General features: G+C 48.2%; 14 protein-coding genes, 3 non-coding genes and 2 pseudogenes across 40 annotated transcripts; 10 read left to right on the plus strand and 9 right to left on the minus strand.

The window, feature by feature from the left end:
• Window positions 1-4042: 4042 nt before the first annotated feature.
• On the minus strand, window positions 4043-32440 carry TMPRSS4 (transmembrane serine protease 4). The gene is made up of 12 exons (XM_065946134.1): window positions 32393-32440; window positions 24657-24690; window positions 22019-22132; window positions 19187-19339; window positions 17542-17671; window positions 14386-14487; window positions 13053-13093; window positions 8761-8920; window positions 7329-7495; window positions 6101-6199; window positions 5782-5924; window positions 4043-4267 (listed from the first exon to the last, which is right to left on the minus strand). The coding sequence occupies exons 1-12, from the start codon at window positions 32438-32440 to the stop codon at window positions 4043-4045; spliced, it is 1416 nt and encodes a 471-aa protein (XP_065802206.1).
• Window positions 32439-106569, plus strand: SMIM35 (small integral membrane protein 35). The gene is made up of 4 exons (XM_065946135.1): window positions 32439-32445; window positions 104357-104473; window positions 105746-105779; window positions 106470-106569. Exons 1-4 carry the CDS (start codon window positions 32439-32441, stop codon window positions 106567-106569), a joined length of 258 nt encoding a protein of 85 aa, XP_065802207.1.
• On the minus strand, window positions 88970-89095 carry LOC136176142 (small nucleolar RNA SNORA40). The gene has a single exon (XR_010664518.1). It is a non-coding gene; the product is annotated as a small nucleolar RNA SNORA40 (small nucleolar RNA).
• Window positions 106570-121750: 15181 nt separating the features above from the next.
• On the minus strand, window positions 121751-135116 carry IL10RA (interleukin 10 receptor subunit alpha). The gene is made up of 7 exons (XM_065945296.1): window positions 134966-135116; window positions 132392-132506; window positions 131613-131803; window positions 130550-130719; window positions 129536-129683; window positions 127316-127437; window positions 121751-124507 (listed from the first exon to the last, which is right to left on the minus strand). Exons 1-7 carry the CDS (start codon window positions 135030-135032, stop codon window positions 123578-123580), a joined length of 1743 nt encoding a protein of 580 aa, XP_065801368.1. The 5' UTR covers window positions 135033-135116; the 3' UTR covers window positions 121751-123577.
• Window positions 135117-188518: 53402 nt separating this feature from the next.
• Window positions 188519-220144, plus strand: TMPRSS13 (transmembrane serine protease 13). The gene is made up of 13 exons (XM_065946137.1): window positions 188519-188659; window positions 200148-200382; window positions 201463-201567; window positions 204345-204467; window positions 205393-205522; window positions 207308-207400; window positions 208354-208397; window positions 209626-209788; window positions 211012-211184; window positions 216601-216699; window positions 218982-219124; window positions 219277-219429; window positions 220028-220144. The coding sequence occupies exons 1-13, from the start codon at window positions 188519-188521 to the stop codon at window positions 220052-220054; spliced, it is 1629 nt and encodes a 542-aa protein (XP_065802209.1). The 3' UTR covers window positions 220055-220144.
• A 16612-nt stretch (window positions 220145-236756) lies between these two features.
• Window positions 236757-237277, plus strand: LOC136176012 (mitotic-spindle organizing protein 1 pseudogene; annotated as a pseudogene).
• Window positions 237278-251006: 13729 nt separating this feature from the next.
• Window positions 251007-286488, plus strand: FXYD6 (FXYD domain containing ion transport regulator 6). 2 transcript variants are annotated; one of them, XM_065943832.1, is made up of 8 exons: window positions 251007-251445; window positions 280698-280760; window positions 281388-281423; window positions 281546-281620; window positions 282185-282221; window positions 282935-282984; window positions 283528-283578; window positions 285458-286488. In XM_065943832.1, exons 2-7 carry the CDS (start codon window positions 280703-280705, stop codon window positions 283554-283556), a joined length of 285 nt encoding a protein of 94 aa, XP_065799904.1. In that variant the 5' UTR covers window positions 251007-251445; window positions 280698-280702; the 3' UTR covers window positions 283557-283578; window positions 285458-286488. The 2 variants fall into 2 exon arrangements, with proteins under 2 accessions (XP_065799904.1, XP_065799903.1); XM_065943831.1 differs by having other exon boundaries at window positions 251011-251445; window positions 281385-281423.
• Window positions 286489-296216: 9728 nt separating this feature from the next.
• FXYD2 (FXYD domain containing ion transport regulator 2) lies at window positions 296217-305611 on the plus strand. Of its 3 annotated transcripts, none has more exons than XM_065943830.1 (6): window positions 296217-296755; window positions 301190-301228; window positions 301414-301488; window positions 303065-303101; window positions 303270-303300; window positions 303913-304158. In XM_065943830.1, exons 1-5 carry the CDS (start codon window positions 296737-296739, stop codon window positions 303292-303294), a joined length of 195 nt encoding a protein of 64 aa, XP_065799902.1. In that variant the 5' UTR covers window positions 296217-296736; the 3' UTR covers window positions 303295-303300; window positions 303913-304158. The 3 variants fall into 3 exon arrangements, with proteins under 3 accessions (XP_065799902.1, XP_065799901.1, XP_065799900.1); XM_065943828.1 differs by lacking the exon at window positions 296217-296755 and adding an exon at window positions 299192-299327 and having other exon boundaries at window positions 303913-304152; XM_065943829.1 differs by lacking the exons at window positions 296217-296755; window positions 301414-301488 and adding an exon at window positions 297135-299327 and having other exon boundaries at window positions 303913-305611.
• Window positions 305612-343715: 38104 nt separating this feature from the next.
• Window positions 343716-678714, plus strand: DSCAML1 (DS cell adhesion molecule like 1). The gene is made up of 31 exons (XM_065944285.1): window positions 343716-343833; window positions 582113-582259; window positions 588611-588889; window positions 592413-592688; window positions 593868-594164; window positions 595818-596090; window positions 605096-605374; window positions 605783-605902; window positions 606816-606992; window positions 627797-627996; window positions 628628-628724; window positions 629337-629465; window positions 636524-636691; window positions 637909-637979; window positions 642175-642415; window positions 645696-645842; window positions 648551-648706; window positions 656333-656472; window positions 663585-663738; window positions 665910-666027; window positions 666405-666568; window positions 667266-667364; window positions 668062-668250; window positions 668629-668916; window positions 670560-670715; window positions 672748-672778; window positions 672927-673045; window positions 673345-673497; window positions 674112-674306; window positions 676116-676427; window positions 678239-678714. Exons 1-31 carry the CDS (start codon window positions 343731-343733, stop codon window positions 678712-678714), a joined length of 5754 nt encoding a protein of 1917 aa, XP_065800357.1. The 5' UTR covers window positions 343716-343730.
• A 17601-nt stretch (window positions 678715-696315) lies between these two features.
• LOC136175954 (large ribosomal subunit protein bL9m pseudogene) lies at window positions 696316-697574 on the minus strand (annotated as a pseudogene).
• A 6144-nt stretch (window positions 697575-703718) lies between these two features.
• CEP164 (centrosomal protein 164) lies at window positions 703719-774778 on the minus strand. Of its 12 annotated transcripts, none has more exons than XM_065944940.1 (33): window positions 774666-774778; window positions 766350-766452; window positions 762504-762615; window positions 753294-753498; window positions 745478-745633; window positions 744957-745091; window positions 744248-744325; window positions 734882-735250; window positions 733890-733970; window positions 731778-731861; window positions 727205-727290; window positions 726063-726230; window positions 725234-725371; window positions 723286-723423; window positions 719704-719919; window positions 715966-716097; window positions 715639-715855; window positions 714606-714683; window positions 714249-714380; window positions 713790-713912; window positions 712293-712436; window positions 711786-711869; window positions 711606-711674; window positions 711131-711306; window positions 710638-710764; window positions 710188-710216; window positions 709527-709716; window positions 708432-708536; window positions 707760-707874; window positions 706983-707327; window positions 706162-706228; window positions 705359-705478; window positions 703719-705171 (listed from the first exon to the last, which is right to left on the minus strand). In XM_065944940.1, the coding sequence occupies exons 2-33, from the start codon at window positions 766429-766431 to the stop codon at window positions 705099-705101; spliced, it is 4374 nt and encodes a 1457-aa protein (XP_065801012.1). In that variant the 5' UTR covers window positions 766432-766452; window positions 774666-774778; the 3' UTR covers window positions 703719-705098. The 12 variants fall into 12 exon arrangements, with proteins under 12 accessions (XP_065801012.1, XP_065801017.1, XP_065801011.1 ...); XM_065944939.1 differs by having other exon boundaries at window positions 703720-705164; window positions 705356-705478; window positions 744957-745082; XM_065944941.1 differs by having other exon boundaries at window positions 703720-705164; window positions 705356-705478; window positions 734882-735169.
• Window positions 774779-781478: 6700 nt separating this feature from the next.
• On the plus strand, window positions 781479-803811 carry BACE1 (beta-secretase 1). 2 transcript variants are annotated; one of them, XM_065946222.1, is made up of 9 exons: window positions 781479-782223; window positions 795831-795919; window positions 797274-797511; window positions 797972-798109; window positions 798806-798940; window positions 799891-799992; window positions 800329-800478; window positions 800740-800911; window positions 801548-803811. In XM_065946222.1, the coding sequence occupies exons 1-9, from the start codon at window positions 781963-781965 to the stop codon at window positions 801787-801789; spliced, it is 1527 nt and encodes a 508-aa protein (XP_065802294.1). In that variant the 5' UTR covers window positions 781479-781962; the 3' UTR covers window positions 801790-803811. The 2 variants fall into 2 exon arrangements, with proteins under 2 accessions (XP_065802294.1, XP_065802295.1); XM_065946223.1 differs by having other exon boundaries at window positions 781480-782223; window positions 797295-797511.
• A 2367-nt stretch (window positions 803812-806178) lies between these two features.
• On the minus strand, window positions 806179-851104 carry RNF214 (ring finger protein 214). Of its 6 annotated transcripts, XM_065946220.1 has the most exons (16): window positions 850959-851104; window positions 848845-848960; window positions 846382-846509; window positions 845999-846204; window positions 845235-845294; window positions 842025-842165; window positions 838833-838972; window positions 810146-810242; window positions 809806-809894; window positions 809159-809249; window positions 808858-808956; window positions 808294-808670; window positions 808027-808159; window positions 807710-807814; window positions 807338-807433; window positions 806179-806435 (listed from the first exon to the last, which is right to left on the minus strand). In XM_065946220.1, exons 1-16 carry the CDS (start codon window positions 850983-850985, stop codon window positions 806370-806372), a joined length of 1971 nt encoding a protein of 656 aa, XP_065802292.1. In that variant the 5' UTR covers window positions 850986-851104; the 3' UTR covers window positions 806179-806369. The 6 variants fall into 6 exon arrangements, with proteins under 6 accessions (XP_065802292.1, XP_065802293.1, XP_065802287.1 ...); XM_065946221.1 differs by lacking the exon at window positions 845999-846204 and having other exon boundaries at window positions 846464-846509; XM_065946215.1 differs by having other exon boundaries at window positions 845999-846509.
• On the plus strand, window positions 819072-819143 carry TRNAC-GCA (transfer RNA cysteine (anticodon GCA)). Its single transcript has one exon. It is a non-coding gene; the product is annotated as a tRNA-Cys (tRNA).
• LOC136176138 (small nucleolar RNA SNORA8) lies at window positions 822297-822434 on the plus strand. The gene has a single exon (XR_010664514.1). It is a non-coding gene; the product is annotated as a small nucleolar RNA SNORA8 (small nucleolar RNA).
• An 87-nt stretch (window positions 851105-851191) lies between the features above and the next one.
• Window positions 851192-878117, plus strand: PCSK7 (proprotein convertase subtilisin/kexin type 7). Of its 2 annotated transcripts, none has more exons than XM_065946213.1 (17): window positions 851192-851283; window positions 853018-853139; window positions 853608-854087; window positions 855544-855678; window positions 856514-856679; window positions 858039-858129; window positions 859014-859068; window positions 859496-859634; window positions 862871-862971; window positions 865714-865881; window positions 866309-866416; window positions 866830-866932; window positions 874195-874351; window positions 875004-875098; window positions 876085-876178; window positions 876378-876495; window positions 876761-878117. In XM_065946213.1, the coding sequence occupies exons 3-17, from the start codon at window positions 853620-853622 to the stop codon at window positions 877121-877123; spliced, it is 2361 nt and encodes a 786-aa protein (XP_065802285.1). In that variant the 5' UTR covers window positions 851192-851283; window positions 853018-853139; window positions 853608-853619; the 3' UTR covers window positions 877124-878117. The 2 variants fall into 2 exon arrangements, with proteins under 2 accessions (XP_065802285.1, XP_065802286.1); XM_065946214.1 differs by lacking the exon at window positions 851192-851283 and adding an exon at window positions 852004-852023.
• Window positions 878118-878336: 219 nt separating this feature from the next.
• TAGLN (transgelin) lies at window positions 878337-884864 on the minus strand. Of its 2 annotated transcripts, none has more exons than XM_065946225.1 (5): window positions 884718-884864; window positions 879936-880127; window positions 879644-879821; window positions 879269-879371; window positions 878337-878925 (listed from the first exon to the last, which is right to left on the minus strand). In XM_065946225.1, the coding sequence occupies exons 2-5, from the start codon at window positions 880113-880115 to the stop codon at window positions 878781-878783; spliced, it is 606 nt and encodes a 201-aa protein (XP_065802297.1). In that variant the 5' UTR covers window positions 880116-880127; window positions 884718-884864; the 3' UTR covers window positions 878337-878780. The 2 variants fall into 2 exon arrangements, with proteins under 2 accessions (XP_065802297.1, XP_065802296.1); XM_065946224.1 differs by lacking the exon at window positions 884718-884864 and adding an exon at window positions 883536-883690.
• An 804-nt stretch (window positions 884865-885668) lies between these two features.
• Window positions 885669-902204, minus strand: SIDT2 (SID1 transmembrane family member 2). Its single transcript, XM_065944517.1, has 26 exons — window positions 901477-902204; window positions 899531-899652; window positions 899073-899237; window positions 898935-898980; window positions 898416-898517; window positions 898228-898311; window positions 897395-897494; window positions 897144-897209; window positions 896141-896234; window positions 895733-895785; window positions 894943-895014; window positions 894756-894836; window positions 893615-893721; window positions 893234-893307; window positions 893080-893146; window positions 892465-892538; window positions 892194-892317; window positions 891864-891981; window positions 890940-891076; window positions 890609-890717; window positions 890303-890379; window positions 890071-890117; window positions 889688-889793; window positions 888547-888657; window positions 887196-887309; window positions 885669-887122 (listed from the first exon to the last, which is right to left on the minus strand). Exons 1-26 carry the CDS (start codon window positions 901657-901659, stop codon window positions 887060-887062), a joined length of 2496 nt encoding a protein of 831 aa, XP_065800589.1. The 5' UTR covers window positions 901660-902204; the 3' UTR covers window positions 885669-887059.
• A 10919-nt stretch (window positions 902205-913123) lies between these two features.
• PAFAH1B2 (platelet activating factor acetylhydrolase 1b catalytic subunit 2) lies at window positions 913124-941760 on the minus strand. Of its 2 annotated transcripts, none has more exons than XM_065944150.1 (6): window positions 941606-941760; window positions 930866-930953; window positions 923092-923181; window positions 922197-922313; window positions 920656-920778; window positions 913124-916777 (listed from the first exon to the last, which is right to left on the minus strand). In XM_065944150.1, exons 2-6 carry the CDS (start codon window positions 930944-930946, stop codon window positions 916499-916501), a joined length of 690 nt encoding a protein of 229 aa, XP_065800222.1. In that variant the 5' UTR covers window positions 930947-930953; window positions 941606-941760; the 3' UTR covers window positions 913124-916498. The 2 variants fall into 2 exon arrangements, with proteins under 2 accessions (XP_065800222.1, XP_065800221.1); XM_065944149.1 differs by lacking the exon at window positions 941606-941760 and adding an exon at window positions 941401-941555.
• Window positions 941761-976068: the final 34308 nt, after the last annotated feature.

A 976068-nucleotide genomic window follows, 5' to 3' on the forward strand; every position in this document is an offset into this window, starting at 1 on the left:
AGGGTCTTGGAGTCAGTGCTCCCACTCCAAAGGCTCAGGGCTTGATCTCTCTGCATCTAAGAGAAGATGAGGGAAGGCTGAAGTGAGTTAGAAGCTGTTTTCTGATGGAAGATGAGGAAAACCTACAGTGACTTAGACGCACCTGGAAGCCCTCTGTGGGGCCATTTGGTTCCGGGACTGGAAGGAAAACAGCAGCACCTGCTTTTACAAGTTTTAACTTACTGTGTCTTCCTGGTGAATTGAAGCTTTTATGATTGTGTAGTGACTCTCTTTATCCTTAAGTATTTTTTTCTTTTTTGCCCTAAATCCCTATTTAAAAAAAATATTTAGCTTCTCCAGTTTAAAGTTTGTTATGTGCTTGCTTTCTGTACTTTGTTTCACCTTCTTGTTTTAACAGTCTATAACCTAACATTCGGAGAAGGCAATGGCACCCCACTCCAGTACTTTTGCCTGGAAAATTCCATGGATGGAGGAGCCTGGTAGGCTGCAGTCCATGGGGTCGCTAAGAGTCGGACACGACTGAAGTGACTTAGCAGCAGCAGCAGCAACCTAACATTCTGGTGTGTCTCTTATAAATAATACGTAGCTTAAGTTTACATTTTTATCCATTTTGCCTATCTCTATGTATTCGTTGATGAGTTTAACATTTATTGTAATTATTGATATTTTATCCTATCTTTGTATATTTTATTTACTCCATTTTCTATACTTTTCTTACTTTTAGCTCTCAGCCTTCTTTTGAGATTGCTTGATATTTAGTTTGTTTTTCCTTAATCTATTTCTTGTTTTTATTATTGTTTTGAAGCTAAAAACTGTATTTCCATTCTTTTGGTGGTTACTCTTTTGAGCACTTAGAGTATGTATGGCCCTATATTGCGGTAGCTTGTAGCATGAACTCTGGAGTGAGCATGCTTATGTTCAACTTGACAGTATGCAAACTCGGCAAGGTACTTACTCTCATTATGCTTAGTTTTCTTATCTGTAAAATGGAGATAAGAATAGTACCAATTTCATAGGTTTGTGTGAGTATTAAGTGACTCCCTACATGATGAAGTCATTGGAGAGTAGTGTCCATCACACAGACATACTCTATCATATGTATATATGATTTTATATATTATATATTTATACACACTCTATGTCTATATATATAATAAAATATAATAATTATTGTAATTATCTATAATTCTAACATCTAAAGTTCTTGAGGTTCTATTTTCTATTTTTGATGATTCCCCCAATTGTGGTTTTTATTTTTTAAACTCTTGGACAATCTTTGATTGTGAGCTCATATTTGGAGGATCTCTCTCTGGAAATCCTGAGGCTCTAAATCTAATGGAGTCTTTCCTCCTCCATTAGATCTGCCACATGGGATCTACCCCATTCACTTGTCTCTGTTTTATGTGGGAATCCCAGTTTCAGCTTCCCTGCCTGCAGTCGGTCTGGGGTTAGTTCTGATCTCAGGTTTAATGTGAATCTTTGTCCAAGGGCAGCCCAAGACTTTAGTAAGCTATTGCTCCCAGATCTCCCCCGTAGTTTCAGTTCATGATACTGACGGTTTTGCTTTATTTTGATTTTTTTTGCCTTTGAGGATTTCTGTTATTTACTAAGACCCTAGGAAGACATTAACAAGTATATTTTATCAAGGATTTGACACAACTACAGCAAGAGGGTCCTCAAAACACCTGGGACTCCCTACAGCTGCCAGAAAAGTTCATGGGGCTTACTTCTCTGACCATTTTGACTGCAGGAACTTATTCATGTTAATATCCTCAGATCCCAGCTTGGAGACCATCTCATTCCTGTGCAGGATTTTGCTCAATTGTTCAGTCATGTCCGACTCTTTGTGGCCCCATGAACTGTAGCCCACCAGGCTCCTCTGCCCATGGGATTTTCCAGGCAAGAATACTGGAGTGGGGTGCCATTTCCTACTCCAGGGGATCTTCCAGACCCAGGGATTGAACCTGCATTTCCTGCATTGGCAGGAGGTTTCTTTACCACTAGTGCCACCAGGTAAGCGGGTGATAAATGACTGTTTAAAACTGAATGATAGGGACTTCCCTGGTGGTCCAGTGGTTAAGACTCTGCACTTCTGTGCAGGGGTGTGGGTTTGATCCTGGTGGGGAACTAAGATCCCACATGCCACGTGGCTAAAAAAAAAAAAAAAAAGAATGGTTAAAAATCACACCTAGAGTTCTTCAGGTAGATGTTAGGACCTAGAGTTGCAATACCTTTTCCCAGCCTCTTGGGGAGCCGTGATTCAAAGTCAGCCTTGAAAGCCCAAATCCTCTCTGCTTGTGGCTGATATCAGGGCAGAGAGGAAAGGCAAGAAGGCAGCGGGACAAGTCCCCTGTGTAGAAAGTACACTTAATGACCCCTGGCTTCCCTGGTCGGCTGTTCACTGTTGCCCCCTGGGTGGGGTGCCCCCATCCATCAGCTCTGGTACCCGTGTCTCCTTTTCTTCTACTTCGAGAATCAATCATTTCCCATAGATCTTTTCCTACCCAGGCCAAGGAACAAAGATCATAGTTTGGTAGTCTTTAGCTCAACCCTTTTCAAGCAGCCCCGTCAGCCTATGTCAAAGACTTCACGCACCAGTTTAATAAACAGTGGCCACAATAAAAACAACAGTAAGAAATGGTACTTGAGCCAAGAGCTGGACAGCACATTTTCCATTATAAATGGTTTTTTGTTCAGGTGGGCTTGGGGATGGGTGGGGAGGCAGAGGGCTGACTCAGCCCCTTTCCTCCCTCCACTCCAGCCCTTGGTGATCTGGGCTCTTAGAAGAGCATTTGTTTCCATTCAATAGAGTAGAAAGTTCTTGGCTTAGCAATGCCTTCTGAGACCTCAGCCTTGGAGGCTGGCTTGTATCTCTCCCTCCCTGGGATGCTGAGAGCATCATGGGCAGCTGAACTGGAGCTGATGACTTCCTGGGTGCCTGTGAGCTGCAGGATGACTTACAGGATTGCAGGTCCTTTGCTGCACCTAGAAATGCTGAGAGTGTGGGCAGAGAGGTGTGCCCAAGGTGGGCTCTTGGTCTGTGTCTGACTTCTGGGGGATTCCCATGCGGGCAGGGCAGGGGGAAACAGTTTCCAGCACTGTAGGGGGCAGGAGCATCATGGATCAGACTAGAATAAAAGAGACCAACAAATAAACTGGTAATTTGAAATTCGACAAAATGATGGCATGCAAAATTAATCTTCCTTTTCTGAAGCTCTTTGCTCCTCTCTCTACTCTCTAGAGGTCAGGAAGTCTCATAAGCCTTTCCAGCCTCCTTTTTTTTTTTTTTTTAAAATTGGAGGATAATTGCTTTATAGCATCGTGGTGGTCTCTTCTGTACATTAATGCCAATCAGTCATAATTATATATATCCCCTCCCTCTAAAGCCTCCCTCTCCCAACACTTTCCATCCCCTAGGTCATCACACAGCACCAGACTGAGCTCCCTGTGTTATATAGCATCTTCCTGCCAGTTATCTATTTTACACATGATAGTATATATATATGTCAATGCTACTTTCTCAATTTGTCCTACCCTCTCCTTCTCCAAATGTGTCCACAATGCATTGGTGGTATAGTGGTGAGCATAGCTGCCTTCCAAATGTGTCTACAAGTCTCTTCTCTATGTCTACGTCTCCATTTCTTCTCTGTAAATAGGTTCATCAGTACTATTTTTTTCTAGATTCCATATATATGCATTAATATCTGATATTTGTTTTTCTCTTTCTGATTGACTTCATTCTGTATAAAAGGCTCTAGGTTCATCCACCTCACTACAACTGACTCAAATTCATTCCTTTTTATGACTGAGTAATATTTCCATCCCCCTCCTTATCAGAGTCTGGTCTCTGGAAAGTGTCTGATAGCTGCATTTGATCAGAAAACGAGAGAATGGTAAAGCTGGGTGTGTTCCATACTGTAGGGTATTTGCATTTAATGGGAGTCTCTGATCTAAGGAATTGCAGCCCTTAATGGTGGAATTCCAGGTTGTCACTTGCTGGGAATGAAGACTATTGGGGACTTAAAGAGGTATCTCAGAGCCGTCAAGTCACTAAGGGTGGTTTGGAACCCACAGAGGAGAGGGAGGGAGGGTTCAATAGGGAGGACAACACGCTTACCTTCCGGACATTGTAGATCCAGTTGAGATAGGCTGTGACCTTGGTATATACTCCTGGGGTAGTAGGCCCCCCACAGCCATGGCCCCAGCTCACGATGCCCACCACTTGCCACCGGTCAGAGTGATACATCAGAGGGCCCCCACTGTCACCCTGTGAGAGAGGCCAGAGCAGAGGCTGCTGGGGAGGGCAGGCAGGGCTGGGGTGGAGAGGTGGGCTTTCCCATCCTCCCCTCGCTGCTTTGGCCCATCTGGTCCCTGCTCTCCAGCGCCCTCTGCTGTTCCACCTTCACTGCCCCTGCTCATGCTGTTCCTGCAGCCTGGAATGCCCTTCCCTTTGGGGGCGAAAGGGTTCTGTCTGGGATCGAGCAAGTTGTGGGTGTGCTGTCAGCCCTTTCTTGGAGATCTACAACTCACACTAGAACAGTGAGGGCTCTAAGGGGTCCTGCAGTAAGGAAGCCTGGTTATCTTTGCCTAACCTAGTGCGTGCTAAGTCACTTCAGTCATGTCCGGATCTATGTCACCGTATGGACTGCAGCCCGCCAGGCTTCTCTGTCCGTGGGATTCTCCAAGCAAGAATACTGGAGTCGGTGGCCATTTCCTTCTCCAGAGGATCTTCCCGATCCAGGGATAGAACCCGTACTTCCTGCATTTCAGGCGGATTCTTTACCAACTGAGCCACCCGGGAAGCCCATCTAACCTAGTAGCTCCCAGATTTATTGAACCATTACAGGAGGGCTTATTTCATGCCAGTCACTGTTCTAGACAACTGGGATCAATTAATGAAAAGAGAAAAGATCCTTGCCCTAAGGGAGCTTGGAATCAGATGGAGAGAGAGAGAGAGAGAACAAGCAAAGTACAAAATGACATTTTCTTGTATAAAAATTGTCAGATAGTGAAAAGTACACTTATTTGGGTGTCCTTCTTACCAGCTCTTGTAGCCTCTGGGGCTTCATCCCTCAGAACCCAGTAACTCTATAGCTGAACTGCCTGTGGTGTTATTCACCCCCACCCCCATTACTGTGAACTTCTGAGGGAAGACACTGTCCTCAAAGTTCAGCATCTATCTGACATCAAGTCATCAAGAGATGACTAAGAGTGCCTCTAGAGTGAAGGAATTTAATGACTGAGAATGGGGGTGGGACAAGGGTTTGGGGTTTTAACGAAAATAGTTCAGAAGATCCTCTGGGAGGGGATGTGAGAATATATTCACGGACTGGCCAGTCGGATGGGGAGAGGGGACAGTGCACTGGGGCTCATCCAGCATGAGATGGGTTTTCTCTAGTGTAGTCCAGCAGCTTGAGGACAGTTGTAGAGAAAACAGACCTGGGGTTCCTGCCTGCTAGGGGCTCATACTCTTTTAAATGAGTAAACTTTTAAAGTCTCTGGGTTTCTGGGAAGTAAGAGCAGGTGGGGAGGGAAACATCATCTTTGTATGTAAAATATACATTTGAAATCTCTCTGCTTCTATGTATCTGTCTATCCATGCATCCATGCATCCATGCATCCTCATATCTTTCTCTCTCTCTCCCTTCCTCCCTTCATCACACACTGAGTGCCCACAATATGCAAGGCTTCATGTGGGGCATTCATCCTCTGAACTTTTTCATCTCTTCAGAGCAGACTTCCTCATCTCTGTAATTCCCTCATGATCCTTGGAGGCCGCACCTGGCAGGTGTCCACGCCACCCTCTGGGAGGCCTGCACACATCATCGTCTCGGTGACCTCCCCCTGGTAGGCATCCTCTGCATTGCACCGCGTGCTGTTGATGACCTGGACGGAGCCCTGCTGCAGTACGTCAGACATCTTCCCTGGGGGTTGAAAACACACTCGCATTCCCATTCTTGCCTTCAAACCCCAGCCCAGGACAGTTCCTGGTACCTTGGTGCTTGGACCTCCAGGATGGGTTTCTCTAAAGGATGGTCCTCCTTCCCATCACTTTTGGGAGCTGCTCACTTAGTCCCGTGATCTTGAGCCTGGCACTTACCTCCGTTCTCTTCTGTAAAGCCCCATCCGATGACCCAGAGTGGGGTGCCTGGAGTGAGCTCCTCGTCAAAGAAGGGCAGGCAGATGGGCCTGATCGTGCCTGCCAGGAGCAGAGAGGAAGAGGGGACCCAAAGTTCAGGAGAGCCTGGCGGCTAAACCCTCTGTAAGGGTTAACACCAGGGTTTCCAAAGCACATGTTCCATGGGATGTTAATAGAAGTGGCATGGAAAGAAAAAAAATTCTGTGGTCAAGTAAGTTTAGAAAATGTGTTGGATTTCCCTGGTGGTGTAGTGAATGAGAGTCCACCTGCCAATGCAGGAGACATGAGTTTGGTCCCTGGTCCGGGAAGATTCCACATGCCACAGAGCAACTAAGTCCATGAGACACAACTACCGAGCCCATGTGCTGCAACTACTGAAGCCCGTGTGCCTAGAGCCCTTGCTCTGCGACAGGAGAAGCCACAGTAGTGAGAAGCCTGACTGCCGCAAGGAAGAAGAGCCCCTGCTCGCCTCAACTGGAGAAAAGCCTATGCAACAATGAAGACCCAGCACAGCCAAAAATAAATAAATAGTTTTAAATGGAGAAAATGTGAGCTAAACACAACAAAACAAATTGTTAAAAAAAAAAAACAAACACCTCTCATGTCATTAATACACTAATGTGTTCCAGGAAGAGAGCTATGGTATAAAAATGTTTTCCAAACTTATTTGAGAAAGGAACCCTCTTGTACCCAAGGGACCCGTGTTCTATGGAATCAAGCATTGGAGATGCTGATCTAAATACTACCCAGTGTAAGCTTGAGTCATCAAACAGAGCTGGTCAAAGATGCTACGGGCTGCTTTAACAGTAATGAGTCGCTGTCCCTGGAGGGGAGCAAATGTGCCCCATGACCCTTTGGCAGGGAGATTGTTACAGGCTTCTGCATTGGTTGGGGTGGAGGATGGGCCAGGAGATCTTTTAGGTCCCTTGCAACTGCAAGATTGGAAGAATCTGTGACTCTCACTGGGGGTGCTCTATGTAGAGAAGACAGACCTCAGAAGAATCTGGCAGGGGTAGGGTGTCAGCTGAGAGCTCAAGGGGCCTCATGGCTTTCGTGACAATAGGCTGATATACTTGCCGGAAACAATGGGCCAACTGAGGTCTTGAGAGGAGTAGTGATGTGCCCAAGGCCACTTAGGGAAAGAGCTAGTGGCAGAATGGGAGTTCTGTCCCCAGGCGCCGGCTCTCACCAGAGTATGTGAGCGGGAGCTGCAGCTTCACGAGGGCAATGTCGTGCTCTCTGGGGTGCGTGGCATTAGGCTCAAGGATGAAGATCTTGGCCACAGGCAGGGATGGGAAGCTGCCCAGTCTGTCTGAGCCAGCCCTCACCTTCCAGTTGGGCACATCGAGATGCTTCCTGGGGGCAGAGACAGTGCAGTTCAGGTCCAAGCCAAGCATGAAGAGGCTTTGCCAAAGGCTGGGTCTCCAGGGCCCTGGGGAGTGGGGTGCTGCATGTCCCTGCCTTGGAGGGTAATGATGGTGAGGGCAGGGGTGCTGCAGAAGGGACCATCTGAGGAATCACCTACTGCAGGTCAGATTCTAAAGGGGGATTTGATTCTTTTCCCTGGTGAAACCTGCCGGAAGAAACTTCTAACTGGAGGGCTGGGGAATGGGCTATGCCCAGTGCTTGAGCTCTGGGTCCTGATACTCTGTCCTCTAGTGCATTTTACTGGCCGTGTTGCTCATGTGGTACTTGCATTGTGGTCAGTTCCACTGTATACAGTAAGTCTCCTACACATGAACTTTCAAGTTGCAGACTTTCAAAGATGTGAATGTGTGTTTGCATGTCCAATCACGTAAGTTAGTCAATGTGTCTGGCATTATTTGTAAAAGTTGGGTACCTCAGGCTAACTTTGTTGAAGTTAATGAACAAACTGGACTTACAAGTGTATTCTTGGAATGGAACACATTCCTATGTAGGGGACTTACTGTATTTGTCTTCTTCTTGATCCCAGACACAGCTGAGTGTGCAGGGGAAAGGTTTATAGCTTTTATCAGATTCTCCAAAAAGGTTAAAAATCACTGGCTTACATTGTGTGCTCCTCTGAGGCAGTGATGGCATCTACAGCATGAAGGCACCTAGTAGGTACTCATAGATGCTGAATAAATGAACAGATGAATGAATGAAGGTGAAGAGGCCCTGGAATGGTCCTTCTCCAGACACATGGCAGGCCTCTCTCTGCTGGCTGGTAACAGAAAACTTTTTTTCTTAACTTCTGGATATAGTGAAAGAGTGGCATGGACCCGGGATTTGGAACCACTTCTTGAAAGACTGGCAGAAAGGGAGAGAGTTCTCAAGACTCCCTTGGAGTCCTCAGAGGCAGATGGGAAGGGCTTTTGTGCAGTGAGTGATGTAGGGGAGAGTGAGGATGCTGGGTATTTGATGGCTTCCCCCCAAAAGGGAAGAAGTCAGGCCTGGTGACCGGCACCCTCCACTAAGACCCCCAAAGCCTAACAAAGGATGTCACGGCCAGTGTCTCACTGGGTAGCCACATCCTGGTACATGGTCTTTAGGGCGAATGGAGGGAGTGGAGGGCATCACACAGACAATTGAAGACAGGGGACCCAGGCACTCAAGGTCCCTCCGCGTCTCTGACTCCAGGCTCCCCACACGTGCCTTACCAGAAGCAGTGGGCAGCGGTGAGGATCCAGTGTGGGTCCAGGATGCTCCCTCCACAGATGTGTTGCTTGTTGTACTGGATGCTGACCTGCCAAGGCCAAGAATCCACAGAGGCCTCCTGCCCACCCACCACCCGAGGGGCCTTCACGCTCTGTCCACAGGCTGGACTCAGAGGGAAGGAGGAAGAAAGAAAGAGTCAGGCTCTTGGGGACTGGGGTTGTCCCCCTTAGAGCCCCCAGCCTATCCTGAGCAGGGTCCTTGGACTAGGAACAGGGGTGACGGGTAGAGGACCAGGCCAATTTTGAATTAGTCACCAGGAGACGCTGAGTGTCCCAGACTTTCCCCCAATCTCCATCTCTTTTTATAAGCTTCAGATGGAGTTTATACAGTGAATATAGGTGTGTCCATTCTGCTGGAATTCATGACCTTGAAACTAAACATGGACGCAGAATTATGAAAGTCCTGCCCCGGGGAGTGTCCCCAGCTGCTCCCACTGAGTAACAGTGAACAGACGCCCACAGGCTGCTTTGGGATTGGAGAGTGGGAAGAAAGTTCCACAAATGGATCTTCCCATCCTGAACTCACCTTTCTCCAAGTCCCTTCCCCCTGCTCAGAGAGTCTCCCGATTTGACATCCTGTTCCCTCTTTCACATCCCACTCTCCTGGCTTTCACGTCTGACTTGCAAACTCTTGTAAAAACTCTCGGGTTCCACCTCTCTGCCCTGTTCCCAGCCTCTCCAATCCTTCTGGCAGTCACTGCCACAGTGACGGTTCTAAGGGGGAAAGGCCACCACCCTCTCTGGGTTTGTGCCTGGAAGGGGCTTGTGAAACACTTTCTAATTCCAAACACTGCTTTCTACACATCCCTCACTCCCCCACTCAAAGCTCCTTAGCATCCCTCTCTGTCTGTAGGGGAAGAGTTTAAACTCCCGCTCCTGGCAGCCTCCTGATATAAAATCGCTGTCTAGCCAAATCGATCTGCTGGTAGCTCCCTGAAAAGTCTTTCTGTTTTTGCTCCAGGAAGTCCCTGTCCCTGAGATGCTGTCTCCTCTCATGTTTATCTAAATCACTGTTCATTCCTCTGGGAAGAGAGCACTGGCCAAGACAGAGAGACAGACCTGGTCCCTGCCCTCCTAGAGCCTACAGTTCATTCTGAGATGTTTAGCCTGAGCATTTTCTCCAGGTTGCCTGATCCCTGGGGATTTTCCTCTCCTGGCATTTTCACAGCCTGCCTGGATGTTGGCCAGCTTTTCTTGTTGTCGTAGTTCAGTCTTCTCTTCTCAACGAGACTGAAGCCTCCTCTAGGGAGAATCTGTGGCTTAAGCCTCTTTCTGACTCCAGGGCTGCTTAGCTCACCACATCAGGTGCTCAGACCCCATCGGCATCTTGGGATCACATGATAATGGGTAAAAGTCTTAACATCCAACAGGGATACATCAGTCAGTTCAGTTGCTCAGTCATGTCCAACTCTCCATGACCCTGTGGACTGCAGCATGCCAGGCTTCCCTGTCCATCACCAACTCCTGGAGCTTACTCAGACTCATGTCCATTGAGTCGGTGATGCCATCCCACCATCTCATCCTCTGTCGTCCCCTTCTCCTCCTGTCTTTAGTCTTTCCCAGCATCAGGGTCTTTTCCAATGAGTCAGTTCTTTGCATCAGGTGGCCAGAGTATTGGTGTTCCAACTTCAGCATCAGTCCTTCCAACGAATATTCAGGACTGATTTCCTTTAGGATAGACTTCTTGGATCTCCTTGCAGCCCTCAAGACTCTCAAGAGTCTTCTCCAATACCACAGTTCAAAAACATCAATTCTTTGGCACTCAGCTTTCTTTATAGTCCAACTCTCACATCCATACATGACTACTGGAAAAACCATAGCTTTGACTAAATGGACCTTTGTTGGCAAAGTAATGTCTCTGCTTTTATGGACAAAGAATTAATCTCAAAAATATACAAGCAACTCCTGCAGCTCAATTCCAGAAAAATAAAAGACCCAATCAAAAAGTGGGCCAAAGAACTAAACAGACATTTCTCCAAAGAAGACCTACAGATGGCTAACAAACACATTAAGAGATGCTCAACATCACTCATTATCAGAGAAATGCAAATCAAAACCACAATGAGGTACCATTACATGCCAGTCAGAATGGCTGTTATCCAAAAGTCTACAAGCAATAAATGCTGGAGAGGGTGTGGAGAAAAGGGAACCCTCTTAGACTGTTGGTGGGAATGCAGACTAGTACAACCACTATGGAGAACAGTGTGGAGATTCCTTGAAAAACTGGAAATAGAAATGCCACATGACCCAGCAATCCCACTGCTGGGTATACACACCGAGGAAACCAGAACTGAAAAAGACACGTGTACCCCAATGTTCATCTCAGCACTGTTTATAATAGCCAGGACATGGAAGCAACCTAGATGTCCATCAGCAGACGAATGGGTGAGAAAACTGTGGTACATATACACCATGGAATATTACTTGGCCATTTAAAAGAATACATTTGAATCAGTTCTAATGAGGTGGATGAAACTGGAGCCTATTATACAGAGTGAAGTAAGTCAGAAAGAAAAACACCAATACAGTATACTAATGCGTATATATGGAATTTAGAAAGACAGTAATGATAATCCTATATGCAAGACAGAAAAAGAGACACAGATGTATAGAACAGTCTTTTGGACTCTGTGGGAGAAGGTGAGGGCGGGATGATATGGGAGAATGGCATTGAAACATGTAAATTATCACATGTGAAACGAATCACCAGTCCAGGTTCGATGCTTGAGACAGGATGCTTGGGGCTGGTGCACTGGGATGACCCAGAGGGATGGGATGGGCAGGGAGGTGGGAGGTGGGTTCAGGATGGGGAACACATGTACACCCATGGAGGATTCAAGTCAATGTATGGCAAAACCAATACAATGTTGTAAAGTAAAATTAATTAATTATTTATAAAAAAGAAAAATAATCAGATTGAAGAGCCCCCCCCCCCCCCAAAATGTAATGTCTCTGCTTTTTAATATGCTGTCTAGGTTTGTCATAGCTTTTCTTCTAAGGAGCAAGCGTCTTCCAATTGCATGGCTGCAGTCACCATCTGCAGTGATTTTGGAACCCAAGAAAATAAAGTCTGTCATAGTTTCCATTGTTTCTCCATCTATTTGCCATGAAGTGATAGGACCAAATGCCATGATTTTGGTTTTTTGAAGGTTGAGTTTTAAGTCAGCTTTTTCACTCTCCTCTTTCACTTTCATCAAGAGACTCTTCAGTTCCTCTTTGCTTTCTGCCATAAGGGTAGTGTCATTTGCATGTCTGCGGTTATTGATATTTCTCCTGGCAATCCTGATTCCAGCTTGTGCTTCATCCAGACCAGCGTTTCTCATGATGTACTCTGCATGTAAGTTAAATAAGCAGAGTGACAATATACAGCCTTGACTTCCTCCTTTCCCAACTTGGAACCAGTCCACTGTTCCATGCATACACACTGCTAAACTGCAAAGGCAGCGAGGATGACCTTCCTCCTCTCAGGTGATCCAGTTTCTGGCCATCCTCCAGGCTCAACTTGGTTCTCCCATGAGGCTGGTGGGATGAGTGGGACCTCAGCACTTGTTTTTCCTTCTGATCTCCTCTCAGAACTAGGTAGTCTCCCAGGATCCTGTTGGGCAATTGGACTAAAGATGAACTTCAGAGAGATCAAGTGAATTACCCAAGGTCACATTGGAAGCCAGTGGGACGGGTGCCGCCTAGGTCTCCTGACGACCTCCCCCCCACCCCGCTTACTCCCCCAGCCCCATGCAGCTCTCTTTGGAGCATGTTAATCGGGACTCCTGCATGTGGCCTTACACCTCTTTCTTTGCTCAGTCATTAGCTCCTAAGGACAGAGGCCAATTTTCTTGCTTGTCTGGTATCTTCTACTTCCAGCTAGCATCCGACAGTGATGACGCATCTTAACTGTTTCATGACTCTTTGCTAAATGAATGAGCAGATGAGATTACATGGGCCCTGGCCAGGGGTGGGAGCAGGTAGAGGCTCAGTCCTGCCCTTTCTGGTTTTCCTACTCTCTCTTGGATCTCTGCCCACAACAATTGTGGAGATATGGGTGGATAGTGGGAGGGAGTTCTTAACATCAACTACTTGAAGGAGTGTTCACCTATAAGCCCAAGGTCCAAGTAGCAATGTCTGGACAGAATAGAGTGACACTTGGAGTCTGAGTGATTTAAGAATGAGGATGAAGGTCTTCTTTCCTGCTTATTGCTGGCCCAGGACCCAAACCCTCAGAGATGGAGTATACTCACCAAGGCACTGCAGGGAAACCAGGGAGCCTGAGAGACAGGGGCTGGAAAGGAGACATAGGCATCCTGTGGTTTTTGTTTATCTCTCGGCTGGGAGGCAGGGACTCGGGTCTCCTGGCACTGTTGATTCCAGTCCCCTCCCAGCATCCGGGAAATATGAAGCCTTGCCTGGTGGGGGCTGTATAGACACTGTGCTGTGCTGCCCTTGGTTATTCAATCATGTCTGACTCTTTGTGACCCCATGGTCTATAGCCCTCCAGTCTCCTCTGTCCATGGGATTCTCCAGGCAAGAACACTGGGGTGCGTTGCTTGCCCTCCTCCAGGGGATCTTCCCAACCCAGGGATTGAACACAAGTCTCCTGCATTGCAGGTGGATTCTTTACTGTCTGGGCCACCAGAGAAGCCAAAGGATACTGGAGTGGGTAGCCTATCCCTTCTCCAGGGGGTTTTCCCGACCCAGGAATCTAACCAGGGTCTCCTGCATTGCAGGTGGATTCTTTACCAGCTGAGCCACCAGGGAAGCCCCATATAGACACCATACTTCTATCCAACTCAGTGCAATTGGATGCAATTGGATTTCACACCCCTACTGATAAGCATCTGCTATATGCTGGGCTCTGCCTGAGTCACAGCCCACCCTGGGGCTCTTGGCAGCCTGAGATGGAAGAGAGCAGAACTTGGACCAGCATCTGTGGCACTGCGGGCTCAAATAGAAGAGGAATGGGATTTTAGTGAAACTCCAGGCAAACAATCATTCTGCTCCTAGTCCTCTCCTTTTCAAGATTTACTCTTTGATGAAAAAGCGGCTCTCAGCAACCTCCCTGCATGCTAAGGAGACATCATTCTCTCCGTGGGGTGACAGTGTTCCTGTAGATGCTGGGCTCTGGCACGGTGGTGGGCATGAGAATAGGACGTTGACAGTGGCCATACAGCTGCTCCTCTGGAGGGTTAGAAATGCAGGGGAGGGCCTACTCTGGCCTGGGTGAGTGGCAGGAAGGACAAAGTGGCCTTTGGAATCTTGCCTCTGGGGCTTAAAGTGGCATAAGGCCATAGGAAACCAATTTGGTTTTCTTATTTGACTGATGAAAGGCCGCCAGTGTGTGGACAGCACACTTTGTCCAGCTGCCCCTTGTATTAAGCCAAAGAATCAACACAGAAAACCGCTCAGAAATGTGATGCTCTAGCTTTTGATATTGGACAGTCTGCCTGGCCAGGAGTTCTTCTTGTTGTCTGGCTTATGTTCCCCTTGCTGCATCCATTCAGGGCGGGCTGGCTGCAGCCCTGACGGCAGCGGGCATGGGTGAGCTTTGTGGGCCAGAGGTGTCCTCTCACTTACCCGCTTGAGTGTTGCACCTGAAGCTCCTGCAGATTCTCTGTGATTTTGACAATGTCCAGATCTTGGGCTGGGCCAACGTTCACAGCTTTGAAGGTGGGTTTGCTGCTCGTGTTGGGAGGGAAAGGGAGAGAGTGAGAGACGTGAACTGGAGCAGGAGCTCAGAACAAGATGGTGGGAGCAGCCCCCACTCTCAGGAGAGGGGTCAGCAGAGGATGCTGGGTGGGTGTGGCAGGGGAGTGGAGGTTGCCTTGGTCAGGGAGGGTAGTGCCTGCTTTGCTAGATGACAAGGGATGTTTCTTGACATCCAGGATTTAGCTCTGAGCACAGTGCTGATGTGGACTTGCTTTCTTGGGCAGGGAAGACTGGTTCTGAGCCCAGAGCTCTGAAGAAATGTTATGGATGCCCCTTTGTAACTCCCAGCTCTGTCCTGATTCCAAATGTCCCAGCTGCTTCTCTTGGTTCAAAGTGAGGGGAATAGGGAGGCAAAGGAAACAAGTTAGCACCCATCCCTACTTTAGAAGGAACTAGATGTGGACATTTTGGTTTTCTAAACAAGGCTTCTGGTCTGAACTTGGTAGTGGGGTACACTTATGGTCCCTTTGGAGGTAGGACAGGCCAAGGTCAGGCTTCACATGCACTCAGACAAACATCTCTCTCATTTGGACTGCTATCCCTCTTTCTCTCCACAAATCCATGTTTGTCTTCTTTCAGACTTTGAGTGTAAGTCTTCCCTCCTCCAGGAAGTCTTCCCTGATTAATCTCATCTTTTTGATTGTTGCTGTACTGAATGTACCTCTTTTCCATCTCTCCTATTCTTCCCCATCCTTTATACCAGTCATACTAGCATCAGCTCTGTATGCAGGTTTGGGTCAACCTAAAACACTGGCTGACTGGCACATTCTCACATGCCTACCTAGGAATCTGGCACTGCCTGGATGACCCAGCCATGGCACCTGAAAGGCTGGAGTCTAGCAGTGCTGGGTTTTGTGCTGAGAGCCCTCAAGCCTGAGGTTCTTGTTCTGGCTCTGACGCTAGCTTGATGTGTGACCCTTGGCAGGTCACATTTTCCCTCTGGGTCTCTCTAAGCCTCTGTTTTCCCCTCTATAAATGATGGGTGGACCAGATGATCTCCAGAGTCCTTCCCGTCTTGAGCCATCTAGAGTTTTGTGGGAAAGAAGGCCCTCCTAGCCAGGGAAATCTGAGATACAGAAAGAGGGATCATGGTGGAAGTGGACATTTCCAGGAGAACTAGCCTCTGTTCACCAGTACATCATGATGAATAATTCTGATCAGCTTTGATCTTGCAGAGCCCAAGAGCGAGATGGCTTGTTGCCTTAAAGAGCTTAGAAGAACAGAGAATCTAGGAGCCTTTTACCTTAAGAACCCCTGGAGACACCCTGGTTTCATAATCAAGCTGCAGCCTGCTATGCTAGTACTGCTGACACTGCAGTTGGTGGACTGCGGTCGGAAGGGGGAGGGGCTGCAGCCAGGAGGCCAGGCTGGGGTTGCTGCTGGGGGAGGGGTGAGCAGGGGCAGGGCTTGCCTTCCTAGCCCTCCTTGGAAGTGAAGGGTGCAGGGCGTCCTCTCCGGAGGGTACTGGAAGCTGCACATCGTGGAGGGCAGAGAGCAGGAGTAACCTGACAACCAGAGAGCAGAAGGCGCAAATAGTTCTGATGGATCGGTGATGGCTGTCTAGAGTACTTATTGAAAAATGAGCTTGAGACTGCTCTAGGGTTTGATGGAAGAGGGTTCTGTGATTGACTGATGGACGATGCCTGCCTAGGATGTGTCGTTTCCACCTAGTCTCTGGGTCCAGTTTCTTAGAATCCTAAAATTTGGGGCCTGCCAGGAAGAGATTATTCCCTGTGCAGCTGAATGCATGGGTCCTTTTTTATCTCTCCAGTTAGGCTCTGAGTGATCAACTGTCTCCCCTCCCCTCCCTTTATAGATGAAACCTACACGGAACAGAGAATTACCCAACCTAGAAACAGATATGCTTCAGATACCCAGGAATTAGGGGGTCTTGGGCACACCTTCCAGCCCTCTTGCTCCCAGCTACTATCTGATCAACTTATTCACCTTCTTTGAACCTATCATAGAACAGATAGAATAATAACTACCTTTGTGGTTTTTGCCAAGATCAAATGAATATAAATATGCAGTGTTAATTACCCTTCTTATAACTGTATGCTTTTTCACCCACTGAAGATTTAAAACTGCTTTTGAAATTTGCTGAGAGAGCTGAGATTGCTGATGAAAACCCAGTGAAATCAGGTTCATTTAAACTAAATTTTAACTAATAGGACTTTGAATAAATAAATAGGATTTTTTGTATTCTGGGGCAGGGACGGCATCTTGCCAAATCAAGAAGTGAGGGTTGAGAAGTAAAGGAAAGGAGGGGATTATAAAGGAGCCTGAACTGTGTGGGGGGGTGGGGATGCAGGTGAGGGTGGGGGAGGAGTGGGGCAGATATTCTCTCTCTGGCACCTCATAACCATCCTATGAGGTTGGCATTACTTCTCCCATTAATTCTTTTTTAAAATTAATTAATTAATTTGACTGTAGGCTTCCCAGGTGGCTCAGTGGTAAAAGAATCTGCCTGCCAATGCAGGAGACATGGGTTCGATCTTTGAGTTGGGAATATTCCCTGGAGGAGGAAATGGCAACCCACTCCAGTATTCTTGCCTAGGAAATCCCATGGACAAAGGAGCCTGGTGGGCTATCCATGGGGGTCACAAAAGGGTCGGACATGACTGAGCGACTAAACAACAACAACAGCCAGGTCTTAGCTGTGGCACGCAGGACCTTCAGTCTTCATTATGGCATGCAGGACCTAGTTCATCCACCAGAGATCAAACCTGGATCTCTGCATTGGGAGCACAGAGTCTTAGCCACTGGACCACCAGGGAAGACCCCCCCCCCCCGACACACACACCTCTCCACTGACTCTTGGACAAACTGAAGCTTACAAGATTTAGCTTCATGCTGCTTGTAAGGGAGTGTTTCAAAAGCAGTTGTCTGACTCTAATACCTATAATTTTTAGGAAAGAGAGAGGAAGGAGGAAGGAAAGAGGGAAAGGGGAAAAGAGGAAGGAGGAAAGAGAGGGAGAGAGGTCATGGGGTGAGGTGACAGCTACTGGACCTTGGGCTGGGTACCTGTTATAGCCCATCTGCCGACAGGCGGTCTTGGCCAGAGCTTCTGTGAAGTCATCAAAACAAGCGGAGGCCCAGTTCTTCGTGGCGGGGTCCAGCACCTGCAGGGTGGATCGGTCCCTGGAGAGGCGGACTGGGAGGGAAGGAACCTGGGTCAGCTCAGGGCAGGGGCTCATCTGGCTCATCTCCCACAGAATGCATCCTGTGACCAGCCCAAACCGGTGGTCCAAACCCTACCGGGAACTGGGGAGCCTCACAGAACACCAACCCTTTCCACCTCAAGGGGAGTTCTTCCTTTTGACTTGGCCTGATTGAGCCTTGCTCTGATTGAGCCTTGCTCTGACAGGAGCTAGGGTGGGGCAGATGTCCTGGGAATAATCTCCCATTTTGATTTTTGCCCTGGCATAATTATTAACAGCTCCCCTTTCACTTTTGGGCTTCCCCTGTGGCTCAGCTGGTAAAGAATCTGCCTGCAATGTGGGAGACCTGGGTTCAGTCCCTGGATTGAGAAGATTCCCTGGAGAAGGGAAAGGCTATCCACTCCAGTATTCTGGCCTGGAGAATTTCCTGAACTGTATAGTCCATGGGGTTCCAAAGAGTAGAACACAACTGAGTGACTTTCACTTTTTAGATGTATTTGCATATATGTATTTGATGGTTGTATTACAAGGCCTTCCTACCCGTGGTTCACACAAGTTCTCTAGTCTGGGAAAATTTCTCAAAGAGGAACCTTGCTGTTTTTTCCATGTAAGGTCAGAGATGGGTAGGCGAGTGAGGATTGCTATTGGCAGTAGGGTGACAAGGCTCACAGGCATTTGATTTCTGATTTTAAAAAAAAGGAGCAAATACACAGGATGTCACTCAGCCTTGCCCTATAAAAGCCCCCATCACCCATGTCCTGGGCTGTCTTTTCTTTGCAGAGCCCAAGTACAAAGTGGATCAAGCTGGATTAACCCAATCCAAGGAAGAACATGGGTTTTTATGTTCAAACCATCCTTTGAAGGACCTAGCTCAGTCTTGTTCCATAACATGTTACAATAAACATGTCTATAATGAATAGCCAACCCTGGTGGCTCAGACGGTAAATAAACTGTCTGTAATTCAAGAGACCTAGGTTCAATCCCTGGGTCGGGAAGATCCCCTGGAGAAGGAAATGGCAACACACTCCAGTATTCTTGCCTGGAGAATCCCATGGACAGAGGAGTCTGGCGAACCACAGTCCACAGGGTTGCAAAGAGTCAGACATGATTGAGCAACTAAGCACATACGCAAAATAAATAGAAGAATCAATAGCTGGCTAGTGGCTGTATGATCTCTTTGTAGTCCCCTTGAAATAATAGGTGTCAGAGAAAAGAGGGAACTCCCCAAGGTCATTCAATTCAGCATCCAGGTGCAGCAGGAATGGGGCAGGCTCAGTTACACCTTCCTGTCCCCTCTGGTCCACATTTGTTCATCAAAATGTACTGAGTGTTTGCTACATGTTGAGTATCGGGGATCCAGTAGATAAGACACGATCCTGTTTTTAAGACTCTTACAATAGGGAAGGAAGCTGACTAGTCAGGTGGCAGGTGCTACTCAGTGGACCAAGAGGACCTGAGCTGACTTCCTGCTCTGCCCACTCCCCTGGCCCCTTGGCCCCTGGGCTCACCTGCCACTGGAGGTCCGTTGGGGAGTTTCTTGACGCAGTACTGCTCATCCTCCCCCGAGGCACAGTCCCGGTGGCTGTCACACACCTGCTCCCTCTGGATGAAGAGGAGGGGCTGCCCACAGAGGAAGAAGTAATTGTCCAGAATCACCTTGACTGGAAGGCAAGGGCAGGGAAGGGCAGAGAGGGCTGATGGTCAGGCAGGCAGCCCAGGGGCAGGAGAGGCTGTGTTTCCCTGAAAACCTGCTGGGCCTGGAGACAGGCAGATGTGGGTTCCAGGCCCACTTCTGCCACCTAATTGCTGGTGTCCTCAGTCTTCTCATCAGTAAAATGGAGAGAATAACACCTGTCCCATCCCTAAAGAGGGCTGAGGAGTCTATCAGATCACGTGTGAGGAGCAACTCAGAAATAGCCCCCACTCGCTTCTCAACCCCAAGTGCTGGCACAGGGCCTCTGGGGAAGGAGGAGACAGCACTGGGCCTGGAGTCTCAGACATGAGCCCTGGCTCTGCCATCTCCTGGGTGACTTTAGACCAATCCCTTGCCCTTTCTGGGCTTCACAGGGTTGTGGAGAATGAACACTTGGTGGGCTGGTGGTTGTGAAAGTGTCTCATCGCTATCAAGCGCAGTTCTAGGACAAGGTGTTTTTACCTGGGGTTGAAAGACCATTACGAGGTTGACATTTTGCTTGTTCCTGCCTTCAGAGTCCATTGTTTCTTCTTTGTCTTGGATGATGGGAAGGAGTCTAGTGTTTTTAAGTCCTCAAGACACAGATATTTCCATACTTTTCCAAACTCTCCCAGCTCCTCCTGTCTAACTGAACTCTCCTTTGGCCTGAAGCTCCCCTGGAGAGCCTAGCATTACCCTTGAGTGGCCCGCAGAGTGATGGAAACAAGTGTCATGATGGGCCTGCTTATTGCTGCTAACAGCTTTCCAGGCATTGTTACCCGTAGTCCTGACAATAACTTTAGGAGGTAGGTGCTATCGTTAACTCATGTTACAAACAGTGAGATGGAAGTTTAGAGAGTTAGGGTTTATTTCCCAAGCCATATGCACTTAGGTGGTGGGGCCAGCATTTCAATTAGTCTGTCCAGCTCCAAAGCTCTTTGCTACTTCTCCTAACCTTCCCTACAGGAGCTTAAAATGTGACTTCTTGGTCCTGATGCTCCTGCTTTGAGAATAAGGGAGAAGGAGCAGGTCAGATATTTCCTCGACTTTCAGGGTTTGGTTCATGGTCAGGAGCCAGGGTGAGAAAGGGTCAGTCCCACCTCCTGGGGGAAGCCAGGATACAGTGTCACAAATTGAGCCCCCAGAAACCAAATGTTGATGGAGCCCAGCCCAGGAGAGAAGTTCAGGTTACTGCTTCTGGTTGCAGACCCTGGGGGCCCTGGGCTGGAAGTCACTCAGGACCTTCTGGGACAAGCAAAGCCCGACTCTAAATCATGTATTAGTACCTGCCCTGGCTCACCCTGAACCTGGCCCTGTCTGCTCTCTCCACTATGTCAGGGCACCTGGTCAGAGAAGGTAAGCTCATCTTACTGTTAGTTTGAGCCAAATAGACTTAGGACAACAAATCTGCTGATACCCACCACCACTCTTGGGCCAGCCAAGGTCAAAAGGGTTTAGGTTTATCTGCATCTCATGTCCCAGTGGGGCACTCAGGATGGGTGATGTTTATGTTTTGGATCTGCATTTCCACTGCCACGAGGTGGAAAATGGACCTACTCAGTTGGGGGGCCTGATTGTCTGTCCCGGCCCTTCAACTGCCACATCCCTCTTCTCTCTCAGTGCCCAAGTGGAGACTGAAGGGTTGGACCAGATGAGCTCTGAGTGTCCTCCGATGAGTCGGAGGCTGCTCTAGGCTCCTGGAAAGCCCTCCTGGCCTGGTGAGCAAACACATGGCCTTGGCCTCAGCCCTACACACTGCGTGATGACCTCGACTTTTGCACAGTCTAGTTTTTAATGCAAGTACTTTACACACATTACCTCATTGGTTCTTTGATATTGCTATGATGAAGACAGGATATTTTACAGGCGAGGCAACTGAGGTTAAGAGAGGTTGGGAGACTTCCTCAAGGTCATACAGCACCAAGAAGGAGCAGCACCGGGATCCCCATCCCAGGTGTCTTGAGTCCTAGTCAGGTCCTCTTGGCCCTACTTCCTGGGTGAAATCTGTGGTCAGTAGCCTGCTTGGCTATGGTGGGGGGTGGAGGTGAGGGCTCAGTCATAGGATGGGGTGTCGGGGAGGCTGAGAGGGACAGACTCTGGGAATCAGGGCTTGCTTGATTCACTCATCTTTTGCCCCGGAGTGGTCTGCCTGGATCACACTGGGTCTTAGGCTCCAGCCATGGTGAAGCCAGAGCTCAAGGCGGGGCAAGGCGCTGCCCTCCTGGGCATCTTCCCTAATGCCCCTTCCTTCTCCCCCTCCTCACAAGCAGACGTGCTCCGCTCCTCCAGCCCCAGAGCTGCCAGAATTCACTCAGCTCTCAGTCGGCAGACCCGGGAAGGAGGAGGCTGGGGGCACGGCTGCTGCACAAATTGCCTGAGTGGGTTTGTAACTGGTGCAAAGTGTGCTTTCCCGGCAGAAGGAATCATCTGGGACAGAATCCATCTGGGATAGGTGGGGGCGGAGTTCATCTCCCTCCACTCAGAGAGGAAGGCTTCTTTCAAAGCAGGGGTGGATTCCAACCTATATGCACATCACCTCCCCTTGACTCTGCTGGGGTGGGGTGGGGGGAAGGGCAGGCAGCGCTGGGAGGTGAGGGCAGGGGAGGGGTGGGTGGGAGCTACCCCTTGCTGGGGTGAGGTTGGAGGCCGGGTGGGGGCTGGGACTTACTGAGGATGGCCACCACGACGATGGTTGCCAGGCTCAGCACTGCTGCGATGATCGGGATCCTCACTTTTTTGAAGGTCTCCAGCGGGGTGCGGGATTTGCGCAGGGGGGTGACATCTGTAGAGGGAGGGAAAGAGCAGTCAACCTTCGGAGGCTGCCCCTGTCAAGGCCTACAGCCTCCCCACCCTCTGGCCCCTGGAAAACTTTGGGGACAGTTTTGTTTGGTGCTGGGGTTATTCTCGCAGACTAGGCTCAGCTTCCTCACTGCGTGGACCCCCACCTCCTTTCACTGACCTGGGCTTGTCCATCTTTTCCAGAGCTCCTCCCACCTGGCGCCTTCCCTTTGTCATGACAGCCTGTCCTAGGATGTTTTACCCTGTCCAGTCTGACCTGCGTCTGCCCCAGGAGAGGCCCATCCCCTTTCCCTTTCCTGGGCTTCCCAAGCGGTTCAAGTGGTAAATAACCTGCCTGTCAATGCAGGAGACGTTAAGAGACGGGGTTCCATCCCTGAGTTGGGAAGATTCCCTGGAGAAGGGCATGGCAACCCACTCCAGTATTCTTGCAAATCCCATGGACAGAGGAACCTGGCGGGCTACAGTCCACGGGGTTGTCAAGAGTCGGACGTGACTGAGCACGTGTGCACGCATCCTCTTTCCTGAGACTCTAAGCCCCAGGTGTGCAGGGGCTGCCAGCACAGCACATGCTTGTCCAGTCCAGTGTGCTTACTGGCTCAGTCGTGTCCAAGTCTTTGTGACCCCATGGACTGTAGCCCGCCAGGCTCCTCTGTCCATGGGATTGCTCAGGCAAGAATAGTGGAGTAGGTTGCCAAGCCGTCCTCCAGGGGATCTTCTTGACCCAGGGATTGAACCCGCGTCTCTTAATGTCTCCTGCATTGGCAGGCGGATTCTTTACCACTAATGCCACCTGGCAACAGAGTAGGTTATTAATAATGTTAGTGGGGGGTGTTTATCAAGTTCCAGCAGTGAGTGTTCAAAACTGTCCTCCTTCCTGTGGCCGTGGACATGGAGACATTTTGTTTCTTCATTCATGTGCAATTTCTTCATTGAGCACTTACCTCTGGGGATACAACGTTGGCTGGTTTTCCCAGAAGTGAATGACTTATTGGGAATTCTTTGATGAGTTCCCTTGTCCAGGGCCCAGTGTCTCTGCCTTGCTGATGTTCTCATGGAGAACATCATCATGAAGGGAAGGGTTTTCCTGGTTTATTGTCTATAAAGTTTACTGTTTATAAAGTTAGCCAACCCACTGACCTATGAACAGCCTCCCTGCCTGCCTGAGTTCCTTCCTTCAGCCTGTCCGGCCATCTGCTGCTAGGCAGAGCTTCCCAATACTTTGCTTTCATCCTATCATGTCCCTCTCCAGAACTCACAAAGCCTCCCCACAACTTCCATAACTGGACTACACTCTTCTCTGGGCTTTCAAATCCAGTGTAATTTGGCCTCCCTCTCCCAGTCATTCAGATGAATTCCCATTGCTAGTCCTCGCCAGACCCCATTCCACATGAGCAGGTTCACTCCCTGGTCCTTGCACAACCTGTTATCATTCTTAACCTCAGAATCTTCACTTGGCACTGATTTCTCCCTCCCGGGCTCCCTTAATTGTTTCCTGGTTTGGCAGTTTCCAGGCTTACTCAGGTGATGGAGCACTTGTATGTCTGGTGTTCTTTGGGGATACCATGGAATATTGATATGTTAAATTGCAAAGTAGAAATTAGGCATCATTTTACCTGCTGAAGATTGTATTGTTTGTGATCTTTATTAACCCATGACCCTGAAATAATAAGCTGTCAAAGTGAGTGGGTTTGGTCATTTCCTTATGAACCTGTCATATTAATATTTGTTCTCTGCTCACTTTTTTTGCTGATCCAGGCTATCAGGCATAGGTATCAATACTTTAAGGAAATGGAACAAGAGGAAAAAAAAATCCCTCCATGTTTGGGAAGACTTTATCTATTAACTCCTTTTTTCTGCTGTAAGTCAGGCAAATACTGCTATTTTCATTTTATATACTATTTTTTGCTTTTATTTTACTTTTTACAATTTAATTAAAATTTTTTTTGGCTGCACTGCATGGCATGTGGGATCTTAGTTCCCAGACCAGGGATCAAACCAGCATCCCCTGCAGTGGAAGTGTGGAGATTTAACCACTGGACCGCCAGGGAAGTCCCTCTCATTTTCTATTTTACTAGTGAAAACACTTTTGTTCAGGTTGTTCCTTGGCAGCATGGTCAGACTGTAAGCTTCATGAGGACAGGGGCATTAGCTGTTGTATTTACACTGTAGCTCAGTGTCCAGTCCAGGCCTGGCCCATGCAGGCTCTCACAGTATTGTTGAAGGGATGAGAGAATGAGGAACTGAATGAGTGAATTAGAGAATCAGTACCATGGGGTTTTAGGTTTGTTGGTCCTATTTCCCCAGAGACTGTGCCTCCTACTTATATTAATAGAATGAATCCTGGAGATGGCACTTGCTCAATAAATGTTTGTTGAATGATGGATGGGTGTCTCCCGTAGCATATAGCACTTGGAGGTGGTGGTGAGGGTCCTGCAAGAGGGGTTTTGTATCTACTTGGCAACTGACTGAGGCTGAGGTAGACAAAGGAAGGCCAATCCTGAGCTTACCGAGGCTGTTCAGGGGTTGATTGATCTCAGGGTCCTGTAATTGAAGGAAAAACAGTCAGTGAGTTAAGCGAGGGAACCTTCTAGTCTGGGGTATGAGCTGAGGGAAGGGCTTTTACCTACATTCTCTTTTCCCAGTTAAGTCTAAGTTGGAGTGCTCCATGATATCTGAATAATTGGTTCAAAATATGAAAATCAGTTATGTATTCAAATGACCTGGTACAGCAGGTTTGCTATTTGTAGCAACTAGTTATCAGTTATAGAAGCAACTGGCTGCTGGGCTATTGTGTGTTTTACTGAGTTTCTGAGATGATTTTGCTTTCTTCTATGTTTTTGTCAATCATTTGTCTACTTTTATGGATGATATGATTCTATAGAAACTTGAACAAACACTTCACAAAAGGAGATATTTCTGTGGCCAGTTAAGTGCCAAAAGATGCTTGATATCATCACTCATCAGCCTAATGTAAATTATTATTATTATTTTTACCATGCCACACGGCTTGTGGGATCTTAGTTCTCTGACCGGGAGTTGAACCTAGGCCCTTAGCACTGAAAGTGCAGAGTCCTAACCACTGGACCACTGGGGAATTCCAGGCCAATGTAAACTCAAACCATAATGATCCATGTCTACACAGACACCAGAGTGGCTAAAATTAAAAAGCCTGACAATAACAAGTGTTGATGAGAATGTGGAGCAGTTGGAAATCTCACACACTGCTGCCATGAGTGCAAGTTGGTACAAATATCTTGGGAAAAGGTTTAGTTGACTTTACTAAAGCTAAACAAATGACTCTTCTATGATTCTATGACCAAGAATTAGGGTCAAGAGAAATGAGTACATCTGTTCAGCAAAACACCTGTATATGTCTTTATACTACACCCCAAAATCAATCTCTGGTGGAATAGATATGTAAATTGTGGTATATTCATATAATGGAATATAATTCAGCAATAGTCAAGAATAAACTAGTGTAAAATGCAATGGCACATGGAGTAACCTCAAAGACATAGTAATAATAAAAAAAAGAAACTATAGACACAAAAGAGTATTATTTCATATATATGATTATAAGGTAAAGGTAATCCATGGTGATGGAAATCATAATAGTGATTATAATGAGGGTTATTGGAAGGAGCACCATGGAGCCTTTTGGAACGTTGGAAAACTGGATCTTGATCTAAGCTTTTGTTACATGGGGGTATATTGTTGTTCAGCCACTAATTTGTGTCCAACTCTTTTGCAACCCCATGGACTGTAGACTGCCAGGCTCTCTGTCCATGGGATTTCACAGGCAAGCATACTGGAGTGGGTTGCCAGTTTCTTTTCCAAGGCATCTTTCTGACCCAGAGACTGAACCTGAGTCTCTTGCACAGCAGGCGAATTCTTTACCACTGAGCCCCCATGGGTCAAAATTAATTGAGTTGTACATTTTAGATTTGAGTAGTTTACTGAACATATATTATACTCAATAGAATAAACAAACAAAAATAAAAAGCAACCAGGACACTATTTTTTCGAGTGTAGTCTTGTCAACACACATATAAAAATACATACACAAAGACTCTCATGCAAAGTACTTGCACCTTTTCCTGTAAGGCAGAGGCTAGGGGAGGGTGCTGCCTAAGTTCATGCTTTCCTGCGTCCTGTGAACTCTCTTTTCTTTCTTCCTTTTCCTTGTCCAGCACATGACCTGGAGTCCCTGGGCAGGGAGAGATCTAGGTCTCCACCCTCGGGCTCACCTGCCCACTGGCTGAGGTCACAGCCATTCCAGAGCAGGTGGGAAAGCTGCAGGTCCCTGGACATTTCCAGCTGGAATTTCCCGAGTCCCACTGGGGATTGAGAGGGACTCTTCTAATGCCTGGGTGGGTGATCTAGATTAGAAATTGTGGGGTCCCTGGGAGCTGCCTGCTCCCATGGCAGACACAGTCATTGGGAGAAGGAGCTTATTCCTTTCTTCCTCAACTCTGTGGTCTGCTGTGGGGACTGTGCCTGACTTTGCCCTATGGGGGCACTAGGCCATGGGCAGCTGAGGGATGCAGCAGAGATGGTCAAGGCTCTGCAGGGACCGAGTTGGAACAGGGACTCTGCCTCCTATTAACTGTGAGCCTTTGGGCAGGATACTTAACCTCTCTGAGCTTCAGGCGTCCCCTCGGAAGAGTGGGGAAAATGATACTTGCATCAAAGTGCTGCTGTGAGATATCCAGTGGGAAGTGCCTGGTTCACAGAGCGGCTTCCTTCCCGGCCCTTCCACCCTGTGCCTCCGGACGCTTGGCTCAGGACTCTACCCTGGGAACTCTCCAATCGGGTGGTCTCTATTTTTTATTGCCTTTGTGCCCTCTGTGCTTTGCATCTGGCTTGTACCTAGTAGAGGCCCAGTAAATGACTGCTAAATTTCTGGGCTCTGTACTGTAGTTCCTTCTGGGCCATCTCTCCTCCACCATCACCAGGGCCTGCATCAGTAACTACATTCCAGGATGAAGATGAGAACAAATCTGGTGACTCCCTCAGTTTTGGTAGCTACAGAGTCAGGTGATGTTATCAACAGTAATCCACACACAATCAGCAAGTAATGGTCTACAAAATTCCTTTGTCTAATTCAGTCAAATACAAAGGTGAAAAGAAATAACACTTGTCTGATAACCAGAGTGGTTCAATAGCTAAGTATTAAACAAATATTTGTTGAGGGCCTGTGCACTGCTCTGGGAGCTGCGGATTTAAAGACAAATGAGAAATCATTACAGCAAGGATGGGAGAAGTACCAAACAAGATATGTGGGGCCCTACTCTTGAGAAGCTTGTATCCTGGGGTGAGGAGGGGGTGGGGGAGTGGGGGGAGAGTAGGGGAGGGTAGGGGAGAGCCGACCATCAACAGATAAACCCAGAGAGAGTCGGGTGCTATGTGGAGAGTAACGTGGGTGATGGGAGACAGTGCCCAGCTGTGTGCTGAGAATGGGAGATCTAGGGAAGGGATCAGCTTAGGGAGGCCTCTGGTCTCAGGCTTGAATGACTGGAAGTTGCCAGGCAGGCAGGAATAAGCTTGGTGCTGGAGGAAGAGAATGGAGATCGGTGTGGCTACATCAAGGAGGGATAAATAGACAGTTGGTGAGAGATTCAACTGTGCTTCAAAGATAAAGGCAATGTGTGTGTGTGTTCAGTCGCTCCGTCAAGTCTGACTTTTTGCAACCCCCTGGACTGTAGCCCCGTCAGGCTCCACTGTATTCCAGTGGAAGTATTCAGTATTCAGTATTCCAGGCAAGAATACTGGAGTGGGTTGCAATTTCCTCCTCCAGGGGCTCTTTCTGACCCAGGGATTGAACCCGAGTTGACCTGAGTTTCTTGTGTCTACTGTGTTGGCAGGCAGATTCTTTACCACTGCGCCACCTGGGAGGCCCCTGAAGGTGATGTGTTCTTGGTCGCTCACTCATGTCTGACTCTTTGAGACCTCATGGCCTGTATCCCACCAGGCTCCTCTGTCCATGGGGATTCTCCAGGCAAGAATATGGAGTGGATTGCCATGCCCTCCTCCAGGGCCTAAAGGCAATAGGCCTTACTAATAGATTGAATGCTTTTGGGTTTTTAGTGAACAGGCAAGAGGATATATGCTGAGATGTGGAAGGCTATGGGAGGGGGAGTTTGGAGGAGTATCAAGAACATCCAGTTAGTGGCCAGTCCCCTGTCAATTCCTTCTTTTTCACGGAGTCTGCCTGCGCATAGATGTCTGCATTGGTTGAAGTAGGTAGGTTGAGTCTCTTTTGTTTATTATTTCAACAAATATTGACTGTTTGCCTTTGGTGGGTCCAAATTGTGCTAGAAGCTGAGAGAGAGAAGGAACAAAAGAGGCTTTCAGTCTGTACTTGCTGGGACCTTGAATTCCTCATCTCTGAACTGAAGTGACCTCAGTACCCTTGGCTAATACGCTTTCTGTCGCTGTCAACTAAATATTGGTCATTATACAAAAAAAGCCATACCTTTTAGAAAACAAGAGAAAAATAGGGAGAAAAGTCTGCAAACTAGAATGATAGAGGCTGCGGTTGTTTTGGTCATGACTGCACCCCTGGTGTCTCCTACAATGCCTGACACATTGTGGGTATTTAATAAACCTTTGCTGAATGAAAAAATTAAGGAAAAGATTGCAGTTCACGGCTCAGTTCCAAGCTAGCCTTGAAGAAGCTGGCTGTTAATTCACACAATAGAATATTATGCTGCCGTCAAAACACATAAATTATACTGCCACAAAGTAATACGAATGGCTTGAGCAATTTCATATTAAAGGAAAAATTAACTCCCAGAAGATTTCATGGAACACAGAAACTTTTCCAAAAAAAGCAAGGAAATTATGAACATGAGATTCAGGTTGATCTAGCACCCTTTCTGGCCTATCAAAGATGTACAACTAAGATTTATTGAATTAATAAATAAAAGAGACTTGCCCACCTACCTCAGCAAGGAGATCTCCTGGTTAGATGAGGGTTATTGCTAAATCCTAGCTTTTGTTTTGAGTGGTAAGTTTATGGAGACTTATTATGTTATTGAAACTAGGCTGTGAGCTGTGCAGAGTGAGCCCTGCATGGGCCAACAGTGAAAAATACCCTAAATCAAGGATTATGATTTATCCAGGGCCGAGTACCCAAGGGTCAAAGAGAAAAGGAAAATGCAGCCACCTGGCTCTGCTGCGGGGTTCAAGGTGTTAAACTCCCATCCTCCTGATGTTCTGCTCTGATTCCCTTTTTTTTTAAGAAAGATTTTTTTTTTTTTGATGGGGATCATTTTTAAAGTCTTTATTGAATTTGTTACAATATTGCATCTGTTTTATGTTTTGTTTTTTTGGCCCCAAGGCATGTGGGATCTTAACTCCCTGACTAGGGATCGAACCTGCACCCTCTGCATTGGAAGGTGAACCGCCTGGGAAGTCCCTGCTACTCTTATGCTGCCAGAGTTCTTCAGTTAGTGGCCCAGTCTCTGGTTTTACTTGAAGCCTCTCTGGCAAACATCTCCAGCACAGAGATCAGAGATGGTGGATTACTAAACTTCTGGCAAGGGCAGCTGCTGACGGTCAAGGGCATGGGGGAGAGTGGGTAGGAAGGTAGGTGCATTTTAGGCCTATGAATGGCAGCTGAGGAAAATCAATGCCAACGACTTTCCCGAGCAGGATAATGATGGGGACTCAGCAGCTGCATTGCCTTTTCGTCCAAAATCAATCCTGAGCGGTTGGAAGCGGGGAGGGGGAAGCTGAGAGATGTGGGGACTAGATTAGATCCTGGGATCTGGCCTGCCCCCAACATTGTGGTGGATCCCCGCATGATCACAGTGCACACGGCTGAAAGGGTCTCTGGACACCATCTCAGGTGACTCCCTTGTTTTCCAAGGAGAAAACCCTCCAGGCAGGGGGAGTGTTTTGCCTTGGAGTTGATAGAGGGAAGGGGGCTGGGAGGCCACCAAAGCCCAGCTGTGCCTACTTCCGCTTTGCTGGAGGTGTCTCTGTTTATCCTCAGCTTGAACTCAGCCTCTGGCCACAACTGCCACAGCCCAGGCCCAGCCCTGCCCATGCAAAGGCATTGGCCTTCCTCTTTTGGTTGCGGCTGCTGGGGGGGTCACCCGCCTTATTGACTTAGTCTGCCAGTAGAGCCCTGACTCACGGGGCCAGCTCAACCGGTGTCTGACCCAGGGCTCATCCTGGAATAAGGCTCCTGCCGTCTGGAGTAAAACAAAAGGGCAAGAATCCCTAGGGCCCCAGAGACAGGAGGGCATGAGCTGGAGGGAGGTGGGGGTGGGTGGAAGTTATTTGACTGGAAAACATTACATTACTGCCTACTGCCTGATTCTCTCAGAGAATCTTCTTACCTTGTTCTTCAACTGGTGTCAGAAAGACATTAACCCAAGACCAGAATATGGAGGCAGAACAACTTATTCTGCAGTTGGGTATTGTTACTTGTTTTTCATAAATGCCACGAGGATTAAATACTCTCACAACAACCCTGAGAAGTTATCCCCACTTTATACAAGAGAAAACCTAGACTCCTGTAGATTGAGTGGTCACTATGGCCCCAGAGCAAGTAACAGATCCAGCCCTTGAGGCCAGGCTCTTGGACTTGGTGGACTGTTGTTTTCATTTCCCCACTGTTTCAGGAACCTGTTTGGTTGTTGTCAACCGGTACTGGATCCTTCTGATTCTCTACTCCCCTGCAATGAGGTCTAGTTGCGTATAATTAGCATGTAATCAACATGTAGAACTTACTTCCAGCATCTCCTCAGCCCTTCCTCAGTCTGGAGGCAAACCCACCTCTGCATGGTTCTTGACTCTGCTCAATTATCCATGAACAGGGGTGAGAAAACCTTCCTCCCAGACTGAGTTAAGGAAAGGGCCTACTGCAGTGCTTGGCACCTGGCAGGAGCTTTATTGATTTACTACCCCTTCTTCCCTCTGTTCTTTTAGCTTTGCACCTTTATCACCTGCTCTCCTTCCTTTATTTACCTTTATTTTATTTACTTTCTTTCCTTTATTCATCTCAGTCACTGCTGCTTTATTATTTTTTTAACTTTTAGTTTTCCACTGGGGTACAGCCGGTAAACAATGTGATAGTTTCAGGCGGACAGCAAAGGGACTCAGCCATTCATATACGTGTATCCATCCTCTCCCATCCAGGCTGCCACATAACATAGAGCAGAGTTTCCTGTGCTAGACTGTAGGTCCTTACTGGTTATCTGTTTTAAATATAGCAGTGTGTGCATGTCCATCCCAAACTCCCTAACTATCCCTTCCCCTCAAGTCCCTGTTGTTTTAGACCCCAAGAAACTCCTGGTTGTATTTAGCTCAACTCCAAATCACAGATAACTATCTCAGCTGTTTCCCCTTCAGCACAGACATGATGAATCAAACATAAGGCAGCTCTTGTTTTTAAATGGGGGCGAGGATTAAGTGTACTGTAGGAAAGACAAAGACCCAGTTGGGGGAGTATGAGTTCTCATCTTGCCCTGACTTGCTGGGTGAGCTTGGGCATTCTCCTCAAACTTTCTGAACCTCAAGATCCCTTCAGTAATTGGGAGCTCTCTTTCAGAGATGATGAAGCAGAGAAGAGGGTACCTAATCGCAAAATGAAATGGGCACCACCAGGCTAATAATGAGGCAAAGAGGAAGCAACTGCTCACAGAGGCCAGAAAGCCTGGTCAGCTCCTAGGTGTGCTTTCTTTGCCAAGCAGCCTGCCCTTGGACCTCATTCCTCTCTTCTTTTCTGTAATGCTATCTCTTCATTCCTTATTCCAGAAAGAAGTTGGTAGGGGCAGAGTTGGCTGACTGGGGTGTAGAAGAAGGGAGAAAAGCAGAGGTCTACAGAAAGGAGCTGTCTGGCCTTGATCTGGTCTGTGGCAGCTTCAGGCTCCCACGGGGTCTGAAGCCCTGGCTTCCCATGGTCTCCCTGGGAAAACCGAGAGCAGGGATGCTGCTGTTGCTAGGTGATGGGATATACAGGTCCTCTGGGACTCTGGCAGGTGGCAGCTAGGTTGCTAAGGCTGGTGATACAGTAGGGAGGGGGGACCCCCAGGGGAGTGGCGGGGGGTAGTTCTCTGGGTGAGCCAGGGGACCCAGAGGCTGCTCCCAGTCAGCCTGCAGAGTGGGGCTCAGCCATCGGCTGGCTCAGGGGCTGCTCTGAGGGGCCTCACACAGTTCTGACCCATGAACCTGCATCTCACTTCCAACCTGACGGCAAGCAGTTACATGCTGTCCATCTGCGGTCTGATGCCTTTGGCAGGCTGAAGCGAGTACCCTCTCTCTTGGGTGCCTCCGCCATGACGGGTAAGGTAAGGAGGGTGGCTGTGAGTGGGGCTGAGGGATCACGAGTCAAGAGAGGAGGGTGTGAGTGTCCTAAGACAAGCCTGGCTGGGAAGCAGCAACCCTGAGTACATGGAAGGTTCTCAGAGATGACAGATCATGCTGGCTTTCAAGTATCTTCTGAACTGTTAGAGCCCGTGTCCAGGCAGAGCCCCCCAGCCCTGGCCACGCAAGGTGGGTATCCCCTGGCAAGGAGGGGTCTCTGGATATACTCTTGCTCGCTCTGCCTTGGGCAGAGACGTGCTTATGGCGGCATGCTTTCCTTTGGACCAACCTCAGTCTCAGTTGCTACATTCAAAACCATTTCGTCTTGTTCTAAGCCACATAGATGCTAACCTGTTGGCTACTTGAGCTGAGCACCTTGGCCCCATCCCAGCATATAATGGCTCAAGGGTAGGGCCTGGGGTGGAAGGGAGCTGTCGGGTGACCTGCCATTATCCTGTGACCAGCCTGCTGCTCACTGCCATCAATTAAGAATCAGCCTTTGTGTTCAGGTACAGCTCTCAACTCCAGGTAGGGCCAGGGGAGAGGGCAAAGGTGTGACAATTCCTGGCTTACAAGTGAGGAAACTGAGGTACAGAGGCACTGTGCTGCTCAGCCTAGGTCACACGGCTGGACATTGTAAAGGGCTGGCGTGAGGTATTAGTACATGCCTGTTGAGTTGAGTCAAACTGAAGGAAGCTGGGGTTCCCCAATGCAGAGCCCTTGCCTCCAGCTGATGTTGCTGTTACCTGTCGCTCCTACAAATCCCACCCTAGGGCCATCCTCCGGCCTCAGGAGAAGCAGCCCCTTCTCAGCAGCCTCTCTGAGTTCTCTTAGCAATTCTACTTTATTCAGTTTGCTTTCTGATAGTGGCTCCATCCAGCCCCCTTTCCCTTCCCTTCAGGGTGTGATGGGAAGGAAGGTGTCCCCACCTTTGCACCCCTGAGCCAATGCCCACGCAGAGGCTGAAGGGGACAGGAGAGCTGTCAGGAGGCAGGCCACCCAGACTGAAAGGGACACTTAGGGGTTTGCCTTTGGGAAGAGCTGATGGATCTCAAAGCTTGGCAGAGTTCTGTAAACCTTGTAATTTATCTGAACTAAGGAACGGCCATCCGTGATGCAGGCTGAGGTTGATAAAAGAACCCCACAAAGTTTATATGGCCTTTGAAAAATCATACTCCCTTTGCTTGTCCTGAATTGTCCTTTAAACTTTAACAGGGAGAGAAATGGTAGGGAGGGACGAGGGACTTTGGTGTTATAAAATCTGACTCTTCTATTTACCTGCGGAGCTCTTTTTTTAGCTACTGCTTACCTTAGGTAAATCATTTAACATCTTCTGGACCGAGTTTCTTACTTTGGAACTCAGGTGTGATACAACTTACTCTGATAAAACCTGACAGTGAGGAAGTTTCCATCAGGTGCTTTACCTGCCAGTTTCGATGCACCATTTCAAGCTCACAGGAACCCCCATCTGGTCTTCTCACGGTCATACAGACTTGCTCCTGGTCCCCCTCACTTGGTGTTTGTGGGTGTTTGTGGTGAGGAGGGGTGTCTCTGCTCTCGTACCCTCTGAACTCTGAGTCAGGAGCACTGACCTGAATCTAGTTCCGCCCCTTACCAACCATGTGATCCTGAGCAAGTTACTTAGTCTTTGTTTCCTCACCTGTAAAATGGGGAGAATACGATCTATTTCACAGGGTTGTTGGTGAGGATGAACTGAGATGATGCGCACGGTGCTTTGATGTGCAGAGAAATTGTTGTTGTTCAGGCCCTCATTCATGTGTGACTCTTTGCGACGCCATGGACTGTAGCCTACCAGGCTTCTCTGTCCATGGGATTCTCCAGGCAGGAATACTGGGGATCTTCCTGGCGTGAAAATTCACCCCTCCAACATACCCCGGAGGCTTGGGGAGCAGGACTCCCCACAGCATTGGAGGAGGGTCTGGAGGTGGCTCTGCACGGGGAACACCAGCTTCTAGTGGGCCGGTTTGGCTGCTGCAGCAAAGAGCTGCCATCTCCTGGCTGAAGTCTGTAGTGATTCCGGGATCTCTACCCGTGAACCCTGAGCTCGCGATCCTGTAAACGGCGCTTCAGCGCTGCTTCCGTGGCTGCTCCGCATCTATTACTTTGCAGTTGTGCAACGTGAAGCTCCTTTCCTGCGTTCCCATTGTTATTGTTCAGTCACTCAGTGGTGTCTGACTTTCTTGTGGCCCCATGGACTGCAGCCCGCCAGGCTCCTCTGTCCGTGAGATTCCCCAGGCAAGAACACTGGAGTGGGTTACCATTTCCTTCTCCAGGGGATCTTCCTGACTCAGAGATTGAATCCAAGTCTCCTCCATTAGCAGGCGGATTCTTTACCACTGAACCACCAAGGAAGCCCCCTTCTTTCCTGCCGACTCAGATGACACTGGGAGCGCTTGGTGAAGTTTCTCCTTTCTGGGCTGCCATTTTCTAGGGGAGACTGTTTCATCCTGGATGGATGGAGCACGTGCCTCAATCAAGTTATTTAACCCCTCGGGGCCTCAAGGATGTGTGTGTATGTGTGTGTGTGCATGTGTGAGAGAGAGAGTGAGAGACAGAGACATAGATAGAGGTAGAGATTCAGTGTCTTCCTCTTAATGAGACCAAAATATGCATAGCATATAGCACATTGTCTGTTACACAGTAGGAATGCAATAAATATTAATAATAACAATAACAACAACAATAATACTTTGTCCATTCAGTAAGACATTGTTCTGGGACTGGAGATATAGCAATGAACAAGTAGGCAAAATCCTTGTGCCCACCGAGTATATATTGTATTACTTAAATTAATAATTCACAATATTAATATAGAACCTAGGAAGGGCTTGACATAACAGATACTAAAATATCATTAATTAATAATGAGAAAGTCTAGTAGAGGGTCTAGCATGTGTTTAATAGGAGAGGAGCAAATGGTAGCTATTTTATGGTTTCATCAGGTCAACGGTTCTGACTTCAGGAAAAGAATTGAAGGATGAGGGTGCCCTGGGGGTAGAATGACCAGGGCAGTTAGAGGACCTGAAGTGATGTCATGGGACGTATGTGATCTTTCCATGAACAAAGATTGGAGGATGCAGGAGCCAGAGAGTGAAGATTTTGGGTAGCACAGATGTGGTCCTTTAAAATATGTAGGGCTGGACTTCCCCAGTGGCTAAGAATCGTCCTGCCAATGCAGGGGACACTAATTTGATCCTTGGTCGGGGAAGATTCCACATGCCATAGGGAAACTAAGCCTGTGTTTCTCTATTGAACCTGTGCTCTAGAGCCCAAGAGCTGCAACTATTGAAGCCCGTGCACCCTGAGCCCATGCTCTGCAACAAGAGAAGCCACCGCAATGAGAAGCTCATCTACCACAACTAGAGAGTAGCCCCTGCTCACCACAACTAGAAAAAGCCTACACAATCAAGACCCAGTGCAGCCAAAAATAAAAAATAAATAAAAGTTTAAAAAATGTGTAGGACCATCTCAAAGTAGAGGCAATAAGGATGCTGAGGACAAATGGGGAGAGTTACGTAAAGATGGCTTTCTCTTGGCAAAGGAAGATTGTTATGAACCACAGAAGGACTATGACTAGAAGCTGAATCATGAAGGAAATTTCCGTTCTAGACTAAGGCAAGGCCAGTGAAGTGCTCTGGGGAATCCTGGGGGGATTTGGTGGAGCCCCCAGAGGTTGCTGCAGCAGGAGAGAGGCAGGGGAGGAGTGGATGGGGGTCACAGTTCTTTCAAATACTGCAGCTCTGTTTTTTTCTGTTTTCCACATGGGGTTCTATATTAGATTTCAGAGGGGCCAAGGGCTCTGAGGCTGAACCAAATTTGGAGAAAACACTTATATGGAAGACCTCTAAAGTCCTTTCCTTAGGGCCTGTGATTCTGAAGAGTTTGCTGTTAATAAGGAACTTCCGTTACCTCCTTGCCAGATAAGACTAGTCCTAGTGCTGATTTATTCATAACATTCTCTCTTTAAATCAATTTTCTGTCCTTAGTGATCTCATAGTAACTTGATTTTCTCCTAGGTAGCATCAGGCATGAAACCTGTCCTAGGCCTTCTTGAACGTTTGAGTTAATTATGCCCACTGGTTTCTTGTGTCCATGTGTTTTCTTTCTTCCTTAGTGACCTTTAGTAGCTTAGCAAGGAATGCAGTCTCCTTGCAGAAATGACATTGTCTTTATTCCATTTGATGATACCAGCTGATGCAGTCTTCCCTAAATGCATACTTTATTACAAAATTTATCAGCTTCTAGATAGGAAACTGGGGCCCTCTGGTCTTACAGTTTCTAGTTTAAGTTCAGGTCTTATGGGTCTACATCTTCGAGGAGATGAGACAGCAGGAAGGAAAAGCAAGTCACTGGATCCCAAACTCCCAGAGCTTAGTGTCCCAGCCCTGACTCCTCTTGGCTAAGTGATCCTGCTCAAGTCACTTGAGCTCTTTGAGTCTCGGTCTCCTCATCTGTACAAGGAGGATCACTACATCTCAGAGAGCCGGGGTAAGAGGCAGAGAGATTCTTGGGACTTTCTGGTGATCCAGTGGCTAAGACTCCATTTTGATTCCTGGTCAGGGAACCAGAGCCCACATGCTGCAACTGAGAACTCACAGGTTGCAACTAAGCCCCAGTGCAGCCAAATAAATACATATTAAAAAAAGGATTCAGGGAGATTCTGGATATGAATGTGCTTCTCAAGCCACAAAATGCTGCCCTTGCTGTGTTCAGGTGGAGAGGAGACACAGCTGCTATTGTTACTATTCTCTTTAGAGCATCAGGGATTCTTGCTCACCAGGGTAGGTCCTCCAGCACCCTGGCAGGACTCTCTTCTCTGGGGATCCGAGGCATGATCATCCATGTAGTCCCCGGTGTCAGGGTGGGAATGGAATGAAGGTAAGGTGGGGTGACCTCAGGTATGCTGTTCCCTTTCTGTTTCACGTCCGTGGGTGAACAGATGCCCTGCTCTGCCTGAGATGGGGGGAAGTAGTTTTCCCTGCCTCTAGGAGAAGGAGATGGCAACCCACTCCAGTATTCTTGCCTGGAGAATCCCAGGGACAGAGGAGCCTGGTGGGCTGCCATCTATGGGGTCTCACAGAATCGGACATGACTGAATTGACTTAGCAGCAGCAACATTCCATCCATAGAGAGCATATGGAGCATATGAGCTTAGATTTTGGATATTCTTCTCTGAATCTACCACTGTGTCCTGCCCTTGCATGGTACATACTGTATACTCAAGGAAGCACATGCTGAATGCATGCATGCATGCATGTTAAACACGGAGAAATTGACTTCAGGAAATGCCTAAAGCATCAGCCACACCAGCAGGCAGAGCACCTGCCAGACCGGTGTGCTGCACGTTTTGTGACGGAAGACGCTGCTGACACCCCTGGACATGTGGCCACCCCTGAACGGGTGCCATCGCAGCCTCTTGCCCTCTTCCTCAAGTGTTTCTTTCTCCTGCTACCCTGTGAGAGTTTCCAGTTGCATGTGGATTATGCCAGGAAACTGGAAGCTGCTCTGGGAGGGAGAAGTGGAGAGAGGTGTTGCGGTTTTGACTCTTAAATCTTATTTATGAATTTCTCTGCTGTGATTGTGACAGAGCTGCAGGCTGTGAGGTGGAGTTAATCACGTCGCAGGGGGATTGCCACATTGGCTCTGCTCAAACTCTCTCTTTCTTATCACTGGGATTTCCAGGTGGGCTCAGGCCTCGCCCCAGCCCCATCTGGGATGAAAACAGCTGGGGAACACCTCTGGTGGCATCTGGGATCTTTTCCACTCAGACTTGGCTAATCTTGTTTTCAGTGTCAGATAAATCAAACTGCTAGTTACAGGGGTTCCAGTTTTTGGTCATTTATTTGTCCTTCATTAGTAAACATATATCAGGTGCCTAGTCTATGCTAGGTCCTGTGCTAGATTTGGGGCTAAAAAGATGGAAAAGACACAGGCTTCTTTACACTGATAAAGAATCCAAGGCAGGTTTGATCCCTGGCCCAGGAAGACTCCACATGCTGTGGAGCAACTAATCCCATGCACCACAACTATGGAGCCTGTGCTCTGGAGCCTGGGAGTCGCAACTACTGAGCCCACGGGCCGCAGTTACTGAAGACTGTGAGCCCTAGAGCCTGTGCTCCGCAGTAAGAAAAGCAACGAGAAGCCTGCGCACCACAACTAGAGAGTAGCCCCTGCTCGCTACAACTAGAGAAAAGCCCGTGCAGCAGTGAAGACCCAGCACAGCCAAAAATAAATAAAAATAATAATAGAGAGACCCTCCTCTCAAAGCTCACAGTCTAGTAGTAACTCTGATGTTTGTAAAATAATGTGGCAGATGAATGTATTTCAGGTTTTGGGGAATCACTGTTGGGGTGGATCATTGCTCGGGCATTTGAGGTGCTTTATAGAGGCAGATGTTTTTATCTGAGCAAGAAGGAAGAGTGAGGGGAGGTAAGCTGAGGAATTCTGAGAGGCCTGCCAATTTTCAGGCCTGAGAACATCTGTCTCCGGCTATTCTGGGTTAGTTCTGGGCTTCAGAAAAGTTTGTCCGGAATTCTTGAGCCCTGTTTTTGGTTTCTTCCATGTTCCCCCTCTGTCCTAAACTAGTCTCTCCTCACTTCCCACGTTTACCTTCTCAAGAGTTTCTCAGTCTTTGTCAAGGGCACAGACTGGAAGTGAAGGGTGTTTGCTGCAGATGACCGCTGGGGTCTCAGTGGCACAGAGCGGGGGCAGAGAGGGTGAGGGAGAGGCCGGGGGTACGAACCAGGCCTGGCTTCTAAACCACTTCTTCACATCCTGGTACCCAGGCACAGAGCTCTACCCCCAGGGCTGGAGACAGAAGAGGGCCTGGGGCTATACTTCCACGTTCGAGCCCACTGTTCCCTCCACCTGGCATGGCCCATCTCCCCACATCCCAGCTCCTATGCAGCCCTTGGCCTCCGCTGACCTCTTGCCAGGCCCACGCCCTGGTCTGGCTCTGACAGCTCCTGTGTGTCTCATCACATCCTGTGATACTCAGTTGTTAGTGAAACAGGAGTTGGTGAGATTGTTGATAACCATCACCCCCTTCCTGCCCTGCACGTGCTCTAGATGCTGAGCTCCGTGAGCGCTGGGCCCACGTCTTCTCTGTCACCGATGAGTCTAGTGTGGGCACAGAGACGGCACGCACCCATTTCTTGGAACGAGGCAGGGCTGTTCCAGGTTCTGGGGGTGGCTCAACCTGAAGCATGAGCCCCCAGCCGTTGCTGGGACTTCACCCTGGCCCAGCCCCCCCCTGAGCTCCAGGGCAGGGTGGGGACCCTGAACCTGATCTCCATGGAGAGCCTGCAGGACACCCCGAGGGACCCAGACCCCAGTTTCGTCCTCTGTGCTCACTGCGCCTGCGCCCTTTGCTCCAGCTACCGCCCCGCCCCCTTGCCTCCACACTGCCATGCTTTCTGCTACTCACATGCACTTCCTCCTGCCTGGAGAAAGCCTGCTTCAGGGTCAAGTGCAAGTACTGTCTATTCTGGGACGACTCCCCGGCCACTCCTAGAGAGAATCTGCTGCCTTCTCTGCTCCACCAGTACCTCGCACCTCCTCTGATTCTTGGATTGCTCACACTGCCTTAGGATCCTTTGCTTAAGGAGCCACCCTTCCTCTGGATTCGAGCACCTCCAGGCCAGAACCCAGGCGTTGTACCCTCTTGCCCCACTTCCAGCCATCTGGAGGTTGGTTGGTAGGAGGGGCTGATTAAATGGCAGTTGAAAGGGTGCAGCTACTTTAGGGATCATAGCAGGTGGGGGGCCTGGAGAATAGGAGGGCACCTGGCCCTTCTTTTCCTGTCTTGCTCTCTTGGGTCTTTGCATGGCCCACCTCTTCTGTCTACCAGCCAGGAAGGCGCCATGAGGACTGAGTGGGCTCCTGGACTCAGCCTCTCTTTGAAGTGGACCCCACCCATGCTCCCTGACCCCTGCTGCCAGCAGGCTGTCCACTGACTGGCCACTTTCCTGAGTCCCACCAAGCCCAGCAACCTCTGGGCCTGTACCAGTGGCAAGTCAAGGAGGAGAGGCAAGGAGGACCTGCTTTCTCCAGGGTAGCCCGAGGGTTGAACTGACCTCAAGTGTTGCGCCCTCTACTCCTGTGACTCATAGTGTACTGGGGCCTCGTGGGCAGTAACCAGTTAAGACCAGGTCGGCTAGTTCCCCCATCCCAGGCTTCCCTCCAGCGCTCAGCTGTAGGTATCAGATACCAAGGGATATGCTCCCCTTGAGGGCCGAGGCTCAGATCTCTGCCCAGGGCCCTGTCCCTCCCTAGCTCCTGTCTCGCTGGCACACGCACACCTGGTTGAATAGGTTTGAGGGAGCACCATTATGAAGACAAAGCCACAGTGTAGCACCTGGCCCAGGGAGTGGTCCTGGGGTGTGGGAGGAGGAGGGAAGGCTGTCTCATCTCTCCCAGGGCTGGGAGCTATAGCTGTCTGGGCCTCATTAGAGGAAATAACAGGTTATGAGGCACAGTGGTTTAATGGTTAGCTCAGGGACTGGAAGCTCTCTGGGTGCCATCCTGGACTATGGCCTCACTGTTGCCTGGCCTTTGGGGCCCCAGGCTTGGCCCCTCCTCCCCAGTGTGTTCAGCTGCCCCAGCTTGTTCACACAGCAGTGGGCACCCAGCTCCTGCCCAGGGCAGCAGAGGGCCAGTGTTGGCCATGCCCCCTAATCTGCCATTCCCTGGAGCGAGTTCTATTTAGTCATAAAGTCCTGACTTCTGCACAGGGGTCCCTGGTTTACAGAGGCTATTCTCATATATCCCTAGGCTAACCCTGTGTGTATACCTAGGGGGTGGTGTGGATAATATTTCTGTTTTATAGAAGGAGACAGTGAGTCTCAAAGTCTCAAGACTGATAAGCTCACAAAGGAGCTGGCCATGTGACCTTTGACTCTACAGGTAGTGCCCCAGCAATCTGCATCAAAACTGCCTCCTGGGACTTTCCTGGTGGCTCAGTGGTAAACAATCCACCTGCCAGTGCATGTTTGATCCCTGGTCTGGGACGATCCCACATGCCGTGGAGCAACTAAGCCTGTGTGCCACAACTGTTGAACTTGTGCTCTAGAGCCTGGGAACCGCAACTTCTGAGCCCATGTGCCCACATTCCACAAGAGAAGCCAATGCATTGAGAAACCTGTGCACGGCAATGAAGAGTAGATCCCGCTCACCATAAGTAGAAAAAAGCCCAAGCATCAGTGAAGACCTGGCGCAGCCAAAGTAAATAAATAAAACTATAAAACAAAAAACTGCTTCCTTCTATGTAGCTCCAAGTGACACCAAGAAGCTGCTGACAGGTAGGTTGGTACCGCTCCCTCCTCCATTCTTAGAGCCCCGGCAGGATGGAGCTTCTCTGCACGCAGGCTGGGCATCTAGGGATGGGACACAGGACAGTGTGCTTCGATCCTGGCTAAATTACAGAGTAAAGTGGCGAGCCGCTTCAAGCCCTTCCTGGCCCTGGCTACCCCAGCCCTGGGGCCAGAGTGTTGCCAGACAGTCCAGAGGAGTGTCATGGGAAGTGCTCGAGAGTCAGGAGACCAGCACCTGAGGGGCCCCAGCAGGTCACCCCTTTCTCCCCAGACACAGTGCTCCCCCTTCCCCTCCCCTTTGTTTTCATGCTGGTTGTTGGCAACTGCGGCATCTTCTCCAACAATCGGAGAAGGAAGATTCCCTGGGTTCCACCTCCTCCCCTCTCAGTCCTCAGTTATCCTCTCTGAAAAACAGGATTGATACTCTTCACCCCAAGACCATGGAGAAGCTCTCAGTGTTCAGAGGAGGAGGAGAGCAGGCAGAGTCAAAAAAAGAGACAAGTAGATCTCCACACCACCCTAGATTGTTCTAAGGCAGCACCCTACTGTTTTCTTTAACAAGAAATGAGTCAGTTTCCCCAGAGAGGAGGCAGAGGGCCACCATTGTGTCAAAGCAGCCCCTTGCCATTGGAAAGGTGGTGCCAGTCTCCAGCCAACAAGTCAGGAGAGCTTGGGTGGGGGGGAGGCAGGATTTAGGAGCTCAGAGCTGAAAGGATAGCCCTGGCTTGGCTGTTGGAGGGAGGGGAGGGCAGGTGGGGACCGGGATGACTTAGTTGGGACCTCTTTTTTCACCTGGAAGGTGTTGCAAAATTGTGAGCTGATGACCTCTTAGGTTGCCTGAAGAGGGGAGACCCTCCCTCCCCCAGTCCTTGGAGCCCCCACACTTACCACCCTGGCTCTTCGATCTTCTGAATTCTCCATGGCTTGGAGCTGAGGTCGCCAGCCCAAGTCAGGATGAGGGTCTCCCAGGACCGGGCCCTGGCTGGCCAGCAGGTCAGTGATCCCCAGACAACATTGGCTGGAGGAGCCCTAAGTGCAGGGCAGGGCTCGGTGGTTCCCGGCATCCAGCATCTCTATGCCCTGGAGTAGCTGGCGCGAGCCTCCCACTGCCGTCTTCCAGGAGTGATTTGGGGAGTGTGGGGCAGGTCGATTAAAGCAGTCCTACAGGTGAAGTTGCCAAACTGGAATGATTATGTTTTGTAACCCGACAGCCGTCTTAGGGGCTGGAACAACACCTGGAGTCATTCCTGGGCCCTTCAGCCTCAGAACAGGTGACACACCTAGATGTCGTAAAGGCTTTCCCGCCTGAATGGCTTCCACCCAACTGGGTGTTGGCTGTCGGTGATGTTAGAAGACCCTCTCTCTCTCTCTCTCTCTCTTCTAGATGACTGACTTCTCCCTGTGTGGGTGCTGTGTTTGCGATTGTGGGGAGTGGGATGACAGAGCTTACTGCTCAGTGGAACCAGATTGTTGCCATGAGTGGAGCGACAGGATTGGAAAGTCCATGGAGAAGAGGTTCCCTCCTCTTTCCCTGGACTGTGGGGTGAAGCTGTGCTGGGCAGGCTTATATGTGGGGTTCCAGTCAGCAGCCCTTCTAAGCATTTCTTAGCCCCACCAAACCAGTTACTACTTTTGGGTTGGCCAAAAAGGGTTTTTGTTGTTGTTGTTTGTTTGTTTGTTTTTTCTGTAAAATCCTGTGGAAAAACCCAAAGGAACATTTCAGCCAACTCAATATCTTGGCTGTCACTCTTGGTGCTCTGCCTTCAACGCGGGTCCCCTCCTCACAGGGTCCCTGTTGATTCACACCTTGCCGTATTCTCAGGGATGGAGCCACCCCTTGGGCAGCGGGGTATGCAAAGAGAGACCTTGGGGCCACAGAACCACACAGCTGAAAGGGATTTGGGCAACTGTCATCTCCCATCGCTTTTATGGGTCAGGAAACTAAGTTCCAAGTACCCAAGGTCACGCAGTAAATTAGTGTCGATTTCTGAACAAATATAGATCTTCGTCCATTTCTCAGCCTTGACCCTTCCCAGAGACCAGCCCAGGTTAGATATGTGTATTGGCCCATCCACTGATAATGTACATTTATGTATCATCTCTTTAGTTCTCATCACAACCCTGTCAAAACTCCCACTTGACGTTAAGGAAATAGTAGCTCATGGAGACAAGGGACTGGCCCCCAAATCATACAGAGCTCTTGGCAGTTTTGAGTCTGGCTCAGGATTGAATGTAGCACAGGTGTCTGCAAGCCCTGGGTAATGGCCTGGGGAGATATGGCCCATGGAAGACCCTGGTGAGCTCTGAGCAGGAGGAGGAGTATCGGCTAGATTGAATTATTTATTGGCCTAATTTTGGCTGCTCCATGAGGTATGGCCTTGGACTTGTCTCTGAGCAGCAGAGATCTGAGCTGGTCTGAAGTGTCTCTTGAGTCAACCACCTTCTCCCAGTCGAGGGTGGTGCCTTTAGAATCAGAAGTTTTGGGCAATGTGACAGCCCGTGATCTCAGAACAGGTGACATCAAGGGACAGGCTGTGAAGACACAGGCAGGCCTGCCCCTTTCAAGGAGGACCCAGCAGTCAGACAGTGGGAGGCCAGTGGGTTACCCTGAACCAAGCTTTTCATGGCCTTGCTTCTTCTATGTATCGAGCTAAACATTGGGCCCCAGGCTTGCCTCTCCTTGCCGGGTTCTCAGGTGATGAACCAGGAAAGAGGTAGCTGCCTGGACAAGAATGCTGCTGGGCGAGACTGGCTGGAGGGCTGATTACTCAGGCCTCCTGGCTCCAGCTCTGGGGTCAGCTCGCAGGTGGGTCTGAGAGCCCGAGGAGAGGTCAGGGAAGGAGATATGTGGGCAGGAGGAGGTAGGGTCCTTGTAGGGAGGAGGCTGCACAGTGTGCAGGCAGAGGTGTAATGGCCTGGAGAGAGCAGAGGGCCCATCCTTTCAGGTGCCTGGGGCGGGGGTGGGGGACCAGCTGGCTGGATGTTCCCCACTCCCCCACCTCCATTCATCCAGAGGCAGCTTCATCTCCTCCTCAATCCCTTCCTGTCCTGCTCTTTCTGTTTTCCAACCATCCCTTTATGTGTGTGTGTGTGTGTATGCGCGTGCTCAGTCATGTGCGACTCTGCGACCCCATGGACTGCAGCCCTCCAGGCTCCCTAGTCTATGGGATTTTCCAGGCAAGAATACTGGAGTGGGTTGCCGTTTCCTTTTCCAGGGGATCTACCCAACCCAGGGATCGAACTTGCATCTCTTATGTCTCCTGCATTGGCAGGTAGTTTCTTTATCGCTGTGCCACTTGGGAAAAGATGTACATATGCATATATATCAGTTCAGTTCAGTTGCTCAGTTGTGTCCAGTGACCCCATGGACTGCAGCACACCAGGCTTCCCTGTCCATCACCAACTCCCGGAGCTCACTCAAACTCATGTCCATCGAGCTGGTGATGCCATCCAACCATCTCTTCCCCTGTTGTCCCCTTCTCCTCCTGCTTTCAGTCTTTCCTAGCATCAGGGTCTTTTCCAATGAATCAGTTCTTCGAATCATTTGGCCAAAGTATTGGAGTTTCAGCTTCAGCATCAGTCCTTCCAATGAATATTCAGGACTGATTTCCTTTAGGATGGACTGGTTGGATCTCCTTGCTGTCCAAGGGGCTCTCAAGAGTCTTCTCCAACACCACAGTTCAAAAGCATCAATTCTTCAGCACTTAGCTTTCTTTATAGTCCAACTCTCACATCTGTACATGACTACTGGAAAAACCATAGCTTTGACTAGACGGACCTTTGTTGGCAAAGTAGCGTCTGCTTTTTTAATAGGCTGTCTAGGTTTGCCAAAGTTTTTCTTCCAAGGAGCAAGTGTCTTTTAATTTCATGGCTGCAATCACCATCTGCAGTGATTTTGGAGCCTTCACTGTTTCCAGTCTTCTCACTGTTTCCATTGTTTCCCCATCTATTTGCCATGAAGTGATGGGACCAGATATATATAGTGTTTATTTATTTTTGACTGTGCTCTTTGTTGCTGTGCAAGGACTTCTCATTGCAGTGGCTTCTCTTGTGCGGCTCTAGAGCACGGGCTCTGTAGTTGTGACACTGGCTTAGTTGCTCCACAGCATGCGGGATCTTCCTAGACCAGGGATCGAACCAGTGTCTCCTGCACTGGCATGTGGATTCTTCACCACTGAGCCACCAGGGAAGTCCTTCAATCATCTATTTATTGTCCTCTCCTTTTTCCTTCTTCCTCCCTTTCCTTTCGTTCTTCTTTTATCACTTCATCTCTTTTTCTGACATTTTCCTCTCTTGCTTCTTCCTGTTGCTTTTGATTCCAGTCCGTGAGTCAAGATCAGAGGACGTTTTGCCATGGCACTAGTGTGGTCCAAGCTGCAGAATCCCTCCCGCATGGCCCCTGTAAGGAGCCCTGTCTCGGTTCTGTGTTCACATGGTCATACTATTCTGTAAATTTTGCAGCAGATTTTTGGGGGTATTCTTTTCCTTAAAGTGAGTCCTTCAAAATATATCAGCTTCAGGCCTTACAAAACCTGGCTATGGGCTCTGGTCCAACTGCTGATTGTGTAGACTATGGGCATTTTATTTAATCCTGCTACGTTTCACCTTCCTCATCTGTAAAGTGTGGATAATCAGACTGGCCTCATAAGACTGTTACAGGATTAAATGAGATATCCATGTCTGGTACCTAAAAAGGATTTTGTGAATGGAGCTATTATTACTACTCACTTCACAAAATGTATATTTACAGAGTTCCTGCTAGAGCCAGGCACTGGGGATTAGGAGATAAAAGTTGCAGCCTTGCATGCACACACCTCATAGTTTACGGGAGGGGATGTGACACATCCATAAATCATTCTAAGTTAGTAAGATGTTCCAGTAGAGGCATAAAAAAAACTCTTTGGGGGTTTAGAGAGTTTTTCCTGTTTCATTGCCTTCTTCCCTCTCCCCCCTCCCTCCTTCTCTCTGCCCCTCCCTTCCTTCCTCCCACCTTTCTTTCTTCCTTCTCCCTTCCCCCATTTTCCCCCAGGACTATTTTGCCTAGATATATAATAGGTAAATACATATGTAAATATGTAATAGTATAGTCTATCACTTTGTTTCTTTCTATAGTTCCTTTTGGAGAAGGAAATAGCAACCCACTCCAGTGTTCTTGCCTGGAGGGTCCCATGGACAGAGGGGCCTGGTGGGCAACAGTCTACGGGGTTGCAAGGAGTCAGACATGACTGAGTGACTAACACACACACACATAGTCTATCAATTGCTGGTTGATTCTGATTGATTTGATTTTCACATCAGCATCCATCCACCCATCCATTCACATGTGCCCACCCAATCATACAACCATCCAACAAATATTGTCTATGGTAACAGGTTATGATATTAGAGGTACTGTGATGTTAGACCATGTGACTGGAGAAAATAAAAAGCTCTTGCCCTGGAGGGCTCAGCCTGACCACAGACTGCACTTCCCCCACTAAAACAGGAGCTTTTGAGGGCACCAAGGTGTCTTGATTGATCTACTGAGTCAAAATCTGCATTGCAAGAATCCTGGGTGATTTGAATGTTCCCTTAAGTTTGAGAAATGCTGGGCTAGATCTCTTTTCACACTGGAGAGTGGGTTCTTGTGTTGTTGTTTAGTTGCTAAGTCAGGTCTGACTCTTTTGTGACCCTATGGACTGTCGGTCACCAGGCTCCTCTGTCTATGAAATTTCCCAGGCAAGAATATACTGGAGTGGGTTGCCATTTCCTTCTCCAGAGGATCTTCCTGACTCAGGGATTAAACCTACATCTTTGCATCTCCTGTATTGGCAGGTGGATTCTTTACCACTAGTGGCACCAAGGAAGCCCTGGGGAGTGGGTAGAGGCTGTTATTTCTGGAGCAAGCTGAATTCAGAGACTGAGGTTGACATCCATGAGTCCTTGGGGTTTCTTCCAAGCAGCAGTCTATGATTCCCTCCTCTCAGCCCAAGTAATCTGAGATCAGTGTCAGCAGCAGACCCTTTTGTTTGAGCCTTTCCTAGGAAGTTAAGTGAGGAAGGGTGCAGCCTGTGGGCACTTGCTGGCAGCGACTCCTGTCACCGGAACCTGGTGACTCTGAAATACAGCAAGCGGGGAATACAGTGTCTGTACCCTGGGGACAGCAAGGTAACAGCAAGGGGCATCCCGGCTCGCTGTGAGGGATGCTTCAAGTGTGGCTCTCTGTTGAGTCTCTTTGCAGAGAGGAAATGTCTCTTTTCACTGCTTGCCAACCCTTCTTTCAAGACCTGGGTTAGGCCCCAAGGCTGTAGAATTGAGTCTTAAATATCTGCACCAAAGAAGCACTGGGGAAACCCTGGCTGATCTCTGATGGGTGGGAGCTGACCTTTCTCTTGCTGGGATGAACTTCCCTGGGTGGGGGGACTAAGGTTGGGGGCAGGGGTGGGGAAATGACAGGACACATTTGCTCCACAAAAGGAAAAAAAAGCCAGCACATAAATTGTGCTCCCGTGTGCCAGGCTTTTACACCTGTGCAAAGAAAGGACATCATCTTATTTAGTCCCTGTGGCCACCATGAGACGTGGATGCTATTCTTCCTCTATATTACAAAGAAGGAGATGCAGGCTCAGATCGGGTTGGGATCCAGGTCTGTGTAACCTGGGACACCCAGGTCTTTTCCACTGCATTGTGCATGGGTAGGCCTTCCATGGGTCAGGGAGAGGATCTGCAATGGTCTCTGCTGTCCTCCAGGGACCTCTGGAAAGCCACTTGGGCCCCCAAAGCAAGCTACCAGGTGAGCCTGCCTGGGTCCCAGGAGGCAGTTTCTACATTGCCAGTGTAATTTGAAATCAGTTTCAGAAAAAACATTTTCATTCAGCCCTCTCCCCCCCACAGTAGGCAAAGAATGAGTTTCAGATCATTTCAGAGGCAGCCTCTTTCTTTTCATCTGTCTCTAGAGGCTGCTCATAGCTTCACCCTGGAGGAGCCGAGTGGTATAAAAGACGGGGGAGCAGTAGGGCTGGGAGATGCTGCTTTTCCTCTGAACTGCGTTGTAGATTTGAGACTCTGAACATACAGTGCTTTGATAACTTTTTTAAAAAAGGAATCTGGTTAGAAATTAAATAGTATAGATGGAAACTTCATTACAGTTATTTTCTCAGGGTCAAATAATGAACAGCTTCTACATGGGATTAACTCCATGCACACTTTTACTCTCTGTGCCTCACTTTCCTCGTCTGTAAAATGGATTGTTACAGAGTCCAAGCTTCCTCTGCTCACAGCATGACAAGCCAATGAATCAGAGACAAGGCGTTGAGACAAGGAATATGACTTTATTTGGAGAGCCAGCTGACTGAGAAGATGGCAGACTAACGTCTTGAAATAACCATCTTATCAGAGTCTGGGTCTTTCATAGAGCAGAGATGGGGGGAGGTGATGCATGTGCATGTGCGTGCTCAGTTGTGTCTGACTCTTTGTGACCCGGTGGACTGTAGCTCACCAGGTTCCTCTGTACATGGGATTCTCCAGGCAAGAATACTGGAGTGGTTTGCCATTTCCTACTCCAGGGGATCTTACCAAGCCAGGGATCAAACCCACATCTCTTGTGTATCCTGCATTGGCAGGTGGATTCTTTACCACTGCACCAGCTGGGAAGCCAGGAAACAAAAAGGCCATTAATCTTCCAAATATCTCTTAGAATGGCAAGTCTCAAGCAGGGGATGTGTTAATTCCTTCCTTGTCATGTGGACCAAGTTCTGAACAAACACACTTTAACATTCAGGCAAAGGTGCATCGTCTCAGAGGCAGGCCGTTATGTATGATTATAATAACAAAAGCAATGAAAAGCAAGTCAAATAAACTGTTCCAACATAGAGTCAGAATTGGCTTTTCCCTGTAACAGGATGACAATAATATCTACCATCTACAGTTGTTGTGGGGATTAGGTGACTTAATATTTGTAAAGTGCTTGCAAAGTTGCCATAAAAATATTGTCAGTGATTATTGTTTTAGCCACAGGCTAAATAAATCATCACCTTTGGAATGTGTGTGTGTGTGTGTGTGTGTGTGTGTTTTGACTCCCCCATGGAGTACATGGCATGTTGGATCCTAGTTCTTGAACTCAGGCAGGAGATAGGTGAGACCCAGGCAAGGCATTTACAACTGGCATCCGTTTATGTTTCTTGGGGCAAGAAAAAGATGGGCTTCATGTCAGAACTAGCCTGTTTGCATTTCCTGACACCGGGACTAGGTGGGTTCCAGGTTAGATGTTTACAACCAGCCTCCTTGTGTTTGCTCTCCAAAATGGCAGGGACAACTGAAACAGGGTAAATAGCCGGGATTTGTTTCCCGTGGACACCACAAGATGACAGTCACAGCAGGAACAGAGAGAGGCTAAACCTTGTTTGAGCAAAGGATCAGGAAGTCATGTATTTCCCATCCTTGGGGCAAGGGAGACATTTCACGTGTGCAGAAACGTTCCTCTGGGGTCATAAAAGGGGAGACACCACCCCGTAATATATGATGCTAATATGTGATCCCATAGGTCTCTGGGTTGGAATCCATCTTGGAAAAAGTTGTGCACACATGTTGGGGAGGGTCCCAGGGTAGGTCAGGTGAGGAAAAAACTAGATAATTAGCCAAAGGTAAATAAAGACCTGAACAAACTGTCCTATATAAACGATTTAACTGCTTCTTTGCTGCTCCCTTCCTCACAAGGGGAGATGCTCCCACCCTTTCTTTCTGGGTGTGCGTCTCTGCCTTGCTTTCCCACTTATTGCTGTGCTGTGTCTCTGATAATAACCTCATATGTGTTTTTACAGTTTTTACCACCTTGAGGAACGCATTTTTCAGTGGGGACAAGATCCAGGGGAAATTTGCTTCTAGCCTCTAGCCCTTGCTGGTCTGGTAGTTAGGATTCCTGGTTTTCATCCAGGCTATCCAAGTTCAATTCCTGGGCAGGGAATTAAGATCTTGCTTTGTGCTCATGGTTGCCTCTTCGAGACCACAACCAGGGATCAAACCCGTGTCCCCTGTAGGGAAAGTACACGGAGTCTTAACCACTGGACCACTGGGAAAGTCCCAGAATGTGTGTTTTGATTACAGTATGTTGAGTAGTCTACACCCCATTAGTTTTTTTTTTACTGCTTCATCAACAATGCATGTTTTTTATTCAGATTCCAGCCCCATCTTTTGCCAGTTGTGGGGGTGAGGGCAGGACACTTACTTCTCGGCCTCAGTTACCTGTGGGGTTAAAATAGCTGCACAGTCTGGTACTTGATGTGGTTGTGACAGTGGGAGGGTGACATTGGTGTAAGGTCTTCACCCACTGTGCAGGACCTGTCAGTGTGAGGGACCCATTTACTACAGATGTGGGACTTGCGAGAACTCTGAAGGACCCGGTGAGGTCCATGTACCTGCTCCAGGAAGGGCTGGACCGTTCCGCAGATTGCCGTGTGCTTGGCTCATCCTGCATCTTCTTGCCTTGTCTCCTTTCCCAGCTCTGAGTTTCACACCCCTACAGGGATGGAATTGTAAACAGATTGCTGAAGAGTTAGGAAAGCCCAGTGCTGGGTGCAATGAAGAGCCTGGACCAGAGAAGGCAGCTAGTTGGTTAAGGGCTTAATAGGACAATACTGTTTCTTTTACTTTAACCCCTTGCTTCCTGTTGCTTTTGTTCACTAAAAGGATATTGTCTAGACATAATTGCCTGCCTGGGGGAACCCTTCACCTCTGCTAGAATGTCAATACATCCCTCCCTCGAGGCTGACCAGTCTAGGAAATACTTGCAAGATTAATCAGTTCAGTTCAGTTTGTGACCTCATGGACTGCGGCACGCCAGGCTTCCCTGTCCATCACCAACTCCTGAAATTTACTCAAACTCATGTCCATCGAGTCGGTGATACCATCCAACCACCTCATCCTCTGTCGTCCCCTTCTCCTCCCACCTTCAATCTTTCCCAGCATCATGGTTTTTTTCCAATGAGTCAGTTCTTCACATCAGGTGGCCAAAGTATTGGAGTTTCAGCTTCAGCATCAGTCCTAATGAATATTCAGGACTGATTTCCTTTAGGATGGACTGGTTGGATCTCCTTGTAGCCCTCAAGACTCTCAAGAGTTTTCTCCAACACCACAGTTCAAAAGCATCAATTCTTGGTGCTCAGCTTTCTTTATGATCCAACTCTCACATCCGTACATGACTACTGGAAAAACCATAGCTTTGACTAGATGGACCTTTGTTGGCAAAGTAATGTCTCTGCTTTTTAATATGCTCTCTAGGTTTGTCATAACTTTTCTTCCAAGGAGCAAGCGTCTTTTAATTTCATGGCTGCAGTCACCATCTGCAGTGATTTTGGAGCCCCCAAAAATAAAGTCTCTCACTGTTTCCCCATCTATTTGCCATGAAGTTATGGGTCTAGATGCCATGATCTTAGTTTTCTGAATGTTGAGTTTTGAGCCAACTTCTTCACTCTCCTCTTTCACTTTCATCAAGAGGCTCTTTAGTTCTTTGCTTTCTGCCATGAGGGTGGTGTCATCTGCATATCTGAGGTTATTGATATTTCTCCCAGCAATCTTGATTCCAGCTTGTGCTTCATCCAGCCCAGTGTTTCTCATGATATATTCAGCATAGAACTTAAATAAGCAGGGTGACAATATACAGCCTTGACATACTCCTTTTCCTATTTGGAAACAGTCTTGTTGTTCCATATTCAGTTCTAACCCTTACCTCCTAACCTGCATACATATCTCTCAAGAGGTAGGTCAGGTGGTCTGGTATTCCTGTCTCTTTAAGAATTTTCCACAGTTTGTTGTGATCCACACAGTCAAAGACTTTGGTGTAGTCAATAAAGCAGAAATAGATGTTTTCTGGAATTCTTTTGCTTTTTTGATGATCAAATAGATGTTGGCAATTTGATCTCTGGTTCCTCTGCCTTTTCTAAATACAGCTTGAACATCTGGAAATTCACGGTTCACATACTGTTGAAGCCTGGTTTGGAGAATTTTGAGCATTACTTTACTAGCGTGTGAGATGAGTGCAGTTGTGCGGTAGATTGAGCATTCTTTGGCATTGCCTTTCTTTGGGACTGGAATGAAAACTGACCTTTTCCAGTCCTGTGGCCACTGCTGAGTTTTCCAAATCTGCTGGCATATTGAGTGCAGCACTTTCACAGCATCATCTTTTAGGATTTGAAATAGCTCAACTGGAATTCCATCACCTCCACTAGCTTTGTTCGTAGTGATGCTTCCTAAGGCCCACTTGACTTCATATTCCAGGATGTCTGGCTCTTGGTGGTGATCATGCTATCGTGATTATCTGGGTTGTGAAGATCTTTTTTTGTATAGTTCTTCTGTGTATTCTTGCCACCTCTTCTTAATATCTTCTGCTTCTGTTAGGTCCATAGCATTTCTGTCCTTTATTGAGCCAATCTTTGCAGGAAATGTTCCCTTGGTATCTCTAATTTTCTTGATGAGATCTCTAGTCTTTCCCATTCTATTGTTTTCTTCTATTTCTTTGCATTGATCACTGAGGAAGGCTTTCTTATCTCTCTTTGCTGTTCTTTGGAACTCTGCATTCAGATGGGTATATCTTTCCTTTTCTCCTTTGCCTTTCACTTCCTTTCTTTTCACAGCTGCTTGTAAGACCTCTTCAGACAACCATTTTGACCTTTTGGCATTTCTTTTTCTTGCAGATAGTCTTGATCCCTGCCTCCTGTACAGTGCCATGAACCTCAGTCCATAGTTCTTCAGGCACTCTGTCTGTCCGCTCTAATCTCTTGAATCTATTTGTCACCTCCATTGTATAATCATAAGGGATTTGATTTAGGTCATATCTGAATGCTCTAGTGGTTTCCCCTACTTTCTTCAATTTAAGTCTGAATTTAGCAATAAGGAGTTCATGATCTGAGCCATAGTCAGCTCTCAGTCTTGTTTTTGCTGACTGTATAGAGCTTCTCCATCTTTGACTGTGAAGAATATAATCAATTTGATTTCAGTATTGTCCATCTGGTGATGTCCATGTGTAGAATCTTCTCTTGTGTTGTTGGAAGAGGGTGTCTACATTCTCTTGGCAAAACTCTATTAGCCTTTGCCCTGCTTCTTTCTGTACTCCAAGGCCAAATTTGCCTGTTATTCCAGGTATCTCTTGACTTCCTACTTTTGTATTCCAGTCTCCTATAATGAAAAGGAAATCTTTTTTGGGTGTTAATTCTAGAAGGTCTTGTAGATCTTCATAGAACTGTTCAACTTCAGCTTCTTCAGCATTATTGGTCAGGGCATAGACTTGGATTACTTTAATATTGAATGGTTTGCCTTGGAAAAGAACAGAGATCATTCTCTCATTTTTGAGATTGCATCCAATCCAATCCAATGAGATTGCATTTTGGAGTCTTTTGTTGACTATGATGGCTTCTCCATTTCTTCTAAGGGATTCTTGCCCACAGTAGTAGATATAATGGTCATCTGAGTTAAATTCACCCATTCCAATCCATTTTAGTTCGCTGATTCCTAAAAATGTCGATGATCACTCTTGCCATCTCTTGTTTGACCACTTTGAATTTGCCCTGATTCATGGACCTAACATTCCAGGTTCCTATGCAATATTGCTCTTTTCAGCATTGGACTTTACTTCCATTACCAGTCACATCCACTGCTGGGTGTTGTTTTTGCTTTAGCTCCATCTCTTCATTCTTTCTGGAGTTATTTCTACAGTGATCTCCAGTAGCATATTGGGCATCTACCGACCTGGGGAGTTCATCTTTCAGTGTCCTATCTTTTCACCTTTTCATACTGTTCATGGGGTTCTCAAGGCAAGAATACTGAAGTGATTTGCCATTCCCTTCTCCAGTGGACCACGTTTTATCAGAACTCTCCACCATGACCCATCTGTCTTGGGTGGCCCTACAAAGCATGGCTCATAGTTTCATTGAGTTAGACAAGGCTGTGGTCCATGGGATCAGAATGGTTAGTTTTATGTGATTGTGGTTTTCATTCTGTCTGCCCTCTGATGGAGAAGGATAAGAGGCTTATGGAAGCTTCCTGATGGGAGAGACTGAGGGGGAAACTGGGTCTTGTTTTGATGGGCAGGGTCATGCTCAGTAAATCTTTAGTCCAATTTTCTGTTGATGGGTGGGGCTGTGTTCCCTCTCTGTTATTTACCTGGGGCCAAACTATGGTGGAGGTAATGAAGACAATGGTGACCTCCTTCAAAAGGTCCCATGCACCTACTGGTACACTCAGTACCACTAACCCTGCAGCAGGCCATCGCCAACCCATGCCTCTGCTGGAGTCTCCTGGACACTCATGGGCAAGTCTGAGTGTCACTGCTGCTCTCTTCTGGGTCCTGGTGCACACAGGGCTCTAGGGTTCTGTTTGTGCCCTCCCAGAGTCTGTTTCCCAGTCCTGTGTAAGTTCTGGTGGCTCTATGGTGGGGTTAATGACAACCTCCTCCAAGAGAGCTTTTGCCATACCCAAGTCTGCTGCCCCTGTGGCAGTCCACTGCTGACCTGTACCACCACAAGAGACACTCAAACACAGCTTTGTCTCAGTCTCTGTGGGGTCCCCAGGTCCTGGTGCATACAAGGTTTGTTCGAGCCCTCTGAGCATCTCTGGCAGCTATGGGGCTTGATTCTAAATGTGAATTCACCCCTCCTATCATCTTTCTGGGGCTTCTCCTTTGCCCTTGGATGTGGGGTATCTCCTCACAGTCGCTCGAGCAAGTGACAAGATTAATGGCCTTTTGCTTTACTTCCTCATCTCCTCCCCCTCTGTGTTCTATAAAAGAAACTGACATCCAGGCCCTGATAAGATGGTTGTTTTGAGACATTAGTCTGCTATGTGCAGAAAAGTCTGCAGGATTTTCAAATAAAGTCATGATTCCTTGCCTCTACACTTGACTAATTCGCCTGGCATAGTGAGCTTGGACTCACTAACACAGTTACTAAAGGATGCCCTCCAGAAGTCCCAAATCATAAAATGATCTAGCTTTGACTTTTTTCAGAGACACCTTAGCAAATACTTGCTGATGAGATCAGGGTAGCTTGCTGTTCATTCAAGAAACCAACTTGTGCTCACAGGCACAGTGGAGTATTCTGGCAGAAGCACTGAATCCAGAAAAGAGGGAGTGAGAATGTCAATGTCTTCTCAGGCATTGTTGAGAGAAAAGGTGCATGAATTGGTGAATAAATGTCACATGTGTCTGTGTGGGCTTTACAGAGCAACAAAGCATCTTTTCTTATTTGACCTTCAAAACAATCCTGTGCTGTCAACCAGAGAACTGAGGCTCAGAGAATTTGAGCAGCTTTTCCAGGACTACACCTGCTAAGATGTCCACCCGGAACAGACCTGTCCCAAATCCTTTAACGTGGTCCTTTCTTCTAGCTTTTATTGGCAACGTGGCAGTATATCCTCCTGCTGGACTGTAGATGCTGTACTGGGTTGAATAGTATCTCCCTGAGACAGACTGGGGCCTGGGACCCTTCCTGCAGTGCTTGCATCTGGACGAACATCTATCTGCTAGTGCAAAAGAATACAAAGAAACTATAAGGGACTAAAAATAACTGCACAGATGTGCAGCTGAGACAAAGCAGAAACAATAAGATACAAAAAGGCCACAAACCAAAAGCCATTTCTAAGTTACCAGGAGTAAAAGCAAGGTACTATGAATCATCCCTGCACACAGCACCACAAAGGGGGTGGGCAGACCAGCTAAGCCACCCCTCTAGCCTAACTCAGTGGGCTGATCTGCCCCACCCTCCTCATTTAAGAAACCACCTTGTTTTGGCTCCCTTGAGGTGCAGCAGAAATACCAATAATGTCTTCTGGAATTCCTTGTCTGGCCTCTTGTCAATTTAAACTGCTTAAAGAATTTGAGGACCTGAGTTGGTAACACCCCAAGACTTCATGTTCACCCAGATCCTCAGCATGTGACCTTATTTGGAAAGAGGGTCATATTAGATGTAATCGGTTAAGACTGGGTGGTGCTTGAGAAGGGATGATGGCTAATTGAAGATGGAGGCAGAGATTAGAGTGATGCTGCTATAGGCCAAGGGTCACTTGGGGCCACCAGAAGCCAGAAGAGGCCATGCGTAATCCTCCCGTAGAGGTTTCAGAGGGAGCATGGCCCTGCCAACACCCTGATTTCAGACTTCTGGTTGAATGGTGAGACAGTAGTTTCTTGTTTTTGCTGCCTAGTTTATGGTATGTTACTGTTCAGTGATAAGGGCAGGGATTGTGTCCTGTTCTTCCTTGTGCTTCTGTTTCCTCTAGTCTTGCTGTGTCCTTTTCCCTACTGGAAGGTTATACACAAACAGCAGTTAAGTCCTGGCAACTCATGCCCTCCATAGACATAGAGTTTAGATTCCTTGACCTGGATTATATTTAGTACAGCAAATTCACCTGTCTAATCCTATTTGGTTCTGGCTTTTATTCAGCATAACTTCTACTGTCTCAGATACTCTGAGAGTGTGCCTGTCTATGTTTGTAGGCGTGATGGTGTCTGGGAGGGGAGGTAGGAGGCGATGTGGCCATCACGCCCTGGGGAACAGGCTTTTGTCTGGCAGACCCTGAGAGTCCATCCGTCTGGGGCTGGAGGTCTCAGGCTGGGGCTGAGGGCTCATGCTGGATCTTGTTCTTGGCCTTCGACTGAGGGCTGGACCAGTGCTGCCCGAGGATCTTATCTTGTTTAGGCTGCCACGTAAAGGAAAATATCGAGAAAGGAGTTGACCACCCAACCCCCACCAAGAGAGGTATTTCCCCCACTAGAGCTACTGAGCCAGGTTCTTGCAGATATTTGAGTCATAATCTTTGCCTGTTTACTATTTCTGTTACCATGACTAGACAGTATCTTTATGCTGGGACTTTCTGCTACTTGTCTTTGTGATGAGTGCTTTCCCGATGGCTCAGTGGCTCCTGTCTGCAGTGCAGGAAATACAGGAGATGCAGGTTTGATCCCTGCATTGGGAAGATCCCCTGAAGAAGGGCATGGCAACACAGTCCAGTATTCTTGCCTGAAGAATCCCATGGACAGAGGAGCCTGGTAGGCTATGGCGTATAGGGTCTCAAAGAGTCAGACGTGACTGAAACGACTGGGCCCACGTGCATGCACATATACACATCTTTGTGATGAAAGTGGGGGAAAGGGAGGAAGGAAGGCAGGTGAGGGTGATGGAGATCAGGGGTAAATCAGAAAGAACATGGGTTCAGTGTCCATGGGTTCGAGTCCCTGCTTAATGACCTCCTACCTGAAAAAGTCATAAGTATTTATGGAACCCTGTGCTGGGCTCCCTGTGAGAGAGCTCATTTATTTTTATATCTGCAGCACCAGTGCAATGCCTGGCACACAACCTGCTTAAGTGTTGCTTGAGTAAATTTAGTTTAAAATGTAACTCTTGCCAGAGAGGAAGGTACTTCAGACAGCCCTGTAGGACAGCAGTGGGGAGACCAGTTGAGAGGCAGTTGCAATATTTCAGGCAAAAATGGAGAAGGTCTAGAGATGATGAAGAAAAGGAAAGGCTCTCTTTATTAATTTTCTACTCTGTCTTGTGCCCTATCCTATGTGCTATATCTAAGTTATTTTGTCCTAATAGCCTTGCAGACTCACCCTCATAAAATGTTCCCATTTTCTGGCTGAGGGGACTGAAGTCACTGACCCAGCACACTCAGCTCATACTTGGCAGGGGAACGCAGAGCACAAGATCGGCACAGATGCTGGGTTGCCAGGATTTAGAAACATTGCTGACGCAGACTAAAGGGCTGGCTGTGGGAGGAATTGGGGATGACTCTGAGGTTTCTCTGTGGGTGATGGAGTTATGGTGGGCCATTAACAATTGGGTTCAATGGGTTGACCCTGTTGGAAGAGGAAATGCTTTTAGATGGTCTATGTCCAGGCCTTCCCAAATCCCGCAGATGAGCACTTATTGACAATGCTGGTGCCTTTGGCTTGACTGAGTGCTTCTGGCCTCAGAGTGGTGCTTGGGGAGAGGCTGCCTGACTCCTGGAAGCCGCTCTGCCTCCCTAGGATTGCCCGATGCTGACAGCGCTGCCAGGTGGTGGAAGCTTGCTCCCTCACCCCAGGGTCCCTCTTTCATTTTTAAGTAGATTCATCTCCCACCTGAAAGGACATCAGTGAGGGGTCCTCCTGAGGTTCAACGTGCAGACACGGTCCTGGACACCCCTCACACAATCTCCCTTGGCCCTCATCCTCTCCCTGTCCGTTACCCAGAGAACCTGAAAGTCTCTGGCCCAGACTATCCCTTGACCTCACCCCAGGCTCTGTGGGATTCTCTCACTCATCAGCCATTTACTGAGCAACTGCAGTCTGGGGACATGGTGAATCAGGCAACTTCCCAGTCTCCCTAGAAGAGGTAAGAATTGTGCTGAGCTTATGAGGATGAGCAGGATGCGGTCAGATAGAAGAGTGGGAGCCAGAGGGGAGGAGAGCATTCACAGCACAGAGGGGAGGCTGTGTGTCTGGGGAAGGAGCTCTTAATTCCACAGATATTTACCGAGCACCTTGTCCACGCCAGCCTTCAACTGGGGCTGGCAAGCTGCATAATATATGGCCCCAGTGAAACTCACAAGATATCTTCTTTTACAGAACCTGTGCACGAAATGAGGAATTTGGACACAGACCCATGTACTAGTCTTAGAAGTTCCCAAACAAGGGTTCTTAAACCTGGGGATTATGCAAGAGGATCCACTGGAATAGGAGAAAAAAAATATCGAAACTTTAATATTGAAAAATAATGAAATTGTTATGTGTGTTTTAAAATGAAAATCAAAGAAAGAATTTGAGTTTTTGTAATATTTTCTGTGTGAGTTGAACCTGGTGCCTGCACTTAGCCCCTGTGTCATGAATGTTGTGTGTGTCTGAGGGGGTCTGAGGGAAACAGGGGATGGGGAGTAACATGACAACGGGCAGAAGGGCCCTCCCACCTTCATTCCCTTTTAGCATCTTGCAACACACTTACACATGCTCACAAAGTAGATTTATGGGTGAGTTGACTTCTCTAGTGGCTCAGATGGTAAGGCGTCTGCCTGCAATGCAGGAGACCCAGGTTCAATCCCTGGGTCAGGAAGATCCCCTGGAGAAGGAAATGGCAACCCACTCCAGTATTCTTGCCTAGAAAATCCCTTGGACGGAGGAACCCAGTAGGCTACAGTCCATGGGGTTGCAAAGAGTCGGACACGACTTCACTTTCACTTTCATTTAGTTAAAAAAAAAAAGTTTCCCTGATGGTTCAGATATTAAAGAATCTGCCTGCAATGTAGGAGACTCAGGTTCGATCCCTGGGTCAGGAAGTTCCCCTGAAGAAGGAAATGGCAACCCACTCCAGTATTCTTGCCTGGGGTATCCCATGGACAGAGGAGTCCTGTGGGCTACAGTTCATGGGGTCGCAAAGAGTCAGACATGACTGAGTGACTAACAATTTCGTCTAGTTTTAATGAAATTGACCCACATGCAATGGACAATAACAAATTTCCTGAAAAGACGGTGGGGGTTGAAGGGAAAGCCAGTGGTCCAAACAGATGGCAACCCACTCTTCAAATAGGCTCCTTGTTACTTTTTTGTCTTGAGTTAAAAACTGTAACAATCTAATCATTATTAATGGAAGCTGATTAGAACTGTTAAAAATTATCAGGATTATTTGAAATATAGACTTAAATCTCTTGGTGTTGGTAATACTCTTTTTCTAAAGGTTGGTTGTCCTTTAGATATTGGCTAATGATGGTAGAACATGGAAATAGAATTTTTATGTAAAGAAATATACCTATGTTAGAGGTGGGTGCCAAAATTATTTTGGTATTAACAAGCATCAAAGAGGCTTGGAGACCAGCTCTAGGCAGTAAGCAGCCAGTAGAAGTTATTCAATTAGGGATAAATTTTTCCCTTTGTTTTATTAATTTTGGAAGACTCCCCACCCAGCAGCAGCATGGAGTGACACATAAGGGTAGAGACACTTGTAGGGAACTGTTGGCAGAAGCCCAAGTGGGAGGATGGAACCAGAAGAGCAGAGAGAAATTTTACATGTGATCGGAGTTGATGACTAATTAGATTTGGAAAACAAGGCAGGTGGAGGGTGTAAGGAGAGTCTAAATTCTCCTAGCGTTTGGGCAAATGGAGGTACCATATACCAAGGGGGCAAACACAAGGGAGGAGTGAATTTAGGGAGGAAGATAAAGAATCTGAACAGGTTAAGTCATACCTGCCAGAGAGAAGTCTGGCTGGAGCTGTCCTACTTGGTCAGGCTTCTGGAGGTCTCGGGGCCACAGACACCCCTTCCCTAGGCACGGTCCAAGTGAGTGATGATGATGATAGCGCTCGAAGGACACGAAAAGGGTCAGTCAGGCAGTAATGGTGACTGCTGTCCACTCTCCTGGATTTTAGTCTGGCCACTGGGCTCCATGTCCCAGGGATCATACCTAGACCACTCCTCATATTTCACTTCTGGGAACCACCCAAATTGTAGATACCCTGGTTTCCCTTCTCCTTTGACTCATCTTAGATAGTGACCATGGCTACTACCCATCGAACTTCAGGCCAATTATTGAGAAAGGCTGATTAGGTTGGGTGTGTCCTTGCTATCGTTTTCAGGTGCTAAGATAAGCAAAATAGAGGGCAGGGATGGAGTTGGGTAAGGCAGGGTAGGGTGTGGATGTCCTGCGGTTGCCCAGGCAGGACTGGTGTGGGACCACTGAGAAGGGACCCACGGGGTTGGCGGGGAGGGGGGGGGGCGGTCACATTTTAGAATAGATGCATTTCATTCTGTCGTGGTCTGACCATTTCTGAATTGGTATATCAGGGCTGCCCCAGTTTAATGGGCTTGCTTAACTCCTCCTGGGGCTCAATGTGGAGGTTAGCAGTTTTATCAGTGATGACTCTGATGGGGCCCGGAACTACCAGCCTAAACCGCTGGCAGAATCTTGGGGTCTGGATGTGTGGGGGTGGGGTGAGTGGTGGGTGTGTCATCAATGGAAGGTAGGTGAGTATCTCCCACATCAGTAATTTTCTTTGGAAGGGAAAAGTAGGGAGATGTAGATAACAAAAAGACTGAGTAATTAACAGTGAAGATGAGAGATGAGAGAGACAGGAGAGACAAAACAGGAAGGAGAGCAGAAAGGTATGTAGAAGATTACCAACTAGAAGAAGAGAAAGAAGGGTAGGATTAAGATGGAGGGAACGTCCCTGATGATCCATAAGCTAAGACTGTGCGTCCAGTGCTCAGAAGGCACCTATGCTTCCAGTGCTCCCAGTGCTCTCAGGGTGCCAGGGTTCAATCTAGCTCAGGGAGCTAGATCTCACATGCTGCAACTAAGGCTCTGCATGCTGCAACTAAAGATCCCACATGCCACAAGTAAAGATCTCACATGCCACAACAAAGATCAAAGATCCTGAATGCCACAACTAAGACCCAATGCAGCTAAATAAATAAATATAAATAAAAAAAGAAAAAAAGAGGGAAGACAAGAAAGTGAAGGAGACAAACAAGGACACAAATGGAGGTTGATGTGGCAGAAAACTCAAAGACATGGAGGAGACAGGGGTCAAGAGACATGGAAGGCAGGGGTCAGGCAAGTGGAAGGAGGGATGGAGAGAGAGAGAGAGAGTCCTGCTTGGATGAAGCCCTTGACCTCCACCTTCCTTTCTTCCCTACCCATCTGTCTGCTTCTCAATCACAAAGTCAAAAGAGCCAGAGCGCCTGTGAATGGCTGTTTCTACTCCTGACACCCAGCTGCGCTGCAGGGAGAGGTGAGAGGCAGCCTTCACCTTTGCTTCTGCTGGGCTGGGGCCCTCCAGCAGGGTCTGACCCGGGGCTGACCTGGGGAAGGAGATGTCCGATTTGACGTTTCAGCTCTGGGTGCTTCCCCAGACTTGCTTTTTCTTTGTGATGGAACAGATTTGTACATCCATGTGATGAAACTGTTCAGAGCAGAGACTGAATTGCAGGAAGCTTGGCTCAGATAGTGTGTAGGGCAGAAGCACTTGGTGACAGTCATGCCCTATGCGTGGGGACTGGCATCGCTACTTGCGTGCCATCAGCCAGGCTGTGGGCTGTGAAGGAGGGAAGTCTCTGAGCGGTGGGGGCCACTTTTGTGAAGTCAACTCATAAGGAGAAGAGAAACACCATCTTGGTGACCCAGGGTACAGAGGTGACTCCTGGGGTATGGAGGGTCCCAGGCAGCCCAGGTCGGGGGACGGGGCCTGGGAGTGAGCGGGCACTAGCAGGTTCTACTTACAGAGGGGAATCCTCTGTGGAGGCTACTGGTGCTTGTGGGGCCTTCCCAGGGCACAGGTGAAAGCCCCCCCCCCCTCCCCCAGTCTTCCACTTCCTTTGATTTGATTGTGTTTATCTGATAGTTACTGTTTCTGCTTCCCTGGGAGGTTGATGCCAGGAAGAAGATAACCTGAGGGGTGGGGTCTCACCACACAAGTCCCTGAAATCATTTGCTAATTGAAAAAAATATATCATTCATTGGCATCATAGTAGCAAGAAATGCCTCTTATTAAGCAAGCACTTACCAGGCCCTGCTGAATGCTTTACGTGACTCTTTCACCCTACGCTGCCATTAATGGTGAGAAGTGGGCATCATTGCTTCCATCATATAGATGGGAAAATGGGTCTAGATCTGAGGTTTGCAGCCGCCTCCCAGCGACCAAAGTCTAGTCTCTTGACTTCTCCGTCCTTGGAGGAGCTGGGGATGCGGGTGATGCTGGCTCAGAGCCCTGGCCCTCTCCAGCCCCGTTGTCATCTGCACTGAGCTAGTGGCGGGGTGCGGTGGGCAGGCGAGTCTGTCATTGAGCTGGTGATGCAGGCAGTCCCATTTCTGGACAAGTGAGTATGAGAACGAGTGTTTCAGCAGAAGTGGTGGCTCTGGGAGGCTCTGTTGGCCCTGGGGTCTCTGCATTGGAGCCCCCCAAACCTGTAACCAGGACTACTTTGATGGGTGGTCACAGAGCTGGAAGAGCAGCATGGAGGCACTTTCTCTGTTGCTCCCTCCTGGATCAATAAAGGGAAAATAAATGTAGGCCAGTGTGGATTCTGCCTGGGAGGCTATGTGTCTGTCCTCAGGGCCAAAAAGAGATTTGCGAGCCAGAATGGAGTCACATTCCAGCCCACTTGGAGCTGGTAGGGAACTAGAGGAAGAGAAGGGAGAAGGCGATCACTGGGGGCAAAGAAAAGAGGAACCCCTCTAAGTTCCAGCTCTGTACAGCGGACTCAAGCCAACCAATGGCAGCTGTTTTCTCCCCACCTGCGACCCAAAGGCTCACAGGATCTGATGCTTGGAAGGAAAAGGAGGTCAAGGATAATCCCCTAGGGAAGCAGGTCAGCCACCTCTGGCTTTCCACCACGAAAGCTTCCCAGGGCTGCCTGCGCCCCCGTCCACCCTCCTCTGCCAGCTGGGGACAGCAGATTGGTTATAACATTTGCCGCAGCAAAACAGAGCTGTAACAAAAGTCTGACTCATGTTTTCCAAAGCCAGAAGATCTTATTTTAGGATCTCCCAGCTCTTTCATCAGCACTGAGTTCATCGCAAGAGGGCCGCTAGGGGTGGAGGGTGGTGAGAGGATGTTAACACTCAGAGATGGAGAAGCCTGGAACTCCCGTTGGTGGAGGAAGCCCTCAGCCTTTCTCCACATCCCTGATGTCCAGGGAGGGTGTGAGATGGGTTGGCTGGGCTCTGGGTGGAGGCTCCAGGCAGGCTTCCCGGGGGCGAGGCGTGAGAGGGAAGGTAAATTGGGAGAGCCCTGGAGCGTGGGAATTGGGTCGGTGGCTCCGGGCCCTGGCTGCCTCCCAATCAAGGTGGGTCTGCAGGTTTGTCTGCCAGGGCAGGGCCGCCTCCACCTCTCCTGACAGGCTCCCACAGGGTGAAGAGATAAAATGTTAATGGAACTCTTCTCGACCCTCAAGTTTGCTTTGGCTATCATACTCCAGTAACTTTGCCCGGAATAATCCCATGGACAGAAGAGCCCGGCCGGCTACAGTCCATGGGGTCGTAAAGAGTCGGACATGACTGAGCGACTAAACAGTAATAACAACAAATTGTAAAGCGACTCTGTGCCCGCAGGTTCTTAGCTTGTCTTGGTTCAGTGAGAATTCTCCTTCCATTGTCCCTGTCACAGAAGGAGTAGGGGGCTGCAAACCCCAGCAGGGCCTCGCTGCTCTGGGTGGAACCACAGTTCTATTCCAGCTTACCCAGCAGAAGCTGAGACCTGTACCCCGGATCTGGGCACTCCTAATGATCCTCCAAGGCTTCTTCTGGGCCCAGAGTGAGCCTGAGTTGGGGGGAGCCCTGAATGCTGTCCCTGGGGGAGCAGGAAAGAAATGGAGATGCATCCAGAGGGCCAGGGGGGCCAGAGGGCCCCGGTGCACCCCAAAACTTGGCGTCAGTTTGCTCTTCTTGGTAATGGAGCTCGCATGATGTATTTTTGTATTTTCAACAAAGGTGGCAAACATTCTTTCACACATTTTTTCATTTACATCTTAAGGCAATCCAGGAGATAGGTCCTACAAGGCTGCTCATTGTTTCAAAACAGGGAGGTGACCCCTTAGTAAGTGGCTGAGCCGGGACCCGAATGGGTCTGAGGGTACCACTCTGGGAATGTTTCCCTTCCTCCAACACATTTATTTATTTATTTATTTTTTTACACATTTTTTTTAAGAAGGCTTAAAAATTAAAAAAAAAAAAAAATTATTTATTTTGGGCTGCACTGGGCCTTCATTGCTGCCTGTGGGCTTTCTCTAGTTGTGTCAAGCAGAAGCTGCTCTCTAGTTGCGGTATATGGGCTTCTCATTGGGGTGGCTTCTCATGTTGAGGGATGCAGGCTCTAGAGGATGAAGCCTCAGTAGTTATGGCGTACAGGCTTGGTTGCCCTGTGGTATGTGGGATCTTCCCTGACCAGGAATTGAACATGTGTCCCCTGCATAGGCAGGTGAATTTTTAACCACTGGACCCCCAGGGAAGCCCCCTGCAGCACATTTGATAGAAAACATCCCTCCCCTCCCCAGACCGAGGCCCACCGTGCTCCTGTCCTGGGCTTCACAGGTGACAGGGCTTCACGTTCATGTCCTCCTCACTCCTCACATGGTCTCCGTGTGATGGGAGACTGACATTGAAAGAGTCCCGGGGCCCTTTTGGTTTCTCACAACTTTACCGGATGGCCAGGATCTCCCAGAGGTTTCAGAGACCCAGCCGGTGCCCAGAAACACCGGCTCGGGATGGACACCAGTGTGGTGGGGCCCCAAGGACCCCGCCTCTCCAGATAAGAACCCCACCCCATGAGAGAAGTGGGTAGAGGCCCCGGGCCAGGAGTGAGGCCTCACCCCAGCTATGCTGGGGCTCTGGTGACATTTCTGCTCACCTTGTGACTTGCCCTAACTTGTGATTTGTCCTAACTTGACCTCTCTCCTGGTTCCCTTTAGTTTCCAGCAAGACCTCAGAAGCACAGTGCTCTATTTTAGAACCAGGAAAAGTGTGTGTGTGGGGGTGCTCAGAACCTGCTGCTGCCTCTTCTGCTTTCCCCCATTTCTTCCCCAGGTCCCTGAAGTTGAGGTCATGGTCAAATTCTGGAGAATCTGGAGGCAGGACACATTCAGTACTCCAGGCTTCGAGTGATGGGTAGCCCCAGTCAAGGGCTCCACTGACTCTTGGCTCCCCAACTTGTTTTAATGCAGAGGTACCCACCCCAGAGTTTCCTCATGTTCTGAATTTTCTTGTGTTTTTACAAGTGGGTTTCTGGTTTGGTCCCTAACTAAGCTCTTGTTCCAGAATTCTGCACTCAGGCTGCCCTGACCCCTGGCACTTGCTTCTCACCTACTTGTTGGGCCTCCATCCCGATGTCCATCATTTCTCTTGGTACCCAGGCCATGGCTGCCTGTCGGACCCCTGCCCACAGCTGTCCTAGCAGCCCAGGCCTGCTCCCTACCTCTCCTTGGGTCCATTTCCAGCTCCAGTCCCTCCTCCGCTAGCCTGGCCCTGGCATGAATCCTTAACCTGAGACTGGGCTTGGAGGAGAGAAAACTCAAAGGAAGGAGGGGTGGACCGAGGAATCAGGGACAGTGGATCACCTGGGGGCTGCAGGAAAGTCCTGAGGGGGACTTAGCCGCCAAAGCGAGTAAGCCCAGGAGAGGTACCCCTCTGCTTCAGAGACACTGCTCTTCTGGCCTCTAGCATAACAGCCCCCTGTAATGGGGTGGCCTGTCAATGGTGTGGGTGCCTGAGATATTTTTGTAAAGCAATTACAAAATTATTCTAATTAGGGAGGATCAACTCCCAGCTAGGTCACAAGGTCAATAGAGTTTAATCCCCTGCCTGTTGTTACTCTGCTCTTGTGGCTAAGTGTCAAATGATAGGCTTAGATCAATTGAAGATGGAAATGTAATGATTTATTTTTAAGCTGTTCATGTTTAATCCCACAAAAATCGCACCATGCAGCAGACATTATGGGGAACTACTTGGGAAAAGGAAAAGAGGCATGATGTTGGGTCTGCTTTTATTTGACTCATGTTCCACAGGTGGACCCGTCCAATGGGTCACTGGTTACCATGCTTATGGTTTCCACACTGACATTTTCCTGCTCTCGTAGGCCTTGCCTTTAGGATGTGGATACCGCAGGTCTCTGTGCTCGGGGGCAAGTACAAGTCAGGTGTGAGCCTTTGTCCTGTGCTTGGCTACAGTGAATGCTCATTACCTTTTCCTATTATTATTAATCGTCTTAATGATAGAACCTCCTCAGACTGCTAGGAGGGAAGGAGGTGGGGAGAAGTTGGTGTCAAGCAGATTTAGTATCATGTGTGTGTGTTTGTGCATGTGCAATTACATGTGGCATATCCTCCCAAAGCACTTCCTAGTAATACTACTCCTCTACCCTCCTGGTCTTGGGCTATAAATCTTATTTCCATATGCTTGGACTGTTTGTCAAAACTATGGTACATGATTATTGAACAGATAAGTCAAAGAGGACTTCCTAGAAGAGGCAATTTTTAAGTACATTTTGTAGGTAGACAGGAAATGGTGTGAAAAGGAGGCTGTGAATGAACTGTATAGAGCGGGAGTCTCTAACTTAGATCCTTCAGGATCTAAGAGAAACTGGGAGGAATGATGGCAGATGGTCCCTAACTTACAATGGTTCAACTTAAGATGTTTCAACTTTATGATGGTGCAGAAACAATGCTTATTCAGTAGATGCTTTGAATTTTGACCTTTCCCTGGCGAGTGATGAGTTGTACTACAATACTCTCTTATGATTTGGACAACGGTGGCAATCACAGCTCCCAGTCAGCCATGTGATCTGGAAGTAAACAACTAGTACACTTACAACCACTCTGTACCCAGGTAACCAGTGTATTTTTCCCTTTCAGTATAGTATTCAGTAGGTTACATGATATAGTCAACATTTCATCATATGCTAAGCTTTGCGTTAGATGATTCTGCCTGGCTATAGGCTAATTTAAGCATTGTGAGCATGTTTTAGATAGGTTAGGCTAAGTTGTGACATTTGGTAGTGAGAAATGGAATATTTCCTGCCATACCAGTAAATAAGGATGCTATAGTCACCAACAATTGCAGCCACCGTGGATGGTGAGCTGGCGAGCCCTGAGGGAACTCAGGAAGAAAAGAATACCTGCCATTTAGCAGCCATCAGACTGCAGCCACTCCCTATAGTGAGCCCTGAGGAACTTAGGATGTGAAAACACAGGATATTGGCCCCACACAGCTGAGATACGTATCAAAGGAATGATTTTAGTAAGCACAGACTCTTGCATCTTTCTATGCATAGAAAAGCACTAAAGTCCTCAACGGGAGATATCTGATTTCTTTAATTAACAAAAATCTTTTGATGTTCCCAACTACCTGCCCTTTGTTGCAAAACAAATGTTCTAGCTCCTCCCCTTACCTCCTCAGAGCAGTTTCTCAGAACTATCTGAAATGCTGTCTCCTGGGCTGCACTCCTTGTTGGCCCCAAATAAAACTTAACTTGCATCTCTCATGTTGTCCAAAGAAATGTTTAACAGTAGGCTAGGTGTATTAAAGGCAGTTTTAAGTAAATGCACTTTTGACTTATGATATTTTCAACTTAAGATGGGCTTATCAGGACATAAGCTCACTGTTGAGGAAGATCTGTACATGTATTTAACAGAGGGCAGGAGACACCAGCAGAAGGTGTCCATTGAAAGGCATCACATTCCAATATGAATACACCAATGCACAGGATGCGCGAGGCACAGTGGTCCACTGTCCCCGATTCCAGGTGGCAGCACTGCAGTGGTGGCAAGACTGTGTGGTCCAGAGTGAAGAAGCCTGTTGGAATAAAGTAGCTGGCGAGTTTCTTTGGAAGCCAGGAAGTAGAGCATGACTTTGCTATGCTGACTCTGTGGGATGGGGTCCCACAGCTCAGCCTGGCTCTAGCACACATTCCAGGTATCTTGGTGGGCCTTGGAAGGGACAGGCAAGAATGTAAGACCAGATACACAAGAAGCAGGATGGCCTTCCTTTCTCTGAGATCTCCTGGACAGGTATGGAGGCCACCATGACTCAAGGGAACTGGGTCCAGGGTGGGGCTTGGGGGACTGCAGGTGAGAGGAGTCCTTACAGCCCCTTATAGACCAAGCAATTACAGAAATTGTAGGACGTGAGCCTCCACGTGAGTAAGGCTGTGGTGAACGTATTGCTCTTGAGGGTGGAGGTGGGGTGTGTAAAGCATCTGTGCAGGTCGTCTAAGGATTGGGCTCCACCCAGGCTTCCCGGTGGCTCAGATGTCTCAGATGGAAAAGAATCCGCCAGCAATGCGGGAGACCTGGCTTCAATCCCTGGGCTGGGAAGATCCCCTGGAGAAGGGATGGCTAGCCAATCCAGTATTCTGGCCTGGAGAATTCCTTGGACTGCACAGTCCCTGGGTTTGCAAAGAGTCATGGCTGAGCAACTTTTAACTTTCACTACTTTCACTTGCTGCCTCTATTCAGCCACCAGGGGGCAAACAGGTTCCAGGAATGATTTTTTTCCTGGTTCAGCTTGCCTGGAGGAGAGATAAGGTATCATCAGGAGGGGGTGGACAGAGCATGAGAGCAAAGACTGCAGCTGGGTCCCAGCACTGAACTTGACCTTTTAAAATCACTCTGTTATTGTCCCCGGCACTAGCGTTACTCATCGATTCATTTATTCAAGAAACATTTGCCCAGCCCTTGGGAGGGGCCATTTCTGAGCTGGTGGGCTCTGGAGACCCAAATCAGATAGACTTGCTTGGACCCTGGCAGAGAGGTGGACCCTCAAAACTGAAGTCTCCCTGGGATGGATTTGTGCTGTGACAGAGGGACCCGCTGAGGACAGTGGGGACACCTAGGAGGGCGGGGTGAATTTGCCTGAGACTTGGGAGAAAGCTTCCTACTGTTGGTAGTGTTTGCTGTGGGACTAAGCAACAGTCCAACAGGCTGAAATGTTAGGGAAAATGTAGTCCTGGCTGGAGAATGCCAAATCGTGGAGGCCTGTTGGAGTTGGCTAGACAGGTGGACATCCAGGGGAGGAGGCCGGCTGGTGGAGGCTACCAGGCTGGGGAATGATGGATACTTGTCTCTGAGGAGAGAAGAGTCTTATTTGGGAGCCAAAGCAGACCCACGTTTTCTGGGGGCCTTAAGTTTCAATGGTTTTGCAGCCTTTCTTAAAGCAAGAATACAGAAATAAATCCAAAATTAGATAGAGTGGCTTGGAGAGGTCCTTGCAGGTGAGGGACCTGACATTTAAGCTTATTAGCTTTGTGTAAAAACCTGCCAGTAAATTGCTTTTGCTCTCTTTCCTTTATCTCTTCCTCTGGGGAGCCCTGGACCCCTGAGCAGCTAGTCAAGACTGGATTCAGGAAACCCGAGTCTTTGGTCTCCTCTGGAGACCAAGCTGCTCTGTCAGGGTAAGAGGAGGTCAGTGGGGGTGACTTTTCATACTGAGTCTATGCAAGTAGTGCCCTGAAATTGTTCCAAGGGGTGGCCTTGAATCTGACCACGATGCCTGTTAATGCTTTAAGTAATGCACAGGTGGGGCTTCCTTGGTGGCTCAGTGGTAAAGAATCTGCCTGGCAATGCAGGAGACTCGGGTTTGAGCCCTGGGTTGGGAAGATCCCTTGGGGAAGGAAATGGCAACCTGCTTCAGTATTCTTGCCTGGAGAATCCCATGGACAGAAGAGCCTGGTGGGCTACAGTCCCTGGGGTCACAAAAGAGTCGGACACGACTGAGCGACTAAACAATAACAACAACACTGCACAGGTATGGAGGCTTTTCACACTGGCCAAACGCTTTCATCTTTGTGTTGTTCTCACCCCATCCTGGTGAGGCAGGTAAACGGTTCCCTCCACCAAGGCTCACGATTGGGCCTGAGGACAACTGGCTGAACCCCCGGCAAGTTGGGACCTCACACCCTACTTGCCCTCGGTGCTTCTCATTCACTACTGGTTCAATGATATTTAAACCCAAGCTTGCCCTCTTGGCCCCGTGTACAGAGAACAGATTCACCATCGTAGTGAAACCACAGATGACTCGGCTGGCTTTGGTAGTCCCCCGCCCCTTCCTGCATGGGTTTGGGTGGTAAGGGCAGGCACAGGTGGGGTGGAGCTGACAGCTTTTTTCCTTCACCCTGTCTCTCTGTACTGTGGTGAGAGAGGGTTCTCACTTCACCCCCTTCCTGGGCTGGTGGGAGAGCTCACACCTGGGTAAAACCTCTATCTCAAGGCTCCACCAAGGCCGTGGATCCCTGAGACTGAACACTGATTTGCCGAGGGGTCCAAAGCCCGTGTTTAAGTCCCAGCCGGGGCAGGTAGGGGAGAGAGATGCCTGGTAATTCCAGTAGCTTTAATCAAGCTGCACTGAGCATCCGCTGTGTTAGATACAGTGCTAGCCCCAGCAGGATAGAGCCAAATCAGCCATGCCCTTATCCCCATGGCTCCTTCAGCATCTACCTGTGCCAGGTACTGAGCTGGGCGGGGAGACAAGGAGATGGATGAGCAGCTGTGAACCTGGCCATGGGAAGCTCACAGTCCAATTCAGGGTCTCAGCAGAGAACGGTAAAAGGCAGAACATAATCTGTTCAAAACTGGGAAGGATACTTTCTCTGCTTTTGTACCCCAAGCTGGAGTGGGAGGCAGTACCTTGACCTCAACTGGTTTTTTCCCTTGGCCCTGGATGTGGCATCGATAAGCCAACTTCCACCTTCTTCAAACATCTCCTTCAAAGTGCGTAGCAGAACCCAAGCTTCTGCTTTCCAAAATGGCAAGAGTCAGAAATGGGAGAATGGAATGAGTCAAAGTCATGTTCCTGCTCCCAGGAAAGTGCTTTTGCAGGAATTTAGAGGAAATGGGAATGAACTGGATGAGTCAGTGAAACAATTTCCTCCGAATGGTGCAGGAAGGATTGGGAGGCTCTTGTCTGGGGTTCAGTTCCGTACCCATCAGGGTGACAAGAGGAAAAGAGAGGTGGGAGTCATCCAAGTATTCAGATGTTTCTAGATGCTTCCAGGCCAGATCCAGAGAACTCCCAAAGCCTCTGTACTTGTAACCACACACAGCAGCTCTGGTTTATCCTATTTTCTGCAACCTGCATGAATCCGCTTGTAGTTGTGACCAGGAAGCAGAGGGGGAGAGGGCTTGAGGGGGCTCTGAGGCAGAAGGACACCTGGGTGCTCAGAACGAGTTCCTGCCACTGTGCACGTTAGCTGTCTCCTCTCCTCCCTGCAGAGCTCTGGCAGAGATCAACACGAAGACTCAAAATGTAACAGCCAACCTGACCTTGAAATTTCCCAGCAGCTGCAGGAGCCCTGCGACAACAGGGGTGGCTGATGGTTGGTGTGGGCGGCTGGGTGCTGGGTCACCTGGGCTGTGTGTGACTTCTGGCTCATCTGCAGAGACCTGGTTTTGTTTGGGCAGGGGCCTTGGCACAAGTTCCCCTGGCTGACCTGGTAGCACCCCTTCCTGACAGGCTTTGGAGCTTGGGAACCTCTGGGATACTCCTCGGGAGAAGGAATATGCTCTGTGATTCCCCAAAGCCTCATGTGAGCCTTGCGTAGATGGTATGAGGTGCATACCACTCATGAGTTCTTCATTTCATAGAAGACAAGCTTAAAGTTGAGAGTGGTCACCCAAGATGGCACAGCTGATGTGTACTAGGGTTTGGGGCTGCTCCCTGGAGGGTCTCTCTAAAGGCAAACCCTGCGGTCTTTCCAGGACTCTCAGTTTTACAAAGCCTTTTCCATTCCTGCTCCTCCCAAGGAGCCTGGGCCCCTGGGAACCCTCCAGGCCCTAGAGATGCCTCTACAGCATAAACTGGTTTGAACTCAGTGGTACCGGTTCCCACACCCAAAACTCCCCAAACCTCCTCCCTCAGCACCTAGTGGAGGAGGTACAGTTTACATAGAGGAAGTGTTGACAGCAATTAACACTTAGTGAGTAAAGTAGGAGTATAAAGTAGCCAAACTTTTGGATCCTGCCTCCTCAGTTCATTTCAGTTCAGTCACTCAGTTGTGTCTGACTCTTTGTGACCCCATAGACTGCAGCAGGCCAAGCCTCCCTGTCTATCACCAACTCCCAGAGTTTACTCAAATTCATGTTCATTGAGTCAGTAATGCCATCCAACCATCTCATCCGCTGTCGTCCCCTTCTCCTCCCACCTTCAATCTTTCCCAGCATCAGGGTCTTTTCCAATGAGTCAGTTCTTCGCATCAGGTGGCCAAAGTATTGGAGTTTCAGCTTCATCATCAGTCCTTCCAATGAACACCCAGGACTGATCTCCTTTAGGATGGACTGGTTGGATCTCCTTGCAGTCCAAGGGACTCTCAAGGGTCTTCTCTGACACCACAGTTCAAAAGCATCAGTTCTTCGGCGCTCAGCTTTCTTTATAATCCAACTCTCACATCCAAACATGACTACTGGAAAAACCATAACCTTGACTAGACAGACCTTTGTTGGCAAAGTAATGTCTCTGCTTTTTAATATGCTGTCTAGGTTGGTCATAACTCCTGCCTCCTAGCCATAAACAATTGTCAGTGTTTACAAGGGTATTTATGTCTTTACAAATTGTATTTGTACTCATACTCTGGTATGTGGTGGTGGTTTAGTCACTAAGTTGTGTCTTGTGTCCCCATGAACTGCAGCCTGCCAGGCTCCTCTGCCCAAGGGATTTCCCAGGGAAAAATACTGGAGTGGGCTGCAGTTTTCTTCTCTAGGGGATATTCTGGACCCAGGGATCGAAACCGGGTCTCCTGTATTGCAGGTAGATTGCTTACCAACTGAGCCACCAGGGAAGCCCACTCTAGTATATATGAATGTTATAAAATATAAATTAAAAATAAGAGAAAAGGAAAACACATGCAAGAATTACAGCTTCCAGATGTAGAGAATGGATTTGTAGACGTGAAGTTGGGGGAAAGGGAGGGTGAGACAGATTGGGGGAGTTGCACTGACATATATACACACCCCTGTGCGAAATAGACAGCTTGTGGGAAGCTGCTGCAGAGCCCAGAGGGCTCAGCTTGGCGTTCTGTGATGACCCAGAGGGGTGGGATGGGGGTGGTGGGAGGGAGGTTGGCGGGAGGGTGGTTCAAGAGGGAGGGGATATATGTATACTTAGAGCTTGCTCATTTTGTTGCACAGCAGAAACTAACTCAACATTATAAAGCAATTATACTCTAATGAAAAATAAATACAAGATTGACGGCATTGCAGATTCACTGTTTGGACCCCGGCACCCTTGGCCACCTCTTGGCAGAGCTGTTCCCTTCCGCTGGCTCATCATGCCATTGCCCCCTGTTGCTGCTAGAGTCATGGCCGCGGCTGCTCTGCTGAGACTGGTGAAGGGCCCTCCTGCCTGCAGCTGTCTCATGCCCAGGGCCTGTGCTCGGCATGGAAGGGCCATTTCCTGTTGCTGCTACAGCTCATGCTTGCAATGTCACATGGGAAGTTTAGTGAAATAACACTTTTTGGAGTTAATAGATGTATTGTTGGTTACCAAAGTGATGCATTATGTCTTTTTCTCTCTGTTGTCAGACACCTGTTGGATCATTTTTCTCTGATCACCATGTTAAGAGTGGGGGCTGAACCTCAGCAGTCCATTTACTCCCAAGGCTCAGTTGTTAGAAACGAGGCTGACTTCTACTTTTCTTATTGACTGTATTTTTGAAAAAATTATTAATTAGTTAAGCTGTGGCCTGGTCTTATTGAGGCAGGCAGGATCTTTGGTTGTGGTGTGGGACCTCTTAGTTATGGTATGTGGGATCTAGTTCAATAAGCAGGGTCGAACCTGGACCTTCTGCATTAGGAGCATGGACTCTTTGCCACGGGACCACCAGGGAAGTCCCTCATTGACTTTATCTTGCTCAGGAAGTACTAAAACTAAGTGTTCTTGGGACTGGCATCTACCAAGAAATCTGAAGTGTTTATTTATCTTAAACTCTTACTCAAAACAATACATTTCCAAACCCAAATATCTTTGTGTTTAACCTTAAGTATATTCAATATGACTCTCACCTTCTTCCTCTTCAATGTGAGATAACCAGAACGATTTTCTTTGGGAAACTCCCTATACTGACTCTCCTATGATAGACATTGACAGATTCAGTCCCCTGATCTTCAGACCCAAATGGTGGCAGCCTGGCTTCAAGAGAATCCCCTGGGGAAACTTACTGTAAATGACAGATTCCTAGGCTTTGTCTCTGCAGAGGTGGACTGGACAGATCTGGAGTAGTTCCACTCTTTGAAAGATCCTTGGTGGATCCTTAAGCATTTGGGAACACCTGCTCTGCACCTGCCTCGACTTGTGTAAATCATGGGGGAAGCTTGGCTCCATCTCCAGCTGAGGTCCAAGATACACAGGGGCATGTTGAGGCTCAGGGCTGCGTAGGCAGAGAACCACCTGACTTTAGACTGCTCTTCTGCATGGGCGGGAACCAGCACTTAGAATTTCTCGAGGTCACCTCCTGGTTCTTCATACGCTCTACCATCGGTACAGAAGGTGATGCTTATCTTCCTGTGTGCCTCAACAGATACCACACAGCCATCTAATCTAAAAGTAATATCTGGTTATGTCACATCACTTAAAGAGAAAGGGACCCAGCACTCAGCTCCATTTGGTATTGACGGAGATGGTGATCTCTCAGGAGACTGTTTCTGCCCACCTTCATTCTTGTGTTAGAGTTCAAAAGTAGACTTTTGAGCAACTTCAGTCGGTGGCGATCTGTGTGGATCATGTGGCTTGGTGTCAGCTGATTTCTGTCCTGGGGGTCAGAGGCAGTTGTTAAACAGATGCAAAGCTGCCAACACTCTAATGCTGTCCTAGAAATATCCATCTTCAGAGAATGAAAGTAACATTGAGTGTATACTGTGTCAGAAACTGTACTATTCCCCTTTTGCACACACATCTCACTTTTTCTTCACAGTAACCATGCAAAGGTAAAATTTTTGTCTCCATGTTGACAAAGATGAGGACTGAAACTTGATCTTGTCCAAAGTAAAAAAATTTCACCCTCTAGATGGCTCAACTCCAAGTCTCATTCCATGAGCTCATACCACTAAAGCCAGCAGTCTTGTGGCCAAGAAGAGTTAGGAAGATCTACCTGAAATTCTCTATCTGGTCATTCATGAAATTGGATTGAAAGACAGGGGGAAATGAGGTTAAAATTTGTGAGGGGAGGGCAGTAAGCAAACCAGTCTAGTTTATTTTTAATTGAGATTTTACTTTTAGAGAAGTTTAGATTTACAGCAAAATTGAAGGGAAGGTACAGAAATTTCCTATATTCCCCCTGACTCCATAATGCATAACCTCCCTCACTGTCAACATCACCCACCAGAAGGGGACACTTCCTGTAACTGATGAACTTATGTCCACACATCAGCATCATCCAAGGTCTGCAGTCTACATTAGGGCTCACTTTGGGTGTTGTACATTTTGTGGGTTTGATAGATATATCAATGGCATGGGTTCAATATTATAGGGTCACACAGCATATTTTCACTGCCCCCAAAATGCTCTGGTTTTCCCAGTAATCATGTATGGATGTGAGAGTTGGACTATAAAGAAAGCTGAGCACTGAAGAATTGATGCTTTTAAACTGTGGTGTTGGAGAAGACCCTTGAGAGTCCCTTGGACTGCAAGGAGATCCAATCAGTCTATCCTAAAGGAAATTAGTCCTGAATATTCATCAGAAGGACTGATGCTGAAGCTGAAACTCCAATACTTTGGCCAACTGTTGTGAAGAACTGACTCATTGGAAAAGACCCTGTTGCTGAGAAACATTGAAGGCGGGAGAAGGGGATGACAGAGAATGAGATGGTTGGATGGCATCACTGACTCAATGGACATGAGTTTGAGTAATCTCCAGGAGGTGGTGATGGACAGGGAGGCCTGGTGTGCTGTAGTCCATGGGGTCGCAAAGAGTCAGACATGACTGAGCGACTGAACTGAACTGAACTGCCTCACTCTCATACAATTTGGAACATAAAGTTGATTTTAGAACCCCTCCCCCCCAAAATGCTTTAGCTATAAACCCCCTTCCCTTCCACCTCCCACCCTAAAGCAGGCAACAATCTACTTTCTGTTTCTATAGATTTTCCTACTTAAGACTTTCAAATGAATGGAATCATATAATATGTGACTGGCTTCTTTCACTTAGCATAAGGTTTTCAAGGTTCATCCAAGCTGTAGCATGTATTAGTACTTCATTCTTTTTTTTGACCAAATAACATTTTCTTGTATGGACATACCACATTTCATTTATCCATTTGTCTGTTGACTGATATTGGGGTTTTCCTACTTTTCAGTTAGGATGAATGATGCTCCTAAAAACATTCATATCTGAGTTTTTGTGTGGGTGCAGTTTTCATTTCTTTGTGGTATATATCCAGGAGTGGGATTGCTGGAACATGTGATGACACAATGCTTGAGAAATGGCCAGATATTTTTCAAATCGGCTGCACCGTCTTACATTCCCAGCAGCTCTCTATGAGGGTTCTGATTTCTCTACATTCTCATCAACACTTACTATCTGACTTTTGGAATCTAGCCATCCTAGTGGATGTGACATGGTATCTCATTGTGGTTTTTGTTTGTATTTCCCTAATGACTAATAATGTTGAGAGTGTCTTTTCGTGTGCTCATTGGCCATGACTATATCTTCCTTATGCATGTACACATGGTCATTCGCTCAGTTGTGTCCGACTATTTATGACCCCATGGACAGTAGCCTGCAAGGCTCCTCTGTCCATGGAATTTTTCAGGCAAGAATACTGGAGTGGGTTGCCATTTTCCTCCTCTAGGGAATCTTCCTGACCTAGGGATCGAAACTGTGTCTTGTGCATCTCTTGCATTGGCAGGCAGATTCTTTACCACTAATACCATCTGGTAAACTCATAGAAACATCTATTCAGATCCTTTGCTCCTTTTAAAGTTGTTTTTTTTAAATTATGAAGTCATAAGAGTTATTATCAGATACATAATTTGCAAATATTTTTTCCCATTCTATGTGGGGCATTTTTCACTTTATTCATGCTGTCTTTTGAAGCACCAAAGTTTTGAATTTTAATGAAGTTCAATTTATCTACTTTTCTTTCACTCCTTATGCTTTGGGTGTCTTATCTAAGAATTATTTGCCAAATTCAAGGTAATAAAAGTTTTCCTCCATATTTTGTTCTAAGAGTTTTATAGTTTTAGCTGTTACATTTAGATCTTTGACCCATTTGAGTTAATTTTGGTATATGGTGTGAGTTAAGCTCCATTCTTTCTCATGTGGTCATCCAGTTGTCTCAGAATCATTGTTGAAAAGACCATTCCTTCTCCATTGAATAGCTTTGGCATTTTTGTAAAAAAAAAAAAAAAAAAGAATCAATTGATTATATACACATGAGTTTATTTCTGGATTCTCAATTCTATTCCACAGATCTATGTGTTTATCCCTGTGTAGGACCACACTGTCTTGATTACCATTGGTTTGTAGTAAGTTTTGAAACTGGGAGGTTTGAGTCCCTCTACTTTTCTCTTATTTTTCAGGTCTGCTTCAACCATTCCAAGTCCCTTGCAATTCTGTGTAAATTTTAGAGTCAGCTTGTGGATTTCTTTAAGGAGGTCTTTGGGATTCTGTTTGGATGCACTGAATCTGTAGGTCACTTTGAGGGATACTGCCAACTTAATGTTAAGTGTTCTGATTCATGAATAAGGGATGGTTTCCCTTTTATTTAGATCTTTATCTTTTCCCCAACAATGACTTGTAATATTCAGAGTATAAGTTTTGCACTTATTTCATTAAATTTATTTCTAAGCATTTTATTTTTTGATGTTATTGTGAATTAGTATTTTCTTAATTTCATTTTTGAATTTTTCGTTGCAAGTGTATGAGATGACAGCAGTCTTGTATATTGATCTTCTATCCTGCAATCTTGTTGAACTTGCTTATTAGTTCTAGTGGGCTTTTTAGTGGATTTCTTAGTCTTTTTATGTATAAGATATAATCTGTGGCTAGAAACAGCTTCATTTCTTCCCTTCCAATGTGAATGCCACTAATTTCTTTTTACTACCTTAATTGCACTGGCTAGAACCTCCAGTACAATGCTGAATAGAAGTGGCAAGAATGGGTATCTTTGTTTTATTCTTAATCTCAGGAGGAAATCATCCAGTGTTTTTACCATTATATCTAGTATTAGCTGTGGGTTTCTCATAAAGGCCTTTTATCAAATTTGGGGAAGTTTCTTCCTAGTTTTTTGAGTGTTTTTACCATGAAAGGGTGTTAGATTTTGTCAGATGCTTTTTCTGCATCTATTGAGACGTATATTGTCACTTTGATCATTTAACTTAAATGCAGAGTACAGGGTACCAAATGCCGGCTGGATGAAGTGCAAGCTGGAATCAAGATTGCCAGGAGAAATATTAACAACCTCAGCTATTCAGGTTACACCACTCTAATGGCAGAAAATAAAGAGGAACTAAAGAGTTTCTTGATGAAGGTGAAAGAGGAGAGTGAAAAAGCTTTCTTAAAACTCAACATTCAAAAAACTAAGATCATGGTATCCAGTCCCATCACTTCATGGCAAACAGATGGGGAAAAATGGAAACAGTGAGAGACTATTTTCTTGGTCTCCAAAATCACTGCAGATGGTGATTGCAGCCATGAAATTAAAGGACAGTTGCTCCTTGGAAGAAAAGCTATGACCAACCTAGACAACATATTGAAAAGCAGAGATATCACATTGCCTACAAAGGTTCGTCTAGTCAAAGTTTTGGTTTTTCCAGTAGTCATGTGCAGAAGTGAGAGTTGGACCATAAAGAAGGCTGAGCGTGGAAGAATTGATGCTCTCAAACTGTGGTGCTGGAGAAGACTCTTGAAAGTCCCTTGGACAGCAAGGAGATCAAAGCAGTCAATCCTAAAGGAAATCAATCCTGAATATTCACTGGAAGGACTGATGCTCAAGTTGAAGTTCCAATACTTTGGGCACCCGATGTGAAGAGCCTACTCACTGGGAAAGACCCTGACGCTGGGAAAGGTTGAGGACAGGAGGAAAAGGGGATGACAGAGGATGAACTGGTTGGATGGCATCACTGACTCAATGGACATGAATTTGAGCAAACTCCAGGAAATAGTGAAGGACAGGGAAGCCTGTCATGCTGCAGTCCATGGGGTTGGCAACTGAACAATAACAATCTCTATTGCTCTAGTGATTTAAGTCCTTTAATTTTTTTACCAGTTAAAATATGTTGAACCCTTCTAAAGAATTTTTTATTTCACTTACTGTATTTTTCAACTCCAGAATTTCAATTTGTTTTTTTTTCTAAAAACAATTTTCATTGGTTTATTGATATCCTTCATTTGCTGAAACATTGTTATTGTATCTTTCTTTACTTCTTTAACATGCTTTTCTTTAGTTATCTGAACATTCTTTCTTTTAAAAAATTTATTTATTTATTTATTTTTGGCTGCATCAGGTCTTAGTTTTGGCACAAGCAGGATCACTTATTGTGGTACCTGGGCCTTTCTTGTTGCGGAGCATGGACTCCAGAGCAAGTGGGCTCTGTAGTTGTGGCATGTGGGCTTAGTTGCCCTACAGCATGTGGGATCTCAGTTCCCTGACCAGGGATTGAACCCATATCCCCTGCATTGGAAAGTGGATTTTTAATTACCTGGTTTTAGCGAAGTGACGATTTTAGTGAAGTCTACTTTTCTGTATCAGTATTCGGCCTTTGATGTTGTTCCTTGGGGAGATGTAGCTTTGAGTGTGCCCACAATTCCTTGGCTGATGGTATTTGTAGAACTTTCTTGCTTATCTTGACTATACCCAGCTGTTAAATTCCACAAACTGCTGGTTAATAGCTCTAATGTTTTCAATAGTACTCTGCAGCACAAACTGCTATATAAATGAATCCGATCAAACTGTGACTCTTTTGAAGGAATAGTTTTTGGAGTATTTGTTTGAGATTTGTTCTGATCTCAGTGGGTTTCTCTTAGCTGTTTTATTTCCTGATTCTCTCCTACAAACTATCCAGCCTGTATTCTGGGTTACATCCTCATTAAATCCATTAAATCTCTCTATTTTCTTTCCTCTATAACCTCCACTGTCTTGAGAGCAAACATTAGGTTGAACTTTTCCATGTTCTTTTGCAAAGAGAATCAGTTCTTTTGGGAAGACCTGATGAGCTATTCGTTTTATGATCTGCTTTCCCCTCAGAAAAATCTTTGGAGCTGTGCAGCTGGGGATGGGAACAATAGCAAATCTCTCTCTGAGTGATAATACTCTAGGAACTGAATAATCAGTAGATGGGGGCAAGCAGTCTGAGATCCTCTTGACTTGCCTCTCCTCATGCGAAGCCACTATTTCATGAATTAAATCAAGGGCAGTCAAGGTTCCAATTGTCTCAGCATGCCATACCCAAGTTAGAGCCTCCATTTCATGAGATGGGAGTCAGTGGAAGAGGGAGACCCACCTCTTCTCAACTGGACTTGCCTGCAACTTAGCCTTAGCAATAGTAGCTGGGGAAGAGATGAGAAATGCCAAAGTCCTGTTCCTCCTAGGAAGAAAGTCCTCTAATTGGTTATCATGGGGAGAGGAAGTCCTGTGTTCATGAAAGCAGCAGCCTGGAGTGGAGTTTCTGTCTTGCTTAGCTGAATGAAAGGAGGGAAGCTTTCACATGCTAAACAGTAATTGAAGCCTTAGAACTGCTTACAGAGTTCTTTTTAAAAATAATTATTCTTTTTATTTTTGGCTGCAATGGGTCTTCGTTGCTGTGCATGGGCTTTCTCTGCAAGAAGTGCACACACTTCTCATTGTGGTGGGTTTCCTTTTTGCAGATCACAGGCTTTAGAGCTTGGGCTTCAGTAGCTGTGGTCACGGGCTTAGTTGTCCCTCGGGATGTGGGATCTTCCTGGACCAGGGATCAAACCTGTGTCCCCTACATTGGCAGGTGGATTCTTAACCACTGGACAACCAGGGAAGACCTTAGAGAGTTTTAAATGATTGTTTATTCAAGATATTTTTCACTAGTTTCAATGGGTGTGGGTCAGTAGATCTTGTGCTAGAATTTTACCTCTCTGGCTCCGTTATTCTTGAGCAAACCTAAGAGGTTGCCCTGTAGCTCCTGGACTAAGACAATAAAATCATGCTTTGATCCAACCTAGTTTCTTAACTAACTGATTGTGAGCCTGATACTATTTCCACCAAAGCTACCTGTTCAGATGTCTGGATGTTTAGATTACTTATTCTATGTGTTGCTAGGCTGAGATAATAATTACCTAAGTTCTCTTGCCACCCAACCGGTCAACCTGGCGTCTGTTTTTGCTCTCCTCTAATTTATTCTGCACATGGCAGTCAGGGCGAGTGGTTTTTAGCAAGAGCTCATTTTGTCATAATATAATACCACTTAACTGCTTGAGTGATTTTCCATTGTTCTTACCATAAAGTACAAAAGTCCTTAACATGGTCTCCAAGACCCCATTTTTCTCTTTCACTTCTTCTCATGTCTCATTCAATCTGAGCCCCACTTCCTGTTCCACCTCACCCCTCTGCCTTTCACCAGCATATTCTCTAGTCTCACACTAGTCTTGTGAATTTTTATTGTGCATTTAACATACTCTCTCCTGTTTCAGGCCCATTGCACATGTTCTCTGCCTTACGTGCTGTTCTTCTTTCCTGGTTCAGATCTTACCTAAATGTCACCTCCTCTAGGAAACTTCCTAACCTCCCAGAATAGTTCAGATATTCCTGTTCTAATGACACCCCAACACCTTCTACTTCTTCACAGAATGTTTTTTTTTAATGTTTATTTATTTATTTGACTGCAATGGATCTTACTTGTGGCATGTGAGATCTAGTTCCTAGACCCCCTGCAGTGAAAGTGTGGGCTCTTAATCACTGGACTGCCAGGGAAGTCCCCAGAATGTGTGTTTTTGATCAACTGATTAATAGGATGATTATCTGTTTAGAAAACCCCTAGGGATTCCTTGGTGGCTTAGATGGTAAAGAATCTGTCTGCAATGCAGAAGAACTGGTTCAAACCCTGGGTTGGGACGATCCCCTGGAGAAGGGAATGGCTACCCACTCCAGTATTCTTGCCTGGAGAATTCCATGGACAGAGGAGCCTGGTGGCTACAGTCCATGGGGTTGCAAAGAGTCAGACCTTCAATTTCCCCATAGCATATTAGCTTATGAAGGCAGGGTTTCTATCTGCCTGGACCCAGTGTTTAGCATAGGACCTGAAACAGAGTAGGGACTCCACAAACACTTGTTGAGTGTGGGAACAATGTTCTTTAGAGCATTGAATGCCAGAGTTGTGAGGGTGGTCCCTGGGGGGGGTCTACATAGAGCTGATATGGAAACAGATGAAAAGTTGTAAATTTAAAAAGAAAACTCACCACTTATATTTGTATTTATAAAACCTGATCTTAGTAATGAGCAGACTGGTGGACACTTATTCCAAAGGAAGTTTCACTAACATCTCTATCCTTGGGCTAGTGTTGTGATAATGTGGCTGGCCCCTCTTTCTTCTTAAGATTTTTGTGATGAGTCTCATGGCACATATGAAAAATGGCCTTTTACTCTTGACACTGTGGTCAGAGTCTGTTTTAACCATATACGAGCTCATGATATTGAGAATATAGACTGAGAAAGCAGTTATTTTTAAAAAGTAATCGACAGCAACAACAATACTTACTACTGTTAGTACTGATTAAGTGTTTTCTTTGTGGTAGATTATATTATTTCCAAAAAATTCTATAATAATTTGATAGAGCAGATAATTTTATTTCCATTTTCTAGATAAATAAACTGAGTTTTGGAAAGATAAAGTTCCTTGCTCAAGGACACATTGTAAGTAAATGTTAAGCTGAGACTCAAACTCATGTGTTTTTGGCACCAGCGCCCAAACTCTTGATCTCTGTTTTTTAAATTGAAGTACAGACTCACAGGTGTAGAGAACAGACCTTGTGGTTGCCAAGGTCGGGCGGGGGAGGGACGGCCTGGGAGTTTGGTGTTAACAGATGTTAACTATTACACTTAGAACAGATTAAACAACAAGTTTCTACCGTATAGCACACAGAACTATATTCAATATTCTCTGATAAACAATAAGGGAAAAGAGTATGAAAAAGAACGGATATATATATTTATATATACTGAAAAAAGTAGTGAAAGTGTTAGTTGCTCAGTTGTATCTGACTCTCTCTGACCCCATGGACAGTATCCTGCCAGGTTTCTCTCTTCATGGAATTCTCCAAGCAAGAATACTGGAATGGGTAGTCATTCTCTTCTCCAGGGGATCTCCCCAACCCAGGGAAGGTGCTACTTGCTCAGTTGTGTCTGACTCTTTGCAACCCCATGGACGGTATGTAGCCTGCCAGGCTTCTCTGTCCATAGGATTCTCTAAGTAAGACTAGTGGAGTGGGCTACCCCATTCCAGTATATATATATAGATATACTGGTGGTTCAGATGGTAAAGCATCTGTCTGCAATAGAGGAGACCCGGATTTGATTCCTGGGTTGGGGAGATCCCCTGGAGAAGGGAATGGCTATATATATATATATATATATATGTTCTTTTTCATATTCTTTTCCCTTATGGTTTATTGCAGGATATTGAATATAACTCCCTGTTATGCAGTAGGATCTTGTTGTCTATCCATCCTAAATGTATAGTTTGCATCTGTTAACCCCAAACTCCCAGGCCGTCCCTCCCCCGACCCCCTTGTCAACCACAAGTGTGTTCTCTACATCTGTGAGTCTGGTTCTGTTTTGTAGATAGGTTCATTTGTACATGTTTTAGTCTACATATAAGTGATTTCATATGGCATTTGTCTTTCTCTTCTTAATCTCTGCTCGATATTACAAAGTGATTCTAGAATTCTGCAAGTGATTTCTAGCTGACAGTCTTCTGAAACTTCATGTAAACTTTCCTCTGAGGTGCCTTTTGAAAACTTTCATCTTTAAGTGCCTTGAGAGAGGCAGGTTTCTCATTTCATCCCTTATCAAGAGATCACCAAAAACTAAAGTCTGTTTTAACCATTCCATGTTTGAGTAAATGTGAGTCTTGCTCCAGAGTTTCTTGATTTTACATGGACGTTATCAGGAAATCAAAACAGCAGTGACAATAACAATAATGGGAAAAGCCCCTTGACTGTGTTAACAAGGCAGCACATGGAGGGATATGGATGAAAACACACAGGAGTTTATCAAATCTAAATCCTATTTAAACTTATTACCTCCCAAATCACTGGAGTATGCTTGTCAAGCAAGAGAGTAGATTTTAAAACATATCCCATAGAGTGAGGTTTTGGTGAGTGAAGTAATTGGAGGTATGAATCTAAATTAATGAATGAGAAAATGCTTTTCTTATAGTTCTGAGATAGCTGCCTTGAAGTCTATGTGTTTTAGAATCCTTGCTAACTGGACAGCTAAGATATGGAAGTAACCTAAATGTCCATTGACAGGTGAGCAGATAAAGAAGATATGGTGGGATATACACAAGGGAATACCATTCAGTCACAAAAAGGAATGAAATAGTGCCATTTGTAGCAACATGGATGGACTTAGCAATCATCAGACTGATTGAAGTAAGTCAGAACTAGAAAGACAAATACTGTATGACATTACATGCATGAAATCTAAAATAAAACAAAAATGAACTTATTTGTGAAACAGAGATACACTCGCAGATATAGAAAACAAACTCATGTTTACCAGAGGAGAAAGAGGTTGGTGGAGAGACAAATTAGGAGTTTGGGGTTAGCAGGTAGGAACTACTATATATAAAATAGTTAAAGCAAGGTCCTACTTATAGCACAGAAAACTATATTCAATATCCTATAATAAACCACAATGGAAAAAATATAAAAGAATATGTATATTTGTATAACCGAATCATTTTACTATACACCAAAAACTAACACAACATTGTAAATCAACTATACTTCAATAAAAAATAGATACAATCCTTGCTATTCAGTAGCCAAGGACAGTTCTTCATACAGATCTTTAAGTTAAAAAGCTTAATTAAATAAAACTCCAGATAAAGACTTTTCTTCCACCAAAATTATTCAAAATGGCTTAATTGATGATGCTATCCAATCCTTGTTAACCTATTACCCTAATTATAAACAGAAAAGAATTTATAATGTGTGTATATCCAAATGTTTATATAATATTTATTAAGTTTTGATTTTGTAAGAATATAAAGAAAAACAAAAATGGAATATAATCTCACCTTCCAGCAAACTCCTGTTGTTGTTGTTGTTGTTTTTAAAGTAGACTAATACATGTACCTGGTTGTTGTTGTTCAGTTGCTTAGCTGTGTCTGACTCTTTGTGACCCCATGGGCTGCAGCATATCAGGCTTCCCTGTCCTTCACTATCTCCTGGAGTTTGCTCAAACTCATGTCCATTGAGCTGGTGATGGCATCCAACCATCTCATGCTCTGTCTCCCCTTTCTCCTCATGCTTTCAATCTTTCCTAGCATCAGGGACTTTTTCAATGAGTCAGTTCTGGTATCTGGTAATGTACCTTGTACCTGTAGTAAAAATCTAAATCATGCAGGAAGATATAAAATGAAAAATAAAAGCTCCTTCCCACTACCACCCCCTCCCAGATCATCACAAAATCTTTCCTCTGCATTTTTCAAAAAAATTATATATATACATATAATGAAATACAAATATATATATTTGAAAAGTATACCAAAAGACATTATACTATATCCACTTAAACTTTGCTTTTTCATTTATAAAATGTCTTAGAGATTTGTAAATCAGTAAATAGAGACCAATTACATATAAAAATTATCAAATTTTATTTTGAAATGATTAAAAATTTGCAGAAAAGTTGGAACTATATTTTTAAAAAGTAAACCAAAACTTTTTCTCCCTGAATGATTAGGTAAGTTTTTTACCTAATACCCCATTACACCTGAATACTCTAGAGTCTTTTCCCTACAAAGACATTCCCTTCATAGCCACGATGTGATGATCAAAATCAGAAAATTAAATCAAATATATTACTTCTATCTAATCATTTTATTATTCAAGTTTTGTTAATTGCCCCAATAATGGCTTTTATAGCAAAAGAATCCAGTTCAGAATCACAGGTTGGATTTATTTCTCTGGTCTTTCTATTCTGCTTCCGTATAGAACATTTCCTCAATCTTCTTTTGATTTTTTTTTTTTTTTTTTGACCTTTACACTGGAAGACTGCAGGTCAGCTCTTTCCTAAGATGGACTCAGTTTGGGTTTGTATAATGTCTCTTCATGCTTGGACTCGAGTCTTGTATCTTTGGCAATCTCGTCATGAAAAGTGACACTGTGTTCTTCATATGGCATCCTGGCAAGAGACACACCATTCGTGTTTGTCTTGATGCTAAAGACTTTAACTGTGTGGATCACACAAACTGTGGAAAATTCTTAAAGAAATGAATACAAGACCACCTTACCTGTCTCCTGAGAAACCTGTATGCAGGTCAAGAAGCAACAGTTAGAACCAGACATGGAACAATGGACTGGTTCAAAATTGGGAAAGGAGTACGTCAAGGCTATATATTGTCACCCTGCTTACTTATACGCAGAGTACATCATACAAAATGCTGGGCTGGTTGAATCACAAGCTGGAATCAAGATTGCTGGGAGAATTATCAATAACCTCAGATATGCAGATGATACCACTCTAATGGCCGAGAGTGAAGAGAAACTAAAGAGCGTCATGTTGAGGATAAAAGAAGAGAGTGAAAAAGCTGTCTTAAAACTCAACAAACTTTCAAAAAATGAAGATCATGGCATCTGGTCCCATCGTTTCACAGCAAATAGATGGGGAAAGAGTGGAAACAGTGGGAAATTTTACTGTCTTCAGCTCCAAAATCACTGCAGTTGATGATTGCAGCCCCCAAATTAAAAGATGCTAGCTTTTGGAAGAAAAGCTATGACAAATCTAGAGAGCGTATTAAAAAGCAGAGACATCACTTTGCCAACAAAGGTCCATATAGTCAAAGCTATGGTTTTTCATAGTGCTTCCTATGGCTTCCCTATTAGTGTAGATGGTAAAGAATCTGCCTGCAATGCAGGAGACTGGGATTTGAACCCTAGGTTGGGAAGATACCCTGGAGAAGGGAATGGCAACCCACTCCAGGATTCTTGCCTAGAGAATTCCATGGACAGATCATGGGGTCACAAAGAGTCAGACACAACTGAGCACTAAACTGCATGGTTTTTCCAGTAGTCATGTATGGATGTGAGAATTGGGCCATAAAGAAGGCTGAGTGCTGCAACCTTCTCCTCCTAGTGATGCTTTCAAACTGGGGTGCTGGAGAAGACTCTTGAGAGTCCCTTGGACTGCAAGATCAAACCAGTCAATCCTAAAGGAAATCAGTACTGAATATTCATTGGAAGGACTGATGCTGAAGCTGAAGCTCTGATACTTTGGCCACATAATGCAAAGAGCTGATTCACTGGAAAAGAGCTCGATGCTGGGAAATAATGAAGGCAGGAAGAGAAGGGGATGACAGAGGACAAAATGGTTGGATGGCATCACTGACTCAATGGACATGAGTTTGAGCAAACTCTGGGAGATGGTGAAGGACAGGGAAGCCTGGCGTGCTGCAGTCCATGGGGTCAAAAAGAGACACACACCACTTAGCGACTGAATAACAACAACTATAGTCCTGGAAGCAATCTTTAGGTTCATCAATACACCCCTATCATTTGAATCTGTTTTAACTATCATGTTCCTTCTTACCTGTATCAAAACTCATACTAAACAATGAGTTCTGGGTTGCAAAAGAGGGTTTATTTTTGTACCTGTCTATAAGTCTTTGCTCAAAGCTTAACAAAAACAAACACAAGTGCTATTACTAGATATTTTAACAGAGACAATTTATTATAGAGAATTACTAACTAGATAACTGAAAAGGCAGATGGGTATCATGGAAGTAGCAATTGCAAGAAGAGCTACTACCGCTAGGACTGGGAAAGCAAAAGAAAGAATCTGGAAGTATTAAGATATGGAGCTTGGAGGAGAACCTCAGACCTCTGGGGAAGGGGACTTTGGCCATCTGGTGCTCATATTTCTTCCCAGGTGGTACAGTGGTGAAGAATCCACCTGCCAATGAAGGAGACACAAGAGATGTGGGTTTGATCCCTGGGTTGGGAAGATCCCTTTGAGGAGGAAATGGCAACCTGCTTCAGTATTCTTGCTTGGAAAATTCCAAGGACAGAGGAATCTGGCAGGCTATAATCCATGGGGTCACAAAGAGTTGGACATGACTGAGCAATTGAGCACTCATACTTCTGCAGTGGAGAGTAGGAAATAATGAGACTGGTTTTATGAACTTGGAAAAACTGAAAACTGTACCCAGCTACTTGTAGAAAAAACTTCTGGGGTGAAAAAGAAGCAAAAGGTGTTACTGACAGGACTAGGACACCTGTAGGAAGACAATGGGAAGCAGACAGAACAGAGCAAGTCCCTTCTTATCCTTGAGTCTTTCGGTCTCCTGCTACCATCTGCTATTGGCAGAACCTCCCCCAGCTGGCAAAGGGGAAATATGGTTTACAGAGTCTTAGCTGCAGCTTCAGAAACCTGGATATAGAGGGTGGGCTTGAAGTTCAGAAACAATAATAACTGGAGCAAAACTTTAATTCTAATGTGCAGTGGTCTTGAGTATTCTGAATGAATTTTTCCTATTAATAGAACCCAGTGTGTATCATACTTAAACTGCAGATACCATTCTCTCTCCCACCCTGCCCTATTCAGGGAAATTCTCTTGCATTATATCTTTGAAAATATTTTCTGTTTAATTTGTTGGGTTTTCTACCTCAGGATTATCAACATTTTTTTACTTGAATTAGCTTTGTCTTCCATAGGTATTAGCTTTTCCTCTAATTTCTTTAATATTTTGTATTTTCCTTCCCATTCTCTGTGCTTTTCTCAAGCTTTTCCTCTGTTACTAATTTAGTTTTTAATGCTCTCTATTCTATTACTTTCTATTTCTATTGAATCTATTATCTCCATAATGGTATTATGTGCTCTTCAATTTGTTTCCTTAATCTTTCTCTTCCTGTAAACTTCCTTTATTTTAATGCATGTTTTAAGCAAGTGGTTCTAGGGAGTGAAGTGAATTTGAAGAATTTTCTTGTATTCTCTGAGTAATACTTAGTTCTAGGCAGAGATCTTTGCCTCTCTTTTGCATATGGTTTTATTTATATACTCATGCTGCACTTTGGTTGCTATGCCATTTAGTTATGTGGTTGCTATGCCATTTATATTCTATTTGACATATTGATTGGCTATATTCTTCTGCATTTTGATTCTATTTTCAAAAAGGGAAATTACTATTTTCACCCCAAACTACATGTTCACTAATTAGTTTTTCTTCTCAATTCCCTCCTCTTCCTTCTCTTTCCCCACCGCCTAGTTTTACCTTTTTGCCCTACTTTGTTCCCAGTCTTTTTTTCCTTTTTCACCATATCCTCTTTTCTTCTTCATTATACTAAGTAAACTTTATGCCAATTTCTCCTTTACAAACTACAAACCTAAGTTTCCTCAGTTAGTATTTTATATAAGGACAAGCTAAGTGTTCTTTGTAAAATCAGTATGTACAGGTTTTTTTTTTAAAAGGAAGTACTGATGGAATTAAGATGATATTTTGGTTGTCTCCAGGAATGCTGAAATCCTACAGAAAATCTCTGGGGGAGATTATCTATCTATCCATCCATCTAGATACAGACATACAGAAACAAGAGAAAATCCAATGTTAAAAATGAAGTAACATTATAACAGAGATCTTGTGCCTCAAATTCACACAGACATGTCTTGCAAACTTGACTGAAGCAAAGACCAAGGTTGAAGACCCTTGGGGCATTTTTTTCTTCTTCTTAGTCCCAATCCAAATGCTGAAACTTACCAGCTCTGGCATGAAAGGGCTGGAAACTGTCATAATGAGAGTACCTGGGCATGAATGAGAAAAGCATGATGGCTAGACTGGATGCCCACCCCTCCAAATGTCTAGAGGGAGGAAGCGGAATAGAAAGTGTCACAACTTTGACTCACCAGTGGTCTATCGAGCTTGGGCCAATCAGCGTGGCTCAGGGATGCTGGTAAAGCAGGAAGGGAAAGGGGACGGAAGGGTTGTCTTGAATGCATCTCTTCTCCTAGAGCCTGGTGGTCCTTTGTGGGACCAGAACTCATAAAGGATCACAATTGTACTGACTCCTATTTTAGCCTTTGACTACATGGCTACTGACTTCTAATTAGATTTACATCTCAACAGTGACAGTGGAGGTTAAGAGATATGCCCCAGTTCAGTTCAGTTCAGTCGCACAGTCATGTATGACTCTTTGCGACCCCATGAATTGCAGCACACCAGGCCTCCCTGTCCATCACCAACTCCCGGAGTTTATCCAAACTCATGTCCATTGAGTCGGTGAAGCCATTCAGCCACCTCATCCTCTGTTGTCCCCTTCTCCTCCTGCCCCCAATCCCTTCCAGCATCAGGCTCTTTTCCAATGAGTCAACTCTTCGCATGAGGTGGTCAAAGTATTGGAGTTTCAGCTTCAGCATCAGTCCTAATGTACACCCAGGACTGATCTCCTTTAGGATGGACTGGTTGGATCTCCTTGCAGTCCAAGGGACTCTCAAGAGTCTTCTCCAACACCACAGTTCAAAAGCATCAATTCTTCGGCACTCAGCTTTCTTCACAGTCCAACTCTCACATCCAAACATGACCACTGGAAAAACCATAGCCTTGACTCGATGGACGTTTGCTGGCAAAGTAATGTCTCTGCTTTTTAATATGCTATCTAGGTTGGTCATAACTTTCCTTCCAAGGAGTAAGCGTCTCCACCCCTGAACAAATAACGACTATGAGGAGTACAAACCAGGACTCCCATTTTGAATAATCTCATTTTAAACAAACATCCTCGTGATCTGAAACTGCTTTTGGATATGGATGCATACCTCCCTGCTGTAGATAATGGAGGTATAAGTCCTCTTGCAAGCTGATGCAAATGGGTGTTTTGAGTTAGGATTAGTTTAAATGATCAGTTAATTCTGTTTAACTACTGACATAAAGAAACTTAATATAAACTATTTCAAAGATGATATAGTTTTGGAGATGTCATCTACATTTATTCAGTTTCAAACTAATAACTTAAACTTAGAAGCAGATCTTTTTTGTATAGTTCTTCTGTGTATTCTTGCCACCTCTTCTTAATATCTTCTGCTTCTGTTAGGTCCATACTGTTTCTGTCCTTTATTGTGCCCATCTTTGCATGAAATGTTCCCGTGGTGTCTCTAATTTTCTGGAAGAGATCTCTAATCTTTCCCATTCTATTGTTCTCCTCTATTTCTTTGCATGGATCCCTAAAGGAGGCTTTCTTATATCTTCTTGCTATTCTTTGGAACTCTGCATTCAAATGGGTATATCTTTCCTTTTCTCCTTTGCCTTTAGCTTCTCTTATTTTCTCAGCTATTTGTAAGGCCTCCGTAGACAATAATTTTGCCTTTCTGCATTTCTTTTTCTTGAGAATGGTCTTCATCACTGCCTCCTGTACAATGTCACAAACCTCTGTTCATGGTTCTTCAGGCACTCTGTCTATCAGATCTAATCCCTTGAATCTATTTGTAACTTCCACTGTATAATCATCTAGAAAAACATCTATTTCTGCTTTATTGGCTATGCCAAAGCCCTTGACTGTGTGGATCACCGCAAACTGTGGAAAATTCTTAAAAGGATGGGAATACCAGACCACCTGACCTGCCTCTTGAGAAATCTGTATGCAGGTCAGGAAGCAACAGTTAGAACTGGATATGGAACAACAGACTGGTTCCAAATAGGGCAAGGAGTACATCAAGGCTGTATATTGTCACCCTGCTTATTTAAATTCTATGCAGAGTAAATCATGAGAAATGCTGGGCTGGATGAAGCAGAAGCTGGAATCAATATCAATTGAGAGAAATATCAATAACCTCAGATATACAGATGACACCATCCTTATGGCAGAAAGTGAAGAAGAACTAAAGAGCCTCTTGATGAAAGTGAAAGAGGAGAGTGAAGAAGTTGGCTTAAAACTCAACATTCAGAAAACTAAGATCATGGCATCCAGTCCCATTACTTCATGGCAAATAGATGGGGAAACAGTGAAAACAGTGACAGACTTTATTTTTTGGGGCTCCAAAATCACTGCAGATGGTGACTGCAGCCTTGAAATTAAAAGATGCTTACTCCTTGGAAGAAGAATTATGACCAAACTAGACAGCATATTAAAAAGCAGAGATATTAGTTTGCCAACAAAGGTCTGTCTAGTCAAAGCTATGGTTTTTCCAGGAGTATGTATGGATGTGAGAGTTGGACTATAAAGAAAGCTGAGCGCCAAAGAATTGATGCTTTTGAACTGTGGTGTTGGAGAAGACTCTTGAGAGCCCCTTGGACAGCAAGGAGATCCAGCCAGTCCATCCTAAAAGAAATCAGTCCTGAATATTCATTGGAAGGACTGATGCTGAAGCTGAAATTCCAATACTTTGGCTACCTGAGGCGAAGAACTGACTCAGTTGAAAAGACCCTGATTCTGGGAAAGATTGAAGGCAGGAAGAGAAGGGGATGGTAGGGGATGAGATGGTAGGATGGCAGCACCAACTCAATGGACATGAGTTTGAGTAAACTCTGGGAGATGGTGATGGACAGGGAGGCCTGGCATGCTGCCATCCATGGGGTTGAAAAGAGTCGGACATGACTGAGTGACTGAACTGAAGTGAACTGTGTAATCATAAGGGATTTGATTTAGGTCATACCTGAATGGTCTAGTGGTTTTCCCTGTTTCCTCCAATTTAAGCCTGAGTTTGGCAATAAGGAGCTCACAATCTGAGCCACAGCCAGTTCCCAGTCTTGTTTTTGCTGACTGTATAGAGCTTCTCCATCTTTGGCTGCAAACAATATAATCAATGTGATTTCGGTATTGACCATCTGGTGGTGTCCGTGTGTAGAGTCATCTCTTGTGTTGGAAGAGGGTGTTTGCTATGACCAGTGCCTTCTCTTGGCAAAACTTGTTAGCCTTTGTCCTGCTTCATTTTGTACTCCAAGGCCAAATTTGCCTATTACTCCAGGTATCTCTTCCGTTCCTACTTTTGCATTCCAGTCCCCTATAACAAAAAGGACATCTTTTGGGGGTGTTAGTTCTAGAAGGTCTTGTAGGTCTTCATAGAACCATTCAACTTCAGCTTCTTCAGCATTACTACTCAGGGCATAGACTTGGATTACTGTGATATTGAATAGTTCCACCTTGGAAATGAACAGAGATCATTCTGTCATTTTTGAGATTGCATCTGCGTACTGCATTTTGGACTCTTTTGTTGACTATGATGGCTACTCCATTTCTTCTAAGGGATTTTTGCCCACAATAGTAGATATTATGGTCATTGAATTAAATTCACCCATTCCAGTCCATTTTAGTTCGCTGATTCCTAAAATGTCGATGTTCACCCTTGCCATCTCCGGTTTGACAACTTTGAATTTGCCCTGATTCATGGACCTAACATTCCAGGTTCCTATGCAATATTGCTCTTTACAGCATTGGGCTTTATTTCCATCACCAGTCACATACACAACTGGGTGTTGTTTTTGCTTTAGCTCTGTCTCTTCATTCTTTCTGAAGTTATTTCTCCAGTGATCTCTAGTAGCATATTGGGCATCTACCGACCTGGGGAGTTCATCTTTCAGTGTCCTATCTTTTCACCTTTTCATACTGTTCATGGGGTTCTCAAGGCAAGAATACTGAAGTGGTGTGCCATTCCCTTCTCCAGTGGACCATGTTTTGTCAGAACTCTCCACCATGACCCGTCTGTCTTGAGTGGCCCTACACGACATGGCTCATAGTTTCATTGAGTTAGACAAGGCTGTGGTCTATGTAATCAGATTGGTTAGTTTTCTGTGATTGTGGTTTTCATTCTGTCTGCTCTCTGATGGAGAAGGATAAGAGGTTTATGGAAGCTTCCTGATGGGAGAGACTGAGGGGGAAACTGGGTCTTGTTTTGATGGGCAGGGCCATGCTCAGTAAATCTTTAATCCAATTTTCTGTTGCTGGACTGTGTTCCCTCCATGTTGTTTGACCTGAGGCCACATGGCGGAGGTAATGAAGACAATGGTGACCTCCTTCAAAAGGTCCCATGCATGTATTGCACTCAGTGCCCCCAACCCTGCACCAGGCCACCACTGACCCATGCCTCCGCCAGAGACTCCTGGACACTCATGGGCAAGTCTGGGTCATTCTCTTGTGGGGTCACCGCTCCTCTCTCTTGGGTCCTGGTGTGTATAAGCTTTTGTTTGTGCCTTCCAAGAGTCTGTTTCCTCAGTCCTGTGTGAGTTCTGGTGTCTCTATGGTGGGGTTAAGGGTGACTCCTCCAGGAGGTCTTACGCCATACCCAGGTCTACTGCACCCAGAGCCCCTTCACCTGCAGCAGTCCACTGCTGACCTGTACCTCTGCAGAAGACCCTTAGACACAGCATAGTTTAGGCTTTAGCATAGTTTAGGCTTTCCTTAATATAATGAAAAAGAAAATTGATTATGATATCAACCATGGGCACTATAACTCCTTTTAGGGAAGAAAGTGTATCATTTGAATAAATAATTTGAAGGGCTTTTCAAGCTTGGAAAATTTTTGGTCATATCTCTTCAAATATTTTTTCAGTTCTCCTTTTTGCCTTTGAGGACTCTAGTTACACATGCATGAGGTTGCTCAAAGTTGTCCTACATCTCACTGGTGCTGTTTTCATTTTTTAAATTCTTTTTATCCCCTTCATTTTGCATAGTTTCTGTTAATATGTCTTCAAGAGCATTATTTTTTCCTTTCTAATAACTGATCTGCTGTTAATCAGATTTCATATTTACATACCAAATATCTTTGGTATTTTTATATCTTGAATGACTCTGCCTATATTTTGAACAAGTGAAATATAATTGTAATGTCTCTGTTTGCCAATTCTAACATCCTTGTCAGTTCTGGGTGGGTTTCAATTGATTACTTACCTTCTTCATTATGAGTCAGGTTTCTCTGCTCCTCTGTAAGTCTGGTAATCCTTGATTGGGTTCCAGACATTTTAAATTTTACCCTGCTGAGTGCAGATAGTTTTGTTTTTCTGTAAATATTCTGGGAAGTGGTTAAGTTTCTTGGAAAAAGTTTGGTCCCTTCTGGTCTTGCTGTGATGATGTGTTAGGTGAGTCCAGAACAGTGCTCTGTATGAGGCTAATTATTTCCCATTACTGAGGTAAGACCTTCCTGGGTTCTCTAGCCAATGCCCTGTGAATTATGAGTTCTGCCAGTCTAGGTTATGGGAACAGACACAGCTGTTAATATCAGCCCCATCTGAATGCTGAATACTGTTCCTGCTATTCTTTTTAGATGACTGTCTCTCCAGCTTCAGATAGTTTGTTCACACACATGATTGATCCATGCCTTAGTGAATACTTTAGGGGGATTCTCTGCACATCCCTGGGGTCCTCTTTGTATAGCGCTTACCTTCATCCTGTGAACTCCACTGTCTTGATCTTTCTAGACTGTCTCCTCAATCCACAATTTTTGATACGTTGTGTTTTCACTCCTATTTAGTTCTAAGTATTTTCGGTTTTCTATTGTGATATCTTCTTTTACCCATGAGATATGTAGATGTGTGTTATTTAATTTCCAAATATTGAGGAACTTTCCAGGGTTTTTTTAGACTTTCATTTCCACACAATTCTATGGTCAGTGAATATACTCCATATGATTTTAATCTTTTAGAGTTTATTAAAATTGTTTATAGTTTAGTACATGATCTATTTTGATGAATGTTTCATGTATACTTGAAAAAAATATATTCTAACAGATTTTGGATGTGTGTTCTATAAATGTCTACTGGATCAAGTTGGTTGATAGTGTTGTTTGTGTCTTCAATATGCTTGCTGATTTCATGTTCCATTAATTACTGAGAGAGGAGAGTTGGATTCTTTAATGACAATTAAGAATATAGTTTTTCTTTTAGTTATCCATTTTTTTTCTCTTGTTTTAAAGCTGTATAATAAAGATGCATGCACATTTGGGATTCCATTTTGATTAGTCAGTCTTTGTATTATTATGAAATGTCTTCTTTTATCCTTATTCAGCTTTCTTTTGATTATTTTTTGCATGATATATCTTTATCATTTACTTTTACCTTATATGTGACTGTGATCAGTTATAAGCCTTAGGACAACCAATATAAAATAAATGAAAGTGGTATAGCAAATAAATGACTTGATGAAAAAATTGACAAATAATTAAAAATTATAAAAATAAGTCAAAATTTTGGAGATGAAAAGTAAAATAACTGAAATTAGGAACACAAAGGATGGTTTAAGAGCCAGTTAGACACAGCTTAAGAGAGAATTAGTCAAATATGAAATAGGTGAGAAAAAATATCCAAGACTGAAGCACAGAATGAAAAAAATATGAAAAATGCAAAAACAACTTTATCATTAACATTAAACTCTTAAACCAAATTTTCAATAACATTCACAATATTCTCAGGCGTTTTACCTTATACAAAATGAACTTCTAAAAGCTTTACTTTGACTTCATGAATTAGATGGAAATATTGAGCCATTATTGAAATTAATTTAATTTTAATTAACTTAAATTAATTTCTTACAGAATATCAGCCATAATGCTATAACCAACATCTATCAAAATAAACAGTGAAAAGACAAAGACCTCATTCCATATATTTAGAAACTAAAAAGGCACTGCCAAAGAATTCATGGGTTAAAGAGAAAAATTCCAGTTGAAATGACAGAATATCTGAATTAGACACAGGTAAAAATGTTACATATCAAATCTGACAGAATGAAGCTAACGTGGTACTTAGAAATAAATTAGAGCATTAAATGTTGCTGTTGTTCAGTCGCTCAGTCGTGTCCAGCTCTTTGTGACCCCATGGACAGTAGCATGCCAAGTTTCCCTGTCTTTCACAATCTCCCAGAGTTCCCTCAAACTCATGTCCATTGAATTAGTAATACCATCCAACCAGCTCATCCTCTGTCATCTCCTTCTTCTGCCTTCAGTCTTTCTGAGCATCAGATGGCCAAAGTTGGAGCTTCAGCTTCAGCATCAGTCTTTCCAGTGAATATTCAGGGTTTGATCTCCTTGCAGTCCAAGGGACTATCAAGAGTCTTCTCCAGCAGCACAGTCCGAAAGCATCAATTCTTGGTGCTCTGTCTTCTTTATGGTCTTTATTATCTCCCTTGGCAGGACCCAAGACTCTCTTTGGGTCACAACCCTCTGTACTGTGTTGGAAACCCACCACATGCAATAAGCTCAACAATCATGGGTCACACCTCATTTCATTTCCTTCTTTCAGACATCACTATCTTGTACTACACTACCTTTCTCTGCTATTTTACATATTTGTTTGGGTTTCTAGTTATTTAAGATCAGAGAGCAAATCTGGCCTCCTTTATTCCATGGCAGCTGAAAGTAGAAGTAATCTGTCATTTTTATAAAGTTTGAAAACATGCAAAACAATGCCACATATATATCCCCCCTTTCTTTATATAAATAAATATGTATCGATATAGACATAGCTTGGGGAAAATGAACTAAGAGTATAAAAACCATGCATAGGGAAGCTGAACACCAAATTTGGGAGAAAAGTTACTTAGAGGGAGACGTAGGGGAAAACTACCCTGAAATTGAGATAATGAGCAAGAATGGCAAATTTTTAGAATTCTTTGAAGATTAGTAGTAGGCACAGGAATATTCACCATGTTTTTCTATATACTTCTTGGGTGCATGAAATATTTTATAATAAAAATTTAAAGGTATGCAAAAGGGAGAATAAGTAAAGAGTATTAGTTAAAGGGGTATTCTAGAAAGATAACGAGGTAAAATAGGATAGTAATTAAATGTGTCTGTAAGCCACTTCTAAGCCAGATGGCACTGCTGGGGGTGGGGACCAAATGGTAGCAAGCAGAAATAATACATATTCTCTCACCAGCCAGGTCTCGGCAGGCTGTGATTTACCTACTGGTGGTTTCCTATGGGTACTTTCTACTCCTGCAGAATTCTTTGATCAGTTCAGTTCAGTTGCTCAGTCGTGTCCAACTCTTTGCGACCCCATGGACTGCAGCACGCCAGGCTTCTCTGTCCATCACCAACTCCCAGAGACTACTCAAACTCACATTCATCGTGTTGGTGATACCATCCAACCATCTTATCCTCTGTTGTCTCCTTCTCCTCCTGCCTTCAATCTTTCCCAGCATCAGGGTCTTTTCCAATGAATCAGTTCTTCGCATCAGGTGGCCAAAATATTGGAGTTTCAGTTACAGCATCAGTCCTTCCAATGGTTATTCAGGACTGATTTTCTTTAGGATAGACTGGTTGGATCTCCTTGCAGTCCTAGAGACTCTCAAGAGTCTTCTCCAACACTACAGTTCGAAAGCATCAATTCTTCAGCACTCAGCTTTTTTCATAGTCCAACTCTCACATCCATGTATGACTACTGGAAAAACCATAGCTTTGACTTTGTTGGCAAAGTAATGTCTCTGCTTTTCAATATGCTGTCTAGGTTGCTCATAACTTTTCTTCCAAGGAGCAAGTGTCTTTTGATTTCATGGCTGCAGTCACCATCTGCAGTGATTTTGGAGACCAAGAAAATAAAGTCTCTCACTGTTTCCATTTTTTCCCATCTATTTGCCATGAAGTGATGGGACCGGATGCCATGATCTTAGTTTTCTGAATGTTGAGTTTTAAGCCAACTTTTTTACTCTCCTCTTTCACTTTCATCAAGAGGCTCTTTAGTTTTTCTTCACTTTCAGCCATAAGGGTGTCATCTGCATATCTGAGGTTATTGATATTTCTCTTTGATGGAACCCTTCAAAACCCCAGCTTCCATAAACACCACAATGTTACCACCATGCCTTGTTGAGTTATCTGTCCACCTGCCTCTGGACTTGAGTTCTTGGGTCACTGTCATGCTCTCTCTTATCCACATAGATGATCTCTCTCTGATTTTGGCCTCTCAGTATCTTGGTGGTGGTGGTGCTGCTGCTAAGTCGCTTCAGTCGTATCCGACTCTGTGTGACCCCATAGACGGCAGCCCACCAGGCTCCCCCGTCCCTGGGATTCTCCAGGCAAGAACACTGGAGTGGGTTGCCATTTCCTTCTCCAATGCATGAAAGTGAAAACTGAAAGTGAAGTCGCTCAGTCTTGGTGCTACTTCTCTTCAGTGGTCATCTCTTGCTTGGATCTTTCCAATAGCCTCCTGACTTGTCTCTCTTAATCATTGTCCCCTGCTGCATCTACCCTTAACATGGTAGCTGATGGAGTGGTCCTCTGAAAACCTCGTATCATGTCACTTCTCTGCTCAAAATACTCTGTCTTGCTCAAAGGAAAAACCAAAGTCCCCTATTGCCTTCACAGCACTGCAGTAATCTGGCTCCTTCCACCCCATCTCTTGCTGCTCTCCCCCATCCCTGTCCCTACGCATCATCTAGGACTCCCCGATGTGTCTAGCACCTGCTTGTTGTGCTCCTGCCTCAATTCATCCTGCTGCTCCCTCTTAGAAAGTTTTTACCTGATTGTCTACCTGGCTTGCTCTTTCTCTCACCAAAGTGTGGTTTTTCTCAATTGTCACATTTTATAGGTCTTTCCGATCCCTTTATTTAAAGCTACTCTCATTTTCATGAGGCATTCCATTTCTTCCTCTGCTTATCTCTTTCTCCCTAGTATATGTGGTCTTCCAATATAGTATAAAATTTATTTCTTAATTTTTTTTACTGACTGTCTCCCTCCACTGGAATATAATCTTCATGAAGACAGGGATTTTTTTGTTTTATTTATTGCTGTAATACAAACACCTGGAACAAGTGCCTGGCACAGAGAACATGCCATCAGTAGTTTTGAGGATCTCCGTTTCCTCCTTTACTCAGAGACTTAAGGGGTGAGGGAGAGGTGTATAGCCTGTTGTACCGGCCGTTCACCTGACACCCATGTGATGGCACTGGGCTTTGAGCGTCAGCTAGGCAGGGTGCCACAGAGGTGTCCCTAGGTCCCAGATGCTTAACTCCTTCAGGTCTGGAGAGCCCCTCTGTGACTTTCCCGCCTCTTGTCGCTCAGTCACGTCTGACTCTGCGACCCCATGGACTGTAGCCTACCAGTCTCCTCTGTCCATGGGGATTTCCAGGCAAGGGTACTGGCGTGGGTTGCCATTTCCTTCTCCAGAGGATCTTCCAAACCCAGGGATCGAACCCGGATCTCCCATATTGCAGGCATACACTTTACCGTCTGAGTCACCAGGGAAAAAATCATTTGATTGCTTCCATGCATAAAGGCAAAAGAAGGAGGTGGCAGAGGATGAGATGGTTAGATAGCATCACTGACTCAGTGGACATGAATTTGAGAAAACTCTGAGAGATAACGGAGGACAGAGAAGCCTGGTTGCTGTGGTCCACGGGGTTGCAGAGTTGGAAACGATCGAGTGAATGAACAACAGTAACAAAAGCATAAGAGGGCACAGCAACCCTTCAAGGCTGTCCAAGGCTCCGTCTGCCCAGGAGCTTGCTGGCACTCTCCTTACTGGGCTCTTGCTGTCTTTCTGGGACCCGGCCCAGCTCTCAGATACCACAACTGTTAAGAATTCTGTTGCCTCCCTGGGGATCCACTTCAGATCAGGGAATAAGGACTTTCTCTGTGGAGTCCGCTGACATCTTTTCAATTCTCCACCCCCACCCCTCCGCCCCATCTCTCACCTTACTTCACTTTCTCTCTTCCCCTCCCCCAGGCTGGAAATTTTTCCTTAGTATAACAAGAATGCTAATCTTGCTTCTGTTCATCTCTCATCTGTGTGGTGAATCCTTCCCATTTTTCTAAGGGCCTGGACTTTTGGAATCTAAAAATAGGAGGAGAGACACTATCTATCTGCATTTGGCTGCCAAACTCTCTCAGAGGATAACTTGAATGCTGTAATGGAAGAAGGGTCAGGGGCATGGGAGAGGGGAAGAGAGAGGGAAAGGCTTGGGTGGGGGAAATTGTGAAATACTTACTGAAGATGTGGTATATATACACAGTGGAATATTACTCAGCCATTAAAAGAATGAAATAAGGCTATTTGCAGCCACATGGATGGACCTGGAGAATGTCATACTGAGTGAAGTAAGTCAGAGAAGGAGAAATATTATATGACATCCCTTATATGTGGAATCTAAAAAGAAATAAACTTACTTACAAAACAGAAGGAGACTCACAGACTTAGAAAATGAATTCATGGTTGCCGGGCGAGGGGGAAGGGATGTAGTTAAGGACTTTGGGAAGATCATGTACACACTGCTGTATTTAAAATGGATAACCAACAGACACCTATTGTATATCACTCTGCTCAATGTTGTGTGCCAGCCTTGATGGGAAGGGTGTTTGGGGGAGAACGAATACATTGTATGCACGACTGAGTCCCTTCACTCTTCACCTGAAACTATCACGACATTGTTAATCGGCTGTACCCCAATACAAAATGTTTTGGCGTTAAAAATAAATAAATAAATAAAATTTTAAAAAAGAAGAAAAAACAAAAACAGCCTCATCACTTGATAGTAATGACAACAACAATAATGATGGTGGCGCTAGTGGTAAGGAATCCACCTGTCAATGCAGAAGACATAAGAGACACGAGTTCGATCCCTGGGTTGGGAAGATCCCCTGGAGAAGGATTTGGCAACCCACTCCAGTATTCTTGCCTGGAGAATTCCTTGGACAGAGGAGTCTGGCGGGCTACAGTGCAGGGGGTCACAAGGAGTCAGACATGACTGAGCACACAGGCAACATTCACTGAGCACTTCCTGCATGTCAGGGCCTCTCCCAAGTGCTCTGCGTGCAGCGTCTCCATTAATCACCACCGCAACTCCATGTGGACTTATGATTATGGTAGTTTTTCACCAGAGCAAATTGCAGTCTAGTGAGGGAGAGGGATTGACTCAGGTCCCACATTTTACAAATGACGGGTGTGGGCTTCGGACACAAGCCTGGTGTACACCAAAGGCTGTACCTCCTGGCTTCATAGAGCCTGAGGACACCAGGCCCTGTAGATGGGGAATTCATCCATTTTTCCACACTCCTGGCCCCTGCTCAGCAAGAGTGGGCTGTCCTTCCTCTTCCTGCCGTGCCCTGGGAAGGGCTGAATCATCCCCGTTTGCCCCCATGGTCAGCTTCTCCCTGCAAATCTGGCTTCCTACTCTGCTTCTGCTTCAGTAGGTTTCCAATCTCTCTCTCTTCTTCCTTCTCTTTGTCTCTTTTTCTCTGTGTGGCTTTACAAATAAAATATAAATTTAGCTGAGAGCTCATACCACAAAAAGGGAAGAAGTGATAAGTATAAGCAGCAAACAGAACCCAGGGGGTTAACACCCTGCTACCACACATGAAGGTTTTGTGGGGAGAGGACCGAGGATCTGTGTCTCTGCTCTCAGGGGCGTTCAGGCTGCCTTTCCTGCTTCCTGCAGAGATGTCCTGGGCTCCTCCCCAAAGAGCAGTGTCTTTATCAACAGGTAGAAAGCTGCAACTTCGGGAAGGTGTCCCAGCTCCAAAATATCTCTACTGTCAGAGGACTGCTACTTTGGAACAACAAGCTAAGCTAACTCTAAAAAAAAACAAAAACAAAAAACAGATATCAGCCATTGACATCTTGGTATAGCTGAGCTGAACCAGCTAGCCCAGATCCAGTCTTTTTTTTTTTTTTTTTAAAGATACAAGCACCTCAATGTGCAAAGCAGTGCTGTTTTTCCCCCTTTTTTGAAGATTTTTTTTGATGTAGACCATTTTTACCGTCTTTATTGAAATTGTTAGAGTATTACTTCATTTGCTTATGTTCTTGTTTTCTGGCCATGAGGCAAGTGGGAATCTTAGCTCCCTGACCAGGAATCGAACCCACACCCCTGAATTCGAAGGCAATGTTCTAGCCACTGGACTGCCAGGGAAGTCCCCAAGATCCAGATTCTTAGGGGACAGTCATTTTGATGGCAGTGAGGTGGGAGAAGAGGAAACTTGTAACAGGTGCAATCAGTTGAGTCCAGGGCTGCGGGAGGGCTCTGGGCAGCTGGGTGAGGCTGTGTGTCTCTGCAGGTGACGACTCCGTCAGCACCTTGGGCCTGATCCTCTGCGTGGGGCTGTCGCTGCTGCTCGTGTCCATCCTGGGCTACAGCCTGGCCAAGTGGTACCAGCGCGGGTACTGCTGGGAGGGTGAGTGAGCGCCGGACCGTGTTGCCCCAGCTCAGCCCAGCCCCTCCTCTTCTGTGGCATTTGGCCAGGCCAGATGGGGCAGCAAACTCTTTAGAATGGTGTCATGCAAAAATATTTCCTGTGGCGGTGGTGGTTGAAGACTTGGGTGGGGTGGCTAAGCCCTTGAGACGGCGGGGGTAGGGTACTGGGGCCTTTATTGAATGGGGGGCTCTTCCCACACCCAGCAAGCAGTCAGCTTCCTCCTCCCTCAGAACTCACAGGAGTCTATCTCCCAGGCCTGTGTGGGCCCCAAGGCCAAGGGCGATGGGCTAGACCAGCCAAGTTCCAGGTGTCTTTTCTACCCCTGGCTCCTTGTCCTCTCTTTCCCTGCCTGTGTGTCTCGGGGCCTTCTCCTAAGCTTGCAGATGCTTCAGCCCACTGGACATCTCCTGGAATTTGCTGGGGGTGCCCCCAACTCTGATTCACATCTGCACTTCCCATAGGACCCAGGAGAGCTGGGAGGGCATACTAGAGTCCTGGGGGCTTACCAGATGGTGCTGGTGATAAAGAACCTGCCTGCCAATGCAGGAGACATAAGAAACATGGGTTCCATCCCTGGGTCAGGAAGATCCCTGGAGGACGGCACAGTGACCATTTCCAGTATTCTTGCCTGGAGAATCCTGTGGACAGAAGAGCCTGGTGGGCTACAGTCCATAGGGTTGCAGAGAGTCGGACATGGTTGAAGTGACTTACCACGCACTAGAGTCCCAGCGAGCAGAGAACATTTCCTGGATCTGCAATTAAATTCAACAGCTTCCACGGATGTTTGTTGAGCACTTACTATGTGCCAATGTACTTGTGCCTAATATGATTTTTAAAAAAAATTCTATGTGAAGATGAAATTCTTAGTCTCTGTGTTTTTTTTTTGTTGTTGTTGTTTGTTTGTTTTTAACAGAAGATATGAGGTTAGAGCCACAGAGTTGGGAAGTGGTGGAGTCTGGATTCCAGCCTCCTTCCCAGAGTCATTAGCGCCCTTGATGGAGAGATCCCCAGTGGCAGGATCTATGCTCAAAGAGCTGGTGTTTCTGTCTAGAAATAAGAGAATGTATCCATGAGTTTGGAGCAGGAAGAAGACACTGAAGGAGCCTGGGAAACTTCCATGACATCCTGAGGCCCAGCCTAGCCACCCCACACCTCCCAGACAGGTGTGAGGGAGGAACACATGCTCCCAGGAGAGTGGTGGGTCACTCTCCCTGGAGGTACCAACCCTTTCTTTTCTGATTGTCTTTCTAGGGCCTAATTTTGTCTTCAACTTGTACCAAATCCGGTGAGTAGATTCAGGACAGATCGGGGGTGGGATGGGGGTTGGGGGCTATGTATGCTTGAGAAAGAATCAAAGATGGAGCTCAAACTTATTACTTCCCTTCCCTGTCTCCTCTCCATGTCTCTGAGCAAGCAAGAGAAAATGATGGAGCAGGGTCAGTGTAGAAATTTCCATGACGGAAAACTTGAACACAGACAGGACATGGAAGATACTAATGACAGTGATCTACTTAGCATTCACCCCTGGGCGGGCATCATCCATTCATTTGTTCACTCACCCACCCTTTATTCAGTAAAGATTCTATTGCAGTAGGTATTGTGGCATTAGTTTCTAAGGGTACAAAGATAACTGTGTCTTTAAGCTGCCCATGGTGGACACCTGCCTGGTTACAGATATAATCTCAGACATAACATGCTGTCCAAAGAGAGGGGCAAATGAAGACAATCGGGGATTAAGGGAGTGTCCTGAGTTATTGCAAGAAGTTTCAGAAAGTCTTCCTGTGATAAGTCATCTCATCTGGTCTCTGCCACAAACCAGGCCCGCTTCTCATCTGGCCCGGGGATTGGGTAACTCTCATTCTGGAAAATAAGTCAGCGAGTCAGTGAGTCACTGCCAGAAGTTCTTCCCATGCTCTGGTCCCAGAGAGAGATCAGGTTCTCAGCCCCAGTAACTTGATTGGATGGTCTTTCTTAGGAACCTGAAGGATCTGGAGATGGGTCCTCCCTTCACCATCAGTGGCCACATTAGCAGTTCAGATGGAGGCTACATGAAGTTCTCAGACAGGCTGGTCTGATGAGGGGAGTGTCAACTTTCTGGAGCCCCCAGAGAGGTGAGTAGAACATTGGTGAACTCCTGATGTCCCAGCGAGTCTGATGTCCCAGTGTGTTCCTCCGGTGGTCCAGGCACCCAAGCCTAGCACCAAAGATGGCTTGGAACCCACAGATGATTTGGTTCATCCTCTGGGGAGTGAGTGCTGTAGGAGATGATCTTGGGAGCAAAGACACAGGATCATGCTGTCCCTGCCTCTTGATCCTTTTACTCGTGTCCGCCTGATCCATGCCTTTCTTTCCATTTTAATCAGATGGAAGTTTTTAGAATGGAGCTTTCAATCTCAACCCTTTGCTCTGAGATGAAGGCTTCAGATGGCCACCCTCTCCAAGAAGCGTCACTGTAGAACTTCTGAATTTGCTGAACTTTCTAAGCCCAGGAGCTGTCCCGGCTTCCTGGCTAGTGAACCCCATGATCACACCTTTCCTCGCCTGCCTTCAAGCCCATCCCTCTTTGTATCACAGTTGCTTTCTCCCGTCTAAACACTTTCTCCTTCCAGCAGTCCCTCATGGACCCTCAGTTTGGTTTCCTCTCTCATCTCCACATAGGACCCCACACTCAGCTTCTCTATATGTTTTTCTCTCTACCCAGATATGATGGTTCAGAGCAGCAGTCCCCAATCTATTTGACATCAGGGACCAGTTTAGTGGAAGATGATTTTTCCACAGATGGGCATGGGGGATGGTTTCGAGATGATTCAAGCATATTACATTTATTGTGCAATTTATCTCTATTATTAGTACATCAGTTCCACCTCAGATCATCAGGCTTTAGACCCCGGAAGCTAGGGAGCCCTGCTTTAGAGGAATCCTTTCCAAAACTCATTTCTTTGTCATGTTCCCTTATCTTTTTCGGCAGGAGGAGGTTCCTGGCTCAAAATTCGCCCCTCTTGGGCTCCCCTGCCTTCAACCCCTGGATCTTCAAGGCCTGGCCTGGCCCCTCTTGTGAACACTGAGGAGTCTTCTCTTGGGACACCCCAGCCTGCAGCATGAGAGTCCCCGGGAGAGTCAGACCTCTGGGAACAGAGTCTGTGAAGTCACAGCGGCTTTCTCACAGAAACCAAGAGATGGCCATTTCCTGAGGAGGAGGGGCTGGTTCCTGGGGTCCCCCTGAGTCTGTGCCCACAGGTTCCAGGTGCCCTGGAGAGCAGAGCCCTCCCAGCTGGGCGGCGTGGGTGGGGCTTGGAGATTCCAGAGGGGAGCTCTCCATTGGGCATCCCCGGTCACTTCCCCTGGGGGACTGACACCAGGGTCAGAAAGCCTGTCATATCCTCCATGGAAGTCATGTGGGAGGAAGGGTCATTCCAGAAGCTTTTAAACCTTCCTACCAGAAGCCAACTTCCCCTCAGAGCTGTCTACTGAGCTTAGGCCTTGACTCTGCCCTGCCCCCCTCTGCCCTTTGTTCTGGCACTTTCCACAAGTCCCCCCACCTCACTCCACAACCCCTCATGCCCTCCCACTCATCTGTCCACCACCTGTGTCTGTTTCGCTTGCTACTGACCAGCCTCTGTGCCTCCCAGACAATTTTGAGGGCAGTGCTGAGAATAGTCTAGAAACATGTTCTTATTTTTAGGTTCCTGTGATGGGGAGGGCCTGGTGTAGATAGCTGTCTCTCCCATGTTCTCCATTTCCTGTGCAAGGCCTGCCTGGTAATGTGGAAAATGGACTAGAAATGGTGAGAATGGGGGAAGAGGAACATAGATTAGCCTGAAATAAACCAGATAATGCACATGGGAAATCAACAATCAAGTATAGCTTAGTGGACAGGAGAACAGTTTGTTCATGAATCATTACTCCTTCCTCCCATCTATACCCTACTGGACCTGAGGTGGGACCCAAACTAGGATGTCAGCTTGCATGCTAAGCTGCTTCAGTTGTGTCTGACTCTGTGCGATCCATGGACTGTAGCCTGCCAGGCTCCTGTCCTTGGGATTTTCCAGGCAAGAATACTGGAAGGGGTTGCTGTTTCCTTCTCCAGGGGATCTTCCCAACCCAGGAATCGAACCTGCGTCTTCTGCATTGGCAGATGGGTTCTTTACCACTAGCGCCACCTGGGAAGCCCCGGGATGTCAATTTAGTAGGTACTTTATGCAGCGTTGTTCAGTCCAGAGGGACTGAATTCCTGGGGCAACTGTGGATGGAGCAGGGTCTAATGGGGGCCCTGCCACTGCTGAAAACAGCAGTTAGAGCTACCAGCCACTGGTCTCCCTGACGATGTCCCAGAACAAGGCTAAAAATATACAGAGGCCCAGGACCGTAATAGGTGAGGAGAAAAGTCACATTTGTCCTCCTGTCTTCTCTTTTCTGAAGCCTGGTTTCTTTCTTGCTTTGGATTCTAACAGATTGACTTGCCAGGGCCTGGGGGCCATTCTCCCGACAGAGCCAGACTGTGACTTAATAAGCCAAGTCTCTGCCTTTGGAGGTCTTCAGCTGGGCCCCAACTCCTCTATTCCTGGGTAGGTGGAGGTGGGGAGGGGCTCCCTAGACTCTGGATCCCTCCCTTCCTTGAAGGCCCATTGGGAGAGATGGGGGAGGGGCTATAGGCTAACATGGTGTCCTTCCTCCTTGCATTTCAGTTCTGAGGGCTGAGCCGCATTGCTTAACCCAAGGGGGTGTCCAGTCTCAACAAGCGTTCAGCTGTGCCCTGCTCAGTGTGGATCCTGGGTCTGCAGCCCCGGCAGGGCCTCCCTAACCCCTGAAAGTGCCCAGAACTCAGCAACCTGGGGAAACCTCACAGGCTAGGGTCCAGAGCCTAGGTGGTCTTGGTCCCAGGTTTGATGGCTTCAGGTAGGGAGACAGCGACAGCTACCAAAGGCTGGGAGAATGGAGGGTATTTCCTATCCTGGGGAGCGGAACTGAGATTGGGCCACTTCCTCTTTTTGGGCCCTCTGACGTGTTCCTTGTCCTCTCTGCCTCCCCCTCGTTTTCCTGACTTCCGTTGTCTGACTGGCTAGTGCAGCTTTCTTTACCCTGGACTCTACATGTTTCTATTGGGGGCAGATTCTGGCCCATTCAGAAATGGCTGATGTCTAGAAATCTGGCTCCAAGTCTGGTTATTTACTGGACACCTGACCCACGGCGATGCCAGCACCACCCCCGCCACCCAGGCCCTCCCCTTCCTCGTAACTATTCTTCACCTCCCTGGCCCCAGGAGCCAGGAGGCAGTCATGGAGAGCCTGCAGTTCCGTGGACTGGCCGTTCCCAGGCCACTGACTGCCACCCTGTTCCTCTTTGGAGTCTTTCCAAGGCTGTTCTCCTACCTACAATGCCTTCTCCCCCAGACCCCCACCCCCGGCCACATCCAGTCTCCATGGTTGGCTCAAGTCTCATCTTTCCTATAACTTCCCTTGGACTCTAGACTTGATGCCACCCAAGCAGGCGAGGTTATGTCCCACAGGTTTTTAGTAACCGTTAAAAGTAGAGTCAATAGGAGGTGCTTATAAATGCCAGCTGAGTGGAAGGAAACACCCACTGTGGCCACAGAAGCCTGTCTGGTGCTTATAGATAAAGATGCCCAGGAGACATGAGGAAGAGAAGAAACTGCTCATACAGTGCAGAGTCTGCAGAGTCCAGTGCACTTCCACATACGCTGTGTCTTGAGCCTGGCGGCAATCTTGTGACATGGAGATGATTATTGGTCCCATTTTACAAACAGAGAGATTGATGCTCAGAGAGTTGGTATTCTTTGCCTAAGGCTGCACAGCCAGCAACTGACAGAGTCAAGGCATCACGGATAAAGCCCGACCTCAGGGCTTGGGGGGAGGAACGCTGTAGAACAGGGTCTGGTGTAGAACCTGTCCTGCCACGCTATGTGGTCATGGGCTGTCACTTCACCATCCTGGGATTAAATTTCAGCATCTGGCATTTGAGGGACTACTTCAAGACTCCTCTCTTTTACTTGAAGCAGAAAAAGAGTCTTTTCTTTTTTTTTCAAATCTCTGGGCTCTCTGAGAACTGGGCCGTAAAGAAAGCAGAATGCTGAAGAATTGATGCCTTTAAACTGTGGTGCTGAAGAAGACTCTTGAGAGTTCCTTGGACACCAAGGAGATCATACCAGTCAATCTTTAAAGGAAACCCTGAATATTCATTGGAAGGACTGATGCTGAAGGTGAAGCTCCAATACTCTGGCCACCTGATGCGAAGAGCGACTCATTGGAAAAGACCCTGAGGCTTGGAAAGACTGAGGGCAGGAGGAGAAGAGGGCAACAGAGGATGAGAGGGCTGGATGGCATCACTGATGCAATGGACATGAACTTGGGCAAGCTCTGGGAGATGGCGAGGGACAGGAAAGCCTGGCATGCTGCGGTCCATGGAGTCATAAAGAGTCAGACGTGACTGGGCGACTGAATGACGACTCTGTGTTTAGTGCCACAGGAGCTGGTACTTAGTGGGCACACCATGATCTGAGCAGCTGCCTGTAGCAGAAAAGAGAAGAGAAAACTCCCTGGGGCTCTCCATTGTCTTCTCTGGGAGTGACAGCACTGCTTTCCCAGTTTAATCCCAGCTCCTCTGTGGTTGGCTGAGGGCTGCAGTGAGCGTTGCTTATCTTTTGGAGTCTTCTGCCAGGAAGAGCCAGTTGCGTGTGGCCCTGGTGGCTGGCCACTCCCATCCAGGCTGGATTCTCCAGAGGTGAGCTTTTGCACTCTCCTTAGTGGGTTCTGACTTCCTGTATCTGAAGAGCCTGGGCAGTACTATATCTCATGACCACTGACCGAAAATGCCCTGCAGGCTCATTTCACACACAACTTCTTGCCAACAAGAGCTTACTCAGGTGTTCAGGCATCCGGATCCATTGTGGACTTTGAAAAAGGAAAAAGATGGAAAATCATCAGCATTATCATAAACTGTGCTTCCAACTAAATGAATGTGTCCTGTTATAGCACGTGCAGAGTCAAGGAAAATTATGTTCCTTCTTTTCTGGTGGCTCAATGGTAGAAGAACCCACCTGCAATGCAGGAGATGTGAGTCATGAAGATTCCCTGGAGTAGGAAATGGCCACACATTCCAGTATTCTTGCCTGGAGAATCCCAAGGACAGAGGAGCCTGGCGAGCTACAGTCCATGGGGTCATAAAGAGTTGAATACGACCTAACAACTAAACCATCACAGTTTAGTGCGTTTCATACACAAAGAGGCACGTACAAAGTGTAGTGATGACTCTCTAACTCAGGAGGTGGCAGCTGAAAGGTGATGGCTGCAGTTCCCTTAGACCCTGGTAGTTTAGGATCCTAAATATTACTCCGTCTTTCCTTTGACCCTGGCTAAGACCGGAGAGCGCTGAAGACTGGACCATTTCCAACATGTCCCTTCTTGAGCAGGAAGGTCAAACACTAACATGTGCCTCGAATCAGGGCAAGACAGGGACTTCAATGCACTGTCTCATTTCATCCGCCCCGTCTCTCAGGTGAGGGAACAGAGGCTCAGGGTCTGGTGCAATGATTTGCTTCAGACCAGGCAAGACTGTATTTTCTCTGTAACTCTTCCTCACTTTTAGCCTCTGCCCAAGCTAGCAGCTCTCTGAGATCCCTGACCCCCAAGGAAGCAGGCCCCTCCTTCTGGTCTCTCATCTCTTTTCCAGCCCCCTGGTGTGCTGAGAAGGGCTTCTCAGAACCCGGGGCTCTCCAGACCCTGCCCTCAGCTCTGAGCTTCTAATCATCAGCCCATTCCTCAATCTTTCTTTCATTTTTTATACCCCCTGTCACCTCCAAATCATCAAATTCTGCTCACTTTTTTTTTTAACTTAAAGCAAGATTTTTTAAAAATATAATTTTATTTTATTTATTTATTCTTCGCTGTTTGTTGCTGTGTGGGCTTCTCTCTAGTTTCAGGGAGAGGAGGCTACTCCGTAGTTGTGGTGTGCGGGCTTCTCAATGGTGGCTGCTCTTTTTGTGGAGCACAAGCTCTGGGGCGTGCGGGCTACAGTAACCGCAGCTCATGAATTCTAGAGCACAGGCTTAATAGTTGTGGCTCATGGGCTTAGCTGCTCCATGCCATGTGGGATCTTCCTGGACCAGGAGTGGAACCCATGTCTCCTGCATTGGCAGGCGGAATCTTTACCACTGAGTCACCAGCGAAGCCCAATTCTGCCCATTCTTTATGTCAGCTCAATTTTCACTTCTCCAGAGAAACTCCTTCAAGACCTATAGATCTCCTTGTCTTTTAGTTCTTAATTCCAGATACTCTCCTGTAACCTAATTATTGATCATTCCTTTGTATTCATTTATTCTTGCAACTTCTATAACAGGTCAAGAACTGTGCTAGGCACCATGAGGGAATACATTCCCTCTTAAGATTAACCTCACTCTCCCCTATTTGATGGGTATTTCTTGCCAGCAAAATTCAGATCTTATACCTTTTCTGAGTTCTTTATGGTGTCTTATACAGCTCTGGCCATAGCCAGTGAATTCTCAGGAAATTATGTTAAGGACTCTTAGCCTCCTCAGGGAATCTTGGTTGTTGCTTCATCCCTGGTTCAATCCTGGGTGCTCTGAAAAACCAGAACTTTTGCTTTTGTCTTCCCAACCTCAACCCTTTGATCATCTACCGACACAGATCTGGAGAAAGTGTAGATCTTCTATTTAAGTTTTTCTATTTGAGGATTAAACTAAGGGATGGCCAAACCCATGAAGAAGCTGGGCAGGTGAGGAGGGGGCTGTGAACTCCTATAGCTTCCTTTTCAGTTATAAAGACTAGCTCCATGCCAGTGTCTCTGGTGCTCCTTTCTCTGGCCCAGGGTTCTGAGAACCTCGAAGTAGGAGCAGATGGGTCTCTCAATACTGTATTTTTAAAAGTGCTTAGTGATCAAAAAACCATCTAGAAGCAGTGATATTTAAGCAGTTCTAGTACAAAACAGGAAGCCAGTGGCCTGGTGAATTCTCACACTTAGGGACCAGAAGTGAAAATATTCTGCCTGCCCAGAGCAACAGCAGGTCAACAAAACAACAGGTGTGGTGGCGCTGGAGGCCCCGCCAGACTCCCTGTCTCCTGGGTTGTCCCTGCAGAGCCTTGGGGGCTGCCTCCCCTTCTCCAAAGCTTAGGAGGAGGTTTCTCATACACAGGCAGAGGGCCATGGGGAGGGAGAGGAGTGGAAAATGTAAGAAGCCTCACCTTCGGGTCTGGCCCCAGTAGCTGGTAGGCCCCAGGTGCCTTGTTTGTAATAAGGTTGCCGCTGGACTTGAGGATTCTGAGGTCCCCTCCAGCTGCAAGGCTGTTTCAGAGTGTGGGTGACTTTAGTTCCACGGGGCTGGGGGAGGGGGGCAGGGGAGGAGGTAGGCAGAGACACCTGAATGTGTTATATATGTGTGCTTGCGTGTGTGTGCTGCAGACGTGAGCCAAGGAAGAGAGGGATCATGTCTTGTTGCCTGCTGTATTCCCAGAAAGCCTGCCCATGACTAGTGCTCAATGAATGTTTGCTGAAGGGGTGAATGGCTGCCTGCTCAATGTTTTCACAGTCCCCTACCTTGCTTCCTGACCACATCCCCTTGCTCTAGGCTTCCTGTTTAGTCTGTAGACCTGAGTACCTTCAATACCTAAAAGCTATAGGGTGAAAATAGCAGGGAAGGGAGTAATCATGGTATAATGTGACTAAAACAAGAAGATGATAAGCCTGAAAATAAAATCAAATTTATGTACAGCCTGCTTTCTTTTTGGTGCTGTCTAATGTCTGCCAAGTATCCATTCAGCCCCAGGCTACTGTTACCACCATTACTATCTCATGTTTGGATATAATATTTTTTGACATCTTTCACATGCATTTCTCTGTGAAGAAATCATTTGTTCAGGTGTTCAGTTATTCATCAAAAATGTGTTGAACACCTAGGCTATATATTAGCTACTGGTTTAGCATGAAGGATACAGAGATAAACCAAGAGGAGTCTCTGTCTCCAAGAGCTCATGCTGAAATGAGTACTGAATGTTGTATGCACAATGAGAGCAGTGTGCCCAGTGCATACATGAGAGGAGTCAGATTGAAGAATATTCTCTCCATTTGGCAGATGAGAAGACTGGGGCCCAGAGGTAACAAAATACTATTAAGCTAGGGCTTCCCTGGTGGCTCAGACGGTAAAGAGTCTGCCTGCAGTGCGGGAGACCCAGCTTCGATTCCTGGGTCAGGAAGATCCCCTGGAGAAGGAAACCCACTCCAGTATTCTTGCCTGGAAAATCCCATGGAAGGAGAAGCCTGGAAGGCTGCAGTCCTTGGGGTCGCAAAGAGTCGAATGTGACTGAATGACTTCACTTTCAGGTTCAGGTGAGGGTAGAACCCAGGTCTCCTGAATCCGTTCCATTCCTAAGCACTCTTTATACTCCCTGGGTTATTGCCTCTTTCCTTTTACCCTTGGGGCATCTCTAGACCAACCACCTTGCCTTGGAAGCCTGTCCATGCAGCCTGAGGGGACAGATGGACACTTCTGCCATATGAGTGTCTTGCTTTCTTCACTCTGTTACATCATGCTGCAGCACTTGTTCTGCTACATGTGTGGTCTCTTTGTCCCCCGTTTGAATTGTGGGCTCAGATCTTACAATATTTCAAGTTTTGGGAGAGTCTCCCAACCTCACTTAGCATCATCTAATAAACTGTGTATTTTACTCCTTTCAATTCAGTCCAACAAATGTGCATTGAACACTCTAGCTGGACCAAATGCCCCTGCCATGACCCCCATGCATATCTCCATCACAGCAGGTTCAGCTGATGCCTCTTATGACCCCGTACATCTTCCTGGCTCCACCCCTAATTCTGGCCAGTTCTGAATGGGCTCCAGCTGACTTTGTGCTGATAAGTCTCTTCTCCAGTGCCCACTGCACATCACTTGCTTCCTGCACTGGCTCCTTCTGTTCCAGCGAAGCCCACACAGCACCTTGCACAGGAGCCTGAGAATGCAGAGGAGTCAACATCTCTGTGGGAACCTCAAGCAGGGGAATTCAGGAGCTGATGGATCAGGACTTCTGTCAGTTCTCAGGGGATGGTTGGAAGAGGACTCTCTATATGCTCCAATTAACATTCCGGTGGGATCAAGGTCCAATTGCTCCCAGCATGACCAGCTTGATAAAATATTCTTGTTTTGGCTTTTTCTTCTCCTGGTCCCTTGCTCTTGTTCCCTGCGCTCAACTTCTAAATAAACTACCTGCCCACAAGTCCTTGAATCAGGCTCTACTTTTGAATGGAGAAGTCTAGGCTGCCAGCAATGACCTCCTTATATTGTAAACCTGTCTGTATTCATTTATGTACTTGCTCGCTCATTCATTCCATCCCCAAATACAAACTGAGTGTCTACATTCTAGGTTTGGGCATGTAGGAGTAAATGAAAGAGATAAAGTCACTGCTTTCACATATCTTATATATTCTTGGGAGTGACAGGCTATGAGCAAATAAACATATAAATAGATCATATCATTTTAGATAATGATAAGTGCTCTGAAGGCAAAAAGCTGGAGATGGAGGGATAGAACAGAGTTGGGGAGGATACTTGGATAGGATGGTCAGTGAAGACTTCTCCAAGGAGGTTCCACTTGAGGAGACACTTGAATAAAATGAGGAGGGCATTCAGAAGAAGACCTGGGAGGAACAAAGGCAAATGACCTGAGACAGACATTAGATTGAAGCAGAGTGGGCAGGGGGAGATTGCAGGAGGTATGTCGGGAGAGTGGGCAGAAACCAGCTCATCTGGACTTTACCTCTCATTTGGGGCAAGATCAGAGGAGAGGGCTTCCAGCAGAGGAATAACATGACCTGAGTCATATGTTATGAAGATCATGTAGGTTACTGTACTAGATTAAGTATACTGTACAAATTACACTGGATTAGACTAAGGGAGCAGGAGTGGAAACAGAGGGGCAGGAAGGGGATGAACAGTGGTCCAGGTGAGACAAGACAATGGATTTGACCAGGATAATCCTGTGGGGTGGTGATAAGCGGTTGGATTCACCTATTTGGAAGGTAAAACTGATTAGGACCTACCTGGTGGATCAGATGAAGGTTGTGAAGGAATGACCCTTGATTTTTTGTTATGAACAACTAGGTAAATTATGGTGCCATTTGGAGGGGAAGACTTGGGGAGGAATGAGTGTGTGAATCCTGTTTTAGGCATAGTTTTGAGATGTGTGCTAGATATCTAAATGGAGCTGCTCAGGGGGCAGTAGAATTAAGAAGTCCTGCTCAGACATTTGGAAGTCATCAGCATCCAGATAGCATTTAAATTTATGGACTGGGAGATATCCTCTAGGAGTAGTGAGGAGAGAATGGTTGAGTTTAATAGAACAAGCATCAAGTCATCAAGCTGTTCTCCAAAGGAGTGACTCTCAGACTTTGGTGTGTATGTGAATCACCTGAAACTTGATTATTGTAACTTACTGACTAAGCAGGTCCCTGGGAACTAGCCTTAGAAAATTGGAGCTTTGGAGAGAAGCTTAGGAAGACAAGTAGCCCCAGGTGGTTCAAATGTAGGTTATACTTTGAGAAACTGTTCTGAGGGATAGGTAGAGGATGGGAAGGGGAGGACAAAGAATAGTGCTAGCATTGGGGTGTGGAGAAGGCAATGGCACCCCACTCCAGTACTCTTGCCTGGAAAATCCCATGGATGGAGGAGCCTGGTAGGCTGCAGTCCATGGGGTCGCTAAGGGTCGGACACAACTGAGTGACTCTACTTTCACTTTTCACTTTCATGCATTGGAGAAGGAAACGGCAACCCACTCCAGTGTTCTTGCCTGGAGAATGATGGGGGAGCCTGGTGGGCTGCCATCTATGGAGTCGCACAGAGTCAGACACAATTGAAGCGACTTAGCAGCAGCAGCACCAGCACTGGGGTAACTAGGTAGCAGGATTCTAAAGAACGTTTCTGTTCTCTCCAGGGCCATCATGAAGCCTTACCCTCCACCAGCCCCTCCTTCTTTGTACAGGTAGAGGTGTAAAGTGTGGCACTCACACCCGGACCTCTGGCAGTCACGTGCCAGTCTTTACGAGGCCCCTCCTCCTGTCTACCCCAGAACTAACCAGCCCTACAGAGCAGCTGACTTACTAAAAGCCCTTGACTTCACACTTGTGATGGGCTGTCATGGTCCAAGGAACAAAATGGCACCACTGACACTGGGATCTGCAAGTCAGGTGCCCAGCGCAGGTGTCACTAAGAGTGGAGGGATGGCAGCCCAGTTTTCTCAAGGTGAGTGATCATCAGATGAGTATTCTAACTGCAGGGGGGCTTGATGGGCTTCTCCACACCTTTGGATGTGGACGCAAGCGAAGCGTATCATAGCACTAAAGTTTTCACATCCGAATCCTCAGCTCCGAGCCCTCATCCAGTGTCAGGTCTGCTTTGCCAACGGCTGGAGGAACTTTCCCTTGGCTGACTTGTCATATCGACTCCAGAACTCACCATCTCCCCTCTATTGCCTGCCCACATATCTCCCTTGCATGGCCACATTTCACTTTTCTTACCATCCACATTGAAGTACGTGTGCTTAGTCACTCAGTTGTGTCTGACTCTTTGCGACCTCAAGGACTGTAGCCCTCCAGGCTCCTCTGTCCATGGGGAGCCTCCAGGCAAGAACACTGGAGTGGGTTGCCATGCCCTCCTCCAGGGGATCTTCCCAACCCAGGGATCAAACCCAGGTCTCCGGCATTGCAGGCGGATTCTTTACCGTCTGAGCCACCAGGGAAGCCCATGCTGAAGTATGATTAGTATCAATACCTCTGGTTCCTGTTTCTCTCACTCCAGCCAAACATCAAGTCTTGCCAATTCTCCCTTCAAAAATATCTTTAAAATCTGTCACTTCCTTTCCATTCCTACGGTCCCTGCTCATTCGACTGGATTATCATTTAAACCTCTGGTGTGGAATGAATGCTTGTGGTCCTGCCATTCATCTGTTGATGCCCTAAGCCCTGAAGTGCTGGTATTAGGAGGCAGAACCTTTGGGATGTGCTTAGGGTTAGATGAGGTTGTGAGAATGGAGCCCTCACAATGGAAAGAAGGGTCCTTGTAAGAAGAGGAAGAGAAACCAGAGCTCTCTGCCACCCCTCCTCCATCCCATCCCACTCAGAAAGGAGAAGGAGAAGCACCCATCATGAATCTTTAGCCTCATCTGCAAGTCAGGAAGAGAGCCTTCACCAAGAACTGAATCTGCCAACAGCTTGGTCTTGGATATCCCAGCCTCCAGCACAATGGAAAATAATTTTGTGTTGTTGAAGCCACCCAGCCTACAGTATTTTGTTGTAGCAGCTTGAGCCAATACGTCTCCCGTTCCGTTTCTCTGCCTCTTGCCTTCATCTGCTGTGTGGATAGTAGTGTTTTTCAAGACGCTTCTCAGTGATTATAGTAATATATACTTGTTGTTGAGTAGCTTGGTGATTACCTTCATAACCAGAAGGTGCCCTCCATGGAGCTGTGCATCTTTTGTTCACCACTCTTGACCCAGGGCTGAGTACCACGTTGGGCACATAGTAAGAGGTTACTAATATACTTCTTGAAGAAATGAAATGCTGGTAAAGAATGCCTCCAACCAGTTCTCTCAGCTTTCTTCTTCTTCCCTTCTGACTCAGGCCTTGGGGGCTGACCAGGGTTATCTTTCTGAAACACAAATTTCACTGCACCCAACCCTTCTTTTGTCAGTGTTTACTGGACCCTGTCAGTGTTTACCAGCAACCTTTCTGAATGTTTATGGGAGTAATAACAAAGTTAAGATCAAGCTGATAGTGAGGAAAGGTGTGGTGGATCAGTAATAAAAATGATCATACGTGATTAATACAAATGTTTAAATTGTGGATTAGCTTTAAAAGAAACCCCAAGCCCATAAGCACCACAGGAAATGATGAGTCATGTGTTCCAAGTATCTAGTGTCCTCTAGATTGGGGCTTGATAAAATCAGCCCTAACTGCTAGAGCTACCTCGCTTGGTTACCAGCGTACTGTCCCAGGTGGGCACCATGTTAGCGCCCCCTTCTCTGCTGTTCGCAGGTGGGGCTCAGAGACACACCCCCCACCCCCGCAACCCTCGCTGCCCTGGGGGCTCCATTCAGTGAAATGGGTGGGACTATCTCAGGAGTCGTGTGTGTTCTGTGACCCTGTGTGCATTGGGAGTGGGGTGGAGAGAAATGGAAATCTTTGGGGAAGACAAGGGAGACCCTTTGACCATAGCTATTTACAAACTCAGGAAAGCACAGTTCAATAGAATTTCCTCTTCAGTAGAGTTGACCCATTTCCCCTCTCCTTACTAAGAGGAAGTTCCATTAGCTCATAGACACGCAGAATCTCCCATTCCTCAGCTTGGAAAAGCCCTCACAGGAGGTTTCTCAGTGTCAGAACAGACCAGGCTGTCTCTTGGGGACTTTATTCCAAATTCCTGAGAAGTCTGGCAGCATCTCACCACTGTTTGGAGGAACTCTCTCAGATTCTCCCATGGCCCTGGCTGTGCTGGGTGGTCTGAGCTGAAAAGGGGAGGAGATCCAGCCCAAATTCCCACTCATTCCACATCCTCGGACCCCCTCTCTCCTGAATCTTCATATTCAATGTCTCGGCCAGCCCTCATCCAACCTGCCCCAGGGGCCTTTCCATTTCCAACACTCAGTTCCAGGAGAAAGTGACCAATCTCACACTTCTTACCAATCTGACAAGAAGACCTTTGAGGCAAAAGTCTGAGCAGGTCCCAAACAGTGTGAGATAAGTCAAGTTCTGTGAAGGCGATAGGATCAGTGCTTCCCCAGAACTGGTTAGTTTCTCAGATTAAAGGGGGAAGAGGTGTGGTTGGAGACGACACAGTGGAGCAGAGACGTGGTATCCCTGGCCACCTCCTGGAGGATCCAGGATGTGACAAAGGGCAAAGCATACCCAGACTCAGGCCTCGAGCCCTGGGTCTGCTCCACCCGCTGGGCTGAGCTTGGGGAGAGCCTCAAACCCACATGTGGCTTTTCGGGGAAGGAGGAGGCTGCTTTTAGAATTGAATGCAGATGGCTTCCGCACTTATGAGAAGTACCTCTGGGACACACTTCCAGGTTGGGGGGAGCACTTGGAGGGTTCCAGGGACACCGGGTTTGCTCTCTTCTTGGAAGGGAGGGGGCCATCGGGATCTCCTTTCAAGTTGTCAGAATTCACATCCAAAACACAGTGTTCTCTGTCCCCACGGTTTCCTTTTCAGTCTTCCTAAAGAACTGACTCACTGGAAAAGACCCTGATGCTGGGAAAGATTGAGGGTAGGAGAAGGGGGTGACAGAGTATGAGATGGTTGGATGGCATCACCAACTCAATGGACTTGAGTTTGAGCAAACTCTGGGAGAGAGTGAAGGATAGGGAAGCCTGGTGTGCTGCAGTTCATCGGGTCACAAAGAGTTGGATATGACTTAGTGACTGGACAATTACAACAACAAAGAACCTCTGCATACTCTTTCATTTACATCCATTTTCATTATCTCTCATTATATTACCTAATCTTTACATTATACTATATTATCATTCTTTTTTCTTTTTTTTGGTGGCACCCTGTGACTTATGGGATCTTGGTTCCCTGACCAGGGATCAAACTCGGATCCTTGTCGCTGAAAGCTCAGGGTCCTAACCACTGGACTGCCAGGGAATTCCTTCATTATCTTTGCTTACATTCTCTTTCAACAAATTTGTCATATATTTAATATACATTTTTAAAGATCTCTTTCATTTTCACCAGTTTCCAAGAAAAACTGTTCATTTCCCTTTACAGTTTTTAAAGTCAATAACATACAGTGGAAACCAACACATCATCATAAAGCAATTATCCTCCAATTAAAAATTTAAAAAAAGAAAAACAAAGTCAATGACAGCTACCTTTGCCTGGAATACCACACACCTGGTGGGTGTTAAACTCTTTAAGTATGATCTCATTTAAACCTCCCAACATCCTCATGAGAAATTATTATTCCCATTTTATAGATGAGGAAACAGGGACTTAGTAAGGAATTTGCCCAAGGTCATAGGCAATAAATGGTAACATGAGGAATTAGACCTGATTTGAGTGTGAATCCTCAGTCTTGCTGCCTTAAAGGAACATCACACATCTTATTCATTTTCATCCTTGATCATCAATAACTTGACACTTCTACCAGCCACTGTATCACCGAAATCTGACTGACGTCACACATCCTATTCATTATCATCCTTGATCATCAATAACTTCACACCTCTACCAGCCACTGTGTCATCAGAAATCTGACTTGTTTCCCGAGATTCCTGTGATCCCAACAATTTATTGGAAGAAAAAACATACATCAACTCATTAACAGGGCCTTGTGTTTCAAGCCACATTCGCACTCATGTTCTCAGTGGAACCTTATAAACAAAACAAGTCAGGCAACATTTCCTGGTTTCATAGATGAGGAAAGGTGACTTTCCAAGGTCACAAGGCTAGGAACAGTGAAGTCAGAATGAGAACTCCGAGGCTCTCGAAATGCCCAGAACTCTTTCCCTGTACCACACTGCCTTTTCAATAAATAAACTAAATAAATAAACCTTCCAAGGAAATGCTGAGAAACCCTCCCTCAGACCTATTTCTAGAGGGAGTTATTATTGGACTGGCATCTATGAGCTTCCTGGCAGAGTGGAGGAGCTCTGGCTGGATTCATTGGGCCTGATGTTTATTCCAAGAGTGCCACGTAGAAGGCAGGGCCAAGGATGACCTGGGGGGCATACAGCTTCCCTCCTCACAGGTGCAGACAGATCCCAAACTGACTGTGGGGAAGCAGGGCCCACACCTGCCCCTTCCCTAGGCCCAGGGTCTGGTCATTGTCTCAGCACAATGCCATCTACTCCTGCTACACGGATGAGCCCTCAGCATGGGGGTGTCCCTCGGCCCTCAGCTCTGTGTGGACACGGCTTCCTCCCAGTCCAGCATCATGTGGGGTTGGAGGTGTCACCCCAGAAGCCAGGTTGGCCAACATCCCAGCATGAGACTGAGTCTTTATTTCACAAATGGAATAACCATGGCCCTTTGATAAGTGGCTCAGATGGTAAAGAATCTGCCTGTCATGCAGGAGACAGATTCGATCCCTGGGTCGGGAAGATCCCCTGGAGAAGGGAATGACTACTCTGTCTAATATTCTTGCTTGGAGAATCCCATGGACAGAGGAGCCTGGCAGTTTATAGTCTCCATGGGGTTGCACAGAGTCGGATACGACTGAGCGATGTCCAATTCTGAGAAGTGACTGGTTCAGGCTCACCACATCTGATCACTGGGAGGACAGAGGTCCCAGCCCAGTGCCCTGTCCTGTAGCTGGACATCAGCAGCACCACAAGAGCAGGTCCTAACTCTGACCCTCCTGGGCAGATAAGGTGGTGTTCAAGCCGAGAGAGCCACTGAAGGGCTGTGTTTGGACCAGGACAAACACCCATGGTTTCTCTGGTTCTGTCAGCAAGGTGGTGGGAGCAGCAGGATGAGGGCACTGTGTGACCTGGCCACTCCAAGTGCCCCAGGGGGCTGCTACTCTATTTGCTCGAAAGAGGGTACTGTCTGCAGATGGAATCAAGACATCCCCAGGGTTCTGAGTCAGAAGCCCCCTTTTGGATCTCAGCTCCCTTTGGCTCCTGTTTCCTCCCTCCTCCCCTGCATTGGCGGCCCTGATGCCTCCATCCTCCCAGCCCTCCATCCTGCTGGAGGCTCTCCTGACACATGGACGGCCTAAGCGGGGAGGCCTGGCTCCCTGAGCTGACTTCAGCCTGGTGGCCTCATGATCCCCCTGAGCAAAGAGTCCTTTAAAGCACAGGATGTGTTCCAAGGAGAGGGGAGGTCTCTGCCCTGCTCTTCTCAGCTCTGCCAGAGTCTGCAGGGCCCTGTCTGCAGAGCAGGCCAATGCCACCTATGTATCCTGTGTTAGTCTAGCTTCCTCCTGCCCTGGACACCTACTGGACCTGCTGGGCTTGCAGCAAAGTGCTGGGCTTGCAGCAATTGTGCTTCACTTCTGGCCCCTGGATCCTCTGGGTCCAGGCAGCATGCAGCTGAAATCAAAAGCAAACCCTTAGCCTGCCTCACTCATTTGATTGCAGGCTGGTGATCAGTGGCAGGGTGACCAGGTCTGAGTCAAAACTGCCCAGGAGACCGCCTGGGGCCGGCACACAATCCAGAGGTGCAAGATCATGGGCAAAGCTCCAGTCAGATGTGCCGAGGTTGCCACAGCTGGTCAAGCCCAGGAGTGACCAGTCCTCAGCTGGTTGGTCCCATTGTCCTGCAGGGGTCTGCGAAGGAGCGAGAGTCATTTCAGGGGGGTCCTGTTGCACATAGCCCTTGGCCAGGGCTGGTAGAGGCCAGCCCGCCTCAGTATCCAGGCACGTCCTGAACTGGGGGTCAAGGCACTCTGTTGAGGAAGACTCTTCTTCCAGGCCGCCTGCCTGGGCTGCCTTCTCCTCTGGACACTGCGTCTGTTTCAGGTAGCCTTGGAAGGCCCCTGCCCCTGGGTCTTCTTCCGCAGGCTCCTCAGGTCCTAGGGGACTCACATGGCCCGAAGCTGAGTTACCCTGAGCATGCTCAGGCTGTCCCCTAGAGTTCTGCACCAGGCCAATGCCACTGTCCTCCCGGTCCCGGCTGTCACTCCCCACCTGCAGCTCCCAGCTGGGCTCCACGCCAGGACATAGGCGGGGATCTGGCAAGCAGATCCCACTGTCTGCACTGTTGCTGCTGCCTCCACTACTGCAGCTGTTCTCCAACTCCTGGGGCATCCCCTTTTCCAGAGTCCCCCTGGCCTGGGGGTCGGAGGCAGGGAGGAGGAACTGGGGCTCATCAGTCTGCAGTGATGGCTTGGCACTGTCGAAGCCACTGTCAGTGCTGCCGTGCACATCTGAATTCCTCAGCTCCGGAGTCACCTTGGGGAAGGCCTCCTCGTCCAGGGTGTGGATGGTATCTTGGGTCTCTGGGTGGGAAAACTGGCTGATGAGGCTGAAGGGGCTGGGCTTCTTGAAGACCTGGAGAGGAGAGCGCAGAGTGAGAGGGGCGGGAGGGTCAACGGCAGGAACCCACCCCAGTGCAGCCAGGAGAGGCGAGGGGTTCAGGAGACACTGCTCCAACAGACGGGGCACGGCAGAGCCTGCAGGACAGGTTGCTTGTCCTTTTGGCTTTGTTTCAGAATCGAGTTTTCCTCCTCGTGCAATTCTCTGTTTGACCTAGGCCAGCTACCTAAGAAGCCTGTGTTCTCAGAGCTCAGACAGAATGACAGACAGAATGGGAGGCTGCAAGGAAGGTGAACATTCTCAGGCAGCTCCATCAGCAGTGCTTTTCAAACCCAAGAGCTGGCTGGACCCACTGAGATCTAGAAATGTGTTTCAGACCTTTTTTCCGCCCAGTAGGACCTTGAGTAAGAAACATGTTACATAATAATGTTACATAAGATATAAATAGTGCACAAATATATTACTCATATACTGAAATCAATTTCACAAAATAATACTTATTGTTACTGCCTGTGCATCGTGATCTACTGTATTCTGTCCCATCCTATTCCACGCTATTTATTTCATCTTTTAAAATGCTGGAGGTGAGATACCAAGATCATTTCTCCACTCCCTGAGTGTGACTCTCATAAACACAGCCTGGCTTCAGTGTGGGTCAGTGAACAAGCACAGAACTAGCAGTTGAGGAGGCCCTGCTGCTGCTGCTAAGTCGCTTCAGTCGTGTCCGACTCTGTGCGACCCCATAGACAGCAGCCCACCAGGCTCCCCCGTCCCCGGGATTCTCCCGGCAGAAACACCGGAGTGGGTTGCCATTTCCCTATCCAATGCATGAAAGTGAAAAGTGAAAGTGAAGTCGCTTAGTCCCCATTAATTGCTAATAGTCCCAGGAAGTCACTTAACCCTTCTCCCCCTAGCTCTTCTGCCCCAGTTGCACTGGAGTTCCTTCTGCTCTAGACAGTGCTGCCTCAGGGCCTTTGGACAGGGTACTCCTGCTTGGAATACTCTTCCCCAAACATTTTGTATGACTGTATCCTTCTTATCATTCAGGTCTTGGCTCAGATGTCATCTCCTCAGAGAGGCTTTCCCGATTTCCCCTCTTCCTATCAACCTTGTTTATTTATTCCTAGCACTTAGTTTCTGGAGTTATTTTTTGTTTTCTGTGCTCCCACATGTATATACACAGATATGCTCAATCCCTACACCCAACAAAATATTCACAAGCTCCTGAGGGTGGGAGTTGTCTGTTCTCATTGGCCACTCTATTCCCAGAGCTGCTTAAACTGAGCTGGCACACAGCAGGCACTCCTAAGGTTTACAGACTGACTTATTGACTCACTGATGCACATCTAGACCCCTTTGTACGTGATGACTCTAATGCAACTCTTACTGGTTGGATCCCTATTAATATCACATAGCTTGGTGACTAGGATGTACATTCTGAGCCAGACTTTCCGGGTTCAAATTCCAGCTTTGCCTCTTATCAGCTGTGTTATCTAGGCCAAGGTTTGTACTAAAGTTAATAGTTGATTTAATTCTCTGATCCAAATGTTCAGAAGGAACAAAAAAACTATAGATTGCTTGTCACCTCCTTTGGCATTTTTGCATCTATGTCTATGTCTATTTCACTGTTTCCATTAAAGTTAATAGTTGATTCATTGGCTGTCCATCCAGACCTAATCAAGCCTCTTGGGCCCACCTACTCAACTGCTTTCCATACAACACTTTGCGTGTTGTAGATGCTTGGTAACTGTAGTTCCGTTGCCCACTCTCTTACTAGATGTCTTTCCTCAAACTCAACTAAGACACTTCTATCTAGTGGTCCTCTCCCACTGCTCTGCTTTCCAGTCACCCATCCCTGAGGGCAGGCCCCACGGTGCGCTCACCAGGTAGCTTCACCCCGCTTCTCCCCGCTCTATGCCCATCCCGGAATTCTTACTCAAGATCATTTCAGAGGGCCTTTGCCACTTGCCTTATTTTCCCTAGAGATCCTGGGAACCCTGCAGAAGGTTACCTTCCATCTGTGAGCTTCCCTGGGCTCCTGTCTCCCTGACAGAGCCCACCCTTCTAGCTGAGTCGTTGACCATCCCAATAATGTCAGTTGTGGGGACCACCTTTGGTCCACTCTGAATCCCAGGCCAGAGATGGACTGAGGTCTGGAGACGCTGCTCAATGGGACAAGTTGAATTTCAGAGGCTGACTGACTACAAGTCAGCATCTGTCAGCACTGTGCAGTCAGAGGAGACCCACCCCCGCCCCTCCCAGGAAGGGCTGGAGATGCTGCTTCCTCCAGGAAGCCCTCCTCTCAGCATCCTCTCCACGCTGCTCTCTCTACCCTGACCACAGCCCCTTGTCTTCCTCTTCCAGAGCACTCAGCACAGCCTCTAGGGATGGGCAAGGCTGGGCTCTGGCCTTGACTCTTGCTGGCTGTGGGGCTCTTTGCATGTAATGATCTCTTTCTGCCTCAGGTCCCTCTGTTGTAAAGTGAGTCTTGTAACTGCCTGTCCCCGAGGTACTAATGCCCAGGGGCTGGTCTGCGGCCAGTTATCAGCAAATAGTAACAAAATGGCGTGAGGCGGGTTGGAATTACTGTGTTTTTTCTGGGTCACTACAAGGCAACATTCTCTGTACTGGGCTTGGCATTCAAGTTCTCCCTCCGACCCCATGGTGCTTGATGAAGGTGCCTCTGATAACATCAGGGCTGAGGGTATGGACTGCCTGGGAGGGTGTGCCCTGCCTCTAGGAGTCCTGGGAGGACTCCTAGGGAAGCTGGGAAGGTGGGGCTGGGAAGGAAGGATGGGGCAGTGGCCTCTGTGCAAGACTCACCAAGACAGCAGGCAGCTTCCCCCGGCGCCGCAGATATAGCTGGAAGGTCAGACAGAAGGCCAAGGCTCCATAGAGTAGCAGGACGAACGTGAAAAAGATGCTGAGGTTGGTCACTGTGAAATCTACAGGGTCCAGAGAGATGCGTTTGTAGGCCATGGGATGTGGAGGGGCGGTCCCCACGGCCCCTCTCAGGAGCCTCTCAGTGAGTGGCCAAGTAACCACCTCTCAACCCCTTAGGCTACCTCAAGGCCACAACTCTGGAGGCCACCACTACATTCTTATTTTTGTTTTCAACTGTGGCATGCAGAGCCTAGTTTCCTGACCAGGGATTGAACCTAGGCCCCCTGCACTGGGAGTGAGGAGTCTAAACCACTGTACCACCAGGGAAGTCCCTGGATTCTTGGGAATCCCTGCCTGACTTTCCAACCTCCACCCTGAAGGATCTCTCACTAGATACATGGGCTCTGCTGCCAGTCTTTGCACAGAACTCACATGATGGCAGACACAGCTCTGGCAGGCTGGCACAGCAGGTAAGAAGGGCGGCTTTGGGAGCAGTCAGACCTGGGTTCTAATCCCAGGTCTACCACTTACTAGCTGTGAGGCTGTGGACAAATTACTCAGTATTTCTGAGCCTTAGTTTTACCATCTACAAAATGGGCACAATAATAGTGCCGACCTCACATGTGGCTGTGAAGTACACAGCATTTATCATCTACCAAGCCCTTTAAAACAGCCCCCGCCCCAATCTGCAGTTTCAGTTACCTGTGGTCCAAAAACATTACATGGGTGATTTCCAGAAATCAATAATTGATAAGTTAAATCATGCGCCATTCTGAGTAACCTGAAATCTCATGATGTCCCACTCTCTATCACTCTGTCCCACCTGGGACACAAATCCTCCCTTTGTCCAGAAGATCCTGCCTGTAAGTTACTTAGGGGCTGCCTCAGATGGGTGGTTGTGGTATTCAGTGTTTTGGTCCAAGTAACCCTTATTTTACTCAATCATGGCCCCAAAGTGCAAGGGTAATGATGCTGGCAATTTGGACATTCTCTTAACTTAAAATTATCTTTAATTTAATTGATAAACTAAACTCTGTCATATGTATGTATGTACAAGAAAAAACAGTATATATCCATGATTGCAGGGCCGCCACTGGGGGTCTTGGAACGTATGCCCTGGAAATAAGGGGGGACTACAATACTTATGTGATCTGATTCCTAGTCTTACCTTAAGAGGTAAATACTATTACTGTCCTTATTTTTATAGACTAGCACCCTGAGGCCCAGAGAGGTTAAGTAAGTTGCCCAAGGTGATATATTGCATAAGTGGTGAGGCTGAGATTTGAACCCAGACCTGTACACAAAACTATTTCTGTATTAGTGAGCAGATGCTGAAAAAGTCTGTAAGGCCACCTGGCACAGAGATGGTGCCTTGCTCTGCTTCAGTGACAGTGCGGCTTAAATAACAACCAGCTTGTAAGTGTCTGCCACAAATTGAAATGTGCTGTAGTAAAGCAAGGAGTCCCTCTGGTCATTGCTGGACGCTGCCCCCACTGGACCAGGCACTCTCCCAGCCCACTGACTGTGACATTACCCGCCAGGCACTCGACATACACTGTCCTAAGTAGCTAGGTGCAGCCTCCTCTTGCCAGGCCCTGTCTTCCTAGGCAGACTGTAAGATCGTTGCGGGCAAAACCATGACCTTCACACCCCATACTCCCATGCCCGCCACCCCCGCCCCCACCCCACCCAGCACTTGGTTGGGAGCCTGGAACAGTGTCTGCTGACTTTTGTAACTGCAGAGAAGAGCCAGCTCAGTTCTGCTTCCTCTGGGTGGGGGTGGGGTGGGTGGGGGAGGGCAGGGAAAGTTCTGAGAAGCCCTTGGGGTCCCCGGCTCCATTCAGCTGAGGACTGTGACAAACAGGAACCATCAGAGCTGACTGAGCGGGGCTGGGAAGGGCTCCTGGGAGCTTAGCTGGGCTCCGGTGGAAGCAGCCGGGAGACCTGGCGCTGTGACCACAGCCTGGAAGTCGATTACAGGTACTGAGCCTCAGTTCCCGTATCTCTAAAATCGGGACAACAGGAGCTCTTTCACCGGGGCTGGGTGAGGATGGAGGGCTGTGCTGGCGGGTGGGGGCCAGCACAGTACCCCTCGGCGGCAGCCTTGCCTCCTTCCCTCCTGCCTCCCTCCTCCCAGGACAGCAGCCCCAGCCAACTCACACTGCGAGGTGAGCAAGATGCACTCTTCCTTGGACCAGACCTCCTTGTTCACTCGGGAGCCGACAGACGGTTTCACCCTGACACAGAACTCTCCCACCCCTCTCGGCACTGGGAGTTTGAAGCTTTCATTTTTGACCTTGCCATGGGACTGAAATGAAAACAACCAGAGCAATAAACATGATATCCTTGTTCCACGGCACATGAGAGCCAGAGGGGCCTTTAGAGATACTCTAAAGCACTGGAAGTCTACCTCCTTCAGTGTTCTTTTTCTAAGCTGACAAACCCTGCTTTATCAATGCAGTCCAAGATCTCTGTGATTACCATGATTTATTTTGTACTAAAAGAGAAAAGGAAGTGTTTTATAGATACTGAGGACTTTCCCAGAACGGGCTGGAGTCAACTGTGGTGGAAACGGATGCATGCATGCATGCATGCTAAGTTGATTTAGTCATGTCTGACTCTTTGTGACCCCATGGACTATAGGCCACCAGGCTTCTCTATCCATGAGATTCTCCAGGCAAGAATACTGGAGTGGTTTGCGGTGCCCTCCTCCAGGGGATCTTCCCGAACCAGGGATCGAACACACCTCTCCTACATCTCCTGCAGGAGGGTTATTTATGACTGGGCACCACCTGGGAAGCCCGTGGTGGATAGGTAAGAAGATGGATTTTGTGGTTCCAGGTCTCTCCCTTATGGGAGTGTGCTTAGAGGGCCTCCTGGAGACTCATTTCCCCAGCTATAAAAGAAAATAAAGTCTCCACCTACAAGAGGTTTGGAAACCATAGCTATACAATGCCCCCACTGTAGTCATACAATGTCCCACAGACACCTCGCAGGCACTGTCTTCCCTGCGACCTGGCAGAAGCACATACTTGAGGACTGAGGCCATCTCAACCCTCCCTCCCCATCCACCTCCGCCATGCAACCTCCCTCGACCCTGCAGGTAAAGTTCCCAAGGGGAGGACAAAAGGCACTTCCGGTGACAGGGGAGACTGAGCATAGAGAATCTCATACCTCATAGTGTCCTGGTACCTTGCGAACCTCAATCTGGTACTCCCGGAAGTTGTGGAAGATGTTTTCATACGTGTCACCTTCAGGGGCCACCTCGGGCCTGGGGAGCTGGATGGCCCCAACGATGTTACCGTTGTGCATCTCCAGCTTCACGCTGGCAACCGTCAGAGTCACTGGGTGGGGAGACAGAACCATGAGGCCGCTGGGCCGGGCAGGGCCTGGGCACGCCATCCATCCCTGGCCTCCAAGGTCAAACTCTTCCCACTCTAAAACCTGTATTACAGGTCTCCCAACCTGGCAGCACATAAGGAATTTCTGGGGTAGAGTGCAAAAAACAGATGCCTGGACCCACTCAAGACACAGTGCATCTGAATTTTGGAAGCGGGGCCCTGGCAACATCTATTTTAAACACACTCCTTAGTCATGTTTCTGCAGCTAGTGAAGTACCGCCCTGTGAACAGGCATTTGGGAGACAGTGACCTCCTAGAGCATCATTCTGACTTCTGCAGAGTAGGCTTGCCATACACAAGAGTACAGTCAGCCCCAATCTGCAGAATGAACGAATCCTATCACATTTGGGGCTTATTATCCTTTTTGGTACTCTCTGCAGAGAGAAACTCCCAACTTGGTTTCAGTAGCACTTCACTGCTTCAAAGCCCCACACCCTGATCTCAGGGAGTTCTTCCCTAAAGGCAGCAGGACCAGATTAAAATTCTGCCTATTGTTTGTGGCCCAATGCTGAGTGCTTACGGATTCACTTCCTCTCCCAGAACCCTACAAGTATACCAATCTGGCCCTCATGATTCAGCTGTTCCAACTAACCCCAAGACTTCTCTTCTGTAGGATAAACAACTTCAGTTCCCTTTTAAATCTTGAACAACTTGGCTATTTTCATCTAAACTTTCTCCAAAGTCCTGACTCAGATTTCTTTGAGCAACTAAATCCCTCACTAGAAAGCCAGGTGGATGTGGCAGGCTACGGGAACAGACAGCAAAGGTCTAGACTAGAGTTTCTGGCTGGTAAGGAGCCTGAAAGCCATGCTCCAGGCCCAGGGGAGGAGAAGCACCTTCATCCATGGAGAAGCGGGTTTCAGGAAAGGTCCAGTTGGAATGCTGGCTTCCGTCCACTGCCCGGACTCTGGCTCGGTAACCGTTGCTGCGGTACAGGTCCAGGGTCTCCATGGTGACATCACAGGACATCACCAGCATCTGGCTACAGCTCAGGATGCGCTTCCAGTAGGTGGGCTCTACTCCATACCTGCGAGAGAGCAGGGTAGGCATGGGGAGAGGAACTTGTGCTTCAACCTACCTCCTTTAGGAGGGAAGCAAGGGGCCAGGGGAGAGCTCAAATGACAATACAGCCCTCAGGGTATTCCCTCTAGTATGGGGTATCCAGTTGCAAGGGGATCTCCCTTGGTTCTGGGGCTCTGAGTCAGTTTCTCTGTGGTCCAGAAAACTCTCAGATTGGAATATGAGTAGCTCAAATGCCAACTCCTTCAGGAAGACTTGCTACTACTCTCTGCAACACAGCCCACTTCCTTCCTTCTCCCAATTTCATCTGCAGTCCTTGGGGCTTCCTTGTTCTCCAATTGTCTTATGGACGCTTTTCCTGTTTTTCCAACAAGAGGGTAAAGGCTTGGCTTTCTCATCCCAAGCTCCCAGTATACTGCTCGGCACACATGAGACTTGATCAGTACTTGTCAACTGATGGATATGTGCCAGGGTCCCTCCTGGTGTCATTTCAGTAACAAGGCAGGTATCTTCCCACGATAGGGGGGTGGAAGGGGATGCAGTCTTCCACTTCCTCACTCATCTAACTCCTTTCTCCACACTCCTTTTTGCTTACCTCAGGAGCTCCACTTCATAATAGGTACTTTCAGACGGATTTGGGATGGGTGTCCAGTAGAGGACATGGTGGAAAAACTCTGCTTCAAACCACACAGAAGGAGGTCTGGGCAGTTCTGTCCAAAGAGAGGAGAGTGTCAGTACTAGATGTAGCAGAGCCTCCCCTGACCCACCCCGGGGAAGAGATGCTGCTACAGATGGCTGCAAGCATTCTGCCTGCCTGCGAAGTTGCTTCAGTTGTGTTCCACTCTTTGGGACTCTATGGGCTGTATCCTGCCAGGCTCCTTTGTCCATGGGATTCTCTAGGCAAGAATACTGGAGTGGGTTGCTATGCCCTCCTCCAGGGGATCTTCCCAACCCAGGGATTGAACCCATGTCTCTTAAGTCTCCTGCATTGCAGGCGGATTCTTTACCACTGAGTCCCCAGGGAAGCCCAAGCATTCTAACACCTCCCATTTATTGAGCACTCAGCTAAGTACTTTACATATACTGTGTCTCATTTAATAACCACAGTAGTCATACAAGGTAAGCATCTATTACCCCAAGTTTACTAGAGAAACAATGAAGGTTCAGAGATTTTAAGTGACTTGCCCAAGGTCAGTGGGGATATTAAGGGGTAGAATGGGCCCTTGAATCCAGATGGATCTTATCCCAGAGCTAATGTGTCCTTAAATCACCATGCTGAGCTATCTGGGATCAAAAGCAGAAGTGAGAAGAGACAAGCTGAGTGTGATGCATTCCAGGCAAGAAGGTAGGGGCAGAGGGTTAATCTCTGCCCACCATGAGCTCTCAGATGAGCTGGTCCCTGGCTGTGCCCAATCCCTGCGTCTGCTTCAGCCCCATCCCAAGGTCTGCTTCCCATCCCCACATCAGGTTCCCACTCTGGCCCCAGTTCTGGCCTTAACCCAAGGCCCCCCTCTCTGGAGTTCTTTGGTACACAGATATCCTCCTCATTGGCATCAATCTGTTTCTCTTCACAGAAGCCCAAGTTGAGTAGCTGCCCCATCCCCAGCTTCCAGGAGAGCTTTACTGCAGCCAGATATCCAGGCTCAGCCTGAGTACAACAAATAGTCCTGATCCTAGACTGGGCTGAGGACGTTTCCAAAAAGAACTGGCACCCTTGGCTCCAACGTGAGATGTGTGTGTGTGAGTCGCTCAGCTGTGTCAGACTCTTTGAGACCCCATGGACTGTAGCTTGCCAGGTTCCTCTGTCCATGGAATTCTCCAGGCAAGAATACTGGAGTGGGTTGCCATTTCCTCCTCCAAGGGATCTTCCTGAACCACGGATTGAACCCTCATCTCCTGCATTGCAGGCAGATTCTTTACCACCTGAGCCACCAGGGAAGATACTAAATACCAAAGCCTCTCTCCACCTCCTGTCTTCCCCTCCCTCCTCCACACACCATTCATCAAGGAAAATTAACTTCAAGAGCTGCAAACTAGCACTTGCTAGTGTGACTTGGGCAAATCATTTAACCTAGCAGAAATCTTCTCATTTGTAAGAATGCGATAAATACAACTACTTTAAGAGTCGTGCAATAAAGATTTGCCCTTTAAGTGCAATGAAGCATGTCAAGGCCAATGCCAACACCCAGTTCCTCTTCTCTCCCCAATCCCTTAATGTCTCTGCATCTGACAGCGACTCCCAGGCTGCCCTGGTTCTCCAACTTCTCATCATCTCTCTAATAATGCTTCTTTTTTTTTTCTGACTGTCGTTCTCACTTAGAAAGCACATCTTGCTTTCTTTCTTATACTGTCTTCGATCCTCAAGTCTGTTTCTCAATTTCAGAACAATATATGGAAAGTGAAAAGTACAGTGGGTCTCTGTGGTGTTTGGGCTGCACATCCCCAGCTCAGCTCTCGATCACGTGACCGGTGACCTCATGCTTTACTTCATATTCTGGCTGTCTCCCTGCTCTCTCTGCCTCTGTTCCTGGGACTCCCCGCCCTTTCATTCTCTCCCTTAAATGCAGAAACTTTCCAGGACATCTGGCTGTGTTAGAACTAAAGGGTAACAGTAGGGAGGAAGAGGCAGGTGGCAGTGGGAATGCTTTGGGGGCTAAAGGAGGAGAACGGATGATACGATGGGGGTGACAGGTGATGGTGGAGGAAAAGAGTTGAGGGGTGACATGGCCCGGGGGAAGAAACAGGTTAATCGGAGAACTAAGGGAAAGTAGTTAGACTGAGATCAAAGTAATTTCCCAGAGGGACCACCAGTCCCATAATCTGAACCAGAACAACAAAAGAGTCAGGGCTAAATTTATGACTCACCGGGACGTGGGTGGGCAGTGAGTTGAGGGCGGGGGGTGGTCATTCAACTTCTCTACCCACACTTCCCCACTACCCCACTCAATCTCAGCCTGTTAGACGTCTACAACGTGTGAGCCCGAGACTCAGGCTTGCCAGAACGCAGGAGATTCGGGGAGAGGGGAGATTAATGGGCGGCTCTCTCCACAGAAGGCCGGTCAGTCAGACGGGGTTCTCCGTGGGAGGCAGAACTTTAATGCACAGTTGACAACCAGTGGAAGAGGGAGCGGGATGGGCGCGGAGGGCGAGGCTAGACCCAGATCCTTACCGTGCGCGCGGGAGCCGAGGAGCAGGCTGAGGAGCGCCGCCAGCTTCACTATCTGGCGCGGCAGCATCCTGGGCGCACCGCATTCTCCCGTGTCGGGGCCAAAGCCGGAGCCGAGAAGCTCGCCTCCGGCAGCGACTCTACTCGGCTGCGACTGAAACCTCAGCCTGGCGAGTCCGCTCACGCCCCGAGAGGCTGACGTTAGAAGGGCGGGGCCTCGAGACGCCCCGCCCACACGCCGCTGCGTCAAGGAGTCGAGCCTGTCGCCCAGTGCGCCGACGGCCCGAGCTGGTGGAGAGGAAGCTGGGGAGCGCCAGGGAGGGGTCTTGCTTTCCCCGGCCGGGACCGGCTTTGGTCAACTCTCACCTTCCTCACCTTCCGGGGCCTCTAGTGCAATCGAGTGAAAGCAATCTGGGTAGCCTGGAGGGGTGTGTGTGTTTGTGTGTGTTTTGGGGCACAGCTTCGGGCAAGGGGGTAGGTTGCCACAGGAGCAAGGCGAGGGACAGCCCCGTGGGCGCGGAAGGTGGGGTGAGGGTGTCAGAGCAAATTGTACGGAGGAGTTGGGGAAGGAGATTGTGCTCAGGGAATGTGTGAGAGGACAGGTGTGTGTGAGCCTTGGCATTGCCAAATACCTTGGTGTAGGGCTCTGAGCTAAACCTACGGTAACATAGGCAGCCTCCTACCTGCGTAGTGTTTTCGAAGGGGTGCTCATGACGTCTTCCAGACTTTTTTGGTTCCCCTCACCTGCCTGAAATCTCATGTTACCACCCCCACACCCACTCCAAATCACTGCAGATGGTGACTGCAGCCATGAAGTTAAAAGATGCTTGCTCCTTGGAAGGAAAGCTATGACACACCTAGATTGTATTAAAAAGCAGAGACATCATTTTGCTAACAAAGGTCTGTATACTCAAAGCTATGGTTTTTCCAGTAGTCATGTGCAGATGTGAGAGTTGGATCATAAAGAAGGCCAAGCGTGGAAGAATTGATGCTTTCAAACTTTGGTGCTGAAGAAGACTCTTGAGAGTCCCTTGGACAGCAAGGAGATCAAACCTCAATCCTAAAGGAAATCAACCCTGAATATGCTGAAGCTGAAGCTCCGATCCTTTGGCCACCTGATATGAAGAGCTGATTCACTGGAAAAGACCCTGATGCTGGGAAAGATCGAAGGCCAAAGGAGAAGGGGGCAGCAGAGGATGAGAACCTGGCTTGATAGCATAACTGACTTAATGGGCATGAATTTGAGCAAACTCCGGGAGATATAGACAGGGAAGCCTAGCATGCTGCAGTCCATGGGGTCACAAAGAGTCGGACACGACTTGGTGACTGAACAGCAGTGCTCTGGGAGAACTGGGTAAACATCGTCAGTCACTCATATCTCTGTCAATTGGCTCATCTGAGACTTTGCTCCAGGTGCATAGAAGATAATCAGAGTATGGGGGACAAATTGTCCACTTCACCTCTGTGGTTCAGACTGTGTGTGTGCGGAGGGGGGGCATGGAAGTACAGTCCTGCCTCTAAGAGTCTACCTTGGGACTAGAAAGACATCATTTTCTGATAGTGGTCATTGAAGGTCAGGGATGCACCAGCCACATAGATAGTGGAGAGTGATATATGCAAGCCCAGTAGGACATATGGTCAGTCAAGGTCACCTTAAGTGGCCAGCTCTTGTTTTCACACTTTCACATCAGCACAGAGGATAAGAGTCCCAGAGTTTTTAATGCATGAGGATATTTTTTGCATCCTCTGCTGCTCAACTGAGATATTGAAAGATGGCCAGTTGCTCACAAGTACCAAGGCATGACCCAAGGGTGTGGCTACTGTCTGAAATGACGTATTAGTTCCCGTTGACCTTTATAAGGAGGCATATTCTATACAGTGTCTTTCTAAACTTTTCTTTACTTTTAGTTTTGTGTTGAGTTGTAAGAGTTTCCAAGTCTATACTCCCCTCACCAGTTTAAGAAGGATCAGGATTGTTAATTCATTATTTTTTTCTTAATGCATTCTTATGACATACATTTACTGCAGATCATTATGTGCCTGGGGATATTATGTGCCTGCACATTGTTGAGGCTGAGGATAAAATGGTGATGAAAACAAGGTCCCTTCCCCCAAAAAATGAACACTCAGCTAGAGACAGAAAGTAAACAGAGATTTTTAACATGCTGTGGTAAGTGTTCTGGGAAGGGAAGTACAGCTCACATGGGGACACAGGAAACAGACACTCTACCACGACTGTGGTTGAGGATAAGGAAGGCTTCCTGGAGGAGGTGACATCTACACTGAGACCTGAGGAATCAGTAGGAGGTGGCTGGGTGAAGAAGAGACAGAGTTTTCAGACAGAGGGAAGTATTTGCTTAGGTAAGAGGGAATGTGGCATTTTTAAAAAGCATCCTGTAAAGTGGGTAAATTAACATCCCTAATTTAAAAAAAGGAAACCACCATAACTGACATAATTTAATGTTTTGCTTGGGGCAGAGTCAGCAGTTGAATGTAGACTATTCCAGTGTATCCTGGTGCCTCAAAGAAAGCACCTAGAACAGGAATTGTATCAGATGTATGATTGCCATATCGTTTTCTTTTAAGAAATTCAGTGTTTATTCTGGTTTGTATTCAGTTTTCAATCTCAGTGTTGTGAAAAGTCCAGCTGAGGTTCAGTGATTTCTGGTATTCATATCAGTACCAATAGAAAGTAATTATATCTTTTATGTACTGAGGTCTTACTGTGTATCAGTCCTTCTGCTAAATACTTAATATATCCGAGACTGGCTAGATGGTTAGCAATCCCATTTCCTCTTTCTGGATACACATGACAGCTAAATCTCCTAGTTTGCCTTGCAATTAGGTGGAACATGTGACTGGGGTTTAACCAATGTAGAGTTGAATTGATGGGAGCTATTTCCTGGCCTGGCCTCTTCACTCTGTCTTTGCTATTCTGTCAGCCAGTGGAGAGGGCTGATTGGAGGACTTCAAGGGAATGGAAGGAACTTGGGTCCTTGAACTTGGGTTCAACTTGAGAACTTGGGTCCTCTCACCTCTTGGGGGAGAGCTATACAGGAAAGACACCCAATGTACATTAGCCCTTGACTTGAGTGAGTAATGACCTCTTACTGTATCTAGTCACAAGATTTTGGAATTTTTGTTATAGCAGCTAATGTTAACTACTCTGATTGAGGCTCAAATATTGTCTCATTTGATCCTTATTACTACCCTGCCAGGTTGACATAATTACTAATGTTTCACAGGTGGGGAAGGATGCATCCCTTGTCTGCATCACTAAGCCAGCGAGTGGCAGAGCTAAGATTACAGCCCAGGTCTGTTTGACTCCAGTGGTTATGCTTTTAACACTATATAAACAATGTCCTTCCCAACTTTGGAAGAGTTCTTGGAAAAGATAAGTGTCTAGTGAGTTGAGAGAGAGAGAGAGAAAAGAGGGTGAGTGTGGGGAAGAAGAGCTCAGCGCTGAGTGTGGTGGGAAGAGGGAATGTGAGGAGCCCCAGAGAACGTGTGGGCGAAGCTGGGTAGAGCCTTGCCCCCATGGTCACACAGGGAAAATCTTAGGACAAGTGTTGATCTCTGGGTGGTTCTGACGTCTCATTTTTACTCTGCTTCATCTTGGTCTTCCAGCTGGTGCTTCTTCATGGGCACCACTGCAGGGTAGTGAAACAGGAGGGAAGGGGATAGCGCACAACCTTTGAAAGAATGACATAGCCCAAGGGCACGGCATAAACAGACTAGAGCCGAAAGAGGACAAGATGGCGGACAAGCCGGCTCCCACTAGACCTTGTGCTTCATGACGCGCTCATTGTAACACGTCAGCATAACTTTCGTGGGGCTCTCCAGGCAAGAATACTGAAGGGGTGTGCCATTCCCCTCTCTGGTGGGCCACGTGTTGTCAGAACTCTCCATCATGACCCATCCGTCTTGGGTGGCCCTGCACGGCATGGCTCATAGTTTCCTCAAGTTAGACAAGACTGCGGTCCCTGTGATCAGTCTAGTTAGTTTTCTGTGACTGTGGTTTTCATTCTGTCTGCCCTCTGATGGGTGAGGATAAGAGGCTTGTGGAAGCTTCCTGATGGGAGGGACTGGCTGTGGGGAAAACTGGGTCTTGCTCTGGCAAGGAAGGCCATGCTCAGTGACTCTTTAATCCAATTTTCTGCTGATGGGTGGGGCTATGTTCCCTCCCTGTAGATTGGCCTGAGGTCAAACTATGGTAGGGGTAATGGCAATAATGGTGACCTCCTTTGAAAGGACTTATGCCAGCACACTGTGGGTCCCAGGTCTGTTGTAGTCAGTGCCCCTGATCCTGCAGCAGGCCAATGTCAACTCATGCCTCTGCTGGAGACTCAAGGACACTCACAGGCAAGTCTGGCTCAGGCTTTTGTGGGGTCACTTCTCCTTTCTCCTGGGTCCTGTGTGCACAAGGTTTTGTTGTGCCCTCTAAGAGTCACTATTGCATAGGAACCTGGAATGTTAGGTCCATAAATCAAGGTAAATTGTAAGTGGTCAAACTGGAGATGGCAAGAATGACCATCAGCATTTTAGGAATCAGTGAACTAAAATGGACTGGAATGGGTGAATTTAACTCAGATGACCATTATATCTACTACTGTGGGAAAGAATCCCTTAGAAGAAATCGAGTAGCCCTCGTAGTCAACAAAAGAGTCCAAAATGCAGTACATGGGTGCAATCTTGAAAACAACAGAATGATCTCTGCTCTTTTCCAAGGCAGACTATTCAATATCACAGTAATCCAAGTCTATGCCCCGAGCAGTAATGCTGAAAAAGCTGAAGTTGAACGGTTCTATGAAGACCTACAAGACCTTCTAGAACTAACACCCAAAAAAGATGTCCTTTTCATTATAGGGGACTGGATACAAAAGTAGGAAGTCAAGAGATTCCTGGAGTAACAGGCAAATTTGGCCTTGGAGTACAAAATGAAGCAGGGCAAAGGCTAACAGAGTTTTGCCAAAAGAAGGCACTGGTCATAGCAAACACAACAAAAAGACTCTATAAATGGATATCACCAGATGGTCAATATGGAAATCACATTGATCATATTCTTTGGAGTCAAAGATGGAGAAACTCTATACAGTCAGCAAAAACAAGACTGGGAGCTGACTGTGGCTCAGATCATGAACTCCTTATTGCCAAGTTCAGACTGAAATTGAAGAAAGTAGGGAAAACCACTAGACCATTCAGGTACGACCTAAATCAGATCCCTTATGATTATACAGTGGAAGTGACAAATATATTCAAGGGATTAGATCTGACAGAGTGCCTGAAGAACTATGGACAGAGGTTCGTAACACTGTACAGGAAGCAGTGATCAAAACCATCTCTAAGAAAAACAAATGCAAAAGGCAAAATGGTTGTCTGAGGAGGCCTTACAAGTTTCTGTGGAAAGAAGAGAAGCAAAAGTCAAAGGAGGAAAGGAAAGATATACCCGTCTGAATGCAGAGTTCCAAAGAATAGCAAGGAGAGATAAGAAAGCCTTCCTCAATGATCAATGCAAAGAAATAGAGGAAAACAATGGAATGGGAAAGACTAGAGATCTCATCAAGAAAATTAGAGATACCAAGGGAACTTTTCATGCAAAGATGGGCACAATAAAGGACAGAATGGTATGGACCTAACAGAAGCAGAAGATATTAAGAAGAGGTGGCAAGAATACACAGAAGAACTATACAAAAAAGATCTTCATGACCCAGATAACCACGATGGTGTGATCACTCACCTCGAGCCAGACATCTTGGAGTGTGAAGTAAAGTGGGCCTTAGGAAGCATGACTATGAACAAAGCTAGTGGAGGTGATGGAATTCCAGTTGAGCTATTTCAAATCCTAAAAGATGATGCTGTGAATGTACTGCATTCAATACGCCAGCAAATTTGGAAAACTCAATAGTGGCCACAAGACTAGAAAAGGTCAATTTTCATTTCAATCCCAAAGAAAGGCAATGCCAAAGAATGCTCAAACTGCTGTACAATTGTACTTGTTTCACATGCTAGCAAAGTAATGTTCAAAATTCCCCAAGCAAGGCTTCAACAGTATGTGAACTGAGAACTTCAGATGTTCAAGCTGGATTTAGAAAAGGCAGAGGAACCAGAGATCAAATTGCCAACATCTGTTGGACAATAGAAAAAACATGAGAATTCCAGAAAAACATCTACTTCTGCTTCGTTGACTATGCTAAAGGCTTTGACTGTGTGGATCACAACAAACTGTGGAAAATTCTTAAAGAGATAGGAATACCAGACCACCTGACCTGACTCCTGAGAAATCTGTATGCAGGTCAAGAAGCTACGTTAGAACCTGAAATGGAGCAACAGATTGGTTCCAAATTGGGAAAGGAGTATGTCAAGGCCATATATTGTCACCCTGCTTATTTAGCTTATATGCAGAGTATATCATGCAAAATGCCAGCCTGGATGAAACACAAGCTGAAATCAAGATTGCTGGGAGAAATATCAGTAACCTCAGATATGCAGGTGACACCACCCTTATGGCAGAAAGCAAAGGGGAACTAAAGAGTCTTTTGATGAAAGTGAAAGAGGAGAGTGAAAAAGCTGGCTTAAAACTCAACATTCAGAAAACTAAGATCATGGTATCGGATCCCATCACTTCATGGTAAATAGATGGGAAACACTGGAAACAGTGAGAGACTTTATTTTCTTGGGCTCCAAAATCACTGCAGATGGTGACTGCAGTCATGAAATTTAAAAATGCTTACTCCTTGTTAGAAAAACTATGACCAACCTAGACAGCATATTAAAAAGCAGAGACATTACTTTGCCAACAAAGGTTCATCTAGTCAAAGCTATGGTTTTTCCAGTAGTCATGTATAGATGTGAAAGTTGGACCATAAAGAAGGCTGACCATCAAAGAATTGATGCTTTTGGAGTGTGGTGTTGAAGAAGATTCTTGAGAGTCTCTTGGACTTCAAGGTTGTCTACCAGTTCATCCTAAAGGAAATCAGTCCTGAATATTCATTGGAAGGACTGATGCTGAAGCTGAAGCTCTAATACTTTGGCTCCCTAATGCAAAGAGCTGACTCATTAGAAAAGACCCTCATGCTGGGAAAGATCGAGGGCAGGAGGAGAAGGGGATGACAGAGGATGAGATGGTTGGATGGTATCACTGACTCAATGGAAATAACTTTGAGCAAGCTCTGGGAGATGGTGAAGGATAGTGAGGCCTGGCGTGCTTCCTGGGGTCTCAAAGAGTTGGACACGACTGAGCGATTGCATAACAACACATCAGCAAGCAAAATGACATACCCACAGGCACCAGAACAGTTCCAAGGCTGACCACCAATGACCAAAAAGTAGGCGGTGGCCCAGTTCCTGGAAATCTCCGCCCCTTCCCCAAAATAGTTGGAATAATCTTCCCATTCATTAGCCTATGAAATTACCCAGCCTATAAAAGCTAACTGTACCATTATTTGAGGCCACTCTCACCTTCTGAGATGGCCCACAGTCTGTGTGTGGAGTGTGTTTCTCTCTAAATCCTGTCACTTTGTCTCTCAATGAATTCCTTCTGAGACTAGACATAAAGAACCTGAGCTTCATTAAGTCCTGAAACCAGATGTGTGACCTCGGTTGGAAGACCATGGGGTTTTGGCCAGGGTTGTATCCTGGCCATGTGGGTTTGAGTCCCAAAACAAGGGTTCAAGCCCCAATCTGAGGTGAACTGTTTCAGCAGGGTGGGCATCTGAGCAGTAGTAAGTCCAGCCTGAGTGTGGTAGCAGACACAGCTCCCACTTTCTGTCCCTGGGCTGGTGATTAGGGAAGATCCAGGCCTGTGATCACTGTGTCAGAGCTACACCTAACAGGGAGAGAGATCTCAAAAGAACCAACCCTGAGAATAAATCAAAGAAAAGGAAGCTGCCTGGGGATACTTGGTAGTCATTGTGTCAAGTAGAATGATAGATGTGAGGGGGAAGGGGCCACCAAAGGCCAGCCCAGCCCCAGGAGAAACCTTCTTGCTGTTGGTTACAAAACATAATTAACAGGTATATTCCTTCATGGTCTGCCCAACTCTTCTGGCTGAGAATAGAACAGATAAGAAGGGACAGAACCCCCTTTTGATTGTCCCTTATTCTTCTGTTCAGATGGTGGCTCAGACCTGAATGGGGAGTTGCTTGAATTTTAGTTGGATGGGTGATAGTCCTCCCTAAAGGGTTTTGGGCAGGAGAGAGACATGCCAGATTTGCATTTTAATTAGAAGAGGAAACCCAGAGCCCAGAGATAACGAACTAAGGTGACTCAGCTAGTTAGTGGCAGAGTCTAAACCCTGGTCTCTTTGCCTGACATGCCCCAGCAACTAAGCTTGTGGAACTATAAAGACCATGTGAGTGTCATGTCCTGAGCCTATTAACAAAGAGAAAAGAGGAAGAAATACTGGTCTCCCAGGTAAGGGACCTCCCCTGCTAATTCCCTTGAATCAGCAGAGCTAGGGCCAAGAGCTGTGTCAATTCTGTAGTCTACCCCAGGGATATCATTCTAGATCAGTGGTCAAGACTCACAGGGCTGCTGGGAGGAGCCTGTGGGCCTCAGAAACAGAGACCTCGTTCTCACTTCAGCTTGGACACTGCCAGGTATGTGCCCTTGGGCCAGTCTCTTTACCTCTATTAGCTGATGACAAGATTGGAAGAACTGTAACCTGTCTGGGCTCTTGTAAAGCCAGATGCAGAAGTGTTCTGATAAGTAAGAAAGGCTTCCCAAATAAATGGCTAGTAGAAATGTTCAGCAGAAAGGCCTCATATAGGCTAGAGGGAGCCAGTGCCCTTTCTCATTGTCCTCATTCACTTGTCCTTTCTCCTGACTGTATTCATGCTGAGCCCCGCCCACCCCAGTATGAGTGGGGCCTTTGGCCATACTTGGACTCCTTCCCACTTCCAACCATCTTATCAGGAAGGGTGAGGACCTTGTCCATTGGCATTGCTCTCAGGAACCTGGATTTGAGAGCTTAAGAACATTGACCAAAAAAAAAAAAAAAAATATCGCCTTCACTTCAAGAAACCGATGTGTTCTTCTGGAGTCTTGATGACTTTGACTTCTCCAGTTTTTAGGGGTTTTATTTCCCTTTAATTCTAAACTTAGCAGCAGTCTGAGCTTCCATCCCATACATGGGGGAAATTCATCTGCTCTTGGGTTTCCATTCCCAGAGGACTTGTGGGGTGCTCCTGAGAAGCTCCCCATGCCCAGGGCTGTCCTGACAGCCTCACGTCTCACCTCCTAGGGTCTCTGGGCTGCAGCTGCTCACTTCAAGGGTGGACACAGGGCCTATCACATTTTGACTTTCTGTTGGAGGCTTGCAAATAGCAGAAGTACCAAAGAGATAATTTTCAACTAATTCAAGAATTAGCCACTCAGAGCTCCCACCAACTTTCCTTTGGCTTCTGGCAGTCATTGTGGCAGAAGAAATCAGCTAGCTTCCCATGTGTGGAAATTTCCAGGCCTTTCTGAACAACTTTCTTGCCCCCAGAGAGAGGAGAGGACTCCTTTCTGCTGCTCAAAGCCCAGTTCTTCTTTTTTGCTTTAAGATGATTCACAGGAAGAACCTCAGTATCCTTCAAGGGAAATTCCTAGCCCTGCCTCCAAGGTATAGCCCACAAAATGGCTAGTTGCTGGCAAGTTTCCTTAAGTCTGCCTTGGCCTTAGATAACAGGGCAGGTGGCACAGCAGCTGGGAGGCCCAGACATTGACACATCAAGCCCCATCCAGGGCTTGCACAGCTGTTCCTCCATGGAGGGGAAGAGACCAGATCTGCCTGCTCCTCCTGCATGTATCTGGGTTCCTGGCCTATGAGAAAGACCAGGACAAAGAACAGTGATTTTCCGGTGTGGGATGTGACAGCCTGAATTCAGACTGGGGGAAACATTTCTCTAACTTCTCCAGGAGATCTGCTAAGGAGATGTTCAGTTGACACTGCAGAATAAAACCTCTAGACCTCGGTCTGAGGCACCTGCCTGGGATCCACCACTGATGTCCAGGGCCTTGCCCAAAATAATGGCTAGTGCTTACTTTCTATTGGCATGAGTAAGAAGGCTCGCCCATGACAGAGGGAGGTTTCCACCTAAAGACAAATCCTAAGTGCTACTCTCTGATGTAGAAATTGCTCATAACCCTTTGAATTATGGTTTTTCAGTTTCAAGTATTTAAAGGTTTCCATTCTGCTGTACCTCCAGTGGCAGCTGGAGTGCTGGGTGGGAAGACCTGAGACTGGGCTTCCAGTCCCAGATTGTCAGTTGCCATCTGTGACTTTGGACAGGTCACAAATTCCCCAGGTCTCAGGTTTCTTAGCTATCAAATAAAGACGATACCTCTTCTTGCAGCCTATTAGAGTTGTCAAGAGGTTTATTGCAAGCAAACATTTGTTAAGTACCCTTAACTAGATAATGTGGGATACAAAAATTAGTCAGACACTGGCCTGATCAGGAACATGTACTTTCAGTACATGCTTGCTTTAATAAACCACTTATCAGAAGGACCAACTTAGGTGTAAAGTGTTTTGTAAACCCTAAGATATAATATATATGCAGGGCTTCCCTGGTGGCTCAATGGTACAGAATCTGCCTGTTAGGAAGGAGACGTGGGTTTGATCCCTGGGTTGGGAAGATCTGCTGGAGAAGGAAATGGTAACCCACTGTAATATTCTTGCCTGGAGAATCCCATGGACAGAGAAGCCTGGCAGGCTACAATCCATGGAGTCACACGATATGACTGAGTGACTGAACAACAAGGGTATTAGTACTGCTGGTAATTTTCCTATGGATTGGGTCTCCTTTCTGGTCAATGCCAGGCCAAGCATATCTTGCCCAGGTCACAGCCCCAACCTGTACGCCCCATCACTTATGGCTCCAGAAGATCTTGCCATCTCGTGGAATCCTGGAGTCCTTATATGAAGGTCAAATCATCTGTGCCCCTGATTCTCTTCTAGCACTTTCCCCAGGACATATTGGAAATAAGGCCTTTCCTCTTTCACAGAATTAATGACAAGTACAGGAAATGATAACTGGATGCCAGCTGGGCATGGTGTGTAGCAAGCACGCACGTGTGCCCAGCGGATGGGTACGTGGGAGGGGGCCACGGAAGAGGGAAGCTCTACGGTGCGAGGGTGCAGTTGAATATAATTTATAGGAAAATGAAAGTCAGAAAAGAGGAGCTCAGTTAGATAAAGGCAAGTTCACACCTCACCCCCAGATTCATTCTGCGGCCATCTGACCTTTGGGGACAAAAGAACGAATAAGTTGTTGCCCTTCTCACCTTCTTCCAAACTCTTTTTCACAAGCCAGTAGCTGGGTAACTCATACTGGGAAGTCCTGCTGGTTTCTCTGGTGGCCAGTAGCCCCTCCTTTCTGCCTGCACTAACTTACCCTTTTTTCTTCCCCCAGCACCTCTTCCCAGGACACCAAAATAACCCAAGTGTAAAATTCTCAGGCCACGTGAGAGAAAAATGAGCATTTTTTCCTGAAGATTTTTAGAGTTATTGCATATGGTGAGTTTTTTTTTTTTTTTTTACACTTCTTAAAACTTTGGTTAGGGACTTCCCTGGTGGTCCAGTGGTTAAGGCTCTGTGTTTCCACTGCAGGGGGTGCAGGTTTGCAGCCTGGTGAGGGAAGTGGGATCCTGAATGCCACACAAGACCACCAAAAACAAAACAGAACAAAAACCCCACAAAACTTTGGTAAATACATTTTTTAACGCATAAAAATTCTTTGATTAAGTAACAAGTGTTCAGAAATATATACCATTTATCAACTCTTTGGGCTTCCCTGGTGGCTCAGCTGGTAAAGAATCTGCCTGCCATGTGGGAGACCTGGGTTCGATCCCTGGGTTGGAAAGATCCCCTGGAGAAGGGGACGGCTACCCACTCCAGTATTCTGGCCTGGTGAATTCCATGGACTGTGTAGTCCATGGAGTCACAAAGAGTCAGACACAACTGAGCAACTTTCACTTCACCTTGTGTCAACACTTTGATGCATGGTTGCTATTGTTTAGTCGCTCAGTTGTGTCTGACTCTCTTGAGACCCCATGGACTATAGCCCGCCAGGCTCCTCTCTCCATGGGCTTCTCTAGGCAAGAATACTGGAGTGGGTTGCCATGTCCTCCTCCAGGGGATCTTCCCAGTCCAGGGATCATCCAACCCTAGTCTCCTGAATTGCAGGTGAATTCTTTACCACTGAGCCCCCACGACCAGTTGTAGAAATTCTAAGCCTAATTTCAGAAAGCTGAAGTAAATAGTAATAGATACTCTGAGATTCAAGATATTTTTGTAAGTGGTCATGACTTGCGTCCGCAGTTATAAATTAACAAGAGAGTTTCCATGAGATGCTTGCCCATCCATTGCTCCCAGGAGATGCTCCTTGTACAGCCACATATGAAATATTTTTTCTGTCTCCTCTGTTTATTACACATATTTTCTTGAGAATATATTTATTACACATATATTCTTGAGCTCAGAATTCAATTCTTTCCCCTTCTCCATTTAATTTTCCTCCCTACGCCAACTCTGGTCATCACATACTAAAGCATAAGTCAGTAACTCAGCTCCTCTGAGGATTCGCTTTGATGACAAAGTCCATATTGCCACATCTTCCTCATGACCCTTCTCCCTCTTAGGTCAACAACCCAAAACTGCTAATATTCATTGAGCAATTGCATTCATCTCACACGCTAGCAAAGTAATGCTCAAAATTCTCCAAGCCAGGCTTCAACAGTATGTGAACCATGAACTTCCAGATGTTCAAGCTGGATTTAGAAAAGGAAGAGAAACCAGAGATCAAATTGCCAACATCTGTTGGGCCATAGAAAAAGCAAGAGAGTTCCAGAAAAACATCTACTTCTGCTTTATTGACAATGCCAAAGCCTTTGACTGTGTGGATCACAACAAACTGTGGAAAATTCTTCAAGAGATGGAAATACCAGACCACTTGACCTGCCTCCTGAAAATTCTATATGCAGGTCAAGAAGCAACAGTTAGAACTGGACATGGAACAACAGATTGGTTCCAAATCAGGAAAGGAGTATGTCAAGGCTGTATATTGTCACCCTGCTTATTTAACTTATATGCAGGGTGCTACTAAGTAGCTTCAGTCATGTCCGACTCTGTGCGACCCCACAGATGGCAGCCCACCAGGCTCCCCCATCCCTGGGATTCTCCAGGCAAGAATACTGGAGTGGGTTGCCATTTCCTTCTCCAATGCATGAAAGTGAAAAGTGAAAGTGAAGTTGCTCAGTCGTGTCCGACTCTTCGTGACCCCATGGACTACAGCCTACCAGACTCCTCCGTCCATGGGATTTTCCAGGCAAGAGTACTGGAGTGGGGTGCCATTGCCTTCTCTGATATGCAGAGTACATCATGAGAAATGCTGGACTGGACGAGTACAAGCTGGAATCAAGATTGCTGGGAGAAATATCAAGAACCTCAGATATGCAGATGACACCATCCTTGTGGCAGAAAGTGAAGAAGGACTAAAGAGCCTCTTGATGAAAGTGAAACAGGAGAGTGAAAAAGTTGGCTTAAAAAACAACATTCAGAAAACTAAGATCATGGCATCTGGTCCCATCACTTCATGGCAAATAGATGGGGAAGCAGTAGAAACAGTGACAAACTTTAAATTTTGGGGCTCCAAAATCACTGCAGATGATGACTGCAGCCTTGAAATTAAAAGAAACTTGCTCCTTGGAAGAAAAGTTATGACCAATCTAGAGAGCATATTGAAAAGCAGAGATATTACTTTGCCAACAAAGGTCCGTCTAGTCAAAGCTATGGTTTTTCCAGTGGTCATGTATGGATGTAAGAGTTGGACTATAAAGAAAGCTGAGCATCAAAGAATTGATGCTTTTGAGCTGTGGTGTTGGAGAAGACTCTTGAGAGTCCCTTGGACTGCAAGGAAATCCAACCAGTCCATCCTAAAGGAAATCAGTCCTGAATATTCAATGGAAGGACTGATGCTGAAGCTAAAACTCTAATACTTTGGCCACATGATGCGAAGAGCTGACTCATTTGAAAAGACCCTGATGCTGGGAAAGATTGAAGGTGGGAGGACAGAGGATGAGATGGTTGGATGGCTTCACTTACTCAATAGACATGAGTTTGAGTAAACTTTGGGAGTTGGTGATGGACAGAGAGGCCTGGCGTGCTGCAGTTCATGGGGTCGCAAAAAGTCGGACATGACTGAGCTACTGAACTGAACTGAATTGCCCTGTATCGGCCACTGTGATTAGTACCAGGGGACAAAAATGAAAAGGAGACTGTGTTTGCCTTGGAGGATGTTTAGTTTAAAAGTAAGGGGAAATTTTTGGAAACCTATCATTCATTACTGTGCTGGGTAATGTGCTATCATTGGGTTTCCCTGGTGGCTCAGTGGTAAAAAATCTGCCTACCAATTCAGGAGACCTGGGTTTGATCCCTGGGTTGGGAAGAATGTGTGGAGAAGGAAATGGCAACCCATTGCAATAGTCTTGCCTGGGAAATTCCATGAGCAGAGGAGCCTGGCTTGCTTCATGCAGTTCATGGGGTCTCAAGGAGTCAGACATGACTTAGCAACTAAACAACAACAACAACAACAAAATGTGCTGTTATTACTTCAACTGATCCCTATTTGAGATATTCTTTCCTTGTCAGACAAGGAAGCTGAGAGGTTATATGACTTTCCCAGGGTTGCTCAGAAAATGGTTCAGTCCTGGTCTGTCTGACCACACCCACACCCCCATGTTCCTCTTCTTCATGCCTATTCCCACCAGCCACACACAAAAGGAAGCAGATGGGACATTCCAGCTGTAGGCCAGTTGGAGGCTGCCAGACAAATAACTAGGTTGAGCTCTGTTGTAGGCATTTGGGTACAACTGGGAGAGATCCAGAACTCAAGGCAGTCAGGGTGAAGTGTGTGGGTCAAAGCTCCCTATCTCTTTATTTACAAAAATTTCTCAGGAACCTAAATATGAATGCATGTAGGACTCATTCTGATGACCCTTAATTTAATTACATCTGCAAAGATTCTGTTTCCATACAAGGGACCATTCATAGGTTCCAGGGATCAGGACATGAATAGCTTCTGGGGAGCCATTTTCATCATACCAGAGTGATCAGTTTCAACATTAGTTTCCATATTCATTCAGTCATACCTGGACTATATATAAATATATATATTGTTGTTTTTCAGTAGCTCAGTCATGTCCAACTCTGTGACCTCATAGACTGCAGCATGCCAGGCTTCCATGTCCTTCACCATCCTTCACTATATATATATGGTGTCCTTCGTATATATGGGGCTTCCCTTGTGGTTCAGCTGGTAAAGAATCTGCCTGCAATGAGGGAGACCTGAGTTCGACCCCTGGGTTGGGAAGATCCCCTGGAGAAGGGAAAGGCTACCCACTCCAGTATTCTGGCCTGGAGAATTCCATGGACTGTATAGTCCATGGGGTCACAAATAGCCGGACATGACTGAGCGATTTTCACTTTCACCGTATATATAGGCCTTCCCAGGTTGTGCTATTGGAAAGAAACTGCCAGCCAATGGAGGAGACATAAGAGACATGGGTTTGATCCCTGGTTCAGGAAGATCCATGGAGGAGGGCACAGCAATCCATGCCAGCATTCTTGCCTGGAGAATCCTATAGACAGAGGAGCCTGGTACAGTCCATAGGTCACAGAGTCAGACGCGACTGAAGCAACTTAGTATATATATATAATATTGAGCATTTACTCAGTACTGGACCCTGCAGGACACTGGAAGACATGGTAAGAAAATCAGAACTCTATCAGAGTTTAGAGTTTATTTATTCATTTATTAATGTATGAACACATTTTTAAAAAGTCTTTATTGAATTTGTTACAGGATTGTTATATTCTGGTTTTTGGCAGATAGGCATGTGGGATCTTGGGATCGATCCTACTCCCCCTGTATTGGAAGGCAAAGCCTTCACCAGACCACCAGGGAAGTCCCAAGCTTATTGTTTAGAAGGAGAGATGGGCTTTAATCAAATAATCACCCAAATAATATGCAAAATTGCAACCATGATAAGAGCTAGGAGAGTTTGTAATTGAGACTTGACTTGGTGAGAAAGCCCCAAAAGAGCTTCCATGAGGAGGTGCAGCTTTGGTAATCTGAGGGGCAAGTTGGGGTCACCAGGTTAAGAGGGGAGGGAAGAGTGTTGCAGGAACAGGGACCAGAGGGCAGAACCAGGCCATGACCAGCACCAGCAGGATATGCAGGGCCTGGTGTGGGCCCCTAGGGAGAGCGGTGTGGGCTTCAGGGACTCTGTGGGGGTCAGTCTGTTGCGCCTCCTCCCCGGCCTTTACCCCTAATCCTAACTAGTGGCTGCTGCCTTGTATCCTGGGACCTTTCCTCTCTGTTCCTCCTTTAGGCCTCATCCTTTCACTTCCTGCCCAGTGTGTTATGTGGTTTAGCAAGGAAACCCCCATGGGCAGTGTTAAGGGCAGACCTCTAAGCTTTGATCAACAAAAATTTCAAGTGCCTTCTGTGGGGCAGACACTGTGTTGGGAGTTACAGAGATTAAGACAAGAAAGTGACCTTTTTCTGGCCCTTGAGGAGAGAGACTGAAGTGGGGGAAAGCAAGAGCACTGAGTGCTGAACAGGCTGTTGTCCTGCATTGAATCTCATTCCTGCTACTTACTGCTGTGTGATCTTAGGAGACTGACTTCACCTCTCTGTGCTTCAGTCCCTTTAAGGAGCACTTAAGCCAACCAGCTATTACTGTGGCCCCACTCTGCTCTAGGCAGTAGGCCAAGTGCTGACAACCCTCAGAGACCTGTCTGACTGGGAGCAGAACACTGGGGCTGATTGCTTCCTTTTCTGGGACTTCAGCTCTGGTTCTGCTGCCTGCAGCACTTGAACCAAATGGGTTTCCAGGGCAGATCTCACCAACTGGCATAGTGGCCACTTTGCCCACACCAGGCATAGTGCTCCAGGAGATGTGACCCACGATGACCAGGCCGAGGGGGGTGAGTGTTCTAGGAGTGTGGACCCACCTTTCTGCCTCCCCTCCCCTCCTTCTGCAGAATATTGGATACTGTCTACAGAGAACCCTCCTTGAAGAACACTAGCCTTTCTAATGACCCCCAACTTTGCAGAGTACTCTTCTGGCCAACAATTTCCATCTACATCTTTGTTTATTGGCCACGATGACCAGGTGCCTCTGCTTGAATTTTTGGTAATGACACTGGCCCTAGTCCTTTCCATCAAACCATCTGTGTGGAAAGGCCGAGATGGGGTCAGACAACCTGCCAACTCTACTGAGTTTGGCTTCTCTGATGGCTCAGTGGTAAAGCCAATGTTTCAGACACAGGTTCGATCCCTGATCTGGGAAGACCCCTGGAGAGAAAAATAGCAACCCACTCCAATATTCTTGCCTGGAGAACCCCATGAACAGAGGAGCCTGGCAGGCTACAGTCCATGGGGTTGCAAAAGAGTCAGACATGGCTTAGCAACCGAATAACAACAACAACTGAGTCTGGCAAATGGCTTTACGTCTCTAAGCCTCCAGTACTGTGAATATCAGATGATATCCTGCCCCTGCATCCTGTTTTCACTCCATGTGGTCCCCAAGATAAGATTTAGGGTGGAGTGAAGAAGAGCAAACCCTTGAGCATCAAGTGGTTGACTCTCTAAACCTGACTGAGCCTTTTTGTTTACTGATACTCACGATTGCTCCTCCAAGGACTGTTGTGGGGGCAGGTGGCTTAACCGCCTAGAAATTTTCTCATTGGGTTTCTTTTCCAACCATAGTGGCTTTTGCATCTTCCTCTCCCTCCCTGCTCTCTCACCTTTTAACATCTAAGTGGGGGATTTTGTTCAGAGTGTGAAACAGTCTTCCAGATCGTTCAGGTCTTCAGAGGTGTGAGGAGTTGTTTTTGTCCTTTGGCGGGGAGGGCATTTTCCGTGTAAGCAGAGGCGTGGGGCTGTGACCCCTCATACCCTGGGGCTGCTGTGGTAGCCAGGGTCTGGCCTGAGAGTCCAGGGAAGCTTGGAACTGGATTCTAGGGTGGGTTCTGGGGCAAGCTGCAGACCCAGCCTAATTGCTACATAGCCAGGCCCAGCAAGGAAGGGAGGATAGGCAGTCTCAGAGATAGGCTGAGAGATGTGTGAAGGAGAGGGCTCAGAGCAGGGTCTACCCAGCAGCACAAAATCTGGGTGGACAAAGAATCTATGGAAATTCACTCCAAGTTTTAGGGTGTGGTGTGCAAGGCATAGCCAAGAATATCATGGAGTTCGCAAATAGAGTAACTCTGAGTCTCAGTTTCTTTCTCAATGAAATGGGGATAATAGCAGTTATTGCAAAAGGCTTTTGCAAGGATTAGATTAATTAGATACATAAAAAATCTTTAGTGCAGTGCCTGGTGCATTGTTGACAGTATACATATATTATGTGTATATATATATACACACACTATATATATGTATATATATACCACAATTTCTTTATTCATTTTTGTTGGACATTTAGGTTATTATTTTCATTTTTGAATATTGTAAATAATTGTGCAGTGAATATGGGGGGTGCAGATATCTCTTCAACATAGTGATTTTGTTTTCTTTGGATGTATGCCTGAAGTGGAATTGCTAGATTAGATGGTAGTTCTGTTTTTAATTTTTTGAGAGATCACCAAACTGCTTTCCACAGTGACTATACCAATTTACAATCTCACCAACAATGCACAAGGAAGGGTCCCTTTCTTCCACATCCTTGCCAGTATTTGTCTCTTACTTTTTTTAAGTAATAGCCATTCTGATAGGTACGAGGTGATATCTCACTGTGGTTTTGATTTGCATTTCTTTAGTGGTTAGTGATGTTGAGCACCTTTTCAGGTACCTGTTGGCCATTTGAATATCTTCTTTGGGAAAATGTCTATTCAGGCCCTTTGCCCATTTTTAAATTGGATTATTTGTTTTCCTGCTAATGAGTATGTTATTTATATACTTTGGATTTTAATCTCTTATCAGATGTGTGATTTAAAAATATTTTCTCCCATTCTGTAGGTTGCCTTTTCATTTTGTTGATTGCTTCTTTGGCTGTGTAGAAGCCTTTTAGTTGGATATGGCCGTATTTATTTATAGGGCCAAATATATATAGCCCTATATATTTAATTTGTTGCCTTTGCTTTTGGTGTCATATCAAAAAATTATGGTCAAGGCCCATTTCAAATAATTTTTTCCCTCTGGTTTCTTTTAGGAATTTTATGATTTCAGATCTTAAGTCTGCAATACAGTTTTAGTCAATTTTTGTGAATAGCATAAGATAGAGATCTAGTTTTATTTTTCTACATGTGAACATCCAATTTTCCCAGCATCATTTATTGAAGAGACTGTCTTTTCTTCATTGAGTATTCTTGGCTTTCTTGTCAAATATTAGTTGACCCGTATACACATGGCTTTATTTTTGGGCTCTTGAATTTGCTCTGTTGGTCGATGTGTCTGTTTTTATGACACAACCATACTGTTTTGATTATTAAAGCTTTATATTATAGCTTGATATCAGGAACTGTCTCCTCTTTCATTAACAATTTAGTTGATTTGAGTCTTCCCTCTTTTTTTCCTTGGTTAGTCAAGCTAAAGCTTTGTCAATTTTGTTTGTATTTTCAAAGAACCAACTCTCAACATTGTTCATCTTTTCTACTGTTTTCCTATTCTCTATTTCATTTATTTCTGCTCTAATCTCTAATCTTTACTATTTCCTTCTTTCTGCCAATTGTGGGATTAGTTTGTTCTTTTTTAGTTTCCTAAGGTGTAAAATGATTGGGTTGTTTATTTGAGATCTTTCCATTTTCTTAATGTATGCATTTATAACTATAAACTTCCTTCATAGAATTGTTTTTGTTGTATCACATAAGTTTTAGCATGTTGTGTTTCTGTTTTCATTTGTCCTAAGATATTTTTCTATTTTCACCTTAGTTTCTTCTTTCATCCATTGGTTGTTCAGGAGAGTGTTGTTTAATTTCCATATATTTTTTATTTTTCCAGTTTTTCTCCTGTTATTGATTCCTAGTTTCATACCACTGTAGTCAGAGAAAATATTTGGCATGATTTCAATCTTGAGTTAGCTAAGACTTGTTTTGTGATCATACATGTGGTATATCCTAGAAAATGTTTCGTCTGCACTTAAGAAGAATATATATTCTGCTATTGTTAGATAGAATGCGCTGTATGAGACTATCAGGTACATTAGGTCTAGTCAGTCAGTCAGTCAGTTCAGTCGCTCAGTCGTGTCCGACTCTTTGCAACCCCATGAACCGCAGCACACCAGGCCTCCCTGTCCATCACCAACTCCCGGAGTTTACTCAAACTCATGCCCATCGAGTCGGTGATGCTATCCAGCCATCTCATCCTCTGTCATCCCCTCCTCCTCCTGCCCCCAATCCCTCCCAGCATCAGGGTCTTTTCCAATGAGTCAGCTCTTCGCATGAGGTGGCCAAAGTATTGGAGTTTCAGCTTCAGCATCAGTCCTTCCAATGAACACCCAGGACTGATCTCCTTTAGGATGGACTGGTTGGATCTCCTTGCAGTCCAAGGGACTCTCAAGAGTCTTCTCCAACACCACAGTTCAAAAGCATCAATTTTTCGGCGCTTAGCTTTCTTCACAGTCCAACTCTAACATCCATACATGACCACAGAGCATTTTTCAAATCTGCTGTTTCATTATTGATTCTTTGGATAATCTATCTATTTGTTGAGAGTGGAATATTAAAGTCTGCAACTATTATTGTATTGCTGTTTATTTCTCCTTTTAGTTCTGTTAGTATTTGCTTTGTATATTTAGGTGCATAAATGTTTGGTGCGTAAATATTTATTATCATTGTATCTTCTTGATAAATTGACCCCTTTATCATTATATAATGACTTTTTTTGTCTCCTTTTACCATTTTTAATTTAAAATCTATTTTTTATGATATAAGTATAGCTACCTTCTACTGGTTTTTTTTTTTTTTGGTTTTGTTTTGTTACCATTTGCTTATAATATCTTTTTCCATCACTTCATTTTCAGTCTACATGTGTCTTTATTAAAGCTAGTCTTTTGTAGACAGCATATTGTTGGATCTTGTTTTCTCTCTCTTTTTTTAAACTATTCAGCCATTCTATGTCTTTTGATTGGAGAATTTATTTACATTTAAAGTAATTATTGATAGGTTAACTACCTATGCCATTTTGTTAATTGTTTTCTGACTGTTTTATAGATCCACAGTTCCTTGTTTTTTATCCTACTACCTTCTTTTGTGATTTGATACCTTGTGGTATTAGAATGCTTTGACTTCTTTATTAAGTTCTTTTGTGTAACGAGTACGTTTTCCCTGTGGTTACTCTGTGCATTCATCCTTAGTTGCTCACTTGTGTCCGACTCTGAGACCTCATGGACTATGTAGCTTGCCAGGCACCTCTGTCTGTGAAGTTTTCCAGGCAAGAGTACTGGAGTGGGTTGCCATTTCCTACTCTGCTTTGGGAATCTTCCCAACCCAGAGATCAAACCCATGTTTCTTGCAACTTCTGCATTGGCAGGCAGATTCTTTACCACTGTTCCACCTGGGAAACCTGTGGTTGCCATGAGGCTTACATGCGTGTGTACATGATCAGTTGCTCAGTCATGTCCAACTCTTTGGGACGCCATGGACTGTAGCCCACCAGGCTCCTCTGTCCATGGAATTCTATAGGCAAAACTACTGGAGTGGAGCCATTTCCTTCTTCAGGGGATCTTCCTGACCCAGGGATTGAACCCAGGTACCCTGCGTTGCAGGCAGATTCTTTACTCTCTGAGCCACTAGGGAAGGCCAAGGCTTACATAAAATTTCTTAAAATTTTAACATCCTGCTTTAAACTGATATCTTAGCTTCAATAGCATTCCTAAACTTTGCATTTTTATTTCTCTTCCCTGTCGCATTTCATGTTATTGATGTTACAGTTTACAAAATTTTTAAATTTATTTTCTAATTGGAGGAAAATTGCTTTACAATGTTACATTGGTTTCTGCCATACAACAATGCAAATCAGCCATAATGATGCATATATCCTTCCCCTCTTGAGTCTCCCTCCCCCCACTCCCCCATTCCACTCCTCTAGGTCATCACAGAGCACCAGGCTTGGTCCCTGTGTTAACAAATTTTTAATATTGTATATCCAGTAACAGATTATTGTAGCTACAGTTATTTTTCAATACATTTACTTTTAAACTCTAAAACTAGAGTTATATTAATAAGTGAATTACAGACCACCATTACCACAATAGAAAACTGACTTTGACTATGTATTTACCATTACCAGTGATTTTTACACTAGTTTCATATGTTTTTATGATGTTAATTAGCGTCCTTTTACTTCCATTCAAAGAACTTCCTTTACCATTTCTTGTAAAGCAGGTTTAGTGGTGATGACACCCTCAGCTTTTATTTATTTGGGAACTTCTTTTTCTTGCCTTTATTTCTGAAGGACAGCTTTGCCAGGTATAGTATTTGTGGCTGACAGTTCTTTTCTTTCAATATTTTGAATATATCATCCCAGCTCTCCTGGCCTAAAAAGTTTCTGTTGAGAAATCTGCCAATTATCCTGTGGGGGATCCTTTGTATGTGACTTGCTATCTTTTTTCCTAGCTAGCTTCAAAATTCTTTCTTTGTCTTTGACTTATGACAATTTAATTATAATGTGTCTTGGTGTCGCCCTACTTGGGTTCAGCTTATTGGGAGTTCTTTAGGCCTCATGGATCTGATATTCATTTCTCCCAGTTTTGGGAAGTTTTCTGCCATTATTGCTTTAAATATATTTCGTGACTTTTTTCTTTCTCTTCTACTGGGATTCCCATAATGCAGATATTGTTTCAATAGTGTCCCATAAGTCCTATAGGTTTTATTAATTCTTTTTCATTTTTTTCTCTTTTTGCTCCTCTGATTGGATAATTTCAACTGTCCTGCCTTCCAGGTCACTGATTCTTTTTTCCACGTGATTAAATCTCCTGTTGGGGTTCTCTATTGAATCATTCAGTTCAGTCAGTTTAGTCACTTTGCTTGTCAACGCTAGGATTTCTGTTTTTTTCTTTTTGTGTGTGATGTATTCTTTGTGGAACTTTTCATTCTGTTCATATATTGTTTAGCTAATTTATTTAGTTGTCTATTTGTGTGTTCTTATAGCTTTTGAACTTCTTTAAGAGGACTGTTCTGATTTCTTTGTCTGACGGTTCATGGATCTCCATTTCCCCAGGGTTGGTTATTGGATCTTTATTAGTTCCTTTGGTAGTGTCATGCGTACTTGATTTTCATGATCTTTGCTTCCTTACATTGGTATTCACACATTTCAGTAAGCAGTCTTCTTTTCCACGCTTTATAGTTTCACTTTGGCAAAAACAGTGGTTCACTAGACCTCTCAGGTAGGAGATCTAGATGTGTCAGCTGGTAACATCCTTGTACAGGTGAAACTTACTATCTGGATCTATTTTTGGATGAGGCCACTGCCCAAGCTCTGACATTGGGGAACTCCATTGTCTGAGGACAAAATTAGATAGGACTGCTGGCTTGGTTCCCTGCACATGCAAGGCTATAAGATGGGTTCTGTGGTTGTCTGGGTTCTCTGATCAGGCTTCCTAGATTGTTGGTACTGGGTACCATACTCAGCAGTAGATGGGGATATGAATTAGCTTCCTTGCACTGGCAGAGCCTGCATGACTTGTTATTTGGGGACCCAAATCAGACAAGAAAGTGCACTGGCTTTCCTGGCAGATGGGTGAACTGGTTTTGCCCTGCAAATTGAATGCCACTGGAAGGAGGGTTATAGGATGGACTACATGGCTTCCTATTTGCTCTGGTTAGGTTCCCTGACTGGACAGGCTGAAGGCTGTATTCAGCAGTGAGTGGGGCTCTGAGTTAGGTTCCCTGTTGGGGTAGGTTGTGCAAAGCTATTATTTAGGGATCAAACTTCCCTAGCCTGATGAGCCACCCTCATAGTTCTGCAGACGGGTAGGGCCACTGGCCAGGTTCTTCACTCAAATGGTGCCCTAACCAGAGTTGCAAGATAGCTCTGTTTAGGTTTCTTGTTCAGGTCAGCCCAGGGTCTGTGCCAAGCTTTGGGGAGGGGTGTAAATTAGTTTCCCTGCCAGTCAGGGCTGCAGAACAGGCCTCAGGGCTGGCAAGGTTCTTTGTTGGGTGATCAAATCAGACAGATCTGCATGCTAAACTCCCTGGACAGACATGGTCACTGAGTGGGCTCTTCAGATTCAGAGTCACTGGCTGGATTCTCCAGTCAAGCGTCACTGTAACCAGGGCTGTGGGGTGGGCTCCTGAGATTCCCAGGAGTTCCATTTAGGTTTGCTGGCTAGCAGTAGTTAGGGCTGTGAGTTGGCTTTCCTGTCTGGGTGGAGGGCCAGACCAGGCTCTAGGATTGACAAAGCCTTTTGTTTGAGATTCCAAATTGGGCAGGCTTGTACCCTGCCTTGTTCCCTGATCAGACTGCACCAACATCTTTGCTCTATAGATGAGTAAAGTTCCTGATTGAGGCTACCACTTAGGTGCAGCTAGTAGGAACTTGGCCTGCCAAAATCCAAGCTCTGGTTTCTATGAGCCCTCCTCTCTTCTCCATCCAATCTGATTCCCAGTGGTCGAGCTCCACAGATTCCCCTGTGATCCTCCTGTGGCAAAACCAGAGTAGGACTCCCAAGACATTGGGGAAGCTGGATGTTCACACTTGCTCCCTTTTCCCTCTGGAGGTACCATTGGCTCAGGGACAACCTCTCGGTGTGGGGCTGTGCCAACCTAGGGGAAGGGCAATGTGGTCAGCGTGTAGCTGTTCTTCATAACCGTCTAATATGGTCGGCTGGGTCTCTGTGGTACAGGAGGTGTTTCATCCTCACCTCCATGTTCTTGGATTTTTACAATGAAAGTCTTGTTAGTTGTTCATTGCTCTTGTGAAGTGGAGTGAAGTCAATGACCTATGTCATCATTTTGGTGACATCACTCCATCCTTTTCTCTGTATAATGCAAAGGTTAAACATTAAAATATATATATGGTTTTAATCATATTGCAGATACAATTTTCTATTTGGCTTTTATATTTCTTATTGTATCATGTGTATATATGATATATGTATGATATGTATATATATGATTACATCTATATATATGATGCATATGTATATCATATGTGTTATGATATATATCATACATATTTTTCATATTATTAAGTTATTGCTAACATTTACTAAGCAGTTACAAAGTGTTGAGCATTGTGTTGATTTTTTTTCATTAATCATCTTGCTTAATCTCACAACAATACTATGATGTAAAAACTATCAGTATCCTCACTTTACGGACAGGTAGTTGAGACTTAGAAAAGGAATTGGTGAAACTGGTATTTCCAACCCAGATCCATTTGAGGCCAGAATACAGGCTTTTAACCACTACCCTATCCCACAATACTTTAAAAAAGTGTGATATAATTACATACAGTAAAATCCACAGATCTTAAGTGTATAAACTGGTGAGTCTTGACAAATGTATATAGATATAATTGCAATCCTTTAAAAAATTATATTTATTTATTTGGCTGCGCCAGGTCTTAGTTGCAGGACGCAGGATCTTAGGTCTTCGTTGCTGCATGTAGGATCTTTTAGCATGAGAATGCTTAGTTGTGGCATGTGGGATCTAGTTCCCCAACCAGGGATCGAACCTGGGACCCCTGCATTGGGAACTTGGAGTCTCAGCTGCTGGACCACCAGGGAAGTTCCCACAATCATTTTAATGACTTCATAACTCTCCTGAATCTAATCTGAATGTTTAGCTTGGTAAGTAAGGGGATAGCCAGTGGTACCCTGCCCTGGCTTCCCTTCCAGGCTGCCCTGGATACCCCTCCCCAGTCTTTTCACAGTCTGGCAACTAGGAGCCTGGCATACTAGCAGCCTTCAGAACCCTTATTTGTACTGGTTGTTTAAGGTTTTGGCTGTTATTTCCTACCTAGTCAATTCCTCTCTTGTGTAACATTAGACTAAAAAATTTCACTTAACACACTGCAGTGAACAAACTGTACACCTCAAACTCAAGCCAAATAGAAAATTGTATCTGCAATTTTGTATCTGCAATGTGACCCCATTATTATTTCCTTAGAATAGATTTCTGGAAGTGAAATTACTAGATTAAAGGGCATGGACTTTTTTTTAAAACATCTTTTGACCTATCAGTTTTGCGTGTAAAGGTTTTCTCTTTTTAAAATCATTTCCTTAGAAGAAATGTCAAGAACTCGGATTATTAGGGCATAAATATACCAAAGGTCTTTGATGTGCATTCAGGCAAGAGTTTTGCACCCTGATCAGGCTTCACTCCCTAGCTCACCTAGTGAATTTGAGTTTTGCTGAAGGTTAACTTCCCTTGGGCCATGTCTTTTCCATGGCCAACCCTGTGTGGAGATGAATGGGTCTCAGTGGGCCACTCCCCAACCTCTGAATGTGTAGGAAAAGATTATGTGGGGAAGGGAAGGTACGCCTATTTCTGGGAAGCCACCTTGTCTCTCTGGTTTTTCTTCTGTCTCGTAGTGAGTTGTGACCTGCCTCCTCCAGCAACTGGAGGGCATCTTGTAGAAAGGCAGCTCCCTGAATTCATCTTCATGCCTCCAAAGCCAGCACAGAGCCTTGTTCACACTGAAAACGAAAGTTGCTCAGTTGTGTCTGACTCTTTGTGATCCCATGGGCTGTACAGTCCAAGGAATTCTCCAGGCCAGAATACTGGAGTATTTCCCTGGAGAAGGTAGCCGTTCCCTTCTCCAGGGCATCTTTCCAACCCAGTGATCAAACCCAGGTCTACCTTCTTCAGGAGATCTTTCCAACCCAGGGGTCAAACCCAGGTCTCCCACATTGCAGGCAGATTCTTTACCAGCTGAACCACTAGGGAAGCCCACCTGGTTCAATCTGGTTTCTGATAAATAGTGGTTAAATATAGTTAGTCACTATGAAGGAGGTTCTGCTCTGTTTGGTTCATTTACAGTATCAAAATTTGCTTTATTTTTATTTATTTAAAAATTTTTTATTTTATTTATGTTCTTTTCTCTAAAAGCTTATTTTTAGTTGGAGAATGATTTCTTTCCAATGTTGTATTGGTTTCTGCCATAGAACAATGTGAATCAACCATAAGTATGCATACGTCCCCTCCCTCCGGAACCTCCCTCCCACCTCCCACCCCATCCCACCCTCTAGGTTGTCACAGGACACCAGACTGAACTCCCTTGTTATATAGCAACTTCCCACTAGCTAGCTATTTTACATATGGTAATATATATGTTTCTAATAAAGTAGCATTGTAGCAGCATCCAATTTAATGGATCCCAACACATTGGCTTCTTTGTCTCTATTTATAGATGAGTAAATTGCTCAAAGAGGAAAAAAACGTGCCTGAAATCACACAGCTAATAAGTCTCAAAGTTAACAGATTTGACTCCAGACATGGTATTTCTTTCCACTGTCTTTGGAATGTAATATGTGAGTCACACTGTTTTTATTTTTATTTTTTAAAAGATATTTTTGACGTGGACCATTTTTATTTTGCTTGTTTATTTTTACCCTGGCTATGCTGGGCCTTCGTTGTGGTACATGAGGGCTTCTCTAACTGTCACGCAGGCTTCTCTAGTTGCAGCGCGTGGGCTTGGTTACCCTGCGGCATGTGGGATCTTGCCCCATGGTATGTGAGATTTTGGTTCCCCGACCAGGGATCAAACCCATGTCTCCTGCATTGGAAGGAGGATTCTTGACCACTGGACCACCAGGGAAGTCTCACACCATTTAAAAATAACTGTGAAGGGCGCTGGCTGTGCTCAGGTGGAAGGTTGGCACTGAGTTTTCAAGGAGAGGACTGTGGGTCAGAGACTCAGGGAGCAGAAAGGCTCTCTCCCCTCTGCTCCCTCACTTTCACCATCGCTGTCTCTAGCTTTGCGTCTGTAGATATCAGTGAACTGCAAAGACGATTGCCACCCTCACATTAATAGGATTTCTCAGAGTGGGCTGCAGACCACAGGGCATCAGAATCTCCTGTGGCATGCAGATTCCTGGGTATCCTCACAGCTATTCAATCAGATGTGCAGAGTCAAACCCAGTCAAATCTGCAGTGTAACCATTTCAGCAGGTGAATCTCATAAGCACACCCTCAAGTTTGAGAACCACTGCCTTAGAAAGAAGTGTCCAGAGTTGGAGCTGCAAATCTGGCAGGAGGGTTCACTGTCAGGGACAGCATTCTCTGCTCAAACTTGAGTGGCCGAGGAGCCCTGCGGCCATCCTGCGTGCCCGAGGGAAGGCCCTGGGCTGGTCCCGTGTGGGCGTGTCATGCCTCTGACACTCGAAGCTGTGATGTGACCAAATCAGCGGTCCCATCTCAACTGACATTTGATGCAAGTAAGATGTCATGTCGATCACTGACCAGACTGTCCCTGGACAGTGGAACAAAGCACTGTTGCCTTGAATCATAAGTCTGTTTTTTTTTGCCTTTTCTTCGCTTTCTTAGGAATGTTCTTTGACCTTCACTTTGCTTCTCTTCAGCGGCCAGAGACTTCAAAGGTTGACAGGGGTGTGGAGCGGGGAGAGGCATTTTAGAACATAAAGAGAGGAACTAGGTGGGGCCTCAAGTTTTATTGAGAAACCACCGCAGAAAAATATCATCTGTGGTTGTTCTGGGTAGAAAAGACTCTGGGGTTAATTGATTACTTTCTTCTAACCTTTCTGTATTTTTAGATTTTCTTTAACAAACATGGAACAATAATACCTACTATTATGATACCAAGTGCTAGACACTGTTCTAAGCACTTACGTGAGTTACCTCATTTCATCCTCACAACTAGCCCATGGTGGAGGGCCTATTTTTACCCCCCTTCTACAGATGAGTAAATTGAGGCCCAAAGATGTTAAGTAACTTTCCCAAAGCTTCACAGCTGGTAAGTGGCAGAGGGAGGATCTAACCTGGGCAATTTGACTTCAGACACTATGGGTTTAGCTGCTATCCTCTACTGTATGTTGTGTTTATAACATAAGAAGATGGGAATCAGAAAAAGATCTTGACACAAGATTACTCAGAGGCTGCTTGTGTGCTGTCTATTTCAAGTGGTAAAGTAACAACACCAACATTTACCCGGCACTTACTTGGGACTGACTAATTTATTTCCATCAACTCATTTAATTTTTTATAACTTCCTAGAACTGCATTGCCCAGTGTGGCAGTTACCCCTTTATGTGAGGCCACTGGGTACCTGAAACCTGTTTAGTCTTAATTGAGATGTGCTGTGGATATAAAAATACATGTTAGATTTCAAAGACTTAACATTAAAAAAAATTAATTGGGTTAAATAAAATATGTGAAGATCAATTTTGTCTGTTTCTTTTTACTCTATATCGTGTAGGTTGTTGTTGTTGAGTTGCTAAGTCATGTCCGACTCTTGGCGACCACATGGACTGCAGCACACCAGGTTTCCCTGTCCTTCGCCATCTCCCAGAGTTTGCTCAAATTCATGTCCATTGAGTCGGTGATGCCCTCCAACCATCTCGTCCTCTGTCGCCCCCTTCTCCTCCTGCCCCCAATCTCGTCACAGAATCAGACACGACTGAAGTGACTTCGCAGCAGCAGCAACTCTTCACATCAGGTTGTCAAAGTATTAGGGATTCTCTTTATCATATAGGTATTAACTTTTTAAAAACTGCATCTGAGTGGTTGCATGTTTGGCTCACCTTTTCTCTTGGCTAGTGCTGGCCTGAAGGGAGGTGTGTGTTGCCACTGCCTCATTGTCCAGACAAAGAAACTGACGTGTTAAGGAGCCACCGGGATGATCCCGGAGGAGGCAGGATTGACATCCAGGCCTGGAGCTCTACCTTGCCTGTTGCATGGCACTGCTTTCCTCTCTGTCTTCCCAGAGTCTGTAATCCACACTGATCAGACAATCACGTGTGCCTGAAATCAGTAGTGAACAAGGAGTTCCACCAGATTCCCCGAGTCACAAACACGTGCCTGGCACAGGTCACGTGAGAAGCATGGTGCCACCGCCCTCGCTGGACCCTGTACAATGTGGCAGCTACGATCACTGCTGGTGCTCCTTGAGTGGTCCTCTGCCAGGCACCGTGCCAGGCACTTCATCCCTATCCCCTCATTTCGTCCTCACACCTCCCCATGAGATGGCCCTTTGTAACCCTGACTTTACAGATGAGAGGACTGAGGTTTGGCAAAGTTAAAACCATCGTCCAGGGTCACACAGTCAGGGTGGGCGGCATCTGGGACTCAGTCTCAGCTTTGCCCACATTGAGAGTTTGCACCGTTGAACTTGCCAACCGCAGACTAGGGGTCGGGAGGTAACACACATACCCAGGGGGCTGTTACAGTGCGGGAAGTAACAGGGCAGCCAGCAGAGAGCGGCAGCGCAGGGCCCAGGGGCCCCTGTGAACTGGCACTGGTGAACGAGGGACACGAGAGAGCCTTCTGAGGGCTGAGCTGGAAAATCAACACATCCCACATCAAATCAAGGGACCTGTTTGCTACTGGCTAAGAAAGACTCACTATAACCTAGACAGCATGTCTGCAGGAGAAGGATGTGTGGGTGAGAAGGGAGGTTGGCAGAGGAATCCAGGCCTCCCTAGGACTCAGAAGCTTGAAGGTCGTCTGTACTCAGGACTAGAATCTTTCTGGAAGGGTCTGGCTTGATCAGTCCTGGAGTGAGGAAGACACTTTCAAAGGAGACCATCAAGTTCATTCCTCTGGGAATTGTCTCCAAATTGAATGAGCAGTTGGTTTTCTGAGGGTTTGCTTTTGGGGAGAATTTATTTCTGGGTCGGTGAGAAAATACTGGACTGTGCTTAAACCCTTTAATTTCTCTGTGGTCAATTAATGAGCACAGCTTTGGAGAATGCACTGGTCTTATTGGGGTGGTGTTTGTCCTCATTCTTGGGCACTTTCCCTTTGGCTTTCTGCTTGTGGATCTCAGACTGTCTCCAAGTCTGGATCTTTCTAGAAGGGCTGCCTCTGGCACCTGTTCCCGGGTACCAGTGGAGCAGCCCTGGACGAGTGGTGCCCAGCTGTGGGTAAGTGCCCAGGGCTCTTCCTGCCCTGCCTGCTGGGGAAGAAGTTCTGATACCCCAGGACTTTAATGAACTTGAGGCTTTCTTTCACTTTCCTCCTTTGGTTTTTCTAGGGTTTAGTGCAATAGCATCTATGAATAGGGGGGAGAGTTCTTGTTTTAGTTTGGTTTAGGGGGTCCACCTTCAAAATTTTATTTTTTTTAATTTATTTTTTAACTGGAGGAAAATTGCTTTACAATGTTATGTTGCTTTCTGCTGAACAACGAAAATCAGCCATAATTGTACATATAGCACCTCCCTCTTGAGTCTTCTTCCCCTTCCCCCAACTCTACCCCTCTAGGTCATCACAGAGCACCAGGCTGGGCTCCCTGTGTTATATAGCAACTTCTCACCAGCTGTCTATTTTACGCATGGTCGTGTATATACTGGAGAAGGAAATGGCAATCCACTCCAGTATATGCCTGGGAAATCCCATGGACAGAGGAGACTGGCAGACTACCATCCATGGGTAATAGAATCAGACATGACGAGTGACTGAACCACCGAACCACCACCACCATCACCAGCAGTGTCTAGATGTCGATGCTACTTTCTCTGCTCATCCCACCCTTTCCTTCCCCCTCTGTGTCCACAAGTCCGTTTGGCTTGAGATGCGTCATTTCTTTAGGACCTTAGCATCTCAGAGAATTCATAACACCTAGGTTCTGGGTTTTGTTAGCTGAGAAACAGCCCCCGACTGAGGTTAAGTCATCAAGATAATGTCAAGTTGACCGGTTAGTGGCTTTCTTTGATGACATTTTCCACATCAGAGTCTCTCAACCTCAGTATGAGTGACATTTTGGTCTGAATAATGCTTTGTTGTGGGTCCATGCATTGCAGGGTGTTTAGCAGCATCATGGCCTCTACCCACGAGGTGCACGCCAGCACCAAAAATGTCTCCAGACAATGCCAGGCATCCCTGGGTGAGAACCACCATTCTGTACAGTCGAGGTCTCTTTCACATTTCAGCAGACCAGTTACTGTGGGGGAGCCAAAGGAATGAGGAATTGATTGTGTGTGTGTGTGTTTGAGTGTTGGGGTGAGATGGAAGGAGAAATACTCATTAAAAAATTCATCTGTGTATGACATCTGTGGGCTTCCCTGGTGGTAAAGAATCTGCCTGCCAAAGCAAGAGACTTGGGTTTGATCCCTGGGTCAGGCAGATACCCTGGAGAAGGGAATGGCAACCTACTCTAGTATCCTTGCCTGGAGAATTCCATGGACAGAGGAGTCTGGTGGGCTATGTCCATGGGGTTGTGAAGAGTGGGACATGACTTACTGACTAAACAGCAATGATGATGCCATCTGTAGAGCCTGACTCAGGGCACAAGATTAGATTCAGACTTGAATTCTAATCTTCCACTTATGAGTTATGTCATCTTCAGCAAGTTACTTAACCTCTCTTACCTTAAAGTCCACACCTATCATGTGGAAATAACAGTGGTACCTAGGAGCAAGGCTAAAATGAGATACTGGGAAAAGTACAACTATGCAATAGGCATTGCAGATTCTTTCCCTATTCCTTGGGATCTAAGATGGGTTTGAGCTCCAAGTCCCAGTCTGGCTGTGCTCTGAAGCCTGCTCAAGAGGAATTCCCAGGGTGACCTGTGAGCTCACGCTTGTCTTTTCTGTGTGTTTCTGTTTCCACATCATGTTTTCTCTTCTGTTTCATGGTGATGATCGCACTTCTTCCCTTGATTTCCATCAAAACCAAAACAGAAACAAAAGTAAAAACTCCCTTGTTAAAAAAAAAAAAATCCATGAGTGTGATCAATTTACTGAAAATGGGTGACCACTTTCAGTGAATGCAGAATTTTGAATTTGTGTGTTGAAATTCCTGTCCTTTAAATGCACATTGGTTACCTAGCTTTGGGGGGCCCTCTCTGACCCTTCAGCTCAAAGCTGAAAGGCTATTACTCTGACTCCTTTCTCCCTCTCTTCCTCACAGTTTGCTCTTTCCCTCCCCCTTGTTCTGTCTCCTCACCATTCAGATCCTAGCTCGCCTCTCACCTTCTTGGAGAAGTCATCCCTGACATCATTTTTATGCAGCTCCCTCCCTTCTCTCCCACCAATCACTCCTTATCACCTTGTTTTCTTTGTAACACTTACTACTATGGAAGTCATCTAGTCATTTACTAGTCCAGCTGCTTTTTGCCCATCTCTCTCCACTAGGATGTGAGCTTCATGAAGGCAAGACCATCATCTGTGCACGCAGAACTCCGGTCCAGACTGACCTGAGCTGTCTTGGAGACTCTCTTCCCCAATGAGGTTAGGTCTGTAAGTGGCATCATTTGACCTTAGCCTCCCTCCCCGTCTCTCACCCAGTGTTGAGTTATTTGACAATGCAGCTCACGCTTGAACACGCCCTTTGGACTCTATACCTTCTAGAAAATGTGCTGCATCCACAGCCTTTGATTGGTGGCACTATGGGGAGCAAAGCAACTTGGGTGTTTTCTGGTAGGGTATTTGGTGCAGAAAAAGAGGAGCGTGTGAATAGGATATAAAACCCAGAGCAGTGAGCAAAAGTTCCAGCACCAGCAGAAGAAGGAATGTGGATCTAAAGGAAACTCTGGGAAACAGGAGTCCCACTCCATCATCCTTGGAGGTGTGGGGAGTGACCCTGGCTCCCCACGTGTGTGGGCTGGGGAGCAGAGGGTAAAATCTTCAGATGACTGGAATGTGTTCAGTTCAGTTCAGTTCAGTCGCTTAGTCGTGTCTGACTCTTTGCAACCCCATGAGTCATAGCACGTCAGGTGTCCCTGTCCATCACCAACTCCCGGAGTTTACTCAAACTCATGCCCATCGAGTCAGTGATGCCATCCAGCCATCTCATCCTCTGTCGTCCCCTTCTCCTACTGCCCCCAATTCCTCCCAGCATCAGGGTCTTTTCCAGTGAGTCAACTCTCATATGAGGTGGCCAAAGTATTGGAGTTTCAACTTCAGCATCAGTCCTTCCAATGAACACTCAGGACTGGTCTCCTTTAGGATGGACTGGTTGGATCTCCTTGCAGTCCAAGGGACTCTCAAGAGTCTTCTCCAACACCACATTTCAAAGGCATTAATTCTTTGGCGCTCAGTTTTCTTCACAGTCCCACACTCACATCTACACATGACCACTGGAAAAACCATAGCCTTGACTAGACAGACCTTTGTTGGCAATGTAATGTCTCTGCTTTTTAATATGCTATCTAGGTTGGTCATAACTTTCCTTCCAAGGAGTAAGTGTCTTTTAATTTCATGGCTGCAATCACCATCTGCAGTGATTTTGGAGCCCCCCAAAATAAAAACTGATACTGTTTCCACTGTTTCCCCATCTATTTGCCATGAAGTGATGGGACCAGATGCCATGATCTTAGTTTTCTGAATGTGGAGCTTTAAGCCAACTTTTTCACTCTCCTCTTTCACTTTCATCAAGAGGCTTTTTAGTTCCTCTTCACTTTCTGCCATAAGGGTGGTGTCATCTGTATATCTGAGGTAATTGATATTTCTCCTGACAATCTTGATTCCAGCTTGTGCATCTTCCAACCCAGTGTTTCTCATGATGTACTCTGCATAGAACTTAAATAAGCAGGGTGACAATATACAGCCTTGACGTATTCCTTTTCCTATTTGGAACCAGTCTGTTGTTCCATGTTCAGTTCTAACTGTTGCTTCCTGACCTGCATATAGGTTTCTCAAGAGACAGGTCAAGTGGTCTGGTATGCCCATCTCTTTCAGAATTTTCCAGTTTGTTGTGATCCACACAGTTGAAGGCTTTGGCATAGTCAATAAAGCAGAAATAGATGTTTTTCTGGAATTCTCTTGCTTTTTCGATGATCCAGCGGATGTTGGCAATTTGATCTCTGGTTCCTCTGCCTTTTCTAAAACCAGCTTGAACATCTGGAAGTTCATGGTTCACGTATTGCTGAAGCCTGGCTTGGAGAGTTTTGAGCATTACTTTACTAGCGTGTGAGATGAGTGCAATTGCGTGGTAGTTTGAGCATTCTTTGGCATTGCCTTTCTTTGGGTTGGAATGAAAACTGACCTTTTCCAGTCCTGTGGCCACTGCTGAGTTTTCCAAATTTGTTGGCATATTGAGTGCAGCACTTTCACAGCATCATCTTTCAGGATTTGAAATAGCTCAACTGGAATTCCATCACCTCCACTAGCTTTGTTCATAGTGATGCTTTCTAAGGTCCACTTGACTTCACATTCCAGGATGTCTGGTTCTAGGTGAGTGATCACACCATCGTGATTATCTGGGTCGTGAAGATATTTTTTGTACAGTTCTTCTGTGTTAGGAATGTGTTAGGGACATTTAAAAAACTGATATACTGGGGACATTTTCCCTTAAGAGGATGATCAAGACCAAGGCCACACAAGAGGATTATAGGAAAAGTCTTGGAAGAGTTGATTCTGTTCTTCTGGTGTCCTGCAGTTCCTAGCCTGGAGGACTCTGAGGCTGGCCCAGGTGGGTAAGGAGGTGGTGAACTGGAGAGCCTTTCCTAGAAGTGTCAGCAGGTGGCGCCCTAAGCCAAGCATGTCCGGTAAGGCTCAGCGAGCAAAGTTCTCCAGGCCCCTTGCCAGGAAATGACTCACCAGGATGACTTCATCAGTGGGCTTTTCATCACTAGGTTCAGTGGGGTGAAAGCAGGAGGACTGCATCATCTTCTTATATCTGAGGTGAGGGTGCAGCTGGGGGTTCCCTCCTTGACTTACTCATTCATTCGACATTCATCAACATTCTAATGAGTGCTGGGTCTAGAGGGACACAGCAACCATTTCCACAAAGATAGCTCTGTCCTGCTTCCTTTTGAGTTTGGGAAGTGGAGTGGAGGATGGGGGAGTGAAAGCCGAAGACTGGTGTCTGAACATGGAAAATGAGGGGTGTGAATGACAAAAGCCCAACCCATGGTTCTTTCTTGCACCCTCCCTCCTTTGAAACTGTGCGCGACTTCTTGACTGTACTACGTCTCCGGCACTTATTGCAAACTGCCCTAGAGTCTGATAAGCTTTTTCTAAGTACATATCTTATCTCTCCAACCAGCTGAATGGTAAAAGATGCTAGATCAGGAATTACGTCTCATGCGTTAATATTATCTTACCAACTCCCACTCCAGCTACCTCTTTGCCAGAATTCAGTACAGTGACTAGAACATAGGGATGGATGTTCAATAAAGATATGGTAATAATGATAATGGTGATGATGTTGATGATAAATCCATGGGCCATCTGTATTAACGTACTAGGAATGCTACAGAGGCCCTGCTGAAGTAAGCCCTGAATGTCACAGATACTAATAAAGATGTCAAAGGTTACTGAGGCAGGGTGGTGCATGGTTTGGACTTGAGGCTAACCAGCAACTCTGCTTTTGGAAGCAGTCATGTCTCAGGAAGCAGATAGCAAAGATAGCACACCCTTCATTATCATCCTGAATATTTCAGCTGATGATGAATTACATTTATCATAACAGTGTAGGACCCACTAGGCAAGCACTTAACCCTTAGCTCCTACTGGTTTGAAACCTCCCAGTGATAGAAGGATGTGGGGCAGTGTTACTCCCTGGGCACAATTATAGGTAGTGATATTCATGATTCATTCATTCATCTGTGCCTGCATTTACTCATTTCTTGAGCACCCACTATGTGCCAGATACTGTGCTAGATGCTGAGATGCAATAATGAGCTGAAACAGACATGGCCCCTGTCCTCAATGAATTTAAAATCTTGACAGAGGTCCATCCAGTTATCACACAAATACAGAATGACGACTGTGATAAGCACACGTGCACACAGTGTGATACAGAGGAGAGGTGCATGGCGAAATGAAAGCTTGTTTTAGGAGAATTTAGCCAGGAAAGGAGCCCCTCTGTCACCCCCAGGCAGGAAACCAGCATGGTAACACTTCTGAGCAAAGCTAGATGTGGCTTCTACTGAGATCACCTGACTTCCGTCCTCTCAGAGGCTAATTGACTGCTTTGCATTTGATTTTCAGGAATGTCATGTCCTGAGGGGCAGCTAGAAACTAAAACTGCCACATTAGGGGTTTGATCAAACAGCAAGACACCCAGTTGGTTGTCAGGATTCCCTGATCATCTAATCTATCGTTTTAAGTGGAAAGAGCTACTGAAAATAGGGAGGTACACATTCTAGTTCAGATGATCAACTCCTCCCGGTTAACTGGGGGCTTACCCGCTTTGGGCGTTGCCCATTCTGGGATTGCCCTGGTTTCAGAGCTGAAAGCACCACGTCCTGGGAACCCCCAGGGTCCTGGGCAAACCAAGATGGTCAGCTACTCTAGTTCAAGCCTTCACTCAACTCTGCCTCTTGGTTTCCTCTTCTGTAAGATAAACCATCTGGATGAGAACAGGGGTTCTCAGCCCTGGCTGCTCATTAGAATTACTAGGGAAGCGTCTCAAAAATACAAGTGACCAGCTTCTCTTCCACAGCTTTGACTGGGGTGAGACCCACGCGTCAGTGATGCAGTAATTCATCCCCAGGCTCAAGTGCTGGCCCATGTGGCGACTGTCGTTCGTTCCCCCCTCCCCGACTTCTTCATCTCCCTTTGCAGCTCTCATGGTCTTTCTACCTTGAATGCCTAGGTTCCTAATGCTAATTCTACCCAGCTATGCCTACTAGGCCTAGACCAGTCAACAACATCCCTTCTACTGTCCCTCCTCTGTCTTGGCCTTCCCCTTCTCTAGCCTCTCTCACTTCTCACTGGAGAAGCTGAAAGAGATCTCTAAATTCAGATGTCCCCTCTGCTGGGATCAGAGCCAGGCACTGTGCCCTGGGAGTCTTTCCCTTTTCCTCTTCACAGTGGAGAACAATCCCTGTGTGTGCCTCCTCCCAGGTGGGTCCTGGGCACCCCTCAGCCCATGGGTCATGTGGCTGCCCTAATTTCATCCCTACTCTGGGGTCAGAGACTGGTATCTAGCTCCCTGCTTCAGATGCTAACGTGCTCTGTGGATACAGAAATAGACCAACATATATATGGTCAGTTGAATTTTTGGCAAAGATACCAAGATAACTCAATAGGGGAAAGATAGTTTTGTCAATAAAGGGTACTGGAATAACTGGATGTTCAAAATGAAAAAAAAAAAAAAAGATGGATCTTGACCTTTACCTCGTACCACACAAAAATTTTAACTTGAAAAGGATTATAGATCTAAATGTAAATGCTGAAACCTTAAAACTTCTAGAGAAAAATAGGAGAAAAATCCCTTGGGTTAAGAAATAATTTTTATTTACTTTTTTATTAAAAAAAATTTTTTTTTGGCCACATCGTGGCTTGTGGGATCTTGGTTCACAATAAGGAATTGAATCAGGGCCTGGTCATGAAAGTGCTGAGTTCTAACCACTTGATTGCCAGGGAATTCCCCAAGAAATGACTTTTAGATAAGTCATGAGAAACACAAACTATGAAGGAAAAATTGGTATGTTGAATTCCATCAAATATAAAAACTTCTCTTTAAAAGACACTGTTAAGAAAATAAAAAGATAAACTGCAGAATGGAGAAAATATATGAAAACATATATACAGAGAGTGCAAAACATCTTTAGAATATAAGGAGAACTCTTATAGCTCAATAATAAAGAGAGAAACAATTAGATAAAAAGGGGACTCATGTCCCTCGAGTTGGTAATGCCATCCAACCATCTCATCCTCCGTCGTCCCCTTCTCCTCCTGCCTTCAATCTTGCCCAGCATCAGGGCCTTTTCCAATGGGTCAGTTGTTCACATCAGGTGGCCAAAGTATTGGAGCTTCAGCTTCAGCCCAAGAATACTGGAGTGGGTAGCCTATCCCTTCTCCAGCAGATCTTCGCGACCCAGGAATCTAACCGGGGTCTCCTGCATTGCAGGCAGATTCTTTACCAGCTGAGCTACCAGACAAGCCCAAAGAAGATTATGGAGATGACCAATAAGCCACCCGGGCTTCCCTGATGGCTCAGATGGTAAAGAGTCTGCCTGCAAAGTGGGAGACGCAGGTTCAATCCGTGGTTGGAAAGTTCCCCTGGAGAAGGAAATGGCAACCCACTCCAGTATTCTTCCCTGGAGAATCCCATGGACAGAAGAGCCTGGCAGACTACAGTCCATGGGGTCGCAAAGAGTTGGACATGACTGAGCAACTTCACTTACTTACCTTATCTTAATAAGCACAAGAAAGAATGCTCAATGTCATTAGATATCAGAGAAACGCACACTGAAACCACGTTGAAATACTATTATATACTCATTAGAATAGCTGAAATTTAAAAGACCGACAATAGCAAGCATGAGTGAGGACGCAGAGCAGCCAGAACTCTCATATGCTGCTAGTGGGGGTGCAAAAATGGTACAACCACTTTGGAAAGCAATTTAGTTTTTCTTACAAAGCTAAGCATAAACTTACCATATGACCCAGAAATTCCACTCCTAGATATTTTATACTAAATAGAAATGAAAACATGTCCATACAAAGATGTACATGAATATTCATAGAAACTTTATTTATAATTTCCAAATTGGAAGCAATCCAAATGTCAACTAACTCGTAAAGGGCCAAATTGCAGCATATCCGTATAATGGAATAGCACTAGCAGTAAAAAAAAAAAACAGAACAGACTGCTGCTATATGCCAAAACATTATGCTGACTGAAAGAAGTCACACATTTAAAGAGTGCATACTTATGATTACAATTTATATGACATTCTAAAAAGGCACAAAAAGTGAATCCATGGTTTTCAGGGCCTGGGAGTGTAGACAGAAGATTGATTGAGAAAAGGCACAATAGAAACTTTTGGGAAGATGGAAATAATTGTTTATTTTGAATGCAGTAGCTGCTATGCAACTGTAATATTTTTCAAACTCATCAAATTTCATACTTGAGAAAGTTGAAGTTTATGGTACATAAATTACACTTCACGACATTTGATTTTTAAAAAAATGAATCAGGTCATGCCACTACACTCTCCCTACCCACTCCACATACTTAAAAGAACATGATGGCTTTTCATTGTTCTTGGAATAAAATTTAGACCCCTGTCTGTGGCCTATGGGACTCTAGGACCACTCTTTTCCTTGTTCTTTCTGCTTCCATGATGCTGCTCTCTTTTCCATGAAGCTTTCCCATCTACCTAGAGCACTGCCTCTGATTTGTTCTCATTATCCAGGGCCTTCTCTGACTCCATCACCCAAAGCAACCCCTTCATTTTGCTCCATTTCATCAATTTTCTTTCCATTGCTACGTGAAATGATTGTACTTGTTTACTTTTTCTTGCTTACTGTTTGTCTTCCTTTTTAGAACTTGAGCTCTATAAGGACAAGAACCTCATTTGTCTTCTTCACTAGAATTTGTTCAGATTTTTTCACCAGACTTGTTCAGAATCCTCAGCACCCAGCCCAGGCCTAACACACAGGAAGCTCTCAAAATTATTTGTGAAAAAGAGTTATCATATGACTCACCAATTCCAATCTTGGGTATATACCTGAGAGAATTGTAAACATGGGTGTCTGCACAAAAACTTGTATATAAATGTTTGTAGTAGCATTATTCATAATAGCCACAAAGTAGAAATAACCCAAAAGCCCATCAACTGATGAATGGATCATTTAAAGGTGAAATAAACTTGCAACAGAATATTGCATGTGTGCGTGCCAAGTCACTTCAGTCATGTCCAATCCTTTGCAACACTATGGACTGTAGCCCACTGGGCTCCTCTGTCCATGGGATTCTCCAGATAAGAATACTGGAGTGGGTTGCCATGCCCTCCTCCAGGGCATCTTCCCCACCCAGGGATTGAACCTACATCTCCTGTGGTCCTGTATTGCAGGTGAATTCTTAACCTCTGAGCAACTGAGGAAGCCCTGCAACTGAATATCATTTCACAATAAAAAGGAATAAAGTATTGATACAAGCTACAGCATGAATGAACCTTGAAAATATTATGATGAATGAAAGAAGCCAGTCACAGAAGATCACATGCTGTGTGATTCCATTTACATGAAAAGTCCAGAACAGACAAATCTGTTGAGACAGAAAGGAGATTAGTGGTCGCCTATGGGGTAGGTAAGCTGAGGAGAAATAGAGTGACTGCTAATCGCCTTCTTTTCAGAGGCGATGAGTGTTCTAGAATTCATTGTGGTGATAGTTGCATAACTCTATACACTGTAAGCAGGCAAATTATAAGGGATATGAATTCTATCTCAAAGCTGCAATTTTGTGTGTGTGGTGGGGCAGGGGGATGAATTCATGAATCTGCTTCTTCTGATCACTTCCTGGCTCTTAGGGGAGACAGATCAATTAAGACATGCCCCCATGAGCTGGTCTATGTGCGTGTGTGTGCTGAGTCGCTTCAGTCATGTCTGACTTTTTGTGATACTATTGACTGTAGCCCACTAGGCTCCTCTGTCCATGGGATTCTCCAGGCAAGAATACTGGAGTGGGTTGCTGTGCCCTCCTCCAGAGGAACTTCCTGACCAAGGAGTCAAACCTGTGTCTCTTATATCTCCTGCATTGGCAGGCAGATTCTTTACCCGCACTACCTGGGAAGCCCATAGAGCTGGTCTACTCTGCTCTATCCTGGAAATGCATAGTGATGCAAGAAACGTCCACACACATGTCCCGTCCCCCTCTGGGATTCCATCCGCATGGAGCATCCCTGGATGCTACGGGAGACCTCCTGGAAAGGGTGTCCTGGAGGGCCGCACAGGATCCAGGCCCAGGTGAGACTGCTGGAGTTTTCTCTCCAGCTCTCCAGCTACAGCAAAGCCTGCTCTTAGTCACTGGGCTCTGTCACCCCGCCCGGGGTTAATTGCCGCTCAGCCTCTGTGTGTGTGTCATCCACACACGTGGATGATTATACTAAACCTGGGCTGATGACTGGGGCCACGTTGCATCACACCAGTCTTGGCCCAGTGAAGACTGGGAGAACTGGCTCTCCCAGGGGCTCAGGGTGAGTGGAAAGCCAGGGCACTCAGCACTAAGAGGAGAGAGGACAGTGGTGACACAAGAGGGCTCTCTGGTCTTCCTCACTCCTCACCCCAAAACTGGAACCCAGAGTGGCTGGAGCCATGGAGGTTCAGGCTAGAGCTGAGGACGGCTGGCTGGTTGGCCTTGTATTTAGCCTTGAAGTATTGAACTTCGTATAGGAGCATCTATGGTTTGGTGTTGAACCAAAGAAGCCTTGGGCAGCCTTCAGACTCCAAGATGTGGGCAGAGGCCTGGGAAAAAAGGTCAGAGATAGGAAGTAGGTCTTTAGAATCCGAGCCTCTCAAAGCTCTGCCATAAGATGTCAGAGAGTTACCCTGCAGTCAGTAATTTAAGAGATGATTCAGAAAAGAGGATCTCTGAGGTTCTTTCAGTTCGGACATTCTGAAAGCCTGGTTGTGAACGTTCACTGGGCACTTAGTCTGTGCCATGGCTGTATAATGCCCTGTCTTCATTCATCTTCACATAACCCCATGAGGTGTAGCCTGTTCACAGTAATTTTTCTTTGTGATGGGGAGATCAGTGGAGGAAATTTAGTTATTAAGCAACTCCTGATAGACACACAGTAGAGAGTCAATAAGGACTTGTTGAGACTTACAGAACAAACTTATGGTTGCTGGGGGAAAGGACAGGGGGAATGGAGTTAGGGAGGATGGACGTGTACACATTGCTGTATTTAAAATGCGTAACCATCAAGGATCTACTGTTTAGCACAGGGAATTCTGCTCAGTGATGTATGTCAGTCTGGATGGGAAGGGAGTTTGGGAGAGAATGGATACAAGTATATGGGTGGCTGAGTCCCTTCTCTGTCCACCTGAAACTATCACCACATTGCTGTTAATTAGCTATACCCCCATACACAATCTGGAGAAGGAAACGGCAACCCACTCCAGTATTCTTGCCTGAAGAATTCCATGGACAGAGGAGCCAGGCAGGCTCCAGTCCATGGGGTCACAAAGAGTCGGACACGACTGAGTGACTCTCACTCAATAATATCACTCAATAAAAAGTTTTCTTTAAAAAATTAAGACTTGTTGACTGACTGACTGGTTGCTTAGATTTGTGCAAGACATTGTGAGGGGATGCAAAATAATTACATGTCAATTAGTGAGTACTTATTGTGTGTATTCTTCTGGGAAGTATTGTCCAGTCTTGGAAGAGAGACCAAACTTCTACGGGTTTTTTCATGTTGGCAATTAATTCAGGTAAAAGTAATACTGTCCAAATTCAAGAAAATATACTGTGAAATGAGAAGAAATATTTGTATTGGTCTCTGCTCCCTCCAATTCTTATCATAGGGCTTCTGCATCCCTTGTAAATAGAATGCTAGGAGAATCTTTTGTTTTAGTATTTTAGTCTGACCCTGGTTCTTGACTCAGGGTTCCTAAAGTTCTTTTAATCTCCTGGGTGATACGAGTGTCTTTTGTTCTAATGAGGCAACTCTGCGTGGGCCCTTGAGCCTTCCTGGGTGGGGGCTGGCCACCAGAAAGATCGAGTCATGATAAGAAACTTGGACATTTCAGCCCCACCCCCTCATTCCCTAGAAAGGGCAGAGGGGCTGGAAACGGGGTTGACAATTGATCATGCCTACCTGAGGCAGCCACCATAAAATCCCAATAGTATGGGGCATGGGGAGCTTCCAGGTTGGTGAACACTGGGAGGGTGAACGTGGAGACAGAAACTCCTACCCTTCCAGACCTCACTTGTGTACCTCTTCATCTGGCTGCTCATCTGTGTCCTTTATCATATCCTTTAAAAAGGTAAGTGTAAGGAAATGTTGCCCTGAGTGTGGTGACTTGTTTTAGTCAGTAGTTGAATCCAAGGGGGAGGAGGTCATGAGATCCTCCAGTTTGCAGTTTAAGTTGAACGAAAGTTGTAGGTAAGCGGAGACCTTATTACTTGCAATGGTATCTGGAGTTGGGAGCAGTCTCATGGGACTGAGCCCTTAACCTGTGGGATGTGTCAGAAACTGAGCTAAATCACAGCACATTCATCTCGTGTCACAAAATGGCTTGGTGTGGGGAAAAAAAACCTACCTTCTAGTGTCAGTGTTGTGGGTAAGGTAGGAATGGGGAAACACGAGAGGAACACCGAGCTTTTCCATCACAAACATCTCAATCCAACTAGAGAGGAGCTAGTTTTCCATATTTGTTTTAGATTTTCTAAATATGGTGAAAAGTTCCGATATTAAAGGTTTTTGAAAAAGTTGTGCTTAAGAGGAAAGTTGAATGATAACATATACTACCATTGTATTGAGTGTTGTCTCATTTAATCTTTGAAACTCCATGGGATAGTAATGGGGTATTACTATTCTCTTTTGCAGATAGAGAAACTGAGATCCAGATAGTAAACTTGTAAGTAATATAACCAGAATTTCACTTTAGGGTATGTATTTTTTAAACCATAGTCTAGTTTACATCCTTAACCATTATAGATAAAATAGTAGCCTCACTCAGAAAACCAACCATAGAGAAAATTAGAAACTTCTCTGTACAAAGAATTTTCAAGTCACAGTTGTTTTCAAACACATTTCCAGCACTTACTAGCTATGTGTTCTTGGGCAAATTACTTATCCTTTTTGAGCCTTGATTGTATCTTCATCTGTAAAATGGGGATAAAAGTATCCATTCATAAGTTTGATGTGGCAATTGACTGAGACACTGCCTATAAAGAGGATTCAATACGCATTAGCTACTCTTCTGGTAGCAAAGTCCTGAGATGAGGAGTGTGAGGATGCAGGAGAATGAGGCGTCCATGGAAGGGTAAGTGTCATGAGGACAGACACCATGCTGGGCTGCTCCTACATTTTTAGTGGCCAGAGCAGTATTTGGTACATGATAGGTGACAGCAAATTATTGTTTACAGGTGTATAATAGTTAAGCAAGATTTCAGGGGCTGAGTGGTAAATGGAAGGGAACATATTTCAGCAAAATGATCCAGGCACTGGGATCAAACCAGTCAATCCTAAAGGAAATCAACCCTGAATATTCATAGGAAGGACTGATGCTGAAGCTGAAGTTCCAATACTTTGGCCACCTGATGTGAAGAGCCAACTCATTGAAAAAGACCCTGATGCTGGGAAAGACTGACGTCAGGAGGAGAAGGGGGCGACAGAGGATGAGATGGTTGGATGGCATCACTTATTCAACGAACAGGGGTTTGAGCACACTCCGGGAGATTGTGAAGGACAGGGAAGCCTGGTGTGCTGTAGTCCATGGGGTCCCCAGGAATAGCACACAACTTAGCGACTGAGCAGCAACCACAGGGACAATTACCTCAAGGTCGTGGGTCCTGAGCCTTCAGTTCTGGCTCAAGAAAGGGAACCTAAATGTTCTACAAATAGTTTGGATACTGGCTGCTAGTGGGTGGTTCAAAGGGCAGGCACAGCACATAAGGTCCATGGGATCTGGCTGTTTTGGGGGAGAATTTTGGAAACTAGCTGGAAATGTGGTCTTGCTCTGTGTAATGCCCACCATTCAGCGCTTCAAGGGTCTCCATCAGGAACCCCTAAACCCCTTTAGTTTTCCCTCAGTGTGGGAAAATTAAAGCTAAAAAGAAAACTCCAATATGAATTTATAGAACTTGGAAGGCTGAACTGAATTCTGGGCACATTTTAGCAGTCAAAAGCACTGGGTGAAGACAAATTGTAGGCAGATGTGTTTACACATAGTTTCAAGCTGATGGTAATAATATCTTATGTCCTAAAAGTTTACTTCAGTGTTTCCCATGGGCTATCTCACACTATCACTTGATCTCAAAGGGGCAGGCAGAGAAGACCTTATCTTTGCTAGGTGACAGCTGAGAGAACTAAAGTGGAGTGATTTGGCCAACCTTCCACTTCTGGGGAAGGAACCAAGCCGGGGCTGGATCTGGGTCAAGGTGCATTGTCCCTAAGCAGTGTTCTAGGTTGGATATAAAGATACTTTCAAGGGAAGTTTTGCCTTCAGGAACTTTGATGTTGATCATAGCTACTAGGGGCCCCGGTTTGGGGTGTCCCATGAATATGAAGTGCACAGCCTTGCAGGCGCTTTGGCTGCAGCTGGGCCCAGCCAAGACACCAGCCTGCGGACCTAAAGACTCTCTGGGCTTCCTGAGGTTGTCACCTGTCCCGTCCACGTAGGAGTGCTGTCCTAAGGGCTAGAGGAGAAGAGAAGAAAGTGCTTTGCAAATGTGGTTTTTAATGTCTTAATATTCATGAGGAATAATATCCATAATAATATCCATAGAGGAAAAAACTCATATTCCTATAGATTAATTTGATCTAAACTGAGAAATCTTTTGAAAGCCAAGAAAGCAGAAAGGCTCATGCTGTCTTTCCAAACTCTGAATAACCGATTGGAGAAAAGGAATAACATACTTGCCTGCTCGAATATCTAAAGTTTCTCAAAGACATAGATAACAAATTTATGTTTACAAAACGGGAAGGGAAGGGAGGGGATAGTTAAATTGGGAGTTTGGGATTAGCAGATACTAACTACTGTGTATAATAGATAAACAATGAAGATTTACTGTGTAGCACAGAGAACTGTTTTTAATATCTTGTAATAAACTATAATGGAAAAAAATCTGAAAATTATATATATACACATATATATAAAACTCCGTCACTTTCTATACACCAGAAACTAACACAACATTGTAAATTAACCATACCCCACCCCCACCCCCACCCCAAAATATCTAAAGTTTCTCATGTTATCTAGACTTAAAGTCTGGATAGCTTTGTATCTTTTTTAAAATAGTCAAAAAGCCAAAAGTTCAAAATGCACAATGTTTCCCTGTCATTGGGGAAACAATATAAATACCTATCTTTTGGTGACAGTTGGCAAAACACAGCGTGATTAATCTGGGGACCTGCAGGGCTTCACCTTCAATGACTTCACACTTCTCATCTGCTCTGATAAAAACACGTCTGAAGCAGCTGGAAAAATGAAGCTAGAAAAAGAGTTATTTACAACCAAATGAAGTTGTCCTTTTAAAATACTGAGTTGTAAAGAGTAAAGGTTCTAACAAGAATGTACATATTTAATACTTTAAACTTCATTATCCAAACAGCATATTGATACTTAAAAAAATTTAAAAATATTATGACCCATTACACCAGTCTGTTGCAACTGACACTATCATGGCAAGAACATAGATGTGAGGCAGAAAATCTGGATTTGAGCATTAGCTCCATCCTGCATAGACTATTGACAGTGGCAAGGTTATTTCCCTGACTCTTTGCTTCCTTGTTGCAAAATGAAATTGTATTCTGAGGACAGAATGAAATAATATTCATGCAAGTGCTTTGCAAATGTGAGTTATTATTTTTTGGTGCTCCTTTTATATTTAACCATGAAATATATAATATATATATATATATAAAATTTTCCCTTCAAATTCTTATTTACTGCACATTGAACCTGTTTTTCTTTCTGTCTGGGTTCTGATCACCCTTCTGTTCTTGTCTTTCTGGGCAAACTTTAGTGGCATTTTCTTCTTTCTTGGGCTATGATTCTACTTCTCTCTGTCAGATTTTCTGTTCTTCAGCTCTTCTGCAACAATCTCCACACTGCCTGTTCCCCTTTACTGACTCTCTTCTCTTGTGCCCAATCTCTCTGCTTAGAGATTAGGTTCTCCAGAGTTGAAAAGGACCTCACTTTTTAGAGGTAAGGAAGCCAAGACTGGGGGTGCCTGGGAAGAAGTTGCTTAAGAGTAACAGAGCAGCAACAAAAGCCCAGTCCTGAGTCTTAGCCCAGGGCTTCCCTCCACCACCCTTCCAGCAAGGGATCCTTCTCTCGGGCTTCGGATTCAAAGCATGGACCTTAACCCTCTCTACACCTGCTCAAAGCAGTATTTGCTGTTCAACCAAATTTAGAAATTATATTATATCACAATGGCTACTATTTATTGGTGGGTACTACCTACCAAGCCCTGTGTCAAGTGTTTTATAACAAATGATTTCAGTGAGTGGACATAAATACTTATTTGGGAGGAACCATTATCCCCATCTGAGGAAACAGAGGCTCTGAGATGAAGAGTAACTTGCCCAAGGACACAGAGGTGGTACCCGAAGAGCTGAGATTCTATTTGTTGTTGTTCAGTCTCTAAGTTGTGTCAGACTCTTTGCAGCCCCATGGACTGCAGCACACTGGGCTTCCCCGTCCTTCACTATCTCCTGGAGTTTGCTTAAATTCAAGTCCATTGAGTTGGTGATGCCATCCAACCATGTCAACCTCTGTCATTCCCTTCTTCTGCTTTCAATAGTTCCCAGCATCAGGGTCTTTTCCAGTGAGTCGCCTCTTCACATCAAGTGGCCAAAGTATTGGAGCATCAGTTTCAGCATCAGTCCCTCCAATGAATGTTCAGGTTGATTTCTTTTAGGATTGACTGCTTTGATCTCTTTGTAGTCCAAGGGACTCTCAAGAGTCTTCTCCAGCACCGCGGTTTGAAAGCATCAATTCTTTGCTTCTATGCCAGATCTCAAAGTCTGTTGTACAAACCACTCAACACTCCCTGCTCTGAATGTTCCTTTAAGGCCTCTCACATCCCCCCTGGCAGCCCCAGAGTGCCAGCATGTCTTACTGCCTGTCTCACACCTCCTGGAATCTCACCTCCACCTCCAGAAAGCCTTCTCAGATGGATCAGAGGAGTAGAGACGTTGCTGTCTGAACGTGGGAGTCTCGTGGTCACAGCAGTGTCTCATTTGCCCTCACACTCTGCAAGTATTTGACTGGCTGTGCCCAGGTGAACCCAGCGTGCCTCTGCAGGGAATAACCTCCACCTGTCAGCACCACCGGTCTGTTGCAGGAGCTTCCGTCCTGTGGAAAAATTAGCAGCGTCGGTTGGGTGGTCCTGGTGAACCACTGTGTGTTCTGCCGCCCAGTCATGTCCCACTCTTTCTGACCCCATGGACTGTAGCCCACCAGGCTCCTCTGTCCATGGGATGCTCCAGGCAAGAATACTGGAGCGGGTAGCCATTCCCTACCCCAGGGTATCTTCCTGACCCAGGCATCGAACCCGGGTCTCCTGCTTTGCTGGCAGATTCTTTCCCACCTGTGCCACCTGATTTTATCTCAAGGAGGAGCCCATGTATATATGACTGTGGGGGCCCTGATTCTGGGCCCACATTTCAGGGGGGCCATAGCAGCCATGGGCCCGACTTTGGAGAAATTTGTGGAGGGAAGAAGACCTTGACATCCCCTCATACCAGGAGCAAGCGAAGGAACTGGGTGTGTTCAGGTGGGCAGAGTGCCAACTCAGAGGGTCACCAAACCATTCTCTCGAGTGTGAGATCTGTCGTGCTGAAGCGGGACTTGACTTCTGCAGGGAAGGGGACTGGGAATTTGGAAAGATGGGTGTGGGCAAATCACGAGGAAGAGCAACTGTGCCAAATCCTTCTTTGGAAACAGGTGGCACTTAGGACTGTCTCCAGATGGTGCATCTTCCTCTCCCATCTGGGCACAGCTGGGTGGCTTCCAGGGAGGGGCATCACAGAGGGTCCATCTGAGAAGGCTTGGCTGCTGTGGCCTGGGACATCCTGGAGGACAGACCCAGCCTTCCTCACTGCCCACTGTTAGAGGGGGCGGGGGCCAGAATGTGCCAAGGTAGCCCAGGGTTCTGCCAGAGGCTTCTTACCTAGTTTATCCCATCTAATGGTGGGTTTGGGGTGATGCTAAGCACTCCAGTGATGGGAACTGTGATGGTCACGGGGAGAAGACCCATGGGACCTCTCTGCCTCCTGATGATCCTGTACCAGACACAAGGGTTAGCAAACTCCATGACTAAGGGGAACGCTGGCTCCTGGGTTGAGGGTTCTGGACCCTCTGAGGCACTCAGCTGCGGGGTCACCAGGTGGTCCTTTGGCCACGCTCAGGCTTCCTGCCCACCTTTCTTTTCTAGGTATGCCTGACCTCGTCCCTCTGCTCTCCCCATTACTCAAGACAAGAGGCCCCTTATCTGCTGGACGTGGCAAGCCTCAGCCATGCCCAACAAGCCAAGCCCCCTCCAGTGTTCCTCAGGCTGCCTGAAGGGCCAGCAGGGACCAGGGACATCGTTTAGACACATGGGTTTTTTCTTCTTGGTTTGAAAAAAACAAAAACAAAAACCACCACTCTACCCAGTCTCCCCTTATACTATCTGGGAGCATTCTTAGCCAAGTTCCTGGTGTGGACCCGGGCCAGTGGCCCTGCTGGTCTGGACTCAGGGAGAGTGCTGGACTGGGGGCTGGGGGTGGGGAGCAGGGATTGGGGGGGAAGTACAGAGGGGTGGGGCAGGTGTCTTGGCCCAAGGGGTCTCTCCTGGGGACTTACTCCCTTGAGGGTCGGCTTGATGTGTCCTCTCTGCCTGGCCTCTAAGTATGTGGTCTGTGTGTCCTGGCTTCCCTTAGACTTGAAGGGAAACCCCTCAGTGGAGCTCTGAGTGGTGGAAAAGCTCAGAAGTGGGGTGCCTAGGAGGCAGGGCACTCAGAGTTTCCACGGAGGAAGCGAGGAAGAAATTCGGGAGTGAGGCTGATGAAGGATTCAGGAGCCAGGACCATTGGCAACCAGGTGCAAATAGAATGGCTAAGAGCCTCAATTCCCAGTCTGTAGCCCCAGGAAGGAGCTCGCAAGGACCTGGGTAGTGGCAGCTGGAGCAGCCGTGAAAGCGGAGCACTGAGTTTAGTCTCAAAATAGTAGTGAGATTTCTGTCACTCTTCACCCTCTTGCGGTTGCCTTGAGGCACTTGCTTGTTTGCATGGATGATATATTTTATGTGAAACTCCCTCCACCCTGAAGGAAAATGACCCAGAGGCAGGAAAGGACGAGGCTACGGATGGCCTGGGGCCCCACTGCAGAGGAGATGAAATGCAGAGCAAATGAACACCTGGGTCCAGGGTGCTGCTTGCCTCTGGGTGGGAAGTTGTCAAGGTCAGGTCCCTGGGCAGAGGGAACTGAGGATGGTGTGACCAGGTGTCTTCCTTCTATGGAGACAAGAAAGTGCAGAAGCCGAGGGCAGAGATAGGTCTTCCCAAGGCCAGTTCTGTTGGAGGAGAGTCCAGACCTTAGGCCAGCCCAGCACCTACCCCTCTGGAAAGAGGAAAACTACCAGCAAAGAATTTCAAGCCTCAGTGTCCCTCAGCCCCACCTCACAGCCCCAACACATATACTGCGTGTTCCCCTCGACTCCGGGCAGGGTCCCCGCCCTTCTGTTCTTTGCCACCCTCACCCCAGCAGCTACTGCAGGGCCTGATGCTGAGCCGTCAGCACTGATTGACCTGAACCAATGACTGGTGGCGATTTCCACGTGGGTGAGAAGGCTTGGTCAGCAAGGACGCTGAGACAACCTGTGTCTCTGATGGATCCAAAGAACAGAGCAAGAAATACAACCGACATCTCTTCAGAGCCTCACAGTGCCGGACATGTTATCTGGGGGTGGACGTGTCACCACCATCTTCCAGAGAGTGAGTCTGAAGACCTCCAAGTTCACATAGCTGGCCTTTATCTCCGAGGTGGGGTTCCCATCCCCCTAGGCTGGCCCAGAACCCCAATCCTGAGCTCTTATCAGAGGCCGGTGGGACCTTCAGGGAATGACGTGAAGTTAAGGGTGACCCTGGGAGGCCAGTGGTCTGCCTGGGGGACAGGGTGGGGGGTCCTCAAGTCTGGTGCATGGAAGGAAAGGCCCAGTGCCGGTCTCCAGCCTTAGTCCCTGGCGGCCTGAGTGGGGGTGGGTGCCTCCCTAGGAAAGAGGGAAGACAAGGCACAATTTGGCATCTCCTTGGGACTGGACAACCACATGGGAGGAGTCCCTCTGCCATGGCAGGCTGGTGGAGGGAGGAAGAAGGGGATGGGGCTAAAGCTGAGCTCTTCTGGAAAGTCAGGGCAGTGACACGCCAAATCACCCAAATCGGAGATCCCTGGGGTCTCTGCCTGGGCCCTCCAGGATGCCCCTCCTCCATCCTTCTGCCTTGGGATTCAATTTTCCTCAAAGCAGCTTTGGAGCCAATGGTTTCCGATCTGATCTAGAACTTTCCATTTTCCTGTCTGTAAATGGAGAGAATAGTAGTCACATCCCTTGTTGTTGCTTGAGTGTCCCCTCAGTGAGGCCCTCCTGACCTTCCTGTTTCGAATTGTAATTCTGCCTCTCCAGCCCTCCCAATCTCCTTCCCTGCCTTGTTTTGCTCTATGACCCTCTCCCCTTTCTAACACACTGTATCTTCTGTCTATCACCATCATTGTTTTCTATCTGTTTATTTTTTAAATTATTTTTGTCTGCCCCACCCCCCAAATGCTAGTGCCATAGGGCAGGGGTCTTCGCTTATTTTGTTTACTGGGTCCCCAGCACTTAAAATGGTGCCAGGAACATAAGAAGCCCTTAACACATACTTGTTCAATGAATGAGTGAAGAATGGGTGAATAGGATTGTTGTAGGGATTAAATGCATCGCTGTATGTGAAGCATTTGGTAGGATACCCGGCACCTTATTATTATTTCTGCTGTTGCTATTGTTTGTTAGATGTGACTTGTACAGATTCCTCAGGCTCTTGGCTCTCCGGCTGTCCATCTATAACATGAGGAGATTGATTCACTAGATGAGCTCTCAGCTTCCTTCAGGCTCTAAAAGATCTGCAGTTCTATGATCTGTGTGCTCCAAATACTCAGAGTCTGGAAGGTTCTTCCTAAAGTTCACCTTCTGCTGTTCTCAGCAGCTCAGCTGGGTGTGGAGGTGCTAGGTAACCCTTCACGGCTCCTCTTGCTCTGTCTCTTTAGACACTATTTCTTTTGACCATATAGGGCAGAGATATGGAACCATGATTCAGCCTGGTATTTCTTGGAACCTTTTCCCTTCAAAACATTTGTATGTTTTATTTGCACTGGTTTTGATGCCTTGTTTCATAACATTTTATCACTTTCAATAGAGGCAATTCATTATGTGCATGATCAGAAGTCATTTGATTTTAATTTCCTTAAGAAATTTTTATAGAAATAAGCAAAAAAAAAAAAATTCTTTTTGCCAGACCACATGTCCTGACTTGAGGTGTGGACTTGCGGTCCTTGGAGACGAAGGTTCACACTGTCCTGCCGTGGGTGGGCCTCTGAGCTTGACCGATCCCCGTGGGGACAGGATCATACCTCAGAGGGCTCAGAAGCACCTGCTTTAGGAGCCCCCGTTGGCAGGGCTAAGATCATCCTCACAGGCGCTGTGAGGACATTTTGGGCCATTATGTCTCCCCAGAATCCCCTTCTGAAAGAGGCAATCTGGAACCCCTGTTCTCCCCCACAGCTGACTTTGTGGGGGCAGCTTTAGGAATACAGGTAGCTTCATCCTCCGGGTATCTGGCATTTGCTGACTAACTGGGGAGGCCTCGGGGGAGGGGCAGGGGACAGGTCTGGCTAGTTCTGCGCTGTTGTTCATACATGGGATTACTTCACATGTCCCAACCAGCTTCCCCGCCCAGCTGCGGGGGGGTGGCCCTCAATTCCAGCCCCCTTTTCCCTACATGCCTGGGACGCCAGAGGCCAACATGGAGCTTCCCTTCGACACCAGCTGAGTCCGGAGGCTTCAGCCCTTCGGAGACCATGGAAAGGGACAGTCGCCGGGTGAGTGCGTCTGGGGACCTCGGGCCAGAACCTCGTAGCACCGGGAAAGCAGGGACGGGTCTGGCAGCCAGGTGTGGCACGGGCACCCGCGTGCGCCCTGGGTTCCAGAGGAAGCTGAAGGTGCCTTTTCTAGGAGCTACTTGCCAGCTACTCGGGCAACCTGCTTTATCACAATTCCTAGAAGGGGCCGCATGGGAGGGGAAGCTGATGGGATCTGGAGACTGGTCAGGAAGCACCTCTGGGCTCTGTGGCTGGATTCCGGGTTCCCATTCTGTGGTCCCTGAGAATCCCAGCCAGTGTGTGTGCTCTTGGGAAGTCTTTGCTGGTTTGAGAATCACAAAAAATTATTAATAACATTCTAACCAAGCTTCAAGGTTATCTTGGGTAACTCCCTCACTAAACCATCCTGGAAAAGGTGACTTTCTATGTGTATTTAAGATCTTCAATGGGCTTTTTCAGCTTTCCTTGGTCATTATTTTGAGCCTCAATAATAGTCACACTTGGAAAGTGCTTCCTTATGTCTAACCATGATTCCTTCTGCTACAACCAAGGTGACTTTCCTCTTCTGCTTTTGGTGGTAGAGAGCAGCCAACTGTCCTCTATGGAAAAGCCAGCCGTGTACATCTGAAGGCTTCCAGAGACTTTGTTCAACAATTCCTCAGCTTTCTTTCCTTGAGGGAAATGCCTCTTGTGCTCTAACTTCTCCTCGGGTCTTATTTTCTGCTCGTCTCCACCTTCTTCAGTTCTCTGCTGATGTGGTAGAATCTAGGACTTGGGGAAGGATGGGCCACCTCGGGAACTGAAGCCTATGTTCTGGTTGATAGTGGGTTTGTGGTCCATTTTGAACCCCAGAAGTGTTTCTGCAAGCTTTACCATCATCTCTCTTGCCATTTTTTTCTAGCTCCTTCTTAACTTTTCTGTCCCAGGTTTTCTCTCCTGCCTCCTGCTCTGGACTCCTTGGCTCATGTCTCTGCCTCACCAAGGTCATTTGACCCCAGGCTTCTGGGGGTCACTGGAGCCTCTGGTGAACAGTAAGGGTAAAACAGAGGGAGTTTCGTCTGAGGTATGGGGAAAGTGAATGCATGGTCTCAGCCACGGGTCATGTTCCTCGGTAACTTGCTGGGAACCTAAACTTCATGGTTCCTAGACATGAGGGTGAGAACAGAAGCTATCTGAAGGGTCAGTCCCTGGGGCAGAGTGATGGGAGGTGATACCTGCTAGGACGCTCACCTCTCCAGAGCTAGGGACCAACATGGAAGGTCACTGGAGGGGCATAGGATGGAGTGCAGGCTTTTCATTATTGATGGAATAAATGACACGTGTATGGCAGGTGCCATGTTCACTCTGGGAGGCCATCCTAACTTACCCTGGAATGAAAGAACTGAATAATTGCTTCCTTAGTTAGGGTTCTTAGATTTGTCCCCTTATTTAAAGTGGAACCTCCAAGATTGTGAGCCTGAGGTGGGAACAGAGAGAGCTTCCTGAGGATTTTAATCTTATCTGCAGTGGGTTTCTTAATATAAATGAAATTGAATAAGAGCAAAGTGGGAGTAATTGATCATCCAAGGCTGTGTCTTCTGCCTGAGGACTCCGTTGTAGAAGGATACGTTGTACTTTTTGACCTTCAGCTCCATAGAGTAGTTAGAAAGATGGGGGCAAGTGCTCGGGGCTGGTGCACTGGGAAGACCCAGAGGGATGGGATGGGGAGGGAGGTGGAAGCAGGGATCAGGATGGGGAACACATGTAAATCCAAGGCTGATTCATGTCGATGTATGGCAAAAACCACTACAATATTGTAAAGTAATTAGCCTCCAACTAATAAACATAAACGAAAAAAAAAAAGAAATGGTGGCCAATGGACTTAAGCCTGATGAAGCTTCTCTGTGAGCTGGTTGGGGCTCCAGGGGAATCTTGGAAAGAAGGTGGAGAAGGATCAGAGCTTCTTTGTATTCAAAAGAGAAGCTGTAGGGTGTGGTGGACAGAACACTGACCAAGTTCCAGGTCAGCTGTGACTTTGAACCAATTCTTAACCTTTCTGCACCTTAGTTTCTTCATTTGTGAAATGGAACAAATGTAGTATCTATTTCAAGGAGTCTTAGTATCTTTCACATAAGAAGGCTCTTTGAGGAGAATATCTAGCATAGTTAGATAGGTATAGAGGTAGACATATATTCATAGCTAAGATTTATTGTCATCATCATCATTATCTAGGGTCTAGTCCTAGTTCCTCTAAATTTGGACAAATATCTTCTGTTCTCTGGTCCTCAGTTTCCCTACTTACAAAGCGAGAGGGTTGGACAAATTGCTCCGAGGCCCCTTCCTGGTTCCATGGCAGTTTCTGGAATCACATAGAGTGGAACTACAGATGTGCCACAGTGGAGATGCACATTTATTCTTAAAAAATAGTGTGTATTTTGTGTTTTTTCATAAGGCGTCACATTCTTAATCCTTAAAGAAGTATCACATTTATTAAAGAAAGACAGAAATAGACCCACTGATAAAGCAACAATTCTCTGTAGAGTGGATTTTCCCCTCCTGGGTCTACTTGAAGTGGAGAAGGTTTTCCAAGACCACAGATGCAGTGGACTTGAGAATGGCTGGAGATCCCAAGTCTGGTCCAGGATGAGGCAGCCTCTCTACAGGGGGTTTGTCAGGTTCCCACGATGGCAGACAGCAGGCTCAGGTGACTCTGCTGTTCCCTAGACCCTGAAGTGTAGGCACCCCCTAGGACCTCCGGCACCTGCCCTTCATCCCTGCAGGTATGCAAGTTGGTCTCATGTGGGTCCCATGTTGGCACTGGTGCTGAGCGGCCTTCCACCAAGCCCATCCTGCCTTGCCTCCCCCTGTGTGGTCACTGTGATCTAGCAAATGTGAGCGTGAATGTGGGGGTGTGTATGTACGGGGCTCCAGGCTGGGTGCTGGGCAGGAAGACCGACTGATGTAACAATAGCCACTTAGCTTAGTGTCTTAGGTAAGTGTTTTGGCAAAACAGCTTCCTCTTGGTACGGCAACAAGGGGGTGGATGGTGCCCAGCCAGGCAGGGAGGGTGCTGGGTTGGGGCATGAGGGAAGCTGGCACAGGGAACCCTGGGCTTTGTCAGCCAAGAGGAGGCCTTAGTAATGCCAGGTGGAGTCTGTGATAGGGTAGCAATACCCAGGACTGCCCACGGGGCTCCCATTCATACCAACCTTGAACTGTGTCAACACCCCAGCATTGGCAGAGAGGGGACGTAAGGAGAAACTGAGGACCAAGTTCCTGGGAAACCAAACATTGTTTGCTTGGCAATAGGGGGTACTCAGTACTCTTTGAACTATTTGATTAATGATTTAATGAATAGGAAGGTGTTTTCATTCTGGTCTAATAGGGATCCCCAGCTTTTTCACATGTATAAGAGGCCTCATAAACTAGAAGGAACTTTAGCTCCCAATCAGGCTGGCAATTTTCAAGTTCTTTGTAGCAGCAGCCTCTTTCATTCAGATGAAATCTTATCTGGAACCCATTGTATCAAACTGAAAAGTTAATCTGCTCTGTTTGAAGTGGGATAAATTTAGGACTTGAAGACTTTTACTTAGTAAGCTGGATTCCAAGGCATCTCCACGGAACTTCGAATGCTCTGGAGAAACATGTCTGAAAATGGCTGTTTTTTTTTTTAATTTATTTTTACATTTTTTATTTTGTATTGGGGCATACCAGCCCAGTAACAAACAGCACTGTGAAAGTCTCAGGCGAACAGGGAAGGGCCTCAGCCATACACATACATGTATCCATTCGCCCTCGAACTGCCATCCCATCCAGGCTGCCACGTAACACTGAGTAGAGTTCCCTGCACTAGACAGTAGGTCCTTATTGGTTATCCATTTAAAATATGGCAGTGTGTACATGTCCATCCCAAGCTCCCTGACTATCCCTTCCTGCCCTCCCCCCACCCCACACGCCCCAGCAGCCATAAGCTCGGTCTCAGTCTGTGAGTCTGTCTCTGGAAAACAGCTGATTGTTCAATCCCTTCATTGTGTAAAGTTGCCAGCTCCAGAAAGGAATGCCGTTATCCCTCAGGTCACAGAGCTGGTTCAGAGCAGAAGCAAGATTCCCTGGTGCCTTCGGTGGTGGGGCGAGGGGCACCTCACAGCTCCGGCTCCTTGTTCTGGAGCCCAGTTTAATTCCAGGCTGCCTCGGGCCCCTGAGGCTAACATTGCTCGTATGTGTGTGTGGGGGGGGGGGGGGGGGGAGGGTGTGATGGGGCTGGGTGGGAGGAGATGCTGGGGAATCTGCCTGTGTTCTGAGAGCCCTGAATCTGTGGGGTTTCTCCGGGTCCAGGGAAGGGAGGGGAGGAGTCAGCCCTGTGTACTGGGCATGCGACGAAGCCTGGCTTGGGCAGTGGGGATGGAAAGAAGCTTGAACCTTTCTGATCCAGTCCAGTTCACGCTGGAGGGTGTTCAGGATTCCCTGCGTGGCCCAGGGGCTCCCCAGGCTCCCAATAAGCCAGGGTGCTTTTCGGGTGCTGTTAAAGGGGCTCCTGATCTTTCTTAGAACCCCGGCTTCCGCAGGGGTTGGGGATCACCTCTTCCTGCCTAGCCTGGAGTGCTGGGGTGCCCACCCCTCGAACCTCCTTGATGCTCAGGATCCCTGGAAAAGAGACATTGTCACAGGGGCTGCAAGCTAGTGAAGAGTCGGTCTTTCCTGAGCTTGTTAAGGGGCGGGCAGTGGGGGGAGCCTGGAGGTGGGCAGCAACTGAGGACAGGAGTCAGAAGGTCCGGATTCTGGTCCTAGCGCTGCCCCCACTGGCTGTGTGACCTTCGGCAAGTCACACTGCCTTTCTGGGCCTTAATGACCTCAGCAGTAGGAAAATGGGTTGGACTAGTGGGTTTTCAAGATGCTTCTAGTCTATAGACAACCTTGAGCACAGCCCAGGGCTGAGGAGGGAGGCCCAGTCAGTCCAGGCTGGACTTGAAGGGCCCTGATGGACCTGCCCTTGGCCATGAAGACATGTTCAAGTTGCTGTAGGTGGACCTTCTTTTATTTTTTTAATTAAAAAAAATTAAATTTAGTTTTAAAAATTGGAGTAAAATTGCTTTACAACATTGCATTAATTTCTGCTGTAAAACCATGTGAATCAGCTCTTTGTGAGCATATATCCCCCCTCCATCTGCCCCCGGCGTGCTGCAGTCCACGGGGTCGCAAAGAGTCAGACACGACTGGGCAACTGAACAGCAACAACAAATCCCCTCCCTCTCAAGCCTCTCTGCCAGCCCCACTCCCATCCCACCCCTCTAGGTCATCGCAGACCACCAGGCTGAGCTCCCTGTGTTATGCACACGGTTGTGTATATATGTCGGGGCTGCCCTCTCGGGGCTTCTCAGGGGGAACTAGTGGTAAAGAACCCACCTGCCAACCCAGGAGACGTGAGAGATGCAGGTCAGGAGGGTCCTCTGGAGGAGGGCATGGCAACCCACTCCAGTATCCCTGCCTGAAGGATCCTATGGCCAGAGGGGCCCGTGGGCTACAGTCCATGCGGTTGCAAAGAGTCGGATATGACCGAAGTGCCTTAGCACCGACAACGCAACTCTCTCAGCTCGTCCCACCCTCTTCTTCCCCACCTGTGTCCACAAGTCTGTTCTCTACGTCGGCATCTCTATTGCAGGTGGACGTTCTTAAGTCTAGCGTGAGACATTATTAAAGGGTACTTTTCCCTGTGCTGCCTGGGGCTCTGAGTGACGCACAGACTGCAGGCTGCAGTCTGTGGGTAAATAACTGTCTCTGCGGAAAGCCCAGGGCACAGTCCATGGCGGCAGCCACATAACTGCTGAGATGAAGCAATCTGAGAGTGCCTGTTACACCACTCAGCACAGCCGGAGGCCCCCTCCTCCCCGGCACCTCTGGCTCGGCCTGCAGGAGATGCAGAGAGGCCAAGGGTAGGACACACCCGGGGCTTGTTAGCTCACTCCCATCCCCCACCAGGTAAGGGGCCAGGGCAGAGTCACAGCAGGAAACCACAACTCTGACCCAGGAGCCATGGTGACTCTACCCCTGACGCTTTTGGTGCAGAGGGCAGGTCTCTGGTTTTAGTCCCTGTTCTGCGATTAGACGAGACGTACCTGAGTGACTTTGAGCAAAGCACACAAGTAATTAGGGCCTCTACTTTCTCATCTGTAAAATGGACATAATAATCCTCAGCAACTCCTGGCCAGGAAAGAGCTTGGAAAGAGCCCCAGGGCCCAGGGCCAGGCCTGCTCTTGTCAGCCCTCTCCCTGGCCCATCCCCCGCTGCCTTCCTGTGGACCCCAGCCCCACCTCCCTCCTCCTGCCCCAGAACATCTCGAGGGGACTGGATGAGTTTTGAGTAGGGGTCCCTGGGAGCTGCAGAGACACAGGCAGGTGGTAGTAGTGGCCACCTGGGGTGTAGGGCTGGTTCATAAGAGGGTGAGGGTTCACAGTTCTATTTGTCAAGGGGGTAAACCCAGAGACCATGCCAGGGGTGGATGGATTAGATAGGAAGAAATGGACCAGCTATGCTAAGCCAGGGAAATGGCCCTGAGTCACTCAGGCTTTGGCTCTGCCCTGTCCCCTGCCTCCCAGGGAAGGCCGAGGAGCCTCTGGTCTGTGGGCAGGTTGTGGAGAGCCTGGGCCTTGGTCCTCTGAGTTCCATTCCTGGGTCTGCTGCTCACAGGCCAAGGCCAGGGGTCAGGCTGGTTCTGGCCTGGGCTCTGCCCCTTGTTCTGGGACCTGGGGCAGGAAGTCTCCTCCCCGCCCTGTTCCCCACCTGCTCAAGGCATCTGCTCTGAGGGTGAGGTCAGGCCTCCAGGAGGGATGCTGGAATCTCAGCAACTGCTCTCCAAGAATGGAGGAAAGGAAATGAGTTACTGCTCTAGTAGGCAAGACATCAGGAAGGACTTCTTGGAAGTTGGGGTGGCAGGCCATGAACGGCCATGGAACCTCCTATTCTGGGGGTCCTGGAAAATGAGAACACCTAGCATGTCCTGTGATGGTTTGGAGTCAGGAAGATGGAGTCAATGGCCTCATTCTGACGCTGTGTTCCTCTGGTCTTGGGGCCGCCCTTCCATCCTGCTGTCCCCGCTAGGGGGACACACTTGGGTGGCTTCCCACATGGGCCGCTCTGTCTGGCATCTGGAGGTCCAGGACTATTCTCTTGCCCTGGTCCACGGGCTCAGAAACTCTCCACCCTCCCCCACCCTGTCTGACACTAGAGGGCTTGCTCTCCTGAGGCCGGGGCCTCTGGGGCCCCCAGCCCCTTCTGGGGTATCACTCTTTCTCCCCTCCCCAAAGCTTCTTCTCCACCCCCCACTTCCCAACCCTGGGAAGATTTTGTGACTGGAGATGACTCACCCTTCCACCTGGCTCCTTGGGCACTGAGCCCCCGGGTTGGTTCCATCTTACAGTTTCCACCTCCCTCTAGACTCAGAGAAGAGGGACCCAGGTGGGTCTCTTGCTAGGATCCCAGAGCTCAGCTCATCTCTGCTTCCTGCTGGTCAAGGCCTAGGGTGGGCAGGTTTGGACCTACCTGTGAGTGAAGCCAGCATCAGGGACAGGGACCCTGCCTCCTTGGCTGCTCTTGGCCTCCTGCTCTGCCTGCCCGCCCCCTGTTCCCTCCAACCTCCCCGAGGTACACTCACCCCCATCTTCCTCTGGGCCTTTGCCACTGCAGGCCTCTCAGCCCTTTCTCTCTTACGTGGCCCCTGCCCGTCATGATGGGGTAACAGGATCAGAAGCTTTGATCAAGTCCCAAGACCACTAATCCTTTTCGAGGTTTTAGGCATGCTCTTGAGTGCCTCTGAACCTCAGTTTCCTCATGTATAAACTGGAGATAAAAATTTCTGTCCAGCTTGTTAACTAAGAGCCTTGTGAAAAATGGAATAAAGGGTATAAAAGCTCTTTGCAAATTGTAAATCCTGAAGAAATGCAGGAAGTTACTCTGGGCCTTCTTGATACTCTGGGGCCAGATTCTACTTGCTCTGAGGGGGCCTAGTGAAAATCCAAGCCCATCAATGAACTGAGATGTGAATTTGGGCATATTCTCAACCACTTTGGAGCTCACTTCAAAATCTATAAAATGGAGTTAATAATACCAATCATGAAAAGCTATTATGAGGTTGAATGAAATGGGATCAAGTAAGACGTCTGGTGGGCTGTTACATTTGTTATAGCGATGAGCATTTATAAACTGGGCTCTGTCATATTGATTCCTTGCTTATCTGGGGGAAGGAGACAAGATCAATCCCATTTCACACGTGGGGAGACAGATTCTGAAGGGTTAACTCACCTGCCTGAGCCAGTTAGGCATGGTTGTCATCATATCTGAACACCGATTTTTCCATTTGAAGCCCAATGTCTCTAACAAACACGCAAATAGACACCTACCCACCCGCCATCACCAAGTGTGATGGTCACCGAGCGCTTACTCTACAGAATCACCCATCACTGCAATGCTGCGAGGCAGGGTGACCAGCTCACTGTACAGATGAGGAAACCAAGATGCACAGAGGTTAAGTCACTTTCCCAGAATTACCACCTGGTTTCGAGAGTACTGAAGGGCTCCTGACCACCAGGTTCCACCCGATCCTGACAGGCCACTGGGACCAACCCTGCTTCCCACCAGAAAGTTCCACAAGGTCGAGATCCCTGTAGGAACCCCCGGCCCCACTCCCAGATCCTCTCTGATGCAAGGTCCCAGGCCTGATTCTCAGGCCACATCACAGATGCAGAACAAGCAGCCCATGCACAGAGAAAAGATGTGCCAGGAGCCTCTGACTGTTGACTCAAGGAGGCAGGGGACTCAGATGCACACAGGTTTGTGGCAGTTCCAGACTATGGGGTTCTGGGCAATCTGTGCTCTGAGCCTTGGAGTCCTCATCTACAAAATGAGCTTCTAGATGTGTCAACCTCCCAGGGATGGAGCGAGGACACCAGGAGGCCACAGATATGCAGGTTTATTGTAAACTCTAAAGTACCACACACTGGGAGCTATTATCAGATTATTGTCTTGAGTTATGGGAATTTCCCCTGAGGTGGGGATAAACTTATACTATGAGCATCACAGAAGTAGGCCTGGTAGGTCAGTGGGGATGCCACCATGCCAAGGTCCCCAGGCAGGCGCTGAGGCTTGGGTGACTGGTGGGAAGGAAGGACAGGACTCTACCTAGTCTGAGCTTGTCCCTCTCATGGCAGGACCTTGGTCTGGCCTTTGTCCAGCTCCCTCTTTCTCTAAAGATGAGCTCACACCACCTTATAGCCCTCTGGTCATGCCCCAGGGCTGTTAAATCTCAGCATGGTGGGTGCTGGGTGCGCCAGTGCAAAGAGGGAGAGGAGTGACGGTTTCCTGCTGGACACAGGGCAGAGAGGTCCTATTTTATCTCACTGAATCCTCAGGACGATTAGTCCTCTTCTACAGATTAAGCAAAAGGAAAGCTGAGGGGCTTGTCCAAAGTCACACTTCGGGTGAGACCTAGGATTGGGACCCAGGTTTGCCTGACACCAAAGCCAGTGCTGTGAACAGAGGCATTGCACATTTCCACATATTCTCACCTCCTCTCCCTGCTCCAACTCCTATCCTGTTGCCCTTGAGGCTTCCGGGGGCATAACCTGTCTTTGTTCTGTGGAGCTCTAGCCTCTAGGCAGCGGGGGTAGGAGGGAAATTTGAGCTCTGGTTCACCTGGGTCAGCAGCTGCTGCAGGTGCTCTTCACGCCCCTAAATACACACGCGTGTGTCCCCATTCTGCTGGCCGGGGCCTCTGGACCATGTGTATTTACCCACATCTGTCAGTGAACCCCAGTGACTAGTGACTCCTGGGATAGTCACTCCTGGTCCCTGGCCCTGGCAAGCTGAGAGTGGTCAGGGATGTGACATTCATTCTTGGATTCATCTCACAGCCTCCAGAAAAACAAAGAAGTAACTAAATCCATTACCTCTGACTCTTAGAAGATGGAATTAAAAAAAAAGCCAACCCTGTCTGGTAGGCTTGATAGTGTTGACTTGAGTCTGATGTTCTAATAAGCAGGACTTTTTAGTAACTGGGCTGCTTACTAATAATGTCAAATGCATTTAAGTACAGTGGTAGGTGACAGATGAAAAGGAGGTGCCTGAGGTCCAGAGCCCACCCCCTCCTCACAGCCCTGCTGACTGTACCCCCAGCGCAGGGACCCTGAGCACAGGTCCCGGCTCCCCCCCTTCCTGCTGCTCCCCCATTGCCCTCCTTGGTGTTCAGTCAACCTTTAGCAAAAATGAGAATGAGGGGCAGATGTGACCCCCTTGGCCAGGCTAGTCCCCAGCTCCCCTTGCTGTGCTGGGGGCTCCTACAGGGGCTTAGAAGGCAGAGGTGGTGCGAGGGAGGGCAGAGAGCTCTGTAAGGCGCCAGGGAGAGGAGAGAGGAGGCCTAATCTGGTGACAGGGACTGGGGGTCCTACAGACCAGGGCATGGCTGCCACCAGAGGCTGCTCGAAGACTTTCCATCAGCCCTGGCTGCTCACCAGTTCCCAGTCCCAGAATGCGTGCACCCAAAGTCTTAGGCTTTTCACGGAGGAACAGCTCTGGTGTTCGTGGATCACCCACTCTGGCCACAGCTGTTTTAATTTTCACCTCCCTCCTCAGAGAGGCTGCAAAGCCTTCTGGTTGAACATGACCTTCAGAGCCCAACTTTCTGGGCTCACATCCTGGGTCTGCCACTCTCACATGAGAGTTTGATCAAGTTTGATCAATCTCTCTGCCTCTGTTTCCCTGGCTGTACAATAGGGATAATCAGAGTTCCTCTTCATAGGGTTGTTTCTCAAGATCAAGTGAGTAAATACATATAAAGCATGTTAAGTCCTCTGAAACTACAGATTAAAGTGCTAAATCTGAGTGAATGAATCACTTCTCCTATAGCTGAATAAGGTTAAGGACCTTGGTCACCTTCTTCCCCTGCATTCTACCTTCTCCTGTTGTATTGTTGTGTGTGTGTATGTGTGTTTGTGTCTGTGAATGTGCATGAGTTCCCTTGTTACTGAGAAGAGGGGAGAACAAGGCAGGCCAGGGCTTTTCTTAAGCAGTGCTTCTCACACTTTTTGATGACAGCTCAAAGTAAGAATGATGTTTTATAATCTAACACACATACACAGAAGGATGGGGTGCCGGGGAGTGAAGAGGGAAGAAAGGGTGGTAACTCCCAGCTCAGAGTGAGGTCTGGTCCAGCAGCCTCTTTTTTGAGGGTCCCTAGACACATGTAGCCCCTGGAGGAGGGCATGGCAACTCAGTCCAGTATTGTCTGGAGAATCCCATGGACAGAGGAGCCTGGCGGGCTACAGTCCATGGGTCACACAGAGTTGGACTGAAGTGACTAAGCACAGCACAGAGACATACAGCCAAAGCAGATGCCTCATGTTCTAGGCAGATGGCCCAGTGCCCTCTGCCCACCTCTCTGTGTGGGGAGAGACCACAGGGAGCTGGGGACAGCAGGCTGTGAGCTTTCATTCCATCCTCAGACACTCTCTTCCCTGTTTGGGGGCTCTGCTCAGCCCTCAGCCACCTGCCCCAGGACCTCTGTCTCCTGGGTCAGCAGGGCTGACCTCTGGGTGAGTTAATAGAGGAGGAGCCTGAGGGACAGACTTCCATCTGCTTTCAGAATGCCTCCCCGGCAAGGACGCCTCCAGTCCGGGCATCCCCGGGCCGAGCACCCCCAGCCCGAGCATCACCTTCCAGGTCATCGTCTGGCAGGTCCTCGTCTGCCATGTCAGCCTTCACGACATCATCTCCAACTCGAGTGTACCTTGTCAGAGCCACGCCAGTGGGGACTGTCCCTGTCCATGCATCTCCTGCCAGGGCCACACCAGCTGCCAGGGCCGCCGGGGAGAGCCCAGGTAAGGGGACTCCTGCAGGGAAGGCAAGAGGAACAGGGAAGCTGTCCGAAGGCGGAGGGGGTGTGGTGGGGGTGAATCTCCAAGTTGGACACTCACTGCTTCTCCTCTAGTTCTTGGATGACAATGTCTGGGAAGGAGAGGGGATGGTCTGGATGGGCAGTGGGGGACCTGGGGAGGTGGGGGCAGAAAGAAACCATGACACACAAACCCAAGACCATGGGAAACTGGGGCAAATGCAGTAAAGCATAAGAAATCAGGACCAACAAAGCAGGTATGACTTTGGAGGCTGCACAGTCTGGGTCAAGGTGCAAATTTTGAGAGCCAGAGCTCCTGGTTAGAAACCAGGCCTCTTTCCTAGGGCTGCCCTGGAGGGTCTGCCGGGGAGGCTGGGGTCTACATGGGAGTACAGTGATGATCAGGGGCCTATCTGTGGGTGAGGGAGCAAAGGGAGAGATCCTAATCAGACAGGCACTCCCCACCCCCAACTTCCCAAGCTGGCCATTATGATTCAGCTCATGCGGAGAGATGCCAAGTGGGCCTCAGGGACTGGCTCTGCCCTTAAAGAAGCAGCCCTTTTTCCCATCCCAACTTTGCCCTCCTCTTGCTCGCGACTTCAGTCTGCCCCAGCACTGCAATACAAACAGTCCTGGAGAAGTATCTCAGATTTGGGGCTTGTCTTGCCCTCCGAAGAGTCAATGAGGCACTTTGGTGTAGAGACCCTTGGAATTAAATACATTTCATTTGAATCCCTGTTCTGCCAACTCACTAGCCAAGTAACCCTGAGCAAGTAATTTAACCTCCATGAACCTCAGCTTCCCCATCTATAAAATGGGTATAATAATGTCCAGTTCACACAGTTGCTGTCAGAATTAAATAAGATACCACACGCAAATGCCTAACTGGCCCATAATAGATGCTAAGTAAAAGGAAGCTTGGTATCAGGCAGGGATGGTACCATATTCTGGGTGGAGAGGGCCTAACTGGGTCCTCCTGGACCAGCCTTCTTTCCCTACCCCTTCTCCTCTGTGCCGGACTCCCCTCTCACAGTCTCACCCTCCCCTGCTGCTGGCCTGCTCCTAGGTATCACCTTGCCCAAGTTCACCTGGCGGGAGAGCCAGAAGCGGCTGCCGCTCATCGGATGTGTCCTCCTTCTCATCGCCCTCGTGGTGTCGCTCATCATCCTATGTGAGTTTAACAGAGGGAGCAAGGCTGGCCCCTGGTCATTGCGGGGTGGAGTCGGGTTGGGGGATGGGGGCACTCAGCAGGGAGACAAGAGTGGGGAACACACACCAGCTGCTGTGTCCTCAGAGGGCCGCTCCTACAAGCGGCCTTGAACCCTGGCACCTCCAGGCCCCTTGGAGGTGGGTGGTCTGAGAGGGTGGGAAGTCAGAGGAAACAGGAGTGGGTCCCTTCTGTAGAAGTTCACCAGTCTGAACTCAGTTTCTGTGTCTTCAAATGGGATTAAATCCATTCATTCATTCAAGTTAACATGTGCTTAGTAAAATATCCTGAAGATTTCACTGGGTTATGAGAAATAAAGGAGCTAATGGCACAGTGCCCGACACAAAATGCCACTCTAAAAATCTGAATTATTTAAAAAACAAGCATTAAAGACATTGATGAGATAAAGGCCCCTTGGGCATTTTTGGTCAATGGGATTAAGTGTTCAGGGGTCCAATCTCCCTGAAATCCGCACCCTCTTCCGGAAAAGACACTTAGGACCTATCCCAGGGCTCCCTGAGGGGGTGTCTGCTCTGACCCCAGCACAGTGGGATACCTTAGCGGGAAGCAAAGGGGAGTACCCACTGTACCCCTCAGTCCTTGGGGCGAGTACAGTCCCCTGGGGGACAGAGATGGAAATGATTAAGGCCAAGTGGATTTGGGTATTACCATCAGGAAGAGAGGACCGCTGTGTAGGTACGGAGGCAGGGGACAGCTCCTGAAGGCTGGGGGGCCAGATGAGGACCTAGAAGATGGCAGGGAGGGGAGGATCGCCTGGGCAGGGCATCTAAGCGGGGCGAGCAGCTGCAGGAAGTGTGGGGGGGCAAATGGGCAAGTTGGCATGGGGAGGGACCCGATTCAGCAGGGTGAATAGTCATGCAGGGACCTGCAGGCTGTCCTTCGGTTGGGCACGGCTGGGCCACGCTGTAGAGAGCTTGAAGTGCCAGGCCGAGGGGTGAGGATTCTGTTACAGAGGCCGCACGGGGCGGTGACGGGCGGGCTGGGTGCCCATAGGGAAATCCCCGGCAGGCAGGGCTGTTTGAGGAAGAGAATCACGGGGAAAGAAGTAGCTGGTTACAACAGCAGCTTTAGGACCAGACAGACCTGCTGAGGCATCTCGGCTCAGCCACTTAAGTTAATGAACTTCCTGAGCCTCAGTTTCCCCGCCTGCCTGACAATGCCCATGAAGGTGTCAGCACAGAGCCTGCCTCGTGGCCCCCACGTGAAGCTCCCACCGGGATGCTCGACCCTGTTCCCTCCCTTCCCCGCACAGGGCACACGCTCCAGGGGAGGCCCCTGGCAGTGCACAGAGAGCAGCAGGAAATAAGCCAGGGGGGAGGTGAAAGGGCAGCCTGGGCAGGGGGCTCTCAACATGATTTCACAGCACTTCCTGAAGTCCCCTGGCCTCCGGACTTCCCGGGGAGGTGGTCACTGTGCAGCTGGGCAATGTGGTCAGGACTAGAGCACCCGCCTCCTGAGAGCTCTCTGCTACACACCAAGGTGATCCCAGGAGCCTCGGTGCCTGGGGTGGGGGGTGGGGGTAGAAAGACCAGGGCCCAGGAGGAGGGGAAGTACAACAGGTAAGGGGGACTGATGTCTGGACCAGGGAGGAGCAGTCACACAGGGGGACCTCCAGCTAGGGTGACAGCATAGTGGGACCAGCAACAGAGGCGGGGTGAGAAACAGGTTGCAGACAAGAGGCAGGGTGAGGGGTCAGACCCCGGGCTTCCTCAGGCATCCAAGGTGAGGAGTTTCCAGGCAGGAGGCATGACAACTCCCAGTATGGAAAGAGCTCTTAGGAGAAGTTGTGGAGCTGATGCTCACATATGGTTTGTAAAGCTGTTGGCTTTTCAACCCAACTTGTGCATTCGGGAATCAGCTACCTAGAGTTGCTCGCTGAGTGGGAAGACACTTATTTATTTACTTTTGGCTGTGCTGGATCTTCATTTCTGTGTGCAGGCATTCTTTAGTTGCGACAAGTGGCGGGCTACTCTCTGGCTGTGGTGCAGAGGCATCTCATTGTCATGGCTTCTCTTGTTTTGGAGCCCGGGCTCTAGGGTGTGCAGGCTCAGTAGTTGTGGCTCGCAGGCTTAGTTACCCTGAGGCATGTGGGATCTTCCTGGACCAGGGATCAAACCTGCGTCCCTGCATTGGCAGGTGGATTCCAACCATGGGACCACCAGGGAAGTCCCTGGGAAGACAGTTAAAGGCCTTGAGACAAGCCACGGGGCAAGAACTGAGCCTAGGGAATAGCTCTTGTTTAGAGAAGAGGGAGGTGGAAGAAAATCTAGGAGTTTTCAAGGCTGGAAGGACAACCTCTGAGAAGACGGGACAGGCAGAGATGGCGAGGATGCTGGACTGGGTCTGAGAAGGGGCCTCTGGGATACTGAAAATGAGGATTTCTCTGAACAACATTCTGGCCAGCATGTAGGGCAGGAAAGCTTCTGAAGAATTACTCATCTCCATACCTCCCTCCCTTACTCTCTCTCTCTCTGAGTGGCTACTTTTGAGTTTGCCTGGTGCTGTCCTGCTTGAAAGAGCTTTCTCGAACATTCCAGAGCATTCCTGAGCAGCCTTTCTCTCCATACAGATGGGGGACGAGAACCCCAGAGCCCAAGAGGCATTGCAGGTCGGTGTCTCAGAACCCCCAGGGCCTTGGGTTGCATCATCTCATGTCTCTCTGGGGCTGGCAATGACCCAGCTTCTGCTTCATGGTTTTTTTGTTTGTTTGTTTTTTTCAGTTTACTTCTGGCGGAGCCACACAGGGGTCAATTACAAGGAGCCGAGAGAGAGCTGCCCTAGTCACGCTGTGCGCTGTGATGGGGTCGAGGACTGTAAGCTGAAGAGTGATGAGCTGGGCTGTGGTAAGGAGGTTGGATGTGTGCGTGTGTTCATGCGTGTACTCTGGGGGCTGTAAACTGGGTATCAGCTCAAACGGGATGTGATGGACAGAGACCTGGAGGATCTGGGTTCCAGTCATAATAGACTGGGGTCTGGAACCTGGCTTTGAGTGTGACTTGGGCGAATCACTTACCTTCTCTGGGCTTCAGTTTCTTAATTTGCAAAATGTGTGGATTGGACAAGATAAGTGCTTCTCAAATAAAATCTGGCAGCTCCCAGCAAAGCAGGGCTGCCCTGCGGCTGGAGACAAGTGTGGGGTCCGAAGCCCTGTCCTTGTACCCCTTCTCTTTGCTCAACAGGTAACCTCTGACCTGCCACCTCTGTGGTTTCATGAAGGTCAGTTTGTAAATGAAGCCGCGGATGAGACAAAGACCTCTTTAAGTGCTGTCCTTAGTGGTTTTTACAGGCATTGTCTATGCACAGCCCTGATGTGGGTGTCTGTGGGTACATCACCTGCCTCTTCCACCTGTGTGCATATGTGTGTCCTGCCATGACCACATCCATCTGTGACTGCGCAGGTCGAGTGAGCACTCAGTTGGATCAAGGTTCCCCTTGTCACTCTCTTATTTGGGCATGTCACTGCCCTCTTGGGGTGATGCCTCCTGGCAGTGTTCACCCCTTCTCCCAGCAAAGGCTCCTGGGTCCTGTTGGACAGAGCGCTCTCTGCTCTGCTCCAGCCCCTTGCCTTGGCTCTGCCCTCACCGAGCATCTTGAACTCTGAGCACTGGCTGATGGCCATCCTGTCCCCGGTCAAGCTCCCAGATGTTTGCAAGGCCTCAGCGAGAAGCCTGGGCACAGGAGCATCTCAGAGCCTCACTCGGTTCATTGCTCAAGAGCTTGGAGCCTCCTGGTGTTGAGGACCTGCCTTGCCCTTTTCTTGACCGGCAGTGAGGTTTGACTGGGACAAGTCTCTGCTTAAAGTCTACTCTGGATCCTCCCATCAGTGGCTTCCCATCTGCAGTGACAGCTGGAATGACTCCTACTCGAAGAAGACCTGCCAGCAGCTGGGTTTCGAAAGGTAAATCTTCCCATCCAGTCCCCGCTTCAGGGACGTCTCAGACTCTTCACAAGGGCATCTCAGACTCATTGAGGGTCACTCATACCAAGAAGACTCTTGGGGACCAGGGCTGAGGTCACAAGCTCATAGTGCCTTCGACTTATTCAAAGGAACAGTAGCCTGGGGAGCCCAGGTCTGGGGGCAAGCTGTTTCCAGGAGGCCAAAGTACTTATTTGCAGATTTGCAGCAGGATGGCACTCCTATACAGTTCTTTGCATCAAGCACCCTCATGCCCACGTTCACATTCAATGGTCGCGGTGGCCCTGTGAGGTGGGTGTGCCTTTGGGCAGGTCTTGTCTTCTCTTCACATCTGATAACTAGCAGCTCAGGCTGGGCAAACCCTTCAGTGAACTCTGAGCAGCTGCAGCTCGAGCTAGGACTCATCAAATGAAGAGTGAGATGGGCAGATGTGCCCAGGTAAAGTCCTTAGCATCTTTGGCTCTAAAGATCTGAAACAGGAAGCTGGTACCAGTGGGTGGAGTAGGGAATGGGGTTTACCATGACCTTCCAGCTTGAAGAAACCCTCCATTTCTGGCCACATAGTCACCTCCATACTCCCTCTTGGTCTGGGTTTCAAACCAAGTAGTTTGGGGGGTTCACTAATGTGTGTGAAGTTCTGGGGAGAGGGTTTATTAAGGTTCTCACTGTGGGTTCTCTGTAGAAGAAGCACTCGGAAAACTGGGCTTGGGTGCTAGGACTGAGAACCAGTTCTCTGACCTGGGTGATCTAGTTAGAAGACAAACACGGTTTATCATTGAGTTGTGTGACCTTATGCAAATGTGAACTTCCATTGGACTTCAATAGATAGCATCATTTATTCAAAGAATATTCATCGAGTTTTTATTATGTGCCAGACACCCAGACAAGATCCCTGTCGTTGGACAATCTCTGGTATGGTGTGGGCGAGAGAGGCTTTAACCAATAATCACAGCGCTGTGTGATGTGTAATGGAAAGAATACGTGGGAAGCATTATGTACACACAACAGAGAGGGTGCCTGACTGCACTTGGAGGTCAGCACAGCAATGGAGGAAGAGCGCCCACAAAGGCAAGCTTGCATGTAAGGGCGTCCCACATCCTAGAAACACACCAAAGTGCCACACAGATAGTAGTCCATGGATCACCCACAGCAGAATCACCTGGGGTGCTTGTTGAAATGCACCCTGAAATCAGAATCTCTGGGATTAGGTTTCAAACTCTTAGCAACATCCCAGGGTGGTTCTTAGGTACACTCTGGTCTAAGCAGCCAAAAGGTTCTCAGGCTTTAATGTGCAAACCCATAACATGGAGATCATTAAAATGCAGAGCATGGCTCAGCAGGTCTGGGGAGGGGGGGGATGCTGCTGCTGTGGGTCCATGGATCACAGTTTGGATAGGAAAGGGCTCAGTCGGTGTTTCTCAAACTCCAGAGTGCAGCAGGATCACCTGGAGAGCCTGTTAAAACGCAGAACCAGAACTGTTGATTCAACAGGTCTGAAATAGGGCCCCCATATTTGCATTTGTAACAAATTCCCAGGCAGTGCTAATATTGTCCCCTGAGATGGGACCATATTTTCAAAACTACTGGGCTAGTGTGTAAGGCTAGTCGGGGGAGTGGTGGAATATGTGGGTGGGGTCTGAGATCATTGGATTTTAACTGCCTCTGGCCTCTGGAGCAGGGCTGGCCGGGATTCTCATGTGGGTCTGGGGACCAGGGGTGGGTGCTGTCTCAAGGTGGTTCATTCCTCTCCCCTCTCCTCCCTTGCAGTGCTTACTGGACAACCAAGGTGGCTGACAGGAAAGTTGACAGCAGTTTCTCAGTCTCCGAATTTAATTCCACCATCCAGGAGAGCACCTACACGTACGTGGGGTGGGCCCGGCTGTCTGCTGCCAGCAGAGGTGTAAAGGACTGCTTTGAGTCGCTTGGCCTTTCTGGGACCCCCTCCTCCAGGAGTCCTTCGTGAATGTCCAGAGCATCTCAGAAACAGCTCTCATTCACTACCTGCCTCCTGACTTGGAAGTTATCAAAACTTGGTGCAGAGTACCTCGAAGTCATGGGGACCCAAGAATTTACCTGGTTGCCAAAGACAATGAATAAACCTTGGGGCCACTGATCAGCCTGATGTTAGGACTGAAAGCCGCTGCAGGGAGGGCGCTTGGGGCAGAGAGGGAGAAACATCCCTGAGGTGGCAGCGGGGAGGGGGAGTGCCAGGTGCAGGCAGTCAGGGGCAGGGAGGCCCATCTGGGGAGCATTGCCATCTGTCACTCTGCACTGCAGCTGCTCTTGTCCCAACGCCACTGGGTGGAGGGGGATGGGGGGTGCCCTACCAGCTAGCAGTGTTTACCCTGGTGACAGCAGAGAAGAAGCCAGGCTGTGAGAGGAACAGGCGTGGGGAGGGCAGGAAGGCAAATGAGCTGGTTCCTGGATTCCTGCTTTGTTCTGGGTGGTTCACATGCTGCACTGCTGGTAGAGTGTTGAGCAAGTGTCAGAGGAGCATTGGGCCACCTGTTTAGCTGCGGAAAGATGCTGGGACAGTGAAGTCGTGAGTTCAGAAGACATGATCTAGCCAGTATGTGCAACCTGCCACAGAAAAACTGGGAGATGGGGAAGGTGGGGCTGGTTTGCACTAAGCCACCCCTGTTTCTAGAGAAAGAACGGGAAGGGTCTGTCGCACTGGGAGGGAGAAAGGTCAGAATCTCCATCTTCTTGTGTGAAGGGGACAGGATAGAATTTAGCAGGAGCCAATCATGGAAGGCTTCCAGGAGGCAGTGGCTGAATTGCCCTTTTCTCAACTTTTGTATCTCCTCCTGCAGGTCTGATTGCCCTTCCCAGCAGTATGTTTCTCTACAGTGTTCCCGTAAGAAGACACTCTTCCTCATGGATTGTGGCCGGTGTGGGGTGGGAGTCCTTGTGAGGAAGAGGGCCAACCCTGGGGGTCGGAGCCAGGAAGAGGGGCTTGAGCAGCAGGCCTGTTTCAGGGCCAGGGTGCCTGTCAGTCACCTGGATAGACACTCTCAGGGCAGCATTTCCCCTTCTCCTGACTCTGCTCAGCCCAGCAACCTCACCATTCAAGTGTCTCGGATTCTGGGCAGGGGACAGAGGATTGGGAGAGCATGTCAGAGCCACCTTAAAGCTCCAGCTTAAATCTCCATATCAGTAGACATGGAGCTAGATCCAGAGCCCAGATCTGTGGACAGCATTGGTTGCTGAGGCACTATGGCTTTATAAATATGATTGCATTGAATTCTCATGAGGAAGGTGCCATTATTGTCCACTTACTGAAAAGAGACTGAAATGCTTGCCTTACTTAAGGTAAGATCGCTGGTAGGTGAAGAGCTGGTTTTGAATCATGGGTCTAACCACAGGGCCGAAACCGTTAACCAGTCCATGAGTGCTGTGTTCTCATGATGACCAGGCGGGGTGCCCCCCTGAGCAAGTGGGCACAGTGCTATGGACAGAGCCCCCTCAGACCACCACTGGGTCTTCACTCGCTCCTCCTTCAAAGGAAAAAGGAAACTCTGTGCATGATTACAGGGGATGACTCACTCTAGGACGTGTTTGGAAATGTTCCCTTGGGGCACAGGGTCCCCAACAGCACTAAATGACTCCCTGAGAAACCATGTGAGCACCGACTACTTGTGCATCATGGGAAGAACTTTACTCCTTCATTTTGAAACAATCCAAATCACATTGCTCATCAATTCAGAGTCGTGTTAGACTTGGTCTGCTTTCCAAAGCTCCTGACAGCAGCCCTGGGGTTCACCATTGTGACCCTAACACCTGGCACATCACCCAAAGCAGGGGGTACTTAGGATGCATTTGTTGAATTACTGGAACAATACATGAGTGGGAGGAAAGAGGATATTTCCTAGGATCAGACTTCCACTGGATGATCCCAGAAAGCTAACCCACCATGTGGGAGCTCTGTATTGGCAGGAAATAGCTGTGCCAAATCAGATTAAGTTGGCAAAGTGGCCTCTGTGGGTGGGCGGTGCCCTCATGCCTGAGCCTCCCCTGGCCTGGGAGCATGGTCGCAGCTCTAAGAAAAGCAGACTTCATAGTCCATCTCTTCTGCTTCTCCCCAGACTGTGGACTGAGGGCCATGACCGGGCGGATCGTGGGAGGGGCGCTGGCCCCAGAAAGCAAGTGGCCATGGCAAGTTAGCCTGCAGTTTTCCCGCACCCACATTTGTGGGGGCACGCTGATCGACGCCCAGTGGATTCTCACCGCCGCCCACTGCTTCTTTATGTAAGTGCCCGAGGGAGCCGTGATGCGACGAGGCTGAGGGTCGGGGCCGCCAGGAAGGGCTGAGGGCAGGCTGACTTCTCTCTGTGGAGGAGGACTTTGGTTGGAAGCCTGACCCCGAGGACTGGGCAGCACATGTGTGGTGAGGACCATGATTTGGTCCTGGGAGTGTGAGTTGGGGTTACTTATCCTGAGCCAGTGCAGAGTGAGAAAATACCATTGGTGACTTCAAGGGAGAGAGAGGGGAAGGTAGACAGGAGGAATTGGAAGCCTGCTTTAAACAACAGAGTGAAATAAAGAGGTTTGGGGCTTGGAGCTGCTTTCAAAACCTGGAAGTTACAGGAGAGGAGCTGGAGACATCGGGAATGCTGTCCCAGGAACTGAGGGATTGGGGCTGCGGGCAGGGCAGTGTAGTCGGTTTTTGACAGCCACCAGCCAGGCTGGTCCTTCGAGTTGGTGACAGGAAAGGGCTGGGAGATAAGGCCTCAAGGGCACTGGCCTCCCCAGCAGTGAGTCTTCAGTGGGCCACTTTGTCCTATCGAAAGCCCCGTTTCTGCTGAGAATACTACCACTGAAATGTGTTCCACCCACCTCAGTGGATCCTTGGTGGCATCCAGAGGAGACAGTGGGGCCAGTGTCCCAGAAGTCTTACTCATCTCCTCCCACTTTCTATTTTTAAAATTGTATTTATTTATTCATTTATGGCTCCGCTGGGTCTTCATTGCTGCATGGGGGCTTTCTCTAGTTTCAGCAAGCCAGGGCTACTCTCTAGTTGCGATGCATGGGCTTCTCGTTGAGGCGGCTTCTCTTGTTGCAGAGCAGTGTTGGGGCTTCAATAGTTGGGGTGCGTGGAGTTGTGGTTCCCAGGCTCTAAAGCATAGGCTCAACAGATACGGCACATGGGCTTAGTTGCTCCTCGGCATGTGGGATCTTCCCAGACCAGGGATCGAAACTGTGTCTCCTGCATTGGTGGCTTTACCACTGAGCCACCAAGGAAGCCCCCATTTTCTATTGTAGGGTACAGAACCACCAGTTCAGAGCAGATTTTTGAAAGTAGAGGGTTGTTCTAGACCCCTGGGCTAACATAGAGTGCCCCTTCCAGAGGTCATTTCATCCATCCTCCTGCCTCCAAGCTGGTGCTCTGACTGAAGCTCCTGGTGTGCAGCAGATGTTGCCAGGACCTCTGCCAGGTGGTAACTGGCCCGTGCTCTCTGTGGCTTTGGCAGTACCCGGGAGAAGATCCTGGAGGGCTGGAAGGTGTACGTGGGCACCAACGACCTGCACCACCTGCCCGAGTCAGCCTCTGTCGCCCAGATCATCATCAACAGCAACTACTCGGATGACCAGGATGACTATGACATCGCCCTCATGCGGCTCTCCAAGCCCCTGACCCTTTCCGGTGAGTGAGACGCCCTGCTCAGCCAGAACCCCTCGGTGCTGAACCTTTGCTGCTAAGAGCAGCATCCACAAACCCATCCCAGGGTCCAGAGCTTCAGCATGGCAGATGTCAGTCTTTGAGATCATTTGGTGGAACTCTATCTTACAATTGGGAGAACTGAGACCCGGAGGTTGGAAATAAACTTGCCCCAGTGACCCCTCTTCTATTGCAAATTGGTGACAGAGCCAGGGTTTAGGTTCTGGGCTTCATTAAGATAAACAGATCGAGTTGTTTCACTGGTATATCCAGCACTTAACAGGCCAGACACCATGGTAAGTGTTTTACACTTACAAATTCATATACTCTTCAGGACCGGATCCTGTGAAGCAGGTACTATTATTAGCTTCAGTTTCCCTTTAAGGAGAAGACCTTTAGTGAGAGAGAATTCCCTGAGGCCATGAAGTAATAAGAAGCAGCTTCAGGACAGGGTCCAGGTGGGTCTGCCTCACAGGCAACGTTCTTTCCCACGCTGCTCTGTGCTGGCAAGTTGCCAACACCGAAGCTGCGAACACAAGCAAAATACCTATGCAACCAAACAGCCAACTGCTGCAAGGTAGGAGCTGAGACCTCGAGAACGAAATGGGGCTACAGAAAGGAAATGCTACCGAAATTCTCAGGTGATCAGTTTTCGTTCATTACTTCATCCTCCCATTTGTTCACGTATCAAATACAGTGTATCTACTACCTAGCGGCTCTGCAGCTCCCCAGCAAAGAGAACAAGGCTGATGGCACGCACAAACAGCCGCTTAGAAGCTAGTGATGTGACGTCAGGGGGCCCTGGGGGAGGAGGGCACGGTGGCACAGATGTGGGCACCTAATCAGTCTTGGCAGGCTACAGAATCTTTTGGAAGCCTTGGAGGGCTTTCTGGTTAGTCTAGCCTTTCTGGCGCTCTGGGCCTGTGAGCTGGCCTTTCCTGGCACATTCGCTGCGGAGGTGGGGTTGGTCCTGAGTCAGAGCAGTTAGCGCATCAGAGTGGTGTCGGGAGGAGGAGTCCAATTCCCAGCACAAGATCCGATTGGGTGGGGCCAACGCAGAGCCACGCCCACCTCCGGCCACGCCCACGCTGCGAGCCCTCTCTGCCCTCCGCCTGCCCCTCCCCGGCATTCTTGTCTGTGGAGCCTGGGACTGTGAGCGGAGGGGTGTCCTACTGCCCCTGCCTTGCCCCTTATGCACACGTAAAAGGGGGCAGGCAACCTTCCCGACCTTGTCAAACAGACTCCATTTGGCTAACCATCCGGACCTCACTTGCCATCAACCCAAACCCCCATTAATATTATCTGAAATTCCAAATCTAATTAAATAATTTGTAGAATGAAATTTAAGTTATTATAGCATTACATGTGCTTTTCAGACTACAGCAGTCCCTCCCTAGATTCTGATAACCACCCCTCCCCGGCCCCCACTTCTGCTCAAGCAGCATCTTTGTAGCATCATAAATCACAGCTAGGATTTATGTAGTCCTGTGGTCAGACCATGGGCCCTGATTTTTGGTTTAGAAATCAGAGCAGATTTTCTTAAACTGCCTGATAGACTGAGCACTTTGAAGTCACTGTATTAGCTGAGAAAGCTTGTGAAAATTCTGATAAATTTAACTAGCTCCTAAAAAACGCAAGTAGATATATACTAGTGTTACATGTTTTTAAGACTGTATGTCTCAAAAATAGGTACAGACTAATTATTTTTTTGCTATACAGTAGGTTCTTGTTTATTTTTTAAATTTATTTATCTTTTAATTGAAGGATAATTGCTTTACAGAATTTTGTTGTTTTCTGTCAAACCTCAACATGAATCAGCTATAAGTATACATATATCCCCTCCCTTTTGAACCTCCCTCCCATCTCCCTCCGCATCTCACTCCTCTAGGTTGATACAGAGCCCCTGTTTGAGTTTCCTTAGCCATACAGCAAATTCCCATTGGCTATCTATTTTACATATGGTAATATAAGTTTACATGTTACTCTTTCCACACATCTCACTCTCTCCTCTCCTCTCCCCATGTCCATAAGTCTATTCTCTATGTCTGTTTCTCCATTGCTGCCCTGTTAGTAAATTCTTCAGTACCGTTTTTCTAGATTCCGTATATATACGTTAGAATACGACATTTATCTTTCTCTTTCTGACTCACTTCACTCTGTATAGTAGATTCTAAGTTCATCCATCTCATTAGAACTGACTCAAAGTCATTCCTTTTTATGGCTGAGTAATATTCCATTGTGTATATGTACCACAACTTCTTTATCCATTCATCTGTTGATGGACATCTAGGTTACTTCCATGTTCTAGCTATTGTAAATAGTGCTGCAATGAACAATGGGACACATGTCTTTTTCAATTTTGGTTTCCTCAGGGTGTATGCCTAGGAGTGGGATTGTTGGATCATATGGTGGTTTTATTCCCAGTTTTTTAAGGAACCTCCATACTGTCTTCCATAGTGGCTATATCAATTTACATTACCATCAACAGTGCAAGAGCATTCCCTTTTCTCCACACCCTCTCCAGCATTTATTGTTTGTAGACTTTTTGATGATGGCCATTGTGACCAGTGTGAGGAGATATCTCATTGTAGTTTTGATTTGCATTCATTGGAAGGACTGATGCTGAAGCTGAAACTCCAATACTTTGGCCACCTCATGCCAAGAGTTGACTCATTGGAAAAGACCCTGATGCTGGGAGGGATTGGGGGCAGGAGGAGAAGGGGACGACAGAGGATGAGATGGCTGGATGGCATCACCGACTAGATGGGCACGAGTCTGAGTAAACTCCGGTAGTTTGTGATGGACAGGGAGGCCTGGTGTGCTGCGATTCATGGGGTCGCAAAGAGTCGGACACGACTAAACTGAACTGAATAATGAGTGATGTTGAGCATCTTTTCATGTGTTTGTTAGCCATCTGTATGTTTTCTTTGGAGAAATGTCTGTTTAGGTCTTTTCCCCACTTTTTGATTCGGTTGTTTGTTTTTCTGGTATTGAGTTGTATGAGCTGCTTGTATATTTTGGAAATTAACCCTTTGTCAGTTGTTTCATTTGCTATTATTTTCTCCCATTCTGAGGGTTGTCTTTCACCTTGCTTATAGTTTCCTTTGCTGTGCAAAAGCTTTTAAGTTAATCATGTCTCACTTGTTTACTTTTATTTTTATTTCCATTACTCTAGGAGGTGAGTCATAGATGATCTTGCTTTGATTTATGTCATCGAGTGTTTTGCCTATGTTTTCCTTTAGAGTTTTATATTTTCTGGTCTTACATTTAGGTATTTAATAAATTTTGAGTTTATCTTTGTGTATAGTGTTAGGAAGTGTTCTAATTTCATTCTTTTACATGTAGCTGTCCAGTTTCCCCAGCACCATTTGTTGAAGAGGCTGTCTTCACCCCATGGTATATTCTTGCCTCCTTGGTCAAAAATAAGGTACCCATAGGTGCATGGGTTTATTTCTGGGCTTTCTATCTTGTTCCATTGGTCTATAATTCTTTTTTTGTGCCAGTACCATACTGTCTTGATGACTGTAGCTTTGTAGTGTAATCTGAAGTCAGGAAGCTTGATTCCTCCTGCTCCATTCTTCTTTATTTCTCTTTCTTCTTTCCCAAGACTGCTTTGGAAATTCAGGGTCTTTTGTGTTTCCATATGAATTGTGAAATTTTTTATTCTAGTTCTGTGAAAAATGCCATTGATAATTTGATAGGGATTGCATTGAATCTGTAGATTGCATTTGGTAGCATAGTCATTTTCACAATATTGATTCTTCCTACCCAAGAACACGGAATATCTCTCCATCTGTTTATGTCATCTTTGATTTCTTTCATTAGTGTCTTATAATTTTCTCTGTACAGTTTTTTCATCTCCTTAGGTAAGTTTATTCCTAGATATTTAATTCTCTTTGTTGCAATGGTGAATGGGATTGACTCCTTAATTTCTCTTTCTGATTTTTCATTGTTAGTATATAGAAATACAAGTGATTTCTGTGTATTGATTTTGTATCCTGCAACTTTGCTAATTTCACTGATTAGCTCTAGTAATTTTCTGATACTATCTTTAGGGTTTTCTATGTACAGAATCATGTCATCTGCAAACAGTGAGAGATTTACTTTTTCTTTTCTGATCTGGGTTCACTTTATTTCTTTTCCTTCTCTGATTGTTGTAGCTAGGGCTTCCAGAACTATGTTGAATAATAGTGGGGAAGTAGACACCCTTGTCTTGTTCCTGATATTAGGTGGAATGCTTTCAGAGGTATAGACTATTTTAAGTCATATTTTGTGGTTTTGGTTAGTAATTGGTGCTATGCCCTCATTTACACTCTAGCAGATAAATGTGTTAGACTCCCAATTTTTTTTTTTAGACTCCCAATTTATAGGAAAAAAATTTTACATTTATCCTCCCTCCCTCCCTCTCTGCCCCCCTCCCTCCCTTCCTCATTCCCTCCTTCCCTTCCTTTCTTCCTAGGAGCACAATTCTAGGTACAAGAAGGTGCAGCATGCATAACACTGTGAATATCCTCTCTAGGGCTTCCCCAGTGGCTCAGGGGTAAAGAATCTGCCTGTAATGCAGGAGACAGGTTTGATTCCTGGGTTGGGAAAATCCCCTGGAGGAGGAAATGGCAACCCACTCCAGTATTCTTGTTTGGGAAATTGCTTGGACAAAGGAGCCTGGCTGGCTACAGTCCATATGGTCACAAAAGAGTCAGACTAAGCAAACTAAACAACAACAGCAAATATCCTTCCTATCAACTCTTTTCCTCTTGCAAACTGGTCAGTGCTCTAGTCCACAGGGGAGCATTAGTCCTCACAGGGAACTTATGAACTGACGCACAATAGCACCTTCTATACGATTCTGAGTGTGGTAGTGAGTGAGCAGCAGTTTAGTGGGCTGTGCCTCTAGGGATGCACTCTTCCCACTTGGAGAGGTTGTCTCACCCTGGAGGGAGAGTTTCAGGCCCTGGCTAGCCAGGGGTGACCTCTCCAGACCAAGCAGGACCCACCACTGACACGTCATGGCAACAATACGTGGCATTCAGCCGGTGCTGCATCTTGCTCTGGGGGACAGGTGTGGAAAAGACTCAGCGAGGACAGCTGCTCTTGGAGTGGAGACACCCTCAGTCACCCAGTATCAGGTTGGCATAGGGGAGCTCCAAGACACATGCATATGCCCACATGGCACCCACTGAAAAATCAGAATGTCTGGGGGACTCTGAGAGTACCCTGAAGACTGTAGGGTCAAGATTAAGTGATTGAATTTCTTGCCTGGTCAATTGAAAGCCTTGAAAGATTCAGGAGCACTCTAGGGGGAAGGAGGATGTCCTAGGATGTTGGTACTCCTGTTCCTCCACGCACCCCTCCAAAACCTCCAGCCTCTTCCCTTCACTGATGTCTTGAGGTCTTGTCACAGCTCATGTCCACCCTGCCTGCCTCCCCATGCATGGACAGACCTTCGGTCTCAATGAGATCTGCTGGATCACAGGCTTTGGCAAGACCAAGGAGACAGATGGTGAGAGGCAGATGCTAGACTGTGTGTGTGTGTATGTTTGACTGTATGCATGTGTTTCTTTTCTTTCTTCTTTTATTTGTATTTTTTTGTGGCATTTATTCTCAGGCCATAAGTTTTGTTTCTTCAGTATCTTCTGGGGGTATCTTTTTCTTCTGTGCAACCTCCTCTTCTGGTTTAGGAAAATCTGCCCTTTTTTAGTAAGGATCATCTCCATGTGGCAGGGAGAGCTCATATATGGGTTGATTTGACCATGAGCTCTGTAAGTCCAATGCTCCATCTTGGGGCTTTGCTCATTTGGGTGTGCTCAATGACCAGAGAATCTGTATCTAAGCCCTTAAGTTCAGCCTTACTCTCTGTATTTTTGAGCACGTGCCATAAAAACTCAGCACTCTTCTTGGGCCACCGATCCTTTCCAGCCCCACTGTTTGACCTGAGCACACATATCAGCTCCATTATTGTGACGACGGAATGGAACACACTGCTTCTTCAAAGTGACACCCTTCAGATGCTTGGTGGCTTTTCAGATATGCATACCCTTAATGGCCTGGGCAGTTTCACAAATGTTCGTATAATGAACATGAAGATTTTAACCTCTTGATTTGCACAATTTTGTGGCATTTTCTGGATCAAGTGAATAGTGAACCATTTTTAGAGGTCACCTCAGGTTGCTTATCAGAAAAACTATACATGTGTTTCTGTGTATGGGATGATATGTAGGGATATAGAAATGAGGGTCTACCTAGATGAGGGTTTGGGTATATAGATTCATGGGCCTGAATGTGAATGTGTGTATATATACACCTGCACATACATCAAAGCCGGGCTTCCCTGGTGGTTCAGTGGTAAAGAGCCTGCTGGCAATGCAGCACACATAGGTTCAATCCCTGGGTTGGGAACATCCCCTGGAGGAGGGCCTGGCAACCCACTCCAGTATTCTTGCTGGGAATTCTTGCATGGACAGAGGAGCCTGGCAGGCTACAGTCCACAGGGTTGTAAAGAGTTGGACATGACTGAAGTGATAGCACGCATGCAAGTGTGTTATAGGGTGAACACTGGGTTGGGCATTTTGGCCTAATTTGGGGTCCATGTGCCTGCTGGTGATGATCAGGGGGGCTTTTGGCAGTGGTTACAATGGGACTTAATCAGTTTTGGTGGTGGCCTTGGTTCTGGGCTCCTTGTCTGTGGCCTTGGTGCAAAGCCTCGCACCTGTGATCTTGGAATAGGACTCCACAGATATCTTAATAACCTCATCTAGAAAGAGTCAATAGGCTGAGCCTAAACCTATAGATGATGAAGAAATGAAAAAGCAGCAACCACTCATTCTGGCTGGAAGAGGGAGCCCTTTGGTCCTTTTGTGATGTGACCTACTTTGTTTGTGGCTGGGCTGAAACAAGGTTAGAAAGTGGTTTGGTCTTCCCTCACTTCATCATGATTACCGGGCAGCCTTGTCTGGTGTCAGTTCTGTTGGATTGTTGATACTGGGCAGGAAAGCACAGCAGCCAGCTGGCCTTGCCATCAGGCTCGTGAGACTGGCCACTGCAGGTGTCAAGACCTTGCTCGTGGGATGGAGAAGTGACTGGCTGGGGGCAGTCTTGTTCTGATCTTAGCTCTCTAACTGACTAGCTGGGTGACTGTACATGCCTGCTCAGTCACTTCTGTTGTGTCTGACTCTCTGCAACCCTATGGACTGTAGCCCACCAGGTTCCTCTGTCCATGGGATTCTCCAGGCAAGAATACTGGAGTGGGTTGCCATGCCCTCCTCCAGGGGATCTTCCCAACCCAGGGATCAAACCTGCATCTCTTAGGCCTCCTGCATTGGCAGGTGGGTTCTTTATCACTAGGGCCACCTGTGACTGTGGGCAAGTCCTTCTTCAGCCCTAAATTTCTTCTTCTGTAAGTGGATTCATCACACCTGTTCTCCTTAAAGCACATCATTACCAAAAGCAATGAAGTGATCTATTGGGTTGACTGAAAAGTTCTTTTGGGTTTTCCATTCTATCTTTTCTGCTTTGAATACAGAAAAGCCTTGTGTGTGTGTCAGGCAGCCTGATAGGCTTGTGGGTTTGTCTCTGCATGTGTGTCTCTGTTATGTGTAGTGATTTGTGTCTGGTGTGAGGCTGTATGTGCCCCTGCGTCCTGGGTGGCCCACCATGGGAATGGTACCCTCCACGCCTGGGAGGTTGCCAGTCTGGGACCTGGTGTGGGCAGCTGGAAGGCCTCCAAGATGCCCGGAGTCTCACTCCCTTCCCACCCTTTCTCTTCTCCACCCCACCACACTGAAGAGAGGACTTCCCCCTTTCTCCGGGAGGTGCAGGTCAACCTCATTGACTTTAAGAAGTGCAACGACTACTTAGTCTACGACAGCTACCTTACCCCGAGGATGATGTGTGCGGGGGACCTGCGAGGAGGCAGAGACTCGTGCCAGGTGGGCTCGCTTCTGCGTGGGGCTCAGGTCCTGGGGCCCAGAGGGAAGGGAGGAAGGTTGGGGTGCTGTGGTCGGAGGGAGAGTCGGGGGCCCACCGTTTCCTGCTCAAGGACCACCTTTCCCACCCTGCTGACGTGCACGCTCCCTCGCAGGGAGACAGCGGGGGGCCTCTGGTCTGCGAGCAGAACGGCCGTTGGTACCTGGCAGGAGTGACCAGCTGGGGCACGGGCTGCGGCCAGAGGAACAAACCCGGCGTGTACACCAAGGTGACCGAAGTGCTCCCCTGGATATACAGCAAGATGGAGGTAAGGGCCCTGCCGGAGGCGTGGGACCCCCAAGGCAGGGTGCCTGGAAGTGGGCCTGGCCTTTCCCCAGGGTCTCAGCTGGATCTCTGCACCCCCTGCCTTTGGGGGGGTGGACTTCTTCCCCTCCTTTTCCTCCCGCAAAACACAGCCTAGAGGGCTGGAAAGGGGTGGGGGCTAGGCTGGGGACCGGCCCCCAGTACCCCTCTCCTCTCCCCCGCGATGATGGAGTTGGGGAGGCCTTCCCTCCTTGGCAGGAGGCTTGTCTCCCAGGAAACTGGGCATCGGGAAGGGGAGGTCTGCCCCACCTCTGCTGACCCAGCCCAGCCCCTGCCTCCCCTCGACCCCCATCCTTCCTGTAGCTGTGCCGGCCCTTCCCTTCTCCACCCAGGCAGTGAGAGCTCGGGTAAGGGTGGGGAAGGCCGCTCTGCAAATCCAGGGTGGCGGGTCTCTCAGAAACTGCTTCCATCTTGTCCCCTTGGCCGCCCCACTTTCCTGAGGGGCAGTGCCCGGTGACGGTTGGGCTGATTTTAGGCTCTGAGCCCGCACCGCCTCTGTACCCAGCCCAGCTTCACCCTGTTTTCTCTCCTCTCTTCCTCAGAGGGAGGTGCGCTTCCGGAAAAAGTAAACAGCTGTCCTGCGCCATCTCAGAGTCCACCGTGAAGACTCTGGCCAAAGGGATTGAGCCATTTGCAACCTCCTCCGGGCTAAAGGCCACCATCATTACTGCCACCTCCACTGTCTGCTGCCTCTGTGAATGCACACGTGTGTGTGCATGTGTGTATGTTTACGTGTGTGTGTCGCTGCTCTCCCAAGGTCCTCAGAAATCAGGAGAGCTGTCAGCTCTTCCCAAACCCTTGGCTGGAAATCACCTGAAGACAACTGTTTGGGCCCCATGAGGGGTTCCCCAACATGGAAGTGTCCATCACGGATGGAGGAGGCGGAGCCCCGGGATGGTCTGGAAGGCCACGTCAGGAATTCTTGTTTCCCTGACCCTCACTGGAGACTAGTCCAGAACAGGCAGCCCCCTGTGGTCCAACCATCACCGCCAGCAAGGGACAGTATCAGATTTCACGGAGTGCCTGGACAGCCTCTAGTGGGAAGACATTCCCATTGACCTTCAGCCCATCCCGCCCCCTCTCAGCCCTCTTGCTGGAATTGGAGAGGGGCTGCCCCTGGCTGTGCATGCTGACCACTCAGCACAGGGCTTATTGCTTCGTTCCGTCACAGGCTGTTGGAGGCAAACTTCATTTCATTTTTATATTCAAGTAACGGAAGTAAATGTATTATTTAAAGATTCTCCCAAAATTCCAGGAGCCAAGAGAGCTAGCCACTCAATCGCCCCAAGAACTCTGAGGGACTCCTGGCAGCTGTATCCCCTTGGCATCCCGTGTAATGCTCTCGGCCTCAAGGGGCCAGATGAAGGGGCCCTTTGAGATACTCAGGGAAGCAGATCCATCACCAAGACTGCCACACTGCTGCTGCACCCGGGGGCTACAGGAGCACGAGGGAACCGAGGCTGCCTCTCTGTTGGGCCCAGAGCCTGGGACAATCCAGGCGGACGGGCATCTCTGGCACACAGGGATGTCCTGGGACTTTGGAATTTCTTCTCAGCTTTCCCCATCTTTCACCTTTCCAGGGACACAGTGTTGCCGTGAAAACTGCCTCAGAGAGAAAGCTGACTCTGTCCCCAGGCTGCCTCCAAACTGCCTTTCTGAAGGATCCGAGTTGCCCCTCCTGCGGGGCATCAGTGAGTCTGGCCTCTGAGTCAGCTGAAGTCCCGGATCTTCTGCATCCTTTTCTCTGGGGCACTTGGTTCTCCCACTGTCTCCTACCTTCCTTGGGTCTATCTGGTGTTGCTATGACTCCCAGAAGCGGGGTCCAAGCAGATCAGCCCAGCCCAGCTAAGGCAGGTGGCTGCTTGGGGGATAGACTGTTCTGGAAGAGCAGCTGGGATTGGCTAGCATGGCTCAGAAGGTTCTGAGGGGGCTGGTGATGTGTTATCAAGGCTGAGGTTGGGAACAGCAGTGTTCATGTCCACAGCACCCCAGCAGTGATCTTCAACAATAAAAACTATGTGACCTGAAAGATTTGTTATTGGAGGTTTCAGTGGTACCCTGGGTAGAAAACTGAGGCTGTCTACCCAGATGCTCAGGCATCCTCAGTTTGGTTCTTAGTTTTGGTTCCTCAGCTTTGGGTTCTGCTCATTTAATCATATGATTCATTTATTTATTCATTTACCAACCATACTGGTGCCTGCCCTGTACCAGGAACTTGTAGCAGGCCCAGGAGGTACAAAAACAACAGTGGTCCTCAGGAACTCAAGGTCATGACCCAGTGTGATGGAAGCTGTGATTCAGTGTGGATACTGTGCTTGGAACACAGCCAGCAGCCTCACCTGGAGAGGTCAGGGAAGGCTTCCCAGAGGAGGTGAGGTTTGAAATAAGTCTTAAAGAGTATGTGAGTCTCCACCAAGCAGATGGGTGGGGGAAGAGCAGTCCAGCAGTCCTTTTTGCCTCCTTTCTCTTTCTCTACCTCTGACTTTGCCAGCTCAGCAAAAGGCATGTTTACGAAGAAGCCCCAGTGCTTACTCAACTGTTTCCAAGAGAATTGGATGGGTGGTTCCATTGGCCTCTTCTGAAAGATCTAGTCCTTCTTGCTCCATACTTACTTTTCCTGCATTTAATATATTGATCTCTTTCATATTGTTGACCTCATTTAATATTATGTTCCCACAATGAATGCCCAGCACCCACACCACCCCCACTACACCCAGTCGTGCCCCTAGCCGTGAGCACAGAATTCTCCAAGCCTGCCCCCATGGGCCTGGCCTTTGGACACCTCCAGAGTGTCTAATTCCCTCCCCCCCTACCCCCATCAATGCCAGGGCAAATCCTTCCTCCAATTATTTTCTCGCTCCATCTGCACGACAAAGCACGAGGAGGGGGCATGTGCCAGGCTCACTGGATGAGCAGTGGGGGTAACACAACTGCTGTCACAGAGCCCACAATCTCCCATGGTCTCAGCGACTTGACCCAATCAGTTTATGTCTCATCTTTCAAAGGGTCCAATGAGGATGTCTAGCCAACAGGAGACTTGCTTCCACGTGATTTTTCAGGGACTCAGACTTTTTTCAGCCTAGTGACTTTGTCATCTGCTTCCAGTGAGAGGACAGAGGAAAGAAAACATGAATGCAGATCCATTTTTTAAATGCTCTTACTCAGAAGTGATCCATAGCACTTCACTCTACCTCTGACAACATATTTTACGGTTGTCCATATGTCATGTGGCACCAACTAGATCAACTGGGGAAGGCCCTAAGAAAAGCAGTCCTGGGCAGTTCCCAGGCAGGAGCGAACATTTATTTTGGAGGAAAACCAGCCATCTTTGTCTCCCAGAGGAAGCTGGTCAGATCCCAAAAGCCAGGCCTTGGGGCAGAGAGTTAGGGCTTAGGCCATTTCTGAGCAACTGAACAACAAGGCGTGTGCATGTTTGGGGGAGGTAGGAGAAAAAGCAATCTCTAGATGGGAAAAATAAAAGTATTCCTTAGGCCCAGGACATCTATAAAGGCTATAAAAATCATAAGGACTTCCCTTGTGGTGGAGTGGATAGGAATCTGCCTGCCAATGCAGGGGACACAGGTTTGATCCCTGGTCCAGGAAGATTCCACATGCTGCAGAGCAACCAAGCCCAAGCACCATAACTGCTGAGCCCAAATGCTAAAACTGCTGAAGCTCTCTAACCTAGAGCCTGTGCTCCGCAACAAGGGAAGCCACCGCACCGCGACAAAGAGGAGCCCCCGCTGAATGCGACTAGAGAAAACCTGTGTGCCGCAACGGAGTCCCAGTGCAACAAAAAATAAAAATAAAGAATTAAGGAAGAGACTGGGAGAGCCTCAGAATTTCCCAGCTAGACTAAGATACCTTAGCCATGTCGTGCTGTGTGCTAAATCGCTTCAGTTGTGTCCGACCCTTTGCGACCCCGTGGACTGGAGCCCTCCAGACTCCTCTGTTGATGGAATTTTCCAGGCAAGAACACTGGAGTGGGTTGCCAAGCCCTCCTCCAAGGGATCTTCCCAACCCAAGGACTGAACCCATGTCTCTTAAGTCTCCTGCATTGGCAGGTGGGTTCTTTACCACTGGTGCCACCGGGGAAGCCAAAGTACCTTAGAGATATATATAAAAAAGAAAAGAAAAAACTCATGGAGGGTGGGTGATGGGACTTCCCAAATTGATCCAGAATTTCCAAGGAGATGGGTGTGTGTACTGAGGGGAGGGTTTGCTGGCAACACTGTCCTGTGTTCACTGGGTCCCAGGCATTCTCCAGGCACCAGTAAAACTCTCTGGCTTTGTCAGCTCTGTTGACGGCTGAATTTCCCTGGAATTTCCCTGCGGAGAGGGGCAGGGTCAAGTGAATGTGTTGGGAATGGGGCAGATGAAGATGACACTTTGGAGGAGGAGCCAGTTACAGCCTCGCTGCCCATCCAGCTGCCTCTGGGGTTTGGTTAGGTTCCCAAGAGCTATTGTTGCCCATAATTGCTCAGCCAATGTTCTGATGAAATTGGAAGGAGGTTGGGAGATGCACATGGAGAGCTCCTCGTAATGACAATGAGGAGGATAATGACAAGAATAGCTAGCCTTTGCTGAATGTCTGCTGTGTACCAGAGGCTGTGCAACACTTGGTGTGTATTATCTCCTGTGAGCTTGGAGCAGGCATTTTATGGCCTGTTTTACGGATGAGGAAACGCGGCCAAGAGAAGTGAAATAAGCTTCCCCCAGACTAACAGCTGCTAAGTGGCAGAGCTGGACTTTGAATCCAGGCTGTATGATGTTAAAAGCTGTTTTAAAAAACAGGTGGAGTCTTCCTAGCTGCCCCCTCCTGGGGTCTGCCATCTGGCTCTGTGGATCTTTCTGTTCTCCACCAGGCTTCCGCAGTCCGAGGGGCAGGGTGGGCAATACCCCGGGAGGATGGGCACATCCCTCAGAGCGCCACATGACCAGAACTTAGAGCAGGCAGTTTCTAGAACCCAGGACAAAAGATTCATGGATGGGCGGAGGCCCCCTGGCACCTCCCGCACCCCCAGTCCCCAAGGGGATGGTTTCCCTCTGATTCCATGACACGCCACGGCTCCAGGATGCCTCCACGTCTCCTCGATGTGTGTGGGTGACTCCAGGAAGCACGTGCCACTCATTCCCTACCTCCTCTGCTCTGGCTCAGGCTTCCTGTTCCCTGACACTGCCACCCATCCAGGGAGCAAGCTCCATACTGGTCCTACAGCGAACCCAGCCAGGGAACACGGAGGGCCACGCTCTGGAGATAAGCAGCTGGGATGGCCCAGGCAGGAGGTGTTATTAGATGAGTCCTTTGAGAAAGGAGGAGCACGGCTTGGCCTTTGGTCCTCCACACTCAGTTCCTGCCAGGGAAATCTATTGATATGACAAATCGTCTCCTCTGTCTAAGCCCCAAGTCCCAGAAGTTCTTCACTTTTCAAATGAGGAAGGAGCCGGAAATCCTCTTTGAATGTTGTTGCTGTTGTTGCTTAGTCGCTAAGTCATGTCTGACTCTTTTGCCACCCCACGGAGTGTAGCCCGCCAGGCTCCTCTGTCCATGGGATTTCTCAGGCAAGAACACTGGAGTGGGTTGCCATTTCCTCCTACAGCGGATCTTCCCAACTCAGAGATTGAACCCACATCTCCTATATTGGCAGGAGGATTCTTTACCACTGAGCCACCAGGAAAGCCCCTTATTGGAATAATTTCTCCTAATTATGCTATGTTGCAGTGGAGAGAACCTTGGAGCTGGAAACCAACCACCTGGAGGTACAAATCTCTCCAGGTACCTCCAGGCTTGGCCACTTGTTTGGCTCTGCTCTTGAGCAAGCCGATTTCTCTTTCCTCATATGTGACATGGGTGTATCCAGCCCACACATTGGTGCAGGATGAAGTGGGAGGATGCATGTAAACACACAGGGCAAAGTGACTGGCATATTATGATCTCTCAACAAATGTCAAATTTGAAACAAAAAGGACAGATCTTTCACCTCATATCCCTCCACCCAACAAGTGTCATGCTGCTGCTGCTGCTGCTGCTAAGTCACTTCAGTCATGTCTGACTCTGTGCGACCCCATAGACGGTAGCCCACCAGGCTCCCCTGTCCCTGGGACTCTCCAGGCAAGAACACTGGAGTGGGTTGCCATTTCCTTCTCCAGTGCATGAAAGTGAAGAGTGAAAGTGAAGTCACTCAGTCGTGTCTGACTCTTAGCAACCCCATGGACTGCAGCCTACCAGGCTCCTCCATCCATGGGATTTTCCAGGCAAGGGTACTGGAGTCATAGGAGAGGGAAATTTGACTCTATCTTCAGGGTTTAGGAACTTTTCTCTTAGTCTCCTAACAATGGCCTGATCTTCCAAGCAGATGAGACTACCACCTGGGGTAGATGCCCTCCCCTACTGGTGGCTTCTCTGAGCCATGGCAACTCACTGAATTGGGTTCACCCAGCTCTCTCATTCACTGATAGAACCAGGATGGCTTCCTGTCCCTGGCCCTGCCCTGGTGTCATCTGACTACCCAGCCAAAGAAACTGACAATTCAGGGCCGTGAGGGGACACACATTTTTGTTCCTGGTGGACTGATCCATCCACGGCCATCTGGCTCCTACCCCGTCACGTCTGTGAATCGCCACGTTGCCAGATCCGATGGAAACGTTTTCAGTCCTCATCTTACCAGAGCTCTGAAGCTGCAGCATTTCCCTCTCGAGTACTTTCTACTTTGTGAAACTGCTTCAGCTTCTGCAGAATCAAGCTCTCCCAGTTCCCCTCCTGACCCTCTGGCTGCCCCTTCTGTCTTCCATACACTGTATTATTGGTGTTCCTGGGACACCAGCTCTCTTCTCGGGGTATATACTCACCCTGGATTTTCTAACCAGTATCAGTGGAGCCAGTAGGAATTTGCTCCATATCATTAAAGTACAAGAAATGTCATCTTTCTTTTTAAAACCAGATTAAAGTTTGACTTTGAACCGCCTCATCCTGGCTGGAAAACATCTCTCACCATGTTCTTCCCCCAGAAGCTCAGCCACAGGAGAGCCTGTCCACCGTGCTCGTGGTGGAGTTCCCAGTCTGCAGCCATCACAGGTCCCTTTAGGGGATTACAGGTAAAAGGTAGCTCACACACCTGCTGCCCTCTGTACCCCTAGGCTCAGGAGCCCCACTCTCCCTGGGTCAATCTCAGGCTGCTCTCCACTCTTCAATCCCCAAAGACCTTCTCTCCTTGCAGACAGCTCAGACCTGTCTCTGTCACTTAAAAAAAAGAAAAGAAAAAAATGTATGTGTTTGTTTTTGGCTGTGCTGGATGGGCTTTATCTAGTTATGATGAGTGGACTACCCTCCAGTTGTGGTGGGCTTCTCATCGCTGTGGCTTCTCTTTGCAGAGCACAGGCTCTAGGCACAGGCATCAGAATTTGCGGCACACAGACTCCAGAGCGCAGTCTCAGTAGTTGTGGTTGCCCCAACGTAGTTAGTTGCCCCAAGGCATGTGGGATCTTCCTGGACCAGGAATCAAGCTCCTGTTCCCTGCATTGGTAGGCAGATTCTTAACCACTTGACCACAAGGGAAGTCCAGGCCTGTCTCTTTTATGTACACCACCAGTGTGTCGGAATTTTTTGACCTATGACAAAGGTAAATAATTTCTCTCTAGGGGAAAAGCCATTCTTTCTTGATGAGATCATGGCAGAAATCAAGATTACCACAGATCTCAATGGTGGTATACAGATTATCATGTGAACCTAAGTTTCATTCTTTAGGATAAATTACCCTAGGTGACATCATGGTTGCACGCATGCATGCATGCCAAGTCTCTTCAGTCTTGTCTGACTCTTTTCAACCTTACAGACTGTAGCCTGCCAGGCTCCTCTGTCCATGGGATTCTCCAGGCAAGAATACTGGAGTAGGTTGCCTTGCCTTCCTCCAGGAGATCTTCCTGAACTAGGGATCGAACTTGCATCTCTTATGTCTTCTGCATTGGCAGCTGGGTTCTTTACCACGAGTGCCACCTGGGAAGCCTGACATTATGGTTATCTTTTATCTGTAGTTGTTGTTGCCTTTAATTTAATATCTAAATAGATACCATATTCTTCTATAATTACAATATAAAAGTGTCTATGAACATAATAGATAAACTTTTTGTCATATGCTGAGGAAAGAATGGTGGTAGTAAAATTCATCCAAAGTTTTAGCAGCATCAATGCAGCCAGAGTATGGTCAGTATTTGGGGACAGAGGTAAATATCCGCAATCTGTGCATACCTTTGATTTTTTCTTTTAGAACCTGATTAACCATCTGGTGCTGCTGAACAATTCTCTTCTCTTTAAATTCTTCTGATTGAATTTTAATTTCATACATTGCCCCACAGCCTCCTGAGATGTCAGTGACTTTGATAGCTGTAGCTCAAGGACATTTTTCTTTGTGAATTTGGGTCACTGTGAGCTCCCCCTCAGTCTGTGAGGCAAATATGCGCTGGGCCCAGTGGCGGGTTCCGTGAAGCAGCGGCACTGCCGCGGCCGGGTCCACGCCGCCACGCCCGGCCGATGCGGTCCGCTGTCCAAGGTCGCCGCCCATTATGGTTATCGTATGTTTAACTCTGTAAGAAACTACCAGGCTGTTTTCAGGGGGCTGTACCTTTTTACATTCCCACCTGCTGCGTAAGAGTTCTAGTTGCTCCATGTATAAAATAGGTAACTAACGAGAATCTACAGCATAACACGGGGAACCCTACCCAGTGCTCTGTGGTGAGCTAAAAGGGGGGAAATCCAAGGAAGAAGGGAAGTATGCATAAATGTGGTTCATTCACTTCATTGTACAGCCGAAACTAAACCAACACTATAAAGCAATTATACTCCAATAAAAAAGAGAGAGTTCTAGTTTCTCTGTATCCTCTCCAGTTCTTGTTGTCAGTATTTTTTGTTGCAGCTCTTCTAATAGGTGTGCAATGACATCTCATTGTGGTTTTAACATGCATTTCTCTGATGACTAATGATATTGAGCATGTTTTTATGTGTTATTTGTCATCTACCTATCATCTTCAGTGAAATTCCTGTTCAGATCCTTTGCCTGTTTGTTGGTTTGTTTCTTATTGTTGAGTTTTGAGAGTTCTTTTCTTTTTAAAGATTTATGTATTTATCTTTATTTTTTGGCCATGCCAGGCAGCATGTGGGATCTTAGTTCCCTGACCAAGGATCCGACCCACATCCCCTGGACAGGCAGCTCAGAGTCTTAAGCACTGGACTACTATGGAAGTCCTGGGCGTTCTTTACATAGTTCAAATACTAGTCTTTGCTGAATATATGATCTGTAAATATTTTCTCCGCATATGACCAGCCTTTTTGTTCTCTTAATTGTGTCATTACAAAACAAGTTTTTAATTTGGTAAATTCCAATTTATCAGTTTTTTAAAAATAGGACTGTGCTACAAACTCTGCCAAATCCAAGTGCAAGAAGATCTTTTTCTGATATTTCTCTTAAGAATTTTGTTTGAAATTTTACACTTGAACCCGAGAAGCATTTGGAGTTACTTTTTGGATACCATTGAGTTATAGATTGAGGTCTACTTTTTTGTTTGTTTCTTTGTTTGCAAATGAATGCCAGGTTGTTCTAGCATCTTTTGTTGAAAAGACTGTACTTTTCCTATCCAATTGTCTTTGCATTTTGTAAAAAATCAATGGAGCATGTTTGTGCAGGTATATTTCTAGACTTTATTCTGTTCTATTGATCTATATGTCTGAAAGTGAAAGTGAAAGTCACTCAGTTGTGTCTGACTCTTTGTGACCCCATGGACAATACCATCCATGGAATTCTCCAGGCTAGAATACTGGAGTGGGTAGCCTTTCCTTTCTCCAGGGGATCTTCCCAACCCAGGGATCGAACCCAGGTCTCCCACATTACAGGCAGATTCTTTACCAACTGAGCCACAAGGGAAGCCCAAGAATACTAGAGTGGGTAGCCTATCCCTTCTCCAGCATATCTTCCTGACCCAGGAATCGAACCAGGGTCTCCTGCATTGCAGGTGGATTCTTTACCAACTGAGCCATCAGGGAAACCCCGATCTATGTGTCTATCCTTGACCAGTGCCACCCTGTCTTATAGTATGTCTTGGGCTTCCCAGGTGACTCAGTGGTAAGGAATCTGCCTGCTAATGAAGGATACTTGGGTTCGATCCCTGGGTCAGGAAGACCCCCTGGAGAAGGAAATGGCAATCCACTCCAGTATTCTTACCTGGAAAATCCCATGGACTGGCCAGCTACAGTCCATGGGATCTTGAAAGAGTCACACAACTGAGTGACTCAACAGCAGGAACATAGTATGTCTTAAAGCTGGCAGGATGAGTCTTCCAAGTCTATTCTTTTTCAACATCATTTTGGTTATTCTAGCTCTTTACATTTCCATAGAAGTTTTAGAACCAGTTTGCTTAGATCTATAAAGAAGCCTGTTGGAATTTCGATTGTGATTGTGTAAATCTACAATCAACTGGGAGAGAATTAACATGTTAACCACTGAGTCTTCCAAACCATGAACATGACGTGTCTATCCATTTATTTAGATTTTCCTTCATCTAGATTTTTTTAGTTTTTAGTATACAGATCCTGTTCCCATTCCATTATATTTATAACTAAGTAATTAAATATTAACGAAAACAATGTTTTCACTGAAATAATATTTTTAAACAAAAGAGAGGGAGATGAGTGACATTATTTTACATTTTTGCAACTGTTTTTACATTTTTGCAACTGTTTTTAATGTCTGGCTTAATGAAAGAGCTGGGTTCTCATTCTTTCTTCAGTGTTCAGTCTGTTGTGATATGCTGTTTTGGTTGAAATACACAAAGAAAATTCAATATTATACAAATACAGGGTTGGAAAATGGAAATATATTGTATTAGCCTTTCGGATAATTATGAATACTTTTTTTAATACTTAGTATACTCAGACTTGACAAGTGGCAGTTTCTTAAAGGTCAACTGCAATGTGGAATCGAAAACCTGTCAATGAACTTTTTTACACAGTTACTTTAAAATCTCTGGTCTATGTTGCACTCTGAATGGGTCTTTTGTTGTTGTTTAGTCCAACTCTTTGTGACCCCATGGACTGTAGCCCACCAGCCTCTTCTCTTCATGTAGTTCTCCAGGCAAGAATATTGGAGTGGATTGCCATTTCCTTCCCCAGGGGATCTTCCTGACCCAGGGATCGAACCCGCGTTTCCTGCTTGGCAGGTGCACTCTTTAACACTGAGCCACCTGGGAAGCCCTGAATGGGTCTTTGACCCATGTCTAATTTTGTAATATAATGAATTTGTCATTTGGAAAATATTGATTCTGAGTTATGAACATCTTCCAAGTGCTGACATATTTCATTATACAATACCAAAAATAATTTGTGTCAATATCACTACTGCTCTCATTAGAAGAGTATTTAAGGGTTGGAAATCAGTCAAGCCCATGGGGAAGGATGCACATTTTCCAAAATTCTAATTTTCAATTGAGAGTTTAAGTTCTGTCCCTAGCAACAAATATTGTCTGTATTGTCTGCTCTTTTCCTTGCTGTGACAAGCTCATTGTGTTCATTTTTGAGAAAGTGATTGCCAACTATCAAGTCTAAATAGCCATTTGTCTGTTAGTTTTCATTCAAGGAAAAATGATATTTCATGAAAAATGTGGCTAGTTCAGCTTGCAGCTCAAAAATGCAAGTGTTTTTCCTCAGGACAAGTTAGCACTTTGGGATGCACCTAAAGTGCCTTGTTCACACTTACCATTTTTCACACTGAGTACTAAAAAGACATGTATTCAGGATTGAGACTAAATAATGAATACTTTTAAATAATTAATAATTTCTACCACTTCGTTGAAGGGCTTCCCTGGTGGCTCAGCAGTAAGGAATCTGCCTGCCAATGCAGAAGATAGAAGAGACACTGGTTCAGTTCCTGGGTTGGGAAGATCCGCTGGAGAAGGAAATGCAACCCACAACCCATTCTTGTCTGGAGCTGGAGAATCCCATGGACAGAGGAACTTGGTGGGCTCCAGTCCATGGGGTCGTAAAGAGTCGGACATGACTCAGCAGGCACATTACTACTACCACTTCATCAAAGATGCGCTTAAAATCTGGCAAGTGTGAGCTGGTGAAGGACACAGTGACTAGGCACACAGTTTGGTATACGCAGTTTGGTACTGTGGCCTCAATTAGTGGTAAGCAGCCTTAATTCGTGATAGTTTTGCTTACCATTAGTTTCTTATCATTGGTGCCAAGTCAACACAGTGAAAAAGGCAAATGGCATCACAGCATTATTATGAAAATAGTTTTGACACTGCTGACCCCCTGAAAAGTCTCAGGACACCTTCTGGGGTCCTCAGCAGCCAGACTTTGAGGACAGCTGCATTAGACCATGGGAGTTCCTAGGTGGCGCTAGTGGTAAAGAACCTGCCTAGGAATGCAGGACACCTAAGAGACGGGGGTTTGATCCCAGGTTCAGGTAGGTCTCCTGGAGGAGGGCATGACACATCTTCCCCAAGGGGGTGGATATTATCATCTTTAATAATTGTAGAATACTCCATAGTATGTGTGTATGTGTGTGTGCTTAGTCATGTGTGACTGTTTGCATCCTCATGGATTGTAGCCCTCCAGATCCCTTTGCCAGTGGAATCATCCAGGCAAGAATACTGGAGTGGAGTTGCCAGGCCCTCCTCCAGGGGGTCTTCCCAACCCAGGGATTGAATCCGAGTCTCTTATGTTATCTGCTTGGCAGGTGGGTTCTTTACCACTAGTGCCGCCTGGGAGGCCCCCATAGTATCCATGTACCAGTTTAATTAGGCAATATTCAAATAGGATAGTTAGTTAGTTTTCAGATTTTGATATTACAAACACTAACGTCATAAATTTCTTTGTGCATGCTTCATTCTGAAGCAATGATCTCCTAAAGGTACATTCCTGTAAGTAGGGCTGTCTATATATTTATTGAAAATGCTATGCTGTTTTTCAGAAGAGTTTGTTTAACTTCTACACCTCCATAGCGTCTAAGTCTGTTATCCCAGAACTTTAGCAATTTTCTCTGTATGGAAAGATGCAAGAGTTTAGCTTAATGAAATCATTCCTTTGGGAACATACCCGGTGGTCCAGTGGTTAAGACTCTGTGCTTCCACTACAGGGGGGATGGGTTCCATTCCTGATCAGGGAACTAATATCTCACATGATGAAGATCCTGCATGCCAAGTAGCAAAAAGGAAAAAAAATCATTCCTTTGATATGTACCTTATATATATTATATAGGGTCAGTATCCTGTTCTTTTCCACCCTGAATCCCCTCAGAGTCAGCTGGGGGCAGCCACAGAGGCTGATGGCTTGATGGCCAGCAGCCAGTCTGTCTCCATCCTGAGTTCCCTCAGGGCACACCGGCAGGGTGGCTGCAGTGGCTTCCTGGCCATAACATCCTCTGTTTGCTGATAGGCAGGAAGCATCTTTTTTCTACACTTGCCCACACCACACAGGAGCATTTCTGCCTCGATTGGTTGCTCTCCTATCTTTTTCCTCCTGAGGCAGGAGGAGCAGGACTTGAAGAATGCAGAGAAGGCTGGAGAAGCTGAAGCCCAAAGACTGAAGGGGAGAGTGGGGCCAGAGGACGCTGAAGAGGTAGCAAGTTATGAGCAAGTTATGTCTGTGCATGCACATGCATTGGAACACATGTGTGGGTACCTCAGTGCTATTGGTACATGCATTGTTAGTGCGCTGGTTCTCAGAGTGCGGTCCCCTGGGGGTGGAGTGCAGTGCTCTGTTTTAGCAAAGCTGGTTAAAAGCTTGCTTACACTCTTGAACTCCTACAGGATGAGTTTATCTGAACACATCTGTGGTGCACCAGGCTTTGGGATATTTGACTTGCAGGTGGAGATTTGCATGTAGGCATCCTGGCAGCAGGAAGCTCACTCCATCTCTCTTGACTTTGTCCTCTCTGAGCACTCCCAAGTCTAGGGCAGGCACTCTGGGGCACTCAGCAGATCTCAAATGATGACAATAATGACAGCAGCCAAATGCATCGCCAGCCAAGTGCCTATTTCTTACCAGTCTCTGGATAGAACAACCACAAGCCACTCTTCTTTGATCACAGACAGAAATCTAATCTCAACAGTGCAGGAAGCAGGAAGTTCTCAATGGGAGAGCCAGAGAGATGGCCTGTTTGGAGTGGAAAAAAGCCTCTCAGTACTTCCCTTAAACAGGTTGCTGGGACAAAGAAAGCAATTTCCTGCCTATCCCTGGCTAATTACTCTGTGTGCAGAGAGTGACAGAAAGGGCTGGGGGTGGGGGTAGGGGTGGGGGTCGTGGGGGGCAGGGCCTCAGTCCAATACAGGGCAGGGGTCGGGGTGGGGGGGTGGCTGGTGGTTGTGAGAAGGTGTCCTTTTGTCATGGATAAAGCATTGTGGGAGACCTGGGGAGCCGGGTCTCCTCATGGGGAGAAGCAGCCAGGAGTGTAGAACCCCTGAAGGCTATGAGCTAAGGTTGCATCTTCACCAAACAAACCCCAAACAAATATCTGCTTTGCACCTGGATTTGGGTCCTGGCTCTGCGACTGATCAACGGAGCAACTTTGGGAAGGTTGCTTCATTCTTTAGGTTCAGTTTCCTTGTTTGAGAAACGGTGACAGAAAAAGGATCTGTATTGCAAGGCTGTTGTGCTGATTAAATGAGGGTGAGAGAGGAGAGAGAGATGGGCTCCAGGCTGGACATTTCCAAATGCCCCCTGTTCACACTTCTTGAGGAAGAAAGGGATAGGCTCCAGATTGAACACTTACTACCAGCCTCCTGTTTACCTTTCCTGAGGCAAGAGACAAGTGGGCTCCATGCTCCATATTTATGACCAGTCTCCTAACTGCACTCTGCTGCAAAAACAACTGGAATAGGCTAAATAGCCTGACCCTGGACACTTTCTGGCAGGAACAGAGAGGTTAAAACATGTAGAGGTCACATATTTCCCATCCTTGGGGCAAGAGACACTACACATGTGCAGAAAAACTCCATGGGATCAAAAAGGCCGGGGGTGCCAGACCATAGTGAAGGAGGAAACAGACAGAGCTGGACTCCATCTAAGGCCAGGCTGTGGACATTAAGTACAGGCATGGTCACCCTCCCAATGGACTCTGAACTTTGTGCCCAGTGTCTATAGAAATGGCATACCAATGGAAAACGAGACCCCCTGGATAAAAGAGCCTCAGGACTTGTACTTGGACTCTCCGTTGCCTAAAAGAATATGCTAATTATCTCTGTAACAGAACAAAGTCGTAAATTCCATCATGTTTATCGGGATATGACCACAGGCCTATTGATAAACCTCCACTGTTTTAACTATCTAGGCTTATGACACATGAATCATGGGTTAACTTTGACCGTATCTCTCTTTTACCTTGTCCAGACTAGTTTCAAGGAGTTTGGGAAGGTGGGTTTGAGCAAGTACACTTAGGGTATATAAGGTTTTCACTAAAACTGGTCAGGGTCCTTGGCTAAGAGGAGACTCTGCCTTGGGCCCGCCGGTGTAATAAACTGCACTCCACTATCTTCATTGTCCTTCTGAGTGAGTTTGTTTCCCGTAATGCATGGTTACAACAATAGTAAGTCTCGCCATCCCCCTCCACACACCCAGACGCCCTTGCATTGAAATTCATCTTGGCTGAGGATATGGGCACACCCAGGAGAGGGTCCTGAGACAAATTAGCTATGGGGCAAAGAAAGACAGTTGGCCAAGAGGAAAACAAAGACCTGGAAGACTGCCCTCTAATAAAGGATTTAAACATCCCAAAGGTGTGACTCTGTACTCTCTTGCTGAGTTTGCTCATGTGCCTTTCTGTATGTACTGTGCTTTTCTAATAAATACTTTCCTTTCCTTTATACTGTCTATATCCTTGTTAGATTTTTCCTCTCAAGGCAGATGAGGACTGGGGATGTAGACTCTAACCGTTGGCCCCTAGTGTAGTGGTTAGGATTCCAGGTTTCCACCCAAGTGACCAGAGTTCAATTCCTGGTCAGGGAACTAAGTTCTCACTTTCAGCTGCCGCTCACCCCTGCGTGTGTCAGAAATGAACAGCATGTATGCGGGCTCATCAGTGCTATGCTAGGCCTGTGGTACAGGCTCAGTTAACATTGGCTGTTGGTATTTGTATTGCCTCCCGAAGGCTCTCCAGAGACCAGAAAAAGGCATTCAGTCCTCTTGGTCACTCCCCAAACCATCTTGAGGAGTTACATTGGATGGATCAGTGGTCCTCCAGATAGGGGTGGGGTCATTCCTCCTGGAACAGCCAGTTTCCTGGCGATCTGCAGAGGCACACGGGTCAGAGCAGTGCACGTCCCTCCGACCCTGCAGTCACTGCTGTCTTGCCTCTTTGCATCTGCTAGGACTGTTATAGCCACGCTTTCCGGGAAACAGACTCACTCAGAAGGACAATGCAGATAGTGGAGTGCAGTTTATTACACCGGCGGGCCCAAGGCAGAGTCACCTCTTAGCCAAGGACCCCGTCCAGCATTTGTGAAAATCTTTTATACCCCATGTGTACGTGTCCAAACCCACCACCTCAATTCCCTTGAGACTTACATAAACAAAGGCAGGGTAAATACAACTACAATAACCCCATCATTCCCGTGTTATGTGTTCAAACAGTCAATAATCAATCAGCCCGCAGTTACATTCCAAACAGTTAATAACCGATAAGCCTGTGCTTACATTCTGATAGATAGTGTCCGGAGGCAGGGGTGATTAGTGTCTGTTTTCTCTTAGGCGATGAGTAACCTGGATATGATCTTCAAGGTTCCCCTGTCCGGAGGGGGTCTTATCCTTCCTTTGTCGTTCCCACAGGCACTAAGCAGAGAGTTCAGAGTCCACTGGAGAGGCAGCCGAGCACGATCAGCACGGACAGGCCTGAGATGGAGTCCAGGCCCTATGAATTCCTTCTTCAGGACTTTTTGGCTCAGTGATCTGCTACAGGTAGAGTTCACTGCAAAGAGGATCAGGGGAAAATGGGGATCAGTGACCCCTGGCACTCGAGGCTGTTGTGTGGGAAGGAGTGGGACGTGCCTAGTTACCTGCCTGGTATACCCCAGGTCCAAGAGAGGTGTCAGTTAAGGTTGTCTGTTACAGCTGGTCGAAGTGTGTGTGGTCAGTACAGGAAAGTCAAGAGACAAATGTTTATTGAGCAGTTGTCATCACCAGGCACTGCTAGGTATTTTATACATATTTTCCCTACCAATCTTCATAATAACCCCATAGGATAGAGACCATCAATAATACATCTTCAGACTTCGGCCTCCGCCATGGCTAGCAGCAGTGGCGCCGGGTCGGCGGCAGCGGCAGCAAATCTGAATGCGTCCTACTTGAGATTTCAAGAATTTTGAATACTGGATTAGATATGGAAACTCTGTCTATCTGTGTGCGGCTTTGTGAACAAGGAATTAACCCAGAAGCTTTATCATCAGTTATTAAGGAACTTCGCAAGGTCACAGAAGCCTTAAAGGCTGCTGAAAAATATGACAAGCTGACTTTCTGAAGAAATCCTGATGGACTATGTCAAGCTGTGTAAGAAGATTGAAGGTTGCATTGTAGTCAAGAACATATGATGAAATCACTGCATGTAGCAATGTGGAAACATTGTCCTTTTTAAAAGAATTATAAATCCATAGCTTTATAAATCAGTGGAAAGTAGTTTACAGAGAAAACTATCAGTTGTGTTTATGTCACATCTTTTTTTTTTTTCTTTAACTGCTGTAATACTTTGGCATTGCTGTGTTCATATTTATGTATTCCTAATTTATAGCTCTGATAGCTTTAATTTTCTAAGCAGTCTGTCTATCAGATGTGCACATCTGCTGTGTCTGGGTGAACTATAGTGGAACCCATCAGCAGTAATGTTGTAGTTAAGACTTGTTGACATTTCCATTATAAACTTAAGTTTTGAATTGTTTATGCAAAATAACTGTGGATTTATGTTGTATTAAGCTGAAAGTTGACAGAATTTCCGCTACCATGTGTGGACTTTTGATTTAGATTCATTATGCATATCAGAATCTTGCTTTTTATAAGAACATGGAAAACGTGTTGTTAATCTGCTCTTTAACAAAGAATATTTCTTTTTTTAGACATCAAGTTTGAGTGGCAGTTAATAGTGTTACCCAGATCATATCAATATTGACTGAAAAGTAAAACTTTTAGAAAACTTAAATTTTAAAGGTAATGACAGTGCTTAGCTTAGTATTGTCATTTGATTCATTTAAATTTAGGGAAGATATTAATTGAGAATGTTTTTCTAAGTTTTTAATTCATAATGAAACAATTCCAACATGAAAAGTCTTTTTACTTTTGTTAAATAAAAATAATTTGAGTGCTTACTTAATAAAATACCTAGTGGTTATCTAGTAAATCACCAAACAGGTGGTAACAGTCAATAAATAATGTTACTATTTTCTGAAGGAATAAAGATTTCCAGTCATTAAACAAAAACTAAATAATCACGTTTACTGCATCAGGAATTCTGAATATGCCTTTCTAAGGTCATTTTTGTGTGTCATTATTTTTACCCTGTAAGTTTTAACTAATTGAAGTAATGGTTGAAAATAAAGTTTAGAAAACTTAGGATAATATGGTTTCTGTTCCTCTAACAGAATTTCCATGAACTACTTTTTCCTAAGACTACTACAAATTTAACCTGATTTTTTAAGATTGTGTTAGCTTTCCAGTTAAATGATAGTACAAGCATATACTCTTTGGTAGTATATTTTGTTCTTCAAACAAACTAAAGTGATTTTATAAGGCTTAATAATATTTAATGGCAACCTTCTGTTCTATTTTTAAAATCTAGTCTTTTGACTATGTTGGCTTTTGAATGGTGGCATCTTTACCAAGTACACTGAACGTCTGTTATAGGGAGAACAGGTTGGGAGACAAAGGTTTTGATTATAAGTCATCTATATGATTAAAAAACATTGCAGACACTGCATGTTGTTACTTATATAAAATCAGAAAGAAAACACTCTTGTCAGGCTCCAAAATTTGTATATACTTTTAGGTCATAAGAGTTAATAGTTTTATTTATAACTTAGAGATTATGTTATTTATGTATGAAACAAGGCAGGAAAATATATTGAGAAGGAATTCTGTTTACAGAGGACTTTAATGTGTTTCATTTCTTAAATGTAAACGTATTTTTAAAGCATACTTAAGTAATACTTAAGGAAACCAAAGTAATGATACAGTTGCATTGTTGCGCACGTTGTCAGTGTCCGAAATAAAATCATTTTGGTGATATCAGCCTGTAAAAAAAAATAATAATACATCTTCAGGAACTTCTCTGGTGGTCCAACGGTTAAGACTTCGCCTTCCAGTGCAGGGGATGTGGGTCTGATCCCTGGTTAGGAAGCTATGATCCCACATACCTTCGTGGCCAAAAAGCATAACAAAAAACAAAGTGATATGGTAACCAATTCAATAAATATTTTTTAAATGATCCACATAAAAAAAAAAAATCTTAAAAAAAAAAATACCCTCACAAGTAAGGAAACTGGTGCTCGGAGAAGTTAACAAGCTTGCTTAAGACCGATAACAGCACTCAATTCTAATTAGTGATTATCCATGCTTATTCTGCAACCAGTTCATGGTCTTCCAGAAGAAGCTGTTCTTTGGCATGAAAACTGCAGACAGCATTATGGATCTCCCTGCTGAGCAGGAATTATTTGCCAAGGAAGTAAATTTACCAGTCTCGCTCTTTTGCTCACTCTGATCCCAGGGGAGTTCATCCCTCTACCTGGCACTGGCCTCCTCTGCATGCATGTGTGTGCTGTTACTTCAGTTGTGTCCAACTCTTCTTGACCCCTATGGACCATAGCCTGCCAGGCTTCTCTGTCCATGGGATTCTCCAGGCAAGAATACTGGAGTGGGTTGCCCTGCCCTCCTCCAGGGGAATCTTCCTGGCCCAGGGATCACACTCAAGTCTCCTGCATTGCAGGGGGATTCTTTACCACTAGCTTCACCTGGAAAGCCCTGACCTGTCCTACTACAGGTAAAATCCCTTCTCTCATTAAATCCTGGCCAAGGGCAGTGGGGAACATTTAAATTGTGTGCTCCATGCCCAGCAGTTCTTAGGAAAGAATGGGGAACTGAAAAGAAACATCAGTTGGGTGATGTCTCTGAGCCTCCCCTAATGATGAATGGGGGGGTGCTGGATGTTCAGTGGAGAAAGGGGCTGAAAACGGACGCCTGACACCAAATTCAGAAGCCCTCAGTCTCACTGATTCAGCTCCTGGAGCTGGTCCTCTCCCAGGCCCTGCTCAATTTTCTTATCAGCACAGCGGGGCCAGACTGGGGGCTCAGGAAGTCTGTGTCCAGTCCTCCAGCTTGGGCACCAGCCAGTCACTCCTCTCTCTCCTCTGCTGATAAGAAAAACAGGCTCCACATGGAAACTTACAAACCCCTGCGCCTTCCTGGCAGGACTCCTGCATCTGCCAAGTGCATCCGTCTGCACCTCCCTCACATCTCTTTTTTAACCTCTGAGCCTCAGCCTCCTCTTTTCCCACCCCAGCTCCACACCAGTTCTTCCAGCAAGACATCCTTGATTAGTTCCGCTTCTTACTCTGATCCTTCTCTTGGAGGATTTTGGTATTTCCACTTTAACTGGGATGTTAATAATTGGCACTTGTAAATACACAACTTAGTTAATATTTTTAAATAGTTTCCTTGTCTTTAGGAAAGTGTGAGTTTTCTCATCTCCTCAGGACCCTGGAACCCCTAGAGATGGGTTGGGTAAGGGAAGAAGGATATGCCGGTACTCAGGAGACATCACTCTGGTCCCCACTAGACCACTAACAAGCTCTGTGACTTTGAGTCAGTCAGTTCTCCTCTCTGGGCCTTTGGGTCCCAATTTACAAAATGTTCTCTGAGGTCTCATCCTACTCAAATATTCCATGACCTTGTTTCCTTTGACTCCTCCTGTGTCAAGTTCAGGGCTGTCCATGGGGAAATCCCTTATGCCCTGTTTCTTCAAGACTCTGCCTTTCTAAGGCTGTCTGATCTCTCTCACCCTGTGTCTCTGGCCTGGCTTCCTGAAGCTTCGACCCACTGAGTCCGTGAGCCATGAATGAAGTGCCACGGGAGGAGTTAGGGGGAGATCCAGCTCTCTTTCTCAGCGCCAGGGAGGGCCTGTAAAGATGCTGATGTCCAGGTTGCAGCCCTGGAGAATCTGATCCGTGGGTTTGAGGTCAGGCCCAGTCATCTTGTTTTAGTCATCTATGGCTGCAAAACAAAATGCTCCCAAATTTTCTGTTCGCTTGCTTATTTATTATTATTTTAATACCTGGAAGATCCACATTTCCTGGACCGAGAACCAGCATGTTGGGCATCAGTGTTTTCTGCAATGGTTATGACCTGAAACTTTTTAAAGAACCATCCACCTTTCGGGGATGCATTTCTGAATTGTCCATCACCAGCCACTTCTCCTTGAATACCATCATGAAACACCTGTTTTCCAATTGGAGCTGTCTTTTAATTTGATGCACCTTTGGATCCGGGTGAAATATTAAATTGCCTTCCTTCTCCATCAAGGTTATGGTTTTTACACTATCATCAGGATTGCAAATCTTCTGAAAACAATACGGCAGTATGCGCACCAAATTTTCTGTTTCAGACAATAACGATTTCACTTACTCATCTGAGGAGCAGGAATTCTGGCAGGGCCCCCACTCAGAGGTCTGTGGTCAAGTGTCACTCAAGGGGCTGCTTTCAGCTGGGAGCTCAGCTAGGCTAGGCATGTCCACGTGGCATCTCTCTCTCCCTCCTGAGTAGTCTGACTTCTTCCAAGACAGTAGGCTTCTAAGAGGTGGCATTCTAAATATTTAAGGTGGAAGTTGCAGGTCTCTTAAGGCCCAGTCTAGAAAGTTACACGATGTAGTTCTGCCTCTTCCTATTGCTCACACCAAACCACAGAGCCAGCCCAGATTGAAAGGGGGGGGGGGAAAGAGACCCCACTTCTCAGTGGGAGGAGTAACGGAAGTTTACTGCAGATGAGCCTGTGGGAAGGGAGAGGCCATCTTTGGAAACACAATTTACCATAATTTAAAAAATAGTCTCCAGATGAATTTGCTGGGCCAAACATCTGTGAACCGTGTCTCAGGGAACCTGCTTTTGTCTCTCCTTTTCTCCTTGCTGTCAGACAAGAAACAACTTCAGACTGCCTCACAGCGCCTACATGGGGACTAATTATTGCTGTGTAGTGGTTTTCTCTGTCAATTTCATTCCCATCTTTTGCATTCAACAAATACCTATTATACAGCAATTATAGGGGTTCTCAGGTGGCATGCTGGTAAAGAATCCACCTGCCAATGCAAGAGATGCAAGAGATATGAGTTCAATCCCTGGGTCAGGAAGATCCCCTGGAGAAGGAAATGGCAACAGACTCCAGTATTCTTGCCTGGGAAATCATATGGACAGAGAAGCCGGGTGGGCTACAGTCCAAGCGGCTGCAAAGAGTCAGACACGATTGAGCATACACATGCACACACACACACACCCCAATTATATTGGCTAGTTGGGGGAGAGGGCTAAAAATGTAGGCACCACGTAAGGGTAAACAACTTAGATTATTCCCTGGGCAAAATCATTGCAACCCTTCTTCTGATTCTGAAAGAAAGTTCTGAGTTAAACTTAGGAAGACAGTTGTGGATTCTCTTTTTAACAAGGTGCCGGGAAGGAGTTGTGTGTCAAGGGCTATATAAATGTTTACTGTTAGAATAAACGGTCAGAATGGAGAACACTTTATACCCATCACCTCCCACTAACTACATCTAAGCTTCCATACCAGGCCTGACAAATGAAAATCAATAGAGATAATGCTTTAAAAGGTAGACATTAAACACGCTTCTGGTCTGAGAGGCAATTACACGAACAGCATCATCAAAGAGACAAGTGAATTATAGGAGGGTTGACAGGGAAGCTTTCAATGGACACAGAGTCCATCATAAACAGACCGAGAGGCAGCGGCTCCATGACCACAAGTGGCCAGGATGCCAGGCCTCTGGCTACTGCTGGGTCCTCCTTGGGAGACTGTAGGTTGCTGATCGGCGCCCGAGTTTGCCCTGTATGGAAGCTCCTCTGCCCTCGTGGCAGTCAATCTACAGGCTTCATGTGAAACTTCCTTGCACAGAAGTTCAACAATCTGCCAGCCCTAAATCACTTTTATTTTTTCCCCCTAAACTCCAGCTCAGGCTTTGGGGTGGAGGTGACGTTGGGGCTGCACACAATAATAAGTGGATTCAGAACAGTCTTACTGGCCTGGCAAACGTGTCTGGGTTAGTGGGTTATTGCCCATTTGCAAAGTTGGTTTATAGACTGAATGGAGATGCCTGCTGGGTCCTTAGGGTCCTTCCTGGCCCCCAAACTCAGCTGCAGCCTCTATTCCAAGCCCGGATCCAGTGGGTTGGAAGAAAGTGTATGATGATAAACAAGTGTCTCTCGCCTGAAAGCTGGCTTCAGGAACTCAGGGAGGGGCAGGGAGTTCAGATGCCTGCTTACGCTAACAGGCTGTCAGTTCCTCTGTGCATGGGGAAAACAGAAACACGAAGCTATTCTGGTCTTGTCTAGGGAGCCATTATGTACTGAATTTCCGACATCATTATATCCAAAGGGCAACATCACTCAGTTTTCTCCCATTTGCATTCACTGGGAAAGGACAAATGGGTGCATATTTGCAGAGTGGAAAGGCTGGGGGGGTGGTGGTGGGAAGGAGTGATCATGTGCTCCAATTTGAATAACCAGCAGCTCTGGAAGAAGCGTGCTCATAATTAGAAATCGGCACCTTACGGTGACGTTACATGATTACAAGACAAGTTTAAGTTAATCAGGCAGCAGTTTAAGTTTTCCAGACTAATGGGACTGGGATGAATTTTTCACTTAGAAACAAATCTCATCCATGCTTTGGCATGCCTCGTTTCCTGACATATGTCATCGTTTCCCTGTGGGAAGATAGGGAGAGATTTTATTTCAGACTTCCCCCGCCCTGACTGCCTTTGCTTTCTTCCCTCTCCAAAAATCAAGATCTGGATAAAGATAGCGAAGGAAAGGGACCATGCAGGATCCACTCCAAGAAGAGAAATGCAGAGATTTGTGTTTCTGATGTGCTGGCACGTGTCAGGTACATGCCTGTGGGGTTGTGAGTGGCAGGCAGAGGTCTTCTAGGGCAGGAAGGCTTGTGCTGAATTTCTCCTCTCTCGTGATTAAAGGCTGTTCTCCCCACTTGTATCCCTTAGGATTGTGTTGGCTGCATGGAACAGAAAACCAGTAAGAGTCAATGTATGTACTTGGGGCAGGGCGGGGGTGTCAGCCGGTGTCACCTCTAATAGACGTGAGGAGAGCTGCTGACAGCCTCTAGCAGTCCCTCCCTTTAAAGGCTCCAGCCTGGGGCCAGGGAGGGCCAGAGCTTACAGACAGAGGGGAGGCCTGGCCTGTACAAACTTCCCCCACCCCCATCCTCCTGTCCTCATCTTTTAAAAAAAGTCAGTGTAAGGTACAGTTCCGGTGAGGCAGAAAAGGAAAGACGACCTCAACGGAAGTAGGTTACCTTTATTCAGGCAAGGAGGGGCGACAGTCGGCCTAACGACCAGGCTGAGCGCCGAAAGGGATCAGGGAGGCTTCATACTTATAGGGAGGTTTGTGGAAGCGATAAGGGAAACGTCAATCAGGTGGGATATTTTGAGTATTCTTTTGTTGAGATGACACTTATAGTTGGGCAGGGGGTGATAAGTCTTCTGGGCGGGTGTAGGGGGTGGTAGGTTTCCAGATAGGGGGTGATAAGTCCCAGATAGATGCAACTGGCCTGGAGCATCAGGATGGTACTAAAGTTATGCTTTGTTTTCTCCGAAGTTAGATGATTCAGCAAGGGGCCTTTGAGACTGTTGTTGTCTTTTCTAGGCCCAAGAGACTCCTTCAGTCAGTCTGGAAAAAAAAAAAATTTATGTACTAGAAGCTGGTTTTCTCATATAACAGGAACTTTGGAATTAGATTATTCAGATGTTGCTGATGGCTCCTTCTAGCTTGCTTTCTTTCTAGTCTGCTATCCTGAGTTGGAGACTTTTTTCTTCATGGCTGCAAGATGGCTGCTTCACCTCCAGGCATCACACTCGTGTTTCTGACCAAAAAAGGACGAGATATAGAAAACAAACTTATGGTTACCAAAGGTAAAAGCAGGAGAGGGATAAATTAGGAGTCTGAGATTAACAGATACACATTTTGTTGTTCAGTCGCTCACTCGTGTCTGACTCTTTGTGACTCCATGGACTGCAGCACGCCAGACTTCCCTGTTCTTCACCATCTCCTGGAGCTTGCTCAAACTCATGTCCATTGAGTCGGTGATACCATCCAACCAGCTCGTCCTCTGTTTATCCCCTTCTACTCCTGCCTTCAATCTTTCCCAGCATCAGGGTCTTTTCTAATGAGTTGGGTCTCCCCATCAGGTGGTCAAAGCATTGGAGCATCAATCCTCTACTATATATAAAACAGATAAACCACAAAGTGCTACTGATAGCACAGAGAACTAGATTCAATATCTTGTAATAAATTATAATGGACAAGAATCTGAAAAAGAATATATATGTATATATATGCACGTGTATATATGTGTGTATATACACACACACACACACACGTATGCTCAATTGCTTCAGTCATGTCTGACTCTTTTTGACCTATGGACTATAGCTCACCAGGCTCCTCTGTTCATGGGTTTCTCCAGGCAAGAATACTGGAGTGGGTTCCTGTGCCCTCCTCCAGGGGATCTTCCTGACCCACAAATTGAACCCATATCTTCTGCGGTTCCTGCATTGCAGGCCAGGTTCTTTACCCACTGAGCCACCTGGGAAGCCATATATATAATATACATATATGTATATGTACATATATATGTATAACTGAATCACTTTGCTGTATGCCAGAAATTAACACAATATTATAAATGAACTATAGTCTAATTTAGAAAAAAGAAAGAGGAGGGGAAGAAGGAGCAGGAAGATGAGGAAGAAGAAAGGGAACAGAAGACGGAACAAACAGAAAAGAGCAAAGGGCAAAAGGGACATATTACTGTGTCTTTCTTAGAATTCTCCCTCAGTATAATTCTGTTCCCATCTCCTTGGCCAAAACTGGATCATGTGAATGCCCCTAGTTATTGAAAAATCAGCAGTTTAAACTGAACAAGGACTTTCCTGGTGGTGCAGCAGATTAACAGTCTGCCTGCCAACGCAGGGGACATGGGTTTGATCCCTGGTCCAGGAGGAGTCCATATGCTGTGGAGCAACTAGAGCCTTGTACCACAACCCTACTGAGCCCATGCTCCAGGGCCTGTGAGCCCCAATTATTGAGCCTGCATGCTGCAACTACTGAGCCCCACCCACCCAGAGCCTGTGCTCTGAAGCAAGAGAAGCCACCACAATAGGCCTGAACACCACAACAGAGTGGCCCCCACTCGCTACAACTAAAGAAAGCCTGTGTAAAGCAGCAAAGATCCAATACAGCCAAAAATAATAAATAAAAAATAAACCAAACCTCTTGGACCTGATTTAGAAAAAAGTTCTGATAGAAGGGGAAAAGAAGACACGGACAGAGGAGCCTTGCAGGCTATAGTCCATAGGGTCACAAGGAGTCAGACACGACTGAAGTGACTTAGCAGCAGCAGCAGACCTGGTCTGGAACACCAGTGGTGTCTGCCATCCTCTGCAGTATCTACTGCTCCATCCACAGTCAGTGAAGTCCTGCTTTTCAATCCCAATGCCATGTCAGGGTTACCTGTTCCTCCTCTCCCGGCAGTCTGGCCTCCTTTCCTCTGCCTGGGGCCTCACCAGCACTGGCTTCCTTACCCCCTTCATCTTGGGACGAGAGAACAAAGCAAATGCATCTCACAGGTGTGGTCTGGGCCCAGGGTACCAGTGCTCAGGGAACCAGTTCTGAGGACCCTTTGGTTAAGCTGAAAGGTTGCTGCCTGGAGAGAGATCACAGAAAAAAGTGTTCAAAATGCATCTGGAGAGGGGGGCTAGGGTAGGATCATGTAGGATCTTGTGAGCTGTAATTCACTTAAATTTATTATAAGTGGGTCACCATGCAATACAGTGGGGTGTATAAATGGAGTAACATGGCTGGCTGATCTCAAGGAGTTCCCATTCTACTAGGGTCTCATGCATGTGTGTTCAGTCATGTCTGACTCTTTGCGGCCCCATGGACTGTAGCCCTCCAGGCTCCTCTGTCCGTGAGATTTTCCGGCAAGAATACTGGAGTAGGTTGCCACATCCTCCTCCAGGGGATCTTCCTGACCCAGGGATCAAACTGCTGTCTCCTTATTGGTAGGTGGCACACATGAAATTAAACACAGAAAAATTCAGACTATGGTATGTACATGAATAGATGCAGAGAAAATGCAGTCCATGACCTCATGGACAAGACAGCTTTAATTTCAGTAAGGTGATATTTGAATTTCACTTTGCATGGTAGATGCAATTCATTTAAGTAGAGAAGGGAGGGACAGGATGTCTTAAGCAGAGACGATTATATGAATAAAAACTTAGGGGCAGGCAAGCAGGCAGGGTATTTGAATAATTGTGAGTGGCCGTGTTGGTCTGGGGAACAGCATTTGCCAGGACTGAGGTGACCAGAGTGATAAGATGGGGAAGGCAGGGCAGAGAATTGGTCAGGAGATGAAGCAGAAAAGGTAGGTGGGTGTCGGGTGGTAAAGACTGAATGCTGGATTTTAAGCAGCTGGATTTTAACTCGTAGAGAATCAGAGCCTAGGAAGGTTTGAATCACATCAGTGTTGTAGAAACTAATTTCCAAACAAGAGTTGGCATAAGGGTGGGGAGACTGAGTCAGAGGCACCAATGGGAGGCTGGCACCATGGAGCCTGACCTAGAAGAGAAGCAGTGGGGGAGAGGCATAAGGATGGCGCACACTTTTCCAGATGATAACAGTGTTGGAGCAGTACCATTTCCAAAGTCAAGGAAAAGCAGGGAAGGAGAGTCAGCTCTGGGGTGGGGGGGGGAGGCTGGGGGGCAGCGGGGGCAGGGGGGAAGCAGGGTCAGATGATGGATCCAGTGTGAGTACCACTGAGCCCCTGGAGATAACTCCTCTGCGTTTCTGGGGTAAGGACCAGGCTGAGAGAGTGGGTCATTAGCCCCAAGTGCGTGGCAAAATCATGATCGTGGATTGGACTGTCCAGAAACAATGCAGAGCAGAGGACAGAGAGCCCAACGCAGCTGCTTGTGGGAGAAGCTGAAGAGTTGGGGAAAGATCAGGAAAGGAGGAAGGGAGCATGACCAAGGAGTGCTTTTGAAGTGAGCAGAACTCTTTCAGCAAGGAGTTAGGAAATAGTTCTGTCTTAGGATCTGGGGGCTTAGCATTTGGCTGAGGTCTGGGATAGCATGTCTCCGAATTCCTACAAAGCAGAATGAGTACAAATGGATCCAGAGTAAACAACTGGTGGGCAGGGTCTGTTTGGGTCCTGTAGTCTGCACCCCAGGATGAAACAGCACCCAAAGGGACCTGCTAGACCTAAAGGACAGGGGTCTCCTCGGATGGCTTCTGGTCTTGCTCTTTTAATTTTCCCTGCAGGCCCTCTGCTTCCTGTCCATGGCCGTGTGACCAGGGTTGCTGACATGCTGAAGGTCTGTGTCTGCCACAGGACAAGGCAACTGGGGGCAAGTGCTATCCACATGGGGTCTTAGCGGCACTATTGCAAAGTACTTCGCTCAGCTTTAAAGCATAGGTGAGTCTGTAAGCTCGAAACGGTTATACTGCCCTTCCAAAGCTTAAGTCTCGGCACAGCTTTTATTCTGGAGGGGAAGGGGTGGGGAGGGTTTTAGAGACGGTTTCTGTTCTTTCTCGTCCTCCTGTCACTGTGGCCGGGCACCCCTGCCCAGCTCTTTCCTTGTTCCCTGGCCTCTGGAGATGCAGGGCTCCCTTCATTGGGGTGCAGGCCCATTTCCCAGCTCCACAAGAACCCTGCTCTCCTGACAGTTCCTCACCTTTGACTGTGGGATCCCCCACACTGCAGAGTCTGCCACTCTCCGATTCTTGCTTGCAACAGCTCTCTTAAGGCCCTTCAGAGGTTTCCCACTGTCCTAAGAATAAGAGTTGGATTCACCCAGGAACCACCAGGCCTGCCTGGACTGGCGTCTGCATCCTTCTCCTGTCTCTTCTGTTGCAGAGCCACAGCGACTCCTTTCACGCATGTGCCTTCTGCCTCAGGGCCTTTGCACATGTGGCTTCTGTTCCCCTGTCAGAATCACCGTTTCCCAACCCCACCTGTCACTCCAACTCTTGGCTCCTTCACTTCATCTCCATAACACCTCCTGACCCTTCAGCTTGCTTCTCAAATGCTACCTCTTCAGGGCTCAAAGCCATTTTAATGACACATTTATCCATGGGATTATTTGATAAATCTCTGCCTCATCCATTGGTTCTAGTGTGTATTAGTCTCTCAGTTGTGTCCGACTTTTTGTGACCCCATGGATTATAGCTCACCAGGCTCTTCTGTCCATGGAATTCTCCAGGCGAGAAGACTGGAGTGGGTAGCCATTGCCTTCTCCAGGGGATCTCCCTGACCCAGGAATCGAACCCAGGGCTCCTACATTGCAGGCAGATTCTTTACCGGCTGAGCCACCAGGGAAGTCCCATTGGCTCTAAGGGATCATGACTTTTCTTTCACTGTGCAGCCTGGAGCTTGGCCCGGGGCTCAGTGCCCACTAGCTCCTCATACCATAAATGTGTGGAAAGAATGAGGCAGTTGGTGACCTTTTTCACTGACATCCGCATGTGTCATAGGGGCTAGATGCGTTTCTTCCTCTCCTAGAAGGGAGCCAGGACTCCTACCAGAACAAGCTTGTGTGTGACTCCATAGCTGTGTCACCCCAAACTCTCTCACTGTGGCCCTGGATGGACAGGGAGAAGCACATTTTCAGCCCTTCCAAACATGATGCAGCTCCTACTGTTCCTCTGTGGCTCTTCGCTGCCCTGAGGCACCTGAGTAATTTGGCCAAACACCATGGCATTCTCTGGTAAGAAAAGGGCTGGTATTAACAGGTGGCATGGCTTTGGAGTTCTGCTCCCCTGGCCTGTCCTTTCCCAAATAGACTTGCAGAGCCGGGGTCTGAAGTGTTCTCACCAGGAGAAACTCTGAAAAACAACACAGCGAGGTGGCAGCTGGTAGCACTCAAGCGCGTCTGCGAAGGACACGGGCCTCGTGAGTGAGTGGCTTCATCTCTCAGAGCAGAGCAAAAAGAAGAGGGAGAAGGGCAGTTGGACCCAAGTGCTCATGCGTAGAGCAACAGACAGGGGCAAATCCGTGTAAAGTCACACGGATCTGAGAGATCTGAGCCAGGTTTTGATGAAAGAGCTTTGATTTTCACGGGCACCCAAGGAACTTTGGGGACTGGGCCAGAGTGAGGCGTCCACTCTGTCCAAGGTCCGGTGCTCATGGAGGCGTCTTGTCCTCTCGAGCATCCCCTACTCTTTCTCAGTAGCCACTCATGGCTTCCAAATCTGGGCAAAGCCTTCTGGAACCCATGTTTATTTCATGCCTTGGGGTTTTGAGACTGGACCATTTCTCAAGATAATTCAGTCACAGAGGGTCCAACTGGAATGTGGTTCTGGATTATCGAGTCCCTCTCCTTCATGTCACAAATGAGAAAACTGAGGGCCAGGGCTGGGAGTGTTGAGGTAAGGCTGGCAGTATCCGTGGTTCTAGGGCACAGGGTCTGTGAGGAAGCCCCTGTGGCCCCTCTACGGCTTGGACAGCTTCTCCCAGGAATTCCCGGCTCCATCCTGCCCAGTCCCCCTCCAGGCTCGTCTGGGCAGCTTCATGGCCGGCAGTGTGGCTTCCTGGCTACTACCCGAATGACCAGCCCTTGCGGTATCCGTGGTTTCTGCCAGCGCCTGGCCTGGAGCCCTTCCTACAGGCCCTGCTCCTCGGAGCAGCTGCCTGCTCGCTGGGCGCCCACTCTGCGCCCGGGCTCAGCCCCGGGGGTCAGTGTTCTCACCGCCATTTCACGAGGAAGGAAACTGAGGCTCCAGAGCGCCCTTCAGCGCTGTGCTCAAGGTCGCATCACGGGCGGGATGGCCGAGCTAGGAGTTAAATCTCATTAAGGTTTGTGGTTCTCGAATTTGGACCTGAGAAGTGGGCTGGGGACGGGGGCAGTACTGTGAGCCTGCAGGGGCAGGACGAGGGGCCCCGATGAGGAGGATCTGGGCTGCAAATCTGTGGTTCCGGCGACCCCCGCCTCCAGCAGCCCACCGGGCTCTCGCTGAAAATGACAACTCCAGCCAGAGCCGGCGCGCGCGCCTACGACTCAGCCATTCATGCTTTAGGTGCGCCTTCCCCTTAACTGCCAAGCCTCCCAGTGAACGTGGGTTGTAGTGTCTGGTGCTGGGTTATTTTCTCGTATTTTTCCGTCCCCCTCCCCGCCCTCCTCCCCCCACCAACCCCGCCCGAGTTTACTATTTCGGAGAGAGACTAGCTCTGTCATCGTGTTTGTCTTGCTCCCTGCCCACCCTCAGCCGAGGAAAACCAAAAAGCAACAGCTGGCGGCGGATGCGCGCGCGCTGGCCCGTCCCCGCGGCGGCGGTCTCCTGTTGCTTCTCCAAGCGGCCTGCCCTTTGAATCCCGCCCGCACCCAGGAGCCGCGGCGGCGCGCTCGAGGGGCGGGCAGCGCCGGGCGAGGAGAAGGGGGTCCGCGCGCCGACGCTGCCCGGAGGCCGGCGGATGGTGACACCGCGGTCCCCGGAGCCCAGCCCCGGCCGAGCCCCCGCCCACCACTCCCCACCCCTGCCGGACCCGCCGCTCCAGCCCGCCCCTACCCTTCCCAGCAGGGGAGGCGGGAAAAACAGCGAAAGCCTCGCCCACCGCCCTCCCCCAGCCTCGCCACTCCCAGGCTCCTCCGGACTCGCCTCATCCTCCTGGGATTGTCTCGGAGGGGACACGCCGCGCAGGTAAGCGGCTGCAGAGGTGGTGAAGTTGGGTTCCTCCAACCGGGAGGGAGAGGGGCTGGGGTGGGGACCGATCTCGCGGCGCCAGGATGCTGCCAGGGCAGGTTTGTTTCGGTGGGTGTGAGCGGTTCTCGCCAGGCACACCGCTAGGGCAGCGGAGACCCGGTAGAAGATGGAAACCCAAAGGGGAGGTGGGTGTCGGAAGGGAAGAGGGGCCGTCGAGCGGGGGAGACAGGACGTGGCGGTGGGGGTGAAGCTCTTCCGACAAGGCGTTTGCTGCTGCCCGGAGGTTGGGGCTGTGGTTTAGGGAGAGGGGGAAAGGGCTGCTCTCCTCGTACCAGGGCGGGTGGGGGATAGTTTTCCCTTTGTTACTTGGGATCTGTGGACACTTAAGTGTGCGGTTGTGAAGACGGAGGGAGGTGGCTGGCTGTGAGTGTGCACACACGAGCCATGCAAAATGGGACTTGCTGATTTGGCGCTTGGGGGACAGGGAGCTGGGGCTGGGCATTGGGCACCGGGAGGAGGGGCAGGTAAAAAAAGGATCGCCGTTCCAGGGCATGGGTTCATGAGAGTGTCTGCATCAGTGTTCCTCTCCTCTTGTCTAACCCGTCCTGGCTTCTTCCAGGGGGGCCCTGGTCCCCCCGCCCCATCCCCTCATTTCCCGGTACCCTGCCCTCTTTCCCCAGCAGGGCTGGCCCTGGCACAGACTTCCCCATTGTGTCTCTTGGGCTTCCTTGCCGAGTTGGAAGGGGCTCCTGGCACTTGCTTCTGGGCACTTACAAGTGGTGGCTGGTGGAAGAAGCACCCGAGGGTGGGAGCAGGGAGCAGGCATGCTTGGAGAATGGGCCTGGTCAGGCCCCCCGCTGCCCACATCCAACCCTCAGGGGTTGTGGCTTCCAGGGCTTCTCCCCGCCAGTGTGGCCTCTGTCTCCACTTCCTTTGTCTTCTTGGCATCATGTGCTCTGCCTAGGCCCAGATTTCCAGGTTTGGAGATGGATCAGTGGGCAGCCATGTCTTCCGTGGAAGGGCCCCCACTCTGGGGTCCCAGGGCCTTCATCGTGTGTGTGTGCTGATGTCTGTATCTCTTTCTGCCTTGGCCTTTTTCACGTGACCTGCCCAGTAGTTGCCATGGAAACCCCTTTTCAATTCTCAGCCTCCCTCCTTTTCTGCCCATTCCTCACCTCCATATCTCCTCCCCTCCCCCCAACATGGTTGCCTAGATACTGATTATCCCTGACTTCTCTGGGTGGGAGACCCTGAAATGCTAGCTCCCACCTCACACTGATGTTGCCCCTCGCCACTTCAGCTCCCCCAACACACAGTACACATCACAAACACACCCCAAACATGCATGCTCACCACACCACCCACACACTCAGACACACACCTACTTGCCATACACACTGCATAAACGCACAGCACACACATATATCATATCACATGTACACCATGTACACACCAAATACACCGTGCATATATCAAACCACAGCACACAACCCACAAGTCTACACATACACCTGTCATTGAACTGTGTGTGTTTTCACACAGACCAGCAATAACATATACCATTGCTTCCCTACACACACACACACACACACACACACACACACACACACACACTACTTCTTCTGAACAGGTCTCCAGCTTCCCTACACACACACACACACACACACACACACACACACACACACACACACACACACACACACACACACACACACACACACTACTTCTTCTGAACAGGTCTCCAGCTGGAGGAGAGCGTGCAGTTTCCTGCCTCATCCAGCTCCATGGAGGAGCGTGTAAGGGAAGGCTCAGAAAGGCTAGGAGGAAACATTGCCCTGAGAACTCTGCAGAAGATAGGGGGAGATGCACTTCCAGACTCCCTCAAAGGGGAGCCCCTCTCCTTCGTGCTAGGTGCAAGAGGCTGGGCATGGACCAGAATTTAAATCTCTCCACACTGCTTCCTACCTTGCCTGAACCCTAAGAAAGCCTGAGGCTCCTGGCCCCTCCTAGGAATCTCAGTTCTGCCCCTGAGCCTTCCTGCCTAACATGGGATCAGGCAGCTCCAAGACAAGCTGAGGCTCTGAGCCTCCTCCAAGGAAGGAGGAAAGGTGTGAGTGTGTTAGGAGAGCAGGGAGGGCAGGGAGAGGAGACAGAGCCTGGAGGAGGGTGGGGAGGAGGCGGAGCAGCAAGAGAGGAGCCAGGTGTATTTAGAAAGTATGGTAGGGTGATGGTGGGCAGGGAAGGCGTGTCCAGGCTGCCCTCTATCCCCCAGGGACACTTTCCTGCTTTCTCCTTGGCTCCTCCAAGCACATCTGTGTGTCTTGGTCAGGAAGCCAGTTTGCCAAGGGCTCCCGGATTGCTAGAGCTTTCCCAAGACATGTAGCTTCTCTCTGGGTCTGGTGGTAGACTCTGGAGGCCAGGGTCTCCTTTCTGGCCACCTTGTGATCTTTGGACTGACTTGGGCCCCCCTTCATTCAATTATTCAGTGAATTGCTTTAAGTACCTACTATGTGTTCATTGCCAGGTTCATGAGGAAGACACAGTCCCTGACCTCAGAATCCTAGATTTCTCAGAGCCGGAAGGGGGACATCCAGTTGGGACATTATGCAAATGGGAAAACTGAGGCTCGGAGGTCACACACTCCACTGTGGCTGAGGCCTCTGACTCTTCGGCCAGGATTTGTGACCCCCCCACACTTCCTGTCACACATCACTTGCCTTTTTTCCTTTGTTGCCAGCAATCATCTGGGGACTCCCATGTCCCTTTCAAAGTGTGGGTGCCCTAGTGGATGGGGAGCCTGCTTCATTCTGTTTTCTTGAAGAATGTAGCCAGGAGAGGAGGGAGCAGAAGCAGTTCTCTAGACCCTGGAAACTCCCCGCAGTCATAGGGAAGCCAGAGCATCAGATCCCCGTAAGTCAGAGCCTGGCCCCGTCGGACCTCGCTGGCAGCCATCTGGATGGCAGACTGTGCCAGGCAGCCCCCAGGACTCACTGTCTAACAAATCACTCACCAGCTTCTGCCTGAACACCTGAGGATGCAGACCAGTTATGAGAGGCTCCGCCCCTGCCTGCCGCATAAAGGAGGAGAGCCTGGGAGTGCAGACCCAGGTGTAGTCCTGGCTGTGCTCCAAGGGAAAGTGCGTTCATATCACAGATATCCCTTTTAGATGCAAACTGGGTTTCTGGTGATAGTCAGGAATGGCTTAGACTGATCTCCAGCAACTGAAAGCCTCCACAATTTTATTATTTTTTTAGTTTTTGGCCACACCACGCAGCATTCTGGATCTTAGTTCCCCGGCCACAGATAGAACCTGAAAGCCTCCACGATTTTATTTTATTTTTTTAGTTTTGGCCACACCACGCAGCATGCTAGATCTCAGTTCCCTGACCACAGATCGAACCCAGAAGCCTCCAAGATTTTAGACCTCTGTTTTCTCATCTGCCAGTAGAGGGGTCAGATTTCATGATTTCTAAGGCATTTGTTTTCCTCCCAGTTTTTATAGATTATACAGTCTTGAAAAAGATCCATTTTCTCTCCAGGTGCCAAACTGTGCTTATAATTTTATAACACGGGGTTGTAGCTGAGCAGAGCAGGAAAGGGGCTGGTCTCTGGTCACCCCTGAGAAGGCTCCCCTCTCACCCTGTGAGACAGGAAATGTTCAAGAATCCGAGACCGAGTTCTTTTCTCCCAGGCTGCAGCCCCTGGCCCCTCCTGGACACCACGTCCACTTGGTCTGTTTTGTCAGGATGACAGCCGGGGCCTGGTGGAGCCTTGGGAGATGTGGTCTCTGGAGGGACGAGGCCAGATTCACTTGGGTCTATGAATCCTCTGGACAGACAGCCTTGGGGCAGCTGGAGAGCGTGACAGGAGGCGCTGGTCAGGGCTGTCTGTCTCTGATGAGAAGCAGAATATCTCTGGCCGAGACAAAACCTTGGATCCCATGTGGCGGCATCTTCTCCGCCCTGGAATGGGAAAGGGGAGGGGAGACTCTGACCTGGGAAAGTATGAAGTCAGCCTGGAGCCCACACAGGAACACACTTGTTACAAAGACGCGCAGGGGAGCGGGAGGCTCAGGAGGGGCGCTGGGGCCCAGGGGACCAGGCTGCGGCCGTGGGAATGTGGCTGCTGTAGCTCAGAAGCTCTGGTTTGGGGCCAGGGATGAGGGAGGAGCTAGTTAGAATGACAGTGACCCTCATGTGGCTGGAGGGCAAAGCCAGTCCTCCGGAGGGGACCAGAAGCAAGGTCTTAACGTCACACGTACATCCCTTTAACAGTTGTTAACTGAGTCCCTCTCCTACGCCAGGCCCTGCGGGCTTTCCAGGACCCAGAGCCCTCTGAGATGATGGTTTCATTGCTCTGAGCGCTTCTGCCCGGTCCCTCCCTTTCTCCCCGGCTGACCTCACCCCACCTCCCACCCAGAAGGACCCCCCAGCTTCTTTCATCAATAAGCAGGGCCCCGCACTCGCTCATGTGTGGCTCACACTTGCAGTCTCTCTCCCCTTCTCACTCATACATAGTACCCGTACCTGACACTCAGGCGTGAGCTCACGGGTTCCCTGCACCCTCTCACCTCGCCCAGCTGCAGTCTCTCACCCAGACCATGGTGATGGGCTCTCTCTCCTTCCACTTTCTCAGCCCTCATGCTTTTAATTACCACTGATCCTGTGGGCCGGTATTCCAACCTCTCCATGCCTGTTGGTGAGGACAGGTGCCTGGCACTGGCCCTCGAAGCGCTCTGGATCCCGGCCGCAGCTTCTCCATGCGATCATCCAGGCACCTTCTCCATGTGATCATCCCGAGCCTTGGACTTCCTACCCTCTGCCTCTGCTCAGGCCCTAGCAGGAATGAACCCTTACTTCGGCCTACAGAGCAGGGGATGGTCGCCTTTGGAGACGCACAGACTTGGGGTCTAATCTGGCTGCTGACACTTCCTAGCTTGCTTAACTCTTCTAAGCCTCAGTTTCCTTATCTGTCAAATGGGCATGAGGATTGAGCAGGGCTAAGTTATGTCAAGTGCTTCTTTGTGCCTAGCATACAGAACACACTTGCTAGATATTAACTGCTATAATGATAATAATAATGACATTGTTACTATTATTAGAATTTCTTTCAATTTTTTAGGACTTCTCAGGTGGTGGTAGTGGTTAAGAACCCATCTGCCAGTGTAGGAGATGTAAGAGATGAGGGTTCGATGCCTGGGTCAGGAAGATCCCCTGGAGAAGGGAATGGCTACCCACTCCAGTATTCTTGCCGGGAGAACCCAATGGACAGAGGAGCCTGGTTGGGGCTGCAGTAGTCCATAGGATCTCAGAGGGTTGGACACAACTGAAGAGACTTAGCACTCATTATTGTTACACTGTCCTTTGAGGCCCCTCTCCAGTGCTCATTCTTTAAGATAACTTTTCCTATTTCTTAGTAAGGGCTTCCCTGGTAGCTCAGAGGGTAAAGCGCCTGCCTGCAATATGGGAGACCTGGGTTCGATCCACCAGTCGGGAAGACCCCCTGGAGAAGGAAATGGCAACCCTCTCCAGTACTCTTGCCTAGAAAATTCCATGGACAGAGGAGCCTGGTAAGCTACAGTCCATGCGATTGCAAAGAGTCTGCACATTTCCTAGTAAACAGACAAACTTTCCTCTTCCTGGTACTCCTGAAATACTCTGTTGCTTTTTCCCTTAGAGGACAGTCCCACTGGGCCTGTACTTAGCTACTTATGTCCATGCCTACTCCCCACACCCCTTCCTGCTTCTTCAAAGGCAAGGTCCATTTTTTCCCCAGACAGGGTGGGGCATGGTGTCAGACATGAAGCCCAGTGAGCATCTGTGAATTGAACATATGTGGGAGAAAGTCCTCACCCACCAGGACATGTTGAAAGCCCACTTGCCCCTCCAAGCTGTCTCCCGCCCATCACTCATCCCCAGGTGCACACCACACACACCTAAAGTGGACATGCCTTTTTGCCTATGTGTCATCTTAGTCCGTCTGTTCCTTTGGTAGAGTTTGAAAACTAGGAATTGGACCTCATTGGAGGTCTGGGGGAGCTTCCCAGGTGGCACTAGTGGTGAAGAATCCTCTTAGTAATTCAGGAGATGTGAGAGATGCAGATTCAATCCCTGTGTTGGGAAGACCTCCTGGAGGAGGCCATGGCAACCCATTCCAGTATTCTTGCCTGGAAAATTCCGTGGGCAGAAGAGCCTGGCGGGCTACAGTCCATGCGCCCGCAGAGTCGGACACGGCTGAGGGACTACGCACAGCTCAGGAGGTCTGGGAAGTGCTTAAGGATCGAAGGCAATGCAGGGAAGCTGATTCATCCGTAGTATTTTGGTGACTGGGATTTGATGGAGACCTGGAGAGTGGGCAGCAGGAAATGGGGGGAAGGGAGCACTGAGAAAGTTTAAAAACTCCTCTAAAATTCCACACAGATCCTCGAGTTGTTTTGAGCTTAGGTTGGATTTGACTTAAAAGGATAATGGTGCTGAGCGTCTGATCCTTCAGTCATCGGCATTAACTGAGCAGCCACTCTGCAAAGTGTTGGAGATTCAGAGATTGCCTAGAAGGTGCCTCCCTTCTACGCAGCTCATAGTCTAATGGGGGAACCTGGAGAGAGGCGTGGGCCTTGGCTCTCTGGGGACTGGGGCAATGAGGCATGTAACAGGAAGGAGGAGACAGTACGTTTCTTGAAGCTGAGACAAACAAGTCAGGTAAACCTCCCCGCAGGCAAGTGACCAGGTTCAGTGTGTTTCCGAGTATACGGGCCCGTAGGTCAGGGATCACCCCATGTCATTTCCACCACCAGGCAAGTCAGTGTGAGCACAGACAGAGTGCCCTGTGGGCTCAGCTGCTTTCAAGCAGTGGGCTGTTGGGCAGAGAGAGCGGAAGGGGCCAGTCAAGCTGCCCCGTACTGCGGTCTGCCTGTGGGCAGGGTCTCATGGGCCTGGCCCCTGGGCCTCTGGTCCTGGCAGCTGCTCTGAGTTTCTGTTTCTGCTGCTGGGACTGTTTGTCTGGCCTCTCTTGAATGGTCCTTTGTCAGCAGGCGTGGGGAGGGGATCCCGTGGCTGGCCTGAGTCACTCACTCGCTCATACCCGCCCAAGCCTGCCCAGGGCCCCGGCCTGGGGCTTCTGTGCACCACGGCCCACCATCCTGACTCCCTGTAACTGGACTGAGGTCCCCCCAGGGGCAGGGGCGTGGGCCCCGGGCTGGCAGGCGGCAGGCCTGGTCCCGCTCCCTGGCTCCAGACAGCTCGTGTCCTGGGCCTGTGGCGGGGTCAGCCGCACAATGCTGCTCTGTGTCCCCGCCTCTGGGGGCTGTCAGGGGAAGCCACGGGTGACGGCTGGCCTGGCACTGCCAAGGCTGTCATATTCGGCGGTGATGGGGGGCTGGGGGTAGCAGCAAGACCCCGCAACCCTGCTGGTGGGCCAGCTTGGGATCTTTCCAAGGGAGTCTTTTTAGAAACCAGGCCTGTGTTTGTGATTTGGTTTGTGAGCCTGGTGTGTTGCTTCTAAGAGAGGGCTTTATTTCTTTTTGTGGTCAGTTCTTTTCCTTTTCCTCAGAAGTAATTCCACATTAAAGATAAAGGTGCCTCCTTGTTCAAACAGTAAGTTCTCTGTGCTTGATGAAGGGGTTCTGTCCCTCCCACTCCCCCTGCGCAGCTGGGCTGGATTGGGCCTGGGCTTGAGGACTGGGAAGAACTCTGCGTCATAGGGACCAGTAGGCCCACCCCGCAGCCTCCCAGCTGTTGGGGGGGTGCTCTCCTCCATGAAGGAAGGATGGTGGGGCAGACCCAGAGGTGGGGGTTCTCAAGGAGACCCTGTCAGGCCTGATGGAAGGAAGGGGCCACCCTGGTGGGTGTCAGCTGCAGCGATCTGGGCCAGAGACCCCTGGCCTGCTTGTCAGCAGTCCAGCCGCCTCAGGGCGGTGCAGGAATTCAGTGAAGTGACTACAGCCACCGGGAGCCCCTCAGCCTGTTAGAATGTCACCACCCTCTGCTGTCTCCTCAGTCCCAGGCTTTGACTTCTCTATGCTCTTCAGCCCTTCTCTGGAATTTTGTAGTTAGGCTATTAAACAGAATACTTGATGTTTAATGCTTATTTGATGAGCATTTAACATGCAAATCAAGGGAAGACGTTGCAGTTTCCTCTGAAGCCCACAGATTCATCCAGGACCTGTAGTTGGACCCAAAGCACTTATTTTATTTTTCTTTTCTTTTCTTTCTTTCTTTCTTTATTTTAGTTGGAAGCTAATTACTTCACAACATTTCAGTGGGTTTTGTCATACATTGATATGAATCAGCCATAGAGTTACAAATGTATTCCCCATCCTGATCCCCCCTCCCACCTCCCTCTCCACCCGATTCCTCTGGGTCTTCCCAGTGCACCAGGCCCGAGCACTTGTCTCATGCATCCCACCTGGGCTGGTGATCTGTTTCACCATAGATAATATACATGCTGTTCTTTCGAAACATCCCACCCTCACCTTCTCCCACAGAGTTCAAAAGTCTGTTCTGTACTTCTGTGTCTCTTTTTCTGTTTTGCATATAGGGTTATCGTTACCATCTTTCTAAATTCCATATATATGTGTTAGTATGCTGTAATGTTCTCTATCTTTCTGGCTTACTTCACTCTGTATAATGGGCTCCAGTTTCATCCATCTCATTAGAACTGATTCAAATGAATTCTTTTTAACGGCTGAGTAATATTCCATGGTATATATATACCACAGCTTCCTTATCCATTCATCTGCTGATGGGCATCTAGGTTGCTTCCATGTCCTGGCTATTATAAACAGTCCAAAGCACTTATTTTAAAAGGCAGCTTTAAAAGCTGTTGCTGGGTTTTTGGCTCTGGTTCTGAACCATAGAAGCCCAGCCCCTGTTACAGAAGCATCGGACATCACCAGCAGGGCATAGGGCTCCAAGCTGCTTGCCAGGAATGTGACCAGACATGGGCTTGATGGGGTTGAGGAGCTGTTCTGTTTCTTTAATGGAACTAAAAATTTATTAAATTGTTTTTAATAGACTTTTTAAAGAAAAAGATTTATAGAAAAACTGAACAGCTAGTACAGAGAATTCCAATACAACCCTCCCGCACAGTTTTCCTGATTACTGTCTTAGTGTGGTATATTTGTTACAATTGGTGAAATAATGTTGATATATTATTATTAAGTAAAGACCGTCTTTATTCAGATTGCTTTAGTTTTCCCCTAATGTCCTTTTTCTATTCCTGAATCCCATTCAGATAACCACATTCCATTTAGTTATGTCTGCTCAGGCTCTGCTTGGCTGTGACCCTTTCTTAGACTTGCCTGGTTTTTGATGACCTTAAGAGTTCTGAGGAGGACTCGTCAGATATATTGTAGATATACCCTTCAATGGGGACTTTGATGTTTTTCTTGGCTTATGGGTTTGGCGGAGGAAGATCACAGAGGTAACGTGTGATTTTCACCACACCAAATCAAGGGTGTGTTGTACCATCAGCATGATTTATCCCTGATGATACTGACAGGGAGGGCTAGGCTTCCAGTTCCTTTCTGCACCCCCACTTCTGCACAGTTCCAAAGCCTGGTGATGGGAACTGTGCTCTTTCCCCTCCTCAAGACAAACATCAGTCTGTCAGCCAGCTCTCAGCGGCTGTCTGCACCACCTCAGCTCTTACAAGTCATGGGGTAACAGAGACCTTCCAGCCAGGAGAACCTTGTTAAAAAGAGAGGGTAAACCAGAATGTGTTGTGTGGCAAGTCAGTGCTAATGACACATCACAGGTGCTCTTTGAGTCTAGAGAAAGAAGCCTGCAGTTCAGTCCATGGGCTGGAGCGACAGTTGGACAAGGACAGCGTTTCTCAGCCTCGGCTGCACACTGGAACGAGTGCGTGCGTTGCATGCTCAGCCACTTCAGTCGTGTCTGACTTCTTGTGACCCTGTGGACTGTTGCCTGCCAGGCTCCTCAGTCCATGGGATCCTCCAGGCACGAATACTGGAATGGGGAGACATGCCCTCCTAGGGGGGATCTTCCCAATGCAGGGACCAAACCCAAGTCTCCTGCATTGCAGGTGGATTCTTTACCGCTGAGCCACTGGGGAAGCCCTAGAATGAGTGAGGGATTCTAAAAATGACTGATGCCTTGGTCACACCCCCAGAGTTTACAATTTGGTGGGACTTAGTTGATCCCCATTATTATTATTATACAAAAGCTCTCCATGTGATCCTAGGATGCAGGATTGAGAACTGGACTGCACAGGGAAGGGAAGGCCGTGCTCAGTGGAGGGAAGAGAATACTCAGTGGCTTGGAGCTCGATACACCTGTGGTGGGGGATGGGAGTAGATCATCTTAGCTGAAAGTACTGGGAGGAAACACTAGAAGGGTAGGAAAGATATAGAGGTATATATGCCAGGCTTAAAAGTTTTGATTTTTTAAAAAGTAATTAGGGTATGGAAACACCATGGATACACTTGAGTTTGATAGAGAAGTGATCAGCATACACGTTAGGTGTATTAAATCAGTCAGTCCAATTAATGTTTAAGACAGATGATAGGGAGAGAGTGAAAGATAGGTGCAGCTACTACAGTGTTCGGCTTCCCAGATGGCGCTAGTGGTAAAGAATCCTCCTGCCAATGGAGGAGACCTAAGAGACGTGTGTTCGAAACTTGGGTCAGGAAGATCCCTTGGAGGAGGGCATGGCAACCCACTCCAGTATTCTTGCCTGGAGAATCCCATGGACAGAGGAGCCTGGCGGGCTACAGTCCACGGGGTCACAAAGAGTCAGACACAACTGAGCAACTGAGAAAGCAGGCACTACCGTATTATGCAAGGTACCACAGCAGCCCAGGGGAGCAGGGATGAGGGTCTGAACTACAGCGAGCAGTGGAAGAGAACTTACAGAGATCCTGCAGGAGAAGGCACGGCTAGGACTTTGCCACAGATAGGACGTGGTGTTCTGGAGGCGGGGAGCAAACCCTGGGAGCTCAGTGAGACTATAAGCTCCATGAGGCAGGGACTCTGTTGCTGCAGCTCCCCCAGTGATGACTGAGGTCCTGGGCAACAGGAGGCCATCAGTACGTGTTGTTAATTTGGTTCCTGGAAGAATAATGATACCATTCTTTCCAAAATTATTCCTCGTTCCAAAATTATCCTCCTTTTCTCTACCAATTTCTCCACCTAAATGCAGGCAGATCTTAGATGTTTGGAAATCAATCTAATTCAATAACTTGGGCCAAGATGTAAATAACTGTTAGGATTGGAAGTATTTACCTTTCAAACAAAACGTTTGGTGGAATTAAGAACTCTCTCCTTTGGAGAATGTTGTGGGTATGGATATATTTTTGAGTAGGGATCGTCTTTATTTCAATTCCACACCTCAATCTAATTTTGAGCCAGACCAGAAGAAAAACGGGAGTGGGGTCTGCAGCTTGGCAACCTGCTCTGAAAGGCTGTCAGTTGCTGGGCTGGTAGTCTGTTGGCATGCCCTGTGAGCCTGGTTCCAGTGGCCAGGACCTCCTACAACCCGTCTGGGATACTGTCTTGCTTCCCGCATAGATGCAGATGTTCTGCTGGGCAGAGAGCAGCAGGGTGCCCAGTAGGTACTGGGGGGAGGCTTGGGAGGGAGAGAAGACAGCCCGTGCTGGTGTGAAGCTCAGCTGAGAGCGAGTGACAGGAAGACATGTGAACAGCTGGGGTCCAGTGATGGCTGACGGATGAGCCAGCCCTCCCGCCTCCTAAGGAGCTCTGGGGTCCCAGCCTTCACGTCAGTCATAGTGGACAGAACAGAGCTGGGCAGGAAACCGTGAAAGGGGAAGAAAATGACATCATTGGTGTCAACGTTAAAGCTGTTGAATTTTATCTGGGTTATTCTCTCGTCCTGTTTTTTCTCCCCTGGACTGGGTCCGACCACTTCCATCCAATGAGCCCTGCTTGGTCTCAAGTCAGGGTCAGCATTTTGATTTCCCTTAGCGCCCATGCATTGCTGCATTTGCCAGGGAGGCAGCAAGTAAGACTGGAAAAAGCCTAGCATGCGGCATCCACAGAATTAGGGGCCAATGCCAGCTGTGCCATTGTTAGCTGCGGGGCCTTGGACAAGTGATGTAACTCTGAGCCTCACCTTCTCAAATCTGTAAAATGGCCCTGATATCCAACATCTCCTGCAGCTGTGATGTTCCTTTGAGCTGATGCTTGTGAAGTTGTCTGGTAAGTCAGACGTCTTACAGATGTTTGATGTTAGGGGCATCACCACCATCACTGATCATCCCCTTCAGCCATCATGGGCAGGGAGCAGGGTGGGTGGATCATACACAACATGGTTGGTCCCCCTTTGTCTTACGACAGCCACAGGTACACTTGAGGGTCTGAGGCTGAAGGACAGGAGTCTCTGGTCTGATAGACCTTACTCCAGTCTCCCTTAAACCCAGGAGGCAGGAGGACCAGGGTGTCCTGGATATAGCATCCCAATCTTGCAGAAGTCCGCTTGCCCCCCACCCCACCCCGCAACCCTGGGAGTCTCAGAGCCCAGGCCTCCTAGGGAGACACCCTGAAGGGGCCCCTTGCGGGAGCCAGTGGCTTCTTCTGGGAGGCCTCTGGGTTAGGAAGAAGACTAGGCGTTGTGACCGTGGGGTGGGGCACCTGAGCTCCACCAGGGCTAAGCCTCAGGCCCCTGGCCGCTGCCCAGCAGGCTGCTGGGACAGCAGAGACCCTGTGTCTCCTGTGGGGCAGCCACCCTGCAGCCAGAGCGGGATGTGAACTGGCTTCTCCCAGGAGTTGCAGCTGTCTGTTGACCCTTCTCTCCACACCCAACCCGGGCACATTTTCCTTTCACTACTCTTTGGAGCACTGGTGTGACTGGGGCAGGCAGAGCCTGGTGAAGGCTCCGGGGGAGCCAAGGATGGAGGCCCAGCTGGGGGCTCATGGGGAGGAAGACAGCGTGGAGCCTTGCTTGATGTTTCTCCAAAGTAGATTTCTTTTCTCAGCAGTCTCCAGCCTCTTCTTGCTTTGCCACCTTGTCCATCCCTTGTTCAGTTTCCATCAGGAGCGCCTTTTCTTTGTTGTTCAGTCGCTAAGTCGTGTCTGACTCTTTGACCCCATGGACTGCAGCACGCCAGGCTTCCCTGTCCTTCACTATCTCCTGGAGTTTGCTCAAGTTCGTGTCCACTGAGTCCGGGATACCATCCTACCGTCTTATCTTCTGTGGCTCCTCTTATTGGCCAGCCTCCATTCTATACCGGAGCCTCTTCCTTTTCACTTTGCCTGCCCCTCTTGCACTTCTCTTTGGGCCCCCTCCCCTGGTCAGCTTCTCTTCTCTGGGATTTCTTTCCTTTTCTGTCTCATGTCCTCTTTCTTGCTTCTGGGTCTCTGGGTGGGGGCTCCCGCGCTTGGGGCTGGGAGGCTACGTCACCCGCCTCAGCCGCGCCAGGCAGATCTGCGCGCCTCACGCCTCCTGTCGGCGGCCCTGGGTAATGCAGCCTGTTTTTCTGGAGGAAGAAGAGGGCAGTGGCCCCCGGAGGCCCTTTGATTCTGTTGAGCCGGGGTCTGCCTGCTTCTGCTGTGGACCGGGCCTGTCCCCGCTCCTGTTGTGGGGACGCTGGAGCCTTCCAGGGGTGGAGGGAAGTGAAAGGAGGCCACTGGGGCCTTTCCCCAGCTCTGTTCTCTGTTTCTCTTCCCCATTTCCCAAGAGAAGCTAGAAAATCAAGGCGGAAGCTGAGGAAGGAGGGGGGGAATAATGATATTAATAGTATCAGCAGTTGATACTTTAAAAGCACTTGCTATTTACCAGGCAGAGACTTCCTGCTGTGACATGACACCCCTTCCTTGCAAATGATCCAAATTGCATCTGGTTGAGGCAAGACAGGGAGCCTGTGGGGCCGCCCCCAGCACACCTGGCCGGGACCCTCTCCCCATCTCTTCTCCCTGCTTCTCTCTCGTGCCAGCTCTTCCCTGGTGAGCTGCTGCCTGACTTCTCTGCACCAGATTCCCCCACCCCCACAGCTCACACCTTGGCTGCTGTGAACCCTCTTCTATTGCTTCAGACTGTGTGACAACCCCTGAGGGACACTGAAGTTTCAAACCCAGTCCTTTCAGCCCCAAGGGAGGGGCTGTGATTGGCAGCCTCCAGTAGACCTTCAAGGTTGGAGCTGGGGAGGAGCTGTCTGCTCTCCAAAAGGAGATACCAAAGGGATGGATGTGGGTGAATGATAACTGCTTATGCACAGAGGCTAGTTCACCTGATCCTCACAGCTCCTGAGATTCCTGTTTTAACAGTTTCATAAGCAAAGACTCCAGGAGGTAGAGTGACTAGTTTAAGACCCCAAAGCCACTGAGTAGCAGAGAGGCAGGATGGTGGAGAGATTCAGAGCAAGTACTTGGGAGCCAGATTGATTGGGTCTAAATCCAGGCTCTGCTACCTTCTGGCTCTAGTACTTTAGACAAGTTGCTTATCCTTTCTGGTTTCAGTTTCTCCATCTGTATACTGAGGATAATCATAAATGGAGCCATTTCCTAGAACTACCGTAAGGATTGAATGAATTAGTACATATAAACCACTTAGAACAGTACTTGGCATGCCATGAATGCCTAATAGCTGTTAGGTATTGTTATCACAGAGCTTTACAGTTTACAAAGGACCTTCACATATATTACCTCACTTGACTTTTATAATAGCCTTGGAAAGTGGGCAGCGGGGTTGGCTGAACTTCCAGATCCCTCCATGCTATGCTGTCAACTCTGACCTAAGCAGCTGCACAAATTCCATACTCTCTTACCAAAAAAAACACCCACTCCAGTGAACAACTCTATCCACAAGGGGATAGAAATTCTCTCTTGGGGGTGAGCTGGCAGACACTTTGAATCCCACTGTCTTTCTCTCAGGGGGTTGTATGAGGCCAGCGACGCTAGGACTTGGTTGGTAAATGTTTACCCAGAGGCAGGAATCCCCTCTTTACAGAGTTCATCTGACTCTCTCCGGGCCCGAGCCTTGCAGCCTAAGCCCCCCGGACTGGGACAGCAGCAAGGACTGGAGTGGCAGCTGCCAGGGACGTGAGCCCTCTGCGAGCAGCAGTGCAGGTGGCCTGGTGTGGCCTTTGCCCCTGAGTGGGTGTGAACCCTCCCCTGGGGTGTGGGGCTGGGGGCGCTGGAGTCCTGGGCTCACAGCAGGAAGATTGCCCTTCCTCCCTCAGCAGGGAGGCAGGCTGAGCTGGGTGCAAGTATGGAATCCAGCTCTCATCCACCAAGGGACTATTCTTTCTCTGCTTCAGTTTGTTTCCCTTTAAAATAGGTTTGATGGTAACATATATTTTCCAGGCTATTTTTAAGAGTCAATGAGAATGAATATTTAAAGTAGTAAGAATAGTACCTGACCAATATTCTGTTTATCATGATTATTATTATCATTTCTTATATCCAGTCCTGGCCCCAGACTGGGCTGTAACTATGGGCTTCCCATCCCAGCATTCTCCTTTCCTTCTATAGAGTCCATAGAACGATTCCAATGCTCCCAGTAGGGCTCGGTCCCATTGACTCCCAAACTGCCAGTCGCCAGCACCTTGCTTATTCCTACAGCCAAGCTCACAGCTGGACGACTCACCTAGAAGACTCACCTGTCTTGGTCCCACATCTGCTTTCACACTGTGGCCCAGGCTTCTGCTCCCAGAAGTGTGCAGTGTGAGTGGGGCAGGGCTTGTGTTCCTGCATGAGCTCCAGCCATCAGTGTCCCTGAGGTTTATGCCGTTGGCTCCGAGTTCTGCCGCATGTGGGTGGGCCTGCGGGAAGCATTGTATGGAGGCTTCTACAGTCAAGAAAGCTGCAGCTGTACCTTGCAGCTATATGAGGAAAGGGGGTTTCGAGCCTTCTGTTGTTTGGTTGCTAAGTCACGTCCGACTCTTTTGTGACCCCGTGGAGGTCCTCTGTCTATGGGATTTCCCAGGCAAGAATACTGGAGTAGGTTGCCCCTTCCTCATCTAGGGGATCTTCTTTTACCACTGAGCCACTAGAGAAGCCCCCTTGAACCTTCCCAAAGGGGCCAAAGATAGAGAAGAATCACCTTGCATTTTACAAAAACTGATGATGAAACTTGGTGATAGCTGATCTCTGGGAGCTTCAAGGTCCGAGAGTGTAGGGCACACTGTGGGGGTTTGAGGCCACGGTGTGGTCCCTAACTCCGTTCCAGGCCACTTGTTACCTGGGACATGAGGCGAGGGACAGACACTCCCCATCCTGAAAGCAGCTTGGTATAGAGAAGGTGGAGAGGAGTGCTGAGCTCAGTCAGGAAGGACCCCCGAGGAACCCTCGGGAGCGCTTCCAGACAACAGTCATGTAGGTGATGACTGTCCTTTCATTTGCTTCCTTTTTCTCCTCTACATAAAATCCTAAGAGAGCTTTGAATCAAAGCATCTAAGTTGGGAAGCAAAAGGTGATGAGCACTTTAGAGAGAAGGGCAGCTGCATGTGAGTGGAGGTGATGGTTTGCTTGAGTGTAGAGGACGCCTGGCTGCCCTAGCGGGGATGGGGAGTGGGGAGACCAGGGAGGCGGAAGGGGTGCCCGAGAAGATCAAAGACAACATTCCAGCCTGTGTGGCCTGGAGGCATTATGTCACCCACGTTCTCATAAAAGCACAGTGCACATCAAAGCCAGGCCGGGAGTTGGGCCTCATCCACCAGATTATACTGACCATACACCCAAGCCTCATTTGTGAGCACTTATGATTGAGGACCAAAGGTACCATTCATGGAGGGCGTGCATAACCCTTTCATAGTAACAGATGCTAAGGAGGCTTGAAATGGCTGCTGGAGCCAGGCCCCTGACTCCAAAGAGATCAGACTTCTTGCCTTCTATATTTTCCTCCCAAACAGTAAGACTTACTAATGTCTTAGGAATGTAAAGCATCCACCTTTTCCCCCATAAATCAGACCAGTTTGTCTGTGATAATTTTTAGTCTCTGCTTTCAGCCGTTAGCCCGGCCTTAGACCATTCATATCTATGCTACAGTGATAAGTGTGTGTGTGTTGCTCAGTCACGTCCAACTCTTTGTGTCCCCATCTACTGTAACCCACCAGGCTCCTCTGTCCGTGGGATTTTCCCAGGCAAGAATACTGGAGTGGGTTCATCAGGGGATCTTCCTGACTCAGGGATTGAACCTCGGTCTCCTGCATTGCAAGCAGATTCTTTACTGACTCACTCACACAGCCCAGCCAGAATAATCAGAAAGGACTGTTCTGATCATCTCTTTGTCTCCTGTTGAGAGAGTGAGGCATTGGCCTCCAAGCCTTCTGAAGACCCTTTGTGGACGTGGTTCCAACGGGCGCCTTCCCAGGAGCCAGCACGGCCCCCTTGACATCTGACCAACCAAAGGCGGTCTTTATCTTTTTGGACAAGCCACACAGCATGTGGGATCATAGTTCCCCAACCAGAAATCGAACCCGTGCCCCCTGCATTGGAAGTGCAGAGTCCTAACCATTGGACCGCCAAAGAATTCCCTAAAGATAATCTTCTAATGCAGAGCCAGGAGCCTGTCAGTGCTTCTCCTCCCTCCTCACTGCCTCGGTCACCGCATTCCTGTAGGTGCCTTGTCTTCTTTCCTGGCTCCAGCCAGGCTGCTGGAGCGCTCTCAGGCATTGCCCAGCCTGCTTGTTTTGCTCATGGTACTCCTCTCCTCCAGTCCTGGCCTGCCCGGCGCCCAGTGCCAGCATAACAGAGCCGCAGGCAGGAGCTGGGGGTGTGAGTTCTGGGTAGATGCATTGGCTACATCACTTCTCTGTTGGCACTTCAGACTCCTCAAATAAAGAGCTTTCATCTCAATCATTCTAACTCACTGGCATTCAGTGCTTCTAAGTCCATCTGGTATACCTCACATCATGCTTATATCCTATTTATACACAGCAAAATCTTCTTTTTACAGGCTTCTTTGTTCCAAAGATTTGGATACATCATAGGCTAAATCTTGTCCCCTGGCATGCAATAACAGTCCAGGGTAACCAGTTAGCCTAAACAGTGAGCCCAGGTATTCTTAGGGCTTCCTTGGTGGCTCAGATGGTTAAGAATCTGCCTGCAATGCAGGAGACCCAGGTTCGATCCCTGGGTCAGGAAGCTTCCCTGGAGAAGAGAATGGCAACCCACTCCAGTATTCTTACCTGGAAAATCCCATGGACAGAGGAGCCTGGTGGGCTACAGTCCATAGGGTCACAAAGAGTCAGACACGACTGAACGACTAACACTTTCACTTTTCCAGATATTCTGTGACCCCATAAAGGTCCCCTTCCAGCATGTCCTTTCTAGGGAGGGGGCCTTATCTTTCTTTGGGGATCCTGCCAGGACCCAGGCCTTGGTGTTCCCTCTGGGCACATTTTTGATGAGCTGAACCCTAGGGAAGGCAAGCAGGTGGGATGCCAGGGAAGGGGAGCGAGGCCTTGGGGGCTGAGTGAGACAGAGATGAGGATGAGATGAGAATGTTTCCCTGTAATTTGGAGCTTGTGCATTTTAAAGGGAGGTTGTTTCTGAGTTATTTTCACAATAGAACTGTGTATTCTGATCTACCTCACTGCTTCGTGGAATCAAAAATAATATAGCGTGATGCTATATCATCAGCTCGTGGCTTCTCTTTCTGAGCAGCTTTTACCCGGCAATTATGTGAAATTATGTGACTCAGTATGGAAAGATAATCACCAGAGAAACTCTTCTGATTGCTCTCTCCTGCACATGCAGAAAAGCAACTGTGCAGACAGCAGAGAGATCAGGGAGGGAAATTAACATGGACAGGCTGTTGCCACCGGAAGTGTCAGCTGTTCACCAGTGTCGAGATAAATGAGAGCGTGGAACGGAGCAGGAAAATGAGTGAAAACTGAATCTTTCTCTGAAGATGCTTCAGAGGAAGCACAAGGTGGCTGGTTCCGTTTTCCAGATGGGGAGGATGGTCTGAAAGATGTAGAGTTCCAGAGATACCCCACCCCCATCTAAAAGTGAGGACTTCACCAGATCTCCATTCCAGGGGACCAAGTTCGTAGGCTTTCCCAGGTAGGGGGTCCATGATCTCACACGTGCAGGTGACTAATGTGATGTTCCTGAACCCTCTCTCCTAGCTCCATCCAACTCTGCCTTGCTTTTTCATCTTCCGAAGATCCACCCCCCCTACCCTTTCATCTACTGCTTAGACTCTGTGGCCTGGAAATGAGGTTTACCACTCCTACCACCTCTTAACCTCCCCCTCCCCTCGGCCAGCCCTGGGCAGCCTAGCCTCCTTTCTGGGAGAAAGGAATGTGTGATGTAGGACACAGAGGGGGCAGTTGTGTGGGAGGGAGAGGAGAAAGAGATAGAGTTCCTCGGTGAAGCCACAAGAGAAAGACATTCTGTGTCCCTTCAGAGGCTCTGTCTGCGTCCTTGGCCACTCGACTCAGGGGCAGTGCCAGAGGGACCAGTGAAATTTTTAAAAATGGGTGTGGGGGCCAAGAGGTCCCCCGAGGAGGCTTATGCTGAGGTGTGGCTGGTGTAGTCCTGGCCTGGGCAGCAGCTTGAAGGAGGAGAGTTGGTCTCTTTCCAAATCTGTAACAGTATTTCTTTCAGCTCACTGTAACTTGATCAGAAGTGTTTTCTTTAGAATACAAAGACAGGTCTTTACTCTTTAGCCTGGCATGCAAGATCCTCTAGAGGCTGACTCCAGCTCTCTTATCAGAATTCTCACCACCCACTCTCATGCTTTACACAACTCGATTATTCACTGTTTTGGAAGGTATCTTGCTCTCAAAATGGCAAATACTTGGCAGATGGCTGTCACGGCCCCTCCTGCGCTGTGCAGACATCACAGATGGATGAAGGCCCTCACATCTACCTGCCCTCATTCAGAATCCTTCTGAGGAAGCCACTTCAGGTGGCCACTCCTGAATGAAGTACCTTGAGGTGCAACTTGAACTGAACTTGAAACTGAATACTGTTTGTGATCCCTGTTTTCCCATCTCACTGCCTTTGCTCATGCTGTTTCCTCTACTGGAATGCCTCTCCTTTTCTCTTTTCTTACCCCGGTCCCTCAGAATCCCATCCTGCTTTCAAGGTTCAGCTGGAATGTCAGCTCCTCCATGGAAACCTCCCAGGTGCCCTGTTGTATTCCCTGCTCCCTTTTCTGTGCCTGCCATGCTGGCTACTCCTCAAGTGTAGTCTCCGCCTCTTGTGAAGCTCTCTTCACATTTGCCGAAATATCTTGAGTCCTCTGCTTTCACACACTGCCCCCCTGTCTTGTTCGCCTGTTTATCCCTTGCAGAACCCAGAATTGTATAACTCCGTTTAGGAATTCAGTGTGTATGTGTGTTTGTTGGGGTGGGGGGATTTCCTTGAATCTCAGCATCTATGGAGGTAATTGGGTGGAGCTATGGAGAGGTGTAGCAGTGACTAGTGGCCTGGGACCCTTGACCTCTGTCCTTCCTCTTCCCTGGAGGGGCCTTGCTTGCCTCATGACCCCTCTGCTGGCTAGAAGCAGTCCCAGCTGCTGCCCCTGTTCAGGGGAGGGAATTAGACAAAGGCTTGAATACTAGAAGGTTGGAATTACTGGGGAATGTTAGATCTGCCCCCCAGAAGGGTAAGATGATAAAGAAAAATGTGAGTTTACAGCTAGTAGGTCTTCATTAAAGAAATTTATAAGATGTTCTCCGGGAATAAAGAAAATGGCTTGATGGATGCCTGAGATTCAAGAGGAGTCATAAACAAGTGGGTTAGTAAATACATGCCATGAGTTATCTGTTGCAACATAACAGTAGCTTAAAACAACAGATATTTATTGTCTCGCACAGTTTCTGAGGGTCAGCAGTCAGGAGGAGTGGAGCTGAGTGGTTGTGCTCTGAGCCTTTGATGAGCTTGCGGTCAAACTGGCAGCCAGGGTTTTGGTAGGTGAAGGCTGGATGATCAAGCTCGGTTAGTGGTTCATGGGAGCCTTACTTCCTCATGGGCTTTTGAACCGAGCTCCTCGGTTCTTGCCATGTGGGCCTCTCCACAAGGATGCCTGAGCGTGCTTAAAACATGGCAGGTAACTTTCCCTAGAGCAAGCAATCCTTGAGAGAGAAAGCAAGAAAAGAAACCTGTGGTGCCTTTTATAATCTGATACTGGAAGTAGCATGTCAATTCTGCCCTGTTTTTACTGGTCACCCAGACTAGCCCTGGTGCACTGTGAAAGGAGAATGTACAGAGGTGTGGATGCCAGGAGGTATTGGGGGCTCTCTTGAAGGCTGGCCACTGTACACACAGGTGAATCTATAGACAAGTATTTCTTTCCAAGAAATACAAACACTAATACCTATTTCATAGAATTAAGAACAGAACTGAAATTTTGTACAATAATAGCATATGTGTCAAGAACGGAGTGTATTTTTCGAGAAGAATATTTTATCTTTTAACTATTATACATTTTGGCTTCCCTGATAGCTCAATTGGTAAAGAATCTGCCTGCAATACAGGAGTCCCTGGTTCGATTCCTGGATAGGGAAGATCCGCTGGAGAAGGGATAAGCTATCTACTCCAGTATTCTTGGGCTTCCCTGTGGCTCAGCTGGTAAAGAATCCGCCTGCAATGTGGGAGACCTGAGTTGGATTCCTGAGTTGGGAAGATCCCCTGGAGGAGGGTTTGACAACCCACTCTAGTCTTCTTGTCTGGAGAATCCCATGGACAGAGGAGCCTGGCGGGCTACATACAGTCCACAGAGCCACAAGGAGTCGGACACGACTGGAGCAGCTGAGCACGCATGCACTCTAGTGGTTAATACTCAGTGCTTTCACTGCCATGGGCCTACATTCGATCCCTGGTTGGGGAACTAAGATCCCACAAGCCATGTGGCACAACCAAAAAAATAAATTAAATCTTTGTGAAATTGAATACTGTTTTGGTCTGTTCAGAGGCTAGGTGGCTTATAAACAATAGATGTTTATTTCTCATAGGTCTGGAGGCTGGGAAGTCCAAGATCCAGGTACCAGCAGATTCAGTGTCTGATGATAGACAGACACTTGCTTCCTGGCTGATAGACAGCCATCTCCTCACTGACCCCTCACATGGCAGAGGGGCAAGAGGGTTCTGTGGGGTCTCTTTTATAAAAGAGCACTAATCCCATCATAAGGGCTCCCCCACCTCATGATCTAATTACCTCCCAAAGGCCTACCTCGAAATACCATCTCATTGAGAGTTAGGTTTCAACACATGAATTTTGGGAACACAAACATTCAGTCTATAGAAAATACAAATTGTCAAATTCCAAAGGTAACTACTAAAAGACTAGAAATAACTTGGATAATTTCTTAAGCAGTAGAGGGAGAAAATAAATTAGAAAAAAAATCAAAAGAGAAATACACATAAGAAAAGCGAGGGAAAAACAGGTGGTAGAAATCAGACCAAATATGTCAGTCAGTAATCACAATAAAGTTAAATGGAGCAAACTTGACAGTTAATAATCAGGTTGAATTTTTTTTATCTAGCTGTTTACTGTAAGATGATAAGATACACACAATGCATAAAGAAAAGTAGAAAGTAAAGTTGAATTTAGGAAGGGATTCATTTGTAATCCTAAAAGAGCCAACTCACAGGACAATGTAACAATTTTAAACTTACTATTATAATATTGTAAGAAATTTGGGGATAAATTTATAAATCCTTCCTCACAGTGGTAGATTTTAAGGCAACTTTCTCAAATTGGTCACACAGTCAAAATATGAGAAAACATACAGAAATTTCAACAATATGGTTAATTATCTTAGTCTAATGGCATACAGGGGCTTTCCTGGGAGCTCAGACAGTAAAGAATCTGCCTACAATACAGACCTGGGTTCAGCTCCTGGGTTGGGAAGATCCCCTGGAGAAGGGAATGGCAACACACTCGAGTATTCTTGTCTGGATAATCTCACAAACAGTGGAGCCTGGTGGGCTACAGTCCATGGGGTCACAAAGAGTCAGACACGACTGAATCAACTCAGCATGCACACACGCAATGGCATATAGAACTTTTTTCCCAACAATAAAAGAATTTGTAATTTAATACATGGAATATAGTTTTTGAAGTGAATAACCATATACTAGATCATAAAGCAAGTCTCAATAAATTTCAGATGTCTGAATCCTACAGAGCACATTCTCTGACCACAGTGCACTTAAGCTAGAAGTTAGTAACAAAAGTAAATTTAAAATCACTATACATTTGAGCATTGAAAAACCATGCTTCTTAATGCACAGGTCAGATAAATTATAGCACAAGTCTAAAATACTAAAGTCACATTTCAAAGCTTATATTTGGAACAAAAGTGGCACTTAGAAGGTAGAAGGTTATAGTCTTAAATGCTAATATTAGAAAACAAGAAAGGCTAAATATTAATGAACTAAACATACAATAAAAGAAGACAAATCTAAAGAGAAAACAGTGGAATAAACCCAAAGAATGTATAAGGGTAGAATTAAGAATAATTTAAAACACCATAAAGAGGATCAACAAAATTAAGTGTTGGTTCTTTGAGAAGACTAATAAGGCAGTTAAATCTCTAGTGAGTCAAATCAAGACAGAAGGGAGTCGTCACAACTAAACAAAATTAACAATGTTAAAAAACATAATTCAGATCCAACAAATTAATGATTTCTAATGATAGCTAGAAAATACTACAAACAACATTATGGCAATAAATTTGAATAGAAAAGGGAACATTTCTATAAAAATTATAACTCACTAACTATATTCAGATAAGATCCCCTGAAGGAGGAAATGGCAACCCACTCCGGTATTCTTGCCTGGGAAATCCCACGGACAGAGGAGCCTGGTGGCCTACAGTCCACCAAGAAAAAGGTAGAAATCTTGAGTGTTGCGTGTCTGTGTGTGTGTCTGTGTGTGTGTCTGTGTGTGTGTGTGTCTGTGTGTCTGTGTGTCTGTGTCTGTGTGTGTGTCTGTGTGTGTGTCTGTGTGTTTGTGTCTGTGTGTGGGGGTGTCTGTGTGTGTGTGTCTGTGTCTGTGTGTGTGTGTGTGTGTGTCTGTGTGTGTGTCTGTGTGTGGGGGTGTGTGTCTGTGTGTCTGTGTATGTGTCTGTGTGTGTGTCTGTGTGTGTGTGTCTGTGTGTCTGTGTGTGTGTGTGTCTGTGTGTGTCTCTCTGTGTGTGTGTGTGTGTCTCTGTGTCTCTGTGTGTGTCTATGTGTGTCTGTGTCTGTGTCTGTGTGTCTGTCTGTGTGGGGCTGTGTGTGGGTGTGTGTGTGTGTCTGTGTGTGTGGGTGTGTGTGTGTCTATGTGTGTCTGTGTGTGTGTGTGTCTGTCTGTATGTGTGTGTGGGTGTGTGTGTGTCTGTGTGTGTGTCTGTGTCTGTGTGGGGATGTGTGGGGGTGTGTCTGTGTGTGTGTGTGGGTGTGTGTGTCTGTGTGTGTGTGTGTATGTGTGTGTGTGTGTGTCTGTGTCTGTGTGGGGGTGTGTGGGTGTGTGTGTCTGTGTGGGGGTGTGTGTGGGTGTGTGTGGGTGTGTGGGTGTGTGTGTGTGTCTGTGTGGGTGTGTGTGCGCGCTCAGTCCCTTCGGTTGTGTCTGATTCTTTTGCAAACCCCCTGGACTGTAGCCCACCATCCTCTTCTGGCCGTGGAATTCTCCAGGCAAGAGCACTGGAGTGGGTTGCCATTTCCTTCTCCAGGGTGTCTTCCCGACCCAGGGACTGAACCTGCGTCTTCTGTGTCCCCTGCATTGGTAGGTAGATCCTTTTACCAGTGCACCATCTGGGAAGCCTAAGAGTGTTGTAACCATTAACTCATTGAATAGACAAAGAAAATACTAAGTCAGGTGATTTGATAGTTTAGTTTTATCAAACATTCAAAGAACATACTATTTATTTATACCATATTTATTCCAATCTTCTGCAGTCTCTTCCAGGGAATAGCAAGAGAGGAAATACTTGTTCTGTTAGGCCAGTACTGCCATGATACCAAAACCAGGCAAGGTCAATACAATAAAATAAAAATTGCAGCCCAGTCTCACTCATGCACATAAATGCATTTAAAATACATTGGTTTCATCCCACAAATACAAGGATGATGTACTGTTAGATAATTTTGCATTCACTTTACTTAACTGATAGATTAAAGGTTAAAAAACACAGATGTAGAGTGCTCATTCATAGTTAATATAAAACAGAAACATGTTGGAAAACCAGGATTAGAGGGGAGCTTCTAAAATGTTAGAAGAAATCTACTTAAAATCAGTAATGTCCTTTTTTGTAACTACATAATATCCCAATGCAGGAGATGCCAGCCGTGCAGGAAGTGCAGGTGCAGTCTCTGGGTCAGGGAAGATGTCCTGGAGAAGGAAATGGCAATCCATTCCAGTATTTGTGCCTGGGAAATCCCATGGACAGAGGAGCCTCGTGGGCCACAGTCCATGGGGTCGCAAAGAGTGGGACACAACTAAGAGTGTAAGCACGCACACACACACACATATAAATACATTTACCACATTTTCATTATCCAGTCTCAACACACACAGACAAACGGTAGTCATGTGAGGTGATGGAAGTATTAACAAACCTTATGGTGTAATTGTACACCTTAAACTTATACAATGTTATAATGTCATGTCACAGTGAAGCTGGGGGAAAATTAAAAATAAACATACAAATTAAAAAATTAGTAGTAAGACTGTATGTGTGTATGCCTTTTATCACTGATTCTATTCTACATTTTCCTATAAGTCCTAGCAGTACAGTATGACAGGAAATATAAATAAACAGTATATTCTTCTATTAGAATAAAAGAAGCAGTCTTGTATCACTTATAGATATGTCCACAAAGAACCCAAAAGAATCTATAGGTAAATTATTAGAATTAGTAAGAGAGTTTAGTAAGATTATTGGATTTAAGATTAATGTATACAAATCAATGATCTTTCTCCATATCAGCAAAAATTAGAAAACACAAGAGATAGTATTTTAAATAACAACAAAATAATAAGGTACCTAGCAATATACCTAAGATAAGATGTGCAAGACCTATATGAAATCCTTTATAAAACTTTATTAAAATACATTGAAGGACTTGCCTGCCAGTCCAGTGCTTAAGGCTCTGCACTTCCACTGGGGACATGGGTTCAATCCCTGTTCAGGGAATTAAAATTCCAATGCCCTTTGGCAGAGCCAAAAAACAAAATCATTGAAAAGGATCTAAAGAAATGAAAAGACTTATTTATAGATAGGGGACTCAATATCACAAAAATGTTAATTGTCCCCACGTTCTATGAAGTGAAGTGAAAGTTGGTCAGTCTTGTCTGACTCTTTTCAACTCCATGGACTTCTCTAGGAGAAGAATTCTAGAAGAATTCTCTAGGCCAGAATACTGGAGTGGGTAGCCTTTCCCTTCTCCAGGGGATCTTCCCAACCCAGGGACTGAACCCAGGTCTCCCACATTGCAGGCTGATTCTTTACCAGCTGAGCCACAAGGGAATAGATGAATTGTGATTCCAATGAAAATCCCAATCGTTCTGAATGAATTTGACAGACTGATTCTAAAATTTATATATAAGAGCAGAAGACCAAGAATAGCAGAGACATTCCTGAAGGAAGAGGCAAGAGAGGCAGAGAAGAGAGGAGAAAAAGAAGAGAAGGCTTCTCCCACCTCTTGGAAAGATTACCATAAAGTTATAGTAACTGAAACAGTGATCTTGATGCAGGAACAGACAAACTGACCAGTAGATCCAAACAGAAAGGCCAGAAACAGACCCACACCCGAACAGAAACCAGATACATGACACGAGTGGCCATGCGCATCGTGAGGGAAGATACTGACAGATGGTGCTATCCAGGACATCTGATTGTCAGGTGGAAAAAGCAAGAATTGGATCCCAACCTCATGCCTTCCATAGACATGCATTCTGGATGGAATACAGACTTAAATGTAAAAGACAAAACTTTAAGATATTTAGAAGAAAACAATTTTTTTTTTAGGATTTATTTATTTGGCTGCACTGAGGCTTAGTTACAGCATGAAGGATCTTCGGTTTCAGCATGTGGGACCTTTTAGTTGCCATGTGTGAAATCTTTAGTTTCGGCCTGCAGGATCTAGTTCCTTGACCAGGATGGAACCTGACCTCCTGCATAGAGAGTGCAGAGTCTTAACTGCTGGACCACCAGGGAAGTCCTGCAAATTCTTTCTGACTCAGGGTGACAAGGAATATCTTTAAACAAGACAGAAAGATCATTGCATTCAGTCACATTGGAATTAAGAAATTGTATGCATTGAGAGACAATAAAAATGTAAAAAGGCAAGTATACTTAATGACAAAACTTTAGTATCCAGAATAACAAGTGAATAATAGTGATGTCAACCCACTGGAAAACTGAGCCGAAAACATGAAAGCCCATCACTGATGAAGAAACAGGCATGGCAAATCAACAATCAGAAGCTAGACTCCATTTCTAAGGAATCCAGTTGAGACCATAGTTTATACCTCTAGATTGGCAGAAATTAAGCAGTCTAGTAATAGCAAGTATTGATAAGGATGTGGAGTAATAGGGACAGTCATATGCAGTGGTGGGACTTTAAAGTGGGGATGGTCACTTGGAAAATAGTTTGAAAATTTTCTATAAAGTTGATCACTTGTACAACCCAATGACTTAACTCCTAAACTTATCTCTCAAATATAATTTTTCAAACTGAGGAGTGACCCACTAATTTATGGGTCTAGCCATTAATTGGCTTAGCCATTTTTTCTTTTAGAGAAACAGAATAGAAAATATCAGAGGGCATCATCCTTTTTAAGCCTAAGTATTATTTAGCAATATTGTTATTTCTGGTTTACATGTATGTATATTTGTACTGGGTTCCAATGTGAAAAATATTTCCTGTGGAAGTGGTAGTCAAAAGATTTGAAAAACAGTACTGTTTACCTCTGGGAGTAAGGCAAGGGGGATGGATGGGTTGGAGGAAATAGAGACAAATGTAGCAGCGTGTACAAAGTGCCGGTTCTTAAGCTACTTTATGGGTGTTTCCTTTTACTGTTTCATTATGTGTATTACATGTGTTTTTATACATGTGAAATAGAGTGTGAAATTTTAAAGAAATACAAATATTAAATGAAGTAACATTAAAAGCAAATGACTGCCTTATGAGAAATGCTTCTTGAACTCCAAGTCCAGGGTCACTGCCTTGGTTTGATTGCGGATGGAGCTATTCTGACCTCTGCTGGCCCGGAGGTGAAGGGCCGCTGGGGGCTGCGGGCTGCTGGGCCAGGAGAGGAATGAACCCTCCCAGCACGTGTGGTCCTGGCTGCTAGAGAGCGTGCAGGGGGTCAGACCGCGGCCAGCCTCACCCCACTAAGAAAGAGCAAGCAGCTTTGGTCTTTTTTGGCCTGGGTTTCTTTCCAGTTACCTTTCTGGCTCTCTAGTGCCCTCCTTTAAGCCCAGGAGTGAGGCATGTGTAACTGCACCGAAATCCATCCTGAAGGGACCAGCTGCCCTGCCCTCGGCCTCCATGCAGATGGCCCATCCAGGGACCACTGACCCCAGAGACCAGGGGCTCGAGCACACGTCTCAGGCACCTGCTGGGGAAGGGGAGGCCGGACACTGATGCTCCGAGAACCTGTCTCCAGGCTCCCTTTGTTTAATCAAACCAGCTTTCAGAGGTTTATGAACTAGAGTCTATGAGAGGAGCTGACTTGGGCACTTTGGAGGTGAGAGGGTGCGGGGGAGCCTTGAGGGAGAGCTGCCAGCCTTTCAGAGTTTACTATACAGAGTCCAGGAAACAGCAGGCCTCCCACCCTCACCTCTAGCTAGACACGAGGGGCATTGTTTTTCCTGCCCCCATTAAACTGATAGAAAGAACTTCCACCAGTGGGTCTCACTTGTAGAGGACGAGGGCAAAAGTCCCAGGCATCTCAGTGAGCTAGAGATGGCCACGTCTCTGGGTGGTCTGGGGAGGAGGACTCAGGTGAGATGATCTCCCCAAACCCCTGGGGGTTTGTGACTTTGGCACTGGAGAGGCGGCCTAGTAGAGGCATTCCTGAGCTGGGTTAGGATCCAGGCTCTGCTGCTTGCTACCATGAGCGTTATTCACCTCCTTTAAGCTCAGGCTCTTCACCTGCAAAACGGGTTATTAGTCACAGCGCCTGCTGGTTGAACTGATTCCATTGTAATTGAATTCATGCTTGCAGAGCCCTCTGTAAGGAGTCTGTCAATGGCAGCTGCTTCGGCTTTCAAACCTTCTGAGGGGAGAGCTTGGAGTCAGGGTGGGAGTCCAACTGGGGCCCTGGCCGGGCTGAGGGTGAGAGTGGGGAGTCTCCTACCCAGAGAATCCGTTCCCTCCCTCTGTCCCCAGACGCCATGGAAGTGGTGCTGCTCCTTCTGTGCGGCCTCCTGGCCCCAGCAGTCCTGGCCAGCGGTAAGTACCCCTCAGGACCTGGTTCGACAGGGTGGCAGCCACAGCCCTTTCTCATGGAAGGTCCTGGCCCTCTGAGACACTCAGGGTGGGGGGCTCTGAGAGTCTACATGTCTGATCAGCTTCCCCGCCTTTAGTCTGCAGAGAAAGTCCTGGAAGGCAGCAGCTAACTCAGCCCCCAATCCAGCCTGCCCACCTCTCCCCACTGGTTCCTGCCCTCAAGCCCAGCAGGTCCCTGTAGACTCAGCCTGAGTCCTGGGAGCCAGACTTGCACATCAGTCTAGATCGTGTGAGTCATGTGTCCTCCCTTGGTTTCAGCCTCCCCACCTGTAACAAGAAGAAAATCCCCCAGCCTTTTGGGGATGATGTAAGATTCAGAAGGGGCAGTACGTGCAACTCCTGTGAACACAGACTCTGATCGGGCTCTGAGCTGCACCTGCCTTTGGCCCCCTCAGTGACCCTGGCAGGCCGGCCCACCCTTCCTTGCTTCTCTGAGCATCTCTGCTTCCTGGGCCCTGCTTTCCAGGGATCCCTTTGTGGGGAGTGAGGCCCGTGAGACAAGGTGGGAGACTTGGGAATCAGGATGTGAGCTGTCTTCCTCTTGACCACACCTGCTTGTTTTTCCAGCAGCTGAGCAGGAGAAAGAAAAGGACCCTTTTCATTATGGTAAGTGGTGGTGGTAACCCTGGGTGATGGTGAGGGGAGGTACAGCCCCATCCAGGGGAGGGACCGACATGCTCTCCCTGGCCCTTCCCCGCTTCTGCCTCTCACTCTTGTTCCTTTTGCAGACTACCAGACCCTGAGAATCGGGGGGTTGGTGTTTGCCGTGGTCCTCTTCTCGGTGGGGATCCTGCTTATCCTCAGTAAGTATGTTTGTTCCTCTGTTCACTCGCTAAGGGCAATGTCTGTGGCTGTGAAGCAGGTGGCATACGGTATAAAAGGCTGGCAGTTCTCTTTCCTAGAGAGGGAAGGAGCCCATCTGTCTTCCTAGTTATCCCCAGGACCTAATATACTGCTGGGCACATAATAGGTGCTCAGTGAAACAGTGTAGCGTGAACAAAATAAGTACTTGATGAAAACAGATACAAAGGGGCGGGGGGCTGGATCCATCAGGGCATGAGTGGGGATGCCACAGGGGAGGGGAGACAGGGGCCGTCCTTAGAGGGCTCCGAGGCGTGTCCCCCTGCATTTGTTTCCCCTCATGAGCCTGGGCTGCTTGCAGCTGTCAGCACTTATGTGGTCAAGCAGATAGACGCGTTGAACCGTGACATCAGAAGAGCCCTCCTCCAACCAAGGATCGCCACGTACAGCTGCGCAAGGCGTGCACTGCGAAGGATCCCAGGCTCCTAGTCACAGTCCCACAGCCTCAGTGCAGCCCTGCTCTGGCCAAGCCAGACGCTGACCTGGATGGTTTCCTTGCCTTTCAGGTCGCCGATGCAAGTGCAGTTTCAATCAGAAGCCGCGGTAAGGATACCATTGCTGTTGGCACCCGGGGTGACGCTGGGAGGGGACAGGGAGGGGCCCATGGTGTGTGGCCCCAAATGAATGTATTTCTGGATTCTTGTCTCAGAGACAGGCCATGTGCGTTGGGGTAGGGATAGAAGTTTTGAGGGTTGCCAGGCAGCCTTGGGGGCAAAGGAGAGGTCAAAACGTCAAGGGTCAGCCTGCCCTTCGTTTTCTGATGTATGTGTGGGGTGGGGGAGGGGGAGGAAGGAGATGCTGGATCCTTGTCTGGAGGCCCTTGAGACAGTTGGGCTTGGCCTCGGTCTCTCTTGAGGTCTGTCTCCTCTCTCCAGGACCTGTGATGCTGCTCTGCGGGTCACTTGTTCTTGAAGCTCTTTGATTTTTGTGGAAATTTGGGCTTCCTCTCGCTCACCCTTTTGCCCCTACATGAGGGCACACTCATTAGTCCCCATGGTAACCCTGGACCTCAGAAGTCCCAAGTCAGTGGCAGGACACGCCCCTTACCAGCACTTACCCCCCATCGGGTGCCAACATCGAAGGGTGCCCGTAAATTCCTCTGACCTCCCCCAATCCCATGAGCCCCATAATGAAGAATGATCCACCGTGACCTGGAGGAGATGAATCCCTGGGCCCTGCCCCAGCAAGGAGAGTGGCGATGCTCTCTGGGTTTGCCCTGGAGACCTCTGACGGGCTTGCATCTCATCCACCTTCAGGGCTCCTGGGGATGAGGAGGCTCAGGTGGAGAACCTTGTCACTGCAAATGGTAAGTGTCAAGACCACCTGCCCAGATGGGACAGGAAACCGACAAGGGTCCTTGTACAGCTTGGGGTGAAGGATGGTTGCCAGGTGCTGTGCTGTGGCTACTTGAGAGCTGGCTGGCCAGGCATGTTTCCAGGTGCCAGAGGGGGGTCCCCAGGTCCTCTGCCCCGTGTCACCCCTCACCTCCACTAGACAGGCTGCTGCTCCTGACGACCGCTGTTTACAGGGGCTCTGCCTAGTGCTGGGCATGGCGCAGAGTGCTTCACTTCTCAGTAGTGGGCACACCGCCCCAGGAGGTAGGCATCACTCTCCACATTTTACAACAGAGGGACTCAAAAAGTTCAGGAACATGCCACGTCCTCTAACAGGTGAACAGAACTGTCTGACTCGCAGTCTGGATGAATCTGCATGAATCTGCTCTGCGGGTCAGGCTCCCCCCAACGCCCGAGACAAGCATAGCTGCTGCAGGAGGATGGCCCACTGGGATGAGGAGTTCATTCACCGCCCTCCATACATTCACTGTGCTTGATCCTGGTTCTTTTTCCAGCCACGGAGCCCCAGAAAGCAGAGAACTGAAGTGCAGCCCCCAGGCGCAAAGGTAAGATGCTGTCTGCCTGTATCCTCCTGTCACCATCACTGTTCTGACCGGAGTCTGGCCGAGGTGTCATCAGGGAAGAATTGGGCTAGCTTTTGCAATGTGCACGGCTACAGAAACTCACGTCTGAAGGGTGACGAGACAGATGGACTAAAACCTCCCAGTACCACACACACACACACACACAGAATATGCAGGTGGGAAACAGAGCTTCCTTACAACCCAGCAGTCAAGTTGCTCGGGCGTCATCCTAGCTGCCACGTGGGCATGACTTGGGAGGGAATTAACATTCGTGAAATGCTCCTGATATCAAAGTAGCATAAAGACAATGGCTTCCGGTGATGATTCAGAAAGTTCCTCAGGCCATCCTTTGAAGTTAACATTTTATTTTGAAACTTTCCAACCTACCCAAAAATAGGAAGAATAGTATAAGGCTCCGAATCCCCACCCCCAATGCCATACCAGCATGATCAGTTCTTGACGTTTAGGGGCATTAAGTTACTGTTTAGTATCCATTTCCATTGTTCGTTATATGCAGGAAAGCAATAATCTAAAAGCTTTACGGTTTTCAAATTGCTGCCACATACACAAACTCACTCAAGCCTGCCAGAAAAAGTAAGTAGGACAGGTGGGGTTTAGCCCCATTTTATGGATGGATAAATTGAGGTCAGAGAGAAGAGCCATCCAGATAGAGTAAGTAGCAGACTGGCACCTGGGCTCAAGGGCTTTGTATTGATAGTTGAGGGCTGGATTTCACCACGCCCCTCTGTGCCTGCCTGTCTCCCTTTATGGCATGCCCTGCAATATACTGGGATGTAGCAGGGGTCAGTCTTCTATTAGCTCACGCTGCCTGTTTTTTCATACAAATAAGGGATGTGTTGTGGTTTAGTTGCTAAGTAGTGTCAACTCTTTGCAACCCTGTGGACTGTAGCCCACCAGGCTCCTTCTGTCCATGGGACTTCTTATCCATGGGATACTAGAATTCTTCCTGGTATTCCCAGGCAAGAATACTGGAGTGGGTTGCCATTTCCTTCTTCAGGAGATTTTCCCAACCCTGGGATCAAACCTGTGTCTCCTCCTGCACTGAGCCAGCAGGGAAGCCCCAAATAAAGGGTATACTTTATCCTAAATTGTGAGTTGAAAGAAATTCCTGGATGTAGAATGCCGGTACACCGGCTCTTACCGTGATGGTAATAACATGGGGAACCTGTGGAGCATTTGAATTCACTCCTAAGTGCTTTTCTATCCTCATGACAGCCCCGTGGGTGGGCAGAGTGAGGCTCATTACCTCCGTTTTCTAGCTGGGCCCTGGGGAGGTCAAGGATGCCTCAGCTTGACGTGGCTATAGATCGAGTCCAGGTGGCAGGTGTCCCAACTGTGGCTCAGCGTTCTGTCCACGTCACTGCAGCTGGTGGTTCTGAATCTGGGGAGCCGTGTGGGGAGGCGCCAGGGAGGGAACCTTGAGCCAACAATTGTCTTTTTAAAAAAAAAAACAAAAACTAGAACTTCCTCGGAAACCCTGTTCTCCTGAGTCTTAGGACTGTGAGCAGTTCTTTAGGCTGTCCTGATAAAGAAACTCGGGTTTAACTTCCATGTGTTCATCTGCCAGCTCCATCCCCCTGAGAGACCCCCTCCTCTGAGCTCCATGCCCTCCTCCACCTTCTTCTCCTGGTCCTGCTTCTCAGACTCATCCTCCTTGGTTTGCTGGGAACAAGGCACTTGGAGTGGGTCTCATCTTAGGAGTTTCCATGGGCAAAGGGGCTGCCCTAAGGAATGGCTGGGAGACGCGTGGATGAGAGGTTTGAAAGGAAGCCAGGGGTTTGTTTTAATTTAATTCTTTTCTGTTTCAATTAATTTAATTCTTTTCTGTTTCAACCTCCAGAACCTGAAGGCAGCTGCTTGAACCTTTAGATGCAAATACTGATGCTTAAGAAAACCGGCCACTTCAGCAACAGGTCTTTCCCCAGGAGAAGCCAAGAACTTATGTGTCCCCAGCCCCTCGACACCTGTCCTCAATAATGCAACCCTGCCTCCCCCACTTGGAGCCTGTGGTCTCATCCACCTCCTGTGACGTGTGTGTCTGTGTGTGTGTGTCTGATGACTGTGGTCTTTGTGGTTGCTTGTTCGTGGATGATGTTGTGTTTTAGTGAACCCGAACCCACTTTCCTGGGCCAGAGCTGAGCCATGTGGCCTCAGCTCCTCTCTCTCTCTGTGGCCCCATCACCTCCCACTTTTGGGAGGCTGCTTTTTCTCTGACAGACCAGTCCCTTCTCTTGATTTCAGGGTAGATATGGGGGTCTGGTGGGAATCTCCAGTTGGCTTGGGACTTGGGAAGGTTTACATCACCTTCATGATCCTTCTGCATGGCCACTTTTCACTTTTTTTGTAAGAACCTTGCTTCCATCCTTGTCCCTGGACCAAATCTGTGCTGAGGTCTCTTGGCAGCGGGAGGTTCCAGCAAGGAGCTGATGAGCCCACCTTGCCCTCAGGTGGCTGAACCCCGTCCCTGGTGCCCATATGCCCTGCCTTACCCTGCCCCCGGGGAAATGTGCCCCTTGCATATCTTCTCAGCAATAACCCCCTGGGCTCTGGAACCATATGCCCTTCTCCAGCCTTCCCTGCTCCAGAGACTCCCATCTATAGCCAGCTCGCCTGGACCCAGACTCTCATCCCTGAACTGGGGCTCTGGCAGGTTATGGCTGAATGGATGCATTTGGCTGGGGCCTGTGCTCTGGGGAGGGGCAGCATGGAGAAAGAGTAGAGGTCCTCTGCTTCGCTGTCTGCGCCCTGCTGGCCAGGCAGCAGCACCAGCTCCCGCCCCCTCTGCTAGCCTGGCACCAAGTTAGGGAGCGGGCAGGGTTCCGGGCAGCCCCGCTGCAGGGGAGCAGCAGGAGGTCCCAGGTGGTGAAGAGAGTGGAAAGGCAGACCCCGCCCCTCCCGCCCCTTGTGTTCTCGTGGAAACTGACCAAACCATGCCGCTGTGAGCAGGACTGCCGTTCTCTGTGTCGTGATCTCTCCTCAACAAGGACAAAAAGGAATAAAATACCACTTGTTTCCTAGTGGCTCTGCGGTGCTTTCCTTTTTGTGCTGGAATCTGCATGTCTGTAGGACCTGTGGTGCTCGAAGGGCTAAAGGGAGGGTGTCCTTGGTCAGAGGGAGGAAGTGACGCCACAGGGCAGCCAGGTGCTCTTTATTTCAGCTTCCTGACCCCTTAGCTCCTCCCCACTTCTTCTCCAGCCACCCTTCCTCTCCCCTCCTTTGCCCGCACCCCCTCCTCCTCCTGCTTCCACCCCAGGTCACGGGGTTCAGGCTCCTACATGTCCTGGAGAGAGGAGAGTCCTGAGGGCTTGCTGGCCTGGAATAAGAGGTTCTAACCTGTCCCTCTGGTCAGTTCTGGAGCCAATACCTAAGAACTTGACAAAGAGGGGTGTGGGTGAGTTACTTGGGTTATGATCAAAGCCCTTACCCTTTCATCTCTCTCTAAACCCTAATACCCCCTCCTCTGGGAAGCCTTCTCGGACTTAATGTAGGTAAGTCCCTTCTTCTCTGTGCATGTTGTCACACTGACTCCTGCCTTTGTATCTTTGTGTTTAACACTCTATGCCTTGGATCCGTACTGTAGAGACCAGGTGGATAATGTCCATTTTGGCAGTGACACAAGAGATGGGGCATAGGGCCGTGGGGTCACCTAGAGTGTCCTCCCAAAGACATTCCAATTCAGTCTTTAAAAAAGGACTGTTGGCCAAACAAACACAGCTGTTGGGCTGTTTTCTTTGGAGGTCATCCATGTGTGGCCCCCACCACCAAGTGTTTTGTGTGTCTTTATTGTGAGACCCAGTTCCTAGGGGTCAAGGACTATGTCTCCTTCAGACATTAAGAATGCCTGGAACGCTTTACAGTCTCCGAAGATCTTCATAGAGTCTGTCTAGATTCTATGAGTTGTTTGGAACTGCAGAATCACAAGGCACGGGGCCCTGAGACACTGCAGGGTTCAGCCACGCCCTGGTCACCCCTGGGACATGTATGATGCCTGTGCTTCTGCTCTGCTTGTACCCTCAGTCCCCCAGGCCCTTGAAAAGACTGAGGCTTATAGTTGAGATCGCACTCAACACTGTCAACCCAGAGATGGTGGTGGTTGAAACAGCTTTGGTCACACTTTGTATACATAAGCTCACGACCACCAATCGTGGAACTCTGATTGTGGGTCACGGAGTTTGTAGGCTTTGCGGTGGTTGCAGAGAAAGGCCGAGTGAAGATCCTTAGAGGCCCCAGATGCACAAAAGTTGGTGAGGGACTTCCCGGCTGGTCCAGTGGTTAAGAAGCCACCTGTCAATGTAGGAGACATGGGTTTGATCCCTAGCCCAGGAAGATTCCACATGCTGTGGGGGACCTAAGTCTGTGCCAGAACTACTGAAGCCTGCACACTCTAGATCCCGAGTCTGCAACAAGAGAAGCCACCACCACGAGAAGCCTGCGCATCGCCGCTGGAGAGGAGCCCCCGCTCACCGCCACTCGAGAAAGCCTTTGTTTGCAGCAACAAAGACCCAGCGCCTCCATAAAAAAACAAATAAGATTAATTTTTTTATAAGTTGGCGATTTTCTCCACACATTCATTATTGAAAAGAAAACATGAAACAATAAAAACCAGTGTAAGAAAGTCCAATGGGGAGGTTCTGATTTTTCTCATAATAATTATGTTAACAATAGAAAATAGTAGTTCTCATCTCTAGCATAAACCATAAGATGGTTCTCTCTACTCTGCCAGACTCTTGGGCACCTGCCTATTTTTCCTCCTGGTGATCTGGCATGATTTCTGAGCTAGATAGTCATATTCTATGGCCTCTCTGATAAATCTGTGACAGGTCTAGGGCCACATGACTGGCAGATGGAGGAGCTAGGCATTGGGTGCAGGCTGGCTGTCTCCAAAGTTCTTCACAGCACACACATGGCCTGGCTTCCTTCTTCAGGAGGCTGGCATCCAGATGGAGGAAGAGGATCGTCTGGGCTGGTGAGAATGCAGCTGGAGCCTGGCGATCCCTTCGGGGCATCAACTAGCTGAACCCTCTGAGGAGGGTCTTGTGGGAAGTGAGTGGTCTGGAAGCAAGACACATAAAGAACAAAGAAACTGATGATCAAAATAGTACTAATGGGTGATTGAATGAAGGCAGCTAACATTTACCATGCACTTATGTGCCAATCCCTGGGCTGAGGGCTTCATGGGTTCCAGCTGGTTTAGAACTCGCAGCTGTATATGATGGCATCCCTATTTTACAGATGAGGAAACTGAGGCTCAGTGGGACCTACCTGAGTTTGCACCGCTGCTGGTAAAGCCAAGGTCTAGGCCAGGCCCATGCAGCTCTAAGGCAGTGTGACCCTGTGCTTCAGGGAACGGACCCAGGGCCATCAGCTGGACGTGAGCAGGAGGCAAAACTTGGCCTCATGTGAGCGAGTCCTTAGTTCCCAGGCTATGATGACCCAAGATTGGAGTAAGCTCCCTGTCCCTGGAAGTGTTCAAGGTGAGGGAAAAGGACCAACAGGTAGAATCCTCTGGGCAATACGGGCTCTGAGAACCTACCCAGAATGACCTAAGTGTCTAGGCCTGAACTGAGGACCCCTCATGCCCCAACCAATGGATGGATGAGCCAGTCTAGCTGGAGAGCGTGGGCCAGGGGAGAGGAGTTCAGAGTCCAGGCGTGTCTTCCTTCTGGACCCATACTACATGCAGGCAGGACCTCGTCCGTCCACTCAGCCTCTAGGGCACATGGCTTATATTTGTGACTTGGTTGAATATAACAAGGAATGAACGGGAAAGCTGGACTGAACAGGAAAGCTGCCGTGATGTGCCATTTCCCAGAAGGGTCTCGGGCAGAAATCTTAGTTGTCCTACACCTTCCACCTCCCAGCTGCTCCCCCTGCTCCCCACCTCCTGCTGAATTCCACTCCAACAATTTTCAAGTCTATTTGCATGAGCTGTTTATGCTACTTAGCACCATATAAAAATAGGTCAACCTGCTCCCAACCCCCACCCCGGGCTGTGGCCCTCCCCTTTCACTTTTTTTTTTTTTTCAGGTTGTGGATTGGAAGTTGCCAAGTTGTTCTTGGAAGAGAGTCAGAGGCAGAGTGCAAGCAGCAGGGAGAGAGGGGTGGGTGAGGGGGTCTCCAGGCTGAAGCACAGCCCAAGGTCACCGGGCACCTTCTCTTCCTGTGGGGAGGAGAGTTCTGCCCTCCCCGGGATCCGAGGTTGGCAGGGGTGGCTGGCAGAACTGAGGGGTAAGAGAGCTGTCCAGCTCCGTCTGGTTCACCCCACCTTGTCCCTGGCTATTCTGCCTCACCCTGGGCCTGGAGAGAGCGTGAGAGAGACTGGGGGTGAGGGGGCGGGGGGGTGCAGGGAGGTCAGGTGTGTTTGCCCGAGCCAGGGGAGGAGCCTTGGAAATACCTGTCTCCAGGCCACGGAGAGAAAGAACAGCTACCTCTCACCATTAGCCTGATTCATTGCTGTCACAGTTGAACTCCAGGGGGGCAGAATCAGCCAGATCAAGCCAACCGGCTGTTGATTTTATGGAGCCAGCCCCAGCCCCGTGCCTGGTTGCACAATAGCAGGGCACCGGCCAAGGCAGCGATGGCAGAGCAGGTGATGCTGCGATCGGGTGTCCTCAAGGACTCACGGTGGTAGGGCTGCCGGGCGGTGGGCCCCCTGCTCCATCCAGAAGAGTGGGTTCCTGCCTCCCAGCCAGTGCCTGCTGGAACTGAAAAAGGCTCAGGACACTCCTTGTGTTCCCTCCAGCTGTGTGACCTGGGCCAGAGCCCAGCATCTTTGTCAGTTTCTGTCTCTGCAAAATGAAGTCCTTCCTAGTCATGGGCTCCTGTGTAGTCTCGGGAGTCTTGGTTTCCTCAACTGCACAATGGGTCCATCAGTATCTTTCCTGTTACCTCACAGGGTCAAAGTGAGACAATGGACATAAAGATACTGAAAATTTTACATGTAGATATTATGTTATTGTCAACTGAAAAAAAGCATACAACCTAAAAGCTGAGGATTATGTTTTATTTGGGGATATTATTGAGGACTATTAAAAAGCCATCATTTTGCCAACAAAGGTCCATATAGTCAAAGCTATGGTTCTTCTAGTAATGTACAGATGTGAGAGTTGGACCATAAAGTAGGCTGAGCCCCAGAGAATTGATGTTTTTGAACTGCGGTGCTGGAGAAGACTCTTGAGAGTCCTTTGGACAGCAAGATCAAACCAGTCAATCCTAAAGGAAATCAACCGTGAATATTCATTGGGAGGACTGATGCTGAAGCTGAAGCTCCAATCCTGGGCCACCTGATGCGAAGAGCCGACTCATTGGAAAAGACCCTGATGACGGGAAAGATTGAGGGCAGGAGGAGAAGGGGGAGACAGAGGATGAGATGGTTGGATGGCATCTCTGACTCAATGGACATGAATTTGAGCAAACTCCAGGAGATAGGGAAGGACAGGGAAGCCTGATGTGCTGTAGTCCATGGGGTCACATTCAGACACAACTTAGCAACTGAACAATGAAAAATTACTGAGGACTGTAGCCTGGGAGGGAGAAGGCAACGGCACCCCACTCCGGTTCTCTTGCCTGGAAAATCCTATGGACGGAGGAGCCTTGTAGACTGCAGTCCATGGGGTCGCTAAGAGTCAGACATGACTGAGCGACTTCACTTTCACTTTTCACTTTCATGCATTGGAGAAGGAAATGGCAACCCACTACAGTACTCTTGCCTGGAGAATCTCAGGGATGGTGGAGCCTAGTGGGCTGCCGTCTATGGGGTCGCACAGAGTTGGACACGACTGAAGCGACTTAGCAGCAGCAGCAGTAGTCTGGGAGATGGCCTCTCAGTTAGCTCTGAGGAAATGTTCCCAACAGGTAAGGGAGAAACCAGGATATATAGGAGTTTCTACTGAAAAAAAAAAAAAAAGTAGCTAAGCATGAAAAGATTACTGCTAATCATAAAAGCCAGGCACCCCAAGTTAAGGATCTTAGTGCCTTGCTATATATGAGAAGATGCAAGATTCTGGGCTTATTGAAATTATTCCTTTGATGTGCATTTTAGCTATCTAGGGCCAATGCCCTGTTTTTCTCCGCCCTGAATTCCCCCAGGGTGCACTCTCATCAACAGTGGCTGCTGGTTTGAAGGAGGGCAACATTCTTTACTGAAATGGCAGGCAATGTTTCTTTTGGCCCACATTATTAATATTTGTATTACCATTCAGATCCTTTGTGCTCTTTTTGTGATAGCAGGGTTCCTTTTCTGTCCTGTAGACTGGGGTTCAGGTTCTAACTTACCTACATACCGTGAGAGTCTCCTTCTCCAGGAGTATCACAAAACCTGCTTGGATGAGTGGGATGAATGAGGCAAAGAGTCATTAGAACTGTTGAGAAGGATAAAATGGATGGAATCGCTACCAAGTGAGCAGAGATGGGGCCAGATTCCAGACCTTGTAATCTGTGTGCGCGAAGAAGCCAGGACAGACTTGGTAGGCTCTGAAGTCAAAGACAAAGATGATTACAAAGCCAGATGTGAGCTATTTGGGCCATGGCAGTGGAATCCAGAAGGTCATGGAGGAAGGGTAGGAACAGCAGGGGGTGGGTCTGCTCCTGGTGGTCTTCCTGGAGGTGGTGAGCTTGGAGCTACTTTTCAGAGATAAGGAGGAATGTGGTTACTGGAAGGAGAATGTCTGCTACTGGAGAGAAAAAGCCTCTGTTCTAGTTCAAGCCCAGATGCGAGTTCTTAGAAAAGTCAAGAATGTATTTCTCTCCAGGGTATTCACGGCGGGAGAGGTGGGTCAAACGGGTTTGCCCTTGTCACCAGCTGTGGAAACCGAAAAGGACGTCCCCAGCTCCTGCCTGCTCAGGGAGCAGAAAGGCCTGGGTGACCTTGACTCTGAGTACATTGCCCCTTGGCAGCTCCCAGGACCTGTGTGCCCCACAGCTCAGGCCATCTTGATGCCAACTGTTAAGGAATGGACCCTCCAGGGCCCACCTCCTCCCAGCCCTGCCTTATAAGACCCCAGTCACCCTGGCATCCACAGCCACAGCAGGAGACAGCGTTCCCTGGGGTTTGGGACCTCTGGGCAGCACAGTTGTGGCCCGAGAGCCACCACATTCCTTGCCAGGTGACCACGCATGCCACGCAGCTGAGGATGGACCTGAGCCAGGAATCGGACTTTCTAGGGACTCCTGGCTTCTCTCCAACTGTGAGCCACCACCAGGAGGACTGGTGGGTTTGGAGTCCAAGGCTGTGCCCACTGCCACGCAGCCTGCATGTCCAGGCCAGGTGGATCTGGAGGAGCCCACCTCAGGCAGGCTGGCATTGAGGGCCTTTGCCTCAATGCTGGAGACAAGGCTCAGGCGATGTCCCAGCCTCTCAACTCTTCACCCACCAGCCCAACCCTGACCACCCCAGACGGCTGCCCGAGGCTGAGGAGTTGGGGGACGAAGGAGGCCTTCCAGGGAGGCCAGGGCAGGCTGAGGCACACCAGCTGATGACACTGTCCCTTTGGACGGGCTAGTGCTGAAGGCGGGCTCTGGGAGTTGGGACCACCTCTCAACATCTCCTTGATTTCTGGGTCGTGGGGAAAAGAGCAGAGCGTGCCCCTCTTTGGCTCCAGCCTGGAACAACAGACAAGAGAAGAGGAGTTGGGGGGACGTCTTTGCACTATAGTCTTTGGATGAAAGAATTGTGTTCCCATCTCAGTTGCCCCCATATCCCAGAAGAGACTGGAAGAACAAGAAAAGGGGCCAGACGCCAGCAGGGAACAGCCATGTTGTGCGGGGTGTCGGGGGAGGAAGTGAAGTTTCGGGGTGCCGGATGGGTGGTCGGCTGGCAGAGATCATGCTGAGGGTCACGGGCAGAAATGTGCCCCAAGAGCCCACTTTAAAGATCACCCTGCTGGGGACAGTCTGGGGAAGAGATTAACTTTGAGTGTCCTTGTCTCCTGGAGGCCCGGTTAGGGTGAAGGTAGTGAAGGTGGCACTTATTAGGAACCTCTTGGCCAGGCCTCCCACCTACATCACCTCTATTCCTGCGACAGCCCTGCAAGGTAGGTGCTATCATCCCATTTTTACAGATGGGAGAAGGATACACAGGATTTAAGTGTGGGTGCAAGTGCCTGCAGGGACCCCTGACCTTCCTGAAGAGACAAATATGGGGAGAGGCTCCCTTGGGCTTCTCTCTGGGGGCGTGGTGGGCCATGGTCCAGGTTGAAGGAGCCAACACCTCCCTGGAAGAATGTAGGGTGTCTCAGTGTCAGCTAGGTTGATGAGCTCAGTTAGGACAAGGAAGGGCTGGGTGTGAGTGAGGGGAGAGGGGCAGAACCCCCTTAACTTATAACATCTGGCTTCCCCTGAATGCACAAGGCAAATGCTTTTATGAAAATTTCTGCAGGGCTCCAAGTGAAGCGCAGGAGGGGAGTTGAGGGGCAGGGGTGGGGCACTCCCCAGGAAGGACTCTAGGGGAGCTATTGACAGGGGATGGGGGTGCTGCCACCCACTGTCTCTCTGTGGGGACAAACTAGTTCTTGCTACTTATCAGAGAGCAGGTAAGTCATGAGAAGAGGTTGCATTAGGCACACTGTGAGTCTGCCTGTGTCACTGGCAAAATTATTTCACTTCTGGAACCAATTCATTCATTTAACAAAACTGGGGGTACACCCAGAGCCAGGCCCTGTTCTGGCACTGGAGATCTAGGAATGAGCACAGCAAACAAAAATCCCTGCTCTCCTGGAATTTAGTTTTAGTTGAGAGAGAAGTGAGAAGCAACTTAAGGAAAATAAAGAATTTATCTGCTATCATAAGTGCTATAAAAATAAAATAAGGCTAAGAAGCGATTTGAAATATTACGGAGTAGGTGTGTAAATTATAGGCTAGGATGCAAGGAAGGGACATTGCCTGAGCAAGTTCAGCCAAGGAGTTTTCTGGAAGAAGTGTCTTCAGGAAGAGAGAATAGCAGGTGCAAAGGTCCTGAGGCAGGAGTGTGTCTGGAGGGTCAGAGGACCATCAAGGAGACCAGTATGGCTGGAACAGAGAGAGGGGGCAGGGAAGTCATTAGAGACAAGTTTGGAGGGGTCACCAGGGTCAGATGCAGAAGGGCTTCTATAATACAAGTAGGGTTTTGGCTTTTACTTAAGGGTCCCCTGATGGTTCAGTGGTAAAGAATCACCTGCAATGCAGGAGACACAGAATACATGGGTTCGGCCTCTGGGTTGGGAAGATCCCCTGGAGGAGGAAATGGCAACCCACTCCAGTATTCTTGCCTGGAAAATTCCATGGACAGAGGAGCCTGGCAGGCTACAGTCCAGGGGGTCGCAACGAGTTGGACATGACTGGGTAACTGAGCATGCACAGTCCTCAGAGGGTGTGAGCAGGAGAGTGAGCCCTTGGTAAAGTGAGGGAGTTGGGTGGGATGACCTTGGAAGCTCCTTCTGGTTAATCAGTGACACGGGGCCCAGGGTCTCCATGTGGGATGGAGATGCCTTTCTCCAGTGTTAATGTCTGGGAGTGTGTGCGTGAGACAGAGAGTGTGTGTGAGACAGAGTGTGTGGAGGGGTGGTGGGAGTGGTTCTGGCTGACATCTCTCCTTTCTTTCAGGGCCACTGATAAATCTGCACCAGGCAACCTCTAAAGGCCTATCTGGTCCTGAGATTCAGGAGTTTCTCCAAGTTCCCAGCCCGGGGGATGTCTGCTCTGTGGCTCTGGGCTGTGAGCACGCAGGTTTCCACTGGCAGCATGTGACCGGGGTGGGCTGGTGGCGGGGGGGTTGGGGGGGACATCTGGTGAGCAGCTGGGCCCCTGGGCAGCCTTCTGGGTGGTGGGGAAAAGGGGAAGGAGCCCAGAGGCAGGGCTGCCTGCTGGGGCGGGTGTGGCTCTCCAGGACAGATCTCATACCAGCCAGACAACTCCCCCCAGGTTCCAGCCTGGGTGGCTCTCTGGGGGTACATCAGATATCCCCTCGGGGCAGGAAGTGTCGCTAAGGAGGGACAGAGCGGTGGGTGTCATCTGACCAGAGCCCAGGCCAGACCCACACCTCTCTGACCCTGCTGTTCAGAGGAGCCCGTAGGAGCCCTGGTCCCCAGTGAGCCTCACAGACTGCTTGCTGCAGCCTCCCTCCAGGCCCGAACAGGGGCCCCAGTGGCCAGAGAACAGGCCTCGCTGAGCCGGGGCAGGGGGGACATGGCTTGCCCTCCGGTTCCTCAGGGTGGCTCCTGGCTCCAGCTGAGAAACGGGCCCTCCCACTAGAAGTGCTGTCTTCCGGCCACCCTCACCCTGCGGCACCAACCAGCATCCCTCCGGGGCCTCCTTAAGCTGCTGGTGTCTCCAGACAGACAGGTGGGTCTGACCTCACAGCCTGAGCTCAGACCCTGGGGGCCAAGTGAGGGGCCCCAGCCGAGGAAGCCTAGGTTCCACACCCAGCTCCTCCTTGCAGCCCCAGCTGCTCCCCACCTCCGCCCGGCTCCCAGGGAGACACAGGAGGCTGCAGACGGTGCCCTGGGCCCAGCGCCAAGGCCGGAAAGCACTCCCTCCCACCCGGGGCAGCTTCCAAGGGGCTGCCCCCCATCCTGTCCAGTCTCAGGGGACTCCGGGCTCCAGAACAGGTCCTTGAGGCCGCATACATCAGGGCCAAGGCCACCTGAGTTGGAGGAAGAAGGTGTCACTGGGGAAAGGTTTGGGGGGACCCCCGCGTGGCCCTGAGTGTCTCTCTCAGATGCCCCCAGCCCAGGGACAGGGGAAGATCAGGGCCTCTGATTCCACAGGCTGTGGCCCCGGTCAGTGACTTCCTGGCTCCTGGTGACCTTTGCAGGCGCCCCGGGCTACACCGAGGCATCTCACCCCAGTGTGGGGGCTGCGGTTTGTTTGTGGACACTCACAGCTCCCCCCCTTCCTCAGGTGCTCTTGGAGGTCAGAGAATCTGCCCCCCTCTCACGTGGAGCCCAGCCCAGTCCGCCCCGGCGGGCCGGCAGGCAGGCACGAGGTGAGGGCTGCGTTGCCAACCCCTCCTCCCTGCCTTTGTCTCTGCCTGCCCGTGGGCTCGGCTGGGCTGTGGAGAGAGGGAGGGCGGCTCTTCGCATTCAGGCCCTGGGTCACTAGCACCTCACGACTCTTCCTCTGAAGACACAGCCAGCAGCTCCTGCTATGGACAGGTGGTACCTGGGTGAGTGCCCTGAACCCCGCCTGCCCCCACCATCCTGGACTCAAGTGTCCACCCCATCAGTTTCAAGAGCACGCCCAGCTCCCCAGGAGGACAGGGAAAGCAGCAATGGGGAGAGGCAGGATTTCTAGATGAGCGCATCTCCTTCTGGGGTCCTGGACGTGCTGTCTTCTCTGCTCCCAGAATCTCTGAGCCGTCAAGAGCTGGGAAGGCAACTTGTCCCATAGCCCTCATTCTGAGTCGGTCATCCGTCTGTCCAGCTGTAGGAACTCTGAAGCTGGACTGCTGGCTTCAGAGCTGGGTTCTCCCACTTCCTAGCTGCCTGATCTCTGGGAAGTTATTTGACTTCTCTGTGCCTTCCTTCATCTACAAAATGGGGGTGATAATAATGCCTCCTTTGCCTCATCAAGTTGTCGTGATGATTAAATGGGTTGATTTTTGTAAAGTCTTTAGGAGGGTGTCATGCACACATAGTTAAAAATGTAACTATTGTAGATGTAGCTATTGATTTGCTGTGGTAGCTGTTGATGTGCTCCCTATTTCTCTTTTATCTCCTGCCTATCTATCTACCTATCATCTGTCATAACCATTTATTTATTTTTCTATCTATGAACTTTCCACCTAGTTTTATACTCCAGAAAGAATCCACGGTAGCTTACAAAGATAGACAAAATGTACTAAGGGAGCAAGATAATGTGTAATAATGGGGCATCAGTGTCTGTGTGGAGAGCCCCGGGAGATTGGGGAGCACAGTCATGGGGGTCTGGCTTTCTAGCCCTGGATTTGTCCCTGACTGGGTGTTTCAGGCAAGTCGCCCAATCTCCCTGCTCAATCTTCCTGGGCTGTCCAGTGGGGATCAAGGCACTGTCTGGGAGACCTCCGGGGTCCTTGTGGGGGGCAATGACCAGATCAGTTTCTTTACCCATGGATTGGAGCAAACCTGGAATTAACAGGATAGTGTGTGCAAGAGCCTGACACGTGCTCAGCGCCTACCAAATGTGAGCTCTGTTGTGCTTTCATGAATTTCCATCACTTGACCTTGGAAGCCAAAGAGATGAATGGGTGTCTCAGCTTCTGGTCTGCAGGCCATGACAGTCCATCTTTCCATCTCACTCCCATGTTCATTTTGCTGGAAAGTGGGTGGCTTTCTTGGTGTGACAGTGTATAACAGTAACAATAATGACACTTACTGTGTACCAGGCCCCTCACCATGCCCTTCACTGCATTATCTCACTTTCTCCTTACAACCACCCATTTTACAGACAAGGAAACTGAGGCACACAGAGATTAAATAACTTGGCAGGGGCCATATACTTAGCAAGTGGAGGAGCCAGGAAGTGAACTCAAACCTTGATCCCCTGTCACTGCTCCAAGTCCAAGAGGATTAATAGATGGAGTCCTTTTGAAGGACTAACCTGCCCTTGGTGGACAATGACCTCTGACCTTGGCCTTTTGGCTATAATTGAGCATCAGCCTCTTCTGGAAGCCAATCTGATTGATTAGAAATCAGCCAGGAATATGAGCATCCGTGGAGGACCTAGCACCGGGGTCCCCAGCGTGAACGGGGCCACAGTAGAGGGAGGAGTCCCTGCCCCCCAAAGCGAGGGCCTGGCTGTGGGTCTTCACCTTGCCTCTCACCAGCTGTGTGCCCTTGAACCAGGGCCCTACCCTCTCTGTGCCTCAGGTGCCTTGTGTATAAAATGGGGAAATAACACAAAGTACCAGGAAATAACAGTTAGAAACATGCTTTTCAAATCATAAAAGCAAGGTGCTCTCTCCGTGGTCTGGCTTGGCCCCTTCCCAAAGGAGCCTGTGGTGTAACGTGGGGACTGGCATGGAAGCTGGGCTTCATGGTTGGAGAAGGACGTGCCAGAGGCTGCAGGGACAGAGGGATTAGTGAGGGATGACTGGAGCCCTTCTGACCGAGGTGTGAGCTGTTAGATGTGGCCTGGATGGAGGAAAAATGTACCAAGGAAAGGGCGTTCCCGGGCATGAAGGCCTGGAAGCATGCACAGTGCAGTGGCTGGCGGGGTGGGGGCTCAGGTGGGCTCTGAGGGGCCAGGCACCCTGGGATCACCTCAAGAAAGCCCAAATGCCAGGCACCAGCTGCACCAGCAGCCTGCACAGTGGTGGGAGACGTGGACAGCTGCTAGGGTCGAGGGCCTCCGTGGGACCCCCAACCTTGCACCCCGCAAGCCGTAGTACACTCTGAATCCATTTCAAAACCCCTGCTTCCCCACTGTCACAGCCCCAGCTGTGGCTCCTCCACCTGAGGGGTGGACCCCATGGCCCTTTTCTCTGGAAATTTCCTTTGGGAGGGTTTGGAAAGACGGCCAGCTCCTCCCTGCCCCCACTGCCCCCGCACCTCCTCACGCTCAGCGGGAGCCCCACTCTCCACACCCGGGCTTTTCTTGTGACCAGGGTAAATATTACCTGGCACTGTTAATGTTTAATGCCCCCACCCCATCTCTGGCCACCCCACAGCCGGGCAGTCTCCCCGAAGCAGAGGCAGCGGAAAGAGGGCAGCGGGGACGGGCCTGGTCTGTGGGGGAAATGGCAGAGTTGACAGATGACGGTGAGTGTGTGTGCATGTGTGTGCATGTGTGTGCGTGCGTGGGTGTGCATGCGTGTATGTGAAGCAGGAGGTGCTTGGACTATCTTTGGATGGTGAGCAGGACCCCCTCTTTCATCTCCTGGCACCCCTGCCTTCCAGAGCACACAGCACCCCTCTCTTGTACCGTGCCAGCCTCCTATTTAAGAAAATTTGCTTTTAAAAGAGGACCTCACCTTAACGCCAAAACAATCTAGCTTGAATGGTGGAAGCTTGGATGTCAAGTAGGAGGTGCTGGGGCATTGTGGGGTGATGAGCATGCATCTTCTGGACTAAACCGAGAGCAGGAGGCAGATGGAGGTGAGGCAGGGCAGCAGTGGGCCCTCCGGTCAGCCTTCTCAGGCTGGCTTTGGGGCGAGAGCCCCCACGTTCAGGACACAATGCCTAGAAGGAATCCTGCGAATGAGGGTGATTGGGTCTGGAATCTAGTGAGCCCGCTGTGGACTGCAGTGGTCTCTGAGCCAGATTTAGAAACGATGCGGTCTTTGAGTGGGGTGGGCTCTCCCAATGTCTCAAGATGAGGTGGTCAGGGAGGAGACAGTTTCCTGAAGTGGCAAGGGGAGTGGTGAGTCCCGTCATGGCTCTGACACTGCGCCTGTGTGACCTTGAGCAAGACTTGAACTGAAACTGGGGAGACAACCTCAGAGGCCTTCCGCGTGGGGACAGGTGCCCGGGGCCCCCTCCGACCCTTCAGTGGACCCCTCCTCGCCCAAACTCCCCTGGCCACCCACCCAGGCTGGACCCCACCGCCCAGGGCCCAGTCCAGCACAGCCTGGGAGGTGAGAACTGGCGCGTTCCTTTGACCTTGGGCACCGCTTCCCTAGCACCAAGAAGGGGCTCAGAGGGCAGAGAAGAGGGGCCGCCACGAGACATGACAGAAGAGCTCTGGCCGGGCGCCCTCCGGCTGCCCGACGGCAAGTGCGCTCAGGTTATAGGGTGGAAGGGCAGAGCCATGACCTCTGCTGGGGCTGGAGCCTGGATGGGACCTCCTGGTCTTGAAATGTCTCCTTCCTCCTGACCATGTGAGAGGCAGCACAGCAAAGGGGTGAAGCACCTCGATTTTTAACCACCAATGGCCTGGGTTCATTCCCAACTCTGCCCTTTTCTAGCTGCGTGACTGAGTGAGTTGCTTAGCCCCGCTGTGCCTCCATCGTCTCATGGATGATATTGGAATAATATTAATGCCTCACAGGATTGTTACGATGGCTAAATGAGCTACTGCTTTGTTAGCCTCGGTCTGCCACATGCCAATACACTGTTTCTGAAATAAATTTGCATTCCCCTAAGGATAGCAATGTAGGAGAGAAGGATCTAGAAACAGGGGTCCAAGACTCATTTCTGCCTCCAACTTTTACCAGAACTTTAGAGAAGTCTTCAGACTGGGCCTTGGTTGACTCCTGTTTGGTGAATATTAAGCTTCTATTTATTTATTCATTGGTTCACTTCACAAATATTCACTAAGTATTGGTTGCCCAAGAAGTTCGTTTGGCTTTTTCTGTAAGAGGTTATGGAAAAACCCAATACCTTGTGCCTGATTACTCAAATGGAGGGAGGTTGCTGCTGAGGCTTTTGGAAGATGCTTCTGTGGCCTCCCAGAAGTGCCAGCCCCACCCCACCGCCAGGCACCAGGTCTCTGCTGACCGAGGGGAGCCACCGAGGGCAGATACTGTCACCACCGGCAGTGGCGTGGTCAGGCCCTGCTCCTGGAATGTCCCTCCATCAGCTTCCCCTGGCCCCCCTGGACCTCTGGGGGTGCTGGGACTGGAAGTGCGGGAGTCCCCCTGTTTCTGCGGCTCATTCCCACCCCCCTCTGGCTCTCTCCTCAGGTGGCAGCCCCAAGGAGAACGTGGACCCATTCTACTACGGTGAGTCTGGGGGGCCCCTCCTCCCACCCTTCCTGAGTGACCACCCCCCACCCCACCAGGCATCCACAGTTCCTGGCCTCTCCCAGCCCGGGGTCATGTGCCCCCATCTTCCCGAGTTATTACGGTGGGGCTGGGGGGAGGGTCTGGGGTCACCCATCCCACCTCCCCGTCCTCTCCTTCGCCAGACTACGAGACCGTCCGCAATGGGGGCCTGATCTTCGCCGCCCTGGCCTTCATCGTGGGGCTCGTCATCATCCTCAGTAAGTGGGGACTTCCTGTAGAAGGGGGTGCTGAGCGGGGCCCAGCTTCTCAAAGCCGCTGAGCACACTGGCTTCCCTGGTGGGGAGGGGAGAGCCCTCTCACCCGGCTCCCGGGCGCCCTCGCCTCTCCCACGGAGGCTGTGAGAACGGACGGACACCCTGATGCAGACCGGCTCGTGGTCCGCAGACCCCCGGGAGGTGCCCTTTTCCTCGAGTGCGCCCTCTAGTGGACCCGCGGGGCGCCGCCGAGATGGCGAACCGGCTCCTCCTGGCCCGGGGAGGCTCCAGTGCCCTCAGGGCAGGGGAAGGGAGGGAGCCAGCCTCCAGTGGACACTCCCTCCCCCCACACTGAGCGCTTTCTTGGCCCATTTAATCCTCTGAACAAACTGAGGGATGGCCGCCACTGTCGCCGCTTTCCAAATGAAAAACCAGACCCGCAGTGGTAGGTGCAGCAACCTGCCCGAGGTTCCGCAGTCAGAGCGGAAGCAGAGTGGGTTCCATAGCACCTCACCCCAACCCCGGCGTGCTGCGGGGAGGCAAGCACCCTGGCAGCCCAAGGCCTCAGGCTCCCTGCTAGTTTACCGTGGATTCCTTACTCCCTGGGCCTTCGTTTGCTCATCTGTTAAATGCAGATGATCCCACTTGTCTCACAAGCTTAGGGCTGGCAGTCAAAGACGCGGCAGCCAAGGGAGCACTTAGAAGGAATCAGTGCAGGTGTGGGGTGTTCTAGGGGAGAGAAAGCTCCTTGCCTTACCCCGGCCCCAAAAGGCACACAGCAGGGGCTTAATAAATGCTTGCGGACTGGTGCAACCGGGAGAAAAATACTCAGAAACACGCCGGTGAGAAGAAGATGGAGAACGTAGCACTGCCACTTCCAAGTCCTAGGATTCTAATGGGCGTGTTAGATGGTCCCCCCTCACCCCGCCCCGATGGCTCCAGTCTGCAGACAGGGCCAGCCTCCCCATTCCCCTGGAGGTTCCCTGAGGGCCCCGCTGTATTGTGGCTGAGCTCGCAGTGGCGGAGGTGGATGGGCGCGAGCAAGACTCTTGGCCCTGGACTTCCTGCCGTTCTTCTCGAGCAGCTTCTGCACGCCCACGACCTTTCCTCCTGTGCTCACCACCCACCACGGACTTTCCTGTAGCTCAAACGGCAAAGAGTCTGCCCGCAATGCAGGAGACCAGGGTTCGATCCCTGGGTTGGGAAGCTCCTCTGGAGAAGGAAATGGCAACCCACTCCAGTATTCTTGCCTGGAGAATTCCATGGACAGAGGAGCCTGTGGGGTCGCAGGAGGCCTGTGGGGTGGCAAAGAGTCAGACACGCCTGAGCGACCAACACAGACACACACACAGTCCACCACGGAGCCGCCGCCACAATAATGTTTGCTGACTGCCCAGCTGACTGACTTGGACTTCTGGACGCTTATGGTCCAGCCATATATAAAAAGAGACAGACAGTTGTGGCCTCCGAGGCGGACACGGGGCAGCGCTGGCAGGATGGAGGGAGGAGGGGCTACGGAGCTGAGGCCTCCAGGGTAGAGAGGGTCTCCTTGGCAAACTCACCTGTTTTTCTCTTTAAGGCAAAAGATTCCGCTGTGGGGCCAAGAAGAAGCACCGGTGAGTGCCGGCCTGGGTGACTGATGGAGGCAGGCAGGGAGGGGCGGGAGGGGCCGGCGGAGGGTTGGGTCTCTCAGGCTTGTGAGGAGGGTCCCCCATCAGGACCCTGAATCCCTGCCCCCTCCACCCCACTACCTTTTCTTACCTGTCTGCTTTCCTCCATCCCAGGCAAATTCCTGAAGATGGACTCTAAGGAGAGGTAGGTTTGCGAGGAGCGGGCAATGGCTCTGGATAATAAGGAAAAGCTAAGGACTTGGCCGGGAAAAATGTCAAGATCTTTCATCCATCAGTCAAGTGTCTGTCGCACTCATGTGGTTCTTTTCCTTGTTGGTTAAAAAAATTTTTTTATTAGAGTATAATTGCTTTACAATATGTTAGTTTCTGTACACCAGCATGAATCAGCCATAAGTATACATATATCCCCCCCACCTCTTGAGACTCCCTCCCACCCCCACCCCACCCCTCTAGGTGATCACGGAGCCCCTAATGAGCTCCTGGTGCTCTGCGGCAGCTTCCTGCTATCTTCCTACTTTGCACATGGTACTGTGTATATGTCAACCCTACTCTCTCCGCTTGTCCTGCCCCCTCCGTCCCACTTGTGTCCCCATATCTGTTCTCTATGTCTGGGTCTCTATTCCCACCTTTTTAAAGTGATGGCCAAAAAAACCCAGAAAAAAATATGCCGTAGTATGTGTGACCAAGGGAGGCTGCCGAGATGCGCCAGAGGAAGATAAGGTGAAAAGGGGATGAAACCAAAGTCCTAGTCTCTGCAGCCCTGTTCACAGCCCCCATCCTGCCTTTCTGTTTGCAGAGCCAGCCATGCCCACCCTTGCACTGGGGCTGCTTGGAAGTCTTTCCTGAGCTGTAGACCTCTGTCCCAGCACTGCCAAGCCCTGGGGCTGAAGGACGCTTCGGGCTCCACGTGACCCCTGGGTGGGCATCACCTCCTTCTGCCCCGTGTTAATAATAAAGCTGGCCTTGAAGACGGCTCCTTCCCTGGCCTCCTCCCTCGCTCCTTCTCTCCTGTAATGGCCACAACCCGCTCCTCCAAACTGGAGTCAATACAGCCTGGTATCTGGTTTTTCCATTATTCGCTCACATGCCCACGCCTGTGAAAATAAGAAGTTCAGAATAAGAGGTTCAGTATCATCATTTCCAGGCCCCTCCTCACCCCCGGAATTGCCAAGAGCCCCTGGGACAGAGGTCTCAGCCTGCCTTCCCAAGGTCAGGCAAGGAGCAAGCCGGTAAGGCCAAAGGTCACGGGTTCAAAGCCCTTGGGTCGCCCGGGGGCCCTGAGTGTGGCTGTTGGAGCTCTCCAGTGGGAGTCGCTGAAGCCCTGCCCTGAGCCGCCCATGTTTTAGTTGTTTGTGGGTGCATTATGTGCTCTGCCCATATTTCCCCACGTGCATCAGTGTGCCAGGATGGGTGGGTCTAGGGGTCTTGGTGGGGTGGAGGGCGGTGAGTCTTAGCACATGCTCTCTCCCCATCCCCCACCCCCAACTGTGGTGCCAAGCTCCAGCCATGCCCTTTTCACTCTAGGGACCAGGGGGCCTCAGTTAGACCTAATCTCATCCACCTCTTTCCTTCCTGGCTTGGTTAATTTCAGGGCCAGAGGCCAGAGAATGGACAGTGAGGGTGGGGCCTCTGTTAACTGTTTCTCCCAGCCCCCTGTCCATTCCGGTAGGCCTCCACTCTACCAGAATGGACAGGGGGACAACTTCAACCCGAGATGGGGTCAGACTGGCCCCTCCCACCAGTCCCTGACTTCCTGATGCCCCTGGCCCCCAGACAGCACTGCATGCTGCCGCCTCGGGCAGTTTCTGTCCTCTGGAAGGAGCCCGCCTTCCCTCTCCCTCCCCTCCCTCTGTGAGAAGCGGAGAGGCGGCTCTGAGGCTGGATGGGATGGTGGGATCATGGCACCACCTACTGTCCATTTCCTCATCTGAGTTTTTGAGCGTCCAAGGGAAGGGGGGGAGATTGGCCCGGGAGACCAAGACAACAGCAAGTCCGCAGAGTTTGAAATGAACGAGGAGGGCACCGGAGGCCGTGTGGGCCGCACTCGGCTTGAGAATTGAGCTCTTTGTCTTAATCCACTGTCCCCAGGACCACCACCCCTCACAGACTCACAGAAGGCTTGAGCACTGAAGGTCAAAATAGGGAGAAAAATAGACAATCCTTAATTTTCAGAAAGAGAGACTGAGGTCCTGAGAAAGGCAGCGACGTGTCCAGGTGGCAGAGCCAGCCGGTGTCGGAGCCAGGTGTCTGGCTCCATTTCAGAGTCCTTCTCACTGACCCAGTGGGTTGGGAGGAGACACTCCGGGGAGACACAGAGTGGAAAACTTGGCTCTTGTAACTCAGGACCAAGGTCTTTGTGACACCCTGCTCTGAATTTGGGCTCACGGATGACAAATAAAACCCGACAGGCCAAACCCCTAAATAGAATTCAGGATTTCCAAGACACTGGAGCTGTCCACGACAGTGGGAGAAATGAATGGAATGGGGCAGGTCCAGCCATGGGGGATTTCAGGAGAGGGGGGGAGAAAAGGGAGGGGGGAGCTCCTGAAACTTCTGGGATGTAGCAGCAAGGCAAACAGGAAGAAGGGTATTCCAGGCCTGCAGCTCGCCTGAGAAGAGCCGTGGAGAGGCATCGTGTTTCTAGAAGGTTCCATACACAGGCCCTGAACCTGCCAACCCAGCTGCCTTGGAGGGGGCTGGTCCTGGGTGAGTCTGTTCGGTCTCTGCCCCTGCTGTAAGCCCTCCGTCCCCGTGAACCGTGAGGCTTCTCTGAATCCCAGGCTGTCACCCCGGAGCACCTGGGGTGCTGTGCAGACTACCCAGTGTCCCCTCCAGAACTGTCAAATATTAACCTTGGGGCGGGCCCTTGCCAGCTGTTACTTAACCAGCTCCCAGGAGAGCAGCTGCTGCTGAAAACCACAGATCCGGGTAACATTCAGTGCCCTCATGAACACTCTCCCCCTCCCTCTCCATGAAGGTCACGAGGGCTGGGAGCTACTGAACGTTCACTTCACTTTGGGATTTTCCACAATTCATACACAAATTAAGTCACAAATAAACACCAAGACTGGGAAGTGATTGAATGAATTACTTTTAATCCCACAACAGTGACAATGACCGCCTTAGTCTGAGGGAATGCAATTCCGTTTGTCACCACCAGAGGGAGGATGTGTCTTACTCCAAATCCTTTTCAAACAGCGTTTTCAACTCAGTCTAAGGGCTGGGAGAAGAGGGAGATAGAGAACCAGGTGGTTGGATGGCATCACCAACTTAATGGTTGTGAGTATGAGCAAACTCTGGGAGATGGTGAAGGACAGGGAAGCCTGGCATGCTGCAGTCCATGGGGTCGCAAAGAATCAAACATGACGGAGTGACTGTACTGGGAGTCCTTTGCTGGAAGAAGAGGCCTCCGGGTCTACCAGATGCCCCGATTTCCCAGGCCCACCCTGAGCTCTTTCCATTCTGTCTGTGCAGCCCTCTCTGCTCTGGGGTCTTGAGCCCTCACTCCTCCTGGAAGGGAGAAACCCTCTGTGATCTAAACGTATTCCTCAGCTTGGGGTAATTATGTAGCCTCCAACCACATAGTCTGAGTTAATCAGCGTATGAGCAGGACCTGGAGAGAGGCAGGCAAGAAAGGGGAGTCCCCAGGAGCCCACCCTGAGCATCCCCACTGGTCCTAACCTGTCCTAGGGAGTGGGTTCCCTGGCCTGATGGGGATGGGGTGGGGTTGGGGTGCTGAGCTGTAGAGGGGTCCAGGGCAGAGGGGACTGTCGAGGCCCCCGCCCCGGGCCCTCCTCCCACTCACCCCTGCTGGAGAGATTAATGGCCTCCCTGTTGATCCTTGGCTCCAGGCTGCTGAGGTCTGAACTGCAATTCTACAGGGCTCTGCGCGGTGGTGACCTGCTCCTTGCCAGGCGCTCATTCTTCATCGTCCGCCTGACAAACACACGGGGTGGGGGTGGGTGGTGGAGATCAGAGGCCGGTGCCACAGCCGCCTGGCCTTGTCCTGTCATCACAGTGAGCCTCTGGCTGGGAAGATGGATCAGGCCTGGGCCTTGGAGCCAGGGCCACAGCAGCCTCAGCCCAGGGCCTTGGGAGGGGAATCACAGAGCCGGGGACTGGGCTGAGACAGCCAGGGAGGTGGCCGAGTGACCCAGCCTTAGGAGAAACCCTCAACTTGGCCTTGGTGTTCCCCGCCCCCACTGGGGACACTCAATGTCCTCTGCAGTTGAGGGGCTGAGGGCCTGGGAAGAAAACCTATTTAGAACTTGGGACCTTGGGGTCCATGACCTCAGCTTGACACTGGGGGGCCCGGGGGTGGGGGGCGCCTAGGGAGGTCACCACAGGAAGCCAGATGGGGGCTTTTCCCCAGGGATGGACGGGCCTCGTGCCGGGACAGCACTGGAACCAGCTGCACCCGCGGTGGTGGCCCCCAGGCTCTCATTCGGTAACTTATTTAGGCGGGAATTTCAGGCTGCCTGCTCTGACTCCTCATGACCTCCCCACTCCCCCGGAGGCCCCGGGGCACTCCTGGCTGCTCTTGGCCTCTGGAGTTCTTAAACTTGGTTCCCTTTTCAAGAAATTCGTGCTGTTGCTTCCCCAAAGGGCTTCCTTGGTATCACCAGGAGGAATTCCCCAGGTGAGGTGGCCAAGGAGAGGTTAGGCGAGGGGAAGTTTCAGGCTGGGCCAGCAGTTTCAGGCCCCAGAACCTCATTGGCAGCCCAGCGCCGTCCATGCTGGGGACGGTGGTCTCACTGCCAGCTCCGGCCTCCGCCTGCTGTGTGACCCTGAAGCGCCCTCGTCTGTCTCTGGACTTGGCTTTGGAAAAAGCAAACACAAGACCAAAGTTGCAGGTGTTGGCTTCAGAGTCAAGGGGCTCTAGGAAGGGGTAAGTGGGACCTGTAGCTGGTCCCCTTGTTACCCCCAGCCCCTAGATGAATAGTGCCCAGGGAAGCTGGGAGTGCGCACTCATGCACCCACAGACACAAATACACGCTCACTCCCTCCTAGCAGTTAAAACAGAGGTACCAGCAAGTGATGAAGGCAGACAAAAAAGACACACTTGACAAAGCAAGGAGATGAGGCTGGCTTGGCCCAGAGCCAGGAGCCTGTTGTATTCTCTCGTGGTCTTTGTTTCCTGAAAGGCCTATCAATCAGTAACAGAGTCGTGCCAAACCCAGCTGCCTGGAGCCGAGTGGCCCCCGCCCTGAAGCAAATAATATTTCAGGTCTCCTGTCCATGGACCATCTGCTCCTGAAGCAGTGAGTCATGTCACTGAGGAGTGGCCTCAGCCCTCAGTCGCCCGCCCTGAGCAGGAGGCGATGGGCCCTGTGGGGTATCAGCGACTCCCAGACCCTTCCTGGGGACCTGTTGGAGATGCTGCGTCTCTTGAGACTGACCATTCCTGCATGTCTGTCTGCCTCACGGTCTGCAAACCGTATGAGGGCGGGGGCGGCAACTAATGGTTTACCCACCAATCCCCAGTGCTGCGCCCATCAGAGGGTATGTGCTCAGTAAATGTTTGTTGACTGAGCTCGTAACTGGCTGACCAGAGGAATGAATGAGTGATCACCCGCAGCTGCACCTGCTGCTTCCCAGCTTCTCAGGGGGCAGGGAGAGCTGCTGGGCATTGCGGTCTGGTCAGCTGGCTGGTGGTGTGTCTGTCTGCACCCCTGGAGCCTGAACCGGGAAAGGGCTACTAGGGGCCTGTCCTAGTGACAGCCAGCATTTTGTCCCTAGTGAGACAGTTAAGGTCACAGGCTCTGGAATCAACCCACCTGGATTTGAGCCCTGGCCTGACCAATTGTGAACTGTGGGATGGTGGCTATGTCCCCGCCCACCCCCAATATCAGTTTCCCCCGGATGGAGAAAGGACGTCTGACTCGAGGAGTTCAGGCTCCAGACTGGTCCTCACCGACCAGCGGCTGCTTTGTTTACACTCTCGAAGATTCTCCCAGTGTGGACACCTGGTGCTCCTGCACCCTGGGCACCCCAGCCCTTGTCCTTAATGCCTGACGGGCCAGTGCATTCTTCTAGGACACTATTCAGGGCCAGGAGGCAGAGGCCCTGAGTCCGTGCTCAGCCCGACACCCGTGAGCACGATTTGGGCCACAGCGTGGACGTGGCCTGACCCGTCCTGGGAGGCCCCACCACCTGGACCCTCTGCCAGCTTGGCTGGGCTCACCAGCTCCCCTGAGACCAGTGGAAGGTGGTCTCTGGCTGCTGCATGGGGACCAGGGAGGGTTTGTGGAAAAACTCTGTGTGTGTGTGTGTTGGGGGTGTGAGTATGTGTGAGTATATGTGTACATGCCTGTGTGCCTGTATGTTAGAACTGGGGAGAAGCCAGACAGGCCAGGCGGTGGGGAGCCTGCGTGGACACAAGAGGCTGCGCCCAGCATCTGGGGCCTGGGGGACAGGCGGCTCCGCCTTGCCGGCCACGCTCTGGACCACGACCCCTCAGCTGAGCATGAGGGCTGGGTCGGAGGTCATGATCTTCACTCCCAGTAGTTCTCCGAGTAGTCCCAGTAGAGGACACGCACACAGCTAGGCAGGGGGGTGAGCGTGGATCCCAGCTTCACTGTGAGGCAGGGCTTGGGTTGAGGGGTGGCCTGTGTGGTGGAGAACCTGAGCCTGCCCCGTCCCCTCCTGTGGCGCTAGGGGGAGGCAGATAACCAGATTCCCTATGCAGTGGCTGGGAATGGAGGTGTCCATGGGGAACTGGAGAATGACTGCAGTGCCAAGACAGTGGGATATCCCCTCCAGAGCCACACAACTGCCAGGGCCCAGGCAAAGGGAGGGGGAGGCGGGCTCCTGCGCTTCAAACTGCCCTGTACTCCTCTAGATCTGGTGTTTTTCCTCCTCTCAAACCAAGCAGTGAAAACAATCAGAACAGGGATACTGCAGTGGAAGAGGTGTGGGCGGGGGGTGGGCGTGATGGAGCACAGACTTGGATCTGGATACTAGCTCTGCCATTGACTAGCTGGCCAGCATGGGGCCCACCCACCCCTTAGTGTCTCTGAACCTCAGTTTTCTCATCTGCAAAATGGGTATCACAATGCCCAACTCATTAAAGAGATTGAGCGAGATCTTGTGTGTAAACAAGATCGGGGACTTCACTGGTGGCTCAGTGGTAAAGAATCCATCCGTTGATGCAGGAAACATGGATTCGATCCCTGATCTGGGAAGATCCCACGTGCCACAGAGCAACTGAACCCCTGTACCACAACTCTTAAGCCGGGGAGGCACAGCTACTGAAGCCCGTGTACCCCAGAGCCTGTGCTCTGCGACAGGAGAAGCCACAGCAGTGAGAAGCCCAGGGCACCACAACTAGAGAAAGCCTATCTGCAGCAACAAAGTCCCAGGGCAGCCAAAAATTAAATAAATAGATAAAAGTTATATTTAAAAAACCAAGATTGGTAAGCCATAGAGCACTACCGAAGTGCAATGTGGGTTTTAATTGCAGTGTGAAGCAATATCAATCAAGGTTTTCACTGGGTTGGGTGATTACATGCATTTCAATATAATTCAGCAAAATATGTATTGGATATTTGAATATCAAGTATGTGCCAGGCACCATGTTAGGTATTTTAATAAGCTTAAGTGGAAGTTGTTTATGAAACTGCAGAACACAAACCCATAGATCTGCCTGTCTGGTGTTTCCTAAATGCCAGTCCTAATACCTATGCTGAGCAGCTGGGGTTCAAACCCCTGGGAAAGGTAGACTACAGCTCCCTGCTTATGTAGTCTTGGATCTCTCTTTCTCTCTGTCTCCATGGTCGTGTGTGTATGTGTGTGTGTGTGTGTGTGTGTGGTTGATTAGCTGAATTTAGGAACCACTGATCTAGTTCAGTCTTTGCTGAGCAGTGAAATCTGAGCCTCAAAGAGGGAGACACTCTCAGGGGACAGCAGTCACAGGCCAGGGATCCGGGAGTATCTGTACCTTGTACACTTTTCTAGCCAGTCCCGGGTCCCCGCAAAGGCTTGGCCTCTGAGGAGGTGTCTCAGCAGAGAGCCTAGCATAGGGAAGCAGAAGACCTGAACTGGAGTCTGAGCTCTGTGTTAGGTGCTGCTTAACCTTTAGCAGTTCACTTGCTTCTTGCAGCCTCAATTTCCTCATCTGTAAAATGGGAGTATTGATCCCTGCCTCACTGGAGTCTTCCCATGAGCATGCTTTGAGGGCTGCCCAGCTCCACTTTTTAACTCTAGATAGAGTCAGACCTGACTTTTCCAAGGAGGAATCCCACAGACCAAACTGTCATCCACTTCCTGGAAGTTCAACCAGATCTAATATGGAAAGACAATCTGCTCAATGGAGCAGCAGCCATCCCACATCACCCTGCCCCAGTCCAAGGCTTTGGGTACTAGTGTTTGGGTGACACCTGCTGGCCATGTCAGGTACTGCACCATCCTGCCACCAAACAACCGTGGGGAAAGACTGTCACGGCCACCCCACGGGATAGGTGTTATGCTCCCATTTTACAGGTGAGGAAAGTGAGTTCATACTAGGCACACTGAATCTCTGATTGCAGGTGCTTTCTTCAACTCCATCTCCTCCTTACCTCTTGCTCTTAGACTGAGCAAGGTGGGCAGGAGAGCACCCTAAATCACCTCGAATAGGACCTGGGATTAGGGGCATGGCCTGAGTTGGGGGGCCAGGTCCAGGCTGGTCTAGACTGTTGACCTTGTGGCAACAACTCTGCCAGGCAGAAGACCTGGTCTCCAGAGAAGCTAGACCGATGGCAGGGGCTACAGTTGCAGTGAGACCCTCTGAGGAGGCTCAGGGAGGCTGTTTGGCCGGCTGTGAGCTGAGGGCTTTGGAACAGACAGCTGTGAGCTCAGTTGTTCTGGGCAGCGGCTGACCTGAAGTCCAGTGCATGTGTGTGTGTGTGTGCGTGGTCTAAGCTACTACTCAGTCAGGACCGCATCAAGTGTAGTGATTGAGAATGAGGATTCAGCCTTATCTCTTAGAGATGCACACTGAAGGATCTGCAGATGAACTTATATAATGCATGAGATTTGCTTAAAAATATCCTTGGTGATGGGAAGTGAGGGTGGAGGGGGAATACAGATAAGACAAGATTGGCCACGAGTCAACAACTGTTGGCCCTAGAGGATGGGCGCATGGCAATTCATTATACTCTTCTCTCTACTTGTGATACGTTTGAAAATTTCCATATTAAAATCTTTCTAAAACCTGACAGCAGAGATACTACCAACCACCACAAATGGCAATAAAGAGAGAGAAGACTCTGTGGCCAGTCCTGCTCAAGGCTTGGGCCTCTGACACTTACTAGCTGTGTGAATTTCCCTATATCTCAGTTTTGCTGTCTGTAAAATGGGGATGATCATAATTATATCAGCCTTATAGGTTGTTTAGAGGGTTAACTGAGCTTATGCATCTAAAGTACTTAGCATAATGTTGGTCCATAATAGGGTTTAATGATAATAATCATTATTAGGTCTGGTTACAATTTGCCAAAAGAAAAAGCTACTTTGGCTGATTCAGACAGACTGGCCAGTTCAGTTCAGGTCCTGACCAATGAGTCATGGAAGGCTCAGCCTTAAACCACCTCGTGCCAGGTGTGTGGGTATTTCACGCACCCATATCTTAGACGGGCAAACACATACCACAGAGCCAGGTTCATGAAACCCCCACAGGGAGTTTGAGATGTCCCAACTCCTGGTACATCTATTTCTATCCAGCTTTTACTCTCCAGGCTCTTCCCATCACAAAGCCCACTCACATCCTGCCTTGATTTTTCCTAACCACTCCTTTCTCCGAGCTGAAGCATCTGTCTTCACAGTCTCATTGAATCTCAGCCCTAGGTAGAATCTTAAATGTCTTCTAACTGAACACTATGGCTGCGGAGGATACAGTGGCAGGCAGGGCTACCCAGCTGATGGGCGGGAGACAGAGGACAATACAACCTGGGTCATGAATGCCTGGGAGAGGGAGAGCAGGCCCGAGGTCAGGAGTCCGGCCTCCAAGCACTGCCACTGACCCTCAGGCCACGTGGCCTGGATGTTCTTCACCTGCACGGCCACAGTTTCCTCCTCTGTGACACAGAGGTGTCATCTAAGGTGCTCCCAATAGATGGCCTCCGGACTCCTTCCCGCCCTGACCTTTAGGGTCAGCGTGCAGACCTCCGCATGCTGACCTCTCTGTCTCCTTCCCCGCTGGGTAGGGACCCACCTTGGGGTTTTCAGGGACACTGGGAGCTCCTTGCACAGGGCCAGGCAAAAACTTGCTGAAAGTGCAAATAAACTGACAACACGTGCTTCCTCTGAGTTGAAGTTGAGCAGTGGCCAGTGAAAGGACAGAGATTTCAGACTAGGAGAAATGGGAAACCTCCCCAAATACTTCACACTGTATCCACAACTTGGAGGCTCCCAATACCTCCTACAGTGTTCTAATGGTTCTGGGAAGTCCTTGCAGTAAAAAAAAACCTATTTGCCTTGGCTGTGCCAGTGTTTTCCAAACCTATTTGACCAGAACTCAGTTTTTGCATATCACCTATTTCCTGTTCATGAAACTCTTGGGAGATGCGGTATAAGATCATTCTGCCTTGTCATCTGGTCTGTTTAAGTACGATCACTTGTGGTAGAGATGCTACACTTTCAGAGCCACGTGGTCTGAGACTGGGCCTCCCGCTCCTCACGCCTACATTCTCAGCTGAGCCTGCGACCCACACTGGACTGGGCTGGGCCTTCAGTGGTTGTTCAGGGTCTTATTGGGGCTTCCCAGGTGGTGCTACTGGTAAAGAACCTGCCTACCAACGCAGGAGACTTAAGAGATACTGGTTCGATCCCTGCATCGGGAAGATCCCCTGGAGGAAGGTATAGCAACCCACTCCAGTATTCTTGCCTGGAACATCCCATGGACAGAGGAGCCTGGAGGGCTCCAGTCCACAGGGTCACACAGAGTCAGACACGACTGAAGCGGCTTAGCACACACACACTCAGACTCTTACCTGGTGTGTGTAAATGATGCCATTTGACCTAGGCAGTATTTCCTCTCCCAACATTCTGCAAGAGATGTGTCTAGTCATGCCCCCCAACCCCCGATAATCCACAGCAGCAGTTCTGGGGAAAGAGGCCCAGCATCATTGGTGTGTCAGCCCCAAAGAGCCAGTCAAACCTGGGGCAACAGAGAAGGTCCAGTACCTATCTAGGGAGTGTCAATTCCTGTCCTCAGAACTGCTCAGACCTCATCCGGAGTATTGGGGCCATTCTGTTCTTAAGGGAGATGCAGGGATAGTTAGGGGCTTTCCAGGTGGTGCTAGTGGTAAAGAATCTGCCTACAGTGCAGGAGGCCCAGGAACTGTGGGTTCCATCCCTGGGTCAGAAAGATCCCCTGGAGGAGGGCATGGCAACCCACTCCAGTATCCTTGCCTGGAGAATCCCATGGACACAGGAGCCTGGCAGGCTACAGTCCATAGGGTCACAAAGAGTCGGACATGACTGAAATGACTTAGCTCGCATGCAGGGATAGTTAGGGAGTTTGGGATGGACATGCACACACCGCTATATTTAAAGTAGATAACCAATAAGGACCTACTATATAGCACAGGGAACTCTGCTAAATGTTATATGGCAGCCTGGAGGGGAGGGGAGCTTGGGGAGAATGGATACATGTATGTGTATGGTGGAGTCTCTTTGCTGCCTGCCTGAAGCTATCACAACACAGTTTGTTAATCAGCTATACCCCAATACAAAATAAAAAGTTTTTTTAAAAAGGGAGATGTTTTGAAAGTTGAATATGTGCAAAGGGGAAGACCAGGAGAGGGAAAGTTCTGGAAATTATGCTGGAACAGGAGAGGTGGACAGAACTGTGATATTTAGCCTGGCAAAAGGCAGGCTTGGGGTGAGGAGAGCGCTGTGGAGGCTCTTCTCAAATATTTGCAAAACTGTCATCTGGCCGATCCTTTGAACTCCAGAGGGCTAAGGCAGAGTGGGCCCCATAAAGAAAAGAGTGAGTGTGTGATCACAGAGGGTAAGGTTAGGATGAACTTCTTTGTGGGTAGGGAGCCCCTCGTCCTGGAAGAATTCAACCAGACTGTCAGCACCTGTCTAGTGGTGTAGAGAGAGCACATGGGTGTGAAGTGGGGTTGCTCAGGGGGGTTCTCAGGTTCTCGCCGAGTCTATGGCTGCTGGGCTGGTACCCTCCACCCTCCTCACCGCTCCCACAATGCTGCCGTTTCCCCTGGCAAACCCCAAACAGCATTTACCCACTGCTACAGCACTCCAGTTCTGTGACTTCGTCCGCCAGCACGTGGACTTTCTGTGCTCAGCAAGGCTGGAGGGGCTTCCTGGTGTCTTCCATGACCCTTGGGCTTTGAGGAACACTTCAGTTTTCCATGCTGGTGGCCCTACCCCAGGGGTGGGAGGGGTGTTGTCACCTAGAGAGGGTGCAGAGGGGACTCTAAACTGCCTTCTACCCCTGAGATCCTTAGGTCTGAGACCGAAATGGCCAGATTTCCTAGGAAGAGGGCTTAGAGCATCTAAGTCAAGGCCAGTTCCACGGCTGGGACCTTGACCTCCCCTGCAGAGTGGAGGACAATCTCTTCAGGGGTTGTGGCCTTTTAAGGTATCCTCTGTGTGTGTAGCACTGGACAAACACATATATTACATGGTTTGTGACATCTCTGAGGCAAGGGACTGTGATGGGAATCTAGCCCTGGATTCTGGCACCAGAATCCAGAAAACCTGATTCTTGGCTCATCTCAGACTCCATGGTGTGACCCATCCCCTAAGATGGACTCAGGCTCTATAGGACCTGAACCTTAGACCATTTGGAGGGCCCTCCTTTGGGAAAACAATACACAGCTCTGAATACAAAATGAGGGACAAACACGATTATTTAGGATGCTAAAAAGAAATTGCTGAAAATTACAAATTCTGAAACAACTGACAAATACCACAGACATCACACAATCTGGGCAAATAACAATATTTGTGTGAACTCACTACCTGACACACCTCTATAATGCCTTAAAAACATTTTTCTTAAACATTTCTTCTGCTCACAATTTTACCAACCAGCTCCTGGCTCCATACATTTCTGACCTGGCTTCTCTTCCATGACACACATCTCTAGTACAGACATCTTAGGCCATATCATGCTGTGATTCGATTCCGGCCCTGCAACTTTGTATCACAAAGCCAAGTAAGTTGGTGCAATGAGTGGTCGTATTCCTATAGCCATTCCTTATGCTGGGATGGCTGCAAAAAAACATACCTCACCAATCCCAAATCTAATGAGTGAGCTATAGATTCATCTCTCACTTGCTTTGGAGGATCCTGAGTCAGATCTCCAAATGCACACCAGAACCCCAAATGCACACCAGAGTGGAAAAGAGCAGAAGCCATAACTGATTGCAGATCAACTGTAGTATTCTACCAAATTACCAATACCATCTAACTATGTGAACTCATTGCTGAGACCCTATGGAACTCTGGGACATCAGTTGTATTAGATTCATGGTAGTTCTGCCTCTGGGCACATCACAAACCTCTCGGAGTTTCCGTTTCTTCATCTGTAAAGTGAACAAGACCCTTCTGGCCTCACCTGGTCTGCTTTGGACAAGGATCTGAAATGAAAGAAAATGTGAAGCCTTTGTGATCCCCCAAAGTCCTGCGTGATGATGAACATGAGAAAGACCACGGTGAGGCTGGATGCATGGGAATCTGCTGAGACCTGGCTTTAGGGTCAGAGTTCCTGAATCTCTGGTGCTCACTTGTCCAGGTAAGAAACTCTCATCTGATAAGGGGAAAGCTTAAGCCTTTGATTCCAGTTAAAGGACACACTGCTGGAAGGCATGACCCGTGAAGTTGTAATTGGGTATTTGCAGCCCTGTAAGAATGAGCTTGTCTGGTCATGAAATCAGCAAGTGCCTCCTAGTGCAAGGAAGCATCAGGCTCTGCAGGTACAAACCAAACAGGTTCAGAGCCTAGTATTTGGAAGAGGAGACAAGCCAGATGTGTACATAAGTAGTAGCCACTATGCGGGAGGAAGGGGTAAGAGCCACAGGCCAAGGAGATGTCTGGGGCAAGCAGAGTCCAGAGAAAGGCTGGTCTGTGCTGGTTGGGGAAAGCTGGGGGTGCCTGACCAGGCCTTGCTGCTAAGGGAGGCTCACACAGGTGGAGAATGGGCACCGGGTACTTGAGGAAGAAGGAGTAAATAACATCGCACTCAGGCTTTCCAGGAGAGAAGATGTTCACTTACAGTTTGATGAACACATTTGTGAGTGCCTGGTGGGTCAGGAGAACTGCAGAATAACCTGGGAAGTTAGCAAAGTGAGCTCCCACTCGTGGAATTTTCCTGTTTTTCTTTCTCACTTCGTTTGGATTCCTCCCACCTTCCCCCGCCCCCACCCCTCAAGAGAGAGCTGGCAACGAGCTTCTGCTGCACAGAATTTGGGCTTCATAATACCTCTTTGGGTTCACTTCTCAGCCAGTTTCAGTGTGGGGAGCAGAGAGTGGACTATGGTGAAGAGGCTGAAGTTATTGAGGGGGTTTCTACACCCCCTGACCAACCCTCCTGAGACAGTGACCTGTACGAGGTCTGTGGACCCCCAGAGATGCCTTCTGTGGGGGAGGAGCCTCAAAGATTGGGGCCCTTTGTTCAGAGAGCTTAGGATCATGATACTAGAATCCAAGATGTGAAGAGGGTAAGTGGCAAAATGTACCTAGACATCCTCAGAGTTAAGCATACAGAACTTTGGTTTAAGAAATGCCCAGGTAATTTAATGACAGTACTGCCTTTTTATACAGGCATCATAGTCTATGAATTGCAATGATTCACCTTGTCTCAAGACCCTGATGCTGGGAAAGATTGAGGGCAAAAGGAGAAGGGGGAGACAGAGGATGAGATGGTTGGATGGGCATCATCGAGTCAATGACATGAGTTTGGGCGAACTCTGGGAGATGGTGAAGGACAGGGAAGCCTGGCATGCTGCAGCTCATGGGGTTGCAAGGAGTCGGACAGACTGAGCAACTGCACAATAACAACAAGCTTGTCTCAAGAAGATAGAAGTATTTTAGATACGCATGCATGCATTTGAAGCAAAAATGGTTTACTTTGTGTGGTTTGCTTCTGCGTATCTGTGTGTGAAAATACATATTTCTGCCTCTGCCTACGTTGGAGAATGTGCAGAGGTGAAGAACCTGAGGCCCATAAAGACAGTGACTTGTCCAAGATCACAGCTGACTACAGCGGCAAAAATAAGACTAGAACCCAGAACTCCTCATATAACATTAAAATCAATTACACATTGGAGAGAAGAAAAAAAAAGGCAAGGAAATCCTTATTTGTATTTTTCTCCTCCAACCAATGAATAAGGTCTAAGAAGTCAATCCTGAATTAGCTATATAACCCCAAATGTCAAGTTTGTACCACTGACCTGGGTCAGTATTGATTCCTTGTATGAAAACCATGATCATACTGAGTTGTTAAAGAATTTCCGAGCACATAGGAAGGCTCTACTAAAATAATTATATGCCTTTGTTTTCGAAGAAAAGTATCCAAAATATATAAGCTGTTGTTTGAGTTAAACAATAAAAACATCTGTGGTTTCTCATGATGGCTCCAGTCCTAATATAACATGGCAAAATAATACCCCCCAAAATATCCATGATTAACCTGAATTGGACAGGGTTCACCTCCCAGTGTCTTCATATAGCTGCTTCAACTGGCATTGGTAAAACACACACACAGACACACACACCAGCTACTTCATCACCCACCATTCTAATGCAATAAAATATTGAAATTAATCACTGGTTTTAAATGAACGGTGTGTCTCTACTGGCAATGAATCCCACAAATTAGGGCATATGCATAGGTGTCAATGCAGGAGTTTTGGATTGTGTTCAAACTGCCTCCGAGCACAGGTGTGCCTGTCATTAAGTGTTTATGTTTACCTGTACTCATGGACGTTTGCCTGGGCAACTGTGTTTGTTCTCACGTCGGTGAGCATATATTTCTGTGGGGGTGTGAGGGCTCCTTTCCAAGTCGGGACTCTAAAGGAATTGTCCCTCCTATCAAAATTAAGAAAGAGTCCCTCCAAAGTGTCAGCTGTGGGAGGAAAGCATCAGGGTTTGGCGTGGGCAGAGGTGAAGCACGCATCCCACTCTCTTTTCTGGAGACTCGCTTTTCCCTGGGGGTTCCCTTGCTGGGATTCTTGCTGACTCTGCCAGGCTGCTCCCCACCTCCATCTCCTGTTAAGGGGGGAACTTCGGAACATCGCAGAGCCAGACTGTCACTTTCAAGGATGTTTTCCTAAATAGTAAGGAGGGGCAAAACCTAGGAAATGGAAAATACAAAAAGCAGAAGACTGTCTGCTTTCAGGTCCCTTCCTTGAGGATGATCACACCATGCTTTTCCAGCCTCAAGTGCACCGTCCTTCCGTGTTTCTGTGGCTGCTTCCTGGATTCCCAATGCCTGAACTCTGGCCTCGCTGCCATATGGACCGCAGAATGTCATCCCAATATCCTCTCCCATCCAGCTCTTCCCTCCCCTCCCCCGCACAGGTCAAGGTCCTCTGAGCAAAGCCAATAACATTAGCAATAGACGTATTTACTGAGCTTGCTACACGCCAGCCACCGGGCTTGTCTTATTTAATCCTCACAATAGCTCTCTAAGGCGGATGCTGCGGCTGTCCCCACGTTACAGGTGAGGGAACAGGGGCTTAGTGCCCATGAATTCCCCAAAGGTGTACAGCTTGTGAAGGGCAGAGTTGGGCTGAGATTTTGCTCTGGCTTCAAAACCACTCTCTTAACCATCACATTATATATAGAGAGAGCTTCCTTGTGCTAGAGGGAGTCTGCCCTCCTCACCTGCCCACCCCCACTCCCCATGTCCACGCAGCCTCTTCAGGAGACAGTCAGCAAACGACCTCACCCTTCAGGTCACATCTGACTCTCTCCACACGGTGCTGTGGTCCCTGAAAGGCCCTCAGGTGTAACCAGCATAAAAGGGGACACTCAGGTTAGAGGAGGTACTTCAGGTAAATGGAGAGAAGGGGGTCCCCCTCTCTCTTTCCAGCATGTGGGGCCCGAGCAGCTGGGCTGACCCCAGGCCCCACTCAGAGTCCGCCCCTCCCAACAGACAGCAGCCCCTTTCATCCTGTCTGACTTAGCAGTTTATTTTAGGCACAGCCTGACCAGGTGCTCTGGGTCAATAGGCTTAGTTTTAAATAACTGGATTCCTGCCGGCAATGGTCTCCTTCAGAAGGGGAGGACCAGGGCGGACGAACGAGCCCAGCAGGCTGGCAGCGCCGAGGGAAGCTCTCTGCCAGCAGACTGGAGGTTGCTGGGCGCTGTGGCTGCCTGCCTGACCCCCGGCAGGCCCCCTGCTGCCTTGCTCCGGGTCTCAGCTTCCTCACCTGTAACGCAGAGGGCGGGCTGTGTCATCCCACCTGTTGCAGCCTGCCCCTCATCTCTGATCTATATCTGTGCGCATGTTCAGTCACTCAGTCTTGTCTGACTCTTTGTGACCTCATGGACTGTGGCCTGCCATCCGCCTCCGTCCACGGGATTCTCCAGGCAAGAATACTGGAGTGGGTTGCCATTTCCTCCTCCAGGGGATCTTCCCGACCCAGGAATGGAACCTGTGTCTCTTGGGTCTCCTGCATTGACAGGCAGATTCTTTACCATTAGCACCACCTGGGAAGCCCATACTTGTGTTTCCAGAGGGCAAAACACCTAGTGAAAAAAGCATCTTCTGTGGAGTGGTGACTTGGTGTCACGGAGTTGGGCCACCAGGGGAGGCAGCCCCGTGCAGCGCAAACACTTCTGCCCCAGAGTCAGGAGACCTGGGTTCCAGTCTTGCTTGCGATACAAACTGGGTGACCTTGAACAAGCCAAGCCTCATTTTTCTCATCTGTTTTAAAAGGCAGCGATAGAGCTTCAAAGAATATTGTGAGGACGGCAGGGAGCAATCGCAGGTAAGAGCCCTTTAAACTCTGAAAGCACTATAAGGAGAAAAGTAAATGCACCTGTCAGTTCCTCAAAAAGTTAAAGATGGAATTACCATAGGATCCAGCAATTACCACTCCCCAAAGAGTTGAAAGCAGAGTCTCAAAGAGATACTTGTACACCTATGTTCAAGGCAGCATTGTTCATAGTCGCCAAAGGGTGGGAGCAACACGAGTGTCCACTGACAAATGAATAAACAAAATGCGGTCTATATATACTATGGAATATTATTCAGCTATGAAAAGGAATACAATTCTGACATGTTACAACATGGATGAAACTTAAAGACATTATGCTAAGTGAAAGAAGATACAAAGTTGTACGATTCCACCTATGCAAATTCATAGAGATGGAAAAGTAGATCAGTGCTTACCAGGAGCTGGGGAATACAGAGTTATCATTTAAAGAGTACCTTTCTGTTTGGATGGTGAAAAGTTCTGGAAATGAGTAGTGGTGATGGTATTACAACACTGCAAATGTACTGAATGCCACATAGAAACAAAATGGTAACTTTTATATCATGTAAATGTTAATGTATTTTAAAAAGTAAATGCCTTGGGTCCCAGTGCCTAACCCACTGCCTGGCACACAGCAGGTACTCAACATTCATTTTGTAACTGAGAGGATACCCTCACTCAAGCCCTAGTCAATTCCATGCCAACTTTCAGCAGATTGCTCTAAGGAATAAACCAGTTTCTGCTTAAGGACAAAGCTGTGGGTTAGCGGAGATAGAGGAAGATAAAGGAGGAAGATACAGGAGATACAGCTGTCATGAAAACTATTCATTGCAAATAATGTCTGAGTAATCACAATGTGCGTGGTTGGAGGAATATTCCCAGAGTGCTGGGGTGTCTGGTCTCACCTGGGGCTTCCCACGAGGCAGGCTTGCAGAGGGAACTAGGGGTTGGAAGGGCATGCAGTTTTCAGCTCTGAGATGGGCAGTCACCCGGGGCGGCACCAAAGGGTCTGGCTTTTACTCCCAGGCTCCCCTACCCAGGCGGTAAACTGAGTCGGAAGGAAGCACGAAGCCTTGGCCCCAGGTGACCGGGCCGGGGAGACCCGGGGCGCCCTTGGCCCGAGCAGGGCGGGCTCGCTCTTAGCACACGTATGGCACACGCCTGTGCGCGACCGCAGGCTGGGAGCCGGTGGGTGGCAGGGACCCCTCGCCTCTCAGACGGCGAACCCTGGTCCGGGTCGTGGGGTCCGGGCCCTCGCCCCTGTGCCTGGGCTTGTGGGACTGGGTGGGGGGCGTCTGGGCTCGGGGCTCGCGCGGCGCTCCCCAGCGGGGTGCCGCGGGGGGGCGGGGAGAGCGGCCGCCTAGCCCAGCCCCGCGGATGACAGGAGCGAGGGAGCCGAGGAGGGAGGAGCCGCCGCCGCCGAGCGCTGGGCTGAGGAGCGGAGAGAGCGGGGCGCGGAGTGCGGGCGGCTGGGAGCGCGCTGAGCGGGGGAGAGGCGCTGCCGCACGGCCGGCCACAGGACCACCTCCCCGGAGAATAGGGCCTCTTTATGGCATGTGGCTGGTAACTTTCCTCCTGCTCCTGGACTCTTTACACAAAGGTGAGACCCGCGCGGGCTGCAGGGCGGCGGAGGCGGCGGGGCTGGGGTGCGCGAGGCTGGCGGCGAGGCGGGGTGTCCGGGGGTGGGTGGGAGGCCTCCAGGTACTCGGGGCTGGGGGACGCACCGCGGCGACCGGCCCCGGGTGGGTTGCACCCGGGGCGGGGCAGGCACCCGGAGAGCGGCCAGGTGAGAGTCCGCCCTGGACCGCTTGGCCAGCCACCCGCGTCTGCCGTTTTGGGGGCGCGCCCGGCGGGGTGATGGTGAGAGAGCCCCTCATCTCCCCGCTCCTTGCTGGGCCGCTGTTCTGCCCGGACCCCTCCCCCAGCCCCTTGCCCGCCGCCTGCGGCTGGGTGGCACTGGGACCCCGGGGTGCCCTCCGAGTCGAGGGGTCCTCCGGCCGTTACGGTTCACCTGGAAGTCCTGGTGGAACCGGGCCGCGGCTTACTTCCCCTCTACCGCCGCGCGCCCCTCCGCCGCCCCAGACCCCCTGCACCGCACCGCATGGCGCTTATCCTTGCCCTGGCTGGATGCAGAGCGAGAAGAGCAAGGGGTCCCGAGACGGGGTCCCTCGGATACCAAGTTTCTTCTCCAAATCTAGAGGTCGCCTTCTCCCAGCCCCATCTCACCCCCCACCCCTGCCCCAGGGCACTAGCCTCGGCTTCTTCGTTAAGCCACCTGGCCACCTCGGGCAGCGCGCCCCAAGGTGCGAGATTCTACGCTTCGGCGCCTGGTCAGCCGACCTGGGACAAATCTTGGGGGGGGGGGGGGGCGTGTCGCTTTCCCCGGAGAGAAGGCGTTGCTAGGGGTGGGTCCAGGTGTCCGGCGTGTCCAGACCTGCTGCTGGGGCGCTGCGCACCTGATCCTCGAGGCGGCCGGGCTTGGGGGTTGGAAGTGGCCACACATCTTCGACCAGAGCCACCTGGGCATCAAGTCGGCATCAGGCAGTCCCCGGCACTCGGACTTCCAGGCGTTCGCAGAGGACGTGCCCCCAGGCGCGCGGGTGGCGGGAGAGGAGGCGGCCGAACTCCGCGCCCTTGCGCGGTGGAGCACGCACGCTCGCTCTCCCGAGCTCAGCTTTACCTGTTCAGCCCTCCAACTTTTCTCCTCCGCGCCCTGGGGGACGGCCTCTCCCCCACTTTGCCCAGGCGGCTGCCCTGGCCCCCCTGCAACTCTTGACCCCTAGGCGATGGGGGAAGGGCAATCCAGCCCAGGGTTGGCGCTCCCCGAGGGGTCTCTAGTCCTTCGTTGCCCGCTCTCCAGGGGTCTGGAGTCTGCAACCTGCGGGAACTGACTGCAATATCTTGTGGCTTTGGGGGAGAAAGGTGACCCTTATCTTATTTGTAAACACCGCCGGATCAAAGCCAGATTGAAGGCCGAGATGCTGCTGAGGTTTGCCTGGAGACCGGGTTGCGGGGCGAGGGGCAGCCTCTGAACCGTGGACAAAGTAGTTGAGTTTCTCTGACCCAGTGGGGTCCACGGGGTGACACACCAAGGCTGGTCTAGACTGATTAACCCCTTGCCCCCTGCACAGCACCCTCTCACATCACCCCAATGGAGTCAGAAGCCCGCCTCTGGTTCAACCGCGCCCCCCACCCCCCAGCCTCCCTCTCCCCAGGCTCTTCCTGCCTCCCTCCGCCCCCGCAGGCTGGCTCGGCTCGCAGCTTTAATTACATTAATATTAAAAATACATAAGGTGAGGAGCAGCAGCTTTCTCTGTCTCACGGTCTCTCTCCATCCGCCACCCCTTTCCATTTTGTCAGACGAGAAAGCACGGGCCGGAGCCGCTACCACACTCTTGGCCAGCGGTCCACACACGGCCCCGGGCCCCTGCCCCTTCTCGAGACCTCTTCCCGCATAGCCCATCCGCGGGAGGCGAGGCCCTTAGCGAATACCTGATGGCCTCTCCCCTCCCCCCTTCAGAAGGCGGGCATTAATAAATGAAGCCCAAGCTATTTGATAGGGAAGGGGCAGATGGGGGTGGGGGTGGAGAAAGGCCCAGGAGGCGGCAGGACAGCCCGAGGGGCAAAATCTTTTCCCAGCGGAGAAGCAAGTCGCTCTGGCCTTGGGCCTGTGGGAGGCTGGAGGTGCCAGGTGAGGCGACACCTAAGTGGCCTTTGGGTCTGCACAACCCCGGGTGCCCCTGTCATTCAGAGGCTCCAGCGTCTGTATTGGGCGCCAGGGCGACTTGCCAGACAGGCCTTTCTTTTCCTTCGTGCCTTAATTGGATCTTGGGTGCCAGGCTGGTCCCGGGGGCCTGTTCTGCTTGGGGTGGCATGGTGGTGGGGGTGGCGGAGGCGGCTGGGGGAGATGTTGACGTGGCGAGAGCAGCGAAGATGGGGTTTGGTGTATTTTTCTCTCCCGTTGCCAGTCACCCCCGCGGCACCAAGGAAAATGTAAATGTGAATGTTCGAGCCTGTTACAGAAAACAATATCCTCTTGCAATAATTTGTACGTCCATCTGTGAGGAGCGGGAGGAGGCAGAGAGAGAGAGAGAAGAAAACAAGATGAGATGAAGCGTCCTCTGGATGGAATTAAGCAGTTACTGAATGTGTTTTAAGCTTCTGTTATTTCCATTCCTCTCGAAATACCTTTTTTTTTTTGATGAAGCCTGAGCTTCAGACTGATTCCTCAGAACTAAAGTGGGAAGGTGTTTTAATAATCGGTTATCAAGTCTCCAATAACTACCTTATTATTGCCAAACGCATCCAGGTTTGGGCAGCCAGATGAACCCCAGTGAGGCTCTCTCTGTTGTTCCATCCAGCGTGCCAGCATCTGTGTTGCCTGCATTTGCATTTTTACTGTGCAAAAGAACAAGCTTCCCCGGCACTAAAATTCCTGTTTTCTAAAAGCCAAAATAATGGGTTGCATTGATTTTTTCATTTCCCACCCCAACCTCTTGGATGGGGACTCATGGTTCCTCTCTCTTGAGAAGACCAAATTAAACGGCTTCGTCAAACCATTAAGAAAAATCTCTAACACTCTGTTCAGAGTCTAATTAAAGGTGGGGGGGGGGGGCGGCGGGCGCTTAGCGAGTGTGCTTTTAAATTCTCAACCTGGCAAACACAACTTCGGGGAAGCAGGTGAAGGACCCGTGAGCACTGGGGAGAGGGTAGGTAGGCAGAGAAGCCCTGGGTGCCTGGATAACATGGGAGAATGGGGTTGTCATGATGCCTGACAAACCTTTCAGATGTTTCGTATTTCTGGGCATCAAAGTCAGCTGCCTTGAATGTATTTCTGCAGCAGACTGGGGAGCTCAATTAGAAACAAAAAGCAAGTAAGCAGTTGACCCAAAGGCAGCGCTTAAGTTGAGCAGATCCCAGGAGACTGGCTGAAGAGGCTTATTTTTCTCAGATTGAGGAATGAAGAGGAGGTGGGCAAGCAAATGGCGGCAGGGGTGGGGGTTGGCCCGGTGATGCTTTGCTAAAGAAGCAAATCCATCCCCACCAACAGGCTGGCTAGGAGTGTCCAGACACAGGGTAACTCTGTTGGCTTTTAACAGAGGGGTGCAGACCTCGTGGCCCCCTTACCTTCTCCTGGTCTTCGGAGATTCCATCCTTGTGACTTGCTTGGTCCCCTGCTCAGCCTGATGAAGGATGATTTTATTTATGGATGAGTTGAAGGGAGGGTGGATGTTCAGAGAGCTTTCTATTTTTTTTTTTTTCCAGGGGAATGGGTACCAGGCTAGGAGAGATTCTCCCCTCCCACGTGATCCTGGAGGAGGTGTTTCTTGGGGGTACTGGAAGCAGACAAGAAGAAAAGCCCCCCACTTCCCAAATGCTTTCTCAGGCCCTAGCTCAGTAGATTCTAGCCAGCACCCAGGTGCCTGAATGGGGTGAGCCACAGGCAGCAGACGTGGCAGGGTGCCAGGGACCCAAGGGCAGGCCCTGGATTTGCATGTAATTTGCATACAGATTTGCATGCTCACCTAGCCAGGCCAGGAGCCTCGGGTAGCATTTTGATAGCGTCTTGATCTCGGCCTCAGTAGCAGCCAGGCAATGACTTTTTTCCTTGGGTGGAGTGGGAGTGGGGCAAGGGTGTGGAGAAGGAGGGTGTTTTCAGGGGTGCTTCTTTCTTCTGAGTTTTAGCGCCCCAGGGGTTTAGCACTGAGTCCCCCTCCTGGCAAGGCAGACCCTCGAGTTTGCAACAGGGATGGAATGTGTGATAGTGGCAGAGATGCCTGAAGGCAGACCAGACTTGGGGTGTGGGTTGTCCCACCTGTGCTGCAGAAAGGAGAGAGGGGCACACCAGCCATGGGGATCCGGGGCCAACATTTACCTTCTGGTGTGTGCACCCTCAGGTTGGAGGCGGCTTAGGGCTGTGGTCAGTGGGTGGAGAAGCTGCAGCTGATGGGAAGGGGATGTCAAGGGAGACAAAATGCCCTTTTCACCCTCTTGGTTTGTCAGTGTCCAGTCTGGGAGGGGGTTGTGGCCTCTGAGAGGAAGAGGCCTCAGCTGCTGCTTCTCCCATCGTTAAGGTGCCTTCTATCACATGCAGTGGTTGGAGCAGGGGGCAGTAGGAAGACAGGTGCTGTGGTCAGAGAACTGATGGGTAAAGAGCTGGGAGTAATGCTTAAAGAGCCAACAGTTTGGGGCAACTGCTGTGCTCCTTCCCAGAGAGCCAGCTGGGATGTCCGTGGTGGGAAAGCCACCTCGAGAATGATTTTGTCTGCACTTTCAGGGCCCTGGGCAAATCTCACCCTGGCAGGTGCAGCTCCAAGGGCTCCCAGAGTGCTTTTCTGCACATCTAATGATCTGGGAGGGGCTTCCCAGGTGGTTCAATGGTAAAGAATGCGCCTGCCAATGCAGGAGATGTGGGTTCTATTCCTGGGTCGGGAAGATCCCCTGGAGGAGGAGATGGCAACCCACTCCAGTATTCTTGCCTGGAGAATCCCATGAACAGAGGGGCCTGGCAAGCTGCGGTCGTGGGGTTGCAAATAGTCAGACGCTGGCAGTGATCTGGGAGGGCTCTGGTCCCGCAGACATTTCTGAAGAAGGTGGGGGTGGAGCCCTAAGATGTGGGGTGCAACCCTAAGTTGTTGGGTGGAGCCTAAGGGTATGGCTGGAGGGAGAGAAGGCCAGTGGACAGAGCTTCAAGCTCCCCTCCCTTAATTCTTCCAACCAGAGCATTTTGTATACTAGAATTGTAAAGACAAATGAGATTGCAGCTTAATGGTGCAGTGGATATTCTGAATCAAGGCAAACTCTTCATTCACGTCCTGGTTCTGCCCTCAATAGGGGACATTAGGTCTCTCTGAGCCTCACTTTCTCCAGCTCTGAAATGGGGTTAAAGGAGATGATGTATACAGCATACCTAGAATATAACTGGTTTTCAATAAACCTTAGACCTCTTCTTTTTTCCTGCACTAACTCTCACCCCCACCCCACCACTGCCACTCTTTAGTCACTAAGTCGAGTTTGACTCTTTTGGAGCCCGCCAGGCTCCTCTGTCCATGAGATTTCCCAGGTAAGAATACTGGAGTGGGTTGCCATTTCCTTCTCCAGGGGATCTGGGGATCTTCCCTACCCAGGGATCAAACCCACATCTCCTGCTTGATTATGGGGTTCTGTCAGTTGTACGAATGAGCCACAGTTTTGGCCAAGCCAGCTGACTGAGACTTTTTAGCAGTAAGAAGACTGAACGGTGGCCCCAGCAGGGAACATCACAGCTTCCTTCTGTCATCTGTCAGTTGGGTAGCCGGCAGGATCCGTCCTCAGCCAGGTAGCTGGAAACCTGGGTTTCCCTGGGAGAGGGGTGTCCAGCACACCCCCATTCCACAGCCAGTTGCTGGTGGCAGCTGTGGCAAAGGTGAGGGCAGAGGTGGGCTCCAGATTTGGATTTGAGGGTGAGGCAAAGGCCAGTCTCATACTTGCCTGAGGAAGGCTGGGGTTGACTGGTAAATCTCGACTGCGATTGGAGTGAGAACTAGCCTGGATTTAATGCCGTAAGCCTGTGTGAATGTGCTGCTCAGGGTGAGCCCCCCACACACCTGGATGAATTGCTGTGTCTTTCCCTGCCAGGCTGCATTTCACTGTTTTCCAGGTAGTTTCATGTAGAGAGAACACTCCTGACAGCCCTAGACCTTGGGGATCCCCAGACCACTTCTCTCTCCATAACCCAGCCAGTCACAGGGAAGCGGCCAATGTCCCAGAGGTCAAGTGCTGCTCGTGGCAGGTTGTGGCCCGTGGGTTCTGTGAGTGGGGGTGGTGCCGTGGCACAGCCGGCGTGCCCTGTTTAACAGATGTCGGTCCCGCGCTACTTTACCGTGAATAGCACTAGCCTTGGGCACCACCCCTGCCATTCAGCTGCTCTCCCCGCATCCGTTCAGCCACCTCCTGCCCCACTTCCCCATGCCCTTGCTCTCTTTGATGCTTGTGTTGACGGTCTCCAAGGTCACCATCTTCATTAAGAACAGTTATTCAAAGTCTAGTTGCATCTCTGTTAAACTCTGTGTGTATCCATGAAGAAGCATTATTCATAGACCAAGGAAATTAAGCTCAGCTTGATTTAGGCATGTTGCCTAATAGTTCATGTGCCTCTACTTCCTAATCTGTAAAATGGGTAAAATAATCCCAGTCCTGATCATCCCCCGGGGTTAGTTGTTATTGCCTGGTCACAAGAAGGATGAAAGCCGTACAATTATAGAGTGTGTGACAATGCCCTGTAAGCTGAAGAGGGCCACATATAAACACACACGTGTGAAAAACCCACAGCAGACCAGTTTTAGCCTTATAAATGCTCTGCTGAAACGTGAGGTATAATTACTGTCATCTCATCATACAGGAACAGTGAAGGTCTCACAGCTGTGTGTGGCTGTCTCCCCCTTCCTGGGTCCCCCATATACGGAGAATTTTCTACCCTTTTCATCAGTAAGGGGAACAGCCAATGAGACCCAGCAGGGCTGGCAACTATCTTCATGGAGCAGACTTGGCAGATTCCCTGTGGCCCCCGTGCCCAGGGGATGTGGAAGGAGCTTACCTCTGCTCCATCCCTGGGCGCTTAGATGTCTGTTTACTCCATAGTCCTCTGGACGTTCCCTTGAGGGTATTTTCCCTGCTGGGAATTCACACTTTGTGTGTGTGGTAAGGGCAGTAGGCACAGGGTCCCATCTTGTGTGACCTTGTTTGAGGTCATGGCAATTCCTGGAATCCAGGCCCTGAGCTGACTCATTGGAAAAAACTGATGCTGGGAAAGATTGAGGGCAGGAGGAGAAAGGGGTGACAGAGGATGAGATGGTTGGATGGCATCACTGACTCAATGGACATGAGTTTGAGCAAACTCTGGGAGATGGTGGACTGGGCCTGGTATGCTGCTGTCCACGGGGATGCAAAGCAATACGACTGAGCGACTGAACAGCATCAGGCCCTGAGAACGCAGCTGAGTTAGGGTCATGATCACCTTGTATCTGGTATCTGGAGTGGCCTCCCAGAGCCATGGGTGAGGAGAAGGACGGGGGACCTGCTTTGAAGGTGTGACTGCCATGGGTCCAAGTCTTCCAGGTTGGAAGTCACATTCAGGGACACTGAATTCATGCCCTCATCAGCTGCCTAATCCCCTCTGCACTTTCCTCCCAGCGGTGTTCTTCCTCTGCTCCAGCACGTCCAGTCACAGGAAACTGCTTCCTTTCAAGGCACCCCATTCCCCGTCAGACACCTCTGACCATCCAGAGCTCACCCTTGTGATCATCCAGTTCTGTCTTGGTCCTGACCTCCTACTTGACCCCTGCTCCTACCTTTTAGGCCACATGGAGGCAGGACCCATGGACCCTCTTCTGCTTGGTGACACTGACCATTGGTACACAGATATCCCGCCCACCTGAGCCCTCTCCTCTAGGCAGCCGAGCAGCGACCCTGACCCCTCTAATGCTCACTCCTGTGCTGTGGCTTCCTTTCTCCATGATACCCTCCATGCCTGGGTTGCTGGAGCAGCCAGAACTGCATGATCGGTGGAGACAGGGCTTGGGTCCCAGCCAGGACGCTGGCCAGCTGTGTACCTGGGAGTGTATGACTCTCTAGGCCTCACTCTCCCCATCTGTAAATGGAGGAGATTGGACAAAATAATCTCTTAAGTCCCTCCAGCGTGAACAATCTAAATCTAGGAATCTCTGGGGACAACTGTGCTGTCTGAGCTGACTCCCAGGAAAGACCTTTCTGGCCATAAGGGGCCTTCTTTTGACAGGCCCTGTCTGGGAGGGGCTGGAAGATTAGAGTCTGTTTGACTGTCAGCTGTTGCTCATAACTCCTCCTGGAGCTGATGGTGAAGGGCCTTATAGGTTGAAGGATCTTTACTGGATCTCAGAGGTTTCTGATTGCTGGTTATAGGACCTATGTTTGTGCTAAGAATCCTAAGGGAGAAAGAAAAAACCCCATATTTCTGATGGACAGAGGTGGCCACTTAGGCCCTGGGGCATTGCTTCTCATTGGGGTGGTACTGCTTTCTTAGGACTGTTTGGAAGTTGGGGGAGATACTTTGGGGTTGTTATAGTGACGAGGATAGGGAATATATAGTGGGGGGTAGGGAGGGATGATTAGGGATGAAATGTCTGATGCCTGGGGCAGTCCCAAATAATTCAGAATTGTCATCCCCCAGATGGCTGTCTTTCATCAGAAAACCCCCATGTAAGGATGGTCACATCTTGGAGACGTTCTGAGAGTAGAATGCAGTGCGCCCGTTGAGAAATGCAGCCAGTATAAGGTAGTTCGAAATGCCGCTCTGCCAGCCCTGGCTGTGCTACTGAGGAAATTACTTGATCTCTCAATGATCCTGTTGTCTCAGCTGTAAAATGGGGTCTTGGGCAATAGCTCCATTAGAGGTTGCTTGTAGCAATTAAATGCGCCATAATGCAAGGAAGGGGCTTCTGACAGTGCCTGGCACACAATAAATGCTAAAAAAAAAAAAAAGAAAAAGCAATGGTGACCATGATGATGGTGAGGATAGAGATGAAGCAGGTATGCCAAGTTTGGGGACAGAAGGTATAGGACTTGGTCCCAGCTGCACCATCCTGTCCCAGAAAAGTATCAATGCTCGGATGCTGTCTGGGGAGACTGGCCCTTCTCTGCCTCAGGGTCTAGGCTCGGGTTGTCTCCAAGGTGTGAATACAGCATGGGGGTTTTTCTGATGGCAGGCCAGACCTCGTCTCCCTGGTCCTTACCTGAGGTTTGGATAGACGTGATGGTTGAGCTGAGGCCCTGCTGGTTGGTCCTCTCTGAGATCTGTTTTTTCCAACTATGGAACAAGAACAGAATGAAGACAAATGATATATCTCTTTTATGAAAACCTTTGTGTGGAGATGTAGCGGAGTAATCAACCTTGCAAATTAATCCAAGAAACCTCACGGGGCCACGTCTGCATTAAAACAACAGCTCTGTGTGAGGTGGGGGGAGTTGTGGTTGATGTGGGTGTGACAATGGTCTGTCTGTTGATCACACCATTGTTATTTTATTAACTTGATTGCCAAATTGAAGAAATTAATGCAGTGCTAAGGTCCTGTCAACCAAGCCCAGGAGAACAGTCTGTTGTTGGGAGAGTGGGTTGAAATCCAGTATGGCAGATCTATTCTTCTCTATGGAACATCATTGTGAGTGTAGACAGAGGACCACTTGCCTCAGAAATGGAGTTCCCTGGCCCTTTAACAGATGTGGTGGATCTGTTGTGCATGTATCTAAGGATGTGGATGTGTAACAAGCTCTCCAGGTGGTTCTGACGCATAATAATGTTGGAGATAACTGTCTGAAGTTGTCATCGTCATCATCATTGTTGGTGAGAGGTAAGTATTTGCTGAGGGATATCCATTCCTTAAGTACTTCCTGTCTGCTCACTCTCATGATAATACTTACAACAGCAATGAACACTTAAGTGGTTACCTGTACCACTTACATATACCGGAAGGTGCTCTATATATTAACTCGTCTAATTCTAGCAACCCCTGAAGTAGATATGGTCACCCCCATTTTATAGATGAGAAAACCAAGGTGCAGAGAGAGGTGAGGGCATCTTGCTTGAGGTTACATTGCTTGTAAGGGGGAAGAGCAAAGGGCATCAGAGTCTGGGCGTTTAACGTCCGTGCTACGTGCCTGGTGCTATGCTCGGCCCAGGGGACAGTGGTGTCCAAGACAGCTCACAGTCCTGCAGGGAAGCCCTGCCCACTCCTCCTCCCCCTGCTTCTGTCCAGCCCCACTGCCTGTGCCCAGGTCTGGATACCCCTTGGGGGTGCTTGTCCGTCTTTGGGGGTGGGTGGTGGCAGGTGGCAGGGGCCCCAGCATTGGCAGATGCTCCTGGATGAAATATGCAGTGAAAGAGATGGGTAAATATTGTAAAGGAAGAGAAAAAAAAAAATGACTCACTTCTCCCGGTGGAGGTGGTGAGGCGTTAATATGTCAGTCTCCTCGGGTTGTCATTTACGATGACATGGGGACCGTTCGGTGTGCAGGAGGAAGCCTCAGTTGGCCAGACACCTCCATCCCAAGTCAGGCAGGTGGGGCGGGGGCCCCTGGGTGTCGACAGCGTGGGTGTCGAGTTTCCTTCGCCAAACTAATCCCAATGGCCAGACAGCACAGGGTGGGCGGACAAGTTGATACAATGGATATTTAGGTTTCAGGGGTGACCCTGGGGCATCCCAAATGCCTGGGGGCGATTTCTGGTTTAAAAATATTGCTGTGCTATTTCTACACTTCTAATCTCCCAGCCATTTGGAGCCTGTTTTATGAAACGCGGCATCGGGGTGGTGCTCAATGTTAACCGGCGGAGAAGATTAAATGGGTTTAAGTCTGGGCGTCTGTCACATCACAACCAAGCCCATAACTTCCATTTTCTATTAAAAATCCATTTCCCCCTTTGACCAGAAGAAGCTTTGCTGTTGATCTGATCTCTCTCTCTTTATTTATGAAGTGTTTCCCCCTCCTCTCGTTCTCTCTGTAAATCTGCCTGGTTCTGTCTGCAGAGGAAAGAAAGAGCTGGGGGAGATGGCTGAGATTTAAGGGGAAAGTCGGAGTTTCCTGTCCAAGGATTTGCTTTCCAAATTAGGACCGGCTTGCAGAGGAGAAATGAAAGAGAGAATTCTCATAAGGCCTCAAACTTTGAACTCTTCAGCATCATGTTGGAAAAAGTCTCAGGCTTGGGAGCCGGGCAGACCTTGACTGAGGGTTGGCTTGGTGGCCACCTGGCTCTACCATCTTTTTCCTCACTTGTAGGATGAGACCTGGGTTTTCCAGCTGGCTCAGTGGTAAAGAACCCACCTGCCAGTGCATGAGATGGGGATTTGCTTCCTGGGTCAGGAAGAGCCCCTGGAGGAGGAAATGGCAACCTGCTCCAGGATTCTTGCCTGGGAAATCCCATGGACAGAGGAACCTGGCGGGCTCCAGTCTTGGGCTTGCAAAGAGTTGGACATGATTGAGTGACAGTGAACACAGGAGATGAGACCCACAGGGCCCACCCTGCACCTCTGCAAGGGGATCCCGTGAGAAAGTGCCCCTGAAGCACACAGGAGGCACTCGGTCAGTGTTAGTCTCCTTTAGAGAACTCTGTACCATCAGCCGGAGGGAGCCTTCAGGGGAGTAGGTGTACAGCCAAAATGAAATTAGACAGAGGGCTGTGAGCCCTTCTGCAGACTCTGCCCTGGGTAGTGGGTTAACCCTTTCCTGCTCCTGTCTCCTCTGGATGCTCCTGAATGGTGTGGGGAGGGGGCGGGAATGTTCTCTGGAGTTTGATGCTTTTCACCACACTTAGGGTCCTGTTGAGCACTTGGCTGGTGCTGGGTAAAGACCTCCTGAAGGAGTAAGTGTTTCCTGGCCCCGAGTCAGGAAAGATCTGGGAGAGGAGAGTGTTGAAGGGCGCAGGAGTCACCCGCAAATGCAGAGCTGCAGGGGGGAGCTGGGCCCTGGCCACCCTTTGCTGTATTTTTCATCTCCATGGTCTTCTCGGAGAATCTCTGGGACTCGAAGCTAGTAACAATCCCATCCCTCCTAGTCCTGCATCCTCATTATGCGGAACCATTACTTTCACATTCTGTCTTACCTGGAGGACAGGTAAGATGGTACAGTCCTCCCCCTTTTGTGAATGAGGACATGGAGGCTCAGAAAGGCTAAGTGGTTTACCTGAGGTCACACAGCACTTCAGGAATGAGCCCCAGGAGTGAAGACTTGTCCCAGGTCTCCAACTATTGTCCCATACTTCTGTGCTCCCCAGAGCTGGCTGGGGCTCCGTCACTGCTCTGAAGATTCAAACAGGAGCCTCAGAAGGAGGGAAGCCCACCACCAGACTCTGTGAGGTGGGGTCAAGGCCCCTGGGCCCTCGCTCCTCCCCTTCCCATGGCTGGTGACTGAGTGTGCTCATTGCTGCCATAGCCGCTCACCATCTGGGCACGTGGTGGAGACTTGAGGGAGTTCGTGCCTCAGTTTCCCCGCTACAGATTTGCTTACTCCTTTCTCTTGGCAGATGGGGTGAGGCTGAATTAATGATTATTTAAGGGCTTCTGCATTCCGGGCTGACAGGTGCCTTGTGATGGTAAAATATGAACCCGACGTAAGTGCAAAATGCTATTGTTTTACACCTGAGGGTGATGCTTCATAATGGCAATGCACTGTCAGAGCCGTAAGCAGAAATGAATGGTTTGTCTAATCCTCCCCAGCTCCCCTAGACTCGGAAGACAGCGGCTCACATCCCAGGGTGGGAGAAATATGAAGCTACTCACCTTTTGCTATCAATCTGCTGTTTCTTCAGCCCTGACAGGTGGCTGGACAATCCCAGTCCATTCATCAATTACATCTACCCATTTGTAGTTCCTGAGAACCCCCACGTCCTTGGCTCTGGCAGGATCCAAGGCCCAGAGGGCAGGAAGGCTGTTGCTATTGTGGCTGATGGTCCTTCCAGAAGCCTGGAGCCAAGGGAAGCCTGGGCCAAGGGCTGTCTCTGCAGGCAGGGATTGGGGGGTTGGGGGGGGGGGGTGGATTTCCAGTCAGGAGAGGAGAAGACTAGGAATGTGTATTTAGGGTAGGTTTGGGAAGGAAGAAAGGATGGGGAGGGATACCCAACCTGGAAAACCAGATTCTGTGGCTTGATTCCTCTTATCTTCAGCATGTTTCATACAATAGAGCAGTTTCATTCCCGGACTCTGAAGTCAGGCAAAGTTGGGTCCCAGCCCACCTCCAACACTTACACTCTGGGTTACACTGGGTGAGTTAGTTAACTTCTCAGAGTCTTAATTTCCTTATCTGTGCAATGGGAATGCTTCCCAGGTGGCACAGTGGTAAAGAATCCACCTGCCAATGCAGGAGATGCAGGTTTGACCCCTGGGTGGGGAGGATCCCCTGGAGAAGGGAATGGCAACTCCCTCCAGTATTCTTGCCTGGGAAATCCCATGGACAGAGGAGACTGGCGGGCTACAGTCCATGTGGTCACAAAGAGTCGGACACAACTCAGCAACTAAACAATATCGGTGGGAATTATAACATCACCTAGAGAGTTGTGAGGTTAAGTGAGAGAACACCTATAACAGATCTAGCACCCAGCCTGCCCTACAGCTAGTGAAATCCCTGGTTGCTAGTATTATTGCAGTTGGTCTTATTGCTGAGGGCTGCATCATACAGCTCCTTAAATATTTTCTTACCTGGCCCCTTGAATCAGACAGTTCCCGAGTTCCTCTCTGTCAGAGATCTTTCTCAACTTCCTAAGTCCATTTGTCAGGCATAATGTAGAGTCTTTCTGTTTCTTGATGGATTTTGGCGTCCAAAATCCATAAAGCTGCCATGGTGAGTGTGTCTGATTAACTAGGTTGTCTCAGGAAGTACCCAGAACCCCAGAGTAATGTTCCTGCTCCCACAGGCTGAGCATTGTCTGAAGTGTTGAGTCTGACAGGGGCCCCGCTCCCAGGGTGCGTGTGCAAAGGTATAAATCTTGTTTGTGGTCAGCTGAATAGGGAAGTTGGTGGCCAGGTGGTGGTATTTTTTTCAGGATGGTATAAGCCCCCTCTTTACTGTTGCGCTGGTTACCATCATCTGAGGGTTAAGAAATCAGACTCTGGACTCACTCAGATTGCCTGCATCTGGAGCCCTTGGTTACCAGTCGTGTGGTCTTGGGAAAGTCGCTTTGATCTCTCAGTGCCTTAGTTTCTTCATCTGTGAACTGGAATAATGATAGTATCTCCCTCATAGGGTTGTTGGGAGGATGAAAAGAGGTCATACAAGTAAAGGGCTTACAACAGGGCCTGGCAGAAAGAAGATGCTTAATGAATAATTGTTGATTGAATGTCAGTAAAGAAACCTTTGGAAGGTGAGCAGGCTCCTGGGAATCTGGGGAGAGTGGATCGGAGAAGAAACTTCCTAAGCCCTAGCCCGCTTATTTGTGAATGGTATGGTTTCATGGCCTTGGAGAACACCCAGGCCCCTGTGAACTGGACAGGCTTCTGAGGGTCCGTTTCCTCTTCCACAGAGCAGCCTTGCTCAGCCACCACCCCCAGGACTGTTACAATGGAGGCAGTGTAAGGATGTGGGTAGGAAAGCTGTGCTTCCCAATTCCCCCCTCATCCCTTTGCTCCCCTGTAGCCAATAAGGGTGCAGTGCTGGGTGGGGACAGCAAATGCATTTGCTGCTAAGAGGATGCCCCTAACACCGCAGCAAGGAGCCCAGGGATGTGTTTTCCAGCTCTGCTGCTAATGGCTTCATCACGGCTTTTTATGAGCTGATGTGAATTGCTCTGACCAATGAGCCTTAATGGCCTTCCTCAACGAGCTGCCCGGTATATTCTCCCTGGAGGCTCAGCTCAGAGTTAAGCTGAGAATATTAATATGGTCTGGATGCAGGCCCTCCCCCTCCTGATAAAGTTGTGGAAATTGAGGTCAAGTTGGGTCCCCCGCAACGTTCTTTAAACAAGCAGCAGAATCGTTTGTTTGCTCCTTGATCTTCCTGGTAGAGAGGGAGTGGCTTCCAGCTGGAGACCTGGGACCAGGCCCCTCTTCCTCTGGGTTTGCCTCCACCTGCTGAGAGGTGACTCTTCCTAAGGAGGCAGGCTCCTTGGTAGGGAGGGAAGGTCCTGATTCCATTTTGTGGGGCTGTTTTCATAAGGGCAGGCAAGACCGAGGTCCCGTGCTGGGTTGAGAGTTGCAGAGAGCTGTCCTCCTTGTCGGGAGGCCTTGACGTTGTCAGGTAGCTGCTGTCGTGAGCATGTTCACCTGTGTGATCGAGTGTTACAATGGCGATATGTCAGGGACTCATGGGGTCTTTGCAGTCTCATGGATCCTCCCTCCATTTTATGGGTGAAGGAATGGATGGTCAGAGAGGGGAAGGGAATTCCATAGTCGGTCAGTGTCAGGGATGGTTTTAGAACCTGAGGAGGGCAGTGATGTCTCTTGTTCCTGAGTTTGGATGGATCTACTCATGGTGCCACCAGTCCTCATCCCATCCCTTGGGACAAAACATTTTCCAAATTGATCTCTCGAGGGGAAAGACGGCTCCCAGGGTCTTCTGCAGCCTTCTCTCGTCTGGGGCAGCATCCCACTTTGTGAGTCCTTCCTCTTAGAGCATGGTCTCAGACCTTTTACCTTTTGGCTCTGGTGTGTTAGAAAGTGTGCTAAGATCCTATTTAGAGCACTGGGTTCAGATTCCGATCCTGTAGCTTATTAGCTGTGTCATCTCAGGCACATCATGTAACTGTGCTTAACCTCCAAAAGGGAAGGATAAAAAAGAGGCCATATGTTTTACCAAAAGTTTTACTTTATTTTAGGTTTGAAGGATTTGTTAACAAAAGAAACCACTCATTACATACAAATACTCAATTTCAATATTTAATAGAGAATTATTTAACTTAATTTCAATATACAATCATTAAAAGAAAAGAGAAAGAGAAACAATAGAGAAGAGGAGCAGCGCATACAGGCTTCCCTGGTGGCTCAGTGTTAAAGAACCCACCTGCAACGCAGGAGACACAGGTTCCATCTCTGGGTCAGGAAAATTCCCCTGGAGAAGGAAACGGCCACACACTCTAGTATTCTTGCCTGGGAAATCCCATAGACGGAGGAGCCTGGTGGGCTGTAGTCCATGAGGTCGCAGAGAGTCAACACGATTTAGCAGCTAAGCAGCAATGACAGCAGCATACACCACCCATCGGGCCGACCGACATTCAGACTTAAACGGCATGCTGGGAAGTCCCAAGTGACAGCAATCTGGAGTCCCAGTTAGGAAAAGGTCCTGGGAAATGCGTCCACTGCACAGATGAGACTGCAAATTGCCATTTTGGGGAGTTCCTGCTTATAATCCTGGGCCACAAACTGATATCATCAGTTTGCACAAAGAGTCATAAGATTTTGTGAGACCCCAAGGGGTTGGCCTGCCTTCCAAGTGCTCAAGATTTCCAAGACCCACACCATTTCTTATTTAAAATGTTGCCTGACTAGTCATGTTTCCAGGCAGGTCAGAGGCCTGCTCTCCTCCTTCTGAAGCCTGAACAAGACTTCCTCCATTTTAATTTCTCTAACACCATGCCATCCCCTCTCAGGATTATAGAGATGGACTGGGGGGCCGGGTGTGAACATCTTTGCGTCTAATAGGTGCTCAGTAAACATCCCTTATCTAAGCAGTGCCAGTGTGTCTCTTATACTGTGGATGCCTAGGAGTGGACTACGGCTTTGGACTTGGCTTGGTGTGGAGAAGGAGCCGTTTCAACATTCTGCCATTTCTGTGCTAGGCTGGAAGCATCTGCAGGGTGGGAACTCTTTCACTCATCCTTGCCAATGCCTGGTGTAGAGTCAGTGCTCAACAGTACTTATTGAATGGCCGGTGCTCCAACGTCCTATGAATGAGTGCGGGAGTTGGGGGTTGTGGACCCTGAGGGTATCCTTAGCTTCACTAACCACCCTCTCTGCTCGCCTCCCCTCTCCCCTCCCCTGCAGCCCGCCCTGAAGATGTTGGCACCAGCCTCTACTTTGTGAATGACTCCTTGCAGCAGGTGACCTTCTCCAGCTCCGTGGGGGTGGTGGTGCCCTGCCCGGCCGCGGGCTCCCCCAGCGCGGCCCTTCGATGGTACCTGGCCACGGGGGACGACATCTACGACGTGCCGCACATCCGGCACGTCCACGCCAACGGGACGCTGCAGCTCTACCCCTTCTCCCCCTCCGCCTTCAATAGCTTTATCCACGACAATGACTACTTCTGCACCGCGGAGAACGCTGCCGGCAAGATCCGGAGCCCCAACATCCGCGTCAAAGCAGGTAAACGACCAGACACGGGCTCCCCTACAGGGCAGGAATGGGGAGCAGGCAGCGCCCATTCTGAGGACGAGTGCAACAAGGAAGAAGGCAGCCCTTCAAGGAGGGTTGTGTTGTTTAGCTCTGCCACTTCTTGTGTGTTCTTAAGGCTTCCTACGTGGCTCAGTGATAAAGAATCCGCTTGCAGTGCGGGAGCCACAGGAGCCACGGGTTTGATCCCTGGGTCTGGAAGATCCCCTGGAGGAGGAAATGACTCCAGTTATTCTTGCCTGGAGAATCCCATGGACACAGGAGTCTGGCGGGCTACAGACCATGGTATTGCAAAGAGTCAGAAGTGACTGAGCAACTGAGTACTATGTGTCCTTAGGCAGAGAACACACCTTTCTGAGCCTCAGCGTCCTCATCTGCAAAGCTGATACAAGCACCTACCCATTCATCACTATGCGTGATGGTTCAATGTGATAACAGCTGTTTAAATTAAGTCATGTGTTCATTTTAGTGCTTGATTCATGAAAAACATTCAGTGACTTTCTGGTTTTTAAAAAACCCCATTAATTAAAAAAAACCCATTATTGAAATAGAATATATATAAAGAAATGTGCATAAGTATATAGATTGATGAATTTTCACAAAGTTTAATATCCAGATGAAGGTATCAGCATTTCAGAGACCTGTTCATGCTTTTTTTCAGTCACTCCACCCTTTGGGGAAACCACTGTCCTGACTTCTAACAAAATAGATGTTTGCTATTGCTGTGCTTTATCTAAATGGAGTCCTATAGTACACATTCTCCTGAGTCTTTTGCCCACTGTTGTTTGTAGGGTTTAGCCCTACTGCTGTGCAAAGTTACTGGCTCATTTTCATTGCCATGGCGTCTCGTCTGACCATCCTGCACTTTATTTATCCATCCCACTGTTGGACATCTGGGTATAAGGCATCTCGTAAGGACATACATTTAGGTAAAATCCATGATGGAAAACTCTTAGCAGTGAAGGATTTTTGTCTTGGGAAGAGTTGATGGAGGCAGGGAAGTGAGGGCTTTTCAACTGGTCTCTTTACAGAAACTACAAAGTCTCATTTCTCTTTGTTAGGTCTGGAGGCAAGACAGTGGCTTAGATCAGCCAGTCTTTACCAGGATGTCATGATATGCTGCTGTGTTCTAGTCCATTGTGCAGTGTGCCTGAAATATTAATAAAACACTGAGGTTTGGGGAATGATTTTCTTAAGCATTTTGGGTGGAAGAAGACAGGTAGTGTTCTAGCTAGCCCACTGTGATGACACCCAGCCTTGGGTGCACCATCTTTCCTGGTGATTGTTTTGGGCAGAGGAGAGTGGTTTCCAGGGAAGCCTCCCGGACCTGCCTGCCTATGATGGATCCTGCTCTGACTTCCTGGCCTAGCAAAGAGTCAGCCCCTCAAGGAAAGTTGTTTTGTTCTTGGGAATCTTAGCAACTTACCTTAGGTGCAGAACACAGCTTTCTGAGCCTCAGTTGCCTCATCTGCAAAGCTGATTGCCAGTACCTACCCCATTCATCACTGTGTGATGGTCCAGTGAGATAATGCTCAGTTGCATTTAGGTCCTTCTGCCTTATGGCTGCCTTTCACATGTACAAGGTTCCAAGTAGTAGGGAATGGGTGTATATAGGGGGTGAGCTGGGTTGACAGTTTTTAATTAAAAAGCTGGTCTTTAGCCCATTGGTCTTCCCAAGTGGCTGAGTGGTAAAGAATTCACCTGCCAATGCAGGAGATGTAAAAGATGCAGGTTCGATCCCTGGATTAGGAAGATGATCCCCTGGAGGAGGAAATGGCAGCCCACACCGGTATTCTTGCCTGGAAAATTCTATGGACAGAGGAGCCTGGCGGGCTACAGTCCATGAGGCCATAAAGAGTCAGATACGACTAAGCAACTGAGCATGGACTTCATCCTGCTGGTTTGCTTAGAGGGAGAGTCTGAGCTCTCAGCACCCCAGGGCAATGCTTAGCTCTCTCCTCTGGGGATCCACGTGGACCCTCTCTTTGGGAGCAGCACTCTTCCCCTGAAAGGACCCAGGTGCTGGACTGGGAGCCCTGAGGCCATGGTTTGGAGGCCACTTCTGGCCTCCACAGCCTGGAGGATTGAGCTAAGGGCAAGCGATGCCGTATTCCTGTTACCTGCATGTTACTGGGTTAGGTGTCAGTTTTCACAATAACCCTGTCTGGTGTTTCTTACAGTGAGGTGACTAAGACAAAGGTTAAGCCCAAGGTCACCTCGCCAGTTGCCCCCAGAGGTGTAGCTGTAATGACAAGAAGCACTGCTTTAGTATTTTCCATGTGCCAGGCCTGCTCCATGCTGCTGCTATTGTTTCCTCTTATGAACGAGGAAACTGAGGCTTCAGAATGTTCATTAGCTCTTGTCCAGGGTTACGGCGCTGCTCAGAGGAGGAGGCAGGGGCGGCTCGTTTGATGCTGCTAGCCAAGGGCCTCTGCTGGCCCTGAGGGACTGTCCCAGCCCTTTCCCCTCTCCTCCCTCTCTTTAGTCTCCTCTGTGCTCTCCTCGCATCTGCAGACAGTGCCATGTCCAGCCCACAGAAGGGTGGGGAGGCCACAGCCCCACAGAGCTGGGGGTGCCTCCCTCCATGCCTCTCTCCTTCATCTCAACTCTGCATCTTCCCGTCACAGCCACGACACCGGGAGGGAAAGAATAAAGGCCAGGAGAGGACTGGACGGGGCTGGTCTGATGGGAAGTGCAGCCAATTAAGAAGCTCTTGATGAAGCCAGAGGGGCTGCAGATGCACAGCCAGAGGGGTTGCCGGGCCCTGAGCATCACCCTGGCAACCGTGGCAGGGAGAGCAGGAGGGCACGCTGCCCAGGTGCCTGCTGAGGGACAAGGTCGGGAGGCAGTGGGGCTCTTGCTGCACCAGCTCTGGTTGGCAGAGAAGAGATGGAAGGATGGAGAAGGGCCCTGGGGAGAGGCCAAGCAGGGGAGGATCAGAGAGAGACAGAGGCGGGCCCCTCAGCTCTACCCCAAGGCTGGTCCAGTCTACCCAGGGGCCTGGACAGACAGAGCATCTGCAGGTGACAGTGCTCCAGAAACCAGCCCTGGGGCCGAGGCAGGAGGCCCCCACTTTGAAGCAGGGGTCGTCTGGAGGCAGGACCAGGATTGGAGGTCAGGCTGTAGATGGTGTCAGGTCAGGAGAGAGAGCAGCAAGAGTGCTTCGTTTGGGAGAATCTTGGAGATTGCCCTTGTTGCTGGCGTTCCGCATTTTCAGAGATCTTCACTGTTTCAAATATTCTCTCATTGTTCTTGTAAACCCCTGAGCCCTGCAGAAAGTTCTGTATGTCAACTACATTTTCCCAGGCTGCCTTTCACTTTGAAGTGGCATACAAAAATATCTATTGTTAGATCTTGTCTCATGGTTTTTGTTTTGGCAAGTGATGGTCACCATGCCCCAAACCGTTACCACCCTGGGTCCAGGAATAATGTAGGAAATTGAGTGTGGTTTCCTTAGAGGCATTCTGGTACTTTTGCTTATAAAGCACACATCCCCTTATTGAAATGATCTCATTGCAGGGTGGAGGTGCTGCCCTCCAGGCCTGTACAACTAATCCACTTTGTTAAAACTCACCAAAACTGGAAGGGCTAGAAGTTGGACTGGGTGTTTCTGAGGAAGAGTAGGGAGTGGAGGAGGTTGCTGGACAAGGCTGGAATGAGTTCCCTGGCAGGAACTTTTGGGTGGGCCAGGTGGGATGTGGGAGAAGTGATGGTGGGTGAGGCCGGGGGTGCTGAGAAGTGGCTTCTCGGGCTCCCCACCATGTCCCAGCCCAGCCTGTGACACCCTCTTCTTTCTGCCCTGCAATCTGTCTGCAGTTTTCAGGGAACCCTACACCGTCCGGGTGGAGGATCAAAGGTCGATGCGTGGTAGCGTGGCCGTCTTCAAGTGCCTCATCCCCTCTTCAGTACAGGAATATGTTAGCGTTGTGTCCTGGGAGAAAGACACAGTCGCCATCATCCCAGGTAAGAAAGGACCGTGGCACTGCACAGGCGGGGGCATGGGGGTGGGGCGCAAAATCAGAGGGGCCCAGCTGGTGGCTGAGCTCACCCAGCTCTTGAGGTTGGTTCTGGTGAGCAGTTTTTATTGTTCTGGTGATGCTTCGGCAAAAAAGTGTCTTCAGTCTTGGCTTGATGCGTCTCCGTGTGAGGTACTGAAAACCCATGTGCCAGCGGCCTGCATGCGCGAAGGTCCCATCAGACACAGGCTGGTCCTGCTCCCCCGAACGAGTGGGCTCACCTTCTTTCCTGACCACTTTGATGGGTCTATGATGGCCCATGGCCTTAGTGATTGGAGGCAAGGCTGAAAGACCTTACCTATGAAAGACTGTGGGGAGAGGAGGGATGAGAGGCTGGTACATGGTCCATGTTCCCGGGATTCTCGGGGGACCAGACTTGAGTGAGCATGTGTGTGGCACTCCTATTTAACAAGCTGCCTAGACATCCCTTCAGAATTCTAGCTGGCCTCACGCTGTGCCAGGAGTTGGAAAAAGAGCTTAATACCATGTTGTAGGGTCTCTTTATTAGAGGCACTGTGATCGTAGTCTTTTCGTTGCTGGTTCCTTTTCCCTCTGCAGAGTTGTCCCTTCCATAGGAAAACAGGTCTGGAAACCCGAAGAGAGGACCTCAGATCCTCAGAATATCTCCAGACCTCCAGTTATGAAACCATGGGGTTTTTCCATCGCTCCAGCATTTCTCCCTGCATTGCTGTACATTGCAGAGGCCCTGCCACTTTTTTCTTCCTTTCTGCATCAAAGGCCTTGGTTTTCCTTTCTGTAAAATGGAGGCACTTGGCCAGTTTGCTCACTGAGCGCCCTTCCAGCACTGATGGCCTGTTGCTGGGGTATAGGAAATAGTTCTAGTTGCTTGAGTTCTGCAGGTTAGTTGGAGAAGACAGACTTCTGTTCATGACACCTGTAAAGCGGGGATTCCTAATCTTACTACACAGCTGAAGTCCAGGGGAGCTCTTTGAAAAAACACCAGTGCCTGGGCCCCATCCCAAATCAGAATCTCTAGGGGTAAAACCTGGACATGAGCAGTTTTAAACCTTCTTCTCCTAGTATGGCTCCAAGGTGGAGCTGGGAGACCAGTGCTTCAGCATCTTGACAGCCAAGGTGGTGTGATACCTTTTAGAGACATTAATTTTTATTTTGCTTTTGGAACTTTTTCCTGCTCTCAGTCCCAAGCCGATGGCCAGGCCATTGTATCTCCTGGTCTCAGAGCTTGTACAGGAATCAGAAACTACTTGATGATACCCACTCTTCCTGCCTTTTGTAAAACCATAAGTGAACAGCAAAGATTAGGATGGGTGTTCTGGCTGGGGAGGAGAGCCTCTTAGGGCAGTGAACAAGCAGGAGACAAACGGCTGCCAGAGGCAGGGTGATGCTGTGGGCTGCTCAGTGGGTATGGCTGGAGGAGGTCATCAGACTTCATAGGGTCTGCTGAGGGTGGCTCCATGGGGTCTGGGACTGAGGACAGGGCTCTTATATTCAAATGAGGCATAAAGTACACAGTCTGTGACCCAGAATGATCATGCAGGCAGGAACAATAGGCTGGGGAGGACCAGAAAGACTCTGGACCTTGGTGCCTCCAGGGGGGAAGCCCCAGTAAGGATGGAGATTGAATGTCCTGTCTCTCCAGCAGAGTCACATGGAAAGATGATTTAAAGAATGTAAAGAAATGTGGTATTTTCTTATAGAACTTATAAGAATTTAATTTATAGACCAAGAATTTATAGACCAAGAATTAAATTCATTAAAATAATAATGATAATTTTTGAGTGTTTACTATATGCCCAGCACTGGGCTAAGAAACTTTTATATCTGACCTCATTTTATCCACAAAAGGTCTGTAAGTGTATCTTTTTTTTCCCTTCACTTTTCTGAAGAGGGAACTGAGGCTCCAAGAAGTAAAGAAACTTTGGGTCACATATCTTATCATGCAGAGGGCAGGACTGAACCCAGGGCTGCTTTTTTTAGCCTGTGCCCTGAACCCCCACATGGACATGGCACCCATACAAATGTATCCAAGAAGAGTTACTCTGAGTACAACAGAGGTTTGTATGCTGTAGACAAGGGGAACCCTGGCCTCAAGAAGGTGAAAAAGTCAGTGCTGGTATTTGGGAAAGGTTCATAGAACTGAGTCAAGTGTAATGACTAAGAGCCCAGAATCTAGGATCAGACTGCCAGGGCTTGAAACTCAACCCTCTGGGTAACTTTTACCTCCATGGCGACTCATTTTCCCCAATGATATAGAATGGGGGTGGTGATTGACCTACTTCACAGGGATCAAGTAAGAATGAAACTAGTTCATGTGTCAGATGTTTCAAACCCTGCCTGTCACACTCTGAGGAAGGGCTGGGACTGTGATGATAATGATAAGGGGACAAGAGCGTTCTCCTCTTTGTCCTGCTGTTTGCTGTTGTGGCGCATGTATTTCTGTGCATCAGGGTCTGTGTACCCTCCCAGACTGTTTCCCAAGGGTGGAACCTGGGTTGTTTTCGTGCACACACCCCTCTGGCTCCTAACACACCACCTTGCACCATAGGACAAATGCTCACCAAATGTCCCGTGGATATGTGAATGGGTGATTGGAAGAGTTCTGAAAGAATGTGGGAACTGCGTGCACAGAGGCATTGCGGTAGGCTGAGCGTGGTGGGCATGAGGTAGTTAGAAGCTCATCTCAGACAAGAGAGACGAAGGTTAACCTGGGTCCTGTGTGGGAGCTGGAGGCAGTGAGCTTCCCCCAGGCTCACTGTTGCTGGTGCTTCAGGGCTGTCTTTGATGTCAAGTCCGGGCTGGTGGCCCCAATGGGCATAATTATCAGGGAAGTGGGCTAGACGCTAATCTGCTGGGCTCTGGTACACATCGGTTCTATAGACCTCTTCCTTGCCTTGAGCCTCAGAGAATTTTCCTCCCCTGCCTGTTCTTCAACTCCATCCAGCATCATTCTAGATCCTCTGTAGCTACATATTAGATCCAGGGATGGACTTCCCAAAACACATGAAGCCAATTATAACAGCCTCACAGAGGAATTCATGAGAACCAGAAGGAGTAGAGTTTTGCATCCTCCAGGCTCTGTAGATGAAGGGCCAGAGCTTGGGTATACCTGCCCCAGGCTTTAATTTTGGAAAATGCAAATTGCTTATTGATTTTTTCATAAAAACAGGATACTTTGTTATCCATATCACACTGGCGTTTGTATGTGTGTGTGTATGTGTATGCTTCAGCTGTGATGTTGGACAGTGGCTTTTCATGGTGGTTGGGGGAGATATAATGATGGGGTTGCCTTGAGGTTAAGGAAGCACGTCTTAGGAACTCGAGTGACTTTCCTCTGACACTTTGGGGCTGCTTATGGATCAGGGAGAATGGTGTTGACTTTGATCTCTGGGTCTGCAGGGCTGGGCTCAGATCCTTCACCAGCCACAGGGCAGCCAGCAGGTACAGGTGTTGGAGCAGGAGGAGGAACAAGAGGCTCGTGTGGGCCATTCAGGGCCCAGGAGACATCTCCCTGAGGAGGATGGGTGCTCCAGGAGGAAGGAGAGGTTGCAGGCTCCTATAAATGAGGAGTGGGCCCTCCAATGCCTCTCTGAGGGTGGTTGAAGGAATCAGAGGCTGGGGGCCTAAGCAAGCCCTATGGGTTGGGTATTGGCTCACGGGTTAGCCTTTCTAGTTGTACCCATTGGGAGGGGCAGGTAACCTTCCTGGAGCCGCAGCTGAAACTCTGAGCTGCTTCAGGGCTGTGTTTTGCACAGGGTAGCTAGAGGCTTGAGAGACAGCCCAAAGTGCTACCTTCCCCAGAGCGACCTACCACCCCTGCCCCTCTCTTCCTCCTCCTTCCTGACCCCTGAGCTGGTCAACTTCCTCCCATCGGGCTCTTCAGTGATGTATGTATAATACCACAGAGCCTCTCAGCTAGGAGCTGGCAGAGTGCTACCTCTTACTTCTCTCCCCGGAGACTTGGCCTGGAGTAAACTGGCTCTACAGAGTGTGTGGGGGTGGGGGGTAATAGGGCAAAAGGCTGTGTGTAAACGTAAATTAAAATTAAGACCTCCAGTGAAGCCGAGATGTGGTTTAATTTCCCATCTGCATGATTACCATTACAATGCATGTTATTGGATATAAAGATAAATCCAGCCCTGTTCCTAATAGCTTTTAATTTCCACCAGACCTGATTATATTGATGCGGGCTCCTTGTGGGAGTTTCCCAGCATCCTCTTCCCCAGCATCCTGACTGGTTGTCTGGGCCCCAGTGGGGAGCTTTGGCCACTGCTCAGATGTGGACCAGATGTATCTGCCTGGGTGTGGAAGACAAGCCTGGAGCAAGCTCCCTGGTCCAAGTGGGCGGGGGTCTCGGCTGCTGGGTCATCATCAGGGCTTGACTGAGGCAGGAGTGCACAATGGACCCTGTATGTTGGGGGAAGGGAGAAGCAGGAGCAAGCCGAAATAGCTAGAGGGTTCTTTTGGAGAATGGGCAGTATTCCCAGATCACAGGTGGGAGTCAGTGAGCCCAGCACCACCCATTGCCACCTTCCTAATTGTCCCATGTTGCAAGCTGCTCATCGGTTTTCATACCTATTTGTATTTGGTACTTTACCTTCTCTGCTTGTCTGCACTGATCCCCTCTTCTTTATTATTGACACTGCACTCTTCTTGTGTCCTTTAAACTCGTTCACATGTGTAACCTTCCACGAAACTTAACATCAGCCTGTAGCAGACCTATGGCTCCTCTGGTTCCATTCCTGGAACACTTAACTCACTGTGTCTCACAGGAGAGGAGATTGTTTCTGTCTGCTGCAGGAGAGTGGACAACTCCATCTTTCCCATCTCTTTATCTCCTGGGCCCTCACAGCATCTGTTACAATGTAGTAGTAATAAGATTAATGATAATATTCGTTATATATTGAGACTTCCTTTGTGTTAGGCATTCTACGTATATTATCTCTAATCCACACAATAACCCTTTAGGAAAGATAGTTTTTTGTTTTTCTATTCCGCCCCCCCCCCCCCAATTTTGTATAAATGAGGACAGTGGAGGCCCAGGGAAGTTAAGCAACTTCCCCAAGACCACACAGCTAATAAGTGGCCTGGGTCTGAGCTGGGCTTCTCCAGTTGCTCTATTTCCTGCTGCCTCTCCGAAGCAGGCTCCTCTTTAGGAATGGCCTGTCCTCAGATTCCAGCATAGGAGGAGGGCTCATCCCTGTTTCCTGCACTTGCTTGGGGGCCAAAACACGTCCCCAGCACTTGCTCTGGCTTCTGGCTCTGTGCACAGTGACCAGAGGCTTTGGTTTTTCTCAACGGCAACAGCTCTCCAGCTGCAAGATCAGTGAACAACCATTCTAACAAGGAGGCTTTATCAGGCCCTGGCTCTGTTTGGGGCCCAGTGGGAGACACAAAGTTGGTCCTGATCCGGGAAGTTAGGATTCTGTTCGTGTCATCAGCTCTGATGGACAAGGATGGATAATCCCAGCACAATAAACAATCAGATATGATCTTGCTTGGCTTTGGAATGCAGGGTTAGCATATTAATTGCATTTTGCTCCAGCTGATGCTAAAGCTACTTGGATCCCATGAATCTCCACCAACTTGGACAGGGGATGGCACAGATGAGAGCGCCCAGGTGGTGCTTGGAAAGCTGTTGGGCACATGTAGGCGACAAATGGACAGAGTCACTTACTGTAGGGCCTGTAAGGTCGTATGGTCCAGCCTCTTCATTTACTGATAAAGAAATGGAGGCCCAGACCAATGCCCTCTTCTGTCTCTTCCCTCTTGCTCATTCTCAGAGCATAACATCTTAACTACTCATGGGATGCTTTTCTTTTACTATCAGACTTCTTTCCTTCTTTGTCTGTCTAACCTACCCATCTTTCAAAGTCTGGTTCAAATACCCCTTTTCCCCCCCATGATGTCTTTCCCGATTTCTGCTAAGAATGGATTTCTTTAATCATCCAGATTAACCTCCTTCCAGGGGATCCTTTTCTGAACTCCATCCGAAATTTATCAGTTCCTTGCTCAAGACGCTAATCGTATTTTGTCCTATAATATTTTAAAATCTGTGTTATCCTCACTATGAGACTGTCTAATCAGCAAAAGTGGGAACTGTGTTTCATCGAGACCCATATCTCCTCCAGTATTCAGAGAAGATGATTAATGATGGTGATGAAATGACAGATTCTGTCTCTCCCCTGCTGGACCACCCTGTGGCAGGCAGGAAGAAAGGAGACCTGTCTAAGGTCACATGGAAAGATGATATTTTACAAAATCTAGGCTTGACGGCATTTGATCTCTATTACACTGAGCTGTTTCAGAGCTACATTGAGAGAGACCACTTCTGTGGATTCCTTCTGTGACACTCTGTTGCTTAGGTGCAAAATTGGGGATCTCAGCTCTTGACTACTTAAGGGCTTGGAGGAAATGGGCTGGGATTGTCAGCCTGTACTAATATGAAATAGATGGTGTGCTCAAGGTAATTTAACAAATGGGTGCTAGGCAGAGTCTCATGCCTTACGGAGGAATTAAGCTTGACCATGACCTGTTTCTTGCCTTCAGCAGCTCCTATCTAGGGGTTTTAGTATCTTTCCAAGAAGAGATGATGGATGTATCAGAGACTGGGATTCTTTCTGATGATGTCTGCTCAGAAAGGCTCTTGAAGGAGAGGGAGGCCTTGGAGCAGAAATAGCACATTGGGTGAGATCACAGTGTGGGGAAAGAGAAGGAGAGGATGGGGTGACCTGGGGATGTGGCTGGAGGGAGAGAGAAGTCTGGAAAGGATGCCGGAAGCCTGGAAAAGACATCTAACTCATAAAGGTTCTATCTAGTTCTAGAAAAAAATGACAACCTGATAATAATGACTAATGTTTATGGAGCACTTACTAAGTTTCCAGGCTCTATTCTAAACATTTTATATGCTTAGCTCATTTAACCCTCACAGAAATCTGAAGCTGAGTAGATGAGCAGTCTCCATTTTATAGATGAACAAACTAAGGTACAAGGAAGCTAATTAAATTGCCAAGTTAGTCAGCAATAGAGCTGCAATTTAAACTTTTGCATCCAGACTCCATTATTTGTGCTTCTTTACTGTGTTGTCTCATAAAAAATTAATATACAGAATATATATATTTTTTAAAAACTGCTGCAAATCAACAAGAAAAAGGCAACACAATAAAAAATAGGGTGACAGATACGAGCAGACAATTCACCGAAGTGGGAGAGGTAAGGGAATGTGGCAGAAAGAAATCAGGCTGTGGAGTCTGCTAGTTCTAATCCGTGACCTGGAGCAACTTACTTACAAAGCTTCAGTTATTTCACCTATGAAATGGGGATCATGAAACCTACTGTATATGGAATCCTTTAGATGAACATTAGGCCTCTGACAAGACTTGGATTCTCAGATGGCAAAAGAGTGGACTAAGCTCAGAAGGGAAATTGCCTTCCCAGCTTCATGATGTGGTCCGACCATGGGCCATGCTACCTTCTCTGGGTACCGGGCTGCAGACAGGACACGGGGCAGCCAGGGATGCAGCCTCCCAGAGGATCTGTGATGCCGGGATCACTGGAGAAGGGTTTCCCCTAAATAAGATCTTGAGAAAGCTGTAAATAGCTGGGGCCAGGTGGATGACCACTGCAGTGCTTTTAACTCAAATAGGCCATCATGATATCTGGGCAGAATGAGAGAAACAAAACGGCTGTTTTATTAATCTCGGTATTTGCTTATGCCTTGCATGGTGCCGGATCCAAATGATGTTGAGGAAAGAAGGAAGGTGTGTGGTTTGGTATCAGCACAGCAAAGATCAGCTCCACAAACTACATGGGTCTCATCCACTCAGTCTCAAACCCTGGCTCAATAATAATGCTAAGCAGTTTGTAAGGTGCTTTTACATGATCTCATTGACTCTTCAAAGGAACCCCCATTCCTTTCTCCCTTTTACAGATGAGGAAAGAGATGCAGTGAAGTTCTGGGACTTGTGTAATTAGAAGAAAAGTCAGGAGGGGGAGATAAACATGTATTAAGATGTACTTTTATGCAGGGCCCTGTGGCATGTACCTGGATGTCAGTCACCTCATTTAATTCTCCTCTTAACCCTGAGAGGGAGGCGTGCTACCCCCATTCTTAAGGACAAAGAAATGAGATTCAGAGAGGCCAAGCAGTTTGCTCCAGGACACACAGCCTCTCAGTGGCAGAGCCTATGCTTGAACCCAGAGCGTTTGTCCCCAAAGCCCAAGCTCCATGTTGGTAACATACTTTAATGACTTCACCCTGAAGGCTGACCCAGGGACTCATGACAATTACTCTTTCTCTCATCAAAGCAGTTGTAGAAAGAAAAAGGCAACTGATCCTTAATTTTGCTGTTGTTGCTTATTGTTTGCTTTTATGGGGAAGGGAACACCCGATTCAGACTCCCTCATCTTCCTCTTCTGAGGGCAGAGAGAAAAATCCACCTTCAATGCCTACTGCAGTCCCCAACCTTTTTGGCAACAGGGACTGTTTTTATGGAAGACAGTTTTTCCACAGGCTGGCAGTGTAGGGGGCATGGTTTTGGGATAATTCAAGTGTACTACATTTATCGTGCACTTTATTCCTATTATTATTATGTCAGCTCCACCTCAGATCATCAGGCATTAGATCTCAGAGGTTGGGGGACCCTGCCTCAACAGACCCTTTGAAGGTTAGAGATTATAGGGAACCATTTTGAAGCAGCCAAGGAATTCTCTCCTAAGTCAGATGGCCTAAGGTGAAATGATAATCATAGTGATAGTAATAGTAAGAAAATGAGTGATCAGTGATTGAGATCTTGTGTGATAAGTGCTTTTCATGAGTCATTCATTTCATCTTCATAAGTCATTCATTTCATCTTCATACGTGTCCTATGTAGGAGGTGGCATGATTAGCTCCATTTTACAGATGAGCAGTCTGAGGCAGAGAAGCCAGTCCCCTGCCCAAGGGCATAGTAGGGCAGGATCTGGGCCCAGATGGTTTGATTTCAGCTCTTGGAGGTGACCTGGGTCACCTTGCACTGGGCCCTGACGTCTGTGTCATCTTTCACTTATATAGTGCTCTCAGGTTTATAAAGCCGGTTCACAGGCAGCATCTTCCTGAATCCTTCCAACCCATCTGTGGGAGACATGTTCTTAACCTCACTTAAGAAACCGCGCTTGGGGAGAGCGGAGGGGCCCCTCCCAAGGTTACACAGCCAGGGATGGGTGTACCAGATCTCTGGCTTGATGCTCGCATCCCAGGAGCTCTTGAGGCCCCCACCTGGAGCACATGCCCGCAGCTCCCCAGCACCCCTTCCTGTCTCCTGGCAGGCGGGCTGCTCTGCGTTTGCATGCCAGTTGGTTGGTTCCAGAACCATCAGCCGCAGCTCCTCAGTCAAGCAGAAATGTCTGTGTTCACAGGTGCCTCTGGCGGCGTGTGCATGTGTCGTGTTTTGCTTTTCCATTTAGTTCATGGCAGGTGCTGCATTTCCCAAGCACCCACTGGGTGAATTTCAGGAGATTTAAGACAATTGCAGATGAACGCTCTGCCCTGGGATCACGCCGTGGCAGTGGACACAGAACAAGCAGCATTGTTTGCTTAAGTTGGCACCTCTGTAAGTTACCCTGAAATCAGAGCAGAATTCTTTATAGAAGGTTATCCTACACATAAATCATCATTAGACTACCTCATTTTTGTTTAATGCCTACCTAACTGTGCTGGAGTCTAAAAATGTGTGTTTAGTGAAGTCAAGGGTTGCAGGGAAATTATAGGGTTTTCAAAAACCCATTTGCTTTGCTGGTGCTCACATCAGAATCAATCTTGCCTTTAGTTCTCAATCTCATTGCAAACATGCAGTATGGCTCGCCGAATTCTGGCATTTAATGTAGGGTAGCATTTATACAGAAGAAGCCAACGGTGCTTACAGAATGGTAGAGCTATGTATAGATGGCACTTCCTGCCAAGCCTGTGATTTTGAACTCTGTTGCGTATCAATGAGACTCCGCTGCCAGAGCTGGGGCCACGTGGGACGGGCTGGGGCAGAGGCCGGTGGTGGGAGGGGAGCTGGCATTGATCACCCTACAGGCCTCACTGCATGAGCACATAGTAGGTGCTCAGACAATGACTATCGAGTACCTGGAGAATGTTTAACCAGGAAGGTGACTAACCTTTGGATTAGGTTGTAAATGAAATGGGTTTTTTGTGGTTTTTTTTGGCCACACTGCATACCATGTGGGATCTTAGTTCCCCGACCAGGGATTGAACCTGTGCCCCCCTACAGTGGAAGTACAGAGTCTTAACCACTGGACCTGGGAAGTCCCTGAAATAGATTTAAATGATGGGAAAGATGTGGTCCTATGACTGCTAGAATAAAGCCTTTGTTGGCTCTTGGGATGCCCAACATCTGCCAGACCTACTTGCAGCCCCTTTGTGGTGCAGTGATGCTGTGTGGCAAAGCTGAAAGGGCGTGGGCTCTGGCCTCCGAGATACTTGGGCTCAGATGCTGTCTTGCTCCTTGCTTGCCATGTGACCTTAGTTATGCCCTTTAACCTCTCTGAGCTTCCGTGTCCTCACATGAGAGCAAGAGAAATTGTGCACTTTTTCTATATAGGGAAAACAACATATTTTCCATGGATAGTTTATAGTTTTCTATATAGACTTACTTCCTATCTATAGATCCTTTCTCTATATGTAAGTTTTCCATTTTTCCTGGTTCTGAGCAGGCACGTGATTAACTGTACCAGGATTAGTCATCTTCTTGAGACCTGGAAGATCTCTGTGAGGAATGAGATTCCAGGAGTGAGCATCCAGGTGTGAGCATCGTCTCGTGTGTATACAAAAGCAAGCAGCCCGGGGTGAGCAGACAAGGTTGAACAGCCAGGAATAAGTATGGTCTTGGCCCTCATTACCCTGGAGGTCACTTGGCCTTCAGGGTGAAGGGCCCAAGTTTAAAAGTCAGGAGACAACTCTCACATGGGGCAGAGGCAGGGTGAGTCCTGCGTGTTACCACACATGGCTGACGCCTGCTCCCTACATTTAACCTTGGCTTTTATAGTCTGCACTTCCCTTGTGGCTCAGCTGGTAAAGAATCTGCCTGCGATGCGGGAGACCTGGGTTCCATCCCTGGGTTGGGAAGATCCCCTGGAGAAGGAAAATGTTACCCACTCCAGTATTCTGGCCTGGAGAATCCCATGAACTGTACAGTCCATTGGGTCGCAAAGAGTTGGACACGACTGCATGACTTTCACTTTCATTTTGTAGTCTACCTGGCATCTTGCTGTGCACAGAATCTTCAGGAGTTTAGGCATGTGTCTTTTGGGACTGCCGAGCCTGCCTTTTGTAATGAAATGCAAAGCCAGTCAGAAGCAGGAACAATCTTCTGCCTTCCAGTACGTGGGGCAGGGGGTGCCCAGAGGCTTCCTGTAAATTGGGAATGTTTTCCTCTCACACATGGAGATTCTCCTCTTCCATTTCAAGGCCAGGGCTTATCTTTAGGGACCTGGGATCCCCAAGAATCTGGACAGTCAGCTGGGAAACAGATGAGAATGGGAGACAGAAGCCTGTGATAGTGAGTGGCAGTGTGCAGCCAGGCGTCGGATAACCTCTGTCCTCTGTGCGGTGTTCCATTGGGCTCTCAGACTTTGTGAAGCAAAGGAATCCCTTCTGAGAGCGTGTGGCAGGGGTCCCTCTTCGCTGCCTTTCAGAATGGGACACAGAAAAGGAAAAGGCTTCTATCTGGAATATTCCAGAGCCTTCCGTCCTGACACAGGCTGAGGGACACAGTAGTGAGAAGCTCGAGGGACTGTAGTTTCCCCATCAGATCTCTGCCCAGGAAGAGGCCCAGACTCCGCTGGACAGCTCCTGGCTGCGTCAGGTCCTACACTGACTTCATTCCCTGCATCTCTCTAGGTGGCTGTGTTAGCATCAGCAACAGTCAGGTGGTTGGATTTTTCAGTTCATTATTTAATCTAGCAAGTGTTTTTTGAGCACTTCCTGTGAGCAAGATTCCGTGTTATATAGACAATGATTCCCAAGGGTCTTTGCTTGAGGATCTCAGGGGATGTGAAGAAATCTCTCTTCCTGCACACCAAAGAAACTCATTAATTAAAATAAATATGTGTGTGTATACAAATAATGTGCATGGTGTAACTTTACATGTCAGCTGTGCACACACATGTACTCACACACTCACTCACTTTTCCTTGCCTATATAAAGGGCTGAGGGATTCACCTATATAGACCAGAAGCACCCCAGAGCCGGAGCCAGGGCAGACACCTTGGCCCACTGTCTATAGGAAAGCGCATTGCCACAGGAGCATAAAGGTCAGAAGTATGTCTGGGTGAGTGTTTGGGTCTGGGCCTTTTCTCCTGAACAAAGAGAGCAAATCCTTATTCCCTCCTCAACGCCTCATTCAGTTCACAGGCTTCTGGGTTGGGCTGGGGGTGGCCCACGTGTTCTGAATTTCATGGACAGTTTTGGATGGATCATAATTTAATGAGGCCTGTTTGGTCCAGGGCGGGTGAACGGAAGCCTGGAAGATGTGGGGCATGATCTGCTTAACTGCAGAGGATTTGCTGTCTAACAGGTGGGATAAACTGGGGACACAGGTGAGCCCACCACGAGGCAGAGTGTGATGTGCAGATGCACGGCCTCTGGGGGCTCAGAGGCGGGCGCCCTGTCTTCTGTGATTAGCACAGGCGCCGTGCAGGGCGGCAGTTCCCGTGGGTCATGGAGGATGGATGTTTTGGCAGGTGGAGCTCCTGCGGGGGAGACTGTTCTAGACCTGTCAGCCCTCAACTTTAGAGTCACCTGGGGAGATTTTAAAAAAAACAAAACAAACACCAATGACCAGCCCAACCCCAGACAATTAAGTCAGGATCCTTGGGGGAAGCCCCTGGCACCTGTATTCGTGAAAGCCCCCTGGGTGAATCTAGTGAGCAGCTGGGTTGCAAACCTCTGTTTAGGAGACCATGGTGTGGGGAGCGGATGTAAAATCCAGGAGCATCAAGAACAGGCTGCACTCTTTGTGGGGAGAAGCCTGGTTTGGCCAGAGCTCAGGATTCATGTAAGTGTAGGGTGTCGTTGATGCTGCATTGAGTTGTGTATAATTGAAGGGCAGTGGGGAGCCACTGAGAATTTTGACTAGGGAATATTCTGAAAGGACTTTTGGGAGTTGGTCTTCTATGATTAAGGATGTTCCCAGAGACATGGCGGTCATCCTTGCTCAGCCTTCTGGAACCGAGGTCAGCCCTTGAATTTCCTAGGAACGATCACCGGGCCTCCTTCAGGCTGATGGGCTGTCCCTCACCCCACACTCTCCCTCTTTTTCCTGCTGCTCCCCAGGCAGCTGCCCCATAACCTAGGGTACTGGCAAGGTGGATGCGGGAGCTTGCCAGTGAGGCCGGTGGGAGGAAACGCCCCGTGATGTCACACCCAGAGTTTAAGTAGGATGGGGATCTGAGGCAGGCTCGACATTCTCTTTATAATACGTGTGAATAAATGTATATTGTGCTTTTAGAGTTTACAGCACACTTTCTGTATGTTCCACTTTGACTCATCACAGTTCTGTGTAAAACAGATACCCCAACTTACAGATAAGCAAACAGAGGCTCAGAGACTTTCAGGAACCTTTCTCTGCTGCCTCTCTGATTTCCCCTGTATGTGGAGAAGAAAACCTTTGGGACAGAGTAAGGAGCCCTTCGGGCCAGCATTTATTCAGCCACTGGACTGCGGGCCGGACACTATACCAGGCACTGTCACAGCGGTGACCTCATGTTTTAAAGACAGAATATCTTTTCTGTTTCCTCACTGTTTGTGGCCCAAGAAGATTGGGAAGATACTTAGCTTCACCAGCAGTGATACAACTGGATAAATAAAACCACAGGACCACTACTCCAGGTCTGTTTGGGGAGTGTACCTCATCAAGACCCTTTGTGTTATCTCATTTTATTCTTGTGAGAGATGGTATCACCCCACTTTCAAATGAGGAAACTGAGGCTCAGAAAAATACCTTTCTCTGGCCAGGTAGCAGAGTCATAGCGAGGAAGGCCAGGCTGTGTGGAGGGCATTGACGCTGCGCTGACTCCTTGTATGGAGTTGGGGGGATAGTAAAACAGCACCTGCCTTGCCACTGTGAAGAGCGGCATGGAGGCTCCTTAAAAAACTAAAAATAGAGCTGTCCCATGATCCGACAGTCCCACTCCTGGGCACATCCAGAGAAAAATTAGAGTTCTAATTGGAAAAGATACATGTACCTCAATGATCATGGCACCACTATCATGATAGTCAAGACATGGAAACAACTTAAATGCCCATCGAGAGATGATTGGTTTAAGATGATCGTGTATGTATCACACACACACACACACACACACACACACACACACACACACACACACACACACACACACACACACACACACACACACACACACACACACACACACACACACACACACACACACACACTGGGATATTACTCAGCCATAAAAAAGAATGAAATAATGCCATTTGCAACAACATGGATGGACCTAGAGATTATCGTACTAAGTGAAGTAAGTCAGACAGAGGAAGACAAGTGTTATATGACATCATTTATATGTGGAATCTAAAAAATAATACAAATGAACTTGTATACAAAACAGAAATACACTCACAGACATAGAAGACAAACTTAAGGTTACTGAAGGGAGGATAAGTTAGTATAGGATTAATAGACACAAACTACCAAATATCAAATAGATAAACCACAAGGATTTACTGGAAAACACAGGGAACAATATTCAATATCTTGTAATAACGTACAATGGAAAATAATCTGAAAAATGTATATAACTGTATCACTTTATTGTATACCTGAAACTATTACAATATTAAAAACAACTATACTTCAATTAAAAAATATTCATATAGCATCTGCTGTGTGCTAGGCACTATTCCAATTGTGCCTATCCAATTCAAATTATTCAATTTGTATAAACTAACTTGTTTAGTCCTCCCTATATCGTGTTACAGTAGATAGAATGATCATCCCCATTTTAAAGTTGAAGGAAATGAGGCATGTAGAGGTGAAGTAACAGGAGGTGGAATGACAGGAAAGCTATGACAAAGCTAGACAGCCTGCTAAAAAGCAAAGCTCACTTTGCCAGCAAAGGTCCATATAGTCAAGGCTATATGTATAGTTGTGTATGGTTGTGAGAGCTGGTCCATAAAGAAGGCAGAGCGCTGCAGAATTGATGCTTTCAAACTGTGGTGCTGGAGAAGACTCTTGAGAGTCCATTGGACTGCAAGGAGATCAGTCCATCCTAAAGGAAATCAACCCTGAATATTCATGGGAAGGACTGATGCTGAAGCTCTAATACTTTGGCCACCTGCTACAAGCAGTCAACTCATTGGAAAAGACCCTGATGCTGGGAAAGATTGAAGGCAACAGGAGAAGAGGGTGACAGAGGATAAGATGGTTGGATGGCATCACCGATACAATGGACATGAACTTGGGCAAACTCTGGGAGATGGTAAGGGACATAGAAGCCTGGCGTGCTGCAGTCCTTGGGGTCGCAAAGAGTCAGACACGACTAGGCAACCAAACAACAATAACAACTCACCTAAGGCCACACAACTATTAAAAGGTTGAGTGGAAGGTCCATCCCAAGCCACCTGGCTCCAGAGCCCACTCTTCACTTTTCAACCATGCCATCCAGGTCTCCTGCTTTTCTGTTCCAGGCTGTTCCCCTGGACTGGGTTAGGAGTCAGGAGGGAAAGCATAAAAGGCAAGCTCCAAACTGGGCCCTGGGTGTGCAGATCCGAGGCGACCTCATCTGGAGGGAGCATGTCCAGGTGTGAGGACTACATCTGGAGGCCAGGTGTCCAGGTGTGACCCCTTTAAGGACCATTCTGCTCTCTGCCTCTTCCCTCTTTTTTTCAGATCATTTGTGTAATGGTCATCAACTCCCTCAGAGTCTGATAAGGATCAGGCTGGAAAGATGGGGAGGGGCCTAGGATTTCAGTTCCAGCTCTCTCACAAAATGATTTTATGCTCCCTTACTGGATGTCATTTTCCTCACCTATAAGTGAAGGAGCTAAAACAGATGATCCCATAGACCTCTTCCAGGTCAGTTCAATTTAACAAATTCTACTGAGCTCCACGTGCCCTCCATCAAACAGTGACAGGTCTGTGTCCTCCTGGGGAGATAGGCATGTTAAGAAATGAGCTCCAACACATATATTCCTTAAAGAAATTCTTGCACAGGTGCAAGACAGGAATTGTCACGGCAGCCGTGTTTGTGATAGCAAAACAACGGAAACCAATATGGATAAATTAAATCTGTTATATTCCAACAATGAAATACTATACTGCAGGGGAAACGCATGAACCAGAGCTTTACAAATCAACCTGGACATGTCATTGAAATATGCTGAATGGAAAAAGCACAGTGCAGAAGGATGCGTACATTATGGTACCATTTGCATAAAGTTTGAAAACATGCAGAACCGTATCCTGTGTTGTTTCTGGCTACATGCATATGTAGCAAAAGTACCAAAACATGCAGGAGAATGATAAACACCATATTTAGGGCAGTGCTTACCTCTGACGAAGGAGGCAATGGGCTCACGGAGAGAAACATAACTGCTTTCAGAATGTCTTAGTTCTTAAAATGCTTCTTCTAAAACAGATCACAGGAAAATATAGTCAAAGTAAGCTTGGATATTTTCATATTATTTCTTTCCTTTTTCTACAGGCATGATATATTTCATTAGAGAAGTACCCATTTCAACATCACAGGCAAAATGCCAGGAAAGGGGTGAGGTTGCAGGCTGGGTGCCTCTGTGATAGTCTAGGGCTGAGGGATTGGGAGCAGAGAGCAGAGGTTGGTGGTGAAAGTGAGATTTGGGGGCTGATCCTGGGGGCCCTGAGTTGGTGGGATCAGGGGGTGGCGAGTACACAGCCTGCTTCTCAGCTATGCCCTCCGCAACCTAGTTCCTGCCATCTCTGCCTGGGTCACCTTGGCCAGGCTTGGTACTCAGCAGCTATTAAATAACAACAATGAAACGGTGTACATATAAGAGGGGGAGAGATGTGTCTGCCTCGGGATCCCACTGTAATCCATTTCCCGATTTAATGAGAGTCTGGAGACCCAGCATGAGGCCACTAAAAATTAAGAATACTGGGAGTATTCACAGGGCTGTGAGACCCCCTTACTCTCTGATTTCTGAAGCTGGGAACCAGGGAGCATCCTGGCAGTCTTCCCTCTGTCCTGAGGGGCAGCTGATCAATGTCAGAGGCCAGCTGGGCAGGGACAAGTGACTTGGGGGTGGAGGAGGGAAGTGCTCAGATAATTACCCATTTTGAGAAGTTTACTCCCAATTACAGCTCAAATTACAAGAGAAGGCTGGGAGCCCAGGTCATATCAACAGGGAAACCTGAGAGAGAAAGGTGATCTCCCGGTGCTCCCGGGGCCTGGAGAACACAGGGTGTGCTGGGGAGAGGGCAGGCAGGGATCACCAGCTGCTGCCTTCTGGAACACTTAGTTCTCTTCCAGTTTGCCTGGAAACAATGACTTCCCCTGTCCTGCCTCTCCTCTGCTTCCCCGACCCTCTCACATACCCAAGGTCCCAGGTGGCACATGCAGATGATAGAACTGATTTGTCAGGGCTGGAAGGGGCCTTGGAAGACCTGGAGCCCAGTCCCCTGCTCGTTATATAGATGCCCTTGGTAGCCTTGAAGGAGCTGCGACCCAGTCCTCAAGAAGCATCCCACTGCAGGATGAGGGCAGATGTCATCCTCAACAAGGTGGATCTGGGGTGAGATTCCCCAAGGTCTGGGAGGGTTGTGAGACGGTCTAGCGTGTGTGTGTATCAGGGTGTGTGCGCAGGACAGCGTCTGTACCTTGTTTATCATAAGCAGGCAGATAACAGACGTGTTCCTGAAAAGTGAGGTCTCAATTCTCATCTGAATACGGAGGAGTGCTCTTTTTAGGAAAAAACCTTGAGGTGATGTTGGCAAGCAAGGGAAGAGTTGGGCAGGCTCTGCTGATAGGAGGAGACACCGGGACACCCTTTCTGGGAAGCAATTTGGCAGTAGGTAGCTGAGGCCGTAAATGTCCATATCCGTTGGGCTCTATCCTTGAAAAGTAACCAAAGATGGCAATGAAGATTTCTGTTAACCGCTGTGTTATTTACAAAAGTGAAAAACAAAATCCTACATATCCAGTGATAGGAGAATGATTAAATAATTAATCATGCAATAATAGAAATGAAATATTCTAATACATTTTCAATTGCATGAAAAAAGATCATAATATGATCTTAAGTTGCAAACACATTATATACGTATGGCAGGATCCCAACTGGTTAAAAAATACACACACACACACATTCACGCTTATATCTTAGATGGATATCTTGACCTACTTCAAAGCTGTTAGTGATTGCTATGGTTCTTTCTGGGTGGTGAGATTAGGAGTGATTTCTGTTTTCTCTTTTATAGTTTTCTACACTCTGCAAGTACATTTTGAGAAGATTAAATGTGAAGTGGTTTTGAAAACCATATTTAAGTATAGGTACCTTGCAAAGTGGCTGCTGCTCTTGCTAATTTAGGAAGTTTCTCCTTTATAAGTTCCTTCTTAGGTTGGGCTAAAATCTTCTTTCATGAAATTCATCCCTTAGGTCCACACCCAATCTCTTGCCCACCCCCAAACTTCCACAGAATTGCATAGTTTCCTTCTCTCTCTGTAGTACCTTCTGTAACAGGACAGCTACCACCCTCTCCTGTCCATCCCCCGTTCCCCCAGTGTCCCATCCTCCCGGCTCATGCAGCCTATTTCTGCAGCAGGCCCTTGTATATTTGATCTGATCTCATCGCATCCTGGGTACCACCTCTGGTCAAACTCCAGTTTGTCAATGTCTTTCTCAAAACCCAGACTCAGAGTGAGTGCCCTGAACCACAGATGGTAGGAACAGAGGGTTCAATGACACCCTCGCCCCCTCCTTGGTTGGAACATGCTGTCTCCACTAGTACAGCCTGGGATCTGCTTTTTTATTATGCACTCATGATGTTGGCTGCTTCTGAGCCTCCTGGCCCTCAATAGCCCTGGGCCCTTTAACCTGAATTTCTCAACTTCCTCATTTCTAACGTAGGAATAATAATATTACTCCATAACCCAGATATCATTCCGATGGTCCCTCCTCCTAAAAGCTCTGAAAGTTGTCTCTAATTTTAATTCCACATCCTTGGGAATGTCCTGTATCCTTCCCAAGATGTCTACAAATTCTAGGAAGGATTATGGTCTCAGCATCACTGACTCCTGCTTCCCAACTATTCTGAATCCCCGTTCTTTGCCCTGTGTTTCAGGGATACTCTTTCTCTGTCCTGCTGCTGACCAGATGTGAACTCAACTTCCTTCCTAATTTTCACAAAAGTTCCACCCTTACATAGGTCCACATGTATCTTGTAGACCTTTCTATGAGCTTTTGGGTGACATGGACTGCAGAAATGTACCACAGTCCCTAAGGGTTCATTGGGCACCTGCCATGTTGAGCGGTCTTCCTCCTGTCCCCAGCTCTGAACCTCCAGTCCCATCTCTGAGAGGAGCTCAGCATCACTTTTCCCTTTTCAACTTCCTAAATTAACTTTCTAACAGGGAGGATTCAGAGGGTCACTAGGATCTTTCACACGATTTCAGGGAGTATGTTGATATTGATGTATATTAATACCTTTTTATTGTTTTAGTTGCTAATTCATGTCCAACTCTTTGCAACCCCAGAGGATCTCTTTGCGTTGGGTTCCTCTGTCCATAGAATTCTCCAGGCAAGAATTTTGGAGTGGGCTGGCATTTCTTTCTCCAGGGGATCTTCCTGACCCAGGAATTAAATCCATGTCTCCTGCATTTCAGGTGGATTCTTTACCCCTGGGCCACCAGAGAAGCCCCATATTAATACCTTTAGAAGTGAGAAAACCCAGGAGAGCTGACTGACTTCCCCTTCCCTCCTCTGATGCTTTACCAAAGAGCAGGGCTCTCCTGCTTCCAGGACAAAGGGCCTTTCCCCCAGGTGTCAGGGGTATAACAGAGACTCCAGACATGCTGGTGGCTGTGGTTTTGGTGAGAAGTGTACAGGTGCTATGTCTCATCTTAATGATGGGTGGCCAACAGGCTGTCAGTCCGCAACCAGATGCTCCTTTGTTACCATGGTTTCAGCCCCAGCACTCAGAGTCTTCCTACCCTACCTTGGGCAGGGAAAAATTTACAATCAGATTTTGTGACTTAATGAAAAGGGAATGTCAGAATTCCTCAAGAATGTTAAAAAAACAAAATGAAGAACTCTTTAAAATGGCTCATTTTGCGTTTCTGACTTGACTCTGCAGTCTGATTGTAGTCAAGAGGAGACTTTGTCTAGTTGGCATTCCTGAGCGAGTGGGACTCTTCCAAAGGCAGGAAGCTCTGATAGAGGGGAGAGAGGATACGCTGGAGGAAGCAGGAAGGAGACTGGGCCTGGGTCTCAAATGGGTCTCACTTTGAGCAATTACTTACCTCTTGGAACTTCCGCATCTATTGGGTTGGCCAAAAAGTTCATTCAAGTTTTTGTGTAATATTGAATGAAAACATCCAAATGGACATTTTTATCAACCCATATAAAATGTTAATGGGAGTTATTACTTTACTGGTGTTATTTCCTTGGCTATACCTACCTGATGCTGAAAAGATTGAAGGCAAAAGGAGAAGGGGACAGTAGAGGATTAGATAGCATCACTGGCTCAATGCACATGAATTTGAGCAAACTCTGGGAAATAGTGGAGGACAGAGGAGCCTGGTGTGCTACAGTCCAGAGGTTCACAAAGAGTCAGATATGACTTAGTGACTGAATAATACCTACCTTAGCCAGGAGCCCCAGTCAGCTGCTAGTACTTCCCTGGGGGATCTGCCTCCTTCCTTTAGGGCAGTTCTTCCTTAAATCTCTCTTCTGTCATAAATTAGCATTCACAAAATCCGTGTTCCCTCTCCCTGGTCTTAGGAGTGTTATAGTTTTCCTTACCAGCCCTGGACGAATCTTTTGGGACTGTGTAGAGAAAGAGGAATTAAACTCAAGTCCTGTCTAGTGACTTACAATAGAAGTTACTGAAGGCTTCTGAGGCTTTGTTTCCTTGGACGGACAGATCACAGAGTTTGGAGCCCTAGGGCAGTGCTTCCCAACTGTTTTCACTTTTCATCATGAGTAGAACAAAGATAATATCGACCTGGCATACTGGGCAAAAGAATAAGGTTGCCTACAATGAGAGTGACTGGTTCTCACGGCTAGTGCTGAGGCTCTGCCTTCCTGGGACCCACCCTGACTCATCTTGAGCTGAAGGAGCTCTGCTCACAGGTTAGCCACTGTGAAGTCACGAGGAGACCGTGGGGGAACATAGTGGGTAGGTAGGAAGGTACCTGTAGGTAGAGGTGGGGGGTCAGTTTGGAAGCTGTGATGTTCAGTGGGCAAGAAAGGGCCGTGACTGTGCAGAGCGGCCGTGGTAGCTTTCCCCCTGGCCCCTTCTTTTTTCCTTCCTCCTCTGTCTCTACATGGCTCCTCCCAAAGGGACTTTAATTATAAAGTCAATGTTTTCAAGAATAGCTGAAAGGAGGTGAGCCAGCGAGCTGTTGCTGGCAGCTTTCAAATCCTTGTTTCTTCCGCCAGTGGTGGAGAGGGAACCATCCTGGCCCATGGTCCTTCCTTCACCTGCTTTCTAGGAAGGTGTGTGTGTGTTGATCCATCCACCTGCCCACCCATCCGTCTCCACTGCACCCTCTGGATCCGGGCCCTGGGTCCTGGCCCTCAATATAGTCATAGCTCAGGTGACAGTCAGGGGAAGCTTCCCTCCTCAAGGAGAACTTTCGACATGAAGGTGGGGAAGATCAAGGAGCAGTGGCTGTTGAGGGGAAAGGGTGACGGAGACAGAGTGACGGCAGTGAGCTGAATTAATTCCCTGGTGTCAGATTTAATGAAGGGCTGCCTTCTGTGCTGCCTCAGAAAGGCACATCATGGAGTGATCGGTGCTGGATGCACGCACAGCTCCAATTAAGAGTTTCTGCATCTCGCAGGGCCTGGGGTGCCTTTGAATTTCTAGACTAGGGGGCTTTTGTCCCCCTCCCCCTTCCAGGCATGCACAGCCTCGTCCAAAAGTCAGGAATCTTTGCTTCTCTTAAAGGGAAAGGACTCCAGAATCTTTTTTAGCTGTGCACATATGTCTCTGGTGACCCTTTCCTTCTCTCATCTCCCTGAGTTGTCCTTAGGTGAGGCCCCAGCCTCTCCTTTGCAAACAGTGCCTATTCACTTGACCTCCAGTGACTGAATCCTACAATCACAGAGGTTTGGCACTGGGAGGGGACCTGGCAGAGTCCCATAATCAGTGATAGTTGGGATTTAGAAGCAGGTTCTCTGGGGCCATCTCCCTGGCTTCCATCTCTTCTGGCAGCAGGCAGAGTGAGCCACAGCTGCAAATAAGCCCCACTAAGTCACAGGTCCCAGCTGCCAATTCAAAGTGATGCCCACAACCATGGTAACTTAGTCACATATCACACTTGACAATCAACAAAAGTGTACACTCTCCATCTTATGTTGTGCATGCTTCATTGAAAGCCAGGGAGAGACTCTTACACTTGGGTTTGAGTCCCAACTCAGCCACTAACTAATATGTGACCTTGGGCAACTTATAGTGCTTATCTTCTCAAAGCCTCCTTGTCTCCTTTGAAAATCAAGAATAATAACACTTATTGCACAAGTTCACGACAGAGTAGACTCTCCTTTTGTGGATAAAGAGTAAGGATCTGAGATGAAGTGACATGCCCCCAACAGAGCGGCAGTGAACGGCAAAGTGGGAACCAGAGCACAGGGCTCCTCTGTGCTGTGTTTGCACCACCTTTTGCTACATTGATGCTGCCATCCTCCTCCTCCTCCTCCAGCATCCTCATCATCATCTCAGCTACCATGTGTTGGGACTTTGCTTTGGTCCAAACCCTCTGCTGAGTGCTTTATAGATTTCATACCATTTAAATCTGACAACAAGAGGGAGATAGGTTTTAAATGTATTCCCCTTTCACAGTTGAGGAAACAGAGGCTGGGAATGGCTGCATGGCCAGGGGTGAAGAGCTATTGAGTACTCTCTGCAAGATTTGCAACCAGGCTTGCTGGACTCCCCACCCATGCCTTCACTCCTTGTGTCCCCACCCCTCCTGCCTGGGGTTTGTCCTGGGGTCACAGCTCTCCTGGGACAGCTGTGGGCTGAGTGATGACAGGACAGGCTTAGGGACTGGCTCTCGCTGGTTCATGTATCAGGCTCTGTGCTCACCCAGGGTGAAGAGGTTGGGAGGGGGGACCTGCCTGGTCCTCCCGGTGTCCTTGCTTCTCCTCTGGCCCCACATGACAATACCATTCCTGACTTGCAGCATTTCCCAACAGGGACAGAAATAGGCACTGTCTTCCCTCTTAGGCCCAGAGGAGAAACAGCAGGCTCAACAGAGCCTCTAGCAAACCCCAACCTGTGGGCTGCCAGACCCCGCCATCTCCCCAGACCGCTCTGCTGGAGAGTCCTGGTCCTGGTGAGCAACCCCAAAAGACACATTCTCTGCCTAATACTCACAGAAATCTTTGTCCCAGCGACCTGCCTGTGGTGTACTTCTTCGACATGTCCTGGCCCCTTGGGATGAAGCCCCTTGAAAGAGCTGGCATCCTTTCCTACCACCCGCCCCCCACCCCCCCAACCAGGGTTCACTCTCCTAACACTTCATCAGGTAAAATGCTGCTGTGATATAGCACTCAAAATTATATGTGCCCTAATGCCTTTCTCTTTATCGAAGGGACTGCTAAAGAGACCCTAACGTGAGTCACTGGAGTAGACGAACACAAATCATTGTCCCGCCCTGTAGGTTTGGACTGAAGAAGCTTTCCCCTTCTTGCTCAGCTGTGGTTTTGAAGATGAACTTCTCTTAGCTTTACTGGGTGTGAGTTCAGGCCCCTGAGGATTCAGTGAAAGAGGTCTCCAGGAATCAGAGCTCCTGTCTCCTCTACTCTGGAACACAGACTTTTGATCAAAATGAGAAAGCTTATGCTAGAAAGGGAGACTCTGCCTTCTGTAATACACGCTGGATCCTTTAAGTCACATGTGTACAGACACACACACACACACACACACACACGGAAGAGGTTTGTAAACTGGTGGTGTTAAATAACAATTAGGTCAATAAAGCCCTTTGCAAAAATCTTTTAATAAACTACATCCATTGATAATTAGCCCCTGTGAGAATCTTAGTCTGGGAAAGCCATGATGGAAATTGGATCCAGACACAGACCCAGTGCTGGAGTTGAGACTGCTTTCCCAGGAACACCTTTCCCTGTTCAGCTCTACTTGGGAAGGACAGAGTCACAGCCTTGGGTCAATTTCTGCAACTCCTTTTGCCTTGACCTTGAACATGGATGCTATCTTTTCCCTGTTTGGGTCTCCATTTTTCTCCCCAGGTGGCTTCAGGGATGGCCGGGGAAGCTGTGAATTGAGGACCTGTTTCTGGCTCTGTGGCTGAGGGCAGAGTTTGGCACCAAGAGAATCTCTGAAAGAGGAGTGCTTTCTGCCACTTGTCCAGGGCTTCCCAAAAAGGTGGTGCCTTCTCTTCTTGCTGCTCTTCTGCCCAAGCCCAGAGATGGTGCCCAGGCATGTTACAGAGAGAAGTAGCTTGAGAGGGGTGAGAAACTGTCTGAAATAATTCCATCCTTCCCTGGAGACTTGGCGTGAATTTTATCTAATCACCATGGCAACAGATAAAAAAAAAAAAAAGAAAAAAGGTGTGAGCATATCGCCTTTGCTGTGATAATTCAGATTTATATATTCAGATCAGATTGGAGTTGGAGATTTTTTTTTTAAGGGAGCAGATGCAGCAGAAGGTGTGACTGCAAATAATGTAGCACAAATGTTTGATGATCCTGCCCTTTAAGAAGTGGAACGCAGTTTCCTGCAGTTTTTCCAGAATATAATTATTCCATCAAACCCATTGCAATGAGGACTCATTACGGGCCTGGATAATGCAGAGTCACGTCCGTGCCAACAACACGCCTGCGCACACACAAACACACACAAACACGCATGCATGGGTAGCCCCAGCCCCAGCCCCCAGTTGCTGGCCTCCCTCAAACAGAAACCTCGGAAGGCACTCAAAAAAGGCACGAGGTCTCAGTAAGGGAAGCCTGTAACCGAAGGGCCGGGCAGGACAGCTCAGATTCCACTCCGGAAGAGAACAGAGTCCCAGCTGATGCAGGGTGAAGGGCCCCCCTTCTCCAGTCATCCCACCCACGTGAGCCTCCTGCCATTTTATAGCATGTAAACCCTTGGGTGGCAGGCACTGGCGCCGGATGATCTTGCTGTACAATGTCTGTCCAACCTGGGGGGTTAATTCGGGTATTTTTATAAAGTACATGGTTCTGCACATTCGTTCAAGGTCCCATCTGGTCTGAACGGGCCTGCTGACTCCTGGGCCAGGCACTTTTCCGGTAAAGGCTTCATCTGGGGATTAGAATCATCTCTTGCCTGGGAAATCCCACGGCCAGAGGAGCCTGGTGGGCTGCAGTCCATGGACATGACTGAGTGATTAAACCATCACCACCAAAACCTACACTTTTCTTTCATCCTCGCCTTGCTCACTTTGGGGAAGACGGGCACGCATGCAGTGGCCCGTGTGCTTGGCAGCATAGACACACCCAGGAGACGTGTCACCAGTGTTTACTTGGCGTTATCTACCCCTTCTCTGCCTGATGCATGTACCCGCAGGTACCACCTTTCAGCGGCCGACAGTTTCTCTAGGTCTTATGGTCTCGAGCCATTGAAGTTCCACTAATGGGATCACCTTCATAATCCGCTGCCCTCGTGGAGACTCAGTCTTCCTCCCATTCTGCCAGAGGAGTAGAGACACCACCACCCCCAGCCTCGCCCACCCCAGGCCCCCACAAAGACACAGACGTCTACCTGCCCAGACCAGCCCTTGCCAGCTGCCCCCAGGAAAGAGTCAGCACAGTGCTGGGGCAGGCAGCAGGATGGGGGGGAGTGGGAGGAGGGAGACGAGCCCCTTCGGGCTTACTGGGGACCCCCATCTCTGCTCCCACTTCTTGCAGGGGGATGCATCCTCCATCCTCTCCTCCCCTGAACCGACACAGGTCACAGGGCTCTTTGGGGGCAAAGCGAGATACAGACACAGGTGCTCCAGCTTCTAAGCTGTCACTCCCCGGTGCCTCTTGCCAACCACATCAAACCCCATGTGTTAGACAGTGGCCAGACACAGGCTTGTTGCCCTGTCTGCCATGTGCCCCCTCAGGGTCCCTGCTGGCCTGGGTGTCTGCTATTGTGAAGCCCACCAGAACTCAAGTTTGCGTAGCCCCTTGGGGCGGTCTTTTCTAACCCTTCCCGTTTAGCCGTCCTTCTTGGGGTGCAGCCTCAAGTCTCCCGGCTGGAAGGTGGGTTCTTTTCATCATCTGCTGCGGGCCACAAGCCCTTCATGCCCAGGGAGAGCTCCCGACAGACCTGCCCTTCCTGCGATGCAGCTTAACCCGAGTTCTGGCCCATTCAGAAGCCCCAGGAGTAGGCTGGGTTCATCCATGTCTGGGCCTCAGCATCTTGCCAGGAAGGGTCCAGGTCGCCCGCTGTCACCTCCCCAGCAGATGGGCTGGTTCTTCAGGCCACAGTCTGCTGCCCTCTCAGCAGACCGCTCAGAAAGTTCCTTTTCCCATAATTTACCTGAGATGTCCAGGCGACAGGATGCGGAGTGCTCTAGATGTGGGGCCAGTCCCTGTCCCCACCCCTCACAAGGAAAGAAAGCTGCTTCTCAGGGATGGCTCACTCCCCCCGTACATGCCACCCTCTGAATGGGAAGAGGCAGGCAGCAGATTGTTTGTGTTCGGTGTGTAATTTATTTACCTGGGAAGGCACAGTTCCGCGGCAGCATCTGGTTTCCAGCATGTTTCTAGGCTCTCATCCTGGCTCACGCCCCATCTGGCTCAGAGGAGACCAGGGATACAGGGTGGGGAGTCTGGAGGAGGAACCCTTAGTTTTAGGCTTAATCTCTCCCCCTCCTGCATCCTTGGGCTGTGGGTCCCCTCTGGGAATGTTCGTGTTCCACCTACCTAGGGCGTGGCTGAGGAAGACCACAGAGCCCTCCCTCAGAGCCTCGCAGGACCCCCCAGAGCATCTGTGTGGGTTGGTCCTGGGCTACGGGAACACAGCGCCAACTGCAGCCAGATCTGACCTGCTCCTGAGCATAAGCAGCTGGGCATACGCAATGGGGCCCTGAGCAGTTACTGCCTGTAGCACCCCTGCCTCTCCTGCTGTGCCCACAGTGGTGGGTGATGGTTTGAGATGGACTGGGAAGGTGTAGATGATGCAGGTGTTTCTCAGCCTCCCTATGTGGCTGAGTCTCCCTCAGTGGGGGTTCAGAGGGGAGTCCAAGTCTCAGATCCTGGACATAGTAGTTGGGGTGAACTCCAAGCAACACCACCAGCCTGCATGGAGTCCCAGCCCTCCTCTCCTCCAAGCCCCATCCATCGCCAAAGTGGCCTGCAGACCAGAGAGGACCTGGGCCCTGTGTCCTACACCAGCTGGATTCTATCCTCTGTTCTGAGCTACTCCAGGAGTGTGTCGATGGCTGGTGACCAGGCAGAATTGGGTCTTGTGAAAAAGCTGGTGGAATCAGACTGTGTGGGTGGAGACAAGACTTTGAAGGACATGCTTCCAGCCTTCCCTCTAATGGGAGGTGTGATCAGAAGGGAAGGGGAGCAAGTCTACCTCCCTTATGTGCCAGGCTTCAGGTGGCAGGACCAGTGGGCAGGGATCATGGGGAGGACAGAGGTGCTTCAATACCAACACAGTTTTTCTAACAAAGTGCTCAAGCAGTGGCCTGGGTTCCCTGGTAAGATGGTGAACTCACCACCGAGTGAGTCTAAAGCAGAGCTGGGTGGTAATGTCAGTTACCATTTACTGAGTACCTGCTATGTGCCAGGTGTTCCTGTCCTGTATTCACTTTCTCCGAATAACACGCTAGAGGTATCATTGTCCCCATAAGGCACTGGTGGCAGTAAGCTCAGAGAGGCTGAGTAATCTGCCCAAGATCACACAGCTTATAAATACGCAGAGCAGACCTGTCCTGGCAGGTTTGTCCAGAGCAGACCTGCTCTCCTTGGCACTTTACGGGGCTTGTGGAAGGAAAGCCTATGGTGTGGGGGAAGGGGTCACCAGATGACCTCTAAGAACCTTCTTACTAAAGATGTGGTGGCTGACTTCACAGGGGAGTCATCTTTGCTTAACCCTTTGCCTCTGGTCGCCTGGCGTTTCAGTTATCTCAACCCTGAGGCTCTCCTGGACCTTCAGGGCATGGCTACAGCAGCTTGTAAGACTCTCTCCCACAGGGCACTGCATTCCAGACTCACTGCAGTGGCGTGAGTCGGGCCTCATCCCTCTCCCACGTTACCTGAGGTCCGGGGATCTGGGTGGCCTGTCCTAGATCCTGAGGCCCCAGTTTCCGTGACTAGGAAGACCCCTGCCTCCTCGAGAGTCCAGTTTGCCCTCTGGCTGCCCTGGGGTGCCCGGCTCTCCTTCCTCGGGATGGCTCAATAGAGCGGGCTATTTTTATTCGTTCAGGTATTTCTTTCTGATAGGATGGGTTTTTGTGGAGCCACCTGAAACTCCAGCCCTGCCTTTGGCGTCTGTGCTGATGGCGGGCTGAGGGGCGGGGAGAGGGCGGTGAGTGCTTATTGATCGACTGACCCCTGGGCACCCAGGTCACTGAAGTCCCCAAGCTGCTTGGCAGGGGTCCGTAAGTACACCCTGGCCAGGATTATATCAAGAAGTACCTAAAATCTGAGGAAACCCACTCCCGGGGCTGAGGGTCTGGGACTGATGAAAAGAGAAAAACTTTATTGCATCAGTGTTGTTACGGGGAGGACTCTAGGTTGGGAAGGTTGGGGTCTAGAGCGGGGGCCACAGGAGGGAATAAGAGCCAACACAGACTCTGGGAGTGGGAGGGAGGGAGATGGGCAGAGAAGGCGACAGGGAGGCCGGGGGCCTGGCGTCGGGGCCCCGGGTGTGCAGTGTGGCCTGGTGGCCCTTGCGTTGGGTTAGTTCGTTCACGCATCTGTCACTGTGCGCTCTCGGGAGCCACCACCCAGAGGTGAGACGAACCTAGCAGACCCACGGACTCTAAGCCAGTGTCATGAGCTGAGTTGGAGGCATGTCCGGGGGCTTAGGGAGCCCCAACAAGAGAGAGAATGAGGGGACCAGGCCTGCCCCGGGAGGGAGGTTCCAGGAAAGGCCTGACATTTCTGCTGAGTCCTGAGGCAGGAGCAGGAGCTTGTCTGGTGAGGAGGGGACAGGACGGGTGCAGGCTGTGGGAAGCACTGTGCATGGGGCTGGAGGCAGAAGAGAGCGCCCTGTGGCCCCAGGTTGCCAACAACACGCTCAGAGCTGCCCGGGGATCTGAGGAGGAGGCAGCATGATCAGGCGTCTGTTTCAGAAAGACGCCCTGATGGCAGCGGGAGGGTGGCTTGGATCTGAGGAAACCGATCCCACTCCTGCAGGCTCCCTGCACCTCTCTGGGTACCCCTGTGCTCCCCTAAACCTCCTGGCTCCCTGTGACAGGGCCAGGAGCACAGACAGGGAGCCCCAGAGCCCTCTGCCAGGGCACTTCTCAGCCACACCACCAGCACCCAGGTCCCCCTGGCTGCCTGACCTCTGGCCTGCTCCTGAAGGCCCGCATCTGTGGTGCCTAACACGTCTGCAAGATGCTGCAGTATGATAGCACAGATCCACTTCCATAGTCCTTACTATGGACCTGGCCCTGTTCTCAGCACTTCACGTATATTATTTAAATCATCAGAGTTCCGGTATGAGGATGGTGCTCTTCTTATTTTGGCTGTGCCATGCAGCTTGCAGGATCTTCCCCAACCAGCGATTGAACTTGTACCCTCTGCATTAGGCGTGTGGAGTTTTAACCACTGGACCACTAGGAAAGTCTGAAGAAGGTGCTTTTCTTATCCTCATCTTACAGATGAAGACCCCTGAGGCACAGAGAAGTTAAAGGGCTGCCTGGGTCGCATAGCAGTAAGTGGTACAGTGGGGACCTGCCTCCAGGCAGTGGGACTCAGAGTCTGCTTGCTTGGTTGACTTAGTATCATGAAACAGAAGATGAGCTCTTTAAGAACTAGCCTGTTGAAAGGGGAGGGAGATGCTGGGCGCCTGTCTTGCACGGGTCACATGAGTCTCTCTGGGGGTCGATGTCCGCGGCCACCAGCCCTGGTGAACGGGGTGCCCTCTGGCTTGTGGGTGTGAAAGGGATACAGGCTGAGGGCACCCAGGAAGGCTCCACCTGGTCGGTGCCGGTCCAACTCCACGTGAAGGACAGAGCGTGGCAGGGTTCCCACTACCCCGTCCCTGTTCCCGCATCTCACCCTTCTTGTCCTTCAGGGAAGGAAGCCTCCCTGGGGTGGAGCAGCCCAGACTCCCTTGGTAGCCTGCCCTGGTTCTGTTTTCTTTTGTTTTTGTTTAGCAGCTAGGTTAGGTTTTTTTTTGTTTTAATTGCCTCTTAAATGAAGTATGACATACATACAGAAAAGCACACAGACCTTAAGTGTACAGTTCAATGAATCCTTACAAAGTGAACACACCTGTGTAGCCAGCCTCTAGATGCACCCCCCAGCACCCCAGAAGCCTCTCGTATGTCCCTGCAACTGGTCCTTCCACCCCCAAGGTGACCACCCTCCTGGCACCTGTCACCGTGGATCAGCGTTGCACGATCTTGAACTTCTATGAAGGGAAGCACGCGTGTTCTCAGCCTGGCCTCTTGGACTCAGCATGCAGTCTTGGAGGTTCTCCTGCAAGTTGCATGGTCGTCCTGGTCTTTCATCACCCCGGCTGGCAGGCAGCCCCTGGTCTTGCCCACCTATGCCTCCTCTTGCTCCTCCGCCCTCCGTGGGGCGGGCAGGTGAGGTTGGGCACAGGACCTGTTTGTCTCAGAGATTTCCCACCTTGTTTCTGTGATGTCCTTTATTCTCATCGGTAGTTCTGAGGCTGTGGTCTTACTTTTCTAATAGAAAACCACTGTCTAGGATCAAAGCCAGGCCTTGGAGGCTGAGGCCCCATCTCTCAGCCCCTGAGATTCAGGCTCAGGCCTGAATGGGAGGCACAGACCAGGCCTTGGGTAAGGTCGGTATGGACTTTGTCTCCCTGGGGCCCTGGTTACCAGGGTGACTCGTGGCTGGCTCTAGTTGGAGAGTGGAGGGAATACCCACTAGCCAATGCCTGGTGGGATGCTGAGGGGAACTGAGGGATTACAAAGGTCCCTTCCAGCTCAGAAATCCCAGGCATCCAGGTTTCTTATAAAGACTGTCTTTCTACAGAAGGAAAGGTGCTAGTATGTATCCTGAGGCCTCACCTGGCATCCCTGGGGCTTGTCAAAATGCAGAATCTCAGGCCCCACCTGCCCTGCAGCATCTGCATCTAACATGACTGGTTGCTTTGCACACTGAGGTGTGAGAAGTCTTGCTTTAAGCAGCGCATTGAGTTGGTCAAGAACTTGGACTCTGGAGCCAGGCTGTCTAGGTTTTGATCCTGGCTCAGCCACTTACTGTGTGACCTTAGAGAAGTTGCTTAACCTCTCTGAGCTTTATTTATAAAATGAGGATAATGATAGTACATACCTCAAGAGGTTGTTGTGAGATTTCATTGAGATAACCCACGTGCAACACTAAGCCGTATGTAATACATGATTAGACACACATATTATCTAGAGAAGCGAGGGCGCTGTTCATGAATCATCTATTCTAACTCACACAACAGCCTTAGAGTAAGCAATGTGATTATGTTCTTTTTCCAGATGAGGAAACTGAGGCTGAGGAGCTGCCCTGTCCAGGAGGCAAAAGGAGCCCAAGTTTGAAAGAGGAGTTCTCTTCTTGGGTGGGGTAGAGTGGAGGGGTGGCCAGTAGCCGCTTTCTGCTCACATAAGTTAGGGATGGGATTGATACGTGTAGGCCAGGAACAGACTGCTGGTGTGCTGATGGGTAGTAAATTCTGCCTGTTAATCGTGAAGGATTAATTGTTAAGGATAAACATAAGGTGTTTCTTTCCCAGCAAGCTCTAAATTAAATGAGAAAGGGGGAGGCCGGTTGGAAAAGAAGAGAGAGGATGCTCAGAGGATCTGGGTTTCAGAAAGGACCTGCTCTCCCGGGGAACCAGGCCAGGGGTCAAGCGTGTGGTTATGCAAAAGAACAGGAGATGAGGTGGCCCAGGGGTACTGGGCTCCATTCAGCGTCTTGCATCTCAGGGGACTGGTGGGCCTGAGCAGCTGGCTCCCTGGGGAACCTGAGATGACCGAGGGCCCTGGTTGCACACAGGTGTGGTTGGAGATGTCCAGGGCTCAGGGATCTCTGTGGGGTGCGGGTGCAGACAGGTCACCACCAGGCTCTGTGTCTGTTCCCACTCACATGTGTGCATGCCTGTGGTCCTCCTGCCCAGCACTGGTCTCCTGCCCAGCACCCCTCCTCCTAGCCTCTGTGTCTGGGCCTGGCTGTCTCCTGCCGCTCCCTCCCAGCCTCCATCTGCCTTCGATTCTTTCTCACCACCTTCTCCCAGATCTGCTCCTCGGCTGCGCTACCTGAGGCTGTGTTGTGTTGCCTGTTTGCTTGTCTGTCTCTTCTGCTGACTGTGAGTGCCTTAGGGGCAAGAGCCCATGTCTTATTTCCCTCTATATTCCCTCATCCTGGCACGAGGCTTGGCACAAGGCAGGCTTTTGATGCTGGCTGGCTGGATAGAAGGAGGAGTAGAGAGAGCATTTCTGTAGATGCCCTCCCAGAAGGGACACTCAGAGACCGGGAGAGTGGCCACAGCTCCCTGGTATTCATCACTGTAGTCTGACTTGGGTCCCTTGGTGTGCCAAGGCAGATTCTAGACAGCAAGCAGTTCTCTGAGATAAGACCAGCCCCTGCCCTCCCCCCAGTGGCCTTCCTCTCCAGATATATTTCTCTGACCCAAATATATTAGCTTTATAAACATAGAATAGGAGCTGAGGGGATAAAACCAACCCAAATACCACATGCATTTGTTGGTAAATGGAGTAACTGGGAGCTCCGTTTACTGGGCAAATACTGGGCATAACTGGATGTGTGCACAGTGCAGGGGCCCTCGGGGCTTCCAGCTGCAGGGCCTCCCCTTGGTTCCAACGTGGAGTGGCTAGGCTCACCGAGGGCACACTCCTCCTGGACACCTCTACTCCCTACAAGCCCAGGGTGTCACCAGGTGGATGGGATCCCATTGCTTTTCAGAGCATTTGAGATTCCGTGTTTGTGAGCAGGAGTGTGCCACAGCCAGACTTGAGGTGGGATGCCCAGCATCCCCAGATGAGCCTTTGCCATGGCCTGGATCCTCAGCTCTGTTGGTGAATCAGCTCCGTGTTTATTCCATTGTCCTGAGGTTTGGGGTCAGGAGTTCAGGTTCAAATCTAGGCTTTCCCTTGAATGTGATGTATGACCTTGGGTTAGGGCATTCTGTTGGGTTTTATAATTCCTTATCCATGCATCTCTGAGACCTCCCTTAGATCCACATGAACGCAGTATGAGAGGATGCCCTGTCACCTCACAGGGGGCCAGGGGACCCTCCAAAGGCCCATTGTCAGGGAGCCAGAGCCCAGGAGAGATGATGCCTTGTTTTGCTTCCTCCAGAGTAACCGCTTTACAGTGTGGAAGCAGACGGTGACCATCCAGTAGAGATAAAACCCACTGGATGCCAGCGTGAACCCTGCCTCACCTTTCCACTCTTGTCCCCCTGTCCCACCGTGAAGGTGATACAGATCAGCCCAGACTTTGCCTGAGATGTGGAGGCAGGTGTCAGGAACGAGCTTCTCCCAGGATGCAGCGTGCAGCTGGATAGAGGTCTTCAACATCAGCAACGCGGTCCACTGACTGTGGCTGGAGCTAGAGAACTCTCAGTGTTAGGCAGGGTGACCACTTATCCTGGTTCACCCACATTTCCTGGTTTAGCACTGAAGGCTCTGTGTCCCAGGAGCCATGCCTGAGACAGTGGGTCACCCTAGTGTTGAACAGCCCAAGTCTAAATTCCCACTATGGTATTTAGTGGTTGTACAACCTAGGGCAAGTGCTGTATGCTATCTATACCTCAGTTCCCTTGTGGATTGCACAGATCCATCTCCATGACTGGGCTTTCCTGGTGGCTCAGATGGTAAAGAATCTACCTAACACTCAGGAGACTGGGTTTGATTCCTGGGTGGGGAAGATCCCCTGGAGAAAGAAATGGCAACTCACTCCAGGGTTCTTGCCTGGATAATCCCATGGACAGAGGAGCCTGGTGGGCCACAGTCCATGGGATCACAAAGAGTAGGACATGACTGAGCAACTAACGCTTTTACTTTCGTTTCCATGACTAGATAAAATAGTCTATGAAAGGAGCCTGATCCTCCCTTGCCATGGGTATTAATAACTGTCCAGCTTCTTTCTGAATCTTCCCTGTGCCCAGGCAGCCTGTGAATCCCCAGACAGACTGTTCTCTCTTCACTTGGCTCTTTGTTAAAAAAAAAAAAAAAAAGTCCCTTTCAGGAATCTGTACTCACTGATTCTTCTGAACTGGTCCACATCACATGATCATGTGCCCTATTGTGGAACAGACGAATCAGTGTAGGGGTTGAGATGTACCATCTCTCAGGGGACTGGCTCTGGGTTTGTGGTGAGGGACCCAGGGGCTCTAGAATTAGAAAAAATGACTCTCATGTGTGATAACATGGAGTCCCACCTTCTTATCCTGTTTTTGGGCTTCCCTTGTGGCTCATCTGGTAAAGAATCCACTTGCAGCGTGGGAGACCTGGGTTCGATCCCTGGGTTGGGAAGATCCCCTGGAGAATGGAACAGTAACCCACTCCAGTATTCTACCCTGGAGAATTCCATGGACTATACAGTCCATGCGGTCGCAAAGAGTCGGACACAACTGAGCACCTTTCACTTTCACTTTTCATCCTGTTTCTGGTCAATCTATCTTGCTCATTGCCACCACCAGGTGAGACCAGCAGTGTGGCCACCGCACATGGCTGGGCAGCACATCGCCAAGGGTGCTGTTCCTTCTGAGTTGTGCAGTGCACAACCTGAACGACCGTACACAGTGTCCAATATATGCTGGAGGTATAGTGGGAACTAAGGTTGACTTCAGTGAGAGAACCTGCACTCTGTACAGTTGAACTAATTCCTCCCAGCCATTTCCTATTGACACACAGGCTTTGTGGGATTAAAATCCTTTTGTCTGTGTTATCATGTTATCCATCTCCAGGTCCCAGGAGAGTGTTCTCAAACTTTTGTGTGCATCCCCTTTGGCTGGAGAGCTTGTTAAAACATAGAGTGGTGGATCCCAGCCCCAGAATATCTGATTCAGTGGCTCTGGGGTGACATTTCTATCACTAGCTCAGGGGATGCTGGTGCTGCCGGTTGCAGACTGCCTTTGAGAACCACCGTCCTGGGCTGACAGTTCGTAATAACCCGTGTGATGGGAGACAGGACTCTAGGGTTCCTATCTCTTTACTGCCTCTTCTCAGTGGCAGCAGTTGAAGCCTGCCACCTCACCTTGCTGTGCTCTAGTGCTATGATCAGTTGGGAGAAGAAATGCCTGCCTTCGGTACCCTGTGGTGGTGGTCGGAGGATCAGATGGGACAGCATGTGTTCAAGAGCTGCGAGCCGTTTGCTAGCTGTGTAGTGTGGTTTTCAGCTGGGCTGCAGGTGTTTCCCCTCTGTCATCTGGTGGAATCTTCTTCTAGATGCCTCCTTTTAGGATGTAACAGCTTACCTCTTCATCGCTTGTCATAGAAGTTACCAAGATGTGGAATAAGGGACTGGTGGCATAGAGTGACTGCTGGCTGCATCCCTGTAGCCATCCAAGTCACTTTCCCTAAACAGAGATATTATTATGTTGGTGGAAACTTTCAGGAAGCACCTGTGTGGGGCTGCTGCAGGTCATGAAGGTTAGTCTGCAGGAGATGTGTCCTAAACTTCTCCTCTGGAGACCTTGAAAATCCTTGCAGAGTCAGGGAGAAACACCCAGGAAACCCAAGCCATTGGACCTGGCATCTCAATGGAGAAATCGATAGACCATATTTTTATGAATACACATGTAAGTACATTTTGTAGAGAGATTCTGAGCAGAGTACGAGGGACTAAATGTACACAGACACATGATAGCCGGTGAGGATGAAGTGTGATTGACATTGACGTGGTAGGACTAATACTGACGTCAGCCAGAGGGCTCTGGCTGCTGCCGGCATCCAGGGCAGTAGTGAGGTAATTACTGCTAGACTCACAAAATTCTTCCTAGGGAGGAAATGACCTGAAATGCAAAACAGGTTTCATCCTGTTTGGAAAACTGGGAAGATTCTAGCGAGAAAAGTACTGATGGGGCAGGAATTGCTGGGGTGTCGGCAGAAGGTGAGGAAGGAGTTCAGAGTGTGTGGGTGGTGAAGAAATGAATAGAACCTATTTGAAATCATCCTGTTCTAGAACAATGCATAACACGTCCCTGTATACAGATGTATACTCACACGCAATCATTCACTGTAAACAGCTATTGAGTAACCTACATTTGGCAGGTTTCAGGCAGCCATCATCTTTCACCCATGCAACCTGCAGTCACTTCCTAACTGATTTTGGTGCCTCTGATTTCTTTCCACTTCTATCTGAAATAGAGATCTGACCATATCACTGCCTGACTTTAAACCTTTCATGACTCCTGGCTGTCTAGGTAATAAATATCTCCACCCACTTGACTTTTCCCACTCCCTGGAACTGACCATATCATCTCATGCCTCTCTGGACACCCTCTACTTGTTCCTGTTGCCTGGACAGCTTCTTGATGTGAGAAGCCCAATACATCCTTCATAAATCCCTCTTTGCATGCATCTCTCAGTGAAGCCTTCCCAGGGGCCAGCAAATGACTCTGTTACAGTTGCTGGATTATAGAATGTCATTGATTCTGAGCTGGGCTGCCATCCTTTTCATCATAATAAGCAGCATCTTATATGTATCCATCATGGTACCGTGTATCCCAGATTCTAGACCTTCCTCATGTGTACTAGCAGGCCTCCTAGAATGGTAGTTTTCTGTGCTGTCAGCTCAAAGTTGCTTGTTCTAGTCCCAGAAAGCATCATCCTGTGATCTGCTTTGGGAGTGGCTGACTTGCCTAGTGCCTGGCACATAGTCGGCGCTCAGTGTATCCTTGCTGACACACCTCTATGGGGACATAAAATGAAGCACACACAGAACTTGGCCCTTGTTCCCTATGCCCCACCTTGAAATCCTGAAAGGCTTTTTACACCTATTCTTTCTTTTTCTTCATAGCATCACTGGAAAGGAAAAAATAACAGAAATTTTTTTTTTTTTCTAACTTATAACTGGGGGACTTGAAGCCCAGGAAAGTTTAAAGCAACTCACCCAAAGCCAAGAGCAGAGGTTGAGCTTCTTGATTCAGAAGAGTGTTCTTTCTCAGCTGGCTAGGGTCATCCCCTTAAAGCAGTGGATATTATAGAAACAGTACATGTCTGGCAGGAGTCCAGTAACTATGCCATGTATGGTGGTTTACGGGTCCTTACCATGTGCCAGGGGCTCAACACACAGGATCTCATTTATCCCTCACAACAGCTCTGTGAGCTAGGTCTTTTGCCTCCATTTCCCAGATCAGGAACCTCAAGGGGAAGGAGACAAATAACTTGCCCATGTTTTCAAAGCTCAGTGAGGTGGGCTGTGTACCTGAGTGGCCGTGATCATGGTTGTTCTGCCCTCCCATGTTATAGATGTCCTCTGCTTTACTGCCAAGCCATGTACTCACTGGTAAAATACAGGGATGAAGCCAGTGGTCCTGTGACGCTTTGGAAGTATGGGAGTTGGGAGGAGTGGGGGAGTAGGGAAGGGAAAAGGGGGATGTTTGAGCTGCAGTATGACTGGCCCTGGAGGAAGTTACTGGCTTTCAGAGGGCGGGGCCTGGGATGCCCAACCCAGTGTAGAGCTGACTCAGCCCAAATACTGCAGCCTTGCCACGGTAGCCAGCCTCCGGGGTGGCCCCCAAGCCCTCCCCTCCCTGTATCCACACGCTTGTGTCATGCCCTCCCCCTGTGTACCTGGGTGGGCCTGTGTGACTGGCAACATGTGACAAGAGTGATGAGGTCCCTTCCAAGGTTGTTTGTTGTTTTCTTTCTTTTTTGCTGTACTGGGTCTTCACTGGGCCATGTGGGCTGTAGTTCCCTGACCAGGGATCAAACCTGGATCCCCTGCATTGGGAGCTTGGATTCTTAGTCACTGGACCGCTAGGGAAGTCCTGTCATGCAGCAGTGGGTACTTAATACAACCCTGTTCAGAGAGATGGCCAGTCTGTGATTTCTGGGAGGATTCCGAGTAACGGTAGTGATGTTACTGCAGGCGTGTGAGCCTCCGATTGCTCGCAGTGGGAGCTGAGTTTGCTCCTGCGTAGCTGGTCTCTGGGCCTCCTGGCTCCTCCCTTGGTCTTGCCTTGTGTGTCCTTCTGCATGCCCCTCCCTGGGAGCTCCAGAGCTGGAGAGAAGCCTGGGTGCGGGAACAACCCGGCTGCTGTCTCCTCGGTGGTGACAGTGACAGGACATGCTGGGCACAGCTCCGCTGCCAGCACAGTCTAGGCTTTATTACAGCCCCTCTTGTTTTTCAGAACCTCTTTCATTTTGTATGAGGGGACAGATGTGAGGGCCTTGCAGGCTCACACAGGCTGCCGTTCTGGGAAAGGGAGAAAGAGAGTTTGTGCTCCCCTCTCTTCCTATGGAGGTCCAGCCTTCTTCTTGCTTTATTTTTTTCACGTGTTTTTTAAAGGGGTGATTGTTCCCCTCTTGGACACAGACGTACACACACAGCCACCACTCTCTTCAGGGACAGGTGTCTTGGATCTGCCCCTTTCACTTGTGTGACCTTGAGTAAATGTTGCATCTTCTCTGAGCTTTAGTTTTCCCATCTATAAAATGAGGATAGTCCTACATGCCCTGTGAGCTTCAGAATAAAAGAATGAATGTGGAGGTATTATAGAAACTACTGTAGTGGCTTTTTGGGCTTCCCCAGTGGCTCAGACAATAAAGCATCTGCCTGCAATGCAGGAGACCCATGTTTGATCCCTGGGTTGGGAAGATCCCCTGGAGAAGGAAAGGACAATCCACTCCAGTACCCTTGCCTGGAAAATCCCATGGACGGAGGAGCCTGGTAAGCTACAGTCCATGGGGTTGCAAAGAGTTGGACACAACTGAGTGACTTCACTTTCTTTCTTTCATAGTGGTTCTGCTTCTGGTGTCCTCACAACCTGGACACAGCACTTGGCCCATCCAGGCAGAGTTCTCTTGGTTGTCCTCCTTCCTCCCTGGCCTCTGGTGGGGGCAGTGGGTGGGAGCTCCTGGGAGGGGACACACTGTGGGACCCAGACAGCCCATCTCCTCCACCCTCTGCCTCCCCAGATATGCACTGTGGTCCTGGACCCTTGGGAGGAGCCCCCTGTATGGAGTGCGGAGGGGTGGTGAGTGTTTTAGCAACGCGACCTGATTCCCATTAAATAACCAAGGCCCCTGGCTTTCTTATGCAAAGGTGACCAGCCACCCAGAGAGGCCACAGCAGCAGCTCCACCAGGCTTTGGAGACTGGCATGTCTGAGTCCCTACCTGCCAGAACTCAGCCCCAGGCTTGCCCTCCTCCGCCATGTTCTCTCACACACAGATCATTTACCCACAAATATTTATAGAACAAAACAGTCATGTGCCTGCCCTCACGGAGCTTACAGGAGAGAACAGGAAATGGATGTTAACCAAAGGTGGCTCAGATGGTAAAGAATCCCCCTGAGTGTTGGAGACCCGGGTCCCAACCCTGGATCGGGAAGATCTGCAGACAGGAATGGCAACCCACTCTAGTATTCCTGCCTGGAGAATTTCACACACAGAGGAGCCTGACAGGCTACAGTTCATGGGGTTGCAAAGAGTTGGACACATCTTAGCAACTAACTTTTAACTTTCACTTTTTCAAACACAAGCCCTGAGTAGAAAGAGTTCATGGGGAGAGGAGTGGAGGGATGGGGGTCCCAGGAGACTTTTCTGTAGAACTGCTCTTGAGGCAGAGGCTTCAAAGACAAGTAGGAGTTGGCCAGACAGAATGAGAGGAAGAGTCCAAGGTTGGCCCAGGTCCACTGAGAGCTTGGTACTGGCTAGGAATGGGTGAGCCAGGGCTGGGGAGGTGAGTTCAGGAGGTGAGAGCAACCAGGGTGAGGGGGAGAGGCAAGCAAGACTTTCTGGAGATCTCAGGTATTTCAGAGATTTAGGGGGATCCCACCTGGCCTTTTCTCTCTCCATACCTTTTCCTGCTGTGTTCCCCATCCCTCACATGGTGCTGCTTCTATCAATTGAAAAAAGATGTACAACTTGAGAGTTGCAAGTTAAGTTTTATTTGGGGCAAAATGAGGACTGCAATCCGGGAGGCAGCATCTTAGATGGCTCTGAGAGACTGCTCCAAAGCGGCAGTGGGGGGAAGTCAATATATAAGGTTTTGGTGAAGGGGGAATTCAATACCATGAAGCACTCGTTTTACAAAAGGGTTTTTTCTGTTAGTCATGAGGATCTGATGTCACCATGAAGGGATTTAGTGCTTCTCTAGATATGAGGATGTGCAAGGATTGAGATCATAAAATCGGTTCCTAAAAGCGTCCACCTGTCTAAAGACCTGTCCACCAGATTCCCTGGAGCACAGAGTGCCTCACTCTACCCTGCATTCCCTCAGGGATTGTTGAAGGTCAATTATTATAGCAGCATGGGGTTCAGTCTCTGTAGAGGTAGATGGCAAATGCCTTTGTTGTTCACTTGTTGGCAATGCTCTTGGGAAGTGCCAATTTTTAGTTGACATGGCCCCCTTGTGGCCATAAATCCGACCATACTTTGGGGGTCCTATCATGACCATTTGGTCCTGTGTTGCTGGAAAGGCTCGTTCCCAGTTCTGAAGAAGGATTTTGTTGATAGGCCACTCAATGTGCTGTTACTGGACTAGGTCTTAATAGTCAAAGATCTCTGGACACCTGTCTTCTAGTTATGGTCCAGGAAAGTATTCCCTTTAATTGCATCTTCCCATACCTAGAGTTACACTATTGCAATCATTGATCTTACATCGAGCTATACATTTGATCAACTGCTTCAAATCTAGTCATTACTATTTTCACTGGAGGCTCAGTCATGCATTTGGTAATACAAGAAATAATAATCTTGTGAAACAAGCAAAATACAAATGATATAGTTAGTAACATTAGTGGAATTAAAAGTAAATATTTCAGCCATGAGCCTCCCACACCAAACCAGTTTTTAAAAGATCGTCAAGACTAGGGGATGGGTCACTTAAAGCAGAAGTCTGGTTTTTCATATGGTTCATCAAATGTGTTACATTAAAGGATTTATCAGGTATGAAAATATAGCATTCACTCTGAATTACAGCACAGATATTTCCCCGAGATGCTTTAAGGTGTCAAGGACCTTGCAGTTGTGTAGCACTGCCTTTCTCATCATAGAGATCTCAGAATTCAATAGGCTAAATAGCCCGGTTAGTATCATTTAAAGATTTTGAAAGTTGTTAAGGCTTTAATATGGCCAATTATATCTTCTAACCCCATTGAAGGCGTGCACACACACACACACACACACAAGCTGCTAAATGGTCATACCAGTAGAATACAGATCCTTGACCCACTGGGATCATATCAATGGTAGATTGGTTGGGGTTACCTCTAATTTGTTAACATGTATGACCTTAAATTCATGGGAATCCCAGGCTACACCTTCGTATCCATCCCTGTAGATGTGAAGGCTATAAATTAGTACCACAAATCCACTGGGTTCCATACCAATCACTCTCTCTAAGGTAATAATAGGCATAGTTCATAAAACACCCAGCCTTGTCTCATAATGACCAGTTTGATCATTTTTAGTATGATTTAACCCTTCCCAACATAGGAGAGCTTTTAAACTTAAATGACCATAGCCTGATGTTAACTATGTAGATCCACCCCATAATTGTGGGAGTTTTGGGCTTCCCTGATAGCTCAGATGGTAAAGCGTCTGCCTACAATGTGGGAGACCTGGGTTCGATCCCTGGGTCGGGAAGATCCCCTGGAGAAGGAAATGGCAACCCACTCCAGTATTCTTGCCTGGAAAATCCCATGGACCAAGGATCCTGGTAGACTATAGTCCATAGGGTCGCAAAGAGTCGGACATGACTGAGGGACTTCACTTGACTTCACTTCCTTTTAATAGATGAGCGATTAATTTTTTTTTATTGAGACTTAGCTTGTAACTCTGATTGAGTTTGAATGACCCTAAGAGAAAACTTCAATCTATGGCCAGCATCAGAGCAGGTATTATTAATTGGCCAGGTGAGAGGATCTCATCTGGTAATATCATGAATAGGTAGAACAGGACTGAATATTCATCTAAAATAAATTTCCTAGAGGGTATCCAATCAGAGCCCTAGAGAACAGAAATCCACCAAGATAACCCAGAAGTACTAGACACAGGTAATTGGCCACAACCGAACAATTGGACTGAATTTTAAACTAGCATAGAATCATGTCCACGACAGAAAACATTTGATTGGTAGGCATAGGTCCAAGGAATCAAGAAAACATTATAAATGATTATACAAGTCAGATCAGCATCTTGGGCAAGATTTCTACTTCTGATGTCGTCTTCTTGTCCTGGTGTAGTGTAGTTTCCTCTGTTTGAGCATTGTTTTAAGGTGAGTTTGAGGTCAGCAGTCCTCTCTATAGACCATTCCAGCTTAGGCGCCTTTGGAAGTAGGAGTTAACCTGAGTCAATTTCCCTTCAATGTCACTGGGCATGAGTTAGTTAAGAATACCTGATAGAAAGGTCTTTCCAACCAGGTTGGAGGTTAACCATCTAACCATCCGGGTTAAGTTATGTCTTCTTCCAGTCTTGGTTGCAGGTCATGTGTGAGGCATCAGATCTTCATCTAAAAACAGATTACTGAGATAAGCTTCAGAAACAATCCTAGACTGTCCTTTAACAATTCAATTAAATTTTACATTACTATGCCCTAACAGCAAAGAGTTATCCAGGAAATGAGTCTTAGGTACAGGCTTCCATTAACAAACTGGATTTAACATTCATTGAAACATCTTTTCCTCCCTAAAGTCACTGTCATTTTTACCAAATATAACCAAATTAAAACTTGTTTGTAATATAGATCTGGTCTCAATAAACTTGGCCTGATGATTTATATAACCATATACTTTTTTGCTTTGCTGAGACTTTTATAGAGTCTCAGACTGAACTTTTAAAATAAACCCTTTCAGGGCTAGGAAAGTCATCCCAAAGGCTTATCAAAGATTTTGCCTAACAGATCTAAGTAGATTCCTCCCTTCTCAGGGTCTCCAAAATTCCTTGAGATTTCTGTACCTGTTAGTGAGATAACCTTCCTAACTTATCTGATAAAGTTACTGGAAACTAAGAGCTTCCAATCTCTGGAGGGTTCAGATAGAAAAGATAAATGTTTCAATTTGTTTATAAAATTTTACTGTCATAATTAGTTTGAGGGGAAAGTTTTTTTTTTTTTCTTACACCTGGAACACACAGGTTCAAATCAGTAATTTTTTCAGATAGAAACCATAAAAGTTATAAGCATATTCACCAGTTCATTCAGTCCTTTTGTTAACCTTTAACAGGTTTTCCATTAGATTCCTTACTCAGTTCAGAAACTGGTATTTATCCAAAAGTCCTTTTTATAAATCTTGAAGAGGAAGCATTTTTGCAAAACTTGGTTAGTGCTATGACAATATTTTGAGATAGTAACTAGAATTATGCCAGATAACAGTTTATCTGAAAAGGCAACCCACTCCAATACTCTTGCCTGGAAAATCCCACGGACAGAGGAGTCTGGAAGGCCCCAGTCCATTGGGTTGCAAAGAGTCTGACACAACTGAGTGACTTCTCTACACTACTATCAGAATTTTAGGCACTCCATACAGTTTCTAGGATATCTATATTAGTAACATCTACCATACAATATAGCCCGAGACTTATTACTCACTTGCAATACTCCCCATTTAATTCTGTATACAAAATGAACCTAATTAATGTAATATCTCTTTTTGGGATATTTCAGGGGCCCTCTGAAGCATCCCAAAGTTAGCTAGAAATCATCTTCATTAGAATGATCTAGGAAGTTTTGTCAACAAATATCAAAAAGGTTTAGGACACTCAGTCAGATAGGATTATAGGTTATTGGAAAACAATATTATCCACTTAGCCAAAGTAACAATAAAGAATTTCAGAACAGATCATTTAAGAAATCAACTTAAATCTATTATCAAAGGCAGTTCATTATCGGAAGAAAAGATGTCCTTTTAACAGAGAGAAAAGCTAAATTCAAATTTTTGTACCAGCTTACTTTATTCACAAGGTAAACTTAATTAACTTTATTTTAAACTTAGTCCTAAGTTTAAACTTTAAACCAAGTACAAAATTCTTCCCTCATGGTTCACTTTTCACAAACCTTTTCACTATCTGTACCCATTAGTGTGTTCTTCTATCCTAAAATGCCACCTGTAAGTCAGGTTTACTTCCTTTTCCCTTCACAAAATGCAATTCCATTCCTCATACCTTCTTTACCGAAAACATACTTCCTCTTTCCTTAAGCAACCAAGAACTGACTTTTATTATTATCATTTTATAGATTGGTAAGCATAAATACCAGTGATAATTTCTAAAACCTTTGCTTTCTTAAAAGATTTTAGGATGGCACCAAACATCATTCATTTTTAATCTCAAGCCTCTTTAGTTTCTATGTAAGAGGAAATTAGTGTTCAGTAGTAAATGCTGCAAAATGTTATTTTATTTGGCAATGACTTAGCTACTCAATAGACTTCCAACACTTAGTTTAGTACAACCTTTAGAAATTCAAGTTACCCCAATCTGGAGAGACTGTTTTAGACAGATATTCCTAAAGCATAATTATTCTTAATAGTTTATCTAAAAGCTCATATCTCATTTACATTTTTTTTAGAAGTTTCTTTACTCGAGGTAATTTCCTTGCCGACAAACTTGTAACAGATATAATAATATTTAACTTATATTAAGCCTAGGTACAATGAAAATATTCTGCTTAATGTTGATTACTCTTAGACATGTCTACATTAGTTTGATCAACAAACAAACATTAATATCAGGTATTTAATACTGAATATTTCCCAGTTCATGTGAACCTGAAATTCATTTAGGTTAATTTCTCTTGTATCTAGATTTATTTGATTTGTAAGTGCTTAAGCTTTTTTTTTTTTTTTGAAGGCCCACTAGATTAGAGCTCATTTACAAACTGATCTCAGCAATCAACAATATTATCCAAAAAAACAAAGACACTGAGACATACATATATCCAAATAGACAGAGATCCTTTAAATTTGTTTTCAAACTTAGTTATGAATACTAGTTGTAAAAAATGGTTGGAATAAGATTTTAAAAGGCTTTTTTCCCCTTTTGGTTTCAGGAATAAGTGATCCAGAGAGCTCTTGTCTTAAGTATAGGAGGAGGTATTTCCTCAGGGCAGGAATTCTTAAAGAGATAATTTTTTTCTTCAAGCTTTCTCTGGAGTCTAAAGAATATTGTGACCATATTGTCAAAAATATTTTTGTTACCATAGTTTTATAGCCAAAATTTAGACCAGATAATGCTCAAATTGGCCCTGATAACAAGGGCAGATTGGTCCCAGCAGGGATTGTTCCTCTGGGGAAGTGGGGGTCTTAGTTTGATCAGACCCAGGCTGTTGATTACAGGAGGAAGTCCTGGACATAAGAGAACTTCAGCCCATTTTCCTATCCTATGTCAATAAAGATCTAATCTTTTTAGGCCATTTTTCTTATCATTGGGTCATAGCTATAGATTGACCAGTTTAAAAAAAAATTTTTTTTCCCTAGGGGTTCCCAAGTGGAGTATGGAATTAGAGTGAGCAATTCCCATATTAACTTGAGAGGTTTGTACCAGATGTCTGTCCACTGAAACCAAACCAACAAACCGAACCAGAACTTCACCAGCCAGGAGTCACACTCCAAATGAAACAAAAGGCAAAGAGATGCCCAGAAATCAAAAGCCTAGGGGCAAGAGTTCCCCCAAAAGATGGTAAAGTGATACCCAGAAATCAAAAGTCAAATGGCATAAATGCCAAACGTAACTTCCCAGTTCCAGTAGACCTGTGACGTGGCAAAGTCAGTGCTAGCAGCCTTTCTTAGTTCTGATATAGTTTCAAGCAATTTCCTGTTGGTTTCCTGCGAAGTTACTCTATTATTTTCTGTTTTAGAAGCTTCTAGATACCAGTCCAAATAAGCATGGCAGGCCTTTTCTAATTGTGCACGCAAAAATGTCAATTTTGGAATATCAAAGGAACCCCAATTTGGCCATTTTAGGTCGAGATCCTCTTTTAGTATAATTTCTCTAATTAACTAGGTACTTGCAAGTATGAGCTCCATACATATTTTACATGAATCTGGCTGGAGTGTTAGTCAGAGGCTGGCTTTCTGACACCCCTTTGTTTCTGGATTCTGCTTCCCATTTTAAGCTGAGTTTGTCAGGGATAAAAACCACCAGTGAACTTGTGAAGTGGGTCCACGTGCTGCTTGTGAGCTTAACTCCTCCAAGAGTCACCCCAGAGTCGTTTCAGCTGGTCTTTAGTGTCTCGGATTCTGCCTCCGGCAATTTAAGACCACCATGGCTGCTCAGGTTGCTGAATGGCCAGTTCTTATGTGCGACCCCCAGATGAGCAAGTATTTTAATTAATGGTGGGTTTCCCTATGGCACCACTGCACGGTATGAGGACTAGGTCTCCACCACTTCCATAAATTTCTCAGTCATCTGAGAAAACTGAAACTGGCCAGGAGGAGTCTTGTCCCTTCAGAACAAAGCTCTCATATATTTTCCTGTCTTTTATCCTGACAAATTCTATAATGGCAGTCAAACTGAGGAAAAGTGTCAGATCAGCCTCTTAACCACTCAGCCAAGACCATTCAGTCCCCTACAACGGAGCATCCACGGCATCTTTCAGCCGAGCCTGGGGTTTTCCTCGATTTTTTTTCCCAGTCAATCCCCCCTACCCAGTACCTTCCCACTGGGTGAGCAATTCTCCTGGCATGACCTCAGGACCAAGCAAACATGGGTGACAGCCTGTGCCTTTTGGGGATGTCCCAGCAGCTGCAAGGACTGTCTGGGTAGCAGCTCGAGGAGGCAGGAGAAGAGGTGACTTTTCCAGTTGGTCCCCCAAAAGGGAAGCCTCATACTCCAGAATCCCGAGACCTAGGGGGGCTCTCTGCCTACCCCCTCCCCAACTCCATATTTCCTTCTGTGACTTGTTGAAGGACCCGGTACCAAACTGCTTTACCCTGAAGATCATTTGACTATAGGATTAGGGCAACAGTCACTGGCAGTTTATCTATAATCCTTTGGTATTTGGATGGCCAAAAAGTTCATTCAGGTTTTTCCATAGGTGCCATATGGAAAAACCTGAACAAAATTTTGGGCCAACCCTATGGTCAGCCAAACAGCCTGCTGCCACCTGAGTGCCACCTGGGTGCTCAGAGGGATGAAGCAGTCCTTTGCAGGGAGCAGAGACCCACAAGGCCCCCCAGTCCCACCCAGGACCTCTAAGCCAGGGCGTGGAGTCCAGACCTCTGCTTCCTTTCCCATTCAGCAGTGATTTGTAGGAAGCCTACCTCTGGCCGGCACTGCCCGGGTCTAGACGTGGAGCATTTTTAAGCACGTTCAACCAGAGTTTCACAACATAGAGCTAGATAAGGCTCGCTGCTCTGATTGCCTGGACTTTGCAAGGCCATGGAATTACTCCCCATTCCCCATCCACTCCTTTTGAATTTCCCAGGGGCGTGGCCTTTGAGCCTCGGGCAAGTCAGCTGCTCCCTCCCCTCCCCACCCACCCCAGCCTGGCTGTCCCTGGGTCCCTACTCCTCCTTCCTGTCCCCACCTCTGCCACAGCCCTTCCTGTCCTCCTCTCTTGCCAGTTCACCCCCAACGAAGAGATTCCTACTTAAAAATAAATTGCCGCAGTCTTTAATTGCAGACTAAATAATTGCTTCATTTTATTTAAATGTGGCTCTTGGAGGCTCTGGGAACAATTAGAAGAAAACATAGGGCAGTGTTGGGTGCAGGTTTTCAAGCATATAATTATTTTTTTTTGTTATTATCATACTGATGTTTGCAGGATCTGGAAAAAGAAAATGTGCCCCTCCTTCTGAGTTAGTCATACACAATTTACACGCAATAATAGCAATAATAATGATAATAATAATAATTCCTGGCTTTTCCCGGATTTCATACTTGGCTCCCAAGAAAACGGAGAAGTCACTGTGCACTTTGCAGAAGCAGAGAGATGAGAGCAGCTCCAGCCGCCTCCCGCAGACCCAGGTCCTGGCCCTTCCTGTTGGGGTACTGGGTTTGATGTGGGCTGGGCTGACCTAACACATAATGTTCTGAGAAGTTCTGGGCAAGTTCAGTACTCTATCCTCAGGGCCCTTCCCTGTGTCTAAAATTCTCCCATTCATTCTACAGCCAGCATTAAGAACTGGATGGGGCCCTAGAGGTCATCTACAGTCCTCTTTTTATGATGGAGGAAACTGGGGCCCTCAGATCACAAAGCTTATTAATAACAGAACCAAAAAGAGGCCTTTGTGTGTGAAATAGGAGAGCAGGGTCCTTAAGACCAGGCAGACCTAGAATTGAATTCCTGTCCTGCTTATCATGATACGTACAATCCTGGGCACATTTCTTTTTTTAAGTTAGTTAAGAATGTTGGGTTGGTGTCAAAATGGCTAAAGTTAAAAGAATTTTAATTTATGTTAAAATTCAAATTGGTTCAAGTAGTTTGAGGATTTTTTTTTTATTTTTTAAATTTATTTTTAAAGTTTTATATAATTTTTAAAGGTTACACTCCATAATATGGAGTGTATAACTCACAAAATGTTGACTGTATGCCTCATATTGTATAATACATCCTTATGCTGTGCAGTGCTTAGTCGCTCGGTCATGTCCGACTCTTTATAACCCCATGGACTGTAGCCCGTCAGGCTCCTCTGTCTATGGGGATTCTCCAGGCAAGAGAACTGGAGTGTTTTGCCATGCCCTCCTCCAATAGCCTGTCTTATACCCAGCAGTTTGTATCTCACACTCCCCCACCCCTAGATTGCCACCCCCACCCCAACACACACTGTCAACTGTGCAGATTTCTTAATCTGGAAAAAATGAGAAATAATAATGCTTGCTTATTTTGAGGAATGAAGAATATAGTCTATGTGAAGGTTTCCAGCACAAACCCTGCACATAGGAGATGCTTGATTAATGTTTGCCTTCTTTTCTCTTCTTTCCAGTATTCTTCAGTCTTTGAGTCAGCTGGACCAAGTGTGTAACGATCCCCGGGAGGGTTAGTGGCTTTGATGTTGGGGCTAGATGACAGGAGGAGAAAGAGGCCATCGAGCATGGAGGGTACCTACTGAGAGGAAGAAGAGGATGACACTCCATCCGGGCCTTGTGTGGGCTGTGTGGAGACCCCCCCCATTTTCCTCCCCAAATCCTGATGCTGTGTGTCCTCATTCCTCACTGCTGTGTGTCCCAGCTGGGTCTTCCCACCTCTAGGCTGGAAAAATGGCCTGTCAGGCTGTTTAATTCACATTACTGAGCACCTACTGTGTGCCAGACACTATAGAGACGAATACTACAAAACCAAAGGAAGCTTTTACCTTCAAGGAGTTTGGAGGCTGCATTGACAGAGACATGGACTGGTTATGTTTACTGTGATGTTAAATGATCTGAAGAGGATCTTCAAGGAGTTGGGAGCCTGGGCAAACTGCCCAGACTCTGGGGTTCAGAAAAGCCATTTAGGGAAGCCTCACCTGAGTGGGGTCTTGAAGGATGTCCAAGAGTTGGGTAAAGCAGGTTTACAGGGAGAAAGGGCAGACTGGATGTGTAGATGTTCTCGATGGTTCACAGTTATGCCTTGTGTTCTGTGAGGCTGGGACAGCAGGAAACAAGGCTGGCCAGGTGAACATGGCTCTTGGTGGCTGGTTTTCCAGTGTCCACGTTGGGGACATTGGGCCATGGGAAGGCAACACCTACCCTTCTCTGGAATCGCAACTCAGGTAAAACCAGAGGGCTGCATGTTGCTCTACTGGACTTGGTTTGCTAAAGTGGATATAAGAGGCCTTTCCATGTCCCTAGGGTAGGATAAGGTAGGCAGTCTTTTTTTTTTTTTTTAATAAGTGCTTTTTTGAGATGAGGGGCTTCCCTGGTGGGTCAGACAGTAAAGAATCTGCCTGCAATGCAGGAGCCTCGGGTTCGATCCCTGGGTCGGGAAGGTCCCCTGGAGGAGGAAATAGCCACCCGCTCCAGTATTCTTGCCTAGAGAATTCCACGGACAGAGAAGCCTGTTGGGCTACAGTCCATGGGGTCACAAAGAGTTGGCCACAACTGAGAGGCTAATACTTTCATACTTTATTGAGATGTAGTTCACGTATCATACAATTTATGATTGTAAGGTGTACATTTAAATGTATATGTTAAATATACTGTATATTCACAGATTTGTGCAGCTGTCACCACCATCCATTTTAGAACATTTTCATCACTCTAAAAAGAAACACCTTCCCTGTTATTAATTATTCCCCTTTCTTTCTCCCACTCACACCCTGACTTCAACAAATCCTATTCTGTGCCTATATAGATTTGCCTATTCTGGACATTTCACACAAATGGAATCATATAGTATGTGGCCTTTTGCATCTGGCTCTTTTCACTGAGCATTTTTTTGAGGTTCACCTATGATGTAGGTGTTTTCTTGACCCATTCATCCATTGATGGACATTTGATTTGTTTCTGCTTTTTGGCTGCCGTGAATACTGCTGTGAACGTTTATATACAATTTTTTACGTGGGTGTAGGTTTTCATTCCTCTTGATAGATACCTGGGAGTGGAATTGCTGGGTCAAACAGTGATTCTTTGTTTACCTCTTGAGAAACTGCCATACCATTCTCCAAAGTAGCCGTACCATTTTATACTCCCACCAGCAGTGTCTGAAGGTTCCAATTTCTCCACATCCTTGCCAACTCTTGTTATTATCTGACTTTTTTTATTATAGCTGTCTTAGTATCCTATTGCTGCTGTAACAAATTACCAGCAACCTAGTGACTTAAAAAAACACACATTTATTATCTTACAGTTTTGGAGGTCAGAGGCCTGAAATTATTTCATGGGTCTAAAATCAAGATGTTGGCAGGGCTGTATTTCTTTCTGGAGACTTTAGTGGAGAATCTGTCTCCTAACCCTTTCCAGCTTTTGGAGACCATCTTATATCTCTGAGTTCATGCCCCTGTCTGACTTCAAAGCCAGCAGTGGCATCACTCTGACCTCTGCTTTTGTTATCACATCTTGTTTTCTGTCTCCAGCCCTCTTGCCTCTCTTTTACACTTAAAGGAATTCTTGTGATGGCACTGGGCTCATGTGGATAAGCCAAGCTCCTTTCCCATCACAAGATCCTTGAGTTAATTGCATCTGCAATACTCCTTTTGCCATCTAAGGTGACGTATTCACAGGTTTCAGGGATTAAGATGACGGACATGTTTGGAGGACCATTATTCTGTCTAACCCCGATAATGGGTGTGAAGTGGTATCTCATGGTTTTGATTTCTATTTCCCTCCTGGAAAATGATGTTGGGCATCTTTTTATGTGCTTATTGGTCATTTGTATATTTTCTTTGGAGAAATTAGGCACTGGTTTCTTAGATATGACACCCAAAGCACAAACAACAAAAGGAGAAACAGATAAATCAGACTTCATAAAATTAAAATGTTTTATGCTTCAAAGGACACTATCGAAAAGGAAAAAGACAACAAATAGAATGGGAGAAAATATTTGCAAATCATGCACTGAAAAGTGACTCATATCTAGAATATATAAAGAATTCTTACAACTGAATAATAAAAAGATAAATAACCCAATTAAAATATGGGCAAAGGGTCATGAAGATTTATCTCTGTTTCCTTCTAGGAGTTTTATATTTTTAGATCTTACGTTTAGATCTGTGATCTGAGTCAGTTTTTTTTGTATATACTATAAGGTAGGGGTCCAACTCCATTCTTTTGCATGTGGATATCCAGTTGTCCTAGCACCATTTGTTGACCAGACTATTCTTTCCCCAAATTGACTGATCTTGACTCCCTTACCAAAAATCAATTGACCCTAATTGTCAGAGATTATAGAGATTATTTTAGAGTCCTGTTTCTTTTCCATTCATCTGAATTTCTATACTTATGCCAGTACTACACTATCTTGTTTCCTGTAGCTTTGTGGTAAATTTTGAAGTCAGGAAATGTGAATCCTCCAGCTTTGTTCTTTTTCAAGATTGTTTTGGTTAATCTGGGTTCCTCCCAATTCCTTATTAATTCTAAGATCAACTTGTGAATTTCTACAAAAAAGCCAACTGGAATTCTGATATGGACTGTGTTGAATATGTAGAGCAATTTGGGGAATATTGTCTTGTTAACAGTATTAAGTATTTCAGTCTATGAACAGTGGTATCTTTCAATTTAGTTAGATCTTTTTAATTTCTTTCAATAATGTTTTGTACTTTTCAGAGTATACATTTGGTACATCTTTTGTTAAATTTATTCCTAAGTATTTTATTCTTTCTGGTGCTATTGTTTACAGATAGTCTATGGAAATACAATGGGCTTTTGTGCATTGATCTTTTACCCTGCAACCTTGTTGAATTCATTTATTAGCTCTGATAACATTCAGTAGAAACCTTAGGATTTTCTCTGTATAGAATCATGTCATCTACACATAGAAGGTGTGTTGTGTGCTCAGTTGCTCAGTTGTGTCTGACTCTTTCTAGCCCCATGAACTGTAGCCCACCAGGCTCCTCTGTCCATGGAATTTTCCAGGTAAGAATACTGGAGGAGGTAGCCACTTCCTACTCCAGGGGATCTTCCTGACCCAGGGATCGAACCTGTGTGTCTTATGTCTCCTGCATTGGCAGGTGGGTTCTTTACCACTAGTGCTGCCTGGGAAACCCTAGTAGCAAATAGAAGGAAGATGGTTTTATTTCTTCCTTCCCAATATGGATGCCCTTTATCTTTTATCTTGCTTAATTGCCCTGGCTAGAACCTCTAGTACAATGTTGATAGAACTGGTGAGAGATGACATCCTTGTCTTGTTCCTGATCTTAGGGGAAAGCATCTGCTCTTTCACCATTAATTATGAGGTTAACTAGATATTTTGTAGATGCTATTTATCAGACTGAGGAAATTTCCTTCTATTTTTAGTTGGTTGAGTGTTTTTTATCATGAAGGGATGTTGAATTTTGTCAAATGCTTTTTATGTCAATTGAGATGATCATGTGGGTTTTGTCCTTTATTTGATTGATGCTGTGTATTACATTAATTGATTTTCTAATGTTAAACCAGTCTTGCATTCCTGGGATAAATCCCACCTGGTCATGATATATAATCAACTCTTATATCTTTCTGGACTCACTTTGCTAGTATTAAGTGACTATTCTGATGTCAGAGTTCTCTGGGGGAATCCTACTCTCTGCTGTCTCTTCCCAGACCATCCTACAAAATCATCCTCAAGAATCGTACTTCCCTTGGCTTCATCTTTATTGTTTGAGCCCATGGGCTGTTAACTGATGACAATGGGAATGATAATCCCCTGAGTCCACCATCTTTTAAGTGTTGGCTCAGATATTACCTTGGGTAGGAAGCCTTCGCAGTGGCTCCCCACCTCCCATCCCAGTAAGACTGCTAGCCCTCCCCCTCACCTGTGCTCTCGTCCTTCATCATTCTTTACATATAACTTGCTTCAGGACAAGGCAGGACCAACTTCTCCAAGTGGACCAGGCTCTGCTTCTGATATGGACCGTGTCTAGACATGCTTGAAGGGACTTTTGATCCCTGCCAATGTTTGCCTGGCTATAATCCCTTACCTCACTGGGTTCTGATGTTCTACCATTAGAGGTAGAGTTCCTTTGACTTAAGAACTTATCCCAAGTTAAAATGCAGATGCATCAGGAGAAGTACACTAAGTCTCCCACATATGAATGAGTTCTGTTCGAAAGCACATTCCTAAGTCCAATTTGTTTATAAGTCCTACAAAGTTAGTCTGAGTACCCAAGTGACACAGTCAGCTATTTAGTACAGTACTGTAGGTTTATAGTACTTTTTACACAAATAATATATAAAAAACACAAAAATAAACACTTTTAATCTTACAGTACCTGGAAAATTGGAGCTTCCCTGGTGCCTCGGATGGTAAAGAATCTGCCTGTAATTGCAGGAGACCCACCCAAGTTCAATCCTTGGCTCAGGAAGATCCCCTAGAGAAGGGCATGGCAACCCACTCCAGTATTCTTGCCTGGAGAATTCCATGGACAGAGGAGCCTGGTGGACTACAGTTCATGGGGTCACAAAGCATGGGACATGACTGAGCGACTAGCCCTTTCACTTTTCACCTTGAGAAGTACAGTAGTACAGTACAACAGCTGGTATACAGGGGCTGGCATCGAGTGAACAGGCAAGAAGAGTTACTCACTGGAGGAGGAGGAGGAGGTGAGAGATGGTAGAGCTGACGGATGGTCAGCAACAGGAGATGCTGACACTGGTGGTGGAATAGGTCACTCTACTGCCCGCTTCCCTCCCTGAGTCCGGTGTTGTGGCTTGGGAGTCCTATCCTGCCATCACAGCTTTTACAGTGCTACCCTAGCTTACTGAACAGATGGCTTTCACTTTGGACCTTACAGAGAAAAAGAACTGAAGTCCTGGTCTTCTCCCTGCCAGAAGGCCCCTGAGTTCCTCCTGTGTGTGTGCCCACCTTTCCACAGTCTGTATATCTGTAGAGGGGCAGCCATTCTCATACTCAGATCAAACTTCCTGAGGAACCGTTTGCTTGGGTCAGGTGCATCCCACAGCCTTTTATCAATAAATACAAAATATAATATGAAATAAAATGTAAATAAGCCATCTAAGGGATTTTTCTATCCTAACAACAACAAATTGCCCCCAAGGTAATGCACTTCCTCTCCCTTCCCCCACACAGAAGAATTGGCTTATTGGTTTAAATACCATCTCCTAAAGCACCCAGGGATGCCTGAGTTCATTTAATCCTCCCAACAGTGGTTATTGTTACCCTTCTAACAGATAAGGAAGCCGAGGCTCAAAGAAGCCGAGTAGTTTGCCAGGCTTTTGGCCCCAGAGCTCTGGATTCGCACACTGTCCTACCCTCTCGGGGGCTAGTTTGTGGGCTGCAGTTCCTTCCAGGGGTGATGCATCCAGGGAGGGTGGCCAGCCTGGCTGCAGGAGCCCAGGCTGAGGATGGCAGGCCTGGCTCGGTTTCTTCTGTTCCCTCAGTGTGGGCCCAGGGCCAGGGCAGCGAAGGTGTGGGGTGGTGGGTCAGGCCCAGACGGAGCAGCCCTGGGGCCACAAGGCACCCTGGGGCAGAGAGAAGCCTGGGTGGTTTGAAGCCCTGGGAGCTGGGACTGCTTCAAGGTGAGGTCTACTGTCTCCTGCCAGCTACCACCTACCGCCTCGTTTGAACTTTTGGCCTAACTGTGGCCTGTTCCCTCTGAAAAGGCTTCAAAAGCCTTGCCATTCCACCTCCCAGCCTCTGAAGCTGGGGTCTGGCACCAGCCCACTCTCAGGGAGGGTCTCCCCGGCGTCTGCGGACCTCTCTGCCCCACGGCAGCAGGAGGGGTGTGCTTTCTGACCCCGCCACCGCTGATCGGAACGCGTGATCTGTTTTCACTCTGGTGTGTGCAACAGTGCGGATCGGACAGGGAGCGGAAACGGGAAAGATAAGTGGGAAATAAATCACCCAACTTGATTTAGTCATAATAGTAAGGAGAGGGTGATTGCCGAGCCGTGATCAGGGCTGCAATCAGCGCTCCAGGGGCCGGAGATGGAGCTCTCTCTGCTCCCCACCGACCTTCTGAAGTGCCCCACAGGAGGGGCTGCGGGCTCAAAGGTGGGGCAGGGGGCTGTCCTGGGCACGCTCGGAGCTTGCTGGGAGCCCCATAGCACAGACAGAGGCCTGCTCTGCCCAATAAGCCTCTGCCCTCCAAGGGGCAGACAAAGGGAACCCAGCCATGTGAGGGCCCAGCCCCAGCCTGCCTCCTGTCCACGAAGACCCCTGCCCAGCTCTGCTGGGGAAGCACTGCCTATTGAACTTCCCGGTGGGGAGCAGTCAGAGTTGGTGGGAGGGCAGGGCGAGTGCTGGTGGGATCTGATTCCTCCTATGTTTAATGCTTTCCAGAACACAACTTCCTATTTTTCTAGGCAGGACTGGGCCAACTCTTCCAGCCTGGTCTTTGAGGCCGTCCAGGAAGGAGAAGTCACCCTGTCTCTCTGCCTCTCCACACCCTACCACCACCACATCCCCATCCTGGGGTCTTGCCCCTTGGGATGAGCCCAGATCTAACCCGGAGCCCTCCCGCTGCATTTCCAGGCCTTGTCCCCTCTGTCTGCGTGGCTGCCATGTTCCAGGGAGACAAGCCCTGTGTTCTCCCACATTCCCTGCATGGCCCTGGAGAAGCCCGGTATCAAGGGCCTGGGGAGGAGGGCAGTGATTCTAGAGGCCTGGGTGTTAGAAGACAGCCGAGGTGATGCAGGAATATCTATTCCAATTCGCTAAGGGATATCTGCTCTGGCAAGTTATAAAATACCATTTCCACCGAGGCTGTGGAATTACTTACAGGAGCCACAATGAAACCAGACAACCTTTCAATCAAGCTGCCTGTTGTTCCTGCTTCAAGGCTGGCAAAATAAATACTGAGCAAATAAAGTTAGTCGGCATCTGAGCATTTTAATGAATAAAGAGTAGCAGGCGGGCCTGGGGAGCGGGGAGCTGCCGCACATTCCCGGCCTGCAGACAGATGAGGTGCACAGCGCTGGGCTGCATCCCTCCCGCCCTCAGTGGTGATGCCTGTGGACGGGCCAGCCGGACCAGGGTTCAGATAACCAGCCCCATGACCTCAGCACCGTATATCCAGCCTCTGAGAGATTCACACTCTCAACAGACTAGGAGGAGTCTTTGGAGTCTGCCTATTGCACTCCATAAGGCAAGGGTCAAGCAGGCTGAACTGCAGGTGAGGTGTGGTGGGAGGGAAAAATGAGAGTAGGGCCTTAAGAAGGGACTTGCAGAGTGGCTTTTGTAGCAAGGACGAGCAGGTGTGCAGATGAGGGCAGGTGGTGTGGCATTCATGGGGGTTGGAGGGCAGGCAGCCCTGTCTGAGTGGAATGGCTGGACTGGGAAAGAAGGACCTGGCCTGAGAGAGCCCAAGGCGGCACAGAGTCCTGAGCAGGTCACCTGGTGACACTGAGGGGAGATGCTCAGGTGAGCTTGCTGACTCACTGCAGGCCTCCCAGGGGACCCGCAGAGACTTGGAGAGGGCCATAAGGGGAGAAAGAATAAGGTTTTGCTTTTCAAGGGAGAAGGCAGGAGAGGGTGGCAGATGGTCCACAGAGGGGCTCAACAGCAGCCCCGGGCAAGCTTCTTGCACAGATGGGGTGCGGATGACTGTGGACGCGAAGCAAATGAGGAGTGGGCTGACTGAAGACTGTCTGCGCCAGACAGACAGACCTCTTTCTTTTACGAAGTATGGGTAGGTCAAAAGAATGCCCTGGACCTAGGATGAGGATTTTGGTGTGGCACTTGTCATAACCTTTCATGGCACCCCCTGTGGACAAGCTGGACGGTATCCAGAGAGGAGCATGCGAACCAGGACCGAGACCACGGTGGATGGATCCCTAATGGTTGAGATCAGTCTGGAGGGAAAGCTCTGAAGATGTGGGGACCAGGATGTGTTTTCCATGTCCCCTCTATCTGCGTGGCTACCACATTCAGGGAGACAAGCCCTGTGTTCACCCACATTCCCCACATGGCTCTGGGGGAGCCTGGTGTTGAAGGGCTGGGGAGGAGGGTAGTGGTTCTAGAGGCCTGGGCATTACAGAGAGACAACTGAGGCGATGCAGGAATATCTCTTCCAGTTCACTAGGGATATCAGCTCTGGCAAGTTATAAAATGACATTTCCACCGAGGCTGTGGAGTTATTTACAGGAGCCACAATGAAACCAGACAACCTTTCATGTGTTCTAAAATGTGTTTTCTGTTACTTTGGTGAAGTTGTGGAGGACATACTAACTAAGATTTGTGGGGACGTCCCTGGTGGTCAGTAGTTAAGAATCCACCTTGCAATGCAGCGGACATGGGTTCGATCCCTGGTCAAGGAACGAAGATTCCATATGTCGAGGACCAGCTAAGCCTGAGCACTGCAACTAGAGTGGCAGTTTAACCACATGCCACAACAAAAGATCCCGTGTGCCGCAATTAAGACCTGAGGCAGCCAAATAAATAAATATTTTAAAGAAAGATTTGTGAATGAGATAAAGCTGCAAGAGGGTAACAAATACCTTGTATAATAGTAATAAAAAATAATAGCTCATACTGTAGAGCACTTACTGTGTGCCAGACTTTGTTCTAAACAGATTGCATGTGTTAACATTTAATTTTTGCAGCATCCCAGTGAGGTAGGTCATAGCATTGTTACCATTTTACAGATAAGCAAACTGAGGATGAAAATTAAGGTATCCGGTTGCAGAACCAGGATTTATTCCCAGGCTGTCTGACCTCAGACCCTATGCTCTTAACTCCTTGCTAAGATAGAAACATGATACAAAGCAATTTCAGTGGACTAAAATTATTGGCAGAACATGAGATGAAATCTATTAGGAAAACATGGGAAGTACTGTTTCTAGAAGCAAAGGTTATTAAGACAGAATGAGGCGTCAGGTTTGTCACCAGCACGTCTGAAAAACTCTTAGGAAGAGGTTTGGTTGGCTGCATCTCAACCTAAATCAACAAGGTGACAAGGCTCCCAAGAGATACCTGGGCAGTGACAGGCCGGTCAGTCCATAGCCGTGCACTCCAGGCTTGTGTTTTTAAAAGGACATTGAGAAAGTGAGGCAGGTCGTGGCACAAACAGGCCACGGCAGAAAGGTAGGGGGTCAGGAGAATACAGATAGCTCTAACTGTAAAAACTCACTGAATAAGTAATGTCAGCCATTGAGGGATGGTGAGAGTAACTGGAGACAAGTTACTCCAGTAACAGGGCTGGACTGGCTGCCCATCTCCAAAGGGAAGCACCAGAACCCACAGCAGATGATGAGGGAGGAGCATTTCGGCTCAGGACAAAGAAGCATTTGCCAGCTCTTGCATTGTCTGGGGGAATAGCACCCACCTTGCTTAGCACAGTGCTTGATGCATTATGAGTGTGCAAAAAGTGGTGGCGGTGATTGTGGTTATGATGTTTAACTTCAGCATGAGAATCCAGAATCTACTGCCAGTTGGGTGTATGGTTCCAGGCACACCCTTTCACCTCTGAGCCTCAGTCTCCTCATCTGTAAAATGGGGGTGATAAAGCCTTCATTTGGCTTTTGTTGAGGATTGTTGAGGATAATTGTTGAGGATGAAAATTCAATGAGTCTGTTTGTCTGTCTCGGGAGCCTAATTAAAAGTCTAATGTATATAATAAATAGGTGGGCTTCCCTGGTGGCTCAGATGGTAAAGAATCTGCCTGCAATGAGGGAGACCTGGGTTCGATCCCTGGGTCAGGAAGATCCCCTGGAGGAGGGCATGGCAACCTACTCTAGTATTCTTGCCTGGAGAATCCCCATGGACAGAGGGGGGCTACAGTCCGTGGGGTCGAAAAGGGTCAGACACGACTGAGCGACTGAGGACAGCACTCCTATAATAGGTGCTAGTGACTAAATTTGAGGAACAGTAACTATAATAGGGGCCATTTCTTTCTTAAGCGCTTACTCTGTGTCAGGAGCCCTGCTAAACGGGTGGAAAGCACTCTCTCCTTTGATCCTCACAACCCCAACTCACAGTGTAAGCAGGGAAACTGGAATTCAGATGAAAGGAGAGCCTAAATTTGAATCTAGGTCTGGCCGATTCAAGTGCATGACATCAACACCACTCTGCTCCCTCCCTGGGACTCAGTGAATTACTCCGCACGTGAGACGGAGGCAGAGTGGAGTTTAAAGGTTCAGGGGATCTGCCCCGGGTTTCCCTCTTTATTCAAGCACTTTATTCTGCTTTATTTGAGCAGAGCCCTGGCGCAGGGAGCTCAGCCCACCTCCTGACTCAGCCCCTGGCTCCCTGCCCCCTCCTCTGCCAGCCCCACTGGGGGGAGTTCCTCTTTCAGCCTGTCTGACTCCATCTATCCAGGCACTTTGTCCTGCTAATTCTGAGAGTGGAGGGCGTGTGCACTCTTGATGCCGTTCAGCCCTAATTAGAAGTTCCTGACAGCTTGTTTGGGGCCCTGTCAGGCTCTCTGACTGGCCTTGCACCAATAAGTAAAAAGGAAAATTGCTATCTGCTCCGCACCTGGATGCCTGGGTGTCATTCTGAGCAGCGTGTGCAGGCAGCGGGCGCTCACTGGTCGCTCCTGTTCTGGGACTCCTATTCCGTGCTGACTCTGCATCAGCAGCCCAGGCGGGGCCTCTGTCCCTCCAGGGTCCCTCCAGGGTCCCTCCAGGGTCCACCCAGGGCTCCAGTGCCTGGACCAGGAGGGACCTATTGATTGAGACTTGATACAGCCTTGAAGGGGAGCGAGGCAGACTGCTGGGACTTTTGTATCCAGATTTTAAGTCCTTTCTGCCTTGGAAACTCCATGGGAGTTTAGGGCCAGAAGGCCGCAGAGCACAGGAGGCCTTTTTTAAAAGAAAAATTATTTTATTTTATTTTTATTTTTATCGGAATATAATTGCTGTGCAGTGTTGTGTTAGTTTCTGCCCTACAACATGACTCATCTCTAAGTACACCTATATCCCCTCCCTCTTGAGCCTCTCCTCCGCCCCCCCATATAGATCATCACCCTCTAGGTCATCACAGAGCACGAGCTGAGCCTCTGTGCTATATAGCAGCTTCCCACAAGCTGAGTACTTTACACATAGTTATGTGTGTGTGACTTAGCAGGATCAATGTGCATGTGTGTGTATATACACACTACTTTCTGAATTCATCCCACCCTCTCCTCCTCCTCTGTGTCCACAAGTTCATTTGTAGTGATGACGATGAACCTAGTCTGTCATACAGACTGAAATAAGGCAGGAAGAGAAAAACAAGTATTGTATATTGATGCATATATACAAAATCTAGAAAAATAGTATTGATTAACCTATCTGCAGGGCAGGAACAGAGATGCAGATGTAGAGAATGGATGTGTAGACATTGTAGCAATGGACTTGTAACACAGGAGGATTTTTTTCCTCCAGACCTATTATAGGTGGGCACAGTGGAAGGCAGGGTTGGATGTTAATTTTTTTCAGCTATGAGAGAATGATATAGCAGAGACCTAAACCCCTGGACTTTTCTGCTCATTGACCTGCCTTGAAGAATGCCTTAAGAGTTAAGCAGTTATCACACAAGGCTATGAAGCTGGACAACCTGACTTCAAATCTCTAATAAAGTGTGTGCCTTTGAGCAAGTCATTTCGCCCCTCTGGACTTAGTTTCATCGTCTGTAAAATGGGAATAATAATAGAGTTGGAAGGATTAAATTAAAAACTTCAGAATAGTATCTGATTCCTAGCAGGCATTCTTCAGATGTCAGCTAGGAGTATGATTATTTTTACAATATAATGAAGTAGTTTGAATTCCAGCCATACTGCATATTAAATTTATGATCTTGGGCAAGAAATCTAACTTTGATCCCGAATTTATTTCTAAAAATGAGTATAAAAACGGTACCCATCTCCTAGAGTTATTGTGAAGATTAAATGAGATTATGTCCCTAAAACACTTAGCACGGCCCTCAAAATAGGAGGACCTAAGGTCTGTGGATCTAATTAGGCCCATCACCTGGCACGTAAAACCTTTTGTCTGAACACAGCCATGCTCCTTCCTGTAAGGACTGTCTCTGCTGCTTTGGGGCTATAACGGTAGAAACTGAATGTATTTCTTACCCTGCCCCATTATAGAACAGGCTTACCAATCCCTGGCTTAGAATTTAGTAAGTGCTCATCAGTGCTAGCTGTTGTTATTAACAGGTAATTGTCATTGTAATCCTCGTGTTTACATGAGGATCCTCTTACTCTAAGATTTTCTAACCAGAGAAAGTTGTTTCCCCCAAAGGTCTTACAAGGTAGAGGGGAATTTTTTTTTTTTTTTTTCCAGCTGGGCTGGCTCTCTGTTGCTGCATGCAGGCTTTCTATAGTTGAAATACGCGGGCTTCTCTCTCTGCAATGTCTTCTCTTGTTGTGGAGCACAGGCTCTAGGTGCTGGGGCTTGAGTAGTTGTGTGCAGGTTTAGTTGCTCTGCGAGGCGTGAACTCTTCCCGGACCAGGTATTGAACCTATGTCCCCTGCATTGGCAGGCGGATTCTTAACCACTGGACCACCAGGGAAGTCCTAGGGATTTTTTTTAACGTTTATCTGACTTGCATTTTTAGAAAGGAAAACTGGGTGTGTTATTTAGGGTAGCTATATACCTTCCCCCTGAGTCATGGATTTTCTGTTTTAAGGGATATCAGTAATTTGGGAGCACTTTGAGATTAATCAATTAATCTCATTGGTGAATTCTATCAATGAGGGGTCCCAAGAAAGCACTGGTCCCGAGAAAGCCCATGCTAGTTTTCAGATAGCCAAAGCTGTCTGGGTGATCCAAGGCCACTGCCTCTGGGCTTAGAACTTGGTTCATGGTCCCCGCTACACAATTTGTCCTTCCAGTGTGGGGGCTTGTGGGGGGTCCTGGGAGCTGCCTCAGAGTCATTCAGGCTGGGAGAATCCTGCCCAGTCACTGCAGTTCAGCGGACTCGAGGAGGGTCCCGGGGGTGTGGGTGTCTGGGGAGAGGCTGGGGCCAGCGCTGACCTCACACACGGCCAGACTATTATCACTCAATTTTTACAGTGTGTTCGGGACACTGCGCTGCCTGCCAGCGGAGTGTGGCCGTTGAAATATTAATGTTTGGCATGTAGTAAACATGTAAAAAATGCTAAGACGGTGGAGCTGCTGAGCCGGGCCTTGTTGACACACTGCCTCACCTGGGTGCTATTTGCTAAGTAAATACCAAGGATTCTTCCCTGAAGTTGGAAACTGCACTGTGTCCTGGCCTCCCCTTCCTCCCCCGGCCCGAGTGGTGAGGCGGATTTGTTTCCTGCCCCAGCAGTGCCTCCTGGGCGGCTCTTTGAGAACAAGCCACATAGGCGTGCTTTAGTGTCAGTTTCCAGGAGACTTTTGGAAGGGCTGGTGTCAGGGTGCTGACGCTGGCAGCTCCCCGTGGTGGGGTGGGGCAGGGGGGTGCCCTGAGACCAGCTCTGGACCAGGCACAGTGGGAGGTGGACACGACCACTGCCTGCCAGGAACTCAGAGTTCATGAGGGGGTTGACACCAGGCCCCAAAGCCCAGCCCACAGCAGAGCCAGGAAGGCAAGAGGCCCACAGTGGGGTCTGAGCCTCCTTTGCACAGAGCGGCCATCACGGCTCATCGGGATGGCCTGTTTAGCTGATCTCTAAGCAACTCCACATTCCTTACCCCACAGGAGGCCACCGGCAGTCAGTCGGAAACGCCTGACGTGAAACTAATTTGCTGTCTTCGGTGGAGGAAAGAGGTGATAGCAGGGAAGTTCTGATGAAGTGCTGGAAGGGCTCCGAAGGGGACAGAGCCCCTGGGAGGGGGAAAGACAAGGCTTCCTGGAGGAGGTGACTTTTGGGGTGGGGAAGGACAGCGCAGGTGGAAGTTGCATCTGGCAAAGGCTCAGAGGCAGGACTGTGCAGCGTGAGAGCAGAATTGAGACGCAGTGTCCTTGGCTCTACCACAAGGCAGGGGCCAGCCTGCCCAACCATCCCAGTGGTGGAAGCTCAGGGCTGTCTCTCATCTCTGGCTTTTCCCAGAAGGGTTTCTTTCACTGATCAAAACCTCAGGAAATCCTTTCTTCCTGCTTGGAGTTGAGTCTCCATCCAAACTAAACAGAAAAAACAAATGACACAAACTCAGACTCTGGCACGTCTAGGACGGAGACGTCTGGCCTCGCCAATCATCTACCCAAGGGTTGGCAGACTTTTTCTGTAAAGGATCAGAGGGTAAATATTTCAGACTTTGCAGGCCGTAAGGTCTCTGTCACAACTCTTCATCTCTGCTGTGTGGAGCAAAAACAGCTGAAGACAACCCATGAACCAGCAAGTGTGGCCAGGTGCCCAAAAAAAACTTCATTTATGGACACCAAAATTTAATAATGTAATATTTAGAATTTTTTATGTATTTATTTTTCTGGCTGTGCTGGGTCTTCACTGCTGCATGTGGATTTTCTCTAGTTGTGGCGACTCTCTCATTGTGGTGACTTCTCTTGTTGCAGAGCACGGGCTCTAGGGCAAGTGGGCTTCAGTAGAGGAGCACAGGCTTCGTTGCCCTATGGCATGTGGGATCTTCCCAGACCAGGGATTGAATCTGTGTCTCCTACTTTGGCAGGCAGATTCTTAACCACTGGACCACAAGGGAAGTCCAATAATGTAATATTTGTGTGTGATGGAATATTATTCTTCCTTTGACTTTTCTTCCCCCCCAACCATTTGAGCCACATAAAAACCATTTTAGCTCCCAGGTTACAGCTGGGAGTGGGCAGAACTTGGACTCCTGATGTGGTTGGACCATCTTGTCTGAAACTTGACTGGCACTCTGCCTTCTGGCCTGGCGGGGGCAGGTTCCTGTCCTCACCTGTTCCCACAGGAGGGTTGGTTTTACAGAGCTCCTGCCCTAATGTGGGGTAGGGAGGCTAGAGTAGAGTTGGCCAGGTTAGCCCTTTAAAAAGCAAGCGCCAGAGTCCTTATCGAGGGACAACTCTCCAAGCTAGCAATGTCCTTTCCTAAGACCTCATTGGTCACAGGGGTGGGTCAAAGATGAGGAGATGAAGGCCCAGAGAGGGGAAGCGATTTGCTCAAGGTTGCTCAGCTGGCTCACAGCACAGCTGGGACAGGACCCCTCCCCTCCAAGACTGGATTCTTTCCACTTGACACGAGATAAAAGCGTCTCCAGGTTAAGCATCCTCTTGTCCCCCAACTCTAAACTGTCAGGAAGTGGCCCTGGCCTTTGCTATCATGATCACTCATGCCCGCTTGCTTCATCTTCCTGAGAAAAGTAAGGCCACAACCAATGAGCCCCAGAGTCAGTGGTAAAGGGAGATGTAAACCATGATAAATTGCTACTAATGCTGCTGGGTGACTGAGATAAAGGCTTGATTGTTTGGGCAGCATAAATCAACACCCCGAGCTGGATGGGAAATAAAGCAATAATTTAAATCTATTTTCAGGGTCTTGTAGGCTGAGTGACTGACCAGGAATTGATATCCGAGGATAGAATAATAGATAGGGGAGGGTTATAGATGGTTAAACCACACCAAGTGGATATCTCCGTACTCCCCCGGCTTGTCACAAGCTCTGTGGGTGGGCTCCAGGCAGAACCATAACTCCTGTCCCTGCTCTGTAAAGACATCCCTCTGTAATCAGCCCACCTGCCTTCGTCCCCTGCCAGCCCACCCACAGAAAGCCTCTGCTCCTCTTCCAGGCATCCCTTCCTCATTACTCTTCATGCAGGGACTCTTGGTGAGCCCCTGTGCTGGGCACAGATTCAAAGATGCCCAAGACAAAATTAACGTTTCAAGATTGTAAGTTCCCTGAGATCAAGGGCCGTGGCTGTCTAGTCCACCACCGTATCTTTCCTGCCTGGGACTGTGCCTGGCATGTAGTAGATGCTCGATATATTTTTTGGTGAATAAGAGACTGGTCAAGCTGTGCCCCCAAAGTCACAGTGAAGTACATTAACTGCTCTACAGAGAATGCACTGTGGCAGGGGAGCCAAGAAGTGGTGAGGATACTGTTATTTCTGGGAAATCTCGGGAGGGGTGGGAAAGCTAAAAGTGGTGAAACCTGGGTTGAGTCTTGAGATAGGAGTGGAGGTGGTCGGGGACCAGGGATGGGAGGAGGGCCCTCTGGGTGGAGGGGAACAGGCTGTGCAAAAGCCTGGAGAAGGTATCGTTGCTGATTCTGAAACCAAACAGCATTGGGATCTTGAAGAAAGGTGATGCTAAGCCAGCGGGTTACAGTTTCCAATTCATATTTCCCTACACAACTTCCTTTTCACCAACCGCTCGTCCTGTGGTTTTCTTAGTTTGTGGATTCCAAGTGGGTGGCAGGGCAGAAGCAGCTGCAAGGTGCGGTGGGATAGAAGGACGCTTGGACTGGTCAGGTCCCTAGGGTTCTAGTCCAGAGGCCCTATTATGTAGCTCTCTGGCCTTGGGCATGTCCCTTTGAACCTCTCTGGTTCTTCTTTCCCTCCTGTGGAAAATGGTAAGATCTGAAGGGTTCTATTAGATCGCCTTCCGGGTTCTTGCTGATGCTTTAAATCATTTCTGGGCAGGCACCACCTGCCGAGGCTAAGATGCTCTTTCAACCCCTAACTAAAGGTTAGGCACTTGGTAGATTTTAATAAATACCCAATGATGGCTTACTTAGGGCAGATTTCCCTGCCTTTCCAAAAAGGTAGAAAGATGAAGTTCCCCAAGATATACTGAAGCTATAGATGGTCTCTAGTCTTTATCCAACTGCAGTGATAATGAGGCCAAAATAAATACAGGTAACATTGCAGTGTACCATGCACCAGGCACTAGTCAAAGACCCTTAGGTGCGTTAGGTCAGTTAATCCCAATAAGAACCCCAGGGGATAGGTGCTATCATCATTATCCCCACTTCACAGCCCTAGGCAGATGGGCTAGCTTGTCCAACACCATGAAGTTAGTAAGCGGTGAAGCCAGGTTTGGACCAGGCCATTAGGCCTGAGAGGCTGATCTGCAGCTTGGTTGCTGTGGCCATGCTAACCTGAAATGGTGCTGCCCCATGGCTGAGGGAGTTATTGTTCAGCCACTAAGTCGTGTCCCACTCTTTGCCACCCCATGAACTGCAGCACACAAGGCTTCCCTGTCCTTTACCATCTCCCAGAGTTTGCTCAAACTCATGTCCATTGAGTCAGTGACGTCTTCCGACCATCTCATCCTCTGTCGCCCCCTTCTCCTCCTGGCATCAGGGTCTTTTCCAGTGAATAGGCTCTTTACATCAGGTGACCAAAGTATTTTGAGCTTCAGCTTCATCATCAGTCCTTTCAGTGAGTATTGAGGGTTGGTTTCCTTTAAAGCTGACTGGTTTGATCTCCTTGCTGTCCAAGGGACTGCCAGAGAGACAGATGCAAAGATGAGCCGCCTGGGATGCGTTTCTAGGTACTGTTGTCAGCAGCAGAGTCTGAGGCACTGGGAGATTCCACCTCCACCACCTCCGCATGGGCACAGGCCGCTGATTCTACAAACAGTGGAGATGGATGGGCTCTACAAGATCTGTCAAGGCCCAACAAGGGGACACATCTGAACCGGTGCCGGAGGTTGTAAATTTTTATGTTCATTATGTTTGTTTTGTTTGGTGTAATTAATGGATCTATTAAGCTTAATCAAGCTCTGACCTCTTTTATAACCATTATAAATCACCTCAACTAGCTCTGGGAGGGGAAGTTGGTGTCATTTTGCAGGCCTCCCTGGGCAGGAGTGGTCATTCTCTGGAGTGAAGTCTCAGAAAGGGGGTACTGGGGAGGGAGGAGTCTGGCATGGGTCTCCCAGAGACTGATTAGGGATGGGGTCAGACTATCAGCAGGGCATTGGGAGCAGAAGGGAAAGGAACCATGGGGAGACTGAGGCAGGGGGACTTGTGTGAGCCCCGCTCTAGGGAGGCTTCATCATTCATGTTTCTGAGTCTTGGGTCAAGTGTTTGCTGCAGAAAGGGGTGTAAGCAACAGAATCTCTCATATTTAACCTCTTCATCCTACAAATGACTCCCTGAGTGATGAACATACTCCACACAGCCCAAGATGGGGGCTGGGTGCGGGGAGGGGTGAGGCAGGGAGAAGACAGGAGGAACCTGAGGAGGAATTGGAGGTACTGAGCCGCCAGCCCAGAGCATGAGGCCGTGATCACAGTGTCTCTCGTTCCATCTCTTCTCTGGTTTGGTGAGCAGAGTGACTTAGCGTGATTGAGCAGAGTGGCAGAAGCTCGTTCTTGGCTATTAGGATGAATGGATCCCTGGGATACCAGCAAGGACGCTATGGGTCTGCATGTGCTTTAATAATAATAATAAAGAAACTAACAAAATACCACTCTCCATCATTAAAATGCAGAAGCAGATAAAGAGCAGCTCCTGTGTAATTACCAAAAATTCTTATTTCCATAAGAAACCAGCACTTCATAAATGTTCCAACCTGAGCCTTTCTCTCCAGGGAAACTGGATTTCTATGAATATAGAAATTTGGTAATTGCCCCTGAAACTGCTTTTCTCTGTTAATGAATAGCAGGAGCTTGCTTTTGCTTACAGCCCCAAATGGACCAGTTTCCTTCCCATCACTGGGTCACTGAGCACCCACCCCACCCCCTCCTCCACCCCGTCCCCCACCATCACACTCATCACACCCATTAGGGCCTCAGGGCTTGGGTTTCAGGAGAAGTGATTTTTTTTTTTTCTTCCTCCAGGGAAAGAAGGGAGTGGGAGAGGGCCTGCCAGTCAGGAGCCTAGTTCTGCATTTTCCCAATTGCATTTGTATTTTTCCATACCATAGGTATACATTTTATTTCAGTGCAACATGCTTTCAAAAAATGAAATAAAATAAATGCACTATTAGATTAAAAATGTACAGCATTATATAGCTCATAATGCCATGGTAGATTTTAAACCTCTAAAAGCATATGCATTAAAGCAATTTTCTAAACTAACATAGCGAGAAGTCCACAAAAGCACTACAACATTTGATAATAGTTGCCATCTTCAGTTGAGGATAATGATGTTAACAAATGTAATGGGAGTAATGAGTGGAGATTCAAAAAGCTGCTTTTGTTTAATTTTTTGTAATGCAAATTAGTTTGGGAATGAAAGAGGGGGGGATGGGGAGGGAAAAAACCCTCTTATTTGAAATGAATCTTAATCCTAGCTAATGATAGGCCAGTAGTAAGCAGAAGCGGCTTCAGTGTGGAACTGAACAATCCAGAGATGCAATTGTTAAGGTGATGGAGATGAAATTAAAAAAAAAAACCAAAAACTGCAGAATCGAATCTTCTTTCCTGAACCTGGAATTGCAGATGTTTGAATTTAGAAGCCTCCAGATTACATGGGTGTTGTCCCTGGAGTTGTCTGTGCCAGAGATTGGAGACCTGTTCCTGGTGGATAGAAGGGGGTGTGTGTGTGTGTGCACTCAGTCGCTAAGTCATGTCTAACTCTTTGCCACCACGTGGACTGTAGCCCGTCAGGCTCCTCTGTCCATGGGATTTCCCAGGCAAGAATACTGGAATGGATTGCTGTTTCCTTTTCTCGACCTAGGGATCAAACTCGTGTCTCCCACGTCTCTGTTGGCAGGTGGATTCTTTACCACTGTACCACCTGGGAATCCCTGAATAGAAGGGAAGGGACTTCTAAACTTGGTTTTAGGAGAAACTGGGGCAGGGAGAAAGGGGTGATGAGTACAAGAACTGTCCTGGACCTTCACCCAGGCTGGCTTGCTCTGTGAGATCCTGAGTTATTTTAGCAAGCTCCACACTGGTCCCATTCAGGGACTTGAGTAAGCTATTCTGCCCATCAGTTTTTCTCTTCTGTGAAATGGGTGCAGCAATGGGTAGTCACAGCTGCATTTTTGAGGGTTGTGGGCTTCACATCTTAATTTCAAAAAGAAAGGAGGGTGGCACAAAGCAGAGCAGCCATAACTTCTTCCAACATCATTTTTCTTTGCCTTTGATTGAGTTCAGCCTGCCCCACAAGGCAGAAATCATAACCACGACTTTGATACACAAAGAAAAAAGTCTATTCAAGGATGCCATCCTGAAGGGCTCCTCTGCAGTCAATTTTCCTAGTTTTCTCTAGAGAAGGCAGGAGCAGCAAAGCTGGAGCCCCTGGATACGCTTCTCTACGAATCTGTGCATTTGGGAGCAGGGGTGGATGTAGGTGGAGAACAGCCCTCACTTGACCTTGAGCTAGTGACAGATACAGATACCATGTGGGTCAGGACTTGACATGCTCTTTCTTTTGAGTATGTTCCATTTCCCAATTAGATTGTCAACTTGTAGAGGCCAAGGGTGCTACTGTATCGATGGTGGTGTTCACGGGGGCCCATCCAGCTACTGGGCTCAGCCGACACTAAAAGGGACCATTTACTGAACTTCTAAGTGCTTTACAAAGTGTATTTCATAATTATCCCCATTTGACAGGTGGGGAAACTGAGTCACAGAGAGGTTAAATCTCACAGCTTGGAAAGGGCAGAGCTGGACTTGAAACCAGGAGTCTGCTTCACTGTTCTAGTCTCTAAGGATTGTGCTGGTTGCATTTTGGGTTGCTAATGTTGGGGGAAGGGGTTATTTACCCCAAAAGTGTATCATATCCCACTGCCGACAGCTAAGAAGCCTTGACTGGAGGATCGCCCAGTCCAAGGAAGGCTGCTTTCTGGCTAGAGGAAGATTTGGGGGAATAAAGTTACTTTTAGGGAGAATATCATAAAATGATATGATTTTTGAGAGGGTGCAGAGAAGTGGGGAATATGACTTACAGTCACTTGCCCGGTTTACAGCTTTAATTAATCTGAAATTACAGCATAGATTTTTGTGATTAGCAGGGACATCTCAGTGAGCAGAGAAGGAATCTTTAACGGTGATCCCAGGATGAATCCGGGAGATGAAATATCCATGTAGTAAGCAAGGCAGTGTTAGAGGAAGCAAAGTAAATGCAGATCCCGGGCCATCAGAACAGTCATCTGTCAGCAGGGTGTGGCCTTCTCCATTCTGTCCATTGTAGAAGGGATGGCCGTCCTTGCACCAAGGGCAGAACTGCACTGAGGCTGGGTCAAGTCCAGTTATTTATTCTCTGTATGTATTACCAAGAAGGCCTGGCCAGGGAGCAGCAACACTGAGCCAGCTCCCTGCTCCTTTGGTCTGGGTCTGTCATTGTCACCTTCGGGGATTGACTCATTGGGGTCCTGTGCCTGGACCAGCTCATTGGAGGGTCTCGCCTTTCTCACAACTGCTGCTGAAGCTGAGGGATCAAGAAACACTTGTTGCTTGAAGATGGTGACCTACTGGCTTCTCCTTTATGAAGCCTTACTCCAGAGCCAGTGAACTGAGAAAGAAGAGGCTAGTGGGAAGGGAGTAGCCACTGTGATCATATAGCCATCTCCTTCTCCATGAAGTTTGGTGAAATAAATAGCCACTTAAAAACCCCTTCTGATTAGTGTTTTGGACTGAATGTTCCCCTCTCCCTCCCCACCAAATTCATATATTGAAGCTCTGCATACAACCCCTCCCTGTGACTGTATTTGGAGAGGGAACCTCTAAGGAAATAATAAAGGTTAAATGAGGTCATAAGGGTGGGGCCCCCCTTCAATTGGATTAGTGACCTTATAAGAAGAAGCCCAGAAATTGCTCACTCCTCCCTCTGCCACATGAGGAAGAAAGCAGACATTCCCTTGATTTCCATCAACCCAGGAAGACTACCCTCACCAGACCCTGAACCTTCTGGCACCTAGATCTTGAACTCCAGTCTCCAAAACTGTGAGGAAACAAATTTCTGAGATTTAGACCACCCAACCTGTGGTATTTTGTTATGGCAGCCCAAGCAGATTATGAAGACAGGTAGTATCTGTTTTATAATGGTTAATAGCTGACTGGACCGCAGATCAATACTAGGCTGTATCGGAAGTCCTTTAGTAAGTTACAAGTTTGGCATAATGCAAGTACCTCATTTCAGTTTATTCTGGAATGAAAAGTCCATGAGCTGAGTTTTATCGATATCCTCATTTCACAGAGGAGGAAACTGAAGCTCAGAGAGTTTAGACTTCCTGCCCGTATCAAACAGGTAGTGAGTGCACTTGAAGGAGCTTCTCCAACTCTGATGGGCTGATTCTTGGCTGGGACTCCGGCTTGAACGAAATCAGGATGATTTACTGGATGGTGCTTTCTAGAAGCCTACACCCCTACGCACAGCCAACTCATACTCTGCTAGATGTCTAGGTCCCTGTAGTGAGAAGGAAGAGAGAACCTGGGAATGGGTAGAGGGGTGTGTTCCTTGGGGGCTCTCCAGGCCTCCAACAGGGCCCACTGAACCTTGGGACCCTGATGGACCAGTATGGCTCTGGTTGATGCCATGTGCCACCTGACACACACCCATCCCATGTCTCCTGAGTGTCTGAGAACACCAACTCTCGAGACAGTGCGTATCCCTTCTGAAAATGAAAATATCAGAATTGCCTTAGGTGCAAAGGAACATATCAATTCCTCAAAAGCAAAATATTAACCTGTAACATTTTTTGAAGGTTTACTGGGTGCCAGGCACTGTATATTTACTATTTCATGTGAGTCATATGAAATATGGTGAAACAGTCACCATAGCAGTCCTTTGAATTAAGTATTACTATTATCCCCACTTTACAGAAAGGGAAATTGAAGCTGAGAGAAGCTTAAGAAACCTGCCCAAAGTAAAATGGAATTTAATTGGTTTGAGAAGAGCAGGAGAATCTTACCCAACTAAGATAGTTCGAGATCTGACATCAAGCCCACTTTACAGCAGGGTTCCCCAAAGCGTTTTGGTGTCTTTGCAAGTGGTGAGTTTCTTGTCCCTACAGGTAGTCCAGCAAAGGGAGACTCCTCCCTTATGGGGATGGGGATGATATGGCAGAGCTGTAGCTTTATGTGTTGGGATTAAATTGGACAGGTTTGAAGTCCCTTCCAACTGTGGGTCTCATTGATTCTGCACAGTTAGTGTGGAAAACTGGGCATCACAGTGTCCTATGCATGGGAGCAAGAAGTGGAGGGTGCAGAGCTGGGGGAAGATACATTGGAGACATAGTTTGTCCTGTGTAGCTCGCAGTTCTCAAATTCACCATCACCTGATCCATTCTGTGTCTTCACCTCTTGGTAAGTCTACTCAAGTTAAGTCTATTCAAGTCTCTGCTTGAATCTCTTAGGGATGGAGAGGGTACTCAAGCCCACTCCTCAAGGCTGGAAAGACAGCCTCATGATACTGCTTTAGAAGCATCTGAACTCCCTGCCTTTACACAGCTCAGACATCCGCTTCCACCTGCATTTTGATGTGCCTGGAAAAGGCCTGAGTGTGCTGGCTTGGGAAGACAACTGGAAGACTGGCTTGGTAAGCAGTTCCCTTGGGAGGAGGATGGAGGAACAGAGAGGAGAGAAAGCCAAGAGAACCTCCAAAGTCATTCACTTTCTCCTCTTTTCTTTCCTCTGGAAGCCGGAAATCTGGTTCCACCATTTTCCTAGCTTTCAAAAGGTGGTGTTTAATCATTGAGATTTCAGCTGACTCTGGGCAGGGAAGTGACTGCCCCTAAATAGTGTTCTCCATCACAAGCTTCCACTTGCCTATTATCACACACCTACTAGGCTGAGGGTCAATCATGTTGTCAACCTGGAACCTTGACACCCACAAAGTACAGGCTTTATAGGTAACTTCAAACCCCCCCAGTCACCACTGGAAGCCTAGTCAAAGCCAAGCAAGACTACATGTTGGAGCAAGAAGAGAACTAGATTCTGTTTGCACCCATGAACATGTGCATCCATGCATACATGAATCCGGGTCCATTTGCAATGATATATTTCCACATGTGAGTTGCTCAGAGAGGCATGTGGCTTCAGACTTGGAACACTGGCCTCATGATGTTGCTTCAGAAGGCCTTTCATTTCCCCCTTTATTTTGAAAAGGAGAGAACAAAAGTTAAGGACCAGGACTGTCAGCCAGTGGTTCATGAACTCCTTGAGATACTGTGGGATTCGATTCTAGTCAGTAATTCTGTGAAGACTCCAAGAATCCACACTTTAAAGTAACGGACCCAAGTGGTATTTATAGTTGAGAGAGTTTGGGAAAACTGAATTAAGGGATTCCCAGGCTTCCCAAGTGGCACAGCAGTAAAGAATCCTCCTGCTAATGCAGGAAATGCAGATCTCTGGGCCGGGAAGATCCCCTAGAGAAGAGAATGGCAACCCACTCCAGTATTCTTGCCTGGGAAATCCCATGGACAAAGGAGCCTGGCGGGCTACAGTCCATGGGGTTATAAAGAGTTGGACCCAACTGAGCATGCATGCAAAGTACCAGTGGTCAAAGTGGGGCCAGACACAAGGCCTCCTGCCTCCGGTCACACTACTTATGTGTATGCAGAGGAGAGAGTTTGCTCAGACACACAAGCGTTTGCACAAATGCATCTGCCTCTGTGGACAGCTGCCCCCCTCCTGGCTCGCAGTTCACCAGGAAAAGTCAGTCTGACCCAGAACGTGTGTGATAAAGGGATTCGCCATGCGGAGGGTCTTCCTGTTTATACCTCTGTTCTAGCCCTTAATCCAGCTGGATTATCTAAACTAAACACTGAGCTCGTATTGCTTTCCTCTCTTGGAATAGGCCCACATTGAATTGTAGGAGAGTTAGGAGTGATCTGAACTCTGATCTCTATCTGCCTGTAAGCTTCAGTTTCTCCCAGTGTGGAGGCTGATTTGAAACCAACAAATAAAATTAAAACCCAGGCAAACATCCCACTAGCAGAGGCTGCTCCCATGTCAGTTGGAAGATAAAAGGTGAGTCTGCTGGAGAAGGGTGATTTTGCTGTCCATAGCCAGCAGAGAGAAGTCTGGATCCTTATGAGGAAAGGGGGACTCAGTGGTTGATGGAGGATCCTTCATTCCTAGTAGCCTCTCCAAATAATGCTTAATGGGCCAGGACACCCTCATGTTTCCAACTCTATCAGAACCAGTGAGATGGAGGAAGGAGCATACATTCTGAGGTCACTCTGCCTACTCAAGTTCACTAGCAGAGGGCGAGGGTAAGTTGCACTCGTAAGCACAACTCTTCCATGCCAGGCAGAGTACTAAGCACATCACCCTGCATGGGACATATTCCATCCCCATTGTACAGATGAGAAAGTTGAGGCTGAGAGAGGTTAAGCACTGAACTAAGGTCATGCTTCCCTATTTTGCCTGCTTCCCACCTCCCCCACTACTGAACACATGGGAATTTAGAATTTCAAACTTAACTACTACTGAGACAAAACATTCTGAGAGTCTGGGAAGAGGTGGGTGGAAATAATAAGACATTCACCTGTGTGGGATTATTTAGTTATCATTCTGATTAAAGACAGGTGGATGGATAAGCCATGAGGTTGAGGTGATCTGGATCCTTACCTGGCTCTTTGGGTCTCCATTTTTCCACTCCTAACTGGAGATAATTCCAGGCTGCTCCCAGGATGACTTAGAGCCATGAAGAAGTCCCTTGTTTATCACAGAGGGTATCACTGTACAGAACATATGTTAATCATGATAGAGGGTGGCGGTGAGAAGAGGAATTTTTAGCAGAGAAAAAATTTATCATTCCAAAATTTAGAGGAATTTTAGCATGTCTCTGGAGGGTAGAAGTGTCTAGTTTCTAACAAAACTTAAGTATTTGAAATAATAAGAGGAAAACAGCATTGCTACTTAGAGGGAATTGCCTTTGGATTAGGAGTGCCCAAGACCAATTTAGACTCTCAGGTTGGATTTACCTGCAACCCTGCCCCCTCCCAAGCACAAACCTAATCCCTGGTGGTAAACAACGAGCCTGCCAATGCAGGAAACCTGAGTTCAATCCCTGGGTCAGGAAGATCCCCTGGAGAAGGAAATGGTAACCCACTCCAGTATCCTTGCCTGGAGAATTCCAAGGACAGAGGAGAATGGCCGGCCACAGTCCATGGCGTCGCAAAGAGTTGGACACAACTTAGCCACCAAAAGGAAAAAAAAGAAACCCCAGCACAAACCTGGCTTCTGTTGCCATCTTCTCTGAGAATGCAAACTCATTTTAATAACAGCCGAAGCAAAATAAAATGAGAAAGATGATTCTGCTGCGGGGGGAACTCATAGACTGCCAGTCAAAGGCAAACGCACACTATTTTTAGGTTATGCATTGTAGGGGGTTATCTGCATTCTCCACCTCTCCCCCGCCCCCAGACTTCCCTCCCATGGTGTGGGTACGAGGCTGGCACGCCGCACACACATCCGGGGTGCGCAGACAGACCTCGACAGCACTCTACTTAGCTCACTGCCTTCACCACCCACCTAATGCACACGGGGAAACGGAAGCGCTTTCCCAACGTTCCCCTGAATGAAGAGCTCTCTGTTAGTCACCAGCAGCCTGGCTCGGCCGCCGGTACCATCCCCACAATGAGGTACCAAAATAAATGGCTTTTGAGGCATCGCAGAGGAATATGCTGAGGCTCGCATACAATTAAAACAGTTATTAATACTCGTGTTGTTCCTGGGGTGTGGGTGTGTGTGACATCTACCTTTTCCCTTTGGCTGGAGCGAAACAAGAGAACATATGTTCTCATCGCCGGGACTCCCAGCCCAGGCACCGGCAGGAAGAAAAAGTATAAGAAAGCCCAGCCCCTCCTCCAGCTCTTGGGGTCTCTGCCAAGCTGCCTGGCCTGGCCTGTGACGTCTGGGCTGGGGATGTCTGAGTTTTAACCGTAAGACTTTTCCGGACATTGATTTTGCATCAGTCTAAACAGATTTTTTTTTAAGTGTGTGTATGATGGGGGAGGGGGTGAAGGTAGGGATGGAGGCTGAAGAGGATGAAAGGAGCAGAGAGACTGGCAGATAGTCTGACCCACCTTGTTGGGTTGCAGGAAGAAAAAGGAAGAGATGTGAGGGTGCTTTGAGGTTTTCATGGAGTAAGTCTGAGGAATGATAATTAAGTCTTTATCTTTTTTTTTTTTTCAGTAAACTTCATTATCATCATCTTGTCTGGTTTGCTTCAGGTCAGCCTATTTAGAAATCCTTCCTTCCTCCCCCCTTCCTTTCTCCCTCACTTCCTTTTTCTATCCTTTCTTTTTTCTCCCTCTTCCTCTCATTTTCTCTTTCTTTGTAGGAGTAAGGAACAAGAAGTTTGAGGTCTGCTGTGTGGTCCTAGACAAGTTATTTAACCTCCTAAATTTCCTCATCTATAAATGGGCATAGTAATTCTTGTAAGAATTAACTCAGGTAATACAAGTGAAGAATTTAGCACAGGGGAAGCCTGACGTGTTGCAGTCCAAGGGATCGCAGAGTCCAAAACAACTCGACTGAGCAACTGAACTGAACCAGCACCTAACATGTTCTCTATAATGTGGGGAAGGGATGGGGGCGGGGGTGTTGGTAACAGTTGTTATTATCATCATCGTCGCCATCATCATTTCTCTTTACCCCCATCATTGGACTGCCTCTAGGTATAGATTCCCGGCCAGGCCTATAGACCATCCAGTAAAGTCACTGTCTTCAGGGCACCCACCATCTTCTAGGCTAACAGGTTGGCTCTCACTTCCACTCGGCTGCCTTTAGAGAGAGAAGATTCTGGGTGGAGTAAGGCTGGCGACCAAAGAAGAAACCTTGATTTCCAGGGATTGGAAAAGGTCAGGAGCAGAACAGAGATTTATATTTTGTGTTTTGGTGGTAGGCTCGCTAATGGGCCTAAAATGTAGTAGTCACTTGGGAACCGAGGTTTCCTGGGACCAGAAAACTAGCAACCACAGAAGCAGAGTTGCTTTCAGTGTCAATATTTGCCACCGGGGTGAGTAAACAAAGTCTCTCAGGTCAGAATCCAGCGTCTGGGAAGGAGAGATTTCTGCAGGCAGGGATCACAGTGTAGAACAGGCAGCTCTCTGAATTGCAGACGAAAGGATCCAATGGAATGGAGCACAAGAAATATCTTTGCAGTTCCCCGTTTGAGCAATAGGTAGGTGGTGAAGGCAGCCAGGCTCATCTCGAGATGAAATAGCCCTGGGGTGATAGAGAGTTGGAGTCCTGAGCTCCAAGCTATATTCCTTCAAAATCGCTGGTTTGCATAAGGGGGTTGCTGAGCAGCCCTGAATTCTCGGCAGGCTCCCGCCTCCTTTCCCCACCCTTCGCACCCTCACCACTGGCTGCTGCACCGTCTCTGAGCCCCCTTTTCTGCGTCTTTATGGGCTGAGCCACAGACGCAGTCACATTTTCCAGGGAACTGCAAGTTTCCTCTGCTAATTTCAGGAAATCTCCGAATTCATATTCACCAGGTAGATAAATTAGCAGGTGGTTATGTGCATTCCAGAAAAATCTTCTATTTTACATTGGCACTTAACTACAAACATCCTTTAACTATCAGTATCTACTAGATGGTTCTGGGCTTGAGTTATCCCTGACAGAGGTTTTGGGGAAGATACATAAAGAGTTAGAACCACTGTTGGTATCTCAACAATTGGAAGTGAAAATAAAGCACTTCTGATACTAATAATGAAGCTCAATGGGAAACACTGTTTGAGTCACAAAAACTTGATAATTACACAGTTTTTATAAAGTTGTATTAAATATTTGTTCATCCATTCATGCAATAAACATAACACCTACTTATGTGCCAGGAAGTATGATATGAATAAGATATAATCCTTGTTTTCGAGAAAGCTTCAAGGGACAATAAGTCAGTCTTGATGGTGTGGAATGAGAATTGCTGTGAAGAGGATAAGTAAACACAGTGGACTCGTAAGGATCTGAATCAAACTGGAGGAGAAGCAGTCAGGGAAGGCTTCCTGGAAGAGGTGAAGATTCAGCTATAGAGAGTTGGTGTTTGCTAGCTGAAGAAGAGGGGAAAGGGCAATTCTGGCAGAGGGACGATCCCACAGGAGGAGAGCATGTTCTAGGAGGAGACCCCAGTGGCCAGTACATGGAGGGCGATTAGGTTAAGAAGGAGGGCAGAGGCCAGCCAAGGTCAGGAGAGATGTTCCATGACTGACCAAAGGCTCTGAACTTTTCCTGAAAACAGTGGGGGCTGTTGAATTATTTCAAGTGAGGGCACTGAGATGATCCTATTGGTATTTTAGAGAGATCATTCTGACAGCAGCATGGAGGGTCGACTGGGGAGCCAGACAGAAAAGAGGCAAGCTGGCAAAGAAGTGGCAAGGGCCTGCCCGAGGTGGAGAAGCAGGCTCTGGGACAGAGGAGGTGGCCGAGACCTTGGCTCTGCGTCACTGAAGGGTGTGGACATGAGGGAGGGGAAGACCGGTACAGGAACCATGGAGCAGTAATCACAGCTGCGAGGCATGGTCTGTTTACCCCGCCCGGTGCCACGCTGTTTGCCTTCCAGACGGCTGGCGTGGGGTGAATGCCCTGGGACTTAGGAGACAGGGGCCCTGTGACATTCCCAGGACGTTCAGGCCTTAGGGATGGGGGTGAAGACCTGAGCCCGGAGCTGAAGCCACAGAGTGATCGTAGAGCGGGATGGCAGAGCTCTGTTTCCAGATGGCAGGAGTGGGCGCCTAAGGTGGCAGTTTTGTTTAAAGATGCAGGAACAAGCATTTGGAAGCCAGAAGGCTGGAGAAGCAGGCTGCCCATCCCCCACCCCCTCTGGCTTTGCTGACGGGTCCCTTTTTCAATAGTCCCGGGGCGGGGGTGGGGGGGGGCTTCCCCAGAGAGCAGCCATCTCTTCCTCCTCCTCGCCTCCCACCTGCCACCAGAGGCACCTCATCCTGAGTTCAGTGGCAAATATTGAACTACTTTTCAGAAGTGTTAATTGGGATTTTTAATTGACCATAAGCAGGTTATCAAAGCCTGTTTGTCTCTGGCGGTTGTTTATTCTCCAGGGGACGATCCCACCCAGAGTGGTGTTACCGCTCCACGAGCACATGTTCCCTACCCCCCAGTCGCTTCTCTCGTCTTCGTTTTGTCTCACTTAAAAGTAAAACGAAAGCCAACCCTGCTGCGTCTCGGAAGGCAGGACCTGATGTGGTTTAAGTACTGGCGGTGAGCGCTGAATGGCTCTGTCCCTGACGGCAATCTGGGGCCGCACCGTTTGGTGAGAAGGTTGTAGAAAGGGCTGCTCTGCCTCTGGCCGGCTGGACGGGGAAGCCCTGGCTCCCACAGGCACTGCTCATGTGGGACCAAGTCTGGCAGGAATTCACCTCGATCACGTGGCCAACCATACTGGGGAGTGTGTGCTTCTTGCTTCTCCACACTGACCAACGCCCTTCAGATACATCTTAGGCATCTGGTTTGTCATAACTGAGGTGTTAGATACGGATGGTGTACAACAGATCAGCCAATTGCTAGTTGGCCTCACACACCCTATTTTGGACCTCATTCTGGCCTTGTACTCTGAGCCGCTGCTTCTCTGGGTGTGGGTTGGAATTGGCTGGGATGTCACAAGGGGGAGGGGGAGCAAGGGCTATGCATTGCTGTCTGGGGGGCTCTGGACCAAAGTGTTTTCTGGGCATGAAGGAGGAACAGGAAGTAGGGTGGTCTAATCTGATAGAAAGCGCCTCGAGGCTGTGGTCCACTTCCTCAACTTCTCTGGGCCTCAGTTTAGCATCTTCAAGACAGTCTTTGCCCAGTGTAGAAAATGAAATGAGGAATTTCATTTGGGGAAGATCTGAGGAAATTTTAGAGCACTATTATGATGAGTAAGCTCATTCATTCTTTAAATATGTATTGAGCAGAAGCCAGGCACTGCTCAAGGCCCTGTGGGTTCAGAGTTGAATACAGTCAGGTTTCTGAATTACCCTCTGCTCACCTCATGAGTTCCCAGCAGGAGAAGGACACCACCCAAGTGGGAGGTCTCATTATTACATGCCGTCCTGCTCACTGAAGAATGAACGACGTGGTCCGTACACGCCTTTGTACCTTCTGTTGCTAGCTCTCTGCCGTCTGTAAACTAAGGCCACCTTTGTTTTGACTACCATTCAGCCTCTAGAAGTGATGGTGAGATCAAGCCCAGAAGGGAAGTGTGTGTTACAGTAAGTCCCCTGTATATGAATCTTCAAGTTGTGAACTTTCAAAGATGCAGACATGCGCTCGCATGTCCAGTTTCGTGAGTTAGTGCACATACCTGGTGTACGTTGTCACGTGTGTGCATCCTCTACGGGTGTTGTCCTTATGTGTACTTTGTGTAGAGTACAATAGTACAGTGTCTTTATTTCAAGCCCAGGATGTCCAGAAGCAAGTGTAAAAGTGGCGCTGATGTAGCTGGTACTATTGTACTTTTCAAGGTACTGTACTGTAAGAATAAAAATGTTTTCTTCATTTCTTGTGTTTGTTTTTTTACGTGTTATTTGCTTGGAAAGTATTATAAACCTATTACAGTACAGTATGATATAGCCGATTGTGTCAGTTGGGAACCTAGGCTAACTTTGTTGGACTTACAAATTGGACTTATACCTGTTCTCAGAACAGAACTCATTCGTATGTAGGGGATTTACTGTTTTGGAAAACCAGGTGGGGCGTATATGTGTGTGGAGTATGGGAGTGGGGCGGGGTGTTTGCTGGCTTCTGCATCAGCTTGCATCCTCCAAGAAGCAGATGTCAGATGGAATTAGATGTACAGCCAATGTACCGGGAGAAAGACTGTGAAATACCAAGAGGAGCAGGAGCAGAGGTCTGTAGGGAGAGCCTTCAGTCCAGAAGCAGGTGAGAAGCCAGTGAGAGGAGAGAGGGACAGTGAGGAACATCGAGGGGAGTGGGCAGAAGGGCCCTCGAGGGCACAACAGCTTGAGAAACCTGCAGCCATGGAGGGGGGCTGTTTCTCCTTCATGCTTCAGCAAAGCTCCCCTCTTCCAGCCAAGGTCCCCTCTTGCAGCCAGGAGTCCTGTGTTTGGGTGGGAATGGCCCATCTCTAGAACCTGGACTGAGATCCTTTGCTGGTTAATAGCAGCCTGGAGAGAGATGTTGGCATGAAAGCAGGGCTGGGTGTGAAGGCGCAGCAGCTGGAGGCTCCTTGGCACTTTTCTTGCAAAGGAAGGTCCAAACGGCGTCCTCCAGGGCTGCAACATCCTGTTTTCCCACACCCTCTCCCTTCTGGCTTCTCACTCCTCCCCTTTTACTGCAACTCCCTAACTCTGTGCTCTGGGATGAAGACAAAAGCTCCCATAGAGAAGTGGGAGGGACACTCAAGAAGGAGGGGACATATGTATACTTAGGGCTGATTCACACTGGTGTATGGCAGAAACCAACACAACATTGTAAAGCAATTTTCCTCCAATTTAAAAAGAAAATTCTCATACACTCACCTGGACCAAAGGTCTTATCCCTGAAGCCCATCCTTACCTCCTCTTCCCATTTGAGACAGAGCCTGTGTTCCTGGCTACTCCCTACATAATAATCCCCCCACACACTCTGCTCCCCAAGGCAGGGCCTGCCCCCGAAGTCTGCTGGCCCGCCGCCTTGGCTGACTCCTGCGCTGTTTGCTCAGACACTTTCTGTCTGGTCCCCTCCTTTATTCACCACATCTTTTCACCAGGACCTGCCTTCGACCTGTCAGGAGCTGTCTGTCTGGTGGCCCTCTCCTTGATGGATGACCAGGTAGCTACACAGGTTAAAGAATCTAAGCTAGAGTGTTAATGAGTCATAGTGACTTGATAAATTCTCTCTTCTGGGTAACGCTCACACACTGACGGACCTTTTCAGTGCTTTAGTCCAAAGGAGTGCAGTGTTGTACGTTAATGATCTGTGCTGGCATACCTCGTCGGATGGGGTGGGGCAGAGGAATTCCTTTTTAGTCCCTCAGAGCACTGCCAATGAACCATCCTGGGAATGTGTGTAGAGATACAGAGGGCAGAGGGTCAGGAATCTTTTTTATGTTATGGTTTAAAGCAACCAGATTTAAAAATGAGTTGAATAGACATATCTCCAACGGAGATGTAAAAGTGGTCAGTAAGCAATTGAAAAGACGCTCAACATCATTAACCATTGCTGCTGCTGCTGCTAAGTCACTTCAGTCGTGTCCAACTCTATGTGACCCCATAGACGGCAGCCCACCAGGCTCCACCGTCCCTGGGATTCTCCAGGCAAGAACAGTGGAGTGGGTTGCCACTTCCTTCTCCACGTTAATCATTAGGGAAACGCAAATCAAAACCACCATGAGATACGACTTCATACCCATTAGAATGGCGGCTGTCAACAGAACAGAAAACACGTATTGGTGAGGAGGCAGAGAAATAAGAAGCCTTGTGCATCAGTGGTGGGAATATAAGCTGTGCAGCTGTTGTGAAATGCAGTCCTGTGGTTCATCCAGAAGTTAAACATAGAATCACCGTATGACCCAGGAGCTCCACTTCAGGGTATATACCCAGAAGAATTAAAAACAAGGTCTTGAAGAAATGTTTGTACACCAGTGTTCACGGCAGCATTATTCACTGTAGACATAAGATGAAGGCAACTCAAATGTCCAACAACTGATGAATGGATAAAGAAAAAGGTGATCTATCCATGCAATGGAGTATTATTCAGGCCCCCCAAAAGAAGGAAATTCTGACACATATTACAATATGGATGAATCTTGAAGATATTATGCCCAGTGAAATAAGCCAGTCACAAAAGGACAAATACAGCGTGATTCCACGTAGAAGAGGTACTTCCAGTAGTCAAGTCCAGGGAGACAGAAAGTAAAATGGTAATTGCCAGAAGTTGGGGAGTACGGTCGGGAATTATTGTTCCATAAAGTATGGAGTTTCAGTTTGGGAAGATGAGAAGGTTCTAGAGATGGATGGTGGTAACAGTTGCATTACAATGTAAACATACCAATACCACTAAACTGTACACTTAAAATAGTTAAGATGGTAAAGTTTATGTATATTTTTACCACAATAAAAATTTTTGAAAAAGAAGTCATGATTTATCATAAGAGGAGAAAGATAAATAGATTAACCCAGATTGGGGTGAGGAGCTCTACTCTGTATTTTGCAATCAGGATATATGACAAAGCAGGATGAAAGTCCTGACGCCAGGTTAGAAACCAGGAAGGATGCCAGAGGTTATCCTTGTAGACGATGGGCTACACCGGGGCAGGCAGCTGGGTACGTGAGTAACCACAGCCAGCCAAACCAGAGTTGGATCGGATCTCTGTGCTGCCAACCCAGTGCTGTGTGACTTTGGACACGTGATCATGCTCCTCTGAGCCGATGTTTCTGTATAGCATTAGTAAAATAGGGCAACAATGCTGACAACACTGGAACTGATGTCGAGCTAAGTGCAGTCTGTCTGTGGGGTGGGTACATAAGGAGGTCCCTAGCAAATAGAAGGCTCTTGTTAAATGTTAGCTCCCGTATTAGTCCCTCAAGTTTCTGCGGAGGAGGTAGGGTTTTCAGGCTGTTTAAATGCCAGCGGCTGCCTCAGATGACAAGGGAGGTTGTACTATTAATGGGCGAGCATGTGAGATGTCCTTTTGCATGGTGTTGAGCAGAAATCTAACATGTTGGAAGTGAGCTGAATAGCGAGGATTAAGCTTGTGGCTCTAACTGTAGGAGATGCGCACTTAGCCTGCATGTGAATCCTGGTGACTTTGAAAGGAAAGGAATTACATAAAGGCTCAGAAACTTCTGCTCTGTGCTGAGGGAGGGGGCACAGATGGGAGGAGATGGGTCCTGCACCAGCCCCTGCTCCCCCCCCCCACCAGCTGCTCCCAGGCTAGGCAGTGGGGGCAGTGTGAGATGGAGGAGTCAATAGCCACCCTGGGGGGCTTTGAGAAAACAGACGCAGCCTCTTCTGCGTCTGGTGTCATTGATGGGTGATCTAAACCAAAATGGCAGAACTCTCTCACTTCTATTTCTCCTTAGTAAATAATCTTCAAAGAACATGTTATAAATGTATGGTTTACAGTCTGAGCTGCGCCCCCAGTGCTCCTTGCAATTCTTATCTTCAATCCCTACTTCATTCTTCTCAGCCCCATTCCAGGCCTTTCCCTCTCTCAGTACCCCAAGCCAGCTCTGCGTGCATGCGTGTCTGACTCTGCGACCCCATGGACTGTAGCCCACCAGTCTCCTCTGTCCGTGGAATTTTCCAGGCAAGAATACTGGAGTGGGTTGCCATTTCCTTCTCCAGAGATTGAACCTGTGTCTCTTGCATTTCATGCATTGGCGGGCAGACTCTTTATCACTGTGCCACCTGCGAAGTCCTCTGAGCCAGCTGTGCCCTCAGTGAAAACACACCTTCACTGACATGAGGAAGCCCCCCAAGTGTGGACCAGCTCAACTCCTGTCTGTGCTCTCCAAGGAAACTTCTGCTTGTCTGAAAAAGAGAAATGGTCATACCTTGGGCTAAATTTCCTGCTTCCATCTTTCTGTTTCATCTAGGACCTTCCTTTATTACTACAGATTACCTCTCTAGCCTGGCCAGCCTCACTTTCCCTTTCCCCCTGTTTTCAGTCATGTTTAAAACCTCTCATTGAAAGAAATATTTTTAGTCTTTTTTTTAAGCTGTTCTTCTGTTACCCTTTCCACTAAACCTCCAAATTTCTGAATTTTTGGCTAACACTTATTGAACATCTATTGTATATTCTAAGTGCTTTACCTCTATTATATTTAACCCTAACAGCAACGTATGACATAAATCTTGTTGTTATTCCCATTCTATAGTTGATGAAACTGAGGCTCAGTGAATTCACTGCTTGCCCAGGGTGACATGGCTGGTAAGTGGTGAAGCCAGGATTGTCACCTGGGTTCATTACAGCTGCCCAGTCCTCCAGCCTTGAAAGAAGTCTGTCACACCCCCAGCAACTCTTCCAGTGCCTCCTCTTGTGATTCTGGTCCTCTGCCCCTCTGTGATGTTGTTCAATCGCCCAGTCATGTCTGACTCTTTGTGGCCCCATGGACCTCCCTATCCCTCACCATCTCCCGGAGTCTGCCCCAGTTCATGTTCATTGCATCAGTGATCTGAGGCTCTGTAACCCCTCAGCAAGTAGCACTGGAGATTTGCTCCTTTGTGTCCCAGATACCACTCTCCTGGCTCCCTCTGCACAATGCCTTGTGTATCTATAGCAGCTCTTCTTCCCTTGTCCCTCCCCTCCACATCAGTCTCTGCCCAGGCTCTGTCCCTAGCCTCTTGTGTTGTTCTGCACACGCCCTCTGGGAGAGTTTATCCACCCTTGATTTTAACCCTGCCCTGTATCTGCAGCCCCACTGTGCTCAGAGTCTCAGAAGGAACTCATGACCTCCTTCACTTTGAATCTGTTCTTGCTCCTTTCTTTCTGAGATTGGTTAGCAAAACCATTTAAGTTAGAAATTATGGAAAACGTCACCGATGATACCTTGCTCTTGTTTCTAACCCTCATGGATAACCAAGTCCTCCTGAGTCTATTGTCTAAGCAGCTGTAGGCCCTCTTTCTTTCTCTCTATTCCTGCTCTTGTCACCACCCTGGTTTAAGACCTTATATTTCCCTTGACTGCTTATTGTCTTGCTTCTGCCATTGCCCTTCTAGTCCATCTGCCACACAGCTGCCAGGAGCTTTCTAAAATGAGGTATGTCATTCTGCTCTGGACATGCCCTGTCTTCCGATCATCTAGAGGCTCAAGTTCAAGTCCTGACAGGCATTCCAGGCTGCTTACCACCTGGCTCCTGTGTGCTGGTCTCATCTTCCACAACACACCCCACCTGCCACCCACCTGCACCTTTAGCCTTCATTCACATTAGCTCCTCCTAGAAGGAAAACATATATCCATGCCAGCATCACAGAGCAGGCAATTCAAGATCTATCTGTTGCAATGTGCTTTCTTCAACTGTAGTGGATGGCTCCCTCCTCCTCAAACTTAGTTCAAACCACCACCAAGACACCTCACACACCATTTTTACGGCGAGTTGTCCAAGTGAACCTGTCCTTGGCTACATGGGGCAGCGACCTTGCAGGGACCTCCCCAGGGACCAGTTCTGCTGTGAAAGTAGGTGGCATGGGCGTGTAGCACATCTTAGGCACATCTAAATGTTCGTTTCCTTTTGTTTTGACACATAAATGGAACAGGTGCCAGGAGATTCTAGATAGAATCATAGAGTAATTTTCAAAAACTGGGAAAAGATAGAGACTAAAAATGACGGTGTGGGGGAGGGAAGCCCCTCCCTTCCAGACTAAGCCACACTGCCTTTAGAGGAGAACCAGCTTGTGTTCAGTCAAAACAAGTCATGTCCAAAAAAAAAAGAAAACCTCATCTCCTGTTTGCATACGGAAACTGGACTGGAGGAGAAGAAAACTTTGGAACCAGAAGATACCTTGGTTTGAATAAGGCTTTTTGCCAGAATCTTTCACTACTCCTTGTGGGCAAGGCTGAGAAGCATGGTAGCAGCATAGTCATTGATCTATTAAGGTGTTGAATTGGAGGAGAACTTGGAGCCATCCGATCTAACCCTCTCACATTGCAGATGAAGAAACTGAGACCCTAAAAGGCTCATTTTTCTAAAGAAAAACAGCTTATTAGCAGCAGAACAGGGCCCATGGTCTATTTCTTCCATTTCCAGAGCCTCTGCCGACACTAGACTTTTCCCAGCGTCTGTTGGTTTGTGGCCCTCTGAGCAATCGTGCCCAAAGAAAGCTTTCTCACTGGCTGAAGTCTGCCTGATGGGAGATGTCAGATGATATGCTGTCTGCCCATTCAGTAATTTATCAGGCTTCGGAGTGTAACCCTGAAGGCATGTTTTGCAAGTAAGTGAATGAGGGACATCCCTAGTGGTCCAGTGACTAAGATTCTGCACTCCCAACACAGGGCGCCTGGGTTCAGTCCCTGGTCAGGGAACTAGATCCCACCTGCCTCAGGTAAGGGTTTGCATGCCCCAACTAAAAAAGATCCCCCGTGCCACAAGGAACATTGAAGATTTTGAATGCTACAACTAAGATCCAGCACAGCCAACTAAACAAGTAAATAAAAATAAATTTTTTTTTTTTTTAAAATAAATGAGTAACACAGATGCAGAAGGGCTGGCTGATATGTGGGACTGCAGAATCGGGATCCGAAATACCTTTCAGACTGGAATGATGGGCTGAAAGTAAGGAGTCGAAACTTAACAGGAATAAATGGGAAGTCTTGCTCTGAGGTTTCCAAAAAAATCAATTCCATAATAACAGGCTGGGGAAAACTTGACTTGATGTAGGTTCAAGAGTAAAGACCTATATGTCTGAATTGAGTACAAGAGGATCGTAGGGCATCTTAACTGCTAAAATAGCCACAGCAAGATGCAGAAGACTATTCTTGTTATGAAACAACGAAAGTGAGATTCCAAAACAGAGGCTGTAGCGCTTCTACTACAGTTTGTCAAAATTCTTCTGTAAGTGTGATGCTCAGAACTGGAGTCCTGGCTCTGTGAGCTCCAGAGGGCAGAACTTGGGAGCTGGAAGCTCACAGATTTTAGTCCCACTCGGGGAAAACAGTTCAACTGGGTCTCCACATCCGGCAATATATTCATACAAATCATGAGCTCTGTGGTCTGGAGGCATGACCCTCTATCAGGGAAGCAGAGAAGAGTCACCTTGGGGGAAAAAATAAAAGCTAGACTTGGAAAAATAATTCTTCTGTTTCTCAGCCCAGCACCATTCTCCAGGCTAACTGGTAGTTTTAGTTTCAAATTCCAACCAACATTTAGTCACAGAGCACCTCCTATGGAGAGAATCCTAAGTGTCCACCTACTGTGGACAGAGCCCTAGGTGCGTGGGCTTCGGTAGTGTGGGCTTGTGCGCTCAGTAGTTGTAGCTCTCCGGCTTTAGAGCTCTGGCTCAGTAGTTGTGCATGGGCTTAGTTGAGTCCTGGCATGTGGGATCTTCCCGGACCAGGGATCAAATCCATGGCCCCTTCATTGGCAGGCGAATTCTTAACCACTAGACCACAGGGAAACGCTGAATGAAGTTACTTTAGTAGATGACTTAGAAATGAGGGAAGGAAACAATGTGTTCTAGGCACACTACACCATTTGTACCTATAGTTTCCTTCCTTCTATTGATCCTTTATTTAAAAAAAAAAAAACCTTATTGAGATATGATTGACAAACAAAAAGCTGTACATGTTTGTAATATGTATGACTTAATGAGTTTGGAGATACATATACTCCTGAGAAACCATTACCACAGTTCATGCCAAACATATCCATCCTCTCTGAAAGTTTCCTCCTCTCAGTGTCCCCCTAAGGAGGAGGGAAATACAGGAGAAACAGCCTGCACCCTCCTGTACCCCAGAAGAAGGGATGAGACGGTGGGAGCAGCGGATGCGATGGGCAGAAGGGGGGCAGTGGCAGTCACAGTAAGCAGGCGTTAGATAGAGGGGGCTGGTTTAGCGAAGGGAAGAGAAGGCTGAGAAAGGGGGGCAGGGAGGTGCCCCAAGCTGCAGGGGTGAGAAGGAGGCGAGGCTGAGGGAGTGGTGCCTGAGGACTGTATCGTTAGGAACCTTGCCCCAGAATGCGGAGAGCGTTTGGGTCCCGCTGCAACACAGCTTAAAGACTTCACACCCCCTCAGGCCCAGCTCTCCAGCCGAAATGGACTTATTTATTTTTAATAGAGCCCATTTGAGGTAGTTGTGTTTTCAAAGGCTGATGTCCTCGTAAGTACTTTTCATTCTCACAAGTTGAAAAAAAAAAAAGGACAAATCCTTTCATGCTGAGCCGGGGGGCTGGGTGGAGGGAGGTACCCCGAAGCCTGCTGCAGCCTGACTCACTGAGGGGGGAGTCTCACGCCCACCACACAACGCCGGGGATGGTGGAAAGGAAAGTTGTGACTAAAGCATCAGGGAAAGGAGGTGGATGAAGGGAGGGAAGGGGGGAGGTCAGGCCTGGCCGCCCCTCCCCCATCCTTTTCCCTGAACATGGAGTGTCGATGTAGTCATGGCTTTTAAACAACATTACACACACTTGTCGTCCGAGATAAAATGTTATTAAGATTAAATGCCGAGCAGGGAACGGAATCCGACTTCCCACTGTCATATTTCAGCTCCGGTGAGTGATTGCCTTTCCGTAGCCCCAGCTCCTAAGCAGGGAAACGGCATTATTATCATTAATAAGCCCATAATGGAGAAGAGAAATTATAAACATTTCTGCAACAAGCGGCCCTCCAGTGTTAATATTTTATGAGCACACAGAGAAGCCGGCAACTGAATGTAAATGGCAGAATTATACGTAACTGTAATGTAAACACGCATAATTAGGTGGAGGTGGTGGGAGGAGGGGAGGCTGGGGGCAGTGGGCAGAGGGTGCACTCAGGGTGCTGGGTGGGGCCCCAAAGCAGAGATTCGGAAGCCCCAGGGCTTCTGTCACCAGTTTCTCCTCTTCCAGCCGCTGTGGGTTTTCAGGCAAACCTTTGTCTCTGGGACCCCCGTGGGCAGGGAGGCTGCCATTGACCCCACGCCGTACACAGCATCCTTTGGCACTGGGCTGCTTTAGACTTTAAGTACTCTGGGGATGGACAATTACGAGACTAAATGGTGCTTCCTGGGGCTTTTAAGTCTGTTCACGTGTGTGTTTCCTCCCACTTAAGGTAGTGTATGTATCTGAAGGATGGAGAGCCTGTCTTCTATGACTGTGTACTTGCCAAGTGCATGACATATATGCTGCAGGAACCCTATGTCAATACATACGTGTGTGTGTGTTGCTGTTGTGTAGTCACTCAGTCGTGTCCCAACTCTTTGTGACCCCATGGACTGTAGCCTGCCAGGCTCCTCCGTCCATGGGGTTTTTCCAGGGAAGAATACTGCAGTGGGTTGCCATTTCCTTCTCCAGGGGATCTTCCCAACCCAGGGATCAAACTCATGTCTCCTGCATTGCAGGTGAATTCTTTATCATGTATATGTATATATGTTTGGTTAATTGTTTTAGTTTGGGTTTTCAGCCATGGGGCCTTTGGTTCAAACCAATCGTTTCATGGGAGGCCAGTGGACAAGAGAGTTGCTCTGACTAAGGCAGGGGAGGTGTCGAGAGCCCCCCCATCCAGCCCCTCCTCTTCTAGGAGCCCCCAGAATCACCTCGGTGGAGCACAGTGCGGGGGACTACTGAAAGATTCCCCCTCTCTGTTTCCAGATGACAGAACTGATTTCCAGAGAGAGGTGACCTGCCTGTCCCTGGACTAGAACCCAGGTCCCCCGTCTTCTAGGGGGGACAACTTGGTCAAGGAGGGGCACCCAGCCGGACCCTCCAGCTCTGCTATTACCTGGCTGATGGCCTGAACAAGTCTCATCGCCTCTCTGAACCTCCCTTTCCCATCCGTAGAATGAACAAGACAGTGAGATGACCTCTCATGTTCCTTTCCAGCTCTGAGAGTTAAGCAATGTATAGATTTGCAGGAAATTTACATTTTTCAGTGCAGTATCTGAGGCGACAGGTGTTGAGGCCGGCAAGGGATAACCTGGAGACCTGTTGATACCTCCACACCTTGTGAGGCCGTCAGTCACTTGCCAGAGTTCTGCCCTTGGACTTTAAGCCTCCCCAGCTGGGACTTTGATTGCCGCCCCCAACGCCCACATTATGGTGTTTGCCCACAGCAGGCTCAGCCCAGGAGGGCAGGGGCCACCGTGCCCAGCATAGTGCCTGACAGAGAGCAGGTGCCCGGTAGAATCTTGCACAAATGATCGGCTGGACTAATGAATTGCTTAATAGATTAGTTAATGAACTGAGCGGCTCTCTCTACTTTGTTGTTGCTTAATTTAGTCTGTGATTTCATGAACTATTTATTGAATGCCTACTATGTGCCAGCGCCATGCGACTGACTTTACAAAAAGACAAAAATGCCTCTGGCTGGAAGTGGTCTCTTTTCCTTCCCCTTCCTCCATCCCCTGCCTCCTAGATTTTCCCTTTCCCTCTGCTCCTATTCATTATTTCTCTCTGCAGTTATGTTATTATTGGCCTTGGCAAAGAGTTTCAGGGGTGTCGTTTGTCTGAGCAACATTATGCAGAATTAAGTTCCAGGGTAATTTCAGATGCAAATACCTGTCCTCCAGGAGAGTGTGAATTAAGCCTGCTAGTCTCAGCTCGGCAGAAGCGGCTGCATTTGAATCCAGGTCTCTAGCAGTCAGGAAAGCTGGCTTGAGGGGTGTGTGTGACCCCTCCCAGAGCCTCCTCAGGAGTCTCAGATGTGGCTCCCAAGGGTGGGAGGCAGCCTTGAGCAGTCATTCACGATCATCGCTCATCGCTCAACTGAGCATCTAGAAAGCTGAGGATCTCTGCCCTGGCCTCTTCCCTCCCTTCCATAAGCATATTTTATAACCAGCTGGCAGGAAATTTTTCTTTGCAGTTAACCTGATCTTTCTTGTGATGTGCTACTCTCCTTTAAATACATACTTCTCAGCTTGCAATCTGCCTCCAAAGTACTGGAGGATCTCGTTAAAAAAACAGATTCTGGGGTAAGGCCTGAGATTCTGCATTTCCAACCAGCTCTGGGGTGATGCTGTTCTGCAAAGCATGCTCCAAGTAGCAAGGTTTTAAAAATTAGATGGGCAAAAAAGACAGAAGGCAAAGCAAACATAAAAGCAAATAGCCTTGCTGATTTGAGTTTATTTGTATGGTCCCTTAAACATTTCCATTTCTGCTGAAAACTCTTTGTCTGCCAATTCCTTAGCCTCTGTGGGTCTTGGTTTCCTCGTTAGTGAAACAGTGAAGCAACTCTCTCCAGAGATGTGATGAGGGTTAAGGCTTGGTACCTGGCCCAGTTGAAGAACTCGGCACCCGCTGATGGTACCTGTTGAAACAGAAGCGGCTAGAAGGAGGCAGGAGGAGAGTAGCTATGCCACTTCCTGGGGTTATTAGGTAAGATAGGGATCCGTGCAACCCTGAAGTCTATCCTTCCCATGGACCAGTCCTCAATGATACCTGGTAACCAAGTGCTGAAAATGTTACTCAGCTTCCATAGGGAGTTTGGAGGGTGCCAATCTGCTTAGGCTGGCCTTGACTTGAAAGGAAAAAAGGACTATTTGTGTAGCTTAGAGTATCTTAATAGCACTTAACAGATTTGAGGACGATGCTGGTGATTAGATTGCACATTCATTTGGGGTTTTTGTTCTTTTCAAAGTTTTTTCCCATGCCTTCTCTTCGCAGCCCTTTAAGGCAGATAACACAGATGTTAATCATTCCCACCCTGCGTGTGGCACAAGATATGGAGGGTTCAGGGACACGCCCAAGGTCAGATGGGTTGTCTTTGATGAAGCCTAGCCCAGACTCCTGCCTCCTGTTTCAGCATTCTTCCTGCTGCCCTGAAAGACGAGGGCTGCCCGTGTATGATGGGAAGAGGCAAGGAAAAGGGTAGCTCTTTGCTCTGACATTGACCAAGAGCAGCCCCTCCCCTCCCCAGCATTTCCTGACTCTTGTCTGGCTGGGACTCAGGACACTTGTTGGGGTACTCAGGCCTGGATTGGGCCCGGCTCAGGGAGCAGAGCCCCCACACTCCCCTGCCTGGAAATGAGAGGGGATCATGGGCTGCCGGTCCCACATGAACCCAGGGGCCATGTGCAGTGGTTCATGAGCACAGTCAGCCATGGTCCTCCCACTCAGCCCCCTGGGGTTGACACCTCTGTGGCACATCTACGCTCCAAACTCTCTGAGTCATTATCTTCCCAGACACCATTCTTTTCTTCCTTGATGTTGCTGCTGCTAAGAATTCATCCCTCTGCCCCCCTTCTCCCAGCACTGGCCTTCTTTCCTCTGGGGGTAGGGGGTGTCCAAATGAGTTTCTCCTTCCTCCAACAGCTGGCAAGGAGAAGGGGCATTGGGTGGCCTGTGCCTCTTCTGGACCTGGGTTCTGTCTCAGGGCTTCCCTGAGACCCCCTTGTGGCTGGAATACCAGGGCCTACCAGGCCACAGGACAGCTCTGGTCAGATCCAGGTCCAGGCTACATAGCTGTCTTTTTCCTGAGGTCCCTGGGCACCTTCGTGTGGGAGTGCAGGCCACCTGCCTCTCTAAGCTTCCCTTAACAGTTTTGCTAATTTTTCAGAGTCTTGATTCCTTCCCTTGCAATCTAGAGAGACCACTCTTCTAGGCTTTGATTCCTTCACTTTTCAAACCACTTTTCAAAATGGTAGTATTAACCTCCCAGGGTCTGAGGGAGTGTTCCGTGTACCATACACTGCTAGGCACACAATGGATGCTCATGGAACAAAATACTGCAGAAGAATTGGGGATTCAAATTCAGATTGGTTCCCCAATCCGAGTAGCCCTTGACCGCTCCCTCCTCCATTCATGTCTTCAACTGTGAGCTCTATGGTTTCCTCCTCCTGTAGTCGCTTCTCCTTTCTCTCCACTTCCTGTACATCTTCCACATCTGGTCCTGAGCCGCCTTCTCACTGGTCCACGTTCTGCATAACTTTCTGCTTCCCTGTGCCTGCAGCCTCTGGAGAGAGGGTCAATAAGAGATGGTCCCCAACCAGCAAGCTCCTCACAGTCACAGACTCTTAAAGAGTGGAAGACACATCTGTTGTGTCACCGTCCACTTTTCTACCCTGCACCTGAATCACGTGTTTCTGGAGCCAACTTATGAAGACTTTGAAAAGACAAAGTTAAATCAGTGGGGGGTCTCCATGACCGTCATGTGAATCATCGTTCCCAGGTTGGTGGAGGATGGTTGTTGCCACTGTGGTTAAATTTCAGAGGTCCTGGGGTCCTGGTGACCACACTGCTTCCTTTTCCATCCCTAGGTATATGCGTGTGGTTGTTTAGTCACTAAGTGATGTCTGACTCTTTTTTTTTTTTTTTTAATATTATTTTATTAGTTGGAGGCCAATCACTTCACAACATTTCAGTGGGTTTTGTCATACATTGACATGAATCAGCCATATAGTTACACGTATTCCCCATCCCGATCCCCCCTCCCACCTCCCTCTCCACCCGACTCCTCAGGGTCCTCCCAGTGCACCAGGCCCGAGCACTTGACTCATGCATCCCACCTGGGCTGGTGGTCTGTTTCACCATAGATAATATACATGCTGTTCTTTCAAAACATCCCACCCTCACGTTCTCCCCCAGAGTTCAAAAGTCTGTTCTGTACTTCTGTGTCTCTTTTTCTGTTTTGCATATAGGGTTATTGCTACCATCTATCTAAATTCCGTATATATGTGTTAGTATACTGTAATGTTCTTTATCTTTCTGGCTTACTTCACTCTGTATAATGGGCTCCAGTTTCATCCATCTCATTAGAACTGATTCAAATGAATTCTTTTTAATGGCTGAGTAATATTCCATGGTATATATGTACCACAGCTTCCTTATCCATTCATCTGCTGATGGGCATCTAGGCTGCTTCCATGTCCTGGCTATTATAAACAGTGCTGCAATGAACATTGGGGTGCACGTGTCTCTTTCAGATCTGGATTCCTCAGTGTGTATACCCAGAAGTGGTATTGCTGGGTCATATGGCAGTTCTATTTCCAGTTTTTTAAGATATCTCCACACTGTTCTCCATAGCGGCTGTACTAGTTTGCATTCCCACCAACAGTGTAAGAGGGTTCCCTTTTCTCCACACCCTCTCCAGCATTTATTGCTTGTAGACTTTTGGATAGCAGCCATCCTGACTGGCGTGTAATGGTACCTCATTGTGGTTTTGATTTGCATTTCTCTGATGATGAGTGATGTTGAGCATCTTTTCATGTGTTTGTTAGCCATCTGTATGTCTTCTTTGGAGAAATGTCTGTTTAGTTCTTTGGCCCATTTTTTGATTGGGTCGTTTATTTTTCTGGAATTGAGCTTCAGGAGTTGCTTGTATATTTTTGAGATTAATCCTTTGTCTGTTTCCTCATTTGTTATTATTTTCTCCCAATCTGAGGGCTGTCTTTTCACCTTACTTATAGTTTCCTTTGTTGTGCAAAAGCTTTTAATTTTCATTAGGTCCCATTTGTTTATTTTTGCTTTTATTTCCAATATTCTGGGAAGTGGGTCATAGAAGATCTTGCTGTGATTTATGTCGGAGAGTGTTTTGCCTATGTTCTCCTCTAGGAGTTTTATAGTTTCTGGTCTTACATTTAGATCTTTAATCCATTTTGAGTTTATTTTTGTGTATGGTGTTAGGAAGTGTTCTAGTTTCATTCTTTTACAAGTGGTTGACCAGTTTTCCCAGCACCACTTGTTAAAGAGATTGTCTTTTTTCCATTGTATATCCTTGCCTCCTTTGTCAAAGATAAGGTGTCCATAGGTTCGTGGATTTATCTCTGGGCTTTCTATTCTGTTCCATTGATCTATATTTCTGTCTTTGTGCCAGTACCATACTGTCTTGATGACTGTGGCTTTGTAGTAGAGTCTGAAGTGATGTCTGACTCTTTTGCAACCCTGTGGACTGTGACCCACCAGGCTCCTCTGTCCATGGGATTTTCCAGGCAAGAATACTGGAGTGGGTTCCCATTTCCTTTTACAAGGTATATGTCTGCCTCATCCTTAAAACTCTGAATTCACTGTACACCCGTGTGCTCCCAGGAGAGGCTACTGGAAGACTCTACAGTCATTTACCCCTGAGGAATTCTGAACTGGCCACAAGCAGTGGGGGGAGAACTTGGCTTAGAAAGGAGACACCAAGTTTCAGAGGAGCTCATAATGGGTCCCCTGCAGAGGGAGGCAGGGACCCCAGGTGCAGAGACTGGGGAACAGCCCTGAGCTAGGCTCTGTTCTCGGCCCCATCAGCAGCATAATCGCACCCAGTTACTCTTTTCCCAAAAGGCAGGGTTGAACCCAGTCCATGCCATGCTATGCTCTAGAAGCTGCTCACGCCTGATCCTCACGAAGGGCTGTATGAGCCCTTTTACTACACCTCTGCCAACGTGAGGGCACAGGGGATTTCCTCCAGCTCCTGGTGTAAGCCAACTATTCCCCTTCCCCCTGCTCTGCACCATCTCAGGCTGCCTGTCAGAGTCAGGCTCAGTTCTGCCTACCTTGCAAGCCTCAGGCCAGGAACAGGCACCCCTGTGGTGGGGGGAAGGCAGCCTGGAGCCTCGATTCTGGGTTTCAGCTTCTCCCTAGCCCTGTCTCAGCAAGCTATTGCCTCTGAACATGCTCCTCCGCCAGCAGGACAGGTACAGCTGCAGAAAGAGAATCTACCAGTGGAAAAAAATCCCTCCTGGTCTCAAGGAAAGAGGTCACAGCACATCTTCAGGATTGGCTCTCCCTAGGTCCTGCTTTCCAAAAGTAAAACTTGAGATGAGGTGATTTCAAAGGGTACAGGCTCACTGCCCATGGGGTGCTCATCATACCACCGCTAGCCATCATCATGACCCGGCCATGCAACTTTCAAGACTGTCACATTCACAGCTACCTTGTTACAACCTGCGCAGCAGGGCAGATAAGAGGATGCTTAGAGAGGCGGAGTTGCTACCCAGGTGGGAGTGCTTTGCATCTCCTCTTGGGGAGCTCAGAGCTCACAACGGCTCCAAGAATACTGGAGTAGGTTGCCATTTCCTTGTCCAGAGCATCTGTAGGTGCCCATCCAGAAATCTCACCCCCTCTGCCAGCAGGCCTTGCATCCTACCACAGGCCCTGGTAACTGGAGGTGATGGGGCCTCAGACCTGCCCCTGGGGTCATGAACGCCCCATCGCTCTGCCTGAACTCAACTCTGCTTGCCTTGCCCATGACCCTGGTATTCACTGACCTGATCAGAAAAGGTGAGGATGAGAGAGAGGTGGGGAGATGAGAAGAGCAGCTGCCTGGGCACCAGAAGGCCTGGATTCTACCTTTGGCCGTTAATTTCCTGGGTAACCTTGTCTAAGTCACACAACCTCTCTGAGCTTCACTTTCCTCATTAGAAAATGGCCAGACTGAATGATCCCTAAGTTTCCTTCAAACTCTGAAATCCAGATGCCTCTAATTTCTTCCACAGTTATATCGCCCACTATGTGACCTGACATCAGTTAATGTTGGGAGATTGAAAGAAGCCTCTTGAAGATCCCTATATACCTCCCTTTTGATGGGGAAACCAGTTCCATTGCCATGTTTCCCGTGACATACTCTGGGTGCTGGCTGGACTGGTCCTGACCTCCACTGGGAGTGAATTTTTGAGCCTTCTTCCCCCCCTCTGAAGAATTACAATTAGGCAAGCAAATTCCAGTCCCACCCTTTGGCTAAAGATCTGAGCGCTCAGCAAGTCCCAGCAATATATAAAGAGAGGGTTACTCACTCAACGCCGAGTTCTGTATTTGTTCTCAAGCTCTCACACAAATACCCTTCAATTTCACATTATTGACTAAAAGTGTTTAACATTCAGTAATACATTTTAAATTACACAGACACATCTTATCAGCGTAGAAAAACCAGCACAAAGAATGGGCCACCCTCTTCCGAACCTGGTCTTTTCTTAATGAAACTCCATCCCTCCCCTCCACCCTGCTCCTGGTTAACGCCGAGTCTCCGTGTATAATTTAGTTAAATGGATTTGATATGCTGGCATTGTCACCCCACACACCCCCTTTCTCTTTTTTTCCGTTAATGAAATGTGTGAACAGTTCGTTCCCAGCTGAAAGCAAGTTCCGTTGGGCTTCGTACCTTTCTGTGTAGGAGGGAGGCAGATCCTGATGGAGTGGCTGGCAGTGGGGGAGGCAGGGGGAAGGTCAGTGCAGAGCTTCGGGTGTGGCGTGTCCACTTGAATGCTCCCCATGTCCGAGCCCTGCCGTGGGCACAGGGGCTGGGAGAGGGCCCACCCCTTTCAGAAATGAATCAACACATCCATGACTCAGGAGAAAGGGACTGACATTGGGATGGCGTTCATGGGAAGAAAAGTCCTTCTAAGGGTGTGTTCCCTGCTGTCCATTCCTTGGGAGAGAAGGCAAGGATGGATAAGAAAGTTCTTATTGTCTGGCTCAAGGGTGCTAGCAGCATATATATATATCTGTGTGCATTGGTGTCCACCCTCCTGTGTCCTTCTTTGAAGCCCCTATTGGGACTTTAATGGGGGTAATGGACAGGCGGTAGCCAGCTGTGTGATCAGATAATAGAAGCTAACATTTTTCTGATTCCTCATGTCAGCCAGGAGTCTTCAAAAGTGCAGTGCTCACTTCTGAGAGGTACCTTATTTCCCCCCATTTTCTGTATGGGGAAATAGAGAGGCTGAGTAACTTCCCTAAAGTCACACAGCTTTTACGTAGTGGATCTAGGACATGAACTTGGGTAGTTTGGCCCTGGTGTCCACATGCTTAACTCCTGTTCTCTACAGGAAAGGGCCTGAAGCCAGATGCCTCTGTAGCCTGTCGGCTGTGTGGCCCCAGGCTGGTCACTTATCTCTCTGATCTTCCATTCCTTACTGGGTTATTAGGAGACTCAAAGACAGAAGTGCACGTCAATGTGCTTTGCTGGTTTTGAAGGGATGTTGATGACTTCTGAATAACTGAGCCCCGGCTTTCATCACTATGTTCCAAAGGGATCCACATACTTGATGTAGGCTTTATACAGTAGGCCTGTCACTTTTTCATTTAGGAGCAACACAGTCCAGCTTCCACTGACCTGTAGGAGCAATCTAGGCCTGGATGTCCTGGAGACCAGCCATGCTCTGGCCTCTGTGCAACTGTCCTGGCCATTCAAAAGGTCAGCATTCCCTCATTTCATACCTCATCCATCGTGTCATCAGAGGTCATGATAGTATAGGTGTCTTTGTAACCTGCTTCTAGTTCTTATTGGAGCAGGATAAGCTACAAATTGGTCAAACAAATAACATAGCTGGTGGTCAATAAATACGTCTTAACTGATAGAATGAAGGAATGAATAATGGAGGGAGACTGAATGAATGAGTTGGTGAGTGAATCATCCAGGAAAGGGGGCACGTCCCCTCCATAGGACAGAGTCGTTGGGGCATGATGGGGAGTGAGTAAGTATGGGTCTGATTTCCGTTTCAGCCATTTAATAACAATGGGATCTCGGACAAGTTGCCTTCTGCTTTGAGCCTCAGTATCCTCATCTGAGGAACAGAGGAGACAGTAGGGAAGGACAGAGAAGCCTGCTCAGGGAGCTGTCTCCCCTCCCGCTTCCCTCCATCGTTACTCCAGGTAGCCTTGAGCCTTCAGACTCTTCCTGAGAGAGGCACATGCCTGTTGCAAACCCATCTGTCACCCCCAGTCTCTGGGACATGGATCAGACTCGCTCCAGAACTCTGCAGCACTTGGGGGCTTTCTGGTGTTGACTGGGGTTAGGGGCTGCGGTAAGGGGTGCATTCTCCTTGTTGCCCCCATAGGGAAAGAGGACACTGAAGAACTCGTACCAGCCATCACTCTCTTGAAAGAAACTGTTTCCAGCCTTGACATGTGAACTGGAGGTGGGCTTTGGGTCAGGGTTACTGAGTACATCCTATCTGCCTCGTTGCAAGGAGGTCTGCTGAGCAATCTCATTAGGATGTGGGAGTTCTTTTCACCTGTTGTGTTCAGAGTTTGGCTTCAGCTGAAATTCACACACACACCGAAAAGCCCTGCTTAACCAGGGGCATGAGAGGCCACGTTTGTGTGGGATCTTGAAGGAGGAAGGAAAAGGAACCCATCAAAGTGAGGCCGGGAGGGAGGGTGGAGGGGCTTTCAGGGGAGCGGGAGGGAGTGGTTCCTGTGAGGGAATCTTCAGGTTCAGGCTCACGGCTGGAGCAGGTGGGAAATCAGGAAGGCAGCAGAAGTGGGGGGCAGACAAAAGTCGTGGGGGGACTAGACTGGAAAGACAGAGGACAGGCTGGGTCAGCAACCTCCTCTCACACCTTTCTCCATGGGACACCACTAGCATTTGAGGGGTGATCCTTAACACCCAGACAACCAAAACACCCCAGTTTGCAAACCCTGCCCAAGGGGAAAAGGCTCACACTCACTGAGACCCACTCTGTAGGTGATGAGGGGCCCCTGGAGGATGAAGCATTGACCTTCAAAAGCTCACAGTGGTGCCCAAGTGGGGATGGTGGAAGCCAGGTGGCCAGTTAGGAGCTTAAATAATTCTATGAATTTGTGGTGATATTAATAGAAGAGGCTCCTGTGAGCCAAAGGGTTTTATGTGGGTGTTTGTGGTTCTGGCTCGTGCCTTAGGAGGATTCCCAAGGAGGCGGTAAAGAAAAAGCCCAAGGATTCGTTTATTAAATTAATTAAAGAAATGGTATCCATTCATAAAGTCCTCACGTGGGTTTTCTGTTTTCTTTTTAGAGGGAAAGAGGGGAGGATGCTGAGGGTGGGGTGGGGGAGAAACTGAAGGAGAAGGCAGTCTCCGATCAGCCATCACAACTCTGCAAATTAAAAAAAAAAAAAAGAAATTCAATAACAGCCCAGCAAGTCAAGAGATTTTTTTTTGCCCCTCAACTTGAAATCCTCTCACGCATCCAGGGGGCCTGGCTTGGTACAGTCTGCGAAAGGGAAGGGGGTGCTTGCTTTCCTAGGCTCTGCAGGACCTCATTGTTCTGTGGTCCAGCCAGGGGGGTCTTCAAACTGGGGAAGCCTATGTGCCCACAGTCCAGCAAGTCTCCCGGAACTTCAGTGCACCTGGGGAGGATCATGCAGATGCTGTTCGTTTGCTTTCCCAGGAGAGGTCTGAGGTTCTGTGTGTCTAACGAGCTTCCCAGGTGCGGCAGGTCCAGGGACCACACTTTTGTGTGACAAGATCCAAAAGTCTCGATGATTCCATCAGGCCCATCCATTTGCAGAGGGGTTGCTGGGTGTTAGCAAAGATTGAAGGTCCTGGGAGGGAAAGAGAAGGGCAGGTCTGAATCTGTGTGGGTTTTTCGCCTCCGGTCTAGAAAATGTCGAACGAGAAACTGAGCTCAGAGGGAGGATGGAAGAGAAAGCAGAGAGCAGAGCCCCCTCCTAGAGGCTCAGCTCTGGGACAGTGTCCCCTCCCCATTCCACCCTGAGGACTTCATCTTCCTCGCCTCTGTGCTCCCGGAGCTAGTCAGTTCCTGAGAAGGAATAAAGTCTCCTGACCATTCTCAAGCTGATGCAAGCCCTGCCCATGCTCCTTTGGAGGGGAGGGGCCCCAAAGGACCTCCAGCTGGGCTGTCTGAGCTGTGAGACCCTCTCAAGGTGCCCTTCTTGATCGTCCCCCTTTTCGGTGGATTTGCAAAGTACGAGGGAGGGATGGAGGACATCTCTGGTGATCCCACAGGGAGAAGGAGGCGTGTAACCATGGACAGCAGCCTGGCTGCATGGTGAGGCTGGCAGGGTTGAACACAAGGCAGTCAGCTGCCTTGTTATAGACTCTGGCCTGAGTCACCACTCACACATCCCAGACACTCCCAACAGTAAACCAGAGAGCCCCTTTCAGCCCTGGGGCCCTGCTTCCGTGACTTGGTGGGAAGAACTTTCTAGATCCCTGGAAGGCCTCTGCGGCTCTCTGAGCCCCACCTCCAGGAAGACTTCTGCACTTTGTGCTCACTGAGGGGGTCTGAGGGGACCTTGTGTGGCAGGTGGGGGCCCCCCAAGTGGGGGCCAACCAGGCTCGGGGGTTAGACGCTGGTTCTGGTTCTTGCTGGCGGTGTGGTCTGGGATGAGTCATTTGGGTTTTCTGGTTCGGATCTCATTTGCACAATATGCCCTTTTAGTTCAGGAAGATGGTGGGAGAAAGAACGGCAGGTGGTAGAGCTGGGCCAGTGCCCGAGTGCTCACGTGGTCAGAGTCCCGCCTTCAGCCTTAAGATGGTGGCATGTTCACCAGCAGGATGATTGAGGGATGAGGGAGGCCCAGACGGGTTACCTGAGATGCTGAGAGTGAAGAGATGGCGTCCAGCACTGAGAGCTCTTGCTGAGTGAGGACTGTCCATATCCAGGGGGTTATGAGATATGACTTGCAAGCCTCACCATCACCTGCACGTCTGTGTCATGGAGAGGAGGGACTCTGATCCAACTTCAAATCCTTTGCAAGCATTGGTGGGGACAGTCTTCACTGTGAGCATCTGATAACCATTCTCCCTGGAGAAGTTGGTGAAGCTTAGCTTCCCTCTGCAGAATGAGCTGGCGAGTCATAGGCCTCTGCCATTCTCCTTGGATCCAGGAGAACTCGGGCAGGTTTTCAGTAGATTGCGTTCAGTAGATTATGGTAGAATGGGCTTTGGGTCCAGACAATAGAGAAGGTGAAGGTGTTGAGCACAGAGACCCAGGACCCCCACAAGGACAGCCAGAGAGGGAGGAGTCCCTGGGGTAGATGGGACTTTGGGGGTGAGGGGCATGGCCAAGGTCATGGGGGCATGGCTGCTCATCAAGGTCCAGAAAAAGTACCCATCACCCACCAGCAACAAGATTTCAGAACAGCTGTTGGGTAGTTACCAGTCTTTTTCTTATCAATATATATATATATATTTTAACTGAAGTACAGTTGACTTACAATGTTGTATTAATTTCTAATGTACAGCAAAATGATTTAGTTGCATGTACATATCCATACTTCCTTTTTTTAATGTGGCCCAATCTCAAGGCATTCTCAAGTGTTCCTCCTCTTGGAGGTTTTCCCTGATCCTCTCGGGGAGGAAGGTGACTGCTCTTTCCTGCTGCCCACAGGAGGAGCTGAGGCCCCTCCTGCAGCTCTGACCCCTGATGCCTTTGCTAGAGGCCGGGACCTGGTTCGTGAATCCTGGTGTCTGCCAGGGTCCTGTCCCTGCCGCCTCAGGTCTAACAACGCCTGGAGCTCTCCCCCTGCTCCTGCCTAGCCTTGAGCACCCAACAGCAGCCAGACCCCACGTTAGCGGTGGGGTGGCAGTGGCCGTGTCTGTACCCTGGTGCAGGCCCAGAAGCAGTCCTTCCATCCATCTGAAGGTCTTGCAGCCTCCAAGACCCAAAGCTCTCCCATGCATGTTAGCTTTGGCCGCAGGTGACCTTGGCTTGAATCCCGCGCTTCGTGTCTCTGAGTCTCACTCTGCTCATCTGTAAAATGGGAGGGGGGTAGCTATCCCCCACTTCTCAGTGTTATAATTCAGTGAGACAGTAAGTGTAAATACTCAATACACTGCCTGGTACGATGAAGTGTTCAGTAAAGATTTGCTGAAAAGCCTTCTCAGAACCACATCAATCAGTGCTAACATCTCCACTTTATTGAACAGGCTGGACTCAGAGTGTAGTCAGGAAATCGCTTGATTTTCTTTCCCCACCTCTGCCCTTCCAACCTGCTCTGTTACATTTTCCTTCTCTGCACGACATCTCAGCCAATCCTGCAGCATTTCTGCTCTCTAGCTTTCTAGTATTAAAATCTCCAGTTGCTCCCGCACTTAAAACCCTCTAACGCTCCCGTCTCATTTGGAGTCAAAGTCGAAGTCCTTGCCTGTGGACCCCAGCCCTGCTCTGTCTGACCTCCCTTATCCGCTCCCACCCTCCCCACCCCCTGACCCAGCACCGTAGCCCCTCACTGTGTCTGACATGGGGTTCACGCTGGCCTCTGGCCCTCCTTCTGCCAGATATCCCCAAGCCTCGCTCCCTCACTGCCTTCGGGACTCTCTAAAATATCAGGAGTTGTTAGAAATGCCTTCTCTCACCCCTCTATAAAGTAACAACCCCTCCCCACCCACACTTTCCTTGCCCAGCCCTTGCCCCACCCTCGTACTAAACTCCATCCGACACACACAGTATTTACTCATTCATTTACTTTTTGCATTCCCTCCCCCAGATGGTAAGCCCCAAGAGGACAGAGATATTGTCCACTTGCCTTACTGCTGTAGGGCCTGAGAGAGTTTCTACACATAGTAGATGCTCAATGAATATTTGTTCATGAGTCTCAATCAAAACTTCACTGTGTCATTCATTAAAGCGTCGCCTCTCCTCTCCTTCTGCCCTGAAGCTTGCGTCTCACCTGGACCAGGCAACCCACAAGGAAAAGGTGGGATGAATTGTTTTTGCACACTCCTGGCTTCACTGAGGGAGGGAGGCAAGGAATGGGCTGACGGGTCACGTCACTTACTGGGCTGCTGCTATAGCCCCTGCATTGCCCCCTCCCTCGCAGATGACTCAGTGAATTCTCTGGGGACAGTTCTCTGGAGCCACTAACACCTCATCCTTCCCCCATGCAGGTGGTGACCTTTAAGGTTGATGTCTCCTGCCTCCTCTTTAGCGCTTGTTCTAGACATGCCATGCAGCCTTTTTCTTTGGCCCCGGCTGGCAGTTCTGGGGAGCAGTTTGCCTTAAGCCAGTTCCTCAGAGGAGCAGAGCAGCAGGGAGGGTACCAACAGGGCTCATTAGCAAGGATGCCTGGGTTCTCACCCCAGCCAGATGCTTAGTCCTTCAGTGACCTTAGGCAAGTCTCTGCACCTGTCTGAGCCTCAGTTACCTTATCTGTAAAATGGAGTTAATAGCAGGATCTTCTTAGTGTGATGTTTAAGTGAGATTCTGTGTGTAAGGTTCTTGAAGCAGAGCCTGACCCATAGGAGGTGCTTGATAAAAATGGTCCCTTGTACTCTCCATAGTCTCTAAAGTGAAAGTGAAGTCGCTCAGTTGTGTCCGACTCTTTGTGACCCCGTGGACTGTAGCTCACCAGGCTCCTCTGTCCATGGGATTCTCCAGGCAAGAATACTGGAGTGGGTTGCCATTTTCTTCTCCAGGGAATCTTCTCAACCCAGAGACTGAACCCAGGTCTCCCGCATTGCGGGCAGGTGCTTTAACCTCTGAGCCACCAGTGAAGTAGGACCCCTCAATAAGCAGAAGCCCCGTGACCCCACTGCAGCCCTCCAGAATCTTCTCTGCTGCCTCTGCCCTGGGCCAGGGTCATCACCAGCCCCTGCCTGCAGCCCTAGGATTCATGTCTAGGTCCACCTTGAATTCCCCCCCTCCCCATCTACCCCCAGATTCCCAGGGCTGCATGGATTCACAAACCCCTCACTCAGACCGTGGGTGAGATGTATTCTTCAGACACATACAGAGACCCACAGAGTGCTCCACTTTCTTCACAGAGACCCCCATTCTGTCATCTCATCGGAAGTTTGTGCTACTTTCTCAGGCAGGAGCAATGAGGATCCCAAAGCCTCAGGGCCAGCTCCCCCCACCCCTAAGCAAGCCCCTCATGGAGAGCCTAGGACCTCTCCTTAGATGCCCCTTAGAATGCTCAGCTCTGGGCTTTGCAGGCAATTATGAGACCATGGGAAGCATCCTGTTTTTGTTATCCTGCTCCTGCTCAGTTGCTCAATTGTGTCTGACTCTTTGAGACCCTATGGACTGTAGCCCTCCAGGCTCCTCTATCCATGGGTTTTTCCAGGCAAGAATTCTGGAGTGGGTTGCCATTTCCTCCTCCAGGGGATCTTCCGTACCCAGGGATCGAACCCGTATCTCCCATGTCTCCTGCCTTGCAGGTGGATTCTTTACTACTGACCCAGTGGAGTATGGTAATGCATTTGGGTTGTTAGAGCAGAAAGGAGACTTGATGTTCAAGTTCTGACCTTCCTGGTAGATGTGAAGAAACCAAGACCTGGGAAGACGAAATGATGAAGCCAAGAGTACTCCAATGGTCAGTGCTTTGCAAACTGCCTCTCAAGTAGAATGGGCCAACCCTGTCCTCACAAATGGCCCTCCTTTGGATAGGAGAGTCCCTGGGGCTTGTCCCACCCCTCGAGATGGAACTTCGGCAGGGGACTGACCGGACTGGGCAGAGCTCACAGCCCACCCACATGCCTCTGCTTCCCAGTGACTGGCCTTGGGCCTCCTGGAAAGCCTGTGGCCCTGGGTGCTGCCCTGTGGGGAAACTAGTTCTGCCCAAGTGAACCCCCAACTTGGACTGCTCATTTGACAGGATGTCTGCTGAGCAGATTCTGGTCCCTCCAGACAGCTCCAGGCCCTCCCGGGCACCCATGATGGAGGCTGCCTGGGGGGGAGCAGCAACTGAGGCTGCTTGGGGACGGCCCCCATCTGAACAACTGTGGAAATGCAACCCTTGGGCCCTTTGAGGGAGAGGGGCCCAGACTATGAAAAGCAGGTTTGGGGTCGTGTTATGCCTGGGGCCATGGGACCAGAAAAAAAGACCCATTTGGTGCCCTACAGTTGTTGGAAGTACTTGCATTTGAAATGCAGGGTTAAGATATTGACCAGCAGAAGAGTTTTCCTAACCCTGGTCCAACCTCCTCCCTAGACCCTTTTGTAAGGTTTGATTCATAAAACTCTACTATCTAGGGGTGTAATGCTGTCACTTTTTTCTCCGTTCTTCCCTTAGGATGGATTTTTTTTTTTCTCGTAATCAAAACTATTAATAGCGGTGATTTTTTTTTTTTTTTTTTTTGCCAACTTGCAATACTATTGCCAGTCCTTCCCTTGGCTCTCTGCTCTATTTTATCGTTTCAATCATCACGAACTTTTTTATGAGAAAATCTGGTGAGTTTGGAACCCATTAGCAGAATCGCAACTCAAAAACCCTATTTCCTCCTCTACTTCCTGCTCTGCCCCTCAGACCCCTAGCCCTCCACTCATAAAGTGATGTCCCTGGAGTGGGGATCACTCAGCATGGAGACAGAATCATAATCAGGAGAGTCAACCGTTTGATACAGTTTGCATTTTACTGGGAGGAAGTATTGATAAGACAGAGGCTGAACTGGCAACTGAGAGTCTGTGGGTTACTTTTGGGGCTGCAGGTTGGGGAGGGATGAGAGCAGATGTCGATAGCTGACCTTTACACCAGTTGAGGAGCGATGCCCGGGTCCTCCAGCTTCCTGCTGGGGACTGAGGGGGGACTGGTACTTAGAAAACCAGCCCCATGGCCAGGCGCATTCGTTTAGTGATCGCATCCAGGAAAGGTTTCTTCCCACAAGTCTGACTGCAGACTGGGAGCCAGGCTGAACAAAATAGGCAGCCCCTGCCTGGCCGGGGGTACGGAGTTCAACTCTGATATTCTGTGTTATGTTTAGCCATGTCCAGAGCCCTGCCATTCTGTGTGTGTGTGTTTGGAGAGCAGCGAGGTGAGGAGATGGGCTGTCCACGTGGGTAATTACAAAAGCTAACACTGATACAGACCCCACTCTGTGTCCTTCATGTCTAACAACCCATCAAATCTGCAGCCTTGGGAGGAATGTGGCTCTTATTATCTTCATTGTACAAAAGTGAAGTGTGAGGCACAGAATGGGCAAAAACTTACCTAAGACCACACAGCTGGGCAATAACACCGCCAGGACCTGAGCCTAGGCAGCTGGCTCTGGCATCTGTTCTCTTAACTATTCCGCTGTCCACCCGATGAGATACTTGACATTCTACAAATCTATACGTGAATCATCTCCTCTGGTCCTAAATATCCGCCTAGGGCAAGCAGCCAGGGCCGATTTACTCCATTTTCCAAGTGTAGAAATACAGGTTCAGTGAGATCATCTAATTTGTCCAAAAGTCACATGGCAGGGAGCAGCTGAGGAGCTCAGAGGACATAGACGGGAGAGATTTAAAGTGCCGTTTCTTTGTGGGCTTTGAGAATATTGTTTCTCTGGTGCTAGCTGCTCAGCCCTCTGTAGGCATAATCACCCCTCTTCAATGCACTCAGAAGAGAGCAGGGCTTGGCAGGGGGGCCCTGCGGAGGGTGGGGCTCCTGGATCTGGATGGGGGTATCTGGGTTGCAGTAACACGCAGAGGCACTACCTTGATGGATATCCCATTAATATCCAAGAGAGGGAGACTTCCCTGGTGGTTCAGTGGCTAAGACTCTGAGCTCCCAATGGAGGGGGTCTGGGGTTTGATCCCTGGTTGGGGAGCTAGATCCTGCATGCCACAACTAAGAGTTCACATGCCATAACTAAAGATTCTGCATGCCACCACTAAACAAAAAAGTATGTATCCAAGAGAGGCTTAGCACACGGACCAAGCGGCAGAAAGCATGAAGACAAGGTATCCTTGCCATTTGGGGGCCCAGTTCACTGAGACAACCATATCAGCTCTATCTGGTCCATCAGAGATGCCTGTACCTGTAATCCTCTTACCTTGTCACCTAGTGGGGCTATGACTTCCGCCTCCCCCTCCCCTGAGAACCTAAAATATCCTGTAGTCGGGAATAACTTCTCCCCACTGCCAACCTAGAAGCCCCCATCCGTAGAGACAGGCTTGGCTGGGAAGCCTCAGGAGGGAGCCCCGGCTTTGTGCCAGGCACCGTCCACAGCCTTGCACGCACGTGGGGTGTGGATGGGGGCAGACTGGCGTCCACACAGAAAATCGACAAAGTAAATTGCCCTGGATAGAAGTGCCATCCTTGCTTTTTTTCATGGAGAACCTCCTATTTCAGGCTGGCAAGGTGAGGGGGGGGTTTGAGGGAAACCCACCCCATGGGTGAGACTCAAGGAAAGGAAGGAGTTTAAGGGAAGAAAGCGGAGTATATGCTTCCAGTTGAATCCATTTCTTGGCACCGCCTTCCCAGTCCTGGTCTAACTTTGTAAAAGTGCACGGAAATAGGAGATAAATAAATGGAAGCACCGAGTTCCAGGGCAGCCTAAAAGGTTGGGGAATGAATCGATGCTCTCCCCAGGCAGCTGTCCGAATGAAGTGTAATAGTTAATAAAGGCTGATTGTACACACACAGCTGGGCCAGCAAACGGAGCAAGCCGAGGCCCGGAAGGCTCATCCTTTTCTCCAACCACCCCCTCCCCCCAGTGGTGATCACAGGCTGATTAAATCAGACTTCTTCTTGGCAGCGAATCCAATTAGTGGGGAGCAGGAGCTTGGATGTTACCAATGACTGCACAGACCACGTCCAGTAATCCTTCATCTCTCTGATTTGCTACCCTGGGCATGGGGGCCGGGGGTGGATTTGGTGGGGGGGAGGGTGGGGCAGAAAGGATGAAGGTAGGGACAGACTCCAGAGGAAAATAGGGCATCCGGCCATCCACACTTGGGGTAAGCCCTGGTGCAAACACTCTCAAGCGCTATGGGGAGAAAGGCAGAGGAAGAGGCAGGATTCCTGCCCAGGGGGAGCCGCCCACCTTCTGGTCGGAGAATCCTACACAGAGGATGTCTCAGGAAGGCGCTTAACATAAACAGAAACACCAGCACAGATCTTACAAAAGCAGAGGGTGATTCACAAATCATTGATAGTTGGCTTTGGAACGTATTGATTTTCCTCCCAGAAGATTTACCTACCTAATTCCGCTCGGCTTAAGCAAGTAATAAAAATGTGTTTGCCTTTCTTGATCACATTTAGACTGGCAGCAAGGAGCAAGGGGGGTCCGAATCCTGCCGGCTGGCTGGAGAAAGGTACTTTGGGTTTACAGCTTGTCCATCGAGAGCCATAAAAACAGGCAATGAAAACTGCCTGGGGAGATAGATGAGCACAGTAGAGCACAAGTGGTCGGGAGAGATGGGACCCTGGTGGGCAGTCCAGGGCGGCTTCCTGGAGGAGTTTCTACCTACCTGTGGGAACAAACACAGAAACTCACTGTTCACCCAGATGTCCCCCTCCTCCACTTCCACTTCTTATCTCTAAATGTAGGTAAACCAAATGGCATTCAACACCTTGCCTGGCATGCAGACTGCCCATCCGGCATGGGTGATCGCCTTTAAGCGTGTCACATCACACCTTCAAGTCTTTGAATTGGTTCAACAAGTATGCCAGACCCATGATGGTACTCACTCTAAGGGCTACAGGGGAAGCATCACACAGAACCCTGATGAGTAAAGACATGGGCTGTAGGAGAAAATGAGACACCTTTGACAAACAGCAGAGTGCGTCCATCCATATGCGTTGTCCACTCGTAGGATTGCCCTGGATGCCCGTGGGCTTGTTCTGAAGTTGCTGCAATTGCTTCCACAGAAACTGTGTCATGCGCATGTGCTTAACTGTTGAATTTCCTGAGTGGTGGCAAACCCTCGTTCAGGGAGCATTTTTCCTTCCAACTTTGCCAAAAGAAGGGCATTGGTATACAAGGTGCCCCCATGAATCTCTGTGTTAATGGACAAGTCATGTGTTTGGGGTGAGGGGAAAATGGCCACTTGGAAATCTCTTGAATGCCCCCAAGGGAAGAGCTGCTGGCAAGGCATTGATGTTGCCTTCACACTCTGAACTGTACAACGAGGTCTTCCTGCTGCCCTTCTCTTAAGTGGCACTTGGCTGGGAGGCAGGTGGTCTGGATCTGGTCCTTGCTTTGACACAAAGGGGCCGGTTCCCTTGGCACAACCTTGACCTCTGAGAGCCCTGGTTCCTCATCTCCAAAATGAAGGAATCAGATTGGATGATCCTCAAAGTTTCTTTTGTCTCTGAAGACCTGCGATGCTGTGAAATAAAGTCCCCACCTCCACCCCTCCTCTCTCTGACTTTCTGATATTCTGGCCACAGGCCTTCTATTTTTATTTCCTTTCATGTTCTAGGATCTGAGTATCACTTTTGACTGACTGTAGGTGTAATAGAATTTTACGTTCTCAAAATTTAATTACTAGCAGTAAACGATCAATCAATCCATTGATTAACTACTTATTGATCCCCCCCCCCCCTCGCCGACGTGGCTCTGAGACAGGCAGGCTGCATTTGGAGTACAATCCTTTGGTAATTGGCTTATCCTGCCGGGTGCACGGCCTCTGTTAAAAGACATTTGGGTCTTGGTAAATGGCTTTTTATTTAAGTATTTATTTCTCAGATCCCAGGACTGCTGTTGGGAGACGTTTTATGTGTGCGCTGGGTTTAGCAGGTAAGCCCTGAAATATAAACATAGACTCCACACGACTGCCTGACATTCCGTGCAAGAGATTCAGACCCTTTTTAACTGAGGGTCTCAGGATAAGTCATTTCAGTTCAGTGTGCCTCTGGTTGTTGTTGTTGTTTAGTTGCTAAGCTGTGTCTGACTCTTTTGTGACCCTATGGACTGGAGCCCGCCAGGCTCCTCTGTCCATGGGATTTCCCAGGCAAGAATACTGGAATGGGTTGCCCTTTCCTTCTCCAGGGGATCTTCCTGATGCAGGGATTGAACTCATGTCTCCTGCATCGGCAGGTGGATTCCTTAGTGCTGAGCCACCAGGGAAGCCCTTGCCTCTGACAACAGGTCTATAGCAAGTTAATAAAATGAGTATGTGGGTGTGTGGGCTCCGTGATGTCTGAAGGCTCAGATTCCTTAACTCTGATTCTAACTCTTTGTTTCACAAACAACCTAACTTAAAGAGATGGGGATTTGCATATCAAACGCTGCTGCTGGCGTAGGTTGCCCAGTCTTTATCCCTCTTGGGGAAGATGTGGACCCAGTCGGTGCTCTGAAGTGTGAGCATTAAGTACATTCCTTATGCCAGGCACAGGCCACAGGGAATTGGCCCCACAGTTTTCAAATGTGTACCACTTTCTAGGTACAGCTAGCTCTTGGTTATCCACGTAGACACAAGCATGGAGGAAGGAATTGCAGGCAGACTTCCTCTACCACGTCCTCTGGGCTCCTCCCCCTCTGTCTAGTCCTTGTGTGCCCAGGAGGACAAATCCATTTCATCGTCAACATTGGCAAAATGTTTTGCCTACATTGCCTACAGTCAGTCAAAAGTCAAAACGACACTACAGGACAAGTCTGTCCCTTCTTCCTCTGTGCCTCTTCCTAAACCTTGAGTGGATTCTAAAGTCAAGAAGAGAGGCCCTTGGATTATCTGTTGTATTGCAATATCAGATTAGGGCATATGAGAAACAGGAATACACTAGAAGTTAGGAACAGAACATCACCCTAGCACAGAGTTGCAAAGCTTTCATTCTGTCCTGGGAGTTGGCAAACACCTCAAGGAGGAATTGCTGCCAATCATCGTGGCCTTTGACTGTAGCCTTGGTGAACCCATGTAGTTCCCACTAAAGCCACACACCTCAGACTGGGACTTGAACCCACAATCTTCTAACCATACTCCTTTGGTTGGGGCTCAAACCCAGGCACACTTCAGATGGGACTTGAGCCCATAATCTCTGGCTTGGGAGGGGATGTTAATTCACAACCTCCCAGCTGAAACTGCACACCTGGTCACAGGAATTCAACAAGAGGCAAAATGATAGGTAAGAAGTAGATTTATTAATACAGGAGTCTTGTGAAGTATACAGGCAGGCAGGCAAATGGGGTCTGCCCCGAGAATTAGGTGGGAAAACAGGTTTATTTAGGGAGGTACACACTTCATAGACAGAGTGTTGGCCATCTCAGAGGCAAGAGGCTCTGAAATACAGGATGATTCATTTTTATGGGCTGGGTAATTTCATACGCTGATAGGTAGAAGGATTATTCCAATTATTTCAAGGTAGAGATGGGGATTTCTAGGAATTGAACCACCACCCGCTTTTTGGCCTTTTATGGTCAGCCTTGGAATTGTCATGGCACCTGTGGGTGTATCATTTGGCATATGCTAATGTATTACAGTGAGCAAATAATGAGGTTCAAAGTCTACTGGAAGTCAAATTTTCCACCATCTTGGACCTAATCAGTTCTAACCAGTTTTTTTCATATCCTCTGTAGCTAATGTCATTCTTTTGAAGGCTATACCCTGCTCCCTTCCCTCCTGTGTCACTTCCACACTGCAGCCAGAACCTCCTTGTGTAGTTCAAACTCGAAGACATCACTTCCCTCATTTTAAAACCTTTGTTCAAAGGATCGCCAGGGTTCAGAATCAAGTCCAGGTTTCCTGACATGACACCCAAGGCCTATCCAGCTGAACTTGCCGCTTGCCTCGTGTCCACCTATCTTTCTACCCTGCACTTAGTAGGTATTCAGTATTTACTGGAGGGAATAAAACCGTGAATGAGAGGGTTTGGTCTTAAATGATAACAAGAAGGTTAAGGCACATAGAGCATACCTAAGATTATGGTGACATGCATCACAACTGCTGTCTTAATTTCCTTTCTGAAAGGTAAGCAAAGGTCCCTGAAGACCTAGGGGCCAGAAAGGTTCCCTCCGCTAAAGCAGGTCTAGCATCACAGGCTTGATCAGGCCATTAGCCCAAGTTTGACACTTCCATTGTTAAATCCAGATGTCTCTCTGGGGCCCAGGGCCCCCATGATCTGGCCCTTGCTCTGACCCCATCTTGTGCCACAGTTCTCCTGGTTCATTGAGTGATAGCCACACCTATCTCTTAGTTTCTCAGTCAAACCAGGGTGTTTCATCAACCCCAGGGCCTTTGCATAGACTTCTGCCTGGAAAGCCTTTCCCCTACACACTTCCCCATTGGCTCCATCTCACCTCTGTCTGTCTTGGGTACTGGTATTTCCCCATGGCCTAAAACAGTGCTTGTCACCAAGAATGTCCTTTTAAAAGTTGTTAAATGAACAAACAAGCCAATATAGACAGCTTGGACCAGAAGCCACGTCGGCCCCGGCCTGCCTCCATCTCTCATCCTCACCCAGCTCAGGCAGATGGGGACCCTAAAGTTCTCCCAGGACCAGATGCCACAGCCAGCCAGGTGCAGCAGGGTTTTCTCAGCGCCTGCCCAGGGGTCCTGCCCATCCATATGCCCACCCAGGCCAGAACTGCCAGGGCCATTGCAGCTACACTTCAGTGAAGAGGCTTGCTTTGAGGGCTGCTCTCCCTAGTGGGGAGCCCTCTGGCGCTCTCCTTTTATGGGGAATCTTTGCCGCTGGATTGGCTGTAATTGTCGGATTTGCATTTGGCACACCTGCAGCAAGAGGCCCTGGGGGCACCTAGGCCTTTGGAAATCAATAGGAATAAACAAACAAACATATTCATAGACTGGGACCTGGAGAGGAGCGGTGGCTGGAAAGGAGGAGAGGAAACAAATCAAAGTCCCCACCCCCCATCCCCACCGCCCCCAACGCGGAGCTCCTTGCTCAAGTACCCGCCTTCTATCCCCACAGTGAAACTGAGACTGTAATTTCAGTGCTAACCTGAATGGGCTTGTTTCCTTTTATTAACTCCAACGTTGGGGTTTTAGGCAACTTGGCTATTGTTCGAGCCGCACTCCTCTCCTCTCTACTCCCCATACTTTGAAGCCGCAGGAACAGCCAGAGGAGATGGCATTAAGCTGTAGGAGTGGCTGCTGTGAGCCCAGGTCGCCCTGCAGTCACGTGGAAACCTGTAGCGGAGCCAAGGAGGGGAGGCTACGGAGGGCCAGCTCTTTCTGCCCAGAGCCCAGTGTTGCTCAGGGTCCGGCCCAGGTGCCTTCCTGGGTGCACCTGCTCGGGCCCCACATTTGGAAGGGGACTTGGCCAGCCTTGTAAGGACCCCCTGGGCTCCAGCATCATGGGCGGAAAACAACGGCACAGTGTCCTCTACAGCTGACAAGACGCCTTTACACATCCGTGTGTGTGAGCCAGTTCCTGCTGAGAGCTTGCCCAGACTCCTGGGATGTCCAGCTGCTGGGCGCTGGGGTGGGGGGCTGGGGGGATGCGCTCTGGCATGAACTGGCCCCATGGGATTTGTAGGCTGTAAAGCACCCTGCAGAGAGTTGCCAGCCTTTCCTCCTGTGGCCTGAGAGCTCCCAGGAGAACAGCTGTCTTATCATCACTGTACTCCTGCTTCCATTTCCGGCCTGTCATAGACTCTGTAAAGGGATGAATACATGAAAAATGAAGCAAAGAAAATAGGGATAATAATATCTACCTCCCAGGATTGCTGTAGGGATAATAATATCCACCTCCCAGGATTGGTGTAGGAATAAATGAGATAATGTGTCTAAAGCTCTTCACACAGAATAAATGCTAATGGTGTTTGGTGGTTAGCTTGTTCCCAGAGGATTAAGTTACTTGTGCCAATGTCATACGCCTAGTGAATAGTGGATCTTCTGATGCTGGGTCCTGTATCCCTTCTTATCCAGGAAGGCAGTCATAAAAATAAATGTGACTTTAACTGTGTTTGAATACAGTTCCTAGACAAGAACAAGCACTGGGAAAAGCTTTGGGGAAGGAAATGGTTGGGAATCAGTACCTCCTCCTTCAAGCATGAGGAATCAGTCAAGGCAGAAAAGGGCACTGGGCCTGGGAGGGGAGGCCCTAGGGCACTGAGTGACCCATAGAAGCTGTGGCTCTGAAGGTGCGCAGCCAGGAGGGGACGTGTTAAGCTTCTGGCTCAGCTAAAGTGAGGCCAGGATGCTTGGGGATGCAGAACTCCACTCTCATGGATCTGTGGGCTTGCGCTGTTTTTTATTATTATTGGACTATAGACAGTTAACAATGTAGTGATAGTTTTAGATGAACAGCAAAGGGACTCAGCTGTACATATATACGTATCCATTCTTCTCCAAACTCCCCTTTTTCTTTCAAAGAGAGTGGAAACCTTCGAGAATGTCAGCTGTCCCACACGACTCTGTGTATTCTCATTAGCCAGTATACCAAGCCGTTGGGAAATGGTTCTGCTGAACCTGTGAGTGTTCACAATGTCTGCCAACCAGAAGGCCACTGGACTATCTTTCTGGCATGTCCACTAGGTTCCAGGCATTGTGCCGGGTACTTGGTTTTGTTAATTGAGGTGACATTCACCTAAAGTGCTAGGTACTTTTTAGACATGAACTCAAAATTCCCAAACAACAACACCAAGTGGGTATGGGTAGCCTTATTTCTGCAGAAAGGGAAACTGAACCTCAGAGCCACGGTGTGACTTGCCCCAAGTGACACAGCAGGGAGGCATCCAAAGAGGCATGGGAGCATAGATTTGTGCGAGTCCAAAATCCATACCCTTTCCACCCCCCCGCAGTGTATAAATGTACGGATTTATATAAGTTGTGAGATAAATAAAATACCTGCTCATGAAGCCGGTGTGCTTCCCTGAGTGTCATTGTTAATTTGGCTATCACTGTGCCACAGGCCCCTCGTGAGTCCAGGTCTCTGGTTCTCTGCAATCCTGGCTTCCTGGAGAACCCACCCTCTCAGCCTCTCTCTTCCCAGGCCCTGCCCCTCTGCCCCCGTCTCCTGGATGCTGTGAGCCGCAGCACTTTCCAGGGTGCACCGTTGTGTATCAAATGCTCGCTGTACTTGTTACAGCTCAGTGGAAACACTGCGCTCTTTGGGAGAGCAGGGGAGGAATAAATGTTTCAGTCACGCTATAAATAATGTAGCAAGGAAAGATGTTGTGAAAGTGGTGCTCTGGGTTTTGCCAGGAGGTATGTTTTCCTTCTTTCTTTCTTTCTTTTTTTTTTTTTCCCCTTTTACCTTCCTCCCCCAGCACCCCCCCCCAACCCCCGCCCCACCTTTATTCAGTCTGATACAGAATGCCTCCCACCAGGGATCAGAGGAAAACAGCCCTACTCCAAGGGAAGGAGAAGATTAAACTGTTGAAACTAAACAAATCAATCCCTGTAGAGAAAAGGCAGAGGGGAGGGGAGGTCTGGCCCAGTCAAACCCTTGGCAGTGATTTGGGGACTGAGAGAGAGAACCTCCCGGACAAGGCCCAGTGTCATTCATGCTGGCAGGGGGTGGGAGTAGAGAGGAAGTACCACTGGCAGAGAGAGCTGCCTGAAAAAGGAGGGTGGGGATGAGATTCTAGACCTTTCATCTTTCTTTCTCAGCCCAGCAAGTGGGAGAGCTCTCAGGGGGAGGCTGGCTGGGTTCTGCTTGCAGGACTGGAGCAAAAAATGGAAAAGGAAGTGATGAGGGGCAGCCCCAAAGGTGTAGGGGGCTGGGTAGCCAAGGCGATGGAGCCAGAAATAGAGCCCAGATCACGGGAAAGATGGGAGCCAAAGACAAAACCCCGGTAGGAGAGCCAGGTGGAGCCTTGGATGGGACGGTATGCAAGGCAAGAAGCATCCAGGAGATTGGCGAGCTCTCAGGACCAAGTCTGTGATGTGGCAGGGTATGGGAGGCCAGCTTTTCTCTGACAGCAGATGTGTTGTTTGGGGCAGGTATCGTGCCGAAAGATGTCTTTATGTTCTGGCTACTTGGCCTCGGAATTTCCTGGGGTTCAATCAGATGTGATGGGGATCTCTTCCAGCTGCAGGGACAATTGGATGTGGAAATTCAAAGGCAGTAGTGGCTCTGATGATGCTAATATCAGGAACCAGAAGGACCCAGGGCTTTTTCGTGTAGGTCTGCATTTCTTTAAGTGCAGGCTGGCAATCCCAGGCATGGAAATCATCTGGAGCTTATTTTAAAATACAGATTTCTTTTTCCCATTTGAGATCTACTGAATCCAAATTTGGGATGGGGCCCAAGAATCTGCACTTTAAATAAATATATACATAACTCCTATTTATATGGATTTCGATAACCCTTCTTAGGAGCTACATTCATTTCCTTTGATCAGAAAGTGGTTTGCTGGAGAAGGTCTTTACCCTCTACTTGAAAGCTGATTTCCTGTGAAATATAATATTATCTATCTGACAGTCTGGAAATATTGAATACTTACTTGTGTACAAGGTGCTATGTCAGGGGATTTTACCTGGGGTCAAATATAGAGTCTTAGGGTGGTTATTGTTGTTCAGTTGCTAAGTCCAGTCTGAGTCTTTGCGACCTCCATGGCCTACAGCACACCAGGCTTCCCTGTCCTTCACTATCCCAGAGTCTGCTCAACTCTTGTCCATTGAGTCAGTGATGCCATCCTACCATCTCATCCTCTGTTGCCCCCTTCTCCTCCTGCCCTCAATCTTTCCCATCATCAGGGTCCCTTAGGGTAGAAGGGACCTCAAAAACCATCTGCCACCCAGAGAGAGAGAGAGCATCTTCTATGGCCTTTCTGAAGATTGGCCATCCATGAACTCACTACTTGATGAGGCGGCCAAGTCCACGGTTGGTTGACTTGCAGGTCTCGAGTCTGCTTCCAGGCACAGAGGCCAAATCTGCTCCCTCATACACACCAGCCGGCTGTCATGTTCCCCTGGAATCTCTTTTCCAGGCTAGAAACTACCAGTTCCCTTAAAGGAGGAATTTGTCCAGACCTCTGACCTTCTGGCTGCCCTTCTTTGGGTCCTTGGGGTTGTGGCTGACCTTCTCCAATGGAGGCACCTTGCTCCTGGAGGTAGGCTCACCAACAGAAGGGAAGGACTGAGACCAGCCCTCTCCCCCTTTTCTGGGGTACAGACCAGCCTTTCCCCAGAAAGTCGCCCTTAGAAGACGGAGGCTGTTTCCTCCTAGGATGACTTTTAGGGGGTAGAAGTACTTAGGAGAAAGTGGAACCAGACCACTCCAAGCCTTTCTCTCTCCCAGAAACTCACTAGCCTAGAGTTTCTGTAGCAGCATCCAGCCTTTGAGAAGCCATTTGCCTCCTCAAAGGGCTTCCCCAAAAGGAGATGGCTTCCCTGGTGGCTCAGACAGGAAAGAATCTGCCTGCAGTGGAGGAGACCCAGGTTCAATCCCTGGGTCAGGAAGATCCCCTGGAGAAGGCCATGGCAACCCACTCCAGTATTCTTGCCTGGAGAATCCCATGGACAGGGGAATCTGGAGGGCTGCAGTCCACGGGGTCACCAAGAGTTGGACACGACTGAACAACTAACACATGCACGTGCACATTTCCCAGCTCCAGCCAGCAAGTGGGCCGCACCCCGAGGCTGGGCTGGCAGGCGCTGACTCCCTGGTCTGTCTCCAGCCCCTCTTCTTCATAGACTCAGTCTCCATGGCTCTGTTCATCACCATTTGATATCCAGTTCTTGCCCTCCACCAAGGCTACACCAGGAGAAAGCTGCTTGTTAGCCAGGAAAGAAAAAGGGAGAAAACGGAGACAAGCCTCAGAAAGGACTGTGCCCTGGATTGTGCTGTCACCTTGGCCTTGGAGAGGGGTGCGGGAGAGGATACCTAGAGGACCAGGTGGCGGGCGAGGAAAGTGATTTGAGCAGTGGCATTTGGGACTGATTGGAGGGGAGAAAGTCTGGGGCTGGGGAAGGTTCATTATAATAATTGTATCCTTCCCCTGTAGTTACGACCTTGCAAAATGTAACTTGATGTTTGTAATGAGCCATAATTAGACAATCACCAAAAGTTGCAGTGAGTAGAATGAATGGAAAAGCCAACCAGCAGTGGAATTCACTGTTCTCAAGCACCTGTTGTGTTCTTCTTTTCCTCCTCCCTGTGAAGCCCCAGGGGGAGGCCTTCCGTGGCCATGGTTACCTCCTCCGCTGTCCGTTTTTCACTTGGCCAGGGTCTGCGGTCCTGTGAGGCACCTCCCTTTGGTTTCCAGCCCTTGGATTTCCTCCTGCCACTTGGGTTAAGCCCCAAAGATCATCAACCCGGAGAAGGCTGAGCACAAGCCTAGGATTCTTGGTCCCAAGAGGGCGAGTCCAGGGACCAGGCCATTATAGCACCCCTCATCCCTAGAGAAAGTGTTAGTCACTCAGTCGTGTCTGACTCTTTGCAACCCCATGGACTGTAACTTGGTACCAGACCCCCCTGTCCATGGGATTCTCAGGCAAGAATACTGGAGTGGTTTGCCATCCCCTTCTCCAGGGAATCTTCCCGACCCAGGGATCAAATCTGGGTCTCCTGCATTGCAGGCAGATTCTTTACCGACTGAGCCACTTAGAGAAGAGGCCTAAGCATCTTCATCACTGTTTCAAGGAAAAAATAGGACCTGTGCCCAAGACTGCACAGCTAGAAAGTGACCAGTAACAAAACATGTTACCTCTTCTGCACTATTTATCTAATAGGATCACCATCCCTAACTCAAAGGAACCCCTAGTGATAAGATTTTATATAAAATGTATATATAAAATATGTATAGATGTGTACATGATGGGTTGGAAAGATATTTGAGAACCAGGGCTCTTTCTGAAAATCAAGCCTCAAAATCACCTCTAGATTCAGCTTACTTGAGGACACCCTGTCTGCTTGCGTGGGTATTCCATGCACTCGAGATCCCTAATAGAATTTTGCATCATCAACTATACAGGCAACTATATGCTATGCTTATAGTGGCAAATAATACCCTGACCCCTCTCAGCAACTGGGCCCCAGCTCCCAGGGTGGAGTGAGTTTGAATGTTTACAACATTTACATTTTAATTAAAACCCTTCTGGACTCTCCAGAGTTTCCATGAATCTATTAGTCCCTGCTACAGCCTCCCCTTTATAGCAAAGTCATTTCAGAGGATGGAATTTATACTAAGGCTTTCCTCTCACTGCTTATCAAATGAGTCCTCATAGAGACTCAGGGAACAGGAAGAAATTCAGAGATTATAGGATCCAATCTGTCAGTTTTAAGACTGAAGCCTAGATGCGGGTGTCTAAGTCACTTCCTTCATGTCTGACTCTTTGCAGCCCCATGGACTGCAACACACCAGGTTTCCCTGTCCTTCACTGTCTCCCGAAGTTTGCTCAAAATCGTGTTGATCGAGTTGGTGATGCCATCCAACTATCTCATCCTCTGTCATCCCCTTCTTCTCCTGCCTTCGATCTTTCCCAGCATCAGGGTCTTTTCCAACGAGTCAGCTCTTCACATCAGGTGGCCAGCGTAATGGAGCTTCAGCTTCAGCCTCAGTTCTGAATAGGGAAAGTCATTTGCCTGAGGACACATGGACTGTGGCTGACCTGGGCTTTCAGTTTAGACCTGGCTCTTCGCTGGTGCTTAAACATTTGACTATAACACCAGCGTCTTGCCAAAGTGGAGGGACTGGGAAGGGGCAGGCCCTTGGGGGCTTTAGTCTACGGTTCTTGGAGCTTTGAATTCAGAGCTTCTGTGGGGCTGGAGCCCTGGGAGGGGACTTGGACTCTGAATCAGGAGACTCTGCTTTTGTAGTGAGGCTGTTTCCTACAGCCTGTGTCAGGTAGGAGATACAGAGAGAAGCAGGAAATGAAGATGGGAGCAGAGAGAAATGCTTCTGGATGGTGAGTAAAGACAAAGGTGTGGGGCAGAAGATGGAGTGCCAGGGGAGTGGGGAGGCTCAGGAACTGAGATGCTCTGGCCCAGGGCAGAGCCAAGCTCAGTGGCCTCCTTGGCCTCTGGCTCCCTGGGGGTGTGCTTATGGAAGCTGACTTGTTCCACCAACTGCGGCCTTTGGACCTCAGAAGGGCCAGTGCTTAAACAATAAAAAGGTCTTGGCAAGAGGCTAGATTGGCCAAGCTGTTCTGGAAGACAGTCTGATTTTGCCCAAGAGACAGGAAATCAGATTTTTGGTCCCGACTTCAGCCCTTACCAGGTGGCCTCTATCAAGGTCTTTAACCTTTTGTGGCCCTGGTTTCCTATGACTAAATGAGAATAGTATTATTGACTTCATATTCTGTGGTCAGATTTATGTTAGATACATGTGAGAATGCTTCATAAACTAAAAAGCAACATAATAATATCCAAGGGCTAGATGTAATTATCTCCACCAGTGAGTTTCCCCTGTGACCTTTACCTCCAGATGCCAAGGATCATAAACTAGGCACAAAGAAGAAATAGTCTTTCAAATACTGGTCTCTCGTTACCACAGGACTACACTGAACTAAGCTCACCTAACTCCCAACCACTGACCCCTCCAGGACTCTGAAATAGCATCAGTGATTACCCCAGACTAGGAGGAGAGCATGGTGCCTGTCACCTGAGCAGACTGCCTGGGAGCAGAAAGGAAGTGTGGGTTGGTGGGCTCCTGTATCTAGAAGCCAGAGCTACACGCAGCCTGGTCCTGGGGACAGACAGGTTGGCTGGAAAAGCTAGAGTTCCCATCTTTGCCTAATGGCCAAGTTAACTTGTTTTTGCTTGAACACCAGTAAGAAGTATCTGGACATTGGGATGCTGGGGAAAATGTGCAGTTTGTTTCATTGACACTTTGGTTTATGGGCTTATTAGTTCATGGCCAAGCAACCCAGTGGACCTAAAGGAGAATCTGTGCCACTTGAAAATGTGTCTGTCCTAAACCTGAACTGTTAATTGTCTCTCCCTCTGGCTGGAATGGTTTGTCTGAGCTTCTGTCGCTCTCTTCTGAGATGTTAACTCTTTGTTCAGTCCAGGTCATAGTTGTTGACTTTGGCTTTCACAAGCACGGCCGTGAACTCTACCTTCTACCTGCAGTTACTACCCTGATGATGCCCAGTGTAAGACTCCAGGCAATCTCAGACCTCACTCTGCAGACATGAACTTTAGTTCTTTCTGTGGCAGTGAGTTGACCATGTGATCTTGGGCAAGTTATAACTTTTCTGGACGTCAGCTTGGTAACCTGTAAAGTGAAGGGATTGAACTTCATCGCCTTTAATCCATTTCTCAGTGAATTAGGAAAGCCCTTTTGACACCAGAAGGTGACAGAGAGGGGGCAGCTGATCACGTGGGCCTGGTTGGCAAACCTCTCAAGCTGAAACCATCATCTGATACTGAGCCTCAGGTGAACATGTGGCATTAGCTCCAAAAGACTAAGGCTACTGAAGGGACACCATGGTGGTCTCCATTTATGGTTAAACAAGGATCCTCACAGAGCCTGGCTTCCTGTTCTGTGCTCGTTGGAAAGACAGCCCGGTGACTCCACAGTCCCCACCAAGCCTTTGTTGCCCGTTAGCAGGCAATTGCATTGTGGAAAGACCATTGTTCTCAAGTAGTCAGCTCGCTTCTCCTCGTGCCAGCTGGCGTCCGGTGACCAAGCCCAGCTCCAGGGCCATAAGGTGATGCCGGCAAGAGCAGGTGTGCATTCATTGTGCTGCACCAGCCACACACCAGAGTCAATCACTCCTTGACATTCCAGAAGCATGCATCCTTTTCCAGGAGGCAAAACTAGAGGTTTGGCTTTTTGTGTGTGGAAGACGAGTGTGGCAGACTGTTGAGCCCAGTTCCAGAATCTCAGAGTGAAAATGGGGTCTTAAAAGGCCACCCATCCAGTTCCCTTTTGATGTGAAAATCTCCCTCTCTGGTCCAGTGGCCATCTATGATGTGTGTCCTACCAGTTTCCAGAAAGGACAAGTGAGACCACTGACAGTTACAAAGAAAGTCAGAAAAGGAGATCCCACTTCGATGAAAGGTTGGGGTGAGGAGGCGCTCACACTGCCAGGGACCTGCGATTAGATGGTTACTGACAGTGAGCATTAAATTCAAATCTGAGCTCTTCTGGCAGCAGGGGCGAAAATGGAAATATGATTGTTATATGGGTGTCTGACAAAAGGACTCGTGCCAGGAGAAACATTCTTTTCCCTGGTACTAAATTTTAAAGCAAGCCACAGTCATTTACTGGCCAGGGAAGGTGACCCTGGAGGTTGGGGTTTAGTTTCTGTTTCCCTTTTCCTACTCCATTGCTGTATGTTCCGAGATTCTAATCGACTTCTCAAGGCTTGCTCTGATCAGTTCGCTTTTCTCCATTTCTTCTTTCAAGAGCCTGTTGAGTTATGTGCCAACCTGAAGTCCTGGGGAGTCAGGTCCCCTTTGGAAATTCCAAGGGTTTTTGAAGCTCTAGGAGGAACCACTTGACTGGGGATGTTGATACTGAGAAACAGGGTGGGGTGGGCGCATCACCTGCAAGGACCAGCTGCCCTGAAGCCTGGGAACCCTGGGTGACATGCAGCATTCCTGGCAGTGCAGCCCACAGACCTACCCAGCCTGGGGGTTCTGCCAGCCTCCAGTGACTGGTGTAAAGACCCCTTGTATGAGTCAACAGTTAAGCTGTTTAATTTGTTTTCTCTTAGAGTAATAAATACATTTCTAGTTCTTCCTTAGTCAGTGGCTGCATCCAGGTGATGTGACTCTGGCACCTCCTGGTAAGCCTCCAATTCCTTGGGGTGGCCTGGGATGTTTGAGGACCGTGTACTGTCCCTACTATAGTGGGGGAGGGTACTGGGCATGCTCTGGGCACCACGGATAGACACACTCTATGTGTCATCTTCAGAGGTCACACAATGTGGTGACGAAGACCACAGACTATAGTCAGTCTACATAGGGCTCACATCCCAGTACCCCCACTGACTAGGTTCTGTGTCCTGGGTTAACCCTTCTGAGCCTCAATTTTTCATCTATAAAAGGGGAAGAATAAGAATACCTTACTGGGTGGTTGAGAAGTTAAATTGATAGGTACACAGGCAGATAGGTAGATACTTTGGCAGTTATTTAGAACAGTTGTTGCTGGCACACAGTAAATGTTACATAAACTTACAATCATCCTCTTCCTCTTCCTCAGAACATCTCAGAGGTGTTGGCATTATTAACCCCATTTTACAGCTGGGCAAACTGAGGCCGAGAAGAGCTAAGTTCCTTGTTGAAGGCAACACCACTAAGTGTGGAGCCAGGATGGGGATCTGGCCCTGCCTTACTCTGAACCCCAAGCCTGTGGCCCCACAGCACACTGCCTGCTCTGACCCAGCGCCTGGACCAGAGCGCAGGTCCACTCAGTAAGGTATTATTTTTCTTCCCCTTTTATAGATGAAAAATTGAGGCTCAGAAGGGTTAACCCAGAACACAGGATGGCGAGGCCAAGGCGGTCTCAGCAGGTGTGACAGGAATGGAGGGACAGGGCTGGGGGCGGGCCAGGCTCCGGCTGAATCCAGGTTTGCTTTCCAGGCTCAGCCCTGCAAGGTATACCTCCGCTCCCCTGTGTCTGCATCCATTAAACAAAAATCCCCTCTTCCACTGGACAAATGTTGTTTGAAATTAGACCCAACTCTTGCAGGGGCTGAGACAGAGGTGAGATGGCCCTCCCCTGAGTTTTCTGTCGCTAGGGCTCCTGGTAGGAGACCTGAAGGGCCTAGGGTATAGATTAGACTTTTCTACCAATTTTGCATCAGACAGACCTAGTTTTAAATCCTGTGCTTATTGTTTGTTAGCTATGTGAGTTTGGGCAATATTCTTAACCTCTCTGAGCCTCACTTTCCTCATCTATAAAATGAAGATGATAATATGTCCCTCATAGGTTTCTTTGTAAGTACTGAATAGTAATACATGAAAGTCTAAGCCTATAATAAAATAGAAACTATTTATTATTTTTTCATTAGTATGATCATTATCATTATTATATGCTGCTGCCCCAGAATTCAAACCCTGAAGTAGCCAACTGTCTTCTGCCTCTACAATGAACCTACCACTGTTCTAAACTAGCGTACACTCAGATCCCTTTGATACACAGGCCCCATCAGGAGTGGGTCCCCCCTGCAAGCGGACCCCAGTATCAGGACATCAAGATGGCAGCTGGGACTTCAGGCCTGGAGCTGGGTCCAGGGGTGGTAGGAAGGCTCACGTCACAGCTCAGCCCTGGGCTGTGCACTTAGGGTTTGGAAGAAGGGCGTGCTGGCAGCTGTCGCAACATCTGGACACCTGGCCCTGGGACTGGGAGGCAAGCGTGGGAGGAGGGTTTTCTCTTTCAGGGAGCTTGTTGCTTCTAATTCTATATTTTACATCCTGGGGTTGAAATGGGAAGAAATGATCTTCCAGGTGGCCCCCCCAGAGTACCCTAAGAAAAGCATTGCCATTCCTTCCTCCCACTTCTCCATCGGCTCAGTTCCCCCCGACCCATGCTTCAGATAAACATTTGTGGATGGTGATGGGGGGGGGGGGGGCGGCGCATGTACCTGGACAAGAACAGGACCAACCCAGCTGTGTTCCTGATGGCTCTCTAAGGTCCTGCAACTTAACGTTCTCTAGGACTCAGAGCTCGTAACTCAAGGACACAGCAGCTTCCTCGAGCAGTGACAGCTCGGCAGTAAATCTTGCCCCTTTAAATAATGCCTCTGCTCCTGTCCCACTTGCCAGTGTCCCTGCCATCCCCTGATTCCTGCCAATGCGCCTCAGAGGCAGGCATTAGTCTCTCCTGTCTCGTGGATGGGCCAGTGGGGCTCAGAGAAGTCGAAGGCTTTCCCGGGGTCGCAGAGCAAACTGGTGGAGTGTCCAGAATGTCAGCCTATGCCTCCTGGTTCCAGTTGAATGTTCTAATTTTTTTTTTCATTTTTTTATACCAGCTTTATTGAGATATGATACACATACTTCACAATTCACCCTTTGAAAATACATGATTCAATGAATGAATTTAATACACGGCTTTTAGTATGTTCACAGATATGTACAGCTGTGACTACAATTTGAGAACATCTTCATCACCTCAAAAAGAAAGCCCCGCCACTTTAGACAGCAACCCAACCCCCACCTCCCCAATCTGCCCAAGCCCTAAGCAGCAAGCAATCTATTTTCTATCTCTATGGGTTTGCCTATTTTGGACATTTCATGTAAATGGAATCCTGTAATATGTGGCCTTTTGTGACTGGCTTCATTCACTTAGTATAATGCTTTCAAGATTCATCCACATAGTAATATGTGTCAATACTTCATTCCTTTTTATTGCTGAATAATATTCCCTTATGTGGATATACTACATATTATTTATTTATCAGTTAATGGACATTTGGACTGTTTCCATCTTTTGGCTATTATGAATAATGTAGCTATAAACATTCCTGTATAGGTGTTTGTGTAGACATATGTTTTCATTTCTTTTGGGTATCTACCCAGGATCGGAATTGCTAGATCAATGGCAACTTGATGTTTAGCCATTTGAGGAACTGCCAGACTGTTTCCCAAAGTGGCTGGTATTTACATCCCACAAGCAGTGTATGAAGGTTACAATTTCTCCACATCTGCAATTTCTCTAAATCTTGCCAATATCAATGTTCTCTTAAATCTTCATCTGGCTTACAAGCAAGCTAGGGAATCTTTGGGGAGGTGAGGATGAAATGAGACAAGGCTGATTTAGGCCAAGTGATAGATGAGTGAGCTGGGGGAGAGGGAGTAGGAATCTCTTCTAGAGAGCTCTGTGTCCAGCTTTCCAGAAGGCATCCTCTTATCAGGCTTGACCAAGGATTAGTGATGGTCTCCATGGAGATCATCTCAAGTACTGAAGCCAGAATATTGGATTCACTTAGCAGCTGGGAAAAAATCACAAGAAATGTGACTGTAGTTTCCTGTATAGCTGATGGCTTCAGGATTATAGATTTTGTGTGCAAAGTGGCCACTTGGTCCCCAGACAGGCCTGGCAGGGGACCTGAGTGAGTTGGAAAAACCCTACTTCTAGTTCGGGTAATTCAAAACTTTCCAGCAAGGCCAGGGAGCTGGCCAGTTGTCCCAAGCAGTGGTGGGGGTGGGGTGCCATAGGGAAGCAACAGCTCCACCTTTATGCACTTCTTCTCCCATCACCATTTAGATGCCAGGGTCATACGTCATTACCTCAGAGTTAAGCAAAGCTAGACACTGAACTCTAAAGAACCGGGATGTAGGCTAGTATTGGAGAGAGAAAAAGAAAAATCATACTGAATCAAAAAAATGGAGCGAGAGGGAGAAGCATTATGGCTGAAAAAATGGCCCCAAGCTTCCCGTGGCTGTGAAAAGATGTACTGAATCTGTTCATTCCTTCAGTAGGGTTGGGGGAATGGTAACAAGAGAACACCCTGCTTCCTACCACCTCCCTAGCACACGGGTTATAAACGTGATGGTATTTTATGCCTGTCCTAGCCCTTCGTCTGCTAATCCAGATGCTTCTGGGGGGAAAAGCAAGGGTCTCATGGTATTCTGAAGCTGAGCGTGTAGGTTCAGACTTGCATGGGTCCCCATCTCTCCACCACCCCTTCTAGCCACCCTGGGTGAGACCAGAGCCATGGCTGCCGTGAGTGTGAGCATCTCTTCTATAAAAATGGGAGCTCAGTGGAGCGAGAGCAGCCTCAGGGGCCTCCTCGCCCACGTCCTCAGTCACCGATGGGAAGGGAGGAGCTGGGAGGGGATAGCAGTGGTGGGACAGGAACTCTGGAGGAGTGGGCAAGTGTCCCCGCTCCATCTCCTGGTCCTTTCCCGTGTAAGGGGATCAGCACGGCCGCCTTTTGTGGCCCAGGAGTAACCTCCTGGCAGTCTCTAGTTACACTTCCGCAGCCCAGGTGACCTCTGAGAACTGAGAGGAAGCCCTCAGTAGGCAGCACACCTGAGACTCATCCCACCGATGCTGTCTCCCCAAAAATAGCACCCTACTGAGTATCTGTTTCAAAGTCGGGGGCTTCCCTGCTGGAGTCCACCCTGGTCCAAGTGTTCACGTTCAGCCTTAATAATACGAGGGCTCTGATGAGGAAGAAGATTCAAGGAGGCATCAGAGCCAGAAGCCCAGGTCTTGCTGGTCTAGAGGAACTAGTCTGAAGACAGACAGGGGTAAGCCTGGGCTGCCCTGGGCGATAAGAGGTGGTGATGACCGTGCCTAGCACAAGGTATAGACGCTGGCGTCCCTGATGACTCTCTGGGCCACGTGAGGGAATGAGAACATCTGTCTTAAAGGGATGCTGTGACTCTAAAACCAGATCATGTCAAGAAAGCACTTGAAACTCTGTGAGGGACAGCAACATTTTAAGGGTCCAATTCTTCTTACTTTGCTCAAGTGCAATGCAGGGCTCAGGCGGCTGAGCAAAGAATCCATGAGCTTTGGAGCTGGGCAAATGGGGGCCCTGGGACAGACGCGCTGCTGCTGCAGCCTCTGCCAGAGTCGCATCATCCATTTCTCTTCCTGGTCCCCTCCCCGGGCTGAGACCAGAGCCGTGGGACACCGGTCCGGCAACTGTGGACAGCGGCAGCTGTGACAGGCTATAAGGGCAAAGCACTTTGGACTGAGGCTTTAGTCAAAATGTGGTCTTCATCTGCACCCTGGAGTTCTGGGACACAACCCACAAACCGGGCTGTTTCTCTTTGCCCACAGTCATGGCGTTGACCTCCAGGGTCCCTCACCCTCACCCACCCCCTGGAGACATTCCTGCTTGTGCCCTGGAGGCCCCTGGGGACTCCTCGCTGCCTGGACTTTCTTGGAGCCGGTCCACTGATGTAGAAAAGCCACTGTGAGCCCACACTGCAGGTTCCCTTGGGGTTCCAGCCCCTGACTACGGCCATGGGGGGAAGCTGAGCAATTAGCTGCCTCGCCTGAGCAGCCCTCCGCCAGTCCCCTAATCCTGGTAATCCTAGCAGGCCATCCACCTGGAGCCCCAAGCCTCACCCCCACCACCCACCCAACCAACCCCACTCCCACATACACACACTTTACACAGGGTGATTCAGACCAGCTCTGAGGACAGCCTCTGATGCACAGTTCAGTGCCGTGACCTTCCTTTAGGTGTGTGTTCAGGCTGTCAGGGGCCCAGCAGCCCCTTTTGCATGAGGTTGTATGTCATCCTTTCTGGCTTTCTACTTGATTATCCTGAAAAAACTGGAGGGGAGGGTTTATAAAGAGTTACATGCTCTCTTCAGGGCATTATTCATTCATTCATTCATTCATTCATTCATTCAACTAACATTTATTGAACATCTGAATTCCACAACTAGGCCTTGTGAGCCTGCAGTAAAGACACAGGTCCCATCCTCTTGAATGTGTAATCTGCAATAGTTATCTATACTAAGCCAATCCATATTAACAGGTTCTCTAGTTCAGGGACTCCCCAAACTGGCTGTGACTCAATCTCATTTGGGAAGTGTTCTCAGATTCCTGGGTCCCACCCTGCAGACCCAGACTCTGAAGGCCCGGGGGGGTGGGGGGGGGCTGGAAATCTGGGCTTTCTGGAATTTTCCAGATGATGCCAGAGGGAACCATCTCTAGGGACCCTTGATGGTGTGCATCTCCTGATTTCTCAAATCAGGAAACTGAGACACAGAGAGTATTTATTATCTTGCCTGGTTAGAGGCACAAACCCCTCATCAGCGCCATTTCCAGGATGTCCTACCAACCAAAGGAAGGACAGGATGAACCAAGCTAGTGACTCTGGCAAGAGACCATCTAAAACAGAGGTCCCCACCCCCCCGGTGCCACAAACCAGTACCGGTCCATGGCCTAAAAGGTCCATGGTTCCTAACAGGAACCAGGCCACACAGCAGGAGGTGAGCAGTGACAGGTAAAACTGAAACCATCCCCCCATCTGCAGAAAAATTGTCTTCCGTGAAACTGGTCCCTGGTACCAAAAAGGTTGGGGACTGCCAATCTAAAAGGTTTCCCAAGGGACGGGGCTTGGAAGGGCTATATTTCAGAGAGAGGAAGGAGGAAGGACTTTGCAGGCTCAGGGGACATGTAGGGGGCAAAAGTCTCAAAGCAAGAATTCCCTGGGACTTTGGGGCAGGATGAGAGTGTAAGAACTAGGAGATAGGTCCAGAAAAGTAGATTGGGGCAAACTTGGGACCAGGGAACTTATCCATTATTCAGGAGATATTGGGAAGGTTATTTTAGCCAGTGGTATTTTTGAAACAATTATGCTGAGAACAAAATGAGCACTTAGCTCAAGGGGAGCCAGTTGAGAGCAGGGAGATCAGTGAGGAGGGAACCCAAGTCTGACCTCTGGGTGGGGGGGTGGGGGCTGCAGTGGGCCAGGGAGCTGGCCCAGAGACCAAAGGTGACGGTGGGTCAAAGATGTGATGATGTGAACCTTTTGTGTCTGGAAATATGACAGGTGGAGCTGGGAGGGGCCTATCTGGGGTGAGAGATGGATTTTAAGGGAAAGACTTCTCCTTTGGGTGTTCAGCTGAGGTGATATAAGTAATGCACGAGGCACAATTCCCGGCCCGAGCAAATGCTCAAGAATTTGCTGTTGTTCGTTATTCTACCGCCAGCTTAAGTCTGAGCCTGTGGGACTCTCACATGCCCCACCTTGGTTGGTTCGCTCTCGCTGGCAGACTCACCTTCCCGGGAACCACCAGGCCTTTGACTTTGCAGAGGTTTTACCCCATCTCTGGAGGAGGCCGCCTGGAGTCGGGGACACCTGGGATTGTCCAAGCCTGGAAGGAGCCAGAGAGCAGGGGCGAGGCCTGTTTATTGAGCAGCTCCAGGGAGTGAGTCTGCCCCAGGCCTGTGCTGGGTGTCATCTCTCTCTCTCACTCCATGCATGCCCCAGCCAGGGGTCAGCATTGTCCCCATCCTGCCGAGAAGTGTCACAACTGGGTCACGCTGTGACCGGAGATAAGGACACACACCCAGTGTCTGCTGACTCCAGAGCCCATCCCGCTTCCCTCACTGGGGCCACGGCTCCCCCCATTGTCCTTGCTTCTCTTCCTTGCTCACATTTGATTTCTTCTGACACACAAGGAATTGAACTCAGCTTCTGAGTGACAGGTGGCCGGCCGAGGTGAGCCACAGGGAGGCCTGTCTCGCTCTGTGCTCTGCCCTCTTCAGGAAGGGCTCTGGGACTTGGGCCGTGGCTGCCAACTCAGCCTTGAGTCTGCCCCTCGGGGGAGCCCAGGAGCACCCCCTCACACCCCTGCCCCATCCTTCCCCTCGGTTTCCAGCGTGGAACTAATTCACCCCAGGGACACACAGCTGGGCAGAAAACCAGCCCTCCTGTTTTCCAGGTCCCGGCGGCTCCTGCTGCAGAGGGTGAGGGTATGAAGCTGGGCACAGATGGGGTGCAGAGGGCTGGGGATGGGGGAGGGCTGGGCAACACCCCCGTGCAGGGCTGGGTGGCCTGGCCTTCTGGGATGCTTCTGGGCCCCGGCATCTGTCGGGGCACCTCTCTGAGCTAGTGCGTGGACCGCTGGGATGGAAGCCCCAACAGGCAAGCCACTAGGGCACAGGGCCACCCACGCTGCCGTGGGGGAGGGGAGGGCATCCGAGGAGAGGCCAGGTCAAGAAAGGCTCTTTGGGTACAAGCCCCCCTACTCCCTCCCCTCTTTCTCTCCGGGACTCCCTCAGTCTCTCCCGCTCCATCCTCCTGCACCTTCTCTGCTCTGCTTTGCTCTCTCATCTTTGCTTTATCTTTGCTTTCTGTGGGGTTGGCCACAAAGTCCATTCAGGGTTTTCCCGTAACATCATCATCATCTTACGGAAAAACCTGAATGAACTTTGTGGCCAACCCGGTACCAACCAGAGGGCTCTTCTCTCCCCATCTCCCTTCCCCTTCTTCTGTTGTCCTCCCTCTCCCGCCTCCTCTCCCCACTCCCTTTCTTTCTCCCCTTCTCTCTTTGCTTTCATCTAAGCATCTGCCTCTTAGTCCTGGGTGCCATGCCCATACCCTAATGACGTGAAAACCTGGGGTGGCACTGGTTTGCTTGCTCCCGTCTTCCTCATGTCCGTCTACCTCTTGGCTCACACCTCAGTGTGGGGAGCAGACCCCTGCCTGACACTGCCCACCTGCCTTGTTAGCCTCAGTCCGTTCAGGAGTTTGCTGAGCACCTACTGGCCCTTTCCTGGGAAAGCAGAGAGAGCAAATCAACAGGAAGTGCTCAGTGCCCCATCATTCCCATCTTGATGCCTTTGCTGATGCCTCTTGGGCTCTCCCTCAGGGAACTTCATCCTTATCTCCAGCAGCAGAGCAGGTCAGGGAAGAGGCATCTGATGTGGTATAAAATGTATTTGGAAAGGATGCTGTGCATTGTGAGACCCCCTGTGACATTAGTGAGCTTTGTGACCTTGGGCAAGTCACATTGCCTCTCTGGATTTAATTTTGTTTCCTAGCATGAGAGCCTTGGACAAGATAACTTCTAGGGACCTATCTAGCCACAAAATACTAAGCCATGGATGCTTTGCTGAGGTAAAATGCCTCTGCCTCATATCTGGAATTCAACCGTTTGTGATTCATTCCTTTGGCTATGCGATGTTTTTCTTCTCAGGCGAAACCTTTGAATGCAAGTATTATTGGATCAGTTAATGCCACTGGTGTACTGGCAAATGGTGAACAACCAGCTCTCAGGGAGAGGAGGAGCCTCAATGTGTAGTGTTTCCAGATTGGTTTTCACAAGTTAGATACCCCTATGGTGGCCAGTTACAAGCTACCAATATGATATCACTGAATGAGGAGTTGGGAAGAGAGACAAAATAGACTCTCTAAGCCAGTGTGAGCGTCCCCAGCACCTGCAGTTAATGATGTGTGGGCACCTTGACAGGTGCACAGAGAAGATGCTAAATAAGGGCTGTAAGGTAAGAAACAGCTGACAGCAGCCAGGAGCACAGGCTTCCCAGGTGGTGCTAGTGGTGAAATTAGAACCCGCCTGCCAATGCAGGAGATATGAGAGACACAGGTTCGATCCCTGGGTTGGGAAGATCCCCTGGAGGAGGGCACAGCAACCTGCTCTCGTGTTCTTGCTCGGAGAATCCCATGGACAGAGGAGCCTGGCAGGCTACGGCCCGTAGGGTTGCACAGAGTCGGACAAGACTGAAGCGACTTCGCATGCATGCACACAGCCAGGAGTATAGCCTGCAAGAGGCGGTGCAGGGGAGTATAATGCGGGAGCAGTAAGGGAAGAGGAGGAAGTCTGGCAGGACAGGGAACCTGGTGGAGCTCCCCCGAGATTGGACTTTCTACCCTGTCTCCCTTTCTCTCAAACTCCTCGCTGGTCATCAGTCATGCTGGGTGGGGGTCCATCTTGAAAGCTAGAAAGACAGCATTTCTCTCGGGTTCCACCTCTCCAGAGTCTGGGGAATCTGTTGCAACTTCCCTCCCTTTCAGTCATGCCGGACCACAGCCTCAGAGACAGTCTTTCCAACAACAACAGCAAAAAAAAGAAAAAATCAGGACGCTAGTCTGACAGGGAGCTTTCTCCACCCCTGATTTTGACTTTTTAAGTGATGTCTTCCAGGGCCAAAAATTAAATCCTGGTTATGCATTTAATGAAATGCCTTTATTAAAAAGAATACAATTATTTTACCTTTGAATAGAGCTATAAAAATTCAGCTAACCATATAGCAGCTAATACCATGTTTGAAAATAGAAATCGCTTAAGTTATTAGGATTTGTTAATACTGGGTAGTGGATACACAGATATGGGTTATATAATTCTTGATGCTCTTCTGTACATTAGAGATAGTTCATAAGCAAAAATAAGTTACTCAAGAAGCTTGACTTTCCTAATTTCAGTCCCAATCCTCCCAGGAATTTCTCTCCCCCCACCTCTTTAAATCACATGGTGGGGAGGGGGAGATTAGCCTCAGTTGTCCTGGTCCTCCAATAAAGGGGCACGGAAGGGACCCTGGGTCCCAGTATGTGGAAGGGTGGGTCCTATTGGGTGGGTAGGTGGGGACCCCAAGCAAACCTCTCCTCTCTCTGGCACTCACTGTCCTCAGTCATCAAGTCAGGAAGGGAGTTTCTAGGGCATCTGGGTCCTTTGAGGTCCTTTGGGGCTGTGGCTGCTGTCTCCTCAACTCCTTCCTTGGGCCAGATGAGCCCTGCAGACTTCTGTGAAAAGTGCTTCCGTGCTCCATGGTGAACCACCAAGGGGAGGGATCTCTCAAACCATGTTCCTGTCTGGCTAAGCCAGGACAGCCCGCATGGGGGCATGATGGTCCCCTCACCCAGGGCTCCCAGCTCCCCATCTGTGACACCAAGGTGGCTCCTTGGGGTCTGGGACAGGGTGGCAGTGTATTTGCTCTTCACTGTGCCGTTCGAGGTGGGGTCCAGTGCGTAGGAGGTGGGTGACCTGCTGGGTGGGCTCCATCCCTGACCGGCCAGCCCTGGCTGAGTTTCCTTAACCCCCTCCCCCCCACCATAATCCCCAGTGTCAAGTGCATTAGACCTTGAGGTGCCCCTTTAGCTCTGCCTGTTACGGAGAAACATATGTAGGGTGATCCCCGACCCAGAGGTTGTGATGCCGGCTGCACGGCTGAGAGAGCTCCCAGTCTCCCCCTCGGCTTCCCTGTGACAGCTACAAATAGGCTCTTGAACGGATTTAATAAACCCGGGGAAGGAGTCGTGGCCGTCTCGCCTCTGCTGGGGAAAGTGATGGATGTCTTCAGTGGGGAGAGGAAAGAAAACTTTCTAAATGGGCTCAATTTAAGGAAGGAAAGCGGTCTGGAGGGAGTTTTTTGGGTGCGAGCACGTACGCGTGAATGTGCAGTGAAGGATAAGCATCTTTGGAGCCCTGGCCGGAGCTAGAAACTCCTGGGAGCCATAGTCTACGCTTATCTGTGCTCACCTCCGTGCCCAGGATAAGTGAGCAGTACCTGGGGAACCAAGCAGGCCCTGGAAAATTCTTCTCCACACAGGACTTTAAAGTGAGGGTCAGGGGCTCCCTGGTGGTCCTATAATTAAGAATCCATCTGCCAGTGCAGGGGACACAGGTTCGATCCTGTGTCCACATGCCACGGGGCAACTAAGCCCATGCACCGCAGCTACTGGAGCTCTCGAGACGCAACAAGAGAAGGCACCACAGTGAGAAGCCCACGTGCCGCTATTAGAGTCGCCCCCGCTCACCACAACCAGCGAAAGCCCTCACACAGCAACTAAGACCTAGTGCAGCCAAAAATAAATTAATTTATTTAAAAAAAAAAGATGATGCCTGGCACTTGGGGATTCTAAAATCACCCCCTTTTTTCCCAAGAGGAGGCTTTGCATCTTGTACTGGAACCTTGCAGGATGTAGGAGATCTGACAGCCAAGTATGTTTCTCTTAGAAGAGAAGAAGCATGCAAGAGGGGTCAGAAGGCTATGTGACCGTGAGCCTAGGATATGCCCATGGGCCCTCAACTGGGCCTGTCTTTGCAGGCTTCCTTCAAGAGCTGTGACCCAGAGGAAAGGAAAGTTCTTTGGGTAGGAACTGGGAGAACCAGGCAGGTATCCAATCAGCCTCTTTGTTGTTCAGTTGGTAAGTCATGTCCAACTCTTTGCAATCCCATGGACTGCAGCATGCCAGGCTTCCCTGTCCTCCACTATCTCCTGGAGTTTCCTCAAGTTCATGTCCACTGAGTCGGTGATACTATCCAACCATCTCATTCTCTGTTGCCCTCTTCTCCTCCTCCCTTCAATCTTTCCCAGCATCAAGGTCTTTTCCAAAGAGCTGGTCCTTCACATCAGGTACCCAAAGTATTAGAGCGTCAGCCTCAGCATTAGGCCTTCCAGTGAATATTCAACATTGCTTTCCTTTAGGATTGACTGGTTTGATCTCCTTGCAAGGGACTCTCAAGAGTCTTCTCCAGCACCACAGTTCAAAAGCTCTACCCCAACATTAGTGTCATAGCCCAATTCTCCACGCCCCCCACCTACACAGGCTTGTACATAACATTTCACTTTGTCATCTGCCCACCTTCTGCCTGTGGACTGGCCTTGCTACTTTCCAAACCACTTTCCTCACCTGTGGAATGCAAATAACAGTTGTCTATATTACCCTATGGGACAGGAGGGAGGATCATAGGAACCGAGGTCTTCGGAGGCGCTGAGCCTACTGCAGGGTGATGAATGTAGATGTTGGCAGGTATATGAATGGCCACCCAAGCATTTGTTTCTATGGAGTGAGGACGCCATCAGTGCCCTCCCCTGCAGACAGTGAGCATCTGAATCAGTCCAGAGGCTTAGGCTGGGCCACCCAACTCACTATAAACTGGACAGACCTAGGCAGGTGATTCAGCAACTTTTCTTGGATGAGTGAAAGGCTACAGAGAAGAATCCTTACCCTCTGGAAGATTAAAAGGAAAGCTTGCAGAAATCTTTAAGAGATCAGCCTTGAATTTTCCTCCCCAACTAGCCTCAAAGAGTAGGAAGGTGGACCAAACTAAAGACGTGGGAATATTTATTGGAGGTGATGGGATATACTCCCCCACCACAGACATGCACAAGCTCACAATCAGATACACAGGCCATCACTTTGGTCTTCTTCAATTATCCATCATCGTCCGACATCCATGAAATAAACTCAACCCTTTCAGAAACCATATTTTTAGCTTGTCCCACCTCTAGGGGCTAGATGATCCCTAAGTTTACAAGCTTCTGTATGAAGTCACCCTTTCTCTCTCAATCTTAAACTAGCCCCCATAAAATCTTCAAAGGGAACTCTATGGAAACAAGCAGATATAAAGAGTACATGGGGTGGGTACATTTGGACTCAGAAGCAGGCAACAAGCCCACCAGAAGTAAAGTCTGAAATCCCTGCTGGTTGAGGGTTGAGTGGAGAGCTTAGCACGGGCAAATCAGAGGAGTTTTGTGTTTCTGGAAAGCAAGGCTGGGAGAACTGTCCTGCCTTGTCCTCCAGTTGGTCCTCAAGGGCACCCTGGAGGAGGCAACATTTCCTAAGCTGCGAGAACACGGAGTGGCTCTGGCAGCCTGGGCCGGGAAGAGTGTTCTAGACAGAGAGTTGGAGGTGGGAGGAGGAAGATGGAATCCGAGAACAGGATGGGCGTTGCCATGGGCAGGATAGGTATTTCTCCGCCCCTCCACTCTGATGGCCTCATCCCAGCAGCAGCAAGACCTGGGATCATGATGACCCCTTGGCCCACAAAGGAAGCAGGACCTGCAGAACCAGTTCTGGACCGCCAGCACCGTGGCCCCAAGGTTCTCCCTCCCATCCACAGTGACACAACCCTCCTTGTCTCAGTCACTCCTTTCCAAACCACCACCTGCAGCCGTGGTGCTCCTGCTCTCCCAGCAGCCGCCTGTGTGACCTTGTGAACCTGAGGTCCCACCAGACACCTTGGCCTGGGGGCCAGATTGTTCTCGTGTTTGCCCCCCAAACTGCACCCAGGGACTGCGGCCAGTGGGGGCAAGGCTTGTGCACAGACCCATATAAAAATGCAGATTCTCACAGACAGTTCCAGAGCTCAGTTCAGAAAAGACCAAAGGAGAAAGAGAGCTCAGAGCTGGACAGATGGAGATAGTCATACTGTCCACCCACTGGGGACTTGGGGGATTAAAGAGAGGATCCACTTTCAGAGCTTAGCACGGGGGCTAGCCTGTAATGAGTGCCTAGTGAATGGCAGCCAGTAGCTTGGAGCCCTGGAGCAGTCACCTGGCTTCAGTCATGTGACCAACTGAGGTGGGATTTCTGTACTTAACAGAGCTCAGCTACTTCTTGTTTGATTTCTGCTGCTGGGGGCTGTCAAAGGTGGGCTTTCTCCTAAGGGAAGGAAGCTCAGTCTCTGGGGAGCATGGAAAAGGAGAAATACAAAATGGAAAATGATTTAGTGAGCACTTCACATGTGCCGGGTTTCCCAGGTGGTTCAGTTGTAAAGGATCTGCCTGCCGATGCAGGAGATGCAGGAGACGTGAGTTCGATCCCTGGGTGGGAAAGATCCCCTGGAGGAGAAAATGGCAACTCACTCCAGTATTCTTAGCTTGAAAATTCCAGGGACAGAGGAGCCTGGCGGGCTACAGTCTATTGTGTCTCAAAGAGTCTATCACGAGCAAGCGAGCATCGCACATGTTCCAGGACAAAGTCCTCGATGCTTTTATCATCACCTATTTTCTTGCATGTATTATTTTTGCCTTTTTCGGGTATTGTAATTATGAAAAAATTTCCAAATATACACAGAAGTATAGAGGTTAGCCAATGAATGCCCTTATGCCCGTCACCCAGTTTTAACAATTACTGAAATTTTACCATCTGTGTTCATTTCCATCTCTCACTTAGCCCTTGCCATCACCCTTGAGCTGTTTCTGGTTTGTAAGCCCCACTCTCAACCCCACTGGATCATAAGCTCCTAAAAGGCAGAAACCATGGACTTGGGATCCTGTCGTATCTGTGTCTTAGGTCAGTTCCTGGTAAGTTCCCTGATCAGGGATTGAACTCTGGGCCCGCTGCATGGAGAACGCAGAATCTTAGCCACTGGATCATCAGGGAAGTCCCCATCCCCCCAGCTTTAAACACATTGCTCTTTATCCTTATCACCTCCCTGTTAAGTCAGGATGCTTGCTCCCAGTGAACTGTGAGTCAGAAAGGTTATGTAGTGTGCCAGGTCCCCACCCACCAGGAATCAGCCAACCCCTGCTGGTGTGTGCCTTGCCCACGTGCTCCCCCGATGCCAGGCTGGGGGTGGGATGGCCTGGGAAATAAGGGCAGAATCTGGTTGACGTCCCGCCCTGACACGTGCGTGTGCTGGCCCTGGTTCGCTCTGGTGGTCACCGTGAGCCTTACCTGATCGCTGTTTATAAAGCCCAGAATCTGCAGCAGTATGGTGTCCAGAGCATCCTCAGACTCAGACACGACAGGATCCCGAGTCCATGGTGTCTGCCTTTCAGGAGCTTATGATCCAGTGGGGTTGAGAGTGGGGTTTACAAACCAGAAACAGCTCAAGGGTGATGGCAAGGGCTCTAAGTGAGAGAGAGGTGGAAATGAACACAGTGGGAGGTGCAGAGGAGGGACTGGGGGAGTGGGGAAAGCTGCTGGGGAGAGAGAGGCAGTCTGGTGTGGCAGGAGAGCACAGGCTCGGTGGCCAAAGACATGAGCTGGAATCCTAGTTCTTCTGCTTACCAGCTATGAAACATCAGGCTCTCAAGCCTCAGTTTACCTCACTGGTAAAATGAACGCAGTTATACCTCTTCAGGGCACATGAAGGGCTGAGCTGTGAATGATAAGCATAATAGCTTGTTTCCTTCTCCAGTGGGGGCGGGGGTCGCAAGCCCTGGAATGAGGCAGAGGGCTGATGGCAGTGCAAGGTCACACCCTCGGCCTCAATTCCCTCTGCGTCCTGGGGCAGGAATCAGCGATCAGTGATGCTGCAGGCATTGCCTCCAGTCTCCATCTCTGCTCTCCCTTCCAAGTCCACGCTCTCTTCTGACTCAGGACCCTCCCATCTGGGAGCTGGAGGAGGTTCTGGGCTGTCACTCTGGATCTGATGCTGACCCGACCTCCTCCTTTCCCCCCTAGACAATTAAAAAGCCTCCACATCGGTCCCCACCGGCGGGGTCACATGGGAAGGCTGCTGCAGTCACAGACAGCTGTGTGCAGAGGCCGAGTGGGTGTCTGCTCGGGGGGCTGGGTGTACGCATGTGTGAGACACCAGGGAGGTCATTATAGGCTTGTCTTGGATGCAGACAACTAACCGTAAGAGGCATTCTCGCACTAATGTGTTCACAGAGGATGCTGAAATTAGACTTGAAAGATAAAGAGCTGAGACTAGGGTTGCCCCCTCCCCAGCAGCCCTGCAGCCTTCGGAGTGATCAGCCTCCATTGTTAGGGTTGGGAAAGAAGGTGGCACTTAGCCATCTATGTCACAAGTGATCTCTATTCGGGACCCTTGGGTCAACTAGCTCCCAGTCCTGGCATCCGATCAGACCAGAATTACTTGGCAGGATGGCAGGAGGGACCGAGATGCGGCCTCACCCCGACTGGAAACGCACAATCTCATCTTGCCAGTTGGAGTGGTTCTAAACTGATTAGCTACAGAACGCGATGTGTGTATTCCCCTCTCTCTATTATAAAAAATAAAGTATGGGTGGAATAAATAAGCTTTTGATAAAAGTATGGCTATGTGCCTGGGTTTTGTATTCTTTTGGTTGAAGCCAGAACACATCTGTGTTCATGGACACATATGTGCGTGTGCGCGCACACACACACACACACACACGCACACACACAGCAGGACACGGATCTCATCTCAGTTCTGTTATGTGACACATCTCAGCGAGTTGCAGCTCTGGGCCCGCACTCTGCAGGGGAGATGGAGGGTGGAGAGGAAACCGAAACACACAGAGGAGGAGGCCAGGAAGGGGCGCGGGTAGACGTGGGGGAGAGGTCTGTGTAAGAGAAAATGAACGTTGGTTTGGGGGATGAGACGTGATCAGATTCAAGAGGTATTTTGAAGGCAGGATGAGGAAGGTTTTCTGATGGGTGAGATGGGCCAAGGATTTATGCTCAAGTTTTTGGAAAGTGTATGAATGGACCAGAACCCAGAGGCTGGCTTTGAGCCCTAACCATGGCACTTGCCCTGAAGGATTCAGAGGGAATCGTTCAAATAAGCCTAAGTCTGTCTGTAAAGTAAGAGCAGCCGCCTTGCATTGCCTTTGGGTGGGAAAGCCGTATCTTAGCGTGTGGTCCTGGTGAGATCTCGAAGTTGCTTACATGTGAAATGGTCATTTCCATTGCCACTTTTCCCTCCTCGTTTTTCGCTAGTTGTATGTCATTTTCTCCCATTTCTGTCATATATCTGTTTTTGAGCATCTACTGTGTACAGTAACATGGACCTGTACTCATGATCGAGGTCTGGATGCTCTAAGACTTGGGCGCTGCTTTTAGGGAGGGCACGGTCTCAGAAGAGGTTTCCAGACCCTCACACAGACATTATGGATGCTCTGGGAGAAGCTCTGGAACTGCAGTGACCCAGAAACCTGGGTGTAACCGCAGCAGGCCTCCATGCCCGACAGGGAAGGCTTCTCTGAGGAAGTGACTTTCAAATCCAGAGTTGACGGATGAGCAGGAGTTAACCAGGCAAAGCTGTAGGGATGCAGCGGTAGAAAGTGGGTTCCCAGTCGGGGAGCGTCTTGTTCAAAGGCTAGGAAGCAAGAGGAAGTGTGACCCGCCCACTGTAATGGTTACTTGGAGAGATTCCTGTGCTCAAGACACAGGATATGTTTTATCGGGAGCTCCTGGAAGTGGTTCCTCTATCTTGTCTATGAATAAAATAAGACTAGGTAATAGTAATAATAGTAATAGATAACAGCTCTGATTTACTTTTCAATATTTTGTGAAGTTATTTATTTGGCCTCACCGGGTCTGAGCTGTGGCATGCAGGATCTTTTTCAGTTGTACCATGCAGATTCCTAGTTGTGACATGTGGGGGCAGGGATCTAGTTCCCTGAACAGGGATTGAACCCAGGCCCCCTGAGTTGGAAGAGCAGAGTCCTAGCCACTCGACCACCAGGGAAGTCCCAGCTCTGATCCACTTCCTAGCTACCACTTAGGCACTGTACTAATTTCTTTTCATAAAGTGAAAGTGAAAGTCGCTCAGCTGTGTCCAACTCTTTGCAGTCTCATGGACTATATAGTCCATGGAATTCTCCAAGCCAGAATACTGGAGTGGGTTGCCTTTCCCTTCTCCAGGGCATCTTCCCAACTTAGGGATCCAACCCAGGTCTGCCGCATTGCAGGTGGATTCTTTACAAGCAGCTGCGCCACAATTTCTTTTCATTTGTAAGTTCTAATCCTTTCAGCAGCCCTACAAAGAGGATATAAAATTCACATTTAAAGTTAGGAAATTAGAGCCCAGGAAAAATCAAGGAATCACCTAGAGTCACACATCTAAGAAGTGCAGACAGTGGATTTTAAGCCCACAACTACCCCCATTCTAACACCAGTGTCTTGCCAGCAGTGCTTGAGTAGGAAGCTTTGGGGGTATCAACACGTTTTGGAGAGACATGGCTTCTACCAGGGACTTCCCAGGTGGTGCTACTGGTAAAGAATGTGCCTGCCGATGCAAGAGGCCTAAGAGACTTGGGTTCGATCCCTGGGTTGGGCAGGTCCCCTGGACAAGGGAAAGGTGACCCTCTCCAGTATTCTTGCCTGGACAATCCCATGGACAGAGGAGCCTGGTGGGCTACAGTCTATAGGGTCGCAAAGAGTCAGACACGACTGAATCTACTTAGCACGCGCACACACGGCTTCCTACCATGTCCCTTAGAGAGAGAGGGAAGCATGGAACGCCAGTCCTGACCCTCTCGGGATGGATGGACGGAGCCTGCTGGAAGCCGTTTTCTTGGCTGGGAGGGGAGGGGCAGGTGTGGAGACAATTTCTGAGGAAAATATGTCTGGTTTGTGTGTTCCTACATGCTGAGTTACTGGGTCTCAGGTGCTGGTTTTTGCTAATCCCAATACATTGGGAATTGTTTAATAGGATTTTTCCTTTTAATTAAAATATGATAATGAAACCTACTGCTTCACTCTTAAAAAGGAATACTTGAAAATACTCACCTATTCCCCAGATGTCTGGCCAGGAGAAACATGGGTGTAATTTTATTCACTGTAGCCATAATGCCGCCAAAGGGCTCAGCTCCTGCTCAGACACGCTGCCCCCATCAGTGTCACAGGAACCAGTTCTGATTCCTCCCCCACCTGCCAGGACGAGGCCCCTGGCTTCGGGGAGCAGGGTACTGGCTCTGCTTTGGGTGTGCACAGAAGAGAAATTACAAAAGCCCCTGCATCAGAATACAGTTTGGTTGGCTACTCTTTGGAGAGGGGAGGGATGAAAGGAAGGAAGGATGGGGAGCCCAGAGAAGGGGGTCAACCCTTGAACAAGTTGTTTGAATCAGAGGTCCCCAACCCCCCAGGATCTAATAATGCCTGATGATCTGAGGTAGAGCTGATGTGATAGTAATAGAAATAAATACACAATAAATGTGATGCCCTTGAATCAACCCAAAACCATCCCCCTCAATCCCGGTCCGTGGAAAAACTGTCTTCTGCGAAACCAGCACCTGGTGCCAAAAGGGTTGGGAGCACTGGTTTAAATGATCTGAGCTTCCACTGTCTCCCCTGCTCCCCGGAGGAGGTTTCCATGATTTTAACACAGTTTCAGCTAAAGTGACCTTTCCCAGTCAACATCACGACTTTGCTATATCATCACCTTCTCTCTCGTGTGTCATAAAGGATGGATTCTTCTTTTTCCCATTTCTTCTATTAGATTCTCTGCTCTTCTCCTCTCCCACCTCCATCCATCTCCTCCGTGCCTTCTCTTTTCCTCCCCATCTTCTTCTGGGCCCCTCTGTCCTCCCTTTCCCTCTTTTCCTTCCCTTCCTTCTCCCAGACACAGTGATCCTTGTTCCTTCCCCTGAGCCCCCAGGGCATTCTGGCAAAGGGAAATTGACAAGTGAGTCACAGGATTTTTTTTTTAAAAAAAGCTGTTGGGAAGTTCTGCATTTAAAGCCATAAAACCCAACCACCGGCACCACTTCCCTCGTATACGCGTGATTCGGGCGCTGTGGAAAACAACCCACAGCCTGCTGCATTCCTGACCAGCCAGGGATGAAATGGTAAAGCCGAATTTGCCCGGAAAGCACGGGCAGACGGAGCCAGGCTGGCTCTCCCCCTCCCCCCGCCCTCCCCTCCCCTTCCTGTGCACCAAACCGAATGTGATTGTTTGCTGCTGCAGAACATCAAAGAGCAGAAGAATTGCTTAAGAAGAAAATATCGGGGTTATGCATTCGGGAGCAGCCGGAGCTTCCAGTAACCTTAGGGACTGCATATCCATCTTTAATCAGCCCCCATAAGGGTGATTTGCTCACTGTTGAACAGCCTTTCGGGGGCTTGGTGGGTGGCAGGCATGGCCTTGCCAGCCACGGGAGGAGAGAGTTTATGGCTTGGCCACAATGCTGCCTGTACCTAGTTACAGCCCAGACGAAATCAGACTTCAAGGCCCCTTTATAGCCAGAGGCCTTGCTTGGCTCTCCAGAGGTACCCCACTGCAGCTCCCTCGGGGAACAGGAGAGAAAGGCCCAATTCCTGTGACTAGACAGGCTCTGATCTGTGACAAAGATCAGACTTGAGGGGCAAGTGGCCACCTTGCAGAGGAGCCCAGATGTTGGTGGGAGTGGAGGCATTGGGAAGGGCTGGCAAGAGGGAAGAGGATTTACAAGTGGAGGTGGCTTTGGGGCCCAGCTGATCAGCCACGGCCACGAGAGCATTAAGGAGAAATCACTAGTGCAAATTCCAGGCAGCATAGACTCTGGGCTATCTCCCAGGCCCTGAGCAACTTGGATGAAGCCCGCAGGCCCGCAGCATCTTATATAGTTTGTTACCTTTTCCTGACCTTCTAAATAAAGCCTCATATAGGAACTGGAAGGAGCCTTCAAGATGGCCTGTTCTACCAAGCCAGGCAGAAAGGAGTGCCAGGGCAGTGTGATCCACAGCATGGAAGCGGAGGCTGAGAAGGGTGTAGTGTCACCTGAGCGTCACACAGTTAGTACAGTCAGGCCCGGAATGGGTCTGCCTGAGGCCCGCTGGCCCGCTTCCTGTTTAGTATGGGACAGCCTTTGAGACCTCCAGGGCGCCAGCCCACAAGAAGCACACCCATCCATGTCTCCCACGCCTCCAGGAAGCCTTGTACGAGAGCAGAACTATCTTCTTTCTCTGTCCCTTGCTGCTGTTAGAGCCCTTGTCCCGATCAGTCCCATTTCAGGATTCTCTAGATACATAACTGCCTTCCCTGCTTAACTGTAATTTCCCCAAGGCAAGGTTCAGACTTTATTCATCATTGCATCACTCACAATGCCCAGCACAGCGCACGGCACACCATAGGCTACTGGTAGATGTTCACTGAACTTGAATTTGAACCTGTCCCGTTGCTTCCCTGCCTTGCTCATGGTACCCCTCCGAGCACAGGTCAATGTCAGCCTATGCCAAAGTGTCTGACCCTCCCTCCTATCCACAGAGCCCCACTTAGCGAGCGTGAGAGTCTGGAGGACAAGAAGGGTCAATGCCATTAATCAGTCAGGTGGCTCTATACCTTCCCTTCACCTTCTAGGAAGATGAGCTTCCGTTTGCCGTGTTGAATTTTGAAGAGACAAGTGTCTTCCCCAACCCTTCAATCCCAAGGAGGGATTTGCACTTTGATTATTTTTGAAAACAGGTTTGTGTAAAATTTGATTTGAGAAAACATTCTTCTCCCACACGCTGAAGGATTGAGGGTCTGTAATCCCTCTCAAATCACCCAGACGAGGTTGGTATTGCAATGTCGGCATCAGAGCTAACAAAGGGGGATTAGCAAAGAAAATTCTACGTGAAAACCTGCCACGTGCTGAAGGCTTTCAGTGCAAAGCAGATAAGATAGGTACAGCCAAGCCATTTTTAACCCAGTTTTTAGAGCACTCAGCGCCCTCCTTCTGCGCTGACATTGAGCAAAGGCTGGATTTAGTCGCGTCTGTCTCTTCCCTGCCCCTCTGGCCCTCTCAGCTTGGAGACCTGTTTTTATTGGGAATACAAGGATCACCTTCTCTGAAGAGTGGCTGAATCTTGGGCTGGCTGAGATGTCTCCTGCCGGACCTCTTAGCCAATTGATACCTGGGTTCCCACAGGCCACCAGGTGATACTGACTGTTCCCAGAAGCCTATCCTTCTTGGTACAGTTGTCCTCCCAAATTCCAGATGTTAAGGAGACCTTGCTTTGTGTTGTGATCAGGAGGCTGAAGGACCCAGTGAGGTTAAGATACTTAGTACCCACCTGGACCAGCCTGCTCCTGAGCGTGGTAGGAAATCTGGCTTTGAAGTAGACACTATTAGAGTAAACACAGGCAAGTTAATCTGCATAAGCTTCAGCTTCCGTTTTAACTTTTTATTTTATATTGGCGTATAGGCCTTTAACTCTCTTGTGATCGTTTCAGGCGGACAGCAAAGGGATTCAACCATACGTATACATGCCTCCATTCTCCCCCAAGCCCCCCCCAATCCAGGCTGCCACAGAACATTGAGCAGAATTCCCCGTGCTCTAGAGTAGCTCCTTGTTGGTTTTCCATTTTAAATATTTAGCTTCCTTTTCTTTCGTAGATAGTGTCTGCCTCTGACTTTGTTGGGCAAATTAAATGAGATGATACATGTAGAGCCCTTTTCGTGGTGCCTGGCACATAATGCTTACTAAATGCTTACTAAATAGGTAGTAATGGTTACTCTGAATTAGTGACTGCTCTTACATATGGAGAAATTGAAGGAAGAGAGATTCATGTTAGCCTGAATTTTTTGAAAATTCTTGGGTTCATTCCCTTCAACAAAATCAAACTGTAGGCCACATGCTGGACCTGTGTCATGAAACTCAATGTAAGTGTTGGCCACCTGCAGAGTGACTTTGTGAACCCTTGTCTTTTGACCAAATTGCCTGGTGGCATGTCAGCTCTCAGAACCAATCCCTTTGATGACCTGCTCCCCGCTAGGATAAGGGGGTTCAGGCTGCTAAGGGGATGGAAAGGTTTAGAAGAGAAGGCTTTGAGGAAACACAGTGCCTACCTTCAGCTGCCTAAAGGCCCAGGAGGAAGCAGGACCAGTGCCGAGGGGTGGGAGTTGGAGACACCCGATCGTTTACTATAACCTGACAACTCAAGTGGCCTGAGAACACAGTGACCTCTCTGGAGAGGTGGTGAGCTTCCCATCCTTGGGAGCATCTCAGGTCACACGTGGCTAGCCTCTGATAACCAGGCTGTAGAAGGCATCACACTCTGGAATAGAGGCTGCAGCAAGCTTACTTCTAGTGTCCCTCCAACAGTCCATCATGCCCCAGGGCTGTGACCTCTCTAGGCTACAAATGAGACACTTTGGTGCCCCAGCATTGTTCCCTCCTGCTCCAACTGGGATAAGCCTGTGACTCAGCCAGCTCCTCTGTCTGTAGACCCTCCTCTCTGCTTAGCGGGCTTCTCCCCAGGGTCAGGGACCAGGTCGCTGTCCTCTGTCACCCCAGAGCTTAGCTCAGGGACTGGCCACAGGAAAAGGCTGAGGAAAAGGCTCAAAAGTGGAGGTTGTTAGTCCAGATTCGATGCATGAGGCAGGGTGCTCAGGGCTGGTGCACTGGGATGACCCTGAGGGATGAGATGGGGAGGGAGGTGGGAGGGGGTTCAGGATGGGGAACACATGTACACCTATGGCTGATTCATGTGAATGTATGGCAAAACCCATCACAATATTGTAAAGTAATTAGCTTCCAATTAAAATAAATTAAAAAAAATTTTTTTAAGTGGAGGTTGTTGGAGGTTAGATGGGCAGATGTTTGTCTTAAGGACACCGAACACACAGTCACACACATATATCTGTACACACATACGTGCGCACATACGTGCTTACATGTTCACACATGCACACACAGACACACGCATGCACGCACAGAAGCTCACTAAAATAGTTGCCTGCCCCGATGTCTGATATTCTAATATATTCTTTCCTGATAAACAATGTTCTCCTTCGGGCTTCTTTCAACATACACCTGTCCCCAGAGACTGCCCATTAGGCTGAACTGACTGCGTTTTTCTGGTCTCTGAGCATCCTGGGGTCCAGTACTGGGCCATGAAGTAATAGCCTGGGCATGATGATTGTTGCTAGTGGACACTGGCTGGGCTGCAGCTCTGGGGGTCTCCTCCCGGGCTTCCTAGGGAGCACGGGGTATAGTAGCAGGTGAGGTCCTGCTTCCAGAAGCCCTGCTGGTCCCGCAGGGCAGGTGTCTGCAGGAGCTCTCTCAGATGGGCCCGTCCTCTCTGCTGAGCGAGGATAAATGGGGCAGCAGCAGGAGGCCCAGGAACCTGGGGGGCGGGGGGCTCCTCCTGGATGGACCTCCAGCCAGAGGACTCTGGGGTGGGCAGGGTGTCTTCCCAAAGGCTCCTTTCTTGCCCGTCGCCCACCCCGCCCCACCTCAGACCCCAGGGCTCTCCTGCCTGTGAGATATAAACGGCTCTCATTTCCTGAGTGCCTGTGATGTGCCTGCTACCCTTCTGAGCACGTTATGGACCTATTTCATTTAGTCATCTCAACCCTGGGACTTCAGTGCTGGCTTCCCAGTTTTATAGATGAGGGAACTAAGGCCCACAGTAGTCATATGACCTGCTCAAGTTTGTACATCTGGGAAGCGGATCAGAGCCGGAATTTGAACCAGACACCCTTCGTCTGAGTGTGCGCTAGTCACACCCTAAAGCAGTCAAGTATGGACGATGTGTAGGACAAACTCATTCTTTCTCCCAGGGCATAGAACCAGAGTCCAGATGCCTGTTTTCAGATGCTGGCCCCACCCTCTGCCCGCTCTCTAAGCTTGGGCAGTGTAGTTGCCCCTCTCTGCCTCAGTCTTCGAACCTGTAAATTGGGGGCAGCACCGTTCTTATTTCTCAGGGCTGCTGTAAGCCTTGGTGCAGCGGGGCCATCAGCTTCTGCCAGACCCACTGAGCGTCTGGTCACACGGGTTAGTAGTGGCAGAGACGTAGCCCAGGCCTCCCTTAGCCCCTGGGGGAGGCCGCTTGGCAGGGTGGGCTGTGTACCTCCCGCCCCCCAGACCCCATCACCACCACCCACCCCAGTGTGTTCTGCCAAGCCTTCACCTGGAATGGCAGGACTCGCTGCGGGGTCTTAAGAGTGGAGATCTGCGTGGCTCCATGGCCTCTGAGCTGAGCAGATGTGTGTTTTGTTTGTTAGGCCAATTAGCAGCAAGCCTATTAAGTGCATTCAATGACCCATCCACAGGCCATGTGGCCGGGCCCCCTTTGGCCTCTCTTGCTGTCTCTTTCTCTCTTTCCAGCAAGCTTGAGGACTGTGAGAAGGAGGACGGAGGGGCCCCGGGGTGGGAGACATCACCTCCTTGCCCTGCCGCAGTGCCGAGGGGGTGGGGGTGCAGTCTGGCCACTGTTCCACCCGACTCTGAGTGACTCTCTGCAGTCGGCTGTCCCCCCCGGTCCTCTTTCTCGCTTCCCTCCCCTCCCCCATGTTTCAGCGTCTCTGCTCTCTCTCTGTCTCTTCCATTGTCTGTGTCTGTCACTTGCCGTTTTCCGCAGCTCCCTCTGCCTGTCTAGGCTCCTCTGGCTGCTGCCTCCTGGATGGGGAGAGCACTGTCTTCTGTCCCCAGGGCTCCCTGGGGCTGTCCCAGATCCCAGAGCAGGCCTCCCACTGGCACGTGGCCACCCACACACCCAGCCGGGGGCTCAGCCTGGCAGCCATCAGCTCTGCAGTCCCCTGGCTCCGGGAGGAGTAACCTTGGAGCTTCCTGGCCCAGTCTGCCCGGCAGTCATGCAGACCTCTTAGAAAAGACCCAGAGGGATAACTGGGGGCGCTGAGGTCTCAGCACCAGAGAAACTGCTTGGCCAGAGGCACTTGGCTATCAGCATTGCTGAGCCTCCAAACCAGACCTCACACCCCCAGGGTACCCAGCACAGACACATCCCCCTCCCCAATTCCAGAGTATGACCTATATCAGTGAAAACCCCTAGACCTCCTCTCTGTGGAGCAGATTTACACTTGAAGTAGAGCTGATTCTTCTTCATCTTTTTTTTAAATCTCTAGGTCTATTTTTTTTGTTGTTTTTTTAAGCCTCATTAGCACTGATCAATCTGCCATTTCTAATTTCCATCTGAGCCTGGAAAGTGCATGTTCCATGTGGATTTGCCATGCTCGGGGCCAGGCTGGGGCCACTCTGGAGGGACTTGGAGGGACTTTAGCAGATGGAGCTGGAGCAGGACCGATGTGATAGCCACACAGGTATATGTGACTAAAGGGAAGAGGCAGAAGCACTGCCTGGGAAACCAAGTAGTGGCCTAGGTAGACAGATCAGACCTGAACTCAGAAAGTGGAAGAAAAGAAAGGTAGATGGATGGATGGATGGATGGACGAGGCTTTGTGGAGGTATGTGCATCCTGGGAAGGCCAGGTGAGCAGGCTGGGAGAACCTCTGCAAGGAGGTGGCCGGGGGGGATGCCAGGCTGGGTAGGCCGTCAGGTCCCATCTGGGAGCAGAAGACCTGGAAGAAGCAAGCCTGGAACCAAGGAGAGAGGAGTAAATGGCCAAAGAAAGGAAGAAGTGGGTGGAAGAAGATCTGTGCAGGGCACAGGTTGGGGTCTCGTGTCAGGAGCCTAGCTGTTCTTCAAGGAGTCTGGCCCCGGTGCTGGAGATACACTGCCATGTGAGGAGGCCCTCCAGGCCAGCTGAGGTGTGCTTAGAAGTTGGCAACTGATCAGTTGTTGAGGGCAAGAGAGGAAAAATCAAAGCAAGCCAGAATAATAAAAGCTGACATCAATTGAGTGCTTACAACATGAAGGACACCAACACGATGTTGGTGTCATCATCCCCATTTTACAGATGAGGAAAATAACCCTGAGATGGTCAGTGTGTTGCTCAAGGATTTGCATCTGGGAAGCAGGGGCTGGAATGTGAACAGGAAGACTGACGTCAGAGTCCAGGCTCACAGTCATGACATCTAAGTTAGTCTGAGGTCTGAAATCCAAGAAACACAAGAAGACGTTTATACTGATGAAATGCAAAGTCTGGCCTTCAAGCATTGTGTGATCTAGCCACCGCACACGCCCCCCCCCCAATCCTGGTTCACGCTGCTCTAATCTTGCTGGCTGCAGCCTCAGGGCCCTAGAACTTGCTGGTTTTCCATCGGGAACACCTTCCTCCCAGCCATCCACGTGGCTCACTCCAAACTGCCTTCCAGTGTGTGCTCCAGCATCACCTTAGAACAGAGGCTGTCCCTGACCCTCTGTATGAAATAGCAGCCATCATTCTCCTTCCCTCTTTGCTCCCTTTATTTCCCTTCATAGCACTTAACAACTGCTTGACCTACAGTGTCAATTTCCTTATGTGTCTATTGTCTCTCTTCTCCAACTAGAATGTAAGCTTCCTGAGAGCAAGATTGTTTCCTCTACTTTGCTCACTGTCATGTCTCCAAAACCTGGAAGAGTGCCTGGCACATAATAGGCACACAATAAAGGTTTTTTAAAATAGTGGCAAAATATACACAACATAGAATTTACCCTTTTAACCATCCTAAGTGTACAGTTCCGTGGCATTAAGTACATTTGCCTTGTTGTACAATCATCACCACCACCATCTCCAGAACTTTTTCATCATCCCAAAGAGAAACTCTGAACTTTTTATTCAGTAACTCCCCTTTCCCTGCTCCGCCAGCACCTGGCAACCACCATTATCCCTCCCATGTCTATGAATTTGACTACTCTCAGCGTCTTATGTAAGTGGCTTCATATATAGACATTCTTTCATGTTCAGCATATTTCACTTAACATAGTGCTTCGAGGTGCATCCCTGTTGTAGCATGCAGTCAGAATTTTTTCCTTTTTCAGGCTGAATAATATTCATTTGTATTTGTATGTCATATTCGGCTTTTCTAAGTGTCAGTGGACACTTGAGTTGCTTCCACCTTTTGGCCATTGCAAATAATGCTGCTGTGAACATGAGTGTACAAGTATCTGTTTGAGTCGATGAGAACTTTTTTGAATGAATGAACAAATGAATGAATGAAACCTCAAGGAGGAGCTGTGAGGAGTAGGGAGAGATATATTTAAGGGACAGGCTGAAGCTCAGGGGAAAGGCTGGGGCTAGACTCGGGTTGAGGGCCTGACTGTGCAGTGGTGATAACTGAAGTGGGAGAGTGTGTGCTGAGATAGGGAGGCTTGTCCTGCTCTGAAACCAGTGATTCCAACTGTACCAGGAAGGTGGACAGGGCACGCAAGGCCCCCGGGGACTCAGGCTCCTGCTGCTCCCTCCTGAACTCAGAGGATACAGGGAACATATGCTCTCGTGCCCCAGGAAAGGCCCTAAGCAGAGGCTGCCCCTGTGGGTTCATTCCTGCCATTCTGTCCTCAGTTCCATAAGCTGGCGTTATGGCAGGGCTATCTCGGGGCAGGGTGCAGATCTGAGTCTAGTTCTGTCTGTATGTCCACCCAGCTGTGTCCTCCTGGGTGCCTCTGTCTCTTATCCTTAGAACTGGAATAACGATATAAGGATGTCTCCCTCACAGGTATGTTGTAAGGTTCTAATGCAATATGGGGTGGTCGTGGTTTAGTCGCTGAGTTGTATCTGACTCTTGCAACCACAGGGACTGTAGCCTGCCAGGCTCCTCTGTCCATGGGATTCTCCAGGCAATACTGCAGTGGGTTGCCATTTCATTCTCCAGGGAATCTTCCCAACCCAGGAATCGAACCTGGGTCTCCTGCGTTGCAGGCAGATTCTTTACTGACTGAGCTATGAGGGAAGCTCCCATATGGGGTGGACAGGTTTTATATTATAAAACATGTGTTTGTGTACTTGGTCATGTCTGACTCTTTGTGAACTTGTGAACTGTAGCCCACCAGGTTCCTCTGTCCATGGAATTTTCCAAGCAAAAATACTGGAGTGCCTTGCTGTTTCCTCCTCCAGGGTATCTTCCTGACCCAGGAATTGAACTCTTGCATCTCTTGCATTGGCAGGCAGATTCTTTATCACTGCACTACCTGTGAAGCCATTTTAAAACATATATCCCTTTAAAATGTCAGGATAACACGTATACTCCAATAAAAATTAATTTTAAAAATATATCAGGATAACAACTGAGAAATCCCAGGTGTCCAGCCCATGATGGTCTGTCTCTATGGAAATCTGGGACAGTGGAGTATACAGAGGCGGCACTTACGGTTCCCTTGGAGAAAAAGAGTGGTCCTGACCGGAGCAAAGGGAGTTTGGAAAATGAAACACTCAGGTGTGAGAGGGACGTGCATGCGTGCTCAGTTGTATCCGACTCTGCGACCCTATGGACTGTAGCCCACCAGGCTCCTTTGCCCATACAGTTCTCCAGGCAAGAATACTGGAGTGGGTTACCATTTTCTCCTGCAGGGGATCTTTCTGACTCAGGGATCAAACCCGTGTCTTCTGCGTCTGCTGCATTGGCAGGCAGATTCTTTACCACTGCACCACCCAGAGGAACACAAGGAGCCTAATTCCTGATAAAAAGAGAGGAATGTCAACCATGGGGTCAAGGGAGCAAGAGAAAGTACATGAGCTCTAAGTCAGATGCCTGTCTAACTTGGCCGCATCCCCAGGTGCTTGATTCTGAACAAGGCACTTAACTTTCTTGAGCCTTAGTTGTCTCAACTCCAAAATAAGGATATGGAAACCGCCTTCAAAAATTTAATGAAGTAACATGTGCAATGTGCCTGGGTGGGAGTTGCCCACGTTCCCTGTTGAGCGCCGCACGGGTACACTCGTACACAGAGGTATGGTTATTGAGCTGAGAGCCAAGAGGAGCCATGGTCCCAGACGGGGTTTTATAGAAAGGGGCGCCTGAGCATCCAGATGGTAGGGAACATGAGTGCCGTGGCTCAGAGGTGGGAGTGTGTGTGGTGATGGGGGCCTGGCCGGCTGTAGCCGATTCTCCCCCATGAAGGGCATGAGACAGGCCTTCAGTCAGAGCTTTGAAGATCAACACCAGCCCATGTGCCTGAGGCCTCAGGGAAACTGGGCAGATCTAAGGAAAATCATCCCCAGATGGTGGCAAGGAAAGAGCTTTTGCATGAGAACAAAGTTTCGTTGGGAGAGGAGGGCTAGGAGCCCCTGGGCCCCCAGGGAGCCTCTTGGTGGAACAGGGGCTGGAGGAAAGCTTGTCTTCCTATCTCAGGATGACGAGACAAGCCCTGTCATATCTGCCCAGGAAGAAAAGGGATAAATTATGTTTCTCTTGTAATATGTGGCCACCTTAAAAAAAAAGAAGAATTAGAAAATTAATTATCTGCTGTAATTAGTGTAATGACCTACACCATTAGAGGTTATTTACCACAGAAATAAAACTTCCCACCGTAAATGTCAGCTCATCTTCCTACATAAAAAGTCTCGCAGGAACCATTGCTGACAGGCCTGGCTGATATCTTTTGCAGATTTTTTTTGCCTCTGTCTTTCTTCCTAGGAAATGAAGGTACCCTCGTGGGCAGGCAGCAGGCACCATGGAGTACATATGAGAGTTGCCCTACTGTGTGTCTGCTGCTTATTGCCAGGCCCTCTGGACACTGCCTCAGATGGGGAAGGTGTGGGAGACAGTCCTTGGGACGGCAGGCCAGGGGAGCGAGGACCTGCCAAGGCCAAGGTGTGCAGGCATGGGCCCTGGAAACAGAGGGACACTGACTGCCTAGAAAGGTGACGAGAAGATGAGTACCCTCAGCAAGCAGGCATGCATGTTAAGTCACTCAGTTGTGTCCGACTCTTTGCAACGCCATGGACTATAGTCCACCAGGACCCTCTGTCCGTAGGATTTTCCAGGCAAGAATACTGGAGTGGGTTGCCATGGTCTCCTCCAGGTACGCCCTGCACAGAGGGACTTTTTTGCATAGAGCTTTAGAGTCCGCCGCATACTATCACACACTTTGCCTCATTTGATGCTCATTGTGATGGGGTAAGCAGTTGCTGGTTGTTATTGTTTAGTCTCTATGTTACGTCCAACTCTTTGCGACCCCATAGACTGTAGCCCGCCAGGCTCCTCTGTCCATGGGATTTCCCAGGCAAGAATACTACTGGAGTGGGTTGCTCTTTCTTCCTCCAGGGGGTCTTCCTGACCCAGGGGTTGAACCCACGTCTCCTGTGTCTCCTGCTTGGCGGGTGTGTTCTTTACCACTGAGCCATCAGGGAGGGAGCTGGACCACCCTCTTTATGGATGAGGAAACTGAGGCTCAAGAGGATACAGGAAACCCAGTGAAAAAATAGCTCTGGACGCTTTACCTGGTAATGGCCTGTCAATCTAACCTCACCTCACTGTCAAATCAAGAAACCTTGATTTGAAGGAGAGGGATAAGCTCCCTGGATTAAGGGGCGAGTGGTACCCACAGTCGGCAACCAGGCAGCAGCTTGAATGCACAAATTCACCCTCAGTGTCCTCTATGATCAAGAAAGGGCAGCCCTCCCAGCAAGCCCTGGGCTCTATGTGGCATCCACAGGGGACCAGGGCTGCTTGGGCTGAGCAGGGGGCAGATGGTTATTTGGTCTGACTCTTTGTCTAGGTCTATGGACAGAGAAACCTGGCAGGTTACTGTCCATAGAGTTGCAAAGAGTTGGACACAACTGAAGCAACTTAGCAAGCAAGCAAGCAAAGCCAGAAGAGCAGAGGGTCCCAGCAGGAGCAGGCTATGTTGAATGCCATCCAGGGGGCATTTTTACCCTCTGACCTGAAGCTGCTGTGGCGGCATCTCCAGCCTTCCTTGTACCCAGGGCTTAACTCCAGATAACGGGGCAGAGTGGCAGCTGTGGGAAGCCCCGCTGCTTGGGCATGGGGCACATAGTGCCCGTGGAGCCTCTCTGGGGGAAGTTGCTTCCTGTGCCAACGTCATGGCCGAGCTCGAAATGTGGGACCAGTGTTGCTATAATGGGTTTGGGGGAAGAAGGGCCTCAGAAGCCACCGCAGCCCAGGGATTAATAATGTTTCTCGGGATTTCCCTGGTGGTCTGGTGGTTAAGATACTGTGCTTTCACTGCAGGGGGCATGGGTTCAATCCCTGGTTGGGGAACCAAGATCCTGTATGCCACATGGCATGGCAAAAAATAGAAAAAAGGAAAAATAGTGTTTCCAAGGGGACACTGATGGCCCTTGGGGCTGGACCATTCTTCCTGGGGCAGCACTGGCCCATGCATCACAGGGTATTTAGTGTCTCTGGGCCCCGCTCCTCAACGCCAGTAACACCCATAGACATTGTTGTGCTGTGTGCTGTGCTAAGTCGCTTCATTCGTATCCGACTCTTTGCGACCCTGTGGACCATAGCCTGTCAGACTCCTCTATCCATGGGATTCTCCAGCAAGAATACTGGAGTGTATCCAGGGTATCTTCCTAACCCAGGGATCAAACCGATGTCTCTTACATCTCCTCTCATGTCCCCTGCATTGGTAGGAGTGTTCTTTACCCCTAGCACCATCTGGGAAGCACATTGTTGACAGTTCAAAAACGCCCCTCTATACTTCCAAACAGTTTCGGGGGCAGCATGGTGTCTCATACAAAGATCCACTATGGACACTGTGGGATGCGCCTTCATTCTTCACAGTCAACGCCAGCCCCTCACCGAGTTGTGTCGAAAGTGAAAAGGGTCTCCTCTGCCCCCAGGCTCTATGGCCAACCTGCTGGACAGATGGCTTTGGCGGGATCACAGCACACCCCTGGGACCCTGCTTCCTCATTTCTAAAATAGGGGACCCCCCTCCAGCTTTCCTGTTTTCACAGGCAGGCGGCATGGCTGAGCCTCCCCTCTCCCTCCTCATCAGGCCTGTAGAGCTTAGCATGAATTGGAGTGACTCTTTCTTCTCCCAGGGGCGTTGCTGTTCTAAGCCTTCACTCTCACTGTGGAATAAAGAGCTTTGTCACAGCGAAGGGAGCTGCAGGTGTCAGGGAGTAGGTGGAAGAGGTATTTTAAAAGCCAGAGGGCACTTTGCCAGGGCCCTGAAATCCCTTTCTTAGACACTGCCTTCTCAGAAAGCGGTCGTGCTGAGCCGGACGCCCCCAGCCTAGCAACCTGCGAGACCCCCACAGAGATGAACCGTGTGCTTGCGGTGGGAGAGGTGGAGTCTGGGTGTGCATAGAGCTCCTTCTCCCAGGGATTCCTGGATCGACTGCATGTTGGAATCTCCCAGGGGAGTGGGTTAAAACATCCAAAGCCCGAGCTGCAAGGAGACTAATGACAATACAGTATGTAGGGTGAGTCTGGGTGCCAGGGGGGTGATTCCAATTGCAGACAAGTTTGGAAACCACTGACCTTGACCCAAAAGCCAAGCCTGCCTCCCAAACTTTTTCTCTGTCATCTGCCAGGCCACACATTCATCCATGCCCCTGCCAGAGAAAACCTTCTTAGAAGGTTTCTCTGCCTCGCGAGCCAGCTCCCAAAGCTGTGATTCCAGCCAAGGTTTGCATTGAACCTGAGGGTTATGATGCTTCTCCATGAGAAGTGGATGTGGGTGCCCCCTGGACCTGCCTGGGGAGTGAAGGAGTTAAAGGTCCAAGGAAGGGCTGCAGGCTGTATTCTGGGCCACCAGAGTACCTGCAGATGTCTATCACAATAAAGGATTATCTCATCCAGATATGAACAAACCATGAATAAAAAGGCCAGAATATAGAACAAAAAGGGCAAAGCCCAGGTACCCCTGATGCATTCTTTTGATCTCATAATGGACTTACTTTCTACTGTCTCTCTCGAAGCCCATTTACAGATCAGCTCAGAACCTCCAGATCCCCTTTGATTTGCAGGCTAAGATCACCTTACTATTCATCCTCCTGTCAAGGGCCACAAGGTCAAGAATGGCTGCGGTCATTCTCTGGGAGTTCAGGCAGAGGCACCTCGTCTTCCCAGGCCTCGCTGAAGGGCCCCCCTCTGGCTCTTTGTCGCTCACCAAGCCTCTGCTCCTGACCTTTCTCAGCCTTCTCTGTGAGCACCCGTGAGGCTGTCAGTCCAAGCCAGCTCACTTCAATCAAGCCAAAGCTGGTGGGTGGCTCTGCAAGTTGGCTAGACTTGCTTTAATTTAGAATCAACAAACGGTGAACAGTTCGTCATTTAACAAACTGCTCTGTCCCTTCACTCCGCCTTCTGTCCAGAGAGCTCTCTCCCCGCCCTTGGTGGTGCCTGAATGCCCACCACCCTTCTCCGTGGTGGGCCCTGGAGCTACGGCTTCATGCACAGCAACGGTGGGCATTGTCACTGGTGTGCCCACACTGGTCTCCATGTCAGAGACCTGGATTCGGATCCCCGGCGTGTATCTTGGCAAGATACCTAGCTCCTTTTTTTCTGAATTGAAGTATGGTTGATTTACAGTGCTGTTAGTTTCTGGTGTACAATATATATACATACACATACATATTTATCAGAGTATTTTTCCTTGTAGTTTATTACAAAATATGGAGTGTAGTTCCCTGTGCTGTACCGTAGGTCCTTATTGGTTATCTTCTTCTTTCATTTTTATTGGAATATACTTGTTTACAGTGTTGTGTTAGTTCTACTGTACAGCAAAGTAAATCAGCTATATGTATACACACATCCCCCTTTTTTGGATCTCCTTCCCATTTTTAAGTCACCACAGAGCATTGGATAGCTTCTGTGAGTTATACAGGGGGCTCTCATTAGCCGTCTGTTTTATACATAGTAGTGTATATCTGTCAATCCCAATATCCCAATTCAGCCTATACCCCTCTTCCCCCTTTGCTATTATCTCTTTTGTATATAGTATTGTGTGTATGTTAATCTCAAACTTCTAATTTGTCCCTCCTCAAGTTACTTAACTTCTTGAGCCTCTGCTTCCTCTTCTGTTAGGAGTTTCATTAACAACAGCTAAGATCTGTCGAACATTTATCGTGTTCCAGGCACTGGGTTAAGTGTTTTAGAGGCATTTGTCTTATTTAATCTTCACAGCAATACAATGAGATTGGTATTAAGAGTATCCCCATTTTACAGGCGAAGAAACTGACTCTCAGATTATTTAACTTCCTCAAGGCCCCAAAACTGGTGAGTGATGGAGCTGAGAGGAACTGACTCAGGTCCCATGCTAAGGCATCTTTCACTGAAAGAGTTTAGCATTTTAGATGAGCAAATACACTTTAACATCATGAGGGTTTCCAACTGTTGTTAGCTGATGAAAAGCAGGGTTCTCATGTCCTTTAAGAGTAAGGAGGGGTGGAACTAGAGCTTCAAGCTATTAAATGACATGCCCGAGGCCACATGACTAGTAAGGGTAGAACCAGGATGTAAGCTCAAACTAGCCTACTGTCAAGTCAGTGCTCATGATTACACTGTTTTTCCCAGCAGTAGAGCTTGTGTGTGTGTGTGTGTGTGCCCACCTTTCAGAGTCTGATACACAGAATGGACTCTGAATATTATCATTCTCTATAATTATATATTATTTACTGACTCTGTTACCCATAGGATCCTATAGAATGCAGCCTAGGAAGCATCATGCATGCTGAGTGCCTTAGGAGTATGAGGAACACCAAAGTATATGTCGTTAAGTTGAACTTGATTTTACTAAAAGCCCTGGGCCATAGCATCACCATGGAGATCCACACCCTCTTTGGCATGAGACGATGAAGCTGAGAAGCCACCATCTGTAAGATGTGGATTTTGATTTGTCTTCCAGGAGCAGGAACAGGTTATACAAAGTTGCTCTTCCTTATTTCTTATTTTCTCCTGTGATGGCTGGGGTGCTGGTAGGAGGGAGCTGGCTGGCAGTGGTGGTGAGCCTGACAAACTAATAGGTCATAGGTAGATCAGACATGCATTCAGCTCAGGTTTTGGGGAACACTGTCCTAACCAACCCAGCCACTATTCCCTCCATCCTCACCTGGAATATTTTCATGTGTGTGTTCTGGAATTTCACTCCACTGCCCAGTCCTGGATGAAGCTTCCCTATTTCATGTCTGGTTTGTCCTACTCTATTCAGTTCTGAATGACCAGAGTCCTAACCCACAGGGGATGAGGGAATGCCAGGACTCAGGGCTTTTAGCAAAATCAAGTTCATCTTGTCTACAGAACTTCCAGGTTGCTGGGCCTCTGGTTTGGGCAAAACTGTACATGGATCTAATGGGAAAAGCCAGTCTGGTAGTAGTCTGGTCAAATCTCTTCTCTTTCTGAGAAGTCCTTATTTTGGCAAACATCATAGCCTAAACTAGGCAAATGAGTTCTCAATCTGCTCTTCATTCATCCAGCAGCAATGGAATGAGGGTCAGGACTTCCCTGGTGATTCAGTGGTTGAGAATCTGCCTTCCAATGCAAGGGACATGGGTTCAGTCCCTGGTCAGGGAGCTGGGATCCCACAGGCTGTGGGGCAGCTAGGCTGGTGTGCTGCAACCTCTGGGCTCGCCACTACAACCAGAAAGATCCTCCAAAGTCACCACAGTGCACACCGCAGTGGAAGATCCCTCAAAATTACACAGCTAATAAGCAGTGGAGATGGAATTGTGACTCAGTCTATCCAACTCCAAGCCCACTCCATCTAGCTGCCACACCGACTCTTAATTCTGTGTATTTGGTCTCCACTTATCCTGTGGGGGTGGGTACCCAATCTTGCCCGTCTGGACCTAAGATGGGTTTAAAAAGGCAAGGGTGTTTCCTCTGTGACATGGGGGAGGGAAAGGAGGAGGTGTGGCAAAGTGGGAGGTGGGGTGGCCTAATCCAAACTGCTGGCAAGCAGACAAGCCTGTCTGCGCAATGGCTTGGAAATCTCCCCCTCTGGAGTTAATTTCAGTCACAGTGTCTTTCCTATTAAATGGAGCAGTTGGTTGACTGTAGGTGTCAGAATGGACTTATAAAACTGGAATCCAATCTAATCTTAGGGGGAGGGGAGCATGTGTGTGTGAGAGAGAAGAGGTGGGAAGGAGAGGGGAGGGAAGGGGAAGGGGGAGGGAGCTGGCAGGGTGTGCATGTACCGGTCGGTTAAAGAGAGCAGTTTGCTAGTTCTCCGCTGTTGGTGGCTGATGAAATTCAGACCTAGTTCTGGTGTGTGCAGGGAAGCTGGATCATGTCCCCACATCTGCTGGTATGAGCTGCTTCCTCATCTACTTTCAGAGCTGTTGCCAGGCTTTACCTGCTGTTCAGGGGAAGCTAGGACACAGTTTGGGGACCATTGACATTTGGGACCTCGGAGTCACGTGGCTGTAATTGACCAGGCTAGTCTTCATTCAAGCAGTGATTTATTGTTTCCAGTGAGTTAAGCACTGTGCTGAGTGTGTGACCAAATTGGTTTTAACTAATTCTGTCACCGAATGTATACGGGATTGAAATTATTATCCCTATTTTACAGCTGGGAAACTGAGGCTCTGAGAAGTTGCCCAGGATCACAAAAATAATAAATACTCAGGTTCTGAAAATTATTTCCCCTGCATCATGCTATTTAGTACCCTGCCAAAAGAATTTGCTAAGGGAGGGGCAAGAAAATTAGATGCCCTGTGACCTGCGGTGGATGTGTGAAAACATATGAAGATGTATCTATAAACTACTTCACTAGCAAAAAAAAAAAGTAAGATAAAATAAGGGAAACTTTGCATTTCCCAAAATGTAGCCATGTTTTTCAAATCTTCATTTATACCCTGTAAGTATACCAACATGAACATTTTGGAATCAAAATATGTTATCCATAATCCACTTTTAAGTTCTTTAGCTAAAAAGGAACTACAGATTTGCAAAGGGCACAAAAAAAGATTAAACATCTTTTCCCTTATCCTCCAAATCTAAATTTTTCTGGAAAGGATCTCCACCCCGTGGTCTATAAATTCACAATGAGTAAGACTCTCCAGCCTGGGAAGGTCTTAATCTTTTGTGCTTCTCCAAGGACCTGGGTCCTGACCAGGGGCAGTTCCTGAAGAAGTCTGGCCTAGATGCCCATCCGGTGTCCTCAGCCAATGGCCATGGCCCTGCCACACCACTGCCGCATCGAGGCCCGGCCCCGACGCGGCAGCCAGGCTGTTTCCTAGCGACCAGGTTGAGCAGGAAGGCCTCAGAGCCGCTGCCCGGGCTGGAGTAGAGTCACGGAGCACTGGGCCTGACTTGGCAACCCTTGCGGGCAGCATATGGGGCTGAACAGATGGGCTGGCACGGGCACCCCCAAGCTAGAAACATAAAGGCCGGAGTGGAACTGGGGAGGGGACAGAGAGAAAGGCAGAGAGGACGGGTCAGGAGTTGGCTCCCTGAGCCAGCCTGGGCAAGCCACTTTGGGGCAGGCTTGATGCTAGGATGGTGCAGGCAGAAGACACAGCCTCTGCATTATTCAACAGTCCTGTATGGGAGAGTCCTGCTTTCCCAGGGACACCCTCCCCAGAGTGGTAGTGGCACTCCAGGCCATCCCAAGTGAGGGACATGCCTGCAGGAACCAGGCAGTCTTGGGCTGCCTACAGCAGCCTTAGTAGCAAGAGGTCCCATTTCTCAATCCCACGCTCTCCTTTGCCCCATTGATATGCCTCTCTGCTCCCTGCTGCTCATTTTCTGCAGCCCAAATGCAAGCATCTCTGCCTGCAAAGACTGGGTCATTTTTTTTTTTTTTGGTTACGCCACACAGCATGTGGGATCTTAGTTCCCTGACCAGGGATCAAACCCACACCCCCCTGCGCTAGAAGTGCAGGGTCTTAACCACTGGACCACCAGGGAAGTTTATCTTTTAGGCAAACAAAACCTATAAAAGAGAGGTTGACAGTCACATGAACATTTTAAAACTAGGGACCTCTTTTGCTTTCGGGCTAGACTTTGTTTATATTTAGATGACTGAGTTTCTGAAGTTGGCTTGGAATGGGAGGAAAAGTTATAAGAATAGGGGATCACCAGACTGCAGAAGGAAAGACTTGGGGTGTTTGGGGGGAAGTAGGACTCATAGGTAATGAAAGACTGAAGAGCTTTCGTATGAAAAAAAATGAATTCACTTATTCTCCAAGGAGTAGAACCACCAGGTGGAAGTTCCAGGGAGATAAATTTAAGTTCCATTATATGGAATTTTGTTCTCATAATTAAAGCTACCTTGAGATGGAATGATGCCTTTAGAAGGTAGCAAACTCCCCACTGATGGAGGTACTCTAGCAAAGGCTGAGCAACTACCTGCTAGAATGTTGGAGAAGTCATCCAACCATTGAATGAGATTAAGACCCTTCCAACCCTGCATGTTTTTAACGGTATGAAAGGAGCTATATTGAATAGCTCAAAAATATGATTCAAGAAGTGCTGAATTCTACATATGTTGGCAATTGTCCTTTTTGAATGAGACATCATCCTGGAAAAGGTATTGCTGAGATCAAAGCTAACATGAGAGAGAATGAAAGAAGAAGGGGAGAGAGAGGGGCAGGGAGAGGCGATTATACTGTGATAGACCTGGTTTATTAAGAGTCCTGCCGGTCACCCCGGAGCACTGTCCGGCACGGTTCCCTGGGCATGCATAGACGGTGTCCTTCAACAAGGGTCAGCACGACCTGACCTTGCAAGCCCTCTTCCTAGCTAGGTGGGGTGGGGGGAGGGAGGTGCACGGAGTATGCTGAAATGTGGCAGGGGCCATCTCTTTTCTAGTATCTCAGAGAATCCCCACCATCGTGTATCCTGGATGTGGGGACTACTTCTGGGTCACAGGACTGCAGGGAGCATGTGAGTGTGTGTGTGTGCCTGCATGTTGTCTTGTGACAGTATGTGGTAGGTTGTTTTTTTTTTTTCCCCAAATGGCTTAATACGCCAATGTTTGTGGAGCATCCTTGGAATCAAAGTGTCTTTGGCGTAATTATTGTTAATTGCTTAGACTATTCTATAAACTCATCCAATTAAGAGAAAGTTATTAACTTTATAAAATATCGCAGGCATCCCACAGTGCCATGTGTAGATGGAATAACAGTTTGAGAGGCAGAGTCAGCGTGAAATATCATGCAAATGAGGAGGCTTATTTACTTCTTTTTAAAAATACAGCAACATCCACACTATGGGGGTGTTTCCTCTCAGCTGACCAGAAACACTTGGGCCAGTGACTGGACGTGGAGGGCTTCCCAACATGACCCAGCTTCCCCAGAACTTACCTGAGGGTATTTTTACTTGAGATATCCAGGAGCTCGGACAGTGTTCCCAGCAGATTTATCAGCTCCACCACTTAGCAGCTGTGTGACCTTTTAGTTCCTCCCTAACCTCTCTGAGCCTCCATTTCTTTCTCTTCAAGATGGGAATACTGACATCCTACCGTTATCTGGAGGACTCAATGAATTAATACGGAGAAAACATTTGGAGTAATACCTGACATGTGGTAGCAGTGGTAGTGTTAGTCACTCAGTCGTGTCTGACTCTGTGACCCCATAGACTGTCACCTGCCAGGGTCCTCTGTCCATGGAGTTCTCCAGGCAAGAGTACTGGAGTGGGTTGCCATTCCCTTCTCCAGAGGATCTTCCCGACCCAGGAATCAAACCCGGGTCTCCTCCGTTGCAGGTCGATTCTTTCTCATCTGAGCTATAACATGTAATAGTCAACAAATTTCAGTGAATAAGGGTATCTTTATAATTGCTGGACTTTTCACTATAATTCTGTGAAAGGGTCAATGTTTCCCATAAAGTTCTCATCTGTTGTATCACAATAAGAAATTATAAAGTTCCATTATACTGGTCATTATAGTATTATTATTGTAAGATCAATCATGGTTGAGCTGAATTTTTTTTAATCTTTTTTCCAGGTTTATTGAGATGTATTTAACACGTAAGATTGAATGAGTTTAAGATGTGCAATGTGATGATTTTAGGCATGCAAAATGATTACCACAATCAAGGTAGTTAACACATCCTTCACCTCACATAAATACCATTTTTTGTTGTTGTTATGGCAAGAACATTTAAGATCTACCATATACAACACAGTATTTTTAACTATAGTCTTCAGTTTATGTGTTAGATTCCCAACTTTTATAATCTTTTAACTGAAAGTTTGTAACCTTTGGCCAGTACCTCCTCATTTTCCTCACTGTCCAAGCCCTAGCAACGACAAATCTATTTCTATGTTTGTGACATTTTTTAGATTCCACATATAAGTCAGATCATATGATATTTTTCTCTCTCTTATTTTAAGGAGCATAATTTTGTCAAGGTCATCTTTGTCACAAAAAGCAGCATTTTATTCTCTCTGATGGCTGAATAGTATTCCATTCATCTTTTATCCATGGATGGACATTTAGATTGCTTACATGTTCTGGCTATTGTTACTAATGCTGCAGTGAACACAGAGATGCAGATTATCAATGTGAGATGGTGATTTCAATTCCTTCAGATAAATACCCACCAGTGATTTGCTGGATCATACTTTTATTCTATTATGAATAGTTTGAGGAACTTCCATAGTGTTTTCCAAAGCGTCTGTACCAATTTACATTCCCACCAACGGTGCACAGGGTTCCCCTTTCTCCACATCCTCCAGAGCAGTTGTTACCTTTTGTCTTTTTCAGGGTAGCCTTTCCAGTGAGTGTGAAGTGGAGGTGCTTGCTCAGTGTAGTTTTGTTTTGTTTATTTTGGCCCCGAGACATGTGGGATCTTAGTTCTCCCATCAGGGATCGAAACTGCATCCCCAGCATTGGAAGCACAGGGTCTTAATCACTGGACCCAGGGAAGTTCCCCCTAAATGTGGTTTTGTTTTGTGATTCCCCGATTAGTAACGTTGAGGATCTTTTCATGTGCCTGTCGACAACTTCTTCTTTGAAAAAATGTCTATTCAGTTCCTTTGCTCATTTATGATTAGATTATCTCTGGTTTTGCTGTTGAGTTCTCTGAGTTTCTTATATTTTGGAATATTAATCCCCTATCAGTATGTAGTTTGCAAATATTTTCTTCCATTTGTAGGTTTCCTTTTCATTTTGTTGACTATTGCTTTTGCTCTGCAGAAGCTTTTTAGTCTGATGTACTGGTGTAACATACATGTGTCAAAGGACATAGGTTGTAGAGTATGGCTTGATGGTTTTTCACAAAGTAAACATATCTGTATAATCACTGTTACTCAAGAAATAGAACATCACCAGCACCCCAGATACCCTTTGTGTTCTCCTTCCAGTCACTAACTTCCCCCTTCCTGAAAAAAAAACACACATATTATGCAAAGTATATTCTTTTGAGGGGGTCTGACTTCCTTTGCTCAAACTTACATTTGTGATTTACATTCATATGAGATTCATTCATTCAGACTGGAACAAACTCCAAGATCCATCAGCAATAGAATAACCTGTTCTATATTGATGCAATGAAATACTGCACAACAATGGAAAGCGATAAACTTATGTACACCAGCGGCAGTGCAGCCTCCCCACTGAGGACTTGAGGACTATTTGTCAACACTGAGGCTGACCAGAGATCACTGCAATTCTTGGAGCACCAGCTGTGGCCACCTTCCTGAGCCCCAGTGGCAGCTCCAGCAGCAGGGTCAGTTTCTCAAGTTTTGTCTCTCCTGGTGACTTTTCAAACTGCTGAGAGTGCCACGCCATGCTCCAATCCAATAAGACAATCAGTAGTGAGTTGGAGTGGAAAACTTGGTAGGTGATGAGGACCCCATCACTAGAGGCGTGTAAGTAGATGCTAGAAACCTGCTTGCAAAGAGACATTAAAGCCCCAAAGGGCTAAAAAGGCCACAAAGCCTAGCAGTGAGACAATCTCAGGGCTACTTGGATTAGATAAAAATGATATTTGCTAGCTGGCTGCCAGTCCCAGCTGCATCCAAGTGACCATAGCTTTCTAGCAAGAATTTGCATGTCCCTCCTTTGCTGGGACTGTCCATGCTGCTCCCACCCCTGGTCGTGGGAGCAACGCTCAGTGAAAGAACACTCAGCAATGAATGACCTGAGGGTCATGGACGAGGATGCTTTATCCAGTAGCCACTTGGTCAGCTGGCCCAGTCACGTGCGGGAAGTTGCATTTGTGAGGATTTCCTTCCCAGGAAGAAGAGCTGCCTTCCACCCACCAACAGCACCTGCTTGGGACTTAATGAGGTCCACTGCCCAGGTGTACTTCCTTCTCTGTCTCCTGGCCAGCTACATGGCCTCAGTGAGGATGGAGAACATCTGGGGAGCTGCCACCCTGACAGCGAGAGACCTACCTGCACCTCTCCCCAGGACTGACCTTGGAGACCAACAGGTTCAGGTCATTGGACTTCACCCCACCCAGTCCCCTATATACATGTCTGTTTCCATGAAATCTTCCCTGGATTTGAGAAAGCAAACCCATGCTGGTCCGAAGTTCACACATGGTGCGAATAGGTTACAAATAGGATGAGCTGGCTCCTCTGGCAGGCCTGGCATCCCAGACTTCAGGGTGTGATGGGGGTCAGGAAAAGGAGGCAGAGGCCAACAGCTCTTCCCCAGGATGAAGGGCACAGAGAAGCGTCTTCTTTCCATTTCAGCATCTTTGTCACTGTTTTCACCATTGCAGTGACCCATCCAGAGGGCATTTTTGTCCGCATTCCCCAGAACAGGAAAACAGTGCTGCTGGGGACGTGTTACTTCCCCTCAATGGACAGATCTTCCTGCCACATGAACTGGAGGCAGCCTGGGATGGGCTGTTCCACTGTTGGTTCTTTGCTAACTTTCTCCTGGGCACAGTTATGTGACTGCAAACTGCTCCCTCTGTCTGTTGGCCCTGCACCCACCCTCTTGCCCCAGGCTAGCCTCCAGCCTGATGCTGCCCCAGGCCGGGCTTCCTGCTGAGCCAGTGCCCGCCATGCTGTGAAAGGACAGATGCTGAGTCTTAGGTGGCTTCTCCTTGGCCACCTGGGTGTCTCTTTCCCTGACTCCAAGAAATGAGCTGCACCCTGTTACAGGTCAACTCCCTGAGTGTCCCGACCCTCTTACAATGTCCACTGGAAGAGCAGCCTGGGCTGGGCATCGCCAGGCCCCGGGCCTCTGTCCCAGCATCATCATCCTTCTACTGTGCAAACTTGAGCAAGTCACTCAGCTCTTTTGAGCCTGGGTTCCCCTTAAGTCCCACAGGAATAATGATCCCTGCCCTGCCTACCTCAGGGAATTGTTTTAAGACTCAACAAGAGGGCATTAGAGCGGGGAGGAGGAGGAGCCCAGAATCAGCTGAGGGAAGGAAAGCTCTTTTGTTAGAGAACGTGACTTCGCTTTAGAATCACCTGGGGAGCCTTTTAAATGCCGGATGCTCATGTCGCACCCCAGACCAGTTGCAATCCAGGCATCCAGGTGGCTCTCTTGAACACCAGGGAGTTGAGAACCAGTGGTGTCAAGTCTTCTGCCCGCCTGAGCGGTGTTGGCAAGACTGGCATTTCATCTGTTAATCTGCTCACCGAGGACCTCCCCACACCCGGCACTGGGCTAGAAGCTAGGGGTGGGTAAAGGAGCAGGCATAGGGCTCTTGTTCTTAAACAGCCCTAGTGTATGGAGAAAGCAGACGTCAGATGGATAGCCATCCACATGGATGCAGGGCTCCCGATGGGGAGCAGGCTCTGTGGGAAACGCTTGCAGAGACCTACAAATCTCGGGGGTCTTTTCTTCTCTGTGGCATCTTCCCTCTGCTCTTTCCAGGGAAGTTTGCAGGACAAGTGATCCTAAATATCCAGAGAGACCCTAAACTTCCCCAAAGCCCTGCCCACCCAAGCATCTGGGTCAGGGCGAAGCCGATAGAACTCAGTGGTCCCCCCTCTCGACTCCCCACATTTGGATAAGGGAAGGGGTGGCCGGGGGGCTGCCTGCAGCCCAAACCTCGGTACTCTGTCAGGCCTGCTCCCACCCTCCGCTGGTCCCCTCCCCTGGCTCCGGCAGGAGGCAGCTGGGAAAAGCAGCCTTAGTCCCAGACCCCCTGGGGCCAGTTATATTTGGATGTTAAAAGTAATGACACGTCTCCACAAAGTCCTCCCTCCTTCCTGCCTAACACGGTGAAGTCTCCTGGCAGGGAGGGGGCTGGCTTATATTTAGGTCTGGCGTTCCCTGGTAGGCATCCTGTTCTGAAATGGAAATTCTTTTAATAGCCAGCCAGCCCCGAGCATTTAATGAGCTGGTGTTTGACTTTTTGATTTCTTGTTCTTGGTGGAGGACTGTGAGCTGCCTCAGCTAATTAGGGGTCCCCCCCCTTCACAAGGCATCCTATTTTTTGAACATAGGGAAGAGGAGAGAGTATTATTTCTCATGTCTCCTTTTCCTTTTAGATTTCAGCCTCACCTGCCAACTTTGCTTTCTGGGAGAAATTCACCTCTTCCAAGAAGTCTTCCCAGATATACCCACTTACCTCCAGCCACCTCCTTACTGTGACTCCAAAAGTACCCTTGAGTCTTTTGCTAAGGTGTCTGCTATGTGTCCCCAGCAGCATCAGCAGCAGCCCAAGAATGCCTGTCTCCTGTTTGGAATCAAAGCACGTTAGGGCTGACTTGACCATCTAGGGTCAAGGATCCTTTTAAAGGCTGGTATGTGGGGTGGCGGGGATGGGGGGTGTTGATGACATGGAACATGGACCCTATACCCAGAAAAAAATATGCATTATGCACAAAATGTGAATACAATTTCAGGGGTATTTGGACCCTCAAAACCTCATCCATGGACCCTAGGTGATCTGGTCCAACCTTCTTGACTCATGGTAGAAGGTATGACCAAATGAGAGATGGAAAGTGATTTGCTCAAGGTCACAGAGCCAGTGGGTGGCAGAACTGCGACTTGAACCCCGGCTTGTTTCTCTGCCCCTCAGCTCACTGGGCTGCTTCTGTCAGCACCACGTGCCTTTTCATGGGTCCTGAACCCCCACCCCCCAGAACATCAACCCACAAGGCCCAGGGCAGCAGGCTGTGCATTCAAAGGGTGCTCACCTCTTGATGAAGACAATGATTTCTCTGTGAGGAGAGACAGGGGGCTTGGTCCTGGGCTCCCTGAGCCTCTGCAGATGCCCGGGGCGTGGAAGAAGGCAGGCATGGCATTGCGGGACGGGGCGGGCTGTGCAGCGTGGTTCTGGTGGTGGACACTGGCCCAATCGCTCCTGGGCATTCCAGAGTAACCAGTATTGATCTCTCCATTACCTCCTGGAAGGGCAGCTTCGTTTGTCAAACACAACTACCTTTGTATCTGCAGCGCGGGAATTGATCCACAATGGGGCTAGCAGTTGGCATGTTAGGGGTGGGAGTGGGGAGGCAGGAGAAGGAAGCAAGCTGGAGAAGAGATTGATAGCATGATGCTGATGTGGAAAATGAAAATAGAAACCTTCCAGACTTGATGGGAAACATCTGCCTTGTCTGATGATATTTCCTGAGTTCTGGGATAGGGATAATGCAGTTTGAAAGTTGGCAAGCCATGGGGTTTGGCATGCCTGTGCTGAGGAAGAGGGGAAGGAGGGAAGGGGCTCTCTCAGCCTGGCCTGGGAGCTCTTTCTGGAAAGCCTCCCCAAACAGGCAAGAAGCCAAGATTGGCCCTTGTTGTTTAAGCATCACTCCTTTTGAGTCTATCCAGAGTTTATTGAACACCTACTGTATACAGAGTGCTTGCTGTACCTGGGGCTGAGGGGCATTCGGAAGTGAACAAGGATGGCTCCTGGCTCCCCAAGACCCCACACCCAGTGGAGGGATAGGGAAATTCATAAACCACTTCAAAATTCAGCCAAGGGAAAGGTCTTTCAAAGAGATGGTGTTGTGGGACCATGTGATGTGTGTGCTAAGTCGCTTCAGTTGTGTCCGACTCTTTGTGACCCTATAGACTGCTGACCGCCAGCCTCCTCTGTCTATGGATTCTCCAGGCAGAAATAACTTGGTTGCTATTCCCTTCTCTGGATCAAACCAGGGTCTCCTGCATTGCATTCTTTACCGTCTGAGCCACAGTGGGGCTGTGGGCGAGGTTAAATTCAAGTTAGCAATTTCTTAGAAAAGCTGCAGTGTGTCTCGAAGACTGAATAGGACTTCATCAGTTAAAGGGAGGAGGAGAGGGCACTTCAGGGACGGAAATGACTTAAGTAAAAACTTAGAAAAGAAAGAGGAGTTTCTACAGCCATGTGAAACTATTTGACAAAGAAAACGATAGCATGTCTCACCAAGGAACTGATGAGTCTCATCAAGGGTACTGATCTTTACCCAGAAAATGAGCACAGGTTGAGAAATGTAGCAGAGGGAAATGATAAGTTAGTTTGACTTCCTGTTCAGTCATCCAGGAAACACGTTGGTCTCTCCTGTAGACCAGTTACTGCATCCTGCTCACGGAATACTATGGTGATCAGACATGGTGCCTGTCCTCATGCAGTTTAGAGTCCAGCTGAGATACAGACATTTATCAAATAATCCCCCAAACCACAGTATGGGGCACTGTGCTCCAAGAGCGCAGGGGTTCAAAAACTCGCTAAAGAAATGATGGGTGGCTGAGAGCTGAAGGATTCATAAAAGACAGAGAGGAGCATTCCGGGGAAGCGGATAGTGTGTGCAAAGGCCATGGCCAGCAAGGAAGGAGAGAAGGGAGAGGGGTCACCCTGTGGATATTGAGAAGAGGCAGATGGGGGCCAGACCTGGGAGATGTTTCACGGGCCATGTTGAGAGTTGTGTCTTTTTCTGGTTGTGCTGGCTGGTGTGGGCAGAAGGTCTCTCGTGCAGCTAGTGGGAAAGGGGTAAACAGGCACATCCTCCCTGTAGGGGGTGGGGTGTGCAACTTGCCAAGAGACAGAAATATTGGGAATGTGCCCTTTGACTCAGGCTTTCTGCTCCTAGGAATCCCCCCTACAGAGATGTGAAGTAACCATTAGCACATATGCAAGGAGATCTATACGTCTTCCCAGGTGGCTACGGTGGTAAAGAATCTGGCTGCCAATGGAGGAGACAGGGGTTCGATCCCTGGGTCAGGAAGATCCCCTAGAGAAGGGCATAGCAACTCACTCCAGTATTCTTGCCTGGAAAATCCCATGAACAGAGGAGCCTGGTGGGCTATAGTCCATGGGGTTGCAAAGAGTGGGCCATGACTGAGCAAACACATAGCCCAAAAGAGATTTATGTAAGTTTGTTTGGGTTTGGGGTTTTTCGTGGTTTTGTTTTGTTTTGTTTTGCAGTATTATTTGTAGTTGCAGAAACCTAGAAGCAACTTCAATTCTCCAGAATAGAGAACTGGTTAAATAAATGGACATAACTGTGTGTCATTAAATCATTAAATACTGGGCAACCATTACAAAGAATAGAGTGACTCACTGCATGCCTATAAGAAATAACTCCCCCAAGATATTTTACTTGGGAAAAGAAAGGCAGAAAAGAGGAGGCAAAAGGTACAGTGGACTCCTCTGGGAGGTTCATGGTGAAGACCACACCTCCATCACTCCTTCCTTCCAAGTCTGTCCTTCCTGCTTGTCCCCAGCAGCCCTGGCTCCTGCTCACTGATGCAAGTTGTTGTTGTTGTCCAGTAGCTCAGTCATATCTGACTCTTTGTGACCCCACGGACTGCAGCACACCAGGCTTCCCTGTCCTTCAGCAGCTCCTGGAGTTTGCTCAAAACTCATGTCCATTGAGTTGATGATACCATCGAACCATTTCATCCTCTGTCACCCCCTTCTCCTCCTGCCCTCAATCTTTCCCAGCATCAGGGTCTTTTCCAGTGAGTTGGCTCTTTGCATCAGGTGGCCAAAGTATTGGAGTTTCAGCTTCAGCATCAGTCCTTCCAATGAATATTCAGGGTTGATCTCCTTTAGGACTGACTGGTTTGATCTCCTTGCAGTCCAAGAGACTCTCAAGAGTCTCCTCCAGCACCACAATTCGAAAGCATCAATTCTTCGGCACTTCTTCATGGTGTCACTACGTTTAGGGTTGGGGAGAGGAGAGGTCACCCCCAGAAACTAACTAGAGATGCTTGTTGACAAGTTCTCTGTTGACTCATCAATCCCTTAGAGGGTCAGGAAAGAGCTTCTACCACCTTCCCAACACTTTACATCTAAGGGGTGAGGAGGTGTGCATGTAATATAGCTGGCAGGAGAAGGAAGAAGATGTGACCAGAAAATACAGCTGTAGCAACAAAAAGGGGTGGGGGAATTCCCTGTGGACTCCACGGGAAAGGAGCAGAGTGATCAAGTATCTTGTTGGCATGAAGTATGTGCCCAGTGCATGGGAACTAGCCGTAATTTCTGTCCCCAGGCCATTGGCTGGGAACTGTTTGACAGTCCAGTTACAAACTAGTGCCTCTTTGAGTAGTCAGGATGCACTGTTGGGTGTGTTAAGGGTTTATTCCTCTTTTAGGGGGAGGTGGGAATGGGGTGGTTTTCAGGACAAGAGTGATCGCTGGGGTACCCTCGGAAATTCTTATAGGGAAGTTCATCAGGGTTTGAGGATCACAAGGGGACCAGGTCAGATCCATACAGCTCTCTCTGCACTGTCCCATCACCGCCAACAGGAGAAGGTCAGAGTACAAAGACAGTCTTCCAGACTCTTAAACATTACATCTGCCACTTCATTTCATCCAACATGTACTGTATATGAAGTTAAAAGGCAAACTACAAATCAAAAAAATTATCTGGAACAAATGCAGCGATGGTAAAAATTGCTGTTGTTTAGTTGGTAAGTTGTATCCGGCTCTTTGTGACCCCATAAAATCCTTCAGATATAGTACTCTTCTAGATCATTAAGAAAACACTAACATCTGAAAAGGAAAAGGAGCAAAGAACATGACAGAGATTCACCAAGAAATAAAAACAGTTGATACAAATGCATTTTAAAAATCAACCTCACTAGTAATCAAAAATGCAAATTAAAGCAAGCTGCCATTTTTGCCCTTTCAGTGTAGCACATCTTTTCAAATATATATTGCTCAGTGTTGGCAAAGGTCAGAAGGACTCTTCAGTAAACTGCAGATGATAGCAAAAGTTGGTACAATATTTACAGTGATATGTGTCAACACTTATGGCTATATTTGTCAAAGAGCCTTAAAAATTATGTCTTCTGTAGATCTAATAACAATTTCATTTCTAGGAATTTATCCTAAGAAAATAAACAGAAAAATATAGATAAGTATTTTTAATAATGAAAAATCAGGATAAAGAAAAATCTAAATATCAGCACGGATTGTTTAAATATATCACAGTATATCAGTATAACGGACTGTCACCTGGGCAAGAAACATACTATTAATAGTTTATAAAGACCGTTTAAAGCTATTAAAATGAAGAAAAAAATAATGATAAAATGTTCTCACTTGAATCTGAAGAAAAATGAGCAGGAAACATGACTATGTACACTCTGATCTCAGCTATACTGAAATGTGTGTATATGTGGCTATGTGTTTGTTTAAAACATATATAAAAGTTTAAAATGATATTAAGGAAATTCACTGAACCATTATTAGGGAAAGTTGGATTGTGGATTTCAATTCTTTTTTTATATTTTTCAATATGTTTCAATTTTTTTATAATAAGTATACTTTCTTTTTATGATCAGAAAAAAATGACTCAATAAAAGTCACATCTATTTGCAAGGCTGTGTTAACCATACCAGATCGTTAAGTACTGATGTCATCCCTCCATTGTGAAATTGCTATATTCCACAATCGCACTGCTGCTAAACTTTTCATTTATTCATGCATGTTTCCCACCCAGATTTCCCCTGAGGTCTCATCCACCTGCCTCAGCCACAGTCTTTGCTCAGTGTCCTTAGACAGGAGGCCTCAAAGCACATGCCGTGGGGTCAAATGTATACACCACAATGCTGATGAGACTGCTGCTAGTTTCCACGAGTGACCTCATTTCTCAAGATCTGCTTTCCTTCCAATGTAAACGGAGAGAGGAAGTTTTGTTTTTTTAATTTCAGTTATTTTTATTGAAGTATAGCTAATTAGGAATGTTGTGTTAGTCTCAAGTGAACAGTAAAGTGATTCAGTTATATGTACATGTATACATTCTTTTTCAGACTTCTTCACTATAGGTTTTTAAAAGATATTGAGTATAGTTCCCTGTGCTGTGCTGTAGGACCTTGTTGTTTGTCTGTTTTATTTATAGCTGAGTGTGTATGTTAGTCCCAAACTCCTCATTTACCCCTACCCCCCTTTCCCCTTTGGTAACCATAGGTGTATTTTCCATGTCTGTGACTGTATTTCTGTCTTGTAAATAAGTTCATTTGTATCCAATGAACTTCTTGGAATTTTTAGAGTCCACATATAGTAAGTAAGATTTGTCTCTGTCTGATTTACTTCACTTAATATGATCATCTCCAGGTCCATCCATGTTGCTGCATGTGACATTATTTCATTCTTTTTTATGGCTGAGTAATATTCCATCCTGTAAATATTACAGCTGTAAAGAATCTGCCTGCAATGCAGGAGTCGCAGGAGATGCAGGTTCCATCCCTGGGTTGGGAAGATCCTCTGGAGGAGTGTCAGAGGACGTTCAACCTTAAGGGATCCAATATGTTGTTTTCTTCCTTTGTGTACCATTTCTCAAGGACTCTCTGTTCCTTATCAGTTCCTGGAAAACAGGAATGAGCAGAGCTGCAGGCAGTTCTCAGGACGGAGATCATGGGAAAGAGCACCTGCTTGGACTCCCTTCAGTGACTCCCTTCAGTGACCTTTTAGGACTGTCCATTTTGTTGCAGCTGGTGGAATTTCACTCTCTTTATTGGCTGAGTAATCATTTTATTGAAGATATATAAGCATGCGTTTCTGCAAATAAAGTACCCTTGTTTCACTCGAACTTGGATCCCCTGTGTTCCTCTTCTCATCGACTCGGGTCCCCAGGTCCTGGTCTACGAAGACTGTGGCATGGAGGGCATGCAACCCACTCCAGTGTTCTTGCCTGGAGAATCCCATGGACAGGGGAGCCTGGCGGGCTATCATCCATAGGGTTGCACGGAGTAGGACACAGCTGAAGCAACTTAGCACGCACGTACAATATTCTGTTCTGTAAATATACCACATCTTCTCTATCCATTCATCTATTGGTGGACGTTTAGGTTGCTTCCACAGAGGAAGTTTTAAACTCACCACTTAAAGAGACTGCAGTCTCTTCCAGTTTAAAATAGTCTGTTGGGGCTTAATGAGTAAACCTTCTTGTGAGTTCCCATTCTTTGTCGTTCCCCCCTACTAATGTGGCCTCTGGATTCATCCTATCCAAGATGGCTTCTGAGTGCAGGGAAACGTCCACCCTTTTGGCATTTGGAATTGATCCCTCCGGGTCCTACACTGCCCTCTTGCTACGAAGTCCTGTCATCACCACCTGTACTGCTAAGGTCTTCACAACTGGTGTGACCCAAACTGTATTCTCTCAGCAAAGACAAGGCGTGGGGGGACTTCCCTGGTGGTCCAGAGAAAGGGGGAATCTGACGTACAGATTATCTGTGGAACCAGAGTGGGGTTGGGATGGGTGGGATGAATGGGACCTGTGTTAATTAAGAATGACTTCTTGTAAGAGTATATTTGGCTTCCCTGGTGGTTCAAGAGTAAAGAATCCGCCTGCCAATGCAGAAGATGCAGGAGGCGGGTCAGGAAGGTCCCCTGGGGGAGGAGATGGCAGCCCACTCCAGTATGCTTGCCTGGAAAATCCCATGGACACAGGAGCCTGGTGGACCCCAGTCCATAGGGTCACAAAAGAGTTGGACACGACTTAGCAACTGACAACAAGAAGTATGTTGTATCTAAGGGTGGAGAGATTATAGCTGTCTCCAACACTTGAAGGGGTATTGTATGGAAAACAGATTACACTTAGTTCAAGTTATAGCTACTGGCAGTGGGTAAACATTTAGGGAAGGGGAGTTGTTTGATTCCCAGAGCTGTTCTCAAGTGGAACAGGCAGGCTGGAGGCAGGGTTTGAACAAAGGCTGAGTGATGTTCTCCAGGAATACTGAAGACTCCTTCTAGAGGCCAAGGAGACCCAGAAAGGAAAAGAAGGTACTCCTATCCCCTGGTTTCCTCTCTGCTCCTCATTATCCACTCATGGGGGAATCTCAGGAGGAAGAAAAGAGTAGCCCCCAGCAGACCTGAGAGTTCAATGAGGAGGGGTCATCACTGCTCCAAGAGTGATTCCCCACATCGCCCACAGAAGAGCCCCGCCTTGCTCTCCCCAGTACACAGAAGGGAAGGCTGAGACTAGAGAGTGGAAAGGATAATAAACCACTGCTATATTCTGAGCACTTACCAGGCCCTGGGCCAGGCAATGTGTATATACAGCCACTGACCCATATAACTGCCTACGGGGAGGCCGGCATTTGCCCTATTGACAGATGAGGAAACCAAGGCTCGAGGAGATTAAGTGACTGCCCCACCCTGATGGCACGGCAGGAAAGAACCCACACCAGGGTTCCAATCCAGGTCAGGTCTGCCTGGTTCCAGCCCATCACAGTGCTCCCTGGGGCAGGAGGGCCTCACCCAGACAGCTTGAACTAAAGCCAGACCCTCCTTCCACACCCTCTCGTCTCTCCCCATCACCCCAACCTCCCTGCCATTTGTCCAACCCTCCCTCCCAAGCACCTTCCTCCTGCAGGCCACCCTGACCTACCGTGGAAATCTAGTCCAACAAAGACAGACTCCGTGTGCCCAGAACTAAAAGAAGCCAGGTGGCAGAGTAAATGAAAGTTGGCTAAGGGCCTCTGCTTAAGTGCTTTTCCATTCTGCCTCTCCTCCGCATTCTGGGCTGTGCTGGTTGCATGTGACTCCACGGGCAGGGAGAGAGTGCCGTTCTTGCCGCAGAGGGAAGCTCTCTGAGCTGTGATGGGGGATTGGTACAAGGATGTGGGAGGCCTGAGCTGAGCTCCGGGAGACGAGGGCAAGGTCAGCCCCAGCTTTCCCAGCCTAATTAGTGTCACTGGGAAGTGTTGGTCAGACCAGCTCTGCCCTGGGGTAGGGTAGGGAGTACAGGCACGGAGAAAGGTCATGCTGATCTAAAATCCAGGAGGGTGAGCAAGGCAGAACAGAAGGAAGAGGATGCTCTTCAGCTGCCGTGGTCCCCAGAGCACCTGCCTCGTGTCCCTGTGGCAGGGCGCCCTGGATCCCAGACAGGCCTGGTTGCCAGGAAGGCAGGGCAGGAAAACTGGCATGGGAAGAGGTCTCCTTCCATTTCCATCTCTGACTCCTCCATCCTGGGCTCCCAGGACGATCAAGCTCCATGGCTCCCCACCCAGTCCTCCACTGGGGCCCTCGGAGAGAAGCTAGAAGTGGAAGGAAAGAGGGTGGAGAGCAGGATTCAATGAGGGAAAAGCTGTTTGTGAACGGGCTTGGCCTACCCCATTTGAGCATGAATAAATAAACAACTGCAATAATGAGGCAGCCGCCTTGCCACGCAGCTCCACAGCCAAGAGAGAATTCCTTCAAAAGAACGGAGCTGGTGCGGGTTCATTATTCATGAGCAGCGCCCTCCAAGGTGGGGGCCCCTGTTGTTTGTTGCAATTTAACACAGGCCTTGGTGGAGAGGGCGGGCGGGAAACACAGGCAGGGAGGTAGATCTCTGAGCGGCAGCCAAACGCGTTAAGGGGACAAGTTCACAGAAGCAGCCCCATAGCCAAGTTCATGGTCAGTGCAGTTTGTCCTCTTCTCTGACAATGGCAGGGGAGCTGTGGCCCTGTTGGATCACTCACAGCACCTTTCTCTCCACCCCCCGGTACATGAACTAGTTTATGCCACCAGACGTTCAATTCATTGTCATGTACTGAAGACCTCCATGGCCAGACACTGTGCAAACATGCAGGGCTCCTGAAGACAAGTGAGATGCCTGCATTTCCTGCAAGGAGCTTATGCTCTAGGGCTACCAGGGTGTGGAAGGCAGTCTGCTTAGGAGAAAGACCAAGCTTTGATTCAGGCGGGTTTGGGTTTGAACACCAGCTCTACCAGTGCACCAGCCATGGCACCTGCTCATCAGAGCTTCCTTGTCAATTAAATGGGGATAAGCCTGCCTCCTTTGAAATATCATTTTAAGGATTATATTAATAAATAATGTTTTGGCACAATTCCTGACAATGATAAATGCTCAGTATATTAGAGCTGCTGATGATAGTAAAAGAATTTGACCTTCCCACAAATATCTTTTTTTTGGCCATGCCACACAGAATCTTAGTTCTCTGATCGGGGATCAAACTGGTACCCTTGGCAATGAAAGTGTGGAGTCCTAACCCCTCGACTGCCAGGGAAGTCCCCCAATATCTCGATTTTCAAGATCATTCAGGAAATTGTCTAATGCTTTCTGTTTCTATCCAAAGGTTTGACATTTCTCAGAGTAGCCCTCCTTACCCCCAAACTATTCCACTCTTGTACCTCGTCGGAGGAGAGGAGTGCATCTGACTTCTTTGAGCGTAAAAGTCTTCCTGCAGGATGGATCCTGCTGCATGAGCTTACGACATGCGCCTTAGGCTTTAGGAAATGATACAAGTAAATAGCTAACATTTACTGAGTGCTCGCTATGTGTCAGGCACTAAGCTAAGTCTCTGATGTCCGTTACCTTGTTTAATCTTTACGGCAAGCTCTTACACAGGTAGCGCTCTGTCACCATTTTACAGATGATGAAACTGAGGCCCAGAGAGGTTCACTTGCCCACAGTCACATGGCAAGTGACAGAGTGAAGGTACACCTGGCCCTGAGCGCTCGCCACCAGGCTGTTGACATGTGGCTTTCCTTCAGCTCTGTAGCTATGAATAGCATGTGATGCCTTGGGACACCACTAATGGATAAAATTTGGACCAAGTTTTGTAGCAGTTTTTGGGTGAGCATTGTAGCATGCTGAGAATTCCCAGGCCAGGAGCTGGAAGATTCCCCCTCCACAGGCAGGTTGGTAGACGGTCTGCTCCCTCTCCTGTGAGGCCTCTCTGCTCTCTCTGTCTTAACTGTGTGTGACATACTTGCCTTGCTGAAGACTAGGAATTACTCAAAGTCAGGGACTGGCAACCAACAACCAGCATTTATTTATTTATTTTATTTGGCCGCTCCGGGTTTTAGTTGCAGCACGTGGGATCTTTAGTTGCAGCGTGAGAACTCTTTGTTTTGGTATGTGGGATCTAGTTCCCTGACCAGGGATTGAACCTGGGGCCCCTGCAGGCATGGAGTCTTAGCCACTGGACCAACAGGGAAGTCCCAAAACTATCACTTATTAGGCACCAGCTATGTGCCTTGCCTTATGCTGAGTGCTGCAGAGTTTAAAGAGAGGGGCCTTGCCTTTGAGGAATCACAGGTAGAGAAAGAACAGACATACGTGCATGTGTGCCAAGACACCAGGCCACCTATGCCCAGGGCCTGATGTGGAGCAGAGGGAGCACTCTTGCCCAGCACCAGATTAACCATCTGCCTGTATCTGGGGGCACAAAGTGAAGTTCCTGTTTTTGGACATCACCTAAAGGCAGCGCCTCTGGGCATGCCCCCACTAGAGATGCCAGTTGTGAGGTGGGAACAGACACAGGAAATGCAGTGGTTCTTTTGATAAATCCGTGCCTTTAAAAGAGAAATGAGCTGGGGCTTCGTTGGTGGGTGGCCTCATCACAGAAGCAGGAAATGCAGTGAGACTAAAAAGCAGTCCTTCCAGCACTTGTCTATCCAGGGATTGAACCCAGGGCCGCACTGTCCTGGGAAACCTAAACTCAGAGAGAGAGGACATTCAGCTGAGTTGGCCTGAACCCCAGTGTGCCCAGGTCTCTCCATCCAGGAACCAACGAATCAGAACTGGCTCTGGGAAAAAATATGAGGGCCTTCCGCACACAGATTCCTCACTCTTCATTTTCCCTTTGGCTGGTGAAAGCTGTTCCCACCCATTCAAGGGTATAAGACTCTTGTGTCCTTCTTCCTTCGTTTATAATTGGTTCTTACTCTCAGAAAAGGCTGGAGGAATTTATCCTTCCTAAAGAGTAAATAACTGAATACATTTTATCATGTTGTCTCTCTTGGGGGTATTTGCGTTGAAACCAGGATCAAGGATTTAAGTGAAAGGAATAAGACACAGACAGTGGGATTTTAGATCGTAGTGGATACTGAACAGCGTTTTGGATGGTGGAGTGCTTCTAGATCTTTCCTATTGGTCCCACCTGCTCTAGGCATCTCAGATCGGCCTGAAGGTTAAAGTAGGTCTCCCTGCCAAAGAGTTTCTGTCCCCTCCCCGCACCAGCCATAGGAATCTGACCTTTGGACCTCAGTCTCCTGTTCTGCTGTGAAGCGTTTATAATCAGGGTGGGGGCATCAGTGTGAGATTCTCAGCCTTTAGGTCTTTTTTGTTTCTATGTTTCCTAAACCAGAAATGCTGGACCAGCATAACTAGACATCGTAGCCTTTGGATTGCACTGTGGTTTATTTAGAGCTGGAGATGGGGGAGGGACAGAAGGGAGAATTAGTGGGTGGGAGGGGTGGGGGAAGGGAACAGCTGCGACAGAGCCTGCTCTCTGGATATACAGCAAAATTGTGGCTTTTAATACTTTTCAGGGATAATCGCATTCAATAAATTCCAGCTGAGGGGGTGGGGACTACCCTTAGATGATTCCTGCCCTCCCTCCATCCCCCTCACCGTGGCCTGCCAAGACCCCCGCCGGCCCCCAGGCAGTTGGGCCTATGGGGACCTATCACCTCATCTCTGCCCCCTCCTCCTCCTCCAACCCTGGCTCCCAGCCTCCTGCGGGGGCCACCTAGGGTGGGAGGAAAGGTCCTTGGTTCTTCATCAATCACCTGTCCCTGGCTGGCAGTACCCAGGGAAAGGAGTCGCCATCTCCACGGCCACGTGGCACAGTTACCAGCAATGCCAGGAGATAATGACAGGTTGAGTGTTCTCTGCCTGGTGAGGAGTTGCATGCAAATGACTCGGCTCTGAATGAATTTAATTGTCACTGCCTAATGTGGTGGCTCAGACCACCCCTCCTCCCTCCCCTGGTTGGGGGGAGGAGACAGCGGGGAGCAAAGGGGATCCTGTGGTTTGGAGAGGGATGGCTCAGAATGATCAGCAGGCCCCACAGCCCGAGGGCAAGAGAAGCTGGCATTTCCCCTCTGTGGGGCCAGCCTGCTCGTCACAGCTGTGAGCAGGGAGCGGGGATTCACCCCCAGACTCGATCCAGAGTGAGATGTAGCTCCACAACCGTAAATCCCTCCACGCATCGCAGCTCAGCCGCGAGAGGCTGTCATGTGCCTGCAAGGCGTTCCCGCTTGGCCAGCCAAGCCCCGGAAGAAAGGGGAGGGGCTGCAGAGAACAAGCAGTAAACGCCCCCCCTGTGTACCGCACGCAGCCCTGCCCCAGCCCACCCTCTGGGGCTCTGGCGCGGGTGCTGGCAGAACGGGGCACAAAGACCAGACAGGGAAAATGTGAGAGTGATCGGCAATAGAGACAGCTGATGCTTATGGGCTGCTTCCTTCATTTTAGGCATTTTGCTAAACCAATGCTTATTCTCAGAATAAACTCATCCACTTGTCACCATGTTTCTATAATGTTGGATCCGTCACTAGCACCCACCATGTTTGCAGGTAAGTAAAATGAGGCATAGAGAAGTTAAGTACAGTCATCCCTCGGTGTCTCTGGGACATCAGCTCAAGGGGCCCTGCTCCAAAACCTATGGATACAGAGGACAGGTGTAACTTGCTCCAGATCACACACTGTGGCAGAGACGATTCAAATACAGAACCTGGCCCTATACCTTGCACCCTGCCATTCCCCTCCATATAGTCAAGCCCCCCCCCCCCCGGCTCTGCTGGAGTTATTGATCAGTCCTGGACGCTACTGTGGTGTCTGCCTCTGAGGACACATGATTGTTGGTCTGATGTTTGTACATCTGTGTGTTCTCTGCCCATCTTCTGACCCAGCTGAAAGTCGTCTGACCCAACCTCGAGCCAGGGTCCTGAAGCCTTCACTGTGTAGGATCCTGAATGGGAGTCCGGAGTTCATCTTGATAAAGAAAGTACAGGGGGGTAGCAGTTGTCTTGTGTTCAGGGGAAAAGCCTGGAGAAGAAGTCAGTGAACATGTTCACATGGAATGGAGGGGTTAGGGGTGCTGAAAGGAAGAGAGAACTCTGAACCCCCTAACAGGGGCCTTATCCAGAGCACTACCTTTGTCACTCATTCTATACCTTGGGGTTCTATGTAGAATTTCATTTGGAGAAAAGCATCCATACCCCCAGAGAAACGTATCCAACACTAGAGGGTTTCTAAGAACCTATTCCTTAATTCTAGAGTCTAAGTAATAAGGAATCACTGAAGACTTTTGATTAGGGAAAGTCATTTGGAAATCTCCTTCCAGTCACTAGTATCCCAAGGTTAGGAAAGAGTATGGATCAGAACTAAAGTTGGACATCCAGTGGCCAAGGGCTGGAAACCTGCAAAACCAGAAACCACCAGCAAAGTTTACTCCAAGCTGCAATAAAATATTTTACATTAGATAGTCAGATGTTCTCTCACCACTGAAAAGAAACTGGTGATGAGATCCATATCGCTATGATAATTCTGTGACTCTGCCATGTTAGTGTTGTTTAAGGTCACTGAGTGATTATTCCCCAGGTGTTTAAATTCTTAATGTATTTACCCTTTCAAATCTTTGGGCACCAATGTCAAATAAAAAAGACACACCAGAGACCCTACTCCAAAAATGGGATAGTCAGAGGCCTTCCTCAGAACTCTTGATCAGTTCAAACCAAGCAGTTCAGCCCTGATTCTGAGATGATGACAAACATACCTTGGGTTCTGTATAACTGCACCCCCTGGATGCTGTAATGAAAGTTGGCACTGCTCCTCTTCACCAAGAAAAGTGCTCCCCTTGCCCCTTCTTCAAGCCCTACCCCGCAACCCCACCCCAAACCATGAAATGATATAGACAGGGCAAAGAAACATTTGGAGCTTACATTTGGGGAGTAAGAGATCATCGGTTTTGATGATCCTGAATGTAAACAGAGATGAAAAAGCCTGAGTTTCTTTAGGTCAAGAGCTTCTAGAGTGAGCAGAAAGCATAATGGAGCCCAAACCAAGTTCGGCCGAGTTTCCAGTGCTGTGCATTGACTAGCTGCCATCTCCTAAGTCACCGTAGACACCCATGACATAGCAGGAGGTATCTGGGATTGGGCTAATCGGAAACCTGAGTCCTATTCCTTCCTTTGCTCTTCAGTCTGGGGCAAATTGCTGAACTAATTCCTACTCTTCAGCTAAATGGGGTAGTAAGTTCTACCTGTAGGATATGGGGAAACATTAAGGTTCTATGAAGGCTATTATTGTTTTTTATTTTTGTGTTGTAAAAATGCATTACACCAAAAGCTAACTGTCGCTCCAGATCTCTCTTGCATAGACAGTGGGAGAAAGGAGAGATGGAGAGAATGTTTAAAAGTGTTATATTCTGCTTTCTGTCATAAGCAGCAACCATCCACCCTGTTAAGAGAATATTTTTTAATAACTAAGTGACCGAGAAACTTATCAACTATATATTAATTGTATTCCTCCTGCAGCACCCAACCTAAGTTTATGGATAGGGCTCAGTGTGCCCATTCACTCAATAGACTTAAGGTATCTTTGGTTGAATTTTTTTTCTTCTTATTTTAAATAACGATGATATTCCCAAAGGTGCAGAAATGGGGGAGGGGGAGTTTATGGATGATGATTCTGGAGTTGGCAGTTTTCTTTTCAAATTAGAGAAGGCACCTTTAAGCTGCTGAAAGAGGAGGTCAGGAGAAGGCAGCACCCGAATGAAAAATCAGAAGTCATCCATGGCAGTTCCTTCTCCCAAGCTGACAAAAGCCCTGGCCTTGAACTCAGCTTGGGTCTTAACTGCTCAGGGCACTGTTGCTGTACAACTCCCTTCAGTTTCCTTCTTGCAGAGGTCTTTCTGGCAAGTAAGGTGACCATGGCCCTTCTGGCGCTGTCCCAAGTTCTGAAATGTCACGGGTTCTCGACTTGGTGATTAAAGTGGCTCCAGAGCGCTCCCCTCCAGTCAGCTCTTGTGTGGAAACTAATTTCCATATAATAACATTTTGTTATTTGTAATAAATCATACCCACAGTAAGGTGACTGGGTTATGTCATTATTTGCAAACCTACAGAATGTAATTATAATATGTCTGAAAACCTCCATGCAGAACAGTGCAGTTGCAGCCACAGCGCCATCCAATAATAATAAAAATTTATATTGTGCTTTATGTGACCGCTCATCACATAACCGTTCTATGCCAAGGGAAAAGAAAGCCCACAGCAGTGACAAATTCACGGACGTGGAAACCTTGCAAATGTCAAACTAGTTGATTCCAAAGCGAAAGCTAGCTCCTGGGTTTCCTCCTCTTTTTTCCTATGAACCTTTTATAGTAACAGACTGGGTGTCCAGGTTTGCCTCTGCATTCAAAACAAGGAGCTCCTCTTGGAGTTTCCTTTTTATGTGTTAAATGCACGTGCATTCACCTCGGCCGATGTTGGTTCATAGGGATTAGCTTTTTGAAGAGTGTACCTGTGTTTCCCTTTCACATCTTTGTCCCTGTGTCCTTGTCTCCTGTCTCCCGTGCCTCATCTTACTTTTCTAGAATGTACTGTTCCATTGCTTTCTGTGAGCATATTAAGCATGTTCCATGGGCAGTGGCTGAGACACATACTGTTATTCATCTTGCACGTTTCCAGCATTTTCTCTTGTTGAATTTCACTCAAGCATAAAAATACATTATTGCACATAGCAGTGGGCTCTCCAATACCACTGTATCTCCTCACAATCTGCTATTTCCCAGGCCTTTGGCACATCCTGAGTTTTTTTTTTTTTTTTTTTCCCTGAGAATTGCAAATCTGACTGATCAGAAGATACTCTGAGCTTCCAGGGAAATTGTGTCTCCTGGTAGCAGTCCTCTTTGGCATAGAGCTTATACTGAGTTGATCAAAAAATTTGTTCAGGTTTGTCCATAAGATGGTATGAAAAACCCAAACTTTTGGGTCAACCAATAGTTTTTAAAAATCTGGACTTAAGAGTGGCACTCTTCACCATCTAGTACCTTGAGATCTTTTATAAGGTCCCCCCATTTTAGCTGAGGTGGTCTTACTCTTAGTACATGTGTAGTGGTAGCAGGTCACTAGAGTAATTTTGCTTAGGGCTGTGAAATTTACCTTCAAACCCCAAATTGAATTCAATCTACTGTTTTCAGCAGGAGCTATGGGCTTGTATATACATCTCTTTTCCAGGTATGTCTGCACTTATTGATGCTGAGTGTGGTCATTTATCACAGACAATACAGAACCAAAAAGAATTTATTGTTGTTTCTTGCTCCCACGTGATTTGTCTTAGTGCTTAAGACGTGACATTTTGTTCCTTAGACACTTTTATTTGCGTATTTCCGTATCTGCCTTCTTTTATCCCTTCACTTCGGGAAATTTTTTGTTGTTGAGAAAAGTTGGTCTTACATCAGTTGTCATGCTTGAAAGATTGTTTTTGTTACCACATGTGGGGCTGACAAAAATCCATCTCAGAGTGGCCTACACAAGGGTAGAGATGGACACTGCCAAACTCTTTATGACTGCGAAGTGAGGGGGGAGAATACATCACCAGGAGAGGAGTTCATCCTTTGTCTCATGAGGTTATTGTGGAAATGTTAGATAGGGTCAGTCCTAACATCTTAGGGTTCTGGGATACCTGGAAGGTTTATCACAGCCTATCCATGGAAAGGAATATTATGTAGTCCTTAAAATGGAGGTTTTGAAGATGATTTAGTGATACAGAATAAAATCTCTTACTCTAAAAGGAAAAAGCAACATATAAAATTGTATATGCAGCCTGATCTTGACCCATCTCCTTCCCCTGTGCAAAAAAAAAAAAAAAAATACTGGAAGGAAATGTACCAAATGCACCCAAAAAATCAACTTTCTATCTCATGTTGGTGGGACTACAAATGATTTTTATTTTCTTATTTCTGCTTTTCTAAATCTTCCAGATTTCTTACACTGAATTTGTATATTTTAATGGGGGGGGGGGGAGTAGATATTTTTAAAAGCACTTTAGAGACTGTAGCTCCACTGACTTCCTTGATTCCTATGCTAATGAGTTGCTCCCCAATCCTCCCCAGCCCCACTTGGAAGAAAACCTCTCTCATTAAAGCCCCCCTACAGCCTTCCCTTGCCCTCATGTCTTCAGAGAAGTATCTTAAGGAAATATCAAAGGATGTACGCATGCATTGTGTGTGTGTTGTATGTATGCGTGTGCATGTCTGTGTGAGTGAAAGAGAAAGACAGAGTAATCATTATATAAGGAAGGGAGAAACTTACCATAGAAATGCAAAACAGAGCAATTGAAGAGAAAGGCTATGGGTGAACTACAGAGGAGTCCCACCTTGACACAGATAACAATGCGGAGTCAAAATCCCACCAAAGAAACTGTCAGAAGGCAAGGCATGACAGGAGAACTGAATAATAGAGAAGGTCTATCCAGAGGGGAAAGGGAAACACCCTCTACCCTTCCCTGGCCTGCTTCCTTCTTTAGGCTCCAACCGCGTAGGACTAAGGATAAGATTCTTGGGAGTCAAGAAGGATGCTGTAATCCAGGGAGGGGCCTGGGGAAGCGAGACAGAGAGAGGACCAAAAAGCTGGAGTCAGAGAAGGAGCTGGGGCTTCAAGACCTTAGGTGGCGGTCATCTGACCGCTGGGGACACCTAGAGTTAGGGTGAGGGTTAGACGTCAAAGCCACAGCACAGCCCCCTGTTTAGTGGAAGAAGCTGATGCTTAGAGGGAAAATGTGACTATTCCTGGAGCCTTCGGACAGAAGACCCAAGCGGATATGCCCGTCCTGCTAAGAGCACTGTGAGTCGGATGGGCTTCTCCACCAAGAATAGCACCACTCACCCCCACACCCCCAACCCACGTGGTGTTTGAACAGGATGGGGGTGGAACAGGCAGCACGTCTTATTGTCCCAGATGACTGAAGGTGCTCCCCGCGTTTAGTGCATGAAGATGGGGTAGATTCACGATGGAAGGGCCTGCCCCAAATGCCAATATCACACCATATTAGGAATGGGAAATATAGCGCTGAAATGGATTCGAAAGGGGGCCCAGCATCTGTGCGCCTCTCCTGCAGATCCTTGAGGTTTACCTTTAGAGCCCTTGTTCCTTTTTTCTCCTGTGGCAAGGATGAGAAAGGCTGGAGTCTCACCTCCCTGGAAAACCATGCCAGGGGAGGCTGGGCTGCCTATTTAAGGGTCACTTAGAAATACAGCTGATACAATACAGTGCTGTGAGGAGTATGGGAGTCCCATGTCTCTGTGATGAGCAAAAAGAGGAGGTGCCCCACTTTGCTTCTGTGAGGACCTCAGACCCAACCCTGGGCCTTTACCTAATAAACGATGTTCTAGCACTGGCCTGGCACGAGACCTCTGGGACTAGGGGTGGTAAGAAGCCCATGAACCGACCAGGGTGATAGTCAGCCTGACGCTCCCACTGCAGGGAGCCTGGGAGCCTCTTCCACTCTCCCATCTTGTTTGTCATGTTCTAATTAAGGGGCCCGCATGGCAGCCCTGGGGTGCACCTGAGCCAGGCCCGCAGCTCCAGTGAGGCACGTGGAGAGGCAGCTTCGTGGCTGCCCGGGGAACCTGCCTTTTTGGGAAGGTGTGCCAGAGACAGGTGTGGGGGTGGAGCAAACAGCTGTGCTGGAGAGCACAGGACGGCTGTTTTACTCGGTTCCGAGGCCGGCGTTTGCCCACCACCGAGCATCTCCTCTGTGTAGAACAATTTGGCCAGATACTGCCAAGGGTGGGACAGACAAACACATGACCTTCGACCCTCTATCAATGGATTGGGAAGCTGGGCCCCTCCTGCCACTGTCCCTTCTCCCCTCAGAAGTGACTCAAGAGTGCCAGGTCCTGTGCTGGACACTTTGGCCACCTAAGTTCATGTCATCTTCATGCATCCCCTGAGATGGGTGCTCTCGGCCATTTGTAGGAGAGAACGCTGAGCCTGGAGGAAGAGACCACATGAGCTGACGATGTCAGAGTTCATGCCCAGAGCTGCCGGATGCCTGAGCCCTTCCTCCTGACCTTATCAGGTTGCTGCAGCAGCCGGAGCTTGGGCTCTGGGACCAGGCTGCCTGGGTTCAAATCCTGCTTCTCCACGTGCTAGCTCTGTGACCCTTAGGCATGAAATCAACCTCTTTATACCTCAGTTTCCCCATCTGAAAAGTGGGCTAATAATAATACCTACCTCACAGGGTTATTGAAGGGACTGTATCATCGAATACTGTAAAGCACTTAGAACACTGCTCAACACACAGTGGGTGCTGCCTAACTATTAATACAGTGCTAGCTATTAATACAGTGACTGCAGTCCATTAGGGAGCCCAGGCTTCCTTATCCAGTCTCCGATAGTGAGAGACCTTCACAGTTAGATGTCGGGGTGGAGGGGTCTTTGTGGATTTGTGACAGACTCAGGGAAGATATAGGGAAGGAAAAGACACAGAGTCAGTTCTCTGGGGGCTTTCAGGAAAATGAAAGACCGTGGACATGCATGCCAACACACACACACACACACACACACACACACACTCACTCAGAGTGCTGAAGACACTAAATGATGATAGTGTGAGCTCTGGGTGTGCCTGCTGGACAACTTCACTCCAGGAGCCATGGAGCCATGACTCCATCCAGGCTGGCCAGCATTCTCGGCTGATGCAGCGTCCAGGAGGAGGGGCACTGTGAGTTAGGGAGCAGAGGGATGATAGGCTAGGGCTTAGGAGAGAGTGTGAGATAGCAAAACCAGCAGCCCAGAGCTGTGGAGAACCTGGTCTAGGATGCTGGGCCCCCAATGACTGGTGTCTGAGGCCCCAGCCCTCACAATCGGCACAGTTCCCACCCTGGCCCAGGGGTCCTCCGGCTGCCCCCTGGTGGAGATGACCAGCTCAGATCAGGAGCCTGGGCCCAACCTGGCCCACGGTATCTGAGCCGAGGCCTGTGGCCCAACCTCCAAGCTGTGGCCTCTCCTGCCAGGTCCTTGTGGGATGCCCCCTTGACCCAGCCCTGCCTCCCCTTTGTCCAGACCTAGAGAAACCCACTTGGAACTGAGATCTAAGACCTAACAGCCCGTAGTCTCTGATTAGGAGCGTTCGGCGTGGAGGTGGACCTCAGGAACAGGCCTGGCTACACCAGGAGGCAGAGTCCTAGGGAAAGAAGAAATTCCCGGAGCCGCCTCCCTGGCAAGCGCTCCTCCCTCTTTCCAGAATGTGCAGTGAGCAGGACTCCCCGAGGCTTCAGTGACACAAGAACCTAAAGGAGAGAAGTTAGACTCCAGCACCAGAGTCCACTGAAAGCCCGTCAGAAAGCGGAGGTAATTTACGAGCAGGACGCTGAAGCAATGCAGGCAGAACAGGGGAGGCAGAGGAAACGCAGCCCAGACACATAAATATCAAAAACAGAAGCGTGGGCTCCCACCTCTGCACGTCCCCAGACATATAATATTACCGATCGCGGCTTGCATGGCGCTCGCATATTCCTGCAGCTCGGATACGATACAGTAAATGCATTGTGACAGTAGCTGAGTGGATTCTACGTGCTGAACAGATGTCTCCTAGCAGACGAGGTTTCTGTGACTGTATCACATTGTGCTTTCATCAATTATACATCACTCCTCATTACAGAGGCAGGCGCTCATGACGGCGTGCCTGGCTAGGTGAGACACCCAGCCAGACTGAGGAGTGGAGGGCAAACTCTGGGGAGCCAGGATGCCCCCTGGGTCCTGGGGGTGCTGCGACCACCTCCTCTCCCCAAAGACCGTGCATCACTCCTCCTCCCTGATGCCTCTTTCTACGTCTTAATACCTTGTTTCCTACACTAGCTGAGCTAGGGTCGTTTTTTTAACCCCACTCAAAAAATAATTATTATAAAGCATTTCAAAGGGTGTAAAAAAATGAATTGCAGATACCCATCACCCCATCACTCAGATTCAACAACTATTAAGATGTGTCCACCTTGGCTTCTTGCCTCTCCCCAACTTCATGCTCAAGTGTTTGAAAGTTACCCCCAGGCCTCCTATGATTTTGCTTCTATATAACTCACTGTGAATCTTTCAAATACGGCCATTTCCCATAGAACCATGGGCTTCCCAGGCAAAGAATCCACCCGCAATGCAGGAGACGCAGGTTCAATCCCTGGGTCAGGAAGATCCCATGGAGGAGGGCATGGCAACCGACTCCAGTATTCTTGCCTGGAGAATCCCATGGACAGAGGAGCCTGGTGGGCTATGGACTATAGCTATAGGGTCACAGAGAGTCGAACACAACTCAAGTGACTGAGCAAACACGCATAGAACCATGTGGTCATTATCACTGCTTATAAAATCAACAATACTTCATTGTCTTCATGCAGTAGTCAGTCTGAATTTGAGGGTCTTTGGGATTTATGGCCTCGAGTCTCCTAACCATTGCTCTGTGACTTCCCCAACCTTGGGCCCCCACCCTGCCAACTGCACTCTCCTATTAGAGTGAGATCTTTCTACAGCAGCTCTGAACTCTCTGGTCCCCAGACCCACCAGGAACTCAGGTAATATTCTGCCTTCAGCCTCATGCCCTTCCTCTAGGCTATGGCAGGGTGATAGGTGTGAAAAGGACCTACTGCTGACCCCTGGGAAGACTTCTGTGGGAGGAATGATCTTTCCTGGCAGATGTTAGGGCAGGGAAGTCAGTTAATGACAGCTGAGACATGCCAGGCTACTGCTTTGGGGTATAAGTCAGTGCTTCCCCAAATGTGGTGCACACGGGCAATTCTATGGGATAGATAAGCATTAACAACAACAACAAAGGAACTAATGTATTTATTCTAATCTTCATTTTGAAATATCAGAATTGTACATCAAGCCCATGGTTTCATAGATACCATTACAGTGAATGAAGCCAGGCAAAAATATTTGACAATTTTAAGGTTGATTTTGAAAAAAATTGTTAAATAATCATACAGAGGTATTTAGATAAGGCAAAAAAACTCCTAGTGTGACCCAGCCCTGAAGAGCCCTAGTACAATGGAAGGAGAGGAGGTTTAAACCAAGGTCATGTTAGTCCAGGCTTTACCTAAGACCCCTGCTTAATTATTAGCCAACAAGCAAATCACTTCTCCTCTTGTAGCCTCACTCTTTCACTTGTACAATGGGCCTATGCCTGTGTGACTTGTTGATGTCAACCTCAAAAAGGACAATTAAGACAAAGGCAAGTTTTAAAAATATGCTAGGAACTCCCCTGATTTAAGTCTTCTGTACCTCCTGTCACTTACCCCACTCCCAGGGGTCTATGCAACACAAAACTTGGATCCATCTACTCCCAGCAGCTCTAAGTGCTTCAGGTCGTTAAGCCTGGCCATTGTAATAAGCATCGATTACCATTAGCAACATTATTATATTTACCCAAGATCCCTGGTGCATACGGAAATGCAGAGGGCTCTCCCGCATCTTCTGCTTTACAAGAACGATTTGCCGTGTCTAAAAACCATTTCTAGAATTAATTTGCCTACTGCAAACAATTTATATTAATGAAAACACATTGAGTTGGGGGAGGTTGGCGGGGGGTGTTCTGCCTGCAGAATATGTTTGCTTTGTTCACCTAGAATAAAAAGAGTTTGCGTGCATGTTTGTTTTGAATAAATGAATAGCTGGGTGATGGGAGGAAGGTCTGTCCATGCATCTGATCCAACTTGGTCTAGCAGTCCTCTCCAGGGCGGATGGGGACGTGGGCAGGAGACAGGGCCGATTGCTTGCATTTTAGTACGCAATGATGTCTGTCATCTGCTTCTCTCTATTTACGACCCCCTCATGCTTGCATTTGATCGTGATGGAGGAGGAAGCTGCCACCCCCTTCCCAAGTCACATCCAAGGCTTGGAGTCAGCCCAAGTGTCAGCCCTCTGAGTCCACAGCCCCAGCCCTCCCTGCACGAATCTCCGAAAACTGTGCCCTGTTCTTTGTGGCAGCCACTCTCCCCCTGTGTGTGCTTATTTTATTTATTTGGGTCGATGAGGCTCATTTTCCTCTCTACAGATGGCAGCAGGGTCCCCTGATCCTGCATGATGTTCCCCAATTGTCAGAGCAGGAGGGAGATGGGAGGAAGAAGAAGAGGGGGAGAAGGATCCAAGGGGGTCGGGGGCTGTGAGGATGGGGACAGGAACCCCAAACCAACCTCACACACCCACTTCCCATCCTGGACATGTCAGCGTTTGGGTCGCAGCCTCCCCCACCCCGCCCCGCCCCACTGGATTCTTCTGTTTGGATACAAGCATCTCAGATGTTTCGTGCTCGACAGTCCCTTGATGACAATGTACTTCAGAGCTTTCTCCAGCAGCCGAGCTGAGGCTGTGGGGTGTGAAGGCTCTGGCTCTGCCTCGCCGGCATCCAGGGTGCATGTATGTTTGCATAATAACCTACAAAATGCTTCTTGCCCCTCAATGTGCCTGCTCGGGGGCCTCGAGGAGGAGGGCTTTGTCATCACAGCTTTGTGTGGGAGCTGCAGCCCGTGTTAGCCTGGATTAATGCCCCTGCAGTTTGCACGGGCTACCTAAAGTCAGAAAGGAAACCAGAAGTGACGAGAATGGGCCTTCCCATGACCAGGGGGGCACTTGGACCTCAGTGAATGCACCCCTTTGTCCCAGAGAAGGGAGGGCTGCAATACCAGCACATAGCGCCCCCCCAGGAGGAGCCGCTGACAAAGACAGCAGCCTTAGGGGTGTCCAGACCCCAGTGTCAGATGACCCGGGCCACTCCTAGGCCTGCCAGCTTCTGGCTGTGTCACCTTAGTGCCTCAGCTTCCTCACTCTCGAAACAAGGGTGACAGTGGGAACCTGGCCCAGAGGGTTGTCGTGGGATTAAATAAATTCATATCACCAGTGTGCTTAGAATGGCACCTGCCACGTTGAAGTGCAATGTCAGTGTTTGTGAAGTAAATACAATGTACTGTGTCACCCCCGGTGGTGGAAGTTTACCCCGAGGTTTAGAACGGTAGTGTCACCAAGTCCCAGAGGTCAGACTTCAAGATCTGAATCCTGGATAAAGAAGGGCAGGGACCTTCAGGCCCAGTGAGGCTCCGCACAGCCCTCCCGCTGACCCCTACCCCACCAAGGAGGGAGCCCTCGAAAGGCCCCCATTGGTGCAGGCCTGCTCTGCGTCTGACTCTCGGTCAGGGTAGGAATAAGGGACACAGAGGCGGTGTGAAGAGCAGGAAGGGCTCTAATCCTGAAAACCAAGGGAGGCTTTTTTTAAATTTGCAATTCCTTCCCTTTCAATCTCTGCTCCCAGAAGAGTAACTGCTCCGATTCTGTCCCCTGCCCCGTTCGCTCATCATCTCGGTGACGGCTCTGCAGGACAGCCAGGGCTCCAGGCTGCAGAGAGACATGGAGAACGTTGGTCTGACTCAACTCTGACAGGCAGCTCCTCCATCTGGGGTCCCAGGCTCCCTGGATGAGGCGGGGGTGGGGGGGATGACAGGGAGATGTCATCAACACCCAGAGCTGGGACCAGGCTGACGGCACTTTTTACATCCCTCAGACCGGCAGTGGGGCTGGGGAGCAGAGCAGGTGCTGGGAGGCAAATCGCAGGGTCACAGAGAAGCAAGGTGGTGGCAGGGGAAGGGAGAGTGGAGGAAGGCAGCATGATGGGGAGGTTGGAAGGGGTATGGATCTGAGTGTCAAGAGCCTGCTTCGCGGGAACCCTGGCTTCAGCATCTCCTAACTGGCTGACTTTGAGCAAGTTACTCACCTCCTTCACTCTCAATTTCTGCAACTATTAAATAGAGATAATAATAGTGTCTGTATCACAGGATTTTTTTTTTTTTTGAGAGAGAATTAAATGAGATGCTCGTAGCACTGATTCATTGCCTGGCACGTCCGCTATCTTGGTTACCCAGACAAGTGAAGGCAGTGGTGACAAGTCTTGGCCTCAGAAGGCATCCCCAGGGGTGGCAGCAATAGGAATGACTCCTGGAAAAAGTTGAGTGGATGCCACAGCATGTGACCACCTGCCCAAAGAACTTGTCCAGGAAAGGGCTACCCTGACTGTATGTCTGTCCTGGAGGATGAGATCAGATAGGACTGTAGGAGGCTGTTGGCTAGTACCCCAAGGGGCCTCACACCTTTTGATAATCACTGTGCTCCAGAAAGGCGAGCTTGCCCTGGCACTGGGCGGTCTTTACCCCCCAAAGCCAAGATGCCAGATGCCAGATCACTGAAACCCTGGGAGATGTCATCCTAGGTCCAGAAAATGGTCTCCCCTCCAGGAATCAACCTCAGTCAATGTCCTTTAGTGGATAAGAAAGCACTGTATCACCCAGCTCATGGAAAGGCTACATTCTGAAGCCACCTCCCTGCCCTTAGAAACCTGTCACAGAAGCATGGGCCAGTGTGATTGGCTGAAGAGAGGGAAGCCTGCCTCTCTGGAAAGTTCTGGCTGGCTCCCTAGATCCAAAAAGCCTTGCAGGAGACCTTCCCCCAATTGTCTTGATTGAGCACGTTGGGCCCCTTCCAGCATTTCCCCTCTAGCCAAAGAGAAGTGAGGTCAAAGACTGGGGAGCTGGAAGGGACAGGCATCAATGGTAAGTCCCTCTGCAGTTGCCAGGATACCCCTGGAGGAGGAAAGAAGCAGGAAAGCCTGTCAGGAAAGAACCCTGGGGAGAGTTCTGCCTACCCTGGGCTGTCAGCCCCCTCCCCAGCACCACTGAGACCCCAGCTGTTGCTCCAGGAAGGGAAATGGGAACTGGAGAGAACAGGATTCAATCCAGTGCTGCTATGGACTCTCTGATCTCCCAAAAAGGTTCAAGACTTAAATTTTGTGTCTCATGGCAAGCTTCAGCCTGCCCAAAGGACCAGTGGGATGTGTATTTGGAGCATGGGCAATAGGGTGTCTGGGAAGAGAACACTGGAAAAAGAGGGTGTCTTTGCCAGGACTGACTTGGGGGAAGGGGAAGGGGTGAGATGCATTCTTAGCCCAGGGTGAGCTTTATTAAAAGTGGTACCCTACTTTGGTGGGGGTTAAAGTTCAGGCTGCCCTAAACCTAGAGGCTGGGAAGTTAAGGACAAAAGTTGGTCTTCCCACTGGGATGTTGCAAGGGGGTAGGGGGTCCTCACTCAGATGGCTACCTTGTGGGGTCACAATGGAGATATGAAGGAATGCCTGTGTCCTGTACCTTGGGGGTGGGGTCCCCAGTTTCCCCATCCATCCTCCCATGGAGCCCAGATCATGCTCTAATGTCCACAGATGGAAGAACGAGCAAGGTGGGAACAGGCAGCTGCAAGGTGCAGAGATCAGAGCTCCAGGTCCAGAGTCAAGAGCCCTGCATTCTCATCCTAGCTCTGCCACCAACTGTGTGACCTTGGGGATGTCCCTTCCCCTCCCTGAAAGAGAAGTGAAAGTGAAAGTGAAGTCGCTCAGTCATGTCTGACACTTTGCGACCCCGTGGACTGTAGCCCACCAGGCTCCTCCGTCCATGGGATTCTCCAGGCAAGAATACTGGAGTAGGTTGCCATTTCCTTCTCCAGGCTCCCTAGTTTCTATTAAAGGAGGAGGTTGGTCCAACTAGCTCTCAAGTCTCTCCTCCTGGATTCTAAGCTTCCTAAAAGTGGCCAGTCACACCAAAGGCATTCAGGCCTTTATCAGCAAACATTTACTGAGAGGTTCCCCTGCTCCAGGCATGGTGCTGGATACTCAGAACACCCGGATACATCAGAGAGCATCGAGGGGACAGACCCATGGTATAAACGCAAATGCTGTGAGAACATGGCAAGGTGTGATTCATTCTGACAGGAAATTGGCCAAGAAGGTTTCACAGAGGAAGTGGCATTTCAGCTCAGCCTCCAGGAGTGAGTGGGGGTCCCTTGCCCCATGACTCACACTCCCTGAGCTCCTCGACTGAATGCACCAGTTCTGCCACCAGTCTTGTCCTGCTGCCGCCTCCTATGGCACAGCTCGGTGAAGACCAACAGGGGGTGCTATGAGAAGCCAGCTGTACGGCCCCAGAGTCCCAGTGACACCCCCAAGATACCAGTGCCACTCTGTTTATAGACTCGTACAGATGCGTTTGTAGAAACTGTGAAACCACTCATTTGAGGCAACAGATGACCCCCCCCCCCAAATCATCTCCACTTGATTTGAAATGTCCTTTAGGGGGTCAAAAATATGAATACCTAATTCTCTTTTGCTGAGCATCAGAATGAGATGAGTCACATGGAAACACTGAATGACTATGAAGAGAGAAAGCCCAGAATAATCCCGGGGTAGAATATTGGCAGAAATTATCTGGATGGTATCATCAAAAGGAAACAGTAGCTAATAGGCCATCCATTACTAACTTATAATCTTTGCTCTGGCTCTAAGTCATGTTATAATAACAAGAACTAATGTTTTCTTCGGACCAGCCCTGTGCTTCACCCTCCCATCAACTCAGTGAGGTCGGTCCCGCTGTCAAACCTTCTACAGAGGAGGAAACCGAGCACATTGACCTGAGCCCATGCTCTTTTCCTCTGCATTGCACGTGAATGTACCACATCCTCTTTGTTCACTGGGGACAACATGCATATTGATTTTTCCTGACTTAGAACACGGGACAAATAGTAGACATGCCAGGAGCCACCTAGACCCTGAGAATGTTGCTCTGAGGACCCTGAAATGTGGAGACAGAAGTGATCTAGTTTCACCCTAAGCAAGTCTTATTGATCCACCAGGTGTCCAAGAGGCACTCTCTGGATCTGGGCAAACCTGGTCCCAGGTGATTCCTTGATACAGGTCCAATGGCAGACAGATACCTTGCTTTCCAGCTCAGCTTTGAAATTGGTTTGTGAAAAAGAAAGTGAAATTGTTAGTTGCTCAGTCCTGTCCAACTCTTTGTGACCCCGTGGACTGTAGCCCACCAGGCTCCTCTAGAATAGGGCAAGTATAGGGCAATACTATTCACAAGAATACTGGAGTGGGTAACCATTCCCTTCTCCAGGGGATCTTTCTGACCCAGGGATCAGACCTGAGTCTTCTGCTTTGCAGGCAGATTCTTTACCATCTGAGCCACCAAATACCCCATCTCGGTGTTGAGTTTGCCTCCCCTCCCCCTGTTCCACACCCTCCAAGAGCTGGTGAGACTCTTTACCTGGTGGGGTGGGAGTGGGGGTGTGGGGCAGGTGGTGAATTAGACTGATATCCTGGCATCTGAGTCTCCATGTAGAAATGGAGCTAGAACAAAGCCAGGATCCCTGTGCCTCAGGGTTAGAGCCCAAAGTTAGAGACGAGGGAGATGAGGCCAGCATGAGTCAGTCATCTGAATGCAAGAGGACAGAAGCGGAAAAGAATTTAAATGTGTTTCTATTTTCTTAGTTCCCTGAGGGTTCCTTAATGTTGCGTGGGGAGGTAGAGGAAGAGGCAGTGGGGAGTAGAATAATCTCCACAAAGCAGGCTTGGCCCTTGGTCATGAGGAGATGACCTCCCACAGGGCACCAGGAAGCCCCCACCCCCACCCCAAAACAACAGAACTTCTTTCCTTTCCTGAAAGCATCACACCTGTTAAAATGCAAATTCTTGGCGAAGAGCCATGCTAGACCACCAGTCCTTTTTGTCCACTGTCTGAAGGGGTCCAGCATCCCTCACCAATCATAGAGAACGTGGGGTTGGAAAGGAGCTGTAAGATCTCTGGGTTCAGGCCCCTCCCGTGTAGTGGAGGAAGATGTGGAGAGGGCATGACCTGTCACAAGGAAGTGGGGTTAAGGGAAGTCTGGGGCTACGCTGTCAGATGCTTCCCAAAGGACTCACAGGCTAATCAGGGAGGAGCGAGGAAGACAGGGACTTGGAGCGGGGTGACTCACAATGCAAGGCTGAGGGTAATGGCGCTGTGACAGGGGATAAGGGAGAGAGTGGTGTGGGCTGGGACCATCAGGAAAGTCACCCAAAGAGCTGGGGCTGCAGCTGAGCCTTGAAGGGTGGCAGGTTTTCGGATTGAGGTGGGTAGCGGGTTTACATAGGGGTGAGAAGGATCAGGCCGTGGAGGCTGAACAAGCATGCTTACATTTTGGAGAGCATCCCTTAGAGAAAGGAGAGCAGAGGACTCTTGAGTAGAGGAGTGCTAAGGTGGGAGCAGTGTTGAGAAGATATGCATGACAGAAGGGTAAGCAGAAGGAACTGGAAAGGGACACAGAGGCAAGGAGACTGAGATGTGAACAGTCTGGTGATGGAAGAGGCACTGATAGGAAGAAATGAGGGGCAAGGATCCCAAGACTGTCCAGACCCGCCCCCCCCCCCCCCCCAGAGCGATGTGGGGAAGGAAAAGGCCATGGTTTCACAAGTCAGAAAACCACCTAGTCACTGGGTGACCATGAATCACTTGCTTCATCTTACTGGGCCTCAGTGTTCTCATCTGTAAAATGGGAATGACTGTGCTAATAATATCCCTGCCTTCTGTGCAAAGTTGTTGTAAGAACGAAATGAGATCATGATGTGAATGGATTCTGGAAAGAGTGAAGGTCTGGGGACATCTTCTGGTCCCCTTTCCCTCTTGAAAATCAGTACTGAAAAGACATGCTCCCACCCTAAGCTTCAGCACATTCAAACTTATTTACTTCAAAGCACAAATAGAACCTCTTTTTTCCAGCACACTGGAATAAGCTAACCAGACTCCTGATGGCCAGAAGTTGCTAGTCGGGGCTGTTAGGGGCCCACCCCACTGTGCGGGCCCCACCCAGCGGCACTGGGGCCCGTGGGAATCCACTTCCAGGCACAGACATGATCCACTAGCCAGGGATCAGCCAGCCCCAGAAACAGAGGGTCCTGGCACTGAGGCTGGGCCCTGTGGCTTCCTTCCTCTCCGTTAGAGTCTGGTCCTCTCTGGTTTTCACTCAGTAGGCTTGCGGGCCCCTCATTCTCCATCCAACCATGAGCAACCCTCCCCCTTCCTCCCCACATGCTTGCCCAGGCATCCTTAGGCAAAACCATTTAATTTATTTATATTTATGAAACCTCCAACTAGGTCAATGCACTTTCATGCACATCTTAATAATTGTTGATATAGTGGGAGGGGTGGGTAGAGAAAAGGGTCACATGGGCTGTGAAAACCGGCTCATCCCTCTCTCTACCAGCGAGGTCATCAGGGACCCAGTGCAAGGAAAATGCCTTTGTTGGTATACTAATTGCTGAGTCCGTATCAACGCTGCCTTCCACAGCCCCCGTCAGCACTTCTCCAAAGAAATGGAGAAGGGTTTTGTGGTTTCAAACCACATTGCACCCCCAGATCCCATTGGACTTGTAAATGGATGCAGAGCCCCAAATCAACAAAGCAGCAGCTGAGATGAATTTAGACACTGAGTCCAAAAGAAAGCAGGCTGTGATTCTCCCAAGAAGGGGAACTTAACCTTTCTCTTCTGCAAGCCCCTGATGCCTTTCTTGTCCCCTGCACTCACCCTGTCTTCTCAAAATGAGCTTGCTCTTACTTGATCCAGAGACCTCCTTGAGAACTGTGGTGTGTCTTACAAGAAGTTGTAACCTAGGGGTCAGGTGTGGGTCTCTAATTCATATACAAGAAGTGAATTTTGAGGCAATAAGAATGAACTCAGAGAACAAGAAGGGCCTCTGGAAAAAGAGAGCAGAATCAATTCAAACAATGAACCAAGTCTGCTGTGTTGGTTTCTAGAAAGACCATACCTTGCTCTGATGAGGGAGTGTCACAATGATTAAATCCATGGGCTTTGAGATCAAAAATCTGAGTTGAAATCCTGGTCCAGTAAATTTATGAGCTGAGTGACCTTCATCAAGTTAACTAACATTCCTAAGCCTCAATCTCTGCGTCTATAAAATGGGAATAAGAATAGCACGTAATTCAGAATTGTCTTGAGGATGAAAAGAGATAATGCATGCATGTAAAATTCTCAGTGTGTGGATTTTACATGCATTAATCTCAATGCATTATGCTCAGATGCATTGTACTTGGTGAAAGAAGTCAGTCTCGAAAGGCTACCTGCTGTATAATTCCATTTATATGACATTCCAGAAAGGGCAAGACTACAAGGACAGAAAACAGATCAGTGGCTCCCGGGAGCTGGTGGTGGGGATGACAACAAGGGGATTGAAGGAGTTTGGCAGGTGACGAAATTCTTCTGTATCTTGATTATGGTGGTGTTTATAAGACTGTCGGTGTTAGTCCAGATTTTTAGAACTGCACCCTGAAAGGGTGAGCTTTACCGAATGTAGATTATACCCCGGTAAACCTGACTCCTCCAAATAAAAAAGAGGATGCATTCATGTAAAATCCTAGATGCATGTTGTTTACTAGAAAACTACACTTTCATGGATAATAAGCAATATATGGTGACTCTTCTAATGATCACTCTAGTGGGGAGTCCCTTCCTGCCTCAAAGCCCACAGGCACCGCACGTTCTTCAAATGGGCTGAAGGGCCAAGTTCTCCGAGGAGACAGCCTTGATTCAGCCACCTTCGATGGTCGCTTCCAGTCTGTGACATTTGCTAAAGGTACTCCACCTCCTTGGCTCACCACACGATTTTGCGTGCGAATGACTGCGAGTTTTTTGTTCTGGTTTGAAGACCTTGGCAGGCTGGCAGACCTGGGGCCCCAGCCTCAGAGCTTAATAGCCACTTTCTCAACTCCTGTCATTGTTCTGTAATCTGTATAATTTTAGGACCCTGTACGGCGCCTTCTCTAGGCTCATGGTTCCCATTAATAATCATGATCAGCACTTACCTAGGTGCTTTTCATTTTCAAAGCCCATTAATTAACACTAATTAATCCACACAGCAGTGCTGGAAGGAAGGGGAGCTATCATTATCCTGGTTGTAAAAAAAAAAAAAAAGAAGCAGAGACGAGGAAGGCTCCAGGTGACTTGCCTGTGGCTGCAAAGTGTAGGAAGGGACAAGGAAATTCTAGGCAGAGGACCCTGGGACTCAGGTCCCAGTTGAAGGCTGCAACTCTCAGTAATGATTAAAATGGCCAACATTTATTGAGCAACTACTGTGTTCAGGGTACCCCACAAAGATCTTTCAGTGCATTTTCTCAGTTCATCATCACAGGAATCCCGTGAGCACCTCTGACTTTGAATCATTCCTTTTTATGAAGAAAGAAATGGAGACACAGAGAGATGAGCACCTGCCCAAGGTCACAGAGTGCACACACAGTCCAGACTTAACCGCTCATTGGTCTCACTCTGCCTCCTGACCAGACCTCCCATGAGAGCTAACATTGACCTTAAGTTCCTGGAGGTGGCACCCAAGTGGGACGGGCGCTGGGGACTTCGCATTGTTCTCACTATGTACAAGGAAGGAGGGAAAGGAGCTTTGGAAGCAACCAACCCAGAAAGTAGAGAACAGAGCTGACCCAGAGGCCCAACCGAGTGCCCAGAGCATCCCCCCACCTCCTCATCACATTCCTTCCTCCTTCTCCTCCAGTTTCTTCCTTAGCCCAGGAAAAGACTATCCATTCATGCTCTTCGCCAACATCTGTGGAGCTCAGCACAACCCTGAGCCCTGGAAGCATCTAAAGATGAGTAAAACCTAGTCCCTGTTTTCATGGAATTCACCGTGTCTCCTAGAAGCAGAGCTTTGATGCCGGAAACATCCAGAGAGCTCAGTGGATACAGGAAGCAGTAAAACTCTTCCCCAATTACTCTATATTCAAAGCCACATTATTGCGCCCCACAAAACTTGTACACGGAATAACATAATTATTCAATATTCTTTTTTTGGATAGAGAATGTTCAGTTTTAATTTTTTTTAACTTGTTACACAATTTGAAAAAGTAATCTTAGTGGAGTTTTGGATTTTTTTTTAATATTCATTTATTTATTTGACTCAATTTTGAAATTTACTTGGCTGTGCTGGGTCTTATAGCACACAAGATCTCTCATTGTTGCAGCATGCAGCAATACACTTGAAGAGAAGTAGGTGGATCTGGGATACATTTGTTGATCAAGTAAACAAGACTTGCCAATGACTGGATAAGGGCAGAAAGAAAAAAGGCTAATGCGTATATTTTTGGATTAGCATCTGACTAGATTAAGATGGAGATAGAGTAGATTTATGGAGATGAGGAAGGCTGGAAGAAACAGGTTGGATTGCTAGGTTCTGTCATGGACATGTTACTTTGAAATGACTGTTCAACATCCAGGTAGAGGTGAAAAGTAGGCAGTTCTTTTCTTACTTTGGGATGATTAGGGCTACCGATTCAGACCTGGGAAGTCATTGGCAGATGGGTGGGATTTAAAGCAATGAAAGTAGATACAGAAACCAAGGGAGAGAGTTTAGCTGGAGAAGGAGGTTTAGGACATTGCGGTGTACCCCTATTTGGATGTAGAACAGAAGAAAGGAATCAGGAAAGGAGAGGGAGAGGTGTGGTGATGGGGAGCGGGGTCAGAATCAGAATAAAATGCCATCATGAAAGCCAAGAGAAGTAAGGGTCTCAGTAAGGAGGGGTAAAAGTCTCCAATGCGACAAGTAGGATAAGAAGATCTTCCCCGGCCCCACAGTTCCCAAGCATGAAAATCACTGTGGGTTTTTTTTTTAAAACATATTGATGCTCAGGCCCTACCAAGAGCTGTTGAATTAGGCAATCTAAAGGCAGGACCAGAATATCAGTACTTTGTAAACCATCCTCCAGGTGATTTTGGTCCAGCCAGGCCATGGACCAGGACTAGAGAACACTACTCTAGGTCCAACTCCTGGGCCGAGACCAGAGTAACTCAGTAACCCTGGGTGATACCTGTACTAGGAGACTCTAGGATTAGACCACACTGCCTATCAATGTAATTTGGTGCTCTGTCCATTTCACAGCATTGTTGCTGTGGATTTGAGGGGGTGGGGAATAGGGTTTACTGTATAGAGAAATAAGTTGTAAGATAAATTTAAATCAGGGACTCAATTTTGAAATGAAGTCCCAGCCATGTGTAAAGTGCATTGCCTCTGTGTAAGATGCCTAGAATATTCAAGTCAACGGCAATTAGCCTTTGAAGGCGATCATTGCTGTGCCTGCAACCCAGTTCTCAATTACCTGCACTTGGATTATCCACTTGCAGTGATGAAAATGTTGACTGTGCAGCTGATTGTTTCCTGACACTCAGAACACAGCAGGATCCTTCTCTCCATTAGCTCCTGCCTGATCAGGAACTGAAAGCAAGAAGGGTTTAGGGTACAGAGAGAAAAGAGCTCATTGAAAACAGTCAGGCTTCACTTGTGTTATGTGAGGCTTTGGGAAGGGATGGTGGGGAGGTTTCCTTCTCTGACCACGTCTCATGTGCCAGGCACTGTGCTAGGAGCTTCATGCATACTCTCTTCCTTAATAAGCACAGTATCTTAGCTCTCTAATTCATTTCTATTGACTAAAAAGGCTCTGGAAGTTGGAGAGTGATTAAAAAAAATGTTGGCAGTAAAATGAGGGGGGATGAAGTAGAAAGCATCCAAGTAAATGTGAGTAGGGTCCAGTGCTGAGAAAGTCACCCGCTCTCTCGTAGGCTGGGGAAGGGCAAGGCTGCACCCGCTGGCTGAGCCAGGTCAGTGATTGTGCTCCACGGTGGCAGCCCCTTCACACCCTGGAAAGATGGTGACCCTTCCCCGTGGATGAAAACCCCCGAGTGGACCAATGTGGAGTTAGCAGAGCCGAGAATGAGGCCCCCACCCCCAGCAAGCCAACTGCCCTCCTGCGGCACTTGCCCGCAGGCCCTGTTGTTAAGTGGAAGCAGGTGGTCCTGGAGGATTTGGGTGAAGGGCCCGGATGCCTCCTCACTGGAGTCATCACAGGGAGCCTGTGGGATCCAGCTTGGAGCCACGCTCTGCTGATGAAGGACAGGACAGGAGCATCACTGGAGACAGACTGGCCTTCATGGAGGCAGAGTCTGGGAATTCCAGGCCTCTGTACATCCTACCCAAAGCCCAGGCAAGGACCCAGCCAGGGACCAGACAAGAACCTTGGCACCAACCACCCTCTCCCTGTTCTACAGTCCAGACAGGCCTCTCCCCCTAGCCATGTGGACCCAGACTTTACTTTCTGAAAGCCCCCCTACAGCACTCCACCGTGTGTGGAGAGAAGAGCCCCGCCTGCTATAGAGACCACGAATCACAGCACCTTGATCGGGGGGAGGGAGGCCAGGTACAAGACTCTCAGCCCCAGCTGTGCACCAGGACCCCACCCCAGCCTACAAACCCAAACTTCACAGGTAGAGCTGAGGCTTCTGAACTTTGAAAAGTGACCCTAATATGCCAAGATTGAGAACCATTAGATCTATTATTTTAAAACAATTTACTTATTTTTGGCTGTGCTGGGTCTTTGTTGCTGCGAGGGCGTGTCTCTAGCTGCAGCAAGCAGGGGCTGTTATCTGGTTGTGGCCGCGGGCTTCTCACTACGGTGGCTTCTCCGGCTGCGGGGTGCAGGTTCTGGGGCACACGGGCTTCCGTGGTTGCAGCACGTGGGCTCAGCAGTTGCAGTCCCCGGACTCTGGAGCACAGGTTCAACAGTTGTGGTGCACAGACCTGGTTGCTCCCCAACATGTGGGATCTTCTTGAACTGGGGATTGAACCCATGTCTCCTACCTTGGCAGATGGATTCACCACTGGGCCACCAGGGAGGCCCCGTCCTGAGCCCACCACCAGCCGCCCCCCGCCTCATCTTCTCCTCACAGTGGAGGGGTCTATAGGATCTTCTGAGAGCATCACAGACACCCCCCCGCCCTGGGCACAGGCCTCTGGGGACAGGCCAGGGAATCATAATGTGCTCTTCCTTCCCCCCAATGACACAGTGCCCCCTGGTCCTGCTGTGGAGCTGGGTCCGCAGGGGATACAACTGAGACCCAGGGGTCAGAAAAAGGCCTGCCCAGGGTGGCCTGGGAGTTGAGGTCAGAGGTCAGGTGGGTGCTCTAAACCTCCCTCCCATCCACACAACTCCTGGAACAAGGGTTTGGCCCTCCTTCCTAACTCCAGAAAACTATGGGATTTTAGAGCTAGAGGGACCCAGGAGGGAGAAGGGGACCAACACAAGTCCACCTTAGAGCAGCTTTGGAGCCAGCCCTCCACTCCAGGGATAGAGGGATTTCCCCCAGAAAGCCTGGGTCTGGAGGAGCTCTTGGAGTGAACCAGCTCCTCACTGATCTCATGCCACTGTGGCCCTGGGCACCCAGGGGGACGACTGTCCTGGAGGGATAGGAAGGACCCAGGACCCCCAAGAGATGTGTGAGGTCGAAGCCCAAGACACCCTGGCTCCCAGCTTTCACTCTGCCTCCAGCCGCAGCAGCCTCACCTCCAAGGCATGTCCTGCATGAAGGCCAGAAGGAGGACATATCACAACAGCCTGGGGGCTTCAGCTGGTCCAGAGAACCCCTGGAATGCACGTGTCTGCAGACAAGCCTTTATTCCACTCTCCTTCCATCCAGGAAGGCCTACCCCTCCACTCCGTTAGCCAAATCCTCCCTGTCTTTAAAGTCTGAGCACCTGATATTCAGCAGAATCAGAGATGCCTTCCCTAAGTCAGTAGACTTACTCGTTTCAATCACGCTTAGTGGAGCCTGGCTAAACACCTGTCACCCGTGTCAGCCTCATCTCTCCAACAGTATCGTATCCTGCTTGAGGGCAGGGACTGTTAAATATGCAGCTTTACATCATTTTCTCCCCCTTGCCCCGAATGCACGAAACATACAAGATTAAACACATCACGTGTGTAAGTGTGTGTGTGTACGTGCACACACGAGCACGCACAACAGAGTGGGCCAGGCTATGGATCTTCAAAGTTATCTTGGCTCAAACGCAGTAGAGGTTTATGTCCAAGATGATGGCCTGGTCTGGGTGCCCAGACCCTCTAGGCGCCCAGGCCCTCTCCCATCTTATGGTTCCCCCACCACTGGGGCCTCACATTGGCTGCATCCCACCACAGAAGGGGAACTAGAACTTGGATAGCCACAGCTTTGGAGAAGTCTTGGTCCCAGAACAGCTCAGAGACGTCTGGGAAGTGAGTTCTATCTAATGCCCAGGAAGCAGGAAGGATGCTACTGAATCCTGGACAAGATGCCAAGCCCAAGCGATCAGTTAAAGTTCAGGGCTGAGGGAAACCAGCAGGTTCCTCCCTTTGGCTTTCAGTTTCTTTGCAAATAAGTGAACATAAAGCACCTGGCTTCCCCACAAACAGGATAGTGATGGGACCCAAATGATGGAACAGCTCCTACGAGAGTTTCATACTTGACAAGTGCGAGGGTTTTTGTGCTGTTATTGACACTGATGGGTCCTGCCTCCTCTTTGGCTCCTGGACTCCAACGGCATTCGCCTCTCGAATGTTCCAAGTATTGGGGACCATACATCAGAGGAAGGCGGTCATAGCTGGCAGGCGCTGGGCCTTCTCCTTCTGCTATGCCAGGGATTCCAAGAAGGATGTGATAGGCTGGGTCAGAGGGAAGAAGTCAGTGTTATCCTTCACTGGGAAAGGGGTGGCTGCCTTCCCTCCTCCAAAAGGCTCCTTGGGATGTTGCCCTTGGCTCTCCCCTGAGAAGGTATAGGAGAGAACTTGGCCTAAGGGAGAACCTAGCACTCCAGGGGGTCTGAACCACTCACATGGAGCTGGCGTGATGGGCAGCAGAAGCTGAAGGGAAAAGACGTTGCTGGCTTCACTGGGAGGTGCAATCTCTGCAGAGCCCCTGGGTGTTGGGACTCCAGGACTCCCACTGAGCGGGGATCAGCTGCAGCTGATGGAGCACAGGCGTGACATTCTCTGGGGCCAGGGATGAAGGGCTCAGGGGAAGGCTCTCAGGAATGGAAGGTAGACTCTGCCTCCTTACTGATGCCAGGAGCTCAGGAATAGTCTTGAGAGATTCCTCCGGACTGGAATCTGATTGTCAGCATCAGTACCCATCAATGAGGACCCCTGGAGGCCAGACACAGGCTTGCAGAGAGCAGATGGACAGTCAGCTCTGGGCATGACCCTCTCATGGTAGCAGATTGGGTTTGGATGTTCAGATCACTTCCGTCTGCTCCAGGATCTGTGTGTGAGCTTTGGGTGCTGGCTGGAGCCCCTTAGCAGCAGCAGTAGCGTGACCCTGAACATGTCCCCTGACTTCATCTCCCCATTTGGGGAAGGAGATGCTGAAACAGTAGTTCTTTCACATGCTAAGAACAGTAACGCAGTAGAACAGAACACAGTAACACAGAACAGCTAAGACAGTATCAGTGAAGGTGCTGGGGTTCCAAACTGTTAGCTGACCTACCGTAGTCACCACTGTGACCACGAAGGCTGGAAGAGACCAACACGGGCAGGTCTCTTTTCCCCTCCCTCTGCCCGGGGCAAAACCTAGTTGACCCTAGAGGTTGTGAGAGCAGGGACTCGGAGGCCCTCCTGCAGGGTCTGGTTATACCTGCACGTGAATGAACCGAGGGGAACTTGAGCAATGATCTCTTCTCTGATGAAAGAGGTGCAGCAGATAACCCGACTTTATTTCCCCTTCAGAGGGCTTGCTTGCCTTTATTCGACTGAATTTTGAGGACCAGCTCTTTGCAAGGCCCATTCCCCCAGACAACGGCCTTCATAATAATTCACCTGCAGGTTCTTACTGACCACCTTCTTAAAGGCCCAGCATTGGTGTTAGATTGGAAATAGGGCCAGCATGACCTGAGCACACACCCCAGGACAAAATGGGGGTAGGGCAGGAAGGCACTGGCAGGGGACCCAGGGGTGGGGAGGGGAGGTCCCTGAGGACCATACCTCACAGCTGGAAATCCATGCTAATGATGACGGCTGGGAAATGCCAGTTATAACATCAGGAATCTGAATTTTCCTCCTGGCTTCCCCACCACCAGCTGACTGACCTGGGACCACTGGCGGCCCCCTCCTCAGCCCCCCTCACCTCGCCTCCCAGGCCTAGGCTGGGAAGCCAACGAGGCCACAGCTGAGGGAGCCCTCGTGGAAACCGCAGTGAGCTTCTGCTGTGTGGGAACTTCTTTGATTCGAAGAGCAAGGCCAGTGTGCACAGCTGGAGCTGGGGGAGCACAGCGTGAGGCTGGTTCTTCCTCCGCCGTCCTCTCACTGAGCTGTTCTGAGCAGGAGAGCAGAGGACTTGCTGGGTCCCAGGGCTGAGGCTTTTTCCGGGAAGGCCTGGCTCGCAAGAGCCCAGAAGGGCAGGCTCTAGGGCTCCAGGAAGCCAGAGAGTGGAGGGAAGAGCACTGGGCAGAGAGTCCAGGACCGGGTTCCTCCTTCAAGCCTGGCCGTCACTCACTCCAGAATTTTGGGCAAATCTCTCTCTCTCTTCCTCCCTTTCTCCCTTCCTTGCTTCCCCCCACCCCCAATGTGCTTCAGTGTCAACATCTGTCAAATAAGGGCAACAATCCCTACCTCTACGATGTTGAAAGGACTCTTGTCAATGTCTGGTGCATAGTAGCTGCTCAATAAATGGTAGCAGTGACTGCGGTGATGAGGGTGCTCTACAAAACGCCTTCCTGCCCTGCGGTCCCTCCAAACTCTGCTGGGTACAGCCACTTCTCCTCCCTCTGGAGCTCTGGTTTCCCCGTACCTTCCCCAGGGTTTGGGTCGCTGGGCCCTGCCGCTTCCCCTGATGAAGCTTGGATTTCATTATCTCATTTGCCTGGGCTCTAGTGCCCAGCAGAAGATCATTTGACTCGGGACCTGGGTCCTGCCCAAGGCTGGCATTAATCCTCAGAGCTTAGCCTCTCCCCTCAGCTGCCACGTGTGGAAAGCTGGCCTCTCTGCTGGCATGGAGCCAGGCTGGCGGGAAGCAGACCTAATCCCACTTTGAGCTCTTCAGGGAGCAAGGCCCCAGCCTCAGCACCAGCTTCCAGCTGCCTTGGCCAGGGGCATCTCTATATTTTAGCTGAACCTCCCCACCCCCAACATATGAAGGGTCATGGCCCTCAGTGGTCCCTGGGGCCGGTAGGCACAGTCAGCAAAGAATTCCACCATCTGCCACTGGCCACTAGAATAGCATTTCCAAAGTGTGATAGTCAGGGAAATTGCAGTTGCTGTCACACACACAGTGAACCCATTCTTTACGCAGGACTTCTCAGAGCCTTTAATCGCTCAGTCGCCAAAAATGTAATGAGCACCTGCCAAGTGCCGGGTATGTAACTAGCTGTTGGGAATGGGTGGCAAATAAGACAGACAAGTTTTATGCTCTCATGGGGCTTATATTCTAGTGGAAGGAGATAGAAGATAAGCAAATGAGAGCTTTAAATAGCGGCGAGCGCTATGAAGCAGGTAAACCAATAAAGGCTAGAAATGGATTGATGTGTTAGCGTGTGTCGTGAGCCCCCATGGGCAGGAAGGACTGAATTTTCTACGAACAGTTCTCAAGACCGGGATTCCTTGGGAAGGTCTTGAGGAAACAAGCACTAGAATGATCTTTCTAAAACTCAGATTAAACATGTCAGTCTTTAGCGTTAAACCCCCTGAGTTCCCCCGCCATCTCCAAAACAGCATTCAAGGTCTTCTCTTGGCTGGCCCCCACCATTCTGGCTTATTTCTCTCCTTCCGTCTCTAAAGGTTGCTGGTTTGACATGCTCCCTCACATTCCCACGTTTGCCCAGGGTGGTCTCACTTCTCAGAAAGTCCTCTCCACTTTCTTTGCCTTTGCAAACACATCCTTATCCTTCCGGGCTCTAATAGAAGGTAAGCAGTCTGCTGTAATAAACAGCTCCAAGATCTCAATGACTTAGTACTTTACAAGTTTATTTCTCACATCACATCCCTATGAGTCATTGGAGGCCAAGCTCTTCTTCTCCACTGGAAGCCAGGTATGTGGCCAATAAGTAAAGAAGAGGAGTTGAGTGTGGAGGACCATGCGGCAGCTCTTGGGAGCCAGGCCTGGAGTGGGTGCATCTTTTCAGCCTGCATCCAATTGTTCAGTCATATAGGCTTACCTGGCTGCAGGGAAGGCTGGGAAATGTAGTTTTCTCTTGGCCTACAAGGAAAGGAAACTTGGCCAATAGCAATTATCCAAGCCACCAGGACCCAGTTCAAATGTCATCACCTCCTTGAAGCCTTTCTGACTTCTCCTTAGCAAAAATTAGTATAGAATAAACTAAGGGTAGTAGTTTTGTGTGATGGGAGGCAGGATGGGAATTAAGAGGCCTGGGTTCATGTTCTGTCTCTGCAATTTGTGAGCAGGAGTGGAGGATAACCTACCTTTTGACTGCTTCACTTGACCAGCTGTCTAACTTTGCACAAATTACTCTGTAGATCTCCATCCCCTAAAAAAAAAAATCATATAAAATAGATGATGATGATGATAAAAATTACCTGGAAAGATAGAGTAACTCAATCCACATGAAGTGCCTGAGCCATAGTGAGGATTCAAAAATATTATCTGTGACTAGCATAAACTCTGAAAACTGGGTCAGATCATCAGATCCTGGGGTGTGGGAGACAGTTCTCCAAGAGACGTCTGCCCATCTCACAGATGAACTGACTCTTCTGCAGCTTTGAGCTCCTACACATGGGGTGGGGGTGAGGTGAGGGGTCTCCCCCATCCCTGATCTGGCCCCACCCCCAGCTCAGTCTTCTGGCTGCCTTTTTCACATCTTGTGTGGTTTACTCTCTGCCCTCAGTATGGTCCTTTCTGCCACACAGTTCATCCCGTGGGGAAGCAGGGCAACGTTTGTCATTTTCTCTCAGCTTCTCATTTTTCAGATTCTCCCCACGTCAGTACCCATGCTAATAGTTTTCCTCTTCTGCCCAGCACTTAATAACACTTGCTGCTTTTACATTTTCCAAACAAGAAGGAGTTAACGTAATGGTGGTGAAATGCCTCAAAACTAAGCATGAACAGCAAACGTGAGGGACACACACGCCGCCGTGAGAGAGGAGGCCCAGATGACACAGGAGGGCGTTAAGGACCTCAGGGCAGCCGATGAGACTCAATTTCCCTCTGGCGTGGGGCTTTGTTCACATCTGTGAAAGTTTGGAGGTAGGAAGTTCACAAGGAGAGGAGCTTTTATCAGCTGTTTTTAAAATGCAGCTGGCCCCCGAACCCTCCTTCCCAGCCCTGCCTGCTTTCCGCCACAGCCGGGGTTCAACATTTAACAAGCTGCTAGAGCTGGAGGCTTGGGGGTGAGGGGTAAGCTGGGCTGCCTGCACCGTGGATCCTGCAGCGCCGTCTACCTTGTATGCTGCTGGTTTGTTCTTTGGGTGTGCTTTCCCTCTCTTCTTTATCTTCATTTTCCTGAATCTCTTTTAACTTTCCTTCTATGTGCAAGAAATAAGCACGCTACAATAAAGCAGCAAACTGCCCCCCAGGACTGGCGTTGGGGTGGATGGCACACCCCCAGGAAGTGGGTTTGGTGCTCCAGTGATGGTTTTTGATATTCATCTCATGTCAGGAGGCAGTTGTCTGGGATGGGAGGTGTGGGTGGGGCACGCTGATGAATAGCAATAATTTTTTCTATTTATTTTGGGCTGCACTGGGTCTTCGTTGCTGCATGCGGCTTCTCACTGCAGTGGCTTTTGTTGTGAGCATAGGCTCTGGAGTGCAGGCTCAGTAGTTGTGGCACATGGATTTAGCTGCCCCGTGGCCTGTGGGATCTTCCTGGACCAGGGATCAAACCTGTGTCCCCTGCATGGGCAGGCAGATTCTTAACCACTGGACCATCAGGGAAGTCCCGATGAGTAGCAATAATAGTAGCCCTTTATTTTCTACATTGGACCTTTCTACACAGTATCTGTCAGCCTTACAACATTCCTATAATATGGGAAAGAAGGAACTTGAGTCCTAAAAAGTGAAGTACCTTCACTCATTCATTCATTCATTTATTCACAAAGTGCCTACTCTGTGTCAGCTACTGGCAGAGAACTAACATTCAGCCCAACTCTGTTGGTTTCCACTAATTGATGCTTCCTTGGCCTTGGGCCTCAGAGAACTTACCTTCTGCCAAGGACACCCACATGTCAACATTTCAGTACAACTCATGGTAGTGTTAAACACATGCCATGAAGTATGAGGGCTCAAAGCGAGAAACAGTTCTAAGGAGACCTGAGAAGCACACAGAGGAGGTAGCATTCCCACAGGGATTGCATGGAGTCCAGGCTCAAGGGGAGAAGGGCTGTGATGTGTTCAAGGAGATGCGTGCCCTAGGTGGGTAGCATAAGTGGGGCTCAAGGGGCTGCCTGGGGACTCAGGATGTGTTACTGATGAGAGCTTGAGCTCTTCAGCCCCTCCTGGAAGGACGGCAGCTTAGAGGGCCACGTCCGTACTCTGTCAAACCCACAGACCCAGAACCATCTACCCCTCTGAACCAAGGCTGAAGGCGGAAGGGCTTGCATCATCAGCCATCTATGATAGCCCATTCTCTCCAGCAGAGGCCGTGAGGCTTTTCTGGCTGCTTCCCCACCCTCTTCCTTCCCTCACCCCCCATCCTTGCCCTGAAACGTGTTCGTCCTGGGCTTCTATGCCCATGGAATCATTGCATGCAATCATCTATTCATTCCACATCCGCCAAGCCACGCTGTACAAGGCACTGGGGATAAGCTAGTGCTTATCCCATCCTCAGGGAGCACATGCTTGAACAGGGAAACGTGTCAAAGGCAAATGCACACGGTGGTGTGCAAGGAGCCCAGGGGCTCTGCTGCGTGTACAGGGGGCATCCAGCCCGTCCCAAGTGGTTCCTGTGGGGTGTTCAGTGGAAGTGAAAGCTGAGCTATGACTGAAGACAGGATGTTAGTGGAGGGGGCAGATGGGGCGGGAGTCAGAGGCCCCGACCTTCATCAGTGGGTGGGGAAGGGGGCTTCCTGGGCAGAGAGCCCAAGGAGGAGAGAACTGGGGAAGGATTTGTGGTTCTGAGCAGATGGACTAAGGTGAGCGGCAGGGGACAGCTGGACACATGGGCAGTACCCTCATCAGGAAAAGGCTCATGGAAGTTACAAAGGAGTTCAGCTTTCATCCTGATGGCAGCACAAAACCACAGTGGGGTTTAAGAGAAGGGGTGGTAACATCAGAGTGCCCCAACTGGGCTAGGTCTAAAAAGTCATCTGGCCAAGTCCTCATTCTGCACAAGGAAGCCAGAGCTGGGAGATGGGAAGCAAGGGTCCAAGATCTCTTGGCTGAAGTGGTCAGGACACAGCCTCCTGATGCAGAGTTCAGCGCTCTCTGCCTTGGGTGCAGTCTAACTTCCTGTTAGGGGGTGATCTGAAGGGCATCTGTCCACCTTGCACTGCTCGGGTGAGAGGAGGGCCTTGTTCCCCGGGGTAGAGGGGGCGCCATCCCGCACAGCACACATGCCCAGTTTGGTACATGTTCCCTAGTGATCCCTCTGCTCCAGTCGCCTGGAGCATGTGCTTCTGCAACCTGAGGTCTCCTGCTCACTGGTGGCTGTGCCCAGGAGCCCTGTTACCCACCCTCCAAGCTCTGTCCCTGGGCAGCCCCGGAGCCCAGGCTTTGGGACAGTTCCTGGTCCAGGCCAGCCAGGACTGGGGAGTTTACGCTTTGTTAAGCATTTCCTGTCACTGCCTCATGAATTATTTAGTAAATGAAGATTAATTTTGCAATAATAAGGAAAGCCTCGAGGGGATGGGCAGTGGGGGAGAAGCAGTACTGGCATGCCCAAGATGAAAGCCCATGCCCCGGAGGCCAGGATGGCTGGGCAGGGTCTCACGCCAATGTGCTCTGAGCCCACGGGCCTCTCCCAGTCCTGGTCAAGGGAGCTGGTGGGGTTGGCTCCGGCAAGTTGCACAGGAGCTAGATGCAATACCCCCGTCATGAAGAGGCAGAGGCAGAAGTGGGGCAGGAATGCTTGCCCTCTCCAAGTTCTAGAGAGTTCTGGAAATAGCCTCAGTAGGAGTCAACAGGCTGAGTTGTGGTTCTGGCTTCCCACTAGTAAACTGGGTGTCCTCGTTTTCTTCAATGTAAAGAGGATTAGTGGTCCTTGCCCTGCCTGCTTCACGGGGCCGTGTGCATATCAGATGAGAGAGGACCAATATAAGGTATTGAGAGGATGTGACAGTAGAGACAGGGACTGTGATGACGACAAGGCTGCTTCTCACCAGCTTGAACCATCACTTCACCCCTCTGGGCTTCTTTGTGTACTGCACAGAGTTATCATATTGATTAAATGAGATACTTTATTAAAACGTCTACCACTGTGCCTGGCACGAAGCAGATGCTTGATGGCCAGCAGCTGTGGTAGAACTATTAGAATTTCCATCATCAGCATCATCCTCATCGCTAATAGAATGCAGTCTTCTCCAGCCCCTGACTTCTTCAATATGTCCCAGGTCAGAGTGGTCCCTCCTCCCTTCCAAGAAGAGGCTGACCTCAGCCCCTCTTCTGCTCATTCTGCCTGCCCCCCACACCCCCACAACAGCCAGGCCTGTTCACTTGGGGAACAGGAGGTCTGACCCGGCTGCAGCTTCCTTGAGCTTGGGGCAGACCCTTCCCCGACCCCAACCCTACACCACAGCTCCTGCTAACCTGGCCCTGACTCACCCCGGCCAACCCATACATCTCTGCACCTGAACAGCACCCTTCATATGGCCTTTGACTTTGCTCAGGTCTGTAGGCCGGTCCTACCTCTCTCTGCCCCCTTCAGTCCTGCCTCCTCCTTACCTTGCACTTCTCCAGGGCACCAGGACCTGGTGTAGTGGGTCTGATGGCAGCTTCTCAGCTTGTGCACAGCTGAACGGCCACTGCTCCTTCTGTTGACCACATAGCACCCAGCGCTGCCCTGAGTCTGAGACACTGATTAGAGCTGACTCCCCATCCCCTTCCTCCCTGCTTTATTTTCCCCCCTCTTTCCTCTGATTCCACCCAACCAGGTCTTCTCAACCTCATCACTGTTAACCATCTTAGACCTGATCATCCTTTGTTGAGGGGTTGCCCTGTGCTTGTGGGATGTTTAGTAGCATCTCTGGCCTCCACCTACCAGATGTCAATGACAACTGCCCCTACCCAGTTGTGACAACCAAAAATGTCTCCAAACACTGCTCCTGTCCCCTGAGGGGCAAAGTCACCCCCCCCCCCCACCATGGGAACCACCATCCTAGGCCTTTACCCCCTTGGTCCCTACTGCTGTCTCCCTGGGCATTGTCCCCTCTGGCCTTCTCCTCATCTCAGAGTCACGCCCCCTCCCCTCCCACCACCACCACCAACACTTTACACCCCAGACTGGACTAACACCTTCTCTAGCTAAAGCCACCGCTCTTTCCTCCAGTTGCCTAAAACCAGGCCACCCAAGATGGAGATAGAAGATGCAGATCACACATAGAAAAATGCTTTGTTGGAGCCTGGGGCCTATCCCTTGTTTTCTGCTCAGACGAAAGGGATGAAGATGGACTGGGGCTCTGGGAAGCTGAAGCTCCACTCCCTCCCAACTTCCACTGCACCCAACCCCTCTGTTGACACTGGGGCCTGAAATTGAGGGGAGGGATGGTGGGGGGAGCAGGGAGTGGGACTGGGACTACGGGCCCAAAGGGGCCCGGTTTCCTCCAGGACAGGAACCCTGGGCCAGTTCCATGTTCTGCAGAGGTACAGAAGGCAGTGGGAGCAAGGTTAAGCCTTTTCCCCGGAAGCCAGGGATCGAGCGTCCATGTCTGTCCCAGGGAAGCAGGCTGCAATGGCAGGAGCACTTGCAGCCTTATCCAGGAGGTCCCTTGTGTCTCCTATCAGAGCCTCCTCTGCCAAACTCAGTCTCTGCACTTGCTTCCCCAGGTTCCCATGCACGTGACCTCCCATCTGTGGCACTTGACCTCCCATCTGTGACACTTGACCCTCACTAGAGTTTCTAGGGAACATTTTTACTTCCTTCATTATTACCATGAAGGCCTTCAAAGAAATCTTCATGCCTGTTTCAAAGGATCCCTCATCCAACGTCTAGTCTAGCTTCTAGCTCACCTGGTCCTGTCTAGACTGGCCCTTCCCTGCATCCATGTGCAGGAAAGACAGTGCTCCCCTCTTACTGGGGAGATGCCAACATGTCACCTCTTTATCAGCACTCTCTTCCCCACAAAACCAATTTAATCCAACAAAAGTGGATCAGCATCACAGCTTAGAAGATGCAGGTAAATGGACTGTTAAGTTCTAGGTGGATGGCTGCAAAATGATGCCAACACTTCCTCCAGTGCATGTAAATCCTGCTGGACAAGTTGATTTCTCAGAGCACTTGACCTTCACTGGGCGGCGGAGGACATGAGCACATCCATCTCTTCAGCTCCCGGTCTTCACGCGGACACATGGGTGGTATGGCTGCAGCGCCAGGCAGAGTACCTGCTACCTGGGCTCTGGAGTCAAGCAGGATCTCATGTAGGGCATGTTGACAGGATCTGGTTGTCTGTAGCTTTTCCCTATGTCCCCTCTACCTACTTCCTCTTGGACCCACTAGTAGGGGCAAGTTGGAGGATGGGAGAGACTGGGCAGGACTTAGATTGATGACTGTAAGTCTGGAAAGGAAAAAGTCTGGTTCTCTCTCACTCACCTCCCAGTCCCCAGCCTCTCTCTCTCTCTCTCTCTCTCTCTTTTTCTCTCCCCTGCCCTCCTTCTCACTCCCTCTCCTTCTCCCTCTCCCTCTCCTCTGTAGACACAGCCCAATTCATCCTTCTAAAGCACTCTTCCCATCCTACACACCACCATCCAGAAACCTTCAGATGAGCCCAGACTCCTTGCCCTGGTCTTCAAATGCTCTGCCTTCCAGCCCTCCCCTGTCAACCCCCTGGACCTCCTGTAGCCCCCAATTTATCCCTCAGCTCCATACACAGATTTTACTGTCCTTAAACATCCCACAGGAGCTGAGGACGATCCCATTACCCCAGCTTCCTTCAGGGTCACTGAGCACTGGCTGTGCGCCTGGCCGTGTGCTTACCACTTGTAACCTTTAGCCTCGTGTAATTGACATGACATGCCTCTGAGATGGGTCCCACGATGAACCCTCTTGGGCTCATGTGGAAACTAGCACAAAGGCCTTGGAAACTGGCCTAAGTGACATCAGTAAGGGACAGAGTCAGGTCTTGACCCTAGACTGCAGTCTCCTCTCTCTCTGCAGCAGACCCCTCCCTCCTCCCCCTCCTCTCTTTTCTCCCTCTTCCCCCCTCACCCCCATCTTCTGTCAGGCACCAGGACTCCTGCAAAGGCTCATGCTAGCTTCCTGCTCCCGCCCTCTCCGGGTTCCCCGCTGCAGTCCTCCACACTTTTGCCGGAGAGCTTTTCATGAATCAGAGTGGATCGTGGTGGTTAAGCTGATAGGTGTTCAGCGCTGACTGTGTGCCTGGCTCCTGAGCCCCCAGCCAAGATGACACTCTCTCCTAAGCAGCCCCTCCATGCAGAGACTCTTGACACTCTGGCCCCATCATGTCATTGCCCCCCAAAACCCTGCTCTGCCCTGATTCCCAGAGGCCCCCAGCCCTGTCACGCCTTATGCCTTCATCCCCACACTGGGAAGCAGGAACACCCACACCAGGAGACGGCAGACACCTCAACTCCAAGCGGTGTCCTTCAGACCCCAGCTCAACAGTGACCTCATCTCTAACAGAGCAGTCACTTGGTCCTCTGGGTTCCCTAGAGCCTCAGGCCACCCCTCTCAGGGAACCGTTTCTATGGGTCGGAATCCTCCTCATCCAGTTGTGAGCCCCTGGAAATCACGAAGGTGCTGGTCCACACATCTTACCCAGCACCTGCCTCGAAAGACTGGGGTCCAGACCTGAATAGATCTCGCCCTTCAAGGAGCTCACTGTCTAAAGGGGAGAGAACACGAAAATAGCCACTCTTGGGAAAAGTGATAAATCCCATGAGAGAGCTGGGCATGGAGTACTAGGGCAGTCTGGACAAAAGGTACCTCACCCATCCACAGCAGTGCCCACCTTGAATGCAGAAGGCCATGGAGGATGCCTTTGGGCCAATAAAGGAGGCCGCTCAGAAGGAAGGGCTTGCAGAGGGCCTGAGGGGCACAAAGGCCCAGGGCCAGATGTTTCCAGGAGATACAGGGTCCCATCGTGTCAGAGAAGCTGGAGCAGGAAGACATAGTACAAGAGGCTGGAGGGGTGGAAGCAGCCAGAGGCAATGAGCTTCAGAAACTGTCTCTGCTAGGATGGCATTTGGCTGCATGTAACAAGAAGTCATCAGCAATGGCTCAGCCAAGTTGGAGAGTTGTTGCTTTTCTTATATACCAGAGTCTGGGAGCAGGCAGCTCAGGGCTGGCCCAGTTGCTAAGAAACCAGACTCCTTTTCCCTTCCTGCTTTGCCACCCTCATGACTACCAGACAGCCTCTGTGCTCCTGAGCCGCATATCCATCTTTTCCTCAGGAACAAAACGAGGAAGGGCAAAGGCTGAAAGGTTTGTGCCAGTAGAATCTGCCCTTCTGTTGTTATTTTTCATTATGCTAGAATACACATAACATAAAATTTGCCATCTTCATCATTTGTAAGTGTATAGTGCAGTGGCATTAAGTGCCTTCACATTGTTGTGCATCCATCTTCTAAACAGTAATGTTTAAGTTCAGTTTCAGTTTGCAGAACTGAAATTCTGTAACCATTAAGCAACAACTCCCCATTTTCCTCTGCCCTTGCAGTCCAAGGGACTCTCAAGAGTCTTCTCCAACACCACAGTTCAAAAGCATCAATTTTTCAGCCTCAGCCTTCTTTATGGTCCAACTCTCACATCCATACATGACTACTGGAAAAAAACCATAGCCTTGACTGGGCGGACCTTTGTCAGCATCTTTGTATCTGTCCCTAATTTATCACAGCACCAGGTATATAATAAGTGCTCCATAAATGTTGAATATTCCCCTGACTTCTCTTTATCTATCCACACCACACATCCTTTAGCACCCACTGAGAGTCCTGAGTCCTCCAGGAGGCCCTCCCTCCTTCAAGACTCTCTGTCTGGCCCTTCTTGCTGTACCCTTGGGTCTTTGTGGGAATGAGACAGACACCCTGACTTGAATTGTTTTCATTGCTCCATGGATGTGACTCCTCCTTTTCACTTGGATGCCAAGCTTCTTAAGGATCAGGACTCTGTCCTTGACCTCACTCTTTGTTTCCCCAGGCCAGCCCTGGAGAATTCTGAATGTGTCATAGGCCCTTAATACACAGATACTAAGTTTGTGCCAAATGAAGTCCCTTGTGATTGTCTAGTCAAAGACAGGGCCATGGAGTGATCTCCTGGCAGCAGAAATGACTGGATTTGAAACTAAAGCTTCAAGCCCCGGCTTCCTACTTGCACCTCCTTACCTCCACTAAGACACTTAACCTTGTTATCTTGACTTCAGAATGACCCTAACAGTCACCTCTGTTCATGTAAATGGTTCACAGATTGCAAGGTCCTCTTGCCCATGTTGTCCTTTTTAATCCTGACAAGGACCCTGTGAAGTAGGTAGGGCAGGGTTTATCTAATCTCTGTTCTCAAGATGAGAAAATGATTGCTCAGAGAGGTTAAGTGATTTGCCCAAAACCCTAAGCTATTCAGTGCCAGCAGGGACCCACTGAGCTCTGAGCCCTATCGTTCCCTCTCTGCCTCTCTCACGGAGGCAGAATGGGGGAAGGAAGTGAGAAGCTGCACAGAAACATGCTTGGCAAACCCAGGGTGTCCTTTGCTTGGTCAGCAGCTGCGTAGACAGGGACGGTCCTCTCTAACCCCCGGGAGATGCAGCGAGACGGGGATCTGGTCAGAGAAAGGATTGAGAGCCTGCTTTTCTCCAGGCACCTGTTGTTCTTCTTCTTCGGTCACTCAGTCGTGTCCAGCTCTTTGCAACCCCATGGATACAGCACACCAGGCTTCCCTGTCCTTCACTCTCTCTCAAAGTTTGCTCAAACTCATGTGCATTGAATTGGTGATGCCATCCAACCATCTCGCCCTCTGTCGTCCCCTTCTCCTCCCACCCTCAATCTTTCCCAGCATCAGGGTCCTTTCCAATGAGTCAGTTTTTCATATCAGGTGGCCAAACTATTGGGCACTTATGGGTTCAGGCAACTGGGAGGGCAGGGAAGGTGTTCCCAGCAGGGACTTAGCTCTCAGGGAGGGGGTTGCCCCTGGCCCCCAGGGTAGGGACGGAACAGAGTTCTCTTTCCCCGGATGCCTGCCTCTCACACGCCTCCTTCCCCGGGAACCTGCCATCTCTGTAACCACAGCTCTCCTTACTTCTCCAGGGCTCAGCCCCCACACACTCTCCCCCTACCTCCCCTTCCCCTTCTTGCTCCCTCCTTTGGAAAAGCATAATGAGTTTGATAAGAAATTGTCTTGTTAACAGGATTAGCCACGGAAATCTCTCGTCCCCTCCCATTCATTCTGTAATGCTCCTGTCCTGTAATTTTCTGCTGGTATCAGAGGCCCCGGACCACCTCAGGAATATTCATTCCTACTTGTTCTTTGATCGTGTGACTGCTGATATGCCAGGACACCCCCCACAGCCGCTGGGCCGCCGAGGCCTAGTGAAATTACACCGAGGCCCTCACTGGCTCACTCCCTCCAGAGCCAGAGGCTTTCAGATTTTCTGCTTCTGTGACCCACCCTCTCCCACCCCAACTCCTTCCCACCTCAGCCGCCAGTTCGGGGTCGCAATTACCTTTAGCTTAAAGCCCAAGGAGTCAGATGTTATACTGAAGCTTGTTTTAGTTGCCGAGTCGTATCCGACTCTTTTGCAACCTGTAGCCCACCAGGCTCCTCTGTCCGTGGGATTTCCCAGGCAAGAATACAGGATTCCATTCCCTTCTCCAGGGGACCTTCCTGACCTAGAGATGGAATCCAGTCTCCTGCATTGACAGGCGGGTTCTTTACCACTGAGCCAAAAGCCCATGCTGGAGCTTACCTGGCAGAAGAGTGCTAGATGAATGCCCCACCCTCATCTCCTCTTTTCTACCCCTCCCCCTACACCTACCCCTCAGAAGACCCTACAGAAGGAGAATACAGAAGTGTTTGGTACAGTGGAAGACAGTGTCAAGCTTTGAACCTGGGTTCACGTCCTGGGTCTGTGGCACAGACAGTTTCCCCAGCCTCCCTGAGCCTCAATTTTCTCATCTGTACTTTGGGAATGATGACGCTCGTCTGTGACACACAGAATGTAGTACCTGACACATAGTAGGAACTTAATTCATGCTCTTTTCCTTCTCTGCTCTTTCAAGATAGGAATGCCACGGAGGGTGGGGCATACTTGGGATTCACCGAGGAATTATTGTTTCAGCTTTGACTCATATCCCCAGATTCTTTCCTAGTACCAATTCCTTCTGACCTTTGTCCTCCCAAACTTCTTTCTCTTTACATACTTTTACGGACTTGTGCCGAGGAATCTTGATGGCCCCTTCAACCCAAAACATTAATTAAAAGAAAGTGCAGCATATAAGGTGAATCCCAAGAAAAGGTAGCAGGAGAAGAAAGGAATTGCCTGTCCTGTGCTGCCAAACCACGGTTGAAGGCAAAGCAGAGGGTCACGCTAGGCAGAAAGACAGCCTCTGGATCAGTAAGCGATTTGCAGGGAGAGGCAGAGGCACAGGGGGGCGGTGCCTGGAGGATGTAACCTACCCAGGAGGTAGATAGGAAATTACTGGAGTTGGAAGAGGAGTGACTAGAGCTAAATCTAGGTTAATTTGGAAACAATTTTGTGATTGATTACACAGAAAGTGCCAGAGAGCGAGAGGTGGGAAATTGCACCTATCTGGTGAATGAGCTCAGAATTCCAATTGTGTGGGGAAGCCAGGGAGTTGGCGCCACTCTGGGCAAGGTGGGTGTGGCAGTGCATGCCTGGGGGAGCTAGCGGGGCCAGAGCTGTGCTGAGAGGCCTTGGGTGCAGCCGGAGCCAGTGTCACACTCGGAGCACACACACCAGGAGCGTAGCCCTCACCGTGTGCCTGGCTGAGGGGGATGCATTTACTTTGTTTATTTCTCATTTCTCGTTTAATGTTTGTATGTCCCTGAAAGATGGCTATGGTCAGCAGCTCATGTCAGTAACAGACCTACCAGGCCAGACCCATGGAAATCCCATAGCGGGATCTCCGGTGTCTGTCCTCAAGGAGCTGTGTAGTCAGACAAGCTGGGTTCAAATCCCAATTGTGTTGTTTTCCAGCTGAGTGACTTGGACAAATTTCTGCATCTCTATGAGCCCACTTTCCTCATCTGTAAAATGGGAATGCTACTGCTGCTCTTGGGATTAAACTAGAGCCGTGCATGTGAACTATCTAACCCTCTGGCTTGGCACCTAATGGTCCTTAAATGAGAAGTACCTCCCCATCCCCCTCCCCTTTTCCTCCCCGCTGTGTGCTGCCACCAAGGAAGATGCCACTGATGTATTATTTAAATCAACAACAAAAAGCAAGTGTCTGATGAAAGCTGGGTAAGGGGTACAGATCTTACAAGTTAGGGGAGGAAGAGATGAGAGAGGGCTAGATGGGGGAGAGGAGGTTCCTGGGTACATAGGATGTAATTTAGAACCCAAAGCTGCAGAGATTGCATGGCTTTGGAGGAAAGTGAATGTGCCAGTAGAGTTGGGGCAAGTGCTTTTGTGTTAACATCACTTTTTTGAGACAGACTTGTTTTGAGAACTGATGAGATACAAATGTGGATGGGACTGTGAGCATTTCTACCTTTCCTGATAAGCTGGCATCACTGGTGTGTCATAAAGTCACATTGATTAGCCTGTAAATAATAAAAACAGATGTTCAAAAGAGCAAAACTGCCTCGGGAACAATCTGGAACCACCAACATGAGTGGTCACTCCAAGCTCCCAAGTGGGTTGAAGTAGACGTTAGATGGATCTCCCTTCCCTGGAAGCTGGGTAGTCATAGCAATAAGAGCTGTTGCTTATTTGAACTTTCATCATGCGGGCACCAGTCAGGTGCTTTAATTCTTGCAACAACTCCAACTCTGTGTGATTGGAACTATCATTGGCAGAATTTTCGAGAAGAAGAAATGGAATCAGAGAGGTTAGGTATGTTGTGAAGATCACGCAGATGGAGCCGAAGTTTGGCTGACTTCAGAACCTAAGTACTTACCAGTGGGAAAAAAGGCTGAGGTTCGTGCGTTCACTCCATTCATCGTTCATTCATTCAACAGATCTTTTTTTTGAACATCACCACGTGCAGGTTGTTGTACACAAAACCGAGCAGTCCCTGCCTTCATGGAGGTCACGGTCTCATTCATGAACACACCCTGGGCCAGGCCTGGGCAGTGCTAGGCACTGGAAGGCAGAGGCGGACATCCCACCAGCTGCCCTCGGCCTTGGGGGCTCCGACCGCTCATCATGGGAGCATCGTCTCTGCAGTGTGTGGACACTGAAGGCCTCTGACCCAGGCCTGGGGGCAGGAAGGTGGTGGGTCTGGAGGCAAACACAGGAAGGACAGAGGGATGGTCTCCACTGCCATGGCAGGGCCCCTGGAGCCACATCAGATGGCTTCGAGAGGCCATGGTACTGTGTCCCTTTTAGCCATGCCCCCTCTGGGACACAGTCATACCAGCTTTCTCATCCCCATTGTCATCAAACAGAGCCCCGAGGAAGGAACAGGACAAGAGGAGACATGAGCTTCTCTGGGGCACCGTCCCTCCTGCAGACCAGAGGCCTCACAGGGCCCCGGTGCCATCAGCCCCACTTTCTGGAGGAGGGGCTGAGGCTCAGAGGGCTCCTCTCTGGGCCCTGCAGACCTGGCAGAGCAGCTCTCCCGCCTGCAGATCCGAGGCTCTGTTAGTTGTGTTTTGCAGCCCTGGCCCAAAGGTACTGGGGGTTCAGAAGAGCGATGTATGCGCTCTTTAAGGCACCTGCAATCTATTGGGGATATAAGAATGATTCTGTGGAACAGGTGGGAACATCCAAATGGGAAACTAGAGGCCCTTCCGGGTCGCAGGCTGCAGCCCCAGAATCTGAGTCTGCAGAAGAGGGAGAGGGTCGGCACTAGCTGGACTCTCCAAGGGGCCTTCTAGAAGAAGGAGGGCTTGAGAAGGACCTCGCTGAGCGCAGGGGAGTGGGTAGTCCTCCATTTGGGAAGGGATCAGTGGGAATACCCGTGGTACCAGGAAGCATCAGAGCAAAAGCACAGCTTTGGGTTCAGATAGCTCCAACTTTGTGACTTGGGGCTAGTTGCTTTGAACCCTCTGATGCTCAGTGTCTTCATCTTTTAGAGAAGAAAAACCTTCTGCCACAATAAGGCGAGATGAAAGGAGAAAGCCCCCAGCACAGTGCCTGGTTTCCTTCCCGTTGATTTGAGCCTTCACCCCAGAGCCGGGATGGAACCACAGCAGCAGCCAGAACCCATCCTGCCCTGCCCTCAGCGGGCTTGCAATCTAGGGACAGTGCCAGGTCTTGAGTGACAAGTGTTCAGCGAAGAGGACAGAAGACAGGTGGGAGGGTCTTCTCGAGAAAGGGAGTGTGAGCTGAGCTCTGGGGCACGGGGTCAGCGGGAACTTTGGGAAGGAGGTGAGAGAAGTGTTCAGAGTAGCAGCAAGGCGTGGGGAGGAGGCAGAAGCTGGGCGCTGTGGGGGACAGAGGAAGGCCGTGGTGGCTGGAGCTGGGGCCAGGGCCAGAGATGGAGCTAAGGAGGGCCAGGGGAAGGATGGCGGGCTTTGGCCGCCCTGTTAAGCATTTGTGTCTTCATCCTAAGAAAAATAGGAAGCCACAGGATGGTTTTTGGTGAGATAAGATGTCCATTTTAAGAGAATCTGGTTATAGTGAAGGGGAATAAATTAGATGAGACCATTAGATGAGATTACCTAAATTAGTAGGTATGGACACCTAGTAGGCAGGTCCTTGATCCATAGTAAGCCATTTATGGTACACCCTGTGTGTGTGCTCTGGGGAGGGGGTGGGGAGCGGGGAGCAAGGCCCTGGGGTCAGAATGGATCTCTTGTGTCTGACACTTCAGAGCCAACCAGGGTAAAAGAAAAATGCCAGCTACTCAGCAGCCCATGGGGATTCTGGGTGTGGGTGGTCATTCAGAGGGAGGGACAGCGGGGTGAGGACCTTAAACACGAACATGGAGGTTGGTGGAGAGGGGGAGATGGTGACCATCCCTCCCCGCTCCTGCAGGCGACAGCCTGGCTACTGGGGTTCTGTCGAAGCAAGGCAGCCTTCCCAAATTGTAATAACAGTTATTTCTATTACACCATGAGCATCTGCCACAGGGCGCAAGGAGCTATGGAACCCCCCCAGTGGGCACCATAAAAGTGAGGGTGGGGGCTCCGGGGGGAGGGTTGGAGGCCGCCGCTCCCCGGCTGGGCTCCACCATGTGCGGCAGGAGGAGGACTGAGAAGAAAGAGGCTTATTTCAGCACCCTGTTATTATGGCATCTTGTTTTCATAGTTTGTTCAACAAACCTCTCTCCCTCTCCGTCTCCCCCCACCGCTCGCCTCTTTTTTTTTTCATCTTCCTCTCTCAGCAAATCCATTTAAATGCAATTCTATTCTTAAAGCGCCCCTCTCATGCATGTCTAATGAATGTCAGGGAAATGCTATTACAATGGGGCCGGGGAGGATCCGATCGGCAGTGTGTGTACAAGTCATTTGAAAGGAAGCCTGGGAGCGCTCCAGTTTTATTACAGCATAATTAGAAATAAAATCTTGTTGCAATAGGAGAATGAGAGATGTGTGCTAATCCTGTGGTGCAGGGAGATGGAGCTGTGTTTAGAGGAAAGGACTCGGGCGGAGGGAGAAGCTAGCCCCTGGCCCTCTCCAGGATCCCCTCCCCCAGACCCTCCATCCGCGCTCCCGCTGTGGGGACCCCAGCTCCCGGGGGGCTGCTCCAGACACAGCATGGACACCTTCTAGATCTCCGCTGCCCAGAGTGGTCAGTTGGCAGGTTCCTGGGGAGCTGAGCCTGGTCTTCCTGGAAATTTACATCCTCCCACCTATGAGAGGCCAGTTGTGGGCGGTTAGAAGGTGGTGGGAATGGTTGGGTTGGAGGCTGAGACCTCAATCAAGTTCTGAGTCCGCCTCCCCTTGTAAGAGTTATAAGTTCATTTATTCATTCAATCGTTCAGACCTTCAGTAGCCACTAACCCACTACCTTTTGTGTGCCAGGTACCGTGCTGGGTACGTTCATTGACGTATTTCACTCTCCTAGGAAACAGGTTCAGAGAGGTTCAGTGACTCATCCAGCATCATTCAGCTTGAGAGAGGATCACAGTTCCAACCCCACCGTCTCACTCCGGCCAGACTTTCTCTGCTCCATCAAGCTGTCAGCTTGCCAGGTCCTCCCGAGACTTCAGACACCTGTTCCCCCAGGAACCCCACCTCCTGTAGAGCCCCAAAGGCAGAGCTGAGGATGGGGGATCTGGCTAATCCCTCTTCCTCCTCATTTTGCTCAGTCATGTCTGACTCTTTGCGACCCCGTGGACTGTAGCCCGCCAGGCTCCTCTGTCCATGGGATTCTCCAGGCAAGAATACTGGAGTGGGTTGACATTTCCTTCTCTGGCTGATCCCTCTTACGGGGCAGAAATGGGCATCGCCCCCTGGTTCCACATCTTCTTCCCTGACCGCTCACCGTCTCATCTCAGAGGTGGTGGTGGGAGAGGAGGGGCAGAGGCCGTTCCCACAGGCCCCTGGGGGCACATGTGGTAGGTGGTGCAACCCATTTGGAGCCTGTCACACTGGCCCCTTGCCCAGCATGGCATCACACTTTGGAGCTGAATACAAGATCATGGTGTCTTCCCAAACACCTGAAGGCCCCTGTGCCAGAAAGCAGACGGTGGACCTGTCACCTGCCCCTCAGACCTTGTTAACTTGCATATCACAGGCCCCACCCTCCATCCATCCAGGCTCCCTATGACCCAGATATGTTCGCTCTGCCTGATTTCAGTTCTATGGGGAAAGAGCAGTGGGTCCGGAGACAGGAAACCTCTCCCGACAGCTCCACTCTGACCCAGATTGGCTGTGAGACCCTCTCTCAATTCCCTCAGATGCCCCACACAGCAGTGGGTCAGACTGAGGGGTTGATGCCGAGTGTGGACGAGGCTCCCTGAGTGATCAGAGGCCCATTCCCTGCTCTGGCGACCCGCCCACCTCGTCCCTCCCTCTGCTCTGGGCGCCCACGAGGGGTCTGGGGACCAGTCTCTCCCCACCCCTCAGGCTCTCACTCTCTGATCCAGCCTGTGAGGTCCACCTGATGCCCGTCAGGACCAGCTCGTCCCGGTCCTCCTCCCCATTCCTGCCCTCCAGCCCTCACCCCAGTGTCTTATGGAGCAAGACCCAACTCCAGAATCTTAGCACTGAGGGTCCTCAGAAAATAGCATGTCAGGTGGAGTACATTCACCTTCTAGGGCTTCCATGAGAAAATGCCAGACCAGGTGGCCGAAACAACAGAAATGTAGTTCTCATAGCTCTGGATGCTGGAAGTCCAGCTTCGCAATACTGGGCCCTCTCTCCTTGGCTTTGAGAGGGCTGCCCTCCCTGACATGGTCTGCCCTCTGTGCCTCACATCCCTGGCATCTCTTCTTTTCCTATCAGGGCACCTGTCATATTGTATTAGGGACCCTTATGACGGCATTTAAACTCAGTTACCTCTTTAAAGGCCCAGTCTCCCAAAACAGTCCCACTGTGGGGTAAGGCTTCAACAGGGGAATTTTGCAGGGACACAAATCAGTCCATAACTGGGAGGATCTAGGACTTAAAGCCAGGCAAGCCAGAGCCGGGACTTGACTCCAGATTCCCCCATAGCATCTCCACAATGCTGTAGCTCTCTCCCTGGCATCTTGGGTGATACGATTACAATCCTGGGGTCCAGAATCCAAGGAAAGCAGAGAAGCCAGAACCGGGCCTTGGCTTCCTTTGGGCTTTGCAAACCCAGGCTGGCAGGTTCCCCCAGGGCCCTCACCATCAGCAGGAATCACAAAGGAGTGAGAGGAGGGTGCTCCTCAGAGTCGGCCTGAAATAGGTCCCTGTAGGCTGCCCTGGTGCTGCCTAGCACAGAAGATCTGAGCACCCTCACCCACCTGACCTGGGAAGAGAGAGCAGTCCTGCCACTGGGGTGAGTCATCTCATTAGTCTCACGAACCGCCCACAGGCTCCAAGCAGCAGGAGGACCCCACCGTTTTTGTAAATCTCTATTGGATGGAGCAGGAACTGGTAACCTGTATTAACTCCAGTTTTTTGGGGGGCGGGGGTAGGGAATTGGGAGTTCCCTGGGGGTCAAATGAGGCATCCTGAGGCCACTCTGGGAAACTTTGGGCTTGATAGCTTATCTCTTCTTGCGTGAGAGGACCAAAGAGGCCAAAGCCTGATCTTCATGCAACGCTTCATACATTCCTCCAGCCTCTCTTCCCCTACTCCACACCTCCAATTGCTTCCTGGGACATTCCTTGTCAGGGTCCCCCACCCCCAGCTTCTCTCTACTGCCAGGATTTATTCATTCAACACAATACTTACACAAATACCTATACTGCACATACACGTTATAGACACGTATGCCCTTGTGCTTTTACATGCTTCATATTATGCAATAACATGAAGTTATTATGTTATTACTTATTACGGTAATAACCTCTCCTTACATGTGATCAGGGCAGTACAGGTCACAAAACCCTTTCGTGGTCATCATCACATGGACACTACAAAAGAACCCTGTGAGCCCAGAAAAACCAGGGGTTAGGGTCCTAAGTTTGGAGATAAGAGATCAGAATCCCGGAAAGGTTAAGGGATTTTCCTAAATCCACACAGTCGATAGGTTGGTAGGTCTCAAATCTCCCATTTCTGACTCCAAATACAGTGCTCCATACACCCATGGTAGCCCAGGCCCCTCCTGAGCTGCTGCATGGGGCTTCCCTGGTGGTTCCCACCTGCAAATGCAGAAGATGCAAGGTCGATCCCTGGGGAAGATCCCCTGAAGGAGGAAATGGCAACCCACTTTAGTACTCTTGCCTGGGAAATCCCATGGATAGAGGGACCTGGCGGGCTACAGTCCATGGGTGTCACAAAGCGTCGGACATGACTTACTGACTGAACAACAGCAAGCTGCTACAGGTCGCTGGACACAGGTCTCCTTTCTCAAAGGCCCAACTCTGGAAACCTCTAAGATGCAGTGGTCCGAACTCACCCCAAGGCAGGCTGAGATGGAACCACTCGGGGCAGTTCAGTTCTTGAGTTCGCCTGTTTGCCGAGGGGCGGGGTACCACGCTGCCACTGTGGCTGTATTACATTTCCTCATCTGATTGTTGGCCCCTGGGACCCTCATGGGGTTCCTTCCTGGAACAGCGAGCTCTGTTAGTGGGCGAGGGTAGCAGTTCTGCTCCAGTCTCCTAAGGAAGAGGCATGTCTTGATCAGGGAAGGATAATGGGGGTCGGGCTTCAGGCCGGCTGGAGAAGAGGTGTCCTTGTCCCTCCCCCTCCCTGGGCCCAGCCTCCATGGGTCTCCACGTGTTCTAGGAACTCCTGGGCAGTGTAGGATCACCCCCTGGGTGGGGGCTCTCTCTGAAGATGAGTCAGCCAGGGTGTACACTCCAGATTGCCCAGCTCTGGTCACTGTCTGTTTACCTCCTCTTTTTTTTTTTTTTTTAGCTCAGTCTGGTTTTAGTGTCTCAGCCTGGACCTAGGGGACTGAGATAAGGATCAGTGGCCTCATGGGGGAGCAGCGACCCAAGTCATTGCAGTGTGGCAGCAGGGCTCAGAGCGGAAAGAGCCCCCAGGGTGGGAGGGGCCTCGGCGCAGGTCCCAGGCCTGGGGTGCAGCAGTCTCAGCCCGTTGGAGGTGACTGCTCTCCGGCAGCATTCATTCCGTCAGCACGTGTTAACTGAGCATCTAGTGAGCCAGTCACGTCCTGGAGCTGGGATGCTAAAATAACTCCTTCTCTCCGCACCATGTGCTCTGAAGACAAGAATTTTGATAAAGGGGTCAGGCAAGGCCTCTCCAAGGAGCTGGCATTTCAGCTGAGACTGAATGGTACCGGGTGTGAGTCAAGAAAAGAGCATGCCATTTCTACCCCAGAAGGCCTGGGGGTAGAAATGAGCACATGCACACTGATTTGACTTGAAAACCTCTGTAACGGATGATGTTCAAGAGGTCTTGCTACTCTGCTTTCTTTCAGCTAAGAATTTTTAAATTGTTAGGAGGAAGCAACCTTAAAAGAGTATGAGTTTATTTCCCTCGCTTAATACATAAATGTTCTATGCAATATCTCAGTGCTTCTTCGGCCTCTACTGAATTACCTCCGGTGACAGGAAACTCACTACCTCACAAAGACTCTCATTCCAGTTCTTCATAATCTTGACTATTAACATTTTAATTGTGGTAAAATACATATAATGCAAAATTTTCCATCTTAACCATTTTAGGTGTTCAGTTCAGTAGCGTTTCAGCTTAAAGTTCACTAATGTTTAATATCATTGCTGAGATGGTTGGATGGTGTCACCGATGCAATGGACATGAACTTGGGCAAACTCCAGGAGTTGGTGAGGGACAGGGAGGCCTGGTGTGCTGCAATCCATGGGGTTGCAAAGAGTTGGATACGACTTGGTGACTGAAAAACAACAATAAACACATTAAACAACTCCTCATCCCACCCTCCCTCTAGCCCTTGGCAACCACCATTCTCTTTGTTTCCAAGAATCTCACTATTCTAGGTACCTCTGATAAGTAGAGTCATACTGTGTTTGGCCCTTTGTGTCTGGTTTATTTCACTTAGCATCATGTTCTCAAGGTCCGTTCATGTTACAGCAATATGACAGAATTTTCTTCCTTTTAAAGACTGAGTAATATTCCATTGTATGTATAGAGCACATTTTCTTTATCCATTCATCCATCAGTGGACACTTGTGTTGCTTCCTTCTCTTGGTTATTGTGGGTAATGCTGCTATGAACAGGGGTAAACAGATATCTTTTCTACACCCTGCTTTCAATTCTTTTGGATATATTCCCAGAAGTGGAATTGCTGGATCATATAGTAATTCTATTTTTAATTTTTTAAGAAACTACCATACTATTAAATCTTGACTTTTGAATGTTCAAAAATAGTTATTTTTGAAGGTCTAATTGAGTAGAGTAGAGGAAATGATTAGCAGTGCCAAGAGGTTTGCCAGACGTAGAAACACTCAGAAATGGGAGTGGGTTAATCTGGGAAGGCTTCCTAGAGGAGGCAAATTTAGAGCTGGGAGCTGGTTTTTCTGAGTTGCACATAAGGATTAAACAACGGTAGAATTTGGGGAAGTTTCTTTCATTTATTCATTCATGTATTTATTCATTTCATTCTGGAGATATTTATCAAGGGTCTATTTTGCAACCAGCACTGCTTTCGCACTGAATGAAATGGGAAACTATTGGAGGGTTTTAAGCAAAGGAGCTGCGTGAATCTGACTTAGGCTTTAAAGCATCACTCTGGCTGCCTGATGGGAGCAGATGGAGTGGGAGCAGAATGGGTGGGAGCAGAAGCAGGGAGGCCAGTAAGGAAGTTGCTGTCCTGCTCCATCCATAATTCCCCTCCTTTGCTCTAGAGGCTGGGCGGGATCTGTCCAGTTCACACCTTCCAGCAAACCCTCACCACCCCCGCTCCTCTGCCCAAGACATTCTCCCCACCAACTCATGCCTCCTGAGAGCAGGGAGAAAGAGGGGCCCACCATTGTAGAGGGCAGATGTTTCTCCCCCAGGCTTCAAGGGCCACCAGGAGCCCTGAGGTTTCTGACCATTACCTTTCTGTGATTACTATAGCTCCAGGGAGTCTCCAAGGCCCAGCTCTCTGACCTCTTGGAAAAAGACAGAAAAGTTGCTGTCAGCTCAGTTATCACTTGTGTCCATGGTCTCTGAATTGCCAAGGAGGGCCTCCTTTAGTTCCAGGTTCCTGAGAGGAAGGGAGAGACTGCAAGAAACCTGGCCATGGAACAGGGCAGAGAGCCCCCAGTAGCAGCCAGCCTTCCATCTCTTGAGATGGAGCCACTTGTGCTGACATTTAACGAGTACCACACAAGTGCTGGAGACGGTCCCATGCGGTAACTCATCTTTCATCTAGTTCTTCCAATACTGCCAACAACTGTGTGACCTAAGTCCTATTTATTGTCTGCTTTTTCCTGAAGCAGAAATGGGACTCAGAGAAGTCTGGTGTGATTACAGAGACATCCACTGTCAGAGTGAAGGGCCTTACAGTTTAGCTAATCCAGTGGTTCTCCGCCCTGGCTTCACATTACATCACCCAAAAAGCTTTTTAAAAATACCAATTTCCAGGCCACACCCCCAGAGATCCTGAGTTTAATTTTAAAAGCTCCTTAGATGATTCTAATGTACAAACATAGTTAAAAACACATATCTCCTCCACCTCTTCCCTCTTCGTACGGGTGGGGAAGCTGAGGGCCTGAGAGAGGACTGGACAGCCCTCAGGTCACCCTGCATCCATTTCCCAGGGCTGCCTTAACAAATGACCACAAACAGGTAGCTTAAAGCCACAGAGATTCACTGTGTCACAATTCTGGAGGCCAAAAGTCCAAAATTAAGGTGTGGGCAGGGCCCTGCTCCCTCTGCAGGCTTGCAGAGGTGGGGGTGGTGGTGGGGTGAGGAATCTTTTCTTGCCTCTTGCCTGGTTTCTGGGGTCACTGGCAATCCTTGGCTTTTTTTTTTTTTTTTTTTTTTGACCATGCCACCCAACATATGGGATCTTAGTTCCCCAACCATATATCAAACCCATGCATTGAAAGCATGGAGGCTTAACCACTGGACCACCAGGGAAGTCCAGTCCTTGGTTCTCTCTGCTCATTGTTACATCACTGCCATCTCCACCTCCATCTTCACAGGCCTTCTCCCTGTGTGTCCCTGCCTGTATCCAAATTTCCCTCTTCTTATAAGGACATCAGTCATACTGGATTTGGGATAGACCTTATTCCATTATGGTCTCATTTTAACTTGATTCTATTTGTGTTCACAAGTTCTGTATGGACACTTTTGTGGGGGACACTATTCCACCCAGTATATGCCTCCTCATTAGTGGCAGAGCTAGGGTGCCAATTCAGTCTCCTAAGTCTCAGTCCTAGGCTTGTCCCCAATGCTGGGTGGCTTGGCCACTCTTTATCTTCCTCTTCTCACTAATGGCTTCCATTGAGCCCCCTCTGCACCCTTTACCAGCCCCCATTACTAAAGGCTCAAGCTTCCCTGGTAGAAGAACATTCTTCTAACTGTGGAATCCCAAAGGGCAGAGGCCAAATTCAGGACTTCCCCATGGAGCCCAGTTGAGTACAGAGGGTTGCTCCATGAAGACTTGATAAATGGAGCCAAACTGAATCGAATGGATAAGTGTGCCTTTGTGAGGAAGTGAAGACCCCTCCAATAGAAGCAATCAAGCAGAGGCTGGGTAAATGTATGTCTCTATAAGAGGTGCTGTTATTCTGGGAGAGTCAGCATAGCACAGAGCTTTAGAGGAATGTAGCAAGTAGACTAATGGTCTAGGTCCTACCCCTTATTCGCTGTGTGGCTGTGGGTGGTTTATTTAACCTCTGTGCTTTGGTTAGTAACAGCAACAATATCCATTTCAAAGGAGTGTGGGGATTAAATGAGATAATGTTCATAAAGCTCTTGGCCTAACATGTAATGGGTGCTCCATAAACCAGATCACCAGGAGAAAGGATAGTAGAGTATTCCAGTAATAATAAAAAGAAAAGGATTCATTAACCTCGCACAGCACTCCCCTGGTCTTGGGTGTGTTCACAGGCGATACTGCAGACTTTGAGATGTAACAGACAGGCAGCGCCAATGGCAGAGTCCACACTGAAGCACAGTTCCATGTCCTCGTCCTAGAGCCTAAGGGAAAATGACCCTTCATGGGCACGCTCTTGGCATTTAGAGTAGAGCAGTTGTTGTCACTCTGACTTGACCACTAAATGTCATTAGTACACCCCTAAGTTTCGGTAACAGCCAAAACTGCTCTCAGACACACATTTCCAAGTGGCCTCAGGGTGGAGGCCAGATATGGTGGTCCTGTCTGCCACTCCATCCTTCCTCCAGCTGAACACAGCCTACCCCAAGGAGGAGAAACCAAGACATTGGGATGATAATGGCTCCTCTCCCCAATCCAAGGACAGGTGGTCCCACTGGGCTGCAGAGGATGAGCTGCCAGACTGTCAGGGCAGCCCCCTGGAGTCAGTCTCAGAGGCTAGCCAAGTTTGGAGTCCTGGACCCTCTGAACCACCCCCTAGCAGACAATGCCTCCTCCTCCTCCACACCGAATGCCTCTCACTCCGCAGGCCCCCTTCTCCATCCTTCCCCAGCAGGGCCCATCATCTGATTCTCATCAAACATGCAGAACTGATGTCGCACACGTCCCCCCAGTGGGGATTAACATAATACCCCTGATTTCTCCTTCCCCTCTTGCTCGCCATGTATCCCCCTGACTGCAGCCTGCCTTTGTTTCAGGAGGAGCGATACACTGTATCTGGAAATGTTACTGCAATTAAATATGCACAAGAAGGGGGGAAGGGAGGGGGAAAATGAGGACAATGAAGGATGTGAAACATCAGATGCAGCAGCTGCTTGTTGCTATAGAAACCCCAGCTCCCCACCACCATCACCACAGCACCCCTCCCCAGCTTAAAATTCCTCAGGGCCAAGTGCACCATTGCTGGTGTCGATCTGAGGATAACAGGGTCCTGACTGTTCAGGCTGGAGCACCTGTGGGCCTCTAGGGCTGATTTTCGGGTGTTTCCTCTTTTTTTTCATCCCACCACCTCCAACCCTCGTACTTCTGATTGGCAGCAACACCCTCCAGTCGTCCTGCATTCCAGCCGCAGTTACATAATAAATTACGAGAGAGCTTCCGCGTTTGACTTTGGGATGTCACAACATGGAGACAAAGCAGCAGGTGCAGAGTCTGGGTGGGGAGCCTGGCTTCCTCTGTGCTTCCTGCAGGTCTTCTGACTGCCGGCAGCAGAGCCGGGCTCCTTCCTGCCTCGTCTTCTTCTTTTACCCACAGCACTAAGTGGGGGTCCATAGGGCGTGGTCTTCATTTTGGAGGGGGCAGGGTGGGGGTCCGCAAGCTCCAGGCAGCCTGCCCGCTAGCCAAATATTCCTCTTAGGAGATCCAACAAGATGCTACTCGGTGGGGATCTGCATGAAGTCCCGGACCCAGACCCACTTAGCCAAAGGTGTCCAAGAGTGGAGAGAAGGAAGGTGGCCTAGGAATAGCTTGTGGACACACTACAAGGACCTTTAAATCAGAGTATGAAGCAGTAGTAAAATTGATCTGCCCCCTCATCCCGACTCAATCCTCCCTGAAAAGTTAATGCAGCTTAGGTGGGTGGTTGGGGGCCCTGCTCTACTCTGCCCTGCTCAGATAAGCTGTTTGTTAGATCCCCACCCTCAGCAAAATGCCTGGCACCTAGCAGGTCTGCTATTCAGTTGCTAAATCGTGTCTGACTCTTTGTGACCCCTTGGACTATAGCTCACCAGGCTCTTCTGTCCATGGTATTTCCCAGCAAGAGTACTGGAGTGGGCTGCCATTTCCTTCTCTGGGAGGCCTAGTCATGTACAAAGATATATGGGAGGGAGAAGGGAAGAGAAGGGGGGAAGTGGGAAAGAGGGAGGAAAAATTAACAGATTTGTAGATAAACCAAAGTTTATTAAGAAGCCAGAGACCAACTAGATTGAAGAAGCTATTTGAAACCCTACTACATAACAATTAAAAAAATATAATCCTTAAGACTCATGAAAAGTCAAAGAGCCTGATTGCTGCCTTCCAGTGTGTGAGGGAGTGTGTCAGTCACATGAGTTTAGGCTGCCTCTGTAGGGCTCCAAGGAGTAGAAACTATGATCCATGGAGGCCAATTGTGACCAAGGAAGATCTTTCTCAAAGTCAGCACTGTCAACTTTGGAATGGGTCACTGAATAAGGTAGTGAGTTCCCCAGCCCTGGAGGTATTCAAATGAAAGCCAGAGAAGCTTTGACAAAGATGCAGTCAACTACATTCAGCTTTTCAACCCTGCAGTTCTACAGGTTTCATTGTTGGAAAATGTCCTTTCAGGAGGTCCCTGTCCATGGTGCTGAGATCTTGGGCTTGTGCTTCGCAGGATGAGAAACCACAGAATACTCCTAACCAGAGAGTGTCGGAGCTCTTGACTGAGAAGCTTCACTCAGCCCCAAGGTGGGAGGAAGCAGACCTCATATAACAGGATTTGAAGCGGATGGGGCTCCCCAAAATGTTTCCTTGTGAAAGCCTGGCAGTCTGGTGTTAGCAACTCCTTTGTCTGAGGTCAGCATTACCCTCTCTCCAGCAACTTTCTTATAAGTCACCATCACTATCCTGATTCTGATGCCCCCTCTGGTGGAAATGGAAGCCTGGGCTCTTCTGTGCCTGCCTGGGGAAGCAGCTACGCCCTCAGAGAGCAAGGGTGAGGGACCCTAGGTTAGCTTCTCCATCTCAATCTGGCTGGATCTTGGATGGAAGACCATAAACTTAGAGAGTCCCAAAGTCAAATACAAGCCTTTCCCCAGCCTTGGAGTCCATATTCTCCCCATTTTAAAATCAACCCCCCCAAAAAATAAAAGAGCCCTGACTAGCTCAAGTTCAGGGGTTGCCTTAGGATCTTGGACGAGGAAATCCACTGTACCTCGGAGTGGAGTCTTATCTTATAATCAGTCAAATGGTGAAACTACTCTGTCCCTTCCGTTTCTCAGCCAAGTCATGGCAGTGAGACTAGAGAGAGGGCAGGGAAAGTAAAATATAGGACACGGCCTTTGCCTTGCATGAAATGGTGTCAAGAACTGCATGATGGGGACTTCCCTGGTGGTCCACTGGCTAAGACTCTGTTCCCAGTGCAAGGGGACTGGGTTCGATCCTTGGTTAGGGAACTGGATCCTCCATGCCACAACTAAGACCTGGCACAGCCAAATAAGCAAAATAAATAAATACATTTTTAAAAGAACTGCATGATGAATTAACATTGTAGAGCTGCATCTCCACTTCCCCACTCTTCATATAACTTAGTCGCAGTAATTGTTTCTTGCGTGAATAAATGACTGAAATTGAAAGAAAAGAATTTAGGCTTGTTTGGCTCAGTGCAGAGGGAGAGCTAGGAGCCTGTGGAAGGCCTGAGTTCTGATCCACTTACAGCCTCTGTGATTTTAAAATGGAGATGGCACCTCAAACAGTTGTAAGAACAAACGAGCAATGATTGTTAAAGCTTTGAAAACTCTTGCCAAGAGATAAGAAAGAGGAGGACTGATGTTCCATAGGTGAGCACTTACTGAGTGCCAGACACTGTATTATCTTTGTCATCATTATCCACTCCATGAAGTATTGTTTGTGCTCTGTTGTGCAGATAAGACTCAGAGAGGTTAATTAACTTTCCCAAGGTCACACAGCTAATAAGTGGAAGAGTCAGACTGGAACCCAGATCTTGACTCCAAAGCCCAACATCTTCCTGTGAAAAGCTGAAGCATCTACACTTAAAGGAATAATTATCGTGATTTCTCTTTCTTTACACATAGAAAATCTTCATTTGTGAGAGATGATCTCCTCACAGCTTCTGCCCCTTTTCCCCATCACCTCCCATCCCCTGGGCAACAGGGCAACCTGGCCGAGCAGAAGTCCAGCTCCAGGCCCAATTTGCTTCTGGTGGCAGGTCTGGCCAGAGGAGTAATCAACTGTGTCCTGATTATGTCTCCAGAGAACAGGTTTTTTATCACTTCCCACGGCGGGCTGTACATCTCTGACGTGCAGAAGGAGGACGCCCTCTCCACCTATCGCTGCATCACCAAGCACAAGTATAGCGGGGAGACCCGGCAGAGCAACGGGGCCCGCCTCTCTGTGACAGGTAGGCCAGAGGGCTGGAGAGGAAGGGAGGGTACCAGCCCGACCCCAAGACCGGGTGGGCATGTTGACACCATGGATCAGGGAGTCTGCCGTGTAATGGGCGCATTCAAGAGAAGCAGATTCAAGAACGCAGGTATAGAAACAAGCGGGCAGACCTTGTCTGGTTTGATCTGGGATGTTCTTCATGTTTTAAGAACTCTACAGTTCAATTCCTTTCAGGAGTCTACCTGAGAAAGCTGAATGCACCTGAAGAACTGTTTGTTGTTTTTGTTTAGTCACTCAGTCATGTCCAATTCTTTGTAACCCCATGGACGGTATCCTGCAAGTCTCCTCTGTCCATAGAATTTTCCAGACAAGAATACTGAAGTGGGTTGCCATTTCCTTCTCCAGGGGGTCTTTCTGACCCAGGGATCAAACCCACGTCTCCTGCATTGGCAAGCAGATTCTTTACCACTGTGCCATTTATCAAATAGTGGAGGGCATGGAGCCCATCCCCTGTTTCCTTTTTTGCCTTTGCCACCAGGAAGCTCACAGATATAATCTACTGCTCCAGTGTAGTAATGATTGGATTGGATTGGATTAGGGAGATTGTGTATTTCCTTGTGTCTCTATTTTTTTTTTTAAGATTCTAGCAGTTTGTTTATTTTTGAATACATATATATCTTTCGTTAGGGGCTTCCCCAGTGGCTCAGTGGTTAAGAATCAGTCTGCAATGCAGTGGCATCAGGAGACACAGGTTTGATCCCTAGGTGGAAAATATCCACTGGAGAAGGGCATGGCAACCCACTCCAGTATTCTTGCCTGGAGAATCCCATAGACAAAGGAGCCTGGCGGGCTACAGTCCATAGCGTCACAGAGTCAGATACGACTGAAGCGACTGAGCACGCTTGCACATATCTTTTATTAGAGCCTACCTCACAACATTTGAAAGTAGGCAAACACAAGGTAAAAAAAAATCTCTAAATTAAATAAAGGATCTTTATTCTGGAATGATTATAGCTTCTTACAGAAGGATGGAAGCTGCTATTTCCTGAATCCTCGTGTGCCAGAAATTTCATTTAGGTACTGTCTCTTAGGCACTATCATAGCCTGGTGAGGTGTGCACTGCTCTCCGTATTTCTATAGGTAAGAAAATCAGACCTTAGGGAAGCCAAGCCACCTGTCCCAACTGTTTAACTAGTGGGAGGCACAGCCAGAATTCACATCCTCCAGCCACAAGTCCCCATGGAAGGGGCTAATCGAACACCATGCAGATGCCCCGGTTACAGAGGAAAGGTCACTTGGCGCTCTTCAAGGGAGGCCTCTTGGAATAGCGCCTTTCAGACTCTTGACAGCAATTCTCAGACATCATCACCGATGCCATGCATGCTGGTGTTTCCTACCACATGCATCGTGACGCACTCTGATATTTTCTATTCTATTCTATCCTGTCTCAGTTTGTCTAAATGCTGGTCACCACTCACCACATGGATTCCATCACTTCCTAACCGTGTGTGACCTGCAATTAGAAGATCCCTACCCTTGTGGAAGTGGGGTCAGAGTAGCTTCTGGGAGGAAGATGAACTGATAGAACACCTGGTTTGGGGACTAATACCACCAAATTGCTCAACCCCTTTGGGTCTCTGTAAAAATGAGCTAGATTTGGTGACTTCTCAAATTCCTTTTTTTCTTTTTTTTGGAAGATAGTTGCTTTGGACTTCCTGGTGGCACAGAAGGTAGAGAATATGCCTGCTATGCAGGAGACCCAGGTTCGATCCCTGGGTCTGGAACATCCCCTGGAGGAGAAAATGGCACCCCACTCCAGTATTCTTGCCTGGAGAATCCCATGGACAGAGGAGCCTGGCGGGCTGCAGTAGATGGGGTCGCAGAGAGTCGGCCACGACTGAGCGACTAGCGCACAGCTCACAGCTGCTTTACAGAGCGATGTTAGTTTCCACTGGGCAGCAAAGTGAATCGGCCACATGGATACACATGTCCCCACTTTGTTTGGATCTCTTTCCCATTTAGGTCACCTCCAGGCACTGAGTAGTTTCCTGTTCTATACAGTCGGTTCTCATGAGTTATCTGTTTTATCCATAGTAGTGTATACATGCCGATCCCAGTCTCCCAATCCGTCCCACTCTCCTTCCCCTCTTGGTGTCCATATGTTTGCTCTCTGTGTCTGTGAGGTGACTTCTCGGATTCTGTCTCCCTCTCCCTTGTGATTTGGGAGGATTACCCTGACCAGCAGGTGACTGTGTCAAGGGCCCCCTCTTAGTTGCCTGGTGCATTTTGGGGGCAAGACCAGAAGCCGGGAGAACAAGGATCGGGCTCTCTTTTTCTCCCTTGTGTCTCCAAAGCTTGGACCCGTGCCTGGCACGTAGTAGGTTCTAAGTCAGTATTTGTGGTTAAAATCGACCAATGCCAAGGGAAACTGCGCCGTCACGTGGGGAGGAGATGGGACCGCGCAGTGTGGCCCCGTCTTCGTGGCTAGACCTTGCCGTCCGCAGCCCAGTTCCCAGGCGTCCGGTGGTCCCCTTCCAGATTATAGGCACTTGTTTCTGTGCTGGTTTGCATCTCATTTGCATGCCTCGCATACGGCACAGAATCCCCCACCCTGCTGGTCTGCTGCTTTCCCTTGCATGAATATTTAGCCCCTTCATCCTACTAATCTTACTTCTACTCTTGTCCCTCCAAAAAGACACCCTTTAGACTAGAGGAGGGACTTCCCTGGTGGTCCAGTGGTTAAGACTCCATGCTTCTCCTGCAGGGGGTGCAGGTTCAATCCCTGGTAGGGGAATAAAGACCCCATGCCGCATGGTGCAGCCAAATAATGGAGGGAAAAAACCTGGCGGATATGCCAACCCTTCTCCCTCTGGGGGGCTGTGGCGAGTGCCTGCCAGCTGGGGCTGGGGGTGTGGAGAGTGGGAGATGCCACTCAGAGACTCAGAGATAAAGCCCAGAGAAGCAGAGAAGCAAAGACAGGGAGGCACCTGGATGACAAAAGGGGAGAGACGTGGCCACAGAGGGAGCAAGACAGGGGACAGAGGAAAACAGAAACCTAACAGAGAGATGAGGATAGACAAGATGATAGCGACAGGGTGAAAGAGAGCCGGAGGAAGACGCTGGGAGCGGAGGGGCGCCCAGGGGAAGGGGCCCTAGGAGTAACGCGGGCCCTGATGTGATGTGATGTGACAAGGAAATCTATAAGCTGCTTGTCTTGGCAGAAATGCGACTGATACCCAGGCAAGGCAGCGCAGAGGGGAACTTGTGCCAGGGGTGGTCAGGTCACAGCCCCCCAACCTCCAATCTCAGATCCATTCCCTGAGTTGAGGGTAGGGATCAGCTTTCACCTGAGGGGAGGCAGACGCAAGGGAAGTCTGAGCCCCCTCAAATAAGGCCTAATAACCATTCGACACATTGAGGTGCTTTTTAGACTTTATTACCCAGTGCTGTCGTGAGCACCTTCTCTGTGGAGTAGGCACCTTCATCTGCATTCATAAAGGAGGGGACCAGCGACCAGAGAGGCTGAGAGGCTACACCCAGGTTCCCCAGTTCACGGGATGCCGAGCCGGATGCAGAAGCCATATTTCAGGGCGGCATTGTTCAGCCAGCTGGGGGAGGTCCCAGCAGCATTCCCCCAACTCTGGAGCACCCTGACCCCCTCACACCAGCCCCGCCTCGGCCCCAGAGATTTCTCAGGGCCGGGCCATCTGTCTCCCCCAGCCCTGCACCAGCCCTGGCAGCACCCGATCCCCCCAGGCTGTCGCCGTACACGCCACGGCATTTTACTTCTGCTCCCGAGTAATGAAAGAGGTTTCTTTCCTTCAGAATTTAATTTCACGCCTGAGACTCAGTGATTAATTCCCTCCCACCCCCCCACCACCACCACCGCCCCTTCCTCCACCGCCCCATCGGCCCCTCCGCTTGTAAATTCTGCCGTGTGCCACGAAATTTGTGTATTTTGCATCAATTAAGTGTCACGTTGAGTAATTCTTCCCTGGCACCGGGTTTGTTTATCCCAACCGTTCCCACAGGGTTGTAGGGGAAGAGGCCGCAGAAGCTGGCGGGGAGGGCGGGAGGGCATGGAATAGTAATCGCCCAGCACATCTGCGTGGCAGTTCAGCATCAGCCTGGCTCTTTGACATACATTGTGCTTTGTTGCCCACCACAGTCTGGGGAGATCTGGAGACGGCAGTGTCACCTCTGCGTGCAGGAAACTCAGACTCTGGGAGATCATAAGGCACCCCCACCCAGCCACCCCAGGTCACCCAGCCCAGCAGTGACCCAGACCACTGGCATCAGGGTTGCCTGATTCCCACTCCCTGGCTCCTCGTGAGAAGCCCTGGAGGGTGGGAAGAGAGAAGAGCATTTTCTAGAAAATTTTTCCCCAGGGAGGAGACTTCCAAGCACAGCCCCTCTCCAAGGGGGCGGGGTGGGGGCAGTCACAGGGTGAGCCGAGAAGAGAGGACATTTCCCATTTCATCAAGGAGGGGCCAGAGGGGCGTCAGTGCTCTCACCATTCACCCCAGAGCCAGACCCAGTGTTGGATTCTTCCGTCTCAGACCGCATTTACTGAGCAAGCGTGGGGTGACCTGGTTTTAGATCCTGGCTCTGCAGTGGGATCCTGGACAGGTCACTGCACCTCTCTGGTCTCAGGATCCCCATTGGTGTGTGCCCTCTAAGCCCCTAAGGACCTTCCCTAGTGGCTCAGAGGGTAAGGAATCTGCCTACAATGCGGGAGACCCAGGTTCAATCCCTGGGTTGGGAAGATCCCCTGAAGAAGGAAATGGCAACCCACGCCAGTGTTCTTGCCTGGAGAATCCCATGGACAGCAGAGCCTGGTGGGCTGTAACCCATGGGGTCGCAAAGAGTCAGACACGACTGAGCAACTTCACTTTCACTTTCCAAGTCCATAAGTCAGCTACTGTTCCATGAGCCTATGAAGTTCCGCGATGTGGAAAAGGCAGACTGCTGGCCCACCCCTTGCCCACGTGCCCCCATTCACCCTTCCTCGGATATCTATGGCTCGGGCAGCCCTGCTCTGTGCTAGGCACGTGGGGATGCCACAGGGGATCAGCACTGCCTCAAGGAGCTTCCGGGGAAACTGCATACCCAGCCTGGTGCAGACGGCTGCTGGCAAGGGCCGTCGTGGAGGCAGCAAAGGTGGTTGCCTCTGGGAGGGAAATGGGGCGACTGGAGGTGGAGTGAGGGGACTCCCTTTTCACTATATGATCTCGTCTACTTTCAGAAGTTTTGCCATGTGTGCGTACTGTGGTTTGTTTGTTTTTTTTTTCTTTTAAAAAGAAAAGGTTGCTTGAAAATAAAATGAAAGAAAAAGAAAACTCTATGGGCATCCAGTGAGGGTGGCCTGGGGGAGATGTCCAGAAAGGGTGAGATTGAAACTACTTTCTGGAAGATCAGTAGGAGCTGGCCAAGTAGAGCGGGCTGGCGGGGCATCCAAGTGGCAGGCAGTGTGCTGACAACACGCCCGGCGCGGGGAAGTGGTGACATCAGAAGGTCGGGGAGGCAGGCCAGGCCAGGGGACCTGGTTGGGGTGAGATCACAGATCACAGAGGCCTAACTCAGGATAAGAGGTGGGGATTGTAACACGTATGTAAAGGGAACCTGTGGGGTTTACATCAGGGGAAGGTCCCCAGTGGGCAGAACACCCAGACGGGCCCGTCAGGGTGAGAACTAGACTGAGGTAGCATCCAGAATGTTGCTCAGATGGCAGGGGTCACACACAGAATCCCACCAATAAGCGCCTGGTCTCCTGTAGTGTAGGGCCACAGGCCCACAGTCACTGCTTGCTTGTGGTTTGGGAATGCAAAGGAGAGGAGCATTGCTGGATGGCAGGTGTGTTTTGCAGAAGGCTTAACTTCTGAATCCTTCTGGGCCTGGAGAGAAAAACACTGCCTCCTCTGAGCCCACCCAGATTGCAGGTGGGAGCAGACAGGACAGAACAGAGGTGCCCATCCTTGACAGACCCAGACCAAGATGGACCAGAATTATAGTCCCAAGAGGTCATGATTCTCATGCCATGGGGACTGTTTGTATGAATGTCTCTCCCTCCCTCTTGTGGTTTCGCTTTCTCTCTCTGTTTGTCTGTCATTCTAACCTAGTCTGCCCACCACATCCTCTCCTCCCTCAGCCCCTGCTCCCAGCCATGCTTCCCAGGGCCTCCATCTGGCTGAGTAGGAGAGTCTGGGCCAGAGTCTGGGGCCCCAGGGGATCCAGTGAGCCATCCCACTGGGTATCACTCACTCCAGGCGCCAGTGGCAGCAAGTTCTGGGTGCCTGCCTTCTGACCCCAACCCCCACCCCAGCCCTCTCAGGACTGGCCAGGACCACTCATGCTCTCTGCCTTCCAGATCCTGCCGAGTCGATCCCCACCATCCTGGACGGCTTCCACTCCCAGGAAGTGTGGGCCGGCCACACGATGGAGCTGCCCTGCACTGCCTCCGGTTACCCCATCCCTGCCATCCGCTGGCTCAAGGATGGCCGACCCCTCCCAGTCGACAGCCGCTGGACCAAGCGCATCACGGGGCTGACCATCAGTGACCTGCGGACCGAGGACAGCGGCACCTACATTTGTGAGGTCACCAACACCTTCGGCTCGGCAGAGGTCACAGGCACCCTCACGGTCATTGGTGAGTGGGGGAGCCCCTTTTCCAGCCCCAGTAAGCTTTGAGAGCGCTGCCTCTGGTGGGGAGGGACATGAGGGCATCCCCATGCCTCTGGCCAGCCCCAGAGATGATCCTCTGGTTGGGGAAGGCAGGTTGGTGCCCTGAGAAAAGCACTGGGTTTGAAATCAGAAGACCTGACTTTTGGTTCTGATGTCATCAGATAGTAACTGACCTGGGGGAAATCATATGACCATGAGCATCACCTCTGTGCCCTTTTCTGTCAAAGAGGATAATGACCCTGCCCCTCCGACCTCCTAGAGGTCACGAGGGTCATAGGGAACAATGACGGTGACATGACGAGCTCATGGGGCTTCTCAGCTTCTTGGGAGGAGGCAGTATCTACACTAAAGGAAATGACGCTGATGTGAATCTAGCAGAGGACATAACGAACCCACCAGAGGTGACACGCAGAGTATTTAGGGATAACTTCTAGGGAGACACTGGGGGTAAACACCCAGGGCAGCCTTTCCAGGACCGCCAGTTGGGCATGAACTCTGGTCCTTCCTGTTACCTCCCTGTCCCAGAGCCCTAGGGTCCAGGGAGCACATGTGGAGAGCAGGAGGCCTTCACAGACCCCTGCTGCTGCTGAGCCCCTGGAAGCAGGGGAAAAACCCCTTGAGGGGGAGTGGTGAGACCGGGAGCATTCTTCCCCCACCCCACCTCATCTCTCTCTCGGGTTCCCTGCTCTTGGGGCTGCAGGGAAGGTGTTGGCAGCAGAGGGTTGAGACTTGGAGATCTCAGTCCTATGGGATCTCAGTCCTGTGGGGCAGCAGGAGCCTGAGCCCATGAACTTTGAACCTGATGACATCGTGGGGGATTCAACCTGGGCAGTGGAGAGAGGCTGTCCAGAGATGGTCCCGTCCCCATCCCCCCACTCTGCTGTTGAGATTGACCAAAACGGCTCTCTGCCCAGTTCACCCTCTGTCTCATGAGCACAGACTGCAGGTCTGCAGGCCCTCGGCTAGGCCAGAGGACCGCACAGAGCCCACCTCCTCTGGGCTGATCTTCTGGGCCTGGCATCCTGTCACCCTCAGCCCAGATATGGGCCCAGTCTCCTCCCCATAACTGCAGGGATCTTGACAGTTGGGGCACGTTTATCTGCAGTGTGGGGAGGAGACCCTCCCTGTGTGAATTCACTGTGAAGCTGGAAGAGCAGAAAGAGCCCCCAAGAAATGCTCTGGGAGCAACAGTTTGTGATACAAATGCTTGGATTAAAAGGCTGGAAGCTTGGGGGCGAAGGGGAGGTCCTCTCGTACAACCAAGACGTGGACCAGAGAGTAGGCAGATAGGAGGACCAGGATCCGTACCCTCTTCTAAGCACCATCCAAAATTGTTTGGCCTGCAGTTCAGGAGACCTGGGTTTGATCCCCAGGTTGGGAAGACTCCCTAGAGGAGGGCATGGCAACCCACTCTAATATTCTTGCCTGGAGAATCCCCATGAACAGAGGAGTCTGGTGGGCTACAGTCTGTGGGGTCACAAAGAGTCAGACACAACTGAGCGACTAAGCACACAGTATTACCTTCTCCCCCTTTAACCTCTCCTGCTACACACAAACACACACTCACACTCACATTCATACACGCACACTGTCTCAGGGAACAGGTCAGGAGGGCTGCGTACCCCCATCCTTGGAAAATTAGCACACCTCACTCTGAGTTAATTTGATGTTCCAAGCTCCAGCTTCAGTGCAGACAGGCAGGCAAGTACTTACACACACACATACAGGCAGATGTGTTGAAGGTTCACATGCCCACTTCCCTGTACGCACATGCAGACACATGTGGTGTCTGTGCACACTCACAGATACACACTCTCATCCTAGAGCACGGGGACACACAATAAGTAACTGCCTAGAGCTGTGTGCACGCCCCTGTGGGCACGGATTCTCCTGACTCTCTGAGATGCAGAGCTCCCCACCCTCCGCCTCACTGGGTTGGACTGGATAACCAGGTTCCAGGGGAAGTGATATGGCTTTTCTCTGTCTTCCTTCCCCTCTGATAGCCCCACTCTGCCAGGTCCACGGAAAGGAAAGCAATGTTTTCATATCTCCCTCATTCTGCCACCCAACCTCCCACCCATCTTCCATGAGGCCCCGTGCAGAGACAGTGAGGGGAGAGCTGCTGGCTGGCAGGTCCTGGGAACCCTGGCTGGTGCCCAGGGCAAGTGGAATGCCACCTGCGGCATGGTGCACTGATGTTCCCTGGATAGCGTGCAGAGGATCTGGGGGTGGACAGGCTAAGCAGAGTGTGAGCAGACTCCTGCATGCTTTGACTGCCCACCCAGCCAGGCCTGCCACACCCCCCTCTCCTGCAGGCTCCATTATTGGGGGTCTGAGGCTCCTGGAGGTCTCCGGCTCCTGAAACCCCCAACCTGTGCAGATCAAGGAAGAGAGGCCAGCTTGGGGCTGGTAACCAGCCAGTCAGTCAATCAATAAACATGACTCAGACAGCAGTTGTGATATAAAGATGAGAGACGCTGCCCTGCTTTCAAGTGGCTCATAGTCCAGAGGGAGAGAGAGAAACAAGGTGGTGATTGAAAGACGGTGAGCTTGGTGTTCTGTTAGTTACACACAGGCAGCCTCAGAAGATGAATCCTTAACCCAGTCTGGGAGGGGACTAGTATCCAGGAAGGCTTCTTGGAAGAGGTGACACCTGAGTTTGGTGTGAAGGATGAGTAGGAAATAGGCAAAGGGGGCCAAGAGCGCCCTGGGTGTGCAGGAACCACAGGCAGGATGCTGCTCTAGAGACAGCATAGCTGAGAAGGGGGCCAGGTCTCAAGGGCCTCCATGGCCTTGGATGCCAAGCTGAGAGTTGTTGGGTGCCATGGAAGTTATGAGCAGGGCAGTGGCTGGCTGCAGTGAGGAGGACCGATGGAAGGACACGAGGAAAAAGGAGGAGTGGAGAAGAGCATACTGCATGGGTCCAGGCCTGGAGCTCTGGGCCTGCAACTGGATAGGGGCAGTGGAGGTGAAGAGTGGAGGGGGTCGACTGACGCATATAAAAGAAGTCAGACCAGCAGAAGGTAGCTATTGGTTATTGGATAAGCACGGGAGACAGGTGGTGGGCCATAGGGGCCTCCCTGGTTTCTAGGGTGAGTGACAGTGAGAACGATGAGCCAGCCAAGCTTCCATCCTCCTCATGAGCCAAAGGGCGCTTTCCAACCCCGCCCAGGCAAGCACCCCACATGAGGACAAGACAAGCTATCATAACAACAGGTGCTGAGACAGTCTCTGGCCTGACCCTGCCCTTTCACAGATGGGTAAACTGAGCCCTAGAGAGAGGAAATCACTCAGTCTGGTTCCCACCCATGCCCCCCCCCAACACACACACACACACACACACACACACGCAAGACACCTTGGAGACAGAACCAGGGTCTCCAGGCTCCCAGGGCCTTTTCTGATCGCCACCCACCCCCATCCACGCTCCACTGACAGTGAGTCCTTTTGCTTTTCTTTCCCTCCCCGTTTCCCCTGGTACGGCCCAGACCCCCTTCACGTGACCCTGACACCAAAGAACCTGAAGACCGGCATCGGCAGCACGGTCATCCTCTCCTGCGCCCTCCTGGGCTCCCCGGAGTTCACCATCCGCTGGTACCGCAACACCCAGCTGGTGCTGCCCAGCGAGGCCATTTCCATCCGCGGGCTCAGCAACGAGACGCTGCTCATCACCTCGGCCCAGAAGAGCCACTCAGGGGCCTACCAGTGCTTCGCCACCCGCAAGACCCAGACGGCCCAGGACTTCGCCATCATCGTCCTGGAAGGCAAGTAGGGGGCTGGGGGCAGCTGGGCGGGTTCAGGATTCCCACAACCAGGCCAGGAGGTACCCCGCGCTCCCGACAGGAAGCAGTCATCCGGCGCTCCCTACACACCAAGGAGGTGCACCGCCTCATTTCATCCTCCCAAGGCCCTGCTTGGAGGTTTTTGGTTTTTTTTTTTAATAATATCTATTTTGCAATTGAGGAAACTGAGGCTTTGGTTCGTTGCCCTAGGTTACACAGTTTTGCCAAGGAGCTGGGTTTGAACTCAGGCCTCTTAAACAGCACACTCCATTGCCTCTACAAAATTACTAGAACTGCACTATTAGAGGGTTTCCCAGGTGACGCTGCTGGTAAAGAATCCACCTGACAGTGCAGGAGATGCAGGTTCGATTCCTGGGTTGGAAAGATCCCCTGGAGAAGGGAATGGCAACCCACTCCAGTGTTCTGGCCTGGAGAATCCCATGGACAGACAAGCCTGGTGGGCTATAGTCCATGGGGTCGCAAAGAGTCAGACACAACTTAGCGACTAAACCACCACCAATTCTTTATAGCATTCCTGCGTGGAAGGACAGCCAGCGTTAATGATTACATACCCCATGATCCGTGGAGGAAGTAGGGGCCTGGCGGTCCAGTCTTCCATTAACTAAGACTTAAGCCCCATCACAGACACCTCCCCGCACCACGACAGCCTCTGAGGAGCTTGCATCTTAAGCCTCAAACTTTCGACTTTTTGACACCACCCCTCCCACTGAAATGAGCTGGAATTAGATTCTTCAGGTCCAGTCCCTTCAAGTCCTGGTTCCACACATAGTTAACCTCTGAGCCTCTATGTCTTTATTAATAAAGTTAGAAGAAAGAGGTGGAAAAGGAAAAGTTGAGAGGATCTAACATTTATTAAGCACTTTGAGAGTATCATCGTTAAGTATCATCGTTACCCCCGTGATCTCCATCATCCACGGAGGGAAGATGGAAAGACTGAGAGATGTTAAGTAACTTGCCCAAAGACACACAGCTAACAAGTGACTGAGACTGGATTCAAATCCAAGGGTCTTCATTCATATGCAACAGTAATAGGGCACCCAACAGGGTTTTGTGGATAGCACGTGATGAGGTGGGGTAGCCTGGGGGGGACTGTCTCTCCGTGACTCAGTGACCCTGAAGGGGCCTCCTCGCTCCCTGCAGACGGCACACCCCGCATCGTCTCATCCTTCAGCGAGAAGGTGGTCAACCCCGGGGAGCAGTTCTCACTGATGTGCGCGGCCAAGGGCGCCCCGCCCCCCACCGTCACCTGGGCCCTGGACGATGAGCCCATCGTGCGGGACGGAAGCCACCGCACCAACCAGTACACCATGTCCGATGGCACCACCATCAGCCACATGAACGTCACGGGGCCCCAGATCCGTGACGGGGGCGTGTACCGGTGCACGGCACGGAACTCGGTGGGCAGTGCTGAATATCAGGCGCGAATAAACGTAAGAGGTGCCTGTCTACATTTAAATATCAGAATAGGCTTTTAAGTTCCTTTGCCATCTCTGTGGTTACCATTATTCTTGTGGTGATTAGTACTTATTATTAATCGTCATTTTGATTTTAGTAGAGGTCTCTCTCCTGTCCCCCTCTCCCTGCCCCCTGCAAATCCCATCATCCATTCTCGTGTGTGTATGTGTGTGTCTGGTACAGTTTACCCTCTTTGCATTCCCATTCTCCTCCTCCTTTCACCCCTCCCACAATCCTGCCCCCTACCCCATCCCTCCCCATCAATCTCTCTGGCTCCAGGTACATTAAGCACTCCACTGGCATCTATGCCCCACCCGGGCCTTGCAAGGGCAGGGACAAGGCAGGGGAAGTGGTCCAGGCTTGCCCTTTGATAGAGATGTCCACCAAAGCTTTATCACCATGTCCCCACACGGAGCTACCCCTGAGATGCTCCAGGAGCTGTGAGCAGCCAGAAACCAGGGAACCATCTTCTCTCAATCCACCATTTCCCAGCTAGGGGGTTCAGCCTGAGTGAGGGTGCCCCAAGGCGGGCACCTCTGAGAGTGGAGGAAGAAGTCCTCACGGTGACCTTCCCCATGCCTCAGGTCTCCAACCTGCTGTGGTGAGCACAGAGGCTCCTCTGAAGAGCTCTGCAGCCACTTGCGGTCAGAGTAGTCCTCATCCGACCCTACCAGTGAGCCCTGACCCAAGAGCAGAAGAGGCGCAGGGGAGTGGGAGGGCCCTGGTCCAGGGGCGCTGGTGGCTGCCATGGAAACAGGGAATGGGAGAGGCAAGGTCATGCTGAATTCACCTCTGCCAGGCCTCTGACCCCCACATGAGAAATGTGATCTCCCTTTGACCATTCTCCTGCCCTCTCTAAATTGGAAGGGGACAGAGCTGCCCAGTCGTGGGAGATGCCTTGGTCCAGCCCCTCATCTGCTGGGTGAGTGGGGAACTAGAAACCCAGAGTTTCATATACCTGCTCCAGCACTAACCCTGCATGGTAGCCTCTGAGCCCCCTTTGCAATTCCCATATAGCCATCTGCCCACTGACCCAGATGACGACCACCCCCCTTCCTCCAGTGTGATCCGAGCCCCTCTTTGTAGCCCCTTCCCAGGGGTACACAGAACACATTTATTTACTTGTTGAAAGAAAAGCATCCAAGGAAGACCTTCTTATTGTCCTTTAAATAGTTAATATACGTAAGGTCCTTTTCAGTCTAAGACCATCATGACCAAATCGAATGAAAATAACAGCATCTCAACATTTCCATTTTAACCCCCAAATCTTAATCTCCTCCTAAATGAGGACTCACCCTCCCAGATCCCCATCACTTCTTGGTGAGGCTTTGGTTTGCTCATCTAGCCCATCCCAGTAGGGGAATGGATTCTTGCCCCAGGGCATGAATGAACCATCTCTGTTTGCAACTGTTTGAAGCTAGTAACAGTGAATCCTGGAGAGACCCCGGGTGCCCCCAGTTCCAGCCTCTGCCTCGTAAAAAAAAAAAAAAGCCCCCCCTCCCCCTGCCGAATTTCCATCCCCTAAGAGTTTCCAAGGCCAAATAACTGAGGAGAGCATCACAGGGCGATGCCTGCTGTCCCTGGCTAACCGCACCATCACCCGTCCTCTCCTCCTCCCTCCCGACTCCTGCCCAGGCCCCCCCAGCATCCGGGCGATGAGGAACATCACGGCTGTGGCTGGGCGGGACACCCTTATCAACTGCAGGGTCATTGGCTACCCCTACTACTCCATCAAGTGGTATAAAGATGCCCTCCTGCTGCCCGACAACCACCGCCAAGTGGTGTTCGAGAACGGGACCCTCAAGCTGACGGATGTGCAGAAGGGCATGGACGAGGGGGAGTACCTGTGCAGCGTCCTCATCCAGCCGCAGCTCTCCATCAGCCAGAGCGTCCACGTGGCTGTCAAAGGTAGGCTTCCCCCCGCTGCCACCCTGAACCGGGGCACCCCCCTGGTCACCCAGGATCGCAGCCTCCTCTCCGCAGCTGCTCAGCCGGCGGCAGGCAATCCTGAGTGGAAAGCCAAGGAAGAGAAGGCTCTGGCTTGGAGTTTGGAAAAAGTGGGGCAGGGAGATTGCACGGGGGAGGGCGCACGAGAAGGCCATGGGTACCTCTACATCCAGTTCCGGCTGTGGGCTGCAGGGCAAGGCAGCGCTGGCCCCAGGGGCGTGAGAGCTCAGTGACACACAAGAGGAGTCGGGTCACCTGGGCAAGAGGCCCAGGTCAGAGGCGATCAGCTATATTGTTCCCCTGTGTCAGCATGGAGCCGCCCAGGACTCAGCAGGGCCCACCAGAGACCAGCAAGTGTGCGAGGGACAGCACTCAGAACGGAAGCAGCAGGAGGCAGGGTGGAGGGTGCAGGTGCTGGGTGCCCTGACTCCTTGCCGGGGTTCAGACAGGCGAAGCTGCTTTGCCATCATTGACAAGGACATTTCAACTGCTAAGGGCTTCGCTGGTGACTCATATGGTAAAGAATCTGCCCGCAATGCAGGAGACACAGGTTCAATCTCTGGGTCAGGAAGGTCCGCAGGAGAAGGAAATAGCAAACCCACTCCAGTATCCTTGCCTGGGAAATCCCATGGACAGAGGAGCCTGGGGGACTACAGGTCCGTGAGGTCACTAGGAGTCAGACACAGCTGAGCGACTAACAGTTTCAGCTGCTAATGCCGCTGGCGGCCTGGAGCCTAAAACCCTCATCCCTCCCAGTCCCTCCCTGCTCACCTGGGCGAGGGCTGTGTTCTGTTCAGGCACCTGACACTGTGCCTGGTACACGGTAGCCCTTCAGTAAATGTTTGTGGATTGAAGGAATGAAGGCATATAAACGAGCAAATAAATGAATGCCTGACTGAGCGACAGAGGCCCCTGGGGTCAGGGGCTGTGTGGCGCTGTGAAGCTCTCTCTCAAACACACTCTTTGAAACTGACAGGCCTGGAGATTGGATGGATGGTAGGTGAGAGCTGAGTGGCCTGGTTTCCCAGGGGGCAGGGTGGAGAGGTGGGGCCTGCCTCTTGGCTGAGGAGAGGTCCCTGAAAGCCAGGCAGCTGGGGTGCAGGGTCTTTGGGCCAGTGGTGGCCGTGATGGGTAAGGGCTTCTGTCCCTTCCTGAAGAGCCGGGGCAGGCTCCAGCATATCCCCAAAGGGGAAACCCGAACCCAGAGAGGAAGCCAGCCTGGGCCCTCGAGCCCACAGGAAGGAGAAAGCTGAGGGCTCCGGGCTTGGAAAGCGGCCCTAACACGGGGGGAGGGTCCAGGGGGCCCAGATTCCTGAAGCAAGACGGTGTGGAGGCCTTGTGGACAGGAAGGGGGGGTCTCAGGGGAGTCGGGGCCTTGTGGACAGGAAGAGGGGGACTCGGGGGCGTCTGGGCCTTGTGAACAGGAAGAGAGGAGTCTAGGGGAAGGACTGGTTTGGGGAGACAGATGCTGCCTCTGGTTTGGACCCCTTTAAGCGTTCAGTGAAAATGGGCCATCCGGGGGGAAGTGTCAGGAGAACAGCTGGGGAAACGGAAGGTGCAGCAAAGGGCGCAATCAGGACTTCGCTCCTCCACTGCCTATCACCCGGGCTCTCTCGTCAGCGCACCGGGGCCGTGTCACATGCCCCCTCGTGCACCCACCACCTGTCGCAGTGACAGACAGTGTGTGCTGCCTGAGCTGAAACTGAGACTTTAGTCTGGGTTGCTGTGACTTTCTGGGAAGCCTGGCTCTGAGCCCAAGAACTGGGGGAGGGTCCATCCTGGTGGCCATCTCAGGCTTGGAGACGAGAGACGAAAACTTAACAGCATTCGCCTCCTGCCTCCTCACTGCTGCACCCCAGGCAGGCGGATGGCCATTCTGGCCCCTCTTTCAGCCTGAAACCTCTGCCCAGCCCAGCGTCCTCATATCAGCAGGAACCTCCCAACCCCCGGGCCCAACCCCAGCCTGGCTCCCGGCATCACAGGACGACCTGCCTGTATCCATTTCTGTTACACGCAGTGGACTGAGAGTTCACAGTGTAAACATCACATATTAAAACATCTAACCTTTGCTCTATTCCCTTCGCCCAGCCGCACCAGCGAGCATTTGGCCGGATTTGTTGACTTAAAAAAAAAAAAATAACAGGGCTCCAGTGAGCCTCGTAGTACACAGAACATCCTGAAAGCTGCTTCTGCTCATCAATTATTCAACCCCATTCAGGGAGCGATCAGCCCTAATGAATTGAATCTGATGCATTCCGTCTCAGCGACTCGCTGGGCCTGTTGTGATTGTGCTGAGCGACAGTGTCTCCAGGCCCAGGGTGAGGGAAGGGGTGTGTGTGTGTGTGTGTAATCCCAGAGCTCAGAGCCCCTGCACAGAGCACATGTGGCTCTCAGCATGCAGCAGGAGCTTGGCATTCACAAGCAGAGATGTGATGTGTGTGTACAGTGCACAGGTGTGTGTGCACATGTGGCCCCTTCCCTGCCCGCAGGGTCTGCAAATCCAGCCGCAGAAGGGGTATAGTCCCCCATTTTCTCTCCAGACCAGTGAGGGTACTCTGCGACCCCATGCCCCTGCCCATCTGAAAGCTTAAATCCATCCTCATGCTTCCTTTCCAGACTCCCTCTCCCCACCTCATTAGAATGCGCTTTTGCAGAAGAATCCATCAGAGCTGATTATGAGCACGCTGCTTGATTAGCTGATGTGTTGTTCAAAGAGCTACTCGAGGAGGAGGAGGTTGGAGGAGGCGCCCCTGGGCGTGGAAAGGGGACCCAACTCTGGAGGAGGGAGGGGACCCAAGGGCAGACCTCTAGACCCACTCCCGCCTGCCTGCCTGGAATCTGCGTCCCACCCAGAGGATCAGAGCAGAGACCTGGAGTGTGGGGACGGGCGCATGGGGGTGAGAATGGGCACTGGAAGCTTGGGATCAGTTGGAAGTCCTACCCCCTCCTCTCTCTGTAGGGCCATGTGCCGGCGGGCAGGGCAGGGCAGGGCAGGGCAAAAACCCACACTACTCCATGAGCTGGTAAACTCCTGCTGATTCCATTCCTTCTGGGACTGCTTGTCTTCTGATGAATTTTCTAAACACTGAGATGAGGCAAGCAGAACACGCCAGACACATATGCATGCACACACATGTGCAGAGACCTGTGTGCATGGGTACACATGCATGGACACACCGTATGCTTTGTATGCATGTGCCTGCAACAGATAGACACACGTTAGCCTATCCACACTTCACACATACCACACGCAGTGGTATATCCTCAAAAGGCTCCCTCTGTCCACATCCTCCTGTGAAGTGACATTACTGAGCCACAGACGGTAGCTGCAGGTGCTACCATAGAGATCCCCCAAGTGAGCCTGCTGTGACCAGCAAAGCCGAGAGGGTGAGGGTGCTTTCACGGCTGCCTGGACTTGGGTGCATGTGACCCTGATTGGCAGGGGAGAGCCAGGCTGTGAGAAAGAAAGCTTTGTCTCTGGGCATCCAGAGAGAGTCTTAGTAGGATGCTGAGAGGAAGGCATGGAGATTCAACCTAGATTTGGTGTCTTTAGGGCCCCCTGTAGCTGAAAAATAATGTAGCATAAAAGCATCTCTGGGTATGCAGGCTGAATGTTTAATTAACTAAGAAGGCAGGGCTGTAACAGGAGCTCCTTGGCTTTGGCCCAGCAAAGGAACATCTCCATCCCCACACCTGAGCCTCCGGATGCCCTTCAAAACAAGGGCGTGAGTTGCTCTCTGCCCATTCTCAGTAAAGCCAGGGCCCGGAGGTAGTGCCAGGTCCCTCTGGGTAGCAGAGAACACACACATGCAGATGCACACTCTCCCAATTGTGCACACTCCTCACCCAAACTCCTTCCCTCGCTGCTCAGTCAGTCCCTGCTGTGTGCTTGGGGGCTCCTCCTTCCCCCCTCTCATCCTAGAGAATAGGGGTCTCTATGGTCGTGGGGCTTAAGAGACAGCTGGTTCCCTGGCCAAATGCCTGCCATTGGCACAGATGGAGATTTAGAAGGAACCCGCTGGAATCCACAGGAAGGGGGCACGACGGGTTCCCAGGGGCAGGTTGCCCAACACACGGGGGGAGGGACACTGAGGATGCTGCTGCCCACAACCCTGTTTTTCAGCAGACGAAGCCAGGGGCACCGGAGCAAGCATCCTCCTTCCTGGACAAACAGGGCTCACGTGACGGCAGTGCTGCGGATGAAGCAGCATCTGTCTGTCCATTCAGAGACATTGACTGTGCACCCACTCTCTCCCAGACACTATTCTATGAACACTGCTGTGCTCAAGGCAGGCAAAACTCCTGCCCTTGGGGAACGTACCTTCTAGAGGGGGAAATGGTTAATGTGTGCAATAGGTAGAAGATGTTTCATGTCAAACAGGGAGTGGGGAGCAGAGTGCCACGGGTCATGGAGAGTGGTTTACAGTTTTAAATAGGGTGGTCAGGGAAGGCCTTCTGGAGAAGAGGGGGCTGTGTTTAAAAAAAAAAAAAATACTGAAGTGACAATATTCCTAAAATATAAGACTTGTTACAACTGGAAGATCAGTGTCAGGCTTTAGCGACTGTTGGATCCAACTCCCCCATTTTGCAGATGAGGAAACTGAGGCTCGGGGGCAGAGCAGGGTGGTGGCGAGAGGGCAGCATGCCCACGTTGTTCTTGGGTAACAGAGTCTTTCCCCATCCCCATGCTGCACAAGGAGGGAAGCTCCAACTTTGCACGGTGCCTGTTCTCTGCCAAATAGTGTAATAAATAAAAAGATTCAGTCTCTAAGAGAGCTCATGAGAGACACCATAAAGTGTTTATGGGCTGGGCTGGTGGTCAGCATGGCCTCCTCTGCACAGCACCCCCAAACAAACAGCCATAACAGCTTTATGGTGGCCAGGGACCACAGGGACTGCCATGACTGCAGTCGTCTCAGCCACTCTGACTTCGCCATCGCAACAGCTTGCTCCAACCCTGCCTCCCACACAGCTGAGAGTTGCCCTCTCACCAAAGATGACTGTGGCCAGAGCAGGGCTTCCAGCGAGAAATCCCTTCATTACATGGCATTCATGCTCCCTACCTTCAGACTGTGTGCTGGGGAGATGCTGGGAGTAAGGGCAGGAGGGTCCCTGTGGCCTGCTGGTAACTCTAAAGAAATTCCTGGGCATCACCGCCCTGGAGGTGATCCAGTCCTCAACTTCTTCTTCCTCAGATGTGGAGGTGGACACACACACACCCCAAACACACTCAAGGAGCCCGTGTCCACCTCCGAGTGCTGGGGAGACACCACCACTCCCAGTTTACAACGCAGCCCCCTGTCCACATTACAGGGCCCCCTGCCCTGCTTCTCAGAACCTCCCGCTCACAGCCTCCTCTGGGTGTTTGGTGAGCCCGTGAAGGAGCCAGGGTCCCTAGGCGTTCTTCTCCTCCAGGCAGTCCTCGTGTTCCTGGACTTATGGGGTTGTGGGAATGCCAGCCTGGAGCCGAGAAATTCTGTGAGCAGCTCTGCCCTCTGCCACCCTCTCCAAGGAGCTTCTAAGGAGACATTTATCCCCCACAATACCTTACCTGCCCATCAACTGCAGCAGGGGGCAGTGGGGAGGGGAGTAAGGAACCTTACTCTTTGGACCCCCCGGGGGTTATCTGGTCATCTGCCTCCTGCAGGACAGCAGTGCAGGAGAGTTCTGGCCACCCTAGGTGACTGTCTAGCCCCCAGGATGGATATTGACTGCTCTCTCCTTCAGTGGACGCTCATATTGCCATCAATATTATTCTGGAAGACGGGAAGAGAATGACAGCCCATGGTTGGCCTCTGCCTCTCGGCTCAGCCTTCTCTTGCATTCTCACTCATATATTTTGTAAAGCACATGTGTCCTTTAACTCTCTGTCCAAATGCCACCTCCTCCATGCAGCTGCAGTCTCCCGACCAGATGACACGCTCTCTGCTCTGAGTTCAGCATCTGTGTTTTGGGGTGGAGCTTGTTCAGTAACCACCAAGGGAGATGTCTTACCTTCCTGAGCAAATGCTAAGCTTCTGGAAGTCCTATCCTCAATTCAAAGCATGTTCCTACTTTCCCCAGCCCACAAGGAGCATAATGCCTTCCCAGTGCAGGCATTTCATAAATATTCGATGAATTAGTTAATTAATGAATTAACCTGCCTTAGTAACTTGTTCCGTTATCTAAATCCCTTTTTACTGAGAAACGATCTTCCCCCTGCCTGAGCTAAATCTTCCTGCCTCATTGCAGTCTCCACTTGCTCTGTTCTCGATGGAAATGGAGTGCTTGGCCATCCATCCTGAGGCATGGCCCTCTCCTCCTAGGTAGAGCCACCTGCCCCATGCCTTGCTTGCCCCACAGACTCCTCTCATGACTGTCTGACTCTCCTCTCATCCATGGAGCCAGCTCTTATTCTAGGACAGCAAGGGCCTGACCCCCGGGGAAGAACTAAGGGAGCAGTTCCTAGCTCCCAAATTATGTCGCATAAATACAGCATCTTGAGACATATGGTAGAGCTCCCTCTTTTCTGGACCAACCCCCACCCTGTGCTTTCCCCACCCCTTGCCCACCTCTAAGGTCCACGCAGGAAATGATAGCCAGACATATATTTACTTATCTGACAGCACTTATTGGGCTCTTTCAATTTGCCAGGTATAATAACTACTGCCCTTAGGGGCTCCCAGACCTCCCAGGGAAGGTGGTACTGTGAACAGTTACCTCACAGGTGTGTGATCAGGGGCGTGATCAAGTGTGAACCAAGGACTGCAGGGCTGTGCAGGAGGAGAGCAGGCTTCACCGAGGAGGTGGTACTGGAGCCAGGTCTGAGAGGATGAAAAGGAGTTTCCCATGAGGCCTCCTAGACTCTAGCTTTGAGCCTTTGTGGGAAGGAAGGCTGGACCAGAACTGGTTCTGCTAAGCCAAAGGAGACACACTGGCAGATCTGTGTCTGTGCATCAATTCCATCAAAAAGTCCACGGTGGCCAGAGGACTCAACCTGATCTAAGTTCCCAGTGAAGGGAGGGTGGGAGGGTCAGCAGAACCCAATGAGGAATCTCTAGGAAACTTCAGCAATGAGCATTGGGCCATTTCTAGAGTCAGGGATCCAGAGACATCTCACTGGAGATATGCAAGGCCCAAACCACTCAGAATATGGGGATAAGGCCCGAACCCAGAGAGCAGCTGCAGCCAGAGGTTGGGATGCAGAGATCTGAACCATAACCAGAGTCCCAGAAAAGCTGGCTAGACTGGGGACCTGGATTGGGGCTCACGGTGGAGCCCACATGGTAGCTATTTCCACCCAGTGCCCAGCCGTGTTCACTAGACCTGGGCTGAGATTCGGAGCTGTGGGTGTTCGTGGTGAATTGATGGAGCCCCCGTGGCCAGAGTGAAGGGTATGGTGGGAGGTGACGTTGAGAAGGTCAGGTCAGTTAAGGTCCCTGCTTCATCCCATAGGCCTTGGGGATAATGTCCCTCCTCAGTGTCACTTCCTCTGGACCTAGGACTCTTGACCAGGAAATTTCCTAAAGGTCCAAAGGGCTGCCAAGGGTTTTGCCACACCTGGCCGCTTCTCAGGGGCTGCTCCCTACTGAACCCTGAAAATCCTTGGGGTGCAGGCAGAGCCTAGGACATGCACATGATGTTGCCATCCCTTTCCCCTCGAGGTTCATCACCCCACCCTCACCTACTGTGTCCACTCTGGGTGGGTAGAATAGCAGGCTTCCAGGAGGGATGGGGCTGGTGCCTGGGAGGAGGCCGGAGGACTGTGGACAGCTTAGTAATTTAATTATTTGACTGCAGAAAGGAGATCTCATCTACTGGGTGCTCATCCTTGTTAAGCTAATTGTCTGTCTCCTTCTCTCTCTTCTCCCCCCACTTGCCGGGGAAGTCGCTGTGGCCTAATTGAGTTATCATAAAGATAATGGCTGATGCTCCAGCCAGGGCTGAGAAAGGAGGATCCCTCTTACAGCAGCTCAGGCTCCAGACAGGCCCCCACTCCCACCCAGGAGCTGAGATGTGGGCAGGAGGAGGAGGAGGGTGTGGGGAGGCTGTGTGGATGATGCTTAGCCAGGTGTGTCTACTCATAGATGACAGGGCTCCCCCTCTGCTCTTTTCTGCCACCCAAGGAGAGCTTGTGTGTGAGACAAGTCTCTGATCTGGGCATGTTTGGGGCTTTCTCAGCAAGGCAACAAGGTAGTATAAGGAAGAGGTAGTATAAGGAAGACTTGGAGAACAGAGAGATCAGGTTTTAAATGCCACAGTCCCCTCTTATAAGCTGGGTAATGGGAAGCAAATGATTGCTCTGAACTCAGTTCTCTCATCTGTGAAGTGGAGACAGCTCAGCTCACATCACATTCTTGGTGGGAGGATTCAACAAGAAAGTGTGGATAAAGCAGCTGAAACAACCAGTGACAGGAGCTTCCACCCGCCTGGTCCTAACACATGATGACGATGGAAAGGGATGGGCTGGGTGACAGGGCCTCTGCAGGAGGAGGCGAGGACACAGCAGCCTGGCTGGGGGACAGCCCGAGCATCTGGGGCACATCACCTCTATCCATGCCAGTCCCCCAAACAGCTGGAGATGCAGCTCTGGGATACCACGGGGAGCACAGGGGTGCCGAGGGATGGCAGGGAAGTCAGGGTAAAAGCTGAGCAGTGCGTCAGCAAGCAGACAGGAGTCGTCACCATTCAAGTTCCAGGACAAATCTGAAGGTCATGATGAATGCAGGCCAGCCCAGGCCCTGGAGAGAGAGCAGATCCCAGGCCCGGGTAGGCAAGGGGATGGAAGCCAGGGGATGACGTCAGAGCACCCAAGAGATTCTGCATATATATACATATATAGGAGAACAGGCACCAGTGCCCAGGGGACTCTGTTTGCAGCCCACACAGGGTTGGGAGGAGCCAGAAGGCCAGGCAGGGGCGGGCGTGCTGCCAGCCAGGCTGGGGCACACGGGGGCCTGACCGCAGCACCCCTCTTGCCTTCCCAGTGCCCCCTCTCATCCAGCCCTTCGAGTTCCCACCTGCCTCCATTGGCCAGCTGCTCTACATCCCCTGTGTGGTATCCTCGGGGGACATGCCCATCCGCATCACGTGGAGGAAAGACGGGCAGGTGATCATCTCGGGCTCGGGCGTGACCATCGAGAGCAAGGAGTTCATGAGCTCCCTGCAGATCTCCAGCGTCTCCCTCAAGCACAATGGCAACTATACGTGCATCGCCAGCAACGCAGCGGCCACCGTGAGCAGGGAGCGCCAGCTCATTGTGCGTGGTGAGTGGGACAGGCCGGCCCCGTCGGGTGAGCAGGGGCCCAGCTCTGCTGTGGCTGGACGCAGGCTCTCTAGATTTCCAGTCTGAATCACAGGCTCAGAGAAAGTTGACTCCAGCGGGGACCTTAAGGGTCAAGAGGTTCAAATCTCTTACTCTCCGGGAAACTGAGGTCTTGCAAGGGGAATACTCGGTTGGTCACTGGTGATGTCAGAATTGGCGCTCAGAATTCCCAACGTCCAACCTGATATGACTGGCAAAAGCTCTCAACATCTTGGGTCTCAGAGGTGCCTGCTCCCCAACTTTGTAATGGTCCAGCCGGGGCTGACATTGGCTAGAAGGTGCCCAGAGCCCCAGGAAACCTATCAGAGACCAAGCTGATCTGTTCGTCCCCCACCCCCGCTTTCTGCAGTGCCCCCACGATTCGTGGTGCAGCCCAACAACCAGGATGGCATCTATGGGAAAGCTGGTGTGCTCAACTGCTCGGTGGATGGCTACCCCCCACCCAAGGTCATGTGGAAGCATGCCAAGGGTAAGTCCCTGCCAGCCAGCATCTCTGACACAGCCGGGCGAGGAGGGGAGGATGCTAATGCAACTGAAGCCTAGTCCCCTACACAGGAGTCCTAGTCCTAGGTTCTGAGCTCTCAGGGGACCCCAGGCTATACCTGAACAGGAGATCCTCCTCAGCCACCCACAAGGTCTATGGACGAGGAACAGCTGGGGTCATGCTAATTCTGAATTTCCTCTTGTCCCCATAGACTGACCTCTGCCGTCTTCTCTCCAGCTCCAGCACTCAATACAATCCACTTTCCCTATCCCTCCCCAAGTCTGCCCACCTTGGGGTCCCAGAGCCTCATTGACCCCCGCTCCTCGCTTGTCAAACCTATTCTGGAATCTCAGTTCTTCTTGGAACCCACCTTCAACCCAAGGATGCATTTGGTATCTGACTAAGTCCCACGCCAACCTCTTATCCTTACTGTGTCCATGGCTGACTCTGGGGGAAGGGGAGGAGAGATCTGAACCCCCTTGGGGGTTGGCTGGCCTCTTTCCCAGGCCTGACTGCCTAAGACCAGGCAAATACCACGTGAGGGCTCAGTCTTCCCTTTGCTGATTGCCAAGTGGCCCAAAGATAACTCTTTCCTCCTCTCCAAAAGAAGAGGCCAAAGGAAGCTGAGCCCAAAGGAAGCTCAGTGCCAAGGTGGGCATCAAGCTGAAGCCCCCGACTCCATCTCCACTCCTCAGATCTGGGGCAGGCTCAGACCTCTGTGTTGGTCTTTCCTGTTTCCCAGAAAACAGGAACTGTGTGAGCTCCCAGCCCTTCGGGGATGCTTCAAAATGGCCCTAAATCAGCTTTGCTCAAGGAAGGCCATTCCTTGAGGCACTCTGACCCCCCCAGCTCACTCCCGACCCGGCCACCAGTCCTGCTCTCTTCTGCCTCCTTGCAGGGAGCGGGAACCCGCAGCAATACCACCCCGTGCCCCTCACTGGCCGCATCCAGATCCTGCCAAACAGCTCGCTGCTGATCCGCCACGTCCTGGAAGAGGACATCGGCTACTACCTCTGCCAGGCCAGCAACGGCGTGGGCACCGACATCAGCAAGTCCATGTTCCTCACTGTCAAGAGTGAGTTTTGTCCCCGTGAGCCTCTCCCAGCACTCCCTGATCACAGGTCAAGGCCAATCTCTGCTCTCACCCTGCCTCCCCACCTGGTTTCCATTGCTCCTTCTGGGAGAGAGAGGCAGGAAGGATTCCTAGGCAGAGGTGGGCTAGGAAGTCTGAGGAGGGATTCAAAATCACTCTCATCTGAGACAGTGGCCTTACTGTGAATGGCCCCAGCTCACTCTGCTCTTATCATGATAAACAGGTTAGGTTAAGTCACTAAGTCATGTCTGACTCTTTGTGACCCCATGGACTGTAGCCCACCAGGCTCCTCTGTCCATGGGATTTCCCAGGCAAGAATAGTGAAGTTGGCTGCCATGCCCTTCTCCAGGGGATCTTCCCAACCCAGGGACCAAACTCGGGTCTCCTGCATTGCAGGCAGACTCTCTGCTGACTGAGCCACTAGGGAAGCATTTGCTATACCAAAGTATCATGTGACATCCCATTTATTTTGCTCTGTAGCTTGGCAATTCCATCTGAGTAGTCATATCAAACTATTTTTTTCCTGTTATTTAATGTATGCCTGCTTGTGTATAACCTGTTAGTGGCTTAGAAAAGAAGAGATCATATACACAGCATAGGAGAAAGGCCTGTGGGATCTGGGTTCTGATTCCAGGTCCACCTTTTGGTCTTCCTGGCTTTGGGCAAGTGACTTCACATCTTTGGGTTCCTTTCCTCACCTGTGCTGGAGGTTCGTTCCCAGCCCATTAGGCTCACAAAATCATTGTGCTTAACACAGGAAATGATCATGGAAAAGGGAAGACGATTCAGAAAGGGCAAAAGAGCACTAAAACTCACCTTAGCTCGGTGCCATACCTCTGGCTTCTAAATCCCCAGACCTAGAGTCGGAATCAATTGCCCTAAAGTCTGGAATAGCCTTGAGTTCTGTTAAGTCACCCGCAGACATTCCTACTGGGCAAGCCTATCCCTTCATGCTGTTAGGGGTCTATATAGTAGGCCCCTAAGGGTCATGTCAGGACAGTGTCTGAAACAGACTGCAGGCCGCAGAGAGGAGCAGTTAAACCCTGAGTTTTAGCATCTGACCAAGCCAGCTGTGAGTCTGGGCATACTCACTGTGACCTCTCTGGGTTTTCTTGGGGTCTGTATCTCATGTTCCTGCTGTGCATAAATGAGTCATGAGAGCACCTTCCTTGTTATGTTCTATGTCAAGAGTAAGTCAGATGACGTGTATAACGCAACCAGGATGGTACCTGGCACCCAGTAGGCCATCAGGGATTCAGCCCCCACCCAGTTTTGGCTTTAGTGGGAGACCCTCCAGGGTACGTGTAGGAAAGGCTGATGAGAGCAGCGCCCAGTGTGCGGTCTGCCCAGCGTCTCCCTGGAGGCCCCGCCTTTAAGAGTCATAGTTTCTTTATCGCTTGCCAAACCCTGTTCAGCTCCACACAAGACGGGGAAGCCCCGGCCATCGATCGATGCTCAGAGAGCTCCGGGCGCCGGAATCCCCGCCCTGGGGAGCTGCTTCCCTCACACTATCAAAAAGCACTTTGTCCTTAATAAAACCAGGCAATCAATCTACATCCCTCAGCCAGGGAGAGGAGAACACTGCTAATTCTGCCTGCGTGAGGCGAGAGGAATAGTAGGCACCTCGTGGAACTAGCCTGGCTGTTTGATCCTTATCTCCCCACTGTCAGCAGGAGAAAAAAAGAGCTCAAACGCTCAGCTTTTTTTTTTTTTTTTTTGGTTTTTGCTCTTTTCCTCTGAGTTAAAGGATTACATTGGGCAAACGTGGCTGTGTCTTTGGGCCCGTGGTTCCTCTGTGTCAATGAGGCAGACGTGGGTGACTGGGGATGCGGTGATCAGGAGGTGGGCGGTATGCGAGGAGACCCAGTGCTGTCCCTGATGTCCTGGGGGTCCTGGGCGAGTCACCTCCCCCCTGCCCCCCAGACCTGCATTTTTCCGTGCTGTCCGTCCTCACTTCACAGCCCAGGCAGGAGCTATGAAAGCATGTTTTGTAAATCCAGGGCAGCCTCATGAACACGTCCAGCAGCAGATCACACACTCAGCCACCCACATTCACAGGAGTGTCCACCTCTGGTGACCACCTCTGGCCCCTCTTCCCAAGGGATGACGGCCGCTCCGCACCCCTTGTCACCTGTGGGCAGAATCTGGCCCATGATCCTCCTGCCCCACCCCACCCCCCACCCCAGTCCTGTTTCAGCCGCTTTGTCACTTCGCTCCGCCTCCTTCCATAGTAAGGCGCACTCACAGGGCTTTCCCTAGGTTTGTGTCTACACTGTCCCACAAACTCCTCCGGGTTTTTCCCACTCACTGCACCTCCTTCATCTGCCACCTGCAACACAGTCTCCACACTGCTCATCCAGCCCTCTGCACTCTCCTCCTCCAGCCTCCCCCACAGGCTGCTGTCCAGCTGTGCACACCCAGGGTCCCCAGACCATCACCCACAGGTGCTGCCTCGGATGGCCCTTTCTTCACACCCTTTCTCCATCACAGATGCCTCCTTCTGTTTCCACCCTGCTCTCCCAGTGACCTGCTAGCCATGCTAAAGGCCCCTACACCACCCCAAAAGCCAGCAGGAGATGGGGAAGCAGGGGCTGGGGCATTTGAGGTCCAAGGGCAGCCAGTGTGGAGGGCTGAGTGTGGCCAGGGCCTCTGCTGGGAGTTGGAGGTCTGACTGCTTTTCAGTTGTGGCCTGAATCATTCACACAGCACCTGGCTGCCAGAAGAGGCTTCTATGACCATGGGGCACTGCTGGGGGTCGGAGGGGGATGGGGAAGGGGCCAGGGGCTCCCAACCTTCTTTGGGAACTTCCGCTGTGCCTCCTGCTGCTTTCTGTGGGCACATTGCTCCAGGTAACCCATGCTCATCTCCTCCCCGAGAACATCCTTCCCTCCCACCCCCACTCCTCTGCCCTCTTCCTCCTTCATTGTCCTTCAACCTCTCCCACCTCCCCACAGGACACAGGTAGATGGGGAAAAACCCACAGGATACAAGTGTGTGGGTCACAGAAGGGCTTGCCAGGGCAAAGCCCTTCCTGGTCATCCCTTAGTCCATCTCAGACAGCCTGCACCAAACCTCCCCCACTCACCTGCAGGCCAGCTACAGAAAAACCTGCCATTTGCAAAGTCAATGTCATGGCTTTCCTTGATGCCTCTAACACTCTCAGGAAAATGTTGACCCTATACGGCTCCACATTGTCAGACCTCACGCTCGTGTGACCTGTCAGAGGGCAAACTGAACTTCATCCCCACATTAGCCAAGTAGAAGTAAGAAAGTAATATAATATATCAAAGGGACATACATCATAAAAAGCATTCAAGGGTCAAACTGGACATTTGTGGTTGGCTTCTATTGGAAAGTGTCCTCACCATTGACCCCAATGGTTTCCAATGATAACAGAAGCTCTCTGGGCCCTCACTAAATAATCCATAAAACTCTGTGGATTAGAGCACAGACTTTAGAAGCAGACAAACCAGGGTTCAAACCCCAACTCTGCCACTTGATGTTGTGGGATCTTGGACAAGAAATGGTCTCTGTAAGCCCCAGTTTCCTCCTCTGCAAGTTTGAAGCTATAATGCCATTTACTCATGGTAAAATTCAAGTGAGACACGCGCTTACAACATTAACACAGTACCTGGCACAAAACTCACATCCAATAATCATTAGCAATCATTAGTTTTAGGTGCTGAAAATCTAGTGATGGATAAAATGGAGTTGCTCTCCTCAGGGAATTTAGAATCTTGAAGAGGACATAGACATATACCCAAAATAGCTATAGTACACGAAAGGATATGAAAGTGTGAAAGTGTTAGTCGCTCAGTCATGTCTGACTCTTTATGACCCCTTGGACTGTAGTCCACCAGGCTCCTTTGTCCGTGGAATTCTCCAGGCAAGATTACTGTAGTGGGTAGCTATTCCCTTCACCAGGGGATCTTCCCGACCCGGGATCAAACCTGGGTCTCCCACATTGCAGGCAGATTCTTTACCATCTGAGCCACCGGGAAAGCCCATAAGTGCCTTAAAAAGCTACAAACAAGGAGATACAGAGAGAATCGGGGATGCAGTGATCAATTTTAATTTGGGTAGCCATTAAGGTAATATTAAGAAAAGTTCCACAAAAGGAGTAGTTGCTAAGTAGGACTTGAAGGATGAGAAGGATGCTGATAAGAACCAATGGGAGCAAAGGTCATTCCATTCCAGAATGAGGACAAAGTATAGCAAGTGTGTGAAGGCCGGCAAGTCTGTGCATTCCAGATGGAACTTAGGGTTGCTGGTGGAGAGTGAAGGGAAACTGGGCAGGGAGAAAAAACATGAGGTGCTTGTGGGTTTTGGAAGCAAAATGTTTTCTTTCTATACAGTGTTGACTCTTGATATCAGGCACCAAATAAGAGTTGCAGGAGCCCAGGGGTCTGGTGCAAGTTGGAATTCCAGAGCTGGTTCTTGGAGAATTTCTTTCGTCAAGGCCCCAGATTTCTAAGAATTTGTTAGAGGAAGCAAAAGGTTTTCCTAGTCCCTGGACATGCTTGTTGGCAACCATCCAGGCCCAGCTGGTCCCCAGTCCTCCCTGACCCTCAGAATGTGGGTGCTGCTGAGGTCATGAGTACCTGAGCATATAGCCCAGCCTTAGCACTGTCACAGCACAGCACTTGACAGTTTACAAAGCCCATACCCAGCCTGTGATGTTGGCAGACAGTAATTCCTTCTTGGGGAAGGAAAGATCCTAAATCAAAGTGATTGAGTGATATAATCCCAGCTGAGACAGGTGCTTGCCTCTGACTCATGTTTTGGTAGAGAGAGTGCAGACCAAGAGATGGACGACTGGTTGCTGGTCCCAGCTCTGTGAACTCACTGGCTGTGTATCCACGAGCCATCCTTTCCCTTCTCTGGGCCTCAGTTTCCTCACCTGTACAGTGAGGCCTGCACTAGAATCTAGTGCATAGCTGATCCCAGGGTCCCTGTCAGCTCAGGCAGTCTATGATTCCAGCTATGTGCATGGTCCTTTTAGGGCACCAGACCACCTCCCAGAACTTGGTTGAAAAATAAATGTAATTAACAGATGAAAATACTGCATCCACGGGGCTACCTTTCATCTCCCTGTTAAAATGTAAAATGAAACAAGAAAGATAATGACCAAAAGGAGGAGGAGGCAGTCCCCGCTCCATCTGACAGTGGAGCAAAAGTAAAGCGTCTTCAGAGAGAATGCTTCACTGAGAGGCAGGTACAAAGAAATGCTGCTTAGTCTGAGGTGCAAGAGCTGGCTGTGTTTTGATGCCACTGCTGCATGGGACTCAGCTGTCCCTTTGTGCCACAGGTTACCTGACTGGACAGGTTCTGTTACACCCTGAGACTCCTCTCCACTCTGTGAAGGCTGCAGTGATGGGCCCAAGGCAAAGCCCACAGTCAATTAAACCTATAAGAGCTCTTTGTTTGGTCTGGGTTTTGATTTGTTTGTTGAGCAATATGTCAGACCAATTAAAGCCAGATCCAAGAGCCCTCCAAAGCTCACAGGCAGCTGCAGAGGCACAGAATTCAGGAGGGAGGAGAGGAGGAGCCAAGTGGGCAGTAGCGGGAGTGGAGGGGGCGGTGGGCCGCCCTGGTGGAAGGAAGCCCCGGGCCTGGGTAGACCAGGTCACCTACCAGCAGTTGACCATTGGTACAGAGGCTGGGATGCAAAACCTTGGAAAGACAACTGTGTACCGATGACCTGAGATGGTCCTAGTTTCACATTTGCCCAAAGGAGTCCCCTTCTGTTGGGCAGAAGCAGCCCCTCCTCTAGACCTGGTGGCCAGGACTCCTGCTCTAGAGCTTCTTCTGCCCTCCTCAGCCCCCACCCTTCCCACGGGGCAAGGAACCTATGACCAAGGGACCAGCCGCCCAGAATCCACTCCTCCCTTTCTAGACCGTGCTCTAAGCACCCGGGCTGGACACATCCCATCACCAGGCCAGGCTCCCGCCTGTGGGCCCCACTGAACCCTGGTCAGGAGGCTCCAGCCTGAGCCCACCCAGCCTATGCAGGACCCAGGGAGGCCAAAATGAGTAGATGTAGCTTAGCAGACAGGAAGATCCTGACCAGGGAGACAGGAGTCCCGATTTCCTGTCCCCATGTGCACCCACTGCTTCCGGACAAACTGGGGTGAGTCCCTCTCTCTCCCTGAGACTCAGTTCGCTCCTCTGTTCAGAGAAGTCATGACCTTTCTCGCCCTTTGCCTCAGCTCGAGGCATTAACAGAGCTCAACAAGTGAGTGATACTTGCTGTGCCAGTGGAGACCTGCTGGGGCCTGTGAGCGCAGTTCCAGAACCTACCTTGCAGAAGCTGGGGCCCTTGGTGTTTCAGGGCAACAGTCACCAACTTTTTGGCCCCAGGGACCGGTTTCATGGAAGACAGTTTTTCCATGGAGTGGGGCGAGGGGTGGTTTCAGAATGATTCAAGCATATTACATTTATTGTACACGTTATTTCCATCATTATAATATCAGCTCCACCTCAGGTCAGCTGGTCTTAGATCCCAGGGGTTACATGCTCAGTCGTGTCCTACAACTCTTGCAGCCCCATGGACTGTAGCCCCGACTCTTTGCATTCCCTGCTCCCAGCTCCCGCCAGTCCTCAGGACGCCATCGGGCTCCCGTCTGTGCCTCTCAGGTCTATGGAGACTTGAGACCTGCAAAGTCAAGATTCTGAGAAAACTTCCTCCAGCTCGTGTGATTCACGCCCAGGCCTGCCACTGCCCACGGGCAGTGGGTGCCCAGCCCAGGGCCAGGTGCTGGGGTGGGAGGTGTGCGGTAGCACCCTGTGGTCTGGTCACACTCCTATTCCTGCTGCTCACCTAGGCCAACCTGTCCACAGCGCTGAGGGTGTGACAGGGGTGAGCTCCCCGCAGAGCAAGGGCAGCAAAGCCCACAACCTCCCACCGTAGGCAGTCCCTCCAGCTCCACGGGGGCCGGCTGTGACTGGCCTCCTGGAAACTCAGCGTGGGGAATTTCTGTCACACACTGGAACCTTGTATTTGCTCCCTAGAGCTGCTGTAACAGAGTTCCACAAAGCAGGTAGATTAAAAGAACAGAACTCTATTCTCCCACAGTTCTGGAAGGCTAGAAATTCCAAATCAGGGTGCCGGCAAGGCTGTGCTTTCTCTGCAGGCTCTAAGGGAACATGTTTTTCTTGCCTCTGCCGGTGGCTGCCAGCCATCCTTGGCATCCCTCCCTCAGATTGGAGTCTCTGCCTGCATCTCCCTGGGTGTCTTCACGCCAGCTCCCCTATGTGTGTGTCTCCCCTCTCCTTCTTATAAGGACACCAGTCGTAGTGGACTAAGGGCCCTTCCTACTCCAGGAAGACATCTCTTTAAAGAATATTTATTTATGTGTATTTACTTAACTGCACGGGGTCTTAGCTGCGGCACACAGGGTCTTCCATCTTTGTTATGGCACACGGGATCTTTAGTTGCAGCATGTGGGGTCTAGTTCCCTGACCAGGGATCGAACCCGGGGCCCCCTGGAGTGTGGGAGCCTGCAGTGTGTGTGTGGAGTGTGGGAGCCACTGGACCGCCAGGGAAGTCCCAAGACATTACTAATAGTTGATATCCACAAGGATCCTATTTCCAAATAAGGCCATGTTTACAGGCACCAGAATCAAGTACTTGAGACATCTTTTGGGGGAATATGAGTCAAACCACAACAACCCCCAAGCCAGGTGATTTAGTGTTCGCAGCTGCCTGCTTCCCAGAACTCTGGGAGCAGAAGTGCCCTCCTTTTCAGGATGCCACCACTGCCTTTGTCTGAATACACGCAGCCTCCTCACCAAAGCTCTTTCTTGGTCGGAAGCTAACGAGCCCAGCCTCCCCTGTGCGTTAACCCCAGAGCAGGGGTCAGCAAACGGCCGAGGGCCGTACCTGGCCAGCTGCCCCTTTGCTGGAGCGCAGCCACGCCATCCTTCAGACCCTATTGCCTGTGGCTGCTTTCAGAGCTATAGCCACTGGATTGAGTCACTGAAACACAGCCCTGTGGCCTGCAGGGCTTAGCATATGTATATGTACTGTGGGTCTTTTGCAGGAAAGGTTTAGGGTGTTTGCAGCAATGACCCCGCAATACTTCCTTCCGAGTAATTAAAGAAAGATGGGGCAGTGTCTCCTTTTGCCTCTGAAAGGATTCTGAGGTTCAGGATCATTTCAGAGTTGAGTGTTTTCTCATCTCTAAGGTGGGGATAAAAGTACTACCCACCCTCTTGAGCGGATGGATTTAATGAAATAATTCAAATAGAGCATTAACCAGGGTGCATGGCACATAATGAACATTCCGTAAACATCAGCTATTTTCATTATTGCTATCATTTTTCTGTTATTCTGGGGAGTGTAGAAGACCAGAGGTGAGGGAAAACCAGGTCTCACCCTCACGTGAGAAAACTACCCCCCACCTCCTGAACCCTGACCCTGTGCCTCTGCTTCTTGGCAAGCAGTCAAGAAAGGAACTGACTGATCCATTTTCTGACTGGAGAAAGCGAGGCCTGGTGAGTTTGAAGGTCTTGGCCGGCCCACCAGGCAGCAGAAACAGGGCTCCAAATGTCAAAGGCTCCACGGTTCTCCGTGACCCGCAGCCCACCCCCTTCAGACACACACACTGTCAGTTCTGTTCCCCATGCACACGGGCAGTGGACGGCTAGGGTCCCCCCGGCACCTCCCCACCAGCTCTTGGAGCCAAGGCTGATTGCTTCCATGCAATTTGAATTAATCTCATGCTTCAGGTGGAGCTTGGCTAATCAGGGGAGACAAGAAGCCGAAGTGGGTGCAATCAAATTAACAACGTTAGGCCCTGGCTCTTTAAGAAGAAAAAAACAAAGCAGGCACCAGAAGGCACCTCCCCCCACCCAGCCAGCCCTTCCCTGGGGAAGCCTGGCACGGCTGCCAGGGCTGAGCGCAAAGCTTCTCCCACCCCACCCCACCCTGGGCCGACCACCCCACGTGCCAACAATGCCCCTTTGTGGCAGCTTATCTCACACCGCCAAACAGCCTGTGGTTCTTGTTGGGATCTTGTTAACAAGGAGCAGAGACACAAGCCTGTGTGGGGAGGGCGGGGAGTGGGCTGAGTTGGGGGGGAGGAGGGGCCCACTCACCTCGAATGGGTGAATGGGTGCCTGTAATCCTTTCAGAAACAAAAGGAGACGCGAGCCTCTCAGCTGGGCAGCTCCCTTCTCCCCTGGAGAGGAGGGCCTGCAGAACTCTCTTGAGCCTTTAGGGCATGTGCTGTCCCCTGGAGAAGGAGTCCACCCAGAAAAGCATCTTAACATGCCAGAGAGTACATCCTTTATAGCAAAAAAAAAAAAACTATGGAACTCCTGGAGAGATTTAGGTTAGACTCTCAGAAGGACTTCCTGAGACAGTCAAGTCGGGTCCTTGGGGTCGGTGAAGAATACCGTGACTTTGCTGCTCTTCCAACCTTCCTGGCCTTGAGGTCGTCCTCCCTGAGGAGAGGAGGGACCAGAGGGGCATCCACTTGAATGGGGAGGGGAGAACCGTCCAGCCCTGTGGTTCTTCCCTCAAGCCCCTCTCCCGGGCCACCCACCGGGAAGAGCAGAACAGCCTAACCCCTGGGTGTCCCAGCTCCCAGACCCATCTGCTTCAGCCCCAGTTTGGCTGCATTTCTCTTCAGGGAAGTGGGGGTCTTTGCACCCCACTTCAGCTCCCCTGCCTCCTGCCCTTCTCCCACCAGTGTCACATCGGGGTAAAACCACAGATTGCCCTGAATCCTGGCTCTGCTGCCCACTAGCCGTGTGGCCTTGGGCAATTTACTTCTCTAAGTCTCAGTTTGCTCATCTGTAAGTGAAAGTGTCAGTCGCTCAGTTGACTCTTTGCAACCCCATGGACTGTAGCCCGCCAGGCTGTTCTGTCCATGGAGTTCTCCAGGCAAGAATACTGAAGGACATTGCCATTCCCTTCTCCAGGAGATCTTCCCTTCTCCAGGAGATCTTCCCAACCCAGGGATCGAACCGGGGTCTCCTGCATTGCAGGCAGATTCTTTACCATCTGAGTAAAGTGGGAGTAAAAACAGGGTTGTTGTTGTGAGGATTAAATGAGTTAATGCATTTAAAGGAATGCAGAATAGTGTCTAGCAAATAGTAAGCCCTCGATAATGTAAACTTCTAGGGTTATCCTGTACTGGTGCCCCAAGCTTCCTTTGGTTTGTTTGTTTGTTTGTTTATCTTTAAATATGTATTTATTTTATTATTTGGCTGCGCCGGGTCTTAGTTGTGCCATGCCAGGATCTAATTCCCCCACCCAGGATCAAACCCGGGCCCCCTGCATTGGGAGTGTGGAGTCTTAGCCATGGACCGCCTGGGGAGTCCCCCAAGCTTCCTTTTGAAGCACAGCATTCCACACCTCTTCCCCATTTTACCAGGCCTCTCCCAACAGCTGGTAGCATTCGCATCCTTTTTCTTTCACGTCCTCCTTCCCACACGCACTGCTCTTCTCCTCTGGGTATTGGGAACTGAATCTTCCCTCCCTGGTGACTTGGGGACTGTCAGAAACACCAGCTGAGCTCCAATCACCAGGCAGAAGAGAGGGAGGGGTACAGAGACAGAGAAGGCCAACTCATCGCCTGCCTAATTCTTGCCCCGAGGCCCAGCCAGCCCTGGACTGGCCCCCTGACCCCCGGGCGCAGCCCTCCTCCAGTTCTCAGCTTCCTGCTTTCCCTTTAGAATTCCTCCATGTCATGTCACTGCCACGCAGCTTCCCGCTTCTGGGACAAAGCCCAGGATGGGAGAACAGCCCAGCAGGGCAGAAGTCTGGATGAAACCAGAGGAAGGGATGCTGGTGAGCTGTCAGGGTACTTGGGGCGTCTTCTTGGCACTCCCCAGCTGTGTGACTTTAGACAAAGCTTCCAATGGCTCACTGGTACTCTCGGGGCTAAAAGCCCCCAGACCACCTTCTTAACAGGAACGAAGCCCCTGATAAAGGATATTCCAGTGCTCTTAAACTGCAAAGATCAGCCCAACCCAGCTTATGCATGGGACCCCAGAGAAGGGGGAAGCTGGAGGGGTCAGGGAGAGTCCAAGCAGGTGCAGAGTTTATAATCCTCCTTGCAGGGTCCGGGGGCCCTAGGACTCCGTCCCCAAGCCTGAGGGGCTGGTCAGAAAGTCTGTGGATGCCGGGGGGTGAGAGGAAGCGGAGCTGTCTCCTGGTGTTTTAAAAATCTATCAGCCTCTCACATCAAATTAAAATGTAAATAGCAGCTGGTCTGGGCAGGACCTGGGGGTGACAGGAGCCGGCCTGCGAGTAATTTCACAGACGGGAAGCGGTTACATCGGATTCTGACAACTGTCTTGTCTCTGAAATTGATTTCCTCTCCCCTGCCTTGCTGCCCCAGGAGGGCCCTGGAGCGCGGGGAGGGGGTGAGTCCGCTGCAGTGGGGCGGGCCGGCCAGTGCCTTTCTTCTGTCTGTGTCTCCTGCCAGTAAAGCCCCATCAGACCCAGGAGGAGGAAATCTGGGCGTTCTGCAAGGCTCTTGGGCCACAGGAGAGGCGCCCAGGGCCTGGGATCCTGCATCCTTCCCACAAATACGTGCCAGGTCCCAAGCAGGGTGCTTGCGTCCTAGAGAGTCTCACATTAAGAGACAAGGACACAGCACTGTGACATGCGCTCGATGCCCCCAGGAGGGGGTGACATGGGGTGTCAGGGAGGGCCCTGGGAGTCATCAGGAAGCCCCTTTGGGTTCTACCAGGGTTTGCCCCAATCTGGCCATGTGCAGTGCTGGAGGTTGGCGCCAGGGTTGTAAAGCTCTAATCAGACTGGCCCAGCTCCCCCCAGGACCTCCCACAGCACCCCAGGGAAGAACCCACCCTCCCCACCTAGAGGGGTTGTGTATTCAGGGGCAGCTCACCCACTTGGGTCTCCCTGATGCCCTCAAGCCCAGCCTCTCCCTGTTGCCCAGTCCCCAGAGAATCTCCCACCGCACCCTTCTTTGTATAAAGAAATGAGGTTTCCTTGGCTGTTAATTGAATTACACTGCAGGAAAGCAGAGAAGTTGTATCTCATTAAAGCCTCCTGTGTCCTCCTGGGGTTCTGTGTTGCCTCTGTGGCTGCTATTAGCGCTTGTCACGGAGAACTCAGCCCTGAGTGTACAGCCCTCCCCCTCCCCCACTCTCCTGCCTGACTCTCGCTTGGAAAGCGGGGCTGGTAAGTCTTACTTCTCATGGTCATTGGTGGTGGCGGCCAGTGAGCAATGAACAAGAGGCCAGAGCATCCATCAGACATCCTGCTCCATCAGGGGTCCTGTGGGCGTAGGGAGGCCGTGGCCCTTGGTCAAGAAATACATTGAATGTAAATCCATGGCTGATTCATGTCAATGTATGGCAAAAACCACTACAGTATTGAAAAGTAATTAGCCTCCAACTAATAAAAATAATTGGGGAAAAAAAGATATTTTTAAATTATTTAAAAAAAAAAAGAAAGAAAGAAAGAAATTCACTGAGACCCGGGCTTTGGAACTGGGGAATAATAACAGTACCGACCGCAGATGACTTAATTCATGTAAAGTACTAGAATCCTGCCAGCACGTAGTACAAGGACGTTCTCGGTAAAAGGCAGCCATAAAAGTGTGTGTGTGTGTGTAGGGAGGGTACACTTTTGTAACGCAGGGCTGTACGTAGATATGTGTTAGACAATTACGTCAGGCTGTTGACATGCAACTGACAGCCACATCAGGTTACATTGTGTCACACAACCTGTGAGTGTGCAGTAAGAGCATCAGAATGTAGGCTGTAGGGTGACTGTGTTTGTGACGGTCTGCTGGGGGCGTGTTTTTGACATTGTCTGTATGCAATATACACATTGCCTATATGTGCTCCTCCAGGTGACTACACCTGAACATCTCTCTCGGGAATTCTCAGGGTCCACCTTCAACCCAGAAAGCGCTCTGGGGCACAGCCGGATCTCAGTGCAGTGAGGGTTCAATTGTATTTACCAGTGTGATTCAGTGGAGCAGAGAGACCTTGTGACCCAGCGCAAGAAGCAAGGGGGAGACCAGGGGACAAGAGAGCAGATGGGGCGGGGCAACGGCTGCCCTGGGCTCCCCTCTCTCGGGGGCTGCCTCGTTAAGTGCAGCAGCCAGGAGGGCCCCCAGGACCTGGGAGACCTGGCCAGGGTCTGGGAGGAGGGGCACAGCGGCAGAGTCCTCTGCCTGTTGTTGACAGGAAGGAAAGAGGAGGCAGGTCCTCTGCTTCTTGCCCAGGACAAGGGGCTGCAGACCCTTTATAAGCAAGAAGAGCTTGCCCAGCAAGCCGGACGGCCTACCACCTTTCATCTCTCCTGAGACCCGGACATCCACAGGGGCCCAAAGACATGAGCATCTATCCAGGTCTCACTGGAATCTTCTCTGTACTGCCTAGGTTGTATAGTGTGGGGAGCTCACAGCCTCTACTGCAGCCCTTTCCCACAATAGTAAACACCACTGGAAAATTGCTTCTGAGGCCAAACAAGAGGCCTGCCTCCTCCCTTTGTAAAGAGCTGTTGTGCTTTGTCCACCACCCAGTGTAGTCACACACTCCCACTTCTCAGCCTCCCTTCAAACAGCATGAAGTCTGTCCATCTTCCTGGCCACACTCCAGCTGGTCAATGTCCTACGTCAAGTAGAGAGCCCAGAACAAGACATGATGCTTCACAAGTGATCTGGAGCTTGTCATGCTATGTTCTGAAGACCTGAACACTAGTTTTCTTGGCATCAGCTCACCTTCCACCGTTTGTATTAGAGCTTCATGTGTTAAGAATCACCTCTTCCCTACTAATTCTAATAGTAGAGGTTGAAAGTGAAAGTGAAAGTCACTTAGTCATGTCCCGCTCTTTGCGACCCCATGGACTACATGGACTTCTCCAGGCCAGAATACTGGAGTGGGTAGCCTTTTCCTTCTCCAGGGGATCTTCCCAACCCAGGGATGGAACCTAGGTCTCCTGCATTGCAGGTGGATTCTTTATCAATTGAGCTATGAGGGAATCCTTGTGTAGTAGGGATTATACCCTACTAATCTACTATACAGATGAGTAGACTATAATAACTAATACTGTTTATTAGTATGACCAGGGGCAAACTGCTTCCTGTACAACCTCAGTTTCTTCATTTGTAAAAGGAAGGGTCTGTGCTCAGTTTGGTTCAGTTACTCAGTCGTGTCTGACTCTTTGCAACCCCATGGACTACAGCACGCCAGGCTTCCCTACCCATCACTAGCTCCAGGAGTTTGCTCAAACTCATGTCCATCACGTCAGTGGTGCCATCCAACCATCTCATCCTGTGTCGTCCCCTTCTCCTCCCACCTTCAATCTTTCCCAGCATCAGGGTCTTTTCCAGTGAGTCGGTTCTTCCCATCAGGTGGCCAAAGTATTGGAGTTTCAGCTTCAGCATCAGTCCTTCCAGTGAATATTCAGGACTGATTTCCTTTAGGATTGATAGGTTGGATCTCCTTGCAGTCCAAGGGACTCTCAAGAGTCTTCTCCAAAACCACAGTTCAAAAGCATCAATTCTTTGGCTCAGCTTTCTTTATAGTCCAAATCTTACATCCATACATGACTACTGGAAAATCTTTGACCAGATGGACCTTTGTTAATAAAATAATGTCTCTGCTTTTTAATATGCTGTCTAGGTTGGTCATAGCTTTTCTTCCAAGGAGCAGGCATCCTTTAATTTCATGACTGTAATCACCATCTGCAGTGATTTTGGAGCCTAAGAAAATAAAGTCTCTCACTGTTTCCATTGTTTCCCCATCTATTCGCCATGAAGTGATGGGACCAGATGCTATGATCTTAGTTTTCTGAACATTGAGTTTTAAGCCAACTTTTTTACTCTCCTCTTTCACTTTCAACAAGAGGCTCTTTAGTTCTTCACTTTCTGCCATAAGGGTGGTGTCATCTGCATATCTGAGGTTATTGATATTTTTCCCAGAAATCTTGATTCCAGCTTGGGCTTCATCCAGCCCAGCATTTCACATGATGTACTCTGCGTGTAAGTTAAATAAGCAGGGTGACAGCCTTGACTTATTCCTTTCCCAATTTAGAACCAGTCTATTGTTCCATGTCCAGTTCTAACTGTTGGTTCTTGGCCTGCATACAGATTTCTCAGGAGGCAGGTCAGGTGGTCTGGTATTCCCATCTCTTGAAGAATTTTCCACAGTTTGTTGTGATCCACACAGTCAAAGGCTTTGGCACACATAGTCAATAAAGCAAAAGTAGATGTTTTTCTGGAACTCTTTTGCTTTTTTTGATGATCCACTGGATGTTGGCAATTTGATCTCTAGTTCCTCTGCCTTTCCTAAATCCAGCTTGAACATCTGGAAGTTCACGGTTCACATACTGTTGAAGTCTGGCTTGGAGAATTTTGAGCATTACTTTGCTAGCATTTGAGATAAGTGCAATTGTGCAGTAGTTTGAACATTCTTTGGCATTGCCTTTCTTTGGGATTGAAATGAAAATTGACTTTTTTCAGTCCTGTGGCCACTGCTGAGTTTTCCAAATTTGCTGGCATATTGAGTGCAGCATTTTCACAGCATCATCTTTTAGGATTTGAAAGAGCTCAACTGGAATTCCATCACCTCCACTACCTTTGTTCATAGTGATGAAGGCCGCTCCTCAGACCCACTTGACTTTGAATTCCAGAATGTCTGGCTCTAAGTGGGTGATCACACCATCTTGGTCATCTGGGTCGTGAAGATCTTTTTTGTATAGTTCTTCTGTGTATTCTTGCCACCTCTTCTTAGTATCTTAGTATCTTCTGCTTCTGTTAGGTCCATACCATTTCTGTCCTTTATTGTGCTCATCTTTGCATGAAATGTTCCCTTGATATCTCTAATTTTCTTGAAGAGATCTCTAGTCTTTCCCATTCTATTGTTTTCCTCTATTTCTTTGCATTGATCACTGAGAAAGACTTTCTTATCTCTTCTTGCTATTCTTCGAAATTCTGCATTCAAATGAATATTCTTTCCTTTTCTCCTTTGCCTTTAGCTCAGTTTCTTCATTTGTAAAAGGAAGGGTCTGTGTAGATCATCTGTGTGCTTAGTCGTTCAGTCGTGTCCAACTCTGCAACCCCAGGGACTGTAGCCCCCAGGCTCCTCTGTGCATGGGAATTCTCTAGTCAAGAATATTGGAGTGGGTTGCCATTCCCTTCTCCAGGGGATCTCCCAACCCAGGGATCATATACACATCTCCTGCATTGCAGGGGCATTCTTTACCATCTGAGCTACTAGGGAAGCCCATGGATCATCTATACCCATGCCCTTCAATAGAAACAAAATGCAAGCTGGCTGTATAATTTAAAATCCTCTAGTCATCACATGTTCAAAAAAGTTTAAAAAAAAGCAGGTTAGAGTCACTGTGATAGTATATTTTATGTAACCCAGTATATCTAAAATATTAACATGTGATCAATATAAAATTCTTAAGGAGCTATTTTACATTCTTTTTCTTTCCTTCCTGTGTTTTTGATATCCAGGACACACTTTACATCACAGCACAAGCTTCTTTGGACCGGCCGTGTCTCTCGTGGCCAAGAGCCACGTGTGGCTAGTGGCTGCTATAGTGTCTACTCCCTGGCTTCTGCAATTCTAAGACTTTGTGGTTCTGTAAAATAGCTGGCAAGTAACTTCTTAAGGTTTGCATGTATTTATCTGATGCCTTTCTCAGAACAGGAGAGGGACATGAGACCCTTAGGGTGGGAATAGTACCCAGGTTTCTTGAGGAGCTGCTACATGGCAAGCACGTCATATATACAGACCCCGATTACCCCCATAACAGCTCTGTGGGATTAACAGCCATGGCTTCACATCACAGATGGTGAGCTTGAGGCTCAGAGAAGTCAAGTTGCCTGTGTTAAAGACCTCATGTGCCAAGTCGCTCAGTGGTGTCCGACTCTGCGACCCCCTGGACTGTAGCCCACCGGGCTTCTCTGTCCATGAGTTTCTGCAGGCAAGAATACTGGAGTGGGTTGCCATTTCCTTCTCCAGAAAAGACATCATAGCTTGCTAGAAATACATCCACCTGGCCCCCAAGCTCTTTAAGCTGGGGGAGTCCACAGAAGCAGTCTCCTCTTCCTCACAGGTGGGCTCCCCTGAACCTGTCCTGAGCTGTGGGGCTATGAGAACATTGGGTTCTGCTGTGTGCCGCTCTTTGCCATAACAATGGTGAAGGGAGCCCACCCTGACCCCAGGTGTGGTTAATGCTCAGGGCTGAAGGACCAGTTAGGCTCTTGAGGTCTTGTCTCTGATTGCCTCTATGGCTGTCTCTTTTAACAAGGCTGCATGGAAAGACTCTGTGAGGTAGGACTGGCATGTATGGATGCACAGGTTGTGCACTGCTCAAAGGTACACAGCCTAAGGGGCAGGTAGAGTCTGGAACCCAGTTCCTACCCTACTGGCCAAGCTGTGGCTCCTGGCACCATGGGGCAACCTGCCAGAGGAATGCCTTTCCTGGACAGCAAAACAGGGATGAACTGCCAGCTTCTCACCCTGGTACAGATCCTTGAAGTCCTCCTACCAAAGAAAAGACTCATCCCTTCCCCTTCTACCTTGGGCCTCTGGCCTATGCTGAGGCTTGACCCTGCCCCCACCCCCTTCACACACACACACACACACCCCTCACACACACACACCCCTCACACACACCCCTTGTCATGAATACCCCCTGGCCTCCTCTTCGGCTTCAGCAGCAACCTCTTGATAGCAGGGACTCCTCTTGCCTAGGGGCTAGGCCTTCTTGCCTGGAGAGCTGAGCCTGTCAAGGCTCAGGCCTCCCAGGGGTGCCAGCTCACAGACCCTGACCGTTCACGTCTGAGAAGCAGAAACCGCCCCAAGGCCCCTCCCCACCCCCACATCCCGGTATTTCAGTCCTTCAGGAAAAATGGAGGCTCTGCAATGCAAGGCCCGACTTGTTGATGTAAAATCTTACTCTATATTCCACCCAGGTTTATACGAGTGAATTATGCAAATCTTTGATGGAAAAATATTCCTCCGCACATCCTTGAGAGTGTAAAACCTTAGTCAATAATTCATACTCGCATGTCTCTGACTGCAGGCTTTTTCTTCATTATAACTTGCACCTCGTTATTTGTCTTCCGAGTTTTATTGTATATCTTGGTGTAATGCCGTGCATTATAAAATTTATCTGCTTCATTATTTGATGAGCCAGAGCTGGGGATTGTGCTAAGATGTTGGTGTAGGAGCCGGGGGACCAGGACTGCCTGGATCCTGAAGGATTCACCCCCATGTGACAGAAGGTAGAGGAGGCGGCTGACCACATGGTGACTTCAGGGGATGCCAGAAACCACCCTTCATCCCCCACACCAGTTCCAGATGTCCCCTCACGCGCTAACTGGCATCCCAGGTCACACCATTACAGCGCCTTGCCTTCATCCCTTCCTCCAAAGGTCTGTTTGTCCTTAGAAGTCAGATGACCCTGGAGAGTTTCCTGGGAAGAATGTTGTCTGAGTAGGTGTTTAAAGCTGGAGGAAAAGGAATTCCCTGAGTGTCCAGTGGTTAGGACTCTGAGCTTCCACTGCAGGGTCCTGGGTTCAGTCCCTCATCAGAGAACTAAGATCCCGCATGCCCTGCACAGCACAGCCAAAACAAAAAAAAACTGGAGGGCAGAGAATTCCTAAGGATGCTAGGAGGGAAAAGAAGGGGCAGCCACTGAAATGGATCAGGGGTGCAGTACCCAGAGAGGGGTCCACAGGGTGGGGAACATAAAGAGAGAGAAGACAGAGTTTCCTCTTGTACCGTAACCCAAGCAGGTCAGTGAGGAGAGGATGATCAGTGTGAGCAGAGGTCCTCCCCTAACGGCAGGGGTGGAGAATGCTCTCCAATTCTTGCAGTCAACCACAGCACGCCCTGATGTGTCTACTCTAGCATGGCTCATGGATCCTCCTGGGACGAGAGTCCTGGGGACCTGTACTCTTAAGAGTCAAGGTCTCCTGGGAAATTGGTGAGGAAATGGCAAGGACTAGGATGGTCTTCCAGCTATATTGGGTCTTCTACCTCTCTGGGAACTGCCCTGCACATCGCTGCCTCTGAGCCTTTGTTCCAGCAGTTTCCACCCCCTAGGGTCCCCTTGCCTCTGCTCTCCCCATTTGTATCACTCCACATCAGATGGTGAGCAGTTCTCCTAGCAGAGTGCTTAGCAATCTTTCCTGGAACTGCTGTTGTGCTGTCTGTTCTCACCACTGCAGTGAAGCTCCCAGAGGTCGGGTTTGTCCTGCTCACTCATGGCTCCAGAACCCAGCATAGCCCTGGCGCCTAGTAGGTGCACATCAGTGCTTGTTGAATGGCTGGGTGATGCCCTTGCAAACGCTCCTCTGCCAAAATCAATTTCTCCTATACCTCCCCGAATAACTCAGATTTTCTTCATTTTCATGTTGCTTAAGCAGGTCTCTACCTCACCCTCCCCTTACCCCCTCCTCCCAGGAGACAAGGACCCTGGGGTTGAGACTGTCTTTCCCTCTGCCTCACCTTCCTCCTGCAGCTGGCTGTGGTGCTCAGGCCCACAGGAGGGTCAAGACTGAGATGCCTCTGCCCACGGCAGTGGGAGGCTCTCCTGATGGCCAGCCAGGGCCTTGGTTGTTTCATGATGATTTTTTTCAGGTCAGTAGTGAGGGGTGGAGTGGGGGAACCTATTGACACACTTGTAGGATTTAATTATGATGCTGCTGGCCAGGGTTTTATGTCGCATTTTGTTGGGAAGAACTGGGGAGTTTCTCAGCTGCCTGGGAGGGCCCTGCTGTCTGGAAGCAGGGGGAAAACTAGCTGACCTCTGTGAGAGCTTGAGCCATGGACACAAGGCAGAGACCTCAGGCATATCATCTGGGGTCCACAGGCCTCCCTGTCGAAGGTGCATGGATCCAGTTCAAGGGATCCATGAATTGGGGCTGGGGTAAATCTGCATCCTTTTTTTCACTAACTTCTAACTGAAATTTTGTACTTCCATTCTGAACCATAAGCAACAAACCTCAGTGGTAGCAGCACCTGTGGCTGTGATCAATAGGTATTTTTGTGTCACAGCTGTGGCGCATATCTGAAAATATCATTTATACTCATCACTATTACAAAATTGTTCTAATATAACTCAGCACTAGATCTTATTTCATAAAGAATAGTGAAGAATATATATTATGTGATGAACTATGTCAAAAGTTTGCTATTGAACATTATTTGTATAACCGTACTTTAGTATATCTGGTTTCCTTTGTCATTTTCTGTATGTTATGCATTTCAAAGGATTCTGTTTATTGCCTTAAGGTAAATGAATGAATAGATAGACTGATTCTGAAAAGGGGTCCATGGAATATCAGAACCCCTGAGGAAGACAGAGGCCGCCCAGGTCATGGGTGGGCGGAGAAAAAGGGAAAGGCAGTGAGGTTTTCTCCAACCATTATTAGACCCTCTCCCTAGGGCAGACGGGGCTTCTTTAGTGGCTCAGTGGTAAAGAATCCAGCCGCCAACGCAAGAGACTCTGGTTCCATCTCTGGGTTGGAAAGATTCCCTGGAGAAGGAAACGGCAACCCACTCCAGTATTCTTGCCTGGGAAATCCCATGGACAGATGAGCCGGGCAGGTTACAGTTCGTGGGGGCGCAGAACAGTCGGACACCACTGAGCAACTGAACAACAACCCTTGGACGGAGATACTCCAGGGAGAGCGGCAGCCACGGGGCGGGGTCAGCCAGGGGGCGGGGCATCCAGGGGCGGGGCCTCTGCCTTCCTTGCTGGGCAAATGCCCTCCGTGTGCTGGCTTTCCGCACTCACTGGGACGGCCTACACCTCCTTCCTTCCCCAGTCCCAGCCATGATCACCTCCCACCCCAACACCACCATCGCCATCAAGGGCCACGCCAAGGAGCTCAACTGCACGGCGCGAGGCGAGCGGCCCATCATTATACGCTGGGAGAAAGGGGACACCGTCATCGACCCTGACCGCGTCATGCGGTATGCCATCGCCACCAAGGACAACGGCGATGAGGTTGTCTCCACGCTGAAGGTAAGCCCCCGTGCCCATCTCAGGGGGAACCCCACTCTCAGAAAGTGGGGAGCCCACAGCTATTGCATCTGAATCCAGAAGAGGTAAACAGGAGTCTGGGAGCCCCACCCCGAAAAGTACCTCTCCTTTCCTACCTATTTCCCTCCTTCACACACCAATCTATGTCTTGAGCCTCATTTTGTCTCCTTTCTGACAACTCGACACTTTAAATGTATGGGATCCTCAGCCACGCCCTCCCTCTCCCCTCCCTCCTGGACCCCTCGGATCCTCCCTCCACCCTGGGACCCCCTCAGCCCCTCCCTCTGTCTAAGGACCTCTCAGCTCCTCCCTCCATCCTGGGACCCCTCAGCCCCACCTCTGTCGTGGACCCCCAGCCCCTCCCCCCAAACCCTCCAGCCCCTCCCTCTTTTAGACCCCCTCAGCCGGCTCCCTGCACAGACTCTTCCACACTTCCATCCATTGAACTTCCTGGGAAGAGGAACTCTTGACAAACCCTGGGTGGGTCCCCTCCCAGAAGAAGGTGGTCTTGCTGATCCCCCACTGGATGGGCCCCCTTCAGCAGATGGGGTCTAAAAGACTCTCCCCATTTCTTCCTCTCTCCGCGCCCTCTGTCCCTTGGACTGCCTCCCAGCTCAAGCCTGCTGACCGTGGGGACTCTGTGTTCTTCAGCTGCCATGCCATCAACTCCTATGGGGAGGACCGGGGTTTGATCCAACTCACCGTACAAGGTACCTCACCTGCCCCACGTCCCCAGCCCCTTCCTCCGGGCTCTGGTGCTCACTACCAACTCCCCTCAGGAGTGGGGTACACTCCACACCCAGGGGAGGTGACAGGAAACAGCTCTGGGGAAAAGCCTCAGTCCACTCTCCCTCCTGCCCAGAGTGGTGTAATAGGATCTTTCCAGGCCACTGCAGACAGCAAGGTCTGTGATGGCAGAAGCCCCTGTGGAGCACACTGTTGCCCCCAGAAGTGGGGGACCTGGATCTGTGGGCCCAGACCCTGGGGGAGGTGTGAGGAAGGAAAGTAAAGATGGAAAACCTGGGAGCTCTGCATGGAGGGAAGCGGGCCATCAGCTGTGAGGGGTCCCTCCAAAAGGGGCTGAGGAAGAGAGGGGGACAGAGCAGGGACCCAACGCACCCGCCTCTACCTCTGAGCCCTGCTACCAGGCTCCTCCATCCGCATGCTGCCTTGCTGGAACTCCAGGGCTTAGGGCCCTCAGAGAGACACTTGTGCGACCAGTCCACCCAGCACAGATCCCTTGATCTCTGCAGAGGGTCAGCAGGAGGCCAAGCTTTCTGCTGTCATCCTCACCCTTGCCCCCTTCCCCTGCCACTCCCCAGAGCCCCCTGACCCCCCAGAGCTGGAAATCCGAGAGGTGAAGGCACGGAGCATGAACCTGCGCTGGACCCAGCGATTCGACGGGAACAGCATCATCACGGGCTTTGACATCGAGTACAAGAACAAAACAGGTAGGTGAGGGCTCGGCCCACCATGGCGCCTTGCACCACCTGCCTGGACAGTGTTCCTCCGACAGGACAGCCCTCGGCTGTCAGGGCTGCCCGTCTAAGACAGACACACAAGCCCTCGTGTCTTCCAAAGGGAGGGACGTTGGTCAGGTTAGGAACCCAGGGGGCACATGGAAGGATCCCCTCAGTTGATTGGGAGGAAATGTCAGTCCCTTCTTCCCAGGACTGACCCTGGGCAGATCCACAAGGCATTCTGATTTAAAGCAACTTAAAAGGCCCTGAGCCAGGAACTACTGGCTGTATCTGTGGGGTCAGAGACATCCCAGTTTTTACTGGGTCATCTAGGCAGTCCGGATTTGAGATGATGGTGTTGCTTGGAAGTCAGAGAAACTGATCCTTCCCAAGAATGAGTCACTGGGGACACAGGAGTCCCTGGAAAGTTTAGATCTAAGTTTCTTCTTCTTAGAAGCCCTCCAAGACCCCTCCCTTGGGACTCTACTAATAGCTTCTAATAGGTTGCCTCCTACTGTGAAGCCACTTAGAGCAAAGTGAACAATGGACCCCTGTGTCTCTGGGGAAACCAGGGACCCACAATCAAGTGACAGGGATGGCAAGGAGGGGACAAACGACCTGGACAAAAGGCCAAGCCAAGAAAGAGCTGTAGGTGATGTTTGTATCCGTGTGACTATTTCTAAAAGGTATAGGCGACAGGGGGCTGCCCCTGAGAGGGCCCCAGGTGACTTCAGTGCAGGTGACAGAAGGAGAAACAAACCCCTCTTCTTGGGTCCTTTCATGCTTTCAGAATTCAAGACCATCAGCCCATATAAGCCTTTTAAAAATACTTTTTAAAATAAAACACAGAAAGCAAGTCTGGAAAACTGAAGCCTCCCCAACTGCCCTTCTCCCACCAACTCCAACTCATCTTCCAGTCCTCAGCATAGATCCAAGGTGTTGTTTCCTCAAAAGCCTTCCAGACCCTTCCTCTCTTCCTTAGCACAGCACATAGTAAATTGGCTGTCTGACTATCTGCTCCCCCAAAGTGTCAGCCCCAGGATAGCATCCACAGCTGTGTTTACCTCTTGAGAAACCACTCTGCCCAGGACACTGGGTTCATCATTCTTGATGCAGGTTTCTACAGGAAGGAGCCCTGCCCTCAGAAGCTTACAGTCTAATTGGGGAGAAAAGTTAGCTCACAGCCAGACCTCCCGAGGTCACTGTCAGTGCAGAAGGGCCACAGAAAGAAGGGGTTGCTGTACAGATAGGGGTCCTCAGAGCAGTATCTCTCCCGTCCTTGCAGATGCTGCCTTGAGCTGGGAGGAGATGGGCTAACGGGGCCTATATTCAGGGAGAGGGAAAGGGCCGAACCCCAGCAAGTGCAGTGCACTCCGGGGAGTGGATGTCTAGCAGAGGGTTCACAGACCCTGCGCTGCTAGTGGTAAGGAATCCGCCTGCCAGTGCAGGAGACGTGGGTTCGATCCCTGGGTCGGGAAGATCCCCTGGAGGAGGAAATGGCAACCCACTCTAGCGTTCTTGCCTGAAGAATCCTATGGACCGAAGAGCCTGGCAGGCTACAGTCCAAAGGGGCACAGAGAGTTGGACATGCCTGAGTGACTAAGCACAGAGACCCAGTTTCTGGGCAATAAGACTAAAAAGTGCTCTGGGCTCCAGGTTGGGAGGGAGCCTCTGGACTGAGCTTTTATTTCCTTGGGGAAGGCCATTGAAAGCCACTAGCCATGTCTAAGATCCTAGTGAGAGACTTAAGCAGCGTGGCACCTTGGCAGGGGTCATCAGGCGTCGTTGGGGAGGAGGGGTGTCCAAGAAGCGAGTGACCAGTCTGTAGCTGAAACAGGTGATGAGCAGGGGCTGGGCAGTGGTGGAGGCAGAGGGCACAGAGAGGAGAGGAGGCCCACTGGGTTCATCTCACATCTCAGGGCTTCCCAAGGCTGGGCACAAGCTTCCTGGGAGCCAGACAAGAAGGGACGGGTCTGTCCACAGCCAGCATCTCCCTGCCTGCTTGATGTAGCTGGCAGGGCTCCATTCCTGTTGAGGGTGGGGAGTGGATGCCCGGGCTGTCCCTCGGGTCCCTCCCCTACTGCTCATTGGGACTGCCTCCCTGCCCTCCTCCCCCATGATGCCCCATTGCCCACCGTCCCCCTCCTCCACTGACCACCTTCTAATGTGTGGAAACCTTTCCTGGGGCGCTGCTCAGCCAGGCGAAGCTGAGAACATCACACATCTGGAGAGCTGTGGAGAAGGAGAGATGGGCAGGGAAGATGCTATTTTCAGAGCTCATCCACATCTTCCCCCAACCCTGTCTGGCTCTCCTGAAAGATGAGGAACCATCATACCCACTCCAGCTCCGGGGTACCAGGATGGACAGAAGGGGGAGGAGTGGGTAATGAAACCCAACCTCAGACTCTCCCATCCACAGGATCTTTGCACCTGTTAAAAAAAAAAAAAATAGGTCACAGGATCAAGAGCCCAGAGAAGCTGGGTTGGTCCTTTCTCCGGTCTTCCAGTAGGCCTACTCTGGGTCATGCCACTCAGACAGGCATCTGTGCTGGCATTTAGGAAAAAGAGTCCCGTAGGAACTGAGGAGAGTTACCACTGGAGTCAGGCAGAGGCTGTGAACACAGCATCGCTTCCTCATCTGAGTGGCGGAAATAGTAATGCCTGTCTTGTGGAAGTGTTTTGAGGACTGAAGAGAAAGCAGCTATCATGGGTCCGTAGTTCCTCTCCTCCTTCTAACTGAAATAGCTCATGTGGCAGTTTACAGTCCTGTGGGACTTGCAGGCTGAAATGTGTGTCTGTCAGTCAGCAGCATGTACTGAGTGCCAATAATTTTGTTGCCGAGTCATGCATCAGCCATGTGGTAGAAAAGAGAAAGAACGAGGAGACAGAGCGCTGCCCTTGGAGCTGATAATGCAGTTGCAGTGAGAATATACAGAGATGTACACACTTGAGCGTGCACACACCCACACATACATGCACACACACAGGTACTTTCATGACCATTACAAAGCACTCTCCAATCACATGTAATATACCACAAACTGAATTACGTGACAACTGAAAAAGGTGTCCTAGGGAACGGATGGGTGACTCAAAGAAAGGAGGGGCATGTGTGTGCATGTGTGTGCGTGTGTGTGCGCGCGCGTGTGTGTGTGTGTGTGTCTAAGTAGATCTTCTGCCTGCATGGAGAATACTAGAACAAGAACAAGTTTCAAAGCAGAAGACTTGGGTTGACCAAGTGTCAGGGTTGTGTGATCTTTAGCAAGCTACTTAAGGTCTTTGAGCATCCCTATCTGTCAGTACAGACAATGGCACATAATCCAATGTGGCTGCGAGGAATACATGAACATGAAGATTTATGTGCCCGTGCCTAGCACAGAGCCTGGTGCATGGTCCCCATGCTGTGGCTCCTATCCCTTCCTGCTTCCTCCTGCCGCAGACCGCACCCTCCTGTGGCTGGAACATCTGTCCCTGACCCCCTTCTTTGTCACAGTGTGCCTTTGCCAGGTTTTCTGCCGTGTTGCTCATCATGCTAATTTTCCCAGGGAAATTACCACGTCTGCCCTTTCTAAGCCATCGTGCTCACGCTGACTTCTCCTGGCCCCAGGCAGCAGAGTAATAATACATGAATGCTGAATGATAAATAGCACCGTCCACACAAATCTATCAGACAGCACTGCGCAGATTTAAAAATGCAGACACCACATTTCGGCCCTATTTTCCAAGCAAGGAGCAGGGATGAGTTCTTTGAGGATGGCCCAGAAGGCAGCCTCGTGGTAGGAGCCATCAGCCATCATGGGCTGAGCCAGCCCCATGCGGCTTGGCGCTGTGTGGGTGTGGGGCTGCCAGAGGGTCGGGTGTTGGGACGTGGTGAGTGGTCACGGTGATCCAGGAAAGCCCTTCTCAGTGCAGTGGAGATCACCGTGGGGGGCTCAGAGCAGTGATGCAACGAGGAAATCAGAGATGTGGGATGGACTTGTTTCCCCCACACAGGCAGCTGAATGCTCCAGATGTGGCTTTTGTCCAAACGCTCCCCCTTCTACAGTGAATGTGTCTCCTGAAATACCAAAGCCCCCAGGTCCCCTCCCAGCAAGCAGCCCACTGAGTAGAAGGCACTGACATCTCCCCAGCCGCTTCCTTATTTTTTAAGAAGAATATTTTGCATCATAAACCCTTTGATGAAGAAAGGGAGAGAGAGCCCTTAATGAAATATGTTAATCTGGGTAAGCCAGGCTCATATGAAAGGGAATATTAAAAGAGACAATATTCACCAAAGCCAGCTCAGTATTCTGAGAGCTGAAAAGGAAAGGGAAGAAAATAGGGCCACTGATTTCAGCTATTCAGGTCAGAGAGATGGCAGCGATCAAGTTTGGAAAATCAGCGAGAGACCTCCAAATTTGACTCTGATGCATGAGCCTGCAGGGGCTGTGGGGAGGGAGCGGTTTTGTGCCAACATCAAAGGTGATTTGGGAACACAAGGACAAATCCACCTGCAAATGACTGGCAATAGCAGAAAAAAGGGGGCCACTCTCTTGGATCCCCCAGTCTTCCTATGATTGGCAGCTAGGGAGGAGGCAAGCAAGGGAAAAGCAAAGGGTATTTACTGTGACTGCAAAATATGGAGGAACCACAAGTCCAACATCCAGGACCACAAAGTGGGCTCTGATCTAAAACCAGCAGTGGCTTTTAAGTGCCCAGGGTGTGCCAAGTGGTAGAGATGGGCAAAGTTGTAGATATGGTTCCCTTCAGGGAGCTTCTCTGTGTATAGATGGAAATAGAATCCAGGGGTGGGAAAAATGTATGGAGTGAGAGGAGAGCATAGGATGGAGCCTTGAAGAACTTGAACCATAAGGTAAGAAAGATGTACCTGCAAAGTGAAGAGGTAACCCAAGAGATTAGTAAAAGCTAGAAAGTGAAATTTGCTCAGTTGTGTGTGATTCTTTGTGACCCCATGGATGGGGTCCTCCAGGCCAGAATACTAGAGTGGGTAGCCGTTTTCTTCTCCAGCGGATTTTCCCAACCCAGGAATCGAACCAAGGTCTCCTGCATTTCAGGTGGATTCTTTACCAGCTGAGCTACCAGGGACTCCCTAGGAAAAGCTAGAGACTATTTTAATAGGCAACCCAAGAGAAGAGTGCTTTGGGAAGGGACAGGTTTAAGTGTTGAACATACCTGGAAGGCCAAGTGAGAAATCAGACTTGATGACATGCACGTCCCCTGTGCAGTGGAGATATGGTGCTGATGTCATAGAAAGGTATGAGGAGTAAATGGTGTCCATCACTGCACTTGGCACATCACAAGTGCTTGGTAAATATTAGCACCTCTTTTTTTTAGCCCCTTAGTTTTCAGACACATCATTTGGGTCTCCTTCCTCTGCCTGCACTCATCAAAAATGAATGCACTGACTCATGATCACTGTCCCTCTCCTATAAACATGGGCAAATCAAATATGATGTGTGAGCTGGCACCAGTTCCCAGGATGCCACAAAGAGAAGTGAACACCTGCCTCTGCATTGCTAGCCCATTTCCTCCTGAACTAAAGTGGTACCCTCGGCAGGAAGGAGCCTGCATGTTTGCAACTCTGGCTTAACCTCTCAGCCCCAGTGACTTTCGGGCAGTTGGGGTGTTTTGAAAAGACAAGGAGAATATACTTGTTTTTCTGAGCATCCATAGTCTTCCATTTGTGACGTTGGCTCATGAAACCAAAGAATTAAATGCAAAACTGCAGATGGGGAACCGGGCCAGTGCCCTTCACAGATGCCAAGCTGGTATGGCTAAAAGGTGTTTTGAAAAGCGTCAAGACCTCAATTAGCCAGAACCTGGGAGATGGGATAGTCTCTTTGGGTGAACCAGTCCTCCTGATTTACCAGGCATTAGCTTAAAAAAGAGTCTTCTTAAAAAATTCTAGAATATGCCATCCTCCCTCCCTGATTCAGGGATTAAACTGTAGTGAATATAATTTAATCTTTTCTGCTGACAATTCTCAGGATCCTCTACTGTGGATTTAAAAGACATGGAAAATTAGACTGAATAGTCACATCAGGACGTGCCCTGGGAAGATGTTTAAGCCACACTATCAGCTAGTTTCCTTGTGCTTTGCCTTTTTTTGTCTTTTCAAAGCAAAGTGCCAGTAACGTAATCTGGTTATGAATTCTGGGTTTGGAGGGTACTAGCTGAGGCATTGCTATAACTGCAACCCCTTCCATTTCTCTCTGGAATCCCCTAGTAGGTGCACAGGAAAAAAATTCATTAAATGAATGACTGGGTTCCTCTGGAGATGCAGAATGTTTACTGTCACAGTATCCCTGAGTGGTATTTATCGGGTATCTTTCACATTCTACAATTTTGCTAAACATTAGCCCTGGAATGGGCTGCCAGTCCCCCTGGATGAATTGGAAACATGCTCATCACTTTGTTTGCTTCTGATGCTAAAGATTCAGATACCATTCTCTGAAATGGTGAGAGAGGAAAGGGTTTGCCTAGGGACTCTGGCACTTGGTTTATTCCCCCGCACCCCCCCAACAGCCTAGGAAACATTCAAGACCACCACCACACAAATGCACAGAAAAAAGAAATACAGAAGCACACACAGAGGAGGAGAAAGGGGGATGAGACTTGGCTTCCCCATTTGCACTGGAATCTTGGGTGGAGGGGGTGTCTCACAGTTACAACACAGCACTGATGTGGGGTGAGAGCAGGAACAAGCGCACTGGCCAATGAGACCCTAAGAGATAGCAAGCGTTGGTGATCTTGGAAGGGGCCACAGGAAACATCTGAGGTTTGGGTTTACCAGGCGGCCCTGGGTAGAGAAGGCTTAAGCTCCCTGATTCTCCAAGCAGTGGACTTGCTGTTCCCAGGCTCAGGCATCCCTTGATCTCTTGAACTTCATGGAACAGAACAGTTCTCTCTGAAATTCTCTTGCTGCAGTCTCTGTAAGCAGGACCTCTTCTGGGCATCTAGGTTGAGTTTGGGATGTGCTGCTGCTTGAGGCTGGAGAGGGGTCCTGGAGTTTGCCTGGCTGTGGTTAGAAGTGGGTGTCCTTTCTCCAGATTCCTGGGACTTCAAGCAGTCCACACGCAACATCTCCCCGACCATCAACCAGGCCAACATTGTGGACTTGCACCCGGCCTCCGTGTACAGCATCCGCATGTACTCCTTCAACAAGATTGGCCGCAGCGAGCCGAGCAAGGAACTCACCATCAGCACTGAGGAGGCTGGTGAGCACCTCGCCCTGTCACCCCTGCCCATGGGCTCGGAGATCAGGGACATCTGGGGCCCTCACCCACCCTGTCCACTGGCAGTGGGTTTGCAATTAGAAGAGGTAAGGGGGGAGATTCCAAGGTGTGTGTTTGTGTCTGCCTCTGGATCATCGGAGACTCTTCTGCCTGACCTTTTCCAAATGGGTTTCTAGATGCAATGCTTTCAGGAGCTGTCCGTGCTTCTGCTCCCACTCCACTGGCCCCAGCCTGTCTGGAAAGGACAGATAGACTAGATTTGCAAAAGCTGGGGGTACTACTACCCTGGATTATCTCCTGTGACTTTTGTCATGAAGTTTTCCTGAAAATTTAAGCAAGATTTCCCTTATTGTATTTTCTGTTACTGTCATTGCAAAATAGAAATTAATACCAAAAAGTACATATACATGTGCAGTTTTACACATAGTAATAGTAATAAAGCAAAACCTAGTATAACCAACACTCATTATCACTTCCCAGAGGTCCTCTATATACCCCTTCTCAACCGTAACCCCATCCCTCCCCCTGAAGTAACAAGTATCCCAGCTTCCTTGTTTTCTTTTTCATACATGTCACTGGTATATGTACACATAACCATACAGTTTAGTTTTGCCTGTTCTTCTAATAGAATGCATGCATGAAATAATACTTCATATATTCTCTTGTATCCCCCTTGTTGTGGTCTATATTCTTTTTGTGAGCCTCAGTATAGCTCTATAATTTGTCTATTTTCATTCCCCATCCAAGGAATATAAACAGTTGCAGAATTACAGACTCATCAGATAGAAAAACTTTGCTCTTTAACTGAAAAAGAAAAAAGAAAAAAATGCCAAAATGTTTTCCAAAGGGTTGTACCAACTTGCTCTCCCATGGTTAGCATATAAAAGTTCCTGCCACTTCATATTTTGGTCTGCACTTTGTACTATCAAACTTTTAAAAAAATTTTGCCAACCTGCTGGATGTGGAGTCATATTTAATAGTCATTGTTTTCTATGTTTTCAGCAAATTATGGAGAATGAATAGGAAGTTTAAACCCTATGATCATTTCAAGAGGGACTCAAACAGAGGTTCTTTGCTGCTTTAGACAAGCTTTTCCTTTCTCTGCAGCAGCCCTCCAGCTCAAGGATGGGACTGAGGGCATAGGGATCTTTTCTTCCAAGACATGACTCATAACGTTGTTTCTCCCAAACCCACCCCAGCTCCTGATGGGCCTCCCATGGATGTAACCTTGCAGCCAGTGACCTCACAGAGCATCCAAGTGACCTGGAAGGTAAGCAAAGTCAAAAGCATTTCCCCTGAAATGTCTCCCTCCCTTTCCCATCCTTAATCTTCAAATGAAGCCCCAACAGACTTGTTAGTGTCTGGTGTCTTCCAGTACCCACGCCTGTTTATTACTAAATACATGAGGTTGGAGGGGTAGAAAGAGAGGAGGATAGAGGAACTGGTCCCCCCACCGATCCCCACTCCCTTCTCCACCACGGCTTTCTGATGGAGGCCTCTACTTGGAGTGGGATGAAGAATTTGTCAGTGCCAAGGAGAGAAGATGATTCTTTTACATGCTGGTCTGTCCTACAAACCCCACAGGTTGTAATATATCTAGAACTAGAATTGATTTTGTGTACATTTCAAAGGGACTCTATGGATAACAGGAGATGAAACGACAGGGTCTCACCCTTGTCTTGGCCCTGTGACTAGAGCTGAGAAGTAGGGTGAAACCATCCCCTATGTTCTCACAGTCAAGACTTCAACAGGGAGCTTGGTCTTTTCTTGATTTCCTCCTCTGTAAAATCAGAGTGAAAAAAATAACTGCCCTCCCTAGCTCTGGGGGAGGGGGAGCTGTAGAGAAAACAAACCAGTATGTGCTGCAGCCATTTCTAAGGGGAAGAAACTTGTAGATCTAGAAGGTATCTGAAGACTCTGTCTCTGATGGGAAATCTTAGAGGCAATTCCACAGCAGGGCAGAGAAACAGCATAATCTTGAGCATGACCGAGGAATGCTTTCCTGGGAAACTCTGGGCTCATCACCGCATCCCTGGCGTGGGCACAGAAGGGCTGCCCAATCTGATGGCTTCCTGCTGCATTTTCCAGTGTTTGAGTATTTTCTTGCACTAACTTCTCTGTTTCTATGGAATGAACAGAAGAGATATTTCTCCTTCCTATCAGAGGAGGCCATGGTATAGAGATGCAAGGTGACTTCCGTGGTCATTCAAGTCATGACAGGTGCAGAACTTCACTGCACACAGTCTGGAGCCAATGCCCAGTCTCCCCACAGAAGCCCACTGTCTGGAGGTCAGGAACAGAGAGTTTCCTAAGGCCTATTCCTGTTCTTCTTCTTGGATTTCTCCAGCCCCACCAGTAGGGCTTGGGGGGTTACCTCCTCTACATCTGGGCTTTGAGTCCAGGGTAATTTTCTGACTCTAACTCCTGGTGGAAAAACTCCAGGCACTTTAGTCCTCCTTCTAGTCCCTTCATAAAGGTAGACTTGAGAATCAGAGCGATTCAAAAGGGTCTACTAATATTTTCCCTTAAAAAAAGACTGCGTGTTTGGGACCTCCTTGGTGGTCCAGTGGTTAAGACTTCACACTTCCCCTGCAAGGAATCCAGGTTCAATCCATGATCAGGGAAGTAAGATCCCACATGCTGTGTGATGTGGCCAAAAAATAAAACAATTCTTTAAAAAACCAAGGGAAAAAAGACTATATGTCTTGGCATGCACGCGCACACACACACACACACACACGCACGCGCTCCCTCCCGCCCCAGAGAAATGACCAGGACAAAAGTGGGACAGAGGCTGGGCAGTTGGTCCTCCCTGGGTACCAGCCCTCTGAGTAGATAGATACCTGGAGCCCTGGTTCCCTCCAGGTTCAGATCTGGTTGCCAGAGCTTCCCTCAGAAACTGGGAGTGAAGCCTGGAGTCTAGATCCCAAGTCTTATCTGCATCCTGACTCTGCATCCATTTCCTAAGAATACTCCAAGGAAGCCTGGAGGTGGGGGCGGGAATGAATAAGTATGTAAACCTCTGAGACATTTGGCTACAAAGCTCCAACCTGGAGGTCGATAAAAATTTAGAATCAGATTTACTTCTCCAAAGTCTCATAATGAAAAATAAAATTGATTAGAAAGTTAGAACTTCAGAATGAACCAGCCTATCAATAAATTTTGGGGCTGACTTCTCAAGGGAATTTTTTTTAACACCAAGAAACAGATTAATGAAAAATAAAGATTCACTTGAAAGATAAGTCACTTCATTTTAAGACTCTTTCCTTGAGATGGATCACCACTGCTTTATGACATAAATTTGCAATCAGCTCTATTGATTTCTTAATGCTTCAGAGAAATATTGTTAAGATTGATTTAAATCCTGAGTGTGCCTGTTTAAGGGGGTGGGGCCTTACAGGGAGAAGGGAGAGAGAGGGATGGAGGGAAGATATGTCAAGATTTGTAAAAATGTGTGAATATCTATATGTATGTAGCAAGGTATGCCTGGATGCCTACCCAAGGCCTCTGCCAGTGTATGTTGATGTGAAGGACGGCGGTGTGGTGCTATGTATATCACACATAGATAAGTGTATATGGTGGTGCAGGTGGCTCTAAGTATGTAGGTGTGTGTGTCATTGTGCAATGATGTATATATCAGTGTGTTTCAATGTGGGCACAGATATGTATTAGAGTATATGTCAGTGTGAGGACAAGGGCACCCTGAAGATATGTTTGTGTCTTTAATAAGTGTCTGAATGTGTGAGTGTGTAGATTATTTGTTGTTTAGTCACTAAATCGTGTCTGACTTTGTGAACCAATGGACTGTAGCCTGCCAGGCTCTTCTGTCCATGGGATGATGACAAGAATGCTGGAGTGGGTTGCCTTTGCCTTCTCCAGGGGATCTTTCCCACCCAGGGATTGAACCCTCCTCTCCTGCATTGGCAAGTGGATTCTTTACCACTTAGCCACCTGGGAAACCTGAGTGTGCAGATACAACACCCACATTCAGAAATTCTCCCTCTTACCAACTAGCAAACAGGACTAAGTGCAGAGAGAAAAATTATTCAGGCATCAACAGAAAGTCAATTAAATACACACACACCTAGTTAGTGAGTTCAAAACAATTATGTTAAATTAAAAACTTAATTTTATTAAGTTAACGGTGAGCTTAAAAATGCAGTTCATTTGAAACATTCATTGAATTTAAAAAATGAGCTGTTTTACTAACTTAATTGTTTTTGATCACACTATTTTTTAGTACAGTAAAAGGTGGGCTTTTAAATTAACTGTCTCATCTTCAAAACCCTGATTCAAGCTGTTTTTCTATGTACTGGCGTGTGTGCCTGCTCTCTCAATATAAAGATGGGCACATCCCCTCATTAAAGGAGCCAGTTTCTATTTGTGAGTCTATATGTTTCTGGCCGTGGGTAGGTGTGTATTGGGATGTTTGCTTTGATGGGTCTGGGTGTGTGTGTTCATGGTTCCAGATGTAAGGGGACATATCAAGATCCTCTGTCTCTGTGTGTGTGTGTGTGTGTGTGTGTGTGTGTGTGTGTGTGAGATCACGTACAAGAATGTCTGTGTCAGTGTTTCCCTGTTGATGGTTTTTCTCCCAGTACACCTGTGTGCGTGGCTGGTTGTGTATCAGGGTTCCTGCTGGGGGTGAGAGTGTATTTTCCATCCCAAGACTAACGCCAGTGGAGTCTTCTTCCTTGGCCTGCCCGCCTGGCAGCCCTTCATTCCCGCCAGCCCAGACAGAGCTCCATGGTCCCCCCTGTCACCTACCTGTCACCCCCATCTCTGTCCCTCCGTCCAGAAGCCAGCTTCAGGCCTGGGCTCTCCACGAACCCCAGCCGCTGGCCAGGATGTCAAGGGCAGTCCAGCTTCAAGAGGGGCTGGGCTCGCATCAAAGTCAAGGACTCTTTTTTTTTTAACTTGTGGTACCATACCATTTTATGTACGTAAAACTGATCATTTTAACCATGTTCATAGGTAGAGGTCAGTGAAAATGTACATTAACAGTGTTGAGCAGCTGTCACCACTATCCATCTCTAGAACTTTCTCATGATCCCAAACAGAAACTCTGCGGACCCAGCCATCCTAGCCTCCAGTAACCTCTGTCCTACTTTCTGTTTCTGTAAATTTGGGGATTCTAGTCACCTCAGAGAAGCATCATACAATATTATTCCTTTTGTGTCTGGTTTATCTCACTTAATGTATTTTCTAGGTTTGTCTATGCTGTAGAGGTTATCAAAGTTTCATTCCTTTTTAAGGCTGAATAATATTTCATTGCATGTATGGACCGTATCATCTTTATCCGTTCACCTGTCTGTGCACACTTGGGTTGCTTTTACTTTGGCCTAGACTCTGGGTGAGATGGGAGCAAGGGAGTGACATGATCTGCCTTTGGTTTTAAGAGCATCCTCTCCGAATGTCACGGTGTCTTTGTCTCCCCCCACCACCCTCCCACCCCATACTCACAGGCGCCCAAGAAGGAGCTGCAGAATGGCGTCATCCGTGGCTACCAGATCGGCTACCGAGAGAACAGCCCGGGCAGCAACGGGCAGTACAGCATCGTGGAGATGAAGGCCACCGGGGACAGTGAGGTCTACACCCTGGACAACCTCAAGAAGTTTGCCCAATATGGCGTGGTGGTCCAGGCCTTCAATCGGGCTGGCACAGGGCCCTCATCCAGCGAGATCAATGCCACCACCCTGGAGGATGGTGAGGGCACCAGTAGAGGGTAATGGGTACAGATCTCAGCTGTGGGCAGAGCCACAGGGCTGCCAGAGAGAGCTGGGGGCCCTTCCCTGCTCCTGGGCCCCATCATCGTCCTATGGTACACACAGCCTCCCTGGGTCCCTCCATCTCCTCTCACCCATTGGCTTCTCAAGGGATGCTTGGTCCGTTTAAGCCTCTGGGCCTCTCCATCCATTGGCTGACTCTCTATCCATCACTTTCTAATGCTTTGCCCATCGGTCTCTCTACTGAGCTCCTGATCCGTCTGAGTGCCTATCTGTGTCTCTGTCTGACTCTGCATTCATCTTCTCCCTCTGCCTTTTCCTCCTCCCTCATTCTGGCCCCTCAGCATCTCTCTCCCCAAGCTTTCCTCTACACTCTGGGTCCTATTTTCCCTCGTTTAGGCCCTCCAGGCTGGAAAAAGGGCAGAAGCCAAGTTACCTGTGCACTTCTGAGCTAGAACCTGTCCACCATCTATTTTAGGGACCTGAGACGAGACTGTGGAGTTACAAAATCCCAAGGTCCATGGACAGAGGATTTGGAGCCCAGTTTTTAACACTGAATTCTTTGAGGATTGGAGAGGACTCCAATTTGAGTGAATGATGGGGTTTCTCAGGCAGAGAGGGTTAAGAGGCAGCAGGAGCACGCCGCTCTCCAAGCACAGAGAAGAGCCCACTGTTACCCGAGCTTGTGCTAGGAAACGAAAGAAGACATGACCCTTGATACCCACCCCAAGAGATGGAGCCAGGCTGGTCACAGCCCCCCAAAAAGCAGAATAAATAGAGCTTCCTTCTTGATACCCCAGCCTAAGACCAAGATATGGAATTAAAACCTGTCACTGAATCTGAGCCTTCCCCCAGCAAAGCGAGGGAACTGACTGCCCTGGAAACATAATGCCGCTGCCCCATGGCCATCAAGATACCCAGCATTCTACCATTAGAGATTCATTCCTTTTGCTAAGCAACGTCCTCTTCCTATCTCATTCTCTCTGAAAATGCAGACACCCTTGGGAGGGAGGACACATCAGGTCAGAAACACCAGAAAGTAGATTAACTCATGCCAGTTGTTCTTAATTTTGGCTACAAGTTGGAATTATCTGGGGAGTTTAAAAATCCTGACGCCTGGCCTCATCCCCAGAGATTTCCATTTAATTGCTCTGGGGCTCAAGCTAGGCTTTGAGAGGGAGCAGATGTCAGTGCACTGAGCCCCTGGGGAAAAGGGAGAACACAGAAGGAGGGAAAGGTGCATAGAATGCATAGGTCCAGAGAAGCACCTGAGCTATACTACCACCAGCTCCCTCACCCCCTCCACCATCCCACACCCTCACCAGCCCATCAGTCACTGCCCATCCCCCACCGCCCTGATGCTGGCCACAGGCCTGGCTGGATAGAGGAAGACCAGCTTGTCACCATTATGTACCAGCAGTGCCATCCCAAGCAGTACTCTGACACAGTGCTTCTCAAACCTGAGCACACATCAGAGGGTTGTAAACAGATTGCTGGGCCCTCCCCCAGAGTTCTGCTTGAGCAGGTCTGGGGTAGGAGCCAAAAATGTGCATGTCTAATAAATTCCCAGGTGATGCTGATGCTGCTGGTGCAGGGAGCACCTATGAGAACCTGAGCACTAATGGCCAGGTCATTGCCCATAAAAGGACCCAAGACTCACGGAGGTTATGAACCTGTCTAGAATTGCCCGTCTTGATGAAGAAGAGACCAGGTCAAAATCCAGGCCTGACCCTGAATCCCATACTCTTTCTACTTCACCCTGTTGTTACCCTCTTGCTTGGGAGTGAGGCTGGATGCAGGACCAAATGATGTGGATGCGGGATGTTCCCCCTGCAGGGAAGTCACCTGCAGGGGGAACAGTTGCCCCAAGTCCATATCAGCACGCCTGACCAAACACTAAACTCCATCCTCCAAGGCCATCCCAGGAAACAACCTGGCCAGGCCCACCCTTGGCTTTCATCAGGGCCCCACGTCCCTTGCTTTTGATGGGGCTACAGGGGGGGCTGGGATTACCCACAGGGAGAGAGCAGCATGGGCTGTGGAGACATTTTGCAAACAGAGGAGGAGAGGGGAAGAAAGTTTCCAGCAGCATTTGCTCAGCAGTTTTTCATACTTAATTAAGGCCCTCGTTAGCCTGTCAGATCCTGATCGTTTCCTGGCAATATTAGCACTCCTCCTGGGGTATTCAAGGGCCCCTGCCTTAGCAATAGTGTCTTTTCCATAATTATATTACCTTCATTTTGTTCGAACGGGCGATCTGTATTAGTTTATTACACTGGGTCCCTAATTACATGGTGCTTATATTTTTACACCTAAGTAATATGAAACAATAATCATTCTCAGAGAGGATCGTTAGGATGATGTATTATCATTTAAATGCTCATAAAAATTAGAGTTGCCTCTTGTGGGGCAATGGGATCTAATTACCTTCCATCCAGCCTGCGCCTCCTTTCTCCCACTCAGAGCTAAGCAGACATGGCCTTCCCCTTTGCCCCCAGCTCCTCGGAAACCAGAGCAAGTGCCACCAAAGTTGTCCCTGGCCAAGGGGGCTGCTTGGGGCCTGGTGTCGACCCTGTCTCTCATCTCAGATGGGTGAGCTGCAGCTGGGCCACCCCCAGAGGCTGGGACTTAGGTTAGGTTCTCAGATGGAGAGGGTTAAAGGCAGGGTGGGCCACCCAGGCTGGTCTTGGTATTTTTCCCTCACCCAATGCATTTTGGTGTGTTGGGTGCAGGGACAAGGGACAAAGTGTAATGATTCCAGAAGCCCTAAAGGTGTCTGAGGGACCTCTTCTCCCCTGCCCCAGGGTTATTTGAGAGCCTCTTTCCTTCTTTTCCTTCCCTTCAGCTTGGCACAGGGGCAGGGACACACACGGCTGGCAGCCATCAGATAAGAGCATCAGTTGCAGCTCCCCACAGGGCTGGCTTGGTCTTCCACATTCTGTTATGTTCAGCGGAGGTGGACCCCCAGGAGCTCATGCCCGGAGTGCATCACCTTCTTCCCTGAACACTTACCCAGAATCAGGAACATGCCAGCCAGAGCCCAGGAACCAAACTGGAAAGATCTCCTTCACCCAAATCTCCAGGAAAGGAGACTGGCTTCCCTTCCCAGCCACCAGCCCAAACTCTCGAGACTCACTGAGCCAGGAGGGCCTCCCACTTGTGTAAGCCGAGGTCCCTCTGGCCGGGCAGCAGGGTCCTGCCTGCACGTGGACGCTGTCCTGTTCCTCCCTAACCAGGCCCTTTGGCTCTCCCCTCCGCAGTGCCCAGCCAGCCCCCTGAGAACGTCCGGGCCCTGTCCATCACTTCCGACGTGGCCGTCATCTCCTGGTCGGAGCCCCCACGCAGCACCCTCAATGGCGTCCTCAAAGGCTATCGGGTCATCTTCTGGTCCCTCTACGTTGACGGGGGTGAGTCTGCTGGGGGTGGTGGCCAGCTGATGGGGTGAGAGGCAAGGGGTTGGTCGAGGCCCACACTTAGAGCTGAGCATCTTCCCGTGGGATGTCGAGCGGAAGTCCAGCCTCTCCCCTGCACCTGCTATCCCATGCCAGAGCCAGGGGCCAGAGTGAGAGCAGACATCAGCTGCCCCTGTTCAGCAGTGTGTTGGGCTGTGGCTTAAGAGGTGAGATGGACACATTGACTTTTCTGATGGAATGTGTTGATATAAGGACTCTGTGGCCATGTCAGTCAGGAAACAGGTGGTAAACTCAAGCGGGGCAATTGAGACTTTAATGAAGGCGCTGCATTCGAAGGAGTATGGAGGGATGTTGGGGCCCCGGGGACTAGCACCAGCAGGAAGCCGTCACTGCCTAGGACTGAGGGGCAAGAGGAGGAAGCAGGGTCCCTTGGCCAGACGGATGGCGAGGCCTGTGTTCTGTGCAGATGAGCTGCCCAGGACGTGGAGAAGGTTGCACAGTGGAGCTGGGGGTAGGGATGGCAGAGGAAGCAGAGCCAAGACAGTGGCCCAACCCTCTGGGCGCCTTCCTTCCCATGGGACGGGCTAGTGTAGCCCCACAAACACAGCAGCCCCTGCCCAGTGGTGCAGCAGAGCCCCGGACCAGGAAGTCATGCCAGCCAGAGGCCCAGCATCCCAAACCGTGGGCGTGAGTTTGCCTCGCCATATCCTGAGCCTTCTGCCACTGGTCGCCTGGCCCGCTCCTTCTCTCCTTGGAGGACCTGGGACTCCAGCTCACAGCCAGCCCTCTGGGCCAGCTGCCCTCCCTGCCCCTCACCTGGGTTCTGGTGCACCCAGAGGCACTGCTGACAGGAATTCTCTCTCCCGGCCACACCTCCACCTTCTCCTCCAGGAGTGCGGAGGCCTGCAGGTCTTCCAGGGCCTTATGCAATGAGATAGCCTCACCTATCTGTGCTGAGCCACAAAAGGGAAGGGCCCTCATTTTCCAGAGCTTGCTCCCCCTTTTCAAACCCTGTGGCTCCCCAGCTCAGCCCTCGGGTGGGCAAGGCATCAGCCTCGCTAGTCTCCAAAGGCCACTGAATTAATTGATGGCCAGGCTGCCCTCCTCCTGGGTCTTTCTCTGGCTCTAGTCCTGGACAGGTCCCTCCTGGTTTCTGACCTCCTGGAAAAGGAAAGTGCCACTTCTCGGGCCTCCGAGGGCCCCCTCCACTGACCCAGAGTCCCCTGAGGCTGGGTCTGGAGTCCTCACCCTCTGGACCCTGGCAGACTATGGCTGGTCCCTGGCTAGGCCCGAGACCAGGCCTCTGCCTGTGCCGGGTCCCTGGCGAGGCGCCAGGGTGGGTTTGCTGGCACTTGTCTTCCGCACGGCCTGTCCTCAGCTGGTGTCTGGGGCTGTTTTCTAAAAAAACCCAGTAGTCTCAGGGGGAGGGTTGTCAGCTCAGAAGCCTCTTTCCTCCTCCTGAGACTCCGACTGTCCCACGGGACGCTCTCCCTAAGCTCTTCTTCAGCGTCTACAGCAAGTTCTTGGCAGATTCAGAGTGACGGGTCCTCGCTGAGCCCGAGGAAGGCCTGGCCCTCCCGGCCGTGGCTGTCACTCCAGCAGCCTTGCCCATGTCTGCAAGGACATCTTTGCAGACAAGATGTCCTTGATGTTTGAGGAAGGGAATGGGGACTTAACCCCTTATCCTCTCGAGAATTCAGGAGCGGTCAGGTGCAGGGCAGGCATCCCCAGCCTGTCCCAGGTCATGCCACCTGGATCCATCGGCTATGAGAGCTGAGAGCCCAAGGAGGTGTCAACTTCAACAGCAGTCACAACCTGAAAGTTGAGAGTTATTAATAATTCGAGTGGGAATTTTTAGGACTTCAATCCTGGGAGACAGCATCTCAAGTAGCCCTGAGGGAACTACTCCAAGGAGGTGGGCAGAGGTTATAAAGAAGTTTCGCCACAAAGACCAGGTAGTCTGAAGGTCAAAAGTATTTTTGTGAATGAAAGAAAGCTGGATATTCCAAGTTAAGGAATTTAGCCCTTTTCTGTGTATGGGAAGACAGAAGAGTCTGGACTCAAGGAAATCATTCCTTTCATATGCAACTCATTATCCTGCATTCTTTTACATCCTGAGTTCCTCAGTGTTTACTGTAGAGAGTGGCTGCAACCTGAGATCTGCCATATCACCCAGGTATTCTCTTTCCTGAGTGCCTTCAGGGCTCAGGGATTCAGTTTTGGAGGGCTAGAATGGTGATTGTGAAATCCTTGTTTACTGATATGGTAGGAAATACTCCATTCTTCAGAGGTGCTGGGCAGCCAAGAAAACAGCTGCCAACTGTCCGCCTGGCCGAGTCTCCTTCTGGGTCCAAGTCACTCCTGGGGTCCCTCACATGGAAAGAGGGGTGGGTGGAGGACAGGGAAGTGAGGTTCGGAGAGATAGAGAAGTAACTGTTTTATAGGGAGAGTTTTAAGTTGAATTTGGTACAGCGTTGACTAGGGGCTGAGGCCCAGCTGGCATACATAGCGGGTCACCCTGGTTGGGCCACTTGGGGACAGTGTCGCAAGTCTGCGACCATGACCTTGAAGTGAAAGGTCCCCCTTGTTGCCACCATCATGGAGTCAAGGTCCAAGCCCAGGCTGGTGGAGGGGCAGTGGCTGGGGGACCGTGGCCTGGCCTGGCCGGCCTGGGCCGCACTCAGGATGCGTGTGTCTGGCAGAGTGGGGCGAGATGCAGAACATCACCACGACGCGGGAGCGGGTGGAGCTGCGAGGCATGGAGAAGTTCACCAACTACAGCGTGCAAGTGCTGGCCTACACCCAGGCCGGGGATGGCGTGCGCAGCAGCGTGCTCTACATCCAGACCAAGGAGGACGGTGAGTGCGCACCTCCCGCCCGGCCTGGCCTCGGCACTCGGGGCCAGCTCCCAGGGCTCGTTGCTCCAGCCTTCCACTGCTCACCTACCCACAGTTAAGGGGAAGAGCAGAGCCCCATCCTTTCTCCTATCCCTTCATTCTCTGTAGAGTGACTCATTGGAAAAGACCCTGATGCTGGGAAAGATTGAAGGTAAAAGGAGAAGAGAGTGGCAGAGGATGAGATGGTTAAATAGCAGCACCAGCTCAATGGACATAAACTTGGGCAAACTCTGGGAGATAGTGAAAGACAGGGAAGCCTGGTGTGCTGCAGTCCATGGCATTTCAAAGCATCAGACATGACTTAGCAACAGAACAACAAGGGTGACTTTGAGAATTCTGGGAGCGCTGCTTTGGAATAATACAGCTTACCACAGGTGGTGGTGAAGTGCCCCAGGACTCATGCCTAAACATACAAGCCACCGTAACCCCCTCCCCTGCAGCATTGGGGTCAGAGGCCAAATACACCCTCTCCTCCCACACCCATCCCAAGAGCATCCTCTTTGTGGCATCTGCTCCCCTGCAGGGTTCAGCCTGGTCTCCTCTGGATACAGGTGGTTGGGGATGCCGGGAACGGGAACATCACCCAGGTTAGGGACTTGGCAATCACGCTGCAGAGGTCCCAGAATGAATGGACCAGGCCCTGGACTCTGGTGGGTGTGTAGTGGGGGGGACACTCTCAGGACTGGGATGTGCCTGCATTTGGATCTGTGATTTCAAAGCCCTGCCCTCTGAAGGCAGAGCTGGAAGAATAGGGAGATAAGGAGCCAAACCTCCAGGGTAGAGAGATGCAGTCAGATGGGAGAGGCTGGAAACTGAGTCAGCCCAGGAGCGATCAGGTCCAGACAAGGGTCAGACTTCCCACCCAGGTCACAGCTGTACTCCTCAAGGAGCCTCACTGGGGACAGGAGGTACCATAGTGACCCTTTGCCGCTCTGGGCCCCTCTTCCACTTCCTTCCTCACCCCACCAACCCCAACACTTAGTCAATTCTAATTCTCCTCAGCCAGGTGCAATGTGGTTAAAGAGTTAATTGATGCGTGCCTTGCATCCAGTGGGTGCTTCATAAACAGTAACCAAGGTTGGCATTTTGGCCTCTTTCCAACTCAGCCTTGGTTTTTCCAAAGGATACAGAGACCCCCAGTCTAGGTTCTACCCAGACAATTTGGCAGAAGGAGCTGGAGGGGTGAGAGGAGTTACAATGGGGCAGCTCAGGCTGGAAGTGATAGTGGACTTCTCCCAGTGCAGACCAGCTTGGTGACTTGACGATGGGACTAACTGTGATTAATGCTCCCCACTCTCCCTAAGCCCCTCCCTTTCCATCAGATCAGCCCCTTCCCCCCACTTAAGCTCTTAGCAATTAAATATTTACCAACCTGCCTGCCCTACTTTTCCTGTCATTAATCCCCGCATCAAGGTTTCCTGGGACAGCTCCAGGCAGAGCCACCTGCTCTTGTGTGGAGACCTACCAGGGATGGTGCTCTGAGCCTGGCCCCTTTCAGGGCCTCACGGACACACATACACACTGGCACCTTTCTGGCCTCTAGAATTTAACCACCCAGACCTCCAGACTTTCTTGCATCCTATTCTGATACAATGGGCTGCCCAGGAGGCTCAGTGCAAAAAGAATCCACCTGCCAATCAAGAGACTTGGGTTCAATCCCTGGGTCAGGAAGATCCCCCAGAGAAGGAAAGAGCAACCCACTCTAGTATTCTTGCTTGGGAAATTCCATGGACAGAGGAGCCTGGTGGGCTATGGTTCATGGGGTCACAGAAGAGTTGGACATGACTTTGTGACTAAACACCACGACACTTCCAAAGGCCTGAGTTATAAGCATCTGCACATGCTTGACTGACCAAGGTGAGACCCATGAGGGAACCCAAAGTCGAGAAGCACAACCCTCCCTCCAGGAAGCTGACCCCACCCTAGAGCTGCCCGTGGAGTCACAGGGGCACACACAGCAGGGACCAGGGTCCTAAGGTGGCAGCTTCACGGGGTGGGAGGAGCAGACATGGATGCCCCAGCCCTGCCACTCACTAACCGCTCTGCCCCTCAGTTTCCTCATGATAAAACGGGGACAGCGCCTCATCTAGGTGTTGCAAGAAACAGCCTAACCACAGAATCCTTTCTAAAATGTCAAGTGCTGGCAAATGGTAGTTGGTTTACAGCTACCCAGAGCTGGCAATGAAATGACTGCTGCTGGTGGACCCAGGTGCCCTTGGGGGAAGCCTAAGCCAAAAGGAACCCACTGTCAGATGAGATCTCATCCAGAACAATGGTCATAACTTGACAGGTGTGTGATGTGCCATCATAAGCGTGATTTAACCTTCAGTACCTGGCTTCCCAGGTGGTAAAGAATGGTAATAGTAAAGAATTTGCCTCCCAGTGCAAGAGTCGCAGGTTTGATTCCTGGATTGGGAAGATCCCCTGGAGGAGGAAATGGTATCCCACTCCAGTATTCTTGCCTGAAGAATCCCATGGACAGAGGGGCCTGGCGGGCTACAGTCCATGGGGTCGCAAAGAGTCAGACATGACTCGCATCTGAGCAGCAGCAGCAACCTTCCAATAGCCCTTTGGGGAGGGTATTATTTCCATTTTAGAGATGAGAAAACTGAGGCCTCAAGAGCTAAAACAACTTGCTGCAGGTCACAAAACTGATGGGTGGCAAATGAGAGATTTCCTGCCTCCCCAACCTCTATGCTTTTCATCATACCATTTGTGTCAGTTAGGAAGCTTTTGGTTGTGAGTAATGCAACTAAAAAAAGATTGAAGCAATAAGCACATTTATTATCACACGTAACAAGAAGTCTTGAGTAGGGCAGCCCAGGGTTGGGTAACTCACTGGTTCCCATCTTTTCTGCTCTGCCATCCTCAGCCTGTCAGCTGTTCCTCCCATGATTTCAAGATGCCTGCAGCTCCAGGCATCACGCCAGACACGACAGAGTTCAGAGTGAGAGAAGCAGTCTCTTCCTATGGGCGTGCGTCTCTTGGGAGTAAAAGAAACCTTTCCCAGAAACCCCCTTAGCAGACTTATGCTCATTTCCCATCAACAACAGCAGGGCAATATGCCTCTCGCGAAGCCAGTCACTGAGAGGAGAATGGAATTATCATGGCTGACTTACTCTAAGCCTGATAAATCCTCTGGTGTAGGTGATGGAGACAGCTTTCTCTGAAGGGTGGAGGAGCACGGGTCACCCAAGCAAGAGTGAGACTCGGATTGCAAGGAACATGGAGGAATGATGGCAGAGGGGTAGGCAGACAAGCATGCCCACTGCACCCTTACTGCTCCGCCACCACCAGGTTCTGCAGTTTTTAGGTAGCAGTCATTACAGTTATCACTCAACTGACTTGGAAAGCAGACAGATCCACGTTCTAGTTCCATCTCTGCCATGGCACCTTGGACAAATACCCTGATCAGAAGACACTGCCACTTCCTACACACCGCCCCTACCAGGCCCCCTCAGGATTTTGCCAAAGGAAAAAAAACTGACAGAGAATTTAGAGAAAAGCAAGGTAAAATGCAAGATATCAATTCAAGCTCACTTCTTAAGCCCAGATCTCTCGGTCTGAGCTTGGTTTCAGGCTGGCTTGGGTATACTCCGTTCATTAGCTCGAAAGCTCTTGCCTGCTGCTCATCTGCTCTGTGACTACCAGACCTATCTATACGGCCTCAGAGTGCAAAGTTGGGCTGGACTTTAGACCACTTTAAAGGTTTTTAACTGAGGAAGAGGCTTGAACTAGATGATAACTCTTGTAGAAGCATGGAGGATTGGTCATAGGAAGGGAATAGGGTATAAGGACTGGGGTGGGAAAGGCCTCTTAGAACCTGTGGGCCTCTAGGCAGAGAAAAGGAAGGTGTGTGGAAGGGCAGCAGCAGTGAGGATGAAGGGAGGAGGACGGACAGGTTTAGGGAAACATACCAAAGGGATTCCACTTCCAGGAATGGTAGCGAGTGTAATTCCAATCCACTCTCCTCCTTGCTGAGGACACTAGGAAATCGGAATAAAATATTTTTAAATACTTGCTTGAAGGTAATCAGAGGGTTGGCAGGAAAGTGAAGAGTTACTGGGCCAGGATCCAAGGGAGAATAGAGGCCTAGGAGGTGATCCTGGTATTTGGGGCAGCTCTTCCCCTGGGGGATGTTTGCTGAGTCTAGAGGCAGTGACTGAGAAACTAAGCAGGTCCAGAAAGACGTGAATTGGGGGCCAGGGCCTGCTACGGTGTGTGGGTCTGTCTGGTGAACCCTCCTCTGCTCCCCACCCCAGCCTACTTTGAGTTGAGATTATGAAGGGCAGAACTCTAAGAAGAAAAGTGAACCAAAAGTAAACAGCTCAGCCTCAGATCATCTCAGTCCTAGAAATTAAATTGAGGTGACCTCAGGTTGCTAGTGTCCCAGATTGCAGGTGCCTGTTGGAAGCAAACATGAATTCTCTCTTTAGGACAATTATATCATCTGAGACCTCAAATTATTTCCGCAAACAATTTTGCAAACAATGTGTCTGGCATACAATAAAAACAATGGGGACAATGTGAACAAAAGCCAGCAGAAAAAGACAAAAGAAGCAGCTCTGCAAGAGTTCCAAATGGGTTTCATCAAATATAGACTTTAAAATAACTATTCTTAACAATCTAAATTTTAAGAGCATTGGAAGCTATGGAATAAAAAATCTAGAAACAAAAACTACTAATATCTGAACTTAAGAACTCACTAGATGGGCTTAATAACAAATTAGACACAGCTGAAGAGACAACTAGTGAACTAGAAGATAGGTCAAGAAGATAATATCAAATGAAGCACAAAAAGATGAGTGAATGGAAAATAAAAGAGCAAATAAGACACAGAGCAATGATTTTCAAACTTTACTGTGCATACAAATCACTTGGGGAATCATGTTAAAATTTAGATTCTGATTTAGTAGGTCTAGGGTGCAACCTGAGATTTTGCATTTCTAACATGCTCCCAGGTGACACTGCTGCTAATCCATGGACCACATTCTGAATATCAAGGACATGGAAGATGTGAGAAGATATCCCAAAGAACAGGATAAAGAGAATGGAGCAGAAGATAAAACGTCTGAAAACTTTTCAAAGCTGTGAAAGATATCAAGCCCAAATGCAAGACACTCTACAACCTTCACAAGGAATAACTTAAAGTCCACACCTAGGCTTATCATAATAAAGCTACTGAAAAATAAACAGATAGAGAAAAATCTTAAAAGCAACCAGAGGATGAAAAAACCAGTTACCTTCAAAGGAGCAAAAATAAGACTGTCAGCTAACTTATCAGAAACAGTGGAAGCCAGAAAACAATACAATGGTATATTTAAAGTATGTATGAAAAAAAAGTAGTTATCAACCTGTAACTTTATACCTTTCAAAAATATTTTTCAAGATTAAGATGAAATAAACACATTTTCAGACAAACAAAAACTGAGAAAACTTATCACCGACATAGCTGTCCTGAAAGAAATACTAAAGGGTATTCTTTAACTAGAAGGAAAAGGATTCCAGATAGAAGCCCAATGATGTGGGAAGAAATGAAAGAAGAGCAATTAATGGTGAATATATGGGTAAATTGAGATCAATATTGATTGCATAAAATGATGATGATGTAATCACCTTGAAAGGGGTGTCTAAATATTTACAGAAATAAAATATATAACAATGGCATGTAAATTGAGAGATAGTAAATGGAAATTCTAAGCCCTTGCATTATCTGAAAAGAAAAGTGGCAGTTATTAGACTTTGGTAAGTCAGAGACTCACATTATAATCTAAAAGTTATGCAAGAGTGCATAATAGCAAAACTAAAAGAAGGGGGAAACAGAGTTTCTTTTAATACACAATCCAAAGGAGGGCACAAAGCAAAATAGAAAGTAAAACAAAAGGTGGGACAAATAGAAAATATTCAGTAAGGTGGGATAGTTAAACACAAATGTATCAGTAGTGAGAAAAATTGGCTAAATTCTCCAGTTAAAAGATAAAGACTGCCAGACTGGCTAGCAGTGAAACAAAACTCAAATATGTGCTGTTTATAGGAGACATCAAAAACATAAAGGTGTAGAAAAGTTAAGCATCAAAAAAGATAAAAGATATACCATACAAAACTAAGAGAAAACTGGAATATTAATATCAGACATAATATGCTTTAAGGCAAAAATCATTCTTAGAAGAACACTTTTGTTATGATAAAAGACTTAATTTACCAGGCAAATAAAACAGTTCTAAATTTTTATGAACCTGATAACATAACCTCAAAATACACAAAAACAAAAACCAACAGAACAACAAGGATAAATAGATAAATCTACAATCATGGTGGGAGCTTTCAACATATTTCTCTTAATAACTGGTAAGAAAAAAGTGTTCAAGGACAGAGAAGGCTTGAACACTGCAGTTGCCCCAGTGACACCCACCCCCTGCATCCCAGAACAGCAGAGACCTCTAGCAGAAGTGAATGGCAAGGCTGTAGTAATGAGGAAGGGCAGAGTCAAGGATGACTGCCAGCTTCTGGGCTCAGGCCCCTGGATGGGTGATGATACTGCTTCTAATTATTTTATTTAACCTAGCATTGTTGACCACTTATTAGATTTTTAAAAATTGAGGTAGGCACTGAGAGCCCAGGAAGGGAGTGCAAAAGTACTAATTATTGCAATTTATGGAGTGTCTTCCATGTTAGGCACCATGCCAGGTGCTTTATCTTAATTAGCACTGATTCTCACTGCAAACCTTTAATGTGGTTGTTATGTCCATATAGATGGGCAAACTGAGGCTCAGAGAGAGAAAATAAGTTGAATAGGACACCATCACCATTTTCAAAGGCGCATAAAAGCTCCCAGGAGAGAAGACAAGTCACAGCAATACAAGGAAAAAATGAAGAAAGGAGAATATAGGCTGGAAACAGGATGCTGCTAGCCTCCAGGCCCTGGGGTCCCAGCCAGGCCAGGCAGACCCAGACATGGGAGCAAGAGGAGGTCACAGTCCATATGGCTCAGATCCACTCCAGATGGGTTTCTCAGCCAATTCTAAAGTAGACTTTCCCTCCTGAAAAGAGAAAGAGCCTTGCCGGCACCCCAAGGACAGTACCCTGAGTCCCTGGCAGGAAACACAGTCACCACCGCTGACCCCTGACCTTTGACCCTCAGGAGGAGGCCGGCTCTGTGTCTCTAGAGTCCCCAGCCTCAAGGAGCTCACAGGCCAAAAAGAGCAAAGTGACCATTTGGCCTAAATCCAAGCTTAGTTAGTAGAGCATTGGATCGGGGATTAGGTTAGATCACTGGGATCAAGATGAACTCCTTACGGGTTCTGTTTCTTTCCTGTGTGTCTTAAGTTCTTGGTTCCAGCCAAAGAGGTCTGCAGCTGGCCACTCACAAGGCTTCATCTCAGAGACTTTGTTCCAAGCCCCTAACGATCACCCTTATCCTCTCACCTGTTTGCCGTGCTAGAACCTCCTCCTTTAAACCAGAGTTCAAAGATGCCTCCTTCAGGAAGCTCTCCCAGATTACTCTGCCTTAGTCTCTCCACCCTGTCATTGTTTCCTAAAGGTTTTGTTCCTCCGTTCTCTAAACTGACCCCACCTTCCCCTGCTCAGTTCCAGGTCCCCCCGCTGGCATCAAAGCTGTTCCTTCATCCGCCAGCAGTGTGGTCGTGTCATGGCTCCCCCCAACCAAGCCCAACGGGGTGATCCGCAAGTACACCATCTTCTGCTCCAGTCCCGGGTCTGGCCAGCCGGTAAGTGGGCCCAGGGGTGAATGTTGAGCAGGACAGGAGAAAAGGAAAGTACCCCATAGATCAGCTGCTTCTGGGCCAAATCCTGGGGCTGCTTATATCTGTGTTTCTACTTGATTCATGGATAAGTATGGGCACCAGTCACCCAAAAGTGGTTGAAGCCTTACCCAAGTCTATCTTGCGTCAGTCCTCCGTTCCAGGGCCTGCAAGAATATCACAAGCCCTGGAGGCTTATTTGAGTAGGGGTCTCCTCAAGCAGGTGGGATAGGGAGGACAGGGCCTCGGCTCTTCTGGTCTGGCTGACCAAGGAAGCTCCTAGCAGATCCCAGAGCTCTGGACTGAGCACTCGCTAGCCCATGGCTTTTGGAGTTGAATCAGCTTTTCAGCATGGTCAGTCTGGGCTTAGAGGGCTGCTGGAGCTCTGCCCCAAGAGGCCCTCTTGGCATGGATCCAGTTTAAGAGGGGAAAAGATGGGGGACAGTTGGGGAAAGGCCAGGCATCTCTCTCTGGGCACTGCCTGCCCAAACCTGGGAGTATAAAGTAAGGAGCCCCCTGGCACCGGGGCACAGTTGGGGGGGGGAGGTGGCTGGCCCCTGCCCTCCACCAAGGGCTGCTAAGAGGGAGGAGAGGATGAGGGCAGGTACGGGGGGCTATGCACCCGCATCCCATAACAGGCATCCTCCCCTCTGCCCCTTTGCTTATCTCCAGCCACTCGGTCATAGAGTTCTGCTGGGTTGCTGATCTGTAGTATACCTGTTCTAGTTGTGAGAGCAGGTGTAAAGAAACATGTGCCCTTGGGATGCTTCCAGGCTAATGAGGGGGGCAGAGGGGGTGCTTCCGGGGTGGGGGTGTGAGTACTATTGAGAGATGTGCTCAGGATGGGGGAGATCAGGGAGCAAGAAAAGGCCGGCTTCTCCCTCCATCAGCAACTAGTGATGTGACGGCAGCCCCAGCACCTGCAGATGAGCTTCTGACAGCCTAGAAAGCTGCCCTGAAATTGCTCGGTAATTGTGTCATCATCTCGTCCCCCGCTCTCCACTTTCCTGTGGTCTTTCTGAATTACCCTCTGAGCCATAGGCAGCCCCGCTCCTCGCCAGTGAGGCCATAGTTTTATTCCCAGAGGAGAAACCCAGTAATGTCTTTTCAGTGACTCCGCCCCCTCCTCTCCATCCTCACCGTCACTGTCTCACACACAGGAAAGTACACATATGATGACTATACAACTCCATGAATTTTCATAGCACTTCCAGGCACTGAGTGGGAGGATTTTCAGAGCAGGAAACAGGGCAACACCCCAGAAGGTCACCACCCTCCCCCTACGGGTGTAACCATCATCCTGACTTCAGATTAATAACTATATAAAGTACAAATACACAACATATATGGGCTTCCCAGTTGGCTTAGTGGGTAAAGAATCTGCCTGCAATGCAGGAGACTTGGGTTCAGTCCCTGGGTTGGGAAGATCCCCTGGAGCAGGGCATGGAAACCCACTCCAATATTCTTGCCTGGAGAATCCCGTGGACAGAGGAGCCTGGCAGGCTACAATCCATGGGGTCTCAAAATGTTGGACATGACTGAAGTGACTGACCACACATGCATGCATGCATTTTATATGTGTGTGTGTATATCTATATATGCATGCATTTTATGTATGTATACATGCATGCATTTTATATATATATATATAATTTGCCTGGCTTCTTTGACCCAACATTAGTTTGAGTTTGTGAATTTCATCCATATGGTTGTGTGTGGTTAGAGGTTATTCACTCTCACTTCTGTATAGTTTTCAATTACATGTATATATCACAATTTATTTATAATTATCTGTTGACAGGCATTTGAATAGTTTTCCGTTTGGGGCTATTGCAGTTGGTGCTATTGTGAACTCCATGTCTCTTGGTGCTCTTGTGTATACATTCCCGTTGGGCCTGTGAAAGGAACTGCTGGGTCATGGGGTCTGCAGATGTTAGGTTGAGAACTCTGTCATTGTTGGGGGGGTGTGGGCCAATTTTCCAATTAACGTGTTCAGCTGTGTCTTCTGCCCCTCTTTCCCCCCTCCTCCTGCCCTTCCCCCACACACCTTTCGGGCTCTTTTTACATTAGGCTGGTCACCATTCTGGACACCTGCTCTGCCTTTCACACCCTTGCACCTCTGCCCCTACTGATCCTACCACCCACGGCATGTTCTTCATCCTCTAGCACACGCTGAATGCGTTAAACGGCAGTTACCTGCTCACTCACCTGTCTCCCACACTGGTCTGTGGGGCCCTCTGAGGACAAGGGCGGCATCTTTTCATCTTCAGGTCCCCAGCTGTAGAACACTGTGCCTGGAACATCCTTGTCCCAGGACATACATTTGATGAATGAATTGCTAGCAGCCTGGCAATTGTGAAATCTTAGACATTGGGCAAGTTTCCCTTCTTAAACTGATGAGAGGGTGGAAACTCCTTCTCCAGCTTGGGTCTGTACGCTCATTACCTCCTCTGATAATGAAGTCTTTCAAAGAGATTGGTGTCTGGGAGCAGAGCATCCTCATTAACTCAGTCTGCAAGAGCCCCAATCCACGGATGGCGGACACCCCTCCCAGGCTCCAGAGCAGAGCTCCTGGTCCCCATGCCTTCCTCCTGCTACTGCAGACCCGGGGACCCTCCCTCCTTCCTCTTCACGTCCTGAGCATGGAGGAACCACCTCTCTCCTGGGGGTGGGGGTGCAGATGTGCTGGTGTGATGAAAACTCACTTCAGCCATGTTGCAAAGCAGGGACTGAGCTGAACAAGGGGCCAGGGGACCTAACCACCACTTGCGATTACGGGATGCGATAGTTTTGCAGAAATATACTCCAGGTCCCATGCACCTGCACCACAAATCCATTTATGAAAGAGCTCCAGGATTGACGGCACACTTGTGTACATGGGATGAGGCAAAACCGTGGGAATGAGTGTGGGCTGAGGCCGATGCACATGTGTCTGAGTCTGAGTGTGTGCATACATACTGGAGTGCGTGACCTTGTGTGTGCAGAATTCTCAGAATAGTTGTGGGAAACTGCATTAGGTGCAGGATACCAGGAATGGAATTACACCCTGGGGCTGGCCAGGGCTGGCCAGAGCTGCACTGAGTCCTGTTAGATATGTTTCCAGTTTAATACATTTGCTGATTTTCTCTGATTATCAAAATAATGCAATTTTATTGTAGAAAATTCTCTAAATATACAAAAGAATAGAGAAAAAAGTAAAAATTACTTGCATTCTCACTCTCTAAAGATAAACACTGGTAATGTGTTGATGTATAATCTTCCAGTCTTTGACCTGCACATACAATATGGTTTTGTTTTGGTTTTTTACAAAATTAAAATAAAAATTTACAAAGTGTTATATAATCTGCATTTTTTTTAATTTTATTTTTTTTTAATTTAAATTATTTATTTATTTTACTTTACAACATTGTATTGGTTTTGCCATACATTGACTTGAATCTGCCATGGGTGTACATGTGTTCCCCATCCTGAACCCCACTCCCAACTCCCTCCCCATCCCATCCCTCTGGGTCATCCCAGTGTACCAGCCCCAAGCACCCTGTCTCATGCATCAAACCTGGACTGGCAATTCGTTTCACATATGATAATTTACATGTTTCAATGACATTCTCCCATATCATCCCGCCTTACCCTCTCCCACAGAGTCCAAAAGACTGTTCAATACATCTGTGTCTCTCTTGCTGTCTCGCATACAGGGTTATCATTACCATCTTTCTAAATTTCGTATATGTGCATTAGTATACTGCATTGGTGTTTTTCCTTCTGGCTTACTTCACTCTGTATAATAGGCTCCAGTTTCATCCACCTCATTAGTACTGATTCAAATGTATTCTTTTTAATGGCTGAGTAGTATTCCATTGTGCATATGCACCACAGCTTCCTTATCCATTCATCTGCTGATGGGCATCTAGGTTGCTTCCACGTCCTGGTTATTATAAACAGTGCTGCAATGAACATTGGGGTGCACGTGTCTCTTTCAATTCTGGTTTCCTCAGTGTGTATGCCCAGGAGTGGGATTGCTGGGTCATATGGCAGTTCTATTTCCAGTTTTTTAAGGAATCCCACACTGTTCTCCATAGTGGCTGTACTAGTTTGCATTCCCACCAACAGTGTAAGAGGCTTCCCTTTTCTCCACACCCTCTCCAGCATTTATTGCTTATAGACTTTTAGATAGCAGCCATTCTGACTGGCATGTAATGGTACCTCATTGTGGTTTTGATTTGCATTTCTCTGATGATGAGTGATGTTGAGCATCTTTTCATATGTTTGTTAGCCATCTGTATGTCTTCTTTGGAGAAATGTCTGTTTAGCTCTTTAGTCCACATAATCTGCATTTTTTTATGTAGTATATGTAGGCACTCTTCTACACCATCAAATATTCTTTTTATTGAAATAGAGTTGACATCAAATATTCTTTTAAAATATTATCTTGAGTGCCTGTATATACATAATCTATTCAACCAGCCCCTGAATTGTTCTATATTTAATCTATTTTCAGTTTTTTACCATTATAAATAATGTTCTTGGAGAATTCTTCATAAAAGTCTTTATGCACATTGCTTTATTATTTTCTTAGGATAAATTTTTATAGGAATCCATGGATCACAAAAAGTATAAATATTTTTGAGGTTTGCATGCATATTTGCAAACTACTCTTCAGAAAGTTTGTATCAACTTACTCTTCCACCAGCATTATGAGTAACATATACTTTTCCCTTGTGCACATGCTAATCTAAGATATATATTTTTCATTTTTTGTCAGTTGGATTCTAAACTAGTTAGGTTGATTATTGTTTTGTGTTATGTGATTTTTGGCTTTTTTCATCTTCAGATCATTGTCAATTCATGTCCTTGCTACATTTTTTATTTGGGTAGATCATGGTTTTCTTATTGATTTATAAGTGCTCTTTACATATTAAAGATAATAACCATTTTTGCTCATATAGGTTGCAGATGTTTGCCAGTTCATTACTTCCCTTTTTATTCTAGTTTTTATTATACCATAGGTTTTCTTTTCATATAATTCAAATTTATAAATCAATTCTAGTTATGACTTTTTGTGATTTTCTATTTTTTGATTTTTTGATTAGAAAGATAGGGGGGAAAAAAAGAAAGATAGGTAAATAATTAACCTGTAGTTTCTCCTTTCATAGTTTTACCTTTTTTTAAACTTTGATTACTGTGATTTTATTCTGGAGTGTAGTTGTATGTTTTTGAAAGTGATTTCAGGAGACTAGGGGGAGTCCACGTTAAAAGGAAGGCACCCAGGACCTGGGTAAGATGCTAATACCTTCAAGGTGAAGCCAAAGCTTTCCTGCCCTGTGTAGACACAAAGGTACATTCAGGTACACGCTGACAGACACAAGCAAATATACTTAACTTTTCTCTACACATGCACACACACACTCACAGAACACATACCCCCATTTACAAAGGAGAAGAATACATCCCTATTTACAAAGGACTTGCACACCCCTTGCCTCATGTGTCCTCGCTGTAACCAGTCAGGGCAGGCAGATCTGGATTGCTTTCTTAGTTTGCAGGAGAGAAAACGGAGGTCCCAGGAACCAAGAGAGACACTGTGGTCCATACAGTAAGAAAGGCAGGCACAGGCAGGTGTCAAAGCCACTTTATTGCCCTGCTTCATGCTCAGATATGACCTGCAGATACCCACACGATCCTGGAGCACAGCACCCTGAAAGGACTTCCCAGCTACCAGGGCTCAAGGTGGCTTTCAGGGAGCTCCTGGGCCCAAGGCCATCCCCACAAGGGAGGCAGCAGGAGGGGGTTGCCAGGGAGCTCTGTGTGTGTGGTGGGGACACCTGTACCTTCTCCTGAGCATCTTCCTACAGATGGTCTGGGACCAGAAAGGATGTTTCCTCCTGTTACAAGTCACTGGGCCCCTCAGCCCTCCCATGGGTAGCAGAGAATGTCCCTCTGTGACCCCATGTCTGTCTGGAGATCTGTCCCTCAGCATGTGCATGGATGTGTCCACACGTCTGTGTGCATGAGAGCGTATGCATGGGGGCATGTGTGTGCAACATCCCCTGACTGCAAAGATAAGTAATTATTAGCTCCCTCTGGCCTCGGGGCCCCCCATCTGTTCCGGGGGCTGCTCCCCCTCCCTAGACTTCCGCCCTGATTTCAAAGAGGCCCTGGTGCTGTCCTGCTTTCCCTTCCCCGCGGCTGACCAAAAAATAAAATGAAATGAAAGTCAGCCCCATCCTGCCTGCACCAGGGAAGGGGCTGACAGGAGGTCTGCAAACTAGCGCTTATCAAAAGCTCCTTCTCAAATTCATTTCAATATCTGAGCCTCTGGTTTCCAAGGCAACATAATCTTTTCATCAAAGCAACTGGTAAAACCACTGGGATCCGATATTGTTTTGTTGGCAACTTGTCAAAATTGTCATTTGGTTAAAAAAATTTTTATAGATTTATATAACCTACAAATATATACGGTGATCTATACCACTAATAATCATTAATAAAGTGCTGCCCCGTGAAGCTCTCCTAGTTCCCTCTCCCTCCCCTCCCTCCCCCAGAATGGGAGGCGGGGCGGGAACAGGTGGTAGGAATGAAGGAGACATGAGGCAGTAGGGCTGGGAGGTGACTCTGAGTGGGGACAGGCTGGGAGAGCCTGTCTACAACCCTAATAAGGCAAATGCAGTCATTTGGCTTCTTCTCAGAGACTCCCTTTTCTCAGGGTTTTCCTAGGACCCCCCCCCCCACCCACCCACAACCTCCATTCTCCCTTCTCCTGTCTCCTGCCATCTCTCACCCACCTGAAACACTCACATTTCCTGGCCTGAAACCACTGCAACCAGCGCCTGGATCAGTCCAAGAGGTAAACTGAGACTGATCCAGCAAACCGCCAGAGCCGGCCCATCAGCGCCCAGGGCCAAGTCCAAGGCAAGCTGTTCAGTGTTGCTCCAAAACCAGAAAGGGCCAACTAGGCAGGATTCTGTCTCCACCGCCCCCCACCCTGGCCATCACCCCCACTGAGCCCAGAGCCCCAGGAAGGATGGAGGTGGAGACCCAGGGGCCTTGGCTCTTAGTGCGCGTTCGCCTCTGCCCCGCAGGCGCCCAGCGAGTATGAGACGAGTCCGGAGCAGCTCTTCTACCGGATCGCCCACCTAAACCGCGGGCAGCAGTACCTGCTGTGGGTGGCCGCCGTCACCTCCGCCGGCCGGGGCAACAGCAGCGAGAAGGTGACCATCGAGCCTGCTGGCAAGGGTGAGCAGCCTGGGGTGGGGGCTGAGGGCAGAAACGGCCAGAAGGCCCCTTCCAGAATGACGGTTCTCCCCAACACGGGTTGTCTCCCTCCACCCTGTCTGTGGCCTGGCTGTAAGGAGCTGGCTGGCCGCTTGCTTCCCTCCTGCACCCACCAAGACTGGGCCTCTGCTGCCCCCTGACTCCCAGAAAGGCTCACGACAGGCTCGAGGCCACGCCACTAGTTGGGGCGCCCGGCAGAATGCACCCTGGTCCCCCACTCCAGACTCTTCTCTGGGGTTGAAAGAAAGGGGTGTTAGCCCCACCCCCAGCTCAGCTCCTCCAGAGGGGATGGAGGTGGGGTACGCTGCTTCCATGGAGCAGAGGGCTGCAAAGACAGCCCCCTCGTTCCAAAACCTGGCCATGTCAGGCTGACATGATCCCACTGATCACAGACGTTACAGAGGGCATGCCTCAAAGGAGGCTGTGGGCTGAGTGGGGCGCATGGGGTGAATAAGAACACGATTGCTTTTGAGGGTGCCCCTCTGAACCCCTGACCTGGGCATAAGTGTGGCGTGGGGGCATGTGTACCCCTACTTTATAGGCAGTGACAGTTCTGAGGCCTCAACCCAAGACCAAGACAGAGGCCACCTCACAGAGCTGCCAGGCTCCCCCATGCCAACCCCAGGGCACGGGGTTTGGCCGCACAAGCCTGAGACTTCCGGCTTCTACCTTGGCTCTGGGCCTCCCTGGGCCCTCCCTCATGGCCCTGCCTCCTCCCACAGCCACCTGTGTCTATAACCCTGAGGCCCCAGGCCCAGGACTGACAACTAGTGCCTGCCTCAGCCCAGCCCCACTCCTGGGGTAACCAGTTTCCTTCGGTTGAGATACAAGAGGCGTCAGCCCTCCCCGCCTCAGGCTCAGGGTCAGTGGGCACTGAATGGAGGCCTGCAGCTGCCCTGCCGCGAGGGTTGTCATCCCACTTTCCAGGAGACGCTCTGAGGCGGGGTGGCACGGCCCGCGAACACAGCTGAGTGGACCAGCCCTTCTGGCTCCAATTCGGGGGCTCTTTCTACAAAGCCTCAAGTTTCCTCCCTCCCCTGACCCCGCCTCCCAGTGGTGCTGCCAACCCCTTCTCCTGAACTTATCTCCCTCCAGGAGGGAAAGGACCCGGGACCCCACACACACATAGAGACACACATAGACAGACGGACACACACAGACACAGACACACACACCCCACTGAGAGGTCCCAGGAGCCAACCCCAGCCACAGGGCAGAACTGGCTCTAGAACAGTGTCTCTCGAGCTCCATCAAACATCCTTGGCAGGCAGCTGGGGGTTCCTCTAAAACTCCACTTTGAACATATCACTACTTCCTTGTGAGCCTCCTCGTGACGTCAGGAGGAAGCCCAGCCTCCTCGAGGGGCCAGCAGCGCCCTGGAAGCCTCTCCTCTCGCTCACTGCTCCGACCCCTACACTGCTGCCCTCTCTTGACTCCTCTAGACTTGGGTCACCCCAGAGGCTGGAGCCCCTTCCACTCACCATGGGTTTCAGGCCCCCATGCCTCTCTCAGAACTGTTCCCCCTTCTGACACACCTTTCTTCTCTGCTTACAGTCCATTAACAATGTTGTGATAGGTGCAGGTGGACAGTAAAGTGACCCAGCCAAATATATACATGTATCCATTTCCCACCAAACCCCCCTCCCATCCAGGCTGCCACATAACATTGACCAGAGTTCCATACCATACAGTAGGTCCTTGTTGGTTATCCATTTTAAATATACCAGTGTGTACATGTTGATCCCTAACTCCCTGACTATCCCTTCCCCCCATTCTTATCCCCTAGTAGTTTATGAATTCCTCCTTTGCCTTCAGAATTCAAGTCAGAGCTTCCAGTTGCAGAAGTCGCCCTCGGCCTTCACCTCCCCCATTCCTCCTACCTGCTTCCAGGGCTATTGTACCTACTCCCACCATAGTATTTTTCACTCTAGTGATCTGAAGTGTCTGTCTCCCTTTTGGATGGTGAGCAACTTGAAGACAGGGACTAGATTGTACTCATTCTGTGACTCCTCAGAGCCTCCAATGTTACTTGGTCCAAACAGGTATCTGATAAATGTCTGTTAAATGAACGATTTCCCCTCTGAAACTGAAAATGAAAACACGGGGTTCTTCTCAACCTCTCTTCCCTCTAGCCCCAGCAAAGATCATTTCTTTCGGGGGCACCGTGACAACACCCTGGATGAGAGATGTGCGGCTGCCTTGCAATTCAGTGGGAGACCCGGCCCCTGCAGTGAAGTGGACCAAGGACAGGTATGTGCAGGACCCTTCAAGGATGGGTGACCCCCAGAGACAGGCATCGCAGAAGACCTGTAAAGAGAACTGTTGTCCCTCCCTTCCGGCTGACTCAGCCACCTCCAGCCCTGGGGAGGCCCTTGCCGGGTACGTGGCTACACCCTCACATGCTGGCCTGGCCTCCCTGGCTGCCCCTGTCTGCTGCCACGGATCTCCCTTCCCTGCGTGGTTGAAGAGGCATGGTTACTAGATATCCCCAGGAAGCGCTGAGTGAAAACCCAAGAATCTAGGGTCCTGGAGCCAGCGCCTTACTGCTCCCAGCTCTAACTGCCTGCAGCACCTGGGGGAGGCTCCGGGAGGGGATGCCTGCCATAAGCCGTCCCCACCCCCCGCAGTGAGGACTCGGCCATCCCCGTGTCCATGGACGGGCACCGGCTCATCCACACCAATGGCACGTTGCTGCTGCGCGCGGTGAAGGCTGAGGACTCAGGCTACTACACCTGCACGGCCACCAACACTGGCGGCTTCGACACCATCATTGTCAACCTTCTGGTGCAAGGTGAGACCCTGCGAGGTGGGCGGGGCTCTGAGGTGAGACCCTGCGAGGTGGGCGGGGCTTGAGAGGTGAGACCCTGCGAGGTGGGCGGGGCTTGAGAGGTGAGACCCTGCGAGGTGGGCGGGGCTTGAGAGGTGAGACCCTGCAAGGTGGGCGGGGCTCTGAGGTGAGACCCTGCGAGGTGGGCGGGGCTCTGGTGGGGACAGGGAGGGCTAAGCAGGAGGAATTCCATCAAGAGACAGGTGAGATGCATGAGACAAGTGCTCGGGCCTGGTGCACTGGGAGGACCCAGAGGAGTCGGGTGGAGAGGGAGGTGGGAGGGGGGATCGGGATGGGGAATACGTGTAACTCTATGGCTGATTCATGTCAATGTATGACAAAACCCACTGAAATGTTGTGAAGTAATTAGCCTCCAACTAATAAAATAAAATTTAAAAAAAAGAAAAAGAAAAAAAAAGAGACAGAGAGAGAAAGACAGAAACAGAGGGGTTGTCAAATAAAAAAGACCAGCCACCAGGGAGACAGACCCTTGGTGGATGAGAGGGGCCACGTGGGAGAGGAGGCAGGAGGGGTAGAGAGGAGGCAGGAGGGGTAGAGAGGAGAATAAGCAGGAGTGGGGGAGGCAGCAAGAGGGCACCCCTGTCCCCCATCATCAGAGGTTAACCCTTTGTGGTGTGGGCTGCTGACTTTCCCCTCACAGTTCCCCCGGACCAGCCGCGTCTCACTGTCTCCAAAACCTCGGCTTCGTCCATCACTCTGACCTGGATTCCGGGTGACAATGGGGGCAGCTCCATCCGAGGTGAGGGGGCCTGGATGAGGAGTGGGGAGAATTCTGGGCCAGGGGCAGAGGAAGTGCTTCAATTACTCCCACTGCTGTCCTCATAATGCTTCGGAAGTGATGGGAGGAGGGGTGGCTTGGACCACAGGAGAGTTACCCAAGCGCCATGGAAAATATACCAGCTTAGACATCTGGGCTTTAGCTCACCACATTGCCAGTGGTGAGCTGTGTGAACCTGAGGACGTCTGTTTTCTTCTCTGGGTCTTAGTTTCCAAATCTATAAAATCAACAAATGTTCTAGATACTGCTTCTTGAACTTAAATATGCATATGAATCACCAGGGGACCTTGTAAGAACACAGATTCTGATTCGGGGGAGCTGAGAATCTGCATGTCTAACAAGCTCCCAAGTGATGCTTTGGGGCCAGGGGACTGTACATGGAGTAGCAGGGTCTCAATAGGACCCCTTTGAAGTCTCACAGCTCTGGTTTCTGCTCCCCTCCCCACCCTGGCTTCTAAACCCTAACACAAGAGCCAATGGGAGAGAGTCCTACAACTCACCTAAGATCCTTCCAGTTTTGCATCTAACTGGCACCCACCCCATCCTAACGGCCAAAAGTTCCCCCTGCTGGCCCCCGGCAGAGCCTAGTCCCATTACAGCTGTGGGGGACCCCAGGCCCCGCCCTGCCCCCCCTGAGCCAGGCAAACCTCCCGGCCAGGCTTCGTGCTGCAGTACTCGGTGGACAACAGTGAGGAGTGGAAGGATGTGTTCGTCAGCTCGAGCGAGCGGTCCTTCAGGCTGGATAGCCTCAAGTGCGGCACGTGGTACAAGGTGAAGCTGGCGGCCAAGAACAGCGTGGGCTCTGGGCGCATCAGTGAGATCATCGAGGCCAAGACCCATGGGCGGGGTGAGGCCCGGGACAGGGTGGCAGGTTCTGGGATGGGGCAGAAGGGCAGAGGGGAGCACAGAGACTCCAGGGAGACCCCATCTGATTCCATCGCTGCAGCATCTGAATGAATCACAGTAGGAAAAACTGGCCCCACTTCCCTGCAGGGGGTGGCAGACAGATGGCTCATCTCTTCCTTTTTCTTGCCTCCGTCTTCCTCCTGGGCCAGGCCTTGCTCTCCTCGTCCCTCTCCCTCTCCTTTTCTTCCTCCCTCTCTGTCCCCTGGAGCATCCCTACTCCCATCCACGCCTCCCACCGATCCCCTGGAACCACCCCAGCCACCCCAGGGAAACCCCTTCCCAGTCTCTCTAACCTCTGTCTCTCCCTCTGGCCCCCCAGAGCCCTCCTTCAGCAAAGACCAGCACCTCTTCACCCACATCAACTCCACGCATGCTCGGCTTAACCTGCAGGGCTGGAACAACGGGGGCTGCCCCATCACGGCCATCATGCTGGAGTACCGGCCCAAGGGCACCTGGGCCTGGCAGGGCCTGCGCGCCAACAGCTCCGGGGAGGTGTTTCTGACTGAGCTGCGGGAGGCCACGTGGTACGAGCTGCGCATGAGGGCTTGCAACAGCGCTGGCTGCGGCAACGAGACCGCTCAGTTCGCCACCCTGGACTACGACGGCAGTGAGTCAGCAAGGGCGGGCGGGGGTGCTGCTGGGGAAGCTGGCCAAGAGGCAGACACGTACAGCGCTAAATAAGCAAACAGAAAAGAGGCAGGACTCTAGTCAGGGACAAAGACGGATGGGTGAGTAAGCAAGCAAAGGACAGGCAAAAGGAGCAGCAGACAGGTAGACCGGTACGTGGGTAGATGCACCTGTGACCACACAGATGGATAGGCAGGTAAGCAGGTCAGTAACACTGAAGACACAGGGTCTTTGGGACTTCCCTGGTGGTCCAGTGGCTAAGACGCCACGCTCCCAATGCAAGGGGATGGGGCCAGGTTCTATCCTGGTCAGAGAACTAGATCCCACATGCCATAATCAAGAGTTCACATGCCACAAATAAGACCCAGCACGCCAAATAAATAATAAAATTGAAGAAAAAAAAAGATAGAGGGTCTTTGAAGGTGCAATCCTTGCTCTCCATTGCTTTAAAGAGATGAGAGGAGGCAGAGATGTAGTTGATGTCCTGCTCTATAAGAACACTCTGCTAAAATGGTACATTAGCCAGGATGGGGTAGCCTATGCTACAGTAATAAACACTAAATGCTTCATGGCTTGATTCAATAAAAATTTCTCACTCTCATAACATCTTTTGAGGGTTGGCTGGCACCATCATTTAGCCCTGTTAGCTATACCATCTTGAACATGCAGCCTCCAAGGTCACCAGCAAGAGAGAGACAAAAGACACAGCAGTTCCTAACTGCCCTGGCCAGGGGGTGATAGATACACATCATTTCTATTTGCATTCTGTTGTCTGTAACTAGTAGCATGGCTCTCACCTAACTGCCAGGAAGTCTGGGGAATGTAGCTGAACACATGGATGTTTTGGTGAGCCCCAACTGGTGTCTGCCACATGTGGATACCTCACACTCATGCACACACATGTTTAAGACACATAGAAGGCTGAATTCATAGGGACCAGCTGTCACAAGCTTAACTGCATCTACCTGTGTGTTAAGGAAACAATAAAAGTGGCATCTTCAGGGGATTTGCTCAAAGAAGGAAGACTTCATGAAGAAGATGATTCTTAGCTGAGGTTTTGAAACAAGTAAACATCAGGACTTGGCAGAAGGCTCTATCAGCGGGAGAACTCATCATATCTCCTAGCAGCTCCCAGGGTTAGATATCACCCATGGGGGAGAGGGGGCAGGGAGAGACTGCAGGGTGTTGAGTGGCTTTTGCCCCATCTAGGGAAGAGAACACAGGATCCCACTGCCCTGACTTCTGTCTCCTGGGATCCTCATCATCACCACCCCCAAGCTTACCAGCTGGATGTAGGAGTCTAAGCCCATCAGCTACCCTCTAGAAATGAACACTGAGCTCCAACAGGCAGACCATCTCAGAAAGGATTCAGGATGATTCTAAAACAGGCCTAGGAGTCTTTAATATCATATGCAGTATAAAAACTATACAACCATTCATGGCTGTCCTGATGGGACCAGAACTTGGGGAAGCAGAGGGGAGAGTTGGGGCTCTGAACTGGGAAGTAGAGATTGGAGTGAGACCAAAGGAAGCAAGAGAGGTCCAAGGGCTATGCTGCCCATGAGTCTCTGCATAACGCTCAACTCCTAGGGACATCTGACTCCCTTCTTCACCCCCATTCAGGCACCATCCCGCCCATCAAGTCTGCACAAGGTGAGGGGGATGACGTGAAGAAGCTGTTCACCATCGGCTGCCCGGTCATCCTGGCCACACTGGGGGTGGCACTGCTCTTCATCGTTCGCAAGAAGAGGAAAGAAAAGCGGCTGAAGCGGCTCCGAGGTGGGCGAGTTTCTATGTGCTTCCTGAGAAGGAATGACCCTCAGCTGCGCTAGCCTCTCTCCACTGGCCTGGAGCACTGTCTGGATGAGAGAGGGTGTCCATGTCCACTTGAAGGGAGCACTGTCACTCCAGCCTTCTGAAACCTCCTTAGTTGTTCACTGCTTCTTCCTCTGTGTCCCCAAGACTTTGTGCCTGCCCTCACCAGATTGACTTTTAGTGGTCCACACTGGTAAAACCATGTTGCTGGTTAAGACATTTGAACAATTCCATAGTTGGTAAATAGGTGTTGTTCCCTTCCACCCTGGATGCTCCATTCTTTCATATAGGACCTCTGCAACTTTCCTAGGGCCCAGCCACTAAAGACATGCAAGTGGTCTCTAAGACTTGCTCAGCTTTGACTGAGTTGTTCCCATGCCTTGTCCGGTGTTAAATATTGTTAGTATCCTCCCCTGTCCTAACACCTGATACCATAGTCTGGCATGAATGGACTTGATTTATCCATGACCAACTAGTTTCTAAATAAATGTCTGTTCACATATTTGGAAAACATTTATTGAGTATCTGCTGTATTGTAGATACTGCCAGACATTAGAGATATAAAAACAAATGAAAAGGAGCAGTCCATGCCCTTATAGAGTTCAAAGCCAAGGCACAATAAGAACACAAAAGAGGGAATAACTAAGGCTGCCTAGGGTATTTAGGAGTTGGGTAAATAAATGGATGGTTCAGTGGGTGGCTGATAGTTGTCAAGTGATTGGATGGATGGATGATTGGATGTCTGATGAAGTGATAGTTGAATCACTAGATGGTTGGCTCGATGGATGGATAGATGAATATTTGAAGAATAGATGGATGATAAAATGGGTAGATGATTTTATGGTTGTATGAATGGATGATTGAATGAATGGTTGAATAGATGAATGGATAATTAGGTGAATGGTTGGATAGAGGCTTGGATGGGTTGATGGTTGAATGGACAAATGGTTGGCATTCATTGGGAAGCCCATCAAACATTCAATCATCCATCCATCCATCCAACCATTTAACAACCATCAACCACCCACTAAAACATCCATTTATCTACCCAACTCCTGGTGAGTGGATCACTGGATGAATGGATCAACAGTGGCTAGATCAATAATAAATGGATGGATGGGTGGGTAGATAGATGGTTGAATATATTCATGAAGCTAGATTCACTCTAACCAGTCATTCTCAGTTATCAGAGGTCTAGTGAATTACCCATGTCCTTTGCTTCTCCTCTCTTGTCAATTCCTGACCTGAGAGTCCTAAATTTACTCAGGGTCCCTATGAGATAAAACAGGCTCCCTGAGTGGCTCAGTGATAAAGAACCCACCTGCCAGTGTAGGAGACATAAGAGATACCAGTTCGATCCCTGGGTCAGGAAAATCTGCTGGATAAGGGCATGGCAACCCACTCCAATATTCTTGCCTGGAGAATCCCATGGACTGAGCAGCCTGCAGGCTGTGGTTCATAGGGCTGCACAGAGTCCAACACAACTGAAGCAACTTAGCACATGCATGCATGAGATAAAATAGTGACCTTCAAATCCATCCATGGACTTTTGGAGACAGATGCCCTAGAGAAGGAAGTAAAACTTCTTGGTTGAGGTCATCTGGAGGTGCCCACTGACCACTTGTATTTCATCCCCGACTCTCTCCTCTCTCCAACAGATAACTGAGGATAGATCTACCACAATGCCTATTTTCAACCTGCTATGATGTCTTATTTGATTAGAGTCAATTCAGGAAGCAGATGAAATACTTTATATACTGTCTCCCTGTTAGATAAAATTCGGAGGAAAGGAAAATAGACCTGAGTCAAATCCTGAACTGGGAGCAATAGACCTTATCATGTTTGGGATTGTCTCCAAGGTCCTTACATTTCTTCCCAGGAGACTAGCCCTGGGCCCGCTTTAGGGAATCCTCTCGCCTTGCTCCCCATGCCTCTTCCAATTCTGATCCTGCTGAGACCCATTCTCATTCAGTGCCCTCTCTCTACTGTTTTGCAGATGCAAAGAGTTTGGCAGAAATGTTGATAAGGTGGGTGTCACATCGCTGCTTCCTCTCTCCTCCCATTTCCCTCCCCTCACCCAGGGTACAGGCTTCTAAGACCCCACTATCCTGCAAAACCTCTCCCCCAACCCCTTGTGGCTGCCTTGTCACCCACCTCCAGCCCTTCTCCCCACAGCAAGAACAACCGAAGCTTTGACACCCCCGTGAAGGGGCCACCCCAGGGCCCACGGCTACACATTGACATCCCCAGGGTCCAGCTGCTCATCGAGGACAAGGAGGGCATCAAGCAGCTGGGTGAGTGACAGGTGCCACGAGCTTTCTGTCCTGCTGAGGGGGCTTCCCCACGCCACATCCCATGAAGGGCAACCACCAGTCCTCAGACAGTGCCCGGGGTTCTAGAAGCAGCCCCAACAACAACTCCACAACCCCAGAACTCACTGCAGCTTCTCTCCAGGACCGGGTTTCCTCTGTTAATGGGGAGACCTGATCTGACCTTTCTTGGGTTCAATGTCAGATAAAGACAAAGAGAAATGTGGGGAGCAAAGCTGGTCCCCTAAAGGAAGGACTCCTGCTGATTGTGCTGCTTCCTCCAGGAGATGACAAGGCCACCATCCCTGTGACCGATGCTGAATTCAGCCAGGCTGTCAATCCTCAGAGTTTCTGCACTGGTGTCTCCTTGCACCACCCAGCCCTCATCCAGAGCTCAGGACCCCTGATCGACATGTCTGACATCCGACCTGGCACTAGTAAGCACCATTCCCTGGGAGACAGCCCTCCTCCCAGATGGGGTTTCTTGGGCACAGCATAACGCAGAGGTGACTTTTTTTTTTTAAAGGAGGGAGGAGCAGCATGGAAGAATGGAAAGAACACTGGAATTAGAGTCTAGAGACCTTGATTACAGACCCACCAGCTGTGGCCTTAGGCATATCATTCACCTTATCTCTCTGGGCCTCACTTTATTTCCCTAGAAATTTTGATAGGGTTAGTTGTTCTTTCTCTCCAAGGGCCTCTGCATCTTCCACTGAGACTCTGGATGTAAGGACAGAATACATCCAGGACTGTAAGGAATCATAGTCATGAGGCAGCAGGAGAGGAGGTGACATTCTTCCCAAGTTGTAGAAAAGATGGAGTGGCCGGGGAGGACTAGGATGCACCCACTGCCCCTATGCCTGACACTGCTGTCCTCCTCTGTGGATAGCTGTGTGTTCAGGAAAGGCAGAACACTCAGCTTTCCCAGGGGAGCTTCTGCAGCTGCTCCTGCCTCCTTCCTTGGTCCCCACCGCCCTTTCTGGTAAATGCCAGCTGCCCAAGCCTGAGTGGCTGCAGCTGGAGGGTGCTAGCTCTTGCTTCCTCTGTGCAGATCCAGTGTCCAGAAAGAATGTGAAGTCAGCCCACAGCACCCGGAACCGGTACTCAAGCCAGTGGACTCTGACCAAGTGTCAGGCCTCCACACCCGCCCGTACCCTCACCTCCGACTGGCGCACTGTGGGCTCCCAGCATGGTGTTACTGTCACTGAGAGTGACAGCTACAGTGCCAGCCTCTCCCAGGACACAGGTAAGCCCAGGGACCTGGTTCCTGCTCACTCTCCTCAGGCTCCCCCATCCCCATCTTCTATTTTCCCCGCTCCTACCCACTCTACTCACGGAGTCCAAGGCACCAGTCAGTTTCATTTCCAGCTGGTCACAAAACACTTGACCTAACTGAGCTCTTCTTGTCAAGGATTTCATTTTCCTCTCCCAAAAGATGATGGAGAAAATGGTGCACATGATGTTTGTTGGAGAAGAGGTTAAGGGTTGCTCAGAGGGTGATGCTTATTATCAAGAACGAAAGCTGTGGGCTTCCATGGTGGCTCAGTTGTAAAGAATCCACCTGTCAATGCAGGAGACACGGGTTCCATCTCTGATCTGGGAAGATCCCACATGTTGCAGAGCAACAAAGTCCGTGTGACACAACTATTGAGCCTGTCCTCTAGACCCCAAGAGCCACAACTACTGAGCCTGTGTGTTGCAACTACTGAAGCCGGGGCACCCTAGAGCCTGTGCTCCACAAGAGAAGCCACCACAATGAGAAGTCCACACATCACAACTAGAGAATAGCCCCCACTTGCCCGCACAGCAACAAAGACCCAGCACAGCCATAAACAAATAGATTTCAAAAAGAATGAAAGATGTTTTGCATTTCGTTAGTCAACAATCCCACTTTTTAAATTAATGAATGAATTTTAATTGGAGGTTAATTACTTTACAATATTGTGGTGGTTTTTGCCATGTATTGATATGCATCAGTATCAATTGATTGGCCATGGGTGCACATGTGTCCCCCATCCTGAACCCCTCTCCCACCTCCTTTCATCCCTCTGGGTTGTCCCAGAGCACCGGCTTTGAGTGCCCTGCTTCATGCACCAAACTTGCACTGGTCATCTGTTCTACATATGGTAATGTACATGTTTCAATGCTATTCTCCCAAATCATTCCGCCCTCACCTTCTCCCACACAATCCAAAAGTCTATTCTTTATTATCCCACTTTTGCCACCACCACTACCTTCACAGAGAGACAGCAGGGTCTTGTGAGCCTCGTCCACTCCGTAGTCAGGCTTTCAGATGGCTACTGGGGTTATGGTTAAGGTAACTGCTCAATCTGGTCTCATCTACACCCTCTCCTCATAAGTCCACTTTATTTTTCATTGAGCTATAACTTACATATAACATTTAGTTTCAGGTGTACAACATAATGATTCAATATTTGTATACATTGCAAAATGATCGCCACAGTAAGTGTAGTTAACATCCTTTACCACATATAATTATAGTTTTTTTTCTTATAATGAGAACTTGAAAGAACTACTCTCTTAGTAACTTTCAAATATTCAATAGTGTTATTAACTATAGTTATCATGCTGTACCTTATATTCCCATGACTTACTTATTTTATAACTGGACATTTGTACCTTTTGACCACCTTCACCCATTTCGCCCAACTCCCATCCCCCACCTCTGGCAACCACCAGTCTATTCTCTGTATCTGTGAGCTTGGGGGTTTTGTTTGCCGTTGTTTTGGGGTGTTTTTAGAATCCACATATAAGTGATACCATGCTGTGTTTGTCTTTCTTTGGTTTATTTCACTTAGCATGATGCCCTTGAGGTCCATGCATATCTTCACAAGTGGCAAGATTTCCTTTTTTATGACTGAACAATATCTCACTGTGTGTGTCTGTGTGTGTCTGTGTGGGTGTGTCTTTTTAATCTGTTCATCCTCTCACGGACATACAGGTGCCTCCATGTCTTGGCTCTTGTAAATAATGCTGCAATGAATATGGGGGTGCCACTCATTTCCTTTTAACTCTGTGCCTTCCATCTCCCAAGACAAAGGACGGAACAGCATGGTGTCCACGGAGAGCGCCTCTTCCACCTACGAGGAGCTGGCCCGGGCCTACGAGCATGCCAAGCTGGAGGAGCAACTGCAGCATGCCAAGTTTGAGATCACCGAATGCTTCATCTCCGACAGCTCCTCTGACCAGATGACCACGGGCACCAACGAGAATGCAGACAGCATGACGTCCATGAGCACACCCTCTGAGCCTGGCATCTGCCGCTTCACCGCCTCCCCACCCAAGCCCCAGGATGCTGACCGGGGGAAGAACGTAGCTGTGCCCATCCCTCACCGGGCCAACAAGAGTGAGTGCTCAGACTGCCTCCCTTGCTGTGTCCCTGCTTCCAACCCCCTGAGCCCAGGCTAGGACCTAGCCCTGCCTGCACCCTACCCGCCCGCCCAGCACGGCTCCTTGGCAGTGGGGTATAGTGCAGAGAGCAAGGACTTGGGAGCAAGCAGATCTGGGTTCCCATCCTGTCTAAATGCTTAATATCTCTGTGACCTCAAGCAAGTCATGGAACCTCTCTGGCCTTAATTTTCTTGTTTTTGAAATGTAAATGAGAGCATATACTTTGCATTGTTGTAATGAGCATTAAAAATGATGTACGTGCCTGGCACGGAGTTAAGGAGTAATCCTGGCAGCTAGGTCCATGGTGGTCCAACCTCATGGTGGTCCAACCTCATGGTGGGCAGTGACCCAGCCTGACTGGGACATCTGACTCCACGGCCCTGGCCAGAGTATATGCCCTTTGAGGTCAGCAGGGAAGGTCTAGGATAACCAGGGGAGGGAAGCAAGGGTGCCCACCAGTGGACATCAGGGCCACTGTATGCAAGGCACAGGCTGTCAAACCAGGCAGTCTGGTCTGCTCAGCACTGGCCTTGCTAAGGGGCCATGCTGACCTAGGGGTTCAGGGTCATCTAGAGAACAGCACGGGTTAACAAAAAGAACAGAGATCTAGGGGCCCAGCAGCCCTTTATGACTCCCCCTCCCCACCCAGCTCTGTGAATTTGGGTAAGTTACTTAATCTCTCTGAGCCTCAGTTTCCTCATTTGCAAAATCCAAGCAGGTATTAACCTATCCAGGGGTCTGTGGGGTCTAAATGAGGTGACCTAAAGAGTCCCTGGCATAGTTGACAGGAGAGAGGCCTGTGCACACGTGATCACAGGGCAGATCAGGATGTGGGTCCTGGAAGCGTGTCCTGTGGAGGCACTGTGAGAAAGGAGGAACATTCTGCCTGGAGAAGAGAGGACGGGGGAGAGGGATGCGGAAACGAAGCTGACTCAGACGTCTGAAAGGCAGCTCAGGAAAAGGGGGAGGCCTGCCCTGGTGGTCCTCAGAGGACAGAATCAGGCTGAATGTGGGGAACTGACAAGGAGTGACATTTCTTTCCTCTTCAGGGTATAGAAAAGCTTTCTAACAGCCAGAGCTTTTAGGATGACCATGTTTAGCAATGAGCCCACCACCGGCTGAAGCTGATCAGTTATAGTGAACAGTTAACAATAGGGATCAATCTATTGAGCAACGCTGTGCCTTTTCCTTGTGTGTGTGTGTTAGTCGCTCAGTCGTGTCCAACTCTTTGCGACCCCCATGGACTGACTATAGCTCTCCAGGTTCCTCTGTCCATGGAATTCCCCAGGTAAGAATACTGGAGTAGGTTACCATTCCCTTCTCCAGGGGATCCTCCCGACCCAGGGATCGAACCTGGGTCTTCCACACTGCAGGCAGATTCTTTACCGTCTGAGCCACCAGGGAAGCCCAACACGGGAAATTTCACTCAACACAGGAAACCTCACCCGGCCCCAACACGGGCAGGATTGACTGACTGATAGTTCTTTCTGGATTCCGTGGGGGGTGGTGCATGGCTCTTCTTGGTGGAGCGATTTGCCTGGTTAATTCCGATAAGGAGCTTTTCCCCTCCTCAGAGAATTACTGTCGGGAGGTGAGCTTATCCCCATCTCACAGATGAGGAAACTAAGGCTCAGAGAGGCCCAGTGACTGACCTTTCCCTGGCTGGTTACTGCGAGTGGGTGGAGGACCTGACCGAGGGCTGGGGGCGGGGGGACGGGCTGGTTCCGAGGGGCGGCTGCCGCTGACACCGCGCTTCCCGCCTTGCAGGTGACTACTGTAACCTGCCCCTGTACGCCAAGTCCGAGGCCTTCTTCCGAAAGGCGGAGGGGCGCGAGCCCTGCCCCGTGGTCCCGCCCCGCGAGGCCTCCATCAGGAACGTGACTCGAACCTACCACCCCCAGGCTCGCCACCTGACCCTGGACCCTGCCAGCAAGCCCTTGGGCCTTCCGCACCCCGGGGCCCCCGCGGCCGCCTCCACCGCCACCTTACCTCAGAGGACTCTGGCCATGCCGGCGCCCCCCGCCGGCCCGGCCCCCGCAGCCCCCGGTCCCGCCCCCGCCGAGCCCCCGGCGGCCCCCAGCACCGCCCCTCCGGCCCCCAGCACCGAGCCTCCGCGGGCCGGGGGCCCACACACCAAAATGGGGGGCTCCAGGGACTCACTTCTCGAGATGAGCACGTCGGGGGTGGGGAGGCCTCAGAAGCAGGGGGCCGGGGCCTACTCCAAGTCCTACACCCTGGTGTAGGGGCGCGGCCGGAAGAGCGGCCACGAGCCTGGACCTGTGCGCACCGCCGGCCCTCACACTCCAACTTGGCTGATTTCCTGCATTATTTATATCAAACTGACAGGCAAAAACCCACCCACAAGGAAGAAAACAGCCCCCCGAGTCATGAACGCCTGTACATAGAACTCTTTTGTACAAATGAAACTATTTTCTTCTTCTCCATGAAGCCAGGGCACAAAGAATTTGACAGTACACGTCAAATCCCCCACCCCACAAAATCTGTGTGGAGAGATATATACCTATATAGAGAGAGAGGAGCACAGCGACGAGCTATATATCTATATATTTCTCTCACCTTATTTTGAGACAGAGGCACAAAGACTCAGCAATTTTTCCCTCCTACTCACCCTCCCTCCAATCTAGGTGGTTTTGACAAAGACCAGGATCCCAACTCAGAGACACTGCATGCGATTTTACTGTTCCAAAAAAAACCAGGAGTTGCTTCAATTTGCAGATGCTTATGTGTTAATACCTTTTTCTATGAAAAAAGACCCAGCGCCGTGTGCAATAAAGGTTATGTTTCTACGTGGTGGCTTTTTTCCCATCTGGCAAGGGTCAGCAAGGAGGCAGAGACGAGAGGCCCCTCTACCAGGCCGTCGGTCTCTGGGGGAGAGACTTTGAGAAGCCCAGCTTTAGCTCAGCACGTTAAACTTTTTAAAAGGCTTTCCATTAGCCAAGCTGCCCCCTTGGGCACCTGTTCCATTCTCTGTTCTGTGCTGGGCCCTACAAGGGACCAGCTGTGTGTCTTTGAGCAAACTCCTAAACCTCTCTGAACCACAGTTCACTTGTCAGTAAATTAATGCGGCAACCTCGGTGAAAGCACGGGGGAGCCGAGATGGCGGTGGCGGACTGTGTCTACTGGCTTCTGCCTTTGGGAGAATGCAGTGTAGCCAGGTGAACAAAGCTATTCTAACAGCTAGTGGGCTGTTAAATTGTGTAAACGGTGCCTCTAAACGGGGAGGGAGAGATTATGTTATCCTGGTGGGGGCCAGCCAAAGCTTGACGTTCTCAGCTAACCCCTGTTAGGGCAAGATGAACCCAAAGGGGGACGGAGTGAGGTCATCAGAGTGAGGTCCGAGAGGTGAAAAGGGCTCACAGGGAGGGGAAGAGGGTTCAGCCAGAGAGATGAGGCCAGTGAGCCCACCAGGCACCATGCCTAGTATCAGAGGAGCTGCATGTGGTTACATTCAGGTGGAAGTAATCACACCCACGTGCAGACACGCAGAGAAGCCAGTTCTCACGAGAGGGTCAAAGAGCATGTAAACTGGGCCAGAGGACATAAGAGTTTGGATAGGCGGTGGGGAGAGGATAGACCCAGGAGACGCCCAAGCCTCTGGAAGGGGCGCTCACAGTCTCCCTCCATGGTGGCCAGGCCCCCCTGGGTGAGAAGGAAGTGCGCTTCAGAAGTACACAGGGGGTCCTGCACTCAGCGCCCCAAGTCAAGGCTGACTTGTGCACCCCGAATCTGGAAGGAAGGTGAGTCTGGGCCCTGCTAATCCCACTGACCCTCCCTCGAGAGGAGGAAGTGGGAAGGGGACCCCAGGGGTGGGTGGGGAGGGAGGAAGGGAGGGTTTGTGCAGGATAGGAGTGGTACCTGTCAGTCTGGGCCACCGGAGAGCCTTCCCTGGGATGCATGACCTTGAATAGAAACGCTTTTCAAAAAGCAGCTCTTTCCACAAACGTTTCCTGAGCCCTCGCAAGTGCAGACACAGGAGCTCCGGCCCTGGGTAACTACATGTCAGGTTAAGGGCTGTTGGCATGAAAGAGGGGAGAAGGCAAAGGTTATGTGTTCCTGGGTGACTTCTAGACCCTTGGGGAGACTCTGTTTCAGGCCTCCCGGATCCACCCAGGAGGTGGGGGAAACCAGCTGACGGCATTTGTGAGAAAAGGCCCTCTAGATTCCTTGCATGACTGGAGGACAGGCTGCCTCCCAGGGCTGCACACGCCATCTGCAGGTCACCTCCCAAACTGTAGGCACAGTGGTCAAGCCCCGAGGTCTCACTGAGGACTGGCTAATGTAAATTCACGGCAGGTTACGGAAGTAGGCATCACGATCTCCATCGGGCAGGCGAGAAAGCTGGAGCGCTGAAGAGCTGAGTAAGTTATCCAAAGTCAGAGGAGCAGGAAGAGATGGAGATGAGGTTCAAACTCAGGAGTGTCTGAATCCTTAACCAGTGAACCACCCTGCCCTGCATTCCACTGTTCAGAGACTGAGTTTCAGTTCTACCCTGAGGATGATGCCAGGTCCAGGGGACCCAGCTGGACTTACTGGCAGGAAAGTGGCCAGTGTGAAACTGTTCATGAGCCATTCAGAGAAGAGAACCAATACAACACACTGGGTGGGCTGGAGTGAAAAAGCGCCTCTGATGGACTGACTCTGGCAGGGGACAGCAATAGGAGAGGAGAGATTTGGTTCTGGGGGGGTCTGTTGGAGAAGGCCTGGGACCAGAGGTGGACCATGTAGAAGGAAAAGGACTTGAAGAGGCATGAGAGCAATGAAGCACGTGCCAGCTTCACTTGTGCTCAGTTGAGTTGGGCCCCTTACTAAGAAACACAAGTCCTGGAAATTCAGACAGACTTGGGCAAAACCCACACAATTTTGTATGCTGATAATTTCTAACCTTGATGGGTTTTTCAGCTAAACCACAAGGTTGCCTGTTAGGATGGGTAAGCAGAAGTTAGTTCACTCATCAGCTCACCTCCTGCTCACACATCCCCAGCTCAGCATCACTGAACTCTGTCTGGAGCACCTGCCCTAAATATTTCTAGTTCCTTTTCAGATCTCCATGTTGTCTACCATGGACAAGGCCACTATGTGTCTCTAGAATCTAGATACTCAAATTGTGGTCCACAGACCAGCAGCATCACCTAGGAGCTTGTTAGAAATGTCAGGCCCCGCCCTTGAACCACTGGACCAGAATGCAGTTTAGCAAAATCCCTAGAGGATTCATACATGCCCTAGAATTCAAAAAGCCCCCCTCTAGAAGGGCTTCTGAGAGAGCATGCCCCTGCTCTCTCCCTTCTAAAAACCAAAACTAAACCTGTGGATCTTAGTTGTACATCAGATTCACCTGAGATGCTTGTTTAAAAAAAAAAAAGTGATCCAGATCTCACCAATTCCAACTGAATCACAATTTGTAGACATGCAACCCAGGCATTTGTATTTTTTGTATGTGTGGGAAAAGATACCATTTACCACATACCATTTACCAAAAGAAAACATTTATCATTTTAACCATTTAAAAAAAATTTTATTTTATTTTATATTAGAGTATAGTGGGGTCACAACGAGTCAGACACGACTGAGCGACTGAACTGAATAGTTGGTTTACAATGTCGTGTTTCAGGTGAACAGCAAAGTGATTCAGATGTACATATATTCATCCTTTTTTAGATTATTTTCCCATATAGGTTATTACAAAATATTGAGTAGAGTTCCTTTGCTATACAGTGTGATGGTGGTTTACTCACTCAATCATGTCTGACTCTTGCGACCCCAAGGACTGTGGTCTGCTAGGCTCCTTTGTCCATGGGATTCTCCAGGCAAGAATACTGGAGTGGGTTGCCATTTCCTTCTCCAGGGGAACTTCCCAACCCAGGGATCGAACCTGGGTGTCCTGCATTGCAGGCATATTCTTTACCAACTGAGGTATGAGGGAAATGTTCTACAATAGGTCCTCATTGATTATTTTATATATAGTGGTGTGCATATGTTAATCCCAAACTCCTAATTTATCCCTCCACCTACCTTTTCTCTTTGATAACCATCATTTTGTTTTCAAAGTCTGTAAGTTTTCCTGTTTTGTAAATGAGTTCATTTGTATCATTTTCTTTATTCCACATATAGATGATATCATAAGATATTTGTTTTTGATGTCACTTAGTGTAATAATCTCTAGGTCCACTCATGTTTCTGCAAACATTATTTCCTTCTTATTTGTGACTGAGTAATATTCCATTGCATATATGTACCACATCTTCTTTATCTATTCCTCTGATGATGGACATTTAGTTTGCTTCTGTGTCTTGGCTACTGTAAATAGTGCTGCAATGAACACTGGGGGTGCATGTGTCCTTTCAGATTATGGTTTTCTCTGGTTATATGCCCAAGAGTGGGATTTCTGGATCACATGGTAGCTCTGTTTTTTAGGAAACCTCTACACTGTTCTCCATAGTGACTCTCAATTTATATTCCCACCAACAGTGTGGGTGGCCTCCCCTTTCTCCACACCCACTCCAGCATTTATTGTACCTTGACTTTCTGATGACCATTATGATCAGTGTGAGGTAATAACCTTATTGTAGTTTTAATTTGCATTTCTTGAATATTTAGTGATGTTGAGCATCTTGTGTTTTTTTGACCATCTATATGTCTTGTTTAGAGAAATGTCTGCTTAGGTCTTCTGCCCATTTTTTGATTGGGTTGTTTTTTTTTAATACTGAGCTACATGAACTGTTTGTATATTTTAGACATCAATCCCTTGTCCGTCATTTCATTTGCAAATATTTTCTCCTATGGGTTGTCTTTTTGTTTATGGCTTCCTTTGCTGGGCAGAAGCTTTTAAGTTTAATTAGGTCATGTTTGTTTATATTTGTTTTCATTACTCTTGAAGGTGGATCTGAAAAGATTTTGCTATGATTTATGTCAGAATTGTTCTATGTTTTCCTCTAAGAGTTTTATAGTATTCAATCTTATATTTAGGTCTTTAATCCATTTTGGGTTTATTTTTGTGTATGGTGTTAGAGAATGTTCTAATTTCATTCTTTTACATGTAGTTTTTTAGTTTTCCCAGCACCACTTATTGAAGAGATTTCCCAACTGTATCCTTGCCTCCTGTGTCATAGATTAACTAACCATAGATGTGTGGGTTTATTTCTGGACTTTATACCTTGTTCCATTGATCTATATTTCTGTTTTTATGCCAATATCATACTGTTTTGATTACTGTAGCTTTGTAGTATAGTCTGATGTCAGGGAGTCTGATTCCCTCAGCTCCATTTTTCTTTCTCAGAATTGCTTTGGCTATTCAGGGTCTTTTGAGTTTCCATACAAATTTAAAAGTGTTTTATTCTATTTCTGTGAAAAATGCCATTGGTAATTTGATAGGAATTTCATTGAATGTGTAGATTGCCTTGAGTAGTATATTTTGACAATATTTTTTCTTCCAGTCCAGGAACATGTTATATCTTTCCATCTGTTTATGTGTTCTTCTATTTCCTTTATCAGCATCTTATACTTTTTCAGAGTACAGGTCTTTTGCCTCCTTAGGTAGGTTTATTTGTAGATATTTCATTCTTTTTGATGCAATGGTAAATGAGATTGCTTCCTTACCATTTTAAGCATTTCGAAGTGCACAATTCAGTAACATTAAGTATATTCACCTTGTGGTGTAACCATCATTATTATTCACTCCAGAACTTTTTCTTCTTCCCAAACAAAAACCCTGTATCTATTAAACACTAATTCCTCATTTCCCCTGCCCGCCCCAGCCCCTGGCAACCACTGTTCTACTCTCTACTATTAATAATTTGACTACTCTAGATGCCTCATGTCAGTGGTATCACACAGTGTTTGTTCTTTCAACTGGCTTATTTCACTCACTCATAACATTTTCAAGGTTCATTCATTCCTTTTGGACTTTCTTGGCAGTGTAGTGGTTAAGACTCCATGCTTCCAGTGCAGGGGAACACAGGTTCAATCCCTAGTCAGAGAAGTTCTTCATGCTGTGCAGAGCAGCCAAAAAGAAGAAAAAGCATTCACTCATTTTTAAGACTGAATAATATTCCATTGCATGTACATATCACATTTTTATCCCATTCACTTATTGATGGACACTTGGATTGTTTCCTTTTGTTTGTGAATACTGCTGCTGTAAGATTGGTGTACAAGTACTTGTTTGGCTGCTGCTGCTAAGTCACGCCAGTCGTGTCCGACTCTGTGTGACCCCATAGACGGCAGCCCACCAGGCTCCCCTGTCCCTGGGATTCTCCAGGCAAGAACACTAGAGTGGGTTGCTATTTCCTGCTCCAATGCATGAAAGTGAAAAATGAAAGTGAAGTCACTCAGTTGTGTCCGACTCTTAGTGACCCCATGGACTGCAGCCTACCAGGCTCCTCCGTCCATGGGATTTTCCAGGCAAGAGTACTGGAGTGGGGTGCCATTGCCTTCTCCGACTTCTTTGGCTCCCTGCTTTCAATTCTCCAGATATATAACTAGGAGTGGAATTGCTGGATCAAATGGTAATTCCATGCTTAACTTTTTAAAGTGAAGAATATATTTCTTTTTAGTTGACATATAATATTGTATGTATATGATTTGATATTTGTATACACTGAAATGATCACCACAATAAGTCTAGTTAATATCTATCTCAATACAGAGTTACCAGTTTTTTTTCTTGTGACTTTTAAGATCTACTCTTTCAGCTTTCAAACATGTGATACAGTATTATTAGCTATAGTTATCAAGCTGTACATTATATCCCCATGACCTACTTATTTTATAACTGAAGTTTGTTACTTTTTTGACCCCCTTTCATCCATTTAGTCCACTCCACCATCCATCTCCCCAACCACCACCTCTGGTGACCATTATTCTGTTCTCTGTCTCTATGAGCTTGGGGTTATAGGGCTTTGTTGTTGTTGCTTTAATAGTCCATGTATAAGTGAAATCATACAGTATTTGTCTTCCTCTGATTGACCTATTTCACTTACCATAATGCCCTCAAGACCCATTCATATCATCACAAATAGCAAGATTTTATGCTTTTTATGATATTGAATAGTATTCCATTGTGTGTATGTTGCATCTTCTTTGTTTAGCATTAGTGGACACTTAGGTTGCTTTCATGTCCTGGCTACTGTAAATAATGCTGCAAAGAGCATGGGGATGTAGATATATTTTCAAATTAGTGTTTTCCAGTTTCTTTGGATAAATACATCTTCCCTGGCAGCTCAGAGGTAAGACCTCTGCCTGCAATGTGGGAAACCTGGGTTTGATCCCTGGGTCAGGAAAATCTCCTGGAGAAGGAAATGGCAACCCACTCCAGTACTCTTGCCTGGAAAATCCCATGGGCTACAATCCATGGGGTCGCAAAGAGTCGGACACGACTGAGCAACTTCACTTTTGGATAAATACATAGAGATAGACTTGCTGGATTGTGTGATAGTTCAATTTTGAATTTTTTTGAGGAAACTCTACTGTTTTCCATAGTGGCTATACCAATTTAGAGTCCCATTAATGGTGTACAAGAGTATACTTTTCTCCATATCCTTACCAATACTTGTTATTTCTTTTGGATAATAGCCATTCTGACAGGTGTGCTGTGCTATCTTATTGTGATTTTGATTTGTAGTTCTGTCATTAATGATGCTGAGCATATTTTCATGTACCTCTTGGCCATCTATGTGTGTTCTTTAGAAAGATATTCAGATTTTCCTGCCCATTTTTTAAAACTTTATACTATAGTATAGATGATTAACAATTTTGTGATAGTTTCAAGTGGACAACAAAGTGACTCAGCCATGCATATACATGTATCCATTCTCCTTCAAACTCCCTTCCCGTCCAGGCTGCCACATAACATTGAATCCAGCCCATTTTAAAAAGTCAGATTTTTTTCATTCAATATGTATGAGTTCTCTATTTTGGATATTAGCCCCTTGTCAGATATATGATTTGCAAGTATTTTCTCCCACTTAGTAGGTTGACTTTTTATTCTGTGAAGGTTCCCTTTGTTGGTGTAGCAAGCTTTTACTTTGATGTAATCCCACTTTTTAGTTTGATGTAATCGGAAAAGCCCTGAAGTTGGAAAAAATTGAAGGAAGGAGGAGAAGGTGATGACAGAGGGTGAGATGGTTGGTTGGCATCACGGACTCAATGGACATGAGTTTGAGCAAGCTCCAGGAGATGGTGATGGACAGGGAAGCCTGGCATGCTGCAGTCCATGGGGTTGCAAAGAGTTGGACATGACTGAGTGACTGAACAACACAATCCCACTTTTTAATTTTTGCTTTTATTGCCTTCCCTTTTGAAGTCAGATCCAAAACAATCTTCACCACAAATGAAATCAAGGAGCTTGCTGCCTATGCTTTCTTGTAGGAGTTTTATGATTTCAAGTCTTCCATTCAAGTCTTTAATCCATTTTGAGTTCATTTTTTGTGTATGGTGTAAGACCATGGTCAAGGTTCATTCTGCTGCATGTGGCTGTCCAGTTCTCCCAACAATATTTATTGATGAGACTGTCATTTTCCCATCATATGTTCTTGGTGCCTTTGTCATAAATTAATTGAGCATATCTGTGTGGGCTTATTTCTGGGCTTTCTATTCTGGCCCATTGATCAACGTGTCTATTTTTATGCCATACTGTTTTTATTACTATAGCTTTGTAATATAACATGACATCAGGGAGGATGTTGCCTCCAGCTTTGTGGTTATTTCTCAAGATTAATTTGACTCTTGGGTGTCTTTTGTGATTCTACACAAATTTTAGGGTTGGTTGTTCTATTTCTGTGAAAAATGCCACTGGAGTTTTGATAGGGATTGCATTAAATATTTAAATCTCTTTGGATAGTATTAACATTTTAACAGTATTCTTCCAATCCATATTCCAAATAGAATATCTTTCCAATTACGTCTTCAATTTCTTTCACCAGTGTCTTGTAGTTTCCAGAGTATAGGACTTTTACCTCCTTGGTTAAATTTATTCCTAGGTATTTTATTCTTTTTGATGCAATTGTAAATGAGGTTGTCTTATAATTTCTCTTATAATTTGTTAATAGTGTATGTAAACATAACAGATTTTGTATATTGATTATATCCTGAAACTTTACTGAATTGTTTATTCTAACAGATTTTATTTTGGTGGAGTTTTTTGGGTTTTCTATATAAGATATCATGTCATCTACAAAAAGGGACAATTTTACTTCTTCCTTTCCAATTTGGGTGTCTTTTATTTCTTTTTCTTGCCTAATTGCTCTGCCTAGGACTTCCACACTATATTGAATAAAAGTGGAAAGAATGGGCCATCCTTGTCTTGTACCTTAACTTAGAGGAAAAGCTTTCAACTTTTTACCATTTGATGTTAATTGTGGGTTTGTCATATATGGCCTTTACTGTGTTGTGGTATATTCCCTGTATACCCACTTTACTGAGAGTTTTTATCATAAATGAATGTTGGATTTTGTCAAATGCTTTTCCTGCATCTATTGATGATCATGTGATTCTTATCCTTTAATGTGTTAAAGTGAAAGTCGCTCAGTCATGTCCGACTCCTTGTGGCCCCATGGACTATACAGTCCATGGAATTCTCCAGGCCAGAATACTGCAGTGGATAGCCTTTCCCTTCTTCAGGGGATCTTCCCAACCCAGGGACAAAACCCAGGTCTCCCACATTGCAGGTGGATTCTTTGCCAGCTGAGCCATCAGGGAAGCTTAAGAATTCATTGTGTTAATGTGGTGTATAATGTTGACTGATTAGCAGATGTTGAACTATCCTTGCATCCCTGGAATAAATCTCACTTGATCATGATGTAGGATTCTTTTAATGTATTGTTGAATTCTTTCGCTAATACTTTGTTGGATTTTTACATCTATATTCATCAGCGGTTTTGGCCTGTAATTTTCTTTTGGTGTACTCACCTGGCTTTGGTAGGATAAAGCTGGCCTAACAATGAGTTTGGAATTGTTCCTTTCTTTTCTATTTTTTGGAAGATTTTGAGAAGGATTGGTATATATTCTTATTAGAATGTTCGGTAGAATTCACCAGTGAACCATCCAGTTCTGAACTTTAGTTTGTTATTATTGTTCAGTCACTAAGTCATGTCCAACTCTTTGCAACCACATGGACTGCATCATGCCAGGCTTCCCTGTCCTTCAGTATCTCCTAGGGTTTGCTCAAACTCATGTCCATTGAGTGGGTGATGCCATCCAACCATCTCATCCTCTATCACCCCCTTCTTCTCTTGCCCTCAATCTTTCCCAGCATCAGGGTCTTTTCCAATGAGACAGCTCTTCACATCAGGTGGCCAAAGTACTAGAACTTCAGCATCAGTCCTTCCAATAAATATTTATGGGTGATTTCCTTTAGGATTGACTGGTTTGATCTCCTTGCTGTCCAAGGGATCCTCAAGAGTCTTATCCAACACCACAGTTTGAAAGCAACAATTCTTCAGCACTCAGCCTTGTCATTCAGCTCTCATATCTGTACACGACTACTGGAAAAATCATAGTTTTGACTATACAGACCATTGTCAGTCAAGTGATATCTCTGCTTTTTAATACACTGTCTAGGTTTGTCACAGCTTTTCTTCCAAGGGGCAAATGTCTTTTAATTTCATGGTTGCAGTCACCATCTGCAGTGATTTTGGAGCCCAAGAAAATAAAATCTGCCACTGTTTTCATTTTTTCCCCACCTATATGCCTTGAAGTGATGGGACCAGATGCCATGATCTTGGTTTTTTCAATGTTGAGTTTTAAGCCACCTTTTTCACTCACCTATTTCACCTTCATCAAGAGGCTCTTTAGTTTCTCTTTGCTTTCTGCCATTAGGGTAGTATCATTTAATTCCTGACTCGATCTCCTTTCTTGTAATTGGTCTATTCAAATTTTGTTTCTTCATGATTCAGCCATGAAAGCTTGTATTTGTATTTGTTTCTAGGAATATATTTTGTCTTGGTTTCCCAATTTGGCATGTAAGTATTCATATTGGCCTCAAGATCCTTTGTATTTCTGTGGCATCAGTTGTAATGCCTCCTCATTCATTCCTGATTGTCTTTATTTGAGCCCTTCCTTGTTTTCTAAATGAGTCTAGTTAGTTATATCCATTTTCTTCTCAGGGAACCATATCTTTCCTATTGTCTTTTTTGTCTCTATTTTATTTATTTCTATTTTGATCTTTATTTCCTTCCTTCCACTAACTTTGGTCTTCATTTGTTCATTTTCTAGTTCCTTTAGGTGTAAATTTAAGTTGTTTTGAGATTTTTCTTGTTTCTTGAGGTAGGCATTTATCTCTATTAACTTTTCTCTTAGAACTGCCTTTGCTGCATTCTATAAATTTGGGTATATTTCCATTTCATTTGCCTCAGGGCATTTTTTAATTTCTCATTTGATTTCCTCATTGACCCGTTTGTTGCTCAGCATGTTGTTTAATCTTCATGTATCTGTGAATTGTCCAGCTTTCTTCTTGTAACTGATCATTTTAACCATCTTTAGGTGTACAATTCAGTGGCATTAAGTACACTTATAATGTTGTGCATCACCACTATCTAATTTCCAGAACTTTTTCATCTTCCCAAAGAAAAACTCTATACCTATTAAGCACTAGTTCCCCTTTTCCCCTCACCCAGCCTCTGGTAACCACCATTCTATGTTCATTTCTATTAATGAGACTAATCTAGAAAACGCATATAAGTGGAATCAGAGTGTTGTCTTTTTGTCTGTTTTTTTTCTCGGCACAATGTTTTCATGGTTCCCCCCTGTTGAAGGCTAAATTCCTTTTTAAGGCTAAATAATATTCCATTGTATATATCTTACACTTCTTTCCCCTTTCACTTATTGATGGACACGAGTTGTTTCCATTTGTAAACTGAATACTGCTGCTATGAACATTGGTGTGTAAGTGATTGTTTAAATCCCTGTTTTCAATTCTTTTTGGTATACAACTAAGTAGAACTGCTGGATCAAAGGGTAATTCTATGTTTAATTTTTGAGGAACTGCCCAGTGGTTTTCTGCCAGCCATCTGATGGCAGTCTTTGTAGCCAGAAAAATGATAGTCAAACATTTATTCATTCACCAAATACCCTGAAACCCTTCTTATGCCCAACCACTGAGCTAAGCACTGGGGCTGCAAAGGGCCAGTGGATCAGTTCTAATGTTCAAAGGGTTCTTTGTCTGCTCTGTGTCAAAACTGGCAGAGTCCTGAAAATGGAAGCCTGGGGGAAGAGAATATATCAGAGACAACTAGTTGCCTGCCAAAGCCTCATGCTTGCCCCACTACACACACACACACACTCTCTCTCTCTCTCTCTCTCTCTCTCTCTCTCTCTCTCTCTCTCACACACACACACACACACACACACACACACACACACACACATATTTTACATAGGTGCTGGGAAGTGGCTGCCCTGCTAGTGACTACAGTTTCTAGTTCCCTGACTTCTGGATAGGGCCCTAAGACTAAGTTCTGTCCAGTGGAATGTGGTATAGGTGATGCATGCTATTTTCAGGCCTGACTTAGCCACCCATCACTTTCTCCAACTGGATGTCAATGCAAGCTCAAAAGTCACTTACTATGGATGGCAGAGCCTCAGTCAGCCTGGGTTCCTATACATCTATGCAAATCTGTGCCCCCCACCCCCACCAATGCCAACTGGACTTTCTATGAGCAAAACAACCGATTTTTGTTAAGTCACTGAGATTTCGGCACTTACCTTAACAAAAGCTAGTACCTTCTTAACCTACACAGAAGATGAGGAGGAACTTGACCCCCCATAGAAACCTTCCCTCCATAACTCAGATTCAGGACATCTCCACAAATGCCATCTCTGCTTCACCCACACCTATGCAGGCAAAGTGTTGGGGAACGGCAGCTGATGAGTTCAGAAAGGGGAGGGTAACTGTGTTTGTAGGATGAGGGTGAGAGAACCAATCAGGGCTCTGTCCCTCCTCCCAGAATCCATATCATCTCGGCAGTGGCAGCAAGGCTCTTAGGAAGAAAGGGCGACAACCGTCAGATGTGTGTTACCCTGGAGGTGATCCATGTTTGGTTTTAGTGTCTCTAAGAATCAGTGACTCTCAGGATTCAAAAATGCCTTCAAGGTTACCTAGTTCAGACTTCCATCCAAATCTTGAACCTCTTCTGCAATAAGTAAGGATTACCTGGTCTTCACATGCTTTACCTCCTGATAGAGAATGCATCACTTCCCAAGCTGGCACGTTTCACCTTTGGACAGCTCTGCTAGCATTGCCCTGTTTACAATAAGCCTGGTCTGCCTCTCTGACTTTCACCCAAAGTCTTGGTACCACCAATGGCAGAGAATGGCCCTATCCCTTCCCAGTTAACCAGGACAGTGCTTGACTTAACAGAAGTGTTAGATAGATGGATGGCAAGTAAAGAGTGGGAGAAATGATCATGGAAGACCAGTGAAGACTGAGGTCTCATGAACCTTGGTTCTCTCAGCATAGAGTGCTAAGACATGAGAAAATAATCCAGTGTAACACAATAATAACTGCTGCTTTATTGCAGAGTCTACTGTGTTAGGCACTCTGTTCATCAAGTATCATGGACACCTTCATATCTTTACAACTACATTTAAAAAAGTATAACTCCTATGGAAACAAAAACGTGTGGCTCAGCCTCAAAGCAATGATGCTGGTCAGAGAACCCCAGTGCAACAACCAAACAAAATTTTTTTGTTTTAGTTTGTTATTTTTAGATCCCACATATAAGTGAGATCATACAATATTTGTCTTTCTCCGTCTTACTTAGCATAAGGCCTTGAAGGTCCTTGAAGACAAGGACAACCATGTTGTCTTTCTCGATTTCCTCAATTTTTAAGGTTAAATAGTATCCTGTTGTGTATATATGTACCACAACTTCTTTATGCATTTGTCCAAAACTTAGGTTTGATCCCTGTTTGGGGAACTAAAATCCCACATGCTGTGGAGTAACCAAGCCTGTGCTGCACGTAGGGAAGCCTGTACATCGCAGCCACAGAGCCCAGTTCCTCTAGAGCCAGCACTCCATAGCTAGAGGAGCACACAGGCCACAGCGGGCAGCCTTTGTGCCACCGGCTTCTCCATGTGGCATCTTAGTTCCCCAACCAGGGATCAAACCCTCATCCCTGCATCAGAAGATGGACTCTTAACACCTGGACCACCAGGGAAGCCCCCGAGTATACTGTTTTCCACAGTGGCTATACCAATTTACAGCCCCACAAACAATGCACAAGGTTTTCCTTTTCTCCACGTTCTTGCCAGCAGTTATCTCTCCTCGTTCTAATGACAGCCATTCTAACAAAGAACTGGACATGGCTAAGCAACCAACACTTTCATTCTAACAGGCATGAGGTGATACCTATTTGTGGGTCTGACTTGCATGTCTCCATGACTAGTGATGCTGACCATCTTTTCATGTACCTGTTAGTTGGAAAAGATGTCTCTTCAGGATTTTGCCCATTTTTAACTGGATTATTGGGAATTTTACTATTGAGGTGTATAAATTCTTTATATATTTTAGATATTAACCCCTTATCAGATATACAACTTACAAATATCTTTCCCCATTCCACAGGTTATCTTATCACTTTGTTTCTTTTGCTGTGCAGAAAATTTTTAGCTTTTTGTAGTCCCACTTGTTTTTTATTTTGTAGCTCTGTTTTAGGTGTCATGTCCAAAAAATCATTGCCAAGGCCCACATCAAGGAGCTTTTTTCCTAGGTTCTCTTCTGGAAGTTTCATGATTTCAGGTCTTACATTTAATTTTTGAATCCATTTCAAGTAAATTTTTGTGAGTGGTGTAAGACAGGGGTCTAGTTTCATGCTTTTACATGTGAATATCTAATTTTCCCAGGTTCATTTATCAAAGAGATTGTGTTTCCTCCATTAAGTATTCTTGACTCTCATCGAATATTATCAAATGTCTCTTATCAAATATCGACTGTACTTGGGGCTTCCCAGGTGATGCTAGTGGTAAAGAACCCACCTGCCAATGTAGGAGACATAAGAGATGTGGGTTTGATCCCAGGGTCAGGAAGATCCCCTGAAGGAAGACATGGCAACCCAATCCAATATTTTTGCCTGGAAAATCCCAAGGGCAGAGGAGCCTGGTGACCTTCAGTCCATAGGGTTGCAAAGAGTCAGACATGACTGAAGCAACTTAGCACACACATATACACTTGGGTTTATTTCTAGGGCCTCAATTCTGTTCCATTGGTCTATTTGTCTATTTTATTCCAGTATCATACTGTTTTGATTACTACGGCTTTGTAATACAGTTTGAAAGGAGGGAATATCACACCTCCAGCTTAGTTCTTCTTTCTCAGGGTTGTCTTGGTTATTCAGGGTTTCTATGGTTCCACATAAGCTTTAATGTTTTTCTACTTCTATTAAAAAAAGTCATTGAAATCTTGATAGTGATGGCATTGAATCTATAGCTTTGATTAGTATTGACATTCTAACTATATTCTTCCAATTTATGAATATTTATTTTGTTTCTCAATTTCTTTCATCAATAAGCATCCTATAGTTTTCAAAATAGAGATCTTATACCTCTTTAATATATCTTAGTATTTTATTGGTTTTGATGCTATTGCAAATGGATTTTTTATTTCATTTTCAGATAATTTGCTGTTAGCATATAGAAACACTACTGATTTTGTATGTTAATTTTGTATCCTACAATTTACTGAAGTCATGATCTAGTATTTTTTTGGTGGAGCCTTTATGATTTTCGGAATATAAAATCATGTTATCTACAAACAGAGACAATATTACATCTTACTTTATAATTCTGATGCCTTATATTTCTTTTCTCACCTAATCACCTCTGTTGAATAGGAGTGGTGAGAGTAGGAACCTTTGTCTTAATCTTAGAAAAAAAGCTTTCAACATTTTATCACTGAGTTTAAAATTAGCTGTGGGCTTATCATAAATGGCCTTTACTATGTTGAAGTACATTCCTAGTATTCCTAATTTGTCTAGAATTTTTATCATGAATAAATATTGAATTTTGTCAAATGCTTTTCATGAGTCTGTTGAGATCACATGGTTTTTTCTTTTATTCTATTAATGTGATATGTCACATCTATTGATTTACATATGTTAAACCATTCTTGCACCCCACATATAAATTCCAGTTGATCATGGTGAATGATCCTTTTAATGTGCTGCTGAATTCACTTTGCTAGTATTTTATTGAAATTTTTGCATCTCTATTCATCAGGGTCTTATTTTCTGGTAGCTCCCTTTCTGGCTTTGATATTAGGGTAACAATGACCTTGTAAAATAAGTTTGGGAGTGTTTTCAGCTCATAATTTTTAGAAAGAGTTTGAGAAGAATTATTAATTTGTTAAATGTTGAGTAAAATTCACCAGTGAAGCCATCTGGTCCTGGACTTTTCTTCACTGAAAGATAATTTTACTACTGATTCAATCTCATCACTAGTAATTGGTCTATCCAGACTTTTTATTTCTTCCTGATCCAGTCTTGGTAGTTTGTATGTTTCAAAGAATCCTTCCATTTCTTCTAGGTCGTCCAGTTTTCTTGTGTACGGTTGTTCATATTAGCCTCTTAGGATACTTTGTGGGGTATCAGTTGTAATGACTCCTTTTTTGTTTATAGTTTTGATTTGGGTCCTTCTTTTTTTCCCTGGTTAGTGTAGCTAAAGGTTTGTTAATTTTGTTTATCTTTTTAAAGAATCAGCTTAGTTTGGTTGATCTTTTCTATTGTTTTCCTGTTCTCTATTTATTCCTACTCTTAATCTTTACTGGCTTCCCAGGTGGCTCAGTGGTAAAGAATCTGCCTGCCAAAGCAGATGTGGGTTCAATCCGTGAGTCAGGAAGATCCCCTGGAGTAGGAAATGGCAACTCACTCCAGTATGCTTGCTTGGAAAATCCCATGGACAGAGGAGTCTGGTGGGCTGCAGTCCATGGGGGTCACAAAAAGTCGGACACAACTGAGCAACTGAACACACACACATAAAATCTTTACTAATTCTTCCTTCTGCTAACCTTGGGCTCAATTTTTTCCCCCCCTCAAGCTCATTATGGCATAAAGTTGTTTCTTTGGACTTTTTTTTTTTATGAATTTCCTCCTTAGAATTGCTTTTGTTGCATTGCATAAGTTTTGATACACTGTGTTTCTATTTTCATGTTTCAAGGTACTCTTATTTCCCTTTTAATTTCTTCTTTGATCCATAGTTGTTCATAAGAGTGTTGGCAAATTTCCATGTTTGTGAATTTTCCATTTTCCTCCTCTTACTGATTTCTAGTTTCATACCATTGTTATCAGTGAAGATACTTGGTATGATTTCAGTCTTCATGAATTTTATGAGGCTTGTTTTGTGACCTAATACATGGTCTATCCTAGAAATTTTTCATGTGCACTTGAGAAGGATGTATATTCTATTGTCCAATAGAACATCTATATATGTTTTTTGGTTCACTTGGTCTAGTCTTATTTAAATTCACTGTTATTAATTCTCTGTCTAGATGATCTATCCATTGTTGAGAGTGGGGTATTAAAGACCTCAATTATTACTGTATTGTTGTTTATTTCTCCTTTTAGCTCTTAACTTTTACTTTATGTGTTTATGTGCTCCAATGTTGGGCACATAAATATTTACAGTTACTTTATCTTCATGATATATTGGCCCCCTGATCATTATATAATGATCTTGTCTCTTTATCACCTTTAAAGTCTGTTTTGTCTGATGTAAGTATAGTTACCCCTGCTTTGTTGTTGTTCTTACAATTTGTTTGAAACATTTTTCCATCCCTTTACTCTTAGTCTATATGGCTTTAAGGCTAAAATGATTCTCCTGAAGGCAGCACATCTTTGGATTTTTTTTTTTTAAGAACACAAGCTTTTTATTTTTTCTTAGATACAATGTTCAGTTTGGATGATGAGAATAAGCTAGCTAGCTCTACCATTTATTGCAATGAATTCCAATGAAGGAAGAGGCTAAATAGGATCTAGACTCTTTTGGTCTATTAACATTTAGCTTATCAAATCCACAGCCTGTACTTCTGGAGCAGGCATCCCCAATAACCCAAACGTGATAACTGTTGAAGATGGCAAATATGGACGATTCAAGACATACATACAGTCCGGTCTGCTGTTGCTGCCTCCATATGCTCTCTAAAATTCCGTATTTGGTTAGAGCTAGGAGCAGTATCACAGTGCTGGTTCATCTTTGCTCCACCGTTCCTCTCTTTCTGCTTCGCTGCTTTCAAGGGAGAACAGGTTCAGATCTTCTGGAAGCTGGTGGAGGCCATTCCCTTGGCAGCTTGCTGGGCTAACCAGTACTTATATCTTTTGGTTTGGGGCCTCTCAAAGTTCACCACGGACACAGGTACCTTCACAGTGTCAAGTCCATTTACCGTCACCTCGCACCAGAACTCACCCCTCTGGGTGATGGGCTCTTCGGGCAACTTTAATGCATGTGGGGCAATCACAACGCCAAGATTTCTGAGAAAGTGGCGGGCAGCTATTTCAGGGTTTAGCTCCCATTTGACATTGTTCTTCATTCCTACCTCCAGGTGACAACTCCTCAGAAATTTCACTGTGGCCTCACCTGCCTTGGTCTGGGTCTTGTCTGGTTTTCCTTCTTGTCTCAGCAATTTCTCCTCTTCAAACAGCTTCTTGTTTTCAGGAGATGCGTACACAGCCAGTCCTTCAGGAAGTAGTCGATTACGGCCCACAGATTTTTTCACCGAGACCAGGTCACCTCGGACTCCAAGTTCGTCCACCGACTGGGTGAGGATGAGCTCCAGGCTGCCTTTGGGCCGGTGTTTCGTATCTTCCACGAGCTTGTAGACGCGGTGTCGCCGGTGCAGGCACGGTTTCCGGCCTTCTCCCCTAGCTGCACCTTCCACCAGCGCTCTGCAATGACCGTGCCCCGACTGAGATACAGGCTGAAGTCGCGCTCCGAGCCGGGGGTGCTCCCTACAGGTCACGGCCGGAGGAGCTCCCGGACCCCTCCTCGCAGCAGCCGCTCGGCCAACACCCGCAGCTGAATTCCCCCCGGGACCGCGAAAGCGGCTGCCGCCGTGTTCTCCGGCGCAGAGCTCTTTGGATCTTTTTTTTCCCATTCAGTCATTCTGTGTCTTCTAATTGAAGAGTTTAATCTGTTTACATTTAAGGTAATTGATGATAAATAAGGACTGCTGCCATTTCATTTTCTAGATCTATTGTTCATTGTTTCTTATCCTGCTGTCTTTTTGTGTGTTTTGATGTCTTGTGGTATCAAAATGTTTTGACTTGTTTATCACGTTCTTGAGTATAATTACTACAGGTTTTTCCCTCTGGTTACCATGAGGCTTAAATAAAGTATCTTAAAATCCTAATTCCCTATTTCTTTAACTTTTTATATTAAAGTATAGATGATTAACAATGTTTTGATTTCAAGTATACAGCAAGGTGATTCAGTGATACATATACATGTATTTGTTTTTCAAATTCATTTCCCATTTAGATTATTAAAGTTTATTGAGCAGCATTCCCTGTGCTATACAGTAGGTCCTTGTTGGTTATCTATTTTAAATACAGCAGTGGTAACACTCTATTTTAAACTGATAACTTCAATAGAATTTCAAAGCTTGCAACTTTTACTTCTTCCCCTCATATTTTAGAGTATTAATGTTACAATTTACATGTTTCTACATTGTATAACTAAAAGAATATTGTTTAAATGGTTATTTTTAACATTTTAACATTTTACATTTGTTTTCTAACTTTTAAACTAGAGTTGTGAATTACACACTACTATTACTGAATCTGACTGTATATTTACTATTAGCAAGTTTTACACTGCCATAAGTTTTTATGATGCTAACTAGAGTCCTTTTATTTCCACTCGAAGAATTCCTTTTAACTTTTCTTATAGGGCAGGGCTAATGGTGAATTCCCTCAGCTTTTGTTTGTTCAGGAAAGTCTTTATCCCTCCATTTCTGAAGGACAGTTTCATCTAATATAGTACTCTTGGTTGACAGGTTTTTTTTTTCTTTCTTTCGGTATTTTAAATATATTATCTCATTCTTTTCTGACCTAAAAAGAATTATGTTGAGAAATTTGCAAACAGTCTCCCCTTATACATAACTTTTCTCTTGCTGCTTTAAAAATTCTTTGACTTTTGACAATTTAATTATAATGTGTCTTCAGCCCTATTCAGTTTCAACCTATTTGAGGTTCTCTTGGATCTGGATATCTATTTCTATCCCCAGGTTTGGGAAGTTTTCAGCCATTATTGCTTTAAATATACCTTCTATCCATTTCTTTTTATCATTCCAGAATTCCCATAATGTGAATATTGTTTCTTTTTAATGTGTCCCATAAGTTCCATAGACTTTCTTCACTTTCTTTTTCCTTTCTTTTTGCTTCTCTGACTGTACAGTTTCAAATTTCTTATCTTCCAGGTTACTGATTCTTCTGAATGCTGAATCTGCTTTTTTTTTTTTTAACTCTATATTGAATTCTTCCATTATATTTTTCAGCTCTAGAATTCCTTTGTTTTTGATGGTTTCTATTTCTTTGCTGAACTTGTTGGGATCATGCATTGTTTTCCTAATGCCATTTAGTCATCGTGTATTCTTGTAGCTCACTAAACTCCTTTAAGAGCATTATTCTGAATTCTTTGACAGAATATAGATCTCCATTTCTCTAAAGTCAGTTTTTAGAACTTTATTAGTTTCCTTTGGTCTCATACTTATCTGACTATTCATGATCCTTGATTATTTATGTTGGTATCTTCCCACATGAGTAAGGATTTCCCAGTCTTTGCAGGTTTGCTTTGGCAGAGACAATTCACCTGTCAGCTCAGTTTAGCTCTGGATATATCTGTTGGTAATGTCCTTGGGCAGGTGGGACCTACTAATAGGATCTATTCCTGTTTGAGGCAATTGTTTAAGCTCTGAATTTTGGAAGTGAGGTGCCACTGGCTAAGAACAGTTGGATAAGACTGCTGGCATGGTTCTCTAGCCAAAGGAGGCTGTAGGATAGACTCTGCAGTTGCCTGAATTCTCTGGTCAGGCTTCCTACACAGTGGGGCTGGGTACTGTACTTAGCAGTTGATGGGGCTATGGATTAGTTTCCCTTGCCCTCATAGGACAGAGAAATGGGGCCCAGGGCCTGCATGGCTCCTTGTTTGGGAACCCAAATCAGGCAGAAGTTGTGCACTGGATATCCTCGTCAGGTAAGACCAGCAGCTTTGCTCTAGAGACAGGGAAAGCCACGGGCTGTGCTCTCTGCCCAAGTGACACTGGAAGCAGGACTGTTGGATGGGCTATATGCAGCCTCTCAGAAGATTCCCTGGTCAGGTGGGCTAATGGCTGCATTTAGCAATAAGTGGAGCTATGAATCAGTTTCTCTGCCCAGCTGTTCTTGGGAGGACAGCTCCGAGGCCAGTAAGGCTCTTTCTGGTCTTGACTCAAGCCAACCTGTGCCCCAAGTCCCCTGGCCTGACCAGGGCTACTGCCCTTGCTCTAGGGGTGATCAGCCCTGCCCACCTGCCTCTGGGCTCAAGCATTGCGGGATTACACAGCACTTTCCAGGTGTTCTCAAGCAGCCTTTCCTCTTAATGGGCCAAAAACCAAATTGGCAGCAGGTAAGGCTATGTCTGTTCTCCGGCCTGGGTGGGACTGGGAGGCCCACTTCAGACAACTCCCAGATTTTTCCTGAGTAGGCTTTCTGGCTGGGAGGAGCTGAGAGGCATGCCACAGCTGGTAGGACTGTATAACTCAACTCTTCCACCTTGAAGTGAGCTGACCAGGCTCCGGGGCTGGTGGAACTTCTCATTTGAGGACCTGAGTCATGCAGACCTGCACTCTGCCAAGTTCCCTGGCCATGTGGAACCATTGACTTGCTCTGCAGGTGAGCAAAGCCACAGGTTGGGACTATAATTGGGCTCTGCAGGTACAAATTTGGTCTGCCAAGACCCGGTGCTGGAAGGCCCTCCCCTTCCCCATCAGATTCCCAGTGGCTGAGCCTCACAGTCTCCTGTGATCCCAGTAGGGTGAAACCACAGCAAGGCTCCCGTGAACCGACCCACAATGTTGGGGGTGCTGGATGTCACCCCCAGGCTCTTTCCCTCTGGAGGAAGCACAGTCTCAGGGGAGACCTCTCCGTGTGGGGCTGTGCCAGCTTGGGGGAGGGGCAATGTGGTCCATGTGCAGCTGTCCCTCTTACCCCCTCTAAGGCAGTATGTCTGGGTCTCTGTGGTACAGGGGGTGCTTCAGCCTTGCTCCCAGGTTCTAGGATTCTCTCAGTGGTGTCTTATCCATGAATAGTTGATAGTTGCTATTGTGAATGGGGGAAAGTCAGGAATACCCTATGTCACTATCTTGGCGACATCATTCCCCTTACTATGTGTTGAACACTGTTCTGAGAACTTTACATGGATTAACTTCGTTAATCCTTGTAACAACTTTATGGGCTAGATACTCCTATTTTTAAATTTTTTTTAAATTTTTAAATTGTAATAGTTGATTTACAATGTTAATTTCTGCTATCCAGCAAAGTGACTGAGCTATATATTTCTTTCTCAAACTCTTTTCTGTTATGGTTTAAAACAGAATATTGAATATAGTTCCCTGTGCTATATAGTAGGACCCTGCTATTTATCCATCCTATATATACTCATTTGCATCTGTAATCCCGAACTCCCAATCCCACAAATCTGTTCTCTATAGATCTGTGAGTCTGTTTCTGTTTCAGATAAGTTCATCTGTGTCATATTTTAGATTCCACATATAAGCGATATCATATGGTATTTGTCTTTCTCTTACTTCATTAAGTATGATAATCTCTGGATCTATTCATGTTGCTGCAAATGGCATTATTCCACTGTTTTTATGGCTGAGTAGGATTACATTGTATGTATGTGCCATATCTTCTTTATCCATTCATCTGTTGATGGATATTCAGGTTGTTTCCATGTCTTGGCTATTGTGAACAGTGCTGCTACGAACATACGGGTGCGTGTATCTTTTTGAATTACGGTTTCATCTGGATGTACGCCCAGGAGTGGGACTGCTGGATCATACAGCAACTCTAGTTTTAGTTTTTTTGAGGAACCTCCGTACTATTTTCCATACTGACTGTACCAGTTTACATTCTCACCAACAGTGTAGGAGCGTTCCTTTTTCTCCACACCCCCTCCAGCATTTGTTATTTGTAGACTTTTTAGTGATGGCCATTCTGACTGATGTGAGGTGGTACCTCATTGTAGATTTGGTTTGCATTTCTCTTAATACTTAGTGATAATGAGCATCTCTGTTTGTCTTTGGAGAAATGTCTATTTAGGTCTTCTGCCCATTTTTCAACTGGGTTATTTAGTGTTTTGTTGTTGTTCAGTTTGGCTAGATTTTGCTATTAACCCCATTTTAAAGATGTGAGAATCAAGCCACAGAGAGGATAAAGTGGGAACCTTTGATTCACACTTCCACTGCATTTAAACCTGAGCAGGACCCCTCAACAGCAGATGCACCTCTCCTCCATAATGAAAAGTGGCGTTACACTGCCCTTCCCTGGGCCCTCTGTGTATGTACCTGCTGGAGGTAGCAAAGTCAATCAGGGAGGCAGGAGAGGAAGATTGGAGATGCGGGTCCAAAGGAGGAATGAGGAGATGTTCCAGCTCATCAACACTGCTGAGGGGCAGGTGCTCCATTTTTTTTAACCATCACTTCCCTGCCTTCCCCGAAGAAGCTGCTGGAGGGACAGGCGACAACAGCTGCCAGCACCCCTCCCCACCCCAGCCCTGTGTTAGGCCACTGGATGAGGCAGCTCCCCATCCAGGGCAGACCTCTCAGTCACCAAATCTGAGACATTCACCCTGCTTCATCCCTGGACTGTGGATTCGGGTTTCAAGCTCTTGACCAGGAAAGACACGGGCCCAGAAAGGACCTGTTCAGGTCACAGAGCTTGTAAATGTCAGAGTGAAAAGTAAACCAGGTGTCCAAAGGCCAGGATATTTCCCCACTCCCCATACAGCTATTCTGTGTAGAACCTTCCATGGTAGAGGGGCTATAATCATGCCCAATGGGTCTCCCTTAAGAAAAAGAGGAAATAAACATCACAGAAGAGCTCTGGGAAACTGTCTGATCTCCACAGTAGGAATGGCCCTTACCCCACCTGTAAAAGTGAGTCAGAACAGTTTCCTTTTTTTTTTTATTTGTATAAAATCTCCAGAAAGAACTGGTATATTTATTAACTTCAAGATAGCCTATGGATGAACTGACTTTTGTACTAGTTAAATATGAAGCCATGTGAATGCAGAGCCTGTTCAAAATAAATATCTTTTTAAAAATACTCTTTCCTGAAGCCCCAGTCAGGACTGCTCAGGTCTGGTCTCACCTCTGCTACACCGACTGTACCTTTGGCCTCTCCCGGAATCTCTCTGGGCCACCTCCTCCGCTGTGAGTGGGCTGAGCCAAGTCATCTGTAGGCTCCTCTTAGTACCTTCCTCCCTCCCATCCTCAGAGCAGCTCAGACTCAAAAGGCTAGGTACCTTTATCTGTCTTGTCTTTTAGGTTGGTTTTCTTTTGCAAGTCCATGAAATGCAACCTTCTCGACTGGTTCTTCTGGCAATTTTGTTGCTATAAATCTAAGACCACACAGGCTATTCACACCACTGGAGCAGGAAAAAAAGCCAGGTGACTTTGCCAGCTTAGAACTTCAGGGAGCTCACCTCTGTCTGTGTGAAGAGGCAGGGTTGAGTAGCCCCTGGGAAATGGCATGGTGAGTCTCCAGCTGGTAGGTGGAGCTGGGGGGTGATGAGGGAGAACAGCACTGCTCCAGGGGGACAGGGTGCTCTGAGGACACACACATGAGGTGTGAGGCTCCATGCTTGTAGGGAGCTTCAGGCATTTAAAAGACCTCTGAGCCCTGATTTTCTCACTCACAGAAATGGAGCTGAAACTAACTACATCACAGTTTGTTGTGATTAGATTCAATACTGAGGTATTCTTTTTGAAAAATATTCTATGCGTGTCTTTGCTGGGTCTTTGTTGCTGCACGTGGGCTTTCTCCAGTTGCAATGCATGGGCTTCTCATTGCGGTGATTTCTCTTGTTGCAGAGCATGGGCTCCAGAGCACAGGCTCGGTAGTTGCGGTTGTGATTCACAGGCTTAGCTGCTCCGCAACACATGGGATCTTCCTAGACCAGGGATCCAACCTGTGTCTCCTGCACTGGCAGGCAGATTCTTTATCACTCCCACCAGGGGAGCCCTAGCTGTTCTGTGACTATTCATTTCCTTCCCTTTATGCTTAAGCAGAAGGAAGCAAAGGCCTTCAAAAAGAAGAAGACACATTCACGCAGCTACTGTGTAGCAAATGGACCTGCAGAGATTTAATTGATGTAGAAAACACAGGACTGTCACCAAAGTTGGTTGCAGCACATGAGCTATTCCCAAAGCACACAGAATGAACAAAATGGACATCCTATGTGGCAGACTGATGCCGAAAAAGGACCTGCAGGTAAACAAGCCAATGGCATCTTAGTTCCTTATAGAAAGAAACGAGGGGTGGGAGGGTGGAGAGGTGGTTTCTAGGCATTGGAGAGGAACCCCCACAGCTTTCAAGATGAGAAAAGGGGGGGCATTTAAATGATGGGGCAGATGTTGAACACCCCAGCCTGTCCCCTCAAGGGGCCCGCTGACATGGGAAGGGTGGCAGGGTGCTGTGCCAGACGGCAGGCATGGGCCCAGCCTCTCACCTCCTTCAGAACAAGTCCCCAGGCTCTGAGAAGGGGCGGCAGGGGTGGCACAGGCGGAAAAGACAGATGGAAACAACACACATATATACCCGAGGTGATCCAGGAAGACGAAACCAAGGTAAGCCCTCCTGGTCTCTTCCTATGGCTCACTGGCTTCCTGGAAGCTGGGTGCTTGATACCTGAGAATGTAGCTGGGGTGCTCTGGGGAGGAGCCCCAGGGCGGGGGGAAGGAAGTGCCCCTGAGGAAAGCCCAGGACGAGCAGAAGGAAGACCGGTGGCAAGACTTCTGGGGCCAGTGTCCAGCCACCGCCCACAGGGCTCTGGGTCCAATCCTGAGATAAGTCAAAAGGTGAGACAGAGTGCTCAGGAAAGGGGACAGTTTAAAAAAAAAAAAAAAAAAAAGCTTGATCTCTACAGGGCTGAGGTATTAGAGAGGCGGGCCCTGGTCCCAGAGTACAAACATGCCGGGGTGACTTTGTTCTGGGGAGTGAGGGACCACACACGTGACCCTGGGAGCTCCAAGCGGGCCCCACGGGTCCAAGAGACTGTCTCCACTCCCAGGGAGTCCCCTGGCCTCTGGAGTAGGAGCTCCGCCAGCGCCACCTCTGTCTCCTGAAGGCGCTGCCCCACGTCAGTGTCACCAGGTTCACGCACAAGTCACACAGGGCGGCCTGAGCTGTTACAGTCTAGGGGTGGCTCACTGTTCCCGGTCACACCATCCGTTTCCCCTGGTCCCCCGTGGTTCCTCTAAGTTCCAAGTGAGGCAAGCAGCACAGAGGGGAGGCCGGGAGAATGCTTTATCAGAGGGAGTAAAGTGCAGGCAGCAAGTAGGGCACATGGTCTGGGTGCAAGAGAGGCCAGGCTGCCCGCCCCGGCTCACTGCCTCAGTAGTGATAGATCTTCAGTCTGTTGCTCTCATCCAGGTCCAGCTGCAGGAGGCTGGAACCAGTCACTGGCTTGGGCACCAAGGAGAAGAGAGGTCTGGCCACTAGATGAAGGAAAACTCTGCAGTCAGCTGAGCACGGCTGGGGAGCAGTCACGGGCCAGACGGGACCCTCCTGGGACCCCCACCCCACCCCCCTAGGGCCCATTGCACTGGCAGTTAGAGCGGGAAGGGATCAGGGGGAAGGGATCAGCTCCCTCGAAGGATTGGGAGGCAGCTAAAAGGATACAACTTGGGGTCGTTCTTGTAATGCTCTAGCCACTTTTGGTTAGCCGCGATCGTGTCCTGATAGTTGGAGATGCCCACCTCGGGGACTCGGGAGTAGGGACGCTGCAGGAGGCGGAGCTGCTCACTGCAGGGAGGGGAAAGGAGGCAGGAGCCTGGCAAGAATGCCCCTCTGGGGTGAGGAGCATCCGTTTCCAAAAGGGAAGAGGGTGGAGCCCCCACCCTGGGTGAATGCGCCTAACTTCAGGGCTCCCATGTCGGCCTGTGCCCAGCCAATCTCATCAGCAAACACTTTCCTCTCTATCAACTCAAATACCGTCCCAGCATTAGCTCCCAAGCTGGCCAAAGGGTAAGAGGGGCTGTACTTATGGTTGGGGGCCTGCAGGGACACATCACGGGGGGTACATTTGGCAAGGAATAAGATGAAGGGGAAATTAATAACAGGTTTCAATAATTGCCCATCTGTCTCCCCTACAGGGAGCTCCCCCTCCCTCCAGATGTTGCTCAGCAGGTCTGGGGAAAGAAGGGAGCCGTGCGCAGCAGATAAAGAGCTCAGGGCAGAGACGAAGGCCTCACTCCACGGCCAGATCCTATTTCTCCCCAGGGTGCCACGGGGGAGCTTCCTCATGGGGCTGGCTCAGGTAAGGCCAGCCTGGCCCCACTGGGACCTCAGCAGCTTTGTGGCCTGGGGGACCTGCCTAATGTCTGGGTGACATGACAGGGCCTTCTGGTCCCTTTACCAGGCCCCACCTGCCCTGGGAGCTGCAGCTGAGCGGCATGGCCCCACCCTGAGCCCACAGGGAGGCTTACCTGGCAGACACATAGCCCAGCCTGTTTTCCAAGGGGGCAGGGCCACTGTTGAGGAACGGGATGCCAGCTGGCAAAGTGTGAGGGAGGCATTCAGAAATGAGCAGCAGTTTAGCCAAGCCAGCCCCCTCTCACCTCCCCCCACCCAGAAACTGCAAAGGCAGTGCCCCAAACCAAAAACCGGAAAAGCTTCTGAGGTTGGAGGTGAGAGACCGATGGTACCCAGGAACTGTCCTACTTATTTCTAAAACTGAAATTACTTTTCCATTTGGGTCACGACAGGAACGTAGAACCTTTTCCTTCAAATAACTGTTTTTATGGATTTTCACATTCCTCAGCAGGGCCATGAGACCAGAGGAAGCCACATGCAGCCAAAGGGCTACAAACCCCAAAGTCACAGACACGGGGTCAATTGCTCACTCCCTGGGTCCCCTGTAGGATATTACTTAACCTCTGAGTCTGTTTCCTCACCTGTAAAATGGGGATAAATATTGTGAAATAACCTCAGAGGATTATTATAAGGACTCAATGAAAAACCATACATAAAATGCCTGGCCCATAATATATAATACACAAGATGGCAGCGACCACAACTCTGACAAATGACCTCCTTAGGTTCAGCTGAGCTCTAGAATCCATCATCAAGGCCCCATCAGGTAAACCGTCCTTGACCCAGAGGGCCTCCAGCCCCAGAGTGAGCAGCAAGGTCCTCCCAGGGACCCTCAGTGTCCGGGGGCCATGCCAAAGCTGGGGGCGAGGGGCAGGCAGAGGAGGGAGGTGGGGAGGCGGAGCCAGAACAGCACAGAGCCCGGAGGGAGGCTTACTTGGAAAGTACTTGCGCCACTTTTCCACCAGGAAGTCGTCCACGGTCTGAGCCACAGAGGAAGAGAGCCTGGGGCCCAGCCCCGGGTCCCAGGTCCACATGGCAGACGTGGACTGAGCCGGGGACAAGGCTGAGCCCCGGGCCTGGGAGGGGTGGGAGGGAGCTGGGGCGCTCCTGGAGCCCTGGATGGGGGGCGGCACGGGCATGGGGGTGAAGAGCGGTGGCGGCTGGGTGTTGAGGCTGCCCAGGACGCCGAGCACCCCATTGAGCTGGCTGCTGATACTCTGCAGGGAGCTGCTCAGATAGTGGATCTTGTTGGGGACGGTGGGGCTCGGGGTCAGGCTGCCTGAAAAGGGAAGAGGCGGAGGGTGGAGAACAGCCTGGCTGGTACTGCACCCTACTGGCCCACATCCCTACCCGCTTCCCTGTTCCTCTCAACAAAAGCCTCACGGCTTCAGTGTTCCAGGGCGTCTCCAGAAGAGGCCCTCCGCCCCTGTGCAGGTCAGAGCGGCAGAGGGAGAAGAGACTCCCAGGCAATAGCAGGGGAGGGAAAGGCCAAGAGGGATGCTTCTCTCGCTGCAAGTCCCCTGTGCACTCAAAAGGCCTCCCCTGAGCCTCTGGGCCCTGCACACCCAGCCAGCTCACTCCTGCCAGGTCATTTGCTGACCACTTGTTCCAGACCAGCATGGCAGGGGGGGGCCCTCTCTTGCAGGGCTGTGGGGAGGGGCTGCATCTCTGGTCCCCATGGACATCCCAGTCCTCCCCTCCACCAACTCACGGCGAGGCAGAGGATAGGAGTCGGAACTGTCACTGCTCCCATCTTCCAGGTCGCTGAGGTCAAAGGTCACCACCTTCTTTGGGGGTGGTCCCCTCAAAGTGTCCTCATCTGAAGCCTGGTGGGAAGACACAGCAGATGAGGATGGCACCTGCCCTGTTTTTCTGCCCTCGTGACAGCTAAGGACTTGGGTCCCAAGTTCTGGGAGAGGCACAGGCTGCCCCGCAGGTGAGGCTGAGAGAACTCAGCCACTGGAGATATAGGCAGTAAGGTCACCAGAGTCACCCCAGTAAACACTCCCCATGGTGTCTTTCCAGCTCCTGCTGTGTCCCCATCTCAGGCATCCAGAGGAAAGCCTACAAGGCCCAGGGAAGGGAGTGAAACCGAGGAGCCTCTATTCCTGGCCCTCAAGGCACACCTCTCCTCGGGCACCAGGGCAGGGCCAGTCCTCTCCTGAGAACCTTCAGCAAAAGGATCCAAGTCTGCTCAGGACGTCTCGGCACAGATACCCAAACCCCTAAATGTGCTCGACAGTCAAAGCTGAAGCCACAGCCACCTTCAGAAGCCCCAAGCCTACTGCCAATCCTGGGCCTAAGCTGCCCTGACATGGGACCCAAGAACCCCCACCGAATCCCAGGAACAGAAGAGGGAGGCTGGGGCCAGGCTGGGCTGCACCTCTTCCCGGAGAGAGGACTCCAGCTGATGCAGCTTCTCCTCCTTCTTCAGCAGGTCATGGCCTTTCCGCATGGCCAACTTCATCTCATCCAGGTGCCTGGTCTCCTGCAGCCAGGGAGGAAGGGGAGGAGAAAGACGGTGACTAACCACACGGGCACATGCAGGAGTCCCTGCTCTGCCGTTTGTTGCCTGGGTCATATCTGGGTGAGTTTAAACAAATTCCTGAACTCTGGATGTTCATTAAAAAAAAAAAAAAACTTTTCATACGGTCTTGAAGATTAGATAACATATGCTATGTACCCTCCACTATGCCCACACCTAATAAATTCTCAAAACAGTTACTATTAAACAAATGGTTATTATTATCATCACTGCTCTACCATTACTACCCCCATCCTCAACAGCAGAGATTCAGCAGAGCAATTCCAGGCCCTGGGAGTGGAATGCAGATGCCCCTGGAAGGCTACCCCTCCATAAGAACTGACCTCTGACCCTCTGCTGCTCCCCAGTCAGACTTAGCGGCCACAGGGCCCACAATCCCTCACCAGCTCTGAGCACCATCGGAACTCTAAGGGAACAGACAATCTTCTGCCAAGATCCTCACATGGCAAAAAGATGTGTGATTCCACTAATAATAATAACCATTGTTATTATTCCACTAATAATAGCCATGAAAAGGAGAAGTCGTCTCCTTTTCATTACAAATTAGGGTCTCAGAGAAGGAAAACGGGGAATTCAGGCTTAAGCTGAGTGTGCTCAAAAGATTTTCACTTATGAGTAAAGTCTTGAGTGTGATAGAATGGTCAAGCAATGTGGAACTTCTAGAAAATGGGAACACCACTACAACCCTGTACATCGTCTCTGGTTCTGTGAGGCCCAAGTGACTTCCGAGTAGAGAAAGCATTCTGCACTGCCAGGTGAGTGTAAGGAGCTTCCATCCTTGTGGTCATCCATAACCTCCATCTCCTGTCTGGTCTCCCTAGACTTGTCCAGTGACCCTGGGCCTACCTGACCACTCAAGGGGAGCCCAAAGGGAGGGCCAGCTTCCTGCCCCCAGCCTCCCCCACGTGGCTGAGTCCCCCCGGGGCTCCTGACCTGCTCCAGGTCCTTGCACATGTCCTCCAGGGCTGTGGTGCCTGGTAGGTTTTTGGCTGCCTCCTGGCGCCAGTGCTGCTGGGCGGCCTTCAGAGCTGTCTGCCGCCTCCGCATGGAGCGCGACTGTCGCACCAGGAAGTCTTTGGCGTTGCGGAGAGCCAGCCCCTCAGCAGAGACGTAGTGCCGAGCACTGCAAGAGGACAGGGCAGGGGCTGGAGTGGGGACACAGGCTCTGTGAACTCCTGCTGTGGGTCACGAGCACTGCCCCAGCAGATGTCCAGCCTGAGCACGGACCGCAGGGCTAGGAGAGCACGGGGATGCCCTGCTTGATACCCACAGTGTGCGGCACACGGGATGGGCACTTCAGTCCTCCCACCCTGACCCAGACAGGGACCAAGCCTGAGGCCTCCTGAGATGGCCAGACTCTCCTATCAGCCTGACCCTCAAGCAAGGGTCAGTACATGCTAGCATGCTGTGTCAGTGATCACCCTGGGCACCTTCCTGGGTTGTCACAGAAGCCTCCTCAGTGCCCCAGCCCCTATCCTTGAACCAAGCCCCACTGGAGACCATGGGCCCACATCAGTCCCCGCCCCTGAGGCATCTCCTCACTCAACCATTCCTGGATCCTCAACCCAAAACAGGACAGGTTATTGGAACGCACCTGTCCAAGGATAAGGCAGTCTCCTTGCTCTGGGAAGAGAGAGAAGGATACCTCTTTAGTCTGGTTGTAAGACATACAACTGAGCAACTGAACTGGACTGAAGACACACGCAGTAGAAAACGCCCACTGAATGTAACAACATCAGATAACTACAGGCTCAATGGACTCAGAAGTCCCTCCTAATGGCCCAGACAATGGTTCTGCCAGCCACTGAGCACCAGTCACTTACGGATTTAATTTGACTGATGGAGAAGCAGGGCTAGCAATGATAAGAATAGGAGACTAAAATCCTAGGCAGAATAGTCAGGACCCTTCCTGGAGCCCCTCTCCTACCCACTTTCCCCTGCTGGAGCCCCATTCCTCCTGGACCTCAACCCCTCCCCTAGAGCCCCGCCCCCCGTGGAGCCCTGCCCTATTCCAGCCACCCTGACCCTTCCAAGAGAAGCTCACCGTCCGGGGGGATCTCCTCAGGTCCTCGAGGTGGAGATCGGGCTCCAAATGCAGGGAAGCATTACTGTCCTTTACCTCCAGCTCTTTCAACAAGTCCTGTTGCTTCTGAACTTTGACCTCCAGATCGCTGTGATGGGAAATTGGGGTGGGGGGGGGGGAGTTGGTGAGACAGGGTCACATGCTGAAGCAGGCCAGGTAGCACCTTTCAGGACTCCTAGCAGGGACGGGACAGAGCAATCTCCATTCTTTCAATCCTGCCAAAGATGCTGAGACAGGGCTGGGGCAGGCACAGTAGAACTAGGGGACACAGGCTAGTCACAGTCTCTTAATCCACCCCCTCAACCCCCCGCCAAGTCTCTACAAATCTCAGCCACTCCGCCTGGCTCCACCTCCGCTTGCCAACTGGACCACGAGGAGACACAGCTCCCGAGCAGCAGAGGTCAGAGGGCAGGTGGGAGGCGCAGGAGTGGCGGGGCGCAGGGGTTCAGACCACCTGACATGCTTCTGCAGCCTCTGACTCTGGGCCTGCAGCAGCTCCACCTGGGACTCCAGCTCCAACTTGCGGGCCTGAAGCTCCTCGAGGATTCTTCGGAGCTTCCGGTTTGACTCCAGCAGGTGGGTGTGCTCCTTCTTGGCCTCCTCCAGGTGCTGATGGGTGGTTGTGGCTTCCTGGGGGCAGAAGGAAAGACAGAAGGACCTGTGGGAGGGAGTCGACGGGGGAGGTACAGAGCAGACAGCAGCAGACACCCGGGCTGCACACTGCGGATACAGGCCCTGCCCCTTCGTGGCCCCGCCCTCTCCGCGGCCCCGCCCCCCCAGTTGCCGAGCTGATCCCGCACAGAGAGGCAATCTGTGGGATGCTAGCCAACAGAGTTTGGAATCCAATTCCCCAGATAGACCAGGGGAATGAAGGGGCTGGGGAAGGAAGGAAGTGCAATGAGGGAGGGCAGGAGGAGAGGCAGACGCACCTCGCTCTCCAGCGCGACCTGCCTCTGCACGTCGAGGAGCTGTTGCTTCTCTTTCCGGGCCGCCTCCTCCTGCGGGGCACACAAGGTCTGGCCATCTGGCCGACTCTGGGCCTCTCCTGGGGGAGCTGACTTCCAGGTCAAGGGTACCTGAGAGCCTGTCCTCTACCCCTACTCCCGCACCTGGACATCCAGCTGAGCCAATCGGGCCTTGACATCCTTGGTTCTGGTTTCAAGTTCCGCCTCTAAATCTTGGAGCTTCTTTTCCTGCATGGAATGTAGGTGGAGAGAGAAATGGGAGTGCAGCCAGCGCCTAGGCCCTAGCTGAGGGCCTGGAGTTCACGACCCTGTGACCCACACCACGTGCTCCAAGCTGGGCTGGGCTCCCCCAGCAGAGCATCACCCCTTACTTATTTGGGGCGGGGGGAGGTGAGCAGAGGCAAAGACACCAACCCTAAGGTCTGTGGTGCACTGACCTCCACTTCTAGTCCTGGGGATGCTCCTTGGCCCAGAAAGCAAAAGAGCAAGGATGCCCCAGCTTGGGGATGGGCAGCGAGAAACCTCCCCACCCCTGAAGCCGTTAGGCTCCACCCCGCCGCGGTGGCAGTGCCGGGCCCCCAGCACTCTTCTGCCCTGGGTAGAGGGGTCGGGGAGGGCGGGCCCCAAGCGACCGTCAGCCCAGAGGCCCACCTGCTCCCGGTGCCGCCGCCGCAGGTCCTCCAGCTGCCGGTCCTGCTCCAGTCTCGCTGACTCCAGCTCTCGCTCGTGGGCCCTGCGCAGGCGCTCCAGCTCTCCCGTCAGGTGCCGGAGGAGCTCAGCCCGCTGCTTCCTCTCCTAACGGAGGGTGGGGCCATCGGTGGGAAACCACGGCGGCCCCTCCCAACCCTTCGACCAGAGCCGCCCCCTACCCTGCCACCTCAGGTCAGTAAGATCAGTGATCCCACCAGGCCTCTGAGGCCGACTCTTGGAGAGAGAGGGCCCGGGACCGTGTGGTCTCGCCCCCAGAAACCCTGCACCCCCTTTGCTGCTGCCGAAACAACACTGGACAGACGTCCTGAAAAATCCCTGGTGTGGACCTCTGCCTCTCTTACCACCCCCAACACACACAGCCTTCCTTCCTTAAGGGAAGGGGTCTTTACTAAAATGTCACTATTCTTCAACAAGGGCAGACTGGTTTAGGAAAGGAGTCGACTACATTTTCCTCTGGGCTGCTATTTCGGCCCTGGTGCAGAGTCTGGGATACTGGTTCAAGTTTCTGGAGGCGTAGCCTAGAAAATGGGGACAGAAGCCCACCCAGCTCTAGGCTAAAGTCAGCCACCAGCCCTCCTGTTGTTCACCCCAATGTGAGCACGCCAGCATGGGTCCACTTAGTCATGTACTTTCCCCTCCAAGCCAGAGGCTGAAGAAGGGCAGGTAATATCCAAATATTGGTGGCTCAGACGGGAAAAGCGTCTGCCTACAATGCGGGAGACCTGGATTCGATCCCTGGGTCGGGAAGATCCCCTGGAGAAGGAGATGGCAACCCACTCCAGTATTCCTGCCTGAAAAATCCCATGGATGGAGGAGCATGGTAGGCTACAGTCCATGGGGTCGTAAAGAGTCGGACACAACTGAGCAACTTCCCTACTTCCCTTCCCTTGCCAATCTATTTCCTGCAGTCCTGGAATTTCTATTAGGCCTGGAGGCACAGGGTTGGCGGTTAAACCAACCGCATCAGAAGGCTCTGGAGTCAGACAGTCTTGGCTTGAATCCTAGCTCCTCTCCTTCTCAGCCAGGGAGGCTTAGGGGAGTTGCTTATGCTCAAGTCTCAGTTTCCTGTTTTTAAAATGGAGAGACCGGTAGTATGGACACCCCCGCCTGAGGGTATTGTGAAGACTAAATGAGGTTAACGGGCAAAGAGCTCAGGATGCACCTGGCACATCATATAAGCTCGATACACCTCGGCTGTTACTAACAGGAGAGCAAAGTGCAGTCTGATGGCAGGGAGGCTTTAGGACAAAGGCAAAACCGGATTTCACCACTGCCGGGGGGCAAGTAAAGAACGCTTCCCACCACCCCTGACCCCTTCCAAGGCCCTCAGGACATCTGGGAAGGACCCCGAGGGGTGGGTGGGTGGGTAAGGGTTTGTGTGTGTGTGTGCATGCACACACACACACACACGTGCACCAGGGGATGTGGCCAAGTCACCTCGGCCTCGTACTGCTGCCTGGCCTCGGCCACCACCTGCTGGTGCTCCTCCTTCATCCTGTCCATCTTCCGCTCGTGCTCCCGCTCCACCTCCTTGCGCTTCTCTCTCAGGAGGCCGCTGAGCTGCCGGGCAGGAGGCAGGGATGCGACATCCAAGACTGAGGCTGGAGCAGCACCCGGGGACTGAAGCACTTGAAGGACTCACACAGGTGTGCGACACACGCCCACCTCCCCCAATGTCCCCACATACACACACGGCCACACCCAGCACCCCCTCCCACTCCACTCACGTACAGGGCACAGGGTGGAGAAGGACTTGGCCTCCAGGGAACTAAGGCATAAAAACAGAGCCCCAGCTGAGCCGTCCAAAGCAAAGCAGAAGACCCTCAGGCCAGAACGGCTCAGCCGGTGGTCCACAACAACAGGCCTCCAGAGGGAAAGGAGCAGACCGGCACTCACCTCCTGCTCGTACTCCAGCACCTGGTACACTTTGTGATGGGCTCGCTGCTCCGCCCACCCAAGGCTCTCCTGCAGCTGGGCCTCCTCTTTCTGGTGAGCTTCCTCCATCTTCTTCTGGAGGCTGGAGACCGCCTGAGGAGGCGCCCGCACCAGGCAGTGTGACCCTCAGAGGGCCCTACAGAGTGGCCGCGGGTGACTCGCTTCCCAGGGACCCAGCCCCCAGGGCTGCAGGAGAGGGAGGCCAGTGGCAGGGACGGGGTCGGGGTGAGTTCTGCCGACCAGCCCAGCCGTGAAGGCTCAGAGCCCGGGGACTAGCATGCCAGACTCTGCCCGGCAGGCAGGGCCGCCGCCCCTCACCTCCCGGTGCTTGGCCTCCAGCGAGGAGGAGAGCCGCTCCAGCTCCTCTCTGTGCTCCCTCTCCAGCGCTGCCACTGCCTGGGGTGCAACACAGGGCCCGTGAGGGCCAGGGCAGTCTGGCCAGGCTCTGACCCTGGGCCGAGCAAGAGCCAGGAAGACCATCCCCAGTGCCCCCTGAGCTAAGGGGCTGAGGGGAACTGCAGGCACGTCTGTGTTCCTCCAAAACAGCTGTCCCTCAAGTCTGCAAGCAAACGGGGACATGGAGGCCAGAGTGGAGGGAACCTTTCAGTGAGGCTTGGTCATGGCCCTTCCACCCTCGGGCCTCTGGGCCAAACCACAGTACCCAGGCCACACTCCTGCCTGTGAATAAGGGCCAGGAGGCCTGGAGGCTCAGCACCGTCTCCCTGAGCACGGGCAGCACAGTGACCTCCTCCATAGGTTCCCTTCGTCTGGGAACTGACACTCCACCCAGAACCAAAATAAAACACCAGTTCCACTTGACCTACTACCTACTTCAGCCTCTTACCTGGAGACAGACCACTGGATGGGGGACAGGGAGTAAGGACAAAGGAGAACAAAGCCCCCTGAGTGAGCCGGCCTCTCGCTCTGAGGCACGGGAGGGAAGGAGAGAGGTGAGAGGTCATCATAGCTGCCCCTCAAGGACGAGGACGGGGACGCTGCACCTTCGTCCCAAGACCTCTGGTCTGGTTTCAGTTCTTTCACTCATGGAGTCTTTCCAACCCCCCGGGTCCTTTCCCTTCAAACTTCTTCTCTGCTGCTGACAACTCCCAGCAGGCCCTGGAGGGGGGCCTCTGGACCCCATTGTGCCCTCTGTCCGCCGTGGAGACCACGGCAGCATCTGCTCTGAGACGAGTGGGCTCCACATGGGCCCAGACGGCCGGCCCAACATCTCCGTGCCCTTTCTCGCAGACCCCTGCGCTACTGGCTCCCCTGGGCACCAAGGCTGGCTCTTGTTCTTCCTCAGCACCCAGCCCCTCCCCAGGGACACACGGGGGTGGACGGGGGCACTCACTTCTTTCCTCTCCCCTTCCAGCTGCTCCCTCAGTTGCTGCAAGGCCCTCTCCTTCTCCGCGTTCAGGGCAGCCTGCTCTCTCTTCTCCGAAGCCTCCATCTCTTCCCTGAGCTGCTCCAGCATCTGCCTGCTCCTCTCTTCCAAGCTGGCCCTCTCAGCCTTCTGCAGAGACTCCAGCTCTTCTCGCAGCCTCTGCAGGGAAGCCTCTTGCTCGGCCCTGGGCAGAAAAGGAGGTGGGGGTGGGTCTGGGCACTCATGTTGGGGGGGTGTGGGTGCAGAGAGGGGAGAGCCTCCGGGAAGACCGGGCCACCGACAGCCCGCACTCACCTGATTTGGTTCTCATCAGCCTCCGAGCTGGACTGCACCTGGGCGCGGAGCCGGGACAGCCTCTGGCTCTCCTGCTCTCTCATCTGGGTCTCCTCCTCCTCGGTGGCTCTCTGCAGCTGCTCCTTCAGGGAACTGCAAAGCAAAGGCAAGTTTACTGGCGGGACCACAAGGCCTTCCCCCTTCTACACCTAACCCCTGGCTCTCAGTCTCCAAAAGCCTAGAGCCTGCTTGTGAAGCTTCCTACATCTTAAGAACAAACCTAACCTCAGCCTCTGGCTCCTGCTGCCTTTAATACCTCCCAGGGTGAGAGGGGCTATGAACTCCACCTGCCCTTTGCCACAGGAAGCAGATTACAGGCTCCGTGATCCCAGAATAACATTTCTGCCAAAGGTTCTCCTCTGCCTCCAGGTGGGAGGCATTTACTCAAGCTTGGATCCAGTCTGACCCCAACCTAGCTCTGGCCACATCACATGAGCCAGCACCTCCAAACCCCACCACACTCCTCCCTGCCTCCTGGCCTTTGTTCAAGCCAGTTTTCTCATTGAGAATCCCCTTTCCTACCTGACAAACCCGTGTTCCTTGTTCAACACCCATCTCCCTCCTCTCGAAGCCTTTCCAACTCTCTCCAAGCTCACCAACACTCTTTCAGCTCCCATCACGCTTTATATGGGGACCTTTCTTATCCATGCCGCTCTGTGCGATGCATAACATCACACCATAATTCAGCCTTTGTATGTGTGTTCTCCTTACAAGTGTGGGAGCGTCTCAAGAGAAGGAATCTTGTCTTAAAATCTGTTATCTCCCAAGTACCAAGCACAGTAACAGAAATGGAAGTAGGGACTCCATGAATGCTGGCTGAATTTGGGCAGCATCACCCAGGCCCAAACTACAAGCAAGTTCTGATTATCTGTGAGGGGTACCTTATTCACAGACCAACGAGATGGTGACCATCTCATCCCAACCAGACAACCCTCGCGTGGCCAGCACGTGACCAGGGGCTGTCATGTGACCGACCGGTGCTGCACACTCAGGGAGTTCAAGTCTGAGAAAAACATGATTCAGAAGACAATCTCTCGGAAAAGCTTCTGCAGTGAATTCCAGAGCCAGAAAAGACCGGATCATTCTCTATTTTCAGCTATCAACACCACTGCTCTCTTCCATAATGATAGAAAATTTAAAGATTCTTCCTGCTAGATTCCCCAGAAACCCTTTCTCTTCGTCCCAAGGCTAAATTTTACACATATCACCACAGAATGGAAGGTCTTTAGCAGTTAAGTCCTGCATTTTACAACACTCTCCTCTCTTCATCTTACAACTAAACTCAGTCTCTTTGTTTCATAACTTAAGAAAATAAGCGTCAGCCTGCCTGCCTTCTCATTCAAGAAATATTTGCTACAAGGTCCGCTGTGGTTTCCAGAAATTTCCACCAAGTGATAATTTCCCAGGAGAGAGGAGACCCTACCCCTCAGAAAGGCTCATGTGTAAATAGAAACAGGATTCTCATGACAAACTACTTTGAAGAAAGTCAGGCAAGGCGCTGCCCACAGAGAAATCACTTAGTCAAGACCACCAACACTGTACTGATTTCAACTGAAAATATAACCAAGAGCCAGCTTTTATTGAGCAACTATCATGTTTTAGGCCTTGAGCCAGATACTTTTCAACAGACTGGTTTTCACTGCAATTTAGGAGGGCTCTGGGAGGCCCCTCTGAAGTTGGGGAGCTCAGGAAGGGACAGAGAACAGTCAGCACAGCCCAGGGTGCCCAGGGAGAGAGAGGAGCCTGGTGGGGAGATCCCACCAGTATTTCTTCCCAGGCACTGCCTCTCAAGGTAAGCTGAGTCGCACTCTATTTGGGAGGCCCCCTCCCCAAGTTCCAGGCGGCTAGAAGAGGGGGATGCCTGGGACCATCTATACTTTGGGGTGCTCTCTGGCAGGGGGACCCAGGAGGGAGGACACAGGACGGACCCTGCTCAGCAGAGCCTGTGTTGGGCTAATGAGAGAGACTGTCCCCAAGCCTCCGGGCAGCTGGGTGCTGGTTTTCTGTTAGTTTCTCTAAAGTAAGCATAAATATTTTATGCAGTCTTTGCCATGTATGATATAAAAAATAGTAAGTCTACAGCACTTTGGGATCTTCTGTCCAAGAGGACAAGATTCAGCCTTTAGCTTAACTGCCAAGTGAGTGAAACATATCAACATCTTTTCGTAGCACTTTCCCCATCCTGGGACTGTGACAGAGATGGTATATGACCCTCTCAATATCCATTCTCCCACTATTCTTTCCTAAGAGAACCCTAATTTTATTCTCTCAGGCCCAGAGACCAGCTAGAGGACTACATTCCCCAGTCAACTTTGCACCCTTTGCAAGCAGGAGTGGCCAGTGAGATATAAACAGAAATTATTGGGTAAAGTTTCCATGAAAGTGCCTTCGAAGGGACTGAATGAGCTAGAAGGGGCCCTTATACTTCCTGCCTGGAACACAGATACGATGGCTGGAGATCCAGCAGCTACACTGGACTGTAAAGAGTGCCTGAGAGTAAAAGTCAGCACTAACGATGACAGAGGGATTAAAGGACACCCGGTGACGCTTTATTGTGGAGCCATCATGCCGGCCCTCAACTGCCTTTTCCTATAAAAACCAGAGCTCCAGCACAGAAACACACAGTCCTACACACACAGGCCCAGCCTAAGCTTACGTGCTGCATTTGTCAAGGGCCTGCCAGTCAGCTATTCAAAGAGTAGGAACCCAAACAGAAACTTCTGGGTCCTGGGCAAGAGCACCTCACACCCTATCACATGGTCCTACCAATCTCACTGGGTCCCCACAGGGCCCCGACTCCCAGGAGAGAGGACGTCATAGTCATTAAGACAACAGGCTCTGGGGCTTCCCTGGGGGCACAGTGAGTGAGAATCCACCTGCCAATGCAGGGGACACGGGTTCAATCCCTGATCCAGGAAGATTCCACACATCAAGGAGCAACTGAGCCGTGTGCCTTAACTAGTGAGCCCGTGCCCTAGAGCCTGGGAACCACAACTACTGAAGCCTACGTGCCCTAGACCCTGCGCTCCACTGCAATAAGAGTAGCCCCCACTCACCGCAACTAGAGAAAGCCCGTGCAAAATGATGATAACCCAGTGCAGCCAAAAATAAAATACATAAAAATTATTTAAAAACAAAAACAGGGGACTTCCCTGGCAGTCCAGGGGCTAAGACTCCGAGCTCCCGCTGCAGTGGGCATAGTTCAATCCCTGGTCAGGGAACTAAACTCCTCCATGCTGCATGGTGCAGCCGAAATAAAAAAATAAAGAATGGTGTTTTAAAAAAAAAAACAAAAAAACAAACGAAACAGGCCCGGGAGATAAACCACCTGGACTGTTAATCCAGGCTCTGCTGCTTATGAGGGCTCCATACCTTGGACAAGCTACTTAACCTTCCTGTGCTTCAGCTTCTTCATCTATATTATAAATTCTACAAAATAGACGATGATAACACCTCATAAGGGCCGTTCCAAGGACTGAACGCGTTAGCAGACATAAAGCACATGGATCAGAGTAATCTCTCAAAACATACCAGCCATCCCCATTACTATCATGCCTCTCAAGCCCCTTCCCAAAAAAAGGAAAGGCACGGGTCTTGGCCAGGGAGCCCACCCCTCCTCCTGGACCATGGAGTCGTTGTCCTGGAGGGACCCAGGCATCCCTGGGCAGCCAGCGTGGCTGGGCCAGGGGGCGGCAGTACCTGAGCGCCCTCTCTTTCTGCTGGTGAAGCTGCAGGGCCTCCGCCTCCTCCTCCCGCCACAGCTTCTCCCGCAGCCACTGCATCTTCTCTCGCTTGGACTCCAGGAGCCGTGTCTGCTCGTGCTCGAGCTCGAGCTCTCGGGCCACCGCCTCTTCCGTGGCCTCCAGCGCGGCCTCTGAGAGCTGCTCCTGGGGAGCCACTGGCTCTGCAGATCGCCTGCCAAGGGCGAGAGCAGCGTTTCACTCGGTTTACTGTTCATCCACCTTCTGGCACCAGGGTTTATACAGATACTGAACAGCCCACATGGAGCCCTAACAGAGGGCCCCTGGTCAGGAGTTGTACGTGCATGTCAGGTCGCCTGAGGGAGAGCAGCAAGGCTACCCTCTCGAACACAAGGGCAGCATCTGTTCCACAGCAGCGGACCCCAACCTTTCTGGCCAACCTTTCTGGAACTGGTTTAATGCAAGACAATTTTTTCACAAACCAGGGGTTGGGGGGTGGTTTGGGGATGATTCACGTGCATTACATTTACTGTGCACTTTATTTCTATTATTACCGTATCAGCTCCACCTCAGGTCATCAGGCATTAGATCCTGGAGGTTGGAGACCCCTATTCTATACGATAAGCTCCACTGTGGCTATGTGAGGGTGTGAGGGAGGGCCTAAGTGCCTAAGGAGTGGGATGACACATAGGAGGCTCTCAGGAGACTGGGTAGGTTGTGGCCGGAGTGAACACGCCGAGACATGGCTCAGGAGCTGGCGGCAGGAGAAGGCGGCAAACTTCTGTCCCTCATGGACTCCTCCCGAGTGGGTTCATGGCCCTGGTTCCGTCTCCTACCAGGGCTCTCCCTGTTACTTGAGGCTCATGCCAGCAGTTTGGGAAGTCCCCAGAGGCTGCTCCCTGACCCTCAAAACTGAACAGCGGTCAATGCTTATGAGCCAGCAGGAGAAGCAGCAGCATGTCTCCTAGCCCTGAGGCCCAGAATAGTCCATGGAGGACCAGGAATGCCCAACCTCTTTCCACAGTGTCAAGAGAGTCAGGCAGGAGACCCTTCCCTAAGCCAGAGAGAGTAGCAGAGGCACATCCGAAATGCCAGGCTCCGTATCTCCTCAACAGTGCCACAACTTCATCTGCTTAGAGTGAATTCACCGTGTGGAAATGGGTAAAAGGAATTCTGACTGGGATGCAAAAGGCAGGTGGTTAGATAAGGAACAATGGGATTGGTTAAAGAGATGTCTACAAAGTCATGAAGGTTGTTCTGTTGCGCATATTTTGACTCTTGAAGGAAACAGCCATAGAGAAACTCCAAGAACATTTTAAGCAATGGAAACATAAGTGGGATAAAGTATTTTGCCTCCCAGAGTGGCTTTCCTAAAGGCAAGGACGCGTGTGCAGTCCCAGGTCCTTAAATCTTAAATTAGAAATTGGTCTGACCACGCAAGCACCACCTTCTCCCGCGATGATCAGCCTGTGGCAGGGCCTGGCGCCATGGCCAAGTGGACCACAGCAGCATGCGGGCGGGGTCTGAATCAAGGAGGGGTGGGGACAGGGTCCGAGAAGGGAAGCAGCCTGCTGGGGATGCAGAAGCCCCTCTGCCCTCAGCCCCCGCTCTGCAGCAGATGGGATCAGACTAGCGCAGCAGAAGGAAACGAGGGCTCTGGAATTCCCTTCCAGCCCCTTGAGGCCAGAGACAGAAGAAACACACAAAAGGCTACCCAAGTCTCTGAAAAATTGAGATCCTTCCTAAAATCATGACTCAGACCGGAAATGGTCCTGAGCTCTGTCTTCAGCTCCCTTCTGCTCCCAAGCCCGTCTCCCTCCTTCCAATTCCCGCTTCATCTCAGTCCCCTGACGCAGCCCAGACTGATGCAGATGTAAGATGTAGCCGCCACCTCCTCTGAGAATCCCGCCCTGGGAAGAGCCTCCCCCCAACCCTGCCGCAGCTCTCCGCCTCATCAACCCTCCAGCTCATTTCCAACCTGAGCTGAAAACATCTTTTTTTCCCTGAGATAGTACCTTTTAATGTCTCCCTTCCCTGTGGGCTGAGGAGCTATGTGGGGCCCTAGGGACAGATGCTGTGAAGAGACAGAGCACCAGCCGACGTGACCGCGTGCACCCAGGCTGCACGCACTGGTGAGCCTGCCTGCATGCCTGGCATGCAGGCAGATCGGGGCTGCTTTTCCAGCGGGCCTCTTCGCTGTGTCCCTGTTTTCAAGACTGAGTATCCCAAACTCCCAGCTTAGGTCCAACACAGTCAACAGTGAGCCTGAAAGATCTATGACACGCCTGGGAAGTCAAAGCCTCCAGGGGAAGAGGCAGGTCCGATTTCTAGGCCACTCCTCAAGTATCACCGTCAGTGAGACCCAGTTTCCAACAGCAAGTGGCCGAGAGGAGGCTCAGCAGAACGTCGTTTCAGGCTGCCGGCCGAGTTACTCTGAGATATACGAGGGAAAGTGAGGAGGGATGGGCCGGGAGGGAGGAGAGGGTGGAGGGCTGTGGTACCCAGAGTTCTGATGTGGCCGTGCCACCACTAAAACTCAGATCGCTATCAGGGATTCTGTCTCCACTCATTTTCAACCCAGTGGTTTTTGTTTTTAAACTTTTTCTTTTATACTGAAGTGTTAGTTAGCCCCTCAGTTGTGTCCGACTCTTTGCAACCCCATAGACTGTGCCGACCAGGTTCTTCTATTCTCCAGGCAAGAATACTGGAGAATATTCCCTTCTCCAGGGGATCTTCCTGACCCAGGGATCAAACCCGGGTCTCCTGCATTGCAGGCAGATTCTTCACCATCTGAGCCACAAGGGAAGCCCATTTTATATTGCAGTATAATCAATTAACAGTGCTGTGACAGTTTCAGGTGGAGAGTCAAAGGACTCAGCCACACTCCCCTAAACTCCCCTCCCATCCAGGCTGCCATATAACACTGAGCAGTTTCATGTGCTACACATGAAACTTGTTGGTCCTTGTTGGTTATCCACTGTAAATACAGCAGCATGTACCTGTCCATCCCAAGCTCTCTTAGCTATCCCTTCCCCGCAACCATAAGTTCATTCTCTAAGTCTGCGAGTCTCTTTCTCCAGCCCAGTGGTTTTAATGCATTTGCCTTCTCTCTCTACAAACACCTCATGAAGGATGCTGGGAAAACAGAGGGAAGGATACACTTATTTCCCAGACCCGGGCCTCCCAGTCATAAAGCACACACAGCAGTGGCTGCTTGCTGGCCCCGCCTGCACTCAGACCTCCCTGTGCTCCTAACCCCTCCTGATTCTGCTTGACAACATCCATGCAGGTGACAGACTCTCCTAATCATGTTTTTTATTCTCTATATTTTACAATGTTACAATATCTGAAGAAGTTGGCTGGTCAAGGAGAGGGTGCCCCTCCCCGGACCAGGCAATCTTTATAGACAGCAAAGGGAATATGTCTTTCCTAAGCAAACCCACCCCTACCGTCTCTTAATCTATTTCCCATGCCCCAGATCACCCAGGGCCGGGCCCCAGGCAACCAGAGACCATGCCCAGAGCCCAAAGCTATCCAAAATTATTCAAACTTCCCCTGCTACAGTCGCTCAAGTACTCACCCCGCCTCACCCACTGCTTCCCACGAAAACCCCAATAAGAGCTCCGGGTCATGCAATTCCTTCTCGCTTCTTTCCTCTCCTGACCAACTCGGGTCCTTCCCCATGTGGCCCCGCCTGGCAGGGCATGCCCTCTGCTCTCTGGAAACACAAGGAATAAATTCTTCTTTCAGTGGCATCGGCCCCTCTGTGTTGTCACTCAGTCACCTCTGCAAATTAAAATTACATGGATACAAATGAAGCACAGAGTCACTCCCCCGTGAAACCCAGAGAACAAATCCATTCTGAAGCCAGCTGTAAAGGTCAATAGCAAGGAAGTTCTAGAGCCTGAGAAGACTCCAGGAAAGGAGCAGAAGACATCTCCTAAGAGCACCGTGTAAACTGAACCTGTGGGGTCAAGGGGAGGGCGGCCCAGCAGGGACAGCCTCGCAGGGACGGGAGGAGAAACACAGGGAAGAGGACTTGTCAGCCGGGTGGCCGGGAGGAGCCTCACTGCCCAACTTCTCTCCCAGAAGCCCTGCGAAAATGCCCTCTGACCCCTGACTTCTGCCCAGAGGGTCCTGTTTCTGAAGCCCACTCACCTCCTGTCCTCATCATAAGCACCCTGATCTGGCTGTCCACAGCCACCAAGGAGACCAGGGAAAGCCATGTCATTCCCCAGGGGCAGCGCTGTCACCAGTGCTGGATGGGCTGCATCACCACCTGAAAAGGGGGCCAGCCCTTCCCTACATCACTCCTTCAGCACTACAGAGCTCTACAGGAGAATGTGCATTCTCGGTCCCGCCAGCCCTCGGCGACACTTACTGTGAGTAATCAGTGCGTGAACCTGTCTCTGCTCAACAGTCAGCCCCAGTCCTGAGGACTCTTAATCCTTTAGTACTGCTCAGCTCACAGGCAGGAAAAACTATATCACCCTGAAACCCTGACACCACGCAGGGAAAAGACACAGTGACTGCAGACCAAGAGACAGAAGTCAAGGGCTCCAGAGACTAGAATCTAGATCTAATTCTGCAATCGACTAGCAATGTGACCTTGGGCAAATCCCTTTGCCCCTCTGAACCTCAGTTTCCTCATCTGTAAAAGGGGAGAGAGAGGGGGAGAAGAGCTAAAAGGATTCTAAGTTTTAGAAGTGCAACAGTGTAGGTGAGCTGTGAACCCAGACACAAAAGATCCATATTGTGTACTGGATAATTCCATTCAAATGAAGTCGGGGAACAGGAAAAATGAATCTATGGGACAGAAGCCAGAAGAGTAGTGATCTGGGGTAGGTGGACTGAAAGAAGAGGAGCCCGAGGAAGCTTACAGGAGGGACAGAAATGTTCTAAAAGATCTGGGAGGTTGTGACACGGTGTGTAAAAAGTGTTAGTCACTCAGTCAGGTCTGACTCTTTGCGACCCATGGACTGCAGCCCACCAGGCTCCTCTGTCCATGGAATTCTACAGGCAAGGTTACTGGAGTGGGCAGCCATTCCCTTCCCCAGGGGATCTGTCCGACCCAGGGGTCGAACCCAGGTCTCCCGAACTGTAGACAGATTCTTTACTGTCTTGAGCAACCAGGGAAGTCTGTGATATGGTCCACATGTATATAAACATTCACTGACTTGTACAATTCATGTGTACATACAACCAGGTACATAAATACCGCAATAATTTTTTAAAGGAAAACAATGCTTGATAGAGCGGAAAACGTGGTTGACTAGGTTTCTGCTAACGACCCAGCAGGTACTCTGCCCCCTCGCTTCCAGCCTCATACCCTAGGGGCTGACAAGGGGAGCCCTGAGGGCTGCTTAGGGGTCAAGGCTGCACACAGAACCAAGGGTACACTCACTTTCCCCCTACTCCACTCCTTGAGCCAGGGCCAGAGCACCCTCTCCCCACCACCCAAGACGGGATGGGCACTAAAGCAATCCACACGATGGAGGACAGGGACAGACATGGAAACTGGCCCTTACACCTCTGGAGAGCCTGGCGGAGTGAGGCTGGCTGCCACCTTCTCCTCGGGCTCTTCCTGCCCAGGGCCCGGCCCCTCGGCCTGGGGACGCCGTTCCTCGCCCCTCTCGTGGGCGGCAGGTGGGCTTGGGAGCACCTCCCTTGACAGCAACAAGGAAGGAACTGCGTTAAAACCAGCGGAAGGTGAGAGGCTCCCAGGTGTACCCCGCTTGGGGCCAAAGGAGGAGGCAGCCCCAGCAAGACGTGTGGTCTCAGGCCCTGGGCCTCAGCTCCGCTGCCCACTGCCCCACGTAGCAGGGGCTCCGTGGGTGCTGCTGCTCTGCCTCCACAGTGACTCATTCCAGCCGAGTGAGCTCTAAGGCCTGCGTCTTTCTCGTCCTGGGGGAAGCCCAGGGCACCGCACCTCCTTGACCTGGGGTCCAGCACTAGCAGGGCTCCGTCCACCCCCGGGGTTTGCTGAATGACTAGCGGTGGGATGATCATGGGGAAGAAGGGGGCTGGCAGGTGGGGACCAGGAGACATGGTCGCCCCGCAGCAGGAACCGCCCAGCCCGGGTGACAGCAGACTCTGCCCCACCCCCTGGCAGGGGGCGGCTGGGTTAGAAGAGATACTTCCTTGTGCCAGAGTTTCTAAGCTCCCCTAACCAGTCTGTGCACCCCGATTGTAGCTGCAGGCTGTAGGAAGAGGCAGATTTCCTCCCTCCTGAGTTTTTATGAAGCACTAACCAGAAACCTCCGTTGCTGCTGCTTAGGTTGCAAACCCGCCCCCTGCTCTCCCCACCTCTCCAGACTCACTGCCCCCCACCCTGGGAGGCTTCCGGCCGGCCCTTACCTCTGCAGGGAAACAGAGGGTGGGGGGCTGCCCAGAGAGCCCTCCTCAGGCTCTGCTGCCTCCTTCCGCTCAGGCTGCCCCTCTGGGGCCTGCGGAGGCCCTTCGTCGGTGGCCTGGCTGTGAAGGAGACTCTGGAGCCGCTCCTCACGCAGAAGAGGGGGAGATAACCTGAGCAGAGAGCAGAGTCAGGGCCTCCACTCGGACAGCAGCAGGAGAACTGTAGAGTGGAGTATGTGGACCCAGGTCCATGCCACCTCCAGGCTGGACCCCAGTCCTGGCCCCACCTCCATGGAGAGCCCATGGAGGGCAACACAGCCAGAAAAGCAGGACGGACAAGCTCCCTACTGAGCTCGCCCTCTGCCTGGACTGGTCTCAGCCCTCCCAGGTCTGGAGGCTGCATTTGCATGGCCCAGGAGTGACATCTGGGCATACACGGGTGTATCTATCCCCACCATCCCTGGGGTCTGGGAGTGGGGGTAGTGATGGAAGAATTGAGCAGAAAAAAGGGAGAAAAATAGAAGCCAGGCTCAAATGGTCACTCTATAGAAAATACATGAAGCTGCAGCTTTGAGGAAGTAAAAATGCTGATAGCTTATCAAGGTTAAAAAGTAGAATGACCACCCCCTTCCCCTGCCAGGGTGGCAACCCTTCTCTTTCATGGGCCCAGGCCTGAGAAGCTGGAAGCCCCTGTCTCTCAGTCTCTCTCTCTCATATACACACACACAGCTGCAGCCATTTCTGATGTGGCTAGGCCTGGCTCAGAGCTCTGAGCTGAGCACCGATCCTCTAGCCTGGTCCCCCAGACCTCTAGCAGACTATCCAGCCCTGACCCATGACCAGGGACACACGAGGTTGCATCCAATTGGGGGAAGAGGACAGAGCCCTGGCCCCACAATGGTGCTGTGGCCACAAAGTCCCACCAAACACTGCAGCAGTACCTCCCACTTCTGTCTTGGTTTGCCTGTGCATGTGTGTGCACGCACACACACACACACACACACATGCACGCGCACAAACTCTGCAAAGCCATCCAGTGAGTTCGTCACTGGAGCACACTGAGGCATGTAGGCCAAAGGCAGGAATTCTGGCCCCAAGTCCATGCCATCCCAAAGTCCCCAAGGGCCGCCTCCCACACACAGTACCTCTCTGAGCCTCCAGACTGCTTGCTCTGCAGCTCCTCTTGGCTGGACTGGCTGGCATCCTTGTCTTCTCTTCCAAACCTCTGGGCCTGCAGACAAGCAGCAGTGGAAAGTGTACACTGGGGTAGGGGTTCTGCATCGGGTTCTTTAATCCTCCAATTGACGCCCATGCCAGGAGGAGGCACTGAGAGGTGGCTCTTGGTGGAAGAGGACCACTCGGGATGCAGAAGAGAAGGCCTGTCTACTGTACAACGAAGCCCCTGCGGTTCTGGCTAAGCCCCCAGGCTCAGAGCTGCTCCCAGAGCCAGCCTTGCTGCCCTGGGGAGGATGAGTCAGACACCACAGCCACTGCAGGCAGAGTCAGAAGCCACAGGCTGAAAGAGGACACACAAGAAAAAGAAAATGCTGCCTCCTACAGGTGGAAACATTCACTGTCAGCTGCAGAGAGAAAGCAGAGATGTCCGTGAACACCCCAAATCCACAGGCCCCCGACCGCCAGAGCCACTGATCATCGAGAATGCTGAAATTCAGTGAGCAGGACTGGGGACAGCAGACAAAGTGCATCAAAGAGGAAATCTCCTGGAGAGATGGAGACATGGTGAAACAAGAGACAGCTATACTCCAGATGAGAAGGGCACAGTGAGGGCAACCAGAAGGGAGGAAGATGGAGCGCTCCTTTGCACCATTCTGAGATCCCCCGACACCCAGGTGCCATCAGTAGACAATGACACCCCCTTCCTAATCAGGAATTATACCTGCCAGACAGTGCAAAGAAGAAACGAAAAGAGTCAGGCCCAAACCTCATTTTAAAGTTTGGGTGTCTGGGCAAAGTTAGCAAGCTGGTGAAAAGGACTATTCTTAATACATTCACCAATTTTCTGCAGGGGTGAGGTGACAGGAGTATAGCAGTACAGTCAGCCTGGACTTAACCCTTAGTTCCAGCACCTCCTCCACTACAAAATGGGATCACAGGGCTTCCCTTGGGCTTCCCCTGTGGCTCCATGGTAAAGAATTCACCTGCAATGGAGGAGACGCAGGAGATACAGGTTCAATCCCCAGGTCAGGTGGCTCAGCGGTAAAAAAACTCATCTGCCAGTGCAGGAGACACAGGTTCCGTCCCTGAACGGGGAAGATCCCACACGCCCACAGCAACTAAGCCTGTGCGCCACAACTATTGAGACTGTGCTCTAGGACCCAGGAGCCGCAACTACTGAAGCCCCCGGGCCCTAGAGCCCATGCTACATCCAACAAGTCACCAGTCACCGCAATGAGAAGCCCATGCGCTACGGCTAGAGAGCGGCCCCTCTTGCCACAACGAGAGAAAAGCCCACGCAGCAATGAAGACCCAGCACAGCCAGAGATAAATAAATAAAATTATTTTTTTTAAAATGAGATAGTGAACCACAGTGTACAGGGCTTCTAGTGGGGATTAAATGAGATCATATACTTTAAAGCCCGACTCCGGCCCAAAAAAGGCATGCTACAAACATGAGCTCTCCTCACACTCCTCCTCCCCTCCCCCAGCCTGGGGGGAAAAAAAAACAAAAGAAACCCAGCTTCACCAGTGCCAGTCCCCATCCTAGGACCTGCAGTCCTTCTGTCACACTCACAGGGGCCCCGTCTGTTCCGGCACACGAGGGTTAACAGGAGAGGTGGGGCTGGAGACAGCCCACTCCATCTTCCCCGGCGGGGTTCCGGCCGCGCTGGCACACCTCCGTGTCCCCAGCCCCGTGCCCGCAGCCCCCCACGTCTCTCCACTGGCAGCCTGAGCCCCAGCAGCTGTGGCCGACTCTGCCATCTGGATGGGTGAGGAAGGGCAGGGTCTGAACTAAAAGCCAGCTCCCCCCAAATTACATTAAAAATAGAAACGCTGCCTGGGAGTGCCTCCCGGTGCCCGCAGCAGAAGGGCTCCCTGCCAGCGCTGCCATTCCTGATCGCATCAGCCAGGCAGAGCCCGCAGACAATGGCAGGGCGGGCGTCCTTCTCCCGCCCCGCCTCCTACCCTTCCAGGACTCAACTTGCAACTTGTCTTCCCTACAGATCACACCATGCTCAGCAGAGAGCTCCCCTCCCACAGGCCAATCTATTTCACAAACTAAAATATAAGATAGGTAACAAAGTACAGTGATCGTAATAAATATTGGGGGGCTGAGAATCAGAAAGGATGAGCTGCAGACAATGTCTGTTTCCTTCTTGATTCACCTTTCTGCTAGAAACTCAGTCAGCCCTGAGCCAGAGAAAAGGGCACACCTTGGGCAAGTACCCACACAGAGGCCCTTTGAGCAGAGTTTTACTTGCTCCCTAGAACTTTCTGCCCCAGAAAGGGAGTCAAAGGAACCAGGCAAGGCCATCAGGCACGTCGGCACTCTTCAGAACGAGGAAACGCATGCCCGTTCTAAGCCTCTGGCCTAAGACTGCTCAAGACACCCCTTCCCCAACCTAAACTCAGCTCTGGGGTTTTGTTTTTGTTCACAATTCAGTCTTCACTTAAGTAAGTAACAGGGACTTCCCTGATGGTCCCCTCTTTTTAAAAATCCCCCAAGGAAATCTGTCTTTTTAAAAGTCCCCCAAGGGCTTCCCTTGTGCTCGGCTAGTAAAGAATCCGCTTGCAATGCGGGAGACCTAGGTTCGATCCCTGGGTTGGGAAGATCTCCTGGAGAAGGGCAAGGCTACCCACTCCGGTATTCTGGCCTGGAGAATTCCATGGACTGTATAGTCTATGGGGTCACAAAGAGTCGGACACGACTGAGCGACTTTCACTTTCTTTCACTTAAGGACCTATTCTAATATTGGCCAGACTTTGGAGTCAGAGCAGTGGAAAATCACCTTGTCTGGCCAACTCAGTAACTTTCCCACTTACCTGCTGCCAAAGGTACCTCACTAATCACCTGCTCCAAACCCTTCCTGACAAACACCACCTGGCCTTGTCTGTGCCTTTACAGACCTCCAGTGCTGCAAACGGTGGGCAGGCAGTAAGGGGGAGAGATCCAGTGTCCAGCAGGGACTCAATGGCTAAGCAGTGGCCCAGGAAGGCTTATCAGCCAGAGCTGAGAGGAACATGTCAGGCTCCAATCAACCGGACTCACAACTCTACCCTGACTCAGGACTGGCTTCAATAAGGGCTCCCAGGCTTGACTCACATTAAATACCTTGTTTTACCCAAATGAAATGCCCCCTCAAACCTGCAGAGACCACATGTCAGAACCTCTCTCCTCTCAATAATCCCACAGAGGAGGCAAAAAGATCTTGGCATTTATTTTTTACAGATTTTTTTTTTTAAAGGATGGCCATTCCAGCAGGTCTAAAGTGATACCTTATTGTAGTTTTGATTTGCATTTCTCTAATAATTAATGATATTGAGTACTTTTTAATGTATTTGTTGACCATGTCTTTTTTTGTTTGTTTCAAAACTGGTGTTTATTTAAAATAAGTGGTAATTTTTTTTGTTTGTTTCAAAATTGGTGTTTATTTAAAATAAGTGGTAATGTTTTTGTTTGTTTCAAAATTGGTATTTATTTAAAATAAGTGGTAATGTTGTTTGTTTTTTTTTTTGTCTGTCTTCTTTGAAGAAATGTCTGTTTAGGTCTTCTGCCCATTTTTGGATTGGTTTGATTTTTTGGTTATTGAGCTACATGAGCTGTTTGTATATTTTAGAGATTAATCCCTTGTCAGTTTTGTTTGCAAATATTTGCTAGTGTTTCATCATGATATTGATGCTTGTTTTGAGAAAAAAATCATTTTAAACATGTTAAATAAATGGCTTCCTTAATGCTATTATTTTTAGAAATCAATATTAAATTTTTGTCAAATACCTTTTGATCTCAAAGTGATCAGGTTTCACCCTCTGATTCACAGATATCATGAAATATAGTTAGAAGATTCATAATATTAAACCATCCTTCAATACTAAAAGAGAAAATGAAAAAATGACCTTGACTTCAAGCTCCTTGAGGATAGGATCTGTGTCTGAGTCACCTTTATCCCCTACTCTGGGTTCAACGACACCCATGCCTGCCCAGAGCGTACATCTGGCCAGGGAGACACAGAGCCAGAAAAGAAAAGCAGCAGCGCTAAGGGAAGCAGAGGGGAGGACCGATCCATCCGGCATGGAGGAGGTGATGTCAGAGATGGGCCTCCAAGACCAAGAAGGAGCTCTCAGGGCACAAGGGGAGGTGGCCGGCAGGCAGGGTGGTGAAGCGGTGGACAGTGTGGCCCAGGGGAATGGTGAGTGGTGGGCTGAGGATGTGGCTGCAGAGGTTGAATGGGCCAGGTGAGGAAGTGCCCTGAAATCCACAGCTGCACAGTGCTTTTTTGCACAGGCACAAATGGTCAGCCCTCAGGTGCTAAATGAATGGATGAAGAGACAAAAACAGGGAGGACAGGGGGCAGGGAATGCCCTTAATTCACAGCAGCAACAGAGCACGAACGTTGGAAGCTCCATCACAGGCACAGTCAGGGCCTTGCCTTGATGAATCAGAAGGGAGAGAACTCCCAGAAATGCACCCTGCGATGGGCAGGCCTCAGCTCTTGATTATCACCAAAAATGACGCCCCAGCCCAGCCCCAGAGAGACTTACCTCCCAGTGGGCTCCACCCAGGACAGAGGAGTGCACATCCACATCCAGCAGGCGCTCTGCGATCTGGCTGCGGAAACCGAAGTCCTGGAGATGGTGGAGATGGTGGAGACGGGGAGGTCAGCTCTCCCCCCCATCATGGTCAGTGCCCACTAGAGATCAGGGCCTCTCCTCCACTCCCACCTTCCAGAAAGACGCCTACTACGTGCCAGACACTGTGCCAAGCATTCCAATACCTACTCATTAATCTCATCTTTAAAATAACACCGGGCTTCTCTCGTGGCTCAGACAGTAAAGAGTCTGCCTGCAATGCAGGAGACCCAGGTTCGATCTGTGGGTCAGGAAGATCCCCTGGAGTAGAAAATGACAACCCACTCCAGCATTCTTGTCTGGAGAATCTTATAGACAGAGGAGCCTGGGGGGGCTACAGTCCACGGAGTTGCAAAGAGTAGGACATGGCGGAGTGACTAACACTTTCACTTTTCTTTTAATTTTTCCATACGGTTGAAATTTTTCATAATCAAATTACAGGGGAAGAAAGTAACCCTATGAGACTGTCCTCTTATTTTTATCTCACAGAGTAGGAAGCCGTTTGAGAGCCCATGTAACTTGCCCAAGGTCACGCATCTGTTAAGCAGCAGGACTGGGGGTCAGATGTGTCCTGGGCCGACTCCAGAGCCCAAGCTCTTTGCCTGACACGTGCTGCAAAGCATGTCACTTTCCAGCTGTCTCTCCCTGCTGGTGCCCAACAAGAGGCCTAAGTGCCCAGAAGACCTGTGGGCAGGTAGGAAACAGGGCTTGCCAGGCTCCTCCCAGCTGGATTCCCCTTCCCATACAGGTGCCCCTCTGGACAATGAGGATGAATCAGCACCGCTTTCTCCACTGGCTTCTCTTTAGGACGGGCAGCAAGGGCCCACGCAGGTGCCAGCTCCCCGCTTTCCTCTGGCTGCCACAGAGCCAGGACACCTCCCCCTCTGAACCCAGGAGCCCCACTGGGCTAGGTGATGGATTGCTATCCGACAGCACGCTAACAGGGACAGTTCTGTCATCAGCCCTGATGAATGGCAGGATGCCCAGCCAAGGTCTGGTCCTGCTGGCCATGGCTTCCTCCACCCACTCCCATAAAGAAGAAAAATGCTGACGGACACACTTCTCCACAGGGCAACTCCCTGAGAAGGGCCAGGGCCCTTGCTTCAGAGAGCTCTGTGGCACGGTGACTCTTCATGACGGTTTCTGCCAACAGTGACTTTGCCTCCCCTTCCTGGCTTGTGGGTTTTCTTTGTGGATGACATTTTCCTTTCAGCGTGAGTTCTACTCCACTCAATGCAGCTGCCATCTGGCTCCTTAAGCCCATGGCTCAGCAAGGGGCTTGAGCACACAGCCTCCTAATTCCTCTGCACCCCCTCGTATCACTGATCATCCCTGACCCTCTCCCACTAATCCCTTCCCTTTGATCTGCCTCCTCCAAACAGATGGAGTGTGGTTTCTAGAAGAAATGCTCTGCCAAAAAGCACCCCAGACTACTCCCCTTAGATACAAACCCGGCAAGTAAAGCCAGGATTCGGGAAGCCCAGTGGAAGGTGGAAGGGCTGGAACAAAGACACCATGGATGCTAGCATTCCAGAGCAGTCTTCACTTTGGAAATGACCACACCACAACACACTTCTTGGTCAGAGCCTGAGGGCTGGTCCTTCCTTGCCACAGTTCAGTGATCCCATAAACACATACACACACAGTCTCTACTCTCTTACACTCACACAATGCTCTTGTTAAGAGCCCAGAGCCATGATCTCTTATGATCTCACAGGCAGTTCAAGGAGCAGTAGTAGTAATAACAGCTATGCTTGTTTAATAGTCATATGCTAATGATGTATATACGCTTCACCCCACTTTCTTCTCACAAGAAACCTAAAAAGTAGGTAGTGTTATCCTTGGTAGGGCGAGCTGAGGAAACAGAGTTAGACAGGATCCAAGTTTTGAGTCCTAACTTCCCCACTTACAAGCTGTGAGATGCTCGGCAAGTTATTTAACCACAGTAACTCACATAGCCATGCTCTTTATCACTACTCTGCTGCACACCACACCCCCTCACCCCCATTTCAGACTGAGACTCACCAAGCCAAGGAAAGACTTGGGGTCAGAAGCAGCGGAGTCTGAGAGCTGTAGTTGCTTCACGTGTTCGCTGATCTCCGACTCCTGGGGAGACAGACACAGAGAAGTCACCGGAGCAGAAGACAGAGGGTCGTTATCAGTCTCCATGGCGCCCACACAGGGCTGAACCCAAACTGAAATCCACCTCCTCTGGAAAACCTGAAAGAGGCCTGTGGACCCTCCCATTCCCAGCCCCCAGCCCAGTAGGCTGGGCAGCCCACGGGCAACACACTGCACGTGGAGGGACAGCCAAGCGAAGCGGAGTGGGGGGTGGTTAGAAAGTCAGAGGTGGAGAAGTTTGATGTTCTCCTAGAAAAACATAATGAGAGCATCTTTTCCAGGAAGCAGTGAAAAGCTCTCTAATGAATTCCCTCACCATCCCCCTGGAGGAGGAGCAGGACTGAGGGCTGGAAAATGAAGACACCAAATGCTCTCACCCCTGGCTCCTACGTCTGTCCATCTGGGTCACTGGACCATCTTGCCAAGCAAGACTTCCTGTAACCTGACTGACCGGTGCTGGGGCAGGACACTCCCAAATGTGCCCCCCCTCCACCTCCCTCCATGCTTCCTCTCTTTATAGGAACATAGGATGCAACCAGGAATAACCCAAAACTGATGTCAAGAAGTAGGAGGGGGAGGTGGGAAATGGCGAGAGGAAGTAAGTGGGAGACCAGAAGAGCATGAATATCCCAGGAGGGTGCCCGTGGAAAAGCAAATGTCTGCTCTGAATTTCTAGTGCCAGCAGGTATGGAGTTTCATTCAGGATTTTACTGCCTGCTGGGTCTGGGCATATTTGTCACAATTAAGGGTTCTGGCTGATGCTGACAGCCCATTGCAGGGTCTGCAAATGAAGCTTCTGACTCAGTAATAAAGATGAAAAGAGAGAAACGTGCTCCGGGCTCAAGAGAGCAGAGAGGCCTGGAGCCAGCAACTGCCCTCGGGACCGAGTGACTTACTTCACTCGCCTCTGATCTGCTCTCTTTCGGGACAGAGGCCTCCTTCTTTGGCTCCTCAGCTGCCTCTTCCTTCCTGGAACCCTCCTCTCCTACGTTCACTGGGTTCTCTGGTTCCTTTCTTTTAGTGGCATTGGCAAGCTGATCACCTCCGGGGTCCACCACACTTCTGGATGTCCCAGGATCACTCTTCTCATTCTTTCCTTTTTCTGGGAGCCAACTTGCCTCTCTTCGCTGTTGCTCTTTGCCGTCAGCACTGCTCAGGCTGTTGTCTGCACCCTGGCTGAAGGGCTTGCCAGAAGTAAGGGGGCCGGCAATATCAGAATCAAGAGAAACGTCCTTCTCCTCTGGCTGGCTTGCTCTTGGAGACTCCTAGGGAGCAGCCAACCGCGTCAGAAGGGAAGACGTCAGGAATTAATGCAAGGAGTTTGGAGACTTGATAAGACAGAACTGCCATTGTTCCTTGATGCCTGCAGTTCTGAAACCAATGGTTATCCCATACCTGAAAAGCTTTTAAAAACAGACTCCTGGCTCCAGCCCAGATCCACTGACTCTGAACTTCACGTTGACCTGGATATACCCAACCTGATGCCCGTCCACTGAAGGGCTTGGAATCCAGTGCCCTGGACAGTGCCCAACTCCGCAACCACCCATCACATCCTCAAGTGATAAATCTGTCTTGTTCCAGTCCCACTGGCCAACCGTAAGACCGAAGGCTCAGAAGTCAATGTTTCTGATAATGATGACAGAGAGCCACATGAGAGAAAGGTCCAGAGCTTCTGTTTTTCATTTTTAAAAGGCAGCAGGAAAGTAAATAAATAAATAAAAAGGCAGCAGGGAAGAAAGATCGAGAGGGTGCCCCTCCTCCATAGCCGAGAGGGTAGCTCTCTCCCTAAAGCACCCACCCACCCCCACCAGGAGGCTACAGAAGCAGTCCAGGGGCCAGGCTCCTCTGTCGGAGGACTGTCCAGTAAGTGTTGTGGGCATGAGGTGCCAGATGGGGTGAGGGTAGGAGACTGATGGGGGAATGCCCACAGAGGGCACGGGAGGTGGGGGGAGGCCTGGGAACACAGGTCTGCGATCTGGGGCAGGAGAAAGGGAAGGCAGGGGCCCGAGTAGGAGCACCTTGGGCCACAGACCAGGTCTGAGACGGCCTCCAGCCCTGGGAAGAGCCCCGCAGTCACCAGGCAGAAATGGCCCTGCTCTGGGGCCTGCTGCACCACCAGCAGCTCCTTCAACAAGCCGAGCCTTGGCACGAGCTGGGGCAGATCAAAGGGTCAGGGGCTGCAGGCCGTCAATCCACCAAGGTCCCCTCTGTGGGTTCTCTTCAAAGGAGATGGGAGCAGCACCCCTCTACAGCTGCCCACCTTGCTTCTCACTCACAAACCCCATGGGAAAGACCTAGAGAAGAGACCTAGGAAAACGTTTAGAGCTGCCACAAGAAGAAAAGGAACCCCCACCCATGGAAACAGTCAGCAACCTCTTCTGGGCTCAAGCAAAGAAAATCTTCTCCCAGAAAACATCTGGCCTGACATTGAGCCATCAGTGTGAACAGCGACTTTTGAGACCTCCTGACCCCCAACTCTGGAGACTCCAACAAGAAGCCCAATGACCAGAGTCCAGAGGGCCAAGGAGAAGCCCCAAATCCAGCATTCACCCATGCCGTCTGTCTGTAAAAGATCCACTGAACCCAAAGCTGTGACCACCCACTGTGACCACCCACTGGCAGTCGACCAACAAGCCCACCCAAACTTTCCAAGGATGGTTAAGAGAGAGAAGCAGCAGGGTGCTTTCATAGCCCAGCTTCAGAGACAGAACACTCAGATTTCAAATCTTGGCTCCATGCTTCCAGGGACCTCGTGCAAACTAAATTTTCTGTGCCTCAGTTTCTTCCCCTAAAATGAGGGGTATCATAAAGCCTATCTCATAGGGTTGTTGGGAAGATTAAATGAGTTAACGCTCATTAAGTGAGTAAAGAGCAGAGAACTGTACCTGGACACTGCAAGCGCGCCATAAACGCTAACTCATTTTTTCGTGTGCTTATTTGGCTGTACCAGTCTTATGTGGCAGGCAGGATCTTTGATCTTCATTGCGGCATCCAAGATCTTTCTCAATTTTTTTTAATTGCAGCATGTAAACTCTTAGCTGCGGCAAGTGGGATCTCAGTTCCCTGACCAGGGATGGAACCCATGCCCCCTGCATTGGGAACACGTGGAGTCTTAGCCACTAGACCACCAGGGAGCTCCTGATACCTCATGTTTTATGATGAGGCCCACATGTTCATTCACTGAGCACCTTCTCAACCCTGCCGTGGGGATCCAAATACGAAGACCGATTCTGCCCTCAAGGAATTCAGCTGGGTCTGGAGAAAAGTGAAATGTCCCCGGTGGCCCTGGCTATGAGCTTTGACTGCCAGAAGCAAAAGACATGTGACACAGTGATGATGCTGTCATCAGTCCCCAGCCTGCGCTCAGGGAGGGAAGTGGAGGCTGAGCAGAGAAGGGGTGGGCTTCCCTCACGCCCTGGCAGCACCAAAGCACAGTGCCCTCCAGTGCTGCCCACCCTCCCAACACCCCAACTGCAGCATGGAGGAGATCCGCACAGTTAGCTCCTCCCTCCTCTGAGAGGCCTCTCCAGGGCAAGGCCAGGCCTCCTCACCTCGGTGTCCCCACAGTGGCCAGCTCTCAGCAGTGGCCAGCACGCAGTGACTGGTCGGGGGCTCACGGAGGATGTAGGTAAAGAAGATGTGGCACATGTATACAACGGACTCTTTATTACTCAGCCATAAAAAGGAATGAAACTGCGCCATCTGCAGAGACATGGATGGACCCAGAGACTGTTATACAGAGTGAAGTAAGTCAGAAAGAGAAAAACGGATAGTGTATATTGACGCATGTATGTAGAATCTAGAAAAAGGGTATAGGTAATCTTATTTGCAAAGCAGAAAGAGAGACAGACACAGAGAACAAATGTATGGATACCAAGGGGGGAGGGGGGTTGAGACTGACATATATACTCTGTTGATACTATGTAAAAACCAGGTAAGTAATGAGAACCTACCGTACAGCACACGGAACCGCAGCCTGCCGCCCAGCAGAGCTCGGGGCTCTCGGGGACCTGAATGGGACGCAAATCCAGAGGGAGGGAACCCATGTAAACACAGAGCGGATTCACTTTGCCTTATGGCAGAAACGAACACAACATCACAAAGCAACTATAATCCAACAAAAATTCATGAAAAGTCTTACGGAGAAGAAGAAGGTGGGGGTGTCTTGCGGGGAGTGAAAGGTGTCTGACTCAGCGAGCAGGACCAATCCGCCCTGGCCATGCTCATTTCCTGATGAAAGACAGGCAACAGACCTCTGACTGGAGGACAGAGAGGGTATCAGACCAAAAGTTCACATCTCCTCGAACGGCTCACAGCCCTTCTCACCCAGCCCTGCCTGCTCCTCTGAGGTCATCTCCAGTCACACACATCCTGCCTGTGAACAAACATCACGCTATCTCCCTGCTCTGCTGTGCGTATCCTTAACACACACACACAGAATCTACCCTGACAAGCTCCCACTGGTCCTGACAACATCACCTCTTCCAGGAAGCCTTCCTGAAATCAGCCTGCCCCATCCTTTTGCACAACCACTACTGTATTATAAAGGCTGACTTCCTTGTCTGTCACCCCTACCACATCAGCTCCCTAATATCCTCAGTGCTTCTAGCACATACAAGATGCTCAGTCAATGTTTGGGACTCGATTTTTAAAAATGATTAAGTGCATCAGCACAGAGAGAGGAGTTCCTACTCTGTAAAGTGGTATCTACTTTACAAAGGTATACAGAGATCAGATTATATTTGTCACGGTGGTTATGAGATGGAAAATAGCTAAATAAAAGTCAACTATGGATATTCAGGATGATGGAAAAACAAGTATGCTATCAAAAATCAGAGGACACCAGATCCACATGGAGATTCCCATTCTTACACATGAGAGAATACAGCCAGATGGCAAGAATGTCAGGCCCAGGCTATGCCACTCTCAAACCTTCAAAAGAAGAGTGTTCCATAACAGAGCTGAACCTATTCTGTCTATCTAAATAGTAAAATATTAAAACATGGCTAACATTAAAATAAATGAACTTGCATTCCCCATGCCCATGTCAACTAACTGCAATGACAGGGCGGGCAGAGGGACATCTTGCGGGGGAAGACGGCAGAGGCAGAGGCATCTGCTATGGATTATCCACAAGTGGATGAACGGGAGCTAAATGTCTGGAAAACCCAGCCAACTCCATGCTCCTCTCCACCGCTGCTCCTCATCCCATCTCGGGGCTCACGGTCTGAGGCCCCACCCAGGACGCACGCCCAGGCCCCTGTACATGGCCCCCTGCACCAGCGTCCTATGGGGTACCCGGGTGAGAACAGGGACACACCCCCAGCACAGCCCTACCCCCAGCTCAACCATGCTCATGCTCCTTCTGTCTCCTCCTGTCACAGCCCCTGGTCCTTGAGTGTCTCAAGGCACATTCCTGCTGTTTATTCCAAAAAGATCTTGCCATCTGCATGAAGGGGGGTGGGGGAGGGTGTAGGAGAGTGCCTGTAAGAATCGGTTCATGAATATTGAACATACCCCCCAAAAGCTCTGAGGTCTTCCATGCCGCAGTCCCCCTCCTGTGGCCCAGAACACAAAGGCAGGGGCCCTACGATCCACACGGGGGCTCAGGGGTGGGGAACGGGGGAGCTGAACACAACGTCCTTGCACTGATCCCATGCTGGGGAGACCCCCACCAAGCCAAACGTCAGTCTGGTTTCTTTCCCACGTCTCATTCCCACCCAGTCCGTCTCAGCTCTTTGCACTGCTCCCTGGTGATGTGGTTAGCGCTTTCCAATCACACTGACATCATCCTGTTATTTCTAAGCGCAGCTCCCTCCCTCCCCTTTGATCTGCTGATGGGCTTTTCACCAGCTCCACAAGGCCACCTGCTGCCTGCTCGCCTACCCTTCAGCCTTCCCTCTTTCACTCCCTTCCATTCTTAGTGTCTGTTCCAGGAACCTAACGCTTTTGATTCTGTAATAGACTAGAAATGGGTTTAAGCTGAAGGCAGGAGAGGAGGGGGAAGGAGAGAGAGAGGCATTCTTGCCATCCTACTGCCCTCTCATGGAATCATGAGCAAAGTGACTGTTCACAGTGAGACAGGGTAGAACAAACCATAGGATAAGCCCTCCATCTCAGGTAGGCAGCCCGAGATGCCCGAGATCTGGAAGAGGTAGGCAGTTCAGAGGACCGGGTCTACACTACTGCTGTTCAGTCACTAAGTCGTGTCTGACTCTTTGCAACCCCACGGAGCGGAGCCTGCCCGGCTCCTCTGTCCGTGGGATTCTCCAGGTAAGAATACTGTAGTGGGCTGCCATTCCCTTCTCCAGGGGATCTTCCTGACCCAAGGATCAAACCTGAGTCTCCTGCACTGCAGGCAGATTCTTTACCATCTGAGCCCTACCAATAAACTGGGACAAAAGCCATTTTAAAGGTTATGGCAATCAGAGACAGCTTTGTCTGTCCTGAAACTCCCGTTCATCCCCAACATGAACCTTCCCCACCACGAAAAGCCCCAGTTCCTGCCAGAGGCTAGAAAACAGGACTCCAACACTCCATGTGGCAAAAAGAATGAAATCTGCTGGGACGCTAGAGACAGAGGTGGGGAGTGTATGTAACACCTCCCACTCCAGACATTTTCTCCCCATCACACTGAGTTGCCTATTTATATTAAAGAGGTTATAAAAAAATGCGCTTAAAAACTCCCACTCCTTCAAAGAAACACATAAAGATCAGAAGGGAAGTGTCTGAAAATCCAGGACATGTCAAAGAAGAAAATCCCTTTTTTTGTTGACATTTATAATCAATTATAAAGTAAAAATAAACTCTTCCAAGTCATAGTACATTATGATTGGTCCATATGGGGATTTTCAATTCACCAGCTGAAGCAGGGACCAAGTATCTACTCTAGTTAGGACCTGGGAAAACCCAGGAAAGAAAGAAGCACAATGAGACCTGACAGCATATCCTCCGGTCCCAGCGTGGCTCACTCAGTCACTCACCTATCCATCCTCTCAAGAGAAAGTGAAAGTCACTCAGTTGTGTCCAAATCTTTGCAACCCCGTAGCCACAAGGCTCCTATGTCCATGGAATTCTCCAGGCCAGAATACTAGAGTGGGTAGCCATTTCCTTCTCCAAGGGATCTTCCTAACCCAGGGATCAAACCCAAGTCTCCTGCACTGCAGATGGATTCTTTACCGTCTAAGCCACCAGGGAAGCCCAAGAATACTGGAGTGGGTAGCCTATCCCTTCTCCAGTGGATCTTCCCAACCCCGGGATTGAACTGGGGTCTCCTGCACTGCAGGGGATTCTTCGCCAGTTCAGCTTCCAGGGAAGCCCTTCATCCTTTCAACTGCTCAGCAAAATACACCCATGTACTTCCTAAGTTCCACAGCAAGCCAGGTGATGGACACACAGACATGAACAGGCCAGAATCTTTACTCTCAATTTGCTCAGTCTCAGGGAGGCTGCCCTTTCTCCAAAAGCCAGTGAGTCCTCCTGACACCCTATTCCTACTCATGGTCATCCTTCCAGGCTCAGAACCTGAGCTACTGATTCCAACAGCATCGTAACATCTTAATGGCAGATGAGAACAAATAAAGTTATCATTCAAAAGCACCAAAGAGACAGAAGGCTATGGATTTAATGCCAACAGACCATGCCCCACTTGAAAGAAAGAGTTTCAAAGTATACCCAAATTAGGTTGATGACACTCAGAAAAAAGTGTCACATGTGACAGAAAGTGTCAAAGTCACAATCAAAGCATACATGATTGAGCAGAGTCAAAAACGGAGACAGTTTCTGAGGCAACAGAGACAGCTCAGGGACTCCTCAGGTGGCCCAGGGGTTAAGAATCCGCCTTCCAATGTAGGGGACATGGGTTCAAATCCTGGTTGGGGAACTAAGATCCCACATGTTGTGGGGCAACTATAAGCCTGCCTGCCACAACTAGAGAAACCGCTGCACACTGCCAAGAAGACCCAGCACAGCCAAAAGTGACTTGACAAAATAAAACCAGACAGCCTAAGTATAAAACGGGACCCACCTAACGGCTAGGGTGGGATCAGCTGAAAAAGCCCACCTGTATCTCAGGAAGTGAGTTTGAGCAACCTCCGGAAGATGGTGAAGGACAGTGAAGTCTGGCAAGCTGCAGTCCACGGGGGCAAAGAGTCAAACACAACTGAGAGACTCAACAGTACCCCAGGGGTCAACAAGCGTCCTCAACCGCAGCCAGTCTGGGACCTTCCCCTGGCTCTCGGAGAGAGCTGAAGACCATGAAGCAAAAGTCAGAAACAAGAAGAACGTGGAAAGGGATAAGGATATAACAACAGAAGACACTAAGGAAACAGTGAAATCTGTGATACACGCATTCTTGTTTCATTGGTCAGTTTTATGAGCGTTCTAATAAATGTGAGTGATCTCTTCATTTGAAAGTGTTTAAAGCCTTTAAGAGAATTTTCTGCTTTATGGAAAGTTTAACTGACCTGGCAATCGATATTTCAATGTCTGGGGAAATCTGAGTTGCTGACTTCATGATGTATTGGTTGTTTGAATACTTTGGGCACCGTTAGAGAAAGCTTAATTGTCAAAAAAAAAAATTACTAAATTAGACACTAGGCCAAGAAGAAACAGTAGGCAATGTGCCTTTTTCAGTAGAAAAATGCATTGGAGGTTTTAGCTATTACAATGACCTAATGAGTTTTAGGTTCTGCCTGTTCATTTTAAAGAACATTCTCGTGGGAGTGGAGGACGGACCGGGGAAAGAGACGAGAAGCAACACAACTGCTGGGGGCACAGCCTGGAAGCTCTTCCCATCCACATTCTGCGGTTCCCAGGCCGTGCGTCTTTGTTCAAGCTGTTCACTTGCCTAAAACATCCCTTCCACTCCCACGTCTAGAACTTAACTATTTCTCTTCAAGATCCAAGTTAAATGCCGTCTCTTCCAAGTTCTCCCTGATCTCTCAGCAGGTAGTTTCTCTCCCCTCTAAGGACTTCCCTGCTGGTCTGGTGGCTAAGACTCTGCTCTCCCAATGCAGGGGCCCCCATTCAATCTCTGGGCAGGGAACTAGATTCTGCATGCCTCAACTAAGACCTGGTGCAACCAAATAAATAAATTCTGAACAGTGTAGCAGTGCTAGAGCTCTTTACACACCCTCCCCTGCTTTAAAACTTCCTAAATATTCATTTATTCAACATATCCTGAAGGCTAACCAGAGGACCCAGCAACCTTCCTCTCTGACCGCACACTCCTGGAGGCCACCCTGGACCACACCTTACCAGTGTTCAGATCGCCCACAGGGTCCAGCACACGGCTGCCCCACAGCCAGCACTCAACAGATGTTAAGAATCCGGATGGCGGGACTTCCCTGGCTGTCCAGTGGCTAAGACTCCACATTCCCAATTCAGGGAGACCAGGTTTGATCCCTGGTTGGGAATTACATCCCACGTGCTGAAACTAAAGAGCCTGCATGCCACAATGAAGACTGAAGATCTTGAGTGTCACAACTAAGACCCAACACAGCAAAAAACAAAAATTTTTTAATTAAGAAAAAGAAAAAGAACCTGGATGGCATTACATTTTCATTCACACCCTCCGATGGCTCCCAACGCCTGTGTAATTCAGTCCCAAACTCTCAGCCAGCACTCAGGTCTTCCATGACCCAGCCCAACCCGCCTCCACAGCCCCACCTCCAGTCCTTTCCCACACGTGCCCGAGCTCCAGGTGAAAGCCTGGCCCTCGTCCTCCCCTCCTGCCTCTGCCCATTCAGTGCCCTGCAGCCGGCTCTCCCCCTCACCGCTCGCCTCTGCGCATGCAGTCATGCTACCGCTCTTCCTGGCTCACCTCAGGTGTCAGATTCTCACTGAAGCCTCCCCAAACAGACGGGACACCCCCGGATTCTGCCCGCCCCCCACCCACAGCACTGTGGTTTACTGTCTGGACAGCCTCCCTGCATTCTACTCTTGTGTTCTGATTACAGGGGTCCCTCCTTTATGAGACTATACACTCTTTGAGGGCGGGAATCGCAGCTAACTGAGGCTTGTACGGCTGAGAGTGAAGTGCCTCACACAGAAGTTGATAAATGGCGGTTATTTGATAAATGAGTGAATGGATGAATTCCTTTCCCGGCTTGTACTTCCCCCAACCCCAGGAACCCCATGTGGACAGGACCAGGACAAAAGAGTTATCTTTCCAAATACGTATCCCTGAGGAGAAAGGCTCAGGAAGGAAGGGGGAACCTGCCAGGCTGAGACAACTGTCTGCAGGTGCTTCAGGCTCTTACCTCATACTCAAAGTCACCCCCCAGCGCCCCGATGTCCAGGTGCAGGTTCCTAAGAAGCTCACTTGAGCTGCGAACACTCTGAAAATGAAAATGATGGCAAGCAAACTGGTCAGCCCCGGGTGCAGGCCCAGAAGCTCCTCACAGGTCCAAGAGCTGGGTCAGACCCAGCAGGGATACAGACTGGGCAAACAATGAAGCTGTGGGCTGGAAAACCACCTTCACTTATTTTCAAAGTAGCACAGAGATTAAACCAGAAGGTGAAAACAGCTCAAGTACCCACCAACAGATGAATGGCTGAATGGAATGTGGTAATTTCATACAATGAAATACTATCCAGTCACACGTGCTACATGAAAGAAGCCAGACACACAAGAGGACAAAGACAGTATGATTCCACGTATATAAAATATCTAGAACAGGCAAATTCACAGAGACAGAACAGACCAGGGACTGGGGAGAGGGGAGGATGCAGAGTTATTGTTTAATGGGTACAGAGAGTCTCTGGGATTATTAACAAGCTTTGGAGACAGATGGTGATGAAGACTGTATAACACTGTGAAGGTATTTAAGGCCACTGAATTGTACACTTAAAACTGGTTAAAATGGTAACTTTCATGGTGTATATATTTGACCACAATTTAAAAAAATTTTTTTTGTTTTTTTTAATGGCCCAGAGGATATTCAGGCCAAGAAAAGGATTCATTCTTACCTGGTTGTCACTGTCTGCCTCATCCTCCTCGTTGGTCTCCTCCCCTAAAGCCAAGAGGCTGAGAGCATTCTTGTCCTCATGAATGGAGCCCAGGAGACCTTTTGTACAAGCAGAAGGCTTGAGACCCTGTGCCGGCTCCAAAAAGAAGGAAGGTCAAGGCACTTAGTGGGAAGACCCTCAGCATGAGTTCGCCTCTCTCTGTCAAGATAGCGCCTACAGCGAGGCCACCATGTCCGAGAAGCTGACCCAGCAGCTCCAGCTCACAGTGGTCCCTCCCTGTCCAACTCCTACTGCCCTGGTCACAGGGACCGGGAAATGAGCCCTGAGTCTCTCTGACCATCCTCCACGGCCCACCCACGTTCAGCATCACCCAGGTGTGACTCACCTTCTTCCACACCATACAATGTGTGTTGAGGAATCAGCCTGGGCCCTGTATTTCTCCATGGGCCACAGCTCCTAGCATGGAACACGGAGGCCCCATGGTAACTAACTATACTATATACAAGAAAAAAAGCATTTACCAGTAAGAGTTCTCCGAGCTGACCGGACTCCACTGAGCTCCCCAGGTTCACACTCTGAGGTCCACGAAGAGCAGAGGGTGGGGCATCCACCCGGCCCCTTAACGGGGCCAGGCCCCCGAGAGGAACATGGATGGGGGCTAACGAGGTACCCACGGCCTGGGCAACAGAAAATATCCTGTTAGAAACCCAAGCAACCACAGGGCTCTAAGAGTGTGGAGACAGATGTAAAAATAAAACATCTAAATCCTGCCCGCTCAAATTTAAACCACCTCCGTTCAGAGGCTGCTAATGAAACACAACATCCAGAAGTCAGCATTGTGCCAACCATGTGAGAATCATGGGCTTGTTTCCCGATTCTCGTAACTCTGCTGCTATCTCCCAACAAACGGCTCTTTCACGTCTGGAGAAGCTGCAGAGGGCCCTGCTCTCCCTTCTGAAGCCACAGAGGAAGCTGGGGAGGGGGTGAGGAGCAGAGACAAAAGCCTCATCTCCCAGCATGAGAAGACTCAATACATAAAGCTGAAAACTGATGAATCAAGAAAAAGCAGCCTAAGCATGTTATTTACAATATGGAAGCAGACACCAGAATAAAGACATTGCAGAATAAAGGGTACCCACACTGGAGAACTGCTATATTTTGTTCTGCACCTTTTGGCTTGCCTTGGCATTGTCTAATATGGGCATGTATTACTTTGATTAAAATAAACATTCACTCTGAAAAACACCCATGAGGGTAATTCCCTGGCGGTCCAGTGGTTAGGGCCCCATGCTTCTACTGCGGGTGGCATGGGTTCAATTCCTGCTTGGGAAACTAAGGTCCCACATGCCACACTGCATGGTCAAAAAAAAGTAAAAGAAAAAAGACACGTGAGCAACAGAAGAACTTTCTTTCTGCTCTCCACTGAGGAGCAAAGGGGCTGTAGAGAGCTCAGCCAGAGGACTATAGCAGCCGCTCCTCTTTCGTGTTCTCAGGATGGCGGGCTTCATGCCAGTGAGGACTGGGGAGAGACACCAGAGAGATGGCAGAATTTGTGAGACTTGGGCCACTCACAGAATCTTGGATTCTCGGTTTACTCATCTGCAAGTCAGAGATGATATGTGCAAGCTACTTAAGGTCTGCTGAGAAGTTCAAATAAGATACTGAATGTAAGAAGCATGTGTGCATGGCCCAGACAACCCCAGTGTATGTGTGTGTGGTCCGGGCTACTCCAGGCACGTGTGTGCGTGGCGCGGGCTATCCCAAGGCACGTGTGTGCGTGGCGCGGGCTATCCCAGGGCACGTGTGTGCGTGGCGCGGGCTATCCCAGGGCACGTGTGTGCGTGGCGTGGGCTATCCCAGGGCGAATGTGTGCGTGGTCCAGGTTATCCCAGGGCGAATGTGTGCGTGGCGCGGGCTATCCCAGCGCATGTGTGAGTGGTCCAGGTTACCCTAGTGCATCTATGTGACCTGGGCTACCCCAGTGCTATGGAATTGCTATCATGACAGATTTGTATTACAATGGTCTGGGCTCAGAAACTGAGGCAGGTGACAGTTTACAATGAGCTCCTCAAAATCCATTTCTCAAAGTTAAAATGTGTATAAAACAACAATTCCATTCCTAATCCCACAGTGACTGAAAAGAGAAAGGGGAACCCGAGGGGGTCAAGATGAGAGGTTCAGGTGGCCTGTCTTCTTACCTGTGGCTGGGACTGAGGCCAGACCATTGGGTGGGTTCCAAACACAACCTGTTTCTGCCCAAGAAGGGCGTTAGACTCTCAGCTGAAAGGTGACATGAGACCGCCCACTGCCCACCACCCCCTCAACCCCAAGCCTTTGTATTGGGTTAGCTAAAAGTTCATTTGGGTTTTTCTGTATCATCTTATGGAAAAAAGCCCAAACAAACTTTTTGGCCTACCCAAAGAGATTCCCAGTCATCTAGCCTGTTGCAGGGTATCTTCTCGAGGCAGAAAAGGAGCTGAAAATAATAAAACTGGCCAACATTGCCTGAGTCCTGGGCTCCTAGGTAAAAGCACCTGTCTCATTCTGCTCTCAGAACCATCTGAGGCCCCAGTCCCCACAAAAGCAAATGGAGATTGGTGAAGTCAAGACCTCTGCCTGCCCCAAATCGCGAGGCCAGCAACCACAGGAGTAGATCTGAGAAGCAGGGCAGTGTCTAAGCCGCTATATCACACTGGCTGTGGCGAAAAAGGAGCCCGGGAGAGCTGCTCTGCGGTACACTCTGAGCAAACCTGGCCGGCTCCTCCCAGCAGCCCAGCCCACCCAGCAGATCAGTGAGCAAATTTCTTCCCACACTGTATTGATGGAAAATTACAGACTCCTGACATGGCTAATTTGCTAACGTGCTGGGGGCCTGAGGGAGGGAGATGGGCCCGCTGAGGGCTTTGTTCTCCCAGGCCTTGACCACATCAGCAGTTAGCAGAGAAATTATACATCCCTGGCTCCTAGCTGATCAGTTTCTATAGATGGCCATTAACTCTGGCTAAGAGCTGTGCATGGCATTGTCCTTCAGAGCGGATAAACTTGCCACCATTGGGCTAATTAAAACTTTGCAGGATAATCTGCAGCTTATCCGATGTTTATAGTGCTACAGGGGTTATTAGAGCTAATGGAGAACCCAGGCATGCCAGCAATTAGGAACTGAGGTAACAACTGGGTAAAGCCACAGCTGGGCAATAGCAAAAGCAGCCCAGGGAATGCAGATAAACCCCATGGTCTGTGATCCTATTTGACTTCTGAATGAAGGTGGTGGCAATTCTTTAAAGGGACAAATGGCCCCGAATGACAGGGCAAGCCCACTCTTTGGCAGATCCCACTAGGGGAGGACGTGGTCTGTGCAAGCCTGACACAGGCTATTCACATGGTTCTGGAAACCCTGGGAAGGAAGGAGCAGAAGCAACCACGGAGCAGAAGAGAGTCCGGGCTTCAGCCTCTCCTCTCAGGTGGCGCTAGCAGTAAAGAACCTGCCTGTCAGTGCAGGAGATGTGAGAAGTTCAAGTTCGATCCCCGGGTCAGGAGTAGGGAATGGCAACCCACTCCAGTATTCTTGCCAGGAAAATTCCACAGACAGAGGAGTCTGGCAGGCTACAGCCCATGGGATCACCAAGAGCCGGGACACAAGGAAGTCACTGGGCACATCATACCGCAGGACAGTACTAACTCTCTGTGCTAAGTCACTTCAGTCGTGTCTGAGTCTCTGTGACCCTCAGCACGGCAACTCACTAATCCTGAGTGATTCCGAGAAGGGACTTAGTTCAGAGGCTGGGGGCGGTGTGTCTTCTTGGGAGGACCTCTCTACACTATCAGCTCATGCGGAAGGCGTCCAAAGCCTGGAACAGTACCTACGTCGTGCAGGAACGCCATGATCTGTGCCACCTTACTCACCCTCAAAACGGATCATCTTCAGAGCACGTAAAGCACCCGTGCAGTATGGTCAGATCAAGGGAAGGGAAGTCCAGACACCCTCCGCCCCCATCTTGCAGGTGATGAGGTAGAAGAAATAGGAAATGCATGCCATCCCACAGGATGGCCATCCCGGGTGGCTAAGGGCTCCCTGGTCACTGAGGGAGGACAGACAACAGGAAAGCTGACCTGATGGCTGGGTTCAGACTGTCAGCACAACCTGCTCCCTGCCTGCCAAGTTCACTGGGCCTGAGGTCGTGATGCTCTCTGAGACGCCTACCTGGTCGAGAAGCTGCATCTTGCCTGGCTCTGCCGCAAGCCCTCTGCTGGAACTCAGCTCGACCAGCCCCTGCCTGAGGGGGCTGCTGCCGGGCCGGAGACGAGAGGCCTCCTGCGCGGCCGAGGCAACGTCCACTTCTGGAGGACGCTCCCGTGGCTCCGGTCCCCAAGGCAGAAGCCCGGAGTCCATGGCTCTGATGGCCTTGTGCTCAGCCTCGCTAGACAGCCTGGAAGACTCGGCGGCCAGGCAGCAGATCATGCTGGCCAGGTCTTGGCCCGGCATCTCCTGCGCGCTCTCAGGCAGCCCCAGGCCCTCCAGCCGCCGGGAGATCTTGACCATCTGCAGGATGTGCTGGTAGAACCTCTGGTCCTCAGAGTAGTCTTCGCTCTCTGACTGCTCCTCAGAGGAGCTCTGCATGGGGAGCAGCTGGGGCGCCAAGAAGGCGCTGGGGTGCTGCTCTATGGGCCCGGGGCCTGACTCACCCACGCCCCACTCAGACCCCCGCGGGCTCTGCAGGTCCCACGGGAAGTTGGTCACCTCCCCCAGGACCTCCGAGCCAAGGCGAGAGGCCAGGCTGCTGCTGCTGCTGCTCTCCAAGTCAGGCTCACACCCGCTCGGCCTCCTGTCCTCTTGGGGGGGCTCTGGAGAGCCTGGGGATGGGTTCTCCTCAATGGCAGGAGGCCCCCCGGGAGCACTCCCTGCAGGGGCACTCTGGACCAGTTCTGAGGCTAGGGTATCAGGGGGTATTAGCAACAGCCCTTGGGGTGGACCTCCAGCTGAGGCCCCTGGAGTCGCAGAGTCATCAGGCTCGGTTTCCTTGCCGCCCCTGTAGGCGTCCCTGTGGACAAGCTTGGAGACCTGCCCCACCCACAGTCCTGGGGGCTCTCTTCTCCTCCTGCCTCTGCCCACGCTCCCCGCTTCCCCAGAAACACTCTGCCAGCTCTGGTCTTCAGCTGGGTTGCTGTCTAACAAGGACAACTTGCTCTTCCCGGTGAGCAGCATGGGGTCAGAAGAACAAGGGGACAGCGAGGGGGCCTCCTCAGGGGATGGTGAGGGAACGGGGCTCTGGCCCTTGTCCCCGCCAGGGCCAGTGGAGCTCTGTTTGGCCACGTCATGCCTGTGCTCCTCCCTTCTCAGCTGCGGGCCCTTGAGGGTCTCCGAAAGCTTCGCATGGACAGAGGCCTGTGTCTTGCTCTCTAACACATCCTGCCTGTTCTGGAAGGGCCCGGTGTCGTCAGGGCCCAGAACGCCATGTTTCAGCTGTCTGCTCCTCATCTCCAGCTCTTCTATTTCAGGGTCTGAAAACCCCACGTAAATTTTCTCTGTCAGCGGCTGGGGTTTCTCCAGACCCTGCTGGTCACCTAATTCTGTCCTGCAGTGGGCTGGGGCCCTGCCTAAGATTTTCTCCACGTCGGCAAAGATCTGGTGGGTTCGGGAAGCTTGGCCTTTGAAGAGCGGCTGCAGCTTGCTGGGCAGAGAGCCCGTGAGAGGCCTGGGGATGTCAGCCAGCACACATGGGCTCTTCCCTTTCTTTAAGGAGCCCTCAGTTCTAGCCTGCATCTCTCGGTCTAGGTCCAGACCAGCCAGCCCAGGCGCTGGGAGAGGGGACGGGCCACGGAGAAAGGAGGAAGAAGGCAGAAGGCCCTGCTCAGGCTGTGTTTCCTAGACGGGTATGTAAACAGGCAGAGAAAATGAAGACAAAGCGCTGCTGACTTCTACTGGCTACCGGAGCTGCTGGCAAACCCTTAGCAGAAACCCACCCTTCGTTCAAAGTGAAAACAGAAACCAAAGAGGGAAGAAAAGCTAAAAACTCCCTTGGGCTTTGTTGTTTTCTAGGCTCTACTTTCCTCATCTACAAACAGACTTGACTAGATCCATGGGCTCAGGACCCTTGCTCCCCATGGCACCTTGGGGGCCACCATAGTGGGTATGTCGTGGGGAAGGAGCATCGCCCAGACCCCCACTCCCAGGTTCAAACAGAGCAGCTCCGCTTCTTTATAGACACTGGTCTTCCACAGAGGAACTGATGTGAAGATGGCGTCACTACTAACAAAAAGTCTGAAAATCTCCAACTAGGTTATCCTGGAAATACCATCAAGCTCTCAAGTCTGTGACTGGTTAATTTCATAAAAATCCACCATTCTTATCAAGAACTATCAGAAATAATCTAAGAAGGGAGGGAAGAGGGGAAACATGAGCAGTGAGCTGAGCCTTGAACACTCAGACTAGGTCTTCTACCAAATGAGCTGGTGTTACTCAAGAGAAGTCCACACAGCCAGGGAATCTTGGGGTTACAAAAAAAAAAAAAGTCCCTAGGGACCTCCCTGATGGTCCAGTGGTTAAGAAGCCGCCTGCCAATGTAGGGGACATGGGTTCAATCCCTGGTCCAGGAAGATCCCACATGGTGCAGAGCAACTAAGCCCGGGCGTCACCAACTACTGAGCCTGCACACCACAAGAAGAGGCCACCACAGTGAGAAGCTTATACACTGTGACGAACAGTAGCCCCGAGAACGCCCACATGCAGCAACCAAGACCTAGTGCAGCCATGAAGAAAGAAAGGAAGAAAAACTCCTAAAAGATCACCCAGCTCTCCTCCAGGAGCCCAAACTAGCTGAGCCCAGATCACCCACCTGGTCAGGTCTGCCCCCAAACAAACTCAGCTTTCAGGCACCTGTACTGAGCCCTAAGATCCAGACTGATAGCCCAGGCCTGTCCACCTTCCCTAAGATCCTGAACCACAGGAGGAATCCTTTGTAACAGGAACTCAGTCAAATACCCAGAACTAGGTCTATTACCCAACTCTCCAACACAGAATCCTCACTTAATTCCCTCTCTCACCTGCAGTCATGTCAGAGACTACCCAGATGCCAGCTGTCATCTAAAATAGGCCCCCGGCAGGAATTCCCCAGTGGTTAAGACTCCACACTTTCAGTGCAAGGGCAGTGGGTTCCATTCCTGGTCAGAGGAACTAAGATCCCACATGCCTCATGGCCAAAAAAAAAAAACAAAAAGAAACTAAAACAGTCTGGGATTAGTGAAAAGTCCATTATCCATCTTCTACCTTGCAAATACATGCCATTAGAAAATTCAACCTCTTTGGAAATGACTTGTCCTCTTTTCTCCACCAGAAGAAATGGGTTTGCTACCTTATTTCTTAGAACCATGACTAGTAATATGGGGTGGGGGTGGGGACACGGGGGAGGCCTATCAGAGAGCTTGAAAATGATAAAAAGGATAAATTTATCAGCAACCATCCAATATCAGAACTGACACCTTGGGAAGGAAGGCAAATGGAGGAATTTTTGCTGAGAAGTAACCACCAGGCACCAGTGGGAAATAAAGACCATAAATAAGAGAGCAAATCAGCTCGACCATTGAGAGGATTGAGAAGGTATTCCCAGGGCTTCCCACGCCCCTCCCTCTCCTCAGCGTGGCCCATCGGCCTCTCACCTGGAGGAGGGACACAAAACAACAATGGGAAAAGAGCACTTTCAACTCTCGAGTGAAAAAGCTGCTTGGGGAACAAGGTGAGGGCACTGAACTCAAACGTCGGTTTCTGCCTTGAACCAAGGAGACCGGCAGCAAAGACCACCAATGGGAGCAGATAAAAAACCCTCAAACTTCTCTTTTTGGATCTTGAAGGCACTGGTGTTCTGACAACCGAATTACGGTCCAGCAGACATCCAGGAATTCGCACCACTGAGACACACGATGAATCCACTCGGGGCAGGCTTGGCTTGGAAAGGAAAGGAGAGGCACATGCTCCTCTGGGCTCTCTGGCCTCCGCCGACTGCTCCCTGTGACCCGACTCTCCATAGAGGCAGACGGCATCAGTTCTCGGACCACTGCAAAACCCTGTCCCCAGTCGGGCACTTGCCCACTAACCTTATTATGTTATATATGCCTCCCAACAGGGAGGAGGGCAGAAATTGCTTGGTGATGGTAAGCACTAGTTCTAGAAGCTAAAAGGAAAATCTGCCAGAAAACAGGTACAATTCAGATGATGTACTATCAACAAAATTACTATATTATTCTTGTTGGTCTTAATCTCCCAGCTGTAAACAGTCAGAGGTTCCCAATACCCCCTCAGGTTTCAGGCCTGGTCTCCCTGGGAGCTGGCACCCACTAACTCACCAGGGGACTCTTGGAGGTCTCCTTATCCTTCTTGTCTTTCTTTTCCTTTTTCTTTTTCTTTTCTTTCTTCTTAGTGGCCCCAGGAGTTGACAGCTTGCCCCGTTCTTGGATCACCAAGTTCCGATAGTGTTCATCACAGGGGTGGTCCCACGTGGACTGGCCGTTGGCAAAGTTGAAATAGTAAATGTCACCTGTGATGTCCTGGCTGGAGGATGAGCAGAGGTCACACGTTAGTTCCTGGCTCAGGTCCAAAGCTACGTAGGAAGAAAGAAAAATGGCAAGGAAGCAGAGAAGAGGGAAGAATTGTGGGGATAGGGAAAGAGGGAGAGAGTAGGAGGAAGAGAAGAAAGAGCTAACACAAAATTGGATAGATTTGGCTAAGAATAAGGAGTTAGGTTAGACAGAGACAAACAATTAGGATATTAAAGATTTCTCATATCGAGATGTTTAATCATTTGGGTTCCTGAGAATTCATGCTAGAGTAGGGATAAACTTGGTTTTAGATGGATAAATACAAACGCTATGATGTCTTAGAGGTAAATTCTAGGATACACCTTGCTTAGTATTTTCATAAATGATCTAAAGAAAAAAGATACGTGGTGAAAGCTCTGATTTTGCAAAAGACTCTAAACATATAAGAGGCAACAATCCAAGTTAGTGGAGTCAATCAACAATAAAAGAAAATAATGTAGAAGGTGGGCCTCAAGAATCTGTTTCATTATGGCTGAAATAAGTCTGAAATAAGTCACTCATCCCATCCACCACTATCAGTAATCCATTAGGACAGCTAATAAGAAAAAACCCATCACAATAGCAATGTGAAAGATAAAATACCCAGGAATAAACACAGTGCGTGCCAGACCTTCATAAAGTTTTACTGAAAATTCAGGGGGGGGAAAAAACAATTGGTGAGACACCCTGTGTTCCTGAATAGGATTCAAGTCTGTAAACATGACAATAATCCTCAAATTAATATATAAATCCAACACAATCCTAATCAGGCTCCTTATGAAACTCGACCTTGTCTTGGCCAAGAAGCACATGAGAAGATGCTCAACATCACTCAACATTAGGGAAATGAAAATTAAAACCACCATGAAATGCCACTTCACACCCATTAACACAACTATTACCAAAAGAGCAGAAATTAACAAGTGCTGGCCAGGATGTAGAGAAACTGGAACTCTGGTACGCTACTGGTGGGAACATAAAATGGTATAGCCAAAGTGAACAACAGCGTGACAGTTCCAACAATGTAACAGAAAAGTTAGAATTACCGAATTTCCCTGGTGGTCCAGTGGTTAAGAATCTGCCTGCCAGTGCAGGGGACATGGGTTCAATCCCTGGTCCGGGAAGATCTCGCATGCCACAGAACAACTAAGCCCGTGTGCCACACCTACTGAAGCCCCTGCACCCTAAAGCCCGTGCTCCACAACGAGAAGCCACCACAAGGAGAAGCCTGCACACCACAACTAGAGGAGCCCCTGCTCTCCGCAACCAAAGAATGCCTGAGCACAGCAAAGACCCAGCACAGTCAAAAATAAAAATAAACTTCAAATTTTAAAGATACAGCACTATATTAAAAATCTGAATTACCATATATAAACCAGCAATTCTACCTCTGGGTATACACCCAAAAAACATTGAAAGCAGGAATGAAAACAGGTTATTTGTACACCAGTGTTCACAGCAGCATTATTCACATAGCCAACAGAAAGAGAAATTCTCAGCGGTCAGAAACAGAAAGAAAGCATGAAATCTGAGTAATAAGTGCATGAACTGACAGGTCAAGGTCGGGATCTGACCTCGATATAGGCTCACGGAACCTGAGTTTAAATGCCAACCTAGAACAAAATGTGGCCTTAGGGCATCATAAGTTTGGAAACTAAAACTGAGACCCTAGATATATCTGGGGTTCTTCAGGCTGTTCTCTCCATGAATAAAAGGACCTAGTGGGCCACAGAAGTAGCAAGGAAGCACATCACCCACTCCAGGTTCTAGGTGGGGAAAATAAAATTTAATGAAAAACTGAAACCCCAAGACATATGTAGATAGAGTCCAAAATGTGGTAAGAAAATGCCAGATCCAGGAAAGTAAAGTAAAAATTGAATCCTAAAGCACTAAAAAAATCCTTGACAGAAACCACTGTGAGGCTACTCAACAACCCAGGAAGGAGACACTCACAGAAAATAACCTCTGCAGAAAATGAATTCACAAAATGCACAATACATAATTACAAACCATGTGAGGAAACACTTAACCATGAGGGAAAATCAGTAACACAGTGAAAAGAAGAACTGAGAGTAGAACAACCAAAAGAAGACTAAAAATAACAATATTTTAAATTATTGGAGGGATAAAGGAAGAGAATCCATAATGAAAGAACAGAACTCTTTAAAAATAAATAAATAAATAGACGTACGCATATTGAAAAGAACATAAGGGGACTTCCCTGGTGATCCAGTGGTTAAGACTCCATGCTCCTAATGCAGGGGGCCTGGGCTCAATCCCTGGCCAGGGAACTAAGATCCCACATGCCACAACTAAGCCCACACACCACAACTAGAGAAGCTGGCACGCCACAACGAAGACCCACTGCAGCCAAAATGAAAAATAAAATTAAAAAAAGAAAAGAACATAAGAGAACTTGTAGGAATTAGTAGTCATTAAATTCAAAACAAACAAATCAAAAAAAAAAAGAACACATTGATTAAGCAGCAGATTTGACATAGAAGAAACAAACAGTGGATTGGGAAATATATATGCTAAAGAAAATTATAAAGTCATTTTTAAAATATGAAATGGAAGTTAAAAGACATGGTGGATAAAAATAATAAGGTCTAATATATTTACAGTAAGAGTTCTAGAAAAGAAAGTGATAATGGTTGAGAAGTTTTCAAAATTGAAGAGAGACATGAGTCCTCAGTAAGAAAGCATTCCAATTCCTGTACACAATAAATAAAAGTGAATCCATACCTAGATATATTGTAGTGAAATTACAGGACACCAAAGATTAAAAACAAAACGATGAAAACAACCAGAGGGGGGAAACATTGATTACCTACAGAGGAACAACTAATAAAAGCAAAAAACATGTCTTATTAGCTAACCCAGCAGACAGAAGATAAAGGTAGACTATATACAATATTGTCAAAGGGCTGTTTGACAAACCTGTACACAACTAAACCATTATTCAAGAGTGAGACCAGGAAACTCCCTTGTGGTCCAGTGCGTAGAACTCAGCACTTTCAGAGTCAGGGCCCCAGATCAACTCCTGGGTGGGGAAGAGCGAGACCAGACAACAACTGCTCAGGACACAGGAAGATCAACACATTTGGCATGCCTGGTGAAAAGGACATTTAAGAAACAGAAACAGACTCACAGATGTAGGAAACAAGCTTGTGTTTACCAAAGGGGATGGGGAAGGACACATTAGGAGGTTGGTGTTAACAGATACAAACAGGTCCTGCTGTTAGCTCAAGGAACTGTGTTCAATATTCTGGAGTACACCATAATGGAAAAGAAAATAAAAAAATATTTCTTACACATATATATATAAATACACATACACACACAGATATATATTTGAGTCATTTTGCTGTATACCAGAAACTAACACAAAACTGTAAATCACTATACTTAATCTAAAAAATGAGAGACCACATTCTTATCAAACACAGATAAAACGCTTAGATAAGCAGGAGCAATTACTAAACCGGAATTCTATAACAGCATGTAACAAAGAATAGGTATAATGAACAAATTAAATTGGGAATCAGTAATCTAAAAAATACCCAACTCTATCTCATCTCCTTCAAGCTATTATTTTGGAGAAAAGATACTTAACAAAACTTTAATAAATGAAATCCAGTAATATGTAACCATTATCAAGCAGTTTACCCCAAGAAAGTAAGGTCGGTCTAACAATTAAAAGCCAATCAATATAATTGACTGTATTAACAGACCAATATAGAAAAATCATGATTCTTCTGTATATGCAGATACATATATAGACGTAGAAAAAAATATTTAACAAAATTCAATATCCATTTCAGATTTAAACTCTCAGCAACCTAGGAATACAAGGGAACTTCTTCATCCTGACACAGGACATTTAGAAAACCCTACAGTTAACACTGGCTAAAATCACACTTAATGGTGAAAGACTTAAGGGGAATGCTTCCCCTTAAGATCAGAAATAAGCCTAAAATGTTCATCGTCACCATTTCTGTTCAACTGTATTAAAGGTTCCAGTCAGTGCAATAAGGCAAGAAATAGAAATATAAGGTATCCAAGTTAGAAAAGAAGATGAAAAAATGTCTTCATTCCCAGAAGACATACTATCTATGTAGAAAATTCTATAGAATCTACAAAAAAAGCTATTAGAACTAACGTAAGTTTAGCAAGGTTGCAGGCTAGAAGATCAGTATACAAAAACCAATTTTATATGAATGCAACCAACACTTGGAAATTGACATTTTAAAAAATAACATTTATAAACATAACGGAAAAGCATATGAAAAAGAATGGATGTATATTTATAACTGAATCACTTTGCTGTGCAGAATTAATACATCATAAATCAACTATACTTCGATAACAAAAATAAATACAAGATACCAGAAGCATCAAAAAAGGAGATAAATCTCACAAAATATGGGCAAGATGTGTAAACTAAAAACTATAAAAGATTTCTTAGCAATATTAAAGAAAGCCTAAATAAATGGAAACAGACTGTGTTCATAAATTGGAAGACTCAGTGTTGTTTAAGACGTCAGTCCTCTCAAACTGATTTATAGATTCAGTGCAATTTCAGTCAAAACCCTAGACAGGATTTTTTATAGAAATTGACAAGCTGATTCTAAAATTCATACAGAAATGCAAGGGACCTAGAATACAACTTTGAAAATGGAGAACAAAGTTGCAGGATTTACTCTAAATGATATTAAGATTTATAATAAAACTACAGTAACCCTGACAGCATGGTATTTGTGTAAGGTAGACAAACAGACCAATGGAAGACAACAGAGAATCCAGACCTGGAAGGAATTCCCCAAGTGACAGCAATTACTCAAGGGATTGGGTATAATGGTGAAAGAGGACACATGTACCTAGGCTTCTTTTTTTTTTTAAGTAGGAAGTAGAAATAAGTTTATAGAAATGAGATAATTTTTTCAGTACACAGCATGATGATTTGATAAACTTCTTTACTATGAAATGATTACCACAGCAGGGTTAGTTAACGCCTCCACTACCTCCATAATCACCATTTCTTTTCTGTGGTGAGAATATTTCAGATCTGGGACTTCCCTGGTGGTCCACTGGCTAAGACTCCATGCTCCCAGTGCAGGGGGCCTGGGTTCGATTCCTGGTCAGGGAACTAGATTCCACATGCCACAAGTAACAGTTTGCACATAGCAATAAAGACCCCACATGCTGCAACTAAGACCCAGCACAGCCAAATAAATACATTAAAAAAAAAAAGAAAAGAAAAAGAATAGAGATTAATGATGAGGCAAATGTGGCTAACACGATGGATACTGGAGGCTAACAGAAACCACTACCTACAAACACAACCACGAAGCCTCAGCACCTGGAATACCATGCACAGTGCTGGTGGCATTCCTACAAGAAAGATATCATGAACTGGAGAAGGTCCAAGGAAAAGCAGCTAAAAAGGTCCAGAGAACAGGGAACCTGCCAAGCAAGAAGAACTGGAAGGATTAGGCCTCTGAGGCAGCGATGAGTGAGGCAACAATCGTAGTCATTTTGAAGCATGGCCAATGCATCCAGTGGTTCAGGAAAGAAGAAAATAATCACACCTTGTACACACAACTGCACAATCCCAGCAGAAGACACGACCGACCCCGCCCCCCGCCCCAGGGAACATCTGAGGGCTAGTGTGGGACAAACAGGAAATCCCATTCTTTGGTACAAAACTCGGGTCACTTACTGTAGGGAGGCGTCGTGGAGAGAGCTCTGTGTACATGAGGAAGACAGAGCCGCGTCTCCAGGAGTGAAAATCCTGGTGGGGGGAGGGGGGAGACAGGTGGATGGCAGCGGCTGCCCCACCTCAGCCAGTCTGATCCTCACCGTCAGCCTCTGCTCACCAGAGATGACCTGAGCGAATGAATGCCTGCTCCTCACAGTTCAGAGCTCAGACTGAAACTGGAAACAGGGACCCATTCATGACCAGGTCACACAAGTTCAGGGCTGGGCTGTGCAGGGAGACAGAAACCGCTGCCGGTCTGTGTCACCGCACACAAACCTCTCCAGCACCAGCATCCACTCTGGACACAATGAGGAGGGCCCAGTGTTGTCCTCTCCATCTCAGTCTGCAAAGAACAACAGTGACACCTCCTCCGTGTGCCTGAAGCAGATGGTGGCGCTCGAGAGCTTGATGCAGGGCAGCAGCTGAGATCCTGGGACCTTCCGGAGACCAGAAAAGTAACCTGATTGCTGTTGTCCAGTTACTCAGTTGTGTCTGACTCTGCAACTCCGTGGACTGTAGCACACAGGGCTTCCTTGTCCTTCACCATCTCTCAGAGTTTGCTGAAACTCATGTCCATTGAATCGGTGATGCCATCCAGCCATCTCATTCTCTGCTGCCCCTTCTCCTCTGGCCTTCAATCTTTCCCAGCATCAGGGTCTTTTCTAATGAGTCAGTTCTTCACATCAGGTGGCCAGAGTACTAGAGCTCCAGCATCAGTCCTTCCAGTGAATATTCAAGGTTGATCTCCTTGCAGTCCACGGGACTCTCCAACATCACAGTTCTGCTCCAACGCTACAGTTCAAAGGCGTCAATTCTTCAGCGCTCAGCCTTCTTTATGGTCCAACTCTCACATCTACATGACTACTGGAAAAACCAAAGCTTTGACTGTATGGACCTTTGTCAGCAAAGTAATGTCTCTTCTTTTTAACATGCTGTTGAGATTTGTCATAGCTTTTCTTCCAAGGGGCAAGCGTCTTTTAATTTCAAGGCTACAGTCACCATCTGCAGTGATTTTGGAACCCAAGAAAATAAAGTCTGTCACTGTTGCCATTGTTTCTTCATCTATTTACCATGAAGTGATGGGACCAGCATCTGCTGGGTCATCAAAAAAGCAAGAGTTCCAGAAAAACATCTGTTTTTGCTTTACTGACTACACCAAAGCCTTTGACTGTGTGGATCACAATAAACTGTGGAAAATTCTTCAAGAGACGGGAATACCAGACCACCTGACCTACCTCCTGAGAAATCTGTATGCAGGTCAAGAAGCAACAGTTAGAACTGGACATGGAAAGGAGCACGTCAAGGCTGTATATTGTCACCCTGTTTATTTAACTTGTATGCAGAGTACATCATTCGAAATGCTAGGCTGAATAAAGCACAAGCTGGAATCAAGATTGCTGGGAGAATTATCAATAACCTCAGATACGCAGATGACACCACCCTTATGGCAGAAAGCGAAACACAACTAAAGAGCCTCTTGACTAAAGTGAAAGAGGAGAGTGAAAAAGTTGGCTTAAAACTCAACATTCCGAAAACTAAGATCATGGCATCTGGTCCCATCACTTCATGGCAAACAGATGGGGAAACAATGGAAACAGTGAGAGAATTTTTTTGGCTCCAAAAAAAACACCATCACTGCAGACAGTGATTGCAGCCATGAAATTAAAAGACACTTGCTCCCTGGAAGAAAAACTATGACTAACCTACAGAGCATATTAAAATGCAGAGACGTTACTTTGCCAACAAAGGTCTGTCTAGTCAAAGCTATGGTTTTTCCAGTGGTCATGTACAGATGTGAGAGTTGGACTATAAAGAAAGCTGAGTTCCGAAGAATTGATTCTTTTGAATTGTGGTGTTCAGAGTCCCGTGGACTGCACGGAGATCAAACCAGTCAATCTGAAAGGAAATCAGTCATGAATATTCATTGGAAGGACTGATGCTGAAGCTCCAATACTTTGGTCACCTGATGCGAAGAAGTGACTCATTGGAAAAGACCCTGATGCTGGAAAAGATTGAAAACGGGAGGAAAAGGAGGACAACAGAGGATGAGATGGTTGGATGGCATCACCAATGCAATGGATATGAGTTTGAGTAAACTCTGGGAGTTGGTGATGGACAGGAAGGACTGGCATGCTGCAGTCCACGGGGTCGCAGAGTCACACACAACTGAGCGACTGAACTGAACTGAACTGATGGGACCAGATGCCATGATCTTCTTTTTTTGAATGTTGAATTTCAAGCCGGCTTTTTCACTCTCCTCTTTCACTTTCATCAAGAGGATCTTTAGTTCCTCTTCGCTTTCTGCCATAAGAGTGGTATCATTTGCATTTCTGAGGTTATTGATATTTCTCCCAGCAATCTTGATTCCAACTTGTGCTTCATCCAGCCCAGCATTTCGCATGACATACTCTGCATGTAAGTTAAAATAAGCAGAGTGACAATATATAGCCTTGACGTACTCCCTTTCCAATTTGGAACCAGTCCATATTCCCATGTCCAGTTCTAACTGCTGCTTCTTGAACTGCTACAGGTTTCTCAGAGGCAGGTAAGGTGGTCTGATATTCCCATCTCTTTAAAGAATTTTCCACAGCTTTTTTCATGATCCTAACAGTCAAAAGTTTTAGTGTAACAATCAACGAAGCAGATGTTTTTCCTGGAATTCCCTTGACTTTTCTATGATCCAACAGATGTTGGCAATTTGATCTCTGGTTCCTCTGCTTTTTCTAAATCCAGTTTGAACATGTGAAAGTTCTCGGTTCATGTACTGTTGAAGCCTAGCTTGGAGAATTTTGAGCATTACTTTGCTAGCATAGGAAAAGAGTGTAATTGTGCAGTAGTTTGAACATTCTTTGGCATTGCCTTTCTTTGGGAAAAAAAAGAAAGGTGACCTGGGCTCTGGCCCAAAGAGGCCAGAGGGATGGCCCACTGCTGTTCTCAATTCTATGCAGGACAGGCTTCAAAAGGTGGCCAAAGGATTTCCCTGGTGGTCCAGTGGCTAAGACTCCATGCTCCCAATGCAGGGGGCCCAGGTTCAATCCCTGGTCAAGGAACCAGATCCCACATGACACAACTAAAATCAAAGACTCATAACTAAGACCTGATACAGTCAAATAAATAAATAAAAATGAATTAAAAAAAAAAAAGGTGACCAGTTTAAGCTGATCTCCTCCCTCCGCCACACAGGCCAAGCCAGAGGGCCGCACCCATGCTGAACTCACCATGGTTTCCACTCCACAGGCAATGGGGCCACAATGCCCTCCCGCGCCAGCCACATCAGCTCTGGTTCCTTTATGGGATCAATACCAATCTCTCTGGCAAATTCAAGAATTTCTGCAAGGAGGAGCAGGGGGGTGGCAAGGTGAGAGAGGTAAGAATGGGAGGGGGTGGATACAAAGAAGGAAAAATCACAATCAGTCTTGGGAGATAATGAGAGAGAGATATTGGTCTATGCCCCTGTTCCAGCTAATAGTTGGTCTTTGGCCCCAGTTCCTGACACTGAGCTCCTACATCTTGTGGGATTTCCTGTGATGGGAGGGTCTCCTGTTCCAATAAGGTGACTCTGGGTGGGCTCCTGGCTGTGACCTGGCCACCAGGAAGGCCAGTCATGATTAGAAGCTTGGAACTTTCAGTCTCACCGTCCGCATTCTCCAGAGAGGGGCTATAAAATGAGTTAGTAGGTGATCATACCTACATGATGAAGACTCCATAAAAATCCCTAAACTTGGGTTCAGAGAGCTCCTGACACTTCCACATGCCAGAAGAATGGCACATCCCAGCTCCATCGGCCAGGAGCTCCGGCACTTGGGACCCCCTCAGGTCTTGCCCTATGTATCTCTTCATCTGGCTGTTCACCTCTACCCTTTATCCTATCCTTTTTTGGGCTTCCCTGCTAGCTCAGCTGGTAAAGAATCCACCTTCAATGCAGGAGACCCCAGTTTGATTCCTGGGTTGGGAAGATTCCCTGGAGAAGGGATAGGCTACCCACTCCAATATTCTTAGACTTCCCTTGTGGCTCAGCTGGTAAAGAATCTGCTGCAACGAGGGAGACCTGGGTTCAATCTCTGGGTTGGAAAGATCCCCTGGAGAAGAGAAATGCCACTCCAGTATTCTGGCCTGGAGAATTTCATGGACTATATAGTCCATGGGGTCACAAAGAGTCAGACAAGACTGAGCGACTTACACTTTATGGGTCATCTCAGCAGAGGATTTTGGAGGCTGACATACCCAGGGACTAGGAAAGGCAAAAGGGACCAGCTGAAATGTAGCTAGCCAAGGACTATGTGTTCATTAATTTCACAAATATCTTCTGAGTACCTTCTATGTGCCAGTCACCATGTGCCAAGACTACAAGAGAAATGGCCTCTGTCCTTATGGAGCTTACATGCTGGTAGAAGAAACAGCCAGTAATGACATCAACAGATAAATATACAAGGAAGTAAAGCTTCTGATAAACATAATGAAGGCAGTAAGTGGGGTACGAGACTGAGACTGTCGAGGTGGAGGGGCACTCCTTTAGAATGAGTGGTTCAAAAATCTCTCAGAATGGTGACGCTTAACTAATTCTGTGGGAAACAGAGGAGCCAGGCGTGCAAAATAGCGAGCAAAGAGCTCTTGGGCAAAAGAGCAGGTGCAAAGGGCCTGCGACATGTAGCAGGCTGGCCTGTCTGGGGATGGCCAGAAAGGCCGTGTGCCTAGTACAGGGGGAGACAGGCGCTGAGTCAGCCTGGCCAGGTGGCAGGGCCGGCTCATACAGAGTCCTGCGCATCCCACTGAGGGCGCTGTGCTGAGAACAGTGCAAGATCACATGGAAGATTATGAAAAGCAGAGCGCTGACGGGATCTGCTTCACATTGCGAGCTCACTCTGGCACTAAGTGGAGCACAGACTGCAGGCGGAGGAGGAGAAGCAGGGAGGCAGACTGGGAAGCGGCCGCGAGCCCAGGAACAGAAAATGGGGGCTCCAACTCAGGATGTCTGCATGGGACTGAGCAGAAGAGAGGTTTTTTAATAAGAATCCTGAAAAAAAGTTAGACCCCTTTCAAAACAGCAAACCAAAAAGAATAAAATATTTAAGAAATAAGCTGAGGGGACTTCCCTGATGGATCAGTGGTTAAGACTCCACAGTTTCAAAGCAAGAGATGTGGGTTCAATCTCTGGTTGAGGAACTAAGATCCCACATGTCACATAGCACAGCCAAAAAAAAAAGGAACAAACAAACTGAATGAGAGGTGTGCAAAATCAAAATGAAGAAAACTTCCAGTCACCCCTGAAGAAAACAAAAAAAGATGCAAACGGAAAGGAACAGATATTCTTTGATAGGAACACCCAGGTTGACCTGGATGCATAACTTAACTGCACAGAGATGGCAATCCTCCACAGGCTCATTCATAAATTTAACACAATTTTCTCTAATTTTTTTCTACTAACAGTTCCCCAATACACAGCCCTCCCCAGAAAGACAGGGTGATTATAAAGTCCATGGGGAGATAAAGCAGACAAGATAACCATGAAAACTTTGAAAAAAGAAGAAGGGCATTTCAGCCTTACTAGATACTGGAAGGCTTATAACTTGAGCCTCAGTAATTCAGAGCACAGCTCTGTATGAACAGACAGCCTCAAAGAATAGAAGAGAAAGTAGACCCTCATGCACAAACGTGGCACTCAACCAGTGGGTGAAGGATGAGCTATTCAGTGAACAGTGTGGAGACAAACCTGAGGAAAACCTGAGAGCAGGGGAGCTTTTCTAACTATGATCAAAATTCAGGGGCCATATGAGAACTGACTTATACATTTAACACAAAGATTAAAAATTTCTACATAGCGGGACTCCCCTGGTGGTCCTGTGGTTAAGACTTTGTGCTTCCATTGCAGGGGGTGCAGGTGTGGTCCTTGGTTGGGAACTAAGATCCCACATGCCACACAGAGTGGCCAAAAAAAAATTTTTTTTTAATTTGAAATTCTTCATGGCAAGCAAACAATAATCCTATGCTATATAACTATCCTATCCTATCCTATCCTATCAGATCCACAGACACAACAGTTCTTCCCCCAAACTGGCTCACAAACCATCTGAACTATAAGCAAAATCTGTGTCTCTAGGTCTGCAACTCAGGTGAAATTCAAAGAAATCTTCACCCATCAAAATAGCATGGTGTTTCACAGTGAGGGCCCTGGAACTAGAAGACCTGGGTGTGGATCCTCACTGCCCTGTAGTAAACTGTATGACTATTAGGAAGTGACTTAACCTTTTGGTGCCTTGGTTTCCTCATCTGTAAAATGGGATAATAATAGTGCCTCAATCATGGAGTTGCTATGAGGGTTAAAAAGGAAATAACAGGTAAAGTTCTTTTGTATAGAGACTGGCACATGGTAGCACTCAATAAATTTTGTTGTTATTTTTACTAATAATGCTATTGTTGTTTTAAAAAAATACACAACCACTTCCTGATGGCTCAGACTGTAGAGTCCACCTGCAATGCAGGAGACCCGGGTTCAATCCCTGGGTTGGGAAGATCCCCTGGAGGAGGACTTGGCAACCCACTCCAATATTCTTGCCTGGAAAATTTCAGGACAGAGGAGCCTGGAGGGCTACAGTCCATGGGTTGCAAAGAGTTGGACAGACTGAGCGACTAACACACTTTAAGAAACCGAGTTTCCTCTAGCCTCAGGACATACTGTATTTTATGATATCCTCTACCATATTTTCATTTAAAATTAATCACTGATTTGACCCAAGGTCACCAAACTTTTTCCGTAAAAAGTAAATATTTTAGGCTCTGTGGGCTGTACAGTCTCTTGTCACGACTCAATACTGCCCCTACAGTGTGAAAGCGGCCATAAATGACATATAAGCAAGTAAGTGTGGCCGTTTTCTAATAAAACTTTATTTACAAAAGCAAGCTACAGGCCAGGTGAGGCCCACAGGCTATAGTTTGCCAGCCGTGGATGTAACCCAAAGATACCGAGCAGCCCCGTGCACGTTCCTGCCTCTACATTAGAAGGACGAAAATTAAATCAGCAACAACTGCCCTCACAGGACCATCACAACACCCTCGGGGCCTCTTACCATGCTCGCTGGGGATGTAGTTCTCATCATAGTCTTCCTCCAGAACCAGCTGGTCTCCTATGCGGATGGGTCTGCCGGCCATGATCGGTCTGGGCTCCAACGCCTAGATCCCCAACCCAAAGAGAAAAATCAGTGCCCCAGCTTAGAAGCAGAGAAGCTGGAGCTGGTCTTGGGGCACCTGGGCAGCCCAGCTCCTACAGGCCAGCTGAGTCAGAAAGGAGGTTTTTCCAGACACTGGGGAGAGTGGAACAGGGAACCAACAGCTCAGAACTTACAGGCCTTTTAGGCTCTGTACCTGGGAAAGTTCCTGGAGACACACCTCCCCCAAAGCCTTGCTGAAGACTCCATGGACCACAAAAGTTCTGGAAACCCAGCTCTCTCAAGGGTTTGATGTCATACACTTGCCCACAAAGATGAGTCAGAACTAACAGCCTTGACCCCTGCTAGAACACCCTAGTGAGACACCAAAATAGCTAGCAGCACACGCACCCCCGTACACCAATGTCCCCCAGTGCACTCAGGCTGTTTCAACACGTGGCCCTGTTTGCACATCCCTACTGACATTCAGCGAAGCCCTCAGGGAGCTTACAGTCTAGTGGAGGCAGGCACACAGCTTCACCAGCAGTAGGAGGCAGAAGAGAAACAACACATCCTGCTCTGGGGAGTATTAAGAAAGAGGTCACACACTCCCAGTGCAGGGATGAAGGCAGACTTTGTTAAGGAACTGGGTACAGAAGGCTAACAAGAGTTCTGAGAGCAGAGAGAAGAACCCAGGCAGAGGGAACAGCCTTTGAGGCAACGCCTTATGCAGCGCCAACGCCAGCGTGCATGGCAGGGACCACGGGGAAGCCAGGCCCGATCATGGAGAGCTTGGTGGATGATGCTGAAGGGCCTCGACTCTGCCCTGTAGCAGAGGGGAGTCACTGAGGGCTTTAGTGGAAGAAAGTAACACAGAGTGGCTTTTTTCAAGATGAGAACTTTGGCAGGAGTGGCCTGGCCGGATTGGAGAAGTGAGAGACCAGCATCAGGAAAATCACTAAAGATGCTACGGTTCCGGGGAAAGATGATGAGGACTTCAGTTAGGGCAGAAGCAGTGGGAATGGAGAAAAAGGGATAGACACAAGGGACGATGTGATGTTAGGTTTAACAGTGACAGAGTCAGTTCCTAGGCAGGTTGATAGGAAGCCCAGGATTCCTGAGGAGGAGAGGCGGGTCTGGGGCTCTGGAATTCTCAAGATAGGGGTCTGGAATTCTCAAGGAGGAGGAAAGGACAAACACCTTTTATTCTCTACATTCCTTCGTCGTAGGCATTCCTTAGCCTTTTTTCTCTTTAAGCCTGGAACTGATGATTACATAGCAAACAACTCAGTTTAAACTTTGTAATAAGGATAATATAACAATGTAGCCTGCTTGAGGAGAGTTTCTCCTTACTGAAAATCTTCTGGCTAATCCTGTTATCTTAAAATGTAAATTATGGCAATGGGTCTAGTAAGATCTTTACAACTTTGACACATTCTTTTGATTTATTGTAATAACTAATTTAAAAAGTATACAACTCCCTTGCTTAGACTAGCAAGAGGGGCATTCTCCATTCTCCTTCTGATGTCTATGTCAGAAGCTTTCGAAGTCCCTTTTCACTTGAATAAAACTCTGCTACACAAAAGTTCTTGAGTGATCAAGCCTGGTCCCTGGTCCCCAAGTTAAATCTTCTTCAGAGATCACGAATCCCACACTGTTCACCTAAGCTATCAACCGGACCAGGATGGGGGGGTGGGGCAAGAAGAGTGGAAAGGAACCCAACCTGAATGCAAGGTTTCTAGCTCAGGGACGGGGCAGTACCACATTCTTCAACTGACAGGCTGGTGTGGTTCCAGACCTGTTCCTCCCTTTGCATCCCTGCTCCTTCAACTACCTCAGGACCCCAGGTCACAGCACCAGTCCCCTGTGGGAGCTCGCACACTGAAGCCTGACGACGTCAGGACAAGTCAGCCTGCAGCCTGTGCAGACAGCCCCACTGAGGCAATGTCAGCCATCCCATTGTGACCAAAGGGAGCCTGGAGGAACTTTCTGACATCTCCTGCAGCCGCCTCTTCAGAAGCAGGCAGTGTTCACCTGGGGCGGCGAGCATGACACAGCCCTCGCAGCAGGGGAGTGAGCAGACAGACCTGGTCATCAGAAAGGAGGCCGGAATACAGCTCGTAAAGAATGGTCAGGAAATGGCCAGGTCAGTGACTCTGAATCTGCTCCAAGATTCCTGGAGGGGGGTCCCTGATAAACTCAAAGGATCTCTGAAGGACCATTCCATAGCCTTCGCTGCGCCCTGGCAGGTGAGAGATGGACAAGGGAGGTGTCTTGCCTTAGGACTCACAAAAGATGGTTCCCAGACTTCCCTGGTGGTACAGTGAAGAAGAATCCACCTGCCAATGCCAGGGATACAGGTTCGACCCCTGGTCTGGCAAGATCCCAGATGCCGCGGGGCAACTGAGCCCAAGTGCCACAACCGCTGAAGACCGCGTGCCCTAGAGCCCATGCGCCGCAAAAGGAGAAGCCACCGCAATGGGAAGCCCACGCGCTGCAGCTGGAGAGTAGCCCCTGTTCATCACAACTAGAGAAAGCCCAGGTGTAGCAACGAAGACCCAGCACAGCCAAAAATAAGCAAAAATGCTTTTTAAAAAAGATGTTTCCCTGTGTCTGTCACTGGACCAAGTGGAGCCGACCTTCTGCCACCCATCATTCCCACCATGGCACCTCCAAGCAGTAACTTAGGGCCTCAGGAAGAAAGGCTAAAGAAAGCAGCACTCTTCCCGGCAGTACTTAAGCCCAAGTGAGATGCTCTCTCCCTCCCCTAAGAACACGTAACACCTGTGGATGTAATGCTTGTAATGCCCCCCCATGCAGTCTACTGTAAGTAGGGCCCCGAAGTGGAAAAAGCAAAGCAAGAAGTACTGAGAACCAGGGCAGCAGAACGTGGTCCACAGGCTGGTGGCTTAAAGAGATCTCAGAATCTTTAATCCTGAGTCAGAGAGGAGAGGGAAAGGAAAGAAGAAAGGATCTCTATGGGTGGAGGAATCACAGTGGCCTGAACATCAGGCTGTTCCTTATTCAACAGGCAGTGATCTATACAAGGCACTGCACCAACTAACTCAGGGAATCTGAGAAGTTCTGCCTTTCACAGACTTCCCTATCCCTAGACACGTGCCATCTCCAGAAAGAGGGGGCAGGTAAAATCTCTTGTCTTCCTGGCAAAATGCCTCATTAGCTACTTACAGAACTGTCTGTGTTAAACTATTTATAAAGTTCGGGAAGAATGTGGAAAATCTAAATTCCTGAATCACTCAAATGTCAAACAAATCTTCTGCCGGAAAATAAATTAAAATGTGGGAGGTCTATTTCCTGGCTTCAGGAAAGAGGTAGCCAAGGACAGGGTGAAAAGAACAGGGACTGCAGGATTGAGGAAGGTAGTGGAAGAGAAACCATATTCATTTAACGGCAGCTGGAGATCACTTATTCATTCAAGACAGACTGGGTTGGCCCAAAATGTGCGTTTGGATTTTCCCTTAATATCCTACAGAAAAACCCAAATGAACTTTTTGGCCAATCCAATATTTATTTATTGCTGGGCACTGGAGAGGTGATTAAAAACAGATTCAGCTGCTACTCCCCTGGAACTGGTCTAGTGAGGCAAGGAGACAAACCAGTCATAGAAAAGTGTATAATTTTAATTGGAGAAGAGCTCTGAAGGAAATGTGCCTGATTTAGATGAAGCCCGTGCTGAGAAGTGACGAATGAATAGGTAGTCACCAGACAAAGAGAGGAGATAAAGGTGTTCTAACAAAGCAGCAGCAAGTGCAAAGGCCCTCCAACAGGAAAGAACACCAAGTGAGGAGAAGGGCTGTCAGAGATGATGCTGGGCAGGTGGGTGGCAGCCAGGTCACGCCAAGAACTTGGCCTGGAAGGTCCAGAGAGCTGGAAGTCAGGAAAGGGGTTTCCAGATACACATTTTGAAAGAGGTTACTCCAGGAGCCACTGGAAATACAGACAGGAACGGAGGCCAGGTTGGAAAGAAGAAAATCAGGGTAGCTGCAGAGCGATTAGGGAGGAAACCATGAGCCAATCTAGATGAGAGCTGATGATAACCTGGGCGAGAGGGAGTAAGATGAGAGGTCTAAGAAAGCAGCCCTGAGGTCAGCTTCAGCAAACACACGACACGTGTCCTAACATTTCCCACCAAGCCTGAGACCCTGAGGGACAGCACTGTCAACCTTGGCACCCTCGACGAGGCTTCAGGACCATCAACACTGCACTCCATGCAGCCCTTACCAACGAAGCAGATGAAACCTGATGACATGGGCATGCCACCAGGCCTGACACTCACTGAGCCACAGAGCTTCGGGGGAGGGTCACCCAACTGTCCTCACCCATCTCCTGCCAATCCCAGAATCTAGCAAAAAAAAAAAAAAAAAGAATGGCTCATATACCTCCTCCAGGAAGCCCTCCCTGACTAACCTCAGCCTCTCCTGTCAACTTACAACCACTCCAGGACAAAGCACACAGGTTTTCTTGTGTTCATAGGCATATAATTTTCCACATGACCTCTTCCATGGGAATCTGTTCTACCTCTCCTGTTGAACCACAGACTTCTGAGGCCATGCCTCTGCCTCCTTCTGCATTTTGCAACCAAGCCTAAAATAAGCTATGTAAAGGTAGGAGCTCGGTCACTGCTCTAAACCACTAACAGACAACCGATGAATCTCAAAAGCCAGAAGAAAACCACAGGAGCTTTGGTTCAACTGCCCTTCCCACACCAAAGTTCTCCTCTGTGCTTTGTGTCAGGTAGCATTAATAGTCGAAGCACCAGTTTGGGGGCCAGAAACAGACAAATTAAATCCCATCTCCCTTGCTCACCAGCTGCTTGACCTTAGGCAAGGTACTTCCCCTTCTCTAAGTCTCAATAACCTCATGCACATAACTCAAACAGCCATGATAATCTACCTCAAAAGGCTGTTTGAAGATGAAACAATACTTGTACCTAGTGCAGTCCCTGATACACAAAATATGTTAAATAAATTTAGCAGTATTACTGATATTACTGCCAATTCCACAGTTAGATCATTCTTAACTATTAAACGGTCTTTCTCACGTTAAACCAAAAATCTGTTTCTGAGAAACTTTCTCCCATTTGTCCTGTTCCACCCTTTGGACCCACAGAGAGCACCCAAGGCATCTCTACTCCAAGTCAAGTTTTCCCACCTCCCTTCCCTTCATCACATGCCATTGGTTCCCAGTTTCCCCACGTCGTGGTTACCTTCCTATGCATGTGGTCTAATTTAACAGGCACAGTCAAAAAGTTCAGCACACCTGCATACTCACCAAGCATACACACACATATGCATACTTAGGGTTCCCTGAGTATTATTTCTTCCACCCTGCTCAAACAATTATAAGGAAAGTTCACTACCAGAAAAGAGAAGATTTACTGGAGAAGGCATTGAGGAGAACACTGAAGCCATTAGAGTTGATTAGGTAGTGGTAATGAGCACAGTGGGAACATTCTTGGCTTTGAATCCAGCTCTATCACTTACCACCTGGGCAAGTTGCCTCAGTTTCCTCACCTGCAAAACAGGGATAACAACAATGTCTATCTAAAGGGTTATGAGGATTAAATGACTCAATACATGTAAAATACTCAAAACATAGTAAAATCTCAATAAATGTTAGCTGTTATTGTTGTTGTTCAGTTAGTAAGTCATGTCTGACTCTTTGCACCCCTACGAACTGCAGCACGCCAGGCTGCCCTGTCCTTCACCACCTCCCAGAGTTTGTTCAAACTCATGTCCATTGAGTCAGTGATGCCATCCAACCATCTCACCATTCACTTATTTAAAGGGTATAGTCTACATTGCTCCAGAGGACAGATCTAGTACCGGGGAATATAAATGAAGGCCATTCAGACATCCAATAACCACTTATTGAATGGTCAGGCACTGTGCTGTCAGGGCTACAAAGCTGGTAACACTTCAGCTCAGGCTAGCTATGAAGCCAAATATGTAAACACATGATTATGCAGTGTGTTAAGTGCATTAAGGGGAATAACAGAAAATAGAGCAGAATACAAAGGCAAGGGCAACCTATCCTACTTTGGGAGATCAGGGAAGACACTGCAGAGGAAAGGACCATTGAGATGGCTTTTGAAAGTTAAGGAGGAGCTCATCAGGATGAGGGACGAAGGTTATTTGGCGGCAAAAGACACAGCTGGTACAAAGGCAAAGAGGCAGAGCAGAGTACACGGCAGGTGCAGAGAATTAATGAAGACAACAAAAGCTTATATTCACTGAATACTTTCTATGTTCCAAGAACTGTACTAGTGCTGTATATAAATCATCTCACCACATCCTTTCTGCTAAACAGAGGTTTTTATAACCTCTTATTTTTCAAAAAATTAATCTGAGGCTCAGCAAATTTTAAAAAAAACTTTAACTTGCTCAAGGTTTCACAGCTAGTAAATGGCACAGCAGAATATGCATGCATCCATGTCTATCTGAATCGAAAGCCTTAAGCTCGTAAAAAACACCCTTTTAGATCTAGTTATTATCCCCATTTTACAGATGAGGGAACTGAGGCAACTTACCCGCTGGTAAGTGGCAGGGCTGGGATTCAAAGCCAAAGATGTTCCCAAATCCGTGCTCATTTGTTGTTTTTGTTTAGTCACTAAGTCGTGTGACTGTTTTGTGACCCCATAGACTGTAGCCCGCCAGGTTCCTCTCTCCATGGTATTTCCCAGGCAAGAAAATTGGAGTGGGTTGCCATTTCCTTCTCCAGGGAATCTTCTGGACCGAGAGATCAAACCCACATCTCCTGCATTAGCAGACCGATTCTTTACCACTGAGGTACTAAGAGAAGCCTCTGTGCTCATCACCACTACGTAATCAACTCTAATGTCTTCCACGTTCTCCTCAGGGCCTTCTCCAGGAAATATTTTCTTTTCTGGTGCTGAACTTTCTTTATAATAGTTCAAGCAGGGTGAGCAGCACACAAGGGACAATGGCAGGAGAAAGATGTACCATGGAAGGCAAGGGACACATGATAAATGGCTTGGGAGGATTGTGGCTGCATCTTGACATAACAAGGAGCCATCACAGGATTTCACAAAGGAGACCAGCCTGATCAGATCTGTAGTTTAGAGAGATGATTCTGACAGCTGTGTAAAACTAATTGGAGGAGGGCAAGAACAGAAGCAGAGAGATCACTTAGAAAGTTATCCTGAAAACACAGGCAAGAAATGATAAACGAAGTCAGTGGCTGTGAGAATGAAAAGGGCCAGATTCTAGGTGTTGTAGGAGGTAGAATAATAGTATCTGATGTCAGAAGTAAGTGAGGAAGAAACAAGAGGACAATCAGAGCACTTACGCCAGTATATTGTGATCATCTGTTCACTGCTATGCCTTGCCCAATAGCCCCACCTAGCATACTGCCTAGATATAGGAAATGCCTAACAAATATTTGCAGCATATTTTAGATGAATGAATTACAAGTGCAGACGTGGCTAAGTGAGTGAAGGGATGAAGTCCTTCACTGGGACAGGAGCTACAAAGAAGGAACAGATCTGGGCGACCAGGAAGGTTAGGTCAGCATTCAGCTGGGGATGATCAGAAAGCAAATGGACCTCAAGAAAAGAGGTCTAGATGGGAGCCAATTGGGGAGTAACTGTTAAATAAATACACAGTATCTGAAACTCTGGGTGAAACAGCCCCAAGACGGAGTGTGGTGGGTAGAAAGGAGGGGCTTGCGAAGGTTGATGGGGGGAGGGGGGGCTGGGACTAGAAAAGCAGAGACAGAGGAGTCGTAGAAGGCAAGTGAGGAGGGCACTTCCAGACGGAGGTGGATTTTTTAATCAATGCAAGGAAAGAAAAACACAAAAAAACTTACTATCTTCCCCAGCTGACCAAAAGACGGCAGAAAGTTGGGCCTGTCAGGATTCGGACACCGGGGAAGCTTCCCCAAGAGAGAAGTATTCAAGCAAGGTTTAGAAGGCCGGCCTTACACACTTAACTCCGAACAGGACAAACGAGCTAGAGCCCCTGCCAGCCCACACTCGTGGCCCAGAGCCCACTCTCACTGCCCCGCCAGCACTCCAGCCCAGGCCCTCCCGCCACTCAGATTTTGGATACAGCCGCACTGAGCGCTCCATCTTCACTTCTTCCTTCAGTTCCCGCCCACACTCGTGCACATCCCGCTGGGTGGCACAGGAATGTGCCTCGATTCTCCCGCTTCCCTCTCTTCCCCGCCACCCAACCTCTCCCTCCAGGGCGTTCTCACCTGTCCCCCAGCCCGGGAGGCCCAGGGCGCTAGCTCCCGACTCTACGCGGCCTCCCCAGCACCACCCCGGCTCCCGCTTCCAGGGACGCCGGGGTGTTGCCCTGCAGCGGCCAACAACCACTTCCGGAAAGGGTACCAGCCTAGCAACTGAGGGTCCCGCCTCTACCTGTAGTCAATAGGTCTCCGAATGAGAGCCTGGAGTCGGATTGGTTAAAGGTCCCGTCGAATCACGGAGGCGTTCTGCACGTTTCCCGTTGTATGATGGGAAATGTAGTCCAATATAGTAGATTGGTTTCCGCCTGAGGTTAAAAGAGCGTTCTGAACTTAGACATGGGGGCAATTTCTTCCCGGGCAGGAAAGGATCATTCACGGTATCAACAGTAACGTGTATTAACTAAGGTAATTTTTGGTCATCATTTTTAGTAGTATAATTAACTTCAGGTGAATAATACACTGATCCTCAATAATCAACCTACAGGCTTTAATAAACAAAAGACTCTCACGTGCCACTCAGGAGTTAAGAGACCACTACCCATCTTTTTACTGGAGCGCAGGGCTCAGTTTGCATCTCTGCAAGAAGAGGATAATAATATCTGTCTTAACTATTTAAAAATTTTCTGTTTAAGAAGAAGTAGCACAGGGCGTAGCCCCGCCACACACCCTGTCTAGCAGAAGGGTTACTAATAATATAATTTCAAAGGCTTTAGTTTTGTTTTCACAAGGGCAAATCTTCCTTCCTCTTACATATCCTTAACCTCCCGAGGAAATTTAGGACAATTCCAGCTCTGGCCACTACATTAATGGTGTAGGGAAAGAACAATTGGCCCGGTAGCAGTGGTCAGGCTCTCTCATCCAACTCCACTCATGTCCTACGGCTGAGGTCATGTGTGGTACTGTGAGCACCCATCCGGCACATTGTGGTGTGCTTGCTTGGCTGTCCTATATAATCACCACCTGTGACGCTCTTGTGGGCGAGTTGAGTTGTCGCTGCTGCATCAGCCATTAGAGAGTAAAGCACATCTGCCTTGCTTTATTTATGTATATTTATTCACAGTGTATTTATTCACTGTGAATAAAGAATGTCTGCGGTTCCTATGGCTCCTTATATCTTCTTCCAGCTTTGCCTTGGCTACCCTGGGTTCAATGATCAGCAAGACAAATAGGAAAACCAGGGAGCGAAAAAGTGAAGTTACGTGTTTGCCAAGAAAGATGGATCATCTGGAGCAGCTCCTGACAGGCTTCATGGGGGAGAGGCCTCTGGCTCCTGCTAAGCCGAGAAACTAGATCCTAGAAGGAGGAACTCAGACCAGTGTTCCTGTGGATCCCAAAGCAGATATCTAGAATGTATTCCTCCTGTTTAACTTCAAGTCTTTCCTGTGGCAGTCCTGCCTGTACTCCTTTTTTTTTCTTTCTCTCTGTAGAGGACAAATCATGGCCCCCTCTTCTTCTCCACACTCCTTAGAAGTCTCACAACCACTGAAGCCCACTCTAGAGCCCAGTGCTCTGCAACAAGAGAAGTCACCACAATGAGAACCCCCTATACACAACTAGAGAATAGCCTCTGCTCACTGAAATTAGAGAAAGCCAGAGCACCACAATGAAGACTGAGCGCAACCCCCCCCAAAAAAAGTCTCATAGAGGGGCCAAGGGACAGATTGGGAAGAGACTCTGAGAACTCACCAGTTCATCTACCACAGTCCTTGCACAAAACTGGGGTTCAATAAATCATTCATAGATTTGGTCCCTCCATCCAAGAACTTGCAATTAATCTAGCTGACATTAATTGCCATCAAAATTCTTAGCTTTTATTCCTTAGTTTGTGTCCCTTGCTCTCTCATGGGGAAAGCTAATAAAATAAGGGTTACTATAGGATTAATGAGGTTACCCCACACAGATAAGCAATTTGCATTCTATCAGGTTTCCCTGTAGATTTGTACTCAGAAATGCAAACTAATTTCTAACTGCCCTTAGGCAAACATAATTAACAAAGCAAGTCTTTGGGGGAAAATAACAAAAATGACACATCAGTTGATATGCCAGTACAGTAAGTCCCCTACATATGAAAGAGTTCTGAGAGCCCATTCTTAAGTCCAATTTGTTCTGAAGTCCAACAAAATTAGCCTAACTAATTTCTTACCTAACTAACACAATCAGCTATATAGTACTGTAATACAGTATTGTAATGGGTTTATAATACTTTTCACACAAATAATATGCACATAAAAAGACAAACAAAAAATAAAACATTTTTAGTGTCATAGCACCTTGAAAAAGTACAGTAGTACAATACAACAGCTGGCATCTAGGAGCTGGCATCGAGTGAACTAGCAAGAAGAGTTACTGACTGGAGGAGAGAGAAGAGGTGGGAGATGGGAGAGCTAAAGGATCATCAGCCATAGGAGACAGAGGGCAAGCTGCAATTTGATTCACACCTGACATTGATGGCACAGGTTCTGGTTCCTTGCTGAATTCAATTCTATCTACTCTCTTGAAAAAACAATCCAGTAATGTCTAGGTAGTTGTTCAGTCACTCAGTCATGTCCGGCTTTTTGCGACCCCATGGACTGCAGCTTCCCTGTCCTTCACCATCTCCCACAGTTCACTCAAACTCATGTCCATTGATTTGGTGATGCCATCCAACCATCTCATTCTCTGTCGTCTCCTTCTCCTCCCGCCTTCAATCTTTCCCAGCATCAGGGCCTTTGCTAATGAGTTGGCTCTTCACATCAGGTGGCCAGAATACTGGAGCTTCAGCTTCAGCATCAGTCCTTCCAGTGAATATTCAGGGCTGATTTCCTTTAGGGTTGACTGGTGTGATCTCCCTGCTGTCCAAGGAACTTTCAAGAGTCTTCCAACACCACAGTTAGAAAGCATCAATTCTTCGGTACTTAACCTTCTTTTTGGTCCAACTCTCACATCTGTACATGACTACTGGAAAAACCATAGCTTTGACCATACAGCCCTTTGTCGGCAAAGTAATGTCTCTGCTTTTTAATACACTGTCTAGGTTTGTTGTAGCTTTTCTTCTGAGGAGCAAGCATCTGGGTAGTAGCTCTTTTTTTTTTTCTCATCACAGATAACATGGTGGCACCGGATTGCATTCTGAATGACTGCTATAAACTTTGTGTACCATTCTACATTTAGATCTGGTGCCTCAAAAACCAAGTGCCCCCTCAAATAAACAAAATTATCTTACCATTTCCTGTGTCATGAATCTCTTTAGGTTCTTCTTCCTCCTGTCTCTCTTCATCTTTTCTCCTGGCCTCCAATTCCATCAGGTCTTCACATTCTCATCTTTGAAAGTTCACAACTTGGAGGTTCACATGTAGAGGACTTACTATACTATATCCAGTGAGTGAGGAAGCAAAACAGAATTTCACACATTGTAGATTATCCTTTGCAGTCAGGAATGAACATTTAGGAGTGATTTTTTTTTTAATAGATGGGGGAGAAAAAAACAAATTATTCTCAAGTGTTATGCCACACTCCCAAGTCAGAAACCCCACTGTTAGAACTTTTTCTTCTCTTTTCATACTGTTTATTGTAATATACAGAAAACCATTTTTATAATAAGAAGAACATTCAATCCCACCTTTTTTTTTTTTCCAAAAAGTATGTAGAGATGTGAAATGTTTCCTCTACACTTTTGATCCACCTTACTTAAAGTTGCAAACTGGGGGGACTTCCCTGGTGGCCTAGTGGCTAAAATTCCATCCTCCCAGTGCAGGGGACTTGGGTTCAATCCCCTGTCAGGGGACTAGATCCCATATGCCCCTACCAAAGATCCTGCCTGTTGCAACTAAGATGGTGCCACCAAATAAATAAAATTTTTTAAAGAAATAAATAGCATTACAAACTAGAGACTTCCCTGGTGATCCAATGGTTAAGACTCCATGCTTCCACTGTGGGGGGTGTGGGTTCAATCCCTGGTCAAGGAAGTAAGATCCTGCATGCTGTGGGGCCAATAAATAAAGTAATAACCTTTAAAAAAATAAAATTTCAAACTGCCTTTCCATCTTCCTTCTCTGCTTTATTTATCTTCAAAGAGCATATCACCATCTGAAATGCTATAATTTTTATTTCTTTATTGTCTGTCTTCCTACCTTAGAATGCATAAGCTACATTAGGATAGGGATTCTGTCCATTTTATTTATTGTGTCCACAGTGCCTAAAACAGTGCTTAGCATGTAGTAGGCATTAAACAAATTTGCTGAATGAACGAATGAGCAAAAGAAGGAAGGAAAGAATCCCACACTTCAGACAGAGGAAATCTCTGTTGACATTTCAGTCCCCACCTTTGCTGAAGACTTTTTAATGTCTATGCAGATGTAAATTTATGTGCAAACTGTATATGCACATGTGCATACATTCTAATTTTTACAGAAATGAGATCAAAGGTACATATTATTCTACAATGTCAAACAACTGAACATGTCATAAACATTTGAGGGTGAGCTCATAGAAGTTACTCCACTCCTTATAACGGTTATATAAGATTCCATTGATTGAATGTCTCATGTCCCTATTGATAATCATTTTTTTGCTTCCAAAGTTTTGATGTTGTACATAATGTTGAAATACTGTTGGATTTTTGTTGGATAGGATCCTAGAAGTGACACTGCTCAGAGTTCACACTTTTTATGTTTTTACGAACATTGCCACATTTCTCTCTAAAAATGGAGTAATTTACAGTCCAACCAATACCTTCACCAACATCAAATATTACCAATGTGAGAGGCAAAAATAAATAAATGATGGTGGTTATCTAAATATTATTTTGTGTGCTTTCACTATTAATGAAGTTGAACTTTTTTTCGTATGTTTAGTGGCCATCTGAATTTCTTCTATCAAATATCTGTTCATATTCTTTGTTCATTTTCCCCAGGTTGTTGGGGGTTTTATAGACTTATAGAAGCTCTTTGTATATTATAGACATTTATCATTCGTCTCTTTACTGTGTGACAAATACATTGTGTGACCAGGGCTCAAACCCATACTCCTATGATTGCTTACCAGGTGATTTCTCTGGTGGCTCAGTCAGTAAAGAGTCTTCCTGCAATTCGAGAGACCTGGGTTCCATCCCTGAGTCAGGGAAGGTCCCCTGAAGGAAATGGCAACCCGCTCCAGTATTCTTGCCTGGAGAATTCCATGGACAGAGGAGCCTGGTGGCCTACAGTCCATGGTGTCACAAAGAGATGGACACGACTGAGTGACTTTCATTTTCACCCTTCATCTCTTTATTGTGTGACAAATACATTGTGTGACCAGGGATCAAACCCATTGCCCCTGTAGTGGAAGTGCGGAGTCTTAACCACTGGATTACCAGGGAAGTCCCTGTAGTTTTGTTTTTTTAATGTTGAGCTCTTTGATCTATCTGCAGTTTGTTTTTAGATGAGATAGGGATTTAGTTTTCTTTCCTCCCAAAAGGCAGCCAATTGTCCCAACAACAGTTATTAATAAATGTATCCATTTCCCTTTAGTATGAGTGTCATTTTTATTATATACAAGGTTCCCCCATATATATATATATTTGTATATTGATTTTTGTTTAACCTGTGTCTAATCACCTTATTGGTTAGGATTTCTCTATCCATATTATGTGATTTGTAAATAATGATCCTTTGCTTTCTAACATTTGTTCCATTTTCTCATCTTACCAAATTAGCTAGACTGATCTAATCTGAGATAAGAGTGGTGATAATGATCTTCTCTTTCCTAAAGTGAAGTCACTCAGTCGTCCAACTCTTTGCCACCCCATGGACTGTAGCCTGTCAGGCTCCTCCATCCATGGGATTTTCCAAGCTAGAATACTGGAGTGGGTTGCCATTTCCTTCTCCAGGAGATCTTCCCAGGTCTCACTCACACCAGGCAGACTCTTTACATCTGAGCCACCAGGGGGAATCACTTTAGCCTGTTACTGTTATGATTTCCATGCTCTTCCATTATCTTGTTTAAGAAGTTTCTCTTTGGCTTTAATCAAGACTTCTGAATTTTGACAATAGCTTTCACATTTGATAACATTTTAATATAATCATATGACTTTTCTCCTTTAAGTTATTTTAGCACTAAAGCTTTTTGTTTTAAGCTCTTACCAATTAACATAAAGATACTTCTTGGGATGGTAACACTTTAGAGCTAAGCATGGCCATAACCTTCAGCTCACTGACATCACAGAAATCAGTAGTGGCTTGAAGATTCACCTCAGTGGGGGTGGAAGTGAGGGCGGGTAGAGCACCAAAGACACAAAAAGATTCAGCTGAGAGAAGCCCCAGGTGGCTCTCACCTGCCTGCAGTTTGCAGGCTCCAGTGAAAGCAGAACACTCTCTGCATTTCCCCTTTGACCTTGATCTTTCCTTTGGCTGCTAAGAATACGCTTCTAAATCCCTTAGTCTTGCTATCCAAATCTCTGCTCTTAGAAAATCCACCCATTCTTTAAGGTTCAAATTAAATATCACTTCCTCCCAGTGAGTCTTCCCAGGGACCCTCCCCACCCCCAAACCCCTACTCCTTAAAGTCCCATCATTCTGTGTGCTGAATGTGCATTTTATTTCTCTCTGTGGCCCCAGGGTCTGGCAGAGTGCCCGGCATACAGTGGGTGCTCCAGAATTGCCCAGTGAAGGACTAAAGGAATGAGAGACGTCAGCCACCACTCCATCTCCACGGCCCTTCCCGCGCTGCCAGGGTCCTGCAGGGTGGACTCCGGCTCGGCAGAGGGCATCCCAGACCCCTCACCAACCCCGGAAGCCGGGCTGCCTGCCGTGGGAGGACTACACTTCCCAGCGATCCCAGGGAAAAGCGAAAACCCTTTGGCTTTGACAGCCACCACCACAAGTCTTTCCGCCTCCCCGGGCTGCCTGGGAGCTGGGAGCTGGGAGCTGGGATTATGGTGGCCTGAACAGTAAACGCAGCCGCAGGAGCCTGGAGCCCCTGACCCTTCCCCTGCCGCCACCCCGCCAGAAAGACCAAGGAAGCAGCCTCGGACCTGCCATGCCCGCCCCGCCCAGCCCCCCGGGGGGCCCGAGCCGGCCTCTCCCGGACCACCGCTGAGGCTGGACCACCAGCCAGATGTAGCCGGGCTACGGAGCCATCTCCTCCCCTCCTGTCTCTGAGGATCTCTCCTGCCCGATCCCCAGCTCCTGGCCCAGGGGCCGACCGAGGGGCCTGCAGGCTCTGGAGCCCTGATGCCTTCCTGCTCACTCTCCTGAGAAGCCACCTCTAGCACCCAGAGTTGGGGGCAGGCCCCAGGGACGGACGTGGGCCAAAGTGAGCCCAGAGTGCCCCAAGGCCAGGGCCCACCATGGCCCAAGCGCTGCCCTGGCTACTTCTGTGGATGGGCTCCGGGGTGCTGCCTGCCCACGGCTCCCAGCCCGGCATCCGGCTGCCCTTGCGAAGTGGGCTGGGGGGCGCCCCCCTGGGGCTGCGGCTGCCCCGGGAGACCGACGAGGAGTTCGAGGAGCCCGGCCGGAGGGGCAGCTTTGTGGAGATGGTGGACAACCTGAGGGGCAAGTCCGGCCAGGGCTACTACGTGGAGATGACCGTGGGCAGCCCCCCACAGACGGTAAGGTCGCCGGGTCAGCCCTACCCTCCCTCCTCATGAGCCGAGGAAGAGAGGCTGGGGGTGCAGCATGCGGGGGGCTCCTGCTAAAAGGGGCTGCATGGTGCGGGCTGGAGGGATCCCCTCCCAAACATGTCCTCTGGGATCATAGTGGCAGCAGTCAGCCCCAAAGCCCCACTCCCCACTTCCCTTCCCCTCACAGACTTTGACTGTCCTCCCCTCATTCCTAGTCTTATACACACGCCCCTCAGGAAGGATTTGGGGGCAAGAAAAACACGTAGATGAGGGAGGCCTGACCTGGGGAAGAGTCCAAACCATAGGGGCTGTGAACAGGTGTCAGCCCACACCATGCCTGAGTCTCCCCACCCCTTTGCTCTGGATCTTGGTCGCTCAATCTCAGCATCTAGGGTTCTGACCAAGGGATCCTGGCACGAGTTGGATCAGCCCTTTTCTCCCTCTGTCTGGGCGGCCGCAGGGCAGCGAAGCGAGGTTTCTTGTGACCTCCACTCTAGCCAGAAGCCGGGAGCTGAGTGTGGCCTTCCCCAGTCCCTCCTTCCTCCCCACCCCTTTGCAGCCTGCCCTCCAGCCCCTCCCCCACCCGATGCCTCCCTGAGCACTGGCCAGAGGGAACTGAACTGAGCCTGGGGAAAGGACAGATCATAAACTGCATAGAGAAAAGAAGCCAGAGCCCCCTTCTAAGCATGAGACTCTTTCCATGAGCTGATAGATGCTTGGGGGTTGCAGCGATGGAGAAAACACTGCCTGCCAGATCCCCATGCCCCATGCTTCCTGACAGTCCTCCAAGGCACCTCCTAGGTGGCCATGGAGGGTGCAACCTTTGCGCCTCTGCCCGGGTAGGAGTTGGCCACGAGCAGCCCTCCGCAGGGATGCTGTGGCTGACCTCGAGGAGCATTTGCTTCCTCGGTGGGGGAGCCTGGGCACGGGTAGCAGGATGGCTGAGTGTGTGCTGGTGAGTGTCACCTTGAATCTGAGCCTGCACATCTCTGAGGCACCCCCCTCCCCTGGATCTGTGTCTGGGAGGCTTGTCCTTGGGAGGGTCTGTGAAGGTGGGAGTGTGTCTATGGGCAGAGGGAACCGCTACACTCCCTGGACTTCTCAACAGCACTTACGCCAAATCTGGGGGAGAAGCGCACCCCACTCCCCAATTACTGGTTGGAAGTGAGCCTTCCAAGGTCCAGGCCACCCAGGCCTATCTCCCACTGCCCCCCACCAGCAGATCCAAGGCTCTGGGCTCCCCCACTTACCCCTCCTCTTGCCTGTGCACTATCAACAGACTTGAGTCAGTGAAAGGACAGAGCCTGAATCCAGGCCTCTAGCAGTCTGAGCCAACCAGAGGCCAGGTGTTGTGAGGGAACAGGAAGCTGTGGGACCTGGTTCCTACTCCTGTTTCTGCTACAGATGTGCCGTGCAAATTGGGCATAGATCCTGTGACATGGACACAGGACAGGCTGTGGGACCAACAAGAGCTTTGGGGTCAGACAGACCCAGAATGCCAGCTTCACAACCCACAGCCTTTCCTTTTCCCAGCTGTGTGGCCTTGGGAAAATTATATAACCTCTCGGAGCCTCTTGCTGTGTCTTTAAAACGGGTGATATGAGATCTCCTTTGCAAGGTGATAGGATTAACGGAGACTTTGTAGGTGAAAGCACCTAAGACAATGCACCTGGACACATACTTCACCTCCAGTAAATGCGAAATCACTTTCTTCTAACTTGCCTGGCCACTTCTACCTCTTCTGTGTTCTGCAAGGAAGCATAAAAACTTGAGTGTTCTGAGCCTCTACATTTTACATGTAGAACATGTAAATGGGGGGCCTATTAACCATACTTCCTTGGACCCTTGAGATAAAGTGTACACCCCCCCCAGCCCAGGAACTGACACAGAGCAATTTCCCAATGTGTCAGTTCCCTCCTCCTCCTTCCCAGGAGAAGGGGAAAGTGGGCTTAAAGTTCAAAACCAGCCCAAGGAGCCCGTGGCAGATGGGGCAACTCTGGGTTGTCTTACGGCTCCTAAGCCAAGGTCAGTCAGTCTGCACTCTTCGGTGACTTCAGTTCTCCCTCCAGCAGTCTGGGAGAAGGATGCCCTTTTTCCTGACCCTGGGGTTTTTAAGCACCAAATGAGAATGTGAAAGGCCCAGTGCCCTGAACAAGTACCAGTGAAACTTGGGGTGCACTGTCTGTGTGCCAGGGAATTAACTGCGGGGCTTGGGAGACTGATCCACAAAGAGACAGGAAATATATTTTCTGCCTCAAAGAGCTTTAGTGTGGAAGTGAAAATTTAAGTTCCTGGAGGAGGAAATGGCAACCCACTCCAGTATTCTTGCCTGGAGAATCCCATGGATGGCAAAGCCTGATGGGCTATGGTCCATAGAGTCACAAAAGTCAGACATGACTGAAGCAACTTTGCACCACACATCCATACCTAAGTCAGTATCTCAGGTTTGAAAATTACTGATCTGTAATACAGCTAGTGGATGCTGTAGGTGTTTTTTGCTTTTGTTTTTTTATTTAAATTTTTTCCATCTATACTCTTTTGAGGGAGGGGTTCTTTTCTTCACTTTATTTATTTACTTTAGCCGAATTATATGGCATGCGGGATGTTAGTTCCCCAACCAGGGATTGAACCCATGCCCACTGCAGTGGAAGTGTGGAGTCCTAACCACTGAACCACCAGGGAAATCCCTATAGATGTCCTGGAGGAGGTAAAAATCAGGCAAGGTCTCATGAAGATGTGCTTGAGCATTTGTGTGCATGGTCTTGAAGGATGGATAGGAGGGGCAAGGCCGTTTCAGTGAAGAAAGGTCCCCCCGAACTGTGTGCTTCACTTGTATATCCACTTCTTCCCACCATCTCCCCCTGAGACCAACTGAGGACACAGTGAATGAGAGAATGAGTTATGTGTGTTTGGGTTTATGCATGTTTGTTCAGGAGACAGTGAGAAACCTAGGCCGGACTTTGGTCTGCTAAAGTGAGGGGAAAATTGAATTTGTGCAGCAGAATGACAAAAGAAGCAATCTTTTAGAAAGAGACATCTGAATTTTAGAAAGAATGGGACTGAGGGATGCAGGTAGCAGGAGGCCCTATCACAAAGGTCCAAGTGTGGAGGGCTGTGACAAGGATGGCGTGAGGCTGTAAGCAGGGGAAGTGGGAGGGAGACCAGGCTGCAAGGAACGGTGTGAGGCAGATAGACCAGACTTGGTAACACTGGTGTGAGGGTGAGGAAGAAGGTGTCAAAGACGATTTCAAGATTCCCATCTGGGATGAATTAGAAAATGACAAGACCATTTGTGAGAAAGTTGGCAGCAGGGGATGGTTTAAGAGTGCGGATATACAAATATATCCTTGTATTTATGGTTACAGTTTATAAAAGTTTTAAAATAAACTCTATATAGATTGTTTTGTTCTTTCCAGTAATTCCTGCATTATATAAAAGGTCTTAACCATTTGAAGATTCTAGCAGAAGAAATGGGGACTGAAAAATAACTGGCCAGTTGGCTGGTCAATAAACTGGACCCTGTCTCACCCTTGACTTCCCTCTCAGCCTTGCGTGTGTGCTGTGCCAAGTCGCTTCAGTCGTGTCCAACTCTTTGCAGCCTGTGGACTGCAACTCGCCAGGCTCCTCTGTCCATGGGATTCTCCAGGCAAGAATATGGAGTGGGTGGTCATGCCCTCCTCCAGGGGGTCTTTCCAACTGAGGGATTGAACCCAGGTCTCCTGAACTACAGGCAGAATCTTTACCATCTGAGCCATCGGGAAAGCCCTCAGCTGAGAATGGGGATCTGGATACCAGGAGAGAAGTTGGGACTGGACAGGAAGATTTGAGGATCACCTGCAGAGATAGCTATGGAAGTCAAATTAGCAGACTTATTCTTTGAGAGAATGGAGAGAGAACAGAGAAATGATTAGGGGAAGAATATTGGGTACAGAGGTCAACAGAGCAAAGTTGTGATAAGGATGCTGTGAGGCTGACTGGGGGTTGGGCTTCATTCTAGAGGCAGCAGAGAGATGGTCTAGTGAATTTTGGTTCCAGGAAAACAGTTCCAGGCTGGAGGATAACTTGGATGGTCTAGAGTTTAAGAAGAGGATCTCAATTAGGACACATGGGTCTGAAAGAAGATGTGAAAGAGGAGAGGTCTTCAGAGAGATGGCATCACCTGTCAGGTCAACAGGGTGTTCCGTGCCCCTGGTAGGGGAGAGGGAAGAGAGGTCCACTTCCTTTGAACTTCTCTGACTGTGTTTGTGTCAGGATAGACAACAAAAGGAACAAGCTTTCAAAGCACAATGTGCTTCCCTGGTGGCTTAGCAGTAAACAATCTGCTTGTAATGCAGGAAATGTGGGAGACACAGTTCGATCCCTGGGTAGGGAGGATCCCCTGAGGAGAAAGAGGCAACCCACTCCAGTATGCTTGTCTGGAAAATCCCATGAACAGAGGAGCCTGGCAGGCTATAGTCCATGAAGTTGCAAGAGAGTCAGACACGACTGAGCAATTGAGCACGTTTAAAGCACAGTACAGTTTACCAAAATTCCATGTTTATTATTCTGCTTTCATTACACAGGCAAGGTATTAGCATGTCCCTTTTGGGGAAGAGGAAACTGAGGCTCAGAGAGATTAAATGGTTTGCTCCAAGTTATGCAGTTATGGAAGAACAGAGCTGGATTCAAATCCTGATCTTTGGATTCCAAGTCTACATACTTGGCTCTTTCCAGCACTCTATAGTCTGGGACATGTTGGTTGACTTTGAGATGCCAGTGGACAATTCTTGTGGATGCAACCAGCTGAGAATGAAAGTCAAAGTGAAAATGTCACTCAGTCATTTCTGACTCTTTGTGACTCCATGGACTGTAGCCCACCAGTCTCCTCTGTCCATGGGATTCTCCAGGCAAGAATACTGGAGTGAGTTGCCATTCCCTTCTCCAGGGGGTCTTTCCAACTGAGGGATTGAACCCAGGTCTCCTGAACTACAGGCAGAATCTTTACCATCTGAGCCATCGGGAAAGCCCTCAGCTGAGAATGGGGATCTGGATACCAGGAGAGAAGTTGGGACTGGACAGGAAGATTTGAGGATCACCTGCAGAGATAGCTATGGAAGTCAAATTAGCAGACTTATTCTTTGAGAGAATGGAGAGAGAACAGAGAAATGATTAGGGGAAGAATATTGGGTACAGAGGTCAACAGAGCAAAGAAAAGTAATCAGAAAAATAGAAAACTACAAGTGGGACTTCCCTAATGGTCCAGTGACTAAGACTCCGTGCTCCCAATGCAGGGGGCCCATTTTCGATCACTGTCAGGGAACTAGGTCCCACATGCCGCAATGAAGACTGAAGATCCCGAGTGTTGCAAAGACCAGCATAGCCAAATAAATATTTTTTAAAAGAAATAAAACTATAAAGATTCAGGATCTCAAAACCCATGAAGTGGCTTCCCTGGTGGTCCAGTGGCTAAGACTCTATGCTCCCAATGCAGGGCGCCAGGGTTCGATCCCTGGTGAAGGAACTAGGTCCCACATGCTGCAACTAAGACCCAGTGCAGACAAATAAATATTTTTTTTAAAAATCAAAAAACCATGAAGACATAAAGTAGTTTTCCTGACCCCCTCCCTAGAATGATTTTCAAACTGTGATTTGTGGGATTCTGTAACAGGACCTCAAGGAAGAGGGAGAGGTTAGAAGACAGGTAAGCAGGCAGACTCTGGATCTTCCACCTTTCCACTCACCAGGCGCCCCCTCCCCTGTCCCACCTGCCTCCAAGTCTCCCAGCATAGGTCAGTTTTGTTTTTAAACAGTGGAATTCCAGGTTTGGTTGATTGGCCTGCATATTGAGTTTCGGTAATTAAAAGGTTGAAAACCTTTGAACTCAAAGAACCACCCTCTAAGTTAGACAACCCTGAAGCCCAACAACCCCAGACAGGGCTGGCCTCAGTACTGGGAGGCAACTTCTAGATTGGGGTTTAGGCTTCAGCTGTACATAAGACTCTGCTAGGACTCTCAGGCTGTCTTTTCACCCCTGTCCCCTCCTTCACCTCCCCAGGTTTGGAAGGAAAGAGTTCAGAGCTGGGAGTGGGGGGCACTGAGAAAGACTGTGTCCTCTCACTAAGGTAGGCAGTCAGGAGCCCTTCTTGGGTATCTCTGGTAAAGAGCTAAGCAGAAAACTGTGGTTAAAAATCCAGGAAGAGAAACATCCCGCAGGAAAGCTTCCTCCCTGACAACTAACTTCTCTGTTGGGAGCCACCTGGCTTGGGGGCCTGGGCAGGGGGCAGTTCTGGAAACAGACCACGTTCCTGGTCCTAGACTTCCCTGGGCTTCCCCTGGCAGGAAGGGCCCAGTGGCTACCCTGTCTGCTGATCACTGTAACCCCACCACATACAGGCTGGACTTCTCGGTCGGCCTCTCAGGGTGGGTGAACGCTACCAATTGTTCGACTCCAGCACCTTTGGAGTTTTCCCCAGATAGCCCAAGGCCTGAACCCTGGTGTCTCCTTATGGCTCAAGCAAACAGACCTATGTAGGGACCACAACTGGGCACCATGGGGGAAAGTGGGTAAATGCCAGAGATCAGCTTCATTCTCACCCGACAGACTCAGAGATGATTACAGCCCCTGCAAGCTGTGGATGGGATGAGGTTAGACAACAGGAAGAACACACCCTCTGACAATAAGCAGGCAGCAGTGGCTGTGTACCCTCAGAGCAGGGCTTCCTAAGTGGGTTCCGTGGAGACTGAAGGTGCTAAAGAGACACTTCGAGGCAAGGAGGGGATGGAGTTACGGGAAGTAAAACCTCTCTTTCAAGCACAGCATTTCTGCTTTTTTCTCTTTGATACATTGTAATACTGCATGAGATTGGAAAAAGCTTCTGTTGCTTAAAAAAAAAAAATTGAAAACCATTGTCTTAGATCTGTTGTTTCAGAATAGTAGGCATGTATATTTTTTTGACCATTTACATCTATCATTGCATTTGAATAGGAAGCACTGATAAATATTAGTTGAGCTGGGTTTGAGCCTGGGGGAAACGGAGCAGCCTGTCTAAAGTGGGAAGGGTACCCTTGATAGGGTTTGGGGTGACCTGGCCTCCTTGGGATTCCTTTGAAAAAAAAGAAAAAACAGCCCAGGACCAAGGAGTCTGCTTACTCCCAGGTATCGATTGCCAGCTTCAGCCTGGAGACCGAAGTGGAAGCAGAGGATGTCTGGAAAAGGAGTCCATTTCTAAAGGGTCAGCTGACTTGGTCAAGGTGGGAAGCGCCTGGATGGGACAAAATTGCCGGACTCAGTTTGAGGCAGGAGCTGTGTGCTGCGCTGGCCCTCTGCCATGCCCAGCTGCTGACTTGCTCCTTGTGCCCTTCCTTGCCTCTCTCTCTCAGCCGTGGGCAAACTCAGGTCTGGGGATATCCACTTAGGGAAGCAGGTGAAGCTGACTCAGAAGCCTCTGGGACCAGCAAGTCCTGAAGTCACTCCAATTGCTCTAAGAACCTGGGTGTCTACTCTGTCAGTTTCAGTGGTGGGCATCCACTGTCATCATCACCATACACCGTTTCCGACTGGAACTCACCCCTGAAAGAACCCTAGGGCTGAGAACTAAGAGCAAGAATCTACAGTTACAGAAACCTGCAGCAAATGAGGCAACTATGGTTACAATTACAGTTTAAGAAAAATCGTTACAGAGCACCTACTGAGGGCTAGATAAGAACTAGATAATAAGCTCAGAAATGTGCTCCCTGCCCTTGTGGAGCTTGCCATGTGTGGGACACACAGACATTGAATGAATGGTTTCAAGTTGGATGAGGGGGTAGACGAAGCGGCACAAGTGTTCTTGAGGACCTGTGAGAGTCCAGGCTGGGCTGGGGCGTCAGGGCAAGACCTTTGGGGAAAAGGACGTTTAAATGGTGACTTGGAAGTTGAGCAGAAGTTTGACAAAACAGGGAGAGAACATTTCAGGCAAAGGGACAGGTGACGGATGGTTGTGCTACTGTGAAACTTGAGAAGCATGATGAGAGTGGGGGAAAGAGACAAGAGATGGTATTTGGAGTTGACCTATGAGTGGTTAGGTGCCCCCGAAGTCCAGGATCTCAGGATTTAATTCAGGAAGTTTTTTTCTTTATCAGTTATCTGATGCAGTGTAACAAAGTAAAACAAGAATCATCGTCTCTCAGGATTCTGTGGGTTGGTTGTGGTTCTCTGGAAGGGCTTACCTGGGCTCCTCATGTGGCTGGTGGGTTATTTGGGGGTCAGGTGAAGCTGGGTCGGCTGGACCTCCTTCTCCATGAAGTCTTTCAACTTCAAGGAGGCAAGACAGAGCCTCCTCACACACAATTTCAGGGCCACACCCCAGGAGGCCAGTGCCCTCCCCACCCAGTGCACACACACTTATACCTCTGCTTTCCTCCTTTGTTGATGTCCCACTGGTCAAATCAAGTAACGTGGCCAAGTCTGGCATCAAAGTTACAGGGGATCACACAAGGGCATGGACACAGCGGGTGTGATTCACTAGTGAAACAATCTGCCTTTCCTTTCCAAATGAGAGAGATAGGAATGTCAAGGAGACAAAAGAGCAGACTTTCACGGATGGGCAGAACCAAGCTTTGTGGCTTGTGTGTGTGGTCAGTCACTTCAGTCATGTCTGACTGTGCAACCCTATAGACTGTAGCCCACCAGACTCCTCTGTCCATGGGATTCTCCAGACAAGAGTCTCCACAGAAGAATACTGGAGTGGATTGTCATGCCCTCCTCCAGGGGAACTTCCTGTTGCAGGGATTGAACCCATGTCCCTTATGTCTCCTGCATTGGCAGGTGGGCTCTTCACCACGTAGTGACACCTGGGAAGGCTTGTGTGCAACAGGGGTCAAATCCTTACTTACCCTTGATCTCAGTTTTCTCCTTTGTGAAATGGAAGAAAGGCTCCTATATCTCAACCAAGAAGCTTGTGATATGAGAATATAAGAGCTCTTCCCCATAAACTGAGGCCGACATAGAAGGAAACAGACTTTCCTTTGGCAGAAAGAATCAGAGTTACAGCCCCCTCTCAGGGGTATGCAAAAGTGGTAAGACCCTAACACAGGCTGCCAAGAAAAGTTGTGTTTGTTTGGCCAAAACAATAACTCCTAATAACTGGAGAACTCTCAGAATGAGAACAAGCTCCCTTCTGTCCAGGCAAATAGACAGATGACTCCTGAAAGTTCTTTCCATCCAGAAGAATGGAAGCAACTCCCATCTGCTAGTGAGAGCAGGGGCCAAGACAGGTGGGATTTGGGGGACAAGGAGTTTACCCTGAACTCACCGGCTGCGTGCCTGTCTCATCATCCAAGACCTACTGCTGCAAACCCCTCTAGGGGAGTCTTGCCAGTAGAGAAGAGTGGGCAGGTGTGCTGGTCCCTGTGGGGCTTGTTAGCACTTCCCTGTGAAGCTACCAGCCCTCAAAGGCCCCCAGGGACATGCTTGTTTGTTAAGTGATTGGCATTGACCTAGTCCTGACCCCACGCTGCAGCCCTCTGGGCATCTCAAGGCCAGAGCTACAGAGACTTCTGAGTTGACCTGGCTCCAAGGGATGAGAAAGACGTTAAGATGATTCAAGGACTCCAGGCTGCTGGTCAAACCAGTGGACCTGGTGAGAGGAAGGCAGGTCTGAGCTAAAGCCACATCTATAATCTAAAAACACCCACAGTTCAGGAGCCACTGAGAGATCCCTCCCTTACCCTGAAAATAGGGTAGATTAGCTCTTTTCCTTTTTTCCTCTAACCATTCATTAATTCAAGGAATACTTATGAGAATTCCCCTGGTGGTTCAGTGGCTGACTCTGCACTCCCAATGCAGGAGACCTGGGTTTGATCCTTGGTCAGGGAACTAGATCCCGCATGCCACAACTAAGACCCAGCACAGCCAATAAATAAATAAGATATACGTATTGCCAAGCACTGTGGTATCCACTGGGGACACAATGGACATTAAAAAAAAAAAAAAAATTAGATACAAGGAAAGGTGAGATTCAGTGGCAAGTCCTATGGAAGCGTCTTCACAAGAGAATATGACCTGGTCTTTCTCCCTGAGGAAGTCCTTTCTGAACTCAGACTGAAGGATGATGAGTAGACAGAACTACAAGTGGAAAGGAGGATGGTCTACGTAGAGTGAATGACCCATGCAACCATCTTTGGGGAGGGACCATGACTGATTGGAGGACCTGAAATGAGGCCAGTGTGACTGGTGGGCAGAGGACTTGGGGAAGTATGGGACAAGCTAGGCTGGCTACAAGTAGGCAGGGTTGGACCATGAACGGCTCTATGTGAAACATTAAAGCTTTAAATCTTTATTATAATAGCAAAAGGAAAACATGGCGAGGGGGGCGGGTTGACTTGGTCACATCTACACTCTGGAAAGAACATCTAGCCACAGTACAGAAACAAGTTGGCGAGATCAGGGGTGGATATACCAAGACCAGTTGAGAAGCTATTGTAATATTCTAGGATGAGATGATGAGAGCTCTGCCAGGGGTGGCAAAAAGAGTTGGCAAGAAGAGAATACTTTCAGAGGCCTTTAAGTTTAACTGGACAGGACTCGTTGATGCCTTGGATAGAGATGTGAAGAGGAAGGTGTTAGGATGTCTCTGAAGTTGCTGACTTACGGAACAGATGGATGGTGACTAACAGAGCAAACTTTGGAGAAAAGACAGATGGGCAGGACCAGGTAAGGTCAACTCTGGCCATGCTAAATTTGAGGTGTCTTTGAGGCAGTTCAACAAAGAGGAAGAACCTAGAGCTGTAAGTTCAGGAGTCAGAGGGATATAGATGGTAATTGCAGCTGCTGCCATGGGCGAGATGGCCTGGGGACAGAGCAGAGTGGAAGAGGAAGCGGACCAAGCCCAAGTCTTGAAGTGAGCCTGCAGAGTAGACAGAAGATCCATCAGAGAGGTGGGAGGAAAGTATGCAACAGGGTGACAGGGATGAGTGTTTCCAGGGGGGAGGGGTCCTTCTCTGGTGGTCCAGTGGCTAAGGCTCCAATCTCCCAATGCAGGGGGCCCAGGCTCGATCCCCATTTGGGGAACTAGATCCCACATGCCGCAACCAAGACTGGCACAGTCAAATAAAAAATAACTATTAAGAAGGGAGGGGTCAGCAGCATTGAATGTTCTGGAGAAGTCAAGTGAGATGACGATTGATTTGAAAACAGTCTTTTGTTATTTGGTGACGTGAAATCCTTGGTAACCGTAGTAAGGGCTGTGCTAGAGCGGAGGAAGGGATAGAGGCGAGACTCAGTTTGAGGATGGGCTGCAGAATGAGTAGGAGGTGGAGAAATGAAAGACAGCTTGTCCGATAACTTTGGTTGTGAAGGGAGAGGAGAGAGAGGGTGACTGGAGGCGGGTGTGAGAGTAAAGTTTTTTTTTTTTAATGAAGGGACAAGCATTTATAAATGCCAATAGGAAGAATCGACGATTTGGGGGTGGGGGTGGGGTGGCATGAGAGTCAAATCCTCCTGAGCTAGGAGGAGGGTCCACTGAGAGGTAGGACACGGCACAGCAAGGACAGGTGGGAATGATAGTCGTGGGGGATGGGGGGGGTCCATCTGGAGGCCCCCATTTGGTGAAATAAAAGGGGAGGGCATCAGCTAAGATCTGGCTGCATGTAAACCCTCCCCTTTCAGGCTCCCCAGGGGACTCATGATAGAGATGTGGGAAGGACCGGACCAAAATCACTTCTCTCAGAAGCAGGATCACAGTGCAAAGGGCAAACTGGCAGAAGGATATTTGCTCGGGAGGAAATGGCAACTGTTTATTTTGGTTTCCCCTTTTTTTGTGGAGGGTGCAGAGGGGGAGGCAGAGAGAACAGCGGGAGAGGCAGAGAGAGCAGCAGGAGCCTGAATTCCTGGTGTGGGGGGTTGTTAGAGGGATGGGGAAGTAGTGGAGGGGGTCTTGCCTCCCTGGGCAGAGCAGGGAGACCTTCCTCAGGTAGGAGAAAGGCTGGGACTGAAAGGGCACCAGGAGAGACGGGGTGGGGGTGGGGGCGGCTCCGGGCTAGAAAAGGAGGGACCTGCAGAGAGGGCTCTTCTCCCTACAGGACAGAGAGGAGGAGTGGGGAGGCCTGAAGCCCCCAGATAAGGCTGCCATTCCAGGGTCAAGGGTGGTCGGATTCCCCTAGGGCCGGCCAGGTGCCCATACTCACCCCAACCCCCCGCCCAGCCACGGGCACCAGCGTGTGGAGGAGACCCTCTTTCTTTGGGGTCCAGTGGTAACAGGGATCCCTGTAAACCTGAGGCCAGCCCCTGGGGTGGGGACCAGAGTCCTGGCAGGTGGGGGAGGGCATCCTGAGGAGTGGGTGGATGAAGCAGCCTTTTTAATCATTAACCTGGTTGATTGAAATCTGAACTGCTGTGCCTCCCGCTTTATTGATTCTCTCTGAAAGTGCAGCATCTGGGGCTGGTGGCTGCTAAGAGACCAGAGAGAGGGACAAGGGGAGAGGAAGGGGCTGGGGAAGAAAGGGGAGCCGGGCCAGGAGTGGGGGCTGGGAATGGGGGAGGAGGTGGGGTCCGAGGGCTGGGCAAGTGGGCGCTGGGGGAGGTGTAGTCAGCAGAGCCCCAGAGGACCACTGAGAGCAGGAAGGAGTCAAAGAACCAGATGGTGGGGGAAACACAGTGACCTGCCCAGGGTGACAAGGTTAGAGCCTGCACCACAGCCAAGGTCAACTGACTTCACTGCACTGAGGAGAAGCGATACAGAAATGGAGGGCCCCAAGGTCAGGGGAGAAGCTGAGGTGAAGGACACAGTAAGTCGGCAAGAGAGGATTCACTTGACAGATCACTGTGCTCCTGAGGACCAGGGCCTTTCCTTTTTGCCTGTGAGGATGGAGGAGGCATCAAAAAATGGCTGACCGCCTGAGGAGGGGTCGGGCCACCTCAGGAGGAAGAAGGACGAGGTAGAAGAGAAAAAGGAGCCGCACAGCGAGCAATAGCAGGATGACAGCTGTCTGTCTTCACTGAGCCAACACCAGGGCTTCATACGGGGCTCCTGGCTCCCCACTACCTCTGACAGTGGGACTCCTACGTCTGGATCACCTCTGAGACAGAGGGGAGTCCTTCGTGAGGAGCTCCATTCTGGCAGGCAGGGTCAGAAACATGTGGTCTCCCTGTGCCATCCTGGTACCCACAGCGCCCCTGGCCAGTCCCAGCTCCGAGAATAGCTGGTCTCTGAGCCAGGAGGGGGATGAGCCAGGCTGCCTGCTGGTGACGTGCCCCCTAGAACCAGAGGTGAGGGGAAGGGGCGAGCTCTGCAGATAGGCTGGGCCAAAACCCAGGGTGAGGAAGGGCATCTGATAGCAGAAACAGGGATGGAAACACGCACGCGCCAGCGCCGTGGCTCTGATAACACAGAAAACATTCCAGTTCTCAGACACAAGACTTCTGAGGCCGTGCGGAGGCTATCACAGGATGCCTCTGTGTCTGTGGTCCTGGTACTAACAGGGGCCAGTCTGTCCAGTCCTGCATCTGGGAGCTTCACCCTGGACACTCCAAAGGGAGACCACGTGGCCGGGGTGGGAGGCGAGTACAGGACAGAGCAACGAAGGGAGTGAGTCCAGGCCTCCTGTCCTAACATCTTTCTTTCCCTTCTCTCTGACAGCTCAACATCCTGGTGGACACAGGCAGCAGTAACTTTGCAGTAGGGGCCGCCCCCCACCCTTTCCTGCACCGCTACTACCAGAGGCAGCTGTGAGTACCAGGGAGAGCAAGCGGGGAGGGCCCTTTCCCAAAGACCCGGGGCCAAGGAGCGTCTGGGCAGGGAGGAGCTGCAGGGAGAAGGACCAGCTCCCCAGACAGTGACCCAGTGACAGGAGGGAGAGGGGGAGTAGAAAGGCTGGGTGGAAGGGGAAGGTAAGGGACGGCCAGGACACGCTTCAGTTCTGAGACAGGGCAACTTCCTGGGGGAGGGAGGGAGGAGAGCAGCCCCAAAACTCAACAGTACAATCTCGGGGTCCCCTGTCTCTCTGCCTTAACTGCAAGGCACAGGGGCTCCATCCCACAGACCTCAGTGGCTCTTGTTTTCTGACACCCATCTAAGTCGAGGCTGAGCACGCTGCAGCGACAGCTCCCTTTGCTGTGTCCTCACCTGGCACAGTGCAAGGAAGCGAAGGACAAGCCTTCCACAATCCCACTGCCTGACCTGGTTATCAGGGACTGAAAGCTAAATGCTTCCCTGTGCATCCCCAGAGTTGCAGCTGGACTTGACTAACGTGTGGGAGTGACAGTAGAAGTGGGCTTTTAAGGTATGAGGGGCAGTGAAGGGTGACCTGGGAGCCCCTTTAACAGAAGAGCAGGAAGAGGTGTATCTGTGTGTGAAAACATGTGAGCGGAGGCTGACATCCCATCCCTGGACTTGTAGGCAGATGCCAACGCTGCCTCCTCAGGGCCCTCCCCTTTAACTTTCCAACCTCAAGAAAGCAGTCAGGGAAGGGGGCGTGGTCAGGATGAGGGAAAGAGCCTTCATTCCGAATGTGTCCCCTCGCTGCCCCATCACTCACACACCAGCCCCGGTTGGTGTGATCCCACACAGGCGGGGAGACACATGGTGATGAGCATGTTTCCTACAAGGGCTGTGCCTTGCCTACCCACCCTGCTGAGGTGCCTGTGCAAACCCTGTCCTTGGACGAACTTGCTGAAGAGACTTCACCCTCACCCTGCCTGGTACTTTCTCTACCACTCAGATGGTACCACCAGGTCCCAAGGCAGCAAGAATCAACGGCGCCTTTTCTTTAGGAGCGAGATAAGGTCGGGGGGTGAGAGGTGGGAGATGCTTGCTAGCTGTCCCTTCTGCAGCAGCAGGCACAATACACAAAGCCTAGGCTTGTTCTGGCAGGGCCTGAGCTCCAGATATAGGAATATGAGCTGTGGACACAGGACAGTGAGACCCAAGCAAGGTCACTTGACATTATGTTCTGAGTGAATCATCTACGGATGCTCTGTGGAGCAGAATGACAGCAGGGTGGAGATACCTGGGATGAGATTAGGCACCAGGGAGTAGGTAGGATGCCGGATCCCTGTACTGGTTGTGGTTATGCACCCACAGATCTCTGCCTCCTTTGCACAGGTCCAGCACGTACCGGGACCTCCGGAAGGGCGTATATGTGCCCTACACCCAGGGCAAGTGGGAGGGGGAGCTGGGCACCGACCTGGTGAGCATCCCCCACGGCCCCAATGTCACCGTGCGTGCCAACATTGCTGCCATCACGGAATCAGACAAGTTCTTCATCAATGGCTCCAACTGGGAGGGCATCCTGGGGCTAGCCTACGCGGAGATCGCCCGGGTGAGAGGAACAAGGCACTCTGTCTGCATGCTGCACAGGGATGGAGTTGGAGGAGAGGAGGGGTGGGAGGGAACTGAATAAGGGAGGGAAACAAATCAGCTTAAAGAATTGCTTGACAAATGGACAGGGTGGCAGTCTGAATTTCATCCATACAGGGGGCTGAACTATGCTGACAGGTAGAGGAACAGGCTGTTTTTTCTATTGACTCTCAGATCTTTAAGACTAAGAGGCCCCCATAACTCAGACAGGTTAAGCCGATGGGAATCAATGATCCTGTAGATATTTTCTGTGTGCACTGCCAGTATGTCTTGCTGTCCCTCTCACCACCAAATCTCAGTACCTTAAGATGGTCTTTCCCCAGGAACATCCTCCCAAGTTTTGCTTTTGCTCCCCCACCCTGTTCCTCTTTCCACTGGGGCCCTCTGAGCCAGGACTCACTCCTTGTCTCTTTCTGCCACAGCCCGATGACTCCCTGGAGCCGTTCTTTGACTCCCTGGTGAAGCAGACCCACGTGCCCAATCTCTTCTCCCTGCAGCTCTGCGGCGCTGGCTTCCCCCTCAACCAGTCGGAAGCGCTGGCCTCAGTTGGAGGGAGTATGGTGAGTAGGTCCTAGGAGAGAGGAGTCCCCCTGCTTCCCACCCTCTGAGGCTCCACCACAGCCTTGGGCTCCATTACTGAGAATCAAGAGAAACCTCTGTATAGTCCCCACCTCCACTTTTCTTCTTCCACCCTTGTCTTCTCTGCATTATTCCAGAAAGGATTTGAGGCACCTATGGTAAACTTGGAAAGGAGGAAAGAGGATTAGGAAAATTTCAAAGGAAGTGGAAATAAGGCCTCTCAAATCAAGACGATTCAGTCTGATGATCAGAAGGCAGAGATGTAAGGAGTTTAAAAATCTATTTATTAATTAATTAGGACAACTGGTGAATGATTCTCTATCTCCAACAAGCAGAGAAAATAAAACTTGTAATAGAAGCAAGTTATCATTCACTCCACATTTATTGTGCCAGTTTAGGTTTAAATAACTTTATATCAAGGGTTGTGTGATTCTGAAACAAGTAATTAAAAATCCTGGAAAGCCTCCTCCCCTGAACACATCCTTGATACACTGAAAAAGTATTGATCGCTTTAGGACGGGGTCTGATTAGATGCAGGAAAATGAGAAAGTGGATGTGCAGAGGGCTTTGCCCCGCCGCTCCCCCCAACCCCGAAACGGCCGCTCCTACTGCTGGCACTCTGGGTGACTTGCTGTCCTTCTGTGTCGGCTCACGGGTACTGCCTTTTTTTCCCCTAGATCATTGGGGGTATCGACCACTCACTGTACACGGGCAGCCTCTGGTACACTCCCATCAGGCGGGAGTGGTATTATGAGGTGATCATTGTCCGGGTGGAGATCAATGGACAGGATCTGAAAATGGACTGCAAGGAGGTAACAAAACCCAGGGGGAAGCAGGGAGAGGTAAGGGGGAGGAACAGAGCCTGAGGCCGGACCCTGAGTTATGAGGCTGGGATGGTGCCGTAGAGGGGCAGGACCTGCAGGAGGGCTGGGGGCTGAGCGCGGGACTGCCAGGAGCCTAACGGTCACAGCAGGGCCAGAGGTTTGGGGCTAGGCACTGGCGGTGCCCTTCCCCAGGGCCCACGTGGCTTAATGTCTGGTAAGGAAAAAGCACGTCTTGCTCTGTGGCCCTGGGCAAGTCATCCAAGAGGCAGAGTTACAGGATGTGGTAGAAGGTTCTGGCTTCAGAGTCAGAGAGCCTTGGTTTCTAGCTCTGTTCTAGCTACATGCCCTCAGGCAAGTTACTATTCTGTGTTTCAGTTTTCTTATCTGCAAAATGGAAGTAAAAACAGCTTTTCCAAAGATTGTGGTGAAAACAGAGAAAATGAATAAAGTGTTTATCCCAGTGCTTGACACAGGGCAGGACTCAGCAGTTGAACTATTTGGGCATTCCTTACCTAGATTCTTAATGTACGTTAAGTTAGAACAGATACAAATGTATTATGAAAAGTTAAAAGTATTATACAAGATTTTTTTTTATTTTCAAGATTTGGAGAATGTCTACCCATCCAAGAAAATACGAGTTAACGTTTACTGACTGCTTCCTATGTGCTGGGCACAATTCTCAGCACTTCAAATATATTAATTTATTTAATGCTTATAATAACTCTTTGAGGTAGGTACTATTACTCTCCTCATGTTACAGATGAGGAAACTGAGGCACAGATGTTCAGTAACTTGCCCAAAGAGATCCACCAAAGAAGTGGCAAAGCCAGGATGCCAACCCAGGAAGGACCCCCAGCAGTCAGACTCACCCCTCCGATTCTGGCCAACACCTGGCATCACAAAGCCTTCTGATGTGCTAACCTCTCTTCTCCTCTCAGTACAACTATGACAAGAGCATCGTGGACAGTGGCACCACCAACCTTCGTTTACCCAAGAAAGTGTTCGAAGCCGCTGTCAAATCCATCAAGGCAGCCTCCTCGGTTAGTGGGACTAAGGACAGGGATACAAGAGATGACACTGTCATGGGAAGTCACAAGGGCACAGTCCTCCACAAGAGCCAAGATGCCTACGCTCAGACCCCTCTACTTAGATCACTTAAAAGGGGTTCTCTGCTATGGGCCTCAGTCTGTTGGCACACAGTCTCCCTGGTCAGTTTTAGCCTTCACTCTTGCTCTCTTCCTCTAGTCCTTGGGTTTTGGCTTAGCATCCCTCGGTTTAGATATTTCACAGAAAAGCACGTACAGGGCCCAGTAAGTGTGATCTGAAAATAGGAGGGGCGAAGTGGTCTCATTGTTATCCCTTTCTTGCCAACACAGACGGAGAAGTTCCCAGATGGTTTCTGGCTAGGGGAGCAGCTGGTGTGCTGGCAAGCAGGCACCACCCCGTGGAACATTTTCCCAGTCATCTCACTCTACCTAATGGGTGAGGTCACCAACCAGTCCTTCCGCATCACCATCCTTCCACAGGTATGTCCCTAGCCTCAATCAGTGGGATCCCAGGACAAGAACAAAGTGTATACTAAGAGATGGTGAGCAGGCCTGGCTTCCTGGAACTTGGAAGACAGAACAGATGAGGGCCCAGTGGGAAAGGGATCTGGGGAAACCAAACCTGTGGAGCTCAGGGCTGGCAAAGGAAAACACAGCCTAAGGGCGTCAACACCAAGAAGGCAGAGATGGGGTGGAAGAGAGGAAAATACGAACTCTTACTCTGTGACTGCTTATCCTTAGCAATACCTGCGGCCAGTGGAAGATGTGGCCACCTCCCAAGACGACTGTTACAAGTTCGCCATTTCACAGTCATCCACCGGCACTGTCATGGGCGCGGTCATCATGGAGGGCTTCTACGTTGTCTTTGATCGGGCCCGGAAACGAATTGGCTTTGCTGTCAGTGCTTGCCATGGTGAGAGCACCAGGGATAAGGGTGTGGGGTCAGTCTATTCTCCCTGTCCAGCGGTGAGGGCACCAGACCCCTGTCAGTCTGGGAGGGAGGTACCTCAAGTCAGAGTCCACACATTGTGTAAAAGCTAGTGTCAGTGCTTGTGCTTCCCTTGTGGTCGCTTGGCATGGTGACCCCTGCCTGGACTGGCAACCTCTGTTGGAGACTCGGAGCAGTAACACTTGCTTTGGCACCCTGGAAACCTCTAGATCCACAGGCAGCAGGCTGGGCCAGTGGTGACCCTGTCAGCTGCCATATGCCAGAGTTGAACACGACTAGCAGGGGCTTGCCACTGAATTTCAGCAGGAGCACGAGTTTACTAGGTATACATGGGGCTGGCCTTTTGGCCAACTTAGAATGACTGGATTTGAGGTATCATTCCTATTGGACAGGTAGACAGGAAAGGGTTGCTGCCCCCAATGACCTGGAGAAGGGAGAGCCGGGCCTCCACTAGCAATGGCTGGCTGTCCTGCGCCTAAGTATCACCCAGAAAGGAGATTCTACAGCCTCCTCGAGGGCTGGTTGCAAGGCCTGTCCCAGGAAGCTCATTTTGCTGTGTAATCCTAGCTGCTCTGTGACTCACATACGCCCTTTCCCCAGTGCACGATGAGTTCAGGACAGCGGCGGTGGAAGGCCCTTTCGTCACCCCCGACATGGAAGACTGTGGCTACAACATCCCACAGACGGATGAGTCGACCCTCATGACCATAGCCTACGTCATGGCCGCCATCTGTGCTCTCTTCATGCTGCCCCTCTGCCTGATGGTGTGCCAGTGGCGCTGCCTCCGCTGCCTGCGCCATCAGCACGACGACTTTGCTGATGACATCTCCCTGCTGAAGTGAGGAGGCCTGCAGGCAGGAGAGAGAGATACCCCCAAACCACATCTGGTGGTTCACTTTCGTCACAAGGAGGAGACACGGACGGTACCTGTGGCCAGGGCACCTCAAGAGCCTCGCCCACCCACAAATGCCTCTCTCTTGACAGAGAAGAAGGAAACGCTGGCAAGGTGGGTTGCAGGGACTGCACCTGTAGGAACCAGGACAGGGAAGAAAGAAGTACTCTGCCAGCGGGAATCCTCTTGGTCACCTCAAACTTGAGTTGGGAAATCCTGCTGCTTGAAACTTCAGCCCTGAACCTTTGACCACCATCCCTTTATAGAGTCTCCAACCCAAAGTACTCTCCTTTTCTTACTTCTGGAAGTAAGTTGACCCCCCACAGGTATCTCTGCAGTACCCTGGCAGAGCAAGGGCCAATCTTGTTTCCCTGCTGGCCAGTCAGCGGGAGTGGATGGATGCACAGTTTGCTATTTGTTTTAGAGATAGGGACTGTATAGACAAACCTAACCTTGGTGCAAAGACTGCCTCTTGAATTAAAAAATAATTAAAACACAATTTGTACAAATAATTTGTACAAATGGGGATGGCTGGATGAGGAGAAAGAGAGGGAGTGCAAAGACAGAGAACAGCTGGGATCAATGCTAGGCAAGGTTAGAAAGTGACTGCTTGCCAGTCCCAGTTTTAGACAGCATCTCCAAGACAGAACCCGCCTTCTAAGATGGGTGTTGCTTCCCAGTGTCTTCTTTTCTGTGGTTGCAGCCTGACCAAAAGTGCGATGGGAAAAAGAGCTTCTCAAGCCAAAAAGCTCTTTTTAGCTCTCTTAAAGGAAAAGTGTCCACTAAAAAGTTCCATCTGACAAATGAGTTTCTACCTTATTAATTCCTTGTCCCTACCTGAACCCTCTAGTCTACATGTGATAGGCAGCACTGAAAAATCCTCAACCCCAGGAGTCCCAGATGCCCTGTGGGAAATCAGCCGGAAGAGAGCAAATACAATAGGGCTGCACTTTGTCTTCCTGGCTGCCTGTTCACCCCCCAAGCCCCATTCCTCCAGAGCTTCGCAGCTAAGGTGCTAAGAGCAGATAGGAGTTCTCTCCTCTCTAGTCCTTGAAAGCAGAATCCTGGAGATTCATTCAACAGGTACAGAGTTGATGCTCTGTACCCCTGCCTGGATTTCTATTCAGCTATAAGTGGTAATAAGATTTTGACATAATCAGAGCAGCTTCATTGCCTTCTCACCCTCTCAAGGGTGCCCTCATTTATTTGGCTAAAGCAACCCACAGTGGCACTAGTATTATGCCAAGAGTGTCAGGAACGCAGGGCTTTCTGGCTCCAGCAGCATCACCTTCAGGATCAAGGCTGCGTGGAAAAAGAATGGCAGCCCCCAGGCTTTCTGATTCCCTTCACCACAAGAGTCCCTTGATGGAGGCCATCCTTTGCCCCATCCTGCTCTTTCCTTCCCACTCCTCACACGACTTGGGCACCCAGGCTGGTTCTTGGGCTAGGCAGTGGGGACCAAGTTCAATTCCTCCCTATCAGTTCTAAGCCAGTCGACTAGATCAGTGTTAGTGGAAAGAGCTGATTTCTCTGACTGTTCCACTGGATCCTATTCCTATCCGGTCAACACTGCTTCCAGGTGTGGGACCTGCAGAGAGTGGAAATACCTGCAGAAGAGGCAGAGGGAAACACAAGGAGGGCCTCGGGAGATCCTGGCCTCAGTCAGCTGCCCACAAGCCATAAACCAATAAAACAAGAATACTGAGTCACAGTTTTTATCCGAGTCCTCTTCATTCCCACTGCACTTGATGCTGCTCTGACTGGCTGGGAACACCCCATGACCAGAGAGACTGACAGGAAGATTGGAGACTGTCCACTTCCGGTTCCGAACTTACTGTGTAAATAAACTTCCAGAACTGCTTCTATGAAATGAAAATGCCACGTTCTGCTTTATAATTTTTGACCCATGTTGGGGAAAACTGGCTTTCCCCAACTCTTTCCAGGGCATAAAACTCAACCCCTTCATTAGTAAGACGCATTGTCTGATTTTTTTTTCTTTTAAAAGAGAAAACTTGTACTTATTTTTCTTTTCACAGTTTCTTCCTTTCTTACCCTGAAACCATGAACTCTGAAGTGTAAAAAAAATCTTGACCACAGCTTTTTGCTTGTAAAAATATGTATGATATATTTCTATTTTTAAATCTATGCCAGAAAAATGACTGTGCCATCTCCACTCACTCCATCAGGGGCCTTCCCCATGGGTCTGTATGGCTTGTACCAATGCAGGCCAGGGGACAGAGGGAAAAGGGAGAACAACGGTGGCCAAAACCCAAGTGATGCTTTTGGATGGATCCTGAACAAGAAAGAGCAGAGAGTGAAGGGGCCCGGCGCCATGCACACCTTCCACCACACTGTCCCCCTGTGGCGCTGGCTTTCCAGGGGCTTTCACTAGGAAGCAGTTAAGCCCCCCACCCCCTCCTTTTTTCTCTTTACTCCTTTGGTGTCAAGGATTTGTGGAAAAGAAACAGAATGCTCTTTATACCCATTTCTAATTTCTAAATTTTCATGGGATATTGAAACATACAGCGAGTGGCCCAAAGGCTGCTGCAAAGTTGAGGGGAGATAAAATTTGAAGATTACAAGATAAAAAATGAATCCCTCCCCCAAGTGAAAAAAACAAAGGAACTGGTCTTCCACGTTGCCACCTTCCCTGTTCATGATAGCTACCAAACGGGAGACATTAATATGTCATGAACCAAAGAAAGTGGGTCATCTGACCTCTACAGTGGGGAGTGTTCAGGCCATTTCAATCACCCTACAAGATGCCAAGGAGATCCCGGGAAATCCAGCTCCTTATACTGATGCCAGTCAGTAGACCTGGGCAAGTGAGACAAGAGAGGAGAAAGAGTATGTTCACGACCTGACAGGCCAGGGTGAAAGACAAAGTAGGAAGAGTCACATAAACACAGAGGAGAGAATTATTTGCTCTGACAGGAAAAGTCTTTGCTACCCTCATAAGTGCTGCCAGTGCCAGTAAGCATTTCCAGGTCCAAGAATGGGAAAAAGTCAGCTGTTGGTAATATAATAATATCCTTTCCCTGGAGCTAAGTTTTTATTAATGCTTAATTTTTACTTGGGCTTTCCTGGTAGCTCAGCTGGTACAGAATCCGCCTGCAATGCAGGAGACCTTGGTTCAATTCCTGTGTCGGGAAGATCCCCTGGAGGAGGGATAGGCTACCCACTCCAGTATTCTTGGACTTCCCTGGTATTCTGAGCTGAGCCAGTAATCTTGGCTCAGCTGGTAAAGAATTCGCCTGAAGTCATTTCCTTTAAGAGTAAAGATAAAAGGATAGGAGAAGATTCAAAGCTCTAATAGAAACTCTGCTTTCCCAAGTATAAACCTAGGAACTGGAAGTGCTCAGTAAAGAGGTGGAAAAATGACTCAGTTCCAACTAGATATCCACAGAACAAATGACTTATAAACTTGAAATCTAACCTCCCTTCTTCATATTACTTTGGTCTCCATTTTCTCCCTGACAGGACACATGTCCCCATAGCTTTCTGGCTTCAAAAATTCAAACCTATATCCCATGATCAATCTGGAAGTAATTTTGCACAGACATCTCCTCACCCCAGTGCCTGCCTGGAACTCACTCAAGGTCACCAAACAACTTGGTTGTGAACCAACTGCCTTAACCTTCAGGGGGAAGAGGGAATAGCTAGACCAGGACACCGGAAGTGAAGGGGAAGAGGTGAGGACTTCACAAGCTTGGTCTGTGAGAGCCTGACCAGAAGCCAAGGCAGTGGTGGAAACAGAGGGTGTGGCCCAGAGCAGACCTGTGGGCTGTGCTAGTTTCTAAAGAGATGACTACCCAGGAGGCAGAGTGGACAGAAGTCTGTGGGAGGCGTGGGGGCAATGGGACCTGGTTACACTATTATTCTTGGACTGTGAATTTTGCTGATGTAAAACAGACTATCTTGTAAACCTAATGTCATGTACAAATAATGAGTGTTAATACAGTAAAACATTCAAAATGAAAAGTCAAACTGTCAGGGTTACATCTTGTTTTCCTCAATCACTCTCATCTTCTCCATTTGGAGGAGAGGGGCTGGACAGCACTGAGGCTTCCGGAGGCTTTCAGTGAGCAAGGCATCTGGCTGAACAGCAGGTGAGCACCAGGGTTCAAATCTGCATACATGAGCCTTAAGAAAATGGACTAGAGGCTGAGCCAAACCAAAGCAGGGTGACCGCAGAGCAAGAGTAGCTTCCTAGCTGGTTTTTACATGTATCTGAAAACAGCCCTAGGCAGGAATATCGTAATTTCAAGGCCAAATGAAACATCACCTTACCTACAATCTGCTTCCCCCAGAGGAACTGCAAGGTGAGGGGGACAGACCATTTCTGCATAATATACATACTTTCATTTACGAACATTTGAATACAGACTTTCTATACACACATTACCTATATAATAAAAATGTACATGGCATGAGTATATGTCACTGTATAAATATAGAGTTTTAGAAATCTGGAACCCGCGCATCCTGTTCACATCAGTTTCTCCTCTTCATCCTCCCCAGTCAGGTCCGTCATTTAAGAGTTGGACAAAAGGGACAAGTGTCATTTGTGTTGGTCTGGGCCCAGAATTTGATACACTGGAAAGAAAGAAAGACATACCTCAGGTTGATCTGGAAAGATGGAGAGGAGTGGAAAGAGTGTGATTAAGGTTTTCAAAAGATGTACGGAATGCTAACTAAGTCAGAAAAGCTCACAGGGGGACCTGAAGGGCTGGCTTTTACCTCCAGGAGAGTCTTCAGAGCAGGTGAACCTGACTTTTTTACAGGAAACACTAAAAACCAGCTCATAATAGTGTGACGCTGCTTTCTGTTGACTGACTAGGCTTGCTTCTTCTTACAATCCATTTAGGCTCAGATGAGCTTCCATCTTCTAATATGCATTGCCCTCAAATCTTATTCAGGGTTTTCCCTTCCTAAGAATTTAGATGTATATTTAGTTTCTACCTCTTAGAAAAACAAAATGAACAAAACAAAATAGTAAAAAGGAAATCATCCCGGGTGCTAAGAGACTTAACTCTGTCTGGTAACATAATAAGAGATAGGAATAACTTGTCAGTTTGTGAAGATAATCTGTAACAGGTGAGTCTTCAAACTATTTTATTAATGGAGTTACTTATTTCATATTCAGGTTCCCTATCCCATTCCTGTCACCTAAGCAAAATTTCTTGGCAATGGTACATCTGAAACAATGACTAGAACATACATCTTTTTGTCAATTTTCCAAGACAGTGACTCTCAGTGTTCTAGTATGAACTGTTTATCCAGTCCAGTCCCCTCCAGGGAATGGGGTAGAAGGAAGCTGAGAGAGCCTAGCTGCCGGTATTCTGAACTCTGCTGATGTTTTAAGCCACGATTTACTGAAAACCTTATGTTTAGATATTAATGATGAGCATCAACACTGTAAAAGATTCAAGAAAATTAAGATGATCACAGCTATCAAAAATGAAGAGCGGAAAAAGAGGGAGGGCTGCAGCACCCACCTCCTTGTGCAGCACGTGGGTACACGCCATCGGATGCAGCTCACTGGGCTGGACGAGTTTCTGGCACATTAGACACAATTTACAGGTGGCTGGAGCCTGCACAGCAGAGAAGGGACCGTCAAAAGAGGGAGGAACCTCTGGGTCTCCTTGCCTTTTATGCCCATGATTCCATACAATTTCCACATAGCAAAAAGATTTTACACCAAAGAAAGAAAAGTTCAAATACAGAGTACTTGCATTTTCCCAGCCGGGGCTACCAACAACCCAGCTGAGGAGATAATGGTTTCTTCCTGCACTCTACCTATAAATCCACTCCCTCCTCGCCACCCCCAGCTTTTCCAACGTCACAGTTTTCAAACAAAAGAGCCTTACATGTGAAGACCTCCCAGGATATGAAACTTGGGCAGAAGGCAAGAACATTGGGGTACTGATTTGGGCCAGTGGAGCAGGGTACAGGGCCCGGATCCGACCAAGTGGCTGTGGGCAGAAACGTTGTCACAGTGAGGGAGGAACGTCTGAGTAACAGGGCATTAACAAAAGGAAATCATTTATTTCTCAGCCCAGCAAAGGAAGAAAGCAGGCCAGATACCCCTGGCTGCAATGCTGCTTCTCATCCCCAATTTTTCTGAAATCTGCCTCTTGCCTCAACATCTCAACAGGTCTGAGTTCCCCCAGGCAGCTCCTCTTACCTGAGCACTGGCCGCCACCCGCTCGTGCTCTGCCAGTCGCGCAGCTACCAGCTGGATCAGCTCCTCCATGGTCAGACCTGCCATGGTCGTGCGTGCTGTCTTGATTTGCTGAAGAATGTTGGTCATCTGGGCCCTAAGAAAGAGAGATGTTGAGGCGGAGAAATTTTGTGCTACCCTCATGGGGAATATCTATGAAACCTCTCCTATTTTAACCCATAAATATTTCTCTGGAAAACACTTTTTAAATTAATCCTTAAAGATACTTACTTATTGCATTGTGGGAACCGAGTCAGCAACTTCTCCAGAATCTTCTCCAGTTTGTCTACTGGTTGGGGCCGGGGAGTTTCAGTAGAAGCCTTAACACCACCCAAGCCTGGGGGAGGCGGGATGGAGGCGGCAGGGGGCATATGCGGACCATGGGGGCCGACAAGAGAACCCAGGCTGGGGCTACTTCTCCCATGGGAGCCAGGAAGGGGTGGGGAAGGCTGGTTGGGCTGGGAAAGGGCAGGGTTCAGGATTGGGAAAGACAAGGACCGGGGATCTGCACTGGGCATAACCATGGGCATTGTGACCTGCCCAATGGAGAAGGGCATCCGAGGAGCCAGAGAGGGACTGGGCTGAAACACCTGAAGCATGAAGTCTGTCTGCAGAAAGGAAGAGGTGGAAGATAAGAGGGAGAGAAAGAAAATGGAAATTTAGGAAACTGAAATCAGTGAGCAACTCTTTCTTATACCAAATAAGGACACCCAATACCTTCATAAAAACAAGTGAAAGATTCTAGGCTCCTCCACCAACATGAAAAAGTAGACTCGCCAGAGCGAGCGTGCTTACCTCTGATGGGGGTGGAGGCAGGGTTGGGGTAGGGATCTGAGGAAGGCTGCTCAGCTTGGCCCCATTCCTCACGAGCTGGATGTGATTGTTAAATTGGTCCTAGAAAAGAAAGAAGAGCTAGTGTTATCCTCTACTGCTGAGCTGAGTGAGGCTCTCTATAAAGAAACCAGCATCCTGTATCAGGAAGACAAGAGGAGTGGTAGAACAGGCCCTAAGGGCACTACAAGTGGTCCTGCCCTATGGCCAGGAGCGTGCGAGCACAGATGACTCCAGCCGAATGATCACCCATCACTACACTTACCCGAACATTCTTCTTCATTATCCGAACTCCATTCAGTCTTGTCTCCCACTCCTGTTTGGAACGAACTGTCTCTAGTGTTGGGGGAGTTGACCTTTCAAGAAACCAACAGTGATTTACAGAATTAAAGAGTCCCACTCCTGACTCTCTCAGATAGCAGAAGAATAGCTAGAGAGAAGGGCCTGCAGAGAAGAGGCTGGGGCAGGTACAGGAGAAGGCTGTGGTCCTAAGCTGTTTGCCTCACTTTAACTCCAGCATCATGGACGCCAAGTACTGGAGAAAGAGGGCTCTCATCTGGCTGAAAATGCCACAGGGGTCTCCAGACTTCATGGCAGAAAGAGGACAAATGACTGTATAAGAAACATATCTCCAAAGATATCTGTTATGCTTGACAGAGTAAGAGATACTGTTTATCCAATTCAAAATAATACAAGAAAAAGGACAAAACTATAAAACTGTAGAAAGAGAAGAGCCAAAGAATGTGGAAGTTTAGAATATTGAAAGAGAAATCACTGAACAAAATACTATCACACAAAGATGATTTGCTGTGAAGATAGTATATGTGCCAGACTAGCTGGCCCTAAAAAGAAATTCCCCCCAAAACCCAAAACTGTAAGGTCATTAAAACCCTAGAAACAGGAGGTACTTACTTGAGGTAAGTAAGGTGTAGCTCTGCCTCTTTTTCTGCTTCTTCTAGTTTCAATACCAGCAGCTCTTTCCGACTCTCTAATGATAAGATCTAAGGAAATCACACACACACACACACACACACACACACATACACACACACACACACACATACACACACACACACACACACACACACGCTTTATTAATTTTATACACACAAAGCTACCCCTAGATAGCTAAAACAATGTTTAATGGCTGTATGGTAGGATACTTATATGGCTTGGTGTATAATACCATACTAAAAGTATGTACCACCTGGAAACCCAAAATCCAGACCTTCAACACAGTGGGTCTTCTCACCTCTGCCTTCCAGGCCCGTTCTGTCTCTTCCATAATGTTCCGATTTATTTCACCATCTTGATTCTTGAGTCTATCCAGTTCCATTTCCCACACTTCTCTGTAAGATAAGAAACAAATGGAGATGTGAACATTTCTACTTTCAAATATAGGGTGTTCATACAATTTCAGACCACTTTAAACATTATTTGTATTTATCTACAGTTAACTTAGACTGATAAAGTCAACTCGTGTAATAGATACAACTAAGAGGGCACATTCTTCCTTAATCTATATGTGCTGTCCTCCTCAAATAAACTTCCTGCCAGAAGAAGAATTCTCTAATAGTTAGACAAAGGTTTATAGTTAGATGTATTCTCCTAATATAGCTAATATTCCTCAAGTGAAAAAATAAATGAAGAGTCAGAATCCTCTTACCATAAGAATATGTAGAATATGTTGTGGGGTCAATCAAGGATCTATTTAGCCTACTAGATATTCTTTGACAATGAGACAATTATAGGAAAACATGTCAGCTGCCTTCTGTGAATGACATTATTCTGAAAGACTATAAGTGTTCATCCAATACCTCTAACTTTCACTAAATCATTTGTCAACTACGGTAACACTTATATTAGAAAAAGTCTCTTACTATGTCAATGGGGGTCATCCCACAAATTCACACACAAAAATCTTTTCTTTTGGGCATGTGGCAACATTATCTCATTGGGATCCAGTAAGACAAAAAGAACTACTAGCAACCACAACAAAAATGGTTAAGGAATTCTTCGACAATCATAAAAATGGTCAGCCTTATCATACAGTCACTAGCCTGTAAGATATGTATCTGATTTCACTTCACTAAGGGGTACTAGCTGCAACCCATGCTAGGGAAAAAAAAAAATCAGTTGGCCATAATAGATGGTCAAAAAATTCCTTGGTAGAATAGAAATCAATGAGTATGTTTTAACTCTTTAAATGTATGGTTTAACTTCTCTCAAGTCCCATGCTGTTGTTATTTTGCATAACCAGTTTAAGGAATCAATCGTTCAAATGAATAAATCCTACCAGATCATACAAGTCTGACTTGTTGCAGGTCCCAAGATGTTTGCAATTTGCATAATTTAAAATTTTAATTTTGCTTTTGGTCGTGTAAATACAGATTATAAAAAGTTAAGAAAATACAAAACGGAGTCTACTGATTCAAAAAGATAACATGTGCCCCAAAGTTCAGAGCAGCACTATTTACAACAGCCAAGACACTGATGCAACCTAAGTGTCTGCTGACAGATGGATGGATAAAGAAGATATGGTTTATATACACAAAGGAATATTATTCAGTCATAAAGAAGAATGAAATAATGTTATCCATGTTAAGGAATGGACGGATGGTCCATCCATGCAGCAACATGGATGGACCTAGAGTATATCATACTAAGTGAAGTAAGTCAGACAGAGAAATGATACCGCTTATATGTGGAATATAAAAAAATTATAAAAATGAACTTATTTACAAAACAGAAACAGACTCACAGAGACAGAAAACAAACATGGCTATCAAAGGGGAAGGGGGAGGGACTGATAAATTAGGAGCCCAAGATTAACAGGTACATACTACTTTATACAAAATAGATAAACAAGGTCCTACTATATAGCAAAGGGAACTGTATTCAATATCTTATAATCATTTATAATGGAAAAGAATCTGAAAAGAACATACATACGTATATATGTAAAGCTGAATCACTTTGCTGTACACCAGAAACTAACACATTACAAATCAACTGTACTTCAATTAAAAAGCAGAGGGTCTCAGAGACTTCACGAACAAGCTTATAGTTGTCTGGGGGGAAGGGACAGTTGGGGAGTTTGGGATGAACTGTACAAGCGGCTACACTTAAAATGGATAACGAACAAGAACCCACTGTACTGTAGCACAGGGAATTCTGCTCAATGTTATGTGGTAGCCTGGATGGGAGGGGAGTCTGGGGAAGAATGGATATATGCAGATGTAAGGCTAAGTCCCTTTGCTATTCACCTGAAACTATCATAACATTATTTGTTAATTGGCTATGTCCCAATACAACATAAAAAGTTAAAAAAAGAGAGAGTGTCTAATACAGATGTCCCAACTCTTGTACTCACTGCTTGAATGACCCGTAATAAGTTACTTAATCTGTCTAAGGCTCAGCTTCTTCATCTGAAAAACGAGTAGAATCTACGTCACAGTTCTGATGGGAGAACTCGCTGAGGAAACACGCATGAAGAATTTAACAGGGAGCTCAGCACATGGGGAACATCCAACAAATTCCTCTACAACTGCAACTGCTCTACTTACAAAAAATCACTATTACACTTCTTTCCAGTCTTTTAAAATAAACATTGTGTGCATATCTATGTACGTATACTGTTGTTGTTTAGTCGCTAAGTCGTGTCTGACTCTTGCAACCCCATGGACTGTAGCCCGGCAGACTCCTCTGCCCATGGGGTTTCCCAGGCGAGAATACTAGAATGGGTTGCTATTGCCTTCTACAGAGGACCTTCCCAATTCAGGGACAGAATCTCCTGTACTGGCAGGTGGATTCTTTACTGCTAAGCCACCAGGGAAGCTCATATACATGGATATGTAACATATAAATCCATTACATATGTTTTTCAAACAAAACCTATGATTTTATGTTACTTTTTCATTCTATTTTTCCATATCATTAAAATATCCTTCAAAAATGTGATTTTAAAATAACTATCCATTATACATATATCTCATTATTTACTTAGGTATTCTCTCAAGTTATTTTTAATTTCACAATTATAAATATTATAATGTGCATCTGTACATGTGTACTAACATAGGTTGATGATAAAAGTAATATATTTAGATTTGTGAGGGAGTTTCTTACAACAGTTAAGAGCATAGCTCACAGCTCAAACCCAGACCCTATTACTATCTATGCAACCTCTGGCAAGTTACTTAATCTTTCTGTGTCTTACTTTCCTTGAGTAAAATGGAGATAATAGAATCATCTATCTTCCACATAGGGCAATTATGCAGATTAAATGAGTTAATACATGTAAAACAGAACAGTTTCTGACATATAGTAAGAACTTAATAAATGTTAGTTATCATTTGGATGTTAGAACATCTTCCTTCAAAGAAACTAAAATATATGAATAACATATTTTCCACCACAAGTGGAGAGAAGCAGATGCTAAGTGTCTTAATAAATAAAATAACATAGAGACAGAACTAAAAATTAAGATCTTGAGTCCTCAGCCCAAATACCCTCCTTTCAGAATGTATTATACTCCAAACAAGGCAAAAGGAAACAAAACAAACACTGGTGGATGAGTTAATACAGACAGGAGTTGGTTGTCCTGAATTTGAGGTAGGTTATGAAGTCCTTTTCTCTGAACTGAAGCTATTGAGTTGGCCAAGAAGTTCATTCAAGTTTTTCCATACAATCATACAGAAAAACCTAAACAAACTTTTCAACCAATCCAATAACACAAACCAATATAGAATGAATGGGATCAGACAAAAACAGAAAAAAACTTCACCCTGAGATGTAATGCAAACTTGTTTATGAGACTAGAATTCTTACGTGATTCAATTTAACTCAACATCTGCTAAGCAGCCTACAAAGTGCTAGGAAAGTGAAAAGAGAGTGTGAGTCACTCAGTTATGTCTGATTCTGTGACCCCATGAATTTCTGCAAAAAGCTGGGGATATAAGTGGTCATGTATGGATGTGAGAGTTGGACTGTGAAGAAAGCTGAGCACCAAAGAATTGATGCTTTTGAACTGTGGTGTTGGAGAAGACTCTTTAGAGTCCCTTGGACTGCAAGGAGATCCAACCAGTCCATCCTAAAGCAGATCAGTCCTGGGTGCTCACTGGAAGGACTGATGGTGAAGCTGAAACTCCAATACTTTAGCCACATCATGCAAAGAGTTGACTCATTGGAAAAGACCCTGATGCTGGGAGGGATTGGGGGCAGGAGGAGAAGGGGACGACAGAGGATGAGATGGCTGGATGGCATCACCGACTCGATGGACATGTGTTTGAGTAAACTCCGGGAGTTTGTGATGGACAGGAAGGCCTGGCATGCTGTGATTCGTGGGGTTGCAAAGAGTCGGACACGACTGAGCAACTGAAATGAACTGAACTGAATTGAGTTCCTGCCCTCAAGCAGCTTACAATTCAGTAATTATCCAAGTGAACAAAAGGAACAGGAAATTCTGGACAGATCAAATAGCATGTGCAAAGGCCAAAGAGAATGACAGCACCAAGCTGAGGAAAGAATCCAGGTAGGCAAGCAGTATATAAGCAGTCCAGGCTGGTATACAGATGAGAGTGTCACTGGCATAGAGATGGCAGTATGAGCCCTAAATAAGGAAGAAATAACCTGGAACAGCAGTTTGAGAAACAGAGTCCACAGTCCCCAAAACCCTTTGAGGGCCTGGTCTATAAAGCAAAATTAATTTCATGATAACACTAAATTTATTTGCCTTTTTCACTCTCACTCTTTCATGAGTCTACAGTGGAGTTTTCCTGATGCTACACAGCATATAATGATATCATCACTCTAGTGGTTAGTGGAGTATATGTTTCTGTAGTCTAATGTTTTCTAACATTTTCTAAGGTACTAGGCTTAGGGTATAATTCAAGTTTTTTTCCTTCATAGTACTTCTGTTTAGGCTCTTATAATTATCTTCAGTTATATATGATATAACCTCATTATTATCCAATAAATCATTACTGTAAAATTTCAAAGTTCTCCACACACCAGGTAGGAATAAGTACTTTTTGTTATTTTGCTTTGCAATAATACTTTTTAAATTTGGGGAAAACTCTCCTTAATTTTTCAGTTCAGTTTAGTTCATTTGTTCAGTTGTGTCCGACTCTTTGCAACCCCAAGGACTGCAGCACGCCAGGCTTCCCTCTTCATCTCCAGGAGCCTGCTCAAACTCATATCCAACGAGTCAGTGATGCCATCCAACCATCTCATCTTCTGTCATCCCCTTCACCTCCTGCCTTCAATCTTTCCCAGCATCAGAGTCTTTTCTAATGAGCCAGTTCTTCACATCAGATGGCCAAAGTATTGGAGCTTCAGCATCAGCATCAGTCTTTCCAATGAATATTCAGGATTGATTTCCTTTAGGACAGACTGATTGGATCTCCTTGCAGTCCATGGGACTCTCGAGAGTCTTCTCCAACACCACAGTTCAAAAGCATCAGTTCTTCAGTGCTCAGCTTTCTTTATGGTCCAACTCTCACATCCATACGTGACTACTGGAAAAACCATAGCTTTGACTATACGGACCTTTACTGGCAAAGTAATGTCTTTGCTTTTTAATATGCCGTCTAGGTTTGTCATAGCTTTTCTTCCAAGAAGCAAGCATCTTTTAATTTTGTGGCTGCAGTCACCATCTGCAGGGATTCTGGAGCCCCCAAAAATAAATTCTGTCACTGTTTCCATTGTTTCTCCATGTATTTGCCATGAAGTGACAGGACCGGATGCCATGGTCTTAGCTTTTTGATTGTTGAGTTTTAAACCGGCTTTTTCACCCTCCTCTTTCACTTTCATCAAGAGACTCTTTAGTTCCTCTTTGCTTTCTGCCATAAGTGAGTGAAAGTCGCTCAGTCGTGTCCGACTCTTTGCAACCCCAGGGACTGTATAGTCCATGGACTTCTTCAGGCCAGAATAATGGAGTGGGTGGCCTTTACCTTTTCCAGGGGATCTTCCCAACCCAGGGATCGAACCCAGGTCTCCCACCTGGTAAAGATTGCAGGCGCACTCTTTACCAGCTGAGCCATAAGGGAAGCCCAAGAATTCTGGAGTGGGTAGACTATCCCTTCTTCAGCAGATATCTTAACCCAGGAATTGAACCAAGATCTCCTGCATTGCAGGCAGATTCTTTACCACCTAAGCTATCAGGGAAGCTCCTCTGACATAAGGGTGGCAGAAATTTTTAAATTATATCTAATGTGTATTATTTTAGAGTTTATTTTTTCTAAAATAAAAGAAAATTTATTCATAATTTTTCATTTATATTTAAGAATGAATCATTGACTCTGGAATTCCCTGGCAAACCAGTGATTAGGACTCTGCACTTTGACTGCTGAGGGCATGGCTTCAATCCCTGGTTGGGAAACTAAGATTCTGCAAGTTGCCTGGTGTAGCCGAAAAATTAAAAAAGAAAAAAAAAAAAAAATCATGGACTCAAAACAGGGAGATTAGAAGACTTACTTTCTCAACCCACAGCTGCAATACATACATTTAAAGATTGTTAAAATAGATGTAACTGGCCTAGAGTCTGACTCATGGAAAGGAATCTACTCCAAAAAAAACTGGGCAAAATTATATATAAGAAACCACAGCATGACAAGAGCCATTTTTCTTTCTCTTGACTTTATAGATGTTAATAATTTAGCTAACTGTATCTTAAGCAACAGAACATTTTCTAATTATATTATGCCAGTTAAGTTACAGTCACATTTTGAGATCATTCGAAATTTAAAGTAGTTGAATATTTTAAATGTAGATGTGATGAATCTTTACAATTCTTAAAGATTGCTAACACCTTTCAATCTAGAAATGAAAAAGTCATTGAACGACCTTAGGGTAAGTGACTGAACTTCCTTAACTGGAGAAGCACAACTTGGTAGAGCTGACATTGCTACATGCCTGCTGAATGAAGTCAGTAAAATAAATCATGGCAATGCCTCTCTTTTAATGATATACTTTTAATTCACCAAATTAAAGATTCTGCTGCAAATCTGAAGACTTGATTACTATCTCATCAGCAGAACTAGAATTTTACCTTACAGATGAATCCATAGACAAGATTAGACCTGCCATTTTGTTTATATTCATCTAGCACTGGCACCAGTTAATCACTGACAATGATGTCGTGTATGAATTCTTAGTAACAAACACAAGTGATGCTGACATAATCCAAGATGAATATAACTGTTTTGAATCTCATAGTTTATCTTAGAACAACTGTGCGGACACTTACTTTGCACTTACTAGTATGAAAATTACAATGGATACAAACATTGGCACCATACACAAATGAAGTCAGTGGCATCAAACTACACTACCAGTCATTGTATTCTTTGCTGCCACACATGCAGTTGGGGGAGGGGCAGTTTTACTTCAGGATGCCTTGACAAAGCCATCAAAAGTAATAATTTTATTAAATCTCAACCCTTAAACACATATATTTTTAATATTCTGTTTATGAAATGCTACGTGCCAAAATACTACAGTTGTCTTGAGGAAAAGCATGTGTGAGCCTGTTTAAGTTGAACCAGCCTCTTTTTTCATGTAAAATCATTTTTACCTCAAAGAACAACTGACATGCTCTTGAAAGTGAAAAACTCTTGTTATTTCAAAGGAAACAACTGACAGTGTTTGTGGCCAACAATAACATTTGAGCTTTCAGGCAAAATTTAAAATTTTTGGAAAGTCTACATGGGCCACCAGGCTTCCATTACTTATTCTGATGAGATCAAAAGAGACATAAACAAATGTGATTCTTTAAACACTGTATAATAAAATCTATTAATACTTGGTAGAGCTACATACCTTTGAACCAGTATTTTCCAAACTATCAATGTATTTTTCACCAATTCAACTGTAGGACCCACCTGGAACCCCAGATTTGGTATAAAGATTATTTTCAGCTGAAGACATTTAAGGTTCAACAGATGCAGAAAAAAGCCTCCTCAGTGCTTTCTCTAGCTAACAGCAGCAACTTTTGGGAAATAAGGCTGTCATAAATTCCTCTTCAAGGCAGATCTACTCCCAGAAGAAAGAATGCAAATAAAATCTACCCAAAGCCCTTCTCTGGTGGAATTTTATGGCCCTGAAGGAGATGGAAAAACCAGTCATACCTATATATATTATCACAAATTTAGAACTACCGCTTGTTCTCCTGAAAACCCATTTATCTTTCCCAAAGTCCAAAAGTTGTCCTTTCTCCCCACTTTCAGGAAGTCTTTTGTTTTCCAATAAGCCCCAGATTCTAACCATTCCTTTGAGTTAGTCATCACTGAGTCTTCTACTGAATGCATGTTGCATGTATAAACTGGGTTTTTTCCTCCTGTTACTCTGTCTTTTGTCAGTTTAATTCACAGTCCTCAGAAACTGAACCTACTAGAGTAAAAGGAAAAGGTTTTCCTCCCCAAGTCAAAATAGATAATTATCCATTCAAAGTGCAAGTAAAGACAGTGAATTTTAATGTAACTGTACAAAATCACTGACGTGCTTTCAGATTCCACAATGCAACGAAACTGTAAGAAACTATGAGGTGTCAAGCTATGGAGCACTATCAGGGAATAGCCACAATTATCTAAAAGGGCTATTGGGACTTTCCTGATGGTCCACTGGTTAGGACTCTGCACTCTGGTTAAAAAAAAAAAAAAAAGACTCTGCACTCTGGTCCAGGTTTGATTCTGGTCGGGGAACTAGATCCAACATACCACAACTGAAAAAAAAAAAAAAAAAAAGATCCTGCATGCATCAACTAAAAAGAAAAATACCACATGCTGCAATAAAGATCCCACGTGCTATCTAGTGCAAACAAACAAATAAATAAAAATAAACATTAAAAATACTATTACAATATCCCTTGCTTTTCCAACTGCACACCTGTGTATCACCAGACTTTCTTCCTAGACTTTAACCAAAACAACATATTGCAAAAGAGAAGTAGATAGGATTAAAGAGGCTTACAAAAATATAAACAATGTCATTCTTCTAACTAAAGGGTTATGTATAGATTTCTTGGAACATAAAACACAGGAACCACAAAAGAAAAAAAAAGGTAACCTGGACTTCATCAAAATTTAAACTTTTGGAAATAAAAGGAATACAAACTGGAAAGGAAAGAGGTAAAACTGTCACTGTTGGCTGATAACATGACACTATACACAGAAAAGGCTTCCCTGGTGGCTCAGATGGTAAAGCATCTGCCTGCAATGCAGGAGACCCGGGTTCGATCCCTGGGTTGGGAAGACCCCCTGGAGAAAGAAATGGCAACCCAATCCAGTACCCTTGCCTGGAAAATCCCATGGACAGAGGAGCCTAGTAGGCTACAGTCCATGGGGTCGCAAAGAGTCAGACACAACTGAGCGACTTCACTCACTCACTCATACACAGAAAATCCTAAGGACACCACCAAAAATCTACTAGAGTTCATCAATGAATTTGGTAAAGTTGCAGGATACAAAATTAATATATAGAAATCTGTTGCATTTCTATACACTAACAAGGAACTATCAGAAAGAGAAATTAAGGAAACAATCCCATTTATTACCATTAAATCAAAAAGCTAAAATACCGAGGAATAGGCCTACCTGCGGAGGGAAAACACCTGTACTCTGAAAATGATAAGACACTGATGAAAGAAACTGAAGACAACACAGATGGAAAGATATACCGTGTTCTTGGACTGGAAGAATCAGTATTGTTAAAAATGACCATGATATCAAAGGCAATCTATAGATTCAATGTAATCTCTATCAAAATACCTAAAGGCATTTTTCACAGAACTAGGACAAAAATTTTAAAATGTGTACAGAAGCTCAAAAGACATCAAATAGCCAAAACAATTTTGAGAAAGAAGGTTAGAGCTGGAGGAATCACACTACCTGACCTCAGATTATACTGCAAAGCTACAGTAATTAAAATATTAAGGCACTGGCACAAAAACAGACACCTACATCAGTGGAATAGGATAGAGAGCCCAGAAATAAACTCAGGCACCTATGGCCAATTAATCAAAAAAGAAGGTAAGAATATACAATGAAGAAGACAGTCTCTTCAATAAGTGGTGCTGGGAAAACTGGAGAGCTACATGTAAAAGAATGAAATAAGAACTTTCTCTAACACGACATACACAAAAATCAACTCAAAATGGATTAGAGACCTAAATATAAGACTGGATACTATAAAACTCCTGGAGGAAAACATAGGCAGAACACTGTATGACATAAATTGTAGCAATATTTCTCTGGATCCATGTACTAAGTAAAGGAAATAAAAGTAGAAATAAACAAATGGGACCTAATTAAATTTCAAAGCTTCTGCACAGCAAAGGAAAGCACCAACAAAATGAAGAGATATCTACTGAATGGAGAAAATATCTGCAAATGATATAACTGGTAAAGGATTAATATATCCAACACACATAAACAGCTCAAACAATTCAACATCAAAACAAACTGATTAAAAGTTGGTCAAAAGAATAGACAACTTTCCTAAAAGAAAATGCAATATGGCCAACAGGCACATGAAAAGATGTTTAACATTGTTAATAATAAGAGAAATGCAAATGAAAACCACAATGAGATATTACTTCACACCTGTGAGAATGGCTATCATCGAAAAGAACACAAATAATGGGATGTGAAGAAAAGGGAACTCTCATACACTGTTAGTGGGAATGTAAACTGGTGCGGCCACTGTGGAAAACAGTATAGAAATTTCTCAAAAAACTAAAAACACAACTATCATATGGTCCAACAATTCCGCTTCTGTGTATATAACCAAAAAAAAAAAAAACCACACAAAAAAACACAAAACCAAATAACCCCACAAATTCAAAAAGATATGTGCACCTCAATGTTCAAGGCAGCATTATTTACAACTGCCAAGATATGGAAGCAACCTAAGTGTCCACTGACAGATGAATGGATAGAGAAGATGTGGTGTATATACACAATGAATACATTCAGCCATAAAGAAGAAAGAGATTTTGCCATTTGAAGCAACATGTATGGGCCTGGAGGGTACTATGCTAAGTGAAGGGTACTATGCTAAGTGAAGTCAGATAGAGACAGACAAATATGATACAATATGTGGAATCTAAAAAAATACAACAAACTAATGAATATAACAAAGTAGGAAGACTCACAGATATAGGGAACAAACTAGTGATTACCAGTGGGGGGTAGTAATACAAGGGTGGGGAAGTGAGAGGTACCAACTACTGAGTGTAAGATAAGCTAGGAGGATGTATTAAACAACACAAGGAATATAGACAATATTTTGTAGTAACTGTAAATGAAGGAAAATTATTAAAAATAATTATTTTTTAAAATTAAAACTTTGCATTTCAAAAGGTACTGTTACAAAACGCAAAGGCAAGTTATATACTGGGAGAAAATATTTGCAAAACACAGATAAAAGGACTTGTACTAAGAATACTCAATAAAACATGTCTTTTGGGTTTTTTATAGAAAACATGTTTTTAAATGGGTAAAATATTCAAAGACTTCTTCTCCAAAAAAAGAACAACAAATGGCAGATACAGACATGAAAAGAAGTTCATATCAATAGTCACTAGGAAAATGCAAAATAAAACCACAACAAGATACTATTAAACACTTTTCAGAATAGCTAGAACTAAAAAGACTGATAACACCAAGTACTGGTGAGGATACGGAGTAACTAGAACATTTATGCATTGCTTGTAGGCATGCAAAACAGTAAAGTAACTTTGGAAAACCATTTGCCAGTTTCTTATACAGTCAAGCCAACACATGGTCCAAGCAATCCCACTCCTAACTATTTACTCAAGAGAAACCAAGTTCACATAAAGACTTGCACTTGAATATTCAGAGCAGCTTTTTTTTCAACTTTTTTTTTGGCCACACTATATGGCATGCAGGATCTTAGTTCCCCAACCAGAGATCAAACTTGTGCCTCCTGCAGTGGAAACATGAAGTCATAATCACTGGGCCACCAGTTTTATTTATAATAGACAAAAAATGGATATAACCCAAATGTCCATCAACTAGTAAATAAATAAACTTAGTATATAATCTTAGTATATAAGTAAATACTATTCAGCAATAAAAAGGAATTAAAACTACTGATATATGCAACAACATGAATAAATTACAAAAGCTTTTATCCTCAGTAAGAGACAGAAAAGGCTATATATTCTATGACTCTATTTACATGAAGTTCTAGAAAAGGCAAACTACACTGAGAGAAGCAGACCAGTGACTGCCAGTGCCTCGGGGTAGTGGGGGCAAATGATTCCCAAGAGATATGAAGGAACTTTCTGGAGTGATGGAAATATGTTATACCATGATTGTGGTGGTAGTTATATGACAGCACACATTCTTCAAAATTCATCATTTAAAACTGGTGAATTTTATTGCACTGCATGGTATCTGCGTTCAGCAGTTAATTCTTGCTGGATGTTCAAAGAACAGTGCTTATATAAATTTACTACCTGACATCATTGTTTTTCTTGGCTTTGTGCATGTTAGGCCAGTATTTTTACTGACACAGTATCCCTGAAGGTTCTCATACTGTTCAATTTGATATACTCTTCAATAGGAACTAATACTTCTATTTCTCTAGGGTCTCTAAAATTCAGAACCAGGCAGATCCATCTCCTCTGACCCTAAACATGGTCCTAATGTAATAGCTTGAGAAAACTGGATTCCAAAGATTACTGGTAGGGAATTTTAAGTTTTTTTTTTTTTTTTTTTATGAGGACCACTTTTTAAAGTCTTTACTGAATTTGCTACAATATTGCTTCCGTTTATAGTTTTTGCTTGTTTTGGCTGAGAGGCATGTGGGATCTTAGCTCACCAACCAGGAATCAAACTTGTACCCCCTGCATTGGAAAGTGAAGTCTTAAACACTGGACCACCAGGAAAGTCCCCAGTGGGGAATTTTTGAAGTATGTTCATATTTCACTGGAGATCAAAGAAATCCAATTAAAAGAATTGTGGCAAGACTGCTTGACATGATAACTGTGGATTGAGCAAAATTCTTTTTGAAAGGACCACCTTGAAGATTATGTTCCAGACACTGGAGGAACTAAGGTGACTGGCAGTGGATGGAAACAGAAAATGTGAAATTTCTTAAAAACGTACTGACTTACATAATTTTGCCTATGTTACACATAAAGAAAACCCTTTACACTTTGTAGGGGAAAAAAGGGTTAATTTTATAGAAACTATATCTCCTTAAAACTGTATTTAAAACAAAAATTAACAGCCTCCACCCTCAAGGCCACTATCCTAAACCTGCTCTACTTGCTTTATTCATCATCTCTGCCATCTCAGTCACCTCATTGTCACTACTCCTCTTCTCCCTCTAACAACCAACAAATCTCACCAACCCTACCTCAGAACATCCCTGCTTTCTCTTTTTCTTCCACTGAGACCAGGCCCTCATTTTATCTTTTCAAAACCCTGTCTTCCTGACATAAATTTATCTTCACTTTAGCACCTAACTTAATGAAGCCACAACTGTCCCTCTAAAAATTAAATCTGTAGAGCTTCCACTTCCAGTAATAGTAGTTGTTTTGTTGTTCAGTCGCTAAGTTGTGTCCCACTCTTTGTGACCCCATGGACTGCAGCACACCAGGCTTCCCTGTCCTTCACCATCTCCTAGAATTTGATCAAACCCATGTCCATTGAGTCGGTGATGCCATTCAGCCATCTTATCCTCTGTTGTCTCTTTTCTTCTTGCCCTCAATCTTTCCCAGCAACAGGGTCTTCTCCAATGAGCTGACTCTTCACACCAGGTGGTCAAAGTATTGGAACTTCAGCTTCAGCATCAGTCCTTCCGATGAATATTCAGGGCTGATTTCCTTTAGGACTGACTGGTTGGATCTCCTTGCAGTACAGGGGACTTTCAAGAATCTTCTCCAACACCACATTTCAAAAGCATCAATTCTTCAGCCCTCAGCCTTCTTTATGGTCCAACTCTCACATTCATACACGACTACTGGAAAAACCATAGCTTTGGCTAGACAGACCTTTTCTGGCAGTGACGTGTCTGCTTTGTAATATGCTATCTAGCTTTGTCATAGCTTTCCTTCCAAGTAGCAAGTGTCTTTTAATTTCCTGGCTGCAGTTACCATCCGCAGTGATTTTGGAGTCCAAGAAAATAAAATCTGTCACAGTTTTTACTTTTCTCCCATCTATTTGTCATGAAGTGATGGGACCAGATGCCATGATCTTAGTTTTTTGAATGCTGAGTTTTAAGCCAGCTTTTTCACTCTCCTCCTTCACCCTCAACAAGAGGTTCTTTAATTCCTCTTCATTTTCTGTCACCAGAGTGGTATTATATGCATATCTGAGATTGTTGATACTTCTCCCAGCAATCTTGATTCCAGCCTGGGATTCATTCAGCCTGTCAGAGTTGCTCCTAATAGACCAACAATTTCTGCAGGTAAAAAACTATAAGTTCAACACAAAATGTAAAACAGCACCTATCTAAAGATACTAAAGAACAAACAAAAACCAGGAGAAGACCTGACAACTGGAGGAAGTGAACATCACTGTTGTTTTCTGTTTTTTATGGCTAGTCATCATTCATCTAAAGACAAACCCCAGATAGCTCTGTGCTGACAACTAAAACTGAGATAGAAATTTTGAAGCCTTATCAGTTCAAGAACATAAAGGATAAAACTAGGAGCTACCATTAACAGCTGGAAAGTGAAGGAGAAATCCCCAAAAGATAAAAGTCATGGACAGGGAGGCCCCAATTCTGCATATAAATCGATTTAATCACTGGATGATCCCTGAACCACCCATGCACAGAGGAGACTCCAAGGAACTCATCTACAGATACATGAACTGAACAGAGACCACAGTTGCTGCCTACCAAGCAGGTATGTATGATGTTTAAGCCTAGGAAATAGCCTGACAAAAGAAATTTTTAAAAAAGAAACAAACCACAGGATTCTATGGAAGAATATAACAGAATCGAGAGTTTCTGCAACATATTATTCACATACTCAGGACTCAACCCTCAATTACCAATATATAAATAAATGGGAAACATGATCCATACTCAAAAGTAGGGTCTGCAAACTATGGTCTGTAGATCATATTCTGGCTGTTACCTGGTTTTGCAAATTAAGTTTTAATGGAACACAGCCATACTCATTTTATTTACATATTGTCTATGGTTGCTTTCATGCTACAACAGCAGAGTTGAATAGTTGTGACAGAGACTGTGTAGTCTGCAAAACCTCACATATTTACTATATGGTTGCCAGTCCCTTCCCTCCACCCTGAGCTACTGACAATCAGTGATCTGCTTTCTCTCACTGTAGTTTTGTCTGCTTTAGAACTTCACAAAAACAGAATCATACATTGCATACCTCTTGTGTCTAGTTTCTTATTTAGCATAATACTTTGATTCTGACTTCTGGTCAAGAAAAACAAGCAATCAATGGAAAGGACACCAAGGAGACCAAGATGCAAGAATTAGCCAGCAAAGTTTTAAAGCACTTATTTTAACTATGCAGAAAAACATAAAGAAAAATATGCTCACAAGGAGTGAATAGATAAGAACAGTTTTGTAGAGAAAGAGAAACCATTAAAAAAAAAAAAGAACTAAATGGAAATGAAAGAACTGAAAAACACAATATTGGAAATATAAAATTCAATGTATGGGCTTAACAGCAGACTGGAAACTGGAAATGATATAATAAAAAGTAGGATTTCTCAGGCACTCCAGTGGTTAAGACTCAGCAATTCCAATGCAGGGGGCACAGGTTTGATTCCTGGTCAAGGGACTAAGATCCCACATGCTGTGTGGCATGGCCAAAAAAGTAAACTTGAAGATACACAAATGGAAATTATCCAATATGATGAACAGCAAAAAAGAACTAGAAAGAAATAAAAGAGCCTCCATAAGCTACGGGACAATACTAAAAGTTCTAACATATGTGAAAGTGGAGTCCCAGAAGTAAAGGAAGGAGGCAGGAAAAATATTTGAAAATTATGTCAAAATTTCAGAAATATGGTGAAATACATAACTTTATAGAATAAGCAGCTGAGAAAACTTAAAACAGGAATAAAAGGAAGAAAGCCATACCTGGGAAAATCAAAGTAAGCTGTTGAAAATCAAAGATAAAATATTGAAAGAAACCACAGGAAAAAAATGACTTAACACACAGAAGAAACAAAACAACCGTTACTGAGTTCTCATCGGAAATATTAGAAGAGGGTTGATGAATTGAGAGAGCAGCATTTGAACATATACGTCACTATATGTAAAGCTGACAGCCTGTGAAAAGTGCTGCACAGCACCGAGAGCTTAACCTGTGCTCTGTGACAACCCAGGAGGGTGGGCTGGGAGGGCGGCAGGACATGTGTATGCTCATGGCTGATCCACACTGTTATATGGCAGAAACCAACACAACACTGTAAAGCAATTATCCTCCAATTAAAAATTTAAAAAAAACTATAGGAGACAGTTAATATTAAAACAACATTTTCAACTGAATAAACAAATTGCTAGATACTCACACAATGGACTATATTCAGTATTAAAAAGAAATGAACACCTATATCTATTTTTTAAATTGATTTAATAATTAATAACCTTCTAAAATGGAAAATACCAGGCCTAGATGGGTTCACTGGTGAATTCTACTACATATTTAAAGAAAAAATTAAACCAATTCTCTGCAATCTTACCCTAATACCAATACCAGACAAAAATAATAGAAGAGAAAAGACTACAGATCAACATTTCTCCTGAACAGAAACACAAAAGTCCTCAACAAAATACTAGTAAATCAAATACAAAAAAAAAGTATAAGAAGGATTTTGACCAGGTGGGATTTATCTCAGGTATGCAAGCCTAGTTTGACATTTAAAAAATCAACTAAAAGTATCCATCATATCAAAAGACTAAAAAAAGAAGAATCAAATGATGATGTCAATATATGCAGAAAAAGCATTTGACAAAATCCAGCACCCATTAATGATAAAAACTCAGTAAACTAGGAATAGGGAGAACTCTCAACTTGGCAAAGATTATCTACAAACAATCTACAGTTAACATCATACTCAAGAGTGAGAAACTGGAAGTTTTTCCAAGATCAGGTACAAGTTAAAGATGTCCCCTCACACCATCTCCTTTCAATATCATACTAGAAGTTCTCGCTAATTTAATAAAGCAAGGAAAGGAAACCAAAGGTATACAAATTGGAAAGTAAGACATAAAACTGTCTGTGTTTGCACATGATGTGATCGTCTATGCAGAAAATTAGAAAGAATAGACAAAAAAACCTTTGAACTAATAGGTGGTTAAAGCAAAGTTGCAGGACATGAAGTTAATATACAAAAGTCAGTTGCTTTTCTATCTAAAACGATGAGAGTAGCCCTCATTTGGCGCAACTATAGAAAGATCATGCATAGTAACAAAGACCCAGCACAGCCAAAAAAAAGTCAGTTCTTCCCAAGTTGATCTATAGTCAGTGTAATCCCAATCAATTCCCAGCAAGTTATTGTATGGATATCAACAAGTTGATTCTAAAGTTTATAAGAAGAGGCAAAAGACCACAATATTGAAGGAGAAGGACAAAATTGGGAGACTGATGCTACTTGACTTCCGGACGTACTATAAAGCTATAGAATCAAGACAGTGTGGTATTCATAAGAGATAAATGGAACAGATCAGAGGGCCTAGAACTCCATAAATAGTCAAATGATCTTTAACAAAGGAGTGATGACAATAAAATGGAGCAAAGAGTCTCTTCAACAAATAGTTAGATGTGGATATGTTAAGTGGCTTCAGTTCTGTCCAACTCTTTGTGACGCTATGGACTGTAGCCCGCCAGGCTCCCCTGTCCATGGGATTCTCCAGGCCAGAACACTGGAGTGGGTTGCCATACCCTCCTGCAGGGGATCTTCCTGACCCAGAGATCGAACCTGCATCTCTTATGTCTCCTGTACTGTTAGGCAGGTTCTTTACCACTGGAGCCATCTGGGAAGCCTGTTAGAAGAGGACATCAACATGCAAAAAAATGGATCTAAACACAGACCTTACACCTTTCACAAAGATTAACAGAAGTTGGATCATGAACCTAAACATAAAACACAAATTTGTAAAACTCCTAGAAGATAACATCAGAGAAAACTAAATGAATTTGATGTAACACCAAAGACGTCCATGACCCATGAAATACCTGATAAATAAGACTTCATTAAAATTAAAAACTTCTGTTCTACAAAAGACAGTATCAAGAATAATAGAAGACAAGGCACAGACTGAGAGAAAATATCCATAAAAGACACATCTGACAAACAAATGTTATCCATAAAATACAAAGAGCTCTTAAAATTCAACAGTAAAACAAACAATAAGTGAGTTCCCTGATGGTCTAGAGTTGGGACTCTGGGCTTTCACTGTTGTGGCCAAGGTTTAATCCCTGGTTGGGGAACTTAGATCCTACAGGCCATGTGGCACAGCCAAAAATATAAGAATACAATTAAATTAAAAATATAATCTCTCAGTTAAAAAAAAATAAGATTTAAAAAAATGGGCCAAAGACTTTGACAGACAGCTCACCAAAAAAGATATACTGATGGCAAATGAAAATGTGAAAAGACGCTCCACATCACTTGTCATCCGGAAAATGCAAATTAAAACACCAATGAGGTACCACTATATACCAAGTAGAATGGCCAAAATCTAGAACACTGACAACAACAACTGCTGGCAAGGATGTGGAGCAACAGGAACTCTCATTCGTTTCTGCTGGGAAAGCAAAGTGGTACAGCCGCTTTGGAAGACAATTTGGCAGTTTCTTATAAAGTAATCTTATTCTTACCATACAATCCAGCCATCACACTTCTTGGTATCTACCTAAAGGAGCTGAAAACTTATGTCCATACAAAAACTTGCACATGGATATCTATAGCACCTTTATTCATAACTGCCAAAACTTGGAAGCACCCAAGTTATCCTGAAGTAGGTGAATAAAGAAAAAACTATCGTACATTCAAACAATGGAATATTCTTTGATGCTCAAGAGAAATGAGCTATCAAACCATGAAAAGGCATACTTTCAAATGCATATTACGAAGTGAAAGAAGCCAATCTGAAAGGCTACATATTGTATGATTCAACTATATAGCATTCTGGAAAAGGCAAAACTATAGAGACAATAAAAAAAATCAATGGGGGAGGATGGGATGAACCGGTAGAGCACAGAGGATGGGCAGTGAAAAATACTCTGTATAATGATGGATATATGTCATTATACATTTATTCAAATCATAGGGTGTATAATACCAAAAGTGAACCCTAAGGTAAACTATGGACTTTGGGTGATTATGACGTGCCACTGCAGGTTCACCTTTGGTAAAAAATGTGCCACTCTAGTGAGTGACACTGATAAAGAGAAGGCTGTGCATGTGTGAGGGCAGGGGGCCTATGCCCTCTTTACCTCCTTCTCAATTTCGTTATAAACTTCAAACTATAATAAAAAAAAAATAAAGTCTTTTTTTTTAAAAAGTAATGAACTATTAATATAGTTCACATTCATCACAACATCATAGATGAATTTCAAAAATGTGGTAAGTGACGAGACTTCCCTGGTGATCCAGTGGCTAAGACTCTGTGCTCCCAACGCAGGGGGCCAGGGTTTGAACACTGGGCAGAGAACTAGATCCCACGTGCCACAAATAAGAGTTTGAATGCCACAACCAAAGATCCTGAGTACCACAACTGGGACCCAATGCAGTCAAATAAATAATTTATGTCTAGAAAAGATAAGTATAATACAATAACAGTGAAGGAAAGTGTTCACCTGGGAATGGAGGGGAGGAAGCAGAGTGATTAAGAATACAGGGAATATTTCAGGGTAATGGTATGTGCTATACCTTGACTGTGTTAGTGTTAACATGTGTGATTAATCTGTCAAAACTCAACAAAATATAACTTAAAATAAGGGTATTTTATTATAAGTAAATTATATGCAAAATTTTTTTTAATTTAAAGAATAATTCTAAGTTTCAGCAATTAAGACTATGAAAATTTCCCAAATACTTTATTCAATAAAATTATAAATCTTTCTAATATGGCATAATCACCAGGCATATAATTTGTTTTTATGAAGCATTTTGACAGTGAATTAAATAGATGTGTATTCAGGGTGAAAAAGGCCAAATTAAAATAGAATTCTACAGAATAGTCAATGAATTAATATTTAATTTACACAGTAAAGAGTGGACCTAAATCTAATCATATCACTAGCTGTATTAAATACAAATATACTAAAAGCCTCTAAAAGGAACCTTGTCAGAATAGATTGGAAAAAAAAAACCCAATTATATGTTGATAGGTTGAAGGTAAAATATGGAAAAATATATACTATGTAAAGAGTAAGCATATCTAACTGCAATATTTATATTAATATTACATAAAATAAACATTAAGATTATGACCAAGATAAAGATATTTTATAAAGATAAAATGTCAACATCAATAATGAAGACAATTTATCAAGAACACATAATAATAATAATTGTATATCTATCTAACAACACAGCTTCAAAATATAAGAACAAAAATTGACAGAGTTAAAAGGAAAAAGAGAAAAATTTATAATCACATAGATTTTTTTTTAAATCACATAGATTTTAACACTGCCCCCTCAGCAAATGATATAACTAAATATTTTAAAATAAAAATATAGAGAAACTTTATTATACATAAATTATACCTAAAATTTCATTTTTTAAATTTAAAGGATAATTCCAAGTTTCAACAATTAAGACCATAAAAGTTTCAATTAACACAGACATAAAAAGCCTTTTCAAATATCAGTGAGTCAAATTCAGCAATACCTAAAAACAATAATATATCTTGCTCAATTTGGTTGCATCCCAAGAATGGAGAAATGGTTTAACATTTGAAAATAAATCAATGTAATTCACTACATGAACAGAATACGGGAGAAAAAACATTTGATAATTTTAATAGATACAGAAAAACCATTTGACAAAATTATGCATCTAATCATATTAAGAACTCTTAGAAAATCAGGTGTTTTTATAGAAACTGATAAGCTGCTTCATATATATATACATATATATGCACCACATATACACACACACACATATATGTAAATGCAAACAACCTAAAATATCCAAAGTAATCTTGAACAAAAAGCAGATGATTTTGCATACTCTGACTTCATGACTTACTATAAGTCTATAATAATCACAGTGCTATGGTTTGACATTAAGATAGGCAAATATATCAATGCAATGGATTAGTACTGTACGCAGAATAAACCCACTATTTATATAAATGATTCATGGTGCCATTTGGCTTTTGGCAAAGGTGTCAAGCAACGCACTGAAGAAAGGAACGTTTCTCAACAAATGGTACCAAAACAACTGGATATTAACATGCGGAAAAATTAACTTCAACCCCTACTCATCACCATACACAAAAATTAATTTGAGATGGATCACAGACATAAATATTAAAGCTAAAATGATAAAAATCCCATGAAAAAACAGAGGAGAACATCTTTGCTACATCAGAGTAGGCAAAGGTTTCTTAGGACAGAAAATACAATAACTATAAATGAAAACTTAGTAAATTAGATATCACTGAAATTAAATTTTCTGGTCGCCAAAAGATGCAATTTTAAAAAGAATAGATAAGTCAGAGTAGAAGAAAATTTTCACAGAACATGTAACTGACAAAAGACTTATATTCAGAATATGTAACAAACTTCTACTACACAGTTACAAAAAGCCAAAACCTCAACCTCTGACCTGCAAAAAGATAGTGATGGGGAACTATTTGACAGAACACGTCACAAAAACAGATAAATGAACGGCCAACAAGCACATGGAAAAAGTGGTCAACATCATTAGTCACTGCTGTTGTTGCTGTTTAGTGGCTTCAGTTGTGTCCGATTCTGTGCAACCCCATGGACTGTAGCCCGCCAAGCTCCTCGGTCCATGGGATCCTCCAGGCAAGAGTACTTAGGAGATCTTCCCGATCCAGGGATGAACCCAGGTCTCCTGTACTGCAGGCAGATTCTTTACCACTGACCCACCAGGGAACCCTAATGACTAATGGGAAATGTAAATTAAGCCACAATGAACTATTTATTGCACAATCATCTGAATGGCAGGGATATGAAGCAACCAGAATTCTCAAACATTGTAATAGAGTATAAAATGTCATATAAACTTTTAAATATATCTGGCCTTTTCTTAGAAAACTAAACATACACCTACTACCCTACAACCCAATAATTCTATTCCAAGGAATATACGGAAGAAAAATAAAAATCATATGATCAAAGGCTTGTACATGAATATTCATAGCAGCTTTATTCATAATTGTAAAAAATCTGGAAACTGCTACTTGCCATCAATAGGAGAAAGGATAAACCAGTATATTAACAAGAGGAATACTACACAAGAATAAAAGAAGACAACATGAAAAATTCCAAAAACACTATGCTAAATGAAAGAAGTCTTTTAAGAGTACAATGTTGTATGATTTCATTTATATGACATTCCAGAACATGCAAAATTAGTCTTTGAAGAAAAAATTCATAACAGTGGTTTACCTTTGGGAGCATAAAGACAGTGAACGATAGAGAAGGGCATGAGGAATTACCTGGTTTAATGTCAGTATTCTCTATATCTTGATGGGATTTGAATTACACACGGACACACTGATGTCAAAACTGACTGAATGGGGGCTTCCCTGGTGGCTCAGTCAGTGGTAAAGAATCTGCCTGCTAATGCAGGAGGTACAGGTTCAAATCCCTGATCCGGGAAGATCCCATATGCCTCGAAGCAACTAAGCCCATGAGCGACAACTATTCAGCCTGTGCTCTAGAGCCCAGGAGCCACAACCAGTGAGCCCACATGCCTAACACTGAATCCCACGCGCCCCAGGGCCTGTGGTCTGCACAAGAGAAGCCACCGCAATGGGAAGCCTGCGGACCAAAACTAGAGAGGAGCCCCCACTCGCCACAACTAGAGAAAAGCCTGTGTGGAAGTGAAGATCCAGCAGAGCCAAAAATAAAATAACAATAAATAAAAAAAATTTTTAAACTCACTGAATGGTGTACTTAATATTTATATATTTAACTGCATATATGATTTATTACCACAAAAAAAGGAAGCACAAATTATATAAATGATACATATTTATGAATTTAGAGATGAAATTATTGATGACTACATCTTACTCTAATATGGATTAAACAAATAACATGGACTAATGGACAAAGGGAAAGACTGTTAAAACAAATTTAACAGAATGTTAACTGCTGCTGTTAATCTAGGTCATGAGAGTTAATGTACAATACTTGCAGTTTCTATGAATGAAAATTTTCATAATAAAATATTAGGGGGGAAATAAATCCAATAACCTAATTCCCCTGCCTAAAAATCCCTATGTACATTTAATATTTATCAATAGCCTTTACTCAGACCTGGTTCTCATTTATACCCTACAGTTTCTGACACTGTTAACCACCTTCTCCCTTTGAAACCTTATACTACTTACTATTCTAAACGGTTTCCTTGTCTTTCTCTGATAATTCTTTTTGCCTTCTTTTCCTCTTTCTACTCCCAAACTGCAAAGTTCAGAACTAAGCCCTACTCTATATTTTTTCCCACAGAAAATTCACTTCCATTATTTTAACTATTGCTTATATGAAACTCCAAATGAAGATACGGCATCTTTTCTGTATTGAAGTCTCCCATTTCTAATTGTCTACTAAGTATTTAAACTTGTGCATCCCAAATCATCAAAAATGTTATTTTATCCTCAAAATTTAGAACTGGCATTCTACTTCCCAATTATTGTCCATGGTGGCACAGTTACCCAGGGTAAAACAATGAAGTTAATTTTGACTTCTCCCTCCATCCTAATCCTTAAAATAATTGGATACCAAGTCCTCCTAAATCCATTTTTCCCTTTTCATTCAGCCACCATTAATCTTACAATAATTCTTGGAAACTCACTTTATTCTAAGAGTTTACTGGTTCATGTCCTAGCCTCTGTTTCTTCACGTATTTCTAAAACATCTTCAGTTATGTTACTCCTGTTTATATATAACTTCTATGATTTCCCAGATGGCTCAGTGATAAAGAATCTACCTGCCAATGCAGGAGCCGCAGGAGACGCGGGTTCAATCCCTGGGTCGAGAAGAGCCTTTGCAGGAGGAAATGGCACCCCACTCCAGTATTCTTGCCTGGAGAATCCCATGGACAGAGAAGCCTGACAGGCCACAGTCCATTGGGTTGCAAAGAGTCAGACACGACTGAGAGCAACTGAGCATGCACGTGATTTTCCATACCTAGATAATACTGCCGAGCAGAAAAAGTTACACAAGATGTGTTACTTGCTGCAGTAGCAAATCTCCAGGAACAGAGTCTTCCCAATGAACCAGGCCTCCTCCTCACAGTCCCCTCCCACACTGAATCTGGGCTGGCTCTATCACTCACGTTAACCAACAAAATGCCACAGGAGTAGTGCTGTGCCGGTTCCAAGTCTATGCCTTAAGAAATTCTGGACTTCTGCACGCTTGGAAGCCCTGAGCCGCCAAGTAAGAAACCTGACCCCTTTGCAGGAAGACCACCTGGAGAGGAGAGAGTCCTGAGACAACCTGGAGAGAGAGAGAGTGGAAAAATCCTAGACATCCCAGGGTCCCACCTGAGCCCAGTTTTTCGGGTGGCCCTGCCAAGGCAGCAGAAATATGAATGAGGCCATCTTGGACATTTCAGCCTCAGGTGCTGTGAAACTAAAGCTACAAGAATGTCTCCAAAGAAAGAAATGGCAACCTATTACAGTATTCTTGCCTGGGAAATCCCATGGACAGAGGAGCCTGGTGGGCTACAGTCCATGGAGTCATAAAAGAGTCAGATATGACTTAGCTACTAAGCAACAACAACTGTACCTTGCCAAAATATGCAAATATCTTTAAATGTTATAATAAATATGCTTGTTTTTCTACCTTAAAAAAAAAAAAAAAAAGAATGTCTCCAAAGGGGACTAGAAAAATCATCCATCTGAGAATCAACCCAAAGAATTGAGCGCTTTTTTTAAAAAAAAGAAAGCAACAGATAATTGAAATACTTGCTCTCAAAAAGCTAACTATATAATGCGGGGAAACATTCCAGGAAACAAGAAGGACCATCAGAGGTCAATGTTATGACAGGAACACACACACCATGCTAGACGAAAACAGAAGAGAATCATCTAAATTAAACGGGCACGGTGTGTGAAGGGGTGTATAGGGGTGCAGCTGGGGAAGTTCTCTAGAGCAGCGGATACAGGCTGAGCTTTAAGAGAGCACAGGATACTACATGTAGCAGTTGGGTATAAACCAGTGTGGTGGTCTGTGCTATGGGCTCAGTTGCTCAGCCATGTCCCACTCTTGGCAACCCCATGGACTGCAGCCCGCCAGGCTCCTCTGTCCAAGGGATTCTCCAGGCAAGAATACTGGAGTGGGTTCCCTTTTCCCTCTCCAATGATGGTTTGGGGGAGTGCTAAAAAGTATAGCAGGTTTCCCTAGTGGCTCAGTGGTAAAGAATCCACCTACCAATGCAAGAGACAAAGGACAGATCCCTGGGTCAGGAAGATCCCCTGGAAAAGGAGGAAAATGGCAACCCCCTCCAGTATTTCTACCTGGGAAATCCCTCAGACAGAGGAACTAGCAGGCTACAGTCCATGGGGTCACAAAAGACACAAGACTGGGCAACTAAGCCACCACCACCAAAAGATAAGATGGGGACATAAACAGGAACTAGATAATTAAGGGCTTCTTACACTACATACAGAGTTTAAACTTTACACTAGGAATTATGAAGGATTTTAAGCAGGGAAATGACATTTCCAGATCCATATCTTAGAAAGCTTTCTATGGTAGCTGTGTACTAGACAGACGAGAATGGAGGCAAAGAAAGGTCGGTAGCCTGCTTCAGACCTAGAAGAAGGGATAGAAACCTGAAGTAAGAGTGGCAGAGCAAATGGAGAGGGATCCCGAATGTTCAGAATTGACAGGACATGGTAAAGCACATGTGATGGAGAAGGGCTAAGAGAGAGGAATGACTCGTTTCTCCTGCTGAAGCCTTGGAAGAGGATGTCGTGCCACTTAATGGAAAATTGGGAGAAACAAGAGGCACCAGGATTCACACACAAGTAGGAAGTTTAGACTCAGATACAAGAACAGGAAGAAAGCATGGATGCGTCTGCTGACAGGAAACAGAAGGAAGCTTTACTCAGTGGCCCCTATTTTTTCAATGAAATAAAAGACAGGCTCACATGCAAAAACTAATGAGAGAAATGGTGGAGATGGAAAGTTTAGAAAGAGAAGTAACAGACAGGGACAGCCCTCAGAGGAAGAGGCAACCCTAAGGATCTATCTGGGTGTCTGAAGGTCAAACTCATTCTGGCCTCAGGATGCACAGTGGTAGGATTACCTCCAGCAGACTCAGCAGCCCAACTATGAGAATAGACTAACTTGGGCCAGGACTGGAGTATTATGAAAAATATTAAAAGAAAGAAACAAGTTTCAGCAGAATTGATGGCAATGGTAAAAAAGTAATTCCAGTAATGGTCTTTGAGTCTCAGTGGGCTAGGGAAAGAATCGCTTCCAGGGAGCTGGAGGACTAGTGGAAAATGTAATGAGGTCAACAAACAAGAAAAAGAATCGGATGTGGTCAAAGTGTACATTTACTGGGAATAAGACAGAAAGCTGGAAGGACTTAAGGCTGTGGTCAAAATATAGGATGTTGCAACAGTCTGGCTCACTGCTTTGCACCTAAGAAATACTCACAGAACTTACTGACGACCAGACAGGCTATTAGGACTTCAAAGCCTATCAGTTAAACAAACTAGCATTTGGTAAGAAATTTCCAAAAGGAATCCTCATGCACATTGTCAATTCAATATAGCTTCCAATTCAATATATTCAATATAGCTTCCAACATTAACTCCCCTGATCTGCTATTTACCTATCACGAGCTCGTCAGGCAAGCTCAAAGCATTAAAAAAAAAAAAAAAAAAGGATCTTGCTTGATAGTGCAATTTTTCTGCTACTTATCCCAAGCTACCTCTGAATCAACTGACATTGTCTTGTTGTTTTTTTGACGTTGTCTTTTAAAATGTAAGCTCACCATCTTTATTCAAGAAGAGCCCTATTTGCTGTTATACTTGATGAGTCACTATTCAAGGCAGGGAGCTTGAAAAGAAGTTTGGCGCTAGAAAAGAACTAGCTTGGCAGCCTCACCTTTCTAATATACCAGCAATAATCTTGAAGCTGGGGTCTAGACAGTGTCCCCTCAAAAGCAAGGCAATGTCACTGAAAAGCAGCCAGGTGTCAAGGAGAACAGAAATCAAATTTATGACCAAACTGAATATTTGGTCCTTTACTTTTTTATCAATTCATGGTGTCTTTGTTAAAATTTTTTAATTATATTTATAAAACAGTGACTACCTTCAAATAGTACAAAGCACTTAGCAGATTTTTATTAAGTAAATTCATCTTTATATAATATCAACGAGAAACTATCTTAATTTCCTATTCAGTAATTCAAATTCGTCAGTCTCCCTATCAGGAAAAAAATCTCAAACTCCTTAACAAAGTATATAAGCCTTTGTGATCTGACTTCTGACTTCTCCACTAGCCTCATTCCTGTCTACTTAATCTCAGTTGTTATTCTCTCTCCTCTGTAGGTCCCTGCCTGCAATGTCTTTTTCCTTGCTCACTGCCTGGCTAATTCCTTCCTATATCTACCCTGCAGCTTTTTCTTTGAAAATTTTAAACCAACATAAAAGTTAATAGAAGAGTACAATAAACATATCTCCTAAAAATAAATAAATATATGCCCTTCATCTGGATCCACCAGCTGTTATACTTTTTGCCACGTTTACTTTACCTCTCTCTCTGAACTATCTGAAAGTTATAGACATTATGACACTTAACCCCTAAAACTTCAGCAAGTATCTCTTAAGAATAAGATCCTTCTATGTAATCACATACCACAATCATCCAAAATATTTACCACTGATACAGTATTACCTAATATGCAGTTCAAACTCAAATTTCCCCAGATATTCTAAAATGTTCTTTCATAATTACCATCTCTCATACTTGAAAAATGTTTGGCAAACGAACCTGCTACTTTCCACTTAGCTCTCTGACACATTAGCAAGCTAAGAATTTCTTGATAAATAAAAACTCATGGGTAGAAAGGGAGGTGGGAGGGAGGATCGGGATGGGGAATACATGTAAATCCATGGCTAATTCAAGTCAACGTATGACAAAACCACTACAATATTGTAAAGTAATTAGCCTCCAACTAATAAAAATAAATGAAAAAAAAACACTTGTTTCAGTAGAATTTAAGTAAAATCACAGTATTCACAGCTATTTTGATTTCCAAAGAGGTCACAAGAAGAAACTTGGAAATTTGAAACTATGCCCGAATTTTATGTCCACCTTAGTCCTGGTGTAGTACCCTGAAAAGGACACTTTTCATTAAATGGCTTTCCAAACCGCTTACAAGGCTACTTTTGAAATTTGCTTTTGGTGTTGAACAAAAATATAATCAAAGTAGTCTCATCGTCTAAACTGTAAAATATCAGATAAAGCAAGTGAAACAGGTGCTAGATATATACCAAAATCTTGATCATATCTGGGACCAAGCAATTCACAACTATCATTCCAATGCATTAATGAATTCCTGAGATACTTTTTGCTAAATTTAACATAGGGTGCTGAAAAAGCTAAAATTACTAGAGGATATTAATTTGTGCACGTTTTTCAAATAAAAACTAAGACTGAAAGAAAAGGAACTAGAAACACAAGCAGAACTGGCCTCTTATATACAAACACACACATTCACACAGTTTTTATTCTTAACAGTATCATTTACCTTCTGCCCTTCTCACAAAGCTTCTCAATTTCAGCTTTTAGATCCTGCTCCTTCTGCAGAAACTCCTTCTTTTCTTTCTCTATTTTCTTCTTTGTTTCTTCTCGCTTTATTGTTACATCTTGGATAGCCTTTAATATCTCCTGAGTTCCACACAATTATAGTCACACACAAAGAAGGAAATGAATTAATTCTTTTGGTCTGAAGGTTACTTTCAACTACCACACAATTAACACTGACTTTAGTGAATTTAGAGTGAACTGAAGGAATCTAGTTCATGAGTAGTCCCAAAAACCAGTACTTAAATACAAGGGAGTAAGTAATAATGCTGGTATCAATTCAACAGAAGAAAGAATTTCTAAGAATCACAACTGTTCAAAAATGGAATTTGCTGCCTTGTGAAGCAATAATCTCTCTATTACTGGTGCTCAAATAAAGGCTGAATGAACACCTATCAAGACTGCTGAGAAAGGCATTCTTGTACAGGGTGGGAGTTTATTACTTCCAACAAATATGGTCTTGGTTTGTTTTGTTATGGTTCTACTTTATTATGTGTAGGGATTATCTGTTCTTTTTAAATTATCTGACTATATGTATAATAAGTCAAACAATTAAAAAGTGATAAATTTAAGTCATCTCTTATTCAGTCGCTCAGTTCTGTCCGACTCTTTGAGACCCCAGGGACTGCAGCACGCCAGGCTTCCCTGTCCTTCACCATCTCCCAGAGCTTGCTCAAACTCATGTCCATTCAATCGGTGATGCCATTCAACTATCTTGTCGCCTGTCATCCCTTTCTCCTCCTACCTTCAATCTTTCCCAGCATCAAGGTCTTTTCTAATGGTCAGCTGTTTGTACCAGCTGGCCAAAGTCATCTCTAATTCACATCAATTCCACCCATAAAGTAATCAATGTGTTAAAGTGTTTTGTACTATGCTGTCACAACTTTCTCCATCCTCACACCAACATGTGTACTTACATATGTATTTCTTTGCTTTTCTGTTTTTTTATAATGAGGTAATTTTATATACATTATTCTGCATCTTGCTTTGTTCACCTGACATGAGCATACTTGCAGCAAATATAGACCAAACTAAAAAACAGCTGCATAACATGACATGACACATGTATTTAGCCAATTTAGCCCCTCTCTGTTAAAAGTGTCCATCAGGTTTATTCCAGTTTTCTTGTACTACAATGAACATTCTATGTCTATACTTTCATACAAAAATGTTTTATTTCTGTTGAGTAGACTTCTAATAATGAGGAGTCTAGGTCAAGATGTATATACATTTTAAAATATAGCTGACAATTTCCAGTATCTTTTCTTAAAAAAAAATTGTTAACAATTCACACTCCTACCAATGTCTAAGAAGAGTTCATTTTTTCTTACCCTTGAGGGCTTATTTTGTTTTGCCCAATCCTCATGGGAAAGAGGGAGGAAGGGTATCTAGTAATTTTAATGAGCATTTTACCACCTCCTATTCTTTTATTGTTTTCATTGTCTGTCTCCTCCAACTAGAATAAACATCCAATGAAGACAAAGACTGTTTTGTTTACCACTAAATCTTCAGGGACTAGATGAGGAACTCAAAAACTACTTGTTGTGTGAATGAATCAACACTAGTAAGGCTGAGTTTATTTTCATATATTTATTTCCCATTTGCTTTTCCTCTTCTGTGAATTACTGTTTATAATTGTAGGCAAAATAATAGCCACTGCCTCACAAAAATGTCTATGTTCTACCCCTAACAGAAGGAAACTCTGTTACCTTCCTTAACAAAAAGATAGAGAAAGAATCCTGGATTACCTGGGTGGGTCCAATCTAATCACAAATAGTTCTTTAAAATAGAGAAACTTTCTCATCCTGAGCAGAGGAAGATGTGATTAGAGAAGAATGGTTACAGAAATGCAACATGGCTGACTTTGAAGAGGGAGAAGGGGTCACAGGTCAAGGAATGCAAGCAGCCTCTAGAAGCCAGGAAGGCAAGGAAATGTCTTCTCCCTTTAAAGTCCCCAGAAAGGAAGGCCACTATTCCAATACCTTGATTTTAGTCCAGTGACACCCATGTCAGGTTTCTGACCTACAGAACTGATACAATAAATGTGTTGTTTTAAGCTCTAAATTCAGGACAATCTGCTACAGTAGCAATAGGAAACTATTACAATAGAAAAGTAATACAATAACCTTTCCTGGTGTTTCTTTAGACTATTTGGCTTTTACTATGAATTCGTAGGAATCTCAGAGTGTCTTGGAAACCCTTCATCAGATCTGCTAGAAATATTTTATCTCAGTCTAATATTGATCTTTTGACTGTTTTTTGTATCATTTACCATATCAAAAATTTTAATTATATATAATTAAATTAATTTTAAAAAATCTGCTGGGTTTTCTGCCTGGATTAAGAGGACTTCTTGCAACTTAAGGTACATATATATTCTCCTAAATTTTTCTTTACCTTAAAATTTTTTTCCAGTTTTCTATGTATATTTCTAATCCACTTAGAATTGTATTTTTAAATACAGTATGAGATAAAAATCTAATCAAATGACTTTCCAGGTAGACAACCAATTACATCAACAAAATACACTAAATATATTCTGAACTAAAATAGGAGTGAGAATTTGGACAAGATGCCCTCAAAGTTCTTGTTTATACTTAAAATTCTATGATAACAATTAAAAAGTTACTTGGAGACTGCCTTTGGGGGATGTGATTTGTGATGCTCATGTCCACAGCTCACCTGTGCAATGAAATTTATTTACTCCATCTTTTGTTCCTAGGGACTGTTAATTTTTAATTCAAATACATTGTTATGCTTTAGTCAAAGGACATGGGAGTATGTTTTAGGTCATTTTAACCTAGCCTCGCTAGGGCTTCCCTGGTGGCTCAGATGGTAAAGAATTTGCCTGCAGTGCAAGAGACCTGGGTTCGCTCCCTGGGTTGGGAAGATCCCCTGGAGAAGGGAAGGAATGGCAACCCACTCCAGTATTCTTCCCCATAGAATTCCATGGACAGAGGAGCCTGGTGGGGATAGTACATGGGGTAGCAGAGTCAGACAAGACTGAACGACTTAACACACACACACACACACACACACACACACCTTTTTTATTTCTATTAATTTGAGAACAAGGTTAAAGTCTAATTAGGGACTATAGCTTTACTTGTTGCCAATTTTAATATAAGCAGGATACCTGGTGATTCTTCATTTCTTCTTCTCTCCTTTGCTGAAGTTGCTTTAATTGCACTTGGAGCTGATTCTCCACTTGCCTCTGCTTGTCCAAGACCTCCTGGTAACGCTCCTTCAACAGAGTTCTCTCTGTCATCATTTTATCCTATGGTTAACAATAGAAAAGGAGTTGAATTCGTCAATTTAGCTGCAAGAAACATTCACTGTAGGCTTGCTCAAGGCATCATGCAGAGCTCTTAAGCTGCAGGGTCCAATACTGGAGCTACTAGCCATGCTGTCTGTTATGTAAATTTAAAGTAATTAGAATAAGAAAATGTAAACAGCCGGCTCTTCAGTCACCTTGCCACACTCCTAGAGCTCGGTAGCTTTCTGTGAGTAGTGGCTACTATGCTAGACAGCACACATAAAGAACACTTCCATCGTGAAAGGAAATTCTGCTGTACAACACTGCACTAAGATGTGGGTGGCAACCATGGCCTATGGCCCAAATTCAGCCATCGTCTGATTTTATAAGTAAATGTTTTCCAGGAACATCGCCATACCCAGCGCTTTACTGGCTGCTTTCACACTACAACAGCAGAGGGGAGCAGTTACAAAAGAGCCGAGCTCACCTAGATTCTTACATAAACTACTCCTCTGCTCTAGGAAATAAGAGAAATAAGGTATTTTATCATCTATTAAGAAGAAGAAGAATGAGCAAAAACAAAGAACTCAAAATGCATCCAGAAACTGGATTCCTTACTGGTCATTAGCACTAAAAACTGACAAAAACCCACCAGTGTTCTGGGGCACTTGTGGTTCAGATTGGACAAACTGGCAAGTTCTTACATAAAGTAGGAGCAGGAGTAAAGCTTTTGAGGGCCACAGTTCAGCTCTGCCTCCCTGACATTAGTAAATCAAGAAGTAATGGTTAGCTTTCAAAGGGACACGAAAACTTAAGACGGTCAATTTAAAATACATTTGGTACAAGGCAGCCCATGTAAAACTTAAACAGAGCATTAAACTGAATTCATTCACTAGACGGTAACTATTTTCAAAGAAAAGAAAGGTTTTAGAAGTGAATGGGGGAAAACTTATCACCCTATGACAAAAAAAAAAACAACAGAAGTTCTCAAGATGGGACTTTAGCTTTGGGACAAGCTAGTCCTTAGTCCAGGTATTGAAATGTGACTAAGGCTCCCTAAACAGATGACTCCTTAGCATCATAACTTTGAAGGTTTTCTGAACCTAACGTCTATGCATAGGTGTGTACAAAATTTTTTGAGAGGAGAATTCAAAGTTTTCAAAAGATTCTGAAAGATCTTAACCCAAGAAAAGTTCAAAAAAAAAAAGTTAAGAACCAACTGATGAAACTAGTAAATAAGAGCAGTCTTTTCTTCTCTCTTTACTCTCTTACGGAAACTTTTTTGTCCATAATGCATCTTTATATATAACACAGGATGCGGAAAAAAAGAACTCAAGTCTTCACAGAAGGAAGTTTCAAGGACACACCATTAGTACATGCAAATTGATGACTCAGAGGTGTATAGGAAATTACTTGATCCAGTTCTTCTCCAAGCCAAAGGGTTACACACTGCTACTTTGTTTCACTGGTGGCTAATTGGTTCTGAGAGCCCAGAGGCCCAATGTGAAATGCAGGCAGTGGGCAATTACTGTAAGTGCATGAAAAGGGTAGCAAATAAAACAACAGCAAAGTTCCCTGCACTGCCATCCAGCTTAACACCTGACTAGTTCCACTGCCTTTCTTAAAGCATGTGGCCCACATCACCACCTATAAAAACACAGCCAAAGAGACCACAACCCTGGGCCTCTTTCAGTCCAGTGGCTTGCCAGTCTCTACCCATTTCAGACTGATGCTAAAGCTTATCTGCAACTTCTTAAGTTGACCTCTTCAACTGCTATATAGTCATCCCAACTCCACCTTACAACTGTGGGGACCAAATAAATACTACATGTAAAGTGTCTAGAGTAAGTGCTCAAGAAAAGACAACTCCTCCTCCCCTTGGAGGTTCTTGTCTAGCCTCCACATGGCCATCAGGTCTCTCATCTCTGGTATCTTTTTACTTAACTGTTATAAATAACTCCTGAGTTGCTACTCTCTATTTAAAAGTTTTTATTGGCTTCATGTGGTTAACACACTCCGATAACTGACTTCTTTCCATCTGCCCCTCAATTTCTTTGACTTGTGTCAAATATCTACTTTATTTCCTCTTATATACTTTTTCCTCAATAGTACCTACTGTTCTAAAAAATTCAAAAACAAATAAACAACAACAAAATATTAACTGGTTTTCCTCCTTATTTCCACTCAACTAACATATCTTATCCTAAAGACCTCTTCCTGAACCAAGGGTGCCTTTCTGCACATTATCCTTCCTCTTAAAAATAAATGCTCAGATACTCACACACATACAAGGTAGAAGTTTTTGCCACAAAATGCCAGGGACAGATCAAGGGGACCACTTTAACAAAAATAAATGTGAAGATCTCTAAGTTTTAAAAACCAATTACCTAGGAATAAAATAGGAAGACACAAATAAACAATACATGAGAAAAAGACATGATGGAGTTTGAGTGAAAGCTCAACAGTGTGACGAGACGGCCAAAACAAGCTGCTGTCAGCTTAAGAAATGGTGTCTAGAATGAGAGAGAGAACAAGGGTCCCACTGTATTGTGAAGTAATTATACTATATGTGCATTACTATGTTTAGCTCTTAAGATCACATTTTAAAAGAAACATTGAGAAGATGGAACCTCTTGAGGTGGAAAAGAAGTCAGGATGATGAAAAATTGAAAAATATACGAAGAAGGTTAAAAAACATCAGAGGACATTTCACCTGGAAAGGTTCAGACCTGAGAGGTAAGAGCAAAAGGCATTAAAAAAAAAACCACTTTGACTATATTGGGGGCTAACAAGTAAAACGTTTTAGATTTACTCTATGTAGCTCAGGAGAGAACTATAACAAGAAGCTTTAGTGGTTCTGTTTTCACCCCATAATAAGATCTAACAGTAAGATCTATTTTCTAAATGTGGTATGTTGCTTTGTGAGTAGTAAGCATCCCATCTCTGGAAGTAATCAAGCAGAAGTTAGCTGACCATCTCTCAGGGATTTTATAAAGGAGATTCCTGCACCTTTTCCAATTGGGATGATGTGACTCTAGATCTTCTGCATTAACGGTTTCATAGACCAATAACGACAGTTTAACTACTCACCAGATTCTTTTCAATATCTTGATCTGTGTTTACCTCTGAATCAGTCGTCTTAAAGTCAGTCTATAAAGAAAGAAACAATTATATTCAGAACTGTTCAGAGACATTTTAAAAGGCAGAATTATATAGTCCTTTCACTGAGAAATCTGTCACAAGTAACTGAGAAATTAACTTTTTGTTTTTTCTCCTTATCAGTTTCACAGCAAAAGAACTGTAGTTCTGGCAAATGCCCTCTGACATCCATGCTGCATTAAGCATTTACCCCACAAAACAACCTGAATGAGACCCAACAACTGATGGAGAGACAACCCCAAGGCTGAAACAGGAATTTTGGCCCCCTACAACTTATTCTGCCCATTCTTCTTTCTACGACAAAGCATATTAGTCACTAGAAGGCAGGAGACACTGTACTTCTTAAGATGTAGGTCAGAGAATTAACAAGGATTCCTCCTGCAAGTGAGAAGATGGGAAATATGAATGCTAATGACCTACGCTCATCAATTACTCGGTGCAAGCGATTGTATGTAGGTCATGAAGTTCCTAGTTGCCATGATTAGACACTGGCTGTTACTTATGGAACACCAGTAGCACCAGAACGCAGTTATCACAGAGCACCGTATGAGAGTGGTATGAGAGTTGTCAGTAAAAAAAGAGAGACAGCGTTGTTCTCCACCAACTATGAAGAAGTATCTCCTGCCCTCCAAAAAAAAAAAAAATTAAATTAAAAGCCCGAATTCCATGTTAGTAGTAGAAACTTGATACTTGACCTGGACAGCAATGTTCTGAGAAAGCTTCAGGGAAGAGCTATCCTGATCATCATCCTGATCCACTCTGACTCCTTCAACCCCATTTGCTGGAGGCACCACAGGTGGGAACTCCAAGCCTGGGTCCCTGCTCCCTTCCTTTAGGATGGAGGCTTGTGGGGCCTTCTCTTCAGGACAATTCCCGGAGGCAAGCTGCTTTGTATGGCACCCTGCCTTAAGAGACCGAGTGGCGGGGTGGAGGCTCTCCTGAAGGCACGTGTCCCCCTCCTCTCCTGCCGTGCTGGCCACGTCCTTCAGATCAGACCGGGACCCACCGCCAGACAGACCAAGGGCCGTGGCTATCAAGTTTTCTCCTAAAACCGCCCGGTGCGCTGCTGAAGTGTCACCTGCTGATGAGCCAGGATTCTGCTCTGGGTGTTCCAAATGGGCATTTCTGTTATTCTCCTTGGTTATCGTTTGATTACTTACACTCGACAGAGGCGAGTTCTTATGCTTCTGTGCAGGGTCTTTGGGGCTATGAAAACAGAAGAGAAAAAGTTTCTCTCCATCCAATCTTAAGGAGGGCGAAACATATAATACTTCCAATACAACCACTAGAAGAACAAGACTGACCTATATAAGCCCCTCCAAATTATCAGGACGAAAAGGAACTTAGGTTCCATTCAGTAATTTTGATCACACACACAAAGAATATAGCACGGTGGTGAAGAATCTGGGTTCTGGAGACAGTCCACAATAAATAATCACACATGAATGACTCTGGGGACCCAGAATCATTGGGGGGTGTCAAATTTAGTAATTTGGGGGAATGCAGATGAAATAGCCTATTGTTAAGACTATTTCACTTAGGTACATGTACTATTTTTGTTACACATAATATTTTTAATAAATATTAATTTGGAAACTGTTTTTATTCCACTCTTGTTTCACAAAATAATTCACACTCAAATTCCCTAGACAGATCTTTGACCAGAACCACTTTTTAGGTTCTTCAACAGCTTTCTAGAGCATAACATCACTACCTCATGTTGCCTGAAGTATAGACAATTTTGAATCCAAAATTGAAGCTGTCAGTAGAAATTTTATCCCAGATGACACATGTATAACACTGGAAAAACTGTTTTATCATTTGCCACAACCATTAACATACTGCTTTTAAGAGAAATCTTCAAAACCTATTTATAAGAACATCCAACATTCACAACTCTTTCACCTAATAATAATGACTATATCTGTGTCAAATTCCTTTGCCATTAAAAAAATTAAAACTGATTCTCTCCACCAATACCCTTAAGGACTCCAAACCAGCACTGACTGAGGCTTTAGGTCATTATGCCTTTCTTTCCTCAAGTACCTACTTTTCTAGAAAATTCAAAAACAAACAAACAACAAGAACAAAATAGTACCTACTGTTCAAAATAAAACAACAGGGAGCATCTTGTGACATGAAAATCTTTATAAATGCTCTTTGCTGACTCCTTGCTGGGATCAAGTGGGGTACGGGGACACAAATTATAAATTTGGACAGACACAGTATCTAGATGTGAATCCTGGAAATGGAAACCCACTCCAGTATTCTTGCCTGGAGAATCCCATGGATGGAGGAAACTGGTAGGCTACAGTCCACGGGATCGAAAAAGTCAGACACGACTGAGTGACTTCACTCACTTCACTAACTCTGGGCAAGTTATTTAACTCCATTTGTAAAACAGAAATAATATTACCTACCTAATAGGTTTATTGTGAGGATTACATGAGATAAAGCATCTGAAGTATTTAGTTCTGGCATACAGTAAACACTCAATAAACCTTGGCTACTATTATTATTACTAGTAGTATGTGCCTGTTTTTGGGGGGTTTTTTTAAACTGCACCATGCAGCATGTGGGACCAGGTATTGAAACCATGCCCCCTGCATTGGAAGGGCAGAGTCTTATCAACCACTGGACCACCAGGGAAGTGCACTATTTATAAATGAAGATGCAAGTTTATGGTGAGGTTTTACTTAACTCCTGTCCCCATTACAATAACAAGCCTCTCTTCTTCATTTAAATAGATATTTATTAAGTACACTGGAGTCAGACAAGCCTGAGTTTAAATCCTGACTCCAACACAGCATGGTAACCTTGGGCAAGTTACTAACCTCTCTGTCTTAGTTTTCTCATCTGTTAATGGGAATAACAGTATTAGCACCTACCTCCTGGGATTGTTAGGAGAATTAAATGTATTAACACATACAGAGCTGCTAGGACACTGTTATCTATTGCATTAGGTCCTATGTACTCTACAAGTGTTGAGGTAGCCAACCTAGTACAACATTATACATAACAATGGTTTAATCACTACAAAATGCAAGGCTGGGTATTCATAATTCCAGTCCTCAAGAGTTTAGATGGAAAGCAAACTATACAAGTAGTAAGTCATACTAACAAAGCTATCTATTTATCTGTAGATACAGATGTAGATCCAGGTACATATACAAAGCATACATATATACTAATAAATATAAGTACAATATTAGGTACAATTAGGTACAACATAGAAACATATATAAACATATAGTTAAACAGTCTATGTAGGAGAAGTTGGGAAATATTTGCATTTTCAAAGAGTTTGACCAGCTGTATTCTAATCTATTTACTCAACAAACAATTAGCATGCCTGCTGTGTGTTGGATACTGTGCGGGGTAGCAAATATACAAATATAAATCAGGCAGTCCCTACCTTTAGAAAGGTTTCATCTAGGGCAATGCCACTAGAGCCAAAAAGGGGAAAGACCTTCTGTAAGAAGCCCATCTCCAAAGCCCTTCACCCAAACGAAATCTACCCAGTCAGGAGTCCACACGTTACCTTAGACCATCTGGGGGGCCTTCATCTGGTTTGGAAGCACAAACACTAGAAGAGGATTCCGCAGAATTCGGAGCAGTGGCCACCACGCCAGCTACCTCAGATGCTGCCATCGTGCTCTGCACATTCAGAAACAAATTACAGCTACAAGTTCCAGGATCTCAAAACAAACCTATCTTTCCCCATCAGAATGTCCATACAGCAGAATCACATCAGGAAAGAAACACAAAGAAAAAGCTGGGCTCCAGGAGAAAATATTTAACAGTATTCTTCAGTAGGATATAAAAAGAGCCATGACACACAATAGGTCCCAAGGGACATCAACCCTCAAACATCATTATATATATCACTACATATATTACACACATATATATGTGTGTGAACAACACTATATATGCCTGTGCAAAGCTTTTTCAGTTTAAGAGAAATGCAGTCTCACAGACTGTGAGAATCCTCCAAATGATCCACATACCTACCTTGCCTAATATCATTTACAAAAGATGTGACTTGGGGCCTAATATCAACGGTATCTTATGTTTTAAAATCATTTTATGCCTGTCACATTAAAAACATTCTCCATTAATATAAGTAAAGTTTTCTGGAAGTATTCTTGTTGGAGAGAAAAAATAGTATTTAATTGGGCAATCCAAGTATCTTTTACTCTGTGTTCCCCAAAGATGGGAAAAGTTTGACAACCACTGACTGCGAAAAGTACACTCTTCAGAGTTACTGGAGGTGCAAAAGAGTAGGAGAATCTCAGTTACTCCAGCATGAAAATGAGAAGCTGAAAAACAGTAATCTAAGTAAGGGAAGTGGGACACAGGCCTTTTTTAGATCAAAAGGTCATCCTTTATGTTGCAGGACAAATTCATGGCCTTCTATGGTGAAAAGATAAAAAAGAATATGGGAGGAGGGAAGTGTAACATAAGGCTAGCTTAAATTCTCGTTTTTATTTTAATAGCATCCCAGGTACATCCCTGACCCGCGAAGAACGCATAGGGCAGGCACGGAGGCTGGCCTGTGTCAACACTTAAGTCCCAGGCTATCTTCCCCCTGTGCCTCAGTTTTCCCCATCATGCAAGGCTCCCAGGAGAAAAACGGGCCCCAGATCGCCATTACTGTTCGCACAGGTGCAAAACGTCCTGCCCCATCGGAGCCCGGGCTGGGGCTTCCCGGCGCCCGGTCAACAAAACCACAGGTCACGGGTCCTACATGCAACTCGGTGGCTGAGAGCCGCAGAGGGGAAGGGGACGGGGACATCTGGCAGGAGGCTGCGGCCGGAGCGGGGGGGCGTTAGGTCGAAGAGGCCAAGGGGAGCCTCGCACCGCAACCCGGCGGCAACCAGACGGCGACGCCGAGAGCGACGGGTCATTGGGGGAGATCCGGGGACGGTCGCGAAAGGGACAATGGGGAGAAGCGACGCCGAGTGGTCCCGGCCGCCCTCCACAGGGGGGCTGGCCCCGCCGGCCGCAGCCCCCTTCGCACCTTGTCCTCGGCCCCCCGGTCAGGCTGCCAACCCCCGTCCCACTTCTAGGCCGGGACCCCCGTGCCCGTCCCCGCAACTCCCTCCACGCCCCCCCCACCCGCAGCCTCGACCCCCGCCCCTAGCGCCGCAGCCCCTCGCCCGCGCGCCCGCCCCTCACACACCTCCCGCGCCGCGCCCCCGGGAGCGAACGTGGGAGGGACGGGACGCACCTGAGCGGGCGGAGCGGGGGGGAGGGGGCGGCCGAACCTGGGGGGGAGGGGTCGAGCGCCGGCCCGCGCGCGCGACACCTCCCACTTCCGGCGGCACGAGCGGCGGGGGGCAAGCCTCGGCCCCGGAGAGGAGAGGCCGCGGTGGCACGCGCGCCGCCCCCGATGGCGCCCTCTGGCGGCCGGAGCCGGCGCGGTCGGGGCCGGGGGCGGGGAGCGGGGGGGACGCGGACTTGGCGGAAACCGCCCCCCGCGCTAAGATGCTAGTAGATTCCTCCCGGGCGCAGGGACTTGAGAGATGGCGACCGCGAGAAGGACTTGCGATGTGGCGGAGGGAGAAGCCCTCTCTAGAAAAGTTATGAGGCAAGAGTCAGGGTCATCGCGGTCAGAGAAAGAAGAGGAAGAAGTGTTTTAAAGGTCTCAACCGAGATGCCTTGTCCAGAGGACGCCATGAGGGAGAGGACCGGCCTTATGGAGAGGGTAGCTTCTGAAGATGCCCCGAGGACTCAGGGCGGCGGGTCAGCCGTCATACACGCCGCTTCCTCAGCGGAGGAAGTCCAGAGGAGCCGCCCCCACCCCCACCCCCACAACGTCGCCGGCGGCTCCTGGCCACTCGGCCCGGCCGGGGGCCCGCCGCTGATTGGCTGCGCCTCCGGGCGGAAGTGATGCTGCTGTCACCGGCTTCTCGGGCTCCCGCGGAGCCGCGAGTTTCCGCAGGGGGCGGCGGCGGCGGCGGCGGCTGCCGGGCCGGTGAGTTGGAAACTCGGTGGCGGCGGGGCATTGGAAGTCCGGGTGCTCTAGAACTGGGGGGCGCGGGGGCGTCAGGGGGTGTGCAGCCGCTGTCTGAGGGTGAGTGAGCTGCCCAGAGGCTGCCTTCATTCCCCGCGTGCGCGAGCCCAGCGAGAAGGGGCCACGGCGTCCAGGATTCCAAGATCGTGCGAGTCCTCTGAGGAGAGGGGGGCCCTTTGCGCCGGGCATTGGAGGCCAGCGATCGACGAAACTGACCTCTGGCAGGAAGCCTGATTTCTAGGAACGGGTTGTAGAGGTTCCCAAGAGTAGGAGGAGGAGGACAGCCTCTTGGGAACAGGAACCTTGGACTCGGGCTGCCCTCCTTGGCACCTAAGAGCTGTAGAGACACGCCTAGTTAGTTCGGGCGAAGTTGAGATCCGCTTTCAGAGGATGTCTAAGGTTCCTTTCCCAGAAGCCGAGGGTGGAGGTGAGGTGCTGGGTAAAGTCCTGCCCTGCCAGAAGGACTGGAGGATGTGGTGGTCAGGTATCTCCTGTCTCCCGGAAATCTGTGGGCTCCACTGAGACGGAAGGAGCCTTGCCCAGTTGGGTCGCTATCAAGTTATCTGACAAGAATTTGGTTTTGCTTCACTAAGGCCTGCAGACTGGGAAGGACACCTGAATGTCTTGGGACAGTGAAGGCTGCCGGAGAGCAGCGGGGTACTTTCCTGGGAACCTAAGAGAGAAGGAGATACATGGATCTGGTGAGGGAAATGTCAGGTGGCGAAAGTTCCCTCCTCCCTTTCCAAAGAGACTTGCGTAGGATACCCAGATTTTCAGACTGATCCACTTGGGTATGTGTGTGGGTACTAAGCCCTGCCGCAGGGTGACCCCCACCCCAGCCCACTAGACAGCAGATGCTTCTGAAGGAGCTCAGCCTCCAATAGGGACACACTTGTTCCACTGCCCATTCGCCTGCCCCTGTCCCTCCATTTGCCCACTGATTTGGCCCTTCTGTCAAGCCATGGGTGGCGGTCCCAGGTTTAGAACACTTCACAACTTGCTGAGCTAGTGACTAAGGGAAGCCCTGTACTGGTGCTTTCCAATCCCCACCCCACCCACTTGCCTCTTATTCCTGTTCAGTTTTGTTTGCTTTCTGGGCTTGTCCCCATTTCTGCCCCCCCCCCCCCACCTCCTCCTACTCTTACTTCCCCTGACATCCTTCACAGGTACAGAAACCAGGAAGTGAGCTGCCACCCAGACTTCTAAGAAGCAGTAATACCTACTTTTTTGTTCTTTTATTATTATTATTTATTTATCTATTATTTATCTTGGCTGCACTGGGTCTTAGTTGTGGCATGCCGGATCTTTAGTTGCTGCTTGTGGAATCTAGTTCCCTGACTAGGGATCGAACCCAGGCCCCCTGCATTGGGAGCGCAGAGTCATAGCCAGTGGACCACCAGGGAAGTCCCCTATCTACTTTTTCAAGAGGAGTTTTGGGTAGGAGTTCAAGCCCTCTTCTAGGCATCTAGGAAAAGAAGAGAAGAGGATGGCCTGATGTTTAGGATGAGAAGTAGGGTTTCTGGGTTTTGTACCCTCTGGCCTTACTGTACCACTTTGGTTCCAGTCTGTGACCTATTTGAGATTCCTGCAGGTGATCATTGGCAGTTTCTTTGGTCACAGATCCCAGGTTCCCAGCCTCTGCATGCTCCACTGGGTTTGGGAGGACACCGTTTCTTGTTTTCTTGGGGCCTACAGGTCTGCGCTCTGTGCTGAGAGTCACCGCTACTCACAGCGGAAGGAATGCCTTTTCTCCATTTGCACAAAATGAGCGTGAGGTGGCTAACCGGATCAGGAGCTCAGCCTCACTCTGAGTCCAGGTGGGAACGGGGCCCCACTGCAGGAAGTTAGCCCTCAAAACCACGGGTGGGTCTGAGAAGTCAGTTGGGGGAAGATTTCTGTCCCCTCTGAAGAAGGGAGGAGGGTCTCTTCTAAAGAAAAATCATGGAGCTGCCAGGAATTGGCAGGAGTGATACGACTTCTGAGCTCAAGATGGCAACAGTGGGGAAGAGCAGTGTGGTGCCTGTTAGCAGCTAGACCTCTCATGTCTTGTGATAATCATGTCATGGAGGGATCCACTAGGCTTAGTGCTGGCTCCCCACTCCCCCCAGGGGCTTATCCCTGTTGGTCAGAGATCAATGTGAATTAAAAGAGAGGATCACACGTTTAATGATTTAAAAAGCATGGGTTAGGAGTCTCCGGGTGTGATACATTGGTGCTCAGTCGCCCCCTGAGATTCCTGCCATTATCAGCTCTCTTACCTCTGATGTCCTTCTCTTTGTCCGCAGCGTACTGCTCTGATGCCGAAAGGGAGGCAGAGAGGGCCACACTCGGATGCCCCCCTGGGCCTGCCCACGGGCCTCTGGCTGGAGTTAGTTGGGCTTTTCCTACTGCTTCCCTGGGTTATGGGCCTGGTGGGGGCAGGTGGGCCCAGGGCCCAGGGCCCAGGGGGGCTAAGCTGGGCAGTGTGTCTGGACGGTCCGGAAGGCAAGGGGGCAGAGGAGTCATTGGAGCGGCGGGCAGAGGCTCTGGCCCAGGCAACGGGGCTGATGAACGCGGGGCGCATCGGGGAGCTCCAGGGGCACTACCTCTTGGTCCAGCCAGCGGGTCGTCGCCAGGCCCGGCAGGCCGAGGCCGTCCGGCAGCGGGTGGAAGCCGTGCTGGCCGGGCACGAGGCTGTGCGCTGGCATGCAGAGCAGAGACTGCTCAAGCGGACCAAGCGCGGCGTCCACTTCAACGACCCCAAGTACCCGCAGCAGTGGCACCTGGTGAGTCCACCCTGGCCACTTTCAGCTTCACACAGCCAGGGCGGGGGTACCCGGTGCTCTAGTGGCCGTTGGGGTTAACTCCTCAGGGGCCTCCCATCCATGGAGACATTTCCGTGGGCTTCGATGGTGGGCTTCATCCTCGGGCTCCACGTGCCCTGTGCTCACTCGCAGAGAGCTAGAGGACTGCGGTGCCCGGCGCGGGTGCTGGGGCCAGACCACCGGGGCTGCCTGCCGAGGACTAGCTTGTGCCTTTGAGTGCACCGTTTAACCTCTCTGTTAACGGAGACGGTAATGGTTACAGTTAAGTGAACTAATGTATGTGTGCCAGACACATGGGAAACACTTTACAAGAGTTAGCTAGTAACATTATATTATACAATGTTAGTATAATGTATATCATGCCTGTGCAGGGTTAACTAGTAACATTGTATTATACAATGTTAATATAGTGTATATCATGCCTGTGCGGGGTTAACTAGTAACATTGTATTATACAATGTTAATATAGTGTATATCATGCCTGTGCGGGGTTAACTAGTAACGTTATATTATACAATGTTAATATAGTGTATATCATGCCTGTGCGGGGTTAACTAGTAACGTTATATTTTACAATGTTAATATAGTGTATATCATGCCTGTGCGGGGTTAACTAGTAACGTTATATTATACAATGTTAATATAATGTATATCATGGCTGTGTGGGGTTAACTAGTAACATGGTATTATACAATGTTAATATAATGTATATCATGCCTGTGTGGGGTTAACTAGTAACATTATATTATACAATGTTAATATAATGTATATCATGCCTGTGTGGGGTTAACTAGTAACATTATATTTTACAATGTTAATATAATGTATATCATGCCTGTGTGGGGTTAACTAATAATGTTATATTTTACAATGTTAATATAATGTATATCATGCGCGCAGCGGGTACTAAGTCGCTTCCCTCACATCCTACTCTGTGACCCCATGGACTGTGGCCACCAGGCTCCTCTGTCCATGGAATTCTTCAGGCAAGAATGCTGGAGTGGGTTGCCATGCCCGCCTCCAGGGGATCTTCCCAAACCCAGGGATTGAACCTGCATCTCTTATGTCTTCTGCATTAGCAGGCAGGTTCTTTACCACTAGTGCCATCTGGGAAGTCCCAATGTATATCACACGACGTATTAATCCCCAACCCTTAACCCTAGTCACTGTTTCACGCTTGTTGCCCATGAGTGATGCCAAGCTTTCCTGCACACCTGTGCTGTGGCAGAGCTCTCACAGGTCCCCTCCTTGGCCCCATCCCACCCACCCCTGTTTGTCCACCCCTCTCTCTGGCTCCCTGACAGCAGCCAGGAGTGAGAAGGGGCTGCTCACTGTACTTGTCTCACTATGGGCCGTGCTGCACATCTCTGGACTCCAAAGGCCCAGAGAGCAGTTCCTGACCCCGTCTCTCCCTCAGAATAACCGGCGGAGCCCCGGCAGGGACATCAATGTGACGGGTGTCTGGGAGCGCAACGTCACCGGGCGCGGGGTGACCGTGGTGGTCGTGGACGACGGCGTGGAGCACACCATCCAGGACATCGCACCCAACTACGTGAGTGACCCTGGCGTCAGTCCCACCCCCAGGCCTTACCTGATTCTTGATGTTGTCTCAGGCCTGTTCTCTTTCCCAGTGACCTCTCTCTGGGCCAGAGGAAAGGGCCTAGGAGGTAGGATGTTGTTCTTCATCTGTTCCTCTCCCCCAGGTGGCCTTGTGGCCTGGCAGTTAGGACACAGGCTTCAGCTCAGCAGAGAGATACTTCCTGGATCCTGCTGCCACTCCCTGCCCTGGGGAGTAAGGAGTGGCCCTGGGCAACTTCCCTCTCCACTCAAGTCCCAGTGCCTCCCCCTCTGTAAAGCCTGCCCTTTAAGTAGCTGGAAGCCTCTTTTATCTCAGACCTCCCACCATGGAAGCAGCTCCTGGGCATGTTTCTATAATAATGGCCAAGAGAGAAGTTTGCCTAGAGCTATGGCATGTCTCCTGGCACTAGTAATAAAGAACCTGCCTGCCAATACAGGAGGCCTAAGAGACACAGGTTCAATCCCTGGGTCAGGAAGATCCCCTGGAGAAGGAAATGGCAAACTCCTCCAGCATTCTTGCTTGGAGAATCCCATGGACAGAGGAACCTGGTGGGCTATAGTCCATGGGGTCGCAAAGAGTCAGACACGCCTGAAGCAACTTGGCACAGCACAGAACAGCACACAGCACTTCTCAGCATTGCCCGAGGTGTCCGGTCCTTATGCAGCCTGTGTGGTTGGCAGAGATGGGCCCGCAGTGTTGGCTCAGAGCCCCAAACCCCCAGTTCTCCTCTCTCCCTGAGCTCCAAGACCTGACCAGTCGGAACTAGTGAGTGACCACATCTCCCCCCTCCTCCCCCGCCACATTTCAGAGCCCTGAAGGCAGCTATGACCTCAACTCTAATGACCCTGACCCCATGCCCCACCCGGACGTGGAGAATGGCAATCACCATGGCACGCGCTGCGCGGGCGAGATTGCCGCTGTGCCCAACAACAGCTTCTGTGCCGTGGGAGTGGCGTTCGGGAGCCGCATAGCAGGTACCTCTGATCCAGCCTCGGTACACCCCACCGTGACTGCCGTCTTCATCCTCTGTCCCTCCGTCTTGAATTCCAACACGACTTTATTACCCCTTCAACATACAGCAGAAAGCAAAAGGTACACTTATAAATAGGTATCAGCAGGGCAGATCGGCTCATTGATTTTTCTCTCAGTGCTTTGTTGTTTCTAACATGTTTTTAGCAGCAAACCCCACTTTAAAAAGGACTTTCCAGGTGGCTCAGTGGTAAAGAATTCACTTGTCAATCAATATAAGAGATGTGGGTTTAATCCCTGGGTCAGGAAGATCCCCTGGAGTAGAAAATGGCAATCCACTCCAGTATTTTTGCCTAGAAAATTCCATGGACAGAGGACCCTGGCGGGGTCTGTGGGGTCACAAAGAATCAGACACGACTGAGCATGCACGACTATATAAAACATCTAAGAGCGTGAAAATGAGCTGGGTGAGAGATGGAGACCCAAGCCCACCTACTCAGACTCCACTTCCCTTTTTCTGATCATGGTTATGCCCCATCAGTGCTCAGCTCACTGTAATGATAGCTCCTTTTACTTATCCACATTTTTGTATTTTCACGGTTTACCAATGGCCTCCTCATCTCCCCCTCTTTCTTGATCCTGTGTGTCTGTGGAGGCCTCTCTCCCTTCTCCCAGCTCTCTAGCTCCCGCCCCTGCTCACGGTCACTGTCTGCTCCCCATCTTTTCAAGAGAACCGAGTGGCCCTGGTCCATACTGGGGTGGTTCTATGGCTCCTCGGCCTCTCGGTCTTTGTCCATCAAGGCAGAGGGTGAAGGGAATGGATGCAGACGCCCTTCTGGTGATTTCTCATAAATGCTTGGAGCCTGCATTTACGAGGCTTGACCAGATTGGCTGCATTCCTCGTATAGTCCAGCAGGGGTCAGCAGCCCTCTCTGTAAATGAGACTACAGAGGGAGGGAGCCCAGGTCCCTTCTGAGAGCTCCACCAGGATGTGACCTGCCCCATCTTAGAAAGTGAGACTAGACCTCCATGGGAGGAGCAACGGGCTGAGAACCATCTGTTGAATACCCTCTTGTGTGTCAAGCAGTGTTTTACGTGATAAAGGATGCATGAAAAAAGGGAACTTTGGATTCCCTACCTTCTAGCCTATACCTCTGCCCACCAGACCCCAGGATCCGTAAAGTCTAAGATTTAGCATTATGTTAGAAAATATTTCTGGCCAGGTACATGCACATGGTATAAAAATTAAAAAGATCCTAGAGCACTTAGAAAAGTAAGTCTCCACAGGGGGCCCCCACCACCACCCAGCTCCCCATCTAGGAGACCCGCATTACTGAGGAGCTGGTATGGCCTACACTGCCTAGGTATCCGGGTGCTGGATGGACCCCTGACCGACAGCATGGAGGCCGTGGCGTTCAACAAGCACTATCAGATCAACGACATCTACAGCTGCAGGTGAGGTACAGCCAGGAGCAAGGGAAAGGGGCCAGGGGCGGGGGCACCGGGCGAATCCCCCAACCAGAGAACAGCGGTGTGGGGGAGGGGGCTCTCCCTTGGGGTACAACCTGTGAGTCCATGGCCCTCATTTCTCCAGACCCCCAGCTTCTGGGTTCTCCGTTGTAAGCCCCAAGTCACCCCAGTGATCAGGTTGCCACACAAGGAGCGTTCCATCCTGCCTCGTGTTTATTTGTTTAATAAACTCATAATGCTCTGGGAGAAATTGAGGATTCCTGTCCTACCACAGCTGGACTGAATACCCAGCGCAAAGCCCCTCTGCCCCCACCCAGGGACGCACCGGCAGCTCCAGGTTGTGGATCTGGTAGGAAGGGGGTGGGTGATAAGGAGGAGCTGAGGTTGGGCTGCTCACGCCGCTTTGACAGCGGCCTGTTCTTCCCCGGCCAGCATCTCCTATAGATACATGACATGCTCCACACTTAGAGAAAGGACAGAGATCTCCTAGACAGCTTACACAGGTCGTCTGCTTCCTTTCCAGGTGCTCTGCCATCAGGCCCAGAATTAGCTCCTTCAGTGGGGAAGGGGTGGCCTCTTGTCCCTTTGCGCCACCCTGTACTCCCTGGGGACCTGAGAAGGGGTCTGTAGGAGCAGGTTAGAGTAGTCCTGAACTGGGAAGGTTTCTAAGGACAAGAACGTTAGCACGTCCTTCTGTTTTCCACTTTGGAGTGAGGGCTGGACTCTTAACATCCTTTCATCACGCAAGTCCTGGGCTGGAGCCCTTGGGAGGAGGGGAAGCGTGGGGCAGAGGCACAGCCCGCTGAGGCTGGGCTGGGTGGGCAGCCATGGCCTGGCCCTGGCTCTTCCCACTGGGTGTCTCTCCACAGCTGGGGACCAGATGATGACGGGAAGACGGTGGACGGCCCCCACCAGCTGGGGAAGGTACCTGGGAACCGTGGAGACTTTGGGGACCAAGTTCGCCCTCTTCATTCCGTTCCCGGAACTGCTCCCGCCCTCCCCAAGACCAGCCCTGTAGCCCCTACCCCTTCTTTGGGAACAGCACTCCTGCCCCAGGGTGAAGGGGTGAGGGGGACATTCTTAGAATGAACTGGTGCTTTGCTCTGATTTTGCGCTGGCTCCCCATTTCTGGCCCCACCTTCTCTGAGAAGCAGAGCACATCCATCAAGCAGTTGTTCCACTAATAGCCCCCTTACCCTTTTAAGTCAGTCTTTAAGTCTCTTTCTCCCTTGTCCAATGCCCTTGGGTTTTTTTTTTCTTCTCCTTCTAGAAGGGGACAGGAGGGCAAGTGGCGTTGGGGCTAGGGTCTTCCTGTGAGTTCCTCAGCTGACTTGGGTGTTTTGCTCCTCAGGCTGCCTTGCAGCATGGGGTGATCGCTGGCCGCCAGGGCTTTGGGAGCATCTTTGTGGTGGCCAGTGGCAATGGGGGCCAGCACAACGACAACTGCAACTACGATGGCTACGCCAACTCCATCTACACCGTCACCATAGGTAGTGGCCCCAGTGGTCCCGCAGTGCATGGGTACACGTGTGTGTGTGTGTGAGAGAGAGAAAGACGCAGCAGTGAGGAGACTTGTATCTGGGTGGGGGGCAGTGTCAGAGGTAGGGGACCATGTATCTCAGTGTGTGTGATTGTGTGTGTCACTTGGGTGAGGGGACCATGGATCTCAGTGTGTGTGATTGTGTGTGTCACTCGGGGGTGAGGGGACCATGGATCTCAGTATGTGTGATTGTGTGTGTCACTCGGGGGTGAGGGGACCATGGATCTCAGTGTGTGTGATTGTGTGTGTCACTCGGGGGTGAGGGGACCATGGATCTCTGTGTGTGTGATTGTGTGTGTCACTCGGGGGTGAGGGGACCATGTATCTCAGTGTGTGTGATTGTGTGTGTCACTCAGGGGTGAGGGGACCATGGATCTCTGTGTGTGTGATTGTGTGTGTCACTCGGGGGTGAGGGGACCATGGATCTCAATGTGTGTTATTGTGTGTGTCACTCGGGGGTGAGGGGACCATGTATCTCAGTGTGTGTGATTGTGTGTGTCAGTCGGGGGTGAGGGGACCATGTATCTCAGTGTGTGTGATTGTGTGTGTCAGTCGGGGGTGAGGAGACCATGGATCTCAGTGTGTGTGATTGTGTGTGTCACTCGGGGGTGAGGGGACCATGGATCTCAGTGTGTGTGGTTGTGTGTGTCACTCGGGGGTGAGGGGACCATGAATCTCAGTGTGTGTATATGTGTGTGTCACTCGGGTGAGGAGACCATGTATCTCAGTGTGTGTGATTGTGTGTGTCACTCGGGGGTGAGGGGACCATGGATCTCAGTGTGTGTGATTGTGTGTGTCACTCGGGGGTGAGGGGACCATGGATCTCAGTGTGTGTGATTGTGTGTGTCACTCGGGGGTGAGGGGACCATGGATCTCTGTGTGTGTGATTGTGTGTGTCACTCGGGGGTGAGGGGACCATGGATCTCAATGTGTGTTATTGTGTGTGTCACTCGGGGGTGAGGGGACCATGTATCTCAGTGTGTGTGATTGTGTGTGTCAGTCGGGGGTGAGGGGACCATGTATCTCAGTGTGTGTGATTGTGTGTGTCAGTCGGGGGTGAGGAGACCATGGATCTCAGTGTGTGTGATTGTGTGTGTCACTCGGGGGTGAGGGGACCATGGATCTCAGTGTGTGTGGTTGTGTGTGTCACTCGGGGGTGAGGGGACCATGAATCTCAGTGTGTGTATATGTGTGTGTCACTCGGGTGAGGAGACCATGTATCTCAGTGTGTGTGATTGTGTGTGTCACTCGGGGGTGAGGGGACCATGGATCTCAGTGTGTGTGATTGTGTGTGTCACTCGGGGGTGAGGGGACCATGGATCTCAGTGTGTGTGATTGTGTGTGTCACTCGGGGGTGAGGGGACCATGGATCTCTGTGTGTGTGATTGTGTGTGTCACTCGGGGGTGAGGGGACCATGTATCTCAGTGTGTGTGATTGTGTGTGTCACTCAGGGGTGAGGGGACCATGGATCTCTGTGTGTGTGATTGTGTGTGTCACTCGGGGGTGAGGGGACCATGGATCTCAATGTGTGTTATTGTGTGTGTCACTCGGGGGTGAGGGGACCATGTATCTCAGTGTGTGTGATTGTGTGTGTCAGTCGGGGGTGAGGGGACCATGTATCTCAGTGTGTGTGATTGTGTGTGTCAGTCGGGGGTGAGGAGACCATGGATCTCAGTGTGTGTGATTGTGTGTGTCACTCGGGGGTGAGGGGACCATGGATCTCAGTGTGTGTGGTTGTGTGTGTCACTCGGGGGTGAGGGGACCATGGATCTCAGTGTGTGTATATGTGTGTGTCACTCGGGTGAGGAGACCATGTATCTCAGTGTGTGTGATTGTGTGTGTCACTCGGGGGTGAGGGGACCATGGATCTCAGTGTGTGTGATTGTGTGTGTCACTCGGGGGTGAGGGGACCATGGATCTCAGTGTGTGTGATTGTGTGTGTCACTCGGGGGTGAGGGGACCATGGATCTCAGTGTGTGTGATTGTGTGTGTCACTCGGGGGTGAGGGGACCATGGATCTCAGTGTGTGTGGTTGTGTGTGTCACTCGGGGGTGAGGGGACCATGTATCTCAGTGTGTGTGGTTGTGTGTGTCACTCGGGGGTGAGGGGACCATGGATCTCAGTGTGTGTGATTGTGTGTGTCACTCAGGGGTGAGGGGACCATGGATCTCAGTGTGTGTGATTGTGTGTGTCACTCGGGGGTGAGGGGACCATGTATCTCAGTGTGTGTGATTGTGTGTGTCACTCAGGGGTGAGGAGACCATGTATCTCAGTGTGTGTGACTGTGTGTGTCACTCGGGGGTGAGGGGACCATGTATCTCAGTGTGTGTGATTGTGTGTGTCACTCAGGGGTGAAGGGACTGTATATCTGGGTGTGTGTGAGGAGTGAGCGGACCATGTATCTCAGTGTGTGTGATTGTGTGTGTCATTCAGAAGTGAGGGGACCATGTAATCTGGGTGTGCCTCCAACTTCCATGTTTCTGCCTGAATGTGTGTGCACAGTTTTCTCCGCAGACTCTGATAGTGAGGAGGAACCAGCCCTGCTCTTAGGGGAGGTCAGGACTTCCTTATGAGTTATACCCAGGAGCACTTTCTACCCATCATCTGAGATAACCCCCTCTGCGCCCCCAGCCCCCACATCCACCACCACAGCTGGTTAGGCCTCTGCTCCAACCTCTCTTCCCACAGGTCACTTCCCTCCCGCTTGAAACCTTCCCTGACCTCCCTGCCACACCAGCCTAACTGCCTTATACCTGTGCTCCCTACTGTAGGCATTTACCATCCCAGCTGTATTTACTTCCCTGACCTACCCCCTGACTATGGGCTCCCTGAGATCAGGTCTCTGGCCCTTCCCCACAGCCCCCATCTGTCACTCATACAGTGTGTGACTTACAGTAGTTAACTGATAAGTAACTGATTTATTGCATGTGCGAGTGAATGAGTCTGTGTCGAGTGGGCCACCCCCTGCAGTCTGCTGAAAGAATGGTCTCCGCACAGACTACCCTCTGCCATTTGAGACCACTTTTCCGGGAGTAGGGGCGGGGTGTGTGGGTACTTGAAGGTCTTGGACCACTGAGATAATTTTTTAAACCCAGGACCAACCCCTCAATGATAACTAAGATCAGAGCTAAGTCTGATGTTCTCAGACCCTCACCTCTGCTCCCATTTCCCTGCTCCTCCCCCAGGCGCTGTGGATGAGGAGGGCCGAATGCCTTTCTATGCCGAGGAGTGTGCCTCCATGCTGGCAGTCACCTTCAGCGGAGGGGACAAGATGCTCCGGAGCATCGTGAGTGCCCTATCCCCCACACCTGCCCTCTGCTCCCCAGCCCGGCTCTCGGGATCTTCTTCCCTAGCAGATCTGTTTCCCTAAGAGTCTGCCCCTGTTGGTAGAATGGAGTTGAGGACTCTAAACGTATCTGTGTAAAGGGATTTTAATCTTTAAATTGTTTAAAATCTTACTTATTTATGTATGGCTGTGCCAGTCTTCCTTGCTTCAGGGGCTTATCTCTAGTTTCGGCAAGTGGAGGGCTCTGTTGTTACACTGTCTGGACTTCTCACTGGGGGGCTTCTCTTGCTGCAGAGCACGAGCCCTGGGACACATGGGCTCAGTAGTTGCAGCTCCCAGGCTCCAGAGCGCGTATGGGCTTAGTAGTTGTGCTGCAAGGGCTTAGTTACCCCGAGGCATGTGGAATCTTCCTAGCCCAGGGATTGAACCTGTGTCTCCTGCATTAGCAGTCAGATTCTTTACCACTGAGCCAGGAAGGAAGCTCCTTCATCTTAGATTTTTAACTTAACAAATATGCATATCTTTATAGAAATCACTCTGAGCACACACTGATGAAAGAACCTTTGATATGTCTTCCTTTGGTAGAATACAGGCTTTGGCTAATTTCTATGGGCTTAAAAAAAAATCATCATTGCATTGCTATGCGATCCGTATGTAAATACTGCGAGTTTTGATCCTGTTCATCCTCAGGAGTAAAGCTAGTGGTTGTCTGCACCGCATGGATGGGAAAAGGAGTCTGGAATGTCCCCATCAGCCCCAGAGACAGCTCTTTCCTTGGAGCTGGGCTTGGAGTCACAGCAAACAAGAGGTTGGAGCAAGGAAGTGGAGTTTCTCAAGCTGTGGGAACCTGTGAAGGAATTCAGAGTGCAGTGCCTACCCGCAGCTGGCTCAGCTCCAGCCCGTCATCTTAGAGTTCCCTGCCCGTCCCGATGCCCGTAACAGAGTGACCCGGGGACGAGGGGCTCTCGGGCAGGGCTGGGCTGCAGCCAGCCGGTGTCACATTTCTCCAGTGGCTCGCACTTGGGAGGACTCTCTGGGGCCATTGGGAATTGGGCTGCTGCCTCTGGGTCAAATTCTCTTTCCCAAACTAAAATTCTGTTTTTGCCGCTCAATGACTTCTGGTCAATACAATGTTCCAAGGCTCCGGGCCAGGTGACCCCAGCCCTGTCCCGCACTCTGGGAGAAGAAAAAAGGGAGTGAGCTAAAGTAAGTGGGCAGGAGACTTTGCTTAACAGACAGGGGTCTGGGTGCAGAGAGGCACCACCTACCCCCAGCCCGGGCCAGGCTGGAGGGGGAGGAACAGCAGGAACATCCTGGCAGAACTCTTGCTCACCCCAGCCACAGTCGGGGGCCAAGAAGTTACTGGACATAATAGTTTCTCCTCCGGACATACTAGTTTCTCCTCCGGACTCAACTCTGCTTCACCCCCACCACTTTCCATCTGAACTGTAATTTGTCCAGAAATGCAAAGAGAGTTTGCTCAGCCAACCTCCCATCTTTGGGTTGTTCCTGTCTTGGAAACCAGTTGCCAGTTTCTGTTCAATGACCAGCTCGATGGGGCTGCCTCCCCGAGGGCAGGCACAGAGGCACTCGCCACCCCGCCGTCTGCTGCCCGGGCCTCCTGCCACTGGAGGCAAGTTCACGGGCTTCCCGTCTCCAGCCTGGACTGTCACTGTGAGGCTGTTTCCTTAACAGGAAAAAATTAATCTGCTCCCTGGCACAGACCAGGCTTCCCACCCTCACTGAGACTTCCACTTGGAGAGTTTTCCCTTCTCTTCTGTAAGAGCGCAACTTCTGAGTGGAAATGACACGTCTTGGCAGCTGCTGTAACAGCTGGAAGGCAAGCAGTGAGGACTGGAGAAAGGGCAGCTCTTGGCAGAAGGCAGCACCTTGGTATCTGACCCAGGAGAGAAGCCTGGAAGGAAAAGATTTCTAGTGTTAGCATGGGCACCACGTGCTAGATCCAGAGGGCCATGGGCTGGAGAGGATTCAGGCAGGGCCTTCCCCGGCTCCACCCTCTGTGGCTCCAGGGAGGATGAGAACGTGGAAAGAACTGGATACCAAACAGGTGCCATGTCCCTCCCCCTCAACCCCCACCCCCACTCTCACCTCCCACCTCAGAGCTGCAGGTAGAGAAGGGGGTCCCGAGGCACTTGCCCCAAGCAGGGATGTGGCCTGGCCCGTCGATCACCACTGGCCAGGGTAGGCAGCGGTGCAGATGTTCCACCCATGCTGAGCCCACCATTGGGTGAGGGGTACGGTGTCCTCTCCCTGGGACACACTCCCTTTGTTCACACTGACGTCAGGCCAGCCCTGTCTCTGAGCCGCCAAGCCGGAGTTCCTCGCCTGGTGCCGTCACTGTTGTCCCAGTTCCAGCTGGGGGCCCCGGAGCTCCCAGCCACTCCTCCGTCTCCACGGCTGCAGGGGTAGGGGCGGGTGGAGGGGGGATTGGGGAAGGGGTCATCAGCTGAGCAGGAATCAGGACCCATGAGGCCTCTCCCCTCTCCACATCCTTTCTGCGCTACTGCAGCCAAGACCCTCAAAGTAACTGGTTTTTCTCAGCTTTCCAGAGATTCTCCTGTAAGGCCCAAGAGGATGAAGAATCTTCTTCATCCCGACCTGCCAAACAGAACGGTCCCCAGGAGACTCGCTCACTATGAGGCCCCGTCCCGCCCCCTCCCCCAACTGCCCCTGGGAACTCAGGCCTTAACCAGCCCCTGTCCCCCCCATTCTGCTCCCCAGGTGACCACTGACTGGGACCTTCAGAAGGGCACTGGGTGCACAGAGGGCCACACGGGGACCTCGGCTGCCGCGCCCCTGGCGGCTGGCATGATAGCCCTGATGCTGCAGGTGCGGCCCTGCCTCACGTGGCGCGACGTCCAGCACATCATCGTCTTCACGGCCACCCGGGTGAGCCATTCGCAGGCAGATGCATGGCCTGGCCCAGCCCACCTCAGAGTTTTGGTCCCAAGGGCTTGGAGGTATCAGGAGGTTCGGATTCTAATGTCCCAGGCGTTAGGTGCCAGTGTCTCCCAGAGTTGCGTTCCTACGGAATCAGTGTGGAGACCCCGCCAAGACCGTAGACCTAAGTTTACTTGTCCCTGTCCTGCTGCTGCCATGTCACCTGCAAAGGGGCATTCTGGGCAGGCTCCCAGGTCCCTCTCTGTAAGCAGGCCATTGGGCTGGAGACATCACAGGGCTTTGCCCTTTTGTCCCAGCTTTCCTTGGGGAGTGCCTTTCTAGCAGCCTTGGTGGGAGAGTCTGGGCTGGATCAGCCATCAGGGTGAGTCGGGAAACCTAAAATCTGCAAGGCTCACCAGGACCCCTGTGCTGTCAGTACGAGGACCACCGTGCGGACTGGATCACCAACGAGGCCGGCTTCAGCCACAGCCACCAACACGGATTCGGCCTGCTCAATGCTTGGAGACTTGTGAACGCCGCCAAGGTGAATGGCTGTCCTGCGCGGAGGGGCCCAGGGGCCGGGCCGAATGCCTGAAACACTGCCCGGCACGTCGTAGGTGCTCAATAGATGTTCATTCACCCGAGACCCATTTTACCCATGAAGGAGCAGGCTCAACACTCTATAAAGTTTCTTAAACTGACAGGAGGGTAAAGGAGACCTCAATGTCTCATGGAGCCCTCAGGGTGCTCAGCTCCCCATCTGCTGCCCTGGACACAGCATGTCCCCCAGTTCCGTGTTGTGATGCCGTAGGAAGCAGTCCAGGGTGTCTGCAGAGTGAGAGACAGTGATGATTAAGGGAGAAATAAAAAGAGTGCGGCCCTAGGGGTCAGGTGGGTGAGGTTGGGTGTGCAAGGTCCGTCCGTTTCTTCATTCACTGCCCCCTCTTCCTTTCACAGGTCTGGACATCTGTCCCTTACTTAGCTTCATACGTCAGCCCTGTGTTGAAAGAGAACAAGGCGATCCCGCTGTCCGCCCGCCCCCTGGAGGTGCTGTGGAATGGTAAGCGGTCAGCAGAAAGGGGGTTAATCCTGGGCCAGAGGCTCAGGGCGGGGTGATGGAGAAGTTAAACTCGTCCTCCTGCTGGTCCTACCCCTTCCTTTAGGAGCTGAGCTCCAGCCAGATCTGCGGCGTTCTCTTTGACCATTTTAGGACATGTTGCTGCTTCTGAGTTGGCTGGCCCCCGGCTGCTTGAGAGACCTTTCTCCTGAGTTACGGGTGGTGGGAGGGAGCTGCTGAGCAACCCATTAGGAAGGCTGGCAGGAGGGCTGGACCTGGGACCTGGGGAGACAGGCACAAGTCGAAAGACATTCCTTTGACTTCCATGCTAGGAACTTACCAGATGATCTTCTGCAGCCCAGTGGGCTTTGGATGAAGTGAAGGAGTTGGGAATGTCTCCCTTTGATTCTCAGGCTTGTCTAATTACAGAGTCAGCTGGGACCTGTCAGGGGGAGGACAGAGGAGTCCCCAGAGGGCTCTCTAGACTGGAGTGGCCCTCCCTCTGCCTCCGCCTCCATCCCACGGGGCCACAGGACTGTCCGAAGGGGTGAGGGCTGTCTGTGCGCAGTCTGAGACGTAGTCTCGTGTTGAGCCCAGAGGTTGAACCCCTTCTCAGAGAAGAGTGCGGCCGGGCTGGGGTATTGTGCTAAAGGATCATCTCTCTGCGGACTTCCCAGAGGTGCCACTGGAGAGTTTTCCATACCTCCAGCTTTTTGGGGATTTTTTTTTTTCTCAAGGAATTTTGACAGGCAGTTATCCACTGTGTTTTGTAAAGTCGGAAGCATGTCATGCTTTGTACCCAGGTGGAGCTTTGTCCTTGCTGTTCTCATCCTCCTAGGAAGTGATCAGACCAGCCAGTGGCCACGAGGAGGGATGGCCAAAGATGGGATCGTGGAAGGGAGGGTTGGGGCTGCTCCCCTGGCTGGGAAGAGTTCCGTTGTCTCTCTCCCTAACCATGTCCAGCGCTTGCCCAGTTTCCCCTCTACGTGGAAGGAAATCCATGGGCCCGGTTCATTGCATTTTCCGTAAAAGGAATGCTATCTTGGAAAGGGCATAAAGCATCAGCCAAGGCAGAGGAGTGCAGGAACATTCCCAGGAATGCAGTTCAAATAGGAACCTCTGGGCTTTTTATTCACATGTCTTGGAGACGGTACATCCTTGAACTTTTATTACGTCCTATCCAGAGCTGCTGCCTCTCATTTAAGTAACAGTAACCCACAGTCACATCCATCAAGTGAGAGGGTCAGCTTAGAAGCAAGTTAGGGTCCTTTTCAACTTCATCATCCTCTGCCTCCCACTAACCAGGGACATTCCCCCAGCATGTCTGACAAACTTCCCTCAGTACAGAGGCATCTGGAAACTGCTTGTTTGTCACGAAGAAGCAGGAGGAAGAAGGACAGATTGTCCTGGGAGGAGGAAAGCAGGAGCTGGAGTAGGGGAGAGAAAGACGGAAAGAAGGGAGGTGGACCCAGCGAGTTTTGCTGATGGAGCCCTTCACTGGTTTGGAGGGCGACCAGCAGTCTGCTGATCTCTAGGGTCAGTAAAGATGTCTTCCCCTCTGTTGTTGTGACTCCAGACAGAACTGAAGGTCCAGACTTGTGGGCATTCTTGGAAGCTGGAGGAAGTCAGTCCAGTTCATGTAGAGCTAAGCAACTCAGTCCCGGACAGTCAGCAAACCTCTCCCCCTATGGCCAGGTGATAGTCTTTCCCACCAAGACCTGGGCAAGTCAGTGTCCAAGGGCTAGCAGGTGAACTTTTTTGTAAGATAGAAGGAAATGAATATTCATGAGATGGAAAAGGAGGTGAAATGCCAAGACTCTAGAGCAGTGGTGACCAAGAGAACTTTCTATGATGGTGGAAATGTTCTCCATTTGTGCTGCTAAGTTGCTCCGTGGCACAAGGGATCTTATTTCTTCGAGCAGAGATTGAACCCATGTCCCCTTCATTGCAAGGCAGATTCTTAACCACTAGACCACCAAGGAAGTCCCTGTAATTGATTTTAAATAACCATATGTGACTGGTGCCACCTTCTTAGGCCAAGCAGCTCTAGAGCAAGACAGGTTGTCATTTCTCCCCATGGCAGGAGGGCCCCTTGGTTCCTTTAGCTCTGACTCTGGGTCTGAAATGTCTTTGGAGGGCGGGAGGGAGGGTGGGGCTTGGGAAGTGTATCTCAAACACAAGGGAGCCTGTGTGTATATTTACAGAAGATTCCTGAACACCTCTTGCAAATACCCTTTTATCCTTGTTTGCAGCCCCAGCTGGCTACCACCACCCCCTGCCAGCCATGTTTCAGTCCTGTTCCTTCCTGGCTCCGAATCTTCCTCTCCTGCCCAGTCTTTCCATCCCCATTGATTCCTCCTTCTGCCTTCCAACACCCTCAGCACATCTGTTAGGAAACACCTTTTAAGTCCCTGACTGCCTCCAGCCAGTAACCTTTTCAAATGAACTGACCAAAGCAACTGCTCACCTTTATCACCATCCCTCCACTGCTGAAGACTTACTTCATCCCTCTGAGGTGCCCCTCTCAGGCTCAGACCTGGGGCCAGCTCACAGCTCATCCTGGTCGATGATGTTCAGCCCTGTTGTCGGACCAGATTATCGAGGCCTGTGTGGCAGCCTTCCACCTCCTCCACCTCCTCCTCCCTCCTCCTCCTGTGGCTCTGGTGACCTCCTTTGCTCCATGGTCCTCTTCTGGCTTCTCTGCCTGTTTAACTTGGTTTTCTGTTCACTCACCTCACTACTTTCAAGCCATGAGTTTCTTCTGAGACTCAGGCCATGTTCCTGACCCTCTCTCTACGTCTTCGTCCTCGACGGCCCAGTTGTATTTAAGGCTTTAGCTGCCACCTCTCCACAAATGATTACTAGATTGACATCTCTTATTCTGATCCCTGAACAATGATAGTGACAAGGATAGAGATTTTTCTAGCTTCGTAAAATTATGGGCAAATAAAGCCCTGGCATCTTCCCAGCGGTGGTTGAACAAGATCCCGTGTTGCTAAAGGTAAAATAATAATATGATCATCATCATCGACTAAGATGAGTGCTCTGGGACTTCCCTGGTGGTCCAGTGGTTAAGACTCCACACTTCTACTGCAGGGGGTACGGGCTTCACCCCTGGTCAGGGAACTAAGATCCTGTATGCCATGCAGCGCAGCCAAAAATAAAAAAGATAAATGCCTTTTATGTGCCAAGCACTGGCCTAAGGGTTAACTCATTTAATATTACTAGCTCAATTCTAATAAAATACATCTCATGTTCTCACATGCATGGCCACACAAGTCCATGTACACATCAATAAGTAAATGCACGTGGGCCACTCTGTACACAGGCTGACACAGACGGGCACTCAGGTCTCTTTTAAGGATTCTGTTCCCTTCTATTATGCTCTATAATGTGTCACTTGGTAACTCAGACAGTAAAGAATCTGCCTGCAATTCAGGAGACCCAGGTTCGATCCTTGGGTCAATAAGATACACTAGAGAAGGGAATGGCAACCCACTCCAGCATTCTTACCTAGAAAATTCCATTGAAAGAGGAGCCTGGTGGGGTACAGTCCATGGGGTCGCAAAGAGTTGGACACAACTGAGTGACTAAGCACACCTACATGCATAGTAAAAATTTATATGTATGTACATTTCACATATATAAATGTACATATGTACGACCTCACCAAAGTAAGACTAAAGGAATTAAAGTGGAATGAGCACAAGGACAAAGAGAATGAGAGAAGAGATCACAGCAAAGTAGAGATTGCAGTACTTTTTGGAAGATAGAAAATGAATGGTGAAATAAGCAGGGCTAAGAAAATTGCAAACCAAATACCTGCAGGAGTGATCCTAGGCAACAAGCTCGTTCACACTACAGAATCTCCAAAAACTTGGGGCTGGGAATTCCCTGCAGTCCAGTGGTTAGAACTCTGAGCTTTTATTGCCAGGGCCCAGGTTCATTCACTGGTATAGGAACTAAGATTCCACAAGCCATGCAATGTGGCCAAAAAAAAGGGCTCAGGACTTGGAGGCCCCATGCACTACAGAGGACAAAGGTAGGTATGAGAGTAGAACTAGGTGTCAGTTAAAAGGTAGACGCCCAGGTGCCTTCTCCCATGCTTAGCAGCCAGGTGGTGGCCCCTTTCTCATCGAGGCAGGAGTTGGGAAGTTTATTCTCCAGAGCCCGGAGCCCCCAGGTACAGCAGAAAACAGGAGACAGAGGCTGTATCTTAAAATGACTAACCATGAACTATATAAAGGGGACATGTTACAGATAAGGAAACTAATTCTCATAGCTAGTAAATGGCTGATCTAGGATTTGAACCCAGGCTGGGTGGCTCCAGAGCCCAGGCTCTTAGCACTAGTAGGCACAAGTGATGAGTTGAGAAAGGGTTTGTTTTTCCTTTGTAGTGGGAAAGGCGTAAGCAAGAAAATCCAGCCAAGAGACTGTATAATTGGTCTGATCTGGTGTTGACCTTTTGCCAGATAGTTACTGTGAAAGGAAAAGAAAACAAGGGAATGTAAATAAGAAAGTGTTGGCGAGATGAGCTGTGGGATCTTAGGTGGTTAGGGAAGAAGAGCTTGACGGATCTCTTGAGGAGCAAGAAAATGAAGGAATCAAGAAGGCAGTGGAGGGACTTTCCTGGTTGATGGTCCAGTGGTTAAGACTCCACACTTCCACTGCAGGGAGTGCGGATTTGATTGCTGGTTGGGGGACCAAGATCCCACATGCTGCGTGGTGCAGCCAAAGAAAGACGGTAGTGGAGAAAGCGGAGGGACAGCTGGCTGCTTTCTGGGAAGGCGGAACACTGGCTTCCATGAGTTGCGAGGGTGCAAGACAAGACACACGTGCACGCAGACAAACGCAGTGAGAAGGCTCAGTGGGTATTTACCAACATGGCATCAAGAATTGCAGGAGCTTTTTTGTTCTCATTTTTGCTCAATTGCTGTTCTAATTTGTGTTGTTTATGTAATAAATCCCACAAGGGAAGTTACTAACCATTCAGAAGTGAAGCAGTGCCAGATAAGGACGAGGCCCAGGGTCTGGCCATGGAAGTCTGTGCTGACGTGGGGTGGAGAAAGGTCTGTGGAGTCGAGGAAGGAGAGGGATGTGAAGAGATGGCATCAGACAAGTAGATCGCGAACACTGGTGTCCTCGGGTAATGGGTGGTGGCCCCCCTCCCTGATGCGAGCCCAGTGAGAGGTGGACTGGGTGGAAGACCAAGACGAACAAGAAGAACGGACGGGCCACAGGAAGCCCTGAGCCTTTTCTTCCCTCTCTCTTCTTTTTTACCTTGGCTGTGCTGCAAGACTTTGGGGATCTTAGTTCCCTGACCAGGGATTGAACCTGGGCCCTCGGCATGAAAACTCAGATTCCTAACCACTGGATCATCAGGGAACTCCCCCCTCTTTCTTCTTTGACCAGTTATCCACACCCACACTGCCTCACCCCTAGACTAGAATTAGACATTGTAGCTGGCCTTCCTGTCACCTGTTTCTTCTTTCTACTCCAATTCAGCCTACCCACAGCTGTTAGGAGTAACCTCCCCTTAACACTTTTTTTAAAAACTCCATCTTTGCATGGTAATCTCTAATAGTTCTTGGTTATGTGTTTGAAATAAAAATGTTAAAGCCCTTCCTACCCTAGGTCCCATGTCCGTCGTCTCTCACCTCCTCTCTGAGCTTCTTCATCTGTTAAATTGGGAGTTGCTCTCTGCTTTGCCTGTTGGCCTGAATTAATGGAAGAAAAGTTGTCTTGGAAAGAGGCATTTCTTATTGCAGCTTAATTTCTTAATATTCCTCAACTGAGTCTTCTACTTCACTAGTTTGGTTTTTCAACTTTTTTTTTTTTTTTGGTCTTTTAACTTTTTATTTTGAAATAATTGTAGATTGACAGGGAACTGTTCAGGGAAGTCCTATGCACTCTTCTCCTGATGTTAAATGTCTTAGAATAGGACAATAGGAAAACCAAGAAAATTATATTGGTCCAACTCACAGAACTTACTCAGATTTTACCAGTTAGATATAGATTCTCTATGTATGTGTATGTGTATGTGTCTATGCAATTTTACCACATGTGTAGTCTTGTGTAACCACCACCACAATCAGGATTGAGAGCCAGCCCATCCCAGGACTCCTCTGTCACCCCTTAGGGCCACACCCGACCCCTCTGTCCCATCCCCAGCATCTGGCAACCACTCATCTGTCCATCCCACAGCCAACGTTATTCATGAATATTATGTACATTAAATCGTGCAGTATGTGTCCTTTCTATATTGGCTTTTTCCCCTTCAGTACAATTTCCTTGAAGTTTGTTCACTTCACTAGTTTTGGTGGTTTTTTGTCTGTTTGTTTAAACGCATAGCTCATCTTTTTATTTATTTATTTTTGGCTCTGTTGGGTCTTCATTCCTGTGTGCCAGCGTTTCCCCAGTTGTGGCAAGCCGGGCCACTCTCCGCTGCAGTGCACGGGCTTCTCATTGCGGTGGCTTTCCTTGTTGCAGGGCCCGGGCCCCAGGTGCGTGGGCTTCAGTGGTTTTAGTGCTTGGGCTCACTATCTGTGGCACACAGGCTTAGTTGCACCATGGAATGTGGAATCTTCCTGGACCAGGGGTCGAACCTGTGTCCCCTGCATTGGCAGATGGATTCTTAACCAGTGGACCACCAAGGAAGGCCATCACTTCAGTAGTTTTTTGGTTTTTGGTTTTTTTCAAAGAACTTGTCTTTCCTTCAATATGAAGCTTGTTCATTTCTACCTCTGCCTTTATATGTGTCATTTTTCCTCCTAGAATAACCTCTACCAACACTGTCTACCAATCTGTATTCACTTCCTTCCTCAGAGTGTGTCTCACAACTGAGTGCCTAAACCTGTCTGCCTCATCTCTGCTCTGGCATCAGTTATGTAGACCTCATACGACGTCATTTTCCACTTGCAGGTAGAAGGCAGAGGCCATAGCCAACTTACCTTTACGTTCCCAGCGTCTAGTACGGCGCCTGAGATGTAGGAGGTACTCAGGAAATTGCTTTTTGGATGAATGAATGTTGGGAACGGCTCCATTTCTTTCTTGTCTTGTGTCTTGGTTACGTGTTGTCGTCCCGACTAGACTCTAAACTAAATCATAAGCTTGAAATGAGCACGCACACTCCCTTTCCTACTGTTCACAAGGTTCAGTCGGGTTGCCAAAGATACTCGTATATGCCTTTGTGTCTGGTGGGGTGAAGTGAGGGCGTAAGTGTCTGTGGGGCTGGTTTCCCGGCTGCCCAGCCTGACTTCCCACAGTCAGCAGGACGGACCTGGACATGTCGGGGCTGAAGACCCTGGAGCACGTGGCCGTGACAGTCTCCATCACCCACCCACGACGCGGCAGCTTGGAACTGAAGCTCTTTTGTCCCAGTGGCATGATGTCCCTTATCGGCGCCCCCCGCAGCTTGGACTCGTACGTACTCATGCCCCTACCTTCTGAGCTCTCTCTGCAGCGAGGGCCTTGTCCAGGAAGAGATCCGGGCTGAGTGGACACTCGCCCTGCCCTGAACTCCCCTGGCGCTGGCTTTGTGACCTGCCTTGTTCAAGTGCTTACAGCGTGCTCAGCACTGCACTTCACGTATGTTTTCTTCAATCCTTGTGATAACGATGAGAGGGACTTCCCTGGCAGTCCAGTGGCTAAGACTCTGCGCTCCCAGTTCAGGGCCTGGGTTCAATTCCTGGTCAGAGAACTAGATCCCGCCCACCACTCTGCATGACCAAAAGAAAGACGATGGAGAGTCGACTTGTAACCTCCTTTTACAAATGAGGAAACAAGGCATAGACCTAGTAAGCGCCCGAGAGAGTAACAGTAAGCCTAGATCTATGGGACTCCCAAGCCTGTGTTCTCTCCACGTTTGCTTTTTCCGCTTCACCATGTTGACACAAGCCCCTCAGCTCCTGAGATCATCCCGGGGCATGGGCCTGCGCTTGAAGGCCCCTCATGGCACCCTCCTATTGGCTGTGGCTCAGACCACAGCTGCTACTACAGTAAGAAAGTGCCCCTGGGCGAAAGGGGTCGGTCCCCTGCTCCATACCTTCCCCTGTCTCCTGTGTTCTTGCCCCAGGGATCCCAACGGCTTCAATGACTGGACCTTCTCCACTGTGCGGTGCTGGGGGGAGAGGGCGAAAGGGACCTACAGACTCGTCATCAGGGATGTAGGTAAGCCTGCCTGCCTCCCAGCCAGGGCCCTGCCTTTCACGAGTGTCGTCTGTTCCTCTGGATCTCAGAGTCCCCACAGAAAGTGGCCCAGGTGGAACCCCTGGGGTGCCATCGGACCGAAAGGGTAGCTGCCAAGAAGTATGCCCCATCCACAGAACGGGCGTTGAGACCTGTTCATTAATTGTTCGTTAATACTACCTCTCATCTTCCTTGGCAAAGTGACTGATCCATTTTTCCTCAGGATAGCAACACAAATTCCTTGTTGAAACCACATTTCAAGTTCTTTCACATATAACCATCCTGCGGCCAGCCCTGGTAGGCAGGTAAGGGCAGGACTAATTTTCCCCATTTTTTTTTTTTTTTAACTGAGGCCCACCCAGAGGTTTGAAGTGACATATGGAAGTCATACAGTATTTCAAAGAGAAAATTGGAAATTGAACCCAACCCTTCCAATTTCCCCCAAATTAGGCATACATCAGGCTTCCCTCATAGCTCAGTTGGTGAAGAATCCTCCTGCAGTGCAGGAGACCTTGGTTCGATTTCCTGGGTTTGGAAGATCCCCTGAAGAAGAGAACAGCTAGCCACTCCAGTGTTCTGGCCTGGAGAATTCCCTGGACTGTGTAGTCCATGGGGTCACAAAGATTCTTTGACCTTCAGGTATATCTCACCAGACCGGTGGTTTTCAGACCTTTCTTTAATTTAGCAGGACTTTTTTTTTTTTAAGAAAAATCCCAGCTGAAACCCTAAAATATGAAAGAGGAAAACCTTCTTAGCTTTGGAGTGCTCCCTTTCACCCTCCCCTCTCCATTCCTGAGACCACCCGAGAGGTAGGTCTGCAGAACCCCAGGGTCAGTGGGACACAGTTAAAGACGACTGGCCGCCCACTCATGTGGTCTGAGTCCCTCCGGGTGGCGGGGCGGGCGGGCCTTCTGCCGTCTGGCCAGCTGCGAGGCGAGGCTCACAGACCACCCTGCTTGCCGCCCCAGGAGACGAAATGCCCCAGGCCGGCGTCCTCCTGCAGTGGCAGCTCATCCTGTATGGCTCTGTATGGAGTCCAGTAGACATCAGAGACAGACAGAGGTAGGTGTAGACACGGGCGTCAGAGGGCTGGGGATTTGGGAGTGGGGATGGGGAGGCCACCTAGGGAGCTCCACGTCCTGCCTCCCCTGTTTGCTGTGGGACCTCGCCCTGTCCAGCTGTCAGGCGGGAGGGTGGGCAAGGCAGGGGGGTAGAGGAACCAGGCTGAGTGGGGCATCCTCGTCTCCTCTCTGCTCCACAGGCTACTAGAAAGTGCCATGAGTGGAAAATACCTGCACGACGGCTTCACGCTGCCCTGCCCACCCGGGCTGAACATCCCCGAGGAAGACGGTTACACCATCACCCCCAACACTCTCAAGGTGCAGACAGGCAGGGGTGTCCTGGGGTATTGTCCTCGGTGGGAGACTCAAGGCAACTTGGGAGTGATGGATTGGGCAGACCTGGGTCCCCAGTCTCCGGGCTAACTCTTGTCGGTGGGGGGAACAGAGGGTGTGGCTGTTCCCTCTGGGGTGGGAGAGGCAGCCTCCAGAAGGAGAGAGACTCTCTGAGCTCACTGTTCTGGGCTGAGAAAGGCTGCAGGCTTCTGGGAGAGCAGCCCTACATAGGTGTTTGCCTTTCCCCCAGACCCTGGTGCTGATTGGCTGCTTCACAGTCTTCTGGACCATTTACTACACGCTGGAAGTATACTTGAGCCAGAGGAACGTGGCCTTTCGCCCAATTTGTCAGAGTGGACCGTGCCACTGGCCCCAGCGAAGCCAGAAAGCCAAGGAGGAGGGGACAGAACTAGAATCAGTTCCCCTTTGCAGCAGCCAGGATCCAGGCAGAATGGGTCTGGAGAGCGAGGGCGCTCCCGCCACCTCAGGGCTCCACGCCCCGGACCTGCTGGATCAGGGGGACTGGAGCCTGTCCCAGAGCAGGGGTGCCCTGGATGTCCCTCAGCTCCTGCCCCCAGGCCTGCTGCAGGGGAAGGAGGCGCAGATGTGCTGACCTGGGGCCTGACAGCCACCGTGGGACGGGCTCTCACTTCCTACGACTGGAGGAGTGTGGAAAGCCGCTTCCTAGTCCTGGGAGCTCTGGGCAGAAAGCAGTCCAGGTGCTTCCAGCTGGGACCAGAGGCCTGAAGACGCCTTCTGGCTAAAGACCACACTTAAGGACGGCACGGGCCTACAAAAGGTCCAGTCAGCAGAGCAGCGATGCCAGAGAACAGGCTGGCAACAGCCGTGGAGCCTTCCTCCAACGGAGTAGGAGCTTTTGGTGAGAAGGTCTCGGATGATGGACTAGGGCTTCCACTGGGCCGGCCTCCATCCTTGCTTCTCCAGGACAGGCCAGCGGCGTGGGTCACCCAGACCCTCAACACGCGTGGCCAGAAGAGCATCTCAGCAGAAATGTCACTGGGGTCCCTTGGGAAGAGGGCTTAGGGATGGAAGCTGGAAAGAGCCCCCGGATATGCCTGTCCTTTTAACGACCCCGGGGCCAGAAACGGCAGCCCTTCCCTTTCTGCCCCTCACCATCCAGCCTCAACCTTGGACTTGGCCGTGCTGGTTTGGCAGTCAGCCCCCAACACAGCACACGTGCCCTGAACGCAGCTGCCTGCATCAGCCCTGATCAGAAGCCCACCTTGAGCACGCCCCTGACCCCTTCCTCCTAAGGGACCGGTACGATGCGCCTGGCAGGGCTGTGGGTGGGCGCGGCCCCCAGGCCCAGGCTGCTCCACCGAGGCGTCTCCGGCAGGACTGCCGCCACCCCGTCTTCCTCTGCAAAGTACTCAGGGAAACGGCCGTGCCCACCCGAGGCCGGCCAGCTGCCTGACGGGCTGCGACTTCCTCCCATTCTTGGCCTCCTCCCCTCTTCTGAGCGAGTTGGTTGATTGGAACTTTGTTTTTTTTAATGCTTACGATTTGGTTTTCTCTTTCCACAGCAACATTTTGTTGAATTTTTTCTGCACAGCTTTTCCAAAATAAAAACCTTCCACACAGTGTCACCCTCTGCCCACTCCTTTCGGCCACCTCCCCAAAGCTAACACAAGTCACCACGCTGCCCCTCTTTCCCTTCAGAACTGTCATCCATGCCCCTCTTTCACCCCCTGAAATCATGGAACACGAGGAACACGAGAACCCGAGCTGCCTGCCTGTTCCCCGCTCAGACTTCCTGGAACCAGGACTGAAGCGACTAGGGCAAATCAGACTCTGGCAGCCAGGCCTGAGAAAAAAATTTATGTATATATTTTTTTTCTTTTTGAATTTCAACCCCCCAAATATTCCAGCAAAAAAAAAAAAAAAAAAAAAGGGAGGTTGGGCTGGGTCTCCTTCTATGAGCATCTGCTTCCAAGGAGGACAGTGGACTTGCCCACGCCCAGGCTACCGCCAGCCCACATCTCCCCTGCTCAGCCCAGGATGGGGACACGGCAGAGCTGGTGGGGGAGCTGGGAGGCGGGCCGGGGGAGCAGTGCTTTGGGGTCAGGAGTTGGGCTGAGGCTGAGGGGTGGGGGCGAGCTGCCCAAGTGCAGTCACCTTTGCTCAGTGACAGAGCCTCGAAGCTTGGCCGGGGCTGAAGGAACTACACAGCTGTGTGTGAGGCGGGCGAGGCAGGATGCTGTGGCCAGCGAGCTGGGCAAAGGCGGGGCTGGGCACCAGCCCTCGCCCTCTTAACTGATGATCTGCCGGGGCCGCCCGTAGCCCGTCATGCCAGCCTGCGAGGCCCCTCTGTTGCTGCCCATCTGTAGGCCGATGACATGCTTGCCCTCCTGCAGCTGGCTCTCCGTGAATTCCCTCTTATGCTCCTGGGCTTTCCTAAGAGAGGAGGAACCAGAACAAAGACTTGCCGGGACTGTGTGTTTTCCACCTACCTTTGGTTTCCTCTGTTACTTAGCCCGATGCCATCCCCTCCTGCGTTTCACTGCTCTCATTTCCTTATTGTAGCTGCCCCGCAGCACAGACTGTAAAGACTGGCTCAGATAGGCGGATAGAAAGGGAGGAGCCAAGATGTACCATGGACCCACTTCCCCCCACCCTAGACCTTCAACTGTGTACCTTTCCTGGCTTTCTGCTTCCTGTAATCGCTGCACTAACCGGCCAGCCCACCTCCTGTAGAGACCCAAGCTTAGGGCGCAGGGAACCCCTGGTGGTCACATACTTCATGAACCAGTTGGGATCTCCACGGTAGTGTCCATCATTCTTGGTCACCGCCAAGCTGCCCAGGGCCATCAAGGTCCTCTGCACTGCCGCCAGGTCTTTGCCTGTGAGTAGGAGGGGAGGGGGGACAGCCTTTAGGACTGTGTAAACAGCACCCAAGGCGGAGCCAGCCTGTGCACCCCAGAGAGATGGCCAGCCGGGGGCAAAGGTGGTCCTGAAATCAAAGGGGGCGCAGAGATCCCACCGTGGGTGTGGGATTCTCCTGGTGTGTGCCACTCCTGCGGTGCAGACCCATCATCGTGGCAGGCTTGATCATCCCTCATCCCTGCCCCCGCTTCCTGTCCACCTGCCTCGTCCACCCCTCTCCTCTCTCTACCTTCAAAGAGGTCAACAGTCTGGAACATGTCAGTCTTGGTGACACCATAATCCTCAGCGGCCTTCAGGAACTGAGCCACCTGCTCCATCTGCTTGAAGACCATGGAGGGCGGGTTCTCGGGCACCTTCACTGGCTTGGAGCCATCAGGATACAGGCTGTTGACCAGCTTGCTCAGAATCTGCCAGGCGAAGAAGGCAGCTGAGCACTCGGCTGGGGGTGGGGGTTGGGGGCCCTGCCCCCTGACGCTGGCACGATGGCACCACCCCTGGCCCCTGGCCCAGGTGTCACTCACCACGCCGTTCTTCAGCCAGACCTGGAAGCCCAGGCGCCCGCGGTCAGGGCGCCCCACATCGGGGCCACACTGCACCACGATCCACTCCACCAGCCGCTCCTCCAGCTCCTCGTCATACTTCTTCTCAATTTTCGATTGCACTTCCCGGCTCATGCCATAGGAAGGACCCTTGTTGGCCATGTTGGCGGGGAGCTAAAGCAACACAGGCAGAAGAGGGAGGGTGTCAGGGAGTCAGAGAACAGCTCTGCTGTCACCGGTGCCTGGCAGGTCTTGTCTTCCAGCTCTGAGGGTCGGGGGAGTGGGGAGACCACCCTAGCTCTTTCTCTACCTCCCCTTGCTTCCTGGTTTTGTCTCCACGGCACTCACCTGGGCTAGCTCGTCCCCTCAGTCCAGGAAGCCTCTCTGAACTTGGAGACTAGATCTTTGGCAGTCTAGAGCAGGAGTTAGAAAACTGTTTTGGTAAATAACCAGATAGTCATTTTACTGACAGTCATATTTTAGGCTTTGCAGGCCATAAAGTCCTGCCATTGTAGCATCGAAGCAGCTTTGGGCAGTATGTAAACAAGTGAGCATGGGTGGGTTCAAATAAAACTTTATTTACACAAAACAGATGACAGGCTGCATTTATGGGTTTGACAATCCCTGGTCTACAGCACCCTTTCTTTGCTAAGATTGGTGACAGAGGCACTGGAGAGGTCTTTTGGAAGAGATCACGTTGACCCTCAAAATGAAGCCAGCAGATGTCTTTGTCCAGTGAGGTGTGAGGTGGTTTGGTGCCTCTGCCTGAAGCTATGGGGGTCCCTCCAATTCTCAGTTCTCCCAGAAGCAGGACCCCCAAAACTCCAGCTGTTTGCCAGCTCAGCTCAGCCTCCAGCCGACAGCTACAGAGGCTGAAGCTTCCCCACCACTGGTAAGGGCTAGGAAGCCAGCAAAGCCCAGGAGCTTTTGGCCAAGAAGTTACATTTCCCCAGGGGAGCCAGATGCGTGGGGGCCGCCAGCTGGTACCCCCACCACCCTGCCTGATGACCTCAGGCTTTCACCACTGTGGGAGCTTGCCTAAGCACGAAGCCAGAGTTCTCTGGGGACGTGAGCCCAGCATCTGCCAAGCAGAGCAGGGAAGCCCTCCCCAACCTGTGACCCTAGGGCCCAGGGTTGGCCCCACTCAGGAGCGCCCACAAGTGGCAGGGAGCAGGGCCGAGCAGGGAGGCTGCTGGGCAGGCTTGGGTGTGGCCGGTCAGGAGGCACCTGAGCTGGCCTCAGGTACCACGTGGCACCAGAGCTCATCAGAAGAGTCCTTTGAAAGAGGAATCAAATGAGGCCAGCCCATCCCCTGGCCTCCGGGAGGTCAGAGGTTGGGACGGAGAGAAAGGTCTGAGGATGGAGGCGGTCAGTACCGTGTGCTTCCAACTCCTTCTCCTGTCAGAGCTGAGCCCTTCTTCCTCCCCACTCCCATTAGAGGCAGTGGACATCACTTCACAGGGGCCCAGGTAAGTTGCCAAAACTCACTTGCCCGGCCCTTCCTTCTCCAGGAAGGGCTTTCCTGAGCTCTCATGCCCCGTCTGTGCAATGAGGATAATGTATCTACCCCAGAGAACTGGGAACTTTCCAGGAGGCCCTGTTTATGATGACCCAACACATGGCCTGTCCCTCAGCGGGCTTAGTCTTTTGCCCCCAGAGTCAGTCTCCTGGTAGTGACCCAAGAAAGCCAGCCCCTGACCAAGTGGTAAAAACAGAATTTCTCCTGCTCCAGCCTCCACCCCTCTTCATTATCATATTCCCTGAGGGGATTGCAAAGTTTGAGAGAAGAAAACAAGAGAAAGGCTCCTCTAAATTCCAGCCACTTGGCCCCTCACTTCTCCCTGAGTCTGCTTCCTTATTTGTAAAGTGAGGGCTGGACCACCTCCGAGGATGTGGTTCTCAGAGCATCCCAGCCAGCGATGCCAAAGAACCCAAAGGCCAAGTCCCTCCCTTCCCCACCCCACGGTGTCTCATCCCTTCTTCCCAAGGACTCCTGGGTGAAGAACAGGGGTCAAGACACACCCACAGCTGGGGCCAGGGGTTTCAGTCCATATCCTTCATCCAGGCCTCCCACCCTCCCTTCTCCCCCCAGCTTTCCCCACACCATCCCAGGCAGGCAGGAGGCACCCCCACAGTCCAGGCCCCACCCCCCACCTCCTAAGTCCTGCCTTTCCCTCCCCTCTTCCCTCCCTTTCTGCCCCTCCCCACCCCCCAGACTTCACACTGGGCCCATGAGGAACAGGGGCCAAGCAGAGTGCGTCTCCCACCCCCAGCTTCCAGACTCTGGAGATTCGGGACAGTCAAGGTGGCAAGGTGACAGGGACAAGAACACAAACTCGCAGCCCCGAGATCTAGAGACAGCATTTGGATTTTGATCAGAACCAGGGAAGGGGATGAAAGATACTCCACCCTCCTCCCTCCTGGTGGAGAGTCTGAAAGTGGAGGGCTCCAAGAAGAATCCTCCGGGGCCTCTGACGAAAACCTCTCCAGGCCCACCTTGGAGCTGCTGGGGAGGGGAGGGGTGAGGAGAGAGAGCGGCCCACCCAGGGTCTTTCTAGGCAAAGGCTCCTAGCACAGAATGGACAGGGAGCCTGGGGCTCTGCCTCGACCCCCCCCCACCCCGGCCCGTGGCTCCATCAGCCTACCCTCCCCGAAGAAACAAAACAAGCCCAGCTGCCAAGAGGCGGGGGCAGGTCCTCCCAGCAGGAACCTGGAAAACCAGGGTTCTCTGCAGGACAGCTGTGCCCCTCAGTCTTCAGATAAAACAAAACAGAGTACCCAGGACAAGCCCAGGAGCTGTGGCTTGACTAAATTCTGGGGTCAGGGGAGACCTGTCCTACCCCCCTACCCTTTGAAAAACCACTAAAGGCAACGCCAGACCTCAGGGGAAGGCCCTGCCTGGCCCTGTCTGCACCGCCGAGGCCATCACGCCAAGGCTCTTGGCAGGCCACCCCACCCTCTGCTGGTGGGTGACCTCCCCCCCAGGGCATGGAGGCAGCTGCGTGCCTGGAGAGGCGGGTCTCTTACTGCCACCCGGCCAGTTCCAGAAGACAAGAGCTTTGTGGTCCTTCCCACTTCCTCAGTGGCTACCCAGGGCCTCTCCTAGGCTGCTCAGGACCTGGGGACCCAACAGAGGGACACTGCGCTCCAGCCCTGGTGTACCACACACCCCCTCACCTCCTCCAACATCCTCCTGGCCTGGCTGGATAGCAGACAAGCCTTGAGTCTAAACCGACTCCACCTCTGAGCCCATCACACCACACATAAGATGACTATGGCTGAAAATGGGGTGCCTCCCTGACCCCAGTTTCCCAGGTTTCCGCCATCAATCCTTCTGCACCAGCCAAGTCTCCCTGGGTATCTCAACTGGGTTCAAGGCTGCCCAGGCTAAGAGGTACGGGACCCTAGTAACCCCGCAAGCTAGGACCACCTCTACAGCTGGAGGTGGGGAGTGCACACTCAAGAGGGTGGGCTTCCCCCGGCCTGGGAGCCTGAGAGTCCTGCCTGTGATACACCCACTGCGACCGCCAACTGCCGAGCCCCAGCTCAACTCCCCTCCAGTCCCGGGACAAATGCACTTACAGGGATTCCTCGGGGCTCTCGGGAAGGCGTGAGCTCTGTCTGGACTTGGACAGACAGGATGGGGCGCTGGCTGGGTGAGGGGTTTAAAGGGCTGCCACGGCGGTGATGTCAGCCTCCCCCCGCTGACTCGCCCCGGCCCCCTCCTGGCCAGAGGAAACCGGCTCCTTCCCCACCCCCGGCTCCCCCAGTGACTCCACACAGGCTCCATATTTGGGGAAAGACACCAAGTTGGAGCAGTCTGCCGGGGCTGCCCGAGACATTCTCTGCGTGCTTTGGGGATGGAGCCGGCGGGGGCGGGGCCGCGCTGCCGGCGGGGAACCGCCGGGAAAAGCCTTTTATGGACAGGACCACGAAGGCTTTCCCTGCCGTCTGGACTTAGGGTTGCTCCTCTGACACTGTTCCCTGCCTCCGGGTTTGCGGGGAGGGGGAAATTCAAGAGGGGCTGTCCAGTGAAAGAGGTTGGGGGACCCTTCCCTGAGGCTTGTGGTGGACTAACCAGCCACTCTCTCCTCCTGGGGCTTTCAGCTCTAGCGGGAGACAGGAGCTCACCTTTCCCGAGGAACAGGCTACGTGCCAGGCATTTTGCAAACTCGCTCATTTGATACTCACAGCTGCATCATGACAGCATAATTACTCTCCCATTTTACAAATGAGGAGACAAAGGTTCGGAGGGCGTCTTACCCAAGGCCACGTGGTGAGTCTTGAAAGGCAGAACCTGGACATCCCTGCCGACCCCCCAGCCATGTGGGAGCCAGAGAGGCTAGCAGACCCACCCTTCCAGCTGCACCTGCTCAGGTTGAGAGTTCGCAGTTGGGGTGGGTCTTAAATCACACGCTTTAGCTGGGGGGTGGAACTGGAGGGCTCAGCAACAGCTCAGTCCCATCCAGAGGGTCTGCAGGGCCTGAGGCACCAACATTGGGGTTGGAGGCTCAAAGACTTCTATCATCCCTCCCTTTTTTTTCTTTTTTCTTTTTTTAAATGTATTTGTTTATGTATTTATTTATGGCCAAGTGCTGCTCGGCATGTGGCATCTTAATTGCATGTGGCATGTTAATTCCCCAACAGGGACCGAACTTGCACCCCTGCAGTGGAAGGGCAAAGTCTTAACCACTGGACCACCAGGGAAGCCCCCCCCCCACACCCCCCCCCCCGCCCCCCGACTCCTTTTCAAATAGTCTCTACCTCCTCTGGAAAACAGACGACCCAGTCACCCAAGGAAGAAGATCCGGTCAAATCTCGCTTCAGCGAAGGATAGGGAGTGAAGAAAGGTAAGGGGCACCCGGTGGGGGCTCTGCGCTGCCTGCTGTGGCATCACTCCATCCTGGGCGGCCTGGCAGGGAGGAGCTAATACTCCATCACAAACTGCACACCCATCACCCGGCACCACCAGAAAAGGCCTTTCCCGCACAACCAGCTCCGGACGCCGGAGCCTAGCAGTGCAGAAGTACAGTGCCCCCCAGTGGCATCTGCGGGGAAGAGCAGGGAGAGGAGCTAGGGAGCAACTCTAGACTTTCAGGCGTGTCCTTAATTCACCAGCTTCCTCATCGCAAGTCCGCCCCACCCCGCCCCCGGCCCCGCCCCGCCCCGCTCCTCATCTTGTCCTCCTCAGGCTGCCGAAATTTAAATAGCCTTCCAGGGTCATCTCGAAGGTTCCTCCTCTTGGAGCTTGCGCGGTGCCCACTCCCCAACCATCCGCTCCATCTCATGTTCCCTAAGCACCACCTGTCCACTCAAGTCAGGTGAGGGAGCATTGCCCTGTGCCTAAAGCCTGCTGAGCCAGGAGGGGCTCAGATAAGGAGTGAAGCTGGCCTGACTGGTGGCTGCGAACCAGGTGGGCAGAGGCTACCCCCATTTGCCAGGTGAGATGGCATAGCTACGGCTTTTTCCCTACAAGATCCTCTCCACCCTCATGGCGCCTGGCATAGAGCAGGCCTCTGGTAAAGGCTGACTGAACTGATGCCATTGCTCAAAGGAGAGAAAAAACATGAGACTGTCAAGGGACTGCTATTCCCAACAGGACTGGGGTTTGGAAGAGAAGGGCAGACCAGAAGACCTGGGAAATGGAGGAGCCTGGCCCCAGCCCTCGTTCTCAACATTTCCATCCAGAAAGAGGGAGCAGAGACGGGCCCAAGGACTGCATCTGGTTGTTTCTTTAATTGAATGCAAACTCATTCATAGAAAACAGAAATGCAACCATAGCATGGAAACAGACATTAAGCGGAGCTCTGAAAAAAGATCCAGACCCTCCGCCTCTCCCCAGCCCGAGGGAGAGCTATAAAAACAAGTTGAGGAGAATAAAACACATTCCCATCCCCAAGGCAGAAGCCTGACCTGATCTCCCCAACCTTGGCATCTGGAACGGACCAGGCAGGGCGAAAGAGCAGCCAGGGGAACCAGTTAGGGCAACTCAGTGTAAACTCAAGGTTTCATATGTGTGCACGTGTATGTGTAACACAGAACTTGGCTGACGACTGGATGGAAACTTAGAAGCCAGACCTGTGTCCCAGAGTGAGGCTGGACCAGGGACACAGGGAGGAAGGGCATGTCCCTTCCCTGAGCCCCTAAGATAGGCACTGGGGCTCCTGTGGCCGTGGAGGAGCTGTGCTCTCTATAATGCCCCTCCTTCGCCTCTGGACATTCTCGGGCAGTGTCAAATGGCACTGAAAGGCCCACAAATGGGGCTTGGCAGGACTAAGGGCCTAGAAAGAGAAAGAAAGGAAAGGAGTGAGTTGCTTTTTCCTTCCAATCCTGGTTGCCAACATCAGTCACTGGGTGCCATCGTCAGTCTGGGGGCTGACGGCATATGAAAGACCTCTGAATTCAGCTCTTCAATCACAGGCGGTTCCCACGCTGCAGGCTTTGTCCCTCATTGCTAAAGAACCAGCCCTGAGCGCAGGTCAGAGGGAGGCGGCAGCGCTGCCCAGGATCCCTTGCAGGCCTTAGCACCAAAAGCCCAGCACCAGCCAGCCAGCCCCCAGATCCGACAGCCACATCCATCCTGGCTGACCAGAGAGGGCAGTGATGGCAGGCAGGCGCAGACCCAAGAGAAGTGGAGCGAACTCTGGTGCAGGATAGAGAATCAGGCCCCAGACCGGGGAGCCTGGAGTGGAAGCTCGGGCAAGAACGGTGGGCTTTGGGTCCAGGCCAGGGGGGAAGGGGAAGGACAGCCAGAACGCAAGCTGTGAAATGGGCAGGCAACGCTTCCCTCCTTCCTCCTGCAGAACGACAATCGGACAGCTGATGGACAGGGACCCGTGGAAGGCCCCAACACTGAGAATAAAGCAGCAGATTGGCCAACATTCGGGGCTGAAGGGGCACAGGCCTCATCCCTGGCAGAGGGCAGGAGCAAGGCTCAAGGTCACCCTGTGACTGTCCCAGGCAAAGCCTGGGCTGGACCTCGCTGTCCCACCACCCCTGGCACTGGGCGGCAGGGCTGGGACTCAGGCCCCTGGCACTATGGAACCTCCGGGCGGTGAGGCAGAGGAGCTCGGGGCTCCATGAGAGAAGCAAGGGGCCCAGCTCCCCTAGAAGACGTAGATCTTGTCCCGTTGCACGGTGTCCAGGTCGTCGTCCAGTGTCAGCAACACCTGGGGGGGTGGACGCAGAGTCACGGAGGGGACAGAAGGCCATCTCTGCCCCCTCTCCAGTCCCCCCACCTACCAAGAACGACCCAAACATGGCGATGGAGGAGAGAAAGTGCCAGATGTCATGGTCGTCAAAGAAGTCAAGGAGGATGCAGTCCCGGTTGTGCTCCCGCGACTCTGCGGGGGTTTTCTGGAGAGGAACAAGAAGAGCTGTTTGCTGACAGCCGGGGCGAGGCAGAGCCAGACCTGCGCCCATCCGCTGGAGGGCACCTCTGATGCCAGCCCCAGCCTCAGGCCAGAAAGCACCCTCTTTCGGGCTCACCCCTTGCGTTATCTCCCACATCTAAGAATTGGCCTTTAGATGCAAACTTCTCCCTAAGAGCACTGGTCCTGATTCCCTTGCAGAGCTAGCAGGTCACCAAAGTCTCCTAACTGGTTCCCTGCCTTAGACCTCGCTCCCTGCGCCAATCAGTCCTCCAGGGCTTCTTCCAGCTCACTTTCTCTCCAAAACACTCCAGTCAGATCAGACAAACCTGCCTGGACCACAGTAGCCATCACCTGCACCTCATGGTCCTCCATGCTCTCCCCAATCTCTCTCCAGCCAACACTGGCTGGACTGTGTCTGAGGGCGGTCTGTGCCACACACTGAGGCTGCAAAGATGACCAAGAAAGACCTGGTCTGTCCTCAAGGAGCTCACCATCTCCACGCGCTCCCAAGCGAATGCATCATTGACCCCAAAGCTGTCTCCATCTCATTACTCAAGTCATGGTGCCTCTGGGCCACAGAGTCTATAAGGCCAAGAGCAAGGTCCACCTCCTCTAAGTTTTCCTGGACCTCCTAACTCACAGAAGTCTTTCTGTTCTCTGCCTCCTGCACATCCCCTCACTTGTCCTGTTACCCTTCATCTTGTGCATCATATTATAGAGAAAAGCCAGGAACTCACAGTCTCTCTGTCCCTGGAACTAGATTTTAAGTGTTTCAAAGGGGACTTCCCTGGTGGTCTAGTAGTTAGGACTCTGCACACTCATTGCTTAGGACCTGGGTTCAATCTCTGGTCAGGGAACTAAAATCCCACAAGCTGTGCCATGCGGCCAAAAAAAATAAAATGGCTTCAAAGGCAGAGACCCTGCCAGATTTAGTTCTGATCACAGCAGGTGCCCTATGAGCAGAGGGAAGAACCTGACATCTTGGCTTCAAACCCCAGCGGTGCCACTATTGGCTGTGTGACCCTGGGCAGGTTACTTGTCTGTCTGAGACCCGGCTGCTGCATCAGTAAAATGGGGATACCTCCACACCGGCATGGTCAATGTCAGGAGGATTAAATGTGAAAGTGGCTGTGAAAGGGCACGGGCGATGCTCACAAACAGGTTTGAAAAGAGACCTGTTTGTGGGCTCATGATGAGCCTGTAGCAGAAGAACTACTCACCTGCCAGGTGCTGAGTCCCTGGAAGAAGAAGAAGAGGGCGAAGCCCCAGACCACCGAAGTGCAGATGATGCAGAGCAGGGGGATGAGCTTGATCCTCTCCCCGCTCCGGAGCTGGGGGAACACAGAGGAGACCGGCCTGAGGCCCCGCCCACTGGGGGAGCAGTGGGGAGACCTGTCTGAGGCCCCGCCCCACTGGGGGAGCTGGGAGAGACCAGCCTGAGGCCCCGCCCCACTGGGGGAGCAGGGGGGAGACCTGTCTGAGGCCCCGCCCCACTGGGGGAGCTGGGAGAGACCAGCCTGAGGCCCTGCCCCACTGGGGGAGCAGGGGGGAGACCAGCCTGAGGCCCCGCCCCACTGGGGGAGCAGGGGTAAGAACAGCCTGAGGCCCCACCCCACTGGGGGAACAGGGAGGAGACCTGTCTGAGGCCCCGCCCCACAGGGGGAGCAGGGGGGAGACCAGCCTGAGGCCCCACCCCACTGGGGGAGCAGGGGGACACCGGCCTGAGGCCCCATCCCAGTGGGGAGCACTGAGGAGACCAGCCTAAGGCCCCGCCCCACTTCCCGCCTGCCCTTCAAGCCACTTCCCAGGCATTCAGGACGGACCCTTTAGGAAGCCTCAGATCCATCCCATCACCCCAGAGCCTCACCTGTCCCCACACTGGCAGCCAGGTGTCCTCACCCTGAGGTCCACCCTGGCGGGGCCTCTGTGTGCCCTGTGCTGCTGGGGGGATGCGCTGGGGGGCTCCTCTCACACTGGATGACATGAAGGCCCTGGGGAAGCCCCTGGACCTCCGAGGCCCAAGCCTGCTGCAGTCTCAGCGAGCCCCACCTCCTCAACCTTTTCTGTGCGGAACGGGACTCTTGCCAGCTGTGTCCTGAAGTGCTACCAGTTTCGTGGGACTGAGACTACAGAAGGGGCTCAGGAAACAGTCTGAGGATGTGGCAGGCTTCCAGGGAGTACGTGGAAGGGACTAGCCTCTCCCCTCCTCAAAACTCAGTGGATGGAGAGGGACAGATGGAGACGGACAGAAAGATTCCCCCTCCCTCCCGGTGCTGCCCCAGGCAGGCTGTGTCCATGTCCCTCCCTTCAAAGCAGAGCACTGGCCTGACTGGCCAAGGCGGCTCTGCCCTGCCGGCTCACCTTCATGATAATGTAGAAGGCAAAGTAAAGAAGCAGGTTGCAGATGCCAATGGCCAACAAGTAGGAGGCGAAATCATTGGGACGCATGATGAGCCCGTAGGCCGCCCTGGCAGGAGGGAGGACCAGCTGGTGAAGCAGGGGACAGCCAAGAGCAAGGAAGGGGCTTCCCCCTCCAACCCCCTGCCCCTACCCTGTGTTTTATGAGGATGTGGGGCGGGGTTCAGAGGCCCACAGAAGATTCTAGAACCCCAGGGGCCAACACCTGTCTCCTGGGCCCCCATTTCTCGTGCCCGTATTTGTCCACGGCCCCCAAAGAAGCCAGCGGCTGGCCAAGTCCGCAGCTGCCCACCCAGCCTGGGGACACAGATGATGGCTGGACTCACAGTGACCAGTTGATGATGTTGCCCATGACCAGCAGCACCATGCGGTCCTGGAGGGAAGCAGAAACACGGGGACTGAGAGACGGACGAGAAGGGGAGGGAGGCCTGGGTCAGCGGGTCCCCTCCCCTCCCCTCCCCACCCCGGGGCTCTCAGCTTCGCTCCGCCCACCCCCAGCCCCCCAGTGGAGGAAAGAGTGCAGACAGTGGAGGAGGGGCCCGGGAGCTGGGCAGGTACCACGTAGAGAGGCCCACTGCACTGCCGGATGCAGTCCGTGTAGAGCACGTGGAGGATGCGACGGCAGATCCCTGAGTCTGCGAGAAGGGAAGGTGCTCAAAGGCCCAGGCACCCATTTGTCCCGGACCCTGCTCTGCACCAGCCGAGAGGGCCCAGGGCCTTCAGGGGCACAGCTGTGCCAAGGCCTCATGAATTCCATGCCCGGTGATTCTTCCGGGGTCTCCGTGAGAGAGCAGAGCCCCAAAGTCTCCTATGAGGCCAGGTCCCCGAGGCCCCAACCCCGGTAGGCCCTGGGCAAGCCCTCACCCAGCTTCCAGCGGCCCATGTAATAGAGTTGTGTGCTGAGCAGCAGGGTGGCAGTGATATGGATGATCGAGAAGACGATCCAGAATGCTGTGTTCCCCTTGCCGAAGACCTGTGGGGGCCCCCGAGGGCAGGGGTGAGGAGGCACCAGGGAAAGCACCCTCCCTCCGCCCCGGCCTGCCCTTCTTCTGGAGAAGCTGGGCTGGCAGCTGTGCCAGGCTGGGAAGGCACCCTAGGGAGGGAGCAGGGGTCTCTCCGGCAAGGGGGGCGGGTGGGGGTGTGTGCACACGCGTGCACCTGTCCTCCGGGTGAGCAGAGTGGGCCAGGGCCTCACCACGCCCAGCACGGAGAAGAAGATGACGATGGCCAAGCAGGCGTAGGCGCTGTAGGCACTGGCGTTGATGTCTGGGTGCCGCTTCTGGTACAGCTTCAGCATGCAGAGCCCCGCGATCATGTACATGAACGACGTGTCTAGGCGGAAGGATGGATGAGGCCGTGAGCCACGGAAACCTCCAGAGCCCTGGCATGGAACCCCAGCCCTCACACCTGTCATGGCCACAGAGCGAGCTGGTGGCAGCCTGGCACTCGAACTCCAGCTCTTTAATTGTCCCTGCCACGCCATGCTGCTGGCCCTCTGGCTGTCACCCACAGTCTGACTTCCCCTGATGACAAGGACAACTCAGTCCAAGCACCCTGAGATTAGGGATTGGGTCTCTGTTATCTTTTTCTCCACAGAAAAGACTTGCCAGATGCATGAACCAGCACTCAGACACCTATTTTCTATAAGCTAAGCTGCAAGGAGATCAAACCAGTCAATCCCAAAGGAAATCAACCCTGAATATTCTCTGGAAGGACTGATGCTGAAAGCCAAAGTGCTAATACTTTGGCCACCTGATGCGAAGAGCCAACTCACTGGAAAAGATCCTGATGCTGGGAAAGATTGAAGGCAGGAGGAGAAGGGGGTGACAGAAGATGAGATGGTTGGATGGCAGCACCAACTCAATGGACATGAGTTTTGAGCAAACTCCAGGAAATAGTGATGGACAGGGAAGCCTGGCGTGCTGCAGTCCATGGGGTTGCAGAGCGGACAAGATTTAGTAAGCAACAACAAGGTGTAGGTTCACACAAGTCCTCCAGCCCTGGAGTCTCCCACACAGCTGCATCTTGGGGATCTCAATCCTTGCAGGTGAGTAGGGAGGGCAAAGTCAGGCAGGTCCCTGTTCTAGGTTCAGCCAGCGAAGAGGCAGCCCCCACTCACCAAACTGGAAATTGGTGTAGTTGGGGCAGACGTGATAGCAAGCGCTAAGCAGCCCCTCCATCATCAGGGCCGTGCCCATGGCGTAGAAGAGGCCAAAGTGTTTGGGGATCCCACATTCCTGTCGGGGAGGGAGAAGCGAAGGGAGAGAGAAGGTAAGGTGGTGAGGTGGGAAAGGAGGAAGGAAGGGGCCCTGAAGAGGGAGATCACGACAGAGGAGTAGGAAGGGTTAGAGTGATTTAGGAAGGGCTGGGCTTTGATGGGCAGAGCAGGGCTGGGCAGGGCCACGCCTGCTGGCAAGGGTCTGGAGTGAGGCCAGGGCAGACCGCTCACCAGAGCACAGAGGTCGTTGCGCAGCAGGGCCCGGTTGTGGTTGATCTCCCGTTGCAAGATGATGAGCAGGAAGAGCAGCCCCAGCAGGATGTACCCCAGGTTGCTGAGGATGTTGTTGAAGGCGCTGGAAGGGGTGAAACGGGGTGCACTGTCTCGACCTCAGGCCTGGGGCCCCCTTCCCCACCCGAGAGGTGGGCATCCACAGAGCCCCTGCCCCTTGCACCGGTTCACCGAGAGACAGGAAAAAGGGGCCTCGCAAGACGGTTCCCACCTGAGGTTGCCCAGCGGGTGGGCACAGAGGAAGTTGTAGTAGCAGATGTCCTGGTTCCCTGTGACATTCACCACCTGCAGTGAGAGTGAGAACCAGGGGGACGCGGAGCTGCTAACTCGCCTGACTCAGCCCACAGCCTGTGCCACCACCCATCCCATTCTCCAAATGATGGGGGGGTGCCACCTCGGCCAGCACACGTGTGCACACGACACCAGCAAGCCCCACTTCTAGCACAGTCACTGCCCTCCTCACTAGGTGTGGCTGAAAACTCTCGAGGCATGACCATGACTGAGGTTCTTGCCCCACGGCACAGAGAAGAGGGAAGGGAAACTGAGACTGACTTTCTTACCACTTCCGTTTCATAAAATCCCTACAAACTGGGGGAGGTGCCATCAGAGCTAGCATGCTGCCCCCCATTTGGCAGATGAGCCAACTGAGGCTCAAGGAGGTTGAGGGACTTGCTCAAGGCCACCCAGCTGGTAAGGCAGAGCTGGGACTGGAACCCTAGGACCTCGGCTTGCTCCAGAGCCCCAGGCTGGGAGGCTCTGCCTGGGCAATGCCCCAGAGTCTGTGGCAGCTGCTCACAGGCACTTAGCTTGGGCCCCGCCCGCTCACCGTCTGGTAGGTGATCACCAGCTGCACCACAGGAAGTGCATAGAAGACAGCAATGGTGGCGATGTTCCTGGGGAGTGGGAGGGCACTGGTGAGCTGGCAGCACGCAAAAAGAGAGCCCGAGACCCCACCACCCTGTCCCACCCAACCCGCTCACCAGAAGTAGATCTGGTATTTCTTCCGCAGGACACGTTTGTCCTTGCGCGCCAGGTCAGCCACGTAGAGGTATTGCTACGTGGCGAGAAGCTGGGGTGAGCCCCTGCCCCGCCGCCCTGGAAGGCCCTCTTGTCCCGGTAGAGGAGGACAGGGGGGCCTCCCTCCCACTGGCCAGGATTCTGGCGGGCAGAGTTTCGGATGGTCCAGAGGCCTGGGAGCCGAGTCAGTTTCCCCGGAAGCTATGCTGCCCTAACAGAGCTCTCTCCATTTGCTTTCCTAACATGCCACGGGCAGGGGCAGGGGTGGTGGGGGGCGCATATGTGGGGCCAGACATAGAATCTCGCTTCCTTGTTAACCAGGGCCAGCCCTCCTGGGCTCACACCTTGGTGCGAATGACATTCTTGTCTGAATCGATGTCGGCCAGAGTGTCATAGTCATCTTCCTCCACGGAGCTCATGGAGTCCAGTCGTGGTCGAGTGCCCACGGGGTCTGGGGAAGAAAGCGGGAAAGGGTTACCAGGTGGGCACTGAACCCAAGGTCTGGGGCAATTGTCACAATTTCTAGGTGGTGGGAGGAGGCAAATTGTGGGCTCAGAGTGGGGGCGGAGGTGGGCTCAGGCCCGGGGAGGAGGCATCAGGTGCTCCCGAGTCCTGGAGGGGAGCCAGGATGGGCTCTGCAAACAGTCCACCCACCAGGGACCGCTCGAGCCCTGCCCCTCACTGGGCTAGGGCTTCCAGGCCAGGATACTGAGCAGACCTCAGGCCCCAGACACGAGCAGCAGGACTGAATCAGCAGAAGTAATACTGATTAGAAGATGCCCAGCCGTGTGGGTTCTGAGAAGACACTGCCGTGGCCCCCGCTGAGAAAAGACCCAGTGGGCCCTGGGGTGCAGGCAAGGGTGACAGGCTGCCTCTAAGAAGAGCACCAGCTACTTCATCCTGTTCTTTTCTCACGTCATCAGAAGCTTCCTCCCACAACCTTGCTGACCAAAGCCCCCAGAGGCTGGGACATAACACCCTTGCCCACAAGCCCCAGCAGGCCAGCAAGAGAGGCGCTGGGAACCACAACAGCTGACCAACATCTGGCCTGGGCATAGCGGGGCTGCCAGCCCACCAGCGTCAGGGGCCAGTGCCTGCCTATTTCAAAAGACACACGAGCTAGCAATTATCGGCATTAGATGGGCAAGCCATGCACAAAGCATCTTTCTGGTTCTCGAGCCTCCTGGTTCCAGTCAACCGCCCTGGCAGGAGCTGATTGGCAGAGCAGCGCCCACCCTCCCCACATCTACCCATGGCAATGCACAGCTGCCGCATCTCGCCAAAGGGGAGGCGTCGCTTGAACTGGTTGTGCCCTTCAAAGGAAAGGGAGAGTTACGGGGGAAGCAGGGCCAAGGAGGAAGGGATGAGGGAGGAGAAGGCAGGGAGACAGCAAGCCCTTCCCTGGTTCCAGCAGCTGGCAGAAGAGGCAACAGCAGCTAGCACCAGCCCGGCATCACACGGCCCTCCCCGGCTGGGCCTACTCACCCTGGTAATTGTAGGATAGGTCCCCGGGGCCCGCACTGTCAACCAGACCCTCAGTGGAGCCGGTGGAGCCAGAACCGTTCTCTGCGGGGGAATCGTAAGTGGTGAGGCCGGTAGAAGAGACCTCAGGGCAGGTGGCCCTGGACCCGACCCCAGGGGCCGCTGAGGAGGCTTGGGCGCCGACACCTACCAAAGGAGCCGTAGTTGTAGCCGTCATAGGGGGGGCCGCCAGGAAAGGAGTCGGCCAGGACCCGAGGGTGACCTGCAGGGAGAAGTCAGGGACCCTTAGCCTTGGAAGCAGAGAGAGGCTGAAAGCCAAGAAGAGGGCAGGAGGACTCCAGAGAAGAGAGATGCCAAGAACCAGGGTGGCAACAAAGAACAAGCAGCTATCATTCCAGCAAACACAGCGCACTCCTGCCACCACCACCACCTGCCCCAGTGTAAACATCGCCCCTCTGTCCTCCCTAGAGAGACTGCAACGTCAAGCAACTGACCATCTAAGTTACCAGCAGCAAGGACAGACCCGCATCGCCGGCCTGGGTCCCACACAGACCCCCCGCGAAACTTCCCTTTCCCGCCCACTCTGGATGCCAGCTCCTCTGCCCACAGCACCTGGAGCTTACCAAGAAGAGAAGCTGAGAGAGAAGGTCCCAAGCAGGAGTGAGGATAGAGAGAGCGGGATAGAAGAAAGGGAAAGAGAATGAAAGGTTAATAATCCCAGACATGGTGAGCTGCATTATCTGAAGCGGCAGACCAGGTACGTAGATCCAGGCACTGAATGAATCAAGTGCTGGCCTTTAAAATGGGCGTGTTAGAGACCAACAGGCACTCTGTCCCAGCCCCATTTCCACCTGCACTGTTACTCCCTATCTGAACATCCCAAAGGCCCTGCCTCCTCCAGCCCCCACGGGAACTATTCACCGTATCCCCTCTACACCACAAAGCAGACAGCCGTCCCCACCCAGACCCTCTGCAGGTACCGCTTTCTGGGCAGGCTCGGTCCACGGCCACCAGAAGGCTCTTCTTCCTTTGCCTGCAGGGACAGAATCCAGAGGCAAACCAGAAGGCAGGAGGAGGCACCATCTTCTGCTGGGCCGGCCCGCCTTCCACCCATTCCAACCCACAGCCCTGGCCTCCCTCCACAACCCCAGGGGTCCTCCCAGGCTGGGAAGTAATGTGGGGTCTCCCTGCTGGGGAAGAAGGTTGAGGAGGTGGGGTTGGTCTCTAGAGGAGAGGCCCAGGGACCTGAGACCCTCACAGGGACCCGCCTTCCTCTGCCCCATAGAGGGAGCTTACCCAGGGGCGCTCAGATCTGGCCAGGCCATTTCCCCGACATCCCCTGCCTGACCCACCCCAGAGCAGGGGAAGGTCCAGCAGTTCCACTTTACCTCCAGTTTTCCCAACAGGCCAGGAGCACGGTAAGCAGGTAGAAGGAGAGAAATATGCCCAGGCAGAAGAGCATACCGCCAACGTAGGCCTCCGCTGTGGGGAGGGGAGCAGGCAGGAAAACAGAACAACGCTTTCCAAGCCAGCCCGTCCAGCACACAGGGCCCAGACTCATCTCTACCACATCTCCCTGCGGTGGAATGGTCCAGCCGGTGCAGACGATACACCAGACATGGCTCCTGTCTGCTCATGCACCTCCCTCTGCTAGAACTTTCTCTTCTCATTCTTTCTCCTTAATCTTCAAAGCACAGCGGAGGCGCTGCGTCCCCTAGGAGGCCTTCTCCACCCAGACCTCCCGCAGAGACCGTCCTGGGCTCCTCACAGCCCTTGGCACCCAAAGGGCAGCGGGGTCTAGGCAGGGTGCCCTAAGGACCACAGGTGGAGCACCAGCAGTGGGCAGGTAGAAGGGGCTTGAGACCAACGTGCTGAGTAAGGACTCTGCATCGGAGAGGCAGCTTCTTTCCCCTCCCGTCACAATCTTTTATGTTTATCTTATACGTTCCACTTTACAAAGGGCTCTATTCAGTCACTCAGTAAATATTTATTGAGCCTGACTAAAGGACAGGGAAGTTTCCTACCAGTTTTGTAGGACTGACCAATTTCGCTGAACCGACTTAGTGAGACTAACAGAGGCTAACAGATTCTAGTACTCCTGTTACAGAGATGGGGAAACTGAGGCTCAGTGAGATTACCCTGCCTATAAAGGCAGACACAGATCTAGAACTCAGTCCCGCAATCTCTTCACTCATGGGTGCTCCCAAGTGCATTACACTGGCACTCACTGTGCTCCCATCATGAAGTCTGCCAAGAACACTCCTTCTTCCTACCCTGTCAGCCTGCTCGGGTAGGTCCTCCTCACCCGTCCCACTCAGAAAACACTCCCTACCCCAGGCCTGAAAGAGGAGCCAGAGCCCAGGCCATCCCCACTCAGCCACCCACACTCACATGTGACTGCTCTCGAGACCAGCACGGACAGGGTTTTCTGGCGGTGCCCTTGATCGACCGGTTCATCTGGAAGTAAAATGTCAAAATAGCAAGCGTCTGCCTGGAGCTTGGGTAGAGTTGGTGGGATCAGGCCTGGACGAGTCTAGGGCCAAAAACCTATATCCCATCAGATCCACCAGCCATGCAGGCTCTAATACTTCCCAGGAAGAGCCAAAGCCATCTCCACCCCCAGCCCAGGGCACAAAATGTACCTTCTATAAAGGGGTAGAAAGGCAGGGAGCCCCCACAGGCCTGGTCTTCAGTTTTCACCACCACCACCACGTAAAAGCTGTTGCTGGGGAAGTCCTTACGCTGCAGGATGATGACGGTGATGATGGTGACGATGGTGACGACGATGGTGGTATGATGACCACTGTTGTCATCACATCACAATCACCATTTGTCATCACCATCCCCACCCTCTTCTGAACAGATGCTATGCTAAACACTTGGCATATATATTATTTTACTTAATCCTCACAAAGATCCTCATGAGTAGGTACTATCGTCATCCCTGTTGGACTTTACCTTGGTGCCAGTAAGTGATACAGCCAGGATCATCTAACTTCAGAGCCCAAACCCTGCACCTACACTATTGCCAGGTGAGCAAATGTGGGTATGCCCACCATCGTGGAAGCCATGGGGGCCCTATGACAGTTTGAGCATCAGTCAGGAGAAAAAGTGGAGGGATCACAGTGCCTCTATCAGCTGCATGACTAGATGTCATGAGGTAAACATATGCCTCTCCCTCCCTGGCTCCACCACAGGTTTTAGCCTTTGCCAAGAGCAGCCCTCATCACTAGCCAGTTGCAGGGAACAGGGCAGACATGGTAGCCAAAAAGGGTACTCTGCTCTTTCCTGTCCCCAAAGGCAACTGGGATTGAGATTCAATGTTTGCAAATACCAGGGGACGCAAAGTCTTGGGGACTGGCTCACCAAGACTCAGTCCTGTGGCGGGTTAGGAATGGGGCAGGGGCAAAGCAGCAAGGTTGAGGAAGGCTAATCACCTGGCCGCATCCCCCAAGGGGCCACATGCATTTCCTACCTGCACGGTGATGGCCGCCTTCTTGGTCATCGTCTGATACATGCCGATGAAGGCTACATTGTTGTCCAGGTCATACACAGGACACTGCAGGGGGAGGAGGGCAGAGACGGATGGACAGGGTCCTGGGCCCCGTCCCCTCTCTTCAGCAGCCCGGCCACTGGCGGGGCGTGAAAGGGCCGCTGACTCACCAGCACATCCTGGATGGAGATCACTGAGCAGGGGAAGGCCGTGTTGGAGGCCACCTTGACAATGACCGAGTCCACTCCTTCCGGGAACTCATACTTGAAGTACTGAGGGCACAGGGAGGGCGGGGAGAGCCCCATCCCGTGAGGATGCTGTCTCTGCCCCTCTAGAAGGGAAGGGTGTGAATCCTTCCGGGGTCGGGCAGTGGAGACTCTGGAGAGAGAAGCCCTGACCACAAGCAGCAGCCCCATTTCCCACACACCGCTCCCCTCAACCTCAGCTGGCCATGAAGGACAGTGCCCAAGAGGCCAGTAGGAGAAATGGCCGTCCAACCCCATGTCTCTGCGCTCCCCAGGCCGTCTGTTCCCCGCCACCTTGGGGCCAGGGCTCCCGTCTCTGTAGAGTTCTCCATGGAGAGTACAGCCAACCTGAAACTCCCGGCAAAGACTGCTGGCCGCCCCCACCCCCCAAGTTTAAGCCTCCCCATTTCTCCCCTTGAGAGGCAGTAGACGGGGAGGTCTTACCTGGGGCTGCGCTGCTGTGGTGTTGAAGCTGAATGGCTCCCCGGTCCTGTGGGGCAGAGAAGAGCCCCCCAATACCATCACTCCCAGAGCTTGGGAAGGAGGACAGTCCCACACGCCCCCTCCCTCTCCCCTGCAGACCTGAGCACAAAGTCATCCATTCGGCTGACGCGGAGCTGGTATGTGGTGTTAACTGGTGACAGGGTGGACACATCCACATAGAAGAACTGGACCTCGGACTCATTCTTGGTGGGGGGCTGACACAGCGTTCGCTCCACCTTTTGGTAGAGGTACTTGCGCTGGAACCTGTGGTCCAAGGCAGAGTCAGGACGTGACTGCGGCCCTGCCGCTCCAGGGGAGCAGGGCCCTTGATTCCTCCACCCTGGTCCCACTGCCTCCCTACCCCACCCCCGCTCCCAGTCGGCTGGCTTTGCCCTCTTGCTGTTGACCAGCCTCCTGTCTTAGGGGATTGGGAGGAGAAACAGAGGGGTGCCGGGGAGGTCAGAGGCCCTGGACTAGGGTCCGGGGGAGGTTCTGATCAAGGCTTGGCCTGAGAAGACCCACCCCCACCCCGCACCCCACGCCCAGGTCCTACTCACATCCCTCGGAGGATCAGGGGCACCTGGAAGGACACCACCGCCTCCTTCTGGCGGACCACAAACAGCAAAGGAGCGCCCTTCTGCTTGTTCAGGACATTCACGGACACTCTCACACCTTCCGTCTACAGGAGGACATGGAAATGCCCCTTGGTCAAGCCCATGGTGGCTCTAATTCTGTCACGGAGAACATATGGCTCCAGAGACCACGAGCTCTGCCCTCGCTTTCGCAGACCACTCTGTGCTTTCCCATCCGGGTTGGGCTGGGGAGATACCTAATGGCAACCCACTCCAGTATTCTTGCCTGGAGAATCCCATGGACAGAGGAGCCTGGTGCACTACAGTCCACAGGGTCGCAAAGAGTTGGACACGACTGAGTGACTAACACACCACACACACACACACACACACACCACACACACACACACACCACACACACACACACACACACACACACACACACACTGCTTCTGTCAGAGCAGCCCCCAGGGTCCAGGAGGGACTTAGAAGAGAGAACAGGAATCACAATGGAGACCTGGGGTATTCCCTAGGATACCCCACTTCTGTAAAAGTTCACGGCATGCACATGCGCCCGCGCACACATGCGTGTACACACAGATGTACATGTGGAGGGACACAGGAGAGCAAGAGTACTCTGCAGCCTCCTCCCTTGTGAGTCAGGAAAACTGGTAGTCCACAACTCATCTGGTGGCCAGAGGCCACACGCAGGGAGGTGGGGAAACAGGACTTGTTGAAAGCCAAGAAGGCCAACTTCTATCCTCAGCTTCGACCAAGGGTCGGGGCTGTGGAAAAGTCACTTCACATCTCTGAGCCTCACCTTACCCCCTCTATAAAATGAAGACATTGCCACTCTTGGCACTATGAAGGAAAGGATATAGGACACTCACAGCTTAAAGAAAAAGAATAAAATTAAATGAATCTTGGGAGTGCTTGTTATTGGGTTGCTGAAACCCAAACTCAGCACTCCCCTGAGTGGTAGAGGCCACAGCCCTCAGGGTAACCCCACAAATGGGTAACCTCACATATGCGGGCAAACAGAGACAGATTCCAAGCTGGATGAGATCAAACTTCAGAGAACCAAGCACTGAAGGCAGATCCTGGCCTGCCATCGAAACCTAATATCTCCCTATTCTGGAAAAAAAACCAGATTCCCATTCTGAACTCCACTACTTCTTAGTAAATTCAGTCCTGGTGAGAGCTGAGTCGGAGACCATCAGCCAGGCTGGGGCAAGAGTTCTCCCAATTTCAGCCCCACCTTGGGTCTGAACTTCCCAGACCCAGCTATGCCCCTAGCTCAGCTCACAGGTGGGGAGGAAATGAAAGAGAAAGCAGAGTGGGGAAGTTTCTCCACGGTAGGCAAACTCCCTCTCCCCTCCCACCCACCCTGGGGTTGGCTGTATCCCCACCAGCTTCAACTTTCAAGGCCATCTGGCTTTCCAAGGGAGGATGAAGGCTGGGAAGGTCCCAGCAGTTAACAGCAGCCTGGAAAGTCCTGCATTCATTTCCCCAGGGAGTCTCAGCCATAAGCAACCCCCAACCGCTGGGCAGAGCATTTCAGCTTGGGCCACTCTCATCCTCCTGGGGTTTTCTAGGCCAAGCCCAGTAGCATATCTGCTTCCTTGCTCCCAGACCCACAACACCGTCAAGATTCTGGGTGTTGGGTAGGGAGCAAGGCCAGTCCTGCTCAGACTAGAGCTGATGGAAAGGAAGTGATCAAAAAGAGAAGGGGGGAAATGAGGCAACTTCAGAAACCCGTCAAGGGGTAACTTCAGAACAAACATCCCCAGCACAGGAGGAAACTACTGGCAAAAGGGTCCAGTGTGGTTCTGGAAAACCCAGGGGGGCAGCTGTTCTTGGGAACTGACAGAGCCCTGGTCGGCTGGCTCGCCCCACTCGCCACCAGCCCGGAGCCCAGCCCCTTCCCTCACCCGGTTGCGGGTCACGGTATGGTTGAAGGTGTAGATGTTGACCAGCTCGCTGTTGACCTCATCCACGTAGGTGCGCTCAAACTCCGCGTCTTTCTGCGAGACGTTCTTAGGCCCCAGAACTCCCAGATGGCTCTCGACCGAGGCCACCAAGAGAGCCAAGAAGGGCAAGCCCAGGGCGAACATGGCCCCGGCAGGGTGGCAGTGGCGGCGGCAGCGGCGGCGGCGGCGGCGGCAAGCGACAGGACACCTCCAGGGCGGGTTGGGGCTTGGGCCGCAGCTTCCAGCATCTCACCAGGACCAGAACTTTAACCCCGGCCTGAGATTAGGAAGCGTCCCCTCCCTGGAGCCGCAGACGCGCTCTCAGGGACCAGGGAGGGGACGGGGCGGCCGGGGGCGGGAGGGCCGGGGGAAAGGTGACGGGCCTCAGGAAGGGGCCCCAGCTCGCCAGGGGCCGAGCACGGCCGGGAGACTCGGTGGGCGCCCGCCGGGGACGTGACAGCCGGGAGGCGGCTGGTTGCTGGGAGCCTGGAGACGCCGCAGGGGAAAGGGGGAAGCGAGGGAGGGAGGGGAAGCCGGTGGCCCGGCCGGCCGCGAAGGGGCGGAGAGTCTGAGGGTGAGGGGCGTGATAGGAGGTAGCGACCCGACGCCGCGCGGCGCCGCCAGTTCTCTCGGGCGCCGGCCCTTTAAGGGCGGGCAGACGCGGCGGCTTCGGCGCTCTGAACTCCGGGGAGTGAGCGACGCCGCGGGGCGGTAAACAGTAGGACTGCCGGCCCGCCCGGTGACGTCAGGGGAAACTGACACGGATTTAAAGGGCCAGGCCTCGAATTGGGTTTTAAAGGGGCCGCCGCTTTCCAGCTGGAGGCTTCTCCCGCTCGTATCCTGTTGCCGCCTCCTCTTTCATTATCTTTCCCGTCTCTGAAAGGTCACTTTGGATTAGATGGATGGCTCCGTGAAGGATCTCCAAGAATTGAATTCTCGCTGACAAATTCTCTTTCTCAAACATAAGGATTACCCTCACCCCTTCAACGCTGCCATTACCACTAACACTCCTGGACCTTTTTTTTTCTTCCAATGATCCTAAGAAAAGAAAAATTTCTAAGAACTAGGAAAGTGCCCGCGGAGGGGGAGCCCAGACAGAACCGCTAGAGGAACCCTCTCGCCTCCCTGCAGCGGCCACATAGCTTCAAGGATGCTTTCAAAGCTTGCCTTTCTCGCTGATGAGGCAGCTACAAAGCTCATTGAAAGATAGTGACTTTATAAATTAGTGAAACCTTTTCTACAAATTATTTTTGCACCATATCTTAAGAAGCTTAAAGAGCTTTACACTCTTTGACCAGTAATTCCACTTCTGGGGCACTATTCTAAGGAAATAAGAAATACAGATAAAAAAAAATTGTGTGGGCAAATATGCTTATCACTGTGATACTTACATAGAGCATAAAGGAAACAGCTTAAATGTCCACAATGAAGGAGTGGTTAAGTGCACTATTATCATGAAGCCATGGAAAGTGACGCCTAAGACTTTTAGGAATATGAAAGCAAAGAATTCAGGGTATGACACTATACAAACAGTAAGTTTTCCAAATACATAGAAAAACATTGACAAATGCATGAAATTTAGTAATGAGTATCTTTGAATTACAGGCTTCCCAGGTAGCTCGCATGGTAAAGAATTTGCCCGCAGTGTGGGAGATCCGAGTTTGATCTCTAGATTGAAAAAATCCCCTGGAGAAGGGAATGGCAACCCACTCCAGTATTCTTGCCAGAGAACTCCAAACAGAGAAGCTTGGCAGGCTATCGTCTATGGGTCACAAAGAGTCGAACACAACTGAGCAATTCACACACCCATCTCTGAACTACAGGTGGCCTTTTAAATAACATATCATTTCCCTCTAATTCCAGCATATAGACAAGTACTAAAAAGAAAGAGGGAAAGAAAGAAATGAGAAATGGAATATTTCCTGTCATGTCAGTAAACAAGGATGCCATAGTCGTCAGCAATTCAGGACTTCCAAAAGTTAATTCCTGAGCCATAAGGGCACTCAAGAAGAAGAACCCCTGTATGATTTGGCAGCCCTCAGGCTGCAGCCACTCTCCACAGTGAGCACTGAGTAATTTCAGTCAGTTCAGTTCGGTTCAGTTCAGTTGCTCAGTCGTGTCTGACTCTTTGCAACCCCATGGACTGCAGCATGCCAGGCTTCCCTGTCCATCACCGACTCCCAGAGATTGCTCAAACTCATGTTCATCGAGTCAGTGATGCCATCCAACCATCTCATCCTCCTCCTGCCTTCAGTCTTTCCCAGCATCAGGGTCTTTTCCAATGAGTCAGTTCTTCGCTTCAGGTGGCCAAAGTATTGGAGTTTCAGCTTCAGCATCAGTCCTGCCAATGAATATTCAGGACTGATTTCCTTTAGGATAGACTGGTTGGATCTCCTTGCAGTCCAAGGGACTCTCAAGAGTCTTCTCCAACACCACAATTCAAAAGCATCCTGAGGAATCGAGGATGTGAAAAATGCAGAATACTAGCCCCAGATAGCTGAGATGCATATGAAAGCAATGAGCCCAAAGATGTGTATGCATCTTCCCATACACAGAAAAGCACTGAATTCCTTAACTTGAGATGTCTGGTTTTCTTTAATTGACAATAATCTATCCAATTAAAATAAATAAGTAAAAATAATCTTTTGATGTTCAGACTACCTACCCTTTGTTGCAAAGCTTCTATATAACCTGACCCCTCTGCTCGCCTCCTTGAAGCAGTTCTCTCAGGATTACTTGAGGTACTGCCTCCCTGGTTTAAGTCCTAAAAATTTCCTCCGAATAAAACATAACTCTCAACTTTTAGGTTGTGACTATTTTTTAAGTCAATAGAAAGGTAGACTTCCCTGCTGGTCCACTGGTTAAGAATCTGCCTACCAATGCAGGGGTTATAGTTTCAATCCCTGGTCCGGGAAGATTACACATGACTCAGGGCAATTAGCCCAGTGCATCATACCTACTGAGCCCCACACTCTAGAGCCTGGGAGCTGCAACTATCGCAGCCCATGTGCTCCCATGCCCTTCAACGAGAAGCCACCACAATGAAAAGCCTGGGCACTGCAACTGAAGAGTAGCTCCTGGCTACTTGCTGTTCACAGCCCAGTGTGGAGAGTCAGTGTAGATTTCCTATCCCAACCAGGCTTCACCTTTCCTCTCATTGCAACCCCCCTGGACCCCCAGGAAATCTGGAACTCTAAGAAATACTGTCACCCTGAGCTTGAGCTCCCCACTGAGCCTGATGTGACTTAACTGGTCTACCTGTACTAGGAAATTTCCTGGATGCTGTGAGGATCCAAGTTGAGGACCACAGCATCTTTGCCACAGGTTGGTTGGTGCTGTAGCTGTACTGAATAAGCCCAAGCTGTACTTGGGGAAACAGTGACAGACATTTCTCAGGCTCCAAAAACACTATGGATGGTGACTGCAGCCATGAAATTAAAAGACACCTGCTCCTTGGAAGAAAAGCTATGACCAACCTAGACAGCGTGTTAAAAAACAGAGACATCACTTTGCCGACAAAGGTCCATCTGGTCAAAGCCATGGTTTTTCCAGTAGTTATGTATGGATGTGAGAGTTGGGTGATAAAGAAAGCTGAGCGCCGACTAATTGATGCTTTTGAACTGTGGTGTTGGAGAAGAAAGACTCTTGAGAGTCCCTTGGACTGCAAGGAGATCAAACTAGCCCATCCTAAAGGAAATCAGTCCTGAATATTCATTGGCAGGACTGATGCTGAAGCTGAAACTCCAACACTTTGGCCACCTGAAGTGAAGAACTGACTCATTGGAAAAGACCCTGATGCTGGGAAAGATTGAAGGCGGGAAGAGAAGGGAATGACAGAGGATGAGATGGTTGGATAGCATCACCGACTCAATGGACATGAGTTGAGCAATCTCTGAGAGTTGGTGATGGACAGGGAAGCCTGGCATGCTGCAGTCCATGGGGTTGCAAACAGTCGGACAGGATTGAGCAACTGAACTGAACTGTGCTTGGGATGGGGAGAAATGTCCCAACTCTGCCTCAGGTTTGGGGGCACAATGTGCCCCTCAGCCTTTTAAAATGCACACAGAGACCCTACATACAGTTTTTTTTTTTTAATTTTAATATTTATTTATTTGGCTGTGCCAAGTCTTAGTCGCAGCATGTTGGATCTTCAGTCTTCATTGCAGCATACAGAATCTTTTAGTTGCAGTACGTGGGATCTAGTTTCCAGACCAGGGCTCAAACCCAGGCCTCCTGCATTATGAGCGCAGTCTTAGCCACTGGACCACCAGGAAAATCCCTACATACACTTCTTGAGTCCCAGCTTCTAGAGGTGGAGGAGGACAGGAGGAGAAGGGGGCGACAGAGGATGAGATGGTTGGATGGCATCACTGACTCAATGGACATGAGTTTGAGTAAACTCCAGGAGATAGTGAAGGACAGGGAAACATGAAGTGCTGCAGTCCATGGGGTCGCAAAGAGACATGGCTGAGTGACTGAACAACAGCAAGAGATGGAACTCAGAATGTGCATTTTAAGAAGCACTTCAGAAGTTTGCTATGCACAATAAATTTTGAGAACTACTGCCCTGGGGGCCAAGCAACCTTGGCCAATCAATACTCCTGTTTGCTCCCTTTCTCTGGGCAACATCTTGGGAGAAATCTATTCAAATAAACCCAGAAGGGAGTCTTCCCTTTTTCAAGGTCTCCGGGGCTTGAGCGTTGAGACAGGGTTGGGGGTGGAGGCGGGGAGCAGCCCTGTATTTTCTCGCTGTTCTCAGGTCTGCAGAACTTTCCTCAGTGCTTCTGCCCCACCCACTGCTGGTAGGAGGTGGGGGTGGGGGAGTCAGCACAAGCTTGTTATGAATAGGTCCTTTCTGACGTCTGGCAGCCCTGAGTGGAGAGAAGACTTTTTTTTTGTTGGCTGCAGCAGTCAGCATAAAAGAAGGGCAGTACTGGGTCTCAAAGCCAGACTTCAGAGTGCAAAGAGACATCAAGTCCTGAAGGCAAGACCCCCTGACCTTCTGTACAGGTCCAGCCACTGCATTCTCTGCCGTGTTTTATAAAAAGCCCACTCCCAGCCCTGGTGATGAAGGGAGGCAGGGTGGGGTCACAAGGCTGGAAGACTTTCATTTCCCTGTGGGCCATCTTTCTCAGCCTGAATATAGAAAGGACCTGGGAAATGGGACCATTCACCAGGCAGCTGACCAGGTCCCCAGCTTTCCATGAGCCCGGCTCCATTGTCTGTCACAGGATTTTCAAAGTTTGGAGCAAGAGGACAGGGAGGAAACTTCAGCTGGCTCAAGGGTATTGTTAAAACGACCTTAAGATTCCCAAGAGCAGGATGCTGTAGGAAGCCCAGTAAATGGATCAGCTGAATTCGATCAAATAATTGAGGAATCTAGAGGTAGGTGGTGGCCGTCCCTGTGGGTAGGTGGCAGAATCACATCAGACTTTAGAATAAAGTAATGGTATAACTTTAACCCAGAAGAAAAAGTTGCAAAACCAACCCTCCTGAAGGAAACGAACTTCAATTTCCCTATTTCCATTGTGACTATAGAAAGGGCTCAGTTTATCTACTCAGAACTCTGATAGAATCATCCTGGATACAGGCAGTCCTAGAAACAAGAGTATATAGCTCTTCTTTCTATCAGGTTTCCCTGGTGGCTCAGACAGTAAAGAATCTGCCTGCAATGCAGGAGACCTGGGTTTGATCCCTGGACTGGGAAAATCCCCCAGAGAAGGGAAAGGCTACCCACTCCAGTATCCTTGCGTGGAGAATCCCATGGACAATGGAGCCTGGCGGGCTACATACAGTCCATGGGGTCACAAAGAGTCGGACACAACTGAACGACTTTCACTATCATGCAATTTCTGCTCTTTCCCAGGGCTGCCTTCCTGTCTGTTTCTCTCTCCTTCAAGGACTATAAAAAGATGGTGCACATCAGATTAGGAATCAGGTAAAAATACAGTATTAACTCTGTCCTGGGGATAAGGTCTGACCTGTCCCACAGCTTCATGGTGTTGTGGGAAAAGCAAGGACTTTGATGATATAAAGTTCTATGTTTAATTCCCTGCATTGTCCATCTTAGACAAATTACACTCTCTGAGCCTTCAGTATCTCTCATCTCTATCATGCACAAACGCCACACAGTGGAGCTGGGCTTGACTGCATTCATCATCCTAAACTATTGTCTAAAGAGTAGGAGAAGAGTCAAGGGAAAGCAACTTTGATTGTGTGAGCAGGGCTTTCTGCCAGAGACACATCAGCCTCTTTGCATTTCCTAAACCTGGGCTTTCACCATTCTGATGGGGAAATGTGCACAATGAGTCCAGGCCCTGCATCTGGTTCCCTGTGACCATGTGATGGAATGAAACCTCAGGGCTTTCCTTCCAGGAAATGAGTCTGGTCATCAGGTTGCTGAAAACAAGCAGATGAATAATTGACCAACTCAAATCCGTGTCTCCAAAGATCACCGATAAAATTGAGCCAGCCGTCATCCTATTTCAAGAAAGCTTGAGTCTCTGGCTAAGAAATCAGAAAATGCAACTAAAGAACATTTCACTTCTGTCTGTATCTAAAGATTGCATGCAGCTCCCAAATTGTTCTTCATAGGACGGATTCCCTCTCTTTACATTCTGGCTGGGACGCCATAGCTGCTTCTATTATTTCATTGGTCCCTGGAGCCTTCACAAAAGTGATTTTCTTATTCATGATACCTTTGTTCCTCTGAACCAATCTACCTTTTTCTTCTAGTTTCATTTTTCCTATAAAAGCAGTCTTTATTGAGACATCCCTGGTGGTCCAGTGGCTAAGACTCCGTACTTCTGCTGCAGGGAGCACAAGTTCGATCCCTGGTAGGGGAACTAAGATCCCACATGTTGTGTGGTATAGTCAGAAGAAGAAAAAATGTATTAATTCATTTAGTTTTTTTTAAAATTTTTCATTGAAGTGTGCTTGTATTATACTGATATACAATATTATATGATACTGAAGCTGAAGCTCCAATACTTTGGCAAGCTGATACAAAGAGGTGACTCATTGGAAAAGACCTTGATGCTGGGAAAGATTGAAGGCAAAAGGAAAAGGGAGTGGAAGAGGATGAGATGGTTAGATAGCATCATGACAAAGGACATGAATTTGACCAAACTCCAGGAGACAGTGGAGGACAGAGGTGCCTGGCGTGCTGCAGTCCATGAGTTCGCAGAGTCAGACACGACTTAGAGACTGAACAATGAAAATACGATGTGTTACAGGTGTCCAATACAGTGATTCACAATTTTTAACGGTTATACTCCATTTATAGTTATTATAAAATATTAGTTATATTTCCCATGTTGTACAATATATCCTTGTAGCTTATTTTACACATAATAGTTTGTACCTCTAAATTCCTTAGCCCTGCATTGCCCCCCTTCCTTCTCCCCACTAATAACCATTAATTTGTTCTCTATATCTGTGAATCTGCTTTTACTTTTTGTTATATTCACCAGTTGTATTTTTTAGATTTCACATATAAGTGATATACAATATTTGTCTTTCTCTGACTTAATTCACTTAGCATGATACTCTCCAAGTCCATCCATATTGCTGCAAATGGCAAAATTTCATTCCTTTTTTAGGATTGAGTGGTATTTCATTGTATATATAATACCACATCTTTTTTATCTATTCATTTGTTGTTTCCACATCTTGGCAACTGTAAATGATGCTGCTATGAATACTGGAGTCCATATATCTTTTCACAATTCCATCTAGCTATAATCAAACAACTCCAGAAAATGTCTCAAGATTTATTGTAATAGGTAGTATATACCTCTTTCTGTTTTTATTGTTCTTTTTTGTTTGTCTGTTTTTGTTGTTCTTAAGTGAATTTATCACTAGCTGGAATAATGTCTATTGTTTCTTTTTTTTTCTATTGTTTCTTAAAAGCAGCAGCAAGATACTATTGAAAGAACATGAAATGAAGTCAAAAGATTTGTATTCCAGTTTTAATTCTGGTTGTTACTGGTGTGATGATCATGAAGAAATCATTCAATCTCCTATTCATTCATTCAGTGCCTAATCTGTACTAGTCACTAACCTAGGTGCTGTGAACACAAAGATACTTAAAACATATTTTCTGTTCATAAGGAATTCATATCTAGCAGTGCAGAAAAGTGGTAAATGCAATGATAAAAGATTTATAAAACATATTATGAGAATTCAGAGATGAGACACGTAATACAGATGGGAGCTGGAAATAGAAGAAATCAGATACATTACAGGAATCTCAGGGATTTTTAAAAGATGAGTAGGAGCTAGCCGGGAGCTTTCCTAGTGGCTCAGCAGTCAAGAATCTGCCTGCCAATGCAGGAGATGCGGGTTTGATTCCTGGGTCAGGAAGATCTCCTGGAGGGGGAATGGCAACCCCCTCTAGTATGCTTGCCTGAAAAATCCCATGGGCAAAGGAGCCTGCCTGGTGGGCTACAGTCCATGGGTTGTAAAGAGCCAGACAAGATTTAGCAACTAAACCACAAGGAGCTAGCCTAGCAAACGTGCCAGGAGCATATTCCAGACAGGGTCTCAACTTTGGGCAAAGGCATAGACTCAAAGTTCAAAGCTATTGACTTAAAAGTTCAAAGTGGTGGGAGGACATGTACTGAAGAGGACCAGGTCATGAAGCACATTGGATGTTACATTTAATAACTGGGACTATCAGTGCTTATCAAAAAATATGCTGCAGTACACTGATGTGTCATTTACTTTTGACAGGGGTGCTGTCAAAGCTTTATCAGTGTATAAAATGTTTTTTTGATACATACATATTTTTGATGTCATTAGTTAAGCTAAAATAAGTCAGCAAATAAGCAAGAGGCAAAGCATAAAATGAGGTCAAAGACAGACTATGCGTTCAGCAAACATTTAAGGTCTTTGTGGCTATGTAGCTGGACTTCCCTGGTGGCACAGGGGGTAAGAATCCACCGGTCAATGCAGGGAATGCGGATTCAATCCCTGTTCTGGGAAGATCCCACATGCTGTGGAGCAACTAACCCCACGTACTGCAATTGAGCCTGTGCTCCAGTGCCCGATAGCCACCACTACTGAGCCTGCGAGCGGCAACTGTGGAAGCCTCCGCGCCTAGAGCCTGTGCTCTGCAACAACAGACACCATCGCAACCACAACTACAGAAAGCAATGAGGACCCAGCACAGCCAAAAATAAACAAACAAACGGTTCAGTGGTTAGCAAATCTGCCTGCCAACGCGGGGACACGGATTCCCAGGGTCAGAAAGATTCCACAAGATTCCACATGCCTTGAGGCAGCTATGCCGTGGCTGGAGGAAAACAAGGATGGATTCCCTTGCTGGCTCCTTTCCGAAGTATATGCTGGTGAGGGAGCTTCCCCTTCCCCCACACTACCCTCTCTCCCACTTCTGGGCCTCTGAAGAGGTTCACTGGGGTCGTTACGACACCATCAACAAAGCCTCAGGCCTCCATCGGCTTGCACTGCTGTGATTTAAGAGGGACCTGTAAGCAACTCAAAAGGTAGTGCCTCTAGGGGGTGGGTGGAGAGGAAGGTGGTTTGATTAGATGGTGATGGAGGAGACAAAGGAGAGAAAAACACCTCAGCTTAGTATCTCCATATTTATCCCTTTATAGGAGTAAATCATTTCAATATTGTAGCCTCACAATATTGGTTAGAAGTAACAAAGTGAATGTTACAAAAAACATAGAAACTTTTAGTTGCTAAGAAACACCATATTGGCTTATCAGCTTGCTGTAATCATCGCTGGCATGGCTGGTGGTGTTAGTCATTGGATAGGCCCCAAAGGGCCAGCAGTGACCCCTGTTCTGGTCACACAGCTCTTAAGAGGTAGTGCTTGGGGCAGACGTGTTAGCAGGTAGTACCTGGGGAGGTGAGGGTGATGAAGAACTGTGTCCACGCTGTCACTCAGCAGTCACCCTGTTAGAAAGGCCATTCACCCAGTCAGGAGAGGTGGTCCACAGCATACATCCGCACTATACCAGCTCAACAGTGGACTTCAAGGGAGGCAGCTACGCTTTCTGGTCTCATATGAACTCTCATTCTGTATCTTCACCTGTAAGTGTGGTCCCCACCCCATCCCTCAGCATGTGGAAGCTGGCAACTCCTATTGTATTACTAATTAAAAAAATTTGTGGGGGGGGGGCATGCCGGGCAGCATGAGATCTTACTTCGCCAAACAGGGATGAACCTGTGCCCTCTCCAATGGAAGCACGATCTCTTAACCACTGGACCACCAGGAAACTCCTCATCATTCTGCCATTCATCATTGGCTGTACTTCACTTTTGTATCCTGTAGAATTTTTAATGAACTTGTTCATTGACTGTGCTGGGCCTAAGTTGCAGCGAGAGGGCTTTCTCTAGTTGAGGAGAGTGGAGGGCCACTCTCCAGCTGTGCTTCTCATTGTGGTGGCTCCTCTTGTGGAACATGGGCCCCAGGGCACCTGAGCTTCTGTAGTTGCAGCCCCCAGGTTCTAGAACACGGGTTCAGTAGTCGTGGCGCACGGGCATAGCTGCCTCAAGGCATGGGAGATCTTCCCGACCCTGGGAATGTGTGTCCCCCGCATTGGCAGGCAGATTCCTAACCACTGGACCACAAGGGAAGGCCTCCTTTAGATTTTCCAGAATTATTTATTTATTGGCTGTGCTGGGTCTTCGCTGCTGCGCCTGAGTTTTCTCTAGTTTTGGCAAGTGCGGTGGGAGGGCTTCACGTGGTGGTGGTTTCTCTTGTTGCGGAGCACAGGCTCTAAGGCTAGTGGGCTTCAGCAGGCACAGGGGCTCAGCTGGCTCCCGTGCTCTAGAATGTGGGCTCGGTAGTTGAGGGGCACAGGTTTAGTAGCTTTGAGGCACGTGGGATCTTCCTGGACCAGGGATCCAGTCAGTGTCTTGTGCATTACAAGACAGATTCTTAACCACTGGACTACCAGGGACACCTTTCTTTAGATTTTAAATCTTATTTCACTTAACTCCTCCAAGTAATGTCCTCCTGCCAATCTGAACTTACTGACATGTTCGCCAGGTAGTCTTTGAACCCCTTCACGTGGACCACTAGAAATGCTTAGCTCCATAAACACAATTTAAATCTACTGCTGGTTTTTAAGGTAGGAAACAAGATAGCCTAGTTAATGCACTTAACAAGTGCATTAAGGGAATGCACTTAAACTAGGAGTCCATCTGTCATGAACTGTGAATCAGACTCTAGAGCTAAAAAGATACCCCAGGTTGAATGAGTAATCCAAGGCAAGGACTTTGAAGTCAGGCAAAGTGGGGTTCAAAGCCCAGCTCAAGCACTTAGAGATGACTCATTTCTGACAGGACAGAAAACTCTCCCAGGCCAAACAGTAAAGTGGGAATGCACCTACCTAAAGTGCTTAGGTGGTTAATATATGGGAAATATTATCTTGAAGCCTGGCTCCCTAGATGACACAGAAACTCAGAATAGTTCAATTAATCTGAAACACTTAAGTTCAAGCTGGGGGCAACAATAAAGAAATATGCCAAAGTGTAAAAAAGAAAAACTGGTGATTATTAGCGGGAGGAAAGGAGAAACCGTGGAAGGTGGGGCAGTTAACGTGAATAAAATTCTAAAGAATGAAATCAGAAAACGCATCAAGAGGTCAATTTAATAATTTTTAGAGTTAATTGTTTTTAACTACCAGATAGTACTAACAAATCTGAAACATTTTATTTGATAGTTATTTCCATTTATCTACTTAAGATTCCTTCTATCTGCTCATCCCACCCCGCTGACCATTCTACACCCCCGAGGAGATACGTGATGAAGGTCAGCTTGGTACATTCAGTTCCACAGCAAAGAAACAAGATGACCGAAGTATCTAATTGCTTGTGATTAGGAAAAAAACCATCCCTTCTTCTTGACACTGGAATTCAAGCTATGATAAAGGAGACCGAAAGACAGTGAGTTCGAGTGAAATGTTTACATTTATATTGAAATATGCACTATAACAGAATGAGTTCTACTAGTTAATGAAACTTTGCCAAAGCGGAATCACAAAACTTCCATTGGGGAGGTCCAGTCAGCTAGCAGCAGTGATCCCCAAGCAGGAACACCAAGGAGAAGCCTGGGTGACCCCACCCCCAAAAGCCTCCTTTGAAGAGACCCCAATTCACTTCTCCCACATGCACCCACACAGATTTAGGAGCATAGCCATGCTCCTCATCTTCATAAATCTTTAGTTTCTTTTTTGCTGCAATAAATATAAAATTGGCAATGCTCATACACCACAGCACAGACAATATCTCAGGCTTTAGCATACAACTGTAAACAGTGACTAGGTTAAACAAATAAAAAAGGAAAAGAAAGTTGAACATTACTTTTAAATGACGACAGAATTCCTAAGAGCAAGATATGAGCTACTCAAGATTTGTTTTGGTGGGTTAAGGTTACTGACACAAAATTCAGCTTTAGACATATGTCTGGACTTGAGGTGGTAGCCAGTACACTGCCTGTAGGTAGCAGTCTAGAAATGTGTGGGGAGCAAAACACGCCCCAGCTCACCTCTGGCAGTACATTTCCAGCCTGCCACACTCAAGACAGGACTGCAGAAACCTTCACGGTGGCATCACCAGCTGCCATCTAGTATAGTAGGAATGGGTGAGCAAAGGAATGGGAATGTGCTGGGAGACCAACAGAAAAACACCTCGCTGGTTGCCTGCAAAACCGGCTCCTTAATTACGAGGACAATTAGGACATTTCACTTGGACAGTTCATTAAACTTCATATATATATATATATGTGTGTGTGTGTATATATTTTATATATATATATATATGAAATCTAAAGATTAGGCATTAAGTTCTGTCACTGCAGCAAAGTGGGATGTCAAATGAAGAAAAACAGATGAACACTTTTTGCCTAAAGCAGCGCAAAGAAAGCTGCAAGAAATGACAGTGGACTCAGTATCTGCACTGTTAGCAATGGGGCTGACTTTTATTTCAAAGACTAGTGGTTCAAATACTATTGCTCGAATAGCTCTGGTAAATATAAAATGTAGTAACATCCGAGGTTTATACACAGAAGCAAAGCGCTGAAGGTCAGCTGACAAAGGGATATGTGACTCTTAGTCAAGAGAGAAGCTAAAACTACATGCTGCAGGAGTGACCTGATGGGTTTGGACTGTACTCCCATCTTTGACAACAGAAAAAGACCAGGAGAGGAAACAGTCTTTCACACACAGAACTGTGGCTTAATTAATCCTCCTCCCTAGAATTATACCTCAGCTAAGGAAAAAAATCTGTCCTGAAAAACTCAAGAGCCTGGGCTACTAAAAATAAAAAGGAAAATTTAATATACTAAACAAGTTTAGTAAACATCACATATATTTTCAGTTGTTAATGAAGACATGATACATTCAAAAGTTGTTTTTAAAAGACCAAAAAAAAAAAAAAAAAGACCCCACACAATATCTAGAAAAAGCCTTGACAAGAAAAAAATCAGCCCAAGTTCTCTCTCTTTCAATTAGATGTGGCTCAGCACAAACCACAAATCCCCCTCCAATACGCAACAGCAATGCCATGTCCCTTGCAAGCCGAATATGAAACGTATGCCTTAGTTACTGAACTCGAAAGTTAAGCTGAATCTCTGCAGAGCCCATCTGGATGGGTTACTTCAATATCCACCTGGTCCAGTTTAAAGTATTCATTTGTAGATCCAGTTTGTATATATTCCATTGGTGTATTAAATAATAAACCACCTCCTCCTATTATTTTTTAAATGGTAGTTCTCATAGCTCATCAAACCATTAAGATTACAAAGAGCTCTCTTGAAAGAAATTCACAGGTGAAGATATATTAAGGAGAAATCCTGAAGGTTACACAAACCTAGTTCTTTTTTTTTTTTTTTTTTTTTTTTTTTTACTAAAACAGGGGTGATCAAGTAGAATGTTTATTCTGAAGAGCAGTTTCACTGTTTCCCCATGAGAAGAGGCCAGAATTTTCTGGACTGATAATTTAAAAATTAAGCCAAGAAAAAAAGTCAGGTCTTATGGAGTTGGAAACAGAGTTCCAACTTTTTCCCCCTAAAAGAAGGAAAACTGTTAACAGGTTTTAAGGGAGAAACAAACCAACCAATCAGAACTCTGAACATGGACAGCACTACACAGACTCTATAGCACAGACCACCACACAAGAATGAGTTACACGTCAGTAATACCATCGTGAGAGTGACTGGCTGGGGGCTTCTACTTCCAGCAACAGAGCTCCTAGGTTAAAAATGTGTTAAAAGCTTGTAATGTCGACAAGGACCCCCCAAAAAGGAGAGGGGATGAGGGGGAATAGAGGAAAGGCTGCATGCATGGGTCTATTCCAGACATGATATTCAGCAGCATAAAAATAATACCCTCAACAGAGTCCCCTAGATGGGGCCAAACCTATTTTTCACTGCTGAGCATGGGAAGGATTAAGAGTGGAACAAATTCACTAGTGACTATAGCATCTCCCATATCTGAATGACAAGCACGTTCAATCTGATGCTATATGTTGCTACAACATTGAGAATATGTATGAGTAAAGCAAAATAAAAAAGACTAAATAATGAACTTTAACTGGAAAAACATCTGTTTTAAAGCCAAGTAGGTGTGATTCTAATCATTATTATATATGACATAATCCACACAAAGAAAGGCCAAGCATCTTCATTTTGTTCAGTACTTAGGCTTGATGTTGTCCTAGGAAAAACAGTGATAATTCAATGACTGTGTCACACATATAACTAAAAAGTCCCCTTCTGGTTTCAAATGAATTTAAACAACCATCTTCCTTGGCTAATTTTTCTCCTGTGTAAAACAAACCTTCTATGTACAGGACCAGTTTAAATCCCTCCTCCCCTTCAAACACTAGATAGGAACATTCAGGAACATTCGACAATGCAAAGTGCCTTAAGAAAGAGAAGGATTCTGTAGTGCCAGTGATAGAACTGATCTGAGGAGGCTGGGATGCTAGTAACACTGATGGGAGCCAGTCAGGCAATGGTGGTTTGTTTTTCCTCAGGTGTTTCCTCCAACAACTGCATGATCAGTTCATGGAGGGGTTTGCAGATCTTTGCATAGCCACCTCCTGTGAGATGCAGAAAATCAAACATGTCGTGGCAGGAGATGGCACCGTCCGAGTGCACGAAGCCCCCATCTGTATCCAGGAGCTGAACATTGGCAAGCTTCGGCAGGGAAACCTTGAGGAGCTGGTTCACCTTGGCATTCTTTTGCCTCAAAGGGTTGGGCTTCTCACCTCGAGGTAACAAACCCTGGGGAAGAGCAGAGAAGAATATGAGAAGACTCACTATTTTTCTCTACTTACTTGTGATTTCAAATATCCCTGAACTCTCCATTCAGTATTTTTTATACCTTTGATTTCTGAAACACTGGACTAGGCCCATCTTAATAAAAAGTTCTCTGACTATGCCTCCTTGGTTTCTTCCCAGCTTCCTTTTCCTCCTACTGTTTCTTAATTGCTGGTATTGCTCAAGGTCTTGTCCTTGGGCCAGTACTCTTCCCATTCTACATACTTTAGCCCAGATCACTTCCACAGCTTTAGAACTCCTATTGAATGTCCAGGTATAGAACCAAACTTGAATGTCTCTCAGGCACTCCCAACTTAACATGTCCAAAAACCATTTATCATCTCCCCTAGACTAAGTTCCTTCCACATTCTCTATGGCAACTGTCCTTTCAACATCCCTGAGTCTCTCATCCCATAAATCTTGTCTATTTATTGTTAAATCACTCAGCTTTTACATCCTAAATATTTTTCCAATCCACTCTCTCTTTCTGATATAAACAACATTGTTATTTATTTATCACTACTCATCTCAATTAATGTAAAAATCTCCTGACTGACCCTCCTCCCTTCAGTAGTATCTTCCCTTCAATTCACTCACCAAACAGTCCACCATATAGCTAGAATATCTGGCTCAAACACACATCTATTCATCACTGTCATCTGAAACCTCACTAGCACACATGAGAAATGGAGCTGGAACAAGTGCTGTCTTGATGAATCAGTCATGTACTATCTGGTAGTACGAAAAGAGATGCAGCAGGTACAAGATGAGTTTGGAATATCCTGAATGACAGGATAAAGTAAAGAAGTATCCCCCCCAAAACGATGGGGCATGGTCACAAGCATACAGCAGCCAGGTAAAAGGAACTTTCAAATGGCCAAATCCAAGATAATTTGAAGTGTGCTGTAAGTATAAAACACATACAAGATTTCAAATGTTCAATACTCTCCCACCAAAATATATATATTAGGGAACTCTGCTCAATGATATGTGGCAGCCTGGATGGAAGGAGAGTTTGGGGGAGAATGGATACAAGTATATGCGTGGCTGAGTTTCTTCGGCATTCACCTGAAACTATTGTTAACACTGTTAATCGGCTATATTCCAATACAAAACAAAAAGTTCAAAACAATAAACAAAAGAGAGATGTGTCCTCAATACGTTTTTAACTTACTTGTTAATGATCTAACATATTTTACAGCTAAATCAGGTGTCTGTCCTTCTCCTATAGTAAATAAAAGCTGACTCTTATATGGCAAGAGAAGGTTTTATCATCTCAAACTAGAAATGGCCTTTATAGATAACTGACTGATTCTACTATAAAACTGTCAGAAATCCCCCAACCAACCTTTTAGCTGGTTTTACTGCTCATGATGCCACAACAGCAAGTTGCCATTTAGGCAAAAATGTTGCCACTTATTTCTCCTACTTGATAAGAGGTCTTATTTCATAAAAATGGATTTTCTGTAGGCATTCTACTAAAAGAACAAAAAAAGTTTTATGCCCAGAGGAAGTACTTATTCATGCCTACTTTAAAATTTTTCAGCAAAATGTTGGGCTTTGATTTTCAATTTGCTGTGTGACTGTACAGTTCCAAAGAGAGCAACAGAACCATGAATATGATACGCCAATCCATCTCCTTCTATCCCTGTTAAGTGCAAATGAGGTCAGTCCTAAATCCTAGTTTATATGACTGTTAAAAGTGTAAGGTTCTGCATCTAACAGTTAATAAAGAAAAGCAGGCCTCACTGCCGGCACATCAAGGCTTGGCTGAGATATAATGAGCAACTAGGAAGGATGGTCAGCGACCAACAAACACATACGCTGTTCCGACTTTCAGAGAATGTCACCGCAGTTGAAGCCATAAAAACGTTAAGCCGCAGAAGCAGAGCGCCATCCCTACTGGGACTGTCAGGCAAGAATGAGAAAAGTCATTTATGTTTTAAATGTATCAAGGGTGTGCCATGTGATCTGTGATTTTTCTCTGTAGTAAGTGGTAATTGCTAATGTTAAAGGAGACAAAAAATTAGAATCCTAATTCCTTAACCATGTAACAACGATTTTAAATTCACTTTCTTTTCTAACTTGCATATTCACTTTCAAGCAATTCCAAATATAATATACATCCTGTTTAGTATTCAGACTTTTCGCTTAAATAATACTGTAAATTCTGTTTGCACAGACCTTGTATTTGTCACATGATCAGTGCTATTATAGTCAATGACTTGTGTAATCATTCTCCCATGGAGCTGATTATTTAGGTTATTTCCAATGTTTTAGTATTGCAGATGACACCACTCTATATCAAACTCAAAAGCCTGGCTGAAACAAAGAATATTTACGGAGGATTTATTCAGCAACATTCAGGCAACAACTATGTCCTAAGCAACTACAATGTACCAGCCACTGTACTTCAGAGATGGGACTCTTAACCACAATGTAATCCTTTCTTGAATAAGGCAAGATCTAAACAAGTAAGTTTAAATACCATGTAATAAAAAAACAAGACCTGGCTCCCCAGAGCTCTGTTATAATATCCAAACTCCTAACATGGGTACTGTGGCCTCTTTCTCCTAACTATCCAAGTATCCAACTATCCTAACTATCTCCAAGACCCGAACTTTATTCCATGATAACTTTCAATTCTTCCAGTATCCTCCTCCTTCACTCACCCAACAAACACATACATGAAGAAGTCTTTGATCATTTCCTTACTTTCTTCCTTCCTCTTCCTCCTCTCTTTCTTTTCTGTAATACTTTCTCTTTCATTTCTCCATTTGTCTGGAGACCAATGAATTTTTTAAAACTAAACTCAGATGTCAACTTTTACGTATTTATCCTGCTATGTCCATCCACCAGCTCCTTGAGAGGGACTATGTCTAACTCATCTCTACACGCTCAGGACCTAGGAGAGTGCCTCGTACATAGTGATTCTCACACTGTTTTTGAACAAATGACTACCTTAGTAACACTTATCTCTTTCTTTTAAAAACTGAATATATACCACATGTCTCAAAAACATCTTTTTAGCTGGCTAAGAATGTCTACAGGTAAACTTTAACACTGAAATAGACAGCTGTTTACCCCTGAGATCATAAACACAATGCTTTCACTTCTACGAAGGGTAACATTTCCTGAAGGGGTAAGGTTATGAAGTACCTATTTTCTTCCTGATGGAATCTCTGACATATTTTAAAGAATTCAGAGATCTTGATAAATACACTATCTTTACTATTTTAACAATGGAATAAAACAACAGATCTAGGCTAAACTCAGGTCTAATGAAAAGAGAACTCAGGGGACTTCCCTGGTGGTCCAGTGGCTAAGACTCCACGCTCCTGATGCAGGGGACCTGGGTTTGATCCCTGGTGAGGAAATTAGATCCCACATGCTTGCAACTTACAAAAAAAAAGATCCCTCATGCTGCAACGAAGATAGAAGATCCTGAATGTCCTAACTAAGACTCCGTGCAATCAAATAAAGAAACAGTAATAAAAAAAGAGAACTCAGGACTAAAGAAATGTCATATGCATTTAAAAAATTATCAGAGGATCAGAAGACTTAAAGTTAAGGGAAGAAGAAAACTAAGACTACCTTAGGCAACAAAGAGGACTTACAATTCTAAATAAGGATGAGCAGAAAAAAGATAATCCCCACAGCTGTTCTAGGAAATAATGAGACCCATAAGACAAAGGCACATATCAGATAAGAGCTACTCAGGAGCATCATAAGCTGCTTCCAACCTAAAGATTCTCTATATTCATGACTGATCCCATTTCTAATAAGACACCTCACCTTTACTTTAAGATACCGAGGTCTCCACCCACCCAAAGACCACATACCAATACAATGATTTTGGCCTGTGGCTGCCTTGTGTTGATAAGCTGTACGATGGCCTCGATTCCACCTGCAACTTCCTCGGCTGTATTTTCATGGTTGTTTGTTCCTACCCAGACAACGATGACCTGTAATTCAGGGAAGGAAGAAAAGATACTCAGGAATAAAGGAATGTCCACCAGTGAGTTGAAAATCTTATTTCAAAAATTAAAGAAGGAAAGATGAACTTCTCAAGTGGTTAACTTCAACAGGGCAGGCATCTTAAAACAGTAATGTAGGCCTCATATATGTTAATATCAGGATAAATTCCAAACAGAGCAATACTTAAGTGGTAAAGTTGTGCTAGGAAGAGACAGGAAAATTTCTTTATCATTGTGGAGTTGGTAGTTAATCTCTTAAAATCCAGAAAAAAAAAAAATTTAACTGTATAATAATAAAACCACTGCATATCAAAGAACAAAGTGAAATAAGAAACATGGGAGAAAATATAAGTAACATTAAAAGACTCTAGCAGATGTAACCTTCTAGAAAAATACAAAAATAAAAGTACCCAAGGGAGGGTATTAGGTACAAATACACAGTTCTACTTAAGGTAAAGTCAGTGGCATGGAGGCTGGATATAGTTCTCTGAAGTTTTTCTGCTTTAACAAAAAAATTTTTACATGGTGACTATCATCTATAGACACACATCTTACTATGCAACCCAACAAAGTAATTTCCACCTAGCACAAAAAGAATATGCATGAGTTTTTCTATTAGAAAGGCAAAAATAAAATACTTTCTACTACAGCAACTGTTATCAGTGCCTCAGCTTTTTTCTCTTTTTGTTGTTTGGGGATGGAAAAACTTATATGCAGCATGCCAACTCAGGACACTGATCATTTGATAAGGCACGGGGTACATGTTTGTGCTGAACATTTGTTCACATCTGCTTCAAATTTCCTTTAGAAGAACTTGGAGGCCGTGATTACCAATCTGTTTGTGTGTTAAATGAATCCAAAATTACTTCCTCAAGCAAATCATAGCCCTGCTCCAATGGCCCACCTCTGAGCACTTTCCTCCCCTTACTGCCTCAGGTCCACAGAATAGCAAACCTCATTAGCATCAAATCTCTTCCAACACCAGACCAAGATAATTATAACAATAACAACTTCAAGTATGAACCAAACAAGCAATACACTGATTCGTAATTAATCATGTATTTGGAATGTTCTTAAACAATGATAAAACCATCTATCTTAAAGAAGCACAAAGCCAAGAACAACGAAATAATGGTTTAAAGAAGTAATTGAAAAAAAAATTTTAACACTTAACTTTTTAATTTATTTGGCTGAGCCAGGTCTTAGTTGTGGTATGTGGGATCCAGTTCCCTGACCAGGGATCAAACTCATGCCCCCTGCACTGAGAGCATGAAACCTTAACCACTGGACCACCAGCGAAGTCCCAGAAGTAGTTTTTCTTAAAAACTACCAGTTTCTGACAATTTAACTCTCTGCAAAAGACTTAAGATTAAGGTATTTGTTTTTTTTTAAAAGCTTCATTTCACCTTAGGTTTAATATTCTCCAGTTCTCCATTCTTTAGTCTCCATAAAACATGTCTTGTTGTATCTCCCCCAATTCCAAAATTCAGTGCATGAAGTGGGGAAAAAAGCTCTCGCCATATCTAAAAAGAGAAAAATTCATTTATTTAAGCTAAAATTATTGGGAAATAAAATCCCTCAACTGCAATGTATTGAGGCATTTGAAATAACAGCTTCCTTCTTCTGTATTCAAAAATTAACACCCCAAGTGGCATGCTCCCAACTGCAGAAAGCGCTTTGTAACTCAGTTCTCAGTGCAGCATTAGGCCTCAGCTCAAGACCTGAGTCACAACGCAGAGGTTGTGACCACTTAAGAGAAACCAACATTTATAATTAAGCAGTGAACTCAATAAATTCATCTTTCCCTTTATTAAATCAAGGAAAATAAATGAGGTGAAGTAGAAACATGTGAGGAAAAAACTTAAAAGAGTGCTAAAGATAAAAAGAAATCTATCTTTTCAATTAAATTTCCCTTGGGAGAATGCCCAAACAGATTCAAAAGTTCAGCCATAAAATACATAAAATTTTAAATGGTAAAACACAAATAATAAGAATTGAGAATCACAGCTAGGACAAGCAAAAATGAGCAAATACAAGCAAAGAAAGAGTAAAATGCAAATAAGAATAGAAAGTCATGACTAGGACAAATATAATGTGAGGCTTCTTGGAAGCCAACGCAAAAGGGGAGTGTACTAATAAATAAGGCTACATTTTCTGTCTCATGCTTAATGGCACCAAGAATCCCATCAAGTAGGTCTGATTTCCCTTCTAACTCTGAATTAGGGTGGAATGGATGAAAGTCTGCTACTGACGGATGTGCTGACATCAGCAGCCAAGGACCACCCTCACCCATTTCCTTACCTCATACTGCTGCATCAACTGTACCATGGAGTCCCCCACAAACAGGACGTCCGGCTCCTTGTCTTTGCAGTCCAGGACGAACCTGTTGTGCTGGTGTGAAGAAGAGAGAACAGTCAGAAGCTGGCATTTCTTCCCCTGTGAGATTTCCTGGTTTAGTCGGAGCAGTGGTCCAACCAGTTACTCTTATTAAACATTCTCTTTGGTCTGTCCCTAAAGCTGATTCCTCTCAGCTGCAATTAACTGCTGGGTCCTGCCGAACTGATCATTCTCATGTGCTCAAGAAAATTGGAACGCTGCAGAAACCGGAACAGAAAAATGCAGTCACATTTTTTTTTTTTTAAATAAAGCTTATGTTTTTCTCCAACTCTTATGAAGAACACTTCAGACATATGAAAAGCTGAAGTAATACAATAACTACCTGTACACACTCCACCTACATTCAACATTGTCCCATATTTGCTTTATCTGTGTGTGTTTGCTGAATCATCTGAGGGTAAGCTGCAAATACTCTCATTGTTCACCTTTAAATATTCCACATGCTAGGACTTCCCTGGTGGTCCAGTGGCTAAGAATCTGTGCTCCCAATGCAGGGGGTCCAGGTTCGATTCCTGTTCATGGAACCAGATTCCACATGCTGCAACTAAGAGCTCACATGCCACAATGATGATTGAAGAACCCACACGCCACAACTAAGACCTGGTGCAGATAAACACATTAAAAATATATATATATATATTCCACAAGCATCTCCTAAGCATAAGGGTAGTCTACCATAAAGCCATAGAACTACTATCATTTTTTATTTTTTATATTTTTTATTTTTTAGAACTACTATCAATACATCTAAGAAAACGAACAATAATCCCACAACTAATATTCGATCTCTACAACGGTTCCAAGAATTGGATAAAGTATTTTATATGTATCTATTTTTAAAACTAGGATCCAATCAAAAGGCATGCATTTTATTTGAATGATTTTAATATGGTCTTTGACAGTGTCTGCTAACCTCTCAACGTGAGATGGTGGCAAACTAAGAATTAGGCTTTTTCAGTCTAATCCAAGTTTCTAGGCTGGGGTGACCTAGACTAGGCATGCTCCTCTCTGCTCTTAAGGTAAAAAGATTTTATTCATTGATGTTAAACCAAAGGACACAGTTTAAGTTTTTATATTCATCCCTGAAACAAATTAACACATGCTTTAGCAGGTCTCTAACCCAGTTCTGTAGAAAGGTCCAAATGCGGTTTCTTTTTCTCAAACGCTACATTCAATTATGCTTCCCCTAGGAATTAAGGTGGAGATGCTACGTAAGTATTTCTGTTGATAACACAAGTGGAGATGACACTGTGCTGAAACTGAAATATTCCACTGTGACTGGTAAAAATACAAAAACATTTCTGACAATAATTTGACAATTAAGACATCTCTTAATTTAACAGGATTTGGGATAGCTTTTTCTTTTTTCTTGCGCAAACAATTTTTTTTGCATATGTGCAACTTTTTTTGCATATGTGCATAGGTTCATGTCTTGTGTAAACAACTTTTTTTTGAATATGTGCTGCCAAAGCAAGCACTTTAGAGTGGGTTTTTTTTTTGGCTGCACAGTGTGGTGGGATCTTAGATACCCAACCAGGGTTCAATCATTTTTAAAAACTTACTGTTATTTCAATAGTGTTTTTAAACTTAAGGGATAAGATGAACAAAAACAAAGCTTTAATTTCACTGAGTAGTGCTCTTTCACATCATGTCATCTCTCTGTGGGTACTCAGGTATCAACTACTTCTCAATACCAACAAAACAGCTCATGTTTAAAGAATATCATGGAATCTGAGCTCTGCTGTTCTAATGGTTTCAGTCCTTTACATTTTCTTTTTAAATAGTTGCAATGAGCTTCGAAAAACAGAAAAGATCAAAGCAAAATACCTATAGCCCTACCATCTTAACCCAGTACTTATTAATGTTTTGGGGTATCTTTTCTCATCATTTTTTCACACGTTCCCCATTCCTCCCCTGCCTTAAAATAGTTGAAACATATGCACATCTCCTTCTGGCAACACAGCTTTGGGGACAGAAAAACCCATGTGCAAATTCTAGCTTAACTATTTTCTGGTCAGTGACCTTAAGCAAGTACATAACCCAAGTTTTCCACATCTGCTGACAACTCTGTTTTAGAGTTGTAAAGATGAGAGTTCCATAAAAGGGACCCAGCTTTTTGCTAGCACCCAACAGATATTCAATAAATAGGGCCATTATAAATGCATATAACATTAAAAACATTTTTCTATGTGGCAACATGATTTCCATAATCATAATTTTTAAAAAATTTTATCACATAAATTAAAAAAAAATTATTCATTTACTTATTTGGCGAGGCCACACAGTTTGTGGAACTTTAGTTCCCTGATCAGGGATTGAATCCAGGCCCTTTGCAGTGAGAGCATGGAGTCCTAACCACTCAACTGCCAGGGAATTCCCTATAACCATAGTTTCTAACACTACTTAATATCTTACCGATGCATCCAGTGAGACATGCATTTTTTTTTTAGCTCTTTTCCTAATGAAAGATTTGCCAGGACCCTCCTATTGACTGAGATGAAGAAATTTACATGCTTTTTTTTTTTTTTTTACATGTTGGTAAGTTTTAGGTCAAAGATCAACACTTTTATGGATCTTGGAGATATTTCCAAATTCTTAACAAAATGTCTATTGGCTGTATCTATACTGACTCCAGCATGTATAAGAACTCATTTTACCATAGTCACACCTGTACTGGTCATTAATATTTCCCTCTCCCTCCTTCTTCTCATTGGTTTAATCTGTACCTTTTGGGAACAAAAAGTTAAACAGTTCTTGCCATGCTCACTGAGATACTTATCTAGTATTAGTATATCTGAGGATATTTTTTACTGATAATACAACAAAAAATATCAGTGCGTCATCTGTAATATTTATTGCAAATACTTCTGTCAGTTGCTGCTAAGCCTTCTTCAGCTGGTTACTGTTTTGATATGATTTGCTATAAAATTTGTCCACAGTCAAGTCTTTTTATTATCACCCTCAAAAACAAACTTTTTACTATGGAAAATGTCAAGCATACAGGAAAGCAGAGAGGACCACACAATGGATCTCCATATATCCATCATCAATTACAGCAATCATCTATGGCCATTATTAATTCAACATTCCAGAAACTACTGCCCCACCTCATTCTCAGGTTACTTTGAAGCAAACCAAGGATGGAGCATTTCATGTAAAAAAATTTCAATATGTAACTCTTAAAAGATTAAAAAAATTCACTACCAAAATACCAGTTCTATTCTTCTAAAATTAATAGCAATTCTTTAATATCAACAAAATAACTAGTGTTCAAACTCAATGTTACAAAATTTTGTATTTTTTAAAATCAGGATCCAGACAATTTGTCTCTGAAAATTCCTTTTAATGTACAGGTTCCACCTCCCTCAGTCACCTCCTTCCAAACTTATTTTTTAAGGAATATGACTGTCTGACCTATAGAATTTTAGGTCATAGTCTAATCTCCATAGTCTGGACTCTGTTGACTACATTCCTGTGGTGGTGGAGGACATGTTCACTGGTTCCAGCTACTTCTTGATATGTGGTACTTAAGTCTAGATTGGAGATGGATAGTTTGGCAATACTCCATGAGTATCACTTTATTTTTGTGTTTTTTTTTTTTAGTATCACTTTAATACTTGTTTTAATCATGATTTTTTTTAATGTTTTGTTTTGAAATAATTTTAGATCTACAGAAGATTTGCAACAATTGTATAGTATTTGTATATAAGCATAGTACATCTGTCCTAAACATAAGACATTTACATTAGGAAATACTAGCAACCAAGATAAACTGCATTCACAACTCACTAATTTTTCCACTAATGCCCATTTCCTGAATCAATCTGGGATATCACACTGTATTTAATCTCCATATCTCTTTTAGTCTGTTCCAATATGGGACAGTCTCTTGATTTTTCCTTTTCTTTCATAACCTCAACACATTCAGCTGTGCTCGGGTGTTCTGCAGAAGGTCCTTCAATTTGGGTCCGTCTGATGTCTTCCCATGACCAGACTGAGGTTATGGATTTCTAGGGAATACAATGACAGAGGTAATGTGCCCCTGTTTATCGTATCAGTGGGTAATTGATACCAACATGACTGGTGATGTTAACACTGATCACTTAGGTAAGGTGCTGTTTGCCAGTTTTCTCCACTATCAAGTCACTATTTTCTGTTCCACACTCTCTTAGAAGCAAAACACTAAATTCAGCGCCAGTTCCTACAGGGAAGGGTATCAAAAGATGTGCGGTCATATGTTAAAGCCACCAAAGTAATTTACAAGCAGATACTACACAAATCCATCGTTTCTCCTTAAAGCTGTGTTCACCAATGTCAGTATTTGCCTACAGTACTGAAGTGTCCTGTCCGTGGTTTCTTTTTCCTCCTTTCTTCTATATTTATATAAATTATTCTGTAAAGAAGATTTTGCCCTCCTCTCCTATTTATTCATCCATTCATTTATTTACAGGGAATGGATTAATGAATACTTATTCTTAGTTATAAACCAATATTATCAATTATTCTCTTGCTCAAATTGTTCAGCACTGCACTTTGGGTGCTCGTTCAGGTCTGCTCCAGATGGTCGAAGTTAATGCCATCAATGAGAGAAACCAACACTGTGTATTTTGCGTGCTGCACTGGGGACCCAGCACTTCAGCAGTATTTCTACTGTCCATCTTTTTTCCCCCCTCCCTTTTCTTTCTTGAGTAGTTCCTTGTTTTTTTGCACTGTAAGATGGTACAGGCCCATCTTTTTATTTTCTTTGCCTTGGCTATAAAATCAATGATTTCTCCAAAGAGCCCTGGTTCCTTTCACTGGAGAACTGTATTTAAAAGCCAAGATCTAGGTGCACAATATATTTTAATACAAATTAGTCCTTCCATATTATACAAGCTTTTTTTAAAAAAATTAATGAATCAGTTCTAATGAGATGGATGAAACTGGAGCCCGTTATACAGAGTGAAGTAAGCCAGAAAGATAAAGACCAATACAGTATACTAATGAATATATGTGGAATTTAGAAAGATAGTAACGATAACCCTATATGCAAAACAGAAAAAGAGACACATGTACAGAACAGACTTTGGGACTCTGTGGGAGAAGGCGAGGGTGGGATGTTCTGAGAGAATAGCATTGAAACAAGTATACTTTCAAGGGTGAAACAGATCTCCAGCCCAGGGTGGATGCATGAGCTCAAGGCTGGTGCACTGGGAAGACCCAGAGGGATGGGATGGGGAGGGAGGCAGGAGGGGGGATCGGGATGGAGAATACATGTAAATCCATGGCTGATTCATGTCAATGTATGGCAAAAACCACTACAATATTGTAAAGTAATTAGCCTCCAACTAATAAAAATAAATGAAAAAAAAAATTAAAAAAATTAAAGTCATGTTCTTCTTTCATTTGACTATCTTTTTTCCCAGTCAGTGCTAATTATTTAACGTCTGCTAAATTTATGCCAGAAACTACACACACACACACAAAATAAATAAATCTAGGTTTATCACTACTTTTCAGTAAACTTATAAATGACCTAAGTGCCCATCAATGAGAAAATGAACAACCCACTGTGGTATTTTCACATAAAGCAACAAAATACTAAAGAGGGAAGAAAAAAAATCAATCAATTATAGCTATACTTTTAACCTGTATGATATACTGCAGAGAAAACACATTCTGAAAGATACTGAAAGATAAATACAAAGATACTATTTACATAGTTTAAAAACATGCAAAAATACTAAATACATTGTTTAGAGATTATATATGTAGTATTCAAACACGTGAAAAAAATTCAGGATTCTGGGGAGGTAGGAAAGAGAAAGAAATGTGATCAATGAGGCATATATGGGGAACACAATTCTTTCAGCAGTGCTGTATTTTTTTAGAGTGAGAAGCAAACAAACAGATGCTGAAAATATTTCATAATACCTTAAAAAAAAGTATATATCTATTTGGCTAAACTGGGTCTTAGTTGCAGCATGTGGGATCTAGTTCCCTGATCAGGGATCAAACCTAAGTCCCCTGGCTTTGGGAGCACAGAGTCTTAACTACTGGACCACCAGGGAAGTCCCCATAATACTTTCTGAAAGATATAAACAAATGAGAAAGATTAAGAAAGAATAACCAAGTAATTGATCCATAGGAGAACACTCAAAATAAAAAACTACCACTCAAAATATAATAGCTAAAGGCTGATTTTTAAGCCCAAGAAGACAAAAACAGAAAGAGAATACAACTCTGAAGAGTACAAAAAGAATCATGAAATACTAAAACAGGAAACTTTGGAGACTTCAAATCATACAGAACTTGTTAGTTCAAAAGACAATATGGTTCAAAACAGATAAAGGGTAAATATACTTAAGTGATAACACTTTATTAAAAGTAAGCTACAAGTACTGGAAAAAAAAAAAACCCAGTGGGACAAAAAAAGGGGGGAAAAAAAAAACCAGAAACAAAATAATAGGACATATTAAGAAGGCAACGGCACCAGAGATTGAAGGGATTTCCACTTGCTAAACCTGGGACAACCTGACTTTCAAAATTACAGTGGATTATAACCCACTTGAATAAAGTAAGAACCTATGAATCAGTATTATAACAAATTAGGACTGGTTTACGGCAACACTATCTTAACCAAGTGATCGAAGTTAGTATCACCAATGAGACAGACCAACGTCAAAATGCCTTCTACGTGATGCACAGGAGGCATTACTTTCCTGATATTCCTGCCAAAAATGCATAATCTGAACCCTGATTACAAGAAGACAAACTCAAACTGAGGGACACACCACAAAATAAACAGCCTATACAAATGGTCAAGTCATGAAAACCAAATGCTAAGAAATGTTTCTGATTAAAGGAGAATAAAGAGATATATGACAATCAAACGCAATGTGTGATCCGAGATTGGGAAGAAAACTGATATAAACAACAACTGAAGAAATATGAATATGGTCTTTGCATTTGGTAACAGTATGGTGGTTTAGTCGCTAAGTCGTGTCCGACTCTTGCAACCCCATGGACTACATAGCCCGCCAGGCTCCTTTGTCCATGGGATTCTCCAGGCAAGAATATTGTAGTGGACTGCCATCTCCTTCTCCAGAGGGAACAGTATACTGTCAGTGTAAAATTTCATGATTTTAATAACTATACTGCAGTTATGTGAGAGACTGTTCTTTTTCTTAGGAAACACTCAAATATTTAGGGGTAAAGGAGCACCATGAACACTGCAACATAGTTTCAAGTGATTCAGAAAAAATAGTAAGTTGGTAAATAGTATAAACAGATTCCAACAGAATAATTATGCAGTTACAGCAAAATGTTAACTGGCAAATCCAGATGAAGGATACAGGAAGTTCTTTCTAAACTGTTTGTAATACTTGTTGCATATATGCATATATATGTATATAAGCATATATATACTTATGAACTTACTTTGAAATTTAAAAAAGCTTAAAAAAAAAAAGAAACATCGCTATCTGCTAAAATTAACAAAGGGCAATGAACATGCTTTAAAATATTCCTCAGTTCCAATATCAGATGGTGATTACAATGACATCTCTAACATAAAAAATTTTATTTACAGTAATAAGTTCTTGTTGACCATTAAAAACACCCTTTTGTAGCTTTGGTCAAGTCTCTAAAAATCGAAGAGATTCATCTATGTGAATAATAACACGTGCACCTCCCTTACCTGAGACATCCATCTGTCGTCTCCTTGAATGTCTTCTGCTGCATGTGGAATGGCTGCTGGGTTTGAGTCTCCTTGGCTCATCCTACACCTAAGGGAAAAAAGGTCTATGTCATGTTTTGTTCACTGACAGGAATGTCTGTTACTGTTTATTTAAATATTACATGTCAGGTTTTAAATAAGAATTAAATAAATTTCACTGTGGTTTTGCCTAGAAACGATGCAACTGGAGTTTATTTTCAGCAGATGGGTTCCAGGACATGACTGCAAAAGTTCCATAGATATTCCAGCACTACTAGACTTCCAGACAGGTTTGAATACCATTCAGGAACAGTGCATTACATTTTAAAGGTCTGCACAAGTATATACCTTACACTTACATTCACTTTTCATGAATACATGTTATTGTAACAACCAAATGACAAGGAGTTAAGCTCTTATGGTTCAAAGATATCTTAGATAAATATATTAGATATCTATATTATTATAGACATATAATAACATTTCTGTATCAGTTCAGACGTTCAGTCGTGTCCAATTCTTTTGAGACCCCATGAACCGCAGCACGCCAGGCCTCCCTGTCCATCACCAACTCCCAGAGTTCACCCAAACCCATGTCCATTGAGTCAGTAATGCCAGCCAACCATCTCAACCTTTGTCGTCCCCTTCTCCTCCCGCCCCCAATCCCTCCCAGCATCAGGGTCTTTTCCAATGAGTCAGCTCTTTGCATCAGGTGGCCAAAGTACTGGAGTTTCAGCTTCAGCATCAATCCTTCCAATAAACACCCACGACTGATCTCCTTTAGGATGGACTGGTCGGATCTCTCTGAGGTACAAGGGACTCTCAAGAGTCTTCTCCAACACCACAGTTCAAAAGCATCAATTCTTCAGCGCTCAGCTTTCTTTATAGTCCAACTCTCACATCCATACATGACCACTGGAAAAACCATAGCCTTGACTAGTCGGACCTTTGCTGGCAAAGTAATGTCTCTGCTTTTTAATATGCTGTTTAGGTTGGTCATAACTTTCCTTCCAAGGAGTAAGCAGCTGCAATCACCATCTGCAGTCATTTTGGAGCCCAGAAAAATAAAGACAGCCACTGTTTCTCCATCTATCTCCCATGAAGTGATGGGACCAGGTGCCATGATCTTAGCTTTCTGAATGTTGAGCTTTAATCCAACTTTCTCACTCTCCTCTTTCACTTTCATCAGGAGGCCCTGTAGTTCTTTTTCACTTTCTGCCATAAGGGTGGTGTCATCTGCATATCTGAGGTTATTCATATTTCTCCCGGCAATCTTGATTCCAGCTTGTGCTTCCTCCAGTCCCACGTTTCTCATGATGTACTCTCCATAGAAGTTAAATAAGCAGGGTGACAATATACAATCTTGACGTACTCTTTTTCCTATTTGGAACCAGACTGTTTTTCCATGTCCAGTTCTAACTGTTGCTTCCTGACCTGCATACATGTTTCTCAAGAGGAAGGTCAGGGGGTCTGGTATTCCCATCTCTTTCAGAATTTTCCACAGGTTATTGTGATCCACACAAAGGCTTTTGGCATAGTCAAAAAAGCAGAAATAGATGTTTTTCTGGAACTCTCTTGCTTTTACGATGATCAAGCGGATGTTGGCAATTTGATCTCTGGTTCCCCTGCCTTTTCTAAAACCAGCTTGAACATCTGGAAATTCATGGTTCACTTATTGTTGAAGGCTGGCTTGGAGAATTTTGAGCATTACTTCACTAGCGTGTGAGATGAGTGCAATTGTGCGGCAGTTTGAGCATTCTTTGGCATTGCCTTTCTTTGGGATTGGAATGAAAACTGACCTTTTCCAGTCCTGTGGCCACTGCTGAGTTTTCCAAATTTGCTGGCATACTGAGTGCAGCACTTTCACAACATCATCCTTTAGGATTTGAAATAGCTCCACTGGAATTCCATCACCTCCACTAGCTTTGTTCGTAGTGATGCATCCTAAGGCCCACTTGACTTTGCATTCTAGGATGTCTGGCTCTAGGTGAGTGATCACACCATCGTGATTATCTGGGTTGTGAAGACCATTTTTGTACAGTTTTTCTGTATATTCTTGCCACCTCTTCTTAATATCTTCTGCTTCTGTTAGGTTCATACCATTTCTGTCCTTTATTGAGCCCATCTTTGCATGAAATGTTCCTTTGGTATCTCTAATTTTCTTGAAGAGATCCCTAGTTTTTCCCATTCTATTTTTTTCTTCTATTTCTTTGCACTGATCGCTGAGGAAGGCTTTCTTATCTCTCCTTGCTATTCTTTGGAACTCTGCATTCAAATGGGAATATCTTTCCTTTTCACTTCTCTTCTTTTCACAGCTATTTGTAAGGCTTCCTCAGACAGCCATTTTGCTTTTTTGTCTTTCTTTTTCTTGGGGGTGGTCTTGATTCCTATCTCTTGTACAATGTCATGAACCTCCATCCATAGTTCATCAGGCACTCTTGTCTATCATATCTAGTCCCTTATATCTATTTCTTACTTCCACTGTATAGTCATAAAGGATTTGATTTAGGTCATACCTGAATGGTCTAGTGGTTTTCCCCGCTTTCTTCAATTTCAGTCTGAAGTTGCTAATAAGGAGTTCATGATCTGAGCCACAGTCAGCTCCTGGTCTTGTTTTTACTGACTGTATAGAGCTTCTCCATCTTTGGTTGCAAAGAATATAATCAATCTGATTTCAGTGTTGAGCATCTGGTGATGTCCATGTGTAGAGTCTTCTCTTGTGTTGTTGGAAGAGGGTGTTTGCTATGACCAGCACGTGCTCTTGGCAAAACTCTACTAGCCTTTGCCCTGCTTCATTCTGTACTCCAATGCCAAATTTGCCTGTTACTCCAGGTGTTTCTTGACTTCCTACTTTTGCATTCCAGTCCCCTATGATGAAAAGGACATCTTTTTGGGGTGTTAGTTCTAGAAGGTCTTGTAGGTCTTCATAAAACCGTTCAACTTCAGCTTCTTCAGCGTTACTGGTTGGGGCATAGGCTTGGATTACCATGATATTGAATGGTTTGCCTTGGAAATGAACAGAGATCATTCTGTCGTTTTTGAGATTGCATCCAAGTACTGCATTTCAGACTCTTTTGTTGACTATGATGGCTACTCCATTTCTTCTAAGGGATTCCTGCCCACATAGTAGACATAATGGTCATCTGAGTTAAATTCACCCACTCCAGTACATCTTGGCTCAATGATTCCTAGAATGTCGATGTTCACTCTTGGCATCTCCTGTTTGACTACTTCTAATTTGCCTTGATTCATGGACCTAACATTCCAGATTCCTATGCAATATTGCTCTTTACTGCATTGAATCTTGCTTCTATTACCAGTCCCATGCACAATTGGGTGTTGTTTTTGCTTTGGCTCCATCTCTTCATTCTTTCTGGAGTTATTTCTCCACTGATGTCCAGTAGCACATTGGGCACCTACCGACCTGTGGAGTTCCTCTGTCAGTGTCCTATCTTTTTGCCTTTTCATACTGTTCATGGAGTTCTCAAGGCAAGAATACTGAAGTGGTTTGCCATTAAGGCCCTTCTCCAGTGGACCACATATCTATATACTAATATATATATTAAATATCTGCTAGGTATCTATATTAGAGAACTAGAGTCATACACTTAAAAATTACTACAGCAATGATTAGACTCCATTGATTACTAAATAGATTATAATATACTATACTATCTAATCTATAGTACAGTATATACCTGTACTAGAGATTGTAATAAAATTAGTTGTGGGCTTTGGCACTGATTTTTGACAAATGTTTACTGCTGCTAAGTCACCTCAGTCATGTCCGACTCTGTGCGACCCCATAGACGGCAGCCCACCAGGCACCCCCGTCCCTGGGATTCTCCAGGCAAGAACACTGGAGTAGGTTGCCATTTCCTTCTCCAATGCATTAAAGTGAAAAATGAAAGTAAAGTCACTCAGTTGTGTCTGACTTTTAGCGACCCCATGGACTGCAGCCTACCAGGCTCCTCCATCCATGGGATTTTCCAGGCAAGAGTACTGGAGTGGGGTGCCATTGCCTTCTCCGAAAACGTTTACTAGGTACATTTTTGACAGGTCTCCACTGATAAAATATGATTAACGATGAGCCTAAATATGGCATCTGATAGTAGAGGAGACCCTGGAGAAGGGCATGGCAACCCACTCTAGTATTCTTGCCTGGACAATCCCATGGACCCAGGATACTGGCGGGTTACAGTCTATAAGGTCGAAAAGTCAGACATGACTGAAGTGACTTAGCACCGCACAGCACAGTGCAGAAGAACGAATAAGCGAAATTCAGAAAAATTAGAAATGCTACTCTTTAAGAAAGACAAATAAAAAACCAGATTGTCTTCAACCAACTCTGGAGAATATATAATACATACTAGAGACATTAGGCTTAAGAGGTCTCTGGGCAAATGCAAAGGATGATGAAAGAGAAAAGGCTGGGTTTTGCAGCTTACAGAAAAAGAGGACATACTATTTCCTTCCTTTGCATCCTCAAATAAAACTAAACCGTCTCAGAAAGAGGACTGAGTTACAGCTTTTCAGTAAGTATTCACTGAGTAAATAAAATACCCTGGATTGCCAAGGTAGCAGCTTTTTAGGATCAGAAAGTAACAAGCCCTAAACATGAAAGCAAACTTTCATTCATAAAAAAGAAACTACAGAAGCAAACAATTTTAACACTAATTATGCAACCAAACTCGCTCAGCTCTAAACGACCCTAGGTGTAAAAACAACTGGGCTCAGGGTTTAGCCCTTATCTGACTAAAGATGTAAAATATCATTCACAACCTGTATTTCTTCAGATTACTAAACTATGCAACTATTGAAAACAACAGAAAGACTAGTATCAATGCTGTGCCTTCTATATACGGCGTCCAATCCTCACAAAAGTATTGCAAGATGAAGAAAATGAGGATCAGATAATTTAGGTAATTTGTGCAGTAAGTAATGGAAAAGAGGTTTGCCTGACCCCAATTACATCACATCTGGCCCACTGATCAAAAACCAGTTCATGCCGACTCCCTAAAGGGAACCTATATCATTTCAAGAATAAGGAAGAACTACAAAAAGAACCTGTATAGATCTAATCAGACTATGATATCTGTTTAGGGGTTTCACTGTCTAAGAAAACTATGGAAAAATTAAAAATACATTTAAAAAAAAAAAAGATTACAAGGTTAAAACAGACAGCTATATAAAAATGTTTATTTTTGAGCTTCTCCTTTTGTTTTTAACCAATAAAACATTTTAAGTCTTCCATATTCGTTTCTTGTGGGGGGGATGTCTATATTCAGTTCTTGATTTAAGTCTGGCTAGTCAAGTAAAATCTGATATGGCACTTAATAATTGTTTTAATTTTAAAAGTAACTTTCTTTCCTGCTGGTCAAAAAGCACTACTGCTCTTGAGACTGACAAGGAGCAATCTCATTTTCTAGATTTCAAAATTGGATACAGAGGACTCCCCTAGTGGTGCAGTGGATAAGAACCTGCCTGCTAGTGCAGGGGACACAGGTTCGATCCCTGGTTCACAAAGATTCCAAATGCTTCGGAGCAACTAAGTCCATGCACCACAACTACTGGAGTCTGAGCACTCTAGGGCCCATGAGCCACAGCTACTGAGCCTTTGTGCTACAACCACTGAAGCCTGTGTGTTTAGAGCCTGTGCTCCACAACAGAGCCCATGCACTGCAACAAAGAGTAGCCCCACAGCTAGAGAAAGCCTGCACGCAGCAATGAAGACCAAGTGCAACCGAAATTAAATAAATTTTTAAAAAATTAGATATACAATGTAAAGAAATATAGCAACAAAACAGCTCCATTTTCCACTCACTAGTTGAAAAAATCTAATGCCTAACTTTTGATATAGATTAAAACACCCCACTATTTCTCATTATTTCCCCACCTGGAGCATGTTAGGTATTTCTGAGGCAAAACTTAACGGACACAGGGTTAACTGAAAGATCACTACTAAAATGGAGAAAAATAATTTGTTCCACTTGAATGGGAAAGACTAGAGATCTCTTCAAGAAAACTGGAGATACCAGGGGAACATTTCATGCAAAGATAGGCACAATAAAGGACACAAACAGCAAGGACCTAAAAGAAGCAGAAGATATTAAGACGTGGCAAGAATACACAGAACTATACAAAAATGGTCTTAATGACTCGGATAACCACAAAGGTTTGGCCACTAACCTAGAGCCAAATATCCTGGAATGTGAAGTCAAGTGGGCCTTAGGAAGCATTACTTCGAACAAAGCTAGTGGAGGTGGTGGAAATCCAGTTGAGCTATTTCAAATCCTAAAAGATGATGCTGTGAAAGAGCTGCACTCAATATGCCAGCAAATTTGGAAAACTCAGCAGTAGCCACAGGACTGGAAAAGGTCAGTTTTCATTCCAATCCCAAAGAAAGGAAATGCCAAAGAATGCTCAAACTACCATACAATTGTGCTCATTTCACATGCTAGCAAGGTAATGCTCAAAATCCTTCAAGTTAGGCTTCAACAGTACGTGAACTAAGCAAACTTCCAGATGTACAAGCTCGATTTAGAAAAGGCAGAGGAACCAGAGATCAAATTGCCAACATTCGTTTGGATAATAGAAAAAGCAAGAGAATTCCAGAAAAACATCTACTTCTGCTTCAATGATTATGCAAAGCCTTTAACTGTGTGGATCACAACAAACTGTGGAAAAATCTAAAGAGACGCGAATACCAGATCACCTTACCTGTCTGCTGAGAAATCTATATGCAGGTCAAGAAACAACAGTTAGAACAGGAAGTGGAACAATGGACTGATTCAAAATTGGAAAAGGAGTACATCAAGGCTATATATTATCATCCTGCTTATTTAACTTATATGCCAAGTACATCATGCAAAATGTCGGGCTGGATGAATCACAAGCTGGAATCAAGGTTGCCCGGACAAATATCAACAACCTCAGATATGCAGATGATACCACCCTTATGGCAGAAAGTGAAGAAGAAAGAACCAAAAAGCTTCTTGATGAAAGTGAAAGAGGAGAGTGAAAAAGCTGGCTTGAACCTCAACATTCAAAAAAACTAAGATCATGGCATCCAGTCCCATCACTTTATGTCAAATAGATGGGAAAAAAATGGAAACAGTGATGACAGACTTTACTTTCTTGGGTACCAAAATCACTGTGGACAGTGACTGCAGCCAGGAAATTAAGATACTTGCTTCTTGAAAGAAAAGCTATGACAAACCTAGAAGGCGTGTTAAAAAGCAGAGGCATCACTTTGCCAACAAAGGTCTGTTAGTCAAAGCTATGGCTTTCCAGAAAAACCACCTATGGTTTTTCTACTGGAAAAACATACATCTCACATGTACGGATGTGAGAGTTGGACCAAAAAGAAGGCTGAGCGGAACTGATGCTTTTGAATTGTGGTGCTGTAGAAGACTCGAGAGTCTTTTGGATTGCGAGGAGGTCAAATCAGTCAATCCTAAAGTAAATTAACCCTGAATATTTGTTGGAGGGACTGACGCTGAAGCTCCAATACTTTGGTCACCTTTTTTGAAGAGCCGATTCACTGGAAAAGACCCTGATGCTGGGAAAGACTTGAGGACAAGAGGAGAAAGGGGTGGCAGAGGCAGAGGTGGTTAGACAGTATCACAGCTTCAACGGACATGAGTTTGAGCAAACTCTGGGAGATAATAAAGGACAGGGAATCTTGGAGTGCTGCAGGTTCATGGGGAAGGCAGTCAGACACAATTTTGCAACTGAACAAGAGCAAACACTCTGATTACATAATTGAAACCATTTTCCGAGGGATCGTTAAAAAAACAAGGATGACAAACTGTGCATACAAGGTGCCTCCCTAATAAAACATATCCAAATACATCCTTCATCACTTAAAAACACAATGCAGGCACTTCAACTACATTTCAGTTCTTGGGATACCATGTTCAGATCTTGTTAAGAACTTTAAAAGAAGTTTTTTTGACAAACCAGGTGTCTCAAGGAAAGGAGCCAAGGAGAAATTTAAAAACCTATCATATCAGAAATAGTTGAAAGAAATAAGTATGTTTATAATCTGTAGAAAAACTGGTTGGGGAAGAGATCACAAGACAAATGGTTGTCAAAATACTTAAAAGATTATTAGGAAGGGACGTAAGGCTTACTCTACAGTGTCTCCAAATAGGAAGACAAGGCCAGTGGATATCGTGTACAGACAGACAAATTTCTAACACACAGAACTGCAAATGACATCATCTGTCTCTCAAAGCAGATTTCTCCAAAGGCAACTCAGAGATGAGGTGAACATCTATTGGAAAAGCATAAAGCATATGAGTAAAGACTGGCCCAGATTAGTGGTGTTCCAACCTTTTTTTTTTAAGGTTTTAGAATCTTTTTGAAATGCTCCTTAATATATGTATATTTATAAATCAGTTGTGAATTGCTGTTAACCTGTATATTAAATATTAGTAAAGGTAATAAAAACTTCATTCCTAAAAAATGCATGTAGAAAGAGGTTCTAAATTTTTTCCTATATTCTAATGGTCACCTTATGCAACCCAGGGCAGTGCATGGAAGTATTCTGAAAGCTGTAATTAGTAACAACAGAAAAAACCCCCACCAGAGAAGGATCTGACTCCCATCTCACGGCACTGCTTGGTAATTAATTGCCCTCATGCAGCAAGTCATTAGCTTCCGCGATCACAAACAGCAGGTTCAGTTACAAAAACCCAGCAGAATGGAGATAAAGGTCCGAGGAAATTAACTTATCAGTAGACTATTCCAAGCAAACTTTAACTGTCCATTAAAATGAGTTCTCTGAAAAAAAAAAAAAGAAAAACAAAGAGTTCTCTGGGAAGATGAGGAGTAAATGACTTGCACAGCATTTCCCAATTTTCGTGCATTTTCTGTCTTCTCTACTTGATTCAGACTATGAAAATATAGTACCAGAATTTCCAAATGCTTGTACCAGAGTGGTGTAGTATGTCTAGCTAGTATGTCTAGCTCCAACAACAAAGAATTATAAACCCTCAAGCTAAGCTGGATGCTTCACGAGTCAGGAAACAGATGGAGAGGGAAAGTCGCACTAAGAATTAAAAAGATTTAGAATGTTTCCACTCTGACCTAAGACTCCTCATTTTCAGAGAAAGCTGGCAGGCTTACTCTAAAGGAGAAGACAGGCCTCATCCCGAGTACCCTGCCTCAGTGGAGGGGTGGATGGGTCCCCCGGTTCCAGCACATCCATAATTCATTATCAAATGCCCAAGCCAACACATTAAAGCAAGATGATTTCATACTCCTCCCCTGCTCCCCCACAAGGAGGCAACCTTTATATCAGAACAATGTGCCCAGGAGAAGAATCTGAAGACACAAGGCATATCCCAGGCAAGGCATATTGGAATGCTTAGGGGCACAATACCCTGTTCTCTCCACACGTTTACTAGTCCCCCCCCCCCCACCTCGCCCCCCCATCACACCCCCTATTTAAGGCTGAACCATGAGATGTCACGGTGGGTCCAGGCGGTCTTCCCTTTCTCCGTGGGTAAGCTCTAAAAAGAGGCCGAAGCTTTATGTGTTTGGTTTCCTCAATGTTTGTATACACATTATGAAAAGCAACGCTGTCTTGGGAGTCATGGAAAGCAAAATAGTGAGTCACTGTGCAACGGGTACCTCACAAACCTGAAGGCCAGAAGATCCTGATCTGGTACATGGACCTGGACCAGGTAAAAAGCATCTAAGAAAACCTGTCCACCGCTAGGTTTACCTAAGTTGGTTGACCTTGGGCAAATCACCAGCCTCGCTGGGCCTCATCTTTAAAATGAGGTGATGATGGACTGCACAGCCCTCTAAGAAATAAGCTCTTCTCAGTCGTGGCAGTCTATTTTTGAATACATTAGAGCAAGCAACGAGGAAGTTTCTGCAGAGTTGAAATTTTTCACAAAAAGGTCTGGGGGAAAAAAATTGATCCGCCTAAAAGCAAGAGCAACTGGTCTGGGTCCGCACCAATGGCCTCTCAGAGGAAAGGGGAGAAAAGGGTCGGAGATTCAAGCTTGGGGACGGAGGGAAAGGCAGCGGCCGAGACCCCGGTGCAGAAGTGTGGCTGGAAACGGGGCTGGCGGCGGCGAGCCCGGGGAGCGGCGGAGAACGGAGGGCGGCCTCCTCCGGGGGGCCGGTCAGGGCCGGACCGGGCGGCGCGCCCCGCCACGGGGCTCGGCCGCGGGAAGCGACGGGGAGGCGGGGCGGCCGAGGAAGCGGCAGGCCTGGGGGTGGGGCGCTGGGGCAGGGCTCCGAGGAGCGCGGCGAGCGGCCCGGGGGCCGGGGGCCGGGGTGGGCGGGAGGGCGGCAGGCGAACGGCCGCCGGGCCCGCCGAGACTGCGCGTGCGCGCGAGGGCCCCCCGAGGGTCGGGGCGAGGGGGAGGCGCGGGGGGAGGGGCCCGGCGGGGTGGGGGAGGGGACGCGAGGTCGGGGCCTCGCACAATAACAAACCGCAGCGCTTTCCGACCCCCGCCTCTCAGCCGCCCGTTTCCCGCGCCTCGAGATGCACTCACTCAGGCACAGGGTCCGTGCGGGCCCCCAGCGGCTGCGGCGTCGGCGGGTGGCGCGTCTGTCGCTCGCTCAGTCCCGGCGGCCCCGCTCCGGCGCGTCCCTCCTCCGGCCCCAGCACCCGCTGCAGCGCCCCCACTTCCGGTTCCCCTGCCACTCAGGCAAATGGATTCCGGAAGTCCCGCCCCATCCTGCCCGGCCTCCACTTGCCTCTGCTCGCTCTCTTTCTGCGGGTGCTTGGTGCTAACCCCCAGCTGTCCTGCCGGGCCCCTCCGAGTTGCGCGCTTTGTTCTCTATCCTGCCCTTGGTTTGCATGTAGTCTGCGCGACTTGGGCCTCTATCTTTCCTTCCGCTGCATCCCTCAATCCTGCGTTCATATCACCGCAGCGTCGAGATGGCATTCAGGACAATGTGCGGTGACCTCACGCTGACGCCATTCCCTTCCCACCCCGCCAACCTGGCTTCCTTCTCCACCCCGTGGAATAAACCAAATTGCTGCCAGAGGGAGGGAAATAGGGCCCCGAGGTTAATGAGGCAGTGCCTCATATTCATGGGTGGAATTTCTGTTTCTATGATGAATGTACGGATTTTGGATGACCGCCTCTTAAGCTGATACCATAGCAGGGGTATGGAGAGCCAGAGTCTTTTTCTTTTAGAGATCCATCCAGTTTCAGGGAAGACGAGTGTGTGTGTGTGTGCGCGCGCGCGCTTACAGTCAATATGAAAAGACGTTGTGCTAAATGCTATATAAATGCGGGATCTGTAACAGCAAAGAGGTGGGGCAAAAGATGAACGCAGGCTATAGTTGGCTAAACGTTTGGTTGAGCAACATCCAGAGCCGGCCCTTTAAAAATGAATGGGATTCATTCAGATTCTTGTCTGAATTGGTAATGCCTTCCAGAGCTCTGAAAATGATCAAGGGGCTTGTTTTTGCAGACAAAACCCGTTAAGGATTGCTGTGAAAATCTGGAAGCCTAAAGTTTCAAGGTATATCAAATTGTTTTTCAGATGACCTGTGCTTTCAAATGATTTATCAGGCATATAGAATCCAAAATAATTTGTCCTTCTATAAAATGCTAAGTTACCATAGAATTCTCTTGCAGACGTTCACACAATAGGTAAATTGTAATAGCACACCAGTAGGTAATTGTTGATGTAAATGTTTTATTGAAAAGAATTTGTGTTTGGGGAACTCAAATGATGGTGTCAGGTAGAATAGAAAAAGGAGGCCAAGATGGCAGAACCACCGGGTCGGGTGGGGTCCCATAAAACGGGAAGTGGAGGACCAGAGCTGGAACCTACCGTCCTGGGCATGACCAGTCAGGCTCCAGGAGGAGGAGACAGCATAAACAGGGAAGCCAAGAGGAATGGGGCTTCTTCAGGGTCTGCCCTCTCTTGGGTCTTGGGAGCTTACTGCTCTTTTCCCACTTGAGCTGTAACAGCTGTAGCTACTTTCTTAGGAATACTGCCTGCTTAATAAAATCTGATCTGTTTGAGCTATGGGTGGCTGGTCATTGCATATCTTTGCTATGTGAAGACCAGAACCAAGGGGGAGGGGTATACCAATCTGACAATAGTATAAAAAGCAATCTGGAAATGTATTAATAACAGAAGACAAAGCTTGACTTATTCTCCAGGGATAAATCCATGAAATCCTGAATTTCCTCAATTTTATTTATTTATTTATTTATTTTAATTTGTTAATTGTTTTTTTATTGAGAGACTGTTTCTCACCCCAGATAGTCATAGTTTCATAGTTCAGGAACACAGGAAGGTGACAAACTTCCATGGAACTCAACCCAAAGAAATTCTTTATATTCCAAATCACTTTGCACTCTGAAAGATACCAGCCTTCCTCGTCTCCTCAAAATCTTCATGGAATCATAATTTCTGTAGAAATCTGCATATGCCTTCTTTCTTTGTTCAGCCACAACAAACTTATAGAAAGTTGCAAACCCCAGGGAGACCACGAATTCTCCAAAAATATGAAACCGCATACGTGTGGCCAGTAGGCCATGCATCTGAGGTTTCGCCAAAGCAGTGGACATGGTAGTTTTTCTTTTCGACCGCTCAACCGTGACGTCCTTCTGAATTTCCTCAATTTTAACACTCAACACACTATAATGTAATTACTACTTTAATATACTGTCTCCGCTGCTATATTCTAAGCTCTGAGGGAGCAGAGACCTTGTGTGGATTCCCGGTACCTGGCATGATGCCCAATGAATAGCAGATACTCATTAAATGTTGCTCAACCAGGAATAAATGATCAAGGGTTGAATTTGTGCCTATGTGGTAGCTATGACCTATCTGTATATTTTCTTGTCTTCAACTTTTTAATTAAGAAATACAAACAAGGGAAATGTGCCCCCAGGGAACACTAGTTAAACTAGTCTCTGCAAATATTTGAAGACCTCTATGGCTCAGACAGGCTTCCCACCTGTCACTAGTAGTAAAGAACCTGCCTGGCAATGCAGAAGACATAAGAGATGCAGGTTGGATCGCTGGATCAGGAAGATTTCTTGGAAGAGGGCATGGCAACCCACTCAAGTATACTTGCCTGGAGAGTCCTATGGACAGGGGAGCCTGACCAGCTACAGTTAATGGGGTTGCAAAGAGTTGGACACGACTGAAGCAACTTAGCATACACATATGGCTCAGGCAGTTTTTAGTGTTTAATAAGGAAAACATCTCAATTTTGAAAATTATGAAGTTGTCTCCTAAAAGGTCTGTTTTGGCTTTCTAAATAATGATTTTAAAAAATGCAGGTGGTAGCGTAAAAAGGACCATAAATTAGGCTTCAGAATACCCTGGATTCTTGTCTGAAGGTTACTGCTCACTTTACTTTCTTGAACCTTTGTTTCTTAGTCTGTAAGATGAGAAGGATATACTAGGTCATTGCAAAATTCTTTTTAGCTCTAAGCCTCCACTGTCCCCTCAGTCCCCTGCAGGAACATAACTCTGGGGTATGCAACCCTATCTCACTTCTCACTTCCCACACACAACCTCCCCTTCCCCTGGGCCCCATTCAGGATCTGTGTTTTCCATAATTTTCTGTATCACCATACAGTTGGTGATAGGTAAAAACAGCTGTTTTCGACTCTGAAACAAATTGACTGAAAGCTATCAGGAGAGCTTGCCCTTCAAGTTGTTTTTCCATTAATGATGATAGGTTTAATGAATCTACCTGGATTCTTTCGTCTGGTTTCCCACAGCTGAATGCCAGCCCAAAGGGAGAGAATATAGAAACCCTGACAAAAGGTCTGTGGACTGACTGTTGCTGTTTAGTTGCTAAGTCATGTCTGGCTCTTTTGAGACCCCCATGGACTGTAGCCTGTCACGTCCTCTGCCCATGGGATTTCCCAGGCAAGAATCCTGGAATTGGTTGCATTTCCTTCTCCAGGGGATCTTCCCTACCCAGGGATTCTTCCCTACCCAGGGATTGAACTTACATCTCCTGCATTGGCAGGTGGATTCTTTACCACTGAGCCATCAGGGGACTGATTTGAGTATCATAAACATAATCAAATGTAAACCTAGGACTTTGAGAATGAGATGTGTCAAAATACCACTCAAGTGGCCTGAATTTAGGAGACTACTTGACATTTCATCACTTAGAGTAATTAAACTGGGAGACTTCTGGGGACCCTGGCATTTCAGATAAGAAAGAAGGAAAGCTATGTGGTCTGAGAATGGACTCACAGTGTGAATCCAGGGAATTTCTGTGGGTAGAACACAAGGTCACATGGTTTACAGAAATGTTTCCAAGTTATATTTATTGTTAAAACAACATTAAGAAATATTTTAACAGAAAAAAAATTTTTACTCCCGTTCTCATGAATTAACACATTTTCATTAACACATTCGTCTCAATTTCTTTCCATCAGTAGCCATAATGTCAATATATATTTTAATTCTCAGTTTTAAGATCTTTGTGAACAAGTCAAGATATTGTTAGAAATAATGTAAAGAACATATTATAACAGCATTTTTGTCTTCCCAACTGAAAGTTGTTAGTTTGTCACATTTTTATATATATTTTTTAACAATGTGTGTATATGGTTTAATATCATTATAAATGCACAAATTGAAACACATATGATGTTTCATTCATTACAATCATTACACTGATTGATAACTAGATTGTTCCCAAGTGATCCTATTTAAAATTAAGTTGGCTCCTGAGTCATTTTGACATAACCAAACATTGATCTGCTTTCTGTCACTTTAGTTTTGTTCTTTCTTCAATTTCATTAAATAGTATCAACCTTTGTTTCTGGCTTCTTCTGCTTGACATGATACATTAAGATTCATTCACATCCTGTGTCAGAAGTTCACTCCTTTTTATTTTCTAGTAATATGCTGTTGATGTATATCCTACAGTTTGTTAATCCAGTCAATAGTTAATGATCATTTAGGTTGTTTCTGGTTTTGCTTATTATAAATAAAATGAAGATAAAAGTTCATGTCATAAATCTTTGCATGGATATGTGTTTTCCCTTCTGTTGGATCTCTTGGATCTAGGAATGGAAATACTGAGTCATGTGGTAAGTGAAGTTTAGCGTTATAACAAACAGCCGATCTGTTTTCCAAAGGGGTTGATCATTTTACACCCCCATCAGCAGTGTGAGGGTTCCAGTTGCTCCGAATCCTTGACGATGCATAATATTATCAGTTAAAGGAATAGGTGAAAGTCTCTCAGTCGTGTCCGACTCTTTGCAATCCCATGGACAGTAGTCCATGGAATTCTCCAGGCCAGAATACTGGAGTGAGTAGCCTTTCCCTTCTCCAGGGGATCTTTCCAACCCAGGGATCAAACTCAGGTCTCCTGCATTGCAGACAGATTCTTTACCAGCTGAGCCACATAGCCATTCTAGTTGTTCTGTAACGATATCATGGTGGTTTTAATTTGCATTTCCCTGATGATATTAAGCATCTTTTCATATTCTTTTAGGCCATTTATATATCTTCTTTTTCAAAGTGCCTGTTCAACTCTTTTTAGAAAAATATTAGACTGTCTTCTTATTACTGAGTTGTAAAAGTTCTTTTATATTTATAATAAAAGTCCTTTGTCAATATATGTACTTCTAACATTTTCCCCCCAATCCGTGGTTTGTGCTTCCATTTTCTTAACAGTATCTTTCAAAGAACAGACATTTTTTAACTTTGGTATGTGTGTCATTCATGTTAGTCACTCAGTCGTATCCGACTCTTTGCGACCCCATGGACTGTAGCCCACCAGGCTCCTTTGTCGGTGGGATTCTCCAGGCAAGAATACTGGAGTGGGTTGCCATTTCCTTAGACAGTCTTACGTTGGTAAGGTACAGTTATCATTCTTTAATTTACAGTGTATGATTTTTGAATTCTATTTAAGAAATCTTTATCTACTATTAATTACAATAGAGTTTCTCCTATGTTTTTAAAGTTTTATAGCTTTAAGTTTTACATTTCAGTTAGTAATCCTATTTAAGGTAATTTTGGTGTGTGGTGTAAAGAGCAAAGTCAATTTATTTGCATATGGATATCCAATTTTCCCTGCACTGTTTGTTCAAGAGGTTTTTCTTTTTTCCATTGAATTACTGGGGCCACTTTATTTAAATACAATTGACTCAATTTCAGACTTATATACTGTTCCATTTATCTTTATGTCTATCTTTACAGCAATACCATACAATCTTAATTACTGTAACTACATATTAACTCTTACAATCAGTCAGTGTAAGTCTTCTAGCTATTGTCTTTTTCAAAATTGTTTTGACAACCTAGATAATTTTTATTTCCATATAAATTGTATTTATTTATTTATTGGCTGTGCCTCATGGCTTGCAGGATCTTAGTTCCCAGATGAGGGACTGAATCCAGGCCCTGGCAGTGAAAACACCAAGTCCTAACCAGTGGACCACCGGAGAATTCCCTCCAGATAAATTTTAGGATGAAGCTCTTGATTTCCTCAAAAAGCTTTTTATAATTTTGATTAAGATGCACTGCATACATGTTTAAGGAGAAATGACAACAACATTGGGTCTTCTGATTCATGAATAGTATTTACTGTTCCATTATTTTATTTTATCTTTTTTGGCCTTGCCAGGTGGTATGCGAGATCTTAGTTCCCCAACCAGGGATTGAAACTGTGCCCCTGAAGTGGAAGCACAGAGACTTTTTTTTCTTTTTTTTTTAATTGGAGGATAATTGCTTTACAATGTTTTGCTAGTTTCTGCTGTACAAGAGTGTGAATCAGTTATAAGTACACATATATCCCCTTCCCCTTGAACCTCCCTCTTACCCTCCCCAACCACCCCCCTAGGCTGTCCACAGAGCAGCCTAGCTCCCTCTGGGGCCTGAGCTCCCTGCATCATGCAGTAACTTCCGACTGCTGCTGCTGCTAAGTCGCTTCAGTCGTGTCTGACTCTGTGACCCCATAGACGGCAGCCCACCAGGCTCTGCCGACCCTGGGATTCTCCAGGCAAGAACACTGGAGTGGGTTGCCATTTCCTTCTCCAATGCATGAAAGTGAAAAGTGAAAGTGAAGTCGCTCAGTCATGTCCGACTCTTCGCGACCTCATGGACTGCAGCCTGCCAGGCTCCTCCATCCATGGGATTTTCCAGGCGAGAGTTCTGGAGTGGGGTGCCATTGCCTTCTCCGAACTTCCCACTAGCTAGCTATTTTACGTGTGGTAATGTATATGTTTCAATGCTACTCTCTCAATTCGTCTCACCCTCTCCTTCCCGAGTTGTGTCTGTCCTTTATGTCTTTGTTTCTATTCCTGCCCTGCAAATAGATTCATCAGTACCATTTTTCTAGATTAAATATATAGGGTGTTAATATACAATACTTGTTTTCTGACTTACTTCACTCTGTGTAACAGACTCTAGGTTCATCCACCTCAGTTTTCTTTTTTTTTAAATTTATTTTTATTAGTTGGAGGCTAATTACTTTACAATATTGTAGTGGCTTTTGTCATACATTGACATGAATCAGCCATGGATTTACATGTGTTCCCCATCCCGATCCCCCCTCCCACCTCCCTCTCTACCCAATCCTTCTGGGTTTTCCCAGTGCACCAGGCCCGAGCACTTGTCTCATGCATCCAACCTGGGCTGGATCCACCTCAGTTTAACTGACCCAAATTCATTCCTTTTTATGGCTAATATTCCATTGTATACATGTACCACATTTTTATCCATTCATCTGCTGGTGGGTGTCTAGGTTTCTTCAAGTCCTGACTATTGTAAATAGTGCTGCAATGAACTTTAGCGTACGTGTGTCTTTTTGAATTTTGGTTTTCTCAGGATGTATGCCCAGTAGTGGGATTGCTGAGTCATACAGTAGTTTTATTCCTAGTTTTTAAAGAAATCTCCAACTGTTCTTCATAGTGACTATGTCAATTTACATTCCCAACAACAGTGCAAGAGGGTTCCCTTTTCTCCAGCATTTATTGTTTGTAGATTTTTTGATGATGGCTATTCTAACCATGTGAGGTGATACCTCACTGTAGTTTTGATTTGCATTTCTCTAATGATGAGTAACGTTGAGGATTTTTTCATGTGTTTATTGGCCATCTGTATGTCTTCTTTGGTGAAAGAAAACCTGTTTAAGTCTTCTGCCCACTTTGTGATCATGTTGTTTGTTTTTCTGATATTGAGCTGCATGAGCTGTGGAAGTGCAGAGTCTTCACTCCTGGACTACTAGGGAAGTCCCACTGCCATCATTTTAGATCATCTTTAAGCGTTACTTTGGAACTTTCATTGTAAAGGTCTATATATTTAATAAATTTACCCTTAAGTACATATAATATATTCTTCACATTCATAAGAACATTTTCTTGAGGTTGTAGCAAACACCCCATTTTTGGGAAACCCACAGTAAAGTGTTTAATTTCTGATTAAATGTGCCCGAAAAATTTAAACAATCAACTTGATGTCTTTATTAAGTGTAACAATGTGCTTGAGGAATTAAGAACCTCAATGCTAGGCCTAAATAGACACCCAGTCTAGATATCTAACTCACTGGCTAAGTGCTCTGCTTTCATTGCTCACCAACTTTGAAGACTGTTGTTGTTGTTCAGTTGCTTAGTCGTGTCCAACTCTTTGCAACCCAATGAAATGCAGCATGTCAGGCTTCCTGTCCTTTACTATCTCCCACAGCGTTAGTCCTTCCAATGAATATTCAGGGTTGATTTCATTTAGGATCGACTGGTTTGATCTCCTTGCTGTCCGAGAGACTCAAGAGTCTTCTCCAGCGCCACAGTTTGAAAGCACCAGTTCTTCAGCGCTCAGCCTTCTTTCTGGTGCAACTCTCACGTCCATACATGACAACTGGAAAATCCACAGCTTTGACTATACAAACCTTTGTCGGCAAAGTAATGTCTCTGTCTGGGTTTGTCATAGCTTTTCATCCAAGGAGCAAGTGTCTTTTAATTTCATGGCTGCAGTCACCATGCATAGTGATTTTGGAGCCCAAGAAAATAGTCTTACAGAAAATAAAGATGGATGAATAGTCAAGGTTAATTTTCAGGTCTCAAGAAAGAAAACCATGAAACCAGAGGAGAGCAGATGCTGGAACCAGCCAAGAATAGGAATCAGCAACCAGAATCCTAAGAGGCTGCTATATAGTGGGAAGTTGGAACTCAGGAGGTAACTTGATATTGTCCACATTAGTTTTGGCAGACAATTTCTTGCATCTTCTTATATGCCTTAAAAAGCTGAGTATTCCTAAAGGCAATATCTAAATAAGTAATTGACAAAGTGATCTTAGTCCCATTGAGTTTCTTTTCATTTCTGTTTATTTATTTCATTTTAGTTTATTTAATTTATTTAATTCTTACTATGAGCCAGGTGCTCTGCTAATCGATGGTGAGAAAAGATGAGTAAGGTAACATTTCTGTCCTCAAGGAACTCCCTATCTAGTGATAGATATGGACACAAAGACCATATATATTCTGATAAAATATACAACAAAAGAGGAGAACATTGCATGGTCTAAGAAATGAAAGGAGGAGGTGGGGTGATTAGATAGGGTTTCTAGGAGAAAATGATGCCTCATCTGAATCTTTAAAAAAAAAACAAAACAACTTTTAAAGAGCAGTTTTATGTTCCCAGCAACATGAGAAGAAGGTATAGAGATTTCCCATACCCCTCTTGCAAACCCACATGGACAGCCTCATCCCTATTGTAACAGAATGGCACCTTTGTTATAACTGATGAACCTACATTGACACATCATAATTGCCCATAATTACTTTTATTAGGGTTTACTCTTGGCATTGTACATTCTGTGGGTTTGGAAAAATGTACAATGATTTGTATCCATCATTATAATATCACACAATATTTTCACTGCCCTAAAAATTCACTGTGTTCCACCTATTCCTCCCTCCCCTTCCCTCTCCAAACCTGGGCAGTCACTGATTTTGTTAATGCTGCCATAATTTTGCCTTCTCCAAACATCATGTGGTTGGAATCATACAGTATATGGTCTTTTCAGATTAGCTTCTTTTACTTAGTGACATGCATTCAAGATTCCTCCATGTCTTTTTGTAGCTTGATAGATCATTGCTTTTCAGTGCTAAGCAATATTCTATTGAATGGATATACCACTCACCTCTTAAAGAATATCTTGGTTGCTTCCAAGTTCTCACAGTTATGAATGAAGTTGTCTTAAACATACATGTGCAGGTTTTCATGTGGACCAAAGTTTTCAACTCATCTGAATAGATACCAAGAAACTTGATTTCTGGATTATATGACAAAAGTATGCTTACTTTTGCAAGAAAACACTAAACTGTATTCCGAAGTGGCTAAACCATTTAGCGTTCCCACCAGCCTATGGCACACCCTTATCAGCACTTGCTGGATTTTGACTATTCTAATAGGTGTGTAGTGATATCTCATTTTTGTTTTATTTTCAGTTCCCTAGTGATATATGATGTGGAGCATTTTTCGTACGCATATTTGCCATCTGTATATTTTCTTTGGTAAGGAGTCTATTAAACTCTTCGGCCCATTTTAAAAATAAGGCTGTTTTCTTATTGAGTTAAGAGTTCTTTGTATGTTTAGGATGATAGTCCTTTATCAGATGGGTCTTTTGCAAATATTTACTGCCTTGTCTTTTTATTTTCTCTCGACATTATCTTTTGGGTACAAAAGTTTTTTTTATTTTTAATGGAGTCCAGTTTATCAATTATTCCCTTCATGGACTGTGACTTTGGTGCTGTGTCTTTTTTTTTTTTTTTTTTTTTAAATATTATTTTATTAGTTGGAGGCCAATCACTTTACAACATTTCAGTGGGTCTTGTCATACATTGACATGAATCAGCCATATAGTTACACGTATTCCCCATCCCGATTGGTGCTGTGTCTTTAACATACCTAAGATATTTTCATCTATGTTATTTTCCAGAAGTTTTATTCTTTTGCATTTTCCTTTGTTTTTAGTGTTCTATAGTTTTTTTTTTTGTTTTTTTGTTTTTGTTCTATAGTTTTAAAGTGGTATACCTAGGGGTTTTTTACATTTATCCTTCTTGTTGTTCTCTCATCTTAATGGATCTATGATTTTGTGTCTGACTTAATTTGGAGAAATTCCCGGTCATTATTGTTTCAAAATTTCTCTCGTTCCTTTCTCTTTGCCTTCTCTTTTTGTATTTCTATTTTGCATATCTTACATCTTTTGTAGTTGTTCCACAATCCTTGGATATTCCACTCTATTCTTTTCCGTCTTTATTCCCTTTGCTCTTTGGTTTTGGAAATTTCTATTGATATATCCCCAAACTCAGAGAGTGTTTCCTCAGTCATGACCAGTCTACTAATAAGCCATGAAAGACATTCTTCATTCCTGTTACAGTGTTTTTGATCTCTAGCATTTATTTTTGATTCTTTCTTAGAATTTTCATTTCTTTTCTTGCATCACCCATCCATTCTTGCATGATGTCTCCTTTATCCCTTAGAGCCCTTAGCATATTAATCACAGTTGTTCTAAATTCCTGGTATGATCATTCTAACTACTCTGGTTAGATATCTGTTTCTGGTGCTTGCACTGTCTCTTCAAATTATGGATTTTTTTTTTTTTTTTTTTGCTTTTTAATATGGCTTACACTTTTTCTTAATTGCTGAACGTGATGTACAAGGTAAAAGGAAGTGTTATGTACAGGCCTTTGGTAACGTGATTGTAAGATGTGTGTTGGGGTGGAAGCATTCTGTACCTCAACTGTCTTAAAGAATAAATAAGAGTTGCCAGGTACAAAGCAGAGAGGGCAGAGGAGAGAGGTAAGGGGATAGCCAGATTAAAGGCTTGAAGCAGAAGGGCAGCAAAAGCAAAACCTCCTTTGCTTAATATCTCTCAGGCTAGAATACCATGGTGATAACTTCGTATTAGCTGTCTCCCTCACCAGTTTGGGATCATGCCCAAATCAGCTTTATACTCTTCACATTGACTGACACAGAGCATGGATTCTGTGTGCAATGCCCTGTAAAACTAATAAATAACAGTTTCCCAATGACAAGGGACCTTTCTGCTGTCAGAGAATCACCCTGGACAAGCATAAGTCCAGCCTCATTGTTACACTGGAGAATAAATTAGAACTGCCTCAAATTCTATTCTATTACCACCATTCTTTCTATATTACAACTACCACAACATATAGATAGCTGGTAGTTTATATATACTATATATATACATATATATGGTAGTTTATATACAGTATATATGGATGGTACTTTATATATACTATATATGCTGTTTGTATCAATCCCTGGGTCAGGAAGATGCCCTGGATAAGGGCATGGGAACCCACTTCAATATTCTGGCCTGGAGAATCCCATGAACAGAGGGGCCTGGCAGACTGCAGTCCATAGGGTGGCACAGAGTTTGCCACAACTGAAGCAACTTAACACTCAGGTATGCATACTGCTTGTAAATAAATATATTACAATGTCATAAATATATAGCTTATGTACACACATATGTAATAAGTGGGCTTCCCAGGTGGCACTAGTGTTAAGGAACCTGCCTGCCAATGAAGGAGACTTAAGAGATATAGGTTTGATTCCTGGGTCGGGAATTTTCCCTGGAGGAGGGCATGGCAACTCACTTCATTATTCTTGCCTGGAGAATCCCATGAAAAGAGGAGCCTGGCAGGCTAGAGTCCATGGGGTCACAGAGTGTTGGACATGACTGAAGTGGCTGAGCACACATGCACAGTCCTCAAAAAACACATCATCATCACTTCACAATAAAATTAAAGCTGAAAGAAGTGAGATAACTTACCAAAAGCCCCACAGCAAGTGATGGATCTGGAATTCAGAGCCATTTCCTTATAAATCCAGCTCTTATGTTATTTAAACTTCACTTACGTTATTTAAACTTCAAACCACTGAAGTAGAGCAGGCATGGCCTCTGTGTGGGATGAGAAAAGCTTTTCAAAAGTGCTGGGAACAAAAAGAGAGAGTAGGATCAAAGTAAGCAGGGCCTTGCAAAGAGGAAAGTGTTAACTTAGATAGGCAATAAAGAACCTTTTTAGGAGTAACATAACCATTATTAGGGAACTTGAAAGTTAGAAGGCATCTCAGGTGAGAAGAGTGTAGAAACATGTTTATATTAAATAGCACAACTTATATTTACTCAAATTCTTTTTTTTTTTTTAGATTTTTTTTGATGTGGATCATTTTAAAAGTCTTACTGAATTTATTACAATATTGCTTCTGCTTTATATTTTGGTTTTTTGACTGGGAGGCATGTGGGATCTTAGCTCTCCCACCAGGGACTGAACCCATGCCTCCTGCACTGGAAGTCAAAGTTTTAACCACTTGACCACGAGGGAAGTCCCTTAAATTCTGACTTATGTAATCACTTGGCAGGGAACTTACTTCTTCTAAGGCCAGCCTTTATCTCCCTAGCCCTAATTATTGATAGCTCTTCGGTAAGTATACTTTGTATTTCTTCAGTCAAAAGAACAAAACAGCACAGGACCAGGGTGGGAGCTTTGTATTATCTCAGTGCTGGAGACCTTCTAGGTTAAAACAAAACCAATAATCCATTTATTCGCATCCATTCATTCTTTCATAACACTAATCTAGTATTCCCACGTGGTCACTTTCTATCAGTTTGGGATACAGACATTTCTGCCCTTTTGGATCTTCACTCTGCTGGTGTGTGTGTGTGTGTGTGTGTGTGTGTGTGTGTGTGTGTGTGTGTGTGTGTGTGTGTGTGTGTGTGTGTGTGTGTGTGACTCACTCAATCATGTCTGTTTCTTTGCAATCCCATAGCCTGCCAGGCTCCTCTGTCCATGTGTGTGTGTGTGTGTGTGTGTGTGTGTGTGTGTGTGTGTGTGTGTGTGTGACTCACTCAATCATGTCTGTTTCTTTGCAATCCCATAGCCTGCCAGGCTCCTCTGTCCATGGAATCCTCCAGGCAAGAATACTGGAATGGGTTTTCTTCACTCTGCTGGTCTGTGTGTGTGTGTGTGTGTGTGTGTGTGTGTGTGTGTGTGTGTGTGTGTGTGACTCACTCAATCATGTCTGTTTCTTTGCAATCCCATAGCCTGCCAGGCTCCTCTGTCCATGGAATCCTCCAGGCAAGAATACTGGAATGGGTTTTCTTCACTCTGCTGGTCTGTGTGTGTGTGTGTGTGTGTGTGTGTGTGTGTCACTCAATCATGTCTGTCTCTTTGCAATCCCATAGCCCGCTGTGTGTGTGTGTGTGTGTGTGTGTGTGTGTGTGTGTGAGTCACTCAATCATGTCTGTCTCTTTGCAATCCCATAGCCCGCCAGGCTCCTCTGTCCATGGAATCCTCCAGGCAAGAATACTGGAATGGGTTGCCATTCCCTTCTCCATGGGCTCTTCCTGACCCAGGGATTGATCCTGGTCTCCTGCATTGGAGGCAGATTCTTTACTGTCTGAGCTACCAGGGAAGCCTGCCCTCTTATCTCTGCCCTTATTAGAGGCCTCTGGGATCCCTCCCACCCTTACTTTTTTCATTAAGGTCTCTTGATTCCAAGTTCAAACTACACTCTTTTTAAAAATGTTTATTTTATTGAAGTATAGTTGATTAACAATGCTGTGTTACAGTTCTGCTTACAGCAGAGTGATTCAGTTATGCATACATACATTCTTTTCATATGCTTTTCTATTATGGTTTATCACAAGATATCTAATATAGTTCCCTGTGCAGTTACACTCTTGAGAGTTCATCCAACAGTATCACAGTTGTTTAACCTCTGTCTCTTGTCCCTTGCTCTTTTTTTCTTTTTCTTTTTTATGGGAGTATAATTGCTTTACAGTGTTGTCTTAGTTCCTGCTGTATAGGGAAGTGAATCAGCTCTATGCATATATACATATCCCCTCCCTTTGGAGCCTCCCACCACCCCCATCCCACCCCTCTGGGTCATCACAGAGCGCCAGGCTGAGCTTCCTATGTTCTGTAGCAGCTTCCCACTAGCTGTCTATTTCACACAGGGGAGTGTACCTAGGTCATTGCTCCTCTCAATTCCTCCCCGGTCCCTGTCTCTCAATCTCCCCATCTGAGCACAGGCCAGGAAGAGACCTTCCTCCTTCTTTGCCATCTTTCTCTCTTCCCCATCCTAAGTCCCCACATGCTCAGGTGCCAGGCGCTTGGCCCATGATGGAGTCCTTGCCCTTTCTCTCCACCAAAAACTCCTGCTGCTCCTTGATTCTGTTTCTACACTGCTGTGACTCACCCTCTTTTTCTCTTAAAGTCCAGTTTCCTTATTGTGGCTCTGAATTCCCTCCTTCCTTTTAGGTCCTAAACTGCCTCCCCCGCTTCATCTCCCACCCCTCAGTGCACACTCCATTACTCCACACCTCCATCTACCTAACGTTCCCCAGGCATTTTTCCTTGTCTTTGCCCTGGCTGTCCTCTGCCTTCAGTGTCCTTTTTACAGTCCTTGACCTGTGGAAATTCTATTACTTCTTAAAGCTTTGCAGAGTTCTAACAGCCATTCCTCTGTAAAGCTTCCCCATTTTCCCCCAGTTAGAACAAGTCAGAAGTGACTGCAGTTTCCCGTTCTGCTTTTCTTCCCCGTGCTACCTGCCCAGGGTCTCTTTCTTCTTGAAGAAGTTATCACGTTGTGTAGTTAAGAACCGGCTTCTCAGCAAGATGTCACACTGGAAAGCAATTTGCTGAAATATGTGATCTCAGGGGTTAATTAGCTGATAAAGTTTAACTTACAAATATAGGAGGCAGGTGGTTACAAGACACAGACTTTATTATTGAAAGTCAGACCCCAGTTTTGACTTCTCCCTTTTTCCCTCCCTTCCTTCCCAAAATGAGGTTGGCAAAGTACACATTAATCAGATAATGTAGGGCCTTGGAGTCCATGGTAAGTGTAAGCAGAGATCATTAAAAGATCATGGACTTCCCTGGTGGCGGAGCGGATAAGAATCTGCCTGCCAGTGTAGGGGACCCAGGTTCAATCCCTGGTCTGGGAAGATTCCACATGCTGCGGAGCATGTGGGCCTGCATACCACAACTCCTGAAGCCCGTCCAACAAGAGCCTATGTCCTGCAACAGGAGAAGCCACCAGCTGAGAAGCCCATGCACCACAGCTAGGGAATTGCCCACCCCCCACCCCTGATCTCCACAGCTGGAGAAAGCCCATGTGCAGAAACGAAGACCCAGTGTAACCAAAAATGAATAAATAAAATAAAGCAGTGTGCACATGTCCAAAAAATTTCATTAAAAGAACTTAAGGAGTGGATTGAGAAGATCCGATTTCTGTCTGGGAGGGGCTTTTTGGTTTGCTTGTTTTTGTAAAAAAGCTTAACATATGCCGTTTTAATCATTTTCATGGGTACAGTTCAGTGGCATTAACTCCGTTCACATTGTTGTGAACCTATCAACACTATCCATCTCCAGAACTTTTTCATCTTAAACTGAAATTTCAGTCAACCATTTTGCTTTTTTGCATCCCTTTTTCTTGGGGATGGTCTTGATCATTGCCTCCTGTACAATGTCACGAACCTCTGTCCATAGTTCTTCAGGCACTTTGTCTATCAGACCTAATCTCTTGAATCTATTTGTCATTTCCACTATATAATCATAAGGGATTTGATTTAGGTCAAACCTGAATGGTCTAGTGGTTTTCCATACTTTCTTCAATTTAAGTCTGAATTTGGCAATAAGGAGTTCATGATCTGAGCCACAGTCAGTTCCCGGTCTTGTTTTTGCTGACAGTATAGAGCTTCTATATCTTCGACTACAAAGAATATAATCAATCTGATTTCGATGTTGACCATCTGGTGATATCCATGTGTAGAGTCCTCTCTTGTGTTGTTGGAAGAGAGTGTTTGCTATGACCAGTGTGTTCTCTTGGCAAAACTCTGTTAGCCTTTGCCCTGCTTCATTTCGTACTCCAAGGCCAAAATTGCCTGTTATTCCAGCTATCTCTTGACTTCCTACTTTTGCATTCCAGTCACCTAACATGAAAAGGACATCTTTTTTTGGTGTTAATTCTAGAAGGTCTTGTAGGTCATCATAAAACCATTCACCTTCAGCTTCTTCAGCATTAGTGGTTGGGGCATATAGACTTGGATTACTGTGATATTGAATGGTTTGCCTTGGAAACAAACAGAGATCATTATGTCACTTTTTAGATTGCACCCAAGTACTGCATTTTGGACTCTTTGGTTGACTATGAGGGCCACTCCATTTCATCTAAGGGATTCTTGCCCACAGTAGTAGATACAATGGTCATCTGAATTAAATTCACCCATTCCAGTCCATTTTAGTTCACTGACTCCTAAAATGCTGTGTTCATGCATGAGTCAAGTGCTCGGGCCTGGTGCACTGGGAAGGCCCAGAGGAATCGGGTGGAGAGGGAGGTGGGAGGGGGGACTGGGATGGGGAATACGTGTAACTATATGGCTGATTCATATCAATGTATGACAAAACCCACTGAAAAAAATAAAAATTAAAAATAAAATGCTGTGTTCAAAAAAAAAAAAAAAATGCTGTGTTCACTCTTGCCATCTCCTGTTTGGTTGGCAAAATGGTTGTCTGAGGAGGCCTTACAAATAGCTGAGAAAAGAGGAGAAGAGAAAGGCAAAGGAGAAAAGGAAAGCTATACGCATCAGAATGCAGAGTTCCAAAGGATATTAAGGAGAGATGAGAAAGCCTTCCTCAGTGATCTATGCAAAGAATTAGAAGAAAACAATAGAATGGGAAAAACTAAGATCTCTTCAAGAAAATTAGAGATACCAAGGGAACATTTCATGCAAAGATGGGCTCAATAAAGGACAGAAATGGTATGGACCTAACAGAAGCAGAAGATATTAAGAAGAGGTGGCAAGAATACACAGAAGAATACAAAAAAAATACAAAAAAGATCTTCATGACCCAGATAATCACAATGGTGTGATCACTCACCTAGAGCCAGACATCCTGGAATGTGAAGTCAAGTGGGCCCTAGAAAGCATCACTACGAACTGGAATTCCAGTTGAGCTATTTCAAATCCTAAAAGATGATGCTGTCAAAGTGCTGCACTCAATATGCCAGCAAATTTGGAAAACTCAGCAGTGGCCACAGGACTGGAAAAAGTCAGTTTTCATTCCAACCCCAAAGAAAGGCAATGTCAAAGAATGTTCAAACTACCACACAATTGCACCTATCTCACACGCTAGTGAAGTAATGCTCAAAATTCTCCAAGCCAGGCTTCAATAGTATGTGAACCAAGAGCTTCCAGATGTTCAAGCTGGTTTTAGAAAAGGCAGAGGAACCAGAGATCAAATTGCCAACATCCGTTAGATCACAGAAAAAGCAAGAGAGTTCCAGAAAAATATCTACGTTTGCTTTATTGACTATGCCAAAGCCTTTGACTGTGTGGATCGCAACAAACTGTGGGAAATTCTTAAAGAGATGGGAATATCAGACCACCTTACTTGCCTCCTGAGAAATCTGTACGCAGGTCAAGAAGCAGCAGTTAGAACTGTACATGTAACAACAGACTGGTTCCAATTGGGAAAGGAGTACATCAAGGCTGTATATTGTCACCCTGCTTATTTAACTTATATGCAGAGTACATCATGCCAGACTCTACGGAGCACAAGCTGGAATCAAGATTGCCGAGAGAAATATCAATAACCTCAGATATGCAGATGACACCATCCTTTTGGCAAAAAGCAAAGAGGAACTGAAGCCTCTTGATGAAAGTGAAAGAGGAGAGTGAAAAAGTTGGTTTAAAACTCACATTCAAAAAATTAAGATCATGGCATACAGTCCCATCACTTTATGGCAAATAGATGGGGAAACAATGTAAACAGTGAGAGACTTTGTTTTCTTGGGCTCAAAAATCACTGTTGATGGTGACTGAAGCCATGAAATTAAAAGATGCTTTCTCCTTGGAAGAAAAGCTATGACAAACCCAGACAGCATATTAAAAAGCAGATATTACTTTGCTGACAAAGGTCCATCTAGTTAAAGCTATGGGTTTTCCAGTAGCTATGCATGGGTGTGAGAGTTGGACCATGAAGAAAGTTCAGTGCTAAAGAATTGATGCTTTTGAACTGTGGTGTTGGAGAAGACTCTTGAGAGTCTCTTGGACTCTAAGGATATCAAACCAGTCAATCCTAAAGGAAATCAGTCCTCAATATTCACTGAAAGGACTGATGCTGAAGCTGAAGCTGCAATATTTGGCCACCTGATGTGAAGAACTGACTCACTGGAAAAGACCCTGATGCTGGGAAAGATTGAAGGAGGGAGGAGAAGGGAACAACAGAGGATGAGATGGTTGGATAGCATCACCAACTCGATGGGCATGAGTTTGAGCAATCTCTGGGAGTTGGTGATGAACAGGGAGGCCTGGTGTGTTGCAGTCTCTGGGGTCGCAAAGAGTCAGACACAGCTGAGCAACTGAACTGAACTGAGACTGAAATTTAATATCTGTTAAAAAATAGCTCTGCATTCTCTTCTCCCACCTCCTGGTCACCCCATTTTATTTTCTGTCTCTATGAATTTGACTGTTCTAGGTCCCTCACATGAGTGGAATCATACAGTATTTGTCCTTTTGTGTTTGGCTTATTTCACTCAGCCTAATATAATGTCTAAGTTTCATCACTTTGTAGTATGTGGTAGAAGCCTTCATTTTTAAAGCTGAATAATATTCTATTGCATATATATATACATAAAACTCATGCTTTGCTTATCTATTCAAGAAATCAATGGAAAAAAAAAAGAAATCAATGGATATTTGGCTATTGTGAATAATGCTGCCATGAATTTGCAAATGTCTGAGTCCTTGCTTTCAATTCTTTTGAATATATACTGATAGGTAGAATTGTTAGATTGTACAGTCATTCTTTAATTTTTTGAGGGACTTCCATGCTGTTTTTCACAGTGGCTGCACCTTTTCTCTTTCCCATCAGCTATGCACACACATGGGTTTCAATTTCGCCACATCTTTGTTAACACTTGCTATTTTCTGTTCTTGTTTCTTCCTTCCTTTTTCTTTCCATCTCTCCCTTTCTTCCTCTCTTCCTCCTTCCCTACTCTTTCACTTCCTTCCTTCCCTTTTTCTTTTCTATTCTTTTTCTCTCTTGTCTCTTTCTCTTTCTTTCTTTCATCATCCTAATGAATATGAAGTATTATCTCATTGTGGTTTTGACTTACATTTCCTTAATGATTAGTGATTGGAGCATCTTTTCATGTGCTTATTGACTATCTGGATGTTTTCTTTGGAGAAAAGTGCATTCAAATCCTCTACTCATTTTTAATTGATTTGTTTGTTTTTCTGTTGATGAGTTACAGAAGTTCTTTGTATTTTGGGTATTAATCCCTTATCAGATATTTGCAAATATTTTTTCCCACTCCATAGGTTGCCTTTTCACTCTGTTGATAATGTCCTTTGATGCACAAAGTGTTTTTAATTTTGATGAAGTTCAATTTACTTATTTTTTCTTTTGTTGCCTGTAGTTTTGGTGTTGTATCCAAGAAATCTTTGCCAAATCCAAAATTATAAAGCTTTTCTTTTATGTTTTATTTGAAGAGATTTATAGTTTTAGCCTCTACATTCAGATCTTTCATCCATTTTGAGTTAATTTTTGTGTAGGGTGAATGGTAAGAGTCCAGGTTCCTTCTTTTGCATGTGGATATCCAGCACTATAACCCACTCCAGTATTCTTGCCTGAGGAATCCCACGGACAGAGGTTCCTGGCGGGCTGCAGTCCATGGGGTCACACAGGGCCGGACATGACTGAAGTGACTACACATGCACACATGCACATCCAGCACCGTTTGTTAAAAATACACATTCTGTTTTTGAGGATGAACTGTGGGAGGTAAAGGTAGCAGCAGGGAGAAGAGTCAGAAGGATTTCACAGTAGCCCAGGTGAGAGATGATGGTATAGAGATGATAATTATGTAGAAATATGGTGGATAAAATAACCAGAAGTAGACATGGAGAAGAGAAAATGGATTTAGGAATATCTTGAAGGTAGAACTGATAGAATCTTCTCCTGACTTGAATATAAGATGCAAGGAAAGAGAGACTCAAGAATTACTTTAATCTTTGACTTAAGTTTGAAGAGGGGTCTGAGCCTCAGTTAGTTATTTGCAAAATGGCAAAAATGGTAAACATATCAACTCTACCATATCACACATTGAAAGGATAAAATGAGATAATATATGAAAACATTTTGAAAAATTAAAGCAATAACACAAGAGAGGGCTGATTGCATTTTCACTATAGAATTTGCTTTTTAACAGAGGGATTCATGGGGTAATAGACTTAACCTCAAGAAGTAATAGCAATTATGGTGGAATTCCAGATGGTGTAGTTCTCACTTGAGCAAAGACATTTTCCTGTGTTCCTCAAATCACATGCAGGTGATTTCCAGACTTCTCAGTCATACAATTTGATCATCGCTCTACTTGCAGAATTATAATTGAACTAGGGGCTTAACAATAATAAAAGACACATTTGCACAGTACTTCTGTCTTGCTTCTTGCACTGTGCACTGAACCCAGGGTAGACAAGGCATGACCAAGTAAACTGGAATAACACCCGAGGAGCCATGGGGAGTGCAGACATGTTTATTCTCTGTGGGCAACAGCAACCTGGGGTCCTCAGGTAGGACTTGTAATAAACTAAGACAGAACAAAAGTGGCTTGTGGCCAAGCGGGTGCAACATGACATGCATGCTCAGTGCTACAGCCGTTATAAACCTTGCAAGGTCAGCAATATCATTGTTTGCAGAACACAGGGTGAGCGGGCATGAGAGAGTGGGGCAAGAGAGCCTGGCTGATGCCATGTTGTCAGTTAACTTCTCCACAACCTTATAAAGCCCCTTCACCATCTTATTTAATACTCACTTATCCCTATGATTTGGTATTATTATTCCTCATGTTCAGATGAGAAAAGTCAGTTCCCAGGGATTGAATAACTTAGACACTATTAGCCAGTAAGTGATAGACCTGGGATTCAAACCAGGTCTGTTGACTTGAAATACCCAGGTTTGATCCCTGGGTTGGGAAGATCCACTGGAGGGGGATATGGCAACCCACTCCAGTATTCTTACCTTTTGTCCAAGGTGCAATCCCATGGACAGAGGAGCCTGGTGGGCTACAGTCCATGGGGTCGCAAAGAGTCGGACATGACTGAGTGATTAGTACTTCCCCTTTTCACTGTTTCTACTATACCAAGAATATGAAGCTACAGAAATCCTACATTTAATCTTCTAGATTCCCAAAGGTCCTCATATTTTTGTTGGCTTGTTTTTCTAAACTTTTGGCAATTACTGAAACACAAGACATATGTTTCTCTGCTTTGTTTTTAGTGGCTTCGCAAAATTAACTTAATACTAAGAGTATGATGGGCCCTATTGTATTAATTGAGCAACTATGACCATCTTACACATTACATTGACCTTGTAGTCCCATCATAATAGTAATCTTGGATTTTATTTGAGCAGATCAAGCACTGGAAAATCCATTTACTCACCGTGAATGAAGTAGTGGCAGTTCAATTTGACGTAGTTTCTGCAAATCTGTAAGAGTATTCCTGATGGTAGCACCTGTTGCCCTCAAGCCTGCCCCAGTGGAAGGTAGGAAAGACCTTCGTACTATGGGGAGACACACATCAGCTGGGTGTCTTGTTAAAATATAAGTTCTGACACAATGGGCTTAGAGCAGCATTTCTAACAAGCTACTGGATAATCTCCCAGCTGTTGGTCCTTGACTCCATATTCTGAGTAACAAGGACCTAGACAAACCCAGAGGCTATAGTCAGTCTTTTGGTGTCAGTCTTGCTCCAAAGGTGAGTCCCTTGAGCTGAAGTCTATCATTTTTGCCATGTGTGATTTCTGGATTAGTCCTCTACTTCTCCTCACTGAAACTATAGGCTACCCTGAACTTTATCATTGGGTTGTGTGACAACCTACATAATTCTTTCCAGACTACTCTTTCTGCGGACAGGTCTCCATCTTTGTTCCTCCCCATTAGGTTCTATTTCAAACTAGTGGCTTGGTTTTTTAAAATATTTATTGATGTGGCTGCACTGGGTCTTAGTTGTGGAAGGCAGGGTCTTCATTTTTCGCTTCAGTACACGGAAACTTTCTGTGGTGGCATGCAAACTCTCAGTAGCAGCATGCGGGATCTAGTTCCCTGACCGTAGATTGAACCCGGGCCTCCTGCACTGGGAACATGAAGTCTTAGCCATTGGACCACCGAGGAAGTCCTAATGACTTGATTACTAGCACTGTCATGGTGAGATGGTGCCTACTATCATGTATCACCCCTCTATCACAAGATAGAGCCTCTTGGATCTCTAAGTTGACCCAGAGAGAGAGAGGGTTTGCCATGCCTTTGCTGACACTGACCTGAATGACTGATCACCCTCCACAGGGAGTCTGTGTAGACTCCCTCACCCTGATCCCACTTGTTTCTGGCAAGAGATGAGGTAAGGATTTGTAGATAGGATTTGATGGGGCTTCCCTAGTAGCAGAAATGGTAAAGTATCTGCCTGCAACGTGGGAGACCTGGGTTTGATCCCTGAGTCAGGAAGTATCCCCTGGAGAAGGGAGTGGCTACCCACTCCAGTATTCTTGCCTGAAGAATTACATGGACAGAGGAGCCTGGTGGGCTACAGTCCATGGGGTCAAAAAGAGTCAGACATGACTGAACGACTAACGCTTTGAATTTTTTACTTTTGATGGATAAAAGACTGGAGGTATGAAAGTTTGGAATTAATTTGGCAAGTTTAGCACATCTATGTGATTCCACTCCCTCTCAAAGCACCTCTATAACTATGGTAATGGTATTTTTAAAAGAAAATAAAACCACTAGAATCGAAAGATAATAACCAAAGAGTTATTAGTTTGACAGAACTGAGAAAGCTCAATCCCTAACTGGCAGTTGGGAAATCTGGAAACAAGCCTGAATTACATCACAAAATCTTCAGAAGTCACAAGAGTTGGCAGCACTAAGTATTCAGTTGGCCAAAAAATTTGGGTTTTCCAGTATTGGCCAACCCAATCCCTCTGGAACTGGGTGTAAGGGTGGGAAGGAAATGGGGTTGGACTGAGATGAGGAGTGTTGTGTGAAAGCTAAGTGAGAAAGACAGGTTCCCCACCCCATTCCATTCCACTGGTTGATCCCATCCGTCTTCCAGGAAAAGATTCGAGTTATATTCTCTGGAGAAGGTAGAACAGAGAGGTTCTGGCCTGGAGGATGGGAGGCACTTTAACACAGGAGGATGAAGTGACTCTTTGTGTGTGCTGAATGTTGGATGCAGAGAGCCCCAAACCTTTCTCCACTTGACTCCCAGAACACACACCTTCACCAAGGCAGGGGGTTGAAAGAAATTTCTCTGGGGAATCTTTTTTTTTTTTTAAGATTTATTTATTTGCTTATGGCTGAACCGGATCTTGGCTGCTGTGTACAAGCTTTCTCTAGCTGTGGCAAGCGGGGGCCAATCTCTAGTGGTGGTGAACGGGCTTCTCACTGTGGAGGCTTCCCTTGTTTCAAGCACGGACTCCAGGGCACACAGGTTCAGTAGTGGCGGCCCACGGGCTTAGTTACCCTGTGGCATGTGGAGACTTCCCGGACCAGGGCCTGAATCCATTCTTAACTAGGGGATTACCAAGGAAGCTGCCTCTCTAGGGAATCTTGTTTCCAACAAATGACCTATGCAGCTCACCCCTATGGTGAAGCTCAAAGTCAACAAGCCCCATGGATGTAGTCAGAGATTTCAACAGATATTTACTCCCTCACTCTTAACCAGGAGCAAAGCAGAAGCAAAAGTTAGCAGGTATCTGAGAAAAAGCTCCTAATATTGAAAATGGAGGGAAAAACAAGAAAACAAAACACAATTTTTTCCCATGATATTTTCATGGAAAAAAAATGTGAGTTTTATGATATCTCAGAAAGAGTATCATGGTAGGGAATTCCCTGGCAGTCCAGGGCCCATCCTTCACTGCAGAGGGCTTGTGGAACTAAGATTTCGTAAGCCACACAGTGCAGACAACCAAATAAAACCAAAAAAAAAAAAAAAAAAGAAAAGAAAGAAAGAAAAAAAGTATCATGGCCAAAAAAACAAAAAAGAGAAAGTGAGAGAGAGCATCTATAAGGTAAAGCCCCCCTAAAATAGTTTACTGTACAATGGCATGGAGATACTGGACTCAAAGATCTAACTGGTGTCCTCATTGCTACTGGGTGATATTGCTCACAGGCTTCTCAAAGGACAGAGCTAGGAAATAACCATATCTGTGCTTATACGTGTGTACACCACACTATCCTCGTCTCTCAGTATCTGAATTAAGCTAGACATGAGTTCATACTGATAGCGCTCACTCTAATCTGTATCATGTGGTTCATTCTAGCTTTCCCTCCTTTCCTAACTGTACCTTCCGACTCCAATAGTGAGAAACCAGGTTCACACCGTCTGCCATTCATATACTTATTTTTTCATTCCCAGTCTTCTTGTGGAGTGGTTTTAGAATTGTTAACCCACACCTCCAAGGAAAACGACTTTCCCAAGGAAAACCAACTAGATGACAAAGCTTAAGCTTAGTTTCCTTTCAGTCTTACAGTTTCCAAAGTTACTTAAGGCAGCACCTTTTTTCCCCCACCTGCTTCAGTGAAATTCTGTCATGTACAACATAGTTAAATTCTTTTGTAATAGTCTGTATTCCATCTTAGAATCTTCTATCCTCCTGGTTGATTTTTTAAAATTTACATAAATGAAGACTCACTCTTGGTGCTATTAAGTTCTACTAGATTTTACAAATGGGTTTTCAGGAACAATATGTATCTCAGGCATAAAGTGTGATAAAATATAAGAAAAAAATCCTCTGAGGGTGGGCAAGGGAAGAAGATAAGGAAGAAGCAAAGAGATAGATGCAAATTATTGACAAAGTTCCATTTTTCAAGTTAGGCAGTGAGTTCATTACATTAATACATATAAATAAATAAAACCATACATAGACCAATATTAGTAGTATATACATACAAAAGATTATGAATTGTGATTATAATCAGGTTGTAAGGACTTCCTATCCCCATCAATATGGAAAATGGGCCTTCCATTTTCCCCAATATTTTAATCAAAAGGGTCGGAAACTATCCAAACCTTCCTTGATGGATAAATGGACAAACAGAATGCAGTGTATGTACAATGCAATAGTATTCAGCCTTCAAAGGCAAGGAAATTCTCTGGAATTCCCTTGAGAGCCAGTGGTTAGGACTCCATCCTCTCACTGCTGAGGGCTTGGGTTCAATCCCTGGTCGGGGAACTAAAATCCCACAAGCTAGGTGACAAGGCCAAAAAAGAAGTAAGGAAATTCTGTCACAGGCTACAACATGGATGAACCTGGAGTATATTATACACAGTGAAAAAAGAGAATCATGAAAGGACAAACACTGTATGATTCGACTTACATGCGTTACATAGGGTAGTCACATTTATAGAGATAGGAATTAGAACGATGTCACCAGGGGTTAGGAAGGGGGAATGGTGCATTAGTGTTTAATGAGTACAAAATTTCAGCTGGAGAAGGTGAAAAAGTTCTGGGAATGGGTGGTGGTGACAGTCGCACTACTATATGAGTGTACTTAATGCAACTAAACTGTGCAATTAAAAATGGCTAAAATGATGCATTTTATTATATATGGGTGTATATAATTATATACATAATTTTTTAATAAGACAGACTGAAGAAACAAATTTGCCTTTCCCCAAGTGAACGTGTACATCGGGATCAAGACCATGTCTCCTTGCGTTCTTTAACCCCATCATCAAGAGAGTGGAGGGGATGGAATTCCCTGGCAGTCCAGTGGTTAGGACTCTGTGCTTTCTCTGGGTCTCACTGCCGTGGGCCCAGATTCAATTCCTAGTTGGGGAACGAAGACCCTATAAGCTGTGTAGGGCAGCAAATAAATAAATAAAGTGCTGAGGGGGCCTGTGTAATTTATTTGTGTACTGAACTAAGACCACACACCTCTCAGGTCTTGTTTCCATATCACAGGATCAAAGAAGGGATCTCTAACCTCAGACCAACCCCTGGTTTCCTGAGAAATCCCAACTCCTTCAGCAGGTATCAAAGAGGACTCCACATCTGGTGTAAACGTGCCGCTCCACCAACAAGGCCAAGAGTGAACCTGAACTCCTGAGAACTTGATCATCACCTTTCCCCTCCGTCAGGCTTTCTACCCACATCATCAGACTACAAGCAGGGTCCACAAACTGGGACCAAGATCTTGAAACCCTAGACTGCCTTGCCTCTGTTAACAGGGGCAAAAAATGATAGCCAGACACCAACTACTCCCTATTTCCTGACAACACTGAACAGACTTGAACTTCTGCCTTGAATCCTTTGGAACTAATCCCATTATGTCTATTATCTCTGCTCTGGAAATGTGTGTGTGTGTGTGTGTGTGTTTGTGCACACCCATGCGTGTGCACTCAGTCATGGCTGACTCTTTGAGAGCCCCTGGACTGTAGCCTACCAGGTTTCTCTGTCCTTGGGACTTTCCAGGCAAGAATACTGGTGTGAGCTGCCGCTTCCTCCTCCAGGGTATCTTCCCAATCCAGGGATCAAACCTCTTTCTCCTGCATCTCCTGCATTGCCTGGCAGATTCTTTACCACTGAGTCACCTGGGAAGCCCTGCAGAGGGTACCAAGCTGTGAGACTTATCCCCTGATATTGGGCAGTTCCACAGTCAGATGAGCAATGCAGTAGCTCAAGGTGACCATGGTCCGACAGCTGTCTGTTTGCCCAACGTTGCCCTCCTAGGGGAGGGGGCCTGGCTTGTCTGCTGCTTACTACAAAATATACGGAGACCCGGCCCTGCGGTTCTCAGTTGAGGCACAACCTGTGTACCGTGTGGAGCATCCGTCTGGGCCTATTATTTCATCCCGTGGGGCCCAAGGCCCAGGGCAGTCAGCACAATGAGGCTGATACTCCTGCTGTTTGCCGTGCGGTAGTAAACAAACAGCTTTGCCATGCTCTATTAACTTTCATTTTTGACTTTTAGCTACCAAGGAGTTGTGCAAACTAACCTGCTTGCTTGCCTAGGTATCACCTTTGGAGTCTTGTTACTTCTTATTTTCCTCTCTGGGGTGGAGTTCTTCCATGACACCCCATAAAGATTGGCATATCCCCTACTCCGTCCCTTCTAGCCCTTCCGAACTTCTAAAATGCTTTCACTATTTACACAAAATTTACTTAAATTTTGTGATCCCTTATCAGCAAAATCACCTATATTCACAAATATCTCTTAAACATTCCCTTCATCTTTTTGCATTTAGACTGGTGGCTGCATATACTCCTGGGACTGTTATATTCTTGGACCTGGACATGAGGTAGGTGTCCTGCTATTTTCAGATTATTCTCAGCCTTTCCTCCTGGATAAACTCAAGCTCAGAATCTTGTATTCCACCATCACCCATTCTCCCTGGTAGCTTCAGATACTTTCTGATATTCTCCTCATCTCAATACAACCATATCATCTATTTTCTCTTTGAGCTCCTGGCTTACTCTCTTAGAGGGCTTCCCTGGTGGCTCAGATGGTAAAGAATCTGCATGCAGTACAGGAGACTTGGGTTGAATCCTTGGGTCAGGAAGATCCCCTGAAGAGGAGAATGGCTATTCACTCCAGTATTCTTGCCTGGAGAATCCAATGGACAGAGGAGCCTGGCTGGATATGGTCCATGGGGACAAGACTGAGCGACCAACACTGCTACTACTACCTACTCTCTAGAACTCCTCATCCCAATTCCTGGTAATCTCAATTTACCTGTAAATGATCCTTCTAACATCCTGCCTCTCAATTCCTCAGCACCCTTTCCTCCATTAATATTGTCTTCCACCCTATTTCCATCTCACTTTACCAATAACTAAAGCCTTCCCTCAGTGCCATGCAGTTCTAACCAGCCGTCACTCTTTTCTTTCCCCCATACTCTTTTCAGTATGAAAAGACACTTATGACACTTTTAATTTTTCCTGACACAATTTTTCAATCCCCCAGATCTCCTGTCCTCCTATTACCTTTTCACTATATCTTATTCCCTCAATGGCCTTTCTCCTTTTCTCACCCAGCTTAAATTCCATGATCAGCCACTGTATTCAAATCCCTGTGTATATTTAAAACTCTCTTACTCCTTTCTCTTTTTTTGAAGAACATATTTTTAATCTTCTAGCGCAGCACTGTTGTACTACTTGCACAACAGTACCGCACAACAGCAGGCCTACAGGGGCTGGCATCGAGTGAACAGGCAAGAAGTTACAGACTGGAGGAGGGAGGGGGGGTGGGAGACGGTGGAGCTGAAGGGTCATCAGCAATAGGAGACGGAGGGCAAGCTGCAAGTTCTTTCATATCTGATATTGATGGCTCAGGTTCCGGTTCCTTGCTGGATTCAGTTCTATCTACCCTCTTGGAAAAACCTTCCAGTGATGTCTGGGTAGTAGCTCTTTTTTTTCCTCTGCACAGATCACATGGTGACACTGGACTGCTTTCTGAATGACTGCTGCAACCTTCATATACTGCTCCACGTTTGTCTTGTCTCCTTCTTAATTTGTCATATTTATTTGGCAAAACCACAACTCTGAATACATAAAAACTTTTCACTTGCTCTGAGCAGCTAAAAGTGACTGGAGAAAAGATATAGCTAGACTTACTAGTCCCATGAACTTCAAGTGGGTGCTAATGTTGCTAGGAATGATGGTGTATACCCCTATTTTATTCACTTATCCACTTTTCTGGATGTGAATGTCACAGCTTCTCTCTCCTCAAAACATCTTAACTTCCATCCACATCATGATCTTACCTCCTATTTTACTGAGAAAATTTAAGCAAACAGAAGACTTGCATAGACTCGCAACATCACAACTCACATCTTTCTAGCTATGATCACAGGTAAACTATCTGTTTTCTTGCCTTAAACCAATCCCTCCACCTGCATCCCAGATACCCTTCCTGTCATCTACTGGAGGACATCACTCCAGCAATTGTCCCTTCTCTGTCCTAAATGTCATCATTTTCCACTCTTTACTAGATAGGTCTTCTCAGCATACAAACATTTCCCTCTTCCTCAAATATTTTTCTTTCAGTTTCTGTTTGGCTAACTCCCTCACCTTCTTCAAATATTTTATTTTAAAAAAACTTTTTATTTTGTATTGGAATATAGCCAATTAACAATGTTGTGATAGTTTAGGGTGGACAGCAGAGCAACTCAGTCATACATATACTTGTATCCATTCTCCCTCATTATCCTTCAAGTCTTTATTTAATGTCACCACCGTCAATAAAGCTTTTGCTGACCACCCACTCCCTGTACTACTGAATCCTTCATCCTGCTGTAATTATTTTTATCCATCACATTTGACATCTTCTACCATATTATATTGTTAATTTCTTTATTACTTTTATAGCTTATTGTTGGATTCCCCTCATTAGTATTAAATGTCAAAAAGACAGAGCTCTTTCCTTTTGCTCACTGATGGATGCCAGGCCTCAAGAATGATGCCTGACCTGTGGTAAGAACCTTAGCAAATACTAATTGGAGCAGCGAATGACAAATATGAAGCCCAAGATAAATCTTACCAAAGGACAAAAAAACAGACTCAAATAAAAGAAGAGATGTACTATGCTCTTAGATGGAAGACTTAATACAACTAAGATGTCACCAACTTACTACATAAATTAAATGGAGTTCCAATGAAAATCCCACTTAAACTAAAAAATTAACTTCTTATTATAAAAATACTCAAAATAGAATAATACAGTGAGTCCTTATGTCTCTATCATCCAGCTTAAGTAATTATCAACTTATGGTTGTATTTTATTTGTATTATCTCCCCATCTACATCCCCAGACAATTTATTATTTTATCCCTCCCGAGTTGTTTATTTAGAAGAATTCAACTTACAGAAAATTTGCAAGAATAGTTCAAACAACAAAAAAAATGCTCCCTAGATTCTACAATTATTAATATTTTGTCTTATTTACATATTAAAATAAATATATCCTCTTCTGCTTCCTATATGAAAATAAAATTGTGTATTAGAATATATTAGATTATAATGTGTACTGCAAATGGTGCAGTGAAAAAGCATGTGTTTGTGTATATACCTTTGGAAGGTTCTATATGTATGAATATGCATTCTTTATTGGAGATAGTTGCAAACTTCATGACATTTTATAACAGAGTTTTTAATTTTAATTTGATTATCTTAAAATTTATGTCGGAGAAAAAATGTTTAAAAATAGCCAACAGACTTCTCTGGCAGTCCAGTGATTAAGACTCTGTGCTTTCAATGCAGGGGTCATGGGTTCAATCCCTGGCTGGAACTAAGAGCCTTCATGCTGCGTGATGTGGCCAAAAAATTAATAATAAAATAGCCAATAAAGTCATGAAAAAGAGCAACAGTGATAAACTAGCTATGACAGAAATTTTATTGTAAAACCTTGGTAATAAAATATATGAGAACAGTAGAGAGTACCCAGAAATATATCCAAAATATATGATAATTTTATACATTAAAATGCTAGTTGAATTTATTGGAGAAAAGTGGCCTGTTTAATAAGTGGTCTAATGGGAAAATAAAGTTATTACTTCACATCATGTGCAAATAAATTCTGCTTAAAAGTAAACAATAATAAAAGTTATAGGAGAAAATTTAGGCACCTACACACAAACACACACATGCACACACACACATGCACACACACCTACCTACTAAATGTTATAATCAGTAAATCAAGACAGAGGCCTAGGAGCTAAAAAGGATAGATTTAACAATACCAAAAACCCCTCAAAAACTGTGGAAAAGATTACCTAAATAAAGAGACTGTTAATATTTTAATAAAAGTTTTTGCAGTAGAAAGAACATATAAGGACTATGAAGTATAAGTGTAAAGAACTTCTACAAGTTGATAACAAAAAGACAACACATAGAAAAGTGGACAAAAGATATGAATGGACAATTCACAGAAGAGCAAATAAAATGACAAGAAAACATATAAATGGATGCTCATTTCCTCAGCAGTCAGAAATGCAAATTCAAGTACAATGCTGTCATTTATACCTATCAAATTGGCGAGAACTAAAAAGAGTAATAATGCCTACAGCTGACAGTGAGTAAAAAGGGAAGGACTCTAAGTGGTTGAAATATGAAGCATGTTGACTTTTTGAAAGCAATCTGGAAGCATCTGTTAAAATTTAAAATGCTGGATAAACAACAAAGTCCTACTGAATAGCACAGGAAACTAGATTCAATATCCTGAAGAATATGAAACATTATGTGCGTGTGTATATATGTACATATACATATATACATGTGTATATATATGTGTGTGTATATATATATACACACACACACAACTGAGGCTTCCCTGGTGGTTCAGTGGTAAAGAATCTGCCTGCTAAGGCAGGAGTTATGAGTTCTATCCCTGAGTCAAGAAGATCCCCTGGAGAAGGAAATGGCAACCCACTCTAGTATTCTTGCTTGGGAAATCCCATGGACAGAGGAGCCTGGTGGGGTACATTCCATGGGGTCTCAAAGAGTCAGACACAACTTAGGGACTAAACAACAACAACAAATGTATAACTGAATCACTTTGCTGTACAGTAGAAATTAACACACCATTGTAAATAGCTATACATCAATAAAATATATTTAAAAATAGACTGAATTAAAAAACATTTAAAAAATTTAATGTATGCACCCTTCAAGCAAGCAGTATCACTGCCAGGGATCTATCTCGTAACAGGTTAAGGAGACAATTATTGAGTGTTTATTAGTGCCAGATTCCGTTCCATGCACAATAATGCATTATCTCAGTTAATCCTCACAACAACCCTGTGAGGTAGGTACTATTATTATCCTTATTTTTGGTGGGGAATGATGAGAAACTGCTGGCACAGAGAGTCATGTGACTCACTCAAGGAGACACACATTGCAAGTGCAAGTGCAGAACTGGGTTTCAAATCTAGGCTGTCTGAATTCAGGGCTTGTACTCCTAGCCACCAACTGAATCCTCCTTTCATAACAGAAATAAAAGCACCAGTGTGGGAGGAAATAAGCAGAAGGGTGTGCTCGGCAGCATTGTTTATAATGGCAAAAACCAGATGCAAGCAGAATAACTATCCACAGGGACTGTTTGAATAAACTGTGGACCATTCATACATGAAATTTTACCCAACCTTAGAAAAGGATGTATTAGATCTATACCTTGATTTGAAGGGATGTCCACAAAGTCAGTCAGTTCAGTTCAGATGATCAGTCATGTCTGACTCTTTGTGACCCCATGGACAGCAACATGCCAGGCTTCCCTGTCCATCACCAACTCCCAGAGCTTGCTCCAACGCAAGTTCATCAAGTCGGTGATGCCATCCAACCATCTCATCCTCTGTCGTCCCCTTCTCCTCATACCTTTAGTCTTTCTCAGAATCAGGGTCTTTTCTAATGAGTCAGTTCCTCACATCAAAGGGCCAGAGTATTGGAGCTTCAGCATCAGTCCTTCCAATGAATATTCAGGACTGATTTTCTTTAGGATTGACTCATTTCATCTTCTTGCTGTCCAAGAGATTCTCAAGAGTCTTCTCCAACACCACAGTTCAAAAGCATCAATTCTTCGGTGCTCAGTTTTTCTTTATGGTCCAACTCTCACATCCATGGACTGTAGCCTGCATGGCTTCTCTGTCCTTGGAATTCTCCAGGCAAGGATGCTGGCGTGGGTTGCCATTTCTTTCTCCAGGGGATCTTCCCAACCCGGGGATTGGACTCGGGTCTTCTGCATTGCAGGCAGACTCTTTACCATCTAGCCATCAGGGAAGCCCCTTTAAGCTTACATGGCCTGAAAACTTCTCATCTCCTCTGCCTGTCCCCCATCTCTTTCAAATTCTCTGACTTCACTTTCTATTTTAACCTGCTATTCCTGTTCTATCCAATCTAGGCTAGGATGTGACCTCTGGCATCCGGGCCACCTCCTTATCTGCCATTGCTTACCTGTCTTTTTAAGGACCCAGCCTCTGGCCACCTTGTTTCAGAAGAGGTTTGCTCATATTATCACTTCTTGTGAAATGCCTGTTTCCCAGGAATGAGTTCTCTTTTCATCTGACCTTGCAGGTTTCTGTTCTGACCGTTTATCTGAACCCTTGGTGTTCCTGCCACCTCTCTGGTAGAGATGAAGAGAACAAGAATCTTTTCCTTTAGTAGGAAAGTAACTCCTTGATTAAAGTCTGATTGTGCCCCAGTGAATAGACTCCTAGGTACTTTCAGTGTCTGAGAAATCAGCACCCTCTTTCTGGCAGGTGTTTCTGACCCACCTTGAGGTAGACTCCATTAGTTCCTCTCTAGATTATAAACTCCTTGAGGGCAGGAACAGGGTCTAATTTATCTTGGTACATCCTGTAACATCTAGCACAGTAGTACAGTGTCATTTCCATAGTGGATTGATTTAGCAAAACTTCTTAAGTGCCCATGAGCCAGGCATTTTACCTGATGCTAGAGATGCCGTACAGACAGTTTCTGCCTTCAAAGAAACCCCTTGTTTTGTACTGGGGGTTGGGACCAATGAAAAAAGTGGCAGAGAGGTGATAATTGATTTGGATTATAGGCAAACAGGGTGTCATTGTACTATCTCTTTACATTTCTGTGTTTGAAAATTTCCACAATAAAAAGTTTTAAAAGGTAGAGACTGGGGAAATTGTCCTGGGCAGAAGGGGACTCTCAGAATTTAAATAAATAAAGCAATTAACTGTTGTGTTTCCCACATGTTGAAGCCCTGACTCCCAATGTGATATTTAGAGACTAGGCTTTCAGAAAGTGATTAGGTTCCGATGAAGTCTTGTGGCTAGAACTCTTATGATTGGATTAGTGTCCTTCTAAGAAGAGGAAGAGACTAGAGCTCGCTGGCTTTCTGCCATCTGAGGACACAGACAGAAGGTTGCCTTCTTCAAACCAGGAAGAGAGCTCCCACCAGAACTTTACCATGCTAGTAACTTGATTTTGGACTTCCAGTCTCAAGAACTGTAAGAAATAAATTTTTGTTGTATGTATGGGTCTCAGTCTGTAAAGAATCCCCCTGCCAATGCAGGAGACATGGGTTCAATCCCGGGGTCAGGAAGATCCCCTGGAGAAGGAAATAGTAACCCACTCCCTCACTCCAGTATTCTTGCCTGGGAAATCCCATGGACAGAGCAGCCTGACAGGCTATAGTCTTGGGGT

This window comes from Muntiacus reevesi, chromosome 9 (assembly GCF_963930625.1).
Source record: "Muntiacus reevesi chromosome 9, mMunRee1.1, whole genome shotgun sequence".
NCBI lineage: Eukaryota > Metazoa > Chordata > Mammalia > Artiodactyla > Cervidae > Muntiacus > Muntiacus reevesi.

What these genes read in the sequence shown, in the direction of transcription:
- FXYD2 (XM_065943828.1), top strand. Translation starts at nt 299,198, where the DNA reads ATGTTTAATGCCCCCACCCCATCTCTGGCCACCCCACAGCCGGGCAGT. An exon ending in GGGGCTCGTCATCATCCTCA is followed by an intron (nt 301,489 to 303,064) that starts GTAAGTGGGGAC and finishes TTTCTCTTTAAG; the next exon opens with GCAAAAGATTCCGCTGTGGG. An exon ending in GGGGCCAAGAAGAAGCACCG is followed by an intron (nt 303,102 to 303,269) that starts GTGAGTGCCGGC and finishes CCTCCATCCCAG; the next exon opens with GCAAATTCCTGAAGATGGAC.
- SMIM35 (XM_065946135.1), top strand. An exon ending in GCGCGGGTACTGCTGGGAGG is followed by an intron (nt 104,474 to 105,745) that starts GTGAGTGAGCGC and finishes TTGTCTTTCTAG; the next exon opens with GGCCTAATTTTGTCTTCAAC. An exon ending in TTCAACTTGTACCAAATCCG is followed by an intron (nt 105,780 to 106,469) that starts GTGAGTAGATTC and finishes GGTCTTTCTTAG; the next exon opens with GAACCTGAAGGATCTGGAGA.
- FXYD6 (XM_065943831.1), top strand. Translation starts at nt 280,703, where the DNA reads ATGGAAGTGGTGCTGCTCCTTCTGTGCGGCCTCCTGGCCCCAGCAGTC. An exon ending in CCCAGCAGTCCTGGCCAGCG is followed by an intron (nt 280,761 to 281,384) that starts GTAAGTACCCCT and finishes TTGTTTTTCCAG; the next exon opens with CAGCTGAGCAGGAGAAAGAA. An exon ending in GAACCTTGTCACTGCAAATG is followed by an intron (nt 282,985 to 283,527) that starts GTAAGTGTCAAG and finishes TTCTTTTTCCAG; the next exon opens with CCACGGAGCCCCAGAAAGCA.
- TAGLN (XM_065946225.1), bottom strand. Translation starts at nt 880,115, where the DNA reads ATGGCCAACAAGGGTCCTTCCTATGGCATGAGCCGGGAAGTGCAATCG. An exon ending in GACTGTTGACCTCTTTGAAG is followed by an intron (nt 879,372 to 879,643) that starts GTAGAGAGAGGA and finishes TCCTACTCACAG; the next exon opens with GCAAAGACCTGGCGGCAGTG. An exon ending in GATCCCAACTGGTTCATGAA is followed by an intron (nt 878,926 to 879,268) that starts GTATGTGACCAC and finishes CTCCTCTCTTAG; the next exon opens with GAAAGCCCAGGAGCATAAGA.
- DSCAML1 (XM_065944285.1), top strand. Translation starts at nt 343,731, where the DNA reads ATGCGTGGTAGCGTGGCCGTCTTCAAGTGCCTCATCCCCTCTTCAGTA. An exon ending in GGCCCGCCTCTCTGTGACAG is followed by an intron (nt 582,260 to 588,610) that starts GTAGGCCAGAGG and finishes TCTGCCTTCCAG; the next exon opens with ATCCTGCCGAGTCGATCCCC. An exon ending in AGGCACCCTCACGGTCATTG is followed by an intron (nt 588,890 to 592,412) that starts GTGAGTGGGGGA and finishes GGTACGGCCCAG; the next exon opens with ACCCCCTTCACGTGACCCTG.
- RNF214 (XM_065946215.1), bottom strand. Translation starts at nt 850,985, where the DNA reads ATGGCGTCCTCTGGACAAGGCATCTCG. An exon ending in CTTTGTGAGAAGGGCAGAAG is followed by an intron (nt 810,243 to 838,832) that starts GTAAATGATACT and finishes CTTATCTTACAG; the next exon opens with AGAAGTGTGGGAAATGGAAC. An exon ending in TAATGAAGAAGAATGTTCGG is followed by an intron (nt 808,957 to 809,158) that starts GTAAGTGTAGTG and finishes TTTCTTTTCTAG; the next exon opens with GACCAATTTAACAATCACAT.
- TMPRSS13 (XM_065946137.1), top strand. Translation starts at nt 188,519, where the DNA reads ATGGAAAGGGACAGTCGCCGGGTGAGTGCGTCTGGGGACCTCGGGCCA. An exon ending in GAGGCAGAGACTCGTGCCAG is followed by an intron (nt 219,125 to 219,276) that starts GTGGGCTCGCTT and finishes GCTCCCTCGCAG; the next exon opens with GGAGACAGCGGGGGGCCTCT. An exon ending in GGATATACAGCAAGATGGAG is followed by an intron (nt 219,430 to 220,027) that starts GTAAGGGCCCTG and finishes TCTCTTCCTCAG; the next exon opens with AGGGAGGTGCGCTTCCGGAA.
- IL10RA (XM_065945296.1), bottom strand. Translation starts at nt 135,032, where the DNA reads ATGCTGCCGCGCCAGATAGTGAAGCTGGCGGCGCTCCTCAGCCTGCTC. An exon ending in TATGAAGTGGAGCTCCTGAG is followed by an intron (nt 131,804 to 132,391) that starts GTAAGCAAAAAG and finishes GCTCTCTCGCAG; the next exon opens with GTATGGAGTAGAGCCCACCT. An exon ending in CATCTTGCTCACCTCGCAGT is followed by an intron (nt 127,438 to 129,535) that starts GTGAGTTGGCTG and finishes TGGACCCTGTAG; the next exon opens with ATTTCACAGTGACCAACCTC.
- PAFAH1B2 (XM_065944150.1), bottom strand. Translation starts at nt 930,946, where the DNA reads ATGAGCCAAGGAGACTCAAACCCAGCAGCCATTCCACATGCAGCAGAA. An exon ending in AGTTGATGCAGCAGTATGAG is followed by an intron (nt 922,314 to 923,091) that starts GTAAGGAAATGG and finishes TTCTCTTTTTAG; the next exon opens with ATATGGCGAGAGCTTTTTTC. An exon ending in AGGCCAAAATCATTGTATTG is followed by an intron (nt 916,778 to 920,655) that starts GTATGTGGTCTT and finishes GCTCTTCCCCAG; the next exon opens with GGTTTGTTACCTCGAGGTGA.
- TMPRSS4 (XM_065946134.1), bottom strand. Translation starts at nt 32,440, where the DNA reads ATGGCGGAGGCACCCAAGAGAGAGGGTACTCGCTTCAGCCTGCCAAAG. An exon ending in TCAACCCCTGAACAGCCTCG is followed by an intron (nt 22,133 to 24,656) that starts GTAAGCTCAGGA and finishes CTCCCTCTACAG; the next exon opens with ATGTCACCCCCCTGCGCAAA. An exon ending in CTTTACAGAAGAGAACGGAG is followed by an intron (nt 5,925 to 6,100) that starts GTAAGTGCCAGG and finishes TTCAACCCCCAG; the next exon opens with GGAAGATGTCTGACGTACTG.
- CEP164 (XM_065944938.1), bottom strand. Translation starts at nt 766,431, where the DNA reads ATGGCCGGCAGACCCATCCGCATAGGAGACCAGCTGGTTCTGGAGGAA. An exon ending in GCAGATCAGAGGCGAGTGAA is followed by an intron (nt 733,971 to 734,881) that starts GTAAGTCACTCG and finishes CTGTCTCCCCAG; the next exon opens with GAGTCGGAGATCAGCGAACA. An exon ending in CCCTCTGTTTCCCTGCAGAG is followed by an intron (nt 725,372 to 726,062) that starts GTAAGGGCCGGC and finishes GTTGCTGTCAAG; the next exon opens with GGAGGTGCTCCCAAGCCCAC.
- PCSK7 (XM_065946213.1), top strand. Translation starts at nt 853,620, where the DNA reads ATGCCGAAAGGGAGGCAGAGAGGGCCACACTCGGATGCCCCCCTGGGC. An exon ending in GCCCCCCGCAGCTTGGACTC is followed by an intron (nt 874,352 to 875,003) that starts GTACGTACTCAT and finishes TTCTTGCCCCAG; the next exon opens with GGATCCCAACGGCTTCAATG. An exon ending in GACATCAGAGACAGACAGAG is followed by an intron (nt 876,179 to 876,377) that starts GTAGGTGTAGAC and finishes TCTGCTCCACAG; the next exon opens with GCTACTAGAAAGTGCCATGA.
- BACE1 (XM_065946222.1), top strand. Translation starts at nt 781,963, where the DNA reads ATGGCCCAAGCGCTGCCCTGGCTACTTCTGTGGATGGGCTCCGGGGTG. An exon ending in CGCTACTACCAGAGGCAGCT is followed by an intron (nt 795,920 to 797,273) that starts GTGAGTACCAGG and finishes ATGCACCCACAG; the next exon opens with ATCTCTGCCTCCTTTGCACA. An exon ending in GCATCACCATCCTTCCACAG is followed by an intron (nt 800,479 to 800,739) that starts GTATGTCCCTAG and finishes GCTTATCCTTAG; the next exon opens with CAATACCTGCGGCCAGTGGA.
- SIDT2 (XM_065944517.1), bottom strand. Translation starts at nt 901,659, where the DNA reads ATGTTCGCCCTGGGCTTGCCCTTCTTGGCTCTCTTGGTGGCCTCGGTC. An exon ending in AGGCGGCCATCACCGTGCAG is followed by an intron (nt 897,495 to 898,227) that starts GTAGGAAATGCA and finishes ATCATCCTGCAG; the next exon opens with CGTAAGGACTTCCCCAGCAA. An exon ending in CTACAACTACGGCTCCTTTG is followed by an intron (nt 894,837 to 894,942) that starts GTAGGTGTCGGC and finishes ATTCCCCCGCAG; the next exon opens with AGAACGGTTCTGGCTCCACC.